This window comes from Rhinatrema bivittatum, chromosome 4 (genome assembly GCF_901001135.1).
Source record: "Rhinatrema bivittatum chromosome 4, aRhiBiv1.1, whole genome shotgun sequence".
NCBI lineage: Eukaryota > Metazoa > Chordata > Amphibia > Gymnophiona > Rhinatrematidae > Rhinatrema > Rhinatrema bivittatum.
This window is the reverse complement of record NC_042618.1, coordinates 228,518,926-229,543,203: the sequence shown is the minus strand read 5'-3', so window position 1 is coordinate 229,543,203 and position 1,024,278 is coordinate 228,518,926. Positions and strand designations below refer to the sequence as shown.

Genomic DNA, 1,024,278 nt, shown 5'->3' with positions numbered 1-1,024,278 from the left:
GGCTAGGGAAAAATGGTGGAAGGATGATTGACTGGTTAAGGTAGAAGTTTGACACTACCTTAGGTAGGAACTTAAGATATATGTGCAAAATCACCTTGTTTCACAGAGGTTTGTTTTTTCTTCTTTAGAGGGCTAGCACTAGGAGCTAGAGGTCACTGTCCCTGTGTGCCACACTGACCATCCTCAAAAAAATCTTCTTCCAGGTCAGGTTCTTCAGCTCGCAAGGTCAAGTGGCTCCCAGGGAACTTGCAATAGCTGGATCACTTTTACAGTGTGGGCACATGGCATAGAGGGAGGCTTCAACGGAAGCAAACCCACCCTAAATTGAAACAACATTATAGAGACATGCTTTCGATATACCTCAATTGCACTGAGATAGACCCTAAAAGACTCTAAATATGCATCAGATACTCTTGCCTGGAGCCACACCTTACCTAATCAGGTTTTCAGACTTGCTACAGTGAATATGCATCAGATAGATTTGCATATATGGAGACTCATTATATGCAAATCTAATCTAGTTAATGCATAGTCATTACAACTATCCTGACAACCTGCCTGGTTCGGTGTGCCTATAGTAGCAGGATGGGGAAACACTGAAGTAGAAGGCATTCCAGCAGTTTGGGGTGGAAGAGGAGAAAGCCTCTAAGCCAAATCACTTCCATTTCAAACTAGAAGATTTCCACAGTGAATCCTCCTTCGTGGAAGCCAGAATATGAGATGTATTATCAAGCAGGTTCAGGGAACACAATGCTACCCTTGCAACATCTATCTGTTGGCCAAAGTGTCTTGCTTCCTCCTTGAAAACAAACACTGCTGACATCACATAGGAAGTAGGAGCAGAAAGCACATACTCCTACTGTACTTAAGGAAGATTGGTGGCTACTTGCTTGAAGCTGTAGCTGCCTGCAAATGGTAAGAGGAGGAGTTGTCCTTGCCATGGGGATGTTTCCATGGCTTCAACGCAGCAGGCAGAATGGCTCTACTTTGGCCATCATCTATCAACATGACCAATACTTCTTGGGCTTTACTAGATGTCATCTGTGCTGCTTAATGCCAGAACCAAAGATGCTAAAACCTTTGCTTTCTTTGCATGGGCAGAACTAGGTTATGGCATATTTCACCACTAATGGGTACTCAAGTTCAAGAAGCTAGTCGAACGTAGTATCTTGCGATTGCTGCACCACCACCAATCAGTACAGCTCCTGTGTCCTCTACTGTTGATGGGGCAAATGTAACTCTCCTGAAGATTTTCTCTAGCAGGAAACTTCTGTGTGTGCTCATCCATGGAGCACACACAGACCAAAACAGGTACAAAATTATTTATTTATTTAAAATACTTTTTGATATACCGATAGATTGTAAGCCTGCTGGGGATAAGGAAATATTTCCAGTACCACAATGGAATCTGCTTTGAAGTACCAAAAAGTGGAATATAAAAATCTAAAATAAACCTAAATGAGGTTTATTTGCACCAGCAAATTTATTGAAGGCCCTAACTTTCCCCTTGTGGGGGAGCAGCCACAAAACAAAGAGCCCTTGACTGAAGCCCACACCAGCACAGCACCCTCGCTGGTGCTCTCCTAGAATAGAGAGTGTGTTGGTAGTTTCTGCTGCCAGCCCCACCAAGGGAGCAAAAAGGCATTTGTGTCCACCCAGAATTTGACCCACTGTTATTGGAAATCAGACCCTCAATTAAGTTGGTTACCAAGGAGGAAGGGAGAATCTGTCCCACCAGGACCATCATCCTACACACCACCACAAACCTACTCCTAAAGCCTACCCCCCCCATGATCTACTCGTAGCTCTAGCACCAATGTTCATGCCTACATCATCTACTGGAGATCGATATACTTTAGAGCTGAAGACAACTCGACAGGGGGAGTGACATCAACTTTGCGCTTTAGTTCTCTGGCTTCAGTTAGTGGTAGGGGAAACATAATACACTTATTTGGCATGAATGATAAGGAAATAAGTTTGTACACTGAAAACCCATCACTAGGAGATAAAAAAAAAAAAAAAAAAAGCACACGTGGTGAGGTTATAAGAAATACAGTACATGCTTCTTTTCTTTGAAATTAATAAAATCAAAGAAACAAAGACTAAATAAGCAGAGTTGCTTACTTGTAACAAGTGTTCTCAGAGGACAGCAGGATGTTAGTCCTCACAGAAGGATGATAGTTCTCACACAGCATCAGATGTTACTAGAAACACTGAGCATACTCTATACCACACATCCATGCAGAGTCCCTCTTCAGTTTTTAACATAGAATTATGCTAAAATAAAAAAAAATAGGAGAAACCCAACTCTACAGCTTGGCAGATGGGTTTTGTGAGGACCACCATCCTGCTGTCCTCTGAGAAAGTAGAGTTGTTTACCTGTAACAGGTATTCTCCAAGGACACACCGGATGGTAGTCCTCACACATGCATGAATCCCTAGCTACAAGCTGCTCTCCAACACAAAGGGGGACCAACAGACTCCTAACCAGATACCAACAGGCACAACCCTGCTCCTGTTGGTAACAAGAGACTGCCTGAACCCAAACAAGGAGCCCTAGCTTGGGAGAGTTGGGTTCTACACCTGAAACAGGTTCCCAAGGACAGACTGGCCGAATCTGTCACATCTGCCATCCCTATCCAGACACAATGTGATATTAATGGGTGGAGAGAACTCCACTTTACAGCCTTGCAGATGGGCTCCTCCCTGGGTACTACTTGCAAGTGGACCACAGACTCTGCCATGATAGAACTTAGTATAAGGTAGATAAGTCACTAAGGCCTGGAGCTCGCTGAGCCTGCACGCTGAAGTGACCATCAACAAAAATATGACCTTCCAGGTCAGGTACTTCATGTCTCATGCTCGCAGTGGCTCAAAAGGGGCTTTCATCAGCAGAGCCAACATCAAGTTGAGATCCCAAAACGCAGCAGGAGGCCTTAGGAGCGACCACACCTGAAAACATACAACTATAAGCTGTACAGAGATGGGCATACCATCTACACTGTGGTGGTATGCACCAATCACACTAAGATGAACTCTGACAGAGTTGGTTTTTAAGTCAGCCTCCAATAGGTGTAGGCGGTAGACGAGCAGTTTTTGTGTGGAGCAAGATCTAGGGCCACCTTCTCAAACCACACCGAAAACCTCCTCCACTTCAGTCCGTAGGACTTTCTAATGGAAGGGTTTCTGAAGCGACATGGACCTGAGACTCCTCCTCAGAAAGATCAAGTGGCTGCAAGATTAACCTCTCAACATCCAGGCTGTAAGCGACAGGACCTGAAAGTTGGGATGCTGCAGTCTGCCCTGATGAGATACAGGAAAATCCCCAGACTGATCTTTTTCCGGATGGACAGCTCCTGCAGGAGTGGAAACCACGTCTGTCTCAGCCAATGAGGAGCGATGAGGATCATATTACCTCTGACTTCGCAAACAGTCTTTGCCACTAATGGAATCGGAGGATACACATAAGGAAGACCCCTGCCCCAATTACAGGCAAGGGTGTCCGAGGCTGGTTTGCCGTCTGACCTGGACAGGGGGGCAGAAGCAGACACCTTCCAGTTGCAGGGAGATGTGATCCGATCTATGTCTAGGTTCCTCAACAGATAAAAAATCCGAGTTACTTCTTTAAGAGAAACTGACTCCAGCTCCACCTCCCCCTCAAACTTATCAGACATCTGATATTATAGAAGGAATAGGCAAAAAAGAATTACTCTCTTTAACCTCCATATGCCCACTATTAGTTAATAAGATATTCCTTTCCTCACCAGCATTCCCCCCTTCAGCTATTGGCTGTGGGTTAGTGCTGGTGGGAGAAATCATTCCCATTATCAACCCAGAAACTGTCCCATTGTCCGACTGCAAAATTGCAGGTTGAAGGGGTGGCTGCTGTGGCCCAGGGATTAACGAAACCCCCGAGGGTGAATTAACCCCGGAGCAATTCCTCGCAGATGACTCACCCAGGTGGAATACGTGGTCATCCATCGGCCCAACTCTCGATGATAAAGGTAATGGGGAAGAAGTCCAGTTCTTCGATTTCCTCTTCTTCCCCATTTTTTCCCCAGGGGCGCGCCCCTTTGGCGCACGGCTTCGGCTGTGCACCGCAGGTCCCTGATTAAGAAGCTTTCCCGGGCTCCTCTCGATGACGTCAGCTCCAGAGGGTCACGCCCCCTCTCTCCTCCGGCGGCAGCGCGGCCAAATCAGGGAAACAAGCAGCGAGTTTCTCTGGGGTCCTTACTGCGGTCAGAGCTCTCCTCCTCTCCTGCCCTGTGCGCCGCAGGTCCCTGATTAAGAAGCTTTCCCGGGCTCCTCTCGATGACGTCGGCTCCAGAGGGTCACGCCCCCTCTCTCCTCCGGCAGCAGCGCGGCCAAATCAGGGAAACAAGCAGCGAGTTTCTCTGGGGTCCTTACTGTGGTCAGAGCTCTCCTCCTCTCCTCAGTTTCTCTTAAAGATGTATGGAAATTGGTTGCTACAGTTGATAAGAAAGTGACTAGTTCTATCTCCCAAATGCATAGTTTTTCTGTTCAGACTTGTGCTAAATTAGGAGAACAGGATTTACGATTGAGGAATACAGAGGCCTCTGTTTCCAAAATTAACGCTCAATTACTCCCATTGCAGGGAGCGACAACATCATTTATAAAAGACAAATTATTTATGTATAACCAAATTGAGGCATTGGAGAATGAAATGAGGTCTAACAATTTACGTATGTTAAATTTTCCTCATACTAGATTATTGTCCCCAAGAGAAATCTTGAGAAAATATTTGAAAGAGATATTGTCCTTTGAGGAGGACAAGATTCCAACCATCTCAAAAATCTACTATATTTCTACTAGGAAAAAAATAGTAAATCAAGAAGAAGGGGGGATGGATATTTTGGAAAGTCCTGGCATCACAACTTTTTTAGAGGATTCCCTTGATAATATCCCTACCAGAGCCACTTTGCTTGTATCGTTTTCGCTAAAATGTGATAAAGAAGAAGTATTTCATAAATATTTTCAGAATAAGCAGTTAAGTTTTTGTGGACAGAAAGTCCAAATATTTCCTGACGTTTCCAGAGCTACACAAGCTCGTAGGAAACTTTTCCTAGCATAGAAACAAAAGGTTCTGGATTTAGGTGCCAGTTATTTTTTGAAATACCCTTGTAAATGTTTATTAACGTACAATAATAACAAGTTTGTGTTTCTAGATCCTTTACATCTAGATCAATTTATTAGGGATAAGACCAGCACTTAATAATGCAAAGTTGCCTTGAAGGTAATTAAGGCTGCAAATAAAATAAGATGTTACTGCTACAGATGCTTTCCCTCTCTCCTCAAAAATGTGGGCTGTATTATTAGAAATGTGGATAACATGTGTTCTTTTTGTTAGTATTATGATTATTCCTTTAAATACCTTGATTATTTCATTGTATAAAATGTTATAATTTCAATAAATATTAAATTAAAAAAAAAAAATCCGAGTTACTATCTTCTGTTCCAGGGACCATTTGTGGGATCTGAAGGCTCAATTCACTGTTCACTCATGTTCTGTTCCACCCAGGTACATGGCCCTGAGCACCAGCCCATGGGCCAAGGCCAGGGCCAGATCTGGACCACTTCCTGACATAGGAGGTACAATCCCATGCCTCCCTGCTTGTTGACATACCACATGGCTGTCAGTCTATATCAGGACAATCTTGTTGGACAGCCGATCTCTGAAAGCCCATAGCACATACCTGATTACCCGAAGTGCCAGGAAGTTGATTTGACAAGAACATTCCTGAGCAGACCACAGTCCCTGGGTGTCTAGCCCAACTGCATGAGCTCCCCACCGCATGGAAGATGCATCCATGGTTAGCACAATTGGAGTAGGGAGACTCCTAAAAGAAATCTGCCATTCCAGATTGGAAAGAACCCACCCCCAGGACAAAGAGCCCCGGAGAGCCAGCGTGACTCTGATGCAATCCTGGAGAATCTGAGTGGCTTGGCGTCACTGTGACCTCAGCATCCATTAGGTTCTGCGCATGTGTAAGCGTGCCAAGGGAGTAACATGGACAGTGACTCTGATTTTTCATCTGTGGAGGAGCCCAGACATCGATCGGTTCACATCGCCCTGCAACCGGAAGGTGTCTGCTTCTGCCCCCCTGTCCAGGTCAGATGGCAAACCAGCCTCGGACGCCCTTGTCTGTAATTGGGGCAGGGGTCTTCCTTATGTGTATCCTCCGATTCCATTAGTGGCAAAGACTCTTTGCGAAGTCAGAGGAACTATGATCCTAAGTCTCCAAGTCGCAACATATGCTAAGCTGATACCTGCTGGTGCTGTTGCACCTCTGTCACAAAGGTCACCACAGTGACAGCCCTCTGGCGAAGCAGAAAGGCTCTGACTTGAGCCGTGTCTAGCAGAGCTTTGATGAAGTCCAATTGAGGTGATGGACTGAGATGGGACTTTGGGTAGTTGAACGAACCCTAGTGACTCAAATACCCAAAATGGTCAAGTGCATGGACCAGATGGCCCTGTCTGAGACCAGCCAATTGTCCAGATATAGGAAATCTTGCACTCGCAGGCTGTGGCGATACACCGCCACCACCGCCAGGCATTTTGTGAAGACCTGTGGGGCAGATGCAAGCCCAAGTGGCAATACCCGGTACTGTAAATGCTGTTTTCCCATCACAAATTAGAGATACTTCTTCTGACCTGGGAAGACCTTGATATGGATATGGTGTGTCCTTTAGGTCGAGGAAGCATTGTCAGTCTCCTTTTTGCAAAAGCGAGATCAAAGGTGTCGAGGAAAACCATTTTCTTTTTTTAGAAACTTGTTCAAGACCTCAGATCTAGGATGGATGGAGTCCTCCTGTTTTCTTTGAAATCAGAAAGTACCTGGAGTTGAACCCCATCCTCTTTGCCCTTATGGTTTGGGCTTGACTGTTCTGGCAATTAAAAGGGAGGAGAGCTCCGATTGCAGCACCTCTTGATGTGCTACCGATCCCAAAAATGGGCATGGAGGGCAATTTGGTGGGACACCCAATAGAATTAATTGGTACCCCTGGTGGACGATGGACAAAACCCACTGGTCCGAGGTTACACTGAACCATCTGTTTGCAAGGAACCGCAGCCTACTCCCGACTAGAAGATCCATCATCCCGGGTTCGGGCAACTGGCTTACGCTCCCTATGACCCAATCAAAACCCCGTCCCTGGAGTTGACAGAGGAGCTGGCTGGGGCTTGGGAGCTCTCTGTTGCCTGGAACGGCCGCAGGAGCTCTGATGGTGTGTATGGGATTGAGGAGGTGGAGGATAACTTCCTTTGGTGAAAGAAAGACTTCCTGGATGGGTCCAAAGTGCTAGTGGAGAGTCGTTGAAGCGTTTCATGATGCTCCTGGAGTTGGGCCACAGCATCCTTCACCCTATCTCCAAAGAGATTCTCTCCAGTGCACAGCACGTCAGCAAGTCATACCCATACCTCTGGTATAAGATCAGAGGCCCTCAGCCATGCCAGACTAGAGAGATTCTCGTTGTTTCGAAAACATCGTAGGTTGCATGGTCCTCGTGTTTTCATACTCCAAACCCTTGTGCACCAGTGAAATGAGGTTGTCTTGCTGCTTTTGAGGCAGCTGCTTAGCCACTTCCGGCACATGCTTCCAGATGTCCCGGAAGCATTGGCTCATAGAGCATGGCGCCTTGAACATCTTCCTCCTAAGACCTCCCAACACTCTGTGGTCCTTCTGCAGGGGCGCCGAGGAGTGGGTCTGAGAGTGCTTGACCTAGGCACTGGGGAAAAACCAGGTGGTTGAATCTGCCCTCTTGAGGGCAGATTCAACCACCACTGAATTGGTGGGGCAACTGACGCTTATCGAATGTGGCAGCCTTTTGGACGAGGTAAACCCCATCTGCCTTCTTATTCACGGGAAGCACTGTGAGGGAGTGTTCCCAAATCCTCAGCAGCAACTCCGTGAGGATCTCGTGTACTGGAACTGCCACAATCTCCTTAGGAGGCTCCAAGAACTGAAGAACCTCAAGCATTTTATGCCTGGCATCTTCTTCACTCAAAAGCTGGAATGGGATGGCCTCCGCCATCACTCTGACAAATCCTGTGAAGGTTAAATCCTCAGGTGGGGATTTCCTTTGCTCCTCTGGAGGAGAAGGGTCTGATGGGGGACCATCTGAATCCTCAAAGGAGGATTCAGTCTGATTATCCCCAGCAGTCATAGGGACCCTCAGCCTCACTGTATACCACAGGGGATGGGGCCCCAGGTGCTTGGCCAATGTCAAAGGGCAGACACTGATGGAACTGGATGGGGACTACCAGCCTTGGTGTCTCCACCGACTTCAGCAGAGCTTCCTCAGAGGAGGAACCGGCGACGACCACCGAATTGGTAGGAGGAGGTCTCTGTGCTCTGCTGGGCACTGTTGCCACCCCGGAAACTGATGCCAGCTGGGTTGGTAAGGCAGTGATGAGCACACTGAGCTTCTCCAGAAGCAGTACGAGCACAGGCAGCATCGGCACAGAGGAGCTGGACTCAACGCTCTAGCTCCTCCTCAAATGTTGCTGATGCTAACACAGACAGGGAGGAATAAGGGATGGCCAGATCTTCCTCAGACTCATGAGGGGGGAATCTGTGACCTGCACCAGGACTGGTGGAGACCATTGCGGACCTGGGCATTGGAGGTTTGGTGCTCTTCGCCAACGGTGTCATTTTAGGGCATCGTAGCAAAAGCCAGTGCTTCCCCATGCCTCGATGGAAACCGGTGCTGATGCTTCTTGGTCTTCTCACAATGCTCGGCCTGGTTTTTCCCCAGTGCCTAGGTCAAGAATGATGAATCCAATGTCCTTGGCCCAGCAATTGACAACAGTCTGTCTCCAGCACCCCTATCCACTGGCGACCTTGACGAACAGACAGTCCTGGCGATGTTGATGGCATAGTATCCATTGTTGCGGCTCAGAGGTCCTCTGATGCCGCAGATGCCAATAGCTTGGACTTCTTCAACTCAAAGAGGCTGTCCTTCTTGTCCCTTTTGGGTGATCTAGGCATATAAGCAGCAACCCCGGACGTCATGCGATGGCCCCAGGCAGATGATGCAAACCTCATGAGGATCAGCGATCAACATGATCCTCGGGTACTAGGAGCATCGGCAGAACCCAGACGTGGTCATGACTGGGGTGAAACAAAACGGAAAAACACACGATGGCAGAAGGCTTCGATGGAAGACTGGCACCAAGGCACCACCACCATGGGGGTAACAGACTGCGAAAGAAAACTTACTCAAATGCCAAAAACCTTGACTGTGAGCACTACGGGGAGGCAGCGAGAGGGGCCTAGCGACGGACCAAAGACAGACAGTGAAAAACTGCAAAAAAAAAAGTTTTCCATGAGGCAAAAAGCCAAATGTTTCAGAGCTCAATCAAACCACAAGGCTCACAGCTCAGCGGAAAAAAAAGAATGAAGAGGGACCCCCACGTGGATGTGTGGTATACATCATGCTGGGCATGCTCAGTATACCTAGTCAAAGTTTCTAGAAAGTTTTCCACATCTGATGTGTGAGGACTATCATCCATGTGTGAGGACTAGCATCCTGCTTGTCCTTGGAGAATCAACTTGCTAATAATGGTACTTTAAACAAGGTGAAAGAATTAAAGTACTAATACATACAACTACACTGCATCATGCTGCAAATTGGAAGATATCATGCCTAATCAAATTTATTACTAACAGGACTCACTAAAGAGGGACAGTAAACTTGGAGCAAAATGTTTTTTTTATTATAGTTTTTCCTTTAAAAAATTGTAAATCAATAAAAAATTATATATATCATTTGATTTCATGACTTGTAAATTCAACTAAGTTACAGATTGTGAACATTTTTATACAAATTGGCAAAACCAATACTACTACATTTGCTACAGAAAATCTACACCCTCACCAAGATGTTTACCTTTATTACCTTACAGTCTGGTAGAAGGTAATTTTCAATAGTATGCATGTATGTGCTAAGTTATGCATATTTTATAAACTGTGCAGCCGCAGTTTATAAAATATCACATATTACTACCTTGAAAGCACATGCATAGGTTTCAGTACATTTTTTAATGCATGCAGCCACAATACATCTGTTTTATAAGAGTACATGCATATATTTCATGCACTAAAGAATTGTAACATGAATGCATAAGCCTCAGTTTATGTGCAAAGACAGGTATTTTTTAAAATGTTGGCTGCTGTATGCAAATATCTTGCTTATGAAAATACTTGTGCGAATATTTCCAAGCAGTTCCATCACCCAGACCTTAATCAGTTCACCCACACTCTCCATCACTTGCTCCAGGTCTCCCACCCAAAAACTACAGAGAGTAAACAGATTTAATATCAGAGATTTGACTAGCAGGAGAAAATAACATGCGTGCATGTTAGATATAAATATATACTCCATTTATAAAATAAATAAATGAGCATGTACTTCCAAACTCTGCCCCAGAATGCCTTCTTTGCATGTATAAGCTTTTTAAGCTTGCCCATACTTCTACCCTTCTGAAAAAACAAGCTTGCTTACTGTAAATGGTGTTTTCTGTAGATAGGAGGATGAATTAGACATTACATGTAGGCAAAGTCATTCAGTAGCACCAAATGGACTCCTGAACATTCCTGCATGAGTGTTGCCTCACTAATCTCCTCAGTCAGTAACAGAGCCAAGTCTAGCTATGAGTCAACTCTCCAAGGAAGTTGTCGCTCTTGCAGGGAAGGTCCGAGAGCTTTTCGTGGACATCTTCGCGTATGGCACAGGCCCTTAACCAAGTTGCTGTCACACTGCAATTCCTCCTGCTGATGTTCGGGTGGACATGTCAAAGGCTTCGTAGATGGATCGAAGCAGATGCCTCAAACCTTTCTCTAGATCAGTAAATGGCTGTGGTGGAGTCTTGTTTGAGGCAGTGAGGATGAGGTGGGGTTTTAAGGCTTGTCAGCACTCATACAGATATTGAGTGATATAAAATTGGTGCTGCTGTATTTTGGCATTCAGCATGCTCACCTGATGCATCCACTTCCCAAAGTCATCCAGATATTTACAGGCCTTGCCCGGTGGGGTGTTGGAGTGGAGGCAAGTCTTTTTGGAGTGCTTCATCACAGATTCCACTACTACTGAAGCATGGGGGAGCTGTACCATGTTGTACAAAGGGAACTGCCTCATTCAGAACTTCATGTCAGTTTTTCTCGAGGTAGGCTGAATCGAGAATGGGCAATACCAAGCTTTGGCCATTACTGCATCCAAAACCACATGGGACGGTAAGGCAGTTGGCTCAGCTCGAACCTCAAGAATTCTTTGGAAGGCCCTTAACTTCTGCTTGAGGGTCTGAGATGATCTTCGTTTCGACACCAAGCTTAGAGTCCACTTTCTCCACAAAATTTAAATACAAAAGGTCTTCCGGGTGAGAGGAGGGCTCCGGCTCTCCACCCCTTTGCTGAGGCGTCCATTGTTAACATTATTTGATAAGGTAACTGACAAAGAGGCACGCTCTCTTGAAGGACATGAGGTTGTAGCTACCACCTGAGCCATCTTCTAGGAAATTTGGATCACTTTGGACAAGGGCTGTGTGAGTTGCTCCCATTAGGAACAAAGGTCTCATTGAAGGCATCAAATATGCATGTGAATTAGTGGAACCACACGAACGGCCAGTGCTTGTGTTCCAGCATGACTAAAAGAGGAAAGCAATTTGTAGATCAAACAATGGTATGATGGTTGCTTGATCTGAGAGTAGAAATGCTCTCTTGTAATAAGTTTATCCATCCCCCTATAAATCTAATCTTTGGGCTGGCACCAAATTAGACTTCATGAATTTTATCAGAATACATAAGCTCTGTAGCAAGGACATTGTCTCTTGCAGAGAGCAGATCACAACTTTGAGATCGTGCTGTGATTATCCAATTGTCCACATAAGGGAAGTCTTGGATCCCCTGGCATTGCAGATGTACTGCTATTATCCCCAGGTATTTGGTGAAGACTCTCAGAACAGCTGAGAGGCCAAACGAAAGCACCCTGTACTAGTAATGTGTAGATTCCACCTTGAAATGAAGATATCACCAATACAAACGATGGCTGGGTTTGTGCATGTTAAGCATTCTTTAGGTCCAATGCACACATCCATTCTCCCCTTCTGAATGTAGGGAAGAATTGTGAAGAGTAGGAGTTCATTTTGAATTTCTCTCAAAGTATGTGCTTGCTCAGATGCTCACATTCAAAATCTGCCACAAATCTTCTGATTTATTGGGAATGAGGAAGTACTAGGAATAAAAACCCTGAGCACATTTTTGTCTTCCTGGAACAGTCTAGTTCCAAGGTGGATGAGAAAACTACTCTGTTAGTATCAAGAAAAAATGTGGATGAGAGATTCTTTTCATTTAAAAAAAAACAACAAAAACTTCTCTTTTATGGGAAAAAATATTTCAGCATTTCCTGGTGTACTGGAAGTGACACATTAGAAGGAAACACTTTGGCCTTGGGAATGTTTGGTTTTTTTTTTGGCATTTTCCTTGTAAATGCATTGTGAAAATACAGGGAACAAAATGTGTTTTCCGATTGAATTGGAAGGATTTCTACATAAGTCAGTCAACTCCATGTGCAATTAGCTCTAAAACATAGAAGGGTCCGTAGATAATGTGATTTTCTTGTTCTCTTTTTTTTCCTCTCCCCTTGATATGATCTTATATTGATGTATCACACACTTTCTAATTTTAGTATGATTTCTGAGACTCATCTTTTTTTCCCTGTATCAAGTATCATACTTAAGTCTGTTTCAAAATTTAAAAAAAAACAAACCCTGCGCAATGTTGGGACACAGAGATGGGTTCTATCACATGCTGTTGTATGAGTGTTTGAACTTCCAGGCATGGTTGTGGAAGATAGGATGGATCGAGCTGAAGCATAGAACAATGCGGGAGAAACAAATGATACCCAGAGCACACTATTTGAAGAACCCAAGGATCTTTGGTGGTAAAGGTGCCAGTTGTCCATAGAAGGGTGTGAACTGAGCAGAGGGATCAAAAACTGGGCCCTGTTTTAGTGTGGTTTTTGCGGTCTCTTTATCTAGGCATGGTGGAAAGAGGCTGCAGACGTTGAGGACTGTATTGTTGATAAGTACAGAAAGGACGCTAGCGAAAATAATGCCGCTTGTAATAGAAAAGTCATAGCACGGATGGCTGCTCGAGGCCCATCAAGAGGAATTGCACAAATATGGCCCTAAGCCATGCCATATGATGTGCTCTAATGGATTATGAATACTTTCTTGTGCATTCAAAAAAGGTTGGGGATAACTCACAGATCCTTCTTCTGGCTGAAGGAAAGATTTCAGTTTTTACAGACAGTCATGATATACCACGTAGAACTGAGGAATAGTAATTTCTGCAGTCAGCATGGAAGCTTGGAATACCTTCTTGCCAAAGTGGTCTAGAAACCTGTGGTCTTTTCCCAGCACTAAGTTGGAATGGATCCATGTCTTCAATTACCACTAAATGGTGTGGCAATCGCATGTCATTGGATCCCAGAAATTGTTGAACCCTGTACTTCAGGTCCAATTTTCTTGCAGTTGGCATGGCAGAAAAGGTTTTTTTTCTACATGCTAATTTGCAGAGCACAAAGAACAGCATGGAAAGATAAAGCTTGATGAAGTAGCGAGGATTTGTAAAGGCCTAGAAGCTTAGAATAGGGGTCTTTTCTTTACAAACATGACACATCCATCTTTTCGATGAACTTAAGAGTAAGAGAGATCTTCCAGAGGCAAAGGATGGTCTGAAGGCTCCAGCAGAGGATCAGAAGGTATACCTGTAGAGTCCTCATCTGAGCCCAGTGGCATGGGATCAGTCACATAGACGTGCAATGAAGATGAGGGCGACCCTGGAGGCTCCTCCAGTGGGAGTGCAGGTGGTGATGAGCAGTCCATTCCTGATCTGGAAGATACCACTGCAATGGAGTGGGATGAAGAAGCAGCTTGAAGAATCGGCTCAGATGACATTTCAGTGCATTTTCACTTTACTAGGTGAATTGCTGAGGCCAGGTTCTGAAAGATAGGCTGAAGAGATTCGCCAGACTGCTTTGAAAGTGCTGAAAAGAAACTTTTTCACCAAAATCATAATCTGAGCCACTGATTGAAAAGGTTTCTGACCCACTATAGGTAGTGATGTCTTCTTCTGATATAAGAATCTCTTCTTGAGATTAGGTCTGTGAATGATCTGAAGAGGGTAGGATTACAGAATATATTTCATCTGGTGTCTCTAGATGGAACCCCCTCCACCAATAACTTAGGCGGGGGAAAGTGCTCTGATAATTGGAGGAGAAATGGGTAATCTTACACCCTTCCCCTACAGATCTAGGATGTGCTGTGTATAACTGTGTTGGTAGAGTGGCTGCTAGAATTGGCAATTTAGATGGAGTAGAATGCTTCAAGGACTTAAAAGAACTAGAGGCTTGTCATGTTTAAATTAACTGTATTCTGATTTTGTCGAGGAATTTGCATCGACAGAAGGGCCACCTGCATCAGCGCTGCACCACATACTCTCTTTTCAGGGCCAGAGTATGTTGATCTAGTTGAGTAGAGCAGTCACAAGTGCCAAGGTTTCAGAATGCTTTGAGGGAGCCTGATGCTAAGACAAGTGTGCTAAGACAGAATGTGTCAATGCTATCTGCCTTGAGAGATCAGGCGGCCTCAAATGCCTTGATGCTTCATGCTTTGGATGCTTCGATGCACAAGGCCTCAAAGCTTCATGCGTAAAGTGCATTGGTGGATCTTGCAGCGAGAGTGTTGATGTAACTTGTACAGATGGCATGGATGCTTAAAATGCTTGTGTTTCTTTGATGCAGGCTCCAATGACTGGTGGCACTTCTTCAATGTAGGGAAATTGCTGGAACTTGGCCCTGCAGCCTTGGCCTGTGTCGCTTTAGTCTTTTCCTGGCAAGGAAGACATTGCTGCACTGCGTGAGAAGGATATGCTGCAACTTTCTAGAGATTTAGGCAGCTCCTCAATACAGTACTCCCTAGAATGTTGTGAGTACTGAGACACTGGTCCACAGGCATAACAATTCTGCTGGTCATGCTCTGAGCCTAAGCAGATTTCATGACCATCGGTAACAGACATTACCTTACCACTAATGCACTGCCTGAAACTGCTCAATGTTGGCTCTTTCTGCTGCGACATCTTTAGGCAAGGCCTTTTAGAGATAGAGAAACACACCTCTCTCTGTGTTGTTTTTTTCCCCGTTACCACTGAAAAGTGCTTTTGTGGAGCTGCCGAAGCAGCAAGGCAACAAAAACTGAAGAAACAGAAGGAAAAAAATGAAGAATTTAGAGAAAAAGTTTAGGCAAGAATACACTTGGCTATTCGAATGTGCCTAATGTCTGACTGGTACATCCAACTCGCCCTGACTTTGAGGACCAAAATATGTCCTGAACTTTACCCCCTTACTCTCATCCCTCCCTAAAATCTGGTTCACCCATTCCCCTAGTAGCCGATGACCAAATATGTTCCGAACCTTACCCCCCTACTCTCAACTCTTCCCATATTCTGGTTACGCTTGCACATTATGTATCTATCTCTATGGTAATCCCCTAGTTCTAGATTGGTCTCCTAGGTTTATCACCAGTCTATATGTGAATCGGAACCAGAATCGGTTCGGATTTCAGTTCCGATTCACATCTCTAATGCTTACCTCTGTAGTTCTAGATTGTTTTCCCTGTTTATCACCAGAATGTTTGCCTACCTCTAACTCACCTTCTGTAAGTGTCAAACTTGTACACTGTTGTGAACTAGTGAGTCTCACATGGAAAGATGGTATATAAAACACTCAAATAAATCAATCAATAAATAAATACACATCCGTGCTTATATTTGGAGAAAAATGATTGAGGCAGCTCAAAGGACGACGACTGTGCAGGAATTCCTGCACATGCTCATTACAGCTCAAAATTCTATCATCTTGGAGAGAGGAGTTTGTTTGGTGCTGCCAGATGATGTTACACATATTGTAACGGCCAATTCAGCCTGCTTATTAACATAAAAATTAGCTTACCATGCAGAGAGGGTATTTGTGTGTATATGCTGATTTTACATGCACAAGCCCTGTGCGAAACTTTTGAAAATTAACCTGAAAATGTAGTAAAGTAAAAGCAGGACAGCAGGATGTTAGTCCTCACATATGGGTGACATCACAGGATGGAGCCCAATCACGGAACACTTTTGTCAAAGTTTCTAGAACTTTGACTGGCACCTACTGGGCATGCCCAGCATGGCACTAAAACTGCAGCCAGCAAGGGTCCCTCTTCAATCTTGTTTAAAGCTACAGGAAGTGCCGAAAAATAAAATAAGAAAACGTAACAAACCTAATACCGCGGGGCGGCGAGCGGGTTTCGTGAGGACTAACATCCTGCTGTCCTGTGAGAACACGTGTTACAGGTAAGCAACATTTGCTTTCTCACAGGCCAAGCAGGATGGTAGTCCTCACATATGGGTGAGTACCGAGCTGAGGATGTCCGAGAAATGCACCATATGTATCCAAGATGTGCAATAGGCACAAGGACTGGGGTGGAATTTGGTAGAGGGCATCCTGAACCCTAACGTTAAAAGAGAAAATCAGCGATGTGAAGACTCCCCCCCCCCCCCCCCCCGACGTCATGACGACCAGCCAGCGGCGACCCGATTAACGGCGCAATTACACCAGGCGTCGCGTGCCGGGCGTGACAAAGGGGTTTTCCCCTTTGTGCTCCCCTTCATGCTAACCTTTATGCTCCTTCTAATATAATTATGTTTATGTTAATAATTTAACTTTTATTAATGTTATTTAGCTTTTTGCTTTGTTTAAAATTATTTCATTATTGACGTTTAAATGTATTAGACTAAGGAATTTTACTTCCTGCTCATTCTGTTTCATTGTAAACCGGTTTGATATGCATTTTATGCAGGAAAATTGGTATAAAAAAACTTAAAATAAATAAATAAATAACGGGCAGGCGGAAGGGAGTTGGTACATCAAGTTGTAAAAAGGTTTCGCAAGACAGACTGGCCGAAGATGGGATCTTGTCTTCCGGCCTTGTCTAAGCAATAATGGGCTGTATAGGTATGGAAAGAACTCCAGGTAGCAGCCTTGCAAAAGTCAGGAAGCGACACCGAGCGTAGGTGCGCTACTGAAGTAGCCATGGCCCTTACAGAGTGTGCTTTCACACTGTCTTGAAGCGGAATGCTTGCTCTCTGATAGCAAAAGGATATGCAATCCACTAACCAGGAGGAGAGAGTATGCTTACCCACAGATTACCCCAATTTGATGGAATGGTAAGAGACAAACAATTGAGTGCTTTTCCTGTAGGCAGCTGGTCTAGATAGAAGGCTAGAGCCCGTTTGCAGTCAAGGGTATGCAGAGCCTGTTCGCCTGGATTGGAGTGAGGCCTGGGAAAGGTAGGTAGGTAGTATAATGGATTGATTAATGTGAAACTCCGATACTACCTTAGGTAAGAACTTAGGGTGAGTGCGGAGTACTGCCTGGTCCTGCAGACGTTTAGTGTAAGGCGGATAGGTAACTAGGACCTGTAACTCAATAACTCTGCGAGCGATTGCCAAAAGAAAAATCACTTTCCATGTGAGATAGCGAAGATCACAGGATTGGAGAGGCTTGAATGGTGGTTTCATGAGCTGACCCAAAACCAGATTGAGGTCCCAAGAAGGGGCCGGAGGACGTATTGGAGGCTTGAGGTGAAGCAATTCTTTCAGAAAACGTGTTACGAGGGGTTGTACTGAAATAGGAACATCTCCGACACCTTTATGGAAGGCGGCCACCGCACTGACATGCATTCTGATGGAGGACGTTTTTAGACCTGATTCTGACAAGTGCCAGAGATAGTCTAGAAACCTTGTGGTGGAACAGGTAAAGGGATCAAGGGATTGAGAAGAACACCATGACTTAAACCTGTTCCATTTGTATAGGTAGGACTTTCTTGTGGAAGTCTTCCATGAAGCAATCAGATCACGGGAAACTAGCTCCGAAAGTTTAAGTGGCTGAAGAATTAACCTTTCAAAATCCAGGCCGTCAGGGACAAAGCTTGAAGATTGGGGTGGCGTAGGCACCCGTCATTCTGAGTGATCAGAAGCGGGTCCATTCCCAAGGGAATGTGCCTGCAAATGGAGAGATCCTGAAGTACTGGAAACCACACTTGGCGAGGCCAGTGAGGTGCTATCAGGATCATGCATCCTTTGTCCTGACGTAACTTCACGAGAGTCTTCGAGAGAAGTGGAAGTGGAGGGAATGCATATAGGAGACCGGCTGCCCATGAGAGGGAGAATGCAGCTCTTGGCTGAGAGTGTTGGCTGCAAATGAGTGAGCAAAAGTTCTCTACCTTGCGGTTTTGTGGTGACACAAAGAGGTCTATGCGAGGATGACCCCAACGTGAGGAGTTGAGGGACTACTTGTGCAGATGGAAGTGCGACTTAGGTTGTCCGCTGACACATTGTCCACTCCCGGAAAATAGGTGGCCCTGAGGTACATCGAGTGGGAAAGGGCCTCCACCCATACCTGCGCAGCTTCCTGACACAGTAGGAAGGGGCCCATCCCTCCCTGTTTGTTGATGTACCACATGGCCACCTGGTTGTCCGTCTGAATCAGGATGACCTAATTGGAAAGGCTGGTGGCCGATACTGGCGCAAAGTGCCAGTGCCGGTTCAGACGATGTTGATGCAATAGCCGGTGTCTGAGTTTGAGAACGGAAGAGAAGTTCCATTTTCTCCATTCTGGCTTTGCGACCTTTTGGTGTCATTAAGGCACATTTGGTGCAAGTCAGGACATCATGTTCGCACCCGAGTCACATTACAGACTTTATACGGGTCTGTAACAGACATGGTGCGAGTACAGTCTGGGTACCGACGGAACCCCGACGCCATAGCCTTTGAAAAATTTAGCCGCGGTACGGTCGAAGGCCAGTAGGCCGCAAGGGCCAAACTCGACGGGAATAGACTGAAACCGGGTAAAAAACTTACCGGAGTACCGCGGAGTCAAAAATTAGAAGGTGGGACCCCTGTGGGGTATGAAAGTTTTTAGTAATTCCGTGAGGAAAATTCCTGTCAGCAATCTCTGTGGAGCTCCTTAACCCACGTGGCTACTGCTGCGCGGAAAAAAGAAGACTGAAGGGGGACCCCTGCTGGCTGCAGGTTTGGTGCCATGCTGCGCATGCCCAGTAGGTGCCAGTGAAAGTTCTAGAAACTTTGACAAACGTGTTCCGTGATTGGGCTCCATCCTGTGATGTCACCCATATGTGAGGACTACCAGCTTGCTTGTCCTGTGAGAAACCAGTGTTTGTTCCATATATCCAGACATTCTACCCCACAACTGCCAAGTGAAAAATATTTCAAAATTCTTTAGAAAATAAAACACAGAGCAGCTTGGATGGCCCTCCCTCCTCTCCTCATACTTCTGTAGCAATCCTAAATACTTGAACACACTGGTGTAACCAATTGCTTTGAAAGTACAACCAAATTAAGTTGCCCCCACCTGGGTTAAATTGCACTGATTCATATGACGGAATAAATTCAGCAGTTTCTATTGGTTTTCTGCTGGAAATTTCAAAGCAAAGATTCAACCACCACCAAGGAGGTGTCAAAAGAATTCCAGGACATAGTGGGGGAAAAGCACAGATCTGAGGATGGGCATGAAAGAACTGCAAAGTCAAGATGATTATTAAGGTGTATGGCATCACCAACACCCTGACTAGAATTACTGTCCCTCCAAACTGATCTAGCAAAGAGACTGATCAGAGATGTAATAAGCTATAAACTTCCTGTAGCCACTGAATATCTACCTTCTAGAAGAGCATACACTATAACAAAATGAACATATGAAGCCTGCTATGTGAAACTTAGCAAAGCTGTTAGTACAAATCCTCTTCCCTTACTATTCCATAAGAACAGACTTCTTTAGGAAAAGCTTGAGAAGACTTGAAATAAAAGGTATCCAAAACATTATGGTCTTCTTTTTGCTGACCTGGCAGTTTCCTCTCCCTTCTCTAAGCTTCCATCTCAAACTGGAACCAGGGCTGTGATCTGGCACCATGAGTCTACCTTTGCAACTACCCAAGAATATTTTTCTTCATGTTTCTAGATCCCTGCCAAAAACTTTAGTTCACTCACTCCAACAACAGTCATCTGCCAGTGCTCCTTCTAGAACCCTGTAATAAAGGGCTCTAAATCCAGCCACTAGATATCATCATTCTACAATGACAACTCCCCTCCACTATCCCCCAAGAGGCTGTGAACATTGGTCTCTCCAGCCTCAGCCGATCTGGGGAGTAGAAGACCTGAGCTGTAAGACATCAGGCCAGCCCTATTGGTCATTTTTATATAAGACATTTATATGAAGGACAAAAAAAATGTTCTTTTCGTCTTTCTAGTAAGTTTATAAAAAGAAAAGTATTTTTTTTTAAATTGTCCTTTAGGAATGCATGTTATATCTTTTATTAGATCAGCATAAGAATAATCAAATTTACGAGTACATAAGCTTTCAAGACCACACGGAATGCTTCTTCAGATATATATTGCTCATATACTACATTGTTTGATCAATCTAATGTTGATCCAATAAAAAGGAATCACAACCAAGAGAGATTCCATTTTTCTCCAACACCAAGTTACTAGAACTCTTACACTACAAATCTGTCCCTTTATGACTGAAGCAGGACAAACTGAAGGAATGTTTTTTCTTCCATACATAAGCATTGCTTGTAGTTCTTCTCATACATTCCCCTATAAGAAAAAAAACAAGAAGCATAAGTTAGAAAAGGCTATAAAAATACTGAGGATCAAACATTGCATAGCATTTTAAGTGAGGCTCAGAGCTACCCTGTTTACTAGTGCTTCAGTACCACATCCTATTTCCAAGAAACATACATAAGTAGGACACAAAAAGAAGCAATGCTGGACACCTATCCAAGAAAAACTGCAAATAAATGCAAACTAATAAGCAATTTTAAAATGTACACATTTACAGTGTGAACTTGGATTAAAAAATCTTAACCTAGATTTTGAAGTTTTTCATTTGTGTTGAGATTTTTGGTATTAGTGTAACTCCAAAGTGGGTCCACAAGAGTATTTGGAACTGTAACTAACTGTGTGGGGCCTAAGATATGGACAAGGAGTAGCCTTGACAGTGTTTACATTTGCTGGGCCAGAAAGATCTGAAAGGAGATTATGAGCTCCTTTTCAACTAAACAGTCATAAGATATACTGGGTCAGATCAAGGGTCCATCAAGCCCAACACCATGTTTCCAACAGTAGCCAATCCAAGTCACAAGTACCTGGCAAGTACCCGAACATTAAATAGATCTCAAGCTACTATTGCTTATTAATTAATAGCAGTTTATGGATTTTCCCTCTAGGAACTTATCCAAACCTTTTTTAAACCCAGTTACACTAAATGCCGTAACCACATTCTAAGAACATGCCATACTGGGTCAGACCAAGGGTCTATCAAGCCCAGCATCCTGTTTCCAACAGTGACCAATCCAGGCCACAAGAACTTGGCAAGTACCCAAAAACTAAGTCTATCCCATATTACTGTTGCTAGTAATAGCAGTGGCTATTTTCCAAGTCAACTTAATAAATAGCAGATAATGGATTTCTCCTCCAAGAACTTATCCAATCCTCTTTTAAACCCAGCTAAACTAACTGCACTAAGGGATGAACTAAAAGCAAATAGGCAGACCAGGGCGGGTTGCAGATTGGCCTGCCTTCTTAGAGGAAAGAAAATTATCAGGTAAGTAATAATTTCTCCTTCCTCTGCACTCAAGCAGGCCAATTCACACAAGTGGGATGTACCAAAGCTACTCCCGAAAAGGGGGGGGGGGGGGGAAGAGGCTGCCCTTGGTCCAATCAACACTGTACATGCAAAGGGCCATGTTCTCCTGGGCCCGAACATCCAAGCAGTAGTGATTGGAGTAAGTGTGTAAGGAGGACCACGTCGCTGCTCAGCAAATCTCGACAGGAGACAAGAGAAGCTCTGCCAACAATACTGCCTAAGCCCTAGTGGAATGTGCCCTAATCTGTCTAAGTAAGGGGACGTCTGCATTCACAAAGGCAGCTGTGATGACTTTTTTTTTTACCCAATGGGCAGTAATTGCCAGCGTCATTGGTTTCCCCTGTTTACCTCTGCCTTGGAGCACAAACAGACTATCAGACTTCTTGAAAGAGTTGGTAATCTTAAAGTACAGCACTAGGTGCTGCCGGACATCTAAGGCATGCAACAGACAATCACACTCATCTCTATCCCTGTCCAGCGTAGGCAGGGAAATAGTCTGATTCAAATGAAAGTCCGAAACCATTTTCGGCAAAAAGGAAGATAAGGCTCATGGCAAAAAAGAGCTTGCAGCTCGGAGAAATGCCATGCTGAACAGATTGCCATCAGAAAAACTTTTCAAGGTGAGCAGACTTCACAGTGGCCAACAAGTTGTACCTGCCAAAAGCTCAAGATCAGATTCAGGTCCAAAGAGGCACTGGTAGCCACAAGGGAGGATATAGATGCTTAACTCCCTTCAAAAATCTGGACACATCAGGATGGGAAGACAATGCTCCCCCATTGACTTGACCTCTAACAAGTGAGAGCTGCTACCTGCACTTTCAAAGTGTTAAGGGCCAAGCCTTTAAGCAAGCCCTCCTGTAAAAATTTCAATATCGGAGAAATTTCAGCTTTGAGAGGAGAACCTTGCTCCTCACAACAGCTCTCAAACACTCTCCAAACTCTTAACACGAGCTAGAGAGGTAGAAAATTCCCTGGCCCACAGCAAAGTGGAAATCGCTGCAAAGAATAACCACGCTTGAGCAATCAAGTCCTCTCAAGGGCCAAACTGTAAGACAAAACCGAACCGGATCGTTGTGCAGTATGGGTCCCTAATGCAACAAGACCCATCCCGAGTGGCAGTCAGAGGACTGCACACCAGAAGTCTCAAGATCAACATACCACGGCCTCCGGGGCCAATCCAGAGCTATCAGGAGTACAGCTGCAGTCTGACTCACAATCTTTCGAATGATCCTGCCTATCATCGGCCATGGCTAGCCGGCATAAAGCACCCCACTCTGCAGCCAGACCTGAACGAGAGCACTTTGATCCTAACTGCAACTGAAGAACCGTGGCACAGTCACGTTGCTGGAAGTCGCCAGCAAATCCAGATATGGGCAACCCCCAGTGTGCCACTAAAAGTTGAAAAGCTTTGTATGCCCATTCCCACTCTCCTTGGTCCAACTCTTGCCTGCTAGAATGTCAGCCCTTATATTGTCCTTCCTGGCAATGTGGGAAGTGGATAGGTCCTAAAGATGACGTTCTGTCCTTGCCATAAGCACATCTATTTCCACCAACACCTGTCGGCTTCTGGTTCCACCATGATTGATGTAGGCCACTGTTGAAGTACTGTCCGATATTATCCTCAATGCTCCAGCTGCTCAGCAAACTGCAAGTAAGCCAGATGAACTACCCATGCTTCTAACTGATTGATGATCCACTGCCGCTCTTCAGCAGTCCAGCGACCTTGCACCATCAACTCCTGACAGACAGTCCCCCAACCCAGAAGTCTGGCATCTGTCGTGTGCACCAACCAGTCCAGTGTCTCCAAAGAAACCCCCTTCCTGAGATGATCTGTTCATAACTACCTCTTCAACTGGCCGCTCACCTCCAATGGCTCCAAGTGGAGTCTCAAAGTATATTCCTGTAACTGTGGATCCCACCAGAAGAGTAATGCACGCTGAAGGGAGCCGCATGTGCGCCCTTGCCCAGGGAACAACATCCAAAGTGGCTACCATCAACCCCAGGATCTATAGATACAATTGTACTGTCAGGCAAACAGTCCTTCTCAGGCTTGAACCTGAGACGTTAACTTCTGAATGCTCTGACAGAAACATTCTGCCTTGCTCCATATTGAAGCACACGCTGAAATACTCTAGCATTTGAGCCAGCTGTAAACTGCTCTTGGCCTTGTTCATCACCAGATAGTTCTGAAGCAAGGAAATCACCTTGCGAGAAGCCAAGAGACTCTTTTGCACTTCTGGCCCGAATCAACCAGTTGTCCAGATATAGATGGACTAGAATGCCCTCCTTGTGCAGAGCTGCCACTAACACCACTATCATCTTGGAGAAGGCCTGGGCGCAGTAGCTAGCCCAAACAGTTGAGCCTGAAATCGATAATGATGGCCTAGAACGGCGAAGCACAGAAAACTCTGTTTCTAATGAATGGGAATATGTAGATATGCCCATGTCATACTGAGATATGAGAAATTCCCATCTGCACTGCTATTATGGAACATAGAGTTTCCATTCGGAAATGAGTCACATGCAAAATGTCAATTGACCCCCTTGAGATCCAGGATGGGCTAAAAAGACCCCCTCCTTTTTCTTGGAAACGACAAAATAAGTGGAATGGCGTCCCATATTTTCCTGCGAACTGGGAACAGGAACTACGGCCTTCAAATCCAACAGCTTCCTTAACGTAGTCTCCACTGCCACTCTCTTCTGTAAAGAGTCGCATGGAGAGACCTTAAAGGCATCCAGAGGAATTTGGTGAAATTATAGAGCATAGCCATCCCTCACCACGTCCAGTACCCACTGGTCCGTCGTAAGCTGGACCTACCTCTGATAAAAGAGATAGATGCCCTCCTATCTCCTGAACCAGCAGGTGGCCTTGCACACCTTCACTGGGAAGACAGAGGTGCTCTAATTCTGGAGCTTGCATCTTTATGAGGTTTTTTAGTCCAAAAGGACAGATCTTCCATAAGGATGAGATATTTGAGCATATGCTTCTTTGAAAGGACGAAACAGCCAGGAATTCCTGGAGTGGCCCTTCACACCAAAGGACCTAAGAACATAAGAAGAACATAACATAAGAAAATGCCATACTGGGTCAGACCAAGGGTCCATCAAGCCCATCATCCTGTTTCCAACAGTGGCCAATCCAGGCCATAAGAACCTGGCAAGTACCCAAAAACTAAGTCTATTCCATGTTACCATTGCTAATGGCAGTGGCTATTCTCTAAGTGAACTTAATAGCAGGTAATGGACTTCTCCAATCCTTTTTTAAAACACCGCTATACTAACTGCACTAACCACATCCTCTGGCAACAAATTCCAGAGTTAATTGTGTGTTGAGTAAAAAAGAACTTTCTCCTATTAGTTTTAAATGTGCCCCATGCTAACTTCATGGAGTGCCCCCTAGTCTTTTTACTATCCGAAAGAGTAAATAACCGATTCACATCTACCCGTTCTAGACCTCTCATGATTTTAAACACCTCTATCATATCCCACCTCAGTCGTCTCTTCTCCAAGTTGAAAAGTCCTAACCTCTTTAGTCTTTCCTCATAGGGGAGCTGTTCCATTCCCCTTATCATTTTGGTAGCCCTTCTCTGTACCTTCTCCATCGCAATTATATCATTTTTGAGATGCGGCGACCAGAATTGTGCACAGTATTCAAGGTGTGGTCTCACCGTGGAGCAATACAGAGGCATTATGACATTTTCCGTTTTATTCACCATTGCCTTTCTAATAATTCCCAACATTGTTTGCTTTTTTGACTGCCGCAGCACACTGAACCGACGATTTCAATGTGTTATCCACTATGACGTTTAGATCTCTTTCTTGGGTTGTAGCACCTAATATAGAACCCAACATTGTGTAATTATAGCATGGGTTATTTTTCCCTATATGCATCACCTTGCACTTATCCACATTAAATTTCATCTGCCATTTGGATGCCCAATTTTTCAGTCTCACAAGGTCTTCCTGCAATTTATCACAATCTGCTTGTGATTTAACTACTCTGAACAATTTTGTGTCATCTGCAAATTTGATTATCTCACTCGTCGTATTTCTTTCCGGATCATTTATAAATATATTGAAAAGTAAGGGTCCCAATACAGATCCCTGAAGCACTCCACTGTCCACTCCCTTCCACTGAGAAAATTGTCCATTTAATACTGCTCTGTTTCCTGTCTTTTAGCCAGTTTGCAATCCACGAAAGGACATCGCCACCTATCCCATGACTTTTTACTTTTCCTAGAAGCCTCTCATGAGGAACTTTGTCAAACGCCTTCTGAAAATCCAAGTATACTACATCTACCGGTTCACTTTATCCACGTGTTTATTAACTCCTTCAAAAAAGTGAAGCAGATTTGTTAGGCAAGACTTGCCCTGGGTAAAGCCATGCTGACTTTGTTCCATTAAACCATGTCTTTCTATATGTTCTGTGATTTTGATGTTCAGAACACTTTCCACTATTTTTCCTGGCACTGAAGTCAGGCTAACCGGTCTGTAGTTTCCCGGATCGCCCCTGGAGCCCTTTTTAAATGTTGGGGTTACATTTGCTATCCTCCAGTCTTCAGGTACAATGGATTTGATTTTAATGATAGGTTACAAATTTTTACTAATAGGTTTGAAATTTCATTTTTTAGTTCCTTCAGAACTCTGGGGTGTATACCATCCGGTTCAGGTGATTTACTACTCTTCAGTTTGTCAATCAGGCCTACCACATCTTCTAGGTTCACCGTGATATGATTCAGTCCATCTGAATCATTACCCATGAAAACCTTCTCCATTACAGGTACCTCCCCAACATCCTCTTCATTAAACACCGAAGCAAAGAAATCATTTAATCTTTCTGCGATGGCCTTATCTTCTCTAAGTGCCCCTTTAACCCCTCGATCATCTAACGGTCCAACTGACTCCCTCACAGGCTTTCTGCTTCGGATATATTTAAAAAAGTCTTTACTGTGAGTTTTTGCCTTTACGGCCTACTTCTTTTCAAATTCTCTTAGCCTGTCTTATCAATGTCTTATATTTAACTTGCCAACGTTTATGCTTTATCCTATTTTCTTCTGTTGGATCCCTCTTCCAATTTTTGAATGAAGATCTTTTGGCTAAAATAGCTTCTTTCACCTCCCCTTTTAACCATGCCGGTAATCATTTTGTGCTTCTAGAATGGTATTTTTTAACAATGACCACGCCTCTTGGACATTTTTTACTTTTGTAGCTGCTCCTTTCAGTTTTTTCTAACAATTTTTCTCATTTTATCAGTTTCATTTTTGAAAGTTTAGCACGAGAGCCTTGGTATTGCACACTGATCCTCTTCCATTCATTAAATCAAATTTGATCATATTATGATCACTATTGCCAAGCGGCCCCACCACCATTACCTCTCTCACCAAGTCCTGTGCTCCACTGAGAATTAGATCTAAAATTGCTCCCTCTCTTGTCTGTTCCTGAACCAATTGCTCCATAAAGCTATCATTTATTCCATCCAGGAATGTTATCTCTCTAGCGTGTCCCGATGATACATTTACCCAGTCAATATCGGGGTAATTGAAGTCTCCCATTATTACTGCACTACCAATTTGGTTAGCTTCCCTAATTTCTCTTAGCATTTCACTGACCGTCTTCACCATCTTGACCAGGTGGACGGTAGTATACCCCTATCACTACAGTCTTCCCCGACACACAAGGGATTTCTATCCATAAAGATTCAATTTTGTATTTAGTCTCATGCAGGATGTTTATCCTGTTGGACTCTATGCCATCCCGGACATAAAGCGCCACACCTCCTCCCGGGTGCTCCTCTCTGTCATTGCGATATAATTTGTACCCCGGTATAGCACTGTCCCATTGGTTATCCTCTTTCCACCATGTCTCTGAGATGCCAATTAAGTCTATGTCATCATTCACTGCTATACATTCTAATTCTTCCATCTTACTTCTTAGACTTCTGGTATTAGCATACAAACATTTCAAATTTTGTTTTTTGTTTGTATTTTCATTCTGCTTTTTAATTGATAGGGATAAGTTAGAATTTTTTTAGCTCAGGTGAGTTTTTAGTTACTGGCACTTGGACTATTTTTCTAATTATTGGAACCTCACTGTTGGGATGCCCTAATTCTAATGCATCATTAGTATCCTTTGAAGATACCTCTCTCCGAACCATGTGCTGCTGAGCGACTGTCGTCTTTCCCCTTTGTTCTAGTTTAAAAGCTGCTCTATCTCCTTTTTTTAAAGGTTAGTGCCAGCAGTCTGGTTCCACCCTGGTTAAGGTGGAGCCCATCCCTTTGGAAGAGACTCCCCCCTTCCCCAAAAGGTTCCCCAGTTCCTAACAAAACTGAATCCCTCTTCCTTGCACCATCGTCTCATCCACGCATTGAGACTCCGTAGCTCTGCCTGCCTCTGGTGACCTGCGCGTGGAACAAGGAGCATTTCAGAGAATGCTACCCTGGAAGTTCTGGATTTAAGCTTTCTACCTAAGAGCCTAAATTTGGCTTCCAGAACCTCCCTCCCACATTTTCCTATGTTGTTGGTGCCCACATGTACCACGACAGCCGGCTCCTCCCCAGCATTGTCTAAAATCCTATCTAGGTGACGTGTGAGGTCAGCCACCTTCGCACCAGGTAGGCATGTTACCAGGCAATCCTCACGCCCACCAGCCACCCAGCTATCTACATTCCTAACAATCGAATCACCAACTATGATGGCTGACCAAACCCTTCCCTCGGGGGCAGTAGGCCTTGGGGAGATATCCTCAGTGCGAAAGGACAATGCATCACCTGGAGAGCAGGTCCTTGCTACAGGATCCTTTCCTGCTGCACCTGGTTGGTGCTCTCCCATCATGAGACCTTCTTCCTCCAAGGCAGCACCAGGGCTGCCAGTCTGAAGTTGGGACTTGACTACTATGTCCCTGAAGGTCTCATCTATAAACCTCTCTGTCTTCCTCAGCTCCTCCAGGTCTGCCCCTCTAGCCTCCAGAGATCGGACTTGTTCTCTGAGAGCCAGGAGCTCTTTGCATCGCATGCACATGTACAACTTCTCACCGGTGGGTAAAAAATCATACATGTGACACTCTATGCAAAAGACTGGGAAGCCCCCCTCTTGCTGCTGGACTGCTGCCTTCATCTCAATTTTGATCAGTTCCTAGTTAAGTTTTAGGTTGCTATGGGAGTAGGAATGTGTCTAACGTCCTTTAAATGTATTAGTGAATTCACTATGTGTCTGGTAGTGGCCTACCGGGGTCTGATCGAATTCTCAATAAAGTTTTTGTTGATTTTTTTTTTTTTTTTTTTTTGTGAAAGTGGCACCTGCCTATAAATTAAGGGATGAGCTAGGGTTGGGAAATACAAACAGTCTAACTTGAGTTAGTCAGCCAGAGTGACTCACTGCTCTCTTGATTAACAAATGTTGGTCCCTATTCAAACCCAATCACACTACCTCAACACCTTTCCAAGGTGAGTAACTGAGCTGAACTATTCAACTTTTTTACTTAGGTATACACTGCTCCTAGCTTATTTCTAGCTTCTGGCTACTTTTTTTTTTTTTTTTGGGGGGGGGGGGGGGTTGTGGTTTTTTTTTCAATACAAACACTCAATTTGTAATAAATACAAACACTCAGTTCTGCAGACTTTTAAAAATAAACACACTACCTACTGCTTACTAGCTACCTTATTGACTGACTATTTAAAAATACAGTCTAACTTGTTTATTCACTGCTTTTCTGACTATTAAAGGCACAAACACACAAACACACTAAATAATATTCCCAGATTGCCCCAATACTTTTAAAAAAGACAATGTCCCAAGCAAAAACTTACTGATTCCTTTCAGCCACCAGCAAGGTGATCCTTTCCTCTCAGTGTTCCCACTGTCACCAGCTTGTCTTCCGGTAAACGAGGAACCTTGGAATTCCCCCAACTATTTGCCATTTTCTCCAATTCACTTGTAAGATTACATTTGGAAAGTGTCTGCCGACCAATTTTGCAGCCACAATTGGTGTCTAGTTGCTATCATGGAAGCCACCACTCTAGAGTCATCTGCACCAAGTAACAGCCCAAATCAGTTAATAATGCGGCCTCCGATTCAGTTACCGATCTGCCATCGGACCCCATTCCTCATGTCTTCTAAGAGAGACGCAAACCAGCCCAAGCCACTAGGCAGCAGCAAGAACATCTGCAAATTCATTACCAAGGTATCAAAGGCCTGCTTAAGGATAGCCTCAATCCTCCTATCCCGAGCAACTTTTAGAGCTACCCCTCCTTCCACTGGAATGATAGTTTGGTTGGTAACAGCGCAAACCAAGGCATCCACCTTAGGAATCACAAGCTAAAGTACACCCCCCTTTTAAAACATGCCTCTGGGGAGCTCCATTCAAGGTCAAATCAACTCTTGAATTGGATCCAGAAGGGGAAAGAAATATGATGCCTTGCATAAGGTAACTAAAACTGGATCCTTTTTTGCAAAGCCCGCAGTGTCACCCGCATCCACACCTAACGTCTTCAGGGTCTGAGTCAACAAACTCAGCAACTCATCCCTGTAAACAAAACCCGGAGCAGAGTCTGAAGCAGCTCCAAATCAGGTGGCATTTCTCCCTCCTCCAAAAGGAAGAAAGCCAAATCCCCACCAGGGCCATACGACATATCAGGATCCACATTTCCCTGATCACCAACAATAGCCTTCATAAGAACATAAGAAATTAACATGCTGGGTCAGACCAAGGGTCCATCAAGCCCAGCACCTGTTTCCAACAGAGGCCAAAACCAGGCCACAAGAACCTGGCAATTACCCAAACACTAAGAAGATCCCATGCTTCTGATGCAATTAATAGCAGTGGCTATTCCCTAAGTAAAATTGATTAATAGCCATTAATGGACTTCTCCTCCAAGAACTTATCCAAACCTTTTTTGAACCCAGCTACACTAACTGCACTAACCACATCCTCTGGCAACAAATTCCAGAGCTTTATTGTGCGTTGAGTGAAAAAGAATTTTCTCCAATTAGTCTTAAATGTGCTACTTGCTAACTTCATGGAATGCCCCCTGGTCCTTCTATTATTCGAAAGTGAAAATAACCGAGTCACATCTACTCGTTCAAGACTTCTCATGATCTTAAAGACCTCCTTCATATCCCCCCTCAGCCATCTCTTCTCCAAGCTGAATAGCCCTAACCTCTTCAGCCTTTCCTCATAGGGAAGTTGTTCCATCCCCTTTATCATTTTGGTTGCCCTTCTCTGTACCTTCTCCTCGCAACTATATCTTTTTTGAGATGCGGCGACCAGAATTGTACACAGTATTCAAGGTGTGGGGTCTCACCATGGAGCGATATAGCAAATGTTGCTTACCTGATGTAACAGGTGTTCTCACAGGACAGCAGGATGTTAGTCCTCACAAATGGGTGACATCGAGGATGGAGCTCACCACGGAAAACTTCTGTCAAAGTTTAAACAGAACTTTGACTGGCCCCTACTGGGCATGCCCAGCAAGGCACTGACCCTGCAGCCAGCAGGGGTCTCCCTTCAGTCTGATTTTCAAAGCTACAGGCAGTGCCTAGAAAGTAAAAATAAAACGAACCCAACACCGCGGGGAGGCGGGCGGGTTTCGTGAGGACTAACATCCTGCTGGCCTGTGAGAACACCTGTTACATCAGGTAAGCAACATTTGCTTTCTCACAGGACAAGCAGGATGGTTGTCCTCACAAATGGGTGAGTACCGAGCTGAGGATGTCCCGACCTGCACCAAATGTACCCAACGGTGTGCAGCAGGCACAACAACTGAGGAGAAATTTGGGAAAGGGCATCCGCACCCTACCGGGTAGGTGGAAGGGTGTTGGTACATCAGGTTGGAAAAAGGTTACGCAAGACAGACTGGCCGAAGATGGAGTCCTGTCTTCCAGCCTTGTCCAAACAATAATGGGCTGCAAAAGTATGGAGAGAACTCCAGGTTGCAGCTTTGCAGATGTCAGGAAGCGACACCGATCGAAGGTGTGCCACTGACGTCGCCATGGCCCTCACAGAGTGTGCTTTAACACGGTCTTGAAAAGGAATGCCAGCTTGCTCATAGCAAAAAGAAATGCAGTCCGCCAACCAGGAAGAAAGAGCCTGCTTACCCACAGGTTGTCCCAACTTATTAGGATGGAAAGAGACGAATAATTGAGTGCTCTTCCTGTGGGAAACTGTACGGTCTAGGTAAAAAGCTAGAGCCCGTTTACAGTCTAGGGTATGCAGGGTCTGCTCTCCAGAGTTTGAGTGGGGCCTGGGAAAAAAGATAGGTAGTACGATAGATTGATTGATATGAAACTCCGAAACTACCTTAGGTAAAAATTTAGGGTGAGTGCGGAGTACCGCCCGGTCCTGCAGGAGCTTAGTGTAAGGCGGATAGGTAACTAGGGCCTGTAATTCACTAACCCTGCGAGCTGAAGTAACAGCCAAAAGGAATAACACTTTCCAAGTGAGATATTTCAAGTCACAGGAGTGCAGAGGTTCGAAAGGAGGTTTCATTAGACGACCAAGAACCAGGTTAAGGTCCCAGGATGGGGCCGGAGGACGCAAGGGTGGCTTTAGATGGAGTAAGCCCTTAAGAAAGCGTGTTACTAGGGGTTGCACTGAAATAGGATTACCCCCAATACCCTTATGGAAGGCGGCTACCGCACTGACATGCATTCTGATAGAAGAGGTTTTAAGACCTGATTCAGAGAGATGCCATAAATAGTCCAAGAATTTGGAGATTGGACAGGAAAGGGGATCAAGGGACTGAGAAGTGCACCATGATGTGTACCTTTTCCATTTGTATGAGTAAGACTTTCTTGTGGAAGGCTTTCGTGAAGCTATCAGGACCCGAGAAACGGAATCTGAAAGGTTAAATGGTTGAAGGACTAACCTTTCAACATCCATGCCGTCAGGGACAAGGCTTGGAGGTTGGGATGGAGGAGGCATCCGTCGTTTTGAGTGAGCAGATGCGGGTCCTTTCCCAGAGGAATGTGCCTGCGGATGGAGAGATCCTGGAGTATTGGAAACCATACTTGGCGTGGCCAGTAAGGTGCTATCAGGATCATGGTTCCTCCGTCCTGGCGTAGCTTCACGAGAGTCCTTGACACAAGAGGGAGTGGAGGGAATGCATAGAGCAGACCGGTTGTCCACTTGAGGGAGAATGCATCCCTCGGCCGAGAGTGCTGGCTCCGAATGAGAGAGCAGTAATCGTCCACTTTGTGGTTCTGAGGGGACGCAAAGAGGTCTATGCGGGGAGAACCCCACTTGTGAAACAGAGAGGTCGCTACCAGAGGATCGAGTGACCACTCGTGTGGGTGGAAGACACGGCTCAGCTGGTCTGCCAATACATTGTCTACTCCCGGCAGGTAAGTGGCCCTGAGGTACATGGAGTGGGAGAGGGCTTCCGCCCAGATCTGCGCAGCTTCCTGACACAGAAGGAAGGAGCCTGTGCCTCCCTGCTTGTTTATGTACCACATGGCCACTTGGTTGTCCGTCTGGATTAAGATTATCTGATGAAAGAGATGATCTTTGAAAGTGCGGAGCGCATAGCGGATTGCTCGAAGTTCCAGGAAATTGATCTGGTGTTCGGCTTCCTCTTTGGACCACAACCCTTGGGTTTGAAAGTCGTCCACATGGGCTCCCCAACCGATGTGAGAAGCGTCGGTGGTTAGGATTACTTGCGGATCCGGTGGAAGAAAAGGTAAGCCCTGAAGGAGGTTGACCTGAGTCGTCCACCAGGTTAAGGATAGGCGCAGCGCTTGTGTGACTGTGACTATGGAGGACAGAGGCTGAAAAGCTTGAATCCATTGGTGTCGTAGAGTCCATTGTGTTACTCTCATGGCTAGTCGGGTCATGGGAGTGACTTGAACCGAGGATGCCATGTGTCCTAGGAGAATGAGGAACTGGCGAGCCGTGGCAGTGTTCTGAGACTGGAGCTGGCGAGCCAGGGACATTAGGGTGTGGACCCTCTGAAGAGGAAGGTAAGCCTTTGCCTGTAAGGTGTCCAAGTCTGCTCCAATGAAGAATAAGGTTTGAGACGGGACTAAGCAAGATTTCTCGTAATTGACAAGAAACCCTAAGGAAAGGAGTGTTTGAATTGTCAATTTTAGGGAGGATTGAGCTATCTGTTGGGTGGAGGCCTTGATTAGCCAATCGTCCAGGTAGGGGTAGACGTGGACACCTTCCTTCCTTAAGAATGCTGCTACCACTACGAGACATTTGGTAAAGACTCGTGGGGCAGAAGCCAGACCGAAAGGTAGGACACGGTATTGATAATGGTCGTGGCCTACGAGAAACCGCAGATATTTGCGATGGGATTGTGTGATCGCAATGTGGGTATAAGCGTCCTTGAGGTCGAGAGAGCACAGCCAATCCCCTCTTTGTAGCAGAGGGAGCAGCGCGCCTAGGGTTACCATTTTGAACTTCTCTTTTTGAAGGTATTTGTTGAGGGCTCGAAGGTCCAAAATGGGACGTAGTCCCCCTGATTTCTTTGGTATTAGGAAGTATCTGGAATAGAATCCCTTGCCTCGTTGAGAGGGAGGAACGGGTTCTATAGCATTTGATTGCAGAAGAAGAGACACTTCCTGTTGTAATTGAGCCAAATGGGTGGATAGACTCCACGCTTGAAGAGGCGGGGAGTCTGCCGGAAGAGTTATGAAGTTGAGGTGGTAACCCTGTGCGATAATTGTTAGCACCCACTGATCTGAGGTGATCTGCAACCAAGGTTGTAGAAAATGGTACAGTCGACCTCCTACAGGAATGTCTGGAAGAGGGGTTTGGCATGTGTTCCCTACAGGGGAGTCAAAGGCCAGCCGCAGGCCCAGGAGGAGGGGCTACAGTAGGCCTTTGTTTCCTAGGCTGACGCGGCTGAGGCCTAGTAGAGGATCGAGCTGGACGAGGCCTGGCCGATGGAGGGTAGTAACGGCGTGGCCGAAAGAACGACTTCTTTGAGTCCTTCTTAAGTGGTTGTTTGGAGGAAACCTCGGACGGAACAGAAGAAAGTTGTTTCAACGTCTCGTGGTGATCTTTCAATTCAGCTACTATTTGCTGAATTTGTTCTCCAAACAAATTGTCCCCTAAGCAGGGTAAATCCGCTAAACGATCCTGGACCTCTGGGCGAAGGTTGGATGACTTTAACCAAGCCCAACGTCTGGCCGAGATGGCAGTAGTTGAAACCTTTGTGGAGGCATCGAAGATGTCATAAGCTGTTCTGATCTCGTGCTTCTCCGCTTCAAACCCTTTGTTAAGAAGGGCCTGAAGCTGTGGCTGGTATTGGTCAGGTAATGTGTCAGCAAAATCTTGCATCTGTTTAAGGATGGCTCTGTTATATTGCGTCATGTAGAGTTGATATGAGGCTATGCGAGAAATCAGCATAGCTCCATGGTACACTTTCCGTCCCACACTGTCTAGGAATTTATTGTCCTTGACCGGCGGAGTGGAGGAGTGTGGCTTGAGACGCTTGGCTTTTCTTTGTGCGGACTCCACCACAACAGAGCGATGATCCAGTTGAGGCTTTTGAAAGCCTGGTGCTGACTGGACGAGGTATGTGGAGTCAGCCTTCTTGTTAACTGCTGATACAGATGAAGGAGATTCCCAGTTTTTCTTTAAGAGATCGAGAAACACCTGGTGAATGGGGATGGAAGCGATGATTTTTGGAGCGTCCAAAAATTGAAGCAGTTCCATCATCTGGTGTCTGTCATCGGTCTCAGAGTGCAGCTGAAAAGGTACAATTTCGGACATCTCCTTTACAAAATTAATAAAGGAGAGATCCTCTGGAGGAGATCTTTTTCTACTCTCTGTAGGAGAAGGCGGTGATGGTAAATCTGTGTCAGAAGATGTATCATCACCCCAGGTATCATAGGGATCACTTGGGGGTTGAAGCCCCGATGGACCTGGTTGAGGATCCGAAGGCATCGAAGGAAACCTTGGAGGAACCGGTGGTACAATCGGTACTGGGAACGGCATCGAGGGTTTCGGTGCTGCCGATGGAGTCGGTGCCGGTCTTGGAACCGATGGAGCCAAAGGATAAATTGGTGGAGATATACGAGAAGGCACCGATGGGACCACCCCGGAAGGGGGAATCAGGAACGGTGTTTCTCCCGCCGATGAAAATCCAGTCGGAGACGATGGCGCTGTCGGTGCTACTGGAATCATCGATGGGAGGGCATGTACAAGTGCCTCCATACGTTGTAGTAGCGGTGCCAGCGCTTCCACCGCTTCCTTGGTGGCGGAGTCGGTGCCGGGGTCGATGCCGGTGGCGGTGCCGGAATCGGTGCCGGAGACGGTGCCAATGGAGGTTGGAATCTTTGCATCGCTTTCTCGATGGCCTCCTGGACCAGCCGGTCCAGTTCTGCCCGGAGACCAGGGGTAACAATACCCGGCTCGACGGGAGAGGGAGGCTGAGGCAGAGCCGGAGGGACCACCGTAACCGGTGGGATCACGGCTCCCACACCCCGAGAGGGTGAGGGTTTCCTCGATGCCTGCGAACGAGTACGTGGACGGTGCCAAGTCTGAACGAGGCCTCTTAGTCGGTGGCTCGGCTTGTTCAGAGGTCGATGACTGTGGATCCTCGACAGGCCGAGACTTGTGCCGTCGATGGCGATGCTTGTCCTTCCGGTCTCCTCGCCCATCCGGGGAGGGGACAGGAGTCGACGGCCGAGAAGTCATCGATGGTGGACGGTCACCGGAGGGTTGACGATGGTGGTGCAACTTCGACGGTGCCGGTTCCGATGACGTCGATGCTATCGATGGCGTTGGGGTGGGTGCATGGAAGAGGAGCCCCATCTTCTCCATCCTGGCTTTGCGACCCTTAGGTGTCATTAGGGCACATTTGGTGCAAGTCAGGACATCATGCTCACTACCCAAACACAAAACACAAACCCTATGGGGGTCTGTGATTGACATAGTCCGGGTACAATCCGGGCATCGACGGAACCCCGTCGCCATGGCTTAAGGCCAAATTTAGTCGCGGGCTCGGTAATTGCCAACAGGCCTCGAGGGCCAAATTCGACGGTAGTCGAAGAAAAAAGGCAAAAAACTTACCGGTTTCCGCGGAGGTGACAAAAATTTGTCGAAGGGAGACCCCTGAGGGGCAAATTTTCTTCGGAAAGAAAAATACCGAATTCCTGTCAGGAACGTGGTAAGAGAGCTCCTTTCACCGCGTGGCAACTGCTGCGCGGAAAAAAGAAGACTGAAGGGAGACCCCTGCTGGCTGCAGGGTCAGTGCCTTGCTGGGCATGCCCAGTAGGGGCCAGTCAAAGTTCTGTTTAAACTTTGACAGAAGTTTTCCGTGGTGGGCTCCATCCTCGATGTCACCCATTTGTGAGGACAACCATCCTGCTTGTCCTGTGAGAAAGAGGCATTATGACATTTTCCATTCTATTAACCATTCCCTTTCCTAATAATTCCTAACATTCTATTTGCTTTTTTGACTGCTGCAGCACACTGAGCTGATGATTTAAAGTATTATCCACTATGATGCCTAGATCTTTTTCCTGGGTGGTAGTTCCTAATATGGAGCCTAACATCGTGTAACTACAGCAACGGTTATTTTTCCCTATATGCAACACCTTGCACTTGTCCACATTAAATTTCATCTGCCATTTGGATGCCCAATGTTCAAGTCTTGCAAGGTCCTCCCTGCAATGTATCACAGTCTGCTTGTGATTTAACTACTCTGAATAATTTTGTATCATCTGCAAATTTGATAACATTACTCGTCGTATGCCTTTCCAGATCATTTATATATATATATATATATTGAAAAGCACCGGTCCAAGTACAGATCCCTGAGGCACTCCACTGTTTACCCTTTTCCACTGAGAAAATTGACCATTTAATCCTACTCTCTGTTTCCTGTCTTTTAACCAGCTTGTAATCCACGAAAGGACATCGCCTCCTATCCCATGACTTTTTAGTTTTCGTAGAAGCCTCTCATGAGGAACTTTGTCAACCGCCTTCTGAAAATCCAAATACACTACATTTACCAGTTCACCTTTATCCACATGTTTATTAACCCCTTCAAAAAAAAGGAAGCAGATTTGTTAGGCAAGACTTCCCTTGGGTAAATCCATGTTGACTATGTTCCATTAAATCATGTCTTTCTATATGCTTTACAATTTTGTTCTTGAGAATAGTTTCCACTATTTTTCCTGGCACTGAAGTCAGGCTCACTGGTCTATAGTTACCCGGATCACCCCTGGAGCCTTTTTTAAATATTGGGGTTACGTTGGCCACCCTCCAGTCTTCAGGTACAATGGATGATTTTAATGATAGGTTACAAATTTTAACTAACAGATCAGAAATTTCATTTTTTAGTTCCTTCAGAACCCTAGGATGCATACCATCCGGTCCAGGTGATTTGCTACTCTTTAGTTTGTCAATCTGGCCTACTACATCTTCCAGGTTCACAATGATTTCGTTCAGTTCATCTGACTCATCACCCCTGAAAACCATCTCCGGAACTGGTATCTCCCAAACATCCTCATTAGTAAACATGGAGGCAAAGAATTCATTTAGTCTTTCTGCAATGGCCTTATCTTCCCTAAGAGCCCCTTTAACCCCTCTGTCATCTAATGGTCCAACCGACTCCCTCACAGGTTTCTTGCTTTGGATATATTTAAAAAAGTTTTTATTATGAGTTTTTGCCTCTATGGCCAATTTCATTTCAAATTCTCGATTCGCCTGTCTTATCAATGTTTTACACTTAGCTTGACAATGCTTATGTTTTATCCTATTTTCTTCAGATGGATCCTTCTTCCAATTTTTGAAGGATGTTTTTTTTGGCTAAAATTGCCTCTTTCACCTCACCTTTTAACCATGACGGTAATCGTTTTGCCTTCCTTCCACCTTTCTTAATGCGCGGAATACATATGGACTGCGCCTCTAGGATTGTATTTTAAACAATGTCCATGCCTGTTGATCACTTAACCTTTGCAGCTGCACCTTTCAGTTTTTTTCTATTTTTCTCATTTTATCAAAGTTTCCCTTTTTAAAATTTAGTGTTAGAGCTGCAGATTTACTTATTGTCCCCCTTCCAGTTATTAGTTTAAATTTGATCATGTTATGATCACTGTTGCCAAGTGTCAGCCACTGCGGCGCTTGCCTGCAGTGGCTGACAAATGGGGGCCCCGAGCATGCAAAATCTGCAGGCCCTGGAAAAATTCCACTTAGGAAAGGATGATGGATCCAAACAGAGGCCTACAGGCCCAAACCTGACAGTCTCCAACCCTTTTGTCTGAGATGTCTCTGTCATCGGGAAAAAAGGGGAAGGGGGCACATCTACTGTGTTGCCTTCCATCCCACTCCCCTCTGAGGGGATGGCGCAACATCAGTAAAATCTGTAGTCGGTAAATCGCCTTGAGCATCAAGCAGCGCTGACACAGGCGTAAAGAAAGCGAAGGCTGGATTGTCCATATATGGCAAGCCTCACAGATAACCAGGTGCTTAGTCCGCTTCCTTCCTTGTGCCACAGTCATCCTGCACTGGACTCTAGGCAGCCTCTTGCGTGCCCAGCAATAGTGACTGAGAGTACACAAACAAATATGCACCCAAAGGTAGGCTACGGTCATAGGTGCACAATATTCCGCTATTACCGACATGCCCAAGAGTAGGCCATGGACATATGCACGCACACAAAATATCCCTATGCGCAAATATGCCTATACGTACACAAATATAGGCCACGGTTGATGCACACAAGTATGCACTTACATCAGTACAAACTGCATGGCATTTTTCCTGCGCATATACCTGTGTGTGTGTGAAAACCACCGCCACAGCCTACCATAACAGAGCCTGAGGAGCGGGCCTAGCCAATCCATCGGGCCCATGTCGCCTCTACTCTACAATACCCTCCCCAGAGAAGTGAGAGGGAAAGAGGATAAGAGACACGGAGCAACAAACACCAAGGGAAGAAGATCCGGAAAAGAGAGGGGGGATTAAAAACTTCCCTACTCATATATTTTTTTTTTTTTTTAACATGAGCTTAGTCCTCCCTGGCTGAGAGCACGAATGGGACACTAGCTATGGGGGGGAGAGGGCACAAGCTTTCACCACCGAGCTCTCCCTTGCTGCTAAAGGAAAATTGGTTCTTACCTGCTAATTTTCATTCCTGTAATACCACAAATTGGTCCAGACAAATGGGTTTATGCATCCCTACCAGCAGATGGAGGCAGAGAACAAAACTTTGAGGTACTGCTGCATAACCTAGCGTGCCACCTGCAGTCCCTCAGTATTTGACCTGTACCCAAGCCAAGATTATATAGAATTCTACCCCCACTCCCTGGGCAAACCAGAAAAAACCCCTGGGTTGGATTCCTCTGAACTGGACTACCCTACACAAACCACAAGGCCCCAAAACGCCCTGCCAACTAGGAAAAAGGAAAATTAGTTCTTACCTGTTCATTTTCGTTCCTGTAGTACCACGGATCAGTCCAGACCGAGGGTTCAGCCTCCTGTCCAGCAGATGGAGACAGACCAAAACTGAAAGGGTATCCTATATCAAGACAGAGCCTACCCTGCAGCCCTTCAGCATAACCATTGTCAAAGCAGAAAACAACAAACGTAAGTAGGATCAAGCAAGTAACCAAAAAGCTCAACTGAGCAACTCAATAACATGGTAGACCTAAGCGCTCTTGCATATACTTGGTTCTCAACGACCAAGGCTTCCGGTGTAATCGTCCTATGTTCAGTAGAAAATGAAGTATCAACTTCTGAGAATCTGCAACAACAAGCTTCGAGTGGACAGTAAGAAAAAGAAAAACAGGGAAGGGCGTCTGGACTGATCCGTGGTACCACATGAACGAAAATTAACAGGTAAGAACTAATTTTCCTTTCCCTGTACGTACCCGGATCAGTCCAGATCGTGGGATGTACCAAAGCTTCCCTAACCCGGGTGGGTCCGAGACAGTCCCGCCCAAAAGAACCAAAAACCGGTGCTTGCACATCCAGCCGGTAGTGTCGAGCAAAAGTATGCAGGGACCTCCATGTGGCGGCCCTGCAAATCTCTTGCGGAGAAACTGATTGGCTCTCTGCCCAGGAAATAGCTTGAGAACGCAACGAATGAACCTTTAGACCCTCAGGAACCGCCTGACCTTGGCAAAGATAGGCAGAGGAAATCGCCTCTTTCAACCACCGCGCAATAGTAGTCTTAGAAGCCGGTTTGCCCCGATTGAGACCATTCCAGAGGACAAAAAGATGATCAGAGACTCTAAAGTCATTGGTGACCTGGAGACACTGGAGTAGAACTCGTTTGACATCAAGTCTGCGAAGATCGCCCCCAGTGGTACCCGCAATCTCCTCTGGGGAGAATGCTGGAAGCTCCACCGACTGGTTGACATGGAAAGTGGAGACAACCTTCAGCAAGAAAGAAGGCACAGTCTTGAGAGAAACTCCTGAATCAGAAAAACGCAAAAAAGGTTCCCGACAGAACAATGCTTGAATCTCGGAAACACACCGAGCGGAGGAAATAGAGACTAGAAAGACTGTCTTGAGCGTGAGGTCCTTTACCGTAGCCCGGAGAGGCTCGAATGGGGCAACACAGAGGGCCCGGAGGACAAGATTAAGACTCCACGATGGGCAAATAGAGCGAGCAGGAGGACGCAGGTGCTGACTCCCTTCAAGAACCGAACCACGTCCGGGTAGCCCGCTAAGGGATGACCCTCGACCCGTCCAAGGAGAGAGCCGAGAGAGGAAACTTGCACGCGCAGGGAACTGAATGAAAGGCCCTTGGAGAGACCCTTCTGTAGAAAAGAAAGAACCAACGAGTCCGGAGTGGAGCGGGCTAAGACGCCAGACTCCGCACAAACAGTCTCAAAGATTTTCCAAACGCGCACGTAAGCTAGAGAAGTCGACTGCTTCTGAGCTCGCAGCAAAGTGGAGATAACCTCCTCCTTATAGCCTTTACGCCTCAGGTGTTTCCGTTCAAAAGCCAGGCCGCTAGGCAAAAGCGATTGACCTGGTTAAATAATATGGGCCCCTGCCGAAGCAGACGAGGAAGATGGCCTAGGCGGAGAGGGCCGTCCGTCACCAGGTTGACGAGATCCGCGAACCATGGTCTGCGAGGCCATTCGGTGCTACCAGAACCACTGACCCTCGGTGTAGTTCTATTCTTCGGAGAACTTTTCCCACCAGAGGCCACAGAGGGAACATGTACAGAAGGACGTCCGCGGGGCCAAGAAAGAGCCAGAGCATCCCCTCCCTCCGAGCTATGCTCTCTCCAGCAGCTGAAGTACCGACTGGCCTTGGCATTGTGCAAGGTCGCCATGAGGTCCAGGTGAGGGGGACCCCACCTGTCGACGATCAGATCCATGGCTGCTTCCGAGAATTCCCACTCTCCCGGATCGAGAGACTGGCGACTGAGGAAATCGGCCTGAACATTCTCCTTGCCCGCTACGTGGAAGGCCGCCAGGCAATCCAAATGCCGTTCCGCCCAGTCGAAGAGACGGCTGGCTTCTAGGGCCACCAGGCGACTGCGAGTGCCTCCCTGACGATTGATGTAAGCCACGGTGGTGGAGTTGTTGGACAGAACCCTCACCGCTTTGCCACGTATCGGGGCAGAAACGCCTGCAGAGCCAGATTCACCGCCCTGGCCACAAACCGATTGATATGCCAATGAGCCTGAACCGGCAACCAGATCCCCTGAGTGGACTGGGACTGGCAGACTGTGCCCCAGCCCGAGAGACTAGCGTCCGGGTTACTATCGTCCACTGTGGAGATTGGAGAGGCATTCCCTGGAGAAGATGAGGAAGCGAAAGCCACCACTGCAAGGCGGCGACGGTAGAGGCCGAAAGCAGGAGAACTACTTGGAACTGTTCCGACACCGGCTGCCAACGGGATAGCAAAGCTCTTTGTAATGGTCGCATATGAGCAAATGCCCAGGGGACGAGGTCGATGGTGGAAGCCATCGAACCCAAGACCTGAAGGTAGTCCCAGGCCATCGGAAGAGGCAACGAGAGCAGATTCCGAACCTGGTAGATCAACTTGATAGCCCGCGCACAAGGGTCCTCCCTTGTGCGCGGGCTATCAAGTTGATCTACCAGGTTCGGAATCTGCTCTCGTTGCCTCTTCCGATGGCCTGGGACTACCTTCAGGTCTTGGGTTCGATGGCTTCCACCATCGACCTCGTCCCCTGGGCATTTGCTCATATGCGACCATTACAAAGAGCTTTGCTATCCCGTTGGCAGCCGGTGTCGGAACAGTTCCAAGTAGTTCTCCTGCTTTCGGCCTCTACCGTCGCCGCCTTGCAGTGGTGGGGTCCCCCTTGCCTATCCGAGTATCGAAGTGGGCTCCCAGGAACTCTAACACCTGGGAAGGCTGAAGCTTGCTTTTGGGAAAATTCACTATCCAGCCGAGAGTTGCGAGGAGAGCTAGAACCCGATCCACCGCCTGTCTGCAGAGAGTCTCCAACTTGGCCCTTACGAGTCAGTCGTCCAGATAGGGGTGGACTAAGACTCCTTCGCAGCGGAGGGCCGCTGCCACCACCACCATGATCTTGGTGAAGGTGTGTGGTGCGGTAGCGAGGCCAAAAGGCAGCGCCCGAAACTGAAAATCCCAGTTGAGGATGTGGAAGCGAAGATACTTCTGGTAATCGCGATGAATCGGAATATTGAAGTATGCCTCTGTCAAATCGAGAGAGGCGAGGAACTCTCCAGGGTGAACCTCCGCAATGACCGCTCTCAAGGTTTCCATGCGAAAATGTGGGATCTTGAGGGCCCGGTTGACCCTCTTGAGGTCTAAGATCGGCTGAAAAGCCCCGTCTTTCTTGGGAACCACAAAATAAATAGAATACTGGCCTGCGCCGAGCTCCTCCTTCGGAACCGGGACAACTGCGCCCAGACTCAGTAGTCTGGCGAGGGTTTGCTCCACCACCTCCCACTTGAGACGACTGCATGGTGAGAATACGAAAAGGTCCGGTAGATCACGAACAAATTCTAAGGCGTAACAGTCTCTGACAATGTCGAGCACCCACTGGTCCGATGTAATTTTGACCCATTCCTCAAAGAACAGGGAGAGACGACTGCCCAGAAAAGGGACAGAGGAATGGGTCAACTGAACTTCATTGTGTGGCGGGCTTTGGGGTGGCGCGCTGAGACTGTCCGTCGCAGAAGGAGCAACGCCCATGAAAGGGCTGAGACCAAGATTGAGACCGGGAAGAATAACCCCTAGAGGAGCCACCTCGTCCTCGGGGCGTATATCTCCTCTGCCCCTGGAAGCGAGGACGGGAGGGCGTAAAGGATCGAGATTGTTTCGGATGGTCCTCTGGTAGCTTATGAACCTTGTTTTCCCCCCAAGGAATTAATAAGCTGTTCAAGGTCCTCTCCAAAAAGCAACTTACCTTTGAAAGGCAGCGTGCCCAGTCATGCCTTGGAGGACGGGTCGGCCGACCAATTGCGCAGCCAGAGGAGCCGTCTAGCGGAGACCGCAGAGACCATCGCCTTCACCTGGACGCGGAGAAGGTCATAGAGCGCATCAGCCCCATATGCTATGACGCCTTCCAAACGTTCAGCCTGCTCCGCCTCTGCAGACGGGAGGTCCTGGGTGCCGAGTAATTGTTGAACCCACCTAAGACCTGCCCGCTGCATGAGACTGCTGCAGATAGTCGCTCGGACCCCCAGGGCCAAGACTTCCAAGATACGCTTCAGATGGGCCTTGAGCTTACGATCCTGTCCATCCTTCAAAGCCGTCGATCCCACCACAGGGATAGTGGTGTGCTTGGTGACTGCCGAAACAGAAGAGTCCACGGTAGGGATCTTCAGCATGTCCAAGCATTCCTCCGGGAGGGGATAGAGCTTATCCATAGCCTGCCCCACCCGGAGTCCTGCTTTGGGAGCCTCCCATTCCCGCAGGAGCAGCAACTTATGCATAAGATGAAAGGGAAAAGCGCTTGCCGGAGCCCTGAGTCCCGCCAGGACCAGGTCCATATCCTTGGGCAAGGAGGCCGTAAGGGTATCCGCAGGGGTTCCCTCCAAACCCAGTTCCTGAAGGACAAAGGGGATGAGGGACTCCAACTCCTCCCTCTGAAACATTTATTTATTTTATTTTTAACTTTTATATACCGACAATTCTTGCATTAAATGCAAATCATGCCGGTTTACAGTGAAACAGAAAAAGCAGGAAAAAATTCCTTAGTCGAATACAATGAAACAGCTTAGTTAAAGGAAACATAAAAATAAATTTTTACATATACACAAAGGTTTGCACGAAGGGGTGCACAAAGGGGAGAGCCCCTTTGTTGCGCCCCTTCAGCGCGCGAATCCTGGTGTTGAGGCTGTCTTAACTGTCCGATGTTAGTGACGTCATGGGGGGACGGGTCTAATGATCGCAGCACTTACATCGCTGCTTCTTTCCAGTTCCAGGTGAAGATCAAGCTGTTTCCTTCACTTCCCCTCATGCGGATCATCCCCCTCCAGGGGTGGGAGTGTGCTCGCTAAATCTGACGTAGGATCCGTGGTAACTGGGGCCACCGGGGGGGGGGGGGGGGGTCAGGGATAGGGGCCACCCCCACTCCAACAGACCCCTGGGGTTCCGAGACAGGAAAAATGGGTAGCGGCACGGAATTTGTCGGGGGGGGGGGCCGGGCCTGGGGAAGGGTCCTCCTCCTCTTCCTCCTGCAAGCTAGCCAAATATGATTTATGCAGGAGGAGAACAAAATTGGAGGAAAATAGAGCCTGGTTTTCCCAGGGGGACACGACGACCTCGGGGCTTAAAATTGCGGGGAAAATCCTGAAATTCTTGCTCCCCAGCCCCAGCCAGCTCTGAAACAGGAGCTGCCGAAATCCCCAAGATGGCCACCGTTCCCGCGGTTTGCCGACCCAGGAACAGCCTGGCCATGCGTGAGGGATTCCGTCCCCGGGCTAAATTTGCTTGTCCTGCCGAGGAGGGGCCTTCCTCACCCGGCAGGCAGAGCCGAGCCCCTCGCACAATAGGCGCGACGAAGGCTCCCCACAGGCTAGGCAGGCGGCTGGCCACAGCATCCTCAGCGAAGAGGAGCCGTGAGCTGAAAAAAAAAACCCAAAAAAAAACAAACCTAAAAATAGATGATTGGCATCTCTGCCGGCTGGGGAGCGAAGCCTGCACGCTCCTCTGTGTCTGGCTGCCGGTTCGATACAAAGAGAAAAAAAGTTTAAAGTTTAGAATTTTTTTTTTTGAAGCCAAACTGAGCAAAAAAGCAATGGAGCCCTAAGCTCCCTAGGCAGCCAGAAGGGGGAAGATGAATGACTGGACCACCAGCCTGGACCTCGGACTTAGGCTATGCCCAGCACAAGGGGCGAAGCCCTCCTAAGTCCGGCAAGAGCCAGGAGACAGGATAGTCTCCTGCAAAGCACTGAAATCAATTAACTTTAAAAGGTAAAACAAATTTTTTTTATTTTATTTGAAAAATCCTACTAGAATCCCGAAGGAATAAGTACTTGCTTGATCCATCAAGAAGAGAAGAAAAAAAGGCTGACTAGCCCAAATCAGGAGAGCGCAGGGTGAGCTGATCCATCTGCTGGAGACAGACAAATACTAAAGGGCTGCAGGGTAGTCTCTGTCCTGATATAGGATACCCTTTCAGTTTTGGTCTGTCACCATCTGCTGGACAGGAGGCTCAACCCATGGTCTGGACTGATCCGGGTACGTACAGGGAACTAAAAATAACAACTGTTGCAGTGGCAATATCCAAACAATACTGTGTATCTGAGTATCAGGAAGGTCAGTCTTTCGGTAACAATACCGGGTGGGCCTCTGAACTGATCCATGGTATTACAGGAACGAAAATTAGCAGGTAAGATGCCTGTAGTTGATGGAAGCTGGGGATTCCCCAATGTACAGCTATATAACTTAGCGGGTGCACTTTGCTCATTAGGGGACTGGTTATTCAACAGTAATTGTTAATCAGATGTTCAACTGGATCGATGGTTGGCGAGACCCTTTGACCTACGTTTTTTGCTACAGGCGGACACAAAGGATCTCCCTCTACGTTTGAGTAAAAATATATTGATGAGATATGCATAGTTTGGCTGGAGTGCCACACGTAAGAGGATGTCGCTCTCTTGGAAGATGTCGCCATGGATAACTATGTGGCAACCCCAGATTTGCCACGGGCCAAGACATGGTCTTTTATTCGTGACTAGCCAAACAGGGTCACATTATTTTTTTATGACTTTATCGATCCACAGACCCAGAAAATATATCCATTTACTAAATGTCAAGATTTATTTGGTTTCCAACCTAATAATATTTTTTGTTATCATCAAATTGCTAGTTTTATTACCAAACAGCTTGGTTTGTGTAACTCTTCATGTATATCGGGCCCTACTGTCTCTGACTCGAGAAAGGAAACAATCATTGGCCAATATCTATAAACTACTACAATTTTCAGTGTCCTATAAAACGTTGGGAGTTTTGGCTGAGCTCTGGAATCGTGATCTGGGTTCAGATTTGGATGAAGACGACTTGATGGATGGATTAGGAGATTTTTATAAAGCCATTCCATCAGTCGGAATGAGGGAGCAATTTTTGCAGGTCATACATAGACTAATTCTCTCTCCTCTCAGGGCTTTTAAAATGAAACTCATTCTGTCCTCACATTGTCTTAAATGCTCAGAGACCCAGGATTCGCTGAGTCATGGGCTTTGGGATTGTCCCCAAATACAGGTGTTCTGGGAGACAGTACTGAATTATCTAGTGGAAATATTGGGGTGTCCACTCCCGAAGAAGGCGTATTTTGCTTTGTTTGGTATTCTAGATGATGAAATAAGTTGTACGAGCCAGAACCACTTTCTTATAATAAAGTGCTTCAGTACTGCTAGAAAATGCATCCTGCTTAAATGGATCCAACAGGATCCTCTGACATTAGATTTTTGGTTCACTGAAATGTTGGACTTTGAAGAAAAACAAATGGGCAGTCTTCTTTAAAGTTTGCGACCCTTTCATCAAACACCTCCCTGCTGAAACGCAGAGAAGATATGTAGCAGAGGCTTAAGGGATCTCTCGCCACATCTGTAATTGTTAGCAGGATAGCTTTACCCCTGGGGTATTCGCTCATAATAGTCCACACTTAGTTGTACTATATATGTTATCAATAAATCTCTTGGATGAGTAGACAATGGAGATTAGTGATATGAGGAGAGGGAGGAGGGGTTTGGGGAAGGGGGTATAGGGCCATATTTGTTTTACTGGCTGTTTATGCTGTTTCAATGTTGTTTATTGATAAAGTTATAATAAAGACAACTAAAAAAAAAATTAGCAGGTAAGAATCAATTTTCCTTTCCTGAACATACCCAGATCAGTCCAGACAAGTGGAATGTACCCAAAGCAACCCTAAACCAAGTGGGAACCCGAAAGACCCGCTCTCAAAAGACTTTCACCAAAACCCGCATCCTCAGGCGCCTGAACATCCAAATGGTAATGCCTGGTGAAAAGTATGCAGGGAGGACCACACCAAGGTCCTACATATTTCCTGCAGAGTCACCAACTGACGCTTGGCCCAAGAGGCTGTCTGTGCTTTAGTAGAAGGCATTTAAGGCCACTGGGGGGACCACACAATCCTTAGCAATATAGGCCACAGAAATAGCCTCTTTCAACCATCGGGCCAAAGTAGCTTTCAGCGCCTTGTCTCCTTTCTTCACTCCACCGAAAAAGATAGTCCATCCTTCAGAAAGAATTGGTGACTTTCAAGTACTGCAAGAGTGCACGTCGAACATCCAAAAAGGTGAAGATCTCTACTCAAGGCAGAGTCTCTGGACCAATCTGGAAAACCCGGCAACTCCACTGTTTAATTCACATGGAAGGCAGAGACCACATTTAGCAAAAGAGAAGGCACCATACTCAGACACTTTGTCGGTGGAAATACGTAAGAAAGGATTGCGACAGGAAAGAGCCTAAAGCTCCGAAATACATCTGACCAAGCAGATTGTGACCAGAAACGCTGTCTTTAGTGCAAGATCCTTCAAGGAGGTACAACCCAAAGGCTCAAAAAGAGGTTCACAGAGGACTTGCAGGACCAGGTTAAGATTCCAGTCAGGACAGACCTTGTGAAGCATAGGCTTCAAATGCTTCACTCCCTTGAGGAAACGAATGACATCCAGATGAGACGCCAAAGGCCTGCCCAGCACCTTGCCCCCGAGACAACCTAGAGACGAAAACTGGACTTGGCCCTTGGACAGCCCGTGCTGCAGAAAGGACAAAATCTGTGGAATAGAAGACAGCAGAGGGATCCACCCCAAGTTGGTAGCCCCAGGACTTAAAAACCTTCCACACTCTAACATAAGCCATGGAAGTGGAAGGCCTTCTAGCCTGAAGAAGGGTAGAAATCATCGGCTCCAAATATTTTCATACGCAGTCATCGCCTCTCAAAAGTCAAGCCATGCGACAAAAGTGATCCTCCCGATCTGAAAATATGGGACCCTGGCAAAGTAACCCCTGAAGGTGAGCCAGCCAAAGAGGCCCATCCACCGCCAGATGCACCAAGTCCGCGAACCACGGATGACGCAGCCAGAACCACTGCCCCTGGATGAGTTTCTATGTGACGAAGCACTCAACCTATGAGTGGCCATGGAGGAAACACATACAGAAGACGACCCATCGGCCAGGGACACAGAGCATCTAGGCCCACCGAGCAGACTTCTCTTCTGCAGCAGAAGAACCTAGATCTCTTTCTTGGGTTGTAGCACCTAATATGGAACCCAACATCGTGTTATGTTCTTATGTTCTTATGTTCTTAACATCTTCGAGTTGGCCCTGGTTGCCATAAGATCCAGCTGAGGAACTCCCCATCTGGCACAAATGTGATTCTGGGCTTCCAGGGACAGTTCCCACTCCCTGGGATCCAGTTGCTATCGTCTTAGAAAATCTGCCTGCACCTTGTCGACTCCTGCGACATGAGAGGCTGCGATCCCTTCGAGGTGGTGCTCTGCCCATGCAAACAGCATATGAGCCTCCCCGAGCCACAGCGAGGCTTCTTGTACCTCCTTGATGATTGATATACGCCACCGTCGTCACATTGTTCGACAATACCCGAACCACCTGATTCCGGACCAGACGCAGAAACAATTCCAATGACCTGCACACCACTCTCATCTCCAAATGATTGATTATTCAGGTCTTCTCTGCAGCCGACCAGAGCCCCTGGGCAGAGTGCCCCATGTACACTGCTCCCCAGCTTTTGAGGCTGGCATCTGTGGTCAATACCACCCAATCCGGGAGTTCCAGAGCCATGCCCTTGTCCAGATTGATCAGACACCACTCCAGGCTGGTCTTGGCCTCCCCGTTTCAGAGGTAAGGGGACATAATACTCTTCAGACATCGGGTTCCACTAAGATAGCAATGCTCTCTGCAATGGGCGCATGTGAGCAAAAGCCCCTGGAACCAGCTCCAACATCGACGCCATAGATCCCAGCACCTGCAGATAATCCCAGACCTTCGGAACTGGAAATTCAGCAAGCGGGAAACCCATGCCTGCAATTTCGACATTCTGTCCTCCATCAGAAATACCTTGCCCTGCCGGATATTGAAGCATGCACCCAAGTACTCCAGAGATTGAGAGAGTACCAGGTGGCTCTTCTCTACATTGATCACCCAATCCTGGGAGCTATGGGGTTGCCTTACCCGCTGCACTGAACGAGCGCACTCCTCTTTCAACTTCGCCCGGATGAGCCAGTCGTCCAGGTAGGGTTGAACCAATACCCCTCCCGTCTCAAGGCTGTAGCCATCACCACCACTTTCGTGAAAGTGCGAGGAGCGGTGGCCAGACCGAAGGAAAGAGCTTGAAACTGGAAATGCTGTCCCAGCACCTTGAATCGCAGGAATTATTTATGCTCCTTTTGAATAGGAATATGGAGATAAGCCTCGGTGAGGTTCAAGGACGCCAGAAACTCTTTGTGGACAGTTGTGATCACCGTATGCAGGGTCTCCATCCAGAATCATGGCACTCGAAAGTTCAAGTTCACCTTCTGCAAATCCAAGAGGACGGAAAGTGCCCTCCTTCTTTCTTCTTTGGTACCACAAAGTAGATGGAATACCTTCCCTGCCCCTGCTCATCCAGGGGAACCAGGAGGATGGCCTCCAGACATATCAACCTGAGCAGAGTTTCTACTACTGCATTGTGCTCGCTTTGAGAAGGACAGTGCGACTCCAGAAAGGCATTATTGAGCGGGCGAGAAAATTCTAAGGCATAACCATCCCTTATTACCTCCAGTACCCACCGGTCAGAGACAATCTTGACCTACTCCTCGTAAAACTGGTACAGCCTGCCCCTGACTGGAACCAATGAGGAGTTGGTGCCCCTGGCTTCATTAGACCAGCTTACTAGCTCAGGAACCCTGACTGGAGCCAACTCTAGCAGAATGTCAGAGTCCCTGAAAGGTCCGCTGATGATTTGATGACTACTTCTGTCCCGCAGCGGAAGAATGTCTATCGGTCCGAAAACTCCACGACTCCTGAACACGAGAGCGAACAGGAAAATTCTTCCTGATGACTTTCTTATCCTTCGGGAGTTTATTGCCCTTGGATTCACCCAGAGACTTCATGAGCTGGTCTAGGTCCTCCCCAAAGAGCACCTTGTCCTTGAAGGGAAGGTTACATAACTGAATCTTAGACCACATGTCCGCCGACCAATTATGCAACCACAAGAGGTGTTGAGCCGTCATCACCAAGACCATACTCCTAGTTGTAGTGTGCACCAGATCATATAAAGCACCTGCCATATAGGCCAACCCCGCCTCCAGATGGGCTGCCTGTATGGGGGACAATACCCCCGGAGACGTCTGCTCCTGAGGCCTTGGAATCCAGCATAAGCAAGCACGATGCATCAAGCTAGCACATACTGCTGCCCGGAGGCTCGGCGTTGAGACCTCAAACATGCATTTCAATTGGCCTCTAGCTTGCGAACCTGGACATCTTTGAGGGCCGCCACCCCGGCCACCGGAATCATAGTCTTCTTAGTCACGCCCGATACTGCAGCATCGACCTTAGGCGTTTTGAGGCACTCCAAGTGGCCCTTCCAACCTTCAAGCCCATCTTCGGGGAGTCCCATTCCCAAAGGAAAATTAGTTCTTACCTGTTAATTTTCGTTCCTGTAGTACCATGGATCAATCCAGACTGTGGGTTGAGCCTCCTTTCTAGCAGGTGGACAGACTAAAACTGAAAGGATATGCTATATGAGGACAGAGCCTATCCTGTAACCCTTCAGTATAACCATTGTCAAAGCAGAAAATAACAAAACCAGAATAGGATCAAGCAAGTAACCATAAAGTTCAATGGAGCAACTGTAGAACAATGTAAGAAACATGGTATAACTATACGCTTTTGCATATACTTGGTATTCAAAACGACCAAAGCTTCCGGTGTAATCGCTCAGTATTCTTGCACAAAAATGAAGTATTAGAATCTGCAAGAAACAAGCTTCGAGAGGACAGAAATAAAGACAGACAGGGAAGGGCGTCTGGATTGATCCGTGGTACTACAGGAATGAAAATTAACAGGTAAGAACTAATTTTCCTTTCCCTGTACATACCAGGATCAGTCCAGACTGTGGAATGTACCAAAGCTTCCCTAAACCGGGTGGGACAGAGACAGTCCCGCTTGAAGCATTTGCCGCCCAAAAGAACCAATAACCGGAGCTTGCACATCCAGACGGTAGTGTCGAGCAAAAGTATGCAAGGACGTCCAAGTGGCGGCCCTGCAAATCTCCTGCGGAGAGACCGATTGACTCTCTGCCCAGGAAGTAGCTTGAGAGCGCAATGAATGAGCCTTAAGGCCCTCGGGAACCACCCAACCTTGGCAAAGATAGGCCGAGGAGATCGCTTCCTTCAACCACCGCGCAATAGTGGTCTTAGAAGCCAGCTTACCCCGATTGGGCCCACTCCAAAGGACAAAAAGAGGATCTGAGACCCGAAAGTCATTGGTGACCTGGAGATAGCGAAGTAGAACTTGTTTGACATCTAGCTTACGGAGATCGCCCCCAGCCGTACCCGCAATCTCGTCTGGGGAAAACGCAGGAAGTTCCACCGACTGGTTGACATGGAAGTTAGAAACAACCTTTGGTAAGAAGGAAGGGACCGTCTTGAGAGATACCCCAGAGTCGGAAAAACGCAAAAAGGGTTCCCGACAGGACAACGCTTGGATCTCGGAGATCCAGCAAGTGGAGGAGATAGAGACGAGGAAGACAGTCTTCAGCGTAAGATCCTACCCTGCATCCCTTCAGTACTTCTCTGTCTCCAGCAGATACAGACAGTTAAACCTGCGGTTCCCTCTTTCTTTATTTTCTTCTCTCAGGGAGATTTTTCTCTTCATATCTTTTCAGGATCAAGCAAGTATTTCCTATCTCTTTGATAGCATAAAAAAAAAAGGTTTATCCTTCTTGGTATAATTCAAAACCTGATCCCTCAGGGAGACAGTTCTGTCTCTTCCAGGGTCCTAGGGGGGACATTGCCCCTTGATTATTCAGCCTAGGATTCCTTCCCCGGTGACCTCTTGCCTGACTTGGGGTGAAACCGGTGGTCCAGTCACTGCCCCTCTCTGGCTGCTATGACCCTTGAGATGTCTAATGCCTCAGGTCCTGATATAGGATACCCTTTTCAGTTTTTCTCTGTCTCCATCTGCTGGTCAGGAGGCTCAACCCACCGTCTGGACTGATCCGGGTACATACAGGGAAATAAGGTTTTGGATTAAAATTATCAAGGTCATGATTGAAAAGAGTTAGAACCAGGTGGAAGATATGCTAATGGAACCAGTTTTATTAATACACATCCCAGGATAAATATTGAGATAAGAGACAAACTAAAAATTACAGAAATATAATGCACCTAAATGACAATTAACCAGAAAAGCCAAACATGTAATCTTACTGTAAAACACTGAACATAAATGCTTGTTAAGTAGCAGGTGATGATGTTGGTACTTGCCTGTCTTGCCAAATCAGTGATGTACGTAAGAAGATTTTGGTTAAGAAAGCGAACTGTGGTCCAGAAAACATGTTGTAGAAGGCCTGGTACATTGGTTGCTACCTTCTTAGCTAAGAGCATTGTTAACAGCAGCATGGCTTTCTCTCGCTCCATTCCTGGGAGGACACTTGCCAACAAACCATCAATTACTACAGACAAATGCTGTAATTGAAAGAGATAAGGGGAAAAAAAGAAAAACAGATTTCCTGAAAAGGTTTCCTTTTTCTTATGCCAGTTTATCAGACCAAAATACACCCATGATTGAATGCACTAAGGACCCAAGATAAATTGGGTTAGCAAGCCGTGCATCATACACCCTATTCAGAGAGCTACATCTTCTTTTGCTAAGAGTGCTGAAGTATCAAAAACAATACACTACAATTTTATACCACCTATTCTAGTTCTGTTAATTGAATATTTGCCTTGATGGTCAATAAATAAGAAATATCCAAGAAAGATGAGCAGTGTGAGCTGCAACTCCACAAATTTATCTACTGCAATCAAAAATGTGCTGATGCTGAAAGAATATACTACATCTTTGCTACTCTTTGTGACATTGGGCAAGTTACTTCACCTTCCATTACCTCAGGTACAAACTGTAAGCCCTCTGTAGGAAATTACTTACAGTACCCGAATATAATCTGTTTGAAGTTCTAAAATGGCAGAATATAAATAAGTGAAATATGTTTAAGATACCTTTTAAAGATTTAGAAAAAAAGTGTACTTTTGAAACCCAGCAAAATGATGTGTACTAGTATTTTATTCCTAGTAAAAACTGCTACTATTCAGCACTCTAGGAGCTCACTACTTTTATACTGCATCACCTACTACTACTTTCACTTCTTTTTAAAAAAGTCTTTCCCTACTTCTACAAGTAGTTGTTAACAACCTGGTCTGATACACAGCTGCCAGAGACAGAGGGAAATTAGCCATATTTCATTTACTGTATAGCAAGCCTTGGGTAAGAATAACTGCTGTCAGTCCTCCTGCTGTAAAAGAGTCTATGCACTGAGCAGGGGATGTAACAGATCCTACACACAAATGGGATGAAATGGCTCCTGTAAGCTGAATGCCAGGGCACAAAATTAAAGATGGAAATGAAAGAGATACACGGATGACAAGTGTCTTGGAAAAATTGAGTGCAAGTCAAAAAGCAAACAAAAAACACATAGCATAAAGGAGGTAGGTTTCTAATAAATTTAACTGGATTTTTTTCCCTCCTTTCAGATGTATGGCTCTCCCTTTTCCCCCAGCCACTTTTTATCCCTATTTGTTTTGTGTGTGTGTGTGTGTCAAGTATTTGCCTATCTTCCCACCCAATAAAAAGGAATATGCCATACATCTTTACATAGAAACATAAGCTTTGAAAAAAAAAAAAAGTTTCATCTTTTAAATATACATTCCTGGCTTTGCTGTGTCTATAGCAAAGCCAGGAATGTATATGAAAAAAGTGGAAATAGGGTTATTTGTAATACAGAAGAGACAGAAAAATATCCATACAGTGGCTTGCAAAAGTATTCAAAAGTCTGCAGATTGGTGATTACAAATGACACTTACACAGATTGTTCCAGACAGTATGTTTATTGCAAACCAGTATGCCCAAAGCAAATTTTCAAAATCACAACTTATTTCTCTGCATTTTTTGTAAAATAAAATTAAAAAACTGAAAAACGCTGCTTGCATAAGTATTCAACCCCTTCAGATTAGTACTTGGTAGAACCACCTTTTGATGCACTAATAGCTTTTCGTCTACTAGGGTAAGTTTCTACCAGCTTTGCAAATTGTTTGGGAGTGATTTTTTTCCCATTCTTCCTGGCACTTTGCTCCAGGTTGTTCAGGTTGGTTGGATGACACTAATGGACTGCAATTTGCAAACAATGCCATAGATTCTCGATTGGATTGAGATCTGGGACTTTAACTTGGCCACTGTAGAACTTTCACCTTTATGTTTTCAACCACTCCTGTGTTGCTTTGGCCTTGTGCTTGGGATCATTGTCCTCCTGAAAGGTGAACTTTCTCCCAAGTTTTAGTTTTTTTAGAAGACTGAAGCAGGTTGTCTTGCAGTGTCTCCCTGTTTGTTGCACCATCCATCCATCCTTCAATTGTGACAAGATGCTCAGTCCCCCCCTGAGAAAAAGCATCCCCACAACATGATGCTGCCACCCCCATACTTTACTGCTGGAATAGTGTTTGTTGAGGAATGGATAGAATTAGGTTTGCACCACACACAGCATTTTGAATTTTGGCCAAAAAGCTCCATTTTGGGCTTGTCTGACCACAAAACCTTATCCCACATTTTAGCTGGGTCACTATAATGCTTTCTGGCAAACTTCAGTAATAACTTCTCTCTAGCCACCTTCCCATGCAGGCCAGATGTATGCAGAGCTCTTGATATGGTTGTCTGGTGCACCTCCGCTCCTGTCTCAGCCACTGAACTCTGTAGCTCCTTCAAAGTGATTGTTCTGTGCCTTCCCACAAGTCTCCTCCTTGCTCAGACTCCGAGTTATGAGGGTTGGCCTTGTCTAGGCAGTGACTGGGTGGTATAATGCAGCTTCTTTTTCCTCACAATTGATCCAATAGTTTTCACTGGGATATCCAAGCACTTGGATATTATTTTGTAGCCTTGTCCTATCTTGTGCATGTCTATAACTTTATCTTTAATTTCCTTAGAATGCTCTTTGGTCTTCATTTTCGCCACTTACTTCAGATTCACAATCTGAACAGTGGTACTGGAATTAAGAGGGGGGGAAGAGATTCTTTTATCTAGAAAAGCTGACTTTTTTTTTTTTTTAATGATTCGCAGGTAAAGGACAAATGTAAGCCAATTGTTAAGGCAATACATTTTTATCTATGTAAATTTGGAGCTTCCACAGCTCAGAGGTTGAATAGTTATGGCAAGCAGTATTTTTCAGTTTTTAATTTTACAAAAAATGTAGAGAAATAATGAATAGCAGACTTTGTTCCAAATAGTATATTTATTGCAAATCAGAACACTCTTAAAGTAAATTTTCAATCTGTAAGCATCATTTGTAATCCACACAAATCTGCTTTTTAGGGGGTCAAATAGTTTTGCAAGCCACTGTATATACTGGTATAAAATTTCTGGTCACTAGCTCAATGAGTCCAGCGCCACTGCTGCAGGACACTGATGTCAGGAGGCAATGGGCACTTCTCTCAAACACTTCTGCTCCCTCCACTTATTAAGAAGTCAAGGGGGCAGACACACGAACTTATAGGTCAATCCAGTAAAGTGTGGCCGCGTTTACCCCGCTCCTAACCCGCTTTCTACTCACTTTCCGGCCGCGTTAGCCCTTCCTGCGATCCACAATCCCCTTTAACCTACTCTTACCGCGTCCTTAAATCCCCGGGTAACCCCTTCCACACATGGCATGTATATTACATGTAAACGAATTAGCTATTCCCTACCATCCAGTAACGCGTGTCTGTGAAGCGTTAGGCCCGCCACCCAGGTTACTGTATAGGCGCTGTATACAGTAAAATGGGTTGCGCGGGCCTAACTCTTCACGGACACTTCTTATTCGCAGCTTGCATTTGCAAGCTATTTACATACAGGATCGAGCGGTAGGTGAGCTGGACTGTGCGTGCGGCAACCGCAGGTGCGCCGCGCACTAACGCAGCTCTTCCTACCACTTGTTACTGGATTGACCTGTTAATGAGCGAAGATGCCCAAGCAAAGAATGGGTAAGAGGGGAAAAAAGATCTAGGAAAGTAAGCAGGGCATTGAATGTTTCCTGAGATAAATCACAGTGGCAGACATTACCATACATACAGATGTGCAACAACAAGGAAAGCTTTCTCTCTAATTCTTAACCTTACCCAGTTAAGTGGCATATAGCTGTACAAAAGAAGAACTAATGCTTATGTGGCCACTCCACCTCTTAAGGGCCGATGCAATACCGTGCTAATCCCCTTACGCAATAAGGGAATTAGCACCTCTACAACGCACGTCCAACGTGGAGTGAGTCTAATAGTGCTAATCACATGCTATTAGCAATCACTCCCGATGCTAAAAAAAAAAAAAAAAAAAGTGTGTCTAGGACGCACATTTAGCGATCAGAAACTAACGCCTGCCTGGAGCAGGCATTAAATTGCTGAGCGCTCCTTAAACCAGTACAGAAAAGCAGAAAAAACAGCTTTTCTGTACTGTCTCCTACTTAATATCATTGCGATTTGTTTAAACAAATTTTAAACAAAAAAAAGTTTAAAAAAAAAAAACGGCAGTCAGGTGCATCCGTTTCCTGAACCCCCGGCTGTGCGGTGTTTAGAAAAACCGACAGATAAACTCTGCGTTGGTTTTCCTAACCGGCGGTGGGCAGACACACTCGGGCTCTCCTTGCTAAAGCGACCCCCCCTAATTTAAATACTGCATTGCACCCCCATGGGAGCACCTGGGGGCGCGTTAAGAAAGCGGGATCTGACTGTTCAGCACCCGCTTTCTGCGCCAAAGTATTGCATCAGCCCCTTAGAGTGATCAATCTGGAGAAATTCAGTCTTACCTGATAATTTCCTTTGCTTGAATCCTGCTATATCAATCCAAACGAGTAGTTTTCTCCCCCTCCTAGCAGATGGAGACAGAGAACACAACTTTTTTCCATGATATCATCACTAATAGTTATGATGGCACAGCTCCAGCAAAAGCCAGTATTCATCTGTCAAAGTCATGGAAGAAGAAGAAAAAAATCTTACAGATTCAAACTCAAACAGCATGTACATAATTTTAAATGATACTTTCAAACTTTTCTTGGATATATGAAGAGAAGGAGAGTAAGCAAAAAGTAAAAAACTCTGGTTGCCTCCATTTCTATAAACCAAGGTACACTGCTTTGAAGACTGCACAGGCCAAACTTCCTGAGAGGATCCTGGACTGGTGTAGCAGGATTCAAGGAATGGAAATTATAAAATTAAACTAAATTTCTCCTTCCTTACCTTGATACACCAGTCCAGACGTGTGGAAAGTACCCAAGCCCAATTAATCTGGAAGGGAAAAAATTCGGGTTGCCCTAAAAGCACCAGTTCTAAAGGCTGTGTCCTCTTTTGCATGAACATCCTGTGTGAAATATTTATGTAAGGAAGACCAAGTGACCTCCTTACAAATATCTTTCAGGAGAAGAGTGGAAGCTATGCCCAAGAAGAAATTGGAGCTTTCACAGAGTTTGCCCAAAGGACCTTTGGGGGCTATCAATCTTTCAATAAATAAGCTGAATCAAAGGCAGGAGGAGGAGGAGCAGGCGCCACCGGATCACCCTTGAAATGAGGGGGGATCGGTGCCCAGCACAGAGGGGAGCGCCTCGGACTCCCGGATTCGACTGAGGCCTGAGTCTCTGCGTAGCCACTTCAGGGGCAACACAGCCAATGCTGGTGCCGTCCTGGAACTGGAGCCATGCCCAGATGGCGACCAATGACTGCTTTCTCAATCTCTGGTGCTCGGTCTGGTCTCTGCCCAGCGCTGAGGAGGGTGAATATGTTCTGGAGTGGGAGGACACCATCCAAGCTCGATCTCCGGCGTACCCCTCCAAAGGGGGAGCCTGAGCAGGGGTGGACACTGAGGATTCAGTGTCCATAAGTTCCCCTCGACCGCGTGGTGTTGACGTGCCGGACGCCAGCGTGAAGGGCCATGACTTCTTGGGCCCAAAAAGTTTCTCCATTTTATCTAAACATGTCCGACCACCCTTAGGAGTCATCTGGTCACAAAAACGACAACCGTGGACATCATGTGATGCCCCCAGGCAAAGAATGCAGACTTCATGCGGATCAGTCAAAAGACATGGTCCGTGGGCACTGGGGGCATCACTTTGCCTGGCACACTGAGCATGCCCAGCATTCCACTATCTGCATGGCCATACGGGGACCCCTTCAGTCTCTTTCTTTCCGCAGTGCAGTTGCCTCGCGGTGGTGGGGCTCTGCTCTGTCTTCAGAGCTCTTCATTGTTCTTTTTGCAATATTTTCGCTGCCGTCGCATGGGGTCCCCCCTAGTCAGTGGGGCAGCACGATAAGTTTTTACCTTCTTTGCTGTTGGTTCCGGGGATTTTTTGGCATCTGTGTTCGCGAACACAGATGCTCAGTGTGCCAGGTAAAGTTCAAGAAACTTTGACAGACGTTTGCTATGCCCGGCTCCATCTGATGATATCACACATGTGTGAGGACTACCATCCTGCTTGTCCTAGGAGAATCCGTGATTCGGGAACACATCAGCTTTCAGAGTCAACAGCTGTTTTAATGTCACTTCCACTTATACCCTCTTCTGAGGGGAGTTGCAGGAATAGACTATGAAGGCATCCAGAGGAATGCAAAGAAATTCTAGAGCATACCCATCCCAAATCACTTCGAGAACCCATTGATCCGAAGTAATCTGGACCCACCTGTGATAAAAACGGGATAGGCAACCACCTATCTCCTGCACCACCAAGTGAGCCTGCAAACCTTCATTGGAAAGGCCAAAGGACTCCACCTATGGAGCCCGCTTCCTTCTGAGATCCTTGGGGGCGAAAGGACTGAGACCTGTGGAAGGGATGGGATCTCTGAGAAGAACCTTCCCTATAAAGCCAAAAACACCGGTAGTCTCAAGAGCAGCCAGTCACCTTAAAAGACAGGGCAATGGGTGTCTTGTCCTCTGACAAAATAGAGGAACCTAGGTCTCTCCCCATTTACATGCCATTTTTTCCAATGCCAAATAAAAGCAAGCTTTGAAGGGCAGCTTAGTAAGATTGGACTTTGAAACACTATCTGCGGACCAGCTGCACAGCCACAAAAACTGAAGCAGCTCCCCTAGCACCTGTGCATACTAAATCACAGCCCGCATCAGCCAAGGCGGCCTGTGGTTCTATTAAAAGTCCAAGCTAGAACCCTGCGCCACCAGATTCTTGACAAAGGCGCAAGTAGCCCAAGCTTCCAAGGTGCAACAAAAAGCAATTTGCAAGTTCAACGTAAGAACATAAATTGCCACGCTGGGTCAGACCAAGGGTCCATCAAGCCCAGCATCCTGTTTCCAACAGAGGCCAAATCAGGCCACAAGAACCTAGCAAGTACCCAAACACCAAGAAGATCCCATGCTACTGATGCAATTAATAGTAGTGACTATTACCTAAGTAAACTTGATTAATAGCAGTTAATGGATTTCTCCTCCAAGAACTTATCCAAACCTTTTTTGAACCCAGCTACACTAACTGCACTAACCACATCCTCTGGCAACAAATTCCAGAGCTTAATTGTGCGTTGAGTGAAAAAGAATTTTCTCCGATTAGTCTTAAATGTGTTACTTGCTAACTTCTTGGAATGCCCCCTAGTCCTTCTATTATCCATAAGTGTAAATAACCAATTCACATCTACTCGTTCAAGACCTCTCATGATCTTAAAGACCTCTATCATATCTCCCCTCAGCCATCTCTTCTCCAAGCTGAACAGCCCTAACCTCCTTCAGCCTTTCCTCATAGGGGAGCTCTTCCATTCCCCTTATTTTGGTAGCCATTCTCTGTACCTTCTCCATCGCAACTATATCTTTTTTTAGATGCGGTGACCAGAACTATACACAGTATTCAAGGTGCGATTTCACCATGGAGCGATACAGAGGCATTATGACATTTCCTGTTTTATTAACCATTCCCTTCCTAATAATTCCTAACATTGTTTGCTTTTTTGACTGCTGCAGCACACTGAGCCGACGATTTCAAAGTATTATCCACTATGATGCTTAGATCTTTTTCCTGGGTGGTAGCTCCTAATATGGAACCTAACATCATGTAACTACAGCAAGGGTTATTTTTCCCTATATGCAACATCTTGCACTTGTCCACATTAAATTTCATCTGCCATTTGGATGCCCAGTTTTGCAAGGTCCTCCTGTAATGTATCATAATCTGCTTGGGATTTAACTACTCTGAATAATTTTGTATTATCTGCAAATTTGATAACCTTGCTCGTCGTATTCCTTTCCAGATCATTTATAAATATATTGAAAAGCACCAGTCCAAGTACAGATCCCTGAGACACTCCACTGTTTACCCTTTTCAACTGAGAAAATTGACCATTTAATCCTACTCTGTTTCCTGTCTTTTAACCAGTTTGTAAGCCACGAAAGGACATCGCCTCCTATCTCATGATTTTTTAGTTTTCTTAGAAGCCTCTCATGAGGGACTTTGTCAAATGCCTTCTGAAAATCCAAATACACTACATCCACTGGTTCACCTTTATCCACATGTTTTATTAACCCCCTTCAAAAAAATGAAGCCTCAAAGGCTTGCTTTAGAATAGCCTCAATCCTCCTATTCTGAGCATCCTTTAGTGCTGCACCTCCCCTCTACCGGCATGGTGGTATGTTTTGTGACAGAACGGACTAAAGCATCCACCCTAAGGAAATGCAACAGTTCTCTAGCATGTGACTCCAAGGGTATAAACCCACAAAGACATGTCCCCCTTTAAGAGATGCCTCTGGTGCTCTCCATTCCAGATCAATTGACTTCTGGATTGCTTCCAGGAGCAAAATGAAACAAGAAGCCTTGCTCAGGGTAACCAAATTAGGATCCTTCTTCTGCATCCCCAAGAAGTCAGGCCCAGTGAATCAGAGGGTCTTCAAGGTCTGAGAGATCAAACCCAATAACTCATTTCTTTGGAAATAAACGGAGTTCTATATGGCTCCAACTCTGGGGAAATGTCCCCTTCCTCACCAGGAGAGCCACCCTCAATATAACTGGCATCATCATAATCCACATGAATTAAGCTCTTTCAGACTGCACTGCGCCATGGTGCTTGACCATGGAGACAGGCAGAGGAGCACTCAGAGCGCATGGAACTAACTTAGTAGAAAGAGCTGATTCAGAAGACTGGCCCTGTAAAAATGTCTGCAATCCCTAGCAGAATTCTACCCAGGACCTGTCCTCCATTCCAGGCCCCATAGGCCCGAACCGACGTCTTGAGAGCTAGTGTCCCCTGAGGAATTGACCTGTGGATCAATCAAGGGAGGGCACACCCCTGCCATGTTTCCCTTAGTCCCAATCCACTCAGACTGAGGAAATAGACCTTTGCCAGCAAAGACAAAAGGAAGAAAGTCTCCTTGAGTATCCAGGCTGCATCCAGAAGCAGCTGTGGGCATGTAGAATTGTTATCCACATAAGCAAGGAGCAGCTTCAGTTTTTGAATGTAATATGAAAGTACTGCACCACATAAAACTCGCACACAGAAAAGCAAGCATCAAGCATGGAACTTTAGAACACTTTTTTTCCAAAACTGTCCAATAGTTTAGGGTCTTCTTTCAATAGAGTGTTGGAAACTATCCTTGCTTTCTTTGCTTGTTTTAATGTAGATTCTACCACAACCAATCAGTGAGGCAGCTATACCACCCAAACCACAGTTTTCTGAACGCTATATTTTAGCTTTAATTTCCTGGCTACTGTTGCATTGGATTAAGATGTCAGCCAACTCTGAGCCCCGATTTTTATGATCTAGGATACTGATATGCAGCCATTAGGGAAAAAGCATAGGACTGCTTCTACAGGCAAGTCCAAAAAGCAAAGCACATTCAAGCACCATGGTCTGAATTATCAAGGCGGTTGCTCAACCCATAAAAATGTTGCTAGCAGTAATTTGTTTATGGGTTTTACAGTTGCTTGATTTTGACTGTAAATATTACTATCTTTAACATGATGCTTGGGGTAACCTGCACAGAGTGGCAGTTACTACCATTAAGAAACTTGTTGGGTAGACAGGATGGATTATTTGGTCTTTTTCTGCCATCATTACTACGTTAAATTGAATTTTCAAATATTCTCATCTGCAACTCTTGCAGGATCAAATGGATCAGAATGGCTGCAGGGTCCACAGAGGTGCCTAATATCTGAAGAAGGACAAAGACTTCCGCACGAGGATCATTGATCTTGTGGACTTCTAGCACAATACCCAACTTGGAATAAGAGAGATTCTCAGGTGGAGACAAATGTTCCAGAAGCTCACAGGAGGCTGGAAGGTATTTTCATATATCCTTCCTCTGATCAGAGGGGAAAAGGGACACTGATCCAGGATCCCAATGATGATGTGGATGACTGATGAGGTCCTTGGCGGGGAGCATGCCTGGTGGATATCCTCTGACTGACTCTGCTGCAAGAGAGAGCAGAGAATTTGGCGTACCTCTCAGAATAGCAATACAAGGGACTCCTCCATGAGGAAGCAAGTCTGATATTCTGGAAAGGAGAGGTTGAAGAGTGACCTCTTTGTCCTTAGTCGCCAGGGAGTAAAGAAAGACTTCACCAAGTCTGTCACTTGGTTCAAAGTCTGCCGTGCTCTCTGGTTAGGCAATTAAGTGTGTGAAGGGGGTGGGGGGAAGAGTTTGAAATGAATGGGTTAGAGCAGATGGGTTCTGGCATGTCAAGATATAGGCCTTGCTCCAGGAACTTTGAGGATAATATCAACCTGGAAATAAGTGGAACATATTTCACTCAGCTCCAGGCAGGCATTCTCAGAGATCTCATGAAAAAAATTTCATTGGTAGCACTGATGCTCTGTGTTTTGACAGTGTAGATCCTTGACCAGGGGCTTGAGGGAGGAAGCAGAGTTTAGGCTCGATGCATCAAGTGCTCTGGAAAACAATGCGTTGATGGCTCCAGGGTTTGATGCTTCTTTGGCACTGGTCGCGCCAATAGCTCAGAGGAGTAGCATTTATCTTTTTTGTAGGCCCAGAGCCCTGAAAAGTATGTGAAGGGCTTGTTAATGCCCGAGAATGGTGCTTTTTATACTTGCTCAACCCCAGGATGGAGGGGCCCAAAGCCTGCTCCAACAATAGGGGAGGGCTTGCTCAAGGAGTTCCTGCTCAGCTCAGCAGCCAGGGAGCCCCAAAGCTCTGGACATCAGAGAGCGGGAACATCCGGCCACAGTGGTAGTAGCTAGACAGGTAATGATTCAATCATAGGCTCCGATAACATAATTGTGTCCATCAGTAATGGACATTTTCCTGCACATATGCAGTCCTTGAAGCTGCTGATGGGGGCCTCTTCATTCTAGATATGTCTGTGGAATTTTTTTTTAAGCACTGAAAATGTAATGTTTGGGGGCATGCCGAAAATGAGAGATAGGATACATGTCTGTGCTAATGCTCGGATGAAAAAAAGACAATAGGGGAGGGCTTGCTCAAAAGGCAATACTAGAATGGGAAGACCTGCACATGCTCAGTAGAGCAAAAACGATAGGAGATAAGGACAGAAGGATCTGTTTGGTACTGTCATGATGTCACTCACTCATAGTAACATAGTAATGACGGCAGATAAAGACCAGATGGTCCGTCCAGTCTGCCAAGCAATTTGCTTATAATAGTAACTACCACTCCAAGCATTTGTCAAGGCTAAAATCAGCCTTACTAGTCAATAGAGAACCTTTGATTCCAGGTGTCTGTCTGCTCATAATAGCTGCCGCCATTGCATTGTTGGAGAGAACCTGGACTGACATTTTGTTTACAAAAACAACAAGAGAAGCAGAAGAGGAAATGCAGTAAAATCAATCTGAAGGCACTGGTTTCTAGCCTGTTGATGACCAAAGCCCTCATGCAACCTGATAGTGGGCTCCTTACCCTAATAATATTTAATCTGTTTTGAGGAGCACCCACTGAGAAGGTTCTAGACTCATCCTCATCAACTTGTTCAATGGCATCGACACCCAAGAGAGGTTATGCATGGATTATGGATTACAAACTGGTTAAAAGACAGGAAACAGAGAGTAGGATTAAATGGTCAATTTTCTCAGTGGAAAGCCTCAAGGATTTGTACTTGGACCGGTGCTTTTCAATATATATATATATATATATATATATATATATATATATATATATATATATATATATATATGATCTGGAAAGGAATAAGACTAGTGAGGTTATCAAATTTGCGGATGATACAAAATTATTCAGAGTAGTTAAATCACAAGCAGACTGTGATACATTATAGGAGGACCTTGCAAGACTGGAAGATTGGGCAAGATTGGACAAGTGCAAGGTGTTGCATATAGGGAAAAATAACCCTTGCTGTAGTTACACGATGTTAGGTTCCATATTAGGAGCTACCACCCAGGAAAAAGATCTAGGCATCATAGTGGATAATACTTTAAACTCGTCGGCTCAGTGTGCTGCAGCAGTCAAAAAAGCAAATAGAATGTTAAGAATTATTAGGAAGGGAATGGTTAATAAAACGGAAAATGTCAAAATGCCTCTGTAATCACTCCATGGTGAGACCGCACCTTGAATACTGTGTACAATTCTGGTCGCCGCATCTCAAAAAAGATATAGTTGCGATGAAGAAGGTACAGAGAAGGGCAACCAAAATAATAAAGGGGATGGAACAGCTCCCCTATGAAGAAAGGCTGAAGAGGTTAGGGCTGTTCAGCTTGGAGAAGAGACGGCTGAGGGGGGATATGATAGAGGTCTTTAAGATCATTAGAGGTCTTGAACGAATAGATGTGACTCGGTTATTTACACTTTCGAATAATAGAAGGACTAGGGGGCATTCCATGAAGTTAGCAAGTAACACATTTAAGATTAATCGTAGAAATTTCTTTTTCACTCAACGCACAATAAAGCTCTGGAATTTGTTGCCAGAGGATGTGGTTAGTGCAGTTAGTGTAGCTGGGTTCAAAAAAGGTTTGGATAAGTTCTTGGAGGAGAAGTCCATTAATGCTATTAATCAATTTTACTTAGGGAATAGCCACTGCTATTAATTGCATCAGTAGCATGGGTTCTTCTTAGTGTTTGGGTAATTGCCAGGTTCTTGTGGCCTGGCTTTGGCCTCTGTTGGAAACAGGATGCTGGGCTTGATGGACCCTTGGTCTGACCCAGCATGGCAATTTCTTATGTTCTTATGACCCTGGGAGAGGAAGACAAACATCATAGTTCTGAGTGAGGGGGAGGGTCAGCGAGATAGATGGAAAAAAACTGCAGAGAACACATATGGATCCTGGCCCATTGAACCAAATCTAAGGTGGCTGCCATGAAGCCCAAGAGTCGTGGCTAACTCTAAGCTTTGGAAGACCTCAGTGCAAAAAAATATATCTACATAACACACAATCGGAACTACTTTTTCCTGAGTCAGATAGGTTTAGCTTGCTCTGGCATCAGAGACCCTGGTATTGCGGAGACTGGGAAGAAACAGCTTTGCAAAGTTGATTATCCAGCCCAACCTTTCTAAACTTGTACAATTCTGTTGGTCATCATAAAGGCCTTCCTGTAGTACTTGGTCCTATTAAGCAATTGCATGAACCATAATCCATTCCTTTCATAAAAAGAGAGAGCTACCACCTCTACTATTTACCTTGGAAAGGTTTTTGGAGCTGTGGCAAGCTCACAATGGGAGTGCCCTGAACTAAAAATACTTTACAAAATGGGAAAAGAAAACAAAACATGAAGGAACCCATGATGATCTTCCCAGATGGGAATATGGAAATAAGCCTCAAAGATTCTGAGAAGAGAGAAACTCACCCTGCCAGTCACTAATATGGATTGGAGAGTTTCTATAATGAAATGGGAAACGCAGACTGTTTACCACTTTCAATCTGAGGATGGATCTGTAGGAAACATCCTTCTTTAGAACCACAAAATACACTGAGGATTGACCATGCCTCTGAGCTTCATATAGGACTGGAAGCTCTGCTTTCAAGTGAGGAAGCAACTTCACAGCAGTAAGAACAGCCACCCTCCTGGCAGGTGAAATGTATGGAGAAAGAAAAACACACACACACACACACACACCATAAACAGAACTGACTTTCATTGGGTGGAACAGCTGGACACAGCAGATTCAGATGATTCAGTTCTTGGCCTTATGGCTACTTGAAAGGACTGATTTATTTTTCAGAAACCAAATCATATAGAAGTCGACTGCTTCCATGAGGTTTTGCTTTCCCTAGGTCCTTTACAAGCTTGTTTAATTCCTCCCAAAGACAATGGTTTCTCACTTGAAAATAAGCTTGCTCAGACAGGCTTTGAAGGAAGCATCTGCTGCTCAGTCCCATAGCCACAATAGCCTTCAAACGGTAACTGATGGGGCTTCAGAACTAGAAAAGATCCCAATAAAGTCATACAAGGTGTCCTCCAGGAAAGCAACTGCAGACCATCTGAGCTGCCCCCTGCCTTTCAGGGAGTTGCTGTATCCAGTGTAGGTGCCCAAGCTACATAGACATCACAGATAGTGGGAAAGACGTAGATGAAAAGGCATGTTTCAATAGCCATGTATAAGTCCTGGTGATCCCTGAGAGCTGTGCCTTCTATTACCAGAATAGTTGTTTTGCAGACACTCATCCCACAGCATCTGAAAAAAGGCATTGTGTGGCATCTGATGCAAAGAGAACAGTCTGGTGAAGCCTTAATACCTCTCTGAACTATGCTCAGGGCATTCCCACTTCATTAGCAGCATACCCTGCACTTCTGAATGAAGAGGAAACACTTTAGATGTACTATGGATTCCTTGCAGGATAGGATCCATACTGGAACCTTCACAACCTTAAAAAATGACATCCTAAGGAACATGATTACCTCAAATAGGAAAGAACTTTTTTTTTTTATGACAAATAGGCAAAAGATTGAGTCGCTCTCTCTTTCTTTGATGCCATCTGTCCCTCTTCTAAGGACTAACTATATCCACGTTATCCTTCAAGACAGAAAAAATGGGTGTACGCTCCCACAGCGTTCTCTGCTCCAAATACAGTTGTTGCTAATTAGGCTATTATTGCCACCCCAACTCCAGCAGCTGAAATGACTATGGCAGAGCCCTAACTCATAAAAGCTGTGGTCCCCCTTTCACCAGGCCTCTGTAAAACACACAACGCTTATTGTAAAATTCTGAAGAAAAATAAAAATTCTGAGGAGAAATCCCTAAAGAGAAAGGGTTGGAACCTGCATGGCTTCAGCACAAGCTCCCCCACATAAGAGAATACCATGGGCCTTTTCCCCCCAAGAACAAGAGGCCTCAATCTGGGAAAAGAAACAGGCAAGAATGACCCATGGGATACATATAAAATGGTGATTGTTCCTGCCAAAATGGCCACCTCTGAGGATAAAAGAAAACTAACAAAAAAAAAAGACTTCAACCCTGGACTCAACTACTGCTGAACTTGTGCTGTTGGATTCTGGGACAGTCGCAGGCTCCTCTGAAAAATCTTTGCTGCAAAAACAGGAAAGTAGAGGCCAGGATCGCAGCAAAAGTGCCAGCTCACAAAATCTCCAGTGCTCACTGGGCTCCATTACAACATGGTCAGAAGTTGTGCAGAAATACTGTAGGCTCGAAGAAAAGTAGAAGACAGATAGCTGTTGGGCCCACTCCTACACCAGCTCAAATATAGCTCCCAGTCCACTTGTTTCAGCAGAAGTGGCTGATCTCAACTTTCTCAATTTAAAAAAAAAAAAAAAAAAAAGCGCTCTAATAAGCCAAAGGGAGAAAGGGGGAAGACAACTTCAAACAGAAGCTCCTTCTGAGCCAAAACAAGTTTCCACCCACCCCTCTCTCTGGGGTTGGGAGTCTTAAACGGGGCTCGCTTAACTGGGAAGTGCCAGAAGCCTTGGTATGCAGTTTGCTGTCAATAAAGCAGAAAGTGTTAAATGCAGAACTGCCAAGGATTATCCACCAGGCCGGGTAAAAAGCCAAAGCCTGGGAGTCAAATTCCTACTGCACTAGACAAGTATGTCCTGCTATCTCCTGAAGACAAAATACTGATGTTTTGCTGGAGCTGCACTATGATAACCAATGATGATGTCATGGGAAAAAGGTTTGTCCTCTGTCTCCATCTGCTAGTAGGGAGAGAAAATCCACAAGGCAGGACTGGTGTAGCAAGAAAAGGAAATATACTTTTTTTGGCTAGTTTGGTTGGACTTGGAAATATCAGGATCCATACATACACCCCCCCCCCCTCCCCTAGATTTGCTTGGAGGCTGCCAAAAAGGAAGTAAAGTCACAGCATACTCTATACAGTCTCTTCTCTATAAACACTGCCAGTTCTATACATAAAAATTAAAAAAATTTTAAATATACTAATAAACATATCAGCCCTCACCTTTTCAGTCAGCTTGTCATCCAAAATCTGCTTGACTAAGCTGTCTATCACTTCCTGCTCGATCATGAAGTTTAGCCTGTCCCCAATTTCAGCCAGCTGATTTCCTATAACCCTGTATATATCCTCAGCAGAATCATCAGCTAATTGAACAAAAAAGTACAAAGGGAACAGGGAAAAAAAAAAAAAAAAAAAGATACGGACAAGACTTAGAACAGAACTATGTAAACTATATGCAGGGTAAATGAAGAAAAACATCCCTCTTTACAGAAAAGATTAGATCAGAATAGTACAGGCAACTATCACCACCTGTGAATATGATTCCACAGGAATTTTTGATTACTATAATATAGTTATTTTCTGCTGCCTTATCTATAGCTAGTGATTTCCTAGAAGGAATAATTAGAATTGCACCATAGGAAAAGAAAACTTATGTATGATGAAGACAACGACGTCATCATAGAAAAAAAAATATTTGTACATGTAACTTTTTCATACATATATTTTTCTTATAAAGTCTGTATCCATGCACATTATTACTGCCCATTAAACAAAAGTTTTATTCTCACAGTTCTTAAAAGAAAAATGTTTTCCCGTTACTATTAATAGGAAGGTCGTGCTTCATCATGCCCGGCATGACCATGTGTGCAAACCATACATTTGCATGGGGCAGTACGAGAGGCTGCGGGACCGCCGGCAGAGCCTAACACACTGGCGGCCGAAGGAGGAGACAGCCACAGGAAATCAACCTGCCGGCGGCTGAAAATAAGATGCCTGTATTCCCTTTATTTGCATGCGTACGAGCGGCCTTTTCCTGCGAGCGCACACAGCTTCCACGCCCCCCTACATCAGCAGGAAGGTTGGTGGGCCGTGGTGGAGCTCATCCCACCATGGCCCAATGACAACAGGAGGCCATGTGTGTGAGCTTGTATGTCTGAGTGAGTGAGTGAGAGCTTGTGTGTATGCCTATGTGTTTGTGTGTGACTGTCTGCGTGCCTGTGAGAGCTTGTGTGTCACATATAGGCTCTCACAGACATGCACGCGCAATGTATCTGTGAGGGAGAGGGAGCCTGTAGATGTGAGAGAGGGAGTGTCTGAGAATGTGTTATTGTGTATTAGTGTGAGAGAGAAGCCTATCTCCCCCAATCCACAACAATCTCAGGGTGACTGGAATTCAGAAGATCCCAGATATGGAGAGCAGCAGATTTTCTAATCATTAGTTTTAATTATTGCTGTAACTGGATGATTCTGTTCTTTTGAAATATTAAAAAAAAAAAATTTTTTTGGGGGGGGGCAGAACTTTTTATTATTGGATCTTTTTATTCTTCAGATGTTTTAAAATATTATGTTGGTGTTTGAGACATTTTGGATATTCAATTCATTAATTGGTTTGAAATATTTATTCTTTTTATGAATATGATTTTACTATTATGATTGTTTTATATTTCTTGATATTATTATTTAATGTTTTATGAAGAATGGTAATGTTTTGGTTTTTCCATTGCTGCTCTGCATTTAGAGGCTGGCTTATTGTGGGTTGTAGTTCAGTTCTTCTCAGCACATTTCTGTTTATACTTTCTGATCTTGTTATTCTGTATTTGGTGAGGGTCTCTGATCTGCATATATAACAGAGGTGAGGTATTGAGATGAGGTATATTGCTGGCATGTAATTTCTGTGTAGGGATCCATAGCAGCCTAGTTTCCTAATAAGAGTTTTATTGATGTTCTAGGGCCTGGTGTAATATGTGAATTGTTGCCTTTTTATAGATAAGATTGTTCGGGTTGTTTTGGTATGGGATGTTTGCTATATTGTAATGGTAATTCTGTTTATTCATGGCTTTCTGAGGGCCAAGATCACACCCAACACACATTACAAAACATCTAATTCCACAGGAGTTCCAAGTGGCTTTTGTGCAGTTTTCTGGTTGGCACCACAGGAGTGCATGAAATATAATATGCATGTTGTGTTATTTTTGCCTCAAAGTCTATACTTTTGAATGTTCTTTTTAATGAAAATTTGTTATAAAAAATGTGTGTGTTTGTGAAGGGTGTAGGGCTGTAAGATTTGCCTAGGATACCTAATACACTTCCCTATCCATGGGTTCTGGTTGGGGAGGGTGTCAGTTTTCAAAAAAATAGATTGCAGGAAGAAGCTTGGCTTTGATGGGCCTGGGTAGACACTAAATGAATTGGTGGTGGTGGTGGGAGCAGCACAGTAAAGTTTCACACAGGGCAACAAAAAAGCTAGCACCAACCCTGAGTTTCATAGATCTTTCAAAACTCATTAATGAAGTATAGTATGCAGAGCGACCTTCATTTTGAGGGTTTTTCTTCTCAAGCAAAAAACGGGAGAAAAATCAATCTAAAAATGGCTATACGAATATATAAATTGTATTTATAAAATGGTTCAGAAAAAAAACCAAACCCTCTGAAGTTTGTGATTTCTCAAACACAATGTGTCAAAAAAAGCATGGTTAACATATCATAAGCCACAGGCAAGGCAGCTCTAGCAAAAATCAATCACACTGGAAACCCAACTATGCCAGGGGATCAAACTTAACACACACAAAACCCCCAAAACATCCACACACACACACACAAAAATGCTTGGTGCCTATATTTAGGAAGATTTTCAGTTGAACTGAGGAGCTTAAATTTTTGGCTGAAAATTTACCTAAAGATTTTCTAGCTTTAGGAGGCTAAATTAGGTACCTAATACTGAAAATCAGTACTAAGTGCCTAACATTTTCCCTTCCCTAACTCCGCTCCTGTAACCACTTATATTTTAGGCTCTTACTGAAACTACACATCTAAATTTAGGAATTCAACCCTAATCAGTTTTCAAAGAGGTCAATTTAGGACTTAAAGTTAGGCATCTAAATATACCCTTTGAAAATTGGCTTTTAATTTTTAATTTTCTTTTGTAGCTCCTCCTCTCTCATTTTGATTCCTGCTCTGTCAGAACCAGGGCTGGGATCCCGACACAAAGAGCCTTCATTTGCAACTCTCTGGGGATTTCCCTCCTATTTTAAGAGGCACTCCTTCCCACTGCTCTTAAGCCTGATCATTGCAGCAAAGGTCCTGAAGCTGGGAGCCAGGCACCAGGATTTCACCCTTACCAAGGCCAATGACTCTCCCTCTCCCCTCCAAGATCTGTGGACATCGCCTTTAGAGCATCCCCAAGCTGTGTGGAAAACTTGATTTGGGAACTGAACCAGGAAGCTGCCGCATCACCTAGTAGGCCAGCCCAATTTTTTTTGTTTTGCTTTAGAAGGTTAAATCTGCAACAGTTCTTTTGATCTCAGAAAATGTTGTAAAACGCGAAGGCATACCTTTAGATTATGCATGAAAGGATATCAGCCCACTTTAGTCAAATAAAGCACTAAAGGCGTAATTTAATTTGCCGGCTCAAGTAAAAAACCGGGAGATATGGGCGTGGCTGGGCCGCAAGCTTTTCCAAAGGGCCGCAGCCACACGCGCATCTCCCAATATGCACAGAAGAACCGGCTTTGATTCAAGGGGCGGGCTGGGACAGCACCATTAGGCGCTGTTCCGGTGAAGCGTGCGCCGGCAGCCGGTCAGCACGTGCAAGTTACTGCTGCTCCGTAGAGGGTAGGTAACGAAACAAACAAAAAAAAAAAAAAGGTTAGCTAGAGGGGTTTAGAAAGTTCCCTCTTTTAGCAGCGGACTGGGAGGGAACTGGGGAAAGGCCTAGTCCATCGCCGCATGTTTCTTAAAAAAATCCCCCCCCCCCCCGCCCCGCACACACAAGTCAGCACACATGCACATATTATAAAATCGGCACGTCCATCTTTTAAAATTAACCTTTAAAGGATACATATTGAAATCTTCTAATATACACCCTGGCATATGTTATTAATATACTACAGAAAAAAAAAGAGAAAACACCCTTTTTTATTTGTATTTTTTTGTTTTGAAATACTTTTAAAAGATTAAAAAAAAAAAAAGGATAAAAAACAAACTTCACATAATCTTTTACACACTCCAGTTTATATGGTTGTGTGGTATAGGTTACCAAATTTCAATCCTTACTGGCAAAAACATCTTTATTATTTTAAAGTGATTTTGTATATGAGATTCCTCGTGCTTTCCCATGATTAATGTCCTCTTGTGTTCTAAAATCTTCTCACATAGAATAAAACACAATATAGATTTCCCAAATAAAATAGTCTTACATGACAAAGAAATGAAATGCTTTGCAGTTTCCCAGTTGGCAAAGATATGACACACCTGCTTGGTATCACAAGTATACTGACCTCGAAAAACATTGTATTAAAAAAATGGATGTACAAATGTTTTTATTGATAGACAACTATTGCAAACCACATATTTCCCCACATGGGGTCTAGCCCCAATCTGAAAGTTCTATTATTGCTGTTTCATAATCCACAGTGGAAATTCCCTTAGATTTTGTCCCCTGTTGTGTGTAAAGATGGGTTTTTCTTTGAATCCATCATGTATAATCAAAATGTTCCAATGCTATAAAATGATTTCCTGTTCTTCCTGGCTTTGTGATGTATAAGGACATAGACGGATTATTCTCCTTCCATTTCAGTTGCAGCAACAAATCCCTATTAGCATAAAGTGCTCTTTTAAGAGCATGTTTAATTATTTTATGTGGGTTCTCTTTTTTGATAAAAACGTTCCCGCATTTGCTCCACTTGTATTTTGTACATATCTAATGTTTGGGTACTTGCCAAGTACCCAAACATTAGATAAGTCACAAGCTACTATAGCTTATTAATTGCCGTGATAGCAGCTTATGGATTTTTTCCTCTAGGAACTTATCCAAAACCCATTTACACTAACTGCTGTAAACACATCCTCTCGCAATGAATTAACTATGAGTGAAAAAGAATTTTCTTTGATTTGTTTTAAATGTGCTACTTGCTAACTTCATGGAGTGCCTCCTGGTCCTTCTATTATCTGAGAGAGTAAATAACCGATTTACATTAACTTGTTCAAGTCCTTTCATGATTTTGTAGACTTCTACCATATCCCCCCCCCCCCCCCCCCCAGTAGTCTCTTCTCCAAACTGAACAGCCGTAACTTCTTTAGCCTTTACTCATAGGGTAAAGTGCCCCTTATTTTGGTCCCCCTTCTCTGCACTTTCTCCAGTGCAACTATATCTTTTTTGAGATGCGGAGACCAGAACTGCACACAGTATTCAACGTGAGGTCTCACTATGGAGTGACACAGAGGCATTATGACATCCTTTGTTTTATTTTCCACTCCCTTCCTAATAATTCCTGTTTGCTTTTTTGATCGCCAAAGCACACTGGGCAGACGATTTCAATGAATTATCCACTATGATGCATAGATCTCTTTCTTGGGTGGTAACTCCTAAGATAGAGCCTAACATGCTCTAACTACAGCAAGGGTTATTTTTCTCTATATGCATCACTTTGCATTTGTCCACATCAAATCTCATCTGCCATTTGGAAGCCCAATCTTCCAATCTCGCAAGGTCCTCCTGCAATTTAATCACAATCTGCTTGAGATTTAAGTACTCTGCATAATTTTGTGTCATCCGCAAATTTGATCACCTCACTCGTCGTACCCCTTTCCAGATCATTTATAAATATAATTAAAAGCACTGGTCGAAGTACAGATCCCTGAAGCATGCCACTATTTACCCTTTTCCACTGTGAAAACTGGTTATTTAATCCTACTCTCTGTTTCCCGTCTTTTAACCAACTTGCAAGCCACAAAAGGACATTGTCTCCTATTCCATGATTTTTTTAGTTTTCTTAGAAGCCTCTCATGCGGGACTTTGTCAAACGCCTTCTAAAAATCCAAATACACCATATCTACCGTTTCACCTCTGTCCACGTTTATTCACCTCTTCAAAAAAAAATGTAGATTTGTGAGGCAAGACTTCCCTTGGGTAAATCCATTTTGGCTGTGTCCCATCAAAGCATGTATCTAAATATTTTGTGATTTTATTTTTTATAACAGTTTCCATGATTTTTTCCCAGCACCGAAGTCACGCTCACCAGTCTATAGTTTCCTGGATCACTCCTGGATCCCTTTTTGAATATAGGGATTACATTGGCCATCTTCCAATCTTCAGGTACATCAGATGATTTTAATGATATGTTCCCCTTTGGAAGAATTTGAACCAAGCGCTGAAGTATAGAAATTGCCCCACCAGGATGATTTCCTGTTAGTGTTGAGAATGACTGCTAAAATGTAGAAGCAATTCTTTTTATCTGTAGGAAGAAAAAACTCAGAAGAAAAACAGGAATTCCCTGAAAAGCCATGGGGAATTATTAAATGAAGCAACTCGATTGAGACAGGGACCTTTTAAAATGGTTTTTAGCAAATTCTGTGATTAAAGTGAATATGGAGTTTATTGTTTGAGAAGTTATTTTCTGATACAATATGCTGTTTATAAGTTTTTCCTAGTATAATATGTGGAATGAAGAATATTAATTTGTAATTTTTATATTTTATATTTGTAGCGATGAACTCACCTCTGGATGAATTAAATCTTTCCTTTGGATCTTGATGAGGCAAAGAATGCCATAAGGTAAGTATCAATTTGTTACATTTCCCCTGGAGAAGTGTGGTCAAGATATAGAAGAGGTGCAAACAAAAGTGCAATGAGTGGATCAACATGGAGATAAAAGGCATTCATATAAAGTTTCCCCCGAGGAAGCCCAACCTGGGCGAAACAGAGGCCTTTGTAGGGAAATTGCAGAGTTTTTCTGTTTTCTCACCTACTGGGAAATAGTAAAGCATTTTATATTTTTGCCAACTTTTAAAGTGTTCATATTTTTGAGAGGGAAACTACAAAGCATTATGTGTCCTCAGCCAACTGGTAAACTGCAAAGCGTTTCACTTTTTTGCCATATGAGAGGATTTCATTTGGGAAATTATATATAGTGTTTTATTCTATATGAGATTTTAGAACACAAAAAGACATTAATTCATGGGAAAGCACAAGGATTCGCACATAAAATCACTTTAAAATAATAAAGTTGATTTTGTCAGTAAGGACTGAAATTTGGTGACCTATATAAACAGCCTCAAACTGGAGTGTGTGAAACATTATATAAACTGTTTTTTCATTCTTTTTAAAATAATCTTTAAAAAAATATTTCAAAATGAAAAAAAATAGAAGAAAAAAAAAAAAAAAGGAAAATTGGTTCTTACCTGCTAATTTTCATTCCTGTAGTACCACAGATCATTCCAGACTCCTGGGTTTATGTATCCGTGCCAGCAAATGGAGATAGAGAAAGTTTAACTGACACAGCTTGATAAGCACTACTGGTGCCACCTGCAGTTCCTCAGTATTGATATGTACCCAAGCACAAAAAAGGAAAATTAGTTCTTACCTGTTAATTTTCGTTCCTGTAGTACCACGGATCAGTCCAGACAGTGGGTTGAGCCTCCTTTCCAGCAGGTGGAGACAGACTAAAACTTGAAGGATGCCCTATATCAGGACAGAGCCTATCCTCTACCCCTTCAGTATAACGTTTGTCAAAGCATAAAACAAGAAACCCAAGAATAGGATCAAGCAAGTAACTATAAAGCTCAACGGAGCAAATATAGAATAATGTAGAAAAACATAATATACCTATACGCTCTTGCATCGACTTGGTATAAGAAAACGACCAAGGCTTCCAGTGTAATTGCTCAGTAATCTTGCACAAAGAAAAACTAGGATAATCTGCAAACCTGCAAGAAAACAAGCTTCGAGAGGACAGAAGACAGACAGGGAAGGGCGTCTGGACTGATCCGTGGTACTACAGGAACGAAAATTAACAGGTAAGAACTAATTTCCCTTTCCTGTACGTACCCGGATCAGTCCAGACAGTGGGATGTACCAAAGCTTCCCTAAACTGGGGGGGGGGGGGGGGGGGGGGGGGGGGGGGGGGGGGAGAGGACCGAGACAGTCCCGCTCGAAGCACTTGCCACCCAAAGCACATCCAGACTGTAGTGCCGAGCAAAAGTGTGCAGAGATGTCCAAGTGGCAGCCCTGCAAATCTCCTTCGGAGAGACAGATTGACTCTCCGCCCAAGAAGTAGCCTGAGAATGCAGAGAATGGGCCTTCAGACCCTCAGGAAGCGGACGACCTTGACAAAGATACGCCGAGGAAATGACTTCCTTCAACCACCGCGCAATCGTGGTCTTAGAAGCCTGTTTACCGCGGTTGGGACCACTCCAAAGGATGAAGAGATGGTCCGATACGCGGAAGTCATTGGTGACCTGGAGATAGCGAAGCAAGACTCGTTTTACATCTAGCCGACGGAGGTCGCCACCCGCCGTACCCGCAATCTCCTCCAGAGAGAACGCTGGGAGTTCAACCGACTGGTTGACATGAAAAGCGGAGACAACCTTAGGCAAGAAGGAAGGAACCATCCTGAGAGAAACCCCGGAATCCGAGAAACGCAAAAAGGGCTCCCGACAGGACAGCGCCTGAAGCTCGGAAATGCGGCGAGCAGAGGAAATAAAGACCAGAAAGACAGCTTTGAGAGTAAGATCCTTGAGCGTAGTGTGGCGAAGAGGCTCAAAGGGAGCCGCACAGAGAGCATGAAGGACTAGGTTGAGACTCCACGACGGACACGTGGCCCGAGAGGGAGGGCGGAGGTGTCTGACGCCCCTCAGGAAACGAATCGCGTCCAGGTGAGCCGCTAAGGCATGACCGTCCACCCGACCCAGGAGAGAGCCGAGCGCAGAGACTTGAATGCGTAGAGAACTGAAGGAGAGGTCCTTAGAGAGACCCTTCTGAAGAAAAGAAAGAACCAAAGGGATCGAGGCGGAGCGCCCCGGGACACCTGCCTCCGTACACACGGACTCAAAAACCTTCCAGATGCGCACATAGGCCAGAGAAGTCGACTGCTTCCGGGCTCGCAGTAGGGTAGAGATGACCTCCTCCCTATAAACTTTGCGCCTCAGGCGACGCCTTTCAAAAGCCAAGCCGCTAGACAGAAGCGATCGGCCTGGTCGAAAAATAGAGGACCCTGCCGGAGGAGACTAGGAAGATGCCCGAGGCGCAGGGGCCCGTCCACCACTAGATTGATGAGATCGCGAACCACGGCCTTCGCGGCCACTCGGGAGCAACGAGAATCACCGGACCCTGGTGGAGCTCGATTCTCCTGAGGATTTTCCCCACCAGAGGCCACGGGGGAAACACGTACAGAAGGACGTCCGCCAAGGCAAAGCCAGAGCATCCACGCCCTCTGCGCCGTGCTCCCTCCAGTGGCTGAAGAACTGATTGGCCTTGGCATTGCACAGAGTTGCCATGAGATAGAGGTGAGGGGGACCACACCTGTCCACTATCAGAGCCATGGCCGCGTCCGAGAGTTCCCACTCTCCCGGATCGAGCGACTGCCGGCTGAGGAAGTCGGCTTGAACATTGTCTTTGCCTGCGATGTGAGAGGCCGCAAGGCACTGTAGGTGACGCTCCGCCCAAGTGAGGAGACGGCTGGCTTCTAAGGCTACCAGGGGACTGCGAGTGCCCCCATGGCGATTGATGTAGGCGACTGTGGTGGAGTTGTCGGACAGGACTCGTACCGCCTTGCCGCGGACCAGGGGAAGGAACTCCTGAAGAGCCAGGCGGACCGCCAAAGTTTCCAGACGATTGATGTGCCAGCGTGACTGAGTCTGCGACCAAGTTCCCTGGGTGGACTGAGAAAGGCAGACCGCACCCCAGCCCAACAGGCTGGCGTCCGTGGTCACTATCTTCCACTGTGGAGCTTGAAGAGGCATCCCTTGCAGAAGATGAGGAAGAGACAGCCACCACTGTAATTCGTCAGCAGTAGAATCCAAAAACGGAAGGACTACGTGGAACTGCTCCGACACTGGCTGCCAATGGGACAGCAAAGCTTTCTGCAACGGACGCATATGAGCAAAGGCCCAGGGGACAAGGTCGATAGTAGAAGCCATGGATCCCAGGACTTTGAGATAATCCCAGGCTGTAGGAGAAGGTAGCGCAATCAGATTCCGGAGCTGATCGATCAGCTTGAGGGCGCGCGCCCATGGCAAGAAAAACCTTGCCTACTCGGGTGTCGAAGTGAGCTCCCAGAAATTCCAACTCCTGGGACGGCTGAAGCTTGCTCTTGGAAAAGTTCACTATCCACCCGAGGGAGGCAAGGAGCTCCAAGACGCGATCCACCGCCCGCTGGCAAGAGGTCTCTGACTTGGCCCGAATGAGCCAATCGTCCATTTAGGGATGGACGAGAATCCCCTCCCGGCGCAAGGCCGCCGCTACTACTACCATGACCTTCGTGAAGGTGCGAGGAGCGGTCGCGAGGCCGAAGGGGAGAGCTCGAAACTGGAAGTCCTGGTTGAGAATGTGGAATCGGAGATACTTCTGATAGTCGCGGTGAATGGGAATATGAAAATATGCTTCTGCAAGATCGAGGGAAGCAAGGAACTCTCCAGGACGGACCACCGCAATGACCGCCCGCAGGGTTTCCATGCGGAAGTGGGGGATCTTGAGGGCCCGATTGACCCTCTTGAGGTCCAGGATGGGGCGGAAGGACCTGTCCTTTTTGGGCACGATGAAGTAAATAGAATACTGGCTGGTGCCAAGCTCCCTCTCCGGGACTGGGACCAGCGCCCCCAGATCCAGAAGCTTGGAGAGAGTCTGGACCACCGCGTCCCTCTTGGCCCGTCCGCAAGGCGAAAAAAGAAAGAGATCTGGCAGTTCCCTGACGAGCTCGAAAGCGTACCTGTCTTTGATAATGTCGAGGACCCACTGATCCGACGTGATCTTGACCCATTCCTCGAAGAACAGGGAGAGGCGGCCGCTGAGGTAAGGGACCGAGGAATGGGTCAGCTGAACTTCATTGCGTGGCAGGTTTGGATGTGGCACGCACGGGCTGGCCCTCGCGAAAGGGCTGCCTGCCACGAAAGGACTGCGACCAGGACTGAGCACGAGCAGACCCCCTTGCAGAACCGCCCCGCCCCCGAGAAGTGAAGCGACACTGGCCCCTGAAGCGAGAGGACGCGAAGGATCGGGAAGACTTAAGGCAGTCCTCTGGAAGCTTATGGACCAGGTTGTCAGCCAAGGAGTCCATAAGCTTCTCGAGATCCTCGCCAAACAGCATCTTACCTTTGAAGGGCAGCGTGGCCAGCCGAGTCTTCGAGGACTGATCAGCCGACCAGTGGCATAGCCAAAGGAGCCTCCGGGCAGCGACTGCCGAAACCATCGCCTTCGCCTGCACATGGACCAGATCGTAGAGGGAGTCAGATACGTAGGCGGTTACCGCCTCCAGACGTTTGGCTAGTTCTGCCTCACCTGGCGGAAGATCCCGGGCGCAGAGTAACTGTTGAACCCACTGAAGGCCCGCCCGCATCATGAGGCTGCTACAGCAAGACGCTCGGACCCCGAGGGCCAGAAAGTCGATGTGCTTCAGGTGAGCCTCCAACTTACGATCTTGTGGATCCTTCAAAGCCGTGGAACCTTCCACCGGGATCGAGCTGTGCTTGGCCACCGCACAGACATAGGAATCTACCGAGGGATATCGCAGCAGCTCCAAGCCCTCTTCCAGGAGGGGATAGAGCTTATCCATCGCACGCCCCACCCGGAGCGAACCCTCAGGAGCCTCCCATTCCCGAAGGATAAGGAGCTTGAGCATGGGGTGGAAGGGAAAGGCCGAGGCCGGAGCCCCCCCAGAATTGGGTTCATATCCTTAGGGAGCGAGGCCATGAGATTATCCACGGAGGGACTTTCCAGACCCAGCTCCCGCAACACAAAGGGAAGGAGGGGCTCTAATTCCTCCTTACGAAGACGAAGGGCTCTGGGGTCATCCCCCTCTAGGGGGGGGCATCCACTGAATCCAAGGAAGCAGCGGGGTCCGAGGACCCGGGAGACACCGGGGGGGGGGCACCCCTGGGACCACCCGCACCCGAACTGGTCCCTGAGGCTCCGCAGCTGGTCCAGCGGTCAACGGCGCTGAGCGAGGGATTTTTGGTGGGGGGGGGGCTTTCGTCCTGCTCATGCAAGCTAGCTAAGATTTGTGCATGAGGACGACGAAATCCGCTGAAAAAGGGACCCTGGATTTGCCGGGTGGGGGGGAGAGGGAAGGTCAGGACCCCCCTCCTGGGAACCCGCGGGGGCCAAATCGGGGGTTAAATCAAAAAAAATCTGGCTCCCCCAGCCCCAGGGAGCACTGAAATCGGCACCGATGAAAAATCCAAGATGGCAGCTGTTCCCGGGCTCTGCCGACTCGGGAAAGGCCTGGCCATGCCCGGAGGAGTGGAGCCCCGGGCTAAATTTGCTTGTCCTGCCGAGGAGAGACCTTCCCCACCCGGCAGGCAAGCATTGCAGAGGCCCTGACGCAAAAAACATGAAGAAGGCAGCCCACAAGAAAGGCAGGCTTGCCTGCCGGGACATAGCTAAGCCGCGGCTGAAGGAAAAAAGCTGAAAAAAAGCTTGATTGACAGCCTGCACAGCAGGAGAGAGCAGGAGGGAAACCTGCTGCCTTCTGCTTGTCTGGCTGCCGGTTCTAGGCCTACTCTGACCAGAAAAAAAGGAAAAAAGCTGGTCAACTGCTGCCAATAAGTTAGAGGTAGGTGAGTACCTGCAACTTATTTAAAGTTTGAAACTAATGGTTTGTTTTTTGGGGTTTTTTTACTGAGCGCAGCAGCAGGTTCAAAACCCTCTCGGCAGCCAGATTGGGGGGGGGGGGGGGGGAATGAGGCCCAGAGAGTATCTGTCCCCACATCTGGAAGCGTCCACGGACTCAGGCTATGCAGGGAACCCCCTCCTGCAAAAGGGGCAAAGCCCCCCTGAGCCGGGCAAGAGCTGGGAGACGGCACAGTCACCCACACAGAAACAGGAAAAAGCACTAAAAAGAAGGCAAAAATTCCCTTCTAGTTTTTTTTTTTTGACAAGAAATACTTGCTTGAGCCTAGCAAAAGAAAGAAGAAAAAGGCTGACTAGCCTACATCAGAGAACCGAAGGGGAGATGCTGCACCTGCTGGAGACAGACGAATACTGAAGGGTTAGAGGATAGGCTCTGTCCTGATATAGGGCATCCTTCAAGTTTTAGTCTGTCTCCACCTGCTGGAAAGGAGGCTCAACCCACTGTCTGGACTGATCCGGGTACGTACAGGAACTCACTTGCAAAAACTTGAAAACACTTGTTAAAGTTCTGAAGAAAAATCTGCATAGCAAAAAGAGCACAGCTGAGCAGAAGACTGTCCACCTCCATCAAGTGGGTGGGTTCTGGAATGATCCATGGTAATACAGGAACGAACAATAGCAGGTAAGAACCATTTATCCTTTCCCTGTACTTACCCGGATCATTCCAGACTCCTGGGATGCAACAAAGCCCCATCGCCAGGGTGGGACCTGGAGAGTCCCGCTTGCAAAACACTCTCGCCAAAAGAATGAGTTTCTGGATCACAGACATCTAGGCGATAACGTCTCAAAAAAGTATGCAGTGACTTCCATGTAGCCGCCCGTCAAATCTCTTGTGGTGACACCAACCAAGCCTCTGCCCACGAGGCTGCTTGCGATAGAGTAGAATGAGCCCGTAAACCATCCGGCAGCTGGCAGCCCTTAAGAATATAGGCTGACCCAATAGCCTCCTTGAGCCACCTTGCAATGATAGCTTTGGAAGCCTGGAGCTCTTTCCTCACGCCGCTCCACAAAACAAATAGGTGATCAGATCTCCGAAAGGCATTGGTCACCTCCTGATATCTCAGTAAGGCCCTCCAAACGTCTGAGTTCCCTTGCATGAGGAGAAGCAGCATCCAAATTTGGAAAAGCTGGAAGTTCAACCATCTGATTAACATGAAAAGCTGAGACCACCTAGGGAAGGAAAGATGGAACCGTCCGTAAGGACACCCCCGAATCCGAAATCTGTAGGAACGGGTCCCTACAAGAAAGCCTGCAGCTCTGATATTCTCCGCATCAAACAAATGGCTACCATGAAAACAACCTTCAAGGTCAATCCTTGAAGGTCGCTCTACGAAGAGGCTCAAAAGGTGGTTCACACAAAGCTTGAAGGACCAGATTAAGATTCCAAGATGGACAGACCTTCCGTACCGGAGGACAAATTCTTGACCCCTCGAAGAAACCGTACAACATCAGCATGAGAGGACAAAGATATTCCATCAATCGTCCCTCACAAAGAGGTCAGAGCCACTACCTGAACTCAGAGAGAGTTAAATGCCAAGCCTTTGCCCAAGCCATCTTGCAGGAAGGATAAAATCTGGGGCACCGAAGCCCGCAAAGCAGCAACACCTTTGGCCACACACCAAGCCTCAAAAACCTTTCAGACTCTATCATAAGGCAATGAGGTAAAAGTGCGCTTCGCATGCAGAAGGGTAGTAATAACCGGCTCTGGGTAACCCCTGCGCCTTAAACGTCGCCTCTCAAAAGCAAGCCGCTAGACAGAAGCGATCTGCCTGATAGAAAAATATGGGACCTTGATGGAGCAGATGAGTGAGGTGATTGAACTGTATCAGACCGTCCACGGCCAAGTTGACGAGATCCGCAACCACAGGCAATGTAGCCACTCCAGTGCCACCAATACGACATCCCCCGGGTGCTCTCTATTCTGCGCAAAATCTTGCCCATCAGAGGCCACGGAGGAAACACAAAGTAGAACTCCCTGAGGCCAAGGAATCACTAGAGCAGACTGGCTCCGTAGTCTCAAATGCAGCTGAAAAATCGTGGCACTTTTGTACTGTAGCGAAACGCCATCAGAACTACATGTGGACAACCCCACTTCTCGCGAATGAGCTGCATCACCGACTCTGATAGTTCCCATTCGCCTGGATCTAGAAGACTACGACTTAGAAAATCCACCTGGATGTTCATGTTGCCCGCAATATGAGATGCTGCAATCTGGGTAAAGTGTGCCTCCGCCCAGATAATTAACTCCTGAGCCTCTAGAGCTACCATCCGGCTCTTGGTACTGCCTTGTCGATTGACATAAGCCATGGTCACCACATTGTCAGACAGAATTCTGACTGAAAGACCTTGGACCATTGGCAGAAAGGCCAGCAATGCTAATCACACCGCCCTGGTCTCCAAGTGGTTGATAGACCAGGAGTGCTCTTCCGGCGACCACACACCCTGAGCCAACTGAAGCTGGCACACTGCCCCCCAACCAGACAGACTGGCATCGGTAGTAACAACAATCCAAATCCTGTACCTCTAGAGCAACCCCCCGAAGAAAGTGAGATGTTTGGAGCCACCAAGAGAGGCACTCCCTTGTAGGAACTTCCAGCGATACCGGCTGATGAAAAAGCTGCGACAGCGGATTCCATTGTGCCAACAGAGCTTTCTGTAATGGTCTCATTTGCGCAAAAGCCCAGGGAACCAACTCGAGGGTGGAAGCCATGGATCCCAGAACCTGCAAAAAATCCCAAGCTCTGGGCACCCGCAATGCCAATAGATAGTGGATTTGTGACTGCAATTTGTTCACTCTCTCGTCTGTCAAGAACACCTTGCCCATGCTCATTGTCAAACTGGGCTCCCAGATACTCGAGACACTGGGTCGGACTGAGATGGTTCTTGGCGAAATTCACCACCCAGCCCAGCGACTGAAGGAGTTGAATGACTTTCCTGCCTGCTGAGTGAAAACTGGCCTCAGACTTCGCCCTGATGAGCCAATCGTTGAGATAAGGATGTAACAGAACTCCCGCCCACTGCAAGACCACTGCCACTTCTACCATGATCTTGGTGAAGGTCCGTAGCTAGGCTAAAAGGAAGGGCCTGATACTGGAAATGCTGACAGAGAACCATGAACCTCAGATAATGCTGGTGATCCCGACGAATGGGGATATGAAGATACGCCTCCATTAGATCCAAGGAAGCTAGGAACTCCTGACTGCGAACTGCTGCAATCACTGACTTTAGGGTTTCCATGAGATATCTTGGGACTTTCAGCGCTACCATTTACTCTTTTTAGGTCCAGAACAGGCCAAAAAGTGCCCTCCTTTTTGGGAACCACAAAATAAACGGAGCACCGCCCAGTGCCCCATTCTTCTTGGGGAACCGGCACCATGGCTCCTAAACTCCGCAACCTATCCAAAGTCTCCCGAACTGTGCATCGTTTTGCCAACGAACCACAAAGGGAGACCAAAAAGAGGTCACAAACAGGACGAGCAAATTCTAAAGCATAACCATCTCTTATGATTGATCCTGAGTGAGACTGGCCCACTCCTTGTAGAAAAGCGCTAGATGCCCCCCTAAGAAGGGAACAAAGGAGAGGGCCAACCTTGCCTCATTGGGTGGATTTTGCCCCCAGGGCCCCACCTCCAGTGGGGGCTCTAAAGGGTCACCGAGCTCCCCAAAATGTCTGCGCCCAAGAATAACCAAGGCCCGCAAACTGCCTCTGCAGGGCTGATGCCCCCTCTCGCATATCGAGGCCTTCTGCCTTCACAGAAACGGGCCCGAGACTGAAAGGACTGTCTGGACTTAGGTTTATCCTCTGACAACTTGTGGACCATGTTGTCCCCTAACTGTTTTATCAACTACTCGAGGTCCTCTCCCAACAAAAAGATGGCCCTTAAAATGGCAGGGAACCCAACTGAGATTTGGACGAAACATCCGCCGACCAGTGCCACAACCACAATAATCTCCTGATACCGCAGAAGCCATAAGCCAAGAAGAGGCTCGCACTAAGTCATACAGTGTGTCAGCTACATACACCACTGAAGCCTCCAAGCGCTGCGCAAGACCAGCTTGGTCCCCTTGCAGCTGCTGCACCCAACGCAAGCATGCCCGCTGCATGAAGCTGGAGCAAATAGCCGTCCGAAGGCTCAAAGCAGAAACCTCAAAGATCCGCTAAAGGTGAATCTCCAGCTTACGGTCCTGGACATCCTTTAAAGCCGCGGCCCCTGCCACTGGAACAGTCATCTTCTTTGTGACAGCTGATACCGCAGTGTCCACCTTCAGCATAGCGAAGAGCTCCAACATCTGCTCGGGTAAAAGATAGAGCTTCAACAATGCTCGGCCAACCCATAAGCCCGCATCTGAAGAACTCCACTCCTGGTCCACCATCCTCTGCACGGACCTATGGTAGGGAAAAGATGAGGGAGGACCACGAGTCCCATCCAGAACTGGGTCCACCCCACCTAGGTCAGAATCCGACTGAGGGAGCTTCAAAACAGAGTTCCTCGAGGACCAGCGGAATTAAGGGGGCAGATTCCTCCCGACGAAACAAACGAAGAATCTTGAGATCATCCCCGGACACTGGCATATCAACCACATCTTCCCCCGGATCCAGATCGGCAGCATCCGGCTCCACCCTATGATTAGGGGCCGGAACCCCCTCCAAGAATCTCTGAGGGTCCTCTGAACCCCCCCCCCCCCCAATCTCTCTGTCCGACTGCTGTGGCCCCAGTAAATGCTGCACCCCGGGGGCCAAAGTACCTCGCAACCAAACAGAGCCAGACCCAGCCGCCTGAACTGCTGGAAAGGGAGGAGGAGGGGTCATTCCTAGCAGCTGAAGGTCTGACCTTTCCTGCTGCGCCAAAGAAGTGCGGTGGAGCAGTAAAATAAATTCTGGGGAGCAGCATCCCCCAACCGAGCTAAATCCACCAGCAGCGCCTCATCCCGGCTCCCCTGCCCCCCTCGAAAGTGCTGCCAAGTCTGCTGGGGAGCCTAAAATGGCCGCCATTCCCGCGCTGGCCAAGGCCAAAGGCCCAATGTGGGAAACACCGTCCCCAGCAGCAACAATATGGGCGGTAAAGGAGGCCAGATGTGCCGGCGTTTTGTGGGGGTAGGGGAAAGAGAAGGCCCCTCACCACCCATATGCCGAGCAAAGAGACTGCTGAGGCGGGCAGGAACCGCACCACACACGTGGCAGGTCCAACCGCGAACCATATCACGCGGCTAACCCCAGAGCACAACTAGACTGTCCCCCAAAAAACACTGTCCCGATAGTGAAAATGCCGCCCGCAGAGCCCGGGAGAGACTTACCGCCCCACTGCAGCTGCTTCAACTGTTTTGTTTTTTTGGTTTTTTTTTAAACTTTACAAAAATAACAGAGCCTCTGCTCTCCTAAGGCTGAGGGGATCTGTCCAGCTTCAGCTCAGCCTGAAAGCTAGGAGAGAGAGCCCTAAAAACAAAAAGCAGCTGCCCCGAGCTGAAACGCCACCATGCAGCCTCGGGAAGTGGGGATCTGGACCACCAAATTTGCACCTCATGGATGGGAGCCAGAGCGAGCGTACAAAAGGGTCACCAACTTCCAGCTCGTCTACCTCAACCAAATAGGGAAGGGTTCCCCCAGGGAACACAACTCCTGAGAAAAAGAAATGGAAAAAGAAAAAGGAAAAAGACTGGAAAAAAAAAAATTACCAGAAACTGCAGGTAAATGTACCAGCCACCATCTGCTGGAGACAGAGAAATACTGAGGAACTGCAGCTGGCACCAGTGCTTATCAAGCAGTGTCAGTTAAACTTTCTCTGTCTCCATCTGCTGGCATGAATGCATAAACCCAGGAGTCTGGAATGATCCGGGTACTTATAGGGAATAAAGGATTCTCTTTTTTTATAGTATAATTTGTGTATTCACTATCTGGAACCAATGTTTGGTTAGCTGCAAATTTTTGTACACTATGTTTGTGTGAATATACACCCACACACACACACAGTATCATCACTACAGAACCATAAATGAGTTTCTCCCCTTCTACCATTATGTAAACAATTTTTACAACAGTGTTTTCTTTTCCTCAAACAGAACTGAAAAGGCTGTGAACAACAACTGTTTAGATAACAAATAAAGGATGGCTCAGATTTACTCCTTTCACTAACAGATAACCAACAAACCTCCTCCTTACACTGAAGTAGTTCAGGCAATGTAGAGGATGGGGAGGAGAGAAGGAGAAGCTTTCATCGTACAACAGTGACACCTAATGGCCAGACAGCATATATGTATCAAATTCCAAAGGAAGCCATGGTTTATAGTCTCTAGACCAGTGTTTCCCCAACCCTCTCCTGGAGGCACACCTATCCAATCCAGTTTTTCATTGCCACAATCAATATGTATGAGATTGAGACCTAGTGTGAAATTACATTAAACCTCCCCGTTCAATGTAATTTCAACCTTTCATTATGATGTAAACCGATATGATGTGTATTTTAATGTCGGTATAAAAAAGCTGATAGATAAATAAATAAATAAATAAATAAATAGTCTCATGTGTATTCATTACAGACATCCTGAAAACCTGACTGGTTAGGTGTGCCTCCGGGAGGTTGGGAAACTCTGCTCTAGACCAAGGACTGTCACTTTAATGGCTAGGCTAAAATTACTGAATAAAAAGAACAACAAAAATAATTGGGGGGAGGGGGTAGGCAACTGCCTTTTGACAATTGCAGCTATTGCACAAATCTGATCAGCCTTTTTTGCAGTTTTTAAACCAACAGTAAATAACTAGACATACTACTTGAAAATGAAATCTAAAAATATGAAATATTTATAAACAAACATTTCCATTTCAAAATAAAAACAGCAATGTTCTGGTTCCATTACTCTTCCAAAGCACTATCAGCTGTGGCACAAGAGTAAGAGCATGAAGAAAGCTGAGGGGACACCTATAATAGTGCATTAGCAGCATTTAAGTCTGTTCAGCCTATTTCCTCACTGCAGAAATGGGGAGTAGAGAACACAGATGCCCTAAAAGCTAAGAGATTAATTTAAAAAATCCATTCATACCAAAGCCAGATTCAAATCTGACAAATTGATTTCCATCTGTCTGTAGATCCCCATCTGTGAGGTGGAAGTCAGAGAAATGAGAGACTCTGGTTTTCATTTCACTTTTCAGTGAATCCAACGCATTGCAGAACTCTGGATCAATGGACCTGTCATGCTGCAGAAAGGAGAGCAGCACCAGCTCTGTTTTAACAGATGAGTCCATCTCAAGATCTCACCCCAAACAGACCTAAAAAATAAATACAAATATTAATGGCCAGTCCAACTGGGTCACAGTAGTCTTGCTGGCAAGCTTAACACTTTTAGCCCAGCAGTTTCCTTCTGCTCCTCTGGGCTTCCACCTCAATTGTAACTAACCTCTACTGCACTATAAGCTTTTATTTGCAACTACCTGATGAATTTTTTTCTTAATTTTATAACCTCTCCCAACAAAGGCACAGGCTGTGGGGGCAGGGGATAGTTCAATCTCTAACCCCCCACCCCCAACACACACACACACAACACTTTGAATGCTGAATCACCCTCAGCCTACACCAATATTACCTTCCTATCCCTTGCCCTCCAAAAATAAAGTAGGAAAATTATTATGCCTATGTCTTTAAGTTAGTTTAGTCCAGTCATTATAGAGAGACAGTCCTTTGCTAGAAGCCATGCATCAGGACTCTTTTCAGAGCCCTGTAATCATGGGCCCAATTCCATCCCCTGCATCCAGGAGCTGTGACTCTCTCATAGCATCCCAGGCCTCAGCCGACTTGGGACCGAATACCTCAGGAATTGAACCAGGCCCTTCCACATGGAAAAATAATAAAAATGTGTCACTTGTAATATGCAATTCAGATGTTGCAAACCATTCTTTACCCTACCACTGAAATACCTACATCTTGGCTGCATTATTTCATAAAAGGCTAAAGATCAGGCAAAATGTAGATACAGCATGACGTGGGCTATTTTAATCGTACAAACCATTTTTATTAAAATATTTGATTTAAAAAATGTACGATATTGCCTCAGTGCCTTAAATGGAACATTATGAGTACAGCATCACAAAATAGCCTCAGAAATCAATGTTACGATAGTAATCACTCAGCATTTAAAGCAATAATATGCATTTCATATCACAAACATTACCTGTAGCTAAGGACAACTTGTGACTATGCCAAAGTTTATATTTTTACTTCGGCAATTCACTACAAATATTCAGAACAAATCTGTATTTGTATCAAAAATGTTGAAATGCCTACTACATTTGTGATGTACTCTGGCTTCTTGTGATAAAATTCTGAAAATAATTTAACACTGATAAGTTGGTGCACTTTTTCACCAATATTAATGCAGAATCAAGCATTTAAAATCAAGATAATTTCAGTCAAACATTTGTGTTACAAGGCAAAATTGATACAGAACACTGTTCCATTCCTTTTGGTTTTGTCAATATATTACAAGGAGGTCATAGGAGAAAATCTTCAAATATTTAGAAGGCACTGTAAAGCAGCGGTTCTCAAGTGGTGGGTCACAACTCACCAATGTGTCACCAAGCACAAACAGGTGTGTCGCCACATTTCCCGGTGCCCTGCTGGCCCAGCTGCTCCTGCGAAATGGAACTAGCCAGGGCGGAACATGGCAGGAGAGCTGGAGTCAGCGGCACTTGCAGCGCGGTCCCTTCTTCCCGCCCCTGCGGCCCAGAAGAGGAAGTGAAGTGCAGCCGCCTGTTAGATAAAGTCTCTGCAGAGTCGGCCCGAAGCAAAACAAGGAGCAACGTCAGCCCCCGCAGCCGATAGGGCTCCTTTCTTGAGAGGTGTTGCTTCCGCTAGTTCGGTGGGGAGTGAGTGAACGAGCATATATATATGTATGTGTGATTAAGAAACTGTTTCTGTGATTAAGAGCATGTATGTAATTGAGATTGAGAACCTGTATGTGTGAGACAGCATGTATGTAATTGTGTGATTTGAGAGTCTCCATAAGTGAGAGAGCAAGCATGTGTGTAACTGTGTGACAGAGCCGGGTGTGGGGAACAGAGCATTTTTTAAATCATTTAAGTACTGGGTCTTTGTCTGCTGTTTTGAAATATTTTATTGGTGTCTAGAAATGTTTTTATATGATTTTTTAATTATTGGATATTCCATTCATCAGCTGTTTTGAAATAATCTGTTCTTTTTATTAGTATGGTTTTATTGCTATTGATTTTATATTTCTTTATTTTATGAGGACTGGTGATTTCTCTTTTTCCTTTGTTGCACTGCATGCAGTGACTCTGGCTTGTTGCGGTTTCCAGTTCAGTTTTTGTCTGCATGTTTCTATATATACTTTGTCTCCTTATTCTTTGGGGCCGATGCAACATAAAGCACGGAAAGCAGGCGCTGAAAAGTCAGTGCCCAGTTTCCTAACATGCACATGGCGCCCACAAGGGGGTTGATCCCAACTTGGCAGGAGAATGAGGACAGTAATGGATTGTCCCCACCCACCCCCATTGCCCAAAGTGGCATAGAGTGAACTGTATGGGAAACCATATATGATTCAAAGTGCAACACACTCACCCCAGGAAGCAGAGGAGGAGGAACTGTCCTGAGGTGCCATGATGCTGCTATCATCTTCCTCCTATAACCAAGCTGGGATCAAAGGGTAATATCCCCCTTTCCCCTGCGTACCTCTATCCCTTCTTCCCCATCCCTCTGCTGCTTCTCCCTGAGATCCATTCTCCATCCTCCTGCTCCAAAATCCCTATTACCTCCCTATCCTCAGATCCCTTTCACTACCTATATTCCCCTTCTTTTACAGCACCAATCACTAATATCCTTTTCCCCTGACCCACACACAACAGATAAAATTAACCAGGGGCGGATTGGCCTATCGGGGGATCGGGCTTCCCCCGGTGGGCCGGTCGCTCCCATCACGTGATTTTTTTTTTTTAAACTTCCCGGCCAAAGACAAGAGGGTCTGCTGGGCTGCGGGCAAGGCCGGTGGAAGCACTAGGCCTGGGGCGCCGCGAGCAGTGGTATCCCGAGGGGAGCCAATGCCCCCAGGGCGCAGCGAAGCTCATGCGGCGCTGCGAAAGGCAGATCGGCAGGGCCGTGGTGAGGCTCACGTCACCACGGCCCGAAGAAAAAGATTGCGTTTAAACGCGCTGATGCTCCTCCTTCTTCCTGCCTGTGCGGTCCCGGAAGTAAACGTTGCCGGAGCCACGTAGGCAGAAAGAAGGAGGAGCATCAGTGCGTGCAGAAGAGAAGCAGCGCTTGCGCTTACGGGCCGCCACGAATTACAAGTAGCAGCGGCCGGAGAAGATCAGGGCCGCTGCAGAGCGAAGAGGAGGCCCAGAGGTGAGAGAGAGGCTGAGGGTCTGTAGAGTGTGTGTGTTTGTGTGTGTATATGAGATGAGTTGAGAGATTGTGTGTGAGAGTGAGGACCTGAATGTTTGCAGAGACAGCATGTGAGAGCCTCTGTGTGTGTGTGTGAGAGAGACAGCATGTGAGAGTGAGAGCCTGTGTGTATGAATGATTGTATGAGAGAGCATGTGACAGTGAGAGCCTGTGCTTGAGCAAGACAGCATGTGGGAGTGAGAGAGAGCCTGGGTGTGTGAGAGTCAGACAGCATGTGAGTGTGAGAGCCTGTGTGTGTGAATGATTGTATGAGAGAGAGAGAGAGTATGTGCTTGAGCAAGACAGCATGTGGGAGTGAGAGAGAGCCTGGGTGTGTGAGAGTCAGACAGCATGTGACAGTGAGAGCCTGTGTGTATGAATGATTGTATGAGAGAGAGAGCATGTGACAGTGAGAGCCTGTGTGTATGAATGATTGTATGAGAGAAAGAGCATGTGAGAGTGAGAGCTTGAGCAAGACAGCATGTGGGAGAGAGAGAGAGCGAGCCTGGGTGTGTGAGAGTCAGACAGCATGTGAGTGTGAGAGCCTGTGTGTGTGAATGATTGTATGAGAGAGCCTGTGTGTATGAATGATTGTATGAAAGAGAGCATGTGCTTGAGCAAGACAGCATGTGGGAATGAGAGAGCGCCTGGGTGTGTGAGAGTCAGACAGCATGTGACAGTGAGAGCCTGTGTGTATGAATGACTTTATAATGAGAGAGCATGTGACAGTGAGAGCCTGTGAGTGTGTGAGAGAGAGAAATGCATGTGAGAATGAGAACCTAACTGTGTGTTTGAGGGATGAAGATGGAGAGAAAAGAAACAGAAAAAAAAGACAATATAAAAGGAATTGACAAAAAAAGAAAAAAAAAAAAGAAAGGGAAGGTGGAAAAAAAAGCCTGTGACCAACCAATTAGAAAACTAAGATCAGACAGCAAATGTAAAAAACAAATAAATTACTTTTTAGTGATTGGCACATGTAATCTTTGGGAATGTGCAAGAATAGCACTTTCTCTATGCGGATCTCACAATGTATGAGATCAGCATGGAGAAAGTGGAAGCCCACGGGGCCTGCACAGAGTAGACAGTAGAATGGGCTTCAGTGTCAGTAGCAGCAATCGGCACCTCCCCAATAGCCATGCGGTATCAGTGACAGTGGCAGCAGAGGAATGAGAGAGGTTCCGAGGTTGCTGGCAAAAGAGAGGGGGGGTCTGCCTTTAGTGTGTGCATGTGTATGAATGGGACTCTGCCTGGGGGTGTATGTGTGTGAATGCATGGGTGCCTGCCTGGGGGTCTGTGTGTGTGAGAATGAATGTGTGCATGCCTGGGGGATGGGGAGGGAGTGGTGTGAAAATGAATGGGAGCCTGCCTGGGGGTCAGTGTGTGTGTGTGTGTGTGTGTGTGTGTGTGTGTGTGTGAGTGAGAATGACTGGGAGCTTGCCTGGGTGTGTGTGTTCGTGTGTATGTGAGGGAGCCAGTGAGTGTGAGAGCATGAGCATGTATGAGAAAATCCAAGGGAGTAAGAGTTTGTGTGTGGAGGGGGAGAGAGCGTCTTAGAGCCTGAGAGTGTGTCAGTGAGAGCGAGAGGTTATGGTGGATATAAGAGCATGAATGTGTATGTATGTGACAGTGTATGTGTGAGAGAGAATGGACATGTGAGTATATGTGAGAGAGGGGATAACCTCCTAATCCTCGACAATATCAGGGTGACTGGAAATCAAGAGCTCCCACAGAAGTGGGCAGCAGGGGCTTTTTAAAATCCTTATTAGTTTTAATTATTGAATATTATTTGATGTCTGCTCTTTTTTAAATATTTTATTGGTGTTACATACAAATTTTTGAAAATTTCCCTGAGTTAAATTACTGGAGGTTCTATTCATCAGCAGTTTTGAAATATATATTTTTAGTATGATTTTCCTATTATGATGTTTGATAGTTCTTGATTTTATTGTTTGATGTTTTATGAGGAATGATGGTATTTTCTGTTTGTCCATTGCTGCATTACATACAGTCTAACTTGTTGAGATTTCCAGTTCAGTTTGTCTGTGCATATTTTATGGTCCCTTTATTCTGTATTTGGTGACTCACCAAATTGTATGTGTAATTGGGTACCCATGGGCCAGTATGGAGAAAAATCCCCCGGGCCACTATTTTCCCACAGTCCACCCCTGAAATTAACACACTGCCATATAATTGCTGCACAATTTCAGAAACAAGTGCTGCTGAATTTTCTACATCTTGGCTCAGGAGTCTGTAGGCTGTAACTTATACTATGATGAAATTCAGTAGGGAAGGTAGAAAAATATTTAGTTTGCCTACTGACAAGGAAATCCATTGATACTTCACATAATCTACAACTCCAACATCTGACTTGAAATGTTGGAGGAATTCTGCCCTATTGCCAGTGATCTCTTGCATACTGCACATGCACATTGTCTGCTCTGGCTCTGAGATTTGTAACTCAGTTTGAGCATGAATCTGAATAAATATATAAAGCAAACAAACATGCCTATCTGCCAGAGATATTTATTTTTGACAGAGTCAGAAGTAACTTCTCTCATCTGCTGTTGGCAGGGACAGAGCTCCATTCTTTGCTATGGAAATTGGTTTTGCTGGGCCACTGTATTTTCTTTATCCTCTTCATACACTTCCATGTCCCTTTATATCTAGCCCCCTTTGAACTGCACTTCTTTGATTTTAAATCTGGATTACTTGCTTTTCCAAAACAGCACTGAAAGCTAGTTATAATTGGATACAATGGGTAGTTTCACTCCGTTTCATGATGCCCTTAACCTTCTAATGCCACTTATTGGGTCTTCTCCTTTTCAGAGTAACATACCCTCTTGGCTCTTGCCTGCTCCTGATCTCCAGGGTTTGGTTACCGAATATATACGGGGAAATCCTACCACTTAAGCCAGGGACCTTTCGAAACGGTGGTCTTCCGTGATGAAGTAGGTTGCCTTGGAAGGCAAACGCTAAACTTGAGAGCGATCCAATAATATTTCTGCACCAACAATCAGGAGCATCATGAACATAAATTAAGGTGCCAATAGCTGCAAATATCCAATCCCCGTGCTAGCTAGTATTTTTATTAATAATGTGAAATCATGTTTAAAAAAAATAAATAAAAGTGATCGTATACATGCAAAAAAAAAAAGCCATTTAAATTAGGAAGATATAAATTCCGGTATGTTAAAGTACATTTTTAAAGGCATGCCAAATCACTAAGACAAAATGTTATACAATTGAAAAAGTTTGAATGAAAAAGTTGACTCTCTCTCTCTTACCGAAAATTATTTATCCTTAAATGGCAGTTTCTGTCACGGGGCGGCAGGCGATGGGTACTTTCTTTTCTGGGAAACTAGGCGAGAGGAGCAAACACAAAAACAGAGGTGGCAAATTATACGAACGCAATGTATTTATCATCATCATCTTCTTTTTTTTTTTTTTAAGTGAAGCAGTTTTGCAAAAACTCCTTTGACACATGATACTAATGAATAATGCTGTTTGTCTCACTCGCTTTCCGCTTCCGCCGTAGCGTTTCCTTTCACAAGCAACCGGCAGGTTTCTTCTGGGTTCCCCCCCACCCCAAGGTTTTATATCCGGCACCGGGAGAAACGAGGGCTAGTGCCGTCGGGTTTGGTCGCAGTCCGGACAAAGTCCCCTCTCGTTACTACGTTTAATATCCTGCACGCCGCCGCCGCCGCCGCTGCTGAATTGGGCGGGAAACCGTGTATTGGCGGCTGCACCTCCCCTCCGCTAGGAGGGCAAGGGAAGAATGAGCGAAGCAAATAACGAGTCTCTCTCTCACATATCGAGTCGCGGCCCCTAACAGAGAGCGACTCCGGAGACTGCACTTGGCATGGAGATCCTCGGGCTCCCCCTTCCCAGAAATAGCTAAAAAGCAAATCACCCTCGTTCTGCATGGAAAAGCAAATTAAACAAACAAACAAAAAACCCTGCAGCTTAGTTTGTTTTGGTTTTTTTAAGACGGGGGGGGGGGGGGGGGGGGCATGGAGCCCACACCAACCCCCACCTGAGACAAGGACAGGACTCCATGTACCAGAATCACCCGCTTCACAAAGGGTCTGCTGCCTGCAATAAAGCTTATAGATAGGATACAGAGAAACTGCTAGCTGCACATATTAGTCAAACTGCTAGCAAGCTTTCACACACTGTTCTTATTGTTTCAATAACGCTGATAGATTTCGGTTATGGACAGCCAAGTCAGTAACCCTGCTGAGCACACAGAACTAACCAGAACAGAGGACGCATTATGTATAAGGCAGTATTAGTGTTGCAATTCCTTTCACAGAACTGCAATTCCCGACAGCCTCTCCTGCGAATGACTATCAGTATTCACATGACCTGAAGCCAGAACAAAGTAGAAAAATCGGGGAAGTTCCACGCTGAAGGAAGGAGGGGGCCACCTAGCCCCTCAGTCTGAATATGCTTGCTCAGCAATGTGTAGAACGCATGTGCAAGCGATAAGAAATGTGAAATGTATAAAAAGTTTCTCCCTGCAAAGGGGGGTGTGCAGTTTTACTGAAAACCATTTCAGCTGCATCTAATTGCTAGCAAATAAAACTTTTCCTTCTCGGACCAGAGCCTGAAGTCTTCTGTTTGTACCTGCTGTTTGTTACCCTGTTACAGTAGGAGTTAGAACAGGAGTAAAAAAAAAATTGTAGTTATAAAACAAAAACCTGTGCACTAGGGCAGGCTACTCCGGTTAGAGAGAGATACTAGACGTGACTGGAGAAGAGAGCACTGGTCGCTGCAGAGCATGAATTCCAATCCCGTTTCATTTATTTAATTTAAACATTTCTATATACCAATAGCCTTTTGCACATTGTGCCGGTTTACAAAGAACAGGAGGAAGGCCACAGGAAATAGGCACAACCTTTACATGGAACGCATAAAAGTAACAAATAACTTTTTTTTCCCCACAAACTTTTAAAGATGCAATGGTCTGAATGCAGTGTTATTCTCTTAGACCGGTTTTGAGAGCCATCAACTTTTCATAAAATTGACGTAATACCAATTTTAATTAAATAAATAAAACTATAGGGAATCACATGCAGCAACATACTCATTCACAAAAATTGCACTGCAGTTAACAGTTTTTAAGCAGGTGGGTAAAAGGCAAGGCAGTCAGCAAACACGTTGGACTCCTCCTCCTTTGCACTGCCCTGATTTCAGAAATGGCTTGTGTTTCACCTCACGGTTATAGGATACTGGCGCAGGCCAACAATGGAGTCTCTGCGACCTCCTGTTCTCTCCCCCTCTGTTCCCTGGGTGGCTGTCAGCAACATTGGAGCAGATACCAAAAAAAAAAAAAATGCAGGTCCAGGCACCAGTCCTGGGGAGGGTACTATGCAACATTTAAAATAGGGATCACACTGCCAAGGAGGTGTTAGGGTCGATTGCACGGGCCTAGCGCCTCCTTGGCAGCGGGCGCCCAGGAGAGGGCAGCTGGCTGCGGGTTAAGAAAATGGACGCTGAATTTATCAGCGTCCATTCTCCTAACCGGCTCACAGCCACGTGTTTGGTAAATGGATGCTGGTTAAGGGAGCATCCGTTTCCCTAACCTGACCACCTGCACTTTTTTTTTTTTTTTTAATCTTTTAAACTTTTTGTTCCTCTGACTTAATATTGCCATAATATTAAGTCAGAGGATGTACAGAAAAGCAGTATTTTACTTTTCTGTACATTTTTTTGGGGTGATTAGTCATACTTTTTACCTCCTGTCAATATTCTTGCCATAGCATTCTTAGTCTTAGGGTGCTTGATGGGAGACCCATCAAAAGAGCATTACAATAGTCAAAGTTAGAGAAGATGAGTGTCTGTAGTACGGAACGAAAATAGAGGTTTAGAAGGGGCCTTAGGCGTTTTAAAATAGTCAATTTGTGGTAGCCGTCCCAGAGTATAAAAGGTTAATATAATTTTTCATGTTGAGCTCACTATCAAATCATAACTCCAAGGTCTCGTCATGAGTGGATAGTTCTATTTGTGTGGGGCCATACTTAGAACTATAGGCATAATCAATGAGCCTTTTCTGTTTAAATACAGAATTTCCGTTTTGTGTGTGTTCAGACAATTTCATATGGTTTAGTAGTTGCTGAATGGCTGACATAATATATTCTCTACAATTTTCAGAATTTTTTTCAATGGAATTGTCTATCGGAATCAGGAGCTGAACATATGCTGCATATATATAATAGGTGATCCCTAGTCCGGATAATAATTTACAAAGTGATACACATTGAAAAGCGTGGTAGACACAGATGACCCCTGGGGGACCCCAGGTCAGTTTTAACAGATGAGGCGTTACCAAGTACAACCTGAAAAGATCAGTCTTTTAGAGAAGAGGAAACCATTGTAAGGTCAGGTTGCAAAGCCCAATTTCTACTAGTCTTTGAATCAAGATCTGATGATCCACTATGTCAAAGGCTGCCGACAAATCTAGTAAAATCAATAAATAGGTTTGACAGTTATCAAAACCGTGTAAAGTATTGTTAGTTAATGCCAGCAAGAGCGACTCTGTACTGAAATGTTTCCTGAAACCAAACTGAGCAGGATAAAGTAGATTATTTGATTCAAGATAGTCAGCCAACTGAGTCTGGACTGCTTTTTCAATTAATTTGGCAATAAAAGTAGTCCTGGGGGAATTCTGCAATACTGCAGAGCGCAGAATTTGCGCAGAATTCCCCCCCTCCACGCAGAATTGCCAAATTCCACGTAGAAAATGGCATAGAAGATGAAGGCCCCGGCGTACTGCGAACGGAGCGCGCCATTTGTGGTGAAGATGAAGGCCCCGGCACGCCGCAAATGGAGCGTGTGCATTCGCAACAAAGATGAAGGCCCCCGCGTGCCGCTCGCAGCAGAGATGAAGGCCCTGTTGAATGTGTGTAGAGAGAAGGGGGTGCGAGAGAGCAGGAAAGGTGAGAGCAGGGGGGTGTGAGAGAGAACATAGGGGGTGCTTGAATGTGGGTGCCAAAGGGAGGGAGCTTATATGAGGAGATTGTGAAGGAGTGTGTATGTGTGAGAGAGAGCCTATGTGAAGGGGTGCGTGACAGACAGGTAGCCTTTGTAAGGGTGTATGTGTAAAAGAGAAAGGGAGCTTGTGTGGGTGTATATGCAAGAGAGAGGGACCCTGTAAGAGGGGATGCGTGTGTGTATATGCAAGAGAGAGGGACCCTGTAAGAGGGGATGTGTGTGTGTATATGCAAGAGAGAGGGACCCTGTAAGAGGGGATGTGTGTGTGTATATGCAAGAGAGAGGGACCCTGTAAGAGGGGATGTGTGTGTGTATGTGCAAGAGAGAGGGACCCTGTAAGAGGGGATGTGTGTGTGTATGTGCATTAGAGAGAGGGACCCTGTATGAGGGGATGTGTGTGTGCATTAGAGAGAGGGAGCATGTGTGAGAGAGAGGGACAGAGGGAGCCTGTGAGAGGGGCAGTACTGAGAACAGGGTCAAAGTCTGGTACTGGCAATAGAGTGGAAGGGGTTGAGGCTAGAGGTGGAAGGGAGAGATACTGGCAGGTGGAGGAGCTGGGGCCTGAGAAGGCAAAATGGCCAGAGGAATAGGGAGAGCAAGTGGAAGGGACACTCTTACAATGAATTTCTAGGGGAATTCTGCTCAAAATATTTAAAATTCCGCATCTTTAAGTAAATACATTTTAAATTAATACAGAAAAAAGTTATTACTTAAAGACTGTCAAGTAAATTGTGTTATTTTGACCAATATAAAATATGCAGAATTCCCCCAGGAGTATAAAAGGCAAGTTTGAAATAGGTCTATAATTGCTGAGTGTGTTCGGGTTAGCACATTTATTTTTGATGATAGGTCTAACTGAGGTGGGCACCTTTCCTTCTACTAAGGATAGATTAACTATAGTGGTGAGAGGAATAGATAGATGAGGTACTGTTTTTAGAACTTTTATAGGTAATGCATCATTGGGATGAATTGCAGAATTCATATTCTTTAGAATCAGTTCAATTTCTAGGGATGATTCAGGTTCAAAATTTGGCCACGAGATTGTCATTTGATAATATGGAGATTTTCTGATCTTGCTGGGCAGGAGATTTGAAGTCATGTTTCGAATTTTCTCTTTAAAATATATTGCAAAATTTGTTGCTTCTACTAACGAAATTAATACCATCACGATGTTGGTTCCTTGTATGTTTGGTATCTATGCGAGAGTTTGAATGGATGTGTACGTATTGTATCTGTGAGAACCTGTGTGACAGTCTGTGTGTGTGCCTGTGAGAGCCTGTGTGTCAGATATAGGCTCTCACAGGCATGCTCACACACACACACAATGTGTCTGTGAGGGAGAAAGAGAGCGCAAAGTGTGTGAGAGAGCATAGGCATGTATATAAAAGAGATGGAGTGGGTGAAAGAATGGATGCGTGTGTGCATGAGAGTTTTTGCGGCCCTACCTCCACGACAATCCACGACAATCTCAAGGTGACTGGAAATCAAAAGATATGGAGGAGAGCAGGAGATTTTTTAAATCCTTATTAGTTTTAATTATTGGGTGTAATTTGATGTTTCTACTGTTTTGAAATACATTTTTGGGAAATATTAGAACATTTTAAATTATTGGATTTTTTTTATTCATCAGATGTTTTGAAATATTTTATTGGTGTTTTGGAAATTTTGGATATTCTATTTGTTAACTGGTTAGAAATATTTATTCTTTTTATGACTATGATTTTACTATTATGATTGATGTTTTGTAATTCTTGACTTTATTTTTCGTTTTATGAAGAATGGTAATGTTTCTAATTTTCCATTGTTGCTCTACTTATAGAGGCTGGCTTGTGGGTTCCAGTTCCGTTCTTCTCAGATGTTTCAATGTATACTTTCTAGTCTCTTTATTCTAAAATTTGGTCAGGGCCTGTCTGTTCTCCATGCGTGACAGAGGTGAGATATTGTACTACCATATAATTTATCTGGAGTGATCTATAGCAGTCTGATTTGTTCTGTTTTCCTAATAGGAAGTGTATTTGTGTTCTAGGGCCTGGTATGATATGTGCAGTGTTACCTTTTCATAGATAAGTTTGTTACTGTTTGAGTGCTGGCAGTTAGAGTTGTTTTGGTATGGGAGGTTTACCTTTTTGTAATGGTAATTCCATTTATTCATAGCTTTGAGGGCCAAGCCCTCATCCAGCATACATTACAAAAAATGTAATTCCATAGGAGTTCCAAGTGTCTTTTTTGCAGGATTTTCTGGTTGGCACCATAGCAGTGCATGTAAATATAATATGCATGTTGTATGTGATATTTTTGTCTCGGTAGATTGTACTTGTGAATGTTTTTTCTTCATGTAAAATCCGTTATAAATACATAATTGAATTGTGTGTGCACGCAAAGCTGTAAGGTACCCTAAGCAAACCTAATACCTTTCCCTTGACCATGGGTTCCGTGGGGGGGGGGGGGGGGGGGGCATCATTTTTTAAAAATATAGTTTGATGGAGGGAGTTGGGCTTTTTTTTGATGGGCACGGGACAGAGACTGAATAATGTTACTCTATGACTTATGTCAACTTAAGACATTAATGTTTAGGCCTTATGTTAATTCATAAAATTATGTCACCTCATTTCCCTATTGTTTATGCCTTATGTTACTCTATGACTTAGATCACTCTGATAGCTGGATCACTTGTGTTTCCAGATTTCACCACCCAAAAGACTTCGTTACACAATCTGCCTTCGCTTCTTTATTTATCTGTTACATGTTATTGTATTTTTACCTCATTTAAGTAGTTAATTTCAATTCCAATTTTTACTTTATTTTTATATTGTATTTATTGTGTACACTTCAGGGAAATCTAACCAAGTTAAAAATTTAACCAGACTTAGTTCATCTTTATCTAAAACCATCCAGTTTGTCCCTAACCCAGAGAAGTTACCTTATGAAGTTTCCTTGAATCGTTACTATTCATTATGTTATGTAAAGCCTTGTTTAATATGTTTCTTGTAAAGCCTGGGGCACTGTTTCCCGTCCCGCGGCATTATTGTTGTTACCTGTAAACCGGACTGATTTGTTTCCCAACAAGAATTTCGGTATATAAAAATTCTAAATAAATAAATAAAATAAATAATGTGTGGGGGAAGGGAGGCAGCATAGTAATTGTTTGCACAGGGCAGAAAAAAAAAACACACACAAAAAAAAACCTAGCACACACACCCCAGGCAGGAAGCCCCCCCCCACACAGGTTCCCCCCCCCACACACACACCCCCCAGGCAGGAAGCCCCCCCCCCACACAGGTTCCCCCCCCCCCACACACACACGCCCCAGACAGGTTCCCCCCCCCACACACACACGCCCCAGACAGGTTCCCCCCCCCACACACACCCCAGGCAGGAAGCCCCCCCCCACACAGACGCCCCAGACAGGTTCCCCCCCCCCCACACACACCCCCAGGCAGGAAGCCCCCCCCCACACAGGTTCCCCCCCCACACACACACCCCAGGCAGGAAGCCCCCCCCCACACAGGTTCCCCCCCCCACACACACACGCCCCAGACAGGTTCCCCCCCCCACACACACCCCAGGCAGGAAGCCCCCCCCCACACAGGTTCCCCCCCCACACACGCCCACATCCCAGACAGGTTCCTATTCACACACACACCCACCCACCCTTTTTCTTGGGGTCACCTTTGGAGGCTGCAGAAGGGATTTATTTGCACTGCTGCAGCTCCAGGAGCAATCAGGTTTCTCCAGGGATTATCGGTGGGGACCAGATCAGCCTCTGGGAGGCCCAAGGGAAGACTTACCAAATATAACAGAGTCCAATGTCCACAACAATTGTTGGGCTCAAAGCAAATTTATTAAAAAGTTCAAAAAGGTAAAACAATTCTTCAGCTGAATCATATAATACAATCCAAAATGCAAAACAAGAAGAGAAACAAACATTCTTCTTTAAATACCTTTCTTTAAGGAAGAAATCACACAAAAATCCCACTTAGTGCCAAGGTCTCCCTGGGAGGCAGGAGGTCAACTTCTTTCCTGGAGCTTCCCCAGCAAGGACAGTACCCCTTTGACTTCAGGGTCCTCCTTCTGAATGGCTGTAGGAATCTTTACAACTTCTTCCCAAAACAGTAACAATCCCCTTCTGTCTCAGGAGCCCTTACACTCCCAAGTCCAAAATGCCAACACTCTCTCTTAAGATGCCTGGACTAGCATCTTAAATAACCTTCCAACATCGGGACCTATGCAATGGAACTCCCTCCCTCCGGAGCTTCGACTAGAGCAATGCCCAAACACCTTTAAGAAAAGACTAAAGACATGGCTGTTTAACGAAGCCTATGCACAACTCGGATGACCTTTCGGAACATTTCAGGCAGCGTCGTGAGCGGAACCACTTCACTAGCAAGCCGCTCTGAGGACAGCCAAGCCATCAAATGTTTTTTCCTGCAATACTCTAGCCCATTTCGTTTGATCCAAGTTTTGCTATCCCTTGTTCAATGTAATGCATCCTTTTGCAACGGTTATTGTTAGAATGTAAACAGAGGTGATTTGTAACTTGTTTCATGTATATAAAAGTGCCAAATAAATAAATAAAATACTTATCCCTCCTTAGAGGGCATGCATCTCTTCTCAAAACCAATACCTCATCCCCCTTTCCCCCCTCCTTACAAGGTCATATGCAAAGTGCACCAACCCTGGAAACTGGAGGAGCTCTGCAATACCAGAACTCTCTGTCCTCTGAGCACACTCCTTAATGAACCTGGAAAGCTGGAGCGCTCCAGAATCTTTCCACGTTACCTGGTGTTACCTGGTAACCCCAGTCAGTTATACAGGCTCCCATACACACCCACCCCTCAGTCAGGCTCTATTTCACACACAGACACGCCCTTGTACTCAGTCAGGCTGTCATTTATTCACGCACTCACACATACCCATCAGGAGCCATTCTGCTGCGTCTCCTTGTGTGCTGACCCCTGTGCAAATCGAAATCGCATGGGGCTAACAGTTTCTCTATGCAGATCTATGCAGATAATTAGAGTTAATTAATTAATTAACTCTACAGCATCAGCGCATTTCATTAATTTCTCAACTATATTGAAAGGCATATATATACTCTCTATGAAAATCCCCAACTTCTTTTCTCTGTTCCAAGCTAAATGTATCCCTTGTTTTATTGTAACTGCAACTCTTAGCTTTCATTTGTTTAATGTTTACTATTACTATTATGAGGATCAATGTTATTTATTACCTGTTTTGTTCCTTCTATACTTGTTAATTGTAAACAGACATGATGCGATATTTATCGCGAATGCCGGTATAGAAAAACATTAAATAAATAAATAAATAAATAAATAATCTCATGCATCGTGAGATCAGCATAGAGCACATGCTAGCTGCATGTGTTTTGGATAGCGCACACCAGCACCAACAAGGAGCAGAACAGGCTCCCTCTTATTTCTTCGGCCACCAGAGGGATGGGGGTCGACTGGCAGCTGCACAGGCCTCCTTTTCTTCTGCAACTGCACGATGTGCACACCCAGTAACGTCGGGCCCGGGAGTGGTTAGATTATATAATAATGAACGATGCCCCGTATAAAATTCAATTTTCTCCTAACACTGTAATACAAATAAAAGGCTAGGCAGAGAAAGACAGCATGTTGTAATTATTTATGCCTTTCAAAAAATAATCCAGAAGTTTGTAAAAAGTAAAATTAACCCCAGGCTGAAAAAGCTAGCTCACAATCCCTTTGGGTCTAAAGTTTATTGCGCAGTCAAGGGAATATTTTCACCTCACTGGAAAATAAGGCATCTGGAATTTTGAAGATAGATTTGGAAATGTTTTTCTAAAGATGGAACACCCTTCGCAAAGATAGTTCTTTTCAGAACTTGAAAATAAAAATTGTTCTCTCCATCTATGCACTTAGCAAACAGGAGCAGAATATGTTGGCAGATAAAAATCTGACGGGCCATCTGGTCTACTACTACTATTAAACATTTATATGGCACTTCAAGAAGTCTGTAGTGCTGTACAGACGCTGAGCAGGGACAGACGTTTCTGTGGAGTTTATAACAGAAACATAACAGCAGAGAAAGGCCATATGGCCCAGTAGTTTGCCCTGGTCAAGACAAACAGATGTTTCAGGAACTTCATTATAACAAATAGTTTAAACAAGGCCAGTACCAATTCCCTTTCTCTCTCCTCATGTCTAGTCATTTAAAACAATACTGATGTGATATTCAGCAGGTAGAAGTCTAAAAAAAATAAGATGGGAGAGTTAAAGAGTGTATAGCACTGGATGAAGAAGTAGATATAAACTGGCATCACAGAGACCTGGAAGGAGGATAACCAATGGGACACTGTGATACCAGGGTTCAAATTATATCAAAATGATAGGATGTGTCACATTGGTGAAGGGGTAGCACTACAAATATCAGAGAGCATGCTGAATCAAAAAAAGGATAAAGTTCTGCAGGAAACAAAATGCAATGTTGAAGTTTTATGAATAGAAATTCCAAGTGAAAATGGGAACAAAATAATAGTGGGGGTGTATTTCTGCTCACCTGGCCAAAATGAACACACAGACAATGAAATGCTAAAAGAAGTTAGGAAAGCCAACAAAAGCAGCACTGTAATAATAATGGGTGACTTCAATTACTCCAGAATTGACCGGGTAATTGCTACATCAGGACATTCTAGAGAAGTAAAGTTCCTAGATTAAATAAATGACTGCTTCATGGAGCAGCTGGTACAAGAACCAACAAGAGGGGAAACTATTTTAGACCTAGTCCTTAGTGGAACACAGGATGTGGTGCGAGAGGTAACAGTGATGGAGCCACTTGGCAATCACAACATTATCAAATTTCACTTAATAAATGGAGGAAGTACACTAAAGAAATCTACTACAACACCACTTAACTTTCAAAAAGGCAACTGATAAAATGGGAAAAATGGTTAGGAAAAACCTGAAAGAAGCAACTGCAAAGGTTAAGAGTTTAGCTCAGGCATGGATGTTTAAAAATACCATCTTGGAAGCCCAGACCAGATGTATTCCATGCATTAGAAAAGGTGGATGGAAGGGTAAATGACTACCGGCCTTGTTAAAAGGTGAGGTGAGAGAGGCTATAAAATCTAAAAGAATATCTTTCAAGAAATGGAAAAGGAATCCCAATGAAGAAACAGGAAACAGCATAAGCACTGTGAAGCATTGATACAGAAGGCAAAGAGAATTTTGAAAGAAAAAAAAAAAAAGCTTGCCTTGGAAGCTATAACTCATAAAACCTTTTTCAGGTACATTCAAGGTAAAAAGCCTGTGAGAGAGTCAGTTGGACCATTAGATGATTAAGGGGCAGCTAAAGATGACAAAGCCATAGCAGAGAGACTAAATGAATTCTTTGCCTTGGTATTCATTGAGGAAGATGTAAGAGAAATACCCATGCCAGAAATGATATTCAAAGGTGATGATTCAAAGGAACTCTCAAACAAACCTCAGTGAAATTAGAAGATGTACTAGATCAAATTGACAAACTAAAGAGCAGCAAATCACCTGGACCAGATGATATACATCCAAGGAGTGCTGAAAGAACTGAGAAATGAAATTGCGGACATTCTATTGAAAATCTGTAAACTATCAGATTGCATTGGCAACTGTCCAGTCTAGTTTTCAGGTACCATAGACAATGTCAATTTAAAAAAAAAAAAAAAAAAATCAAGGGATAATCCAAGAAACTACAGACCAGTGAGTCTGCAGTCAGTTTCTACCATTTTGCTTGCACAATCATAAAGAACAAAATTGCTGAACATATAGCTGGCATAGTTTAATGGGTCAAAGCCAACATGGACTTAGCCAAGCAAAGTCTTGTTTCACAATTTGCTACTTTTTTTGAGGGTGTAAATAAACCTATGGATAAAGGTGAGCTATTTAATATAGTGTATCTGGATCTCCAGAAAGCCTGTGACATATTCCTTCATGAGAGACTTCTTAAGAAATTAAAATGAGATAGGTGGCAGTGTCTTATTGTGGATTACCAACTGGTTAAAAGATAGAAAACAAACAGAGTAGGCGCTAAATGGTAAATTTTCTCAATGGATAAAGGTGAATAGTGGAGTGCCCCAGGGATCTGTTCTGGGACTGATGCTTTTTAAAATATTTATAAATGACCTGGAGATGGGAACAAGTGAGGTGAACAAATTTGCCAATCAAATATTCAAAGTTTTAAATCACAAGAGGATTCTAAGAAATTGATAAAGGACCTTGCAAAAAACTGGGAGACTGGGCATGCAAATGAAATTTAATGTGGATAAGTGCAAAGTGATGCACTTAGGGAAGAGTAACCCAAAATTATGGCTACACAATCAAGGTAAGCACATGCCATACTGGGTCAGACCAAGGGTCCATCAAGCCCAGCATCCTGTTTCCAAAAGTGGCCAATCCAGGCCATGAGAACCTGGCAAGTACACAAATACTAAGTCTATCCCATGTTACTGTTGCTAGTAATAGCAGAGGCTATTTTCTAAGTCAGCTTAATTAATAGCAGGTAATTGATTTCTCCTCCAAGAACTTATTCAAACCTTTTTTTAAACACAGCTATACTAATTGCACTCAGCACATCCTCTGGCAACAAATTCCAGAGTTTAATTGTGTGTTGAGTGAAAAAGAACTTTCTCCGATTAGTTTTAAATGTGCCACATGCTAACTTCATGGAGTGCCCTCTAGTCTATTATCCGAAAGAGTAAATAACAGATTCACATCTACCCGTTCTAGACATCTCATGATTTTAAACACCTCTATCATATTCCCCCCCCTCAGCCATTTCTTCTCCAGGCTGAAAAGTTCTAACCTCTTTAGTCTTTCCTCATAGCGGAGCTGTTCCACTCCCCTTATCATTTTGGTAGCCCATCTCTGTACCTTCTCCATCGCAATTATATTTTTTTGAGATGCAGCGACCAGAATTGTACACAGTATTCAACGTGCGTCTCACCAAGGAGCGATACAGAGGCATTATGACATTTTCCGTTTTATTCACCATTCCCAACATTGTTTGCTTTTTTGACTGTCGCAGCACACTGAACCAACGATTTCAATGTTATCCACTATGACGCCTAGATCTCTTTCTTGGGTAGTAGCACCTAATATGACGCCTAGATCTCTTTCTTGGGTAGTAGCACCTAATATGACGCCTAGATCTCTTTCTTGGGTAGTAGCACCTAATATGACGCCTAGATCTCTTTCTTGGGTAGTAGCACCTAATAAGGGTTCCACATTAGGAGTCACCATTCAGGAAAAAGTCTAGGTTTCATTGTTGAAAATACATTGAAATCTTCTGCTCAGTGTGCAGCAGCATCCAAGAAAGCAAATAGAATGCTAGGGATTACTAGGAAAGGAATGGACTATAAAACAGAGAATATCATAATGCCTCTATATTGCTCCATAGTCTGACCTCATCTTGAGTGTTGTGTTCAGTTCTGATCACCACATCTCAAGAAAAAATCTAGCAGAATTAGAAAAGGGCAACCAAAATGATAAAGGGGATAGAACGAGTCCTCTATGAAGACAGACTAAAGAGATTGGAACTCCAGCTTGGAGTCGAGACAGCTGAGGGGAGATATAACAGAGTTCTATGCAATGAGTAAACATTTATTCTTTCTAAAAGTACAAAAAAAAAAACAAAAAACTGACTAGGGGACACACGAAGTTACTGGGCAATACATTCAAAACTAATAGAAAATATTTTTTTTTACTCAACGCATAATTAAGCTCCGGAATTCATTGCTAGAGGATGTAGTGAAAGCTATTAGTATAGCTTCATTTAAAAAAAAAAAGTTTGAACAAGTTCTTGGAGGAAAAGTCCATTATTAAGGTCGAGTTACAGAAATCCACTGCTTATTCTTGGGATAAGCAGCTTGCAATCTGTCTACCCCTTGGGATCCTGCAGAGACTTGTGACCTGGATTGGCCACTGTTGGAAATAGGATACTGGGTTTGATGGACCTTTGGTCTTCTTAGGTAGGCATGGTAGGGTGACTACATCTGCTCTAACATTACACATCTGAAGTGTATCATGAGGCTAGATTTCAGCCACTGGGAGAGTGTGTGACTGAAAAAACAAAACCCTTATATAGTTTTATTATCAGTGCTATTATGAAACCAGTTTTTGTAAACATGTTTTTCTTTCCTCTGTAGTTGCATTCTGACAGCATTATGCTGTCACAATTACATGTCTGTGACTAACCAGATGAGGTCACCTGGCTTAAACTCCATTTCATAATAACCAGTCAAAAGCTTCTTTTGCATTGCCTGCTAGTTTTTAATCTAGCCAGCATCTGATTTGCAGCATAATTTCAAACTAGGAGCTTCTATTTAGGTCTGGCAGTGAAAGAGAGAGAGAGAGAGAGTTAAAAGTATTTCCCATGTTTATAGATGCAAATAAAAATACATCTCAATACGTTATATATAAAAACGAAAACTTTCTATCTAATCTTCCCAATACGCAGCAGGGTTAAATGGAGGGAGGTGCTGTCAGCTGTGATGGTGCTCCTGGCCAGTAGTAAAAAACAACAAATCTTTTTGGGGTTATTCCCCCATGAGACTCCGTGCTGTCACCTTATGACCTTCCTGCACTATTTAATAGTGGGGGGATTTCATTTATTGGTGACTGGACTATGAAGCTTTTCCTCTGCTAGGCAGGCACAGAGGTGCCTATGCCACACAGTTTTAGTCTCTCCCGCTCAAAAATCAGCTACCTACTCAGCACAGACTGCTAAAAAGCAGATTTCAATGGAAACTTGCATGCAGCTGAATGTAGAGCAAATGTTTTCTGGTTGAATGTAGACTGCCTAGAGGACTGCAGCTCTATAGTGGGGTGCATGGCACCCAACGTAATATTAAACTCTACATTTTTTTTTTATTAACTTTATTAGAACTTTCTGCTCTTAACAATACAGCAAAGTAGGCAAGTAACAAATCAATATTCATATATTTCCTTGCAATACAACAGCACAAACCTCCCTCCCCCCTCCATCCCTGCTCAGTTAGGTATCTGTCTTACGTTTTAAATGCATCTGCCGGGTATGTGTAGTCTGGATTGGCCACTGTTGGAAACAGGATGCTGGGCTTGATGGACCCTTGGTCTGACCCAGTATGGCAATTTCCTATGTTCTTATGAGATGTTTGAGAAAGCAGCTACTGGTGATGTAAAATATTTAAAATAAATTATTTCTCTTCTATACAGCTTTCATACTTTAAATTTTTTTCTCTTATTTCAGTTTTCCTCTGTGCAGAGTCCACTTGGTTATAAACCACAATGATGAGATATCACCTAGATTCACTCAGTTACATATCTATCTATAGCCAGTGTGAGAAACACATTGATCACTCCAGCCAAAAATGTTCCAATCCAGGGAATATTTCTCTCAATCCAACACTTTCCTCCTGCTCCCTTGCATTTCCAGCTAAATTGGAAGCAGGGCTGGGATCTGGCCCCATGAGCCTTCAGCAGCAATTACCCAGGAATTTCTCCCTTACATTATATCCTCCCCACCTTAACCCACCCGGCCTGGTCATTGTAGTGACAGTCCTGGGCCAGCAAAGAATTCTGTTGACTGGCGTCAGGGCTCATGATTGCAAACGTCACCCCTTAAGCAACGATCCTTGCCAAATGGGAGTGATGCCAGCCAACCTGGGCACCCTCTGCATGGCAATGCACTGTTCTTGCCACCTGAGCCATTAGGCTGGCCCATTTTTCCTTTTTTTTTTTTTTTTAAATTTAAAAGCATTAGACTGATCCTAATTACACTTAATGGATTCGTCATTAACATGAAAAACAGTTTGAGTTTTATTTTTTTAATTTTTTAGTTGTTCTTTTTACTTCTTTTCCTTTTCTTTATTCTCTTATTTCCAGGGGCCCTCCCCCATCCACCTTCTCCTTCATGGCCAGACTCGGTTTTACCCTACTGCAGTGGTGCTCAACCTTTTCTCTATTGGGACAGCCCTGGCAGATAATGCTTACAGGCGTGACACACAACACTTGACCATCGTGGGGCTAAACATAAACATATAGGGCCGGATTTTAAAAGTCCTGGGGGTGAGCAGCTCCTGGCACAGTGGACATTTGCCACACAGTGTCAGAGAGCGCGTGCCGGCAATTGGCCGGCGCGCGTAACTTGCGCCTGTCCAGAGGCAGGCACAAAAGGTACAACAAAAATTTGGGGGGGGGGGGGGTTAGAGTAAGGGGTGGGAAGGCAATGGGGAAAGGCTGCGCGGCTTGGTGCGCGCAATGTGCACCCCTTGTACACGCCGACCCCGGATCTTATAACTTGCACGTGCAAGTTATAAAAATCAGGTGTACATGTGCGCGTGCCGGGTAGCACGCACACATGTATGCCCAAGTGCAACCTTTTAAAATCTCCCCATACTCTGCATCTACAGGAGCCCACCCCTGCCACTCCCCCTCCCCAAACAATGGATGCAAAGCAGAACTAGGATATTTCAAATACACCTCGCTATATAAAAAAAAATATTCTGATTCTAGTGTTCTCAGTAACAGAAACGGAAATTTCCTTACTCTACCAGGTGCATTGTAGAATACAAAACCTGAAAAAAACCAAACCCAAAACTCAGCACATGTAGTAAACCTTTCACATCACTGCGACATTAATTCCAAAAACTCAAACAAACAGCAATAGCCCTTCCTATGAAAAGGCAGCAGCGCAGCACCAATGCATGTCCTATTGAGAATGAGAAAACGCAACAAATAAGATAGAGATTTGTATCAATCTACTAGTAAAATACCTCACCCCAGTCACACATACAGATCCGACCTTCATCAAATACAGAATAAGAGACCACAAATTACAAATGTGGAGACAAAAACTGGAATGGAAACTTCAAAAAACCACTCTGCATGCAATGCAAAACCAGAGAGCTAGAAATACATATCCTCCTACACTAAGCAAAGTACAACGATAGAAGAAATGCACATTCCCAAAACTGACATATTATGGCTCTTGCACTCCATCACTCCCCCTCCATCATCCTTCACTTTTCCCCCAATGACTCCCTTTCAATCATCCGCTCACACATATCCTTGGCCCAGCATTCCTGACCCTCCACATCCTCTTCCCTGTGCTCCCTCTCTCCCCCTCCCATCTCCCTGCCTGCCCAGCTACCCCAACCCCCTGTTTCCCACCCCTTCCTGCTCAGCAGCCCCCACACTCCCTCTCCTTTACACCTTCAACTTCCCAGCATCACCAACCTCCATTCCCCCACCCTCCATAGGGTGAAGAGATGATCATCATCAGCATCAATCCCAGACACAGAACAGCCAGAGCTGGCAATGTCTCGCTTTGATCTGGGTGAAGGAGGAAACAGCCTCCCACTGGGCCAGAAAGAAGAAAAGGAAGCGAGAGAAGCCTCCCATCAGGCCCATTGTAAGAGAAGTCAACCAACTCCCACCAGGGCTGATAAGGAGGCAGCCATCTGCTGGCCCTGCGACACACCTCCCATGCTCTCGCTACACACCAGTGTGTTCAGACAAACCTGTTGAGAACCACTGCCCTACTGCATGCATAGAGGATTTTTTTTTAAGAAAAAAAAAAAAAAAAAGACTACAACTGAGAAAGTCATCAAGGTATCTAAGATGGAGAACTGAAGCAGAGTGGAGGTTGAAACTGGTCTATAAGATGACAGCTGGACCCAGATTACTTCAGCTACTAGAACCTACAGCACAGCTCTGCTTTCCCTAACAGAAGAACTGGTATGCAGCCCTGGAAGTGGAGGAGATATCCCCTAATGAGGAGGAACCAGGACATGCAAATCCCAAAGCTGCAGGCACAGCAGCCACTGCATCTAGGAGGCAGAGAGTAGTAGTTGGGTGACTCACTTTTGAGGGGCAGGGAGGCATCCATCTACCGCCAAGACATGTCCCAGGAAATGTGCTGTCTGCTGGGTGGCAAAATTCAAGACATTTCGGAGAGATTACCGAAAATCTTCAAGCCTACTGATCACTATCCGATGATGTTCATCCATGTTGGCATGAAGGATAGTGCTAGGTACCACACAGATCATATCAAAAGTAGGGTTACCATCTTTTTCATACACCATGACTGGACACCTGAGGACTGGAGGAGGGGGATACCCCATTCCTTTCCAATATTAGCAAAAATTTGCATATATGTGGCCCCTGCTCCTGTCTCCACTCTTTTCCCTCATTCGGTGTACCTCAACCGATTCTTTTCCCTCCCACTGCCCCTTATCTCTCTCCCTGCTGTCTCCTGTGCTCTCCCGTGGCTCTTTTCCTGTCTTCTCCAGGCCTTGTGTCCCCTCTCTTCCCTTCATCTTCTGTGCCCTCCTGTCTTTTCATCCTTAGCCCGTGCTCCACTCTCTCGTCCTCCAACCTTTCCTGTGCTCGATTGACTCTCTCCCTTCTCCATCCCCTGTGCCAAATGAAAGTTTTATGGAGCAATTGGTTCAGGAACCAACGAAAGAAGGAGCAATTTTAGATCTAATGCTCAGTGGAGCACAGGATTTGGTGAGAGAGGTAACATGGTGGGGCCACTTGGCAATAGTGATCACAATATGATCAAATTTGAATTAATGACTGGAAGGGAAACAGTAAGCAAATCCATGGCTCTAGTGCTGAATTTTCAAAAGGGAAACTTTGATAAAAATGAGATAAATAGTTAGAAAAAAAACTGAAAGGAGCAGCTACAAAGGTAAAAAGTGTGCAAGAGGCGTGGACAGTGTTAAAAAAAATACCATCCTAGAAGCACAGTCCAGATGTATTCCACACATTAAGAAAGGTGGAAGGAAGACAAAACGATTTCTGGCATGGTAAGGTGAGCTGAAAGAGGCTATTTTAACCAAAAGATCTGCATTCAAAAAGTGGAAGAAGGATCCAACAGAAGAAAATAGGATAAAGCATAAGCGTTGGCAAGTTAAATGTAAGACAGGCTAAGAGAGAACTTGAAAAAGAAGTTGGCCGTAGAGGCAAAAACTCACAGTAAAATATATTTGAAGCAGAAAGCCTGTGAGAGAGTCAGTTGGACCGTTAAATGATCGAGGGGTTACTTAGAGAAGATAAAACCATCGTGGAAAGTTTAAATGATTTCTTTGCTTCGGTGATTACTGAAGAGGATGTTGGGGAGATACCCGTTCAAGGTTTTCATGGGTAATGATTCAGATGGACTGAACCAAATCATGGTAAACCTAGAAGATGTGGTAGGTCTGATTGACAAATTAAAGAGTAGTAAACCACCTGGATCGGATGGTATACACCTTAGGGTTCTGAAGGAACTCAAAAATGAAATTTCAGATCTATTAGTAAAAATTTGTAACCTATCATTAAAATCATCCATTGTACCTGAAGACTGGAGGGTGGCTAATGTAACCCCAATATTTGAAAAGGGCTCCAGGGGTAATCCGGGAAACTACAGACCACTGAGCCTGACTTCAGTGCCTGGAAAAATAGTGGAAAGTGTTCTAAACATCAAAATCACAGAACATATAGAAAGACATGGTTTAATGGAACAAAGTCAGCATGGCTTTACCCAGGGCAAGTCTTGCCTCACAAATCTGCTTCACTTTTTTGAAGGAGTTAATAAACATGTGGATAAAGGTGAACCAGTAGATGTAGTGTATTTAAATTTTCAGAAGGCATTTGACAAAGTTCTTCATGAGAGGCTTCTAGGAAAAGTAAAAAATCATGGGCTAGGTGGCAATGTCCTTTTGTGGATTACAAACTGGTTAAAAGACAGGAAATAGAGAGTAGGATTAAATGGACAATTTTCTCAGTGGAGGGGGTGGGCAGTGGAGTGCCTCAGGGATCTGTACTGGGACCCGTGCTTTTCAATATATTTATAAATGATCTGGAAAGGAATAAGACGAGTGAGGTAATCAGATTCGCAGATGATACAAAATTATTCAGAGTAGTTAAATCAAAAGCGGATTGTGATAAATTGCAGGAGGACCTTGCAAGACTGGAAGATTGGGCATCCAAATGGCAGATGAAATTTAATGTGGATAAGTGCAAGGTGATGCATACAGGGAAAAATAACCCTTGTTGTACTTACATGATGTTAGGTTCCATATTAGGAGCTACCACCCAGGAAAGAGATCTAGGTGTCATAGTGGATAATGCATTGAAATTGTCGGCTCAGTGAGCTGCGGCAGTCAAAAAAGCAAACAGAATTTTAAGAATTATTAAGAAGGGAATGGTGAATAAAACGGAAAATGTCATAATGCTTCTGTATTGCTCCATGGTGACACCGCACCTTGAATACCTTGTACAATTCTGGCACCGCATCTCAAAAAAGATATAGTTGCGATGGAGAAGCTACAGAGGAGGGCTACCAAAATGATAAGGGAAATGGAACAGCTCCCCTATGAGGAAAGACTAAAGAGGTTAGGACTTTTCAGCTTGGAGAAGAGACGGCTGAGAGGGGATATGATAGAGGTGTTTAAAATCATGAGAGGTCTAGAACGGGTAAATGTGTATCGGTTATTTACTCTTTTGGATAGTAGGACTAGGAGGCACTCCATGAAGTTAGCATGTGGCACATTTAAAACTAATCGGAGAAAGTTCTTTTTCACTCAAGCACAATTAAACTCTGGAATTTGTTGCCAGGGGATGTTGTTAGTGCAGTTAGTGTAGCTGGGTTTAAAAAAGGATTGGATAAATTCTTGGAGGAGAAGTCCATTACCTGCTATTAATTAAGTTGACTTAGAAAATAGTCACTGCTATTACTAGCAACGGTAACATGGAATAGACTTAGTTTTTGGGTACTTGCCAGGTTCTTATGGCCTGGATTGGCCACTGTTGGAAACAGGATGCTGGGCTTGATGGACCCTTGGTCTGACCCAGTATGACATGTTCTTATGTCTATACCTCCAGCCCCTGTTTCTCTCCCTCCTTCATTCACTGTGCCCTTCCCCCCCATTCGGCACCTCTGTCTCTCTTATCCAGCCTGTGCATTACTGAGCTACCCAGGAAGTGCTGCTAGAGCAGCCAAGAGGAGGGAGAGATTGAGCTGTATTCCCATCCCCTTCCCCCACAGCTTCCAATCACAGTCCAGAGAGGAGGTAGGCGAAGGGGAGAGTATGCCTATTTTATCAGAAAGGCACCCTGCTCTGGTCAAAAAAAAAAAAAAAAAAAGTATCCAAAACCATACTGCCCACATCCCGTGGGGACTCATGAGAAAACCAGGCACCTACACACAGAGGTGAAGGGCGTAGGCGGGGGGGGAAGTGGAGGCAGGCAGAGGACGCAGTCGACCGCCCAGTCAGCTGTAGAAAGTGGGATGTTGTTCCTCTGCATAGCGACTGCGTGCTCTGCTCGGGGAGCGTGCGCTTAGGTAAGGTCCCACCCCCACTCCCTGCAGCTACCAATAACAGGACAGGGAGAGGAGACTGAACAGCATGAGTGGAGCTGCAGCCCTGCCCTTCCTGCCTTAGTCCCCTCCTCTACCTGTAAACAGGAAATGATGCAGAGCTGTAGGGAAAAAAAGCTGCCTGCCACAGGGGACAGATTTTTAGTCTCCGGTCTGAATTTCCGACCCTGCACTGTACAAGTGAACAGAAAAAACTGGACTGTCTGGTTCAAAACCGGGCAGTTGGCAACCCTAATCAAAAGTGAGAACATGGCTCTGGAAGAGTGGATAACAGGGCCCGTATGAGGGGATTAGGCGCTCTAGGCACCTTCTGCCTTGCGCCCCTTCCCCCAGTCGTGCAGACACCAACCCCTGCCCCCAGTCACGGAACAGACTCCATCCCATTTTTTCGGGCCACACAAGCGCACTGACCCATCCCAAGCAGCTTCCCATACACACACCCCCATCCATCTCAGGCATCCTCCCTCCCCCCACACACACCCCCCACCACCCGTCCCAGGCAGCCTCCCACACACACCCACACCGACCAGGCAGTCAGGGTCCAGGGGCATGCCTCCATTGCTGCTGCTGCCAGCCTGTTCCTTTCTGGAGAAAAGCTGTTCTGCAGCTCTTCTTCCTGTGCTAGCACTGTGGTAATTCTACACTTGCAAGTGCTAGCACTTCTTGTATTTTCATCTCACGAGAATACAGGAAGTTCTAGCACCACAAGTGTTCAATACCACAGGGCCAGCATCGGAGGAGAAGCTGAAGGATGGGCTTCCTCTGCTGTGGCCTCCTGCTTCTGCCGCAGGTGGAATCGGCTCCACCAGCAGCAACACAGGCCTCCTTCCGCCGCCGGTGGGATTGGGTCCACCGGCTGCAGCACTGGCCTCTCCTTGCTCCTGATGTCCCAACTGGGTGTGCCGCCCTGTGCAATTGCACGGTTTGCATACCCGGTGGTGCCGGGGCCTGATCTTCTAGAAGCAGGGAGATCCTGGATTCTCTGCAAAGAGAAATGTTCTGTCAACTGGTAATGGAATGCACAAAGGGGGGGGGGGGGGGGGGGTACGGCGTAATACTAGATCTGTTGCTTACCAAAGGGGACAGTATTCTGATGCTGTAGTGGATGATCACCTGGGAGCCAATGACCACTAACTGATGTGGTTCAATATTAGGACCCAAGAGATGAAGGTTCATTCAAAGGCAAGGGTCCCAATTTTCTCAAAATGGGGGGAGTAACTCAAGGAATTATTAGCTGGATGGGAAAATCTATGGGAAGTAGGTGAGCAAAACTAGAATGAGATATCGGGGCAACTAGTCTTTTTATTAGGAAAGTAAAGGGAAGAGGAAAAAGAGGCTGTTATAGTTTTCTAAAGTAGCAGCTGAAAAAGGTAAGGGAGAAAAGGTTAGCATTCATAAATTAGAAAAAAAAAAGATTGCAGAAACAGGAAAAAATTAAGAGATGCCAAGAAAATAATCAGGAAAGCAAAAATTCAAATATAAGAAAAAATAGAAAATGATGGTAAAACGGGGTGACGAAATTAAAAAAAAAAAAAAAAAGTGTGACTCAAAGTTGAAGGGAAGTAATATGTAGAGGCTGATGAGGAAAAAGCAAAATTGCTTAACAAATATTTCTGTTTGGTGTTCACTGTGGAAGGGCCTGGAGCAGGACCCCACAAAACAAAAACACAAATAAGATTGGAATTGAGGTAAACATCAATGGATTTTCAGAACAGTGTGTTGTGAGGAGCTAACTAAACAAAGTAGATAAGGCGATGGGGCACAACAGAGGATACTAAGGGAACTTAAGAGATATCCTGGCATCTCCACTGGCGGACTTTGTCAATGTTTCTTTAGAGTCTGGAGTAGTCCCCTAGGACTGGAAAAGGGTGGTTGTGATTCCTATTCATACAAAGTAAGGAGGCGGCTAGGAACTACTGGCCAGTTAGTTTGGCCTCTGTGGTAAGCAAACTACTGGAATCGCTGCTAAAACAGAGGATAGGGCAATTTTTGGAATCCAATGGATTGCAGGATGGTAAATCTTGTGAAACAAATCTGATCAATTTGATTGGGTGACCACAGAGTTGATCAAGGGAGAGTGCTAGATGTAGTGTACTTGGATTTCAGCAAAGCCTTTGACACGGTTCTGCACAGAAGACTTATAAATAAAATGTGCGCCCTTTAGCCAAAAGATCTTCATTCAAAAATTGGAAGAAGGATCCAACAGAAGAAAATAGGATAAAGCATAAACATTGGCAAGTTAAATGTAAGACATTGATAAGACAGGCTAAGAGAGAATTTGAAAAGAAGTTGGCTGTAGAGGCAAAAACTCACAGTAAAAACTTTTTTAAATATATCCGAAGCAGAAAGCCTGTGAGGGAGTCAGTTGGACCTTTAGATGATCGAGGGGTTAAAGGGGCACTTAGAGAAGATAAGGCCATCGCGGAAAGATTAAATGATTTCTTTGCTTCGGTGTTTACTGAAGAGGATGTTGGGGAGGTACCCGTAATGGAGAAGGTTTTCATGGGTAATGATTCAGATGGACTGAATCAAATCACGGTGAACCTAGAAGATGTGGTAGGCCTGATTGACAAACTAAAGAGTAGTAAATCACCTGGACCGGATGGTATACACCCCAGAGTTCTGAAGGAACTAAAAAATGAAATTTCAGACCTATTAGTAAAAATTTGTAACTTATCATTAAAATCATCCATTGTACCTGAAGACTGGAGGATAGCAAATGTAACCCCAATATTTAAAAAGGGCTCCAGGGGCGATCCGGGAAACTACAGACCGGTTAGCCTGACTTCAGTGCCAGGAAAAATAGTGGAAAGTGTTCTAAACATCAAAATCACAGAACATATAGAAAGACATGGTTTAATGGAACAAAGTTAGCATGGCTTTACCCAGGGCAAGTCTTGCCTCACAAATCTGCTTCACTTTTTTGAAGGAGTTAATAAACATGTGGATAAAGGTGAACCGGTAGATATAGTATACTTGGATTTTCAGAAGGCGTTTGACAAAGTTCCTCATGAGAGGCTTCTAGGAAAAGTAAAAAGTCATGGGATAGGTGGCGATGTCCTTTCGTGGATTGCAAACTGGCTAAAAGACAGGAAACAGAGAGTAGGATTAAATGGGCAATTTTCTCAGTGGAAGGGAGTGGACAGTGGAGTGCCTCAGGGATCTGTATTGGGACCCTTACTGTTCAATATATTTATAAATGATCTGGAAAGAAATACGACGAGTGAGATAATCAAATTTGCAGATGACACAAAATTGTGCAGAGTAGTTAAATCACAAGCAGATTGTGATAAATTGCAGGAAGACCTTGTGAGACTGGAAAATTGGGCATCCAAATGGCAGATGAAATTTAATGTGGAAAAGTGCAAGGTGATGCATATAGGGAAAAATAACCCATGCTATAATTACACGATGTTGGGTTCCATATTAGGTGCTACAACCCAAGAAAGAGATCTAGGTGTCATAGTGGATAACACATTGAAATCGTCGATTTCAATGTGCTGCGGCAGTCAAAAAAGCAAACAGAATGTTGGGAATTATTAGAAAAGGAATGATGAATAAAACGGAAAATGTCATAATGCCTCTGTATCGCTCCATGGTGAGACCGCACCTTGAATACTGTGTACAATTCTGGTCGCCGCATCTCAAAAAAGATATAATTGCGATGGAGAAGGTACAGAGAAGGGCTACCAAAATGATAAGGGGAATGGAACAACTCCCCTATGAGGAAAGACTAAAGAGATTAGGACTTTTCAGCTTGGAGAAGAGACGACTGAGGGGGGATATGATAGAGGTGTTTAAAATCATGAGAGGTCTAGAACGGGTAGATGTGAATCGGTTATTTACTCTTTCAGATAGTAGAAGGACTAGGGGACACTCCATGAAGTTAGCATGGGGCACATTTAAAACTAATCGGAGAAAGTTCTTTTTTACTCAACGCACAATTAAACTCTGGAATTTGTTGCCAGAGAATGTGGTTCGTGCAGGTAGTATAGCTGTGTTTAAAAAAGGATTGGATAAGTTCTTGGAGGAGAAGTCCATTACCTGCTATTAGGTTCACTTAGAGAATAGCCACTGCCATTAGCAATGGTTACATGGAATAGACTTAGTTTTTGGGTACTTGCCAGGTTCTTATGGCCTGGATTGGCCACTGTTGGAAACAGGATGCTGGGCTTGATGGACCCTTGGTCTGACCCAGTATGGCATTTTCTTATGTTCTTATGTTCTTATGTTCTTATGGTATGGCTCCTAGAGCAATTGACTCAAACTGGCTGAGTAGAAGACAAAAAGAAAGTAGTGGTAAATGGAGTTTTCTCTGAGGGCCTCGGGGATCGATCCTTGGACCAGTTCTTTTCAACATTTTTGTGAGCAACATAATGGAAGTATTGTCAGGAAAGGTTTGTCTTTTTGCCAATGAACCCAAAATCTAACACAGCGTAGAGAGGCAGGAAGGTGTGGAAAACATGAGGAGGGATCTAGCAAAGCTCAAGGAATGGTCTAAGATCTGGCAGCTAAGATTTAATGCAAAAACAATGCAGAAAATGCAGAGTAATGCATTCAGGATGCAGAAACCCAGGGGAAGCTACAGTATTGGAGGTGAAATTCTTCTAAGCAGAAAGGAAGAGCAGGATCTGAGAGCAATTGTATCTGATGATCTTAAGGTGGCCAAACAGGTGAATAAAGCCAGAAAGATGCTTGACTGTATATGGAGAAGAATGGTCAGCAGAAAGAGGGAGGTGATATTGCCCCTGTATAGGTCCCTGGTGAGTCCTCACTTGGAATATTGTGTACAATTCTGGAGATCGCACCGTCAAAAGGATATAAACAGGATGGAATCAGTCCAGAGGGTGGTCTTCGTTTTAAAGCATATGGGGATAGACAAAGATCTAAACATGTATACTCTAGAGCAGCGCTTCTCAACCGGTGTGTCGCGACACACCAGTGTGTCGCCAAGCACCGGCAGGTGTGTCGCATGCTCCCGGTCTCTCCCGCTGCTCTTCCTTCCCTGCTGCCGTTGCCACCGGGCTATCAGTACGTTCAAGCCCAGAGGGAACGGCAGCAGTGGGAGAAGAAGCAGTGGCACCTGCGGCTGGCCTTTTCTTCTTCCTGCGCCCCCCCCCGTGACCCGGAACAGGAAGTGATACGCGGTGCGGAGAAAGAACCGTGCCGCGTGGAAAAATAGCAGCGGCGGCAGCAGCAGCGGCCCCCAAACAATCGAAGCAGCCGGTAATTGGGAAAGGAGACAGCAGCATGAGCCTCCCACGGCCAATGGGATTCTTCTTTCTTGGCCTGCGGGGGCTGAAGGAGGAGGCTGCTGCAGCTACCATTTGTGCTCGGGGGGGGGGGGGGGGGGGGGGAAGGGAGAAAGTGAGTGAGAGAAAGAGAGAGAAGCAGCCAGCCTGCCTGTGTGAGATTGAGAGAAACTGGTCAGAGAGCTGATGTGTGTGTATATATGTGAGAGACAATGAAAGTGACTGCTCAGGGAGATGACTGATGTGTATGTGAGAGTGTGAGACATTAGTCAGGGAGGTGACTGATGTGTGTGTGAGAGAGAGAAAAAAAGCATGGAAGTGAGAAATCTGGGTATGTGAGAAAGCATGGGCATAAGAAGAACATAAGAAAATGCCATACTGGGTCAGACCTGGTGTTGTGTGTGTGTGTTGGGGGGGGGGTGTGAAAGAAAGCATGGGATTGACAAGCCTGATTATGTGAGAGAGAGCATGGGCGTGGGAAGCCTGTGTGTGTGTGTGTGTGTGTGTGCGCGCGCATGTATGAGAGAGAGAGAGAGAGAGAGACTGGTTGGTAAGGTGACTGTGTGAGAAAGAATGTGATTCGGGGAATGAGAAGCCTGTGCACGTGGAGAGCGATGTGTGTGTGTAACAGAGAGAAAAAGTGATTATGGGAATGAAAAGCCTGAGCATGAGAGTGAGAAACCTGGGTGTGTGAGACACACAGCATGGGAGTGGGAAGCCTGTGTGTGTGTATGCATGAGAGAGGTCAGGTGACTGGTGTGTGAGAGAGAGAGAGAGAGAGAGAGAGAGAGAGAGTGATTATGGGAATGAGAAGCCTGTGCATGTGGAGAGAACAAGCATGGGAGTGAGAGACTGGTGAGTGTGAGACAGAGAAAGTGATTATGAGAGTGAGAAGCCCATATATGTAAGTAGAACACAGGAGTGGGAAGCCTGTGTGTGTGTATGGCATGAGAGAAACTGTTCAGGAAGGTGAATGGTGTGTGTGTCAAAGACTGGGAGATGATTGGTGTGTGAGACACAGGAACTGGTCATGGGGGCATGACTGGTATGGTGTGTGTGTGAGAGACATGGGCACTAAGGAAGAGGACCATAAGTATAGAGCTTAGCTTCTACTGCTGCTTCTGGTGTGTGCCACGGCCTGCATGGAAGGGGAGTAGGAGAGCTGCTGGAGGGGGTAAGTAAAGGTGGCTTTTTAAGTTTATTTTTCTTGATTGACTGCCATTTTAAATTATTTAATATTATGTGGTGTCTGCTTTTTTTAAATATTTTATTGGTGTTTGGAGAATGTTTAATAGTTTTTATGAGTTTAATTGTTGGATGTTATTCTGTTCATAACTGTTTTGAAACATTTATTCTGCTTATTAGTATAGTTTTACAATTATTTCTGTGTGGGGATCTATAGCTGCTTGCTAGTTCTGTTTTCCTAATAAGAGGTGTATTGGTTTTTAGGGCCTGATTTAATATTTGTAGTGTTGCCTTTTCATAGATAGGGTTGCTCCTGTTTGAGTGTATTCCATAATACAGGTGCACATAAACTAATCCAGTGCGGATTAGTTTATGTGCATTACTACAGATCCTGGGAGTATGTTAGGGCGATTCTATGTCTGTTACCGAGATGAGATATTTTACCAGCATGTAAGCGTTTGTATCCGTCTTATTTGTTGTGTTTTCTCAAGAGGACATGCATTGGTGGTAAACTGCTGTCTTTTCATAAGTAGGGCTATTGAGCCTGGAAGTAGAAGGAGTTTGAGTTGCTGTTACTGAGATGACACCAGAACATCTTTTTTGTAGGGTGAGTTGTATGGGGAATGTCGTAATTCTGCTTTACATCCATTATTGTGGGTCAGGGGGGTTCCTGTGGATACAAACTGTACTTTTACATCTAGCCCCGTGACGATCATGGGTCAGTGTGTCACGCATGTGAGAACCATCTGTCAGGTGTGTCCCGACAGAAAAAAGGTTGAGAACCACTGCTCTAGAGGAAAGATGAGATGGGGAGATATGGTAGAAACATTTAAATATCTCCAAGGTTTCCAAGCACAGGAGATGAGGCTGAACAGGAGTAGACTCTCGAGTAATCTTGAGAAATATTTCTTTACAGAGAGGGTGGTGGATGCATGGAACAGCCTCCCAGTGGATGTAATGGAGACTAAAACAGTATGTGAATTCAAGAAAGCATGGGATAAATACAGGGGATCTTTAAGAAGGAATGTAAATTATAATACTAAATTTAATGGATGGCTGGGCCATATGGTCTTTTTTTGCCATCATGTTTCTGTAAGAGAGGAGAGGAGAGGGAAGAACAGGAACAGCAAGAAAGGGAGGAAAGAAGACAAGGCATAGGGAGCTAAGTGGGTGAGAGATAACAGAAGAATGGAGACTGATAAAGGTTAAAATAAATGAGAGGGGAACAAGAGACACACAATGACAGAAGAAAGAGAAGGTGCACAGAAATGATTTGGAGAGAAAGGGAGCAAACCCTGGAGCAAAAAATAAAGCAAGATTAAAAAACAGATTTATGAAGAAAAACAGAGCAATAAACAGAAGACAAAAAAAAAAATAAAGGGGCTGAATTTTGTGTTTAACATGCGTTGAAACCACATCGTCTGCAATATTCATGTGAGCGTTGCTGACATTGCAAAATAAATCTGGCCCAATGCAAGTCAAATATTAATGAGCTGCATCACATGCAAACCAGGTCATTAATATTAAACACGGAGTAACGCAGATCGCAATAAACCTCGCAATCTGCATCAATCTTTGGAAAGTCAACTGCAACTTCCCCTGAGCATCAGTTGCTCTCGGGGTCCACCCCTTCTTCCCTCGCATTTCTAAAGATGCGCTGGCCCTGAACGATGCCCCCCACACAGAAAATGCCAAAAAGAACCCCCCCCCCCAGACCTTTGAGTCAGCCTGCGTCATTTAGGACTATGGCTCTGGTGGGGAAGTAACGTGGGGTTTCAAAGCGGCTTAATAAACAGGCTTCTAAATGAAGAAAGATGAATAAAAAAAGTTTACCAAATAACGAAAAGTGAATGAAAAGTGTAAACACATAGCTACTTTCCTTATAATCGTTAGTGTTTTATTTATAGTAATCAGGATGCAGAGCGCAGGGACTGATCAGGGTGTGGAGTGGTTTTAGATCTTGGGTTCCAGGATGGCTGAGGCGTGAAAGAGAGGGAGGATGGAAGGTACAGACTGTTAAGACATGGGGATGGGTAGCCCAAGGATCACAAAATGTTGCAGCAGATCCAGGTCCCATCGCCCCACTGGTGTTACGGTGATACATCCCACTGAGGGAAGCAGAATGTCACAGCTCCAGTAGATTGAACAGGGCTGGCGAGATTCTTGGCGACATCAGCCCCATCCACTGCCTCTGCGGCTTTCCCCCGAGTGACAAAATTGGTGACATATGAGGGTTGGGTCGCTGAGATACTACCATGGGTTTCCTACGTAGGGGAAGTGGGGGCATTGGCAGTATCTAGAGCTGGAAATTCTTGAATTGGTAACTACGGGGGGTGGGGGGAGCAATAAGAGGGTTGAAAATCAAAGTTTCTGGTCTGTCTCTGAGAAAAGCCTTACATTTCTTTATTGTATCTCTCGGACCGCTCTGGATTCAGTATTTTGACATTTTTTGTATCTGAGAGAAAAAAGGAAGGTTACCTTCACAGTGGGGAACATACAGCAGACATGTAGCAACCGTTACAGAGGCCAGGTGTCACTTCTGTCCCTAAGCACTAAAGGGCAAATGTAGTAAGGTTTTCTCCCTTTTTTTTTTTTTAATGGGAAAATCAGCACACAGGAATTTGGGCACAGAGTTCAATTCTCTCTTGAACGTAATAATCCCATGAACTAACATGGATCAGGTAGGAGATCCTTTAGCACTGAAAATGAATCACCACTTTATGGCACTTTGAAATTCTCTCTCGTTCAGATGAGTGGTTTGCGCTATTGTGTACATAACTACTGCATTGTACAAGTATTTTGTGAAACAGTTTAAGCACTCATCAAAAATGAAGAGACAAAAAGGCATGCATAAATTTACTTCTCGCCATGACACAGGGAAAACCCCTTTTCTCAGCCATGGCTAGAAAGGAGGGTGCACTGTTACACTGAATGCACACTTTTACCCAGAGGCTAGACAACATTCTGAAGTGCATCCACACATGCAAACCTACAGGAAATATGTAGAAAACGACTATGCTTGCGGTCCTGTGAGAAGACAATTATATTTCATGTTTAATTAAGACTGTTAAAAGGACAGGTTTGGGGGGGGGGGGGGTGGAAGATATGCAAAATAGACCCTAAGGAAGCACAGTCAACCATTACATCTTCAAAATAATGAGCACAAATATGGTCTTTGGAACGCAGCACACAGAAGTGCCAATGTAATAAACTGTGTTCAGTTCCATTTACACACAGTGCAGTTTTAACTCCTGACATATTGGCATACCATTAGCATAATGTATCTGGAGTTAAAGCACACTAACCTGAAAATGTGTGCATAAAAACATGCTTAGCACACAAAATATTTAAGGGCATATTTTGTGTGCACCAAGCGTGCATAAAGCACGCATGGAAAACACAATCCAAATTGGTGTATAAAGCACTCTCTCTGCACATACAAAGAGAAGTCTTACCTTGGGGTCCCTTTCCCTCTCCTTCTAATGCTTTCTACTTTACTTTGTTCACTCTCAGCCAAGGTCTCTCTACCCCCCCCCAGTCTTTCATGGCCATGGTAAGGACTACAAAATGTGTCCCTTGCTCTCAACCTAATGACCCAAAATACGATTATATCTCCGGTCAATCATGCCCGCAATCTTGGAGTAATAATTGATAGGGAACCTTCTTTCAAAAACCACATCTCAACAAAAATCAAAGACGGATATCATAAACAACACACACTCCGTCAATTAAAACCTTTCCTTTCTACCAACTACTCATTTTCTCTAACCTGGGACTACTGTAACTCACTCCTTTTCAACTTACCTCTAAACACTATCTGTCCACGCCAAATCCTACAAAACGCAGCCGCAAGAATCCTCACTGGATCTAAAAAACAGGACATCACATCACTCCAACACTTACCTCACTACACTGGCTACCAATAAAATTCAGGATTGAATACAAAATACTATCCATACTTCATAAAATCATAGATAAAAAACAAGAAAACTGGCTAAGTTCCTCCATAAAACTACATACACCAAACAGAAGCCTCAGATCAGCAAATAAGGGACTTCTAAAAAGACACCACCTACTCGTTCCAAACAACCCACCTCAACCCAAAAGACAGCAATCTCTCTAGGAAGCCCGAAACTCTGGAACCGAACTCCCAACCGAACTCAGAACACCTATAAAACCTTCAAAAAAAGATCTAAAAACATGGATGTTCACCAAAGCATACCATCTCACCCAATGAACAAAACAAAGCCAACCCCCTCCGCTCTAACCTTAAGAAAACTGAAACTCAAAACACAAGTATAGATTATAACAAAGAATTGAAACGTAAAAAACTGAACAGCAAATAACTTGTATATGATGCCTCTATGTTAACAATCATTTGAACCTTTTGAAAAACCTTATCGTATTTTTTGTAAACCGTTATGATGGCAAAACCGAATGACGGTATATAAAACTCGATAAATAAATAAAATAATTGCAACAGGGGACCAGGAATGCACTCCTACCTGGAAGACAAGTATTGGTGGCAATAGGTCTGTGCAATGTTTTCCCTTCTGCCCCTGTTTCTCCCTCCTCCCCTGAACCCTCTACTCACCTTCCTGTCAGAAAACAGGAGGATTAGGGTGGCAGCCTTGCAGCACCTTGGGTGCATCCCTGCTGGGTGTTAAACGTCATATATGTGGTTCAAAGCTCCATGCTCAGGCCCCAGCACGGAAATGGTGGGAGGGATACCCCCCCCCCCCCAAGGCACTGCAACGCCATCATCCTTCTCCTGTTTCCAGATTGGAGGGTGAGAGGAAGGGAGTGAACCAGGATTATTGAGGGGATTGTGGGGTGGGGGTGAACCAAGGTTTGTGAGGGGACGGTGGAGAGAAGACATGTACCAGGGCGAGAGAGGAATGTGGCAGGGGAGGGAACCAGGGAGCATGAGGAAATCACAGGGGAAGGGGAAAGAATGAGGGGAGAAAGTAAATATGTTCTTAGGAATCAAAAATGAGAGACAAGCAAGTGAGAAGAACATGACCAAGGAATTGTGGGATAGGAAAAAATGCCATTGTGAATGAGGAAGGAAATGGGGGGGAAAGAGAATGTGACTGGAGTGGGAATGGAGCAAGAATAAGGGGATCCCTGTGTAAGCAAATAGTGAGGAGACTAGAAGGGATGTAGGATGTGAGGATTGGAGGACGTATTGGGGTGTGATGGGATCAAAGGGCTTTGGAAGGATAATAAGGGAAAGAGGGAGGAGGCTCTCTTCCTTCTCTACTCCCCTATTCAGTCCTCCCTCTTCATCCCCTCCATCCTCAATACTCCCCTTTCTTCCCTAACCTCCACATCCCTGATCCTCCCTCCCCCCTCAATTCCTGATCCCTCTTCCCTCCCCTTTATCTTCCCTGAAGCCCCATTTTTCTCTCTCTACCCCTCCTGCCTAAGATTCCTTCTTCATTTTCCTCTTCTGAGCTCTCTCTTTCTATTCCCAGATCCCTTCCCCAACCCCAATCACCATGACCCCTTTTCCTCTAAAAGAGCCAAACTACTTAACTGGACACAGAAATGTCAGAAAACTAGTTTTAGAAAGTAAAAATGTTACATTATTTAAATAGAAAAAAATATGCAATATTATGTAAATTTGCTACAGAATTTTGAAACATCTGATACAGGAAACTGAGGCCTCTGCTTTCAGTACATGGGCACGTAACCCATCTGCCCCTACTCACCCTGCAAATATTTTTGGCTTCCTCTACCTACAGATTCCTGCTTCTTATGACAGAAACTCTGCTCTCCATCCCATTCTTTCATTTTTTTTTTTTTTTGCTGTGGACAGACAACTCCACTACTAGACTCCAGCTTCCTCTTTGTGGAGAGGAAAGCAGAAACAGATAAAAGTGTGGCGCAATGTGGGAAGTTGGCTGTTATCTAGGCTGCTACAGCTCCTTCACTGTTACTACTCCCATCTTTCAGAGTGAGTCACACCTGGTGTTCAGTGTATGATCTCTCAATCTCAGTCAGTCTGGAAATAAGACAGAAACTTGAAGGTCTCATAGGACGATACTTCCATAGAGGGAAGTGAAGGAGATGCTGTATGTAATATGTATGCTGCATAAAACAGGGCCTGGATATCTGTGCTTTGCAATGCTACCCATTAATTCTAACACTCTGGGGCTCATGTGGTAGCTAGGAAGGAGAGGCATGTGTGCTCAGAAAAGAACTATTGCACCTTTAAAAGTAATCACGGGACTCTCCGTTGCTGTGAGGTGTAGAGAGCAGAGCCCAGGTGCTGATTTTCATTACTAATGCTGTTGCCACTTGCAGATCTTCATCAGGTTTGGGACCAGCAATGAGGGAAGGAATGGGCTGAGCATGCACAGGCCACTGGATATAGCCACTGCTCCTCTTTCCTCATCCATAAGTGAGCTTACCCAGGAGAAAAACGTTGCTCTAGCAACCTGCCTTCACCCATCTTTGGTCCAGGGCCCAAAGAAAGATGTTTCTATTGATCCTGGAGTCAGTGGTATGTTTGGAAGAGTTGTTTAAAAAGAGCGATCAAGGCCTGGTTGTGGAGCATAAGAGACCAGGAATGACAGAAGGTCCCGGGGGGGGGGGGGGGGGGATATAAAGGGTGAGAGAGGGAATGCCATAGGATCAATTACAAATTATTTAAAAAAAGGGAAGAAAGGTGGGAGAAGATGGGGGGATGCAAAAGGACTGGAGAAGGTAGAAGCTGAGAGAGGGGTTTGTTTGTGTGCTTTTGTCTTCTGGGATCATTTGAATTTTCAAGTGCTAAAATGGGATTGCATAGACTACAAGTCTGGGAAGGCTTGAACTAAAGCCTTCATCAACATGAGAATGAGATTTAAATGGAGCAGCACAAGAGTGCACAAAATTCGTTACTACACCGGGTGTAGTCTGTAGTTGCTCCTAGGTAAAACTGCATACAGCTCGGCGCTCCTGATTACCAGCGTCAATATGCAAACAAGGCAAACTGGAAAGAGAGAATGATAGCGAGACGACTGATCTGTGAAGTTTAATCGGTAATAACCACCATATGCGTTTACCCACCGACGAAACAAAAAGCTTCTATTTCCAGAATATAAAACTTTATTGCATCATAAAATACAATGGTGAGATTTTTCGGGATTCGAAACCGGGGACGGTCTGTGATGTCACAGGTAACAAATCAAGCTTTATTAACATACGTTAGAGAACGGTAAACAGGGCCGGGACACGCTCTGTATTCAGGCGGAGAGAGAGATCGGGTCTCAAAGAATAGGAAAAGTTACTTACAATTAGGCTCGAGAAGCGGCTTCTACCAACCAAAAAGTCTCAAACCAGAGCAGAACAATCCAGTTTCACTTCCTCTTCCCCTTTCAGCTTCCGAGCCCGCCCAAGGCCCTGCCTCTATTTTTTTTTTTTTTAAAGAAGCGGCGCATGTGGCGTTCCCAAGTTAAAAAAAAGAAAGTCAGCTTTAGGCTGGAACGAAGCCTGGTGAAAAGAAGGGATGTGGTCTGTCTTAGATGTGGGCGGCTGGGATACAGTTTGCACAGTAGACACAAGCAACATCGTCAGGGAAAGAACCGGGAAAGAATAATTTGAGGGGGAAAAAAAGCGCCCTAAGTGCTACAAGCCACAACAGCACACACCAGAGGGGTGAAATGCGCTTACGTTTTGTTCACTCGGCGATGGAGGGTTACTTCGCGTTAGAGGGGCGCTGCCTGCTCCCTCTGCATTATTTGGTTTTGTCTCTTGGAGTCATGCCTTCTGGGGAAAGTACTGTACATTTAGGGTACTTTTTAGGATCTTTTAGCTAGGTAGTTTCCTTGTTATATAGCTGGCATACTTTTAGACTTCATCAGCAAGTGTTCACCTGCCGAGGCTAGCCAGGGACTCTTCCGTCTGTGTCAGCTATGCTGCTGCAGGCAACCATCACTACCCACATTACTTGGCGCAAAAAAAAACAAAATGTGAGATTTAGGGCTACCTAGCGGCTCCTTATTTCCCTTCACTTTGTTATAAAATGAATCCTTTCAAAGGATTGGTTTTCAGCTGCACTAGAATATACATAATCCCCCTTCTTCCCTGTCCATGTAACACAGGAAAGTGTTGTCATGCATTTTTATTATGAAGGAAATACAAATATTGAAACAAAAGTGTTGGGGGTTAACATGAGCAAAGCTCATGGCAGGATTGCCTGACCCAACCTAGTCTCAAATCAACACAATTTCCTTTTAAGGCGGAAAGTGGTCTCGAGGATTTTTTCATTTGGAAAGTTTGACTTATTTTGCCAAGAAGGCATCTTATTATGGCTTTCCCCTCCCCACCTTAGTAATTAGGTAAGAACGACAGGAGCAAAGTTCAAACTCAGCTGTTTACTGTGAAGAGATTTTTTAATATCTGAAAGACAAATAACAGCAGTGATCTCAATTGCTGGAAAACGGAATATCTGGGGGGGTATACAAATTGCCCCACCTGTCATTCTTACTTACATTCTTCATGTAAACCATATTTTGCTAATTTTAAAATCATGTTAACATGTTCAGGATTTTAGTGATTTGGGCTGGGAGGAAAGAGTAAGGGATCTAGGAAAAGGAAGCGAGGAGAGGGCACAGGAGGGAAACGGAATCTTAGGCAATGGGTAGAGAGATAAGGAGAATAGAGATTCAGGAAGGAAGGGTCAGCAGTGGGATGGAGGAGGAAGGATCAGGGATGGGAAGCAAGGGAGTATTGGGGGATGGGGTGGAAGACGAATGGATGGTGGAAAAGGAAAGTTGCCAGAGCTGTGCCCCTCCCTCCCAAAGCCCCTTTGATTCCTTACTCTCCATGTCACTTCCTTCCCCCACCCGATCCCCATCACAAAACTTGGTTCTCCCCCACCAAAACACCTCACTGACCCTGGTTCACGCCTGCCCCTCCCTTGCTCCATCATCCCAGTTCATTCTCTCTTTTGCCCTCCTTCCTAGTTCACTCTGGCTCCCGCTCCACACACTCGTTTCACTCCGTTACCCCATCCCTGGTTTACTCTGTACCTCCCTCCCCCTACAATCCCCAGTTCACCCCTCCTTTCCCTGCCCCCATTGACAGTTCACTCTATCCCTCCTAGGGGAGGATTGCAGGAAAATATTGGCCCCAGGGATTTTTTTCAAAACTGGTCCATGGGGTATCTGACGCCCTAATGCACTTTCCCTGCAGCACATGTGTCAACAGCTCCCAAAAGTACACCAAGTCAACCCTGGAACCTAGTAGCATTAAGCCAAATACCTCCAAAATAAACTTCATCTTTCCTAAAAAACTAAGACGTTGAGGACAATCTAGATTGGGGTGAGCAGAGCTGCAGCCCCTGTTCCATCCATGCAAATTGGTTGGGCCCCTAAACATTTGCTTATATCTCTTATAGAGATATATCCTGGATTCTCGGTCTGATTCTTGAACCAGTTGCAAGTAATGACACTGCCAGCCAGTGTCAGAGACACACACACACACGCTCAATCACAAACAGATTTTTAGATTGCAGAAACTTTATTGGCACATACACACACTGACACCCACAAAGACACAGACACAAAAACACACCCACACACAGAGAGTGTGTGTCTGAGTCAGAGAGAAAGATATCCACACATCCACACATCCACACTCTTACAGAGAAAGTGTGTATGGGTGTGTGGCTCTCACACTTTCTCTGACACAGACACACATGCACTCTCTCTGACATGCTACTTTTGTACTGCTTACACAGTGAGCACTCCCAGTCCAACACTGCTGCATCATGGTGTAATGTTCTTGCTTGCTGCCAGCCCTTTCCCCATTCTGCAGCAGCCCCCTCCCTTTCCCAATATCCATTCTCTAGGAGACTCTCTGGTTCCACAGCCAGCTGCTTCTCTCAGAGCTCAGTACAGTCACCTCAGACAGAAGCCTCCCCAACACTGCATAGGCATTTCCTCCTGGCTTATCCCCTTCCTTCCTGTGCCTGTAGTTTGTCTCCATTTCTCCACAACCCTCCCACCACTCTAGTGCATTCCCACTGACTGCTGGCTACATAGTCTGTTGTTTTTATGGTTCCCAGGCTGTGCTCTGCCTACAGACTCCAGGGGAGGGAGCACCAGAAGTGATCCATACTGTTTCCCTGGGCTTATAAAAAGAGAAAATTATGCCCTGGCCGAGACTGGGGAGGGCCACTAACTCAAAATAGCACAGCTCCATATGGAATCCTGTTTTCTCTTGTGGAGTTAGTGATGCCAGGGCTGGTGCGAGGGTATTAGGTATCATAGGTGAACCTCACAACCTTGCACACACTCCTAGCCCCGCCCTTCCCACAAATAATTTTAAAACATGTACTTATAATTAACAGATTTCATATGAAAAAGAATGTTCAGTGTTATAAGGTATAAATATCACTTATAATATGTGTATGTTACATGCACCACTGTGGTACCAACCAGAAACTGCAAAAAAAAAACAAACCCCAAAAAACAAAAGACACCTGTAGCCATATGTAATTGGGACTATTGTAAAGCACGTCTGCCATCAGAAAGCTTTAAGTAAATTGAATTACAGTATAGTAAACTTCCCATACAAAACAGCACTAACTGTCAGCACTCAAACAGTAACAACCCTATCTATGGAAAAACAACACTGCAAATATTACACCAGGCCCTAAAACACCAATACACCTAATATTAGGAAAACAGAACAAGCCAAGCTTAAGAGCCTGACACAGAAACTACATGTTAGCCGAATACCTCACCTCAGTCACACATGCAGAACACAGACAGACCCTCACCAAATACAGAATAAAGAGAAAGTATAACTAGAAACATGCAGACAAAAACTAACTTGGAAACCGTAACAAGACAGACTGTGTATGCAGTGCACAATGGAAAAAAAGAAACATCATTAAACAAACAATAAAATCAAGATATATAAAACATCAATCAAAATAGTGAAAATGTACTCATAAAAAGAATAAATATTTTAAAGCAGCTGATGAAGAGAACATCCAATTATTAAAAACATATATCATTGGCTTTTTTTAATTTTCCAAACATAAATAAAATATTTCAAAACAGCAGACATCAAATAACACCCAATAATTAAAACTAAAACTAAAAAAAAGTCCCTTGCTCTCCACACTTGGGAACTTTAGACTCCAGTCACTCTGAGATTGTCATGGATTAATCAGGGATAGGAGATGTGCACAAACTTTCTCCTCTCTCTCATACATATATATATATATATACACACACACACACACACTATCTAGCATACATGTTCATTCTTACACAAACTCCCATACATGTTGACTGGCTCACAAACTCTGCTCACACACATGTTCACTGACTTGCTCTTGCTCATACCCATGCTCACTGGTTCAAATAGTCTTCTTGCTCACACATATGCTCATTGACTCTTTGTCTTTCACTCACACACATGCTCACTCACTCTCTCACGCAGCCTTGCAGGAGTCTCTCCCAGCCCCGCACTGCTGTCTTCCAGCCCCGGCTGGATAGGCTTTGCCACTGCCTTGCAGGCCTCTCTCCTGGTCCGTACAGCTTTCTTCCGGCTGCATCAGGATGGGCTCTTCTGCACCTTGCAGGCTTCTCTTCCTCACACAGCTGTCTGCTGTGGTGCCGCAAGTTTCTCTTTGGGCAGCAGCAGCCCCTCTTCTTCTCTTTGGCCTGGAAGTTTAAAAAAAAAAAATCACGTTATGGGAGTGACAGGCCCACCGGCGGAAGCCCAATCCCAGATAGGGCAATCCACCCCTGATCCCTTCTGCCCTTCTCCCATCCTCACTTCACTCTGTCCCTTCTTCCTTCTCAATCCCCAGTAGGTTCACTCCCTCCCCTCCCTCCACATCTTCATGTCACTCTCTCTACACCGTCCCCTGCCCCCTCATTCGCCCACTGATTTAAGTTAAACAGAAGGAAACAACTACAACTTTGCACTGTCTCTGGCGCCTCCTTCTCCCCTCCTGCCAGACCCGAGCGTCACACTTTGAACCATATGGTTCAAAGCACGACAACTGGGCCCAGAAGGGGAGGAGGCGAGGTTGCAAAGCTACCGTCTCCTCCTCCTCCAGTTTAATTTAACCAGCGGGTGAGTGAGGGGACCCAGGGGGCTCAGAAGGGAAAGTTGTACCTTTCACACTGTTTCTCTTCCGAGGCAAGAGGGTGGGAGAAAGGCAATGCTGCATGCACCAACCAACTGCCACCAATGCATATTTTTTTTTTTTTAGATCCCTGGTTTACTGCGGCAATTTAGCCAGGCTTGACTAAATCCATGGCAAGGGCCGAAGTGTGCGTTCCTTACCACGGCTGTAAAATCACAGGAGAATGGGGGCTCTGACAAGTATTTGTCTCAAAAGAGCAACTGCAGAGCCCGACACAGACTCTTGGAACAGAGGCAGAGTCAATCCAGCTACTCCTGGAGTTTGGGGGTGGGGGTTGGCAACAGAGGCCTGTGCAGGAAGGAAGGGAGCTCAGAACCCTTGGAGGGCAGCAGCATACAAAGCAAAGTTGCTTACCTGAAACAGGTGTTCTTCATAGACAGCAACGCAAACAACCACACAAGTGCGTGACTTCATCCTACAGCGCCAGGATCGGGCAGGCTCTCTGTATGCTCAGAAGTCTTTATATTGAGCTTGTGTGAGTGTTCCTGCTCAACCGTCTCTCACACAGAGTCTCTCAGTTTTGTCCAATAGATGCTACAGCTGCTTTCCAGGGAAGTGGGAGGGGTTTGTGTGGCTGTTTGCGTTGCTGACCATGGAGAACACCTGTTTCAAATAAGCAATTTTGCTTTCTCCATGGACAAGCATGCAAAATCAGTCACACAAGTGGGACTCCTTAGCCAGGGTTGCCAGTCTATATTCTCTCTTTTTTTTTTTTTTTTTTGTGCAACCTTAATATGCTTCTGGAAAGCTAATGGCTGTGTACATATTCTTTTTTTTTTTTTAATCTTTATCCACTGCTTTTCCAAAGACTGTGCCCGTAACAAGACATTTTTCCAGAAAGTAATGTTTCATGAATGTATGTTTGGTGGACCATGTTGCTGCTTGTAGAATATTCGAAATAGGTATATTATTTTGGAATGCCATGGAAGTAGCCACTGCTCTTATTTGATGAAGTCTTTCTGGATCTGGAAGTGTTAGATTTTCTGAAGTATAACAAAACTGAAAACATCGGGATAACCATCTAGTGATTGACTGTTTACATTTTAGCCTATTTTCCCTGTAAGACAGGAAAAGTTGATTTGTCTTGCGAAATGATTCCCTCTCGCAATGGAATTTTATGAGTGTATCTTGGAGCAATAGCTCGGTAATTTGTGGCTAAATGGGGCTGTGAAAAGTTCTATCCCAGGCTTTCTCCAGTTTCTGAAAATCCTGTCCAATATCTGATTGTCTACAGACCATTCGAGGGGATGTAACTGATGCTTTGTCGATCTACAAGGCAATTCTCTTTCCCTGGTAGATATATTCCTGTTAAATGTATTCCACAGTGCAAAGCTCAGTCCAAGATCCGAGTTGTTTGCTTGCAGAGACTGTAGGAACCTGTTCCTCTCTGCTAGTTGATATAAAACATGGTAACTTGATTGTATCTGTAAGATTTTCCCTCATATGTATGCTTCAAAGACTGAGAGCTTTGTAAACTAAGAGCTTTGGAAACTACTAGCATCTCCAGAGAATTTATATGAGAGCTCGTTTCTTGGATTGACCATTGGCCTTGGGTGGTTTTGCTGCCAAGATGTGCTCCCTAACATTGAAACATCTGTAAGGGTGCTCCCTAACATTGAAACATCTGTAAGGGTGCATCTTTTTCCCAGAGAGTAAATTGGATGTGTGAGACCACCATTTCAAGGAGTATAGGAGCAGAAGAGGATTGGAAGGCTCATCTGCATACTGCTCCCAGCATCCCCGGGAGAGGACTCCAGAGGTCACAGCAAATGACCCAAGGCTTTGATCTCCACAGCCCCAGCTTCCAGAGGCCCCACGCCCTTTGCAGTAGAAGAGGACTGGAAGCACGCGCCATTAGGCGGGCAAATCTCAAACCTTTCAATCCTTTTGAGTGAAGATCAGCTTAATGGTGGTTGAAGAGGATTGCTAAGTATAGCTTTGGGAAGTCTTAGGACTTAAAGTTTGGAGAGAGGTGAAATAGTTGGATATATTCTTTAGAGTTTGTGTGTGTGAGATAATAAGCAAGCTAGAGGGAGTTAATTCTAGTGTCTGTCTTTCCCACCCCCAGCTCAACCCTTGATTTTTAGGCAAGAGACACTTTCTCATTAAAAATCAATCAGGCTCATTTCTAAATCATACTATTGTACCAGCCCTTATTGAGAGTTTAATCATCCCCTTGTAGGACACTAGCAGATTAATTAATGCATCTGTAAATTTAAAGTACTCTAATTCCAACTCCCTTACGGGCTGATACAGTAAAAACGTGTCCCTAGCGTCTCCTTTTGGACCGGAGCGGTGGCTGTCAGCGGGTTTGACAGCCGACGCTCAATTTTGCCGGCGTCTGTTCTCGAGCCCGCTGACAGCCATGGGCTCGGAAACCGGATGCCGGCAAAGTTGAGCGTCCGGTTTTTGACCCGAAAGCCGCGGGCCGACTTCAAATTTATTTTTTTTTACCCTTCGGGACCTCTGATTTAATATCACCATGATATTAAGTCGGAGGGTGCACAGAAAAGCAGTTTTTACTGCTTTTCTGTGCTTTTCTGTGCACTGTATCGGCCCGTTAGTAACTTAAACTTAACTAGGAACTCAACAAAATTAAGATGAAGGCAGCAGTCCAGCAGCAAGAGGGGGGGCTTTCCAGTCTTTTGCATTGAGTGTCACATGTATGATTTTTTACCCGCTGGCGAGAGATTGTATGTGTGCACTCAGTGCAAAGAGCTCCTGGCTCTCAGAGAACAAGTCCAATCTCTGGAGGCTAGAGTGGCAGACCTGGAGGAGCTGAGGCAGACAGAGAGGTACATTAATGAGACTTTCAGGGACATAGTAGCCAAGTCCCAAATCCAGTTTGTCAGCCCCAGTGCTGCCTTGGATCAGAAAGGTCTCCTGGTTGAAGAACATTACCCTGGTGTAGCAGGAAGTAATCCTGTGGCAAGGACCTGGTCTCCAGGTGATGTGTTGTCTACTTGCACAGAGGACAAGTCTCCCAGGGCTACTGCTCATGAGGAAAGGGTTAGGTTGGCCATCATAATTGGTGATTCGATTATTAGAAATGTAGATAGCTGGGTGGCTGGTGGACGTGACCTCATGCGTCACCAAGATAGGATTATAGACAGTGCTGTGGAGGAGCCAACTGTCATACATGTGGGCACCAATGATGTAGGAAAATGTGGGAGAGAGGTTCTGGAAGCCAAATTTAGGATTTTAGGTAGAAAACTGAAATACAGAACATCCAGGGTGGCATTCTCTGAAATGCTCCCTGTTCTACGGGCAGGTCCCCAGAGGCAGGCAGAGCTCCGGAGAGTCTCAGTGCATGGATGAGATGATGGTGCACGGAAGAGGGATTCAGTTTTTGTAAGGAACTGGGGAAGGGGGGAGACTTTTCCAAAAGGACAGGCTCCATCTTAACCAGAGTGGAACCAGGCTACTGGCACTAACTTTTAAAAAGGAGATAGAGTAGCTTTTAAACTAGAACAAGGGGGAAAGCAGACAGTTACTCAGCAGTGCTTGGTTCAGAGGAATGTATCTTTGAAGGATACTAATGAAACAGGAGAGTTAGGGCATACCAACAGAGAGGTTTCATAAAAGCAAACATAGTCTATATGCCTATAAGTAAAGAATCACCTGAGCTAAAGAATTCCAAAATTATCCATATCAACTAAAAAGCAGGTTGTTAATACAAACAAAAAACAAACTTTGAAATGTCTGTATGCCAATGCCACAAGTCTAAGATGTAAGATTGGGAGAGTTAGAGTGTATAGTAGTAAATGATGAGATAGACATAATTGGCACCTCAGACACCTGGGGGAAGGAAGATAACCAATGGAACAGTGCTATATCAGGGTACAAATTATATTGCAATCACAGGGAGGATCAACTTGGTTGGGGTGTGGCACTTTATGCCCAGGAGGGTATAGAGTCCAACAGGATATAGATCATACAAGAGACTAATTGCTCAGTAGAATCTATATGGGTAGAAATCCCATGTGTGTTGGGTAAGAGTATAGTGATAGGAGTATACTATCGTCCACCTGGCTAAAAATGGTCAGATGATAAAATGGTAAGAGAAATCAGAGAAGCTAACTAATTTGGCAGTGCAGTAATAATGGGAGATTTCAATTACCTATTATCAAAAGGGAGTCATTAGTTAACCACTGCAACCAAAATCAAAAAATAAAGTGGAACTCAAGCAACCTTTTTAATAGTAGCTTAAGGTGTCAGCAAGCCTAACGTTGTGTGACTTCTTTTCAAAGACGCCAACCGGTCTTTTCAATCATTCACCTTCTTTAAATTTTAATGCTTTCAAAATATTTTTATAAACTTTTTTTTGCTTTATATTGAAAATAGTCCTCCATTCATGAAAAAACAGACTCTTAAAGAATTTTCTTCAAGAGTCTGTTTTTTCATGAATGAGAATGTTGGGGAGATACCAGTTCCAGAGATGGTTTTCAAGGGTGATGAGTCAGATGAACTGAACCAAATCACTGTGTACTTGGTAGATGTAGTAGGCCAGATTGGCAAACTAAAGAGTAGCAAATCACTTGGACCGGATAGTATACAGCCCAGGGATCTGAAGGAACTAAAAAATTAAATTTCAGATCTCTTAGTTAAAATTCATAACCTATCATTAAATCATCCATTGTACATGAAGACTGGAGGATGGTGAATGTAACCCCAATATTTAAAAAGGGCTCCAGGGGTGATCTGGGAAATTATATACCAGTGAGCCTGACTTCAGTGACAGGAAAAATAGTGGAAACTATTCTAAAGATCAAAATCACAGAGCATATAGAAAGATATGGTTTAATGGAACACAGTCAACATGGATTTACCCAAGGGAAGTCTTGCCTCACAAATCTCCTATATTTTTTTGAAGGGGTGAATAAACATGTGGACAAAAGGTGAACTGGTAGATGTGGTATATTTGGATTTTCAGAAGGCATTCGAAAAAGTCCCTCATGAGAGGCTTCTAAGAAAACTAAAAAGTCATGGGATAGGAGGCAAAGTCCTTTTGTGGATTACAAACTGGTTAAAAGACAGAAAACCTAGGGGTAGATTTTATAAATGTACGCTCGGGCGTACTTTTGTTTGTGCACCAGGCGTGAACAAAAGTATGCTGGATTTTATAAGATATGCACGTGCAAAATAGGCTCGGCGCGCGCAGGGGGGGTTTGGGGTAGGTTTTTGGGGGGTACGCGTGTACCCCTTTGAAAATCTACCCCCTAATGTAGGATTAAATGGTCAATTTTCTCACTGGAAAAAGGTAAACAGTAGAGTGCCTCAGGGATCTGTACTTGGACCGGCGCTTTTCAATATATTTATAAATGATCTGAAAAGGAATACAGAGAGTGAGAATCAAATTTGCAACTGTACAAAATTATTCAGGGTAGTTAAATCACAAGCAGATTGTGAGACATTGCAGGGGGACCTTGCGAGACTGGAAGATTGGGCATTCAAATGGCAGATGAAATTTAATGTGGACAAGTGCAAGGTGTTGCATATAGGGAAAAATAACCCATGCTGTAGGTATATGATGTTAGGTTCCATATTAGGAGTTACAACCCAGGAAAAAGATCTAGTTATCATAGTGGATAATACACTGAAATTGTCAGCTCAGTGTGCTGTGGCATTCAAAAAAGCAAACAGAATGTTAGGAACTATTAGGAAGGGAATGGTGAATAAAACAGAAAGTCATAATGCCTGTGTATCACTCCATGGTGAGATGCACCTTGAGTACTGTGTACAATTCTGGTCACTGCATCTCAAAAAAGATATAGTTGTACTGGAGAAGGTACAGAGAAGGGTGACCAAAATGATAAAGGGGATGGAACAGCTCCACTAGGAGGAAAGGCTAAAGAGATTAGGGCTGTTCAGCTTTGAGACGAGATGGCTGAGGGGAGATATGATAGAGGTCTTTAAAATCATGAGAGGTCTAGAACGAGTAGATGTGAATCGGTTATTTGCTCTTTCGGATAACAGAAGGACTAGGGGCCACTTCATGAAGTTAGCAAGTAGCACATTAAAAACTAATAGGAGAAAATTCTATTTCACTCAATGCACAATTAAATTCTGGAATTTGTTGCCAGAGGATGTGGTTAGTGCAGTTAGGGGCGGATTTTAAAACCCCTGCGCGCCGGCGCGCCTATTTTGCATAGGCCGCCGGCGCACGTAAAGCCCCGGGACGCGCGTAAGTCCCGGGGCTTTCGAAATGGGGAGGGAGGGGGCGTGTCCGGGGGCGTTCCCAAAACGAAGCAGCGTTTCGGGGGCGTGCTGCGGCGTTTTGGGGGTGGGCCCAGGGGCATGGCGCCGGCCCGGGGGCGTGGTCGAGGCCTCCGGACCATGCCCCCAGGACCAGAGGACGGAGAGGGGCTGCCGGCGACGCGCGCAAAGTTAAGGGGGGGGTTTAGATAGGGCCGGGGGGGGTGGGTTAGGTAGGGGAAGGGAGAAGGTGGGGGGAGGGCGAAGAAAAGTTCCCTCCAAGGCCGCTCCGAAATCGGAGCGGCCTCAGAGGGAACAGGCAGGCCGCGCTGGGCTCGACGCGCGCTGGTTGCACAAATGTGCACTCCCTTGCGCGCGCCGACCCCGGATTTTATAGGCTACGCGCGTATCTTATAAAATCTGGTGTACTTTTGTTCGCGCCAGTGGCGCGAACAAAAGTACCGGCGCGCATATTGTTTTAAAATCCGCCCCTTAGTGTAGCTGGGTTTAAAAAATGTTTGGATAAGTTCTTGGAGGAGAAGTCCATTAACTGCTATTAATCAAGTTGACTTAGGGAATAGCCACTGCTATTACTGGTATCAGTAGCATGAGATCTACTTAGTGTTTGGGTACTTGCCAGGTATTTGTAAGCCTAGATTGGCCACTGTTGGGAAACAGGATGCTGGGCTTGATGAATCCTTGGTCTGACCCATTATAGCAATTTCTTCTGTTCTTTTGAGTTATCGGTATCGTGAATAGTGGTTGTTCGGCGCCAATAGATCTTTGCTCTGTTGTCTCCAGATTGTTTTCAGGTGCCACTGTGTTCATCCCATCTTCAGTCTCGTGTTGGATAATACATGTACCATAGAAGCTATGTGGCCAATGAGTGTCAGAAAGGTACGTACTTGCATTTGCTTTTCTTTCTGAAAGTCTTTATCAACTGATTTAGATTTTGTTCTCTCTGAAGAAGCAGATAGACGTACTTGTTTGTTGTATCTAGGATGGCTCCAATGAATTTCATTTTCTGCTTCAGAGTGAGGCAAGATTTTGTGAAGCTCATTACAAATCCCAGCATTTATACTCTGTTGATGACCCTGGTGGTTTGTTGTTTTGATTCTTTTTTTGATGTTGCAGCTATTAAAAAATCGTCCAAGCATGGAAAAAGCATTCATCCTTTCTTTCTTATATGAGCTGCCGGCACTGCTGAAACTTTCATGAATACTTTGGAGGCTGATGCTAGTCCTAACGGTAGGACTTTGTGTTGGTAATGGTTGTTTTGGAAGGAGAATCTGCAGTATCTTCTGTGTTTCTTTCTGATTGGAATATGATTGGAAGCATCCTTCAAATTGATTGTCAGCCAGTCGTTTTGTAGAAGGGGCATAATGGTTTGCAATGAATGTGTCCAAAACTTTTCCTTTTGTAGATTTTTGTTTTGCTTTCTTAAATCTAGAATTGGCCTTAATTCTTATCTCTTCTTTGGAATTAGAAAATATTTGGAATAAAATCCTTGACTCTTTTTGGATTTTGTGAATTTTTGAATTGAGTTGGATTTGAGAAGAGAGGATATTTCCTGGTTCAGTCTTTTTTGACTTTCAGGTTTTGGTTGGATTGTTTCTTGGAAATAATTCCCCTTCAAATTCAAAAGAACATAAGATATGCCATACTGGGTCAGGCCAAGGGTCCATCAAGCCCAGTATCCTGTTTCCGACAGTGGCCAATCCAAGTCACAAGTACCTGGCAAGTACCCAAACATTAGATAGATCACAAGCTACTATTGCTTATTAATTACCATCATAGCAGGTTATGGATTTATTCTCTAAGAACTTATCCAAACCTTTTTTAAACCCAGTTACACTAACTGCTGTAACCATATTCTCTGGCAATGAATTCCAGAGCTTATCCATGCTTTATTATTTCCAGAACCTATTTTTCCATTGTAATATTCTCCCATTGTTGGTAAAAATGCTGGATTATTCTTGTTGGAATGGGGAGCACAGTACTTCAGTTTGGTTGGTGGTCAAAAACTAGGTTGTGAACACTGCTTCCCTGTTTGGGCTTGTCTAGATTGATTCCGGTTAGTTCTATTTCTTCGAGATCTTTATTGCAATTGTCCTTGCTGTTGTTGTAATTGATGTGGTTATTGTTTTTGCCAAGCGGCCGCTGTGCCAGGAGCCCCTGACCCCACCCCCCCGACCATCCCGCCCTCTTGCCTCACAAATCTGCTTCACTTTTTTGAAGGAGATAATAAACATGTGGATAAAGGTGAACTGGTAGATATAGTGTATTTGGATTTTCAGAAGGCATTTGACAAAGTTCTTCATGAGAGGCTTCTAGAAAAAGTAAAAATTCATGGGATAGGTGGCGATGTCCTTTCGTGGATTGCAAACTGGCTAAAAGACAGGAAACAGAGAGTAGGATTAAATGGACAATTTTCTCAGTGGAAGGGAGTGGACAGTGGAGTGCCTCAGGGATCTGTATTGGGACCCTTACTTTTCAATATATTTATAAATGATCTGGAAAGAAATACGACGAGTGAGATAATCAAATTTGCAGATGACACAAAATTGTTCAGAGTAGTTAAATCACAAGGAGATTGTGATAAATTGCAGGAAGACTTTGTGAGACTGGAAAATTGGGCATCCAAATGGCAGATGAAATTTAATGTGGATAAGTGCAAGGTGATGCATATAGGGAAAAATAACCCATGCTATAATTACACAATGTTGGGTTCCATATTAGGTGCTACAACCCAAGAAAGAGATCTAGGCGTCATAGTGGATAACACATTGAAATCGTCGGTTCAGTGTGCTGCGGCAGTCAAAAAAGCAAACAGAATGCTGGGAATTATTAGAAAGGGAATGGTGAATAAAACGGAAAATGTCATAATGCCTCTGTATCGCTCCATGGTGAGACCGCACCTTGAATACTGTGTACAATTCTGGTGGCCGCATCTCAGAAAATATATAATTGCGATGGAGAAGGTACAGAGAAGGGCTACCAAAATGATAAGGGGAATGGAACAGCTCCCCTATGAGGAAAGACTAAAGAGGTTAGGACTTTTCAGCTTGGAGAAGAGACGGCTGAGGGGGGATATGACAGAGATATTTAAAATTATAAGATGTCTAGAATGGGTAGATGTGAATCGGTTATTTACTCTTTCGGATAATAGAAAGACTATGGGGCACTCCATGAAGTTAGCATGGGGCACATTTAAAACTAATAGGAGAAAGTACTTTTTTACTCAACGCACAATTAAACTCTGGAATTTGTTGCCAGAGGATGTGGTTAGTGCAGTTAGTATAGCTGTGTTTAAAAAAGGATTGGATAAGTTCTTGGAGGAGAAGTCCATTACCTGCTATTAAGTTCACTCAGAGAATAGCCACTGCCATTAGCAATGGTAACATGGAATAGACTTAGTTTTTGGGTACTTGCCAGGTTCTTATGGCCTGGATTGGCCACTGTTGGAAACAGGATGCTGGGCTTGATGGACCCTTGGTCTGACCCAGTATGGCATTTTCTTATGTTCTAATGGTTTTAGATAGATGTTAAATAAGGCAGCAGAGAGAGCAGACCCTTGGGGTACACTGGAGTTAAGGGAAGTCAAAGAAGAGGTAGAGGAATCAATGTGCATTTGTTGGGTCCTGTTGTTGAGATATGAAGAGAACCATGACAGAACAGACCCAGTTATACCAAGGAAGTGCAATCTAGAAAGTAACATGGGATGATTCACTGTGTCGAATGCTGAGGAGATATCAAGGAGACAAAGGAGTAAAGCTGAACCCTGGTCGAAGCTTCGTCTCACCATGTCAAAGCTGGAAAGTAACAGCAATTCAGTGCTATGATGTTTCCTAAATGCAAATTGATAATGATCAAGGATATTGTTAGAGTCAATAAAGTTGCATAGTTGGTGAAGAACTGCTGTTTCCATGCTTTTAGCCACGAATGAAAGAAGAGATGGGGAGTCAGAAGGTGAGATTCAAGATGGCAGATGGTGAGACGTGCTTGAGGTGTTCCTCCTGGGTTCCATACCAAATCGACTATGCCTCACTCTGACAGGAAGTGTCGTGCCAGGGAGTGAGCTGTATTACCTTCTACACCTTTGGCCAAGGTCTTGGGCCCGATGGACGCCATGTGCGCTGGGGATCTCTCAATCCAGGAGACAGTCTGCTGGAGGCGAGCCGGGAGAAAGCGGAACCCGACTCCCTCCCTAAACTTCTGACATAATTCTCCTCGGCGGAGCAGTCAGCCCCGGTGAACCCCGCGGTGACCAGAAGAGCACAAACACCTCAATTGCTGAAGAGGAAGCAACTCACGTCTAGCAGCAGTGACTACACCCGGAATTGTTCCGGTGTCTTTTGAGGCCCCCCGGGACACAGAGGACTGTGCTAGCTCCTCTGTTCTTCGGCAGCCACATGGAGAAATCAGTGTGCTTGGAATGTTGCCTGAATTGGTAAGGCCTGTCTCTATTATCCTAGAATCTATCTGGGAGGCAATACAGACTTTGAATTATAATATCTCTAAGCAATTCAACCCGGTGGTTTCCTCCCTGGATAAGTTATTTATTTATTTAGTGCTTTTTTATACCGACATTCATGATACAGATCATATCATATCGGTTTACATAGAATAGTGGGTTATAACAATACCATTAACATAGCAGAAAAGGCAAAAGTTACATTAAAACAAGGGTACTAGAACTGGGGAGAAGAGAAGCCAGTAGCAGAAGGTAACTTGATAACTATAACAATAACTCAACTTATACAGTGTCGGTAATGGAGTGCTTTGACTGGAGGCATTGGTATAAGATTATAGCTGAGATGGGCCTGTGTTAAGGGAAGGCTTGTTGAAACAGCCAGGTCTTGATTTTTTTTTCTGAAAGTCAACAGGCAGGATACTTGTCTGAGATCAGGGGGACTAGCATTCCAGATGGCTGGCCCTGCTGTGGAGAAGGCCTGTTCTCTAGTGGTTGAATGAAGGGTGGATTTGGGGCGTGCAGAGATCCTTTGTAAGCTTCTCTGATGGGTCTTGATGAGGTGTGGAGTCTGAGTGGGAATTGAAGGTTGATGGGGATCTGGTTATGAATGGTTTTGTGAATGATAGTGAGGGACTTGTATAGGATTCTAAAGCTTAGTGGTAGCCAGTGTAAATTTAGTGTAAAGTTAGAAAATCGCCTGAAAATTGTGGAAACTGATGCTGCCCTGAATAAAAGTTCTTGGGAGAATATTAAGATGGAAATTAGAAGTGTATCAGCAGTTCAACAATCCATGATCAGAGAAAATCAGATTCTAACCAACAGATTGGAGCAGCTAGAAAATCAGGTGCGTGTGAAAAATCTGCTTATTATTAATTTCCCCAAGGACCCTACGGTGCTGCCTAAGGACATGTGGAGAAGATATCTATTAGAGGTTCTAAAAATTTCAGAACAGACTCTTCCCTTGTTTAAGAGTTTATTATATACCACCCTTTAAAAACGCTTTCCCGGATCAAAAGGGGTTCCAAGTTTTGTCGCCAATTGAAACTCCCCAGATGGATCTGTCAAATATGCTGGAAACTACCCAAAAGGACAAGATTTTACCAGCAACTCTAATTGTTACCTTCTTTCTCAAATCTGACAGAGAATAGATATTACAATTTTTCCGCCATCGATTGGATACATTCATGGACTATAAAATTTGCATTTATCCAGACCTAGCAAGGCAAACCTGTTGTTTGTAAGGTTTTGGGTGGACCCTTGGACACTGTGGCAGCTGACCACGCCCACGGGGGAAGTCCCGTGAGGGGCCACAGGTCAGGCTCAGCTTTGGGACACACAACACAGAGTTATATCTTTTATTAGACAGAGTTGAGAAGCCACCAGAGGTGGCAGTAGGGAGGAGAGATGAAGCCTGGCTGGGCAAGGGTTCCTCAGGATACTGTAACAGCAATTCCTCTATGGCTGTGCTGTAGTGGAGAAAACTGAGATAGTGAGTACAGTGAAACATACACAGAGTTCTGGTATAGAGCCTTGTTGGTAAAGTTACTCACACAGCGGTTTTTGCCGGAAGGTGACACAGAAGCTGGAATAGAGGCAGGCCTTCGAGGAGCGAGTACCTGGTTCCAGGGAACAACTCTGAGGAAATAAAGTTGGTAACTCACTGATGATGTAGGCAGCAGTTTCTTCCAAGCAGAAGAGATAAGTTCAGGCAGCAAGTCAGGGAACATGGGCCCTCGAGGAGCAAGTACCGGTTCCTGATAGTGACCTGAAAGAAATGAGAGAGGCCCCCAAGGACCGGGTACCCCGTTAGGATAAAGTCCAAAAGTTGGAGAGGCAGAGTAGCTAGGTACGGAGAGCGAATCCCATCCATAAGGAGATCCCTTGCTAACTCAATTAGCTAGCAAAAAGTGTAGGCTTTTGTATCCGGGATGCATGACGTCATCACAGGGGGACGCCCCTGAGGTTCGAGCCAAAGAGAGAATAAGAAGCAGGGCTGCGCGGCGCGCGCGCCCTATGATACCTGGACAACATGGCAGAATGTAGCGCCCAAGCCAGCCGGGGACACTGGAAAGGACGGCAGGCAGACGCCACAGCAGCCAGATGTCCATCAACCGTGGGAGGAGTCGCAAAAAAGGTAAGGTGGGCGGAGAGGAGACGTCGGGCAGCGACAGTCGTACAAAACCCAAAAGAAAAGAAAGCAATTCCTATTATTAAGGCCCTGGGTACTAGAGATAGGAGCTTTTTTCCTTCTGAAATTCCTGTGTAAATGTATCATTAAATATTAGAACGTATCTTATATTTTTTTTCCCTACCAGCACAACTTTCAGCCTTCTTGTCTGATAAAGTCTTACCTGTTACTAATCTTGCTTCTTCTACTATTGTCTTAGATGGAGTATAAAAGCTTAGGGGTAGGTTTTCAAAGGGTTACGAGCGTAACCCCCGAAAACCTACCCCTGCGTAAGCTGAGCCCATTTCGCGCATATGTCCCGGGGCTTTCAAAAATGGGTGGGCCAGGGGCTTGGTGGTGGCTGTCCGGGGGCAGGGCCGAATCCTCCGGCACAGCGGCCTGTGCCGGGGGATGGCGAGCCGGCAGGCGTAACAACGAGATAAGGTGTGGGGGGGGGGGGGGGGGTTTAGGTAGGGCTGGGGGTGGGTTAGAAGCAAAAAAAAGTTCCCTCCAAGGCCGCTCCGATTTTTTATAAAATCGGGCGTAGATTTGTGCGCGCCGGTTTGCGAACACAAATCTACGCCCGCGCGTAACTCTTGATATCCGGCCCTAAGTTTATTCTTCTTTTATTTGTTTCCGTTTTGATGTAATAGCTCCTTTTATTTCTGGCTCTAGTCCCTCACACATTATATTTGGGGTCAAATTATGAAAATGTTACTTTCTTTAGATACAGTGGATACTGTGAAGATGTAATGAAAAATTATTTTCTTGGTTTCTATGCAAAGTGAATAACCTTTGTAAATTTTGATTAAACTAATAAAGAGAAAATTAAAAAAAAAAATTAAAAAAAAAGTTTATCAAGGGTAGATGTTAGGGAGGAGTTCCAGAAGTCTAAAAATTCCTCCGGTGAATTACAGGTATTTCTGTTTAGAACAGGTGTAAGGTTGGATCCCAGGGTCTCAGGATCTAACTGGCCTCCTTAAAAGTTAGTGGTCTTATTGTTAAGGGAAATTTGCTTCAGAGATTTGTGTATGAGTGAGAAAGAGATGAGGAAGTGGTCACTCCAAGGAATTTCAGTAATGGAGATATTAGCTTCGTTTATATGAAAGCCTGCGGGATTAATAAACACCATATCTAAGCAATTGCCTTTCTTTTGTATGGGAAAGGAGATGATTTGCTTCCAGCCATAGGAGAGTAGGGTAGCAAATAGTGTTTGGGTAGGGGATGAGAATGAGGAGGCTGGAAGGTGGAGGTTAAAGTCTCCTAAAAATTATATCCTGGCTGGCCTAAAAAATTGTAAACAACTCAGAGCTGGGTAAGGGCTTTGTAATACCAAAATCTGCAGACTACTTTTGGTAGATTTCTGCATAGTAGGTTTTGTTTATTTTGCAGCACTATAACTACAGCTTTGATGCAAAAATCAGAACATTGCTGCTGAACTTTATTAGGATGAGTATTATTTGTTTAACCGGCAGCATAAGAGTTTCACCTAACATTCTCAAACCAAACACATTTGCAGGGGTGATAGCTAAAACCCCCCCAAAAAACCCCACCCTCTTCCATCTGCTATAAAAAAAAAAAAAAAAAAAGAAAAACAGAAAAAAATCCTCCTTAGCTACAAGGATCCCTCTGCTGCATCCAGTGAAGACAGGAACACTGAGGCTTCAGCTTTTGTAATGAAAGGTAATGTTTTATTGTCATGATGTACCCTTAATTTAGCTGGGCACAATGATGAGATCTGATACCCCTGCAAAACAACGTTGAGCATGTTTGGTGTCATCTCTTTCCTTTGGGCCACCATGTGGGCAGAAAAATAGTTAAAGAGAAGTATCTTATTTCTTATATATTCAACTTTCACTGTCGGTATGGTTGAAGCAGCTTAGTTTTATGTGACCAGTTAATTACTGGATAGGGCTTACTTTGTTTTTCCCGTACTGGCCTGAAACGGTGAACTTGTTCACATTGCAGATAATCTTCCAGTGCGGCTAGGCCCAGATTCTCCGGGAGCCATTTCTCAACAAAGTTATGCAATTTATCTTCGCACATTTGTTTCCAGCAATCCTACAATTTTTACGTTATTATGCCGATTCCTGTTTTCTTGACTGTCAATACGATCTAGGAATACAGCGTTTTTCCCCCTGCAGCTTACCAAGCTGATGTTCCGCTTCTATTAACCGATCATCCTGCATATATATATATATATGCTGTTCCTTGTGGTCTAGGCACTTTGTCCCTCTAATCCACCTTTTATTTTCTCCAAGGCAGCTTGTATCTTGATCAACCGCTAATCCAGAGCAGCCGAGACACTTTTCGAGATTTACTAAAGAATATCTTTGGAGATGTTAGAAGTTTGTCTCTTTCTCCAGGCACCACCATCTTAAGATCCATGACTTTTTTCTCTCACCCGACTTGTATCGTTTTCGTGCTCATAACCTCACAGGAAAACAGCACCATGCGCTGATCTGATCTCTCAGCTTTATAAAGGACGTTTCTCTGCCGTTAGTGGGTGTTTTGCAAGCAATATAAAGTTAAGTTTTCTAGTTTATTTTAAGAGATGTTCCAGAGCTCCCCCGCCCCCTCCCCTCAAAGTCTGATCGAACAAGCTCCATAACTGGAAGTCATTTTTAAATCTTAACCTTTGATTGTTTCACTTACAACTTAATTTGTTTTTAACCATTTTCTTGATAAATGAAATTCCCAAAGTCTTTTGCCCTGTACGTTTGTCTTGATTAGATTGTAAGCTCCACTGAGAAGGGACTGTCTCATACAAACATTTTGGACAGCTCTGTGTACATTCAGTAGCGCTATACAAGTGTCAGCAGGTAGTAGTAGTAGTAAGTAGTATAACAGTTAAGCATTACCATTCCATTGGTTATTGCTTAATTAAATACTGCATGCTTTAAAGGATGCCTTTTGGAAGTAGTGGTTTCCTCCTCTTCCTCCTTTTTGATTCCAGCTCCATCAGAACCAGAATCCTGGCATCACGAGCCTTCATTCACAACAATTTAGAGATTTTTCCCCCGTTTTCATTCCACTCCCTGGTGAACACTCTGGTCCATTGCAGCAACAGTCCTCAGCTAGAAGCAATACACCAGGGCCTCTTTTGAAACTCTACAATCATAGGCTCTGAAACTAGCCACAGGTGTTACCTTAATGCAATGCTCATGACTTCCCCAAGAGCTGTGAACCCTGCTTCTGCAGCATCTCAAGCTCAGGTTGACCTGGGGAGCAGAAGACCCATCTTGAGGACTGATTCAAGGACCTTCCACCAAGTCAGTCCTATTAAAGAATATTGTTCATATTATACTGTTTGATAAAGTTTAATTTCTATTTCAACCACTTTATAAATCATGCTCATTTATAAATTGTGATCAGACTGAATGTGGTTCTCTCTATTACCTGTAACAGCAGTATAATCTGATAGTGTTACTTGGAAAGGGTACACAAAGAGAACAGTAAGAAGGCATACTGAAAAATTGCAGACACAATGCAAACGACACTTCACCAACAAAAGAAAAAAATAATTAGATGACTTTATTTTAGTTCAGTTGGCCACTTGAAGTGCTAAAACCAACACCAAGACTGTAAGTGTGCAAAAATAAATCAGGAAAAACATTTTCTTTTTAAAAACAGACTTTCCTGTAACACTCATCACACACAATGTACTATAAAAGCCTTGTACAATCTTAATACAAGTTACGAGTTCTGTCCCATCATGAAATGATGGTGTTAAAGTAAACCCTTTACATGGATTTTATATCACATCATATTTATTTTTAAATTACTGCAATGCCATGACATGAATGGCATTTGAAATACAAGCTCTACAACTTTATACACCTCAATCACACATTCCTACAACTGCTACCTACACACTGCAACTCTGAGGGCTTTACAGTTCTAGACCATTATTAGTTTCCACTGCATGGAGGTCAGCCACGTCGACTCCCATGCATGGCAATCAGATTCATTGAGTGGCTAACATCTGTTTCATGAAATCTAGAACATGCTTTGCTCATTATACATATCATAAATTATGTTAATATTTGAAAAGACCTGTGCCCATTGTAAACATTTTTTAAGCAAATATAACAAAAACAAAAATAAACATCTGAACTGAGCCTAGGTGTGGACTGACATTTGTGCAAGAATAGCCACTGAAAGGTACCAGGTAGGTGTTCTAGATCATGCAGCCTAGCCCAAACTTAAATGATCCCAATTGGGATTTGGAACTTCAAAGGTAGAAATCTTCTAGAGATAGTCAACCAGCTTTACTCATTTGAAGCTTTAAATAGTGTGATTCAAACAGCAAGTGTGATGCAACAGGGTATGTTTGGTACAGCACAAAATGCAAATTTTTACAGTAAAAATAAGACTTGCAGGGAACCAAGAAAGACTAATTTCATAACATTACTCATTCAAATTGAAAATCTGACATTAGGCAGACAAAACAAAATTACTTGACAGTTGTCCTCTTTTTTTTTTTTCTCTATACTTTCCCCACTTAATGCATATGTCCCTCAAGAGCAATGATCTGACAGTAGATGGAATGATTTCTCTCAATGGGTAATTTAGATTTCAGGCTCTGCTTTTCCTTTTCAGCTGGTTATGCTGCTACCAAATGTTTTGCAAAAAATAAAATAAAAAAAAAGTCAGGCATAAGTAGAATAGCTTGCTAATTAATGGGATGAAACCACTCCCTAATTATCTCAAGGTTCTGTAATAATTAGTCTTTGAAAAATATTCTAAACTTTTTCCCTTACTATCTCTGCATATTTTAAGTATGTTAAATGTTCCAGGGACTGGAGCACATACCACACTATAGAACCCAATATGCCCTATGAACTGAACTAAAAAACTCCTAAGGAACATTCTGGAAAGCAAAGCTGCATTAACAGATGTTCTCTGAAGGCAGCAGAATGTCAGTCCTCACTAGATGATGATATCCAATGGAGCCAAGCCCAGAACTTTTATGCCAAAATTTTCTAGAATTTTGTACCTCACTGGGTATGCCCAGCATACCATACCCCATGCATCCACACAGGGGTACCTTTAGTCTTATATGGAAGGAGAAGCCAGCTCCCAGGGGAGGTGGGAGGGTTTTGTGAGGACTGACATCCTGCTGTCCCTTAGATAACACCTATTATAGGTAAGCAATTCCTCTTTCTCTAAGGACAGTCCTTATTAATGGGGAATCTCTAGCTACTACTGCCCCAAATAAAAAAAAAAAAGGGAATCAAAACAGTGCCAACAGGCACAACAACAATTATTTTTTGTTGGGAATAGGCCTTTTTTCTTTATCTTCCTATGAGGGGTATACTTGAACAAAAACAACAGACCTAAAGAGAAAGTGGGGTCGAGTTTTACACCTCAAACATATTCTGCAGGACAGACTGGCCAAACCTACTGTCATTTTGGCAATCCATGTCCAACCAATAGTGAGATGTGAATGTATGGAGAGAACGCCGTATCACAGGCCTTGCAGATCTCCATAGAAACCGATCGTAGGTGAGCCACCAATGTTTCCATGGCTCAGACAGAGTGAACCTTGACAGCCCACTAGATTCATTCCTGCCTGGGCATAACAGGATACGCAATCTGCTAGCCAATTACATAAAGTGTGTTTGGTAACAGCAATCCCCAATTTGTTGGCGTCAAAAGAAACAAAAAGTTGGGTGGATTTTTCATTGGGTTTCAGTCCACTCCAAGTAGAAGTCTAAAGCTCTCCTGCAGTTCAAATTGTGTAGTGCTTGTTCATCTTGGTGGATATGTCATCTGGGAAAAAATGTTGGAAGGACGATCGACTAGTTATTAAGGAATTCCAATACTACATTAGGCAGGATCTTAGAATGGGTGCGCAGAACCACCATATCATGTTAAAACTTAGTATAAAGTGGATAACTTACTAGAGCCTGGAGCTCATTGACTCCAAGTGCTGAAGCGACTGCCACCAAAAGCACGACATTCCAGGCCAGATACTTCAGGTCACAGGAGTTCAGTAACCAAAAAGGAGCTTTCATCAGCTGGGTCAGAACCATGTTGAAGTCCCAGGACACATTGGGAGGCCAGATGAGAGACTTCAAATGAAGTAGACCCCCAATAAATCAGCCAGTTGTATGGAGGTGGACCCTGAGTTGGTCTTAAGACCTGACTCAGACAAATCCAGAAGATAATCAGTTTTTGTGTGGAGCAGAAAAAAGGATTTAGAGTCTTTTGCTCACACCACAAGGCAAATCTCCTCCATTTTGGTTCATAGGACTTCTAATGGAAGCCTTTCTTGAAGCTAAAAGAATATTAGACACGTCCTCTGACAGATCTAAGATTGCAGAGCCACCCTTTCAACATCCTAGAGTTCCTGCCTAATTCTTTTCCTGAAGATTTGTATATTATTTAGAGTGCTTTCCAGCAGCTTTTTAAAAATCTGATTATGTTTTGACATTTGATGTATTTTATGATGCATATTTGGAACCCGCCCCAAAATTTGGATGGAGCAGGTAAGAAATATTTTAAATAATCATCCAGGCAGAGAGAGAGCTAGGACTAACATTGGGATAGCACAACAGAGAGTAATGAGATTTGGGAAATTTCCCAGCCTCATCAGAGTCCTAATGGACATTTCCCTCAGGTATGGGAACCAAAGCTTTCCTGGCCAAAAGGGTGCTATGAGAATCATAGCTTCAACAGAGTGGTATTAGAGGATACGTATATAGCAGGCCCTTGCTCCAGTCGAGGGCAAAGCCTTTTGAGGCTAGCTTGTCTTGTGCCCTTTTCCTGGAAGGGTCACAAACAAATCTACTGCAGGGGTACCCCACTCATAGAATATCTGGTTCGTTATCCCCCCCCCGAGATCATTCAGGGGGCTCTAGGACCCGTCCCAACCCGTCAGGACATTCTCCATGTCTGCCAATTATGTTACTTTGAGGACCATTCCCTGAGAGATTGCCTAATCCCACATCTGGACAGACTCCTCACACAAGAGATACAATCCTGAGTTTCCTGGCTGGTTGATGTAAAACAGCTTTTCCCAACTTTCTCCTAGAGTAGGGTTGGGCAAAACGTTTGTGCTGGGGCCACGTTACAAGTTATCAAATGTAACGAGGGACAGAGGGTGGGATGTGGTAGGGCGTGGTGTGGCAGGCCCTCGACACAGCAATCAAATCTCCACCACTTGCTGTAGGCATTTCAATTTCCAGCAGTGTTAAGCGCCATCATTTTTAGCACTCAAGGAGCCCCCTTCAATCATGGATCCTCAGCTTCTACCAAAATCAGAAAAACTTTCAATCCAACAGACAGAAGGCATTTTCCCAGCTAGCAGACTACCTCACCTCAGTCACAAATGCAGGCCATAAAGTATAAATAATAAAGTGCAAACAAAATATTGGATTGGAAACCACTAAAAGCCAGACTCATATGCAATGCAATAAATCAAAAACAGAAATATCACCATTCCTCATAAAACAAAGTCAAGAAATTTAAATCAATCATAACAATGAAGAAATCATACTAATAAAAAGCATATCTCAAAACAGATGACAAATGGAACTCCACCTAATAATTAAGAATAAGGATAACTTTTATTTTTAAACATTTTCCCAAAACCAAATATTTCAAAACAGCAGACATATCAAACACCCAATAATTAAAAGTAATAAGGATAACAAAAATCCCCCCCCCCCTATAACTGGAAACTTTTTATTTCCAGTCATCCTGAGATTGTAGACTCTCTCTTTCACCCACAAGCAGGCTCCCAATCTCTCTCTTTCACAAGCACACTCCCAATCTCTCTCTCTCTCTCTCTTTCACAGGCACACACAAGCAGGCTCCCAATCTCTTGCTCTTTTTCACAGGCACACATACAAGCAGGCTCCCAAACACACAACTGTACCTCTGCTCATTCTTCAGCCCCGCTGGCCTGGGTTGAAGCAGCAGCCCACCAAACAGTCTCTCTTCTTCTTTGATAGGTGCCACTGCCGCGTCTCCCTTCTCCTCCTTTGGCCCCGCCAGCCTGGGATCCGGTGGGCATGGCTACTGCTGCATCTCTAAGTCTCTTCTCACTAGGGGGAACCCTGCCAACACCAATGAATGGGGTTCTCTCCTCGTCAGCCAGGTCACTCGCCAATGCCCACAATATTCTGGCTGCGCGCCGTCCTGCCTGCCCATCCGTTGATTCATCCATCAAAGGCCCATTTCAGCGCATCATCAAAAAGATGACATTTTGGGCCTTTAATGACGACATTGAGAATTCGGGCAGGCTGCAAAGCCTTGGTGCGCTGCATCTAATGCATTTTTTAATTTCTTCCATGGGCCAGATTTGGCCTGCGGGCCTTAATTTTCCCCGCCACCTCCGTCCTAGAGGCACACCTATACAGTCGGGTTTTCAGGACTGCACAATAAACATGCGATAGATCTGCATACATTGGACACTCAGTATGTGCAACTCTATCTCATGCATATTCATTATGGATATTCTGAAACTCCCAGCAGTTAGGTGTGCTTCCAGGAGAGGGTTGGGAAACCGTGATGTAAAGCATCACATCTTTGTTGTCGATCTGGACCATCTTGAGACTGAAAAGACCCCAGATCATACTGAATTGCCCTTAGCTTCAGGAAATTAACCTGATGATGTTTTTCCTGAGCAGACCAGAGATGCTGAATGCAGAGCCCCTCTCTACATGGGCTCCCCACCTGAGGCTGGATGCCTCTGTGGTGAGGACAATTTGATCTGGAAGAATTTGGAAGGGAATGCCTTTGGTCAAATTGGATTTGTCCCGCCACCAGGACAGAGAGTCCTTGAGCAGCTTGGAGCCACCAAAATCTGAGGGCTCTTATGGATATGTGCCAAAGGAGTTACATGGATTTTTGACGCCATAAGACCCAACAACCTTAACATGTTCTATGCTGATGTCTGATTCACTTGTATCCTTTCTACTGTGGATATTAACATGGTAGCCTTCTATTGTGAAAGGAAGGCTCGTGCTTGAGTCATGTCTAGCTGAACTCTGGTAAACTCCAATCAAGATTGGGACTTGGGTAGTACGTGGGTAGTTGATGACAAATCCTATTAACTCCAGCACCCAGATGGTTTTGCACATTGATTCTGTGGCATCTGAGTGTGATGTGCTCTTGACTAGCAATTGTCCAGATAAGGAAACACAGGCACCCCCATTTTGTATATGTGTGCTGCCACCACAGTAAGGCATTTGGGTAAAGACACTTGGTGCTGACGCTAGGCCAAAAGGCAGTGAACAATACTGAAGATGATGATCCCCCATTACGAATATTTCCTGTGACATGGGAATATCTCTGTGTAGTGTATGTAAGTATCCTTTAGATCAAGAGCACAGCCAGTCCCCTTTTTATAAAAAGGGGATTAAGGTGCCCAGAGAAACCCCCTTGAATCTTTCTCTTTTCAGAAACTTGTTCAAGATCCAGGACTGGACAGAGCCTTCTGTTTTCTTTGGATTCAGGAACTACTTGGAGTAGAATCCCTACCATCTTTCGCCTGGTGTAACAGGTTCAACCCCATTGGTCTCTAAGAGGAAGGAGAGCTCCTTCTAAAGCAATTACTCATGTGGAAAGTGTCCCCAACTGGGGTCTGCAGGTTGATTTGGAGGAAGACCCAATAGATGTAAATCTGTAACCTTTTTGTATGATACTGAAGCCCCATATATATGAAGTTACACTAGGCCCATGGTTTATGTAAGACTTCAGCCTGCCTCACTTAGGAAGGTCTTTCTGCATGGGTACAGTGGGATGCAAGTCATGCTCCCTACAATTCAGTCAATACCCCATCCCAGGTTTTGATTGAGGTGCTAGCTGTGGCTTATGGGCCCTCTGCTGCCTTAAGTGGGCATGAGGAGTTCTGCTGTGTATGGGATCGAAGGAGTAGAAGATAATGTCTTCTCAGCCCCATGCTCGGGTTCCTCCTGGCAGAAGAGAGTGGGGGGTCTGGTGTAGCTGTGAAGAACTAGTGAAATATGGCACAGTGCTCACAGATATATTCCCCTGCTTCCTTGATCCTATGTCTGAAGAGTGTCTCTCCAGCGCACTGCACATAGAACTTTCCTGGGACTACTTGGGAGGTCTGAGGCCTGCAACCAGGTGAGTCTGAGGGTGCCTATCCTGGCAGAGATTCTTGTTGCCATCTCAAACATCAAGGGTCAAATAGACATATGTGTTTTCCACACTTCATTCCCTTTTCCACCAGTGATTGAAGGTCATTGTGCTGCTTCTGAGGAAGGTGCTTAGTCACCTCCTGCATCTGTTTCAGTATATTTCGCATGAAGAGCTTGTAGGAGGCTAGGTGGGTATTGATCATAGCTCCCCCAAAACACTTTCCTCCCAAAAGTACCTAGGTTCTAAAATTCTTCCCTAGGGACTCCTAAGATCGGGTTTCTAGTTCTCTTGACCCTCTTGAGAGTGGATTCAACCACCACAGATTGTTGTAGTGGCAGCCTCTTTTTGAATCTGAGAGCCTTTTGGATGTGATAAAGTGCATCTGCCTTCTTATTTATGGGAGTGCCAAAGAAGAAATTCTCCCACATCCTCATCTGCACATCCTGAAGGATTTTGTGAACTGGGATTGCCACGGTTTCCATAGAGACTCCACAAATTGAAGGATGCCCAGCATTTTATTCCTGGTCTCATCCTCCTTCAAAGGAAAAAGAATGGCCTCTGCCATTCTGTGAATAAAACCGTTAAGGAGAGGTCCTCTGGAGGAGGTTTTGATCTCTCTGGTGGAAGAAAAAGGTTGGAAGGGAGACCTGTTATTCCCTCTTCTTCAGAGACACCTCCAAATCTGTAGCCATACCTCCCAGGAATACTTAGGTCACACTTCGATTGGTATACCGGTGAAGACCCAGAAGAAGTTCATCCTGCAGACAAGGTCTCAGAGAGGGGAGCACTTGTCTGTTTCAGCCTGAAATCTGAGGAACTCCTACAACTTGGGGATCACCATCGGGGCAGCCACCATAGATGCCGCTCTCCTCTGGGACATCTGGCATTGTCATCGGCACCAATGCTGGGCTGTCAGATAAACTCAGTCAGTGGCTGGACTTTGGTCTGCATCTGACCCGATGCCTTTGATACTGAAGCACTGAGACTTTGCATCGCCTTATCTAAGGCTTGCTGGATTCTCCTGTCCAATTCTCTTCTTGAAAATTGCCAATGCCAAATGGCAGGCAGGAGTAGAGGCCACATCTTCTTGGGAAACCAGAGGAGTAATCAATGGATGATTATTGGACCCTCAGAGACTGGCACAGTTCCTAGTATTGCTTTGAGGATGAGCTTCTCTCCATGGAACCACTTTGAGGGATTCACAGTTGCAGCCAGATTGTCCAATTTCCATGCACTGTGCCAGAATCAATGAGGCAGAACCCATTGCCTTCATGGGCCTGTCTTCCTGGTTCTTATCAATACTTGATATTTAAGGAGTAGGATGCCCCCCTTGCTGTTGATGCAGCACCAGTGTTCGGTGCAACTCCTGGGTCCATTTATGTTGATGCCTCCAATGCTGATGGACTGGTCTTTCGGTTCCCGAAGTATTTCTCCATCAGCTCTAGACAGGACATCATCTTTCAGGGGTCATGCTTGCACACAGGTGATGTACCCCTGGATGTTATGCAATGTCCCCAGGCACAGGATACATTTATCATGGGGAGCTCTGATAGCTACAACCCTGGTATTTTGGAGGCATCATTGGAAACCGCTGGTTTGTTTATCCACGACACGACAAAAAAACAAGGTGAAGCGAAGTAGAACTCTGACCACAAATAGTTGGTGCACTGGTCGGTGCACCAGCCAGGCACATGGAACGGCAAGAAAAATGACTGAAAAACCTACTTAAGACACTAAGATAGGAAGAAACAATTCCTGGGGTCCTGCAACAAACAAACCTGCCAATTTTGCTAAATAATAAAAACAGCCAAAGCAGGACAGTGAGTAATGGTGACTGGTGGGATCTGAGGAAAAGAAAAGACTGAAAGGGCCCGTGTGGATATGTAGCATGGTATGCTGGGCATGTCCAGTGAGGCACAGTCCAAGTTCTAGAAACTTTGACATAAAAGTTCCGGGCCAGGCTCCAACGAAGGATTTCACCCATTAGTGAGAACTGCCATCCTACTTGTCCTTGGAGTAAACAAAATACAATGGATCCCTACATACATTTCAGGCACTTGTAGACAGATTTAACATTGGAGATATGTTAAGATTATTTAAAGAGGCAGTAGTACACTTTTTTAATAAGCTAAGAAAGTTAAAAATTTCCTTTACAAGTGTGATTATTTTATTTCTGAGGTAAAATAAAGTTTTTGAAAGATTCTCCTGCATAGTCACTCCCACCATTATAAATGTAAATAAAGTAGAGTGCTGCCATCCAGATACATTCAGCCTCACAGGCTTTACAATGATCTAAGCACTGCATGAACATACCATGAATTGCTGGAATTACTCAGGGAATTTTTTTTTAAATAAGATATGTGGACATAATAAAAAGAAATGTAAAAATTATCGAAATGAAAAACTGGGACAAAAAAAGAAAGGGGACCTAGAAATAACTGTAAAGCAATAGAAGAGAGAAACAGGCAAGTTAATACATCTTTTTAGGTGCTAAATTGAGAGCTTGCTATGGAAATAATTTACAATAGTCAATTACACTCATGTACATGGAGAAAACCAGTTTGAATACCTGATCTATAAATTATATTTGATTATGACCCATTACAGAATTAATATGTAATGCTACTGCCCCTTTCTAGGATGAAATGCTGCATATTCCATAAGCACTTTGCATTGTATTGGATACTAGAAATACAATTTTACACTGAAAAATTATGACCCAGCTGAAGGCCAGTTAATATGAAAGCACAGCAATGTGACTTACATAGAAATATAGAAATGACGGCAGAAAAGGACCAAATGGTCCATCCAGTCTGCCAGCAAGTTTATGGTAGCATCACAGCCCACATTACTATAAAATCAGTGGGCAGACAGAAAAAAAAATAATATTAATTAGAATTAAAAATATTCAAACAAATAATGCTGTACACCAATTGCCAAATGAGTTGATTTTCACTTCTAGTGCAGCATGCCTGTTTTGTGATGGCATCAACTAATGTGTCTGTTAATGTTTTATTATGCTGTTTGTTTTTATTGTTGACATTTTTATAACTGTGTGTGTAATTATGTTATCTGCACTGAACAACTGTATATTAGAAGATGCAGAATACAAATATTTTTAATAAATAAATAAACAATAACACAGTTTCAAATTAGGTCAATGTGCAAACAGATTTTCAAGGATTTTTTTAATATCCTTCTCCTCCAAAATCAAATGGAACAATATCTCTGCTGTTGAATAATAGTATTAAGATACATGACGGCATGCTCTACCTGACTATTTCTACAGCTTAATTTGCTTTAAATAGCCAAACAGAAGAACCCTTGGGTGTTTTAATGTGCCGCATACCCTTAACGTGAACCCTGCTACAGGTAAGCATTAGTATGCTTTTACCAGATTCCCTTCTCCTTCCTCCAAACCTAAAACAAGGCTATATTTAGACAAAGTGGGTTTCATTCTCAAAGTGACTTCTGTTTTATGCGCCTAAGTGGGGCTCTGAAAATCAATTGGGGATTGCGTGTGCAAGTGTGCAGCAAACCCTATTTCACATCTACCTTTACCCACATTAGCAAGAGGCATTCCTGACGTGGAGTCAGGATAGGGAAAGAATTTAAGCACATATCAATTTTTGAAAGTATGTGCATAATGTACATGCAGTTAGTTACACCTATAATTTTCTGTGCGTGTGGGTATGCATGTACTAGGAAAACCTGTGAATCTTGAAAGCAGACTTGTGCACATAAATATGCTTTGAAAATTTGGGCTAAAAACCGTGGGTACAAAGTACTTGCAGTAGGGCTGGATTTAATAAACTGGTGCCCATAGGTATGGGGAGCGAACCCTCAGAAATGTTCTTAGGGTGCAGGGGATATGTTCCCCTCCCCTTCCCCCTGCTCATCAGAGATGCGGAGATCTGGACATCCTCCAACATCTCCTGCCCAGATCCTTCCCTCACCTGAGTTCTGGGGTCAGCTGGCAGCAGCAGCAGCAGCTTCTTCAACAAATAAAAATAAATAAAATTCAGTGCAGGGCCTGGGAGCCCTCATGCAATGACAGGCTTAGCAATGCCCTGCTTCTTCCTCTGTATGGGTTTGCTTTTACCATAGAAACCCATCTGAGAGGTGGGACGCTACTAGGCCTGTTGGTACACAAGTGCTCCCAGGCCATACACTGAATTTTTTTTTAAGTAGCTGCTCCTGTAGGCCCGGACAGAGGCAAGGCAATGCTAATGCTCTGGCACCTATGATAATTTGGTGCAAGAGACAGTTGCCTACGCCTGACATGCAGACTTTAGCCCTACAAGGGTTATTGTAAAATTACCCTTTCTAGTGTCTGTTCCTAACTGCTACATTTTTTCATGGTAATTTCCCAAATAAAACAGGTTTTCCCTTCCCCCATGAACTATATTTAGTCTTATCAGGAAGTCTTCCTCGAGGAATGCCCCTTTCATTTCTATAAACAATGTAGTAGCTTTTACAATGTGGATATTCATTTCCAATCGAAGAACACACTCAAAGTGAGTTCCACTTCCTCCTTCCATACAAACGGCTCCACTTATTAGTGTTATTTTGATAAATCAAAATCTGGTTACCACCACTTTCTGTTCTATTCTATTCTTAGGCTCACATCTCAATGTCACCCAAACAGGCTGCTCTAGTCCTGGTTTTGCCCCATTGCATGCATGGGGTTGTAGTTCTGATAATCTAAGGGAAATCATTGGGACAATAGGAACCTACAAAGCCATGCCTGCAATGGGGCAATTCTCAAACTGGATCTGCCTTTCAGTCAACCTGGTGCAAGCTGGCAAATCTATGAATATTTTTGGATGGTTGCATTGCCATTTTACTTCACACTCTTCTATTCAGCTACATGGAAAATACTAAATGAATTTAGAATTAAAAATCATCTGGCACAAAATATGCAAGAATCAGAGGAAGAGTGCAGTTAGAGTTAAGGAGAGGAAAAGAGCATAATTTAAGAAACAATGACCAGCTGGTTTAACTAAAGCACAGAAGAATAGAACAGAACTGTGATGCCACTAAAAGAAAAAAACAGGACAGCATTATTAGAAATGTCCCATATTATCATAATGAAAACAGACTTTGTGCATAGCTGAAGACATCATGGTTGAAGCACTAACGACTGGCTCTATTGCTCACATGTTTTAATCTTGTGCTAAAATTCAACCCCCTTGTATGTCCTTAGCTATACAGAAATCTAAGTCATCAGTATGTAAAAATGTACTTTCTTTTGAGGAAGTGAGATTAGTTACTGGCATTTTCAAAGTTAAAATATGATTTTTTTTTTTAATCAAAGGGAGCAAGTATAAACATAAAAATATATTCATGGGGGAAAAACCTGATAATTCTTTAAAAACAGAAAATAGATGTCCTTTAATCTGGCTCCGCATTGACATTTACAAGGGACACTACTAATCAGCAATTAAAATAATTTTGTTTGCCTGGATCTGTGACTTGGCTGTAGTGCTGTGCCGAGGGCCAGAAGAGCCTGGGTAATCAGCACTGATAATGTGCTTCAGCTCCAGGAAGAAAAAAAGAGGTGGTAGCTGTTAAAGTGGGACTGAGGGTTAGGCTCAGAAACTTCCCTCAAGTCAGTAAAGGATTTTGTGTCACCTGGACATGCCATCTAGGAGAAAGAGAAGGGTTATAAAGTGGGAAAATAGAGACACACACAGTTTTGCTCATAATACATTTTAAGCTCACTGGTTGAAGTGTTTATGTATCCCTTATGCACACAGAAATGATTTTTGATCGGTGGCTTGTAAATCCAAGAAAGGAGATACAGGAAACTTATGCATGAAAGTTTATTGCATACACAATAAGGCTTCGAGAACAACTCCACCTCTGTACCTGAGTTCACTTAGCAAAGATTTTGGTGAGGGAAAGAGTATTCCAATGTTTCAGTGAAGAATACTTGCAGCTCTGCTCTGAAACTAACTACAGACGTGGTTTGAAATTAGTGTCTTGAATGCCAATAAAAACGCACTAGTCTGATAACATCAACAATAATACTATTAATACCACTAATAAATAGACACAGGTAACATCAGTCTAGTAACTGACACAATTTTTGTGAAGGGCAAATGTTCTGTCACTCAAGAAGCTACTTAATTTTCTTTATATGTAAAAATTACTCTTCAAGTATTAAAACAATAAGTTAATTGACAAGAAGTGTTCAGAATGGCTGTCGACTCATCTAGCATAATGTGTACACAAAGAAACACAAACATTAAATAGGTTCAGAACCCATTTGCAAACATATCATCAGTCCTTTTGTTGTCGTATGAAAAAGACTAAAAACCCACATTTCAAGGTAGCAGCAGCCTGATAACCTCCAAAAATTTACCTTTGTCAAAGACGAGGGATTTTCCAGTGTCAAAAAGTAACCATAAGAAAAAAAAAACAAAAAATTACAAAAGAAAGGGTTTATTTTAAGACATGATGTAACATATTGAGTGTGCTGTTTCGAGGACACACCTCCTCCTCCTTCTCTCCAAAATTAGTATCACATTCTGGAGATGATCATAGGGAGAGATTGATTTTGCCTCTTGTAGTCACTATTTAGGTCTTTGCAAGGCAGTATTGATTAAAAAAAAAAAAGTTAAAGGTAGAAGATTTAAAGCATATCCAACATATTCCCATGCTTCTTCATTATCCATGCTTTATAGTCCATTTGAACTCTTTTTGAGAACCGGTACTTCTATGGCCTGTAGGAAATCTTCCAAGGAAGGTTAACACCTGAAAAACTGGCTGACTGCTCCAATTTTACAACGATTCAGATTTTTTTTAATCTGTGAAAGTTTGTATAAAAAAATGAAAATAGGTTGCCATTCTGTTATTTTTCACAAATCATCCGTGATAAAATTGCCCCCCTCTTGTCCACATAAAAATCTCACTGTCCCTTGTGCAAGATTTTCAAGAAAGTTGAGCATTCTCAGATAGTAGCCAAACAAATTAAGTCACTCAGCTGGGATTCATAAAGAAGACGTTTTCTTACCTGTTATAATTTCCTTTCCTGGAATCCTGCTATACCAGTTCAGACAAGTGAGTTGTTCCCCTTGCCAGCAGATGGAGGCAGATGACACAGCTTCCTCTGTGACATCATCACAGCTACCTACTTATAGTACAGTCCAGAATCAAGCCAGTATTATAACAAAGCATTATATATAACTCAAGAATAAACATTAACAACATTTTTGGGGGGGGGGAAGAATAAAGAATTGGATCCTCTGAAACGTCAGCTCTCCCTTATCCAAAAGAAAGAAGACAAACCAAGAATAAGAAATAGAGCAAAATGCTTAAACATCAGCTGTGGGTGTATATATATTTCTGTATGTGATGTCCCTAGAACTGAAAGAACTCTGCTCCCGCTAACTGCAAGGCCCAAATTCCCGAGTGGGTCCCCAACTGGTGTAGCAGAATTCCACGAAAGGAAATTAACAGGTAAGAAAATTTCTCCTTCCTCATCATCCTACTACACCAGCCCAAACAAATGAGAAGTACCCAAAGCCCAATCTGGGAGGGAGGAGTGAGGGCTGCATGCAGAACACCAACACCCAAAGACAGCACACTCCTTTACTGAGAACATCCAATTTATAATGCTTAGCAAAGAATCCAAAAATGACCAGCTAGCCACCTTGCAAATATCCTCTGGTGTTACAGCCATAGCTTCCACCCATGAAGAAGACTGAGCCCTAGTTAAATTGGCTTGAAGAATCTCTGGTATTTGACGACCTGTGAGAAAATATGCTGAGATCATTTCCTTGATCCATCTAGCTAAAATTGGCTTAGAGACTTCCTTGCCGTTACCAGGTCCACCAAACACCACAGCCAACCTTGTCTGTTCTTTGAAAAGGATCGGTGATCTCCAAATGTCTAATGAGCACCTGACGGAAATCCAGAAACTTCAAAGATCTGTTGTTGCTGTGACACTCTTCCTTGGGAAAGGTCAGCAAAGAAATGGTTTATATGAGATGAAAATCAGAGACTATCTTAGGCAAAAAGGAAGGAATGGAAGGAACAGAAACAGAATCCACTGAACACAGAAAAGGATTCCTGCAGGGCAGAGCATAAAGCTTAAGAAATACAAATACAAATTGCTACCAAGAAAATTGTTTTTAGGGAAATATTCTTGAAAGAAATGTGTTGAAGAGGCTCAAAGAAAGAAGCTACCAGAAAATTGAGATCCCACTGCAGATCTACTGGTCTAAATGGGGAATGTAGTCTTTTTACTCCCTGAAGAAAATAAGCAATGTCTGGATGGGAGGCCAAGGAAACTCCCTGAACTTTATCCTTATAACAGGAGAGAGCGCAGCCATGGAATTTCAGGAAATTCAAGGCTATATCCTTTTCTTGATCTTGCTGAAGGAAGGCTAAAATGCTGGGAATATCAGCCGCCATGTGGACATTGACTATTATCTACAACATGCTTCAAAGAGATACCAGATCCGAACATAAGACAGAGAAGTGGAAGTCTTCTGGGCCTTCAATAAGGTATAAATTACAGAGGTGATATTGCCCCTGTATAGGTTTCCTGGTGAGACCTCATTTACAATACTACATACAATTCTGGATACTGCACCTTCAAAAGGATTTAAACCAGTTGGAGTCTTTCCAGAGGATGGCTACTAAAACAGTCAATGGTCTTCATTCTAAAGCATACAGGGACAGACAAAGATCTAAACATGTATACCTTAGAGGAAAGACAAGATGGGGAGATATGATAGAGACATTTAAATACCTCCAATGTTTCCATGCACAGGAGGCCAGCCTCTTTCAATGGAAAGGAGGTTCTAGAATGAGAAGTCATGGGATGAGGATGAAAGGGGGTAGACTCAGGAGTAATTTTAGGAAATATTTCTTTACAGAGAGGATAGTGGATGCTATTTCTACAGTGGCACTGTAGAAATAGCGCATGTCATAGTTCCAATAATAACTCAGATTGTAATTCTCTCTTTAACTGAAGACCACTTTCCAGATATCTTAAAATCTGCTATTATTAAACCCATTTTAAAGAAATCTAATCTTAACCCAGACATTTTGAGTAATTATAGGCCAATTTCTAAGCTGTCATTTTTATCAAAAATAATTGAAAAGGTTGTACACAAACAACTAGTAGAACATCTTGAATCAAACAATATACTCTACCCAAATCAATTTGGTTTTCGCCAACACCTGAATACTGAAACCTTGCTGATTTCATTGACTGACACCATACTAAAAGGTTTCGATACAGGTCAACAATATGTACTTGTATTACTTGACCTGTCAATCGCTTTTGATACGGTGAATCACGATATTCTATTGACAAGACTTAAGGAAATCGGCCTAACTAATAACATGATCAGTTGGTTCACCTCTTTTTTTCAACAGAGATCTTTTCAAGTTAAGATAGGTAATCGCTTCTCTGAAAAGATCGAGCTTAAGACTGGGGTGCCCCAAGGTTCTGCCTTGTCGGCAACCTTATTTAATATCTATCTTCTCCCAATCTGTCATCTCTTAGCCGGTCTCAGTCTGAATTTCTACATTTACGCCGACGACATTCAGATACTGGTTCCAGTTTCAGATACCAGTTTCAGATACTCTTGATCAAACTTTCAAATTAATTACCATTTACCTGACTGTTATTAAGCAATTGCTCTGTATATGAAGCTGGCGCTTAACATGGAAAAAACTGAACTCATATTATTGAATAGAAATCCAAACCATACTGTTAATAGCACGCTTATCTTGCCAGGTGAAATTAAGTTAGCTCTTGCAGAGTCAGTCAGAGATTTAGGGATAATCATCAATTGTCAGTTAAACTTCAAAAAACACATTTCTACGAAACTGCGACAAGGCTACTATAAATTGCTGGTGCTTAGAAGACTAAAACCACTACTTGAGATGAATGACTTTCGGTCTATAATACAGGCATTAATTTTCTCCTCTTTGGATTATTGCAATTTCTTACTCCTGGGTCTCCCACAAACCACTTTAAGCCTGTTACAGGTACTTCAGAACTCCGCGGCCAGAATTCTGACAAACTGCAGAAAATGCGACCATATTACGCCCATTTTGATAAATTTGCATTGGCTCCCAATCACACAAATAATTTTTTTTTTTACAAAACTTGCTGTTTACTCCATAAAGCAATTTACAGCCAAAAGAATGACTGGCTGAATTTTACCATTCGATTACATACCCCTCACAGAACTTTAAGATCTGCTAATAAAGGATTATTCCAGATTCCATCCGTAAATACTGCCCATCTTACTTTAGTACGTGAGAGAATTATCTCTATTGCAGGACCCACTCTCTGGAACACCTTGCCAGCCGAACTAAGACTTGAAATTGAATTTAAAAAATTTAAAAAAGCCTTGAAGACCTGGCTTTTTGAACAAGCCTATTCAGCCAATCTAAGAAAAGACTAATAATAATAAGATATTAAGATCTACAATCCTATTGTCTCCTTTTCCCCTTTTAATGTAAGAATTTTATTGTATTTATAATTTTCGATGTATACCTTGTGTTTTATGTTTTACCTTTTGTTAACCGTTATGATGTATTTATATGAATGATGGTATACAAAAGTTTTAAAATAAATAAATAAATAAATAAATAAATCCGCCTCCCAGTAAAGACAAAAGCAATATCTGAATTCAAGAAAGCATGGGATAAACACAGGTGATCTCCGAGAATGAAATTGGAATTGTACAGCTAATTGAGTTGGGTGAAGAGCAGACTAGATAGGCCATATGATCTTTTTCTGCCATCACATTTCTGTTTTCTAAGCATTCTAAACTTGCACAACTCTGTTGGACATCATAAAGGTATTCCTGATAGGAATTGTCCTGTTAAGCAGATTGCTGAGGTAGGGATAAACCAAAATCTATTCCTTTCATAAGAAAGCTACCACCACTATTACTACTTTGGAAAGGTTTTTGGAGCCATTGTGGGAACAAAATGGGAGTGCCCTGAACTGAAAGAACTTTTTCAGGATTGAAAAATCATGGAGGAACCTATGATGATCTTCCACAATGGGAATATGTTAGTGAGCCACAGAAAGATTCCAAGAAGAGAGAAACTTACCCTGCCGCATTAATACAAACCAGAGGATTTCCATACTGAAATGGGAAAGGCAAATACTCCTGTTTACGCCGTTCAAATCAAGGATGGGTCTGTAGCAACAGTTCTTTAGGATCACAAAATAAATGGACCATCCCCCCTGCACTTCATATGGAACTGTAACCACTGCTTGCAAGTGTGAAAGCTACTTGAGACTAGTAAGAACAGCCACTCTCCTGATGGTTGAAACGTATGGAGAGACTATCTAGGTGTCAGGAACTAAAGTGACAAGATCTAGGGTGCAACTGTGGAAATATTTGGGACCTCTCCTGGTAAAATTGCTGAAGAAGAATGCCTATAAGAAACCCCAAGGAAGGGAACCATTGACTTTCATTGGGTGGAACAGCTGGATACAGCAGTACCAGACGATTCACCTCTTGACCTTATGGCTGCTTGAAAGGACGGATGTTTTTCTTTTAAAACAATGTTTGGGAAGTTGACTACTTCCCTGAAGTTTTGCTTCCCCTAGGTCCTTTACAAGCTTGTTTAAGTCATTGCCAAAAAGCTTCCACTTGAAAATCAACTTGCTTAAATAGGTTTTGGAGGAACCATCTGCTGCCCAATGCCATAGCCACAATAGTCTTCATGTTGCAACCGACGCTACAGAACTAGAAGAGATCCCAATAAGATTATATAAGGAGTTCTCCAAGAAAGTAGCCTCAGATTTCAGCCAAGCCACCTCCTGCCTTTCAGGGAGTTCTGTACTCGGCGCAAGTGCCCGAGCTACATAGATATCACAAATAGTGATCTACCCCAGTAAAGACGTGGATAAAAGGGCGGATTTCAAAATAATCTAAATCTCTCTATCCTGGAGGTCTTTGAGGGCTGTGCCCCCTATTACCGGAATAGTTGTTTTGCAAGTTATCCACCAAAATCAGGGCATCCCCTGCAGCATCTGAAAAAGGGCACTGGGTGTCATCTGGTGGCAAAAGAATACAGCTTGGTGAAGCCTCAACAGCTCTGAACTATTCTTAGGGGATTCTTACTCAATTTAGGCACATACCCTGCAATTCTGAATGAAGAGGAAAGGCTTTAGAAGACCTATGGATTCCTTGCAGAATGGTGTCCCATACTGGAACCTGCTCAACCTGAAAAAATTGATGTCCTAAGAGACATGACAACCTGAGACAGGAGAGAAATTATATTTTTGACAAACAGGCACAAAGAGTCATTCTCGTTCTATGATGCCACCTCTCCTTCCTCTAAGGACTGACTGCATCCATGTTATCCTTCAGGACCGAAACAAATGGGAATACTCTCCCACAGAGTCCTGCTCCAAATACCATTGTGGATATTTAGGCTCTTACTGCCACACCACCTGACCTGTGGTGGCTGTAGCCCCTCCCCCCCAAGGCTTCTGTAAACACAGAATGTTTGTTGTAAAATGCCAAAGATTAGCAGAGGAGAATACTACAGGCCCTCTCTCCCAAGGATGCAAGACCTCAGCTCAGGAGGAGACAGAGGTAGGAAAGAGCCATGGGATACATATAAAATGATGGTTGTTCCCATCAAAATGGCCACCTCTAAGAAGAAAATAAAATTGGACTCCAACTGCTGCCATGCTTGGATCTGAGGGCATGACTGCAAGCACTGCCAAGCCTTTGCAGGCTCCTTGGAAGAATTGCTGCTGACAACGTAAATATAACAATACTACAGAAGTGCCGGCTCACAAACTCCAACTCTGATTGGACTCCATTATAACACTATCAGAAGCTGTGCAGAAATACCACAGTCCCTAAGACGAGGAGAAAACTGATGGTTGGCAGACCCACTACTACCTTAGCTCAAATATATCCTCCTGCGTCCACTGGAAACTTACTCTCCTCTAGTTGCTTCCTTCAGCAGAAGCAGATGATCGCCTGTTTTCTTTTCTTCCCTTTAAAGCTTTAATAAGCAGGGGGAGTAGGGAAGACAACTCAAATACAACTCCTCCTGGGTCAAAAACAAGCTTCTGTCCTCTCAGCTTTACCAAATCCTCTCTGAGGCTGGGAGGCTTACACAGGATTTGCTTAACTGAGAAGGACTAGAAGCCTGGCCCACAGTTCGCTGTCAATAAAGCAGAAAAGGCTGACAAATGCAGAACTGCCCAAAAATTCTCTACTGGGCCAGGCAAAGATCAAAGCCTGGGAGTCAAGTTCCTGCTGCATCAGACAAGTATGTCTTGCCACTTGCTGGAGAGAGAATACTGGCTTTTCGCTAGAGCTGCACCATGGTAACTGCCAGTGAGGATATCACAGAAAACGTTGTGTCCTCTGTCACCATCTGCTAGTCGAGAGAAAAATCCAAACATCTGGACTGGTGTAGAAGGATGGTAAAGAATACTGGCTGATTTCTTGACTGCACCACAAGTTAAGTAGCTGTGATGACATCACAGAGAAAGCTGCGTTTTCTGCCTCCATCTGCTGGCAGTGGAGAACAACCCACTTGTCTAAACTGGTGTAGCAGGATGAGTAGGAAAGGCCGATTATTTCTAACTATACTCCAAGTGGTTGTGACATATACAGCAGGGGTAAGTCAGTGTGGAAGAATAAGAGGGTGAAAGTTCAGGACCAATTCAAATTGAAGCCCTTGGACAACATAACAGCTTCCAGATCCTTGTCTTCCTCCTTTTCCCGTAACCGCTGCTCCTCAAGAAGAGCCACCAAAGCATCTCTCTGTTCAACCACCTCTAGCATTTCATTCAAGATTCTTTTCTCTTCAGCTAGTTCCTCTTCAGTTTTAAGGTGATCTGCAGACAGTTAGTGTCAATATTAGTTAGAAAACAAAGCAAAATAAAATAATATACCTTGCTCAATAGTTTTTGATAGACAGGAAACTCTAACTTTTGAGTGGCTAGCGAGGATGGATGGCTAAGTGGAATTTAACATTAACCCAGGCATATTTAAATATATATATAGTCACTTTAATATTAAAGTCCAGTTGATTTATGGAACCCAAGGTCCAGAATGGCCTACCTTTATTCACAGCATTAGGTCTATTCTCTTTGGTTTATAGGCAAAGTAGAATTTCTCTCTTACCCTCCACTGCCATACGCTCACGAAGCTCCTGCTGCAGTCGGCTCTGCCTGTCTTCCAGTTCCAGCTCTCGAGCACTGCAGAATGACAAGGAGCAATAACGGATTTAAAGATTTTCTGGGCAAGGTGGGAGATGTCAAACATGAGGTATGCAAACATACAATGAAAGTAAATCAAGTCCAGAGCACAATTCAGAGACAATTCAACTTAAAAATTTATAGCAAGACTGAAGCTATTATGGTGTGCCCTTTTTCTCCCTTTCCATGTACTTATTCACACTAAAGAATTTAAAGTAATTTTGATGACTTGTGGAGAAGCGATTTAGATTTTCTACTTGTGTCTCTATATTGTTTCTCATTACCTATTCATGACTCTTAAGAGACTAGCTTCTTGGATAAGGAAATAAAACATGAAGCTGTTATAATATATGGAGGAGGGACCTATGTTGCCTGGAAAGCTCATGTACATCATCATTCGATAATTCTTATGATGAGCCAATAAAAGCTAAGCAGTAACAAACTATCAACCACTATATCATATTGCAAAACAAATGAATATCTAAAAGGAGATTTCATATCAGATTTACTTTAAAGTAAAATGCAAAGCGTTAAGTTTTTTCATTATAATCATGTCTCCATATAAAGTATATTTTTAAAGAATTTTCCAAAATTTGCATTTAAAAACTATTTAACCTGCAAGAAAGAGTCCAACACCCTCAGGGGTGTAATAACATAGCGTATTAGCATTTTTTCCATCCAAACTATCTTACTACATTATTACAAAAGGTTAAAATTTTTGTTGCTTGTTTCAATATTTCTCTCTGAGCTGGTTAACAGAATCTATTTTGATTTCTATCAATCATCTCCACTTTAAATGTTTATCCTATTTAAAACCCTTTGGGCATTTATTACAAGCTTGCACATGATAAATAGAAAGGTAAACATTCAGCTGCTGCCACCTATACTGTTTCTGTATAGTGCCAGCCTTTAAAGTTCGATCACTCACAATATCATAAGCTCAGACTCATAGCGCACAAGGGCATTCTTTTCCTGCACCAGCTTGAACCACTCCTGCATCAGCTTTGGGTCGTCCTTCTTTCCCATTCCTGCCAAGAGAGAAAGTATTTAGCCCTTCAGAGGAAAGTCAAAAGATACAAACTCCTGGCTAGATCAAGAATGATAAGTAATGCAATGGAAGATGAGCAAGTGTTGCCTGGAACTCACAGCTCAGTTTGCTGATGGTAGGCACACAGAAAAGTGGCACAGTACTGCAGAAATCCCTGCTATAACAATTTATTTCCTGAGGAATGCTCTCCCTTCTTTGATTCCTACGTTCGCAATCCATGACATACTGCCACACACGCTTCATTCCCCCATAAACTCTTACCACATTCTTTTGGTGTTGGTACAGGCGTAAGAAATTTATCCTTGCCTAAGCTTATATCCTGCTTCTCTGAGCCTTCTTTTTCTTACTCTACTTAAACAATTCTTGCCAGGCCTGCTGAATTACTTTTATTCACAGTTGATCGAGATCTGTTACTGCCCTTTACCAATTCTGTTTTTATAAGCTCTTTTCGTATCAAAGTTAATTTTGCAAAATTCAGCAGCTATAGTTTATGCAATATGAGTAATGGTTTCATTGTTTTAAAATGTTATAATGCTTGTGTGGTCACTGGTTAATAGAGATTTGGAATGATTATATTAGCCTAGTAAAACTGAATGATACTTAGAACTGGTGGAAGCACTCACTAAGATTGTGTTCATTGGCATAGTATGTGAAAGAACACTTCCTGAATACAATCTGAAAGCAAGAATTTTCTAAAGTCCTTTGTGTAGATCCAATTTTTAAAATTGTGTGTGTTCCTTCAGTTTCTCATTACAACACTATTGAGAGTAAATCTATCCATTTATTTGAAGAAGTCTATGAAGCTAAATGGAGAAATTACTTACCTGATAATTTAATTTTCCTTAGTGTAGACAGATGGACTCAGGACCAGTGTGTTATGTTCCCCTGCCAGCAGATGGAGACAGAGCAAGCTGACGTCACAGTGACCCCTGCCTGTGATCCCAGCCTGCCAGTATTCTCTTCAAAAGCAACTGTGGACAGACTAACAAAAACTTGATTAAAAACAGGCAACCATAACTGTACACAACCAAGAAGAAACACTGAACTCAAGTAAGAACACAGATACCCCAATCTAGGGAACAGATGAACATTTACCAGTAATCCCTTGGGACCCAGAGCCCCACAGGAGGACTATTAACACAATCTTTTGGCAGCCCACGGTGGGAAGCTGAGTTCATCTGTCTACACTAAGGAAACGAAATTATCAGGTAAGTAATTTCTCCATTTCCTAGCTTGTAGACAGATGGACTCAGGACCAGTGGGATGTACCAAAGCTACTCCCAAATAGGGTGGGAGGCTGCCTGTGGTCCAGTCAAGATCGCATGTGCAAAGGCTACGTCCTCCTGGGCCTGCACATCCAGACGATAAAACCTGGAAAAAGTATGTAAGTATGACCACGTTGCAGCCCAGCAGATATCGACAGGAAACAGCATTCTAACTTCCGCCCATGACATTGCCTGAGCCCTAGTGGAATGAGCCCTAACCTGAGTAGGCAACGGCTTTTCAGCATCCACATACGCAGCCGTGACCACCTCCTTAATCCAGAAAGCTATCGTTGCCCTCGAAGCTGGTTCACCCTGCTTCTTTCCACCATGGAGGACAAACAGGTGATCCGTCTTCCGGAAAGGTTTAGAAAACTCCAGATACCTCACGACAAGCCTCTTGACATCCAAGGGATGCAGGAGGCGATACTCCTCCGTGTCCCTGACCATATCCAAGGATGGCAAGAAAAAGGACTGATTCAACTGAAATTCTGAGACCACCTAAGGCAAGATGGTGCGATGGAGAAGGTACAGAGAAGGTACAGAGAAGGGCTACCAAAATGATAAGGGGAATGGAACAACTCCCCTATGAGGAAAGACTAAAGAGGTTAGGACTTTTCAGCTTGGAGAAGAGACGACTGAGGGGGGATATGATAGAGGTGTTTAAAATCATGAGAGGTCTAGAACGGGTAGATGTGAATCGGTTATTTACTCTTTCGGATAGTAGAAAGACTAGGGGGCACTCCATGAAGTTAGCATGGGGCACATTTAAAACTAATCGGAGAAAGTTCTTTTTTACTCAACGCACAATTAAACTCTGGAATTTGTTGCCAAAGAATGTGGTTAGTGCAGTTAGTATAGCTGTGTTTAAAAAAGGATTGGATAAGTTCTTGGAGGAGAAGTCCATTACCTGCTATTAAGTTCACTTAGAGAATAGCCACTGCCATTAGCAATGGTTACATGGAATAGACTTAGTTTTTGGGTACTTGCCAGGTTCTTATGGCCTGGATTGGCCACTGTTGGAAACAGGATGCTGGGCTTGATGGACCCTTGGTCTGACCCAGTATGGCATTTTCTTATGTTCTTAACAGTACACAGCTGCAAGGCCCCTGGAGTCACCCAAAGGAATGGCTCCCGGCGAGACAAGACCTACACGTCGAAAATTTGATGTGCAGAACATATAGCCTCCAGGAACACTGTCTTCAAGCTCAATAACTGCAAGGAAAGGCTACGCAGCAGTCGGAAATGTAGGGCCCGCCAAGAAATCCAGCATCAAATTAAGACCCCTCCTCCTCAAGGGAGGCTGAAGATGCTTCACTTCCTTCAAAAAATGGGCCACATCAGGATGAGGTGATAAGGAATCACCATTCACTGGGCCTCTGAAACAGGCAAGAGCCGCAACCTATACCTTCAAGGAATTAAGGGCCAATCCTTTATTCAACCCATCCTGCAAAAAGTCCAGAATGAGTAGGATCTTAACTGAATAAGGAAGAATACCATACTTCTCAAACTAGGCCACAAATACTCTCCAAACCCACACATACGCTAAGGAAGTGGAGAACCTTTGAGCGTGGAGTAAGGTGGCAATCACCACAGAAGAATATCCATGCTTTAACAGACGAGTCCTCTCAAGGGCTAAACCGTAAGACAGAACAGAGTCAGATCCTCGTGAAGAACAGGTCCCTGCTGCTACAGATCCATGTGCAGCAGAAGATGAAGGGAGGGTCTCCACCAGGAGTCTTTGCAGATCTGCATACCCTAGATGCCTGGGCCAGTCCAGTGCCATCAGGAGTATCAGCCCCCTGTGGCCTTCAACATTGCAAATTATCCTGCCCAACAAGGGCCACAGAGGAAAGGCATAAAATAACCTGTATTTCGGCCAGACCTGTATGAGAGCATCTATGCCCAGGGAGCACAGATCTCTCCTGCGACTGAAGAATCGAGGAACCTTCGCATTGCGAGAAGTCGAAAGTAGGTCAAGGAATGAAAGGCCCCAGTGATTCACTATCAGCTGAAACACCTTGGCTGACAACACCCATTCTCCTGGGTCCAGATTCTCCCTGCTCAAAAAGTCTGCTCTTACTTTGTCTTTTCCTGCAATGTGAAAGGCTGAGATCATATGTAGGTGTTCTTCTGCCCATTCTATAAGTTAGTCTATTTCCTGCAACACTTGCTGGCTCTTGGTTCCCTCCCTGGCGATTGATGTAGGCCATCATCGTGTTGTCCGACATCACGCCGACCGCTTGACCCTGTGGCTGAACTGCAAGCATGCCAAACAGTCTGCCCAGGATTCCAGGCGATTGATGTTCCAGTGAGACTCTTTGGCATTCCAATGTCCTTGGGTCATCAGCTCCCGACAGTGAGCTCTCTAACCCTGGAGACTCACATCTGTCATGAGTACCAACCAGGTCGGAGAGGACAAGGAAACTCCCTTTCTCAGATGAGTCTCCTGCAACCACCACTGGAGACAAGAGGAGATTTCCATCAGCAAGTGGAGCCGAACTGAATAGTCCTGAAACTGCGGGTTCTAATGAGACAGCAGTGAGCGCTGAAGAGGAAGCATGTGGGCCCTTACCCACGACACCACTTCCAGGGTTGCCATCATCAAGCCAAGCACCTGTAGATAGGACCACATTGTTGGGCATTTAGTGTTCACCAACTGACACACCTGAGACATCAATTTCTGAATCTGGATTTCCGGCAGGAAAACTTTGCCCTGCCTCGTGTCGAACTGAACCCTCAGACACTCCAACAACTGAAGACTGTTCTTGGACAGGTTCACCACCCAACCAAGCTCTTGCAACTCACCTTGTGAGTCACCAGGCGACTCTCTTCCTGACACTTGGCTCAAACCAGCCAGTCGTCCAAGTATGGGTGCACCAGGATCCCTTCTCTTCTCAATGCCGCTGCTACTACCACCATAACCTTGGAAAACGTTCTGGGGGCAGTAGCTAGACCAAAAGGCAGCACCCGAAACTGATAATGGCTCCCCAACACTGCAAAATGCAGAAAATGTTGGTGTTCTAAATGGATGAGAATATGAAGGTAGGCATCAGACAGATCCATGAAAGCCAGAAATTCCCCCAACTGCCCGGCCATTATCACAGAACACAAGATTTCCATGTGAAAATGAGTCACTCTCAAATGACGGTTGACACTTTTGAGATCCAGGATGGGACTAAAGGAACCCTCCTTCTTGGACACAACAAAATAAATGGAATATTGCCCCATACTTTGAGACATGGGCACAGGAACCACAGCCCTCAGCCTAAGAAGCGTAGACATCACTGCCTGCTTCTTCTGCGGGGAGTGGAAAAGAGACACCATGAACACATTCCGAGGAATCCTGTGAAATTCCAGCACATATCCTTCTCATATCACCTCCAGGACCCACTGATCCAATGTGATCTTGACCCATCTCTGATAAAAGAGAGAGAGGCGTCCCCCTATCTCTTGTTCCTGAAGGTGGGTCAGTAAACCTTCTTTGGGAAGCTCAGGAAGATCCAACACCCGAGCCCACTCTTCTCTTGGGCTGTCTGGGATGAAAGGACTGAGACCTACCAAAAGGCTGAGTCCTCTAAAAAGTCGACCCTCTGTAGGGACAAAACTGCTTGGAACTCTGGAGACGACACCTCATACCATAGGGGCCCTGCAATTGCTTCTTAACCTCCAGCAACCGAGGAACTGGCAATTCGCCCCACTTACTGGCCAGTTTCTCCAACTCACTCACTCTTTAAAAGGCATTTTCATAGGATTAGCTTTGGAGGCTGCGTCAGATGACCAATTTCGCAACCATAGTTGACACCTAGCTACTATCATCAAAGCCACTCCTCTGGCCAAGGCACGGACCAAATTGCAGCCGTATCCGCTGAAAAGGCGGCAGCAGTTTCCATAACTGCTCTGGAATTCACTCCAGAATCAACTTCCTGAGAGAGAAGCAGACAAGATCATGCCACAAGGGCATAACAGTAAGCTATCTGTAAAGTCATCGCCGAAACCAGTCCATCATCAGGATGGAAGGATCCAGGCTTAGCGAAGTTTGAGGAAGACAACTCTCCCTGAGCACCTAAACAGTGCTGACTCATGTTACAGGTCATGTCAGGCTGAGAAGTCCGAATATGACAGGCAACACAAAAGTGCCATCAGTATAAGGCAATGGTGAATGTGTGTACAAACAACTCTCGCCTAAAATATTAATGCACACAAAAATTAGGCGCCTCAAAAGTAAGTGCTGCAAAACACTCACAACTTGTGCGCCAAAGCTTTAACACATCACTAAGCTTAAAACTTTGTGCACGCAAAAGGCACGCCCAAAACTGAGCACACAATGTACGCGTAGATCTAATGCACTGTGCACACCAACGTCCTCCAGACGGCAGTAAAGCACACACAAAAGCACACAAACAGACCACCGTGGCCTACCACGCGGCGTGCAGGCAAAAGTCCTAACTGCGGAGCTGCTCAGTTCCCTTAACACCCACAGGAGTGGGAACGAACGTCGGAACGGTGCGCTGAGCACGGAGACCGGAGGAAGACCTACAAACCCCTCTAACTGTCTCTGATTCTTAAGGCAAAGCCTTTCCATCTTTTTTTTTTTTTTTTTTAAATTTACCTGAGCTCAGCCCTTACCAGCTGAGTACAGAGATGGTCTCCGGCTGCGGGGGGAGAGGGCATCTGCCATCACCACCATGCTTGCCTCCTGCACACGCTGCCTTTAAGCTGTACAATCAGATAAGTCCACAGCGGGAAACCCAGCTACCAGACCAAGGCATACATCTGAGGGACCATGGAAATCACCTCAGGAATTCTCAACTGGGGGAGGGACCATCTGGTATCACCAAAGGACAGTGGGGCTTTTCAGTCTTAATTTAAAATTCTCCTTACAAAATATGACGCTATCCCCATAGGGAGATGCATGTCCACCATTTGCTGGAGATGGAGAATACTGGCTAGCCGGGGTCACTGCAGGAGTATATATACTGTGACATCAGCTTGCTCCATCTTCATCTGATGGCAGGGGAGCATAACCCACTGCTCCTGAGTCCATCTGTCTACATGCTAGGAAATTAGAGGCTTTTAGCCCTAATGTCAAGCTCTAGAGCAAACTTACCCCAATAACTACTGGGTTTTCAGGATAACCACAATGAATATGCTTGAGATAAATCTGCATGACTAAGCAACCAATATATACAAATATACCTCATGCATATACACCATGGATATCGTGAAAGCCCAATTGACTGTGGGATCACTAAAACAGATTTGGGAACCACTCCTTTGCAATAGTTGCAGTTCTTTCTCTTGTGCATGTGCCTTTTTTCAGGTAGTAGGGTACCAATGTACGCATGATGTTAATGACTTGCCCAAATGCACTTTAAAATCAAAGAAATATAACTATATTACGCATAGGTCTTTAGATATATTTTACAGAGGTGAGTGTTATAGAAATTTCAGTTCAATCAGAAAATAAAAAATAAAAACTGAAGTAATTTTGGATTGAAAACCATTAAAAATATTCTTACAAACACAGGGAAGATGTTTTTAATATTAGATATGTTTGGCATATATTTCACTGAGCGTGAAGAGGAGGTGGAAGACTAAACTATGAAGTAGAGGCCAAATGTCATCAAGGATGGTTGAGCAGTAAATTGTCCAGAAAGATTTTAAATAAAAGTCCTCAAATCTGTCACACAGTGAGTGGCACATGACATTCACTGTGTAACCAATAAGGATTTAAGTTTCCGATTGAGGCCCTCCCGACGCAGTTAAGCGAAACACGGTCACTCAGAGGACTATGAGAAGTGAAATACAAAATGCTTGTCTTAAGACACATCACTGAGATGTAGTACTTATCTATCCGAATATCTAAATAAAAGTCTTTCTGGACAATTTACTGCTTGACCATCCTTTATAATATTTTTTATTCAGCATTGATTTTCTACCTAGCAAAATAATAAAGTAGGTGCTTTTTTAAAAAGTGAATTTAGCTAAAATATTTAGCTTTAAGTTTCAAATGAGCAAAGAATTGTGGTTGCTGTGTTAATTTTCTTGAATATATAGAATTAAACTAGGTGATACCTTTTTATTGGGCTAATTTAATACATCTGTGACAAGCTTTCTAGAGTTATCCTCTCTTCATAGGCCAGTGAAGAAACAGTGCGGTTACACTGGCTTTAAATACAATATCATCTAGGTCTTAGGCTGCCTGCATATGCTACTATAGTTCAGTAGAAAGAAGGGTGAGGGCGAGAAGTTGACAAGAGGTGATGAGACAGCACAACTTTACAGTTGAAAGGGCCTATAACTGATAATGGATGAGAAAACAGAGTTGCTTACCTGTAACAGGTGTTCTTCTGGGAACAGCAAGGATGTTAGTCCTCACACATGGGTGACATTATTGGATGGAACCCAGCATGGAAACCTTATGTCAAAGTTTCTGTCAAAGTTTGACTAGGTACACTGAGCATACCCAGCATGTCCTAATCCAGGCGGCGTCCCTCTTTAGTCTCATATCATAGAATTACGATAAAAATAAAATAATAATAAACCATAGGAGAAACCCAACTCCGCGGGGTGGCAGGCAGGTTTTGTGAGGATTAACATCCGGTTGTCCTAGGAGAACACCTGTTACAATTAAGTAACTCTGCTTTCTCCTAGGACAAGCAGAATGGTAGTCTCACATATGGGTGAATCCCTAGCTACAGACTGCTCCTCAACACAAAAAGGGGAACAAGCAGCACTAAACAGGTGCCAACGGGCACAACAACCACAGTGCTATTGGTTAACAGAGAGGGAGACAGCCTGAACCCAAACAATGGGCCTTAGGTAGGGAGAGTTGGGTTCTACACCTCAAACAGGTTACGGAGGACAGACTGGCCAAACCTACTATCACGTCTGCCATCCCTATCCAGACAGTAGCATGATGTGAATGTGTGGCGAGAACTCCATGTCGCAGCCTTGCAGATCTCCTTCAGGGAAACTGCTCAAAAGTGGGCCTCTGACATTGCCATTGCTCTGACAGAATGAGCCTTGACATGACCTCCAAGATGCAGTCCCGCCTGGGAATAACAGAAGGAAATGCAATCTGCTAGCCAATTGGATAGTGTCTGTTTGGCAATGGTAACTCCCAACCTATTCCTATCAAAAGAAATTAAAAGTTGGGTGGACTGTCTGTGGGCTACTGTCCGCTTCAGGTAGAAGGTTAAGGCTCTCTTGCAATCCAAACTGTGCAGTGCTTGTTTGCCTTGGTGTGAATGGGACCTGGGAAAGAATGTTGGCAGGATGACTGTCTGGTTAAGATGGAAATCCGTCACCATCTTAGGCAGGAACTTAGGGTGCATATGCAAGACCATACTGTTATGATAAAACTTGGTATAAGGTGGATAAGTCACTAATGCCTGGAACTCGCTGACCCTGCGTACTGAAGTGACTGCCACCAAAAATATGACCTTCCAGGTAAGGTACTTCAGGTCACAGGTGCACAGTGGCTCAAAAGGAGCTTTGATCAGCTGAGTGAGCACCATGTTGAGGTCCCAAGATACAGCGGGAGGCCTTAGGGGAGGCTTCAACTGAAGCAGGGCCCAGCATGAAGCATACAATTATGGGCTGTACAAAGATGGGTATACCATCTCCACCTTTGTTTTATGCTCCAATAGCACTCAGGTGAACACTAATGGAGTTGTTTTTTAAGCCAGCCTCTGTTAGATGCAGAAGGTAATCAAGCAGATTTTGTGTGGAGCAGGAGAAAGGAACTAGGGCTTTTTTGCTCACATCATATGGAAAACCTCCTCCACTTTAGTTCGTAGGACTTCCTAGTGGAAGGCTTTCAAGAAGCTACCAGGACCCAAGACACATCTTCAGAGAGATCAAGCGGCTGCAGGATCAGTCTCTCAACATCCAGGCTGTGAGCGACAGGGCATGGAGGATGGGATGCCTTAGCCGGCCCTGATCTTGAGTGATGAGATCTGGGCAAGTCCCCAGACTGATCGGTTCCTGGAAGGACAACTCCCATAGGAGTGGGAACCAGACCTGTCTCGGTCAATGGTGGGCTATTAGGATCATGGTCCCCCGGTCCTGTCAGAGGTTCAGGAGAGTCCTCGCGACCAGAAGAAGCAGAGGATATGCATACAGAAGACCCTTGCCCCAATGGGGGACAAAGGTAAGAGAGGCTGGTTTGCCGTCTGACCTGTACAGCAAGCAGAACTGAGTCACCTTCCTGTTGCAGGGGGACGTGAACAAGTCCACATCTGGTTTTCTCTAAAGGCTGAAGATCGGGTTTGCTACCCCCTGGTCGTGTGACCACTCATGGGGTCTGAAGGTGCGACTCAGTTTGTCCGCTATGCCGCTCTCAGTTCCGGCCAGGTATATGACCTGGAGCACCATCCTATGGAACAAAACCCAGGACCAGATCTGTACTGCTTCTTGACACAGAAGGTATGACCCTGTGTCTCTCTGCTTGTTGACATACCTCATGGCAACTTGGTTGTCTGTTTGGATCAGGACAATTTGTTGGACATCCGATCCATGAAAGCCCATAGAGTGCACCTGATCATGGAGCTCAAGGAAGTTGATCTGACACTGTACTTCCTGAGTGGACTACAGACCCTGGGTGTGGAGCTCCTCCATATGGGCACCCCCACCCCAGGGTGGACGCATCCGTGGTAAGGACAATTTGGGTAGGGGGATTCTGGAAAGATATTCCCTGCTCCAAGCTGGAAAGCAAGCACCACCAGGACAAGGAGTCCCGGAGGGATGGTTTGATGCGGATATGGTCCTGAAGATCCTGGGTAGCCTGGCACTATTGGGAACTTAAGGACCATTGGGCTCTGCGCATGTGCAAATGTGCCAAGGGAGTGACATGGAAGGTTGTGGCCATATGGCCTAGCAGCTTCAACATGTGCCGGTCTGACACCTACTGACTGTTGAATCACCTCCGCTATGGATGCCCTGGCATGTGGCAAGAAGGCCTTCGCTTGAGCCGTGTCTAGCACGGCTCCTATAAACTCCAATTGAGGTGACGGGCTGAGGTGAGACTTTGGGTAATTGATGACGATCCCTAGTGACTCCAGCACCCGGATGGTCAAGCGCAAGGACCGATCTACCTGCATGAGAAGTGCTCTTGACCAGCCAATTGTCCAGATAAGGGAAAACATGCACTCCCAGTCTGCAGAGGTACGCCCCCACCATGGCTAGACATTTGGTAAAGACACATGGAGCTGATGCTAGCCTGAATGGCAACACTCTATACTGGAAGTGCTGTTTTCCCACCACAAATATGAGATACTTCCTGTAACCTGGGAAGATCTCTTTGTGAATGTACATGCCCTTTAAAAAGAGGAAGCATAGCCAGGAGGGGAATCAGGGTGCCCAGGGAAACCATCTTGAACTTTTCTTTTCTTAGAAACTTGTTCAAGAACCTCAGGTCTAGGATGGGACGGAGTCCTCTTTGAAATCATGAAGTACCGGGAGTAGAATCCCTGCCCTCTTTGCCCTGGTGGGGGGCTGTTTAAGAGGGCAGAGAGCTCCCGAAGAAGTACCTTCTGATCCACTACTGACCCCCAAAAAGGGCAAGGAGGAGAATTTGGGGGGGATGGGGGATACCCAATAGGTTCAATTGGTACCCTTGGCAGACAATGGACAGAACCCACTGGTCTGAGGTTATACTGGGCTACCGATTCAAAAAGAACTGTAGCCTGCCCCAATCGGGGTGTGTCTCAAGTACGGGCGGCTGGCTGATGCTCCCTACGATCCAGTCAAAATTTCATCCCGGGATTTGACAGGGGTGCTGGCTGGGGCTTGGGAGCCCGCTGTTGCCTGGGATGACCATGAGAGCCCACCTTCTGGGAACGGGAGCGAGGGCCTGGAGGATAGTACTTCCTCTGGCGATAGAAAGAATTTCTTGGGCTGAACCTCGCCGACCTCCTGGCTGAGGAGAGAGGGACTAAAGTGCTAGAAGAGTTGTTGGAGGGTTTCATGGTGATCCCGCAACTGGACCACCGCATCCCTCACCCTATCTCTGAAGAGAATCTCCTTTGTGCACGGCAGATCTGCGAGTCTTTCCTGCCCTCCGGTTGGAGATCTGAGGCTCGCAGCCATGCCATTCTGTGGGTGCCGATTCCCGCTACAGAGACTCTCACTGCCATCTTGAAAACATAGTAAGTGGAGCGTACCTCATGTTTTCCACATTCCAGGCCCTGTCGCACTCGCGAAAGGAAGGTGTCTTGCTGCTGTTGAGGTAGCTGCTCGGCCGCCTTGTGCATTTGCTTCCAGAGGTTTCGAGAGTATTGGCTCATGAGGAGCTGGTAGGAGGCAATGCTGGCAAATAAAAATAGATCCCTGAAAGACTTTCCTCTCAAGGGCATCCAGCGCTTTGTGCTCTCTCCCTGGGGGCACCGAGGTATGTGTCTGAGAGTGCTTGGCCTTCTTGAGAGCTGATTCGACCACGACCAATTGATGTGCCAGCTGGCGCTTGTCAAATCCAGTAGCTTGTTGGATGAGGTAAAACCCTGTCCACCTTCCTGTTAACAGGAGGAACCGTGAGGGAGTGCTCCCAAATCCTCAACAGCAACTCCTTAAAGGTCTTGTGCACTGGGACTGCCATGATCTTTTTAGGAAGCACCACAAACTAGAGGATTTCCAGCGTTTTGTGCCGGATGTTCTCCTCTGTCATTAACTGAAACGAGATGGCTTCTGTTATCGCCTGCACAAAACCTGTGAAGGTCAGGACCTTAGGGGGAGACTTCCTTCACTCCTCTAGAGGAGAAGGCTCTGAGGGGAGACCTACCAAGTCCTCTGAGGAGGATTCTGAAGCGTCATCGACTCATAAGGCGCCTCATCCTCCCTGTAACCCACAGGAGATAGGGCCCTAGGTGCTCAGGCCTTCGTCCTGCGGTCTAGGCACTGATGGCACCGGTTTCAGACCCGGCAAAGCTGGATGGGGGACTACAGGCCACAGTGAAAGCACTGACACAGGTAGGGCTTCCTCCTTGGAGGAACTGGCGATGATCACCGCATCCCCCGCTGGGCATCGATGGCACCCCGGAAACCGGCACCAGTTGGGTTGGTAACACACCGATGAGCATACTGAGACCACTCCAGCAGTGGTTCCAGCAGTGAGAGCCTGGGCACCGATGCCGTTGGTGCCACGGCTCGATACCCTGCAGTGCCCAGTCAATTGTCAATTGGACTCTGCGCTCCAATTCCTCTTCCAAAACGGACCGGGAGGTAGGAGGGGTGGCCAGATCTTCCTCAGAACCTCGAAGTGGATCAGCAACGGACAACCTGGACCGGTGGAAACCACCTTGGACCCTTGGCATCGATGGAGGATAGGCACTCCTCATCGCGGGGTCACTTCGGGGGCATTGCGGCAAGAGCTGGCGCCTACCAGAGCCTGGCACCATACATCGAGGGCGACTGGTACTGATGCTTCCTTGGCTTCACTCGGTGCTTGGCACGGTCTTTCCCTGGTGATTTTGATGGCTCGGTGTCCATCGGTGCGTCTCCGTGGTCCTTCAGTATCAATGCCACTGATGCCAAAGTAGATGTCTTAGACTTCCTCACCCCAAAGAGCTTCTTCATCTTGTCGAGGCAAGCACGACATCCTTTAGGGGTCAACTGGTCGCACATACGGCACTCCCGAACATCGTGCGATTCCCCCAGGCAGAGGATGCATACCTCATGTCTGTGATGGACATGGTCCTCGGGCACTGAGGGCACCGATGAAAACCTGACGAGTTCATGATGAGACAAACTGAAGGGGCAAAAAACGACAGCAAAGGCGGTGGGTGACCGATGCTGATGGGCTCCGAATCGAAAGAAAACTTACCGACTGAAAGCGAGAGGGAACAGAGAGGGACCTGCGATTGGAAAAACAAGCAATGGACACCAAAAAAAAAAAAAAAAAATCGGTGAAAATTTTCCAAAACATTACTGGCAATAGTAATCATGACATGATCAAAACTGAACTAATGACTGGAAAAGGGACAATATGTAAATCTACCACTCTAACACTATAAATTTTCAAAAGTGAAATTTTGATAAAATGAGGAAAATAGCTAGGAAAGAAACTGAAAGGTGCAGCTGCAAAAGGTTAAACATGTACAACAGGCATGGACATTGTTTAAAAATACACTCTTAGAAGCGCAATCCAGATGTATCCCACGCATTAAGAAAGGTGGAAAAGGCGGCGAAATGATTACCAGCATAGTTAAAAGGTAAGGTGAAAGAGGCTATCTTAGCCAATAAAACATCCTTCAAAATTGGAAGAAGGATCCATCAGAAGAAAATAGGAAAAGCATAAACATTGTCAAGTTAAGTGTAAAACATTGATAAGGCAGGCTAAGAAAGAATTTGAAATGAAGTTGGCCATAGAGGCAAAAACTCATAATAAAAACTTTTTAAAATATATCCGAAGCAAGAAACACGTGAGGGAGTCAGATGGACCATTAGATAACCGAGAGGTTAAAGGGACTCTTAGGGAAGATAAGGCCATTGCAGAAAGATCAAATGAATTCTTTGTTTCTGTGTTTACTAATGAGGATGTTGTGGAGATACCGGTTCCAGAGATGGTTTTCAAGGGTGATCAGTCAGATGAACTGAACCAAATCACTGTGAACCTGGAAGATGTGTAGGTCAGACTGACAAACTAAAGAGTAGCAAATCACCTGGACCGGATAGTATACACCCCAGGATTCTGAAGGAACTAAAAAATGAAATTTCAGATCTATTAGTTAAAATGTATAACCTATCTTTAAAATCATCCATTGTACCTGAAGACTGGAGTGTGGCCAATGTAATCCCAATATTTAAAAAGGGCACCAAGGGAATTCCAGGAAACTATAGACCAGTGAGCCTGACTTCCGTGCCGGGAAAAATAGTGGAAACTATTCTAAAGATCAAAATCACAGAGCATATAGAAAGACATGCTTTAATGGAACACAGTCCGCATGGATTTACCCAAGGGAATTCTTGCCTCACAAATCTACTTCATTTTTTTTGAAGGGGTTAATAAACATGCACATAAAGTTGTACCAGTAAATGTAGTGTATTTGGATTTTCAGAAGGCGTTTGACAAAGTCCCTCATGAGAGGCTTCTAAGAAAAGTAAAATGCCATGGGATAAGTGGAAGTGTTCTTTTCTGGATTACAAACTGGTTAAAAGACAGGAAACAGACAGTAGGATTAAATGGTCAATTTTCTCAGTGGAAAAGGGTAAACAGTGGAGTGCCTCAGGGATCTGTACTTGGACTGGTGCTTTTCAATATATTTATAAATGATCTGGAAAGGAATATGACGAGTAAGGTAATCAAATTTGCAGATACAAAATTATTCAGAGTAGTTAAATCACAAGTGGACTGTGCTAAATTGCAGGAGGACTTAGAGACTGGAAGATTGGGCATCCAAATGGCAGATGAAAATTTAATATGGACAAGTGCAAGGTGATGCATATAGGGAAAAATAACCCATGATGCAGTTACACAATGTTAGGTTCTATATTAGGAGCTATCACCCAGGAAAGAGATCCAGGCATCAAGGTGGATCATACATTGAAACCATCAGCTCAGTGTGCTGCAGCAGTCAAAAAAGCAAACAGAATGTTAAGAATTATTAGAAAGGGAATGGTGAATAAAACAGAAAATGTCATAATGCCCTCTGTATCACTCCATGGTGAGGCCGCACCTTGAATACTGTATACAATTCTGGTTGCCACATCTCAAAAAAGATATAGTTGCGATGGAGAAGGTACAGAGAAGGGAAACCAAAATGATAAAGGGGATGGAACAAATCCCCTATGAGGAAAGGCTAAAGAGGTTAGGGCTGTTCAGCTTGAAGAAGAGACGGCTGAGGGGCAATATGATGGAGGTCTTTAAAATCATGAGAGGTCTAGAATGGGTAAATGTGAATCGGTTATTTACTCTTTCGGATAATAGAAGGACTAGGAGGTACTCCATGAAGTCAGCAAGTAGCACATTTAAAACTAATCGGAGACCATTCTTTTTCACTCAACGCACAATTAAGCTCTGGAATTTGTTGCCAGAGGATGTGGTTAGTGCAGTTAGTGTAGCTGGGATTTAAAAATGTTTGGATAAGTTCTTGGCGGAGAAGTCCATTATCTGCTATAAATCATGCTGACTTAGGGAATAGCCACTGCTATTACTGGCATCAGTAGCATGGGATCTACTTAGTGTTTGGGTACTTACCAGGTACTTGTAAGCCTGGATTGGCCACTGCTAGAAACAGGATGCGGGGCTTGATAAACACATGGTCTGGTCCAGTAGGGAAATTTCTTATGCTCTTAAATTTTACATGAGCTCAGCAACCATGATGCGATAGCTCAGCGGAAAAAGCAAGACTGAAGAGGGACCCTGCATGGACTAGGGCATGCTCAGTGTGCCTAGTCAAAATTCCAGAAACTTTGACTTAAGTTTTCTGTGCCGGGCCTCATCCAATGATGTTACCCATGTGTGAGGCCTACCATTCTGCTTGTCCTAGGAGAAATCTAATATCCTTATTAAGTCTTTTTGTGTTTTTTTTTCAAAGTGTTTGATCATTCTAATTTCAAATGTTTTCCATTCTTGTGTATTCCTAAGGCTTCCTTTAAGTACCTTAACTGTAAGGTTTAAGGAACAACTTTTTTGAGAAATGTTCACTTACTGAGCTGCCATTCTCTGTAATGTTCTATGTTGTCTATGAATATTGATTCTTGTCCTTCACTTTTGGCTTGTTTTACTATGTAGCATCCTTTTTTACATTATTTTTGCATTGTATCTATGTACATAACATTCCTAGATTAGCATAAGTGTGAGCCTTTTATTTTGAATGTTTTTCCCATATGGGCAGCTGTAGGGACCTGTGCTATATACTGATTCAACTTGAACTGTGGTATCCTTACATGGTTGTCTTTTTCTCTTCCATCGAGCCCAGCATCCTGACTCTGACACTAATCCATCTGGGTCATCTGGAACTATCTGCCAAGTCCCAAAAGTCCATTTCCTACTGCTCAGTCCCAGAAGAGACTTGGGTGTCCCTACCTCTTATCTGGCTTATTAAAGGACTGTCCCACAGAAATGTGTCCACACCTTTCCTTCACTTCCTCTGAAAAAGGGTTTGTTGTTGGGTTGCAAACTTTTACAGATTTTATTACCAGTATGATGTGGACATGATTTATATGGCATTTTTATGTTTTCTATGGTTTCATTTTATTGTTTTAATTTTTGAGTTAATTTGTACTATTATGTATATTTTACTGTACATCGCCTAAGAACATTTGATAGGCAAATTATACATTTTATAAATAATCAGATATAGATTCTGTCAACTGTAAAGTTTTACTGTCTTATCACATCTATCAACTCTCCTCCTAAGATGTGCAACTGTACTCTTTCTTCACTAACCTGATTAAGAGAGGATAAACTCTTGAAAGATATTCATAGATGTATTAAGTTAGTCCAATAAAAAGGTATCACCTACAGCTTGTTTGCTGAACCTTAATTCCACAGTTTCGAGTGAAAATGTATCATCTGTAATCATTTTATTAAGCTACATTAATTGTATGCTTCTATCTGGAAAATGTCTGGTAGTCTTACAAAAACATTATGAATGGAAACTCATATGCATGTCTTCACATTCTGTTGACTTAAAAAAATATGTAGAAAATCCACATTAAGAGCCTTCTAGAAATATTAGCAAAATAAAAGATGTAGAGGGTGATAATCAAAATAAAGCTGAGTTTCTACATTTATGCCCCTAAGTTAGGCACCTATAATCATCTGAAATTACGGGCCCCTTCAGCTGAAAATTCACATAAATTTAGGGACCTGAATCTTAAGCCCCTAAATTTAGGACTGCTATTCGTTTTCCTAGATTCAGGACCCTAAGTTATGTGCCTAGTGCTGAAAATCAGTGCTAAGACCTTGACTTTGCTTCCCTGCCCAAACTCTGTCCTCAAAGCCAGGCACTTTTATTTAGGATCCTAAACGTGGGAGCCTTGTGAAAATGGTAACCTAATTTTAGAAACTCAGCCCTAGTAAAATTTCAAAATGGCCAATTTAGTATCCTAACTCCCAAAGTTAAGAGCCTAAGCCCTTTGAAAATCGGCCTGCTAATGTATTTACACTAGCAAAAAAATATTAGACTTTGGTACTATCATACCTGAATAAATCCAGGGGATCCAAACTGCTCAATAACTGCTATACCTCACCTCCTAGTTTGTGTATTGTGCCGGCTTACACAGGGAAACTATTTATAGCACTCCAATGTTCAAAGTGGGGCAGTGTTTCCCCAATAGCTCTGATACAGGTGTTAAAATTAATTTTATAAAGTATTTTCATATAATAATAGATAGGTGCCACGAGGGATAAACTTTAAGCTATAAGAGACGTCAAATTACTTTGGCTTAAGCAGATAAAGTCACTAAATTTAACAGTCCTTTTGCTTAAGCAACAGAAGATATCTATCATGCAATATTGCTCATTGCACCTATATAATTTATTTTAAACACACTCTCAGCTACTTGACAAAAGTATCATGTATATTCCTGGCTTCTAAATTTCTTTCAAGATAATCTTTAAAGAGGGTCTAATACATGAACAAATCGTGACTTCTGCATGCAGACCTGGGCAAGCAGTAGTACTAAGAGAGAGAGGAAGAGGAACCAACAGTGAATTACATTCAGTAATCCCTAAACTAAGATGTCTACATTTGGCCCTTGCAGGAGTCTCTTCTACTGTACTAGTTCCAAACTTTCCTTTCATGTATTGGGTTTCTGAGCATCTCTGCAAAATGTGCCAGATGAGAGATGAGATTTCTTAAAACATGCAAAATTTTTAGTGCAGTGTAGCCATGAAGTACTGGAAGGTTTCAGCTTTCCAGCCATTGGGGTGAGATTTTTTTTCATATAAAATGCAAAAAACAGAAATAACCAAAACAAAAAGAAAAAAAAAATTAAATCAAAGCTGTCAGTGATCTATGCAAAGAGCTACAGCCAACAAGCAGAAGAATCTGGGAGGGGAAAGGGTGGGAAAAAAAAAACCAGCCGAGAGAGCTATGAAACACAGAACAAGTGGTTAGCTTGGTTAAATGTGCTTACATTCCACCTTTGACCCCATGCCTCTGCAATGGCAATCCTCTCTGGTCAAATTCAATATGCACTCAACAAAACAAGCATCATGATTATTTTTATGCCTAACAATGTTTTACAATTGGGTCTTTACAAAGACACAGTATTCCTTTAATGTACAAATAAAATCAAGTGCTGTGCAAAAATATTTCCCCTTTAAATATTCAGACCAAAGGCACAAAAATGAGCTATGGACCCTGTTACTACAGAGTAATGCCCCTTGACCCTATATTTCACCCACCCAACTTTCAGCTGGAAAAAGGATACTGTACCTTTTAAAAATCACCACAAATTCTTACACATTTCATGTAATCTTGTTAACAAGGATGCTGAGTTTCAGGAAAGGAAAGATAGCAGCAGCATTTGGGACTTGGAGGACTTTCTTTTGTCAATAGCCCACAACATTGTTGCTATGACAGCCCAACGGCAGTGGGGAAGGCTTGCTTGAGGTTACATTACCTTCATGGGTACAGCAAGGGCAGAAGGAGATAGGTCTACGACGTGGTGTCCCAGCATTGGACTCAACTTCAAAGGGATCAAAATGAAGGGAAGGAGGGAGGGGGAAAATGGAGAGGAAGAGTTGGGGGTGAAAGAAAAAGACAAGCAGAGGACAAAAGCATATAAGAGTGAGAAGGAAACAACAAGAAGAAAGAAAGAAAAGGAAAAAAACAAAACAAGAAATGGAAAAGTAGAAACAAGGAAGAATATCCATCTTATTGAGGCCATCTTTGGTATAGAAACAAGACAAGAACAGACTGAGGCATTGTGGGAATTGTGGAATTTAAGTCTAAGTGAACATATATGTCAGATGAGGCAGAATCATGTGTGTCAAAATATCGGAACCCAGAGGCATGGACAAGACTGTATGCATTTGAGCCCCGGGAAAGATTTCAGAAAGTCTGAGTTGAAGGGCCTTAGGAAAGAATGTGTGGGGAAAACAGATACATTTGGACAGTAGTGCGACATAAACTGCCAGTTAATTCACAGCTCAAATTTAAATAAACTTAAGAAATAAATACAAAAACCTTGAACAGTATCTATGACAAACTTGTGCAGTAGGATCTGGGGCAATACATTAAAATATTCTTAAGGAAGACAATGTTCCGATTAAACATTCCTACCATTACCAAAAGAGCATACACACAAAATATATTCTTTAAAAAATTAGTCCTGAATGAAAAGGTGTATTTTTAATTATAAGTTAAATAAAATCTTTCAATAATTCAATGCAACTGAATTGCTTAGAACACAGGGTATTAACTTCCTACACATATTTCATAAACATAATTGATCAAAATGTTTATACTCCTTTTAACAATGTTTTAAATGAAACCCTATCATTAAAATACATTTTAATTTACAATAGCAATAATTTTTTCCAAAGATGGTATTAACCACAGTTAATCATCTGGTCATCAGAAATTGTTTAAATAATACTGGATGCTCTTAATTCACACTGTTAAGGAAAGAAAGTCTTTGGATCCAATTATCTTTAGAAGGAAACAACAAAAGTACACAAAGACATCAGGTGGGAAAACTCAGACTAAAGAAACTAATTAGAAGTTCTGAAATATGGACAATTTTAGGAACGGTTTGTACAAACAAAAATAAGCCTTATCCAACTTGTAGGACCTGTCAAGGTCAAACAGAGATATGAAAAAAATCCCATTTCCTTCATCTTACTAAATGTAACCAGGAGAACCTCAACTAGCAAGAAAAGACTTTGTCAGGCAGGATGTCTTTACTGTCAGCTATTATCCTCAAGTTCATTTTGTCTTGGATAAAGTAAAAGTCTGCATTTCAAAGTATCTTCCTTGCATCTGAGCTTACTTTTGGCATACAGTATATTTACTTTGTGAATCTTGCTATGCCCGATTTTTTTTCTCATGATTGCTTTTTTTTTTTAGGTTAGTAATTGAAAGAGCCTCAGCTTCACCAGGGAGCATCACAGAACAATAGTAGGAGAAAAAGAGACAAAAATCGAGTGCCTTGTGACTAACAAAAATAGCGAAAGGAAATCCCTTTAGCACTGCAAAAAGAAATAGGAAACATTGCCAAGAAGGTTTCAGGAATCAATATTAAAGAAGAATGGTTCTAGATGTAATGCAGAGTTGCTTACCTGTAACTGGTGTTCTCAAAGGACAGCAGGATGTCAGACCTCAAATATGGGTGACATCATCGGATGGAGCCCAGCCTGGAACTTTGATCTCAAAGATTCTAGAGCATTCAAACATGTCCTACTGAGCATGTGCAGCTGGTAGTTATCACCCTGCTCCCCCCTAGGCAGAATCCCTTAGTCCATGATATAGCTAATACATGGAGAAACCAACTCCCAGGGAAGCGAGTAGATTTCATGGGGACTGACATCCTGCTGTCCTCTGAGAACACGTTACAGGTAAGCTACTCTGCTTTCTCCGAGGACAAGCAGGATGGCAGTCCTCACAAACGGGAGATTACAAAGCTATAGGCTGCCCATGCAGGACAAAGCAGGGAACCTCACAGTACTGAAAGTACCACCTTTCTCCTATTTGCCTGAGAGGCAGCTAACCCAAAAAACATGTCTAGGTGGGAAAAGATTTGGGTTCTACAAAAGAAAACCATAGAACAGACTGAGAAAAATACCACGATGCACAGCAGAGGTGCCTTAAGAGCATAAGAACATAAGAAATTGCCATGCTGGGTCAGACCAAGGGTCTATCAAGCCCAGCCTCCTGTTTCCAACAGAGGCCAAACCAGGCCACAAGAACCTGGCAATTACCCAAACACTAGGCAGAGTCGTGATGCAAAGCCAAGCAAGGAGCATACTTTGCCTAATGGGACTAGTACAGTTAGGGTTTTGGATCCTCCTGCATATAGGAAAAGGCCTAGAAAATCAACCAAGAGAAGAACTCTTGGACAAAGACTGCACAGTTTGCTTTGGTGTCACAAGACAATGGAAAAACCAACTGGGGCCAGAAAGCCTTCCAGAAAGAAAAGCATCTGAAGGACAGAATGCATTTGTAGAAGCATGCCCAATGACTAGCTGATAGGCACAATGGGCAGAAAAGCCCAATCAACACTTGGAAGAAGTTGTAGCAACAATGGCCAGGTCTGTGGCAGAACTCATCTGCCAAAATACCAGACAGATCTGACCACCCAGGACAGACGTCAAGATTGTCAGGGGATGAAAAGCAATCTCTAAAACAGGATCGCTAACCCCAAAACCCCCAAGTTGGGAGTTAAGCTAGCCTGAAACTCACCCATGCTCCACCTTGTCAAGGGTAGCCCTTACTATCCTGTCCACAGGATAGCTCAGGTGAGCAAGAAGGCACTTTGGTTAACCCAGTGAAGTATGAAAAGCTAAAGGCAGTACCAGCCAAAACTTGGGAAAAAAAAAACCCAGGGGAAAAGGTGGTATACCGTTCCCTGTAGGTATACACTAAGATACCACGAATGCCCTAGCTTTTTTCTCCCCTCCCACACCCGACATCCTGACTGGAAGTCGTAAGTACACAAGGAGGCAGACCCTGGGATTGCAGGGATAAGAAAAAGTCGCTAGGCTATATTTATCAACCCCAACCAAACAACTCACTTCTGATTCCAGTAGGGAGTTACTCTCCGAGATAGACCCCTCAGCATGATAGAAACAGCCGAAACTGAGAGCGAACCAACTAGGGAAGAAATCCATAAATTCTCCATCAAGAGACAGAAAGCAGGGATGCTGCAAGTGCAATCCCCTATAGAAACAGGATTTCTTTACTGATCTGGCAACCCAAAGGGTACCTAGGCAAAGCTTAGGTGTCAATACCCAAGGCCATAATTCCCCAAAGAATCATGTTGTCCAGTAAGTGAAACAACAGCTGCATGAATCAGGACCTTCCTGCCCGCAGACAGGAATTATCCCTAAAAGGGGAAGTATAGTTCGCAAGCCACCAAAACAAAAAAGTGTAGCATCTCTGTTGCAAGGTCCTACATCCACTAACATATGCAGCCATGGATATTGTGAGAGGTTGAAAGGCATACCTGTCAACTGAGATGCAAATGGATCAGAACCCTCCTCACTGATAGGGTTTCACTTGTGAGAATGACTGGCAAGAGCGGTTATCCACAAAAAATGCATATTATGCTCAGCAGGTATCAAAAAGATGATTCCCGCATGGGAGAAACCCCTAATCTTCACTGGGGAGTTGTCCTGAAGGCGAGACCCCAGGGATGACGGGAAGACCAAATCCAGAATAATTCCCTTGCAAATTAGACCTGCTGCGCCTTATGATGACCTAGAAAAGGTGCTAATGCCTGACTTGCTCTCGGATCCCGGAAGGTACAGAAAGTGACCACCAGGCAGAGGTAGTGAAATCCTTTTTGCAGGAAATGGAGAACAAAGGCCACCCCTTGTAGGGGTGGACAATCCGACATCCAAAGGGGAACTCATAAAGGTCACCTCTGGAAACTCAGTCCTATCTCCCTTTTCTGAAAGGACAGGAAAGCAAGTGGAAACGGGGCCTCCCAATCCTGAAAAACCTTCCTACTCTCCAAAGGTTACTGATGCTGATTGCTGAGGTTTATAAGTGACCAAATTGGTCACAGATGATCACCCAGTCAAGTGGGATAGGCCACCACAGTAATCCATGGACCAGCAAGAACAGTTCAACGACTGCTGTTCCGTCCTGGCCTGCAAGAAATTAAAAGAATTGAGGCTCCAGTTCGGCAATGGACTGGAAGGGATGGCACCGCAGAGGCTTCCCACGCTCGAGGGAATTCAAAGTAAGCTAACATGGGAGGGTTCAAAAGACATACCCCTCTGCTCTGGGAGGGAAAAACTCCAGACGATACCCTCCTGGTATCCAAGCACTTAGTGGTTCAACCAGGAATGCAGTCTTAGGTCAGTTTTGTGGCAGCAGTGCACAACCTGTTGTATCTACACTAGAGGGCAACTGGAAGAATAGTGCACTCTGCTTTTAAAAGCGTGATAGCCAATATCGATGCGACAGTACCCCATCCTGCAGATGGTGCACATCTGCACCCCATTGTTACCCTTGTGGGTAGAATCCCATGGCACAGCAGGACTGAGCCACCAGCTGTTAAGAGTCGGTGGCTGTGCACTGCTAAAAAGCAATCCAAAAGTGTGCAATGGCACCCTCCTTGCTAGTGTCCCATTGCACTCTAAGGTGCGAAACAGATGAGGGACATGATACTGGGATAATACAATGATGGTTCTGCTATCTGTGGCATGGCTGTACAGGGCAGCAACAGAAAGAATGCCACCTGTCAGCACCTGAGGCACTTGGAGGATGCACTCATAATGGAAGCAGCATGTACAGTGTGATGATGGCATCCCCAGTACCACTGGGGTTCTGACTATGGTTGACCCTGGTGGTGGGCAACGTTGCCCCCATGGTATCCACTGTAGGTGATAATGCTCCAAGAGGCTGATAGTCCTTGAAATGGGATCATGAATGGCTCACTACCCATTCCGTTGCATAATGGTGGAAGGGAATCCCATGGTAACTGTGGTGGTGCCCCGCGACATACGACCATGTGGCAATTGCACCCCTGGTTCTCACAAGGTTCAGATCGCATCTATGACACAGACACCATGCCCAGGGCTCTGACGGCCCTTGACTGTGCTACAGGCACCTAGCATGCTTGATGGCATGCAGCGCCATTGATGGTACCTCAGGTGTCTGCAGCCATCAATAGCCAGGTGGCGGGTACCCATTGTGTACCCGGCTCCCAAATGTGCAGATGACTCGCAAACATCTCAGGCTGAAAATGTCCGAGGGTCGGCGGCACCAATGGAGACTGGTGCCTGAAGGTGTCTATGGTCCAGTGGTACCGATGACGCCCACAGTGCCTGAAGGTGGAAGTGCTGTGGCACCAACATGCCATGGGTGCCCCGCAGCACTGACACATCGCATCGTTGACCAAAGGAACTGATGACATCTGGCATCCTCAATGATTCCCCTCAGCTCAGCTATGCACCCGAGGGTGTGATGCTGTGGGCTTGATGAGATCCATGCCAGTGCCTATGGCTGACGACAGCCTTAATAGCAACTTCGGTACTCGGTAGCACTGTTGGTGCTTGAAGCCCCAATGGGCGTCCGATACCCCATGATCTCATCACCCTTGGCACTGTAGGGCGGCTCTAGGCATTCGAGATCAATGCCCACAGCACCCGATGGCCTTATGATACGCCATGGCTGCCCCAGGCCCAAAACCCCTGTAAGCTTAGGGCTTCCATGGTGCTCAAGAGTTCTCAGGACTTCCACAGCCCAGTGGTCAATGGCCTCGAGGGTGAGCATTAGCTTCCTGCAGATTTGCTTTTAAAGCTGCCTCAGCTTGGCTAACTTCTGCTTGCCTTTATGCTGAAATGATATCAAGACAATCTCTGGTACTTGAGGAAAAGTCTGTCTGTTTTGGTTCCTTTTTTTTTTTTTTTTTTTAAAAACACTTGTTTCAAACCTATTTTTACACATCTGCCTTAGGGCCTTTTCCAGGGATGTAGTGGCCATTGCTCCACTGCCCCCTGCTGCTCTTCTTTTAGTAAGAGGAATTCAGCCGAGCACTGCCCTTTTGCAGAGGAAGCAGAAAATCGCTACTTGGCTAACCCGCCCTAGACTCGCAGTCTGACTTAATGCTAGCTCCAGGGCTGGCATTAAATTTACCGTGTTAAAAAGGGTGCGTTAGCTGAACAGCAATTTTCTGCATGGGAGAGGTAATAGCTAATAGCCTCATCTGCATGCTTTTTTGGAAACACTAATCCCTTTATTGCATTGGGCATTAGTTTAGTGCATCCAAAACGTGCGTCCAATCGCGTGTTTACTTGTAAGCTAGCCCGAGCGCACAAGTATTGCATCAGCCTGCTTGTGAATCCTGCAGCATATTTACAATGTAAAACAATTTTCATCCTAAAAATACATGATTTCAAAGTACTATTTCTCTGCAGTTTTATATGGTGTGGATTTTTTTTTTTTACTGTACAAAAAGACTGAAATAAAAATGCAAATTTAGTACAGCTGAAAAGAAAAAGAAAAAGCTGTTGAAGCAGTGAAAAAGCACTAAACTTAAAATGCTTGAACTGTATCATGATGCACAACAGGTTCTCCAAGGAGATACTTCAAGCTTCTGATCATGGGCTGTAAAATATTGTGCTATGAAAAGGGGATAGATCTCGTGCTGCGGACCCCAACTGAAGTCCTTAAAACAGTAAGCAACATATCAATTCCTGACTAATATAAGTTTTGTCAGAAAAACAAGCTGTCTACTAAAGGGACAATACTTATCTATAAACTTGCAGTAACATTTTGATCACATACATATCTTCTTTCTAAAAGCAGAACTATGTATTTCAGTTTTTCTGAGGCCAATTCTGTACAACTTGCGACTTTCATTTGGAAAGGATTTTTTTTTTCTTATGGTCTTTGACTGGGGGTGGGGTGGGGGGGTGGGGGTTCAGCAGTATGGTTATCTGGCCACTTTTTCATAGCAGTGTTTGTTTTGTGCCTGAGTGTTTATTATGTATCCTCTCCCTCCCAAATGTTTCTTCCTTTTGTGGAATTTTTACCAATGCAGCTAACTGGCTGCTTTTAAATTCTCCATTACTTGACAATACATTTTGAACAGTAAACATCACCAATGAGCAAGTGAATGTTAGACCATAAGTTATAAATAAGGCAATGATAACAGAAATAATTTGTGTCTTATGATCTGAGGCTAGTATAAACATATCCAAAACACCTCTAATCCCAGCAGTATGAATACGTATACATACGTATACATACGTAATTCACTCTTCTTCTCCGGAGAACCAATCAGCCACAGGAGGCGGGAGAATCAACATTGCACTTAGAGCAGTGTTACCAGATGCACTCCGTACTTGTTTTCTTTTACTAAAAATTCATGTATTTTTCCGCATTTGTTTTACTTAAAATCAAATACAAAACTGGTATTTTATTCACATTTCTATCTCTGGCATAGATATACAAAAATCAGTGCACATGCTTTCTAAAAATAACCTTTTCCTTAATCTCCCCAGTAAAAAGTAAGTGTAACTGGGTTTTTCAATTTCACTTAAACACAAAGGAGTACATTTTATAAAAAAGCGCGAGCGCGTACTTTTGTTCGCTCAACAGGTGCAAACAAAAGTATGCCGGATTTTATAAGATACGCGCGTAGCTTATAAAATCCGGGGTCGGTGCGCGCAAGGGGGTGCACATTTGTGCACCTTGCGCGCGCCGAGCCCTTTGCACACTGCCCGTTCCCTCCGCCTCCCCCCACTTTCCAATCCCTTCCCCTACCTAACCCACCCCCCCAGCCCTATCTACACCCGCCCTACTTTTATTCCCAAAGTTACGCCTGCTCGAGGAAGGTGTAACTCGCGCGCGCAGGCCGGCTGCCCGTGCGCCAAGTTCCGGTCTGGGGGCTGGTCCGGAGGCCGCGGCCACGTCCCCGGAATGCCCCCGATGACGCCCTGCCGCAACACACCTCCCTGACACGACCCCCAGGACTTACACGCGTCCCGGGGCTTGTGTGCGCCGCTGATCCTATGCAAAATAGGCTCGGCGCGTGCAGGGGTGGTTTGGGGTAGGTTTTCGGGGGTTACGCACGTAACCCTTTGAAAATCTACCCCAAAGTGACTCACAGAAACTTATGGTAAAGATTACCAGGCTTATATAGTCCTCCTATTTTCTATGTCTGCTGCAGTACCGCCGACCCTCTCACCCTTGCTTTTCCACCACTTAGAATAAACACCACTCTGTACTTTATTACTTCTTAAATCCCAATATTTTTCTTCTCCAGTGGGAAGTAGTTCCATGCATCCGCCACTCTTCTAAAAAAGGAATTCTTCTTTAAAAGGCTAATATAGGGGCTGATGTAATAAGCAGCAGTAAACCTTTCCATGGGTTTTTCCGCACTAATCTTACACGTGTATGAAATAATGCATTTAGCGCAGGATAAGTATGTACAAAAAGCTGTGGCTGGTTTAGTGCAAGCCCATGCAAATAGTATGCAAAGGAGGCAATTAACTATTCACGGGCAATGCAGAGAGCCATGCTGGCAGGGAAAAAGGTTAACGTGGGTTTTTTTAATGACGATTTTTTAGCTTCTGGGTCAGGGCAGGAGTTAAGTTTAAGTGCGTGTCTGAGATACATAAGTCATGCCAACTCTATTGCATATCTGAGTGCATATACCTCAGAGTAGTAAGTCATGCTAACTGTATAGTTCTGATTGCATATTTGCCTTTACCTCCACCAACAACATATAAGGAACCATGTGGAAGATGTACAATGTGTGCCCTGATCTTGAAAGAACCCAAAATAAAGAAGTTACCTTTGGGGTGGAGTTTTATTTCTAAACAATGTACCACATTTACTTCATCTTTTGTTTTCTTTCATCACTTGCCCATGTTCTAGGTTTAAAATGAACTCTGAAACATTTCTATTAGCGCCTATAATTTAGTGCATGTTTTTCCTGCAGCTGTCTGATTCGGGGCTTATGCAAAAACCGCAGGGTTTTTTGTGCATATCTCATTTGCATGCCATCCCCTTATTACATAATATGGAGGCCCTTGCTTTTGCTGCACGCTAAAAAAAATAAACACGCGGATGGATAGTTGACATTACCGGCTTGGAATGGAAGCCTTGCTGAATCCATCATCTAGCCTGGCCATCAGTGTTTTTGGTCATCCGAGTACATAAATAGCTTTCTATATATATCTCGATGGTTACAAAATGGAAAACTGCAGACTTGTGACAGTTTTCCTATACTAAACATGCCTCTGATCCTGGTGGGGAAGATGGTGGACTGGCCGAGACTGGTCCCGACAATCAAGACAAGGAAAGTGAGCCGTTTACTATGGCTAGTGGATCGGGCTCTTTAGACTTATCCTTGAGAGATGAGCTGCTCAGTTGGTTCGTGGAATTGTGGGCCGACATGAAGCAGCAATGACTGGATCTCTTGGCCTCAATTTCCGAAGTGCGAAAGAGGATATGGCCGCGCTCGGGGTGCGGGTAGATGAACTGGATACTTGGTCTTGATAGCCAGACTGATTCTCTTAAATCCTTATCTGAGCAACAAAAAGTCTTGCAACTTGAACAAGCCTTTCTTGTGGACAAACTAGAAGATCTCGACAATCAGTCTAGGCATTACAATTTACGCATTCGGGGAGTTCCAGAACTACCAGAGTACTCTGACTCGAAGACCGTGGCAGTAAAAATTTGTGAGCTGCTACTTGCAGCTGAAGATGGCTGCGTCATCAATTGATCCTATTCCCATGGATATCATTATTGAGCGGGCACATCGTGCTCTGGGCGGCAAATTGGATAATCGTGCCAGAGACATAATGTTTTGTTTGCACAGTTATGCTTTGAAAGCGTGACTTTATGACGTGGCACAGAAGAAGGCTGATTGGCAGTGGGAGGGCCATGATTTGGCCTCATCTACACTCCGTAAGCAGTATGAGCTTAAGGAAGTGACCACTACACTGTGGGCAGAGAACATATGCAACCGGTGGACTTTTCCCTTCTGCCTCCAATTCTCACTAAATGGCACAAATGTGTGGGAAATATGCGCTTGCCAGCAAGCCATTTCAGGGTTTAAACACTTAACTTCCCTTCTCCCTGAACTTTGCCTGAATAAAAGCATCACTTGTGCTTAAGCCTCTCTGCCTAGGAAAGGATACCTGACATCATGTATTTCTCTGGCTTGTGCTTAGCCCTGAATTCCTGGGGGAGGGGCTGGGTGTTCCCTAGTCAGAGGCAGGACAAAGTCAGGAGGTATAGATTTCAGCAGCCAATGAAATGATCCGTGCACACCCCCTGAGCCAAAACCAATAGTGTAGGGACTCGTCTGTTGCTATGGGAAAGTAGCCAAATGTACAATAAAAGGAAGAGCCTCGTGAGGGCTCAGCCCTTTTCGCCTTCTCTTCCTGCCTGCGATGAAAGCTGCCTCAAGTGTGTTCCTTGCCTCCATACTCTACACAAATGGTTGACAAATTCTTGCAAAATAGGGTAGTTTGTGCTAACATTGGCAATATCACTTGGTCTGACCATGCCCCTGTCGATATCCTCCTTCAAGATGCTGACAATGGTCAGAGGTATTGGCGCCTAAATGACAGCCTATTGAAAGATGAGGCATTTTGTAGGGCATTACAAGAGCATATGGGCTACCTACTGCAAGAGGGAGCGGGAGAAGCAATGGAATTATTTATTAGGCAAAATTACGAGTTTGTCTCATTTGCACATGTTGATTCAATCTAAGGCGATCTTCCAGCAACTAAAAATAGCAAGGTCTGAGCTTCACTCTTTGGACGATGATCTCATAGCTCATCATCTCAAAATCACTAAACATGCATATTTTGAAGAGGGTAATAAGACCAATGTTTAGCCCAGAGATTAAAAGTGCTGTATGTACAAGGTTCTAGAGCTAAAATTAAGAATCTACAAGGGATGATGCTTACCTTGACCACTGAAGTTAGGCAGTGCTTTTCTCAGTTTTACGCCTCTCTATACACAAGAGATGTATTAATGACCATGCAATTGATCATTATTTAGTGCCTGTATCTCTACCCACACTTACCCTCACAACAATTATTTTTGGATAGCTCCATCAGCTCCAGGTCATTAAAATACTTAAATCTGGTAAGTCACCGGGTCTTGATGGCTTCTCTAGTGGCTAGTACAAGAAGTTCTCTCATATATTGGTGGCCCCATTAACGGACCTGTTTAATTATATTAGAAAAGGTAGTTCTTTTCCCAATAATTCTAATGTAGCAGGCATCTCTGTAACAGCAAAATCTGGCTGAGACCCATCTTGATGTGGATCCTCTAGACCAGTGGTTCTCAACCTTTTTTCTATCAGGACACACCTGAGAGATGATGCTCACATGTGTGACACATTGAATACATGACCATCATGGGACTAAATATAAACATATGCTCTGCATCCACAGGAATCTCCCACTTCCTAACAATGAGTGCAGAGCAGAACTAAGACATTTCCCTGTACAACTCACCATAAAAAAAAAAGATATTTTGATTCTGGTGTCATCTTCATAACAGCATCACAAACTCCCTCTACTACCAGGTGCATTGTAAAATAATACAAACAAACCCCACTCTGTTTACGTTTATCAAAACTGCCATACCAAAGCAGCACTAGCTCCAAGAAATGAAACAGCAATAGCCCTACCCATGAAAAGGCAGCAGTTCACCACCAGTGCAATATCATATTGAGAAAATACAACAAATAAGACTAATATAAATATCTACATGCTAGTAAATTACCTCATCTTAGTCACACACATACAGAATACAGATATAACCTACCTTCACCTAATATAGAATAAAATAACACAAATTACAAATGCGGAAACAAAAACTGGAATGGAAACATTAAGACCTTCTGCATGCAGTGCAAAACTGGAGAACTAGAAACAGAAATATATTTCCTCCTACACTAAGTAATGTTCAAAAATAGAAGAAATGCATATTCTCAAAACTGACATAGTATGGCTCTTGTACCCCATCACTCCCCTCCATGTCCCCATCACTTCTCACTTCTCCCAACTACTCAATCATCCCTTCACATGCTCATATCCTTATCCAAAATTTCTGACACCCCCACCCCTGCATCCTCTTCCTTGTGCCGCCTTTCTCCCCTGCTCAACTCTCCCTGCCCTTCCCTCTCCCCTTCCCTACCCAGCATATCTCTGACCACCTCTTTCCCACCCCTTCCTGCTCAGCATCCCCTGACCTCCATTCTCTCCCAACCTAGCAGGCCCCACATCTCCATCTCTCCCTCCACTTCCATCTCTCCTCCCTGCCCAGCAGCCCCCAGCTACTCCTTCCTTCACCTCTGCCTACCTAGCAACCCCAAGCAACTTTCCCCCATCCCTTCCTACCCAGCAGACTCCTGACTGCCTATCTCTCAAGGCCTTCCTGCCTAGCACATTTCCCTGTCCTCCTGGCTTCCAACCAGCATAAGCCTTCAATCCAATCCAGAGTCTTCCTCCTGCTTTACCAGCAACAGATGAGAGCAAGAAGCACTGAGGAAAGGAAGAAGATGAGGCAGTAGCCGCAGAAGTCAGCAATGGACCTATAGAGCATGCACCTCTCTCCCTCATGCTCCTGCTTCATGTCCATGACTCATGGGTGAAGAGAGCATCAGCAGCCTCACTGCCAGGCCAGGCAGAGGAAGATAAAGTTGGGTCCTGCCGTGCGCAATGAACAGGAGTTGGTGATATCTCGCTCTGCTCTACGTGAAAGAGAAGGGAATAAGCTCCCAGTGGACCAGGAAAAGGAGAAGGAAGCAAGAGCAGCTTCCTTTCGTACCCAATAAAAGATAAATCAGTCAACTCTTGTCCAGATTGATGAGGAAAGAGCAGCCTTCTGCAGGATCTGTGACACACCTTGTGTGACCTCACGACACACTCGTGAATCCCGACACACTTGTTGAAAACCACTGCTCTAAACCAATATCGTTAATTAATTTGGATCTCAAGATATTGGCCAGGGTGCTAGCCAAAAAGGCTAAATACCGTTATCTCCAACTTGGTTCATACGGATCAAGTGGGGTTCATACCAAATCATACGGCTGCCGACAATGTCTGCAAGATTCTTGATGTTATATGGTGGGTCAATAGAGAGCATGTTCCTTCCCTGTTGCTATCTATCAATGCTAAAAAAGTATTCAAGATGATGCAGTGGACATTTTTATTCAAGATGTTGGAAAAGATGTGTTTTGGGCCTTTCTTTTTGTGATGGCTTGGAAAACTTTATGATGCTCCAATGGCATGTGTGAAAGTCAATGTAGGTTATGGGGAATATGTTCAGGTGGGGAGAGGAACTAGGCAGGGTTGCCTGCTTTGCCCATTGATATTTGCCTTATTCTTGGAACCTTTTGCTACTAAAGTGAGTTTATCTTCACAGACTAGCGGGGTGCAGGTGGGGGATTTACAATACAAATTATCTTTATTCACTGATGACATTATGTTTACTCTGTCTAATCCTAGTGAATCGTTAATTGGTATAGTAGATGAATTGAGAAAATTTAGTGCAGTTTCAGTTTTTAAAGTAAACTTTAATAAATCCGAAATTTTGAATGTTAATTTGTCAGCTTTTGAGGTTTGATCCTTGCAACTGCACTTTCCATTTAAGTGGGCCAAAACAGCTATCAAATATATCTGGGGGTCCGTATTAGCTTCTGTGTTACAGACTTGTATTCCCTGAATTATGAGCCTCTATAGAAAGATATCACTAGGGATTCAGAGAAATGGCATAGGGATATATTTTCTTGGTTGGGTCAGATAGCCATCATTAAAATGAATATTCTATTGCAATTTTTGTATTTTTTTTATTACCTTACCAATTCATTTAACTGTCGCCCTTTCATCTTTTTGGCAGAAAAGGTGTTGATTTTATTTGGAGACTCTGGCCCCCCCCCCCCTCCCTCTGAGATTATCTAGGTTGGTGATGTTTCAACCAAGGGTGCGTGATGGGTTGGGAGTTCCCAATCTACACTAGTACTTTGGAGCTTCTCAACTTTGAGCTGTGATAGATTTGTGATAGATTTTTCTAGAACGAAATGTGTTACCATTGAGCAATCAATGGTGGAACTTATGCCCCTTGCTGCACTCCTGTGGCAACCCAAATCCATGTGATATCCACTGGCGCATTTTCCTTTTACATTATTTATTACTTTATGAATATGGGCCCAATGGAAACATAAGCTGGTTGGTACAGGGAGGTATTTTTATTTTACCCATCTTTTTCATAACGTGACTTTTCCAATCTGCTTGCCAGCTGGAGCTTTTGAATCATGTAAGTTACATGGCATTACACATATTGAACATCTTTTATCCCAGGGTAAATTAGTCATCAGCTGCATTGACTGACAAATATAACTTAAGCCCTATGGACTTTCTAACACATGCTCTGGTGTGACTTTGTCTCCTCTCAGGTTCCCACTTCTGTGCTAGGGGTAGGCAAGTCTATTTTTGAACACTATTGTGATCGAGCAAATAAGTTGTGGAGTTTAGTTTCTAAAGTTTGTAATCTGCTAAACAAAGAAATAACTGAGCCTTTTAAGCATATGCGTGCCTGGGAGGCAGATTTAGGGAGACTCTGAGTGCCAGTGATAAGGATTTGTTATTTTTGCATACCAGTAAGTGCTCTATTTCTGCAGCTCTACGGGAAAATTGCTAAGATACTATATTGTTGGAATCTGATACCAGCTAAATTACATTATATGTTTACTTCCCTGGAGGATACTTGTTGGAGGATGTGTGGAGACAGAGGCACGTTCTTTCCCATTTGGTGGATGTGTGAAGCAGTCTTGGAATTTTTGAAGTAACTTATAGAGTGGATCTCGCAAGAATTGGGAGTGAAAGTAGAGCTGGATGTTCGACATTTTTTACTTAACATACAGACTCGAGATCTTGATAAGTACCAGCAAACATTTTGCCTTCAAGTCTATATTGCTGCCCACTGCAAATTACTGGCACAATGGAAGCAGGCTGTTTTACCCTCTATTCTGGTTGTATTACACAGATTATATACACATTAAGATATGGCCTATATTACTGCCTCTTACCATCAACAATTGTCCTCCTTCCAGAAGACTTGGCAGCCATATATCACTTGGTGGGTGCATCTTGACTTTTCATGTTTAGCAATTGTTTCTTGACCTACACATTTTCTAACTGCTGCATTTCTTTACTGCTTATTGTCTGATGGGCTGCTTGGAGGGTGTTAATAACTTTGTAGTATTTTTGAGAGTTTGTTACTTTCTCTCATTTTATTCATAGGAAAATTGGTTCTTGATAATTTTCATTCCTGTAGGACCACAGATCAGTCCAGACTCCTGGGTTTTGCCTCCTTTCCAGCAGATGGAGACAGAGAAAGTTTTATTGACACTGCCATATAACCTAGTGTGCCACCTGCAGTCCCCTCAGTATTGACCTGTACCCAAGCCAAGATAGAAACAAAACTAATACCAACCACGAATTAATATCCCCTGAACGAGCAGTAGGAAGTGAAAACTTAGAACAGATAACCTTGTCCACATTAAAAACCGTGAAGGACTAAACCAAACCTGTACCATTCTTTAGATTAATTACAACAGATTGAATGGACTCTCCTAAACTACCTACTTTAACTGGGTGGGGATCTGTACTGATCTGTGGTACTACAGGAATGAAAATTAGCAGGTAAGAACCAATTTTCCTTTCTCTGTATATACCTAGATCAGTCCAGACTCCTGGGATGTACCAAAGCTTCCCTAAACAGGGTGGGACCGTGAGAGCCCCACTTGAAGCACACCCTTCCTCAAAGTCCATGGCTTCTGGGGGCCTGGACATCAAAACGGTAATGCCTTGCGAAAGAGTGCAAAGACTTCCAAGCTGCCACCCTGCAAATCTCTTGTGGTGACACTTGTTGACATTGGGCCCAGGAAGCCATCTGGGAACGAGTAGAATGAGCCCTTAAGCCCTCTGGGACCAGGCACCCCTTCAGATATATGTGGAGCCAATGGCTTCCTTCAACCACTGCGCAATGGTAGCTTTTGACACCTTATGTCCCTTTTTTGCACCATTTGATAGCACAAAAAGGTGATCAGACAACCGGAAGCTGTTGGTAACTTTAAGATAGCGCAACAAAACTAGTTTGACATCCAAAAGCTGCAACTCTTTAGCATGAGGTGCTGAAGCCTCCAAATTTGGGAAAGCCGGGAGCTCCACCAACTGACTTAAGTAAAAATATGATACCATCTTCAGCAGAAAAGCTGGAACCGTCTGCAAGGAGACCCCCAGAATCCAAAATTCTCAAGAAAGGATCTCTACAAGACAAGGCTTGAAGCTCTGAAATCTGTCTAGTGGAACAAATTGCTACCAAGAAAATCAACTTCAAAGTGAGACCTTTTATAGTAGACCTTTTAAAAGACTAAACGGCGCCACACACATGGCTTTCAGGACCAAGTTAAGGCTCCAGGAGAGAAAAAGCTTCTGTACCAGAGGACGTAAATACTTCACCCCTCGGAGGAAATGCACCACATCTGGATGTGCAGCCAGAGTTGCTCTGTGCACCTTCCCTCGAAGACAACCCAAGGCTGCCATTTGGATTCTGAGGGAGATAAAGGGCAAACCCTTCACCAAACCTCTTTGCAAGAAGGAATGAGTATGTACTATGGATGCTCGCATAGGGTCAACCTCCTGTTCTGTGCACAATCCTGAAAAACTCTCCAGACTCTCATATACACCAAGGAGGTGGAAGACTTTCTAGCCTACAAAAGAACAGAAACAACATCCTCAGAGTAACCTTTCTCTCTCAAATGATTCTTCTCAAAAGCCAAGCCACGAGACAGAAGCGAGCCGCCTGATCTGAAAATATGGGACTTTGATGTAAAAGCTTTGGCAGATGAGCGAGCTCAATGGGCCGTCTACCGCTAGATTGGCCAGATCTGCAAACCAAGGCCTCCAAGGCCACTCCAGAACTACCAGAATTACATCTCCCAGATGAATCTCCACACATTGCAATATCTTGCCCACCCGTGGCCACGATGGAAACATATAAAGCAGAATGTCCTTTGGCCAAGGAAGCCCCAAGGCATTGACCTCTTTTGTTCCGAGCTCCCTTCTGTGACTGAAGAAGCGCGGTGCCTTGGCATTCTGCTGGGTTGACATCAAGTCCATGCATGGACTACCTCACCTGACTGGATGAGATGCATTGCTTCCTCTGATAACTCCCCCCTCTTAGTAGCTCCTTGTTTAATGTTCTTCCCACTCCCACTTCCCACTCCTCAGTTTCATAATCAGTTCTACTGTAAAGCCTCTGTGGCTGCATTTCTGTTTAATGGTAACCAATGTGATGTTATTAACGAATGTCAGTATATAAAAACGTTGAATAAATAAAATAAATAAACAAACTCCCACTCTCCGGGATCTAGCTGCCGCCTGCTGAGATAATCTGCTTGCACATTGTCCGCGCCGGCTATGTGAGAAGCTGCAATCAACGCCAGATGTTGTTCCGCCCAACATATCAACTCTCCTGCTTCCTGAGCCACCGCTCGACTCCTGGTACCACCCTGGCAGATGACGTAAGCCACTGTTGTCGCATTGTCCAAGATTCTGACAGGATGACTGCACAAGAGGGGTAGAAACATCTGTAGCTCCAACTGCAACGCTTTCGTCTCTAAGCGATTGATGGACCACAAGACTTCTTCTGATGGCCATTTACCCTGCACCGACTCAGTTTGACAGACAGCACCCCAACAGACTCGTATCAGTGGTAAGCACCATCCACTCTGGCACCTCAAGTCCACCCCGTGGATGCAACTGGGCCTGGCTAATTCCATAAGAGGCAGAGGAAGTTGAAAATGCTCCTACGATGGATCCCACTGGGAAAGCAAAGCTGTCTGCAGAGGTCTCACATGAGCAAATGCCCAAGGGACCAGCTCCAAGGCAGACGCCATGGACTTGAGAACCTGTAAGTAATCCCAAATCCTGGGCACCTGGCTCTCCAACAACCTGTGAACTTGTGACTGCAATTTGACAATGCGCCCCTTGGTGAGAAAAACTTTCCCCACTCTGGTATCGAAACGTGCCCCCAGGAACCCCAACACCTGAGAAGGGGAGAGATAATTCTTGGACAAATAAACTATCCATCCCAGGGAATGTAAGCGTTGAGTACTAAGTCCACTGCTCGTCTGCAAAGGACCACTGATTTTGCCTGAATGAGCAAATCATCCAGATATGGGTGAACTAGCACACCCTCTTTCCTGAGAGCTGCAGCCACCATCACCTTGGTAAAAGTCCTCGGTGCTGTAGCCAGGCCGAATGGAAGAACGCAAAATTGAAAATGTTTCCCAAGGATCATGAGATGGAGAAACTTCTGATGGTCCAGGCGGATCCCTATATGCAGGTACGCCTTGATCAGATCTAGGGAAGCCAAGAACTTCCCTCCTTGTACACCACTGCAATGACAGAATGCAGAGTTTCCATCCAAAAACAAGGCACTTGGAGAGTCACATTTACTTTCTTCAAGTCCAGAAGTGGGCAAAACGTCCCCTCTTTCTTGGCACCACAAAGTAAATGGAATACCTTCCTGTCCCTCATTCCTCTCAAGGGACGGGAACAATGGCTCCCAGCATCTGCAGCTGGTCGATGGTCTGCTGTACCACTAGCCTCTTTTCCACCGAGGCAAAAGGGGAAATCATGAACAGATTCCTTAGTGTTGAGTCCGGTCTCAGAAGGCTTCGACCTTTGTGCCTCACCTTTCTTCCTTCTCTCTCCTCAAGCCTTGGGAAGTTGGCTGCCACCGTGTCTTCATGCCGCTCTCCCTGGCGTCCCCAGATCGGAAACGGTGACGGCGTTCGCCATGTTTTTCCTGAGGGCCTCCTAGGGTGTGCGCGTGCATGCCACACATGTTTTTATCCATGTCATGGTGGGAACCTCGGGGGCGTCCCCTCCGAGTGATGTCAGCTCATCCTGGTATTTAGCCTGCCCTTCATTTGCTAACAAACCAAGTTAGCAAGAATTGGAATTGCTCCAGTTTAAGCTGCTCTGCCGCTTCCTAGCTGCTGCAGGAAGCTCTCTTTGCCCTTCGGGGTAATTCTACTAACTTGGGTACCCGCTCCTCAGGGGCCCTTCTACTTTCTTTCAGGTGCCTATCCTGGGATCCCAGGTACTCGCTCCTCGAGGGCTTGCTCTCCCTAACCTGGTGCCTGCCACTCTACAACTTCTGCCTGCCAGGACTTCCAAAGATACAGCTTCTGCTTCAGTGAGTACTAACATACCAGTCTATCTCATCTACAGCTTCAGCGCTTTACATCCGGGACTTGTTCCTGTTCTCTGCGCTGTCTCCACATACTACAGAGTGAGACGGGTCCTCTCTGCAGAGGATCCCTGACTACTACTGCTGGAGCTATCTACCACTGCCGTCCGCTTCCTGGGCAGTGCCACCGTGCTGTACAATAAAAACTATTTTCTCTGTGTTGCGTGCAAAGAGTCTAACCTGGTACTGCAGTTCCTCACGGGGCTCCTCCCCGTGGGAGTTGCCATCACTGCAGTACCCAAGAATCCACTCCAACACCTCACAACCATAACACTTAGCGGATGAGCAAATTCTAATGTGTAACCTTGTCTTTTCATGGTTAAGACCCACTGGTCTGACATGATTGCGGCCCACTCTCGTAAAAAAGAGTCAATTGACCCCCTACAATTTAGACTGAAGAGTGGGCCCGCCTCCTTTCATTGAGAGGATTTGGTTCCACCAGACTCCTGGCCTGAGCCATGCCTGTTCGGCTTCTGGCCATGAAAAGACTGGTTCCAGGCCTGTGACATCCCCAAGGCCTGCCTCTGGGCTCCTCCTGAAGCCTTACCTTGTTGAAAATGTCTTTGGCCCCGAAAATGAGACCGCAAAGGAAAAGAACCTTTCGGTCCTTTCGGCTTATCCTCAGGAAAGTTATGAACTTTTTTATTTTTTAATTAAAACTTGCCTTCCCTTCTAATTACCAAAAGAACAAGAAAATAAATGAAATCGTCGGTTCAGTGTGCTGCGGCAGTCAAAAAAGCAAACAATGTTGGGAATTATTAGAAAGGGAATGGTGAATAAAACTGAAAATGTCATAATGCCTCTGTATTGCTCCATGGTGAGACCGCACCTTGAATACTGTGTACAATTCTGGTCGCCGCATCTCAAAAACATATAATTGCGATGGAGAAGGTACAGAGAAGGGCTACCAAAATGATAAGGGGAATGGAACAGCTCCCCTATGAGGAAAGACTAAAGAGGTTAGGACTTTTCAGCTTGGAGAAGAGACAGCTGAGGGGGGATATGATAGAGATGTTTAAAATTATGAGAGGTCTAGAACAGGTAGATGTGAATCGGTTATTTACTCTTTCGGATAGTAGAAAGACTAGGGGGCACTCCATGAAGTTAGCATGGGGCACATTTAAAACTAATCGGAGAAAGTTCTTTTTTACTCAACGCACAATTAAACTCTGGAATTTGTTGCCAGAGGATGTGGTTAGTGCAGTTAGTATAACGGTGTTTAAAAAAGGATTGGATAAGTTCACTTAGAGTATAGGCACTGCCATTAGCCAGGGTAACATGGAACAGACTTAGTTTTTGGGTATTTGCCAGGTTCTTATGGCCTGGATTGGCCACTGTTGGAATCAGGTTGCTGGGCTTGATGGACTCTTGGTCTGACCCAGTATGGCATTTTCTTATGTTCTTATGTTCCCTGAGGCGAAGATTAGCAGCAGGCTCCGCTAGTGCTCCTGGAGGTGAGGGAACTGGATCCATCAGCTTTCTGCCTCCCAACGTGAAAAGACTGAGCTCCAAGGGTCCCCAACCCCTTGCTTGTCCACCTCAAACCAGAAGGGATGGCCCCACCAGGACCTGCCAACCTACTGGGAGGAAATTATCCTATTATCTCTCTCTCTTTTTTAATAGGTACAGAACTGCAAGTTTTGCACGTCCTCCATCTGCTGGAGACAGAGAAATACTGAGTGACTGCAGGTGGCACATTAGGTTATATGGCAAGATCAATAAAACTTTCTCTGTCTCCACCTACTGGAAGGAAGGCAAAACCCAGGAGTCTGGACTGATCTGGGTACGTATAGGGAACAGTTATTTTTCCTTATGTATTTCTCTACCAGCTTTTGGATCATTTTCATGGAATTGAATACAGACGAGACGGTTACAATCGCTATGTTACCATGTATCAATATGCTTTCTGATACTGGAGGTGGAAGAGGGAAAAATAGGGACGGAATGTTCTGTTTGCTTTTATGCTGTATTAGTATTGTTGAAGAATTCGATAAAACATTTTCAAATATAAAAAAAATACGAGTGGAATAACAGTGCTGATTTTACTGTGGATCTTATTATATTGGCCCCGTTTTAAGGTGTGGAGGTGTTCACACATGCATTAATGTAGGATAAATCACCAAATAACGTGTGCTATTCCATTTGCAAATTTTTGTGCATGCCATTTAGCTACTGCAAACATCACTAAAAAAAATCTATGCAAAAATAAGTAATGAGTTGCATAATTATGTAAATCAACTTACTACCACTGTTTGAATACAAATTAACATGTATTAAATTACATGAATGATAAGTTTCTCACATGTATGGCTAAGTTTCTCACATGTATGGCTTTGCATTAACAGGTGTTATTTAGCTCCTGATTCGCAAGCAATTAACAAGGGCTATTATCAAACATTAGTTAACGCATGATAATCCTCTAAGTCTGCTATACAAAGAATTTATAAAAATTAGTGAAGTCTTGCTCACATTATGTAGGAAACAGTTGGACCAATCTCCTAACTAGGCTTAAATTATAAAAATTTCACCTCCCCACTCTCGCAACCTGTACTCCTAGTACTTACTGCCTGCAAAAAAATGAAGAAGATACAGGGAAACAGCTTACACATAACAGGCTCAAATAATAAAATCATGAAACAGTCTTAACACATTTCAGTATAAAATTATATTTGAAAGACAGTGAAGTGCCTGCTTTCCTTCTGACAGAAAACACTGCCTACATCTTTTGTGGAACTTAAAATCATTTAAGATGGTGGTTTATATTCTGGTGGTATCACATCTGGACTAGTGTAATGGCCTAGCCCTTGCCGCCCCCCCACACACACACTTTGAGACTGACGTGCACAGGTCAAGGATTTCAAAACGTGATTACCAGAGTAATGCTGGGCTGTTCTAAAACTACCTACACTTTTCCATGGTTGCGTTTCCTACAATGACTTCCTATTGAACTGTGAGTCCAGATTAAAATTTTGATGCTGGCTTTTCAAGTAATACAAGGAAATAGGTCTTCTTAAATTGTTGGTATACCCCAGTAAGGAAGTTATGCTCCAAAAAGGATGCTTTACTGGTTACTGCAACTTGCAAGATAGTGCAAAAAGCTGCAATATGAAACAGAGCTCTCTCAGAAGCAGCCCTGTGCTATGCAACAAATTACCAATGGATGATTGGAACTGAACTATTTGATCTTTCATATAAAATTAAAAACTTGGTTGTTTCCTCATGATACCTGTAAGACGAGGACAGTATTGAATTGGTTGCAGAGTATGGCATGATCTATGTTAGTCTTTACAATGTCTTATGTTTTTGTTTTGTCCTATGCTGATTTTAACTTATTGTTTTGTATTTTTAAATTTAGTATTGTACATCATCTTGGATGGAGAGAAAAGGCAGTTTAGAATATTTTAAAAATAAATAAAATCAAACAAAACATGTTACCCCTCCCCCCATCACTTGGCCTATGGGTTCAAAGTTGGTCAGCTTTACAGAGGATTAGACCAGGCGCAGAGGTGAGAAAAGTATGAAAGTCTTACCAGACAAGGAAACAGGAAAAACAAAAAACTTATTTCCCCTCTGTAACCCATGACTGCCCTCCCCAAGTGATAGTCTTGCATGCTCTTTGAGCATATCTTATTAGAGCTGCGATTTCCAACCCAAACTCTGGGATCAAATAACTCCAGTCCAACAAAAGATTTTGGTAGTTCCAGCTTTCAAACATGTGGTTAAGGCAGTCAGTGTAGCTGGGTTTAGAAAAGGTTTGGACAAGTTCCTTGAGAAGTCCATAAACTGCTATTAGTGAAGTTGACTTAGGGAAGAGCCACTACTCATTACTGACATCAGCAGCATGGGATCTATTTAATGTTTGAGTACTTGCCAAGTACTTGTATCCTGGATTGGCCACTGTGCTTGATGGACCCTCGGTCTGACCCAGTATGGGAACTTCTTAGGTTCTTAGGTATTTACTCTTCTGAATAACTTGCAAACAAATATGAGTGTCATACTCCAACTCAGAGATATTATCATATACAGCTGGAATAATAAATCCACTACCAATTAGCAGCAAGATAAGAAAATGTCTTCTAGCTCAGAAGAAAAAACCACACACAACTCAAAGCTTTACTCACACTTGAGTATAAACTTCATAAAGAGGAGGCTTATCAAACAACGAAAAAGAGAGGCTAGAGTTGGTGTCCATATGTTCTCCTAGGGCTCCATGAGGAGAAAATGGGCATTAGCATCTTGAAATTGGACTTTTCATTCAATCATTTATAGTAGAATCAGTAGGATTCCTTCTCGACTGGAAATATTAGAAAGCCCTTTGCTGAAAAAACAATCAACAGAACCCCTACAGGGATCTGGCTCTTCAGAACTTAAGAGATCAGACTCAGAAACTGGAAATAAAGGAATAAAAATCCTCCTACTGAAAACTTTGTTCAAACCCCCTTGAGATTTTTTCTTTTCAAAGATCTACTCACATAATTGCCATCTACTCACAAATTATAACGGTAGAGCTTATGTACACACCATAGACACAAAATAACTACAGAGATCTAGGTTTAGCTGGAACCTGGGTCACAAACACGTGCACACAAGATCCAAGGTTGCTTTGCCAGTAGTAACATTAACAACCAGCTAAAAAATATCCAGTAACAAAGACTAGGATTTTGATCAACCTGCGATTTCTACAGAATTTGAATTTCACTTTGAAGTAAACGGAAACCTTTCACGCAGTCACATTAGCTGATTCAACCTCTCTCAGTTACTATATGCTCCATAAGCAGTGACCTATCAGTATTTTTTATTTATTTAAAAGTATTTATATACTGTTTTTTAAAAATACATTTTATCAAAACGGTTTACAGGAGAAATAAAATCAACGAAATTAAAATAAACTGTAGAAAAAAAAGGTACATAAAAATGGTATATAGCTACCTAGGTAGCTAATTTAAACAAAATTTTTTTTTAAAGGTCTGAGAATTCATTTGAGGATAACCTTCAAACAGTCTGGACTGAAGTAAGATTGCTTTGAAAATCCTCAAGCAAATTGGCACCTTACATGCACAAATAACCTTGTGTGAAGTTACACCCATCCTGGAACTCCTCTTTTCTCTATGCGCATAGGGGTAGATTTTAAAAGAAGTGTGTGTGGTCTATATGTGCGTGCGCTACCTGGCGCGCGCGCATGTTATAAAATACAGGGTCGGCGCGCCCAAGGGGATGCACAATTGTGCACCTTGTACGCGCCGAGCCGCACTGGCTTCCTCTGTTCCCTCCCAGGCCGCTCCGAAATTGGAACAGCCTGAGAGGGAACTTCCCTTCCCCCTAGCCTGACCTTCCCACCCTTCTCCCCCCCCCCCCCAGCCTTACTCTACCCCCCGATCTTTATTTTACCTTTTGTGCACGCCGGCCGATTGCCGGCACACGATCTCTGACACAGCGGCAAATGGCCGCTGTGCCAGGAGCCACTGACCCCGCCCCTGCCTGGACTGCCCCCTCCCTGCCCCTTCTTTCAATCCCCGGGACTTACACGCGTCCCAGGGCTTTACGTGCGCCGCCAGACCTTTTGAAAATAGGCCCGGCTCGTGTAAATCCTCCTGGATTTAAGCGCATAGGTCTTTGAAAATCTGCCCCATAATACTTTTACATGCAGAGCCCCAGATTATTTTAATGCAGTCACTTCCATGCATGAAACCTGTGCATAAATGGCTTTGAAAATTACTGCTTTTAAGTTTTCATTTGGGCTTTTGCTAACATGTTGTTTAGAATATGCTAAGAAATAAAGCCATTAATATATTATTTTAAAATCTATCCAAGGGGAGATGCTTTACTGTATATCCTTACATAGGATGCCAAATGAGAACAAGATTTGTGCTGAAAATCCTTATTTACAGTTATAATTATAGAGTAGCCACTAATGAATATTTTTAGGCATTTTCCCTTTAGTAGGTTACATCACCAGTGTAGCGTTACACCTGACTTTAGCCAGCTAAGCTAGTGTTCACTTGCCTCTCAGGGCATTCTGGGAGGAAATTATAGGTACAGTCCAGAAACTTCCTAATAAAATATTTAAACTTTTTTTATATTCTGCCCTTTCCTGGATAAGTAGTTCAAGACAGATTACAAGTGATCAGCATAAAAAAAATCAGTAAGATGAACTTCACATAAAACAAACACAAAACACCAGTTAAGCTGCAAGCCCTCTTATAAAGACCTAATACAGCAGGATACAAATCAAATAGCTGACTAAAATAATAGGCCTTAAACTACTTCCTAAACAGCTGGTAGTCAGGAATCTCTTGAATATGCAATGAAAGTTCCATAATGAAGGGCCTATTAACAGAAAATGCGCACTGCCAAGAAGTGTGTAAAGTAAGTTTGCTTACTGTAAACTGTATTTTCCATAGATTTATTTATTTTATTTAGTGCTTTTTTTATATCAGCATTCATGATACAGATCATATCATGTTGGTTTACAAGGAACCAGGGTTATAACCTTAACATAGCGAAGAAAGGCAAAAAAGTTACAGTAAAACAGGGGTAATGGAACTGGGGAAAGAAGAGGTCAGAGCAGAAAGTAACTCATTGACTATGACAAATTAATTACAAATTATTTACAAGTTATAATACAAATTATTGACTATAACAAATTATTTACAGATAGATAGCAGGATGAATTAGCCATGCCATGTGGGGGATGTCATCCAGCAACCTCAAATAGACCTCTCTCTTTTAGCTTGTAGAGTGCTCTACTGAGCATGTGCAGAAATTCCCGCACTGCGTTGCCTCATGAGCCTCCTCAGTCAATTTTAGAGCTAATCTAGCTAGGTAGTTGTCTCTCCAGGGAGTATTTAATTCATTCTGCTATCTAAGAAAAACACCATTTATAGTAAACAAACATGCTTTTTCTGTTAATAAGCAGGGCTAAATTAGCCATTACATGTGGGGAGTCCCAAGCTGAGGGTTGTATCAGAGCATTTACTCTGTAAACAACCTGGACCCTATCATGGAGTGTAAACTACTGTGTAAATAGGCTACACAAAACTGCTTGTCCACATTTACTGTCAGTCTTCACGAGGTTGACCAGACAGTAATGGGAGACACAGATGTGTACTGATGACCATGCTGCTGCTTTGCAGATATCTGAGTGGTACTGCTCATAAATGAACCACTGAAGCAGACATGGCTCTAACTTGATAAGCCTTTATGGTATCTGTGATTTGTAAATATGCTAGAGAGATAATATACATTTGGCCACTGCCATGCCCAGTCTGTTAGGATCATAGGCAACAAACAGTTGAGAAACCTGATAATAAGGCGGAGGCTGAGTTCTTTTGCAGTAAGCCATGGTCCTTCCACAGTGCAAGATATGAAGGGCTTTTCACCTTCAGAAGATTAATAAAAAAAAATCTGAAACTACTTTTGGTAGAAACGTAAGATAAATGCAGAGCACTACCCTATCATGGAAAAATTGAATATAAGGAAGATAATGAACCAAGACCTGAAGTTTGCTGACGTGACTGCTACAAAGAATATAACTTTCCATGTTGGAAACTTAAGCAAAACAGACTACTGGTTCAAATGGCAACTTCATCAGTTGTACTAGAACTAAGTTTATGTCCCATAGTACAAGAGGTTTTACAACTGGAGGTTTAGTATGCCTTAAGCCCTTCATGAACTTGGATACTAAGGGATGAATAGAGAGTGTCTTACCCTCAAAATTTGGCTACAGTAAGCTACTATGGCATTAGGATGTACTTTCACAGATGAGATTTCAAATTCAGAAAGCAAAAAGATTGTGTAAATAATTCAATAACTCTTTAGGTTCTCATTTTCCATGTGGAGAATTTTTTCCATTTAAAACCATATGCTCTTCTAGTTGATGGCTTTCTGGCAGATATTATGTCCTCAACCTCTTTAGGTAAAGAGAACGTGATTACTGAGTATTCCACAAGCTGTCAAGCTGAGGGAGGAGAGGTTTGGATGAAACAAACGTCTCTCTCGAGTCAATAATGATAAGTCTGATCTGAGAGGGATTGGAGGACTGCTGGACAGCTGTACTAAATAAACGAACTAAATTTGCTTGGGCCATGCTGGAGCTATGAGGATCAGTTGGGCCTGGTTTTTGATAATTTTTTTTTGCTATCACTGGTATTGGTGCAAAACTGTACATGAGATCTGCATTCCAAGTGAGCAGAAAAGCATCCTGAGTGGATCTGAGTTTGCTGGAAAGAATGGAGCAAATCTTTTCCAGTTTTTTTAAATTTTGTTCTGATGCAAAAAAGTGAATAGGAGAAGTCCTCATCAACTTGAAATGTTTGTTGGCTGTTGATTGCTATAGAGATCACTCATGTGGTCAAAATACTATGTTGAGGTGATCTGCCAATGTGTTGGAGATTCTACAACTGATTGACGAGATAATTGCAAATCTCATCTACCCTGGGTACTTTTGTACGAGACAGTAAATTTTAAATGGCTGCGTGGGCGCACATGTACATGCATATGCTAGCTCACGCCAAAGGACGCAGCCATTTTATAACATAAATGCGAACATGCGCACGTGGTATAAAATAGGCTGAACGCATGTACATGTGCGTGCAATTTTAAGTGGGTGCAAATCCCGCTTCCATCACATAAGTTGAGGGATTTTAAAAGGGGTGCATATCCACGCCATTGCCAGTTTCATCAGTTCATTTCTAGTTCGCCCAAGCAAGGGATAGGATTTCCCAACCCCTCAAGTTTAATAGTCTCCCTTTCCCCCTGTTACTCCCAACCATTAAAACCCCACTGACTAGCCTAGATTCTTTTATTTTATTATTTACAAGCCATCCATAGCAGTAGTAAAGTTATGAAGAAGGAGACCCCAGTGTACGCTTGTGTACGTAAATACTTATGCACACATTTCATGTTAAAGTCCAGACCATGCCCTGCAACTTTTTTGAAATTTTTGAAATTTGTGTGTGTAGCAAGAGATACACGCATACTCGCGAGACGTTTGGCATGTGCAGGGCTTTTTAAATTCACCTGTATATCAGAGGTCTAGTTTCCTTGCAACTGGGGCACAAAAATATTTTTTATTTTCCCACATTCTTGTTTGCAATTTTTGTAGGATATCAGGAATGGGGAAGCTGGAGTGTCCAGAATTTGGAGGAGATTACACACCTGTGTGTGATCTTTATTCTTGCATACTGTGATGCAGTATGACCTGGCCAGGGGCAGAAACAGCCTGGACATAGAAAAGCAGAAGCTGGCAGTACCAAACCTACCCACCGGAGGGCGCTGAGGAAAGTAGCAATGACTACACTTCCCAGGTTCCCTGAACCGACACCTGACCCCTGGCTGGAGAGGGAGCAGGAACAGGTGGAGGAAATAGGGACTGATCCCTATGACTCAGCAGAGTCTATGGAAGCTGAGGAAGAGGGCGTGCCACCGTGGTGGAGCTGGCCACAAAAGCCCGGCTCCTCAGAGTCTGAGGAGGAGGAGATGGAGGTAAGCTGGGGAGAGGAAAGCTCCAGCTGTTCCTCTATGGAGGTGGAATAACCAGGAGGTTGGGGGATGGTAAATCCGGGGTTTATAAAAGGATGTTTGAGAAAGGTTGGAAAGGAATTGTGGTTTAAATGCTGTTTAAATCTGAGCTTGCTAAGGAGAACCTAAGCAGTTAGGCTTGGGGGCTTGTGAGGACAACCAGGCCTTATTACAAGGCTGTAGCCAGTGAGGCTACAGGACTACATTAAAACCCTTTTTGTAATAAAGACCTTTTTCTGTGTACTGTTTGGGAGTGCCAGGACTAGGCCTGGCACTCTGACTAGAGGCTGGGAGGAGTCCATAGCAGCGCTGTGCCTGAGCTGTGCAAGCGGACAGGACGTGGTATATGTGCGGAGCCGGAGGCCTGAAGCCCAGCAAAGCTGAGCGGATGGGCGTGATCGTGACAATACATTGACTCCAAGTACTTCTACAACTTGTCCAGAAATCTGGCATAGGAAATGTCTTCCAGTGGAGACAAGTGTTCTGGAGGCTCTGTGAGGGGGTTGAACGGGATTCCTGTCGACCCCTCTTCAGAGTCTGGAGGTGAGGGAACACTAATTCAGAATCCTAATGATAAAGGAGGTGATTGAGAAGAGGTCCCTCGGTTGTCACAGAGGGATAATACTCCTGGTGTACATCCTCTGATGTGCTGGACTCCGCTGCAATTGAATGGCTTGGGCTAGAATGCCTGGCGGGGTTCTGATGAAGTATCTACCTAACCCGGAGATACTAGAACAAATTCTCATGAAAGCAGACAGATATTCTGGAAAGGAGAGGTTGGAAAGTACTTGCCTTTTCCTTAGATGCCATAGAGATAAAGAAATCTTTTACCACCTGCGCTATTTGGTCAATAGTCTGAGATGCCCTTTGTCCTCACATAGGGATATCCTCTTCTGATACCAATATAGAATCCTGCACATCTTCTGGGTCCTGCAAAATTTGAACTGAAGACTGATTAGATGTGAGAGGTACCAAAGAGCAAATGGGATCTGATCTAGAGTCTCCAGGCATAGCCTTGTTCCATTAATTTTCTTGGTACAAGGGCTCTAGTAATTGGTGTGGTAGTTATCATCATATCCCAGTCTGCTCCTGTTAAAATCTTGTGTAAGCCAGCTGTGTTGGAAGCATTGATGTATGACCTAATGGTGGAGAAATATGCCTGAAGGTAATTCATGATCTGAAGCTTGAAGCATTTAATGTGACAAAAAATTTTGTGCAGACAGTGTCAATTGCTTTGACTGTGCCATAGATTTGTGTGTTGATGGCACCAATGTACTAGAGACTTGTTGCTTTTTGTGCTCTGGCTACTTTGACAGCTCCGCAGAGAGGTACCTCTTCTTCTTCAATGCATGATGCTTACTCAACCCTGATGATCTGGCCTTCTCTACCAATGAGAAGATACATTTGCAGAGCTCCTGATTAACTCAATTCCTGGAGAGGCAGACAAGACTGCACTTCAGAAGGAGGACAGACTGTGGCTTTTAAGAGCCTTACACGGTTATTCCATTTTTCAAGCCTTAGATTTCTGAGTTCATGGGGACATCCGTCCACAATTGTAACAACTGGCCTTGATTGTGGTCCAGTCTTAGGCAGTAGCAGCAGGGTTTATGGTCATCGGTAATGGAGATCCTCCTGTCACAAAGTCCTTGAATCCACTCACTGTGGATTTCCTCTTTACAGACATTGTGAGGAAAATTATGCTCTTAATCTTCCTTTTTTATTTTTTTTGTAGCACTGAAAAGTGTTGCTTGGGGCTACTGAGGCAACTTTAAAGAAAAAAGTTTTGAGAAAAAACAGAGTGAAATAGAGGTACACATTCATGCAGGTGCTCAGATGAAAAAAGACTGATGAGGCTCATGAGACAATGCCTGTAGGAATTTTTGCACATGCTCAGGAGAGCAAAACCTCTACTAGCTAAGATGACATCACCCACATTCCTGGCTAATTCAATGCTGCTTATCAATGGAAAAACACACCTCTCTAATAGAAGGAGTACTTTTCAGCTGATCACAAGGCACGAGTGGGACAATATGGCGGTAAGCCCTTTAAATAGCGAGAACCATTCACCGTGAGGGCTTTATAGTCTAATGGAAGAAAGTGAAAATCTGCAGTTAACAGCATCGTCCTGCAATTCTCCCAGTTTATGTTCAAGATTATGCCCAGAATCTAGTTAATTTATGCTCATTTTCATCACTTTTGTGCTTTGACAGCTAATGCAAGCTGCTCAGTTTATTCAGAGAAAGCCAGTATCATATATTACCAAAAATGCTGGTGTGTCATTCACAGTACTACATTTAAGAATACACTAAAACCAGCATGAAGTAACTACATAAATAATTCTTCCAGTGCTTTCTGGATATGGTAATAATGTTTTTGGTCCTTCCATGATGCTGTGCCTAGAAGTCAAGAAATTAAGTTTATACATTACAGTTACTACCTGAGTGCAAAGCAACAACAGCACAAATGAACTGAATCTCAAAGCCACATAGGAAGAGTGGATTAGTAATGCAAAAGGATTTATGTTATTAGTTTTATGTATGCAATTTTGTTATACTTTGATTAAGATACCAGTGTTTACATATAAATTTAGTAATTTAATTTTTATTTCATCATTTCAGACTAGTAAGACTATTTTCATTAGCTGGAATTGCATCATACAGGACTCCATCAAACTACACTGCTGTCATTTTTATTGTAAGGTCTTCAAAAGACTGGTAAAAGGGAAACAATCTATTGTATCATCCCCCAAATGTATCAGCACTCATGCTCATCAGGAAATAAAAAGTAAAACATTAAATGTACAGTTATCTAATGAAGTAGAAAACCAAAGACTATTGCATAATGGGTGAAAAAAATCTGTGCTCATTTTCTGTGGCAAAATTTAGGGTCTGATTTATAAAGGCTTTTCTCCCATTTTGTATCTATGGGGCAAAAATAAAGCTTATTTAAATTAGACCCTTCATCAGCTATGGAAAAGCAGAAATAAAATAAGTGAAAGAAATTTGTTACAACAGGAAAGAGAATGCAAAAATCACAAGAATCACATAAGCAGAATGAATGCTAAGCCAATTTCCTTTCTTCCAGCAGCAGAGTTCCACATATAAAAATATAATTCTGTTTTTGTTTTTTTTTTTTCCTTTTTCAAAACTTACAACACAGTTTCATCCATAGGAACTTAATTTTTATTTTTGGTTGGGGCAGAGATAAAAGGGAGACTTTTGCAAAAAACAAAAACCCAAAAAAACAAAACAAAACAAAACAGACAAAACAAAACTACAACAAAAAAAAAATGATGGAAGCATGATCATAGCCTTAATATCTGATAAAGAATTTTCTTTGTTTGCATGAATTTTTTTTCAGTATTAAAGCCATCACAGAATTCAGCTAATACACCTTAAACCCAATTTAAAACACCACTGCTAATGTAATTACAGTACTGAATTAAAGCTACCCCCCACCCCGCCACATCCAATCCCATCAATGCTCCTAAATGCTGACCTAACACATCTCTTATTTCAGTGTTAAAACCTTTATACAGCTCTGCTAATTCACATTGATCCTGACCTGCTTGGTATTCTGGTAGGCCCTACATAGATTTAGAAATCCATCTCTTGTAAGATATGATATTCTCAGTTATCTGTGTCACAGTGTAATCTTTCACAGATATGGATACTCTTGATATTCATAATTTTTTTGTACATTGTCTCAGGAACGCCCAAAAATAACCTAAAGCCAATACACCCAATTCAACAGGGTCTTTTCCACTGCACTAACAAGTCATCTTCACATGCAATGACTTAAAGAATATAAAATGAAAAGTCAATGAAATCTTTCCAAAAACGGTGTCCTGGCAAATTTACAGTTTTCAAACATTCATTTTAAAAATACACATTTATAGCACAGAGCCCAATTTCAAAGAAGGTAAAGCATATGGTAAGCAAACATAGGATAAGTAGAGGGAATGAGGTCTGTTATGCACGAGTGCCACATTAACCTAGTAAAAGCTCACATACATGTGAGAGCAGAGTCTCACAAGTGCATGGAACAACTGAAACAACACTTGCTGTGTTTTTGGGCAGACAAGAGACTCACTTTCAGATAGCACTAATGTGCAAAGCTTAACTTGCCAGCTAGATCAGAAATCTCCCTGACCCAGCAAATGCCCTTCCTTAGAGAGTATGGACACATACTAGGAAACAAATTAGGAAAATATTTAGGAGGAAGGGGGAACAAAGCTGTTGTAAAGTTAGCATGTAATTTAATTAGTCTGAGGTAGCCATGTGTTGAATTGGCAGCATGGAGCTGATGCTTTCTTTTCCTTCTAACTGGTCAAAAATGACATAATAATTTCATGTTGGTAGAAAATGTGAGCTCAACCTTTGTATATCTACAGATTGGCAAGTATAGATTTACACTACTGCTGTTCTATTAATCTAAGAAAGGTTTAGTTAGTTGAAGGGAGCTTCCCAACCAATGCTATCAAAGGCCCCGTTTCCATTAAAAAAAAAAAAAATGAAGGAATGTAGTGACCCTGGACATTAAAACAATCTTCCGTACTCGAGATTCTTTTCTATCAGGCTTGCTCTTCTATTTTAGGTACAAAAGCCATAGGCCACAGGTGTCTGATCTAAGTACCCCTGGTTGGGAAGTCCTAGATTAGTAGATAAAACAATTAAACACTGATGCAGAAACAGCGTAACAGGAAGAAATTTTCTTTTACTCTTGGAAAGGAGGGTGGACTGGGATACGGATTAACTGTATTACTACATGTTATAAGTATACCCTGTTTCTAATGAAAGACAAAATTCTACTAATTGATGGCAGAAAATATCAAACAGGACTGGAAACAGGAAATTTTATTTCCCTGTAAACCAAGTGTTACATAAGGCAATGTACATTTTAAACAAGTTTGAATATTCCTGTGATATGAGGGAATACAGTTAATACTCACTCCCCTCTATTAAAATTTTACATAAAAATCTGTTCTTAGCAAGGATTCAGCATAAGTTTTGCTAAAGGATTTGAGAATTCTACATAAAAAAATCATCTGAGTTCTGGTGTGATTGACTCTTTTTACTGATGCTGTTGTTGGTGTAAGAAACAGGGTTTATTCCCATCAGTTTGCATACTGATATTAAACTTCCATAAAGAAACATTGTTTTAGAAAGATTCCTATAAATGTCAACAGAATAAACCCATTGCAAAAAGAACAAAAAAAAAATTAAAAAAAACAACACCTGCAATTTTCCCAAAAATTTCAAATCATAAAAAAAAAAAAGCCAACGGGAGTACTGCAACACAAAGAAAAAATTTCAAATTCATTGAACTTTAGCAAAATACTAAAGAACCCTGCAAGTACTTCTGCCAGTCTACTCTGAGATTTTCTTCTTGTTTGTGAGTGAAGGTGAAAGGAGAGGTGGAGCAAGGAAAGGGTAAGAGCAGCAGGGTTAGTACCAGCATGGTCATCTGCTATACGTACCACCCAGGTGCAAGTCGATGAGGTCACTGTAATAAGATTCTCCCCAATAGTCTACAATAAGGAATCATTAGAGAGAGTTATTGCATCAAAAACCCACCCCCAAAAGGAGAAAGCAAAATATGAGAGAGAGAGAGAGAGAGAGAAAGAAAGAAATCAAGCAGATATATGTATGACTGCAATACACAGAGATACTACAGGGGAGGACTTAGAACTATACTCAAAAGCATGGAGTGGGTAATCCTTTGAATCAATATACCATTTTCATTCACCCATAAATACAATACGGAGAAGTATAATATATTTCCTGATGTGATGATACCCGAACATGTAAAATATTTTTGAATTAAGATTCAGTGAGAAAGGGAATTTTGGGAAGGTGTGCTAGAGAACAGACACTCAAAATCAATCCTACATTCTGCAGGGGACAAGGAGAGATGTTGCCCATACATGTGAATTCTTAAGTTTTTTTCTAGGATTTCTTTCTCCTCTGCTTTCCCCACATTAGTAAGAGGTATCCATGCCATATAACACTTAGAAGATTATTTGTGAGAAAAATACATTTTGTTCATAAATGTCTGAAGAGGAAACCACCAAAGTAGACTCAAGCTCATGCATATCATCTGCAAAATTCTTATGTTACTCCAACAAAAGACAAAGAATTAATTATAGAAGCAGAAATCAAACAGACCAAAGAAATGAGCAGAACAGAATTAGAAGACAAAAGTGGACATTAAGAAGTAAGAAGAAATACATATGAATAGGGAGGCAGACAGAAGGAAAAGAAAAAAGCATGAAAGACTGAAGGACACAAGAAAAATGTTTATTTCTTAAATTTATAATGTTAAACTTGACAAAAACAGCTTTTCTTTCAGAATTTCCCCAGTGAAGAAAGCTGGCATTCCAAATTCTCCACAAAAACCTTCAATGTAATAGAATTACTCACCTTTAAAAAACAAAAAAACAAAAAACAAACAAAAAAAACAAAACAAAACCCTAAACAAGTTAAAACACAAGTCCAAGGGCTCTAGCTTAAAGAACAAAAATCACCATTTCTTTCTCTCTTGAATCATTTTGTTAAAGTCATAACAAGTAAGAATCATAAGGGTAGAGTGAGCCAAATCTGAGATTTGAATGTTTTCCCCTAATGTCTGGCTAAATTTTGTCTGGGTAACTCAGTCCTAAACAAAATTTATCCATATAAAAAGAGGTGGTGATGGAGGTATTTGGGGGCAAAATTCAGTTTTAGCTGGTAAACTATCTGGCTATAGTTAACTGGGTAAGTCTGGTTGGAAAAATACCTGTTCTCAGTTACCCAGATAACTAACTGGGTATATTCAGTGGAACGCTTTTCCTAGTATCTTCTGCTGATTATTCTGCATAACATAGGTAATAATACTGGAAGCGACCGGGATAGCAGGTAATTTATCTGCCTGGGGTGGGGGACAAGAGATGACTGTGGGAGGAAGCAGGAGGAGGAAAATTTTAAGGGAGGGGGATGGATTGGCTGGTGGCGATCTTGTTATAACATTTTAAAGTTTGAAAGGTTTTGGGCAGCTTTTTGGTCTAATGGAAGGGGGAGGGGTAGATGCATTTGGTATAGTGGTGAGGTGGGCATCAAGCCGGGAGGTCTGCAACTGTTTTTTCCCCTAAGATGCACTACTTACCCGGATATCTCTGAAGAAATCCAGGTAAGCAGCAAGTTATCCAGCCACACAAGGCCGGATAGTTTTAGGCCTAACCGGCCATATTCAATCAGCGGCCGATTAGGGTTAAAGCTATCCAGCTATGGCCTGGATTCTCTAAGGTCTGCGACCTTAGAGAATCCGGCGGTAATGGGGGGGGGGGCAAAGCGGGGGGCGGTCCTGCGATAGCTGGCAGCGATTGCAGCTTTTGCGCCGAATAACTACACCATATCTACACCATAAAAGGTGTAGTTATTCGACACGAAACTGGCGGCGATAAGGAAACTTACCTTTCGCCGCCAGCGATATGTCCGCAGCATCGGCCCCGGTGTCGCCCTGACTCCTCTTCTTCCAGGGCCCACTCCACCCCGAGCTAGCTATCGCACGCAAAAAGTCCCTTTTCGCGTGCAATAGCATTAGAGAATGACCCCCTATATGTAGCCGGATAACTTTAAACAAGTATATTCATCAGAACATGTATCCTGCTCAATATAAAGGACAAATTATTCTGCTAATTGTAGCTGGATAACTTGTTCTCTAAACAGCTTAATGAATATTGGCCTTATAATTTCAAATTTTCTAGAAACTTTGAGCATGCTCAACTGAGCATATGCAGCATGCTATAATGCCATGTATCCATACAAGTGCCCTTTTAGTTTATAATTTAGCTTAAACTTGGAGAACTAACTCCAAGGGGAGGTGAATAAGTTTTGTAAGGACAGACATCCTGAAATCCTCGGGAAAACACGTTTCAGGTAAGCAACTCTGCTTTCTCCAAGGATAAACAAAATGGCTGCCTTCACACAAGAGGAATCCATATCTAAAGACTGCACCAAATGAAAAAAGGGGAAAACCCAAAATATTACCAACAGGCAAAAACAATTATCAATTGCTTTACTAATCAGAATCGTTCTAAGCAATTTTGGTGGCAACAAGCCATTTTTTGTATTTTGTCTCTTTTTTCTTTGGTAAGGGCAGCTTGGAATCAAATAACAGGCCCTAGAGTGATAGATTGGTCAAACTTACTGATGTATTGGGAGTCCCTGTCCCTGTGAATATGTAGAGAGAACTCCACATCACAGCCTTGCAGATTTCCTCCATGGAAAATGATCTTAGGTGGGCTACTGACACTGCCATAGCTCTGATACTATGAACCTTGACATAGCCCACCAGATTCAGGCCTGCCTGGTTATAACAGGAGGGGATGCAATCTGGTAGCCAATTTGACAAGCTGTGTTTGTTGGTGTCAAAAGAAACAAAAAGCTGGGTGGACTTTCTAAGAGCTTCAGTTTGCTCCAAGCAGAAGCCTAAGGCTCTCTTGCAGTCCAAACTATTTAGTGTTTGTTCACCTTTGTGGGAAGGAATGTTGAAAAGACGACTGACTGGTTAAGATGGAAGTCCGACACTAACTTAGGCACGAACTTAGGATGAATGTGCAGAATAAACCTAATGTGGATAAGTCACCAGGGTGTGGAGCTCCACACCCTGGTGTGACCTGTGTGACCACCACACAAAATATTTATTGTATTTATAGAACATTTATAAATCGCTTTCCAGCTTTCCCAATGAAATCTTTCAAAACAATGTACATAATTATAAACAAAAACAGCAATACAATCATAAAAACAAAAATGATACATCATCAAAATATATAACAAATCATAAAACACTGTAATTAATTCTTTCTTTGGCTAAACTGGCACAAATTCTATAATGAGACAATCGTTTCTGCCTTAAGTTAAGATGCCTGTCACTCCATCAACTAGGTTTTCACCTTATGCTAAAATGCATCAGGTCCAACTCCTCTTTGATAGATAACGGTAGATCATTCCAAACTTTGGGCACTGACATATGCAATTTAACATATTGGTAAACTTTGACTGGGGGAAGCTGGAGTTGATGACAATACTGAGAGAGCATGTATGACTAAAAGAAGATCTCCAGTTAATCTTACCAGACCATGTGCGGAGGACCAAATATAAATTTTCACATCAGATATTTCATTTCACAAGAGTGTTTAGGCTTAAATGATACTTTCATCAGCTGAGTCAATACCATTTTGAGTTCCCAAGACACAGGAAGAAGCTTGACTGGAGGCTTTAAGTGAAACAAGCCAAGTATGAAACTGACAAATAAAGGCTGTGCAGAGATGTGTTTGCCTTCTTCATGGGGGTGGTAAGTATAAACTGCAGTAAGGTGAACCTTGAGTTAGACCTACCTGACTCTGAAAGATGTAGAAAGTAATCAAGCAGTTTTCAAGTCGAACAGGAGAAAGGATCTAGGGCAGGGCATGCCAACTCCGGTCCTTGAGAGCCACAAACAGGTCAGGCTTTCAGGATATCCACAATGAATGGGCAAGAGATTGATTTGCATGCAATACTTCCATTGTATCTAATATCCTGAAAACCTGGCCTGTTTGTGGTTCTCGAGCACCGGAGTTGGCCACCCCTGGTATACATGATTAGATCTTTAAGTCTATCCCCATATGATTTAGAACAAAGAACAATGACCATTTTAGTAGCTACTTTCTTAACTGACTACAACCAGTTTATATCGTTTTGAAGGTGCGGGCTCCTTAACTGTACACAGTATTCCAAAAGAGGTCTCACGAGGGACCTATACAGGAAAAATATCATCTCCCTTTTTCTGCTGTCCATTCTTCTTCCTATCCAGCAAAGCATCTATCTGGCTTTTATAACTGATTTATCCACCTGTTTGGTACCTTAAGGTCATCAGATATGATATCCCCCAGATCCCACTCTTACATAAGAACATAAGGCTTGCCATTCTGAGTTAGACTAAGGATCCATCAAGCCCAGTATCGTGTTTCCAACAGTGGCCATGCCAGGTCACAAGTACCTGGCAGGATCCCAAGGGGTAGATAGATTCCAGGCTGCTTTATCCCAAGAATAAGCAGTGGATTTCTGCAACTCTCCCTTAATAATTGTTAATGGACTTTTCCTCCAAGAACTTGTCCAAACCCTTTTTAAACGCAGCTATACTAGCCCTTTCACCACATCCTCTGGCAAACAATTCCAAACCTTAATTATGCGTTGAGTAAAAAAATATTTTCTCTTATTAGTTTTAAATGTATTACCCAGTAATTTCATTGTGTGTTCCATGGTCTTTGTACTTTTCAAAAGAGTTAACAACTGATTAACGTTTACTTATTCCATTCCACTCATCATTTGATAGACCTCTATATCTCCCCTCAGTCGTCTCTTCTCCAAGCTGAAGAGTCCTAACCTCTTTAGCCTTTCTTCATAGGGGAATTGTTCAATCCCCTTAATCATCTTGATCTCCTTTCTCTGTACCTTTTCTAATTCTTCTATATCTTTCGTGAGATGTGGTGTCCAGGACTGAACACAATACTCAAGATGAGGTCACACCAAGGAGTGATCAGAGGCATTATATTTTCTGTTTTGTTCTCCATTCCTTTCCTAATAATACCTAGCATTCTATTTGCTTTCTTGGCTGCTACTGCACACTCAGCAGAAGATTTAAACGTATTTTCAACAATGACACCTAGGATCCTTTTCCTGAGTGGTGACTTCTAATGTGGTACCTTGCATTTTGTAGCTATCATTTGGGTTACTCTTCCCTAAGTGCTTAACTTTGCACTTGTATACATTAAATTTCATTTACCAGTTGCATGCCCAGTCTCCCAGATTTGCAATTTCCTCTTGCAATTTCTCACAATCCTCTTGGGATTTGACAACTTTAAAAAATTTTGTGTCATCGGCAAATTTGATCACCTCACTTGTTCCCATGTCCAGGGCATTTATAAATATATTAAAACGCATTGGTCCCAGAACAGATCCCCAGGGCACGCTGCTATTCACCTTTTTCCATTGAGAAAATGTACCATTTAGCCCTACTCTCTGTTTTCTATCTTTTAACCAGTTGGCAATCCACAATAGGACACTGCCACCCATCCTATGATTTTTTAATTTCCTAAGAAGTCTCTCATGAGGGACTTTGTCAAATGCCTTCTGGAAATCCAGATACACTATAATCAACTGGCTCACCTTTATCCACGTTTATTTATGCTTTCAAAAAAATGTACAAATTTGTGAGGTAAGACTTTTCTTGGCTCAATCCATATTGGCTTTGTCCCATTAAACTATGTTTACCTGAGACGGCAACTGACTCAGAATCCTCTGCTATCTTAGCCTTTCTGGCTATGTGAACTTCAAATGTCCTACTGAGCCTGACCTGCAGGAATTCCAAGGACACCTGGACAACAGTTGAAGCTGGCGACACTTTGTGATGCCTAATTATAGGGTCACAAAAGCAGAAGGAAACGGTTGGAACCTTAGGCTAGACTGTCACTACAGGGGCATCTATATACACAGCCTAAGATGTGATAATTACCCTGACCAGCAAGATTCTAACAGAACAAAGGACTATCTAAAGAGTGATGGTAAATGGGCCCCCACCTTGGAGAAATAATCGGTAGTTTAGGGATAATCTATCATGCTGTTGACATGACAATCTATGTAAATGATTCTCTGGGTAATCAAGCACATTTAGAATTTCTAACCTAGTACTATATTGTGTTTTACCTATAAAAGAAGGATCAGTTCATGTATACAATGAGATACTGATGGTCAGTTTGTCAGAGAAGTGACATCAGCATCTCCCAAGAATACTTATACTGATCAATAAAAATTATACTTTCTATAAAATCTAAGAGTTCTTGTATCCCTGGGTAAGCGTCATAAAGTGTAATTTGGCGCTTAACACTATATGTTCAGAAATTTTGTTCTTTATCATAGTTTCTACCATTTTGCTTGGCACAGACATCAGACTCACTGGTCTATAATTTCCTGGATCACCTCTTGATCCCTTTTTAAAAACTGGCATTACATTGGCAACCTTCCAGTCTTCAGGTACCATAGATGATGTTATTGATAGTTTACAAATTTCCAATAGCAGGTCAGCAATTTTATTTCTCAGTTCTTTCAGCACTCTGGGATGTATACCATCTGCTCCAGGTGATTTGCTACTCTTATTTCATGCTTAGTAGAATTTCACCTCCAATCCTGTATCTCTCGCTTGTGTTTTTGCATCCTAAATTGCATTATTCTGCATTATTTAGCATTTTATCTTAGCTTCCAGACCCTAGACCATTCCTTGAGCTTTGCTAGATCCATCATCATGTTTTCCACACCTTCCTGGCTCTCTGTCATGTTGCAGACTTTGGTATCATCTGCAAAAAGCAAAACCTTTCCCAATAATCCTTCTGTTGCTCACAAAAATGTTGAAAATAATTGGTCTAAGGACTAAACCCAGAGGCACACAGCTAGTAGTATCCCACCTCCTCAAAATAAATTCCATTTACCACTACCAATTGTCACCTCCCACTCAACCAGCTTCTAACCGAGTCACTCTTGGTCCCATACCAAGGGCGCTCAATTTATTTATAAGTTGGTTATGCAGAACTATGTCAAAAGCCTTACTGAAATCCAAGTACACTACATCTAGCACTCTCCCTTGATCCAACTCTGGTCATCCAAACAAAGAAATTGATCAGATTCTTCTGACAAGATTTACCGCACCTTGAATAATGTGTACAATTCTGGTCGCCGCATCTCAAAAAAGATATAGTTGCGATGGAGAAGGTACAGAGAAGGGCAACCAGATTGATAAAGGGGATGGAACTGCTCCCCTATGAGGAAAGACTAAAGAGGTTAGGGCTGTTCAGCTTGGAGAAGAGATGGCTGAAGGGGGATATGATAGAGGTCTTTAAAATCATGAGACGTCTAGAATAGGTAAATGTGAATCAGTTATTTACTCTTTCAGATAATAGAAGGACTAGGGGGCACTCCTTGAAGTTAGCATGTAGCACATTTAAAACGAATCGGAGAAAATTATTTCAATCAACACACAATTAAATTCTGGAATTTTTTTACCAGGGTATGTGGTTAGTGTAGATAGTGTAGCTGGGTTTAAAAAAGGTTTGGATAAGTTCTTGGAAAAGTCCACTACTTGCTATTAATCAAGTTGACTTAGAAAATAGCTACTGCTATTAGCATCAGTAGCATGGGATATACTTAGTTTTTGGGTACTTGCCAGATACTTGTAGCCTGGATTGGCCATTGTTGGAAACAGGATGCTGGGCTTGATGGATCCTTGGTCTGTCCCAGTATGGCAATTTCTTAAGTTCTTAAAGCCATGCTGCCTCAGATCCTGCAATCCAGTGGATCCCAGAAATTACACTTTCCTCTGTTTAGCAATTCCATTAATTTGCTCCCACAGAGGTCAGACTAACCAGTCTGTAGTTCCCAGTCTCCTCCTCATTTCCATTTTTATGAACAGGAACCACATCTGCCCAGTTCTCCAGAACTATTCCTAACTATAAAGGAGCATTGAAAAAAATCAGGCAGTGGAGCTGCAAGGACCTCTCTAAGTTCCCTATTACCCTCAGATGTATCTCATCAAGCCTCATCACTTTATCTTCTTTAACTTTTGTCAGCTCCTCGAGAACACACTTTTCTGAAAATCGATTGAGGTTTACCCTTGTTTCCAATTTTATTTGTATTTATTTTATGTGATCCTGCCTCTGGCCCTTCTACAGTGAACACCAAACAGAAATATTTGTTAAACAAGTTTTTTTTTTATCTCAACAGCCTTTACATATTCCTGTCCTTCACCTCTGAGTCTCACAATGTCATTTTTGTAATTCCTTCTATCGCTAACATATCTAAAGTCTTGTCCCTCCGCCCCCCGCAGTTTTACAGTATTGGCTATTTTATTTTCCATTTTAATTTTTTATATTCTTGACTACGTTCCCAACTTCTCTTAGCTTTTCCAGGTATTGTTGCTATCTTGCTCTTTCTGTGATCTCTTGTAGTTTATGAACACTAACCTTTTCTTCCTTACCTTTTCAGCTATTTCTTTAGAAAACCATAGCTGCCACTTTTTCCTCTTTCCTTTGTTTACTCTAACAAAACTGTTTTAGTTGCCCTTATATCATCTCCTTTTAGTTTCGCCCACTGCTCTTCTTCTTCCCCTAGATGTTCCCATTCAGCTAATGATTCTTTGAGGTTCTTTCCCATTTTAACAAAGTTAAGTTTTTCTGAAATTTAGGACCCTTGCCTTTGAATGAACCTTTATTTCCTACACTCTAATACTGAACCACATCATCTGGTGATCATTGTATTTCAGATAATCGTCCACTACAATAAAAGAGATTCAGTCCCCATTGGTAAACACCAGGTCCAGTATTGCCCCCCTCTTATGTGCGTTCGATCACCAGTTGACAGAACAGTTCTCTTTGCAGAGAATCCAGGATCTCCCTGCTTCCATAAGACACTGCAGCTGGGATGTCCCAATCAACATTCAACAGAGTGAAATCCCCTAGTAAAAGGGGGAATTCCCCTTTCATAGCAATTTTGTGAATATCATCCATTCAAGCTCTATCAATTTTTCTGTCTGTGATAGAGGTCTGTATATTACACCAATATAAATAGATGTTCCATTCCCTTTTTCCCAGATCAACCCACAATGCCTCCTCATCTTGTAAGCCCTGCAATTCTTTTGCTTTAATGTTTTTTTATGTCCTTTTCTTTCTACCCAGTTCTTCCTGAATAAGATTGTAGGCCAGTATAACTATGTCCCAGTCATGGTTTTCTGTGTACCACGTCTCCGTGACAGCCACTACATCTAAATCAGCTTCTAACATGACTACCTCTAGATCTAGAACTTTATTTCCCACACTATGAGCATTTGTATATAGCTTCCCAGATATTGCCCTTTTTCACTATTTCCATTAAGTATTTGTTTTACTTACCTTAGGGTTTTGTTCACCCATTTCCGATGATTCTAGTTTAAAGCTCTCTTCAGTGGTTTCCCAGTCTTTCACAGGAGGACCCAATCTCTGCTCAGCAGTCATTGAAACATCATCCCATGGTCCAGGAAGCCAAAATGCTCTTGTTGACACCATCTACACAGCCATTCATTAATCTCCAGAATGTGAGTCTTTATCCTTGACTGGGAAGATGGAGAAGAATACCATTTGCATACCTCTCTGCTTTACCCGCTCTCCCAGAGCCAGGGAGTCACTTTTGTGTATACATAGCATCATCATTCATGCCATCATGAATGATACTGGCTTGAGGATTTTGGAATGTGGCAGACAGCACACTTTCCAGGACAACATATCTGGTCAGCAGATGGATGCTTCCGTGCCCCTCAGAAGCGAGTCACCAACTATCACTACCCTCCACTTCCTAGGTGCAGTGGTTGTTGAACACACGGCTTTAGGGTTTGAATGTTTTGGCTCCTTCTCATCCTGGGATGATTTCTCATCTTCTAATTCCAGGGCTGCATACCAGTTCTTCAGCTCAAGAGACATTGGAGTCATAGTGTAGGGTCTAGTAGCTGTGGTAATTTGGATCCAGCTGTCCAACAGCCTTCGATCTTCAGTGATGACAGTTGGGGAATTCCCCAGCCTGACTGGATTTCGGATGGACATCTCCCGTAGGAGTAGAAAAAAAATCTGTCTTGGCCAAAAGAGCACTATGATAATCAACAAGGTCTTTGTGACAAAATAAATTGTAGGATATGCATATAGTAGATCATGGCGCAAATTTAGGGCAAAGGCATCTGAGGCTAGTCTTCCTTAAGTATGATTTCTGGAGCAGCAAAGCAGGACCTTTCTGATCAGAGAGGATATAAATAGATCTGCCATGGGTGAGCCTCACTTGTAGACTATCTGGTTTGCTACCTGCCTGTCCAGGGACCATTCAATGGTTTCCAGGATTTGACAGCCTATCCACCAGGATATTATATTTGCTTGCCAGATATGTGGATCTGAGGACCAATCCCTGAAAGATAGCCAATCCCACATCTGGACAGTCTCCTGACACAGAGGAAATGATCCTGTTCCTCCCTGCTTGTTGTTGTAGAACATTGCCACTTGATTGTCTGTCTGGTCAAAGATAATTTTGTTGGCTAAACAATCTCTGAAATCCTTCAGAACGTACCAAACCACCCTTAGGCTCTATGAAGTTTATCTGATGAAGATTTTCTTGAATCAACCAAAGGTCCTGGATTCAAAGCCCCTCTACATGAGATCCCCATCCCAGACTATATGCATCCATGGTTAGGACAATTTGAACTGGATGAATTTGGAAGGGTATACTCCTAGCAAGACTGCAATGGATCAGCAGCCAGAACAGAGTCCTTCAGAGGCTGGGTGATTTGGATGCTGTTCCAAGGATCCTGTGTGGCTTGATTCCACTGCGATATGAGGGTGGGCTCTTCTCATCCAAAGTCATATCAAGGGAGTAACATGGACTGTTGATGCCATGAGGCCCAATATCTACAACATGTCCCTACTGACTCGTTCTTATCCTCTCCACTAAGGATATCAATATGATAATCCTCTCATGTGGGAGGAAGGCTCTAGCCTGAGTCGTGTCTAGTAGTGCTCCTATAAATTGATGGCATCAAGTGAGACTTGGGGTAGTTGGTGACAACCCTAGTAACTCCAACATCCAGATGGTTTTGCCCAATGATTCTGTGGCACCACCTTGAGAGATGCTTTTGACTTGCCTATCATCCAGGTAGGGGAACACATGCACCCACAATTTGTGCACATATGCAGCTATCACTGCCAGACATTTCGTGAATATTTGTGGTGCCGATTCCAGGCTGAAGGCTAGTAAGCAATATTGAAGGTGGCGTTTCTGTACTACAAATCAGCGATATTTTCTGTGACTTGGAAATATCTCTATGTGGGTATAAGGATTCTTTAGATTGAGAGAGCACAGCCAATCCCAATTTTCAAGAAAGGGAATTAAAATGTCTAGGGAAACCATCTTGAAGTTTTTTCTTTTTTGGAACTTGTTCAACACTTTTAAGTCTAGAATGGGACGGAGGTTTCCTTGGAATCATAAAATACTTGGAATAAAATCCGTGCCCTCTTTTCCCCAGGTAGAAAGGACCTTCTTGGCCTTTTAAGAGAAAGGAGCGCTCCATTTGTAGCAGTTACAGATGCTGAAACAACAACCAAGTTGGTTTTGTTGGACAATTGGAGGAAAGTCTAATAAGTGTAGTCTGTACCCTTTTTAAATGATGCTGAGGACCCAAGTGTCCAAAGTTATTCTGGGCCAGGAGTTTATGTAGAACCTTAGCCTGTCTTCAACAGGCAGGTACTCTGGCACAGATACAGAGTTCTTGTCAATGCTCTCTCTGAGCTAGCCAAAACCCCATCCTAGATTTTGGCAGGGAATGAATTGTAGCTTTGGGGCTCTTTGCTACTGCGGGAGGGAAGACAAGGATCTTGCTGCTGATGAGATCAAGGAGGAGGAGGAAAATGTCTCCTCAGTTGATAGAAATACTTCCTTGGTGCTCCACTTGGGTGCCCCCTAGCTGAGGAAGGTAGGTCTGGAGTAGCAGTGGAAAGGGTCTGAAGTATTGCATAGTGGTCATTTGTTTGAGCTACTGTTTCCTTAAGCTTATCTCCAAAGAGATTCTCTCCATTGCAAGACACGTCAACTATCTCAACAACATCAAATATTGATTGGATCATATGTTTTCCACACACCATGCCCTTGACATCATGAAGTTGCTTCTAAGGAAGTTGTTCTGCTGCCTCCTTTACACTTCAGAATGCCCTGTATACAGCATACTAGCCCTTGAAGAGCTGATAGGACACTATGTGGGCACTGAGTAAAGCTTCCTGAAAAACCTTCCTCCTAAGTGAGTCCAGAGTATGAAATTCCTTTACCAAAAGCACCGTGGAATGGGTTCTCAACTTCACAGCTTTTTAACAATCAGATTTGACTACCCCCGACTGGTATGCCAGTTGTTATTTCTTGAATCTTGGAGCCTTCTAGACATGATAAGGAAACAAGGAGATCTAAGAGACAGAACACCAAAGGAAGGATGAACAAAGCCAAGAAACGCATCCTGGCATTTTAATGAATATAGATAAAGCGCAGTTGCTTATCTGTAACAGGTGTTCTCCTAGGATAGCAGGATGTTAGTCCTCACACATGAGTGACATTATCTGATGGAGCCCGACACAGAAAACTTCGGTCAAAGTTTCTAGAAACTTTGCTGGCACACTGAGTATACCCAGCATGCCACTATCCAAGAACAAACCAACCAGGAGAACCCAACTCTGCGGGGCGGTGGGCGGGTTTCGTGAGGACTAAGATCCTGCTGTTCTAGGAGAACACCTGTTACAGGTAAGCAACTGCACTTTTCTCCTAGGACAAGCAGGATGGTAGTCCTCACACATGGGTGAATCCCGAGCTCTAGGCTGGACTCGAACCGGCTGGACCAACAGACACTAAAACCAGGTGCCAACAGGCCCAACAGAGGTGCTGTTGGAAACAGCAAGGACAGCCTGAATTAAAAACCAGGGGCCCATGGTAGAAGAGTTGGGTTCACAGCTGAAAAAGGTTTCTTAGGAAAGATTTGCCGAATCTGCTTTCCTGCCAGCCACCCCTGTCCAGACAATAGTATGCAGCGAAAGGGTGGAGAGAACTCCACGTCGGTGGGCCACAGATGCCGCCATGGCCCTTACAGAGTGCACAGTGACGTGGCCCTCCAGGTGCAGTCTCAACTGGTCATAGCATAAAGAGATACAGTCCACTAGCCAGGTGGAAAGAGTCTGCTTAGTAACAGCTCTGCCCAGCCGGTTGGGGTTGAACGAGTTAAACAGCTGGGTAGACAGCCTGTGGCCTGCCATACGGTCCAGGTAAAAGGCTAGGGCCCTCTTACAATCCAGCGTGTGCAGTGCCCTCTCTCCCGGGCTCGTATGAGGCCAAGGAAGGAAGGTAGGTAGGATAACAGACTGGTTAAGATAGATGTCTGTACTCACCTTTGGCAGGAATGTAGGGAGTGTGCGCAGAACCACCCTGTCATAGTAGAACCTTGTGTAGGGTGGATAAGTCACTAAGGCATGCATATTCACTGATCCTATGTGCCGACTTGACTGCTATCAAGACGACGACCATCCATGTAAAATGCTTGAGAGCACACAAGCGCAGCAGCTCAAATGGCAGCTTTATCAGCTGGGCCAGCATCATGTTCAGGTCCCATGAAACTGCAGGAAGCTGGAGTGGAGGCCACAGCTGAAGTAACCACCGCATGAACCACCCTACGATAGGCTGCACTGAGATGGGCGAACTGTTCACATCCTGGTGGTATACACCAATGGCACTGAGGTGCACCCGAACAGAGATGGTCATAAGTCCTCCCTCCAAGAGGTGCAGTAGATAGTCCAGGAGTTATCGGACAGGGCAAGAGAAGGGATCAAGCCCCTTCTGCTCACAACATATGGGGAACATCTTTCACTTCAAGGCATAAGACTTCCTGGTGGATGGCTTCCTGGAAGCTACCAGGACCCGGGCCACGTCCTCCGAAAGGTCCACAGGCTGCAGGATCAACCTTTCAACATCCATGCCATGAGAGTCAGAGTGCGGAGGTTGGGATGGCGCAGCTGGCCCTGATCTTGGGACAGGAGGTCTGGAGCCGTCTTCAAAGGGATCAGGTTCCGTTTGGACAGTTGCCGCAGAAGCGGGAACCATACCTGCCGTGGCCAATGTAGGGCAACAAGGACCATGGATCCCTGGTCCTGGCGAAGCTTCAGAACATTCTTCAACACTAATGGAAGAGGCGGATAGGCATACAGCAGGCGGATAGGCATACAGCAGGCCCATCCCCAGTGGAAGGCAAAGGCATCTGTGGGCGGCATGCCATCTGACCTGGACAGACAGCAGTACTGGGGCACTTTCGCATTGCTGGGGGAGGCAAACAGGTCCACGTCTGGAGTCTCCCAGAGATGGAACAGTTGATCTAACTCCTGTTTCAGGAACCACTCGTGGGGCTGGAAGGTGCAACTCAGCCAGTCCGCTAGGGTGCTTTCTGTGCCCAAGTAAACGGCCCAGAGAAACACCCCCTGTGCCAGCACCCAGTTCCAGATTTGCACTGCTTCCTGACAAAGGAGGAAGGACCTGGTACCCCCTTGCTTGTTGAAATACCACATAGCCACCTGGTTGTCCATTCAAATAAAGATGACCTTTTGTTGGCAAGTGATCCCGGAAGGCCCATAGAGCATACCGGATCGTCCTCAGTTCCAAGAGGTTTATCTGAAACTGCAACTCCTGTGCAGTCCAGAAACCCTGGGCATGGAGGCCATCGACGTAGGCTCCCCACCCCAAGTGGGACGCATCCGTGGTCAGCACAACCTGAGGCAAGGGTGCTTGAAAGGGAATACCCTGCTCCAGGCTGAGTGGAAATGTCCACCAATTCAGGGAAGTCCTGAGTGAGGGGGATACCTGGATGCAGACCCAAAGGCTCTGGGTTGCCTGTCACCACTGGGAACGCAGGATCCACTAAGCTTGGCGTATATGGAGTTGGGCAAAGGAGTGACATGCACATTCGCGGTCATGTGTCCTAGAACTGCAGGATATGCCGCACCGAAACTAGCCAGCTCAGTTGAATCTCCCTCGCTAGGGATACCAGGGCAGGAAGGCCTTGGCCTGTGACGCATCCAGGACAGCTCCGATGAAAGCCAAGCACAATGAAGGGCGGAGATTTGACTTTGGGTAGCTGATTAAAAACCCTAGGTGCTCCAGAACCTGAATGGCACTGTGTAGAGCCCTCAGTGCCCCGGCCTGTATGCCACTCTGAACCAGCCAATCATCCAGGTATGAAAACACCTGGACTCCTAGCTGGCACAGTTAAACCCCCACCACAGCTAGACATTTTGTGAAGACCCGTGGCGCTGAGGTAAGGCCAAACGGGAGCACACGGTACTGAAAATGCTGGAGCCCCACCACAAAGCAAAGGAACCTCCTGTGACTTGGGAGGATCACGATGTGGGTGTATGCATCCTTTAGGTTGGGGAGCAAAGCTAGTCCCTTTGGTTCAACGGGGGGATTATAGTGCTCAAGGATTTCATCTTGAACATTTCCTTTATTAGGAATCTGTTCACGGCCCGCAAATCCAGAATGGGATTCTGTTTTCTTTGGAATCAGAAGGTAATGGGAGCAAAACCCTCGACCCTGCTGCCCATGAGGAACAAGTTCCACTGCTCTGGCTTGCAGAAGGGCTAAGAGTTCCTCTTGAAGCAGTTCTGGATGCGAGATGGGATCCCACTGCAGGCTTGGGGGAAAATCTGGAGGAATTTTCACAAGATTTAGCCTATAGTCACGCCGGATGATGGACAGGACCCATCGATCCAACATCACAGCTGGCCACCAGTCCGCAAAGAAGCCTAGCCAGCCCTGGGCACCAGATGAGGCAAATGGCAAACATCCCCTCGCTGCCAGTCAAAACCCCGTAGTGGGGCTGGCTGTGGGCGGGGGCCCCTGCTGCTGACGGGATCTATCCCTGGTGCTCTCCTGCTGCAGCCTGGTACGGGGGCCGGTGGGAAGTACTTCCTTGGTCTATAGAAAGGTCTCCTCGGCCCTGTCCGGGAAGACCTTTTGGAAGAGGTTGATGAGGCCGATGTGCCAGTGGACAAGTGCTGGAGGGTCTCATGATGGTCCTTCGGTTGTGTGATCGCTTCTTTGACCTTGTTGCAGAAAAAATTATCGCTGGTGCAAGGAAAGTCAGCCAGCCGGTCCTGAACCTCAGGGCGAAATCCGAGGTCCTAAGCCAAGCTAGACAGCAGGCAGAAATACCCACTGCTGCTACACACCCCGCCGTCTCAAAGACGTTATAGGTAGCACACACCTCGTGCTTACCACATTCAAGGAATTGCTGGTCGAGCAGCATAAGGGCCTCCTCAGGCTGCTGCGCCAGGCTGTCCACCACCTCCTGGACTTGTTTCCAGAGGTTATGGGTATACTGGGTCATGTATAAGAGGTAGGAGGCAATACGGGCCACCAACGTAGAACCCTGATAATACCCTCTTCCCATGGCATAAGAAATTGCCATGCTGGGTCAGACCAAGGGTCCATCAAGCAAAGCATCCTGTTTCCAACAGAGGCCAAACCAGGCCACAAGAACCTGGCAATTACCCAAACACTAAGAAGATCCCATGCTACTGATGCAATTAATAGCAGTGGCTATTCCCTAAGTAAACTTGATTAATAGCTGTTAATGGATTTCTCCTCCAAACATGGCATCCCATGTTTGATTGTCCTTACCTGGAGGGGCTGACACAAGGGGTTTAGATTGCTTCACCTTCTTGAGCGCAGACTCAACCACTACCGACTGGTGGGGAAGCTGGCGCTTTTTGAAGCCCACAGCCTGTTGTACGAGGATACACCCCACCGGCCTTCAGGTTAACAGGGGCGACGGAGAGGTGATGTCCCCATAGCTGGAGGAGCAGTTTCTGCAAAATCTCACTCCTTCGGAGTGTTGACAAACCGGAGGATCTTGAGCATTTTATAGCGGGCATCCTCTTCCATCATGAGCTGAAAGGGGACAGCCTCAGCTATAGCACAGACAAACCCAGCGACGGTCAAGTCCTCCAGTGGAGAACACCAGTGTTCCTCCAAAGGGGAAGGATCCAATGGAAGGTCATTGGAGTCCACCGACAAAGCATCGGAGATATCTTGACCTCAGGGGTCGTAAAGGCCCTTGGGCTCTTCGAGACCACCCGGAGAGGAGGGTTGTGGAACCCCGGGCATATCCTTCGGTGCACGCACCAGGAAGCCTGGGAGGGACCATGGGCCCCAAAGGGCCGGGCCCTGGCAGCGCTGGGCGTGGCACCGAGGGACCTTGAGGTGCAGAGGGCACAGACAGGCCCCCATCTCCTGAGGAATCCCCCATGAAGACCAGCTCTGATGCCTTGCGTTTTGGTGCCCAACAGGTCACCGAGGGATTGCAAGGCGCCGGCATCAACTGCGTTGGGAGGACACCGAGGAGGACGTCAAGGTGATTCAGCAATAGTTCCAGCCCAGTCACCGCAGTCGGCATCGGTGCAGGTGTCGGCATCGAAGGCGTTGGGGACGGCACCAGAATTGGGGAAGGCACCCGTATTGGTGGTGGGGGTGCCGGCTCCTGTTCGCGCAAAGCATGATCCACTGCCAGCCGCACCCGACGCTCCAACTCCATCTCGAACGCCTCAGATGAGAGGGCAGACTGAAAGGGGAGGGTTGATATCCGGCACTGGAATCCATGCAAACAGCCCCAGACCACTGACATTGAGGGAGGATGGGGGCCTCTTCGTGTCAAGGCCACTTAGGCGGCAGGGCGACAAGCACCATGATCCTCACATGCCCAGTCCCATACACAGATGGGGACTGATGCCGATGCTTGTGGGATCTCCCATGGTGCTCGGCCCGGTCTTTCCCCGGCACTGAGGATGAAGACGACGAACTTAAAGTTCAGGACTTTGAGGAAACCGAGAGCGGCCGATCCCCAGAGCCCTGAGAACTTCAGGGGAGGGGTGATGATCAAGGGATTGAGGGCAATCGGTTCCCCTCAGTCCCTTGGCGTCGACGGCACCGACGCTGAAGTAGAGGGCTTGGACTTGCCTGAGCCAAACACTTTCTCCATTTTGTCCAGCCTGGCCCGACGGCCCTTTGGGGTGTTCTGAGCACACAAATTGCAGTCGCGGACATCGTGCAACGCCCCCAGGCAGAGGATACATACTTCATGTGGATCCATTGGGAACATAGTCCAGGGGCACTGGGTGAATTGGCGAAAGCCCGAGGCAACCATGAGGTGCCAGAGACCGCAAGAGCATGATGACTGGTGGGTACGGGAGAAGTGAAAAAACACTCACTGACTGAGAAGAACCCGAGAGGAACCGAAGAGAGACTCAGGACAGGAAAAAATTATGCGAAAAATCGCTAAGAAATACTCACGTTTTCTGACAAAAAATAGCATGAGCTCCACCTCCGCAAGATGACAGCTTCGCGGAAAAGAAAGGACTGAAGACAGACCCCGTGTGGATGCAGGGATAGTGGCATGCTGGGCATGCTCAGTGTGCAGGCCAAAGTTTCTAGAAACTTTGACAGAAGTTTTCCCATGCCGGGCTTCATCTGATGATGTCACCCATGTGTGAGGACTACCATCCTGCTTGTCCCAGGAGAACACTACTACTTTAAGTGGCAAATGAGGTATTTAAACTTAACAAAATTACTAGCACTGCTACTCAGTGCATTTGAGCTTTTATTGTGATTCTTAAAAAAAAATTGTTGTACTTCAAAGGCTTTTATTTCCTTTAGTACATTTGGAAAAAAAAAGACCGTTCTTCAAGAACAGAAGATTCAAAATGTCTAGGTTATAGTATCAGCCTGATTACAACCATTGCATCTCTTAGATATGACTGGCAGAATTTAGTTCCTTGAAAATTTAATAGCAACCTCTATTGTGCAGTAATCAGACAGATGGAAAAACAGTAGGGGTTATCTGTGAATTTGGCTCTCTTTCTAATATGATAAAATATACTTTTTTATAAGTAGATTTTCATACTTAAAACAATGTAATCTCACATTTCTGCCCCATGATATCATATCAAAATACTCATCGAGAGATCTTAAGATATCTTTTCTGGAATTCTAATGCCTTCTGCTCAGAAATGTTTAGGCTTGAAAGTAGATGTCTAAATGAGGTAACAATAAACAAAAATAGGACAATGTAGCACTTCAACACAGTAGCTCATAGGTGCACTAAACTACCTATGAAATGCATATTAATTTAGCTGACTATAATACATATGTACTGTATATACTACCTTATTTAACCTGATATGTTATAGGCATTCAGATTATGAAGTTAATGAGTGTTGCTGAGGTCGAGAGTTCTGTGATGATCTCTTGTGAGGAATTACTCTTTGGCAATTAAAAGTGAAACTTGCAGGGGTTTCAAACATTTCTTTTTTTTCTTTTCCTTAATATGATTTATTTTTAAAGTCCTTATGTTCTTCATCCAGTCAGGCTGCAACATTGGCTGGATATTTCAAGACATCTTTTATAATAAAGCATTGGATCATGCAGCAGAGCATTATTAAACTATTTCATTATTACTGTGTGCACAGAGAGAAAACTTAAGAAAGGTGGAGCTCTGGATTTCATTCTGATCTCACCAATTAACAATGCCTTCTGCTTTCATCTACATAAAATGAAAAGCTAGATAAAAAGTACCAAGTTAATCTGCACAATGTTAATTGCTAAGAAAATGTAAAGTTGAAATACCTGCTTCTCCACGGAGGGCCTTTTCAACAGCGACACCTCTCTCTTCCAGCTTGCGTTGTTTCTCCTCCACTTGTTCTAGCTGTCGTTGGATGATCTGTCCAGGAGCAAAAATGGGAAGGAGACAATATCAGCAGCTTTTCTCCAAAAGGAAACAGGGGAAATAACCTAGTTAACCTTTTACCCTTTACCTAGCCAATGTTTATCTGTGCCTGAAGTTTTCTGCTACCTGATGTAAGTAAGGAAAGGCAGATAGCTTTTTATCAATGGACCAGGAAACTTGTGTCTGCTCTAGTGATATAATCCAGAAGTGCACTGGAAACACCTACCTGTTCCCCAGCAAGCTCTACACTTTTGTAAGGGCCGTGCTTCATATGGAAAGAAAGCACAGTCTTTTTGGATTTCTCCCCCTTCCCCAAATGGATTTACCACTCTGGAAACCATAGCGACAATCTAAAATGCTCACAGTGGAGACAAAAATCAATAAAGTAATACTAGGAAAGTGGACAATGCATACATATATAGGAAACTTTAATATATGCATATCAATAGTGAGGTGTTTAAAATGTATAAACTCCTTGGAGGCATCAAACTTCCTTGGGAGAACACTTAGGAGGTAATTTTCAAAAGGAGTTATGCACGTAAATGTAACTACTATTGTAGCAATTTTCAAAAGCCATTTACTCACGTAAAGTGCACTTATGCGAGTAAATCCTATGGCCAATTCAATAGCATGCATTGTAGCAATTTTCAAAAGCCCACTTACTCAAGTAAAGTGCGTTTACTGGAGTAAAACCCAGTAAATGCTTTTTCAAATCAGGCCCTTGTATGTGAAACTTGAGATTTCATCTTTAAACATTCTTCTATGATTGCTAATATGTGTGGACATATATAGACATCAAAAACATGTTGCACAATTTGCTGCACTTTACTGAACATAAAACCTATTTACCCACCTTGAAAAGTTAAAAATACTACCAACCTGGGCTCTGTGTAATCTCTTGAGCTCATCCTGCTTGGCCTGCCTTCGCGCAGCCTTCTGTACTCGCCTGGTGAGCTTGGCGTTAAGCTCTTCCTCAGTATAGGCTTTCTAGGCAAGAGAAATTAAAATATGCTTCACTGTACAGTGTCCACAAGATGGTGACCTATACCCTAAAATCTGAATTGAAGGCCTCTCAACACCCAGAAGAGCTGAAAATGCAGATAAGGAGTATGGTATAGCAAATGTAGATGTCCACAGAGGAGTTAAGTCAAACTAAGAGACTACTAAGAACAAAACAATGGTGAATGAGATTTTAGGAAAGACAACATATAGATGTTCATAAAATCCAATTCAAAGCCCTTCTCCATGTGTAGCTATATTAGAGGAAAAAGAGATGATGTGCCATGAGCAAATGCAAAGAACAAGGTGAGGTTGAGGGATGGGGGTTTGGCACTACTCCACATTGTCCCTTGTGGCATTAGGACATTAGACATGTGATTTAAAAAAAAAAAAAAAAGCCCCAAACCATGCTGAAAGCTCTATCCTCTGCCAGGTTTGCCCATTTCACTAGCAATTTCTTACAGTTTGAAGATTCAAGAAAGGTTCTGCTAAGGTCTCTTCTTAGTAAGTCCAGTTATCCAATAATCAAGGAATGTTTACAAGCTTACTCTACACGCCAATGCTTATGGCAAGTCATAAGTATGGATCCATTGGTGGAGAGAAAAAAATTACTAATCAGAATTAGTGGACAAATGAAAAATATGAGACACTATGTGGTGACTTCATAAATAATGCTGGTTTTATTTCTCAATATCTGAATAACTGTTAGAATATGGATCCTAATAATGCCCTATTTCAGATGGCTTTTCATTACTGTTTAATAATCATACATTATGCTTAAAGCAAGGTTAATTTTAATCAACCTGCTGGATTTCAATTATTTTAATCCAAACATCCCCACAAAAGCCTCTAACTGAAAAATGTAAATGTTTTTAACACTTTTGGTCATGCTCTCTGCTAACTTAAATTTCTAGGTAGGGGTCTCTGACACAGGTTGAACATGTTCACATTCTGTTTTGTGAATAATACCTCACCATGTTTTAGTTAGGGCAAATATTTTGTCATCTACATATCTCCTTGTTTTATATTTTATTTTACTATTTATATAGCACCCTAAACCGGGATCTTTATAACGAATTACATACATGTATTCTAGATCAGAATTTTCCAACCAATGTGCCATGGAAAAGTCACCACTGCTTGATGCTCAGATCCAGGTCAGCAACTGGGTTCTGAATTCAGCACCTTGCAGCAATAATATATCAGTGGTGGCTATTAAACTTGCAGGAGCTCCTTTCTGAGAACACAAATAATTGTGCATGCCTCTGTTTGTCAGCTACAGCATGATTCCCAGAGTGTGGTAATTAATGGGTAGTATGCAAGGCAAGGATAGCCAGGGCCCCGTTTTGTTCAGCACCTACATTATATACAGCACCTCCACATCCTTCCCATCATGAGCATCCTCCTTTGTCCCATCTCCAGGCTGAGTGAAATGGGGAGAGCATGCACTGAATGTTGGGTGTAACTCACTTTGAGTGTTGGGAATGGCAACAATGAAAGAGCTTTGGCAACTGAAATGTGACAGCCAAGATAACTGAGTTGGCTGCCCGCACCACACCAACTCTTTCTTCCGAATCTGTATATCACAGGAGCTGATCCATCATGATGGGTTCTTGCCTTTTGTTTTAAAATTGGCAGGGTTCTTGCCTTTTGTTTTAAAATTGGAAGGAAGACTGGTGGGGTTATCTGTGCTTTCTTAGCTCTTCTTTTCGCCCTATGAGTCCTCTCCATGTCCACATTGCATGCTCCATGGAGACTGGTGTGTCACACATTTTTGTTAAAGCAGGTGTGAAAAGGACATGAAAAGATTGGGAAACACTGTTCTAGTTGATACCTTTTTCTTCTTTATATTATTTCTATCCATTGCTTCCTTTGGCCATTTAGCTTCGCAAGCCTTCCTGCTTATGCTGAGTCAGAAAGCTATTACTCAGGTCCTTAGGGAGCTATATAACTTGCTACATTGTGAATAGTGTGAGGAGTTTAATTAATAATACAATATGTGATATTTTCATCTTCAGGAATCTCCCTACTAATGTATTTTACAGGGTAATGGGATATCTCCATCTTCTTGTCCTACAGCCTCTGGACCTGTACATAGTAATGAACAAATTGACTGGGGAAAGAGGGACATATGATATTCCTTTAAGGTAATCAGTAACTACTATATATGTCATCCAATTAGCCTAAATAATAGAGTTAGTTTATATTTACTCTGCATTCTTAAAGCAATAAGGATCCCATAACTTCTAAATATAATGTAAACTGGGATTTAGTTTTTAAGTACATTTTATACACAGAACTACAGCTCACCAGACTAACAATACTTAAGCGACACCAACAGTTCTTAGCTTTCAGGAGTACTTACTGCACAGTCACCATTCTAGCCAGAGAAAAATATATTGTTGCATGCAATCAGAAGTGGAGAGATCTCAGAGAGGATTTGTTCTGCAAGTGTTTGCTAGTTCCCATACATGCAGCCAGGGTCTGTTAGAGTAAATGTGGCAGAAAGATCTGAAGCTAGGGTGGGATTTGATTGGTTAATGCTTTTGCATGCAACAGTGGCCTGCTGAATGGAAATGACGACACTACCTTTGAGGAGTATGATCTCTTGAATGCCAAGGCATGTGGGACATAAATCAACTTTAAAGAAAATGATTTAGAAAAAGACAAAAAACAATGAAGCAAGATTAAACAATTAAACAATGAAACAAACACACAATTAATAAAATGAAATTAAATATAGATGGATTTATTTTTTATGCATACACAGAACTGCATGATAATGGATATAATTATGCATTGAAAAGCACAATAGAACCAACCCATTTTTTTTTTACTCATCTGTTTCCCGACCTTAAGAGCCAATATTTTGCTCTTGTATGATTACTTTCGCTTAGCTAGTACTCCTTATAAAACAAGTCAGGAGACTATATATGGCAAAGCTATTTTACTGATAGGTATCTGGTGATACTTGTATCTGTAAAGTCATCAATTGTGAGATGGAAATGAAGGCAGAGGGAAATAGAAAAAAAAGATAAGTGAGGAAAGATTGAAGAAAACATACAGAAGGGAAAAATATTTTTCTAAAAAAGGTTTTCAAACCTTCTCCTAATATGACTTCTGTTTCTATGGCTTTCTAAGGTATCATAAGTTAGAATTTGAAAGATATTTTCCTAAACTATACCTACAAAGGGCTACGTTTTCTATAGATTTTGACCCCTACAAATCAAAAGATGGAAGAAATTCATTTGAAAATAGGAATGTGAAAAAAAAACAGCTTCCTGGGCCAAGCCTAGGAATTTGACAACATTCTGTCTTCCAATTCTTGTAACAAACTTTGTAAAATTAAAATGATAATTTGTAAACTAGAAGATTGAAATAGAAGACATACCACTAACTATTCTAGAGAAATTGAATAAGAATGTGTCATCTCATCACAGGATATACATGCTAGAAGAGTAATCAAGAATTCTGGGCTCTAAACAAGCTTTTAATGTCAGGACAAAAGCAGATGAGGGAAAATGAATTGTGGACTACAGATTATAAAACTAACTCTAGTGATGAATCTTCCAGTATTGAAATGAATCTCTCTGGATAACTCTCACCAACTGGGAATGGTTCAATTTTACTCTGATGTGAGGATACAACATCCTTTACTTAGATATGCTTACACCTGTTTTCTAGTCTAGATACATCTCAGCAATTTTCTAAGCGTAGTAGTTCTCAAACAAGGAGACAGTACTTTTGATGAAGGCTTCATCTTTTCAATGGAAGGTCAGTTTCTTCAAAGATACTTCTCAAAACCCCATACTTTTTCATAAGGTCATGTTTTTTCCCCAATTTCTCTCTACCTTCTTCCCTTTATAAGTCAGCTACTGCAATCACCATCTACAGGAGACCAGGCTATGGCCTCCTTTAGATTCTGGCATGCATGAGGCCTAAATCCCATCTGTAAGTGTTTCTCCTCCTCTTTAAAGCTGTGAACACAACTTTACCAGCATTCCCAGCTCTTGCTGGCCTAACAAATGGAAGCCAGCTCTGAGAACTGAAACCACTAGGACAAGGGTGGCTTCAAAGTATCAAACATATATATTTGTTTCTTCAATACTCCTCTTCACCACCAAATGGAGATGTTTTGGCGGAAATTATTGGAAGAATATGATTTGTGGTGCTTATGCACTGAATGGATTTAGTGATTTCGCTCTTTTATCGTTTGGTGAGAATTAATATTGGTGGTGAAGTGGAGTTTTGAAGAAACAAATAAATATGTTTGATACTTTTAAGTGCAGAAGGAGTCCATTGGAACTGTTCCCCTGAGGAAGCCTGCAAGGGTGAAACAAGGTTCCTTGTTGGGATGTTGGTGTTTTGAAAGGAGGTATTATCAAGACTAATTGTACTTACATGGTGGTGTATGGAAGGTGAACATCAAGTAAACCTCATAGGGACTGTCTACATGCACTGAGGCGTTTTGAAGACGGGGTATCAAGGACGGGGTATCAAGATAATCTGCACCTACATGGTTCATCACCATATAATAATGCTCATTTGGCCATGCTTTTTTAAATTTTTAAGCAGATCACATTTTAATTGTTTTTTTCATGTGAATATGAGTGTGAATGATTGTGTATGTATGAGTGATTTGCATTCGGGTATTTTAATATAAGGGGTTTGTTAGACAATGTTCTAGGCACCAGTATTTACATATATAAAAAAATATAAATATAAATGGTATGATGTAATATTAACATTTTGGTATTGTTAATTATATTTTATACTGAAAAGTATTTCTCAAAGTTTTGTATTGCTATAAATAATAAAGTGGATCTATATATTGTATATTTATCTTTATGAATGTGTGACAGAACATTTACCTCTTGTATTGGTGGGATGTAACACTCCTATACTAGGTCAGAACACGGTTGAATTCTTAAACAAATAGACTCAAGAGGGGCAATATGGGAGATGAAATCTCCAAAGTGGCATCAAGAATAGCTCTAATGGATTTATCATTCTACAGTTAACACAGTGCATAACAACAATGGAAGGAACACAGTGCATAACAACAATGGAAGGAAGTCAGAAACGAAACCTGGAAGGATCTAGAAGCTCACCAAAACAAAGACTGATAACCACAGTTTTAGAAGAAATTTGCCTGATTGAAAGAGCTATGTCAATGATAGAATAATCTAAGCTTAGGTGCCATAAAGTGTCCAAGATCTTGCATTACAAGATTAATTGACACCAATATCAGTGGACCTTTAATTGGGAATTGTGCCTTTCAAGTGCCAGTGGAATTGATCATGAATTCTACTTAAGTATTCATATCACAGATTGCTATTCTCTGGAATAAAGAATACTTCCTTCAGTTAGAAGTACCTTGATATTAGATGGTAGTATATAAATAAAGGGATGAAACTAGCAGCAGTTCAGCAATTATACTAGCTCTAGAATCTCAGATGATGTATTAGTGGCTACTATCTGGGCATCTTGATGTCTACAACAATTAAAGCAACATCAGTAAAAGCTATTAATCATTAAGGTAGAATATTAAAACAAAATATGAATAATCATTAATGCAAAAACTGTGAAAAGAAATTAAAAATTTAACATATATATTTAACAAATAAACATTATAGCAACACATGTGTCAACAATGCAATTTACCACAGCAATGACAGATAGAAACTTACATTCCAGCAAGCACATATTGTACTTGCTCAAGAACTCCCTGTCATATCAAAGAAACACAAACAGTTGCTCTCTACAGATAGTTTTCAAATAGAGTCATACTATTGGATCACATGTCCTGTTAGGTACCAAATCAGAAGAGCTTCTTCCCACGTTTTGGAACTTTTTGAAAATTAAAATGCAGAGTTAATGGAACCAATTGCATATTTACGTTTTGATACTAATGGAAAGAGAAAATAAATGATACTAATGGAAAGAGAAAATAAATAATTCTATCTTCAGAGAACAATTACAGATAGGCATTATTGATAAAGTTTAGGAAAGGGAAGTCTGGTCTTTAAAATCTGGGACCATGTAACAACATTGTTAAAAGCTTAACATTGGCTCCCAATAGAACAAACAGTAAAATTTAAAATGTTTTGCTTGGTCCATAAAGCAGTCTATAGGACTACTTCTTTTAGTTTGGCAAATTTGAATGAATTTTATGTTCCTGTATGAACATTGTGGTCCTTTAGTCAGGGTCTCCTAACTGTTACAACAGCAAAGCACATTCGCTTGGCTACAAGAAGTCGAGCATTTTTAGTTATTGGGCCAACATTATGAAACGCTCTGCCACTTGGTCTTAGAACTATTTCAGATTTAAAGATTTTTCAAAAGCATTTGAAAACCTATTTTGTTAATGAAGCTTTTAATTGCTGAATATGTGAATTTGTTATATTGTAAAAATGTAGGTATTACTGCATGTTTGTTTGTATTTGTATATATGGAAACCACCCAGCACAATGTTTTTTTGTTATGAGTGCAAAGTGATGCATATAGGGAAAAATAACCCTTGTTGTAGTTATACGTTAGGTTCTATGTTAGAATTTACCTCCCAGGAAAGAGATCTAGGCGTCATAGTGGATAATACATTGAAATTGTTGGCCCAGTGTGCTGTGGCAATGAAAAGAGCAAACAGAATGTTAGGAATTATTAGGAAGGGAATGGAAAATAAAACAGAGGATGTCATAATGCCTCTATCGCTCCATGGTGAGACCGCACCTTGAATACTGTGTGCGGTTCTGGTCACCGCATCTCAAAAAGGAAATAGCTACATTGGAGAAAGTGCAGAGAAGGGCGACCAAAGTGATAAGGGGCTCATGGCTGCTCTATGAGGAAAGGTTAAAGAAGTTAGGGCTGTTCAGTTTCGAGAAGAAACGAGTGAGGAGGGATATGATAGAAGGCTACAAAATCATGAAAGGACTTGAACAAGTTAATGTAAATTGGTTATTTACTCTCTCAAATAATAGAAGGACCAGGGAGCACTCCACATAGTTAGCAAGTAGTTCATTTAAAACAAATTGAAAAAAAATATTTTTCACTCAGCGCATAGTTAAGCTCTGGAATTCATTGCCAGAGGATGTGGTTACAGCAGTTAGTGTAAATGGATTTAAAAAAGATTTGGATAAGTTCCTAGAGAATAAATCCATAAACTGCTATGATGGTAATTAATAAGCAATAGTAGCTTGTGATCTGTCTACTGTTTGGGTATTTGTGACTTGGATTGGCCACTGTTGAAAACAGGATACTGGGCTTGATGGACTCCTGGTCTGACCCAGTATGGCATATCTTATGTTATGAGGGACTAAAAATATTTTAAATAAATAGATTTATTTCAAGGAGTTAAACAGTTGATATGATGTATTTGGATTTTCAGAAGGCGTATGACTAAGTCTCTCATGAAAGACTCATCAGGAAATTACAGTCCTGGGATAGGAGGCAATATCCTGTTGAGGACAATAACTGGCTAAAGGATAGGAAACAGACTGAATGGTCATATCTCTCAATGGAGAAAGGTAAATAGTAACGTGCCCCAAGGATATGTACTGGGAATAATGCTTTTAATATTTTTATAAATGATCTGGAAAAGGGAGTGAGTGATGAGTGAGGTGATCAAATTCACAGATGTCAAAATTGTTCAAAGTTGTTTGATCACTAGCCAATTGTGAGGAATTACAAGAGGAGATTGATTAGGCTCTAAATGGCAGATGAAATTTAACATAAACAAGTGTAAAGTGGTGCATATATGGAAGAATAATCCAATCTATTCTGGATTCCATATTACCATACAGGAAAATGCTCTTGGAATATTGTGGACAATTGAAATCCTTGGCCACCTTGAGTATTGTGTGCAATTCTGGGCACCCCATATTAAATAAGATATAGTGGAACTAGGAAAGGTACAGAGAAGGTTGACCAAAATGATAAAGGAGATGGAACAGCTCCACTACGAGGAAAGGTTAAATCGGTTAGGGGTCTTCAGTCTGGAGAAAATTGGTGCCCCCTACATTTCGTTCCTCTTTTGAGGTAGTAAAAATCCTTTCAGACAATGCGACAGCAGTAGCATGTGTTAAACACCAGGGTGGAACCAAGAGTCCAAAGTAGCACTGTAGGCAAGTCGTTTAATGGAATGGGAAAAGAAAAGTGTGAGGATGATCTCAGCATCCCACATAATGGGAGCAGAAAATGTACAAGCGGATTTTCTCAACAACAAGGCAAACTTTATCTACTAACCCTGCTGCAATATTACTCATGAAGGTAACAAAACCAGCCCCTGAGACACTCCATTCATTCTTCTTTATTCAGAATGAACTTCATTTATCATCACCCTCTATCACTAAACCAGTTTCTAATCTAGTCTATTACCTTAGCTCCCACCCCCAGATTGTTCAGTTTATTTATGAGCTTCCTATGTAGGACAGTATCAAAAGCTTTGCGGAAATCCAAGTATACCACATCTGGCACATCTCGATTTAATTCTTTGGCTAACCAATTTGTGAAGGTGTTTAGGGTGACTGGATGAGACCAGGGGGGAGGCTGGTTAAGTGTGAAAGTTATCAGATGACGGTCAAAGAGGGGAAGAACAGAGATGGAAAAGAGATTGAATGAGGAAGTTAAGATGAGGAACTTTGAGGCAAGAGTGTCAGAGATCATCAACATGAAGGTTAAAGTCTCCAAGAATAAGGGAAGGGGAAGATAGCTCCAGAAAGAAGGAAAGCCAGCAATCAAAGTCAGCACTATCTACTGTATCTGCCATGTACTTCGCCTTGAGGTTGAGTTTGGAAAGAAAATTAAATCTAAAACCCAAATCCAAAATAAGTCACACTCCTGGGTACGCCTTTGGACAGGGGGAGCCATGCAAATACAGAATGAGTCCTGATTAGATCTATCAGCTGCAGTGGAATTCTCCAGTGCAGGAAAGGCCCCAATGTACTAGACTGGTCTTCTCCACACCAATTAAGAATTAATTTAGAACACATTTTGGTGTTCCAAAATTGTTTATTGTCAATACTTCCTAAATTACCACAACACGTCAATACAAGTAATCTGGCACATAATACATTTTCTCTTTGTATGCATAATATACTGATTCTCATCTGCCACCTTCCTGAGTTCTCTTTAGGCTTATATACTACCTGCCCCTCTGTAAGGGAGTCCACACTTTCAAGATGGCCAAGTCCAATGCTCCCTCTTCTCTGGCCTGGACATTTAGGTGGATAGTGCTTCACAAAAAAATGTACAGAAGACTACGTAGCTGCTCTGCAAATTTCAGATGGAGACATCAAACAAAGCTCAGTCTATGACGCTGCCTGCACTCTAGCTGAGTGAGCTCTTGTCTCTTTTGGAAGGGTGAGCCCCTTGTCTACATAAACCACTCCTATGGTTTCCTTAATCCATTAAGCTATCAAAGCCTTCAAAACTGCTTCACTCTTCTTAGACCCATTGAACATCACAAATCGGTAATCTGATTTTCTGAATCTATTAGTCACTTTCACGTAACAAAGCAAACTCCTTCTGACATTAAGACGATGCAACTGGCTAAACTTGCCTTTAAATACCTCTTTCTTGAATGAAGGCAAACAGAACACCTGCTTGAGATGAAAGGCCGAGACCATCTTTGGGACGAAGGATGGAACCGTAGGAATAGAGTCTGCTTCCTCAGAAAAGGTTAGGAAAGGATGTCTGCAGGATAAACACATCTAACAGAACAAACTGCCAGCAAGATAATCAACAAGAGTGAGATGCCTAATAGAAGCCTCCTTAATAGGTTCAAATAGTTCACCATTGAGAAACCAGAGGACCAAATTCAAATCCCAAGCAGGAACTACCTCCCTGGTGGAAGGCTGAATATGCTTTACACCCCATAGAAAGTGAGACACATCGTGATGAGCAGCTAAAGATTTGCCTCTGAAGTGCTTCCTAAAACTAGCAATTGCCATCACCTGAACCTTCAGAGAATTGAGGGCTACATCTTTACACAAACCATCCTGAAAGAATTCCAACATTGATAGAATCGAAGCACTCCTAGACAAAAGCTTCCTGCTGGAACACCAATCTTTAAAAATTCTCCAGATCCTGACATACACTAAGGATGTTGACATCTTCCTAGCCCAAGGAGTACACTCACCACTGCCTGGACATATCTCTTTTTAACTAAATATATCCTCTCAAGGGCCAGGCTGTAAGACAGAACCAGAGGGCCCTGGACCAACGACTCCTGATCTGCAAGAGCTGCCCTCTTACATTCTCACCAGATCTGCATATCAGGGATGTCTTGGCCAATCTGGAGCAACAAGAATCACAAAGCCCCAGTATCCTGAAATCCTCTGCAATGTCCTACCCATCAAGGGCCATAGTTGAAATACACAAAGTAGTCTCTTTTTTGTCACTCATGAATTAGGTTATCCACTCCCAAAGATTGAAACTCCTTTCCTTCAACTGAAGAAGTTAAGTACCTTGGCATTGTTGTGGGAGGCCATCAGATCCATCACCAGCTCTCCCCACTTGTCCACTATTTCTGAGAATGCTTTCTTCAATAGAAACCACTCCCAAATCCTGATAGTTATGTCTGAGAAAATCTACTTGCACATTCTCTATTCCCACTGTGTGAGCCACTGAAAGAACATGTACATGTCTTTCCACTCACTGCATCAACAAGGCTGCTTCCTGCGCCACCTGCAAACTTCTGGTCCCTCCTTGATGATTCACATATACTACTGTTGTTGGGTTGTCCAATAAAATCCTGACCGCCTGTCCCTCCAACGGGGGGAAAATCCCAAGACATTCCTTATTGCTCGTCTTCAGACAACTGATTGACCACCAGGTTTCCTCCTTCATCCAGATCCCATGAGCCATGTGACCTTGGCAATGCCCGCTCCCCCAGACATGGAAGCTAGTGTTGGTTGTCACCATGATCCATGAGGGAGACTCCAACTCCACTCTGATATCCAGATTCTCAGGAACTAGCCACCAAGTCAAGCTCCGCCTGACTAATTCTGGCAATACTCCTGTAATAGATCTGAGACTGTGGAGACCATCTTGACCAGGCCCTTTTCAAGGGTTTCATATGAGCCCTCACCCAAGAAACTAAATCCAATGCTGCTGCAATTGAATATACAACCTGCAGATAACTCCATACCATTGGATTGTGAGCTCCTGATAAATTTCTCACCAACTCCTACAACTTTAGAATTCTCTCCTCCCTCAGGCACACAATACCTTCCCTTGTATCGGAATTCATAGAAACATAGAAACATAGAAATGACGGCAGAAGAAGTATTCTAGGGTTTGGAATGGGAGCAATCTGCTGTTTTGAAAAATGACAACCCATCCAATCTCCTGGAACAATTGAATTACTCTGAAAGTAGTGGAGTCACCTTTTAAAAGGGACTTTGCCTGAATCAATCAATTGTCTAGATATGAACTAAAATTCCTTCCTGATGCAGGGCCACTGCCGCCGCTGCCACCACCATCACCACTTTGGTAAAGATCCTTGGGGTAGTGGCCTATCCGAAGGGAAATATTTCTGATGTTCTCTCCTTTTTGGGATATGAAGGCAGGCCTCTGTCAAATCCAGAGCTGTTAGGTATTCACCTTGCCTCATCACTACCATGACAGATTTCAAAGTTTCAATCTTGAAGTGAAAGAGCCCTGTTCATATGCTTGAGGTCCAATATGGGACGAAAGGTATTCTCCTCCACTGGAACCACAAGGTTCTCTCCTCCCAGTTCTATTACCTTGTTATTTGTAACTGCTTCCTTCTACACAAATAGGTTATTGAATTGTTTACTGTACACCCCTGTTATATGTAAACCGGCATGATGTGTTTGCAACATGAATGCCGGTATATAAAAATTTTAAATAAATAAATAAATAAATAAATAAATACCATCCCTGATCTCTCTGAGTGAAAGGAATTGGGACCAGCATCCCTAAAAGGAGGCAATTGCGTGTGATCTGCATCACCTCCCTCTTCTGAGCAGAAAGACGACAACATAAACGTGGCAGGACAGGAAAATTCTAGGGCAAAAAAATCTCTTACCACTGCCAAAACCTATTCATACAAAGTAATCTAGATCCATCTTAGATAAAAGACTAATAAATAGCTGCCTATTCTCTGCATCGAAGCTTGGGTCCCCAAACCTTCATTGATATCTCTGACTAATGGAGGCAGCGCTGGTGCTTGGGTCTTTAGTTCCACTTTTATTGAAATGAAAAGGTTGAAACCTACTATAAAATCTAGTACGCTAGCTGCCAACTGAATTTCCTTCTTTCCTTCTCCTGAGAGCCTGATAACTCCTAGCTGGAATGGATCTGGGCAACCTGGGTGTTTTAGACACTTCCAAGGACTTCACAAATCTTTCCTAATCTTCTCAAAGAGACAAACCTCTTTAAAAGAAAAATTTCACCAACTGTGTCTTTGAAATAATATTTGCCGACCAATTATGCAGCCACAACAAACGTCTTTCTGTTACCAGAGAAGCCATGCTTTTAGCCATAGCTCGAACAAAATCATAAGGGACATCTGTAAGGTTGCCCCAGATTCCATCTGAATAGCTTCATCCATGACAGAACCAAGTCCTTCCAAAATCTTTCCTGAATGTGTTGTGCCAAATGCAGCCCTACTCTAGCTACGATTCTGCTAAATACTGCAGCCTGTATTGCTGGCCAGGTTGCCTCAAAGGCCTGCTTTACAGACACCTTGATCCTCCTGTCCTGCACATCTTTAAAGAAGCACCCCCTTCCACAGGGACAGTGGTTCTCCTGGTAACAGCACAAATCAGAGCATTCACCTTAAGAACTTTTAACTTCTCTATCCTGCTCACTCCCGGGATAGAGCTTGGCCATAGCCCTTCCCCCTTTGAAACTAGCCCCTGGAGAGTCCCATTAGCTCTCCAATAGACTAAGGGAGAGGAAAGCCTTTTGGAGGTTATCTGAGACCTTTGCCGAATCCGCTTCTTCCTTCCCCTTTTCTTCTGCAATACTCAAAATTCCAAGGGACTGAGATATCAAGAAGAACAGTTCGTCTTTATGAAAAAGACAAACCATAGGAGAATCGTTTTTCTCACTAGGGGAATAATCCCCTTCTCTCAATTCTCCCTCACTAACACTAACCTTTGCCCCTCTAGAAGCCACCATTGAGGGCTCAAAAGCAGAGAATCTAACCTCCTCTAGGTCCTCATTTAACGTCTTCTTGGGCCTTTTCCATCCTGAGCCCAGAGGCACAGTCTCCTGAGGAATTTGAGAGGGAAAGGAAGAAGCAGCACTTGGAGCTGCTGCCTGCCCCCTAAAAAAGGCCCGATTAAGTCACTTTACGAATTCAGCAGACAACAGATCAAGGCAGAAGTCAACAAAGACTTCTGGCTGAACAAGAAAACTACTGCTGATCTCCCTGTTGAAGCCCTCAAAAGCTTTTTGATTACCTCCATCACAGTGGGAATCAAGGGAGGAAGCCTCTGCTCTAAAGCCCTGTCTTCCTACAGCTCTGAAATGGCTGCTGCTCCTGCTGTGGCAGAGAATATGCCAGCACGAACAGGCTGGCCCTATAGCTCCCCACAGATAATGCCCCCCCTCCCAAAAAAAAATGCCATTCCCAGGCATCTTTCTCTCTCCCCTTCCTCCTGGCAAAAAGCAACATGTGGCACACTTAAGAACATAAGAAAATGCCATACTGGGTCAGACCAAGGGTCCATCAAGCCCAGCATCCTGTTTCCAACAGTGGCCAATCCAGGCCATAAGAACCGGGCAAGTACCCAAAAACTAAGTCTATTCCATGTTACCATTGCTAATGGCAGTGGCTATTCTCTAAGTGAACTTAATAGCAGGTAATGGACTTCTCCTCCAAGAACTTATCCAATCCTTTTTTAAACACAGCTATACTAACTGCACTAACCACATCCTCTGGCAACAAATTCCAGAGTTTAATTGTGCGTTGAGTAAAAAAGAACTTTCTCCAATTAGTTTTAAATGTGCCCCATGCTAACTTCATGGAGTGCCCCCTAGTCTTTCTATTATCCGAAAGAGTAAATAACCGATTCACATCTACCCGCTCTAGACCTCTCATGATTTTAAACACCTGTATCATATCCCCCCTCAGTCGTCTCTTCTCCAAGCTGAAAAGTCCTAACCTCTTTAGTCTTTCCTCATAGGGGAGCTGTTCCATTCCCCTTATCATTTTGGTAGCCCTTCTCTGTACCTTCTCCATCGCAATTATATCTTTCTTGAGATGCGGCGACCAGAACTGTACACAGTATTCAAGGTGTGGTCTCACCATGGAGCGATACAGAGGCATTATGACATTTTCCATTTTATTCACCATTCCCTTTCTAATAATTCCCAACATTCTGTTTGCTTTTTTGACTGCCGCAGCACACTGCACCGACGATTTCAATGTGTTGTCCACTATGACACCTAGATCTCTTTCCTGGGTGGTAGCTCCTAATATAGAACCCAACATTGTGTAATTATAGCATGGGTTATTTTTCCCTATATGCATCACCTTGCACTTATCCACATTAAATTTCATCTGCCATTGGGATGCCCAATTTTCCAGTCTCACAAGGTCTTCCTGCAATTTATCACAATCTGCTTGTGATTTAACTACTCTGAACAATTTTGTGTCATCTGCAAATTTGTTTATCTCACTCGTCGTATTTCTTTCCAGATCATTTATAAATATATTGAACAGTAAGGGTCCCAATACAGATCCCTGAGGACACTCCACTGTCAGAGAGCAAGGACTTCTTCCTGCACTCCTGAGCCACCATTCTCCTATCAAGTGCACTCACCTCCCTGTTCCCAAGAAAAAGGTGTGTACCCTGGACTCCTGCTAAGGTATGGCCCAGTCCCTGCAGAGAAACCCCAAGATGATGCCCTAACCTTTTTTTTTTTTTTTTAAACTTTATCTCCTCTGCAAAGATAGACACTGTCTCAGCAATAGGGGACGAGAAAACCAGGAGGAGAAACTGCCAGGGAGAAATAAAGGCCCTCAATACAACTGAAAGAAGGGGGGGAGGGAGGGTCCTCACACATCATGACCCAGATTCCCAAAGGAAGCCCCCTACTGGTCACCAGGTTTAGCTCAACTGGGGGAGAGAGTTACAAAACTATTGCCCCAGGATGACTTAACTGGGGGAGGAAGCCCTGGGCTAATCACCCAGTTAAGTGATTAGCCCAGGGCTTCTTTACTTGGTCTCACACCAGGACTCTGCCACAGTATGGGATGCTTAATGTTATGCCCGGTCACACATGGCTGCAACCACTAATGCTCACCTCTTTTTATGCAGCCCTGACATCTTTGGGGAAAGTGGCGGCCTCCGCCAGCTACTGCCAACCTCCGTGGCGTTCCTGGGACAGCGTGGGTGCTGCTGACCGCTATCTTGCTCATGGGATCACTTGGGCGCGCACAGGCCAGTATTAAGCACGTAATGGCAGGAACCTCGGGGGCGTCCCCTCCGGTTGACGTCTAAACTCTGCTGTACTTAAGCTGCCTGACCCTGCCTATCAACGAGTTAGCAAGGAGTTCCCTTATTTGCTGAATCCGCTTCTCGCATACAGACTTCCTGTTCCAGTTCCTGCACTTCGGCGTGAGACGCTCTGGGTACCCGCTCCTTGGGGGCCCTTCCGCGTCTCTGGCTATCCGCTCCTCGGAGGGCCTTCTACCTTGGACTGCAGTCTGTTCCCGTACCCCGGGATTTCTCCTGGAACCATCTCCTTGTAAGTACCTTGACTTCATGGACTACTACTGAATCAGCCTTATCGTGAGATCCTTTCCGGTGTACCCCGTACCTCGGGCCATTACTGTGCCAGCACTAGTGAGGTGCCACCTCAGTGTACCCTGCGCTGCAGGCCATTGCCACGTCATTGCTACAGAAACTTCTCCGGTGTACCCTGGGTCTCGGGCCAATACCGTGCCAGATCCAGTGAGGAACCGCCTCAGTGTACCCTGCGCTGCAGGTCATTGCCATGTCATCGCTACAGGTTCCTCGCCAGTGTACCCGTACCCAGGCTACTACCACATCATCTCTGAGTGAGGAATCCCTTGGTGTACCTGCTCTGCAGGCTACTACTGCATCACCACTTCGGAGAGACTACTTCGGTGTACCCCACTCTGCGGACAATTACCAGATATTCATGTCTGAGGCATTCCCTCTGGGTATACCCCTTCTCAGACCTTATCTCTTCCCTCCTGCACCCGCCACTCTGTGGGCTGTGCCCTTTCTACTTTTATAATAAAGACTCTATTCCACAGCTGTGTCTGACGTTCACTGAAATAGTGCCTCCCGACGGTGAGGCTCACAGGGCTCCTCCCTGTGGGTGGTACCATCTCTCACCTCGGCCCAGGGCCCACACATCTACAAGTCATAACACTTAACTACCATCTGCTGGGGACTGAGAATACTAGCAGGCTGAGTGCAGCATTGGACCCTATATAAGGGGTGATGTCACAGCGAGCCTTTTGTTCTCTGTCTCCATCTTCTGGCTGGAGAGCATAACTCATGCATTTTGTCTTGTCTGGCTGGCTGGCTGAAGAGGAATAACAAATACTAGAAATAAGAAACTCTGGTATAGTAAAAATCCTCTGAAGATAGCAAAAAGGAACAGAGGTTGTAGCTGAACAAATTTTAAGAAATATCCAGAGCATGGGAGAAGCTCCTTTCATTCAGTCACATGATTTCCGAGTATGACTACTAGAAATGCTTATCTTTAGAGAAGTATTATTACATCAATAGATAGGAAGACATTCAACAGGGCATACTAATCTCCTGTGATCATACTCTCTAGTAAATGTGTACCAGGTGCATCAAGTTCAAGCTAACTCTATTCTGGGATAGCCACAAAGTAACAGAGATGGAGTGTCAAGCTTCACACAACTATTGCTATTTTCTTCTAAGTTACATTTTAAGTTGGTATGATGCTGAACAAATCAGGCATATCCCATTATATATTGATATCAGGGCCAGATTTAAGATTTTATTGCCCATTGGCAGGACCAGAGAGCCAGGGTCAGAGGGGGGTAGATGAAGTGCTACGATAGTAGCCCTATGAAACTGGTTCCTTTAGCCAGGGTGTCTGGTACCCATCAAAATTTGGCACCCTAGGCAAAATTTGGGCCTAATATGAAATTGTACAACCATCTTATTCTTGTTCCAGTTCTAATGTCTGCAAGTTTGGCTTTTCATACTGCACAAATAGATCTGGCACCTTAAGGCAGCATTTAATAGACTTAATTCATTCTGTTCTCTGTAAACCGACGAGATGTTCCCAACGTTCGTCGGTATATAAAAGCTATTAAATAAATAAAATTCACTTTGATGCCAGCCCACTATACTCAAATGATTTGTTCATTCCCCACATGCCAACCTATTTCCATAAGTACTGACTCAGCGAGACTTCATTGACACACAGTTTATGAGAGCATTTAAAACTCAGTGTTTGCTTTAGTAAACAAATCACAAGAGATACTGACTCATTTAATCTGTGTAATATGCTGTGGTTAAAAATAAATCACTGTGACATCCTTATTCCACTTTTCTAACCTATGATATTTTTATTTATCAGATTTTTTTAAAAAATGTATCAGATTTTTATATTCCACTTTTTGGCACTTCAAAGCAGATTACATTCAGGTACTGAAGTTATTTCTCTGTCCCCAGAAGGCTCACAATCTAACAAGCTGATACGGTATGGTGCGCTCAACCGAACGCACCATTTAGCACGAGATTGGCCTCGTGTTTTTGATGCGTGTCTATTACCCCTTATACTGTAAGGGGTAATAATGCATTGAAAACATGTGGCCAACCCCCTAAAAACTAATAGTGCTCATCACACGCAAATGCATGTTGATGAGCCTATTAGTCACCTGGGATACTGAAAGTAAAATGTTTGGCCCTCTCAGAAATTACATCTGCCCAAGCAACACTCACTACAAAAGTGTCTTCACTCACTCCCACCAGATATAAGTTTGGACTTGATGCCCATTTAAAGAACATTATTTTCTACATCATAACTATATTAGTGCTGCTGAAAGTATTATGTTTAGTATTTTATGACTGAACTTTCTGGAATATATTTTAAGAATTGATATTTATATATCTATTTCATTCATTGATATTTATTGGTTTATGATGTAAATTGCTTTGCCGTGAAAAGCAGTATATCAAAATTACATTAATTTAAACCTTAACATTTTACAGTTAGTGAATTTACATGATCTTGAAATTGAGATCTTAATTGCATATACAGTATTGGTGCTTCGCACAGTGTAAACAGGTATTGGTGAAAGTGTTCCACAGCTGACTTACTAATGATATTCTAGTTTTAGACATCTCCTTAACAGAGATTGCTAACTATGCTGAACTGTTTAGTTGATATGGACAAATGCTTACTAGGGACTAGCCTGAGAAGATTTAACTTACTTCACTGGAATCTAAGCTGAGGTATGATCTTCAGCAATGAAAGGCCAGTGTATAATTCCATCATGTTAACTAGATGCTTCACTCGGTAAAAGTCAGAGCTTTTCTTGACCATCTCTCCTCCAACCAACATCTCTCTTTAATACTACAATACAACCCTTATGTTAACCTCTGCATTCTGAATTTTTTCTCTTTCCCTAGTAGATATATAGATATATACAGGCCGATACAGTACGGTGGAGCGCACTGTACTGTATCGGCCCGTAAGGGGTAATAGCCCGTCTAAAACATGCGTCCAACCCACCCGAAACTAATAGCGCCCGCAACATGCAAATGCATTTTGATGGCGCTATTAGTTATTCCCGCACGATACAGAAAGTAAAATGTGCATCCAAGTCGCACATTTTACTTTCAGAAATTACCGCCTGCCCAAAGGCTGGCGTTAATTTCTCCCGGCACCGGGAAATTACACTCTCCGACTTAATATCATAGCGATATTAAGTCAGAGGCCCCAAAATTTAAAAAAAAATAAAAAATTTTAAAACAAAAATTTTTAAAACGGCTGGTGGCCCGCGGGTCGGAAGATGGACGCTCATTTTAGCCGGTGTCCTTTTCCGAATCCGTGGCTGTCAGCGGGCTCGAGAACCGACGCCGGAAAAATTGAGCGTCGGCTGTCAAACCTGCTGACAGTCGCTGCTCCTGCTAAAAAGGAGGCGCTAGGGACGCGCTAGTGTCCCTAGCGCCTCTTTTTACCGCGGGCCCTAATTTGCATCTTCTTCCCCCCTGAATCGCCCGCTCTCCCGCGACTTTTGCTGAATCGGCCCGATAGTGTTTCCTCTCCCAAAAAAGACATCTGTAATGCCATAAATTTCAACTAGATTAGAAATTTCAAATTGATGCCCCTTAATAGAACCTACAAATGGGAAGCAGAATTGTCTCCATAATTCTGAGGAAACTTTTACATGCTCAAGTCACAGCTAGTTTTGTAGGGGACTGGTGTGCTGCCCTGGACAGTAACCAACTAAATTCATTCTTGTGTCAGTAGAGATCTTGCATTGTACACAAACTCCACAAAAAAGGTGGCAACTTTGATATCTAACATTTCCTCTTGTTAGATCATCATTCTTATTTGGGCAAGTGTATCATTTGAAACTATTATAAACTATTGTAAAATATCTATTATACTGGAAGAAGAAACTAAGAAAGCTTCTAATGGCATAACATTTTCTGGTAGTTTGTGGTGGAAGAATCAATGGCAATTCAGGCCATGCTATGGGCTTTGGAATCAAAATGGTTAAAAGATAATGGAAGTTACTCCAGGCAGATAAAATGCAGAAGTCTGTATGTTGCAATTTTCAAAAATCAATAAAACTATATTTTCTCCCCCTCAAATATCCTCTACTTTTTTTAATATAAGAAAGTTACCAAATAACAAATACACAAAGGGAAAACAACAAAATGTACATTTATATCGCTGAAGTTTTGTCACTGCCATCAAATTTCGAAGAGTGCAATAACTTTACAAAACATGTCTCGATTCCACACAAACTATATTTCCTGTGGAAGAGATTCTGTCATGTACAAAAGCTGATGGTATTTCATAGTGCTTGCATCCTCTCTATGATGATTTTTTTTCACATTTGTAGAGTGGTATCCTACTGTGGATACTGCATGCAGCACATGGAAATCAAGACCAGATTGCCTTACGAGTGGTCACTTTGGCAAGCAACTAGTACTAATAATTTCTGCATGGAGACAGAGCAGATGTTGAAGATTATATGAATATTAGGTTATCCTGGGAGAAAAAGTATAAATGCTCACCTGGAATAGAAGCATCAGATTCTTTTTTTTTTTTAAACCAAAGACAACTTTGGTGATGTTTCAAAAGTAAAAATTTTTTTTTGGTTAGTTCTATTTCTAGTATCTTCATCTTATTCTCTGATACTTTCTGCCAACAATCGACAGTGTAGAAGAAAATTATCATTTATTCTTAACACAGGTAACATAATATTCCCTATTACAGACCTCTGCATGTCAATATACTGCCCCTGTAGCTGCACTACAATTAAAATTGTCCTCAGAAAACCTTTTCATTTGCTGTTTAAGATTTCGTTGTCACAGGGAGAGTAATTTTCAAAGCCATTCCTGCAGGTAAAATGCTTTACCAAGAAAATGGGATCTTTGAAAATTACCTGCCTTATGTGTAGGTAAAATTAAGCATGTAGTGGCACTATGCATGTAATTTTACCCGCAATGAAAGGTGTGACTAAGTGGCGTAGTTATGGAAAGGTTTGCAAATAGATGCTTACTTCTGAATTTGTAAAAGTACCTGCATATTTTTGGGTGGAAAAAGTACTTGTAGGAAGGGGAGGTTCAAATTTATGCAGGTACTTTTTTTCTTAGGCAATTTTCAAAGGAAATGTTTTCCCTTTGAAAACTGATGCAAAATTTGCAGATTAAAAAGTACTCCTAGTGTTTTTACTGGCAGCTCATGGGACAGTCCTGTGAGCCTCCTCACTCACCCCCAAATCACAAATTAAGGGATCAAGAGTAATCCCTGAGGTATTCCCGAGACAGGGATACAACTTCAAACTACTATAGCAGATTCGCGCGGCTCCCACCCTTCCTGGCTTCTTTTAGGCATGCACACGCCCGACGTCCACAACTTAAAGGATTCATAGCGGGAAGGCAGCACCAGCTTCATCTTATTTAAGGCTTTTTCAGAGGCGCAGCAGATGCTTCAGCAACGAGTCTCCTGCCTACAGCAGTGCGTGTTCTTATGTTTCTATGCTCCAGCCCTGCCTTGCCCAGCCTGTCTCATCCAGCCTTGCCGTGTCCAGCCTGTCTCATCCAGTATATCTTGTGCGTCTTCATCCATCCTTGGCCTGATCTCCTGGACCTGGTCACACGTGTATGCCACCTCGACCTGATCTCTTGCATTGTACCCTGTCTCGTTTGTCTGCCGCCTGCCCCGACCCTTGGCCTGTTTCCGGTATCTCCAGCCTGCTGTCTGTCCTGACCCTGGTGTGCCCTTGGACTCTTTCTCTCTCTACTGCCTTTGGGACCCACCTAAGTCCTGCTGCCCGCCAGAACACAAGGGCTCAACCTGCGGAGGAAGCAGCTGGTACAGGTGAAGCTCCAGTCTGTCCCACTTCAAGGCGCATTCGCCAGCTATCAGCATAGGCTTCATCAGTTCGCCTATGACTGCTGTGTCAACTACACCACAGCAATAAGGGCTCACTCTCACGCTGCTCAGCACATCTAGTCTCTGCCCTTTGGCATGCAGTTTGAAACTTGCCCTCTCTATATATAATATATTAAGTTTATTCATATACATGTTTCTCAAGCACTATGAAGTTACATTGGTTTGACCTTGCATGAACTGGTGTACTGTTGCAACAGAGTCTGCCTCTTGAAGTGGTAATTTTTTAATGATATAAAAACACCAAACAGATTTGATCAGCTAACTATACTAAACACACAGTCCAACACCCCTGCCAACAGCTGTTCCAGAACAAAAGCATTCTTAATGCTTAACTACTCTTTCTTTTGTAATAAATCTTGCTTCTTGCCCAATGTTTTTATTTTGTGTGCATCTCAATGGATTTTCTTTTATTTGTAATCCACCAAGAACAATTTGTTTTGAACGTGGCAGGATGAAAAGAATTTTAAATGAACAAACATCATCTAACTTACCTCTTGCTTGGACTTCTGGGAAGAGTGTTCCAAGACATCATCGCTGGAAAGGTCAGAGTCTTCTGAGAAACTAAGGTGCCTACAAATCTTCAGATCTTGAAAACAGGAAATAAAGAGAAGCAATGGATCCCCCTCTGAGATGCCCTTGAGTTCTCAACAAAATTTTGAAAAAAAATTTAAAGGCAAGCTTGTGGGTGGGATGGAGACCTATATTTAGAAGTCACCACATTTCTTTTAATTTATTCCCTCAGCCCTGAAATTCATGAGAAACTGACAGACCGTTCCTTTTTTTTCCATGGACTTCCCTGGTTTGTGACTTCTACCTTACTATATTGAGGCTCCTTAAATAAAAGAAATTGCTAGCAGGAGGGTATTAAGAATCACAAATCAAGGGATCGAGAGCCATCCTTAGTACAGGAATGAAAGCGGAGCATAATCAGAAGGCATGGGTATTGCCAATTACAGCAAAACTAACTGCATGCAACAGTCTAGAGTGCCAAAGGCTGTTTGTTCCCCATTTTGAAGAAAGACACTAATTAAAACCAAACTGCTATTAACCTTGGTTCTATCCAAAGAGAGGCTTATGAAATCATACCAATGTTTCTTGTATGTTGTGGTTTGCAGACTCTCTCTCCCCCCCCCCCTTATAACTTGGAAACTGGAGGTAGAGGTAGAGGTCTCAAACTTTGAGGACAGTGAGGGAGTTAAGCAGGGATGTGACCTGTGTAGTTTATACATAATTACTTGAAGTGGTGTGTAGCAAAGTAATGCATGCATGAGAGATTGAATGGGAAGCTATGGAAAGACATAGAACCAAGGCTCTTAAGAATCTGTTGGTTTATACTTTTTGTTTAAACAGACAGAATACAACAAGGACTGAACGAATTCCTGCATATCAAGCATATTGACAAATAAACAAGATTGGTCTTAGATATTTTATGGTCATGGGCAAAATACATTTTGTTGCACCCTCCCATACCCACTAAATACATAAGAACTCACTTAATGTACCATATGCATTAAATCTTTTAGTTAGAAGTCTAACAGTTTGATACTTGGAAACTAGAAAGGGAACATTTCCTTACGCAATAATTGGTTTTCTCAGTGCTACTACAATAGCCATGACTACCATAATTCAAACTGAAGAGGGGAGACCCTGACATGTGACCCTAGCTCTCTCAGTCATGAATACTTTATAAAGCAGACACCTTCCAAAATCTGTTTTATTGTCATATCAAAATCATTAAAAAAATACATAATGGAGAAATTACCACTTACCTGATAATTTTGTTTTCCTTAGTGTAGACAGATGGATTCAGGACCAGTGGGTTATTCTCCCCTGCCAGGAGATGGAACAAGCTGATGTCACAATATATATACTCCTGCAGTGACACCAGCCTGCCAGTATTCTCTTCAAAGGCAACTATGGACAGACTAGCAAAAAACTCAATTAAAAACAGTCAATCATTACTGTACTCAACCAATAAGAAACACTACACTCAAGCAAGGAACATATGTGCCCCAATCTAGGGACTGGATGAACACTTACAAGTAATCTACAGGAACACTTAGCCCCACAGAAGGAAAATTGACTCAATCATTCAGCAGCTGAGGCGGGAAGCTGAGTCCATCTGTCTTAACTAAGGAAAACAAAATTATCAGGTAAGTAGTAATTTCTCCATTTCCTAGCATGTAGACAGATGGACTCAGGACCAGTGGGATGTACCAAACTACTGAGTAGGGTGGGGAGGCTGTCCAACACCGCACGTGCAAAGGCTGCATCCTCCGGGTCTGCACATTCAGATGATAAAATCTGGAAAAAGTATTAAGGAGGACCACATCACAGCTCAGTAAATGTCGATGGGAGACAACAATCTAACTTCCGCATATGACACTGCCTAAGCCCTAGTGGAATGAGCCTTAACCTTAGTAGGCAACAGCTTTTCAGCATCCACGTATGCGGCCGTGACTACCTCCTTAATCCAGTGAGCTATAGTAGCCCGCGAAGGACAAATAAGTGATCCCTCTTTCGGAAAGGTTCAAAAACCTCCAGATACTGCACAAGTCTCTTGACATCCAAGAGACGCAAGAGGCGATTCTCCTCCGCGTCCCTGACCTTATCCAGGGACGGCAAGGAAATTGACTGATTCAAATGAAATTCCGACACCACTTTGGGCAGGAGGGATGGAACAGCTGTAACACCCCTGGCGACACCCGAAGGAATGGCTCCCGGCAAGACAAGGCCTGTAGCTCTGAAACTTGATGTGCAGAACAGGAACACAGTAATCAAGGTCAATAACTACAAGGAAAGGCTACACAGCGGTCAGAATATACGGCCCACCAAGAATTCCAATACCAAATTAAGATTCCAGAAGGAACCGGTAACCTCAAGGGAGGCCGAAGATGCTTCACTCCCTTCATAAAACAGGCCACATCAGGATGAGACGATAAGGAGTCATCATTCATTGGGCCAGGGAAACAGGCAACAGCTGCAATCCGTATCTTCAAGGAATTAAGGGCCAATCCTTTGTTTAATCCATCCTGCAAAAATTCCAGAATGAGTGGGATCTTGACCAAACGAGGAAGAACACCCCGGATCCTCATACCGAGCACAAAGCAAGGTAGCAATCTCTGCAGAAGAATATCCCCGCTTCAACAAACGAGCTCTCTCAAGGTCCAAATTATAAGAAAAAACAGAGTCGGATCTTCGTGAAGGACAGTTCCCTACTGCAACAGATTCTTGCTCGGCGGAAGACGAAGTGGGCTCTCTACCAGTAGTCTTCACAGATCTGCATACCACAGTTATCAGGGCTAATCCGGTGACACCAGGATTACTATCCCCCTGTGGCTTTTGATCCTGCGAACTATCCTGCTCAACAAGGGCCACAGAGGAAAGGAATAAAGCAACTTGTCTTTCGGCCAGACCTGTACGAGAGCATCTATGCCCAGGGACCATGGATCTCTCCAGTGATTGAGGAATCAAGGAACCTTCATATTCCGAGAAGTTGCCAACCAGTCTAAGAATGGAAGATCCCAGCGATCCACTATCAACTGAAATGCCTTGTCCAACACCACCCATTTTCCTGGGTCCAGACTTTAATTGCTGAGAAAGTCTGCTCTTCTGTTGTCTTTTCCTGCAATGTGAGAGACCGAGATCATCTGTAGATGTCCTTCTGCCCATTCCATAAGTTGGTCTATTTCCTGCGACACTTGCTGATTCTTGGTTCCTCCCTGTCAACTGATGTAGGCTACCATTGTTGTGTTTTCTGACATCACTCAGACCGCTTGACCCTGCAGTCTGTGGCTGAACTGCAAAAGCATGCCAACCAGACTGCCTGGGCTTCCAGGTGATTGATGTTCCAGAGGGACTCTTCGGCATTCCAACTCCCTTAGGTCATCAGCTCCTAACTTTGAGCACCCCAACCCTGAAGACTTGCATCTGTCATGAGTATCAACCATGTCGGGGAGGTCAAGGAAATACCATCGCTCAGATCAGCCTCCTGCAACCACCACTGAAGGCGAGAGCAGATTTCCATTGGCAAGTGGAGCTGAACCAAATAGTCCTGAGACTGTAGATCCCAACAAGACAGCAGTGAGTGCTGAAGAGGATGCATATGCGCCCTCGCCCTCGGCACCACTTCCAGGGTTGCCACCATCAAACAAAGCACCTGTAGATAGGATCACACTGTCAGGCATATAGTGCTCACCAACTGATGCACTTGTGACATCAATTTCTGAATCCAAACTTCTGGCAGGAAAACCTTGTCTTGCCTCGTGCCAAACTGAACACCCATATATTCCAACGACTGAGATGGTTGAAGACTGCTCTTGGCCAGGTAGGTCACCTTGTGGGTCATCAGCAGCTCTCTTCCTGAGACTTGGCTCAAAACAGCCAGTCATCCAAATACGGGTGTAGCAGGATCTCATCTCTTCTCAGCACTACAGCTACTACCACCATGACCTTGGAAAACATTCTGGGAGTAGTGGCTAGATCAAAAGGCAGCGCCCGAAACTATTAATGGCGCCCCAGCACCGCAAAATGCAGATAATGTTGGTGTTCTAAATGGATGGGAATATGATGGTAAGCCTTAGACAGATCCAGGGAGGCCAGAAGTTTCTCCAACTGCACGGACATTATCATTGAGCATAAGGTTTCCATGCAAAAAGGAGTCACCCTCAAATGACGGCTGACACTTTTGAGATCCAGGATGGTACGAAAGGAGCCCTCCTTCTTGGGCACAACAAAATAAATGGAATATCGCCCATACTTTCTTGAGACTTAGGCACTAGAACCACAGCACTCAACTGGAGGTACCTTAGAAGCTTAGATTCCACTGTCTGTTTCTTCTATGGGGAGTGGCAAGGAGACACCATGAACACGTCCCGAGGAACACTGTGAAATTCCAGCACATATCCTTCTTGCATTCACCTCCAAGACCCGCTGATCTGATGTGATCTCGACCCATCTCTGATAAAAGAGAGGGAGGCGTCCCCCTATCTCTTGTTCCTGAAGGTGGGTTGGCAAACCTTCATTGGGAACTTGGGAGGATCCACCCCACCTCAAGCCTGCTTCTCTCTTGTGCTGTCTGGGATGAAAGGACTGAGACCTACCAAAAGGCCAAGCCCTTTGAAAGGTTGATCCTCAATAGGGACAAAAATGCTTGGAATCCAGGAGATGACCTCTCATACCAGAGAGGTGCTGCAACTGCTTCTTATCCTTCGGTAACCGAGGGACAGGAGATTTGTCCCACTTACTGGCCAATTTCTCCAACTCGCTTCCAAACAAGAGCAAGCCTTTAAAGTGCATTTTTGTAAGATTAGCCTTGGAGGCTGCGTCAGTGTCGCAACCATAGTTGATGCCTGGCCGCTACCACCGAAGCCTCGCCTCTGGCCAAGGTACGAACCAAATCGCAGCGCACATCAGCTAAAAAGGCGGCAGCGAGTTCCATAACTGCTCTGAAATTCACTCCAGAATCATCAACTTTGTGAGAGAGAAGCAGACAAGGTCATGCCACTAAGGCGCAAGAAGAAGCTATCTGTAAAGTCATCGCCACTGCTTCAAAGACTTGCTTAAGGATAGCCTCAATCCGCCTATCATGCACATCCTTCAGGGCTGCTTCTCCATCCACGGGGAAAGTCGTCCACTTAGAGATGGCACAGACCAGCGCATCCACTTTGGGAAAACGTAAAAGTTCCCTCACTGTTAGATCCAGGGGGTACAGGCCTTCCAATGTTTGATCCCCTTTGAAACTTGCCTCTAGGGCTCTCCATTCAAGATCAGTCAATTTCTGATTGATGTCCATAACAGGGAAACAAGAGACTTTATGCAAGGAAACCAAAATGGGATTCTTCTTCGGTTCAGAAATGGAATCTGCACTAGAACACCCAGCATCTTTAAGGACTGGAAACCAGGGCCGGCAGTTCATCTCTATGAAAGAACCACAACATGGTCCAATATGGTTCCAATCCCGAAGGTATTTCCCCATCTTCCAGGTAATCAGGATCTGCCTCATCATCAGTGCCATCTGGGTTCCTGTCGGAAGTACCTGCAGTGAACCGAGGCATACTCCGGTGCCTAAACATAGGACGGAAGATGGAGGGGCCACTGGCTAAGGGTCTGACCTGACAGGAGTGGGCAAAGCTGAGGACTATGCCTGAAGAAAGGATTGCAAACCTTGAAAAAACTCCACCCAAGAAAGAGCAGCCGGATCGAGGCCAAACCCAGAAGGAACTGGAATGGGGCCCACTGACATGCTCTCCCCTGTGGAGGAACCAGTCAAGTAAGTTCCAAGATCTGGCATACCTCCAGAAAGATCCTTAAACCAGACCATCATCAGGCTGGGAGGTTCCAGGCTTAGCGAAATCAGAGGAAGACAAACTCTCCTTGAGCCTCTAAACAGCACTGACAAATGTTAGGACATGTCAGGCTAAGATGCCCGAATATGACAGGCAACACAGAGAGAAAGGCACTTAGGTTTCTTGCTCACCGGCACCAGCAGTGCACAGGCGATGGAGAATGTGCATCCAGTTGGCTTGCGCTGAAAAAATTTCAAGCACACGAACACTAGGCACCCCAAAAATAAGCGCCACAAAAAACACACACACAAACTGTGTGTTGAGGCCTGGGCGCACTACCAGTGCTTAGAAATTCATGCGTGCAAAAGGCACGCCTAAAACTGAACATACAATGTGTGTGCTGAACCGACGCATTGCACACACCGATGTACTATAGAGGGCAGGAAGGTGTGCGCGAAAATGCTGACGTGGCCTACCATGTGGCATGCAAACAAAAGCTTATTTGTGAGGCCTAGCCACTGGGGCCACTCAACCCGCCAGACTGCCCAGTTCCTGTAACCCCCACAGGAACAGGAACAAACGTCAGAACAGCTCGCTGAGCACGGAGACTGGAGGAAGTCCTGCAAACCCCTCTATGCTGTCTCTATCTTTACAAATTTTTTTTTTAAACTTACCTGAGCTCAGCCCTTATTGGCTGAGTACAGAGATGGTCTTCGGCTGCAGGGGGAGAGGGCATGTGCCATCACCACCGCGCTTGGCCTCCTGCACCCGCTGCCTTTAGGCTGTACAATCAGCTAAGTCCATGCTGGGAAACCCAGCTACCGGACCAAGGAACATATCTGAGGGACCACAGAAATCACCTCAGGAATTCTCAACTGGGGGAGGGACTATTTGGTATCACCACAGGGGAGCGGGGCTTTTCTTTTTCTACGTTAAATTCTCTTTCCAAAATATGAAACAATCCCCATAGGGAGATGCATATCCACCATCTGCTGGAGAATACTAGCAGGCTGGTGTCACTGCAGGAGTGTATATATATATATATGTATACTGTGAAGTCAGCTTGCTCCATCTCCATCTGCTGGCAGGGGAGCATAACTCACTGGGTCCCGAATCCATCTGACTACACACTAGGAAACACTGAATTATTTTATTCCAGCTTCATATCATTTGTACAATATGAAAAACATACACAAGACGAGTTTTCTTATTGAATTTCAAAGATAAAACTATAAACATACTATGTTGGTCAGAAACATCCCATCACTAATAAAAGACAGTGGATTCCTATTTCGATGAGCTTTTTTTTAAAATATTGATTGATGGAATGTGCAGCAGCATGGTCTTTTTCATTTCTGATTTGTTGCTTTATAAATGATGAGTAATATTGTGTATGTTTTTATTGTAAGCAGCCACAGGCCTCGGCATTGGGGACATATAAATACATACAAACTTGGTAAGTCAGTATTTCTTCCCTGCTGTGGGCATGCGCAGTCATCCCAAGCCTAAGACAACAGTGGTACGCAAGACAGAGAGAACAGCACAATAGGTAGAGAGCTCATGCTCTGCTTCCTGAAGCAGAGGCAATGTCGGGGAACCTATGCCGTGCAGATGATAAAGATCAGGCTCTGCTGGCTGCAGCAGAGAAGGAGATACTACTAGAGGAGGTAGAGATATGCAGGACAGAGGGAAAGGGCTGATGTGGAAATGGATAGGGAATGGTTGGAGAAGGGAATGGAGGAGTAAGAAGGGAAAGGTGTCATGGAAGATACTGTGGGGAAGTAGAATCAAAGCCTATTGGAAAGTAAGACAGGGCAAGGGGAAAAGAGTGGACTACATACACCCCCCATCTACTCACCTCATTCTGACACTTCACCCAGTCGCATACATCGCATCCATTGATACACCCTACCCATTGAGACACCTCACTATCACACACTCACCACCCACTCACAGTTCCCCTCCACACAACACACCTTACTCACACTTCCACACTATCCCCACCCACTAACACAGCCCCACCAGCCACCAGATCATTGATGGGAACTTATTAGGCATTAGGGGTGACTTCCGTGGGGAGAGGGGGGAATAGTTGATAACAGTTTACATCCCACCATCTATTTTTCCCATCATTTCGCAACAGACTTTTCTACTAGTTAATGCATTGTTTGCAAACTCCACCAATCTTTCTCCAGGGAGGGTGTCTGGGCTATTATAATTGAACTGAGAAACCTAATTATTAAGTAACAATCATTTTTTCTTTCCTACTGATAACAGCCCAGATCATGGAAACTTTGAGAGTATCAGTATTTATTTGTATTTATATGTCACCAATACCATGGCCCAAGTGGCTTACAACAAAACATACACATAATATATAACTTAAAAATGAAAATAATTTAGCATTGGAGAATGACAACAGCATATAGAGTCTAATATAAAATCTTAATACAAAAGGCAAACCAATTATGAATGGAACTGTACTCCTACTCATTGCATCAACCATTATTTAGGAAAAAGCCTGGCTAAATAAAAATGTTTTTCATTAGCTCTTAAATATCTTTGTTTCATTCAAGTAGCCTAAGCTCTTGAGGCAAAGAGTTCCAGAATGCAGTTCCTGCTATTAAAAATACAATTTCCACATGATATGAATTATGGACCATGTTTGACAGAACTCACTTTCTGGTGGTGGCCTGAAGAGAAAACTGAAGATCTAGTTTTATAATGTTTAACAGGTGTACTCTATAGACAGCAAGATGATTTAGCTATACAAGTGGGTGAGGTCATTAGATGGTACCAATGCACAACATACTCTCTAAGAGCTCAGAAAGACCGAGAAGTCATTTTGAGCATGTGTGGGTGTTCTCTTGCTGCCACCGCTGTGCAAGTCTGCTCAATCATTTCACAAGGTAAGCTTCAACGCTAAGAGGCGAGAGGAATTATGTGGTTGAATTTTCCTGCTATCTACAAATAACATCTGTTACAAGTAAGCAACGTTGTTTTCTCCACTGACAAGCAGTGTACAGTAGTCATTGATTCAGCTTCATAAATAGGGATTCCCAAGCAAATGTTGCAGTTTAACAATTTTTCTTCTTTGATTAGTAATGGAAGCATTGCAACCCAGTGCTGAAAGGACAGAGAGCTGAAGCATCTAGTCAAACAAGCTCTTAAGTACTGCCTGGCTAAAGGTCCCATTAATACACATGTATAAATCAAAAAATTTAAGTCCAAAAATTGATCCTTAAAATAGCAGTCCCCAAGCCAGGGTCTGACTGGTGCACTTAGAACCATGTGGTTTAAAGTGCACTACTGGGACTCCGCAGGGGAGGAGGAAGGACAGGTCTGAGGGACCGCAAATTTGTCGTCGTGCTCATAGGGATCCGGAGGAGTTGCAGGGGAGAAGCAGGCCTATTGCCACACTGGGACACCGCGGGGGAGGAGGGAGGGCGTGCCTTAACAACGACAAGTACCGTCACCTTCCTGATAGCAGCGGGTGAGTTAAGGGATTGCGAAGGGGAGAAAGAGAAAACTATTCAAACTGCAGGGACAGAAATGGGGAAGGGAGGGAAGGATTCAAACAGCAGGGATAGCCATGGGAGAGGGAGGGAAGGATTCAAACTGCAGGGACAGAATTGGGGGACGGAGGGAAGGTTTCAAACAGCAGGGATAGCCATGGGAGAGGGAGGGAAGGATTCAAACTGCAGGGACTGCCATGGGGGGGGGGGGCATATATGAAGAAAAAGACTAATCAGCATCAGATGATACAACAGATGGAGATAGAGAAGATAACGTATACACTGATGACATCACCAAAGAACAATTCCACGATTTATTCAGACATTCCGACGATGAACACTTCATCGTTGGAATGTCTGAATAAAACATCGTCAAGGAGATTTTCTTAAGTTGTTAAATGATAATGTTTCTTATGAGTCACTTTATACTTCTTTTAATAAATAAATGTGATTTTCTTAAGTTATAATTCTTAGTATGATTTCACCTTCATTTCAAAAGCCCCCTAGGTTTTACCCTCAACTTATCCATGGGTCACAGAAATTTCTTACATTTTTGGGCCCAAAAATATCCTCGACTTATACATGAGATCGACTTTAACACAGGTATATACAGTACTATTCCTGCAAGAATCCTTTCAGCCAGTAATGTTAACAAATGTGTGGATACAAAACCACATAACTGCTTTGTAGATCTCTTGAACTTAAGCCGAGCAAAGATGCATTAGGAAAGTTTAAGTTGCTTATACTTGATGAGCTTTCACCTTGCCATGAAGAAGTTGTTCAGATTTAGCATAGAAATATGAAATATCATCTACGTACAGCATGTTTGTTTTGTAACTGTAATCCCGGATTGTTTGGGTTTTAAGAGACAGAGTTGAAGAGATTTTCTGTAAGGGTTAGATCTTTCCAAATAGAATAAAGTTATTCTACAATTCTAGGTATGGGGCACTTGTTCACCTGTTAGAATGAGGTTTTAGAAAGACTACTGGTAAAACTATAGACCGATTCAGGTGAAAGACTATTGGTAAAACTATAGAGCGATTCAGGTGAAATTGAGAAATCACCATAGGTAAAAATTTGGTTGGGTTCTAATAGTGAAAATATTTATGTCTAGGGAGTTTGAATCACTAAGGCTTGGAGCTCACTTACTCTGTGTACTGAAGTCACTGCTATTAAAAACAAACTTTCCAGGAAAGAAATTTGAGATCCACTGATGCTAAAGGTTCAAAGGAAAGGTTCATTAGTTGAGAAAGTACTACATTTCGATCCCACTGAATAGGTGGGTCTCTTAATAACTGATTTGAATAATTTGTACTGTATTTCGCTTAGCACTATTTCTGCTATAGGCGAATAACAAACAAATAAATATAAATATAAGCAGATAAAGATGGCAAAGGTTTTTACTGAATCTTACTACCATCGGATGCTGAGAAACCGTAAGACCTTTGACTGGTGATCTGCTGCAGTAGTGTTCACATGCACTTTGATGTAATTAGTTTTTAATCTCGATCTGAACGCACTTAGGGCTAAAATTGAGTACTTGAATGGCCCCTCCTTCTATGATATACACCAAATAAACAATCTTTTCCAATTAAAGGAATGTTGAGTGGAAACCCTTCTTGCAGCAAAAATAACTTATTTTACTTCTAAGTGTAGAGCCATGGCTTGCACTACCCTACTATCAATATTCACACCATGAATGCCAGAAGGTTGGGGTGAATAATGTCCTGTGGTATAGTGTTAAGAGATTTGGGAATGTCTGAAGATGTACTGGTTAGGCATTGTAGCTATGGAAAACAAATTTGGCATGGCCATAAGGGTGCTATTAGCACCATCTTCCTCGTCTGTTCTTAATTTGAAGATCTTGGATATCAGTGGTTTTGGTGAAAACGTGTACATTAGTCCTTGATTCCATAGAACGCAAAACATGTCCAATGTTAGAGAGTTAGATGCTGGTCTTTTGGAACATTAGAGAGGGAGTTTGTGGATAAATGAAGCTGCAAAAAGGTCCACTTGTGAAGTTCCCCAGAATCAAAAGAGAAATTTTGCAGTGCTGGGGTGGAGTGACCATTCTCCAGCACCAATATCTGCAGACTGAGACGTCTTCAGGAAAACATGTAACTGCAAGTTATGTTTTAACAATCAATAAGGACCTTTGTTTTCAGTTTTTATTTTATTTTGTTCCTAGGAATTTATCAATGTTTAATACAGCAAAAACAAACAGAAGAAATCAGTGGAAAAATTATACTTTTTTTTCCAGGTATCATTTTTGCTCTTGTAATAAACACTGAAATTATTGGGAAAAATAAAAACTGAAAACGAAGGTTCCTAAGTATTCATTGTCTTCTGAGTCCCCAGGGTGGTGGAGGGAAATATTAGTGATCAAGGCACACTCAAAATGAAAATCCCAGATGAAGAAAGGCTGTTTAAATCATGAATTTTTATATACATACAAGTTTGATATGGGCTGTAACACCTAGAACCAATGTTCCACTGAGGCATATTTCCAGGGGAGCACAGCCCTGCTCTCTATATCCCTTCCTGAAACCTCAGATGTGCACCCACCTGAAGATACAAGGATTCAGTTTTATTTTAGCATTTCTATGAGTAAGAACTTTAGCATCACACCCTCCATTGTTTCAATTTTCTTCCCAGGATAAATTTATAAATTCAACCCAGCCTAGGGCACTAGTGGCTAAATATTTCAAGGAGATGCATCATTCTGTATCTTCCTTAAGATAAATGGCTATTGATCATCTCCCTCTACTATCTACATTGGGTGATATGCCAATGTGGAGGAAAAAAAGAAGCAATGTGGATTCATTTTTCTTTATAACCAGATGGTTCAAATGAGAAATAGGATTTGAATATATTTCTGCTCAAAATCATGAGGTGACTGACAATTCCCCTCTTTTTGTTTTATTTTTCATTTTTTATTATTTCTACTTAAAACTGTGTTTTCATTTTCATTAATCTAAGGATTTTCACTAAGGGGAACCCTGCTGGATACCTACAGTACCAAGATATCTGATGAAGGCCTTTTGTTGAAACACGTTATGATAATGTAAAGGTGAGGTTTAGTCTGGCTGTGAGCAACTAAAAGATATTCCACAGCAATGCTCGACTGAGAGAGTTTCCTTTGTCAAATACTATGCCTCTACTATGTGTGGTGGTTTGGGAATAAGTTTGGCAGGAAACAAAGCACCTCATTTGCCTCAACACTAGATTTTTTTATGGTGGTACTGATCAGCGTTAGAGCCGGTAAACGACTTTGTGCACCCCTTCGTGCAAACCTTTGTGCTTCTTTTAAAAATTTTTATTTATGTTTCCTTTGTTAATTAACCTTTATTAAAGTTGTTTAGCTTTTCGCTTTGTTAACAATTGTTTCGTTATAGATGTTCAATGTATTAGACTAAGGAATCATATTTCCTGCTTATTCTGTTTCATTGTAAACCGGTTTGATTTGCATTTGATGCAAGAATGTCGGTATATAAAAAAAAATCATAAATAAATAAATAAAATAAAATAAATAAATAAATGTAAAAGTATGTGCATTTCTGATGTATAGGGCTCAACACCAGTGCCGCATAGGGCTATAAAGATGATCTGGGTTCAATTCCTGACCTTGGCTTCTGCTCCTTGGGCCAGCTGGTAACAGTGATACTATGGAGAAAGGGAGACCTAGTCCTTGCTCAGTAGTGACACCTACTGGGCAGACACAAGGCATATGCATACCAGGTTCCAGAAACAAGCTGTGGTCTGCATTGCCTAGCCAAGGACTGTGACTGCAATGGCTTAGCTAGAAGGTAAGGAGATCAAAAATGGAGGCAAGGAGAGCAAGGAACCCAAAAAGCAACTGCCAATGAAGGTTCTTGGGCTTTATTATACCCAGCAGGACTGATTCCGGTTGTGCTGAGTCCAAAGGAGCAGGAAAAAATGGCTGGGTCAGTGAGAAAAAAAACCCAAACAACTCTTCCCCATAAGGGACTTCCCTTTTTCTTTTAAAATGAACAGGAGCAGCATGGGAAAGCCTTAATAGGCCACATCATCTCTCCTTACCCCTCCCCCCTCCAAAAACTCTTAAAAGGGAATCAATTTAAGGGACAAGCAGTTTAGGCACCACTTGAACAAAGCTGGGCTACCATGAACAATGAATGTCTGACCTTATTCCATTTAGATTCTCAAGGTTCTTTTTTGTTTTCTATATTTTGTAGCTGAGATGAGATAGGCCCTGCATTTTATTACTTTATTATTGGACAGCATTGGACTAGGATAACTAGATAAGAAAACTTAAAATCCTTCAAAAAAGACCTAAAATCCTGGTTCCTCAGCCAATCTTTTAAAGACAGCACTCAATGACTTTAAAGTACTTTAACATATCCTGCTACCTTTCAACATCCCCCTTGATCACTCTCCCTGCTTCATGATACAGATGCCCTTTCTTCAATGTTTCCTGATATCTATGTTTTCTATTCAGGGTTCTACCCTGTGTTATCTTGCTATATTCATTCTCCTTGTTATGTCACTATTTATCGTTAATTCTAAATTTTAAACTTCATACATCGTTCAATGTAACATGTTGGTTTTTGTATGTAAACCGGAGTGAAGGCAACTCTGCTATACCTCAGTATATAAAAAATGCTAAATAAATAAATAAATAGGATACCCTGTAACATTCCTTTGTAGAAGAGATACTTTACCTGTTGTTTTAACCACTGGTGAAATCTTGTTTTTCCCTGAATCCACTGTTGTGCTGCTTGAGGGAGTACTAGGGCAAGATTTGTCATCTTGCTTCTTTTTATCTTTCTTATATCCAGAGAAGACAGACTTCCAGAGAGATTTCCGTTTAGTTACTTCCTCGGATATAGGGCCAGCCTTATCTGAAAGCCAGTTGCTATCATTCTTAGATTTCTTCTCTTTTTTGTTCTTTCGAGGTGAGAAGAGTGAAGTCCTTTTCTTATTTTTACCAGCGGATCCTTCAGAGGACGTGACAGAACCCTCTGCAGGAGGAGAGGAGAATCTCTCATTAGCAGTTTCATGTTTCAGAGTGGGTACATCTGATAATCTAAGAACTGCAAGCTTAGGAGACTCTGAGTCTTTGGCCTTCAGGTGCCTAGAGGTTTTTGCAGAGGGTTTCCATAAATCCTTAGAGGACTCTGAGGCTGCAGCAGTAGCTTCTAGCTCTCTCATTTTACATAGCTGCTGAGCCATGGCATCACGCAAGGCCTGGCTCTTCACAGATTTTTCCCTGGCTCTCATCCTTTCCTCTGCCAGTTCCTTGGCTTCCAGAGAGATTCGGGGCAGTATTTTCCTTTGGTGAACCTTTTCCAATGATGGTAGCTCGCCATTTTCCTTGGCCAGGGCTAGATGAGAAGGCTTGTCTGGTTTTGGCCTACTGGTAGGGGGTGTATAAAACCTCTCATGAAGGCTTGTGTCTTCTGTCCTGTCATCATATGTATCTTCAACATCATCAGCAAAAGGAATCTCATCCACGCTCTCTATGAATGACTTTCGCACCTCCTGCTTTGGCTCCTTGATTGGCTCTTTGGTAGTGCCACTCACATCACAAGTACTGGGTGGCTGTACCAGTGCTGGTACCTGTTTGGACTCCAACTCTTTCTGCCAGGAGGATTGATTCATCTTTCTCCTCAGAGTTGCTGGTTCCTCATTCTGAGGAGGTGGGGGTGGAGGACTTGATGGAGGAGTGAACATAGTAGAGTCTGAGGTATTGAAGCTCTCACTGGCAATTGTTCTGATATTGGAAGAGCTACCTTTGAGTCCCAAGCCTGAGCTGCTGGACAAATCTTTCTTCTCTCCATCAGAGCTTCTCAGTTCTTTTTCTGATGGTGATTTTGGAGTCAAGAGAGAAAGATGCTCACTCTCAAGTTTGGGTGTGTTTAGCTTTCTTGGGGCAGGCTGGGGTCCTACACGACTGACCTTGTATTCCTTTAAGACATCCTTGGTTGTATATGAACTTAAAGATGCTGGTTCTGGGGAGGCTACTGAAAAGTTCATTTCTAATGCTTTAGTCCTGTCCAGTGGGGTAAGCCCAAGACTCCTGCGAATTTCAGCACTCTTCATCCAGAATTCCTCAATGAGGTCATTCCGTTTCAGAGCTTCTTCTGCCAAGGGGCTTGTGAGCTTCTCCATTTCACTATCTTGACCCCTCATAGTAAGTTTGAGTAGAGGAGTGGAGGTCATTGTTGGAATAGGCTGCAAACAAACTGGGGAGGTAGTTGCTGTGGGAACAGATGCCTCAGTGGAAGGCAAAGGCTGGGAACAAATAGGCAGCTGGACAGTCAATGGGCAAGAGTCTGCAGAGGGGGTTGCTTGCTGAGAATGCACTGGTGATTTAGGCATGGTGGCCTCTGGTAATGCTAATGGCTGGAAATGAACTGGAGAAACTGGCACAGGAGGGCTTTTGATTTTCTCATCTGCTGAGACTCTATCATCTGGTTCCTCCTGTAAGAGGACAAGGTCAGGAAAAAATCTTTCTTGTGGAGATTTCTGCTTAAGAGCCAATAAGATATCATTTGTAATCTGTAGAGAAAGGAAAGTAACAAAATTAAAACAGAATATTTACTGACTACTGAAAGAATTTGAAAACAGAATACAGAGTAACATTTTCATTTTTTTTTCAGGAAAACGAAGATGGTATTGCTAATATATTGCACTATGGTGTGTATCTTACCTTTGAAATTTCACTGCCTGTTACAAGCTTTAATTTCATTCAGAACCACTTGGATATCACACACATTGATACTGATTTAAACAGGTTCACTTTACTGTCACACATTTGGAAAACTGCCATGTGGAAAATGAATTAACAGGTTTACCAATTTATTCTTTCTACAATTTGCTGACTTTTAAAGTTTATAAGAATAAAAGACTGAAAATGCAGTACCATTTTCACCTTTAACTTCAACATAAGAACATAAGGCTTGCCATACTGGATCAGACCAAAGGTTCATCAAGCCCAGCATCCTGTTTCCAACAGTGGCCAATCCAGGTCACAAGTACCTGGCAGGATCCCAAGGGGTAGAGAGATTCCATTCTGCTTATCTCAAGAATAAGCAGTGCATTTCTGCAACTTTCCCTTAATAATTGATAATGGACTTTTCTCCAGGAAATTGTCCAAATCTTTTTTAAATGCAGCTACACTAATAGCTTTCACTACATCCTTTGGCAACGAATTCCAGTGATTTAAAATGTATTTAAAACTAAGAAAATATTGCATCAATCATAAGCAAAACTTTGCTGGAATTATTGTGATCTTACATTTCCATGACATTCTGTTTCCAATTTGTATGAAATTTATGTTCTTTTCCATTGTAAATGAAATGCAAATCACAATAAAATCTATAAGTGAGCATTTACTGCTAAGATAGTATACCTTGCTATTAGTTCTTTTAACTCAAGCTGGTACCTTCCTGACTACAACTATGTTTTTTGCCTGCAAAAAAGAGATTATGAACATACATATAGAAAACTGAACTTCTGGTCGGTCATCTTGCTGCTTGCAACAGGAAAATGATTCCTCACTAATATATGTAAACAGTATTATGTGGTAGCCTGTTGGATGCTCTCTTACCTCTGTCTGCTGTGCACTGGGGCTGTGGACTGGACACACAGGAACAGTGATCTCTGCAGGTAAGTGGACTGGACTTGAGATTTTGGATGGACCTGGAAGAGTGTAAGAAATTTAAACTGGCTTTTCATATGCTAAAAGCACCTTTTATATAAAAATACTTTTTGAGATGGAAAGGCTCTTTGAATTAAAATATAGGAATAAGGAAGGGACCATATTGAACCAAGGCTTTGGGGTTTGTGATATATCCACTTAATTAAGCATTGTTTGTACTTCAAAGCAGCACTGTAAAATAGCTAGATACGAGTATTGCAGCTAGCAAAGTACCTGACTTTTACGGAGCAAGTCACATAATTAACAAATGCCATTTGGACAGCTTACCTAGGCAACTAATTACTTTTTTAAAAAATGTAATTTTTTTTTTATTGCTATGACTTACTACACCATATGCATACAAAATTATCCTGTTCTTTTCCTTCAGAAAACGGTAACAATTCCACAGACAATAATCAAAGACAAGCTTGAATAATAATAATTATTTTTTTAAATCAATTTTAAGGTATTTTGAAATTTTATTTATAAATTTCATAACAAATGTGAACACATAAATCCTGGTCTTCCAATGGATGCTTTTCATTAGTTAAATTCAACCTTATATGGTTTTTCTTGTATTATTGAAACTACTATAGATCTGTGAAAATATCGATACCAAATATATAGCCATAACATATAAACAAAAGCAGTCTGGGTAACAGTGATTAATATTGGTATGATAATTTTTATACCATACTATTGTAGTTAATGGAAGTCATTTTGATTCACTAGAGTGTTATGAAGATGCTTTTAACACCTAACTCTTTTTTCCCCTCCCACGTGTTTATGCAGTCTTGGACAGACTTCCTCATAAATGCTTAATTGTGCTGAACAATCTGGAAAAATCAAGTAACATTTGGAAAATTGAGTAACCAAAAACCTAAATTCAAAATCCACTCTCTCAAAAAGCAGTTTTTGAATTGTGTGTTAGAACTGGATTTTCTCCCGATCCAACACAAACCCAAGAACCTTTCCTCTCAATCTGGCTAAAAGTATGCTTGCTGTGGAAGCCTGTGTCTTCTTTTAGCTGGATAAAAGACGATAATTTTTTAGGAAAGCACTTTATCTAGGTAGATTGCTTTTCACCTGAGGAAACTGCTTTGAAAACGGCTTTCTGGGTGTGCATGCATAGTATCCCTGGCCGTTTTATTAGTGATTTTAATTTTATGTCATCCATAGTTAAAAAGGAACCTCAATGAAACAGCATAATAAATCCCCTCTGCTTACCATGTAGCATAAGAACATAAGACTTGCCATACTGAGTCGGTGGTGGGAAAAGTAATGGAATCACTGTTGAAAGAGAGAATAGTGAACTATCTACAGTCAGAAGAATTGATGGACCAGAGGCAGCATGGATTCACCAGGGGAAGATCCTGTCAGACAAATCTGATTGACTTTTTTGACTGGGTAACCAAGGAATTGGATCAAGGAAGAGCGCTCGATGTCATCTACTTGGATTTCAGCAAAGCTTTTGATACGGTTCCGCACAGGAGACTGGTGAATAAAACGAGAATCTTAGGAGTGAGTGTCGAGGTGTGATGGTAAATGGAACTTTCTCTGAAGAGAGAGCAGTTTTAAGTGGTGTACCGCAAGGATCTGTGTTGGGACCGGTCCTGTTCAATATCTTTGTGAGCGACATTGCGGACGGGATAGAAGATAAGGTTTGTCTTTTTGCAGATGACACTAAGATCTGCAACAGAGTGGACACGCCGGAAGGAGTGGAGAGAATGAGACAGGATTTAAGGAAACTGGAGGAGTGGTTGAAGATATGGCAGCTGGGATTCAATGCCAAGAAGTGCAAAGTCATGCATATGGGGAGTGGAAATCCGAATGAACTGTATTCGATGGGGGGGGAAAGGCTGATGTGCACGGAGCAGGAGAGAGACCTTGGGGTGATAGTGTCTAATGATATGAAGTCTGCGAAACAATGCGACAAGGCGATAGCAAAAGCCAGAAGAATGCTGGGCTGCATAGAGAGAGGAATATCGAGTAAGAAAAGGGAAGTGATTATCCCCTTGTACAGGTCCTTGGTGAGGCCTCACCTGGAGTACTGTGTTCAGTTCTGGAGACCGTATCTACAAAGAGACAAAGACAAGATGGAAGCGGTACAGAGAAGGGCGACCAGGAAGGTGGAGGGTCTTCATCGGATGACATACGAGGAGAGATTGAAGAATCTAAATATGTACTCCCTGGAGGAAAGGAGGAGCAGGGGTGATATGATTCAGACTTTCAGATACTTGAAAAACTTTAATGATCCAAAGACTACGACAAACCTTTTCCATCAGAAAAAAATCAGCAGAACCAGAGGTCACGAGCTGAGGCTCCAGGGAGGAAGACTAAGAACCAATGTCAGGAAGTATTTCTTCACGGAAAGGGTGGTGGAGGCCTTGAATGCCCTTCCGGAGGAAGTGGTGAAGTCTAAAACTGTGAAGGACTTCAAAGGGGCGTGGGATAAACACTGTGGGTCCATCAAGTCTAGAGGACGTGAATAAAGAGGAGGCAGCAAAACACTGCACGGAGCGGCAGTAGCCACAGAGGCATTCACAGAGCGGGATGCCAGTGGTTGGTGTTCCACCTTCACGGAGCGGAAGGATGGAGGGCTGCCATCTCCAAAAAAAAACCAAACAAACCAGGGGTGGGTAAGAGTATGGGGCAGGGGTGTGGCCTGCTTGTTGCAGCGGTTGGTACCCCTAATTGAGCTGGATGTTCACTTGGATGCAGATCCGGCGCTGCTCTCTACATTAGTGGTGGGGTGGAGGGGAATTAGGGCTGGAGGGTACTGGAAGCCAATAGTAACAGGTGGGTGAGAGAAAAAGATAAAAAAAAAAAAAAAAAGGATAAAGTGCGTAGCTTGCTGGGCAGACTGGATGGGCCGTTCGGTCTTCTTCTGCCGTCATTTCTATGTTTCAGACCAAAGATCTATCAAGCCCAGTATCCTGTTTTCAAGTGGCCAATCCAGATCACAAGTACCTGGAAGGATCCCAAAGATTAGATTGATTCCACGCTGCTTATCCCAAGGAAAAGCAGTGGATTTCCCCAAGTCCATCTTAATAATATTTATGGACTTTTCCTCCAGAAACTTGTCCAAACTGTTTTTATTTATTGAGCTTAACAGAAGAAACGGAAGGTCACATAGACAACAGATGAATACAACAATGATCAACTGTTCGCTTCGCAACCAAATATATCCAGCAGGTCACTCATTTTTACATAGATGAAGTCCCTTGCCCAGTTTCTCCCACTTCCCCCTCTCCCACTCCCCCCCCCCCCCCATGGCTTATTGAACAATAGAACTTAAGCGTACTATCAAGTTGGTGAGGTATAGACCTCATCATATACACATCGAGTCGGAAATGAAGCTATTTAGAATTAGGCTTCGTGGACGATGCAGAAGTTCTTAAATGTAGGGGTCCCAGATGTGCAGAAATCATCGTCGATGGAGAGGTGAAGTTCGAACTAACAGTGCTCCAACTGCATCAGGTCATGTAGTTGGTTGCCCATGTCCAATAGGAGGGCGGGTCTACTGAGCGCCATTGTGAAAGAATTATCTTTTTCCCTACACACAAGGCCTTATGTATGAACATCCAAGGCCCCCATTTACGTATTTGCATGGCTGGAATGAGACCAAAGAGCACAAGCTGGGGCTCCAGAGTCAAATTAACTTCCAATAAGCCAGACAAATATTGCAATATGCGCCCCCAAAATCACCGAAGTAACAACCCCAAAATATATGAAACAAAGTGCAAGTCTGTTGTTTACATTTCCCATAACATATAGAGGCAACAATTTTATAGTGCACCACCATGTTAGGAGGAGTATAGGCACGCCACAAGAACTTAAATTGTAACTCCCAGAAATAAACATTAATGGCCACTTGCGAGATGGAACAGAACCCCTGTTTTATCTGGTCCCCCGTTACTAAATTTGCAGCCAAAAGCACGAACACTCCCTCATCTGGCCCGTTAGTGAGCCGCCTATAATAGTGCGCTAAAGAGGGACTCTGTGTCTTGTCTATAGCAAAAAGCGCTGCCCTAGTCTCGAAATGCTGAGGCAATTTAGAATCTGCAGGCAAGGCCCTAAAATAATGCTGTAATTGCAGGTATGGAAAGATGTGTTGCTTTGTTAAGGCATATTGCTCGGATAGGGTGGCAAATGATAATAAGTGACCTTCGGCATCTAGCACATGCCCTAAATATATTATGCCTCAGGATGTCCACTCTTGAAACCCCGCTGTATGAGAACCTGGCTGGAAATCAGCATTCCCTCTAAGGGGGAAAAAGTAGGCATACTGGCTTGGGAGGGAAAACATCCTAGTAACCTGTCTCCACACCCAGTGGATCGGATGGAACAAACGTGTGAGTAATGGGGAGAGACGCCGCGCAAGGCCAGCAGAACATACCGGGGCTCCAATCCCCCCATTAAAGTTTTTTCAGCCGCAAGGTTAATATAAGCCGACTCTCCCAGTAGCCAATCCCTGGCCAAACGGAGGTTCCCAGCCACATTATATAATTTCAAATTTGGAATATTTAAACCTCCCCTATCCCATCACAACTGAAGATGTTGGAACTGAATGCATGCTTTCTTCCCCCCCCCCCCTCCCCATACAAAGGAACGCAGCGCCTTTTCCAGAGACCATGCCGTTTAAGCACCAAGGGCAAATTCATAATTAGAGCCACTTGGGCAGGAGAATCAATTTATAAATGTTCGCTCATCCCATCAGAGATAAAGGGAGAGATCTCCATGTGGCCAGGCATGTCACTGATGTCCGGAGAAGAGGAGACACATTCAGATCATAGAGATGGTGAAGTTGGGTAAAGATAAATCCCCAGATATTTAAGTTGACTGTCCGCCCATTTCAAAGGGAAGGAATTTCCCCCAAGTAGTCCGCAGAGAATCTGGATAGGCCAGAGCCTCCGATTTCCCAATGTTTAATTTAAATCCCGAGAAATGCCCAAGGTCACAGCGGTAAGGATGAGCCTGGGTGTGTTAAGACGACTAAGATGTCATCCGCAAAAGCGGCATATTTAAAAGTTTCCAAACAAAACTGCACTCCCCACACTTCCCTATCTGCCTGGATGGCCAACAGGAGTGGCTCCAGTTGCAACAGAAACAACAGGGGTGAGAGAGGGCAATCCTGTTGAGTGCCTTGGGAAATGTGAAAGGGCTCCGATTGGGATGCATTAGCCACCAGAATGGCCATAGGGGAATGATATATGAGCTGTATCACTTTATAGAAAAACCCTATAGGACTATACAGTAGATTAGTCTATGAACTCTACACCACAATAAACCATAACTATAATACTATGTGTAATAAAACTACCGGTGTAAGTACCTTGGTACAATTGGTCATGAACTACTTCGCTAAATGACTATGTCTAATGATATATTGTAACTGAACCTTTGACGGCACCTGTTAGAATGTACTATAGTACACTTTTACCTACATTAAATATGTGCCTACATGTAAACCGTTGCGACGGTATTTAACTTAGCAACGGTATAGAAAAGTTTTAAAATTAAATTAAAACTAAATTCCTATGGATCGCAAAATAAAAAATAAATAATCCCATTCTACGCGATCAAAAGCCTTTTCGGCATCAAAACTGACTATAAGGTTCCCCTACTTGCTGACAAAGTGCCATGGCCGCCATCACCCTCCTAATATGCGTTAGCGCAAAGTGCTTCCGTACAAATCTGACTTAATCTGCCCTAACTAGGAAAAGTATCAAACCAGCTAAGTGGTCAGCCAATACCTTGGCCAAAAATTTATGATCAACGTTGAAGAGCGATATTGGTCGGTAGGACGCTGGGTACATAGGATCCTTGCCAGGTTTGGGAATTAACGTGACATGCGCAATATTGCCACGCACTGGAAAAGTGTCAGTGTCGATTAAAGCATTAAAAGTACATGTTAGTGGTACCACAATTGAATCAATTAGGCCCTTGTAGAAGTCGGCCGTAAAGTCGTCAGACCCCGGAGCTTTACAATGTTTGGCTTGTTTAATAGCGAAACGGACCTCGTCCTCGGAAATCGGAGCATTTAAAAAAGTCGCTTGCTCCTTGGTTAAAGTCGGCAGTGGATAACGGTTACAAAAAAGATCACGTTCCGACATAACCATACTAGTCGCCGAATAAAGTTACGCATAATAGTAATGAAATATGGAAAGGATAGTGGGGGTGTCCCGAGCAATCCCACCTCCAGGGTAGCACAAGGCTGTGATTTGGCGGGAAGCATGGTTGGTGCGAATGAGATTTGCCATCATTTTACTCGATTTGTTGCCATATAGAAATAGGTGAAATTTGTAATAAAAGATACTTTTTTTTTGCGCGTTGGTGTAATACTGTGTTAAGAGCACTCTGGAGAGCAAAATAGTGTGCCCGGTTCGCGAGAGTGTTGGCTGAAAGAGCACCCCTTGCTCGCGTCAACTGGGAACCCAGGGTGATTATTTGCTTATTAATGGTGGTCCGTCTGCGTGTGACATAGGAGATGATCTCTCCTCTAAGTACTGCTTTGGCATTGTCCCAAAACAAGATGGGATCATCTATGTGTGCTTGTTTAGTCTATGTGTAAGCATCCCATTTGTCCTTTAGGTAGTCCTGTAGATGGGGTCATCAATGATAAAATAAGGATAACGCCAAGTCCAATCAAGATCCAAGCAAATCGATGCATGGTCTGATATTACCACGTCTTCAATACCTGCCATAGTAACCCCAGGAAAAATGATGGCACTAATTAATAGATAGTCTATCCAGGACTGAGTGACATGGGCATGGGAAATGTGGGTAAAATCTCGGGAAGTAGGATTAAGCATGCGCCAGGGGTCCATCAAGTGGAGGGAGTGCTCCAGGAAGCGAATGTCCCCCCATGACGACCCTGCCTTCGCAGCAGTACCTGTCCTGTCTAACTTTGAATCTTGGAGACTATTAAAGTCGCCCCCCCCAGAAGTAAAGCGTGGTCCATATAAGGAACCAGTTTGCTATAGACAGATTGATAAATCTCAAGCCGGGGATTGTTAGGGGCATACAAGTTATATAACACAATCGGGGTCTGAAACAGTTCTGCAATCAATATGATAAAGCGTCCTGAAGGATCTTTAATTTCCTTCTTAATCTGGAGTGGAAGACTCTTATGGACCAATATAGCAACGCCTGCGGATTGAGTAGTAGCAGAGGCGTAATAAATCTCTCCCACCCAATTCAGACGTAATTTCTGATGCTCAGGATCAGTAAGGTGCGTTTCTTGTAAATAAGCTACAGTGGTGGAGTGTTTTTTGAGTACGGATAGAATTTTTGTTCTCTTTTTGGGCGAATTAATACCACATACGTTCCAAGAGAACAAACGGAATCCACAGCTAGCCATCTACAAGAATCCCTCATCTAACCAGAACACTGTGAACTGATAACCACATGATAAGCAGGGACCCTCCCAGCTAGGGATCCCACTCCAGATTCACACTAGCACATGATGCGGCATACAGTGTAAATGACCAATTTAAATCAGAGTAACCCAATGGTAAGCCATAGGAGATATTTCTGCCCCCCCCCCCCAAATCCCTCTATTTGTCCCCATTCCCCTTTTTACCCTACTTTAACCATTACAACAAACCAAGCCTAACAGAGTCCACAAGGACTCCCCACCCCACCCCCAATACTCCTAATTCACTTTGAAATGAGCAATTAATGGAGTCCAGAGGAAACTGCAAATTTAAGTTATATCGTAGAGAAAAAAGAAACTTATACGGGGAAAGGCTTCACTGCAGATGGGTGCCACCGTAACATGAGAACATCAATGAATGTACAGGTTACCATCAGTCTCCAGAAGCCCAGTGTAGCCCCAGGCAGGGACAGGATACAAGGCCGGCTCCAATCCATCAGAGCAACTTCCCAGAAGCTCAACGGACGTAGAAACCAGCGGTAGGGCAGCAAACCCAATATGTAATCATGAGTGCACTGGGATACTTGGTCTAATACATACAACGACGTTGCCACGGACCGGACAGTAAGAGAGGAAAAAAACCCTCTCTCACTTGCACCCAGTCGCAGAGGTCAATAAGGCGGCCATGAATGAGATCGGAGAACGAGGCAAGAAAGAAGCAATCAGCACAGTAAAAACAGTAAGTTCTGAACTCTCCATATTCAGGACGGAAAATCGCCCCAAACCGTTTTTAAATGCAGCTACATTAATAGCTTTCATCACATCCTCTGGTAATGAATTCTAGAGTTTAACTGTGTGCTGAGTAAAAAAATATTTTCTCTTATTAGTTTTAAATGCATCACATAGTAACTTCATCGTGTGTCCCCTAGTCTTTGTACTCTTTGAAAGAGTGAACAACCAATTAACATTTACTCGTTCCATTCTACTCATTTTATAGATCTCTATTATATCTCCCCTCTTCTTCAAGCTGAAGAGTCCTAATCTCTTTAGCCTTTCCTCATAAGCAAATCATTCCATCCCCTTTATAATTTCAGTTGTCCTTTCTGTACCTTTTCTAATTCTGCTATATCTTTTTGAGATGTTTTGACCAGAACTGCATACGATATTCAAGATGAGGTCGTACCATGGAGCAATACAGAGGCACTATGATATTTTCTGTTTTATTCACCATTCCTTTCCTAATAATACCTAGCATTCTATTTTCTTTCTTGGCTGCTGCTGCACACTGAGCAGAAGATTTCAATGTATTAATGATGATGCCTAGATCCTTTTCCTGAATGGTGACTCCTAATGTGGACCCTTGTATTATGTAGCTATAATTTGTGTTACTCTTCCCTAAGTGCATCACTTTTGTACTTGTTCACATTAAATTTCATTTGCCATTTGTATGCCCAGTCCTCCCAGTTTTGAAAAATCCTCTTGTATTTTCTCAGAATCCTCTTGAGATTTAACAACTTTGAATAATTTGGTGTCATCAGCCAATCTGATCAACTCACTCACTGACCCCATTTCCAGGTCAATTATAAATATATTAAAAAGCAGTGGTCCCAGAACAGATCCCTGGGGCACTCCGCTATTCACCTTTCTTCACTGGGAAAACTTACCATTTAGCCCTACTCTCTGTTTTCTATCTTTTAACTTGATAGAAATCTCTTCAGCTTGGAGAAGAGAAGGCTCAGGGAAGATTTGATAAAGGTCTATAAAATAATGAGTGGAGTGGAAGGAGTAAACGTTAATTGGTTGTTTACTCTTCCAAAAAGTACAAAGCCTAGGGGATACACAATGAAGATACTAGGTGATACATTTACATTTTAAACAAAAGTCATAATCATTGTGCATTCTCTCCAAGCAAAGGGGAAGAATGCACAATTATTATGACTTTTATATAGAATGCTATTCTATTTGTGTTTAACAAGAGAACAGAAGTAGCAGACTTAGAAAGTTCACATTAGCTGTATTATACCTGAAGTTCTAGGAATAAAAGCTGGGAGAATAGACATTAGTTTTGTGTCATTTTGCCATCACATATTTCAGGGAGTTCTACTGTATTTGTATATCCCATTGGCAATTCAGATTTTATTCAACTAATATATTTACCATTTTCTTCTACATGGTCAGCTGCAGCCAATTCATCATCATTCAGTTTCAGATCCTGCTCCTGTATTTCTAAGTGATGTAATTGTTCTTCTGCTTCTGCATCAGATGGAATATCATCTGCCCATGAGTAATGTGGAAGAGGACAAAGAAAAGCAAAACAGAGATATGAGATACCAACACTCCACAGTGCTATTCTGTAATAGATACATTTAAAAGAACATAAGATATGCCATACTGGATCAGACCAAGGGTCTAACAAGTCCAGTATCCTTTTTCCAGCAGTGGCCAATCCAAGTCACAAGTACCTGGCAAATACCCAAAAATTAAACAGATCCTATGCTACTAATGCTGGCAACAAGCAGTGGTTATTCTCTATTGATTAAAAACAGTTTATAGACTTCTCCTCCAGGAACTTATCCAAAACTTTTTTAAAATCCAACTATACTAACTGCTTTAACCACATCCTTTGGCAATGAATTCCAGAGCTTAATTGTGCATTGAGTGAAAAAGAATCTTTTCCAATTTGTTTTAAATGTGCTACTTGCTAACTTCATTGTGTGCCCCCTAATCCTTGTATTAATTGAAAAGGTAAATAACTGATTTACATTTACCCATTCAAATCCTTTCATGATTTGACCTCTATCATATCCCCCCCCCCTTTAACCATCTCTTGGTTTCAAAATGATTTTGCCATAGCTAGAGATTTATTTATTTAAAATAATTTGTTAATTGCCTACCTGATAAAAATCTTCCTAAGTGATGTACAACATATATCATACAATATACAACTTAAATAAAACATATCATAATCAAATAAACATAAACAGTACTATAACAACAGTAAACTAAAATCAGCAAAAACCCAATTCTTCAAATAAAATAAATCAACACTCAGAAACATTGCTCATCAACCAAGTTTTCAACAATTTCTGAAATCTTAAAAGCTATTTCTCTTCCCTCAAAGTTAGCAGGAGTCCATTCCAAAAATTTGGAATGATTGAAGAGAAAGACCTACTCTTTTTTATTTACAATTTTCAAATTTACAATTTTCACTAACCAGTAACTAAGCAGGCTGTCACATTTTGAATCAATTATATTTTCAGCATCAATTTTTCTGGAAGTCCCAGAAACAGCATATTGCAATAGTCAGTGTGTGAATGTACCAGCACATAAGCCACTTATCTTAAAGCAGACAGATCTAAATAAAGTCTGATATAGCTCAACATTTTCACTTTATGACAGGTATTTCTAGCCACCTGCAAAAATGTGTTTTTCCATACTTAAAGCTGAATCAAGCATGACTCTCAGGGATCTTATCTCCTTCTTTGTAATCAAATTGCCATTCAATTTTAGTGGTTTATCAAACTCACCATTCCCTAGATATAACACTTTGGTTTTAGTTGAATTTAATACCAATTTATTTGCTTTCAACCAAGCTGCAACAGATTCTAAATATTGAGCCAAGATAAAACAACATAGCTCAAGATCCTTTCCCAAGGGGGCTAGAATTTGTACGTTATCTGCACCCACTAAGATCTGTGGATTGGCAGGATATAAATTGAACAAATATATATAACAAAAAATTAAGTCACTGAATATACTTATTAGTGTTCCTGATGTGAATACATACAGTAAAGTATAGAAGAATAGGAACACCTTAGGGATTGGCAAAAAAAAAACCCCCAAAAAATCTATTTCTTGATTTTTTACAATTATATAAAATAATACAACATAGAAAAGGGTTGGCCAGCACCAGATGTTGGAAAGGGTACAAGTCCAAAAATGTCTTTATGCAGAGATGTTGGTGATACAAAGTCTTTATAAATCCTTTGGGGTCAGCGATCTGTTCCAAAGTGTAGGAGAAACTGATGATTGAAAATACATGCAGCACAAATGTTGCTTAAGGAAGCTGTTCCATTATAAATCCTTGTGAAGTGAAATCAATGGTTCACTGAGTAGGTTATCCTATTTAAAAAAGTGTAGAGTATTACAAATGCACTAGAAGCTGCCCACTGAATATACCCTGATAAACATGCCTTAGATGTGGCTTTCTGGGGGGGGATGCTGTCAAACACTGTACAGGCATGCTGTGTTGCTACACTGTAATAGCCTGAGCGGTGCTAGCTCGGGGTCATTCAATTTATCAAAGTAAAAGTATCAGTAGCTTTTAATCAGCTAATTTAAGGTCTGCAAACATAATTAGTCAAAGATTACTAAATATTCTGCATTTTAAATCCTCAAAAGGGGGAGATACAAACATAATCCGAGGAAATATTTATCTTAAAAAGGAAAAAAGGATCTGAACAGGAAGCCATTATAATATGATCGGATCTAACTGCAGACATACATGCACTCACTCAACAAATGAAAGAGGGGAAGTAGAAATTGTTGGCACTTTCTCTTTCAAAAAACCAGTTAACTGTTCTGGAGAGAAGAAAATATATGTATTGTTAGGAAATTTAATTACATATTTACAGGGATATTTCAACAAAAAAAAAGCACCCAAAAGTAACACTTGGGGCCTTAGTTGAAGAAATTGCCTCCTTTCTGTTGAGTAGACCTCGCCAGGTCAGGAAAAGCACCAACTTGTAGACCTAAAAACATCTCAGAACGATAACAAAAAAACTTGCGGAGTATCTACTCTCTTTCTGAATCCAATAGAAATGAAGCAATTAGAGTAGCCGGTTTAACTTGATCTTTTTGCATTGACTGTAGAATATTTGTAATATTTAGTGGTCAATATTATTTATTCCTGTCTTGAATGTAGGATGTTTCCTTATTTCTGCTTTCTATTTCAAGTGTATTTCTTGAATTTGCATTGAAAATACATAAATAAAAAAATTATAAAAAAAAAAAATTAGACAAAGATTGTACACAATCTTAGCAAAACAACTTTAAAATGAAGTATAGAAGAAACAAAACTAACCTGCTCCTCCGATTATCTTAACTAACTGGCCCATAAAGATGTTAAAAAGAATGAGCGAGAGTGAAGATCCCTGGGGAACACCACATTTGCCATCATATATTTCTGAAAGTTTCCCTTAGAAAGAAATTTGTTTCCTCCCGTAGAAGAAACTCTCTAACCATTTTAGTACTAAACCCTTCAATCCTAGTACTTCACATTTTTCCAGCAGTAACTTATGATATACCAAATCAAAAGCACTGGATAAATCCAGCAACACCAGCAAAGCATCCTCCCTTCTGTCCAACATCGGGAAAACATCATCCAACAGGGACACTAATAAAGATTCTATACTGCACCATCTAAATCCAGCCTGTGCTGGATGCAAGAATTCAGAAGATTCCCAAAAATAAGAGACCTTACTGCTTTCTTCATCACTTTAAAAATACATGGTAAGTTTGACACTGGCCTATAACTATGGGATTCTCATGATCATTCTTTAGTAATGGAGAAACAGCTGATTCGCACACATCAGCACTATTCCCATACACAATGAGCAATTAACCAAAAACTGCAATCAAATAAACACTTTACCTGAGCAACCTCTAATCAGCCATGAGGGACAAGGATCTAACAGAAAGTAAGATGGTTTAATCTGTGCCACCAATTGTTTCACTTCCAGCAAACACAGTGGTTCAAATATCACTAAAACAAAGGGCTTGGAACATCCTTTCCTATAATCTGATCCCTTCTGAGAAAAGTTCTCTCTAGTGAATATTTATTTCAACCAACCTTAAACTGGGAAGATTACAAATATCAAAGAAAAGCAGAGTTGCTTACCTGTAACAGATGTTCTCTGAGGACAGCAGGATGTCAGTCCTCACACCATGGGTAACATCATCTGATGGAGACCAGCCTGGAAACATCAAAGTTTCTAGAACTTTGTGCCTCTCTGAGCATGCCCTTGCATGCTATTATTCCACACATCTACACAAGGGCCCCTCAGTTTTTTATTTTAGCAAAAAACAAACAAACCAGAATCCAACCTCATGGGAAGGTGGGTGTGCTCCATGAGGACTGACATCCTGCTGTTCTTGAAGAACACCTGTTACAGGTAAGCAAGTCTGCTTTCTCTGAAGGCAAACTAGATGGCAGTCCTCACAAGTGGGGAACCCCTAGCTAGAAAAGAAAAGGGGGAGACAACAAGTGCAAACAGGCACAACAATATTTTTGTAGGCAACAACCTTTTTTCCCCCCTTTTTATACTTTTATTTTTATTTATTTATTTGAAAATTTTTCTATACCATTGTTTAGTAATATACCATCACAACGGTTTACATTTCGGCACGAAATAGGTTGGTTAGGTTTCTAAGTTATCCATGGTGTGCCAATATTTTACGGTTACATAGGGCCTCATTTTCAAATATCGCATTGGTAACGCATTAGGGGGCGTTACCAATGCAAATGAGGCTTCTTTTGTGCAGTGGGGAAACATCGCGTGCGGTGATCTTTTCGCCATTCGAGAAAACATTAGCGCCGCACACGATGTTTTCCCAGTGTGCGAGCCCGGTTTTTGGACTTCAATCATCGCGGGCCACGATAGTCCCAGACAGCCTGTTTCAGAGAGAGAGAGAGAGAGAGAGAGAGAGAGAGAGAGAGAGAGAGAGAGAGACTTACTATAGTGCCTATGCCCTACATAGGTATTTGAATCCCTATGGGAGGGCTACCTACTAACTCGGGGTGGGGATTAGGTATGAGCGTCGGGGGTTGGGGGCCACTTTCGCATTCCACATGAGACCTACGGACAGAACAGTGGTCTCTAGTGCAGATTTGCTGGCCGTCGGAGTGAGGACGCTCACTCCAAGAAGTGGTTTGGGCAACTTTCTCTCTACCTAGTTTGATGGACACTCTACCTGGGCAACAACATGCTAGGTGGAGAGAATGTTGCCCAAATCTCCTCTTGGAGTGAGCGTCCTCACTCCGACGGCCAGCAAATCTGCACTAGAGACCACTGTTCTGTCCGTAGGTCTCATGTGGAATGCCAAAGTGGCCCCCAACCCCCGACGCTCATACCTAATCCCCACCCCAAGTTAGTAGGTAGCCCTCCCATAGGGATTCAAATACCTATGTAGGGCATAGGCACTATAGTAAGGCTGGCTCTCGCTCTCTCTCTCTCTCTCTCTCGGCTGTCCGGAACTATCGTGGATGGCAATAATCCTTTTCTGGCCCGTAGCGCAGTCCATAACGCGAAGTTGAGGTTGTAGTTATTAGCCGCGATAGCAGCCGCGCTAACACTGCGGCTGTTTCGCCGCACACGATACACAGGTTCCCGCTTTACATATGCTCCGCCCCAACTCCGCCCCCTGAATACCAAATGACTAATTTGCATTCGCAAATCGCGTTAACAGCTGTTAACGCGATTTGCGAATTTATCGCACGCGGTAAAGTGCTTGGAAAATGAGGCCCATAGTTCAGTAATATACTCTAAATGAGAGATGGGTTGGGGTTACTATTTATATGATTTTGGGATAATCATATATGTGTATACTGTTTCAATTTAATATTTAATAATGGGTAACAAATAATAAAATTATCAATTTTCTGTTTGTTGGTGACTTTCAGCTGTATGTATTGTTAGTCATCGCTCTCATTGTGAAATGCTTTTTTGAAAAGCCAAGTTTTTAGGCCTTTTTTGAAAAGTTTTATTTCTTTCATTAATCTCAGTTCAAGTGGTAATGTGTTCCACAATAATGGTCCTGCCAAAGATAGAGCTCTCTCTCTCACTTGGGTCAACTTTGCTGTTCTGACTGAGGGTATGGTTAGCAGTGCTTTATTGGCCGACCTGAGATTTCTTTGTGGGACATGTAATCGTAAAGCAGTGTTTAGCCAGTCGGCGTTTTCGTCATTAATTTATGAATTGTGCAAAGTGTTTTGAATTGTACTCTCTGTTCTATTGGGAGCCAGTGTAAATCCGCAAGTGTTTGTGTAATATGATCTCTTCTGCCTTTTCCAGTAAGTATTCTGGCAGCTGAGTTTTGTAGTATTTGCAGTGGCCTGATTGTGGTGTATGGTAAACCTAGGAAGAGTGTGTTGCAGTAGTCCGTGCTGGCAAATATTAGTGCTTGTAGTACTGTTCGAAAGCGTTCCCGGGTTAATAAGGGTTTTAGTCTTCTAAGGACCATTAGTTTGGCATAGCCTTCTCTTACTTTTATTGATATGTGTTGTTTAAGGCTGATTTCGGTGTCCATAATAACTCCTAGGTTTCTAACCTTATCGTTTAACTCCACTAATTTATGATTTTTAAGTTTGATGGGATTTTGAATTCTTACAATGTTTTTTCGTTCAAGGTGTATAAATTCCATATTTTCTATGTTAATTACTAGTTCCATTTGAGTTAATAGTTGTTTTATTATGTCTAGATACATCATTGCAAAGTTCAGTGTTTTCTCAATTGACTCTTCCACTGGTAGAATTAGTTGGATGTCGTCAGCATATATGTAGTGTATGATACCTAGCCCTGCTAGTAGGTGGCAGAAGGGGAGCATGTAAATGTTAAATAGAGTCGCTGAGAATGCTGAGCCCTGGGGGACTCCTGTTTTTAGGCCAATCTTGCCTGATATTGTGTTTTTTATCTTTACCTGATAAGATCTGTTTGTAAGATAGGATGTGAACCAGTCAATTGTTTTTTTTTTGTAATCCAATTTCTTCCAGTCTTTTTAATAGTAAGTTATACTTAATCTATGAGTGACAGCCTGGAACAAACACAGGTGCTAGAAGGGAAAGGAGTTGGGTTCTATACTCAAACAAATTTTGCAGGACAGGCTGGCCAAACCTACTGTCACATTGGCCATCCTTGTGCAAACAGTAGCGACATTTGAATGTGTGGCAAGAACTCCAATTTGCAGCCTTGCAGATCTCCTCTATTGTGATTGATCGCAGGTGAGCCACAGACACTTTCATGACTTGGACAGAGTGAAAACTTGACATGGACCACCAGATTCAAGTCTGTCTGGGCATAACAGAAGGCTGTGCAATCCTTTAGCCAATTAGACAGAGTCTGTTTTGCAATGTCTATTCCCAGTTTTCTGGTATCAAAACAGTCTGTTGCGAACGTGCCCAGCGAACCCTGAGGAGGGACGCGGAGGCGTGATCGCCTGCATCTGAGAGAGAGTGAGCCCTTGGCCAATGGGGTGAATCAGGGGAGGAGCCCCAAGACACGCCCTGAGGGAGGTTAGTGAGTACAGACACGGGCAGTGCAAGTACACAGGAGCTGGGACGAAGCAGGGTCAGCCCCCCGCTGAGCCAACACGGACCAGTGAGGTCAGATGGAGGCAGAGGGCTGAAAATGAAGAGATAAGGAACTGGAACAGAAGACTCCGGATCCTAGGAAGCATAAAAGAGTCAGAGTACATAGAGGAGATGAAAACTCCTGGAACTTGGGCGAGACGAAAACTCCTGGAACTTGGGCGAAACGAGACTCTGGAGACTTGGACGAGACGAGACTCTTGGAACGTGGACGAGACGAGACTCTTGGAACGTGGAAGAGACGAGACTCTTGGAACATGGAAGAGACGAGACATAAGAACATAAGAAATTGCCATGCTGGGTCAGACCAAGGGTCCATCAAGCCCAGCATCCTGTTTCCAACAGAGGCCAAACCAGGCCACAAGAACCTGGCAAGTACCCAAACACTAAGAAGATCCCATGCTACTGATGCAATTAATAGCAGTGGCTATTCCCTAAGTAAACTTCATTAATAGCAGTCAAAGGACTTCTCCAAGAACATGTAACAGACTCTTTGGAACTTGGAAGAGTTGAGACTCTTTGGAACTTGGAAGGCACTGTCCCTCAGGGCGCCCTGCACAGCCCAGCGTTGGCTGGTCATGGACCACCCTGTCCTGCTGTGCGCCCTACACAACCTGAGAGGCTGATTGCGGACCACGTGGAGAGTGGAACATGCACAGGAAGGAGAAAGTTGCTGGACAGCGCTTGAGAGAGGCCCAGCCGGAAGGGGACTCCAGTCACCCGAAGACGGACACCGAATGAGGCTGATTTACTCCCACGAAGGATGGCTGGAGACGAAGTCCGGTGGACGGCAAGGCTCCTTGCGGATTCTTCAGGATTGGGATAGGAACAAAGGTCAACAATACACAAGAGAATGGTACCTCTGGACGCAAGGACCTCGGGACATCTGGACAAGTGGACATCTACTCACAGATGAGGAACTCCAGGGCTTCAGGAAGGGAAAGCCGAGGACTGGAACATACCAGGAAGAAGGTCCGACGAAGGACGAGACCCAGAACATCAGACGGAGACATTGGGAACAAGAAAAAAACATGGAACATGAAGTCATCTGGTCAGGAGCAGCTAGTTGGAACACGATGGAACTCTGGAATCTGGTAGAACCCCAGGAGTGTGTTGGAACTCCATTCGAAGGCCCTGAGGAACTGAAGCAGGGCCTATATATAGGGCAGGTCCAGGAAATGCTCTGAGGACGTCATCCGGCGGGGCCGAGGAGTGCTTCCTGCTGCTGGCCCTTTAAAAGGGATGAAGAGGACTGCGCCCATGCCTAGAGGGACCCTGGAGGATGGAAGGCGGAGCTGAGGCCTACGGCGGTGTCCTGCCACATGGAGGAGAGAAGACAGGCCAGAGGCAGCTCCAAGCCGCAGGAGAGCCAGGCAGCTTACGGCATTCACACCGTGAAGATGGAGGCCTGAAGGTAGCGGCTCATGCCGCAGTAGGGAATCCCAGCAGGGGTTTCCCCGCTAGAGGTGGAGTCAGCGGCGTGGCTCCAGCAGCGAAGGAGGAGAGCGGCAGTGGCAGCAGCAAGACTGCGAAGATAGGAGGTGCGGCTCGGAGGCGGCCCGGGCCACAAGGAAAGCCCAGCAAGCTCTCACACTTATTTTCTTTATACTTATCTGTTACTCTTGTCCCTTATAAGTAACTTTTTGGTTCTATTTCCCTTCCACCCCTGCCATCGATTTATTTCCCTTCCACCTCCGACATCGATGTAGTTAGCAGTGCTGGAGCTGCGTCTAAGTGAAGTATCTAGCTAATTGGTTAGGGGTAGCAGTGCTGTAGCTGCATCTAAGTGAAGTATCTAGCTAATTGGTTAGGGGTAGTAACCGCCGTCATAGCAAGCTACTCCCACGCATGTTTATCCAGCTTGTGCAATTCAGTCCTTTTTGGTTGTTGTCCGAATATAAATCTTTTCATCATTCCCCCTGCCGTTGAAGCAGACAACTATGTTGGATTTGCATTGACAGGGAAGCATCAGGCTTATTTGGTTTGGGGTAGTAACCGCCCTAACAAGCAAGCTACTCCCTGCTTTTCTGTGGATGCAAATCCTTTTTTTTCACATTTCCTCTTGCCGTTGAAGCATAGAGCAATGTTGGAGTCGCCTTAACCGTATGTATGTTTTTTGAATAAGGATATTAATTTCCAGGTAGTAGCCGTCATTCCCGCAAGCCACCCCATGTCTCTTCACTTCATTCACATCCTCTAGACTTTATGGATCCACAGTATTTATCCCACGCCTCTTTGAAATCCTTCACAGTTTTGATCTTCACCACTTCCTCTGGAAGGGCATTCCAGGCATCCACCATCCTCTCCATGAAGAAATACTTCCTGACATTGGTTCTGAGTCTTCCTCCCTGGAGTTTTAAATCGTGACCCCTGGTTCTGCTGATTTTTTTTGCAACGGAAAAGGTTTGTCGTTGTCTTTGGATCATTAAAACCTTTCAAGTATCTGAAAGTCTGTATCATATCACCTCTGCTCCTCCTTTCCTCCAGGGTGTACATATTTAGATTCTTCAATCTCTCCTCATAAGTCATTCGATGAAGATCCTCCACCTTTTTGGTCGCCCTTCTCTGGACTGCCTCCATCCTATCTCTGTCCCTTCGGAGATATGGTCTCCAGAACTGAACACAGTACTCCAGGTGAGGCCACACCAAGGACCTGTACAAGGGGATAATCACATGCCTTTTCTTACTCGATATTCCTCTCTCTATGCAGCCCAGCATTCTTCTGGCTTCTCACATTGTTCCTCTCTCTATGCAGCCCAGCATTCTTCTGGCCTTCTCACATAGCATCTAATGATCTGAAGTTGGCGAAACAATCACCCCCAAGGTGTCTCTCCTGCTCCATGCACATCAGCCATTCTCTCCTCATCGAATACAGTTCTTTCAGATTTCCACACCCCATATGCATGACTGCACTTTTTGGCATTGAATCTCAGCTGCCATATCTTCAACCACTCCTCCAGTTTCCTTAAATCCTGTCTCATTCTCTCCACTCCTTCTGGCGTGTCCACTCTGTTGCAGATCTTAGTGTCATCCGCAAAAAGACAAACCTTACCTTCTATCCCGTCCGCAATGTTGCTCACAAAGATATTGAACAGGACCGGTCCCAACACCGATCCTTGCGGCATTCCGCTCAACACTGCCCTCTCTTCAGAGTAAGTTCCATTCACCATCACACATTGTCTTCTGTCCGTCAACCAGTTTGCAATCCAGGCCAGCACCTCGGCACTCACTCCTAAGCTTCTCATTTTATTCACCAGTCTCCTGTGCGGGACCGTATCAAAAGCTTTGTTGAAGTCCAAGTAGATGACATCGAGCGCTCTTCCTCGATCCAATTCCTTGGTTACCCAGTCACATCTGCCTTCTTGTTGATGTGAGGCACAAAGAAGGGGGTTCTCCCACATTCTCATCAGTACTTCTTTAAGGATTTTTCATAGACTGAGCTGTCATGACCTCCTTAGGGGACTCCACGAACTGAAGGATGTCCAGCATTTTGTTTTTGGTCCTATCCTTAGTCTGTAAAGTAAATGGAATGGTCTCGGCCATTCTCCTGACAAACCTGTGAAGGAGAGCTCCACAGAAGCGGATTTCCTTCTCTCTGGTGGAGGAGAGGGGCCAGAGGACACCTCATCAATTCTTCTTCAGAGGGATCACCAGGGTCATAGCCGTACCCCCATGAGTACTCAGAGACTGATTCACCCTGGTCTGCTGGAAGCAAGGACTCTTGTGGTGCCAGTGTCCCTGAGGGAGATGCTCTTGGTTGATTGGGCCTGGATCTGAGGGGTCTTGTTGGCCTGTAGAAGCTTCCTCTCCTGAGGAGCTGAAGATCAACAACTGGGCAGCGAGTACAGAACCTAATCCCCCTTTGGGAATCAGCTTGGTCTCAGCACTGGCACTAATGCTGGTGCCACTGATCAAAGGGAATCTAGGAGCGGCTGGGAAAGGGTCTGTGCCTGCCCCAGTGTCCTTGATGCCCCAGCATCAAGGCACTGCAGCACCTTCTCCAAGGTTTACTGGATCTACTTATCCATCTCCTCCTAAGACAGCTGATGCCAACACCGAATGGGAGGGGTGGCCATGTCTTCCTCAGAAGTAAAAGAGTTATCAGTGGCTGACACCAGGATTGCTGGAGGCTGTTGCGAGTCCCAGGATTTCTGGAAGGATGGGTTCTCCTTGCCATAGGGTTCTCAACAGAAGAATGACCAGTCCCGCTTCCAGCAGCAGGCATCAAAGACTGGTGCCAATGCTTTTTGGCTTCCCTGATGCCAGGCATCAGAACTCCCTGATGGCAATCTCGAAGAGGTGGAACCCCCTCGTCTTCTTCGAATAGGATGATAGCCTATCTCCTCCAGGTTCCCTGATGGCCACTGGCACTGAAGGAACAGACTGTCCCCCTGATGCTGATAATGCAACCTCTGCTAATGCAGCTCCAAGGTGTTGATGTCAATACATCGGATTTCCAGTGCCCAAAATATTTCTCCAGCAGTTCCAATCCGGACAGTGACCTTCTTGTCCTGGCTGCATGTTTGTAACTCTCACGGACATCATGCAATGCCCTCAGGCACAGGATACATGTATCATGGGGATCCATGATAGATATAGCTCTGCCATACTGGAGGCATTGCCGAAACCCACTAGACATATTTGACCAAAAACGAAGTGAAGGAAAATCAAACGATGCAGCAGTGGTAGAACAATGTCTGCCCCTCCCATCCCTGGGCATCAATGGCACGAAACTGAGACAAGAACAAAAACTCACAGAACGCTTGAAAAATACACCAAGGGAACTATCGGGTAAAACCACCACTGGGGCCTTGCAACAAACGATCCTTCTGCCAGAAAAAAGCCCAAAGTCCTAGAGCAGGAGGAGTGAAGCAAAAAACAGCAACTTGAAGGTTCCACAGAAAAAAGAAAGACTGAGGACACCCCCCCATGTGGACATAATGGCATGCATAGGCATGCTCAGCGAGGTACAGTCAATGTCTAGAGACTTAAGCATAAGTTTTCTGGGCTAGGCTTCATCAGAAGATGTCATCCATGTGTGAGGACTGACATCCTGGCTTGTCCTCTGAGCAATGCATTTAATACTTCTGGTAAATTTCTGGATTTCTGCTATGAATGTTTCATTGCCTAACTCCTTAATGGATTTTCCTGCCTACAGAGGATGTCAGTTTATGCTTGCCTCAGAAGCAATTATCACTGAGAATGTATGCGGGAAATTTCTAGGAAACTGAAATAACTACTGCAATTGGTCTAACTGTGAACAGTGTATATAATATATGTGAGATGAAGCCTGTGGTATCTATGTATGAGACTGTTTAGTAAGATTGGGTATGAATGATACAGATTATTTGAGTGTGCATGTTTAAGAACATGTGTGTACATTTTTAGGAGAAAAAGCAAAGAGCAAATTGTGTGGCAACAAGCATAATTAGAAGAGAAACAAGGAGGTGTGTGAACATTTCATAAGGTTTCCTTCTTTGGTACATAAATTTGCATATGATTATGACATTTGTTATGTGACTTTCTGTGTCATAAATATATTATTAAGAAGACAATTTATTCCTGTAGAAAACTAGGCCACAGGCTCTAACCAATGGCAAAGCTTAATGGCATTATAATGTGTTCCGACTTCCCTGAGATTTCAAGTGAACAGGCCTATTTCTCTATAGGAAAGAAAAAGAAACAGGAACTCTAAGTGTCTGGGGCATATGAAAGTGTGATCTGGGGCAACCTTGACTGTGTGTGTGGCAGAAATTTGAATGAAACTGAAAGAGTGGTTCACAAGTTATTGGGGCTCCAAGGGACCCGGGAGAAGGGCTGGCACAGAATAGACAGAGACATGAAATAGTGATGGCTACAAACTAAGGTCAATCTTCAAAGGGTTTAGATGCCTAAATTTGTGAGTGGGTGAGTTACGGAGGCAGAATTAAGGTGGGGAAAATGTTAGGTGCTTAGTACTGATTTTCAGCATTGAGCACCTAACTTAGGAGCCTAAATCTAGACAAATGAATAGTAGGTCTAGATTTAGGGCCCTAAATTATATTAATTTTCAGCTGAAAACTTAAGACCCTAAGTTCATGTGACAATAAGTGCCCAAAAATCCCATTTCTGAAATGCTGTTTTGTCAACTTATAGGGCACAACATTCAAAGGGATTTCTGCTGGTCAACAGATGAAAAAAACTCCATTGAAAATTGCCCCTCCTCAGTGTGGGTGCACACTACACATAGCACATATACTTTTACCTGCATGAATAAAGGGGTGGGGACAGGCTGGAGGAGTCAAAATATGCACAGAGATTTCATTTTGTACTTTAACTTGCTGAGTGGGATTTTCAAAGGCACATTCCTTAAAGCGTTTCCCTTTGAAAATGAGCTTGCAGTCCAGCAGACAGACTGCAAGCCCCGTTACCAGCCTCAATATTGTTCTTCCCATGTGTCACAGAGGAATTGCTTGCTATATGTTGGCCCTTCAAAGGAAATAACTTTTTTGTCTCCATCTCTATAGGCAAAATCAATTGTGTCTGATCATTGAAGGAGAAAGGCACAATTTAATTTAATATCATTTTGTGAGTTCTCTCCATACAATTTTCACATGAACCAAAGAAGAAGTATGAGGATCTGCTGTGATGTTACCTGGAACGTGGTTTGAAAAAGAAGTTGAATGTTCTTCTGTTAAAAATGTTCAAAGCGGGCAGCCCATTGTGAGAATCACTGGGAGTGTTTTGTTAAGTGTAATTGTTCCTTGTCATACTTTTTCAGACAGTGTTTGGATTTATAACTTTTGTCATCTGCATGGTGGAAAAAGTGGAATTTTACCCTGAGGCGGCATTTGTTGCTCTGAAACAAAGGCCACTGTCAGGCCTTTCAATGGTAATTTTTCTTCTAAAAAAAAATTCTGTTTTTTAAAAATGGACTTTTAATTAGTTTCTTCAATAAAAAAAATAAGGGGACAGAGGATTACAGAGAAGCTTTTGAATTGCATGGTTTGGCTCCTTTATCTTTTTCTACAAGGCTAAAACCCCAGGATTCTGCGAGAGAATTATTTCAGAACCGAAGGCAGTGCTGCCCACCCGTACAACCATTTTTCTCTCTTATGCACAAGTGCTTCTATACTGTGCTTTCCCCCATGGGCGAAGATTCTCTTTTCCTGCGTATTCCTAGAATGCTTGTCTCAGCCCAAGCCCTACCGTCAGTTAAATCTGCACAGGTGTCGCCATCATCGCCTGTTTCATCCTCAGCCTCTGCAGGTCCAGTGCCTACTTCATCATCTGCTTCGTTGTCCTCACAAGCAGCTGAATGCAACAAGAGACAGGGGGGAAAAGAAGAAAATAATATGTACACATACACTTTTCAATTAAACATTAAATACCACATTCCTTTTCCTTGCTGCTGGTATTGACCCTTTCTTGAAAGACTTTCTTCAAGGCATGTTGAGCAAACTTTGCAAGCATTAAGTTTCGCTCACTCAGGGTGCAAGTGACTATTGAGCTTTCCATCTGAAGAAAAACTTGGGATATAAACTGCTGCCCCCCCCCCCCCCCCACACACACACTAAAAACTGTCCGAAGAAAGCTATACTCCTTCTTAAGCTATTCACGTACCTGTTTCCTATGGATGGTCCTAGATCATAAAGGACAAGCTCTCTTAGCAATTACAATTATTTTAACAAAACTGGGAAGCAAAAAACGACAATAGATGTTGACAAAACCATTTATAGTAACTGATATTAAAATAATTCACAATTGCTTGTCTCAAAATAGTACAGGATTTAATAAAATCAAGAAAGTTTTCAGACTAGGCAGTACTCTACAGGAGAATCAAACTGGGACAGGAGAGCATCTACCAAGAGGGACTAAAGGGAGGATATCAAGAACATTTTTATATTACAGTAACAATTATAATTGGAAGCACATTTTCCATCTTTAAAATTGTATTTAAGACTGTACTAACATAGAAAAATGATGGTTCTTCATCTAATAGGAAAATCACTGACCTAAAGTTTTAAGAAAAATCCCAAGGAGTCATGCAGATACGAATTCTTTGCAAAAGGCTGGTAAAGCAGGCTACACGCACATGCATAGGATAAAATAAATCATAAAAAGGTTGATAACATTATCATAAGCCAAGTGCAACTGTTGACTTTTTTTTATTTTTGAATGACCATAGTATATTTTAATTAAAAATTTTCATCTTATTTACCTACCTGAATGCATATGAACTGTAAAATATATATCCAACCATATTTATGTTTTCATTTTATTTCAACTTGATAACTCACCTTTTTCAATATGTTTCAAAGAGAAATATAATAAATGTACACAATGCAATTTTGATTAAAACAAAAATGAACACATCATCACTAATATAGAGCCCAATTTTTAATAGTCTGCATAAATCACCAAATGCACGCATAGGTCGATGTAAGTTATTTTACGTTTTATGTTATGTTTTAAAATGTAATATTTACTGATGTAAACCGATGTGATTGATCCAGAACACCGGTATATAAAACCAAATCAATAAACCAAATAAATAAATGGGACTGTGGAGATCTATGCTAGTAAGATTAAGTGAGAAGCAGACTTCCTTTGGAAGTGAATTCCAAAGATGAGGTGCTGCACCAAAGAAAGGCTTCTTACCAATCTTCACCAATTTCATCTCTCTCAAAGATGGAACGTTTAGCAAATAATCAGTAGCAGATTAGTCACTAGTGCAGGGGTGGCCACCTCCAGTCCTCCAAAAGGACCAGGCTTTAGGATATCCACAATGAATATTCATAAGGTAGATCTGCATACAACTGAGTAAGTTCATGTAAATCTATCTCATGCATATTCATTGTGGATATCCAGAAAACCTGGTCTGTTTGTAGCTTTTGAGGCCCAGAGTTGGCCACCCCTACAATATGACCTTCTAGGTGAGATATTTCAGCTCATAGGAATCCAATGGCTCAAAGGAAGCTTTCACCTGCTGGATCAATATAAGGATCAGGTACCAAGACATAGCAAGGCCTTGATGGTAGGTTTCAATAGAAGCAAGCCCCACATGAACCTGACAAATAAAGACTGTACACAGAAATGGGTTTACCTTCTACATGGTGTTGGTGGTGGTAATCAATTGCACTAAGGTAAACCCAGAGATGTAGAAGGCATTCAAACAGTTTTTATGTGGAGCAAGAAAAGGATTTAGAGCCCTTCTATCACACCAGAAGACAAACTTTCTCCACTTGAAGCCACATGACTTCTTAGTGGAATCTTCCTTAGAAGTCAGGAAAATATAAGACACATCAGGCAAATTCAGGGAATCAAATACTATCCTCTCAACATCCAGACTATGAGGAACAGGGACCTGATCGTGGGATGGAGTGGTGTCCCCTGAATTTTGCATGATGAGTGTAGATAATTGGAGCCAAGTTTAGATAAAGGAAGTGTAGTAGCCTGTTAGAGGTAGGAATGATGGTGGGTGGGGGAGTTGTATTGCATTGGTAAATGTAGGCGTGGTCCAGGGAAAAGGAAAGCAGAGGGGCATATACAATTATTGCACAGTGGGTGCGAGCCAAGATGTGCTCCTTGCTATATTTCTCTGCAGTATTGTGCACTTCTCCATAGAAATTCTCACTTAATAAAAACTTCCTCTTTCCAACTGCTAGTGCTCAGTTAATTTTGCTGGTGGGAATAATGTCTGCCACAACAAGATACACTCTACCCAATGTAGGCAGAAATAATCCAAGGCTAGGTTTACTTTCAACTCTCTCCTTGAACAATCTGAAGGACTTTCTTGTTCAGAGGATATGCGAACAGATCTATCAAAAGGGCGTTTCATGTGTGGAATATCTGGTTTGTAACCACCGTGTCCAAAGACCACTAGTGTGGTTATAGGAAACTGCTCAGTTTGTCCACTAGGACAGGGATGCTCAAATCGGTCCTACAGGCCCCCCCCCCCCCCAGCCAGTCAGGTTTTCAGGATATCCGAAATGAATATGCATAAGATTTATTTGCTTGCACTACCTCCTGTAGGGACCTGTAGGACCAGTTTGAATATCTCTGTGCTAGGTCATGGTTTTTGTATGGCAGATATGTGGCTCTGAGGGTTATCTTCTGTCAGATGGTTCATTTCGACATTCTGACAACTTCCCATTACATAAATAAGCAGGGAGGTAGAAACCTATTCCTCCCTGCTTATTTAGGTAGAACATGGCTACCTGATTGTCCATCAGGGCTAGGTCAAATTTGTTGGCCAACTGATCTCTGAAAGCCTTTAGAGCATTTAGGGATGCTCTTAACTCCAGGAAATTTTTCTGGTGAAGATTTTTCTAAGAAGACTACTGGCCCTCGGTGGGAAGTTCCCCATCCCAAGTTGGACATGCCCATGGTTAGTACAATTTGTGTAGAAGGAATTTGGAAGGGTATTCATTTTGCCAGATTTGTCTGGACCAGTCACAAAGACAGAGAATTCTTGAGCTGGTGGGTGACTTAGATGATGTCTCTTAGCTCTTAGGTGGCTAATAGCCACTGGGACTGTATGATCCATTGGGCTTCTCTTATGTGGAGCCATAAACAGTGCAGAGCTAGGTCTTCTGCCTGAACTAGTCACCTCCCACAGGTTGAGCCCTTGGGTTCTGGGGGTCAGCAGGACTTAGCTGGAACAAGGCACCGGCTGGGAGCTGGAACAAGGCACCGGCTGGGAGCTGAACAGAGGCAGGGCTGGAAACAGAGACTGGACTGGACAAGACAAGACTGGGCAGGACTGGACTGGGCAGGGCAGGACCAGACAGGACAAGTCTAGACAAGGAATGGTCAAGGCCAGGACTAGAACAAGAAGGCCCAAACAGGGCACAAGGCTGGGCAAGGCGAACCTAGAAGACTCAAACGCCGCAAGGCAGGACAGGTAGGCTCAGGAGGCCACTGAGCAAGGCAGGGAGGCCTGGAAGGCAGTAGGGCAAGGCAGGAGGCCACGATACGCCACAAGGCAAGGCAGGAGGCCAAGGAAGGCCACAAGATAGGAAAGCAAGGCATGGATGGCCGGGTCAAAGAGCAGAGGTGATTCAATGAAGAGGTATGGAGAGAATGGATAGGCTGCGATAAGTAGGGCTACAGTTGCCGCCTCATGGGATCAGCAAGGTGGCTAGAGCAGCTGTGAATGTGGCTTGCTGATGACCTCTACTGTGTGTGTGTGTGGAGGGGGGGGGGCTGTGTTGCAGCCATAATTGTGACATCATCATTCCTACTCTCCAGCTCATCTCCTCTCAACCTCCTTTCCTCCAGCAGACCCCCTCTACTTCTCAGCCCATCCCCTCTCTCATCCCCTCCAGTCCTTTTTGCATCCTCCAGATGATCCTCTCATCTTCAATCCTTCTTATAACCAAAACCTATCCTGTCATCCCCTCCCTTTCTCCCTTTCTCCCCTTCCCCTCATCTCCCAGCCTCAAAGTTTTCTCCCCAACCTCTCTCACATTCTCCTTCTGCTGATTCCATCTTACCACCCAGCTCCTTTTACATACCCCCCATTGATCTTCTGTCATGCCCTCTCTCTTACCCTCCACAGCCAATCCTTCTCCACCGTATCCAACTCAAAACTCTCCTGCCTCTCATTCTTTCCTTCAAATGGTCCCTCCTCCAAATATCCCCCTGGCCAGGGTCAAGTGGCAACAGTTTCCTTTGGACCTTAAACTATAGGTGGATGACAACTGGTGGGAAAAGAGGGCATGCTGATGACAGGGACAACATTTTTCTTATTGTTAGGTTCAGTGGCTGGTCCTAAGCCTGAAGGTTATCTGCAAGTGACAGCAGCATTACTAATGAAAGTCAACATGGGGCCTATGGGCTAATGCAAATTCACAGGCCCTGCAGTGGCCTTGATCCCTCCCCTCCTGCAGCATTTCCTGTTACCATAGAAACTCATCAAGGGCAGGGCCATTGTAGGGCCCCTGACCGCATGCTGGCTCACTTGCCCCTTGCTGACTTCACTACTAATGCTGCTGCTGGTGCTTAAATGATGCTAATTTTTGAGACACTTGTGACCTCAGCTGAGGGTTTTGCAATCCCATTTGGTGTCCTGGTCCACAATTTGGAAAGCTCTTTTATAAGGTCCAATATTCTCAACATGTCCCATGCTGATGTCTACTGGCTCTTATTTCTTCCACAGTGGAGAAGCAAGGGTAATGATCCTTTCTTTTGGAAGAAAGACTTCTGCCTGAATTGTGGCTAGCAGAATTCCTAAGAATACCAATTGAAATGATGGGCTCAGGCTGGTTTTGGGGCAATTTATGAAAAACCCTAGCAACTCCAACAACCGGATGGTTTTCTCCTATATTATTTTGCACCTTCCTGAGAAGTACTTTTGATCAGCCAACCATCCAGATAGGGAAACACACGTATCCCCTAGTGGATACACGTGCCACTATCATCACTAGACACTGGGTGAATTCTTGGGTTGCTGATGCTAGGTATGTGGTATGTGAAATAATGTTTTCCTATTATGAATCTGAGATACATCTAAGTCAAACAGGAAGTATCTCTAAGTCGGTGTAAATATCCTAAATCAAGGATCCAGTTGTCTTTTTGAAGAAAGAGAATTAAGGTGACCACAGAAACCATTTTGAACTTTTCTCTTATGAGGAATTTGTACAAGGCCCTTATGTCTGGGATGGGACAGTGTACGCCTCATTTCTTTGGGATCAGGAAATGATTTGAATAAAATCCCCATCCTCCTCCTGGTGGAATGAGTTTGACTGCTTTGGTTTCCAAGAGGGAGGAGAGTTTCTCAAGTAGTAGGATCCTCATGCTGAGTTGTGTAATGACATGGCATTTTGATGGGATTTTTAATAGGTGACGTTTGTATCAGTTTCAAGCTATGCTTACAACCCAGCTGTGTGAGGTCATACTGCATTAATGGTTTATGTAAAAAAAAAGTTCAGTCTTCCCCTTACAGCCTGGTCTTCTGGAATGGATACTGGAACATTGGCTATATTTTCCTAGATCTAGTGAAAATTCTATCCAAGGTTTTGATTGAGCAGCTGACTGTGGCTCAGGAGTCTTCTGTTATACTGGATGAGATCAAGGCCCCGGCTGGAATAACGCCTTTTCGTAAGATAGAAATGTCTTCTCAATTTCTCGCTTAAATACCTCACAACAGGTATGGCATGTAGGTAAGAAGTGACTGCAGAGAGCATCTAAAGCATTGAACAGTGGTCTTTAATTTGAGCCACCACTTCATTGACTTTGTGCAGGGCACATCAGTAAGCCTGACTTGCAAATCTGATCTTAGGCCTGAAGCATGCACCTATGAGACCCTATAGGCACCTGTTCCTATGGCAGTCTCACTCGATGCTGTCTCAAAAACATCACAGGACAAACTGATCAAGTGTTTTCTATACTCTTTAACCTTATCCACTACTGATATCAGATTGTTTGACTTCTCTTGAGGGAGAAATTCAGACAAATCCTTGACCTTTTGCAGAGTGTTATGCAAATACTGGCCCATGAAGAGCTGATAGGCTTCTATGTGGAAGTGAGCATAGCATTCTGATAAACATTTCTCCCAAGAATGTCAAGTGTGTGGGAGTTCTTCCAAGGGGGCGGAATAGGTTTTTGGCCTTCTTGAGAGCTGATTCAACAACAGACCAATGAGCAAACACTTTTTCAAATTCTGGAGCCCACTGGACAGGGTACATAGAGTCTGCCTTCCTACTGACAAGAGGGTACACTCATTCTTATCTGTACATTTCTGAGGAAATCATGGATGGGCACTGCCATGACATCTTTCAAGGAACTGACGATATCCAACATATTTGACCTGGACTCTTCCTCTAACTGAAAAGGAATATCCTCAGATATTCTCTTAATAAAGCCGGTAAAGAAGAGGACCTCCAGTGGGGACTTTCTCCTTTCCTATGGAGGAGAGGAGTCCAAAGGAAGACCTGAGAACTGTTAACTCCTCCTAATCAGAGTAGTCATTAGATCCATACTTGCACTCCTCTGAATGCGCAGACTCCCAACTTTGATTGGAGAGGTAGCTAAGACCCCAGAGAGGCCTTCAGTTGGCTGGGAGGTTCTAGACTTCGATGCATTCTGATGCCTCAAGTAAGTTTCCTCTCCTAATGCACTGGAAATTGACATCAAGCATTCTACTTAGATGTTGATACTCATCTAGGCACTGGCATGATGGAATTGCCACTGGTAATCCAATGGTTTCTAGAATATGTTGGACTTCCATTTGCATTGATGTCGATGCCTTCAATACTAATGTACTGATATGAAGAAGATTCAGGAAGCAGTTCTCCATTTTTTGGTTCAGCATCTCCTTTAAGAATGCCAATGCTAAAACAGCCTTGGAAGCAGGAGGTGAGTTCACATCCTCCTGAGTCAACTGAGGTGTATCTGTGGCTGTGATCTGGGCCCTTGGAGACTTCCCCAGATTCTGTTGAAGCTGAGCACCCTTTCTGTGGGGATGCATGGGAGGACATATGGCTATTTCCAGTATCTCCCTGCTCTTGATATCAATCACTGACTGGGATCAATGTCAATGCCTCATCTTCACTTGATGATCCACATCGGTTTTCATCACTGTTAATGCAGTGGAAGCCTCTGCTTCTCTCAGATGGCTGAAACTAGACTACCTTCATGACCTCTATTGATGCATGACCTCAAAGTACGATGCTTCCTCAGAGTTGATGTATTACCAGTGTCTGGTACAGATCCTGGGGCCCTTTGCTGTTGATATTTCCAATGCCAATGGATTTATCTGGCTCAAAAAGCTTTTTCATGAGCTCTAAACAGGACTAATGACCTCTGGAAGTTATCTCCTTATATTTCGAGCATTCTGAGATGCCATGGTCAACTCCTAGGCAAAGCACATATTGTTGTGGAGATCTGTGACTGACATGGTATACTTGCACCAGGGGTACCTTGCAAAGCCACTGGGCTTTCTTCTTCCTCAGGGATATTGGGTGAAAAATGGCTATGAAATCAAGCAACTTCATTTTGAATAAAAATCCAATTGATGCAGTTCAATGCACCAATGTCAATGCATAATGCAGCTGTGCAAAAATGAAAAACTTGAAAGTCAACCAAAACAACCCCAAAACTTATCTAAGGGTCTTAATAGGTTGGAGAGTGGCTGTACTGAAGAAAGCAATACAAAAAACTACTATTTTGATGCAAGTTAAGAAAAATCAAAGCTATTATGTGTCATGGAAAAAGTAAAACTGAAGAGAGCTCCATGTGATGGGCCTTGACTCAGGACAGCCCGCATATATTCAGCTTCAGAAGATGTGTGATCATCGAATTGACCCAAGCTCAATCGGATGATGTCACTCACCTGTGAGACAGATTATCCTGCTTGTCCTCAGAGAATGCAGAATATGATATTCCTTCCAAAATGGAAAAATATGGGGTACTCAGGAGGGAATGGTGACCTCCAGAAGCAATATAATCCTTTGAAACTATTCTCTCTCCTGCAATTAATATTTTACAATATTGACCTCACGGGTAGTCCATATATGTTCCATTCATCTCCGGGTTGTCAGGGATAGAGATGTCCTCTACATATTCTTATTAACCCCAAAAAATATTTTAACAGACACAAACTGATGTTAAAAAAAGGAAGAGTAAAAAATAAGAAATAGAACAAAATCCTCAAAATATGTGGAGAAAAAATATATCTTATTTTCACCATTTTCTAGGGTTTCAAAGACCCAGCATAGTAGAATCACCTGCAAAAGGCTTCCTTCTTGTAGTAAATCTCCTACATAAAGGGAACATCATATAGGATAGAAAATTACACAGAATGAGGTCACAATGCAGAGCAAGATGCCGCAGGCCGTCATATAGCAGCATCTCGATTCATTATAAAAAAAGTTGGAAGAGCTGGAGATTTATCTAAAAGCTGAGCTGTAACAATAACCAGCCAGTGGCATGCCTTGCCATATAGACTACAAGTTGACTATTCTACTACTGCTGTTTTCCCAAGCTTTCTGCACATGCCTGAGGGAAGCAGTGTACACCGATTATTTCTAATTGCTTTAGCCATTCTTGCAATCATAGCAGGCCAGACCAGATTTTGCCTTCCTTTCGTTCTTTTGAAATTTATCACTCTATCATTTCATTCAAATAACCCCTTGTGTATTAGTACATTAGACTGGGTAATTTTAATCTAATAAAAATCCCTCAGGAATTAAGGCTGGCATTGCTTTTCTTTAGTGCCCTGAGGCTGTTGTATATGCTAGTACTTAGCTGAGCTTAAAAAATTCAGCGGTACAGTCCTTCACCTATATTTCTTGACTTTCACATCATCTATATGTATAACATATTTTGATTTTCTCTAGGGGCTTCTGTAATTCAATAGGGGCCATGGTGGTTCTTCATCTTGATATTTTCTATTGTTAGTTTAATTTTTTTAAAATTTCAATATTTATATACTAACCTATGCCAGAACACTGTACAACAAATTACATATAGGAACAAGAAGTCCCTTCCCCTTAGAGCTTACTATCCCAATGGGTACCTGAGACAATGGAATATAAAGTGACTTGCCCAAGGTCACAAGACATGTTAGTAGAAGAAGTAGAATCTGAATCTTAGGCTTCTGGTTCCTAGCCCATTACTCTGACTACAAGTCACCCTTGACAACAGAATATATCATTAACCTAGCATATTTCTTGTATTCTCAAATAATGCTGTACCAGCCAGCATTCACACCACAGTGATCTGGAGTACTCATTTTTCTGTTAGCTAGCATTAGTTTAGCTACGTATCTGTCATTGACATTTGAAGTGGTACATTAGAAACAAACATAAAGCACTGTTTAATCAGTTACCTCAGGGTTAATTTATTTATTTATAAAGCTAGCATTTTTCTAAAATTTAGACTTTAGTCATAGACTTCTAAAGTGAGATCCAGTGACTAAAGTCATGGTCCAGTGACATAGCTGGAGCCCTAGTTAAATCTAGGCTTGCAAATTTATTTGTTCAGTTTTGTAACATTGATTTGTTTCCTCAAGATGGAGGCAGTTTTGTTTCCGTATTGTTAAATTCTTCACAATTTGATCACTGACAACATGAGTTTTGACAATTATTTTTATCTAGGGAGTATCTCTTATCTTCTTGAGCCTGTATCAGTAATAAGTAACCATGGTTACTTCCTGCCTAGCTCTTGAAATCTTTTCAGAGTTTGCTCAACAGTTTCCTCTTGTTTCTTGGGCTTCCAAGCTCAATAGAAAACCAGCCTCTGTTGGGCTATGATGCCATGAGCCTTTATTCACAATTACCTGTGATTTTCCTCTATTTTATATCCCTCCCCCTTAGCCCAGCCATCGCAGTGCCAACTTGCAGCCAGGCTCCTCCCACAGTCCTGAAACTATGAGCCCTGACTGGGATTCTCTCATATGAGCCCCAAATGCTGCCTTTTTACCATTCCCAATAGACCCAAGGAGAAGTGTCCCAGCTCAGGAATCAAATCCAGGTCCTCCACATGGCATTGTTTGCTACTGATGGGCCCTAAAAAGACGCAACATTTTGGTTTATTACTGGGAATGAATTATATTACCACAGTTGCTGTATATTTAACTCCTATGTCAAAATGCTTCATAGTGATTTCTAATTGAACACAAAGAAATGTTCAATATATACATATGGTTTTTTTTCTGTGTAATTACAATCATGCATATTTTACATCTATACCAAGGAAAATGGGTCCTCTGTTTCAGGCTGCAGTGTATGCCTAGAAACATACTGTTAAATAAATTGAACAATCTAAAAGCCTAAAGAGAATTATTAAAGCTCTGAAATTTATAAAGGAAGAGGATGGGGATCATGGCAGACCCAGAGGCAATTTATGATTCGTGTTAAAGTTAAAAAAATATATGATTACTCCCTAAATCTGTTTCCTAGTTACCTTAAGGGATGGATTTTTAAAACCATTAATATGTATAAAACCAGGTTTCATGCACATAAATGGCTATACTAAAATAGCCTAGGGCAGAGTGCATGTAAAAGTATGCATGTAACCCAATTATGTCTGTTTTTTTATACAAACGGAGCAGAGGTTTCCAGGAGCTGGAATTGTCATTTACATATATATTTTTTTGATTTTAAAAAGAACGCACATAAGCATATGCATATAAGTCACAAGGAACTTTACTCGAGCGAATGTGTGCATGTACTCTGCCAATTGAGTATTTCCAAAGCAAACTTAAATGCCGCAATGGGGACTGCTTGAAATTACTCTCACTTAAAAAAAAAAGTCCTTTGCCCCTATTCCTACAAAACACCTTTCTCTACTGATAGTCACTGAGTTCCTCTGAACCAAGTATGAGGTGAGTGAATACAGAAGGTTGTTTTTTTTTGAATGAATTTGTTTGTATTTTTTTAGTTCACAGAATTATTAATGCTTATGAAAGGTGTGTAAATGGACAGTAACTAGGTTTGAAGACTTGATAATTAGTGCTACTAAGTTTTAGACTTGTGATAATTTAACTCTTATGGTATGTAATTGGATATAAAAAGCTATGAACTGACAAGACAAAAAATGACCAGCCTAGGAAAGTCATGTTGTGGTCTGATATTCTCTCTGCGCTCCATTTTTTTCTGGCTTATGTTCAACTCTCCTTCATTTTTCCATCTTGACATGCATTTTTGGAGCCTTAAGACTGCATTTCTCCAGAAGGAGCCTACTCTCTTTCCTGAGTGAACACCGTTAATGGTAAAGTTAGTATATAACATGTAACACTGCTCTCCATCCCTCCACTTTAATCATTTCTAAAATATTGCTTTTCATTTGGTCTGCCCTTTAAAAGGTTAGAATGCAATTCCTAATCATGCAAAACTGAACTCCCTGGTAAGCATGGCATGCACAAACATTTCCCAGGCTGGGTGGGTGGGCGGGCGGGCATGCAGCAGAGTGAGAGGCAACACTCTAGTATTAATATCGTAGAAAAAGGGCCAGCACAGCTGAAATCATGGGAAGCAGGAGAGTTATTGTGAAATATTTTATATTGATATAACAACACAATCTACCTCCTGAGACCGTCTCCAACCAAGCCCGCACTGCCTCATGGCGTAAGGAGGGAAGTTCATGTGCTGAATTTAAAAATAAATAAAAACACATACAAATAAATATAAATTAATGAGGCATAACTTATGGTTGGAATTCATAAAAATATATTAATAAAATAAAAAGATGATGCTTAAAGAAACTGTAGGCAGATCTAGTTATGAGGAGAGACACACACCTATAACATGGATAGGTTAGAAAAGACAGCATAAGAGAATGAATGTAAATGTAGCATTGGGTGCCAAGGCAGAAACAAGAATCGCACTGTAGAGTAATATGAGTCATTTCAGCTTTTATTATGAGAAGCTTACTTATATGTTTCTAGGAAAGATGCTCTTGGCTACAGTTCACCCATATAGGAAAGTATTCTAGGTGTGTTTGCTTAAGCTCATGGTAAAGGCTGGAATGGCTCAAATGGTTATGAACTGGTATCTTTATTCTCTCTCTGAGAATCTCAGAAGTACAAAATGTTCTCAATATGCTTTAGAAACCATTAACTCGTTTATCACATGCTCATTCAACCAATAATGTATGCGCCTCTCAGCTCTTCAGATGACATACTTTTGTCACTGTCCAGCTAGTATTGATATTATTCCTTGTGGTGCATTTTTTAAAATGCTACATTGACTTCAGTATTACTAAAAACACAGACAAGATTGAAAGCTCCTGGATTCTTAAAGTGGCAATACTAAAAGCTGCAAACATTATGCATTAGCCCTGTTCAGGAAGGACCATCCTCCAGTCAGGAAATGTTAGTTCAGTTTTCATACTCTTCCACTGCCAAGGCTGTAAAATGGAGTTTAAATAAGGATATTGATTTCTCTGTAATGTTGACACCTGTCAATCGAGATCCAGACTAAAACGTACAACTCGCGTTACAAGCACCAATGAACAGCTACCAGATGGTAGTGGCTTTTGTCACTAAGATGAAAAGAGCAATTACATACTTCTAATTGTTGTTCTCATAGATTTATTTTCATGGATTCATATATCTGCCAACCTAAAGAGCTTCCCAAGCTTAGAGCTCAGAAAGCTGCCAGTTACCAACTGCTCACTGCTACAACAATCAGCTCTTTTGACTTAGGTGACTGCAAGTCTAGAGAGAACAGCTCCCAAAAGGGAGGTGGAATGGATATGAGAATCCATAAAAATACCATCTTTGAAGAAAAATAGTTACACATTAAGTAAGTTCTTTCTCCAAGAGCACTGGTGATACATTTACAGGTAAGGATTAACGAGCATATAATAAACTTTTCTAGGTGAGACAAAAAGTTTCAAGAAGATATCCTGAATTAAGTGTCCAGATTGCCCGGTGGAAATATGGGAGTTATTGAAAAAGCAACAAAATAAGCGCTGTGAAGGAAGTGTTTAAAAGCAGATTTAAGCAAAGCTTAAGAAGAATCTAAAACTGAAAATAAAGAGAGAAAAAGACCAAATGAGATTTATCCTACCGAGCTCATAATCCAATATTCCCAATCTTTCAAGACTAAGGTACATTTTTTTTTTTTTTTTTTAACAAAAATGTTGTGCAACATACCAACCTCCACAGGGCAGTTTATGCAGACATGGAGAGGACTCATGTGGTCAAAAGAAGGGCTAGGGAAGCACTGGAAGCCCTACCAGTCTCTCTTCCAAATGTTAAAACAAAATATTACAGGAGGGTAGAGACACACAAACTTATCACAAGGGGCCAGTTCCCTCTGTATAAGTGCAGGATGAGGGAGAAGTCAGTATGACGTGGGCAGCCAGCTTGGCTAGTTGCCTGGACTGCTGCGTGTGGCTGGCAGAGCTCTTCCACTGCTGCTGCTCCCAACATTCAGAATGAGTCACATCCAGTGTTCGGTGCATGCTCTCCCTATCTCATTCAGCCTGGGAATAAGACAGAGGCTGGAAGGATTCAAAGGGGTAAGTTGATGAGAGTGCTGTGTGCACCAAATATAGTGGGTCCTGGCTATCCATGTTCTGCACTCTTCTCATTAATTAACACGCTCCAGGGCTCATGCTTTAGCTAGGAAGAAGTAGCATGCATAATTAAAAGTGCTCCTACACATTTAAGAGCCATCGCTGATGATTCTTGTTGCCGGGAGGTGTTGAGAGCAGAGCCAAGGTGCTGGTCTAGATCTGAGCATCAGGCATTGGTGACTTTTCCGTGGCAACCAAGTCTGAAGGCATACTGGTTGGAAAACCCTCAATCTACTCGCATATAAAAAAAAAGAAAATCCCAAGAGGCCAAACTCTCGTGAAAACAAAGTTGATGGGGATGTAAGAAGTCAATAGAAACTATCCATAAGATATCTGTGCCCTCTAGAACTGGGAAGCTAAAAGTCTAAAACATAGAAATGCAGTGGTACTAGAAATAACATGGAAACATCCTTAAACTATGAGTTATGAAGGGAAATAACAGGAGAAAATCTGCAGCATGAGGAACAAGACACAAAGATCTATTTACATGTCAAGCTGTGGGCTACAGACACTTTGCAGAAGGGTGTTAGAGAAAGGATAAAAGACCAGCAATATCAACAAACATAGTTGTGAAGAGAAAACTGTGTAAACTTAAGGTGTGAAATATCAAAGCCAGAATACAAAAATTTGATATCTATTAAGATACAAAGTGGTGTCAAATACCTAGGATTGCAGAAAGCTCTTTTGATCTCATTGGCAAGATCTTGAGGCCTGACATCTTGAGTGCAAGGTCCCCTGATAGCATTTTTTTTTTAGTAGAGAGTACTTCTTCAGGAAACCACTCTGGTGTCTGCAGTGTGCTGAGATTGGTTCAGAAGTGGTAGTAGAAGGTAGTGGTTTTTTAAAATTAATATATTTACTTTTTACATTGTCTCTGAAGAGACTGCTCCCATTCCATGGTACAATAAGCCTTTCCTGCATGTCTTCATAAAGTCTTGAAGTTCACAGCCCCAAGATTCTGCAAGCAGGAATGGCTACTCTAGAATTTCTTGTTGGAGTTTCGAAAATATCATAGGTCATCTGAACCAGATGTTATTTTAAAATTTTTTGCCTTTGTCCATAAGGAAGTAAAATTCATTTTACCTCTTTTGAGGGACATCATCAAGACATTTTGTAGATTCCTCCAAAATGGTATGCAAATACTCAATCATGTAACAATAGTAAGAAGCTATGCAGGACTGTAGCATAGCATTTTGATAGTTTCCCTTCCCAAACGATTTACAATTTTAGGCACTAATGCATACCTGTTGGTACTCAACTCTTTTCAGGGCAGGTTGGATGACCAGTCTATGGGGCAGCAATCGGAGTCTGTTTAATGTTGTAGCTGCCTGGATGCAATATTTTGCATTTACCTGCTTTCTCTCTGGGAGTATGTGAGATATTCCACATCCTCTTATGTACATCCTGGAAGACAGGATGGAAAGGTACTGAGCCACCAACCTTTTTTGGGATTTTGAGGTACCTGAAGAGACCAACAAATGTGCTCTGGGTTCTCCTTAAATCTGGAAATCAAAGATGATGGCTTTACCCATCCTCTGAATGAAACCTAGGAAGGGAAGGTCCTCAGGTGGAGAAGGTTCCAAAGAAAAATCTGAATAGCCCTTTTCAGGACTACTGTCAACACAGAAACACTTGTAGTATCAAATTTCCTCAGACTCATGATCCTCTATACAGAGAAGTTAAGTAGTCAAGATGGCACTTACCCAGAAGCTGACAGGCTCAACCTTAAATTGGTTCTCCTAAGGACTGAAGTAAAAAGAGTGACATGACTTTCTGGGCCCACAATACTGCCTCAAACCATGGTGTGGCCAACTTAGACAAGTATCTGAAGAGCCAAGTCATTGTTGGCGCAGGGAACATTTGGGGCAAATGGAAAGCTGGTAGGTCCTTCAACGTACTTATTGATGTTGAGGGACTTGATGCATCAACCTTGGTGCCAACATCACAGTGAGCAAGTATCAACAAAATTCTCCTTTTCAATGTTATTTTGCACAGTATGGTTAACAGAGTTAACTATATTTATTTAATCATTTTTATATACTGAAGTTTAGCTAGATGCCTTCCACTATACATACTATATATATATATATATATATATATATATATATATATATATATATCCACTGTACATACTATATATACTATACACAGAACACATCGTGGATGGTTCTGTGAAGGGACAACTCAAAGGCATCAGGAATAGCCTAGTGAAATTGATGTGAGAAGGCAAGCTAACCTCCAGATGTGCTTGCTTTGGAACATGTAGAAATTCTGACACAGCTGTGCCGATGCATTGGAGCCTCTGCTTTCTGCCTTCAGCCTTCTGAGTGAGTCTTTGGAACCCTTACTCATACTTGGGCATTGAAATTGAAATTTGGGCCTATCCTCACAGCCAAGCATCAAAGAAGTGAGGATTTCTTCAGCAAGGCCTATACAACCAGCATGGCTGCAGTCAGTTTCCTAAGCTATGTGTCAAGCCTTGAAGTCAGAGTCTTTGAGTTGGAGTTAAGTTCACCTACCATTTTAAGTGACATCCTGGAGCAGGTTTCACAGTTATCAGTGCTGTGGTCCTTTCCAAGACAAAAACAGCACACTTTGTGATGATCAGTGATAAGGTATATGTAAGAGAAAAACTAATTGGAGGCCTGCCTGACACCTAGTTTCTTGCTGAAAAATAAGGCAGGGAACAGGGAGGATTCAGCAGAATATTAAAGAAAAAACTAAAATTTGAAATGAGTGATACTAAGGAATTAACAATAAAATACAATTTTTTTTAACCATGTCTAGCTGGAAAAGCATGAACACTACAGGAAAATACAACCATGAAGACTGCTAGGATACATCCGACTGGGTCTGTAGAAAAAAAGAAAACGAACATGAAACTGCCAAAACACAATAAGTCCTGCACATTCGCATAAAAGACTGATCTATTCCTGGTTTCCTCCCTTTACCTGTCACGAAGGTCCCTTTTTTTTGTCTCTCCCAAGCATTTTGGATTCTACCACTATTTTGACTCCTACCATCTTCTCTGGAAGTCTATTCCAGGATCCGCCACCCCTATTTGTGAAAAAGGTTATTTTCTCAAATTACTTTTGAGCTCCCCTTCTCTCCAGTTTCCCTTCCTTAACCTTGTGTTTCTCATGTTATAGAAAACTGCAACTTAAGGCTCGTCAGCATCCACTGAAAACACTGAGGGGTAAGTAATGCCAACTTGATGAAAGGGAATTTTTTTCCCCCACAAGATACACAAGAAATTGACCAAGATCATATCTTGCACAGGATATTTATACGAGTGAAGAAGAATAGCAAAGTGACCATTCTAACTGAACTGGCATTTAGGTGAATACTTCAATAAAAGCCTTCTCAGAAGCTGAGTAGATTTTCAGGCAGCAAACCTTAACAGGGAAATGAACTGAAGATCCTTATGACCATTTTCCTAATTTAGAATACAGAAAAAAAAAAAGTGTCAAAGTATAAGGAAAACTAAAGGAAAAATGAAGGTTTTTTTTCGCTCCAATGCTAAAGAAAAGGAGCACATGATTATCAACGTAATTGACAGCTAGCTCTGAGTTCCATAAACTTGAGCGGTTCCGCTGAGTCAGCGTTTCTTAACCTGATCTTCAGGGACCGACTGGCCAATTTGGTTTTTTAGAATATTCCTAATGGAGTAGATTTTAAAAGGTGCATTCGCTTGTCCATGTGCGCACGCTTCCCAGTGCATGCACATGGACGTGCCAGTTTTATAACATGCATGCGCTGGCACGCACAGGGGGGCCTAATTTTTAAAAAGTATGCACTGTGACAAGATTGGGCCTCTCCCAGTTCCTTTCCAGTCCGCTCCAATTAAGGAGCGGACAGGCCACCTCCAGCCCCAACCCTCCCCACCCCTTTCCTTGGGTCCGGCACTTCAGCGCATAACGGGGGTTATATGCTTGGCTGGGCCTCTTTGAAAATGTGTGCGGTGCGGCCACGTGCATAACCCCCGTTTTTTTTAACGAGTGCAGGGGATTTAAAATTCAGCTGAATGAATATGGATAAGATATATTTTCATATCTCATTAGGGATATCCTGAAAACCAGACTGGTCAGGCAGTCCTTGAGGACCAGGTTGAGAACCACTGCTCTAGGTGGTACACAATAGGTCATAAGAGTCAGTGTGAATCCATCCAAGACACACACTTTTAAAGAACAAAGATCAGCACAAATGTAAAAGCTCCATCTCCCAGTGCCAAAGCACTGACCCACGCAGTACTTTTTTGCACCCTTCTATATCAAACTGGGATAGTGATCAAAAAGGCAGAAGAACCATAAGGTATTGTACATAGGGAAATACAGTCTTCAAGCAGCAGTAGTGAAAACCTTAGAAGCAAACTATTTCATTGACAACGTGCATTTACACAGTATTTGTTTTCTGGAATTAAGATTTGTAATTAGATTTAGTCTTTTGCAACCTCAATACCAAGAAGATACCCAGATGGAATAGTAATCAAGCTGAAAAATCACTTACAGTCTTGAACCACCAACCTCTGGTATTCCAAATCAGCAGCAACCAGTTTATATGGAAACCTAGGTCTCAGATTGTGTTAGATTAGCATCAGGCAGAGATTACCTGTGGAAGAAGAGGACCTTGTAGTTGAAACCCTTTCCTCCTCTTCCACCTCCTCCTTCTCTCGGATGTGTGCCCAGTGCGCATCTGTCTGAATCTCTAGGGGATCCACTGGATGGATAATCTGCTGCAGTCTCAGGTTCCCCGCTGGCATACCCCAGATATGGCAGGACAGGAGAAGTATGGAGTACAAATGAGGGGAAAATATAAAGTGAGGAAAAACACAATAGGAAAGGAAATACAAGGAGAAAAGACATAAAAGAATGAATAAGAGTTAACTTGCTAAGAATGGCCAGTGATGGACAGAGAGGGCTGCATGGACAGTAGGTGGACAGCTGATAAAGACACTTCAGTTTAAATACTGAGATACTACCTGGGAGTAAAGCATTTTCAAGAAGGGCCAAGACTGATAATATCTGAAAATGGTGAGAATGGTATTGCTAAAACCTAAAAACACGAAGTCAGTCTCATCTGTCTTCCAGAAGGATATTTACATGACAGGAGCAAATCTCCTAACAAAATCCCTTGGGCTATCATTTCTTATTTTTGAGAAAAAAAGTAGTCTTCTTAAATTAACTATAAATACAAGTCCATCAAGGCTCCTTTTTCTTTCTTTCCTAAATAGTCAGGTACTTGAAAATGATAAAAACAAGTCTAAATCCAGGCAGTCTTCTGTCCAATAGAATTATTCTATTCCATTTCAGAATGAACAGCATAACATTTTATTTAGCTACTTTGGTTAAATGTAGTAGTATCCTGATGGAAAAAAACATTACTCTGAGGACTTGGACAGCTGTGGATTAACCTAATCCTGCACTAAAAAAAAAATCACCATTTTCATCCTGTTAGACAAGTCTGACTCTCTAGGACTTCATTTTCATATCTGTACATGGTGTAATTTATCCACCATTTTATAAGCATGTGGATACTGTTCCTTCCTTGTTTAAATTTAATAGCCAATTTCATTAAAAAAATCTCCAGAGCATCAATAGCTTCAATATACATCCATGTATTGGACAAACTTTTCAGTCTGGTTCCAGAACTTTGATAACTACAAATTGCTCAAAACAACAAACAAAAACCCCCCCCACCAAAATAGGTAATGACTTATTTAGACTAATTTTGGTTTATATTTTATAGATGTTTGTTTTTCTAATTGCCTTGACTATTTGTGTGAAAAAAAAATCCTCGTGTCTTTTGGCCATTCTTTACTCTCATTTGACATCTTGCTTGTTCTATTCTAATCTCTGGAAATGACTGTGAGGTCATACCTGCAGGATCCAGACCTTAGATAGGGGTATTCAACAAGATCTTCAGATGAATTCCTAAGTTGTGATGTGGACAAAATTTTGCTTTCCTATAAATATCCTTTGTAATAAAGAATAAGAGGCATGTAAATAGTGAAAATGTTGGCAATTAAAACTGAATTTTCCAATATAGTAGAATTACTGAAGAACAATATTCCAGAAGTATCACTAGAATATAATAGCAGCATGCAAGCCAACATATTCTGGATATTTACAACAAATAAGAATAATCTAGCCAGCAAACAAGTTCTTTAGAAGCTAGTTTTAAAATACATTTTACTTAAAAAATGTAGGTTCATTACTGCAGGAAAAAATCAATGTTGATTCAAGAGTGGTACTAAGGAGTTCAACCTTAGTAGAGAATTTGTCCCTAGTCCTTGGCTAATGTTGTTGGGCAGTGATCCTAGGAAGGGGAAAAATATGGAAAGCTAAAAACTTTACATACAAAAAACATTTTGGCTCACAAATTAATATTATGGCTGGGCCAACTTTAAGTTCTGGAGGCCAACTGAAAGGTATGCATACACCTAACAGAGGTACATTAAAGACATTTATGTCCTGGTTAGAATACTAACTTTTTTGTAGTCACCATGCCTTTTTGAGCACTCATGGTAATTGTCTTGCAGTTATGTCCATGACACGGAAGGGATGGAAGTGACATCCCCCATATTAAGTCTGATTATGAACAATATATCTATCAAAATTTGTATTCACTGCTTTTCACATTAGGAAATGGAAGATAAAGCAAAACTGCTTACCCTTAATGTGTGTTCTTTGATAACAGCAGTGCAATGAACCACACAGAGAAATGTATTCTTACTTGTTAATTTCCTTTCCAGCCAGACCAGAACACATGAAAGGGTTATGCTCACCAACCAGCAGATGAAGACAGATAACACATTCGCTGACATCACCCTTTACAGGCTCCTATGAATTCCATTCCTTCTCTAAGCCAGGGGGCTTCCAAGGAAACACACAGTAAAGATAAATTATTTACAACCTCAAAGAACCACTTACTTCTTTAGTGCAATGTGTTCATACACTTCTCTTATATACAGGATGCTGAAATGAAATGTTTGTCAGAACAGAGAAAGCAGAGTTGCTTAACTGTAACAGGTATTCTCTTAGGACAGCAGGATGTTAGTCCTCACACATGGGTGAAATCACTGAATGGAGCCCGGCACATAACTTTGATCTCAAAGAATCTAGAGCTTTCAGCATGCCCTACTGAGCATATGCAGCTGTAGTCATCACCCTGTCCCCCTAAGCAGAGTCCATCAGTCCATGATATAGCTAATGCTTGGAAGAATAAGCAGCAAACCATGTCAGGGACTGGGACAGCCACCGCATACTGAAGCATCAGCCCTAGATGACCGTGCAGGACAGCGTCAAGGTTTTCACGGAATGAGAGACAATCCCTGAAACAGACCTTAGCCAGAGCAGGGAGAGGAAATAGGTCTGAAGCTCACTCAAGAGCATCTGTCAGAAGAGGTTCATCTATCCTGTCACAGGATTGCAAGGGGTGCAGGAAGACCCTTTGGGCAACCTAAAGAAGGAGAAAAACTAAGGCAGTATTGGCCAGAGAATGGTGAAAATAAGTGGAAAAAATGAGGTGTATAATTCCCTGCAGGTATACAGAGATATACCACGGGCACCTTAGCTTTACCTCCCCTCCCCCTGACAATCCAATCGGAAGGAGCGAAAAATACAAAGAGACAGACCAGTGGAATGCCGGGGCAAGCACAAGTCACTCGGTTGTCTATCAACCACAAGCAAACAACTCATTGCCAAAACCAGCAGGGAGTAACCCACTGAGATGCCACTGAGATGGAGCCCTCAAGTCTTCTTGAAACAGCGGAAACTGAGAGCGATTGCCTCAGGGGAGAAATCCCGAAGGCTCCACTAGGAGGTGGGAAGCTGGGAGTTGCATGCGCAAACCTGGGTAGAACATGGATTTCATTACCAGTCTGGAAACCCGAAGGGCATCAGGGCAGGCCCAGGGTGATCTCGAAACAGAGTACCAAGCACCCGGCTGAGGCCATGAGTGTATATATCTCCCCTCCTAAGGGAGAACGTGGTCCAGCAATGGACAACGCTGCATGACACAGGACTCCTCTGTCTGCAGACAGGATGATCCTGAAAAATGGGGAAGAATAGCTTGCACGCTACTGCGAGCAGTCGGCAGTGACTCTTTTGTGGGGTACTCGGCCACCAACTCCCTCAGCCATGGACATGGCAAAAGGGTGAAAGGCACGATCACCCAGCTGATGGACTGAAACGCTCCTCACAGAGGAGGGTCCTGCAGGCAAGAATGACTGACAATAGCGATCAAGGAAGATGCCCACAGAGTCCAGCAGATACCAAAGTGACTCCCGAACAGAGGGAAACCTGGAGGGTCACTGGGGAGCAACTATGGACAGGCTCCCTTGTGGACAGACCTGCTGTGTCTTAAAGTGCCCAACGGAGAGTGCTATCCACAACTATTCTTGTGGCTGGTGCCAGTCAGAGCAGTGCCATCCCTTGTCCATGAACGGAAAATGAGGGCCACCCCTCAAAGAGGCGCACAATCAGGTGTCCAGAGGGGAACCCAAAAGGGTTGCTCTGGAACCCTGACAAATCTCCCTTTCCAGAGGGGAGAGGGAAGCAGCGGGATCAGGACCTCCTGATCCTGAAAAACCTAGCAACTCCATGAAGAAGAGTTGAGGTACAATCACTGATTGCTGAGGTGCCAAAGTGACCAACCTACCAGAGAGGCAGCCAGGCTCAGATAGGAGAGGTTGCCACTGCAATCCCCGGACAGGCGCCAGCTTACGTCAGTCCAGCGACCGCTGCTGCCGTTCCACGGCCCCGGTCTCCAAGGAGTTGCGCCAATGCAGAGGATCGGGGCCCAGGATCAGAGAAAAAAAACTTTTCAGGTACAGAGCCCCAGGGACTATGCCACAAAAAAAGGGAGTCAGACATGGTAGAGGTCAAAAGATACTTTCCTCTGCTGAGAAAGGAGAGGACTCCCGAGTCACTCTCTTGATGTTCACTCTCCTCAGGATCTGACCAGGAATGCAGTCCTAGGTTGGTTCCGCGGCTACGGAACATAACCTGTTATGAATGCCCGGAGGGAAACCCCCCCCCCCCCACACACACACACAATCGCTCAGGCGCAGAGGGCAACTGGAAGCCCTCTGCTGCAAAAACACGCTGGGCGGAACTCATGTAGTGGTTACCTATCCACGGATGATGGCACACCTAAGTTCCTAAGCGCCATGCTTGTGGGAGAAATCCCACGCCCCAGCAAGGACCAAGAACCACGTGCCAGAGTCGGTGGCTACATGCCGCCCTATGACCAAGCACAGAGTGTGTAATGACACCTCCCATGCCAGTGCTCCTCAGCACTATGTGGTGCAGACTGACGTGGAGGCGGAGACCATGACAAAAGATGGCGAACCCTAGTATGGCTGACTGCACAGACAGGGAGAATGCTGCCTGCCAGCATCCGAGGCACTTGGAATAGATGCCTTATCTTTTCCAACCATGCAAGTTGCGCATCAATATCACAGTAACTCCAGTGGAGTGGAGAGAAAGGTGTAATGATGGCATCCCCAGTACCACTGGTGCTCTGTGTAAGGCATGGTGGAGGGTGGCGGGCTATGCCATGGCCCCCTCTAGTACCTAATAATTCTCCGAGACGTCCCTCGAAACTGCGTTGGAACTGGCTAACCTGCGAGTCCCACCGGGAATGACAGTAGCGAAGTCCCTGGCAATAGCAGGTGCTTATGGAGTACTGCGGACATATCATGCAATCTCTGACTGCAGCCACTGGTGCTCAGAGCAGTGACGGTGCCCGTAGGGCCCACAGTGCTTTCATGCTCACCAACGCAAAGCTACCACGAGGGCACCCAACGACTCTGCACCCAAGACCTTCACTGCGCTAAACCAAACCATAACCAGTTCAATGGTAAATAGCGAGATCCCCGGCGCCACAGGTGCCTATGTACATCGACCGCCCGAGGGCCCTGACGGGGACTTGGCCCGAAGGTATCAAACAAGGAAGCCATGGGCGTCTGCAGGGAGAAGCCTTGCAGCCCACCCATGGGTCATCGATGTCAAAAAGGACCAATGACCACCAGTGCCAACAGCAATTCCCCTTGGCTCACTTATTCACCCAGGGGTGTCGATGCTGCGAGCACAATGGCCTCACAAGCATTATGGCTGACAAGAGTCTCGCTAGTGCCAATTAACACTGATGGTGTGCACATCCTGGTGGGGCCTCCAATGCTGTTATCAGCTGAAGGGACAGCTCTGAGCTTCTCAATGCTCCATAGTGGGCGTGAGAGCACCGGACCACTGCGAAAGGATGCACCAGCTCACCTCAGGTAGATGGCTAGCCCTGTGCTCGATCTGTAAGAGGCCAAAAACCCTTGCCACCTGAGGGCTGCAGGGTCACGCAAGGGCTTCAGAGAGCCCCAGCGGTCGATGTCCTCAGGGGTGACAAGGGTGCTCCATAGCAAACCCGGTGCCTTGTTGGAGGAGCTCAACATAATCGAGGCGGTAATGAGAGGCATCGGTAGTCCGAAAGCCTCTACGGTGGCCCCACACCTCGATGGCCTTGAGGGTATCAATGGTATTGGGGCAGCACCGCATCGCAATGGCATTGAGGTCATGCTGGCACAGAGGCCGCTCATCTCAACAACCTAGTGGGGGGCCATGGCATCAAGGATATGCCCCTCGACGGCATTGAGGGTTACCACAGCATCAGTGCTACATACCTTGACAGCATTGAGGGCCTGCCAACACTTCAACCTCGACAGCCTCGAGGGTGGTCATGCTCGCACCTTGAAGAATCAAGGGTGTCGATGGCATTGAGGACTCTGCAGGCATCAAGGGCACAGTGGCATTGATAGAACCATGATCACCACAGCACTGAGTGCAGCGAGGGCATGAGGCATCGCATGCACAGAAGCGAGTGCATCGAAGGCACCGTGGCACCAAGGGCAGAGGGCACCATGGCACTAAGGGCATTGAGGGTACTGTGGCACCAATGGCATCATGGTATAGATGGCAGTGCGGCCTCGAGGCATCGACTTGTGCTTTACTCTGCCCCCTTGATGCCAAGCTGGTGCAGCAAGCCTCCAGTTCCACTGATGCCGACACTATAGAAGGAAAGTTCGGCATCGTTGGCAGTCACGCAGCTCAACAACGAGGGTGACCCTGGACTTTGACAGCATCAAAGATAACTATGGTACCTGAAGATGGGCCCCTTCCCCAACATGATTCCGATATTGATGCGTTAGACCAGTGGTCCCCAACCCTATCCTGGGGGCCCACCAGCCAGTCGGGTTTTCAGGATGTCCACAATGAATATGCATGAGAGAAAATTTGCATGCACTGCCTCCATAACATGCAAATTTTCTCTCATGCATATTCATTGTGGACATCCTGAAAACCCGACTGGCTGATGGGCCCCCAGGACATGGTTGGGGACCTCTGCGTTAGACGAACAGCGCGCTGGTGTGACGGGGTCTATGTCCCAAACCTGAGAGGTCAGTTAAGAACCCCAGAACCAAGGATTCAAGAGAAGGGGGGAAGGAAAATATGGCAACACCAGGCTAGAGATGTCCCTTGGTTCCTTTCCCCGGAGGTTATAAGACCAGAGGAACCACAGGTGTGGGAGGTTGAGGGTGGAGTCTGGGAACCAATCCTTGGCTTCAAGGGGAGGGCCAAATTGAGGAGGAGCCTTTCCAAAGACAATCGCCTACGATGGGAGGAGGAGTCTCCACAGGATAAAAAGGACTCCCTAGTAGAGCAGTCTCAGTCTCCTGCTGGAGACTGAGGAGGAAGGATCGGGCTACCTGGCTGTTTAGGGAGACTTTGACATTGGATATTCCCCGACTGTGTGAAGGACTGCAACCACTATCACAGAGAAGGTGAGCGTGGGGACTTCTGTTTGTTTGGACGTACAACAAGGATATTTTGCCTGGAGAACTGCCAGTGGGTGGTTGTATCTTAGGAAAGAGGAAAACATCCCGAGAGATACGGTGGGTAGTGGCAGTTAGGCCCAGTGGGGCCATACTTTGGAACAGTGGATTTAAGTTGGTTGGAGATGGACTTTTGAAGCCAGCCTTCAGGAACTGAGTTGCTGGCTCAGTGGGGAAGGCATCCGCCTTCTATCCAGGTGGAGGGGGTTCAAACCCCACTTGAGGACTTTGTAAAGAAAAATAACTTTAACCTACTATTTGAGTTCCTGAATAACCAGGGCAGCTCATTCAGGGATTGGACCCTGGAACGGACACAATTAATGAGGTACGGACCGGTGAAAGCGTCACAGCTGGTCACAGCTGTGCACGTCCGACCGAGGTGTGGCAGCAAGCTGCTAGCCCAGGCTCCGCTCACCCTCTCTCCCAGGGAGACTGCATTGCCAAGGCTGGCAAGCAGGAACAGAGTCAACGTCATCCAGAGCTCCCGCCCGTGGAGACTAGTTCTTGAGTTGTGGGAGGATGAGCTCCCACCCCCCCACAGGAATAGCATGGTCCTCAATCCTTCCACTGTCTGAATCCATCGATGTTGATCGATCGGTGAACCGCCATGGAACTCCAGCCTGGGTAAAACTCAGGCGAGTCCCCAAGCTCAGCGGCCTATATGGATCACCAACGGACTAAGTCAGTCCTGTTAGCACCATGGAAAAAGAGAAAAATCAGACAGAGCAAGGAGAGGAGACACATACAAAAAAAAACCCTGCTCCTGCAGTTTAAGTAACAGACTCTGCTAGGCTGCACAGGGGAAACCCCACCATGCGGCCGGCAGACAGTTGGAATGAATAGGAAAATTAGAAGAGTAAAACTTCTTTAAGAGAAAAGGGAAGAAAACAGCTGCAGCTCTAGAAAAAAATCCCTTACAAAAACTGTGAGAAGAGAGCAAAGCTGAATACCATGAGCACACGGCTTCTGCAACCATACAGCTCAGTGGAAAAAAAAAAGTGACAGAGGGACTCTGCCTAGGTGGCAGGGTGATGACTACAGTTGCCCATGCTCAGTAGAGCATGCTGAAAGCTCTAGATTCTTTGAGATCAAAGTTCCGTGCCATGCTCCATCCAATGATGTCACCCGTGTGAGGACTACCATCCTGCTTGTCCTAGGAGAAAGTTCTGGACTGGTCTGGCTGGACTCAAGGAAAGAAAATTAATAGATAAGAATAAATGTCTCCTCCTTCTTCATCCAGCCAGACCAGTCCAGACAAATGGGATGTACCCAAATAACTCCTGATACCAGTAAATACAGCAGAATGTATTCCTAATTTGAGAAATAATCTTCCATTATTCTATGCAACAGAGTGCCATTTTCTTGATCATTGACTCCCCTGAAGAAGCCAGAGCGGGTAGTGAAAAAAGGATCTCTTGTTGTGATTATATATAGATAGGTTACATTGTTGCTGGTGTAGATATTGGGCTGATATATTGTATAATGAATAGATAGGTATCTAAGTTAGTAAGTATTTAAATTTATGTGTATGAATGAGTGGTTTGTGTGTATGTGAGTAGTTTGACTTTCATCACAGCAATCTTATTTTTTATTTTTATTGGATTATTTAAATAGTTGATATTTAATAATTCATGTTTCTAAATTTTCCTATTTGTTTGAAAATTGGAATAATACAATATTCTGAATATTATATATGTAACGTATGGATGACTATTTTAAGTGAAATGGCATTAAGGGGTCTTTAATATATTTATGGGTGGAATATGGGCAACCCTATTCTCAAGACTTCTGAGGCAAAAAGCAGCATACTCTCTGGCTCATAAATCCAAACAATAATGCTTAAAAAAAAGGAACGTAAGGAGGAACATGTTGCCACTTTACAAATCTCATACGGTGAAACTAAACGGAGTTCTGCCCACAAAGCAGTTTGGGATCTTGTGGAATGTGCTCTGACTTTCCTATTAATGGAAACCTAGGTAATTACCTCCTTTATCTAACACACCAAAGAACCTTTGGATGCTGCCTCTTCTTATTCCTTCTTCTGACTGAAAAACCAGCTCACCTTTGTATTTTTGCTGGTTGACATCAAATTCATCAGGGTCTCACTGCATCTGCGTACAATCTGATTGAACGCTTCCTGAAACGGCGCCCATTCTTCAGAGTTCATAAAATTGCGACTGAGAAAATCTGCCTGAATATTTTCCACTCTGGCTATGTGCTTTGCCGAAATGACTTATTTTCTACTCTGCCCAACTTATCAGTAGTTCAGTTTCCTCTGACACTTGGGAACTCATGATGCCTCCTTAATATTTTACATACACCACTGAGGTTGCATTGATTGATAAGATCTGACTGCCTGCCCTCTGAGAAAAGAAGCAAACTGCAGAAGGGCCAGTCGAATCACCCTGACTGGCAAAAGACTGATGGATCACTTGGCCTCTTCTTCCTACCATAGTCTTTGTATAGTTTGACCTAGACAATGTGCTCCCCATCCTAACAGCTTGACATCTGTTGTCACAGTCAGCCAGCAAAGTATTTAGAGATCTATTTCCTTCTCCAAATTTCAGGTATTGAGCCACCACTGTAAACTCATCCTCACTTCTTCTGGAACAGGAAGTCTGACAGAGTAGTCTTGTGAATGAGGATCCCACCTGGACAACAATGCCTTCTGAAGAAGTCTCATGTGCACTCTTTCCCACAGAACCAAATCCATGCCCCCGCTCTGGAACCCAAGAGTTGAAGATAATGCCATACCGTTGGACTCCTGAATGTCAGTAAGAAACAAACTTGGTGCTGCAGTTTCTGAATTTTGTCCTGTCAAATGAATATGACAAGTTTGTGTCAAACAGCACTCCCAGATACTCCAGAGTCTGAGAGGGTAGCAAACTGTATTTGGAGAAGTTCACCACCCACCCCAATTCCTGCAATAAGTGGATCACTCTCCTTGTGGCTGTTACATTCTCCTGGTGTGACTGTGCTCGAATCAACCAGTCATCTAGATACCAGTGAACCAAAATTCCTTTGAGGCAGCACTGCTACCATTATCATAATTACCATTGTAAAAGTTCTTGAGGTTGTGGCCAACCCAAAGAGCAGAGCTTCAAACAGAAAATGACCTCTTAGCATCACGAAATGAAGGAATTTCTGTGGACATTTCCTTATTGAGATGTACAGATATGCCACCATAATATCCAAGGTGGTCAGGAATTCCCCTTGTCTCATTTTCACTATGAATGATTTCAAGGTTTCCATGCAGAAATGCAATACACTCAAGAACTTGACGACTTGTTTCAGAGCTAGAATAGGGCAAAAGGATTCTTCTTTCTTTGGAACCACAAAGTAAATCAGGTACTGGCCCTGAACCCATTGGTTCCTCAGGACCAGCACTACCGCTTCCATGAGATGTTGTTGGAGTGTTGACCTTACCTGCCACCTGGTGGAGTGTCAAGGGGAAACTATAAACGCATTTAAAATAGGACAGGAACACTCCAAAGCATAACCGTTCTGCAGCATAGTCTGAGGTGATTTGTGCCCGCCTACGTTAAAACTTTGACAGATGTCAGTCTATCTTGTGACCTGGAGATTGGGTCCCTCAAACTTCATTGGGAACTGCAAAAGGCTCTTGCCATTCTAAAGGCTCCATTCTTATTGCATCTTTTGGATGATCGAAAGGACTGACGCCTACTAAACAACCTAGACCTCTGACTACTTGAGGGTTTCCCCTTTTTGAATCGCTTGAAATCTATTCTGAGCCTACACTGGACACAAAGTGCCCTTAGGTTTGTCTTCTGGGAGTAGATGCTTTGTAGTCTCCCTAGACTTTGGCCATCTTTAAGGTCTTCTCCAAATAAAGGGAGCTTTGTCAAATTTGACCAATTCCTCAGCCAAGTAACTTCCTAACTGCCATGATGAAAGCCATATTTCTAGCCACACTCTACATCAATGTAGGCATCAGCCAAAAAATCTGCTTCACTTTCTAATTGAGAAGCTTCATCTATATTCAAACCACAGCTTTTGAAGGTACTTTCATGCACCTATTGCAATAAACCTAGTTAACAATACAGGTACAAGCAGCTATCTGAAGCGCCATACTGGAAGTCTCAAAGGCTTGCTTTAAAACTTATTTTCCTGTCTAGCACATCCTTAAGAACAGCACTTCCAGAATGGTAGTTCAATTGGTGACTGAGTAAACCAGCACATCTACCTTAAGAAATTTCAGCTTTTTCTCTTTAGAAACCAATGGGTACAATTTGGCTAAGAATCACTCTCCTTTAAAACAGGCTTCTGGAGATAACCAATCTAGATCAATAAGATCTAAGAAAGGATTGAGAGGGCTTTTAGATACTGGTCAAAATGGAATCCTCATCTTCAGCAATGCTCAATGTTTATTTTATTTATTAAAACATCTATGTGCCGTATTATTCACCATTCTAAGGGGCTTACAAATGACAAACAAAAGAAAAACAAACCACACATAAAATAATACAATAGAAATTAAAAAACAACCATAGGTAGAATAATCTACACATAGAATAATAAAAACAGGCATGACAGACAGCCTCGAAACCGGATAAAATGAGCAACCCCTTTTAGAAAGCTTGATTAAAAAGATAGATTTTCAGTTTCTTCTTACAAAACAGGCCTCCCCTTTTGTAAAAGCTCAGATAAACTATTCCATGATATTGTACCTGCCACCATAAATAACCTGTCTCTCAATTCAGTCAGCCGCACTGCCGTCTTGATAGAACATCCAAAAGAAAGTGCCCTGCTGATCACAGGTTCCTCTTCAGCCTATAGATTTTTTTTATATGGAACTGATGCAGAAGGTGTTTCTTTACTCAATATTATATGACTATCAATATTTCAAATACAACTCTCACCTTAATGGATAACCAGTGTAAATTGTATAAAAATGGGAGTTATGCAATCAAAATGAGAAGAACCAGTTAACATCCAAGCTGCCAAATTCTGAATTACCTGTAAAGCTCTCAAGGATGAAGCAGGCAAATCTAAATAGTTAGAATTATAATAATCAAGCCCTGATAAAACCAAGGCCTGAAGAACTTTCTGTGGATAGTAAAAAAAAAAAAAGGTTTCAAATTACAAAACCAGAAAGGACTGAGAAATTAAGAAAGTCACCAGAAAGGACTGAGAAATTAAGAAAGTCAACCTCTTTCAGGAGGATATTCTCTTTCTTTCAAATCCTCCTCATTGACACTGTCCCTTGGAACCTTAAAGGCATTCAGGGAATCCTTTGGAGGATTTGTCATCATCCACCTCTACATCTTCCTCTTTCCTGAGCCTCTTCCTCCCTACCCCTCCATAAATCCCTAGAGAAGAAGGAATCACTGGCGTGGATCCTGGGATCAAACTCTGCCTCATACAGAATGCCTGGAGCAAGGACATTAAAAATTACTTTGATACTGATGACCAAGTAGCAGAAGTAACTTCTAAAATTGAGGAGGAAAGAGTTGAGTCTTTACAGAAACAGCCACCATTTACTTTATCAAGGCAAAAATCAGCATTTTGCACCGTAGAGGTTCCAACTCCTCATCTCTCTGCTGTGCTCCAAACATGGCCAGCCCTCTGGCCTCAGAAATTACCCGCCATTGAGAACTGCTTGAATGGTTGGTTCCACTAATGCAGCCCCTAGACCAGTGATGTCACTGCTCTGCTCGATGTCTCTCTCCCCTGCACAAGACCAGCAAACTTTAGAGGCTCCCCCCCTCCCTCGGCCTGAAGATGCTGCACCCGGCAGCTGCTGCAAAGCGCAGTTTTCTTCCTATGTTCCACTGCAGTGGCCATGACTCCCCTCTGCACTGAGACTGAAGTGTTTCTCTTACCCTGGTATGCTCTCTTCCGGAGCACCGCCAATAAAAGAAAAGATCAGTGACGGATTTAACTTTATCAACACAAGAGAGCAAAAACCACAGAAAGACCAGAGGAATTCCCCCACCTCTATTTTTTTTTTTGCTGCTTATAAGGAGAAGATTCCCTAACAGGGTACACAGTAGGAGGGTAAAATGGGAAGGGAGAGGGGGAAAGGAAATGCCTAGTTACGGACCTAGTCTGAAGTCAACTCCAGAAAATTACTGAAAACCCCCTGGCGCAAGGCGATGCCAACTGGGGGAGGGAGCACAAGCCTTTCACGTCAGGAGCTGCCCTCAGTTTGGACTCCTCTAATCCAGCCTAATCAGGCCTCAGTTGAGAATGGGATACTCACCTGCCATCTCTGTTGAATACAGAGAATCCTGGCAGGCTGAAGTCAGCACAGGAACCTATATAGGGTGATGTCAGAAAACCTGTTGGTCTCTGTCTCTATCTGCGGGTTGGTAGGCATAGCCCATTTGTCTGGACTGCTCTGGATGGATGAAGAGGAAATATAGGTTATATGTCTATGCTGTCATAAGATACAGATGTGTGGCCCATGTGTTGCTCCATTGCACCTGCTTATTATCAGAGAATTAATTACTGTGCAACACTATCCTCCAATCTAGTGATTGTGGTAGGACCCAACAGTTGGAAAACTAATTATGTAAATTATTTAATATGGCATCATCCTCTTGGAGTTATCTACAACGAATCAGGGTGCATCTGCCAGACAAAGAGAAGCATATAAACAAAGACAGATTTTCCATCTCAAACAGCATGGATTGCTGCAAACTGCACCCGCCTCCTGTCATTCATTCAATTCAATGAACCTGCATGCTGGATTTAGTACAGTTAGTAATCAAACCACTGTATGCCCCAAAGGATCTTCCTGTTAATGTGTTTGTTGGCATTTATTCATTTTTTCTATTGAAAGGAAAAGAGGTGGAGTACAGGTGGGAAAAATTATAAACATGCTTAGAAAACCCCCCAAAAAAAAATTATGTTAAAAGTTGCAATACATATTGACAACTTTTAAACTTAAAAAAACAAACCTTAACTGAAGGCAAATGGCATATAAAACTACAGACTGAAGCAAGGTGGCACATGTTCATAAAATGCACAGCTGGAGTGGAACTGCCTGTATCAGTTTGAGGATTCTTGGATTTCTTTTAAATCACTATTACTTTGGGATGAAGCAGGCTGCTTATTTATTTTAAGTTTACCTTAACAGGTATAGCACAGCAGAACAAGCATTAAATTCTAGAGAAAACAAAAGCACAGGCTCGATCCAAGCATAAAGAGTGCATGCTCTGTGCAATCTTCACTTCACCAAGCTCTTCCAGTTTATCTACTCCATTGCTAAGCAGAGCCTGCCTGGAGTGGTTTTATGCCTTTGGCAAATGTGTGAACTATATTTAAATAGTGCTACCCATTTGATCTGTTACCCAAGTTATACTTGAAACATAGTCTTCAGATGTTAAAAGCAGGTGCATTGGCCATCCTTCTCAAACCCGCAAAGTGAATATTTAACAAAATTAGTAAGATAAGCATAAGCAGGAGAAACAAGCAGTTATCATTACATTCATAGCACTTAGATCACTGAAACCATTAGATCAACTCTGGTTGAAGTGATAAGTTAGGAATGACTACATATACAAGTAATATCTGTTTATGGTAACCTGCCTGCAACACCAAGGTTTGGCATGTGTTGCAAGATAACGAGAAACCCTCAAAGTTCAATATTCTACAAAGGCCCCTATTTACTAAAGAGCAGCAATTTGGTAACCTGCTTTAACCTCAAGGTGATATTCATTTCTGCATTACCAATAACGTGAATTATGGGCCACTGTGCAGCAAATATTAATGCGCTGTGCCACATGTAGATGTTGGCAAGGCAGCTCATTAATATTAAAATGGCTTTACACAAACCTCGTGAACCATATTAAGCCTCAAGAGGTGTAGTAAACTTTCCCTGAGAGCACTGATAGGCTAATGTGCCTGCTGATGCCTTCAAACCCCCCCCCCCCCAGCAATCTAATGCGGAACAGTTAGCCCCAAGTAAAGTCTTCCTTTCCACCCTACCTCACCCCATTTTTTTAGCCCTACTGAAGCTTCAGCATCTCCTCTGGACAGGAGGGATGCTCAATTGTTCATATCCTGTTAGCACTGAAATTCAAAATGGTGTCAGTTAATCAGAGGTTCCCCTTTAGATATTCAGGTGGGGGTGGGACTAATAGTGTCACCTGTTGTGGTGGAGAAGCCAGGTGGAGGTAGGGGGATGTCACTGTACTTGGGGCTAGCTGCCTTACTTTAGAATGTAGGCCAGTTGCCTGCAGTATTCACTTACCATATTTTTCAATCCCTCGGGAATTAAAGGATATCAGAACTGCAGGTTAATGTGCACTTTTAACTCACTTTAGTAAATAGAGCTCGAAGTTAGTTTATATGTATATCAAGCCTTTATTCTAGTTTGAGAATCATAACAACTTCTCTAATGGTTAAAGTGGTCAAACAAGTGGTATTAATATTATATGTGTGTGTGTGTGTGTGTATACACACACGTGCACACACACACACACGTGCACACATCTTTGTGCACAACCTGCTATTCAGGAGAGAGATAAAGAGCGAGGGTGGAATCTAGGATACCTTTAAATGTACCAGTATCTTCTTCATTAGAGAGACGCTGAAGCCAAAGGCCTTGCTGGAGCTCTCTCTCCCAGGGACAATACTCTCCCTCTACAGTAGAGGGAGGCACACCCCCACAAATGTACACACGCAGAGAGAGAGAGAGAGGGAACAAAGAAGCAGAAACCAAAGATAGAAGTTATTCTTCTCACACTCAGACAGGGTTACAGAGAAGTGCAAGAGTAACCATCAAACCCCCACTCTCCCTTTATTTTAAAAGTTTTCTAAATCTCCCACCATAATGCTTTAACAAAGAGGAACATCAAGGTTCCAAGACAAAGAATACAAATGTGTTCCTTTTTATAAATATAGTATATGATCAATTCCTCCTATTCTGTTACAAAAATATTAGCCTGATTCTTCAAAACATCAACTTGTTTCTTGTCTTAATTACTTCCTCTTGATTCCATTCTAAAAGCTCTTTACTTTTCCAAATATTCTATTTCTTAAAGGTTAACAAACAAAAAAAAATAATAATATGATACCTTTTGATTTGGACTAACTGAACACACTTCTTTACTAGCTTTTGGAAGCACCACTCCCTTTATCAAGTCTGAAAAATTGAATGTGGAAAAGATGATATTGCCAGAAAATACAAGTCAACCAAAATCTTATTTTAAATTCCTATATGAATTTCCAAGGAAGTCATAGGAAAAATGATTAGATATTGATTTTATTGATCACTAATCATTTGTTTTTATATTATGTGTGTTGAAAGTGTAAATCGCCTATTCCTTTGGGTATAGGCAACATATAAATCTTAACAGATTTTGAGAGAAAAATCTGTCCTTTTTCCTCTTTGAAATAGAAGTATGTTTCTGCTTTCAGTGTAATAGGTTAGGCTGGTGTCAGCCATGTACAGGGTTTTTTTTTCTTTTAGAAAGAGCTATTCAAACATTCTCTAAGTATAGTTATTTAAAATCAATGTCTCAACTTGCTTTATAGCTGTAAACAGCAATATGAATATTTTGGATGGAGGCATCAATGAGATGGGGCACTTGAACTATCCCTTTAAACAGGAAAGAATTCTGTTCGACCGTAGGTTACATCTGGTCATCTTTTCTAACTATCGGCTCCAGCCAACCTAGGGTGCAGAAGACCCAATCTGGGAATTAAACAAGGGACCCTCCACATGGGAAGGCATAGCACTGCCAATGAGTCACGAGACTAGCCCTGCAAAATCATTTCAAGCCATGGTTCTTCATTTTCTCATAGAGCAACAAAGCCCCTTGATGGTGACATAACCTTAAATGCTACTGAAGTTCAATATCTTGGCATTTTTGAGGAAGGCATATTACAAAGAACTAAGTAGAAGGTCAATGATGAAATAAACAGAGGTAAAGCAGGTATTTACCTATTTGGTGAAATTAAAGCAAATTTTAAAAAACAGCACAAGTGGTTGTTTTTTTGGGATGGTGATTTTGGACTTCTGGTTACGCAGATTGGATGCAGGGGGATGGAGCTCCTGCAGAGTGCCCCATGGTTTATCCTTTTTATGGCATTGCTGGTAAAGCTCAGTTGCTTACCTGTAACAAGTTTTTTCCTGGGATAGCAGGATCACATATGGATAACATCATCTGATGGAGTCCGGCATGGTAAACTTTTGTCAAAGTTTCTAGAAACTTTGACTAGCACACTAAGCATGCCCAGCATGCCACTATCCGTGCAACCACGCGAGGTCCCCCTTCAGTCTCGTAACAGAGAAAAAATATGAGCAAAAAAGTAAAACAAAATGGAAGGAGAACCAAACTCTGTGGGGTGGTGGGCGGGATTCCTGAGGACTAAAATCCTGCTGTCCTGGGAGAAAGCAAATGTTGCTTACCTGTAACAGGTGTTCTCACAGGACAGCAGGATGTTAGTCCTCACATATGGGTGACATCACAGGACGGAGTCCTGCTACGGAAAACTTTTCTGTCAAAGTTTCTATAAAGCTTTGACTGACACTGGCACATTGAGTGCACTGAGCATGCTCAGCCTGCAATTATCCCTGTGACCACAGGTGTCTCCCTCAGTCTCGTCTTATAGCAAAAAGCGCAAGCGAAACTAAAATAAAAGTAAAAACGTATACAGACAACTCCGCAGGGTGGGTTTCGTGAGGACTAACATCCTGCTGTCCTGTGAGAACACCTGTTACAGGTAAGCAATATTTGCTTTCTCACAGGTCAAGCAGGATGGTAGTCCTCACATATGGGTGAGTACAGAGCTGAGGATGCCCGAGAGTGCACCAAATGCACCCAAGACGCGCAAAAGGCGCAATGATGGGGGTGGAATTTGGAACGGAGGCATCCTGAAACCCTTAACGGGTTGGTGGAAGGATGTTGGCTAGTTAAACCGAAAAGAATAGGAGTAGACGGACTGGCCAAACATGGAGCATGCCGGCTAGTCGTATCTAAGCAATAATGGGCTGCGAAGGTATGGAGAGAACTCCAGGTCGCAGCCTGATAAATATGTACAAGCAGCACCGGCCGAAGATAAGCTATAGAGGCTTGGACGGATGCAACAAAGTGTGGTTACACAGAGTGTTGTAGTGAAATGCCTGCTCGTTGGTAGGAAAAAGAGATACAGACCCTCAATTAGGAGGAATAGGTCTGTTTGCCCACTGGAACTTGCAGCTTGGCTCTTGCCACAGAAGGAAAGAGTTAGGTGTAATTCCTATGGAGTGTAGCGCGGCCTAGACAGAATGCAAGTGCACTATTACAGTCCAAGGAGTGGAAAAACCCTCTCGTTTTGTGAGAGAGAGGTGTTGGGAAAGTGGGCAGAGTATATTCTGAGTAAGGTGAGATGCAATGTCTACCTTAAGAAGGATATGAAATTGAAAACGTAAAACCACTCTGTCATGGAGGAACACAAGGTCGGGTGAGTATGTAACATAGAAACATAGAAATGACGGCAGAAGACGACCAAACGGCCCATCCAGTCTGCCCAGCAAGCTTCACACATTACAAGGTGTGTAACTCACTGACCCTGTTGGTAGAAGTGTTATCTATGAGGGAAAGAGTTTCCCATGGCAGACTGTTAAGTGAGAGGAATGGAAAGGCTCGAACGGAGAACTTATGAGTCTTGGAAGCACGAATTACATTTCCCATTCCGTGACTAGTGAAAACAGAGGCGGCTTGATCAGTGGATAATCAGTTGGATCCAAGTTTTGTTTTCCTATTTAATGTAATGCATCCTTTGCAATGGTTATTGTTATAATGTAAACCGAGGTGATTTGTAACTTGTTACATGAATATCGGTATATAAAATTGCCAAATAATAATAATCCATGGTATGCTGACTCAGAAGGGGTTGACCGTTAATCGGGTATCCCCACTCCCAAGTGGTACACCAATTGGAATAGAGGTGTACCCATGTGAAGGATGTCTGGGGAGCAGAATCCGAGGGAGTAAGAAAAAAAGAGTGGTGTAGAAAAAAGAAAAAGGGTAAAACCCTTTTGTAAGCATCTTGTGGTAAATCATGCCATTTTGAATGGTAGGATTTGGGTGTGGAAGGGTTTTTGTGATGCTACCAGTACCTGAGAACATCAGTGAGTTTATGATATGAGTGACTTGTGAGAAGGCGAATTGGTTACTGGTGTGATAGACTGAGAAGTATGGGAAGCATACTGGTCTCGGCTAGGACGTGGGTCTGAGGAACAGTGAACCCCGTCCCGTTTCAGCATTAGAAGAGTGCTGGCTATGAGAGGCAGCGGAAGAGACACATATAAGAGGGCCTTGATGGAACAAAGGCGCCTATGGGAACGCACTGGAAACGTGTAGGGGGGAGAATCCATGCACTGTATGGTTCGATGCGGATGCAGAGGGCAAGTTAGGTTGACCTCGGCGCTAGAAGATTTCTCGCTACACATGCAGTCCGAGACCATTCGAGAGGATGGAAACCTATATGGAGAAGGTCTGTTAGTGAGTTCAGTAAGTCTGTTAGATAAGTGGCCCGAGGATGCATGGAGCGAGCAAGAGCCAAGGGTAGAGCTGCGGAGCTTCCTAGTAGAGCAGCTAAGAGGTTATGCGTGCTTGTGTGTTGGAAAAGCACATTGTCCCTATGCACAAAGATTTGTTGCAGAGGCAGTATTGGAAGGCATAAGGGCATAACTCATGGCTACAAGCTCCAGGAAGTTCATGTGAAACTGTGCCTGGAGCGGAATAGACGCATACTGGGTTGAGAAGATGTTAGGTCAAACTTTACAACCCTGAGTAAATGTGAGCATTAGCAGGAGCAGACTAGGTTTTGGCTCTAGATCTGCAATATGGATGAGGGACGAAAGCGGTTGAACAGCTTAGACCCACAGATAATGAAATTTCACTGAACCTAACCCATAGCAATTTTGGATCTATGAGGAAAGTGCATAGTGAAAAAAACCCATGGCCCGACACTGAAAGAATTGAGGGGCCGAAGTTATGGAATATGCGCGCAGGGACATATAGGAATTAGTTAGAATGTCTGCGCGGTTGCTGGACAGGAAGGTCGTTGTGACTGTGGTGTCCAGAAGTGTTCTATAAGGGATTTTTGGTAATGACAGCAATCCCAGGTAGTAGACTTATAGTGAGTCATGAAGAAGTTAGAGCTCCTTGCTTGGATTGATTGTGGTTATGCAGCTGTCCATGCAAGGAAAAGTGTGAATGATGTTGTACTCCATAGAGAAACAGCAGTCACCGATAGAGATTTAATGAAATACCCCAGTTGCCGAAGCTGGTGCAACCAGCAGAGCTTGGGATTGCAATATTGTTGACTCACCATGAAGCACATAGAAAGATTAGAGGCAATCTACTTACTGCGATATGGAAGCATGGTGACGAGAGATACCATTTTACCTGTGCCTTCTAAAGAAAGTTGGTATTTCTGAGGTCCAGGATAGGTGGAGAGTAACTACTTTCTGTTGAAAGAAAGAATAGTGAAATTAAAACTCCCCAACCCCCCCCTCCTGCGCCTTGTAGCGTCCGGGGGAGTGTACCGTGAATCTTGGTACAGAGTGGGGTGGCTGCTCTGACATCTGGCAAGTTGAGAGACCCGGAGGGATCCAACTGGCAGAGCTGATGTAACCTGGATATCATGTAACCTCCCAAGGGAGCGTGAGCGGTAAAGTCTTACCCGCATTTCTGTGTGCTGTACAAGAAAACATCGAGACCTGTCACCAGGTTTTGAGGTGGACTTGCACTCGAGGCAGTATTTGCTGGATCTTGTGTTTAGCAGATCAGCGAATCCATCTGGAACTTCGGTCCTGAATTAGGAACCAGAAGCCAGAGTATTAATCAGTACAGGGTCCCGTTGCTGACAACGGGAGGATGTCCTGATGCAATCCCAAATAAATGGTAGAGAGGTTCTCTTGGTATGGTGTTTGACATAGCTGGCAATAGCGATATGTGACACTAATACGGTTCTTGGAAGACAGGCGACCTAGAACCTTTTGAACCATGTGGCTCGAATTAGAGAACAGATCTCAATGGGAATGCCGCTGAAGCGGGATTAGACTATTTACCATCCGACGTGGATCGCCGAAGGTCGAGCCGGTGAAGATTGATGGCTCCGTGGATTTCAGGAGTCATCGAGGGGTAGCCTGTCGGACGTAAATATCCGTCTCAACTCTGAAACCTGGTATGGTAGCACAGGTATAGAGAAGACAGGCTGAGCATGGCTGGTGCTACCACAGTAATTTATGGAGGGCCACAATCCCGCACCGATGTCGGTGGGGCATGCCTTGGGAACAGGGGAGCCATTATCACTCGTGAACCCGGCCCTCGTTGCAGCGGCTCGATGTGTCGTGACGCCAGTGCAGAATTCTTCGGAACTCGCTCTGGTGTTTCTGGAGCACCAAGGACTGCCAGCACTGTGCGAAACAGTGGCGATGGCAGTGGTGATGATGCTCAACCCGGGCATTCTCCAGCATCGAGAAGGATACCACCGATGTGCTGGATGGCGTCGGTGGCGGACGGTCACAGTGCCGGTGAAAATGAGTGCCACGGTACTCGGCCCAGTCTTTCCCCAGCGCCGAGGTGGATGCCCTCGCTGTCTTGGATGGCGAATGTTGACGGACTGTCAGCATGCCTGCACTGCTCCTGGCATTACATAGTGTCGTAGGCTAATACGGGGCTTTAATAAGAACCCAAAGCATGGAGTACCGTGTTTAGGCGAGGGCATTACATGGAGGTGCAATGTCGGTATTGACGGTGTTGATGGCGGCTGAAGTGGCCTCGAGGGCATCGTTAAAAATATATATATGAAAAATGTCGATGACCCGGGCCGAGCAAGGATAACAGTGATGAAAGCACTGATGGCATCGGCATAGGTATCTATGGAAACAATGTGGCATCAAGAATCGAAAAAATTCGTTTGCATCGGAAAAAATGATGCCGGCATCGACGGAGTCAATGACCGCATCGATAAGAACGTCGAAGACATTGATGGAAATGACGTAGGCGTCGACGGCATCAATGTATGTACGCGGGTGCCGACGGCATCAGTGGCATGGCCACGGGCGTTGACAGCATCGATGGGATTGACTTGGGCACCAATGGTGTCGATGGCATCAATGATACCAGCATGGGCATTGATGGCACCGACATGGGCACCGATGGAATTGACCCAGACATCGACGGCACCGATGGAATCGACGATGGCATCGATGGAAGTGTCCTGGGCATCGATGATATCGATAAATAAACGATGGCATCGATGGAAATTACCCTGGCATCGATGGCACAGATAAAACGAGGGTGTGCATTGATGGCATCCATCCGGGCAATGATGGCATCGATGAAACCCAGTGCCATGGATGAAAAACATGGATAGCACTGATAGAATCGATGCAGGGATCGATGGCATCAATGTACCACGGGGGAAGGGTACCGATGGCATCGAAGAATGCAGGACGGTATGGAAGGGGGTACTGATGGTAGCGATGGGGGCATCAACTGTGCGAGGGTACCGAGGAAATCGAAGGACCTGGATTCGACAGAGGCCCTGGCGGCAACGGAAACCGTGGAAGTCCCTGTCCCACTAGCGCTAATAACCAGGCAGAGTGTCACAGAGGGACACTCGCAGGCTATGTGTGGCTAACTATGAAAACATAGGGAGAGGGAAGGCCGCAGTCGGTTGGCAGGCCAGGGAGGTGACAGGAACCGACCGAAAAACAGGGCATAGTACTCACCGAGCATCAAATAAATATACGCGAAGGAAGACCCGTGCAGGGAAAAAGTGTTTGTGAAGTAAAAGTTTAAGTGTTTCCATGAAAAAGTGTTAGAATTTCTCACAGAGCTCCTAACTGCTATGCTTACTGCAGAGCGGAAAAAAGAAGACTGAGGGAGACACCTGTGGTCACAGGGATAATTGCAGGCTGAGCATGCTCAGTGCACTCAGTGTGCCAGTGTCAGCCAAAGCTTTATAGAAACTTTGACAGAAAAGTTTTCCATACAGGGCTCCATCCTGTGATGTCACCCATATGTGAGGACTACCATCCTGCTTGTCCTGTGAGAACACCTGTTACAGGTAAGCAACCGCGCTTTCTCCTAAGACAAGCAAGATGGTAGTCCTCACTACCATCCTGCTTGTCCTGTGAGAACACCTGTTACAGGTAAGCAACCGCGCTTTCTCCTAAGACAAGCAAGATGGTAGTCCTCACATATGGGTGAATACCAAGCTCCAGGCTGTCCTCATTAGCCAGGTGTGGCCAACAAATACCGGAGCAAATTGCCAACGGGCACAACAACTGCGGTACTGTTGGTCAGCAGACAACATCCTGGTTCCGACCAGGGGCTCTAGGCCGGGACAGCTGGGTTTAAGTCTGGAAGAGACTGTGTAGGATGAACTAAATGAAAGCACTGTCCTGTCTACCATCTTTGTTCAAGCAGTAGTGGGCCACAAACGTGAAGGGAACTTGTTAATGTAGGTGTGCCTTGGGTTTGAAAAGGTTGGGAAACACCGATACAGGGCATATGCTTGACCACTGCCTTCAAAAAAAGCACCCACTTATAATCATCAGTTCAAAGTTTATCTCATGCAGCATGTAATCTTTGGATTTGCTTTATTTTATTTATTTATTACTATTTTTTTTTTAGTTATGCAATTAAAATATTGCACTCCTCATGTTAGTACTTATCCCTTTTCATTCATGCCCCCAATGTAGGTCCATGTTTCAAAAACAATCTGCTTTCAACGTCAGGGACCCTGAAAACTTAGGAATCTAAAGACCTCATTCCCTAAGCCATATAAGGCTATTTAATGCACGAAAACTTTTAAAAACCAAACTCAGTTTTAAAATGAACTCTGTAAGGGATCAGAAGCCAATGCAGGCTCTTCAGAATATTACTTTGGAAAGAAGTGATATAGGAGCAAGAAGGATGAGGAAAGAACATTCAGAGTCCTTTGGATGAGCGGAGACATACAATGTTAAAGATTTTTATTTCTTTAATCCTAAATCTGAAAGATTACAACAATAGCATGCACTACACTGAAGTTTGAGGTCAGCACACCATATGTCATTCTACTTTCTAATTAGTATTTTGGCACAAAGTAACCCATTACTATTATAAGTATTTTATCTCAGGTATGGAAGAGGAGATAAATTTTGAGAGGGCAATATACAAATTCTAGGTAACAAAAGGTCACCAACGAGGCTTTAGTTTAGCCCTGGGTTTTCAGTTTGCAAATACGTTCTAGTAAAATAAACAAACAACCCCCCCCAACAAAAATTAATAATTCATTGAAATACATGTTATGGACTGGAGATCAAAATATTAAGCCTTTTTTTAATAAATATACAGAGGCTGATGTACTAAAGTGCACTATATTTGCAAAGTCCACTTCATGCACAAAAATGCAACTTGTGCCCCTAAACTGCACTTAGGCCCTTAGGGGCATTAATTTCTCTTTTTAAATGTAAACTGGACTTTGTTAATTTTTCAAATTCGCATGTAGTAGTAAACTTACATATAAAGTAATGTTCTGAAAATTCAAAGTTAATGGATTGATACGATGCCAAACCATGCAAAACATCTCCTTAATAATGTTCGCAGTGCTAAAATACTTGTGAAGTTGTTTGTTTGAAACTTCTATGTGCAAGTTTTCTACTGGGCTTATTTGCATACGAGTCCCAGTAGAAAACTTGCGTGTATAAAATTATGACTTCTATGCGAATTCCTGCCCCATAAATTTGTTTTAAATAACAGCATTAAATTGCTCTGAATCTGTAATGAGATTTTTTTTCAATTTCTAGTACTTTAATGTCTCATGTCATAGGTACAAGAGTTTAAAAATACAGCCGATTCCCCTAGTTGAATGTATTTATTTATTTAATTAATTAAAAGGATTTATTACCCACAACCTCCAGCATCAGGGCGAGTTACAACAATACAGTCCTAATTTAAAAAGACACAATTAAAACAATAAATAACATAGAGCAGTAAAAGGAGAGTTAACCTTAAAATAATAACACAAGCAGATCCAGAAATAAAACCTTAAGAGAGAATAAAATTAATCATAAATAAAAGAATAAAAGAAAGCAAGCCCGGAGGTTTGGCTCACATAGGTCTGGAAAAGCTTGCTTACAAAGGTAGTATTTTAGCACTTTTTAAAATTCCCTTTTTATTGGTTAAGGATCTGAGAGTTTAAAGTATTGCATTCCATGAAATAGGGCCTGCAATGGAAAAAGCAAATGTTGCTTACCTGATGTAACAGGTGTTCTCACAGGACAGCAGGATGTTAGTCCTCACAAATGGGTGACATCGAGGATGGAGCCCACCACGGAAAACTTCTGTCAAAGTTTAAACAGAACTTTGACTGGCCCCTACTGGGCATGCCCAGCAAGGCACTGACCCTGCAGCCAGCAGGGGTCTCCCTTCAGTCTGATTTTCAAAGCCACAGGCAGTGCCTAAAAAGTAAAAACAAAAGAAACCCAACACCGCGGGGTGGCGGGCGGGTTTCGTGAGGACTAACATCCTGCTGTCCTGTGAGAACACCTGTTACATCAGGTAAGCAACATTTGCTTTCTCACAGGACAAGCAGGATGGTTGTCCTCACAAATGGGTGAGTACCGAGCTGAGGATGTCCCGACTTGCACCAAATGCACCCAATGACGTGCAACAGGCACAACAACTGGGGTGGTATTTGGTAAAGGGCATCCGCACCCTACCGGGAAGGTGGAAGGGTGTTGGTACATCACGTTGGAAAAAGGTTACGCAAGACAGATTGGCCGAAGATGGAGTCCTGTCTTCCAGCTTTGTCCAAACAATAGTGGGCTGCAAAGGTATGGAGAGAACTCCAGGTTGCAGCTTTGCAGATGTCAGGAAGCGGCACCGATCGAAGGTGTGCCACTGACGTCGCCATGGCCCTCACAGAGTGTGCTTTCACACGGTCTTGAAAAGGAATGCCAGCTTGCTGATAGCAAAAAGAAATGCAGTCCGCCAACCAGGAGGAAAGAGCCTGCTTACCCACAGGATGTCCTAACTTGTTAGGATGGAAAGAGACAAATAATTGAGTGCTCTTCCTGTGAGCAACTGTACGGTCTAGATAAAAAGCTAGAGCTCGTTTGCAGTCTAGGGTATGCAGAGTCTGTTCCCCGGAGTTGGAGTGGGGCCTGGGAAAAAAGATAGGTAGTATGATGGATTGATTAATATGAAACTCAGAAACTACCTTAGGTAAAAATTTAGGGTGAGTGCGGAGTACCGCCCGGTCCTGCAGGAGCTTAGTGTAAGGCGGATAGGTAACTAGGGCCTGCAATTCACTAACCCTGCGAGCTGAAGTGATAGCCAAAAGGAATAACACTTTCCATGTGAGATACTTTAATTCACAGGAGTGTAGAGGTTCGAAAGGAGGTTTCATTAGACGACCAAGAACCAGGTTAAGGTCCCAAGATGGGGCCGGAGGACGTAAGGGTGGCTTCAGATGGAGCAAGCCTTTAAGAAAACGCGTTACCAGGGGTTGTACTGAAATAGGGACACCCTGTACACCTTTATGGAAGGCGGCTACCGCACTGACATGCATCCTAATGGAAGAGGTCTTTAGACTGGATTCTGATAGGTGCCATAAATAGTCCAAGAACTTAGAGATTGGACAGGAAAGGGGATCAAGGGACTGAGAAGTGCACCATGATGTGTACCTTTTCCATTTATATGAATAGGATCTTCTGGTAGAGGGCTTTCGTGAAGCTATCAGGACACGAGAAACCGAATCCGAAAGGTTAAAAGGCTGAAGGACTAACCTTTCAACATCCATGCCGTCAGGGACAAGGCCTGGAGGTTGGGATGGAGGAGGCATCCGTCGTTTTGAGTGAGCAGATGCGGGTCTGTTCCCAGAGGGATGTGCCTGCGGATGGAGAGATCCTGGAGTATAGGAAACCACACTTGGCGTGGCCAGTGGGGTGCTATCAGGATCATGGTTCCTCCGTCTTGGCGTAGCTTCACGAGAGTCCTTGACAGAAGAGGAAGTGGAGGGAATGCATAAAGCAGACCTGTCGTCCACTTGAGGGAGAAGGCATCTCTCGGCTGAAAGTGTTGGCTCCGAATGAGAGAGCAGTAATCGTCCACTTTGTGGTTCTGAGGGGACGCAAAGAGGTCTATGCGGGGAAAACCCCACTTGTGAAACAGAGAGGTCACTACCAGAGGATCGAGTGACCACTCGTGTGGCTTGAAGACACGGCTCAGCTGGTCTGCCAATACATTGTCTACTCCCGGCAGGTAAGTGGCCCTGAGGTACATAGAGTGGGAGAGGGCTTCCGCCCAGATCTGCGCAGCTTCCTGACACAGAAGGAAGGAGCCTGTGCCTCCCTGCTTGTTTATGTACCACATGGCCACTTGGTTGTCCGTCTGGATTAAGATTATCTGATGGAATAGATGATCTTTGAAAGTTCGGAGTGCATAGCGGATTGCGCGAAGTTCCAGGAAATTTATCTGGTGTTCGGCTTCCTCTTTGGACCATAACCCTTGGGTTTGTAATTCGTCCACATGGGCTCCCCAACCGATGTGAGAAGCGTCGGTGGTTAGGATTACTTGCGGATCCGGTGGAAGAAAAGGTAAGCCCTGAAGGAGGTTGACCTGAGTTGTCCACCAGGTTAAGGATAGGCGCAGGGCCTGTGTGACTGTGACTATGGAGGACAGAGGCTGAAAAGCTTGAATCCATTGGTGTCGTAGAGTCCATTGTGTTACTCTCATGGCTAGTCGGGTCATGGGAGTGACTTAACCGAGGATGCCATGTGTCCTAGGAGAATGAGGAACTGGCGAGCCGTGGCAGTGTTTTGAGACTGGAGATGGCGAGCCAGGGATATTAGGGTGTGGACCCTCTGAAGAGGAAGGTAAGCCTTTGCCTGCAAGGTGTCCAAGTCTGCTCCAATGAAGGATAAGGTTTGAGACGGGACTAAGCAAGATTTCTCGTAATTGACAAGAAACCCTAAGGAAAGGAGTGTTTGAATTGTCAATTTTAGGGAGGATTGAGCTATGTGTTGGGAGGAGGCCCTGATTAGCCAATCGTCCAGGTAGGGGTAGACGTGGACACCTTCCTTCCTTAAGAATGCTGCTACCACTACGAGACATTTGGTAAAGACTCGTGGGGCAGAAGCCAGACCGAAAGGTAGGACACGATATTGATAATGGTCGTGGCCTACAAAAAACCGCAGATATTTGCGATGGGATTGTGTGATCGCAATGTGGGTATAAGCGTCCTTGAGGTCGAGAGAGCACAGCCAATCCCCCTTTTGCAAGAGAGGGAGCAAGGCGCCCAGGGTTACCATCTTGAACTTTTCTTTTGCAGATACTTGTTGAGGGCCCGAAGGTCCAGAATTGGACGTAGCCCCCCTGATTTCTTTGGTATTAGGAAGTATCTGGAATAGAAGCCTTTCCCTTGTTGACAAGGAGGGACGGGTTCTATAGCATTTGATTGTAGAAGAAGGGATACTTCTTGATGTAATTGAGTGAAATGGCTGGTTAGACTCCATGCCTGAAGGGGCGGGGAGTCTGGTGGAAGTGTTATGAAGTTGAGGTGGTAACCCTGTGCGATAATTGCTAGCACCCACTGATCTGAGGTGATCTGTTTCCAACGGTGTAAGAAGTGGAACAGTCGACCCCCCACAGGGATGTGTGGAAGAGGGAGATGGCATGTGCTCAATACAGGGAAGTCAAAGGCCCGCCGTAGGCCCAGGAGGTGGGGCTACAGTAGGTCTTTGCTTTCTCGGTTGACGAGGCTGAGGCCTGTTAGAGGACCGTGCAGGACGAGCCCTAGTTGACGGAGGGTAGTAGCGACGTGGTCGAAAGAATGACTTCTTAGAGTCCTTCTTTTGCGGTTGCTTGGAGGTCACCTCAGGTGGGACAGATGAGAGTTGTTTCAACGTCTCATGGTGGTCTTTTAACTCCGCCACAATCTGTTGAATTTGCTCTCCAAACAAATTGTCGCCTAAGCAGGGCAAATCAGCAAGACGATCTTGGACTTCTGGGCGAAGGTTGGATGACTTTAACCAAGCCCAACGTCTGGCTGAGATGGCTGTGGCTGAAACCTTCGTGGAAGCATCGAATATGTCATAGGCAGTCATAATCTCGTGCTTCCCAGCCTCAAATCCCTTGTGAAGAAGGGCTTGAAGCTGTGGTTGGTATTGGTCCGGCAACGTGTCAGCATAGTCTTGCATCTGCTTAAAGATGGCTCTGTTGTATTGAGTCATGTAAAGTTGATATGAAGCTATGCGTGAAATCAACGTAGCTCCATGATACACTTTCCGTCCTACACTATCCAGGAACTTGTTGTCCCTGGTAGGTGGGGTAGAAGAGTGCGGCTTAAGACGCTTGGCCTTCTTCTGCGCGGACTCAACCACAACAGAGCGATGATCCAGTTGAGGCTTTTGGAAACCTGGTGCTGACTGGACAAGGTATGTGGAGTCAGCTTTCTTGTTAACTGGTGACACCGATGAAGGAGATTCCCAGTTTTTCTTGAGCAGATCCAAAAACACCTGGTGTATAGGGATGGAAGCGATGATTTTTGGAGCATCCAGAAATTGAAGTAGTTCCATCATCTGGTGTCTATCATCAGCTTCAGATTGTAGTTGAAAAGGTACAACTTCTGACATTTCTTTCACAAAATTAATGAAAGATAGATCCTCAGGAGGAGATCTTTTTCTACTCTCTGTAGGAGATGGTGGCGAAGGCAGATCTGTGTCAGAAGAGGTATCATCATCATCACCCCAGGTATCGTAGGGATCATGTGTGGCTTGTAGCCCTGATGGACCTGGCTGAGGCTCTGAAGGCATCGATGGAAACCGAGGTGGAATCGGTGCAGTAGGTGGAACCAGAAATGGCATCGATGGCTTCGGTGCTGCCGATGGAATCGGTGCCTGGTGCGGAATCGATGGAGCCGAAGGATAAATCGGTGGAGATATACCAGAAGGTACCGATGGAACTACCCCGGAAGGGGGAATTCGAAACGGTGTTTCTCCTGCCGATGAGAAACCAGTCGGAGACGGTGGTGTTGTCGATGGCACTGGAATCACCGATGGAAGGGCCGTCACGAGTGCCTCCATGCGGCTCAGTAGCGGTGCTAGCGCTTGTATCAACGGCTCGGTGGTTGGTTCCCTCCTCGGTGGCGAAGCCGGTGCCGGTGTCGGTGCCGGGGGCGGCACGGAACCGGTGCCGGAGACGGTGCCGATGGAGGTTGTAATTTCTTCATCGCTTTCTCGATGGCCTCCTGGACCAGCCGGTCCAGTTCTGCCCGGAGACCAGGGGTAACCAGACCCGGCTCGACGGGAGAGGGAGGCTGAGGCAGGGCCGGAGGGACCACCGTAACCGGTGGGATCACGGCCCCTACACCCCGAGAGGGTGAGGGTTTCCTCGATGCCGGCGAACGAGACGTGGAGGGCATCCGGTCTGTTCGCGGCTTCTTTGTCGGTGGCTCGGCTTGAACAGAGGTCGATGGCTGTGGATCCTCGACAGGCCGAGACTTATGCCGTCGATGGCGGTGCTTTTCTTTCCGATCCCCTCGCCCATCCGGGGAAGGGACGGGAGTCGACGGCCGAGAAGCGATCGATGGCGGACGGTCACCGGAGGGTTGACGATGATGGTACAACTTCGACGGTGCCGGTTCCGATGACGTCGATGCTATCGATGGCGTTGGGGTTGGTGCATGGAAGAGGAGCCCAATCTTCTCCATCCTGGCTTTGCGACCCTTGGGTGTCATTTAAGGCACATTTGGTGCAAGTCAGGACATCATGCCCACTACCCAAACACATTACACAAACCCTGTGGGGGTCTGTGATGGACATAGTCCGGGTACAATCCGGACAACGGCGGAACCCCGTTGCCATGGCCTGAAGCCAAAATTTAGGCTGGGGATCGGTAAGTGCCAACAGGCCTCAAGGGCCAAAATCGACGGTAGTCGATGGAAAAAGGCAAAAAACTTACCGGGTTCCGTAAGATAACTAAAAATTTGTTGAAGGGAGACCCCTGAGGGGCAAATTTTCTTAGGAAATTAACTTCCAAATTCCTGTCAGGAACGTGGTTAGAGAGCTCCTTTCACCGCGTGGCAACTGCTGCGCGGAAAAAAGAAGACTGAAGGGAGACCCCTGCTGGCTGCAGGGTCAGTGCCTTGCTGGGCATGCCCAGTAGGGGCCAGTCAAAGTTCTGTTTAAACTTTGACAGAAGTTTTCCGTGGTGGGCTCCATCCTCGATGTCACCCATTTGTGAGGACAACCATCCTGCTTGTCCTGTGAGAACACATGCTCACAAGTCACAACTAGTCTGATAGTTTTAGGTGAGGCAATTTTTAAGAGGAGTTGATTTTTCGATCTAAAATTCCGCGATGGAGTGTAAAGGCAAAAAATTGCGGAGAATCATGAGTTTTTATTATTATTATGGATGAGATTATGTAAAATTGACAAAAGTTTATATTGAATACACCATTTAATAGTAGCCAGTGCACGTGCACACCTTGCCAGGTTTGTCTGGCAAGCCACACAGGGACCCAGGAGGCTCACTAGTAATTGCCATTATTTAGAACTAGGGATGTGAATCGTTTTTTGACGATTTAAAACAATCGTCAGATATATTTTAAATCGTCAAAAATCGTTAAGAGTCGCAATACAATACAAATTCCCCCGATTTATCGTGAAAAATCGTAAATCGGGGGAGGGCGGGGAAAACCGGCACACCAAAAAAAACCCTAAACCTACCCCGACCCTATAAAACGAATCCCTTACCTTCCCCCACCCTCCCGAACCCCCCCCAAACTTTTTACAAGTACCTGGTGGTCCAGTGGGGGCGTGGGGACCGATCTCCCGCTTTCGGTCCATCGGCGCCATTTTGGCTGCCACTCAAAAAAGGCGCCGATGGTCCGATAAAAAAAACCCCCACCCAACCCTTTAAAAACGACCCCATAGCTTCCCCCATCCTCCCGAGCTCCCCAAAACATACCTGGTGGTCTAGTGGTGGTCCCGGGAGCGATCTCCCGTTCTCAGGCCGTCGGCTGCCACTCATAAAGATGGCGCCGATGGCCCTTTGCCCTTATCATATGACAGGGTATCCGTGCCATTGGCCGGCCCCTGTCACATGGTAGGAGCACTGGCTGGCCGGCGCCATCTTTAAAGATGGCCGCCGCCGTATTTAAAGATGGCCAGCGCCATCTTTAAAGATGGCCGCCGCCGTATTTAAAGATGGCCACCGCCATCTTAAAGATGGCCGCCACCATCTTTAAAGATGGCGCCGGCCATCCAGTGCTCCTACCATGTGACAGGAGCCGGCCAATGGCACGGATACCCCTGTCATATAGTAAGGGCAAAGGGCCATTGGTGCCATCTTTATGAGTGGCAGCCGATGGCCTGAGAACGGGAGATAGCTCCCGGGACCACCACTAGACCACCAGGTATGTTTTGGGGGGCTCGGGAGGGTGGGGGAAGCTAAGGGGTCGTTTTTAAAGGGTCGGGTGGGGTTTTTTTTTTTTTATCGGGCCATCGGCGCCATTTTTGAGTGGCAGCCAAAATAGCGCCGATGGCCCAAGAGCGGGAGATCGGTCCCCGCGCCCCCACTGGACCACCAGGTAATCGTAAAAAGTTTTGGGGGGTTCGGGAGGGTGGGGGAAGGTAAGGGGTTAATTTTAAAGGGTCGGGCCTCACTACAAAAAAAATGATGATGTGAATCGGAACCAATTCCGATTCACATCACCCACGATCAGATTTTTTTCCCCCTCTAGCCGAACCCGATCGTTAAGACGATCGGGCACACGATTCACATCTCTATTTAGAACAGGCAATGATGATAAAATCAATTTAGTTGATGGGTCTGTCTGGCAGGCTGTAAGCACTGCAAAAACACGAAGTAATAGCTAGAAAACAGTGGAAACGCAGACACTCACAAACCTGGGCCTATCTGGAAGTTTATGCAGGACTTAAGTAGGTGGATATTTGGTCAATGGTCATGTTTGTATTGCTGGCTATTTAGATTATTATGGAACTTTTGACTGGACATGGGGGTGGGGGGAGGGGGAGGGGGAGGGGGAGGGGAGGTGCTGGGAAGAACTAAGTGGTGTTCTGATATGCTCTTCTACCCAACATAGAGGACTGCAAAGGAGGAAGACAAAAATACTGTCCTGGATAAGGAGAAACCTTGAAGATGGTCACACTCAGCGGCTGGCAGCTGGGATCTATCCTTAGCAGGGTGGACAAGATAACTGGGAAGAGTAGGTGTGCCAGTTGGCCTCTCTCTGACATCATCTCTGTTACTATGTATATTACTATCTTACTATTAAAAAGACAAAAGAAAAACCCAGTGAATCCTCCAAATAATAAATTAAAAAACTACTGTGAATAAACAAAAGACACATGACAAAATAATCTCCTCTTCAGTCAAAAAAGGGCAATCAGAATGTGGCAAAAATATCTTTTTCACAAATAAACTGCTGACATCTCTAGTCATTGCCCAATTCACATAGATATCAGAGGAAAATAAAAATGTTATTTTTCAAGAATATGGGCAAAAGATCAAACTGCAAATTTAAATTGTTATATTAGGAAGCACGTGAAGACTGAAAATGTTACAAATATTTTTATGTTTTATTATTCTACATATAAAGTTTGAAGAAAACATTTTAATATTGTCCTCCGATATCTATGCAAATGAAGCAATGATTAGAGGTGTCAGCGGTTTGTCTATGAAAAGATAATTTTATCTTAAAAGATATTTTTTATGTGATTTATGATTGCTCTTTTTCACTGAAGAGGAGATTATTATTTTGTCTTTTGGTTATGCTGCCATATTGTTTATCACGGTATTTTTTATTATCTTACTATAATCTCATCAGTTAACAGGTGTATTATGTAATGGCCACCTGGCATTACTAACCTTTACTGGATTCCTCATCATCATCCTCCTCGTCCTCTTCCTCCTCATTGTCCTCCTCTTCCTCTCCCTCTCCAGCCTGATGGTGTTCTGCATCCTCCTCGGTCTTTCCCCTCAGGAGAGCATGGATCCGCACAGCTTCCTTCCAAGGCACACCACCCAAGTCTGAGGAAGGAGGTTGGATTTGTCCCTCCTCTTCTTCCTCCATCTCAGATTCTGAACTGCTGCAGGAGAAGACACAAAAATAAATAAATAAATCAGCAACAGAGTATGTCTTGGCAGCATTTCTAATTCTCTTTCAACAGTGATCCATTGCTCATGCCGTCCACCATCCAATGCTAAATCAATGAAACAAATATATTTCTATTTCCTTCTCTTCAAAACTTAAATTTCCAGCAGGCAGGTGTCCAGAAATTATTAATAATTTTGTTAGCATCACTAAAGTTAGCATTAATTAGAAACCTATTTATCAGAAACCAAAGGCATAAAACTTGATCAGCCCTTACCTAATACATAGCCTTTCAAAAGTACTGTAAGATTTCTGATTACAGCGCTTTCATACTGGCGACTTGACAAATCTTACATTAAATATAATTATACAAAAACATTAAAATGTATGAAAAAACAAAAAGCCTGGGAAACTCAGACTATCTTTGGGGTTAGAAATCTAAACAGTTAAATGTTATTGAATATTTTGGATTGACAAGCTTTTAAGAACATAAGCAAACTCATTATACCTAGTAGAATTCTGTTTTTATTCTTCCTTAGCACTCTGACCCCTATAAACCCTACTCTCTTCAACTCGTTCCCCTCTCGCATTTAGATAAGTGAACCTGTACTTAGGCAAGAAGCTTTTCAGCTAGCCTTTCAAAGGGTGAAAAACAGCTAGTTGTAGAGAAAACAACTCACATCTTTGTATTTAAATATTTTTCCACTGGTAATAAGGGAACTGTTTTCATGTATCATTTTGTTTCTAAAATTAGTTTGTAGAAACAAGTTGATTATGTTTTAAATAAATAGGCAGTATACATTAAGACTGAAATATTCACACTGATTACTCCTGGTCTAAGACACTTGACACAGAACTACCAGCATCACAGAGCCTGGAAAACTGTTTCCTATACATTATATATCATATTACATCCCAACACCAATAAAACTGCTAATTTATCTGAAAATTCAAGTACTTTTTAGTCTAAGTACAAATACTGTTTTCGTGAACAAAGCTTTCTTCCCATATTCTACCCAACTCTACTCTTGGACTGTTCTAGAATTCAAATCTGCAGCCTCTAATGAGGGGAGATAGGTGTATATTAAAACACTCAAATAAGTTCTTCAAGTTTTCACTTTCTAGTTCTTCCTGTGATTTACAATCAGTTAATATGGCCTGTACAAACAGTTTGGGCAACCTGAATGTTACAGTTTCCTGGAAGAATAGCCTAGTGGTTAGAGCAGTGGGCTACGAACCAGGAGACCAGGGTTCGGGTCCTGCTGTCGCTCCTTGTGACCTTGGGCAAGTCACTTTACTCTCCATTGCCTCAGGTACAAATCTAGATTGTAAGCCCTCTGGGGATAGGGAAATACCTACAGTACCTGAATGTAAACTGATGTGATATCTCAGATCGAATGTCGGTATATAAAAATAAATAAATAAAATAAATAAATCCAAATGTTAAGGCCTGCACCTCCTAAAGCAATATAAGCATTTCATCTTATTTTTTCAGACAGACTATGGAATCTCCCATGTATAGAGTAAACAGATCTGACTCATTCACTGCTTCCCCTCAAATTAAGTTTTGTGTTAAAACACCACAGAAAATAGAGATCATGCATCACAGGTGAGGGTCCAGCTTTCCTGTTCTAATGGATATTAATGGAAAAAAATTATTATTGCCATCATTATTAGGCCTAAACAGTTCTGATCATGAGGAAAGCTTAAAGAAAATGCATGAAATGACTTAAGTATTTCATAACGATACGTAAGCAAGATGCTTAGGTTTCTCATTAGAACTGGCTTTGACTATTGTATTAAAGGAGAAAGCCAAACATAATTGCCAAACATGGTGTCTCTCTCTCTCATGAGTGGTCCCAAACCCTTGCTCGTGTAGATGTGTCAATCACAAAAACGTGCCTCTCTCTAATATATACACATATAGTCCTTGGTTCTTCACTGTCTCCTATAAACATACAGACAAATTCTACACAGTTTATATCTCACATAATCAAACTATATTGCTACCCTTCCACACGTCCTCTACCTTTACTAACACCTTCCTTTCCTACAATTTTTTCCTCTCCCCCAGCTTCTATTCCTTTCCATCTTAATACCCCTGCTTTTATCTACCTTCCGTCCCTTTCCTCTGATTTTATCTCCCCCTCCTCTTCCTACTCCTAAAACTTCCTTCTTTCTTCTAATATACATTTTTATCTCACTAGGACTGGCCCATTGACAGTAGCACCTTTGATTTTGTAGGGTTAAGATAGACAGCTATATTCAGTAGAGCAGTTTCACTATTGATCTAGCAAAGTTAGCGAGATAAACTTATCTGGCTAAATTTGCTAGCCAGACAGAGTCTGAATATAGACCTCATTATGTTCACCATATTCCTCAACACTTCAGTTGCCCTAAAGTCCAGCCCAGTCTTTCCTTTCAATGACAAATCCATAAGATTGACCACAACACTTTTATTGGCACTTATTGAGCTACTACACTTTTGATTATCACCAACTTTCTGTAAAGTTGGGAAAGGGCCTTAGGTTTATTTCTGTCCTGTCTGATAAGTACAGTTCTGTTAATCTGGCAGGGGCAACTAACTAGTATTTTCTGATGTCAATAAAGCTTTTTGTTATTCAGTCATTTCCATAGTTACCTCTCCTAAAGGCAGCTTAAATCATACATTATTTGTTTAGATAGATATTACACAGGAATATATTCTACTTCCACCACTACAATTTAAGGCCTGACATTAAATGAAGAGAAGTGGCATGGGGGTGGCTTGCGGGAATGACGGCTACTACCCTTATTCAATAAACATACACATGGTTAATGCGACTCCATCATTGCTCAATGCTTCAACGGCAAGAGGAAATGTGGGAAAAAGGATCTGCATTCACAAATAAGCGTGGGAGTAGCTTGCTTGTTGTGGCGTTTACTACCCCAAATCATATTAGCCTGATACTTCACTTTCAATGCATATCCAAGCAGCTCTCTGCATCAATGGCAGGGGGAATGAAGAAAAGAGGATTTATATTCAAACAACCAACAAGGACTAAATTGCACAGGCTGGGCAAACAAATAAGCGTGGGAGTAGCTTGCTTATTACGGCAGTTACTACCCCTAACCAATTAGGCTTGATACTTCACTTTGATGCAGCTTCAGCACTGCTCTCTACATCAATGGCGGGGGTGGAAGGAAATTAAAACCAAAAAGTTACCAATAAGGGCCCTGACCTCAGCAGTCAGAGTAACAGATAAGTATGAGAAAAATAGGTATGAAAGCTGGCTGGGCAGACTGGATGGGCCATTTGGTCTTCTTCTACCGTCATTTCTATGTTTCTATGTATTAGAATGCTGAAACAAGGGGAAAACAGTTTGGCACAAGCGGATGATGAAATAAAAACCCCAATATAAAAAACAGTAGGTGCAGGGAAGCATGATCTGTTTAAACAGGGAAAAAGCAGGTCCACAAAAACTACTTAGGTCTATGCCATTGGGCTGATCCTAGAAAGATAATCTTAATCAGGAAACTAAACTAGAAGTTGCAGATCAAAGAGGCAACGCAAAAGCCTCTTTTTCAAAAATTGATATCACTAGAGGCATACTTTAAAATTCGCTCCATTATGTAGATGGCATCAGAGTCTTGGTGAAATAAGCAAGTTTGCTTACCGTAAACGGTGTTTCCGTAGATAGCAGGATGAATTAGCCATGTATGGGAAGCGCCGCGATCCCGGGTAGGCGGAGTTTCTCTTAGTTGACCACAGAGTTTTGAACTCTGTGCGTCTGCGCGGTTGTCTTCCCGCACGGTCCTCTCACCTCTTCAGTTTCTTTGTAGCCAAGCGAGAGGTAAGTTCAGAAGGTGAGTCTGACTCTTTGAGACTGTCTAGGGAGGTGGGTCAGCATGGCTAATTCATCCTGCTATCTACGGAAACACCGTTTACGGTAAGCAAACTTGCTTTTTCCCGTCAATAGCAGGGCTGACTTAGCCATGCTGTATGGGAGTCCCCAGCTATCTGGTTGTGTCCTTGTATATTTATTGTTGTTAGGTTAGGACATCAACCTTTAAAGTGGTAGACAGTCTCATGTTCTTTTTAGTGATAAGACAAGACTGCTGTGCCTAGTGCCGCATTAGAGGTCGTCTGCTGTTGGAGGCAATAATGTGATGTGAAAGTATGAATTGACGACCATGTTGCCGCTTTGCAGATATCAATCAATGGAACCTTACTTAAGTGTGCAACTGATGCTGCGGTGGCGCGAATTTGGTGCGCCTGAGGCTTAGTGGGTAGTTTGATGGAGCGTTTGTTGTAGCAAAAAGGTATGCATTGTGATAACCAACTGGCTATAGTCCTTTTTGAGACTGGTTGACCAGGATCATTCGGGTTAAAGGAAAGGAACAGTTGAGAAGGTCTCTAAGTTGATTGAGTCCTGTTTTTATAGTAGGCCAGTGCTCTTTTACAGTCCAACGTGTGTAAATGTTTTTCACATTCGTTATTATGTGGTTTTGGCATAAAAATAGGTAGAGTTATGGTTTGGTTAAGATGAAAAAATGTTACCATCTTAGGTAGAAAAGAAGGGTGAGGACGAAGGGTCACCTTGTCATGGTAGAATTCAAGATAAGGCGAGTAGTGAACTAAGGCTTGTAATTCACTCACCCTCCTTGCAGAAGTTATGGCAATGAGAAAAACTGTTTTCCATGTCATATATTTGATGTGGCTAGAGTCTAATGGTTCGAAAGGCAGAAGCATTAGTTGTTCCAGCACTACATTTAAGTCCCATGGAATTGGAGGCTTAGTCACTGGTGGTCGAAGCCGGACCATTCCCTTCATGAATCTAGATATCAACGGGTGGTTAGACATTGGAAGGTTATTAAAAGGATCATGAAAAGCTGCTATAGCACTGATATGAACTCGCACCAAAGTGGTGGCTAATCCTGCTTCGTAGAGCGTGTGCAGATATTGCAACAATTGAGTGGCAGTGGATGAGAAAGGGTTTATGTTCTTTGGAGTACACCAGTCCAAGTAACGTTGCCACTTTCCTTTGTAGTTACGTCTGGTTGAAGGTTTCCGTGACGGAATTAGAATATCTTCTAGTTGAGAGGATAAGCCTAAGGGAGTTAGTATTTGCCTTTCAATCTCCATGCTGTGAGATGAAGTGATTGATTCATGGGGTGAAGTAATGAGCTCCCTTCCTGTGTAAGAAGATGTGGAAGGTTTTGTAGTGGTATCGGTGGATGAATGGAGAGTTTCAAGAGATATGTGTACCAGGGCTGTCGCGGCCATGCCAGGGCTATTAACATCATGTCCGATACGTCCTGGATGCATTTCTGAATTGTTCAAGAAATGAGTGGAATGGGTGGATAGGCATACATCAAGCCTGGTGTCCATGGAATGAGAAAGGCATCTGGAGCCATCCTTTGATTGCTGGGGTAAACTGAGCAAAAGGTTTGGACTTGTCTGTTTGCTTCCGTGGCAAAGAGGTCTATTATGGGAAACCCCCACTGTTTGAAGATCTTTTGTGCCACCTCTGGATTCAAGGACCATTCGTGTGGATGAAAAATCCGACAGACAGTCTGCTGTCACATTGTCCAGACCTGGAAGATACGTTGCTTGAATTGATATTTGGGCCTTGACTGCCCAATGTAGAATTCGTGTTGCTTCCTGGCAGAGAGTCCAGGAACAGGAACCTCCTTCCTTGTTTATGTAAAACATGGCTACCTGGTTGTCTGTATATACCATGAGGCTTGATCCCCGTATCTGATCTGAGAATGTTTGAAGTGCCATCCAGATGGCTCTCAGCTCCAGGAGATTGATCTGGTATGTAGATTCCTGAGGGGTCCACAGACCTTGAGTTTTCAGTTCGCCCAGATGTGCTCCCCAACCCTTGTTGGAGGCCTCTGTGGTCAGAGTTATTTGGTGAGGTGGTAAACGGAATGGAGCTCCCGAGGAAAGATTCTTGGAAGGGAGCCACCATCGAATGTCCTCTTTCATTGCGTTTGTAATTTGAATCTTGGTACTGAGTGGTTGTATGTATTGAGACCACTGAGTTTTTAAACCCCATTGCAATAGGTGCATGTGGAGTCTGGTGTGAGGAACCACATAGTTTGCTGCTGCCATATGACCTAGAAGTTGAAGCACCTGGCGTGCTGATGCTCTGTTTCTGTGAAGTAGGTTGTGTGCCAATGATTGTATGTTCTGCATCCTGTCCTGGGGAAGGTATGCTCTCTGTCTGACTGTGTGTATGAGAGCACCTATGAACTGAAGTATTTGAGTCAGTTGTAGATGAGACTTCTCGAAATTGATTAGAAATCCCAACTTCTGAAGGCATTCGATGGTGTGTATCGTGTGTTCTTTCAGTGTAGATTGGTCCGATGCTACTATTAGCCAGTCGCCAGATAAGGAAATATTTGGATCGAAAGTTTTCTGAGGTGAGCCACCACCACTGCTAGACATTTGGTGAATACTCTTGGGGCTGAAGATAGGCCAAATGGGAGAACTTTGTGTTGGTAATGTGTATTCTGAACTTGGAAACATAGGTAACGCCAAGAAGATGGGTGAATTGGTATATGGGAATATGCATCCTTCAGGTCGATGGAACATAGCCAATCGTTGGGCTGAATCAGCGGTAGAATATTTTTGAGAGAAGTCATTTTGAATTTCTCTCTCTGTATGTGTTTGTTGAGAAGTCGGAGATCTAGAATGGGTCGTAGGCCGCCCGACTTCTTTGGAATGAGGAAATATTGGGAATAAAACCCTTGGTGTTGCTGATGAAGGGGAATAATTTGTATAGATTGTTGAATCTGCAGGTTGTTCAATTCTGCTGTGAGGGATGTGGAGTGGGATCATATCATCCTCTTCGGAGGAATATGAGGAAGAGATGGAGTGGATTGAAAATTCAGAGAATAACCGTTTCTGATAATGTTGAGTACCCACTGATCTGAAGTGATGGAGTCCCAATTTTGGAGAAAAAATTGAAGGCGTCCTCCTATGAAAGCAGGTATTGGTGGTGGCTGCATCAATTTCAAAAAGAGGAAGCAGGCTTCTGCTGAGGTGTTGGCACTTGTTTTGTTGTTCTTTGCTGCCTGCCACGACCCCTAGCACCCTGCTGAGCTACATTTCTCGGAGGGACATACTGTTGAGGCCTGTACTGTGAATAAGGTCTGTTGTAAGGTCCCGAATAATACCGACGACGGTAAGGATAGAACCAATGTTGAGACTTCTGAGAATCTGCAGGAGTGATGAGAGATTGCACCGCTGCACTTTGTTCTTTCAAATGTGATACAATATCTCCAAATTTATCTCCAAAGAGATTGTCGCCCATACATGGAATGTCTGCCAACTTCTCATGGACATCTGTCCGAATAGCGCTGGCTCTAAGCCAAGCCATATGCCTGGCCGCAATAGTTGAAGCAGACGCTCTTGCTGAAGATTCGAAAGATTCATAAATAGAGTGTAATAAATGCCTAAGTCCTTCTTCCATCTCCAAGAAAGACTGGTGTGGTGTGGTGTGTTGTCTTCCGATATACACAGTGGACGCAGTTTTTGGAATGTTTCAAATAGGTACTGCGTAGTGTAAAATTGGTGATGTTGTATCCTATTCGTGAGCATAGAGGAATGATAGATCTTTTTTCCAAAATCATCTAGGCATTTATTTTCTCTGCCCGGTGGAGTATTTGAATGCAACTTATTTCGTTTTGCCTTGGACAAGGCTGATTCTACCACTATTGATTGGTGTGGTAGTTGGACAGATTCGTAAATTGTTGAATTACGCATCTTATATTTGATATCAATTTTTCTAGAAGTTGCCGGTGATGAGAAAGGAATCTTCCAAATTTTGAAGAGTAGGTTTTCTAATACCGAATGAGGTGGGAGAGCGGTGGGCTCGGGAGGAGATTCGAAGATCTTTAAGATACCGAGCATTTCAGCTCTTGGGTCAGGTATTCTTCCCGTTTCCACTTGAAGAAGACTGCCTACCTTTCTCAACAAATTTCGAATAAGTCAAGTCCTCCGGAGGAGAATATGGTTCAGGTAAACCTTCCTGAGGGTCAGGTGGCATACCTGTTGAGGAAGTTACAGAATAAACTGATTCCGGAGAACCTGGGCTGATGGGTTGAGTTGGAGTATCGTCTTTTGCTGGTTTTAGAGGTTCTATCCCTATAGGCGGTTCAGGAGAATCTTCTGGAGAATGCTGTGGTGGTAATTCCTTTGTTTTTTCCAATTCTTGGAAAAAAGAGGAGAGAATATCTGAGATTTTCGTCATAGTTGATGCAGCCAAAGTACTTTGTGGAGGAATGTGAATCTTTTGCTTTGAGATTCTTGTTGGAATTGCCGCAAGCAAAATATCTTTTGGTACTTGTCCCTTAGGTTGACCTTGAGGAGGTATAACCGGTGAAGGTCGAATACGTTTTGTTAATGGTATTTGTAATGAAGGAGAACGTCTCTTCTCTCTGGAAAGTGATGAGAGACTCACCAAGGAGCTACCACTAGGAGAAGATCCTGATGTTGAGAGGCTTTGAATATCAATTTCAGAAGTTGAGGACATTTTTGAAGAACTTCTTGATTTTGAAGAAGCTATGTGATGTAACTTCTGTTGATGCTTGACTGATACACTTGGTGATTGTAAATGCATTGTTTTGGCACCATGTGTTGTTGGAGCATCCCTAATCAATATATGCTCCATAGGAGCGTCGTGGGATAGGCTTTGCGCTGTATCTGCTCCATGCGCCGTAGCTCCGTGCGTCTAAGCCAGTGGTCCCCAAACCTGTCCTGGAGGGCCACCAGCCAGTCGGGTTTTTGGGATATCCACAATGAATATGCATGAGAGAAAATTTGCATGTTATGGAGGCAGTGCATGCAAATTTTCTCTCATGCATATTCATTGAGGATATCCCAAAAACCCGACTGGCTGGTGGCCCTCCAGGACAGGTTTGGGGACCACTGGTTTAAGCTGTTCCCTGCGTCGAAGGTGCTCCATGTTTCGCAGATGCTCTGTGCCTCGTATGACGCGTCGAGGATGCTTCATGACTGCGATGTGCCATAGACGCGCCATATCCGTGCCTCGTTCTTGAAGCGTCGTGATGCGATTTCGACGCAGGCGGCGCAGTCTTCGAAGAAGTACTCTCCGGTACTTTGCGCCGTGGCTCACCCGCCGGATCTCCAGCTTTTGGACGAGGCTCTGAGGGTGTGTGAGACCCTGGCCTTAATTGTTTCTCTGGTTGTTCAAGTCCTGCTGGTCCCAGCGAGGACGCCCTCTTTGGGTGTACCTTACCTGATTTCGCCAATCCCAGCGAGGAATGGATGGAGGATGGTGGGGCCGAAGATCCGATGCGGAGCCTTTCCATCTTTGCGGCCCGGTGTCGCTGGGCCCTCGGCGACATCCTGCCATAGTCCCGGCACGATTTTTGATCGTGATCGGGGCCTAGGCAAATGTAGCAATAATTATGTCCATCCGTGATGGACATAATTTTGCCACATTAACATATTTAAATCCAGATGGCTTCGGAGCCATCTGAGATGTGAATTCTTGAGAAAAACGTGAAAAAATTGTCGAAAAATATCCAGTCAGAGAAAAAATTTACTAAGAGAAAAACCCCACATGCGAACGGCTCGCGGAAAAAAAGAAACTGAAGAGGTGAGAGAACCGCGTGGGAAGATGACCGCGCAGATGCACAGAGTTCAAAACTCTGTGATCAACTAAGAGAAACTCCGCCTACCGGGATCGCGGCGCTTCCCATACAGCATGGCTAATTCAGCCCTGCTATCGACGGGAAAAGATATGACTTAGCCCATTTTCATGTGCATACATAGCAGCATACTGTATGCAAGTGTCTGCCAGCAGGATATACAAGGACTAATGTCTTTCTGAGTGAGCATATTAGTGTACATATAGGAGAGGTTGCTAACCTGCTTCCTGCATCTTCTTCTGTTCCTTTGTCCAACACATTGCTCAGGTTGTGCTCTGCCAATGTCTCCTCAGGGACTTCCTCCAACTCCTCTTCTTGCTGCAGTGAAACTCGGTAATTTTCCAGCTCGATGCGTTCTGGTGTGCCTCGCAGTCTTTTGGCCAAACTGGGTTCTTCCACGCCATTGATACTAGAACCTAAAAATATAAAAGTATATACACACTGTGAACTTTGCACAACGCAGTCCTTTAAATACATAAAAACGAGTACCATGATTGGTGTTTTATGTGTTTTGACCGTGGCACAGCAAATGAAAATATAATTTACATAGAAACATAAAAAAAAAACCCAAGACCATACAGCAATGCAACCATTCAACTCTACAATCCCCTGTTCTTGTCCCGTGTTTTCTGGAATTCAAAAACTGTCCTTGTCTCACCTCCACTGGAAGGCTTTTCCATGCATCCACCACCCATGCAGTCACTTTAGCTAGTATGGATAACCACAGTATATACTGTTACAACAAAGTTTGGTAGATACCTTTTGTTCTAATCAATCTAATATCATTGCCTTGTATGATATCCTCTTATTTTTGTATAAGATTTTGATAGCAAGCCAATAAACCATTAAGAGTTGGCAAGAGCAGCAATTTGGGAAAGAGTTAAGGAGTGGTTTTACAAATAAAAATTGGATAGATACATGGGAAGCAATTAGGTTATAGTTGGCACTGGCCATCTCAAAGGCCAATACAACATATTAAAAACAAATCCTATATTAGCCCTGCCAGGCTACACAGGATTAATCTGTAGGTTCTTAATATTCTGGAAAGGCTGTCTGGATAAAAGCACATGGTGGTATCAACCCTTCACACAGGATTCCTTGGGCCAAGATCTTTGTTGAAATCAGAAACATCACTGAAGCCGTATCCCCATGAACTTTCAGGTTTACATTATTAGGATTACTAAAAATGTGTTTAGTATATTTCTCTTGCAGGCAGCTTGATTGGTAAAGGCTGCCTGTTGAAAAGATCAGTATCCTCTAGTGATATCTGACTTGTTTAAGAAAATCTGGCTTACTCTTGATAGAAAATCTGACTAAGGAAAAGTTTGTCTTTTTGTGGTCAACACTATGACATGCAACAAAGTGGACATGACTGAGGAAGTAGATAGAATGCAAAGAGTGACCTAAAAAAAAGTCTGAGGAATGGTCAAAGGCTTGGCTGTAAAGATTCACTATAAAAAAGTGCAAAATCATGCATTTCAAGGAGAATTTTAAAATCCTAGATCACGCATCAGTTAGAGGATATGCACACATAATGGATTTGCGTGTTTCCACTGTATTTTAGAAGTCATGCAGATACATGCATATTCCTGTTGTGTGCACTTCTCACTCAGATTCAAAGAGGCATAGTCTAGGCGGAGTCTGGGCAGGGTATGTGTGTTCCAGGGTTGGGGCTGCCAGATATGTGTCTGGGCACATGCCCAAGTCCGGTGCCGCATAAATTTACTTGCGCTATGCAGGAGATGTAAATTAAAAAAAAAAAAGAAAACTAGCCTGTGAGGGAGTCTTTAGGAAACTCCCTCAGACCACTTTAAGGGACCGAGCACAGCTGTCGCGCCCGGTCCTCCTTAGATCCAGACCCACAAGAAATCCTGGATGAAAGGATGAGCCTCTCACCAGTGTACAAGAACTCAGGGCCTAGAAGGGTTAAAGAAACAGAGCAGACAGGAATCCTTTCCATGCAAAGACCTGCTATGTGTGATGTCTGGGTGCTACCTGAACTTAAGGTGAGCTGCATTTGTTTGCATGACTTTTTTTTCACTGTAAATAAATTGCATTTAAAGAAAACAACCAGAGTCTGCTTCCTTATTCCTTCTGGCAGTTTCTCAAGCTGCTATTGCCAAGTTACCACATAGCCACATCTGAGGGATTTTATGGGTCTGGTATAAAAGGTAGGAGTGCAGGCTATTAAACTAGGGGGGTTGGAGGACCTAACTCTTATCTGGATGAACTGGTGGAATAACTGGTGAAACTGGCAATGGCATGGGCACGCCCATTTAAAATTTCCTGACTTACACGGTAGACGTGGGATTTGCATGCCCATTTAAAATTTGGCACACATGTGCACACGGCCAGGCTATTTTATAACATACACGCATATATTTGCACATGTTATAAAATGGCTGTGTTTCTGGGTGCGTGCTGATGCACACTCACCAAAATGCACCAACGCGCCAGTTTGAAGGTTACCATCCCTGAGTTCAAATATCCAAAGGAGTAATATACAATGAGGGGGGCAAAGAAGGAAAATGCTGATGAGCACTGTTCAGGGAAGAGACCTCGGGATGATAGTGTGTAATGATGTCAAAGTAGGAAAACAGTGCAAGGCAGTGGATAAAGCCAGTGTGATACTAGGCTGCAAAGAGAGGTATAACTAGTTGAAGAATGGAGGTGATAATGTGCCTGTGCAGGTCATTGGCAAGGTCTCATTTAGAATACTGTGTTTAGTTCTGGAGGCCGTACGTCAAAAAGAAAAGAGATAGAGTAGAGGTGATCCAGAAAAAGGCAACCAAAATTGTTTGGGATCTGCACTAAAAGACACATGAGATGAGACATCACGACAAGAACAGATACATTTCTAGAGGAGAGAAGAGGCAGGGGGTTATGTTACAGACATTTAAAAATCTGAAAGCTATTAACACACAAATAAACCTTTTCCAATGGAAAGGAAGCTACAGATCTAGGGGTCATAGCTTAAATCTACAAGCTAGATTCAGGATCATAAAAAAAAAATGTTTATACAAAGAGTGATGGATGCATGGAATGCCTCTCTAGAAGAGGTGATGGAAACAAAAATGGTAGCAGAATTTTAAAAAGTATAGGATATACTTTTTAAATTAAATATATATATATATATACACACACACAAAGGGGCTGATATTAAAAAAATAGTTGAGCTCTTAAATTTAAACCTCTAAATTATGTACTTAAGTTAGGCACCTATTTTCAGCTGAACTTAGGTGCCTAAGTTTTCAGCTGAAAATTCACAAATTTAGGGCCCTAAATTAGGTGCCTAGTTCTGAAAATCCATGCTAATCTCCTTTGTTTCCATGCTTTAACTCTGTCCCTGTAGACACCCACTTTTTAGGCACCTAAATTTAGGGGCCTAATAAAACTAGGAGCCTAAATTTAGGCACAGCCCTGGTAAATTTTTAAAAGGGACAATTTAGGCATCTAACTTCAAAAGTTAGGAGTCTAAACTCTTTGAAAATTGGCTTGAGGATCCCTTATTAGCAAGAAAACTGAAACAAAACAAAAGGGTAATCTGAATGGAAACTGAAAATAGCACTGAAAATTATGCTGCCCAAAATGTCATGAGGATAACTTACACACAGCAGCAGTTACAACCCTAAACAAGGGTAACCTCAACAGATTGACAGATACACCCCTAAAAACTTTGCTAAGTAGACTGAATGGCTCATTTTGAGGGGGTTTTTTTCCTGCCATCATTTATCATGTTACTACATAAGCTAGTCAGGTACACACCTTACAAATATATATACCAAATAAATATACCATTTATGGAATATCGACAAATGTAATCTTTTCCTGCCAAGCAGTTCTCTAGTCCTCTATTTTTTATTGTATTTTTGGTCCAGCGGTTTTCTTCTGACCCTTTTGGGATTCTAGCTTATCTGGAACTGGCATCTACAGGGCAATGGTACAATGAGTCTTCATTTGCAACTACTATTATTCATTTTTTTTATATTCCCTAGTCCAACCATTGCAGTAACAATCCTTGTAGCAGTAAAGAAAGCGAAGATCGGTGTATGGAAAATGCCCTTTATTGAAATTAGCCTGACTCTGGCCGAGTTTCGCTCTTTGGTTGAGAGCTGCCTCAGGGGCAATAGATGTTAGCAGAGCTTATTGCATCCCTGCAGGGCTGAAGCCACAAAGTTTATGTATCCACTTTGCGTAGTCTTTTGTTCCTGGTTATGCATAAAACTGTTATTTAAAGCATGTAGTTATGTCGTGCAGCATCAGGTGTAAAGATCGCTTCATTCAATTTGTTTCTTCAAAAATGGGATGCGATATATAAAGGGCTTTTTCCATACATCGATCTTCGCTTTCTTTACTGCTACACAGCTAACTGGATCGGCTTCCGATTTGTTTTCTGGGTCCAGTAACAATCCTTGGCCAAGAACCACAGACTGGCTCCCTTCAGAGTCAAGTACACATGTATCCTCACTCCAGCTAATAGGTGTCACAATTGAGCAATGGCTGGGACTCCCTCCCACCAAAGAAGCATTACCTCTTGCAATACCATCAGCCAGCCTGGCATGGGACTTGAATGTGGGTGTTCTGCAGAGCACTACACATTACTGCCACTGTGTCATCAGGCCTACTTTGGATCTGTGACAGGCATCTATCCACTCTTGCTCTCGAATCTTGCCTTTTTCTATTCTTTGTCTCTGTATAGGTTTTGGCTTATATCCAGCAACCAATCTATTTGTTAATTTAAACTTTCTGTGTATAATCTATAGTCACATGTATGTTTTGTATCTGCATTCATATCATACTGTCAATGCCCATGAACTTGGTATTCCATAATCTTAATAAAATATGCTAGCAAGAAAAAGCAAAAATTCTAAATAAGATGGCTTCTGCTTTCACCAATTAATATATTAATGTGAACTTCTTATTATAAGTGTTTTCTCTGGTATTCTTTTGAAACATTCAGTTTTACTTCTCAAGATTAATATGAGAAGAACGCTTGTGAGAGAATACTTAATCATCAAATCTCATACATCTAAGACCAAAACAGTGGACAGGCCATATTAGGCAAATGTAGTTAGTTACATAAAACACTATTTCCCAACTGGTGTGCCATGGAAACGTCACCAATACCTGCTGCTCAGATCAAGGCCAGCACTGGGGCTTCTGCTTTTAGCACCTCACAATAACAAAAGACCAAGCAGCGGCTCTAAAATGTGTAGTAGTTCCGTTCTGAGAACGTGTGTAGTCATGCATGCCGCCTTTCCTAGCTACAGCATGAGTCCGGGAGTATGGTAATTAATGGGCAGCATGCAGGGCATGGATAGCTGAGTCCCACTTTGTGTAGTATACATTGCATCCAGAACTTCCTCATCTTCCCGGTCCTGCACTGCTGCCTTTGAGTCCTTCCAGCCTCTGTCCTGTCCTCAAGCCAAGTGAGATGGGGAGAGCATGCACTGAGCAACAGATGTAATTTACCCAGACAGTCAGGGGCGGCAGCAGTAAAGGAACTCCGGTAACCATATGTGGCAGTCAAGGTAACTAACTCAGCTGTCTGCCCACAACACACTGATTTCTCCTTTATCCTGCACTTGCATATAGAGGGAGCTGGTCCATTGTGATGGGTTCATGTATGTCTTTGTACCCTCCCTCCCTTTGTTTTAGAATTTAGACTTGAGGGGTGGGGGAGAGAGGGCTTTCAGTGCTTCCATAGCCCTGCTTTTGTCCATATGAGTCTTCTCCATGTCCACACTGCCTGCTCCATGGAGGTCAGTGTGCCACACATTATTTTTAATGTATGTGTGCCTTGGTCTTGAAAAGCTTGGCACTGACATAAAATGTGCACCATTTGCAAGTTTTCAAATATAGCAGAGTTGCTTACCTGTAACAGGTGTTCTCCTAGGACAGCAGGATGTTAGTCCTCACAGATGAGTGACATCATCAGATGGAGCCTGGCACAGAAAACGTTTGTCAAAGTTTCTAGAACTTTGACTGGCACACTGAGCATGCTCAGCATGCCACTATCCGCAAGTCCACGCAGGGTCCCCCTTCAGTCTCGTAACATAGAATTCATGAGCGAAAAAATAAAATAAACCGTAGGAGAACTCAACTCCGCAGGGTGGCAGGCAGATTTCCTGAGGACTAACATCCTGCTATCCTAGGAGAACACCTGTTACAAGTAAGCAACTCTGCTTTCTTCTAGGACAAGCAGGATGGTAGTCCTCATACTTGGGTAAATACCAAGCTACAGGCTGTTCTCTGTCACAACTATGACCAACAGGCACCGAACCGGGTGCTAACGAGCACAAAAATAACTGCGGTGCTGTTGGTAACATAGGGAGACAGCCTGAACCCAAACAATGGGCCCTAGGCAGGGAGAGTTGGGTTTAAGTCTGGAAGAAATTGCAAAGGACAGATTGGCTGAAGCTACTGTCATGTAGAACATCCCTGTCCAAGCAGTAGTAGGCAGCAAACGTGTGTAGGGAAGTCCACGATGCGGCCTTACAGATTTCAGCAATGGGAACTGCTCGTAAGTGGGCAACCGATGCCGCCATGGCTCTCACAAAGTGACCTTTTATGTGGCCTCCAAGCTAAAAGCCTGCCTTCACACAGCAGGAGGAGATACAATCCACCAGCCAGTTGGACAGTTTGCTTGCCCACTGCAACACCTAGCCTGTTCCTGTCATAGGATATAAATAGCTGCGTGGCCTGCCTGTGGCCTGCTGTGTGTTCGAGATAGAAAGCTAAGGCCCTCTTGCAATCCAAACTATGCAGAGCCCATTCGCCCTGGTGAGAATGGGGCCTCAGAAAAAAGGTGTGCAGAACGATGGACTGATTAAGATGAAAATCAGTCACCACCTTAGGCAGGAACGTAGGGTGCATACGCAGGACATGAAAGAATTTTGTGTAGGGCGGATACATAACCAACGCCTGAAGTGCGTGCCGAAGTGACCGCCACCAGGAAGAGAAACTTCTAGGTCAGGAACTTCAGATCGCAGGAGCACAAAGGCTCAAAAGGGTCAAGCATAAGTCGCACCAATACTACACTGAGGTCACATGACAACAGGAGGCTGGAGGGGAGGCTTCAGCTGAAGCAAGCCCCACAGAAATCGGCCCACAATGGGTTGCACAGAGATGGGCATATCACAGACTCCCCAATGGTAAGCACTTATGGCACTCAGGTGCACTCTGAGTTGGTCTTTAACCCAGCCTCCGAGAGGTGCCAGAGATAGTCAAGCAGCTTCGGAGTGGGGCAGGTGAAAGGATTCAAGCTATGACCCTCGTACCAGACGGAGAACCTCCTCCACTTCAGACGATAAGACCTCCTGGTGGAAGGCTTCCTGGAAGCTACCAACACCTGAGACACGTCGTCAGAGAGGTCCAGGGGCTGCAGGAGTAAGCGCTCAACATCCAGGCCGTCAATGCTAAATATTGGAGGTTTGGATGGCGCAGTCTGCCCCGATCCTGTGTGATCAGATTGGGGGAGGTCCCCAGATGGATGGGTTCTCTGACTGACAGGTCCTGAAGGAGTGGGAACCAGACCTGTCTGGCCAACAAGGGGTCATGAGGATCATGGTCCCCTTGTCCTGCTGGAGCTTCAGGCGAGTCTTCATGACCAGCGGAAGAGGAGGATACATAGACAGGAGTCCTGTGCCCCAATGTCAGGCAAAGGTATCAGAGGCTGGAAGACAGTCTGTCCTGAAAAGGGAGCAGAATTCGCTCACTTTGCAGTTGTAGGGGGAGGCAAAGATCCACCTCTAGAGTTCCCCACAGGCAGAAGATCTGGGCTGCCACTGCTGGATCCAGCGACCACTCATGTGGGCAGAACGCTAGACTCATATGGTCTGCTATTAGAATCTCCATCCCGGCCATGTACATCGCTCTGAGGAGCATGAATTGCGACAGAGCCCAGGACCAAATCTGCTTCTTGACAGAGGAGGAACAACCCAGTGCCTCCCTGTTTATTGATGTACCACATTGCGACCAGATTGTCTATCCGATTCAGGACTGCCTTGTAGGACAAATGGTCTCCAAATGCCCAAAGGGCGCAGTGAATTGGTCGAAGCTCCAGGAAATTGATCTGACATAGAGCATCCTGAGCCATCCATTGCCCTTGTGTATGGAGGTCATCCACATGCATCCCCAACCCAGGGGGGGAGGCATCCGTGGTAAGCACCACCTGAGCTGGGGCCCCTGAAAAGGAACCCCCTGCTCCAGGTTGGACAGATCCTCCCACCAGGACAGAGAGAGTCGGAGAGGCGGTGTGACTTGGACACACCCCGAAGTCTTGGGATGCCTGCTGCCACTGTGACCAGTCCATTGTGCCCTACGCATGCACAGATGGGCTAAGGGGGTGACATGGACAGATGCAGCCATGTGACCCAAAAGACAAAGCATCAGACAAGCAGAAAAACGATGACAGCTGCGGACCAAGCTCACCAGTGACGAGAGAGTAAGGGCTCAATTGTTGGGCAGAAAAGCCTTAGCCTGAACCGTGTCCAGTCTGGCCCCGATGAAGCCCAGGTGTGGCGACGGGCTGATGTGGGACTTGTGGTAGTTTATGACAAACCCCAGAGACTGCAACACCTGGATGGTCAGATGTAAGGCGCGCAGGGCCTCCTGCTGAGTGGCGCTTTTGACCAGCCAGGTGTCCAAGTAGGGAATAACGTGCACTCCCTGATGTTGGAGGTGAGCCCCTATCACCACCAGGCACTGGATGAAGACCCAGGGGGCTGACGCAAGGCCGAATGGCAACACTTGATACTGGAAGTGATCCTTTCCCACCACAAAGTGGATACTTCCTGTGACCCGGGAAGATCGCAATGTGGGCGTAGGCATCTTTCAGGTCGAGGGAGCAAAGCCAGTCTCCTTTTCTTAGAAGTGGGACCAGGGTGCCCAGAGAGACCATCTTGAACCTTTCTCTTTGAAGGAATTTGTTCAAGGCTCTCAGGTTGAGAATAGAGCATAGGCCCCCAGTTCTCTTTGGTATGAGGAAATACCGAGAGTAGAACCCCCTGCCCCACTGGTGGAGGGGGACAGTTCCACTATTCCAGCCGTTTGAAGGGCGGAGAGATCTGCTAGCAGTATTTCCTGCGGAGCAGATGAAGCCTACGATGGATGTGGGGAGAGTCTACCGGGATGTCCCTGAAATTTATCCTCGGTGAGCGATGGTGAGAACCCACTGGTCCAACGTAACATGGGGCCAGAGGTGCACAAAGTGATGCAGCCTGCCTCTGACCGGGGGGGGAGGGGGGGGGGGGGAGGGGGCGGCAGGATTCCGAGGATACGGCAATTTGGCTCATGCTCTCTTGCTCCCAGTCAAAACCCTGTGGCGGGGCTCTGCTGGGGGACTGGCTGAGACCTGGGGGCCTGCTGCTGATGGGAGCGACCTCTGGACCCAGTGCGAGGCGTGCGGGCCCGCGAGGCAGGAGGATAGTATTTCCTCTGGTGATAGAATGATTTCCTCGAGCTTTGTCTCAAGGATTTCCTGACCGAGGATGGTGGGTCAGAAGCAGCAACAGACACACGTTACAGGGTCTCATGGTGGTCCTTCAATTGAGCCACCGTGCCCCTCACCTTATCCCCGAAGAGATTCTCACCTGTACAGGGTAGATCTGCCGGCTTTTCTTGGACCTCTGGCCGAAGGTCCGAGGCATGGAGCCAGGCCATCCTGTGGGTGCCGATACCCGCTGCAGCCACCCTCGCTGCTGTCTCAAAAACTTCGTAGGCGGATCACGCCTCATGTTTTTCTGCCTCCAGACCCAGCTGTACTACCTCTGAGAACGCATCGTGTTGCTGTTGAGGCAGGCGGTCTGTCAGCATCAGGACCTGTTTCCACAGGTTCCAGTTATACTGGATCAAATACAGCTGGTAGAAAGTGATATGGGCAATGAGCATAGTGCCCTGAAACACCTTGCTACCCAGGGCATCCAATGCCCTGTGCGCTCTACCTGGAGAAGCAGAGGAATGGGTACGAGAGCACTTGGCCTTTTTAAGGGTGGACTCCATCACAACTGATTGATGTGGGAGATGGCGCCTCTCAAAACCAACACCTGTTGGACCAGGTAGATGACATCCACCTTCCGATTAACTAGAGAGATGGACACAGCGTGTTCCCAGATCCTGAGGAGAAGTTCCTTAAAAATATCATGGACTGGGACAGCTACTATTTCCTTTGAAGCATCTACAAACTGGAGAACCTCCAGGATTTTGTGACGGGCGTTCTCTTCCATGAAGAGCTGGAATGGAATGGTTTCTGCCATGGCCCGGACAAAGTCCACAAAGGAAAGATCCTCTGGGGGACACCTACGCCTCTCATCCAGAAGAGAAGACTCTGAAAGAATATCTTCGGAGTCCTCTGAAGAAGACTCCGAGATATCATACCACAGGGGTCGTACAGGGCCTCTTCCTTGCTAAGGTCCCCTGGGGCCTGGCGAGGATGGTCCCTGCCCAAGTCTCTCGGTTTGGGCACTGAAGGCATCAATGGCCCCGAGGGCACTGACGGCGCAGAGGGTATTAAAGGCACCAAAGTCCCCGACGGCCCAGGAATGGGACCGGGAAACTCTGGCCACAGACCCAGTGGTCCTGTAGGCGCCAACAGTCACGATAAGTCTTCCTCCTGCTCGGATTCAATAATGGGTATTGCTCCAGAGGGGGGCATTGGAGGCTGCTGAGGAACTGATGGTCCTCCTGGCACTAGCTGCGTCAGAAGGACGCCTAGAAGGACGTCTAGATGCTCTAGCAAGGGTGCCAAAAGAGACTGCACAGGCTCCGGTACCAGCATGGGGATTGATGCTGGTGGCAGTTTGATACCCTGCAGAGCTTGGTGCACCGCCATCTGAACCCTGCGGTCAAACTCCTCCTGAAAGTCCGGCGAAGTGAGGACAGAATGAGGAGGCGGCGTCACCAAAGCTTCCTCGGAGCCCCAAGGAGGCTCGGTGCTCGGCACCGCTATTGGTGGGGAATGCCTGGGACTCCCGGGTCTAATAGAGGAAGATGCCTCTTCCCCAAGAGGTCACTTTGGTGATGGCACAGTGGCCGCTGATGCAACATCAACTCCGGGGCCATGCGTAGACAGCAACCGGTGATTATTTGTGCGGCGGTGCTTGGCCCGATCTTTCCCTGGTGTTGAGGAAGCTGAAAATCCCAATGTCTTGGAATGTGATGACATCGGAGACGGCCTATATCCGGCTCCTCTCTCTTGGGACGGGCTCGCTGGGGGAATGGAAAGGGATGGCATATCAAATGGTTCCCCTCTGCCTCTAGGAGTTGACGCCCCCGATGCTAGAGCAGATGGATCAGACAGTTTGGCGCCAAAAAGCTTTTCCATCTTATCCAGCTGGGCACGACGGTCCTTGGGGGGGGGGGATCATCTGATCACACAGATGGCACCCGCAGACATCCTGCGACGCCCCCAGGCAGAGGATAAAGACCTCGTGTGGATCAGTGATAGACATGGTCCACAGGCACTGGGGGTATCGTCGAAAATCGGAAGCCATAAAAAACAGCCAGCGGGTGGTCAATGGCCGACAGCCACAGAGGAGCAACATGCCGGGAATCGATCGCAACAAAGGGGAAAAATGGTACCTACCATGCTACTGGATGGCACCGACCAGAGAAGAGGGACCTAGCGCAGGAAAAATGAAGTCGAAAAAACGACAGAGAACACTTTTAGAGGAAAAAAAGATTAGAGCTTCAGAACTGCGAGGAAACTACGCGGGGGGGAAAAAAAAAAGAGATTGACGCACAGATAGTGGCATGCTGGGCATGCTCAGTGTGCCCGTCAAAGTTCTAGAAACTTTAACAAAAGTTTTCCGTGCCGGGCTCCATCTGATGTCACCCATCTGTGAGGACTACCATCCTGCTTGTCCTAGGAGGAAACTCTTTTTCTGACAAAAGTATGATCTACAATTTATTTTCTTTAGTTAACTATGTAAATGATAAAGTAAAAACATTCTAAACTCCAGAGCAGAAGCTGAGAATAAGAGAAAGAATAACAAAAAACAGCAAGAGAAGAAAGGTAAACAAATTTTATTTAATTACACATGGCAGAAGAATGTAAAGGACAGCACCAGAAAGACATACAGAATCTACAATAAATGATAGCATTCTATTTATGGAGTCTGGAACCTGAAAATGAGGCCACAAATATATAGTGTTATTTGAATCCCAAAGAGCACAATTGTGAGACCATTATCAGCCTCATAAAGCAGCTGCTTGTTTAGATAAAAGTGAGCACAGAATTAAACATGGATGTGTTTCAGCAGATAAACATTAAGGACAAAACAGCTCTCAGACACAGTCTTCAGATTATTATGACATTGCATGAAAACTCTGTATATTGTAAAAAGCTCAAAATGTTTTTATCAAAATGAATATTTAGTCCTGCTTCTGCAGTTACTAACAACAGAATGCATCTTGACCAGATGAGTTACTGCTGGAAAACATTAAGTTCTATTTTTAAAATCTCAGCTGAGACTAACTTTACAAAGTAGCAGATGGTAATGGATATTTTGGTATCTAGATAAAATAAAAATGACAGGAGTCGGGTGCCAACTTATAGACTAACCAATTTATTGAAGCATGAGCTTCGAGGACAGTGTCCACTTCGTCAGATGTATCTGACACTGCCTCGACGCTCATACTTCAATAAATTGGTTATTCTATAAGGTGGCACCCAACTCCTGTCATTTTTTGCTATACTAGACTAACACAGCTATCCCTCTGAATATTTTTTCACCACCTGGTATCTAGATGAGTCAGGTATTAGAATTGGAGAAAATTATCAATTTGAGACAAATTTCATATTTGCAAAAATAGTTTTAACCCTAGGGCCAGAGTAAAATTCCCTGCGAAAAAAACTACATACAGAAAGAGAATGCTTGAAGCAAAGTCAAGAAAGTAACAGACATGTGCTAGCTTAATGGCACGGTGGTACCACTGTGCACTGCTATGCAGAGATCTGGCTTCAGGTCCCAGACTGTTTGCTGCACCAGGAGCTGGAGCTACTGAAGATGCAGAGTTCTCAGTCCTTGTAGAAAAGAAAGCCTGTTATCACACAGCAATGCAGAATTCATGATGCTCATATAGAGGATTCTAAAGACAGGAATGTGTGGATCCCTACAGAGGGTGGCTGCAGTGATGGCTGGATTTATGAAGGAAGGAGTGTAAAGTTTCGCTGGTGAAAGACCCTGATAGCCACAAACAAAGAGGCATTAAGTGCTTCAGATTTGGTGGTTGTAAGCAGGCTTGGGGTAAGTTCCAAGCAGGCTGGAAAGTCAGGAAGGGAGGAAGGTGAGCCAAAAAATAAAAATAAAAAAGTAACAGACGGCAGTATTGTGTAGATGATAAAAGACCAATTTATAAAAAAAGAAAAGTTAAACTTGAAATAAAATTGGGCATCAAGGATAACACCAAGAAAAAAAGGACAGAAGGGCTAGCATTAGATCAGGGTCAAGAAGTGAGTCAAGATGTAGAGATGAGGGAGGCAAAAAGACTACTTTGACAAGAAAGAATGCTTCACTTTTATTTATTATTTTAAATTTATTTTAAACTTGGTTTATTCTTTTTCACTGGTAGAGCTAGGTGAGTTACATTCAGCTGCAGTAGGTATTTTCCTGTCACCAGTGTGTTTACAATCTAAATTGAAAGTGGAGGGGGTGGGGCGGTGTCATTTACTAAAGGGTGTTAGGCATTTAAGAACATAAGAAATTGCCATGCTGGGTCAGACCAAGGGTCCATCAAGCCCAGCATCCTGTTTCAAACAGTGGCCAATCCAGGCCATAAGAACCTGGCAAGTACCCAAACACCAAGAAGATCCCATGCTACTGATACAATTAATAGTGGTGGCTATTACCTAAGTAAACTTGATTAATAGCCGTTAATGGACTTCTCCTCCAAGAACGTATCCAAACCTTTTTTGAACACAACTACCCTAACTGCACTAACCACATCCTCTGGCAACAAATTCTAGAGCGTTATTGTGCGCTGAGTGAAAAAAGTTTCTCCGATTAGTCTTAAATGTCTAACATTTAAATTAACAGACCATTGCTGCATAATGTAATTACTGCTCATTGTAAATATTTTACTTCAGTATAATTTATTTAACTACTGTCTCCTTTCTCCCCCAGTTCTAGCAACCCTGTTATATTGTAACTTTATTGTTTCTTATGCACTTGTTATATGTACTAAGTTACTGCACCCCTTGTTATCTGTAAACCGGCATGATATGATTGTATCATGAATGCCGGTATAAAAAAGCTCTAAATAAAATAAATAAATAAAAATAAATAAATAAATAAATGTGCTACTTGCTAACTTCATGGAATGCCCCCTAGTCCTCCTGTTATTCGAAAGTGTAAATAACCGAGACATCTACCCGTTCTAGACCTCTCATGAGCTTAAAGACCTCTATCATATCCCCCCTCAGCCGTCTCTTCTCCAAGCTGAACAGCCCTAACCTCTTCAGCCTTTCCTCATAGGGGAGCTGTTCCATCCCCTTTATCATTTTGGTTGCCCTTCTCTGTACCTTCTCCATCGCAGCTATATCTTTTTTGAGATGTGGCGAACAGAATTGTACACAGTATTCAAGGTGTGGTCTCACCATGGAGCAATATAGAGGCATTATGACATTTTCCGTTCTATTAACCATCCCCTTCCTAATAATTCCTAACATTCTGTTTGCTTTTTTGACTGCTGTAGCACACTGAGCCAACGATTTTAAAGTATTATCCACTATGATGCCCAGATCTTTTTCCTGGGTGGTAGCTCCTAATATGGAACCTAACATTGTGTAACTACAGCAAGGGTTATTTTTCCCTATAAGCAACACCTTGCACTTGTCCACATTAAATTTCATCTGCCATTTGGATGCCCAGTCTTCCAGTCTTGCAAGGTCCTCCTGTAATGTATCACAGTCTGCATGTGATTTAACTACTCTGAATAATTTTGTGTCATCCGCAAATTTGATAACCTCACTCGTCGTATTCCTTTCCAGATCATTTATATATATATTGAAAAGCACTGGTCCAAGTACAGATCCCTGAGGCACTCCACTGTTTAAACTTTTCCACTGAGAAAATTGACCATTTAATCCTACTCTCTGTTTCCTGCCTTTTAACCAGTTTGCAATCCATGAAAGGACATCGCCTCCTATCCCATGACGTTTTAATTTTTGTAGAAGCCTCTCATGAGGGACTTTGTCAAATGCCTTCTGAAAATCCAAATACACTACATCTACCGGTTCACCTTTATCCACATGTTTTTTAACCCCTTCAAAAAAATGAAGCAGATTTGTTAGGCAAGACTTCCCTTGGGTAAATCCATGTTGACTGCACAGCCCTTTTCTAAAATTTTAACGAGCCCGCCTTTGCCCCATCAAACGGCCACCCCAGGTCTGGAGCCTAGTGGGTGCTCCGAGCCCCAACTAGACTACCAGGCCACCTTTGGTAAGGCCCAGGGGAAGGGGGGTGGGTGTCCTGGAAAATGGAGGGCATTTTTTGAAAAATAGGAGGGGTTTGGAGGATTGGAATGGGGCCTGTGCTGCAACTTCTGTGCGCTTAAATTTTAATTTTTGACTTTGGTTGCATCAGGGTTGGCAGGGAATGGGACTTTGGGTCTCAAAAGAATCACAGGGTTTTGTCACAAGAAGCATCTGCGAGATTTGTAGACTGGCTTCCCTGGATCTCGGCCTGCTGTTCTAATCACTAGACTACACCTCCATTCCAGAAACATTCAGTTTGGGGAAGTTGAAATGAAACCATGCATTGATTTACTCAAAACAAAAGATCAGATTATGATATGCAAGATTACTCAATGAACCAAAAGAAGCATCAGTTAAAAAATCATCAGTTAAAAAATAGATGAAAGGCCAAAATACATTTTATGAGGTAGAGTTTGGAGGACTGCAGAGCAGACAGCTTGAGAGAAGGTAATCATGAATGGAAAGGAAGTCACCATAGCACCAAGCAAGCAAAAGAAAAAAAAAGTAAAGGAAGAGAGTCATAATGTTAACTGTATTGCAGACTGCACCAATATAAGAATTAGAAGGCACTGAAATCCACAGCCAGAGGAGATTACTCTTCACTGCAACAACAATTGTTTCTGTGCTGCATCTTCAGCAGGAGTCAGATTAACAGAGGTATAGTCTATATTAGTAGAGATTTGTTGACTAGAAACCTTTTTGCATATATAGCAGAGTTGCTTACTGTTAACAGGTGTTCTCCAAGGACAGCAGGATGTTAGGCCTCACACATGGGTGTCATCATCAGATGGAGCCAGGCACGGAAAACGTTTGTCAGGCACACTGAGCATGCCCAGCATGCTGCTAACCACGCATCCACGTGGGGTCCCGCTTCAGTCTTATAACAGAGTTCACGAAAAAATAAAACGTGAGAAAAAAACAACTCTGCAGGGTGGTGGGCAGGTTTCGTGAGAACTAACATCCTGCTGTCCTTTGAGAACACCTGTTACAGGTAAGCAACTCTGCTTTCTCCAAGGACAAGCAGGATGGTAGTCCTCACACATGGGTGATTAAATAGCTCCAGGCATCTCCAAACATGTGCAGCAGAAAACAGGTGCCAACGTGCACAACAACTGGAGCTGCCAGAACCACAGGAGCAGGCCTGCATCCAAGGATAGGGTCCCCGGAGGGAGAGTTGTATTTTCATGGCTGGAAGAGATTACTGAGGATGGACCGTTCAAAATGACTGTCTTGATGGCCACCCTTGTCCAGGCAATAATGCGAGGGGAAAGCATGGAGGGAACTCCAGGTCGCCATTTTGCAGATCTCGTGACTGGTGGCAGTGGTGTGCCCAGTGGCCGTGAAGGGGCTTGGGGCACTGGAGCCGGCTGCGTCGGGAGCATACCAAGCATGTCGAGCTCCTTTAGCATAGGTGCAAGTACCAGTGGATCAGGTTTTTGCGGTGGAGGTGGTACCCGGGAGATCGGAGGCTCAAGGCCCTGTCGGGCCCAGCGACTGCCAAATGCACGTGCCTAACTCCTCCTCCAAGGCTGGCGAGGTTAAAATGGCCTGAGGAGAAGCTGGTGGAATCGGTACATCCCCTAGATCGAGGGGGACTGAGCCCTCCACCGATGCCAGTGGAGGCCACCTGGAGGCATCGGTGAGGTCAGAGGGGATGGCATCCTCCACCCTCAACCGCTTTGTGTGAGGCAGAAAGGTCAATGCCTTCTCACGGTCTGGCTTCGATGAAGAGGATGATCTATCACGATGCTTCTTAGACCTTTCTCGATGAGCACAGCGGTCCTTGCCTGATACTGATGGTGACATCGAAGAACCCAACCGGGAACGGGATGACAGGGATAGCAGATGATCCACTGTGCCTAGCTCAGGACCAGGCAAGACAGGAGGAGGAGAACCCGACGGGGTTGGGGCCTGGGGCTCCTTTTCAAGCAGGATGGAAGACCCCAATGCTAAGGACAGCTCTGACTGCTTGGACCTGAAAGGTTTTTCCAATTTGTCAGGATGGGCCAGACGACCCTTGGGGGTCATCTGGGCACAGAGATCACAGACACGGACATTATGAAAAGCCCCCAGGCAGAGGACACAGACCTTGTGGGGGTCTGTACTGGACATGGTCTGGGGACACCAGCAGAAGCCAGTTGATGCCATGGAAAAAAAAGAGCACAGTGCACGGTCAATAGTCAGCAGACACCGAGAGGGGAAGCTGTTGAGAATCGACCGCGAAAGCATGAAGCACTTACTGATCGCTGCCCGAGGAGGGCCAGGGACCCCTTCAATGCGCGTGGAAGGAAAAAGCACTTCAACTAGCTAAAAAGAAGCGCAAGCTCCGAAACAGTGAGGCGATAGCTCCGCCGAAAAGAAGAGACTGAAGAGGGACCCCGTGTGGATGCTCAGTGTGCCTGTCAAAGTTTCTAGAAACTTTGACAAACGTTTTTCGGGCTAGAATCCATCCAATGATGTCACCCATGTGTGAGGACTACCATCCTTCTTGTCCTTGGAGAATCCTATTTTCACCATATCTACATAATGTATTTACATTTTGTTAATGCTTTACTCTTCACTTTGGAATCCTAATTCCTTCCAAGGCATAAAAAAAATGCAGGAAATGTTTTCCTAATTCATCATTATTGTTTAACAATGCCCATTCCAAAATCATTGAGCTCTTGGTATACCATTGTTTTCCCATTCACATTTCACAAAACAAGTTATATAAAAATCCGGTATATAAGTTATATAAAAATCCGGTATATAAAAAAAAAAAAAATAAGTACAATATACAAGATAATATACTGGATGAATTTTCAGAGGTTGGTATCAGAGTTAAAATAGGTCCTAGCTTGCATCAGTTACAGCTTTTAAATATCTGGTGGTCTGAATTGACCAGGCCTTGAACTTTGATCTAGCTTGAGGAGGAAAAAAAAAAAAAAAAGGGCGTAAAATTGAAGGACAATACAGACCTAATGCTTGCTTAGACACACCTTCAAAACAAACAGGCAAGCAATTATTACTCTCAGAACAGCAAATGACTATGAAGTAAATGCCTATCACCTGGCTCCTACCTCAAATCTTGAAACAGTATGATTACTGTACAGTAGAAACTGCAAATTCGAACTTGGACGCACATACCACTGTTTGCAGTACAAGTTAAATGGATGGTGCTCATACTGAAGGAAAGTGGCTTAAAGTGGCACATAAAAATTAGTGTGGACTTGCTAATCCCACCTACTTCTTTCCAAAAAGAGCATTTACTCTGAGGTTAACTGACAAAGAAAAACTTGAATTGGGTAAAAACTGGCTCAGCATCCTGAAATGAATTTATTCCACACCTACAGAGATGTTTTATTCTTAGTAGCTTAAAATCTGATCTGGATGAATATCTAGTAATTATACAGCATATATTCATTACTGTTTTGATTAGCAATTGATAGCACTGATATGACATAAAATGTTCTAATGGTTTACTCTTAGTAAATTCTATATGTTCTCCTCTCCCTAGGACAAAACTGTCTTAATCTGGATTTTCCTGCTCAATACATTTAAATAAAATGTAATTCCGATCTGTGTAATCCTCAGTGATTCACAGGACACACTCAATAGTGGCAGAGTCTCTGTTGACACACACTTTTCCCAGGCTGGAGAGTCCTTTGAAAGTGGGATGGGATAGGGGTTGAAGGCTCAACTTCCAAGGCTCTAAGCCAGGAGTAGGCAACTCAGGACTGGTTTTCAGGTTAACCACACTGAATATGCATGACACATATTTGCATACAATGGAGGCAGTGCATACAAATATATCTCATATATATTCGTTATGGATATCTTGAATACCAGACCTGTTTATGGTATTTCAGGACCAGCGTTGCCTATTCCCGCCCTAGGCATTGGTTATACTGTCCTTTCATATATGCCAATAAGGAAACCGGATACTGTAATAGTGTTCCCACATAACCTTCACCAAGGCACATGTTCAATATTAATAACCTGACATAATACGTTTTCTACAATGTAAATCCAATAATCCATAGTCCCCAAAACAAAGACTTCAAACATCAATTGTGTTAGCTGAAATTCCAGTATCAGAAATAGGAACTCTCTCACTTTTGAAAAACATGGACTCCCTGAATCATATAGCTAGAGACTCCCTCCAATTGAGAGTTCCCGTGCATGCCATTGAATATTATTGATGCTATGCTCTTATCCTTTTTTCTGCTTCTACTCCTCTCTTTTCTGCCTCTGATCGTATTGAACAAGTTCTTCCTTTACTCTCCTTTTTTGTACTGGATAGGTAGGTGCTGTGGATAAACCCCTTGAGGAGGGGACTACTACTTCTCTTCTTATTTAGCATTTGTTTATATACCGAGGTACAGCTGACAATGCCTTCACTCCGGTTTACATTACAACGAACCAGTTACATTTGAATTCATAACATTAAAACAGATTGAAACAGAGTATTAACTTAGTAAAAAGTTAACAAGTACATTGAACATTAGATAAGAATGTATGCAGTGCTTGAAGTTGACAGTTGAAGCCGTTAATGAGAGAGAAGGTTTCTGCAAGTCGGGCGAGAGTCAGAAGGATTGTTGGAATAAAAAGGGGCGAGAGGTGGATATGAAAAAGGTTTTATGCTCTGTTATCATTGGGTGAACAGTCATTGTAAGACTGTGAGAGTAGCCATTCTTTAAGTTCCTTTTTGAAGGATTTAAGATTTTCTTGTGAATTGAGGTGTAGAGGTAAAGAGTTCCATAATTTTGGGCCGACTATAGAGATGGCTCTATTTCTGGTGGAGGAAAGTTTGGCTTGTGGTAATGAAGGGACATCCAGCTGAATTTTATATGTAGATCTTGTTGTACGTGATGATTTATGCAGATGTATAATATTGTCCAGGGCAGTGAAGTCTGCTTTGTGAATTGTCTTATGTAGAATTGTGATGACTTTGTACTCTATTCTTTTTTTTAACAGGAAGCCACTGTAAGTTGTGGAGTACTGGGGATATATGGTCGGATTTTCTTTTACCAGTTAGGACTCTGGCAGCTGCATTTTGGAGTAACTGCAGTGGTCTTAAGGTTGCATTGGGAAGGCCAATTAGAAGGGAGTTGCCAGTAGTCAATACTGGAGAAGATGAGGGTTTGAAGAACGGTTCTGAAATCCCGGGGGTGAAGCAGCGGTTTAAGGTGTTTGAGTGTTTGAATTTTGAAGAAGCCTTCTTTTGTTTTTGCTGCGATGTGTTTTTTAAGATTTAGCTCATTATCTAGCCAGAAACCCAAATCTTTAACGTTGTCTTTGAGTTGAATTTGAATGTTGTCAAATTGGAAGGGAGGAGTGTATGTTATACCAGAGTTTTTCCTTGTAATTAGTATACATTCTGTTTTGCTCATATTTAAGCATAATTTTAGGTTGTTTAGTAGTTTTCGTATTGCTTCAAGGTGTGAGGCTGCTTTTGACATTGAATCTTCTAAAGACGAAGTAATGGGAATGAGAAGTTGTATGTCATCAGCATACATGTAGAAAATGATGTTAAGGCTAGTTAAAAGATGGCATAAAGGAAGAAGGTAGATATTAAAGAGAATGGGTGATAAAGCTGACCCTTGAGGAACTCCAGTATCCAGAGGGATGGCCTCAGATGAAAAGCTGTTGTAGGAAACTTTGAAAAATCTGTTTTTAAGGAAAGAGGAAAACCAGTTAAGGGTTTTTCCAGCGAGACCGATGGATTCCAGACTAAAAATAAGCCTTTTGTGGTCCACTGTGTCAAAGGCTGCTGACAAATCGAGGAGGATTAGAAGGTGATCTAGTTTGTTATCGAGGCCTCTTAATAAGGTGTCAGAAAGATTGAGTAGGAGGGTTTCTGTACTGAGGTTTTTTCTAAAGCCGTGTTGTGTGGGAAATAGAATATTATGGTCATCAAGGTGTTCGTTTAGTTGTTTCAGAACCGCCTTTTCTGTCAATTTGGCAAAGAGGGGAAGGTTTGATATTGGGCGGTAGTTGTTTAAATCTTCTGGGTTGAGGTTTTTTTTCTTAAGTAGTGGCGTGATAGTAGCGATTTTTAGTTTGGTAGGAAGCTCACCCTCAATAAGAGATTTGTTGATGATTGCTGCTATTGTTGGGGCTATGGGATGAGCGATTTCCTTTAGAGCTCGGGTTGGGATGGTGTCCAAGTCATGATGTGCAGGGTTTATTTTTTTCAGCATTTTCTCAGTTTCCAAGTTGGAGATGGGATTGAATTCAAGCCAAGGACTTATGTTTAATAAAGGATGCTTTTCTATGATTGATGGGGTGTTGAAGGCGTCAGTAATTTTTGAAATTTTGTTCTTAAAGAAGATAGCTAAGTCTTGGCTTAAATTTTTTGTTGTGGTGGTATTGTGATTGTTGTTTTCGGCGATGAGGTTGTTTACTATGTTGAACAATGATTTAGATTTGTTGGCTGAGTTATTTATTTTTTTACTGTAGTAATCACGTTTCGTGTTCAGGATGGGTTTTTTGTAGGCGGCTAGATGCGTGCGGTATTTCTGCTGTAATAATGGCTGTTTGTTTTTTTGCCACTCTTTTTCGATTTTCCTGAGAGCCGTTTTCATATTTTTAAGAGTGGTGTTAAACCAGGGGTTTTGTTGTTCTCTTTTGTTCCTTAGACATTTGATTTTCTCTGGGTTAATGTTGTTAGCGGTTTCTTCAGTAATTTGAAACCAGGATTGGATGGCGTTATTTATGTTAGAGAGGTCGAGATTAGAAAGCTGATAACCCAGTTCTTGCAGGAGAAGATCAGATTGAAAAGGAGGTCGGTATTTGAAGAAATTTTGTGTATCCTTTGAGTAGGTTGGATTGTTGGAATTTATTTGGGTCTTGCATAGTAGAAGATGGTGGTCAGACCATGGAACTGGGCTATGGGAAATGGTGGTATTAGAGAAGTAGTTATTAGTAAAAATTAGGTCTAAAGTATGACCTGCTTTGTGAGTGGGGTTATGCACTTGAAGGGAGCAGTTTAAGCTTAAAAGCATGTCAATAAGGGTTTGGCAATTTAGGGATCTTGGGTTGACATCAATATGAAGGTTGAAGTCACCAAGAATGATTGTAGGTTTTTTCAAATTAATATATCTAGAAAGGAACTCGAGCAGTGGAGAGATGTTGCTATCAAGAAGCTTAGGTGGGCAGTAGACAAGGCAGATTTGTAAATTTGGTGAGTCGAAGAGTGCAACTTCGAATTGTTTTGGGAGATTATGTGGGATCATTTTCAATGAAAAATGTTTTTTGATAAGTAGGAGAAGACCGCCTCCTCTTCGGTAATTACGAGGGATTGAGAAAGTGTCATAGGCATTGTTGTCAAGTTGGTTCAGAATGACTTGATCGGTGTTTTTGAACCAGGATTCTGTAATGGCGATGAAGTCAGGGTTTTTTTCTTGTAATATGTCTGATATTAACATGCATTTTTTGGTTAATGATTGAGCATTAATGAGAAGAAAGGTGAGGCAAAGTAAGTTTTTGTTATTTTTCATAAGTGGGATGTTTATAAGGTGTTTGTGATTGTTGTGACTATTGTGGAGATGAGGGTTAAATGGTTTCTCCATCTTATGAGTGCTTGTGCTAGATGTTTAGCGAACTCTGTGTTGAATGCTGGAAGTTGAATGAGGATGACTGAAGTCCGGCTGAGGAGTGTTGGATGCTGATTGAGGTTGATTGACGGTCTGGATGAGGAGTGCTGGGTGCTGGTTGATGATGACTGAGGTCTGGATGAGTAGTGCTGAGTGCTGGTTGATGACTGAGGTCTGGATGAGTAGTGCTGGATGCTGGTTGATGATGACTGAGGTCTGGATGAGTAGTGCTGGATGCTGGTTGATGATGACTGAGGTCTGGATGAGTAGTGCTGGATGCTGGTTGATGATGACTGAGGTCTGGATGAGTAGTGTTGGATGCTGATTGAGGTTGATTGAAGGTCAGGCTGAGGAGTGCTGGATGAAGTTTTAGTTGCTGTGTTGAACCAGATGATGCGTGTTGGATGCAGCTTGGAGTGTATGATGTGAGTTGGATGCAGCTTGTATGTATGCATGAGGTGAGGGAGGGATTCTTGAAGAGATGTTTTGAGGTTCTGAGATGAATGTTGTGTGTTGGGTGTTGGTTGAGAGTGGGTTGGACATTGAAAGGCTGGAATGCTGGTAACTGCAGAGTGCTTGGACAATGATGTCTGTTGCTGTTTGAGAGATAGGTGGTGGTTGCCTGCTAATTTACATGCTGAATGAATGGTAAAGGCATAGGTGAAAGACCAGGAATAAGAATGTGTTGGGATGAATTTCTGAACTGCGCTGCGAAATGAGATACAGGTGCATTTAGGCTTGTTTCAATAAATTCCGGGTCAGTTTGAACTGTAAGGGGCTGCTCTGCAGGGCTGCACGAAGGGGCGCACAAAGGGGCAGGCCCCTTTGTCGCGCGGCGCCAAGAGGATCAGGAATTTAAAGTTCTGTAGGGCCTATTGTGATAGGCTGCAGCTGGCTAGGTGGGCGGGACTCGGCGTGTCTCGGCGCGGTTTTTTTCTTTTTCAGCGTTTTGTTTGTTTTTAAACTTTCCCTGAGGCTCTGCTATCGGCGCTGAGGCCGCTCGGGAGGGAGCTGGATTACAGATCTTACAAACCTTCCCCCGACAGGGCTCGGCGCCGATCGTGCAGGTCTTCCCTTCAGAGAGCAGCGGCAGAGGCTAAAAGCCTCTCCCTTTTCTCCTCATAAGCTGGGTACCCTCTCCTCAAACAGTTTAGCTGGGAAGGCTCCATTTCTCTCTCTCTAAATGGAATCAATGGAAAGCCTTCTGTTCACTTAAAAAAAAAAAAAAAAAAAAAAAGGAATGGAAGGGTGGAAAAAAACCTCCTTTCAAATAAAGTTCCAGAAATCAATTATCTTCTCTTTCTCAAAAACATTACAATTAGAAAGTCTCTCAAATCTCTTAAAAAACAAAACAACAAGAAAAAAAATAAACCAAACTTATCCCACTGAATTGCACCTAAGCTTTCTCCAGAAAGGAAAAGAAAAGAATACATCTCTCCCTTAGACTTCCAATACAAAAGTCCACAATTCCAAGGAGTGATGTGTTTTATATAGTCATAACAACTATTTCAGCAGCTTCACGTGAGGGAGATGTCGCATAGATGGTATGTATCCTTTTTCCTTATCTAATTGCCTAGCCCTTTTACAAGGCTACACTTTCACAGGGATTCCACTTGGGCCCTATAAAAACCACACTGAATCCCAATGCAAGTATAAGTATTGATACTGAGAGAACCAAAATCACCAGTACTTCCAAGTAAGTGCTGTCAGATAAGATAAACACAGCAGCTCCACAGAGGAAGTCAGCAGAGTCTTGTCTATTATATTAGTCACAGATGGGTCTAGTTCAGCAAGGACTCAATCACAGGCAAAGGTGATTTTTTTTTTTAAACAGGCTTCTGAAGCATTGGAGCATTACAAGCAGGAAGATACATGCCAGGAGCAAAACTTTTAATAAAAATATGATTACTTTCCTGACATGGCTCTACAAAAAGTCCAAGATTTATATTCATTTCTGTTCTCTCTTGCATACCGGGCTGTAAAGATCACCTCACTCAAAACTATTTATGCAATCAATGTTACATTCCCCATCATGGGCATCATTGCACCAAGGCCCTTTCCTGAGAGAATGATGAAGGAAAATAGGACCACGAGTAACAAAAGCATGTATGTGGATAAGGGAGAGGGGAATAAGGAGATTTATAGGAACATTACAAATCACTATTCATCATAGAGAACAGTGAATCTTTGAATGAATGTGTCAAAAGACACGACCAAAATGTTCATTCAATTTGAACCAATCAAAAAATGCAGAGGGGAAAAAAACCCTCCCACAAAAACACGGAAAAGGCCAATGTATCCATATCCAGCATGTCTAGGTAGACCAAGACTGTTTGGGTTCTTAAATTCTCTGATGTATTTTTTTCCTTCTAAGCACTACAATCAATCTTACTGACACTGCATAGCTCATGATTTAGCACAATATGGTGCATGATCCTTACGGGAGACTTTTCTACCACGCAGGATATGTTGAGGTCCATATTCAGACACAGCTGGCTAACTTGGCCAGGATATTCAGTGGTGTAGCCATGCTGCTAAATATACCCAGATAAGTTTAAAGTTAGCCGGATAAGATAATTGGCTAACTTCAGACCTGCTCAATAGGATGTCTAAAGTTAGCCGGATAAGTTTGATTATCTCTACTTATCCTGCTAAGGAAGCAAGGTAAGAAAGCTCCTTCCAGTTAAGCCCCTAAAATGTCTCTTTATCCAGCTAGATTTTTGCCAGATAATGACTTATCTGACAAAAATGTAGTAGGATAAAGAGCTAAATATGATAAAACTTGACCTTTAGATGAATAATGTTAAATTATCTGTCTAAATGGCTTTTTAATATCTACCTCATTATTCACTAAGAAACAGTATTTCTACAAATATTTTTTACTTGACCTACAACTCCAATACTATTTTCAATTCTTTTATTAAAAAAACCCCCCCCAAAACCCTTAAAAATCGATAAGCAAATTCATAGTAATTTACATACTGGTAACATGCAATTTAACATGCTGTCCTGTTATGTACTTTTTAAAATGCATTTTCAGTTATCACATGGAGATAGGACAAATAGCCTATAATGCCATCTTATTTATGTAGAGAACCTTTTTTGTGTGGCAGAAACATTAAAACTTTAGATGTTGGCCAAGCAAGTGATATGCAGAACTTTAGATGAAAAAGTGCATTTTTGGAAGCAGAAGTCAAAAAATCTAAATAAGTAGGGTCAGATAGAAAAATCATTTTTCCCATGGACAAAATGAGAAAACCCTTGAGCAATACTCTAATTTTTGAAAGGCTGTGGTGTGCAAAGTTTTTCTTTTGTTCAATTTTTTTTAGAATCTCAGTTCAAATTTATGCACTACGAGCCAGTATAATTCACAATATCTGTATTCCTTATATATGCTGTTTTGCTGTGTGCGCACGCACAGCTTAGAGGGAACAGTGCCCTTGAGTACATTAGGCCCCTAAAAGAGATTAAGTGAGAAGCTATGAAGAAATTCAGTCCAAAATTCATTTATTTTCAGCTGTTGTGAAACTGCATTTTGGCCATTTTGGAAACGTTAAGGGTTGTTTTCTTCAACACCAAACATGGATTTGCCAAAGCGATGAGACTTCAGATTTGGCAAAGGCTTATTTACTTAACAGATAGAGTGTACATTTTTTTTGAATAGCAAACAGTGCGAGCAATGTATGACTTTACCGTATGCACACTGGGGAAGATTTTCAAAACCTGTGCGCGCACTACTCGGCACACACACACACATGGACGCACGATTTTGTGACATGCATGTGCGCCAGCGCGCGCATGTTATAAAATGCCAGGTCGGTGCGCTCAAGGGGGGGGGGGGGTCTACTTTTGCAATTACGCGTGGTGACGCATCGGGGCCTTCCCCAGTTCCCTCCCAGTCCATTCCAATTAAGGAGTGGATTGGGAGGGAACTTCCCAACCCCCTAGCCTAACCTCCCTTCCCCTATCCTGCCCTCCCCCTATCCTAACTACCCGACATTTTGTTATTTTACCTTTTGCTCCTGCCTCGGAGCAAGTTGCGTGCACCGGCCCAGCAGCAAATGGCTGTTGTGCCGGGCACCTCTAGCCCCGCCCCACCCCCGACCACCCCTTTTTCAAGCCCCGGGACTTACACGTGTCCCGGGGTTTATGCTCGTAAGGCCCGGCCACGCACATAAACCCCAGGATTTATGCATGCTGGGGTTTGAAAATCTACCCCATTGCATCTAATTTTCAAAGGGAAACTACCTACGTAAACACGCTAAAAGTGCCCATGTACTTTGAACTTATTTGCACAGATGGCTGATCAGGGTAAAATCATATACAGGCTGTTTTATTCCTCCCAACCTTAAAACACCCACTGAAATTCTTCTTTTTAACCTGGATAAAACAGGGTGAGTTGTGAAAGCTGGCACCTATATTTAGCCACAGTGACGTGGCAATTATCAGACAGGGCAATCTGCATGGGTCAAATAGCTTTGAAAATTGTCCTTTCCATGGCAAAGACATTCCTATGGCTTATAAAAATAAACTTAAATGTATATAAAATAATTTTTCTAAACAAAAATACATAAAAAATCTAGCCATTTCAAACTAAGGACCAAAAAGCACAGCTCTGAAATGAAGATAAAACGAGATGTTCCAGCTAGAATTTCTGTGATGCACAGATATGCACATCCTTGAGCTGCAAACATACAAGGATCCCAACAAAAAACAACCTACCCCATCAGAATCCTAATCTCCCTTATGAAATGTCCTGTGGATAGGACACAAAACACAAAGTTATGGGGAGATGGGAACACAGACATACAGCAATCTCAAAAGCCTTCTTTTTCCTTTGCAAAATAGGCAAAACAAAAAAAAGAGAGGTGGGGAGAAATACACACAAATACTTCTGTCATGATCTGTGTAGACCTCATGACACCTATTAAAAATACGGGGTGGACAGGCCACCAAACATAGTATCAGGATAGGTGACAGAAGAAAAAGACCCAACTTGTCAATCCACTTTGCCCAGCAAGTTTTTTAGGGGGAGTACCTGCCACTCTGTGCAGGCAACCCCCCACGCCTTCTGTTAAGGCTTGTAACTGCAGCTCCTTGTATGTTAACATAGGTTACCCCTTTTCTTCATTTGCATCCTTTAGCCAATAGGGATCCTCTGTGCTTATCCCACAGAGGATATGAATTCTATTGCCAATCTAGTCTTCGCTGCCTCTTCTGGGAGGGCATTCCATGCATCCACCACCTTCTCTGTGAAGAAATATTTCCTGATGTTCCTGAATCTACCCTCTTGGAGTTTCATATTAAGCCCTCTAGTTCTACAGCTTTCTTTCCATGGAAAAAGGTGCAATTCTTGTACATCAAGACCTTTCAGATATTTCAAAAGTATGTATCAAAGCTTCCTTGTCACTCCTCTCCTCTAGGGTATACATATTTAGGCCCTTCAATCTCATTTCATAAGTCTTCCGGTGCAGACCGCAAACCATTTTGATCACTTTTCTCTGGACTACTTTCATCCTGCCTCTATCCTTTTTCAGATACGGTCTCCGGAGCTGAACACAGTACTCTAGGTGAGGTCTCACCAAGGACCTGTATAGGAACATCACCACCTTTTTCCTACTGGTCATGCCTTTACTCAGCTCAGCATCCCTCTCGTCTTAGCCACCAACTTGTCACTTTCCTTCACCACCTTCAGACCATCAGACAATATCATCCCAAGGTTTCTTTCCCAGTCCATGCACATCAACACCCCACATCACATAGAACTCCTTAGGATTTGTGCACTCCAGATGCATGGCTCTGCATTCTTGGCTTTGAATCCCAAGCTTTCAACTATTCCTTGAGCTTTCTTAGATCACTTTTCAATCTCTCTACTATCTCAGGTGTGTTCACACTCTGTTGTAGATCTTGTTGTCTACAAAAAAACCAACTTTTCCTTCTAGACTTTCCACTATGCTGCTCATAAAGATATTGAATAGAACTGGACCCAGAACTGATCCTTGAAGCACACCACTTACCACCTTTCTCTAGAGTAGGTTCCATTTATCAACAATTGCTATCCTTCTGTCAATCAATTTGTGATCCATTCCACTAACCTGGGACTCAACCCCAGGTTCTTCATTTTATTCATGAGTCTCCTATGTGGCACAGTGTCAAAAACTTTGCTGAAATCCAGAGAAATCACATCAAGTGGTCATCCTTTACCAAATTCTCTAGCCACCCAAAAAAAATCAGATTCATTTCACATGACCTTCCTCTGGTAAAACCATGTTGCCTCGGATCCTGCAACCCAATAGATTATAGATAGTTGACTATCGTTTTCTTCAGCGACTCCCATTAATTTTGCCACCACCGAAGTAATACTAACTGGTCTGTAGTTTCCAGCCTGTTCTCTGCTCCCATTTATGTGAAATGGAAGCACCACTGCCCTTCTCCAATCTTGCAGCACCACTCCTGCTTCCAGGGATATAATGAATAAATCTTTCAGAGTCTTGAGATATATCTCATCAAAACCCATGGCCTTATCTAATTTCAGTTTTGCTAGTACCCAAACACTGTTCTATAAATGGGGTGGTATCTATCTCACTCCCATCCGTACTCTTGCCAACCAATGGTCCTTGTCCAGGGTCTTTAGTGAACACTGAACTAAAGTAATATTTCTGCTTTTTCCTCATCTTTCTCCTCTCAATGACCCTTGTTGTCTTTCAGTACCATCTCTGGCTTTACCCCTTTCTCTGATATAGCTGAAAAAATGTTTTGTCACTTCACTTTACCTTTTTTACAATCCTTTTTTCCACTCAAGCTTTGGCTATCCCAATTTCTCTCATTGTTTCTTTCAGTTTCACCAGATAATTTTCTCTGTGTTCTTCTTTTTGAGTTCCTTTGTACTTTTTGAATACTGATTTTTGCAGTTATTTTTTCAGCCACCTCTCTGAAGAACCATATTGGTTTCCTTTTCTTCTTGTTTTTACTTTTCGTATGTAAAATTTGTTGCCTTTACAATAACTCCTTTTAATATGGCCCAGTAGTCCACTTCACCCAGTCTTCTAGCTTCTCAAGTTACCTCCCCATTTTAATAGTCTATTTTTGAAATCCAGGACTTTAATTTTTGTATGTCTTCTCTCCATCTTGTCTGCTCTATCAAACCATACCATCTGTTGTTCACTAGTGTTCAGGTGGGTACCTTTTTGAACATTACAGATACTATTTCCATTTGTGAGCACCAGGTCCAGTATCACTCCTCACCTTGTGGGTCCATCATCATTTGTCTAAGCAGAATAGCTTGAAGGGCATCCACAATCTCTCTACTTCTCACAGATTCTGCAGCAGGGATACCTTCAATCCATATCTGACAGATTAAAATCTCAGAGCAACATCTCTCTCTTTCTTCCTACCTTTTAGGATGCCTTAGGCTAGATCCCTGTCCAGTAGACCATATGAGTGTAAATGGAAGTGCCATGATTTTTTTTTTTTTAAGACAGCCCACAGTGCTTCCTCCTTTTACCACAACCCTTGCATTTCAGTTACTAGGATATTATGTTTGACATAAAGAACTACTCCTCCACCTTTCTGGTCCTCCCTATCCTTCCTCAACAGATTATAGCTAGGATGGCCATATCTTATCCATGAGCCTCACTGAACCATGTCTCTAACAGCAAAAATATCCAAGTTTGCCTCCACCATTAGGGCCTGCAGATCTTGAATTGTGTTGCTGAGACTAAGAACATTTATGCATACAGATTTTTAGTTTTTTTTTCTCTCTCTCAGTTTGCTGCTATTCCTGGGCTATTATGCTTAAGAATGGTTCAATTTTGTTCTGTTTTCCACTCCCTTTTCTTTATTTGTATATGTTGTGGGGTAACATTACAAGTCTATTGATTGCCTTCTGCCACCCCTGTCCTCTAGTTTATATGTCTGATATATATTCAAAGTTTCTTGCTTAAGATCTTTTTTTCTTGTTACAGACAGGAGTAGATCATTTTTTCCGTATAGTCTTATTCTATACACAGCGCCAGGCCCAATATATCCAAATCCTTCTTTGCACCAGGTTTTGAGCCGTATATTGAAGTTGTCTATATGGCTTAGCCTTTCCTTTCTGTGAACAGGTAATACTTCTGAAAAGACAATCATCTTTGCAATTTGCCCAAATCTCTCTGCACTGCTTGGATGCTGTTTCTAGCAAGGTTGTTGGTCCCCAGATGGCTGACAACATCGATTTTATAGCCCTTACTTTCTTCCTTAATGGCACTGACAATCTGGTTCACATTTCTGCCAGCTGAGGTTCCTGGAAGGCATTTAACTATTGTGTGCCCCTCAAAATGAGGCATCAAGTTAGTGCCTCTAATGATAAGTTTTCCAGCAGGGGGAGCTTTGTGTTGGGATGTTTGGTTGTATTTTGCAGTAAATCATGACATACTTTTAAAGAGACTAGAAGAAATAGGCCTACAGGAAAAAACTATAGCGTGGTTCAGATCATATCTAAGTAACAGATTTTACCAAATCTGCATAAATAACGTATTATCAGAGAGAGTAAATCTACAAACAGGAGTACCACAGGAATCAGCACTATCTGCAACTCTCTTGAATATTTATCTGTGGCTGCTATGCCACCTAGCGGGCCTGGGAATCAAACACCACATTTATGCAGATGACATTCAACTACTATTAAACTCAACCTCCTCTCAACACAACTATTTGTGAGGGACCTTGGCGTTCTCCTTGACCACCAACTAAGCATGAAGAACTACATAAATTCCATTCTCAAAACCTGCTTTTTCAAACTTAATGTGCTTAAAAAACTCAGACCCCCTTCTACACACCCAAGACTTCCGTACAGTTATCCAGGCCACCATCTCATCCAAATTAGACTACTGCAATGCTCTACTCCTAGGGCTCCCTTACTCTTCCATTAAACCACTACAAATGTTACAACATGCTACAGCGAGACTCATTGCAAACTCCCGTAAATATGACCACATCAATCCCATCCTTAGAGACCTACACTGGCTCCCCATAGCCTCTCTATTGTCTACAAAACCCTCACCATAATGCATAAAGCAATTCACACCCACAACTCCAACTGGCTAGATTTCCCTTTCACAACTCCCCAGTCCAGTCGACCCACTAGAACGACCAAAAAAGGCACCCTAGTTGTGCCCTCCCTGAAAACAGCCCACCTCTCCTCTACACGTGACCGTGCACTCTCCATAGCAGGTCCAACTCATTGGAACACACTGCCGCCTGACCTACGCCTCGAACCATGTATGAACAACTTCAAAAAGAAATTGAAAACATGGTTGTTCAAGCAAGCCTACCCAGAATAAAAGGCTACCACACCGTTTCCAAAAATAGACCATTATGCTTCTACTCTTCTCTCCTCATATTGAGGAACCATATTTTGTTATCCTCTCTCTTCTCACATTGAGGAACCATGTTATTGTTATCATTTCTATTCTCTTCTACTTCTTGTTACCCCCTCCCAGTTTTTGATTTCCCTGTTACAATGTAATTTCCAAGCTTAACCCGTTTGCTGTAAACCGGCATGATGTCCACAACTAATGCCGGTATATAAAAATGTTTAAATAAATAAATAAATAAATAAAATAAACTACTACTTCCCATTGAAGACACAATAGAAAAAACACTAAAATTAGCAAACATGTACCTAGACATCATCAAACAGTTACTAAACCAAATGGAGCTAGTCATCAACATAGAGAAAACTGAATTTCTACATTTAGAACGTAAAAACTTAATGATCATCCATACCCCAATACTACTAAAAAATAATCAGAAGATAGAATTAGCTGAAAAAGCATGAAACCTCGGTGTAATAATTGACACGGAACTCAGACTCAAACAACACATATCTTTAAAAGTCAAAGAAGGATAAGCCAAACTTATGGTACTCAGGAAATTAAAACCTTTACTAACATTAACAAACTTCTGAACAATTTTACAAGCACTAATATTTGCTAGCACAGACTACTGTAATACCCTTTTCCTAGGACTTCCACATACAACAATAAGGCCACTCCAAATACTGCAAAACTCTGCCGCAAGGGTACTAACTGGTAAAAGAAAAAGTGATCACATTACTGATACTCTAGCAGAATTACACTGGCTACCAATCAAATACAAAGTTCAATACAAAACACTTTGCACAATTCATAAATTGATTCATGACGAAAAAGCAGAATGGCTAAACACAGCACTAATTGTTCATGTCCCACATAGAAATCTGAGATCTGCTAACAAAGCACTCCTAACCATTCCGTCTGTTAAAACAGCAAGACTGACCCAAGTTAGAGAACGGGCTTTATCCTTAGCCGGACCAATACTGTGGAATACCATGCCCTTAGAAATTAGACTACAGAGAGATTTCAAATTTTTCAAAAAGAGTTTAAAAACCTGGCTTTTCAAACAAGCTTTTTACAAAGAAAATGGAGAATAGTGAATATGAAATCCAGCAGCAGAACATCAGCACGCAGCACCTCATTGTTCAATATGTGTCTTATTAAAACAAAATATACATTACGATAGAATTATACATGTAATTAAGTCTGATAAGCATGGAAAAGGACAAGATTTATAACACTTTACAAATAGTATTTATTATGAAACTTTGTTACTGGACTTTAATGGCACTTCCTAGAGATAGTACTAACCTATACAATTTACCAAAGATGTATTTATGTGCCTCACTGTAAACCGTTGTGAAGGTATTCAACTGAACGACGGTATAGAAAATATTTTAAATAAATAAATTGCAACTTCATTTCTCAATACAGAAAAGTTGTTTCCAAAGTTATTAATAGAGGAGGCACATATACCAAAATCATACGCATTCAAAGACACAGTGATTTTGTAAGTCTTGTTCCCTTGAAAAACTAGGCTCAAAATATCCTTTACAGGATCATCTTGCAAACTCCAACATTTGCTTTAGATCTGATGCAGAAAAAGTTGTTAGGAAACAACTGTGAATGGATTATGCAGAATCATCCCCCACCCTTACCCATCAGGATCACCTTGAACCACATCAAATATCTCAGATATGTCACTGATTAGATGGCATTATATTAACAGAAGGTATACATCAAATGTGTGAATGGAATGATATAGAGTATTGAATAAATAATTATTAGTGTGTTTATGTGTTATTATGGTAATTGTTGGAATAGTACTTGTTTCAATAAATTGATCATTGTAAAATAAATAATATATCTTTGTATATCATTGTTATAGTGTTTTAAATGGTTCCTTATGTATTGGTGTCACTGATTAGATGGTGACAACTACATGTATTCTTGAATTGTCAAAAAATACATCTGTGAGAATTAGCTTGGACAGCCTGATATCTCCTGAAAATTTGGTGTGGATTGATGTAAAGCAAAAGTTATTAGGTGGTGACAATTACACATATGTATATGTAGAATGCGTAGATCCAAAAATAAATGCCCCATCAGGATCAGTGGACGGTGTGTCCCTGATTGCCCTTGGGAAATGTCCATGCTGTTGTTGGGGGATACAGATTGGCTGATGCTGGCAGCAGACTGAAATATTTATTTATTTATTTTGTTTAACATTTTTTATATACCGAAGTTCTAGCAACAATGTTGCTAATCATTTCGGTTTACATATAACATTGGGGTGACTTAACATGTGTGTCTTACATGGAACAGGAACATGAACTTGGAGAAAATTGAATAAATACTAATAACAAATAACATTAAAAACAACAGTAGTAATAGAAATGTTATATACAGGCGATTAAAATCAATTATGAATAAGGTATCTGCAAAATAGATAGGAGGGATTGGAAAATTAATTGTTTAGATGTCGAGCAAGAGGTATTATACGGCATAGACCTGGAGGAGCGATTTGGGAATAGAACTCAATCGTAGGCTTGAGAGAACAGCCAAGTTTTAAGTCTTTTTTTAAAAGTGAGGGGGCATTGTTCAAGCCTGAGATCCGATGGTAGAGAGTTCCAGTGGATCGGACCTGCAGTGGAGAAGGCTCTTTTGTTTGACGAAATTTTGAGTGGAGGGGTTTTCAGAGAACCTTTTTGCGCAGTTCTCAGTGGACGGGAGGAAGTATGTAACTGGAATGGGATCCTGAGGTCTAGGTATGAGGCTTTGTAAATGGATTTATGGATGGATGAAAGGGTTTTGTAGGTGATTCTGTATTTTATAGGGAGCCAATGTAGATTTTTTAATATTGGTGTTATGTGGTCCCTTTTTTTTGCTTTAGTTAAGATCCTGGCAGTGGCATTTTGGAGCATTTGTAGCGGTTTTAGCGAGATATCTGGGAGACCAAGTAAAAGGGAGTTGCAGTAATCAATTTTAGAAAATATGATTGCTTGCAGAACTGATCTGAAATCCTGGGGGTACAATAAAGGTCTGAGTCTTTTTAGAACCTGGAGTTTGAAGAAGCATTCTTTCACTGTGTTACTGATAAAACTTTTGTAATTCAGTAGGTTATCCATAGTGACTCCTAGGTTTCTGACCTGGGTAGATAGAGGAGGTGGTGCCGAAGGATAAGTGTTGGAGAGTTGATAGTTGCCTTCTTGGGTGATTAGGAGGTATTCTGTTTTGTTGGTATTCAGAACTAGACAGAGATCAGCAAGGAGATTGGATATGGAGAGGAAGCATGAATTCCAAAAGTGAAGAGTTTCTTGCAAGGATTTGGTGATAGGAATAAGTATTTGGACATCGTCCGCATAAAGGTAGTGGGTTAGATTTAGCTTAGAAAGTAGGTTACAGAGTGGGAGCAGGTAAATGTTGAATAAGGTCGGGGATAAAGAGGATCCTTGAGGGACGCCAAGGTTAGAACTGATCGGTTGAGATACATAGTTGTTTATCTTAACTTTATAGAACCTGTCTTGTAGGAAGGATTTAAACCAGTTGAGTGCTGTGTTTTTGATACCTATCTCTGTTAGTCTGTCTAACAGGATCTTGTGGTTTACAGTATCAAAAGCCGCTGAGAGATCAAGGAGGATCAATAAGCAAGGGTGTTTTTTTCTCTAGGTTTAATAGAATATTGTCGGTTAGAGAAATGAAAAGGGATTCAGTGCTTCGGGATTTGCGGAATCCAAATTGAGTTGTGGCGAGAATGTTGTTATCGTCCAGGAATTCGCAGAGTTGATGGTTGACTAATCTTTCTAGGATTTTAGCTATAAATGGGAGATTGGCTACTGGTCGAAAGTTGGCTGGAATTTCCGGAGAGAGGTTAGGCTTTTTTAGAAGGGGTTTTAGTATAGCGAGTTTGAGTGGGGTTGGCACTAAGCCCTGCGTAAGGGAGGCATTGATGATTTGAGCAATGGGCTTCGCAATAGCTTTGGCACCAGCAATGAGCATATTAGCAGGAATCGAGTCAAGCGGGTGGGATGCAGGTTTAATTTTTTTTAGAATGTTTTCAATCTCTATAGTGGATGCTGGCTCGAAGGCTTCGAGGCTTGAAGTCTGAAGAGGATTGGAAGTTGAGAGAGGAGGTTGGGGGAAGTTTTTTTCAGATCCAGGAGAGGTTTAAGTAGGTTGGATATTTTCTCCTTGAAGAAATAGCAGCCCATCAACAGCTGCCAGAGCCCAGAAGGTGTGGGGAGAGGAGAGGCAGTAGTCAGGGCTGCCCCAGTTAAAAAAAAAAAAAAAAAAAAAAGAAAATAAAGTTTTGATTTTTTCGTTTTTATTTGAGCCAGCCTGAGAGAGGCAATGGGAGCATTAACGCTGGTTCCCACTGCTACAGCCACTGACACTAGAGTGAGTTTTGGGTAAGAAAACAGTGGGAGTCAGCTCCTGTAGTACAGACACTACAGGCACTCACCAGATAAAGATGGAGATGGCTGTTCTGCTCTCTTATCTCTCTTGGGCCTTGATAGAAACAGAAACATGACGACAAAAAAAACCAAAAAAAAACCACATGGCCCATGCAGTCTGCACATCTGGCCAATCTATCTAGCCTTACAATTCCCATTACTCCCTCCATCCATGCTTTCTTGAATTCAGATACCGTTTTTGTCTCCACCGCCTCCACTGGGAGGCAGATTCATACTTCCACTAATCTCTCTGTAAAGAAATATTTTCTAAGATTACTCCTGAGTCTACCTCCCTTTCACCCTCATCCCACGGCCCTTCGTACTAGAGCAGTGGTTCTCAACCCTGTCCTGGGGGACCCCCCAGCCAGTCGGGTTTTCAGGCTATCCACAATGAATATGCATGAGAGAAAATTTGCATACACTGCCTCCATAACATGCAAATTTTCTCTCATGCATATTCATTGTGGATAGCCTGAAAACCCGACTGACTGGGGGGGGTCCCCAGGACAGGGTTGAGAACCACTGTACTAGAGCCTCCTTTCCTTTGAAAAAGGCTCGCTCCTGTGCATGGAAACCTTTGAGATATTTGAATGTCTCTATCATATGTCCCCTATCTCGCCTTTCCTCTAAGGTATGCATGTTTAGATCTTTAAGTCTATTCCCATATGCAACTCTGCTGAGGTTTCCTGCTGCCATTGGAGGAACTGCTGCCTGTGCCCAAAAAAGGAGGAGGATGAAGAGAAAATGCAGGAGCAGCCTGCCCAAAATCATCAGTGTTGGCCAGAAATGATAAGCTGATGTTGGGTCAGAGCATCTGCAGGCTGAATATACAACAGATTGCTGTGAAGTAGATCGGCTGCAAAAAGTGGGGAGATGGGCTGGGTTTGGCACATTGGCCATAATTAAAAAAATTTATTAAGAGGACACAGACATAATGATCTCTTATGCCTCCTTTTCATTCAGAAAGTAGGTTAAAAATAAAGCAGCAATGGTATTAATGAAATTCCTTCCTCACAGCTTTTTTTTGACATTATTTGTGAGAAAGGAAAGATTTCCACCTTGGTTTTTTGTACATTAATGAAATGCCCACAAATATTAGCTCACAATTACTTTGATCATTGCTATGAGAATTTTAAAAATATATTAAAATACTTTTTTTGTGTGCGTGGGGTGAGGAAGTGTCTTTTATTTTCAATGTGCCTTTGTTTTCATTCTTACTGCCTCTTATGTCCATAGCGTCTCATGTCTATTTGTTGGCTCTTTCTTGTAGGCCAACATTACCCATTTATTTGCTTTACCCCTATCCTTAGAGCAATCTATAAAAATACAATGTGTTCTAAAATCAATAATACAACAAAAGCTATTGGAGTGGGAAATGAAATTTATATAGAATTAAACTGAACCTTGACACTTCAGTTCAGATTACTAAAAAGTATCTCTCACTCACAACTTACAAAAGAATGAAGATGAGATACTGAGTCTAACATACAAGCAGCTTCAATTGTTGATCACATCCCTCAGTCAAGAGCGGCCAAATTAAAAAAAAAATCATGTATAAACTAGCCATTGGGAAGTAATTTTAGAAAATTAATTCTCTCCCCCTCCAATTGTTCACCACCACAAACGTCAGCTCTCCCAGCCTGTTTCTAGCCCAGGAAAGGAAATGTTTTATTTGGACAGTGATGGGGACAGAGGAAGAATAATACTGTACTGCTCACACATCCAGGGTCTTTTAAGAGCATGCAGAGAGGGAGGCAGCGGTCAGAATAGATGAATAGCTTATGAACTACATCCTAAATAGGAAAAATGTTTTTGGGATCTAACCAGTCTGCTTTGTTTTGCTACAGCAGCATGTGAGCACATAGATCATGTCAAGTAACTATTCCTGCATCCAAGCTGTCTCTCTCCGGGACAGACATAAAAAGCAGTGCCTAGCCCATTGCGGGTTTTTGCTCATGTTTTAGTGAGGGTTTTTCGGTACTTATGTTACCTTGGTTTTTAAAAAGGGCTTTAGCACCACAAAAACCCACACTAAAAAACCTGCAGCAAGCTTAGAGTGGGTGCATGCAAATTGCAGGGTAATATCCTAATTAGCAATTACCCTGCAATGTAAGGTGGCGCAATAGTGTAGTGGGGAAGCCACCAAGCAAATTTCCTACAACCAAGGGAAATTTTAACGCCTGAACTTCCCGCAGCTGGCCTCACCAATCCTCCCTCCCTCCCCAGGTTGCCGAACCGTCTCCTAAGGTCTGGCCTGGTGGGCCAAGTAGCCCAGGTCTGGGCCGGGGGTCCTCCCTCTCTTGTACAAACCTGAAACTGTGCATTTACCAGCAGGTCCCCTTTACTGCTGGTCCATAGCTTAAGAAAACAAAACGCCCTTGCTGCCTTCCTCGCAGGCCCGAAATCCCCCCTTCCCAGCGCAGGAACTCCTGCCCGAGATCATCCTCCAGATTCGCTGACATGTGGCAGTGAAGAGATCAATTCAATTGGCAGTAAGTGGAGGCGTGAAATTAATATTAAGTGCCTGACATATGCTGGTGATCGTACACTTTAATGCACATACCTACAACTCAAGGAATGGTCATGAGCAAGGATTTTTAGATGCTATGAGGAATCTAGGGTTTATTTTGTTGGTGGACTCTGCTATGCATAAAGCTGGCCATTTTCCAGATCTAATTTTAACCTCATTGTGTGTGTGTAAAGAATCAATGATGATCTTTCCATTATCCTGGATTGATCGTTCTCTAATTTGATTCAGTTTTGGGGCTGGCAGTTGAGGTGGCCCCATTTCATAAGCAAAAGAGAAGTCAGGAATTGGAAAGACCTTAATACTTATATTCTAGCTGAATATTTGGAGGCTTTCGCTGAGCTGGAGGGATCACTTGAATCACAGACAAACACAGAAACATGACAGCAGAAAAAGACTGTACGGCTTAGCTAGTTTGCCCATCCACACCAACTGTTCAGCTTTACAATTCCTACCACTCCCTCAGTGATCCTCTGTGCTTATCCCATGATTTCTTGAATTCAGATACTGTTCTTGTCTCCACCACCTCCACAAGGAGGCTGTTCCATGCATCCACCACCCTTCACAGTTTTGCTCATGTTTGTATACATATTTATGTATATAAATTGTGTTTTATGCATGCTAAGCATGTATTTGTATACATTTTTGTGTTAGCAAGTATTTGTTTTTAGTCCTGATGCATTAGCAAACCAATAGCTTACTGAATCAAGAGTTAATTCTTTTTTAGTGTCTGAGTAGAGAAAATGTGTGCTGAAGTTCTGATTATATTTTTCATTCAGATCTTATTATGCTGGGGCCAGAATTTGTTAAATACTGTTTCTGAACATACTGGGAAGTTAAGAGTTATGGAAACCAAAGTGGAATAGTTGCAGAAAGCTAATCTGGTGCTGATGCAAGAAATCTGAAATAATGGAGAATTATACCAACTTCATAAACTTCTGAATGTTTAATTTTCCCAGATCTCTTAGATCTCTTCAGGCATTACTTGACTGAGGTCTTTCAAGTGGTGGAAGAAGCTAGTCTTCTTCTTAATCAGATATACTGTCTTTCCTCTGATAAGAAAAGCGCTACAGATAATGTGGAGGCTCCAGGACTATACCTTTCGCTGGATAGTTTAGATCTGAGAGATCCTGAAGAGTTTTGTATGTGAGGCGTTCTCTAAAATCACCCTGTTAATATCCTTAGTTTTTCAGCAAGACCACACTTAAGAACATAAGAAACTGCCATGCTGGGTCAGACCAAGGGTCCATCAAGCCCAGCATCCTGTTTCCAACAGAGGCCAAACCAGGTCAGAAGAACCTGGCAAGTAGCCAAACACCAAGAAGATCCCATGCAATTAATAGCAGTAGCTATTCCCTAAGTCAACTTGATTAATAGCAGTTAATGGACTTCTCCTCCAAGAACTTATCCAAACCTTTTTTGAACCCCGCTACACTAACTGCACTAACCACATCCTCTGGCAACAAATTCCAGAGCTTTATTGTGCGTTGAGTGAAAAAGAATTTTCTCCAATTAGTCTTAAATGTGCTACTTGCTTACTTCATGGAATGCCCCCTAGTCCTTCTATTATTCAAAAGTGTAAATAACCGATTCACATCTACTCGTTCAAGACCTCTCATGATCTTAAAGACCTCTATCATATCCCCCCCTCAGCCGTCTCTTCTCCAAGCTGAACAACCCTAACCTCTTCAGCCTTTCCTCATAGGGAGCCATGCCATCCCCTTTATCATTTTGATTGGCCTTCTCTGTGCCTTCTCCATCGCAACTATATCTTTTTTGAGATGCGGCGACCAGAACTGTACACAGTATTCAAGGTGCGGTCTTACTATGGAGCGATATAGAGGCATTTTGACATTTTCCGTTTTATTAACCATTCCCTTCCTAATAATTCCTAACATTCTGTTTGCTTTTTTGACTGCTGCAGCACACTGAGCCGACAATTTAAAAGTATTATCCACTATGATGCCTAGATCTTTTTCCTGGGTGGTAGCTCCTAATATGGAACCTAACATCATGTAACTATAAGAAGGGTTATTTTTCCCCTATATGCAACACCTTGCACTTGTCCACATTAAATTTTATCTGCCATTTGGATGCCCAATCTTCCAGTCTCGCAAGGTCCTCCTGTAATGTATCACAATCCGTTTGTGATTTAACTACTCTGAATAATTTTTTATCATCTGCAAATTTGATACTCTCACTCGTAGTATTCCTTTCCAGATCATTTATAAATATATCGAAAAGCACCGGTCCAAGTACAGATCCCTGAGGCACTCCACAGTTTACCCTTTTCCACTGAGAAAATTGATCATTTAATCCTACTCTCTGTTTCCTGTCTTTTAACCAGTTTGTAATCCTTGAAAGGACATCGCCTATCTCATGACTTTTTAGTTTTCTTAGAAGTCTCTCATGAGGGACTTTGTCAAACGCCTTCTGAAAATCCGAATACACTAATCTACCATTTCACCTTTATCCACATGTTTATTAACCCCTTCAAAAAAATGAAGCAGATTTGTTAGGCAAGACTTCCCTTGGGTGAATCCATGTTGACTGTGTTCCATTAAACCATGTCTTTCTATATGCTCTACGATTTTGACCTTTACAATAGTTTCCACTATTTTTCCTGGCACTGAAGTCAGGCTCACTGGTCTATAGCTTCCTGGATCGCCCCTGGAGCCCTTTTTAAATATTGGGGTTACATTGGCCACCCTCCAGTCTTCAGGTACAATGGATGATTCTATATTTGATTTAACGTTATAGGCATCTGTTAAGTTCAAAATATGTGTCAGTGCAATCAATATATATTTTATGAACCCGTGGAATAAAGAACTTTTCTGGATTTTAGGATTACATTAAAAGCAACCAGTTCCATTTTAAACTTCTGCAGATTACCCACTATTGCAGTACAGGATCCTGGGCTCAAAGAACCTATGGTCTGACCCGCATGGCCCTTCTTACATAATTATGAGTTTTCCTATAGCAACCTGGATATTTTTTCTCCTTAATCTTCTTGCTGAGAAGCATGGACTGGAAAACTCAGCATATTTGCACTTTTAGGCAGCCAGCAAATATTGCTGATGCATAATGTCTGGGATTCCCTTCTAGAACTATGAATGCTGCTCCCACAGCAGTCTTAGTCAATCCAAGAAACTGAAGTTGAGCTTGGGAATCTAACATAGGGCTCCTATACAGCACTACTGCTGAACTATCAGGCTGGCCCTTACTCCTTAGCAAGAGAAATCAATAATGCAACTAAATCCTGAAAGAACATCTGTTTTATACCTTGTGAAGCAGCTTGGTCTGAGGAGGCAATCAACAGAGGCTACACAAATGCAATTGAGCTCATTTAGATCAGTAAGTGAAGAAAGGTCTATTTTTTTACCTGAGTAGCTGCATTACATTTTGAACACATGTGTTAAATCCTTGTGTAACATTTGGCTGGCTGCGGGATGGCCCCATGACCGGCCGCACTCACCCTGGGTGCCACAAAATCTCCCTGATGCTGCCTGGACCTCTTCATGGCAGGAAGGCTGCCATCTCATCCTCTCCCAGCCGTGCCATGCCACACCTTAGGGCGTATGTACTCATGATAGACTGGCCTTTGGCCTTCATAGGCCTCGCGGCAGGAAACCTACAGCGGCGCCATGTGATATCAGCACAGGCTGGGAATTTAAACCTCAGCCGTGCTCCCAAACTCTGCCTTAGCAACAGGTCCTCCTGTTCCCATAGTGCATGTTGCTTCTTGTCCCCTTGCCTTGTCATTGCTTTGCCTGTCGTCTCTGGGCCTCATTTCTGCCCTGCCCATGTCTTGGTCCCCCGTGTCTTGTTTGTCTTTCTCTGTTTGACTCCTGGTTCTGACCTCTGCTACAGACTTTTCCTCGCCTGGACTACCACCTGCCCTGACCTTCACCTGGACCCAGATACCATTTGCCTGCTGCCTGCCCTAACTCATGCCTGAACTGGATGCCATAGCCTGCTGCCTGTATTGACCTTGGCCTGGAGCTGAATACCATTTGCTCGCATATCTACCCTGATCTCTGCCCAGTACTTGACTATGTCCGAGCACTCCTTCCTCGATTCTTGACTAAGCCCTGCACGGCCCCTGGAACCCAAAGGCTCAACCCGTGGGGACCGGGGCTGGTACAAGTGAAGCCCTAGTTCCAGTCTCAATAGGAGCAAGTTCACCTGCTGTTAGTGTAGGCCTAGCAGGTTAATTTCCTAGGCTGCAACAACCATGCCACAGCCCAAGGGCTAACATCCATGACACCTTCTAAACTAAAACAGTTCTCAGGTTGATATCGTGAAGAACTGTATAAGATCACAAAATAAAAGGTTGAATTCTGTGTCGAAGAAACCTCTCTTACTATTAAGCAGAAGTCCCTAGATATCATTGCTATACATGGTATGAAAGGATTTGGTTGCATGGAAATTAAGACTAAGGAGCGTTCTGTTTGCACTAAGAATATTATTGCTGTGTGTCCCAGATAGGGCAAAGATCTTGATTAAGTCCCTTAATTGTTCAGTCAATTACATAAATTTTCTGGTTTGGAGAAAGTACCATCCTTAGACAGAGAGGGGTGGGTTCTGTTAGGTAGGATGAGGTGGGCCTCCTCAGGCAGAAAGATTTGGGGGCAGCAACTAGTGCCCCCTGCAAAACACTCCTGTGGTGGCTGCCTCTATTTATTTAAAAGTACTTATATTCTGCTACTTCCCAAGAATTCCCATATAACTGGGAGCCAATGCAAATTCTTCAATACTGGGGTTTCATGCTGTCTCCTAGATAACCCTGTCAATACTCACGCTGCTGCATTTTGTGTGAAAAGCAGAACACACATCAACTTTTCTGGAAGCCCAACATACACCACAATAAACAAGATGACTTAAAACCAAGGCTTGCATAACTGTACGAAAATAAAGCCAAAGGTAGAAAATCTTTCAATGGATGCACCATTTTAAGTCTTGCATGTAGACATGAAATGTGCGTTTAATAATGCGCCCTCAGGGTTCCCAACCTCTGCTGGCAAGAACTGGTGGAAAGGAAGGGAAGGGTGAGAGAGAAAAGATACAAGGGAAGGGAAAGGAAGGTGGGCATGAGGGAATGAGAGAGGAGGGAAGAAAAGGACTGTGTGAGATGGGAGTGAGAGGAGAAAGGGTTGGGAAGTTTAGCGGGAACAAGAACATATGGAGGGTGTGAATGGGATAGGGTGCAGAGCCAATGGAAACACTAGGCAACCGCCTGGAGTATCACAATTTTTAGGGTGGCATAACAGTGACAGGACTGTGATAAATATCACTTCTGGCATGGGTATCTGCCTTACATCTTCCTCAGTAAAGACTGAAGCAAGAAATTCATTCAATCTCTTCTCTATGGCCTTATGCTTCCTTAGCACCCCTTTTTACCCCTAGAACATCTAATGGCCCAAATGACTCCCTTGCACGCTTTTTGCTTCGAATGTACCTGAAAACATTTTTACTACAAGTTTTTGCTTCTCTAGCAAGCTTCTTTTCAAATTCTCTTTGCCTTCCTTATTAATGCTTTCATCTAACTTGCCAGTGCTTATGCTGGTTCCTTCATCTGGATCCCTTTTCTATTTTTGAAAGGATGCTCTTGTGGCTAGAATAGCCTCTCTCACATCACCTTTTAACCATGCTGGCAGTTATGTGGCCTTCCTTCCACCTTTTTTAATACATTGAATACATCTGGTCTGGGCTTCCAAGATGGTATTTTTAAACAATGTCCATGCCTAATATAAACTCTTCACCTTTGCAGCTGCTCCTTTCAGTTTTTTCCTAACCATTTTTTTCTCATATTTTCCCTTTTGAAAGTTAAATGCTATTGTAGTAAATTTCCTTAGCGTCCTCTGTCCAGTTATCAAGTCAAATTTGATCATGTTATGATCACTATTGCAAAGTAGACCTAACACCATTATCTCTTTCACCAAAACATGTGCTCCAATAAGGATTAGGTCTAAAATAGCTCCCCCTTGTACCAGTTGCTCCATGAAGTAGTCTATTATTTCATCTAGAAACTTTACCTTAAGAATGTTCTAATGTGACATTTACCCAGTCAATACTGGGGTAACTGAAATCATCCATTACTATGTTGCTGTTTTTGTTAGCTTCCCTAATTTCTCTTAGCACTTCATCATGTGTCAGTTCATTCTGGCTAGGTGGATGGTAGAACGCCCCGCAGTATTATTCTATGTCCGTTCTCACATGAAATTTCTAGCCATAAAGATTCTAATAGTGCATTTTGTTTCCTGTAAAACTTTAATCCTGTTTGAATCTATGCCTTCTTTAACATCTATCACCCTTCCACCAATTTGATACATCCTATCATTGTGATATCATTTGTACCCTGGCATCACAGTGTCCCATTGGTTAACCTCCTTTCCCCAGGTCTCAGATTCTAATTACATCTACCTCTTCATTCAGTGCTATGCATTCTAACTCTAAAGTCTTATTTTTTAGACTTCTAGTATTGTATACAGACATTTCAAAGTATGTATTTTGTTGCATCAGTTGACAAGGGTAATTTGGAATCATTCTGTGTTGTCTGCTCTTTACTTAAAGGCACATGGGCATTTATTGCAACCTCTCTATCAGGATACTCCAACATCCCTGTTTTGTTGCAACCTCTCTATCATGGGCATTTATTGCAACCTCTCTATCAGGATACTCCAACATCCCTGTTTTGTTAGTATCCTTCAAAGAAATATCATTCCAAACCATTCGCTTCTGAGCGACTGTCAGCTTTCCCCCCACATCTAATTTAAAAGCTGCTCTCTCTCTTTTTTAAGTTAGTGCCAGCAGCCTGATTCCATTCTGGTTAAGGTGAAGCCCAGCCTACCGGAATAGGTTCCCCCTTCCCCAAAATGTTCCCCAGTTCCTGACAAATCTAAAACCCTCTTCCCTGCACCATCTTCTCATCCATGCATTGAGACTCTGGAGCTCAGCCTGCCTTTTGGGGAAAGCTTTTGGCAGAGATAAGGTAAGCGGTGACCAGCTCTCAAAGCAGAGCTTGGAGCTTAGCTGATCAGGATGGAAGAGGACAAGGAAGAGCCAGAGGCAGAAGTTATCAAAGAACACAAACATTGAGCTATGTGGATTTTTGCTATGCATGTTAAGGAACCCTGAAAGATTTCACTGCTAGCTTGAGAGAGGAATTGTCTTTAATCAGCCATACTGTGAACTGACTGCTCAAAGAGACAAGGAGGAGGACATGGCACTGCAGCAGTGTAAAGATGTGTGTAGTTAACAAGCAATGCTGAACTATTTAAAGGTAAAGCTCTTTCTAGATTAAGAAGCTGTATTTGTAAATTATTCTGGAATAAAACTTTCCTTAAATTAGCCAGAAAGGGGAATCTTAAAGTGTATAAGAATAAAAGTTCTGCCTAGTTCTCTAGCACTGCATTTAAACTACAGATGAATCAAGTTTAGTCAAGTTGTAATCAAGATGCAGAGAAAGAGAATTTCCTCAAGTGAAGGCAAGCTGTGGATGTGAAACCTGTTTTGAGTTAGCTATATGACAAAAATAGACCTGTTAGCTAAGAAAAAAACCTCAAGTGGTTGATGCCTCAAATTAAGGAGTCACCTAGTAGGAACAGCTGGGCAAGCAGATATACTGTTTTGTTAAACTGAATCCAAGCAGGTGAACTGTGACTAGACTTTAAAATGGATTGCTCCCTTAACAATGAGACTGTGTTGTGTTTATATATTTTTTACAGAATAGAAAACTCTGCATTGCATTCTATTAATAATGTATTGGGGATGATGTCCCCCCCTGTTGGTTTTGACAAGTTGTACATATCTTCTGTAATCAATAAACAGTACAAACCTCATTATTAGAACCTCTTTCTGTTTGGACTTGTGGAAGTTGAGAATTGATATAAATAAATAAAGACCGTCCTTCACGTAGGGAGGAGGAATAGCCTAGTGGTTAGAGCAGTGGACTATGAACCACGAGACCAGGGTTCGAGTCCTGCTGTCACTCCTTGTGACCTTGGGCAAGTCACTTTACCCTCCATTGCCTCAGGTACAAAAACTTAGATTGTAAGCCCTCTGGGGATAGAGAAATACCTACAGTACCTGAATGTAAACCGATGTAGGGAGGAGGAATAGCCTAGTGGTTAGAGCAGTGGACTATGAACCACGAGACCAGGGTTCGAGTCCTGCTGTCACTCCTTGTGACCTTGGGCAAGTCACTTTACCCTCCATTGCCTCAGGTACAAAAACTTAGATTGTAAGCCCTCTGGGGATAGAGAAATACCTACAGTACCTGAATGTAAACCGATGTGATATCTCGATTGAGAGTGAATGTCGGTATATAAAAATAATAAATAAATAAATAAATAAAATATAGAGGCGGAGACTGGTAGCTTCAATATGAATAGGCTGGTGACTGACAGTAGGAGCACCTTATATCCTGGACTGCAAACTAAAAGGGTTAAAATTCCCTAGATCTAGAGCTGCTTCTATGCTAGAGTATTTATGGAGGGGAGAGGTGTATTAAAACGATTGGTTCTAAAGTAGGCATTGGCCTATGGGGTTAAGCGTATTCCATATCCCCATCAAGACCAGCACCATGTAAAAAAACAGACACATTGCAAAGGTGGTTTGATAGCTGCAGTCGGCATGGCATGGGAAGAGGAGACCCTAATGTGGTGGAGTTGGAGAAGAGAAAGTTTTGAAAGCAAGTGAACACTGCCAGAGTTCTTTTGATGTGAAACTAGAGTAAAACCTCAATAAAAGGCCCAGGCATAATTTGTCAGAAACTTTTGGGATAACGACAGAGAACGCCCTGTCTCAAGACCCTGCATCAACTCGAAAGACAAAGAAAAGTAGGATAGAAGTGGCCCGATCCTTGTAAGAGAAGGGCTATGAGTGTTAATCTGGGGGCTTAACCTGGTGAAGCCCATTTGAGTCTACTCCTCCAATCCAGAAGGGGGCACTGTAGCCACTGGAGGGAATGCATTTGGCCAAGTGACCAATCCTAGAGAGGAACAAATGGAGGTTTAGGCCAAGAACCTGAACAGAGGTAAGGTGAGGCCCACTTAAACTGCTTGTGAGTCTCTTGATCTCTTATTTGTACTGGTACAGGACAGCCTTCACTTAAAATATAAATAGCACAACCATGTAGCCAGTGAGTCAAGACATAGCCTAGTTATCAGTGATTGCTACAGTCATTTATTAGTGGAATATCTTTTATTCAGTGTAACAATTGTAGTGCTTACATCTCAATGCCTACAATTTGAAGACTTAATAGTTGTCCAATTTGCCTTCAGCTGTCTATAATGAAAAATGAGCTGACTCTTTTGAAAGAGGAATTGTCTAGGTTTCAAAAAAACCTCTCCTACCTTGCTGCATCCAGAATATCTTCTACAATTCCCTCAGAGGATTCAGAAACCCAGGCATAAATGGTCTACAGTGGGATCTGGTACAACAAGAGCTCTGACCCAGAGACATCCTATTTCTCAAAGAGCGTAGTATCTCAGATATTTGCCCCCATTCCCACAGAGGAGTCAGACATCCAGAAATAAATGGATTACAGTGAGCTGTAGTAGAATATGGCCTGTGATGAAGAGATACCCACTTTCCCCAATTAAACCTTTACAAAATGCCTTTTCTACATTGGAAAATGAAGATGCACTATCAACAAAAAATGAAGTGATACCTGAAATGGAAGAAGTCACTCAATGCACCCAGAAACCCTATAACATTATCAAATATCATAAAAGAAAGCTTTTTTCCTGGGAGACTGTCAGTAGAAGAACTAATTTGGGAACTATTTTGATAGTGATACAACAGTTAAATGCTTTCCAAGATCATCAGCTAGTAGAAATGCAACCCAGGTGATAGTCAACGAAATTATAGAAGAAAATAGGAACTTGGTATCAATGTTATCCATCTGGGGATCAACAACCTCGCTAGAAATGGTACCCAAAGCAGTACAGAAAGATTTCCAAAATATAGGGAAGAAGATTAGACTCAAGGCAAACTATTGTTTTTTCTGAATTATCTGTACATGGAAAGGGACAGGAAAGGCTAAACCATACAGATAATTTCAATATATGGCGTAAAGAATGTGGTTTTGGATGCACTGGAGGCTGGGGCCATGTATGGAGTAGTAAAAGGCTATATAGTAAGTATGGCCTACATTTGTCCATGGCTAGGAAAATGATCCTAAGCGAGAAATTCAGGTCATACACTCTTAGGCATTTAAACTAGAGGAAAGTGGGGCAGGAGTTGGCCAATAAAATTGGCATATTGCCCCCAAGTTATACAGGAAGAGGTAGGAGTAAATAAAATCAATCAGCTCAATATTTCACATCCAAGCAAAAGAGAAGAAAAGGTGACTAGGAAAAGCAACAAGCTGAAGGAAACAACTGGAAAGATATGACCACAAATGCTCACAGTCTGGGTATAAAAAATCTCAGATCTGCAGGCCCTAATGGTGGAGGCAGAAAGACATTGATTCACTTACAGAGATATGGTTCAGTGAGTCTCATGATTGGGATATGGCCATACAGGGCTATACCCTGTTAAGGAAGGGCAGAGTGGACAGAAAAGGAGAAAGAGTAGCTATTTATATAAAAAACAATATCCAAGCAACTGAAATGCAAGAGTGGTGGGAAATGGAAGAAGCGCTATAGGCTGTCTTAAAAAAAAAAGATGGTGCGTCCATTTACACCAGAGCTGTCTACAGGCCTCCATCTCAAACAGAAGAATTGGATAGAGATCTGGTCAAAGACATTCAAAAGGTGTGGAAGAAAGGAGAATTGTTGCTCATTTCAGATTTTAATCTGCCGGATGTGGATTGAATTCCTTATTGCAAAACCCGCAAGAAGTAGAGAGATAGTGGATGGGCGGGTGTGATACTCAACCTAGTGCTCACAAAGGGGATAATACCTCTATTGACACAGTAGGTGCCACAAGATTGGAGGAAGAGCGGTAGCGAGCCCACTTCACAAAAGTGGCAGCAGAGAGGAGGCTGGAAACTACACATTGGTGGTGGGAAAATTAATGGAAACACTGTTGAAGGAAAGGATAGTGATCTACAATCCAGTGGATTGCTGGACACGAGGTGACAGTTTCACCAAAGGAAACTGATCAGACTGATATTTTTGGGACTAATTCTGTTCAATGTCTTCATGAGTGACATTGCAAAGGGGATAGAAGATAAAGTTGGCCCTTTTTGCGGATGACACTAAGATTTGCAATAGTGTGGATACACCTGAAGGGAGAATGAAAATTGATTTAAGGAAGCTTGAAAAGTGGTTGAAGGTTTGGCAGCTGTGATTCAATGCCAAGAAGTGCAGAGTCATGTATTTGGAATGCAGACATCCAAAAGAACTGTATGAGATGAGGATGAAATACTAATGTGCAAGGACTGGGAGAGGATCTTAGGATGATAGCGTCTGTCAATCTGAAGGCAACGAAACAATGTTACAAGGCAGTGGCAAAAGCCAGGGGGATGCTGGAGTGCATAGAAAAAGTAACACCAGAAGGAAAAAGGAGATAATGCCCTTGTACATTCTATTCTGGAGACCTTCTCAAAAAGGATAAGGATAGGATGGAAGCAGTCCAGAGAAAGGTGACCAAAATGATGTGGTTCTGCATCAAAAGCCGTATGAAATGAGACTGAAGGACCTGAATATGTAAACTCTGGAAGAGAGGAGGTGCAGAGAAGATATGATACAGACCTTCAAAATTCCTGAAGGATATTAATGATGCACAAACATCAAACCTTTTCCGCTGGAATGGAAACTGCAGAACTAGGGGGTAAAAATATGAAATGCCAGGGGGATGATTCAGAATAAATATCAAGAAATATTTCAACACAGAGAGGGTGGTGGATGCAATGGAATGCCCTCCTGGAAGAGATGGTGAAGACAAAAACAATAATGGAATTCAAAAGGGGATGGGATAAACATGGTGGATCCTTACAGGATAGAATATGGAAACAAAAAATGAAGCAACTTATGTTAACTTTAGTTGTACTGCCTTTGCACAGGGGTTACTACCCTTAACAAAAGGCATGGGGATAACTTGCACAGAATGGCAATTACTACCAAAAGCAATTTGTTGGGCAGGCTATGGACAGTTTGTCTTTATCTGCTGTAATTTACTATATTTTTCTTATACTGTAACAATCATTTATTCTGTCTTCATTGGACTACTGCAATGCTCTATTCTTGGGGCTCCCCGATACCTATTTACGGACACTCCAACTTATACAGAATTCTGCAACATGTCTCATTTCAGGTACTAGAATGCGTGACTATATTTCTCAGACTCTAACTAGCCGTCACTGGCTTATGATAGCTTTGTGGGTGGAGCTTAAAGTCCTCCTTTTGATGTTTAAAGCTCTCCACGGGCTGGCCCCTCCCGCCATTGTGTCTATAACAAAACCTAGCCTGCTGTCTTCATTCTTTTGGTTGATATTCTATCACTCTCCCTTGCCCAATTAGCAACCTCTCGCAAGCGGATCTTTGGTACCACAGGCTCTGTTCTCTTCAACAGCCTTCCTGCAGCTATTAAAGCAAAATGTGATCTGTCTCAGATTAGGAAGAATTTAAAGTCATTTCTCTTCTTTGTAACCTTCCCAGACTGAGTATTGCTTGATCTTGTTAAGCTATGGTGGTTCCCCCCCACCCCCCCCAAGAGATTAAAGCAACGTTACTTTTTAGTTGTTTTGGCATGTTTATTTTGTGTTGCATAAAGTTTTGTTATGCTTTACTGTGTAAAACTGACGGTGATCCGCTGAGATTGGTGGATCAGTGGAATAGAAATTGTGGAAATAAAAATAATAAATAAATATCACTACTCAATGTGTCTGCTCCCTCAGATCTTCGTGTCATTTGCGAAAGGCAATACTTTTTCTTCTAATTTCTATGCAGTATTGCATATATTGAAAACAATTGTCCTGAGGACAGATCCCTGAGATACTCCACTAATCGTCTTTCTTTCCTCACGAATGTTTGCTTCCACCCTCTGTTACCTAACATGCAACCAGTTTCTAATAGTTCCTCACAAAGGGCCTGCTCCAAGGCTGCTCAATTTATTTATGAGCCTCCTTTGCAGGACAGTAACAAAAGCTTTGCTGAAATCAGGTAAACCACATCCAGCTCACACCTTTAATTTAATTCTCTAGTCAACTAGTCAAAGCAATTGATCAGATTTGTTAGACATGATCGCCTATGTTAAAACCATGCTGCCTTGGATCCTATAACCCACTGCATTCTAGATACTTTGCTACCCTTATTGTTCTACTATTGTTCTCTTCCTAATCAATAACAATTGCCCCAAATGGCTTACAACAATTTTAAACATTTTATAAAAATATATTTCATAAGATAGCATACATAAGCCAGAGAGTCTCCTTTAATTTTCCCACCACTAAGGTTAGACAAACATACAGAGGTAGATCTTCAAAACATACGCCGGCGCGAACAAACATACACCAGATTTTATAAGATATGCGCGTAACCGCGAGTATCTTATAAAATCCAGGGTCGGCGCGCGCAAGGCTGCGCAAAATCGGCAGCCTGTGTGCGCCGAGCCGCGCAGCTTGCCTCCGTTCCCTCCGAGGCCGCTCCGAAATCGGAGAGGCCTCGGAGGGAACTTTCCTTCCGCGTCCCCCCACCATCCCCTCCCTTCCCCTATCTACCCCACCCCCCAGCCCTACCTAAATCCCCCCCCTACCTTTGTTGGGCAAGTTACGCCTGCTTGAAGCAGGCGTAACTTGCGCGCGCCGCCCCGGCACAGGCCGCAGTGCCGGGGGACTCGGGACCGCCCTCCTGGCCTGCCCCCGAACCGTCGCCATGCCCCCGGACCGCCCCCTGCCCTGGACACACCCCTCAGGCACGCCCCCTCCCGTCCTTTTTACGAAGCCCCGGGACTTACGCGCGTCCCGGGGCTTTGCGCGCACCGGCGGCCTATGCAAAATAGGCGCGCCGGCGCGCGAGTGCCCTGTGCGCGTAAATCCAGGAGGATTTACGCGCGCAGGGGTTTTAAAATCTACCCCATAGTATCCATCATTCCCTCTGGTACCATCTTTAGGAAGAGGGACAGCTGACCTTCAGTCCTGCAGAACCACTCCCATTTCCGAAAATCTATTGAACAGATCCTTTAGTGGACCCACCAAAACCTCTCTGAGCTCTTTTAATATCCTAGGATATATTCCATCTGGCCCCATAGTTTTGTCCACTTGCAATTTTACTAGTTTCACACACTCCCTTTTTTCCATAAACAATGTGGCATCTACCCCATTACCATATGAACCCCTGCCAACAAATCGGCAAACCAACTTCAACCCCTTCTTCAATAAATACTGAAGTATTTGTTTAGCATTTCTTCTTTTCCTGGTTACCTTCCACACAAGTCTTCATCTCCTCAGTCTTTCAATCCCACCTCTGCATGTCCTACTTTCAGTGACATATTTGACCTTGCTTTACCATCTTTCCTCTAATTTTGCCTTCTTTGTCCTATTTTCCCTTCTTCCTTTAGCTTTACCAGATATTCTTCTTCATACACTTTACTGAGATCCTTTGTACATTCTTAAAGCTTTTTGTCCTTACGTTTGCAGCCACCTCTTTGGAAAATCACACTGGTTTCTTTATCCAAGGTTTCCTGACATGTTTTTCCACTTAAACTACCACTTCTCACTCTTACAGTGCCACCTTAAGGTAATATCTCATTTTACCAAACTTTTTGTATTTTTTTAAATCCAGGACTTTGATCTTAGTGCGACTCCTTTCCACCTTTTCGACATCAAACCACACCATCTATGATTGCTTATGCTCAGGTGGGGTGCCTACTCGGACAATAGAAACGCCTTTTCCATTTGTAAGTACCAGGTCCAGTATTGCCCTTCCCCTCATGGATCCCATTACCATATGTGGAAGTGATACATACCTGCAATCATTCTTTAAAAATGATTTCTTCTTAGCAGGCACATACATCCCTTCTAGAAAAAAATCTTTTGTGCATGTACCAGCATTTCTATGCTATTCTCCGACATGATGAATTGCAGTTTGTTCTTAAGAGTTTGTGATTTTATCCCCAAAACCTTCCAATCACACTATTTTCACTTTAAAACTTTTTTTTTTTTTTTTGCCAAATAATTTCCTCCTGCCTCTTTGGGTTTCTAGCTTAATCAAAACTGGCCTCTGTTGGGCTATATTGCCATGAACCTTTATTTGGAACTACCTAGTTATTATTCCTGCCCCCCTCAACTCAAGTCATCGCAGGAACAGAGCTTCACCAAGGGACACAAACTGTAGCACCCTCAGCAATCTGGCTAATGTGGACACTAAGTCTGGCAACTAGGTGTTGGCACAAGTGTTTCTTAAATCCCATGAGCAGTGGTTCATAAGCAATAGGTGCACTACGTTTTGTAGTTTGCATTGCTTATATCACTTCTTGGGAACTTCATTGCCTATTAGCTTGGGAGGAATTATGGAGTACAGCTTTGTACTTTTACTTCCACTTCTGAAATTTTCTCCATTTCACTGATGAAATACAGGACTGTCAGAATTGCAGGCTATCAACCAAGCTGATTGATCATAATCTTAATTGTGAATGACTGTTGAGCTTTAACTTTTGTGGCTCCTATTCAGGAATGTTCCTCAGATCCAGTTACTTGAATCCTTGGTAAACCATATTTTGGTTTCTAGAACTGCATGTATTCAATGCTCTCAATTTATGTAAATAAGAATAACGTAGGTTTCCTTTCTTTTTTTTTTTTTTAAACTTGCAATTTCTAAAATCACGGCCCAAGGAATATGATTGTGTTCATTTATAGAAATCTTTAAAAAGGTTTTACAGTAGTCAAAGTAACAGTTGCAACCATTTCATCTTACTTCATTCATAATCTCTCTGAAAGAGAAAGTAGCATCAGAGTAAAACTGACAAACTCAGATATGAAGTGTTTACAGTTGGTAGGAGACAAAATTAGCAACACCAAAAGAACTAAGGGGCCAGATGTACTAAGCATTTTTCCCATAAACACAAAATGGGAAAACCCTTCAAGCTCCTAGCCTTAAATCTTCACCACTATAAAGACGACAGCAAAAGTTAAAACAAAAACCCCATCATTTGAAAGCAGTAAATCAACATTGTATGAACATTTGGAAGCCTGTGTTGAACCATACTAACTTTTGGAAATGAGAAAAATTGTGTAATTAAGAGCATTTTCTTTACACACTTAAATAAGTACAAAACTCAAATACTGACTTAGAGCTTAAAATGCATTATGAATAGGGACTTTTTTCAGTTTTTACTTTATTTTTCCTGGAAATTTATAATGTTTATTGCAAGAACAATGGGAGAAATCAATGTAAAAAAATGACTTCCCATTTATCTGGGTAAAGCAGAATTGCTTACCTATAACAGGTGTTCTAGGACAGCAGGATGTTAATCCTTACACATGGGTGCACATCAGATGGAGCCCGGCATGGAAAACCTTTGCCAAAGTTTCTAGAACTTTGACTGGCACACTGAGCATGCCCAGCATGCCACTATCCACACGGGGTCCCCTTTCAGTCTCGTAACATAGCATTATGAAAAAATAAAATAGCAAACGATGGAGAAACCCAACTCATGGGGTGGTGGGAGGGTTTCCTGAGGACTAACATCCTGCAGTCTTAGGAGAACACCTGTTACAGGTAAGCAACTCTGTTTTCTCTTAGGACAAGCAGGATGGTAGTCCTCACACATGGGTGAATACCAAGCCACAGGCTGCTCCCGATCTCTAGTAAATTCACAGACACCAAATCTGGTGCCATGTGGAAAACAGAGGGAGACAGCCTGACCTGAAAAATGGGCCCTAGGCAGGAAAAGTCCCCCCTCCCCCCCACTTACAGAGGTTCCGCAGGACAGCCTGACCAAAGCTGTTGTCATTACAGCCATCTCTATTCAAATAGTAATGGGCAGCGAACGTGTAGAGAGAACGCAATATTGCAGCCCTGCGGGTCTTGGCCAAGAGGACCATTGCCGCCATGGCCCTGACGGAATGAGCCTTGACACGGCCTCCAAGCTGAAGGCCCGCCTGCGCATAGCAGAAGAAAATGCAATCCGCCAGTCAGCTGGCAACATGTACTTGGTGACTGCAACTCCCAATCTATTTTTATTGAATGAAATGAAGAGTTGTGTGGACTGTCTGTGGCATGCTGTCTGCTCAAGGTAGAAAGCCAAGACCCTTTTTCAGTCCAAGCTGTGCAGAGCCCGTTCGCCCTGGTGAGAATGCAGGCTGGTTGAGATGAAAATCAGTCACCACCTTAGGCAGAAACTTAGTGTGAGTGCATAGAACTACCCTGTCGTGAAAGAATTTAATGTAAAACGAATACATCACCAATGCGGACTCTGCATGCCGAAGTAACTGCAACCATGAAGATAACCTTCCATGTCAGGTACTTAAGGTCGCAGGACCACAGTGGCTCTAAAGGATCTCGCATGAGATGAGCCAGTACTACGTTGAGATCTCAGGTCACAACAGGAGGCTGCAGGGTAGGCTTCAGCTGAAGCAGACTCCGCATGAAGCAGCTTACCACAAGTTGCATGGAGATAGGCAAACCACCAAGTAAGTGGTGGTAGATCCTGATAGCACTGAGGTGTACTTTGACCAAGCTGGTTTTCAGACCAGCGTTAGAAAGATATAACAAGTAGTCCAGCACTTTCACAGTGGGACAAGAGAATGGATCCAAGCCATGACTTTCACACCAGACAGAAAACCTCCTTCACTTCAGAGTGTATGACTTCCTGGTGGAAGGTTTTTGAGAAGCTACCAGGACCTGAGACACGTCGCCAGAAAGGTCAAGGGGCTGCAGAACTAGCCTTCCAACATACAGGCAGTCAGAGACGGCGCCTGGAGGTTGGGATGGTGCAAGCCTGCCCCGATCCTGCATGATCAGGTTGGGGGAGGTCCCCAGACCGAGAGATCCTGAAGGATCTGGAAACAAATCTGTCTCGGCCACCGGGGGGGCGATAAGAATCATGGTCCCCCCCCGTCCTGGCAGAGCTTCAGGAGAGTCTTCAACACCAGCGGAAGCAGAGGATACACATACAGAAGGCCCCTGCCCCAATGACAGGCAAAGTCATCTGAATCTGGCCTTCCAGACTGCCTGTACAGGGAGCAAAAGGTGCTCACCTTGTTGCAAGGGGAGGCAAAGAGGTCCACCTCCAGAATCCCCCATAGGCGGAAAATGCAATCCACCACATCCTGAGAAGTAATTCCTTAAATATATCACGGATGGGGATAGCCAAGACCTCATTTGGGGCATCAATGAACTGGAAAACCTCCAGAATCTTATGGTGGGCATCCTCCATAAGGAGCTGGAAAGGGATGAACTCAGCCATCGCCCGCACAAAGGCCGCAAAGGTCAGATCCTCAGGTGGGAACTGGCGCCTCTTGTCCAGAGGAGATGGTCCTGAGGGAAGGTCTCCAGAGTCCTGTGAAGAAGATTCAGCAGTATCATCCCCCCCAGGGATCATACGGAGTGTCCTCCTCACACTGAAGTCCCCTGGCGACCCTCGAGGATGACCCCTGTGTCCAAGCCCCTTGGCCCTGGCACATAAGGCACCGATGGAACCAGGGGCACTGACTGCCTAGAGGGCACCGAGGGCACCAATGTCCCCAAAGGACTGGGTGTTGGACCGGGGAAAACTGGGCATGGTATCAGAGCCCCCAACAGTGCCCTCAGTCAGGAAACATCACCCTCCTCCGAGGAACTCACAATGGGGAGGACTCCAGAGGGAGGACGACTCTGCAGCTGTTGGGACATTGAGGGACCCCGGGTGCTGGAAGTGGCTGCAAGGGCAGGACACCCAAGAGGACATCGAGGCACTCCAGCAGCGGCTCTTGCATCTCAGCGGCAGGCTCAGAACCCGGGGAAGGCACCGGTGGAGCCAGCAATTGGATACCCTGAAGGGCTCGAAGCACTGCCTGTTGCACCCTATGGTCCAGTTCCTCCTGGAAGTCCTCCAAAGTGAGGACCAATGGAGGAGGAAGAGGAAAAGGTGTAACTGAAGCCTCCCCGGAGCCCCAGGGAAGCTCAGCCCCCAGCACCAATATTTTTTTTGGGGGGGGGGGGGGGGGGGGAACGCCTAGGACTCCTGGGTACGATGGAGGTCAATGTCTCCTCTCCGCGGGGTCTCTTTGGAGGCTTCACGGTGGACACTGGTGCCGTCCAGAGTCTGGCTCTGTGTGATGATGGTGACCGATTTTGATGCTTCTGAGGTGCTTGTCCCAGTCTTTCCCTAGCGCAGAGGATGGAGATCAGCCTGAGGTCCTGGAGCACGACAAAGCCGAAGAGGGCCTATCCCCGGCCTCTCATTCCTGTGAGGGCCCCGGACATGGGTCCATCGATTCCCCCAAGGCCACTGGGAGTCAAGATGCCCAACGTTGGGGTTGAAGGATCAGATTTTTTGGATCCATTTTGTCTAATCAAGCCAGACGACCCTTGGGGGTCATTAGATCGCATAGACAGCCCCAGACATCATGCGGTGCCACCAGGCAGAGGAATCAAACCTCATGTGGATCCATAATGGACATGGTCCGTGGGCACCAGCGAAAACCCGCCATGAAAAAAGAGGAACAGCACTGCCAGGAATTGACTGCAAAGAAGGAAAAATCACTCCGCCCTATCGAAGCACCGATGGGGAAAAGGGGGACCCGGTACAGAAATGTACAGAGAAAAAAAAACCACTCAAAGAGCAGAACTCCACAACCGTAAGGCAAACACTTTGCAGAAAAAAAAGACTGAAAGGGGGGGGGGGAGGGGAGGGTGGCCCGCATGGCCATGCAGATAGTGGCATGCTGGGCATGCTCAGTGTGTCAGTCAAAGTTCGGAAAACTTTGACAAAAGTTTTCCATGCCGGGCTCCATCTGATGTTACCCTTGTGTGAGGTCTACCATCCTGCTTGTCCTAGGAGAAATACAATTTTTTACCTTGTTGCCATAAGCACTTATTAATCTCCCAGGTAAATGAGATAAACTGAAAATGAAGGTCCCTAATTATAAGTGAATCCTTCCAGCCTGCTCTAAAAATCACTGGCCTTTTGTTAGAAATATTTACTAGGACAAGTCTTTTTTCACTATACTGTGTGCATCTACTGGTTTCAGACAAATATCTACCTTACATGAACAAAAACAAAGACACTGTTCATCCTGTTGAATCCATCAGTCAAATCTAAAGCAAAGTTGCTTACCTATAACAGATGTTCTCTGAAGATAATAGTTCACCAGTCAGACGAGTCATGTGACCATGCTGAATGCCAAACAGTCAACTGTGCCAGTACATTCTGGCAAGGCCTTTACCACACATGCATGGGAGTTTCTGCACTGCTGTGGCCCCACTGCTCCCCTCAGTTCTAACAGAGCTTTGACTAGCAGAGATCCACTCTAAAAGAGGTGATGGGAGGGCTTGTGCGACTGGTAAACTGCTGCCGTTAGCACCATCATTGCAGGTATGCAACTTTGCTTTCTCTGAAGACAAACAGCTCAGTGTAAACACACAAATGTCATTTCCTAAGGACTTTCTCCAACAGACAGAAAAAACAAAAAATTCTCCAATATGCAGAAAAACATGATTTTCTTCTTTTTTTATACTTATTTTAAAAAGGGGAGAAAGCTAAAATCATACAATTGATTTTAAGGGGGTTGAAGCTGGACTCTAACACTCAAAGAAGCCCAGACAACTGACAAGCCAAACCTATTATCCCACAGTCTAAATAATAATGGGATGTAAATGTGTAGACTGCGTATGTCAAACCCATACAGTCTCCTCAATGGAGGTAGACAGCCAAAACCCTAACATCATGGGCCTTGAGATGCTCCTCTAAGGTCAGGCCTACATGGGAAGAAACACAAAGTTAAGAGGATTTTCTATGAACTTTAGTCCCTTCAAACTAGAAGGCAGCAACTCTCTTGCAGTTCAAAGAGTAAAGGGCCTCTTATGGAGATATGGCCTGGAAGGATGATTGGCAGGTTAAGCTGGAACTTCATCACTACCTTAGTCAAGAACTTGGGATACATATGCAGCACCACCCTACTGTGACAAAATCTCATATAAGGCTTGACACCGTGGACTAAGTGACCACCACCAAAAAAGCAACCTTTCAGATTAAGGTACTTTGACTTCATAAGACTTCAGAGGCTTTCATCAGCAGAATAAGAGCCATGTTGATGTCCCAAGGCACTGAGGATGGCTTGATGGCAGACTTCAAATGACACAAACATGCATAAATCTGATAACTAAAGGAGCAATTTTCAAACTGTCCATATTATTGTAAAGTCTGTTGGTAATTTATACCTGTGGAATTTGTCCCTGGGGCAGTTTTCAAAGTGAAAGTATGTGTATACTTTCACAATGCAAATGGATGCAAAGTACCTGCAGATTTGTGCCTTCTTTTTCTGTGGATACTTTCCCCATTGGAAATAGCATGTGCCTTGTTTTCCTCTCCTGACCTAAACATTCCTGGGAATGCCTCCCTCCTAAAGTGGCTAATAGTACTTGCACTGTGGAACATCACTTGTATTTTTAGTAAGGTAAATGGTGGGCAATTTTCAGACATTTCTTTTACCCATGTAAACCAGTATTTACCCAGATAAATGGATTATGAAAACTGACTTCTAACAGCTGTAAAGAGATGTGGTTTCTTTCTAAATGCTGGTGTAGACTGCAAACCCTAACAGAGCTAATCTTAAAATCCAGAATCTGAAAGATGTAGAAGGTATTCAAGCAATTATTGTGTGTGATAACAAAAAGGACCTAGGGCCTTGCTCCCATACCATTTGAAAACATAAGGCATTCTGATGGACTCCTTAAAAGCCAAAAGGACCTCAGACAGAACAAGGGTTTTTATTATATGCTATCAACATCCAGGCTGTGAGGGCCAGAGACAAGATGTTCTCAGTGATTAGGGTTTTGCAATATCCCAAATTAATCAGTTTCTACAGTAACAAGTAACAGAAAAGTGGAAACCAGATCCTTAGTCAAAAAGGAGTTATGAGTATCAAATTTGCCTTGTCAAGGTCTTTGCCACTAAAGGTAAGGGAGGTTACATGTACAGAAGACTTGTACCCCAATGAAGGGAGGTGTTTGCCACTGATCTGCTTTCTATCTTCCTGGGCCAGAAAATGCATACTCTTTCTGTTCAGGAAGAGTATGCAAAGATCCAGCTTGGGTGTGTCCCACTTGAGAAAGATATTGTTTGCTTTCTTCGGATCCAGAGATCACTCATTGGGGTCTACATAATGACAGAGTCAATCTGCCAGGATATTCTCTTTAGGGCTGTTCTGCAAGAGATGGCCCAGTTCAACAGTTTAAAAGTCTTGAAACGTGAGTATGGAGCCTGTTCCTTCCTGTTTATTCAAGTAAAGCATATCCATCTGTACAGGGATAATTTTGTTGGCTTCCTGATTTCTTGGAGACATAAGTGCAATTCAGACCTAATAGGCAAATTTTCTCTCGAAGAGACCAGCTGCTCCAGGTGTGTTCCCCAGCCTAGGTTGGAGGCATCGGTAGTTAGAACAATTTGTTGCACAGGAATTGTGATGGGTAAACAGAGTTAAATTACAAGTCACAAAGAAAAGGAGTCTGAGCTCTTCTATGTCATAGATTCTGTAGTCAATGAGAGGCTTGATTATACAGGGTTCTAAGGAGCCACTGGGCTCGTCTCATATGGAGACATTCCATAGGAGTGACATGGCCTCTGGAGCTCCACCATTCTCAGCCTGGACCAATCTGATGTCTGGTGACTATGAATTAGTTCTCCTACCACAGCCATTATATTGTAAGCCTTTTCAGCAGAGCGACAGGCCATTGTTTGAGTCAGGTTTAGCAGAGTGCCTACAAATTCCAAATTACTGTATTGGAGGTCTAAGAGGATTTAGGGCAATTGATGATGAACACTACTGCCTGTAGCACTGGGACAGTGCGCCATGTGGATTCATCTGCCCATGCCTGAGATATGCTTTTGTCCAACCAAGCATCCAAGCAGAGAAATCCACTGATCTCCAATCTTTGTAGGAATGCCATGGCAGCTACATATTTCATAAATACTTGTGCAACCTATGCTGAACTAAAAGGCAGATGGCAGTACTAGAGGTAGTGTTTTGCTACTACAAATCTGAGAATTCCTGTGAGTTGATGTAGTTCTCTGTTTGTATAAATGCTTCCTGCAAATCCAGAAAAGGAAGAGGAATTAGAGTGCTCAGGGGAATCATCTTAAACATTTTCTTTTTTAGGAATGTGATGAAGGCTCTTAGGTCTAGGATGGGACAGAATTATCCGGAATAAAATCCCTCTTTCCTGCAGTGGGACAGGCTCTACTGCTCTAGTCTACAGGAGTGACAAGACTTCTGACCTCAACAGGTCTTGTTGCTGACTGAGCACTAAAACTTTGACAGAGTGATTTGGAAGAATCTCCAATAGCTGAAATGTGTTTCTGAAGGACTCAGCTGTCAGAGGATAAAATAGGCCAACTGCTTATGATAAATCTCAGACCTCCATCTAAAGGGACGTCCCCTGGAATTGAGATAAACTCTGGCTATCACTTCTGGATTCAGTCAACACCCTTCCCTGGGTATTGACTGAATACTCAGGGAAGGGTATTGACTGGGTGGCTGTGTGAGGCTTAGAAATTCTCTGCTTGCACTGGCAAGGATCTGCAGCCCGTGCAAGAAGAGAACGGGGAATGAGGCATGGGGCACCTGGGAAAATGGCTTTGACAGGACCCAGAGATATGAAGCGCTCCAGGCCCCCACAGCACCGCTGGTGCTTCATTTTAAAGTATTGGGGAGGGGGGGGGTCTGGGGGAAGGGCCCTGGACCGCCAGGGAATTATTTTAAGGCAAGAGAGGAGAGGGGGTTTACCCTTGACCATCAGGGACTTTATTTATTTATTTTTAAAGGGGGGGTTCAGCGTGCACCTGGAGGGGGTTTACTACCAGTAGTGGTCTTTGGTTGAGGCAGGGGGAGTTACTGTAAAAGGAAGGGGTTTGGGTATGGAGCTGGGCATCACAGCACAATTTTACATTCTTTTATTTCTTTACTTTTTTATTGAAGCAGCCCCAGAGAGGTCAGGATGTCTACTAAGACTCCCCGAGGACATGTCTTCATTTTGGGCCTTGGACATTTAACACAATGGCGGCCCCAGCCAAGGTGAGCTACCATTGAGCACATAGACCCCATTTCGTCATGTGATTTTTTTTTTTTTTTTTTTAAATGGTGCATTTCTCCCACAATAAAAAATTGTGTGGCGAGACTGCAACAATATTTTGTTGGGAAGGGGAAAAATAACAAGGTAACACCCCCTCGTAATAAAATATCAAGGCTTAGTAAATGACCCCTTTAGTTTGTAAACCCTCTGGGAATAAGTAAATACCTTCAGTACATGAAAGTAATCTGCTTTTAAGTGTCTGAAAGGCGGAGTATAAATCAAATAAAATAATCTGGGCTCAGTGACCAGATGCTCATAACATTTCACGGGGAGTGGGGGGGGGGGGGGGGCGGACAATATAGAAATTACCACATTGTGGTAGGGAAACAGCCACTGCCTTTGCTCTGCTATACATCAGTTCTACTTTAGTGCCACGTCAGGTGAAACCTTTCAAAAACTTAATTTTTTTATTCTAAAAATACTGCCTATTAAAAAAAAATATTTTCACACAACTTCCACTATAAGGCTTTCAAATCTCATTTAAATTCATTAGCCAAGGCATATTCTTCTGCTTTCGTCACAATTTTGCTGCGTGCAAAAGGTCCTCTGCCTGGAATGTTAATGGAGGAGAAACTGTCTTGGTAGTAAGCAGTATCCATTATTAGGCAATAAAAGCAGAGAACAAGAGAGGAAAAGGCAGACATCTTAAACCAGTTTAGTACATATCGGTTTTCAAGCAACAAAACTGAATTTACTGTGATGCCAACTTAATGGGCACAGGGAGAACATGACGTGCAGCCTCTAACGTAACACATTGTCTCCAGCTCAAGAGTATATTTTGCTGAAGGGACATTGCCTCATGCATGTATAAAAGGAACTGATACATGTATACATACACACGTACACACATGAATGCTATAATCCAACAGATGCTAACTAGTCCAGACTGAAGCAGATGGAAATCATTCACAAACCAAAATGAGGTAAAGTGAACAAAATAGGGAGAAAAAAAGATTGAAAAAGAAAAACTCAGAAACCAGGACAGTTTGGGTTTGAATTTATTCTCTTAAACTAAGTCAGTAACATTTTAAACAAACACACTGAGTCAACAGATAAAGCAATCTTTACAGGGCAGTACAAAAAATGCACACATACACACCCGTACCAAAACAGAGAAGAGAGTTTAAAAACAAATGCTCCAGAAAGGATAACAAATAGACATGTGAACAATTTCTGAACAAGTCTAATCTTGCCGAATTTCCTGGCATGACTACGTACTAAAAACCAAAAAGGTCCAGTACAACTTTCTGTTCTCAGTTCTAATCTTTCCAGAGAATGATGTTAGATTAAATCTTCTAATATAAAAGGGAACACTTCCCCCGAATCACAGGTTAAATGTCACACTGTGAATCTCGTATTATTCTTTAATAGCAGTTCAGAAATATATATTTATTTTTTTTAAAAGAGGTCTCATCATCTACATTTACGTGAGTTTCAAACTACCACCAGCTCACCAAACTGATTATAGTCGGGAAGGTGGAAAGTATACGTGATCTCTATCGACACATACTGGCTGCCCATGGGTTGCTCTAGTCACAGTTCATAGCTACAAGTTGGGGGTGGGAGTAAAACACAAGATTTTGAAAAGGAGAAAAGTTTGGATAGATACCCAATAGTCTTTTGGTGTCGTCTTGAACCTACTTCCTCGCCCATCTTAGAGCAGAGGAGGAAAGGAAATGAACAGGTCCTGACTAGGTGTGGTACAGTGTCAGAGGGAAAGAGAGAGGGAAGAATTAAGTGAAAATATCTTTAGTTCAGATCATTTAAAACAGATTCCAGAAAGACAGTGCTGGGAAGGGAGAGAAAAGCATGGACATATCCTTCTGAAAATATGTTCTTAGAATATATTTACATAAGAATAAAAGAAAAATCGGCATAAGTCCAATAGAGAGACAAGCTTATTTTTTCTAATTATTTTGATTCATCATGACAATGGTCTGGTGTGTATGACAATGCTGTGCAACACAAAGCAATTAGCTTAACATCTCATACCTGAAAATGTCTTTTTGTTTTATACAATAGTAATTCAAGTTAACAGAAGGATATGATCCTCACTGCAAGGTAGTTTTCATCAGGATGCTGGTGCACAATTGTGGTTCCCTAACAATAACCTCTCTTCCCAACTCTCAACCCCCCCCCCCCCCCTCAAAAAAATTAAAAAAACGGAGCTTAATGTTCTCCACAGCTCACCTATGTTTCTTATTAACAGTTTAACGTTGATATCTTCACAAGAAACAGTTTTCCCAAAGCAGCTTGCAAACCAAAAATCCTGATGAGAACAATGATATTAACATAGTGGGCTACTACCAATCTAAGGCCCATTACCATCAAAATACTTTGACAAGGATGAAAGAGACATTTTGTGGGGAAGAGAATGCTTGAGGAGATTCAAGGGCCTATTATGGTGCTATACTGGAGAGCCCAGCAGGCTTCTTGCCATAATAGTTTCTCTCCTGTCCCTAAAATGAATTCAATTGGGAGTAGAACTATTTTAACACAACACCACCAAGCTCCTCTGATAAAAGAGAAGACTGCTTTTTTGAAATGGGTGTGCTTAGATGTAGTGCCAACCATGAAGAACAGTGAGGAACATTTTAAAATAGGACATTTATAGATCTGAAAAAGAGAAAGCACAGCAGCATTTGAGGCTCTGTTCTTAAAGATCTTATCTCAGTTTGTCGCTATGGCAAAAATCATTAAGTAACAGAGCCCAAGCACATAAAATGCCTCCTAAAACAGAATACACTAAAAAGCCCAAGCTCATAACAAAAGGTTACCAATACAAGGGGAACAAGGTAAATTAGTTAAAGTATATGCTTTTGTCAGACGCAAGCAGCTTTTGCAAGGGACATGAAGATCAAAAAGCTAGTGCAGGAATAAAAAAACAAAACCCAGAAAGAAATCAGGAGATAGTAGAGCAACTTCACAGCAACAGAGTAAGTGCCAAGATCACAGACCAAACAATAAGCACATCTTCCTCTGACCCTCCCTGCTCACTGTAGCTCCTGTTTCATACAGATAAGCAGCTACAATCAGCTGTTCATCTGTTCTTTCCCTCCAAACAAGGATACAGTAAAATACTAATTAGGTGGCCAAGCACCTCCCAAGTTCCCAATATCATGTATTGTTTGGCAAACTGGTCAAAGCCCTCTCCAAGTCTGAGCAAAAAAATAAAAAAACTCCACGATTTTACAGGACTACCCCATAACAATCAAAGGAAGGAAACGAAAACCATCTTTAATACACACTGAAAAGTGGCTCATGCACACTAAATGGGATACAATTAAAATACAATTAATTGAAACAATAACTTATTTGTAAGTAGTTTTTTTTTCAATTTCTTTTTGAATCAAAGCAAGCAGAAATGAGAGATGCACAATATCCACTATGAAAGTGCTTAATGTGCTGTAAACCACACCATAATAGCCTGATTAAAGCAGCTGAAAACCTCAATGTGCGCAGTGGTATAATGAAAAACTAAGGGCCAGATTTTAGAATCTACGCCCAATTTTATAATATGCGTGTGCCGCCGCGCGCATGTTATAAAATCCGGGGTCGGCGTGCGCAAGGGGGTGCACACTTATGCACCTTACGACCGCCGAGCCCTAGGGGAGCCCCGATGGCTTTCCCCATTCCCTCTGCCCCCCCACCTTCCCCTCCCTTCCCCTACCTGATCCGCCCCCCACCTTTATTTTATAAGTTGCGCCTGCCTCTGGGCAGGCGTAGGTTGCGTGCACCGGCCAAGTGCCGACGCGCAATCCCCAGCACAGCAGCTGTGCTGGAGGCCTCGGTCCCGCCCCTGCCCCGCCCACTCCCCTTTTTTTCAAGCCCCGGGACATTCGCGAGTCCCGGGGCTTGCGTGCGTCGCCGGGCCTATGCAAAATAGGCTCGGCGCGCGTAACCCTTTTAAAATCCGCCCCTAAGAGTTCAATCCTAATTATTACAAAACTGCAAAAGAAAACTGATAGCTCACTTCAACAGCATGAATGAGGAAAAAATACATAAATAAAAACTATCTTAGACCCAAGCACCAAGTCACAAATTCATGCTATGGTTTTGGTGTGTAATCCAGCATGTTCTTGACTGCAACTATTCCCTATACAAACAAGTGCACACAGTGCAAGAAAAAAAAAATATAGCTTCCTGCTCAAAATGTATTGTTTTCTGTGAGCAGGCCTTTACATTTCAAATATTTCCTCAAAGATACTCTGCCAAGCCACCCTGTGTATACTCAAGAGTGGCAACACCTCTCTCTCCATGCGGTTGACTGAAAATGTGAATCTTTTTAGCTTCTATTTCCTGACATGACCAGCTAGTGCCAAGAATGAGGTCCTTAAGAGAAGAGCCTAAAATGATATACAACCATCTGTTATGCCAAGTCTTGTTTCCATCCCTTGAAGGAATGCAGCACCTGTAGCTCTCCAGAAATACTGGGAGTATTTTCAAACCCTGGACAATCCCCAAATATATCACCTCTTCCCTCACCTCTAATCATCATCTCAAGTTTGCACGTCTCACTATTTATTAAAATTAAATAATTCACAATTTCTTCCAAACATTGCATCTATGGAGAAGCTAAGAAGGTTGATGAGCTAATGTCATCCACTGCCCCTACTCTTTAGAAAATGCTATATCATGAATGTTCAAACCTCTTTTCAAGTACTCCATGTCAGTCAGGTTTCCAGGATATCCACACCATAATGAATGTGCATGAGATATATTTTCATGTTCATTGTGAATATGAAAATCCGACAGGCTGGGGTAACCTGGGAACACTTTTAGGAATCACTGTGCTAAATGTTCTTTAAAATATAAAGTTGTTTTAGCTAATACACAAGTCAGCTTCAAGATCAACTCTTCATATAGATCAACCTGAGATAGTGAGGATTCCACATGTGCAATACTTAAAATCCTGAGAATCAATACTAGTTTTGTGCTTTGGGTTCCTTTTCTATGAACACACACAGATCATTCATTTATGTGGCAGCTTTAAAACATAACAATAGATAGCAAACACCTTTAGTTAAAAAAAAAAAAAAAGTTAACCACAATAATTAATACGTCGCACCTATACTATTCTAACTAGGAGGCCTCCATTACCACAAATACTTAGATCTTCCTAAAATTACTAATACACTTTGGGTCTACTCAATCAATTTCAGTCACAATCATTCATAATCATTTAAAACATATAACATTCTTCCATTGGAGGTGTAAGGGAGCCCCTGAAGATACAGACAGGATTATAAGGAATTAAAGGAATGAAAGCACTAGCCAATGATTTAATAAAAACACAACTGAACATGATTTTTGCAATAGTCGGCTGTTACGTGTATTCTCCTACTTGGAAAAAGTGAACAAATCAATCTCATTGACTCTAAACAGCCTATTAAGCAGACTCTCCCTGCAGGGAGGAATACACCTTCTGATCATTTCAACTCTTATTCACAACTGTTGTATAAAACAGCTGTAGTTTGACATTCTAATATATATATAACTTCAGTTACTATGTTAACCAGGTTTACTTCTCATACTGTTCCTATAAAGATTACACCAAGGAAAGTCAATCTATCCTATCCATACATATGCTGCCCGGGATGCCATAGAATTATACATAAATCACATTTGGAGGGAACCATACTCAGGCTGGACAACCCAATTGGCCATGTCAGGACAAACTATGGACCCCCACCAGATTTTCTCTAGTTTCGCCCTGCCCGGGCATAGTTCTGTATCTGTTGGGTCCTATCACACACACTCATACTCAACCTCCCCAATGGGTATGTGAGGGCAAACTGGTGGTGCACTTGCCGTTGGACACAGCAGAATCTAACCTTAGCCAGCACTTGCCAGCCCTCACCTTCATTATGCCACAGATTTTTGAGAGGCCCTTTGACTAGTGCACATGTTAGGCTCCTTGTTCCATGTTTCAAGACAGGTCACGTGAATCACAGACATTCCATGGATCCTTAGCGCTTGGTATGAGCCTTGCGGCCTGGTGGCACAATGCAGTCTGAGGCACTGAGGACAGTCACTCTGGTTTACAATGGCAACAGGAGTGAGAGGGCCCCATCCTCCCTTTTACCCCATCTTGTCCCCTTTGCAAGGGGAGAGGGGTTCTGGAGAAGAGTGTAGCTGTTGCTGACAACTCCCTCGGCCCTGGGGAAATGGTGACACTGCTGCCAGGGGGGCTATAATATACACCTCCAAAGCAGCAAACAATCAGCCCCCGTTGGCGTTCCCAGACAACCTGGAACCAGTCACAGTGCACCATTCTAGAGGAGATGCGCCTTGCGAGGATCAGGTCCATCTATGAAATATTCCCTTTGGGGGATCGGCTACCCCAGTCCGACCAACTGTCATGCCAGGTTGAATCCTCCAGGCGGACAGCAAGAATCTCACTGGTTTCCTTCATAACAGTTTCATGTCTTCAAACTCTCTCTTCAAAGTTCTTTTCAACTTTCCCTTATGGTAATTACTGGCTATCAGTTTTGTGCCAGTATTTAGCCTTAGACAGGAGTTTACCACCTGCTTTGGGCTGCATTCCCAAGCAACCCAACCCTGAGAAGACCTGATCCCAGGTACTACTACTGTCCTAACACCGTCCATCGGCTGAGACTTGATTATAAGAACTTGGACCACTGAGCAGGTGGTCCTTCTGTACACATTTCAGGCAGGGATTTGGGCTGGGCTCTTCCTTCTTCACTTGCCGTTACCGAGGGAATCCTAGTTTTTCCTCCACTTAGTAATATTTTAAAATTCAGTGGGTCACCACATCTGATACGAGGACATAGTCAGAGAGGAGGCACCTCTTATCTATGCTTTGTTTTTGCCACCTCTTCAACCCAATCACCAACTCTGCTCACAAGAGGTGAGACAAGTGAGCGATTGGGAAGGGAGGGAGGGAGGAGGTGGTAAGTAGACCCCAAGAAGAAGGGAGGAGGACATCCCAGTGGAAGTATACCATGGCCACTGCAGATAGAGTACAGAACCACCCTGCTGCAATCACGTCTGGAATGTAGGAGGAGAGTCATATAGTGCAGACAGCTGTGCATCATTTCAGAAAGCCCTGCATAGACAGTAAGGTGGAACGGTCAGCCTCCATCCAGGAAGAAGCAACCCATCCCCATCATACCCCTGTTCCGGCAAGGGAATACTGACATATATGGGAAATGAGAAGCTGCATCAATCTTTCACTTGGGTCAATCTCCCCAAGGAAGATGCTCCGGTGTGCATTTGTGGGAAATAAGGTCCTGGGTGATACCATGTGACCAGCCCCAGCTACGCACTCAGAAAACCCCAAAACAGTTGACATATAGGCGACGTTTAGACAGGTGTAGCCCAAAAGAGAACCCAAGGGCTGCAATATACGTTCAAAGAATTGATGATCAATGTGTCTTGCAATTCATACTAATTCTCGCAGCTAGCTGTGTTCTACCAAATGCCACCACTCCCTTTACTTTCTGAGAAGCCGGCATTTCCTTAGCTCCTATGAGCAGAAAAAGAAGAATGCTGTCCCCACTGCATCAGAAGCCCCCACCCAGGTAGAGAGGCAACACGACAGTTGGAGCCAGCATGGGTCCCAATGTCCATGAAAAGTGAACTCCTCTTTATCATCTCCATTACTGCTGAGGAGCAGATGGTGGACCACTCTGCCAGGCCCACCCATGCAGATGAGGAGGAATGCAGCCTGCGCTACATTTCTCTACCATTGATAAGGATCCTTCCGCAGGTTCACAAACAGAAACCTGCTTTTAATTCCTCCAGATAGTCAAATTTGATCATCTTCTCAATTCTCCACCAGGGACATTGCTGACCCAGCAGGGCTGATTCAAGGATCTCACTAACCCAACCAATCGGCAGTAGCAAAGGACAGTGTGTACAAAGGGTAGGGACTTAATGCAAGTTTATGACCCACACTTATTGGGAATTCCTTGTTCATGGGAAATAATTGCAATCCCCAATCCCTATCATGAATAGATTACCTGCACCTGTCGACGAAGGGTAGACCTATGCCGAGTCATTCAGTATAGTGTACATGCAGCCCCAGACATCTAAGAGCCTTCCAGATGTGTTATTGCTCAATCTTGAGTGGCTGAACAAAATTTGACTCTAATAAGTTATGTGTCTACCACCGGGGCTTGCGTAACTAGTTAGTATAGAGGAGTCTTACTCATCACAATTAACCAGACAAACTGCTCCACAAACTAAGAATGGCCATGCATCACCACCTACATAATCGAGAAAGAGCTATCAATCTGTTAAACCTCTCCATGTCTGGCCAAGTTGAGGTTTCCTGTGTTGAGTCAAATTAAGCAGAATGTACCACTCCTAGTGGTGCCGTTCCATCAATTCCTTTAGGTTTCAACTTTGCAACCATACTCCCCTGGAACCCAAAGACTTTGGTTTTCTAGAAGCTGCTTGGCGGATCATGGGAAGTATGCCACTGGATCACTAACCAACATTGTTTATGGTTGGAACTACAACAGTATCTGACAATCTTCGAAACTTCGATTTTTATTTTTGACTAATGAAAACATTCTTGGCAAATGCTTTTGCTTATCTTGTGCCAGTCTAAGAATTTCACCACTATCAGCACAATAGAAATGCCCCTGGCTGCCCCTCTTAATCATGAACCCAGATCCGAAACCACAAAATAGAAGCAGAGGGCTTGCGGGAATGACCGCTACTACCTGGTGATTAATACCCTTATTCAATAAACATACACAAGGTTAATGCGACTCCAACATTGCTCTATGCTTCAACGGCAAGAGGAAATGTGGAAAAAAGGATTTGCATTCACAAAAAAGTGGGGGAGTAGCTTGCTTGTTGTGGCGATTACTACCCCAAACCAAATAAGCCTGATACTTCACTTTCAATGCATATCCAGCGTAGCTCTCTGCTTCAACGGCAGGGGAAATGAAGATAAGAGGATTTACATTCAGACAACAACCAACAAGGACTGAATTGCATTGTCTGGGTAAACAAATAAACGTGGGTGTAGCTTGCTTGTTATGGCGGTTACTACCCCGAATCAATTAAGCCTGATACTTCACTTGGAATACATATCCAGCACAGCTCACGGCTTCAACGGCAGGGGGGCAATGGAGAAAAGAGGATTTATATTCAGACAACAACCAACAAGGACTGAATTGCACAGGCTGGGTAAACAAATAAGCGTGGGAGTAAGCTTGCTTATTGCGGCTGTTACTACCCCTAACTAATTAAGTTGATTCTTCACTTTGATGCAACTCCAGCACTGCTCTCTACATCAATGGCAGGGGTGGAAGGTAACTAGAACCAAAAAGTTATCAATAAGGGCCAAGAGTAACAGATAAGTATGAGAAAAAAAATAAGTGTGAAAGCTTGCTGCGCACACTGGATGGGCCCTTTGGTCTTCTTCTGCCGTCATTTCTATGTCTCTATTCCTTGCTGAAGTTACAGGTGGTCGGCCTACTTTGAGAAAACTAATTTTTTCAAGGTAAAGGCTTCAAACCCCCAGAAAACTCAGTCAAGAGCATCAAGGAAGGGCCAGGAGGAAGGGACTGGGCCAGGTGGTAGCTTGCCTTGCAGTGGACCGCTTACTTAATCCTAAAATCTAACTATGAGCTTTACACAGTAACATAGTAATGATGGCAGAAAAAAGCTTCTTATGGTATCTGTCACATCATACAGGTTACCCCCATGTTTCTTTTAAGGGTAGCAACTGCCGCTTTGTGCAGTTATCCCCAAGTCTTATGATAACCCATAAAAAATGTACTGCTAGCAACATTTTTACTGGGTGGTGAGCCTTTTTGAAAATTCAGACAGTGCCGCTTGATGTTCTTTGCTTATGGACTTGGCCAATAAAGCAGTCCTGTGCTTTTCCCCTTATGTTTGCATATCAGTACCCCAGACCGTAAAAGGTCAGGGCCCCTGTTGGTTGTCATCTGAATCCAGTTCCTCCTCCCTCCCACTTCCCCCAAAGCGGAGAGGGTGTTGCAGTCATGTCAAATACATCAAGGCTTATTGGTTAAGGGTGGTAATCCCATGCCTTCTGTTAAGGTTAGTAACTGCTTCTCCATGCAGGTTATCCCCGGGCTTATTAGTTTCCCGCCCACAAAAGTCAGGGCCCTTTTTGGTTGTTGTCTAAATCCAATTCCCCTTTTCTCCATGCCATTGAAGTGGAGAAGAATGTTGCAGTTACTTCACTGAGGCAGCTATTTTTGTGTCAGGGTTTTCCAAACAGAGTAAAGCTTATAAGAGAGCCCTATATGTGCAAAGATTATTGTTGCTTTCATATCAATGCACTGATAACATGGATACTGTGTGTATTTTAAGATTGTCAGACAAAGCCACTCAGCTCAAATAATTTGACTACACTGGACATTCTCACTCTTCATCGTGGCTTATGTCACCCACCAAAAATTGTATTTTCAAGTAGACAGAATTTGAGAGATATGGTGGAGAGATTGACCTTACTGGCTTTACAGAATAGTGATGCAAATGGACCTGGGGTCTTTTTGTGCAACACTTGTGCAATGTACACTAAGACTATTTCTGGTTCAGTGTGGATACATCCTCATACTAAGAAAATGTTCATCTGAAAAGTCACAGAGATTGCAACTCCTTTGGGGTAGCATATACGGTACTGTGCACCTATGCCTTCGTTTATGTAGGACAGACACCATGGATAACCCAGGTTCGATTGACAGACACAAAAGCAGGTTAAACACAAGGGCGTTAAGTGGTCCCCTGGCTGTGCACTACATTGCACAGCAACATAAGTTTCAGGATCTACAATATGCGGTTTTGGAATTGGTTCCAAGGCCCTTCAAGAAGAGGAAATTTTTCTGTCATCCTGGACAAGCAGAAACATTATTGGATTTTTAAATAAATAGTCTAAATGAACAAATTGAGTGGTATTCACTGACTTGAATAAACTGCTCTGTAATAAAAAGACTCTTGTTGAAGAGCATATGCTTTTGGATCCTATAGATTTTTAGAGTCCCAAACATTTTAACTGTATATTTTAATTGTGTAGTTTTTTGTTGATGTCATTTCCAGTTCCTCCCCTTTTGCATCAGTATAAGTTTGTATTTATGTGCTTTAGTTCCAGATCTGGGAAATGGACTTGTATTTAGAAGTGCTATGGGAGAGGCTGATGAATTGGATACCCCTGAAGCAGAAGGAATTCAAAACACGGTACTGTGTAGGGGTTTCTGTGGAATTATTACATATAGTAAGTAGACGTTAATGAAATTTTAGTAGCACCTGATTATGTTTGTGTGAATTTAAATTACAAAGGAACAAAGGTACAAAATATTTTAAGGCTACAAATGGAGGTCAAGGGGATGCTGAAACTTAGTGGAAGATTCGGGTCCTCTGTTGCCCAGATTTGGTGCACTGTGATTAGCTCTATGCTAACATCTCTCCTCTCGTAAAGACGGTTAGTGAGACCAATAATTTCAAAATATTGGGTGTGAGGTTGGCATTCATTATTCTGTCCATGTGTATGTAGATTCATTGAAATCCAGGAGCAGGAGGTAAATGTTAATAAAAACAAGCAGTTCTACTAAGTCTGGCAAGAGGGGTGTATGATGCAGAATCACAATGTTCCCCTGCCCTTGTGAACACATACTCACTGGGCATGCTGATGGGTAGGCAGGAAAGGAAATGTGTGACCATTGCAACATCTGGCTAGAATGAGGACTTTTAAATCCAGTATGCCAAGGGATGTGTCCCCATCATCTCTAGGGCTCTCCAAGCTATTCCCTGATGGAAATTTATACAGTGGTCTCCTCTGGGAAGCACTGGCAGAGGATTCTGCAAGCAACTACCAAAGCTACACCTTGTATCAAGTTTTGTCTCATGGTGGCAATAGATCGGAGACTGCTGATGAAAGTGGTTGCTGACAGGGAGCCTGCTCTTTCCTCCTTATCCACACTATCCCTAGGTCTCTTATGCTCCCTTGCCATTACCCTAGCCATCAGCTTCTCTTTCCAGTAAGTGATGCCTTCATAATGGCAGGCAATATTCCCTTTCACTCTTGGGTCACAAAGCACAGCCAATTGTGTGAGGGGCTTGAGACTACTTTGGAGTTGAAGCTCCAAAGCTTCAAGTGACATCAAGACTGCCTGTGGCATTCCCTGCTTCTGCCAGAATCTCTGGAAGGTCTTCTCCAAGAGTTGGATTACGGCGATAACTTCACCAATGCTGACAGAGACTGAACTCATAGCATCTGTAGCATCCTTAAAGAACATCAGAAGATATATCAACTGCCTGATACGTAACCAAACCTGAGTCCTAGACTGTGGTGGATAGGACTTTTTTGGAAGGAAGACTGATTTTTTTAGTATCCTTCCTAAAAGACTGTTTGGAGGAGTACTCAGAGGGCATTAGAGGGAGCTGGCGAAGGGTCTCATGATGGTCCTTGAGTTCCACCACCGTCTGCTGAATCTGTTCTCCAAACAGATTGTCTCCTATGCAGGGCAGATCAGATAGTCTGTCTTGTACTTCAGGGCTTAAGTCCGAAGACTTAAGCCAGGCCCATCTTCTTGCCAAAATAGCAGTTGCAGATACCCTGGAAGCAGTGTCAAAGACATAAGACGATCTTATTTCATGCTTCCCTGCCTCAAAACCCTTGTGTACTAGGGTTAGAAGTTGTTCTTGGAATTGCTGAGGCAGGGTCTCTGCAAAGTCTTGTATCTGCTTGAATAAGACCCTGTTGTACTGGGTCATATATAGCTGGTAGGAGGCGATCCGAGAGATAAGCATCGATCCCTGGAAGACACACCGGCTGATGACATCCAGGAATTTCTGTTCCTTACCTGGGGGAAAGGAAGAGTGGGGTTTTGATCTTTTTGCCCTTTTTTGGGCAGATTCTACCACAACAGATTGGTGATCCAGCTGAGGTTTCTGGAATCCTGGGGCTGACTGGACCAAATAAGTGGTATCAGCTTTTCTGCTGACTGGAGCAACAGAACCAGGGTATTCCCAGTTCTTTTTGAGGAGATCCAAAAGAACCTGGTGAATAGGGATGGAGGTTATTTCCTTGGGAGCATCCAGGAATTGTAAAATCTCCATCATTTGATGCCTGTCATCTTGTTCAGTCTGTAATTGGAAGGGAACCAATTCAGACATTTCCTTCACAAAATTTATGAAGGATAGGTCCTCTGGAGGAGAACGCTTCCTGCTTTCAGTAGAAGGTGGCGATGGCAAGTCATCGGTGTCTTGAGAAGAATCATCGGTCCAGGTGTCATAGGGATCAGGACCTGCCCCTCTAGGGGCTTGAGAAGGACGGGATGATGGTATTCCTGAAGGTCCTGGTCTAGGTTCCGAAGGCATCGAGGGAAGTGCTGGGGGCAACGATGAGGGCATCGATGGATGGATCGGCGGCGCTGATGGGCGCATCGGCATCAATGGTTGAGGCATCGGAAGCACTCCTGATGGAGGAATGCGTAACGGTGTTTCCCCTCCCGATGACAGGGTAAGCAGGGAAGGCACTGGAGCCATCAGTGACCCAGGATCCATCGGTGGAAAAGCGGCTATAAGCGCTTCCATCTTCAAGAGCAGTGGTGCCAGTGCTGTCTGAATCGGATTGGTGGTCAGTTCCACAATCGGCACCGGTTTTGGTGGCGGAGGAACTTGAAGTCTGTGCATTGCCTTATCGATGGCCTCCTGAGCCATCCAGTCCAGTTCTTCACGGAGACCTGGAGCAAGCAGCCCCGGCTCCAGAAGGGAAGAGGGAGGCAGAGGCATAGCCGGAGGGACCACCGTTAAAGGTGGAATCGCAGCTCCCGATATCCGTCCAGGTGAGGGGGTCTGTGTCTTTTCTGGACAGGGTTTTTTTGATGGCGGCTCGGACAATGGCGAGGTCGAAGATTTTCCTTCCTCGATGGTCCGAGATTTGCGGTGTCGATGCCGATGTTTCTCTCTACGATTCCCTCGGTCCTGAGGTGGGGTAGAGGTAGCTGAAGGCTGAGAAGTCGTCGATGCTGGACAGTCACCGGCCGGTGGCAGATACTGGCACGAAGTGGACGGTGCCGGTTCAGACAACGTTGATGCAATAGACTGTGTCGGAGTTTGAGAACGGAAGAGAAGTTCCATTTTCTTCATTCTGGCCTTGCGACCTTTTGGTGTCATTAAGGCATATTTGGTGCAAGTCAGGACATCATGCTCGCACCCGAGACACATTACACAGACTTTGAGGGTCTGTAATGGACATGGTACAAGTACAGTCCGGGCACAGACGGAATCCCGATGCCATGGCCTTTGAAAAATGTAGCCGCAGTACAGTCGATGGCCAGTAGGCCACGAGGGCCAAACTCGATGGGCATCGACTGAAAACGGGCAAAAACTTACTGGTGTACCGTGGAGTCAAAAATTCGAAGAAGGGGCCCCAGTGGGGTATGAGAGTTTTTAGTAATTCCGTGAGGAAAATTCTTGTCAGGAATCTCTGTGGAGCTCCTTAACCAGCGTGGCTACTGCTGCACAGAAAAAAGAAGACTGAAGAGGGACCCCTGCTGGCTGCAGGTTTAGTGTCATGCTGGGCATGCCCAGTAGGTGCCAGTCAAAGTTCTAGAAACTTTGACAAAAGTGTTCCGTGATTGGGCTCCATCCTGTGATGTCACCCATATGTGAGGACTACCATCTTGCTTGTCCTGTGAGAAATGTTTCATCCAAACTACTGGATTCAAAGAGATTTGCAAGACATGGCAAGAGATCATACTACTGTGGCTTTGTAGCACTGGAAGGTGCAGGAGCTGGAGGAAACCAGCATGACTGTAAGATTGCTGGTTCTTTTGCTTTTCACACCATTTTCCTCTTGAAGACATGCTGCAATAACAACCAGTAAAGCACAGATCAGCAAGATGACATTTGGAATTCTCCATCAATTGCTACATACAGGCCTATGCAGAGGAAAGAACAATCCAATAGCCATGCACAGACCACCTTGTGAGCTGAAAGATAGAGTCTTGCTGTGCCAACAAGAGACTTCCTGATGATACCATCAGGAAGACATCGTAAGTGAAATCAAGGGAAAAGGGAGGAATCTTTTTGCTTGAACACCAGACAAAACTGCCCACAACAGCACTCTCTGCATGGGTCTGAATAGTCAAACTGATCTGTGGGGCAAGGGGGTATATGCCTCAAAGACCTCGCAGCCTTCTGTCTACCTGAAAAAAGCAGGGGAGGCAAGGGAAACACATGTACACTGCTTCTCAGACAAGGAAGCACCAGTTAAAGGAAAGAGCACCAACCCTTCCAACTGTGTCCTGACAGAAGGTTCTTGGTCCAGGCTATTGTACACAGCTTCTATCCAGAAGCTCCACGCATCGAGGAGCACGCCTCTATGGCCAGCAGGAGTGTCCCAACAGCAATGTCTCAAACAGGGTGAAGGCACACTGCTTCTATTTTGAAGAAGCTCTGCGCACCTGGAAAAAGGCTCCTCTATGGCTGGCAGGGGTGTCCTGACAAAACAGTCTCAGACTAGACTAAAGCGCACCACTTCTGTCTGGAAAAAACTCCTTATAGTAGGAAGAGAACCCCTCCATGGCTGGCAGGGATATCAAAACATCAGGGTCTCAGACTCTTCTGTCTAGAAGCTCTGTGCACAGGAAAAGTGCCCTTCTATCACTGGCAAGGGTGTCCCAACATCAGGGTCTCAGCTCAATACATTGCTTCTATCTGGAAAAAGCTCTGTGCACCCCACTTCTGTCTCTACGAAGCTCCATGCACCAGGAAATGTGTCCCTTAATGGCCAGCATGGATGATCTGACATAGAGGTCTCAAACTAGATGAAGATACACCACTTTTGTCTGGAAGAAGCTCTGTGCAGTAGGAAGCACACTCCTCAAATAATGGAAGGCGTGTCCTATTAGCAGCCACCTAATTCATGGTATTTAGCACAGTTTCTGTCCAAAAGAAGTGCTATGCACCAGGAAGCATGCCTCTCCATGGCAAGCAGGGATGTCCCAAAGGCGGGAGCTCAGACCATGCCAAAGTGCACTACTTTTGTCCTGAAGAAGCTCCATGCATCGAGAAGAGTACCCCTCCATGGCTGGCAGGGGTGTCCCATCTTCAGTATCCCAGTCTGGGATATCGTGCACCACTTCTGTCTGGAAGAAGCTCCATGCACTGGGATAAGTGCCCCTCCATAACCAGCAGAATGTCCCAAAAGCATGGCCCTAATCCAGAGTAAGGTGCTCTACTTCTGCTCACAAAAAGCTCTGGATACCAGGAAGAGTGCCCCCTCACTGCTGACAGCAGTGTCCCCACGGAATGAGCTTAGACTCTGGAGGGACCACCCATGCGTTCCTATGGATCCGGAATGGTTCCAGGAAAATCCACTCCATACCCAGACATAGCTCATTCTGCCTGGATTGCATTTTCAGATCAGTCCCAATAAACTTTTTTTCTTAAACCCGTAATGTCAATAATTAGTGCAAACCCCACTACTGGGTAGTAGTAAGAAGTTGGGACTGGAATCTCAGGGAAACACCAAGAAATGTATAAAAGGCTCCTGGAACTGTGGGTCAGGTAAGGAAAGCAAACAAGACCTCATTCAGACTTCTAGCCAAATCTGTAGCCATCTGGTTATATATGTTTTTCAATGAGGTTTATAAAAAGAATATATAAGATCTGGAAGAGTCAGGTCTTGTCGCCCACCAAATCTGATAGCCCTAGATCCAAAGAGCCACACGTGGGGCTTCCCTGAGTGGACCAGAAATACCACATTTTCTGCCCAGGCAGGAGGGAGGGTCAGCAGACAATTTTAGCCAGTTAAATCCTTGGCTGCTCTGGAAGTTGGGTGGATCTTGATGAAGGTCCACAAGTCCAGATTCCAGTGGGCTAGCAACATGGAGGCTGGTGGCCCTTGGTGCGGGAAAGTCTCGGCTCTCTGCCCATCAAATATGATGGTCCTGGGCCAAACCAGTACCTCATGGGACTTCCCTGAGTGAACTGGGAGAATCCACCTTTTCAGTACTGACAGGAGTGAGAGTAAAGATATGCATCTGAAACCGGTTATCTCCTTGGCTTCTCTAGAAGTGGGGTGGACCTGTCTGGTCCCAGTGGGCCAGCAACATGGGGTTGATGGACCCTCATGTGGGAGGGAATCTGGGCTCTCTGCCTATTAAATCTGGTGGCCATGGGCCAGGCCATTCCCCTGTGGGCTTTCATGAGTGGACCAGAAAAATTCACTTTTTCTGCCATCCTGACACAGTACTTTTTCGTTTTGAGAGGTGGTACCTTTACATACGTCATCGCATTGTCGGATGATAGCAACCGGCCTGAGTTATCTGGAGAGCGAAATTGAGGGTCCAATGATTGAGCAGGCCTAGCCATCCAATTGATCCAAGTTGGAGCTTTTAATTTTTATATCTGAAGCTATGGATCTTAAAACAGCACCACATCCCTAATCTCTTTCCTCATCTGTGCTTCAGTTGTTCATGAGTAGTACACAGTTCTAATAACCACATTGATCTTGGAGAAAAATAGATTTTTCGTAGATTAAGAGAGATGGTTTAAGAAGAGGCCTGTACAGTCTCAAAGATCACGAACTATTACAACATTCTGAATTATTCTTACATTGCTCAATATTTATCAGCGTGATTCTTGCATGGGGCTTTAATTACAAATCAGCACAGCAGCTCCCTCTTATTTAGATTAATACTGGTAGAAGTGGATAAATAGGAGAACTATCAAGAACTGTAAACAGGAATGTCTCCTCTGGAATGAAATATAAAGAAGGATCTTAATACTGTTTTGCCAACTGGATACGTATTTTTTTCCCCCCTAGTATTGCTTCTTTATGGATGTAATAGCATCTCAGTGAAGTCAAATATTTAGAACACTTTTTTTTTTTAAGTAGGAAAATTGTAAACACAAAACATTTGTTGGTGTTATAATAGAGACAGATATAGATATATTGATGCCTACACATCTACATACAGTCAACTATATAAACATACACAGAGTTCTTACTTAAATTTTTAGGAAATTACATGTATATACACACACATATATATATATACACAGAGAGAGAGAGAGAGTATCTACACACATACAATATATATTTTGCGGATAAAGTAGAGATGGATAAAGTGAACATTAACTGAAAACTCCACTGGATGTTTACATTTATCAATTTTTTTTCACTATCTATAAACACATACAAACACATATCCCTTTCTGAAATAAAGCAGGGCAATTACATGTATGTAAAAAGAAACCTGGCCAACACGGACTGTTGCTTTAACACAGAAAAAATAATCCATCTTCAGCTATATAAAACACTGCAATCATTCAACACCTAGTAAAATGCTGAAAGAGAATGAAATCTCTCAGCAGTCAAGTCATGCTGTTTCATAGCTCTCCTGAGCTACTCTGTTAATTATGCTTTAAAGCTGGTCAGACTCATTTCAAAATTAATGCCATTAAAGGAATCGTGAATGAGTTTTTTGTGAAATTTCACTCCTGCTTTCATGAATAAGTTTATATAAATGACTATTGAATAAATGTTTCTTTTAAATATAGTGGGGGGAATTTCCAAAGGGATTTCTGCGAATAAAAGGTGTTTACCCACGGAAAAGAAAATCTTTGAAAGTTGCCTACCACTCCATCCAGGGAAAAGGGGCAAAACCAGTAAAGAATCCCTATAGGAGTTTCTCTTTGAAAACTGACTGCAAGCACCACAAGGAATACAAAAATTACCCTCAGTCTGCCTGCATTTTCCCTAGCTATTTATTCATTCATTTTACATATCAAACTTTTGTAGTACAGATTAAAATTGTTTGTGAAAATTGAAATGTTATATGTGATATACTTTAAGTCATTTAATAAAAAAAAAAGGAATCTTTTATGAAAAAATGCTGAGCATGCTTTGAAGAGAGTGCAAATCTCTCCATGATTCAGATCCATCTGGGTGAAACACTGGATGCATGTGATATGTTCAGCTTTTCCCTTGGTGTTCTTTCCCCTTACTAGGATATTGGTTGTTTTAAGATGCAGCAGTTTTATCCATCTTTACCATGGAAAAAACTGGGATTAGTCTTCTTGAGAACGTACATGGGTGATGTTTTTCAACTTTTACTATGTTTAAAAAACTTTAAAATGAAATGCTATTTGGACAATGGTGTGACATTATGCACATTTGAGCTCTTTACAGCAATAAAGCATGTAATGTAGTGCTAAATGTGAAACTTCAGGTTAAATATCACATTTAAAAGTGAATATATTATTTAAAAATGTCTGTTTTGATTTGAATAATATATATTTTTTTGACTCCCTTTTTGTTGATTTGCTAAAAGTACTACCACCAGTCCTTGGAGAAAACTTGAGTCCCTCTCTTACATTAACATCCATTAAAGGGTTAAACAAGACATCCATCACGCATGGCTTTAAGCGAAATGGACCGTAGGTAAAAACAGGAAATACAGGCACCTTGCACTAAGCCCAGACCTCCGACTGGATTGAAATACTGTCAGAAAACATAAGGTAAAGCATATCAGAAAATATTACACTAGATTGTTTCCAGATGATTCCACTGCTGTATGGAAATCTTTCATTTTATGTTCCAATTTTATGCTGCTGATTCTCTGATATAAATATATTGTCTGTGTTGGGGCAAATGTAAGGAAGCATCCTGCTTCAGTTCGATCTGTAGTGGAATACCAAAGAGGGAATTTGGTATTCCACCTGCTCCTAATCTCAGTGTGAAGTTTTGAAATTCAATAGAACAAATAGCTAGATTTGCTCTGTAATACATTTTATGGCCAGCTGCAGAATATTTTTGGCTACTGCAAAAATGTTTAGTATATCTGGCTCACAGTTGTGGCATAAACAACTAGTCCATCTCCCCAAAGAGTAATGAAGCCACTAACCAAAACTGAGTGAAATTCACAAAGTGATACCCAGAAAACATCACAAATTTGGGACAGGTTTCTTGTATTAATGGTAACAAATATATACAGAAAGACACATTGAACAGATATGCCATGATCTTCACAATTATCCCATAGCTGCAGAGAGGGATTTGCTAGAAATGGGAATAATAGATACCATCACCAACAAGAAATTAAAGGTTGAAAACCCATCACGAGTGCTAAAAACAGCAGAAAACAAAGTGGTATAAAGTAGCAATAGCTTAGGCAGAAGAAATGCAGTGTAAGATGACATTCTCCTTATTTAGCATGAAAATTTGGATAATCTTGGCTTCTGCTAATCGTAATTAACACTATTTACCAGGACTGAATTCCTTCAATGAACTAACATGGATTCTGAACAGTCAGAGATACTGAAACCAAAACAGTCTGCACAAGCAATCTATTTGATAAATTATTTTTGTTGAAACTGTGTCTAGCACTCAGCCTATAGAGACTTTACTGCATTTTATTTAGCTCTCTAATATAGCCATGAGCACGTGTTTATGTTACATCATACAAAGATACATTAATTATTAATATACGATATAAATTAAATGATGCTCATGGCTATTTTAATGAGCCCAAACACCCCACCCTCAGTAAAGTCACACACACCAGTTAAATTTTGTTTCCTGGATCAATTACTACAAAATCCATAACAGATTCTAGTCATGTAATTGGTGAGAGCACGGGCAGGGTTTACTCCACCAGCATGTACAATACAATCAATGTTTCATTTTCACAATGTGTGACCCAAGTTCACTGGCTTGACAAAATTACAAATTTCAAGATGTTTCAGTCTCAATGATCAGCAGACAGTAAATAAAACTCCCCCAAAATCTGAAAAAGCATCTCAGATTGCACATAAAGAAAAGGGAGCCCAACAGCCATCAGCTGACACATGAAATAGGAGTCCAAAGGATTTTGTGCTACCTGGTGCCTGAATGAGGACATGGTGCTGTGCAGATGCTGGCTTGCCCCTTTAACCTTGGCAAAGAGGCAGAGAGAATACTGCACGGCCCTGCTCAACAAGGAACTGGAGCTACCTGGGGTCCGCTCAGCAGAGGTGGCTATGGAGTTTGTTTGTCCAGTCTCTTCAGCAGCCATAGTATCCTTCAGGGGGCTTTTGTTCTCCTATAAAATCAAATCAAAGCACACATCTATTTTTTAGAGGGCATGAAGAATTTTGGGTGTTTTAAAACATATATCTCAGAAAAGAAAAAGGAAACCAGTATGATGCACACCCCTCTCTCTCCCCACCTGCCTATACCACATTTCAGGATGACCACAGCTCAAACATTTCCAGGTGTGAATGTTTTTTGGACACTGTGATCTTAAGGTGGATATTACTTATTACTATCCAGTATCTATATAAAACAAGGTAATCGTCAAATGTTTTCAAGTTACTCTTCCACAATCACCACAATGATTTTCAAAAAGAATGTAAAGCCCATGGCACCTACATTCTTGCTGCTACTACTACCAAGGCCATCGGTTTCCTACAAGTCAGAGGTAGATTCTGCAACAAGACTTTCTTGCCATCACTTGGTATAGGTCAGGAGTAGGCAACTATGGTCCTGGAGTGCCACAAACTGGTCTGGTTTTTAAGGATATCTCTAATGAATATGCATGACATGTTTGTATGCACTGCCTCCATTGTATGCAAACATCTCATGCATATTCATTGTCCTGAAAACAAGACCTGTTTGTGGCACCCCAGGACTGGAGTTATAAGTTATTTTTATGCAAACGACCGGTATATCCAGCTTTTTGTTTTTTCTTTTTTTGCTATGTGATGCCAAAGGGGACCATCCTCTGACTTTGTTTACCAAATGTTTGCAGACTGTAAACTCTCGGATGTCATCTAATACCTTCTATTAAACGCCAACAAAACGGCAGTTTTGTAGGTAGGTAGGTAGGACCCATGCTCCTAAGAACAGAGTCTAAGTTAACAGCTGGCAATTCTACTTTGCCCCTGTTAACTGAAAAGGCTAGATCTTGGAATTTGTTTTGATCCTAAATTAACCTTAAAGGTCAAATTAAGGAGGTTTTTTTTAAACTGCCTTTTATAAAAACTGCTTGGCGAGGTAGCTGAAGTACTCTTCTCTTATGGGTTTTACAATTCATACAGAATGCAGCAGCTAGATTATACCCTGATTGAAGGATCTGTACTAGTTACTTGTATCGCAATGAATCCAATTTAAGATTTTTACATTTATTCATAAAACTATTCATGGTGAAGGCCTGCAATATTTAGCTGAAGGTTTGACATCTTATATTACTTCACGATCCTTGCATTCAGCTGGCAAGTCCTTGTTAAGAAGCAGTTCCGGAGGAATGGCGACAGAAAAATATAGTTCCTATTCACAAAACTGGAAATAAGGAAAAAGCTGGGAACTACAGGCTGGTTAGTCTGATCTCTGTGATAAGCACATTAATGGAATCGCTGCTAAAACAAAATGATTAGGGGTATTAAACAGGAATTTCCCTTCCTGAGACACAGAGGAGTTCACTCAATATTGGGGGTGCTCAGGCACACACTATACCCACCGCACTGGTGCCTGTGTCTCAGACCATATTTTTTTCTTTCTGGTAGTTACTTTTGTAAGTGCAAGGTTTAAGGGTAATCTAGAAGAGAGGCAGCTACATTTTCCTGGTTTCCCAACCAGGAAATTTTTTTCTAGTTGGCACTAGTTTTAATGAGTACCAGGAGCCAGCAGCAGTAGTAGATTGTATCGAAGGCATACATCTTAGGGGGTGGCTCAACAGCTACTGGAAAAAAAAAGCCAGTTCACAACTCTATCCCTCTACCAGATAGCTTCTCATAATGATCAATTAACCGCTAGGCCAAGAGATCCCAAACCGTTTGAAGCAAACATCAGTTTAAAGGAGTTTAGTTTTGCACAATGTGCAATACTTTAAACCATTTGGGGGGATCCCAAAGGGTCTAGAAATCCAAGATGACAAACTAGCAGGCCGATACAGTAAAGCGCGGCCGCGGTTACCCTGTTTCTAACCCGCTTTCTACCCACAGTTTGGCCGCGTAAGTCTAACCCAAGATTCACTATCCGTTTTAACCAATTTTTACCGCTTCTTTAAATCGACGCGTATCCCTTTCCGCCCGCGGCATGTATATATGTAAACGATCGGATTAGCTATTCCCTCCCATACAGTAACGTGCGGCCCGATTATCGCCTTTTTAACCAACTGTTTTGCCGCGTCTTTAACCCGCTAATTTACCGCCTACCCTGACCCTGGCGTTAGAGGGATGTGACAGCAATAGGCAGGCTCCGGTCAAATAAGTGGGTGGGTTGGAGCAAGTGAGTAACATGGTGTGGCCTGGTTCTCCTACGCTTGGGCATCGGGGATTGCCTCTCCCCCCCCCCCCTCTCGAAGCAAGGCGCAGGGCGAAAATCGATTCGACATGTTATTAAAGCAAATAGAAATTGTAACAAAAGTAAACTTACTGCATGCTTCCAGCAGCCCCAGTCCTCTCTCCCCTCCTCCCGAGGCACCCACCGCGGCTCCCCTGCCTCCCGGGGGCAGCCGGCGGCAAAAGCGGCTTCCAGCAGCCCCGCCGGCGAAGGTGCATGAACGCACGTCCAATTTGGGCGCTCAAGCAGTGAAGGCGAATGAGCGCACACCGTGACCTCGGACATCCATCCGGGCTCTCAGGTCACGGCGTGCGCTCATGCGCCTTCGTTGCTTGAGCGCCCAAATTGGACGTGCGTTCATGCACCTTCGCCGGCGGGGCTGCTGGAAGCCGTTTTCGCCGCCGGCTGCCCCTGGGAGGCAGGGGAGCCGCGATGGGCGCCTCGTGAGGAGGGGAGAGAGGACTGGGGCTGCTGGAAGCATGCAGTAAGTTTACTTTTGTTACAATTTCTATTTGCTTTAATAACATGTCGAGTCGCTTTTCGCCCTGCGCCTTGCTTCGGGAGGGGGGGAGAGAGGACTGGCAATCCCCGATGCCCGAGCGTAGGAGAACCATCCACTTCCTGGTGCCTGTCATTTCAAATGTCATTTGAAATGACAGGTACCAGCGCACCCAGGATACTATATAGGTGCTGTATAGCACTCTATACAGTAAAATGGATTGCGCTTCATAGACGCTTCATGGACGCGGCTTGCATTTGCATGCCATTTAAATACTGTATCGAGCGGTATGCCTGTGCGCGCGGCAAACAAGCGGGCGCCCGACACTGCCGCACTTTTTCTTACGCGCCCTTACTGTATCGGCCTGTAGATGAATAACAAGGATGAGAAGCTTCTGGGAGCAAGTAAGAATATGGTTTGGGTAAATGCTACTCCTTATCCTTTATTAGTCAGATAGAAGTCATGGATTTTTGTGAGGGAATGCAGCCTTGCAAATTCATTTTTCTGACTTATCAAACAGGTGTTCTCCTAGGACAGCAGGATGGTAGTCCTCACACATGGGTGACATTATCAAATGGAGCCCAGCATGGAAAACTTCTGTCAAAGTTTCTAGAACTTTGACTGGCACACTGAGCATGCCCAGCATGCCACGTGGGGTCCCCCTTCAGTCTTGTTACAGAGAATTACAAAAACAAAATAACTTAAAATGAAACCCAACTCAGGTATGAATAAAGAGTTTATTGGAAGGTGGAGAAAGAAGGGACTCACTAGAATAGGCCAATTTTGTGTGGGACACACTTTGTTAAAATTTCAGGACTTAAGGGAAAAGTATGAGTTGTCTCAAACTGATATGTATACTTATATGCTATTGGAACACTATTTCAGATCGATAAAGGTTGCTGAAGAGCTATTCAAAGGGAGAACCCTGTTTGAAAAATTTTGCAAAAATGTTGCTCTATTTAAGCGCCCGATTTCCAGCCTTTATAAGCTGCTTAATGGGGAAGCCAGGGTAAATATGTCTTATCAGTTAAGCTGGGAGGCGGATATAGGAGCGATTCTTTCCGAGGCTGAATGGGATAAATGCCATATGGTTGCAGGTAGGAGCTCGGTGTCTGCAAACATTAAAGAAAATGGATATAAGCTTTTGTATAGATGGTATTTGACACCAGAGAGGTTCCATAAGATGAACAGCCTAATCAGTGACCAGTGTTAGCGGCAATGCGGAGAGAAGGGTACGTTTTATCACATGTGGTGGGTCTGCCCTAAGGTTGTGAGAACATGGGAAGTTGAGGTAGAGTTCCTGAGAGAGGTATTGGGAGAAATGGTATCATAGGATCCTAAATTTGTCTTTTAAGCTTAGTGGAGGGGTTTGGTACAGAGGAACAAAGACCTTTTACTCTCCAGGTGGTGATAGCAACGAGATGCAAAATAGCGAGATGGTGGAAGAGGACCGAGACACCTACGCTGCAGGATATTAGACTACGGATAGACAAAGTGTACCAGCTGGGTTATCTTACAGCTATAAGAAATGACAGGGTGCTCAAGTTCCAAGCTATATAGGCTCCCTACTGTTACTGGATTAAGCAATCCTCATAAATTAACCCCAATTAAAGCTATCATTAGAAGCCAGGGGAGGGCGGGGGTTAGGAGAGGGGAATACACAGGGTATTTTGGCATGGGTAAAATAAAAACCACCTGCAGACGGTTAATGGCAAATGTTCAGTTTATTGTATGGAGTACAGTTATGATAAATTATGCATTGGTATTATCTTTATTGTTATAGACACGTTACGTGGAATGTTGATCACAATATGTTACAATACAGTTTTTATATACTAATGTATCATGCTGTGATATTCGAATAAATAAAAAATTACAAAAAAAAAAAGAAACCCAACTCCATGGGGTGGCGGGCAGATTTCTTGAGGACTAACAACCTGCTGTCCTAGGAGAACACTTGTTACAGTAAGCAACTCTGTTTTTTCCTAGGACAAGCAGGATGGTGGTCATTACACATGGGTGAATACCTAGCTGTAGGCTAGAGAGGACCAACAGACACCAAACAGGAGCCAACAAGCACAACAGCCTAGGGGCTGTTGATAATGGAGGAACTCAGCCTGAACCCGAAAAACAGGGCCCTGGGAAGAAGAGTTGGGTTTAGACCTGAAAAAAAGTTATGAAGGACAGATTGGCTGAAGCTACTATCTTGTCGGCCATCTCTGTCCAGGCAGTAGTGAGCAGCAAACATGTGAAGAGAACACCACATCGCAGCTCTGCAGATCTCCGTCACAAGGGCCTGCTCTCACATGGGACACTGAAGCTGCCACGGCTCTTACGGAGTGAGCCTTAATGGGGCCCCCAAGCTGCAGTCCTGCTTGCGTGTAGCAGAAAGAGATGCAGTCTGCCAGCCAGGCAGATAGGGTATGCTTGATTACAGCAACTCCCATTCTGTTCTTATTAAATGAGATGAAGAGTTGTGTGGACTGCCTATGCCCTGCCGTTCTCTAAGGTAGAATGCTAAGGCCCTCTTACAATCCAGAGTGTGCAAATGAGGTCTGGGAAAGAAGGTGGGTAGGACGATAGACTGCTTCAGATGGAAGTCCGACACCACCTTAGGCAAGAATTTAGGGTAAGTACGGAGAACCATCCTATTGTGGAAAAACTTCGCATAAAGTGGGTAAGTCACCAATGTTTGAAGTTCGCTGACCAATACGCTGAGGAGACCGCAACTAATATGACATTCCAAGTCAAATATTTCAGGTCATACGTGCACAAAGGCTCAAAAGGGTCCTTCATGAAGTGAGCCAAGACCACATTAAGGTCCCAGGAGAAAGGCGGAGGACACAGAGGGGGCTTTAGCTGACGCTGACCACGCATGAAACGTCCCACCAAGGGTTGTACGGAGATGGGCGTACCATTCACCCTGTGATAAGCCCCAATGGCACAGAGATGCACTCTGACTGAGTTAGACTTTAACCCGACAGGTGCAACAGGTAGTCCAAGAGCTTCAGGGTGGAGCAAGTGAACAGGTCCATCCCGTGCTGCTCACACCAGACAGTAAACCTCTTCCATTTCAGGCTATATGACTTTCTAGTCGATGGTTTCCTGGAGGCAACCAGTATCAGAGATACATTGTTAGACAATGCCAAGGGCTGCAATACTAGCCTTTCAACATCCAGGCCATTAGAGACAACAACCTGAGGTTGGGATGGCGCAGCCTGCCCTGATCTTCTCTCATTTGAGGAAATGGTTTAAAGCTCTCAGATCAAGGATGGGATGGAGTTCCCCAGTCCTCTTGGGGATCAGGAAATAGCGGGAGTAAAACCCTGTATCCTGCTGCCAAAGAGGAATGGGCTTGACTGCCCTGGTCTGTATGAGGGCAGAGAGCTCAGACAGCAGTATTTCCTGATGGAGACCCGAAGAGGGACACAGGGGAAGTTTAGACGATACCCTCAGCGAATGATGGAGAGGACTCACCGGTACGAGGTGATCGCTAGCCAGTGATCCAAAAAGAACCGCAGACGGCCTCCTACTGGAGGGTCCAGTGAAGAGGCCACGATGACTGGGCTCCTGCTCCCTCACTCCCAGTCAAAACTCTGTAGCGGGGCTCAGCTGAGGTGCTGGCTGAGGTCTAGGGACCTGCTGCTGCTTAGAACAGCCTCTACAGGACACTCGCTAAGGACGTCCGCAGGAAACCGGAGGGTAGTACTTCCTCTGGTGGTAGAACGACCTACGGGCCCCTTGCCTCGCCAACCTTCTGGCCGAGGAGGGAGTGTCCGAGGCACTAGCCGAAAGATGATGGAGGGTCTCATGATGGTCTTTCAGCTGAGCCATGGCATCCCAGACTTTGTCCCCAAAAAGGTTATCCCCCGTACACAGGAGGTCTGCCAGTTTCTCCTGGACCTCAGGGCAGAGATCCAAAGATCTGAGCCAGGCCATCCTGCAGGCTCCAATGCCTGCTGTGGCCATGTGAGCAGACATCTCAAAAATGTTGTAGGTAGAATGCACCTCGTGCTTACCACACTCAAAGCCCTGCTGGACCAGTGCCAGGAATGTTTCCTGCTGCTCTTGAAGTAGGTGTTCTGCCAGCTCCTGAACCTGTTTCCATAGGTTTCAGGAGTGCTAGGCTATATTTAGCTGGTAGGAGGTGATATGGGCTAATAATATTGAGCCTTGATACACCTTCCTACCCAGCTTGTCCCATTTCCTATGCTCCCGACCCAGGTGCGTGGAAGCATGAGTCCGGGAGCTTTTGGCCTTTTTAAGGGCAGACACCACTACCATTGACTGGTGGGGGAGCTGATGCCTCTCAAACCCCAGGGACTTCTGTACAAGGTAGACAGCGTCAGCCTTCCTGTTTACCGGTGACACAGAGAAAGGATGCTCCCATATGCGCAGGAGCGACTCCTTGAAGATCTCGTGCACGGGAATAGCTACCACTTCTTTTGGCGCATCCACAAACTGAAGCACCTCCAGCATGTGGTGTCTGGCGTCCTCTTCCATTAAAAGTTGGAAGGGAATTGACTTTTGCCATGGAGCAGATAAATCCGGCAAAGGTTAAGTCATCTGATGGAGCCCGGCGCCACTCTTCCAGAGGGGATGGTTCTGAGAGGATATCTTCGTTGACATCAGAAAAAGGACTCCGAAATATTGTCCCCCAATGGATCATACAGAGCCTCCTCCTCACTAAAATCCCTGGGCGAGGTTAGTGGGGGACTCGTGCTCACTGCCCTTGGCCTGGTTCCCGGAGGCATCGGGGAATAGATGGTATCGATGGCACTGATGCCCCCGAAAGCCCTGGCACCAGAGCCGGGAGTGGCAGCCAAGGTGCCAGAGGCCCTGATGGCTCTGGAATCACCAAGCCTTCTTCCTCGGAACAATCAGCAATGGGAACATCGATGGCTGCTGGGGCATTGAGGGGTCTCCAGGCACCAGCTGCATAGGGAGGACGCCCAGCAAGACATTGAAGAACTCCAGCAATGTTGCTAGGATCAAAGGAGTAGGCATCAGTGGTGGTGGTGTTGGTAGAATCAATGTGGCCAGCAGTTCGATGCCCCTGAGGGCTTGGAACACTGTTAACTGAACCTTGCAATCCCGCTCCTCCTCGACGGTCGCTGTAGGTAAAGCGGGTGGAGGAGGAGGAGGAGCAGGCGCCACCAGATCGCCCTCGAAACGAGGGGGATTGGTGCCTGCCACAGACATGGGCATCGGTAGGGAGTGCCTTGGACTCCTGGGCTTGATTGCGGGTGTAGTCTCAACACCGTGGGGCCACTTTGGGGCAACACAGCCAATGCCGATGCCTTCCTGGATCCGGTGCCATGCACCGATGGTGACTGGTGTCAGTGCTTGGCCTGGTCTTTACCCGGCACTGAGGAGGGCGAGGAATCAGACATCCATAAGATTTGTCCCTCTAGTTATAATTAATCGTGTCTCATTTTCTTTCTCGGTTAACTTAAATTTTATGTTTTTTTAATTATCTAACTTGTTCTCTTAATTAATTTCTACTATGCTAAATTCTTCTTTATATGTCATTGTCATTATTCTCTTAAATTAAAATATTATTTGTAAAGCACTGCTGCTAATCGCTATGTTTATTTAGCGCTGTTGCGAAATATTGTTGAATGTGAACCGATGTGATATTACTAAACAAATGTTGGTATATAAAAGCTACAAATAAATAAATAAATAAATAAATAAATAAATAAATAAATAAATAATCCTGAAACGTGACGATACAGACCAAGGTTGATCCCCGGCGTCCCTCTCCTGAGGGGGACTCAGTGGGGGGGTGGACATCGATGCCTCCGTGGTGTTGATGCACTGGACGCTGGTATGGACGGTCCTGATTTCTTGGAGCCAAAATGTTTCTCCATTTTATCCAAACACGTCCTACAACCTTTAGGGGTCATCTGATTGCAGAGCCGACAACCCTGGACATTGTGCGATGCCTCCAGGCAAAGAATACAAACCATGTGGATCAGTCAGAGACATGGTCCACGGACACTGGGGGCACAGACGAAAACTGGAGGAAGCCATTCTTCGTGCTGACTGGCAGTCGGTTTAGGGCAGACACTGACTCCAAAAACCCCCATAACCGACCACAAAGAACACGAAAAAACTTACTGTGTTGCCCTACTAACTATGGGGACTAGTGAAGAGGGACCGTGGCACGGATGCGAGGGAAAAAAAAAAAAATCGCAGAAAGCAGAAGAGAACTCAAAAAAAAAACAAACAGAGCACAGCTCCACAAACCGTGAAGCAACAGCTCTGTGGAAAGAAAGGCTGAAGGGGGATCCACGTATTCTAGGAGAAAGGAAAGCACGCAGTTTACTGAACTATCTGAAAGTGATTTCATTATTATTTTTGTTCTGTTTATTTATTAGTAAACATTTATAAAAGGGATGCCTGCTCTATATTCTATCAGAAAATAAAAGTACAGAGAGAAAATCTGAAGTACATAAGAGAAAAATAAGGCCAAGAAAGCAGATATTGTCATTCAAATTTTGTAACAAAGATTTTTTTCCAGTTTTATCAGTCTCCACAGTTTTGAAAAATCATCCTTAAAAAAGGCAAATAAGTGTAGATGGAAAACTGTACCCAAGCCAATTTACACTTGAAGAAAATTTTGTCTTGTACAGTATAATTTTGCATAGCATCGTCTATGTACACAGAACTCTATTAAGAGAAATAGAATAAACTACAGGTGCTGCCTGTAGTCTAAGGCAGAGCTCAGAGAGGTTAAATAAGTTACTCAAAATAAACTGTTATTAAAAGTTTGAGGTTTTCTAAATTCTTTGGTTTGTGGGCTAACTGCTAGATTACACTACCAGCCTTGATTTTATTCTGACCCTCCCTCTCCCTTGTTTTATACTGGTTTTGTAAAAATATGTATATTGAATGAAGCCACAGAAATGTCTGACATTTCAGTTAAGTTGCCACTCCCTTTTGGTACTTTAACTCTTCCCATATTAATAAAAAGTGTCTTCTCTATTTAAAATGACCAATTAGAAATAAAACATACCTTTCCTGACAGAGGAGCTGCTGCTGGTCTCTTCCGGTGAGCATAGCCAGACAGTCGGTAACAGTAGTGAGGTTTGCAGTAAAATTTACCTGCATGCAGAAAAAAAGAAGCTTTAATGTAAGGCTTCTGATTTTAAGTTTTAATCAATGAATCCCGATAAAACACTCCTTCCACCCCCCACTGGAAAAGCTTCACTTCCCTAGGACTCTCATCTCTCCTTTGTCTACCGTGTATCCTCTGCATTGTTTTTGTGCCTTTTCAGCTGCACAAATGTATATATTTGATTCACCAGAAAAAGCTACCCAACAAAAGTACTCTTGTGCCGCAAAAACACTGATAAACACTGATTTTTAGTAACCACAAAAAGCACTGTCTATCATAAAAGATTTCCAGATTTCTTCAGTTCTGCTCCATTTTACAACGCCAGCATAAATCTCTTCCCTACATATCCATAAATCCTATACTCACTCCTTGTTAGTTTCTAATTTATATTTGAAAAATATTCCAAAATCGGCAGTCAAAACTTTTGGTTGGGTCAATCTCCCTCTTCCACTTTTCTTCATCCCCTCCCTAAAATAGAGATGTTTTCCTTGAACATCAGATTTCTTAAAGAAAAAAATCCACAACATTCAAACTATTGGAGCAAAGCTGTAAGGCTTGCGCAGTAGCATCATCCAGTAACAATGCCGCAGTGTGTGTGGAACAAAGAAATCACATGCAAAAGCTGGGAGAAACTGTTCTGTAGAAAAGCAAAATGAATATTCTGGTTAGAGGAAGAAGGAAAAGTTAAAACATTAACTCCCCAATCACCATTATGCATGAAAGGATAGAAAAAAAAAATAAAATGCACAAATTAAAACTATCCCCCAAAAATTCTGCTTGTGCCTAGACTCAATTTTAATCAATAGATAAATCTTCTCCACCATTCTAATAATTTTAGATCCACTTAAAACAAAAACAATTACAGAAAAATCTGAAATGAGCTCTGTTACCAGATTTGAATCATAATGTACTATATGTGTGTTCTCTCTTTACAACCAATCTTAGTCACCACAAACTGTGCAAATATTTCTACAATTCAATCTGCAACACACCATGCTATTCTAAGCATAGGGATGATTATGGCTCTGTAAATACATCCTTCTCCACTATCCCTCCCCCACCCCTTTTTTTTTTTAGCCTAGTAGCTTCCTCTTGCTGCTTTGGACTTCCAGATTCTAGTGAGCTTTCATTTTCACCAGGGCTTTCTCACATTTTCACCCACTTACCAGGCACTACAGTGAGAAACTTTAGCCAGAGGCCAGCAGATACCTCCTGAACCCAACACACATGCACCTTGAGCCTGGCCAGTAGGTGGCTGGCATTCCCTCCTCTATGTCCTTTCTCCCCCCTCAAACCCAGCACCACATCACCATCTTTGTTTGAATTGTTGTAATATGTTCTGATATCCCACCCCCCTCATCAAATAAGCATAGTCTGCTTTATATATAAAGTTTCCATTTTGAGAATACAGTCTCATTACAGAATTGTTCATCAATAAGTCCTTCAGAGACTCTGCCATTTTCTTTGCTCACGCTGTTTTGTTACCTATGGCCAGTGCTTTCATTCTTAGTTGATCTGAATGTGGTTTACTTAGTTTTGCTATATTTCATAAAAATTCCCTTCATGGCCTATAGTTTGACACAAACTTTTCAGTTCTACTTTTGCTTGATCTTTAAACTGTATAAAATAACTTTCAAAGCACTGCTTACTCTAATCTCAGGTCTCCTGTTCCAGGTACCAAACCTTGCACCAAACCTTGGTTGATCGATGAGTAAGTAGCTATAAGGGTGTACAGGTCAAAAAAAGTTTGCTTCATATTGGGGGGGGGGGGGGGGTATTCACATCCAAATTTTGTTTCTTTTGGGGGGCTTTTTCCAGGGTGGGTTCCAGCAAAAAGGTGGACGCTATTCAAAAATTGCATGCACTATTTGCAAATAATGTGCACAAAATATGAACGAAAACAAATAAAAATTGTGATTTTTACTGGTCATTTCATTTAAAAACGATATGAAATGATAAAGAAGACTATATTGTTGACACTGACTGTCATTTCAAATGAAAGAACATCCCTAAGTAGCTATAGGAGTGCCCAGTTTATCAAAAAGACTCAAAGGTTTAAAAATGCTCTAGAAAGTGAACAGAGCTACTGGCATATGCCAAGAATCAGTTAACAAATAAAAGTATCTCGTCATTAAAAAAAATAGTCTTCTCAGGGTGTACAGCTCTATACACTTCCTATGAAGCTTTTTAGCTTATTCTGCCTTTTGGGTTAGCTAACTTGATGTGCTTCTGCAAACGTAAGGGAAATGTTTCAAACTGCATCGGCTCCATATTTCTATTTTACTTTCTGAGAAAAAAAAATTGTCCAAAACTGGAGGATTATGTGTTTCACCAGAAACATAAATGTTAAGATTTGTGAATCTAAATATGTATATCTTAGGGGAGAGAAGAGAGAGGATAGAAAGAGGATAGTGAAGTTATGAACAGAAGACCAGATGGCAGCATTGCAAATATCCTGCATGGAAGCAGAGCAAAGACAGGCTAACATAACCATGGTAGCTCTGATTTGATGAATTCTCACCTTATTTTAAAGTTTTAGTCCAGAGTGAGAAAAGTAACAGATGTCATCAGAAATTCAAAGGGAAAGTCTTGTTACTGAAAACCTTTGTTTCACTGGGTTAAAGGAGATGAAGAGCAGTGAAGACTTCCTATATAGGTCCTTGTTCTTTCCAAACAGATCAGTAAGGCTCTTCTGCAATCTAGCATATCAACAGCCTGTACGTCCTTATTTGTGTGTGGTCTTGGGAAAAACACTGCCAAGCCAACAGACTGATTTAAGTGTCACTGTTGAAAAATTAGATGTACAGAAAATATATGATGAGTGTGATAGCTAACTCTGAGCAGAAGTTAGCTACCAAAAACAAAACCTTCCAAGAAAATTTTAGATCTACTTTTACTAAGGAGGAAGCCAGCTGTCTGAGGTTACAGCAGACCAACAATCTGTGAAAAACTCTGACCTCACCACAAGATGGTCTTCTGGATTCTCTGTATCCTGTCCCCAATTATGACTGGGTGGCTGCATAAGGCTTACCATAGATGTGTTCAACTTCAGTCCTCAATGTCACAGTCAGATTTTCAGGACGACTAACAAACATGCATGAGAACTTTGCATACAAACTGCCTCAATTGTATGGAACTCTCTCTCATGTGTATTCATTAGAGATATTCTGAAAAACAAATGGTTTGCAATCCTTGAGGATCGAACACCCCTGGCTTACAGCTTTTTTGGTCGCAATGGAGAGGACCTTCAATCCTGTTGTCTGGGATGAGTGGGACCTGGCAGCATTTCTTTTGAGAGGGAGCACTGCTTTCTAGGTGGGCCACTGTGGAACCTCCGAGAAGTGGTTTGGAGGTGGCAATGGACAGGGCCCTGAAGTGTAGAATAGTGGCTCCTAATGAACGCCACTGCAAGGTAATGTCTCCAATATTATGGTGTTTTGTGCATACGATAGGAAAGTTGCTCATTCATAATTCACGATTTGTTGCATACGATCTCAGTCTTTCAAATGTACTGCTAGTGCTGGACTTGATACTTATGTTGTGCCAAAGACAGCTTCCTTCTCAAGATCATAGGATATAGTAGATTCAGACAATATATCAAGATGCACGTGGTAGTTTCTTTTTAATCAGGCCCATGTTATCCATATTTTCTTGGTCTCCAATTGCATTATTTGGTACTTGAGGATCTTCTCTCTCTCCATACATTATATGGAATAGTTGTTTGGAACTGACAACGCCATGTGTGTGTTTTTCAAAATAATGTCTAGTTTTCTTGCCTTGAGCTTTTTATGCAGTTGGACTGGGAATGTCCCAGGGGATCACAATTTCTTAATTCTCTATAATTCTGACAGGGTGATGGCCCAAGTGCTTTTCTGGTACAGGATGTTATAATATTTACACGCTTCGCGGTGGGTGAGCCATGCTACGTTATTATGCCTTTCCTATATAGGCCTTCTGACATCAGTACATCACACCTAACCACAAAGTGTAACTGTTTCCAGTTCTGTTTTATAATATCTACATTATTCTGTTTTACTATTTTTTTCCAATGCAGGCTATGAACGCTCTCATCCATAGTCCACTGCAGCACATAACCCCACTATACAGCATATCTATGAACCTCTCCCCCATATCCTCACAAAGGCCCAAGGCTTACAGCCATAAAGTCAGCAACCACAACAGAGGCTTGAAATGCCGTCTCAAAAAATACAGGCGGTTGTAGCATCCATTTTTCTTGAGGGTGAAACTCAGTAAATTCCTGGGTCCCTCCAGAATTGTGTGTAACAATTGTATCATGTAGATCTGGTACAAAACTATGCAGGACTGGAGCATAGGGTTCTGGTAATGCTTCTTCCCAAAGAGGTCTGAGAACCACATCCAGGAGGCACAGAGGTGCGGTTCTAAACCTTGGCCTTTCTTTAATCCAGACTTCACTACATTTTGGTTTAGAATCTAGGGCTTGTTGAAATCCTCAGCTGCTTGAACATAACATACTGTGCTCACCTTTTTGCCAACCAGTAGTACAGTGAGTAAGTTTTTCAAACACTTTTCCATACATCTTGAAAGAGAGGATATACAGGCATTGCCACCAACTCCTTAAGAGGCATCCAGGGATCTGAGGAGACCAAGAAGAGATGCCCTAGGCTCCTCTTCTATTTATAGCTCATAGGGAATGGCCCGGGCCATGCTTCACAAAAAATCTGGAAAGACGGGAGACCTGTTCTTAGCATGTGGTTGAGAGGGCACTGATTGGATATTAACCAAGTATTCCTCTGACAGGTATGCAAGGTCCCAGAATACTTCAGCCTTTGACTCAGAACACTAGAAGTTTGACACACTGTTACCTGTCAAGATCCATCCAATTGCTAGCAAATAGTACATATTACAACCAGGCTGCAGGTGTAACACTTGAGCAGGCTCAGGATCAGAAACACAGCTGAACACAACGCAGGAACAAGACCAGATGAGCAGAGATTTTGAATAATTCATCCCAAGAGTCTGATATACTAGTAAAGGTATGTTTGTTGCTATTATATAAGGAGAGCAACAAACATTAATATATATATCACCAATCACGGAAAATCCTGTGCTGAATCACCGAGACCTTCCCAAGAGTGTGTCTAACCTAGCAACAAGAGGGTAAATATTCCCTGGCCTTTTTCTACCTTTGTTTCCCACGACTCCAATTCAGCTTCCCAGCCTCTGCCTTCTAGAGTTGCCAGTTCAAGCCCTGTGGATACTGACAGCATAACCCCTACCACAGCGCCTCCTATAGGCTCTGGCTTATTTGGATGTCCTTGATGCAGAGGTCTTTGGATGAACCTTTAATCCAAAATCTGCTTGACAAAGAATTAATGTAGTCCCTTGAGCTCGATCCTGCCTACTGCCCCTCCCACACAGAAGTAAAGTATCTGGAGTCAGCCCACCCACCACCACCACCGGAAAGCCTTTGAAAGGTATGGGATTGGAGCCAGGCTAAATCAGAATGGAGCCTCTAGCATCAGCAAGGCTAGAATCTGGCATGGGAATTCCTATGGCCTTAAGAGCTCTTGTGGGCCCTCTCATGGACTGCTGGTTATCATATAATACCTGAATATTTTCTTCTATAGCTCACTGTTCTTCTCTTCTAAATAGGAAACAATTCTGTTTGCAGAAGGTGGAGGTGAAGGTTATCTGCTGCATCTTCCACTGAACATGCAAATGACAAGATAACTGCAAACGTATGGGGCATTTATGAGATTAACACATATTGGGGGCAATATTCAGCTGCTGAATATACCCAGGAGGAGACGTCCATTAACTGCTATTAATCAAGTTGACTAAGGGAATAGCCACTGCTATTAATTGCATCAGTAGCATGGGATCTTCTTGGTGTTTGGGTACTTGCCAGGTTCTTGTGGCCTGGATTGGCCACTGTTGGAAACAGGTTGCTGGGCTTGATGGACCCTTGGTCTGACCCAGCATAGAATTTCTTATGTTCATTTATCTTAAAGTTAGCCAGCTATCTTATGTGACCAACTCTGGTCAGGCCCTTTAATGTTAACTAGTTAGCCGGTTAACTTATGCAGCTAACTTTGCTCCTCCCCAGAATGGCCCAAACTTATCCAGCTAAATTCTAGCTGGGTAACTGCCTATCTAGCTAGAATTTGGCCAAATAAGCGTTTAAAATACCCCCAAGTTTGCCATTTAGACGGATAACTATTACAATATCCGTCTAAATGGCATTTGAATATGGACCTCATGAGCTTATGGTGCTCATGCTTTGCTATTATCAATTGCTCAGTCTCTTGAGTTACTAGCCCTGGTAAGGGAAAGTCATCAATAGTCTCCACTGCCATGCTCATCCCTCTCTCTTGTAATGGAACCTCGTGTTGCTGAGCAAACATGAGACACATGAATCATAATGCAGCTCCTGAATTTATCATGGCAGAGCTTGAAGCTCCTTCCCCTTTCAAGAAATCAGACTGGAATTATCACATGGGAGGTTCAAGTTCCCAGTAACATACTTCAGCCAAGAGTGTTTATCAGGAGTTAGGGCTGTCCATTTTCAAGCTCTGACAAGTTTCTTGATTATTGAAGCATTTGAACTGAAGGTGTCCCTTGAGCCCACAATACAGGCAGAGGCTTTCTCGATGCCATCTATCCTTTTTCTATGACAGCTAATGCCTCATGCCAGTCTTTCAGGTTAAGGCCCACTGGTCATAACAGTTCTATTTACCTGAATACAAGGGGCTTTATTTACATGACAAGTTTATTTACAACTAGTGCCAAACTCAATCCAATATTTCCATTACTTACTGTGAATGTTTGGTGCAGGTCTGATCATTCTATGTTGCTTCATTAGCATTTCAGTTCAGAGTCCAGCTCCATTATGCAGTCCCCAGCTATTAAGTTGCCCAACCATTAGGCCTTTCCCTTCTTAGGCCCACTGAGGACCAGTCTGGATCCTAGGGGTCAGACTGTATCCTGGCTAATATTGGTCTGAGGCTGCCTCTAATTAAGTTTCTATGGGGCCTTGACAGGGCTGCAGTCCAAGATCCCCCAAATATCTTTTATGTCCTGAAACAATCATGAGCTCATCCAGAGGATATTGCCTACTAAAGGGCGATGAAATTCTCTCAGGATCAGGGTTTTTTTTTGCTTCTTCTCTTGGTTCTATTCTGTCAGACATCTGTCAATGTGTACACAAAGAGAGAACAGAGCCCTCCACGTTCCCTGGAGCATGCAGTTGTACCAGCTCATACTTCATACAGTTTGCAAGGCTGACAAACTTCAGATGCTGCTTATCTGGCCCATAGAAACACTTGTTTGTTACAGTCCAGACAAAACTCTACAGCATACTCTACTACTGTCCATTGACCTTGGCAAAGATGCATAAGACTGTTTTGCTAACTGGACCCACTATGTTTCCCAAAAGGCCTGAGAAATATGGGCTATGAATTGATCCACACAGTCAAGGATCAAACTCTCTTGCTTAAGCAGAAGAGTGGCCCAGACCAGGAACTATTTTGAAAGTAAGCTGATGGCTACAAGATTACATATTATAAGTATGCAATGTATTCTGAACCAGAGTCTACAACTAACTGCTGAACCTATGGAACTCCCTTCTTGTTCCATCAAATTCTTTTTGGAGAGACATTTGAGGGTCCATGAATGAGTGGACAGCCAGAGACGACTGTCGAGTTTGAACCAGGTTAGGCCCCTTCAGGTTAATAACCTTCTGCTGGAGGCTGTGGAGTTGGATCTGCATTGTTTGAATAGCATTCATTGAGCCCTTCAAAATGTCACACATCCCCAAAGACTGATTCATCCCTGCCTAGCCTTTGGTTTTGGGCTGGTATAAGCTGTCTGAGCATGTCCAGTCGCCAGCAAATCATGAGTTTTGGAAGAGGCATACCTGAGGCAGCTGGATGAAGGCAGAGCCAAAGCCAGTAAAATCAAACCTAGCTTGGGAGGCATCCTGGCATGCAGCTATAACACTGGAGCAGGACACAGAGCAGCAACACTGGAGCAAGACTGCAGAGCTGAATGCAGAGCAGAAACAAGGACAGATAAGCAGAAGTTCTGGAAGATGTGTACCAGGAATCTGTTGTACCAGCAAAGATGTTGCTCTTCTTTGTATACCATCACCAATCAAGGCACATCCTGTGCTGAACCAATGGGATTTTCCAAGGATGTGTAACTACTTGGCAGCAGGAGGGCAAATAACCCTCTGGCCTTTCCTTTCCTCTGTATCTCCCATGGTTCCTCTGCAGGATCCCAGTCTCTGCCTTCTAGAGTTCATTGTTCAAGCCCCTTTCATTCCGACATGACTCTAGAACTGAATATCTCTGTGGTCTAAAACTTGGCTCCTTGGGCATTGGGACAAAGTAGTACCAAGGGGCAGAAGAGGTTTCCATTAGTCCCATTAGACTCCAACAGTACTGAGACAAGCTCTAGACCCCAGACCTGTAGTGGCACTGACATGCTTATGTCAAAAGAAGTGTCACTTGACACATTAAAGTAGTCACGGTGCTTCATGTCAGGACCTTTATTGTGCTTGGCATATCAAGCAAACACTGCTTATTCTCCTATCCAACTCCACCTTAAAGGGTGTAGGGGGGACTAGTTTTCCTCCATAGCTTTGTCAATGCTGAAGGCAGTTGACTGGACCTCAGGAGCCTGGGAGGTACAGCTCATTAGAAGAAGCTGCTTTTAATCTTATAGAGCCTCTCGCACCTCCTGCCTCCCAGAGTCATACATCAAAATGATGCATTGAGACTTTGAAGGCACCTCTTGATGCTTGGCACCATAATCAAGAGCTCAGAGCCAGATGGGTCCAGTGGATCAGATGGCAAGTGATATGCATTGGCATGCAGAATGTCCCTGGGTCAGTCCTCAAGTGGGATCATCTGCTCCATTGGTGGGCTGGAGATGCCTCATAGGCAGTGTTTACAGCTTCCAGGATGGAAGGAGTCATGGTTTTTGCTTAAGGGTGACACCTGTTGGCTGAATTCAGGGCCCATGATTGCAGCATTCCCAAAGGAACCCCGGTGCATGGCCCCAGCCCAGAACAATCACTATAACAACCAGACTGGGGGAGGGGGGGGGGGTGATGGTGGATATAAAAAGTAGGGAAAAGTTCCTGGGTGGGTGTGAATGAAGGCTCATGGTGCTAGATCCCAGGCCAGGTTCTGATTGATCTAGAAGTATATACAGTGTAAGCTTCTCTTACTTACCTACAAATAGATTCACTCTGCAGCTCATCATTACCTAGGCTCCCTTCTCTCTTCCTACACCCTTCCTCGTGAACTCTGTTCATCGGGCAAGTTGCTCTATGCCCTTCTGTTCTACCATCAGCTCCCGACTCTATGCTTTCCATTTTGCTGTGCCATAAGTCTAGAACAGACTTCCTGAGTTGGTGCTTCATGCGCCCTCTCTAGCTCTATTCAAATTCAGTTTGAAAACTCATATTTTTGAAACTGCTTTATAATCTTAAGACAATGGCATGATTAGACCAAGACAACCACTGTCCACCAGGGAACTTTAAGAAAGAGCTTTTGGCAGGCGGGGGGCAGGGAAGCAATTTCTACTATATAAGGAGGTGGGGTTTGAGACACCCGACACTTAACCTCCCTGCTCCCACTATTAACGACTTTTGCTGCCTCAGGCTATAATGGGGTGGGGGAAGGGGGGAATTAGTCACAAGAGACCCCCAGGGGTTTTCCCACTGTGGTGGTGGGGGGGGAGGAGTAAGTATGGGGGATAACATTGTCCCTTTAAAAGATGGTTTCTGAGCTGCTTGGACACAGTATTTTATCGCCTGGAAAAATATTGTGGGATTCACAAACTTGTGGTACTCTGTACCACAAGTTTGTGAATCCCACAGTATTTTCCCCAGAGCTTAGTGAATGACTTCCCCCCTCCTCACCCAAGAAAGGTTATGAAAGACAACTATTCATCTTATGGATGAGTAGCTGCTAAAGCACTGGATGAAACACTACGTGAATTTGCTTACTGTATCATGCTCACTTCAAGAGAGTAATTTTGTAAGAGCCTGTGTAGGGTTCAAGTCTGCAGGCACTTTTTGCCCAGCCTAGTTCAAATTTTCAAAAAGGTCTTATGTACATAAGTCCGCTTTGAAAATTCACAGGTTGTCCCTGCAGACGCATACACAATGCACAGAAAGGTACACCTGATCAGGTGTATCTTTTAATGTGTACATTACACGCATACTTCAAAAATCAAACTGTGTGTAAATGGCTTTCCCCATTCCCAGGAATACATCTTTCTAGCACAGGTAAAAGTGTGCTGGAAATACGGTTTCATATGTACTTTTACATGCACAATCCCCAACTGATGTTTTAATTGCTACTTACACACAACACAGGGATTTATGCACCCACGTTGCCTTGAAAATCGATCCCCTAAAAAAACACTTTTTTTTGTAAATAAAGCTACCCTATCCATCATTTGAAGGGATATTCTTATTTCTAGGTGATGTACGAGACTTGAATATAATGAACAAACCTAGGGGGTCATTTTTATAAGCCTAACGCACGCGAAAAGTCACTTTTCGCGTGCAATAACTTGCCAGGGGCGGCGAGGAGGCAGATGCGTTATCTTCACTGGCGGCGATAAGGTAAGGACCGTTATCGCCACCAGTAGCGCACCCAATAGCGCCACCTTGCATGGTGGCGCTATTGGGTGCGAAAGCCTCCAGCGATAACACCGCAGTGGTGCGATCGCTGCTGGCTTTCGCAGGCCCGCCCCCACACCCCCCCCCCCCTTTCCGCTGGATTCACCATTCTCTGCAAGTCCAAAGTCATTGCATAGTTTTAAGATCTCTCTCCCCAAACCTTAACAAATGCCAAGAAATCTCTGCAGTCAATAGTTTTAAGATGTTAGGGGGGGGGGTTCTTCACTTACCATCTTCTAGGTCATAGGCATAGGAAGACAGGCGAAGGGTGGTCCCACAGTAATCACACTTGAAGCAGCTGCGATGGAAGAACTTGCCTTCGGCACTGAGCCTCTCCATCACATAAACCCTCTTCTGGCAGAAGTAGCAGACGTCACTTCCACCAACATTCTGAGGAAACTCTTTCCTGAACGAGCTCTGTAGGGGGAATGAATACAGATACGAATGACTATCAGGCTCACCACTATCCAAGGCATATCTTTTCAAGAAGTTGCAATATAAACGCTGAAGTTGAGGTTCCCTGTGCTAGAACATGTATGAACAGCTTCAGAACGCCAGAGTTTGCATCTTGTCAGCTTGCAGCCCTGGAAATAGCTAAAATTCAAAACATTCATAGACATGAGTAAAAACTGATTTGACATTTCAGGTTTTCCTTTTTTTTTCTTTTTTATTAATTGTTCCCTTTTCTCACTATAAGCAAAGTGAGATGTAAAAAACAGTGAGAAAATAAATGAATTACAAATAAACCTGTCTGGCTACAAAGACCTGGTAAGAAAAACAAATTTGTTTTAATCTGCTTCCTCAGTTTCTCATCTTAAATTGCAATCTGTTGGTCTGGGAAGAAATTGGAATGTCACTTGGACAGGATTATGAGTTCATATCCTCCTCGAAAATCAAATTAAGTTTAATAGAATTTCATGTTTATGCAAACGAGCTTTTTAAAAAAAGACAGTTGTGGAAACATAGCAAATCTATGAAATAGAAGCTGAAAGTGTCTAATTACAACCAATATGTAAAAGTCTCCAATAACCTATGATAAACAGTTTTCCAGCTTAGCAGGTATATTAGATGCATCATTTGGTTATCAGTGTTTCACTGTTTTGTTTTTTTTACTTTATGCTTTGCAGTTAAGGACTCCCAAGCAAATTTCTGGCATCACAGAATACCTAAATAGAAACACCAATGCATTTTAAAAAATGGTTTAATGTCAGCACTCTGATAAAGAGCCTACAACAAACAAGCATAAATGTTTAAAATATTAAAAATAAAATAAAAAATGAATGTTGTATTTCAGATGCCTACTTCACAATCAGCCAAATAGAGAAAAACAGATCACTTTACTCACAGGATGATACTTCTCCTTTTAAAATGTCTGGAAAATGTTTAGATTTTCTAACTTTTATAAGCTCAGCAGCTCTCTACATGGATGTTTTGAGGATAAAGATATATAATTTCATTCCACCTCCCTCTCCTTGGCTTATGCACCCAGTAATTCTCTCTATCCCTCCCAACCAGTCAGAAAATTAAAGATCTATATATTCCATATGTACCCTAATTTGTGGTCAGCACATATCAAAACTAGAAATCTAGGCAGAATTTGCAAGACAATCAAACCAACATATCAAAATCAAAAGAAAAACATCTTGAAAGGACCACATATCTAATGCCTTCATACTAAGAGAACAATAAGCTTTCAATTTGTACAAACACAGTCTTGCCTTCCATTTCTCTCTTACCAATTCTTTCTTGCCTAGAAGGGGTTTTGGCTGGTCTTTCCTTTGAAGCTGATTGGTTATCTGCTCAGCCAAAGAACTCACTCCGACTGTGTACATCCTTATATACTTCTATCACATGGAGGAAATAAGAATAGCAAGGAATTGAGAAAGGAAAAGAAAACATCCTATTTAGGAGAGGAGATAGAAAAAATAATAAATGTATTGAGGACAAAGTGCAGAGGTGAAACTGATCCCATCATGCCACAACTGGGGGCAATTCAAATAAGTGGTCAGTGTACAGTTTAACATGCTATCAGCTGGCATTACCATGCTGTCAGTGATGGCAAAGTCATTTGCACAGCCCAGGTGAATTCACACTACGTCTAAAGTAAAGCTCAGTTTCCATTATAAACACATACTTATTTTATTTGAAAACAAGATACTTGGCATATAATCTTAGCTCATCCGAGTGTCAATAAGAGACTTGCCGAGAAAGGCACAAAGACCTGACTGATTTTATTGCAATACTGTTGCTTGACAACCTGCAATACAAGCTCTCTCAGCAGACATGTACAACAGACAGCTATAGTTTAAAAAAAAAAAATTACACAAACAATGGGCCCTAGGCGGGATTAGAGTTAAGTTCAACAAGTTCTGATGAACAGATTGGCAAACCTGCTGTCACGTTGGCCATCCCTATCCAAACAACAATGTAATATGAATGTGTGGAGAGAACTGCACATCACAGCTCTGCAGATCTCCTCCATGGGAAGTGTTTGCAAGCGGGCCACTGATGCTACCATGGCTCTAACATGACCCCCAAGATGCATTCCTGCTTGGGCCTAACAGGAGATACAGTCCGCTGGCCAATTAGAGAGCATCTTTTTGGCAATGGCAATATCCAGCTTATTCCTATCAAAAGAAACAAAAAGTTGGATGGACTCTTTATGGGCTTCTATCCAATCCAGATAGAAGGCTAAGGCTCTTTTGCAATTCAAATAGTGCAGGGCTTGGTTGCCTTGGTGCAAATGAGGCCTCTGAAAAAATGTTTGCAGGTCTGGTTAAAATGGAAGCCAGACACCACTTAGTCAGGAACTTAGGGTGCATACATAAGACCAGCCTTTAATGGAAAAACAGTGTAAGGTGGATAAGTCACTAAGAACTGGAACTCCCAGACTCTGCGTGCTGAAGTGACCGCCACCAAAAATATGACCTTCCAGGTCAGGTACTTCAGGTCACAGGAACTTAGTGGCTCAAAGGAAGCTTTCATCAGCTGAGCTAACACCACGATGAGGTCCCAAGACACAGTGAAAGGCTTTAGGGGAGGCTTAAACCGAGGCAGGCCCTGCATGAAATGTACAACTATAGGCTGTACTGAGATGGGCGAATCATCTACACCATGGTGGTATGTATCAGTTGCACTTAGATGAACTCTAATAGAGTTGGTCTTCAAGCCAGCTTCCAATAGGTGTAGAAGATAGTTTTGTGGGGAGCAGGAAAACTGATCTAGAGCCTTCTGCTCACACCACACGGAACACCTCCTCCACTTCAGTCCGTAGGACTTTCTAGTGGAAGGCTTTCTGGAAACCACCAGGACCTGAGACACATCGTCCAAGAGATTGAGTGATTGCAATATTAACATCTCAACATCCAGGCTTTGAGCGACAGGGTCTGGAGGTTAGGATGTCGTAATCTGTCTTGATCCTGTGTGATGAGATCTGGGGAAGTCCCCAACCTGATCAGTTTCCAGATGGAGATCTCCCTGAGGAGTGGAAATCAGACCTGTCTTAAACAATGAGCTTTGTCCTCACAAAGCTTCAAAAGAGTCTTTGCAACCAGTGGAGCTGGAGGATATGCATACAGGAGACCCTTACCCCATTGTCGGGCAAAGGCAACTAAGTTGGTTTGCTGCATGTCCTGTACAGGCAGCAGAACTGAGGAGCCTTCCTGTTCAAAGGTGCTGTGAAGAGATCAAGATCCAGGCTTCCCCAGAGGCGGAAGATCCGATTCTCAGCCCCTTGGGTCCAGAGACCACTCGTGGGGTCTGTCTGCTATTACATTCTCTGTTCCAGCCAGGTACATGGCCCTGAGCACCATCCCCACGGGAGAGGGCCCATAACCAGATCTGAACCACTCCTAGCACAAGAGGTACGATGCTGTACTTCCCTGCTTGTTGACATACCACATTGCCACTTGGTTATTGGTTTGGATCAGGACAATTTTGTTAGACAGCAGATCTCAAAGCCCATAGCACATACCTGATTGCCCGGAGCTCCAGGAAGTTGATTTGATAAAGATGTTCCTGGGCGGACCATAGACAGAGTGCTTAGCCCATCTACAAAAGTTCCCGAACCAAGGGTGGGCACATCCGTGATTAGGACAATTCGGGTAGGAGGACTCCGAAAGGAGATCCCCCATTCCAGATTTGAAATTACTTTCCACCAGGACAAGGAGTCCTGGAGAGACAAAGCGACTTGGATGTGGATCCTGGAGGTTGTGTGTGGCCTGATACACTGTGAACCCGGGGTCCATTTGGGCCTTTCGCATGTGTAAATGTGCCAAGGGAGAGACATGAACTGTCGCGGCCATATTATCCAACAGCCTCAACATGTACCAAGCTGACGCCTGCTGGCTCTGTTGAATTCCTGCAATGGACATCAGTGATGGCCTTTTGTCGAGGCAGGAAGGCCTTGGCCTGAGCTGTGTCTAACAGAGCTCCAATAAAATCCAATTGAGGTGACTGGCTGAGATGAGACTTGAGGTAGTTGATAACAAATCCTAGTGTCTCCATCACCCAGATGGTTGAGCACACATGGACTCGTCAGCCCCCGCCCAGGAGGTGCTCTTCACCAGCCAATCGTCCAGATATGGGAAACCATGAACTCCCAGCCGGCAAAGGTGTGCCGCCACCATGACCACACAATTCGTAAAGACACATGAGACTGACGTGAGCTCAAACGGCAGCATCTTGGAGGTACTGTTTTCTCACCAAAAAACTGAAATACTTCCAGTGACTTGGGAAGATCTTTATTTTGTTTAATTTATTTACTTAGATTTTTATATTCTGCTTTTCAGCACTTCAAAGTATAGCCAGTCCCCTTTTTGCAAGAAAGGGATCAGGATGCCCAGGGAAACCATCTTGAACTTTTCTTTTTTGATGAATTTGTTCAAGGTCCTTAGGTCTTTGGTCTCAGGAAGTACCGGGAGTAAAATCACTGCCCTTTTTGTCCTAATGGAAAGGGTTTGACCGTGCTGGCCATTAAGAGGGAAGATGAGGGAAGAGAGCTCAGCTACTAGTACCTCATGATGTGCAGCCGGGCCCCAGAACAAGCTCAGGGGGCAATTTGGCGGGCATCCAGTAAGTTCAATCAGTACCCTTGGTGAATAATGGAAAGAACCCACTGGTCTGAGGTTAAACTGGGTCACTGGGTCGCAAAGAACCACAGCCTTCCCCCGATCAGCAGATCCGTCACCTCGGGCATGGGCAATTGGACTGTGTTCCTTATGAACCAGTCAAAACCTCATCTCTATAGTTGACTGAGGTGCCAGCTTTGGCTTCAGGGATCATTATTGCTTGGGACGGCCATAAGAGCCCTGATGAGACTGACAAGATCAAGGAGGCGGAGGATAGTACTTCCTCAGGCAGAAGAACTTCCTAGGCCCGAACCTCGATGACCTTCAAGATGAGGAGGGCAGGTCTGGAGTGCTAGCAGAGAGCTGCTGAAGGATTGCTTGGTGTCCCAGATTTGGGCCACTACATGCTTGACCTTATCTCAGAAGAGATTCTCTCCTGTACACAGCATGTCAGCGAGTACCTCCTACACCTCTAGTCAGATTATAGGCCTGCAGCCATGCAAGCACAAATTCCCGCTGTAGAGATCCTCGATGCTGTCTAGGAAACATTGTAGGTCGACCAGACCTTGTGTTTTCTGCACTCCAGGACCTCATACACCAGCAACAGGACAGTATCTTACTGCTGCTAAGGCAGTTGCTTGGTAAATTACACCTGCTTCCAGATGTCTCATAATAACTGGCTCTTGTAGAGCTGGTAGGCAGCTATGCAGGCAATAAGCATAATGCCCTGGAACACTTTCCTCCTAAGAGCATCCACCACTCTGTGATCCTTCCCCGGGGGCACAGAGGAACGGGTTCTAGAGTACTTGGACATCTTAAGAATAGATTAGACGACCACAGACTGGTGGGTTAGCTGACGCTTATCGAATCCAAGAGCTTTTTGGAAGAAATAAATCGTGTCTGCCTTCCTGTTAATGGAAGGCACCATGAGAGGGTATTCCCATATCCTCAATAACAACTCAACAAGGATCTCATGCACTGGGACTGCCACGATCTCCTTGGGAAGCTCCATGAACTAAAGGATATCTAACATTTTGTGCCTGGTATCCTCTTTTGTCATCAACTGAAAGGGAAGGCCTCTGCCATCACCGAACAAAACCTGCAAAGGAGAGGTCCTCCAGTGGAAACTTCCTTCGCTCCTCTGGAGGAGATAGATCTGAGGGGAGACCCACCAAAACTGCATCAGAGACCACAGATGAGTCATCCCTCAAGGGGTCATAGGTGCTCTTGTCCCCATTGTCATCGACTGGGAACAGAGCCCTAGGTGCTCAACCTCTACCCAGCGGTACAGGTACTGGTGGAACTGGGTATGTAACCTAGGCTTCGGTGTCTTCTCCGGTATCAGGGGAGCTTTCTCTTCTGAGGAACTGGCAATAATGACTGGATTAGCAGGAGATGGTGGTGATGCACCACATGCATCGATGCCACCCCGGAAATAAGTTGCTGGATGGGTTGGTAACATGCTAATAAATGTATGCAGGGATTCCAGTACAGGCTCAAGAAGTGATGGTGCTGATGCCGCAACACTGAGACCACGCATCGCCTTCTTAACGGACAACTGCACATGCCTCTCCAATTCCTCCTCAAAGATTGCAGATACCAAGACAGGCTGGGGTGAAGGAGGTTTAACCAGATTCTCTTTGGAACCGAGCCAGATCTTATGTCCTTTTGGGGGTCATCCTGGTGCACTTGCTGCAACCCCAGACATTGTGCGATACCCAAGGCAGAGGACACATCTATCATGATCCTTGTATACTTGAGGCACTGCTTAAAACCCGAAGTGGACATGTCGTCACTAAATAAGAGGGATGCGAGATCGAAATGGATGGCAGCGGCCGTCGATGGCTGACTGTGACCGCGCGCACAGTCACTCCAGGGGTATAGACAATGAAAGCAAACTTACTGATAAACAATGAAAAATCTATCTAGGACACCAACGGGAGAATCAGGGAGACCCTGCGTCAACCACGCAAGGTAGCAAAAAAGAAACTTTTGTTCTCTTGAATTCTATATTATAAGACTGGATGGGACCCTGAATGGACGCATGATATAATGCATACCTCACCATGCTCAATGAGGCTCAGTCAAAGTTCTAGAAACTTTGACATACATTTTCTGTGCCGGGCTCCAGTCACCCATGTGTTAGGACTGCCATCCTGCTTGTCCTCCGAGAAATATGAAAGGTGCATTATTTGATCTCTTCTGATTCTCCTTGATTGGATTCGACTGATAGCACAGAGGAAACAGATATGAGTGAAAAGTACACTTTGGGATCAATTTTAACCACATGCCCAGTACCTAAATTAAGTTGTATTTTCAATAAAATCAAGGAACCAAACTTTTCAGTTCAAAGTTCACCTAAATTTAGGTATCTCAATGCAGGTCTGAAATTCTCTGGGCTAGTTTTATGCACCAAAAGTTAGGTGCCTACTGCTGAAAGTCATTGATAAAGTGCCTAACTGAACACCTGTAGCCACCCAATTTTCAGAGACCTAAATTTAGATGATAAGCAGAGACTATGACAACTTCAAGTTGTATTCAGTAAATAAGTCTTGGCATAGATATATTTTTATATGGGCGCAATTTGTGTCTTGCAGGAAAAGTTTTGTGCTAACTACTATCAGGCCTAGTGTTGAATCAGCAGGCTTTTTTTCTAATTCATAGCTAATGAAGTCAGATGAAGGGTATTTTCCTCTCTTTTATACTATCAGTAGTTTTGAGAGGTGATGACATTGTTTAAGTCCGGCACTGTATTTAATATCATTATGGTATGGGGATAGCATTTTTGTTATATGGAAGAGTAGTCCAGTGGTTAGAGCAGCAGGCTGCAAACCAGGGAATCCAGGGTTCAAATCCCATTGCTGTTCCTTGTGAACTTGGGTAAGCCACTGTATTCTCCATTGCCTCAGGTACAAATTTATAGGGATATTTACTATTTACCACATGTGGAGGCAAGAGGGCATTTTTCTGTGATATTTGGCCCCTCCTTGATAAAATATCACTGCCATTTACCTGAGCTAATTTTTATCACAGGAAAAAAATGCAATAAAAAATTGCAGGGAAGCGAGGAACACTCAAAGGTGGCTCACTTCGCCTGGGGCCACCATCATATTAAAGGGGCCACCTTCATATTAAAGGGCCACGCGGACAAAAAAAGAACTCCTCTCACAATGTGACTAAATCCACCCCTGTTGAGGGAGCACAAAAGGTAAATTAAAAAAGAAAAAAAAAATCACTTTCTATTGCACAGCAGCTCTCTCTACTCTGCTAAAACCCTTCCCTTTGTTCCAAATTGGCCCCCCCAACCAAATTCACTCCCCCCCCCCCTTGATCCAAACAGCATCCCCACACCTCCTGGACCCCCAGCCTCACAATACATCATATTCTCTGATTATCTAATGGCTCCTGCCCCCCCCCCCCCCCACCACCACTCTACAATAGCTTCCCTGGTAGTCTAGTGGGCCCCCCCCCCCCACCCTCACCTCCGACAGAATACGTTCCCTAGTAGTCAAATTTCATGACAATCAATAACATCCATAGACGTACTACTACTAGGGGAGATGAGGGAGAAAAAGTCTTTTACTATGGAGAAAAGGATGTGACATTGATGAATAGTGATCTTAAGAGAAAAATAACTAACAGCATTATTGATAAACAATCTATAAACCTTTAAAATTTCAAAATAAGTGCTTTTAGTTTGAAGATAATGTGTTTTCCATTACTTGCATTCTTTACACCATAATCTCCTCCTCAAAGCAAGATAATCAGAATTAAACCACAGAATCATTTTTTGTGGAAAACTGATTCTCACATGGCCCATCACATCATAACCCTTCACAATTGCCAAATTCTATGAATTGACCATGGAGGGAAAAAGAGGTCTAGTGGTTAAAGTAATGGGCCAAGAACCATGGAAAGCAAGATTGTTTAGCGTAAACTATGTTCTCCATAGACAGCAAGGTTAATTAGCCATGTCACATGAGGTGAGGTCATCTGACCGTGCCAAATGGACAATTCTCTTAGCTCATAGAGCTTTTGCTTTACTCAGCATGGGCAAGAGTTGCTGCGCAGATGCTTTCTTGTGAGCCCTCAACTGATTGCAGAGCTGAGCTTTAGTTGAGCAGTCGACTCTCTAGGGCAGGGGTGGGCAATTCCGGTCCTCGAGGGCTGCAAACCAGTCGGGTTTTCAGGATATCCTTAATGAATATGCATGAGAGAGACCTGCATACACACTGCCTCAGTTGTATGCAAATCTATTTCATGCATATTCATTAGGGGTATCCTGAAAACCCGACTGGTTTGCAGCCCTCGAGGACCGGACTTGCCCACCCCTGCTCTAGGGAGTAAGGCGGATATTAAGCATGGCTAATTCATCTTGGTGTCAATGGAGTCCCAAGATGAGGGATGCAGCGGAGCACTGACTGAAAAAGCAACCCGGACCCCCACCTTGGAGAGTGGACTATAAGATTAACTGGCCATGCAAAACTGCTTGCCCAAATAGTAATATAGTATGAAGGTGTAAACTGATTTATTTTATTTATTTATGAACTTTTATATACTGGCATTCGTAAAACACATCATGTCGGTTTACAATAAAACTGAAGAAAAGGAAAATTACAATGAATGGGAGAGGGGAGAGCGGAGCAGGCAAGAAGAGGGTGGAGAAAGGGGGGGAGATAGAAATGCTAAAGGGAGAAAAATAGGAATGAAGTAAAAGGAAAAGATGGATAGAAAACCATATTAAGCGATTAAGTAAAACATCAAAAACATAGTACATTAGGAACTAGATACATATTGAATCTATAGTGACTATATACATATACATGTTGCATCTATAGTGACAGGGCAAGTATACAAAATGTACAGATTGCAAGGACAAAATCTGGGGGGAGGGGGTCTAAGGTGGGGGTGGCTGGGGCAGACAGGAAAGCTGCAGGTAAGGACAAGTGGCTAGGTTTGGTTGGCATCGGGGTAGACAAGCTTGAAGGGATATGTCTTGATTCCTTTTTTTAAATTGTGTAGGGATGACTCTAGACGGAGATTAGCGGGGAGGGAGTTCCAGAGGGAAGTGCCAGGATAGTAAAGGCTCTTTCTCTGGTGAGGGTAAGGTGGGCGGTTTTGAGGGACGGGGTGTGAAGGGTGCCTGCAAGGGCAGTTCTGGTGGGGCGATTTGTGAAACGGAAACGTGGCATTTCCTCAAGCCAAGGGGAATTGTGCTTGTACAGAAAATTGTGAAGGATGGTAAGGGTTTTATATTGAATGCGAAAGGTAGCGGGTAGCCAGTGCAGATCCCTTAGTATGGGGGTAATGTGGTCCCTTTTACGGGTGTTTGTTATGATCCTGGCCATGGCGTTTTGCAGAATTTGGAGAGGTTTAGTGGTGGAAACAGGCAGGCCCAGGAGGAGGGAGTTGCAGTAGTCCAGTTTAGTGAGAATGGTCAACTGTAGCACTGTACAGAAGTCATGAGTGTGGAGTAGGGGTTTGAGTTTAAGGATATGTAATTGGTAGAAAACCCCCTTTAAGAGAGAGATGATGTGTGGTTTGACGTTTAGGTGTTGATCTAGGAAAACACCTAAGTCTCTTACGGATTGTAGCGGGGTGTGGGCTGAGGCTGTATTATGAGAAGTTGAATGGGATATGTGGTCCGGATGATTGGAGATAATGAGGACTTCAGTTTTGGATGCATTTAGCGCTAGGTAGAGGTTAGATAGTAAGGAGTTGATGGAGGCAAGGCATGATTCCCAGAACTGCATGGATTCATTGAGGGATTTTTGAATGGGGAATGATTTTTGAATGGGGAATGAAAACTGATGACCAAGTTGCAGCTTTGCAGATATCTTCTATGGGCTCTCACCTGATGAACCTTATAGAGTCTGATTTGGAGGCCTGCCAGTGTATAACCATGCACAATAAAGACTGCTAGCCAGTTGGACAAAGTGCACTTGGCAACTACTATGCCCAAGAGATTAGGATAATAAGAAATTAATTTTTGTGAGGTCTGACAATGTAAATTTATTCTCTTTCAATAGTAACCTGAGGCCCTCTTGCAGTCCAGTGAATTAAGAGCATTTTCTCCTTCATGTGCATACGATGTCTTCATTTATATGAAAATCCGACACCACGTTTGGCAGAAACTGAGTGGGTGCACAGCAGTACTCTAATGTGGAAGAATTGCATATATAGTGAGTAAAGTACCAATATCTGAAGCTCACTGACTCTTCTAGCCAAAGTAATCACAACTAGGAATAACTTTCCATGTGAGGAATCTCACGGAAGCAGACTCCAGTGGTTCACAGGATGGCTTCATAAGCTGTGTCAATACCACACTTAGATCCCATGGCACTGATGTTTTGGCTACCGGAGGCCTCATATACCATAAGCTTTTTATGAACTTTGACACTAAAGGATGAGTGGCTATTTGTTTTTCTTCTCCTTAGACATGGTAAGTTGCTATGACACTTATATGCATCTCAACTGATGAGGTACTGAGACCAGAGGAAGAAAGGGAGAACAAGTATTAAAGCAACTCCTAGGGTTCAAAACTGAACAGATTCCATGAACCCTGTTGGATGAAAACAGTTTCCATTTTTAAAATTGTAAGCCCTTCTGTTTGAAGACTTCCTGGTGGAAACCAACACATTTTCAACGTCGTTAGGCAAAGACAGGTGAACAACTAACAGTCATTCAATATCCATGTCATTAATTGAGAAGAGAATATTTGGATGATACAGAAGGTCCTTTTCTTGAGTTAATGTCAGAATAGTCACTAAAGGGATCAGGGGGCTGACAGACAACTGTATGAGAACCACACCTATATGACCCATGCTGAAGCAATAAGTCAAGTGGGATAAACACTGTGGATCCATAAAGTCTAGAGGATGTGAATGAAGAGTGGGTGGCTCGTGGGAATGACGGCTACTACCTGGAGATAATAACCTTATTCAATACACATACACACGGTTAATGCGACTCCAACATTGCTCTAAGCTTCAACGGCAAGAGGTAATGTGGAAAAAAGGATTTCCATTCACAAATAAAGCAGGGAGTAGCTTGCTTGTTACGGCGGTTACTACTCCAAACCTAATAAGCCTGATACTTCACTTTCAATGCATATCCAGCATAGCTCTCTGCTTCAATGGCAGGGGGGATGAAGAAAAGTGGATCTATATACAGACAACAATCAACAAGGACTGAATTACATAGTCTGGGTAAACAAATAAGCATGAATGTAGCTTGCTTATTGTGGTGGTTACTACCCCTAATTAAGCTAGATATTTCACTTAGATGCAGTTCCAACACTGCTCTCTACATTAATGGCAGAGGTGGAAGGGAAATAGAACCAAAAGGTTACTAAGGGCCAAGAGTAACAGATAAGTATGAGGGGGGGAAAAAAAAAAAAAAAGTGCGAAGCTTGCTGGGCAGACTGGATGGGCCGTTTGGTCTTCTTCTGACATCATTTCTCTGTTTCTATATGAGCCCAATCTTTGAGCACTTTCTGCCCCATCCTGGCTATTAGTGGGTGGAAAAGCACACATGAGATCGGCATTCCAGCTGAGCAGAAAAGCATTCAGACAGGATCTGTGTTTTCTTTGAAGAATGGAACAAAATCTTTCCACTTTTCTGTTTTCCTCCAACGTGAACAGTTCAATCTATGGATGTCCCCAAAAACGGAATGATCTGTCTGTCACTATGATGTAGGGCACACTCATGAGGACAAAATACTCTAAGACAATTTGTTAGTGTTGAAAATCTTCAGAAAGTTGGTCACTTGTAAGAAGGCCTGGAGATTGCAAGCCCTCTCACAAAACCTTAAGGACTCTTGACAGAGGTCAAAATTCTTGTATTCCCTTGCTTTCTGATGTAAATCATGGTGATTTGGTTGTCTGCTTGGATGAGAAGTCTTTCCCTGGAGGAGATGTGAGAAAGTTCTCAAAGCATGTGATTGTTCAAAGCTACAACAGATTGTCAGTGGAATATCTGTTTCATACAATCAGATTTCCTGGGTTTGGAAGGGACCTGTATGTGCCCACCACTCACTGGATGCATCTACTGCCAGCATCACTTGATGCTGGCAGTCCTTCTACCTGCAGGGGTCCTCGCGGGCTGCAGCCTGGGATGCACAGGCTTGCCTCTGAGGCACATGAGTCAATACTGCTATGCCTTACAAGCTTGCCTCACTCACAGCTTCCCACCTCTTGCTGTAGTCTCCCTAGCACCTTTCCTTATCCCTGTTTCTGTGTGGCCTACCAGTGGCCCCTTCTGCTTGTTTTCTCAGTTTCTTGTGTGACCTCCCTGTAGACCGCTTGCCTGATTTCTGTCCTTGTTGTCTGGTCCCTGCTTCACCTTGTACCCTGGTTCTGTTTGGTCCTATTCTTGTCTTGCCCTGTGCTTCATGTTGCCCACTGGTCTCTTGCTCGGTTTTGCCTGCTTGTTTCTCTGTTCTGCTGGTACACTCCTTGCCTCCTTGTTTTGTGGACACATTTTATTGTCTGGCAGCCTGCCCAGCCTCCTGTGCCCTGTACTCCTGTGTTCCAGTACACCTCCAGCTAAGTTCTGCTGGCCATCAGAACTTGCGGGCTCAACCTAAGGGGAAAATGGTCGGTCAGGCAGAAGACACTGCTTTGCACTGCTCCAGATTCCTGTGCTGCTCCTGCTCTGAGTTTAATCTATAATCTGCCCTGTGCTGCCCTTGCCCTGGGAGCTACCTAAATCAGCCTGCATGGCCATGACAATAGGACAGCGGACAAAGGGGTGACCTCGATATCTAGGGTTTTTGGGTCTAGCCAACAGTGAAGTACCCTCTTCACTTCCTTGGAGACATTTACTGGGATTGACATAGGCTGAGTTAACTAGTCCCACTGAACCACATGAACCACCGTTGGCATGTGGTCAATGACAGCTAACACTTTCCTGGCTTGATCCCTTTGTATCAGTCCCTTTGTTAAACCAGGGATTGGAGGTAGCACACTCATTCCCATAAGAAGACATGTTCTCTCTTCTACAGTCTATCCATACCTCTATGAAGTTGATCTTCTGGGACAGAATTAGGTTCAATTTCTCTAAATTCACAATGAAACATAGTGATTGAAGAAGCTGAATTGCCTTCTTCATGAAGCTCAACACCCCCAACTGGGAAATTCCTGTCACTAACCAGTCAGTGAGGTAAGAGAACACACAGATGCCCTAACGACAAAGATGTGCTGCTACTACCACCAGGCATTTGGTAAAGACACGCCGTGATGCTGACAGTCTGAAAGGGAGCACTATGTACTAGTAGTGAGATGAATCCATAACAAGGCCAGTAGGAGGGATGAATGGGTATGTGGACAAATGCATCATTCAGATCTAGAGCATACATCCAATTTCTCGCGTGAATGAAAGGCAGGATGGTGTGGAGCGAGTTCATCTTGAATTTCTCCTGTAACTGGGTCTTGTTCAGGCTTTGTAAATCCAGGATGGTCCTCAATCCTCCTGATTTCTTGAGGATAAGGGAATAATGGGAGTAAAACCCCTGGCCATGCTGGTCAGGAGGGACAGGTGCTATCACCTGCTGGATGAGAAATGAACTAACTTCAAGATAAAATTAACTAATGTGAAACGAATCTGGGATTGGAGCAGCGCTGAAATCCCAGAGAAGCATAATCATTATCTAGATTCCAGTCTTGAGCACCCAACAATCTTGGGTGATCTTTCACTACTCTTCCAAGTACAGGTGCCTGTACTTGGAAGAGGGGCTGACTTCTGGACATAAAGGTTGGTCATAAACTGGGCTCAGGATTGGACCAGGCTTGTTGTGGGGTTTTCAACTGACATCTTTCATGCTGATGCCCCCCAAACTGGAGTTTGTTGCTATGGAAGTGCAGGTAAAGCATAATACCACTGGAATTGGCAGAAAGGGTATGTCTAGAAATAGGAGCATTTAAAAGTAGAATAAGAATGCCTCAATGACCTCTGTTCAGAGCCTGTTGAGAGAGACTGGACCGCTACGTGTTGTTCCTTGATTTGATAGACTGTCTCCCTGAATCTGTCTCCAATGAGGTGATCCTCAGTGAAGGGCACTGCCAATTTGCTGTGTATGTCTTCATGTAGACCAGTGGTTCTCAACAGGTGTGTTGGGACGCACTGGCGTGTCGCAAGTTTCTGGGCATCAATCCTCAACAACTTTGGATCTCTCCTGCGACTGAAGAATCGCAGAACTTTTGCACTGAGAGAAGTTGCCAGCAGGTCTAGAAATGAGGGACCCCAACAATCCAGAATCAGCTGAAACACCCCGTCTAACAATGCCCAGTCTCCTGGGTCCAGACTCTCCCTGCTGAGAAAGAATGCTCTTACATTGTCTTTTCCTGCTAAGTGTGAGGCTGAGATCAACTGGAGATGCACTTCCATAAGCTGATCTAATTTCAGCAACACTTACTGGTTCTTGGTTCCTCCCTACTGATTGATGTAAGCTGTAGTCGTTGCATTGTCAGACATTATCCAGACCGACCGACCCTGCAGCCTGTCGAACTGCAAGCATGCCAATTGGACCATCCTGGCTTCCAGCTGACTGATATTCCAGAGAGATTCTTCTGCATTCCAGCACCTTTGTGCCATCAGCTCCCGACAGTAAGCACCCCAACCAAGGAGGCTTGCATCTGCGGTCACTACTAGCCAGTCCAGTGGTGCTAGGGAAACTCCTTTCCTTAGTTGATCTGAATGCAGCCCTCACTGCAGTTGAAAGGAGACTTCCATCAGCATAAGGAGCTGAATTGAATAGTTAGATACTGCAGGTTCCCCCGAGACAGCAGGGAGCACTGAAGAGGATGCATACGCGCCCTCGCCCATGGGACCACTTCTAGGGCCGCTGCCATTAAGCTAAGTACTTGCAGATAAGACCATAAAGTTGAGCACAGAGAGTTCAACAATAGACATAGCTGTGTCATAAACTTCTGAATTCGATCTTCTGGCTGGAAAACCTTGCCCTGCTTCATGGAGAACCAAACCCCAAGGTATTCCAATGACTGATCAGGCTTAAGGCTGCTCTTGGCCAGGTTCACCACCCAGTCGAGCTCCTGCAAAAGGGAGATCACCTTGCAAGTCACTCTGCAGCTCTATTCCAAGGGTTTGGCTCGAATCAGCCAGTTGTCCAAATACAACTGTATGAGGATCCCATCCTTTCTCAATTCTGCCCCCACTAGCACCATTACCTTGGAAAACATCCTTGGGGCGGTGGCCAGCCCAAAGGGCAGGGCCCGAAACTGATAATGGTGGCCCAGATCTGCGAACTGCAGAAAGCATTGATGCTCTAGTCAGATGGGAATATGAAGATACTCTTCGGACAGAGCCAAAGAGGTCAGAAATTCCCCCAACTGAATGTTCATTATTACCGAGCGCAATGATTCCACGCAAAAATGCATCACCCGCAGATGACGGCTGACGCCTTTGAGATCCAGGGTGGGATGAAAGGAGCCCTCCCTTCTTGGGCACAATGAAATAAATGGAATATTGACCCATATTTCCTTGACATGAGGGCACTGGAATCACAACCCTCAGACTGAGGAACCTTGCCAATGCAGTTTCCACTGCCTGCTTCATCTGTGTGGGAGGAGATATCATGATCACGTCCTGAGGAACACTGCAAAACTCCAGTGCGTAGCCTTCCCATATCACCTTCAGGACCCATGATCCGATGTGAGCTCATCCACCTCTGATAGAAGAGCGAGAGATATGCATCCTTCATCTCCTGTTCCTGGGGATGGGGCAGTAAACCTTTCATTGGGAGGTTCGGGAGGTTCCACTACCTGATCCTACGCCCTTTCTTAGCTGTCAGGGATGAAAGGACTGAGACCTACCAAAAGGTCACTTCCTCTGAGGGGTTGTTCCTCTATAAGGATGAAAATACCTGGATCCTCTAGTACGGCCTCTCATGATAAAAGAGCGTGGCGTCTGCTCCTTCTCCTCTGGCAAAAGAGGAACTGGAGATTCACCCCACTTACAGGCCAGTTTCTCTAACTTGCTCCCAAGTAAGAACAAGCCTTTAAAGGGTAATTTGGTGAGATTAGCCTTGCAAGTTGCATTGGCAGACCAATTTCTCAGCCACAACTGATGCCTATCCGCTACTATGGAACCTACTCCTCTGACTGAAGAGTGGACCAAATCACAGGCCGCATATGCCAAAAAGGCAGTAGCTGGCTCCATAACTGCCCTGGAATTCACCCCAGAGCCATTGACCTCCTAGGAGAGAAGCAAACAAAAGCTAGCCACCAGGGAACAAGAAGCGATCTGCAAGAACATTGCCACTGCATCAATGCTAGTTTAAGGATAGTCTCAGTCCTATCATGCACATCCTTCAAGGCCACTCCTCCTTCCACAGGAATATGGGTCCACTTGGAGGCTGCACACACAAGTGCAGCTACCTTCGGAAAATGTAAACTCTGTTGCCACTAGATCCAGAAGGTACAGGCCTTCCAAAACCCAACCCACTTTGAATTTAGCCTTTGGGGCACCCCACTCAAGATCAATCAATTTTTGAATGGCCTCCATCTCTTCAGCTCAGACACAGCATCTGCCCCAGGAACTCTGAGCATTTTCAAGGTCTTTGAAATCAGAGCTGGTTCATCTCGATGAAAGAACCATAGCATAGTTCCATACGGCTCTAATCCTGGAGGAATTTCACCATCTGCAAGAGAGTCAGTATTGGCATCATCCGTGACATCTGGATCTCTATCAGGAAGTCCTGCCGTTCTAGGAGTACTCTGGTGCTTAACAGTAAGTCCCAGTAAGGATCCTACCTACAAATATGCTCTAGGAGTGTTAGAAAGGGCTGAAGATTGCACCTTGTTAAAGGACTGCAATCTCGAAAAAGCTCTACCCATGAAAAAGAAGGAGCATTCAATCCTAGAGGCACTTGAGGCATACTCAATGAGCAACCATCCCCTGCTAAGGAACTAGTTAGGGGAGTTCCAAATTCAGGCGCACCACCTGAACCATTTTGACCCAGGCCTATATCCAGCTGGGAAGAATCAGGCTTAGTGAAATTAGAGGAGGATAATTCTCCCTGAGCCTCCAAACAGTGCTGAGATGCCCGAAGATGACAGGCAGTGCAAACAGAAAGGTGCTTAGGCTACTTAGGCATAGGCACCATTATGGCCAACAGAGCGCTTGAGCAGCAGCCGGAGGCATGTGTTTAGCTTTAGTTTTTTTTTTATATCTCAATAAAAACCCTAGGCATCCAACCTAGGTGTCCAAAAATCAGGCGTCCCAACACCTAGGCATCGTAACAATTTAAACGCACAAGAAAACTTGTGCGCACAGGTAAGCTTGCAGTCACCTAAGGCACTGCTTAACTTAGATGCACTGAATACAAGGCCCAACTAAGCGTCCAAATACTGGACACACAACCCGAATACACAGCTAGATGCACATGTCGAACCAACAGGCCCACAGAGGACAGCCTTAGAAAGCGTGCAAAACGCTGTTGCAGCCTACCATGCAGCCCGCAGTGAAAATCCTCACAGCAGGGCCTAGCCTTGAGAGGCTGCTCAACCCACCACGCTACCCACATCCCTCGACCTCCCACGAAGCGGGACAAACGTCAGAATGGCAAGCTGAGCACAGAGACTGGAAGGAGGAAGCCCTATGCTACAAAAGCCTCCTTTTACATCTCTATAACACTTACCTGAGCTCAGCCTTACCTGGCTAAGCACAGAGACGGTCTCCAGCTGTGGGGGGAGAGGGCATATGCCGTCACCGCCCCACTCAGCTTCCTGCACCCGCTGCTTTTCAGCTGTTTAAGTAGTTACCGAACCAGTTACCAAACCAAGACACTCATCTGAGGGACCACGAAAATCACCTCAGGAATTCTCAACTGGGGGAGCTATCTTTTGGTATCACAGCAGGAGAACAGGGCGAATGTAATATCCTTAATTCTCCTTTTTCAAAATGAAGCAATCCCCAGAAGGGAGATGCATGTCCAGTATCTGCTGGAGATGGAGAATACTGGCAGGTTGATGTCACAATATATATACCCCTGCAGTGACATCAGTTTGCGCTGTCTCCATCTGCTGGTAAAGGTGCATAACCCACTTGTTCTGGATTCATCTGACTGGAGGCTAAGAAACATGGATTTTCTACAGACAGAAGCAAAATTAGTTTCTACAACCTATTTCCATGGCTCTATACAAATAATAAAAGAATATGTATGACATTTTTCCCCGATTTAAAGCTTTTTTTTTTTTCTAAAAAATATCTATGCAATAGATTTAAGCTAGTATAATATGGTCAATAAGGAAGATGAAGTGAATTATAACAGAGCAGAAGGAGAGTGCATTATGAACAGAAATATGGATTACTCCAAAAGAATAAAATACTTAAATTTTCATAAATGTGCATATGAGATTCTCTCATTCATGCTTAAGCTAAAATGCATTTATCTTCAATAAACACACAACCCCAGCCACCTCCTGCAGAACATCCCGTGTGCATTTAAACCAGTGGAGTGGTTCGCTGACTGCAGCATGCAAGGTCATGCTACCTGTCGGAGAGAGTCAGATGAGGGCAAAATGGGGCGATTAGAGGAACCAAGGCCGAGGGACTGCTCCCACTGGTCAAGATAGTAGTGACGAGAAGGCTCTGTCTCAAGCTAAAAAAAAAAAAATGAAAAGAGATGGAGGAATTTAAATAGAAAAAAAATGAATAAAAATGCCATATATAATCACACTACTTACCTGACATTTCATTACTAAGGAATCATAGAAATTAAGAATTGCAAGGCCAGTCACTATGCACTTCTTACTACACACATTTACTCCTATTTCCTCAAAAGAGATGAGATTTTTAGAACTAATAAATTGCAGTTTTAGGGGCTTAATTTGCAACATGCCATTTTCCAGTCCAGAAAAGTAACATGACAAAAAACTAAGTCCTCAAGGAGTGGGTTTAACTTCATACTGTGAGTTTCCTTTATCAGAAAACTCTGATGCAGGATTGTTTAAAATGTGTATTATGACTGTGCCCAAGGCCACTAAGTCTTATCCCCTCAATCGAGACCAATATAATTCAAAAATCTTTCATGCTCAACCACAAAATCCTTACTGGCTCTTTCTTCAGCCATCACATTCATAGAATGGATTGAAACAGAGGGAAACTGCAACCTGCCCAGAGTCATGGAAGACTGGATGGAGGGTTTTGATAATAGGTTAGCATTAAATATTGTGGAAAAAAATAGGAATCTACTAGTGACTGCAATTGGTCCATGATGAGCACTGAATGAGAAAACAGAAAGAAACCATAGGAGGTAAAATAAGGTAAAATTAGTGCTTATCTGATCATTTCCTTTCCTTGAATACAGCCAGACAAATCCAGATACATGGGTTATAGTCCCCAGCCAGCAGATGGAGACAAAGAATACCTAGCTTGCTGACATCATTCCTTATGGGGTCCCATGCTGCACTCAGCTTACTAGTATTCTATGTAACACACTAACAGAAAACTTTTTAAAACAAAACCCTTTAGCCTACAACCAGAGGGGCTTCCAGAGAACAAGAATTCTGACGAACAAAGATAGGATTGCTGGGCACTAAAGACAAAACCTCCAAAGCTCCTTATCTGTGAGGATCCCAAACGAGACCTAACTAAGTATACAAACATGTTCTTCTGATTTCCAAAAAGGTCATAACACTAATAAGTCAGAAAGCAATAAGTTGGCAGATAGGGAGGTCTTGGACTGGTCTGGCTGTATTAAAGGAAAGGAAATTCAGGTAAGCTCCAATTTCATTCATCATTCAGTCATACCAGTCCAGAAACATGGGAATTACCCAAACTACCTCTCCACTGGGCAGGACTCTACCAACCCCATTCTAAAAACATCTGAAACAAAGGCAGCTTCTTCCCTGGCTTGGATATCCAGATGATAATGCTTAGAAAAAAATGCAATGAAAACCACATTGCTGCCTTGCAAATGTCTAGAGGTGAAGCCAAGTAAAGCTCCAACCAAGATACAGCCTGCACAATGATGGAATGGGCCCTCAGCCTTTTGGGATGCAGAAGACCTTTGTCAATGTAAGCCACAGTTATGACCTCTTTGATCCATTGAGTTATTGATGTGAAACAGTCTCACCTCTTCAAGGACCATTAAAAAGAACAAAGAGATAGATTTTCTGAAATAATTAGTCACCTTCAATTACCTCAATAAAATCCTCTTTACATCCAAATAATGTAAGTGACAATAGTCTCCCCTACATGACTCCCTTCAAAAGGAAGACAGACACACCATCTAATTAAGAGGAAAGGAAGACACCACTTTGGAAAGAAAAGAAGCTACTGTGTAAATATAAACTGCCTCATTTGTAAAGCTCAGAAAAGGTTCTCTACAAGAAAAAGTCTGAAGCTCGGATACATGTCTAGCTGAAGAAACTGTTATGAAAAACACCACCTTTAGAGTAGCTTGATTGATGCTTCTCTCAATAGTTCAAACGGCTGACCAGTAAAGTTTCAAAATCAAATTTAAATCCCAAGAGGGACCAAAGGTTTCATAGGGATGGAGGGGAGGGCAGGGGGAGATGAAAAAAAAATGCTTCACCCCTATTAGAAAATGCAATATCTCTGGATGAGAAGACAAGGATCTGCCACCCAGGCACCCCCTATAATAAACAAAAGCTATCTGTACTTTCAGGGAATTTAGGGCTAACCCCTTATTCAAACCTTCTGAAAAAATTACAGGATGGAAGCTAGAAATACCTTCCTGACAGACTCTCCTCTATCTGTGCACCAAATCTCAAAGGTGCACCAAGCCCAGACATATGCCAAGGAAGAAGACATTTTCCTTGCTTTCAGGAGAGTATTCACAAGCCCTAAAAGTAACCTCTCTTTACTAAACTATCCCTTCTCAAGAGGCAAGCCATAAGACAAAACTGATCTGGATCCTCATGAAAAACATGTCCCTGGTACAGTAGATTTCTGGCTAGAGGAAACACCAAGGATTCCCTTTCTAACATCCTTATTATATCCGCAAACCAGTCTGGAGCAATTAGTATTACAAGAACTCTATGCTTGACAATTCTCTGCACCACTCTACCCACGGCAGAAACACATTGAGAAGACCATGTTCTTGCCATTTCTGAAACAGGGGATCCAACACTGATGAATCACCACCTTTTCTTTGACTGAAAAGAATCCTCCCTTTGGTGTTGCTGTTGGAAAGCATCAAATCCATTACTGGCTTTCCCCTTCTGCTCACTATCAGCAAGCATGCCTCCTCTGACAGAGACCATTCTTCTAGATCCAGAAAGTTCTGGCTGAGAAAATTCACTTGTACATTTTCTACTCCTACTATGTGGATTGCCAAGATAATCCACACATTTTTCTCTGCACCCATTTCATTAAACAATTTGCCTCCAGAGACACTTAGGGACTCTTGGTCCCGTCCCCCCCCCGATGACTGACATATGTCACTGATCTTGCAATGGCTGAAAGGATTCTTACCGCCTGCACCTTCAAAAGAGGATCGAAATGTAGGAGTGCCAATTTTATGGCTCTCATTTCCAAGCAACTGATCGACCATTTGCTCCCTTCCAGAATCCATGCCATCCTTGACCCTGGCAATATCCAATCTACCAGACTGGCATTGGTCATCATCGTAATCCATACAGGGGAGTAGAGATCCTCTCCCACTTCTAGGTTCTTGGGACTCAATCACCAATCCAGATTGCTCCTTGTCTAGGTCAGCAATACCAGCCTCTAGGAATAATTCTGAGACTGAGGGGACCACCTGGATAACAAGGCCATCTGTAAGGAATGCATATGATCCCTCTCCCAAGGAACGAGATCCAACGTGGCTGCCATGGATCCCAGTACCTGCTGATACTCCCAAGATGTGGGACTTTTGAGTACCTAACAGGGCTCTCACTTGACTCTTTTACTTTAATATCCTCTCTTTTGTCAAAAAACACTTCTCCTAGACTCATGTAGAACCATGCTGCTACATATTCTAAGGACTGGAATGGATATAATTTGCTTTTGGTGAAATTCACCACCCAGTCTAGCTCCTGCAGGAAATACAGCACTCTGGTGGCAGCTGCCTGGCTCTTCTGAGATGTCACTGCCCGAATCAACCAATCGTCCAGATACTGATGCATCAGAATACCTTCACATCAGACTGCAGCTGCCACTACTACCATAAACTTGGAAAAAGCTCTTAGTGCAATGGCCAGGCCAAAAGGTAGGGCATGAAACTGGAAGTGGTCTCCCAGAATTGCAAAACAGATACTTTTGATGATACTCCCATATCGGAATATGCAAATACACGTCCATCAGCTCCAAAGAAGAAAGGAACTCACTTTGTCTTACCTCTATCATAATCAACCACAAGGTCTCCATTTTGAAATGTGAAACCTTCAAAACTTTGTTAACCCCTTTCAGATCCAAAATTGGATAACAGGTACCATCCCCTCTTTGGTACTCTTAAGTAAATAGAATACCCGCCCAGGTCCTTCTGCAGAGCCAGAGCAGGAACTACCACTACTAACTGTTAAAGCTGATCAATAGTCTCTCGTACTGCTTCCACTTTCTGAGTGGTATGGCAAGAGGATGTCATAACAGTGTCTGAAACAGAGCTGGAACCCACTGATATGACAATTTGGACTTATGTCGGATAAAAGGCTGACAATCAGCCTCCTATTTCTTGCACAAAGGATGGGTCCTCAAATTTTCATTTCGAACTCCGGGTGCCCGAAGCACCATTTGAAACTGCGTCTTTACCCCCTTTTGTATTGGGATGAAAAGTCTGAAACCTACTATAAAGTCCAGATCTCTATTGACTATACGACCTGCTTGATCTTTTCAGTTTCGAGTCCTGAAACAGACTCCTAGAAACAGAGAACCTAGCAGTCCCCTTGGGCTTATCTTCTGGTAACCTAGGAGCCTTAGATTCCCCCCCCCCCCCCCCCAAAACCTTTACAAACCTCTCTAGATCCTCTCCAAAAAGAAGCTTGCCTGAAAGGGAAACAATCAACTGAAAATTATAAAGAAAATCCACCAACCAATTATGTAGTGGAGGAGTAGCCTAGTGGTTAGAGCAATAGGCTATGAACCAGGGAAGCCAAGGTTCAAATCCCATTGCTGCTCAGGGGCGGATTGGCCTATCGGGGGGATCGGGCATCCCCCGGTGGGCCGGTTGCTCCCATCACGTGATTTTTTTTTTTTTAAACTTCCCGGCCAAAGACAAGAAGAGGGTCTGCTGGTGCTGTGGCCCAAAGAGAAACCTGCGGGCAGGGCCGCTGGAAGCACTAGGCCTGGGCCGCCGCGAGCAGTGGTATCCCGAGGGGAGCCAATGCCCCCGGGCGCAGGGAGGCTCATGCGGTGCTGCGACAGGCAAATGGGCAGGGCTGTGGTGAGGATCACGCCACCATGGCCCAAAGAAAAAGATCGTGTTTAAACGCGCTGATGCTCCTCCTCCTTCCTGCCTGTGCGGCCCCGGAAGTAAACGTTGCCGGAGCCGCATGGGCAGGAAGGAGGAGGAGCATCAGCGTGTGCAGAAGAGGAGCAGCGAAGCCCGAGAAGAGGAAGAGGCCCGGTAATAGGGCCGCTGCGGCCCGAGAAGAGGAGGCCCAGAGGTGAGAGAGAGGCTGAGGGTCTGTAGAGTGTGTATGTCTTTGTGTGTATGAGATGAGTTGAGAGATTGTGTGTGTGAGAGTGAGGACCTGAATGTTTGCAAAGACAGCATGTGAGAGCCTGTGTGTGTGTGCGTGAGAGAGAGACAGCATGTGACAGTGAGAGCCTGTGCCCGAGCAAGACAGCACATGGGAGCGAGAGAGAGCCTGGGTGTCTGAGAGTCAGACAGCATGTGCCAGTGAGAGACTGTGTGTATGAATGATTGTATGAGAGACAGCATGTGACAGTGAGAACCTGATTGTGTGTTTGAGGGAAGAAGATGGAGAGAAAAGAAATAGAAAAAAAGACAATATAAAAGGAATTGACAAAAAAAATAAGAAAGGGAAGGTGGAAAAAAAAGCCTGTGACCAAACAATTAGAAAACTAAGATCAGACAGCAAAGCTAAAAAAAAAATAAAAAAAATTACTTTTTAGTGATTGGCACATGTAATCTTTGGGAATGTGCAAGAATAGCACTTTCTCTATGCGGATCTCACAATGTATGAGATCAGCATGGAGAAAGTGGAAGCCCACGGGGCCTGCACAGAGGAGGCAGCAGAATGGGCTTCAGTGCCAGTAGCAGCAATCGACACCTCCCCAATAGCCATGTGGCAGCAGTGACAGTGGCAGCAGAGGAATGAGAGAGGTTCCGAGGTTGCTGGCAAAAGAAAGAGGGGGTCTGCCTTTAGGGTGTGCACGTGTATGAATGGGAGTCTGCCTGGGGGCGTAGGTGTGTGAATGCACGGGCGCCTGCCCGGGGATCTGTGCGCACGCCCGGGGGACGGGGAGGGAGCGGTGTGAAAATGAATGGGAGCCTGCCTGGGGGTCAGTGTGTGTGTGTGTGTATGTGAGGGAGCCAGTGAGTGTGAGAGCACGAGTGTGCACGAGAAAATCCAAGGGAGTAAGAGTTTGTGTGCGGAGGGGGAGAGAGTGTCTCAGAGCCTGAGAGTGTGTCAGCGAGAGCGAGAGGTTATGGTGGATATAAGAGCATGAATGTGTATGTATGTGACAGTGTATGTGTGAGAGAGAGAGAGGATAACCTCCTAATCCTCGACAATATCAGGGTGCTTGGAAATCAAGAGCTCCCACAGAAGGGGACAGCAGGGGCTTTTTAAAATCTTTATTAGTTTTAATTATTGGGTGTTATTTGATGTCTGCTCTTTTTGAAATATTTTATTGGTGTTATATACAAATTTTTGAAAATTTCCCTGAGTTAAATTACTGGAGGTTCTATTCATCAGCAGTTTTGAAATATATATATTTTAGTATGATTTTCCTATTGTGATGTTTTATAGCTCTTGATTTTGTTGTTTGATGTTTTATGAGGAATGATGGTATTTTCTGTTTTTCCATTGCTGTATTATATACAGTCTAACTTGTTGTGATTTCCAGTTCAGTTTATCTGTGCATTTCTGTGTATATTTTATGGTCCCTTTATTCTATATTTGGTGACTCACCAAATTGTATGTGTAATTGGGTACCCATGGGCCAGTATGGAGAAAAATCCCCCGGGCCACTATTTTCCCAGAATCCGCTCCTGAGCTCCTTGTGACCTTGGGCAAGTCACTTTAGCCTCCCCATTGCCGCAGGTACAAACATACTGTAAACCCTCTGGGGATAGGGAAATACAGTACCTGAATGTAATCCGCTCTGAAGAACCAAAAAGCGGAATATAAAAAAAAAAAAAGCTTTACTGCTACAATAGAAGCCATACTCTGAGCTGCTGCTCTTACCAAATCATAAAGAGACTTCAGCCAGAAAAGCTGCTCTTGTTTCTATTCTCAATCTATCTCAGTGAGAATAGGAGGCCTCTTCCAAGGCTGCCTCCTGTTCTCACTGAAATAGATGCAATCCTGATCTAGCCACAACGCCACAACACACTGCTACCTGTAGCTTCAAATGCACGCTTAACAGATTCTATCCTGAGCATCCTGGGGCACACACCACCCTAGATTGGAATAGTGCCTCATTTAGTCATAGCACAAAAAAGCAAGTCCTCTTTAGGAACACCAACTTTCTCAAACTCTTGCACAGCTAGGGTATATAGCTTGGACATAGCCATACTACCCTTAAAACTAGCTTCAGGCAAGCCCTTTCTCCAGAAACCAACTCTTTAATGGACCTATCAATGGGAAAGAGTTAAGGGTTTCTGTAAACCCTCCATAATTGAATCCTCATACAAATTAACATTAACTTCTCCTTTCTTCTCTACAATATGTATAGTACTCAAGGACAGATATCAACGAAGACAACTCATCCTTATGCAAAAGATGCAACACCGGTGAGTTACTGTCTTACTTGGGAGAACATTCCCCTTCATAAGTTCCTCATCTGAATCGTAAGGCTTTGAATCCTTAAAGTCCTCTAACAAAGTCTCAGATTCCAAAGATTTATCCTCAAACTCCTCCTCCAACATCTGCTTCCTTGGTTTCTTTTTAACAGAACTGCAGACTGTCCTGAATGAGATACTTGTGTGGTGGAAGAACTGGAAGGGGGCCACACTCTACCCCAAACAAAAAGCCTGGCCAAACACTTTAAGAACTCTGATGACAGGGTAGACCAAAAAGGATTCGGCTCTGAAAATGCAGGCAAAAGCAAGAGGAGCCCTGACCACCCCCAAGGGAATCAAGCCTGCATCCAGCTTCACAGGACACACGGAACAATGCTCGTATTCCCTGAAAATTCCCTCCCGTGAATCCAAAATGGCCACCATTTTGCCACAGCTGCTGAAGCACCAGCAGGAACTGACTGACCAGGCGGCCCCACCGATGTAGAACCCCCCCCCCCCCGAAGTCACAATCACCCTCAGCTGTGACCACTCCCACTCTAATCCTTTTCCTCCTTCACAAGGACAGCACAGATTTCCTTCTCCCAAGGATCGATGTCCTCCAAATGCAATACAGAGCAAAACTTTTCCCACATTCAAAAAAGACAGATATTACCAACTCATTTTCTCTGCCTTAACCATACCACCAAAAATAAATCAAAACCTCTTGGTTTCCTGCCTCCGAGTCAGCACCAGATAAGAAAGTCTGGTTCAAGGAACTGCACTGAAAAATCCCTTTTTTTTTTTTTTTTTTTTTTTAAAGGAGGGAGGAAGTCTCGACTCCCAGAAGTAAAGAGATGAGGAATAAAAATGGTGGGGAGGGAGGAGGGATTTCACAGTTATCTTGAAAGAGGATGCTTTCAAGAAAGCCCCCTCTGGCTGCAAGGATAGCTCAACAGGGGGAAAGGAGTCAAAGACTGTCACCTACTAGAGCAGTTCCATCAGGGAAGGAAGTCACAGGACTAGTTACCTCAGGAACAGGTCAACCACCAGAGAATTATTTGCCCAGCCTATACCAGGACTCAGCCACAGCACAAGATGTTTCCTACCTTCTCTGCTGAAGACAGAATACTGGCAGTATGGGAACTTAACAAGGAGTGATAATAAGAATAGTGCAGTATGGGACTCTATAAGGAGTGATTTCAGCAAGATAGTTCTTCTGTTTGCATCTGTTGGCTGGGGAGCATAACCCATGTGTCTGGACAGGTCTGGCTGGATGATGAGGAAACGAAAAGTAAACAGCAAAAATAAAACCTACACCTCCAAAGTTCGACATATAGCTAAAATTTGATATAATATATATATATTTTCACAGTTCCCTTCATAAATTCATATCATTGTGCTACTATGGTAATTCTTGCTATTACCCAGAGCTGAATTTCAGTATGTCTAAGGGTAAAAATACACAAGGGAAAAAAAAAAGTGAGAAACTAAAAAAGCATGGCCAGTGATTCTAAAAAACTTATGACATGTAGATAATTCTTTTAAGTCCAGTGTCAGCAGCACAAAGTTAACAGATATGCTTACTTTGTAAAATGACATCTGGGGCAGCCAAAATTATTCTAATTTACTCACAGAGGTCTAACTTACTGCAATACTAAACAAGGACAGAGAAAGACAGCCATTCCCTCCATTTCTGATGCTAGGTTGTAAAATGGAAGTCAGACTGATGCCAGATTCTGATGGCTGGACAAACTTGCATAGATAGACTGAGATGGACAAGACAGTAGTCACCTTACACCTCACTGGCCTTTGCTCCAGAGAGCAGAAAAATGTGATACCCTTTCCTCAATGTCCTCAGCATTCACAGGCACAGAGTCATCAAAAGCAATGAAGAGTGCCCATTGTGGATGAGACATTGATAAAAAATTTGAAGATCAACAAAAAAAAAAAAAAAAAAAGACCACTTACCTGATAATTTCCTTTTCTTTAGGACAGTCAGATGAATCCAGAACAAGTAGGTTTATGCTCCCCTAACAGCAGATGGAGATGGAGCAACCTGACGTCACAGTACATACACCCCTGCAGTGACTTCAGCCCGCCAGTATTCTCTTCAAAAGCAACTGTGGACAGACTAACAAAAAACTTGATTAAAACAGATAACCATGTCAATACTTAGCCAATAGGCAACACTGAGCTCAGATAAGAACTTAACACTAGTCTAGGAACTGGAGGAACAGTTACCAGTAATCCCTGTAACATGTAGGCACACAGGGGGAGCAATATGAAACCACACGGCAGCCAAGGGAGGGAAGCTGCATTCATCTGACTGTCCTAAAAAAAAGGAAATTATCAGGTAAGTAGTAATTTCTCATTTCTTATGGTCCAGTCAGATGAATCCAGAACAAGTGGGATGTATCCAAGCTACTCCCAAGTAGGGTGGGAGGCTGCCTACAGTCCAGACAAAATCGCACACGCAAAGGCCACGACCTCCTGGGCCTGAACATCCAGGCGATAATTCCTGGAAAAGGTGTGTAAGGAGAACCACACTGCAGCTTGGCAAATGTAGACAGGAAAACAATCTAACTTCTGCCCATGATACTGCCTGAGCCTGAGTGCAATGAGCCCGAACCTGACTAGGTAACTGCTACCCAACATCCATGTATGCAGCCGTGACTACCTCCTTAATCCAGTGAGCTACAGTAGCCCACAAGGCTGGCTGGCTCTAGGCCTGCCATGAAGAACAAACAGGGGATCCGATTTCTGCAAAGGCTCAGTAACTTCCAGATACCTGACAATATGTCTCTCGACATCCACGGGTCGCAACAGATGATACTCCTCTGCATTTCCCTCTCTCTATCCAGACAGCATGGAGATGGTCTGATTCAAGTGAAACTCAGTGACCACCTTTGGTAAAAAGGAAGGAACAAACACAGTCGTACCGCCCTTGGAGAAATGGCTCCCGGCAAGACAAGGCCTGCAGTTCGGAAACCCTACGTGCTGAACAAATTGCCACAAGGAACACAGTTTTCAAAGTCAGCAACCGCAAGGACAGAGTATGTAGTGGTCTAAACATAGGGCCTGCCAAAAAGTCCAAGACCAAATTAAGACTCTATAAGGGCACCAGAAACTGCAAAGGACAACAAAGATGTTTCACTCCTTTCAGAAAACAGGCCACATCAGGATGAGCCAACAAGGATCCACCATTTACCTGACCCCTGAAATGGGCGAGAGCCGCAACTTGTACCTTTAAGGAATTAAGAGCCAAGCCTTTATTCAAGTCAGCCTGCAAAAATTCCAAAATAAGCAGATTCTTGTCCAAGGAAGGAAGAGCACCTCGATCCCCACACCAGGTCTCAAACAAACTCACATATAGGCCAAGGAAGTGGAGAACTTTCTAGCTCATAGCAAAGTGGAAATCATTGCTGCAGAGTATCCACTTTTCAGCAAGCGAACCCTTTCAAGGGCCATTTTGTAAGACAAAATTGAGTCGGATCTTCATGAAGAACAAGACCCTGCTGCAACAGGTTCCTTTGCACTGAAAGTCGAAGAGCCAAATCCACCAGCAGCCTTCACAGATCTGCATACCACGGTCACCTGGGCTTTCGAATCAATCTGCCCAACAGAGGCCATGGTGGAAAGGCATATAGCAACTTGTCTTCCAGCCACTCTTATATTAGGGCATTGATCCCCAATGACTTTGGATCTCTTTTGCAGCTGAAAAAGTGAGTAACCTTCACATTGCATAGAATCGCCAAAAGATCCAGGAACAGAATTATCCCAGCGATCTTGAATCAGGTTGCCTCATCTGACAACACCCATTCTCCTGGGGTCCAGACTCTCCCTGCTGCGAAAGTCTGCTCTTACATTATCTATGCCGGTAATGGGAGATGCAGATATCATCTGGAGATGCACCTCCACCCATTCCATGAGTTGATCTATTTCCAGCAACACCTGCTGGCTCTTGGTACCTCCCTGCTACTGATGTAAGCCACGGTCGTTGCATTGTCCGACATTATGCAAACTGATCGGCCTTGCAGGCTGTCGCCGAACCGTAAATATACTAACCGGATGGCCCTGGCTTTCAGCCAATTGATGTTCCAGAGAGACTCTTCTGCACTCCAGCGCCCTTGTGCCGTCAGCTCCTGACAGTGAGCTCCCCAACCAACGAGTCTTGCATCTGTTGTCAGCACCAGCCAGTCCAGTGGGGACAGGGGTACTCCCTTTCGAAGATGATCCACCTGCAGTCACCACTGCAGTTGGGATGAGACCTCCATTGGCAGGTGAAGATGATTTGAACAGTCCCGAGACAGAAGATTCCAGCAAGACAGCAGGGAACACTGAAGAGGACACATATGTGCTCTTGCCCATGGTAGCACCTCCAGGATCACTGCCATTAAGCCAAGAACCTGCAGGTAAGATGATACATTCGGACGCACAGTGTTCAACAACAGACTGAGTTGACATATCAACTTCTGAATTCAAGCTTCCAGCAGGAGCACCTTACCCTGATTCGTATCGAACCGAACACCCAGGTATTCCAGCAATTGGGTAGGCTAAAGACTGCTCTTGGCTAAGTTCGCCACCCAGCCAAGCTCCTGCAACAGGGAAATCACCTTGCAAACTACCAGGAGGCTCTCCTCCAGCGACTAGTTGCAAATCAGCCAGTCATCCAAATACAGGTGCACTAAGATTCCATCCTTTCTCAAGGTCGCCGCAACTACCACCATGACCTTGGAAAAGGTTTGTGGAGTGGTGGTCAGACCAAACGGCATCACCCAAAACTGGTTCCCAGAACTGAGAACCGTAGTAAGCATTGATGCACTAATCGGATTGGAATGTGGAGATACGCCTCGTACAGATCCAGTGAGGTCAGAAATTCCACCAACTGCACAGTCATAATCACCAAACGCAAGGTTTCCATAGGAAAATGCTTCTCTTGCAGATGACAGTTGATACCTTTGAGGTCCAGTATGGGATGAAAGGAGCCCTCCTTCAGCACAATGAAATAAATGGAATAATGCCTCATTTTCTTGAGACATGGGCACCGGAACCACAGCCCTCAGACTGAGAAGCCTTGCCGATGTACCCTCCCCACTGCCTGTTTCTTCTGCAGGGAGAGGGAGATTCCATGAATACGTCCCGAGGAATACTGCAAAACTCCATCGCATATCACCTCCAGGACCCATCAGATGTGATCTTGACCCACCTCTGATAAGAGAGAGAGAGGCAACTCCCTATCTCCTGTTCCCAGGGGTAGGTCGGCAAAACTTCATTGGGAGGGACGGGAGAGTCCACCACCCGAGCCTGTGCCTCATCTGGGTTGCTGATGATGAAAGGACTGAGACCTTCCGAAGGGCCGGGTCCGCTGGAGAGACTCTCCTCTATAGGGTTGAAAACACCTGGATCCTCTAGCACGACCTCTCCTGAGAAGGGAGCACTGTGCCTGTCTTATCTTCCAGCAAACAAGGAACAGGAGATTGGCCCCACTTACTCGCCAGTTTCTCCTAATCGCTGCCAAACAAGAACGAATCGCTAAAGGGCAATTTGGTCTGGTTAGCCTTTGAGGTCACATCAGCTGACCAATTTCTCAACCATAACTGGTGCCTGGCCGCCACAATTGAAGCCACCCCTCTGGCCAAAGTGCGGACCAAATCACAGCCTGCATCAGCCAAAAACCAGTAGCTGGTTCCATAAATGAACTGAGATTCACCCCAGAGTCATAAACCCCCCCCTGGGAAAGAAGCAAACAAGAGCGAGCCACCAAGGAACAACAAGAAGCAATCTGCAAGGACATTGCCACAGCTTCGAACACTTGCTTAAGGATAGTCTCAATCTTTCTATCATGAGCATCCTTCAAGGTCATGCCTCCTTCCATGGGAATAGTGGTCTGTTTGGAGACTGCACACACCACAGCATCCACCTTCGGAAAACATATTTGGTCTCTCACCACAGGATCCAGAGGGTACAGGCCTTCTAATAATGATTCCCTTTCAAATTAGCCTCTGGGGCATCCCATTCAAGATCAATCAATTCCTGAAAAGCCTCCAGCATGGGGTAAAAACAAGAGGCTTTATGCAAGGAGACTAAAATGGGATTTTTCTTCAGAAATGGAATCTGCTCCAATGGTCAATGTCTGGGAAATAACAGCTGGCAGTTCATCCCTGCGAAAGAACTGCAACAAAGTTCTATACGATTCCAATCCAGGAGGAAAGTTCCCATCCTCAAGAGAGGCAGGATCAGTGTCGTCATCCATGCTGTCCGGATCCCCAGCTGGAGGAACCACTGTCGCTCAGGAGGGTATACAGACGTGTAACAGAAAGTCCAAGCAAAGGTTTTACCTGCGCCTCTGCTCTAGGAGCATCGCACAGGGCCGAGGACTGAGCCCGAAGAAAGGATTGTAACCCCCTTAAATACTTCTACCCAGGAAAAGGTAGAAGCATCCAGACCATGAGGTACCTGAGGAGTACTGACTGAACTACCACCCCCCCCCTGCTGAGGAACCAGTTAGGGGAGAACCAAAATCAGGTGCCCCACCTGCAAGATCTTTACCGAGACCCACATCCAGCTGGGAAGAACCAGGCTTAGTGAAATCAGAGGAAGACAAGTCCCCTTGAGCCTCCAAACAGCGCTGGCACAATTCAGCAAGCACTCTTGACTGAGACGCTTGAATATGACAAACAGAGCAAAGAGAAAGGCACTTAGGCTTCTTAGGCACAGGCGCCATTATTGCCGACAATGAGCTGAGCGAATGCCTGAGGAGTGTCGATATGTTCTTTTTATATATTTCTTTCTTTTTTTTTTTTTTAAGACCTGACTGAGCACAGAGATGGTCTGAGCATAGAGATGGTCTCTGGCTGCGGGGGGAGAGGGTATGTGCAGTCACCACTCAACTCGGCTTCCAGCACCCACCGCCTTCAACTGCAAAAGCAACTAAGTCTATGCTGGCAAAAACCAGCTACTGGACCAAGGCACACCTCTGAGGGACCACGGAAATCACCTCAGGAATTCTCAACTGAGGAAAGAACCAACTGGTATCACTGCAGGAGAGTGGGGTGGTAATTTTCTTCCCTTAATTCTCTTACTTAAAAGAGAATCAATCCCCAGTGGGGAGATGCACATCCACCATCTGCTGGAGACGGAGAATACTGGCAGGCTGAGGTCACTGCAGGGGTATATGTACTGTGACATTAGCTTGCTCAGTCTTCATCTGCTGATAAGAGTGCATAAACCCACTTGTCCTGGATTCATCTGACTGGATGCTAAGAAATTATAGTTTTCAGGAAGGGCTAATCATATGAAGAGTGAGGATATGAACAGGAACATGAAAAAAAAAAACCCTCAAAACAACAAAGGTTAACTCTCACAGATTTCCTTCCCCTTCCCAGGATTAGATCTTACTGCAGTATTACAGCAAAGAACATGACGACTATCACAACTTCCACCAAGCTGCCAGAAGTAAATAACTGAAAAACAGTTTTATGAACATATGATCCCCAAATCCTGAAATATACTATTTGCATCCCGCGGTTCACAGCTCAGAACTTAACATGTAAATTAGCATGTTATACCTCAGGGTTTGGGACTGCTAACAGAGCTATCCAGCTGAACTTTGTAAAATGTACTTCTGTTAAATAGATTTATCAAGTCTGCTTATTGAAAAATGTGTTCTCTGTAGATAGCAGGAAGAATTAGCTACTACACATAGAAGATGTTATCTGATGGCACCAAATGGACCCTTCTCTTAGCGCACAAAGCTTTTGCTCTACTGAGCATGTTTGGGAGTTCTCGAGCGGGCACCACCTTGTGAGCCTCTCAGTTGATTGTAATCTGAGCTTCACCCGAGTAGTCCAGGGAGCAGGCAGATATTAAGAATCCTGCTGACTGCGGAGAACACTGTTCACTATAAGCAAACTTGCTTTTCCGTAGACAAGCAAGGCTGAATTAGTCATGACATGTAGGGAGTCAAAAGCTAAGGGTTGCAGAGAAGCACTTATTGAAAAAGCAAGCCAAACCACACTATGAAGAGTGGACTATTGGATGAACAGGCTATGCAAAACTACTTGTCCAAATTTACTGTCACTTCTTGATAAATTGTTCAGACAGTAATATGATGTCAAGGTGAGAACTAAACAAAGGTTGCAGCTTTGCAGTTATCCTTGATAAGCATGGCTCGCAAATGATGTAGCCATTTTTCATACTTGATGAGCCTTATCAGTGTCTGTGAACTGGAGACCAAAGCATAATAATGCATAATACAGTCTGTTAATCAGCTGCAAAAAGGGCACTTGGCAGCTGCCATACCTAAGCAGTTGGGATGGTAAGAGAAGAATAGTTGTGAGGACTGAAGATGGACTGAGTTTTCATTCAATAGTAACCTAAGGCCTTATTACAATTGAATGAATGAATGAAGGGCCTTTTCTCCTTCGTACGTATGCAGCCTTGGAAAGAACATGGGTAACGATGGCTTGATTTATATGAAAAACCGAATTACTTTTGGCAGAAACTTGGGGTGGGTGCAGAGCACCATACTATTGTGGAATAACTGGTACATTACTCACCACATATGCAATGTCTAAAGCTCATTGACTCTTCTAGCTGATGTAATCAAACTAGGAACACTTTCCATGTAAGGAATTTCAAGGAAGCAGATTTCAGTGGTTCTAAAGGTAGCGTCAAAAGCTTTATCAGTATTACATTGAGATCCCATGGAATCGGTGATTTGGCTACCCAAGGCCTCATATGTCATAAGTTTGCCATGAAATTTAACACTAAAGGATGAGCAGATATTTGTTTTCCCTCTACATGAACCTTGTAAGTTGCTATGGTACAGAGATGCATCTCCATTGATGAGGTACTGACACCAGAGGAAGAAAGCAAGAAGTACTAAAGCAATACCCATGGTTTGCAAGCAGAATGGTCCAGTGAGCCCTGTCAATACCAGAATGAAAACAGTTTCCATTAAAAGTTGTAAGCCCTTCTCGTTGAAGGCTTCCTGATGGAAACCAACACATCTGCAACTTCCTTGAGCAGGGATAGGGAAGCGATTAGAGAATGCTCAACAGCCATACTGTCAAGTTGAGAGGGACGATTTGGATGATACAGACAGTTAAAAACATCAGATTGGCCCCAAACAACTGAATGAAGTACAAAAATCACACTTATCTGGGCCACCCTGGAGCAATAAGTACCAAACGAGCCCAATCGTTGAGAACTTTCTTCACCATCCTGGCTATTAGTGGAAGTGGTGGAAAATCTTACATGAGAGCTGCATTCCACTTGAGCAGAAAAGCATCTGGAACAGATCTATGTTTGCTTTAAAGAATGGAACAAAATCTTTATACTTTTCTGTTTTTCTCTGATGTGAACAGGTTGATTAATGGATGGCCCCAGTGATCAAATAATCTGTCTGCTACTGCCTGAAGAAGGGCCTATTTATGAGGAAAAACACTCTGCTATGGCAATTTGCTAGCATGTTGGAAATCTCCATAAACTAAGTCGCTTGTAGGAAGGCCTGGTGGTCACAAGCCCACCTCCAAATCCTTATGAACTCTGGACAGAGTCTATGATCCTCTCTCTCCTTTCTTGTTGACATAAAATATAGTGATTTGGTTGTCTATTGGATGAGAAATCTTTCTCCAGGAGACGTGAGAAAGCTCTCAAGATGTATCTGATTGCTAAAAGCTCCAACAGATTGATCTGAAACAGCCATTCCACTACTGATGAAGTTCCCTGTGTGGAAAGGACCTGTGTGTGCTCCTCACCTCTTGGTGGTGGAGCATCTCTTACCAGTATCACTCAATGGGATAGCAGATGAAGGGGGGGGGGGGGGCCTTATTTCTGAGGTATTCGGGTCTAGCCACCAGTGAAGTGCCCTTCATTTCCTTAGAGACATTTACTGGTGTCGATAAGAGCTGAGATAACTGGTCCCACTGGGTGCAAAAGTCCTACTGTAGGATTTGCATGTGGAGGTTGATTAGGGGAACCACATGAACTGATGCTGCCATGAGACCAAGAACAACTAACACTTCCCTGACTAGAGCTCACTCCCTTTGTATCATTCATTGAACCAGGGATAGGAGGTAGCATGCTCTTTCCATCACGAAAAACACACTGTTCTAGAGAGTCTATCCATGTCCCTATGAATTTGATTTTCTGGGATAAAATCAGGTTCGATATCTCTAAATTCACAATAAAACCAAGTGACTGAAGAAGTTGGTTTGCCTCCTGCATGGAATTCAACACTCCTGCGTGGGAAGTTCCCATTATTAGCCATTCATCCAGGTAAGGGAAAACACAGATGCTCCGACAACAAAGATGTACTGCTACCACTACCAGGCATTTGGTGAAGCCCCTCTGTGTCACAGAGTCTGAAAGGGGTCACTATGTATTGGTAGCAAGATGAATCCACCACAAAAAATGAAGATAGGGCCAGTGAAAGGGATAGATGGATATGTGAACATACATGTCCTTCAGATCCAGGGAACACATTCAACCTCCCGCATGAACGAAAGGCAGGATGAGGTGGAGAAAGTTCATCTTGAATTTCTCCTATAAACAGACTCTTGTTCAGGCTCAATCCCCTAGATTTCTTAAAGATAAGGAAATAGCCATCCTGGTTGAGAGGGACAAGTTCTATCACCCGCTGGACGAGAAATTAACTCAATTTGAGAGAAAGCTGAGTTATGTAAGACCGATCCAAGATTGAAGGGCTGAACAATGGGGTAGTGCCAGAAGCTAGGATGCCGCCGTATGTAACCAGATTCCAGAATCTTGAGCACTTTACGGTCTCTGGTGATCTTTCACCATTCCTCCAGATAGAGGTGAATATTCCCCTCTACTGGAAGGGCTGACTTCTAACATCAAGACTGGTCAAAACACTGGGCCCAGACTTGGGCTAGGCCTATTTCAGTATTTCTGACTGATGTCTTTCACGCTGTCGCCCCCACACCAGATGATGTTGCTGTGGAAGCATAGATGGCACACGATACCATTGAACTATCGGAAAATGTTTCTCTGGAAACAGGAGCACTTAAAAGTGAGTTAAGGATACTTCCATGATGAATACTGCTCAGAGTCCATCAAGAGAGACTGGACTGCTACATGTTGCTCCTTGATTTGAGTGTCTGTCTCTCTGAGTTTGTCTCCAAAGAGGTGATCCCAGGTGCAGGACACATCCACCAATTTGCTGTGTACATCTTCATGTAAAAGACAAGCCCTTAACCAAACCATTCGGCAAGCTCCATTAGCTGCTGCCAAAATTTGGCTGCAGTATCAAATGACTTCTATACTAAATGAATGAAATGACTTCACATTCTTCAGCATCTAGAGGAGCCTGTGTATATCTGAGTGACCTGTGTCCCCTGGGTATAAACAGTGGCTTCAGCTTCTGAATGCAAATAAATACGTACTGTATTACATAAAACTGGGAAACTATAATATGGACAATTAAGAAAAATGTTTTCCAGAGTTTGATGCTTAAAGTTATCTAGTAGCTTAGGATCTATACCTGGTGAGTGCTGGAGAATATCCTTGGCTTCTTTTCTCATTTCAGTACTGATTCCACTACAACTTATTGGTGGGGCAGTTGTACTACCCGGAAGCCCACAGACTTCTGAACTATTTTTGAGGTCCAGCTTTTTGGCCACTGGGGCATAGGAGACAGAACTTTCCTACATTTTTGTTTCTCTCTCTTGCAGGATCACTGCAGGTTATGCCAGTATTTAAAAGGATCTGGAGAAGGCAAAATATTTCTGTGTAGGGCTTCTTGTCCTTATGAACATTGACTCCCAGGGAATTTCCTAACTTATCCAGAAACCTGGAGTATGAGAAAGTTCAGATTGGGGCTCTGAAGAAATCTCTGTTGATCCTTCCCCCTGTTCAACAGCTGAGGGGACACTAACTCAGAACCTCAATGATGACACAGGCAACTGAGGTAGGATCCTCTGTTTGATGTGGAGGGTAAATGCAACTCCCCCTTAAGGGATCAAATTCAGTACTTTAGGCAGGAAAGATTGGAGCGTGCCCTTCTTGTTCTTAGCTTTCAGGGATCAAAGAAAGTCTTCACCAACTTTGTCACTTGGTCTAAGGGTGGCTGTGTCCACTAGCCAGAAGATGGAGGAAGAACATCTTTTGAAATTAGCAAACCTTCTTAAAGGGCTTACTCTGGACTCTGAAGCAGTTGCCTTGGGGGCGGCAACACTGAGCAAATAGGATATGGTGTCTACAAATGAAAGACCTTGTTGCAAAAGCCTCGATGGTGATTGTGCCTTGGAGTTAGGGGGAGATAGATGGAGCATATCGCCTCTGGACCTCCAACTTTTCTATAGTGTGTCAGAATCAGCGACTGTTTAACTGTGAGGAACTATGGGGGTTTTGAACCCCTGGCTTTGTCTGATGCGGGTCTGGAGCCATGCTGGAGGAGCTATGCTGGCTCATGAGGAATCGGGGAGCAAGGATTTAGTAGATTCTTAGGCATTGTAGGCAGGGCTAGACCCAGCCAGAATCCCAGTGGCTGTGAGTAAACCCTCCCCAGTTACACAGCTGTGCTTCATTAGTAGCCAGCAAGGAAGTGCTGTTGCTGGCACAACATCTCTTGAGAATTTGCAGTGGACTTTGAGTTAATGTAGCACCAGAAGGACTGCTAGCTGTTCCAGGTTTCTCCCTCTCTTCCTCTGGTAAGAGAATCTATATCTTGTCTACTCTGGTTACTCTCAACTGCAGCCATAAGTCAGAAAATATCTTGTTTTTGCTTTGGTTTCCTGTATTAAAAGAATCAGTGCAAGTGCGGCTATTGCGTGGTTCTTTTTTCCCTGACATTGAATGATTTAATAGTTTGGTCAGTAGCACCAAGCTGCGGTCTGCCAACATGCTGATCTGTGCCCAAGGCGTCATGGGCTCCCAGCCTCTATAAATTGATGACACTTAGGTGGACCCTGAACTTTGCACTGTTGTTTCTGATGTATGATGCTTTATCTTTTTAGCTGCCACTGAGCCCCTTAGGTCCCGGGTGGGGCTCATAGACTCCTAAGTCAGGCACTTTCACACTTTACTCAATCCTGACAAGGTGGAAGGTTCCAAGGTCTGCACCGAAGTAGGAGCTGCTCTGCTTGAAGAGCTCCTGCTTCATTAAGCACCAGGGGAGCTAGAAGAGGCTCTACTCCATGAGGAGGATCAAACAGGACTTTGCAGAGCTACGTAAGTCCTCCATCTTCTAGACTCTGGATCTCATGGTCTATGGTGACATCCAGTCAGTTGTAACAATTAGATGCACCATTGTCAGGTCCTAGATACAGATTTATTTATTTACATTCTTTTAATATGCTGATGCTCAAGACGAAGGTCTTATCGTACCAGTTTACAGCGTAACCAGGGGTAACAGATTAAATAGAAGAAAGTTACAATGAACAGGGATTTACAATGAACAAGGATTTACAGAACAGAAGAATTAAAAGCGAAAGAACTTAGTTTAACATAACTCTAAAGTGTAAAGTAAGTAACAATCAACATATGATACTGGCTTAGACGATTGCCTAATAAGAAAAATCGAACTGTGTAAAGAACGATCCAGGGGAGGGAGGGGGGGGGGGGAACTGTGAACAATTAAGGGATGAGTGTTTGATAGATGAGGAGTGATCCATCAAGGGAAGGCTTGCGAGAACAGCCAAGTTTTCAGTTTCTTTCTGAAGGAGAAAGGGCATTGTTCCTGGCGAAGTTCTGGGGGAAGTAGATTCCATTGATATGGTCCAGCAGTGGACAGGGCTCGTTTCTGAATAGAGGTATGACTGGCAGATTTGTTGGGGGGAGCCTGGCGCGATCCTTTGTATGCCGACCTGATCGGTCTTGTGGAAGCGTGAAGTTCGAGAGGTATTTTGAGTTGGAGTGTGGATTGATGGTAGATGGTCTTGTAGATGATGGACAGGGTTCTTGAACAGTATTCTATAATTGATGGGTAAACCAGTGTAAGTTTTTAAGGATTGGTGTGATGTGGTCCTTACGGCAAGAGTTTGTAAGTATCCTGGCTGCGGCATTTTGAAGCATCTGTAGTGGTTTGGTTGAGGAGGATGGGAGGCCGAGGAGAAGCGCGTTGCAATAATCAATCTTTGAAAACAGTATGGCTTGTAGGACTGAGCGGTAATCCTGAAAGTGTAGGAGGGGTCTTAGCTGTTTTAGAACATGTAGCTTGTGGAAGCATTCCTTAGTGGTGTTGTTAATGAACTTTTTGAGGTTCATTCTGGAGTCAAGAGTAGTTCCGAGGTCTCTCACCTGGTTTACTAATGGTGAGAGTGGGTTGCTGATAAGGGGGTTATTGTCATTCGGAGAGATGACTAGTAGTTCTGTTTTGGAAGTGTTAAGAACCAGATTGAGACTTGAGAGTAGACGATTGATGGAAAGAAGGCAGTTGTTCCAGAAGTTCAGGGTGCTGGAGTTGGGATCAGTGATAGGGATTAGGATCTGCACATCGTCAGCATATATAAAGTGAATTAGGTTAAGACTTTCTAGTAGCTGGCATAGGGGAAGCAGATAAATATTAAACAGTGTGGGGGATAGCGAGAAACCCTGGGGTACGCCATGATTGGAAGGGATGGGCTGGGATTCATTATCGTTTATTCTCATCTTGTAGTTCCTATTGTTGAGGAAAGATTTGAACCAATTGAGTGCTGAGCCTTTGATGCCGATTTCCGCCAGACGGTTGAGGAGGATTGCATGGTTTACTGTGTCGAAAGCTGCGGAGATGTCAAGAAGGGCCAGTAGGTAGGATTGGCCTTTGTCTAGGCCCATCAGGATGTTGTCTGTTAACGAGAGTAAAAGTGATTCCGTGTTTAAGCGTTTCCAGAAACCGAATTGGGAAGGGTAGAGAATGTTGTGAGAGTCTAAGTAGTCTGTGAGTTGGTTGTTGACCAATTTTTCCATTAGTTTGGCGATGAATGGTAAGTTTGCGATGGGGCAAAAGTTTGCGGGGTTGGCTGGATCCAGGTTGGGTTTCTTTAGTAGGGGTTTTAAGGAAGCAGTTTTCAAAGAGTCCGGGACAGATCCTTGAGAGAGGGAACAATTTATGATGTCTGCCAGTGGTTTGGCTATAGTATTTGGAATGGTAAGTAAGAGTTTAGTAGGTATTTGGTCAATAAGATGTGAAGATGGCTTCATTTTCTTGATTAAGGATTCAATTTCCAGGGAAGATGTGAGTTCAGATGATTCTAGTAGCGGTTTGTGAGTAGATGGGGATGGCTTGTAGTTGGGAGGAGGCTGGGTGTTTGAGGAAGTCAGAGGAGTGAGTAAGTTGTTGATTTTCTTATCGAAGAATAATGCCAATTTGGTGGATTTGTGTTGGACTTCTTCTTCCGGGATGACTGGTGGATCAGGTGTAGTGAGGACTGAGACATATGAAAACAGTGTTTTTGGGTCATACAGAAAGTTATGTATTTTTTTGGCATAGAAATCTCTCTTCGTGCGTAATATGGCGGTCCTGTAGTGGTTCACAGCGGTTTTATGGATGGTCTGAAGGGCGGGGGAGGGATCCTTACGCCAGCGTTGCTCTTTGTGTCGTAGGTCTTGTTTGAGGTTTTCAGTGCTATCGAGAACCAAGGTTTTTTGTTAGGATGTGCTGGATTGATTTCTTTGGAAGTCATAGAGCAAATTTTATTTGCTATTGAGAGCGTGATGTTATGCCATGAAGTCATAGAAATGTCGGCGTTGGAGAGGTCCAAGTTGGGTAGGTCCTTGGCCAGGTTGGCGCTGAGGTCGTCCATGGAACATGGTTTTCTGAAATGGATTGTTGATTTGGGGATGAAGGGAGTCAGTTTCTTCCTTATTGATAGTTCTGTGGATATCAACAAATGATCTGACCAGGGGATGGGGGTACAGGTGGGGGGGGGCATTGGGCGAGATGGATTCATTTATGAAAATGAGGCCCAGAGTGTGGCCTGCTTTATGGGTGGGTTTATTTATAATTTGCTTGAAGCCCATGGCCTGGAAAGAAGATAGGAGGGCTTCACAGTTGGGAGTAGGAGATGGGGAGTCAGCATGGATGTTAAAGTCTCCTAAAATGATGGCTGGGGAGTCTGTATTGATGTGTTTGGCTATAATTTCGATGAGCGGAGAAGGGTCTGACTCTAGAAGCCCGGGGGGGGGGGGGGGGGGGGGGGCGTATATTAGACAAATTTGCAGCTGATTGGATTTGAATAATCCAATTTCTAGTTTAGTGCCGATTTCAAGGTTCGATGTGAAAGTCTCACTTCTTTCTTTGCGGCTAACAGTATTCCGCCCCCTCTTAAGTCTGGGTATAGAGAAGATAGCATACATTTGTATTGGAAGTTGATTAATTAAAGCAGTATCTGTGTTTTGCAACCAAGTTTCGGTGATTGCGCAGATATCGGGTTGGGTGTCCAGGAGGTAGTCATTGAGGATGTGTGATTTTTTTGTAAGGGATTGAGAGTTGAGAAGCGTTAGGGTGATTAGAGAGAGGCCCAGGAATTGAGTTAGAGGAGAGGTCATGATGGGGATCAATGAACTCTTTGAGCATTGATGATTGAGAGTGGGTAGTTTAACCTCTGTTAATGAATGGGTGTGAGCTAATAGGGATGGGAAACGCTTGTAACATGGTGATTTTTTGTTTAGGAGTAGCCCCGGTGGGTGTGGGGACGATATGGACGAGTGCAGGAGGATGCTTGCTGAGGTCTGGATGAGTGCAGGAGGATGCTTGCTGAGGTCTGGATGAGTGCAGGAAGGTGCCTTGCTGAGGTCAGGATAAGATGTTGTACATTGAGATGACCTCTGGGATATGCTGGATGAGAGTTTTTTAATATATGCTATTGAGGGTGATTGTTTGAGCAGGTTTATTGTAGCAGTTGAGAATGAAGTGGAACAGGTTTGTTGTAGCTGTCGAGGATGAAGTGGGTTTGATTGAAAGCTGTTATTGGATTGGCTGTTATGGATGAGTGTTGGATCCGGATAGTTAAGGTATTTGTAGATTGAGTAGTGCTACCGGTGTCTCGGAGTTGGAGGGCAGGAATGGTGTGATCTGGAGTAGAAAGAGTGGGGGATTGACTGTGGAAGCAGGAGAAGTTGAGGTGCTGCACGAAGGGGTGCACAAAGGGGCAGGCCCCTTTGTCGCGCTCCTTTGGCACGCGGCGCCTAGCAGGTCTGTGATTTAAATGCCGGCGAGGGCTGCCCCTGATTGGTTGGTCCCCGTGACTGCAGAATCGGGGGCGGGTCGAGCTCTCTGACTCGGTCGGGCAGCGCGGGCTGCTTCGCAGTCGGTTGGGTGGGCGGTGTGGGCTGCCTCGCGGTTGGCACAGGAGGAACATCGGGGTGAATGAATTTATTTGAAGGCCTTACCCCGGCGGGTCTTAGGCGCCGACTGCGCAGGCCTTCCCTCCGATCGCTTTGTCCCCAGGCAGAAAGAGATGGCGCCTAGCAGGTCTGTGATTTAAATGCCGGCGAGGGCTGCCCCTGATTGGTTGCTCCCCGTGACTGCAGAATCGGGGGCGGGTCGAGCGCTCCGACTCAGTCGGGCGGCACGGGCTGCTTCACGGTCGGTCGGGTGGGCGGATAGAATGATAACAGATGTCATGGCCATTTGTGATAGAAATCGTTTTGCCACACATGTAAATCGCTGAAGCCACTGAGGGTGCCTTTTTGAAGCCAGACATCCTTTGTTTTTGGTTTTTAACTTGTTTTTCCTGAATACTGAAAAGTGCTACTGAGGAGCTGCTAAGGCAGATAGATAATACAAAAGTGCTGAAAATTTCAAGAATTCTGAAACAAATATCAATATGTAGTTATCAAAAAACAAAAAAGGTACAAGTCTGTGCTATAGTTTGGTTGAAAAAAGTGAGGTGCTTACAAGGCTATACCCATTTTGGAACTCCTACACATGCTCAATAGAGAAAAAGCTCTATGAGCTAAGAGATGGGTCCATTCAGCTATTTGTCATGGCTAATTAAGCCCTGCTTGTCGAGGGAGAATAAAATGTTAATTTATTTATTTCAAGTCTTCTGCATGTAAACAGCGCCTACATTTCAGTGCCCCACAGAATGAGTAAAATACAAAACAAGAAACGGGACTAGGTGCTCTTTGCCTGAAAATTCAAGAAGCTGCCATGCAAGTGAGGATTGCATTACTTTTCCTAGTCATCTTTCTGTGTGATCGGAAATTCTTTCAAGTCAATGTTAGATTGAATACTCATCTTCCAAACCAAACAAGAAAGGGCCTTCAGCAGGATAAAGAAGCAGTGCTGTTCTGTAGTAGCAAAACAGTGCAATCACATGTGAACATCACAATTGTTTCACCAAGCTTACACACATTCTCCTTTGACTTAGCTCTGTACAATCACCAAGCAGATGAAGTTACTAAACGTTCAAGGGATAAAACCAGCTCATTCCCTTTCCTCCCAATGTGTGTTTAGTAAGAAACCATGCCACACAGTCATGCTGGTTTTACCCTTTCATGTTCTCTGCAGATGCCAGCAGACTCGTTGTCTGTCTGTAGGCAGCAATAAAAGAGAGACGGATTACCAACACTGAGAAACAAACTCTGCTACATACATTTTATTTTACAAATTTTTTCTTCATAGCCTGGCTTACATAAAAATGACTAAGTAAAAATATTCATGCTTGTTCATGAGAAATGTTATCTACTAAAACAGAGCACAAAATGTCTTTATCCAGAGTGTAGGCTAACTTTATAAGCGAATGCTACCATATAGAAAAGGGGATAGCTGAAAGACTTGTATATACAGTACCTTTAATACAGCAAAGATTAAAAGTAAAAAAAAAAACAAAAACCCTAATCATAGCAGAACAGAATGAGGTTTAGGATTATATTCACAGCCTTTCATACTTATACAAAACAAGAGAAGTGGCCACTCAGATGCACAAAATGTGACAAATGTTTAAAAAAAAAAAAAACACAAATAAAAAACCCCACAGATTTTGAGGCATGGCAAAATGTAATAAAACAAAAGTCTTGGTAACAATATATGGCTTCCAGATGCACATGGCTCTCAGACTGTTTCAGCCCTGTTCACATAAGATTAGTGAACTACTATATACAGGAAGAGGGCCAGAAGAAAAAGTAAAATAAGCAGCAAGAACAACTATTCTCATGTACTCAACTGGGTCAAGAAAGTAGATAAAGAATTCCATTTAATATATAAAATGCTGCACAATTGTGCTGAAATGTAAATTTAGGTATATAATTACATAAAGGACATTTTTCAAGCAACTCAGCCAGGTAAACTGACTTGACTAAAAATTGCCCTCTTCTGCATAGACAAAAGTTCATGCTGGCTTCCAAGGCATGCGTGTACCTTTAAGCAGGTTGAAAAGAAGCATTCCTGTGAATGTGTTTAGGTCCACCTGCTATTTTGCCCTCACTCTGCCAGCCCCACAAACTGCAGGTGTGGAATTTGTAGGTACTTTTAACATACATGCTCCATGGCTGCTGATTTTTTTTTCAAAGGAAAATAGGGCCTACAATATACACAGACCAAAAGAGCCCTCACACATTACAAACAATGTGAGTTATCCAAAATTGTCCGTCCCCCCCAAATAAGAAATTGATACAGTGAGGCATTCATTTTTAGTTTTCTCTCACTCTTAAAGCATTCCTCTCCTTGAAATAGATACCCCTTTGCTTTTATTTAAAAAAAAAAAAATTAGAAAGGAAGACCAATGGAGAACCAAGACAAGATTGTTTTTAAAATACATTTCTTTATTTTTTCCAAAGGCATGCACTGCTCTACCCCATCTGTGGTCTGTTAAAGTGTAAGCTGGGAAAGGATGTAGCATGCGGACTAGCAATGGCCTTCAATGTTATGGAGTATAACCCCTAAGGCTAGAATATAACTGCAGGAATAAAAACCCATTTTTGGTACATCGATGATACACTGATGGTTATTCTTTTTCTCAAATTAGTAAATACTTTAGATAATGATATATGACTTCTCCCAATTTCATTCCAGTTGTCCCATTTATTTTGCCAGCATTTTTTTTTTTTAAGAGATGTAATCTGACATAAGGCAATACACTGTTTCCTCTGCTGATTTTAACTCATCTACGGTTTGGTGAGGGGGTGCAATTATAAAACTTTAATATTAACTGTACTTAGATTAAGGAGAATCCTTAATGCTAAAAATCTAGAAATAAAGGTTTTAACAGTTTTGTTTCTTCTTTTGTAAAAATTTAATGTATACCTAAATTTTCATAGCAAATATGAACATTACTAGTTAGTGTAAAAAAATTAAAGAATGTTTAAGCAGTATTTTTCTGCTTTCCTCTTTCTTCACTACCATTCATAAATCGCCTTTTAAAAAGCCATGCAGCCTTTGCTACTTAGAATTACTTTACAGATTCAATGGTGGTTTAAGATTACAATTGATCGGAGACTGGCAAGTGTTCAATAAATCTGAAACCCCGTACATCAAAAGGTAGCTCATGATTTCTAATATGATCATCGCCGGAAATGCAATTACAAGTTTCAAATGCACTGTTTCAGCTTTTCACCAAAAATCTTGTGAAAATTAGCATTTCCATTACTCCTGGAAGTTCAGCTTCTTAAATTCATCCGCTCCCACCGCCACCATTTTTGTTTTTTTTTTGTTAACAGGTTTCTGTGGGGAACATGTATGCTAGATGGCCAGGAAAAACAAGGCAAAAGTAGAGCACAACCGAGTGGGAAATGCAGTCATGAAGAACATTTTAAGAAAATCAGTAGTAGGAAAGAGAAAGGGGCTGAAGCCAATCTTGCACGTACAGTGTGTGCCTGGCAGCCAGCAGTAAGTGTTTTTATTCTTTTGTGAATCTGTGCACACGAGCAGGGTGTTGCTGCCTTGCATTGTAAGCATAAGGACAGCTAGCTACAACAATCAGCCAATGACTCAGGTGTGACTGTGTTCTCCACTCAAAAACGCCCGGACGAATCAAACATACACTCAGCCATATACAGATTTGAGATTAGTTATGTGAACCCAAGCTTTCAGTGGAAACTAACAGGGATGAAGACAGATTGCTTGTTCATCAATCCAATATATTACCACACATCATCATTACACTTAGAGTACAATTGCTGGCGAATCCAAAGCAGGTAGCCTTTACCCAACCTCTTCCCTATGTGCAAGTTTAACTTAAAAAAAAATACCCTAGGACTGAAAAAAAAAGCTAATTTGCATACCAAAAACTGTGTTCTGCATAGATAACCGGATGAAATAGCCATGACACATGGGTAATGTCATCTGACTACGCCAAACAGACTAACTCTTACAGCTTTTGTTCTACTGAGCATATGTGGGAGTTCCCACACAGGCATTGCCTTGTGAGCTCCACAGTTGATTTACAGCTAAGCTTTAACTAAGTGGTTGACTCTCCAGGGAGGCTGGCAGGTACTTAGCATGGATAATTCATCCTGCTGTCTATGGAGAACACTGTTTAACTATAAGCAAACTTGCTTTCTCCAGTGATGAGCAGGGCTGAATTAGCACGACACTTGAAGGTTGTAGTGAAGCATTTACTGAAAAAGCAATCCGGATCCCATTGTGGATAGAAGACTACTTACGGCTCGATCCAGTAAGGCCGCGGTAAAAACAGTGCGGTAGTGTCAGGCGCACCCTTCCTCCCCGCACGCACAGTTCTCTTCACTAACTCCCCGATACTCTCCTCTAATCGCATGCAAATGCATGCCGCGGCTTTAAAGAGGTAGGGAAGGGTTATGGCCGCGTAACCCATTTTACTGTATAGGCGCTTAATACAGCGCCTATACAGTAACCAGGGTGCGCTGGTACCTGTCATTTCAAATGACATTTGAAATGACAGGTACCAGGAAGTGTAAAAATCAAAATTTTTAAATACCTGTCGGAGGGCCGCGTGGGTCCAGGCGGCCGGCGGGATCCGGGGGGCCGGTGGTCGCGTGTTAAATCTAGGCCGCGGGTGGGCGCCTGTTCCGGGCGGCGGGGGGTGGACGCGCGTTAGTTTCAGACGGCCGCGTGGGTCCAGGCGGCCGGCGGCGGCGGGAGCCGGGTGGTCGCGTGTTAAATCTAGGCCGCGGGCGGGTGGGCGCCTGTTCCGGGCGGCAGCAGCGGCGGCGGGGGGACACGCGTTAGTTCGAGACGGCCGGCGGGTGGTCGCGTGTTAAATCTAGGCCGGGTCCGCACAGGCGCGCATTCACTGCCGGTGGGGGCTGCCTCTCGGCAGCCCCCACCGGCAGTGAATGAATGCGCGCCTGTGCGACCCCTGCGATTCGGCGCTCAAGGCAGTCACATGCCGTGACGTCACGCCTTGAGCGCCCAATCGCAGGGGTCGCACAGGCGCGCATTCATTCATCCAGGCGGAGGAGCCGGTGGCGAAAGCAGCCGGCTCCTCCGCCTGGATGAATGAATTCATTCACTGCCGGTGGGGGCTGCCTCTCCCGGCAGCCCCCACCGGCAGTGAATGAATGCGCGCCTGTGCGACCCCTGCGATTCGGCGCTCAAGGCAGTCACATGCCGTGACGTCACGCCTTGAGCGCCCAATCGCAGGGGTCGCACAGGCGCGCATTCACTGCCGGTGGGGGCTGCCGGGAGAGGCAGCCCCACCGGCAGTGAATGCGCGCCTGTGCGGACCCGGCCTAGATTTAACACGCGACCGCCCGCCGGCCGTCTCGAACTAACTCGTGCCCCCCCGCCGCCGCTGCCGCCGCCGCCCGGAACAGGCGCCCACCCGCCCGCGGCCTAGATTTAACACGCGACCACCCGGCTCCCGCCGCCTGGACCCACGCGGCCCTCCGACAGGTATTTAAAAATTTTTATTTTTTCTTCTGACAGGTTTTATGTGTCCCACATCATTACATTTTCTCGATCATCTCTGTATCGCTTTTTTTTAAATTGTGTTTTATTGTTTTTGAGTATCTTAAGCGGTGTCGATGGATTTATTACTAGACTCACAGTCCTAACTCCTACTAGGGGGAGGCGGTAAACTAACACGTTACGGCCGCGGCAAAACAGTGCGTTACTAATGAGAGAACCTGAGCGCGCGTTACGGTATCGGAGGGGAATAGCTAATTCCTTCATTATACAGCTAATTCGTTCATTTACATGCCGGGTGCGGGAAGGGTTACGCGTCTGTTTTAAGAAGCACTACGGATGCGCAAAATTGGAGACTGTATCGCTGGTTTGCCTTACGCGTCCGAATTGTGCGCAGCGAGCTCGTTACAGACGAGAAATCTTCAACTGAACTTTACTGGATCGACCTGTTAGTGAACAGGCTATGCAAAACAGTTTGCCCAAATTTACTGTCATTTCTTGCCTGTTCAGATAGTAATGGGATATGAAGATGTGAACTGATGACGAAGTTGCAGCACTGCAGATGTCCTCGATAGGCATGGCTCACAGATGAACTACTGATGCAGCCATGTCTCATTTGTTGAGCCATAACAAAGTCTGTAATCTGGAGGCTAGCGAGAGCATAGCAACATGCGATACAGTCAGCTAGATAACTGGACAAGATATGCTTAGCAACTACAATGCCTAGTTGGTTAGGATTGTAAGAGATTAACAGATGTGAGCTTGACAATGTAGCAGAGTTCTCTTTTGGTAGTAAGCCAAGGCTCTCTTACAGTTCAAGGAATAAAGGGCTTTCTCACTTTCATATGCACATGGCTTTGGAAAGAATGTGGGTAACATAATGGTTTAATTTATATGAAAAGCTAACACCACTTTTGGTAGGACATTAAAGTGGGTGCAGAGCACTAATCTATTTGGAAAGAACGGCATATAAACAGAACAACAAATCAATGCCTGAAGCGCACTAACTCATCTGGATGACATGATAAGAACATGCCATACTGGGTCAGACCAAGGGTCCATCAAGCCCAGCATCCTGTTTCCAATAGTGGCCAATCCAGGCCATAAGAACCTGGCAAGTACCCAAAAACTAAGTATATTTCATGTTACCATTGCTAGTAATAGCAGTGGCTATTTTCTAAGTCAACTTAATTAATAGCAGGTAATGGACTTCTCCAAGAACTTATCCAAACCTTTTTTAAACACAGCTATACTAACTGAACTAACCACGTCCTCTGGCAACAAATTCCAGAGTTTAATTGTGCGTTGAGTGAAGAAGAACTTTCTCCGATTAGTTTTAAATGTGCCACATGCTAACTTCATGGAGTACCCCCTAGTCTTTCTATTATCTGAAAGACTAAATAACCGATTCACATCTACCCATTCTAGACCTCTCATGATTTTAAACACCTCTATCATATCCCCCCTTAGCTGTCTCTTCTCCAAGCTGAAAAGTCCTAACCTCTTTAGTCTTTCCTCATAGGGGAGCTGTTCCATTCCCCTTATTTTGGTTGCCCTTCTCTGTACCTTCTCCATCGCAATTATATCTTTTTTGAGATGCGGCGACCAGAATTGTACACAGTATTCAAGGTGGGGACTCACCATGGAGCGATACAGAGGCATTATGACATTTTCTGTTTTACTCACCATTCCCTTCCTAATAATTCCCAACATTGTTTGCTTTTTTGACTGCCGCAGCACACTGAACCGATGATTTCAATGTGTTATCCACTATGACGCCTAGATCTCTTTCTTGGGTGGTAGCACCTAATATGGAACCTAACATTGTATAACTATAGCATGGGTTATTTTTCCCTATATGCATCACCTTGCACTTGTCCACATTAAATTTCATCTGCCATGTCGATGCCCAATTTTCCAGTCTCACAAGGTCTTCCTGCAATTTATCACAATCTGCTTGTGATTTAATTACTCTGAACAATTTTGTATCATCTGCAAATTTGATTACCTCATTCGTCGTATTTCCTTCCAGATCATTTATAAATATATTGAAAAGTAAGGGTCCCAATACAGATCCCTGAGGCACTCCATTGCCCACTCCCTTCCACTGAGAAAATTGTCCATTTAATCCTACTCTCCGTTTCCTGTCTTTTAGCCAGTTTGTAATCTACGAAAGGACATCGCCACATATACCATGACTTTTTACTTTTCCTAGAAGCCTCTCGTGAGGAACTTTGTCAAACGCCTTCTGAAAATCCAAGTACACTACATCTACCGGTTCATCTTTATCCACATGTTTATTAACTTCTTCAAAAAAGTGAAGCAGATTTGTGAGGCAAGACTTGCCTTGGGTAAAGCCATGCTGACTTTGTTCCATTAAACCATGTCTTTGTATATGTTCTTTGATTTTGATGCTTAGAACACTTTCCACTATTTTTCCTGGCACTGAAGTCAGGCTAACCAGTATGTAGTTTCCCAGATCACCCCTGGAGCTCTTTTTAAATATTGGGGTTACATTAGCTATCCCTCCAGTCTTCAGGTACAATGGATGATTTTAATGATAGGTTACAAATGTTTACTAATAGGTCTGAAATTTCATTTTTTAGTTCCTTCAGAACCCTTGGGTGTACACCATCCGGTCCAGGTGATTTACTACTCTTCAGTTTATCAATCAGGCCTACCACATCTTCTAGGTGCACCGTGATTTGGTTCAGTCCATCTGAATCATTACCCATGAAACTCATGGTGGAAACAAGGAGTAATATTTTCCATGTGGGAAACTTCAACAAAGCAGATTCTAATCGACTGAAGGGTGACATCACAAGCAGCACCAGAACGACACTGAGGTCCCTTGGAATATGTGATTTTAGCACACCATAGGTCTTTTATAAAGTGTCACTAAAGAAAGAGTGGATATTGGTTTACCCTCTAACTCAACATGGTAGGTCACTAAGGCACTGAGATACACCTTGACTGATAAGGTACTAAGCTCTGGCAAGGAAAGAGAACAAGTACTGAAGCAGTTCTTGCTGCTCACATGCAAATGTGTCTAGGGAGCTTCGTTGACACCAGGGCAAAAGCAGTTTCCATTTAAAACTGTAACCCCTTCAAATTGAGGGCTTCTTATTGAATATTGTCTTCATCTTCCTTGGATAAGGAAAGGGATGAGATCAGTGAGCATTCAACATTCAGGCCGTCAAGTTGATAGAGAGGAGGTCTGGATGACATAGATGACCCTCTTTTTGTATCAATAGGGACAAATCAGCCTCTAGAGGAACTGGAAGCTGATGGATAGTGGTTCTAGGTATGAAAACCATATTTGTCTGGGTCAAGCTGGTGCAGTAAGTATCAGGCGAGTCCAGTCCTTGAGCACGTTCTGCACTGTCCTGGCTTTCAGTGGAATCAGTGGAAAAGCATACAAGTAATTTGCATTCCAGGTGAACAGAAAAGCATATGGAGCAGACCTCAGTTTGCTTGGAAGAATGAAAAAATCTTTCCATTTTTCTTTGACACAGAGGTCAATTAAGGGATTTTCCCAATGGTTGAACACCCTATCAAGTATTGACTGATGTAGGGACCATTCATGAGGACAAAACATCCTGCTGACGTAATCTGCCAACGTGTCTGAAATTTCAAAAGATAGGTTGCTTGTAGAAGGATTCCCATATCCTCATCACCTGTTGGCAGAGTTCATGAGCCTATGCCTCCTTGCTTGTTGACATAAAACACAGTAACTTCGTTGTTAATTTGGACGAGAATCCTCTTTCCCCCGAGATGTGAGAAAGCACTCACATCATGTCTGATTACTCAAAGCTCCAACAGGTTGATGTGGAACTACCATTCTACCTACCACAGGTTTCTTGGGGTCAGAAGGAACCTGTATGTGCTCTCCATCCCTTGGGGAATATGTCAGTCATTAACATGATCTGATGGGGAAGTAGACAGAGGGGCCTACTCTCATAACATGTCCAGATTTAACGACCAATGGACATCTGTTCTCAATCCCTGCAAGACATTCACCAGAAATCAAGGGTTGAGTTAACTGTCCCATTGAAAGTGGAGGCCCCATTGTAGGGCTTGCATGTGGAGGCAGGTTAGACACACAATATGAACAGCCACTGTCAAGGGGCTTCGAACAACTAGCACTTCCCTGGCTGTTGTATGATCCAACCACACCAAGCGATGAGCTAGGGATCCAAGGACATCCATTTTATCTGCCAGAAGAAATGCTATTTCTTGAAAAGTTTATCCATAACTTGATGATTTTTATTTTCTGAGAGGGGATCAGAGACCGAAGAAGTTGAATTGTCTTCTGCAGGGAGGTCAACACCCCTTTCTGGAAAGTTGCCATAAATAGCCAATTATCTAGGTAATGAAATATAATCCTGACAATGAAGAAAGGATGCTACTACAGCTAGGTGTTTGGAAAAGACCTTCGGTGCCATTCAAAGACTGAAGTAGAACACCCAGTACTGGTAGTGAGAGGATTTCACCACAAAGTACCAATGGGAGAGTTGGATAGGTATATGGGCGTACATGTCTTTCAGATCCAGGGCACACATCCAGAATAGATGGAAAGAGCTTATCTTGAATCTCTTCCATAAAATTCTTGTTCAGACTTTGTAAACCCAGGATGGATTTCAATCCCCTGCATTTCTTGGGGATAAGGAAGTAGTTGAAATGTTTATCAGTTGGGACAAGTTCTATTGCCCACTGTTTGAGAAGCAGAGCTATGCTGAGTGACACAGATCCAGATTGAAGGCTGAACAATGAGGAAGCATTGGAAGCAAAACAAAATGCAAGCAATAACCAGGTTCTACCATCCTGAGTACCCAGCAAGTCTTGATTTTGTGCCACTCCTTCAGGCAGAGATGAATTCTACCTCCTATCGGACGGGTCAAGTGCTGGACATGGAGACAGATCAAAAACTTAGTCCAGCCTTTGGCTGAACCTGCTCTGGGTGGCGCCTCTTGTGCTGCCTGCCTTAAGCTGAAAGTTGCTGCTGCTAAGGAAGCAGAGGTGGAGCACAGTACCAATAGAACGGACAAAGAACTTCTCTGAAATTATGAACACTTAAAAGCGAAGTAGGGCCACTTTGAAGCAAACTGTTGCTCCAAGCTGGTTGGCAGTGACTGGACTATCACATGTTGCTCTTTGATCCTAGCAACTGTTTCTCTAAGTTTGTCTCCAGGGACATCTGTTAACTTATCAGACATTGTCATGCAAACTGCTGGTCAAGCCATGAGGCATGCTCAAATGGAGACATCATCATGTTAAACGATTTATATACTGACCAAATTCTTCTTTGTCAAGGAGTGGCTGAAGATATGAAGTGCTGTCCCCATCAACTAGGGCAAAGAATGATTGCATTCAGAAACTGTGAAACCAATTAACTACTGCACCAGGTATAATTGGTAAATGGAAATGCAAGCACTAAGCCTTGAACTCTGGAACACTTTTCCCCCCTCAAAGTTGTCCAGCAGTCTGGGATATTGTTTTCTTCACTTGCTTTAGTGTGGACTCCATCACGACTGATTGGTGAGGCAGCTGCATTAATCCAATTCCCAGGGTTTTCTAGACTTTATATTTTAGGTAAAATTCCATGACTACTGGAGCATAGGAAATTGGATTCTCTCACAACTTTGTCTGTAATTCTTGTAGGATCGAATTACTTGTAATGGTTGCTGGTTCTGCTGGGATGTCTAAAATCTGAAAAAGGCTAAAAACTTCCATTCGAGAGTCCTTGTCTTTATGAATGTTAACTCCCAGAGCCTTACCAAACTTGTCCAGAAATCTGGAATAGGAGAGGTCCTCAGGTAGAGACTAGTGTTCCTGAGGCTCAGATAGGAGGATCCGAAGTGATTCCTGTCAAAGGCGACAAGGACCCCCAATGATGATGTAAACGCCTGAGGGGTCCCTTGGTAATCTCTGAGAAAAGTACTCTTGAGGAATATCCTCCAACTGGCTGGACTCCGCTGTGAAAGTGGAGAGGACTTGAACCCTCATCATAGGGGTTCTGATGGGGTATCCTTTGGGTTGGGGCAAAAGGGAACAAATTGACACCCTGGAAAAGAGAGTTTGAAGAGTGCCCTCTTTGTCCCTAGCTGATAGGTAGGCAAAGAAAGCCTTCACCAACTGCCACTAGGTCTACATCCTGCCGTAACCTCTAGAAAGGCATTGGTGTGGAAAATTCTCTTCAGAAACCAAGATGTGATCCTCTTGAAGGCCCTCTGGACTTTGCAATATTTGCCCCAGGAGGCAGTTAGAAATTAAGGATACACCTGAGCAGATAGGATCTGGTGTTTGCAGATGAAGTCCTTACTCAAGTAGACTGAATTGGGAAATAGCCCATGAGATAGGAGGTAAATGAGTATCTCTCCCTCTACACTTCCTACTCACCCTGAATGACAGTGAATGAGTCGAAGGGACAGGTGATTTGAGGAATAGTTGGGCCGACAGTACCAGAGCCAGTGCATGGACATGTCATGTGTCGAGTGCACAGCGGTTCGAGGAGTGGTGCTTTCTTCTTATTCATCCCTGAGCCCTATGGTGCCCTCAAGGGGCTTGCAGACACCTTAATACAGCGCTTTTGCTGCTTGCTCGACCCCCCAGTGAGGTGGAGGAACTCTAGGCCTATTCCAATGAGGAGGTGGGGGTAGTCTGCTTGCGATGTCCTGCTCAACTTAACATCCAGGAAGCTAGAAGATGCTCCACTCCAGGTGGAGGAATGGCTCTGGCTCCTTAGAGACTAATGCAGCTCTTCCATTTTCCATGTTCTGGATTTCTGAGATCGCAAAGACAGCCAGCTGCAATGATAGTTAGATTTGTTACTGGTACCTAGGATTGGACCATGACCAATGTTGTGGCCATCAGTGATGAACATCATACCACACGTGTAATCTTTGAAAGCAGCTGATGGTAGACTTCTCAGAGTCAGAGATTTTCTGTGAATAAAAAAAAAAAAAATAGCACTGGAAAGTTCTGTATGGGGCTGCCAAGGCAGCAAGGCAACACACTAGTAGAAAAAAAAGTTATAAAACTGAAGGACACCGTGAGAAATTATTAAACAAAAAGAGTACACATTTGTGCTGAAGCGCGAGGAAAAAAAGATTGAGGGCCTTATGAGGCAACCCACGCACATGCTCAGTAGAGCAAATACTCTAAGAGCTAAGAGAGAAGGGTCTGTTTGGCTACATCGGATGATGTCACCCAAGAATCATATCTAATTCAGCCCTGTTTGTTGACAGAGAACATGCTGCCTTTCTAAGGCAGATGTAATTGCTTTAAATGCTGTCTCAAGGAAAATTCTCCAGACTCACTTTATGTTACAGCTTCAACAGGGGTGCTTTGGAGTTTAGAATCCACACTGCAAACAAGTTATTTATTAATTATTCTTAAGGAAATAAGACAGAGCCCTGATGAATGTCCTCCCAGCGAGGAATCCAGAAAGGCCTTCTTCTGTTAAACGCCACTCACACTTCCAAAGGGAAGACACAAAGTCACTGCAATCTAGCCCCATCCAAGCAAGGCAAGAAAGATCTGAATGCATGCAGAGTAAGTCACCTGCTCACTATGATACAGCAAACTGGATGGCTCAGAGGATAACATGATCACTTTTTTAGGACAGGTCCGACAACGTTTCTGATCTCTGGGCTTCATTTAATAAAAAAAAAGGAAAAATAAATTCACACAATAATAAAGCCATATCAAATATACTGAACTACTTCTACAGTACCTGCCACAATATCAGAAATACATTATAGGAGGTTAATTTAAGAGCACTACCCAAAAATCCTATTTCTCATGGGGTATGACATACAGGCAAATTCGAGAACCATCTCACCCTCCTCCTCCCCTGACCCCACCAGCCTAGAAAAAGCAAAGTTGCTTACCTGCAATAGATGTTCTCCAAGGACAGCAGGTCGTCAGTCTTCACACATAGGTGGCATCATCTGATGAAGCCCAGCATGGAAAACATCTTACATTTTCTAGAATTTTGACTGTGCCTCACTGGGCATGCCTACACATGCCATTATACTATGTGCCCACATGGGGGCCCCTTTTGTCTTATATATTAGCAGTGAAGAAAATTTGAGAAGCCAAGTCCAAGCAGTAGTGGACAGATTTCATGAGGACTAACATCCTGTTGTCCTCAGAGAACATCTGTTACATGTAAGCAACTCTGCTTTCTCCAAGGACAAACAGAAAAGGCACTCCTCACATATTGGGAAATCCCTAGCTATTGGCTGCCCCCAACAGAAAAGGTGACAAACAAGAGTGCCAACGGGCACAATAATTTTGTTGGCAACCAGCCTTTTTTCCATTACTTACACTTAACTTATGAGGGCAGCCTGAAACAAAATGAATGGGCCCCTTGGAGGGAAGAGAGTTGGATTCTACACCTCTAATTCTGAAGGACAGACTGGTCAAACCAGCTGTTGCATCAGCCATCTCTCTCCAAATAATAGTGAGATGAGAACGTATGGCGATAACTCTACGTCACAGCTTTGCAGATCTTCTTCATTGGGACCAATCATAGGTGAGCTACTGAAACTGCCATGGCTCGGACAGAGTGAACCTGGACATGGCCTACCAAATTCAGCCCCACCCGGGCATAACAGCAGATGTGATCTGTTAGCCAATTAGATATAGTCTGTTTGGCAATAGCAATCCCCAGCTTGTTTGTGTCAAAGGAAACTTTCGATGGGCTTCAATCCACTCCAGGCAGAAGACAAGGCTCTCCTGCAATCTCTACCTTGGCGGATATGTGGCCTGGGAAAAAAAATGTTAGGACGACAATCAACTGGTTAAGATGGAATTCCAACGCCACTTTCGGCAAAAACTTAGGATGGATGCATAAAACCATTCTACCGTGATAAAATTTGGTATAAGGTGGTTAAAATTCCCATATTATAAAGGTTTAAAACAGCAATCCTATGCTAGACCATGTCTAATTAAAATAATGCACATTTGGAGCTCACTAACCCTGAACACTGACATGACAGTCAATAAAAACACAACCTTCCAGGTCAGGAACTTCAGGTTAGGGTGCAGTGGCTCAAAGGGAGCTTTTATTAGTTGGGAATGAACCAGGCTGAGATCCTAAGATACAGAGGGATACCTGATGGGAGGCTTCAAATGAAGTAAAACCCCTATAAACTGGAAACTAAAAGCTGCACAGAGATGGGTTTACTTTCTACATGGTGATGGTAGGCTCCAGTCGCACTAAAGTCAATTCTGAAGGAGTTGATCCTTAAGACAAGACTCAGACAGATATAGAAGGTACTCAAGCAGATTTTCAATGGAATAGGAGAAAGGATCTAGGGTCTTTTGCTCACAACACACTGCAAACCTCCTCCACTTAAATCCATAGAATCCTTTCTTAAAGCTAAAATCTCAAGAAACATTCTCAGTCAGATCAAGTGGCTGCAAAATCAAGCAGTGAGTGATAGGGACTGGGATGGTGCAATCTGCCTTGATCCTGAATGATGAGATCTGGGAAAGTCCTCAGCTTGATTGGTTCTCTCATGGACATCTCCCATAGGAGTGGGAACCAGATCTGTCTTGGCCAGAAGGGAGCTAAGAGAATCATGGTCCATTTGTCCTCTTTGAGCATCAGAGTCTTCACTACTAGAGAGACTGGAAAATACTGAATAGCAGCCCACTGCCCCAATGCAGGGAAAAGGCATCCAAAACTAACTTGTCAGGCACCCACCGCCTGGAACAGAAGAGTGAAATCTAATTGCTCAGAGGGGACGCAAATTAATTTACCATCAATGTGCCATAGTAACGTAAGATCTGATGCACTACACCCCCCCCCCCCCCTTCCCTCTAGTGAAGTCCCAATCGTGGGGTTGCAAGAACCAACTAAGCTGGCCACAAGATTCTCCACTGCCCCCAGATACATGGGCCTTGAGACCATCCTCTAAGAGATGGCCCAGTTCCACAGTTGGAGATATGAACTCACAACTCCCTGCATGTTTGGCCTCCATTGTTAAATGTAACTGTACCTTCTGTCACCTCAGTTCTGGTTCTATGTTTTTAAGTTCTATGTATTTATTGCACCCCCGTTCTATGTAAACCAGCAAGATATGTTTTCATGATTGCCGGTATATAAAAACTCTAAATAAAATAAATAAATAAATAAAATGTTCATGTAGAACACTGCAACCAGTTGTCCATTTGGACAAGGATAACTTTGATGGATAACTGATCTCTGAATGCCTTTGTAGCATATCGGATCAGCCAGAGCTCCAGGAAATTTATTTGATACATATTCTCGAGGGGACCACAAGTCCTAAATGCGGAACCCATCTACATGAGCTCCCAACCTAAGTTGAATACATCCATCTTCAGGACAATTTAGAAATAAAAAATTTGGAAGGGGATTCCTCTTACTATATTTAAATTGTCCTGTCACCAGGACAGGAGTCCATGAGCAGTTGAGTGACCTGGATGCTGTCCCTTAGGTCTTAAGTGTTTTGTAGCCACTGAGATCTTAAGGTCCACGGGGATATGTACCATGGGAATTACATTTATCATTGATGTCATGAAGCCCAACAGCCTCAACATGTCCCACACTGACATCTGCCAACTCATCTGAATCTCTTCTGCTGCGGACATCACAATGGCAACCTTTTGTTGCTGAAAGAAGGTTTTTGCCTGAGTTGTGTCTAGCACAGCTCTGATAAACTCCAACCGAGGTGATGGTTACAAATGTATTTATTAAATTTATTATACCACTTGCAAAAGAGGTTTCACCAAGCAGTTTACAATTTAAAAAAAAAAAGCCATAAAATGCAATCCATACAAGTAACACAAATAATCATGACAATACTAGTCAGAATACAAAATCAGAGCAGTGATAAAATAAAAATCCAATCAATATGAGTAACACAAACTTAATACAAAACAGAATACAAAATCATAACGCCTTGCTTATCAAAAAGTCTGGCACAAAAATTCTATCTGAACTTCTTTATGACCTTTGCATAGTGATAAGACAGCTTGTTTGTCAATGAAAGGTATTTATAAATCAAAGGCCTGGCTATAAAGCCAAGATTTAACTGATTTCTGAAACTTCAAAAAATTAGATTCTGAAAAAATGTTGAGGGGAGGAGCGATCCAGAGAAGCAGTGTTTGGTAACAAAGAAGATTCTCTTGTATGGTCTAATCTAATAAATGAGGGAGGGGGAAGTCATTCTTTCTGGGAAGAAAAAAAGAGTGTGAGATGGGGAATCGGTAGGGACCTTCATTTTAGGTTTTTATTGTTCTTTTTTCACAGGAATTAGGATTTATTATGATAAGAAAAAAATAGGAGAGAATCAATTGAAAAAAAGACTCATTTTTCAGGGTAAATATCAGAGTTTATTTTGATGGACAGAAGCCAGGATAATAAAACAACATTATCAGATTCTCCCTCTCACCCACTCAGCAGCATCCCCATCCCCTGTCTAGCATGCCTCTCTCTCTCTCTCTCTCCTCCCACCGAGAATCTCCCTCCCTCCCCCCAACTTTCCCTCCCCCACACATACTGCAACAACATTCATCCTTACCTGTAGTAGATCCAGGCTTCTTCTCTCTCCCTCAGCAGCATACTTATTGAGGCTCCCTGGCTCTGCAACACTACACTTCTGCTTTTATGCAGGGCCAGGGAGCCTGCCTGAAATTGCTTCTGGTGGACAAGGCCTGCTTGAAAATGCATTCACAGCACCAGACATCAGGTACTTTGGCTGCTTGGGGGTGAGAAAGCAGGACTTGAAATATGGCATGGGTGGCACTAGAAGGTGAGTGCTTTCACTGGTGGAGAGTGGGATTGAAACACTGCATACGCTTTGGCCCACACTGGCTTCAGACCTTGAAATGCTGCATCTGCAGCTCTGGAAGAGCTTTTTAAATCAGCCTATAATTAGGGTAAATATTGTCTTAAACCGAATGCCACCTTTGGAAAAAATCCATGAATTTATGGGTGAAAATCAGTTTAAACTGAAAACGAAGAACCCTAGAATAGGAAGCCAAATGTTTGGAGAAGTAAAGAGGAAAACCAGAATGAAGTGCATGGAATGTTTAACAGAATTTTAAACCTAATTCACTAGGTGATGGATAGCCAATGCAACTCTTGTAGGACTGGGGCGATATAGTCAGATTTCTTTAAATCATAGCTAATCTTGGGCTGCTGTGTTCTGTAACAGTTGTAACTGTTTGAGTTGGTATTGTAGAAGAGAGAGCTATAGTAATCTATTTGGAAATGTCAAAAGCGTGGGGTAGTTGACTTGGTAGATAAGACTCGGGATAGTTGGCAATGAACCGTAGTAACTCCCAACAGATGATCATAAACATTGATTCCTCGGCTCCTGCCAGAAATATGCTCTTGACCAGCCAATCATCCAGATAGAGATGCACATGTATCCTCAGCTTGCATAAAAGGCTTGCCACCATAGCCAGGCATTTTGTGAAAACCCATAGGATAGATGCTAGCCCAGAAGATAGAACACGATACTGGAAGTGACGGTCTCCCACAACGAATGAGATATTTCCAGTGACCAAAGAAAATCTCTATACGAGTGTAAACATCCTTTAGATCGAGAGAGCATAGCCAGTCCCCTTTTAGAAGACAGTGAGGGGATTAAGGTGCCTAGGGAAATCATCTTGAACCTTTTTTTTTTTATATACATCTGTTCAAGGCCCTTAGGTCTATGATAAGATGGAATCCCCCTGTTTTCTGTAAAATGAGAACATACTTGTTTATTTATTTAATGTGTTTCTAAGCCATGTATAGCCAAAGCTCTAGGTAGTGTACAACAACAAAAATAAAACCAAAAATAAAGACAATCACTAGCCACAAACATCTGATCTGCTCAACTGCTTTAAAAACATCAAGCCAAAGTCATAAAAATGTATGTGTAAACCAGAAAGTTTTTAACATTGATTATAAAAGTCTTTGTACATGTGGTAAGACAAACTCTCAGGAAGTGAATTCTATAGCATCAGTGCCCCTACAGAAAAGGCTCTCTCCCGAGTCTCCACCAGTCTTGCTTCTTGGACAGAGGGGACATTAAGCAACCCTCACACTGTGCTGACCGTAAATTGTGGGTTGGATTATGTATATGAATCATAGCACTAATCCATGGAAGAAAGTCAATACCCAATATCCTGTGCACCATTACTGAAGCCTTATATTATATATTCACCATTGAACCATCAACCAGTGTAGATCACGCAAAACTGGGGAAATAGGATTTCTCATCCTCCACCCTGAGATCAGCCTAGTGGCTGAATTCTGCAAAATCTGAAGCAATCTCAGGTCGGAGACTTGCAAGCCTATACAGAAAGAATTACAATAGTCTAATGTTGGTAAGACTAAAGCTTGCACCATCACTCAAAAATCAGAATAACTCAACAATGGCTTAAGGCCATAAAGCAAGCAGAGCTTTAAGCAGCCTGATTTCACCACTGCTTTAATTTGCTCCTGAAGTGTTAAATTAACATCAATCATAGTAACATAGTTATGATGGCAGAAAAAGACCAAAATGGTCCATCTAGTCTGCCCTGCAAGCTTCCCAAAATAGTAAATGCTGCTCCGTGCAGACTTATTGTGTGGGTCACAACTGGCAAAAGAAATGGCCGAGGGCTCAAAATCTCCATTAGATCTCTGGAGCACAACAATCTCTGTTTTGACAAATGCAACGCCAACTTATTATGCATAAGCCACTGCTTCATGGCACAGAAACAGATTGTGACTAAAGTAGTCATCTTGGCCTAGGATGATTGTATGGGAATAAAAAAATTTATGTCATGAGCATACAGTCTTTATTCTGCACAAAGTCCAGCCAGCAGCTTACAAATAAGTGACAAATATTGAATAAAGAGGTTGACAAGGCTGAGACTTGAGGAATCACAGTTCTAATCAAATGCCATTTAGAACTGCTACCAACAACTCTCGCCTGTTGAGATCTATCATTCAGATAAGGCAAACCAATTTAGAAACATGGCAATAGAAAAAGACCATATGGCCCATCTGTCTAATTTATCTAGCCCTTATAATTCCCATTACTCCTTCAGAGATCCCCTGCATTTATCCCATGCTTTCTTGAATTCAGATACCGTTTTGCCTCCACCACCTCCACTGAGAGGTCGTTTAATGCATCCACTATTCTCTCTGTAAAGAAATATTTCCTATGATTACTCCTGAATTTACCCCCCTATCACCCTCATCCCATGACCCTTTGTCCTAGAGCCTCCTTTCCACTGAGAGAGACTAGCCTCCTGTGCATGAAAACCTTTGAGATATTTAAATCTCTATCACATCTCCAGTATCTCACCTTTCGTTCAGGGTATACATGTTCAGATCGTCAAGTCTATCCCCATATGCTTTAAAACTAAGACCACTGATCATTTTAGTAGCCACCTTCTGGACCAAGTCCAACCAGTTTATATTCCAAATGAGGTCTTACCAGAGACCTATACAGAGGAAATATCACCTCCCATTTTCTGCTGACCATTCCTCTACCAGTGGCGTAGCCACGGGTGGGCCTGGGTGGGCAGCTGCCCACCCAATTTAGACCCAGGCCCACCCAACTGACACCAGAACTGCAAGGCTGTCGCGGGATCCCATCCCCGCGACAGTGAAGAGGAGAACCCATGCTTGGCACGCCATCACGGCACACGTGGGGAAGCGGTCCTACAACCATATGGCCGACCGATCTTCCTGTTTGCGGGGGGAGGGGGGAGCGGAAGCGCCGCGCACAGTTTCCGCTTCCTCCCCCCAGAGCAGGAAGATCAGCTGCCTCTCCTGCTGCCACTGGCCTCCTGCGTACAGCCGACCGATCTTCCTGTTGGGGGGGGGGGGAGAAGAGCGGAAGCGCTGCGCACAGCTTCCGCTCCCCCCCCCCCAGCAGGAAGATCGGTCGGCCGTATGGCTCGAAGATAGCAGGAGGCCAGTGGCAGCAGGAGAGGCAGCTGATCTTCCTGCTCTGGGGGGAGGAAGCGGAAACTGTGCACAGGCTTGAATGTGTATGTGAGGATGAGAATGGGAGCCTTGTTGTGTGTGTGTGGGTGAAAATCGGACCCTGGGTGTGTATGGGAGTGAGAATGGAGTCTTGAATGTGTGTGGGTGATAATGGAAGCTTGAATATGTGGGTGAGGTTGGAAGCTTGAATGTGTGTATATATGGGTGAGGATGGAAGCTTGAATGTGTATATATATGGGTGAGAATGGGAGCCTGGGTTTGTGTGTGTGGGTGAGAATGGAAGCTTGAATATGTGGGTAAGAATGGGTGCTTGAAAGTGTGTATGTGTGGGTGAGAATGGGACCTTAAATGTGTGTATGTGTGGGTGAGAATGGGAGAATGGGTTTGTGTGTGTGGATGAGAATGGGTGCCTGGATGTGTGTCTGTGTGTGCATAAGAATATAAGCCTGGGGAGGGGTGAGAAAGTGAGAGCTTGTATGTGTGTCTGCAGAGAATGTGAGCTTGGGGGGGGGGGGGGGGAGAGCATATGAGAGTGAGAGCCTGAGTGTGTGAGGGAGTCTGTGAGAGAAAGCATTTATGTATGTATGTGTGTGTGTGTGGAAGGGAAGAAGACAGTAGTAGAAAAGACACTGAAGAGGAATTAGGAAATGAGCGACAAGGGAAAAAATGGGAAAGAGAGACCAGGACCAACTGATTAGAAAAATACAAAGATCAGACAACAAAGGTAAAAAAAAAAAATATATATATATATATATATATATATATATATATATATATATATATATATAGAGAGAGAGAGAGAGAGAGAGAGAGAGAGAGAGAGAGATGTTAGCAATTTAAATATCTCTCAAAAAACTGCTGTAGCATCACAATTTTAACAACAAGAATTCTGAGTCACCTCAAGTGAGAGAAATTTTTTTTGAAATACCAGACCTCATAAACCGGCATAATTAGTAATGCTAAGTTAGCATAAATTGTATTTGCCCACGTTTATAATCATAGGTCACAGCTCTATATATTTTTTTATGCTTCCGTGTTTTTTATGCTTCCGTGAGAATAAAAATTGTCACTTATTGGTGGTAAAGATATAGTAAGTCACATTGACATGAACTTAACTTAAGTGAAGAAACGCCATGTTTTTCAGATGAGGCTAGCATAGAAAAAGCCCGACACTGGATCCGTGTTTCGGCTCGTGCCTTCGTCGGGGGCCGAAATAGATGGTGCTAGGGACGGCATGGGATGGCGGCGTCTGCCGATGTTGCGTTTCTTCCACCCAGCGTTTCTTCCACCCAGCTGGGTGAAAATTGTGATGCTACAGCAGTTTTTTGAGAGATTTATATTTCGCTGTTATCACTGCATGTAATTTTTGTAGAGAGTCTTTTTGGCATATAGCAATTTAAATATGTCATCTTTGGGAATGTGCATTCTTATATTTTTGTATTTTGCTCTTTCTTAAGTATTCCACTGTTCAGACATTTTAGTTTCTCAGGCTTTCTATTTTGGCTTTATCTACATGTTTCTGTTTCTAATTTATAGTCTCTTATTTCTATATTAGGTAAGGGTCGGTCTCAGTTTTGCCTGTTTGTGACAGAAATGAGTATTTCTAGCATATAGTTTCTCTGTAGTAGTAGTCCAGCCTGTTCTGTTATTCCCGTAGGTGATGTATTAATGTTCTAGGGCCTGGTGTAGTATTTGCATTGCTGCTTTTTCATAAGGTTGCTGTTTGAATCCTGAGAGTCAGTGCTGTGATTGTTTGGCAAGGTTCCAGATGCCTCTTTCTTTGCAAGAGTTTGTTACTTCACAAAATAGCAGTGGAGGGTTATTTTTTGCTGAGATTACACCAGAATTTGAATTTTTTTTTTCATGTTACTTGTAATGTGAATTTCCCTAGCTCTGCGCTGCACCTGTTCTGATGATTAATTATATTTTATTGTATTTATGAAGATTTCTGGGTTTCTGCAAAGATGGTTCATGAAAGAATACATTAATTTTTGTTTTATTATATGATTGGATTTGATTGTTTTCTATACTTGAAATAATTGAAGTAAATTATTTTAAAGTTTCATACATGACACATAATGGCTGTTGCAAACTACTTAGAAAGCCATTCTAGGGTGCAGTATATGGCATTATTTATCAGTAAGAAAACAACTAGTAGACCTGCATGCCTTGTGCCCACCCATGTTAACCTTGTGCCCACCCAAAAAATCAATTCTGGCTACGCCACTGTCCTCTACCTATGCAGCCAAGAATTTTTCTAGCTTTTGCTATAGCTTTATCCATCTATTTGGTCACCTTAAGATCATCAGATACAATCACCCCAGATCCCACTCTTTAGGCTGAGAACAATTTTGCCTCCAATAATGTACCTCTCCCTTGGGTTTTTGCATCCTAAATGCATTACTCTAGATTTTCTTGCATTAAATTTTAGCTGCCAATTTCTAGAACACTGCTTGAGCTTCGTTAGATCCCTCCTCATGTTTTCCACATGTTCCTGGCTTTCTACCCTGATGCAGATTTTAGTATCATCGGAAAAAAGATAATCCTTTCCTGATGATCCTTCCGCTATGTCACTCACAAAAATGTTGAAAAGACTATACTGGATATCCTACATTCTCTTAGGCGATAAAGAAGGATTTGGTGATCAAGTATCAAAAGGCAAGCAAATACCCAGCAGTACAAGCACATACATTTTCCTGCTGTCAAAGCCTTGTAGGGTGCACTAGTAACCAGTGAATAGCAATAGCTAGTTAAGAGAAAAATCTTTAATTTTTATAATAAGATATCTTAAGAGTAGTGCAGCTTACCAAATAATGTAAATGCTGAGGTCAGAGTTCCTGAATCATTACAGTCAGTTAAATGTCACCCCCCACCCCCAACCTACACACCAATACGTTCGTTTGTTTGTTTGCATAACATTTTCCAACTGGTTGGTATTTTATCTTGTATATAACTCCCAAAACACCCTTACAGGCTCTTCTGATTTTATCCAAACTAGACAGCAGTAGGGTCTTAGTGCTAAGCAATTTTTTAAACGTCAAATTCAAACTGGTCAAGGACCTGATAGTCATTCATAAACTTATCAAGTTGATGCAGGACAACAGATTCCATAACTTTGGTGATGAAAGTCAGAGAAGAAACTGGACTGCAAGGTTTTTTGTTTTGTTTTTTTTAAAACAGCGGCCTAACAGAGGCTTCAAGTAATATAATACATAGCAGTAGACATGATGGGGCTGTATTGTTTTGTAAATAAATTAATATGTAAAGAATTGTGTCTGTTTTGTTCCGGGGGGGGGGGGGGGGGGGGGGGGGGGGATGACACACCAGCAGAGTCAAGTTAGGCATTTTCCAAATTTTTGACACACCAAGCCTAAAAGGTTCACCATTACTGGGATAGATCATGTCCGCCTTCCTATTGATGGAAGTCACAAAGAGGATATTCCCACCACCTCATCTGTCCTCTTGAACAACCTCGGGAACTGTGACTACCACATACTCCTTAGAAAACTCCATGAACTGGAGAATGTCTTGCATTTTGTTAATGGTCTCATCCTCAGTCTGTAACATAAACAGAATGGCTTCTGCCATTTCCCTCACAAATCCTGCAAAGGCGAGATCCTCAGGCAGGGGCTTCCTTCTCTCTGGTGGAGAAGAGGGGTCAGAAGGGAGCCATGTCTTCTTCTAAGGTATCTTCAGAATCATATCTATATCCCCAAGAATACTCCAAGTCAGACAGCCTGGGCTGCCGATGGTGAAGGCTCCCTTACATAAGTATATAAGAAATTCCATACTGGTTCAGTCCAAGGGTCCATCAAGCCCAGTATCCTGTTTCCAACAGTAGCCAATCCAAGTCACATGTACCTGGCAAGTACCTAAATATCAGACAGATCACACACTACTATTGCTTATTAATTACCATAACAGCAGTTTATGGATTTATCCTCTAGGAACTTATCCAAACGTTTTTTTAAACCCAGTAACACTAACTGCTGAAACCACATCCCCTGGGTATGAATTCCACAGTTTAACTATGCGCTGAGAGAAAAAGAATTTTCTTTGATTTGTTTCGCATGAGCTACTTGCTAACTTCATAGAGTGCCCCCTGGTTCTTCTATTATCTAAGAGAGTAAATAACCGATTTACATTAACTTGTTCAAGTCCTTTCATGATTTTGTAGACTTCTATCATATCCCCCCTCAGTCATATCTTCTCCAAACTGAACATCCCTAATTTCTTTAGCCTTTCCTCATAGGGCAAGCCGTTCCATGCCCAATATCATTTTGGTCACCCTTCTCTGCACTTTCTCCAGTGCAGCTATATCCTTTTTTAGATGCGGTGACCAGAATTGCACACAGTATTCAAGGTGCAGTCTCACCATGGATCGACAAAGAGGCATTATGACATCCTCTGTTTTATTTTCCATTCTCTTCCTAATAATTCCTAACATTCTGTTTGCTTTTTTGATTGCCACAGCATACTGGGCTGACGATTTCAATGTATTATCCTCTATGACGCCTAGATCTGTGGTAACTCCTAAGATAGAACCTAACTGTGTAACTACAGCAAGGGTTATTTTTCCCTATATGCATCACTTTGCACTTGTCCATGTTAAATTTCATCTGCCATTTGGAAGCCCAATCTTCTAGTCTCACAAGGTTCTCCTGCAATTCATCACAATTCGTTTGAGATTTAACTACTCTGCATAATTTTATACTGTCCGCAAATCTGATCACCTCACTCGTTGTACCCCTTTACAGATTATTTATAAATGTATTAAAAAGCACCAGTCCAAGTACAGATCCTGAGGCACTCCACTGTTTACCTTTTTCCATTGTGAAAACTGACCATTTAATCCTACTCTCTGTTTCCTGTCTTTTAACCAATTTGCAATTCACAAAAGGACATCGCCTCCTATCCCATGACTTTTTAGTTTTCTTAAAAGCCTGTCATGCGGGACTTTGTTGAATGCCTTCTAGAAATCCAAATATACCACATCTACTGGTTCACCTTTGTCCACATGTTTAGTCACCCCTTCAAACAAAATGTAGATTTTTGAGGCAAGACTTGCCTTGGGTAAATCCATGTTGGCTGTGTTCCATCAAATCATGTCTATCTAAATGTTCTGTGATTTTATTCTTTAACAGTTTCCATGATTTTTCCCGGCACTGAAGTCAGGCTCACTGGTCTATAGTTTCCTGGATCCCTTTTTAAATATAGAGGTTACATTGGCCATCTTACAATTTTCAGGTACAATGGATGATTTAACTGATAGGTTACAAAGTTTTACCAATAGTTCTGAAATTTCATTTTTTAGTTCTTTCAGAACCCTGGGGTGTATACCATCCGGTCCAGGTGATTTACTACTCTTCAGTTTGTTAATCAGGCCTACCACTTCCAGGTTCACCGTGATTTGGTTCAGTTGATCAGAATCAGAATTAATCCCCAGCCAAAGTCATCATGACTGGTGCACTTGGCTGTTTGGGCCTGGATCCAAAGGAGCTTTGGAGGCCTGGGAAAGTTTCCATCCCTGACGAGCTGGAGATCAATAGTGAGGCAGCAGTCATCAACCCCAATGTCCCTTTGGGCATCAGTATCAGAGCCAGCACCGGTATCGGCACATCGCAACCAACCACCCAAAGGGAATTGAGCAGAGGCTTAAGGATAGGTCTGTGCCTGCCTCAGTGACCTGGCACCAAGGTCTTTCAGCAATTTTTCCAAGGCCTGCTGGAACTTTTTATCCAATTCCTCAAAGACTGGTGATACTAACACCAACTGGGAGGCAGGAGAAGTGACCACATCCTCTTTGGAACTGAGAGGTATATTAATGGCAGACATCAGGACCATCAAGAGACTGTTGTGAATCGCTGGCATGTGCAGAGGATGAGCTCTCATTAGGACTGCTTAAGGAGTTTCTCGGCATGTGCCACATTGTCCACACTCGCAACAGTGGGCATGAATGGAGACCAAAGCAAATGCTTCTTTGACTTCCCTTGATGCTTGGCTTGAGATCTCTTTGATGCCGGGTTCGAAGAAGTGGAACCAAATGCCTTCTTCAACCAGAAAAAGACAGGGTAGCCTGTCTCCTGGTTTTCAATTGGCCAACAGCATAGAAGGAACACATAGTCCTTCCCAGTGCCGATGACACTCCTTCCACTGGTGCAGCTTCATGGTCCTTTGATGTCAATACCTCTGATGCTGATGATCAGTCTTCTGCTGCCCAAAGATTCTCTCCATAAATTCCAGTTGGGACAGACATTCTTTTACTATCATAGTCGCATATTTGCAGTACTCCTGAATATCATCCAATGCCCCCAAGCACAGGACAGCAGAGTTGCTTACCTGTAACAGGTGTTCTCCAAGGACAGCAGGATGTTAGTCCTCACACCTGGGTGACATCATCAGATGGAGCCCGGCATGGAAAACTTTGACTGGCACACTGAGCATGCCCAGTATGCCGCTAACCAGGCATGGTCCCTCTTCAGTCTTATAACAAAGAGCAAGGAAGACAACAAACAACCAAAAAAGTCCCGTTAAAAAAAGTCCCCAACTCTACGGGGAGGCGGGTGGGTTCTGTTAGGACTAACATCCAACTGTCCTTAGAGAACACCTGTTACAGATAAGCAACTCTGCTTTCTCCAAGGACAAGCAGGATGGTAGTCCTCACAACTGGGTGAATAAGTAGCTTCAAGCCGCTCTGACCATAAACAGCAAAAAAGGGTGCAAACTTGCACACCGACTGCAGTTGCGGAGTCCAGAGCAGCAGGCAGTCACCCAAGAGGGGTACAAGGTGGGAAAGTTGGGTTATGGCTGAAAAAGGTTTTGAGGGTGGATTGCCCAAAACGGGAATCCTGCCGCCAGTCCTTGTCTAAACAGTAATGAGAGGGCAAAGGTATGGAGTGAACTCCAGCTTGCAGCTCTGCAGAATTCATGAATAGGAACCGCCTGCAGGTGCGCTACCAAAACTGCTATGGCCCGGATGGAATGAGCCCAAACAGGGCCAGCAAGCTGCAGCCCTGCCTGCGTGTAGCAGAAGGCGATGAAGTCGGCCAATCAGTGGGACAGTGTCTGTTTGGAAACAGCGACACCAAACCTATTTTTGTCAAATGAAATGAAAAGTTGAATGGAGGTTCGATGAGGCGCCATCCGTTCTAGGTAGAAGGCGAGCGTCCTCTTATAGTCTAAGGTATGTTCACTTTGATGAGCATGAGGCCTTGGGAAAAAAAGACTGTAAGATGATTGCCTGGTTGAGGTGGAACTCTGAAACCACCTTGGGTAGGAACTTGGGATGCGTACGTAGTACCACCCTGTCAAGACAGAACTTTGTGTAAGGCAGATATGCACCAACGCCTGCAGTTCACTCACCCTGCGAGCTGATGTGACCGCCACTAAGAAAAGTACTTTCCAGGAAAGGTATTTTAGGTCACAGGAGCGTAACGACTCAAACGGGAGTTTCATGAGCTGTGAGAGAACCACGTTTAGATCCCAGGAAACCACTGGAGGATGTATAGAAGATTTTAGTTGAAGGAGACCCCTTCATGAAATGTCCCACCAGTGGATGGCAAGAGATAGCAGAATCATCCACATCCCGAAAGTATGCTCCTATAGCACTGAGGTGTACCTTCACCAAGGTGGCCTATAGACCAGATTCAGAGAGGAACAACAAGTAGTCCAGAAGAGCCGAGGGGGATCAGGTGAAGGGGTCCAAACTGCGACCTTCACACCAGGAGGAGAACAGCTTCCACTTCAGATTGTAGGATTTTCTGGTGGACAGTTCCCTAGACTCCAGAAAAACATGGGACACTGCTGCCAGTAGGCCAAGGGTCTCAACCGTCAGCCGGTCAACATTCATGCTGTGAGGGCCAGGGACCGGAGGTTGAGATGGCGGAGTCTGCCGTGGAACTGTGTGATGAGGTCTGGTGCCATTCTGAGTCGGATTGGGGGAAGCACCGCAAGCTCCCGAAGGGTTGGGTACCAGACCTGATGGGGTCACGAGGGAGCGATCAGGATCATTGTGCTGTGATCCTGCTGCAACTTCTGAAGTATCTTGGAGATAAAGGGGAAGGGGCGGGTAGGCGTACAGCAAGCACATCCCCCAGTGAATCGCAAATGTGTTGGCCAATGACCCTATGCCCCTCCTGCCAAGGGAGCAAAAGTGGCATACTTTCCTGTTCTCCTGAGAGGAAAACAGGTCCACATCTGGGGTCCCCCAGCAGTTGAAGAGGCGATTCGCCACCTCCTGCTTGAGGGACCACTCGTGTGGTCTGAATGTCAGACTCAGAGCATCAGCCAGGGTGTTGGCCACCCCTGGAAAGCACACTGCCCGGAGAGTTATACCATTGGCGATGGCCCATGTCCAGACCAGGACTGCCTCTTGGCAGAAAGGGAACGACCTAGTTCCACCCTGTTTGTTCAGGTACCACATGGCCACTTGATTGTCTGTGTATACCAGAAATACTTTGTTCACCAGCAGTTCCTGGAACACCCACAGGGCATATCAAACCGCCCTCAGCTCCAGAAGGTTGATTTGGAGCCTCCTTTCCTGAGGCGACCAGAAAACCCTGCGTGCGATACCCCATGACATGTGCTCCCCACCCTGTCTGAGAGGTGTCAGAAGTGAGCAAAACCTGGGGTGGAGCCTCCACAAACAGGGACCCCCACAGCAGATTCTCGGGGGCAGTCCCACCAGTGAAGAGAATGTCGCAGCTTGTCTGGGACCACAATGGGGGCATGTAGGTCCTGCGTTGACTGACACCACTGGGAATGCAGTGTCCACTGCAAACAGCGCATGTGTAGCAGAGCAAATGGGGTCACATGTACAGTCGCTGCCATATAGCCAAGCAGCTGGAGCAAGTAGCGAAGAAACCTGGGTGCGGCTGGAAAAAGGACGTGCAAGAGCCGCCAAGATCTCCGCCCCATACTGAGGTAGGTAGGCCTTGTTCTGAACAGGGTCCAGGTGTGCCCCAATGAAGTCCAGTTTTCTGGCTGGCTGAAGGAGGGACTTGGGGTAGTTGATCAAGAATCCCAAGGTTTCCAGTGTGTCTATCGTGAGGCGCATGGCCGTTTAAGCCCCCTGAATCGAACTGCCCTTGATAAGCCAGTCGTCGAGGTAGGGGAATACATGAACACCCTGCCTGTGAAGATGGGCACAGACCACTGCCAGTCATTTGGTAAAGACCCGGGGGGCAGATGCCAGACCGAAGGTTAGGACACAGTACTAATAATGCTGGTGGCCCACTTGAAAACTGTGGTACTGCCAGACCCAATGGAAAATGGGGATATGGGTGTACGCATCTTGCAGATTGAGGGAGCAGAGCCAGTCTCCCCCCTTGAGAAAGGGAGTAGACTGCCCAGTGAAACCATCTTAAACTTCTCTTTCACCAAGAACCAGTTTAGGGCTCTCAGGTCCAGTATGGGCCGGAGGCCACCCATTTTCTTGGGGATAAGAAAATACCAGGAATAGAACCCTGTGCCTTTTTGGCTGGTGGGAACCAGTTCGACCGCCTGTGCGGAAAGGAGTGCAGAGAGTTCTGCTTTAAGTATTTGTCCTCTACCGTTCCCCATCCTGGAAATGGTGGGGAGCAGGGTGGAAGTCGCTGGAAATGAAACCGGCAACCCTGGCAGATGATAGATGGACCCAGTGATCCGACGTGATCAAACTCCAATGATCTGCAAAGAATCGAAGACTACCTCCAACTGGGGGGCCAGAGTTCCACTGTTAGCTCTGACTCCCTCGCCGCCAGTCAAAAACCAGTGGCAGGGTTTTGCAGTGGGGCCGTGGTTGCCCAAGGGGGTCGAGACTGCCTCCCTGTGTGGGTTTCACCACTGGCCGCTGAGGTCTAAATCTCGCAGCGGGAGGGTAAATACCTGCAGGGCCAGTAAAAAGGCTGCTTTGGATATGACTGAGCGGACTTCCTAGCAGGCTGGGTGTCGGACGTTCTAGCTGACAATTGTTGAAGGGTCTCTCGATAATCCTTCAACTGAGACACAGCCTCTTTGATCAGGTCACCAAACAGATTCTCCCGAGACAGGGCAGGCCTGCTAGATGGTCCTGGACCTCTGGGTGCAAGTCGGATGCCCATAACCCTGCTGTGTGCCAGGTCCCAGAGGTCACTGCAGCTGACCTCATGGCCATTTCAAACATGTCATATGTTGCACGGACTTCGTGTTTGTCACAGTCTAGGCCCTGCTGAACAACATTCTGAAACTCCTCCTAATACTGCTGAGGTAGGCGCTCACCGAATTCTTGAGCTTGTTTCAAGAATACTGCCCTATGTAGAGCTGATAACATGTTATACAGGCAATGAGCATGGCATTCTGAAATACATGTCGACCCAAAGCATCCAGGGCGTTGTGCTCACACCCTGGTGGCACCGACACATGGGTGCTCACCCTCTTGGCCTTCTTAATGGCTGATTCTACCACCATCAACTGGTATGGGAGTTGGCGGCGGTCAAACCAGGTACACGGCGTCCGCCTTTCTGTTGACTGGGGGCACTGAGATTGGATGCTCCCATAAGCGGGTTACTAGGTCCTTGAAAACAACGTGGACGTGCATCGCCACTACTTCCTTCGGTGAGTCCATGAACTGCAGGATCTCGAACGTTTAGTGTCTAGAATCCTGCTGCGCCAACAGCTGAAAAGGGACAGAATCGGCCATGGCCTTGATGAACGCTGCGAAGGAGAGATCCTCCGGAGGGGATTTCCACCGTTCCTCTGGCAGGGAGGGCTCAGAAGGTAAATCTTCTGACTCATCCAATGAAGAGACAGATGCTTCCCCTTCCCAAGGGTCATATGGGGGCTCACTCTTACTCCCGCCCTCTGGGGAGGTAGGAGGGGAGAAGCACACCCGAATGTGGGGGCCAGGCCTCAATGGCATCGAGGGAGGCACCAGGAGCAGAGGGCCTCAAATTCTCGAGGGGTCCAATGGGGCCATCGGCATTGGGGGCACTGAAGGAATCTGTGGAATTGACCCCGAGGGCCCGGGGAGAGCTGGACGGTGAAGGGTTACTGCAAGCCTCTGGCCCGCCATCGAGCCCAATGGCCTGTCTTCTTCCAAGGAGTCTCTCACTGGTGTGGGGGCCAGTGGTAATGGCAATGGGGTGCTCAGGGGCCTTGGAGGGGCTTCAGGCACCGGTGCCGGCTACGTAGGAAGCATAATGAGCAGCATATCGAGCCTATCCAGTAACGGTGTGAGCACCGGTGGAGCAGGCTCTTGTGGTGGCAGTGATACCCGGGGAACCGGAGGCTCGAGGCCCTGTAGGGCCCGGCCCGGCGTGTGCCTTTCGAGATCCTCCTCAAACCCTTGAGAAGAAAGCACAGTTTGAGGAGGAACAGACTAAATCGAGACACCCTCTAGTTGAAGGGGGATGATCCCTCTACCGAAACCAGTGGAGGCTGCCTGAAGGCATCTCTGGAGTCGGAGAGGATGACTTCCTCTACCCTTCACCGCTTCGTGGGAGGCACAGAGGTGGATGCCCTCTCACGGTCCTTTTTAGCAGAGGAAGATCAATGTCTATGTTTCCTGGACTGCTCCTGGTGGTCCCCGTGATCCTTCCCCGAAGCAGAGGGGGACCGTCGAGGAACGGGAGTGGGAAGAGACAGACAAAGGACAGTCTTCCTGCGCCCATCTCGGGAGCAGGCCCGAAAGGTGAAGGAGAACTTGGGGCCTAGGCCTCTTTACCGAGCGGTGCAGAGGCCACTGACGTCGGGGATTGTTCTGAACGTATGGCCCCGAACAATTTCTCCATTTTGTTGAAGCTGGCCCTACAACCCTTTGGAGTCATTTGGGCACAAAGATCACAAATGCGGACATTGTGGGAGGCCCGCAGGCAAAGGCCACAGATTTCATGGGGGTTTATGAGGGACATTGTCCGTGGTCAATGGGGCATTGATGGAAACCAGACAATGCCATCAGAAAAAGAACACGACGCACAGTTGATTGCCGGTGGGTATCCGGAAGCAGTGCCATCGGCGATAGACCATGAAGACCCAAGGAACTTACCGATCTCAGAAAAAAAGGGAGAGGGACCCTACGAGACGCGTAGAAGTGAAGAAAAACAATGTTTTAGAAAAAACAGCACGAGTTCCTGAACCGCGTGGCAACAGCTTCACAGAAAAGAAGAGACTGAAGAGGGACCCTGAATGGACGTGTGGTTAGCAGCATGCCATGCCGGGCTCCATCCGATGACACCCAGTTGTGAGGACTACGTTCCTGCTTGTCTTTGGAGAAACATCTATCTTGGGGGTCTGTGTTAGGTGTGGTCTTCTGCACTGGGGGTATTGCTGGAACCCACTAGACATGTTTGGGTGCAACAAAAGGAATGCAAACTCAAACTTGATGGCAGAGGTGGATCAATGGCAGGCAGGCACCAACAGCACACCACTGTAACAAGGAATGGACTGTGAAAAACTTAGAAAACTGACCGAAAAACCTTACTACCTTGTAAGAAGTGCAAGGAAACTACAAGGTACAATCCTGTGGACTGGGAAAATTTCCAAAAAGGCCCAGAACAGGAGAGTGAGGCATCAAAAGTGACTGAAAGGTTCTGTGGAAAAAGACCACTGAAGGGACCCTGTATGGACACATGGTATAATGGTATACGTGGGCATACCCAGTGAAGCAGAATTAAAGTTTTAGAAACTTTGACATATGTTTTCCATGCCAGGCTCCATAGTAAGAGGTCACATGTGTGAGGGCTGCTATCCCGCTTGTCCTCAGAGAATACAAAAGTTAACTAAACAAGAAAACAAATAGAACATATACACTGCAGAAACATATGGTTCCAATTAGTCAGATTGTCAAAGCTGGCAAGCCACAAACCTTCCATTCCATCTTCCAGTCAGCCACATAAAGCTGAGGAAAAGATACTTCCTAATCACAACAAATATTAACTCACAGCACCCAATCTCTCTTTCAATATACATCGTCATTCATCTCTCTATACTGGAAGAAAAGGATTTTGGCAGGGGTTGTAGGCAAGGGAGAAAGGAGCAATTGACACCTGTCTGCAAGTTAAAAATTTCCACAGATTCAGTGTAACAAACATGCCAACAAGATCCTCACTAAAGCAAAAAGGAAAGTCTCCATTACCCTCAGGTCATAGTAACTCCTATCTAACAGTAATGTAAGATATTTTCATTCATAGCCATGATGCTACAAACTTAGAAAGGACAGAAACAAAGTCATTCAGATCTCACTACAATTAGCACGAAGCAGAGAGGATGGTGGATGAATGGAACAGCCTCCCTGTGAAGATGATGAAGACAAAAACAGTATCTGAATTCAAGAAAGCATGCATAAATACAAGGATCTCTGAGGGAGTAGTAGGGATGGTAAAGCTAAATTAGTTGGGCAGACTAGATAGGCCACATGGTCTTTTTCTGCCATCATGTTTCTATATTTCTAAGAAAACATGGGATAAACACAGAGGATCTCTGAGGGAATAATGGGAATGGTAAAGCTGAATTAGTTGGGTGGATGGGCAGACGTAATAGCCTATCCAATTTTATGTTTCTATGAACAAAATCTGTTTATCCTCAGGAATGTATTCCAGAGAAACACAATTTCATTCCTTCCCTTCCCCTACTTGGACTCTCCACCATAGTTTTTAATGAGCACTTAAAATAAACTGCACTGCTGTTCGAATATGTAGTCTTTTTGATGTGTATCCCTTCTTTCTATAGAGGGACCAGGGCAGAACAGAACAATCTCTGTTGAAGTAAATCATTTAAGCAACAATCTCAGAGATGAAGCTTTAACCCAATTGATAACAGCTAAGCTATGCACACCAAACAGCAATTGTGAGCACAGAGTTTTGCCAGGTCAATTTTCAAAGTGGACTTATGCACATAAGTACAATTTGAAAACGGGTGCAACTTATGCGCATATTGTATACATACGGAAAATATTAAAGAAAGACTGATCAGTTGCCCTAGATTAAGATAATTTATTTGCACATATATCTCTCTTGATAAAAAAAGAGTCCAACTCTAGCCGAGTTTTGCACAAGGCTGCTTCAGGGGCTAAAAAATAACCAGACATAAAAATATTTTATTTAAACCACTAAATAATTCATAAAAATCATATAAAAATGATTTAAAAATCATATGAAATGAATTGAAAACATAATCCACAGGACATATACATACATAATATAAAAAATAAAAACAAGTAAATACATATAAATACATAAATATCCTTAAAAATAGATAAAGAAATAAATAAAGTACACACATAAAATTGAATAAATGTAAATAAAAATACAACAAAATTAATAAATTAGAGAGGAGGTAAGTTTGTACCTTTATCAGTGGAAAAATTAAGATTCAGTTTTTCAAATTGTAAACAGTGGTCTAAAGTTGAAAGTGCTGAACAATCATAAGATAAAAGAACAATTAATTGCAATTATAGACACAAATAAACTAAGATATATTTTAATAAAGTGCTCAGGTAAAAAAATAGCAAACAATATTTTAAATAAAATCAATACAGATTACCAATTGTGGTAATATACTAAAAATTGTGAAAGCTGAATCACAAAGACTGTGGATTATGTTTTCAATTCATTTCATATGATTTTTAAAATAATTTTTATATGATTTTTTAATGAATTATTTTGCAAAACTTGTGCAAACCTCAGCCAGAGTTGGGCTCTTTTTATCAAGAGATATATGTGCAAATAAATTATCTTAATCTAAGGCAACTAGTCTGTCTTGCTTTAATATTTGCCTTCTGGCTTTGACGGACTACCGTCTGTTTTGTGGGACCCTCCCTTCTTCGTATTATATACATAGGCAAACTTTTGTACAATGTTACAAAATTACCACCTCTGTGGGGATTAACCATGGATCAGCAAAGCAGATTGCTTGGAATCAAGTTAACATTCTATTCAGTCAACATGGCTGCAAATTACAACAAAAATTGGTGGGCACATTAGCTGGAAGTAAAAATAGTTACTAGGAAGAAAAAAGTTAGCAAGTGTGTACATACTGAGTTATTTGAGAGCTTTCTACAATTCCTCTGGTTATTTAAATTTTTACCTGTTTCCACTGAGGCACATGGCCAAGGCGACTTTGCTCTCGCTGTCTGAAGGAAGGCTGGTTCAAGATGCACTCCTTACAAGGTAGGATAGGCCAGTTGGGGATTATACAAAGTGGGAGAAAAAAAAGCAGAACAAAACAGATGGAAAAGAGGTGTGGACGCCACAAACATTTACAACAAAAAAAAAAAGGGGGGGTAGGGCAGTTAGTTTCAATAATATAATAAGGAAATTTGAACAAAATCAAACTAAAGAAAAGGAGAAAAACAAACTTTTGAAAGTTGTAGGACATCTAGCACTGCTATTTAAGCTTTGGTCAGTTTCCTTGTAAAATTCTAAGCTCGTACTGTTGCAATCTAAAGATTTCCCAAAGGGCCAGCTTCATCAAGGAAAGCCACTGCAGTCTCATCACAAATTTGAAAACTTGGTTTAACAGTTTTTTGGCAAATGAGGAATCCAATGTAGTTTACAATTTGTTTTGTACTCACATGTAGCTATATTTTCAAACAAAGTTTCAGTCAATTAATGTACCATATGGCATAGATGCTCTGTCAACTGTACTTAAAAAATAATAATAAAAAAAAGGCATATGCCAAAGCCTGCATCCAAATAGTCTTGTGTTTCAAAATAGACTGCTATACATAGGCACTTAGGGCTTGATTTTCAAAGTGACTTATTTGCATAAAACCCTGTTTCATGCGAGTTAAGTGATGCTTTGAAAATCAATTAGGGGGCTGTGCATGTAAAAGTACATGCAAAACTCCATAACATGCCTTTTACCTGCACTAGCAAGAGGCTTACCTGGGGCAGAGATGGGGGTGGGGAAAACATTTATGTGCATATTTTGCTTTTCTAAAGTACTCACATGAATATAGAAAGTCATACCTGCTCAGGAGCAGGTGTACCATTCTCTGCATATGTATATACCTGTACAAGGACAACCCACAAATTTTCAAAAGTGGACTTATGGGCATAGATCAGTTTTGAAATTTTGGGCTGTTAAAATTACCATCTTAAAATTCAGTTCTCTCCATGTACTGAATGATGCAGATGTTTTATGACGACGCCAGTTAAAAGTTTGAAATGAATACTCTAAGAAACGTAACAGAGTGCAGGGCTCTCCTATTCCATGAGTTCTGAAAAAAAATATGAAACAGGGCTCTGCACTGCACATCCACTGATTAGATCTTTATGATATTCACTGCTCCTGGAAGACAGGAGTCCCAGTCATTTAATACCATCTACTGGCCAGGCTCAAGGTACACACAAACTGGTTTCCAAAACCAGAGGAGCTGTGGTCTCTAGTCAAAGACTGTCACTGTAATGTCTGGATTACATAGAAGGAGAGTTAACATTGACAGGAAAACATTGGATAGTTGTGAATGAATGCTCATGGCATAGTAGCCCTATGGAGGATATTCCAGAAAGAACTGGAAGCCCAATGGAGCAGAAGAAAATTATTAGGGTACCCCAAAAAATAATCTTACATCACTATCTGGTGTTTTACTGGGAAAAAAATAGATGCAAAGTAAAAACAAAAAAATCTGATATGTAGTCAGGTATCACGCACTAAAAGATCTAAAATTCTAAGTGCTGTTTCATTGTGCCTATCTGTATTTGTCTTTTACCTCCATATTTCACATCTTTGTATGCAAAGAAATGTGTTTCTAAATAACATATTTATGTTGCATATATTTTGTAAATATGATGAGGAGTGTTCTACCCATGTCTTAAATATACATAGTAGGGGTAGTACCTAAAAAAAATTGTGCTTGTCCCATTTGACATGTTGAATTCTTTCCCTGCATATATTTTGTAAACATGTTATATTACCACTTTGTAAAACATACATTTTGTTTCATAGCTCTTAACAAAGGAAACTGCAGCAATTATGAGAAGACCACAAATACTGGTTGAAAGAATCAAGCAAATGAGAAACAGATTAGAGCTAATACTGTTTGTCTAGACTCAAGTTAACTGTGAGGAGTAAAGAGTTGACGGTTATGAGGAAAGATCTTAAGCTAGTTAGCAGCAGTCTTTCAGCTGAAGGCACAATAGGAAATCATGCAAGAGCAGGGTCTGAAAGACTCTTGGCTGCTTCATTCTCAGCCTGTCAAGGTAGACATGATGAAGGATGCGGTTTCTGCAGGAGCTTTCACCAGGCCTTCAAAGTCCCAGCTTCTCATCTCACGAGCCAGTGTAAAGCACAATACAGTACATCCTAGGAAGCTCACCGCTCCTTTAGAGCAAAACACTACCCACAGAAGACAGGTTACAAAGGATCTCAATAGCCATGTAAAATTCTACATTGCATAAAAAAACCCCAAGCCCTGCCGGCAGCATGTCTTATGTCTCACCTGTCTACGGAAACCAACATTCTGAGGTGGTGCATTCTCTTCAAATTTAGCAAGCAGCTGTGTTGCCATTGATTTCACTCGATTCTGGTTCCCAACAGCAGCATCAATCTTCCTCTCAGTCAAGGCACTCACCAACATTGGTCGCTCCTCCCGGTAGCCTCGAGGAACTTCCTCCTAGCACCCATTGGATTAAAAAAAAATGTATTGGATACATTTTATTGGACAATCAAATACTATACAAAGATGGTATTATACATAAACTTTCAAGACTATATAGATCATATTCAGATATCTTTATAATGGTCCAATTAAAGGCATCACAATCCAGTTTTCATAACTACAATTCTGCACATGAAAAATCACAGAACAAATTCAGCTGTCGTCCTCATTTTGTATACATTTTATCTTTACTAAAAATAAAATTTATGATTTTCCCTCAGAAAAGAAAAGTTAAAAAAAGAACATTGTTTTCCTTATTCTCGTCCTCCCTCTGCCTCCGGTCCTGAGAGAGTTTCAACATAAATGCGCCACAAGAATGATCTAGCATGAGAAAAAGATGCTTATTGATTTAGGTCATTTTCTGGGAAAACTAATGACGGCAACATCAAAGCAAAGCACTTAGTCTCCGTAAAAGCAGAGTTGGCATATTATCACTGTGAAATACACAGCTTGGGGAGGAATTAACCACGAGAGACTCTCCACCTGTCATATACAGGGATTAATTTGGGGGGGGGGGGGGGGGGGGGGAGGAGAGGAACGGCCTGGAACTGAATTCTAGCACTTCTTTTCAGACAAGAGACAGAGCAGTTCTTCCCCTCCAGGGAAGAATAGAGGAAGGGGTGAGCACTGGTGGGAGAAGGATAGCTGGTGATTGAGTACTGATGAGAGCTGGAAATGGAAGATCACTGGGATAAGGAGGAGGAAGATGTGAAGATTGTGTGTGTGTTTGTGTGTGTGAGAGTATACGTTTACAGGAGGGAGAGTGTTCACATAGATCATATCTGGCCCTGGGCCTGCTCCCTCTCTCACAGACTGACTCCACAGTTCCATGTTTTTGTCCACAAATTAAGCCCTGCTCATATATCAACTGTGTACATTTTTTCATTGCTACTTACATCCTCCGACTGGCTTGTTTTCCTTCGCTTTCCTGAACCTTCCAGATCCTTTTCCTTTTTGTCCTGTAAGAGATTCAGTCAGTGAACCTGTCAATATTTGTAATAAAAGGAGGCCAGTTATGAGTATCAGCTTTGCTTGGGTTTGTACTAAACATCACTTACCTTATTCTATTACTCTATTCAAGCATTGTGGCATGACAGTAAGTGAAAGTATGGTGATATATTTAAAATTTTTGAACAAATGAAATTCATAACTGTGAATGTAAATAACTCGTACATAACGATAAGATGACACCATATGATATGTTGAAATACTTCAGGGAATTTCTGAAGGGTCAGGGAAATGTGATGAAAGGAGCAGCAAAACACAGCTTTGCTGCGGTGTCTGACAAGGCATACAAAGACAGTAAAAGCAAAATTTAAAGCATGTAATAAGAGGGTGCTTAGATGAGTTCCAGAATATATATATATTCACAGGTGGTAAAGAAGTAAAGAAAGCACTGGCAGTAAAAGAAAGAACTTTCTGGAACTGACCAGAACTGTAGATGATGTGAAATGTAGGATGTGGAATGCAGTAATTATATGTATTCAGGGATGCAAAACTGCATCAAAGATCAATGCATGCAAGCCATCCTAGTTCTAGACTCAACTGACAAGAAGATAATACTTGGCATATTAGAGATAAGAAATAAGTACTAACTAGCTGAATGATAATATGCTAACAAACTAACCCATTATTTTGTAAATTAGAGGTGGTGACCTATTTAACTTACTATATCACTGGAAAATCTCTGAGCCTGCACTTGCCATGAAACACTAAGGTAACCTGCATTCTCCTAAGATATCTTACTGAATTCATACTCAATAAAAGATCGTTGTCCTTGCTAGCCTATCAGTATCAAGCATTTATTTCAGCCCACAACAGTAAAGAATGCTCAAATACATTACAGAGATAAAATTGATTGAGCTTCATATTTTGCCTTGGATTCTATTCTTGAAACAAGAGCACATCGAAGACCATCCTCATTTCCATTAAGTCTGTGTGAGTATTCTTCCCACCATAATGACAACCCAAAAACAGAGTGCCCCCCCACCCAAATACAGCACCCCAGCCCTACACACTTGCATCAATTATCTCATCTATCAATTCAAATCTAAGAATTTTCCAAGTTTAAATTCTCTTTCCAAGTCCAAACTACAAATGTGTTGGGTTTTTTTTTTACCTTCTGAAGAAACAGCAGCAAAGCCAGTCTGGGAAAACTGGCTAATCATGAATTAGAAAAATTTCAATCTTGCTTGGTTCCATTTTAATTACTGAAGTTATCAGTTCCAACACTTGGGTCTGTGAATGTCTATAGCTACTTCACAAGCATTACTGATTTCTCCCAGACAGAAAACATTCTCTCTGGAAGTCTTACTATTTTTTATGGGCAATGCAGAATCTGGCTTCCAAATAGTCTTATGATAGTGTTTATGAACTTTTGTTCAACTGAATATTCATAATTCTGCAGCAGAGGTTGCCTTATCCCTTGCACTTATTGTTTCTTGAAATGAAATGGCTCAGGTGACCAAAGCCAAGAAGGTAGGAAAAACAAACAATCCTAGGTCCTAAGAGGTACAACAAATAATCAGCACATTGTAAAAGTTCTAGAAATTGTGGTTAGACCAAAAGACATTTCTATAAGAATGATTTTCCTGCATGACAAATCTAATATCTCTGGTAGGACCCTGCAATGGGAATACACAAGTTTGTATTTTACAGGGCTTCAGGGCTTCTGATTTTAAGTGTTTATAAATTTAGGTATTTTCCAGCTAATTAGAGGTTCTTTGGGGGGGGGGGGGGGGGGGGGAGGACCAAAAATCTGTGTTTACTGATGTTTTTGCCGTGAAGGTACTACTGTTAGATACCTTTTCCAGTTGATTCAAATACATTTGTTTATTGAAGAGACATTAATGGAAAAGGTGCAAACAGTCCTAGGGAAATGTTATTTTTCCAGTGTTTATTCCTTTTTTTTTTTTTTTTTTTTTTGGCACATCGGGGGTGTTTTATTGGGATTTATCAGTTTAAAAGTTAAAATTTAAAACCTAAAATCAGAAGCTCTATTTGTAAGTCTAAAGAGCAAAGGAAATCTGTCTGCCCATCTGAACAGCTGTCATCTTGAAATATTTATTATAAATCTATTGAGAATTCCAAATCTAGAATAGCTCTGAATTCTGAGGGAGAAAAAGGGATCAAATTTCCTTGAAATTGTCCTTTTAAGGAACCTGAATAATACTGCTTATTTGCAGTAAATTAAGAATTTGTATTAATATAATTACTTTTCCATAAGACTTTGCACCCTGATCATCACAACATTATATTAGGTATCCAGAATCTATTTGTCTTGAATAGTTAGTCCAGAAAATATAGTTTTTCTCCTGTGCAAATTGAAGTTGAAATAAAGCAAGTTAGATGATCATAAACAGGGCTCTCTGTAAACAGCAAGATGAATTGGGTGATGTAATTTGATGGTGCCAATATGATCTATTCTTTCTAGCTCAGTAAAGTTTGGGATCCTGCCAGGTACTTATGACCTGGATTGGCCACTATTGGAAACAGATTACTGGGCTTAATGGATCCTTGGTCTGACTCAGTATGGCAGGTCTAATGTTTTTATGTACTGAACATGCAAGAGAGTTCTCATGTCGATTTAAGCTTTAGCTAGGTAGTTGACACTCCAGGGAAGTGGGTGGTATTAAGCATGGCTAATTTATCCTGCTGTCTACAGAGAACCCCATTTATGGTAAGCAAACTTGCTTTTTCCACTGACAAGCAGAGCTGAATTAGCCATGACACTTGGGGAGTCCCAAGCCGAGGGTTGTGTAGTGGAACACTACTGAATAAGAAATCTGCCCTCCACCCTAACTCATGAAGAATGGTCTACTGAGTGAACAGGCTGCATAAAACTACTTGCGCAAAGTTAATGTTTTCAAAAACATTGTTGAAACAGTAATGCAGTGTTTCCCAACCAAAGTGCCATAGCTGCTGATTTGCCATCAGGTGTGCATCGAGAAGTCATCACTGCTTGATGCTCAAATCCAGGCCAGCAACTGGGCTCTGCTCTCAGTATATTGCAGCAACAAGAAACACTAGCAGTGGCTTTTAAACTTTGGAAACTCCTTTCTGAGAACGTGTAATCATGCGTGCCTCCTCTTCGTAGCTGCAGCGTGAACCCCAGTGTGACAATTAATAGGCAGCATGCAGAGAATAGATAATTGGGACCTGCTTTGTGCAGCATACACAGTGCACACAACACTTTCTCATTTTCCTCTTCTGAGTTCTTCAGGCTTTTGTCTTATCCCCAGGCTGAAGGGGACAGGGAAAACTTGCTATGAGAACTGGGTTTGACTCACTCTGAGTGTTGTGAGCAGCAGTAGCAGCAAAGAAGCTCTAGCAATCACATGCAGTAGCCAAGGTAAATAATTGAGCCAGTTGCTCATAGCACACCAACTTCTCCAGTCTCCTGTGGGAGCTGATGCTTTGTGATGTGTTCATGTGTGTTTTAGCCCCTTCTCTTCCTTTATTTTAAAATTTGGAAGTGACATTGTGGTGCTTTCAGTGTTTTCCCAGCTCTCTTTTTGGCCATGAGTCTTTTCTGTGTCCATACTGCCTGCTCCATGGAGGATGGTATGCTACACAATAATTTTATTAAAAGTAATTGTGACTTGTGCTTGAAAAGGTTAGGAAACACTGCAGTAATGGGACATGAAGGTATAAACTGATGAGCAAGTTGAACCTTTGTATTTGTCTTTACTGGGCACAGCTCTGAAGGGAGATACTGAAGTAGCCATGGCTCTTACTTGATGAGCCTTCACAAAGTCTGGTATCTGGAGACCAGCTAGAGTGTAGCAATATGCGATACAGTTTGCTAGCCAGTTGGATAACATACGCTTTGCAACAGCTATTACCAATCTATTAGGAGCTTATACAAAAAGCTAAGAAGCCTGACAGTGTGACACAGTTCTCTTTAGATAATATGCCAAGGCCCTTCTACAGTCTAGTGAATGGAGATCTTCTCCCCCTTTATGTGCATGCAGAATTGGAAAGAATGTGAGCAAAACAATGGCTTGATTCAAATGAAAGGCCAAAAACTATTTTTGACAGAAACTTGGGTGAGTGCGGATTATCACTCTGTTGTGGAAAAACTGCAGGTACAGAGCGTACTGAGCCAACACTTGTAGTTTGCTGACACTTCTAGCTGAAGTGATGGTGACTAGAAATACCACTTTCAGGGTAAGGAAGTTAACTGTTTATAGGGCAGCTTCATCAATTGTGCCGATGACATTTCAGATCCCATGGCATTAGTGGTCCAATAGCAAGAAGTTTCATATGCCACAAGCCTCTCATGAACTTTGAAACCAGAAGATATATGGAGATCTGCTTACCACTGACGAGTGTGGAAAGCAGCACTAAGATGCTTCTCAACCAATGACATCCTAAAGCCCAACAAGAAAAGGGAAAATAAGTACTAAAATAGATCCTTTGGAGTACAGGTGAACAAGTTCAGGGGACCTTTCTGATACCAAGATGAAAACAGTTCCACTTAAAACAGCATACTCTTCTGGTAGAAGGCATCCAGGCAGAAATCATAATATCCTAGGCTTCCTTGGAAAATGACTGATGAGACTACTAAGTGCTCAAAATGCTGTCAGGTTGAAGGAGGGGAGGTTCAAATGAAATAGACAACACTTCTCTTGAGTCAGCAGAGCCAGACCAGATCCCAGAGAGATAAACAACTTGATGAGGTAAGAGAATCACACTTGCCTGGGCCATGCTGGCACAAGGATAACGCGCACCCAATCCTGTATCATTTTTGTTACTAACGGAAATGGAGGAAAGATATACAGCAGATCTGCATCCCACTTCAGCAGAAAAACATCCAGAGAAGATCTGAATTTGCTTTGAAGAATGGAGCAACATTTTTCGACATATCTGTTGTCTTCTGATATAAACAAGTCGATTGATGGGTGACCCCAGATGTCAAACAACCTATCTACTACCCTGTGATTTAGAGACCACTCATGGGGATGAAAACCTTTGCTGAGGCAATACACCAGTGTATTAAAAATGCTGGGTAGGCTTGGAGATAAGCTCTGTGGCTGTGAGGCTCTTCCCAAATTATTAGAGATATCTAGCAGAGAGTCCATAATCCCATCTCTCTTTTTTCACGCAGAACATCAATACGTGATTGTCAGTTTGGATCAGAATTATTTTTCCCTGAAGGAGATGTGAGAAAACTCAATGCATGTCGGATGGCTCATAGCTCCAGGAGATGGATTGTCTGTTTCAGATCAATCACTGACCAGACCTCTTCAGTTTGGAAAAAGCCTATGTGAGTATCCTACTACCTGGTGGGCATGTCCATTGTTAACATTATCTGAGGATGTAGAAGTCTAAGACGAGCACCTGTCTCCAGGACCTTTTGATCTAGCCATCAAAAAAGCAGATGTTTTCATCACTGTGGTAACCATCGCGGAGTGCAACAAGAGCTGAAACAGCTGATCCCACTAAGTGCAGATCATTGGAGAATTGTCATGCTGAGGGGTATCATGGGAACCACATACAATGCTGCCACCATATGCCCAAGGAAAGCCAGGATTTCTTGAGCCAAGACCCGCTCCCACTATAGTAAAGTTCTAGATTCTAGAGTTTATTAGGGAAATAGCTTTAAGATTTACTAGACTGTTCATAGTAGGAGATTGTACTATTATTTACTACTTAATGAGGCCAATATTCAGTTAGCCATTTAGTGTACAAGTTATCTAGCTAATGTTAGCCGGATAGCTTGTACATAACCGGTGATATTCAAAAGAATATCTGGTTATGTTTAATGTTATCTGGCTATGTTAGCCAGATAATTTGTCCTGGATATTCAGTGGGAGAAACATCTCACTGAATATTTCCAATTAAAGTTATCTGACTAACCATAGCAGAATAACTTTAAACATAACCAGATATTCTTTTGAATATCACCGGTTATGTATAAAGTTATTCAGGTATGGTTAGCCATATAACTTTAGACTTAACTGGATATATTCCAAAAAATATCTCCGGTTAAGTTAAATTTCATAAAAAAAAAAAAAAAAAAAAAAAAAAAAAACCCCCACAATACACATCATGGTCTGTCCCCTGCTTACCTCCCATCCGACTTGCAACGGTCCAATGGGGTTGAACTAGTCCCCCACCACCGGCCTTTTAATGTAAAAAGAAAGATTTGGTGCCAGGAGTCGTGTCCCCCCCCCCCCCCCCCCCTTCTTAAATTTCCCTTTATACTTGAAAAATTTCAATTTTGTGGTGCCGGATTCATTCCCTCCCCCCCCCCCCCCCCGTGCCTTTAGTTCAAGTTGGTCTGCCATTGTTAGGCTACTACAATGGAGGAGTATTTCCATCGTAGTAGCCTAGCAAAGGCAGAGGCGTCCCCAGAAGCACCAGTCCCAGATCGTGGTAGGAGGCTACCGCAATCCCAGAGACCAACTTGAATTAAAGATACGGGGTGGGGTAGGAGAGAAGGGAATGGGTTGGGGGGGAGGTGTGTGTGGGGGGGGGGTGAACCTGGATGCTGCGAAATTGAAAATTTGCAAGTATAAAGGGAAGTCTGAGCAGGGGATGGGGAGACTTCCTGGCACCAAAAATTTTCTTTTTACATTAAAAGGCCCATTTTAGTAGAGGGGGCTAGGTCAGCTCTGTAGGGCCTTTGCAACTCAGGTGGGAGGGAGGCAGGGGACAGGCCAATATATATTCCATTAAAAATTTTTTATATATATATATATATATATATATATATATTTTTTTTTTTTTTTTTTTTTTTTTTTTTAATGGAACATAAAGGAAAATTAGGGCTTACCTCCGATAATTTTCGTTCCTGTAGTTCCAAGGATCAGTCCAGACTCCTGGGTTGTGCCTCCGCACCAGCAGATGGAGACAGAGCCAAACTTGTCAGGCTCCCCTATATATACCAGGGTGCCACCCACAGCCTGTCAGTATAACACAATGTCAAAGCAGAACTCTGACAACTAAACACTAACTAAAAAACCCCCGGCCTAGTAACCGGAGGAACTCCGGGCCCACTGTCCGCAACGAGAGACTAGCCCAGGAAGAGAAATTAGCATATAGCTAATCAAATAAGAAATCACGCAACATTCGCATAACAGAAAGAACACACACACCGAGGACTCTCCGAAAACTGAGAAAACACAGAGGGCGGGACTCTGGACTGATCCTTGGTACTACAGGAACGAAAATTATCGGAGGTAAGCCCTAATTTTCCTTTCCCTGTACGTACCGGATCAGTCCAGACTCCTGGGATGTACCAGAGCTGATATTACTTGGGATGGGATCCGGAGAGGCCCGCTCTAGAAAACACCTGCTCCGAAGTTGCCATCCCTTGAACCCCGAACATCCAAAATATAATGACACGCAAAAGTATACCAGGATGCGAAGAGAGACCGCTCTGCAAATCCCCAGTGTAGAGGTCCACATACACTATCCCAGGACGCCGCCTGGGACCTCGTCGAACAGCCCTTGAGCCCTCGCTGGACCCATGTACCGCAAAGGAATTATGCGGACCCGAAAAATCTCCTTCAAGCAGTGGAAAAGATTCGCGCACGTCCACCTTCCTCAGATCGCTTGCCAATGGCTCCGACCCCTGGAGATCCTGAGGGAAGGAAGTTCCACGTCCTGGTGCCAGGAGAATACCACCTGTGGGAGAAATAAGGGAACCATGCGTATCGTCCCCCCGCAGCGTCTCCCTGGCTTCCAGTATTCGCAAGAAAATTCCCTGCAAAATAGGGCCTAAAACCCCTGACACTCCTCTGGCAGAAGCAACCGCCACCCAAACCACTGTCTTCAACTTAAGGTCCTTAAAGGTTGCCTGTTTGAAATAGTGTGAAGGGAGGAGCACCTAGGGCTTCGAGGACCACACTCCAATACCAGGAAGGACACTGAACCTTCAAGGTGTCCGCAAGTGATCTGTCCCACCGGGACCCGGGTCCAAACCGGACGTGCCGCTAAAATCTGTCGTAAATAAACTCCCGAACGCCACCGAGAACCGCTACCTGAACCCTTAGGTAACCACAGGATAGCCACAGGATAGACCGAGAGTCAAACTATCCTGTAGAAGGCCAATAGCTGAAAACGGAAGCCCGAGTAACGAGGATTGACCGTTCAACGTACCATGAATCGAAGATATTGCAAAAACTCACACCACCGCCAAGCAAGTTGACTCCTTCCGTGATCTCAGCAAGGCGGTACCATCGCGTCAAAGTAGCCTTTGCCCCCTTATGCGATGCCTTTCAAAAACCATGCCGCCCGTCCAAGCGATCTACCTGATCAATCACCCCGGTCCCTCCACCGCCAGGTAGAGGAAATAGGCAACTAGGGCCTTCCTGGCCATCCAGGAGTCACTCTAACCACCTTGGATGGATGGGTCTCCCTGCGCCGAAGGATTCCGCCGATCAGAGGCCAAGGAGGGAGACGCACCGAAGAATCCTCGTGGACCATGGTGGGCCAAGAACCAGGGGGCCTTGGCCTTCCGGAACATTGCCCTCAGGTCCCTGGCCGGCGTGTCCCAGCTGACGCAGATGAGATGGAAGGCCCTGCTGTCAGATCTCATTCTTCTGGGCCGACACACTGGCGAATGAAAATCCGCATGAACGTCGCCGACCCTTGTTACGCGAGACGCCGCTATGCTTAGCAGGTGACGCTCCATCCACTGCTGCAGGCTACTAGCCTTGAAGACCACCACCTGACTTCTGGATCCCCAGTGCCTAATGCTGTAGGTCACCGTTGTCGCGTTGTCTGAGAGGACCCGGACCGACTCTCCTGGGATCATAGATCGGCCGATGCAACTTGGACGTAGCCCAACGGTCCTGAACCGACTTCCAACCCCAGAGCAACGAGACTTGCAGCCATGGTGATCCCCGTCCATTCTGGCAACAGTGGGCTCCATCTGGAGAGCAAAAGCGGATTGTAATGGATCAAGTGTGGCCCCGCTCTGATGAATGGAATACCGTTCCCTGGGTAGTATCGAGCAACCGTGATTGAGAGGGAACGAGAGGACTCCTCGTGATGTTTACCACCGCAGTCGCTAGTGATGGCGGGCTCCGACAGCGGCCGAAAAGCCAACCGTCCAGGTACAAGGGTAACAGTAGTCCTCCCTCTGCGGCTGTGCCGCTACGACCACCATGCCCTTGGTAATGGTCCGCAAGGCTGGACAACTGCACGCTTGTCCTCCCCGACGAATAACCGGAGATGTTTCTAGAGATCCGCACTGAGCCCGCCAAGAAGATAAGCCTCCGTGAGATTCAGGGATTCAGGGATGCCGGGAATTCCCGCCCGGCCGTATCGATGCAATGGCGGGCCGTGGCGCCCTCGTACGAAGAACGGGATACGCCGCCATCTGTTGACACACTTGCGATCTGGTATGGGCCAGAAGGTTCCTAACGGGATACGCCGCCATCTGTTGACACACTTGCGATCTGGTATGGGCCAGAAGGGTCCTTCCTGCTATGGAACTACGAAGGAATTGGAGAAATGTCCTTTTCCTCGCTCCTGATGTGGGACTGGCCCCACCGCTCCCAGATCGAACCACCTTTCCAAGGTTCGCTGGACCGCTCGGTGCCTGTCTGCGTCACTGCACGGTGTTTGACTACCGGCAGTACTCCACGATCTGACGTGATCCTGGCCCATTCCTCGTAGAGGAGAGCCAAACAACTGAGTCACCTGATGTCCGGTACCCCCCCTAGCTAAGGGGGGAAGGAGCCCCTGGGCGCGAGCCCACCGGTTTCCCCTGAAAAGAGAGAGAGCTGGATGAGAAGGATGACCTGGGGCGTGACTATCTTCCATAGGAGTTAAACCATCTTCTCCAACTCCTTCCTGAACCGCAGCTTCCCCTTGAAGGACCCCGGCATGGACTCGGACGCACCATCCGCCGACCAGTCCTGCCACCACCGCAATCGGCTCGTAGAGCCCGAAGCAGCCACAGAGCGTACCGAGGTCCGCAGACGATCATACCGGGCATCTGCACTGCAGACCACTACCGGCTCTCGGTGTCCGGCCTGGCGAGCCTCCTCTTCCGACTGGCCCTCATTGACCAGAAGCCGTTGGGCCTAGCCTAGACCGGCTCTGAGCGTGAAATTACTGCCAATTGCTGTCCAGAATCCCTAGGGCCGAGACCTCAGGGATCTTCCTCAATTTGGTCTCCGACCTTCGATCCTGAAGACCCTACAGAGCCGTGGACCCCAGGACCGATATGGTCGGGCGCTTCATGACCGCTGACCCGTCTGCGTCCACCTTGGGAGCTCGCAAGACTTCCAAGACGTCCTCCAGATCCATGGGAGCGAGCCTAGACTTCTCCGGAGGTATAGCGATCCCTAATTGCTCCAGGCCGGCTGGTATGAAGGGTCCCAGTTCGTCCCTATGGAAGAGACGGATGACCCTGGGATCTTCGTCTCGGAGTGGGGCCCCGCTTCTTAGACCCTGGCGGAGTGGCTCCGTCTACCTCTACCCCCCTCGGGGGTGGGGACAGGCTCTCCAAATCCTCCTGATCCGACGTGTCCTCTGAAATCCTCCTGATCCGACGTGTCCTCTGAGGAAGCCGAGGCGTCATGTGGCGGGAGGGCCCTCCAAGCCTACTTTGCCCGCAAAAATCCCGCAGTGGCCCCCAGGACTCTCCTGCTGTACGCCTGCGAGACCTATGGCCCCCGCCAGCCCTACGCAGTATGGGCAAAATAAAAGCGGGAGGCATCCGACTTTGGTAACATCCCCACGGATTGAACTGGGTACCTTCTGCATGCAAGGCTGCATTCCTAGCACTGAGCCACCAGGCTGCTCTTTGTGAATCCTGAGGTACCCTCTGCTCCCTCCCCCGAAGGGCCCGCGGATGAAAAACACAGTCTCCATCCCATGTGCTATGGAGAGAGAGAGAGAGAGAGAGAGGGAGAGAGGGGGGGCGTTCCTACCCCCTATGGAGGATGGCGAGGCAACCAGGGCGACCGGCTAAGATGGCGTCTTATGCTGTCTCTGCCTGCAGCCACTTTGGTAACGCCGCGGGAGAGCCCCCCAGCGCGACCGGCATCCCAATCGGCCTACTGAGCCCCCGTTCGCGCATCCCCCGATGGACCCAGCTCACCTCCGGAGAACCACGTGCGCCCGCCGACCCGCAGGCCACCCAGGCCACACCACGTGGCAGGTCGGGTCGGTCCTAGCCCCCCCGAGTGAGCAAGACTCACCCCTGTGAGCCGCGTGCGCGCCGACCCGCTGGCCACCCAGGCCGCACCACGCGGCAGGCCGGGTCGGTCCGCGCCGTAGAACAAAGACTCACCCTAGAGAGCCGCGCAAGCGTCCAGGCCGCACCACACGGCAGGCCGGGTCGGTCCGCGCCGTCGAGTGAAGAAGACTGAGCCTTGAGAGCCGCGCACGCGCCTACCCGCAGGCCGCACCACGCGGCAGGCCGGGTCGGTCCGCGCCGTCGAGTGAAGAAGACTGAGCCTTGAGAGCCGCGCACGCGCCGACCCGCAGGCCACCCAGGCTGCACCACGCGGCAGGCCGGGTCAGTCCGTGCCGCCGAGCGAGCAAGCACTCTCCCCTGAGAGCCGCGCGCCGACCCGCAGGCCGCCCCGGCCGCGCCACGCAGCAGGCCGGGTCGGTCCGCACCCCCGAGAGGAGAAACAAACTCAAAACTTTGAAAATCAAAATTTTTTTTTTTTTTTTTAATCAACTCACCGGGAAAACGGACACTCAGGGAGGAAAGAGCCGAAAGAAACTAAAACTGCGCCGCTGAGCCGCCGCCGCAAGAAACTTACCTCATTTTCATTTTTTTTATTTTTTTTTTTTTAAAAACGACGCTGTCCCCCGGCGGGTGCTGAAGCGGCCTGGTTGGGGTGAGTGAGCCGGGCTCCCCGGTATCACCTCGGCTGGGCCGGTTCTCACCTGCAGGGTCCTCGACCCTTGGCCACAGCAGCCTACTACCAGGGGGGGATGGCCCCCTCGGGACCTAGCAACCCCCTGGGAGGCTCAGGCCCGATCCTCTGGAGAGCCTGCAACAAAAACCAACAAATATCTCCCCTTTGTTTTTTTTTTTTTTTGTTTTTTTTTAAACTTTACTGCAAGGAGAGGGAAGAAACAAAAAACCTAAAACTAGCCCTCTCACCCCTATACACTAACACCTAATTGAATCAGTCAAGACTGTGGGTTAGGCATCTGACCATCTGCTGGAGACAGAGTTATACTGACAGGCTGTGGGTGGCACCCTGGTATATATAGGGGAGCCTGACAAGTTTGGCTCTGTCTCCATCTGCTGGTGCGGAGGCACAACCCAGGAGTCTGGACTGATCCGGTACGTACAGGGAACCGGATATATGCTATAAGAGGTTGGATAACTTTAGACCTGTTTCAGAGCAGGCCTAAAGTTATGCGGCTAACTTAGCTGGATATACCCCAATATTCAGTTAAGTTAGCCAGATAATGGGACCTCTCCCCAGAACACCCCAAAACATCCCTTTTATAACCAGCTAAAATATAGCCGGATAACAACATATCTAGCTATAATTTAGCTGGGTAAGAGGCTCATTATACCATTTAATCCATGTAAATGGATAACTTGTGAGTTATCTAAATGGCTTTTGAATATCTATAGCACTGAACAAAAACTATACAAGAGGTAGTCCTTGCTCTGCAGAGCTTACAATCTAATCAAGACAAACATACAAGGCAAAAGAGAATTGGGGAATTTCATTTTAACCTCCATGTGGTGGATTAACTTTGTTTGATGGCACCATGTTTCTTTTATCAGCTTTTACTTCCTTGATTTAAAAAACAGATGAGAACTTTCCCCACACACAAGAATGGCCATGCACTGGATTTAATTTTTGGCCCTGTAGAGTTCTATCAAGGAGATGGACTGATTATTACTGGGAATAGGGAAGTGGTATGGTCAGACCATAGGATGACTGATTTTTCATTTAAGATCCAGAATCCAAGTTGGTCTAAAATGGGTGGTGTGACCAGGAAAAGTACAGGTAAAATTGATTTGGATACCTTTTTGCATTGGAAAGAGAGCGAGCCTAATTTTCTTGGGGATGATGTGAGTGAATTGGTGAGTAACCGGAATGCATCCTTGGCTCAGTCATTGGAGATGGTAGCTCCTGAGAAGGTGATGTCTAGCAAATCTAACCATGCATTGCCATGGTTTTCTCAGGATCTTAGATCTCAGAGACAAGTAATGAGGAGATTAGAGAAGCTACCTGTGAAGATCAATGTATGGCAAATTAGATGGCTTAAATGCTTACTCAGCTAATCTTGTTAAAGCTAAGAAAAATGTTTTTGGGTCTCAAATTGCTAAGGCTGGGAATGCACCTAAGCAGTTTTGGTTTTTTTTTTAAGTTGGTACAGTACTTGTTGGGAAGGCATTCCTGACAGTTTAGATGGAAAATGTTTTGCAAGCTGCTGGTAGGATAAGATACAGGGCTATAGAAAGGAAGTGGAAATGATTAAGGGATGTTGTACAACTTTTGCAGAGGATGTGGAGAAAGGTTTGGGATTACAACTTGAGGAAGGACTATCTGAGTTTGATATGGCGAGTCATGACGTTTGTTTGATCTTTGATCTTTTTTTAATAAAGGCTTTTCTAGATGATTTATTGGTCTGGTTGCATTGATTTATGAATTCCTCATTGCAGGAAGGCTTACTTCTGGTACAACTTAAAAGAACAGCATTGGTGCCACTGTGGAAGAAACCTGCTTTAGAGGTTTCAGTTTGCGCCAATTATTGACCAGTGGTTAATATTCCTTTTCTATCAAAGGTGATAAAGCAAGCATTGGTGCAGCAGTTAAGTTTAAGCCTGATACATCATTTTGAATGCATATACAGCGTTGCTCTCTGCTTCAAAGGCAGGTAGAAATGTGGAAAACAGGACTTATATTCAGACAGCATCCAACAAGGCATTGATCTGTGCAGTCTGGGTAAACAAGCATCAGGGTAACTTGCTTGATGCGGCGGCTACTACCCTTAACCATTAAGCCTTATGCTCACCTTTGATGCAACTCCAACATTACTCTGTGCATCAATGAAAGGGGATGGCAGGAACAGTTACCAACAAGGGCCCTGAACTTGGTGGTTGATGAAGCTGATAAGTATGGGAAAATAAGTTTGGAAGCTTGCTGGGCAGACTAGATAGGCCGATTGGTCTTTTTCTGCCATCGTTTCTATGTTTCTATGTAATTCTCTATTGTGAGGAAGTGATGGGTCTGGATGAGTGTCATTCTGGATACAGGAGGAGATATAGCACAGAAACAGCGTTAACAGCTGTACATGAGGAAGCGATGTGTTGCAAAGATAGAGGCAAGTTTTGTTTTTTTTACAAAGTTATTTTTACAAAGTTATTGGATTTATCAACTGCAGTTGATCTGGTAGATCATATTTAGTTGAAATGTTGTAGGCTGGCTGGATTAGTTGGAAAAGTGTTAGAATGGATTCTCTCATTTTTGAAAGATTGAACTTTGGTTGTAGTGAGGGAGGAACTGTCAGACTATTTTTGAGGCAGATCATGGAATCCCACAAGGATCCACTTTATCACAATTATTGTTCAATTTGTTTATGCAAACAATAGGTGCTTTGATCGATTCATTAGGATTTAAAGGGTTATTTTTTGCAAATTATATCCAGCTGGTGGTTCCAGCAGATCTGGATCTAGCTGCTTCACTAAAAGATCTGAATTAGGATTTATGGCAGGTTTCTGGATGGTTATTAGATAATCGTCTGCTTCTAAATGACGTAAGAGAGAAATTAGCGGAAAATGGGGTGGTCCATATTCTACCTTGGCTCTGAAAATAAGGTTAGAGCTGGACAGAAGGTGAGAGATTTAAGGGGTCCATTTGGACTAAGTTTGATCTGCCAGAATAGTACAGAGGTTTTTTCTGAAGTTGCAACAGTTGCAAAGAAGCATCCTTTATTGAATATATCTTTTTCCAGTGATGATTCGAGCTTATTTCACTCCTGTTAAAGATCACTGCAATTGCTCTGCTTAAGGGGCTACCAGACAGATAGATCCATCATTTACAGGTAGTTCAAAATATGGCAATGAGGTTGTTCTGTGGCAGTCTTCCAAAGGTGTGACCCCCTTGTTACGCCAACTACATTGGCTCCCCATCAAATATCAGCTACAATTTAAATTGATGGTTTTAGTATTCAAGGGTAAAGGGTAAAGAAGCTTATTACTTACAACAGCTGTTGAAGAGCTATGTTCCTGAAAGGAATGTAAGGTCAGTAATCGGGCACTTTAACAAGCTCCATCTAGGAGGGAAATACATAAAGTATTTAATCATGAGGGGGGGGGGGGGGGGAGGGCACTTTTAGTAATAGGTCCTCAGCTATGGAACTCAGCTCCGGTTGAAATCCATTTGGGGATGAATTACTTGATCTTTAGAAAAAAGGTAAAGATCTGGATCTTTCCAAATGAGTTAGCAGGGAGTTAAATAGGTAGAGAAGTATGCGGATTAGAAAGGCTGATGAAGAAATGTCAGTTCTTTTTTCCTTTCCTTTCTTTCAATGATAAAAGAATATACGACTATGGAAAAGTATGAGAAAAAAGTTGTTTGCTTTTTAATGAAGATTGAGAGGGGAGGATTGCAGAAAGGATGCTTTTAAAATTTATTTTTTTTTATGTTCTTGTAATTGTTTTTAAAATTGTTGTACACCGCTTTGGGCAGTTTTTGTAAAGAAAATGTCCGATCGAATAGGAGGAATGTTTTCTTCTCCAATCTATCTATGCCCTGATAAACTTGATTCTTTGGGTACGAATAAGGTCCGACTTGGCAAAATTTGTTATGAATCCTAGCAAATGAAGGAGCTGGATCATCTTCTGTAGGAAATCCAACACCCCCTGCTTGAGAAGGACCTGCCACTAACCAACTGTCCAGATAAGGAAAGACACAAACCCTTGGTGACGAAGGTGTGCAGCCACTACTGCTAAGCACTGTGTAAAGACCTTAGGGGCCGCCGAGAATCCAAAGGGAAGAAACTTGTATTGGTAGTGGGAGGAATCCACCACGAATCTGTGGCATTGCCAATGTGATTAATAAATGGGTTTGCGAGCATATGTACCTTTCAGATCCAGGACACACATCCAGCCTGCCACTTGAATGAAGGGCAGGATGGTGTGGAAGGCATTCATTTTGAACTTCTTTCATATAGACATATATGAACTTCATTCATAAATCCAGAATGGGTCTCAATCTCCCTGAATACTTGGGGATATGGAAATGCCAAAAGTAGAAGCCCTTAAAATGGTATTTAGGAGGGACAGGTTCTATTGCCCACTGATTGATGAGCCACTCCACATCAAGACTGATCTAGGTCGAACAATATGGATCTGGATTGAAGGCTAAACTTTGGTGTAATGTTGGAATATAAGAGAAGTACAAATGATAACCAGATTCCACAATTTTGAAGCCCTAACTATCATTGATCTTCCCCCTTTCTTCTAAAAACAGGTGAGGAGGGGGAGGTTCCACAGTCTAAAGGTCAAGTCTCGTCAATAACTAGATCCGGGTTTAGGCTGGGTCTCTTGTAGTGTTTTTAACTGACTTCTCACATGGATGCCCACATGCCAGTAGCAGCTGTTTCAGTAGCATAGGAGATGTGTGATACTGTTGGAATTTGCAGAAGAGGTACCTATGGAAGAAGGATCATTTAAAAGCAAAGTAAGGATGCCTAGAGGAAGATGGCTCCTTGGCTCCATCAATAAGGACTTCATGGTTGCATGTTGCTCCTTAATCTGGTTGACTGTTTCCCTGACCTTGTCCCCAAAAAGATTGACCCTGGAACACAGGATGTCAGCTATCTTATTAAGAATATCTTTACGCAAGCTGCTGATTCCCAACCAAGCCATTTGGCATGCTCCAATGGATGATGTAGAAGATCTTACTGCATATTTGAATGATTCATACACTGACCAGAAAAAAACATGTGCACTCTTCTGCATCCAGAAGAGTCCACTGATAGCCTTCCTGCTCTCCTACAGAGAGACTCTACTGGAGGCTTCAGCTTATCAATTCAGTCATGTAAGTACTATACCATGTATAACTGGTGGGCTTCAAGCTGGTTATTGAGCACCGAGCTCTAGAAGACCTTCGTGTAACTGTCAAAACAATCTAGAGTCTTTACCCAGAGGAGTCTAGAAGACTAGTCTTTTTAGCCCACTGCAATGTTAACTGTACCATCACTGACTGATGTAGTAGTTGGATTACTCCAACTACTACAATGCTTTATATTTAAAATCCAATTTTCTGGCTACTGGGGTACAGGAAGCTCTCCCATATTCTCATTTGTAAATCCCACAGAATTGAATGGATTGGGATCACTGCAGGATTGGCAGGCATTTCCAAAATCTGATGCATCCCAAAGATCTCAGCATGAGGATCTTTATCCTTATAGATGTGGACTCCAAATGTCTTGCTGGCTTGTCAAGAAATTTAGAGTTTTAGAGGTCTTCTGGTGGAAATAAATGCACTAGCAGATCAAGTAAGGGGTCCGAGGGAATCCCTGTAGACCCTTCCTTGGAACCAAGAGGCAAAGGGACACTAACTCAAGACTCCAATGATAAAGGTGATCAGAACAGTGACCTTTGTCATTTTGGAGGGGAATGATACCAGGGCCTGTTCCAGATGGTAGTGTCCTGTGCTCCTTCCTTGAACTGGCTAGACTCCTCCACAGAGAGGAATAGTTGAGGGTTAAATCCCACTACTGGAACTCTCTGGTGAGGGTTCTGAAGTGTGAAGGTGAGGATTTCCTGCCCTTGAGAGAACAAATCCAACATTCTGGACAGGAGAGATTTAAGAGTAGCTTCCTTGCCACTTGCTGCCAACAAGGCAAAGAAAAAGTCTTAATTCAGTTACCTGGTCTATTGACTGTAAAGTCCTCTGAAATGGAGTTCGGGAAGAGGCATCCTCTGACCCCAGTATATGGTCATCCTCCTCTGAAGCTTCTATTGGATTACAGAAGGGGTCCCCTCCAGTTAACTTCATTGACAGTTGCACAGAGATCAGAGGCACAACAAAACATATTAGATCTTAAGTCTATAAACCAAGTCCACAATCAAGGAGATGGGACAGAGAAAAGGACTTCAATACAGAGGGAGTAAGTACAATGATTCACCTCCAGAACTCCCAAAATTCTATTCCTGCATCAAGTATACTGATGGGGCTGGGTATCGGTGTGCCAACTGCACCAGGGCGCAGAACACTGACAACTCTGAAGCAGTCGCTAGATGTGTTGACAGAGTAAATGGGTGTTTCGACTAGGTTGAGGCCTGATGCATTGATCGAGAAGAATGAGCCAAGGCTCATAAGTAGATGGTGTCAAGACTTGGTGCACCTATAGCCGGTACACATCAACCGTGACAAGGCTCAACGCGAAGCCTTCTTCAGCACAGATTTAAGCTTTGGCGATGTTGATAACTCTGGCTCTGGTGCACAAGAAAGAAGCACCAGGCATCGACGAGTTCCACATGATATGCATTGAAGGGAGCCACTGATCCCGGCTTTCGATGCTTTCGCATCTTGAGCAATTCCTGAACTACTGTGGATCCTGGAACTGGCAGTTGGAGGATTTTTCTTTAAGCAGCTCCTGCTTGATGGCATGGAGGGAGCATGAAAAGATCTTGCTCTGAGAGGAGGAATGGCTCAGTCTTGTCACCGACCTATGAAGTTCCTCCATCTTCCAGGCTCTGTACCACTGGGACCTCAGTGACATCCGGCTGCAGTCATAGCAATTGGCTGAATCATGGTCTGGTACCAGGCATCTGTAACAAATATCATGACTGTAATGGACATCTTGTGGCCACATATACAGTACTTGAAGCCATTGAAAGTGGCCTTTTTGGGGCCAGATAGGATTTTGTTTTGTTAGCACTGATAAGTGCTGTTGAGAGGCTGCAAAGGTAGAGAAGCAACTCAAAGTTGGAAGGAAAAACGTTGAAGAGATACCAAAAACAGAGAGAGAGTTCAAGTTCATGTGGAAGCTCAGACAAAAAAAACAAAACTGAGGAGTTTACAAGGCAGCATATGCGCATGGGAATTCAGTAGTAAAACTTTACAGAGCTAGAGAGATAGGCCCATTCAGTGCCACATGATGTCACTCACATGTCATTTATTTAAAACATTTCTAGACCACCTAGGCAGTTTACAAAATTCAACCCTGCTTGTCAACTGATAATATTGGCAGGAATGCTGCTTTCCTACTACTTTTCCAAAAGAAGTGCCTTTCGTTCTGCTATTTGGAAGGGATATAATTTTGTTTCAAAACATTTTCTTTGGAAATCCCTTGGAAGGTATCTGCTATTAAAAAATTTAGCCTTTGACAATCCTTTGCCCATATTGCAAAGTAATTTGTCGTCATATCTTCAATGATGCTAATTTGGAACAAAATAAAATGAAACTTTCAAAGGGATGTACTAGGGATGAGACATGAGCTACACACTTAGCTACAGACCTTTCTCTACTATTCCAGCCACAGATTGGTCTCATAGGGATACTGCATTATAAGAAAAGTCTGCCAAAGAGAACAAAGAGACCAGAGTTATATTAGTTGATCTCCCACTATCACCTTCTAGTTGTTGAAGATATTGGAATCATGGCTCTGGATGTACATGTATATAAAATAAAAGGTAATTATTACACTTTATCCTTCAAATTGCATCCATGTGCATCTCCATATTATCTTTAACTGTAGACATAGGGGTAAGTAGAGAGGCTAGTTATGACTGAGCCTATGATTAAGGCTCATGGCCATGGTCTTCTTGTTAATTATATGCCTTTGGAGAGTGATGCAGAACACAGTCTCAACTGTCCATAAGATGGGGCAAGTTTGGAGTGGCTTACGTGCTCTTAAGTGGGCAAGAAAAATACAACCCTTCTTAAAAGTGAGTGGACACTCAAGATGGGAAATTAGGTAGCTTATAACATGTTTTTTCAGATTTTGCCCATTTTAGTCTGCATTCCATGTTATCTTTTCTGGCCTGGCTGCCTTATTCTTCCTTTGGCTTCCACCTCACTTCCAACTGGCCTTTACTGGGTCAAGCCCCATAAGCCTTAATTCATATGGCATTTCACCCCTATTTTTCTAACTACCTTCGCAACCCAGCCTAGCCACTGCAGTGATAGTCCTCGGCCAGAAGTTACAAATCCTTCTGAAACCCAGTGATTGTGGGGCACTAGTCTTCTCGCTACATGTCACTGTCAAGTGATACTGAGATTTTCCCCTTGTAGGCTTAGGCATAGGTTTTTAAATATACGTGCGCGCATGTTATAAAATTCAGGGCGGAGTGGAATACTGCAAGGCAGAGTGGAATACTGCAATTTTCACGTAGCGACGCATCACGGCTTTCTCCAGCTCCCTCCCAGTCCGCTCCAATTAAGGAGTGGGCTGGGAGGGAACTTCCCTGCCCTAACCTCCCTTCCCCTTCCCCTCTCCTAGCTACCCCTGTTTTTTGTTTTTTATTTTACCTTTTGCTCCTCCAAAGGAGCAGTAGCAAGTTTATTCACTCCTTCACTTATTGCCCATTGGTCCTTATCAATGACATTTGTCAGTGAAAGGACCAATCCCCTTTTAGGAAAGCCTTGTGAAAGGTGATTGGTCCTTTCACTGACATGTTACAGTAAAGGGACCAATCTGCAATAAGTGAAGGAGTGAATAAATTAATATTAAGTGCCCGACACTTTAATATTGATTTTATACACTCTTTCTGGTGCCGGTAGTCAGGTTGGGAGAATGAATGCTGAATTTATCAGCTTCCATTTTCCTAACCCTTGCATGTGCGCTGGTTAATAAAATGGGATGCTGATAAATCGCCCCTAGCACCTCCTCGACAGCACGAGCCCTAATTTAAATATTGCATCGCGCCCCTAGGAGAGGTGCCTGGGGGCGCATTATGAAAGCGGACACTGAATACACAGCTCCCGTTTTCAGCACAAGTTTTTTTTGCATCGGCCCCAGGGATAGCAATAGCTTTCTTTAGTCTGCCTGGCTTATAATCAGGCTGATGCAATATACGCCTCAACACATGATTGGTCGCACATTTTGGACATGTCCATAACCCCCCGATGCAAAATGGGGATTAGCGCATCCACAACACACGTCCAATAGAGCACGTAGTTAATAGCACTCATCACATGTAAATTTGTATTGATGAAGTTATTAGCTATTTTTCCCCGATGCAAAAAAAAAAAATGGGGTGCCTGATGCACACATTTTTACCCTCAAAAAGTGTAAAGAAATAAAGAAAATACTACTTTTCTATAATTTAATATCATGGCAATATTAAGTCAGAGGAACACAAAGGAGAATTATCTGCATAACTCAAGAACGCTATTTGCGACTATAAAGACACTTACTAACAATCCTGACCACAACAGCAGCACTCTGCCAGAATCTAAATGCAATGAAATAGCTCAATTTTTTAAGCAAAAGATAGCAAATTTAAATACTGGAATAGACACCTCTAGTAACTGCTCAATCAATATGAGCACCAGAGATTGCATTAAATGGATGAATTTTGATATGGTTTCTCCAGCTGTAATAAACATTATAATTATGAACCCGGCATCACACCCCATTGATAATATTCCCATCCCCACTTTGAAAAAAGTGGCTGATGTAATTTCGACCCCTATCAAAAATTATTAACCTATTGCTTCAGGAGGGTAACTATCCTCAATTACTCAAAAGTGCAATAGTTAAACCAATTCTAAAAAAAACCTACCCTTAGTACTTAACTATAGACCGATATCCAATCTCTCTTTTTTAGCAAAACTCACAGAAAATAGTAGTGCAAAAACAACTCTAGGAACATCTTGAAAACAATAACATTTTATATCCTATGCAGTTCAGGAAAGCATTACAATACCGAGACACTCCTGCTAGCGTTAAATGACACAATTTTGATAGGATTCGACAGTGGACAAAACTACTTGTTAGTACTGCTAGACTTGTCAGCAGCGTTCGATACAGTGAACCATTCCATCCTTCTAGACAGACTCAGAGAAATTGGGCTAATAGAAAATACATTTAAATGGTTTGAATCATACATCACAAATCGGTTCCTTCAGATAAAAAACAACACAATTTCAGAAAAAATAAAATTGGATACTGAAGTCCCACAGGGATCTTCACTATCAGCAACTCTGTTTAACGTATATATGATCCCCATCTGTGGTTTTCTTAGTGGACTCTGTCTCACTCACTCCGTTTATGCTGATGACGTGCAAATTTTAATTCCCATTAAGAATTCAATAGACGAAACACTTAAGCTGACAGCAATGTATCTAGCATTGATTAAACAGCTATTACCTAATATGAAATTGAGTCTAAATGTTGAAAAAACTGAAATCTATTTTTAGATCAGAGAACTAACACTATTAAACCGTCAGTTTTAACCCTAGAAGATAACAAAACGAGTCTTGAAATAGGAAATAATGCGCGAAACCTTAGGCGTGATAATTGATTTGGAACTCAAACACTAGCCGAACTACACTGGCTACCAATAGAACAGAGAGTGCAATTTAAAACACTGTGCATAATTCACAAACTAATCAATGAAGATAAAGCTGACTGGTTAAACACAGCACTACGATTACACGTACCCTAAAGAAATCTGAGGTCAGCCAATAAAGCACTACTAACAATCCCATCGGTAAAAACGGCGAAACTAACACAAGTTAGAGAGAGAGCGCTATCCTTGGCTGGTCTAACGTTATGGAATACATTGCACTAGAGACAAGATTACAGAGTGATCCAAAAATCTTCAAAAAAAGTTTAAAAACCTGGCTATTCAGAAAAGCATTTCACGATGAGAACAGAGAATGAAAAAAAAACTTAGAACAAGGTTACCTAGATAATTGGTCCCACAACTTTTACTTTATACTCAATAATTGTTAGAAAAACTCCAGCTTAAGCATAACCCTTATATGATTACCATACCAATCCTATACATGGACTAGATCCATGCCACTTTTCATATACATTATTTTATATGAGCATGTACCGACATTGTAATGGCACTTTTGTAAATTCATCCATAACAAAACCAAATATATGTGCCTATATGTAAACCATTGTGATGGTGTATTACTAAATGACGGTATATAAAAGATTTTAAATAAATAAATTTAAATAAACATATTAATATGAAACTTAAAGAAGGTTACAATAAACTACAAATGCTCAAACGTCTAAAACCTTTACTTGATCACAATTTCAGAACAGTTCTCCAGCATAGATTATTGTAATGCACTGTTCTTAGGACTTCCACAATCAACAATTTGACCATTACAAGTACTTCAAATCACCGCAGCACATATACTAACACGAAATAATATGCTCACATCACACCGGTTTTGATCTCACTACATTGGCTCCCGATACAATATCGCATTGAATATAAAGTTCTCTGCATCTTACATAGAACAATCTTTGGGAAAGGAACAGAATGGCTAAACGCTTCTATAAGATTACATACCCCACAAAGAAATCTCAGATCATGTAATAAGGGTCTCCTATCTATTCAGACAGTAAAATCAGCACATCTAATGCAGGTCAGAAAAGAGCAATTTCTCTCGCAGGACCAAAGTTATGGAATGCATTACATGAAAACCGTAGAATGCAGCAAAATGAAAGACCTGAAAACTTGGCTTTTTAGTAAAGCATACAATGAGCAGAACCAGTTGTCATAGCTAGTCAATTTTATTTTATTTTTTTTTCATTTTATTTGAAATTTATTTTTATTCCTGATGCACTTTGCTGATATAGTATTAGCCTGTTTTAATGGTTTTTTTTACCACTGATTTTATGTATAATATAGTAGCTCATATTTGTCTTTTATAAATTTTATTTTGTATTACTGATCTTATGTTTATTACCATTGATATTTGTAAACTGTTGTGATGGAACCTTCTAAATGACTGTATATAAAATTTTATAAATAAATAAAATAAACTGTCAAAAAAAATTTTTTATTTTAAAGCATGCCAGCAGTCAGGTTAGGAAAAGGGACACTCAATTTTACGAGCGTCTATTTTCCTAACCTGTTCACAACCACAGGTTAGGAAAATGGACGCTCGTTAATTGAACGTCCCTTTTCTTAACCCGCTGACGGCCACCTCTCCTGGGCATCCGCTGCAGAGGTGCTAGGGGTGCACAATTTCCCCAGCAGCCTATTTGCATATTGCATCGGGCTCCCCGGAGAGATCGACTGGCTCGCGTTAGGAGAACGGGCGCTCAATCATGAGGTCCCGTTTTCCGCACTCCGATATTGCATCGGCCTATACTTTTCACTCCATAAGAAGCACCTGACCATAAGACACACCTAAGATTCAGAGCAGAAAAATTAAAAAAAAAAAAAAAAAAAAAAATAGTGTGCTAAATCGGCTCTGTTCCCGGGCATCTGTGCGTCTTATGAAGCAAATTAGGGGAGGGCATAAAAAAAATTTTTTGTCCCCATTTATTTTCAAGTCTAGGGAGGGCCATTTCTGTCCACTCCCCGGATCAGAAAGCAGAGTTGCTTACCTGTAACAGGTGTTCTCACAGGACAGCAGGATGTTAGTTCTCACATATGGGTGACATCATCAGGATGGAGCCCAATCACGGAACACTTTTGTCAAAGTCTCTAGAGCTTTGACTGGCACGAACTGAGCATGCCCAGCAATGCACTGACTGACCCTGCATCCAGCAGGGAACCCCCTTCAGTTTTGTCTTATAGTAAAAAGTGCGAAAAATAAAATAAGAAAACGTAAATGAACCCAACTCCGCGGGTGGCGGGCGGGTTTCAAGAGGACTAACATCCTGCTGTCCTGTGAGAACACCTGTTACAGGTAAGCAACTCTGCTTTCTTACAGGATAAGCAGGATAGTAGAACTCGCATATGGGCGAGTACCGAGCTGAGGATGCATGAGCAATGCACCAAATGCACCCAAAGACGTGCAACAGGAACAACAACAGGGGTGGAAATTTGGTTAGGAGGGCATCCTGAATGGGTCGGTGGAAGGATGTTGGGAGGTTAAACTGAAAACAAGTTGCGTGGAACAGAAAGGCCAAAGATAGAATCTTGTCTGCCAGCCTTATCTAAGCAATAATGTGCTGCGAATGTATGGAGAGAACTCCAGGTAGCAGCCTTACAAATATCAGCAAGGGCACCGAACGTAGGTGCGCTACTGATGTTGCCATGACCCTGACAGAGTGCGCTTTTACACGGTCTTGCAGCAGAATGCCTGCTTGCTGGTAGTAAAAAGAAATGCAGTCCGCTAACCAAGAGGAGAGGGTCTGCTTTCCCACAGGATTTCCTAATTTGATGGAATCGAACGACACAAACAATTGAGTGGATTTCCTGAGGGCCAACGTGCGGTCTAGATAGAAGGCTAGAGCACGTTTGCAGTCCAAAGAATGCAGAGCCTGTTCTCCTGGGTTGTATGGGGCCTGGGAAAAAAGGTAGGTAGGATAATAGATTGGTTAATATGAAATTCCGACACTACCTTCGGTAAAAATTTAGGGTGAGTGCGGAGCACTACCCTGTCATGCAGAATTTTAGTGTAAGGCGGGTAGGTAACTAATGCCTGCAATTCACTAACTCTGTGAGCGGACGTGATAGCGAGAAGGAAAACTACTTTCCACATGAGATAACGGAGATCACAGGAGTGGAGAGGCTCAAAGAGAGGTTTCATGAGCCGTCCTAAAACTACGTTAAGGTCCCAAGCAGGGGCCAGAGGGTGCATTGGAGGTTTTAAGTGGAGCAAGCCTCTCATAAAGCGCATTACTATGGGTTGTGTGGAAGTAGGAACATCCCCTACACCTTTATGAAACGCGGCTACCGCGCTGATATGCACCCTAATGGAGGAAGTTTTTAGGCCTGCCTCCGACAGATGCCAGAGATAGTCCAGAAACTTCACTGTGGAACAAATGAAGGGGGTCTAAGGACATAGAGATGCACCATACTGTAAACCTCTTCCGTTTGGAGCAGTAAGACCTTCTCGTGGAAGGCTTTTGTGAAGCTACCAGGACTCGTGACACTGACTCTGAAAGGTTAAGAGGTTGGAGTATTAACATTTCAACATCCAGGCAGTCAGAGATAGGGCCTGGAGGTTGGGGTGGCGCAGGCATCCGTTGTTCTGAGTTATCAGAAGTGGATCCTTCCCAAGAGGAATGTGGCGGCATACTGATAAATCTTGGAGGATTGGAAACCACACCTGGCGTGGCCAGTGAGGGGCTATCAGAACCATTATGCCCTTGTCCTTCATTAACTTCACAAGAGTCCTCGATATGAGTGGAAGTGGAGGGTATGCATAGAGGAGACCGGTGGTCCACAAGAGGGCAAAAGCGTCTCTCAGTTGTGAGTGGTGGCTGCGAGTGAGGGAGCAGAAGTTTTCTACTTTGCGGTTGTGAACTGACACAAAGAGGTCTATGTGAGGATAACCCCAACGTTGGAAGATTGTGTCCGCTACTATGGGGTTGAGAGACCACTCATGCGGAAGAAACGTGCGGCTCAACTTGTCCGCCAACACATTGTCCACGCCCGGCAAGTAGGTGACTGTGAGGTACATTGAGTGGGAAAGGGCCCATGCCCATATCTGTGCAGCTTCCTGACACAGGAGGTAGGAGCCCATTCCCCCTTGCTTGTTGATGTACCACATAGCCACCTGGTTGTCTGTTTGAATCAGGATGGTCTTGTTTGAGAGGCAATCCTGAAGGACCCTGAGGCATATCTGATTGCCCAAAGCTCCAGGAAATTTATCTGGTGTTTGGCTTCCTCTGGAGACCAGGTTCCCTGAGTCTGCAGGTCGCCTACATGAGTACCCCACCCTAGGTTGGAGGCGTCTTGTCAAGGTAAATTGAGGTTCTAAAGCCTGAAATGGAAGGCCTTGAGTTAGACTGGCATGTTGCATCCACCAGGCCAGGGATAGTCGAAGCTGTGTGGTAACGTGAACAATGCTGGACATTGGCTGGCAAGCTTGAACCCACTGGGATTTTAGAGTCCACTGCATGACTTTCATATCTAGGTGGGCCATCAGAGTGACATGCACCGAGGATGCAATGTGACCTAGCAGTATGAAGAAGTGACGAGCAGTTGAGGATACTCGAGTCAGTAAAAGATGTGCCAGAGAGGCCAGGGTGAAAGCCTGATCCTGAGGAAGGCTTTCGCCTGTATAGTGTTGAGGTCGGCCCCTATAAAAGATAGGGTTTGGGATAGTTGATTAGAAACCCTAGGGAGATCAGGGTATGGAGAGTGAGACACAAGGACACCAATGCAGCTTGCCGAGTCGGGGTCCTTATCAACCAATCATTCAGATAAGGGTAGACATGGACACCCTGACTCCTGAGAAAGGAAAACAGAACAAGCCAGGCTGCTATAGACTCCTACACAAACTACACAATAGCAGAATATCTCATCTCCGTCACACATGCAGAACACAGACAGAATCTCACCAAATACAGTATAAAAATGCCATAAAGCACAAATAGAAATATGCAGACAAAAACTGAACTGGAAATCGCGACAAGCCAGACTCTGCATGCAGTGCAACAATGGAAAAACAGAAGCATCACCATTCCTCATAAAACAAATACAATCAAGAAATATAAAACATTATAATAATAAAAACACTAAAAAAATATTTCAAAACAGCTGCCAAATAGAACAGTCAATAATTAAACAAAAAATTAAATGAATTTCCCCAAACTCAAAATATTTAAAAAAGAGCAGACAAATAACACACAATAATTAAAACTAGTAAGGATAAAAGAAATTCATCGCTCTCCGTACCTTGGTACTTTTGCTTTCCAGTAATACTGAGATTGTTGGGGATTAGTGGGAGGAGGGGCACTGCACATAAAACTTTGCCCTCACTCTGTCATATACACATTAGTCCTGGGGGAATTCTACGCTACTGTGGAGCGCAGAATTTGTGCAGAATTTCCCCTCTGCACAGAAATTCCAGTTTTCTGCACAGAATTGGAGCATGCGCCACAAGCAGACCCCATCCTGCTTGTGGCGAAGAGCAAAGAGGTCCAGACGTGCCACATGGTGGCGAAGAGTAAGGAGGCCCCGCCGTGCTGCGTCACAATGAAGTGAAAGGAGGCCCTGGCGTGCCACATCACGGCCAAGAGAAATGAGGCCCTGGCATGTCGCGGCATGGTGAAGACGGAGGTGCAAGTTCCAGCATGCCACGAGCGAAGCAGCCCCCAATGAGTCTGTGTGTAGTGATTGTGTGACAGGCAGAGGTATGTGTGAGTGAGAGAGAGAGAGAGATTGGGGAGCTGGTGTGCGTGAAAAAGGGAATGTGTGTTATGTGAGGGTGCTTGTTTGTGAGAGAAGGAGCCTGTGTGAAGGTGTGTGTGTGTGTGAGAGAGAGAACCAATGTGCAGGGTTGTGTGTATGAGAGAGAGACAGGTAGCCTGTGTGAGGGCATATGTATAACAGAGAAAGGGAGCCTGTGTGAGGGTGTGTGCGCGAGAGACAGAGGGAGCACGTATGTGCACGAGAGAGAAGGAGCCCCTGTGTCTGTGTGTAAGAGAGAGAGAGAGGGAGCCAATGTGCAGGGTGTGTGTGTGTGTGTATGAGAGAGATAGGTAGCTTGTGTGAGGGTGTTTGCATGAGAGAGAGAGGAAGCCTGTATTGGGAGGGGGGGGGGGTACAAGAGAGAGAGAGAGAAAGAGGAAGCCTGTATGAGGGGGTGTGTATATGCACAGAGAGGGAACCTGTAAGTGTGAGAGAGAGGGACAGAGGGAGCCTGTGTGAGAGGCAGTACTGAGAGAGGGGTCAAATTCTGGGAGTGGATATAGAGTGGAAGGGGTTAAGTCTAGGTGGGAAGGGGAGAGATAGTGGAGGGTGAAGGAGTTTGGGGGCCTGAGAAGGCAAAGTGAAAGAAGACTGGCCAGGGGAGCAGGGAGAGAGGAAGGAAGGGACATTCTAACAATGTACTTCTAGGGAAATTCTGCTCAAAATATTTAAAACTCTGTATCTTTTACTAATACATTTTTTCTGTATTATATTTTAAATTAATTACTTAAAGATTGTCATGTATATTGTGCTATTTTAACCAATATAAAGTATGCAAAATTTTCAATTTTTATTAGCAGAATTTTCAATTTATTTGTGCAGAATTCCCCCAGGAGTAACACATACACACTAACACACATTCTCTCTCTCTCTCTCACAAACATACACATATACTCGCACTCTCTCGCATGCTCACAAATACAATTTTCTCCCCCCCCCCCCACAAGCTGCAGCCTTATTTAATCCCCTTCTTCATCCTTCCCTCCCACCTCCTCTCCCTTACTTTCTTTCCTTACACCTCCTTTCCCCTCCCTTGCTCCCTTTCCTCTATCTCCCCCAAACCACCTCCCTTCCCCTCTTCTCTCCCCCTCCTCCTCCCTTGTCCTCCTCACATCTCCTGCCCACCCACCCCTTTCCTCGCTCATACCTCCTCCCTTTCCCCCCTCTCCTTCCTTCACTTATATCTTCTCCCTTCCCCCCTCTCCTTCCCAACTCCACTCCTTTCTCCTTCTGCTCATTCACTCACACTCTGCTCCCCATCTTAGTGAGACAAGAAACGAAGGGGAGCAGAGTTGTGTGAAGGGGGGGGGGGGGGACAGGAGGGTGAGTGATAATTTCCTTTTCAGTCAGCTCAACCCCCACTTCCCTTTGCTCACTCTCAGCAAAAGTGTGCTACTGCTGCCTTTCTTTCCTTTTACCCACAGAAGGATGGGAACCCCGTTGGCAGTCCACAAAAATGCGACTGCCTTTGTATGCAGTGCAAAATTACATGCCTCACAAAACAAACAATAAAATCAAGAAATATAAATCATGAATCATAATAACAAAACCATGATAATAAAAAGAACAAATATTTCAAAATATCTGATGAACAGAACATCCAATATAATTTAAAAATGTTAAAAATTTCCCAAACACCAATGCAATATTCCAAAACACGCAGAATTTCAACACCACCCAATAATTAAATTGAATAAGGATTTTAAAAAATCTCTCCATACCTGGGATGTTTTCATTTCCAGTCACTCAGAGTGCTGCTGGATTAGGAGAGAGGCAGGATCGTGGCACCGCACAAACTTTATGCTTTCTCTCAGATACATTTATACATGTTGGATCTCTCAACACTCCTCATACACACCCCACTACACACTCACACATGGTCCCTCTCTCTCATATACACAAGCTCTCTCTCTCTCCTTCACACACACATACTCATTTCTGTGACATACTCATGTGTGTGCGCATGTATGACAGTTTCCCATACAAACACAGGCACTTACATATGCTCATTCTTTTTTTTTTTTTTTCAAAATGTTTACAATAAACAAAACATTTAAGAAATCTCATAATGACTGAGTCCTTAATAAGAAACAGGAACATTGTTTTCAACCTAACATTAAGCATACAATTCAGTCATTATTATACTTAAGGAAATTCAAGTGAGTCTCAAGATATTTGAACGGATTATAGAGAAAACATTAGTCAAGGAAAAATGCATTGTCTATACTCTACTAATCATATAAGCCGATCATTTTCCTGCTAGGAGATCCCTAAGACCTACTGGCTCTGTGAATATGTAGGTATTCCCCTCTAACTTAACAGTGCACTTGCATGGATATTTTCAAATAAAATATCCACCTTTATCTATTACTTCTTTCCTATAAGATAGGAATTTCTTTCTGCGTAATTGAGTCGTCTTAACTAGATCTGGAAAGATCCATACTCTTTCCCCATAGAAAGTACTTAATCGATTTCGAAAAAAGGATTTCAAAACGTTTTCCTTATCAGTTGCAAAAGCAAACTGAATTAATATTGTTCCTCATTCTTTAACAACCAAGTCTTGTTGAGACTTTTGCAGTAAATCAGATAAGTTTATAGAACTATTTTGAACTACCTCTATTTCTAATTTTTCCTTTTCTTTAGCGCTCTCTACAAGTCTTTTTCTCTCACACACACTCTCTCTCTCTCCCCTCTAAGGGCTTAAACATATCGTCAGGCCGCATTGGGTTGGGGGTCCTGCTGTAGCCCCACCAGGCTTCTTTTTGGGCTGTAGCAGGATAGATGATACTGGTGCTTCCCAGAGCGACTGCTCAGCACATCCTACCCAAAGGCCAACACTACTCACTCACCAGTCACTGTCACCCACTCCTCCTAGATCAATCTCTCTTGCTCTCACCAGTCACTGTCACTCTTTCCCCCCCCAGATCCGTCTCTTTTGCTCTCACCAGTCACTGTCACCCCTTCCCCCTCAGATCCGTCTCTTTTGCTCTCACCAGTCACTGTCACTCTTTCCCCCCCCCCCCAGATCAGTCTCTTTTGCTCTCACCAGTCACTGTCACCCCTTCCCCCTCAGATCTGTCTCTTGCTCTCACCAGTCACTGTCACTCTTTCCCCCCCCCAGATCCGTCTCTTTTGCTCTCACTAGTCACTGTCACCCCTTCCCCCTCAGATCAGTCTCTTTTGCTTTCACCAGTCACCCCTTCCCTCCCCAGATCAGTCTCTCTCACCAGTCACTATCACCTCTTCCCTCCCCAGATCAGTCTCTCTCACCAGTCACTGTCACCTCTTCCCCCTCAGATCCGTCTCTTTTGCTCTCACCAGTCACTGCCACTCCTTCCCCCCCCCCCCCCCCCAGATCAGTCTCTTTTGCTTTCAGTCACCCCTTCCCTCCTCAGATCAGTCTCTCTCACCAATCACTGTCACCCCTTCCCCCTCAGATCTGTCTCTTTTGCTCTCACCAGTCACCGTCACTCCTTCCCCCCCAGATCAGTCTCTTTTGCTTTCACCAGTCACCCCTTCCCTCCCCAGATCAGTCTCTCTCACCAGTCACTGTCACCCCTTCCCCCTCAGATCCATCTCTTTTGCTCTCAGTCACACCTTCCCCTCCCCAGATCAGTCTCTTTTGCTTTCACCAGTCACCCCTTCCCCTCCCCAGATCAGTCTCTCTCACCAGTCACTATCACCCCTTCCCTCCCCAGATCAGTCTCTCTCAGTCACTATCACCCCTTCCCTCCCCAGATCAGTCTCTCTCACCAGTCACTGTCACCCCTTCCCTCCCCAGATCAGTCTCTCTCAGTCACTGTCACCCCCTTCCCTCTCCAGATCAGTCTCTCTCACCAGTCACTATCACCCCTTCCCTCCCCAGATCAGTGTCTCTCACCAGTCACCATCACCCCTTCCCTCCCCAGATCAGTGTCTCTCACCAGTCACTATCACCCCTTCCCTCCCCAGATCAGTCTCTCTCTCCAATCACTGTCACCCCTTCCCTGTAAATCAGTCTCTCACCATTCATTGTTACCCCTTCCCTGCAAATCAGTCTCTCACCATTCATTGTTACCCCTTCTCCCACCAGATCAGTCTGTCTCGCTCTCAGTCACTGGCACCTCTCACCCCCAGATCAGTTTCTCTTGCTCTCACCAGTCACAGAAAGCCCTTCCTCACATATCAGCCTCTCTCTTGTTCACCAGTCAGTGTCACCCCTTCCCTGCAGATCAGTCTCTCTCTCACCATGTCACCCTCTTCCCTTCAGATCAGTCTCTCTCTCACCAGTCACTGTCACTCCAGATCAGTCTCTATGTCACTGTCACCCACTCCCTCAAATTAGTCTCTATCACCCCTCACTGTCACCACTTCCCTGCATATCAGTGTATATCTCTCACCATTGTCACCCCTCCCCTACCAGATCAGTCTCTTACTCTCAGTCACTGTCACCCCTCCCCCCAGATAAGTCTCTTGCTCTCAGTCACTGTCACCCCTTCCCCAGATCAGTTTCTCTCCCTCACCAGTCACTGTCACCACTTCTCTGCAGATCAATCTCTCTCACCATTCAGTCACCCCTCCTCCACTACATCAGTCTCTCTCTCTCTCTCTCATCAGTTACTGTCACTCCTTCCCACAGATCAGTTTCTCTCTCACTCTCCAGTCACTGACACCCTTTTCCCCCTACCAGTCTCTCTTTTTCAGTCATTGTCCTCCCCAGACCTATATACTCTACTCTCTCCTCTAGAGCTCTCCAGAAGCAGGGAGGAACTGGAGTACCATTTGGTTAAATTCAGATGTTGTCAGGCTCCAGTGGAAGTTTATTACCAGCTCTCCCCAGTGCTGCTACTGAACAGCAGGGCATGCAGATCAAAGCTGTGCTTATACCAGGTCTCTTGTGGCTGTTTGTTTCCCTCTGGCCATTGTCCCGCCCCAATCTCTGGTCCCTGTTTGCTGCCTCAGCTCTTCCAACCCTCCGGTTGTATGGCCATGGCCCCGTCTCCTTCCCTGTGCTCTTCCTTTTCCTTAGGCTCCCACAGAGCCATACACTGAACAAGAGAGGAAACCTCAATGGGGAAACTGCAGTTCGGCTGACAAATGAATACCTATGCTGCTCACCAACTTCTTAAAAATAATAATGCAGCTGTCGCCTTAACCAGATTTTTTTTTACTTACATCCTGCAGGGACAGGCACTAGGGCAGCGCAGCGTCAGCACACAGTACAGGCTGCAAATGGCATCGGCACAATTTGAGCTGGGCAAGACGAACTAACAAGGCAAGGGAACGTCAATCGCATCTTCACTTCAACCCTGCCGCCTGCTCAATGAAAAGGTACAGCACGAGGCAGAATAAAGTGGTGAGCTTGTGCACCACAGTGACATTGGACGCTAATGCTGCACCTCTGTTTTGAAATCTGTGCTGTACTGCTAACGTGAGGCAGTCGCTGCAGGAATTTTTTTTAATGTTTTTATTGGAGGGGGAGCATTTTTTGCTGCCTCAAAATTCTGCCGCTTGAAGCAGTTGCCTCACCCTGCCTCATTATAGAACTGCCCCTGGTTATGGCTTAACAACCCCAACAAAATAACCCCTCATACCAGGTCATGCATTCCACGGAGGACTAGATCTAAAGTAGCTGCCCCTCTCATCAGTTCTAGGACCAGCTGCTCTAAAAAGCAGACATTTATGACATCTAGAACCTTAACCTCTCTAGCATGTCCCCATGTCCCTGAAATGCCTAGAATGTCTGTATCCTTGTATGTTGCCATATTTTATTTTTTATTTATTATTTTTATATACCGACATTCGGTCTGAGATATCACATCGGTTTACATTCAGGTACTTCTGATTCCAATCTTACTGCTCAGACTTCTGGCATATGCATGCAAACACTATGAAGTAATTTTTGTACGTGTACTTTCATTTCTCTTTGTAGTCACAACCTGCTTGTTAGCAAATGATACAGGTAGTTTACAATCATTAATATCTGGTCACTCCCTGTCTGCATCCATCTCGGCTACTTCAGCCTTAAATACAATCTCTCTACTAAGATATTCTAACATTCCTGTTTTGCAAGTATCTTTGGAAGACACTAAGTAGCTCTCAGCTTTCCCCATGTTCTCATTTAAAAGCTGCTCTATCTCCTTTTTAAATGTTAGCCAGAGTGCAACCAAGCTGTAGGCGCTAAGGTGGAGACCATTCCATCAAAATGTGTTTCCCCTTCCCTAGAATGTTCCCCCATTTCCTAACAAACCTAAAATCCTCTTCTCTGCACCATCATCTCATCCACTCACTGAGACTCTGGAGCTCAGCCTGCCTCTGGGGGTCCTGTTCGTGGAAAGGGTAGCATTTCTGAGAATGCAACTCTGGAGATTCTGGATTTCAGTTTCCTCAGTACCTAAATTTAGCCTCCAGTACCTCCCCTACTGCACCTTCCTATGTCATTGTTATCCACATGTAGCATGACAGTAGGCTCCTCCCAAGCATTCTCTAAATTCACATCAAGGTAGCACATAAGGTCTGCTATCTTCACATCTGTTAGGCAAGTTACCAAGTGATCCTCACACCCCCCCCAGCCACCCAGTTATCTACATTCCTAATGATCAAGACACCTACTATAACAGCTGTCCTAACTCTTTCCTCCTGGGTGCATAGCCCTGGAGACACATCATCGATGCAACAGGATAAAGCATCACCTGGAGGACAGGTCCTAGGCTATAGGATCACTTCGTGCCATACCAAGATAATGACTTTCTACCAGAGACCTTGCTCCTCCAAAGCAGCGCTAGAACATTCCACTATGACCCTGAAGGTCTCTTCTAGCTAACTCTGTCTGCCTCAGCTCTTCCAGGTTTGCCACTCTAATCAGATATTGGACTAATTTCTCCTAGAGCCAGGAGTTCTTTGCATTGGGTGCACACATACAACCTTTCACCAACAGGCAGATAATAAATCATACATGTGGCATCCCGCTGCAAAAGACTGGATAGGCCCAACTCTTCGGTCTGCATCTTAATTTTATTGAGCTACTAAAGTTTTAAAAGCTGATTAAGGAGTAGACACGCCTCTCAATTTAAGGGTTTTTAAATTATTTGATGCCTTTTAAATCTAAGATTTTTAAGTTAATAACTAGGTGATTTGGTAGTTTGTGAATGACCAGCAACAACACTAAAATTAGTCAATTACTCAAATCAGGGTTAACTTTATGTTATTCTAAATCATTAATTGACTTAATTTGAACGCTGTAGGAACGCGGTTGTGATGAACCTTGTCTCTCGGTAATACGTTGTATAGCTTCGTGTACTTGTTTTGCTCGTAGCATGATACCCTGTATAATAATTCCTCGCTTTAAGATATAATTAATGTTATTATAGCTAAGATACCCCTATATATACTCCCTGTTCTTTTTACATATATGTTCTCTTGTATATATTTTTACACATCTTGCGATTGTTCATTGTAAGGGCCATGCCCATAAGTTCTCAGTTGTATATAAACCGATACGATGTGCAAACGGCTATCGGTATATAAGAAACTCTAAATAAATAAATAAATAAATAAAATAAATAAGATTTTCCTCTTTCCTTGGGGGGGGGGGGGGGGGGGGAGAGGGAGTTATCTATAACACAAAATAGTGACCAGGTGGGTGGGAATTAAACTAGTGACTAGTTGTTCAGCAACCAGTACTCTCACCTTTTCAGATCATCAAGTGATCTTTGCACACTCACAATTCTAATACCAGTCTTTACTAGCTCACAAAATTATTCTAAAGTCTATTCTCCCTAAATACGCACAATTCTTAACATTTGAAAACAAATACTAGCCTTAAAATATAATCACACAATATACATTGCAATGTCCAACATTACCATGCAATGAGAACATGCATTAACCGTACAGAGAGGGGAGATAGTTGTATTATAATACCCCATTACTCTACCTTTGGAGTACGTTTCCGTGAAATAGTCTGTCCCAGTTTACTAAGGAAGGAGATAGGAGACTTGGTGCTTGCAATCAGTGCAGCCTTCTCATCTACATTAAGGCTTGTATTCTCTGCAAGAATATAATAAAATAATCAAACACCATAGAAACTTCTCAATGTCAATTCCCATGTAATAAAAAGAAACATGGAAAGATTTTGGCCACAAAACGAAATTAAATTCTATTGTAACAAATATTATCATCCCTTTTTCACTTTTACATAAGTAGTCACTGTTATATTTCTGAATTTTATGAACTGATAATATTTTGTAAGTTATTTAGAGTTTGCTTTTCAGATGCCAGATAAGGAGGACTTAACCAGCTAACTAGTGGTCGAATATCCAGTTATATTCAACAGCCACTAGATAGCCGATAAGCCACTTATCTGGCTATCTGGTTAGCCAGATAAATTGTGGGTGGGCAAGGGGCAGAGCTACTTAGCTGGATAAGTAGCGAAATTCAGCCTCAGGCGGATAACTTATCCAGCTAAGTTAGACGTGCTCAAAGAATTATCCGTCTAAGTACTGATTTCTATGTGGATATTCAGCAGAATAGCCGTGCTCTGAATATCCCATCTAAGTTAACCAGTTATGTCTACCCAGCTTAGACAGCTGGCTAGCTTTTGAATATCTACCCCTAAGAGGTGTTTATGGTTGTTCTTGTTTAATCACTGAGATCAATGGGGGACCCCCCTACCATTTTCCAGTAACTGCCTATCGTTTATTTTTTTAGATCCAGCAATTTCCTCCTGCTTCTTTGGGCTTCCAGCTCAACTTGAACCATAGCTGGGATCTGGCACCAGGAGCCTTCATTCACAACTAACTGAGGATTATTTCTCCTATTTTATATCCCGCCTTCCAACTCCCTCAGCCTAGTCATTGTAGCAACAGTCTTCAGACAGGGGAGACACACTAGGGCTCCCTCTAGAAGTCTGAAATCCTGAACCCTAAATCCAGCAATTAGATGTTGTCATCGCACAATAACTAGGGTTCCCTCCCATCCAGGGGCTGCGAATGCTGTCTGCAGCATTCCTCAGCAGCACCGTAAAGCAGAACACCCAACCCGGGAATCAAACACAGGTCCTCCACGTGGCAGTGTACACTTCCTACCACTGATTCACTCAGCCAGCCCTGCCCATGATCTTTTTCTTTTTTTTTAATCTGTTTTATTAAGTTTATAGATAAGATAACAGTGCATTCATATAGCATACAATTTGTTGCTGTTGCATACCATACAGTAAGAAAACAAATACAAGAAACTATGGAACCCTCCAATGTTCCCTTCCCCACCCTTCCCTTATCCATCAGCAATATTATGAAGAGACTCAAAAGTGTGAATCAAAAACAAAGTCTCTCAAAAGTCATTCAGAATTTGGCTGTGAGCTGTATGAGGAAGTCTAGTGATATACGGAAGCCATATGTCCAGAATCTTTTTTTTAATCTTTCTTGGGTGAGACATTCGACTAGACATCTGTTCTATAACTAATAAGTTATGAATTTTGTTTCTTGAAAAGGTAATAGGAGTTTCCGATGTTCTCCAAAGTGTAAAATATTAAGTCTAGCCAGTAGGAAAACCTTCCTGACCCATAATTTCTGCGATGCAGAGCACAGAACATCTGACCGAATGTCACTAAAGAAAGCTGAAGAGGCATCAAGTATTAAATACTTCAAAAGTACCCATTCTGCATAGGCAAAGACTCCCTTTCAAAAAAGCCGCATTTTTGCACAGACAAAAAGAATATCCAAGAGTCCCTTCTGATAAAGAATAGTTAATACAAGAATCTTGAGTCCGAAATATCCGCCAAATAGGCTTGTCTTTCTAAGATGTATGCTCTATTCAAAAATTTAAATTGTGTTTCCCGCAATTGTACATTAATTATGAATTTGTGCAATTGTACAAAATAATTAATAAAAGTCATAATGGGTGACAAATTCCTGTTTCCATTTGTCCTATATATCTTCTCTTGTCCATGTACCATCTAAAGTGCATAAAGGTTTATATAAAGAAGATATTGTTCACCTATTTGGGTTATCAATGTCAAACCATTCTTGTATTAACAACCATTTATCCCCAGTTAAATCCATTCTATTCAAAGATAATACATGATAATGAGCTTGAATATAACTAAAATAGTCTCTCTGCCATATTGAAGAGCCCCCATATTTCTGGAAATGTAGAAGCTTTTCCCTCAGGTTTCATCATTTGTCTTATTAATTTCAAACCCTTCTATTTCCAATCAGAAAAATTCCTAGAAGCAATATCCAAGGGAAACATGCTATTACCTATAAAGGACAAGAATGGTGAAATTTTATGATTTAAGTGACATATGCAGGTTAACCAATGCCATGTTTGTCACATTGGAATAAGCAAACGATCTGCCAAATAAATAAGCAATTGGGTTTTAGTGATATACAAACACCATCCACAAAAATAAGGGATCTTTTCCTCTTCATCAGACTCATCTCCTACCTCATTCTCAGAAAATTTACTAGGCCAAGCCCTTACCTCCAGAGAATGTGGTATCCTTGAACATCTCATAGAACTGTGTTAAGTACATCACCATAGAGAGCTTGTCTGGCTCTCCTACCGATGCCATCTCCTTGCCAGTCATGATAGGAGAGATGCCAAATTCTTTTTCCGCAATGTCAAAAGCTAGTTGATTATTCTTCTCTACATTGTGTTCATCCAGAGAATCAAAATCTCTGCAAGGGAAGCAAATTCACAAGAAAAACAAGATATGATGAGAGGCAGGAGTTTCTATGCTTAATTTTATTTTCTAAAATAATTTCACTTTTTGTAACAAAAGATACCAATTTCCTAAATTTCATATTTTAAGGAACTTTCAACCCTGACACAAAGTCACTACATTTTTTGACATTTAAGAGACAGCCTCTCTAAATAAAATACACTATATTCCAAAGTATAACAAGCATTGGATAGCATGGATCGTAAATATAGTAGTTATGAATTTTTTTTAAGGATGGCATATCTCAGTTTATTTTCACCTAAAATTAAGAACTAAAGTCTTATAAACTGCGGTACTCTGCCACATAACGCCTTTTCACTACACTTAACACCTACTCGGGGTTTACCCTATGGTCACTCGGATGTTACTACCAAGCACTGCTCAGGTCTGTCTGCACCTGAGCACGTGCCCCTACAATGGCAGCCTCCCACCTGCCAACTGGGTTACTGCTTACCTCTATTCAGATACCTTGCCCATAAGCTATTCCCTGGTGGTTTCTAAGGATACTGAGAGTGCACATAACACAGGGGTGTCAAAATTCTTGGAAATGCACCTATAGAACAAATATAGATACTTCTGGGATCATAAATCAGTTCATGACAAAGAGCAAATAAATTAAGGAGTTTATTTAAAAAAAAAGAAAGAAAAAAGCAGAAACAATGAATGGAAAAAAGATCAGTTGTAAACGGTAACAGGTAAAAACTAGGATTCGCTTAATAAAAACTGAATCGAAACATGCTGCTAGTGCTAACATTTAAAAAGGAGATAAGAGTAGATTTTAAAATAGATGACGAGGGACCGCAGACAGTGCATTGTTCAGTGTGAGGTACCTTCAAAGGATACTGGCATAATGGGCAAGTTAGACATTTATTTTAATATCCCAATAGATGTTATGATAAAGGCAAAAGTAGCCCAGGTGCCTTTAAATAAAGAACTGACAGCAATAAATTATTCCAAACTACTCATTTCGCCTGCTAGGCAGGCTGTGAATACAATTTAAAACAAACACTCCAGATTGTCTGTATTCAAATGCCAGAAGTCTAAAAAGTAAGACTGAAGAATTATACATTATGGCACTGAATGAAGATCTAGACATAACAAGCATTTCACAGAGCTAGTGGAAGGAGGATAGTCAATGGGACACTGATAAGGGGGTACATATATCAAAATAAGGCAGGTCAGAATGGTGGAGAGGTGATGCTATATATTAAGGATGACAGAATCAAACAGGATGAAAGTCCTGCAGGAAACAAAACACACTTGTGAAATGTCTATGGATAGAAATTCCCTGTGTGATGAGGAAAAGCACAGATTTGGAGGTATACTTCCATCCTTCTGGCCGGGATGAAGAGACAGAATGAAATGTCAATATAAATTAGGAAAGTTAACAAATTAGACAACAATAATGGGGGAGATTTCAATTGCCCCAATAAAGGACAGTGTAACCCCCCTTTCTGATGGAGGGTCCCTGATGCAGGGACTACAGCAAAGTCCCAAGCCCGTTTTTACTTTCCCAGACCCTCTCACATTCTCAAGCACCAAGCTTCAGCCTGACAGGGAGGAGGTCTGAGCCTCTGGGGCCCTAGGTGCTGTGGTGGGATTACCAGGCTGCACAGATGCTCTCATTCTTTGTTCGATGCTCGCAATGAGGAGGTCTGCTGATGCAAAGGGGTGCACTGGAATAAATGCTCAGAGTTCAAGGTTGGCGGTAAAAATAAATAAATAAATAAACGGTTTTACTTCAACTTAAAAAGGAGTATCCAGGCTAGAATTCCAAAAATCATAAATAGTATGAGAAAAATACACTTGTCTCTGTCCAGAGTGCCTCTTTTGATGACTCTGTGTCCTGGTCCAAAATGCCTTTCTCCAGTAAGGGAAGGTAAATTCTCCTCTAGCTCAAACATATTCCAGGGGTGATAGAAAAATTCTCCCCAGGTTCAAAAATACATAAAATCGCCAAAACAGGGATTCAGTCCTTCCTTCCAGGGAGCCCTCCCTCTCAGACAGGAACCAATTCAAACTATCTAAAAATCACTCTCAATCTTCTCCAAAAATTTCAAAGGAGTAATGCGCAAAAACGCAACATACTATCATAGCAATTTCACCGGGCAACAATGAAAGTTACTGACCTAAAAAGGTCCTACTCTGTAGTATCTTGATGTGCTGAACACAAATATGACCATGAAGTTTTTATTGGCTCTCGTTTTGAAGATATTTAATATAGTTCACTTTCTATGTTTAGTCATGTAAATTTATCCAGTAGGACTGTAAATAAGCCTAGAATGATGTAATATTGCATCATATTGCATAATACCATCATGCACACATCATCCAGAGCTTATTACATCATTTTCTGATGCAATGCAGTTCTGCTGCCATGCTGCTGCTGGGTAAGCTGACGTCAGCAGTGTACTATATGAAGCCCAGTCAGAAAGGGTGAGCATTTGAAATATTCATGCTGGCTGACTACTGCTGGACACTCCGCAGAGATGCTCCCGAACAGGTGTACAAGAGACAAGCAAAGAAATTTAAGACGTAGTCTATGACTTCATTTTTCAAATGGTATTAACCGTAGGTCTCCTACTATTGGCATACAATTCAAGATGTAATTATATTATTGCATATTACAAAACAACTAGAGCCAATTTTGCATTTTCACAGTCACATTCATGTTTAGCACGTGGAAATGTATAAGAATTGACTAATTTCATTTCCGTAACATGACTTTTGTGAAAATTTGTTGCCCAGTTTTCAAAAGCTATTTACTTAAAATGCATTTACACAAGCAAAACCCAATTTTAAGCATGTAAATACTTTTTAATATCAGGCCCCTAAGTCTCCAAAAACCTGTTCCCTCGTCTAGGCCTTGAGGGCCTATTCAAAAATCTCTTACTATGAGATCCTTCCCTCTGCAATATCTCCTAACCCTCTGACTATTGCACATGCTCAGTGGCTATTTATACCACTGAAGCCCATCCCAAAAAGAGGATGTCACAAAAGCTGGGGTGGTGCAGGATATGCAAAAAAACAATCTACAAAATCCCAAAATGATTACTGGATAAAATATTTGTGCACTTTCCAATCCCCTCTACACTGGGTAAATATCTCATCAGGACATGCCAGGGAAGTAAAGTGTCTAGAATGCTATAAATGACCACTTCATAGAGCAGCTAGTCCTGGAACTGATGAGAGTGGGGGAATCCTCACTAGGATGTAGAATCTGATGTTAGAGATTGGGTAGCTTGGCAACAGTGATCATAACAATTACATTTATGAATCACAGAAGGGAGGATATTAAAGAAAACTTTGGCAGGTAGCATTTCACTTTAAAAACTGAGACTCATAAAATGAGGAAAATAGTAAAAAAAAAAAAAAAAAAAGCTGTTGCAAAGGTTAAATATTTGCTGCTTAAAAACACCATTTTGGAAGTCTGGTTAAATAGTGAGATAAAGAGCTACTAAACTAAAAGGACATTTTTCAACAACTGAAAAGTGGAGCCAAATGAAGAAAACAGGAAAGAGCATAGACACCAGAAAGTTAGATATAAAGAATTAATAAAGCAGGCCAAAAGAAATTGAAAAGAAGCTTGCCAGAGGCAAAAACCCAAAATAAAAATGTTCATGTATGGTCAAAAAAAAGGAGCCTGTGAGGGAGCTGGAAGAACTGCGAGAAGACAAAGGGGTAAAAAAGGGGCACTCGGGAAAGACAAGACCATAAAAAAAAATTCTTTGCTTCAGTCTTCATTGAGAAGGGAATACATGCCAGAAACTCTTAGGGGCCGATGTAATAAGGTGCTGTGAAGCTGCCACGGATTTGTACACGCATTTTCCCGTGCAAAGCCCTATACAGGGATGTGATAAGACTTTTGTGCGCGGGGAAAAAAGCGTGTATGAACGCACTTACGGACCCGCGGTTTTTCTTGCCCGAATACAGGCTAATGGCATGCAAAGGAGGCGATTACCTAATCACAGGCATTGCAGGGAGCCGCACGAATGCATGTGCAGGTTTTTTACAGACATGGTCAGGGCACGAGTTAAGTGTCAGCGCCGATTCAGGGGTCCTATGTCGGCATCAGAGTGTCCTGAAAACCACCTAGCTGAGCACCAATCTCAGCATCCGAGTGGCCAGCTTAGCTAGGCGCCTTTCTGGGAACCTGATCATATGGATTTGCAACCAAGTAAGCACCTAGCTCAGCATCTGAGCAGCAAGATTAGCTAGGCGTCTTTCTGGGTGCCAGAGAATCCATATTCGCTCCCAGCTGAGGGCCTATGTCAGCACCTGATCATCTAGATTGGTGCCTGAGCACCTAACTCGCTGCTATGCCCGTGTGAATTAGCATCCATGAAAATATTTGCCATGTTTTCTGCAGCACAGGTATTGACCCGTTCGCTCACTCGATTTTATGCGCGGATTTTGAGGGCGGATGTGGACGCTTATTACATAGGCCTTTACTGCACTTAGGTACACGGATTTCTGCGCACAAATCATTTGCATAATTTATTTTTACATCCATCAAAAGCAGCAGCTTCAGCCATGCGTGGTGATCAAAACCCCCGCTCATAATTAGCACCAGTTTTGCCTTTGTGAGAGCGCATGGCAGGTTCTTTGCACAGAGCAAGATCTTTACACATTTAAGCTGTCAGTATGAATGTGCTTGTTTTAATCTCATCAATTTAGTCCACTTTTCTCTGAACAATCTCCTTTTAGCTTCAACGTCTTCTTAAGTATGCTTCATGTGACCCAGTATCTTCATATGGATCCCATGCTCCTTGACTTCTGTTATTTTTTTGTCATTTTCATGGTGAGGCCATGGCATGCATCTAGGACTCAATACACAAATGTCTCCATGGCGCCCCTGCACCAAATATATATTTCGATAATGTATGTTGCTGGGTATAGGGGATAACCCCCTATTTCTGATGCATTCTAGAGCTGATCAGCTATATTGCTTATGACATCATCCAAGGAAACTGTGGCATTTTCTTGACCCACAATGTTGTGGGGCTTGTCACATCTCTGTTTCCAGTGGACATTTCAATCTCCTGATATTTGTCGATTCAATCCCATGTTGCTGGACTTTTACTGTGTTAGTTTTGCCTCACTGAGTAGCTCCTTGTTTCCTGTGGCAATCTCAATTATCTTTATAGGACTGCATAATGCCACTCCACTGCAACTATATTTCCAGGTTAAACCATCTGCATTTCCTTGAATAATTATTGCATATCATCTTGGTTTTCTGATGTGTGTGCCTGAGCCTGGAAGCCAGTGTGGAGAGGGCGGCTGGCCCAGAATCCTTTGCTATCTTAGCTTATGTGGCCTCCAAGTGACTTATTGAGCCTGACCTGCAGGAATTCCCAGGACACCTGGGCAAGCAATTGAAGCTGGCGCCACATCGTGATGCCTAATTATAGCGTCACACAAAGCAGAAGGCAACAACTGGAAACTTCAGGCTATACTGTCACAATAAGAGGCACCATTTCCAGGGGCATCTGTAAATACAGCCTAAGATATAATTGCCCTGAATAGCAAGATTCTAACAGAACAAAGGACTATCTAAAGAGTGATGGTAAATGGGCCCTACCTTGGAGAAATACTCAGGGTAGCTTAGGGATGATCTTATAATGCTGGTGACATGACAACCAATGTAAATCATTCTCTGGGTAGTCACGCACTTCTAGAATTTTCTAACCTAGTCCTATATTGTATTTTACCTATAAAAGAAGGATCAGTTCATATACACGATGAGATACTGGTAGCCAGTTTGTCAGGGAAATCGCATCAGCATCTCCCAAGAACACTTATATTGATCAATAAAAAAATTATGCTTTCTACAAAATCTAAGTGTTCTTGTATCATAAGAACATAAGAACATAAGAAAATGCCATACTGGGTCAGACCAAGGGTCCATCAAGCCCAGCATCCTGTTTCCAACAGTGGCCAATCCAGGCCATAAGAACCTGGCAAGTACCCAAAAACTAAGTCTATTCCATGTAACCATTGCTAATGGCAGTGGCTATTCTCTAAGTGAACCTAATAGCAGGTAATGGACTTCTCCTCCAAGAACTTATCCAATCCTTTTTTAAACACAGCTATACTACCTGCACGAACCACATTCTCTGGCAACAAATTCCAGAGTTTAATTGTGCGTTGAGTAAAAAAGAACTTTCTCCGATTAGTTTTAAATGTGCCCCATGCTAACTTCATGGAGTGTCCCCTAGTCCTTCTACTATCTGAAAGAGTAAATAACCGATTCACATCTACCCATTCTAGACCTCTCATGATTTTAAACACCTCTATCATATCCCCCCTCAGTCGTCTCTTCTCCAAGCTGAAAAGTCCTAATCTCTTTAGTCTTTCCTCATAGGGGAGTTGTTCCATTCCCCTTATCATTTTGGTAGCCCTTCTCTGTACCTTCTCCATCGCAATTATATCTTTTTTGAGATGCGGCGACCAGAATTGTACACAGTATTCAAGGTGCGGTCTCACCATGGAGCGATACAGAGGCATTATGACATTTTCCGTTTTATTCATCATTCCTTTTCTAATAATTCCCAACATTCTGTTTGCTTTTTTGACTGCCGCAGCACACTGAACCGACGATTTCAATGTGTTATCCACTATGACACCTAGATCTCTTTCTTGAGTTGTAGCACCTAATATGGAACCCAACATCGTGTAATTATAGCATGGGTTATTTTTCCCTATATGCATCACCTTGCACTTTTCCACATTAAATTTCATCTGCCATTTGGATGCCCAATTTTCCAGTCTCACAAGGTCTTCCTGCAATTTATCACAATCTGCTTGTGATTTAACTACTCTGCACAATTTTGTGTCATCTGCAAATTTGATTATCTCACTCGTCGTATTTCTTTCCAGATCATTTATAAATATATTGAACAGTAAGGGTCCCAATACAGATCCCTGAGGCACTCCACTGTCCACTCCCTTCCACTGAGAAAATTGCCCATTTAATCCTACTCTCTGTTTCCTGTCTTTTAGCCAGTTTGCACTCCACGAAAGGACATCGCCACCTATCCCATGACTTTTTACTTTTCCTAGAAGCCTCTCATGAGGAACTTTGTCAAACGCCTTCTGAAAATCCAAGTATACTATATCTACCGGTTCACCTTTATCCACATGTTTATTAACTCCTTCAAAAAGTGAAGCAGATTTGTGAGGCAAGACTTGCCCTGGGTAAAGCCATGCTGACTTTGTTCCATTAAACCATGTCTTTCTATATGTTCTGTGATTTTGATGTTTAGAACACTTTCCACTATTTTTCCTGGCACTGAAGTCAGGCTAACCGGTCTGTAGTTTCCCGGATCGCCCCTGGAGCCCTTTTTAAATATTGGGGTTACATTTGCTATCCTCCAGTCTTCAGGTACAATGGATGATTTTAATGATAAGTTACAAATTTTTACTAATAGGTCTGAAATTTCATTTTTTAGTTCCTTCAGAACTCTGGGGTGTATACCATCCGGTCCAGGTGATTTACTACTCTTCAGTTTGTCAATCAGGCCTACCACATCTTCTAGGTTCACCGTGATTTGATTCAGTCCATCTGAATCATTACCCATGAAAACCTTCTCCATTACGGGTACCTCCCCAACATCCTCTTCAGTAAACACCGAAGCAAAGAAATCATTTAATCTTTCCGCGATGGCCTTATCTTCTCTAAGTGCCCCTTTAACCCCTCGATCATCTAAAGGTCCAACTGACTCCCTCACAGGCTTTCTGCTTCGGATATATTTAAAAAGTTTTTACTGTGAGTTTTTGCCTCTACAGCCAACTTCTTTTCAAATTCTCTCTTAGCCTGTCTTATCAATGTCTTACATTTAACTTGCCAATGTTTATGCTTTATCCTATTTTCTTCTGTTGGATCCTTCTTCCAATTTTTGAATGAAGATCTTTTGGCTAAAATAGCTTCTTTCACCTCCCCTTTTAACCATGCCGGTAATCGTTTTGCCTTCTTTCCACCTTTCTTAATGTGTGGAATACATCTGGACTGTGCTTCTAGAATGGTATTTTTTAACAATGACCACGCCTCTTGGACATTTTTTACTTTTGTAGCTGCTCCTTTCAGTTTTTTTCTAACAATTTTTCTCATTTTATCAAAGTTTCCCTTTTGAAAGTTTAGCACGAGAGCTTTGGATTTGCACACTGTTCCTTTTCCAGTCATTAAATCAAATCTGATCATATTATGATCACTATTGCCAAGCGGCCCCACCACCGTTACCTCTCTCACCAAGTCCTGTGCTCCACTGAGAATTAGATCTAAAATTGCTCCCTCTCTCGTCGGTTCCTGAACCATTTGCTCCATAAAGCTATCATTTATTCCATCCAGGAACGTTATCTCTCTAGCGTGACCCGATGATACATTTACCCAGTCTATATTGGGGTAATTGAAGTCTCCCATTATTACTGCACTACCAATTTGGTTGGCTTCCCTAATTTCTCTTAGCATTTCACTGTCCATCTCACCATCTTGACCAGGTGGACGGTAGTATACCCCTATCACTGTAGTCTTCCCTGATACACAAGGGATTTCTACCCATAAAGATTCAATTTTGTATTTAGTCTCATGCAGGATGTTTATCCTGTTGGACTCTATGCCATCCCGGACATAAAGCGCCACACCTCCTCCCGACTGCTCCTCTCTGTCATTGCGATATAATTTGTACCCCGGTATAGCACTGTCCCATTGGTTATCCTCTTTCCACCATGTCTCTGAAATGCCAATTAAGTCTATGTCATCATTTACTGCTATACATTCTAATTCTCCCATCTTACTTCTTAGACTTCTGGCATTAGCATACAAACATTTCAAAGTTTGTTTTTTGATTGTATTTTTATTCTGCTTTTTAATTGATAGGGATAAGTTAGAATTTTTTAGCTCAGGTGAGTTTTTAGTTACAGGCATTTGGACTACTTTTCTAATTATTGGAACCTCACTGTCGGGATGCCCTAATTCTAGTACATCATTAGTATCCTTTAAAGATACATCTCTCCGAACCATGCGCTGCTGAGCGACTGTCGGCTTTCCCCTTTGTTCTAGTTTAAAAGCTGCTCTATCTCCTTTTTAAGGGTTAGCGCCAGCAGTCTGGTTCCATCCTGGTTAAGGTGGAGCCCATCCCTTCGGAAGAGACTCCCCCTTCCCCAAAAGGTTCCCCAGTTCCTAACAAAACTGAATCCCTCTTCCTTGCACCATCGTCTCATCCACGCATTGAGACTCCGGAGCTCTGCCTGCCTCTGGTGACCTGCGCGTGGAACAGGGAGCATTTCAGAGAATGCTACCCTGGAGGTTCTGGATTTAACCTTTCTACCTAAGAGCCTAAATTTGGCTTCCAGAACCTCCCTCCCACATTTTCCTATGTCGTTGGTGCCCACGTGTACCACGACAGCCGGCTCCTCCCCAGCACTGTCTAAAATCCTATCTAGGTGACGCGTGAGGTCCGCCACCTTCGCACCAGGTAGGCATGTTACCAGGCGATCCTCACGCCCACCAGCCACCCAGCTATCTACATTCCTAATAATCGAATCACCAACTATGACGGCTGACCTAACCCTTCCCTCCTGGGCAGTAGGCCTTGGGGAGATATCCTCAGTGCGAAAGGACAATGCATCACCTAGAGAGCAGGTCCTTGCTACAGGATCCTTTCCTGCTACATCTGGTTGGTGCTCTCCCATTATGAGACCTTCTTCCTCCAAGGCAGCACCAGGGCTGCCAGTCTGAAGTTGGGACTGGACTACTATGTCCCTGAAGGTCTCATCTATATACCTCTCTGTCTCCCTCAGCTCCTCCAGGTCTGCCACTCTAGCCTCCAGAGATCGGACTCGTTCTCTGAGAGCCAGGAGCTCTTTGCATCGCGTGCACATGTACAACTTCTCACCGGTGGGTAAAAAATCATACATGTGACACTCGATGCAAAAGACTGGGAAGCCCCCCTCTTGCTGCTGGACTGCTGCCTTCATCTCAATTTTGATCAGTTCCTAGTTAAGTTTTAGGTTGCTATGGGAGTAGGAATGTGTCTAAGTTCCTTTAAATGTATTAGTGAATTCACTATATGTCTGGTAGTGGCCTACTGGGGTCTGATCGAATTCTCAATAAAGTTTTTGTTGATGGGGTTTTTTTTTTTTTTTTTGGGTTTTTTTTTGTGCAAGTGGCACCTGCCTATAAATTAAGGGATGAGCTTGGGGTGGGTGGGCGAGGGGTGGGAGGGTTGGGAATTACAAACAGTCTAACTTTAGTTAGTCAGCCTGAGTGACTCACAGCTCCCTTGATTAACAAATGTTGTTCCCTATTCAAACCTAATCACACTACCTCAACACCTTTCCAAGGTGAGTAACTGAGCTGAAATATTCAACTTTTTTACTTTGGTATATACTGCTCCTAGCTTATTTCTAGCTTCTGGCTACTTTTTTGTTGGGTTTTTTTTTTTTTTTGTGGTTTTTTTTGTTTTTCAATACAATGCACTCAGTTATTTATTAAATAAAACACTTAGCTCTTTAAAAGTCTGGAGGACACTTTAATAGTCAGGCAGACTTTTTAAAAAATAAACACACTACCTACTGCTACCTTATTGACTGACTATTTAAAAATGCAAACAGTCTAACTTGTTTTATTTACTGACTGACTATTAAAGGCACAAACACACAAACACACTAAATAATATTCCCAAATAGTTAACTTTGCCCCAATACTTTTAAAAAAGTCAATGTCAATGTCCCAAGCAAAAACTTACTGATTCCTTTCAGCCACCAGCAAGGTGATCCTCTCCTCTCAGTGTTTCCACTGGAATGTGGGTTACTGAGCTCTTTCCTTCTAATTTATAATGTGCTTCTAAAGTAAATTAGTGCAAAATAATCCCTTAGGAGATGTACACTTCAGTTAGATTTCCTGAGTGACCTTTCAGTTAGATTTCCTGCGTGACCTTTCAGTTAGATTTCCTGAGTGACTCACTGCTGTGCTGATTAACAAAGAATAGCACCTATTCACAAATACACAATAGTACCTATTAACAAAACACACAATCTTCACACTTAGTTAGTCAGCCTGAGTGACTCACAGCTCCCTTGATTAACAAATGTTGTTCCCTATTCAAACCTAATCACACTACCTCAACACCTTTCCAAGGTGAGTAACTGAGCTGAAATATTCAACTTTTTTACTTTGGTATATACTGCTCCTAGCTTATTTCTAGCTTCTGGCTACTTTTTTGTTGGGTTTTTTTTTTTTTTTGTGGTTTTTTTTTGTTTTTCAATACAATGCACTCAGTTATTTATTAAATAAAACACTTAGCTCTTTAAAAGTCTGGAGGACACTTTAATAGTCAGGCAGACTTTTTAAAAAATAAACACACTACCTACTGCTACCTTATTGACTGACTATTTAAAAATGCAAACAGTCTAACTTGTTTTATTTACTGACTGACTATTAAAGGCACAAACACACAAACACACTAAATAATATTCCCAAATAGTTAACTTTGCCCCAATACTTTTAAAAAAGTCAATGTCAATGTCCCAAGCAAAAACTTACTGATTCCTTTCAGCCACCCTGGATATATAAGCGTCATACAGAATGGCTTGGCGCTTAACATTTCCAAAGTTAATGTTCAATCAATAACAGATTTCTGGATCGGATAGTTCAGGGGCTGCACCATTCCTTATATTCCGCGAGTGGTGCTATAGCTAATGACCTTGGATGTCAGACATGTCAGTTCTTAATGTTCATATAGGAGCAATCCTGGGTGGTGGAGCATTGGTACTATTTTGTGGTTAATCACCTTGTTTGGGCAGGCAAGTGGAAGTGTGAATTGTGCACACCCCGCTTTTAGTCCGTAATAAGTATGCTGTAATATGATGAGTGCATAATCTCCCTGAGCTTACTGATATGACGGCAATTCCTCATTGCATTTCCAACGTTGCCTTTTATGATTATTACTATTTCCTTACTGCGAGGTCTGCAGACCTTCCAATATGAGCAGGTATGTTCTTGCCAGTGTGGGCTTTTCATACTTTCTTAAACTCCTTATTTATGTTAGTTTACATTTCTTACAGCAAGTTCTCCAGACCGACCACTAGGCAATCTAGTGCCATTCGTCTATCCTCTAAAAATGAGATTAGTGGACCCGGAAGTTGGGGTCATTCAGGATTACCATATTCCCAATTGATTATTACTGCATACAGCACATCCTTGGACTCAACAGGCACATGGTGACATTCAACACATTTCAGAATGGAGGCATTCACGTAGGTTGGTGACAATATGCAGTATCCTCCTGTGGATGGTCAGAGGGACAGTGCTATCTTTGGAACAGTAAGCCATTTCTGGTCGGATAGCAAATAAGACCACCAAGAGTGGTAAAGCCCTAGGCGGCATCAGTGGGTTATATGATATGCTGTGGGCGACTATGCAGTATCCCTCCTGTGGATGTTGCAGGGATGGTGCTATCTCTGGAGAAGCATGCATTTCAGGTAAGATATAGAACAAGAGCATTACGAATCATTAAAATGCTTGGCAGCATCAGTGGTTGCAAGATATGGCCGCAGCTGGGTTGGTGGAGGTGGCCACAGCAAGTGAGGTATCACTACCGAGGGCACCAATCTGTCAAACAGTGCCTCCAACACATCCTGTTGGTGGGGGTACCCACGGCAAGTGAGGAGTCATTACCGTGAGCTTGTGTCAGGGGGTTGACCATGACCCAGAGGGCACAGCATGTGCAATTCCTGAAAGCTATAGCTGGGTAGAGATTACTAAGAAGCATGGTATTTCTGCTCCTATGTTGCATCGGTGGATGACAGCGAGATGAGCTGTCAAGTCTTAGGCTTTGATGGCCGGGATTGGCCTGCTCATCACCCAAATTGGGTTGGCATGCTTAATGAGCGACACCTGCTCTTTTTCAGAACAGGACTTCATCACACTGCAGAGATAACCTGAGGGACAAGGCTTCGACGGCCCTGTGTCCCCCAGTGGTGCTACATTACTGTAACATGATACTATGGAACACTTGTGAAATTGGAGCATGGCTTTGATGGCTCTGCGTCCACAACAGTGCTACACTGCAGTAGCAGGATCCTATGGAGCATTTAATTAATTGAAATTCAGGTGTCAGTGTGGTCACCCTTGGCGATTGAGAATATATTAGTAATTGATGTTTGTAATTGAATGTTAGCAATTATTTTGTAATTTAATTGTTGTATGCAATGACCAATGCTGTGGCCATATCCATCCAATAAAGATCTTTCAGATCTTACAAATACAACAGCATACAACTAAGGTGGGGTTAATTATAAGATAAGCGAGAGGAGGCAGTTGCACATGAGGTGATTGTGGTGTTTCCTGGTCATGTATTTTCATGGTTCATTCTCCTCATTATTTATCTCCTCCCTTTTAAGATTGTAAGGTCTGTATTAGAAGGGAAACATTTTCTTGCATAATTATATTTTTTGAACAGTGTTTTTTTTCTTAGCCCTCAAGTTTCTGTGCAAAATCTTTATAATATTCTTCTGTCATGCAGTCTTTGTAATATTTTAAAATTTGTAAATAAGAAGTTTAAAAAACTTATCTGGAAAAGGAAGTGATGAGTGAAGTAATCAAATTTGCAGATGACACAAACAATCAAAGTATTTAAATCACAAGCCAATTATGAGGAAATGCAAGATGATCTTCTGAGACTGGGAGATTAGATGTCTAAATGGTAGATGAAATTTAATGTGGACAAGTGCAAAATGATACATATAGGGACGAATAATCCAAACTATAGGTACACAATGCTGGGGTCCATATTAGACACCACTGCCCAAGAAAAAGATCTTGGGACCACTGTGGATAATGGTGAGCAGTGAATATGGTGTATTTGGATTTTTAGAAGACATTTGACAAAATGCTTCATGAGAAGTCATGGGATGGGGCAATGTCCTGTTTTGGATTGCAAACTGGTTAAAAGATAAGAAACAGACTAAACAGTCAGTTTTCTCAGTGGAGAAAGATAAACAGTGGAATGCCTGGAAGAGGTCAGAAAAAAGTTGTCAATATAAATTGGAACAAAGCTTTAGTATACATATCTGGTCTCTTTATACTACCAACCAAGACTGGAGAGATCTACCAACTTCAGGGCTCGTTATCTGTGGGCTGTGTCTGAAGGACCAATCACAAAAAGTATTAGCAATAGCTTTCTGACCAATGGCACTGCAGGATGTTACAGTCTTACAGCTCCCTAAGGATATAGAGATATATGCTGTCCAAGCCTCACTGAGTCAAGCAAGCATCCCAAGCCTCAGTTTGAACCATAATGCTCTAAGGGAAATGAGCTCTCTCTCTGGAAAAAACAAAGACTCACAGTGCCCCTGTTTTGCTACAGGCACATTCAGAAATGCTGGATTGTACCTATCTATATCTATTTTATTTATTTTATTTAATAGCATTTCTAAATTGGTTTACAGATAAAATAAGCGATGTACAAAAATCACAATTTAAACAAGATACCAAATTCATATATCTAAAACAAAATCATTACAAATATAAGAAAACACAGATAATTCCAGTGCCCCCTACAAATTTCTCAACCTCCCAGTATAAACTGTGCAAATTATCAATACATAGATAGGGCACTGCAATTAGCATGAAATTTCAAAAACTGCAAAACAGCAAAGTCTAGCTGTCAGACATAAACCATGTCTTTAGCTTTTCTGAAATTTCATTAAATTTACTTCTTTCAATTCCAAAGGAAGATTATTCCATAAACCTGGAATAACTTGAGAAAGATCTGTTACCCAAACAAGAATGGCTACATTTTTTCGCAGCAGGAAGCGGTAAATACTGCTTCTCCACAGATCGTGAATTTCTTTTTTGCTTCATGCCATTCCAGAGAACCCTTCAATGAAGGGAAACCAAAACCAATCAAAACTCTGAAAGCCAAAACCAGGTTCTTAAACTTACATCAATCTACTATAGGTAGCCAATGAAGTTGTAACAACGGTTTAACAGATGTTCTCCTAGATTTCTCCAAGACCATACGAACAGTTGTATTTTCAACCAATTGTAATTTATGAATAAATTTACCATGTAAACCCAAATAAATTGCATTACATAATCCATACTTGAATTAAAAATTCCATATGTTATATGCTAAATATTATACTGAAGAAAAGGGTGCACTTGTAACTACCAACACAGATACAATATGTGTAGCCCCTTTTACATTAAGGAAAGCTTTTCCAATTAAAGCAATGGATTTTGTTTTACAAGAAAGGGCAAGACAAACCAATATATGTAATAATCATTAATTTTCTTAAGGAAATACAACTATACATAACTCCAACATTAAGGGCCTGATTTACTAACATTTTTCCATATTCTGTGATCTATGGGAACAATAATAATTAGGGCCTAAGAATAAGCAAGTTAATTTGTAAAGTGTTTTCCGTAGAAAGCATGATAAATCCATTACATGTCAGTGACATTGTTCAATGGCGCAGACACAAGATAGACCTAGTTCTCAGAGCACAGTAAAAATTTTACTGAGCATGTGCTGGAATGCCCATGCATGCAAACTACCTCGTGAGCCCCTCAAGTCTCTTCCAGAACTTTCACTTTAGTGAAGTAGTCAACTTTCCAGGAAGGCTGGATTAAGTATGACTGATTTATCTGCTATTTACAGAGAACTCTGTTTATAGGTAAGCAAACTTGCTTTTTCCATTTTCAAGCAGGCATCAATCAGCCATAAAATATGAAGAGTCCCAAGGAATGCATTGTGGAGCAAATACTTAATAGACTATCCAACCCCCAACAGATGGAAAGTGAACTAAAGAGTGAACAGACTGCACAAAAAACAAACAGTTTGTCCGAAGTTACTATCTACTCAGGACTTACTGTCTAGATAATAGTTTGATGTGAAGATGCACACAAATGACCTAGTAGCAGCTTTGCATATGTCTTCAATGGAAGTGGCTCAGAGAAAGGACACTGAAATCACAATGTCTCACTTGATGAGCCTTGACAGTCTACTCTGTAAACCAGCCAGCACATAACAGTGCAAGATACAGTCCGCTAACCAATTAAAGTTTGTCTGTCAACTGTCATTCCCAATTTATTGGGATCAAGGGATATGAACAGTTGAGAAGCTTAATGAAGTTGAGTCCTGTTTAGGTAATATGCTAGGGCTCTCATGCAGTCCAGGAGTGGACTGAAGAGTCTGTTCTCCTTTGTGCTCATGCAGTCTTGGAAAGAAAGTAGGCAGCACAATAGCTCGGTTGATATGGAAAGCAGACCTTCTATTTGGAAAGAATTTAGGCAAGTATGCAGAATCACCCTATTATGAAAAACCTGCAGATCCTGTGATTTACATATTCTGAGCCAATGTGACGGCTACAAGAAACTTTCCAGGTGATATACACTTCAGGACCACAGACTCGAGAGGTTCAAAGATAGGTTTCATGAGTTAACCCAGGACTACACTGAGGTCCCAAGGTACTGGAGATTCACGAACCAGAGGCTTGGAATGCCACAGTTCTTTCATGAACTTTGATACTAAAGGGTGGAGAAAGATCAGAGCCCCTTCCAACTGTTGGTGATACATCACTATGATACAGAGATGAACTTTACCTGAGGAAGTGTTAAGGCCAGAGGACAACAGAAAGAACTAATATTAAAACAAGTCCCTCAGACATCAGGAGAAGGGATCCAGCTGAATAATCCTTTATCAATCTGAAATTGTAGGATTTTCTGGTTGAAGGCTTTCTAGCTGAAGTCAGCACATCTTTTACCTCCTTAGGAAGGGGAAAAAAAAAAAAAGACTACTGTGCATTCAGATTCCATGCCATGAAGGCCAGCAATGGCAAATTCAGATAGCAAAGCCTGCCATCTTCCTATGTAATAAGAATCAGAGACAGCCCCAATGGAATTAGAGATTGAGCTGATAGACGGATGAGATATGGATACCATGCCTACCATGGCTAGGTTGGTGATGTGAAAATTACCCTAGCCTTGTCCTGAAAGAAGTTCTGGATAATTCTGGTATTGAGAGAAATTGGTGGGTATGCATAGAGTAGACTGGATCGCCAATCTAGTACAAAAAGCATCAACAGCTGACATGTAGGTGCTCAGATGCATGAAACAGAACTTGTCAACCTTGCTGTTGTCCTCTGAAGCAAACAGGTTGATCACTGACTTTCCTAGCAATTCATCCATGACCCCTTAATTCAAGGACTACTCATGCACTAGCAGCATGCCAACATTCTGAATTCCTGAAAGGTAGGTTGCCTGGAAATGGGTGCTGTGATGGCTGGCCCATGAACAATTTGGAGGGCTACCTGGTTGTTCTTTTGGATCAGCAGCATAACAGATCATTCACAGCTTCAGAAGGTTGATTTGTAGAGAGGTCTCCACTAAGGACCAAGACTCTTGGGTCCCATAAATGGCACTAGAATGTGTTTCCCAACTCCTAGTGGAGACATGCATCAAGATGGGTCCACCCTTAGAACATCTAAGGTTCATCCACCATTGAAGGGATGTTCACATCTCTGGAGTAAAAGAGATTAGGCTGATAGTGCTGAACCCACTGGCCCCAAAGGGATCCAATGAAGATCTCATGTCAGAGAAACCATATGAACCGCTAAGCCATGTGACCTAGAACAACAAGTACTGACCTCCCTGATGTCCGGTCTCACTGAAGAAGGGACCTCACCTGGTCCGTCAAAACTCCAGCTCTTTCAGCATAAGAAACACCTTGTCCTGAAGTAAGTCTATCCAGACTCCTGTGACTTATACCCTTTGGGACAGAACCAAGTTGGATTTGATCAAGAATCCCAAGGACTGGAGAAGCCAGATGGTTGTGCTGAAGAACTCTAGCATTACCACTGGGGATAGTCCAGTCACCAACCAATTGTCCAGATAGGGGAACACACAAACTACCAAAGTAGCCAAGCAGCTACGACTGCGAGGCATTTTGTGAACACTCTTGCTGAAATGCCAAATGGGAACACTTCATACTGGTAGTACACATCCATCATGAACATGATGAATTTGACAGGCGAGGTGAACAGTGATGGGTGCATAAACATCTTTCAGGTCCAGAGTGCACATTCAATCCCTTAACTGAATAAAGTGCAGAATCATCTAGGGGAATTCATCTTGAACTTCTCTCAGACCAAAAATCTGTTCAGCTTTTGTAAATTTAGAATAGGCCTCAACATCTCTCACTCCTTGTTGACTACAAGGTACTGGAACTAAAACAGTTGGCTATAATTCGGGCTTCTGATTTTAGGTGTTTATAAATTGTAAATTTAGGTGTTTTATTTTTAAGCTAAGAAGGGATTCTTTGGGGGTACCAAAAATGGTGTTTCAGTGTTTTTGTGAGACACATACTATTATTGGATAGCTTTTTCAGTTGACTCAAATGCATATATTTGTGTAGCTGAGGAGTCATTAGCATGGAAAAGGCACAAAAAAAAAAAAAAAAAGGTAAGAAGATCCAGGTAGCAAAAGAGAAGAGTGCTATTTTCTGCTTTCTCTCTAATAAACATCTATTTTATTATTTTTGCATTGGGGATGTTTTATCAGTTAAAACCTTAAATCCTGAGGCGGAACAAGCTTGATCATTTTCTGCTGAAGGAGCGAGGCTACTTCCAAATGCAGCTGAGCAGACTGAAAGGGGTCAGAATTGAAGACTGATCTCTGTTGGGTCGGAAGAGGGTGAGAGAAGCCCAAATTTCCAAACGCCACAATTTTCAGGACCCATCCATCCTTGGTGATGTGGGGCCATTCCAGAAGAAAGGATTAGACTCTTCCCTACTAGAGGAAGCAGGATGACTGGTTTCAAAATCATCAAAAACTGATCTCAGGCCTAAGCTGCGACTGGTCCTGGGACTTCAGCTGACATCTCTTCCTCTGGCAACTTCTAGAAGGCAGCTGTTGCAGCAGCATAGGAGGAGCATGATATTGAAAAGGATACAAGGGATATCTGTGGAAAAATGGCTGCTTGTAGGCAATATACCAGCATCTGGAAGGCACGAGTAGATCTCTCACTGCTATTGTCAGCAACTGCAGAGTAGATTGATTCTCCTTAACCAGAGCCATTGTCTCCTACAGTTTGTCCACAAATAAGTTCTCTCCTCTATAGGGCACATCTACCAGGCGGTTGTGTAAGTCTTCACAGAGGCCACTCACCTTCAACCACCTGAGCATTTGGGTTCAGACAGCCAAGATTCTGGCTGCAATGTAGAAGGCCTTATAGAAAGAGTGCATCAGATTCTTCTTAATACTTTTCTATGGCACAAATCTGCATACTTTGGGTCTGACAACTCAAAGGCTTCAGCTTTTGGACACAATTATTGAGATTCTTCACATGAACAACTGCAGTGTCATAATCTAGGTGCTAAGCATGGAACCTTGGAATTGTTTTCTTTCCAAACATATCCAATGCCTTATCTTTTCCAGGAGATGCACTGAATGATCCCATGTGTGCTTGACACTCTTCAATGACTACAAGAGAGTGGTGAAGCAGCTGGGCTACCCCAAACCCAGAGGAGGCATGAACTCTATACTTCAAATCAATCTTTCTACCAGAAAACATGGTTTTGAGGCCTGCCACACACATCCTTTGAGGTGGCCATGGATTGGAATCCTCTGGAGGTTGAAGAAACTGCAACAAGCTGAAAACATTCATTCTCTGCTCCTGCTCCCTCCTCACATTGATGAACAATGTCTTTGTTAACTTACCAAGAAAACAAGAGGAGCCAAAGTCTTCCAGAGGAGATGTATGCTGAGGAAAGTCAAATGGGAGATCTAAAGGAATCTCCATGTAATTCTTCTCACCTGACCGTGGAAGAACATTTAAACAGAAACCCAACAATGAGAAAGGAGACTTTGAAGGAGACCTCAGCTGGTTCAAGCGAGAAACGACTAGTAGAAATTCAGAATGAGCTGAACCCCTTTCTTCCCTTTGTGGAGATGAATCCACAACCTAAGGACAAGAAACTTATCCTATTTGCTGGTAGCATCTGAGGTAGGAATGAGTCTCTCACAGACTCTGTGGGACCCCACTGTGAGGTTAAAGCTCCATCATCTTAGACAGAAGAGATTCAACTTGCCTCTCTGGTCTGCAACTTAAGGACACAAATTCTTCATTAATAGCTGGGCTCTCACAGCTTGTATAACGTTTTGCGCTGGAATTGGAAGAGACATTTTTAGGCAACCATATAGCTCATCCTCACTGAGGACTGTTAACACTGACTGTGCCAAAAGAGAACTTAGAACCACAGTAGTTGCAAGTGTTGTAGTAGTGGGAAACTGGTGTACTCTGAGCCAAGGTGTCCTGCTGACTGGCACTAGAACTGACCATCTGTGCCAGCAGCAACCCTTTGTGCCAAAGCTCTACCCTCCATAGAAGGTTGCCTCTCTGCGCCAAAGCACTCCAACAAGCGCAAATGGTGCCCTAGTTCCCTGAGCTAAGGGGCCTGGAATCAGAGCTCCATGCTGATGAACCAGACTGCGCCCTGGTTGGCATCTGCTTCAGACAGAATAGATGGTTCTGTGTCATGGGGATTTTCTGCACTCTGAAGGACAATGGTACCTGCACCAAGGAAGCTCTCTCTCATCTCTGTGTCAAGGACAGGTCCACTCTGGTGGAGCCCCATGCTGACAATGCTGGCTTTTTCAGCACAGAGAGAGAAGATACCAGAGGAGATCCCTCATATAGTGGCCATTCTCAAGCTCTGACCTGTGGCAGATCCGGAAGCCTGTGCCACAGATGTAGGGGGTGGGAGCTTTTCCTGACTTATAGGAAGACAAGGAGAAGAATCCCACTGATTTCTTGCAGCACCAAGACTCCGATGAGATCTTACTTTGGAAAAAAGGAGCAGCTCCACTGCCCTAACTTGTGCCAAGGTTTCAGTTTCCTACTCACTGGCAAAAACCATGAAAATAAGTGGAGAATAATGCAAACACAAACAAGCTACATCTATAAAAAAAAATGTGTGCTGCCAAAATATGTAGATGGACCGTTGTTCGTAAATAATCTCATCAGAAATGAGCAGGAGACCAGGCGGCCTTATTTCAAAAATTGTTTTTATTCACTACCTTCAGTGAGTGGTTCAAATTAACAGTTCAACACTGTATATTTCAACGAAACTGTAAACGAGCACTGGTTAACAAGGCAATTTCAGCCCCCCGACATGGGACCGTGTTTCACCAAGGCTGCATCAGGAGGGATGTCTTTAAACCTGACCAAAATATTTTAATCTACCAAGAAAACAAAAGAAAAAGGAAAACAAACAATAAATCCTTCAAAGAGGGTCAGAACTATTAGAATTAAAATAATGGCTCCAAAGATTAGGCAAAGCAAGAGATTCTGAAGCAAAAATTAAATATCATTTAGTGTTAGAAACCTTCAAATTTTGAAAATGGCTTTGAAAGGCAAAGAACCATAGAATAGCTAAGGGTTTTTAAAGAAGAAAAGCATGCCAAAAAAAAAAAAAGGGGGGGGGGAAGGAGTCAAAGTGAGAACAGCCAATGAGTGGTTGGTCTTTTTGTAACGTTACTATCTTCTCATTGGATGTTCTCACTGACTCCTCCCTCTTTTCTGGCACACTTTTTTCCCCCTTTATAAACACTTAGCTACTCCATGGCTCTTTGCCTTTCAAAGCCGTTTTCAACATACAAAGGTTTCTTAAACTGAATGGTATGTAATTTTTGCTTTAGTATCCTCTACCTTGCCTAGTCTTTGGAGCCGTTATTTTAATTTTAATAGTTCTGACCCTCTTTGAAGGATTTATTTTTAAGGTTTCCTTTTTCTTTTGTTTAATCTGTAAATTAAAATATTTTGGTCTGGTTTGAAGTCATCCCTCCCGATGCAGCCTTAGCCGAACACGGTCCTGTGTTGGGGGACTGAAATTGCCTTGTAACCAGTGCTCGTTTACAGTTTCGTTGAAATATATAATGTTGAATTGTTAAATTCAACCACTCACTGAAAACAGCAAATAAAAACATTTTTTGAAGGCCATTTTGTCTCCTGCTCACTTCGGATGGGATTATTTATTAACAACGGCCCATCTACATATTTTGGCAACACACGTCTTACTCAATGACACCTTATGCAGGGCCTCCATCTTCCAGGTGCAGTACTGCTATTTCCTTATGGACATTCACCACAATTCTAACAGTTTGAAGAATCATCATGAATCATCATCCATGTCCAAGCAGCAACAGGAGTATCTGTAATGGATATCTAGCAACCACAAATGCAGCCTTTAACCCACTGACTATAGTCATCTTGGCTTCGGAGTTTTTCTTTCTCCACCCCAAAACTGAAAGGTTCTGTTGGCAGGCTGCTAAGGCAGCAGCAAAAGAAAAAGAGAAAAAAGACTCAATGAGGCTGAAAACTAGGTCAACCAACAAGACCAAAACAAAACCAGAGAGAAAAAGACCGTGAATATGTCCGTGCAGTAGCTCGGATGAAGAACAATTAAGGGGCTCATGAGGCAGTGTGCATATGCAGGAACTCTTACACATTTATTTATTTTATTTATTTATTAAAGGCTTTTATATACCGACTTTCTTGATACAAATCAAATCAACTCGGTTTACATTGAACTAATCAGTAACTATAACCAATCAATGAGACATTTTAAAAGGAGCATAAAAGGAGCATAAAGTTACATTATAACAAGGAAGCCTTAACTGGAAGTAGGAAAAAAAGAGTGGGAGAACGAAGATAAAGTACTATATACTGTACACCGTATGTTCACTGTATGAACACCGTATGTTCACTGTACACCGACGTGATATCTTTGATGAGCGGCGGTATATAAAAATTTATAAATAAATAATTAAATAAATAAAATAAATATACAATGGAGTATGGGAGGGAGGCAAGGAGCCGACCTCATAATAACTTATAAGCACTTTTTAGCATTTGTTTATTTACATAGGTGATGGAACAATTCTTAGTCAGGCTGGCTAGTGGCAGGGAAGGCTCGGCAAAACAGCTATGTCTTAAGTTTCTTTTTAAAAGTTAGTAGGCAAGTTTCCTGCCTGAGGTCAGGAGGCATGGAGTTCCAGATGGAGGGACCTGTGATAGAGAATGTCCTATCTCTGATGTATGAGTTGTGTACAATTTTGATAGGAGGAACATATAAGGATCACTTGTATGCATCCCTTAATGGTCTGGCCGTCGAGTGCAGTTTGAGAGGGTGTAGCAGGTCAAGAGGGGTCTGATGGTGAATATTTTTATGGATAATTGTGAGTGATTTGTGCACATGAGCACTGAGAGCTGAGTCTGTCTCAGCACCATTGGATGACATCAACAATGCATGACTGATTCATGCCTGCCCATTGATGAACGTTATTTTAAGAACAAAACAAGGGCTCTGATTCTGTGAATTTAAAGAAAAGCGATTTGTTGTCTTGGCAGCTTACATGAGGTCAGGACGATATTGGTGAATAATAGCACACAGTGCTAGGCCACTCTTCCATGACATGGTGAGGTCCACCACATTTACACCCCTATAGCCATCTGTCTGCCTCTGGCACCAGCTAAGCAGTTTACTGGATCGAGCAACGGATTCTGGAAGAGATGTAGAAAAAAATGTTACTGGAGGAAAAAGACGTAGCACCCAAAGTACAGTAAAGATATGGCAGTATAACCTCAGAACCATACCCTAACTTACATTATAGCAACTATTCAGGGGTCCCATTATGAGAAATAACAGAGTTCTCACCTGTACCTAGTGTTTTCCAGCAGGATTAAGGGTCTCATATGCAGGTAACATCATCACAAGGAGAGTAATTTCTTATTAGCAGGAATAGTCTAGGTGGTTTTGCATATGTGCAGTAGCCTTATACCAAGCAGTGCTCAGCAAAGCGCCTTCGGTCTATGAAATTTTACAATAGTAAGGAAAAAGATGACTGAACCCTATGGGCCTGATTTTAAAAAGCATTTACTCGAGTAAAAACCAGGTTTACTGGAGTAAATTCACTTTACTTGAGTAAGTGGGTTTTTGAAAATTGCTACAATATATGCCATTGACTTGTCTATAGGATTTACTCACATAAGTGCACTTTACTTGAGTAAATGGCTTTTGAAAATTGCTACAATAGTAGCTACATTTATGCATGTAACTCCTTTTGAAAATTACCCCCTATGCGGAGACAGATGGGAATGTAGGACTGTTCATCTTGCTATTCATAGAGAACACCAGTTATGGGCCAGCAACTCTATTTTCTCCATGGACAAGCAGGATGAACAGCTCTATATGCAGGGACTCCCTAGCATAAGGTTATTTTGATGTCCTTGTCCTTCCCCATTGTGCAAGAAACCATACTTTTAAGTGTTTACAGGAGGAGCTCCAACATCTATATTTTAAAGAGATTCCTGAGAACTGACTGCCCAAACTTACTTTCCTGATGCACATCAGCCTCTAGGCAATAATGGGTTACAAATGTGACAGCTGAATTCCATATTTCAGCCTTACAGATTTCTTGACTGAAACTGGAAGCAGCCAATGCTCTGACCTGATGTGCACACATGCAGCCTTCCAAGGAAAGGCTTACTTTCTCGTAATACATGGATATGAACTCAGAGATTCCATTTGCTATTCTCTTATCTCTCTAGTCTATTTGGGTCATGGAAGACAGAGCTGAGTGGATATTCTCTCTAGAAGGGACAAAACTCTTTTATAATCTAACAGTTTATGAAGTGCTACCTCTGCTGTACTCATGCAGAATGAGGAAAAAGGTTGAGCAGACCAATTTCCTGATTTAAGTGCAAAATGGAAACTACCTTTGGTAGAAACTTAGGATGGTTACACAAGAACATTTCATTTGGGAAAATCCTTGTGTATGGAGGCTACCAAAGCTTGAAGCTCATTTACCCTCCTAGCAGAAATCACTGCAACGAGGAAGACAACCTTTAGGATTAGGTGCTTCATGAAGCATGCATCCATCAGTTTCAATGACCCTTCCATTAATGTAACAAAGATTACATTAATGTCCCATACTCTTACCAGCAGCCTCTAGGGTGGTCTCATGTGCAATAATCCTATTATGAAATGAGTGATTAACAGATGGTTAGAAATAGATTTCTAGACCTCCTGATCATGGTAGGCCAACAGTACACTGAGATGTACTTGAACTGAGTCAGTCTTGACCCCTGCTTCCGATAGATGAGTATACAATTGAGTATACAGGGGACTGCATAAGAGAAGGGAGATACACCCTTCTTTGTACACCGATTGTGAATCGTGAACACTTTGAAAGAAATGTCAACCTCTAGTGATTTGTTTCCTTGTCAGTGGTCGAATTCTTGAGACTTGATGAATGATTAGACTAAAGTGCTCAATATCCAGGTTGCAGGGCTAACACGGATATGTTTCGATGAAGTAGCATCACCTCGTATTACAAGACCAGGTTCGGTAATGATCTGAGCCACACTGTTTTTTTTGTTTGGTTGGGTTTTTTTACTGACAGTTTATTTACAAACTTATTTCCAGCTAGTCTGAAATACTTGCTCTAGCAGGAGGTTGTGTACGCAGAACTACCCTATCGTGAAAGAACTTCATCTAAGGAGGGTACAACACCAATGCCTGAAGTTCATTGACCACAAGATGACCTTCCAGGTCAGGTACTTCAGGTCACAGGCACACAAAGGCTCAAAAGGAGCCTTCATAAGCTGAGCCAGGACTATGCTGAAGTCCAAGACACCACAGGAGGCCTTAGGGGAGATTTCAGCTGAAACAGACCCTGCATAAAGTGCCCCACAATAGGTTGTACCAAGACAGGCAATCCATCTGCTCCTTGATGGTAGGCTCCAACAGCATTAAGATGTACCCTGATGGAGTTTGTTTTCAGGCCAGACTCCAAGAGGTGCAAGTAGGTAGTCCAGAAGCTTCGGGGTGGAGCAAGAGAACAGCTGCAAGCCGGACACTCACACCAAATTGAGAATCTCTTCCACTTTAGGCTGTAAGACTTCCTAGTGGACGGCCTCCTGGACTCCACCAGGACCCTGGACACATCATCTGAGAGGTCTAAGGGCTGAAAAATCACCCTCTCAACATCTACGCCATGAGGGATAAGGCTCAGTGGTTGGGATGACACAGTCTGCCCTAATCCTGCATAATGAGGTCTGGGAAGGTCCCCAGGCTGATCGGCTCCCTCATGGAGAGATCTTGCAGGAGTGGAAACCAGATCTGTCATGCTATTAAGGAACGATAAGGATCATGGTCCCCTGGTCCTGCTGGAGCTTCAGGGGAGTCCTCAACAACAGTGGAAGCGGAGCATACACATACAGGAGGGCCTGTGCCCCAATGGCAGGCAAAGGCATTCGATGCCGGCTTGCCGTTCTCCCCGACTAGGGAGCAGAACTGACCTAGCTTCCTGTTGCAGGGGGAAGCGAAAAGATCCACATCCAGGGATCCCCAGAGATAGAAGACCCAAGCCGCAACCTCCTGCTTCAGGGACCATTCGTGGGGACGGAATGAATGAATCAGACTATCCACCACCACATTCTCCATCCCCGGAAGGTACATGCCATTGAGAAGGATGCCCTGGGACAGAGCCCATGACCAGATCTGGACCGCCTCTTGGCAGAGAAGGAACAATCTCGTGCCTCCCTGTTTGCTGAGGAGGCAAATCGCTACCTGGTTGTCAGTCGATGAGGACCACATTGTTGGCCACGCAATCTTGAAACGTGAAAAGAGCGTATCGGATCACCCAGAGCTCCAGGAAGTTTATCTGATGTGGCGCCTCCTGAACGGACCATCGACCCTGGGTTCAGAGATCCTCTACAAGGGCACACCAACCCAGGTGGAAGGCATCCATGGTGAGCACAACTTCAGAGGAGGAAGCCTGGAAGAGTACCACTGTCTCTAAGTTGGATAGGGCCTTCCACCATGACAAGGAGATCCAGAGCAGTTGAGTAACCTGGATGCACACCCAAAGGTTCTGAGTGGCCTGACGCCATTGGGACCATAGGGTCCACTGCTCCCTGCACATGTTTAGATGAGTGAAGGGAGTGACATGGACGGTTGCTGCCAATTGTCCCAGTAGCTGTAGCAATGGTGCAGTGAGACTTGGTGACTCCAAAAGATTGCTTTCGCCAGGGCTACCAAGGTGAGTGCCCAATCTCGAGTAAAAATGCCTGAGTTTGAGTCGTGTCAAACCTGGCCCCAATGAAGTCCAGTTGCGGAGACAGAACCAGCTGAGACTTTGGGTAGTTGACCAGAAAGCCTAAGGCCTCCAATACCCAAATGGTCTAGTGCAAGGATCATAGTGCTCTCTCCTGGGTGGAGCTCTTGATGAGCCAGTCATCCAGCTAGGGAAAAACCTGCACTCGCAGCCTCCTTAAGTAGGCACCCACCACCGCCAGGCACTTGGTGAAGATGTGGGGCACAGATGCCAGACTACACAGCAGCACTCTGTATCAATAGTGGTTCTCGCCCCCCTCAAACCACAGGTATTTCCTGTGAACGCAGGAAATTTGGATGTGGGCGAAGGCATCTTTTAGATCGAGGGAGCAAAGCTAGTCGTCCCGTCCCCCCCCCCCCCCCCCCCCGCCAAAGGAGAAGTAGCAGGGTGCTGAGAGAGACCATCTTGAACTTTTCCCATTTCAGGAATTTGTTCAAGGCCCACAAGTCCAGAACAGGACAAAGGTCCCCTGTTCTCTTTGGAATCAGGAAATATCTGGAGTAGAAGCTGCTCCCTTGTTGCCCTGGAGCAGTGGTTCTCAACCTTTCTAATGCCGTGACCCCGCAATACAGTTCCTCATCTTGCGGTGACCCCTCGCCCCGCGAGGGCGGGGTGAGGGTGGGGCTTTGGTCATATGGGGGCGGGGTTATGGATGGGGTTGGATTTTAGTGCATACTTATTTATTATGACATTTATAAACAGAACCACCATTCCTCATAAAACAATAAAATTAAGAAACATAAAGCATCAGTTATAATAGTAAAACCATACTAATAAAAGAATATTTTAAAATTACTGATAAATAGAATTTCTATTAATTAAAATCATATACATTTTTATAATTTCCCAAACACCAATAAAATATTTCAAAACAGCACATATATCAAATAACACACAATAATTAAAACTAATAAGGATTTTAAAAAGCCCCTGCTGTCCATACATGGGAGCTCTTGATTTCCAGTCACCCTGATATTGTCGAGGATTAGGAGGTTATCCTCTCTCTCTCACACATACTCACATGTCCATTCTCTCTCACACATACACTGTCACATACATACACATTGATGCTCTTATACCCACCATAACCTCTCACTCTCACAGACACTGATACACTCTCAAGGTGTAAGACACTCTCTCTCCCCCCCCCCCCCCCCCCCCCACTCACACACACTCTTACTCCCCTGGATTTTCTCATTCACACTCATGCTCTCACTCTTACTGGCTCCCTCACAACCTCAGAGCCTCTCAGATAAAACTCTATGCAGCAGAAATAATGCTGAATGTTGAGAATTGTGTTATGCAGACTAATCTGGAAAATGCACTGATTTCTACATGAGTCATAATGAATCAGTCCTCAGCTGCAGGCTTCAATTGATTATCCTGGCTCCCTTTAATGTTTGCCAAATACAGTTCATGTGTAACAGCAATCCTAATTCTCCACCAGATCAAGCTGATTTCACATCCCACTTCATACTTTGTCACATCCAGCTGAGTCAAACAAGTAATCTAATTACTGCCACTGCTGCCACGTGGCTATTGGGGAGGCGCTGATTGCTGCTATTGGCACTGAAGCCCATTCTGCTGCCTCCTCTGTGCAGGCCCCGTGGGTTTCCACTTCCTCCATGTTGATCTCGTACATTGTGAGATCCGCCATAGAGAAAGTGCTACTCTTGCACATTCCCAAAGATTACATGTACCAATCAGTAAAAAGTCATTTTTTTTTTACATCTGCTTCCCTTTCTTATTTTTTTTGCCATTTCCTTTTATATTGCCTTTTTTTCTATTTCTTTTCTCTCCACCTGTCTTCTTCCCTCAAACACACAGTCAGGTTCTCATTCTCACATGCATTTCTCTCTCACACACACATACACACACAGGCTCTCACTGTCACATGCTCTCTCTCTCATGCAATCATTCATACACACAGTCTCTCACTGGCACAGGCTGTCTGAGTCTCACACACAGGCTCTCTCACACCCCCACATGCTGCCTTGCTCAAGCACAGGCTCTCACTCTTACATGCTGTCTCTTTCACACACACAGAGGCTCTCACATGCTGTCTCTGCAAACACACACAGTCTCTCAACTCACTCTCACACACAATCTCTCAACTCATCTCATACTCGCACACACCTCTCTCTCACCTCTGGGCCTCTTCTTTACGGGTTGCCACAGGATGGGCTCTGCAGCGGCCCTAGTCTTCCCGGCCCCGCTGCTCCTCTTCTGCACGCGGCTGACGCGCCTCCTCCTTCCTGCCCGTGCGGCTCCGGCAACATTTGTCTTCCGGGGCAGGGCGGGCAGGAAGGAAGTAGGAGGAGCACCTGCAGTGGCTGATACACCTCCTTCCTGCCTGCGCGGCTCCAGCCACATACTTTACTGCGACGCGCTAGCTTTTTGGGCTATGTCTCTTCCCTTTTGGGGTTGGAGGAGGCAGGTCGCCAGCTTCGCCCCGCCTCCCCGCAGCAGCCGCGGCGCCACGGACCGGCAAAAAACCCCAACGGCCCGGTACTGGTCTGCGGACCGGTGGTTGGGGACCCCTGCTTTAGGCGACCCCTGTGTTTTGGTCGTTCGACCCCCGCCGGGGTCGCGACCCACAGGTTGAGAACCACTGCCCTGGAGGAACAGGTTCGACCATCCTGGCCATTACAAGGGTGAAGAGCTCCGTCAAAAGTATTTCCTGATCCACTGAGAAGCCCCAAGAAGGGCATGGGGGAAGACTCTGGACAGACACCCTGGAAATTCAACCTATACCCTCGATGAATGATGGACAGGACCCACTAGTCCGAGGTGACTGGTCCGCAAAGAACTGCAGCTGGTCTCTGATTGGAGGGTGTGCATTCGTAGGCAAAGGTGGCTAGCTTACACTCACTTGCGGCCAGTCAAAACCCCGTGGCAGTGTTCTGCTGGAGGCGATGTCTGAGTCCTAAGGATACAGGTTTGCCTAGGGTGAGTCCTTGGGCCAGCCCGCTGAGCCCTCACCCTGACCGCCGGAGGGTAATACTTCCTCGGATGGTAAAAAGAGCATCTGGACCCCTGTCGTGAGGGCTTTTTGCCCAATAATTGTTGGTCCGAGGTGCTGGCAGGTCTCATGATGATCCTTGAGCTGTGCCAATGTCTCCTTAATCTTATCCCTGAAGAGATTCTCTCCAGGACAGGGCAAGTCTGCAAGGTGCTCCTGCACTTCTGGACGGAGGTCCGGAGCCAAGCGATGAGGTGGGCACTGATGCAAGCTGCAGCCACCCTCACCACCATCTCAAAGATGTCTTTGGCGGACCTGACCTCATGCTTGTCGCACTCCAAACCCTACGTGACCACCTTCAGGAAGTCCTCTTGCAGTTGCTGAGGTAGGCCCTCAACCTGATCCTGGACCTGCTTCCAAAGGTTCCTGGAATACTGGCTCATATACAGCTGGTAGCAGGCAATGCAGGCTGCCAGAATGGAACCCTGGAAGATTTTCCTTCTCAAGGTATCTGGGACCCTGGTCTCTCGGCCCAGGGAAGCCAAGGCATGGGTACGAGAACACTTGGAGTTTGCCCTCAAAAAAGCAATCACCACGGATTGGTGTGGAAGCTGTCACCTCTCAAACCCCGTGGTAGGCTGAGCCAGATACACATCGGTCTTCCTGTTCACAGGGGGTACCAAAAATGGGGTGTTCCCAGAGCCAGACAAACAAGTCCTTAAATATGTCATGGAATGAGACAGCCACCACCTCCTTAGGCATATCCACAAACTAGAGGATCTCCAGCATCTTGTGCCTGGAGTCGTCCTCCATCCGAAGCTAGAAGGGGATGGATTTCGCCATGACCGGCACAAAACCCGCAAACGTGAAATCCTCAGGAGGGGATTGACGCCTCTCTTCCGGAGGATATGACTCAGAGGGCGGGTCCCCCGAATCCTCTGAAGAGGACTCAGACGCATCATCATCCCATGGGTCGTAAGGGGTGGCGTCCTCACTCAGATCGCCTGGGGACACCAGTGGGGGAGCCCGAACTACAACCTTGGGCACCAGGGGCACTGAGGGTCCCAAGGGCATCAGAGTCCCAGTATGGGCTTGGGCAATGCCGGCCGCAGAAGAGGCGGCACCAGCCCCAGCCTACCCTAGTCCGAGGAATCGGCGATGGGAATGGACTCTGTCTGAGGCAGCATCAGTGCCCCCAGGGCATCGATGGTGCCCGGAGCACTGGCAGGGGCTGCGTCACTAGCGCACTGAGGAGCAAATCAAAGTACTCCAGCAATGGTGCAGGCTCCAGCATCGGTGGTGGTAACAATATTTAAAAAGGGCTCCAGGGACAAACCGGGAAACTATAGACCAGTGAACCTGACTTCAGTGCCGGGAAAAATAGTGGAAACTATTCTAAAGATCAAGATCACAGCGCATATAGAAAGACAAACCGGGTGGGAGGCTGCCCATGACCCACTTAGTATTGCCTTTGCAAATGCCGTGTCCTCCCGAGCCTGAACGTCCAGACGGTAGAATCTGGAGAAGGTATGGATGGAGGACCATGTAGCCGCCCTGCAGATCTCGGCAGGTGACAGCATTCTAGTTTCTGCCCAGGATACTGCCTGGGCTCTGGTAGAATGGACCTTGACCTGTAGAGGTGGCTTGCCAGCTTCTACGTAGACTGCCTTGATGACTTCCTTGATCCAGCGGGCGATGGTTGCCCTCGAGGCCGCTTCCCCTTGTCTTTTTCCGCTGTGAAGGACGAAAAGGTGGTCCGTTTTTCGTACAGGTTCGGACATTTCCAGGTATCTGGATAGGAGTCTGCCGATGTTGAGGTGGCGCAGCCTATGGGCTTCTTTCGAATTCTTCGAGCTATCCATCGTTGGTAGCGAGATGGTCTGATTAAGGTGGAAGTGTGAGACCACTTTGGGGAGGAAGGAGGGAACCGTGCGTAGTTGGATGGACCCCGGGGTGAGCCTGAAGAACGGCTCACGGCAGGACAGTGCTTGTAGTTCCAATATGCGGCGGGCTGAACACACCGCCAGCAAAAACACAGTCTTTAAGGTTAAGAGGCGGAGGGATCTGAAGGCGGTTCCCGCTAGGAAGTCCAAAATGAGATTGAGATTCCACAGAGGTACCGGCCACTTTAGTGGTGGGCGAATGTGCTTGACTCCTTTCAGGAAGCGTGACACATCCGGGCGAGAAGCTATGCTGTCGCTCTTGGAGCCGTAGCATGACAATGCGGCCACCTGTACCTTGATGGAGTTGAGGGACAGACCCTTCTGTAGTCCGTTCTGTAAGAATTCCAGGATCACGGGAACTTTAAATGAGCGTGGCTTGATGTTGTGGTCTTCGCACCAGGCTTCAAATATTCTCCAGATCCGTATGTACGTTAGCGATGTGGAGAACTTGAGTGCTTGGAGGAGAGTGTTGATTACTGCCCCTGAGTATCCGCTCTTTCTTAGGCGAGCCCTCTCAATGACCAGACCGTAAGAGAGAATTGAGCTGGGTCCTCGTGGAGGATCGGACCTTGTTGTAGCAGGTCCCTGTGTGGGGGGTTCCCTGCCAGCAGTCTTCTCACGTCTGCGTACCAGGGTCTTGGCCAATCTGGAGCCACCAGAAAAACTAGTCCCTTGTGTAGTTGTATCTTGTGAATGATTGTGCCCAGTAGGGGCCACGGCGGGAAGGCATATAGTAGAGTCCCCGGGGGCCAGGGCTGTACCAGGGCATTGATCCCTTGGGACTGCGGTTCCCGCCTGCGGCTGAAGTATCTGGATACTTGGGCGTTGGATCTGTTTGCCAGAAGGTCCATGTCCGGTGTCCCCCACTGATTGACTATCGTCTTGAAGGCTGCGGAAGATAGCCTCCATTCTCCCTGCTGAGGAAGTCTGCAGTGATGTTGTCTTTCCCGGCGATGTGGACGGTGGATATCTCCTGGAGGTTTGCTTCCGCCCACGCCATCAGGGAGTCTATTCCTAGGGACACCTATTGGCTCCTGGTTCCCCCCTGCCGGTTGATGTAGGCTACTGTCGTGGCGTTGTCCGACATTACTCTGACCGCTTTGTTTCGAAGTCTGTGAGTGAACCGCAGGCAGGCTAGTCTGACTGCCCACGCCTCTAGGCAGTTGATGTTCCATCCCGTCTCTTCTGTGTTCCACTGCCCTTGGGCGGTTAATTCCTCGCATTGTGCTCCCCAATCTTGTAGACTGGCATCTGTGGTGAGTAGGGTCCAGATTGGGGAGGATAGTCTTGATCCCCGGCTCATGTGGCTGGCCTACAGCCACCACCTTAGCTGGGTCCATAGAAACATATAGAAACATAGAAATGACGGCAGAAGAAGACCAAATGGCCCATCCAGTCTGCCCAGCAAGCTTCCCTCATTTCTTCTCCCATACTTATCTGTTTCTCTTAGCTCTTGGTTCTAATTCCCTTCCACCCCCGCCATTAATGTAGAGAGCGGTGGAGGAGCTGCATCCAAGTGAAATATCTAGCTTGATTAGTTAGAGGTAGTAGGAGTAGTAACCGCCGCAATAAGCAAGCTACACCCATGCTTATTTGTTTTTACCCAGATTATGTTATACAGCCCTTATTGGTTGTTTATCTTCTCCCCTGCCGTTGAAGCAGGGAGCTATGCTGGATATGCGTGAGGTATCAGTTTTTTTCTTCTCCCCTGCCGTTGAAGCAGAGAGCTATGCTGGATATGCATCGAAAGTGAAGTATCAGGCACATTTGGTTTGGGGTAGTAACCACCGTGACAAGCCAGCTACTCCCCGCTTTGTGAGTGTGAATCCTTTTTTCTTCTCCCCTGCCGTTGAAGTTATGCTGGATATGCGTGAAGTATCAGTTTTTCTTTTCCCCTGCTGTTGAAGCAGAGAGCTATGCTGGAAATTCGTGATGTATCAGTCTTTCTCCGATGCCGTTGAAGTAGAGAGCCATGCTGGATATGCGTCGAGAGTGAAGTATCAGGTACATTTGGTTTGGGGTAGTAACCGCCGTAACAAGCCAGCTACTCCCCGCTTTGTGAGTGCGAACCCTTTTTTCTTCTCCCCTGCCGTTTAAGCAGAGAGCTCTGCTGGATGTGTGAAGTAACAGTTTTTCTTTTCCCCTGCTGTTGAAGCAGAGAACTATGCTGGATATGCATTGAAAGTGAAGTATAAGAATGGAGTGATCAAGCTAGTTGAAAGGCATCAGGAATAGAGGAAGGTGGAGGTAGTAATTTGGATATTTGGTTTGGGGTAGTAACCGCCGTAACAAGCCAGCTACTCCCGTCATTGTGAGTGCAAATCCTTTTTTCCACATTTCCTCTTGCTGTTGAATCTAGTAACCATGTGTATGTTTATTGACTAAGGGTATTGTCTCCAGGCAGTAGCCATCATTCTGGCGAGTCACCCACTCTTCTGCCCGGGAGTGATAGACGTACGGTGTACTTCTGGGACCGTGGGCTCCACTGTGATAGGAGGGGGCACTGTAGGGGCCTCATGTGGGCTCTTGCCCATGGCACTACTTCCAGTGTGGATGCCATCAGCCTGAGGACTTGCAGGTAATCCCATGCTGTGGGACAAGGATCGTTCAGCAAGGTTTGCAGCCGGTTCCACAATTTTGATCTCCTTGTGGGGGTCAGGCTGACCTTGTCCTCTTTGGTGTCAAATCGGACTCCTAGGTATTCCAGCGACTGTGAGGGCTGTATGGAGATTTTGTGTGTGTTGACCACGCATCCTAGGCTCTCCAGTAGAGTTATGACTCTGCTGGTTGCTTGGTGGCTTTCCTCCGGTGACTTTGCCCTGATCAGCCAATTATCTAGGTAAGGGTGAACGAGGATTCCTTCCTTCCTCAGGGTTGCCGCTACCACTACTATTACCTTGGTGAACGTCCGGGGTGCTGTGGCTAGCCCGAAGCGTAGTGCCCAGAACTGGTAGTGACTTTGAAGGACTTTGAAGCGTAGGTAGCGCTGGTGTTCCTGATGAATTGGGATGTGCAGGTAGGCCTCCGAAAGATCCAGGGATATGAGAAACTCTCCTGGTTGTATCGCCCTTATAACGGATCGTAAGGTTTCCATGCGGAAGCGGGAAATCCTGAGGTGGCGGTTGACCGACTTGAGGTCCAGGATGGGTCTGAATGTTCCCTCTTTCTTGGGGACGATAAAATAAATGGAATAATGTCCAGTATTTATTTCCTGTGGAGGCACTGGGGTTATGGCCTCGAGGGCCAGTAGTCTGGACAGTGTAGCTTCCACTGCCGCCCTCTTGAAGGGGTCGTGGCAGGGGGACTCCACGAACTTGTCTGGAGGGGTTCATAGGAAATCCAGGTAGTACCCCTCCTGAATGATGGCTAGGACCCACTTGTCCGATGTTATCTCGACCCATCTGCGGTAGAATAGGGCTAGTCTGCCCTCTATGGGTTCTTCCCTTGGATGGGTTGGCTGAATCTCATTGTGGGGTGCGTCTGGGGCCTGCACCCGAGCTGGTTCCCCTCTTGTTGTGCCTGGTCCGAAAGGACTGGTTCCTGCCCGAAGGGCGGGGGGTTTGATAGTTGCTCCTGTAAGGATTGAAGCGCTGTGAACCTCTGCCCCTAGAGGACCTGGGGAAGGGTCACTGGTTTCTCGTCTTATCCTCCGGCAGGCGCAGCAATGGGGGATTCGCCCCATTTGTCGGCCAGTTTCTCTAGTCCGCTGCCGAACAGGAGGGATCCTTTGAAGGGCATCCTTGTGAGGTGCGTTTTGGAAGATGCGTCGGCCAATCAGCTTCTGAGCCAGAGTTGCCTTCTGGCCGCCACCACCGATGACACTCCTCTGGCCGCTGTGCGCACTAGGTCGGAAGCAGCGTCCGCAAGGAATGATACTGCTGGTTCCATGTATTCTCCAGGGGTGTTATTCCTGGTTTGTGATAAACAGGCACATGTCACCACGGTGCAGGAGGCTGCAATTTGTAGAGACATAGTGGCTACGTCAAATGACTGTTTGAGGATGGACTCCAGACGCCAGTCATGTGTATCCTTGAGCGCAGCTCCTCCCTCTACTGGGATAGTGGTGCGTTTAGAGACCACGCAGATCATGGCATCCACTCTTGGGCATGCGAGAAGATCTTTGGTTGCTGGGTCCAGGGGGTACAGGGCTGCCAAGGCTAGTCCCCCTTTGACCTGGAATGGAGTGCTCCAGAGTCCACATTCAATCAGCTGAGCTGCTTGTAACAGAGGGAAATGTCGGGAAGTCTTGTCGGAGACCCTCCAGCAGGGGTTCAGTTTATGTTCCCCTGAAGTCCCTGGGCCCGGGATAGCGAGCTCCGTCAGGCATTGGTTGACCAGGTCCGGGAGCTCGTCCTTTGTGAAGAAGCGTCTCATGGTTCGGTGAGGCTCTATCCCCGGGGGGAGCTCCCCCTCTTCAGAGATGTCAGAGTTCCCATAGGTGGGGCTTCTGGGTAGTGGAAGCCCTTGCCTAGGTCTTGAAGGGCCTGGGCATGAGGGTCCTCCGGTGGAGCATGTGGCTGGACAGCAAAGGTGTGAAACCCCTTGAAGAACTCCACCCATGAGATCGAAGCTGGGTCGAAGCTGAGGGGCCCTGGATCCTTGGGGTTCCCAGTCTGTGGGGAGGTCCCCCTGGCTAGGTCCGGGGTACCCCCTGAGGAGCTAGAACTCGGACCTGGGTGGGACTGGCCCTGAACTGGATCTCCCAGGGCCTCCTCGCAATGGGTGCACAGGGCATCAGCCTCCTCGCTTTGTGCAGCTCTGATGTGGCATGCTGGGCAGAGGCCTTGAGCTTTTATCTCTGTTTCTGGAGGTGCCATGGCTGTCGGCGCATAAACTACTTATGCGTACTGGTGCGCTTAAGGTAGGCGTGTAGTTGTGTGCGTAGCTATGCGTGCGGCTCTGCGAGCGAAACTTATGCGTGCAAGACCTGATGTGCGTGTAAGGCTATGCGCACACGTGCTTTGTGCGCTTAGATCGGAGTTGTGCGCTCGGGCCAAACGGCGAATGGTGTGGCGAATGGGGCCAAAATGGTGACGGCGAGCACGCGGGCAATATGGCGACCCCCCTCAGAGGGTCGCCACGTGGGTAGACCCTTGGAAATAACCGAGGCCTGGCCCTGTTAGGGTGGATCAACCCGGTGGCACTGGTCCCGGTCGGTGACCTGTGCTCCTCCTCGATCCTCGGAGACCGGTTCAAGCAGAAGATTTCTACCTTACCTTGTCTTCGGCGCTTCCCGGTTGCGTCCCGGGCGTTCTCCGGCTGCGGGGGGAGAGGGCAAATACCTTCACCGCCGCGCTCGAGGATGGACCCACTGCCTCTCAGCCGCGCCCGAGGGTCGGGGGCTAGGTCCTCGCCGTGATTCGGCCGCCGGACCGAGGCTTACCTCCGAGGGACCACGGAAATCACCTCGGGAATCTCAACTAGGGGAGGGAACCTAGGGTATCACCGCAGGAGAGCGGGACTCGTCTTCAGGTAGGTTTGTTCTTTAAAATTTGGATTTTCTTCTTTGAATTTGTTCGAACGCTATGAGAGTGTGCAGATAGTCCCTAACTGCTATGGAGACGGAAATAGTGAAGAGCTGCACTTCCTGCAGGTGTATATGTACTAGGGGCTGACGTCAGATTGAAATCTGATCCATCTCCAACTGCTAGCAGGAGTACACTATAACCATTAGTCCTTAGTCCATCTATTACACTGAAGGTGGTACAGAGATGGGCGAATAATATGATAAAGAGATGGAACATTCAAACACTGGCATTCAAACACTGCACGGAGCGGCAGTAGCCACAGAGGCATTCACGGAGCGGGATGCCAGTGGCCAGTAGTTAGTGTTCCACCTTCACGGAGCGGAAGGATGGAGTGCTGCTATCTCCAAAAAAAATAAAAATAAAAAAACAAACAAAATAAAAACAGGGGTGGGTAAGAGTATGGGGCAAGGGTGTGGCCTGCTTGTTACAGCGGTTGCTACCCCTAATTGAGCTGGATGTCACTTGGATGCAGATACGGCACTGCTCTCTAATTGGTGGTGGGGTGGAGGGGAATTAGGGCTGGAGGGTACTGGAAGCCAATAGTAACAGGTGGGAGAGAGAAAAAGGGAAAAAAATGGATAAAGTGCATAGCTTGCTGGGCAGACTAGATGGGCCGTTTGGTCTTCTTCTGCCGTCATTTCTATGTTTCTATGGAACAGGTTCCAAATGAGGAAAGGCTAAAGAGGTAGGGCTGTTCAGCTTGGAGAAGAGACAGCTGAGGGGGGATATGATAGAGGTCTTTAAAATCATGAGAGGTCTAGAACAGGTAGATGTGAATTGATTATTTACTCTTTCGGATAATAGAAGGACTAGGGGGCACTCCATGAAGTTAGCAAGTAGAACATTTAAAACTAACTGGAGAAAATTATTTCACTCCGCACAATTAAGCTCTGGAATTTGTTGCCAGAGGATGTGGTTAGTGCAGTTAGTGTAGCTGGGTTAAAAAAAAGGTTTGGATAAGTTCTTGGAGGAGATGTCCATTAACTGTTATTAATCAAGATGACATAGGGAATTAACCTCTGCTATTACTGGCATCAGTGGCATGGGATCTACTTAGTGTTTGAGTACTTGCCAGGTACTTGTAGTCTGGTTTGGCAACTGTTGCAAACAGGATGCTGGGCTTGACAGATCTTTGGTCTGACCCAGTATGGCAATTTCTTATGTTCTTATGGTATACGGTGGTAGTAAAATCCAATTTGAGACATGCAGATCTGGTTTTCAAGCCCTTCATAAGAACACATACAATACCAAACACATACTACATACCAAACAGGAAAATAATCTTTGAAATAGAGGCTACCTCGAGCAAGGAAAAATGGGTCAAAACAGTTTAGTTTTGTGCTATAGTATTGGTTGATGTGTCGCATAAGCAAGTTTTGGTTTTTGCATAATTTGTTTAATACCATATAAACCAAATCTGGGATCTTGTCGATCAGATTTAAAAATTAATCAAAGAGAATATACTAACAAAAAGGAGAGAGCTAAATATAGCAACAGATGTATTATAGGCATTTGAAATTCTGTTTTTTCCTAATGGTATGCCCAAGGCAGATTACATAAAAGTAACAAGGCATTGAATGCATAAGTAATCTATGTAGATCTTGCTCTCCAGCACCCTGCTCAAGGCAAGGTGCTTTCCAAAAAGCAAGACAAAAATGGCAATAAAAAGGATGAAGGCAAGATAATAAAAATGGACTAAAACTGGGAAATTGTGTGTTAAAAAAGGTGGATTTTTAGATAAGACCAGAAAACAACTAGTGAAAGAGCATCTTGAAACTTATTAGGTAAATTTCTAGTAAAAATAAATACAATGCAACAAATTACTATAGTGAACTTCTAAAGATTTGAAACTTGTATGATCCTCCCTACTTTATCACTCCCATACCTATAAATCTGTGTAAACAGATGTTGTGCCATTTATCGCCCTGAGGCATCAAAAGTGTGAATTTAGCAGAGACGGCTGAAAAAGGAACTCTCAGGAAAAGTTGTATTTATAAGACAAAATTAACCACCTCTCTTCTTCCTTGGAAGAACCTGTCTGCATTCAAATTACATGTATGCCAGAGGTCTCCACTACTAGTAATGGGGCTTTATGCTATGAAATCAGAAGCAATTGAGAATTTCTTTCTATAGCCCTATAAGCCAACAGATTTAAAGTAGAATTAAAAAAAAAAGTGTTGATAATTTGTTTCACGATTAAAACCACATCGCTCTTTCATTCTTTAATTTAATTCCTGACAAGAAAGTAGTGTATAAAGTTTTTGAAAATTTTTCCATCAAGTAGTTTTTCATCTTAAGTAATATAGAACCGTCTGGTCCTTATCAGAACTCCATATAGGCATCATATCGATATCTGAAAAATGTAAGTACAGCACAAATAGCTAAAGAGAGGGAAGGAGAGTTTTAAAAATAGAGGATATAAACCTGTTCTGGGAAAAAAAAATCCCTAGAAATGAGTAAAGGAAAACAAAAGTAGAAGTAATAGGAAAGTTGATATTTTGAAATATCAATGCAATATGGTGCCTTAACATTCCCCCAGGAAATGGCTTAGAGGCTTCTGAAATTCCCACAGCTATCAAATGCTCTAACACTGACATTCTGCACAATCATGATGACTGTTTTTACTTCAACTTGTTGCAACCTGGTGCTTACCGTTTCGTGCCAATTTTGGTGTCCTGGAATTCACTAAATTCTGCATTTCTACCTGAAGATCCTTTGATTCACGTGTATTGTACAGATGGAGCACCTAAACAAGAAAGGAGAAATTTAATGACAACTAATCCAGCACAAAGACAAAACACATTCAGGAGACTCAACAAAATGGCTTTTCAGAATCGAACCTGGCGCCAATCACTTTTGTCACACTGGAATGGTATGTATAGCTGAGCTATAAGCTTGTGTAATATATTTTAAATTTTATTTTTCTCTTTAGTCTACATACTGAAAAGAATATCCATACCCCTGACGCAGAACTGACTTTCGAAATACCTGCGTCGGGACCTTTTGGAACTTGGGATTTATGCAAAGATAAGTAAAGAAGACCGTTTTGAAGACTTTTTTTATTTGCAAAAGATAAAAATAGAAAAAAAAAAAAAAAAGAATAGTGATGGTACTGGACCAATGATTAAATGTAAAGCTAAGAAGTGCAAAACTGGAAGTGCTTATTATGATGGTCCATGTATGACTGATAACTTGTGCATTTGTTGAAGTTGCCATTTTTGTGTGGTTTCACCAAAATCTCTTTAGACACTCTTATTGGTTTAACAGTATATTCATTCTCAGACCAAGAGTGAGAAGTTGAGGATGGGGGAGGGGGGGGGGGGGGGAGTTGAAAGGGGAAAGCAGAAGTTTTGAAAAAGCTTCTCTAACATTTTTTACATTTTCACCTTCTGTTCTCAAATCTGTCCACTAATAATTTTCAGAATGAACACTAAACATATTGCAAAATCAATGTAAGATCTGTGGACTCTTGTTGCTGTGGTGAGCTTGGATCAGCCTATGGGGTAGGCCCTCAACAGACAGTTGGCAGAGCTAAACAGAATAGGAGCTTCAAATATACCAATCCCTTTCCCCTTGAGTTGAGCCCTTGGGTTCCAGGAGCCAGCAGGTCTTAGGCGAGAGTCTCTGTGGCAATGGCGTAGGCATTGATCCAGGACCAGGCTACGGTCAGGTACAAGAGGCAAGCAAGAATGGTTAGTGTCCAGGCAAGGGTCAGAGGCAGGCAGCAAACAAGATTGGTAAATCTCTAGGCAGGGGCCAGATCCAGAAGTCAATCTGAGGGAAGGCAGAGTAACGAGGCACGATGCAGGAACAGGGACGCAGGAACCAGGAGCAGCAATACATACTACACACAATGATGTAGAAGAACCTTTGCTGAGGCACTGGTAGGGTGACCTAGGTTGGTTTAAATATCAGTGGCGGCAGAAGTCATCAGAGGGTGCCCGCACCCAAACACCCGCCAAAGCTCCTTTCAGAAGTGTTGTGCATGCCTAGAGGGAGCATCCACTGGAGGAGGAGAACAGTGGGGCCTGGGCGCCATGCAGCATGGCTTTAACGGCGGGGAGCAGCGTTCCTGCCAAGGACAGAGTCGGTCAGCTTCAGGGATAGGCATAGCGGCTTGTGGGGGCTTCCCACAAACCGCCAAACGTCACAATCAAAGAAAAGGGAGAGAAAGAAACTTAGCTGCACAGCAACCTGCTGGTTTCAGTTCACTTAATGCATTCCCAGCAGTGAAAGACTTATTATCACTTTATAAGCCATATCATTGCAAGACTGGGCAATTAGTGAGTTTCTGATTACAGAGGGAAACGGGCAGAAGAACGAAGCAGCATCAGGTAAGTGCTGCTGGAAGAAGCAGCTGAATTTTCTAGGAAGCTAGGGCTGTTGGGGGAGAGGGAAGGAAAGGAAAGAGAAAGTACTGATGCCAAGGAAGGGAAAGGGTAGGAAAGGGAAGGTAATTGGCAAGGGGAGGGATGGGATGGATGGTGTGACAGAGGCTGATGGATTATATCGGGGGAGGGGTGGAAAGTGAGAGTAGGAAGGGGAAGGTGATGGTGATGGTGATGATGCCAGGAGAATGGAGGGAGAGAACAGGGAGGGGAAGGTGATGATGCCAGGAGAGTGGAGGGAGAGAGCAGGGAGGGGAAGGTGATGATGCCAGGAGAGTGAAGGGAGAGAGAGCAGGGAGGGAGAAGGTGATGATGCAGGCGACGGGTTCAGAGGGGAGAGAAAAGGAAAGAGAAGGTGATGATGTAGGGGGTAAAGGGGAGAGAAAAGGAAAGAGAACGCACAATTAAGCTCTGGAATTTGTTGCCAGAGGATGTGGTTAGTGCAGTTAGGGTAGCTGGGTTTAAAAAAGGTTTGGATAAGTTCTTGGAGGAGAAGTCCATTACCTGCTATCAATCAAGATGACTTAGGGAATAGCCTCTGCTATTACTGGCATCAGTAGCATGGGATAGACTTAGTGTTTTGGTACTTGTCAGATTCTTGTGGCCTGGTTTGGCCTCTGTTGAAAACAGGATGCTGGGCTTGATGGACCCTTGGTCTGACCCAGCATGGCAATTTCCTATGTTCTTATGAGAAGGTGATGATGCGGGGGGATAGAGGGAGATGAAAGGGAAGAGAAGGTGATGCTAGGGGGAGAGGGACAGGAGAAGAAGGTGATGATACTTGAGGTGGTGTGGGGGGGGGGGTGTGGGGGGGGGGGGGGAGAGGGAAGGGAAGAAAAAGGTGATGTTGCCAAGAGTGCTGGAGAGAAGATGAAGACTGCAGTGGGAGTGAAGGGAAGAGGGGAAAAGATGGTGATGAGGGGGAGAGGTAAGAGAAAAGGTGATGATGCAGGGGTGGGGAGAGTGACGAGAAGGTGATGATACCAGAGATTGTGGAGGGGGGTAGAGATGAAAAGAGAATGATGATGCCGGGGGGGGGGGGGGGGTATAGGGAAGGTGAAGAGTACCATGATGAAGTGAGCCCAATACCAGGTGTGCCATGACACAAAAAAAGGTTGGGAACCACTGAATTAATGGATGAACCTAAGGTGCAACTCATTTCATCATTGGTAACGTAAATTCCTAAACATTTTTCCTACACTGATAATGTTAGAAATTAACAAAATCGACACAGATTTCAATCACTAAGGCAATACTATTTACCTCTAGTTCAAGAGGGCTGCAAATGGGTCAGGTTTACAGAATTTTCTTAAGGAATATGCACGAGATATTTCCATACATTCAAGGCAGTGTGCATGCAAACTTCTCACATTAGAGAAATCCTAAAATCTGGCTCATTTGCAGTCCTCAAAGACTGGAAGTAAATATCACTACACTAAAGCTTTTTTGCTTTTTTTTTTTTTTTTTATTGTTCACCATCTTGAACATTTTTTTGGAAGGGAAGTCCTATAAATAGATAAAATAAAGCAGGTTCTCTGTAGAAAGTAGGATGAGTTAGCAATTACACATAGGCTATTTCAGTCTTTGGCACTGACATGGACCCAGTTCTCAGAGCTCAGTAAAGACTTTACTGAACATACGCAGGAGTTTCCGTGCATGCATACTACCTCGTTAGCCCATCAGTCTCTTCCAAAACTTAAGCTTTAGCAAGCTAGTTGGGGTCTACAGGAAGGCGGGTAGGTATTAAGAATGGCCAATCCATCTCGATGTCTACAAGGAACCCCATTTACAGATAAGCAAACTTGCTTTCTCGGTTGGCAAGCAGGTATGAATTATCTATTATGCGTGAGAAGTCCCAAGCTGACTGCAATGTGGAAGCCCTTAAAGACAACCTGGCCCCAGCAAGTGAAGAGTTGACAAGCTGTACAGAACTGTTTGTCCAAAGTTACTGTCCCTTTGGGACAAGCTGTCCAGACAGTAGTGGGAGGTGAAGGTCAGGGGCATTGCTAGATACTTCAAAGATCAGGGGCACAGGTCCCTAGGCAGAGTAGCCAACTTTTCCATGGACAGTAACAGGACACCCCACCAAAAGCTAAGTTCTTAAGACTTCCCCACTCTGAGATTTTGATAATTAAGCCCCCTTCCCAAAAGGATCATGTAAAAAAAAAGAAAAGAAAACCAAGAACAGAGTGCAACAGTTTCTGCTGGACTAATGTTTGTGCACCAACAACACTGCAAGAACCAAGGGATACACTATTCTGGTTGACTGTCAGTAATGTGCTGCTAATGTCAAGCCAAGGGACTCTCACCAGCTCTGTTCCATTTGGTGAAGTGTGCTTTTATTCATTTTCACAAAATAATTTAAACTCTCCACCATCTCTCTCCAGACTAAAAATGATATTCCAATCATGGGATTCTGAAGAATTATGTAAAAATAGAGAATAAACGTTTTTGACACTCCATGGTCTATTAGTTAAAATTTGTAACCTATCATTAAAATCATCCATTGTACCTGAAGACTAGAGGGTAGCCAAATGTAACCCCAATACTTAAAAAGGGCTCAAGGGGCGATCCGGTTAACTATAGACCAGTGAGCCTGACTTCAGTGCCAGGAAAAATAGTGGAAACTATTCTCAAGATCAAAATCTTAGAGCATATAGAAAGACACGGTTTAATGGAACACAGTCAGTATGGATTTACCCAAGGGAAGTCTTGCCTAACAAATCTGCTTCATTTTTTTGAAGGGGTTAATAAACATGTGGATAAAGGTGAACTAGTAGATGTAGTGTATTTGGATTTTCAGAAGGCATCTAACAAAGTCCCTCATGAGAGGTTTCTAAGAAAACTAAAAAGTCAAGGGATAGGAGGCGATGTCCTTTCGTGGATTACAAACTGGTTAAAAGACAGGAAACAGAGAGCAGGATTAAATGGTCAATTTTCTCAGTGGAAAAGGGTAAACAATGGAGTGCCTCAGGGATCTGTACTTGGATCAGTGCTTTTCAATATATATATAAATGATCTGGAAAGGAATACGATGAGTGAAGTTATCAAATTTGCAGATGATACAAAATTATTCAGAGTAGTTAAATCACAAGCGGATTTTGATAAATTGCAGGAGGACCTTGCAAGTCTGGAAGACTGGGCATCCAAATGGCAGATGAAATTTAATGTGGACAAGTGCAAGGTGTTGCATATAGGGAAAAATAACCAATGCTGTAGTTACACGATGTTAGGTTCCATATTAGGAGCTACCACCCAGGAAAAAGATCTAGGCATCATAGTGGATAATACTTTAAAATCGTCGGCTCAGTGTGCTGCAGCAGTCAAAAAAGCAAACAGAATGTTAGGAATTATTAGGAAGGGAATGATTAATAAAATGGAAAATGTCATAATGCCTCTATATCGCTCCATGGTGAGACTGCACCTTGAATACTGTGTACAGTTCTGGTTGCCGCTTCTCAAAAAAGATATAGTTGCTATGGAGAAGGTACAAAGAAGGGCAACCAAAATGATAAAGGGGATGGAACAGCTCCCTATGAGGAAAGACTCATCAGGTAATCAGCAGAGACCATGGGTTTTGCACCTCCGCCACCTGCTGGAGACAGAGTAAGACTGAGGGACCAGAAATTTCATTACGAGATATATTGAATGCTGTCACTCATTTGGAATCTTTTTCATCAAGTTGTTCCCCAGTTGTGTCAATATTCTTCAGGGCTTCGCAAAATTTAGGGATTTAGAACAGAGAACTGAAACTTTACAGTCTCAAATACTATCCCATTCAGCCGCTATTACATCAGTGCAATCTAGCACCACTGAAGCAATTAAGGAGTCTGGTTTTTGCACTCAAGAACTTTTTGAAAACCGGGTAAGATCTAAGAATCTTCACCTGTTGAATTTTCCAAAGACGAGGTTTCTCTCTAGCCAGGAATCGTTCAAGAGATACGTGGTTGAGACTCTGCAATTTTCTCCAAACAAAAGTTTTATGTTTTCCAATTATTACATGCCAAATTCTGAGAAGGTTCCCAACTTGGTTGAGGGCTCCTCTGAATTATTGGCTCCCTTTGATAGATCTGATATGTCTAATTTCCTTCAATCTTCTCAAGATAATATTTTCACTTGTAGTACTCTCATTGTTTCTTTTGTACTTGATACTAAAAGATATTTTGTTTTCACAGTATTTTAAATATAAAAATGCCTTATTCTGTGGTCAAAAAGTCGATTTTTCCAAAAAAAATTGCAGGGAATCTCAGATGAGATAGAAGCAATTTTTGCTTTTGAACAGCAAGTTTTGGATTTGGGCGACTCATTTTTTCTGAAGTTCCCTTGCAACTGTGAAGTGATTTTTCAGAAAAATAATTTTCTCCCTTCTGATCCTCTCACTTAGAAACTTTTTTGATGGATAAATCTCAGAGTAATTGAGTTATTTTGGGTCAGGTGCGTTTCAATTTTTTTTTTCTTTTATATTTGGTCTAACGCTCTGAGAGCGTGCAGATAGCTCCTAACTGCTTTGGAGACAGAAAATACTGAGGAGATGCACTTCCTGCAGGGGTATATGTACTAGGGGCTGACATCAGATTGAAATCTGATCCGTCTCCAACTGCTAACAGGAGTACACTATACCCATTGGTCCTGAGTCCATCTGCTACACGCTAGGAAATAGCAGCATTGTTTACTACTTTTTTTGACCCGCTTTAATAATGATGACTTGAGATTCATTGCATTGTTATTTTTTATTTTCTTAATATGTATCTCTATGTATCTCTGCTTGACATTTTACTCGTGTTATGATTTAAAACTTAATGAAGATAAAGTTAAAAAAAAAAGGGGGGGGGGGGGGGCTCTCAGGCTAACTTACCTGGTTTGGCCGTAAATGGAGGCTGACGTTAGGATATCTTGTGGTAGGATCAATGCTGTACTGGCTGAAGTTTTTATTCACATTCTCAGGGGTAGTCTGAGGCAGTAACCTATAAACACTCTCTCTAAAACAGAAAGAGAATCCATATTAATTACATAAATACATAGCATTCATCATATATTTTACAGACAATGCAAGCTGTTCAGTGAAGATAAGAATGAACCAGGCAGCCACAGCTGAAACAAATAGTATCACTGTCATACATAAATGCATGGAAAATTAAATAAAGAGGCAGCCAACTTCTCCAGAACAAATTCTATTTCCATATTAGGTCCGGGCAACTGCTGGCATGGGCGCCCGGTCCCCGAGGCCTCATCCTCCTCGGAGGACCCAGGAATCGGGATCACTCCGGTGGAGGGTGTCTGTGGCCGAGGAGGCATCGGAGGCCCCTCGGGCACTGGTTGCATTGGCAGGGCGCCAAGAAGGACATACAGATGCTCCAGCAAGGGTGCAAGCATCAAAGGCGGAGGCTCGGGCACTGGCAGCGCGACCCTTTAGCGCTTTGAGTACCACCGATTGCACCCTGCAGTCCAACACTTCCTGGAAGTCCTGGGTAGTATGGACTGATGGAGGGGACGAGGCATCACCGGCATATCCTCGAAGGGATTACGAGGCGGCACAGCGCCCAGCACTGTTGCCGGTGGGGAACACCTCGGGCTACCAGGGGCACAGGAGGATGGGGCCTCCGGTGGTCGGTGCCACTTCAATGGCAGCTCAGCAGCTGCTGATGCTGCTCCGGAACCGGACCCGTGGTGGGACGGTGACCAGTGTCTATGCTTCCTAGATTTTCAGCGCAAGGAAGATGATGACCCCCAAGGTTATGGTAAGGGGAGAGTCCACCGAGGATTGATCTCCCTCTCCCCGGTCCTTAGGGGTACTGGAGAGCGGAACCGCCAGGAGAAGAGATGGGGACGGTTTCCTTAGGCATGAAGGATTCCAAAGCCGAAGTAGAGTGTTTTGGAGAGCCAAAGAGCTTCTCCATTTTATCCAGTCACACAGAACGGTCACCCTCAAATGTCATGCGAAGCCCCCAGGCAGAGAATACACACCTAATGCAGATCCGTGATGGACATGGTCTGCGGGCACTAGGGACACCGTCGAAAAACCTAACGCCATCGAAAAAAAAAAAGAGGCTGGCGCGCGGTCAATGACCAATGGGCACCCAGGTGTGGGAGTCGGGAATCAACTGCGAATAACGAAGGCAAAAGCCAAGGGTACCTACCGAACGGAGGAACCGAACACAAAAGGGGACCAGACACAGAAAAAACCCCTGAAAAGACAGCAAAATACTTGAGGATTTGGAGCGCCACAGCCGCGAGGCTACTGCAACACAGAAAAGAAGAAACTGAAGGGGAACCTCGCATGGATACACGAATAGCAGCAGGCTGGGCAAATATTTTCCGTGCCAAATGTTTTCCCGTGCCAGGCTCTATCAGATGATGTCACCCACATGTGAGGACCACCATCCTGCTCGTCCTAGGAGAAAAGGTTAAGGTGAAAAATCAGTCACAACCTTAGGCTGGAACTTGGGACGTGTATGCAGGACCACATAATCATGAAAATTTTGTGTAAGGTGGGTATGTCACCAAGGCCTGAAGCTCGCTGACCCTACGAGCTGAAGTAACCGCCATCAGGAATAGGACCTTCAGCTCATAGGTGCACATAGGCTCAAAAGGAGGATGCATGAGCCGTGCAAGCCCAACATTGAGATCCCTGGAAGCCATTGGGGGGGGGGGGGGGCCCGCAGAGGTGGCATTAACTGCAGCAGGCCCCGCATGAAGCAACCTACAATAAGCTGAACTGAGATAGGTGTGCCTGTAACACCCTGATGTTAAGCACTAATTGTGCTCAGATGGACTCTGACCGAGCTGGTTTTAAGCCCGGCCTCGGAAAGGTGCCACAAGTAGTCCAAGAATCTGGAAAGTGGGCATGTAAATATATCTAATTCATTCCCCGCACACCACACCAAGAACCACTTCCACTTCAACATGTAAGACTTCCTAGTGGAAGGCTTCCTGGAAGCTACCAGCACATGGGCGAAATTTTCAGAGAGATCCAGGAGTTGAAAGACTAGGCACTCAACATCCAAGCTGTCAAGGCTAACACCTGGAGGTCAGATGGCACAGAGTGCCCTGATTCTATGTTATCAGATCGGGTGTAGTCCCCAGGAGGATGGGATCCCTGATCAACAGGTCCTGAAGAAGGGGAAACCAGACCTGCCTGGGCCAGTGCGGCGCTACTAGGATCATGATCCCCTGGTCCTGCTGGAGCTTCAGGAGAGTTTTCATGAGAAGTGGAAGAGGGGGATACATGTACAGGAGACCTGTGCGTCAATGAAAGGTGAAGGCGTCGGAGGAAGACGGCCGTCCGTTCTGAATAAGGAGCAAAAATTGCTCACCTTGCAGTTGAACGGGGAGGCAAACAGGTCCACATCCAGAGATCCCTACAGGCGGAAGATCCGGGCTGCCATATTCGGGTCCAGTGACCACTTGTGCAGTTGAAAAGAGCAGCTGAGACGGTCTGCCAGCATGTTCAGTGTCCCGGGTAGGTACATTGCTCGTAGAGATATCTCTTGCAATAGAGCCCAGGACTAGACTTGCACAGCCTCCTGGCAGAGAAGGAACACTCCCATGCCTTCCTACTTGTTGATGTACTACATCACAACCTGATAGTCCGTGTGGATCAGACTACTCCTCCACTCAAAGCTGAAGAATAGATTTTCTGGGGGAGTCATCCTTGACTCCTCATGTTCAGAGTAGTCATCAGATCCATAACATCACCCCCAGGAGTGCTCAGACTCCAACTCAGTATCATATACTATTAAAATTGTACAAGTCTGTACCTGACTAGCAGCCAAAACCTCAATGAGTGTTCCCCTTGACTGCTGGGGTCTAGACTCCAATGTCATATGATGGTCTTGATGAAGCTTCCTCCCCTGATGCACTAACAATGGTGCAGCTAGTACAGAAGCCATCAGAATTTCTGGAATAGGATGCACCTCCATCTGCTTCGATACTGATGAACCAACACTTGCAAAATGGTAATCCAAAGCCCCCTTGATCCTTCTCTCCAACTCCTCAAGTACTGCTGATGTTAAGACTGCACGGGAAGCAGGGGTGATGGTAACATCTTCCTGAGATGCTCTAGGTATATCGGTGGTGGTAATCTGGGCCCTCAAATCTAACATAATCCCCCAGAAATCATCAAGGGTGAGTAGTCCTCTCTACAGGGCTGCTTGGGAGAATGTATGGCTGCTGCCAGTATCACAATGCATTGATGGGGACCAATATTGATGCTTCTTGGCTTTCATCTGATGCACAGCATCAATACCGCCCCCCCCCATGCCAATACCAGTGAAGATGAATCCTTCACTTTCAACATGGGAGGAACTAGAGGATACTCTGTTTCCATGGCCTCTATCAGTACATGACTTTGAAGAGGATTTGACCACCAGTGTCCAGTGTAGCTGCAGGGCCCACTGGGGGTCTATGTTGCCAATGTATTTGGTTCAGACTTATCTGAACCAAAGTGCTTCTCCATACACTTCTGATGGTTACAAAGACCGTAGAAGAAATCTTCCAACAGGTGTTACAACCAGAGATATCATGCCTCATAGTCAGACACAACGGTAACAAAAACAGAGGATTAAATTATCAATTTCTCTACCACACTATATTGCTATACACACGAAGAGAAACTTTGCTAATCCATTTTTTTTTTATTATTTTTCACATATTATAACAAAACCCATATATCAAAATCCTATCTAGACAATTAAAATCTAACTATCTCAACCATACCTCATTCATCCAGTTAAAAACATGTATATTGCACCATATAACAATTGTATTGCACTTGTATAATTTATTATATTAATATACAATTTAAATCATCTATATATTCTTATTTAAATGTTATTTCTTCATCCTTTCCTTTTCTTCCACGTATATAATATTCATGAATGAGGTATGGTTGAGATAGTTAGATTTTAATTGTCTAGATAGGATTTTGATATATGATTTTCATAGTCAGACACAGCACATCTCTATAGTGAGGGTCAGTTAACATTATGTAGCTGCACCAGCTGCATTTCTCAAAGCCACTTGCTGCTTTCTGGTACTTCGGATGAAAAATTAGCTGCACCAAAATCAAATGACTCAATTTAAAAAAAAAACAAAAGGGGCATTTAGTGCTGGTTGATGCACCTGCACAGATGCTGCTATGCAGCCACGAAAGAAAAAAGGAAGTTGTAAAAGTCAAAGAGAATCCTAACCAAGATGATCTAATGAGAGAAGTAAGCCAAAATGAGGGAGGCTCACCTCAAACCACGAGGGTTTTTTTTTTCCTATACATACGTGCAAGAAGCCCAAGTAAGCAGTGTAAATATTCTCCAACCATTGGCTCTGCATCTACGCAAACTGAAGGGCCCATACGCAAAATGCTGACACGCAGACTAATCCACCCATGCTCAGTAGAGCACTCTAGAAAGCTTTACTAGCTTGGCAGTCACTATTTTGGCCTGGGCTCCTTCAGATGTCGTCACTCATTTGTGAGACCTGAGCATCCTGTTTGTCCTCAGAGAAATTATCTACATATAAACTAATAGTGAATTTTGTGGTTGTGTAAACACTTAGGGACTAAAATAAGAACATTATGACAAAAATTAGGAAAGAAATTACAACAGCACAAAAAAAAATGTAAAAACTGTTCTGGCAAAATACCTCCTCAGGTAATGCACAAAATCAAAACTGAGTGACAGTCAGTTTAGTGTCACGAGGGCCCTTTCCCAGACACATTTAGAACATTTTGTTCAGAACTCTCCAGACATTCCAATGAGGCATGTAACAGATCTCCTGACCAATGGGTGGGCCTCCACTGAGACTGTTTTGTTGTTAAAAAAAAAATAAAATATATATATATATATATATTTCTAGCTGGAATTTTGTAGTTGAAAGTAATTTGCTTTTTATTCTATACATTATGAAAGATGGTATTGTTATCTACTAATTAACAGGATCCCTCAACCCAGATTGTCATGTAGAGCGCAATAATCAAATTTTATGTGAACGTGTGTTTACTTGTGTAAAACCAGGGTTTGATTATTGCCCACCACTCTCCCCCCAATGAACACAACTAAAGGTATGTGTGCTGAATGACCACATACTTTTGTTTATAAAATGTTTATACTGGTTTCCAGGTCAAAAAGATTGCTCAAAGTAGTGTACAATAAAATCATACAAATAAAATAAGCTACAGGCATGTTAAGATTTCATTCTGAAATCCTCATGTGCATTTTCAGGCACTTATGCTGCCATTATTGCTGCTCCATATATTAAATCAGGTATTTTCTGTATAATAAAGCACAGTACTCTCAACTGTAGAACAATGATCAAATTACATTACTTACAAAGTTCAGCAGCATATCTGCAAATCACTATACATAATCTGCACACTACAAATCACTATACATAATCATAGTTATAAGGCATTCAAACTTCAAACTCTCACCTACCATGACCAAATCCAGTGTTAACAGTAATGCACATTTTAACTTTTCAGAAGTGCTTTCTATCAATGCTGCATTCTTTGAGAGACTCGTGACATTTCCCAAATAGTTCTGGATACAATTTATTTTGTGACCTGGCCAAGTCAGTCCCAGTGATCCATGGTTACATTAAAAGAGTGAATTGCCTGTCACATTACACAATTTGTGTTCATTTTATATGAAGGACGTGGTATGCATTTTTACTAATGCCAGACAGTTCAAACTCCAACCATGCTTTTCCGAATGATCATTTTAGCATTGAATTAACAAATCTTCTATAGCTGTACTAAAACAATTCTTCAAAGTTTTCTGAAAAGGCTTTTTCTTAGACTTCCGATGAGGTTGCTAAGAGCAATTAGTAATCACTCTCATATACATTTCTGAACTGTAATCACTCGTTGAGCTTGTCTTTCTTAATTTTCTGAAAACCACTTTATTTGTAACAGCTGTGGCATTCCAATATTTTGCGCTAGTCACGATATTATTAAAATCCCACAGGGTCAGTGCACTGAGCCAATTCCACCATACCTCTCTGCAAGGACCTCTAAGGGGCTGGTTCCCTGGGCCCAACTTCGTACCATCCAGGCAGAATCCATGGCAGCCAGAAAACCCCGGGCAATTCCAGTTCCCATTGGCCAAAAGGGCTAGATACAGCAGACAATGAAAAAGAAAGTAAAGAATTATTATAAACAAATTTGGGTAATCTTCTCTCCCATGATGCTAAGAAACAAAACCAGTTCCTGGGACTTCTATATTCGGGTAGCAGAGATAAAAATTACACTATAATGGAAGCAAAACATTTGGTTTTCAAGTAGTAAAGAGAATGGCAATATGGTACATCAATTCATCATAAAAAAAAACAAAACAGTATTTAGAGAATCATGAAAGCAGGCAGCAATCTTGCCTGGAAAGCATTTATTTAAAGGAGGAGAGAATAAACTACAAGATAACAGAAAAATACCCAGACACTGAGACCACCTTAGCAGTTTAATTTGCATACACCAACTCCTGCTGTCAGCTGCAAGGAGTTTGCAACACCAGTAAGCCGGTGTAAATTCTGGTGACATCTACTGGATGACTGTACGGCAGCAAAACTGCTTTTGCATCCTTCTTTCTTAGTCACCAGAAGTCACTGTATTGGAGTTTTGATGACTAGTCTCAGAATAGTAAACACTGTGGACAGACCAGTGAATTTCACAGGCAAAAGTGTAAAAGTGAAACACACAGAACATCAGGGATCCATGCAATAGGAACAGAACTAGTATTCTCAAACAGTAACAGACAGTGTTCATTTATGGGCTTTTATGGAAAAGAGAGAGAGATGAGTGAATTTTTAGAAGTCTTGAACACCATCCAAATGTTAATCAAAAGTGAGATCATTATTTTATAGTATCCTGGTATTGATCACTTTCTGCTCCTCTCAACTGTGTGTACAGAATACGGATATTCCTGTTGTTTCGCAGGTTGAGTCTTGGTCTTATAATTGACTCATATTTGAAGCTACTCCTTGATGCCTATGACATTAGAATGGTGTCTCAAGCAATGATACTACCTTTACCTGATTATTGTAATTCACTGTTTACTGGTCAACTAGCTTATGTCTTGAGCGCTCTGCAAATACTACAAAATACTGCAGCCCGGTTGATTTCCGGAAGAATGAGGGATCATAACACATCAGTTTTATATGAGTTGCATTGGTTGCCAATACAGGGGCACGTGAAATTTAACATTATTCATTGCAACAGTCTCTTTTCCTTGAGAAAATTCCATGTTTTATATTTATAACACAATGGGTACCCTTCGCTCTTCACAACAGGGATTGCTAGATGTCACTTCAGTGCAGCAGGTATGGCATGGCTTATAGATACGGGAGAGGCGGCTTTCTTTGTTGCTGCTCCAATGCTCTGGAAGTCTTTGCTTACTACCATGTACAAAGACTTTAAAAAGTCATGCTCAAAACATTTCAGCAAGTTTTTAATTGACTTGGCAGGATGGGTTTTAAGATGTGGCTCATCTTGTGAATTTTAGGGTTTTTGATAATTGTTTTATCTGTATATATGTTTGTGCTTAATTTGTTTTATTCATATATGTTGTAGTGCTTATTATAAGATTGTGAATATTCTTATTTTGTAAGTCTCCTAGGGCTTCAGCATGGGCGACTCAAATGTATAACAAACATAATTAAGCGCAGTTGCTTACCTGTAACAGGTGTTCTCCTAGGACAGCAGGATGTTACTCCTCATACATGGGTAACATCAGATGGGGCCCAGCACGGAAAACTTCTGTCAAAGTTTAAAGAGACTTTGGCTGGCACACTGAGCATGCCCAGCATGCCACAATCCCTGCGTCCACGTGGGGGTCTCTCTTTAGTCATGCAAGTAGATACAATAAAACCAAAAATCAGGAGAACCCAACTCCAAGGGGCGGCGGGTGGGTTTCGTGAGAACTAACATCCTGCAGTGCTAAGAGTACCCCTGTTACAAGTAAGCAACTGCGCTTTCTCCTAGGACAAGCAGGATGGTAGTCCTCACACATGGGTGAATCTCTAGCTACAGGCCAGATCCGACTCAAGGGAACCACAAGACACCAAACCAGGTGCCAACAGGCACAACATTAGAGGTGCTGGTGGTGACCTCGGGGACAGCCTGAACAAAAAACCAGGGGCAACTGCTGGAAGAGTTGGGTTCATAGCTGAAAAAGATTGTGCAGCACAGACTGGCCAAATCTGCTATCTAGTCGGCCAACCCTGTCCAGACAATAATATGCAGCAAAAGTGTGAAGGGAACTCCACGTTGCAGCTCTGCAAATTTCTCCCATCAGGACTACACAGAGGTAGGCCACAGAGGCTGCCATGGCCCTTTCGGAGTGCGCTGTGGCAGGATACTCTAGCTGCAGGCCCGCCTGGTCATAGCAGAAAGAAATACAGTCTGCTATCCAGGTGGAAAGAGTCTGCCTGGTAACAGCCCTGCCTAGCCAACTGGAGTCAAATGATATAAAAAGCTGGGTGGACAGCCTGTGGCCCGCCAAACAGTCCAGGTAGAAGACCAGGGCTCTCTTGCAATTCAGTGTGTGCAGCACCTTTTCCCCCGGGCCGGCATGAGGCTGGGGGAAGAATGTAGGCAACACAACGGACTCGTTAAAATAGAAATCTGTAACCACCTTGGGCAGAAATGAGGGGTGCGTGCGCAGAACTACCCAGTCATGATAGAACCTAGTATAGGGTGGATAAGTCACTAAGGCGAGGGTTGGTAGCAGGTGGATTGAGGGTAATCTGTTCGCTTCAGTCCCGAGGCGTTGAGGGTGCAGACGCCGGTGAAGGATCGGACTTACCCGAGCTGAAGACCTTCTCCATTTTATCCAGCCTGGCCCGCCAGCCCTTCAGGGTCATCTGAGTGCATAATTCGCAGCTGCAGACATCATGAGACGCCCCCAGGCAGAGGATGCACACATCATATGGATCCGTTAGGGACATCCACAGAAACCCGAGGCCGTCATGAGGCATACAGAGACTGCGAGGGCACAATGACCAGCGGATATGGAAGGAGGAAAAAAATTACTTGACTGCAAAGAACCCGAGGGGACTGAGCGAGACCCAGTGCAGGAAAAAAAGGTAAAAAGTATAAAGTGTATTCACGAAAAAAGGACTAGTTTTCCTCAAAAAAGCACGAGCTCCACCTCTGCGGAATAGAAAGGACTGAAGAGAAACCCCGCATGGACGCAGGGATAGTGGCATTCTGGGCATGCTCAGTATGCCAGCCAAAGTTTCTAGAAAGTTTGACAGAAGTTTTCCGTACTGGGCTCCATCGGATAAGGTCACCCATGTGTGAGGACTACCATCCTGCTTACCACCCTAGGAGAAAATTAAATTACAATTAACTTCTGTGATCTGGCAGCAGCAGGTTAACAAGACTTGGCAGCTGCATTTTTTTGGCCCAGAGGGCAGAAGCAACCCCAAACTCAGTGAGACACCAGGGGTCAATCCTTAGAAGCCCATAATTTTTTCCATCCCTGAAAGCAGGCTCACAATTCATAGTAAAACTAAGCTAATCCAAAATCTTTTTGATTCATAGCTGGAAAGACTCATTCTTTACTTGCCATTATAAATCAGAAGGTGGCAATAAGTTTGTTTTATTCAGCTGATATCTCATCACTGTTTTTCAAACTAAATACCACTACCACTACTTCTACTTATGATATTTATATCGCTGGATGACTGCACGACAGTATGCACCATAGAACGACAAATAAACCATTCTTTTGCAGAAGGAAGATTTACCTGCTATCAAAATTCCAAACACCATCCCACCATAAGTAACAAGTAAGGAAAGAATTACAGAATAATTCTTATGAGGTGGTTTTCTCACAATACTGTGATGTCTTGGGAACTCATCTTATCCATCTGCATGTGAGGACTGCAGTAGTCACAATGGCCACAAGGTGTCAGTATCATATATAATAGAATGCTGCTACCTTCTGGCCAATACTGGTACAGCAGATGAAAAAGTGATTTTTCTTGATTTTCAGCTAAATCCCTTAAGTTTTGGGAAAAGCACAGTTTACCTGTAATGGGTATTTTCCCAAGGACAACAGGTTGTCAGTTCTCATACATGATGACATCATTCTATAGAGCCCAACACAAAACTTATGTGAAAGCTTCTAGAACTGACTGTGTCCTCACTGAGAATACCTACGCATGTTAACATCCATGCAGGAACCCCTTCAGTCTTGTACCTTCTGTGATTTAAATCACAAGCAGACTGTGATACATTACAGGAGGACCTTGCAAGACTGGAAGATTGGGCATCCAAATGGCAGATGAAATTTAATGTGGACAAGTGCAAGGTGTTGCATAGAGGGAAAAATAATCCTTGCTGTAGTTACACGATGTTAGGTTCCATATTAGGAGCTACCACCCAGGAAAAAGATCTAGGCATCATAATAGATAATACTTTAAAACAGTCGGCTCAGTGTGCTGCAGCAGTCAAAAAAGCAAACAGAATGTTAGGAATTATTAGGAAGGGAATGGTTAATAAAATGGAAAATGTCATAATGCCTCTATATCGCTCCATGGTGAGACCGCACTTTGAATACTGTGTACAATTCTGGTCGCCACATCTCAAAAAAGATATAGTTGCAATGGAGAAGGTACAGAGAAGGGCAACCAAAATGATAAAGGGGATGGAACAGCTCCCCTATTAGGAAAGGCTGAAGAGGTTAGGGCTGTTCAGCTTGGAGAAGAGACAGCTGAGGGGGGATATGATAGAGGTCTTTAAGATCATGAGAGGTCTTGAACGAGTAGATGTGACTCGGTTATTTACACTTTTGAATAATAGAAGGACTAGGGGGCATTCCATGAAGTTAGCAAGTAACACATTTAAGACTAATTGGAGAAAATTCTCTTTCACTCAACGCACAATAAAGCTCTGGAATTTGTTGCCAGAGGATGTTGTTAGTGCAGTTAGTGTAGCTGGGTTCAAAAAAAGGTTTGGATAAGTTCTTGGAGAAGAAGTCCATTAACAGCTATTAATCAAGTTTACTTAGGGAATAGCCACTGCTATTAATTGCTTCAGTAGCATGGGATCTACTTAGTGTTTGGGTAATTGCCAGGTTCTTGTGGCCTGGTTTGGCCTCTGTTGGAAACAGAATGCTGGGCTTGATGAACCCTTGGTCTGACCCAGCCTGGCAATTTCTTATGTTCTTAATGAAATTGAAGCCACCTCCAAGGAAAGGTGGACAGGTTTCATGAGGACTGACATCCTGCTGTCCTAGGAAAACAGCTGTTACAAGTAAGTAACTTGTTTTCTCAGAGGACAAGCAGCATGGTTAAGCGCTCACACATAGTGTATCCCTAGCTACCCTATGTGTGAGCACATAGGGTAGCCCCAAACAAATAAAGGGAAAAACAAGTGCCAATGGGCACAATGGTATTTTTGTTGGCAACAAGCCTTTTTTTCTATTATATAAAAACTTATCCTATGAGGGGCAGCCTAGAACAAAAATAATAGGCCCTATGAGGGAAAGGAGTTAGGTTCTACACCTCAAACAAAATGTCAAAATACAGACTGGCCAAACCTACTGTCGCATCAGCCGTCCTTACCCAAGTAGTAGTGAGATATTTTTATGTATGGAGAGAACTCCATGTTGCAGCTTTTCATATCTCCTCCATTGGGACTGATCGCAGGTGTTCCACTTACTCAGGAGCAGCCTTGACATGGCCCATCAGATTCAATCCTGCCCAAACATAACAGAAGGAAATGCAATCTGCTAGACTGTTTGCTGGTATCAAAAGAAACAAATATCTGGGTAGAGTTTCTATGGGATTCAGTCTGAGCCAGGTACAAGGCCAAGGCTCTTTCTGGAGTCCAAACTGTGCAGTGCCTTCTTCAACATGAAGGATATGTGGCCTAGTAAAGAATGTTGAAAGGACAACTGGTTAAGAGGGAATCAGACACCACCTTAGGCAAGAACTTAGACTGGGTGCATAGAACTACCCTATCATGATGAAATCTGGTATAAAGTGAATTAAGTTACTAGAGCTTAAAGCTCACGGACCCTGCACGCTGAAGTGACAACCACCAAAAACACAACCTTCCAGGACAGATACTTCAGGTCACAGGAGCACAATGGCTCAAAAGGAGCTTTCATCAGTTGGGTCAGTATGATATTGAGGTCCCAAGACAGTGGGAGTCCTGACAAACCTTTTCCGTCAGACCAGAGGCAGCATGGATTCACCAGGGGAAGATCCTGTCAGACAAATCTGATTGACTTTTTTGACTGGGTAACCAAGGAATTGGATCAAGGAAGAGCACTCTGTGTCATCTACTTGGATTTCAGCAAAGCTTTTGATACCGTCCCGCACAGGAGACTGGTGAATAAAATGAGAAGCTTAGGAGTGAGTGCCGAGGTGGTGGCCTGGATTGCAAACTGGTTGACGGACAGAAGACAATGTGTGAAGGTAAATAGAACTCGCTCTGAAGAGAGAGCGGTGTACCGCAAAGATCGGTGTTGGGACCGGTCCTGTTCAATATCTTTGTGAGCGACATTGCGGACGGGATAGAAGGTAAGGTTTGTCTTTTTGCGGATGACACTAAGATCTGCAACAGAGTGGACATGCCGGAAGGAGTGGAGAGAATGAGACGGGATTTAAGGAAGCTGGAAGAGTGGTCGAAGATATGGCAGCTGAGATTCAATGCCAAGAAGTGCAGAGTCATGCATTTGGGGAGTGGAAATCCGAATGAACTGTATTCGATGGGGGGAGAAGGGCTGATGTGCATGGAGCAGGAGAGAGACCTTGGGATGATAGTGTCTAATGATCTGAAGTCGGCGAAACAATGTGACAAGGTGATAGCTAAAGCCAGAAGAATGCTGGGCTGCATAGAGAGAGGAATATCAAGTAAGAAAAGGGAAGTGATTATCCCCTTGTATAGGTCCTTGGTGAGGCCTCACCTGGAGTACTGTGTTCAGTTCTGGAGACTGTATCTCCGAAGGCAGTCCAGAGAAGGGCGACCAAAAAGGTGGAGGGTCTTCATCGAATGACTTATGAGGAGAGATTGAAGAATCTAAATATGTACACCCTGGAGGAAAGGAGGAGCAGAGGTGATATGATACAGACTTTCAGATACTTGAAAGGTTTTAATGATCCAAAGACAACGACAAACCTTTTCCATCGGAAAAAAATCAGCAGAGCCAGTCACAATTTGAAGCTCCAGGGAGGAAGACTCAGAACCAATGTCAGGAAGTATTTCTTCATGGAGAGGGTGGTGGATGCCTGGAACGCCCTTCCGGAGGAAGTGAAGACCAAAAAACTGTGAAGGATTTCAAAGGGGCGTGGGATAAACACTGTGGATCCATAAAGTCTAGAGGATGTGAATGAAGAGAAGAGGCATGGGGGTGGCTTGCGGGAATGACGGCTACTACCTGGAGATTAATATCCTTATTCAATAAACACACACGGTTATTGCGACACCAACATTGCTCTATGCTTCAACGGCAAGAGGAAATGTGGAAAAAGTTTTGCATCCACAAAAAAGCAGGGGAGTAGCTTGGCTTGTTACAGCGGTTACTACCCCAAACCAAATAAGCCTGATACTTCACTTTCAATGCATATTCAGTATAGCTCTCTGCTTCAAAGGCAGGGGGAATGAAGAAAAGATGATTTATATTCAGACAACCAACAAGGACTGAATTACATAAAGACCAATACAGTTTTCCCTACCCCTTATTCAGTAAGGGGCGGAAAACGCGCGTCCAACCTGCGGCACCTAATAGCGCCCTCAACATGCAAATGCATGTTGATAGCCCTATTAGGTATGCCCGCACGATACCTAATAAATGTGCAGCCAAGCCGCACATTTTACTTTCAGAAATTAGCGCCTACCAAAAGGTAGGCGCTAGTTTCTGCCAGCACCGGGAAAGTGCACAGAAAAGCAGTAAAAACTGCTTTTCTGTGCACCCTCCGACTTAATATCATGGCGATATTAAGTCGGAGGTCCCAAAGGGTAAAAAAAAAAAAGAAAAAAGAAAGAAAAAAAAATTTTAAATGGGCCGGTGGCTGTCGGGCCGAAAATCGGACGCTCAATTTTGCCGGCGTCCGGTTTCCGAGCCCATGGCTGTCAGCGGGCTCAAGAACAGACGCCAGCAAAATTGAACGTCTGCTGTCAAACCCGCTGACAGCCACCGCTCTGGGTCAAAAGGAGGCGCTAGGGACGCGCTAGTGTCACTAGCGCCTCCTTTTGCCCGTTTCTACCGCACCACCTAATTTAAATACAGAATCGCGCGCACAGGCAAGTGGCCTGTGAGCGCGCCGGGAGAGCGGGTGTTCATCCGCTCTCCCGTGGACTTTACTGAATCAGCCCAATAGTTTGGGTAAACAAATAAGCATGGGTGTAGATTGCTTGTTACAGAGGTTACTACCCAGAATCAATTAAGCCTGATACTTCACTTAGAATACATATCCAGCGCAGCTCACTGCTTCAACGGCAGGGGTAATGAAGAAAAGAGGATTTATATTCAGACAACCACCAAGGAGGACTGAATTGCACAGGCTGGGTAAACAAGCGTGAGAGTAGCTTGCTTATTATGGTGGTTACTACCCCTAAACAATTAGCTAGATACTTCACTTAGATGCAGCACCAACACTGCTATCTATATCGATGGCAGGGGTGGAAGGGAAATAGAACCAAATAGTTACTTATAAGGGCCAAGAGTAACAGCTAAGTATGAAAAAAAATAAGTGTGAAAGCTTGCTGGGCAGACTGGATGGGCTGTTTGGTCTTCTTCTGCCGTCATTTCTATATGATCTATATATATGTTTCTATATATATTAGAGATTTCAAATGAAGCAGACGTTGCATAAATCAGACAACCAAAGGTTGTACAGAGTTGGGTTTATCTTCTACTTACTGGTGATGAACTCCAATTGCACTAAGGTGAATCCTTATTGAGCAGATTTTAAGACCAGACTGACAGATATAGAAAATATTCCACCAGTTTTTGTGTGGATTAGAAGGATCTTGGGACTTCTGCTCATACCTCAGAGAAAAATTCTTCATTTAAACTCATAGGACTTTCTACTGGAATCCTTTCTTAAAGCTAGAACTTGACACATCATCAGACAAACTGAAGGGTTGCAAGATTAACCTCTCAACATCTAGGCAGTGAGAGCCACAGACCTGTTAAGATGGTACATCCTTCCTTGATCCTGAGTAATAAGGTCCAGGGAAGGCCCCAGCCTAATTGGTTCCCTGATGGAAATCTTCTTGAAGAACAGAAACAAAATCTGTCTTGGCAAAAGGGCCTATGAGGATCATAGTCCTGCCATCTTCTCTCAGTTTCAACAAAGTTTTTGACACTAGCGACATCTGAGGATACACATACAGAAGCTCTCTGCTCCAATTCAGGGTGAAGGCATCTGAGGCTAGTTTGCCCTGTGTCCATTTTCTGGAAGAGAGCCAAGTCCTCCTGTTCAAAGGGGACAGAAACAGATATACCACCAGATATACTACTGGTAGAAAACCTGTCTTGCTAACTATCGGTCCAATGACTACTCATGTGGTTCCAGGATTCATGTCAATATGTCCACAATGACAGATTCACACCTGCCAGATAGGTGGCCCTGAGAACCATCCTTGGAGAGATGATCCAGCCCCACAACTGGACAGCTTCTTAACACAGGAAATATGATCCTGCTTGCTGATGTAGTACACCATGATCTGACTGTTTCAGCTAGGACCACTTGTTGGCCAACCAATCTCTCAAAGCCTTTAGTATATATCAGATCTCTCTCAGCTCCAAGAAGTTTATCTGGTGAAGTTTTTCCTGAGTGGACCAAAGACCTTGAGTATAGAGCCCATCTACATGAATTACTCATTCCAGGTTGGACACACCCATGGTAAAGACAATCTGAACATGAGAGATTTGGAAGGGCTTACCTCTGATCAGGATGGAATTGTCCAGGACAGGGAATCCATGGATTCTGTCTTGGAGATCCTGGGTTGCCTTTAGCCACAGATGTCAGAGGGTCCCACTGGGCTCTTCTCATGCGGAGACGTACCAAGGGAGTGGCATGTACTGTGGATGCCATATGCCCCAGCATCCTTTACTCATCCCGTGGTGATGTCTACTTTCTCTTTTGAATTTTTTTCTCAATGGATATCAAGACAATAGGCAAAAGCATTCCTTACATCGGAGAGGGTTAAGTTGTGTCTAGCAGGGTCCCAATAAGCTCCAATTGAGATGACAAGTTCAAATAGGAACTGGTTAGTTGAGAACGAACCCGATAATTACAACACCCAGATGATTTTGCACATCAGTTCTGTGGCACTTGCTCTTGATCAGCCAATTGTCTAAGTAGGGATACACATACACCCCCAGCTTGTGTAAGTGCACCACTACGGCAAGGCATTTGATGAAAACACGCTGGACTGACACTAGACTAAAGGGCATTTCGCAATACTGGAGATGACAATTTCCCACAAAAAATCTGAAGTATTTCCTGTGCCAGGGGGAATCTCTCTATATGAGTGTAAGCATCCTTGAAATTGAGAGCATAGCTTTTCCCCTTTTTGAAGAAGAGAAATTAAGATGCCCAGGGAAAACATCTTGAACTTTTTTCTTTTGATAAACTTACAATCCCTTAATTCTAGGATAGAACAGAGTCTTCCTGTTTTCTTGTGAATCAGGAAATACTTGGAGTAAAATCCCACCCTCTTTCCCTGATGGAATGGGTTCAATCGTTCTGGTTTCTAAGAGGGAGGAGAGCTCCTTTCAAAGCAGTTCCTGATACAGTGAGACACCCCCCCACCCCCCCATTTTGGGTCCTGGAGTTGATCTGGTGGAATGCCCAATAGATAAATGTTGTACCCTCTTCTTAAGATGCCAAAATTATATGGTTTACGTAAAGCCTCAGCCTGCATCCGGCACAAGTACTAGGATGCATGCTAAGCTCTTGGCAATCCAGTCAAAACCCCGTCCTAGCCTAAGGACCTGCTGCTGCCTCAGGCACACGTGAGTCTTCTTGTAGGGCAGAAGATAGCGCTTCCTCAGTTGGATAAAGTGTCTCCTCTATTCCATCCTCAAGTACCTCCTGAACTTGGATGGCAGGTCTGGTATGGTAGTAGAGAAATGCTGCAGCATCGCGAAGTGCTCATGGATCTGTGCCACTGCAACTGTCACTTTATATCCAAAGAGATTCTCTCCAGTAAAGGGCACGTCCACCTTTCCTGGATATCAGGTTACAGATCTGAGGCCCGCAGTCAGGTGAGTCTGCAGGCATCTATTCCCATGGCAGAAACTCTCACTGCCATCTCGAAAACAAAGGTCAAGCCGACCATATGTTTTCCACACTCCATTCCCTTGTTCAGTAACTAGTGCCTTGCTGCTTCTGAGGAAGTTGCTTGGCTATACTTTGCATCTGTTTCAGCAGGTCCTGAATATACTAGCCCATGAAGAGCTGTTAAGAGGTTTTGCAGGTGTTCAGCATAAGTCCCTGAAAGACTTTTTTCCCCCCAAGAGTATCCAGGGTTCAAGATTCCTTCCCCGCAGGCATCTAGGAATAAGTCTTCTGCCTCTTGGTTCTCTTGACAGCAGATTCAACCACCACAGATTGGTATGGTAGCTTCTTGGCTTTGAATCCAAGAGAACAGCCCAAAGGGTTCTTTGCACTCTCTTCCCATCCAAAATATGTTTCATGACGAAACAGATTTCATTCTAGGCAATAAAAGGGACTTGAACAACAACTTGAAGATGGTCAATGCCAAGGCAAGGAGGCCCTGCAGAAACTTCTCAAAGGCCTGCTGGATCTCCTTGCCCAATTCCTCCTCGAAAATAGCCCAACTCCTCCTTGAAAATAGATAATGCCAGCACCAACACAGGCAGGAGGGTGTGGCCACATCCTCCTGTGAAAAGAGAAGCAAATCTGCCGCTAACATCAGGATATGCGAAGGCTGTCATGAATCTGGGAGGATGGCTTCTCCCTTACCACGGGATCACTTGGGGGTAGGGGGTCTCGACAGCTGCCAGATCATTCCTACTTCTGGCTTTGCACATGGATGAAGACCTCTGCTGATACTTCTTTGATGTCACTCAAATGTCCAGCATCGGAATTCCACAATGCCGGTGTCAAAGAGAGAACACCTCACCATCTTCGATCAGGAAGACTCTGATGATTTGTCCCTGGTTTCCCTATCTGCCCTCAGCACAGAGGGAACAGACAGCTTCCCTGATGCAGATGTTGCTTCTTCCACTGGTGCATCTCCAAGGTCCCTCAATGTTCATGTCTCTGATGCTGATGGATCGGATTTCCAATACTCACAATGCTTCGCCATCAGTTTCATTTGGGGCCATTGTCCTTTTGGGATCATGGTCGCACATTCATGACACCCCTGGACATCATGCGATGCCCCAGGCACAGGACACTGCTATCATGAACAATAGATGATAAATATGTCCCTGGCACACCAGAGTTGTCCCTGGAAGCCACTAGACATGCTCAACCAAAACATAAGGGAAGCAAAAACAAACTCAATGGCAATTGTGACTGATGTCCACCAGGCACAGGGAACACACCAACCCAGTATAGAGACAACAAAAACATAAAGGTTTGAAAAACCAACCTAAGGAATCTAACGGGTTAGAAGACAACTACAATACCATGGTGCCCCTCGACAAACGATCCTGCTTGCAAAAATCTCAACAGAAGCCTAAAGCAGAACTGAGGCAAACCACAACCTCAATAGAAAAACAAGATTGAAGGAGTCCCTGTGTGGACACATGATATGTTAGAATGCATGTGCATGCTCAGTAAGGCACAGTCATAAGTTCTAGAAATATTAACATGAAAGTTCTGTGCCGGTCTCCATAGGATATCACCCATGTGTGAGGACTACCATCCTGCTTGTCCTTGGACAAACATTCTGATTTCTAGATGTGAACATAGATCTACCTAACCTGAAAATTCAGTTGGTGTAGCTTAAATAGTTTGAGAGATAATGTGCACAAAGACAAAACAAAAACATAAGCTATTTTTATTAGGAAAAATGCCATGAATCATGTCAAACAGGTATGTGAAAAGAGACAAGATATTTGACTGTATCAATGCACTGAGTCTCTTGCAAAAAAATATACACACTCACACACACACGAGGATGGGGTAGCAGCAAGCCTTTATTGACTTAGGGGTAGATTTTCAAAGGGTTGCGCACGTAAGACGCGCGCAACCCCCAAAAACCTACCCCTGCCTCCCCCTGCGCACGCTGAGCCCCAGGAGACGCATATGTCCCAGGGCTTCGAAAAATGGGTGGTCTGGGGGCGGGGCCGAGTTCCCCGACACAGCAGGCTGTGTCAGGGCCTGGCCAGCCAGTGCGCGCAAACTTTCTCAAAGGTGGGGGGGGATTTAGTTAGGGCTGGGGGTGGGTTAAGTAGGGGGAAAGGGGGGGGGGGTCGGAAAAAAAGTTCCCTCCGAGGCCGCTCCGATTTCGGAGCGGCCTCGGAGGGAATGGAGGCAGGCAGCTCGGCGCACACAGGTTGCACAATTGTGCACCCCCCTACGCGCGCCGACCCTGGATTTTATAACATGCGCGCGGCAGCGCACATGTTATAAAATCGGGTGTAGATTTGTTTGCGCCAGGTTGCGTGAACAAATCTATGCCCGCACATATTAGTATTCTGTCTTCATGTATCCAATACACACTTTTTTTTTTTTTTTTTTTAATTTTCATAGTGCAAATAAAATCTGAACTACAGTTCATTATAAACACTGGGTCACAATAACCAAAATCAGCCTATGTTTTGTTTGCCAGACTTCATCAGGGGAAGATTAGCAGTGAAACTTATCTGAAAGCAGTTCTTCACTCTGGACAGTAGCATCTCATGATGTGCAAGATGAAGTCTTTATCATTAGACATTGCTGTCCAGAGTGAAGCACTGCTTTCAGATAAGTTTCACAGCTAATCTTCCCCTGAAGAAGTCTGGCAAATGAAACATAGGCTGATGTTGGGATTTTGGTTATTGTACCCAGTGTTTATAATGAACTGTAATTCAGATTTTATTTGCACTTTGAAAATTTAAAAAAAAAAAAAAACAACACACAAAAGAACGTGCGTGTGTATGTGAGTTTAGCAAAGAGGAGATTCCCTCTGTTCCTACTCTGAGCCCACAAGCAGCTTGGAATGCTCCTACAGCAAGGCCAAGGCACAGAATGCCCAGGTTAAAGGAAAAACACATGAAAATTACAGTTCCTGGGGTCCCTCAGCCAAGGGCAAGCTGGTAGCAAGCAGGGGGAGGGGAGACCCCAGGAGGCTGGGCCCTGAAAAAGCCACTCAATAGGCAAAGACGGGATCTAGATTGGGAGGAGATTCTGCTCAGAAGGGGTGGGATTACTTCCCGAACGGCAGGAAAGCCTTTTTCAGGAGGGGACGTGGCAGATCTCTAGGCTCCAGAATCCATGGAGATTGGAGAAAAAGAGAAGCCTCAATTTAATTCTGAGCTCGCGGATACATCAGAATACCAGCAAAGGAGGTAGGACCCAACTGGGGGTTAGCACAAAGAGCTTGCTGAGAACTGCATACAAAACTGTATTTCAGTGGATGGAGGAGGAGGTTGAAATTCCCAGCAGCAGCAGCATTGAAGAGGGGACATATGTGCAAAAGCACCTTGTTAATGAATTTCTTTGCTAGAAGTTTGCTACAATACTATCAATGGAAACTTGAGAAAAAACAAACTGCTAGCAGTCCAACAATGCCGTGAGTCAGCCTGTCAGGAATTTATCTTTTTTTTTTTGTTACACAGAGGGGCCGATGCAATAAAATGCGCCCAGCCAAGCGCTCAGGTTTACAGCATGTTTTAGACGCATTAGACTAGCATCCGATGCAATTGAGGAGATTAGCACATCCAAAACATGTGCTCAAACAAATGCGTAGCTAATAGCGCTCTTCACATGTAAATTTCATGTAGATGAGGCTATTAGCTATTACCCCAGATGCAGAAAATCGCTGGGTACCCAATGCACACTTTTTAACATGACAAATTTAACTCCACCCCGGAGGTGGCATAAAGTCAATCCGCAAGTCAAGGGCTCATGAGAAATTTAAAAAAAAATATGGTCCTGTGTGATTCCTCCTACTTAGTTTCATTGTGACACTTAAATTTACTGCTTGTGGTGTTGAAAAATAGATGTATATTGGCTTAATTAAAAAAAAAAAAATCTTCTGGATGCACAATTTAGACGTCTAATGTAGACACCCATAGCAAGGGGCGCTTAACTATGGGCATCTTCAGCAATCTCAGCAAAATCGGCCAGAAGCAGGATAAATACGGACGCTCATAGTGAGCATTCGTTGCAATCGTGGACGCCCGATGCATTTGAGCGCTAGGGGCGTACAGTTCTCCCCTAGCACATTCTTTTTTACGCAGCCCCTCATTTAAATACTTCATCGGGCACCTGGGGATGTGTCTGCATGCGTGTTAGGAAAACGGGGCGCTCAATACGAGTTTTCAACGCGCGCCTTATTGCATCAGTCCCAGAGACTGAAAGAGACAGCAATCACCTGAGTTTGCTAATTACTGCTGTGAAAAGTGATCAGGGAACAGTTTATCTGCGGGAGGGGGGGGGGGGTGGTGTTTAAAAGATGGAAAGGAACAGCAGTTACCCCACTCTGGTAATGAGGGCTGCAACGTTTACCGATAAACAGAGAACAGTCTTCCTTTTTATTGTTTTGTTGTTTGGACTCTGATGAGAAAAAGCATAGGTAGTCTCCCAGCTAAAGGGGAGACAGTCTTTACCAATTTTTTTTTTTTTCCAACAGAGCCGCTTGCAGGTGTAGAAACCTGACTGCCCTTAAATTTATATACTTATTTTAAAGAGATACTGGGGAGGGAGGGAGCAGCACTTGCCCAAGCTTTCCTGGTTACTACTGGGCCACTTGCCTGAAAGCAAAAAACTATTTACCTCTGTTGCTTTAGGTGCAAGCAGCAAAATACAGGACCTGAAGTCATTGAGTTGGACCAGAGGTTCTTTTTGAGGCATCTAAAAATAGTTCAAGCAGCAGCTTGACCTCCGTATTTTTCTGGGACCTTGTTGTAACATAGGTGTGAAAGGCATAGGCTATAGCCCCAGGCTTATAGCAAGAATCAGTACTTTTGAGAGTTTCTTTTTGGGAAGCAGAGCTGGACTTACTAAGTGGGAGCTAAGGCGACCTTTGAGAAAGGAGGACAGGATACTAAAGGGTATTTGTCCCAGGGTATCCGCTACAGGTGCCCGGAGGCCAGGCCACGACAGAGTTGCACCACTCCAGCCCCAGAGAGCCAATACGCTACAGTAGGGTGTACATGAAGAGAAGACTGGTGTCTTTTGAAGACTAAGTCAATACTGGCTTGCTGATAGGCCATCTTCATATATATATGTATTGCTGTTATTATTATAGTTTAATATCTTGATTCTTTTTAGTGGATGTTATTTTGAGCGAGATTTGCACATTCATATAAGTGTAACCAGGTATGCTGTGCACAGTTTTACTGTTTAAAAAAAATTCTCCATACAGAATTGTGTCATGTACTTAATCTTACATGCAGTAACACTAATAAATGTAAATGACATTTATTAACTGCACAATTAACATTTTGTGGGGCCTAAATAAATTATTTTTCCCTTTAATTCAATTATAATACTACAGTATTCTAATTTAGCAAAAGAGAATATTTTAATTAAGCCTGTTTATTGAACAAAAAATCTCCTGCATCCTTATTAGTTCAAAACTGACCTCTAAAAGGCTGTCCCCAACCAATGCCACAAGCAGCCTGTGGCCATTCCTTTCTCGCACCAATGCTGCGTTCTCTGAAGCATACATGCAGGTAAAGTCAAACATTGCCACATCTGGCTGCCCATAGTGATTGATGGCAAAGTCCAGTGATGGCAACTGTTGATTGGTGGAGAAGTCTGCAGCCTCTCTTGCATAACTGAGTAGTGCCTCCTGATCCACATTCTTCCGGGATAACAGCAGTTCTATGTCGGCATAATCCTACCATTGAAAACACAAAACGCAAAAACATTACTATAAGAAACTAAGGGCTAGATTCATTAAGGCTTTTCTCCTATTTTGTGTTTATGGAAAAAACCCTTAATGAATCAGGTACTAAAGTAGAATCATCAGGGGAAACAGAGTTCAAATTTCATATTCTGAATTGTGCTCTATTATTTCCTAACCTATATGTTTATATTGCAGTGTGCACTGTCACTGTAAAAATGTGTTTTGTTTTTTTAAAAGGATTACATTTTTTTTCTTAAGATTAGCTTTCTTCATATTCTCAGTTCTGTTTCCTTTAATACCTAAAACAGGTATATGCGGTATTGAAAAATTGTAACATTTCTCATTGCTTTGTGGCTTCATTACTCCTCTGACAAAGGTGAGCCATTCCTTAATGCAATTTCTCTTTTACATTTCAGATATGAAGGGCACCAGGGGTCCCATGACCGCAAAATGTTAGCATGTTTAACAGTTAATATAAAATTATTTTTAAACTTATTTTTTGTTTTATTTTAACATTTTCAAAAAAAGAAATGTATATGGATCATATAAACTACACTCCATGATTACAAAATTCAATCTGAGTAATGTTGACAGAGTATTTGACACATATTGGTGCTTTTTGGCAAGTATCATAGCATTGTCCATCCTCACAATCAAAGAGGGGAAGTCAGATTTAGCGCCTATTTCATATATAAAAAGGAAGATGAAGAAAAACATTTTCATAAACCATATTAAAGGATAAATTAGCTCTTACGTTATAGTTTCCTTTCCTTGAGTCCAGTCAGACTGGTTATACTCACCAATCAGCATATGGAGGTAGATCCATGCTGACCTCAGCCTGCTAGTATTATCTATAACAACCTAACTTGAATAGCCTTAAATACTTTTATATTACAAACATAAATCTTCCATTTTTTTTTAACCCAGAAGGCTTCCAAACAGAACTAGAATCAACTTGGAAGCAAAATCAGCATTGACACTTGGTAAAGCATGCACCTGCTTTGTTAAAAATATCATAGACATCTTCTTTAATTCAGCAATGCAGCAGTGAAATTATACAAGTTTGGGAGGGTCCTGGAGTGGTATTGACTGGACTCAAGGAAAGGAAATCATCAAGTAATGGAAAAATTATTTACCTGATAATTTTGTTTTCTTTCCATAGTGTAGACACGTGGACTCAGGATCAGTGGGTAATGCTTCCCTGCCAGCAGATGGAGACGGAGCAAGATGACATCACAGTATATATACCCCTGCAGTGACCCCAGCCTGCCAGTATTCTCTTCAAAAGCAACTGTGGAGAGACTAGCAAAAAAAAACAAAAAAAAACAAAAAACTTGATTAGAAACAGACAACCATGGGGGGGGGGGGGGGGGGGGGGAGAGAAGTGACGTCACCCTATCGAATGGCTGCCTAGGGTGCTCACTCCCTCACCCGACTTCAATATCCACGACACTGTGAGCGCATTGAATTGCCTTAATACCCACTTTTAGAAGCAACAGCACGCAGAACAGCCCCGATGTCGGTGAGAAAGAAAGTTTTAGACTTAAAAGCAATTTTCGTTTGAAAATGCGACATCACGGCCTGCTGAGGCCTTGCCAGCAACGGAAGCACGGATGGAAGATGGCGGTCGGGAAGCTGCGGTCCCTGACAGAGGCGAACCAACGCCAGCAACACTGTTTGCCGCAGACTCCTTACCATCTAGGGGCAACTTCTAGGCCTGGTTCGGAGACTTGAAAGCGGACAGGGGGGCACTGAAAGCAGAGATGAAATAGATGGTTGCATACTTACGTAAGGACCACGAGGAACTAAGAGGCTGCGTGGTAGCAGCAAAACAGAGTTAGCGATATAGAAGACCAGCAAGACATGATGCACAGAGATGTGAAACAGCTACTCGAGGAAAATTCTTTTTTAAGGGACTGGCTAGACGACTTGGAGAATCGATCACGGCGAGGCAATTTGAGATTCCGAGGAGTCCCGGAGGAATCCACGTATACTATACACACTGTGGGGTAGTTATAAAGGATATCTGCAATCTTATTTTATACAACGACCCCCCAGGAGGCAATAAAGAACCTATTTTGGAAAAAGCGCATCGGGCTCTGGCGATACCACGAGATAACCAGTCCCGGGACATTGTAGTTTGTTTTCACTCTTATCTAGTAAAGGAGAGAGTGCTGGCTTGTGCGCAGAAAAGAAAAGAAATAGTCTGGCAGGGATACAATATTGAAATATTCCAAGACCTTTCATTTCAAACTATTAAAAAAAGAAGAGAGTTCAAAGAAATTGTGAGCACCCTCCTTGACGGCGGGATAAGATATCTGTGGCTATTCCCCTTCGGACTGGCTTTTACGATCAAGGGGGTGGCCTCTAGAGTTAAAACCGTGGAGGAAGCCAGGATTAATTTAGCAGCAGCGGTCGTAGAGTCCGCTCACGGACCACCAGGATTATCACCTAGCCCTTCGGATGCGAAGGAGACCCATCAACGCTGGCAAAAGGTACAGTCGGGAGGAAAACGACTGCATCAGTCTGGAGGGTCCGGATCGTCAAAGGACAATAATGGATGATAACAAAAAATGTAGGATGGTTGCCATTCCAGTTTACTATACAAATGGAGAATCGTGGACAGTTGAAGCGCAACTAGTAATGACTAAGTCCGCACTAGTAGTGGGTTACTATTGAAGTAGATTCCGTCAGGGATCTATTTCCTATATTTCATATGCTTTTACACCATTTTTTAAGTCGGGTGGGGGTTGGGTGGGTCCTTGGGGGCATTTGGGAGTGACAATTCCTCTTGATGGTTGGTTTAGGTTGGGAGGGAGGGGTGGGGGAGGCTGGGAAAGGAGAGCACAACATGGGAAGGAGAGTTTGCTGGGGTACTAACATATAGGAGTCAGGTACTAGAGAAGTGGGGAACATTCATGTATAAATGGCTAGTGAAGTCCACAGTACAGGTTATCGCAATTATGCCTACTTATTCAGATAGCTAGCTTAAAAGTTATATCATGGAATGTGAAAGGTTTAAACACCTATATTAAAAGGAAAAAACTCCTGGCAGATGCCCTGCATTTGCATGCTGATATCATTCTCTGCCAAGAAACCCATTTGAGAAAAAGGCACGAACATTTATTGCAGTCTTCTCAGTTTCCATGCCTCCGCTAACAAGGGGAATCGATATTGTGGGGTAGGTGTTTTATTTGGGAGGTCATTAGTGGTAGATGTCATCTCTATCATTCGTGACGTTAATGGGAGATATATTTTGGTGAAGTTTATGTTAGAGAAACAGCTGTTTACCATTGGCTCTGTGTATTGCCCGAATACGGGGCAAGGGAAATTTCTGGATACCTTTTCTGGGGTGTTAGAACATTGGGCAGAAGGCTTCATAATTATAGGCGGGAATTTTAATATGACCCGCTATCCGTATTTAGATCACAGTGGATGAGGGAGTGTGGTAAACACACAGGAATAGTCTTAAAACGATGACTGCTTGGGAACTTGTAGATATATGGCGGTTATTACTCCCCACAGAGCGGAACTATACTTTTTTCTCAAAGCCCCATAATGTCTACTCACGCATCGACTTTTTCTTAATTGATAAACGGCTGGTTAATAATATACAACACACTGACATCGAGCCCATCACGTGATCTGATCACGCAGCAGTCTGGATTAAATGTAGAACAGCCCTTATCCAACGGACGAAAGGGAACTGGAGGCTAAATGAAAGTCTATTAGATGATGCCCAGTTTTGTGAACAGTTGCGGGAAAAGATGGGGTAGTATATTTATTTTTTATTTATTTAGCAGTTTTTTATACCGACCCTCATAGTAGATAACCATATCGGATCGGTTTACATTTTAACAAAGGGTAAAAACTGAGGTAACAGTTCTGGTAAATAATAGATAAAGGAAAAGGAATAAGTCAAAGTTACAATCAACAAGGTATGGAAAACTTGGAGGCTTAAGGACAAGCTGGAAGGAAGATAGAGGCAGGAAGAATAAATATAACATGATACAAATAATTTAACGGGTTAGAGCATATGCTTTAACCAGGAAATGCCAGTGTCCATTGTTCAGGAGGAAGTGTGTCAAAGTCCTTGTAAGAAGTGAGGCTCAAACTAGTGATTATCCGGTGGATCTGGGAAGGCTTGGTGAAAGAGCCACGTCTTTAGTTTTTTTCTGAAGGTTAAGAGGCAGGGTTCCAATCTGAGATTTGCTGGGATATTGTTCCAGATAGCTGGGCCTGCAATTGAAAAAGCTCTGATTTTGGTCGTAGAGAGGCGAGTGGCTTTAGTAGGGGGAAATTTCAGAGTGCCTTTGTGGATATCTCTCGTTGGTCTGTTAGAGGAGTGGAGTTTGAAAGGGATATCCAGGTCGAGTTGGAGTTGCTGATGGATGGTTTTGTGTATTAGGGTAATAGATTTGTACAGGATTCTGAAATTTACTGGTAACCAATGTAGGTTTCTGAGGACGGGGGAGATGTGTTCACCGCGGCTGGAGTTGGTCAGCAGTCTCGCTGCCGCATTTTGTATCATCTGCAGTGGTTTGGTGGTAGATTTAGGGAGGCCTAGAAAGAGGGCACTGCAGTAATCTATTTTGGCGAACAGAAGAGCCTGGAGGACTGTCCTGAAGTCTTGGAAAAATAAGAGTGGTCTCAGTCGTTTCAAAACCTGTAGTCTGAAGAAACTGTCTTTGGTAGTTGTGTTGACCATTTTTTTAAGGTTTAGACGATTGTCTATTATTACCCCAAGGTCTCTGACGTGCGTACAGGTGATGTGAGCATTGTGCGGTGAAGGTGGAGGAAGATTGTTTTCATTTGAAGAGATGAAGAGAAGTTCCGTCTTTGCGGCATTGAGGACCAAGTTTAAGCTGTTGAGTAGATTAGTAATGGATAGAAGACAGTTATTCCAGTAGGTGAGAGCTTTTGAGATGGATTCTGTTATTGGGATTAGAATCTGTACATCATCTATATGGCAGATAATGATACAGGGGAAGTGTCTAAAGGCACCATCTGGGACTGCTATAAAACAGTTGCGAAGGGGCATCTGATAGCTCATGCATCATATGTTAAAAAAGTGAAGGACAAAAGAAGGGTGGAGCTGCTCCAAAAAATAGAGAAGGTAGAAATCTGCCATAAGAGAACTTTGGATAAAGATTTAGGAAAAGAATTAGACAAATTGCGTAGGGAGCTCATGATATAGATGCTAAAACAATTGCCTATCATTTAGATAAGGTGCGTCAAGAACATTTTGAAGGGGATAATAAAGCCAGTCGATTGCTGGCAAGATCGCTAAAGGCTAGGGTATTACAGAATCAGATTTTAAAGATTAAAGACCGACAGGGAAGATGGTGAATGACAATGAGTTAATTCAAGAAAGGTTCTCCCAGTTCTATCAAGAGCTATATCACGCTAGGGAGGATATTCTCCAATCAAGTATTGATCAATATCTTGAGGGAGTGCCTATCCCTAAGCTCACAGATAAGAGCGCAGGCAGCTTAAATAAACCCATAGCGGTTGTGGAGGTTGTGACAGCCATTAAGGACTTGAAAATGGGTAAATCCCCAGGCCTAGATGGCTTTACGGCTGGGTTTTATAAAAAAACTGGTCTCTGAGGTGGCCCCGCCGTTGGCTGCGGCGTTTAATGCTCTCCTGGAAGGGGAGTCTATTGATCAGGATGCAAATAGGGCGGGAATAACTGTACTTCTCAAACCGGGGAGGGACACTACCCTTTGCGGTTCATACCGACCAATCTCCCTCATAAATTTGGATTTGAAATTATTGGCAAAAATCTTGGCCAAACGTCTGAGTCACCTTGCAGGCCAAATGATTCACCCTGACCAAACAGGATTTATTCCGGGTAGGCTAACAGCCGACAACGTACGACTGGTGGTCGATCTTGTATGGTGGGCTAGAGAATCACATCTACCCTTGGGGTTGCTCACGATCGATGCTGAAAAAGCCTTTGACCTGGTACATTGGGATTTTCTATTTACAGTTCTGCACAAATTTGGAGTGGGAGAAAATTTCATATTGTGGATTAAGCAATTATATTCCAAGCCCAGTGCGTGTATCAAGATCAACGGGACCTACTCACCGAATTTCCCCATAGGGCGGGGCACCAGACAAGGGTGCCCGCTTTCCCCGTTGTTTGCACTATATTTAGAACCCTTAGCAATTAAACTCAGGCAAAAGACGGAAGTCCAGGGTTTGAAGGTGGGAGATGGGGAATATAAGTTATCTATGTTCGCGGATGATGTTCTTTTCACAGTTGCAAACCCTCTCATTTCTCTTCACCCTCTTATGGCAGAGTTAGAGCTCTTCAGCAAGGTGTCTGGATATAAATTAAATGTTGACAAGTCCAAATTTCTGAACGTCAATTTATCTGAAGATCAGATGTCAATTATTAGTAGTACATTTCCTTTTAAATTTGTACGATCAGGGGTGAAATATTTAGGAGTGATGGCAGGGAATGTTAGAGAGGATCTATTTAAACTTAATTACGAGACAGTTTGGGGGAAAATCCAGCTAGATTTACAACTTTGGGATAGGCTACCTTTGTCGTGGCTAGGTCGGATTAATGTGGTAAAAATGAATATACTCCCTAGGTTGAGCTATCTATTTCAGACATTACCTATTATGATACCTGATGATCGGCTCACTCAATGGCAACGTAAACTGTTTCATTATATATGGAGAAGGAGGCCGCCAAGGGTAAATAGGGCACTTATGATGAACCCAAGAACCCAGGGAGGAATGGGTGTACCGTGTCTTCAGAGATATTATCTAGGAGCACAGCTTAGGGCAGTGATTAACTGGCATCTTATTGGACATGATAAATGTTGGATGGGATTGGAGGCAGCCCTGATGGGGGTTTCCTCTCTGCATCCTTCTGTATGGCTGTCCAAAACCACCCGAGTTCAACCGAGGGTAGTACCACCCACGGTTGCTCTTACATTTCGACTTTGGGATAAATGGAAACATCTTCTGGTGGGTCAGAAGACCTATTTTCACAGCACCCCTATTTTCTTTAATACAGGTTTTATTCCTGATTGCACCAAAACAGGGGAAAGACGATGGGCTAGTAAAGGATGTTTGAGCCTGGGGCAAGTTTGACGGGAAACACATGACAAAGCATTTGAGGCTGTAATGGAGGAATTTCATATCCCCATCTCAGATACATATTTTTATCTTCAATTAGGCCACTATCTATCCAGGCCTGATGTAAAAGCAGATCTACTTCAGGGCAAGACTGGATTTGAAGGACTTTGCGAGAAGGCCCGCTTTGTTACGAAAGCGATTTCTACGATTTACCATATGCTTTCTCTACGGCCTCCTCTATCACATCTACGGGCCTGGGGAAAAGACTTGGGGAGATGGTTTACTGACCAGGATTGGAAAGAATGTTATGTTAGTATTAAGAAGAGCTCCATATCAGCAGGGATTGTTGAACAGGGATATAAACTATTATATAGATGGCACATGCCACCTACCAAACTTGTGAAGTTTCATAAGTTAGTTACAAGCTAATGTTGGCGAGGATGTGGGGGGTGTTGGCTCTTATTTCCATATGTGGTGGGAGTGCATAGTGATAGTGAACTTTTGGGGGGGAAGTGCAGAAGCTCATTGAGGACATGACAGGGATTTGTTCTGTTCTAGATGCTGCCTCGGTGCTGTTGGTACTTCCACCTTCGAGTACCGGAGCCCAGCTACCTTTCGTAGGGCAGCAAGTGGTGTTAGCAGCTAGAGGAGAGTTGGCCTACTTATGGAAAGCAACTCAGGCCCCAATCATGAATAAAGTTATCCAGCGGTTGCACAAAATACACGACCTGAGTCGTTTAACTGCCCTACGAAGGGGTTGGATAGCTAAGTTTGAAAAGCTCTGGTGCCCATATGTACAATGGCTGTCTCGCAGAGCATCGCCCGAGTAACAAGTCAGTTATTTAGTAACGCAACCATTCAATTATTTTGTGTGGGCTTTATCGCTATGCTGTTTATTTAAGATATCCATATTTAGCATGGTGGTTACCTGCCTGGTACTCTTCTTCCTTTCTTTGCGGCTAAAGTGTAATCTTTACAAGGGTGGGGGGGTAGGGGGGGAAGAGAGGGCTGGATTTCCAGTATACTCAAAAAAGTTGACAGGTTGGGACAAGTTCATTGGCTTTATACCTAATGTTCTTCTTGCTGGAAACCTTGAACAGGTTGTTTGTTTTTTCTATAGAATCATTTGTTTCCATTGTTAGTATTATTGGTGTTATATGGAAGTGATAATTTACAGTTTTTGCTGTGAAACCATGTGTGTTGTACTTATTTGTCTAACATTGTCAATTAAAAAAAAAAAAAAGAAAGACAACCATAACTGTACTCAACCAACAAGAAAACGCTGAAACATAAGAATCTAAGTATCCCAAATCTAGGCACTGGATAAACACTTACCAGCAATCCCTTGGGATCCACAGCCCCACAGGACGACTTGACACACTCATGTGACAGCCAAGGACAGGAAGCTGAGTCCATTTGTCTACACTAAGGAAAACGAAATTATCTGGTAAGCAATTTCTCCATTTCCTAGTGTGTAAACAGATGGACTCAGGACTAGTGGGATGCACCAAAGCTACTCCCCAACAGGGTGGGAGACTGCCCATGGTTCAGTCAACACCACATCTGCAAAGGCTGTATCCACCTGGGCCTGCACAGACAATAAAACTTAGAAAAAGTGTGTAAGGAGGACCACGTCGCAGCTAGGCATTATTGATGGGAGACAACAATTGAACACTGCCTGAGCCCTAGTGGAATGAGTCAGAACCTGTAGGCAATGGCTTCTCAGCATCCACATACACAGCCGTGACCACCTCCTTAATCCAGGAAGCTATCGTAGCCCGCGAAGCTGGAGCACCCTACTTACTTCCACCATAAAGGATAAACATACAATCCGTCTTCCGGAAAGGTTCAGAAACTTCCAGATACCGCACGACAAGTTTCTTGAAATCCAATGAGCACAATATGCGATACTCCTCTACTTCCCTGTCCTTATCTAGAAACGGCAAAGAGATGGACTGATTAAGTGAAAGTCCAAGACCACGCTGAGCAAAAAAGATGGAACAGTAAGCAACTGTAATGCTCCTGGAGTCACCAGAAGGAACAACTCCCGGCAAGACAAGGTCTGCAGCTCAGAGATTCTACACGCAGAACATATAGCAACCAGAAACAGTGTCTTCAAGGTAAACAGCAGCAAGGAAAAGCTATGCAGTAGTCGGAATGTAGGACCCGCCAAAAAATCCAGCACCAAGTTCAGACTCCACAAGGGAACCAGTAACCACTAGGAAGGCTGAAGATGCTTCACTCCCCTCAAAAAATGGACCACATCAGGATGGGACAATAATGAATCACCATTCACCAGGATCCTGAAACAGGCAAGAGCCACAACATGCACCTTCAAGGAATTAAGGGCCTTTATTCAACCCATCCTACAAAAAATCCAGAATGAGCGGAATCTTAACTGAACAAGGAAGAATACAACATTCCTCACACCAAGCCCCAAAAACTCTCCAAACCCATATATAGGCTAAGGAAGTGGAGAACCTATGAGCATGGAGTAAGGTGGCAAGGGCCAAACCGTAAGACAGAATCGAGTCGCATCCTCGTGAAGAATTGGACCCTGTTGTAACAGATCCATGTCCTGTAGAAAATGTGGGGGGAGGTGTCTCTACCAGGAGTCTCCGCAGATCCGCATACTATGGACGCATGGGCCAGTCAGGCAGCCCCAGAAGTACTAGCCCCCTGTAGCCTTCGATTTTGCAAACTACCTTGCCCAGCAACGGCCACGGAGGAAAGGCATAAAAAATGTCTTCCTATTACCATGTTGCTCAGTTTAGACTGTTTGTGTTACTTTTCACTCTGTTATTGGGATAGGTGTGGGAGATTCATAGGTGTGTTTATGCTCTTCTTACTGATACGGTGTATACATTCTCCTGTGAAATGTCCAAAGTACTGAAAATGTTAATAAAGAAATTATACAAAAAAAAAAAAAGTCTTCCAGCCAGATCTGTATGAGAGCATCTATATACATGGACCACAGAGCTCTCCTGCAACTGTAGAATCGAGGAACTTTCGCATTGCAAGAAGTTGCCAGCAGGTCTAGGAACGGAAGGCCCCAGCAATCCACAATCAGCTGAAATGCCTCAGCTGACAACACCCATTCTGTTAGGTCCAGACTCTCCCTGCAGATAAAGTCCCCTTTTACGTTGTCTTTTCCTACAATCTGAGAGTCAGAGATCATCTGTAGATGTCCTTCCACCAATTCTATAAGTTGGTCTATTTCCTGCAACACTTGCTGGCTCTTGGTTCCTCCCCTGTGATTGATGTAGGCTGCTGTCGTGTTGTCCAACATCACACGAACCGCCTGACCCTGTAGCCTGTGCATGAACTGCAAGAATGCCAACCGGACCGCCCGAGCTTTCAGCCGATTGATGTTCCAGTGGGACTCTTCGACATTCCAACACTCTTGGGCCATCAGCTCCTGACAGTGAGCCCTCCAATCCTGGAGACTCGCATCTGTTGTGAGAACCAACCAAGTCGGAGAAGACAAGGAGACTCCCTTATTAAATGAGCCTGCTATAACCACCATCGGAGGCGAGAGCTGATTTCCAGCGGCACATGGAGTTGAACCAAATAGTCCTGAGATTGCAGGTTCCAACGAGACAGTAGCGAGCGCTGAAGAGGATGCATATGCGCCCTCACCCATGGCACCACTTCCAGGGTTGCCGCCATCAAGCTGAGCACCTATAGATAGGACCACACCGTTGGACGTATAGTGTTCACCAACTGACCCACCTGAGACATCTATTTCTGAATCCGAACTTCCGGCAGGAAAACTTTGTTCTGCCCCGTGTCAAACCGAATCCCCAGATACTCCAACGACTGGGATGGCTCTTGGCCAGGTTCACCACCCAACTGAGCTCCTGCAACAAGGAGATCACCTTGTGCGTCACAAGGCAGCTCTCTTCTTGAGACTTGACTAGAAACAGCCAGTCATCCAAGTATGGGTGCACCAGAATCCCTTCTCTTCTCAAGGCCATTGCTACCACCACCATAACCTTGGAAAAATATTCTGGGGGCGGTGGCTAGAGCAAAGGGCAGCACCCGAAACTGATAATGGCACCCCAACACCGCAAAACGTAGAAAACGTTGGTGTTCCAAATGGATGGGAATATGAAGATAGGCCTTGGACAGATCCAGGGAGGTCAGAAATTCCCCCAACTGCACTGCGATCATCATAGAGCACCAGAACCACAGTCCTCAGCCTGAGGAACCTTTGAAGCATAAACTCCACTACCTGCTTCTTCTGTGGGGAGAGGCAAGACGACACCATGAACACGCCCCGAGGAATACTGAGAAATTCCAGTGCATTTTATTCTCATATCACCTCCAGTACCCCACTGGTCCAATGTGATCTCGACCCACCTTTGATAAAAGAGAGAAGTGTCCCCCTATCTCTCGTTCCCGAAGATGGGTCGGAAAACATTCACTGGGAAGCTCAGGAAGATCCGCCACCTGAGCCTGCTCCTCTCTTGGGCTGTCTGGGACAAAAGAACTGAGACCTACCAAAAGGCCAAGTCCTCTAAAGGTCGACCCCCTGTAGGGACGAAACTGCTTGGAATCCCGGAAATGACCCCTCATACCAAAGGGGCACTGCAACTACTTCTTATCCTCCAGCACAAAGGAAACGGAGATTCGCCCCACTTATTGGTCAGTTTCTCCAACTCGCTCCCAAACAAGAGCAAGCCTTTAAAGTGCATCTTTGTAAGATTAGCTTTGGAGGCTGCGACAGCTGACCAATTTCACAACCAGAGTTGACGCCTGGCCACTATCACCAAAGCCACTCATCTGGCCGACGCACTGACCAAATTGCAGGCTGCATCTGCTAAAAAGGCGGCAGTGGGTTCCATAACCACTCTGGAATTCCCTCCAAAGTCATCAACCTCCTGAGAGAGAAGCATACAAAATTGTGCCAGTAGGGCACAAAAGTTATCGCCACTGCCTCAAAGGCTTGCTTAAGGATAGCCTCAATCCTCCTATCATGTACATCCTTCAAGACCACTCCTCCCTCCACTGGGATAGTTGTCTGCTTAGAGACAGCACAGACCAGGGCATCTACTTTGGGAAAATGCAAATGCTCTCTCACAGCCAGATCCAGGGGGTCAAGGCCTTCCAATGTCCAACCCCTCCTTTAAAATTTGCCTCTGGAGTGGCCCTTCAAGATCAATCAATTCCTGAATGGTATCCATCACAGGGAATAAACAAGAGGCTGTACACGCAAGGAAGGCAAAATGGGATTCTTCTTCGGCTCAGACATGGCATCCGAACCAAAAACACCCAGCTGTTTCAAAGTCTGGGAAATTAGTGCTAGCAGTTCATCTCTATTAAAGAACCTCAACATGGTTCGATACAGTTCCAGTCCTGGAGGAATTTCCCATCTTTCAGGGAATCAGGATCTACCTCATCATCAATGCCATCTGGATTCCAGTCGGGAACACTCATAGGGAGCCAAGGTGAGGTCCAGTGCTGAAGCCTAGGACTGGAAGAGGGAGGAGCCACTGGATGAGCGACCTGACAGGATTGGGTGAAGCAGAGGACTGAGTCTAAAGAAAAGCTTATAAGCCTTGAAAAAATTCCACCCAGGAAAAGGCAGCCGACCCAAACCAAGTCCAGAAGGAACTGGAGTTGGTCTCATAGAACTGCCCTCGCCTGCAGAGCCGCCAGTCAAGGGAGATTCAAGGTCTGACATGCCTCCAGTCAAGGCCTTAATCAACCCCATCATCAGAATGGCAGGAGCCAGGCTTAGCAAAATCTGAGGAAGACGACTCTCCCTGAGTGTCTTAGCAGTGTCAACACAGGTTAGAAGCCAGGTCAGGCTGAGAAGCCCTAACATGACAGGCAACACAAGTAGGAAGACGCTGAGGCTTCTAACGGTGCCATCACGGTGGTAAATGTGCATCTGAACGGCTTATGCTAAAAAAATTATGTACATAAAAACTGAAGCGCTGCAGAAACAAGATCAACAAGGCATACACACAACTTATGCGCCAAGTCCCAAAGCATGGAAAGTCCAAAAGCTGTGCGCGTAAAAAGTGTGCCCAAAAACTAGTGCACGATGTGTGTGTAGAGCTGATGTACTGCATACATAGACAGCCTGGAGAGGGCAGCAGAGCACGCACAGGAGCATGCCAAAAATGCCACCGCAGCCTACCATACGGCGTGCAAGGAAAAAGCCTAACCACGGGACCTAGCCCACCAGGGCCGCTCAACCCGCCAGGCTGCCCAGTTCCCCAGCCCCAATGGAACAGTGAATGAATGTCCGTACAGCGCGCCAAGTGCGGAAACCAGAGGAAGTCCTAAAATCCCTCTCTCTCTCTGCTTAAAAGGTGAAACTTTCTCTTTTTTTTTTTTAAAACCTTACCTGAGTTCAGTGCTTACCAGCTGAATACAGAGACTATCTCCGCCTGCAGGGAGAGAGGACATCTGCTGTCACTGCCATGCTCAGCCTCCTGCACCAGCTGCCTTTCAGCTGAACGAGCAGCTAAACCCATTCCAGGAAATCCGGCTACTGGACCAAGGCACGCCTCTGAGGAACCATGGAAATCACCTCAGGAATTCTCAACTGGGAGGGACCTTTTGGCATTACAACGGGAGAATGGGAATTTCTATTCCTGAATTCAAATTTCTCCTTCCAAAAAACCCAAAGCAATCCCTCATAGGAAGATGCACGTCCACCATCTGCTGGAGACGGAGAAAACTGGCAGGCTGCAGTCACTGCAGGAGTATATATACTGTGACGTCGGCTTGCTCCTTCTCCATCTGCTGGCAGGTGAGCATAACCCATTGGTCCTGAGCCCATCTGTCTACACACTAGGAAAGAACCAATTTCTCCTTTCTCTCCATCATGTCAGACCAGTCCAGATAAATGTGATGTAACCCATCAGGTACCTTTTTCAAAAGGAAGAGCAAATTTAGCTTAAGCGCACAAGAGTCATCTCTTTGACTAAAAGTCTATCTCTGTGGACTGACCACCTCATTGCTTTGATCTTTGTGCTTCCTCTTCTCAGTTATCTTTCTCCTCTTCAGCAAGTTTGTTTAATTTGTTTTGCTTATGAATGTTTTTATATTTTAAACCGCATCTGGCAAATTTTGTAGTGTGGCATATAAAACATTTAAATAAATAAATAAATCCAAGCTACTTTTGAATGGGGTGGGACCCTGCAAAACCCGCTCACAAGACTTCAGAAATAAAGAAAACTCCCTCCCTGTTGCTCGCATCCAGACAGTAATGCTTCAAGGAGTGTAAAGTAGTCTAAATTGCTGCCTTTCAATTTCCAGAGGAGAAAACAACCACAGTTCTGCCCATGAAGCTAGCTGAGCCCTAGTGGAATGCACTCTAACCTATTTATGTAAGAATCTAATAGTAACTACATTTGCTCCTGTAATGACCTCCTTAATCCAACATTCTAACATAGTCCTAGTAGCTGCTGCAGCATTCCTAACTCCAGAGTGCAAGAAAAATAGATGACCTGACTTTCTGAAGGTATTTGTAACTTGAGATATCACAACAAAATTCTTCTCACATCCAAGGTAAGCATAAACCTATATTCCGCTAAATCCACATTTCTGCCATCCAAAGACAAACGGCCAGCCTAATTCAAATGAAAAAGCTACAATTACTTTCAGCAGAAAGGAAAAAAAAGTACTGTACGAATCTTGAACGTACCCTTTGTTATGGATAAAGAAAAAGCGCTCTACAAGAAGGAGCTTGCAATTCCAGTATCCTCTTTGCTGAGCAAACAGCCAAGAGGAAGACCGCCTTCAAAGTAAGCAGTTTTAGCGAATACTGAAAAAGGTTAAAAATGTGAGCCTGACAAAAAAAAAAGAATGCAAAACTCAGGTCCCAAGAAACTACTGGACTCCGTAATGGAGGTCGAATGTACTGAACTCCTCCCAACCCCCCCACATAATCAGACTTCAGACCAACAGCAACAAAAGATCTGTCGATGTAATTTCTAAATTCTTCATTCTATCATACATACAAAGCCTAAGTTTCAGTCGAATTGTGTTCCTAGGTACTCCAGGTTCTAAGAAGGCTGTAAATTGCTCTTGGAGAAATTGACTATCCAACCCAACTCCTGCAAACACTGAACCAATTGAACAGACTTTGTCCTTAACCAATTATCCAAATAAGGATGCACCAAAATCCCTTCCTTGTGCAGTGCCACTACTGCCACCACCATACCACCTTTGGAAAGGACCTTGGAGCCTTGGCTAAATCAAAAGGACAGGGCTTGTAACTGAAAAAGCTTTCCCAGCACCACAATGTGCTGATGGTTCCTCCTTGTTAGAATGTAAAGATAAGCCTCAGAGATTCGAGGTGGTCAAAATACTCCCGTTCTCACTCCCATTTCCATCCTGAAATGAGTAGCATGCATTAATCCATTGGCATGCTTTAGATCTAGAATGGGACAAAGGATCCCTCTTTCTTGGAAACCACAAAGTAATCTGAATACAGACTTATTCCCCATTGGTCTCTTAGGACTGTAACCATCATTGCCTTCAAATCCAAGGAGCTGCCCAAGCATAACATTTCCCCTGGCAGAGTGACAAGGGGGAAAACTATAAAAGCATCCAAAACCAGATGGGAAAATTCCAGGGTGTATCTGTTCTGTATTATCTCTCTAGAACCCACTGATCAGACACAATTTGGACTCACCCCTAATAAAATTGTGATAGATGGCTGCCTATCTCCAATACCAGAGATTCAGTCCCAAAATTCATTGGGCGCCTCAGGAAGAACCCGTGTCTATCCTATACCACCTCTGTTAGGATGGAAGAATGGATATCTCCTCCCCTGTTTGAATCTCCTGGAGTACCAAAACCTATTTTGCACCGGAAGAGAGCACAAAGAATCCATCAGCCTGTCCCTCCAGAAGCCTCAGTACTTTGAAATCTTCCCATACCTTGGCTATCTTGTCAAGGTCCTCTCCAAACAACTGTTCCTTAAAAGGAAGTTTGTACAAATTAATCAGATATCAAATGTGATGGTCAATTATGCAGCCAAAGAAGCCTCCTAGCCGCCACTATGAATGCTACTCCTTTAATAGATGTCCACATCAAAACAGGCATCTGCCAAATATGCTGCTCCTGGTTCCAACTGAGAGAACTCTTATGCTGCCTCCTCTGGAACATGCTGCAAACGTAAGCCAGACCTTGCCACAATACAACAGTATGCTGCCATCTGCCTTGCCATGGTGACCATCTCGAAGGCCAGCTTCAACACAGAGTCTCTAACTGCCCTGTGTATCCTTAAACTCAGTGCCGCCTTCTACGGGGATAGTAGCTCTTATAGTTAGAAAACAACCAGCACATCCACAGTTGGAAAACGAAGCCTGAGGGAGCAAAGGATATAATTTAGCCAGAGAGGGACCTCCTTTAAAATTTGCTACTGGAGATACCCATTCCAGATCACTACCTTAAGGAGAGGAAAGGATTTAGAAGGTCTCCTAATACTGACCATAACAGGATCCTCTGCGGTGTTAGAAAACCTCCTCCTTGTTATCTTTAACAATATTCATTGTACGCAGAGATTGGGTAATCAAGGATGCCAGTTCCTCTTTAGGGAAGAGTCATACCATCCACTCCCTCAGGGGAGATTCTCCATTTTCAGACTCTTCTTCAATACCAGCATCTGACATTCTTTAAAACCTACCCAGATAATCTTCCAAAACAGAATAATTCTCCTTATCTAATTTTTTTCATCCTCCCCTCTGGGCCTCGTCTTATTCAGAACTCCTGATAACCCTAAAGGGGCTGGAAGAGATGAAACAGATCTTTGGATTGCACTATATATAATAATAAAGGCCTGCTGTAAACACTCGAAAACTCCTTTGAAACTGAGGCCCAGACCAGGGAGAAGGCCTCTACCAAAGAGGGAGAAGAGTTTATCCATTTAAGTGCTGCTGCCAAAACAGGAATCCCCATCCTCCAAGACTGAGGAAAAAAGGCCCAAGCTCTCCTACACACACACACACGGGAGGAGGCCGTATCTGCTACCAGTCCCCATCGCGGGGGAATAAAATTTGCTGGCAAAATGTTCTCCCCTGGATATAAAAAGTCATGGCACATTCTTGACACTCCTCCCATTTGTATCTTTTTCTTCCCACTAGCAGAGCGCAATATTTTTCCCTCACTATGCCACAGCAGCTATGACTGCCTCTCACAGACCTGATCCCAAAAAGGATTCTGCCATGTGGGCCAAAGAAAGAAGAGGACGCCTGAAGAGGCGCTCCCAGGACTGGGCCTGACCCTAGGTCAAAGCCCAAGCGTCAAGAACTAGTCTCTGGGTCGGGGAAATCGGGACCCAGCCTCCAAGTCGGGTCATGGCATCGGGCCTGGGTCCGGGCCGAGGCCCTGGCATCAGGAGCTGGCCTCCGGGCCGGGCCGTGGTGTTCAGCCTGGGTCCAGGCACCGGCCAAGGTGTCGAGCTTAGGGTTAGGCTGAAGCCTCGGTATATGCAAGCCAGAGGCTTCAGGTCTAGGACTAGGCCAAAACTTCGGCCTAGTCCGAGACAGCAGATCCCCACCCGACCAGGCAAGTGGGGGCCAGAGGAGATCTTGGCCCTGATGTTTTCCTGAGAGGTGCAAGGGAAGGGAGGGCTTATTTTCTGGTTTTGGCCAATTTGGGGGTTTTTTTTGGGGGGGGGGGGGGGGGGGGGGAAGTGTTCCACATGAATGAACCAAATGAAGCAATCCACGAACTGAAATTCATGGGGAAAAAAAACCTCCCAAAACGAACTGAAAGACAAAACATTTTTTTTCCCTGTGCATCCCTAGCTTCCATACTACTAAGGTCTAGTATAGGACAAGGAGATTTTGTTCTCTGGAAGCGTGACCTGTTCTGAGCTGGTAAAGAACCTGGTTTATAAATGAAATCATGGGACAGCGCTATAACACTCTTGTCCTAAATGATATGGGGAGACAAGACAAAGAGGCCCAGCAACCTAAGATAGACTATCAGAGTTACCAGCATCTTGGTTAAACCTTTGAGAGACTGAGGCAATGTGTAGTACTGGGAACCACTGCTTGTCAACAGCATACTGAAGAAACCTATGCTGGCCATGGGGCAACTGGAATGCGTAGCTGGGCATCATAGAGATGCAAGCATTATAAAATATCCTCAAGTCTGTAGCATCATGGTCACTGCTCAAGGGTGACACCTAGTGATATGATTTAGTGCGAATGTTTTCAAGGTTCTAGAGAGAGTTCTGGTGCATACTGAATCAACTCTAAACACAAACTTTACTCTGTTTCAGTGAAATGCATCTGTTTTTTCCACATATCACCAATGGCAACCCGAGCAAGTGTTGACGAAAAAGAAAAATGTGTCTTAGCCTCATGAAGACGACCAAAGCTCCAAAACCACAGAGTAAATCTTAACAGATGAGATGTATAATTTATATAACTGCTTGAGCTGTAAAGATGATGGTTCATAATTGAAGCCGACCCCATAAACTCAACAATAGACTATCTAAACAAACGTTTATATTTTTAGACTGTTTTCTGCCTTATGTGCCCACAATTAGAATCAAGATCATTCTTTATGTTTAACTCACACAGTAAGGGATGCTGTGTTAAATACAACTCAATGCTTACATGAAGAATCACCCCTTTCTCCAACAGGCTCTGTTTTTTGGCAGTCATAACGAAGTAATGAGTGTCATCTTTGTAGTATACAATATTCTCCAAATCAATACCTAGAAACAAAAATAAAATCACTGGTACTGAAGTTACAGAAAATTGTTTGCCATCAGAGGCAAGAAACAAGTTCAAGTTCTCACTAAGGAACATCTTTAAGTAAGCAGCTCACAAATTCCCTCTCCATCTCTCAATCCATTTTTAAATTGAACCTTCACTTATGTTAAAAAAAAAAAAAAAAAAAGGTTAATTTTTTCCTTTTAGAACATGACTATACCAAAGGCATTAATGCAGGTTTCCAGTTTCCTCAATTCTATCCCACAACACTTCCTGTCATTTCAATTACTGGCTTCTTGTGCACTTAGAATCAATAATAAAGAACTTAGTGCTGATTCTGATGTGAACAAATGCCAATTAGCATCTAAATTGATGCCCCCCAAATAATAAAACTAATTATAATTCCAGATTTCAAAAAGATGAAAATCAACTGCAGGCATACCAGACCTGCACTTTGTATCTACTTTTAAATTGGGTGCATGTGTAAAGAGCATGATGAGGTAAGCCTAGGTCTGGATTCTTTGCTGGTCTTTTTTATGGAGGAGGGAGTAGAGTTATTCTTAGTGGCATAGGAACTGGATTTATTAGATAGATAATAGCTTATGGTGACATTTAATCTTATCTGTTAATTTCCTTTCCTTCTGTCCTACTAGACTAATATTTACACATGGGAGATCTCCCTCCACAGCTGCAGGAAACCTTTTTCTTGTGATATCATGTCCAACTATTCGGGAGATGTAGCCTTAAGCAGTTGCCAGTAACCTTCTGTCAGAGCAAAAGAGACAACTACCCTATTTAAACTTGAAGTAACACAAAAGAGGGGGAAAGAAAGAAAGATCCCCTGATTCACACACTTAGTTTCCTTGTTCAACTGGTCTATTTTCTCTTCTCCCACCCTCTCTCTATATAGATAGATAAATAGATATATAAAGATATCTATCTAGAAGCAGATTATATAGATAGTAGTTTGGGTTGGGGTTTTTTTTTTATTGTTCCCTCTAATAGAAAGAAAAATAGATGGAACTGGAACTTCTAACTATGAAGGGATGGGGTCAAAAGGAAAGAAAGGTAAAAGTGCATAGCTTCTGGGCTGCACTAGATTCTGGTAGCACACTACTCCCGGGTGGGTTTTGGACTGGTCTACCTAGACTCAAGTAAAGGAAAACAACAAGTAGAATTACACTTTGCTTCCTTATCTTCCTGCTAGACCACATGGGAAATGCCCAAGCTGCTTCTCACCTGGGTGGGAGGAAGATCATGCTACACTAAGGACAATCACTCCAAAGGCTGCATATGCCTTGCCCTGTATGTCCAGTCTAATGTTTAGTAAAGGAATGCAGGGAGGACCAGGTGGTCACCCTACAAATGTCTTCTCAGGCCATCGACGAGACCTCTGCCAAAGATGCCGCTTAAGCTCTAGTGGAATGCTCACAGAGGTTGGCCGGTGCCTACTTACCCCTGAGTAGACAGGCTAAGGAGTTTGCGTCCTTAATCCATCTGGCAATTGTAGCCTTGGAAACTGCTTCTCCTTTCCACAGACTTCCATGTAGTATGAACAGTTTGTCAGTTTCGAAAGGGGTTTGTAACTTTTAGGTACCTTAAGAGTATGCACCAGATATGCAATAGGTGAAGTTTGGAGAAAATAGGTAAGAGACCCTGCATGACAGGGCTTATATCTCAGAGATATGCCTAGCAGAGCAAGTGGCCACCAAAATGTAGTTTTAAGAAGAGATTCTTTAACAATGATTGTCTTTATTGGCTCAAAGAGAGGAGCCATTAGAGCCCCACGAACCAGATTATGATTCCATTGCAGAACCAATGGCCAATCTGATATGCTTAGCTCCTCTGAGAAAATGGGCTATTTCTGGATGTGCGGCTACTTACAAGCACTTAATTGGCCCTCTATAGCAGATATCGTTGCCACCTGCACTTTCAAGGAGCTAAGAATTTTGACAGACATTCTTAAACAGGCACCAGATGCAGATATAAGCTAGGGATGTAGATGACTTTCAAGCCTTTAACATGGTCAAGATGACTATAGAGGAATAATCCTTCCTATACTAGCATCTTCCTTCAAAGGACAGAACATAATACAAAATATAGACTGGTTTTCCATCGGTATTGGGTCTTGGCATAACTCATGCATCCTGGGAAGATGTAATGGGGTTCCCATCAGTAGCCTTTTAAGATCCACATACCACGGGGTTTCCTCAGCCAATCTGGAGCTATCAGAATTACTTTGATAGGAAAACCTATTTTCTTCTGCATCTTGCCTAAAAGAGAACATGTTAGGAATATGTACAGGAGGATATCCTTCAGCCAAGGCTCTATCAGGGTGTCTACTCTGTTGGAACCTGGTTCCTTCTGTGAGATAAAGAACCTGTCCACTTTGGCATTTGCTCAAGTTATCATTAAATACATGAACGGTGGACCTTATTGCTCTAGATCATCTGTAATGCCTCCTGGCTGAGTTAACATTCTCCAGAGTCTAGCCTGTTTCTGCTGGCTTGGACATTCTTGATTACCACAATGTAATACACAGAAAGCAGATATAGGTTTAGTTCTGCCCACTGGAAAAGTATGCTTGCTAGTGCCTGCAGCAGATGCCCCTTACTTTTTCATGGATTCTGACTACCCTCATTCTTAATGTCAGAAACAAATGTAGGGCTCGTCTGATGGCTCATTTCTAATCTGTTTATTGACCAAGTAGATTTCTCTTTCACTATTGCCCTGCACCACCTGACCCTGGCAATGGGCTCCCCAGCAGACTATACGACATCTGTAGTTATGGTGACGCAGAAAGGAAGTTTTACAGCCATACCCTTTCAACAGATTGGAGGGCTCAGACCACCATCTTATTCTCACTGCTGGGGGTAAGGGGAGATGAAACTCAGTCTCGTAACTCAGGAAACTACCGGGACAGGAGAGATTGTTGCAATAGGTGGCCCAAGGGACCTGATCTAAGGTGGCAACCCCAAGAGACGAAGAAAGTCCCAAATCCTGAGTGCCTCTTGAGCTTGAAAGTCTTGTAATTGAGCTATTAGCTTGGTCATCTATTTTGGGGGAAGGGTAACCCATTCTGTATATAAGAGGGCTCCTAGAAATTTTAGGTCAGAGCAGGGTGCAGGCTGTTTTTTTCATAATTTACCACCCATCATGCTTATTTCATCAAACAGAGCACTGTGTTTGAGGCATATTGCCTTTTCTGGAAGGACTTGGCTCTGATAAGCCAGTCAACCGAGTGATGGGAATTGTAATGCTGGATTCACTGCGTGGATAGGCAGACTGGTTAGGCCATACGGTCTTTTTCTTCCATCATGTTTCTATGTTTGCACAGCACCATGGCCACGACTACCATTACCTTGGTGAATGCTATTGGGGCAATCGCACGACCAAAGGGAAAGGCTTGAAATTAAAAACGTTTGTCTAAGACACAGATCAAAGCATTCCATTAAAGATAGTAGCAGCCACTACTATTACCCTTAACGGAAGGCTTGGGGTAGCCTGCATGGAGCGGCAGCTGCTACTATCCTGGGCACACTGGATGGATCTTTTTGGTCTTATCTACCCCGACTCATTCACTTTATGGGGATATGAAAATAGACCTCAGCTAGATCCTAGGATGCTAGGAATTCTTCTTTCCTTACAGACATGACAACGGAACAGAGTGTTTCCGTTCAAAAGCAGGGTACCCAGAGACAACTGTTGACCCCTTTCAGTTCTTAGCACAGGGCAAAAAGAACCATCATTCTTTGGGAACACAAAATAGATTAAAAATGCCCCTCGTCCCCTTGGTGGGACCAGGATTATAGCTTGAAGATCCTGTGGTCTTGATAATGTGGTCCATATTGCTTCCTCCTTAATCAGAGAAGGTCATCATAAAGGCTTCAGGGACCAGGCCCATCAGTTCTAGGAAGTATTTTCTTTGAATGACCTCTAAGACCTACTGAATGGTCCTGACTACAGAATGGACCTGACATGATGCAGGTCCATTCTGAATAGAATTGCCAGATATATATCTCTACAGGACAGATCTGCTGTATGTCTTCTCAGAAAAGCAGGCCCCCTCTAGGGCAGCTTTGGATATGTCACCCACTGCCCATTTACAAAGCCAAAGAAGCCTCCCAACCACTGCCCCTGATGCTATCCTAATGAGATCACACAGTGTCAGCTAGGAAAGTTATCCTAGCTGTATCTTCACTCTCTGGGAGTAGCTGGATCCAACACACTACCTGCCGTGCTATGTAGCCTCCACAGATAGCAGTTTACAGTGACATGGCTTTAGTGGAAGAGACTTGCTTCAAAATAGCCTCAATTTTAATATCTTAGGGATCCTTTAAAGCTATCCCATCTTCAACTATGAAGGTAATTTTCTGGGTAACCACTGACACCAGGGAATCCACCCTGGGAATTCTCAGAAGAGTATTCCTATCTTCTAGTGTTAATGGATAAATCTTACTCATAAATCTTCCGCCCTTTAAACCAGTCAGAGGGAGTCGCATTCCATTAATACCATGTGTGGGAATGAGTGAATTCCCACAGGCCTGGAGACAAACTAGCCTGACTTCAACCTCTCTTAAAACATTATCTATATTTATTCACAGCTTCAATCGTATACACAACAGTAGATTGCCTTTACCTTCAGTCAGTGTACTATCTCTACTCACACAGGCTGATACAGTAGAGTGCACTCAGCCAAGCACACTGTTTAGCATGCGCTTGGCTGTGCATTTTCGACATGCGTCTATTACCCCTTATACAGTAAAGGGTTTAGGGCTATTAGTTAGTTCCTGGGATACCGAAAGTAAAATGTATGGCCAAGCCACACATTTTATGCTCAGAAATTAAATCCTGCGTTAAATTCTGAGCAACACAGAAAAGTGTACAGAAAAGCAGAAAATACTGCTTTTCTGTGCACCCTCCCACTTAAACCAAAAATTAAAAATAAAAATAAAAAAATAAAAATAAAAATCCTGCCGCCGGTCAGCAGTTAGAAAAACATTCAATTTTACCGGCATCCGGTTTCCTAACCCATTGCTGTCAGCGGGTTCGGAAACAGATGCCGGTAAAATAGAGCGTTGGTTGTCAGGACCCGCTGACAGCCACCTCTACGCTAATAAGGCGGTGCTAGGGATGCGCTATTGTCCTTAACACCTCCTTATTAGCATGACCCCTCATTTAAATAAAGAGTCGCGTACTCAGGAGAGGTGGCTGGGCAATCATCGGTAGAGTAATTCTTACTATATCGGCCTGACAGTTTGTACTGCTTCCCTCAGTACTCACACAGCTTTGTCTGAGCTCAGTGTTCGGACAGTGCTATTCAACAGGAGCTGCCTTCCTCCTGGAGACCTGGGCCTATTCTGCTGATCCTAGCTAGGCTCTTACCTTTATTCCCCAGTCTCTGGTCACACCCTCTGAGCTCCACCTGCCCAGCAGAATCCCGCTCACAGAGCATACTCTCTCCTCAGAGGATTTAAAGTGGACCAGGCTTCTAAATGGGGAACACTAGGGGCACTATTTCACACCATACTTCTTCGAGCTGGGTGCAAAGGAAAAGCCTTCTGGATTCCTTGTAGGACTGGGTCCCCTTCCATCTTGACCTCCCCCCTTGTCCCCAGAAATCTTAAGGGCAGCCATTACTTATTTATTTCAAACACTTATGTTCCACAACTTCCAAATTAAAATATTTGTATAGGGTGGATTACAGAAAACTCATATTAAACATTAAAATTACAAAGTAAAACAATTAAAACTATACCAAATCACATATACATTAAAATATCATATCCCATTTCTCTTAACCATATGCCTCCAAAAACAGTGATGTTTTCACCTCCCCATCTGAACTCCTTTAAATCAAGTACTCCTCATACCTGAATGGGTAAGCCTTTCAGATTACAGGTGCCACAAAAAAAAAAAAAGTCCTTACACATGTTTGAATGAGCCTACCCTTACTTCATAGGAGTATACTTAAACTATCACCTTGGTACAATGGTAACCAAAGCCAACAGTTCCACTCTATGAAATAACCTCACTACCAAGGACTCTTCCTCTTCAGAGGAACATACCCCCCTTCCTTCAGGAGATCCAAGGGAAAAGAACTAACAGAATCTTCCGCAATGGAGCTTTCAAGTAATTCTTGTGTCAAAGTCTGAGCACCAAAGCCTGAAGTCTTTATGACAGTTCTAACCCATATTTTTTTTTATTTGGGTGGGGGTTGGTGGTGGGGTTGGGGGTGAGGGTTGTCTGCAGTATCCAAAATAAGAAGGGCTGGGAAACAGGCCCCATTATCAGGCTTTTGCATAGCATAGAATGCTTGATGCATAAGGAGCACAAATTCAGGCTCCTAATGATGCAGCATGGGATTTCCCCTTGAGAATCACGTGGGGGCTATATCCAACACAGGTCGGGTTTTATTTACCCAGTTTCCCTGGAGAGGGGGAGACTGAAGGAGGGGTCAAGGGAATGGGGCCATGTGGGATCTGGAGGCTATCTGCCTCAGCAAGGACTGTCTTTTTTGTGGGTTTGTACAGCACTGCATGTGTTGTGTACCAATAAAGGGGGGGGGGGTGGAGGAGGAGCAACCTACTGTATTGCTTACCATGTGTCCCAATCACAAATGGGGCAGAGGGACCCTGCTATTGTAGGGCACCGTCTCATGCCACAGGCCACACACCTGCACCCCTCTGTGCATGGCAGATTTTTTCTGGCACCTCTGCTCAAGCAAGATGCTTGCCGGCAATAGGAAGGAGGAGGGCTCTACCTGAAGAGAGCCACTACATACTTCCTCCTGTGCATCAAGCTGAAATATTTCCCCTGAATTGAGACCATGATTTGCCTGTTCCCATGGGGTAAAAAAAGGCATTATTCACTTCCTCCGGGAGGGCCTAATTGCTATGCTTGGGGCCAGAATGATACAACACTTCCTCTCTCACCTTTTTTTTTGTACAAACTTTATGCCCAGAAGAGAAAGGCAGAAGGGGCAAGGAGACTGTTGGAGCTCCAGCTCCTTCACTCCCCTTTTTCCTAAAGGCATGGGAATCCCCTGTCATAGCTGACCTACCAGATCCCTCAGGGGTACTAAGATCAAGATCCTAGGGAAGTTTTTTGGTTTGTTTTTTTTTTACTGGGAGCAGGCTTCTACTTGGGGAAGCAATCCCTAAGGACTATTGCCCCAGGAGGGGCTTGACCAGGGCAGAGATCTAACCAGGACCCTGGGAGATGACCAGTAGCTCTCCTTGTTAATCTTCAATTGCTGGAGACAGACTTCTGGCAACTTCCTAAGGCCACACCTCCCTTATTAGCTAGACTTGATGTCACAAGGGAAAAGAGGTCTCTCTCCCTCCACAGCTGCTCGAGACAAAGGAATTCCCATGCATAAGGGCTGGTCTAGCAGGAAGAGAAGAAACCCTTCTTACAGGCCAATACAGTAAGGACGCGGTAGAAAGAGTGCGGCAGTGCCGGGCGCACCCTCGTTTGCCGCACACACAGTTCGGATCACATACCGCTCGATACAGTATTTAAATGGCACGCAAATGCAAGCCGCGTCCAAGAAGCGTCCATGAAGCGCAATCCATTTTACTGTATAGAGCGATATATAGCGCCTATACAGTATCTTGGGTGCGCTGGTACCTGTCATTTCAAATGTCATTTGAAATGACAGGTACCAGGAAGTGGATCCCAACTTTAAGCAAAAGGATCAGAGAATTATCAGCCGGCCATTAACAGCAAGGGTCATGATTTAGTAAGACAATTCCCCTAGGGGAAAAAAAATACAATCAAATCAGACCAAAAGAAAAACGTATTAGGAAGGACCTGTTGTTTCCAAGCATAACCTAAACTCTTGCCTGCCCAACCTAAAATCCAACGCACCGGGAAAGCCACTCTTCAGATCGCGACCAATCCCATCACTGGAAGGACGAAAGATTTTTTTTAAGCGTCCCAGTTCCTCTCTCCGCTATGTCAATGCATTCTCCTTTCCACTGCAATGTGAACAGTATTCTGAAAAATAACTTTCAAACCCAGGGTGGTGGAGCATTCTCCTCTCTCCCCTCCTCCCGGGGGCAGCCGGCAGCGAGAGCGGCTTCAGCAGCCCGGGGCGGATCGGGCGCTCCCCATGCGAGGCGGCTTCCAGCAGTCCTCGCCGGCGATGGTGATTGAGCGCACGCCGTGACCTCGGATGTCCAGCCAGGTGCTCAGGTCACTGCGTGCGTTCATGCACCTTCGCTGCCATGAGCGCACGCCGTGACCTCTGACGTCCAGCCGGGCGCTCAGGTCACGGCGTGCGTTCATGCTGCCGGTGGGGGCTGCTGGAAGCCGCCTCGCATGGGGAGCGCCCGATCCGCCCCGGGCTGCTGAAGCCGCTCTCGCCGCCAGCTGCCCCTGGAAGGAGGGGAAAGAGGACTGGGGCTGCTCCGGAGACCAGCACCCATGGCAGCGGCCAGGGCAGGTGAGCAGGGGCAAGTTTGCCCAATCCTGTTGAGCGCAGGTTTTATCAAGCACAACAATGCTCCACCACCCTGGGTTTGAAAGTTATTTTTCAGAATACTCTTCGCATTGCAGTGGAAAGGAGAATGCATTGACATAACGGAGAGAGGAACTGGGACGCTTAAAAAAATCTTTCGTCCTTCCAGTGATTAGTCGCTATCTGAAGAGTGGCTTTCCCGGTGCGTTGGATTTTAGGTTGGGCAGGCAAGAGTTTAGGTTATGCTTGGAAACAACAGGTCCTTCCTTCCTGCTCTGGAGCTGTCAGCGCGCCCGCACAGGAGACCGGCACCCATGGACGTGACCAGAGCAGGTGAGCGGGGGCTGGGGGAAAGTTTGCCCGATCCTGGCTCCTCTAAAGGTCTTGTCCCGGGGGGGAGGGGGGTGAGGGGGTCGTTTGCCCGTGAAATTTCGTCTCTCTGACCTGACGCTCCACACTAACGCAGGGGTAAGGGTAGGCGGTAAATTAGCAGGTTAAACACGCGGCAAAACTACAGGATAAAAAGGCGATAATCGGGGCACACGTTACTGTATGGGAGGGAATAGCTAATCCAATCGTTTACATCTCATATACATGCCGCGGGCGGAAAGGTTTACCCGTTGATTTAAAGAAGCGGTAAGGATAGGTTAAAAGGGATAGTGAATCGCGGGTTGGACTTACGCGGCCAAATTGTGGGTACAAAGCGGGTTAGAAGCAGGGTAACCGCGGCCGCGCTTTACTGTATCGGCCTGTTAGTGAGAATGGAAGGATTGGAGTGACAGTCCCAAACTTATGTATTAATCTATTTATTAATGTATTTGTACTAGGGATTTATTTTGATTTTGACCTATTGCTATATTTTAATCACTGTTTTGCATGGTTTCCCACACTTTTAGCAAGTGACCCCATTTTAGCAGTTAAAAATTTACATGTCAGCAAATTAGCAGAGGTGTGGTTCCCCTCCAATACCATATTACGCTCATTCCTACCTACACTCCCAACTGATCCCCCCCCCTCTAAACCCCTACCCTCTCCAGTGGACCTGCTCTCTTAACCTCCTCCCCTCCAGCAGACCCCACTCTCTCAACCTCTGCTCCTCTGATTTCATTTTACATTCTTCCAGCTTTTCTCACCTCCCCAGCCCATTCCCTCTTATCCTCAAGCCATTTTATAAGCCCCTAATCCTTTGTCATTCACTCTCACCCCATTCTGATTCATGCCTCACACATCCTTCATTTTTTCATCTTCCTGCCTCTCCTTCTCACCTTCCCAAGCATCTTTTTTACATCCCCCAATCTTTTAATATTCCCACTTTGTCAACGTCCACAGCTAGTTCCTCTCCAGCTGATTCAACCCAAAAACCCCTCCTGCATATAAGTCCTTCCTTCAAACATCTCCTTCTCCAAATATATCCTGGACAGGGACAGTAGTAATATTTTCTTTTGGGCCCTAGGCCAAAGGTGGATGACAACTGGTAAGAAAAGAGGACAAGAGAATGACAGAGGCAACATTTTTCTTTAGGGTAGGTTCAGTAATGAATGAGGAGAAAGGAGCAGTGACAATCTCCACCAGCCTATGCATACTCAAACACTCCCCTCCCTTCCCCTCGTAGCTGGTCCCAAACCTAACTGATTGGCAAGCAGCAGCAACATTAACAAGCTCACAGACCTTACAGTTGCCCCTGTTCCTCCTCACACAGGGCACCCTGTTACCACAGAAACTCATGCAAGGGCAAGGCCACAACAGCGCCTGTCATCACATTCTGGCTCACAGGGCCCACCCTGACTTCCACTAATAAAGCTGCTGCTAGCACTTGAAAAGCACTGCTGTTTGAGGCACTTGTGACCCAATTTGTGTCCTGACCCACAGTTTGGGAAGTCCTGATGTATTTTGTTGTTAAGTTATCTTTGTTGTAAACAGCTTTGTTTTGAACTTTTTGTTTGAAAGTAGAAGTATACAATTGTAAACATAACTAAGACAAAAATAAATTATGAGTCTATATTACACAATTTTCATAAAACTATTCTTCTTCTATCACCTCCCTGAAAACCTACAGGCACAATCCCAAAATCCACATTATGCTTCCCTGAAGAGCATACCTGTGGCCTCCCGAAGATCCTGGAAAAACTTCTGATTAAATATAAATGCAACTCCACTGATCTCTTCCACTTTGGCTTCAGCAGCAGTGTTGCGATTGATGAAGTTTACGGTAATGGCAATTGCCAGCCTGCCACGAAATTCTTTCCGTCTAAATCCTTAAAAAAATAAAAAGCTACATACATAAATATGTTCAGATAAAGGGAAATTTATCATACCACAGAAACTATTGCTAGGGAGGAAGAAAGATTTATGATGTCAATTTAATAGTCAGAACAGGCAAAAAAAGAAATTGAGCAGTGAGAATATACATTCAAAAGGTAAAAAAAAAAAAAGATAACTTGAAGAAAGAATATTTAAAACCTTCAATAATAAATTACCTAATTAAATACAGACCTTTGAAATGCCTTTATATGATTTCCAGATTTTTTGTTTATTTATTTATATTCTGCTTTTCAAGCACTTCAAAGCTGATTACATTCAGATTTAAAATTATTTTGGAGCTCTTATTGCCTTAAGACTTAAAAGGAATCATTTATATGAGGCTGAAGCTATCAGTTTCCCTTATACCAGTATGTACTGCCCACCTTGAAGGCAAACCCTCTTTTCCGTTAAGCCTGAATATGGTATCCAAAACCTAAGGCTCCATCCTGATGATGAAATTTAGAGTAAGGTGAATAAGTTACTAAGGCTTGCAGCTCTCCAACTTTGCAGGCCAAAGTGACTGCCACAAAAAATAAGAACTTCCAGGTACTTTAGTCCATAAGTGAACAGTCTCAAAAGGGGCTTCATCATCTCTTAATACCATACTGATGTCCCATGACATTGGGAGGCTTTAAATGAAGAATGCCCTACATGAATCTGACAACTAAAAGCTATAAAAAAAATAAATAAATACAAAAATAAACAAACCGGTGTTTTAAATAGTGGCATCATGAGCCAATTGCACTAACATGCATCCTAGGGATGTGAATCGTGTCCTCGATCGTCTTAACGATCGATTTCGGCTGGGAGGGGGAGGGAATCGTATTGTTGCCGTTTGGGGGGGTAAAATATCGTGAAAAATCGTGAAAAATCGAAAAATCGCAAAACCGGCACATTAAAACCCCCTAAAACCCACCCCCGACCCTTTAAATTAAATCCCCCACCCTCCCGAACCCCCCCCAAATGACTTAAATAACCTGCGGGTCCAGCGGCGGTCCGGAACGGCAGCGGTCCGGAACGGGCTCCTGCTCCTCAATCTTGTTGTCTTCAGCCGGCGCCATTTTCCAAAATGGCGGCGAAAAATGGCGGCGGCCATAGACGAACACGATTGGACGGCAGGAGGTCCTTCCGGACCCCCGCTGGACTTTTGGCAAGTCTCGTGGGGGTCAGGAGGCCCCCCACAAGCTGGCCAAAAGTTCCTGGAGGTCCAGCGGGGGTCAGGGAGCGATTTCCCGCCGCGAATCGTTTTCGTACGGAAAATGGCGCCGGCAGGAGATCGACTGCAGGTCGTTCAGCGAGGGTTCCGGCGCCTCGCTGAACGACCTCCTGCAGTCGATCTCCTGCCGGCGCCATTTTCCGTACGAAAACGATTCGCGGCGGGAAATCGCTCCCTGACCCCCGCTGGACCTCCAGGAACTTTTGGCCAGCTTGTGGGGGGCCTCCTGACCCCCACGAGACTTGCCAAAAGTCCAGCGGGGGTCCGGAAGGACCTCCTGCCGTCCAATCGTGTTCGTCTATGGCCGCTGCCATTTTTCACCGCCATTTTGGAAAATGGCGCCGGCTGAAGACAACAAGATTGAGGAGCAGGAGCCCGTTCCGGACCGCTGCCGTTCCGGACCGCCGCTGGACCCGCAGGTTATTTAACTCATTTGGGGGGGGTTCGGGAGGGTGGGGGATTTAATTTAAAGTGTCGGGGGTGGGTTTTAGGGGGTTTTAGTGTGCCGGCTCACGATTCTAACGATTTATAACGATAAATCGTTAGAATCTCTATTGTATTGTGTTCCATAACGGTTTAAGACGATATTAAAATTATCGGACGATAATTTTAATCGTCCTAAAACGATTCACATCCCTAATGCATCCTAAATGAATTGGTTTCAAATCCAAGGTATGCAAGTAGTTTTTGTCTAGCGTAGAAAAGGACCTAAGACCTTGCCTTCACATCGAGCAGTGAATCTCTCATTTGCAAATAAGACCTACCAGTGGATTTCTTCCTAGAAGGCTTAAAAATCTGAGATCAAATCAGAGAAAGCACAGAAATGGAGAAATTACTTACCTGATAATTTTGTTTTCCTTAGTGTAGACAGATGGACTCAGTTCCAATGGGTCATGTGCTCCCCTGCTAGCAGATGGAAACGGAGTCAGGTTTCAAAGCTGATGTCACCCTAGATATGCCCCTGCAGTGACCTCAGCTATTCAGTATTTTCTTCAAAAGCCACTGGGGACATACTATTGAAAAACTTGATTAGAATTTGGATTCAACTTAATAACTTGATTAAAAAACTGGAGACCGCAACTGCACTCAACAAAACACAAGCGCTGAATCCCAGCAATACTATAGATGCCCTGAACTAGGGATAGGGAGATAGCTTACCCGTAACCCCATGGAATTGAGATTCACCTCATGGGCGATTCCTTGGTATTGTTCATGGGCAGCATGGGCGGGATGCTGAGTCCATCTGTCTACACTAAGGAAAACGAAATTATCAGGTAAGTAATTTCTCCATTTCCTAGCGTGTAGCCAGATGGATTCAGGACCAATGGGATGTACAAAAGCTACTCCCAAACAGGGAGGGAGGCTGCCCGCGGTCCGGTTAGCACCGCCCTTGCAAAGACTGCGTCTTCCTGGGCCTGGACATCTAGGCGATAGAACCTGGATAAGTTGTGTAAGGAGGACCACATCCCTGCTCAACAGATGTCGACAGGAGACAGTAGCTTAGCTTCCGCCCAGGATATTGCTTGGGCCCCAGTGGAATGAGCTTTAACCTGAAAGGGTAAAGGCTTCCCTACTTCTACATAAGCTCCCGTGATCACTTCCTTTATCAAGCGAGCTATGGTAGCTCGCAAAGCTGCTTCACCTTGTTTTCTTCCCCTGTGAAGAACAAACAAGCGGTCTTGTCTTGCACACTGGTTCTGAATGTTCCAGATACCGTACTAAAAGCCTATGGATGTTTAAGTGGCATAGAAGGCGGTAGCCTTCCGTGTCCTTGTGTCTATCAGGGGGCGGTAAGGAAATGGACTGGTTCAGGTGAAACTCCGAGACTACCTTTGGCAAGAAGGAAGGGACGGTGTGAAGCTGTACTGTTCCTGGAGTAAAACAAAGGAACTGCTCCCGACATGACAGCGCCTGTAGTTCAGAGATGTGATGAGCCAAGCATATCGCCACCAAGAATACAGTCTTCAGTGTTGACAGGCGTAAAGACAAACTGTGCAGTGGCCGAAAGGAAGGTCCTGCTAAAAAGTCCAATACTAGATTGAGGTTCCATAGGGGGACCGGCCACTTTAAGGGTGGTCAGAGGTGTCTAACCTCTTTTAGGAAACAGGCCAAATCCGGATGCGTCTACAGACTGGTTCCGTTCACCTCTTTCCTGAAACAGGAGAGAGCCGCCGCCTGGACCTTCAAGGAGTTGAGGGACAATCCTTTGTTCAGGCCGTCCTGTAAAAATTCCAGAATCATGGGGATATTGGTCATTCGCGGGGACACCCTGCGGTCCTCGCACCAGGCCTCAAATATTCACCAGATCCATATGTATGCCAGGGATATTGAGAACTTCCGTGTGCAGAGCAAAGTGGCGATTACGGCTGCCAAATGTCCACGCTTCATCAGGCAAGCCCTCTCAAGGGCCAGACCCTAAGACAAAATGGAGTTGGGTCCTCGTGAAGAATCAAACCTTGTTGGAGAGAGTCCCTGTGTGAGGGGAGGCATGGGGGCTCTCCACGAGAAGCTTCCACATGTCTGCGAACCACGGGCATCTGGGCCCACAGAAAGGACTAATCCTCTGTGGTGTTAGATCTTGCGGATGATCTTGTCCAGCAGAGACCACAGAGGGAAGGCGTAAGATAAATCCTTCTCTGGCCAAGTCTGGACAAGGGCGTCGATCCCTTGGGAGTACTGATCTAGTCTGTGACTGAAGAATCAGGGGACCTTTGCATTGTGAGATGTAGCCAGTAGATCGATGGTTGGGAGGACCCAGCAATCTACTAGTAGCTGGAGGGCTCTGGTCGATAATGCCCATTCCCCTGGATCCAGACTCTCCCATTGCCTTTTCCCGCGATTTGGGAGGCAAGATCCCTTTAAAGTTTAACTCCGCCCATTCCATAAGGGGGGGGGGGGGTCTATCTCCAGAGACACTTTGTGGCTTTTGGTTCCTCCCTGGAGGTTGATGTAGGTTGCTGTTGTTGCATTGTCCAACATTATACAGACTGCCTGTCCCTGGAGCCTGTAGCTAACATGCTAATCTGACCACTCATGCTTCCAGGCAGTTTATATTCCAGCACGCCTGTTCCTCGTCCATCACCCCCTGCGCTTTGTCAATTCCTAACAGTGGGCTCACCACTCTCTGAGACTCACGTCCTTCATGAGGACAGGCTTACACCCTTGCTTAGGTGAATTTCCTGTAGCCACCACTGGAGCAGAGAACATACTTCCATCGGTAGGTGGAGGTGAATCAAGTAGTTTTGAGACATTGGGTTCCAACATGACAGCAGGGAGCGTTGGAGTGGCCACATATGTGCCCTCGCCCACGGTACTACTTCCAGGGTTGATGCCATCAGGCCGAGGACCTGGAGATAGTTCTACACCCTGGGGCGCATTGTGTTTATCAACCGATGCACTTGGTACATCAGTTTCCTTATCCTCGAGGGGGGGGGGGAGACTTTATGCTTGGTGTCTAACCATACTCCCCGGTACTCTAAGGACTGGGAGGGGCTTGAGACTGCTCTTGTCTGTGTTCACGACCCAGTCGAGTTCCTGTAAGAGGGACCTGACCCTTCTGGTCACCTGGAGGCTCTCTTCCAATGACTTCACCCAGATCAGCAAGTCTTCAAAGTAAGGGTGCACCAGGATCCCTTCTTTCCTCAGTGCCGCCGCCACAACCACCATAATTTTGGAGAATGTTCTGGGGCGGTTGCCAGGCCGAAGGGCAATGCCTGGAACTGATGACGACGGACCAATATAACAAAGTATAGGAAACACTGGTGGTCTTGACGGATTGGAATATGAAGGTAGGCCTCAGAGAGGTCCAGGGTGGTTAAAAACCGTCCCGGTTGTACGGCCATTGACGGAGCGAAGAGTTTCCATGTGGAAGTGAATTATCAGCAGATGACTACTGATGCTGAGATCCAGGATGGGTCTGAATGAACCCTCCTTCTTGGGTATGATGAAATAGATGGAATAACGCCACGTATTTACTTGGGATTTAGGTACCAGGGTTATAGCCCTCAAGCTGAGGAGCCTTATCAACGTGGATTCCACTACTAGTTTTGTGTGCTGGGAGTGGCAAGGTGACATCATGAACATGTTTTGAGGGATGCTGCGAAATTCCAGAGTGTATCCTTCTCATATGAAGTCCAGTACTCATTTGTCTGATGTGAACTCGACCCACCGCTGATGGAAGAGGGATAGTCGGGCCCCCTATCTCCTCATCCCGTGGATGGGTTAGCCAAAAACTTAATTCGGAAGCTCAGGTCTTTTTGGTTGCCTGCTCCGAAAGGACTGAGACCTTCCCGAGGGCCGAGATGTCTGAAATGATGAGATGTCTGAAATGATGTGTTTCTGAGGTCGCAGCACCCCTGGCCCAAACCCTTATGGGCCAGGGGTGCTGCGACCTCTTTTTCTTATCTTCTGGTAGCTGTGGCACTGGAGATTCACCCCACTTACTGGCTAGCTTTTACAATTCGCTACCGAATAGGAGGGATCCCTTAAAAGGCATCTTTATGAGGTTTGCCTTAGAGGTCGCATCCGCTAACCAATTTCACAACCATAGCTGTCTTCTGGCCGCCACCACTGAGGCTACTCCTCTGGCCGAGGTACGCACTAGTTCCGAGCTTGCATCCGCCAGGAAGGCCACGGCGGACCTGATCACCTATCTGGGATGTGCCCCTGAGCTATCTGCCGCTCTCAAGAGAAGCAGACATGAATGGGCTACCAAGGTACAGCAGGAAGCGATCTGCAGTGTCATTGCTGTCGTGTCAAAGGCTTGCTTAAGGATGGATTCCAACCGCCTATCGTGAACATCCTTCAAGGCTGCTCCTCCCTCTACTGGGATAGTAGTTCACTTCAAGAGGGCACAGACCAGGGCATCCACTTTCGGGAAACAGACATTCCTTGGCCGTTGGGTCCAGAGGGTACAAGGCCTCCAAGGCCCGACCTCCTTTAAAACTGGCTTCTGGGGTGTCCCATTCCAGGTCAATCAACTCCTGAATGGCTTCCAGAATCATGAAATAGCAAGACGCTTTCTGTAGGACACCAGGATGGGATTCTTCTTCGGTTCCAACATAGGGTCTGTGCCAGGAACTCCCAGCATCTTCAGGGTCTGGGAGACCAGAGCCAGAAAGTCATCTCTGTGGAAGACCCGTAGCATAGTCCGGAATGACTCCAGGCCTGGAGGGATTTCCCCATCCTCCAATGAGTCCGCATCCCATTCGTAGTCCGAGGTGTCTGGGTCCCTGTCAGGGATACCCTTGGTGAGGCAAGGCATGACCCGAGGCATGCTGATAGGGCTGGGAGGGCAAGGCCTTCCCAGCTGGGGCTCAGACCGGGCAGAGGCAGTTGCTGATTGCGCCTGAACAAAGGCTTGAAGGCCCTGAAAAAAGTCCAACCAAGAAAAGGTCGCTGGGTCCATACTTAGGTCCAGGAGGAACTGGGGTAGAGGCCGCTGAACTTCCCTCTCACGGGGAGGACGCCGACACAGAATTGCTCAAGTCTGGGGTGCTACCAGATAAGGTTGTGGCTGACCCATTCTCCGACTGGGAGGGGCCGGACTTGGAAAAGTTCTGAGAGTCCAGCCCTCCCTGGGCTTCCTCACAGTGCTGATACAGAAGGATTCTAGGCCAGACTGTGTAGCCCTAATATGGCAGACAGCACAAAGGGAGTGTCACTTATGCTGCTTTGTTGCCAGAGCCATAATACTCTGTAGCTTGTGCGTTCAGCCAGTTAGCACCTCTAAAGCGTGCACAAACCCGCCTTGACGGGCGCAAGTCTAGGTGTCTGGTTGTGTGCTAATGTATGCGTGCGTTAGGTGCACAAAGGACCGGCCTGCAATGCATGTGCCGACGGACAATGGGGGAAAATGGTGTCGCCCAGTGATATGGAATGCCCACCCAGCCTGAAACAGGGCCTAGCCCATTGGGGAGGCTGCTCAACCCGCTCAGAAACCCCTTTCCCTTGCCCTAACGGGATCGGGAACTAAGTCGGTACGGTGTGCCGAGCAAGAAGACTGGAGGAAAGACTTACCAAAGCCCTTCCATGTCTCTGAATAGGAGGAGTTCTTCTCTACTTACCTGGGCTCAGTACTTACCGACTCAGTATAGAGACGGTCTCTGGCTGCGGGGGGGGAGAGCTTAAGCATTCAGTCATCACCGCACTCGGTTTCCTGTACCCACCGCCTTTCAGCTGCTTCAGCAGCAAAGTCCATGCCGGGAACAGATTATCTGACCAAGGCACAGCTCTGAGGGATCTCGGAAACATCCTCAGGAATTCTCAACTGGAGGAGGGACCCTTAAGTATCACCACAGGAGAGAGGGGCTCGATCTTTCTCCCAATTTAGAGGTAAATTTAAGTTTCTTCTTCAAACTAGTGCTGCAATCCCGCTAAACACCGCTGCTGATGTGGGGATAGTGTGTCTACATCTGCTAGGAGACAGGCTAAGAGAGAATTTGAAAAGAAGTTGGCTGTAGAGGCAAAAACTCACAGTAAAAACTTTTTAAAATATATCCGAAGCAGAAAGCCTGTGAGGGAGTCAGTTGGACCGTTAGATGATCGAGGGGTTAAAGGGGCACTTAGAGAAGATAAGGCCATCGCGGAAAGATTAAATGATTTCTTTGCTTCGGTGTTTACTGAAGAGGATGTTGGGGAGGTACCCGTAATGGAGAAGGTTTTCATGGGTAATGATTCAGATGGACTGAATCAAATCACGGTGAACCTAGAAGATGTGGTAGGCCTGATTGACAAACTGAAGAGTAGTAAATCACCTGGACCGGATGGTATACACCCCAGAGTTCTGAAGGAACTAAAAAATGAAATTTCAGACCTATTAGTAAAAATTTGTAACTTATCATTAAAATCATCCATTGTACCTGAAGACTGGAGGATAGCAAATGTAACCCCAATATTTAAAAAGGACTCCAGGGGCGATCCGGGAAACTACAGACCGGTTAGCCTGACTTCAGTGCCAGGAAAAATAGTGGAAAGTGTTCTAAACATCAAAATCACAGAACATATAGAAAGACATGGTTTAATGGAACAAAGTCAGCATGGCTTTACCCAGGGCAAGTCTTGCCTCACAAATCTGCTTCACTTTTTTGAAGGAGTTAATAAACATGTGGATAAAGGTGAACCGGTAGATATAGTATACTTGGATTTTCAGAAGGCATTTGACAAAGTTCCTCATGAGAGGCTTCTAGGAAAAGTAAAAAGTCATGGGATAGGTGGCGATATCCTTTCGTGGATTGCAAACTGGCTAAAAGACAGGAAACAGAGAGTAGGATTGAATGGGCAATTTTCTCAGTGGAAGGGAGTGGACAGTGGAGTGCCTCAGGGATCTGTATTGGGACCCTTACTGTTCAATATATTTATAAATGATCTGGAAAGAAATATGACGAGTGAGATAATCAAATTTGCAGATGACACAAAATTGTTCAGAGTAGTTAAAGCACAAGCAGATTGTGATAAATTGCAGGAAGACCTTGTGAGACTGGAAAATTGGGCATCCAAATGGCAGATGAAATTTAATGTGGATAAGTGCAAGGTGATGCATATAGGGAAAAATAACCCATGCTATAATTACACAATGTTGGGTTCCATATTAGGTGCTACAACCCAAGAAAGAGATCTAGGTGTCATAGTGGATAACACATTGAAATCGTCGGTGCAGTGTGCTGCGGCAGTCAAAAAAGCAAACAGAATGTTGGGAATTATTAGAAAAGGAATGATGAATAAAACAGAAAATGTCATAATGCCTCTGTATCGCTCCATGGTGAGACCGCACCTTGAATACTGTGTACAATTCTGGTCGCCGCATCTCAAAAAAGATATAATTGCGATGGAGAAGGTACAGAGAAGGGCTACCAAAATGATAAGGGGAATGGAACAACTCCCCTATGAGGAAAGACTAAAGAGGTTAGGACTTTTCAGCTTGGAGAAGAGACGACTGAGGGGGGATATGATAGAGGTGTTTAAAATCATGAGAGGTCTAGAACGGGTAGATGTGAATTGGTTATTTACTCTTTCGGATAGTAGAAAGACTAGGGGGCACTCCATGAAGTTAGCATGGGGCACATTTAAAACTAATCGGAGAAAGTTCTTTTTTACTCAACGCACAATTAAACTCTGGAATTTGTTGCCAGAGAATGTGGTTCATGCAGTTATATAGCTGTGTTTGGAATAGACTTAGTTTTTGGGTACTTGCCAGGTTCGTATGGCCTGGATTGGCCACTGTTGGAAACAGGATGCTGGGCTTGATGGACCCTTGGTCTGACCCAGTATGGCATTTTCTTATGTTCTTATGAGATACTGAATGGCTGAGGTCACTGCAGGGGCATATCTAGAGTAACATCAGCTTTGAAACCTGACTGAAGTCTACATCTGCTAGCAAGGGAACACATAACCCATTGGTCCTGAGCCCATCTGGCAACATGCTAGGAAATGAATCACTTTTCTCAGCATTCAAGCTGATAAAGTAACTTCACTGGTTCTGCAATATTACAGTTGGATAAATATACAACTTGATTGGTTTCCTAATGGATAAGTCCTGAAGAATTAAAATCCTAACCCAGCCGTGAGACCATAGTTTTTAGTTTCTTCCAAAATGTGTGTATCCTCTGATACCAAGAGATGTATCAGAGGATACACACATAGAAGACTTGTAAACCAATAAAGGGAGAAGGCATCAAAAGCTGGACTACTTTCTGAATTCCTTCTGAAGCAGGATGCCAACATGTTTCTGTTCTCAGCTGCTGCAAACAGGAGTTCTCCACCAAAGAAAGAAGCTGTTCACTATACTCTGATCCAGAGACCACATGTGGGGGTCCATTTGACAACTCAGTCTGTCTGCCAGAACACTTGCTTGCCTGTCAAATTTGTGGCTCTTAGGGACATCCCTAATGAAATGACCCAAATCCTGTAACTTGGAATCTTCCCACAACAGAAGGAGGGTACCCATTTCTCACTACTTGTTCAAGTACAATATTGCCACCTGGCTGTCTGTCTGAACTTGAACACTGATTAACCATTTGATTTCTGAAAACCTTTAAACATAACAGATTGCCCTTAGCTCCACAAAGTTGATGTGTAGCCTTTTTTTCCTGAAAAGATCAGAGGTCCTGTGCATGAAACACATTCAGATAGGCTGCCCAGACCAGGATAGATGCATCAGTAGTATAAACAATCAGATGAGGATGAATTTGGAACAGTATACCCTTGCCAAATTGGAATGGGAAAGTACCTTGAGGAGTCCCTGAGCTTTTCTGGTTAAAAAAAAAAATGGGGGGGGGGGGGGGGGGGGGTGATACCTGATATTTCTTAGCATCATGTTTCAGGGCGGATTCAACCACCGAATCCTTTAACAGACCATACAAGACAAATGATCCCCTAAGAATACTCAAAGTCACATTCTATATAAACAGGAGACTACGTCTAACACTGCACTGATCCTTGAGTTGACAAGCCATTAGGCCAATACTTCTCTTGCCTCATTCTCATGCTATCACTAGCCACGTTTTATATCTTTGCTCCATTTATAAAGAGTAGAAAGAAGGACAGAGGGGAAACATGAACATCTAAAGAGAGTTTGCTATCTGTATGTGCAATACCTTTCACTTTTATCTTAGATTAATCAAGTCTCTCCACTCCAAAAGACTTAAACTTTGTGTCTGTGGATGAGTGTACATGAGTTTTCTCCACAGCTATGGTTGTCTGGCTGGCACAATTGGAGTAGTATTTTACATACCATTCCATACAACTCAAATTGCAATTTGTGATTATTGGTTATTGGATAGAGCCAAGCACAGAATTGATGTGTCTTGTACTTGACCTATAAGAATCAGATTGCTTGCCAATTAACAGAATTATTTTATAGGATCTATTTGGTATCAAAAATACACATCTTACAAATTCTACACACACCACACAGTTGTGATCATAAGTTTACATACCCCTATGTTTTCTTAAAATACTACACAAATCAGACAAAACATTTGTGAAGCATTAAACTATAATGCTTCACAAAATAGCACAATCATTAAACAATAGCAATAAAGGAAATAATATACAAGTCCTTTTCAAAATGTATGGGCAGGTTGAGATGGCAATTAAGGGTAGGTATCTACACACGGTACTTGACAGGAAGATGAGGCTGTCCACAGTAGGGCTGTCCACAGTAGGGTGGGTTGTGCATACAACAGACTATTATTTGTATGAAGGGTGGACATCCCCCTACTTCAGCATGCATCAGTGTGCATGGCACAACCCTAAGCTGGGGTCTCCCAGACAGCATGGCTAATTCAGCCTGCTTATTGACTGGAAAAATTAAGTTTGCTTACAGTCAATGGTGTTTTCCGTAGATAGCAGGATGAATTAGCCATGGTGACCCAGCCATTTCCCTGGACAGCCTCTCTACATTCGCTGCAATAGATAAGCTATCTTATGGACTGAGGAGAACCGGTAATCACGCGGAAAGAACCGTGCAGGTGCACAGAGTCAAAGCTCCGCATAGCTAATTCAGCCTGCTTATCAACGGGAAAAATATATACCAGGTAATGTTTTGCCTCTATTATTAAAAGCCATCTTGTAGAATACAAATCCTACACTTTAGATTAAAAAAATGAAAGGAAAATGCTTAAATGCTCCAAAGCATCAAAGCAGCACTTACCTTCCAAAGTGTTCCTTCTGCCATCTGCACCAATGACAACATCAAATTCGTACTCTGATACTGGATGTGGTGTTGGGTGGAATTGTGCTTTCCATCCTGTTCCTGCAAAAAAAATTCAAATCATTAATACTGCATTAATAACATTTCTATTTGTATATTCAGCTGAGCGATGAATCTTCTCTGCCCTACCACCCCACCACCCCTAAATCTTGTACTAATAAATGTTCTTTTAGTATCTCTCTCTTTATTATGGAAAGGTTTGTCATATGAAAAAAAAATCTTGAACTTCAACTTCATCAACTCACTAAAATAGTGTCAAAAGAAGAAAGACAATTGTTTGTTTTTATATTATTCCTATGAGATCAATAGGCTTTTTTCTCTTTTCTTACAAAGTAGGAAGAGAGTCTTCTCAATAAAATGTTCAGTTCCATCTCTCATGTCAGTGCTTCTCTCCTAAGTCAAGGATTTTCCTAGCTACAACAAACATATACCCACAAGAGATATTAGGACATATAAAAAGGAAAGATACCTGTACTGAAGAAAAGTAAAGACAGGAAAAATCTTACAAGCAGAAAAAAAAAAGTTACCTTTTCTGAGTTAACAGAGCAGAGTAATGTGCTTTAAAACAGGGCACAATTAGTTAAATTAGGCATGAATGCTCTAAGAACCTGTGGCATCTGCTGAGGTGAACTCTTTTAGTTTATATTTGAAAAAGTATAAACTGATTTTCCGTTGGCTAATTTCCTTAAACTTCTGAAAAATGTTTTCTTCTTTTTTTTGGCCTTAGTGAAGAGATCTTAATCTTCAATAGGATACTGTGTTCCTAATAGTTATGCGCATGCGTTTGCATAGTGTTCCTAATTTCCTCATGCTAAAATTTAATGAAGAAAATGCCACTGTGCTCATGTGCGTCATACAAATGTGTTTCTAATTGCTGGGCATGTTTAGTATCATCTCTCTAATATTTATGGATTTAAAATCATTTACAGAATCTTGAATATACAAATAGCAGCAGGCTAACTTGCTTACGCTCATTTTCCTGGTCTTCAGGTGGTTCAATGAGACCCTGAAATTCTACATTGACATGAATTTCAATTCCTAGGATTAAGGCGACCTTTAGAAGAATCAACTGAAGCTGACGAATACCTATAAGAAACAAAGATAAGCAATGATGTGATCACCCACATTTAAGTTTCTAATTTTGTCCTTGAATGCACATCTTTCAGTTATTCAAATTACGAGATAAAACATGATAGCAACAAAGCAGTTACCCACACATTACACGGCCAACATGCTTTATCTCAGAGTAGCTCTGTTCAGATGCCTATTTAATCTGTGACCATTCTATATTTATCCCACACGTCTCTGAACTTCACTACTGTTTTTGTCTTCAACACCTCTTCCTGAAGGGCATTCCAGGAATCTACCACTTTTTCTATGAAAGAAAGTCATTAGGAAATATTTTTTCAAGGGCGATGAATGCCTAGAATGCCCTCCTGGAGGAGATAGTGGAGACAATAATTATGGAATTCAAAAAAAAAAGCAAGCAGTAAACAGAGGATCCCTAGTGGCAAGAGGATGTAAATTAAATATTACTGTTCTAAAAACAAAAAATATCACAACTTGTGAATGGAAATAGATGATTAAAAAGTTGACAAAAAACAGTCCAAACGAAATTGACTGTTTAAAGCTTTCATAAGCAAGCTATCCAAAGCAATACAATTTATGAGATTTCCATTTACATAAATTCAGAATCTAGTTTCCACATATTATGATGTGTTGGTAAATTAAATATTGGCATCACCGGCACATAGCAGCGGTATGATTACTCAGACCTCTAAGAAAGCATTGGAGGTGCCACTCCATACCCCTGTGCGGAGTGGCAGTTAAAACCATGAAACTGAAACTTCGTAAATTAGAAAAAACCTGGCGAAAGAACCGCCTCCCAACCACCTTATTTCAGTTTCGCACCCATCTACACACCTACAGGAAGGCCACAGAAAAAGCAAAGAAAGATTTCTATGCCACAAGAATCCATCAATTCCAGTTCAACCCACAAGCCCTCTTCCAATACGTAAACAGCCTCATTACATCTCCAGACAGATGCAACCCCCGACAATGATGATGAAACCAAATGCGAGAATCTAGCATCTTACTTCCTTTCTAAAGTGGAAACCATTATGGCACGCTTCACAGCTCATTCTGGCTCCCCGAACACATCAGCAACCAAAAACACCCCAATAGACTACACCAATCAAAGCATACAATCACACCCACACACAAAGAACCCAAACCCTTCACTACTGAAATTCGAAAACACATCTGCACTAGAAATTGAAAATACCCTCAAAAAAATCAAACCAGCCTATCACCCCTCAGACAACCTGCCCACCAACATACTACTCACGAGCCCAGCTACCACAGCCAAACACATCGCAAACATCCTGAACAAATCCATTACCCTAGGCCAAGTCCCGAAGCAACTCAAGCATGCCATTATCAAACCTACCCTTAAAAAAACTAATTTGGATCCTAATGAACTAGCTAACTATCGCCCAGTATCAAACCTCCCATTCCTCTCCAAAATACTGGAAAAGATTATCAACAAACAACTCACCGAATACATTGATGAACACAACATACTCTCCACATCCCAATATGGTTTTCGCAAACACCATAGCACTGAAACGCTACTCATCACACTCTCAGAATCCATACTTAAAGCCATGGACAACGGACAATCCTACATCCTTGCACTGTTAGACATATCTGCAGCATTCGACACAGTCAATCACCTCACACTCATCAAACGACTCATGGAAATTGGCATTGCTGGCACAGCCTTACTATGGTTCCAATCATACCTTAGCGACAGAAGCTACAGTGTAAAAATTGGTTGTAACAAATCCAACCCTGTCAAACTATCTCAAGGAGTACCACAGGGATCATCCCTCTCTTCAACACTTTTTAATATATACCTCCTCCCCCTCTGCCATCTCCTCTCTAAACTGGGTATCCAGCACTTTATATATGCTGACGACGTGCAGATACTCATTCCCATTAGTGATTCCATTACAAATGCAATGAAGATCTGGAACGCTGCACTATCTGAGATAAATAAACTACTTTCCGAAAATTTCCTTGCTCTCAACACCAACAAAACAGAACTACTCATTCTTTCTCCTCCTAACAACCCCTCACGCAATCTCTCCCCCACCCCCCCACCCCCCAGCTGCCCTCCTACCTTACAAGTCCGTAACCTTGGAATTATGATAGATAACCAATTTAACCTCAAAAAATTCATTTCGGCCACCATAAAAAGCGGATTCTTCAAACTCCACACCTTGAAGAGAATCAAACCTCTTCTTCATTCCTCTGACTTCCGCACAGTACTGCAAGCTATGATCCTATCCAAAATTGATTATTGCAACGCTATTCTCCTAGGCTTACCAAAAAGTACTCTACAACCACTACAGTTATTACAAAATGCTGCTGCACGCATCCTTACCAATACTCACCGTCATGAACACATCACTCCCGTCCTCCAATCACTACACTGGCTTCCTGTAACCTCCAGGATAGTATATAAAGTACTCACGCTCATACACAAAGCCATTCATAACCATGACATGCAATGGTTCCCAGAACATCTCCTGCTTCACACTCCGACCAGACCCACAAGAACGCATCACCAGGCCAAACTTCAGACTCCCTCTCCTAAGCTCATGAAACACACCACCTTCAGAGAGCGATCATTCATCATTACAGGCACTACCCACTGGAATAAAATGCCTTCTCAACTACGCCAGGAACCTTGCCACAAAAAATTCAAGCACAATCTTAAAACATGGCTGTTCAAACTAGCGTACCCGGACTAAAGAATTGACTCCTTCCAAAGATGCGACATGACCTCCCGACTGACGCTTGCCCTTCCTACTTACTCTCCCCTCCTCCCACCCTCTGTGAATATTCTCCCCCTCCCCTCCCTTATCTCTTCCCCCTGCTAATTACCCTGATTACATTGATGAACGCCCTTGTAAAAACTAACATGTATATATGTATATAATTCTCATATCATCTACTCCTGTCCATGTTTACCCCCTCCCTGTTAAAAAACGTTATTATTGTAAAGCCTGTTGCTCAGTTATGTTACATTGTGAACCGAGGTGATGTTTTGCAAACGTGCCTCGGTATATAAAAAACCCGTAAATAAATAAATAAATAAATAACCATATACAATTGGTGGTATAACAGCACTGGGCTTCCAGATAAGGCTGGGAAGCATGGAGGAGTATGAATGAAGTACTCTCTTGAGAGCAGATACTCCAACTACTGCACCAATGCTTTTCTGCCATTGGTATATGGATAAAATGAAATGGGTTAAAACTTAAAACAGATACTAAGGGTTAGTGTGGTGAAACAGAGGTTTGTGAGCACTATGATTTGTTTTACCTTAGGCCTTGTGTTTTTCCCCAGGAGCAACTCATTTCCTCTAAGCTAGCCTGCAGGCACTGTTTGATCTTCCCACTGTAGTTCAAACAGAGGCTTAGGATGAAGGCTTGACTCAAAATAAGGCTTGGACAGTATATCTATATCTATCGCAACTATCTGAAGGACCAATCATTGTGCAATGATTGGTCCTTCAGAGAAAGAGCTAGTTCTGAAGTTGCTAGAAGTCCAACTCTGGTATTCAGCACATTTCCTCAAGCTTCCTAGGTAATAACTAGTGAAAAAGTGTTTAACTAACATCTTATTTAATCATTATTTTACCTGTTATTGGTTACAAATGTAATCTCTCTATTCGCTGCTCCTACTTTTAGTTAATACATTTGGTTTGTACTGATTAATGTTCCTAGTGTTTTCTGTACTTGAGTCTAATAGATGCATCTCTATGAATGCATGACCCCTGGATTATGTGGGGTCCCAGTGTTCCTAGAAACCACTAGGGGATAGCTTGCGCGCAGAGTGCTTGCCCAGAGGCAAGTGAGACCTAGCTGGTGGGTAGAAAGCAACCAATACAGAAGCATGTGCATAGGTGCAGGCCAGACTGGGCAGTGCTCGGCAGAACCCTCCGAGTAGCCATGGTGTTAATCCTGAGTAGGTCTCATGTCAAACATTTTGGAGTCATACTCAACTACTTGCTTTCTGTGGAGGACCAGGTCATAGAACAACATTCCTAAGGGGAGGAGGTGGACACCACTGATGCAAGATAAATATCAAAATGGTCCACTTCATCTGCCCATCAAGCTTTTTGTTTTTTTTTTAGGGTAGTAGCAACTACCACACCGTGCAGTCTACCCTCAAGCTTTCTGTTAGGTCTGACAATATCTCCTGAGCAGAGTTTAAAGTTTGGTTCCAAGATTTAAAACAAAGGACATTGTGGCAATCAAAGAAGAAATTCTCAAAATGGTAACTAAGCTGCAGCGAGACATTACAGAGATGGGCCACAGGGTGGTAGGGGCCGAGCAAAAAATGGAGGAACAGGCTGAAACCATGCCGCTTCTAAAAATCTGTTATAAGCTTGCAGAAGGCAAACAGTGAATTTATTGATAAATTAGAGGACCTGGAAATAGATCCTGTAGAGGAAATTTAAGTTTTTGGGGACTGCCTAAAACGAATTAATCTGTGGTTAGTGTTCCATCCCTTAAACAAATAAGCAAAGCAACTTTGGTGGCAGGCCATCACCCAGATGAGGACACTGAAGTGATGACTGATGGGGCTAATCAGGCAGTGAGTGCTCCCAAAAATTGTCTCCAGATATATCACCACCTGTTATGACTCCCGGTTAAGGAAGAAGTTACAGTACAAGCTCAGAGAACTGGGACAGCCACCACATTGAAGTTTACAGTGATCTTTTACCATCTATGCTGGGGAAAAAAAAAAAAAGAAGACGACGAGAACCAAATAAGATTACCAACTTACTGAAAACAGAATATTTTGTATCTGTGGCTATTCCCATTTAGTCTGGCTTTCACCATTATCAGCGTCACCTCACAAGTCAAGTCAAAGATGGAGGTAGCAAAACTTTGAGAAGCAGTCATTGCAATTAATCCAACACCAGTTACAACTCAACCACAGCCTCAAAGTGACCCTTCTGGGGAAAAGAGCGACTAAAGGACAGAGACTGTTGGAATTCCGAGAGAACTGCAATACCCAAGGAGACTGGGACCTGCAGAAATTCATTCACTAATCAAATTTCTTCCCTAGTTCAGCGGGTTTTACTTTCCTCATATTTGGCATTTAAAGCCTTTTTTTTAAGAACAGCATGATCTAAAAAGTCCTAATTCATACTTTAGTACTAAGTTTGCCATTGTATTGTATTTGATTAATAGATTGCAGTTGCTGCAACATATGGTAGCAAGGCTAACCTCTGATGCCAGGAAATATGATCATGGAACACCACTTTTAGAAGATTTGCACTAGCTTCCTATTAATTGTAAAATCCAAATTAAAAGTATTTGTTTAGCATTCAAAGCTATTCATAGGGGTCAACCAGCCTATTTAGCTAATTTTTTCTGTCTATATATTTCAACCAGAACCTTTCATTCATCCCAAAAGAATCAGATGAAAAATTTCCTTCTCCTGTCAAAATTAGACTTGATAGTATAAGACAGACATGAATCCTCTACCAGGCCCTTTTTCTTTGAAATTAGATACCACTGTTGATTTATCAGGAGTTAGAATATATGAAAACCTGGCTTTTCCAAGAGGTGTTCCAATAGGATTTGAGATTAACTTATTTATTTATACCATTGTTCCAGAGGTAGATCACAATGGTTTACATATTTAGCACTGAGTTACATTGTAAATTATAGAAAAATAGCATTAGAATAATAGCATTATAGATTTGCTGGCTTTATATTAATTAGGATTTTGCTTATTTTATGCCATGTTGTCTTTATATGTGATATTAGTTAATCATTTTGTCTTAGTTTGTGTATTTATGTTGATTATTATGAATGTTGATTTTAAATTGTACACTGCTTTGGCTCTTTCAAGAGAAAGGTGCTTAATGAAAGGAAACTAAACTAGTGATTGTTTCTAGATGTTTGCCTTCCATAGGAACTATAGGCTTGCTGTTTGATTTGCAGCTTGGGACTTATATTCTTGTGGAATGGGAAATGAGAGGGCAGAGGTTGGGCAGCAATGTCTGTGCAAAAGTGGGGGGGGGGGGAAGGGAAATATTTCCTGCTTTCGCTAGAACAGTGGTTCTCAACAGGTGTGTCGGGGCAAAATGGTGTGTGTCTCTCTCATCAGCTTGGGTGGGAGCTAACCGACTTCTTTATTGGACCTAACAAGGAGGCTACTCTTGCTTCCTTCTCCTCTTTCTGGTCCAGTGGGAGGCTGTTTTCTCCTTCACCCAGATCAGAACGAGACATTACCAACTTCTGCTCTTCTGGGCCCAACAGGACATCAACTATCTTCCCCAGCTAGGCCTGGAAATGATGCTGCCGATGCTCTTTTCACCCTGTGATTCTGGGCAGGGAGAAGTAGACGAGAGAGGGAGTACAGAGAAGAAGATGCGAAGAGATGTTGGGAATGCTGGGCAGGGATGTGAGTGTGAGAAGATAAATGGGAGAACTGAGGGAGAGATTCATGGAGGGGGAATGACAGAGTGCAAGAGCCATAAGATGTCAGTTTTGGGAATGAACATTTCTTTTCTTTGTATTTTGTTTATCATAGGAGGAAATATATTTCTGTTTCTAGTTCTCCAGCTTTGCATTGTATGTAAAGTGGATTATTAGAGTTTCCATTCCAGTTTTTAGCACATGTGTAATGTGGTCTTTTATTCTGTATCTGAAGGTCAGTTCTGAGTGTTACCGAAATGAGGTATTTTACTAGCATGTAGGCATTTCTATGGGTCTTATTTATTGTGTTTTTTCAATAGGATATGAATTGGTGGTGCACTGCTGCCTTTTCATAGATAAGGTTATTGCGGTTTGAGTCCTTGGACTTAATGCCATGATATGGCAGGTTTGCTACACATGTGCTGAGTGGGGGTGGTGGGGTTTTTTTTTTCAGGTTTTGTATTATTTTACAATGTACCTGGTAGTACAGGGAGTTTGTGTTGCTGTTACTGAGATGACAACAGAATCGGCTTATCTTTTTTGTATGGTGAGTTGTACATGGAAATGCCCTAGTTCTGTTGTACACCCATTGTTGGGTGACAGGAGGTTCCTGTGGATGCAGAGCATGTGTTTACATTTAGCCCTCTGGTGGTCAAGAGTTCAGTGTGTCACATATGTGAGCATCATCTGTCAGGTGTGCCCAGACAGAATAAAGGTTGAGAACCATTGCTCTAGAGAAATATCTTTGCTGATATTCAGAATAAGGTTATTATGATTGTGAGGAGGCTGTCAAGTCAGAGTTGTCTTTCCTCAATAGAAGGGTAGCCTGTAACAGCTAGCATGGTACAATTCCGCTTTGTTTGGGATAGGAGGGAAGTGGGTGGGTTATAAGTTGGGTTGGTCTGTTGAAAAGAATGATTTTTCACCAGAGATGATGGTGAGGTAATGTCTGGAGAAGGATTTCGCAGCCCAGTCCTCAGGACACCCCTAGCCAGTCAGGCTTTCAGGATATCCACAATGAATATGCATGAGAGAAATTTGCATGCACTGTCAATTTAATGGAAATCCCTCTCATGCATATTCACTGTGAATATCTTGAAAACCTGACTGGCTAGATGTGTCCAGAGGACTGGGTTGAGAATCATTATTCTGGAGGATAGTCTTGCAAGGCCTTATTAATGCTGAAACATTAGCACTCTAAGTCCATTAAAAAGATTAATGATGCCATTTTGCATGGTTTCAAAGAATGCAAAAGGTTTAAATTCTCCAATGAAAAGACAACCCCTTTTCAAAAAAAACCAGGAACCTTAAGGTTTCTGTATTTTTGATCAAAGAAACCACTTCAAGAATGAAAAACTAATGTGTCAGTTTTCTTCTATGTTATTTGCCTCTAGTACTGATAAGAATAAATATGGGATATGGGTATCTTGATTTTTAATGTAGATGTTAAAGAGGTCCAGAGAGATGCGGAGTAGATATATACTGATTAAAATAAAGTCAACACAGACTTCTATAATTGCCAATGTGCCAAATTTTAATCAGAGTGATTTTTGTTTTGATTTTTTTATTTACTGTTGAAAGCTTTGTGCGTAAATGGTAACGGGCATGTTACCTTGGGAGGGGATTTTAATATCACCATCTCTTCACATTTTGAAAACTCTTTAGGTACAGGTTTGATCCCACAAGTCAGAGGGAAATTTAAAAAGTTGATGTCTAGAGGATGTCTAATCCAACCATTTACAACTACACTTTTCTCCAAAACTCATCATGCTTATTTAAGGGCTGATTTTCTCTTGGTTAACAAATCCATTGTTTCAGGGGTTTTGCATTTAGAAATTGACAATATTACTTGGTTTGATATTGTCCCCATTTGAACTGAATGTTGTAACTTATAAAATGATAGAGGGAGACAACTTTGTAGTGACAGCTTATTGAAAGATAGTGAGATTTGTCAGAGCTTGGAAAATGACATTCAGAGTATTTGCAATTCAATGACAATGATACTACTCAGATGGTTTGGATTGCCTTAAAGCTGTGCTTAGAGAGAAGTTGATTGCTCGGTCTGTTAGACAAGAGAAAACATTTACATAATTATATTTGCTTGTTAGAAGAATTACATAAGAAAAACAGACCCCAAAGTTCTCAAGAAACTGGAGGCAGATAGGAGTATATTACGTGCTTTATCTACCTATATTACCAGCTAAATTTGACCAGACAGTCCTACTCTGAGAATGGTACAAAGCAAGTAAGCTTTTATCTTTAACAGTGAAAGCTAGGCAAACCCAGAATCAAATCCTTCAAATTAAAGATGAGTGAAATACTTTTTAATAATAGGATTACAAACCATTTTCTACAGTTCTGTCAGGACCTGATACCTATATAGCAAGTAGATGAGCATATCGATGCTTATTTGGAAGGGATCAGCTTACTGGTGATTTCACAGGATGTACAGTTTAGACTGAAGAGGAAAATCATCAAGACTGAAATTTTACAGGCAATACACAATTTGAAATTGAACAAATCTCCTGGTTTAGATGGATTTTCAGCTAAGTTTTATAAGAAATTTTGAAATAAAATTGGGGAGCCTTTAGCTAAAACATTCAGTGCATTATTGAAGAAGTGTGATCTGCCCCCCTCTATGAATATCCCAATGAGGACAGGGACAATATCTTGTGTAGATCACACAGCCCAACTTCTTTAATATAGGAATTAAACTCTGTGCTAAAAATTTTAGCTACTCAGCTGTGGACAATGTTAGACACTTGTTAAATTTGATTTGGCTGCCCATGAAATGAAAAGGCCAGAAATCCTACTTACTATTGATATGGAAAAAAGCATTTAATAGGGTCCATTGGAGTTTTACGCTTAAATCCTCCAAAAAGTAGGTGTGGGGTTCAATTTTATTATCTGGATTCAGAAGTTACATGCATCAGAAGAAGCGTGTGTCAATGGTTAATGGGAATTACTCGGAGACCTTTATTTTGGAGAAGGCTACTAAACAGGGGTATCCTTTATCGCCTCTTATCTGCACTGGTTATGAAACACTTTGCAGAGAAAATTAGATGTAACTTAAATATTATAGGAATTATGAATGGTTTTGTGGAACATGTCACCTGCAAAAAGATATTTATGGGTTTCAAGGCATTGTGAGGTATCTATCCAGAAAGCCCAAAACAAAAAAAATCATCCACAAGTACAATCCTCCACTTTGGAATACAATCCCAACAGAATTGAGGTGGGATGTAAACTACTAGGCCTTCCACAAAGGCCTAAAAACCTCTCTTTACTATGATTTATGGAGGCAGCTTACCAGGCAAAAAATCTTCCTAGAGTAGCACTAGAAATATAAACGAGTTTATGGAGCCAAATTTCCAGTAGTGTAATGCTTTAATCTGTTGCTAAGATCCTATCTAGGCTCCACTGATGTACCACTATTTGCAAAGGCTTATAAGCTCCACCCTTGCACAAATTTATAATGAACTGGCCTCACAAATCTCCCTTCATTGTTATATGCTCAAGGATCTGACTCTATAGAACAGATTTCCTCACAGATAACATTGCAGCCTCAAAATAATTCACCGCCAAACTGATTCTGGATACACTGTTGACTTTAATATTTGAAGGGAAGCTATCCATGTAGACTGAAGCATCCCTTCTGCAGAATCTACAAAAAAGTAGAGATATTAGGGATGATCTTCAAGGCACTGTGTTCAAACAAATGGTAATGGAAACCACAAGGGAGGGTGTGATCCTCGATCTGGTGCCTAATGGGGATATCTGATGTTTGAGTAGGGGCTCACTTGAGCACTAGCGATCATCAAATGGTATGGGTAGAGTTTTGAATTTCACAAATATGAACTTTGTCAAAATGGGGATGTATCTGGAGGAAGAACTGGCTTTACCCAGGGCAAGTCTTGCCTCACAAATCTGCTTCACTTTTTTATTTATTTATTTATTTTTAGATTTTTATATACCGGTGTTCCTATATGAAATAAAGATCACATCGGTTTACATTGAAACAGAACATGAAAATTGCCAAAAGGCATTACATAGAACAAGGTTATGAAACTTGGAACAGTGTACATAAGTTCAAAATTTAACAATAACGTTGTAACATTGATGACCAAAAGATAAAGGAGAAAAAAAAAAAAAAAAGACTTAAACAATTAAGTTGACAGGTCTTATTGAGCATAAAAATTATAACGTATAAGTGAGAAAGTCTCAAGTGTCCTGCAGCAAGAGATTAGATACCGAAGTAGGTAGTGGTATGGAAAATGGGGGTTTGTGAAGAAGATATGTTCTTGCTGGTTGGAGGGGAAAAAATGATGATCATGGTCCTGGAAAAGCTTGGCTAAAGAGCCAGGTTTTAAGTTTTTTTTTGAATGAAGAGTGGCAGAACTCAAGCCGAATGTCTGGTGGGAGCGCATTCCATTGAATGGGGCCTGCTGTAGATATGGCACGTTTATGATGCGAGGATTTTGTTGAAGGTACATAGAGTGTGCCTTTATATGCTCCTCTGATGGGTCTAGAGGAGGAGTGAGGGCGTAGTTGGTTACATAATTGAAGAGGAGAGATATTGTGAATGGATTTATGAATTACGGTGAGTACTTTATATAGGATCCTTTGCTTTATAGGCAGCCAGTGGAGGAGCTTGAGAATGGGGGTGATGTGATCTCTTTTATTCGTATTGGTAAGGATTCTGGCTGCAGAGTTCTGTAGCATTTGGAGGGGTTTGATGGATGAATATGGAAGGCCAAAGAGAAGCGAATTGCAATAGTCGACTTTTGATAGAATAATGGCTTGTAGGACCATCCGAAAATCGTTGAAATAAAGAAGAGGCTTCAATTTTTTTTAAGACTTGTAACTTATAAAAACAGTCTTTGGTGGTTGTGCTTATGAATTTTTTAAAATTGAGCTGATTGTCTAGCATGATACCTAGATCTCGAACATGTGGTGAGTGATTTAATATGGGAGTGGATGAGTTGAGTAGGTCAGCTGGGTTTAGAAGTTTGATGTTGATGTCTTGATTGATGATTAGGATCTCAGTTTTGTTGTTGTTAAGAATGAGGCAAAGGCTGGAGAGAAGATGATTGATCTGTTGCAAACAATTGTTCCAGTGAGCCAAGGTTTTTTGTAAGGATTCTGAGATTGGGATGAGTATCTGGATGTCATCTGCGTAGAGATAGTGAGTTAGGTTTAGTTTAGTAAGTAGATGACATAGAGGTAAGAGGTAAATGTTGAAGAGGGTAGGGGAAAGGGAGGAACCCTGAGGGACCCCCCGGTTGGAAGGGATCGGTTGTGATTCTTTGTTGTTAATCTTTACTTTGAATTGTCTATTTGCTAGGAAGGATTTGAACCAGCTGAAGACTGTTCCTTTAATGCCTATATCTGCCAGACATTTTAATAGAGATGAATGGTTGACAGTGTCAAAGGCTGCAGAGAGATCTAGTAGTATCAAAAGATGTGGTTGTTTTTTGTCCATATTAGATAGAATAGAATCGGTAAGAGAGATAAGGAGAGATTCAGTGCTTAACGATTTCCGAAAGCCATACTGGGAAGATACAAGAATGTTGTTTTCTTCCAAATATTCAGATAGTTGTTTATTGACTATCTTTTCCATAATTTTGGCGATCAATGGCAGATTAGCTATTGGGCGGAAGTTAGCTGGATCTGTGGTTGGAAGGTTAGGTTTTTTAAGTAGAGGTTTGAGAATGGCTAATTTAAGTTGGTCAGGAACTAGACCCTGGGAGAGAGAGCAGTTAATGATGTCTGCAATTGGTTTTGATATGGAGTTTCTTATTGCGATGAGAAGGTTAGTAGGAATTGTGTCTAAGGGATGAGATGACGGTTTCATTTTTTTAAGTATGTTTTCTATCTCAAGTGCTGAAGTGGTCTCGAAAGTTTCCAGCGTTGTATTTAGTTGAGGTGAGGTAATGTGAGGGAAAGGGGGATATGAAAAAGATGATGAGAAAGAGATTTTTTGAAGAAGTTAATAAACATGTGGATAAAGGTGAACCGGTAGATACAGTATACTTGGATTTTCAGAAGGCATTTGACAAAGTTCCTCATGAGAGGCTTCTAGGAAAAGTAAAAAGTCATGGGATAGGTGGCGATGTCCTTTCGTGGATTGCAAACTGGCTAAAAGACAGGAAACAGAGAGTAGGATTAAATGGGCAATTTTCTCAGTGGAGGGGAGTGGACAGTGGAGTGCCTCAGGGATCTGTATTGGGACCCTTACTGTTCAATATATTTATAAATGATCTGGAAAGAAATACGACGAGTGAGATAATCAAATTTGCAGATGACACAAAATTGTTCAGAGTAGTTAAATCACAAGCAGATTGTGATAAATTGCAGGAAGACCTTGTGAGACTGGAAAATTGGGCATCCAAATGGCAGATGAAATTTAATGTGGATAAGTGCAAGGTGATGCATATAGGGAAAAATAACCCATGCTATAATTACACAATGTTGGGTTCCATATTAGGTGCTACAACCCAAGAAAGAGATCTAGGTGTCATAGTGGATAACACATTGAAATCGTCGGTTCAGTGTGCTGCGGCAGTCAAAAAAGCAAACAGAATGTTGGGAATTATTAGAAAAGGAATGATGAATAAAACGGAAAATGTCATAATGCCTCTGTATCGCTCCATGGTGAGACCGCACCTTGAATACTGTGTACAATTCTGGTCGCCGCATCTCAAAAAAGATATAATTGCGATGGAGAAGGTACAGAGAAGGGCTACCAAAATGATAAGGGGAATGGAACAACTCCCCTATGAGGAAAGACTAAAGAGGTTAGGACTTTTCAGCTTGGAGAAGAGACGACTGAGGGGGGATATGATAGAGGTGTTTAAAATCATGAGAGGTCTAGAACGGGTAGATGTGAATCGGTTATTTACTCTTTCGGATAGTAGAAAGACTAGGGGACACTCCATGAAGTTAGCATGGGGCACATTTAAAACTAATCTGAGAAAGTTCTTTTTTACTCAACGCACAATTAAACTCTGGAATTTGTTGCCAGAGAATGTGGTTCGTGCAGTTAGTATAGCTGTGTTTAAAAAAGGATTGGATAAGTTCTTGGAGGAGAAGTCCATTACCTGCTATTAAGTTCACTTAGAGAATAGCCACTGTCATTAGCAATGGTTACATGGAATAGACTTAGTTTTTGGGTACTTGCCAGGTTCTTATGGCCTGGATTGGCCACTGTTGGAAACAGGATGCTGGGCTTGATGGACCCTTGGTCTGACCCAGTATGGCATGTTCTTATGTTCTTATGTTGTTTTTTTTAAGAAAATGGGTGAGGTGGAACAACAGTGGGCTAAATTAAAAGGAGCTATTACAAAGGCAACAAATCTATATGTTAGAAAAGTAAAGAAGAGTAAGAGGAAAATGAAACTGATCTGGTTCTCAAAGGAGGTGGCTGAAAAAAGTAAGGCAAAAAGAACAGCATTCAAGAAGTGTAAAGGATCCCAAAAAAAGGAACACAAGGATGAATAACTGTTAAAACTGAGGGAAACGATTCTAAAGGTGGAAGACCATTTATTTTGCTGTGTTTGACTCTTATGACTTCTTGAGGTACAAGTTGCAAACATCATGGGAATTACTTTGTCTTCCTCCCTTCCTTATTTGACTATGCACCTTATTACATTTGAAAAATGTAAAGCTTTCTTGTATTGCTTGGTACCTCAGAGTTTCAAGGTAGGCCAAGTGTTGTATGGTGGTTTTCTTGTTTAATAAAAGAGTTATACACACAAAAACTGAGGGAGACGAAAAAAGAAATCAGGAAAGCAAAAGGTCAAGCAGAAGAAAGAATTGCCAAAGAGGTAAAGAAAGGAAACAAAACATTTTTCAGATATATTAGAGAAAGAAGGGAGGACCGGTGGTATAGTGAAATTGAAAGATGACGAGAAGCACTGTGTGGAGAGAGATGAAGAAATGGCGGAAATATTAAATACTACAGTTCAGTGTTCACTAAGGAAGAACTTGGAGAAGGACTGTTGCTAGTTGACAAGACCATGGATGGTGATGGGGAAAGATGAAACTGTGTACAGAAAAGAATATATGGGAAGAGCTAATAAAACTGAAAGCAGACAAGGCCATGGGCCGGATAAGGTTCATCCCAGGACACAGAGGGAATTCAGAGATGTGCTGGCAGGACCGCTGATGACCTCTTTAATAGATCCCTGGAAACGGAAATGGTGCCATATGATTGGAGAAAAGCAGTAGTGGTCCTGCGTCACAAGAGTGGTAGCAGAGAGAAGGCTGGAAACCACAGGCTGGTTAGCCTCACCTTGGTGAAAGGAAAGTTAATGGAGACTGCTGAAGGAAAGGACAGTGAACTATCTACAGTCAGGAGGGATTGCTAGACATGAAGAAGCATGGATTCACCAGGGGAAGGTCAGACAAATGTGATTGATTTTTTTTTTTATTGTGACTGAAGAATTGGATCGAGGAAGAGTACTTGATGTGATCTACTTGGATTTCAGCAAAGCTTTTGAAATAGACCCGCATAGGAAGCTTGTGAATAAAATGAGAAGCTTGGGAATGAGCACCATGGAGTGGATTACAAACTGGTTGACAGATAGAAGACAGCATACAATGGTAAATGGAACCTTCTCTAAAGAGAAAACAGTGTTAAGCGGAGTACCACAAGAATAGGTGTTGGGTCCGGTTCTGTTCAATATCTTTGTGAGTGACATTGCAGAAGGGATAGAAGGTAAAGCTTGTCGATTTGCGGATGATACAAAGATCTGCAAAAGAGTGGACATACCAGAAAAAAATAGAGAGAATGAAATGTGATTTAAGGAAGCTTGAACAGTGGTCAAAGATATGGCAGCTGGGATTCAATGCCAAGAAGTGCAGAGTCATCCATCTGGGGTGCGGTAATCCAAAAAAGCTGTATGTGATGGGGGTGAAAAGCTATTGTGCACGGACCAAGCTGCCAATGGATAGAACAAAAACATTTTGTTGGTAACAGGAGGTGGGGTAGCCTGAACAGAAATAACAGGCCCTAAAAGCTGGAACAGAGTTGGGTTCTACAGCTCAAACAAGCTCCAAAGGACAGATAAGCCAAACCTGCTGTCGCACTGGCCACCCCTATCCAAACAGTAAAGGAGATGTGAAAGAGTGGATGAAACGTCATGTCGCAAAGTTAACCTCTCAACATACTAGCTGTGAGCGACAGGGCTTGAAGGTTGGGATGTGGCAACCTGCTCTGATCCTGGGTGATGAGATCTGGGAAGTCCCCAGTCTGATCAGTTTCCAAATGAACATCTCCCAAAGGAGTAGAAACCAGAACTGCCTCGGCCACCGTCATATGATGCCCCCGAGAAAAGGATACATCTATCATGGGGGTCCTCTTCCATCAAGGGCATCATTTGAATCCTGTTGATGACATGATGGGGACTCGATGATGAAAGAAAGGGACTCAATCAAAATCAATAGTGGCAGCCATCGATTGTCAGCGGGCACCAAGCACACTGCTGCCCCAGGTGATTGACTACAAAAGAAAACTTTCCATAAACACAAAAAAGCCGGTCTAAAACTCTAGAGAGGAGAACCTTGTCCATCTTGCGATGCAGACACCAAATAAATCAACCAAAAACAGCTGAAAAAACTCCAAAAGAAGAATTCAGCGACAGAAACTTCACCACAAGACTACAGGCCCCATGGAAAAGAAGAGACTGAGGGGACCCTGCATGGAAAATGGAGCCAACCGGACGGGGTGTGAGGGAGCACCCGGTCCTGATGCAGGATTCATTTTTAGGTACGGGGGGAGCAGGGGAGATGGGAAACTACATTTTTTTGTTTTCCTTTCAGGGGTGGGGGGGAGGCAGGGCCCTGGACCTTTTATATTATTTTAATTTATTTTACATTGCTGTCACTCTAGGGAGGAGTGGAAGGATTGACTTGCAGAGCAGTTCTCATTCACTTGGGAGGGTGGGAAATATGGCAGTGGGGGGCTAGGGCCACATTTTATGTTTTAGGTTTGGGGAGGGGGAAGGACAGTCATGCTTTTTTTTTTTATTATTATTTATATTTTGGGAGAGTCGGGGCCTCCTTGACTAGTGTCCCCAGGTTGAGACAGGACTCAGGAATGACTCCTACTGAACCTCCCCGCTTGCCGCAATTTTTTTTCCTCTCATTTTAAATGTGTGGCAGGAGCCTCAGGACCTGTGTTAGGGTCCCGGACCTCCTGCCTCACATTTAACACATTTCAAAAAGGTGCTATTTTATCACGGTTAACCACCTTCTGACCAGGTTGACCCTGCCCCAGGTGTAACAAGAGTATTCAACATCAGGGGAAATGTCCTCCTATTGCACGAAAGGAATCTGATCTGAAAATGGGCTCTGAGGGAATAGGTCAGCCCCAATCTAGGGAGCAGGACATGCTGGATGTACAACTGACATTTCACTGTACAGTGTATTCTCATTATAGAGGAAGTCTGATTGAAAGAAAGAAACAGGCTAAGGGAAAAATTAGCTGCAGTCAACTGGGCAGGTCCATAGACTAGGATCATGCCCCCAAAATGCCATTTCCATAAAATACTGAAAAGTTTCACCACAGAAATATTTATTAAGAACATATCAAGATTAGGTAATTTTACAGAGGAATGGTGAGCAACGCCTGTCAGCAACACAAAGAAAATTTACTAAGGGTTGGTGAATGTTGCTGACAGTTGATAACTGCTTGGTTGTTTGAAGCTTTTTGAACGGATTGCCAAAGCTTCAACTGTCAACTTGGGAAACTAATGCAGCATGTGACTGGATGACATAACCTATATGAGAATCCACTGAGTCTATTAGAGAAAATAAAACACCAACTCCTTGAGATAGTATTTGTCAATTTACTGAATGTGTTTTGCAACAGCTTGAATTTCACCTTCAAGACTGATACAATTCTAAAGCACTGGGTGGTTATATTCACTTCCAGCCCTTGAGGGCTGTAAACAGTTCAGGTTTTCAGGATACCCTATTGAACATGCAGGACAGATGTGCATGCATACTACCTCCATTGTAAGCAAATCTCTCTCATGCACATTCATTAGGAATATCCTGAAAACCTGACCTGTTTGTGAGCCTCAAAAGCTTGAAGTGAATATCATTAGCATGAGGCACACACACTATAAAACTGTGAGCATTTTCGTCAGAGAACATAGCAATACAGAAGCAATGAAGATTTAATTCATGCCTACCTTTCACACAGAATTTGATTCAATCACAAATGAAAGAGGAAGAAGTAAGCTCTAATTACAATAGCCTTCATTCCCAAAATATTACTCCCTCGCCTCCTTCAAATCTTTCTTCTGCCCCACAAACGTAGAGGTCAGTAACTCATTTCACTTACTTATGTGATCAATGGTCCCTGCACAGAACTTTCCATAGAATTTTTTGGCTCCAAGTCCCCGCAAGTCAGTGATGGTGAATGGCCATAAATGCAGCACATTGTTTCTGGAGAAAGCATCGCGCTTCTCAACGATGACCACTTTAGCGCCAAGTAAACACAGGTCAATGGCAGTGCGAAGGCCACAGGGTCCTGCACCTATGATGAGACACTACCAACACCAGCAAGAGATAAATGTATACACAATACCACAAAGCATCACCTGCAACATTTCACTAATCTAGTATTGAGGCCTGCACCCCTTTCCCACCCCCTGGCCCCACCAAAGCCAGAAAAACTTCAGTGTTAACCAGTAATACACCTTTAATTACCCTATCTTCTTTCCTCCATTACTTTAAAATCAAACAAAAATGGTAGGTATCATTGGCATATTACAGTTAAAAACATCTTTGCTAAGCTCACAGAAAACATCTTTGGTTCTTTATTGGACACCAAGATATAAAATTCAGTTGCTTAGTAAAGCTTAAAATGGTCATACCAATAACAACTTGCAAAGCAGGTATCTGCTCACTGTCAGGCCGATGCAGTACCGTGCGCTGGCTGAGCGCACGGCTCGTCATGCGTCCATAACCCCCGATGCAAAATGGGTTAGCGCGTCCAAAGCTCACATCCAATCGTGTGAATAGGTAATAACGCTCATTACGTGTATATGCATGTTGATGAGGCTATTACCTATTCCCCCGACGTGCACATTTTTACTCACCAAAATTAATGCCTGCCCTGAGCAGGTGTTAAATTTTGGAGAAGCCCAAAAAGTGTACAGAAAAGCAGAAAATACAGCTTTTCTGTACTTCATTCGACTTAACATCATAGCGATATAAAGTCGGAGGAACTAAAAAATTCGAAATGTTCCCCCCCAAAACAAATAAAAACAAAAATGGTGCCAGCTGTCAGGTTAGGGGAAATTGTGCGCCCCTTTTCCTATCGACTCCTTTTTAGCATGGAGGTCCATTTGCATTTTGTATCGGGCGCTCCTGATAACCCTCACGTTAAGGGAGTGAGGGTTCGATCATGAGCACCCGTTTAAGGCGCGCTGATATTGCATTGGCCTCTGTATGTCTATTCTTGTGGACGTACATGCTCTTTTCACTCTACTTTAGCCATGACTCAAACTACTAAAAACAATCACTGGAACAAAGCAACTCACCTTAGTACTGGAACAGGCCTTGCCTTTCTTGTAGTCTTTGTGACAACCCCTCTTGTCAAGCTTGGACCAGAGAGCTTTAGCCTTCCAGTAGTTCAGCTTGGACTTGAGCTTATGATAGAATGATCGATGGTCTTTGGGCTTCAGATCCAGGTAGTCACAGAGATCTTGGAAACTTTTCAGGGTCCCCTTACAGGTGGTGGCTTGGACAAACTTGTCAAAGAGAAAGTGTGCTTGGTTTATCTTCTCATTCATTCTTTCTTCCATGCTTCAAATGAAGTGAAAGCCCACAATAAGAGGATCTTGGGAGAGGCTGACAGGCAGCTGAGATCTTACGATCTGCTATGGACCACCGAGGCTAGCCCACAAACATGGTTACTCTATAAAACAAGGGAAAGAAAGATGGTAACTCAAAATGTAGGAAAAGGTTGGAATTCATTATAGTCTTAGCAGCACTAATAGTTAATAAAGACCTTATGTGCTTCCTAACTAAATATATTCATCTTGGAATCGCACAAGCAAGAGACTTAGAGATTAGTTTGTTGCAATAATGCATACTAAAGCACCCACAGTGCTCTCCTTCCTTTCCCCCCCCAAATAAATAAATAAATAAATAAATGAGAGCTAAAAGCAAGATCTCTAAAAAGAAAACTGTCAATCCTAAAAAGACGAGTTTGGAAAAGGATATCCATTCAATTCCAAAGCACATGCAGTCCCTGGATAGCTATGCGAGCTGCTCAGAGTATTCAGTGCCCGTTTTCCCAGCGTGCCCCCAGGCACCTCTCCTGGGGGCACAATGCAATATTTAAAATTAGGGGTCGCATTGTCAAGGAGGCTGCGAGCGGTCAGCTGTCAGCGGCCGTCCACCAGTTAGGAAAACAGACACTGAATCTATTGGCATCCGTTTTCCTAATGAGCGCACAGCCACGGGTTTGGGAAACGGACGCTTGTTAACAGAGTGCCTGTTTCCCTGAACCTGTCTGCCAACACTTTTTTAAATTTTTTTTTTTTTTTTTAAGTTTTCCTTCCTCCTACTTAATATCGCAACTATATTATGTAGGAGGATGTACAGAAAAAGCAGGTGTTAATTTCTGAGCGCCAAACTGTGCGTTTTAGACGCAGTTTGAGGGTTTTATTTTGCATTTCGGGTGATTAACTAACAGCCTCATCAACATGCATTTGCCTGTGATGAGCGCTATTAGTTTCGCCATACGCTGGACGCGCGTTGTGGAGGCGCTGATCCCCCCCATTGCAAAAGAGGCTGTGCACGCGCCTACACAACCCGCGTCCAACTACGGGTTAAACCGTGCGCTCGGCTGAGCGCACTGTATTGCATCGGCCCCTTAGTGTAGCCAATGTCTTGCAAAGACATTGCAAGAGTTCCACTTTTACAACTAAAACCCACCAGGGGCATTAGTGAATCCAAAGCTCATACTACCCACTGAATAACCCGAAGCTCTAATTGACAGGGTCGTTCAGGTTCAAGAAAGACTGCAAGACTAATACAACACAGATTTACCCCAAAAGTCAGAGATGCATTTTCACCTACATCTTGTATAGGCAATTTTTTCAGCTAGTAGCTTCCTGCCTAATCACAGAGCCTGCTCTACCCCAGCCTAAAGATACTATGAACATTTAGTCAACAGGAGAGAAACCGGTTTTATTTCTCCTTCCACTGAGTCCAATCTCCAGCTGAGCAGCACAGACTACAGTTCCCTTTGAAACCCAGCACAGGTGTAATTCTAGTCAGTCACCACAGTTGTGGGAAGGCTGCGATTCCCACCTTTCCAGAAGTTGAAAAAGCTACATTTTTCTAGTCCTATTTAGTGTGCACTACCACACAGCACCGAAGGTACTATGCAAATCAAAATGTTACTAGGCTATACAGTTTAGTTTTTTTGTTTTGTTTTTTAATACGTTGCCTTGACACAATGGTACAGTATCGAAGATGTTAAGAATTATACACTAGCTCAAGTGTTTCCACCCTTTTCAAAAACCGCCTAACTAACAAAAATGTTGTGGCACACCAGCTTCCATGGATAGGGACCTTCATTTTCAGTTTGTATTTTATTTTTCCTGGGAATTTCAATGTTATAACAAAAAAAAAAACCCAACACATCAGTGAAATATAACTTATATCACACAGGAGAAAAATCAGTGGGAAAAGTCATTTTTCCACTGAAAAACAAACAAAAAAAAATAGAAATAAAAACCAAAAATGAAGGTATCCATGGAGCATGCAATGCAGACAGAGGTCCTATATGGCCAAAAGAAGAGCCACTGAAAGCCTACCAGTATCTTCCAAATTTTAAAATAAAGGAAGAGAGGAGGAACCATATGAACCCATCACAAAGGACCAGCTCCCTCTATATATACTATAATAAGTGGAGAAGAGAGAAGTCAATGTATGGTATTGACAAGACAGCTGGGTTAATTATCTTGGCTGCCGCAAATGGCTGCCAGAGCTTCTTCACTGCTGCTGCTCCAAGCACTCAAAAGTGAATCACATCCAGTACTCGGTGCATACTGTCTCACTCAACCTGGGGATGACAGAGGCTAGGAGGACTCAGACACAGGGAAGGTGAGGAGGTGCTGTATGCATTGAGTGTACTGCACAAAGCAGGTCCCAGACATGCATGCCCTGCTTGTTGCCCATTAATTACCACCCACCGGAGCTCATGCTGTAGCTAGAAAAAGAAGAATGCATGATTATATACATTCCCAGAAAGGCATTCCTATCTGTTTAAGAGCCACCACTGGTGTCTCTTGTTGCTTTGAGATGGTGAGAGCAGAGTCCAAATGTAGGCCTGGATATGAGCAATGGTGATTTTTCTCATGACCCGGCTGATCAGATCTTAAGACATAAGTGTGACATGATACACTGGTTGAGAAACACTGTACTACCTTATTTGCTTTCACAATTCTGGAAAGTTAATGTCCGTATCACAAGATCGACAGTTATTACACTGAAAAGGGCAAAGAGGCGAGGCAAAAAAAACCAAAAACTGACAGATTCAATATTCTTCCAAACTTCTTTAATGTGACAAATTAAATTCTAAGCACAGATTTGGCAAAGATGTGACAACACTCAAAATGTTTGAGAGACTTAACATGGCTAGCACCATGCTTACTTGCTTTTTGGCTCCTATAAAAAACTTGAAGTAAAACATTGCATCATCTCTCTTCCCCTCCAATGCACAACTGTAGCCACAAAAGAAACTTAAATCTTAATGCATCATTGCTAGCAAGCCAAGTTCTCATCAAGGCATTATGTATCCCGCAAAACAGGACGTGTTCACGGCATCCTGCCTTTCTGACATGAGGATTACTGGGAAGCGCAATGGAGGGAAATGGGCGCGGTGAATCAGAGGAAAGGAGGACTCGTTTTTGGTAAAGCCAGGAAACAAGGATTCAGCAGTCAAACAGACAGGAAAGAGGAAAACCTGCATCCTATTCATGCAATCCTTCCCTTGCTCCATCTCTATTAAATTATTCTGGATTAAGCTTAAATAAAATTGCTAACCTCAAATGCTGCAGCAGAGTGCCAGAACAGTAGAGAGCCAAGCCAGCACTGCACCACATTGTTAAAGACACAAGTACATGAGTTCATTTGGACACTCACCCTTCTTGCCAGGACAGACTGGAAATGTTTTATAGGTAAATATCCCCCAAAAAGGTAGAATCAATACAGCAGATTCCCTACATTTCCTGTCAAAACAATTTTAAGAAATGTATGCCAGCCTTGCAGGGCAACGAAGGAAGGAAGGAGAGGGCCAATGCAGGCTATAAAAGCAAATTTTGGACAGCAGTTATCATTCGATGTTCTTGTCACTCAAGCACAGGTTTAATTCCATAAATGTGGTCATCTACGAAAAATACAGGGGTAACCCAGTGACTCGCAGAAGACTCAGATTCAATTGGTCTGAGTTCTGTTTCCCAGGCTGGCTGGGAACATAGTAACAAGGGAACACAGTAAACAGCAGATAAATATCAAAGTGTCCATCCAGTCTGCCAGATTTATCCCCTTGCTGTCTTTAAGGATGCTACTGCTGCTCTGGGCAAGTAAACCTCACCCCGCCACACACCTTTCTTCATGGTTTTTAACTGCCACTCCATGCAGATTGCCCCGTACAGTAAAGTTACCAAATTCACCCCAATGGTTTATTTCCATCTTTTATTTATATTCCGCTTTTTAGCATTTCAACGTGGATTACATTCAGGTACTGTAGGTAATTCCTATTCCCAGAGGACTCGCAATCTAAGAACCAGTTTCATTAAGGCTTTTCTCCCATTTTGTGTCTATGGGGAAAAACCCCTAGTGAATCAGGTATTAAGTTTGTACCTGAGACAACAGAGGGTAAAATGACTTGCCCAAGGTCACAAGGAGATGGACTGGGATTTGAATCCCGGTTTCCCTGGTTCCTAGCCCTTAGCCACTAGGCTGCTCCTCTTACATCACGGGATCCATTGTCTTAATCCCACACCCTTTTTGGCTGTTGTCTGCATCACCTCCTCTGGGAGGATATTCCAGGCATCCAACATTCTTTATGTGAAACAATATTTCCTGCTGCTGTTCCTGAGTTTACCCCCCTGGAGTTTTATATCATGACCCCCTAACTTCTACAGCTTCCTTTCCATTAGAAGAGGTTAGATTCTTGTGCACTTTTAATACTTTTCAGGTATTTAAAAGTCCATATCATATCCTCCCCCCCATCTCTCCTCTCGAGCATACATATTCAGGTCCTCTCCCTTCCCTGGCTGGCTGTACAAGCTACAGAGGGCAGAGCATTCACAGCCAACAAGGGGGAGAGAGGCTCAACCAAATCACACACCTGCAAGCCGTAATTAGGATGCCCAGGAACTGGGTTCTGGAGGAAACTGCTGCCTGTGGCCCCTGGCCAGGAACTGTCACAGCAATGGCTGCACTGGGTGGGGAGCAGAGGTGGACGGGGGGGGGGGGGGGGGGGTGGGGGGGGGGGGGGGGAAGGAGCATAGGTTGTTGTGAATTAAGGCACATGGTGCCATAGCCCAAAAGAGGCTAGGTCTGATTAAGCTAGAAGTCCAAAGAAACAAAAATTAAACTGTTGGGCTAAAATAATTTTTTAAAAAACACCACCAAAAAAAATCCAAACAAGCTCTAGAGATTTCTAGAACACTGAAGTTGATGTGACTCCCTTCCCCCCATCATTAGTGCTTTCATGTCTGAGAAAAACACTTTAGTAGCATCTCAAAATTAAGAAAAAGCATCATTCTATTTTTTTTTTAACTGTGTCGATAGCTGGAGATACTATAAAATTCAGACAACTGAATACCCATACTCAAACATCCTTGCTATTTAAAAAAATGACACTATGCCACATCCTTAGTATGCGTGTGCTTCATTTTAGACTGGGCAATTTACTGCATTTACTTTGCCATCAGAGCCTTCAGTAATTAAACCTTGCTAAATATTGATAGCTATTGCTTTGATCCTACCTTACTGAACAATCTGTACATGAGACAGAGAGAATACCAAGTAAAGCTGCAGCTTTATATCACAGTGACTGACACTAAGGAACTGGCAAGTGTGCTAAGAATAATTCCCACGTTTCCTGATTGTACGCACATGAACATTCCTAAATCATCAATAGCCTACCATGGTGGGTTTTTTTTTTCCCTCTAGCTACTGACTCAGAATCTCAGACTTGCCTTGCTATTTACAGCAACAATAACAAGACTGCAGCGTCAGTGACTCAGTTGGCACGCCTACGCAGGATCTCCCAACACCAGACTTAAGTGAGAACAAAGCAAAATTTGTGTGGGCAACAGTGGTAGTAGTGAAAATATTAGAGACAATGAATAAATACAAATGGTTATTTTCACTAAACCACCACCTATATTGCTCTCTTCCAGAATTTCATAGACAGGACACCACCTCCTTTACGGATCACTACTCACAAACACATACAGGCTGATACAGTACAGTGCGGCTCCAACGGAGCGCAACGTTAGCCTGCTCTTGGACGCGCGTTTTCCCTTACCCCTTATTCAGTAAGGGGCGGAAAATGCGCGTCCAACCAGCGGCACCTAATAGCACCTTCAACATGCAAATGCATGTAGATGGCCCTATTAGGTATGCGCGCAGGATACAGTAAATAAAATGTGCAGCCAAGCCGCACATTTTACCTTAAGAAATTAGCGCCTACCTTTGGGTAGGCGCTAGTTTCCGCCAGCACCGGGAAAGTGCACAGAAAAGCAGTAAAAACTGCTTTTCTGTGCACCCTCCGACTTAATATCATAGCGATATTAAGTCGGAGGTCCCGAAGGGTGTAAAAAGTAAAAGAGAAAAAATGTTTTAATTGGGCCGGCGGCTGTCAGGCCAAAAATCGGACGCTCAATTTTGCCAGTGTCCAGTTTCTGAGCCCGTGGCTGTCAGCGGGTGCGAGAACCGACGCCGGCAAAATTGAGCGTCGGCTGTCAAACCCGCTGACAGCCGCCGCTCCGGGTCAAAAGGAGGCACTAGGGACGTGCTAGTGTCCCTAGCGCCTCCTTTTGCCTGTTTCTACCGCACCACCTAATTTACATACTGAATCGCGCGCACCGGCGAGTGGCTGGTGCGTGTGCCGGAAGAGCGGGCGTTCGTCCGCTCTCCCGGGTTTTTACTGAATCGGCCCGATAATGAGGTCCCTGTAAGAAGGCCACATCAATTATTTCAAAATAAACAGACACAGATTGGCATGAAAATAAGGACCACTTAACCTAGGTCGAATTGCAGAAAGTGGGTAAAAGGACCCGGAGAAAACAACACAAAAAAAAAAAAGTGGCATCTGATACCTAAACTGCTAAAAGCTTCCCAGATACAGTAATAGTGAGGGACTCTTCTCTAGTCTGTCTCTGCCTTTCTATATTCCCCTCAATCTCTAAGGCATTACAATTTTCTGGGAATGGGAATTTATGGAGAAAAAAACAAAAAACACACAATAAAATTGCTTACGTGTAACAGATGTTCTTCAAAGGAAGCAGGATAAATAACCACACGTGTTAACTTCATTGATGGCACCAAAATAGGAAGCAGCTTCTGGAAAAATGGAGTAAAACTTAAAAGCTTTAGTGTGCATGCATGGTAACCCACACTCTGCCAGTTGCATATGGGGCTCCCTCGGTCCAATATAATAGATTTTAGGAAACTAATTTCAAAGGGAGATGGGTGGGTTTGTATGGCTATTTATGTTGTTGCCCTTGGAGAAAACATCTGTTTACAGGTAAACAACTTTGCTTTCTGTAATGACAAGCAGGATAATATAGCCATGCATCCGGAAATCTATAACTAAAGGCTTCCTTGCAAAAGGAAAAATAAAAGGAGGCAATAAGCAAGTCACCAACAGGCCGTAAACATTTTTGTAGTTCAGAACTTCAGAAGGATAGCCCTGTTAACTGGTGTAGCAGAAATGACACTAGGTGGATGGTACTGTATAGACTAACCAATTTATTAAGGCATGAGCTTTCAAAGACGGATGCATGAAAAGTGGTACATAGATACATGGGGAGGAGGAGGAAGGAGATACAGAACAAAGAGAAGCCACTGAATAGGCAGGCAGGCAGGGTGTGGAAACAAGAGTAGTTGTTAATAGCATTATAGTCCAGACTACTGACAAGTGTTTTTCAGAGTTTCATTCTGAAGAGGTTGTACCCAAAGCAGGAAAGATCAGCCAGATTTTCATGAATGTCTTCCCAAACGGTGCTAGCACGAGCTAGGCCATGTAACAAGAGCCTAAGTCGAAGGCCTCATACAGAGAACACAGCAAGTGATGTACAGCATTCTCCAGGTCATGCAAAAGCATAGGGGTGACTGGCTCTCCCCACTTTCCCCAAATGGTTTCAGATTCTGGACGTGCTCATAAATATACTGGATAGGGATGTGAATCGTGTGATCGATCGTCTTAACGATCGATTTTGGCTGGGGGGGGGGGGGGGAGGGAAATCTGATCGTCATGGTTTTTTGTTTTTTGTAATCGTTAAAAATCGTAAATCGGGGGAGGGCGGGAAAACCGGCACACCAAAACAACCCTAAAACCCACCTCGACCCTTTCAAACAAATCCCCCACCCTCCCGAACACCCCCAAAAAATTATCTGGGGTCCAGTTGGGGGGGGGAGTGTCCTGGCGCGATCTCCCGCTCTCGGGTCACGGCTGCGTTAATAGAAATGGTGCCGGTGGCCCTTTGCCCTTACCATATGACAGGGCAAAGGTAGCGCCGGCACCATTTTGGTTCCTGACACCCGACATCACGAGTGCAGGAGATTGCTCCCAGACCCCCGCTGGACCCCCAGGGACTTTGGCCAGCTTGGGGGGGCCTCCTGACCCCCCCACAAGACTTGCCAAAAGTCCAGCGGGGGTCCGGGAGCGACCTCCTGCACACGGGCCGTATTGCCAATATTCAAAATGGTGCTGGAGCTACTTTTGCCCTCACTATGTCGACATAGTGAGGGCAAAAGTCAAAATGGTACGGGCGCTACTTTTGCCCTCACTGACAGTTTAAAACATTTTGGGGGGGTTCGGGAGGGTGGGGGATTTGTTTGAAAGGGTCGGGGTGGGTTTTAGGGTTGTTTTGGTGTGCCGGTTTTCCCGCCCTCCCCCCTCCCCCGATTTACGATTTTTTGACAATAAATCGGGGGAATTGCTATTGTATCGCGGCTCTAACGATTTTTTTTTTTCATCATTTTCAATATACACCTTCATAATAATATAAGTGAAATCACATAATGAATCATGAACACAAGGATTTTTTGCTGAGATATCAAACTAAACAAAAATATCTTATTCTTCACAGCGACAACAATTCCGTTTTGGTGAGCGTTCTCGTTTTTAAAAGACGGTATTTGTAAACCGTTTTGGTGAGCGTTCTCGCTTTTAAAAGACGGTATAGAAATGTTTTTAAATAAAAATAAATAAATAAATTCTATCAGCTCAAAGAAATTTTTATACTTATATATTTCAAGTAATATAGTGATAACTCCATCAAAGTAAGGAAGGCATTTAAGTTAACATTGGGAGTCTAATCCAAGAAAATAAATTCAGAAGAAAGCAAATACATAGACTTTTCCTGCACTATTCTCTAATTATTTAGTTTAATAATGGAGATGAAGTGACTAATTTCCTCTGCTCAATAAAACTTTTCAAATGATCAGAGATGAGAAAAACAAATGTCTCCTGATTCTTTTTCAACAAACATTTGCATGGAAACCTCAGTGTAAATGAATACCCTAGGATACGACCTCTTGGCGAAGGACTAAAAACTCTTTCCTCCGCATTTGGGTCGTTAAAGCAAGGTCTGGGAAAATCTTTACATTTTTTTCATAAAGTGAGACTGGGTACTTGGAGAAATATTTTTTCATAATCTTATTCAGGTCAAGGTAATTTATAAACGTAACTATTAAGGTTCCCCTATCTATCACTTGATTTGAATTTTCCAGAAATTCTGTAAGATTTCCCTGAAATGGTTGGTCAGGAGTATTTAAATTAGAAATTCTTTTTGGCAGGAAATAGCATACATTTATATTGGGTAAATCATTTTCCAAAAATCCCAACACTTCTTTAAGAAATTTGAAGAAAGTTTCCAATGGTACTTCCCCCACTATTCTTGGGAAGTTTAGGAGACGTAGATTTAAGCGTTTTGAATTGTTCTCAAAATTTTCTATTCGCCTTGCAAATAGAGCTCTCTCTTTCACCACCGCAGCATGGAACTCCATGTTCTTTTTCTCTGTCTCTTCCAAGGCTTTAATCCTCTCCTCCGATTTCTTAATAGATTTATTAAGTAGTTGGATTTCTTGGTAGCTTTTCCCACTATTTGTATCCATTTTTCTCTCAAGTCTCTTAATGTTTGTCGACATTTCAGCCATTAAATCCCACATTAATTCTAAAGTGACCACGGCGGGTCGAGTAGCAACGTCCAGGGACTCACCACCATCAGACGGGTCTATTCCCCCGGTTGCTCCCTCGATCAGGTCCAGATCTAACTCCCCCTCCTCTGGCTCCTGTCTCAGTGCCTCCGCGGCTTGATCCTCCTCGTCTGCTCGGGTCAAAGACACTGACCCGGTAGGAGTTACCTCCTCTGTAGCGCTTACCGGGCATTGCTCTCCCGCCCTCTGCGCCGGATGTGGTCTTCGATCTGGGCTCAGTGACGCCTCCTCAACTTGGTCGGGCTGTCCTCCCAGAACGCCCGACAGGCTTGGATCCTTGGCTCCCGGGTGTAGTGCAGGGGTAAGCATAAACCGCGTGATCTCTTGCTGTATCTGGGATTGAAGGGGTAGTGAGGGAAAGATCCTCACCTTCCCCTTACGTTTCGGTGGCATAATCTCACAAGAAATCCAAAAATTATCGGCTTAAAAGAGACCAGCGTCCACGCCGCCGTCTATGCCGCCATCTTGCCTCTCGGCTCTAACGATTTAAAATATATCTGACGATTGTTTTAAATCGTCAAAAAACGATTCACATCCCTAATACTGGATCATGTAGAATTGGTGTTGGATAATCCGGGCCGTGAGCATGAACCCCTGGAAAAAACTTTACCAAATTCGTCCAGTAGTTGGTGTGTTCGAGTGGAGAAAGGCCTTTTTCACCCTCTTCATAGCCTATTCTATGACCACAGAGTTATGGGGTAGTTGGACCCCATACCCGAAGGCTTTCCTCATGCCGAACTTCAAAATCCACAGCTGGCCTCAGTCTATTCCAAAAATGGTGTCTTCCTCATCTTCAGCAGCAGTGTCCAGCACCTTGTACATGGGCAGTGCAGTAGGTTTTGATGGAAAATCCAAGAATTTTTTTTTAATTTTATATTTATTGAAATGACAGAATTATCAACAAGTATACAAACTTTGTAGTAATATACTTGAAAGACAATAAGCATTAAATATATATAAATATAAAGAATAAAAAAAGAAAAGAGAGAAAAATCCCTATTATTTAGGCACAATTCACCTCTCATGTAATATTAAAGAATATAGGGGAGATACCTAGATGAAAAAAAGAAAGGAACGAGACATACACAAGGAAAAATACCAAAAGGTATTAAGAGGCAGCACATAATACAAAATACAAATGCCGATAATCAGAAGTCAAGCAGAGTTAACAGAGGAACGAGCATCTAAATAGTAACATAAATGGGCAGGATCAAAATATACATTAGACTCCAAGGTGAACAACATACTGACAGGGAAATCACAGAATTAGTTTAGTACCCAAAGCCAAAACCTCAGAACGCATTAAAAGAAATTTTTTCCAACATTTCTGATTATCAAAGAAAAAGGACTGACTATAATCGAAAGATCGATCTTAGGATCAAATCTCTGTCTTGAGAAAAAACAAAAGAAAGAGAAAAAAAAACAAAAGAAAGAGAAAGAGTTCCATGTCTGGAAATCTCAATATCCATGGAGAATTCCAAGAATTGGGACGTCCAAATCCAGCTCACGAGTTGGATCGATCACATTCAGGTCCGAAGATTTTGTCATATAGACTTTGACAAAAGTAGGCATTGCTTCAGTGGGAATTCTTAGAATCTCAATTATATATTTCTTAACCATATCAATTGGGGAAATTAAGCTGGACTGAGGAAAATTCAAAATGTGCAGATTTAAATAACAGATAGAATTTTCAATATTTTCCAGTTTCCTAGAGTGGGAAAAATCCAATTTAACCAATATATTGAGCTTGCTGAAAAGAAGAAGCTTGCTGTTCCAAAGCAGAAATTTTTTGAGAATGGGAAGCAGTCTCATTTTCAAGAGCTTGAAAACGACCAGCAAAAGTTGAAGTGACTTCAACCAAAGATGATATAGATTTCTCTAGGACCATAAGAGCTGACCAAAGCGAATCCATAGTAATAACAGGAGGCCTTGGAAGTGCAAGATGAAATAGAAGAGGCTCCATACCTCAGCTAGCATGCAGAACATTCAACTTTCCTTGATCTTCAGTTTTGCCCCGCAGAGTTGAAGTGGTCACCTGGGGCCTGGCCTGTAAATCTACTCCGTTCACAGGCCTCTCTAAAAACACCGGAGTCGCTAAGCCTTGCTCCAAAGCAGCAGCTAACCCAGTCGCAATCACAACGGGAGAATCTTCCCCGAAAGCCACCAATCTAGGATCGTGTCCACATGGCGGCGAGAAATCACCAGAGTTCCTCCTCACACAGGGGAGAGGAGGAATCAGCGCTCCAGGACTAAGGGTGATTTCCAGGTCTGGCGACGGGACCGCCCGCTTCATGGCACCAGATGCCAAGGACGCCACCGGAGGAATATTGGATGCGGGGGAGAAGAAGCCCCTCGATCATAGATTGAAAGGGGTCAGATCCAGGAGTGGCTGGGACCAATTCCCAGATCCTAGCCTTGCACATAGTATGAAGCATAGTGGTAAAACAAACTGAAGGGGGGGGGAGGGTAGCTCCAAAAACCTGTGCCTCTCAATGAGCAGCCATCTTGGATCTCCAAAAATCAAATATCTTAAGGATACCCATGACCTCTAACTCTGGTCCAGATCCTTTCAAACCTCCACTTTCAGCACAGCTCCCATTTTCTCCACAAAACGGGAGCATGTCAGTCCCTCTAGGGGAGCAGTGTGGTCAGGCAGCTCCGAGGCTGGGTCTAAAGGGATGCCCACCGAGCTGCTTGAGGACTTCCTAGGTGAAACTGGTACAGACCAAGTGGGTGAAGGTGACCTATGTGGGCTTTGAGGAGATGAAAGCAGAGGTGGAGTAGGTTTCCATCGCCTGGATGCTGAGGAGCGAGTATCTGAATAGGAGGAGAGAGGCCAAGGTTGCACTCCTAGCCTGACCTTTTCCAGAGAAGCTGGTATGATTGGGTAGGCTGGAGGGAGGCTGGGGACTAGTAATGGAAATAGTTTGTACCTTTTTTTTTCTCACTATGTCCATAATTTGGTCCATTGCCTGCTGATAACATTGTCCTGGGGTCAATAAAGGGGTATCCTCCTCCAACACAAGTATGGGTTCTCCTTCAAATGGAGGGAATGTAGGCAATGGAAGGACAGAACAGAAGGGATCTAAAGCCTGAAGACGAAGGCCTTGAGATAAAAGTTGTGGCACCGGGTGGGCTCTGGTAATAGGTGACGAGAGATGTAGTGATGGGTTGCCCCAGGGAAGTGATTGAGTCAAAGGTGTCAACAGGAATACTGGGCAGTGGAGGTCCCCTCGTTGTGATCCACTTGACACCATGGAGCATGGCAACAGAGGGGAAAGGTCCGGCTCATTATCCGAGCTGGCTGATATAACCAGTAGAGGTTCAAAGGAATGTGGCCGAGGGGCCAGCTCACTGTCGGTGGCTGGAGAGTGGTATGCCACCTCCGTTGTGGGATGAGCTAATGATTTTGCAGCTGGTTTCGGATGCACCATATGCTTACTGGATGGATGCTTCAAGTGTTTCTGCATTGACTGAGACAGGAACAGGAGAGTAGCACTGAAAAGTGCTTTTGGGGGGCTCACTAAGCAAGTGGGAAAAAAAAGCGGTTACGATGCCGCCCCCCCCCAAAAAAGACAGAAAAATACCATCTGTGCGGCGTGCAAACAAAAAGACTGAGGAGCTTCCACACATGCCCAGTAGAGCTGAAAGCTCTATCACCTTAGAAAGATAGCTCCGTCCAGTGCAGCCAGGGGGCGCACTACCACAGATTATGGCTAATTCATCCTGCTATCTACAGAAAACACTGTTCACAGTAAGAAAACTTGCTTTTGTCTGAAAAGTTCATCAGGATGAACAAAGCATCTCAATGCTGACAAAGTCTCCTTTTTGACAGCGTTGAGACACTTAATTTGTCCGGATGAACTTGACAACTGCTGTACCCACCTTTATTGATTTTTGAGAATTTTCGCCCCTAAAGAAACACTGGGTTGCGAAATACCAGCCATGATGGGCTTACATGGTTAAATTGGATATAAAAATTTAGGGGTAGATTTTAAGACCTGCATGCAGGCATACATGTGTGCGCGCTACCCGGCGCGCACACCTATACGCCCGATTTTATAACATGCATGCAAGGGGGTGCACAATTATGCACCTTGCGCGCACCGAGCCACACTGCCTTCTCCCGTTCCCTCCCGGGCTGCTCCAAAATTGGAGCGGCCTCAGAGGGAACTTCCCTCCCCCTCCACCCCACCTTAGCTTACCTCCCCCACCTTTTCTTGTTTTTTTTTCTTTTATTTCAAAACTTACTTCAGCCCTGGGGCTGAAGTAAGTTGTGCGAGCCTCTGGCTCCGTCCCCACCCCCCAGACCGCCCCACCCCTCCCCTCAAGCCCCGGCATGCATATAACCATTTACGTGCATAACCTTTTGAAAATCCGGCCCTTATTCACTATATTTTGGTTTGGACATTATTATGAAATACAGTTGTTTTGGATGTTTAAGTACAATAAAAAAAAAAAAATTTAAAAAGATATTTTGTTGTGCCACTACAAGGTAAATCAGTGAGATGACCGGTTGGCCTTAATGTTTCACATTTAAAGGCACACTGACTGGCTTGCTGACTTTTTTTTTTTTTTTTTTTTTTTTAGAAACTTCCGGTTTAGTGTTGGGTAGCTTGTTTTCCATTTAATTGTGGCAGATTACGATTGCCTTCTTGTTTGAATTGTATTCTATTGTGGGATTTTTTGGCTTTTTGTTGGCAACATTCAGAAACCAGTAGGTGAATATTTTAACCTTCCAGGACATTCTCTCTCTGACCTTAAAGTTGCCATAAACAGCTCAATACAGTAAAGTGCTGCCACGGTTACCCTGCTCCTAACCGGCTTTCTACTCACTTTTCGGCCGCGTTAGTCCAACCCGCGATACACTATCCCCTTTAATCCATCCTTACCGCCTCTTTAAATCCCCGGGTGATCCCTTCCGCACGCGGCATGTATATCAGATGTAAACGATCGAATTAGCTATTCCCTCCCATACGGTAACGCGCGCCCCGACTATCGCTATTTTACCCTGCCATTTTGCCCCGCGTTTAACCTGCTAACTTACCGCCTACCCCTACCCCTGCATTAGAGGCAAGGGTTAAGGGTAGACGGCAAACTTTCCCTCAAAAGAAAACCTAAAAACCTTTAAACCATTAAATATATGAAAGGGCAGCTTTTAATCTCTTATTTACTGTCCATGTCTATTTTATTATTGTCGGCTAGCCCCCCCTTTTTTTTTACATGATATTATGAATCATTGCACTACACATGCGATTCCTTAAATGAACTTAAAACAAGTTGTTGGTAAAGTTGTTATAAATACCTTGGATGTCACTTTCCGAATCCCCCATCTCCACACGGGCGGGCGGGCGGCGGCGGGAGCACGTTCGTCCAGGCGGCGGCGGGAGCCGGCGAGCGTGCGTTCATCCAGGCGGAGGGAGCCGGCGGCGAAAGCGGCCTCCAGCAGCCCCCGCCAGCAGTGAATGAATGCACGCCTGTGTACGCCCGTGCAATTTCGGCGCTCAAGGCAGTGCATTAGCGAACGCCGACCATCACATGCCGTGACGTCAAGCGTCGTGACGTCACGCCTTGAGCGCCGAAATTGCACGGGCGTACACAGGCGTGCATTCATTCACTGCTGGCGGGGGCTGCTGGAGGCCGCTTTCGCCGCCGGCTCCCTCCACCTGGATGAACGCACGCCCGCTGGCTCTCGCCACCGCCACCTGGATGAACGCGCGCCCACCCGCCCGCTCCCGCCACCTGGATGAACGCGTGCCCACCCGCCCGCTGCCGCCTGGATGAACGCGCTCCCGCCGCCGCCTGGATGAATGCGCGCCCACCCGCCCGCCGGCTCCCACCTCAATGAACTCGCTCCCGCCTCGAACGCGCACCCGCCGGCTCCCGCCAGTAAGTTTACTTTTTTTTACACTTTATTCCCTTTTGTTTTAATTTTCGCCCTGCGCCTTGCTTCGGGAGGGGGGGGGAACCATCCACTTCCTGGTACCTGTCATTTCAAATGTCAGTTGAAATGACATTTGAAATGACAGGTACCAGCGCACCCAGGATACTGTATAGGCGCTGTATTAAGCGCCTATACAGTAAAATGGGTTGCGCAGGCCTAACGCTTCGCCTAACGCTTCGCAGACGCGGCTTGCATTTGCAAGCAATTTAAATAGAGTATCGAGCGGTATGCGAACAGAACTGTGCGTGCGGCAAACGAGGGTGCGCCCAGCACTGCCGCACTCTTTCTAACGCGGCCTTACTGTATCGACCTGAAAGTAACTTCAAAGAAACATCCCAACTTGAAATTACTGAATTGGAGCTCATCAAAAAACTTAACTCCATCACCCTAGGTCTAAACAGAGAAGGGCTTCATGGCACACTTCAAATATCTATGACCATAACTGTTCTCAGATCATTCTTGTCTTTTCACACGTACCTCAGTTGTCAGTAGTCTGGACTATAATGTTATTAACACTCTTGTTTCCACACCCTGCCTATTCAAAGCCTTTCTTTGTTCTGTATCTTCTCTCCCCCCATCCCTCCCCACCTCTGGACTACAGTCATGCATCTGAGGAAGTAGACGCTATCCTCAAAAGCTCATGCCTTAATAAATTGGTTAGTCTATAAGGTCCACAAACAACAAGAGGAGAGTTACTGCACGTAGTGAATCAACAATCCAAGGGAACTGTATGACAAATCCACAAAAGAGTCAAAAATAGATGTGATAAAGCTTTTTAGTTGGTACAGCAACTCCACAATTCAAAGGTTACATGTCATCAGATTTTAAACAATCCCCCAACACCGTCCCGTGTTTCGCCGTGAGACTGCATCTATTTTTGACTCGTGTGGATTTGTCATACAGATTTTCTGCACTATTCCCTTGGATTGTTTAGTCTATAAGGTGCCACATGCTTCGTGTTATATTTTTGTAGGCAACCCATTTTTACATTTCTAGGGATTTTTTTTTTTTTTAAATTAAATATAGACAACACAAAATAGTAAATTAGAACTTAGAGAATATCACAAATCTGACTGGAAGCTAAGGGGAACCACCAAAGAGAGAAAGCATGACTAAAATAGCTCAAATCCTGCTATGAAGAAACTAAAATCTTCCCATATATGCAAAACAAGAGAATAGGGGGGAGGGAGGGAGCGGGCGCAACAGCAGCAGAGCACGAGTTCCTGTACATGCCCAGTAAAGATTTTAAACTTTACTTGTATTTCCATAAGCTTCTTCAGATGATTGTGTTATCAATATCACCCACTTGTTTGTGTATATTATTCTGCTTGTCCTCAGAGAGCTGTTTAATCCTCAGATTTTAAAACAAAAGTTATTAATTCTTGAATCTTAAGAGGCAAGATATTTTTATTTTTTTTATTTTTATTTTTAACAAGCATACTGCATGCTTGACAAGAGACATATTATAGTTTGATAATCCTGCTTGTTTCAAAATGAGTCTCCCCTCGTCTACAAGTCAGAGTATATAAGCAGTGCTTTTCATTCCTCCCCAAGAACAGAACCCAGAATCTTTCACAGTCCTTTTCCCTATTTAAAAAAAAAAAAAAAAAGTCACCATATGAAAAAAATTGCCTGTTTCCTACATGGAACCAAGGTTATGTTACACATTGCTTCAACATTCAAGAAAGCACTGTAAAATACTAATGGCGATATGGCTATTATCATTCCAGGCATATCTAAGATACAGTTCATTTACTAGTAAAGGGCAGGAGACTCAAAGATCTGTTTACGCATTAAGGGGCGGATTTTAAAATGAGCGCTAATAGCCTACTTTTGTTTGCGCTCCAGGCGCAAACAAAAGTACGCTGGATTTTAGTAGATACGCGCGGAGCCGCGCGTATCCGCTAAAATCCTGGATCGGCGCGCGCAAGGCTATCGATTTCGTATAGCCGGCGCGCGCCGAGCCGCGCAGCCTACCCCGTTCCCTCCAAGGCCGCTCCGAAATCGGAGCGGCCTCGGAGGGAACTTTCCTTTGCCCTCCCCTCACCTTCCCCTCCCTTCCCCTACCTAACCCACCCGCCCGGCCCTGTCTAAACCCCCCCCTTACCTTTGTCGGGGGATTTACGCCTCCCAGAGGGAGGCGTAAATCCCCGCGCATCAGCGGGCCTCCTGCGCGCCAGGACGCGACCTGGGGGCGGGTCCGAGGGCGCGGCCACGCCCCTGGGCCGCCCCGGGCCGTAGCCACGCCCCCAGAACGCTCCCGACACGCCCCGAAAACGCCGCGCGGGTTCGGGCCCGCCCCCGACACGCCCCCCGACACGCCCCCCTCCGAAAACCCCGGGACTTATGCGAGTCCCGGGCTCTGCGCGCGCCGGTAGGCCTATGTAAAATAGGCTTCCCGGCGCGCAGGGCCCTGCTCGCGTAAATCCGCCCGGTTTTGGGCGGATATACGCGAGCAGGGCTCTGAAAATCCGCCCCTAAGTAAGGCTGGTAATATTTCTGCAGATTATATTCGCCCTTTACCTGCTTACTTCCTCAAAATATTTATAAGCCTCCAAATTTCTGCTACTTTGAGGGGTGCATGAAAGGGAATCTGAATTTCAAATCATTTTGCCTCCTCAGGATAGTGCCTCCAAATGGGTAGGTTTTGTGCATATCATATCAGAAATGAACCTCATTCTTACAGGAATGAACCTCACTCAAGCATTGAATATGATCTCAGTCTATCAAATTTAATGAGCACGTTCTTTATTCTTGCATTGTGCCAGACAGCTTCCTTCTGGATCCCAGATTACAGCATGTACAGGCAACATATCATGGTGCACTGGAAATTATTAATTAAGCCAGTGGGACCCAATACAGTTGGAACTGTTTTTGTATCTTTTGTCACATTTTCTTGGTCTCTAAGAACATAAGAAATTGCCATGCTGGGTCAGACCAAGGGTCCATCAAGCCCAGCATCCTGTTTCCAACAGAGGCCAAACCAGGCCACAAGAACCTGGCAATTACCCAAACACTAAGAAGATCCCATACTACTGATGCAATTAATAGCAGTGGCTATTCCCTAAGTAAACTTGATTAATAGCCGTTAATGACTTCTCCTCCATGAACTTATTCAAACCTTTTTTGAACCCAGCTACATTAACTGCACTATCCACATCCTCTGGCAACAAATTCCAGAGCTTTATTGTGTGCTGAGTGAAAAAGAATTTTCTCTGATTAGTCTTAAATGTGCTACTTGCTAACTTCATGGAATGCCCCCTAGTCCTATTATTCGAAAGTGTAAATAACCGAGTCACATCTACTCGTTCAAGACCTCTCATGATCTTAAAGACCTCTATCATATCCCCCCTCAGCCGTCTCTTCTCCAAGCTGAACAGCCCTAACCTCTTCAGCCTTTCCTCATAGGGGGAGCATCTTTTAGTCTTGATGATCTGCTGTCTCTCCATACATCGTATAGAAATCACTTGGTACTGATACCGATCAGCAATGTGGTTTTCTCCTTTACCACTATCTGATTTTATAGCAAAAAGCGTTTTCATCGGCTGGAATAGGAATGTCCCAGGGGAACAACTTCATTCCCTGAAATTCTTTCAGAGTTGTGATCCCAGTGTTTTTCTCTTATGATAATGTTAGTGTGTTTACCGCGTTCATAGCAATATTTATTTATATATACAAATCTGTATTCCTCTGATCTACAAATCTTGGTAGATATTAACATACTTAATATAAGACAACATAATGCATAGAAATAGCACAATAAAATCAATTAAAATATAGCTATACATAGAAAACAAAACATTTTAAAAATTAGGCAGCAAAGCCTCCTAACCTACATCTGTTCACAAATCATTGCTATACACTGATCATATTCTCTAACAGTAGAGAAAACCCAGGAAAGCTAATAGTAAATAACAGCTGAAAAAAACCCAAGTGGTCCAACAAGTTAAGTTGTTTAGGATAATGACTGCCACTCCATGCAGGTTACCCATGTAGATATTTTACACCTAAAGTTAACACAGGTTACCCCCATTCCTTCATTTCTGTCCTTAGCTAGTAGGGTTCTTCTGGGGTTATTCCATTCACTTTTGAATTCCATTACCGTTCTTGTCTTCACCACCTCTTCTAGGAGGGCATTCCATTCATCCACCACCTTTTCTGTGAAAAAAATATTTCATAACATTGTTTCTGAGTCTATCCCACTAGAGTCTCATATCATGATCCTAAGCTCTACAGTTCTTTCCTGTTGGAACAGATTTGATCCTTGTGCATCAACACCTTTCAGATATTTAAAGGTCTGCATGATCTCTCCCTTCTCTCCTCCAGGGCATTTTTAGGTCCATCGGTTATCTCACAAGTTTCCAATAGTTCAGATATGTTACCTTGTGCTTTTCTGTATACAGGCCTTTTGATATTAGCATGTCACACCTAACAATAAGATGTGTAACCATCATTTCTAGTTCTGTGTAAAAGAATCTGCATGTGACTTTTACTGGGGAGGGCTTTCTATGCCTGCTGTGAACCAACTGTTCTGTAATCCGCTATTCTGTGCTGCAATTATCACTCATACTTAAATTCAACTTCACCTCTCTAGCCATTCCTGTCTCCAGTTTTGATCTACATGTGTATGCTGAAACAACTCTCTGTATTTCCTCCACTGTATTTGTGCATTTGGCTCTTGTTTTTCCTTGCCAGTTCTTTAAAGAATTTCTCTTGGTTTTTTTTGGTTTTCAATTTCTGTTGCTTCTTTCTTCATGCATGTTGGTGGATTCTTACTCATTCCACCTGTTCTTTGAAACACTTATCCAGGACTCATATGGAGACAGTGACTGAGACGGGTACCTCGAGATCCTGGGAAGCCTGCTTCCACTGAGCCCATAGGGTCCATTGAGCTCTCCTCATGCAGAGGCGAACCAGAGGGGTCACATGGATGGAGGCCGCCAAGAGGCCTAGCAGGTGGAGCAGAAAGTGAGCCGGCACCCTCCGGCTGACCCAGACAAGGGTAGCCAGCAAGGCAAGGTCTTGGGGCAAAAAAGCTTTCGCCTGCACTGTGTCCAGCCTGGCGCCTATGAGGTCCAGCTGAGGAGACTGGCAGAGAGGAGACTTGAGGAAATTTATAACAAACCGCACTGCCTGCAGCATCTGCACCATCAAGCCCAGAGCATGTAGGACTCCAGAGTGGGAGTCGTTCTTGAACAGCCAGTCGTCCAGGTAAAGCAACACATGCACCGAGCAACGCCTGAGATAGGCGGCCACCACCGCTAGGCATTTGCTGAAAACGTGGGTGGCAGATGCCAGCCCAAAGGGCAGCATGTTGTACTAGTAATGTGCTTTCCCCACCACAAAGCGGAGATACTTCCGGTGGCTGGGGATAATTGCAATGTGTGTGTAAGTCTCCTTAAGGTCAAGGAAGCAAAACCAGTATCCTAGGAGGAGCGGGATCAGCATGCCCAGAGAGAACATCTTGAACTTTTCTCTTACGAGAAACTTGTTCAATGCCCGGAGATCGAGAATGGGGCACAAGCCACCATTCCTCTTCGGAATAGAGCCCTCGGCCCTGCTGATGGTGAGTGACCAGTTCCACCGCACCCGTCAAGAGGAGGGCAGCGAGTTCCGTCTGAAGTATGACCTGGTGGGCAGACGAACCCCACAATGGACATGGGGGAGAGGTCTCTGGGAGCCGGCTGAAGTTCAGATGGTACCCCTGACGGACGTTAGTGAGGACCCATCGGTGATCTTCTCCCAGGAGTTGGCAAAGCCTAACAGCCTGCCCCCAACCGTGGGATCCGGACCTTATGCTTATCACATTCGAAGCCTTGCTGGACCACTTTCAAGAAGTCCTCCTGCAGTTGCTGAGGCAGGCACTCAACCAGATCTTGAACCTGCTTCCAGAGGTTCCTGGAATACTGGCTCATATACAACTGAAGCAGGCAATGCGGGCCACCAACATGGCATCCTGGAAGACTTTTCTTCCCAGGGCATCCAGAGCCCTATGTTCTCGGCCCAGGGGAGCAGAGGCATGGGTACGAGAACACTGTCTTCCATAGGGTGAACTCCACCACCACGGACTGATGTGGTAGTTGGCGGCATTCAAACCTCATGGTAGGCTGAACGAGATACACTGCATCGGTCTTCCTATTCACAGGAGGTACAGAGATGGGGTGCTCCCAGAGCCGGACAAACAATTCCTTGAAAATGTCATGGACTGGGACAGCCACCTCTCCCTAGATGCATCCACAAATTGGAGGACTTCCAGCATCTTATGCTGGGAGTCCACCTCAGTCATGAGCTGGAAGGTGACAGATTCCGCCATGGTCCACAAATAGCCCGCAAACATCAAGTCCTCAGGAGGGGATTTACGCCTCTCCTCCGGAGACGGCTCCGAGGGTAGGTCCTCTGAGTCAACAGTAGTTGATCTGAGGCATCTCCCCCACAGGTCGTAAGGGGCATCCTCGTCACTGAGATCAACCGGGGAACACCGGCGGGGGAACCCTCATCACGCTCTTGGCGCAGGTAACAGGAGGGTACCACGAGCATGGGAGGCCCCAAGGGCTTCAATGGCTCCAGTAGAGGTTCTGGCAATGCTAGCCACAGAGTCAGCCTTAGAAGAGGCGCTACCGGGCTGAAAAGTTCGTGATGAGAATGGTCTCCAGAGGCAGCGTTGGTGCCCCCAAGGCATCAAGAGTGCCCAGGGCACTGGCAGCAGTTGCATCAGCAGGGCACTGAAGAGCATATCCAAGCACTCCAGCAGTGGTGCTAGCATCGCCAGAACCAGCATCTGTGGCAGCTCCAATGGGATCGGCAGGTTGATGCCTTGCAGGGCTCGGCCGATCACCAACTGTACTCTGCATTCTAACTCCTCTTCAAATGCCACCAAAGAGAGGACAGCTGGCGCTATATGGTCTCCCTTGGAGCCCCGAGGGAGACTGATATCTGGCACCGGTCTTGGCAGGGACTGCCTCAGGCCCTCGGCCTTGATGGTGGGGCGATGCCTCCTCGGTCCAGGGCCACTTCGGGGGCATCTTGGCCGTCACTGGTGCCTTTCCAAGCTTGGTTTTGTGCGAAGACTGAGACCGATGACTGTGCTTCTTCGCCTTCCCATGGTGCTTGGCCCGGTCTTTCCCCTGTGCCGAGGGAGATGACAACAATCTGGACCTGGAAAAAAGATGCAGGCCGGTCCTCAGCGACCAATTTGACCTGGAGATCCAGCAGTGGAGAAGACAGCATGGCCCTAGCAGCCACCAGATCTTCCTTCCCTAAGGGCTTCAACGACCCCAACACGGAGGTCAAAGGACTGGACTTCCTGGGACCTAACAGCTTCTCTATCTTGTCTAAGCGCACATGGCGACCCTTAGGGGTCATCTGGTCACAGAGGGGGCACCCCCTGATATCATGCGATTCCCCCAGGCACAAGACAGACCTCGTCGGGGTCGATGGACATAATCTGATGGCACTGGGGACAGCAGTGAAAGCCTGACACTACCATGTCAAAAAACAAAACAAGTGATCAATGGTCGGCAGTTACCAGGAAACAGCACAGTCAGGGATCGACCGTGAAGAATGCAAAATTCATCACGACGCCCACTAACTAGGGCCAGGATGACATTGAGGAACCCAGCGCAGGAAAAATGGAGAAAAAGAACTCTAACGTGGAAGTTTTCCAAGAAAACAGTGTGAGCTCCACATCTGCGAGACGATAGCTCCGCAGAAAAGAAGAGAATGAAGGATTCTGCATGGGTGCGTAGATCGTGGCTTGCTGGACATGCTCAGTATGCCAAAGTTTCTAGAAACTGACAAACGTTTTCAGTGCTGGGCTCAATCTGATGATGTCACCCACTTGGGAGGACTACCATCCTGCTTGTTCTAGGAGAAATGTTCAGTGGCACAGGTTCGTTTTTGAGGTCGTGTCAGCTGACCAATTTCGTAGCCATAGTTGTCTTCTGGCTGCCACTATGGAGGAGACGCCCCTGGCTGAGGTGCGCACTAGGTCTGAGGTCGCATCCATGAGGAAGGATATCGCCAGTTCCAACATTTCAGCGGACGTGGTTGCGTCTCTGGAGAGAAGCAAGCAGGCATGTATCACTACGGTGCAGCAAGAAGCGATCTGCAGGGTCATAGCTGCTACGTCAAAGGACTGTTTAAGGATGGATTACTGACGCCTATCCTGGGCATCCTTGAGTGCTGCTCCTCCTTTGACTGAGATGGTCGTGCGCTTTGAGATTGCACAGACCATGGTGTCCACTTTTGGGAACCGTAGGAGTTCCTTGGCCATGGGTTCCAGGGGGTATAAGGCTTCTAAGGTCCATCCTCCTTTGAACCTGGCCTCCGGGGCATTCCATTCCAGGTCAATCAGTTGTTGTACGGCCTGCAACATTGGGAAATAGCATAAGGCCTGACGGAGGGACACCAAAACGGGCTTAGTCTTTGGCTCCGCTGTGGTACTCATGCCTGGAATGGTCAGCGTCTTAAGGGTCAGGGACACGAGAACTGGTAACTCGTCTTGGAGAAGAATCGCAGCATGGTTCGGTATGGTTCCATCCCTGGGGGTGGGGGGGGGGATTTCCCCTTCCTCCAGGGAGTCAGTCAGTCTCGTCCCCCGAGGTGTCTGTATCCCCTGAGGGGAGGCTCTTGCTTAGATGGGGCATATCGAGAGGTCCGAGAGGTCCTTGGAAGGTCTTGTGCTTCTGGTGGAGACTGGGATTGTGTCGCAGGCGGTACAGATTGCGCTTGGACAAAGGTTTGCAGCCCTTTGAAGAATTCCACCCAGGAAAAGGTCCCTGGGTCCATACTGAATCCAGGTGGGGTTATGGTGGAGGCCCCCCAAGGTGCCCTCCTGTGTAGGTGCCAAGTCGGAGATACAGAGGTCCGGGGTACTATCATTAATGGATCCGGATCCCTCTAATGGCTGTGGGGGGCCTTGCTTAAGTTCCCCCTGAGCCTCTTCACACTGCTGGCATAGGGCGGAGGCCACTTCAGGCTGCGCAGCTCTCAGGTGGAAGGCTAGGCAGAGGGCTTGTCCCTTGGCTTTCTTGGCTGGCGGTGCCATGATTTGTGCACGTGGAGGGACTCAAAACTCGAGTGTGCGCGTTGGTACGCGCGCCGGGAGACTTAGTTGTGCGCTCTGGTTGCATCGACGAACTGCATGCGGGATGCGCAAGATGTGCGTGCAGGAATTTGTATGCCTGGTTAAGATGCACGCACCACTGTGCGCACAGGCCTATCTGTGCGCTCGGGCCGTTTGTGCACGCCACTGTGCGCATGGCTCAGTTGAGCGGGCAATACGGCGGTCAAGGGGGGGGGGAATGGTGCAGACGACCACACAGACAAGATGGCGATTCCCCCCCCCCCCCCCCCCCCCGGAGGGTCTCCACATATGTGGACCCTTGCACCGGATCGGGGTCTAGCCTAGACGGGGCTGCTCAACCCGATTTAACAGATGCTGGAAGGGACGATCTGTGCGGCTATTCGAGCCTCGGAGGCCAGAGACTTAAGAGAGGTTTCTACCTTACCTGGTCTCGGCGTTTCCCAGTCTCATGCCAGGCGGTCTCCGGCTGCGGGGGGAAGAGGGAATTACCTTCACCGCCGCACTCTATTCTATGCCTGCTGCCTCTCAGCGGCCCTGGGTGCTATGTCCACGCTGGGAACCAGCTACTGGACAGAGGCTTGCCTCTGAGGGATCTCGGAAATCACCTCAGGAATTCTCGACTGGGGGAGGGACCGTTAGGTATCACTGCAGGAGAACGGGGCTCCTCTTCTAGAGGTAAGTTTTATTTCTTCTTTGGTTTAAAATTTCTAACATTATTCTAGTATGTGTGGTGTCCCTATCTGCTTAGGAGACTGAGAAATACTGAAGAGCTAAGCTTCTGTACAGATATATGTAGGCTGACGTCAGCTTTGAAATCTGACTCAGTCTTCCATCTGCTATCAGGAGTACACTATACCCATTGGTCCTGAGTCCATCTGGCTACATGCTAGGAAAATTGAGGTTTCATGGGTAAGTAGATCTTCCCTAGATAATCCGACCCAATCAAAAATTGGTTACTTCACCTTACCTCTTATCAATAGCTTGTGATCTTGGAATTTATTTTAACGCCAGATGGATTCCCAAAACTATATAAGCTGACGTATATCCTGCCTCTTACAAATTTTGTTTTATAAAGCAGCTGAAAATTTTTTTGTTCACCACAAATTTTCAAATTTGTTGCACAATCATGGGCATTACTATTGATTATTGTAACTCTGCATTTGGGTCTTCCTAAATCTTTGATACTTGTGTTGCAGATTGTGCAAAATGCAGCAGCTCAGCTTATTACCAGTGAAAAATTCTGTGAAAGGATACTCCGTCAGAAACATCTTCATTGGTTATCTGTCTTTCAGCAGACTTAGTTCAAAAGTTCTTGTATTAATACATAATACAATTTATGGTGAGGGTCCTTAGGCTACAGAAGGCACAGAGCAGGGCCTTTTAATTGGCAGATCCTGTACTGTGGAACTCCCATGTGAATTGTGGCATTTAGATAAACAGTTAAGGATCTTTCAGATATTTTATTTTTAATATGTTTTAAAAGTAATTCCTTAAAAGAACTAGAGTTCAAATGTGTGTCAAAAGAACTATATATTTTGTTTCCTTTATTTCCCGTAATTACATCCCCCTTTTCTAATTGTTTCTTATTTAATGGGGTGTTGACAGTACTGAAATAAACACACAGCAAACAAAACAAATTTTCTCTAAGTTTATTGTACTATCGTTAATTAAGATAGCTATCTTATGCTACTTATTACCCCTTTTGCTTTGTACAAGGATTTGATGCTTTGTATGTTTAAAATTGCACAAATAAAAAAAAAGTTTAAAAAAGAACTACGTATTTTTCGCTCCATAAGACGCACTTTTTTCCCCCAAAAGTGGGGGGAAAATGTATGTGCGTCTTATGGAGCGAATATAAAAAAAAAAACAAACAAAAATCTAACAAACCCCCCCCCCCCCCCCAAGACCTGCCGACTTAATTTACTGCAACCCCCCACCCTCCTGACCCCCCCAAGACCTGCCAAACGTCCCTGGTGGTCCAGCGGGGGTCCAGGAGCGGTCCGGGAACGATCTCCTCGGCTTCGGCCGTCGGCTGCCAGTAAACAAAATGGCGCCGACGGCCCTTTGCCCTCACTATGTCACTGAGACCAACCAATAGCAGCGGTCGGTCCCAGTGACATAGTGAGGGCAAAGGGCCGTCGGCGCCATTTTGTTTACTGGCAGCCGACGGCCGAAGCCGAGGAGATTGTTCCCGGACCGCTCCTGGACCCCCGCTGGACCACCAGGGACGTTTGGCAGGTCTTGGGGGGGTCAGGAGGGTGGGGGGTTTGCAGTAAATTAAGTCGGCAGGTCTTGGGGGGTCAGGAGGGTGGGGGTTGTTAATTTAAAGGGTTGGGATGGGGGGGGGGGGTTGGGGGGGGAGGGGTTCCCAGAGAAAGAAACATTTTCTGATCTGGGGAGTGGACCGAAATGGCCCTCCCCAGACCCGAAAACAAAATGGGGAGAAAAAAAAAAAAGCTATGCACTCCCCTAATTTGCTCCATAAGACGCCCAGACGCAGAGCCGGTTTAGCACAATTTTTTTTTTTTTTTTTTTTTTTTTAATTTTCCCCCTCTGAATCCTAGGTGCGTCTTATGGTCAGGTGCGTCTTATGGAGCGAAAAATACGGTATTTTTTTTTTTTTTGCTGTTTATGTGTTGATAATTATGCACATATTTTGTGATCTGCAGAGGATAATATTTGTTTGTGTGGAACATTAAGTATTTTAAATAAATTAAAACAAGGCAAATGGAGGATTGGTCTAATATGCAGCTACACAAGTACACTTGGTTCAATTTCTGACCTGTGTTCCTATACACTGGTTCTTCAGTGCTGTTTGCTAAGTCAAGGGTACAGTTGAGTCTGGGTTCCATAATTCATGCCAGTTTGTGACCCTGAGATCAGTTTAAGAAAAATGAGCCTTGTTTATTAGGCCTCTAGTGACATCAGCCTGAGTTTAATTTTTGTAATAAGGATACTCTGACCTCTTGTATCAATGTCATCAAACTGAGCCAATTCAAATTTTCTTAAGATTAAGATCATTAAGATTGAAGTACTGACAGTTGGAAGGCCCGGAATGCTGACTTTTCTTTTTCCAGATAGTCCATCATTGCCAATGTAAACGTTTCTATGTACTCTTTCTTGGTATATTACTGGATAATAACCTATGTTGCCTTATAATGCAAACCTTATTTTGCTTACCTGCAGTTGCTTAGGCAACTATATCCTTTAAGTATGAATGACCCAATTAGTACATGCTTGTATTACATTTAGATAGGACCATTACAATGCCTTACTTATATGCCTTCCTAAGAAATGCCTACAGCTTGCGCAGAATATTATAGCCAGGGTTGTTACTGATAGTTCTGGCACAACTAGCATGTCTCCGATTCTGCAAAAAAAAAAAAAAAAAGTGCATTGTCTACCTGCTGAGTATCACTTGCAAGATACTTTGTCCAGTGTTTAAATCCCTCTGTAATACTTATGCTGGATATATGAAGGATAATTGACTCCTACTCCGTCATTCCATTCCTCACAGATGTCATTATTGCCCAAGCATTTATTAGAAAGTGCACATCTCAGCAGCACTAGAAAGCATCCTGTCTTTCTACTGGGTCTTTGCTTTGGAATCTGCTGCCTCAGTAAATTTATTCAATCACAGACTATCTGCTCTTCCATAAACAGGTTAAGATGTATCTTTTTGAGCAAGCTTAATTGATTATGATTTCTGATTAATACTATATTGTAAGTTACCTTAATTTTATGGTGGGTCTTATACTCATCACAACTTTTGGCCGGGCTCAGGAGAGAGCAGTGCTCTGTGGTTCCCAGTTAAGGACTGTCACTGCAATGAAAGGCCTAGGTGGAGGGTAACAAAATTGTGATATCCATGAAACAAATATAGCCGGCAGATACCATAGTCTAGCTTTTCAACAATCTTAACAATTTATTAAATTATATTTTCTTTGCATTGTATTGTCTGACTAGCTTTGCTTTAGGTTTATTTTTATTTATATAAACTGCTTAGCCTTTTTTTTTATTATTCTAAAATGATATATAAAAACCTTCAATAAATACATTTTTAGATTGAGTTAACTGTATTTTGTTTTCTGAAATGTTTTAATGCTTTTTTTTCCTTCAAATAGTTTATCACACTGTGATGTCATTAGTGTTCCCATTCTGGGAACACATTATGCTAATGGGCAAATGAAAGACAGATATAAATTTATTTTATTTAACAGTTTTATATACCAAGGTTCTGGTAACAGAGCTACTAATCACTTCGGTTTACATTACAACAGTTACAATGACAGTATAAAGTATAATGTCTTACAATGAACAGGGTGAATTGAAACTTGGATAATATCTTACAATGAACAAGGAGAATACAATTTATATACAAAATACTTTGAGGAACTTTGTGTATAATCACTGGGACTGACTTGGTGGGGCCTAAAGTCGACTGTCATGATGTTCACTGGGAGAGTGGGATACTACGAATGGTTTATTAGTGCTGGAAGAAACTTGTGGAAATGTCAAGGGCAGGGTCTATCCTTGGGCTCTATACTAGGGTAATTGGGTTAGGAGAATGCTTGGTTGAACAACCAGGTCTTAAGTCTTTTTTTTTAAAGGTGGGTGTCGATTGTTCAAGCCTGAGGTCTGGTGGGAGTGAGTTCCAATGTTTAGGGCCAGCGGTGGAAAGAGCTCTTCTACTTAGTATTGTTTTGAGAGGATGGGCCTGTAGAGTGCCTCTCTGAGCTAGTCTCGTCGGTCGGGAGGTAGTGTGAGGCTGTAATGGGATCGTGAGATCAATTGGGGTGGTGTTGTGGATGACTTTGTGGATGATTGATAGGGTTTTGTAAAGGATTCTATATTTGATTGGGAGCCAGTGAAGGTTCTTTAAAATGGGTGTTATGTGGTCCCTTTTGTTGGACTTTGTTAGAATCCTCGCTGTGGCATTTTGTAACATTTGTAACGGTTTCAAAGTGTTAGCAGGTAGACCAAGCAGCAAAGACTTGCAGTAATCTATTTTCGAGAAAATGATTACTTGTAATACATATCTGAAATCTTGGAAGTGTAGGAGGGGTCTTAGCCTCTTTAAAACTTGGAGTTTAAAGAAACATTCTTTAACTGTGTTATTGATGAAACTTCTGTAGTCCAGCTGATTAAATAAAATAAGATAGGAAAATGTATCTAAAAGGAGAAAGGGGGGGGGGGGAAATTTTACCCCCAATCAGTATAAAAACTGATTTCATTTAAAATTATAAACTTTCATTTGTGACTGCTCAGACCTGAAACCAGTTCTATAAATACTTTTTGGTTTAAACGTGGGAATTTTAGACTTGCAAAACAAATGATGAGCAAATGCTGCACTTCAAGCAATATCGCAATGTACATATAGTGCAGGAGGATGTAGAATCCTGACAAAACTGATTCAAACAGTCTTATAAAACAGGATGTTTTTTATTTTTTCAATATGGCAACTCCACAAGGTTATACGAGCACCGGCTAGAACATAAACAAATTAACAGAAAGTCAGAATAATAAAGGGACTTACAATCGACCATAATAAGTTCCACAAAAGCATAACATACCTGACAGCAGCGTTTTGACAGTGACAGGGAGCGCAATGCCCTTCAAATTTGACAGGTATTTAAAGGAGACTTTCTGTTAATTTGTTTATGTTCTAGCTTTTGTGTGAATTCCAGCGGTGGCGATCCCCCCCGATGCAGCCCGCGGCGAAACACGGGACCGTGTCGAGGGACGCCATTAAGCCGGTGCTCGTATAACCTTGTGGAGTTGCCATATTGAAAAAATAAAAAACATCCTGTTTTATAAGACTGTTTGAATCAGTTTTGTCAGGATTCTACATCCTCCTGCACTATATGTACATTGCAATTTTAGACTTGCCCCATGCAACACTACCAAAACTCCTTAAAAAACATTTCTATTATCTACTTTGAGACCTGTTTTATTAGTGACCACTGACTGATACAATAGCAAAAGACTCACAACCAACCAGTGAATTATTTTACTGCAGAGCCACAGCTTGGCCATTTGGCGCCAATGGCCAAATGAAAATGTGCACCCTCACCCTGAGCATCATGAGCTGGGAGACTGTTACATGTAAGGGCTTTAATTTCTATTTGTCCCTAGCAGTTTCCTCCTGCTCCTTTGGGCTTCCAGTTTAATTGGAACCAATGTTTGTTTATAAAAATATATAACTCGCTCTATCTACAATTCGAATCAGGGTACAAATTCATATTAAAAGAACCAAAAGGTTCAAACACAAAAATGTTTATATATCCATGCATCAAATATTGCTCACCATATTTAAAGTAGTCATGTTTCCAATATTGAAATAATGAGCATGCAAAATAGTTGTATCTGTAGCTTACAGATAGATGAGAGGATTCAGTATCAGACATATCCAATATACATAATGTAAGAGTCTAGGAAACTGCCCACAAAGTTTCTCTGAAAATCTGGGAGCCATCTAGAACCAGAAGTACTTGCATAGCCACAGACTTTGCACCTGCTTTATAGCAAATACAAAGTCAACACCATAAAGCACATGTAGGAATTTCAAAATAAAATCCCAGCATCTTCCTTGTCAGCTCCACTCTCCCCCTTACAGCCTTGCATCTGCCCCCCCAAGTCAAGTCCTTCCTACACACAATTAAAAATAAGATTTTATATTAAAACATTCAAATTACAGTCTTCTGAGACTATAAAAAACAAATTAAAATAAACATATTTTACATGTATGTTATGTTTACATGCACTATTGTGTGCCAACCAGAAGAGCCTGCTAAAAAGGGGGGGGAAAAAACAAAACGACATTTAGAACCCATTATTAGGCCTATGATGTGTTGAGTGTGGATCTGCCCAGAAAAAAAAACCAAATCACGAGTAATCTGAATTATAATTACATTATAGTAAACTCCCATACCAAAACAGCATTAACTGCCAGCACTCTAACAGCAAAAACCCTATCAAAAGGCAACACTATAAATATTACACCAGGCCCTAAAACACCAATGCACTTCCTATTAGGAAAAGAGAACAAGCCAGGCTGCTATAGATCCCTATACAGAAACTACACCCTAGCAGAATACCTCACCTCAATCACACATACAGAACACAGACACACCCTCACTAAATACAGAGGCCACAAAGTATAAATAGAAACATGCAGACAAAAAGAACTTAATAAGCCAGTTTCTGTAAGCAGTAAGAACATAAGAAATTGCCATGCTGGGTCAGACCAAGGGTCCATCAAGCCCAGCATCCTGTTTCCAACAGAGGCCAAGACCAGGCCACAAGAACCTGGCAATTACCCAAACACTAAGAAGATCCCATGCTACTGATGCAATTAATAGCAGTGGCTATTCCCTAAGTATAATTGATTAATAGCCATTAATGGACTTCTCCTCCAAGAACTTATCCAAACCTTTTTTGAACCCAGCTACACTAACTGCACTAACCACATCCTCTGGCAACAAATTCCAGAGCTTTATTGTGCGTTGTGTGAAAAAGAATTTTCTCCGATTAGTCTTAAATGTGTTACTTGCTAACTTCATGGAATGCCCCCTAGTCCTTCTATTATTCGAAAGTGTAAATAACCAAGTCACATCTACTCGTTCAAGACCTCTCATGATCTTAAAGACCTCTATCATAATCCCCCCTCAGCCGTCTCTTCTCCAAGCTGAACAGCCCTAACCTCTTCAGCCTTTCCTCATAGGGGAGCTGTTCCATCCCCTTTATCATTTTGGTTGCCCTTCTCTGTACCTTCTCCATCGCAACTATATCTTTTTTGAGATGCGGCGACCAAAATTGTACATAGTATTCAAGGTGCGGTCTCACCATGGAGCGATACAGAGGCATTATGACATTTTCTGTTCTATTAACCATCCCCTTCCTAATAATTCCTAACATTCTATTTGCTTTTTTGACTGCTGCAGCACACTGAGCCAACGATTTTAAAGTATTATCCACTATGATGCCTAGATCTTTTTCCTGGGTGGTAGCTCCTAATATGGAACCTAACATCGTGTAACTACAGCAAGGGTTATTTTTCCCTATATGCAACACCTTGCACTTGTCCACATTAAATTTCATCTGCCATTTGGATGCCCAATCTTCCAGTCTTGCAATGTCCTCCTGTAATGTATCACAGTCTGCATGTGATTTAACTACTCTGAATAATTTTGTATCATCTGCAAATGTGATAACCTCACTCGTCGTATTCCTTTCCAGATCATTTATATATATATTGAAAAGCACCGGTCCAAGTACAGATCCCTGAGGCACTCCACTGAGTGCCTCAGGGATCTGTACTTGGACCCTTACCCTTTTCCACTGAGAAAATTGACCATTTAATCCTACTCTCTGTTTCCTGTCTTTTAACCAGTTTGTAATCCACGAAAGGACATCGCCTCCTATCCCATGACTTTTTAGTTTTCGTAGAAGCCTCTCATGAGGGACTTTATCAAACGCCTTCTGAAAATCCAAATACACTACATCTACCGGTTCACCTTTATCCACATGTTTATTAACCCCTTCAAAAAAATGAAGCAGATTTGTCAGGCAAGACTTCCCTTGGGTAAATCCATGTTGACTGTGTCCCATTAAATCATGTCTTTCTATATGCTCTACGATTTTGATCTTGAGAATAGTTTCCACTATTTTTCCCGGCCAGTGAGCCTGAAGTCAGGCTCACTGGTCTATAGTTACCCGGATCACCCCTGGAGCCTTTTTTAAATATTGGGGTTACATTGGCACTCTCCATTCTTCAGGTACAATGGATGATTTTAATGATAGGTTACAAATTTTAACTAATAGATCAGAAATTTCATTTTTTAGTTCCTTCCGAACCCTAGGATGCATACCATCTGGTCCAGGTGATTTGCTACTCTTTAGTTTGTCTATCTGGCCTACTACATCTTCCAGGTTCACAGTGATTTCGTTCAGTTTGTCTGCGTCATCACCCCTGAAAACCAGCAGTAGAACAATGGAAATAGAAACACTGCCATTCCTCATAAAACAATAAAATCAAGAACTATAAATCATCAATCAGAATAGTCAAACCATATTGATACAAAGAATAAATATTTCAAAAGAGCTGACAAATAGACCATCCAATAATTAAAAATTCATTAAATTCCTGAAGCAAATATCTAAATACAGCCCTGACCAAACAGCAATGATAATGGCGCTAACCCACCTCATTGAAACCATCACAGGATAAGGAATATGGAATATATAACAAAATATATGGAAATCTTCATAAAACCTCAAAACTCAAGCAAAGAAAGAGAACAAAGCTGAACTACCAAACAATAAGTAACAACTCTCCTGCAATCTCTTCCTGCCTAATGATAACACTCTTATTACTCGATGTTCAATCACTGGCAAAGAAAATCCCATTGATAAATGATCTGCTAGAAGAACTAAAGCCTTCTATCTTATGCAGTACCGAAACATGGCTGAAAGACAATGACAATGTTCTCTTAAATCAAATTGATCACCCAAACTATGATACCTTTCACTTTCCCAGACACAAATGTAAAGATGGAGGTCTATCAATCAGTAAAAAAAAAAAAAAAAAAGGAACTTAAACCCTACAAAGTTGAAATTAACCCTCCCTATGAAGTGGCAATACTAAAATCAACACAACTAAATATAGGTAAAGTCTACTGCCCACATGAAATACTCCAAAAAGACCACACACCCCTAATCGAAATTTTCACTAAAGCGTTTCCATCACCTGAATCCACTCTAATCGTAGGGGAGTTTAATCTACATATATAGACAGCATACCTAAAACTAGAGCATGTGAAATCTTTCTAGACACTATGAAAGCAATGGGTTGGTCACAATTTATAATCAACCCCACTCAAAGCAGGACACATCCTGGACCTAATATTTGCCAACAACAATAACTGCAGAATATATTCATCTCACCACATACTACCCTGGTCTGATCAACAACTAATAAAAGCAGAAATAACCCTCCTCAACACACAGCAAACAATACCACAAATTAATCGATCCACATACAGAAAAAAAAGATAGTTTCTTCAAGTATTTTTGATCTATTAAAAACAAGATAACTGATTTTAAACATGATAATGCCTCCTCAGCTTTTGACTCTTGGGATAAAAATCAATGAAATAGCCAATAATCTATGCCCAGTTCGGAAAAAAAAATGTTCCAAAAAGAATGCAATACCTCTAAACAAAAGAAACCTTAGTATAGCAAAGAGCTAAGACACATTAAACAAATCCTGAGAAAGTCTGAAAAGCAATGAGGAAAATGCCAATCTACGCGATCCCTAGGAAAATAGAAATCCCTATTTACAAAACAGAGAACAAATCACTAAAGCAAAAAAAGAGTAACATTAAACAGATTCATGGTATAATATTTAATTCCAAATAACTCTTTGAAACAATTAAAAACTTAATCAAGGACCCGTCTTCCTCCACCTCAAATAACTACAACTTCATAAAAACTCCTGCAATGAATATGACACTTCTTTGTTAGACAAAACCCAACAGGTTATTCTCCACTTGCTTACCAACAAAAGAACCTGAAGAAAAACATGGGCAAGCAAACTGGAACATATTCGACACAATATCTAAACTTGAAATTAATCAAATCATCACAAAAATTAAGCCTGCTATCTACCCACCAGTCCCAATCCCTGCAAGTACCCTGAAAACAGTACATAGCGTAATCACTCCAATAATCACAACCATGATCAATCACTCGCTGTCAGAAGGATTGGTCCTGGATAGGACAAAACAAGCTGTGATTAAACCAATACTAAAAAATAAAACTGGCAGAATTAACGACTGGGACAATTATCAACCAATATCCAACTTACCTTTATCACTAAGAAAAAGCAGTGTTATCACAATTAGAAAGCTACCTAGAAGAATTCTATACCCAAACCAATTTGGATTCAGAGAAGAAGACCGCTCAACAGAAATCCTTCTCATTTCCTTAACCGATCCCTGTACTAACAGTAGCCTTTGACACAGTAGACCATTCCCTGCTATGCCATCAGCTGAGAAAAATTGGTATAGATGGAAATGTGATCAAATGGTTCTCTTCCTTCCTAGCAGATATGCGATTGCCCAGTTTTACTTGGAATGACCTATCTGACACCTTTCCAAATCGACACAGGTGTCCCCCAGGGTTCAGCACTCTCGGCTACATTATTCATCATTTATATGCTGCCTCTATATACATTACTAGCGGAACTAGGAATCAACTTCTTCCTATATGCTGATGACATACAGTTCGTACATCCCATTCGACAAATCATTTGAAAAAAAATGTATCAACTGTCAACATACATGAAGGCAATTCAACAAAAACTATCCCAGCTGAAACTAACAAACAAAAAAAAAAAAATAGTGTGGTTAAGGAGAAATTTCACGATAATCAAACCGTCAACCCTAGACCTAGGAAATTTTAACAATACTCCCTCAGATCAATTACAGGACCTTGGAATTCAGATTGATGAGAACTTTACAATAACAAAAGCATATAAACAAACTAATTAAAACAGGATACTCCAAACTAAGAAAACTACATCGGCTGAAACCACTACTAACAATACAAGACTTCCGCACAGTTCTACAAACACTAATATTTTCAAACATAGATTACTGCAACTCCCTATTACTAGGCTTACTCTCAGGTCTATTAAAACCACTACACTACTACAAAATGCCTCAGCTAGACTCTTACTAGGGACAATGAAATTTGACCACATTACCCCCTCACTGATAGCGCTGCACTGTCTTCCTACACAGTCCAGAATTCATTATGGCCGCCGTGTAGCGAACACACGTCTGAGGTATCTCCGGGCTATCGTAACAAGAACTCTGGAAAGCTTCTTCTATTTTCTTGAATATTTACTCTGAAAATGCCTCACACAAAGAGGAAAGCCAGAGTTAGAGAAATTACCTCTACTCCAATTGCAGAATTTAGACAGCCATGGATTGAAGCCATGTCCGCGAGGATACTGCCAGTACCGCCGGGAAGAGGGGGTCACAGGGGAAGCCGGTAAGGAGCAGTCACTGAGCCCCCAGACCCACGAAACATCATTGAGCCCTGGCACACCAGTGACACCTGAGCCACCGTCCGGTATGAGAGAGAGAGAGAACTAATATTTGAAGTATTGAGAGAAAGATGTACCTCGACAACTTTTGGCGTCCAGAGAGGAGCGGAGGGAACAGCTAGCTCGTCGGCGAACCCGGAAGTGTAGGGTTCCAGGAGCCAAAATGGAGAGGCACTACAACGCCGAGATGACTTCAGAAAGGCCCCAGTGGAGGTAGGAATGGAGGATCATGAAATAAGAGTTCTGTGCAACTTGCCATTAATAACGCCACAAAAAATAACATTAGAGGAAATTGGGACTATGCAGAAATCAATAAACAACTTAACAACTACAGTTCAAGAGGCCTTGAATAAAACTTTGATATTGGAAAATAAAGTGGAATTACCGGATAAAGCAGTAAATGCGACAGAGGGGAAAATAGAAAACATGGAAAAAATACAAACCAACCTTATAAAATCTGAAAATATTCAAATGAATAAAATGGAAATGTTAGAAGATCAATTGAGAAGGACAAATCTCAGGATACTAAATTTCCCTAGGATGAAGTTGATTTCAGCAAATGATTTATTTAAGAGCTATCTTATAAATATATTGAAATATCCAGAAACAGCATTGCCTGCAATATCAAAAATATATTACTTGCCTCAGCCTTCTGAGGAAATTTCCTCAGGGCAAGAAAATCAGCCAGATTTAAACATGGACCTTTCTGAGTTGCTGGAGAATTCTTACGAAATGGCCATTGAAACAAGAGCTACTCTTCTAGTACAATTTACTTTTGCGACAGAGACTGTTCTCAGACTGTTCTTTCGATATAAAAAATTAAATTTCTATGGTCACCAGATTAGAATATTTCCGGATATGGCTAGGAATACCCAACTTAGAAGGAGAAAGTTTATGTCAATGAGGGGAGAGGTAATAGATCGAGGGGCAAAGTTTGTATTGCGATTTCCATGTCGTTGTATGATTATGTATCAAGATTCTAAATATGTATTTAATCAACCTGAACAATTACGCTCTTATTTAGATTCTCACTCCTAAAACATCCACTGAGTTGGTATATTATGTTTTGGCGGAGTTAACTACACTGCAAGTGAATATTAGTTTTTGTTTTGTTTTTTTTTATTAGTGCCTTTATATAACTGCTTCTGTTATATCCTGATCTCCCTCATTTTCCTTTAATGTAATGATCAATATTTACAGAAATATTATCTTTTCAGTTTTGGAAAATTGCAAGATTGTAAAACATTTTGTTCTGAATATATTGTATACTTCATAATATGTTAAAAGTCAATAAAAATAAAATTTAAAAAAAAAGAATTTTAAAAGTATTACCTCTAATTTTTAATATCATCAACATTAACTCATGCTTATTAGGAGTGACATTTCAACCAAAAACACCGCAGCGAACCCTAAGATCGCAAAACAAAGGACTTCTAAAAGTACCGACAACAAGGAATACACATCTAAAACAAATGAGAGACCGAACATTCTCCATAACAAGCCCCAAGTTGTGGAACTCTCTTCCAGAATCATCATGTCTGATAACAGAAAGAAAGAGTTTCAAATATGAACTGAAAACATAGCTCTTTAGAAATGCATATGACCTAATGTAAAATACCAATATGCCAATAAAGTCACTGCCAGAACCCTCAATTATGTGAACAGACTGATCAATAAGTATTGAGCGATGTAAAGTGTAACAAGACAATATACTGAGTATTACGTGAAGAATAATGAAATGGAATCATGGATTACAAACCTCCATCAGAGCACCCTAGTTAACATGTACTATATATAGAGGTGTTGACCTAGAATATATATGAATTTGACCTAGAATATGTATTTGTTGCTGCATTGACCCAGAATGGGAATGTTGAACCAAGAAATTTGAATGCAGATTTTGTAAACCGTTGTGATCTTACATTGGAACGACAGTATATAAAACACCTAAATAAAGTATTTCAGAAGAGAAGATACATCAAATGGTACCCAATAATTAAAACAAATAAGGATTTTAAAAAGTCACCTGCTTTCCATACCTGGGAATTTTCGATTTTCAGATGCCCTGAGGCTGTTATGGATTAGCAGGGGGAGAGTAGGGAGGAGTTGTGCGCGCGCGCACACACAAGCATGATCTCTCACACACACAAGTTCTAGATATTCATACACTTTCTTGCATGCTCAGTCACACATGTTCTCTCTCTTATATGCTCAATCACACATTCACATGCTCACTCACATGCTTAGTTACACACTCACTCAACATGCTCAGTCACACACAAAGGAGGGGCTAGGGACGCCTTAGTGTCCCTAGCCCCTCCTTTTGCCCCGGAATGGCGGCTGTCAGTGGGTTTGACAGCCGATGCTCAATTTTGCCAGTGTCGGTTCTCGAGCCCGCTGACAGCCATGGGCTCAGAAACCAGACACCGGCAAAATTGAGCGTCCGGTTTTCGACCCGACAGCTACCAGCCGACTTCAAAATTTTTTTTTTATTTTTATTTTTTTACTTTTTTTACCCTTTGGGACCTCCGACTTAATATCGCCATGATATTAAGTCGGAGGGTGCACAGAAAAGCAGTTTTTATTGCTTTTCTGTGCACTTTCCCAGTGCCCGAAGAAATTAGCGCCTACCTTTGGGTATGCTCGCTTTGATATGCTCAGTCACACACTCACTGCTCACATGCTCAGTCTCTCTCACTCACACACTATATCTCACTGGTTTCCCCCCCTCTGGAAGTAAAAGGAGCAGCAACAGAAGTCTCTTCTTTCAGCCAATCAGATTTTTCTTCTCTCTTTTAGCCTACTGCTCTTGACTATTGGGGGGGGGGGGGGGGGGGAGGATGGATACTCTGCTTCTTCCTGCCAGCCAGCCATGTTGCTTCTCCTGCTCCTGACACTTAAGGAACCGCAGGCCACGCATTGTTCTTCCAGTTCCTGGCTGCCGGCGGGAAGGGGGGGGGAGCAGATGCTTTTGTTCTGTTGCACTTTGCTTTTCCAGCTCCCAACTGAAGGGGGAAAGGCCAATGATGATTCTTGCGGCCCCATGGGCTGCACTGCTTCTAACTGCAGGACAGAGCAAGGCGAGGAAAAGTGTCTGTGCAGGTTGACTTTGACGGCCTCCAAGGACAGGACACCAAGAGCTGGCACAGCAGCTCTTCATACCCCAGGAAGCAGAGATCTAGAGCAGTGGTTCTCAACCCTGTCCTGGGGACCCCCCCCAGCCAGTCAGGTTTTCAGGATATCCACAATGAATATGCATGAGAGAACATTTGCAGTGTATGCTTGTTGAGCACCCTGAGGTCCAGGATGGGGCGAAGATCTCCAGATTTCTTAGGAATAAGGAAGTATTTGGAGTAATAACCCTTCCGTTTCAGTAAGGTTTCCACTTCTTGGGTCAGGATGTGACTGATCGAGTGGCAAAAGTCAAATGAGGCAGCTGGAGATGGTTGATGAAATTTAGATGGTAACCGTGTTGTACTCATCAAAACTCACTAGTCTGTAGTGATCCTGGACCAGTCCTCGAAGAAGTGTTGGATTCTGCCTCCTACTGGTACATGCTGCTGTGGTGGTATTTGGACTAAAAATCCTGCTGTATATTAGTTACCGGCTGAGGTCGTGACTATTGATGATGCCAGTCTTTTTGTCATTCCTGACCTTAAGAAGATTGAGGCTACTAAGGTTGTTAAAAGTGTCTGGCAGGATAGTTGATACAGTCTGTAGGATCTTCTTGGGAAGAATGCATGTTTGTACTGGGGGTAGAAGCATTCTGATGTGCTCTGCTGGACCCCCTGTGGACAAAGACTGGACCATGATTATTTTGCTCTTTTATCTGAGACACCATCTCTCAGCTTCTCACCGAAGAGGCTGTCCCCTAAACACGGAAAGTCTGCCAGTTTTTCATGGACATTTTCTCTGATGCTGTTTACTCTCAGCCATGCCATGCCTCTTGCCACAATGGAGGCCACTGATGATTTTGCTGTGGTGTCAAAACCTTCACAGTGTGACTTTAGGAGATGGTGAAACCCTTCCTCGAAATCATGGAGTGGCTGTGGTGTGATTTGCTGTCTTTCCTATAATCTAATGCAGGACTTCAGGCCTTGCATGCATTCATACAGGTATGGTACAATATAAAACTGGTGCTGACTGATGGTGTGAACACTGTGCTCTGAAACAACCTCTCCCCAAAGTGTATTGGAGTCTGGTCTTTTTTGCCTCTCTCATCGCAAACTCCGCCACTATGAAGAAAACACAAGGATACGGCATAATCCATCTACCCCATAAACCAGACAGAATTTGGGATCTATTTTGCTTACAATGGCTGCCCCAAAAAAGGGACTCCCACATCTTCATGAGCACTTTATCAAGTACTGCATAAGAAGTGAAGATGGTTCTGCCAGAATGTCTAGGATCTTCAAGCTCCCCATAACCTCTGCATGGGGATCAGTGTCCTTCTCTGCCTCCACCTTGAGGAAAGCAGAGTTGCTTACCTGTAATAGGTGTTCTCCAAGGACAGCAGGATGTTAAGTCCTCACACATGGATGACGACATCCGATGGAGCCCAGCATGGAAAACTTTTGTCAAAGTTTCTAGAAACTCTGACTGGCACACTGAGCATGCCCAACATGCCGTTAACCATGCATCCATGCAGGGTCCCTCTTCAGTCTTATAATTTAGAGTTCGCAAAAAATAAAACAAACCGAGAGAACCCAACTCTGCAGGGTGATGGGCAGGTTATTTGAGGACTAACATCCTGCTGTCCTTGGAGAACACCTATTACAGGTAAGCAACTCTGCTTGTTCCCCAAGGACAAGCAGGATGGTAGCCCTCACACATGGGTGACTACATAGCTCTAGGCCATTCCAAACATGTGCAGCAGAGAACCAGTGCTGACGTGCACAACTAGAACTGCAAAAACCATAGGAGCAGGCCTGCACCCAAGAAAAATTGGCCCAAGGAGGGAGAGCTGGGTTTTCATGGCTGGAAGAGATTACGGAGGACAGATTATCAGAATTGACTGTCTTTGCATCCATCCTTGTCCAGGCAATAATGTGAAGTGAACATGTGGAGGGAACTCCAGGACGCTGCTCTACAAATTTTGTGAATGGGGAATGCACGCAAATGAGCCACAGAGACAGACATGGCTCACACTGAGCAAACCCTGATGCGACCATCAAGCTGCAGGCCCGCCTGTGCGTAGCAGAAGGCAATGCAGTCCGCAATCCAATGGGATAAAGTCTGCTTGAAGACGGCCACCCCTAGTCTATTCTTGTCAAAGGAGACAGAGTTGAGGGGAGAGGTGGTTAGGCACAGTCTGCTCTAAGTAAAAAGCTAGCGCTCTCTTGCAATCTAGAGTGTGGAGAGCCCATTCACCCCGTTGAGTGAGAGGCCTTGGGAAAAAAGGCAGCAGCACGATGGACTGATTGAGATGGATCTGAGACCACCTTGGGAAGGAACTTCGGGTGTGTCCAGAGGACCACTCTGTCATGACAGAATTTCATATAAGGTGGGTACGAAACTAGGGCTTGCAGTTCACTGACCCTGCAAGCAAATGTCACCATGAGCAAGAAGATAACCTTCCAGGAGAGGTATTTCAGGTCGCATGAACGTAATGGTTCAAATGAAGGTTTCAAGAGTTGCGATAGGATGACGTTAAGATCCCAGGAAACCGCTGGAGGGAGAGTGGGGGGCTTCAGTTGCAACAAGCCCCTCATGAACTGTCGCACAAGTAGGTGGGAGGAAATGGCAGAACCATCCGCCACCTGATGGTAAGCCCCTATGGCACTGACATGAACTCTCACCAACGTGGTTTGAAGACCAGATTCGGAGAGGGAAAACAGATAGTCCAAGAGCGCGGGAGGGGAGAGGAGAAGGGGTCCAGTCCGCTTCCTTTGCACCAAGTGGAAAACCTCTTCCATTTCATGTTGTAAGATTTTCTGGTGGAAGGTTTTCTGGACTCCAGAATAACTCTCAATACCCTTCCAAGAAGCCAAGGGCCTGCATTGGCTCCCGGTCAACATCCAAGAGTGTAGGATTAAATGGTCAATTTTCTCAGTGAAAAAGGGTAAACAGTGGAGTGCCTCAGGGATCTGTACTTGGACCGGTGCTTTTCAATATATTTATACTTGATCTGGAAAGAAATATGATGAGTGAGGTAATCAAATTTGCAGATGATACAAAATTATTCAGAGTAGTTAAATCACAAGCGGATTGTGTTACATTGCAGGAGGACCTTGTGAGACTGGAAGATTAGGCATCCAAATGGCAGATGAAATTTAATGTGGACAAGTGCAAAGTGTTGCATATAGGGAAAAATAACCTCTCTGTAGTTACACAATGTTAGGTTCCTTATTAGGAGCTACCACTTAGGAAAAAGATCTAAGCATCATAGTGGATAATACATTGAAATTGTTGGCTCATGTGCTGTAGCAGTCAAAAAAGCAAACAGAATGTTTGGAATTATTAGGAAGGGAATGGATAATAAAACTGAAAATGTCATAATGTCTCTGTATCGCTCCATGGTAAGACCGCATCTTGAGTACTGTATACAATTCTGGTCACTGCATCTCAAAAAAGATATAATTGTGATGGAGAGGGTACAGAGATGGGCGACAAAAATGATAAAGGGGATGGAACAGTTCTCCTATGAGGAAAGGCTAAAGAGGTTAGGACTGGTCAGCTTGGAGAAGAGACAGATGAGGGGGGATATAAGAGGTCTTTAAAATCATGTGAGATCTAGAATGGGTAAATGTGAATCGATTATTTACTCTTCTGGATAACAGAAGGACTAGGGGGCACTGCTTAAGTTAGGAAGTAGCACATTTAAAACTAATCAGAGACAATTCTTTTTTTCTCAAAGCACAATTAAACTCTGGAATTTGTTGCCAGATAATGTGGTTAGTGCAGTTAGTACAGCTGGGTTTAAAAAAGGTTTGAATAAGTTCATGGAGAAGAAGTCTATTAACTGCTATTTGTTATGGTTTTGGGTGGTAGCCTGGTGTGGTGAACACCACCTTCAGGAGTGGCATAGGACAGGAGTTCAGGAGCAATTGCAGGTGATCTGGTGAGGTTAGGTCGAGTCTCTGGAGCTGGTTGCTTGGTGGTAAGGGTGAACTTCAGGAAACATTGGAACAGAATGTGGGTATGCATGGATGTGAATGCAGGTAAGCGTGAACTGTTACACTGGAACAGAGTGCAGGCATGGGTAAAATCAGAATACAGGAACAGCATGCAGGGTAAGCATGAACTAGAGGAGGTGAACCAGAGCAAGAAGACACACACTGACGGGACTGGACAAACCAAGACAAGGACTACATTGTACATGAAACACAGAATGCCAGAAGGCAGCAAGGCAAAGAAGTCCAAAGGGAAGCAGGGGCAAGTAGCTACAAAGGGGTTCAGGGAGAGAAGGGACGAGAAGGCAAGCAAGAACTAGAATGCCTGTAGACCACAGAGCAAGATCAGCAAAGAACCAGGAGGCCCATAGGCCACAGAGCAAGGCAAGGAACAGATGGCTAAAGCAGGGAGCCCAAAGGAACTCGATGCCAAAGCACTGAGTCATGGGCTAGGTGGGGTTAAATTGTGAGTTCTGCATATGGGACAGGTAGGGAAGGAAGGCCGGGCCAGCCAGGGGAGAGTTCTCATGGGGAGCCTCTGGTGGTGAGGAGGCTGCACAGAAGCCAGAATCATAACATAATTAAGTTGTCTTAGAGCAGTGGTTCTCAACCGGGACACACCTGACAGATGGACTCACATGCGTGACACACTGAACATGTGACCATCACGGGGGAAAATGTAAATATACATTCTGCATCCTCAGGAACCCCCTCGACCCCCAACAATGGATGCAGAGCAGAACTAGGGCATTACCCATACAACTCACCATACAAAAAAAGATATTCTGATTCTGAAGACTTCTCAGTAAAAGCAAAACAAACTCTTTAATGGCAGGCACAATACCCCTCCTAATGAAAAAGACAGTAATTTACCACTAATGCATGTCCTATTGAGAAAACACAACAAATAAGATTGATACAAATGCCTACACGCTAGTAAAATACCTCACCTCGGTCACACACCCAGAACTGACCTTCACCAAGTACAGAAAGACCACAAATTATAAATATGGAGACAAACTGGAATGGAAAACCAAAACAGCCACTCTGCATGCAGTGCAAACCTGGAAAAATGGAAAGAGAAATATAGCACTTAACATAATAATGCACACACATTAACCCACACAAAGTTAAACCTGTATTATGGAACACACTCAAACAGTAACAACTCTATCTATTTATTTTTATTTATTTATTTAACATTTCTTTTATACCGATATCCGTTCGCACATCGTATCGGTTCACAGTGAACAAAAAACCATTGGGCAGAGCCCGTACATATAACAGATAAAGTGAACTATGCAACAGATAAATAAATTTTTGGGAGGAGCCCTTACATATAACAAGCATCAATGGGTAGATGCTATGGATTTGATATGAAAATATGAAAAATATGAAAAAAAAAAAAAAAAAAGATATGAAAAGGCGACACTACAAATATTTAACCAGGCCCTAAACACTATTACACCTCCTATTAGGAAAACAGAGCAAGCCAAGCTGCTATAGATCCCCACTCAGAAATAATTGTAAAACTATACTAATAAATGTTACAAAACAGCTGATGAACAGAATAACATCCAAATTATTAAAAATTGTCCAAATATCAATAAAATTTCAAAACAGCAGACATCACATAATACCCAATAATTAAAATGGCAGTCAGTCAATCAAGAAAAATAAACTTAAAAATCCACCTTTACTTACCCTCTCCAGCAACTCTCCTACTCCTTTCCCTTGCAGGCCAATAGCACACACCAGAAGCAGCAGTGGCTGCTGAAGCTCTGTCCTAACAGTCCTCTTTCCTTAGCGCCCACAACCAGTCACTCACACACAGTCTGTCTTCCTCACACCCACACCAGTCTCTGCCCTGACCAGTCTCTCTCAATCACATACAAATGCTCTTGCTCACATTCTACCACATACACACACAAAGCTGCCACTCATGCACCCATTCTATCACACACACACACACACAAAGCTGCTACTCATGCATCCATTCTACCACAGGCACACAAAGCTGCCACTCATACACACACAAGCTCACATGGAGCTTCTTCTCATTGTTTGGCCCAATAAGCCTGGCCTCTGCTTATCAGCCGCCTCTGGCGCCGCACAACGTCTCTCCAGCTGCCAACAGCCTGGCCTCCGGCGGTGACGCATTGGGTCTCTCCGCTCTTCGGCCCCACTGGCCTGACCTCTGGCGTGGGCGCACAGGTTCTTTCCGCTCTTCAGCCGCCGCCAGTCTGGCCTCCGGCAGCAGCGCACAACATCTCTTTGCTCTACGGCCCTGCCTCTGGGGAGAAGGGAAGCACAAGTGGGGCAGTGGGACACCAGGAGCAGCAACACACCTGCCAGTGCTTGGCGACACACTGCTGTGTCACAACACACCGGTTGAGAATCGCTGTCTTAGAGAATAGCCACTGCTATTACTGGCATCAGTAGCATGGGATCTACTTAATGTTTGGGTACTTGCCAGGTTCTTGTAGCCTGGTTTGGCCACTGTTGGAAACAGGATGCTAGGTTCGATGGACCCTTGGTCTGGCCCAGTATGGCAATTTCTTACGTTGTTAAGCTGTGAGGGCCAGGGCTTGCAGGTTGGGGTGACGGAGCCTGCCCCAGTCCTAGGTGATGAGGTCCTGGGCCATCCTCAGCCGGATCGAGGGGCGCAAGGCCAGATCCCACAGGGTTGGAAACCAGACCTGACGGGGCTAAAAGTGGGTGATCAGGATCATGAAAGCCTGATCCTGCTGAAGCTTCTGGAGTATTTCTGATGGGTACAGCAGCCCAATGCCCCAGTGAATCGTAAATGCGTCTGCCAGCAATCCACTGCTCCTCCAGCCTAGGGAAGAGAAGCATTCCACCTTCCTGTTTTCCAGAGAAACAAACAGCTCTATGTCCGGGGTCCCCCATAAGGAAAAAGTTCTTGTTCGCCATCTCTTGACTGAGGGACTACTCTTGGGGTCGAAAGGCACAGCTCAGGGAGTCCGCCAGGTTATTGTCCACCCCTGGGATATACACCACCCTGAAGAAAATGCCGTTGTCGATGGCCCACGACCAAATGTGGACTGCCTCCTGACAGACGTAAGGGGGGGGGGGGAAGATCCCGTTTCCCCCCCCTGTTTGTTCAAATACCACATAGCTACCTGATTTCTGTCTGCACAAGAAGTACCTTATTCAGGTGCAACTCTCTGAATGATTGGAGTGCATAACGAATCATGCGCAGCTCCAGGAAGTTGATTTGAGACTGCAATTTTTGAGCAAACAAAGACCCTGAGTGTGGAGACCTGCCAGGTGTGAACCTCACCCAGTCCAAGGCCCGTCTGTGGTGAGGGTGACCCGAGGCTGTGGGATCCAGAAGGGGATTCCCTTTCCAGGTTGGTGGGAGTCGCCCACCACTGAAGGGATTGACGTAGCAGTGTGATTATACCAAGCACACCCAGGTCTTGCAAAGCCTGGCACCATTGGAAGCGAAGTGTCCACTGTGCCCTGTGCATGTGCAGGCGAGCAAAGGGGGTGACATGCACAGTCGCTGCCATATGGCCCAGCAACTGGTGTGCAGAGACATGAGAGCATGCAATGACCGTTTGAGCAAGGGCCACGAGGGTCTCCGCCCTGTCCCAAGGCAGGAAAGCCTTTGCCTGGGCCAGCCAAGCCCTAATGAAGTCCAGCTGTAAGGACAGTTGGAGATGGGATTTGGAATAGTTGATCAGAAATCCCAGGGTCTCCAAAATTTGGAGCAAAGTGCACAGGGCACTCTGCGCCCCTTTTCCTGAAGTGCTTTTGATGAGCTAGTCGTCGAGGTATGGGAAGACATTGTTGCGACCAGTCTTCGACGGCTTCTCCCCGCCTACCTCTCACTACTTGCGGCTCCTCCCGCTCACCTTGGACTATTGGCTGCCGCAGTATCTGTTTGCCGTCCTCTCCGGCATCCGCGGACCGGCTTTGGTGCTGCTTCCCGCCATGCTCCTCCAAGGTACCTTAGGGCGCGCACGCCGCCCTCATCTTTATTTCCACGTTGGCGTGTACCTTAGGGGTGTCCCCCTGATATGACGTCACGCTGCCCGGATATTTAAGCCTACAGTATTTGCTAGCTCATTGAGTTAGCACCAGTAACTCTACGGATGGGATTCGCTCTCCGTACCAAAGCTGCTCTGCCACTCCAGCGCTATCTGGAACTCTTACACCCTTCAGGGTTGCTAATAGGGTACCCGCTCCTCGGGGTCCTCTTCTGCTTCTTTCAGGTGCTATCAGGAAACCGGTACTTGCTCCTCAAAGGCCTATGTTCCCTGAGTCGCTGCCTGCATCTTCAAACCTTTCTACTTGGAAGACTTCACTAATAGTTTCCATCTGTGAGTACAACTACCATCTATTCCACAGTACTGCTTCACTGGAACCAAGTACTCGCTCGAGGGCCTGTCCTCTGTTCCGATGCCAGACCTCTCGTCTAGCAGAATCTCTGTTACTGCTACGTGAGTACAATACAACTGAGTCTCTCTGCTCTAAAGGATCAGGTACTCGCTCCTCGAGGGCCTGCTCTCCCTGTCTCGGAGCTTCTCCTAATTCTACCTGGGACTCTGAATGTTTTTCATTGTGTACTCATAACTCTCATTCTCTTTCCACTACAGCACAACCTAGCAGAGGATTCGCTGTTCCAGTGTTCTATGGAGACCTGCCCAGCTGGGCTCAACATCCACTACTCACTACTGCCACCTCTGGTGGTTTCCAAAACTGTTTAATAAAAGATTCAAATCTGTGTGTGTGTGTGTCCAGAGTCTAGCCTGACACTGTGGTCTCTCACAGGACTGCCACCCCCGTGGGCGTGGTCAGCTGCCACAGTGTCCAAGGATCCACCCAAACATCAATAACCATAACAGACAGGGATCCTCCATCTCTGAAGATACACATCTACAACTGCCAGACACTTGGTCAAGGCATGGGGAGCAAATGCCAGGCCAAAGGGTAGAACACGATACTGGTAATGACTCTCGTCGAACAGGAATCAAAGGTATTGCCGATCCGCCGGAAAGTTGGGGATATGGGCGTATGCGTCTTTTATCTCTAAGGAGCAAAGCCAATCCCTCGCCTTTAGGAGGGGAATTAAGGTTCCCAGCAAGACCATTTTGAATTTCTCCTTTACCAAGAAACAGTTTAGGGCCCTCAAGTCCAAAATGGTCCGGAGTCTCCCTGTCTTCTCGAGGATTAGAAAATACCTGGAGAAGAACCCTTCACCGTGCTGACTGGGTGGAACGGGTTCGACAGCCCAGGCCAGTACAAGGGTGGAGAGTTCTACCCAAAGGATCTGTGGGTCCCCTGATGATCCCCACTGAGGACATGGAGGTGAACGGGGTGGTACTCGCTGGAATTGCAACCTGTAGCCCCGACAGACATGACCCAGAGGTCTGATGTTATAGAGGGCCATTGATCTGCAAAGAGCTGGAGCCGACCCCCAACTGGGGAGTCTGAGTCCTGCTGTGAGGGCGGAATACCATCTGATCCACTGGACAAGCCACTGGATCTGATCCACCGGACAAACCACTGGAATACCATCTGATCCATCAAACCACTTAACTTATTCCCAAGTTCCGGTGGAACTGTTGGGGGGACTCCCCTGGGGAAGAAAGGACAGGACTTTTTGATCTCTGTGATGGTACTGGAGTAGGTTCCTTTGAGGGGACAAACAATGGCAGCTCCTCTCTGGTAGTCCTCCAAGGAAGAAGGCAATAATGGCGGCAGTCTCAGCATTACTGGCTCCATGGGGGACCAGCTGAATAGGGTACACTGGAGGGAAAGAAGGTTGCTCCACTTGCAGAAACAGCGATAAGAAGAAATTCCTAACGATATTGCTAATCTGATCTACTTCTCACTATGACCTGTGACCTAGGGATTATAGTGGAGCATCCTCCTCCGGTACTAACATCTGCTCTTGTGCTGCAGCAGATGTGTGACCCAGTAGTAGTAATAATAAACAAATGAGTTGTGGCGTCTGGAGCCAGAGACTCTGTTGCCATAGGCCCAAAGCCAGGGAGGAACTGGAACCCCCTGTAGGAAGCTAGACTGCTGTCTCATATGAAAATAGATCCCTCAGAGGAATCTAGGAAGTGGAATTGCCGTGCCCAAGATGTTATAGGCTGGGCGGTCTGAAGAAAATGGCATTGGCTATCTTTCTACATTCGGGCATGAAGCCCCATCCTCCCTCCTAGGGGTCATGAGCCCAGAAATCACCTGATGTCCACTAGTCAGAGAACTCTGATGGAGTTCTTGACCTGTGTGGCTTTAGTTGAGGAAGCAGTGCATAGTGGCTTGTCACTGCTTGGCGACAAGGATCCTGCACCTGTTGAGTTGCCTTGCTTCAGCTGGATGAAGTGACTTCGCCAGCAGGTCTAAGGGTACCATGCTCCTTGGTTTTTAGCCTCTAATGCTCATCTTTTTTCCTGCAGCACAGTGTCATCTAGCACCAGTCTCCATGATCCTTTGAGACATGAGCCTTTTGACGATGCAGCTCCTGCGTCATATGCGCCATGGGTGTCACGCCATGTGTTCATCGAGGTGCACAATGGAGCATTATGTGGCGCTGGCACCCACTGTGCCATGCAAAAGTTCTGTGTGTGTCAACCACTTCTTAGCCACTATGGCGCCATACGTCAGACTGCATTGGAGGGAATTTCAAATGGTGCTTTTGGCACATGCGCCATCTCCGCAGAGCCGTTGGCACACTGGGCCCTGGAACTCCTGATTTCTTCTAGGAGAGGAGCGTGAGGTCCTCCTACCTTCACGGCCAATCTCCGATAAACTATCTGACACTGAGTCAAAGAAGACTCCAGCAGAGTGCCTTCCATCTGGAGGTGTGCTATATTTTTTCCACCTGTTGCCTCTGGGTACTAGGTGACATTCTGCTGCAGTCGTAGCAATTTGTTTGATCATGCGGAGGGCCCAAGCACAAGTAGCAATAGTTGTAGGCATTTGTGATGGACATTATATGGCCACATGAGCAATACTTAAATCCGGATGTCTTTTAGAGAAGACGAAAAAATCCTGCAAGAGACAGGTTCTATCTGTGCTATGCGCAGGCAAAACAATACTGAGGAGACTTCTGGAACCCCAATTTCTGCAGGAAGAACCACGCATGCCCAGTAGAGCTAAAAGCTCTACAAGCTTTGAGGTCAATGTAATATAGTGTGCCCAGCCTAGCGCACAGCTTAACTAGCGATTGGACACACATTTTGGATGCACATTCTTAACCCCCAATGCAATAAGGGGATCAGTGCATCCAAAACGCATGCCCAAACAAAGGCATAGCTAATAACACTTATCACATGCAGATGAGGATATTAGCTATTATCCGGCAATGCAAAAAAAATCCCTGTGTGCCTAAGGCACACTTTTTAAACCCATAAAATTTTACGCCTGCCCTGGAGCAGGCGTAAAGTCTTCCCACACATCAAGGGCTCAACTTAAAAACAAAATAAACCACAGAAAGCAACACCATGCAAAAAAAAATTTGGAGGCGCACAATGTACACTCACAATATACATGCTCCAGGTCGTGTATATCGTATGTGCGTATTGCACCGATAAAATAGCTGCCGCGGGGAAAAACGGGTGCTTGTAAATTGAGTGTCCGTTTTCCAAACCCATGCACAGCAACGTCTCCTGGGCACCCGATGCCATGAACGCACAATTTACCCCTAGCATGTCCGTTTTAGCGCAGCAGCTCATTTACATATTGCATCAGGCACCCAGGAGAGATGGATGTGTGCACTTTTTCGCATCAGCCTGTTTGAGAGACTACACCACCTCATGCTGCCTGACATCACCCACGCAGAATGGCTAATTCAGCCTGCTTCTCAACGGAGAAAAGGGGGTAGAGAGAAGGAAAATATATAAATAATTTCTGACCTAGAGTGTGTTTTGTTCAGAAAAACAAACCAGCTGTACTGTGCTGCCTCTCAGGGTAAAGTTACACCACAAGAGCTCCTAAAGATAGCACACTGATTACAAGTTTACAGAGAAGCAGAATTAAGCTCTGTGCTGAATCAAGTGACTGTGGATTCCAACACCTCTAACAAGTCCTCTAATTTTTTTTTTTTTTTAAGCCAAGAGAATTATAAAGGCCTGCCCAAACTAAAATGTAAAGGTCAAAGAATCAGTATGATCGCAGTCAGCAACACATACTTTTGCTGATTATTCCTGGCAAAGTCTCTCAGTTGAAAGAACCTGAGGTAAAACAAACTAATTTGAGAAAGCTTTTCTAACTTTTAACCCTCTCTCCATTACCCTAAATTCCACATACGAAAATAAGATTTTTTTTTTCCCCTCCAAATTAGTCTACTTGTATTCCTCAAAGTCAGTGCACCTCCTAGATGTCTTAAGAGCTAGAATTTCAGAAACAGCTAGGGCTCTCTTTTGTAACATGCTGTGTAGATATGGACCTTCGTTTTCAGTTTTTATTTTATTTTGACTGGGAATTTCAAGGTTAGAACAAAAATTAAATCAGTGGAAAAATGAGTTTGATACAACACCGAAATTGTTCTAACACCGAAATTGTTCTAACACTCCCAGTCAAAATAAAATAAAAACTGAAAACAAAGGTCCCTATGTGTAGATCAACCAGAGATCTAATGTGAATACAAAGTTAAAAACATGCAAATGTCTAGAACAACATCCAAAATGATTTTCTAACTTAAATCAAACTTGTGATTACAGGAAATATAACTTCACTTTCTGTTCCTAACAGTTTTTCCTCAGATCTATATAATCAAATACTCTTGATGGGTCTCCTACTTTTTTCCTAGATAACTGTGAACAGAAATAAATGCCCACGTTTCACCAAGAAAAGTACTGTAAAGCCCAGTACTCCATAACACAGGGAAAACATGGCTTTAAACTCAGACTTGATTAACCTTGGCTACTGTACACTGCAGTCAGGGACCTGGAGTGAATATATAAAGCTGGGGCTCTGAGCTACATCAAATACCAATTGCAAGACTATGAGGTCTATATTTTAAAATCTGTGCTAAATGTTAGCATGCATGTAGCTACAAATTTAATATCAGCCCATTAAGTGGCACTGTACTCTATCTCCTAAATTTGAGCAGGAACAAGTTAATATTTGCCACAATAGTGTGAGCATGCTAACTCATAAAACTGATTTCTATGAGCTCATAGTATGCACATGCTAAGCTGAGCATGTGCAGTCCTCTTTTCCTCATGTCTTAGCCTGCTTGATGTAAACCTGTATAACAGTTTGTCTGGCTCATGACATTGCTTGCAGGTGCCGAGGACAGAGCTGGATAGCACTAGACCTAGGAGAGGAGCTGAAAGACTTCCAGGAAAGGAAAAACAAGACTGAAGGCACATGCGTCTGATACATCTGCCAAGGAGAAAAAGGATTTGAATCATAAGGACAGCCCTGTAAGTATGCAAAGCAATATATACTCCCGAAAAGGAACCCATCATCTATTACTTTAAAGTTGTATTTTATTTATTTTTTAAATTTAAAATCTTATATTCCGCCTCTTCCTCTTCCAAAAATGTCTACTCCGTGCAGATTACTAGTTTATGTACATAAGTTGTTACCAACAACAGAATCATACATCAAAAACAAACATTAAAACATTTAAATCTATATCCGGTAACAGAGCAACCAAATGCTTCTCTAAATAATATGGCCTTAACCTGCCATCTAAATTCTTTTCTGTCTTTTTCTTTTCTCAGCTGCTCAGGAAGCATATATTCCACAATGATGGAGACATAAAAAAAGGAAAGCCCTTGCCCTAGTCTGCTCACACACATAGGGGTCGATTTTAAGACTCACAAGTGTGCGTCCATAAGCATGCGGTTCCCGGCGTACGCACATGGACGTGCAGATTTTATAACACGCGTGCGCCGCCACAGGCATGTTATAAAATCAGATGTCCGTGCGTACATGCTCGCCGGATTTTAATATCCACGTGTGCATGTGCAGGGAGCATGTTCAAATTATGCACGGCGACACAATCGTCTTTTTTCCCAGTTCCCTAACCCTCTACCTAACCTTCCTTCCTTTTCTCCTCTCCTCTCCACCCCGAACCCTAACCCCTACCTACCCTATTTTTTTTTTGTTCTGTAACTTATCTGCTCTGATAAGCAGAAATAAGTTACGCATGCTGGCCTGCTGCCGGCACGCGCTTCCCTGCAACAGCGAATGGCACTGGCCCACCTCTTTGGAGAGGCCCGGCACTTCAGCGCATAACGTGCCCTTCCAAAAATGCATGCGGCACGCACAAGGCCCAGCCACATGTATAACCCCCATTATTTACGCACATGCCTCTCAAAATTGGGACAACAATGTTTTAATATGGGCACTTGCAATAAATGGGAGCCTAGGGATCACAATGATATGTATCATTGAAGGCCTTTTTTTTTTTAAACAGATATATTGTCCATATTTTTTTTCCCTGCCTGAAGACTTCCTCTCTCTCCAGTCTAGCTGCCAACCATCCAGCATCTGTCTTACGGCTGATAGAATATTGCACAAGGTATGATGGCTATCCATCACCTAGGTGCACGGCACTGCCAACCTGCACCCTGATGTTTGGTCCCTGCTACAGCTGCTGCTTGCCCCTGCCTCAGCCCAGTCTCACAAGTGTGCTGTCAGAGAGAGATAAGCATGCGGTAGCATTTGCACTGGTCCGAATATTGGTGGTGAAATGCATACTAGCCTCTGCCTTAGCTAGATGAGCCTACAATACTGGATGTACAGCGTAGGGATTAACCTGCCTACTAAATGTAGTCCTAGAGGGGATTTTGCAACTGGGGATAACATATGCAGCAGATGATCAAAGCCCATGTCCTCCACTACTCACAGGGTCTGGTCAACCTGAGCAATCATTTCCCCAATGCTCATTATTTAGATGCTGCTTGCCTTTTACCCTGAGGCGGTGATATGGAACACTGCACCATTTCCTCTATGGTGGGTTGCCACTGTGGATGCATGGCATGGCACTGCTGCCCTGCTACCTAACTAGGACATGGGATCAGCTTGAGGAAACATTTTCCCTTTTTTCAACCCCTTTCCTCTGCCTTTTATTATGAGTGGCAGAAATGGTCCCCAGGCTAATATTGCCATCCTCCCCTAATGCCAAATGCCAGAGGGTGCTGCTTCTGCAGCTAATGCTGCAAGCCACTGTTTGACAGATGCCCCCAGTTGCATCATTCAACTGATACCCTTATTGCAGTGAATACACCAAGCAAAATGCAGGTCCTTCCTCACTTTAAAGTGCCTTCAGATCGGGAATGTCTTCCGCAATTTCTTCTCTATATCCTTGGGGGATGATGCTGGCACTGGAACTGAGATCAAGGGTGGAACCTCAGGAAAAATGCCAAAGATCTCACTCTCTACCTGCTCTTCCTAGGGTCTCTCTCAGTCAGTATCATCTCTCTCTCATCACACTGGAGGTTAAGATGCTACTGACTAATCCTCCCATATTTTCTTCAGCTACTAACTCTTCAATTTCTGAATCAGAGAATCTTGGACAAGATTCTTCCTCAGAATCAATTGGTAAAAATGCCTTCCCTGCCTCAGAAGCAGTAACCATAGAGCAGTGCATTGCTGGTTTTGAGCATTACATTTCAGTTGCCCCTATCCTATTAATGCCAGCCTTGGACAATTCTCCCACATTTTCCCTCTGCTCCAAAACAAGAGGGAGAGGGAGCATATGGTGGTAGCACATACTCTTCAAATTTCAATTTCTTCTGCTTTGGGCTGGCTTCCACTCCTGCCATTCTACGGCTAAAAAAATTTTCAGTTTAGGAAAGGACCTGTTAGTTCTAGGCTGGACTGCCTCTGCAGCAATCTTCTCCTCTTGCCATTCCCTCCTCTGCCCATTCCTCTTAGTAGCATGATAGAATTTGAAGCCTATTGGAGGTGTTGATATCACAAAGGAATTTGATACTGTACCATTTACAGTGTGAAAAACTGCCTCACACAGTGTATGAGTATGCTTTGCACTGCTGAGTGACTTGACTCCTTTCCACACCCAAAAAAAACTGTTATAAAGTACGAAAGTAAAACAGAACTAATAACGAAGGCTGGCAGCTTAGTAAGACTTCACTTCAGTCTGTCAGTGTGCTAACTTCACTGTGCTTCAGACACTCAGCCAAAAAGAAAAAAAAATCACTACATTGTGCTTCAATCTCCAATGACACTCTTCTACACTACCCCAATGAACACTGAAAGAAAGCAGTGCCATTGTCTATCATAGTGAGTCCACTCCAAAGGGAAGATTAGAAAAATCCCCTTTACTAGTGTCAAAGGTAACTTTTTGTTAAAGCTTTTTTTGAACTGTGAGAGAGCTTCTCACAAGAGATCTTTCTCTACCAACTGTTGAGAGAACACGCTGAGACCTTTCAGTGTAAGGACATCAGCATCACCTGACCCAGATAGCAGCTATAAGTTAGTTTAAAATGATTCTTCACTGTGATTTGTTCTCCTTGCCAACGTGTCCAGAAAAGGACGTAATATCTCACATATAACAGTTGGCTGCTAAAGTTACCTGCACTTATTTAATGCTCATAGCACAGCCATAGATTTGAATGGGCCACAAATGAGACGAAAAGTTTTGTTTAAATTTATGGGACTATTTATTTCAGTGGTCCACAAATGAAAGGAAATTGACTAATTTGTTTCATTTTACCCATTCATTTCAAACAAATGCATATCCCTATTAAGTACAATATCAAGAAGAAAAATATTTGTAAGGCAGAAACTAGCTTCAATATTTCTAGTCAGGGAAAAATGCTATCACAGAGCCACCCACAGTCATCAGCTCTGACGCTGTGCCTTTTCTATGAAACTAGTGTGAAAGGAGCTGTTCAGTTAAACATATATGTGAAAACCAAAAAGGGAGAAAGAAATAACAGTACAAACATTGTTTACAAATACAGAGCAAGCTTATGTTAAAGATGAATAAATAGTGAAGGCGTTATTTAAATTAATACAGCTTAAATAATACTGTGACAGCACAATGCAGAGAGAAATGCAATGTCATACAAATGAATTCCAGAAAAATAAACCAGGACTCCATGCTTATAGCCCTAAATTAGCAAATTACTATTAAAACCTCAATTTCAAATACTGTTAGTCCACCAGGCCATTTTCTATGCCAGTGCAGATTTTTCTACATGTATTCCTATGCTATGACTACTGAAATAAAACTGATAAGAAGGTTGTATGTTGAAACGCATGAGATTGCTTGTACTCTGCATACTAGACAGAGGATTCTCTCTCTTCTTATTCACCACATCTGTATGGCAGGAAGGAGGCATGCAAGGCAGCAGTATTAACAATTAGTCTTATGTTTTGAGCAATATTTATATTGTTTCAAGATGGAAAAAGTCAGTTAAATGGGGGGTGGGGAAGCAGAACTGAGAAAGCTTTTAAATAAGAACTATCCTGCATAATTGCATTTTTGCTAATCAGTCATCAAGTTAGTAAAGTGATCTATCGGTGGGGGAGGGGGGTGTCTATAGAAGTGATACAGGAAAGGGGCAGCTCTACTATCCAGCCCATCCAAAGGCAGCAGATAATGGAATGACATTCAGTGAAGGTTAGCTGTGAAACAAGCAAAGATTGCCAACAGTCATGAACCAAAGGCAGCACCACCTCCAGTATGAGATGGGGACATGTGAAGGTGATGCATCCCCCCCCCCCCCCCCCACCAAAAAAGAAAAGGTCACACATACTTATTGGCTGTATTGTGACATGGCAAGTACAGGATGCCTCTATAATAAACCTGCCCAGCCCCATTCATTGATCAATAAATCCTCCACAATGGAGATGGAAGATGTCAGCATCTCAACAGCTGCGAAGGCTAAAAGGACACAGCAGATCGAGAACTCAAAACAGCTTATTCTCCTTATCACTGAATTAAAGGATTGAACTGTCAAGAACTGGGTAGAAGCTAGTATACAACTTTGCCACAATAAAAAACACAATCCACTTTCCTGAAAGAATTGTCCAGCATATTTTTTAGGCATTTTGGGCAACCAATTAGTGAGAAAAGGAATAGAATTCTGAGGACTGGAAGCTCCTAGCTGTGAACTGGCATGAACGTGGCAGTTAGATGAGGGTCTAATACTTGGACGAGACTGGATCATAATTCAACAGCTGCAAGCGTGACAGAAAAGTCCTTTTCAGGATCTACTGTGGTATATTGGGTCAGGGCTATGAACAGTGCTCTAAACAGTTTAATCTTTTCCAAAATGTATAACTATAATCAATGGGATCAGCTGTACTACAGTCAAAACCAACGTTACACAATTTCAGGCCCCCTTGTAGACAATCTTAATTAACATTGAAAGCATCATGCTACAATAGCTGCCTATGAACCCTGGCAATACAACTTAAGACACTGTTGCCCCAAGCAACAGCAGGTGAGAGGAGCAGCTCAAAGAGCAAAACACATCCTCTTTTGAATGGATGAGAGGAAGAATAACCTTAGCTTTACACAAAGTTGTTTTTGCCATCAAGGAGTTCCCCCTATCAGAATCAACAATTTCCTCATGATTCCTCCTCTCAAACTGTCAGACAGCTAATACACCTCGGACAACAACACATATCCCTCAAGTCTTGATGACAAAACCATGGAGAAATTCTATGCTAACCTTGATCAAGTATTTTCTGGCATTCTAGATGGAGACAGACATTTTTCTTGGTGACTTCACAGGCAAGATCGTTGTGAGAACCCTCCTGAACAGTGGAAAAAAAAGGTGTCTTCTGGAATCTCAGAATGAGTTTTTGCCATCAAGAGGCACAACTGACCATCTTCACTACTCATCTGCAGGAAAAATGCCAGGAATGAAATTAATCAATAAATAGCCAAGTTCTTTGACTGCATGAAAATCTTAAGGCTACTAACCAAGAAGTTATGTTGAGAATCTTTTTGAAGTCCAGATCCCAGAAGAAAAAAACATGCCACCATTTCTTTTTGACTGTTCTATGACAAAACTCAAAAATTTTCAGGGACAGATTTCAATTACCCCAATATTGGTTGCATCAATGTCTCATCAGGACATGCTAGAAGTTAAGTTTCTAGATGCCATAAATGATAGCTTCATGGAGCAGCTGGTCCTAAAACTGAGAGGGGCTATTGCTTTAGATCTAGTCTTCAGTGGAACGTATGACCCGGAGAGAGGAGTCCCAGTGGTGGAGCCACTAAGCAACATGATCATAATGCAATCAAATTTGACATAATCACTGGAGGCAGGACATTAAGTAAAACTGCTACAATAGCATAACACTTTCAAAAGCAAGATTATGACAGAATGAAGGAATTAGTTTTAAAAAAAAAAAGGAAGAAAGAAAGAAAGTAGTGACAAGGATTAAAAGGTTTCCCTGAAGTGTGGACATTGTTTAAAAATACCATTTTGGAATTCCAGATATAAATGTATTCCATGCATTAAGAAAGGTTGAAGGTAGACCAAACTGCAAGTGTGATTTAATGATAAAAGCAAGTTTGCTTGCCGTAAACGGTGTTTCCAAAGATAGCAGGATGAATCAGCCATGCTGTCTAGGACGACCCTCCTGGCGGCCTCAAGGCATAGCTTCTGTAGCAGTTACAGAGCTTTGCTCTGTGCGGCTGCGTGCAACTTTCTGCACGGTTCAGTGCCCTCTACATCCTCAGTCTGTAACATAGCATAACAGATTTGAATGCAACACTCTCCCTCCCCCCACCTCATTTGCTAAATGCCCTCTCATCTCAGGCTGTTTAGGGAGGGGGTTGGGTACACATGGCTAATTCATCCTATCTACGGAAACACTGTTTACAGTAAGCAAACTTGCTTCTTCCCTGTCAATAGCAGGACTGAATTAGCCATCCTGTCTGGGAGTCCCCAACTCCTGGATTGTGCTTCGCCCAGCACACGGGCCACTGTCCATGAAGAGAGATACCACCGTGAGCCCAACCCGGCTTCCTGTGGACAGCCCCTAAGGGGTTCTCTCGCGTGTAAGAAGTCAACACTACCGTTCCCAGCGCTGCATCCGCTGATATCTGCTGGTCCAAAAAATAATGGGCAGTGAAGGTGTGCAATGAAGACCAAATGGTGGCCTTGCAGATGTCTACTAGAGGCACGTTGCATAGGTGGGCAACTGATGTGGCTACTGCCCTCATCTGATGTGCTTTAACTCTGGTCGGGAGCAAGTGGGGAAAGCTTGGAGTAAAATAATTGGATGCATTGAGAAATCCAGCTGGTGATGGTGCGGTTCGCTACCAAAAGGCCGGGTGCATTCGGGTTTAAGGAGACAAACAATTGTGAAGCCCTGTTTTCAACTTGGGTCCTGCGCTTATAGAACACCAATGCTCTTTTGCAGTCCAAACGCTCCCTGGCGTTGGCGTACAGCTTTGGGAAGAAGGTGGGAAGAGTGATGGTTTGAGTGAGATTGAACACAGAGACTACCTTGGGTGAGAACGACAGGTGAGTGCGAAGGGTCACCTTGTTTTGGTAGAACTATAAGTAGGGTGGGTAGTGGACCAGCACCTGTAACTCACTGACTCTCCTGGCTGTCAGAGCCACCAAAAAAAAAAACAAAACACACTTTCCAGGTCAAGAACTTGATATGGGAACTGTCCATGGGCTCGAATGGGGTAGCATCAACTGCTCGAGGACCAAGTTCAAGTTCCAGGGCACTGGGGCTTTTGCCACAGAGGGCCAGAGGTGCAGGAGGCCCTTCATGAAGCGGGAGATCATTGGGTGCAGGGAGATCGGCTGGCCATAGGCCGCTATGGCGCTGACATGTACATTCAACGAAGCTATTGCCAGACCTGACTGGTAGAGAGTGAGAAGGTAATCCAGTAGAGCTTCGAGAGAGCAGGCTAACGGATCGATCTGGTGTCTCCGGCACCAGGCATAGTACCTCTTCCATTTGAGGTGGTAGTTCCTTCTTGTGGATTGCTTGCATGAGAAGAGGAGGATGTTTTAGACTTCGTAGTAAGAGATCCCCTACTCTGTTAGTGTCCTTTCAACCTCCAGGCCGTAAGAGGCAGAGAAGATTGCATAGGGTGATGAAGGGCTCCCCCTTCTTGTGAAAGGAGGCCCAGATCGTGACCTAGGGGAAATCGGTGGAGCTATCGATAGCCGGATGAGGTAAGCATACCATGGTTGCCGCGGCCAGGCTGGGGCAATCAGGATCAAGTCGGCGATGTCCTCCTTGCAATTCTGCACCGTGTGGGACAGCAGTGGGATGGGAGGGAAGGTATAGAAGAGTCACCCCCCCCCCCCCCTCCCAACAAGATGAGGAAGGCATCTGGTGCCAATCTGAGGGGGCTTGAAAACGGAGCAGAACTTTTGTACTTTCCTGTTGTGCTCCGTCAAAGAGATCCATGATTGGAGCCCCCCACTGTGTGAAAACTCGGTCTGCTACTCTCTGGTTCAATGACCACTCGTGGGGGTGGAAAATTCTGCTTAGGCAGTCCACGCAGGTATTCGCTATTCCCGGGAGATAGGTGGCCTGCAGGCTGATAGTGTTCAGCAGCTCACTCCAGAATGGCTATCGTCTCCTTACAGAGTTTCCAAGAACCGGACCCTCCTCCTTTGTTGATGTAGAACAAGGCTACCTGATTGTCCGTGTGGATCATGACTACCTTCCCTTGAGCGTGATCCACGAAGGTGCACAGGGTGTTCAGGATCGCCCAAAGCTCCAAGAGGTTTATTTGCTGGGTCCTCTCCAATGGGGACCACAGGTCCTGCGCTTCGCAGTTGCGGCAGGATGACTGGTCGTGATCCGGGCCGATGTAGCAATAATTGTGGCAGTTGGTGATTGACATCACCTTGCCGCACTGACAGTATTTAAAGCCAGGAGATCTTGGCCTCATGGTAGCACTGAAAAGTGCTTTTGGAGTTTGTTTGTTTTTTTGTAGAAGGCTGAGAGAGAAGGAGCTCCGCATGCGATTGTGTAGAGGGCACTTCCTGTCTGATGGCAGGGCTGAAAGGAAGCAGTTAAAACAAAAAGGGTATGGTCAAAAAAACAGAAAGTAGTCTCAAATGACAAAAATAGGCAAGGTCATAAGCACTGGCAAGTTAGATGCAAAACAGCAGTTAGATAGGCCAAGAGAGACCTTAAGAAGCAAAATCTAACACAACTACGTTTTTTTTTATTTGTAAAGTACATTTGAAGCAAAAAGCCTGTGGAGGAGTCAGTGGGGCTGCTAGATGACAGAGGGGCAAGAGAGGCACTCAAGAAGGACAAGGAAATAGCTGAAAAAAACTGAATGAATTCTTTGCCTCAGTCTTTATGGATGATAATGCTGGGAACATACCCATACCTGAAACATTCTTTAATGATGGAGATTCTGAGCAACTAAAACAAATAGATGACAGAGGATGAAATAGATCAGAACAAACTAAAGAGGAACAAATCACTGGGACCAGTTGGTATTCACCCTAGAGTTCTAAAAATATGAAATTACTAACCTGTTAATTGTAACCTGTAACCTATCATTTAAAATAGCCACGATTCCTGAAGACTAGAAAGTGGCCAATGTGACACTGATTTTTAAAAAGGGTTCCAGGGGTGATCCTGGAAAATATAAACCAGTGAGCATGAAATCAGTGCCAGACAAAATGGTAGAAGCAGAATGACTGGCCACACAGAGACATGGCTTAATGGAAAGGAGTTAACATGGTTTTAGCAAGGGAAGCCTTGTCTTACCAATCTTAAAGAATGTTTTGAAGGTGTAAACAGACATGTATATAAAAGGTAAGCCAGTTTATATAGTATACTGGGATTTTCAGAAGGCATTTGACATAGTCCCTCATGACAAACTCCTCAGGAAATTACAGTCATAGGATAGGAGCAGTATTCTATTCTGGATTGATAACTGGTTAAAGGGCACAACTAAATGAGTTTTCTAAATAGAGAAAGGTTGCTAGTGGAATACTACAGGGAAAGGTACAGGAACCTTATAAATAATAAATTCATAAATAATCTGGAAAAGGCAACAATAATATCTGCAGATTGCACAAAATTATTCAAATTTGTTAAAACAGCAGTGAAACTACAGAAGGCCATGCAAGACTAGAAGACTGGGCAACTGATTGGCAGATGAAATTAAATGTGGGAAAGTGCAAAGTGATACACATAGGGAAGATTAATCACAACTACAGGTACACAATGATGGGTTCTATATTGGAAGTCACTACCCACAAAAAATGTAGGAATCTTTGTGGACAAGGCATTGAAATCCTTGGCAACGTGTGCAGCAGCAGTCAAAAAAGCAAACAATGTTAAGAATGATCTAAAAATGAATGGAGAATAAAACTGAAAATATACTGCCGCCATATCAAGCCATGGTGCAACCGCAACTTGAGTGTTATGTGTAGTTCTGGTTGCCCCAACTCAAGAAAGACATAGTAGAACTAGAAAAGGTGCAAAGGAAGGTGACAAAAATGATAAAGGGTATGAAACATCTCTCCTACGACAACAGATTACACAGGCTAGGCCCTTCAGCTCGTAAAACAGATGACTGAGAGGGGACATGATAGAAGTTTATAAAATCATGAGTGGAGTGGAACTGAAAAAGGATGGTTATTTATTCTTTCAAATACAAAAACAAGGGCACACGCCATGAAACTAACAACTGACAGATTCAAAACAAAATTGAGGCAAGTACTTTTTCACTCAGCGCATTATCAAGCTATGGAATCTGTTTCCAGAGGATGTGATCAAGGTGACTAGCATAGCAAGGTTTATGAGATGCTTGGACAAGTTCCTGGAGGAAAAGCCCATTACATATTATTAGCCAGATAGACTACTATTGCTATCCCTGATCGTAACAGGAATTAGATCTACTTTATGGATCTGCCAGGTACTTGCAACCTGGACTAGCCACGGTCAGAGACAGGATGCTGAAGTCAATGGACCTTGGCCTGACCCAACATGGCAGTTCTTATATTCTTAACATACCTGTAAGTGCCACCAAAACTGCCTGCGAAAGATCCTTTGAATACAAACTGGAAGAAATATGCACCAATATTAGCACCCTGTCATAAGTAAACAGCACAATTATTATAGTGATGATGGTTTGACATGAAGTTCACTTGGCCAGCCACAGTGCCTGGAAATCAGATTACAGATTTCTGAAGTTAGTTTTATTCTTTCATCTTACATCAAGGCATAAGCTCAAGAGATGGGCAAATAATGTGTTTCAAAGACCACATCAACAACTTGTGGGAATCTATTGCCCAGGTCCACTCAGCTGGAGAAAGTCTGCTAAAAGAATATGGGGATATGACAGAAATCTTCAAATATTTGCCAGGCTTCAATAAAGTACACAAAAGGTGAAATGTTCCATACAAAAGGAAACTGAACAAGAGGTCACGGAATGAAATTGCAGGAAGCAAGATGCAAAGGAAACCTAAGAAAACATTTCTGTACTGAAAGGATGATAAATACCTGGAAGAGCCTATCAGCAAAGGGAGTGGCAACCAAAACCATGACCGAATTAAAAAATGCTTGGGACAGACAGACAGACACAGTAAATAGGTAAAGGCAGGAAGGGAGAAACAGGTTTAAAATAAATAAATAAATAAATAAATAAATACATACATACATACATACATACATACATACATACATACATTAATGAATGAATGAATGAAAAAGAAGGGGCTTACATGTTTGCTCAGTCATATGAAACATTATAGGGCCAAAAATAAGAATGGAGAAGTCAACAGGCATAGTGGTGGTACAACTGCATCAGGCTTCCCTTGAGATAATCTGAAGGGCAGACATGGTTACAACCCTAACAGCACTGAAGTAACTTGCATGGTGCAATGGTTACAACACTATAGAACACAAGGCAAGTTTGCTTACCGTAAATAGGGTTAACCATAGACAGCAGGATGAATTGGCCATGACACATGGGTCGCATCATCCAATGGCACCAAACAGACCTCTTTAGCTCAGTAGAGATTTTACTACCGAGCATGAGCAGGAGCTTCCATGTGCACACTGCCTCATGAACCCTTCAGTCGATTGCAGAACTTAGCTTTAAGCTAGGTAGTAGACTCTCTAGACAGATAGGCAGATATTAAGCATGGCTAAAATCTGCCTATGGAGAACCCCATTTACAACAAATAAATTTGCTTTCTCTATCGACAAGCAGGGCTGAATTAGCCATAACACATGGGGAATCCCAAGCTGAGGGCTGCAGCAGAACACTTACTGGAAAAAGCAACCCACCCTCTCATGAAGAATGGACTACTGGTGTACAGGCTGCACAAAAACTGCATGCCCAAAGTTACCATCACTTTTGATAGACTGTCCAGACAGTAATGGGACTTGAAGGTATGAACAGATGATGAAATGTCAGGTTTGCATATTTTCAATGGACATGGCTCTTAGGTGAGCCCTGAAGTAGCCAGGGCTCTTACCTGACGAGCCTTGACAGAGACTTCTGATCTGAAGGCCAGGCAGAGAATAGCAATGTGCAATTCAGTCTGCTAGCCAGTTGGACAACATGTGCTTGGCAACAGTTATTCCCAGTCTGTTAGGAGCGTAAGAGACAAAAAATTGAAAAGCCTGACTCTAGTTCTCTTCAGATAATAGGCCAAGGCCCTTTTACAGTCTACTGAATGGAAGGCCTTCCCCCTTTATGTGCATGAGTTTTTGGAACAAACGTGGGCAAAACAATTGCTTGATTCAAATGAACCAATGATTTTAGTTCATTGATTCTTCTAGCCAAAGTGATAGCAACTAGCAATACCACCTTCCTGATAAGAAGCTTTAGGGAAGCTGACTCCAACAATTTGTAGGAAGGTATTATCACTTGTGCCAAGAAGACATTGAGATCCCATGGCACCAGTGGTTTTGCATGCCACAAACCTTTCATGAACTTTGTTAGCAGAGAATGGATTAAGATCAGCTTTCTATCCACTTGAGTGTGGTATGCATGCAATGGAATGAAGATGAACTTTGATAGACAACATACTGAAACCCAAAGAGGAGAAGGAGAGCAAGTACTGAAGCAGATCTTTTGGAACACAGGCAAATGGTAAGCTTGTCAGACCACTTCCTTATTGAAATTACAATGTCACTAACCTCCTTAGAGAACAATAAGACTAGCAAGCACTCAACATCCATGCCATTAAGTTTAGAGAGAGGTCAGCAACCTTGCTGAGTTAGTAGAACTGGATTGGATCCCAGAGGTATCTGTGGAAAAATTAACAGAACCACACTTGCCTGAGCCAAGTTAGAGTAATGAGGATACGATGCACCCAATCTTTGAGAATCTTCTGCAATATCCTTGCCACCAACAGAAGTGGCAAAAAGGCATACAGCAGATCTGCAGCCCACTTAAGCAGAAAAGCATCCAGAGCAGACTTGAACTTGTTTGAAGAATGGAACAAAATTTTTCAACTTTCTTATTGTCTTCTGACAAAAAAATCGTTTGACCTTAATAGTCAAATAGTTTGCCGAGATGATCTATCAGCATGTTAGAGAATCCATGAAAATAAGTTGCTTGGAGAAAAAATTCTGACTGCGAGCTGACTCCCGAATATTCAGAGACTCCTAGCAGAGGCTCCAGGAACCTGTGCCTCCAGGGGTCTACCTCGACACCAAGGATAAATCCAGCAAAGTCCCTTATGGTGTATGACAGATAAAACCCAAAAAATCTCAGACACCAGGTATAACAGCAGAAAAAGGATACGGTATACTAATTGGCCAAAGGACTTTCAAGGGGTGTTGGCCAGAACAGCTTGCAAATTTTCGCAAACATCCTCTCAGCCAGGTCATCCTGTGTGCTCCAAATTCTGCAGCAGAAGATATGTCATGGTGATGAACGATTCATACACTGACCAGAGGAGACAACACTCACACTCCTCTACATCTAGACGTGCATGCTTACAGTCCTACTGTCCCTGGTTCAGGGACTCCAAAGAAGCTTCAGGTTATTAATGCAGCCAAATATCATAACATGGAAAAGTTGATGGGCAGCAAAGTAGGCATTGCGCATCAAGCTCTGGAAGACTTTTCCCAAGTTGTCAAGCAACTTAGGGTCCTTGCTGGGTATGTGTGTGTAAGGGGGGGGGGGGGGGAGGGGGGAGAAAATCCTGGCTTTTTATCCCATTTCAATGCAGTCTCCACCAGCCATTGGTTGATGCTGCAGTTGGACCACACCAAAGCATAGAGATAGTTGGACTCTATTTGAGGTCCAGTTTTCTGGTCACTGTGGGGCAGGAAACTGAAATATCCCATTCTCATTGCTGATCCTGCAGGATTGAGTGAATCTGTATCACTGCCAGGTCAGCAGGAGTTTCCAAAATCTCAAAGACCCATGTGCAGGGATCCTTGTCCCTACGGATGCCAGTTCCAGCCTTACCCAATTTATCCAGGAATTTCAGAATAAAAGGTTTTCTGGCAGAGATGAATGAACCAGCATGTCAGGTAAGGAGTCTGAAGGGATTCCTGTAGACCCTTGGAGGCTTCTTACTGGAAGGAGGCATTGCTAGTTGCCATCACTTTGGCTAGAAGAGTCAATGAGTTACAAGCATTGGTTCATTACTTTCCGTTTCTTCAGTTTTTCCACAATAATGAGCAGTGCACCGCCCATGACCAAGATGAAGATAAGGGTGATCGAGGCGAGGTCCTCTTATCTCTGAGGGCTCCAGCCTCCATTCTTGACATGGCTGAATTCCTCTCCAGAGAGGAAGAAAGGGCTAGATACCACCACAAGGGCCTCTGAGGGTTCCTGAGGAGTAAAGTTAAGTAGGACTCCCCTTGCGGGAACAAATTCAATATCTTGGACAGAAGAGGTTAAAGAGTGCCCTCCTTGCCACTGGCTGCTAACAAGGTAAATCCACCACAATTCAGTTACCTAGCCCATAGGCTGTTGTGCCCTTTGGCCCAGAGTTGGGGAGAAGTGACATCCTCTTCTAAAACCAGTATAGGGTCATCTTTTTTAGAAGAGATGAGTCTCCCAGATGAGGTCCCTTCCAGGATCAATTTCACTGAAAGCTACATAAAGTACAGAGGCACAATGGAGCATATGGGGTTTGGAGTCTCCAGATAAAGTCCACAGGCCAACAGATGGGAAGCAGGGGTCAGGACCAAGCAGGCGAGACTGAGAAATGGGCACCATCATGGGAAGAAGATATCTAAAGAGTCTCCTCCAAGTCCTCCCAATACTTTACTGTGTAGATTGCATCAAATGTGTCAACAGTGCCAAGGACCGACTGTATTAACTGCTCCAAAAACTGATGATTTGACAGCACCAAGGCCAAATGCATCAACGGTGCCACAGACCAGTGATTTGTCAAGGCCTATGTTGGCACCAACTTAAGCCTTGGCAGCACTGCACTATCAGCTCCAAAACTGGTGTTTTTCCTGTGCCAATGGGCCTCACAAGGAAGGGGAAACACTCAACGCTTCTGCCCCTTATTCAACCCCTGAACTACAGTGGATCCAGAGCCCAATGCTGCAGTTAGGGGAGTTTTACCTGAAGAGTTCCTGCTTTGACTCTGCATGGAAAGAGCCCAAGGAGGCCCTATTTCAGGAGGAAGAGCTCTGACTTTTGACTGACCTGCAAATCTCCTCCATATTCCAGGACCTGTTGCCCTGGGATCTCTATGACATTTAACCAATCACAGCAATAGACTGAATCATGGTCGGAACTGCTGCATTAATATTGTGGCTGTCAATGAGGGAAATCTTTCAGCACAGTCCTGGAAGCCACTGGAATTGGCCTTATTGAAGCTGGACATTTTTTGTTTGTTTGTTTTTGCAGTAGCACTGAAAAGCTGTTGAGGGGCTGCAGGAAAAGTGAAGCAACTAAAATAAGTTAGCTGAAGTAAGGAACTTTAGAAAAATGGGGGGGGGGAAGGTACAAAAAACGAGAAGGGACACGTGCAGAAGCACTGAAAAAATTAAAGAAAAAAAAAAGACAGAGGCTCACAAGACAACATGCAGAGAATAAAAACTAAGCTAGAGAGATGGGTCCATTAAGCACCATTGGATGTTGTCACCCGCATGTTTCAGCCTTGCTTGATGACTGAATACAACTGCATCAGGCTTCCAAGACAATTGAAATAACCGGCACAGAGAAGCAGTTACAGCTTTAAAAGCAATGGTATAGCTGAATCAGGCTTCCAAGAAGACTGAGGAAGCATGTGCGGAGTAAGCACGATTAAAACTTAATAAGGGGAGACTGGATGTTTAGAACAAAAGCCTTGCAGATCTTGGTGACTGGTTTGTTGCAGAGCTTGGTTGTCAGGTACGGAGGGAAGCTTTGGTATCAGACGCAAATGTGAAAACAAGGCCTTGGGTATCTTATCAGCAAAAGTGGTGTAGGTTCGCAAAGTGACCAGCTCTGGAGATGCTTGAGACTGGTGTGGTGGGTGCATCAGGTGGGAGAGGGGGAACTGGTGTTGGTTAGGTATGAGAATTTCTGTGCTTATCTACCCAGGGTGGTAAAGAACAAGAAATGAAGAAGCTGTATTGGGCAAATTGGAAAGGCCAACCAGTCTTTTGACATCATTTACTATGTTACCTGCATGACTACTCTGCATCCTCACCATAAGATCCTTATACTAAATACTATTATAAATCCCTTAAATATGCAAAATATTTAATCCATAAATTGTATAAAGTATAGAGGGGTAGATTTTAAAAGAAGCGCGCGCACACAGACACACCGATTTTAGAACATGCACGCACTGACAATCGGGCCTCCCCCAGTTCCCTCCCAGTCCGCTCCAATTAAGGAGATGACTGGGAGGAGACTTCCTTACCCCCCTCCCCCTAACCCCTACCTAGCTACCCAAAATGTTTTTATTTTTCTACTTACTGATCCTCCTCAGAAGAAGTTTCCGCGGGCCGGCCACTGCCAGCACGCGCTTTCCCGGGACAGCGGTTAAAGGCCACTGTCCTGGCCGGACTCCATCCCGCCCCTTTTTTTAGACCTGACACTTGTGCACGTAGCAGGGTTTATGTGCGTGGCCGACTCGTTTTAAACTGCGCGCAGCCCGCACAAGGCCCGGCTACGCACAAGGCCCGGCTATGCACGTGAGCCTTTGAAAATCCACCCTATAATTTCTACTTTGTTTTTGAAGCATAAAACTATTTAGTTATATAAGTAATGGAAAAATAACCCATACTATAGTTACACAAGGTTTGGTTCCATTTTTAGAAGTTAACACCCAGGAAAAAGATCTAGGCATCATAGTTGATATTATATTGAAACTGTCGGCTCAGTGTGCTTTGGTGGTCAAAAATGCAAACAATGTTAGGAATTATTAGGAAGGGAATGGCAAATAAAAACAGAGGAGGTCAATGTCTCTGTTTCGCTCAATGATTACATCACACCTTAAATATTGTGTGCAATTCTGGTCGCACTGGAGAAAGTACAGAGAATGGCAACCAAAATGATAAAGGGCATGGAACAACACCCCTGTGAGGAAAGGCTAAAGAGGTTAGGGCTATTCAGCATGGAGAAGAGATGGCTAAAGGGAGAAGTGATAGAGGTCTACAAAATCATGAAAGGACTTATTTACTCTTTCAGATAAGACAAGGACTAGGGGGCACGCCATGAAGTTAGCAAGTAGCACATTTAAAACAAATTGGAAAAAATTATCTCGCTCAACACACAACTAAGCCCTGAATTCGTTGTCAGAGGTTGTGATTAAGGCAAGTAGTGTAACTGGGTTTAAAAAAAGATTTGGATAAGTTCCTGGAGGTAAAGTCCATAAACTGCTATTAATCAAAAGGGAATAGCCATTGCTTGTTGCTGGCATTAGTAGCATGTGATCCATTTAATGCTTGGGTACTTGCAAAGTATTTGTGACTTGGATTGGCCACTATTGGAGACTGGATACTGGGCTTGATGAACCCCTGGTCTGACCCAGTATGGTTTTCTTATGTTATGTTTCATCCTGAAACAGGCTTCTTCCTTGGGAACAACTTTTGTATAGACCTCATAAAGATCATATGCCAAATGGTTCAAACACTAAAAAGCAATATATGTGCCTAGGAATCTGATCAGGTGTCTTCAAAACCAAAATCATCAACATATCACAAGCAAACATCATCCATACATAAAATGATCTCATGTCAATGTATAGCACAGTGTCCTACAAAGACTAATATTTATTTAGACATTTTATATACCATTGTTCCAAAAGAAGATCACAATGGTTTACAATATCCATATTCATGGTCAAAGACCACAGGCTGAACTGCATAAGCTACGAGGAGAGGACATGGATAGCACAGAACGGAGCTCCAAGGAGACCTCCTCTGGCTGAGAGGCATCATAGTCTGGGTACGATGAAGCTGCATAGCAGGTGAAACAGTACCCTGCCCCTTTAAGACCCCCCTTCCTCCTGGGTCCCATTTTCTCTGATGGTGATACTGGGTAGGCAAAGCAAAGCTTGGCTGGGAAGCTGCTTGTCAGGACAGGCACCCACTGCTGGGCAGATCGAATCAGAGCTGGAGTCATCTCCTGGGCTGACTGGATCAGGGATGGAGCCCTCTGCTGGACTGAGCTGTTCTGATAAGCAAGCTACACCCATGCTTATTTGTTTTACCTAGACTATGTTGTACAGCCCTTGTTGGTTGTTTTTTCTTCTCCCCTGCTGTTGACGCAGGGAGCTATGCTGGATATGCATTGAAAGTGAAGTATCAGGCACATTTGGTTTGGGGTAGTAACCGCTGTAACAAGCCAGCTACTCCTCGCTTTGTGATTGTGAATCCTTTTTTTCTTCATCCCTGTCATTGAAGCTATGCAGGATATGCGTGAAGCATCAGTTTGTTTTTTTTTTTTTTTCCCCCTGCTGTTGAAGCAGAGAGCCATGCTGGATATGCATGGAAAGTGAAGTATCAGGCACATTTGGTTTGGGGTAGTAACCGCCGTAACAAGCCAGCTACTCCCCGCTTTGTGAGTGCGAACCCTTTTTCTTCTCCCTTGCCGTTGAAGCAGAGAGCTCTGCTGTATATGCATTGAAAGTGAAGTATCAGGCACATTTGGTTTGGGGTAGTAACCGCTGTAACAAGCCAGCTACTCCTCGCTTTGTGATTGTGAATCCTTTTTTTCTTCATCCCTGTCATTGAAGCTATGCAGGATATGCGTGAAGCATCAGTTTGTTTTTTTTTTTTTTTTCCCCTGCTGTTGAAGCAGAGAGCCATGCTGGATATGCATGGAAAGTGAAGTATCAGGCACATTTGGTTTGGGGTAGTAACCGCCGTAACAAGCCAGCTACTCCCCTCTTTGTGAGTGTAAATCCTTTTTTCCATTTCCTCTTGCTGTTGAAGCTTAGAGCGATGTTGGAGTCACAGTAAGCATGTGTATGTTTATTGAATAAGGGTATTGTGTCCAGGCAGTAGCCATCATTCTGGCGAGTCACCCACTCTTCATTGGCGGCCTCTTGACTTTATGGATCCACAGTGTTTATCCCACGCCCCTTTGAAGTCTTTCACAGTTCTGGTCTTCACCACTTCCTCCGGAAGGGCATTCCAGGCATCCACCACCCTCTCCGTGAAGAAATACTTCCTGACATTGGTTCTGAATCTTCCTCCCTGGAGCCTCAAATCGTGACCCCTGGTTCTGCTGATTTTTTTCCTACGGAAAAGGTTTGTCGTTGTTTTTGGATCATTAAAACCTTTCAAGTATCTAAAGTCTGTATCATATCACCTCTGCTCCTCCTTTCCTCCAGGGTGTACATATTTAGATTCTTCAATCTCTCCTCGTAGGTCATCCAATGAAGATCCTCCACCTTCCTGGTCGCCCTTCTCTGTACCGCTTCCATCTTGTCTTTGTCTTTTTGTAGATACGGTCTCCAGAACTGAACACAGTACTCCAGGTGAGGCCTCACCAAGGACCTGTACAAGGGAATAATCACTTCCCTTTTCTTACTCGATATTCCTCTCTCTATGCAGCCCAGCATTCTTCTGGCTTTTGCTATCGCCTTGTCGCATTGTTTCGCTGTCTTCACATCATTAGACACTATCACCCCAAGGTCCCTCTCCTGCTCCATGCACATCAGCCTTTCCCCCCCCCCCATCGAATACAGTTCATTCGGATTTCCACTCCCCATATGCATGACTTTGCACTTCTTGGCATTGAATCTCAGCTGCCATATCTTCGACCACTCTTCCAGTTTCCTTAGATCCCGTCTCATTCTCTCCACTCCTTCCGGCGTGTCCACTCTGTTGCAGATCTTAGTGTCATCCGCAAAAAGACAAATCTTACCTTCTATCCCGTCCGCAATGTCGCTCACAAAGATATTGAACAGGACCGGTCCCAACACCGATCCTTGCGGTACACCACTTAAAACCGCTCTCTCTTCAGAGAAGGTTCCATTTACCATCACAAGAAGGTTCCATTTACCATCACATGATCCCTTGGTGAGCCCATAGCCTCTGTAGATAAGCTGCAATTTCCCAGCCTTCAATCCCCAGGGCGACAGGTTCAAACCCAATTGGAACTAACACCATATACTTCATTATTCCCCTCTTCCCCAAGTCTGCAAGAGGTGAGGTATATTATTCTGCTCTTTTCCTGCTGAGGGGGAGGAGGTTCAAAAGGTGGTTGAGTGAGTATATTGTACTGCTGGGGGAATTCTGCGCAAAAAAAAATTGTTAAATTCTGCAAAATTCTGCATACTCTATAATGGTCAAAATAACAGAATATACATGACAATCTAAGTAATTAATTTAAAATGTAATACAGAAGAGGCTACCGGAGGGTCATTGCCGGCTAGCTCTGTAACCAGAGAGAGCTACTTTAATTTCCTCTTTTGTGAAAGAGAAATAACGATTGCCTGCGGAGATCGGGACGCCAAGGCCTGACGTCAGAGGGAGGTGCCGGAAGACCCTTTTAAAAGCTGGTGCTCCTGTGGTGCATCGCTTCCACCGGCGCGTCACCAAAGCCGCACGCGCCCCTTACTTTGCCCTACTTGGCCCAAATTTGTCCGTGTTTGCTTGGATTTCCTTCCTCTTTTGATTTCCTTATAATATAAACTCCCTCCGGATTAAGGAACAAGCAACATAGAAGCCAAGGAATATTATAATAATTGTTTCCTTTTCTGTTTCATGCCTGCAAAGAGGAAGGGGAAAATTTGGGTTCTTCCCTCAGAACCCATATCCTCTTCCTTAACCCAGCTTGAAATAAATCTGTTCCTGATGCAACTGGAGAATCGGGGAGCTGAGGAATCTGTTGGAACCCCCTCGGGAAGGAGAACAGGGGGGTTTCCCAAGATGAAGCATCCCTAAGCCCTGATAGCAGACCACCTCCAGCCCAACGCAGTACAGAGGACAAAGTAGCCCAGCCGCCAACCACTGGTCTGGAAGAGGCGACAGGGCAGGAGGGTTCGTCACCCCGGATTACAGAAGACCTACTGCGTATATCAGCTCGGCCTGAAAAGGTAACACTTGAGGCAATTTGGGTCGCAGTAAATGGTTTGAGCACGGCCATGACTAGATTGGAGCAAAAGATCGATTCTGTGTCTTCAGAATTTCAAGGGAAGTTACAGTCTGCTCAGACTCAAAGTATAGAGACTTTACAGAAAGTAAATGAAAATGAAAAGTGTATCCAGTCTTTACAGAAATTAGATGTAATTGTGATTAAAGATCAATTAGCTTGTTCACGCTGCTTAGAAGCTTTAGAAAATCGTGTAAGACATCTAAATATCAGAATTATTAATTTTCCACAGGTTCTTGGAGAAATTCCTTATATTTCTTTAAAAAGATTTTTTAGAGAAGTATTACTATATTCAGAGGAAGAAATTCCTTCAATTAATACATGTTTTTTATCATCTAAAAAAATCTCCTGTTCCAGCAAACCTGAAATTTTCTGGAGGATTCAGATTTGGACGTCTTACAAAGGAATACCTTGATTGTGTCTTTTATAACATCTCAAGACATAAATAATGTAATGAAAAGCTATTTTCAGAAATTTCCAACAATGTTTTACGGCCAATCTGTAAAAATCTATCCAGATTTAGCTCCGGTCATCAGAACAAGACGAAGAGAATTTCTTGCCTTAAGGCAAAAGATAATCTCTTTAGGATTTACTTTATTTTACATTACCCTTGTAGATGTGAGATCAAGAAAGGGGAACATATTTATGTTTTCTTCCAGATAGATCAGCTACAACAGTTTCTGGAGGCTCAACAACCTGCCTATCAGTGAACCACCTATTAGTGAATTACCTATCAGTGAGCAGCTATAATTAAGGCAAAATATAGTGAAATTCCAGTTGGAACTATGTAAAGTTTTCTTTGATTATTTCTAAATATATCTCCTTAAATATCATTGAAGTATCCTTAAAAGCCTCCTCTTCCTTTTAGTATAAAATGATTGAATATTTTTGTTTTCAGATATACAATATTAAGATTGTATTTTGAAAAATTGTTTTTCTTGTATTTTCTATGAATCATGTAATGAAATAAAAGTTTATCCTTCGTATATTTGGAAATTTAAAATGATAAAGAATTTTAAAAAATGTAATACAGAAAAAAATTACTTAAAGATGCAGAGTTTTAAATATTTTGATCAGAATTTCCCTAGAAGTTCACTGTAAGAGTTTCTTCCACCCTCTCTCCCTACTCCCCTGGCCAATCTCCTTTCACTTTGCCCTCTCAGGCCCCAACTCCTCCACCTGCCATTAACTCTCTCCTCCCCTTCTACTCTATCTCCACTCCCAGAGTTTGACCACTCTCTCAGTACTGCCCTTCATTCAGACTCCCTATGTCCCCTATCTCTCTCTTTCACACACACAGGCTCCCTCTCCCTCTGTCTCATGCACACACATTCTCTCATAAAGACTCCTTCTCGCTCTCGCACGCACACCCACCCTTATACAGGCTCCCTTTGCTCTCTCTCGTTTCACACACAAGAGCTCTCAATCTCTTACATACACACACTCCTTCACAATCTCCTCATATAGGCTCCCTCTCTGGCATCAACACCCATACACCCCTCACACATGCTCTCTCACCCCCCAGGCTTGCAATCTTACACACACACACACACACTCTCACTGGGGCCTTGCTCCATCTTCACCGTAAGGGGGGGGGGGGGAATGGGCTCCGCTTGCAGCACACCGGGACCTTTCTTTTGCCGCGAGCAGAACGGCCTACACTCATGGCATGGAATTTCTGCACAGCTCTGCAGGAGGGGAATTCCACGCAAGTTCTGTGCTCCACTGTAGTGCAGAATTCCTCCAGGACTAATACTGGAAGAAAAACAGTCAAACCAAGCACCAGCAAGAATTTGAGGCCTCACTCTGAAGTTTCTAGAATATTTTTTGTAAGAGCCCAAGTACTAGTTAGATTCGGGGACATGCATACCAGGTTCTTGCGGGAGCTGCAGTCTGCGGCTCCTGCATGAGAATTGTTGACGTGATGATTATGCTAGATGGGAGGGAGCCTTGAGCTGAAAATGAAGACTCATGGGCTATATGTTCAGTAGAAACTGTTTCTGACAGAGTTGTGAGCACAATGGAGCAAAAGTAAATTGCCAAATACTTTTTTAAAGCAAAAATCACACTTTCTACTTGCTGGCTAAAGCCAAAACAAGCAAGTTGGAGATGTATGCTATTGCATAACACAACAGTAGGCACATTTCTTAGTCAGTTTGTAAATATTTGTATGGCATGGCAAACAATGTGAAATTAGTTTGTGGTGTGGTTGGTCATGCCAAATTGCCCTTTTCTTTGATATGCAGCCACTGGGCACATCTATAGCTTGGGTGGAGCTGTGGTTGACTGGCCTCCAAAATGAGCTAATGCAGAGATTAAGCATCAGTTTCTGCTCACTTCCCAAATAGCATCACTCTCCTACCATAGCAGGGACACATTCCATGCACAGATTTAGTTGAAATTTCTCAGGAGTGCTCCCAACACAGAAGAGACCCACCTATTAAGTTTCAGGGAACATGTTCACGCACAATGTAAATGTTTTGAAGGCCCACTGTGGGCCTTCAAAACATGCATATGAACAATGAACAAGAACTTCACATTGATGAAATGTACTTAAAGGAAAAAAAAAAAAAAGCCAATGCAGTTTTCTATGATTTTATATTAGTTAGGACACGTATAAATAAAAGTGAAAATAATGCATTATCCTCTTGCCTCAGAGTAGTTTGGGTCTCTTCTATAACAAAGAATGCATTTGCAGAGGCAAAAAGTAACTAACTTTGGCATGCATTAAGGCATAGCTAGCATTTTTCAAGACTACCAAAACACACCAATGAAGTTTACCCCAAATCAACAGGCATTATTTTTGGCAAGGCTTCTGCTACTCTGCAGCTGATTGAAGTAGATTCTGCAGTGGGCGGAGAGTTTCTATAGTGACTGTAGCACTAGCCTACTAACAAGGAGAGTTACCCTGTTTCCCCGAAAATAAGACAGTGTCTTATATTAATTTTTGCTACCAAAGATGCACTAGGCCTTATTTTCAGGGGATGTCTAATACCGTTGAGCTCCTGGCTGCCCCTGCGTCAGCCATGTCCCACCAGTGTGCTGTCAGAGAGAGGTAAGAGTGTGCAGCATTCATGGTAGTCAGCTTGGGCTGACTCTGCTGCTTTTGAACCTCTGCACACTGCTTGGAAGGGGTCCCCCGACTGGTACTGCCACCATCCCCAGATGTCAGTAATCTTGCTGCCACTGTCACTGCTGCCACATGGCTATTGGGGAGGCGCCAATTGCTGCTACTGACACTGAAGCCCATTCTGCTGCCTCCTCTGTGCAGGCCCCGTGGGCTTCCACTTCCTCCATGTTGATCTCGTACATTGTGAGATCTGCATAGAGAAAGTGCTACTCTTGCACATTCCCAAAGATTACATGTGCCAATCACTAAAAAGTAATTTATTTATTTTTTTACCTTTGCTGGCTGATGTTAGTTTTCTAATCGGTTGGTCACAGGCTTTTTTTTTTTCCACCTTCCCTTTCTTATTTTTTTTGCCAATTCCTTTTATATTGTCCTTTTTTCTTCCGTATTTCTTTTCTCTCCATCTTCTTCCCTCAAACACAGTCAGGTTCTCATTCTCACATGCATTTCTCTCTCTCACACACACACAGACTCTCACTGTCACATGCTGTCTCTCATACAATCATTCATACACACAGCCTCTCACTGGCACATGCTGTCTGACGCTCACACACACAGGCTCTCTCTCATTCCCATATGCTGTCTTGCTCAAGCAAAGGCTCTCACCGTCACACGCTGTCTCTCTCACACACACAGAGGCTCTCACATGCTGCCTCTGCAAACATTCAGATCCTCACTCCCACACACAATCTCTCAACTCATCTCATACACGCACGCACACACACTCTACAGACCCTCAGCCTCTCTCTCACCTCTGGGTCTCCTCTTCGCGGGTTGCCGCAGGATGGGCTCTGCAGCGGCCCTGAACTTCTCGGGCCTCTTCCTCGGCCCTGCTACCGGGCCTCTTCCTCGGCCCTGCTACCGGGCCTCTTCCTCTTCTTGGGCCGCTGCGACTTGGGATTCGCAGCGGCCCGCGGCGGCTCCTCTTCTGCACGCGCTGATGCTCTTTCTCCTTCCTGCCCATGCGGCTCCGGCAACGTTTACTTCCGGGGCTGCACAGGCAGGAAGGAGAAAGAGCATCAGCGCATTCGATTGCGCGATCTTTTTCTTCGGGCAAGGAGGCTCAGCGGCCGCATGAGCCTCCTTGCGCCCGGGCACATCGGCTCCCCTCCGGATACCACTGCAGGCCTCCTCTTCGCGGGTCGCCACAGGATGGGCTCTGCAGCGGCCCTGAACTTCTTGGGCCTCTTCCTCTTCTTGGGCCGCTGCGACTTGGGATTTGCAGCAGCCCGCAGCGGCTCCTCTTCTGCACGCGCTGATGCTCTTTCTCCTTCCTGCCCATGCGGCTCCGGCAACGTTTACTTCCGGGGCCGCACAGGCAGGAAGGAGGAAGAGCATCAGCGCATTTGAACGCGATCTTTTTCTTCGGGCAAGGAGGCTCAGCGGCCGCATGAGCCTCCTTGCGCCCGGGCGCATCGGCTCCCCTCCAGATACCACTGCTCGCGTCTGCCCCTAATACTTTGGAAACTTTATTTTAAAAAAATTTAAAAATTTTTAAAAAAAATGACGTCACAGGATTGACCGGCCCACCGGGGGAAGCCCGATCCCCCGATAGGTCAATCTGCCCCTGTTTACAAGGGATGTCTTACTTTCGGGGGAGGTCTTATATTTAAGAATTCGGCAAAATCCCTACTAGGTCTTATTTTTGGGGGATGTCTTATTTTCGGGGAAACACGGTAACATCGCATTCTTGGGCAAACATGTGTGCGAGAAAGTTCTCTCAATGGTAAATAAATTCTGCATAAAAGCCAAGGAGTCTTCTAAGTGGCTGCACATTCATAACTCAACATTCTATTTACTTGACTAGAAAAATGATAATGTACAAAACTGATTTAATAAAAACTATCAGGATGATTCAGTACTAGCCGAGGAAGAACAAATAAGTTAAAAAGACAGTTTGTATCCCCAATACAGTTCACAGGTGAAGTGTCCTTATCCTGAACATAGGTCAGACATCAGACACATCCAACTTTGAAGAGCGAAATTGCATTAGTGCCATAAACTTAAATAATTCTGAATTCAACTAAGATGCATCTTTTGTCACTATCATTTGTATAGCAGTAGTGTCAAAGTAAGGTATAAAATCAATACTAGCAAAAACATCAGAGGTCCATGTCCAATTATGACCAGTAGGTTACAATGAGCTTCAAACGGCAACAATAAAAAGAGAAATGCTTGTAATACAGCTAATGTAAAGCAGAGTTGCTTACCTGTAACAAGTGTTCAGAGGACAGCAGGATGTCAATCCTCACAAGCGGGTGACACCATCCGATGGAGCCTGGCTCAAAACTTGTGTGTCAAAGTTTCTAGCATTTTGACTGTGCTTCATTGAGCCTGCCCAACATATCATGCATCCATGCAGGGGCCCCTTTCGTCTTGTACCTTAGCAAATACAACTGAAGCCAACTCCATGGGGAAGCAGGTAGTTTTCTTGATGATTACATCCTGCTGTCCTCTGAGAACATTTGTTACATGTAAATCAGAGTTGCTTACCTGTAACAGGTGTTCTCCAAGGACAGCAGGATGTCTGTCCTCACACATGGGTTGCCTAATCAGATGGAGCCCGGCTCGGAACTTTGATCTCAAAGATTCTAGAACTTTCAAACATGCCCTACTGAGCATGTGCAGCTGTAGTTATCACCCTTCCCCCTAGGCAGAGTCCCCATGATATAACTACATGGAGAAACCATCTCATAGGAGAGGTGGGAGGGTTTCACGAGGACTGACATGCTGCTGTCCTCAGAGAACACTTGTTACTGGTAAGCAACTCTGATTTCTCCGAGGACAAGTAGGTTGCCCAAGCAGGACAAGAGAAATCACACAGTTCTGAAAGCACCAAGTCTCTCTTTTGCCTATAAGGCAGCCAACCTAAACATGGGTCAAGGCAGGAAAAAAGTTGGGTTCTACAAAAAGAAAACCATAGAAAAGACTGAAACACAAACCCCAATGCATAGCAGAGGCACCTAAGGCAGGGGAGTGATGCGAATACTAGCAAGAAACATACTTCACATCATGGATTTCAGATCAGCAATCCCTGCCAATGACAGTAGGCCTAGAATCTCCTAGAGACAGGAAAAGGCCTAAAGAAACAACCAAAAGAACTCTTGGACAAAGACCACACAGTTTCTTTTGGTGTCACGTGACAAGCGAAAAACCAATTGGGGTGACAGAACCCTCCAGAAAGAAACTGTGGTCCACTGAATGACAGAATGCATTTGCAGAAGTCTGCCCCATGATTGGCTAATAGGCAGAAAGGGCAGAATAACCCAAGCAATGCTTGGAAGAAGAATCAGCAATAATGGTAGGGTCAGTAGCAGACCCTACCTATCAAAGTACCAGATATAGCTGACCACACAGGTCAGCATCAAGAGTGTTATGGGATAAAAGGTACCGTAATCCCTGAAATGGGATTGCTAGCCCAAACCCCCAAGCAGGGAGTTAAGCTAGACTTGAAGCTCACCCACACTGCATGCATCCTGTCAAGGGTAGGTCTATCCATCCTGTATACAAGATATCTCAGGTGAGCAGGAAGGCACATTGGACAACCCAGTGAAGTATGAATATAGCTAAAGGCAGTACTGGCCAGAACCTAGCGAAGAAAGAGTATTCCCTGCAGGTATACACTAAGATAGTGGTTCTCAACCTTTTTTTGGCCGGGACACACCTGATAGATGGTTCTCACATGCATGACACACTGAACATGTGACCGTCACGGGGCTATATGTAAACATACACTCTGCATCCACAGGAAGCCCCAAGACCCCCAACAATGGGTGCAGAGCAGAACGAGGGCATTACCCACACAACTCATATACAAAAAAAAGATATTCTGATTCTGAAGACTTCTCAGTAAAAGCAAAACAAACTCCCTTTACTACCAGGCACAAAAGCACTCCTTATGAAAAGACAGTAATTTACCACTAATGCATGTCCTACTGAGAAAACACAACAAATAAGATTGATACAAATGCCTACACGCTAGTAAAACACCTCACCTCGGTCACACACACAGCACTGACCTTCACCAAGTACAGAACGACCACAAATTATAAATTGGGAGACAGAAACTAGAATGGAAAACCAAAGAAACCACTCTGCATGCAATGCAAACCTGAAGAAATGGAAAGAGAAATATAGCACCTAACATAGTCCCACAATCTGCAATAATGCACACAAACTAATCCTCACACAGTTACATCTGTATTATGGAACACACTCAAACATTAACAAGCCTATCTATGAAAAAGCAACACTACAAATATTACACCAGGCCCTAAACACCACCTATTAGGAAAACAGAATAAGCCAAGCGCTATAGATCCCCTCAGAGAAATAATTGTAAAGCTATACTAATAAATGTTACAACACAGCGGATAAACAGATCATCCAACAAATACAAAAACTCATAAAAATTAAAAATTGTCCAAATATCAATAAAATATTTCAAAACAGCAGATATTACATAATACCCAATAATTAAAATGGTAGTCAATCAAGAAAAATAAACTTAAAAAGCCACCTTTACTTACCCTCTCCAGCAACTCTCCTACTCCTTTCCCTTGCAGGCCAAAGCCCACACTAGCAGCAGCAATGGCTGCTAAAGCTCTGTCCTCACAGTCCACAACCAGTCACACTCACACCCCAATTAGACCCCAAGACCAGTCTCTCTCCCTCTCTCACAGAAGCACATCACCTCCCTGAGCAGTCTCTCTCAATCACACACATGCTCTCTCCCTTACATACGAGCTCTCACTCACGCACCCAGGTTCCCATTCACACATGCATGCACCAGGCCTCACCGCCACACTTCTTCCTTTGCTGCAGGGATGGGCTTCAGTTCCCCCACGGCTATACTCCAGCAGGTCATCTTTTTCGCCACCACAGGGATGGGCTCCCGTGGTGACCTTGCTTCATTGGGGTCAGACTTCTTCACTGCCTGGACACTACCACTCCTCCCAACCCCCCCCCCCTCCCTCAAACCACCCACCCCGGGCTAATAGATTCCCCTTCTTCCTGCCCCACCAGCCAAAGGCTTCCTCCCTTCTTCTACTCTCACTGGCAGGAAGAAGGGAGGAGGCTTCCGATTGGCCTGCGCGGGCAGAAAGAAAGGAGGCTTTCCATTGGCCCACAGGGGCAGGAAAAAGGGAGAAGAGAAGCACAACCGGGGCAGTGGGACTCCGGGAGCCGTGACACTTGCTGGTGCTTGGCAACACACTGGTGTGGCACAACACACCGGCTGAGAATCACTGCACTAAAATATACTACGAATACCCTAGCTTTTGTTCCCCTCCCCCAACATTCCGACTAGACCTCGAAAGGAGCAAACACAAGGAGGCAACCAAATAACTCCCTGCCGATTTCAGCAAGTTGCCCCTGGGATAGACTTCTCAGCCTCATAGGAACAGCTAAAAATTGAGAGTGAGATTTCTGGCTATGCCCTGCAGCTGAGAGGTTGCAAGTCAGAGCTCTGGAAGGACCTACTTTATTTTTGCTATTTACATGCTCCCTTAATCATAATCGCTCGACCTTGTTTGAGCCCTAATGCCTTTGGAGCACCAGAGAGGTATTTACAACTTAGTACATAAGTGAGATCTGTGAGAATGGCGAAAGACAAATCAAAAGGCGGATGACCTTTGAAAAGGTATAACAGGTCTTAAGGAATCCTTAAGGATATTTCGAAGCTAGTCTCCATGAATTTAGAAGATCATCTTTCCAAATTACATTCGTCCCTCGATGAAATAAAGGACACCATGGAAAAAATATTCTGAATCTTTGGCTGACCTAGAAAATAGTGGCGGCTCAAGAAATATTGATGGAGAGGCTAATGACGCAGGTTACGAAACTGAAGGACAATGCAATTCTATATGAAAGGCTGGAAGATCAAGAAAATAGAGCTAGAAGGAATAATCTATGGATTATTGGCTTATCGGAGCAAATTAAAGACTAACACCTTCTCAATTTTGTGCAAGTTCGGCTCCCAAAAATCTTGGGCCATTCTTTGGAAACCGAGCCCAAAGTAGTGGAAAGAGTTCATAGAATGGGCCTGGTAAGAGAAAATGCACAACGTCCTTGTCTGGTTACTGCTTGCATTCTTAATTATGTGAAGTTCATATCATGCAAGCCTTCAGAAAACAGAAGGGGGATCTTGGAACACGAAGGACAGAAACATAACATTTAGCAATTTCTCACTAAAGGTATCAGAAGCTCGTCAAATGTTGTCACTGTTTTGCTCTGAACTACATCAGAGCCATTCGACTTTCGTTTCTCTTTCCGGATACTATTAAAGTGTTTCGAGGCTCCGAAGTAAACCTATTGAAGGCAAAAGAACAAGCCTAGACATTTATAGCCAATGCTGGGTGAGTAAAGACTCTTCCTAGATTCAGAAGTGGAGTAACATTTGCCTGCTTTTTTGATTTCCTATTGCTGGATGTTAGTTAAGTTGCCATTTCTAATTTTATTTTGAAATAGAAATCTAAGCTCCAGGGATGTCTCTGAACTTCCTTTAATTGATCAAACAGTTTGGATAGCAAATCGTAAAATTTAACTGAGATCTTTGATATTTTTATTTTCTTGTTTTATGCAGCGTTAACTTTTGTTGTGTGAGGATAAGTGAAGCCCTATGTTGCTCTGCAACTTAACTCATTTGGCTGCTGATTACTATTTTATAGTCCTGTTTTTTTGCTCTGGAATTGCAACTAGGAGAAACTGCTTATGTGTCTTGGATATTCCACTGGTGATTTTTTTTTCCTACTTTCCAGATTTATCAATATAGAGTTTGCGTTTTGTTATGTTTTTTTTTTTATAAAAACCATTATGAATAACCTTAGCAAACTCTTATCTTTTCTTAGCTATTGTTTGATTGTAACATGTATATTTAACTTTTCTTAAAAGGTTGCATAATTGTAAAGGCAACAGAAGGGGGAGACCTATATATTGCCTTCGGAGGGTATATCTTCACTACAGGACAAGGTCGAGAGGATGAAGATGCAGTCCCTTGGAGTTTTTCAGTGTTAGTATGCTTGCTGGGCAATGTGTGTGTTTGAGATTTGAATGAAAAGGAATCAAGGAATGTGTGTTGTAGATCTTTGGTAATCCTGGCATCCTTTCTTGGGTGTCCTGAGTTTCCACTGTGGGAAAGAGTTTTAATAGTTTCAATACGAAAACTAGCATCTGGAATATTTTTTGAGGGGTGTTTATTAAGCTAGTAGACACTCCCCTTTCATTTTATGAAAGTGCTATTGGGTTGTATTTTCGCATAGCTTACTTTCATTAATACATATAGATTCCCTAAAAAATAAGTTTTGAATGCTGATGGAGTCCACTCCCCAATAAAAAGGAAAAATTTTAAATTTCTTTAAAAAAATTTCTTTAAAAAAAAAAATATCTATCTGCATCTCAAATTGTCTTTCTACAAGAGCCATCTTATATTAAAAGAACATCTTGCAGTTATGACTGCTGGATAACTGGATGCAGGAGGAAGGAGCTCTATACCGAATCCCCACATCTGTTGTCATTAACATTTAATCTGATCTGAAAACCATAATTTGGCAAAGCTATCTATTCCAGATATGGATAAGAGCTGACTTTTTGTGATGAGTGCAAAATCTCAATAAGGCACACGAGAGAAGGCAAAGATTGGTGATTCACAGCAGGCCACTGAAGGTAGCGGGGGAACAGCTACTGATGGCGATATCTGACAAAATGTTGCAACAAATTATGAAGGCCATTTCTGCAACTGTCGACGAGTGTCTTATCAAATTATATTTGGCAATGGATGAAATTAAGAGCACTTTGGAATCCAATGTGAAGCATATGGAGGCAGTAGAAAACAGTCTCCGTCAAGAGCATCGTAGGGTTGCCGCTGAACAACAAATTGCAGTTTTACAAGCTCAAAACAAACAGTTGATCGAGCAGCTGGACGATCAAGAAAATCATAATCGATGGAACAACATATGCATTATCGGTTTACCTGAATCAGTGAAAGATTCTGCCCTTACTGAAATCTTGGAAGTCTGGCTGCTGCGTGAGCTAGGCCTGGCTGGACGGGCAGCCACACGTGTTTGTGAGCGCGTGCATCACATCGGCTGAAGCAGGATCAGAAGAGAGGGTCCAGGCCAGCGATAGCTCAAATGCTGAATTGGGGGCACAAAGTAAAGTTGATGCAAGCTTTTTGGAAGTTGCAGAAAGTTGAAAACGATGGCCACAAATTGTTGTTATTCAATGATTTCTCACAATATGTGATCTCTTTATGGAAGGAAATGGCACTGCTCTGTTCAAACTTGTACCGCTGGGGAATTCAGTTTGCACCCTTTACCCAGCTAAACAGTTTTTTTTTAATGAAGGTTCTATGAGATTTTTCACCGATAAAGCCACAACTACATCGTTTGTGGAGCAACTTAATGGAGACAGCAGGCTGAACCTAAAAATCAGTTCAATTTCTAGATGTTACAATGCAGCACTGCCATAAAGGTTTTTTGATTCATGCTGCTTTTCCTGTAAATGAGGTGAGATATTGTACAGCTGATATAGGATTAAGGAGCTATGGATATGCTACCTTACTGGTTGCTGAAGCCTACTAGCATGCAAGTTTGATGTTTGGTCATGTTGATAGTTTCTAAATTTTAATTAACGGCTAAAGTTCTACTTTGAGATGTATTGAATGGTGAGGCCCTCTGTCCAAGCACACCTCAAAAGGCAGAGGTACAATGGTGGGTGTGGTCCCTTACAGCTTAGGGTTTCATGAGTTCGTATAGATGATGGGAATGTGTGTGTGTGTGTGTGAGTTTGGCAGTATGTATAGCAGTGTGAATAAGGGGGTAGCGTTTGGCTCAGGAACGTGATGAAGATGGGATTGCTACAAAGCTGGCTTGGAAGCCTTAAGTGTCTAGGCTGGAAGGCACTTTGGGAGTTTTTTTGTGGGTTTGATACAGCCTACCTTGTTGGGCTGCATATGCTTGTATATTTTTATATTAGACAATGGTTATGGTAAATGTTTGCACACTAAATGTCAATAGCATACACTCCCCAATTAAAATGAAAAAAAGTTGACGACAGTGTTTGCAATGCAAAAATCTCATTGTTATGATTCAGGAAACGCATCTGACCAAGGAAGAGCATCTTAAATTGAAAAAAAAAAAGACTGGGTGGGAAAATGCTATTTCTCCTCCTACACTCGCAGGCAAAGACGGGTAGCAATATTAGTACATAAACAGTTGACTTTTCAGTTGGAGCACCAACTAGTAAATGAGGAGCGTAGATACGTTATCATCCTTTGAAACCTATATGGTTTACATGTAGGTTTTTGTGCATTATATGCATCAAATGTATATTCGCATGATTTATTTATTTATTTATTTTTTTGCAAGCTGGTGTCCCTCCTGCTCCATTTTCCTTTTTTTATTCATTCATTATTAACAACTTTAGACAGGAATCATCCAGTCTAGAATGGGTCATTAACAAATTGTTTAAAAGAAAAATAAAGGCTAGGATAAACACTTATCCATCTATTACTAAGTAATCATTTAACCCTGTATAAAGCAATTTGGGGAGATCCAAGGGTTACATAGAACACAATTTAAGCATAGGTAAAAGGAAAAAAATAAATGGAGACAATGAATATTATACATTTACAGGGGTATCTAATGGTAATCTGTGCACCTAGCTGTCTAGCCTCCTGACACATTCCTAACAACTTCTTCCTGCGGATTTGAGTAGCTCTAGTGATATACCCAAATCTTCTGGCCATAGTACAGTTTGTCTGTTATGAAGAAAAAGTCTTAATATAGAGTCCCGATCAGCTGGAAAAACAAAAGTAACAAGCAAACTTCTGCGAAAATCCACTTGATCCTCCCCCGATATTTCCAATAAAGCTGAGAGATCAGTGCCCCGCATATTCTGAGACTGATTATCAGAGGTATGATTTCCTTTTTTCTCTGTAGAGGAGAAATATATATTGGATAAAGGTGGAATTGTATCCAATGGAAAATGTAATATTTCCATCAAGTATTTTTTAAATTGATCTCATGGAGATATTAATTTTTCATGGGGGAAATTTAACACTAAGGTTTAAATATCTAAGAGCATTTTCCATGTTCTCCATTTTCTTTGAGGCTACTGCTTCTCCTTGTACCAAATTTCTCTGAACATCTTGTAGCTGCAAGACTTGTAAGTCCAAATTTTTAATTCTGGCATCATGAGAACTAAGTAATGGTTCCATACATTGAATGCTTTTTTGTGACTCAGTCATAACTAAGGTTAATGTAGAAATCGATGTTTCCAAGGAAATCAAAGCATTCCAGACTGAGGTTTAAGCAATTTCGAATTGACAGCAGTGCTTACTGCACCTTCCCGGCAGACTTCTAAGGTCCTAACAGGATCATCTGTCAGTTCTTCTCTCCCATCACAGGTGGAAACTGGTGCACTCAGGCTTAGTTGATTTTGTTCTTACAGATTAGCCTGCCACGACGCAGGCTGAATCAACAGGCCTGCAGTGCCTTCAGTTACAAGGCCCACGCCCAATGCTCTGGATCCTGCCTCTGTTGTCTGCTTCACTTCCAGCGGTAGCTGTCGTGGAGCCAGACCCAGGACACTTGCTGGGTCGTGGGATGGTGGAGAAGGTGTCATGGGAGCCCCGGGGCTCAGAGATGTTTGTATATCCTGCAGAGCCAGGGTGTGTTCCTCCCCTGGATCTGCTGCAGACCTCCCTCCCGGAGTCGATATATTCGACGGAGCAAAGAAGCCCTCAACAGTAAGTTGAGTCGGGATGGATAAAGTAGGCACTGAGGATTCCACCCGAATCCATCCCTTTCTCTTATTATGCGGCATCTGCGTCGAAGAGAACCAGTGAGGAAAGAAAGCCTTTAACTCCGTCCTCCCTTCAAGGCGCCATCTTGGATCTCGCTGCTCCATTTTCCTGACTGTAAGATGACTATAGGGGGGTGACTTCAACATATTAGCAGATTGGACTACAGACCAGGAAGAACTTATAAACCTGTACAAGAAAAGATGAGGATTAATTTTGTTTCTTCTGTATTGGGACTGATTGATATTTAGCAGATCTTACACCATGGGGAACAGGATTTCAAATTTTATTCTAACCCACATAAAAGTTAGTCAAGATTGGATTATGTTCTGATCTCAGAAAGCCTATTCTCCATGGCACGAGAAGCAAAGATTGGGATCACATCCATTTCCGATCATGCACCGGACACATTAACCATAGAATTAGAGGATCCAGCCAGTGAGCCCTTAATTAGCAAATGAACCCAAGTACTTATAAGGATCAGGGTTTTAAGAAATACCTTCAAGCTAAATGGAAGGAGTGCATAAGTTGTAATGATACTGGTTCCATCTCCCCCTCTTTTCTATGGGAAACCAGCAAAGAGGTTATGCGAGGACATATAATAGCTTATGTGACCGAACACGACAGAACTAGAAATGCTGAAATTTTACAGTTCTCCAGATATGTTAAACAGGCCCAAGCTAAACACATTATTACTTTAAATGAGCAAGATAAAAAGGCATGGGAACAAGCCTGGAACATGCTAAACAGTTTGTTTCAAAGAGCCATAAAGTTGCTAAATTTCTTTAAATATAGACTGTATAAAATTAGGCAATAAGGCCAGTAAGATATTGGCTAATCTGGTTAAAGGACAGCGATCTGTTATTACAAGTATATGGGATGCGGGTGGGACTCAGTCCTACGACACCAGAAATCAAAGATAGTTTCTTTAAATACTACAAGTCTCTTTATAGTCCCTTAAAAGGGGAAGAGCAACAAAGACGAGAATTTTTTCAAGATCTTGTCTGGCCAACTTTACCTGAAAACAAACTGAATAAATTGAATGAGCCAATTAAAGAGAAGTGCACGCAGCCATTACAAAGCTAAAATTGAGTAAAGCCTTGACAGTTTTGGCTCAGAATATTACAAACTCCTGCAGCTTTCCTTTTCATAAGCCACTGGTGACTTTTTACAACAGAATTTTGGAAGTAGGGATGCTTTCCCCAGAAGTTATAGTCCTGCCAAAAAAGGGTAAAGACCCAGACGCGCACTCTTATAGACCGAAGCGGTGCTGGCAATGCGTATAAATATGGTGCTACCAGGCCTGGTTGTAGATGTCCAAACAGGGTTTGTTCAGGGACGGTATGGGGTTAAAAATATCCACAGACTCATTGCAGTGCTGGCTCATAGCACTAACACGCAGGGCTTAGTACTGACTCTGGATGCTGAAAAAGCATATGATTCCTTGTCTTGGGACTATTTGTTTTGGGCGCTGGGAAACTTTGGATTTGAAGATTCTATTATTAGATGGTTGCACACCTTATATAGCAACCCATCAGCATGGTTACTCATAAATGGTTCCGTGTCCAAGAAATTCGAGCTAGGTAGGGGAGTCCAGCAAGAATGCCTTCTCTCCCTACTCTTATTTGTTTTAGCAGTTGAACCTATGGCAGGTAAACTTCGGAAGGCAAAAACATTTCAAGGAATAAAAATTGGTGTTAAGGAGATGAAAATCTCATTGTTCGGAGACAATTTCTTGGACACGGAACCATTTATGAGTAACCATGCTGATGGGTTGCTATATAAGGTGTGCAACCATCTAATAATAGAATCTTCAAATCCAAAGTTTCCCAGCGCCCAAAACAAATAGTCCCAAGACAAGGAATCATATGCTTTTTCAGCATCCAGAGTCAGTACTAAGCCTGATCCTTATAAGTACTTGGGTTCATTTGCTAATTAAGGGCTCACTGGCTGGATCCTCTAATTCTATGGTTAATGTGTCCGGTGCATGATCGGAAATGGATGTGATCCCAATCTTTGAAATTTGCATTTCAAAAGCATTTATTTTAAAAATAAACTGTGATAAATCAGAGGCTTTGGCTTTCAATCCTGATTTTGAAAAGACATGACCAGGGTCATTCCCGTTTAGATTGGTACCTGGAAAAATAAAATATAGTTAGGTGTTTGAATTCCTAGAAATTTATCATCATTATACACTTAATTTTGAGAAAGGCATAATGGCAATGGAAGGACTTGCCGGTATTCTTCATGGGAAGATGCCCATTAGTGAAAATGGTGACTCTGTCAAAGTTGTTATATAAATTGCATATGCTACCTTGTTGATTAACATCTCCTATGTTTGCAGTCATTATTTATTAATTTTATGTGGAAAGACAGACATGCTCGGGTAGGATACTATAAGCTCCTCAACATGGAGAGTGATTGTCTGGATTTTCCATCAAGTTTAAAAACATAGCTTCTCAGGTGCATTTTCTAGGGGAATGGTTGATGGGTAAACACAAATACTGTGAACAGGGTATGTTGACTAAGATAATGGAGACCACGGGGCAAACATATCTTCTGCACACCACGGAGCTGGACAAAGGTGAACCGGTAGATGTGGTGTATTTGAATTTTCAGAAGGTGTTTGACAAGATCCCACATGAGAGGCTTCTAAGAAAACTAAAAAGTCATGGAATAGGAGGTATTGTCCTTTTGTGGATTGCAAGCTGGTTAAAAGACAGGAAACAAAGAGTAGGATTAAATGGTCAGTTTTCACAGTGGAAAAAGGTAAACAGTGGAGTGCCTCAGGGATCTGTACTTGAACCAGTGCTTTTTAATATATTTGTAAATGATCTGGAAAGGGGTACAATGAGTGAGGTGATCAAATTTGCAGATGACAAAATTATGCAGAGTAGTTAAATCTCAAGCAGATTCTGATGAACTGCAGGTGGACCTTACGAGGCTGCAAGACTGGGCTTCCAAATGGCAGATGAAATTTAACGTGGACAAATGCAAAGTGATGCATATAGGGACATAAGAACATAAGATATGCCATACTGGCTCAGACCAAGGGTCCATCAAGTCCAGTATCCTGTTTCCAACAGTGGCTAATCCAAGTCACAAGTAACTGGCAAATATCAAAACATTAGATAGATCACCAGCTACTACTGCTTATTAATTATAGTCATAGCAATTTTTGGATTTATCCTCTAGGAACTTATCCAAACCTTTTTTAAACCCAGTTACTCTAACTGCTGTAACCACATCCTCTGGCAATGAATTCCAGAGCTTAATTATGCTTTGAGCGAAAGAATTTTCTCTGATTTGTTTTAAATGAGCTACTTGCTAACTTCATGGAGTGCCCCCTAGTCCTTGTATTATCCAAAAGAGTAAATAACAGATTTAAATTACCCGTTCAAGTCCTTTCATGATTTTGTAGACTTCTATCATATCATCCCCCCCCCCCCCCCTCAGTCGTCTCTTCTTCAAACTGAACAGCCCTAACTTTTTTTTAGCCTTTCCTCATAGGGCACCCGTTCCATGCCTCTTATTTTGGTCGCCCTTCTCTGCACTTTCTCCAGTGCAGCTATATCCTTTTTGAGATGCGGTGACCAGAACTGCACATAATATTCAAGGTGTGGTCTCACCATGGAGCAATATAGAGGCATTATGACATCCTCTATTTTATTTTCCATTCCCTTAATTCCTAACATTCTGTTGGTTTTTTGATCGCCATAGCCCACTAGCCAACAATTTCAATGTATTATCCACTATAACACCTAGATCTCTTTCCTGGGTGGTAACTCCTAAGATGAAACCTAACATTGTATAACCCAATTTTGTTGGACAGCCGATCTCTGAAAGCCCACAGCGAGTACCTGATCGCCCGAAGCTCCAGGAAAATTATTTCACAATGTGCTTCCTGGGCAGACCAGAGGCCCTGGGTGCGAAGCCCCTCTACATGAGCTCCCCACCTCAAGGTGGATGCATCCGTGGTAAGGACAATTTGGGTAGGGGGATTTTGGAAGAATACTCCCCATTCCAAATTTGAGAGTACCCGCCACCAGGACAAAACAGTTCCGGAGAGGCTGGATGATTCGGATGCAATCCTGGAGGCCCTCCTTGGCCTGGTGCCACTGCGATCTCATGGTCCATTGGGCTCTGCACATGTGCAAACATGCCAAGGGAGTAACATGGACAGTTGCATCCATGAGGCCCAACAGCCTCAACATGTGCCAAGCTGACACCCACAGGCTCTGTTGAATCACTGCTGCTATGGACATCAAGGTGACCGCCCTGGAATGCGGCAGGATCGCTTTTAGCTGAGCTGTATCTAGCAGTGCTCCTATGACGGAATGAGATGGGACTTTTGGTAGTCGATGACAAACCCTAGTGACTAACACAAGAATGGTCAAATGCATGGACCAGCTGGCTCCTGCTGAGATGTGCTCTTGACCAGCCAATTGTCCAGGTAAGGGAAAACATGCACTCCCAGCCTACAGAGGTGCAGGGGAGGCTTTAACTGAAGCAGATCTTGCATAAAAAACGCCCCCCTACGGGTTGCGCAGAGATGGGCAAACCATCCACACCCTGGTGGTAGGCACCAATAGCACTCAGGTGCATTCAGATGAAGTTGGTTTTCAAGCCAGCATCCAACAGATGTAGTAGGAGCCGTGACGTTCACACCACACAGAAAATCTCCTCCACTTCAGGCCTTAAGACTTCCTGGTGGAAGGCTTTCTGGAGGCCACCAGGACCAGAGACACATTGTTCGACAGGTCAAGGGGCTGCAGAATTAGCCTCTCAACATCCAGGCTGTCAGAGACAATGCCCTGAGGTTGGAATGGTGCAGCCTGTCCTCGCTCCAATGGCAAGCAAAGGTGTCCGAGGCTGGTTTACCATCTCCCCTGTACAGGGAGCAGAATTGTTTCACCTTGCTGTTGTAGGGGGAGGTTAGGAGATCCATGACTGGGGTTCCCAAGAGGCGGAAGATCTAATCTGCTACTTCCTGATTCAGGGTCCACTCGTGGAGCCAGAAGGCGCAACTCAGCTGGTCAGTCACCACATTCACCGTTCCGGCAAGATACATGGCTCGTAGCAGTATGCCCTGGGACCAAGCCCATTGCCAAATCTGAACTGCCTCCTGGCATAGGAGGAATGATCTTGTACTTCCCTGCTTGTTGATGTACCACATTGCCACTTGGTTGTCTGACTGGATCAGGACCACTTTGTTGAACAGGCGATCCCCGAATGCCCAAAGCACACAACGGATTGCTCAAAGTTCCAAGAGGTTGTTCTGGCACCGGGCTTCCTGAGCAGACCGCAGACCCTGCATGCGGTACCCCTCCATATGGGTGTCCCAACCCAGGGTAGACGCATCCATGGTAAGCACAACTTGGGTAGGGGACAGTGAAACGGAACCGCCTGTTCCAAATTGGGCAGGCTTTCCCAAAGGCAAGAAGGTCTGGAAAGCCAGAGTAACGGATGCGCATGTGAAAGTTCTGGATGGCCTGCTGCCATTGGGACCACAATGTCCATTGAGCTCTGCGCATATGTAAGCGAGCCAGGGGAGAAACATGTACGCAGCCATGTGACCCAGGAGTCGGAGCAAGTGGCAGGTCCGCTGAACCATTCCTGCAAGGGACGCCACAGCAAGCACCCGTTCTTGAGGAAGATAGACCCTGGACTGCGCCATATCCAGCCAGGTGCCAATAAAGCTCAAGTGAGGCGGAGTAAGATGGGACTTCGGATAGTTGATGAAAAATCCTAGGGGCGCCAATACGTGAATGGTCAAGGGCAGGGACTGAAGCGCTCCCTCCTGAGTGGCACTCTTGAGCAGCCAATCATCCAAGCAGGGGAAGATCCACAGCTCCAGACGGCGGAGGTGTGCACCCACTACTGCCAGACACTTGGTGAAGATGCATGAATGTAAATATGAGGTTAGTTTGGGGGTTTTGTTTTATTTTGTTATGTTATTGAGGGTGATTATTCAAAACCCAAGAGATTAAGATATTGTCTTATCTCATGTTGGAATTTTCATCCTTACTGCTACATACTTACTGTTGTCGATTGTTTATATTTGCTGTCTCTGGAATAAAGCTTTATTAAAAAAAAAAAAAAAAAAAAAAAAAACACCCATCCTGGGATTTGGGAGCTCTCTGCTGCCTTGGACGGCCGCGAGTGCTAACCTGCTGCGAACAGGAATGAAGGGCTGGAGGATAGTACTTCCTTTGGCGGTAGAAAAACTTCCTCTGAACTTTTGTCGCAAACCTCTGAGCTGAGGAGGGCGGGTCAGACGTGCTGGCGGAGAGCTATTGGAGGGTCTCATGTTGGTCCCCCAACTGGGCTACTGCATCCTCACCTCAACTCCAAAGAGATTCTCTCTCATACACGGCAAGTCAGAGTCTTTCCTGTACCTCCAGTTGGAGATCAGAGGCCCGTAGCCATGCCATTCTGTAGGCAGCGATTTTCACTGCAGTGACTCTCGATGCCATTAAAAAACTAAAAATAAGAGTTAAAAAAAAATTAAAAAAATATAAGTCAGGTGGCTTTCCAATAATCCAAGAAGAAATTCAACCACTAAGAAGATACTGTATTTTTCGCTCCATAAGACACACTTTTTTTCCCCCCAAAAGTGGGGGGAAATGTCTGTGCGTCTTATGGAGCGAATATTAAAAAAAAAAAAAAACAAAAACAAAACTACCACCCCCCCCCCCCACCTTACTATGTCACAGGGCCCTTACTATGTCACAGGGCCCTGTGACATAGTAAGGGCAAAGGGCCGTCGGTGCTATTTTGATTACTGGCAGCCAGAGGCCCAAGTGCAGGAGATCGGGGGGGGGGGGTTTGTAGTTAATTAAATTTAAAGGGTTGGGATGGGGGGCTCCCACAGAGAATGATAAAAAGTTTTCTGATCTGGGGAGGGGACCGAAATGGCCCTCCCCAGACCCGAAAACAAAATGGGGACCAAAAAAAAAAAAATTTTATGCACTCCGCTAATTGGCTCCATAAGACGCACAGACGCCCGGGAACAGAGCCGGTTTAACACACCATTTTTTTTTTTTAATTTTTATTTTCCCCCTCTGAATCCTAGGTGCATCTTATGGAGCAAAAAATATGGTAAATACTTATCAACTAGCCAAATGAGCTACTAATTGTCCAAAACTTGTTAATATCTATAAAACTTCAGAGAACATAATGGCTGAAAAACTGAAAGCATGCTGCAACAATTCAATCTAAGAAGGCTTAAACTCACATGACAACTAAGATCATTAAAATACCTGTGAGATCAGGTTCAACACTAACAAAGAATTGTGGTGTCAGAAGCGGAAAGAATGACTCACTTATCACCCAGTGCTTTTATTCTACTGTATCATAATACACAGCTATGCACAGATTGCTTCTTTATAGAGAAAAATCAGCTATGCAAGAGAATAACCTGGACAATGTCTGCTGTTATAATCAAACAAATATCCATGGCAGCCTGGTTTCTAGGCAATATTCGAGGCAGGAAAAAGCAGAATGTGTTATTGGCTGTTCTGCTCCCTGCAATGCAAACAGCTGGGTTCAATTCTGCGATCGTCTTCTACTTAAGTTCAACCAGGAATGCTACAGAAACAGTCACTGTCCCTGGTGGAGAGGGGAGTGTAGCCCTAGTTATCAACCCAATTGGCTGCATTTAGGGCCACAATTACAGGGTCCCCTATTAGCTCCTACAGCCAGTGGGTTTTCAGGATATTCACAATGGATATGAAAGATACTTGCATACACTGGAGTACATACAAACATTTCATACATATTCACCATGGGCATCCTGAAAATACAACTAGCTGTGGAGTTAAAACAAGTTTGGGAACCACTGCTATAGACAAATGGATAGATTAGATTCATTGTACGATGCTAAATCAGCACAAGACATTTAATTTGTCACCATGGCCCACTTGGCAATAGTGATCATAACATGATCAAATTTGAATTGACAAAAAGAGGGACAATAAGTAAATCCAAGGCTCTAGCTCTAAACTTTCAAACGGGAAACTTTAACAAAATGAGAAAAATAGTTTTAAAAATAAATAAATAAAAACTGAAAGGTGCAGTTACAAAAGGTAAGGAGTTACCACCTAAGAAAGATCTACGCGTCATAGTGGATGGTACATTTAAATTGTCAGCTCAGTGTGCTGCAGCAGTCAAAAAAGCAAACAATTTTAGGAATTATTAGGAAAGGAATGTCAAATAAAATGGTGGATGTCATAAAGCCTCTGTATCGCTCCATGGTAAAACCGCACCTTGAATACTGTGTGCAGTTCTGGTCACCGCATCTCAAAAAAGATATAGTTGCGAAGTCCAGAGAAGGGCAACCAAAATGATAAAGGGGATGGAACAGCTTCCCTATGAAGAAAGGCTGAAGAGGTTAGGGCTGTTCAGTTTGGAGAAGAGACGGCTGAGGGGGGATATGATAGAGACGCCACGAAAGAATGTTAACAGGAGAGTAGTGGACCGCATTACGGTTTTCGTGATCCCGATTGTAGTCGGGTGGAAAGCTTGTTAAACAAAAGTTTATACGAGCGTTATTATGAAGGTTTGTCATCCATTGTGAAGATTCGTTTGAATACGGCCAAGTGGTTATCGGTGGTCCACATAAGGAATACTCATGGGAATAATCAGTATACAATAGTGCATGGCTGAATGAGAAACATATACATGGAAGGAGCTTTACAAATCATTGGGTTAAACACATGATTGGGAGAAGAACTGAGAGATCAGGAAATATCAAAAGCAGAAAATTTATAAAGAAAGTGACCCTGATTTACAAAATATAAAGGTTCCCTGAGGAAGCCTGTATTTACAGGCGAAACGAGTAAACTCGTCGGAGTAGAGGATTTAAACATATGTTAATTGTATATGGAGCGAGTAGACTGATGTTAATAGGGGTATTTTTGGACATGTGTTAATTAATGTCATGAGAGGATTTAAATATATGTTAAGTGTATATGGAGCGGGTAGACTGACGTTAATAGGGGTATTTTTGGACATGTGTTAATTAATGTTATGGTGTTTACAATGTATATGTTTTGCAATTTTATTGAATGAATGGATGTATGCAGTATGAATGAGACATTATTTATGTTAAGGTATTAGATTTTAGGACGCATATATGTTCCACATAAGCCAGCATGTTATACAAAGTTAATATATATAATAAATTTATTTAATTATTGGGCTTTGGATTTTTGTCTTTCTGGACCCAGCCAGTACAGACCACTGCAACTCTTCCTGATTTATCAGCAGGTAATGAATTTTAGGCACTTAAGCAATCTGTTTCAAGGGGAAGTGGGGCCAGAGGTTTTACAGGCTTGAGGAAAGTGACACCAAATTCACTTCTGTCTAGACAGAAACAGAAGCCATACCAGAGGATTAATACAAGCTTGTTCCTATATGGAATCCTAAACATATGGGGGGACATGCCTATCCTGTTTGAAAATCAAAATTCTGTAAAGATTTAGAGGAGAATAAAATTGTTATGGAAGCAAAGAACACAAGAATAAAGAAAATATGAATTGTCAACTAGGATTTAAAAATGAAGGGCATGAATCATACAGGGAGGGAAAGACTTTCAGATTTTATGGCAAAAGATGAGAAAGCTCTTTCAAACAGTACAGCTAGAGAATGGATTAGGACAAAAGCTTGAGAAACACAGTAGCAAGTGAAGAAATCAGATGCATGCCACAGCTGCTGCTTGAAAGATTTTAATTTTGCTGGGACTGTAGTTTACATCCATGAAGTCTGTTTTGTATTTTGACACCAAGTGTCCATGTTGGGGTTTTTTTTTATGTGTTGCTCTTATTTTGGGTGCAACAGAAAAAAAGTTAAGCTAATTTAGGCAAGAGAAAAGGTACTGAAGAATATTTCAACAAAATATCACCAAGAACATGGTGTAAGTAAATGTTGAGGATGTGGCAACAAGTAGTTTTGTATAAATATATATATACACACACACATTATAATAAAGAAACTGGCACAAGTGACTTAACTGGGAGGAAACTAATATATGTATACACACACCCAAAAACCAAAATATAACCTCCCTCAATAAATATACAAATCAGCATTGAACAATTTTTCCAAAGTTACAAAATAGGTTTAATGAAGTCAATAAATACATATATATAAAATCTGAGTGGAAATCAATCAAGGCAGCCACAATTATGAAAAAGGCAACTATGAAATCAAATTAAATTACAACAGCAAGAAAGAAGAATTTTTATTGTTTCGCCAAGAATCTTCTCTTTCCCCATTAGAAAAATTATGGGAAGAGGAGATAGCAGTCTAGGCAGAAAATGGTGTGGAAAGGGAAAAGGCCAATGAAAATGTCAGGAGATACAACTGAGTATCTACTCAGAAGTGGTTATGGAGTCTGTAGTACAAGACTTACTACTGATGCCCTCTTTCCCAGGAAGAAGGAGCTACTTAGTGCAGGTCCTCAAACATAACATACACACACTGGTACAGAGTGCAGCAATCGTCTATACACAGCAAAAATCTCTTCTCTACCCCTAAAAGAATTGCTCATCTTTACAACAGAATAGGGTCTACAAGCAGTATCATGATTGTCTTCAGGAGTACAGCAGGAAAGGTAGAATGAGCCTGCATCTATCCTCTGGAGATGGTCTCTGTACTATGCACATGTTGACTATTAGCTTCTTGATTCTTCTCTGAAACTAAGCCATCTGAGCAGACAAACTCTACTACTGCCTTTCAGCAAAACACAAGAGACAGAAAGAAATGAGAGAAACAGGAAGAGGGGCTAAGACCTCCAAGAAACATCCACCACAGACACAAGCAAGGGAATGCACAGTTTATCTGCAGAGCTTCTCAAACTTTTTTTTTTTTTTTTTTTAAATAATCAGGGCACACTTTCAAGTTAGTTTGTAAAATTTGGTTCAGTGTGCCATGAGGATCAATGTCACATATCTTCATACCCACTGATCACAGGTCAGGTGACTGAAAATACAGTAAATGTACTTTTAACTAAATTAAAATCTAAAAATCCTAATATATAATTTGCATTCTCCTCTCCCACCCAGGTTGGAACAGTATTTTCCTCCTCCCTTCCCCATGCTGGACCCCATCACTACCTTCCCTCCCCAACAGCCAACTCCAACTGCACTCTGTCTAAATCCAATCTCAATCTCCTTCTGCTCAAAATTCAGTATTCCCTCTATCAAATGGTTAGCTCTATGCAAAACTTTTGTGAGCCCTACTTTCTTTGATGCAAAAAGCATATCAATTTATATGCTTACAGCAATCCAATCCTTAGAGCAGGAATGGGCAATTCCAGTCCTCGAGGGCCGCAAACCGGTCGGGTTTTCAGGATATCCCTAATGAATATGCACGAGAGAGATTTGCATGCACTCGGCCTCAGTCATATGTAAATCTTTTTCATGCATATTCATTAGAGATATCCTGAAAACCCAACCGGTTTGCAGCCCTTGAGGACCAGAATTGCCCACCCCTGGCCTTAGAGGGAACATTGGATAAGTCTATCCTTTGCTTAAGATAATCGCCTAATATCTACTAACAGCAGTGAAAATAAGATGTGTATGAAAAAAATAATTTTCAGCAATCAAAACCACTTTCTGTATGCAAGTGAAAATAAAGAGCAAATTCTTGTTAAAATAGAAATAAAGAAGGGATGACCATAATGCCGTAAAGCCAGTGATAAGTACCATCATTTTCACAGCAAAAATTAAAGTTACACAAGACAGACCCTCGTCAAAACAAAATAGAAAAGCCCTAAAGTATAAATAGAAACGTGCCAACAAAAAATGTACTGGGAAACTGCAAACCTAACTGTATTATGTAGTGTAACAATGGAAAAACAGAATCAATCCTCACAAAATATCAAGCAATAAAATCAAGAGATATAAAACATCATTCATAATATTCTAATCATACTAATACAAAGAAAGTCAAAACAGCCGAAGGCTCGAGCTGCGTGGGCATGTCAGTCTCCCCACTACCATCTCCCCAACAGGGTCAGAGAGCTCTCGCAAGCGCAGTCCTATACAACCACTACCGCCACCACCAGCAGCTTACATGGACCAGCAATGTGGCTACCAGAAGGAGGATCTCTCCAAACTCTACGTTGTGTGACTCCATTCCCAAGACACTGCCTGTACCTCCCTGGGCCACTAGCACAACCAGCGTGCAAGAACGCATCCCAGACCCTACATTTACTGTTCTATTGGTCACCACGGTACAGGATGGGGAAAAGGAAGTTATCGTGCACCGACTGCAGGGACACCTAAAGAGGAATGCATCCCAGAAGGAAACCATGTGACCAGTCCAGAGTCACCAGCCAACTGGAGTATGCCCGATCCCCCGATAGGCCAATCTGCCTCTGGAGAAGAAAGGAAGGCTAAGGACGCAGGAGTTGAGACCAACGTTGGTGCAGTGCTGTTCTCTGGAGGTGCTGCTGATTAGGTTTTAATCCCACGGGGGGACCAAACACGCCTCAGCTGCTGCCACTGCCTTTTACACCTCCCTCCCTCCCTGCTCAGTCCAGGTCAGCCTGCAGTCTCTCTGACCGAGCATTAGGTCGGTACTCGGTAGAACAGACAGTGCGCTTACTTTGTTTTACAAGCCCATGGGGGAGGGGGGCCCGCACCCGAGTCCTGCTTTAATGAACTGTTCTCCACTCTCCTTCCACCACATGTAGAGGAACCGCCAGAGGGAAACAGCCAAAATGGGAAAGAGGCTTCCGTGCCCTATTGGTTGGTGCTCCATGCAACTGCCTGATCAGCCAGCCCCCGAGTGCAACACTACCTTGGGTGAAAGAAGGGGTGGGGGGGGAATGACCATCACGGCACAAGAGGGATCTCGCTGCAGAATACGATGTGCCACAGAACAATGGTTGAGAAGCTCTGGTCTACTCAATTGGAAGCTCAGAATGTCTTAGGTGAATTACAAAAAAGTAACATTCTGGTCAACTCCTGATAGAACTAGTGACTGCAGAAGACACTCCGCTTCCCCCACAACCACTCATGTCATACACTATCACTCCATGTCATGAAACTAAAATTTACTTCTTTATCTGCACAACACATACACCCCTCTACGTCCCACCTCTCTCTCCCTCTTTATTTAAGCATCTTATATTCTGCAAATCCAATACTTTCTGTGCAGATTACAAAATTGCATTCCCAAAGTTAAAACAAACTAAATAGAATAAAAACAAACAAGATAAACTAAAATAGAAGACAGCATATTAAATACAACCTATACTGCTGTACGCATCATAAAAAAAAACCTTACTCCCTATATACAAAGGCTTGAATAAATATAAATAGCCTCAACTAATTTGCAGAATTTTAAATAACCCTGTTCCTGAAGCAGCAGTAAGGCATGCCATACTCCTAGAGCAGCAATAGTGAATGCCCTCAACCTTGTTCTTTGAAGACAGTAATTGTTACAAGACCTGCTTTTTCATAATTGAGAAGAGGAGCGAAAGAAATGAAAAAAGTGTACAATACGATCAGCTAAACAATATGAATCCATATACAAAGCTTTATGGATAAGGGTAAGAAAATGCCATACTGGGTCAGACCAAGGGTCCATCAATCCCCTCATCCTGTTTCCAACAGAGGCCTATCCAGGCCATAAGAACCTGGCAAGTACCCAAAAACTAAGTCTATTCCATGTTACTGTTGCTGGTAATAGCAGTGGCTATTCTCTAAGTCAACTTAATTAATAGCAGGTAATGGACTTCTAGTCCAAGAACTTATCCAATCCTTTTTTGAACTCAGCTACACTAACTGCACTAACCACATCCTCTGGCAACAAATTCCAGAGTTTAATTGTGCGTTGAGTGAAATAAAGAAATAAATCTTCTTCACCCAATGTGGGGCTTGAATCCACAACCTTGAGATTGAGTCTCATGCTCTACAGACTGAGCTAGTCAGGTACACCATTTTAATTCAATGCATCGCACAAGCAGCAACCACTGAAGTTCCTTCATGAGCTCCCACAAACTTGCTCCCCATGGTAACCCAAAAATAATCTTGACAGCTGCATTCTGCACTAATTGCAATACCTTGACTAAACTAGCTGGTAAACCTAAATAAATGGCACTGCAATAGTCTAAATGACTGAAAACCAGAGTGGTAACAAATCTAAAGTCACCCGGAGAAAGCACTCACCTAAGCAATCTGAGAGCTGAATTTTGAAAGGGATGTGCCCACCAAAACAGAGAGAGCTGCATGTCCACCCGATTTTAAAAGGTGCTTACATGCAAGTTCCATCTCCCAAAACGCGAATCTCTCACTTCTAATAAGAAAGGGGCAGAGCATGGCTGTTCCAGGGCAGAGCCAAGAGATGTCTGCACAAGTGTTTACATGCCTGGACATGCGCCCAGGTACAATGCCATGTAACTTTCTTGTGCTATGGACAAAGGGCCGGATTTTAAAAAGGTTACGCGCGCCGGGCCTATTTTAAAAAAGCTCGGTGACGCGCATAAGTCCTGGGGCTTGCAAAAAGGGGCGGGGTCAGGCTCCCGGCACATGTATGCCCGCGTGCAACCTTTTAAAATCTACCCCAAAGTGCAAGTTACCAAAAAAAAACCAAACACAAAAACGAAGCTTCCCTGAGGGTTTTATGGGGTCTGGAGTAACTGGGGGCAGTGCAAGCTAAAGAACCGGTGGGTGCGGAGGACTTAGCCCTACATGGGACAGACTGGTGGACGCGCGTTTTATAAAAATGTCCCCATTTGCAAAGCCAGCACCTGAGTTTGAATGGCTATGCACACACACATACATGAACCCATGCTGTTTTAACATATGCGCATGTTATAAAATCACCGCTGGGCTCACACAAGTGTACACACGTACATGTGTGCCCGCACACCCATTTGAAAGTTACCGCCTGAGTGTATAAAGAGCTAACCTGGCAACTTTAGTTATTTGAGTTTTTAGGGTTTGCTAGGTTTGTGTGCTGGTCACTGTCAGTCACACTCAAAACAAGCATTTCTGTTTCTTTTCAGGCCCTTTAACAATCAATTTCATTTTCTTAAGGTGAATTTTTGTTCTCCTGCCCAAAAACAATTGTCCCTTAAGTGTCCTAATTAAATAAGAAATACAATTAAAATGCATTTTGACTTCTAAATATTTACCTCAGAGATGTACACAGTGTCTGAACAATGTCCAGCATCCCTGCAGAAAGAGGGAGAATAGCTGCTGGGCAGATTTCACTGGTAGGAAGGGGAGGGGGAGAATTTACAATAACAGTAAAAATCCTGGGTCATAGCAAATGAAGGTTGGGTCATAGCAAATGTAGGATCTTAAGGCCCAAAGGAGGAGGAAAAAAAATGTCAAGGCAGAAGAAAAAAAAAAAACCCTATAATTAAAATTTTAGTATCTAATGTGTACATTTCATGTTATTTATTTATTTATTTATTAATTTATAGGTTTTTATATACCGATAGCCGTTTGCACATCGTATCGGTTTACAGATAACTAAAACTTTTTGACAGTGTCATTATACAGAACTTTTGGCACTGCCATTACATAGAACAGTAAACTTTGCATACAAGAAATAAACATCAACAAACAGTAACTGGGTAACTATTTACAGGGAACGAAGGTTCCTCAATTGGAAGCAGATGAGGGAAAATTAACAAGAACACATAGTGACGGTAGTACGTGGAAAGCATAAATATATTAGCATTTTTACACTACAGTCCTTAAAACAGAGCTCATGATATTTTCCCACTCACACAGTAAGTAGCATGTAAATCTCAAAGAAAACCACAACCTAAGAAATACAGCCATACAGCAGTGATAGAAGATAAGCCAGTGAAAATCATTTTAAATTCACACACAAAACCAACAGGTTTTACTTATTTTTCCTAACAAAAATTAAGATAGATAATAACAGCAAAATATTTTTGCATTATATTCCCAAGAATATTTGGCCATATATAAAGTTATAGAATAAGGCTTGGAAGGAGCAATTCATTTTTTTTTGTGGAATTGAATAAAACATGAACTGCATCCATAATAGAAAGCATACCATGCGTTTTGAAAACTCTGAACTGTTCAACTTGTCTGGCAGATACTCAAAAGCAATTAATTCTGTTTAGCTTGAAGTACGAATACTTGTTAGATATTTTGCTTCCGGCAATGCAAATTCAGTTTTCTTTGGTCAAAATTCTGGGCATTCTTCTGAAGTTTCTGTATATAGTCAAAGTATTTATGGGAGAGGAAAAAAAACAAGTTTGTGCTTTTCCTTGCCAATGTTTCCTAAATGACTAGGCGACTTCCTAGCTCTGTCGCCTTGAAAGGAATCCAAACTCATTCTGAACACCAGTGTCATTTGGAGTGGGTTGTCTCTGTGTAGTCCTCTTTGCCAAAGCTTCCAGGAAACGTGGCACCACCCAGGTTGGAAGCAGTAGAAGATACACACACCTACACAGTCTTGTAAGTTGGTCTGTTAGAACTAAAACGGAGTACAAAAGAACTGAAATTTTTGAGTGCAACAGAACTATTCTAAAGTCTTTTGCAGGCATCAACCAAAAAAATGTCAACATAAGCCACCTAAAGAAGCAACAGTCCACACACAATATACAGTTAAATAGAGGGAATTTCTCATAGAACAGCAGAATAAAAAAGGTCTCCATTAATGCATTATTTCAACATGGAGACCTATTTTCCAATCTAATGTCCACAATGAAATGAATCTCAAATTTTTTGTAGTCCTTATTGCTTAGTGAATACTCACCCATGCCAAATAACATCAGCATAGCAGTCTGCTCAAAAGATACTAGCAGCTAGATTTAGCAAAATGTCTAAAGATCAAGATTTAAAGCTGAACTACTATAATGGCACAAACGCCGATGACTTCAGTTGTCTCTGCACTGGTTTTCACATATTCACAGAATGCATCATCAAATTGTATGAACAGCCTGCTCCATTTCACTGTAGTGGGAATTAATGACGCAGGTTTAATTACTAGTCATTTTAAACATGATTTTACAACTCTTTTAGTGAGTCAGCAAATCTGTCGTTTAGGTAAAGCAGAATCTCCTTTACACTGCACTGGCAGAACAGTGCAGTGGGAAGCCTTTTGCCTGCACTACAGCCAGTACTAACAGCCTCTCGCTTTCAAGAACACAAGTGCCCACAGTAAAAAAAAAAAAAGAAGCTTCTTGAAATGATGATTTATGCATGTTTCTCTTACATTCCATACAAAAACATTATCAAAACAGACTGCCAAACCATGAGTTTGTGTCTTTCGGTATACTACATTTTGCCATTGGCTTCTCCAGATATTTAATATAAAGTGGGTCAGTACATCAAAATCATTTCTATTCTTGTAGAGCATACATTTTAAACTCTTTATTTATATTTACAAACACCCAAGAGTACACTTGTTAAGGAAAGGGATGAATATACAAGAAACAAAATTAAAAAGCCAAAAAAAAAAAAGAACACACACCAATAGTTCATAGCATCCATCCAACATTAGGAACAGATAAACCACCCACTGAATTTATATAGATCATTTATTTATAAATCTTATATTCCACCTATAGCAGAAAAACTGTACTGGGTTGATTACCACAATAAGACATAAAACAATAAAAGTAATTAAAAAAAAAAAACCCCAAAAACTAACAATACTATCCTGCTCAAAATAAAACATTGTTCAAATGCTTCCTGAAACAAATAGGTCTTAAGCTGCAATATCTGAACAAGAGCGCCATACTGAGGGCAGAGCATTCCATAGCACCAGCCAAATCACTGAAATGGCCCCACGACAAATGTTTTGTAAACGGGCCTGACTTAGTGAAAGAATCTTGGGGGGGGGGGGAGGGGGGGGGGCGGCAGGAAAAACAACCTCCCTAACTAGCAGACCACAAAGAAGCTAGAGAGAATCATAAGGAAAGAATAATTTAGGCAAAAATGAAGGAGCTTGATTATGCACAAATTTAATTACTGAAATAGGCAGCTTAAAATTAAATTAATTCTCAACTGAACAGGTAGACAGTGTAACTTTTTCAATAGAGAAATATGTTTTCATCAGTGACCCCCCAAAATCAATATAGCTGCAGAATTTTGCAATATTTGGAGTGGTCTTTTTCTAATTTTTGGCAGACTTACATAAAGTTATTAAAAGACTGTACTAGGTATGAAAATCACCACACAATATATTTCACAGGCCTGTTTAAGATATTATTTAGGTCAGAAAACAAGAAAAAGAAAGAACAAAGATTTGACAACTAGGTGCCATAACCTAATCGAGGAGTCTGAAGGCCCAGGTGGTTATTCAGGGGACTAATTATTCTACCCCCAAGAGAGTTACAGTAGAAGAAAGAAGAACCTTATCACCAGAAAAGTCAATTACGTCGTATCAAAGACAATATGCTTTACATTGTGATATTTGACTATATACTTGCAAGGGAATTTTAAGAATAAACTCCAATCTGCAAAATCCTAGATCTTAGAATAAGAAATAAGTGTCTTTTCTTTGGCATGGCCTTGCCCACATCTGGAAAAATCTGCATTTTCAAATTTTCAAAGTGCATGTCCTCATTCCTGAAGGATGAGCAACTTGCTGTGCAGACTGGATAGACTATTTGGTCTTTATCTGCAGTAATTACTATGTTATGAAAGTTGTAGCACCCAATCCCTATCAGGTTACAGGACAAAATTAACCATGAAGGTTGCAGAAACAAAATGAGTCATTGAGGGTTCCAAAAAAAAAAAAAAGCGGTCATATCAAGATCCTCTATAGATTATAGAAGAAAGCTCCAGCTTATCATGTTTAACTTCCATGATTAGCGGGTGGTATAAAATAGCTTAGAAACAAAACGTAAATCATTAAGTATTTTTAAAACCTCCAATAAGTATTTCTTAAACATTTCCAACAGAGAAATTTTCCCCGCTTTACGAAAGTTAGTCAAGCACAGATTCCATTGCTTTGTAATATTCTCTAAATTTTCTAACTTATTACAAAACAGAGTATTATATTTATTTAATTAACATTGATTTTTTTTTTAGATTGCAATTTTTGAAGGAGGAAAGATAAGGGTAGTGGTCCTAAATTCACAAATCTTAGGTAGAGGGGGTCCTGCCGAAGGCTTCCCCTACAAGACCCTGAAGGGAGAGAGAACCTTGGGAGCCCCATCATCCAGTCCCTACTCCACTACAGGAACACTCATAAAATGTGTTGCCCTAAGAGCAGAGAACCTACTCCACTAGGGGAAAACAGCATGCAAGCTGTTGCCCTGGCAGCAAGCTCCACCAGGGATTGGGCCCAAAGGCTGAGGATCCGGAAGCCAGAGAAATCCTACTGCACCAGTCCAGTATGGTTTCCACCACCAGCTGGAGACAACCAATATTTCTCTATTGCCAGTACAGCACCAGCCTATATACCAAGTAATGTCCCTGAAAAGGGGTGTGTATCTCCATTTACTAGTAGGTGGAGATATCCTGCTATACCAGTTCAGACTAGTGGAGTTAAGGAAATTGATTTTTTCGTCTTTTTTTTTTTTTTTTTTTTTTTAAAGCAAAAGCCAAAATAAAGCACATTCTGGAAATCCCTAAGCAGTTGTTCACATACAGGTAAGGGAAAAATAATGGCCCTAAAACACAAGTCATAAGAACAAAAAAAAGACCTATACTGAGCTTCAGAGGCAAAATGCAGCATGAGACATGCCGAGAACAAGGCTAAGATTTTCTAAGTTATTCACGGTTTATTTCAGTTGCACACTTTGTTTGTTTTGTTTAGTTCTAGTTTATCACTTCTTTGATATACTGGCTCTGCACTAATCAACGTGGTTAATTATAAAAACAAACACATGCATAATACATAAACATTTACAATTCTGAAAACATACAATCCATCAACTCGAAGTTGACTGGGAGCCACAGTATGAACAAATGGTTTTGCAAATCATTTTAAAGCAGCAGCATTACCAAACACTGTATATAATTTGGCTGACAAAAACATTACGATCCTTATTTTTTTATTTATATTTTTTTTTTAAGTGCATCCTATTTATCCACCCCTACCATTAGAAAATCCACCCCAGTCTGATTACTGTTTGTTACAGCGCTCGACTATATTAGCCTAACGCCTGCTTCGCCCTATAACTGTTACCACTTCATATATCTGCTAGCAGCTGATCCTTGCAGAATATTAATATAGCAAAGGGCTGTATAGTACAGAAAAATATATACATTTATAATACTAGAATAAAAAAATACAAGGAGAAAAAAAAAGGCAGACCTAATCCAATAGTTTTGGAGAAACAGAAAACAGATAATTGAAGCAGCAATACTATCTTATTTCACAAAACACAAACTTTTGAGGGAATTAAGCATGAGCAGATGACTCATCTCCTCTTTTGTGTAGTATAATAGCCATTTCATGGGGGAAAAAGATGCTATTTGAACTGACACTTTCAAGAAGAGCTCACTCTACTGAAAGTTCCACATAGGAAGCAGGTCTTCGGCACAATGCAAGGATTGAGAAGAGGGCCGAGTGTAAGTTACGGAGACTACTACTATTATTTATCCTGAACAGATTAACATAAAAGAGACTTTCCTCACTCCATGGAATTTATAATCTAGTTTAATAAAAAAAAAAGATTACTTTATAAAGTGGATTTGATACAGCCAGAGTGCGAGGATGACGCTCCATTTCAGGAACATGGTGCAGGAAGTTGGCAAGCACAGAGTCAGGAATTGGCAGAGAAGGTGAAAGACATATGAGAGCGAGTTGCTTGATCAGTGGAGTTCATAAGGAATGGTGTAGGGAGAGAGAAGAGAAATAGGGAATGAGGAACTGCAAAGTGAATGGTGAGCATGAGAGTCAATGCAGTGACTTGAAAAGAGAGGTTACATGGCCATAGCAACAGTGAAGATAGGTAAGTTGTACAGCCTAATTCTGAATAGACTGCAGCAGAGAAAAACTGTTCAATAGGAGACCCACAAACAGCAAACTGTAGTATAGTCCCTCTCTCCCTCCCTCTCCAGTATTAGTCTCAGATGTAAAGAGCTCTATAGACAGTTCACACAGTCCTAGCCAGAAAACGGTGCACAGGGGCAGCTAGCATCAATAGCTCATTTCTATGAGCAATAATTACCATGCATATGAAAGTTTCATGTTGAGAAAATCTTATTTGTTTTAATTTTGAGCAATTTGCCCTTCATAGCCTTATCTGCCTTCCTTATCTTTCTATTCTGCTGCCCTCACCACCCCAGTCTGATTACTGTTTGTTACAGCGCTCGACTATATTAGCCTAATGCCTGCTTTGCCCTATAACTGTTACACCTGCACAGATCTGCTAGCAGCTAGAGTAGGGCTTCCCAAACTGCGGGTCGGACCTCAAATGGAGTCCCAAAACCTTCAGCAGTGGTCACAAGTGAGTCAAGTGGCAGCACTCTTCAGGTGCCAGCAGCATTAGTAGTGGAAGGCAGCATAGGGGCCTGTGAGCCAGCACCACAACTGCAGGCCTTGCAGTAGCCCCTTCCTCCAATTAGTTTCTGTGATTAAACAGGGAGCCAGCCCTGTGTGATTAAGGATTGGAGCTGCTGCAGGGCCCATCAGCTTGCACTGGCTCACAGGCCCCATGCTGACTTTCATTACTACTGCTGCTGCTACTGCAACTTGCAGATCACTGTTGGGTTTGGGACCAGCCATGGGAGGGAGGGGAGAACTGAAGGGGCCAGGACCAGTAGTGACTGCCACTGTTCCTCTCTCCTCACCCACCATTAGAACCTAGCTAAGAGAAAAGCGTTGCCCCTGTCATCAGCCTGCCCTCTCTTCCTAGTTGTCATCCACCTTTAGCCCGGAGCACAAAGGAAAATGCTACTGACCCTGACTGGAGAAGTTTGAAGAAAGGTATCAGATGCAGGAGGAATTTGAGGGTGGAAACAGCTGGAGAGGATGTAGCTGTAAGGGTGTGTGAGGGGGAATGACATAAGATAGACTGGGCGATGAAAAAGGAGCCATGGGGTTAGACAGAATCAGCTGGGAGGTTGAGAAAAGGATTGGATGGGAGGAGGTAACTGGGAGGTGAGAGAGGGTTGAGAGTGAGGGAAATGGGAGCTGGGTTGACAGAGGGTCCCCACTGGGGTTATAAGAAGGGCTTGGGAATGAGAAGGGATGGGCTGGGCAGGAGAGAGTAGCTGGGGCATGTAAGAGGGGATTAGCTGGAGGGGTGTAGGTTGTGAGAAAGGATCAATTGGAGAGAGAGTGGAGGTTGAGAGCAGGGATAACCTGGACTGAGGGGAGAGGGACCACACACCTGCTAATTTGTTTTGGTTGTCCACTGGGGTCATGTGAATTTTTCAAAGACTAAAGTGGGGTCACATTGACTAAAAGTTTAGGAAGCCATGAGCTAAATGATCTCTTATCCATCTAAAAAAAAAAAAAAAAAAAAACCAACACACATACATTTGAAAGTGTTACAGCATGTGAAAGTTGAAACTGAATTCCACACTTCAAGCACCTGTTCCTCTCATTCACTGCTGAGTGAGCAGGGGTACAATACAGCAAGCACCAGCAACAAACTTGGAATTGGGAGTGAAAACAGGACTATGGTGAGAATAACGCACAGTAAGAGAGAAAATGTAAAGAACATCAAAAAGAACTCCCCTCATTAAGCACAGGGCATCAGCAGAAAGCAAACAAACTGGCTAATGCACAAGAAGCGATCCAAACTGAGGACTGCTCAAAAGGAGCCCAAGTACTCTATCAGAACCGTCCAAGATACATATCAGAAGACTTCAAACCAACGTTGAAATACTACTGCTACGAAAGCACTCAATATGCCCTACAACCAGGGGCTGGGAAGATAAAACTACAGCATTCCCAACCCAAGGAGGCCAATATTCAGCAGGTTATCTGGCTAATGTTAGTCAGGTAACTTGTCCGGTATATTCAGTGGGATCAACCTCCCACTGAATATACTTGTGTAAAGTTATCCAGCTAACTTTCAAACCTAACCGGCTATGTTTAAAAATAGTTGGTTAGATACATGTAGCCGGATAACTTGCTACTTATCTGAATATTTTTAAAAGATATCTGGGTAAGCAAAAAAAACAAAAAAACCCAAAAAAATGAAAGGGCCCGTAGAACTCATCCTCATGTAAATTTCCTCAAATACATTCTGGGGCCATCTGTGTTCAACCCCCCCCCCCATTTAGCAGTTTATACATTTCTATAATTATTCGGCTAACCTAGCCAGATATACCCATTTGGCAAGGTTAGCCGGATCTCTCACCCCCTCCCCAGAACACCCCTGAAACACCTTTTTTATCTGGCTAAATTATAGCTGGATAAGAAGTTACCCTGCTGTAATATAGCCAGATAAACAATTGAATATGCTGCATAAGCCATTTAGACGGATAACTTGTGAGTTGTTCATCTAAAATGGCTTTTGAAAATCTAGCCCAAAATGTCCAGGGTGTAAAACAGAGTTTCCAAACTATGTCCTGCTGACACCAAAGCCGGTTGGAGTCTCAGGATATTCACAATGAATAATATGGCATGAGATGAAGTTGCATATATTGGGTCTTCAATGTATGCAAATTCATCTCATGCCTATTCACTTTGGATATCCTGAAACCTGGATCAGCTGTGGAGTCACTAAAATTGGGGTTTCCACACCCTAATCAAGAGTCAGACTCTCATAAATGTAAAGTGTTACCAACAGCTCCATAAAGGCACTGCTGCCTCAAATAAGATCAAATTAAAAAAAAAGATATGCATAGAACTAAATACAAGTAATTGTGCAAGCAAAGTCGGTGAATAAAAGATGAAGTCAAAAGTTGACATTTCTTTTTGGCTAAGGAATCATTGCTACAACTAAAGGCTTCTCTAGAATGAATAAAATTCAGACATTTTCAAGCAGCTAAACAAATTATTACATATTAAGATAAAAATTCTTGCTTCATTCTAGTTTGTGCCATTTAAAAAAAATATATATACAGCAATATAAGAAGCTCAACACTGCATTGAAAAGTAATATATGGGCCAAAACACTTACGTTTACAGGAGGACTGGAGACAAAGAAAGAGCAACAGAGCTAATAAGGAGTACCTAGGAAAACCGAATAGCTCTGAAGTAATGTGCTACCTATCATTAAAAAATATGTTTCAGCCATTACTTAAAATTTCTTTAAAAAAAAAAGTATAGCCCGTGTTCTACAATAAAAAGGCTCAACATGAATAGCTAAAAATCCAATTATAGACCAAAAAAAAAACTACATAAGTTAAAAGCAAATGCTCTATTTCTTCTCCCCTTGCCCTATCACTTCTTTTATTCATCCCTAGCCAGTAAGAAGGCAATTTTGAAACTCCTTGCTGGACTGCCAGCTCAATTTCAAAGGGAAACTCCTAGGAGAGTTTCCCTTTGAAAATGAGGGCCAGTTCACACAACATGGATACAAAGTAACCATGCACTTTGCACCTACACGGAAGTAGATGAACAGTACCTGCTGTTACGCATGCATGGAGATTTTAAAATGCAAATCACCGTGTATACTTTTAATTCCCTCAACCAGTATTTATGTTGGTAAAAGCATACACTGTCTACCTAACCAGTTCAGAATACAATATAAAGTGTTATCATTAATTCAAAAGATCTTAAATGATGCTGAAATGCTATGGCTGGGATCCACTTTACATATGCAAACTCCACAACATAAACGCAAGTTTGCTTACCATAAACAGTGCTTTCCATAGATAGCAGGATGAATTATAGCCTTGCTGTTTGGGTGACATCATCCGACGGTGCACCATACAGAGCTCTCTCTCAGAATTAGAGTTTTGCTCTGCTGCGGGCATGGGCAGCAGTTCCCAAGTGAACTTTAATTTAGTGAAACTCAGACTGTAAACATGAAAGACCTGTCCAGGGAGGAGGGAAGGTTCGCCTGGCTAATTCATCTTGCTATCTATGGAAATCAAGGTTTGCTTTTTGCCTGTTAATAAGCAGGGATGAATTAGTCATGCTGTCTGAGGTATCCCAAGCTTAGGGTTGTAAAAGCTCTTTTTTTTTTTTTTGTTTAAACACAATCCATCTCCCTCCCCCAGCACAGCTCTTTTAACTATATTTGTTAAAACTGCTTGTCCCACTGCACTGTCTGAAGTGGCAAGCTGGTCCAGACAATAGAGGGACGTAAAGATATGAACCGATAACCATGGGGCCACCTTACGGATGTCTTCAATGGGAATATTACACAAGTGTCCCACCGAAGAGGCCGTAGTTCTCACCTGCTGAGCCCCAACCGTTCCAGATAAGGCAGAAGATGTAGATTGGTAGCAGTGTTGAATGCAAGCAGAAATCCAGTTAGACATTCTCTTGGTTACTGCTTTAACTAAAGCATTTGGTTCCTAGAAGATACAAAGTTGTGATGATTTCCTATGCCCTTGAGTTCATTTCTTGTAATATGCTAATGCCCTTTTACAGTCCACAGTATGCACGAGTTTCTCTTTCATTCTTGTGTGGTTTTGGAAAAATGGTGGGAAGTCTAATAGGCCATTAGTCAGGCCGACTCAAGTGAAGCACCAATACCACCTTAGGTAAAAAAACTTAGGATGAGTCCAAAGAACCACTTTGTCATGGAAGAATAGACGATAATTCCTAAGGCCTGGAATTCACCGATTCTTCTTGTTGAAGTGACAACTACAAGGAACAGTACCTTGCAGGTTAGAAATTTCAGAGGAACTGACTGAAGCGGTTCAAATAGGTCATTCATTAGGGATGTCAAAACCTTATTGAAATCCTACAGAACTAGTGGTTTTCGTAGAGGTGATCTGAGATGAAGACAACCTTTCACAAAGTGCAATATGAACAGGTGGACTGTAATTGATTAGGTTCGCATTTCTGTCGCAATAGGCTGCAATCGCGCTAAGATGCACTCCAATAAAGGAAGTTGCTAGACCACCCTTAGATAAATCATGCAAATAGGTCAGCAGTTGTGTTAGTGAAGCACTAAAGGGGTGAATCGAATGCCGGGCATACCAATTTGTGTACTGTCTCCATTTGAAGACGTAGTTGCTTCGAGTTGAAGGCTTTCTTGATGCTATTAAAATGCCTTGAATCTAAGTTGGGAGAGCTAAATTCTTAGACTTTCGCGCTCAACATCCATGCTGTCAAATTCAGGGAAGATGCAATAAATGAATGAGTAACCCCTTCTGCTGAGACAGAAAATGTGGCTCGTGAACCAGAGGCCTCTGTTTTCGCATGGAATTCTGCATGAGATATGCATACCATGGCTGCCATGGCCACGCTGGAACAACAAGGATCACGGAAGCTGTTGTGAATCATCCTTTGAACTGTTTGAGAAATTAGAGGTATTCGAGGAAAGGCGTACAAGAACCCAGTTGCCCATGAAATTAAAAAGGCATCCTGTATTTACTGGGTAGTATGGAGCAAAACTTCCATACTTTCCTGTTGTGTTCCATCGCAAACAGGTCTATCCACGGTTGGCACCAGTCTTGGAAGAGATAATCAATTATCGTCTGATCTATAGATCACTTGTGCAGATGGAATACTCTGCTTAGGCGGTCCACTATCCCATTTGCAAGCCCCAGAATCTAGCTTGCTTGAATGAAAACAGAATGGTCGATGGCCCATTCCGAAATCCAAACTGCTTCCCTGCACAGCATCCATGAACCTGATCCTCCTTGCTTGTTTATGTAAATCACCACCACCTGGTTGTCCATATGGATCATTAGTGATGTATCCTGAAGGAGATATTGGAATGCCACCAGAGCGTTTATCATCACTGAGTTCCAGTAAGTTGGTCTGGAAAGTTGACTCCTCCTGTGACCATAGACCTTGCGTCTTATATATTGTGACAGGCAGAATTTGTATGTTATTGTTTTTATGGTATTATAGGTTGTGTGTAAAACATTTTTGTAAACAGTTCACAGCACAAGGGCGGGGGGAGGGCACATAAGGGGTCAATAATCAAAACAATTTATCCATGTAAAAAGATTGGACTATTGCCTACTTCATGAAAAACATTCCTTCCTTGTAAAAATTATATTTCTGTAGGAGTAACTGAAAGTTCTTCAGTACTATCGATTCATGATTAGGTCCTGAATTTTACAAACCCCCCCCCCCCATGTCACATACATCTAAAAATAGCTCTCAGAGTTTTCCCTCAGGCTGCAGTAAAGGCGTTCAGGTTGTCTCTAAAGTTTCATAAAATTAAGATTCAAGTTGTAAACAATTTTAAACCACTGTCTCAGAATCCCACTGAAGAAGTAACCCTTGGCCCTAGTGATTAGAATAAATGGACTAGGAATCAGAAGATGGGTTCAAACCTGCTTTTTCACTGGGCAGAGTCACTTTCTCTCCATTGCCTCAGGTATGAGGCAATGGATATGACTTACATCATGAACGTCAGCATAGAAAAGAATTAAATAAATACATACTGTAAGCTCTCTGGAGAAGGAACGTGCTGTGCCAGTACCTGACTTGAAAAGTATCCTGGTTTAGGACACTATATAAATGCCAAGAGTCATAATAAAAGATAACAAAGATCACTTATGGTCTCCTTCCTGTCATCTGATTATAAAATGTGCTGCATGACAGTGCATTCTGCTGGAAAGTGTCATTTGCCTTATTGCCTGGATTTAAATCAGTTGATGACAAACATTTTAATATATAATTTATACAAGCTTGTGTGTAGTATATATATATATATAAAGACCTAGAGTGCAGCAACATTGATAATATTGCTATCTAAAATTTCATCTGTCAAAAGATGTGTAACTGAATGTACTATTTCACTTTTGACATGCAATCACAAACCAGAGTATATCCAAGGCAACAAAAATTAGGAATATGACAGAGTGAATGCTAACACTAGCAGACAAGTTAAGGCGGCGTGGGCTCATCCCGCACCGCCACCATTAACATGGGAAAAGCGCGGGGAGCGGGTAGGGATCGGCGGGGGGAGGTAACTGACAGCGATGGCAACAATTTTGAATTGGTGCCTCGCCATTGGCTACCTGGCTGTAGTGTCTGTTTCAGCGGGGTCCGGGGGCTCAGTCGGCAGAAGCTGCTTTATGCTCAGGGGCGTTTTCGGCAGTTCTGGGGTTTTTCTTTAGCCGTGCCTCCTCCATCGCAGTATGAAATGCGCCCGTGATCGCGGTGCCCCTCTCCTTCCTGCCACGGCGGTCGGCTGACCCCCGGTGGCAAGCCGGCAGTCCTCCTCTGGGCGAGCCCTGGCTCCTGTTACCCAGCCTCCTCCAGCGAGTGTTTCCAATATTACCTTCCCCCCCCTACGCTGGCAGGTACATCATTGCAGACGGGTGGGAGACGCAAGGCTAGGGGCAGAAAAGGTCCAGATAGGGGGAGTAGTGGGGCTGGGGGGGTTTCTTCTCTTCCAGGGGCAGAGGATGCAGTGTTCCCGGGAACTTCACAGCAGGAGGCATGGTGAGAGAAGGGGTCCCACAGGACCAGGAGGTGGACTTTCCAAGAGGGGCACCAGTGGTGGTTCACCCTGTAGAGTCATCAGGCAGTGGTGTGGGGCCAGGTAAGAAAGGGGAGGTTTTGAATAGGGAACTAGAGTTATATTCGGATGCGGCTGGGGCTTTCGGTTTTGGGGTTTATTTTCAAGGGCACTGGTGTGCGGAGCCGTGGCCAGAAGCATGGGGGGAGCGGAGGGCAACACCAAGAATATAACGTTCTTGGAGTTGTTTCCCATAATTGTAGCGTTAGTCATATGGGGGAATGAGCTTAGGAATAAAAGAGTGGTCGTTTGGAGTGATAATTTGGGAGTGGTGCAGGTGATTAACAGGCAGTCTGCTAAATGTGTTTGGGTGTCGGCGTTGCTGCGGGAATTAGTATTCCTGTGTTTGCATTGGAATGTGACCATCACAGCGAGGCATGTACCAGGTAACCAGAATTTGATTGCCGATGCTCTCTCATTTCAAGTGGGATGTCTTCAGGGCGTTGGCGCCGCAGGAGAGTTTGAAGGGTGAGCCGTTCCCGGAGCAACTGTGGCATCTCGGTAGTCGGAAGCGTGGAGATTGATTCGGCAATCCATGGCACCTGCCACATGGAAGTCGTATTTGGTGGGCAGAGGAGTAGTGGCCCACTTTTTGCAGACCGTTGGATGGAAAGGGGGGCCGGTCAGTGAATATGATGTTGTCCAGTTCATCTTGTGGGCAAGGTGGACTGGCTATTCATTGGCATCTGTGCGATCTCATTTAGCGAGTTTTTTCCTTTTTCCAGAAATTGGGAGGTTGGGGAAATCATGCAATCAGTTTCTTGGTTAAAAGGGTTTTGGATGGCTGGGGAAGAGAGCACATTAGAGTGATGGATAAAAGATGACCCATTCGGTATGCGGAGTTATTGGTGATAGCGGGATAGGTGGAATGCGTTTGTTGGTCCAGTTATGAGGTGGTGTTGTTTCTAGCGACCTTTGCACTTGCCTTTTTTGAAGCAATAAGGGTTAGCGAACTTGTGGCCAGCTCCAAGATGATCGCATCTAGGACTGGTCTGTTGGCCCAACATATGTGGGTATACGAGAGTACGGTTACTTTGTGCATTGCTAAATCCAAAGTGGATCAAAGGGGTAGAGGTCAGTGGATTTCATTAGTTCCGGCACGTGATGCATTGGTCTTCCCGGTGCGCGTTACGCAAGTCTTTAAGGTGCAGCCCACAGTTCCTGGATTTTTTGGTGCATGCTGACGGCACGCCCTTGTCCATGTTTCAATTTTCAAAAGTTTTGAAATTAGTGGTAGAAGGCTTAGGATGAGAAGCGGAATACTATACATCGCATTCTTTCTGTACTGGAGCGGCTACTGCTGCAGCGGAAATGGGGTTGCCAGTCCGGTTGATTCAATCCATTGGGCGTTGGAGATCAGATGCAAACAATACAAAAAAAATAAAAATACAAAAAAAATAATACAAAAAAGTAGCCCATCTATCCTCCACACGCGACCGTGCCTTTTCAATTCCTGGCCCCGCCCTCTGGAACTCCCTGCCTCCTAACCTGCGTCTTGAACCATGTATGATTAAATTTTAAAAGTATCTAAAAACTTGGCTATTTAAACGAACCTATCCAGAACAGATTCTCCCCCTCTGCCAACCCATAAGCCTCACAATGTGATTATACATGCCTTATGTTAAGGTTTTCTTGTTGTTTTGTTTTTTTTTTTAATCTATATTTTCCATACTGCATTCTTGTTATCCCCCTCCCAGTTTTCATCTCCCTGTTAATATGTATTTTCCAAGCTTTACTGTTTCAAATGTAAACCGTTATGACGTCCCCCACTAATACCGGTATATAAAAGTCTTTAAATAAATAAATACAATAAATATGTAAAGAAATGAGGATCCTGGGGGCGTTTGGGGGAGGGGAGCATTGCACGCTGGTAATGTTATACTTTTCTTTTGCAAAAATGTTGAGGGTTCCTTGCGAGTGGGAATGTGCTTGGGTCGTGGGCCATTCCTTCTTTCACTGGGCTCAACCTCGAGCAGAGAAGTGTCCATACGGAGAGCATTTGCACCTGGATACGTGGAAATGGACAGTTCATTGGTTCAGCAGGAGGGGCATGAAATGGGCAGAGTTATCTTTCCTGCAGGGGCTTGTTAAAAGTTGGGGTGCCCAACAGATGCTACAGATTCATTTGGGTGGTAATGATATTGGTAGTTTTTCTTGTCGGGAATTGGTGGCACAAACGCGGAAAGATTTTGCCTGGGTTATGAATGGGATGCCGCATACTAGGGTGGGATGGTCGGACATAATTGTGCATATTCGACTTAACAGTGAGCCATTGTGGAAAAGGGGTGTGAAAAAACAATCATCAGATTGGTAAGTGGTTGTTAAGGCAAGGTGGTTTTTGGGTGCGACATGTTTGGTCGTGGTAGGTTTTGGGAGGATTGTTCCACGAGGATGGAGTCCACCTTTCGGAAGTGGGCTTAGACTTATTTAACAACGCCGTGCAGGAAGGAACGGAACAACAGGTTAATGATTTTGGGCCGCAGTGGGGGAACAAAAGCAACCAAGGTTGCCTTTGTTTGTGGCAGAAACCCGAGCCCTAAGTGGTGAAATGTTTGTATTGTATTGGTAAAGGGCATGGGGGGGGGGGGAGGGAGAATCTTATGTAGTTTGGGGCTGCTACATGAGATGGCCTATGAGCAAGGAGGGGGCTGATGCTCAGGCCCTACGCTTACTCTCACTCGGCAGGGTAAGACATAGGAGAGAGACAGATTAGCCTTACCACTGGGACATGGTGGTAAGTGCCCGTGAACAAGAGGGGGAGGGGTGGTGCTTTGTTTTGATTGTATGTTAATTTGAGGGGCTCGGGTTCTGTTATGCAATAAACTGCGGCCTTGTTTTAAAAGCCATAAAAGCGTTCTGTGTTTAGTATGGAAGGAGGGGGGGGGAGGATGAAGCAAGCTGCATGTCTTGCTTTAGTCCAACTGCTAATGCAATAAATGTTGGAATACTAATTACAAACAGCTTGCAATTACAGTACTATAAAAAGAATATTTTATGGCAATGTGACCTAAAAAAAATCATTGTATAGTTAGCTCCATCCAGCATAAAAGGATCAGGTATGCAAGTTATCGTCTGTCTATAGAAAAAAAGACAAGACACCAGAAAGGTACTGTTAAATATTGCAATGACGTTCACCTCTAATCTACTGTACAGCAAGATAAGCATTATGGTCTCTATTCTGCAAAATTATGCACAGGAGTAAGATTACAGAACAGAGCTGAATATTGCCCCAACTGGCAACATTATATGCTTAAATTTCCAGTTACTATGACATACTCACAGAAATAGCTATTAATTATAAATATTTGGCCATCAAGTCAATATAACAAGTTACAATAAGCCAGATGTTTAAGGGGGGGGGGTGCACAGGATTTGCCATCTCTCTCGTTGCTCCCCCCTCCCAATCATTTCCTTTTAACAGCAGACATGATCGAAACCTCTGCTTCAGATAGATTACCATAACAATTTCGCAGCATATTACCCACAAATCGAATGATCGACGTTAATATATTTCTATTTCTTACGGGTTAAAACACCGATCCACTGACAGTCCTACGGTATGCGTCTAGCAGAGAACAACAGGAATAACCAACTAGCTCGTCCCAGTTTTTAAAAACTGCAATGAGCAAGACTGGTAACTAGAAGCCACAGCTGCGCAATACACCATCCACCCTTTCCACTGAGGTTGTTATTTCAGCAGGAGAAGGAACACCACTACATCTTTCAGGCGGAGGAAAGGCCTGCTAATGACACTTGCTCTACAACCCCCCCCCCGGACTCCATGTAATCTCACCGGGAAGGCGCGCGCTATAACAAACACGAAACAAAAAAAGTTCCGGTATTATTCCGGCGCTTTCAAGGACAGCAGAGGAGATGGGGGGGGGGAGGAGGAGAAGAAAGCAGGGCAGCTGACAGCAGGCCCTGCAGGTAGGAGGGAGAGAGGGAGGAGAGAGAACTTGCTGGCGCTTCGGCTCCATCCCCTGCACAGAAAGGTTAGAACAAACTTAACATCCCAGGGCAGGGACTCGCGCAGCCCCTTCCAGCCGCAGCGTTTACACGAGCGCTAAGCAGCAGAGCCCCCCCCCTTTCTCGTCCCAGACTACCGCGGCCACCCAGCCGGCATTTTGGCGGGCAGATGCTAGCCGCGGCCGGCGGCATTTTCTCATGCAGGGGGGGGGGGGGGAGGAAGCCCGCGGCGGCAGCCTCTCACCGCCCCAAACAGAAAACAAAAAAGGCGGAGCAGGGCAACCGCCGCGCTTACCTGGCGCCGGCTCCCCTCGGCAGGGAGGCAGCTCCTTGCAGGCGGGCTGTGCCCCCGGCTCCCTCGCGCGCCGGGCTTAAGTCATGCTGCTGGCGCACCTTCCTGGCCCTTTAGAGTCAATATCCTATTAATAATAAACCGAGAGCATGCTCGCCGCCGCCGCGGCTGCAGGGTGCAGCGTGTTACTGCAATACTGTGCGCTCCCAGAGACGCGAGCCTGCACACCTCCGCTTCCAGACCGGATCGGTCCACTCGGGCCCGTCAACGGGGGGGGGGGGCGTGTGTTTTTTGCGTTCAAGCGAGAAGTGCGTAAAGCCGTTTGTTGTTTTTTTTTTTTTTTGTTTTTAACCTAACCTAGACAAACGTTTTCTTTGAATATAGTTTTACTTATGATGGACTGAAAGCGAAGAAAGCCCTCTGCGTTTCACCTCGTGAAAGCGTTGTTGACCGGGTAGTACCCTTCTGAAAACGCAGATGGTGCGTCCTTCAGTTTGATAACAAACTGGAATCCGAGCACGGGGAAGCGGTTGGCTGTGGGCGAGGGGGTGGGCTGCTGAACTAAAGACGACCCGACCAATGCAATGCAAAGGAAAGATCAAAGAGTTTGCAGGAGGAGGGTGATTTCAAGGGACATCCAGCCAGTGTATAGAGCTTCATTTAGTATTTATTTTGCGTTCAGTATGAATATTTTTCTCTGTAGGAATCTATGCAAAATGCTTCCCTCAACACAATATGGATTTTTAAAGGAAACCAGATATATATGGCTACAGGGGGCCGAGTACTAAACGTTTACGCCAGACCCTAAACGGAGGGGAAAAAAAAATACATCTGACCACTGTCATTCCTTGAAAGCAGCCTCATAAGGTCAAGTGCAGCTGCTACAGCCAAAACTACAAAAGCTGGCTTCTTACTGACACAGGATAGGGCTTCCCAGACCGGTGCCGAGGACCTTACAACCAGTCCAGTTTTCAGGATATCCACTATGAATATGCAAGAGAAGTTTACATGTAATGAGACTCCAGTGTATACAAACGTATCTGTGCTAGGTCCAAGAAAGGTTTGGGAAAATTCAGCCTAGGGGAAGGCAGTATTTTGATTTTTAGTGAACTTTGCTTTTTAAAGAACATAGTCCAGGCCTTGACAAACATCTAAGAGCCAGCAGTTTCTCTCTCTCTCAAATCTTCCTCATACCCAGCAAACTCTACCCTTAGCCCCAGCAGCCTCCTTAGCTCTGTGGGCCCCAGGCGCTCTCACTCACATATTCCTCTATCCCATCCCCCACAGCCTCCCTCTCTCAAACCCCCTTCTTCAACCGCCTCCCTTCCTCTCAGACTACCTGTCTCCAAGTAGCTTTCTTACTTTAAACTAGCAGGCATCCATCCCTCTGTCAATGGCTATTAGCAATAAACTGCAAGCCAAAGCTAATCTTAAAAAAAAAAAAAAAAAAAAAAAAGGTATCTCAGCTATTTGTAATGCATCAGCAAATCCAGCAGTAGGGTAGCCAACTCAGAGTACCCAAAAAGGACCCTCACCCCCAAAAACGTCTGACAAAATTTATTTGACTTTGCACATGATTTGCAGAAATTAATTTGAATATGTAAATATTTATATAGGATTCAAAAATAAGGGTCACCTAATACTCACTCATTCAGGGAAAAATTGAAAAAAAAACTTCAGACATTACAATAAAAAAATAGAATAATAAAATCAAAATGAAAATTGGAGTGAAAAACTACCAGTTCATACAAGCACTCCTCCTCTAAGGTACTCATAAGGAATAATGGTTAAAAAATTAATCATGACTGGACCATTAAAAAATCTTTTATTTAGAAGAAATTCTGCCATAAATTTTGCTGGCTGCGCGCTATGTAACAGGCCGATACAGTACAGTGCACTCCGGAGCGCACTGTTAACCTTCCCTTGGACACGCGTTTTCCCTTACCCCTTATTCAGTAAGAGGAGGAAAACGTGTGTCCAACACGTGGCACCTAATAGCGCCCTCAACATGCAAATGCATGTTGATGGCCCTATTAGGTATGCCCGCGCGATACAGTAAGTAAAATGTGCAGCCAAGCCGCACATTTTACTTTTAAGAAATTAGCACCTACCCAAAGGTAGGCGCTAGTTTCTACAGGCACTGGGAATTTATATAGGATTCACCCTCCGACTTAATATCATGGCGATATTAAGTCGGAGGTCCCGAAGAGTAAAAAAAAGTTTAAAAAAATTTTTAAATGGGCCGGCAGCTGTTGGGCCGAAAACCGGACCCTCAATTTTGCCGGCGTCCGGTTTCCAAGCCCATGGCTGTCAGCGGGCTCGAGAACAGATGCCAGCAAAATTGAGCATCTGCTGTCAAACCCGCTGACAGCCACCGCTCTGGGTCAAAAGGAGGCGCTAGGGACGCGCTAGTGTCCCTAGCGCCTCCTTTTGCCAGTTTCTACCGCATCACCTAATTTAAATACTGTATCGCACGCACAGGCGAGCGGGCGTTCGTCTGCTCTCCCGCGGACTTTACTGAATCGGCCCGTAAGTAAAATATCTTCATTTTGAAATGTGCTGATTTAAGTGACAGATTTGCCATTACCCCAACAAAGCTCTTGTTTCACCAGGCAGTCTGGCTTCTTCAGGGGGGGGACACTTAGCGCAAAAGTCCAGCTTTTCATTGGCAAACACCAGACATGCTGAGAACATACGCGGGAGAGTATCAAACAAAAATATCTTCGCCTGACGCATTTCTCAGTTGCAAAGATTCCAAGAACTAGTCCAGTTCACCATCCTTAATAAACACTCAAACAAAAACATTGCACCAGGTGCAGATCCCCTGTCCCCAGTCCCCCCACCTGTCCAGCAGCAGACCCCCCCCTCCCCTTTGCATCATCCCCATCCAGCACCAGGTCTCTCTCTCTCTGACATACATTCCCTTTCTCGCTGACACACAAGCACACACTGTTCTGCTGTTGCTCATGTACTGAATCAGTAAGTGATTCCACCCCCACCCAAGCAGACATGCAGCAGCCTTAACACAAAGTTCTTGCACTGCCTGCCAGCCCTTCCCCAGCCTGCAGCAGCCACTCCCCCCCCCCCCCCCCCAATACTCCCACTGGCTTTGTCCACAATTGGGCTGCTATTCTTCTCAGGTTCAGCTTGTAAATTGTCTTGCAGATAGTGACTGCCTCCTACACCCCCCTCTCCCATGTTAGTGTCCCTGACACAGGTTTCCCTGACTCGACCCTCCCTTCCACTTTTCAGGTCCACAGCACTTTCCCATTGGCTGCCAATGTCCCACACAACCCTCCTGACTCCTGCGCTTCCCACTTATTGCTGCTGTGCCTAGGTGATTTTTTTTTTTGACAGGCAAGAGGGCAAAGGGGGCCAAACTTCTAGACAGTGGCAGAGAAAGCAGGGCATATGACTGCAATAGCCAGAATTGGGCTCACTTTCACAGCATCCCATCACCTTCCCTCCCATCCTACCTTCACCACCATCCCTTCCCTCCTCTTGCCATCAACATCACTTCCCTCTGCAACCCCCCCCCCCCCCCCCCCCCCCCCCCCAATCATCTGGCATCTCCATCTTCCTTTCCTTCCTACCCCTCTGGCATTACCACCTTGCCTTCCCCCCCCCCCCCCCCCCCCCCCTCCATCCTCTGGAAGTACCACCCCCTTTACCTCCCCTACTCTTGGCAGCACCACCTCTTTCCTCCCCATCCCCTGGCATTATCATCATCACTGTCCCATTGGGACCTCCATTTCATTTATTAAAATTGATCATGTGATCGGTGCTCCTTACCTGCTGCTGCCGCCACCACCACCACCTCCTCCACTAGTTACCTGCTAAAGTCTGAACTGCACAGGACCACACATTGTTCTGATTACAACAGGAAGCCAGTGGATGAAGCAGCAGCAGCAAGTAAGATGCATTGCTCACTGACTCCTCCTGCTAGTAGGAGGCCATGTGCAAGGGACATGGGGGGGTGGGGTGCGGGAAGACTTGTGAGCTGTAGCAGTGGCTCTGACCCGCTTCCTTCTCTCTTGGAGGGATGGGGGTGCAAACATTTCATGGCATGCTTGAAGTTTCCCCATGGTACACCAGTTGGGAACCCTGGCTTACGGAGCTCAATAACAATTTACTAATGCCAAGACAGGAATGGCATCACCACCACATCCTCATAGGAGTTCACACACTGCACTCTAGCAGGGAGTGTTTAATACAAGTGCGGTGCTATTTAGCCTTTATAATTCTAATTGCCTATGTTAATAAAGGTTTAGGTCAAGGAAAGACCACAGGCATTATTCCCCAAATACTAGTAAGTCAGGCTAGGAAGTTAAGAAAAAAAAAAAAAAAAAAAAAAAAAAGTGTCCACAAAACACTAAATCAGCTGTAGCCCTCCTGATTTACCTGATCCCATGTCAAGGAAAATCAGGTTTCTCTTGTAATTGTTCAAACTTGGCCTTCCTAGAATAAATAGGTTAAAACTTCAAGAGAGGGTAACCTCTCCAAGAGCAGTGTTTTCTAGAATTGTTTAGGTTTCCATCATGCTGATGGATTAGAACTCAACGCAGTGAAAACACGTCAGATGCATAAGCCAGCTTCTGCAGCTTTAAGCAGAATAGAGTTCTACTTGCTGATCACAAGCTGTGTCCTCAGACTCCAATGCAGTCAAAGCAAGCACAGAATCATAGTATATTTGAAAATTGCTCACTTAGCAGATTATAAAGTAGCAAAGGGAAATTACTGGTGTACGATGAATTATAAGAATCACACTCATTCCATGTATCTACCAATAAAAGCTTCACATGTTAGGGACCCAAAAAATCCCATTCAAAAAAAGATGCAAGAACCTCATTTTTAAAATGCTATTAAAGTTGCACTCAGGAGTTTTGGCCAACAGAACCAGGCACCATTTCCCCCCATCATGATTTGCAATTACATTAATGGCCACTGACACCCTAAATTCTGAAACAGCTTTAATAAAAGTATTAATTGAATTTCTTTATGAACAGATCAATTGGTTTGAAAATATATTCTGGGGTTTGTTTGCTTTATTTACAGGGAGGAGGGACAGGAAGGGAAATGTGTCCAAGTATAGTAACATTCCCAAAGCATACTTTTCTCTTAGAAAAGCCACACTGGATTGTTTATGACATTTTACTTTTCTTCAGATATCAAGATGCACCCAGGATTTACAGCAAGAACAAGCACAACTAACCACCACTACATCTGCTTTAAGGATAAGCATCAAACCATGCATCCCATATAATTACTTTCCTTTACTTAAATTTAACTCAACATCTGTACTGTTTGCCATAGAAGTGCCAACTATTTCCTAACTGAAAATCATGTGGTTTTAACGTGGGATTTAATTCCAGGCTCTTTTGTCCTTGGATGCTGCCCTCTATTCCTTCGCCTTTAATCTGGCTCCATACACACCCATGAATATCAGTACAAATCTCTACAAGAATGTGTGCACATCACAATTGCTCCACCCAAACTATGGTGTCCTCAGGTTCAATAGAGGCAAAAACCTAAATAGCAACTGTTGAAAAAAATTGATATTTGGAAGAGGAATTGCCATACATGCTCCATTAGCACCCTTCACTCTGCTCACCGTCCTGCCTACATCGAGTCACCTCCAGGAACCCTTAGACTCAAATATATTTTACTTCTGTCAGAGGCTAGTGCAAGTCCAGATCAGAGTAATGCCACAACCATGCAACTTTCACTGCTTCCTGGAGGAAACAATTTTGACACTTGAGACACGTTTTATGCTTTGGGAAAACTAGGAAGGCTAGCTTCAACAAACCATCTTATAACACCTCAAAAATAAAATTTTAACAATTAGTTCCAGTTTTTAAACACTGGCCACAGGTTTACATACAAATACCAATCTGTGGTTCAGACCACAACAAAGAGTGCTGTATTGGATCCACTACCCAACAGCACCAGTGGGCCTGGGGGCATCACAGACACCAAATAGTGTTAAGGGTTTGCTTAGAAGAGACTCATCCAGTACTAGAGCTAGCAAGAGTTACTCCCACAGCCTAGGAAACGTCAGAAGAAAGTGTCAAAGCATTAAAAAAAAAAAAAAAAACCCACCACATTTTTAAAAGGGCTAGTGTTGGCACTTCCCACTAGGAATCACAGCACTCATATTTGAAAAATAATCTGTAGAATTACCCTATTAGTCTATATAACCTTCATAATAGAATAGAAGCAGCAGCAGGAGACAGGCAGGAAGGCAGAGGTTTTTATACTTTTCTAGAGCTACAGCTGGGAATCCTGTTTGTTTCATATAATATGAGGACACCCAGGCATTGCTTATAAGGAATGAGGAGTGTGGCACCCTCAGTACCTTACCAACATTGGGATCACAAGGACAGGATGCCAACCTGGTTCAGAACAGAGGAAATGTAAGAGGAGATTGGGCTTTGTGCAGCAGATGAACAGCAGTTGGATATCAGGTATAGGGGATGTCCAATAAACTAATCCTCCTCATTAAGAAACAAACTAAAAGGACCTGAAAGGTGATTTTATATGTAGCACATTAATTTATGAAACTAGAAAAAATAATATAGACTGGGAAGAGTGTGTTTTGTCGTAGCCACCTGACGTTAGTGTTTCACTTCATGGCATTAAAGACTGTGGAGTGGTAAAGTCTGTGAATGGAATAGATAAGAGTTTCAGGGACAACAAGGAGAGAGAGAGAGATCAAATGGAGTGGCACAGGACCAGATATAGATGCAGACAGAAGAGCAACAATGAGGGACCTGAAATAGATCCAGACAGACACAGAGCAGTGAGGGGCCAGACAGATGAGGAGCGGCAAGGGACCTGAGAAAGATACAGAAAGATGAGGAGTGGCATTGATATAAAGGTGGCATAGAGGGCCCCCGATGGCCCAGTGATCAAGTGGGCTACAGGAACTGAGAACATGAGGATGTTGTGTGTGTGTGCGCGCACACACACACACACACAAAACAGATTCACGACACAGCAGAACAGAGGAGAACCAGAGAGAGAGATGCAGGATATAGAAGGGACACAGCATAGTGATCAAAACTGGCTACGTGGTGTTACGGTTGGGCGATAGCCAGGTGTTGTGAACACCACCTGCAGGGGTGACTCAGGACAGGAGAGTAGGAGCCACAGCAGAATCTCTGTTAAGGCTGGTTAGCCTCTCTGCTGCTGGGTGCTGGCTGGGAAGAGTCTCTGGAACAAGGTGCATGGGGGTAAGGGTAAACTTCGAGAAACACTGGAACAGCATGGGGGTACATGTGGATACGAGTGCAGGTAAGTGTGGTCTGAACACAGGAATTGAGTGCAGGTATGGGTGGAATCAGGATAGTGTTCAAGTAAAATGTGAGCTGGATGAGAGAACCAGGGCAAGCAGGACAGATACTGACTGGACTAGACAAACCAAGACAAGACTTACACTGATCATGAACCTCAAAGGCCCGAAGGCAGCAAGGCAAGGAAGCAGGGGGATTAGGACAGAAACAGGGAGGGGAACAACAAAGCAGGCAAGGCAGAAGGCTACAGAACAAGAGCAGAGGCCCAAGGCCACGGAGCAAGACAGGTAGCGAGAAGCCCAGAGACACCCAGGAAGTAACAGGAAGCTACAGCAGGGAGTCCAAGGGAACTCGATGCCGAAGCAGCGAGGTATGGGCTAGGCGGGGTTAAGTAGGGAGTTTGGGACATGGAGCAGATAGGTAGGACAGACTAGGCCAGCCAGGGGAGCTTGCTCATCAGGGGCCTCTGGTGGTGAGGAGGCTGAACAGCAGCCATAGTCGTAACAGTACCCTCCTCTTTAAGGCCTCCTGGATCCCATCTCTGCAGGGGGTACTGAAAAATGGAGGATGCTAAGGGCTGATGAGGACAGATTTTTTTCATAAAATTGGCTCGTTGGAAATGGGTGCCTCTTGCAGGGTAAAGTCATCCAGACTTGTTCTGGAATGGTGGGATAGGTTTAAGTCCGTGCAGGAACTGCTGAGGCCCCTGAGAAGCCCGGTCAGACCCATCCTGTGGCAGCACACCAAGTTCAGACCCTTCCTGGAGTAGCGAGGCAGGCTCAACCCCTTTCCTGCGATAATGCATCAAATTAAACCCCTTCCTGGGGCGGCACGGCAGGCTCAAACTGCTGGAAATAGGAGCCTGCTGCTGACTGGCCACAAGGTGCAGGAGTGTTTATGATAGAGTGAAAAAAGGGTAAAGACCGGACTACAGAGCACTTGGTGGATAGAGACAGGCTGCCGATCCTCTGATCACGGTTCCCTGGTTCTGATGTGTGGGTTTGCAGATTAGTGAAAGCACAGGCAGCTCTGGAACGTCTTAGGAAGCAGCTCGTCAGCTGTGACTGACCTGCAGCGGTGGGAGGCAGAGCTCTGCTTGGCTTAATTAGTTTTCTCTGCTCTAGAGAATTTTGTTTCTGAAGTCCTAGCATGGAGGTCACAGGAACATTACTGACCAGGTGAGTGCTAGGGCTTTCTGGTAGATTTTTTAAGAGAGAGGTTTTCTCCAAGGTTTCATGAGAAGATGTGCTAGGATTTTTTATCCACATACTGCCAGTAGTAACTACATTGTTTTCCTGGCCAGGAGCAGAATAGGTTGATGTTTTTTTGTGAAGCAGCTGGTCCGGTAGCTGCGCAGCAGGGGCAAGCTTTGTCTGGGGGTAATAGGCTAGGGATACAGAAGCATTTCCACCATCCTGGCTTAGGAGTGTTGCAATTCAAACATTCTTTCTTTGACAGTTACTGCATGCCCAGGATTTCTGATCCGAGAGCTGACAGGCTAGACAGTTTTGGTAATGTGGAAAGTTCAGGGTTCGGCAACAAGCACAGGTAAAAAAACCGTTGAGACTCAGAACTGTTGTGGGCAGTGGAAAAAAAAAGTTGACTTACCAAAGTGGTACAGAGTCCTGTCCCTCTCTCTGGAGGTGGATGGCTTCGGCATGCTGTTACAGTTGGGCGTTAGTCAGGTGTGGCGAACACCACCTGCAGGGGTGACTCATGACAGGAGAGTAGGAGCCACAGCAGAGTCTCTGGGTCCAGGGGCTGGCTGAGAGGAGTCTCTGGTGCAAGGTGCGTAGGGGTAAGGGTGAACTTCGAGAAACACTAGAACAGCATGGGGTTATGTGTGGATGTGAGTGCAGGTAAGCGTGGTCTGTACACAGGAATTGAGTGCAGGTATGGGTGGAATCAGGTGTGAGCTGGATGAGAGAACCAGGGCAAGCAGGACAGATACTGACTAGACTATACAAACCACTACAACAGGGGTGGGCAGTTCCGGTCCTCGAGGGCCACAAACCAGTCTGGTTTTCAGGATATCCCTAATGAATATGCATGAGAGAGATTTGCATGCACTATGCAAATCTATGTCATGCATATTCATTAGGGATATCCTGAAAACCAGACTGGTTTGTGGCCCTCGAGGACCGGAACTGCCCACCCCTGCACGACAAGACTACACTGAACATGAACCCCAAAAGCAGGGGAGTAGGATAGCAACAGGGAGGTAATCGGGAACAGAGGGGGAATAACGAAGCAGGCAAGACATTTAGTGAGAAGCCCAAGGGACCTCATTGCTAAAGCACCAAGGTTTGGGCTAGGCGGGGTTAAGTAGGGAGTTCGGGACATGGGGCAGATAGGTAGGACAGTCTGAGCCAGCCAGGGGAGCTTACTCATCAGGGGCCTCTGATGGTGAGGAGGCTGCACAGCAGCCATAGTCGTAACACGTGGCAGCACAGAGGGATCCTCGCTGGCACAGAGGTCAAATGGACTGCAGGAACAGAAAACGCATGCTGCTACAGCTACTATGAGAAATGGAATTGAAATGTTAGAAATGAAGAAAAGGGTGCATGGAGTAACCTGCATGGAGCAGCAGTTACTACCCTTAACAAAAGGCATGAGGATTACTACCCTTAACCAATTAACCTTGAGGCTTTTGATGCAACATTGCTCTCCATGTTGACGGCAGGGGAAAAAAGGGGAACTGGATTCAGAGAACAGCCAGTGCTGGGCCTCGACTTTTACAGTCTGGCGTATTAATAAACAGACATTAGAGAACAAGCACAGAACTGCTTCTAGGGCCAAGTCCAAAACCAAAGTAAGTCAAGCAGCATTATCCGAATTTTCAAGAAGGCTCCTCAACCAGTAAAATGTTGCTAGCAGTAATTTTGTTATGAGTTTGACAGTTGCTTGGTTTTGATTGTAAATATTACTACCCTTAACATGTTTGGGGGTAACCTGCACAGAGCAGCAGTTACTACCATAAAAAACTTGCTGGGCAGACTGGATGGACCATTTGGTCTTTTTCTACTCATTACTATGCTATGCATGATCTCTTATATTAATCTAACTCTATATTTCCTTACATTCATATCTTGTCACCTTTTTTTCTTGTCCTCATTTAACTATAACTCATACACTAAACACTTGATCCATGCATGCAAACTTTTACATCATACTCCATCTTCTCAAAACACACAGCATACATCCATTGAACTATCTAGCTGCATGATTGTAGGAATGTCAAAGTCTTACAGGATTGTGATACAGCTCAGCAGCAATATCAAGCATCCACATTGACTACTCATATGAGTAGGTCAGGGCTTCACAAACCTATCATTCAGGCCAATACAGTAAAGTTCACAGGAGAGCGGGCGAGCACCCGCTCTCCCGGCGCATGCACAGGCCAGTGTCCTGTGCGCGCGATTCAGTAAACCAAAATATTTAAATTAGGGCCCGCGGTAAAAAGAGGCACTAGGGAAACTAGCGTGTCCCTAGTACCTCTTTTTGGACAAGAGTGGCGGCTGTCAGTGAGTTTGACAGTCGACGCTCAATTTTGCCAGCGTTGGTACTCGAGCCCGCTGACAGCCACGGGTTCGGAAACCGGACGCCAGCAAAATTGAGCGTCCGGTTTTCAACCCGCGAGCTGATTTAAAAATTTTTTTTTTTATTTTTTACTTTTTTTATTTTTTACTTTTTTTTTTAACTTTTGGGACCTCTGACTTAATATCGCCATGGTATTAAGTCAAAGGGTGCACAGAAAAGCAGTTTTTACTGCTTTTCTGTGCACTTCCCCGGTGCCGGCAGAAATTAATGCCTACCTTTGGGTAGGTGCTAATTTCTTAAAAGTAAAATGTGCGGTTTGGCTGCACATTTTACTTACTGTATCGCGCGGGAATGACTAATAGGGCCATCAACATGCATTTGCATGTTGCGGGAGCTATTAGTCTCTGGGGGGGTTGGACACGCGTTTGACGCGCTATTACCCCTTACTGAATAAGGGGTAAAGCTAGCGCGTCAAACGCGCATCCAAATGCCGGTTAACAGTGCGCTCCATTGGAGCGCACTGTACTGTATCAGCCTGTTAGTGAATCCACAGCTAGCTAGGATTTTAAGATACCAATAGAGAGTATGTATGAAATAAACATGTACATACTGTGTCTCCTTGCATATCACTCATGTATATTCATTTTGGATATCCTGAAAACTTGGCTGGATGTGGTGTCACAAGGACAACTTTGGGAAGTCGCGGAAGATGCTATTAGAAGTATTGCTACATGCACTCTTCCATACAATAAAGTACTGCACACATTTCACTTGCAGATTACTCATTTCCTTTGCAAAATACAGCATGATATAAAACAATATAAAAAGGCATTACACACCAGATGAAGAGACAATATAGTAAAACTTCAACAAATACAGGATTTTTACACGCCAAATGGCAATAAAAAAAAATATCACTTGTGTAACTAAATCTTTTGGATAAAACATTCAACAAGCCCAATAGATTCTCACTGACAAGCACTACGAACATCACATGGATGGAGGATGACTCAGAACCAACGTCAGGAAATATTTTGTCACGGACAGCTTGGTGGATGCCTGGAATGCCCTCTGGTTTCCTTACCAGAAGGAATGTACTAACAAGTTGGGGAGGTTCAGAGGAATTCAGTAAAAAGAGAAGTATGGGTTTTACTCCCCCATGTGGGACCTGCAGATGGTGTACTCTAGCTTTTTATCACCACTACGCATCATCTTAGGAGCATGGATTTTATTTGGATTTCCTGAAGGCAGGATCTCTCAGTTTCCTGTTATTCGTTTTTTTTCTCCAATATATTTTAAAAGAACTGTATGTTTTCCCTTTGGTGGGTCAGCTGTTCAATCTGACCTACTTGTGATTGCTTTTTATGCTTTTAATCCAGTTTTGGAGGACTTCTATTGGTAAGACTCATGTGTGACTGGTGCAGAGGATTGGGGCATCCCTGTGTATGGTTTCATCAAGGGAAGATTCAAACTGTGTGCTATAACGCCTCCAGGGTTTCAACCTGTCTGTGACCCGATGCAACAAAGTTGAAGCTTCAGTTTGTTTTTCTGATAGTAACTATCCTCATTGGAGGCAAGGAAGGTTTTCCACCCTAAGAACATGCCATACTGGATCCTGTTTCCAACAGTGGCTAATCCAGGCCATAAGAACCTGGCAAGTACCCAAAAACTAAGTCTATTCCATGTTACTGTTGCTAGTAATAGCAGTGGCTACTTTCTAAGTCAACTTAATTAATAGCAGGTAATGGACTTCTCCTCCAAGAACGTATCCAATCCTTTTTTAAACCCAGCTACATTAAACTGCACTAACCACATCCCCTGGCAATAAATTCCAGAGTTTAATTGTGCGTTGAGTGAAAAAGAACTTTCTACGATTAGTTTTAAAGTGTGCCACATGCTAACTTCATGGAGTGCCCCCTAGTGTTTCTATTATCTTAAAGAGTAAATAACCGATTCACATTTACTCATTCTAGACCTCTCATGATTTTAAACACCTCTATCATATCCCTCCTCAGCCGTGTCTTCTCCAAGCTGAAAAGTCCTAACCTCTTTAGTCTTTCCTCGTAGGGGAGTTGATCCATCCCTTTATCGTTTTGGTCGCCCTTCTCTGTACCTTCTCCATTGCAACTATATCTTTTTTGAGATGTGGCGACCAGAATTGTACATAGTAATTCAAGATGCAGTCTCACCATGGAGCGATACTGTGGCTGGATCCTTGGGCTGGTGGCAGATGACCACACCCCCGGGGGAAGATCCCGAGAGGGACCACCGGTCAGGCTCAGAGTTGGGAGACAGACACACATTAGTTCTTTTATTAAACTGTTTTAACGAACCACCAGAGGTGGCAATAGTGAGCTGAAAGAGCCCATCTGGGCTGTAGTCCCTCAGGCACTGGAACAGCAATCCCAGGATGGCAGAGCTGTAGAGAAACTGAGATAGTGAGTAGGCAGAGTATGCAGAGTTCAGAAACAGAACCTTGATGTTGACACTCACACTGTAGTCTCTTGGAACAGCCCCAGAGCTGGAATGAAGTAGGTCCTCGAGGAGTGAGTACCTGGTTCTAGGGAAAGCTCTGAGAGAGAGATGGTAACTCACTGGTGTTGTAGGCAGCAGTGACTTCCTGGCAGAAGTTATTCGGTAGCAGGTCCGGGAACGTGGGCCTTCGAGGAGCGAGTACCGGTTCCAGTGTGCGACCTGAAAAGCAAGAGAGAAAGCGAGGCCCCCGAGGAGCAGGTACCCCTGGTAAAGTCCGAGGAGGCAGAGTAGCAAGGTAAGCGGAGAGCGAATCCCATCCGTAGCGATACCTGGAGGCAGCTAGGTAGGAAACCCTTTGCTAACTCGATTAGCTAGCAAAACAAGAGACCTTAAATATCTAGTGAAGATGACGTCATCTCAGGGGGACGCCCCTGAGGTTCGCACCACAGCTGGTACTTGAGTAGGCCTCAGGAGAAACATGGCGGAAGGCAGCGTCTAGCCGGTCCGGGAATGCCGGAGGAGGTCAGCAAGATGACACCGCGGCAGCCAAACTTCCATCGACCAAAGAGGGAGTCGCCAAAGAGGTAAGGTGGGTGGAGTGGAGACATCGGGCAGCGACGGTCGCAACAGATACAGAGACATTATGACACTTTCCGTTTTATTCACCATTCCCTTTCTACCCATAAAGATTCGATTGTACACTTAGTCTGATGCAGGATATTTATCCTGTTGGACTCTATGCCATCCGGACATAAAGTGCTACACCGCCTCCCGGGTGCTTCTCTCTGTCATTGCGATATAATTTGTACTCCGGTATAGCACTGTCCCATTAGGTATCCTCCTTCCACCATGTCTCTGAGATGCCAATTAAGTCTTTGTCATCATTCACTGCTATACATTCTAATTCTCCCATCTTACTTCTTAGACTTCTGGCATTAGCCTATAAACATTTCAAAGTTTGAGTTTGTTTGTATTTTCATTCTGCTTTTTAATTGCCGGCCTTTAAAGGGGCTGAGCGGGAAACTAACCCATGGCCCTGGATGATGACATCATTGAGCCCTGCTACTTAAGGCAGGGCCCCCCCACTCATTCCTTGCCTTGGCAACAAGGCTGCATGCTAGTTGTGTGCTTCGTTGCTCATCCTCGTTCCTGTTCTTGACTCCATTCCTGGTTCCTACCTAGCACACATGAATTCACACTTGCAGACATAGGTATAACTGCTTGTGATCTGGTAGGACCCATCTCTCCATTGAGGAATGAGGAACAAAAGAAAGAGTGGCAATTGGTCAACCCCTACCGGGATATGATCTGGGCAAAAACAAGAGGTTAGTGCTCTTTAAGGAGGAGGAGCTGGATCAGTGGGTACGACCCCCTAGGAGTTCAGCTCCAGAGGCGAACATCCAATGGGGCCCTAGGGAGAGGGGGAGAGCAGGTCCTGAGGAGTCTGCTCAGATAAGCGGGGCAGAGGAGGAGGAAGAAGAAATGGAGTTTCTCCCTACAGATGCAGGACTGGAGGAGCCGAAAGCCCTGGAACCAGAAACCTTGGTCTCAACAGAAGAAAAGGAACCCCTGAAGACAGAGGATCCAGTCCGAGTAAGGGAGGCACAGACAGCTGAGGAAATATACAACAATCAAGGTCAGCTAGTTCTTTCAAACTTTAACATTCAATACAGCATTGGCTTGCTGAGGTTGTTGTGGCAGAGTTTCTTTCCTTCTGTGTTTTAATTGTTGATACATGGAGCCAGGGAAAAATGAAAAAAAGAACCCAGGAAAAAAAGGAAAGAAATGAGGCAGCCACAGAAGGGTGGTGAACTAGGGCAGACCCTGCTGGGGACTGCCCTAAATTAAGCAAGCTAATCAGAGAAACTGTGAGTTAAGCCATGTTCAGAATGATGTTTAGCTGTTGCAAAACCAGCAGAGAAACCGTTATTTGCTTGGGAGTTAAAAATTCAGATGTTCTACTTCTGAGTATCCTGTAGCAGAGAACTACCAGTGGAAGTACAGACTGTGTTCTGGACTACTGTAACTCTCCTATCAGCTTGAAAAGACCTGGAAATGTCACACACTCCAACATTCAACGCAGGAGAACAGACATAGTAAATGATGGCAGAAAAACTCCATCCAGCCCATCCTGTTATTCTATCTGTATTGCTAAGGATGCATCCTAGCTGCCAGCTACACAATGTGACCATCTGTAAGATTTCTTCTGATCCAGAAGTTGTCTTCCTCCTTTATATTTCACCATTTTGGTTAAGACAGCATGCAAGAACTCCACTTAATTCCCTCCAGCAACCAACTTTCCTTTTTCTAGCCACAAGGCTCTGTAATCTAAATACTGGCTTATTACAGAGCGTAATACTAGCATAGCTGCTTGTTAAGGGGGTAATTCTCAAAAGAATTTACACACTTAAATCGGATGCTTACATGTGTAAATGGGTGTAAGTGGGCTTTGAAAATTGCTGCAATATGTGCTATTGATAGGATTTAATCGCGTTAAGCGCACTTTACGTTGGTAAATGACTTTTGAGAATTGTTACACTGGTATGTTACATTTACATGCGGAACTCTTTTGAAAATTCACCTGGGTCCCATGCACAGCCTGCTAGATAGGCCCAGCTACATAAGCACCTGTCTTTCTGCTAAGAGTTTCGAGTTAATTACAGAATTTGCAGCCTGCCTGATAGACCAATTGCTAGTCCAGGGCTGAGCAGACGTTTGGGCTGCGGCCGTCCTTTCCATTCATGAAATTGGTTGGGCCCCCTTTCCAAAGCTGGATTATGACATATTCATTACACAACACACCCAAAGGGTATACTAGATGGGTGTCAGTATCTCGCCATTTGCTGGAACTGTTTGCCAAGCAACAGGCAACTGCACTGCCAGTCAGCAGCTCAAAGGCGTAGCTTTGATTCTCTTAAAGTTGCTGAAAAGTGCAAACAGCAGCAGACACAGAAGTAGATGCCACACCACATCCAGATAGGCACAGAAATACCAGGCACACTGAAATAAACACCCCGCTCTCAGACACAGACTTCACGCAGACATACTCCTTACTTACTCGCACCACAATCATACAAAGAGCAACACAGATACTCTACAACCTAATAGACCATGCACATCATACCCAAACAGCCCTACCAGACAGGCCCAGATTGACACATCACACCACCTTACACAGAAAAATACACATCACAACAAACCGACCGACCACAGCTTACACCTCAAACCTAGACAGAGGCAGAGATACACAACACCAATCCAGATGGAGTGGAGGTACACCACACTCAGAGAAACACAGACATCTCAACCAGAGAGACACCCCCCCCCCCCATACTCAGACATGCACATTCAGACAGAGACAAAGGCAAACAGATAAGACCAAACCAGACAAACACAGATACAGACATTCCACACCCAGACACACCCAAAGAGAGAGACACCACAACACCTAGCCAGTCAGGATTTCAGGATTGCCACAATGAATATGCATGAGATAGCTTTGCATACTCTGGGTCTTCAATGTATGCAAATCTATGTCATGCATATTCATTGTGGATCTCTTGAAAGCCCGACTTGGCTAGATGTGCCTCCAGGAGAGGATTTGGAAACTCTACCCTACAAGATGTGGAGTGGAATGGCATTAAAAACAAAACAACAACAAAAAGTATGTACCCCAACACCTTAGGAATCAAAGAGGGAAAATGGAAAAGTGTGTTTTTCTCAACCAAATTTCAATTTGGTTGAGAAAAAACACACTATGGGGCAGATTTTAAAACTTGCGCGCGGGCGCAGACTTGTTCGCACAACCCGGTGCGAACAAATCTATGCCCGATTTTATAACATGCGCGCGCAGCCACGCAGCCTGCCTCCGTTCCCTCCGAGGCCGCCCAATTTTATAACTTGCGCGCACTGAGCCACGCAGCCTGCCTCCGTTCCCTCCGAGGCCACTCCGAAATCGGAGCGGCCTCGGAGGGAACTTTCCTTCTGCCCCCCAGCCCTACCTAGAACCCTCCCTTACCTTTGTTGAAGAAGTTACACCTGCCTCCTGGCAGGCGTAACTTACGCGCGCCGGCCAACAGCCAGCCCGCGATCCCGGGCACTGCAGCAAATGGCCACTGTGCCTGGAGGCTCAGGCCCCGCCCCGCCCCTTTTCGCAAGCCCCAGGACATACGCGCGTCCCGGGGCTTGCGCATCCGCCGAGCCTATGCAAGATAAGCGTGGTCTGTACACAGGAATTGAGTGCAGGTATGGGTGGAATCAGGCTCATAAAGTACGGTCTCTGAAAGGAATCAAAGGTTGCAGAACAGCCAGGGAGGGAAAAAATGCTCATAACATTACAGAAAAATGTGGCATCAGAATTTGTTTCTCTCTCCTCAAAAAGGCAGGTGGCTAAATATTTTACCAAAGCAAACTCTTCTGGTAAGCTGTCTAGATAAACTGCCTGGTAATAATTCTAGTTTTGCACAGTATCTCTTCTGCTCTTAGGGTTCTGCACCACTTTAAGGGTCCCTTTGGTTCAGAATTTTAGACATAAGGACATAAGTTGCCATACTGGGTCAGACAGACGGTCCATCAAGCCCAGCATCCTGTTTCCAACAGTGGCCAACGCAAACATTAAATAGATCCCATGCTACTAAAGCCGGTAATAAGCAGTGGCTATTCCCCAAGTCAGCTTATTTAAAATTATTTGTATACTGCCTATACAATGGGTATTAGGTCTAAGCAGTTTATACAATAAAACATGCATAATTTATTATAAAAATTAAAATGAGAAAATAGAGTGACAGAGATAAAATATAAACAGTTAAAAATTTAAAGGATAAAAAACATACATAAGAGACATAGAAAAGTAAAATCAATAAAGAATCAGGGCTTTGTATTACTAAAAGCTAGGGTACATAAGTGGGTTTTGGGCGCTTTTTTAAATGTATTAATGGAGGAAATAAGGCAGATGTTGTGTGGAAGTGAGTTCCAGAATATGGGGTCTGAGACTGAAAAAGCTTGATTACGAGTAATGTCTAGTCTTGCTGCTCTGACTGTAGGAATTTCAAGTAGACATCTGTTGGCTGAGCGAAGCTGGCGTGGTGGTTGATAAATTCTGAGGAATGAACATAACCAGATGGATAAAGAGTTGTAAATAAGATTGTGTATTATGGTCAGAACCTTATATTGAATACGGCATTGATTCTAATAGCAGTTTATGGACTTCTCTTCCAGGAACTTATCCAAACCTTTTCTAAACCCATCTACACTAACTGCCTTAACCACATCTTTGCCATATATTTATTTATTTATTTTTAGATTTTTTTATACCGGTGTTCCCGTATGAAATACTGATCACATCGGTTTACATTGAAACTGAACATAAATTTTTTGCCTAGAGGCATTACATAGAACAAGGTTGTAGAACTTGGAAAAGGGTAAACCAGATCAAAATTAACATTGTAATGAAAACAAATTAGCTTACAAGTCTCATTGAACAGTATAAACAAAAACATAAAAGCAAAACAGTAAATGTCACATGAGACCTGCAGCAAGAGAATGGATACAGAGTCGAGTAGAAGTATAGAACATGGGGAATGCGACGATGAGGAAATCTTGCTGACTGTAGGGGAAAAAAGTGCTTATTGTCCTGTAAAAGCTTGTTTAAAGAGCCAGGTTTTAAGTTTCTTTTTGAATGTAGAGTGGCAGATCTCTAGACGGATATCTGGCGGGAGCGCATTCCATATATAACATGGATCAATAGGTAACGTGCTATAGACATTGGATAGCATAAGGAAACCTACATCTTTTGGCCTTGTTGGTACTGTTTCATAAGGATATGCTGGGCCCTATTAAAAAAAAATTAGAGTAAACATTCATACTTGTTTTAAAATAATTTCTACCTCCTAATGATGTGATCTTATCATCTTAACTACTGATTGGGACAATCAAATTAGCGTGAGATTCGCAGTATGTTCCAGCTCACTGCGACATTTCCTTCACCGAGAATCCTGTTGGCGTAAATCCTTCAGTTAAGTAAATCAATGCCCATCATGCATAATGAGATTACAGATATAAAAATGTCCAGTGTGAGCAGCTGCCATCTGAGCCAGATGAACAGAATCTGTGCCAAATTCAACTGACAGATTCCCTTAGGTTAGTCCTCTTTTGAAGAGCTTAGACTGATTATACTATGGATTTGGCATCTTCACTTACTTTTTTCTTTAAAAAAAACAAAAACAGCATCCTCTTAAGCTATGGGCGGGGAAAAATTCCACGTTGAACAATGTAACCTCACTATAACAAAACATTAATAAGCTAAAAGTTCAGTTTAAAAAACTTGCCCTCTAATGAAGTCAATTGACTTTCTAGTGGCTATGTGGTAATGCAGTCAGTATTAACAGATAATAAAGAGAAGGTGCAGCACTAGACTATAATTTAGGACAGGTGTAGACACTCCAGTTCTCAAGAGCCACAAGCAAGTCTGTTTTTCAGGAATCCAGAATGAATATTCATCACATATTTAGTCTAAGAACCAGTTTAACTTGACTAGGTTGATGGCTCAGAGGCAGTTCAATTGGATGACTCAATTCCTGGGTCAGTTCTTCCATTCATCAGGTCAGCCAGGGCTGATGCTGTAGAGATGGCACTCATGGTAGCTGGGAGAGGGAGTATCAACCCTCACTCACTGAGACCTATTGGCCAGAGTTAGGGTGCATATGTGCACCCTCTGTTCAAGGATGGCCACTGCATTGGTTGGGCTAGGTAAGAAGAATGGGTTATAAAAATGGAGCGAAAACCCTGGGTAAGTTGCAAATGGAGGCTTATGGCACTGAAGCCCAGCAGAGACCAGTTCTGATCCATCTGGAAGTCCTAAAGGAGTAGGAAGAAACACGCAAGCCAAAGATTCTTTTACATTTTTTTAAATTGTAATCTAGTTAATTTGCATATTTTGGTTATCCTGGAAAAAAAATACACCTGTTGGTTCCTGAGGATTGATTTGCACACCCTCGACTTAGGACCTGTCACATACTTTCAAGACACCACTGTGTCCCTAACTCTGTGTGTGACCTTTAGAACAAGTCATTGTATCAATCCTATGCCTCAAAGACAGAGCTCAAAACAAGATGTTTATCTAGTTTTTCTGGTGAGCCAATGAAGAGTACTCTCAGTAGGAGGTGAATATTAAATTTACAAATTCTTCTGCTAAAGCTCAACAGCCTCTCACATTAGAAGAAATATTTCTCAGTTTAGTGACTAGGCAATAGATGGAGGTATGAATAAATGTTAACTAATTTTTTTTAAAGTACAAAAACATGTTAAGACAAGAGTCAGATGCAGTTTGAATTTAACCACCTCAGATCGCCTTTCGGTGATCTAGAGCAAGAGCAGCTAACCCACCTGGCACACCTTTGCCCTGCTCTGCACTGGACTTTGCAGAGGTTTAACTGCTCTGAAGTGACACTAAAATCTAGATGCAGGTCTTGAATTTTTAAGCAGGTTAATTAGAATTTAAAATTGTCAATGGGGGGAAAAAAAAGTAGCACTTAATTCAAGTATTATTTCCTGTTAATTACTTGTGCCTAACCCCTAAGCTCCTGTTAGTCAAGGAGAAAAAACAAACCTTCAGCAAATATAAAACTGGACATGCGTGTGTCTGTGTGTGCACAGCACTTTAGAATAACTTCGATCCCAGTTCAAACATGCTTGTGCCATATGAATGAAGCAATATCACCACGAATGACTAAAACCACTGGCAAAAGAGAAACATATAGACTCCCAACAATAGTGAAGTGTAGCAAGGCCAATTTTTTTTTTTTTTTTTTACAAGCTCTAGTTTTATTAGAACTCTGGCATAAAAGGCCGAAAGCAAAGCTGAGAGACAAATTGCAAGTGGAGAATTAATTTTAAATACATTGCATGCAGGACTGAAGGTGATGAAGGACTGCACTTTATTCTGTGCAGTTGGAAGATTGATAGGATAATCTGAAATGTTATCAGGTATTGTACTCAAACTATGTGAAAGAGCAGCCCCACCTACTTGATGCAAAATTTGAAGAAACATTTAAGTGCACTTACTTAATGTCCCCGAATGATGGGTTCCTTCTCTTCTAAAACTGATTTCATATGCTCTCTCTGACAATAAGTCATAATGCTAAACGAGACATATGGTGCATCTGTGTTCATCTTGCTGCAATGTCTAGTTTCTCTAATTTACTGATTCAAATCAGAGATAATGGCTATAAAGAGCAGGATGTGCATTTTCTGCAGCTGATGCCATTAAAATACAGGATGATCAGGCCAGGCTAAACGATATAAGTTAACTGCCTGAGTTCCAGAAAACATATATCCTGAGTTTTCTATTTTGTTTTCAGTCAGGCCGATTCAGTAAAAGTCGCAGAAGAGCCTCTAAATAATAGTTTTCATCTTTTTCCTAAATTTTAAATAGTCAACTTCACTGCGCACCTCCCCAGGGCAAAGTATTCCAAAGAGTAAGCCCCAAGATCGAAAATGCTCTGGCTCTAGTCATTGATAGCTTTGCCTTGGAGAACGATGGTACCATTAACAAGTTTTATGATGCAGAATAGAGGGAACAAGGAGGAGTGTTATTACATTCTTTAAAACAAATGTCAAAAAATGGCTCTCTGAAGTAGAGATAGCAATGATGATCTCTGAGTAACGTAATTTTTTTTTTTTTTTTTTTTAAAGGGATAAGGCTCTCTCTTAACTGGAGAACAAATAACACATGGACAGCCGCATTTTGAATTAGTTGCAAGACATGTAAAATATTTTGGCAACCCTTTATACAGTGAATTACAGTGGTCCAGGAATGAAAGTAGCAAAGTCTGAACTACTAAACATAGGTCCTGTGGTGAAAGAATTACTCACAGGGACAGCAACTTTAAAACGAGTGTGTGGGCGTCCATATGCACGCAAGCACACATATGCAGAAATTTTAAATCATGTGTGCAACTGCGCACACAGGGCCAGATTTTAAAACTTATGTGCGGGCGTAGATTTGTTCGCGCAACCCGGCGCAAACAAATCTATGCCCTATTTTATAACACGCGCGCGCTGGTTATAAAATCTGGGGTTGGCACGCGCCAAGCCCAAGGGGAGCCCCGATGGCTTTCCTCGTTCCCTCCAAGGCTGCTCTGAAATCGGAGCAGCCTTGGAGGGAACTTTTTTTTTCGGTCCACCCACCTTCTCCTCCCTTCCCCTATCTAACCCATCCCCCAGCCCTACCTAAATCCCCCTTCTACCTTATTTTATTTCTTACGCCTGCCTGAAGCAGGCGTAACTTGCACGCGCTGGCCAGCTGCCGGCGCGCGAACCTCTGGCACAGCTGCACAAAGGAGGCCTCGGGACCGCCCCCAGGGTGCCACCACGCCCCCGGACCCGCCCCTTTTTTGAAGCCCCGGGACATACGCATATCTTGGGGCTTGCGCGTGCCGCAGAGCCTATGCAAAATAGGCTCGACGCGTGCAGGGGCAGATTTTCTCAGGTTAGGCGCATATGTTACACGCGTAGGCTTTGAAAATCTGCCCCATAAGATTTAAAATATAATCAAGCATATATATGTGTGCTCCTTATTTTAAGTGGTTACATGAGCAAACATAGTTCACGTGGCTTCCCTAGGACCTTGTTGGCTTTAACAGGTGCAGGTAAGCAGGTTTTAAAACATGCTCGCGTGAAGGGCATTCCCAGTTTGACTGTTTATTCCACCAGTTTATCTTGAGATCATCCAGATCCCTCTGGATCTGCACTCTCCCCAGCTTACCCAGACTCCTCACTCAGTCGTTTAAGGCCTAAAATGAGTTTTCTGTAGACTTACACCTCATCAAGAGCAGAAGTAAATAAGCACGGGTAACAGCCCAACACATGCCAGAATTCAAATCAGGATTTATATGCATTAATGCTAGGCCCACCCCAGAATGCCCCCGACACATCCTAACGCCATCCCTTTTTTCCCCACACATTTGGATACTCGCACACATGCATATACGCACATAACTGGTGCATTTTAAAATACAAGTTGCTCGCACTTGACCCAGATTCTTGCATATATGGGCCTTTTAACGTGAATAACTTTTAAAATTTACCCCAAAAAGTCTTACTAATCAAAGTTTTAAAAATGCCATCTTTGCCACTTTTTAAATTTGGAATGTTAAGGACAATTTTAGAATCTAATTTAAATCCTAAATTCTGAGATTTAGAAACAATTAATAAACCATTGCAGCCTTCCATAGTAGAACTTGGTACAGTTAGAATAGGTGCAGTTCCTAACCATGAAAAAGAGTGGTCTTAGCACAGTATAAAACAATCATTCAAATCACACCATTTTTGATAGCACTAAAACAATAGTTAAAAGGTGCAACAGGAAATTCACCCACTGTATTACTAAGGAGAAAGAACTGTACATCATCAGCATACATTCGATAGGTAACTTGCAGGGAGGATATTAGAGAATTATTAAGTTTATGGTGATAAATTCATTTTCATAGCCTTAAGAAAACCCATTATAAAAATATTATTTAAAACAAAGAGTAATCATGTTATTCTCTGGTAAACTCAGATCAAGCATAAAGGATATATTTTATAACATTATATATGCAAATTGCCTTACAAAAGTAGGTTGCCTTGAGATGGGCATCGTGAGGCCCATGACCAGAATCAGATGACTGCCTCGCAGAAGGCACAGGAGCCTATGCCTCCTTGTTTATTTATTTAAAATGTTTGTATTCCGCGACTTCCAAATATAAACATTTGTCCAGGGCAGATCACAAAAATACATATATAAAATACGTTATCATCCATAAAATATTATATAAGACAAACACACACCACGTCTCATACATCATACGCCTCCCAAAAAAGATGTTTTAATTCTCCGCCTAAATTCCTTTATATCCTACAGTCCTCGCAACTGAAATGGTAGATTGTTCCAATATGTGGGCGCAACAAAGGAGAATGCTCATGCAAACGTTTGAGAAAACTTACCCCTACTTAATGGTGGCACATTCAACATCCCCAGAGATTGTGAACACAATGTTCTATTTGAGGTATAATGAGAGAGTTTTTCCTTCAATTCACAATCATAAACATCATTTTATGTACCACTACTAATAGATGAAACTTAGCCCGACATTTTACTGGCAGCCAGTGCAGGTGCTGGAGCACGGATGAAACATGCTCCATTTTGGACAAACCTAAGAAAATCCATGCTGCAGCATTCTGCACTGGCTGTAATGTTCTCAACAGATTATCAGGTAAACCTACCAATAACATTGCACAATGGTCAAGATGACCCAAAACTAGCGATTGCAATACAATCTGAAATAACCCCATAAGCAAAAAAGGCTTTATTGGTTTCAGTAATTTCAACTTGTAAAAAGCAATAAGTGATATATGGCTAACTTGAGACTTCATCAACAATGAAGAGTTTAGGATCACTCCCAAACTATGAGCCTCATGCAAAATTTGAAGTCGATTGCCATCAGTCTAAAGACTAGAACTAACCATCTGGCAATCCATCTGGATTAAGATTCTTTCCCAAAAGGAGGTGAGAGAAAGCTCTGAGCATATCGAATGGGTTGCAGCTCCAGGAGGTTGATTTGCAGAATACTCTCCACCGGGGACCACAACTTTTGGGTCCACATCTCATCAGTTACGTCTCTCTCTCTCCCACCCCCACCCCCACTCCAATCCCTTGATAGAGGTGTCAGTAGTCAGTCGCTTGATGCAGAGGGACTATAGTGAGAGGCCTTTCTTTAAAACTTCCAGATTCATCCACCACTGAAGGAATGCTCTCATCCTAGAGATCATGGAGATTTGGTGCGATAATGGTTAAGAGAGCTGCTCTCATTGGCTTTGTAGACCCCACTGAAGATTCTGCTTGCATAAATGAGTCAGAGGTACCACATGCAGCACAGCCACCATGTGACTGAGATGAACCAGAACTGCCCTTGCTGATGCTCCCTTCATGTTGAAGGAAGGGCCTTTATTTGACCAATCAATAATGTGGCTTTTTCAATGAGTAGACATGCTTTTTCCTGAAATTTATTTATTTATTTATTTAAAACATTTATATACCGACTTTCACAGACAAAGTCTGACCAAGATGGTTCACAACTTCAAATATAAGAAAAACTAAAGAGATAATTAAACAAAAAAACTACATAATAAAACAAATCAAGAAATAAAATAAAGTAAAAGATGGAAAAAAAAATACAATGTATAATTATAATCCCTAATTCTTTAACATAACTTATGCTAAAATTTATAACTAAGAAAACGAGAAAAGTCAGAAAAGGTTAAGAAACCAGAGACCAGTGTTATCACATGCTTAGCAAAAACAAGCTATTAAGCTTGTTTTTAATATCAGTTATTCGTATCATAATATCATAATATCATAATAATCATAATATCATATCATAATATCAGTGGATGTATAATATACATCCACTGATATTATGAAGATCTTTGAGGAAAGATATTCGTTTCCTCAATTCCTGCAAAAGCCATTTTAAATAGATAGGTTTTCAAAACCTTTTTGAATTCATTGTGATCAGTAATTGATCTTAGTGTATTTGGGATCGAGTTCCAAAGAATGGGTCCCGCCACTGAGAACGCTTTCTCTCTGGTTATATTCAATCTGGCCAGCCTAACCGTAAGAACGTCAAGTAGATACTTGGTGGAAGATCTGAGATTTCTAGTAGGTTTATATAACCGTAATGAGGTACAGAGCCAAGTTGAATCCGGATCATGAATTAATGAGTGGATTAGTGACAGTATTTTATATTTCACCCTAAACTTAATAGGCAACCAGTGTAAGCTAAATAAGATAGGGGAAATATGATGTCTCATGGGTGCTCCTGTTAGTAAACGGGCAGCGGAATTCTGAATTTGTTGCAGAGGTCTTAAGGTAGAATCCGACAGACCCAAAAAAAAGACTGTTACAGTAGTCTAATCCTGAGAAAATGAGAGATTGAAGAACCATTTGAAAATCTGATTTAAATAGAAGTGGTTTTAATCTTTTTATTGTCCTTAGTTTGAAAAATGAAGTCTTAACTAAATGAGAAATATGATGTGTTAAAGTCAGATTGGTATCTAATTGTATTCCCAGGTTGCGAGCTACTCTTTTTATCTCAATGACCTCTGTACCTAGTGTGACTGAGGAAGGTGGACAGTTAATAGGGTTCTCAATCACACTTAACAGAAGGAGCTCTGTTTTTTTAGAGTTGAGCTTAAGCCTACTATGGCTTAGCCATTGTTCAATTGTCTTTACATACAGATTACATAATGAGATGGTCTCAGTCCAGGATGTTTTATAAGGGACAAAGTTGTATGTCATCTGCATAAATTTTAAATTGAACATCCAAAGCTGATAATATCTGACACAGTGGGAGGAGGTATATGTTAAACAGCACTGGTGACAGAGAGGACCCCTGTGGAACCCCTGTAGTTTGAGTGTAAATTTGTGAAGATTTACCTTTAAAATTTACTTGCCAGCAACGATTTGAAAAATAACTATCGAACCAGTTTAATACTGTACTTTGTAAACCTATCCTTTGAAGTCTAGATAGGAGGATTCTATGATCAAGCGTATCAAACGCTGCGGAAATGTCCAACAAAACTAATAGGTAGTCTATATTAGAATCGAATCCTCTTACATATGTGTCAAATGAAGAGAGGAGAAGGGTCTCTGTTGAATAACCCTTTCTAAACCCGTGTTGGTTTGGGTGTAAGATGTCAGGATCTGATAAGTATTCTCTTAACGGATACAGGACCGAGGATTCGAAATGAGTCTATCCAGACTACTATGAACTGAATTCTTTGAGACTGAACCAGGTTTGACTTGCCCAGGGACTGGAGGAGCTATATATGGACTTTGTGGGATTCCAGAACTTCTGCCAGACAAAGATCCATCACCAAATGTCTAGGCATGGGAATATGCAGTCTGCCTGCCGACGAAACTGTGCTGTCATTACCACAATGACAGCATAAACAACCTCAGGGTTCCCGCAATGCCAAAGGGGAGCATCTTGTATTGGTAGCGAGCATCCTTTAACATGAACTTGAGGAATTTCTGATGGGCAGATGAAAGGGAGTGTGTGCATAAACATCTTCCAATGCACACAGTCAATCCCTCCGTTGAATGAAGAATAGTCTGAAGGGATTTTATCTAGAACCTCTCCCAAACCAGTAGCTTGTACGATCTTCAGTATAGGCTTCAATCCCCCTGAATTCTTGGATTAGGAAATACTGAAATAGAAGTTTTAGCCATACTTCAACAGTCTTCTGAAAGAGGGCAAGAAGTATAAGCAGTAGGCATACTCCACAATTTATGACCTACTTGTTCTTAGTGATCCAGACCAATTTGGAAGGACAGATTGAAACACCTTCTCCCCCACTCCTCATCAGAGGAGGTGAGGAGGCAGCTCTCAATCTGCAAAAACTGGTGCCTGGGTTAGGCTACACCTGCTGCTGAGCCTTGGGCAGATGCCCTTTCCTCTGTTGACTTAAAGCATGCAGTTGCCTTTGCTAAAAAGAGTGGAGGTTGATCGCTTGAGGACTGGGCACTTATAAGAGAAGAACTGGCATCTAGCAGAGGCCAGTTGGTCCCCCAATGCAGATAATTGTAGGGTTGATGGAATCTCCTTAATCAGCCACTGTCTCTTGCACTTTTTTCACTGAACAGGTTGTCCTCCTGTAGAGGGCACATCCGTATGATGATCATTCACATCCTCTCAAAGGCCACTCACCTACAACTGTGTGAGCCTTTAGGTGCCTATAGAAGACACCAAGTTCTGGTGTCAAAAGCTTCCTATACCAAACAAATAAGGTGCTTCTCGCATTCTTCCACATATTTCACTGCTCAGCAGTTTGTCTGCCTGTTTTGGGTCTGTCAATTCCATCATGTGTTTTAGCTTCTGATACATTTGTGCAAATACCACACCAGGTAGGACTAGTGAGCTGAAATCTGGGCACTCAGCATGGACTCCTGGAAGACCTCAAATGTAACCAAAACAGTTTTGGGTCCTATCCCAGAGGTATTAGCATGATCAGGAGTGTGCCGAGCACACAACATTGACTCCAGCACCATGGAGTGGTGCTGTAATTGCACCACCCCAAATCCTACGGACTATCTGCAATCTATATTTCAAGAACAACTTCCGGGCCACCCAAAAGCACAATGTAGGTGTCTGCCATATCCTCATCTGAAAGTCCTGAAGGCGTTTGAGAACTGGGATAGTTTCACAGTCTGCTGGGGGTTGAAGTAAATGAAAGAGCCAGAAGACATCTGTTTTCAGGCATTTTCTTTTCTGACACGGATATAGATTTCACAGTTAGAGGGGCTCACAAGGTAGGTTATGTGGGCAGAACTCCTGCACATGTCCAGTAAAGCCTTACTGAGCTCGGAGCACTGGATCTGTATCGGCGCCATCTGATGTCACCCCCATATAATGGCTAATTTATGCCTGCTTAATGGAGAAATGTGTATATATACACACACACAACTGGGAGAAAAAAAAGTATCCAACAGCAGCACATTAACAGTTACAAGATAAGCTTACAGAAAAAACAGATACTCGGACCATCTTTTCTGCATTTGTCCAAAACACTTCCAATAGGGATTGTATCCATTTCAAATTGATTTAGACAAATACAGCTTTCATGTCTAGTAGTTTGAGGTTCCTATAAATCATATTGCTATTGTTAGATTACAATAGAAATAACAGAATAACTAGATTTTTAAAAAATGTATAACTGTAAACGCAGACTGGAACATTAGATAATTATAGTAATTTGCAGTTTCCATTGCCCTAATCTCATTCACAGTTAGTTAGGTCAAAAAGCACTGGAGCAATTTCAGGTTTTATTTATTGTAACCATAGTTATGTGATAAGGCTATTATCAGAGCCCCTAGTTTTCTGCAACAAGGACTACCAAATCTACAGCATGTCTGAAGTACAAAATATTTACATACTATGCCTAATAAACAGTGAAAAAATAGCATACATGAAAACATTTGTCTTACTAATTAGATGTTATGTTATCAAAGCTACTTATCTATCTATACGAAACCTAATGCTAAACCTGTAGCATAAGTGTTTCCAAACCTTTTCAAGTGCAAGTCACACAAACGTTTTGCAGCACACCCAACTCCATGCAGCAAGGAGGTGCAGACACAGAGAAGACTCATATGGACAAAAACAAGAACTAGGGAAGCAGTGAAAGCCCCACCAGTGTCTCTTCCAAATTTTAGAAGAAAGAGAAAAGGGTGCAGAGATACACATGCATCTGTCAAAATGGAGCAGTACTGTACTGGCTTTTAATATGCACTAAACACACCTGTGTCAGGGTAGGGGATTCTGGCAGCAACTCCACTACCAGCTTTAGGTGGATCTAATTTTACTTCTCATATATTTTTATATACACATGCATGCATACATACACAGCAGCCAGATAACCACTGCAGGAACAAAGCCATCAGCAGTTAACTGAATTTTCACCTGCTATCTTCATGGTATCTCAGCACTGGAGGATGATATCCATGTTGCATTTATGGGTTACCCTCAGCTTCAGCACGTTTTTCACTAACACTTCCTTGATCTTCAGCAATTAACATGACCCTACTGTCATACAGAAAGGGGTTTCTCATCAGGGCCCCCTCCCCTTGCTGTTCCCAGTTACTCTCTCCACACTCAGCTGTCTTTTGACTTGGTTCCATCGCCCACCTGCCCCATCTCCTCACCCAGCAGATGCTACTTCTTCCTCTGCTCCTCACTGCCTGTGATAACCTCTCCCCCCCCCCCTTCCCTACTCTCAGCTCCTTACCATACTCGAATGACTCATAGTAACATAATAATGACGGCAGATAAAAACCAAATGGTCCATCCAGTCTGCCCAGCAAGTTGCTCATGGTAGTAGCTGCCGCTCTATGCACGTTACCCAAATGCCTTTTGTTAAGGCTATTCACTCCCTCTATTCCATTCTCTCAGTTCCTTGCTGTGAGCAGACCTCCCAGGCACCTGGACTACAACTCTCTACAGACAACTGCAGGAGAAGGTGTAAGTCAGTGCAATGCGGGCAACTAGCTTGCTTAGCTACCCTGGCTGCCAATGGAGGTGGCAGTCAAGGCTCAGCAACTGCTGCTGCTCAGAACAACTCAGTCACATGTGGCACTCATTGCACACACACGCATCATCTCATTCAACTTGGGCATAAAAGAGAGGACGGAAAACTCTCAGGCAGCTCAGGAGGGGGAAAGAGATGCTGTGCATGCTGCCCGAAGCAGGGCCCAACTGCGGGCGCCCCTGTATGCCACCCATTAATTCCTATACTCCCAGGCTCCTGCTAGAAGAGGAGACATGAGTGACTATGCATTTGCTCAGAACATAAGTGAGCTCCCTACATATTTGAGAGCCGCTACTGCTGTTTTTGGTTCCTGCAAGGTGTTGAGAGCAGAGTCCCAGCACCGGTCTGGACCTGAGCATCAGGCAGTGGCGACTGTTCTGTGGCACATCGGTTGGCTATAGTCCAAGAATGCTAAATTGGTTTCTGCAGACAAAAATCTTTATTCTGGGCAATATCTATAAACTGTCTTCTGCTTAATTCAATTATTAAATGTAAACACGCTGATTGGTTATTAACATGATTAAAGAAGATTTTTGCTCCATATTCTGCATCCACAGAATTACAAGCAAGAGGCCTTGGTTATAATGCAAGAACAAGAAATGTGTTTACAGATATTCCAAAATTAAATTTTTCACAAACAAATTTAAAAAATATTGTTGTACACAGAGCTTCATAACAGTGATAATCAACACATTGCTGTTTAGTTTATACAGGACCTAAAAGCTAAATACAACTAATAGTTTATCCAGGTTTTACTTTTGTCTTTGCGTCAGTTTTAGCAGCTAATAACAAATGTTATATGCAAGTAAATAGCAAAGCAAAACAAAAATACACTGGAGGCTCAGCATTTCTTCTTCTGCCACAAAGAAGGCTGAGGTCATCAGAACCTTCTTTGTGAACAGAATTCATTCTGTTCCAGCAAATCTGTAACCAATATAGTACATTGTTTTTTAGCTTTTTTTTTTTTTTTTTTTTTTAAACAGACTCCATTTGTCCTTAACCACCTGCAGAGTTCTGACTTTCTCTGGAAGACTGTACAGTACCAGTCTAGCAGGCAATAGTCACAGGGCTGGGTGAATTACATGAAAAAGAAATGGAGAATCTCTCTATAAAAATATGCTTAGCACTCACACACACACACACACACACACACACTTTGAAAAGCTGCAGGGCTGCAGCATCGGAATGAGGCCGAGGGACGGGCAGCTTGGAAGAGAGCTGTGGGTCTCCAGGACCAGAGGGAGGCAGATGCATAGGCGGGCTGGACAGCGGTGGATGCTAGTAGGAGAGGAAAAGAAGAAATGAGCTCAGCTAAAAGGGGACGGGGAGCAGTGAATATCCTCTGATCAGTCTAAGGAATAGGAGAGGAAAATACTGTCTTTGAATGTTCAACAGGTTATAGCTAGTGGGAACAGGAATAGCTTCAATAGTTCAGGTATGTGAGAATTTATAACAGTGGTTATCCAATTCTGATAGGGCTGGTTTTTCAGGAATATAATATTTATTTATTTAGATTTTTTTAATATACTGTCATTCATGAACAGGTCACATCATGCCGGTTTACATAGAAACAAGGGGTGCATCGAACAGTAGAACTAGAACTAGTGCAAGGGGAAGCAGTTACAAAAAACCAAGATATATATATATATTTTTAATAGGATGGTTAATCCTTCCAGTTTGATCAGGGTCTAAAATGTACCTAGTGGAGTCTACTAACAGAATAACCATCCCTCTTCCTTCTCATTGTACAGGTTCTCAGTCTTAACCAAAAGTCCAAGGGATTGTCCCCAGCTAATGACTTACCCTTATATTTGCTCTTAGCCAAAAAAAAAAAAAGGCCGAAATGTGCATGCATGAGAAAGTTAATGTGCATTTTTTTTTTTGGAAAAGCAGACCTGTTTGAGTGTCATGAAGACTGGAATTTAGAACCACTTATTTAAAAGATGTGCACTGAGTTTCCATAATCCTTCCTGTTTAGAATTTACTGTATTCAAAAGCAGAGGGTAAACCCGCAGTGAGACGAGAAATCAGTTCAGGGGGTTGAGTATGTGTATTCTAGTTCTGTTGAATGGTTTATGCTGAATACGTATAGCCTGGCAGTAGTGTTGTGAAGACTGAGCTGAGTTGCACAACCTAAAAAGCTCAAAGTTCAACTGGTGACGCCAATATGCTACTTCAGCATGAAACATGAATACGAAAAACACAAAGAATGTAATTTTGCACTAAAATTCGTAAATTGCTTGAATAAAATGACAGCATAATATACTCACTAAGAAGGAAGTCCCATTTGTGAGATCCCTCTCCAAAAGGTGCAGTCCTTAAGGTTTCAAAGGCTTCCAGTGTTTTACATGTCCATACGAAGACCCTGCCCACCTTCAACCCCAACGTTCAAAGGCCACACACAGGATCAGTGTGATGGTGCCTCAAGGAGAAAAGGCAAACACGGTGGCAAAGCAGCTTTCTCTGGGCGTCCTTCCGAAAGCACTTCTGTTGTGTCTTATGTTCTGGGTGTGATGGAGCTGCCTGGCTCCTCACTGTTACCATGGCAACTAGGATGTAGTCTCCTGCTCTCCTCTGCTTTGTAGCATCCTCTGGGACTTTTTAACTGCAAATATTGTAAGAAATACTTTCTGTAAACCATGACAATTACCATGTTAAAAACAACCCTAGCATTTAAGTAGCCCACCTTATTGTAATAAGAGAAATTATATGCTAGTTTTATATATTATCCAGCAATCCTAAAGCTTACACTTTTTTTTTTTTAATGTAAGATTTGACATTTCAGCCCTAAAGACTTAGGTCCTCAGAAATTAGTAAAACATAAAACGGCATAGGGGAAAAAAAAAAAAAAAAAAAAAAGGTTGATGCAATGCATCTTTTAATAAAGGGCAATTTCAATTCATGATTCTACCAATGACAACAGTCATCTTGTGGCTAACACCACCCCAAACAGCAGTGATGGCTCTTTCATATTGCAGGATATAACATACTCTAAAGCAGTGGTTCTCATCCTTTTCTCAGCCGGGTCACACCTGTCAGATGCTTTTCACATGCATGACACTGAACATGTGACATTCACAGGGCTAAATGTAAACATGCACTCTGCATGCACAGGAATCCCCTCAACCCCCAACAATGGGTGCAGAGCAGAACTAGGGCATTATCTATACAACTCATCATACAAAAAAGATGTTCTGGTGACATCTCAGTAAAAGCAAAACAAACACTATCTACTACCAGGCGCAATAGCCTTTCTTATGAAAAGACAGTAGTTTACCGCCAATGCATGTCCTTTTGAGAAAACAACAAAAAATAAGATTGATACAAATACCTACATGCTAGTAAAATACCTCACCTCGGTCACACACACACAGCACTGACCTTCACCAAGTACAGAAAGACCACAGATTATAAATATGGAAACAGAAACTGGAATGGAAAACCAAAGAAGCCACCCTGCATGCAGTGCAAACCTAGAGAAATGGAAAGAGAAATAACTACAAAGTTACACCTGTACTATGGCACACACTCAAACAGTAACAACCCTATCCAGGAAAAGGCAACACTACAAATATTAAACCAGGCCATAAACACTAATACATCTCCTATTAGGAAAACAGAATAAGCCAAGCTGCTTTAGATCCTGGCACAAAAATAATTGTAAAACTATACAATGTTTCAAAAAAGCTGATGAACAGATCATCATCCAACAATTAAAAACTCTTAAAAATTATTAAAAATACCCCAAACACTAATAAAATATTTTAAAACAGCAGGCATAATACCCAATTAATTACAATGGCAGTCAATCAAGAAAAATAAACTTAAAATGCCACCTTTACTTATCCTCTCCAGCATAAGAACATAAGAAAATGCCATACTGGGTCAGACCAAGGGTCCATCAAGTCCAGCATCCTGTTTCCAACAGTGGCCAATACAGGCCATAAGAACCTGGCAAGTACCCAAAAACTAAGTCTATTCCATGTTACCATTGCTAATGGCAGTGGTTATTCTCTAAGTGAACTTAATAGCAGGTAATGGACTTCTCCTCTAAGAACTTATCCAATCCTTTTTTAAACACCGCTATACTAACTGCACTTACCACATCCTCAGGCAACAAATTCCAGAGTTTAATTGTGCGCCGAGTAAAAAAGAACTTTCTCCGATTAGTTCTAAATGTGCCCCATGCTAACTTCATGGAGTGCCCCCTAGTCTTTCTACTATCCGAAAGAGTAAATAACCAATTCACATCTACCCATTCTAGACCTCTCATAATTTTAAACATCTCTATCATATCCCCCCTCAGCCGTCTCTTCTCCAAGCTGAAAAGTCCTAACCTCTTTAGTCTTTCCTCATAGGGGAGCTGTTCCATTCCCCTTATCATTTTGGTAGCCCTTCTCTGTACCTTCTCCATCGCAATTATATCTTACTCTTTTCCCTTGCAGGCTACTGCTGAAGCTCTGTCTTCACGGTCCTCTGCCTTAGGTCCCATAAACAGTCACACACACCAATTGGACCCCAAGATCAGTCTCTGTTTCTTAAACACCAGTGACTTCCCCAACCAAGCTCTCTCTCACCCACACCAGCTACCTCCCTGACCAATCTTTCTCTCTCCCTCACATACACATCATCTCCCTGACCAATCTGTCTCCCTCTCAGAAATGTCAACCTCCTTGACCAGTCTCTCTCACACATATGCTCTTAATTACACACATGCACATTTTCAATCACACACATGCTCTCTCATTTACACATATACTGCCAATCACGCTTGCACAAATACATTCTCTTACTTAAATACAAACTCTCAATCACACACATATACTCTCTCTCCCCCTTTGGCTCGCTCTCACTCATGACCCCCACCTCCTCCCCAGCACAAATGGCAACTGCAGTCTTGTGGCTTGAGAACGAAGATTTCCATCAGCTGTGGGGGCTAATTCTGTTCTTTTTTCCATCGCTGATCACTGGATGCACTTCATTTTGGTTCAGGCCCACGCTGCTGCTGGTATTTTATGCAGCATGGTCTTCTCTTCTTCCTGTGTGCCCCACTGTACATCACTTCCTGTTTCAGGCTGCGGGGGCGGGAAGAGGAAAGGGTCATGCCGCTGATGTTGCCAGCTTTCACTAACGCTGCTGCCATTCCTGCCTGGATGGAACAACAGCAGTGTCAGTGGAAGAATATCTGAATCTCGCTGTCATGGAGGAGAGAGAGGGAAGCACAACCGGGGCAGTGGGACACTGGAAAGCTGCGGCACACCTGCTGGTGCTTGGCAACACACCGGTTGAGAATCGCTGTTCTAAAGAAAAGTTAATCGCTAGCCTTCAGGTTGAGGGATGGGTAGCAGATGTTCAATGCAATGCATTATCATTAGGTGTTTATACATTGTATATTTAGGTGTTTGTTCTCCAGTTAATTAGGAGTTCTTTGTGGAAACCAAAAATCAGTATTTATCAGTATTTTCATGGCACGGGTACTATTGTTGGGTACATTTTCTGGATGCATCAAATACATACATTTGTGCAGCTAAGGAGCTGTTAACATGGAACAGGCACAAAATTAAAGCAGAGGATCCAGGATAGGCAATGGAGGGGGAGGTGGTTTTCCAGGGTTTATCTAACACGCACTTGCTTGCATTGGGATTTATTGGTTAAAACCTAAAAATCAGATGCCATAATCAAGTTCCATAAGCACTATTGACCTAAATTAGAGACATGGGCATTTGCTATTGTAATCTAGCCTTCTAATGGATTAAGTAAACATACATTCAGCTGTTCACATATTGTCTAATTTTTTCTGGACTTAAAGCTTAGGGCACAAGAACACTGCGATTCAGCAAGAGGTTTTAAAATTTAGTTTATTTGGCTTTTTAAAGAAGAGGCAAAGACAAGTGTTCTTGTGAGATGCAATATGCCCTCTATCTGTAATAAGTAGCATCTCAGTGAATCTCTGACATGCCCTGACTTATATAATCAAAAATACAACATTCCCGAAGTTTCCAGAATGAATGACGTGACTGCTCAAAGACTTCTTCTACAAAGATACCTTAGGCTGTTGTCATGACAATCTATCATATATAGGAAATGCTTGTGATGACACCCCCCATTCAATTGTAAAAATCATTCTATACTAGTCCTTCCTGAACCCTCCTCCCATCATACAAGTTCCTGTATCACTTTGGCTTTGATGCAATGTATTCTCTTCTGTTCTTCTTTTGTTATTCTTTGTTTGTGTAAACAAATCGCAGTCTGGGTCTTGAATAGAAGCTAGACTTGAATTCCACTTCTTAGCACCAGGATTCATTCAAAACTGTCACCTCACAGGATCTTCTTTTTCAACTAGTTTCTGTTAGTTGAAATATGCATCTGCAAGACAACAGCTTGCATCTTGGACTCAGTTTCTCTGTATTGTGAAGCAAATGTGCCATTAAATAGGCCTCTCTCCTGTTGTTGCCAGCAAATCTGTCTCAGAGATTTTCTGCAAGTCATGCTCAGAAAAGCACTCAAAGTTCATTCACCTCTTGACAAGCCAAAGTACAGCAGAGGTGTCTGGGAATTATTGGTTGTCTGCTCAGCCTATTCTTCAATATCAGCAGAAAATTGCTGGCCAATCAAATAGCTCTTTTCTAAAAATTCTACAGGCTCCTTGTGATAGATAGTAGCTAGTGACCTCTGCATTGTGATGTAATGTAATGCTAATACAAAGTTCTGATTGCAGCATATGGGGAACGTGTGATGATAATACCATTTTTAATATTAAATAAGATTTTCTGAATATTACTTTTTTAAAATGTAGTCACATTTTTTTCTATGGCCTAAGAATTCAGTAGAACTAGGGGTCACGTCATGAAACTCCAGGGAGGACGACTCAGAACCAACGTCAGGAAATATTTCTTCACGGAGAGGGTACCTAGAACGCCCTTACAGAGAAGGTGGTGAAGACAAAAACGTAGAAAGATTTCAAATCGGCATGGGATAAACACTGTGGATCCCTAAAGGCTTGAGGATGGAAATGAAGAAAAAAAAAGAGTGCATGGGGTAACTTGTTGGTGTGTCAGTTACTACCCTTAACCAATAAGCCTGATACTTTGGATGCAACTCCAACATTGCTCTCTGCTTCAATGGCAAGAGGTAGCAGGGAATTGGACTCAGACAGCAACCAACAAGGGCCCTGACTTTGACGGTTTGGGAAACTAAGTAAGGGGGTGACTTGTATGGCGCAGCAAATGGTACCACAAGCTTGCTGGGCAGACTGAATGGACCATTTGGTCCTTTTCTGCCATCATTTTCTATGCTTCTATGTAAATTTATATAAACAAGTGTCAGCTCTTTTCTATCTCCAGAATGGCTGGATTTAGGGCCCGTGATTGCAGGTCAACAGAAGGAGTCCTGATGCCTGACCCCTGGCTGAGGACTGCCACTGCTGCAATGATCAAACTACAATAAGTTGGGAGGAGGATATTAAAAATAAGGGGGGAAAAATATTCAGCTCATTTAGAACGAAGACTTGTGGCGTCAGATCCCAGTCCTGGTTTCGACCAAGTTGGAAGCCCAAAGGAGGAGGAAATTTTCGAGTCCAAAAACAACCAGAGCTATGTCACCAGGTGATCTGTGATGAATGGGTTAAAATTTCTGCCTTAGAAACTAAAACTATTTTCCAATCTTAGCAGGTCCTTGGAGAGAGAATAATTGTGTCTGTGGTCAAGTAGCCTGTTCGTTATGATCATCTTCCTGACTGATACCTTACTCTTCCAAATTTCACATTATTCCCTCATTGGTCCTGTCCTATCACTAACCTCTGTCTCCTGAGCTGTGCAAGCCAATGGCAGAGGCCGGCTGAATGAATATTAGTTTTTGATCAGTGAGGCTCAAGATAGCACTGCATGGATTCTAAAATGACAGAAGCACAGGACACTTCTGTTATCTTCCAAAACCAATCTACTTATCACCCTTAAGATGGAACTATCTGCATCAATATCTTAAAACCAACCTTACCAGTTTCTGAGCTATTAACCAGAGATGTGGGTTTTCTGGAAAAATGTTCCCATGCAAATTTTTCATTTGCATTCTGAGAGGGAATGTATAAAAAAACTCCCTCAAACCACATTAAAGGATCGGTCACAGGTATCTGGCCTGGTCCTCCTTAAGGACCAACACTGCAAGGGATTCTGGTCTAGAGGAGCTCCCTCTAGCCTGGGTTAAGTTGTCAGGGCCGAAAGAGGTTAGAGAGGGCACGGTAAACAGAGAGAGAATTACTACATGAAAGGACCTCCCATATTTAAAGGACTGTGCAATACCTGAAGTAAAGTGAGCAGTATCATTTATTCTGACTCTTGAAGCGAAGGTGGGCTGCCATATTAGTTTTGTGTTTGTTTCACTATAAAGTGCACTTAAGGAATAACCAGAGTCAGTCTCCTGTTTCCTCTGGCTGTTATCAAGCCGCCACATATGGTGTCATCAGGGATTTTTCTAAGCTTGGCATAGAGAAATAAACCCAAGTCTCCCAGGAAAGGACAAGAAAGTGGAAAAGCTTATCATGTGTGCCCAACCTAAGGAAGTAGGTTTGGGAAAAAAGAAAATTGCTGCTGGAGGGGCAAACCACAGAAGTTTGAAGTACTGGCAAAGGCCCACAGATACCGCAGGAAAAAAAAAAGTGAGAAAACCCATAGATTTTTTTTTTTAATTCCCTCTCTTTGGAGTCCTCTCAGTCCCACCCACCCACTGAATCTGGAACAGGTCAAGGGGGTAGCCCCACCTGAGTAGACAAGGGTCAAGCAGTGAGTCAGGGCCAGACAGGCCAGCAGAGTTTTCTTGTTTTCCCTCTCCTCTATAGAGATATTCAGTTTGGGCATTGCCCCAGGGAACAAAGAGGATGGGGCAAGTGATCCAGATCCTGGCTGCAGGGCAGCAGCAATTGCAAAAACCTTATGCAATTGCAAACTGAAAGGCAGCAAGAGCTGCAAAAACAGTTAACACAGCGCTGACTCAGCTAGCAAGAGGCTGTGCAGACGACTGACCAAGATACCACAGGCGTCTTTGTTCCCTCACATTCTGTTTAAAATGAAGGCTGCGGAGGACCCAGAGATCTTCTTGAAAAACTTTGAGAGGACCACTCGCCTGTCGGATTGGCCCCAAGCCAGCTGGATGACTTACTTGGCTAACTTGCTCACTGGAAGTCAAGCGGCTTTTCCAAGCAGCCAACCTATCTGGAGGTCAAGGCCACTATCCTGGAAAGAGCTAGGTACACCCCAGAAACTTACCAGCAGCAGTTCCGGCAGGGTTCCCTGCAGCCTGGGTAGATTCCCCAAAATCTGTTTCATTGCAGTAGAAGAGGACCAGAAGGCTCATCTGCATATTCTAGCCAGCAGCCCCCCAAGACGGGACTCCAGAGGTTACAGCAAGTGATTCAGGCTTTGAACTCCACAGCCCCAGCTTCCAGAGGCCCCATACCATTTGCAGCAAAAAAAAAAAGTACCAAAAGCATGCACCTAATAACGCGCACACCTCTTCCTTATTAAGGTCTATTTACCTTTCTGTGCCTTATCTGTTTTTATATGTTTTGATTTTACATGGTAATTGTGTTTGGTAGGAGTAATTTGGGTAACTAGGAAGATATAGGTAGATTAATTGTAGTGTTTTGAGGGTCACTGCCAGAAATATAAAATAAATCCATAGACTAAAAGTAGTTTAGGTTAACTTTACATCCCTGCTCCCTTAGAAATTTTAAATCAATAACAAACCAAGAAAATTAAGATGCAGGAAGCAGTCAAGCAGCAAGAGGGAGGCTTTCTAGTCTTTTGCACTGAGTGCCGCATGTATGATTATCTCCCAGCTGGCGAGAGGTCATATGTATGCGCTAAGTACAAAGAGCTCCAAGCCCACAGAGAGCGAGTCCAATCTTTGGAGGCTAGAGTGGCAGACCTGGAGGAGCTAAAGGAGACAGAGAGGTATACAGAGAAGACCTTCAGGGACATAGTATAGAAGTTCCACCTACAATCTGGTAGCCTCTTGTGCTGCTTTGGAGGAGAAAAGTCACCTGGAAGGAGATCATCAATTTGATGAGGCAGGAAGCAATCCTGAAGCTAGGACCTGCCCTCAAGATGATGTAATATCTTCTCACACCAAGGATAGGTCTCCAGGGGTATGTGCTCAGGAGGGAAGGATTAGGACGGTCATTATAGTTGGTGATTCATTTATTAGGAAGGTTGATAGCTGGGTGGCTGGTGGATGTGAGGATCACTTAGTAACTTGCCTACCTGGTGCGAAGGTGGCAGACCTCACGCATCACATAGATAGGATTTTAGATAGTGCTGGGGAGAAGCCGGCTGTCTTGGTACATGTGGGTACCAATGACATAGGAAAGTGCAGGAGGGAGGTTCTGGAAGCCAAATTTAGGGTTCTAGGTAGAAAGGTGAAATCCAGAATCTCCATGGTAGCATTCTCAGAAATGCTCTCCGTTCCACGTGCAAGACCCTAGAGGCAGGCAGAGCTCCAAAGTCTCAATGCATGGATGAGGCGATGGTGCAAGGAAGAGGGTTTTAGATTTGTTAGGAACTGGACTTCACTTTGGGGAAGGGGGGGGGCTTTTCCAAAAGGATGGGCTCCACCTTTAACCAGAGTGGAACCAGGCTTCTGGCACTAACCTTTAAAAAGGAGAAAGTGCAGCTTTTAAGCTAGATGACGGAGGAAAGCCGATAGTCGCGCAGAAGCATATGGTTCGGAATGATGTATCTTTGAAGTATACTAAAAGAACAGGGGAAATAGGGCATCCCAGTAGAGAGGTCGCAATAAATGCCAAAGGGGATCAGGTACCTTTAAGTAAAGTGCAAAAAAAGATTACAAATTACCCCTGTCAACTAATGAGCAGGTTATTAATCCAAATAAGAAACATATTTGAAATGTCAATATACAAATACTAGAAGTCTTAAAAATAAGATGGGAGAATTAGAGTGTCTAACACTAGATGAAGAGGTATAACTGGCATCTCAGAGACCTGGTGGAAGGAGGATAACCAATGGGACACTGATACCAGAGTACAAATTATATTGAAATGATAGGATGGATCAAATTGGTGGAGGGGTGGCACTATATGTTAAAGAGAGCATTGTGTTTATCAGGATAAAAGTTCTGCAGGAAACAAAATGCAATGTTGAATCTTTATGGATAGAAATTCCAGGTGAAAAAGGGAATGAAATTGTAATGGGGGTGTATTACCATCCACCTGGCCAGAATGAACTAACAGACAATGAAATGCTAAAAGAAATTAGGGAAGCTAACAAAATCAGTAGCACAGTAATAATGGGTGATTTCAATTCCCCCAGTATTGACTGGGTGAATGTCACATCAGGACATTCTAGAGGTAAAGTTCCTAGATGAAATAAATGACTGCTTCATGGAGCAGCTGGTACAAGAACCAACAAGAGGGGAAACTATTTTAGACCTAATCCTTAGTGGAACACAGGATGTGGTGCGAGAGGTAACAGTGTTAGAGCCACTTGGCAATAGTGATCATAACATTATCAAATTTGACTTAACTGGAGGGAGCAACAAAAAGAAATCTATTACAACAGCATTTAACTTTCAAAAACAGAGAATATCAAAATGCCTCTGTATCGTTCAGTTCTGGTCACCACATCTCAAGGAAGATATAGCAGAATTAGAAAAGGTACAGAAAAGAGCGACCAAGATGATAAAGGGGATGGAACAATTCCCCTATAAAGAAAGGCTAAAGAGGTTAAGATTCTTCAGCTTGGAGATGAGAAGGCTGATGGGAGATATGATAGAGTTCTATAAAATAATGAATGGAATGAATAAACTTTAATCAGTTGTTTACTTTTTTGAAAAGTACAAAGATCAGGGGACTCACAATGAAGTTACTAGGTAATACATTTAAAACTAACGAGAAAATATTTTTTTTACTCAATGCAATATTAAGCTCTGAAATTCATTGCCAGATGATGTGGTGAAAACTATTAATATAGCTGCGTTTAAAAAAGGTTTGACAAGCTCCTGGAGGAAAAGTCCATTAATAATTATTAAGGGAGAGTTGCAGAAACCACTGTCTATTTTTGGGATAAGCAGCTTAGATCTCTCTACCCCTTGGAATTCTGCCAGGTTCTTGTGACCTGGCAGGACACTTTTGGAAACAGGATACTGGGCTTGATGGACCTTTGGTCTGAGCCAGTATGGCAAGACTTATGTTCTTATTGCCTGAAGTGGTTGCAGCTGGAGGCAAAGACTGGACTCGAAATAGCCCAACAAGTCTGCTGGAACAGTTCCTAGACAGGCTTGATTCACTTATGTGGAACTGGGTCTGCCGACACACAGGCCTCACTTTGGAAAGAGGCCTTGAGGTGGCGGAAGCCTTCCACCAGGTACAATTAATGCCCGACTGCATAAGGAGGCTAGAAAGGCAGCCCACACAAACCCCCTGGCAAAGCACAGAGAATGGAGGTCCTCAGTAGCATCTCTCAGAGACAGTTAGCTGCTCTTCTGTTCCCAGAACCCAGGCCACAGTCTCTTTGACATGCTTTAACTGTGGTCAGAAAGGTCACTTGGCAAGGGACTGCCAATATGAGGGAAGTGAAGTTATGGATGTTGGCCTAGTGACCCAGCTAACACTAGAGGGTAAAATATACATGGAAAAAAAGCAAAATATCCAAAACAGGGGCAACCCTCAAGTCTAAGGAAAAAAAAGGAACTTCGGAGAGGCTGGAACAACCCAGGAATGTGGGTGTAAATACCTTGCCCCACCGACCGGCTCTTTCTGAATGTCAGAAGACTACACAGAGGAAGAATGCCTCCAGCTTAAAGACCTGGAGTCGGAACAACATGAAAAGGAACCAGAGGCAGGGATAGAGCCCCAGAATAGAAATGGGACTACACTTTGTTGAAAGTCCAAAGCTGCAACTTTGTGACCATTCCTCATTCAAAATTCAAGGACTTTGTAATCCAGGTCAAACTGGATAGAGTTTCCACCCAAGCATTGGTGGATTCAGGGTGCGGCAAGACCCTTGTTGTCAAGGACTTGCTTCAGGAAGAGCACTTCAACCATAAGAACATAGGTAAGATACTTATCAGCAGTCTATGGTAGGCTTAAGTTTGCATGGATAAAAGTCCATGCAGATTTTAACCAAAATTTTCAAAGCAAACTTATATACAAGGCCATGTTGAAAATTAGCAGGCATGCACTGAACCCTCACAGCATACTTTTTTTTAAATTTTATTTTAGATTTTTATAGTCCACTTTTCACACTTTTTTTTTAAGCACTTCAAATGCGCACACTTAACATTTGCTCGTTAGCAGGGTAAATGTATGCATATAGATGTGTGCAATTTTTTTTTTGAAAATTGCAAGTATGTGCATAAATGCTATACTGCCCCCCCCCCCCTTAAATTTGGGCCCACAGAATGCCTCTTTCCTGTGCACATAGAAGCCATGGAATCCCTTGTGCATAACACTTTTACATGTACAGCTTTCCTCGGGCAATTTTCAAAAGCCCATTTACATTCATAAAACCACATTGTGTGTGTGTGTGTGTGTGTTTCCTTTTGAAAATCAGGCCTTTACTGTGATTGAAATGTTATACTGAGAAAGAATTGAAAAGTTGAAATTGCTAAGCTTGCCTAATATCGCACTGGCAATCTATTCTTTATTTAATGAATTTTATATAAATTTGTAGAAATGGAAACATTTTCCACATAAAATAAAACATGGGAAAAATATCCACCACACATCTATGCAATTAATATATTTAAAAAATGCTATTCCACGCTAGTCTTGGAGATCTCTTCACGATAAGTCAGATTCCTGCCCCCAGAATCCTCTTTTTGCGATCAGTTTGCAGTGTCTGGTTATAATCCTTACCATTCATGTAACAACCACATATTTTACAAGGGAGGAACATCGCACAGTCAGCACACTTGCGTAACTTATGGCATTTTTACCCTACTGCTGATATTACCTCTCTTCCAGTCCAGTATCAGTAAGGTATCCATGGCAAGGCAAGTATTGTATCCCTTCAAAACAGGTCAGTACCATAAGACGGGTGCTTGTTCTTGGTATGAACCTGTTCCCTTAACCAAGCCAGAGGTGAAGGAATGCGGGTTGCAAATGCATGACATAAAATCAGTCTGATGATAGTTGTATTTTAGAGGTTTATTTTCTTGTTTAGTATTCAAGGAGCTGAAGTTCAGGGTTTTGTGAAACGCTGCTTTTATGAAATAGGCTTCAACTAAGTTCCAGAGCTGCAATTTCACAAATGAACACCAATTCAAGATTCAGAACCTTATAAGCAGCAGTAAGACCCCAAATGCAAAGCTACTTGAGCCATTCCAGCTTTTACAAAGCTTAACTTATCAAGTGTGCAGGTAAGAAACTCGGCTCTATCTAGTTTCAGAGTAAAAGATGGATTGGCTCAAACTGCTATCCATCAAGAATAATATGAGTTGCCCCCTCTAGGAATTCTGCTTAATGTGTAATTTCTCTAAACAATACAAAAGACATTCATTTAAAAATGCAGAAAGTATAAAGACTTCACCAGTTTCATAGATAGAAATGAAGAAAGATTCTTCTATTCTATATAAACTGGAAGCAGGGGAAGTCCCTATCTTTCTTCAGCTTCTCTCTCCATGCCCACCCACCTCTCCTCCCCACCCTTCAGCTTCAGAAGCGTCATCTAGCTTCTGCCTGATTGTAAGAAGGTCTCTCGCTCACCAAGCAGCATAAACTTGGCCATGGATAATGAGAAGTGCCTCTCATTAGCTGCCTCATCAGGCAATTTCATGGGCCGGGAACTGTGATGTCTCAGTGACAATTTTATTGCTCTTTTGCCAACTGACCCTTGCTGCTGCAGAGAAAGCAGTCAGTCATTGAAGGAACACAGTACTGAGCACATGCACACTTCTAGTTTTTTGGCCAATAAATACATGGATACTACAGTGCCACGTTCAAAAAGATTTTGCATCAGATGCATGAAAAACCCTTTTGAATCAGCAGCCATAAAAAGTAAAATGCAACAGCCATATCTGTCCAAAATTAACTGGAAAGCATGCAATAGGACCCCTGGTATCCTGTGTAGAATAGCATTAACTGAAGGTATTGTCCAGTTTCCAAGCACTGATTCTGTTTTCATTTTGCCATAAAGATCCAGCAGAAATCTCAGAATATTTTAAGCAGGTAATCATGGGATACTAGGATTTATTACACACTGGAGACCCCTGAAACAGAGCCCTCCCATCAACAAGCTGGAGTTTCGAGGTGGAGCTAGCCACTGTAGGATTTCACTTAAAGGAGCCACACGTATCTTAATATAAATCCCTGCACGGTAAGGCAGTCTCTGAATAAAGGCTTCCACTGTTATGTGTGAGCATTTCTCTGGCTCAGCCAACGCAAATTATTTCGTTCAGTACCAAAAATATCAATCTCACTCCAACATATACACATTCCAGTGAAGGCACAGGAGCAGGTTACTGATAAAGCAAGCTTGCTTACCTGTAAACAGGGCTCTCTGCAGACAGCTGGATGAATTAGCCTTAAAGCACTGGTGATATCTCCCAGCACCGCCGTGGACTCAGCTCAGTAATATTAACTGAGCTTGCATGGGAGTTCTTGAATGTGCACAAGCCCTTCAATCTCTTCTAGAGCCTACATTTTAGCAAGAATTCCTGCCGGCCTTCTCAGTCTAAGTATGGCTAATTCACCCTGTTGTCTATAGAGAACCACAATTGTAAGTAAGCAAATTTGCTTTTTGTTGACAAAATAAGAATTAGCCCATAATGCATAGGAAGTCAAACTGAGGACTGCATATCAGAGCAAATACTTAAAGACAATCCAGCCATATCAAGTGGAGAGTGGTCTGAGTAAACAGGTTACACAGAACTGCTTGCGCAAAGCTACTGTCTCCTCAGGATATGCTGTCCAGACCAGCGATTTTCAACGGGTGTGTGTCGCGACACCCTAGTGTGTCACCAAGCACCAGCAGGTGTGTCACGGCTCTTGGTGTCCCACTGCCCCGGTTGTGCTTCCCTTCTCCCTTTTTTCTGCCCCCCGTGGGTCAAAGGGAAGCCTCCTTTCTTTCTGCCCCCGCTACCCAATAGGAAACCTCCTCCCTTCTTTCTGCCCCTGCGCAGGCCAATCAGAAGGCTTCTCCCTTCTTCCTGCCAGTGAGAGTAGGAAGAAGGGAGGAAGCCTCTGATTGGCCGGTGGGGCAGGAAAAAGGGGCATCCCATAGCCCGGGTATGGGGTGGTTTGAGGAGAGCTGGGAGGAGTGGCAGTGTCCAGGCTAGTGGCAGCAAAGAAGTACGACCCCCGCTGAAGCGGGCCCGCCACAGGAGCTCTTCCCCGTGGCAGTGAAGAGGAAACCTGACCCCCAATGAAGCAAGGCCGCCACGGGAGCTCATCCCCGTGGCAGCAAAGAGGAAACCCCGCCAAAGCAATGCCACCATGGGAGCCCATCCCCGTGGCAGCGAAAAAGAAGGCCGGCTGGAGCCCATCCATGCAACGAAGGAAGAAGAGGTTTGGTGGTGAGGCCCACTGTATGCATGTGAGAATGGGAGCCTGGGTGTGTGAGGGAAAGCTTGTGTGTGTGGTAGAACGGAGCGAGAGCATTTGTGTGTGATTGAGTCCGAGATTGGTCGGGGAGGTGACTGGTGTGTGTGTGTGAGAGACAGAGACTGGTCGAGGGATCTAATTGGGGTATCTGTCTGGTTGTGGGCCCTAAGGAAGAGGACCATGAGGTAGGGATGTGCATTCGTTTTCAACGAATGTGCAATCCGCAGCGAATAAGTCCCTGTTAGTTTGATTTGTGGGTTCGCGAAATGCATGGCGATCCCCCACAAATGAAACATATCATATTTGTTTCATTCTTTTGGTTTGCAGTGCTTTCTTAGCGGCTGTTTGAAATAGGAGAAGGCCATGTGGGAGTATCCATTGCAACAACCGGCCCTTTCCTGTGAGTCATAAGTGACCTCACAGCCCTGCCATAGAGTGGGTCAGACAGGTTGGCAAGGAGACCAGAATGCCAATGTATCAGAGCGAAGCATTTTTCTAATTCAGCTAATCGCTGTTCTCAGTGCTCTTTGATGCTGTTCCTCCTGTACTATTTCTACCTTAAACACGCAGCACGCCAGGCACTTTCTTCTTGGCTTTTGTCTGGGGAGGTGGTTTTACTCAGAGCTAGTCTCTGAGTTTCTCAAATCTGTATTCAATTGCTATTGCTTGCCACTTTGATAGAATTGTCCATTGAGAAAGATATTTGTTTGTTTTTGCTGCTGTGCCAGCCAGGCCTTTTTTTTTTAAATTAAACTCAGACTGTCTCTCTGTCTCTCCCATTGAGACAAGCTACTAGCAGTGGCATTTTGCTATTGATCTTACCCCCCTGGGGTAGGTTGCAGGCAGGGTATGGGTGGTGTGGGTGGGAGGTAGTGTGAGTTGCAGTGGCTGTCTGGGAGTTGGTATTTTCAAACAAGCAGCATCACTAGGAATTGTGCTTGCTCAGGCTTCCAGTCTTTTCTCTGGAATTTCATTTTTTTTGTACACACAGAGTAGTCTCAGTTGTAGTGTACAGCAAGGCGTGTGTGTGGTTTTCCAAACTCACATATATTGGTACAGCGGTGTTCTTTTAATCTAAATCCCCAGTAGGCATCTGGAGTTTACAATTATTTTTGTGCACATACAGCAGTCTCAGTTGTAGTGTACAGCAAGGCACTGCACTGTGTGTAGTTTTCCACACTCACATATATTGGTACAGCGGTGTTCTTTTACTCCAAATCCCCAATTCTCGTTTGTATATCTGCTACGTCCACCAGATTTTAAAAGACTGGTGAGAGCTCACTAGACGCCAATGGAACCACCAACTCTAGGGGCAAACCCATTCTAGGGAGCCCTTTCCTGCACAAAGGAAAGGGAACTCTCCCCGGGGCTCTTGTTTGAATATTTGCTACTACCACCCGCAGCAGCTCCACCCCACCCAGGCATAGTTCATCATGTTTCAGGTCCTAGCACGCGTGTTAGACTCCTTGGTCCGTGTTTCAAGACGGGTCGGGTTGACAGTCGCACCGCATGCAGGGGGCCCCATCCCCCTTCACCCCGCTCCCCTCTTCTTGGGTTCTATCTGAGAAGCTTGTTTGCTGTTTGAGCTCTCTCAGGAGTGTCTCAAATCTTTATTCAATTGCTAGTTTGCTACAATTAATTTTCTATTGCTGAAAAAGAAAGATATTTGTTCTTTTTTGCTGCTGTGCCTGCCAGGCAGCCAGGCCTTTTTTTACTGCACTTTTTTTTTATTGAACTACTTGTTGACTATCGGTCTTGTGCCGGTGTTTAGCCTTAGATGGAGTTTACCACCCACTTTTGGCTGCATTCACAAACAACCTGACTCCGAGAAGACCTGGTCCCAGCCACCAGGGGCCACTACTACTGGCCTAACACCATCCGCAGGCTGAGCCTCATCTTGTCTTGCCTCCTTGTCTTCCCCTATCAAAACCACAGCGACCTGACTACCTCCGCTCTGCCAGCCTGTCTTGCCCCTATCAACTTTCTGCCACTCTGCCTTGCTGCCATACACCAGACAACTCACTCTACTCCTTGTGGTGTTCTTGCCACTGTCATGGTTCCTCAGTGTGTTGGTGCTAGTCTCTCTGCTGCTTTGTCCCTTTATTGGCGCCTTGTGCTTTTTTCTGACATTCTTTCTGCTTGCTATGTTCCCCCTTCATTGTGCTGTAGGATGTTGATGCCACTTGTCTTGCCACTTTGCCTGTCGTGCTGCCTTCGAGGGTTCATGCAACTGTTAATCAGTGCTCTCTTTTGAAGCTGTGGTGTGTTTTTGACACTTTCTCGCTGCTGCTTTGCACCTCTGTTAAAGCACTCTTGCCACTCCTGGTACCCCTTTGCCCCTTTACAATGCCTTAGGCTATTCATGCCACTTTGGTGCCACTTTGCCACAGTCTAAGTACCTTGGAGCTCTTTTCTCGTTCTGATGATTGCTCCCCAGACGTTTCATCCGAATTGATAAGAAAACCCCAATTCTGCAGCCAAAAATAGGCTGCAAATACTTCCCCCATTGACTTTAATGGCAAACGAAAATGAATGAATTTTTTTTCCCTAATGAAACGAATTGTGGCCCCATAAAACAAAATACGAAACAAAACAATTTTTTCCTTCTGCACATCCCTACCATGATGACAGAGCTTCAGCAGCTACTGCTGCTTCTGGTGTATGCTTTTGGCCTGCAAGGGAAAGGAGTAGGAGAGTTGCTAGAGAAGTTAAGTACAGGTGGTTTTTAAAGTTTATTTTTCTTGATTGACTGCCATTTTAATTATTGGGTATTATGTGATATGTCTGCTGTTTTGAAATATTTTATTGATATTTGGACAATTTTTATGAGTTTTTAATGTTGAATGTTATTCTTTTCTTCAGCTGTTTTGTAACAGTATAGCTTTACAATTATTTCTATGTGGAGATTTATAGCAGTTTGGCTTATTCTGTTTTCCTAATAGGAAGTATATCAGTGTTTAGGGCCTGGTTTAGTATTTGTAGTGTTGCCTTTTCATAGATAGGGTTGTTACTGTTTGAGTGTGTTCCATAATACAGATGTAACTTTGTGCAGATTAGTTTGTAGGAATTATTGCAGATCCTGGGTCTATGTTAGGTGCTATATTTCTCCAGGTTTGCACTGCATGCAGAGTGGTTTTTTAGGTTTTCCATTCCAGTGTCTGTCTCCATATTTATAATTTGTGGTCTTTCTGTACTTGGTGAAGGTCAGTTCTGGGTGTGTGACCGAGGCGAGTTATTTTATTAGCATGTAGGCATTTGTATCAATCTTATTTGTTGTGTTTTCTCAATAGGACATGGATTAGTGGTAAATTACTGTCTTTTCATAAAGAGGGCTATTATGCCTGATTGTGTAGGGAGTTTTTTTTTTACTTTTACTGAGATGTAATCAGAACCAGAATATTTTTTTTTGTATGGTGAGTTGTATGGGTAATGCCCTAGTTCTGCTCTGCTCACATTGTTGGGGGTCAAGGGGGCTCCTGTAGATGCAGAGTGTATAGTTACATTTAGTCCCATGATGGTCACATGTTCAGTGTGTCACGCATGTGAGGACCATCTGTCAATTGTGTCCCGGCCGAAAAAAGGTTGAGAACCACTGGTCCAGACATTAGTGGAATGTGAAGATGTGCATAGGTGATAAAGTAGCAGCTTTGCAAATGTCTTCAATAGAAGTAGCCCTGAGATTAGACAGTGAAACTGCCATTTGTTCTCACTTGATGAGCCTTGACAGTCAAATCTGCAAGCCAGCCAGCCAATACATACCCAAGATTATTTAGCAACTGCCCTTTCCAATCTACTAGGATCAAAGGACATGAACAGTTGAAACACTTACTCATGAGGATCGATTCTCTTTAAATATGCAAGGGCTCTCTTATAGTCCAGGGTATGTAGAGAACATTTTCCTCAGTGTGCATGCAATCTTGGAAAGAATGAAGGTAGCACAATAGCTTTAGTAATATGGAACTCAGATACCATTTCTGGAAGAAACTTAGGGTGGTTCTACAACCTTGCCAATTATGAAAAAATGGAAGGCATGGCAAATATGAAACCAGAGCCTGTAGTTCACTTACTCTATGCCAAAATGACAGGCACAGGAAACATTTTCCAGGTGAAAAGAGAGAGAGAGAGGAGCCCTTTCCACCTGCTGGGGATACCACAATGGTGCCAAGATAAAACACTTGATGGAATATGTGCTAAGGTGTTAATATCGGGGCAAAACAGATAGGGGTAGATTTTCAAACCCCAGTGCGCGTAAACCCCAGGATGCGTGTAAGTGCCGGGGCTTAAAAATGGTGCGGTCCAGGGGTGGGGTGAGGCAGTTCGGTGGGTGGGGCAGGGCAGGGCTAAAGCCGCCCGGCACAGTGGCCATTTGCCGCTGTGCTGGCAGGAGCAAAAGGTAAGACAAAAAAACCTGGGATAGGGGGAGAGCAGGATAGGGGGTTGGGAAGTTCCCTCCCAGTCCGCTCCTTAATTGGAGTCTTCCTGGGAGAAATCAGCACATCCTCCACCTCCTTGGAAAGGAGCAAGGAGGAGAATAGTGCACGATCAATGTCCATACTGCGATAGCAGAACTTGCCACTCTCATATGATAAATTTGAGACATTCCCAATGGAATTGGAGACTGAATTGTAAGATGGATGAGATATGGATACCACATTTGCCATGACCATGTCGGGGCTATGAGGATTACCTTCACTATGTCCTAGACAGTCCTGACAATGAGAGGAAGCAGCAGGTATGTGGAAATTACACGGACACTCCAGTCTAACACAAAAAGCATTGGGAGCTAATTTGTAGTTGCTCAGATGCATGGAGCAAACTTTGACCTCTGTTGACAGAGGTAAACAGGTCAATCACCAGTTTTCTCTAGTCACCGAACAAGTTCTCCATGACCTTTTCATCCAAGGACCACTCATGCAGTTGCAACACTCTGCTGAGGTGCTCCACCAATGTATTCTGGATTCCCAGAAGGTAGGTAACCTGGACATGGGTGTTATGGCTTGCCCGTGACCAGATTTGGAGGGAGCCTGTGCCTCACTGCTTGTTTAAGCAGAACATGGCCACTTAGTTGTTCATCTGGATTAAGATTCTTTTTCCTGAGAGAAGGTGCGAGAGAACCTTTAGAGCATAACAAATAGTGGTTATCTCCAGTTTCCGCCAGTAAAAAAAACAAAAACTGGTCATTCTCGTTTGTGTAATAGATCTTTTTTTAGCTGTAATTCCAGGTTTATGGACTAGCCTTCCGTTGGAATTGAGAGAAGAAGTAAATTTAGCAAAATTCCATAAAAAGTTAAGACATGGTTCTGTTGACAATTAGCTCCTTTTGTTATATAGATTTTGGGTCTGAAATTCATGCCAATTACAGAGTATCCTATCAATGATTGATAACTAATTTTCATTTGCTGTGGGGGGGGGGGGGAGGATGAATTAGATAGGGGTTGGGATCAAATATGTACTGTCAGGGGTTTTTTTTTTATTATTTTCATTTTATGATTATGTTTTAAATATGTGAATCTTGTATTTGGTTTGTTTGTTAACTTTGTTCTTCACTTTGGGCGATTGTTTCAATCTGTAAAGTGATTTACAAATACTGTTAAATAAAAAATAAATAAAAATAAAATACCTCACAGCTCCAGAAGGTAGATTTGCAGAGAACTCCCCTAAAGGATCATGATCCTTGGGTCCACACCACATTAGTGTGCACCCCCTCCCCTTGATGGAGGAGTCAGTAAATGAGGCCATTTGATGCAGTAGGATGTGCAGCAAAAAATGTACGTTAGACTGTCGGGATTTTTCCATCTCTGGGGGATAATGGTTGACTGAACTGGTCCCACTTCAGTCCCCATATGTACAGATAAATCAGAGGAACCACATGCACCAAAGCAGCCCTTTGTTAGAGAAGCACCAGGACTAGCTTTACTAATGCTCGGTCCTGCTGTAGAGTAGATTTTAGCAGGCCTATCAGGAATGTGGCTCTTTCGACAGGGAGAAACACTTTTTTCCTGAAGCAAGTCTATCCAGACCCCTGTGAACTGAATTTTGAAACAAAACCAGGTTGGACTTAGAGAAGTTGACCAAGAGGCTCAACAATTGGAAAAGTGACCAAGAAGCCCAGCAACGGGAAAAGTTATAAGGTCATTGAGGGACTCCAGAGCTCCTGTTGGAAATGGACCTATCACCAACCAATCGTCCAGCTATTGGATTATGCAGACTCCCCTGCTGATGAAGCTGAGCACCCACAACTGCAAAGCATTTTATGAACACCCTTGGGGCCACCCAGATGGCAAAAGGGACTCTAGTTTTTCATCATTTTTGATTGATAATCTCTAATTTTAGAAAAACAGAATGAATCCTTGCTCCGATTAAAACAGACTCTGATCAACAATAATTTGATTAATTAATAAACTTAATACTGTAATTTGTATAGTTGGCAGTTTCAATAAATAATTACTCCATATTTGTGGTACTTCATTTCCCCACCAGAGTTGGGGAGGTATGTCTTAAGGGCATCAAACTGGTCTTGGGCCTAGGCAGTGTCTGTTGCTGGGCCTTTTGCTGACATTTTTGATTTGCCAGCTCCTGCTGAAGAATGGATGGGGCTTGAAGGCAATGGGAAAAAAAAAAAAAAGAGTGGAAGAGATATCTTCAGAAAATTACTGGCATTGAACTGGGAGAGGCTGATCACCCATCACTGCTGCTGCTAAGGCCTGCAGGGAAGATTGATGCTCTTTTATCAGAGCCACGTCTACTGTACAAATTGTCCTTTCTACAGGGCACATCTTTATGTACATCTTCCCAAAGGCTACTCGTTCTCAACCACACGAGTATTCCAGCTCCTATAGAAGCAGCTGAAAGCTTCATTCACTGAGTATATCAGCTATTTCTCCACATCCACCACTACTCAGTGGAAATCTGCCTATTCTCTGACAGATGATCCAGTCAAACTTTTCAGCTTTGCATGAATTTGTTCAAATATTGAACCATGTACAGCTGATGAAATGCAATCCAGGAACTTATTATAGATCCTTTGACGACCTTTTATTCAAAACACATCCAATGCTTTTGAATCTTTCCCAGGAGTTGCATTAGTGTGATCACAAGTGCAGTTAGCACATTTCAAAGCAGATTCCACTACCACAGAAAGGTGCAGCACCTGGTATATCCTAAAATCTGGGGAGGCCTGACTATTGTGGGACTTTTTGGTTTCAGGTTATTTTATTTTTCCTGAGAATTCCAATGTTAGAACAAAAAAAGTAAGAAAATGACTTAACAAAACTGAAAAAAATAAAGTTGAACAGCAAGTTTGCGTACCACAAATGTTATTAATTTATTTAATAATACTTATATCCCACCAATGGTGAAGAAATCGTGCTAAGCAGGATATATCATCATAAAATTTCAAACTATCATAAAATACAGCTAATTAAAATCATACAAAATTTTTTAAAAATAAGATAAAAAATAAAATACCTGCATATCATGCCAATCACCAAGTTACAATGCGCTTTCTACAGGTTAAAAGCCTGCTTGAATAGATGAGCTTTTAAATGTTGTTTGCTGAAAGAGCAAATATCATCAATTGCTCGTAGACTCTCGGGAGACAGCAGGATGACTAGTCATGACATGTGGGTTAACAATCTGCCAACATTGAATACACCCTTCTCTCCAAGTTTGTAGAGCTTTTGCTGTATTCACAGTGTGCGAGAATTCCTGCACAGGCGCTGTCTCATGAGCCTCCTCACTTGATTTTAGAGCTAATTCTAACTAGGTAATCAACTCTCCAGTGAAGCGAGGGAGTATTCAACATGATTCCATTGACAAGCAGAGATGAATTAGCCATGACATGAGGGGAGTCCCAAGCTGAGGGTTGCAATGGAGCATTTACTAAAAAGGTACCAGGGCTTCCTGTAGAGAGAGAGTAGACCAGTGGATGAACAGGCTATGTAAAACTGCTTATCTGAATTTACTGTCATTCCTAAGAGATTGTCCAGACAGTAATGGGATGTAAAAAGTGTGCACTGCCAACCAAGTTGCAGCTTTGCAGATGTCTTAGAAAGGTACAGCTTGTAGATGAGCCACTGATACAGCCATGGTTCTAACTTGAGCTTCAATAGAGTAATCTGTAGGCCTGCTTGCATATAGCAGTGCACTATACAGTCTGCTAGCTACTTGGGACAATGTGCATTTGGCTACTGCTATGCCTAGACTGTTAGGAAACAAATAGTTGTGAGGCCTGAATATGAGGCAGAGTAATTGTTTTGTAATAAGCCAAGGCTCTTTTACAGTCTAAGATATGAAGGTCTTGTGGTCTCAGAATGTAGGTAACACAATAGCTTGATTAATATGGAAATGTGATCGTACTTTTAGTAGAAACTTTGGGTGTGTGCAGAGCACCACCCTATTGCAGAAGAATGGTATATAAGGGAGGATAATGAACCAGAGCTTGAAGCTCACAGACTTTTCTGGATGATATGACTGCTACAAAAGGAATATTACTTTCCATGTTAAAAACTTGAGAATCAGATATCAGTGGTTCAAATGGCAGCTTCATCAGTGGTACCAGAATCACATTTAGGTCCCATGGAACAGGTAGTTTTACAACTGGAGGTTTAGTATTCCATAAACCATTCATGAACTTGGATATTAATGGATGAGTGGATATTGGCTTACCTTCGATTTTGACATGGTAAGCTGTTATTGTATGACGATAAATTCCCTGAGCAGATAATTCAGTAACTGTTTGGGTTTGCGAGTGAATGGATCCAAGGAACTTTGACACTATATGGGGAACCATTTCCATTTAAATCCATAGCTTTCCTTGTTGATGGCTTCCTGAACCTGAATGACTGCTTATCTTGGTTTGTCAGACGAAATATTAACAGAACAAAGACTTTCACCACAAAGGACAATAAACGTTACTTCCCATCTTCTCTTCCTGGAGCAAAAATCGGACAGGGCAAACTTACAAATGACATTCATATTGTACCATTCAGAGACAGATAAAATCTTTAGCAGCATAAAAAAAAAAAAAGGCAGTCAACTTTTGATAGTTTCATGAGTTCAGCTGGAAAAAAAAGGAAAAAAAAAAAAAAGCGCATTTCAGAAATAAGAGACACCGAGGAAAGGAGAGATGTTTAGAAGAAAATCTGGAATAGCTCCTGTCAGTAGAAGACTGTTCACAGCATCAAATTTGTTGCAGGTATACTTTGTGGATGTAGTAAAAACACAAGACCAGAGTCACCCAAGCAGCTTCCCTGGCAAGATCTGCTAATAAAAACCCCAAATCGGTATCCTGCAGGCTCCCTTCCTGACAGGATCTGCTATACAAAGCACTTCATGTTACATTCATCCACTGAGTCAGCACAACTATAGATTCCAAGATAAACAGTGCTATTACTAATGCTAAATTATGCTCCAGAAAGCAATACAGCAAAAATAATATACAGAAATAATGAAGACAATAGTTGCAATAACATAGTACAAATACTTTTTTACGATTAGGAGGGCAGCAGCTGAAGGTTCGGGATTCTCTTTCTGTCCTTCTCCCTCCCATGCTTCTATATACCCTTTTCGTCTGCCCTTCTGAAAGTATATTTTCAGAAATGTATGCAGTTTCTCAAAACATGGTCCAGGGAGAGAAAATTAAGTTTTCCTCTTGTGACTAACTTTCTCTCACCACATCTGTTTTATTTCTTCCTTTCCCACACTTGTAGTGCAGTCACATGATACAGGGGTCAGTGGTGAGAACGCAGAGTCCAATGAGGCCTACCTTCTGAATACATCCTAAGCCAAGCTTGTTAGACTTAGGCCTTGTTAGACTTAAGCAATCCAATCACAGACCCTATGATGAAGATAATGACTGAGAAGGGGTCCTTGCTGCCTCTGAGAGGTATACTCCTGATATACATAATCCGATTGGCTGGACTCCACTATAATGGAAAGCTGTGGGCTAGACCACTTTGCAGGGAGAAGTTGGAAGGTATCTTCCTTATCCTTAGCTGCTAGAGGTATAAAGAAATCTTTCATCAACTTGGTCTAAGGGCAGACATGCCCTCTGGCTTGTCACGGGTAAAGGAACATTCTCTTCTGATATCAGAATGGAATCATACATATTATCTACTAGGTTCTATAGAATTTGTTTTGGAGGCTGGCTGTGAGAGGCACCAGAGAATACATGGGGATCTAGTGTTCCAGACAATCCTTGTGCCAGCAACTTTATTGGTGAAGCACCCTGGTAATTAGTGTGGTCCGGGGAAGCATATCCCCTTCTACCCCTGTCAAAATTCTTGTCATGCTGCATACAGCTGTGTTGGAAGCATTGGTGCATGATGTGCGAATGACTGAACAGCCTGTTCTGTTGGTCTAATTGTCACTGGCATCTAGATTTGATGCATTCCTTGCTCCGATGGCACCAATGTTCTACAGAATGCTGCAAGGAGTCCATTGATTGTGCAGATATTCTGTTTTTTTGGCACCAATTAGTTGCACTGATGGCTCTGCCAAGTGGCATTTTTCTTTGATGCACTTTTTATGCTTACTCAAAGATTTCAGCTTGTTCTGCCAAAGGGGGAGATATTTTGGAGGAGCTCCCTGCTCATCTCCATACCTGGGGAGGCAGACGAGGCTGTGCTCTGGAAATAGAACAGCAGCTTCTGAGTGATTTAGTTCCTCCATTTTATAGACCACCGAGGGAGCACAGGGACATCTGGCCACAATGATAACAGCTGGCCTGGCCATGGTTCAGTCGGACAAAGCAGAAACAAACTTCATGTCTATCACTGATGGACATATTTCTATCATATGGACAGTATTCAAAGCCAATTACTGTGGCCTTTTTCTTGTGAGACATCCTGAAGATATTTATTTTTTTTAAGTAGCACTGAAAAGTGATGTTTGGGCGCTGCTAACTTTGAAGAAATAAAGATATTAAGAAGAATACAGAAAATTAAAGAAAATAACAGAGAGAGAGGGTATGAATCCATGCTGCAGCTCATACAAAAAAATGACTGAATGACTCATGAGGCAACACCCACATAGGAATTCTTGCACATGCTCACTAGAGCAAGAGCCCTACGAATTGGGAGAGAAAGGTCCATTTAATGCTGCTGGATGACATCACCCCACGTCATGGCTAATTCAGCCCTGCTTATTGACAGAGAAAGTAATTTTTTCTCGTTATAACATTGAAATTCCCTGGAAAAAGAAAATTAACTGAAAATGAAGGTCCCTATCTATACTTTAGTTTGAGCTTTTGAGGCCACTGGAAAGCATGAAGTCTGTCTGCCACATCCTCAGTTGCACATCCTTGAGAAGCTTGTGCACTGGAATGGCTGCAGAGTCAACTGAGTGCTGAAGAAAGAAAGGGCACAAAGTTTTATTTATAAACTTTTTATACCGTCGTTTGGAACGAGCCATCACAATGGTTCACAAACATAATAAAATAATCAACTGTAAAACAAATAAAAGTACAATAATAACGATATTATGATTTTATTGTTGAAATTTAATACTAAGAACAAAGAGCACATGAAATATTAACAACCAGCCCTGCAATTCCTAAATAGAAGGTAAGATAATAAATAAAGTATAAAAACCAATAAATCACAAGTGATTATTAATAAATAAATCATAAAACTATAAATAGAATGGAATAAAGATGTCCAGTCTTGGGTTTTTTTCCCTTCCTAACACTGGACAGAGTTGGTTTTTTTTTTTTTTGCCAGCTTATCCAAAACTTGTGAATAGCAGAGGGGTATACTGAAGCAATTTAGGCAGGGGATCCAAAAGAATCCCCATAGAAACCTCCTCCCTCAACCACGGGCAAATTCAGAGCCAAGATCCTGACAATAAAGGTGACTGAGGAGACCCCTGCTGGTTTGAGGGTGGAAAAGTCTGGCAGGAATTCAGAATTAACTAAGCCTCCTTTTCTTTCTGATTCAATAAGGGACTCCCCTGAAGAAGGAAAATACACCACTTAAGCACAAGGACTCCCTCCCAATTTGGAAGTGCCTGAGAAGAGACATATTCCTATGAGGGTCCTCTAGGCAGCCCCACAGTCAGGCTGATACAGTAAAGTCCGCGGGAGAACGCCCGCTCTCCTGTGCACGCGATTCACTATTCAAATTAGGCCCGGCGGTAAAAACAGGCAAAAGGAGGTGCTAGGGCACAAGCACGTCCCTAGCGCCTCCATTTGGACCGGAGCGGCGGCTGTCAGCGGGTTTGGCAGCCGACGCTCAATTTTGCTGGCGTCTGATCTCGAGCCCGCTGACAGCCACGGGCTCGGAAACCGGAAAAATTGAGCGTCCGGTTTTCGACCTGACAGCCGCGGGCCAACTTCAAATTTTTTAATTTTTCTTTTTACTTTTGGAAACTTTTGGGACTTCCGACTTACTATCGCCATGATATTAAGTGGGAGGGTGCACAGAAAAGCAGTTTTTACTGCTTTTCTGTGCACTTTCCCGGTGCCCGAAGAAATTAGCGCCTACCTTTGGGTAGATGCTAATTTCTGAAAGCAAAATGTGCGGCTTGGCTGCACATTTTGTTTTCTGAATCGCGCGGGAATACCTAATAGGGCCATCAACATGCATTTGCATGTTGCGGGCGCTATTAGGTTCGGGGGGTTGGACGCGCATTTTCGGCCCCTTACTGAATAAGGGGTAACGCTAGCGCGTCGAAAACGCGAGTCCAATAGAGGGTTAACAGTGCGCTCCATCGGAGCGCATTGTACTGTATCGGCCCGAGTGTAGGAAAACTTCCTCCATCTTGGATAGGAGATGTTCCTAGCTTCCCCCCTTTGGTTTTCAGGGTTTAAGGAAACAGTTTTCACTAGCTGTAAAAGCTGGGCTCCCACTGGTTGAGGGACCCTCTGTGGCAGTTGAAGGAAAGACCTCTTCAGAGACCCAGATGGGCTCATCCTCACTAAGGGCTGCTGGGAGAGCCAAGGAGGAACTTAGCACTATGACAGCTCCAGCTGAGAGACCCTTCCTTGCCCGTTGTATTGAAGACTTCTGTCAAACGCCGCTGTTCCCTAGTTGGCGGCTGGCTAAACCTCCTTCTGTGCCATACCTTTAGCAGTAGATCTCTTGGGCTTATAGGTCACAGCACTCCACTCCAGTGCAAATGAAGGCGCCTTGGCACGATGTGCCTAGAAAGACTGAACGAACCACAGAATGTGTTCTCCATGCTGGGGCCTGGGTAAAACAGACTGCTCAGCACCATGGGAGTCTCAGGGCCATTGCCCCTCGTGGCCTATCTCCTAGCTCAGTGTTGAGGGCCCTGTTCTGGCAGAGCCCTGTGCTGATCTATTCTTCAGCTCCGAGAGAGAGCGACGGCCCTGAAGGGGTTTCCTAGTGCCATTTTGGTGCTCTTTTCGGCAAGGCAGGCTTCTGTGCTGCATGCATTCCCTAACCAGGAACTAGCGCCACAGGAGCAGGGGAGGCTGGGGAAGATTTCCTGTGCTTGCAGGAAGGAGGGGGGGGGGGGGGGAAAGAATTTCACCACCATCTCTTGTGACGAAAGTCAGATGTTTCACTCCTAGAAGAGGAATGGTTTCACTGCTCAGCCTTGAGCTAGGGCATTGGGCTCTTACCCATCCCGGCCTTCACCTTCCAGTTGCAATATTGCTGCGCCCTCAGACATCTAGCCACAACTGAAAAGTTGAGGGGCTGCCAAGGCCGCAGCAAAAAACAGAAAAGCAATGAGGTAAATAAGGTCAAAACTAAAAATTTTTTTTAGAGAGACTGGGCACATCCATGCAGTAGCTCAGGTGACGATGGACTGAGAACATCGTGAGGCAGTGTTCATATGCAGGATCTCTCACACATGCTCAGTGAAGTCTTTTCTGAACTCAGAGCTGGCTCAGTGTCCGTGCCATCAGATGTCACCCATGCACCATGGGTGATTCCTGCCTACTTCTTGACTGAAAAAAGAAATGACTTTCAAAACATACCTCTTACTCTTTACTTGTTTTAGGAACAGCTAATGTGTCTGGGCTATGCAGACATATTCCTGTACTTACATAACTGAACAAAGAGCCTGGACTGGCAGGAAACTGAAATGAGAGAGTCACAGAAATGTTTGCTAGAATGTGACCCTAAGTGCATCTGGAATTGGTAAGGGATGAGCTAGTGTGAATGAGGGAGGCCGTTGGAGGGGGTGATTGGAGGCCAGGGTTGACCTTAACTCAGCAGTCAGTGATGAAATATGCTAATCCTGATCTTCCCCACCCAAATATGTAACAAGAGGTGGTAATTCTCTCGCTTATAATCAGAAAGCTGAGCAACTGGCCTTCCTCATGTGATTCTGAAAGCATAATATATCAAAACATGGAGAAAAGAGCCAAGAAGAAACAGCAGAAAGACATAGGAAATACCAGAGCTGAAAACAGCTGCAAGGATCTTTTCTGTACAGCACATTCAGAGGAAAAAGAGGGCGCCCTGCGTTGCAAGTATGATTACTCTGGCTGCGTCTATCACTCCAATTAGAGAGAGGGAGAGAGTGGGGGACAGCAAGGGACAATACAATGTTTGCTGGGGTCCAGTTTCTCTCTCTCTGGCACCTTTTAAAAAGCAAAATATTTCTTCTGAAATGACTAGGTGGAAGCCGGCTATGCGATCCTGACATCTGTTGGGATTTCTTCACCACTTCATGCTGCCTGGAAATACAGTGACCTTGCAGCTCTACGTGAAAAAAAAAGGGAGAAGTTGAAACTGTCCTGGATTTACTTTCATTGTATGCATGTAATGAGCTTTTCAGGAAAAAATAAAAACAGAATTATCTTCATGCTTTCTAATGGGGTAAAACCAGGACTAGCTCAGCTTCTCTGCGGACACTAGATCATCCTATACTCAAGATCATAGTTTAAAACTTATAGAAACATAGAAATGACGGCAGAAGAAGACCAAACGGCCCATCCAGTCTGCCCAGCAAGCTTTCGCATTTTTTTTCTCTCTCTCACATACTTATCTGTTTCACTTGGCTCTTAGTAACCTTTTTTTTTTATTCTATTTCCTTTCCACCCCCGCCATTAATGTAGAGAAACTAAATGTTTTATTGAACCCAACTAAAAAGGTAAGCCGGGGATAAGTCAAGGTGGTATCTGGGGGGTCCTAGCATGTGGCACCGAGAACCCTGCTACGATGTTTCACATCCCCTTATTCCTTCTCTAATATTTTTACCTATTTCCCCTGCCAAAAAAAAAAAAAGTGGTACATTTTAAAAAGCTGCAATACAACTTCAATTACAGTAGATTGTGTCAACCCGAAACATTTTGCTCACCTCCCACATCCATCCTGTGCCCTTTTAGGGGGCCCCTAGTTTGATACCTAACCCAGACCACTTCTCGGGTTACTATTAGGCGCTGTAACAGCCTAATGTGGTTAGAGAGATGATTAGGGGATGGGCCTCCCACTGGCGGAGCCGTAATGGATACCCTTGGTCCTGAGGCTTTATAGCAGAGCTCGGACACAGGCTCTGGGGGCAGTACTATTTGGACATCAGAGAGAGGGTGGTCTTATTCCTAAATTGAATTTGGGACTACCTGGAGCCTCACAAACCCTCCGAGACCCCTCCTGGACAGGCCAAAGGGCTCCGCTGCTGCACTCTCCTCACGAGGTGCAGAGTGGCTGCTCTGGGACTATTTTGGGATTTTGAACATTTATTTAGAGGAGCCCTGCTGGAAGCCTGGGTCTGGGGAACCCTGAGCTGAAGACGCCCAGTGTTTAGGGAAGATCTGCCCCCTCCGTTTGAGCCTCAGTGAGGAAGCAGGTGTAGTGACCTGCTGCAGAGGATTTCCTGATCATCTAAGTTAGGGAAAGAAGATTTTGTTTTTACAACATCTGGGAGGAAGTGTGTTTCTGCCCCTCTTCCTGCCCATCCAGGGGACTGGCAAATCCTGCAGTCCGCCAAGGATTCCTACCACCTGGGATCCCACCAGAAGATTAATCTACTGTGAATAAAGATCCACATTAAAGGGAGGATCCCCCCATCCGGCATCTACCAGAGCCCTGAGGGATAGAGACATTAAATTCTGTGCCAAGATAGATTTCTGTGCCATCGGGAGGGGTTTCCCGTCCAGCCAGGGGGGGGGGGGGGGGGGACGACGACATGCCCAGAGGGACCACTGCACAATCTAATCCAGAAGGGTGGATGGATCCTTGGCTTAATAAACACTAATGCACAGATAGAGGAGAAAGGAGCTGTAATTGGAAAAAGTACAGAAGAAACTGAGCCAGTCAATGAAACTGATTCAGTAAAGATTTATTTAGGAAACTGCCTACGTGGTCCAAGTGTGGTTTGTTTGGCACATAATGCACAGCTCACAGTACAATGAGGGAAAGTCAGCCACCCAGTGGTACCAGAGAGGACTCCTTTCTACCCCTAGTCTGAAGGACCTACACCTTGGGATGGGAAGATGAGAAAAAGCTAGCCAGGGTCCCTGCCCCAAAGAGCTTATAGATAACTTTAAATGTTCCCCTCTGTATCCGATTCATACTCTAAGGAAGGGTTACAGATAAAAATACTACTATCTGAGACTACCAATGAAGGCTGGTCATCTCAACTATCTCTGCCGAGAAATTTATGGGCCGTAAGAGAACATAAAAACATTACTGTTTAGATCCTGAGATTTACACGAGTACTGGCCACTGATTCATTTTGGTCAGACTATACAAGTAACTGTTGGATCCTTAGCCTGTCATGCTGGCTGAAAGAATACTAGGCCCAAGCATTTTCCAGACTATATCATGTTTTGTCCCCCCCCCCCCCCCAAGCTACCTACAACCAAAAACTAAAGTTAAAAGCCTCTCAAAGCACCAAGTTATTCCTGGAGAAACTCTACAAAACTTTGCATACAGTCATCAAAATAATTAACCTCAATCATTATCCAAGTAGCAATTAATTTAAACTTCAAAATAACATTTTTTTTTAATCTGAGGTAGAACTTTAACAATTTGATGCAAACTTCCCCCTAGAGCAGAGGTGCTCAAACCAGTCCTATGAGGCCCCCCCCCCCCCCCCCCCAGATGGTCAGGTTTTAAGCATATCCCTACTGAATATGCATGAGATTTGCACGCTCTACCTCCTGTGTATGCAAATCTCTCTCATGCATATTCATTAGGTATATCCTGACAACCCGACTGGCTGAGGGAGCCCGTAGGACCGGTTTGAGCACCCCTTGCTCTAGAGCAGCCATTCTCAGCCGGTGTGTCCCGGCACACCAGTGTGTCCCCAAGCACCAGCAGGTGTCCCCCGCACTCCCACTGGCCTGGTTGCTCTTCTTTTGCTCTCCTTTCACCCCAGCGAGACAGGCAGACATCTTTCCATTGCTGCCATTGCCACCTGGGCTGTCAGTACGTTCAAACCTGGATGGGAACGGCTATTGCCCCTGATAGTAGAGGGAGTTTGTGTTGCTGTAACTGAGGTGACACTAGAATATCTTTTTTGGATAGTGAGTTGGTCAGGGAATGTCCTAGCTCTGTTCTGCACCCATTGTTGGGGGTCGGGGTGGTTCTGTGGATGCAGAGTGCATGTTTACATTTAGCCCCGTGATAGACATGTGTTCATTGTGTGTCATGCATGTGAGAACCATCTGACAGGTGTGTTCCAACAGAAAAAAGGCTGAGAACCACTGCTCTAGAGGACAGTAATAGTGCAACTTAACTATGACTCCTGCTTTTAGGGGATTTTATTTTAGCAGTCCCTAGAGTGCAAGGGCAGCACAGACTTCTTGTAGCTGCCAATATTTGCAGCGACATAGTTGTTGTGCCAGCAGTTCTTCTTGGGCTGTGCAAACTGCCAAACTAAAAATTCCCCACAACCATATGCCCTATCCAGAAGGCAGATCGCTCTTTCCTCAGCTCACTACCTTCCACCCACAACAGTCTTACCCCTTCATCCCCCAAGCTCATCCTTCAAATTTTTTTTGTCCCCCCCCCCCCCCTTTCCCATATATTCTCTTTCCTACCAACTGGGTCCTTTCCAGCTCATCTGTCCTGCAAATGTCCCTCCTCGCCCATCCTCAAAACTTCATCCCCAGTCTCGCCGCCCCCCCCCCCTCACCTGCCTCCATCAGCCCTTCCTCCTGTCCCTTTCTCTCCTGCTCACTGCTGTGAGCACTGTCTAAGAACAGCAGCAGATCATCTTCCTGCCCCTGTGGCTCTTAATTGCAGGAAGGGGCATTTGCACGAGTTCACTCCTGCAATGTGACAACAGACAGCTGGCAGAAAGAAGAGGTGCAGGTGTAGTTGTCCGACATCTGTGGTGCTGCAAGCTTACAGATTTACAGATGGGGGGGGGGGGAGCGGGGGGAACTAGTGCTTCATCATCCTGCACTGTGCAGCTCTCAGACAGCTTGAGCTGCATGGTGTTCGCGTTCCCGCACTGTTCGAGACACTACTAGTATAGGATTTTGAGAAGTGTGGTGCTCTCGCTGTTGGAAAGCCTCACAGAGCAGATGTCACCATTTTCTCCTCTTACCTGCAGGGCCACTTCCTCTTTCTGCTCTCTAGGTTGTCACACTTGGGGAGTTCATTCCTGCAAATAATGCGTGGGAAAAGAAATTCTGCATTGTGCAGATTTTCCCCAGGAGAACTGCGTACACATACTGCATTAATCAGAATTTTTATTAGCACCCAGAATTGTGGCTGTAGAGTTTGGGGGGGGGGGGCGGGGGGGGAAGAACAAATGCCAAATATAATGGATTATATAGCTAAGATTCAGGAAATGCTTGCTTTTCAAAACAGCCATGTCCACTAGAGAAAATATGAAAACTATGCAACCATATGGTCACCATTTGTGCATATGGTAAAATGCTTTTGAATTGGTAGCTAAACCAGTCAATCTAAAATTGCTTAATTCAGTGTAAAATACCCTTTCACAACGGCTAAAGCATTTATTTTTTATGGACGTGAAAGAAAATCACTTCTTAGGATGTTATAAAAAAGATACACATTTTATTTCCACTTCGTTTTTATCAAATTATAAGGTGAATACATGGAGATAAATCTTGGTAATTGATCTTGATGCCTTCAATTCATAGATGAGCTGGAGTGTAAATATCTAGAAGCTATTTTAGATCACCTAACTTGTAATAAAACAAATAAAAGTAAAAAAAAAAAATAAAAAAAAATTATACACAAATACATACATGGCTGAATTACAGCTCTAAAATCCAAGGCTTCATCGAAATACTGGCACCCAATTACAGACCTGAGACAGAAGGCTTACGAAAACATTACCAGGCCGATGCAATATTGGTGCGTGTTAAACGGGCGCTCACGATTGAGTGCCCGCTCCCTTAATGTGCGTCGATCCAACTCTCTGGGGCACCCAATGCAAAATGCAAATGGGCTGCCGTGGGGAAAAAGGAGGCGCTAGGGGAAATTGTGCGCCCCAGCGCCTCCTCTGCAGCGGGCGTCCAGGACAGGTGGCTGTCAGTGGGTCCATTTTCCTAACCTGTGCACAGCCACAGGTTAGGAAAATGGACGCTCAATAATATCGCCACGATATTAAGTTAGAAGAAGTACAGAAAAGCAGTAGTTTGCTTTTTGTACAGTTTTTGGGTCCTCCAAAAATAACGGCTGCTTAGGGCAGGCGTTAATTTTGCCGAATAAAAATGTGCACGTCAGACGCACATTTTTTTGGCATTGAGAGGAATAGATAATAGCCTCATCAACATGCATTTACACGTGATGAGCGCTATTATCTATGTGCGTGATTGGATGCATGTTTTGGACAAGCTAACCCCTGTTTTGCATTGGGGGTTACAGACGCACATCCGAAACGCGTGTCCAATCACGCATTGAGCTGTGCGCTGCAACCAGCACACGGTACTGCATCGGCTTGTAGGATTCGTTTGCTGTCCTGGGCTGCAAGAAGAGATACCATCCCTACCCTAGGTGCCAGGCTAGAAATGAACGAGTTAGTCAAAGGGAGCAGGGAGAAACAAGTTTAGCAGTCCACAAGCACTGATCCACAACAGAGTGCCAACAAACCAGAAGGTGCTGAGCCTTACGGCCAACAGAGGTCCAAAACACCCACCAGCAAGGAACAACTTCATAGGCCAAGGCTTCTGCCGCAGCTATGATGGTTCTATGTTTTGGTTAATGCAATGGTTTATTTTATTTTTTTGTTAACTGTAATCCACTTTTCCCAGCAATAGATCAGAATGGCCTATAAGAACTGTAAATAAATACCCTCTTCCTATATTCAAGTGATACAAGATACAGCCTTGCTTTTAGGGAGACACACAGGAAAGAAGAAGAAGAATGGAAGGCAAAGTAAATTTAAATTTCCTCCAAATACTGCCAGTCTCCTAGAAACCTGACAAAACCAATTAGAATGAGGGAACAAACACTCAAAAGAACAAATAGAAGAATGTGTGAGTTTAACAGGGGAGTGGTATCAGAAATCAATTTGCTGGAAGTCAAATCCACTGTCTTGAGCCTCGGTTACCAGCTTATCTCAAGTCATATTTTGCTCCACAAAACCTCCAAAAACAAGAACTGGTACTTATTTGAAAAGACTGCTGGGCTCCATAAGACAACAGCTCTCATATCAAAATGCTTGCACCAACAATTGCCAGATTATATATGGAACCCAGCAGATTTTTTAGATAAGTACCAGGGTGAACGAGTCTGTCTAAAGCCCATTGAGGACACACGTCAGGAGATTTGACTCCTAGTAAATTGATTTCTGATACCACTACCCTTGTTAAATTGATATACTCTTGAGTCTTTTTATATTTGTTCTTTTGTTTGTTTCCTCCCTCGAACTGGTTGTATTAACCTTCAATGGCAAGGGGTCCTGCTAGTTTATATTTTGTGGTTATCCCAGAAATCTGAGACAAATTGTCTCCATGAGGTGAGGGAATTTCCACATACAGTTGTGCCTTTTGGCCAGGGAGCTGCGAAGAGTTTATTCTAACACACACACAAAAAAAAAAATGCATGGCAAAATAAAAGTAAGGTAAGTGAACTACTGCTTTTGGAGATACAGGTTCCCAGCTTGATTCTTGGCATAAACAAATTCATTAGTCATTTCCTGACAGTCAGATGCAATCTCTCTTCCACTGGCTAGGCAGTTGTACAAACTAGATTCTTCCAATATAAGACTGCTTTTTTTTTTTTTTTTTTTTTTTAATCTATTGCTTTCTTTTTGGGTCTTATTTCTCTGTCTCTGTATTCTAATATATTTAATTTCTTATCATTTGCACAGGAAAAAAAGAATCCTTTATTGGAGTTGATGCAAGACATGTTAAAAATAAAATGCATAAAGCTTCTTTTGTATTGAAAACGCCATTATCTGAACAAGTATTTTGCTTTCCCCCCCCATTGACACCAACAAAACCACTGCCGCTCCTTGTGATCTTGGGCAAGACACTTCACCCTCCATTGCCTCAGATACAAACTCAGATTGCGAGTCCTGTGGGGACAGGGAAATAACCATAGTACCTGAATGTAATCCGCTTTGACGTGGTTAAAAGGTGGAATATAAATAAAATAAAATGTAATATATATATGCCCCCGGGACAGTTTTCCCATCAGCGTAACAGTCATTTCAAATGTTTGGTTCTCCCTTCTGCTGCTTCATGTTGGACTTGCCTCCCGGGCTCTGCAATTCAATTACCATTTCCATCATAATTGGGGTAAAGATTTTTTTAATTTTTTTTTAAAAAGGGGAAAAAAAAAAGGTTAAGAAATGACACAGACAGAAGCAAAAATTAAAAAAAAAAAAGACGAGGATGAAAAGATAGGAGAAACAACTAGAAAGTTCCATTTCTCATATAACACCAAAATTGACAAAACACGACATGTTCAAAGGAAACACAGCAGCTCACTTTACAAAAGAAATAAAGATTTTTTCAAAAACTATTTTGGATAAAATAAATGGGATACAGACACCCAAATAAAACTAACATTAGTCACACATGGCCAGCGCAGGGATGCATTCAGTAGCAACAAGTTTCCCCGGCTTTAAATTGTAGGATAGCCAAAACCAATTTCCGGCACTTAGGGCGAGGGCTTCCCAAACCTGTCCTGGGGACCCCACAGCCAATTGCGTTGTTAGTACAGCCACAATGAATATGCACAAGACAAATCTGCATGTCGTGGAGACTCCATATAAGCACATTCATTGTGGATAACCTGAAAAGCCAACTGGCTGTGGAGTCCCCAGGACAGGTTTGGGAAGCCTCGATAGACCCCCAATGTCCTTGTGACCCCAAAAGCTACTGCGGATACAAATGAATGTACTGGTGGCTTATACATACTGACTAGATAAGAACAGTACATTCTATCGGTGATCTCTACTCTATATTTTGCCCAAATTTTAAGGTTTTCAACTTCTATTTAATTAACCATAAAAAACACTTCTAAATCTTAAGCTAATGCCATAATCCTCTGCCTCTTCAAAATTTAACCTTACTGAAGTATAAGATCAGCCTTGAGACTAACGCCCCAAACTCAAAGCTCATCACTGAGACCAATAACTCAAATTCACCATAGAAAGCTTCCCTATGCATTCCTTGAAGTCCCGATTTCAAAGACCCCAAATTCATCTCAAATGCCTCGTACCTCCTTCTTGATACAAAAACTAAAGGTAGATCGGAATTATGACCATTGTTGCTCCATTTCATTTCCTATGCAACAAGCTCAGAGGGGAAACATCTTAAATCGTATTCACATGAAAAGGTGGCAGTTCCAAGCAGTTGGGTCCCTGTGAAACAGCACAACCTGTTCCTAAACTCAGCAAAGATCCAGCTGGCAAATGAGCTCTGCCTTTACCGCTGCTTTCCTACTTCAGAAATGCCCCACCTATACCGGACTACTGAGACACTCATTACAGAGCAGAACACTAGAATCTGCTATATAATATACACACATTATAACATAGGGATTTGCTCTGGATCCTCAGATCAGAAATTAGAATGTCTTCCGTAATAGAGATGTGTGATGTAAGGAAAGCTAGTTCACAAGAAACAGCAGGCAGATTTCTTTGTTGTGCTGGTACGCCATTTTCAGGACCCCTAAATCAAGACAAGCCACAACCAAGACTTGTCCGCAACTGACAAAACATTCATTGAAAACTGCATGCTCTTGGGTACTCACAAGGATTAAGAGGGATCCAGCATGCAGAAGCAGAGCCCTCCCTATGTAGTAGATCACGTTTCTCTCCCCCCTAGTTGTTTTCAGAATTGATTGATGGGAGCAGCAGCCCTGGTCTCAGAGGTCATGGTTTAACGCTTTCCTTGCTGGAAAAAGAAGACTGCAGGTTCATGAGCGGTCTTGCATATATTTCAATGTCTGTCGTAGCTGTATCGCCCAAGGTCAAGCAAAGGATCTGGCTGCTGATTTCAGACTGCAGCTCCTCCTACCACAGCTGCCGACAGCAGATAAACGCCCGCCTCCCCCACTCCCTTCTCCTTTGCTAATCTGTGTATCAGCAGCAGAAAGCTTACTTCCATAGGATCTGTCCTCTTAGCAGTGCAATTATCATGGATCCTTGCATGTCATTTTCTGCTGTTTCCAAGACTCATTAGCCTTTTGATTGCAGTATAGAAATGCAAACAATGCCCTGGGAAAAGCTATGAACTACCCAACTGTGAGTAGCATTATTACACTACAGAACCTGATTTCTACCAGTTGTTTGCATATTTTGGCAGATCCATCAAATAGTAGCACTGCCAGCCAAAGCTAATCATCTCTTTTGGGTCTCACTGGCTCACTCTCTCCATATGCATTTTGTTCCAAACATATGTTTAACCTTTTAATCCTAACATGAAAGCTATTGTTCAATAATGTATATTAGGGATGTGCAGAGCAAAATTTTATGTTCATATTTTTTATGTCCGAAAGGGGGTCCCACTTGCGGCCAATATGGACATAAAAAAAATCCAATGAGTTGGGTATATGTACATATGTGCAAAAAAAAAATTTAAACCCCCTCACCCTCCTTAATCCCCCCCCCCAGACTTACCACAACTCCCTGGTGATCGAGCGAGGAGTGAGGACGTCATTTCTGCAATCCTTGGCGAGAAGCATGTGACGTCGGTGGCACGTCGAGTGACGCGGCGTCACGTGATTCCCAGCTCGTTCGCGCCGGACGGCTCGTTCGGCCCAAAAAGAACTTTTGGCCAGCTTGGGGGGGCCTCCTGACCCCCCCAAGCTGGCCAAAAGTTCTTTTTGGGCCGAACGAGCCGTCCGGCGCGAACTCGCCGGGAATCACGTGGCGCCGCGTCACTGACGCGACGTCACGTGATTCCCGGCAAGTTCGCGCCGGACGGCTTGTTCGGCCCAAAAAGAACTTTTGGCCAGCTTGGGGGGGCCTCCTGACCCCCCCAAGCTGGCCAAAAGTTCTTTTTGGGCCGAACGAGCCGTCCGGCGCAAACTCGCCGGGAATCACGTGGCGCCGCGTCACTCAGACGCGACGTCACGTGATTCCCGGCAAGTTTGCGCCGGACGGCTCGTTCGGCGCGAACGAGCCGGGAATCACGTGACGCCGGCGTCACTCGACGTGCCGCCGACGTCACATGCTTCTCGCCAAGGATTGCAGAAATGGCGTCCTCACTCCTCGCTCCATCACCAGGGAGTTGTGGTAAGGCGGGGGGGGGGGATTAAGGAGGGTGAGGGGGTTTATATTTTTATTTTGGCTCAACAATCGCGATTTCCCACATATCGAACATATCTATGTTCGATATGTGGGAAATCCAATCGTTTATGTCGAATCAATTTTTTAAGTAAAAAAAAAATATGAGTTGCGTTTTACTAATGCGGTCAATCCGAATGCACACCCCTAATGTATATGTTCCTCATGCTATCATGCACTTGCCTACATAACTTACATAGTTCCGCCACAATGTATGTTGATTCTCCGTTATTGCTGATGGACAGATCAGGGGTTAAGCAACACATGGAAGTCCATTACTTTAGATGGGAATGCCAACTGATAATTTAGAGCAGGGCTTCCCAAATCTGTCCTGGGGAACTCTTAGCCAGTCAGGTTTTCTGGATATCCATAATGAATATGCATGAGGTAAATTAGCATATACTGTCTCTGTTGTATTTGATGGTCCACGAGTTTCCCCCGCGAACCACCGCACTTACCCCTCAGGCTAAGCCTCAATCGACATTCCCTGATGATGCTGGCCTTTCCCCCTCTCTTGCGCAGCGTGACATGCCTTGTCGAGCAGGAAACTGCCAATTCTTGGGCCTCCTCTAGGTGCACATGCACCCGGTATCATGCCATTTAAAAGGCCCACGGTGGGAAAAGCCCTGCGTGCCCCTTGATGACCTCATACCAGTAGGCCTATATAAGGCCCTCCTGTTCATCTCATCCTTGCCTCGACAACAGGTCTTCCTATTGTTTAGTAGTGCGAGTTGCTTCTGCATTCTTCATCTTCAGTTCCTGTGATCTTTGTCTTCAGTTCCAGCATCCTTGTCTACAGTTCTTCAGTTATCTTCATCTCCTTGCTACCTGCCTATTCTTATTTTCATCCTCCTGCCCTGCCTATCTGTCCATCCTTCCCTTCAGACAGATACTCTTGTGCTGACCTTGGCCTGACTTCTGGATTCTCTTGACTGCTGCCTGCCACTGACCAGTGCCTGTCCCTGGATTCTTCTGACTGCTGACCGCCACCGACAACTGCCTGCTACTGGACTCTCCTGACATGTCCACTCCGACCCAGCAACATCGACAGATCTCTCCTCCATCAGCAGAGACCCCCGCCTAAGACCTGCTAGCCCTGGCACCCAAAGGCTCAACCCAAGGGAATGTGGGCTGGTAAAGGAGAAGCTCCAGTTGGGCCTCTGCCTCATCTGGCTCTGCCTGCCAATGGTGGGGACCTACAGGGCTCCTCCCTGCAGGTTGCATCAAGTCTACCTTGGCCTAAGGGTCCACAAATCCAACAGTCTCCAGTGTATGCAAATGTAGTAGGATCTGTGTTTGGTTGTTTAACTTCAGCGAGGAGCTATGGTTTGCCTGAGTTTGTCTGGTGGTGGGGAAGATTCACTTCCTGGACCAGTCAGTAAGTTCAGTCCTCATGACCCCATGATTCACTTGGGTGATGCTGTGAAAGGGCAGGAAAAACCACAAAAGACCAAGGAAGAGAAAAGAAAAAATAATATCCAGTACCAGTCATTCAACTCACTGTCTATTCACCACTGAATAGCAGGAGAAAAATAAAATAGTCTTGAATCCAAGTAGTGTTCAAAATTTAAAAAAAACTTTATTTGAACTTAAAAATAAAGATCCAAGCAAGAATAGTGAACATGAGAAACAACATCACAAATAGACAGTCAGGGTCAAAAAAATTATAGTCTCCTTGTCCATTTTGTTCCTCCTAGTTGGTCTTCTTTCTTCTGCAACACCACTCATTCTCTACAATCCCCACCCCTTGAAGGGTAGGGTAACTGGAATGCAACTCTAGCATCAACTGAGGAAAGGTGATAAAAATCCCAAGTTCAAACATAGAGGGTTATTTTCCAAGGTGCGTTATGGGTTTTTTGCTTGATTCAAGCTAGGTTGAGAGAACATTGCACAAATGTCATCTTTGGGCCAATTTCCTCACTCCAAAGGACATCAAATCTTCATAAGAGTGCACTGTTCTGTTCATACGTCTCACTCTGAATGTCAAAGTGGCCCTTAACCCCTACACTAATATATGTAAGGGCGCCGCCCAAAGGTTTTTGTTCATTGTGAACCGATGCGATGTGCGAACGGCCATCGATATATAAGAGAGTTTAAATAAATAAATAAATAAATAAATAAATAAATAAATAATACCTAAACCTCACCTCGAGTAATTAGGTGGGCCTCATATAGAGATATAAATACAGTACCTAACTACTATGAGGTCCCTACAGTTAGTCTCTCGTTCTCTCTCTCTCTCTCTCTCTCTCATATGTGGAAAACATGCCCCTCTTTCTAACTTTGCAAAGCTCTAGTAATGGCCTCAACAAAGATATTCTATAAGCACAAGACCAGGAACCTAATGCTTTCATTTATCTATATCAACATCTACTTATTTATCAGTTCTGTGGCACAAAGTAGCCTTGGCCAGGGTGAGCAAGTTTTTGGAGCCGCAGCCCCCCCTTCCATTCATGCAATTGGTTGGAGCCCTCCAAGATGGGTTTTATTTGTATACACACACACAGATGAAGGGTATTCACCAGGCAGCCACACTGCCAACTACTGATCCAAAGCCCCCATTTTGTTTCTCTCCAAGTTGCTGAAAGGTTATAAACTCACACATACATAGAGAAACAGACACCCCACACCCAGACCAGCAGAGAGTAAAACAGACATCCAGACATAGACAGACACACATACAGACCAACATTGTTACCCCATATCCAGGGTTGCCAACCAGCTCCAGATTTTCAGGACAGGTTGATCCAGTCCTGGTTTTACTCCCCCTGCACGCAGGTACTTATAGTCCAGATTTGGGGAGGGGAGGAGGAGGTTCCCCTACCCCCTCCCTTTTTGTTTGTATGTTCTTGGGGCCAAAATACTCCTGTGCAACCAATAGGCCAGGCAGCAACAATGGTGATAACAAGAAAAGCGCTGAGGGTTAAATCCGTGGACATTAGTTGGTGTAGCTGTGCTCTCAGTTCTCCTGGCACTCGCATTGATATTCAAGGGAACCTAACTGAGTAAGGATTCATCTTAATGAAGACTAACCTTTCTATCTACTCTTCTCGCAATTGGCACCAATGTGGATACATAATATCCCCTGCCATTGAATACCCATTCACTAGGCTTTCTGGTTGGTGGTCAGGAAAAAAAAAAATGACCAAACTGCAATCATGTATGCCCAATATGTCAAGTGATCTGTTTCTGTGATCTTAGAGGGTTTTGCAAGGTACTGTTTAACTGAGGTTTGTGCATGGGGTCTCCTTTGGGATGGGATGCTGCTGTCTGCTGCCAACTGCTGAAACTATGGCCCATCCTATGGTGTCCTTGGTGGGCAGGAGGTAAAGAGGGAAGGAAGTAATAGCTGACAGGGTGCTGTTGATGCTGATAGCACTACAGAGGATGCACACTCTTTTCCTCTGCTGCATACCCACTGCCTCTTGCGTTCACACTCCTGTCCCCTAGCTACCAGCTTCTCCTTCCAGTAGGTCAGGGTATTGGAGTGGAAGATGCTACTCCCTTGTTGTCTATGCCAGACCAGACCTCCTGCCAGCAGATGGAGACAGAGAAAAACAAAGTTCAAAGCTGACCACTCCCCTTATAAAGATCTGGTGCTTCCATCAGCTCTTCAGTATTTCTTTGTCTTTGGTCATTCACAGGTTTTGGGCTCTGTCTATCTTCCTTAAAAGAGGTCAGGGATGTAGTACTATTTATTCCAGGTTTCCTAGAGAGGCAGTGACTACTCCTATTCTGGTGGTCCCCATGGAGAATGGCAGACCTTTTGCAAGCTCTTTCTCTTTGGATGCGGACATTAGTGATGTCATAATGGAGAGTCCTAGTCCATGATGTAAATTTCAAGGTGGGAACGGCCTAATGCAGTGAAACAGGAGAGCAAGAACTATGGGGAAGATGTCTCTATGCCATCTATACTGGTAAGGTTTGGGGGTTATTCATGTTTACCACTTAGCAAGTCTGCATAAAAAGTGTGAATACAAAAATGGTTCCAGAATTTGATTCAGGACCTTTTGCATCTATATTTAACCACATATTTCTATTCATTTCTAGACGATAACTTTGTGTCCATTTTATTCTTAAGTGTGCCAATCAAGAGCAAAGCCAACTTTGGTTTTGAATATGATTATTTATTCTATAATCTGTCACTAGGAGAAACTGGAGTAGAGCAAGGCTTTTTTTCTTTGAGAACCTTTTGTGATCCTTTCATAAACTGAATGTACTTAATGAATGCTTGACAGAGAAATCCTTAGCACTTTAGAAAATGTATTTTTTTTCAGTCCTAACATTGTTATGTCCTGCAGACAGAGCATTACTTGAGAGATTACAGCTTTTTGCATTAGATGCAAGGATTTTATGGCTTCTATCTGCTAATGGCCCCTTAAAGTGAGCTTTTTAATGAATAAAAATGACTTTATTTAGTCTGGACAGTAAACACTGGCTGAAGGAGCAGTTTGGTGAAGGATAAAGCTATCCTTACTGTCAGGGCATGCACTGCACTGGGGGAGGTGAGTTTTCCTGCAGTTAACATTCAGTGTTGGATAATATCACAGCAAGATTCCTGTTCTTCTGTGCAAATAGTCTGACAGGGGATAAAGCTTCAGATACAATAGTGAGACAATATATAATGGGCTAGAGAGTTAGAAGAGTTGAATTAACCTTACAGACAGGAAGACATAGTTACTTAGACAGGTGTATACATGTGTCATTTTCACACCCTCAGCAAACTTCACTCATCTGCTGCTGTCTAGGACAAACTGCAAAGGTATAAATGTTTTAGGGCTTATACAATAATATTTACAGGCTGATGCAGAAAGTTGTGTTCAGTCGAACACACCTTTCTGCCTGCATTTGTATACGCAATTTCTGTGCACAAAACATACTGTTAATGCAGCGAGGAGTTCTGCATGCAGAAAATGTACATTCCTAAACAGGAGTTCTGCCTAGCGTCCCTGGCATGGAAATCCCATGCAAATGAGGGCAATAAGCAATACTCCCCAATGCAGAGAGACTGCATCTGGCCAACGCAGCTTGCTTAGCGCTGGAAACTTAACTCCAGGTCAGAGCTGGAGTTAAGTTTCCAGCATTACTGTGCTCGAACTTAAAACCCCTAAAAAAGAGGAAGCAAAGTTTAAAAAAAAAAGTTTTCAAATGTCCACGAATAAGTATATGATTTATCCAGGTGTCAGGGACCCCCATCCTCTTCTTGAGTTACAATTATCGGGTGGATTTTAAAAGCCCTGCTCGCGTAAATCCGCCTGGAGTGTGCCAGTTATGACTATGTTTGACATTTATCTCGCTATTTTAAGTCCTTTCCCTCCAGCTAATGTTATGCTTGTTGTTGACTGCCTCTCTGCACTGGGGGGTGGTGTGGAAGAAATGCATGGAAGGAGTTTGCAAGTCATTTGCCATAGGGATAAGGAACATCATGTCTCAAGCAGTGAATGCACCGATGCCCAGTTAGCCAGCTGGAGGACTTTTTCCTGCATTGCTCCCTCTCTTGTCGGTTCCTGAACCAATTGCTCCATAAAGCTATCATTTATTCCATCCAGGAACGTTATCTCTCTAGCGTGACCCGATGATACATTTACCCAGTCAATATTGGGGTAATTGAAGTCTCCCATTATTACTGCACTACCAATTTGGTTAGCTTCCCTAATTTCTCTCCAATCCTAAATCTAGAGTGTGGATGAACAATTCATTTTCTCAATCCTTTCCTTTAACTAGAGGTACTAGACAGGAGTGCCTGTTAAGAACATAAGAAATTGTCATGCTGGGCTAGACCAAGGGTCCATCAAGCCCAGCATCCTCTTTCCAATAGAGGCCAAACCAGGCCACAAGAACCTGGCAAGTACCCAAACACCAAGAAGATCCCATACTACTGATGCCAGTAATAGCAGAGTCCATTCCCTAAGTCAACTTGATTAATATAAGTGAATGGACTTCTCCTCCAAGAACTTATCCAAACCTTTTTTAAACCCAGCTACACTAACTTCATTAACCACATCCTCTGGCAACAAATTCCAGAGCTTAATTGTGCGTTGAATGAAAAATAATTTTCTCCGATTAGTCTTAAATGTGCTACTTGCTAACTTCATGGAGTTCCCCCTAGTCCTTCTATTATCCGAAAGTGTAAATAACTGATTCACATCTACTCGTTCAAGACCTCTCATGATTTTAAAGACCTCTATCATATCCAACTCAGCCGTCTCTTCTCTAAGCTGAACAACCCTAACCTCTTTAGCCTTTCCTCATAGTCCAGTTATGGGAAGACTTGGAATCCCTGACATCATAAGTGCACTGCTAATACAGCCAGGCACTTGATGAAGATCCTTGAAGCTGCCAAGAGACAAAGGAGACTACTTTGTATTGATAATGGGACGCGTCCACTGTAAACCAAAGATAATGTCAATGTGAGGGGAAGATGGCTATATGGGCTTATGCATTCTTGAGGTTGAGAGTACACGGCCATTCCCCTTTTTTAATAAAGGGAAGAATCTTGTGAAGGGAATTCATTTTGAATTTTTCCTGGAGCAGATGATTGTTCAGTCTTCAGATCCAGAATAGGTCTCAGTTCACCTTAAATTTTGGGGATGAAGTAGTTCTAGAAGTAGAATCCCTGTCCCTGTTGGAATGAAGGAACTGACTATCACTTATTGTTGAAAAAGAGATTCCACTTCAATTGTTTCTCTGAGTTTCTCTCCAAAATAGTGTTCCCCTAAACAAGGAATCTCCCAGGGACAGTTCTATAATGAGGCAAGTGAGGCGACTGCCTCAGGTGGCAACTTTTTGGGATCGGCAAAAAGTGCCCCCAAAAACGCTCATGTGGTAGCCACTTCACCTTGCCATGAGACAAATAGCCACCAGATTCACACTCTGTGGGCTGGAAGAAGAGCTCTGTGGGCGGCACACATCAATAATGTACCCATAGGGTTCCCACCCCACAAGGGCCTGCAGAATTGCCTTGCGATGGCACTCATCTATGATGCACCTGTGGGGTTCCCATCCTCTGAGGGCCTTCAGAAGACCCTCATGGTGAAACATCTCAATGATGAGCCCATGGAGTTCTCACCTCCCATGGACCTGCAGAGGAGACTCGCAGTGGCGCACCATGATGTCATGCTCGCAGGGTTCCCACCCCTTGGGGACCAGCAGAGGAACGTCAGGGTGCTAACGCTGATGTGCTGGTGAAGTTTCCACAGCCTACTAGCAGAAAGAAAGGAAGACCTAGAGAAAGCAAGGAACGGAAGGGGGCTAAGAGAGAAGGGGGAGGGGACTGAGTGTTACGACAGTCGCTGCCCGACGTCTCCACTCCGTCCACCTTACCGCATTGGCGACTCCCTCCGGGGTTGATGGAAGGCTGGCTGCCGCGGCGTCTCTCGGCCGTCCTCGTCCGGCGTCCCCGGCCCGGCCCGACGCTGCAATCCACCATGTTGACCTGATGCCTAGGGGTGCGCACGCGCGGCGCGGCCCCACCTCAAGTACCAGAAGTGGCGCGAACCCCAGGGGCGTTCCCCTGAGATGACGTCATCCACTTCAGATATTTAAAGGTCTCTGAATTGCTAACAACTGGAGTTAGCAAGGATAAGGTTTCGTTCTATCTACGCTACTCTGCCTCCTCGGACTAACCAGGGTACCCGCTCCTCGGGGGCCTCGTTCTCTCTTATTTTGTAGGTTGCAGTCTGGAACCGGTACTCGCTCCTCGAGGGCCCTCGTTCCCGGACTTCTTCGGAATTCACTTCTGCCTGGAAGTCATCGCTGCCTACTACATCTGTGAGTTACCATCGCTCTCTCAGAGCTTTCCTTGGAACCAGGTACTCGCTCCTCGAGGGCCTACTTCATTCCAGCTCCTGGGCTTCTATGAGACATTGTGTGAGTGTTACCATCTGGTTCTGTCCATTAACTCTGCATACCCTGCCTACTCACTATATTTCAGTTTCTCTACAGCTCAGCTTCCAGGGATCGCTGTTCCAGTATCTAAGGGACTACAGCCCAGCCGGGCATTCCAGCTCACTACTGCCACCTCTGGTGGTTCAGTATACTGTTTAATAAAAGAACTAGTGTGTGTCTGTCTCCTAACTCTGAGCCTGACTGGTGGTCCCTCTCGGGATCTTCCCCCGGGGGCGTGGTCATCTGCCACCGGCCCAAGGATCCACCCACAACTCTCCTAAAAAATAACACTGAGGGAGAAAGAGCAGACGGAAAGGGGTGAGTGAGAGGGGGAGAAGGGAAGATGTGAGAATAAGGGAGAGGGTAGGGATGAACAGGGGGAGAAGAGAGGGTCAATGAGTGTGGAGGGGAGGGAAGGAAGAGTAAGTGAGAAGGGAAGCGTGAGTGAGATGGGAGGGAAGAGAGGGTGAAAGGAAGGAAGAAAGGGGTAAGGAGTGAGAGGAGAGGGGTAAATGAGTGAGGAAAGTAGGGAAGGGGTGAGGATTGGATGGGAGGGAGAAGGTGGATGAGCAGGGAAAGGAGGGAAGGAGAATGGCAGGGGAGGGAATAGAAGATGAGAAGAGAGAGGTGAATAAGCAGGGAGAAGAGGGAAAGGGTGAAAGGTGAATGAGCGGGAAAAGGAGGGAAAGGGTGAGAGATGGAGGGGAAAGAAAAGGGGTGAATGAATGGGGAGAGGAGGGAAAAAAGGTGAGTGAAAGCAGAGGGAAGGTGGATGAATGAGAAGCAGGGAGGAAAGGGGAGGTGAGTGAGAGGAGAGTGAAAGGGAAGGGGCTGAGTGAGAAAGGAGAGAAAGTAAGGGGATGAGTGAGGGGAAGGGAAGGGAAAGAGAATGTGAGCAAGGAGAAGAGGTGAGTGAGAGGGAAAGATGGGAAAGGATGAAAATTAGAATGTATGGGGTGTGTGAGTGGAAGAGAGTGTGGGGCTGCCTAGGGTTCTACAGTTTTGGGGGCAGCACAGCTGTGTCAGTACTGTGTAGATTGTGCCTCCTTGTTCTATCTGCGTAGGCACGTTATTTATTTATTTTTTATTTAAACACTTTTATATACCGAAGTTCGTATGGACATCACATCGGTTTACATAAAACGAAAGGGAAGAAGAGGAAGAGAAATCGGAAGAAAAAAGTTACATTATAACAACTGATTAAATAAAAGAGGCTAAGAGAAGGCTAAGAGAGAAGGCTAAGAGAAGGCTAAGAGAAGAGAAGAATTTCTGTCCGACATGCCCAACAACACAACCTCAAATCCCTCTCTTCAATTTTAGTCTCTCCTTCCACACAACTTCTAGGCCTCACCTTTTTCTCTTTAAGCCTCTTCAATGCTCAATCCCTTACAAAAAAGTCTGTAATATTGAATGACTACCTCATCGATGTAAAACCGGAGATATGTGCAATTACGGAAACATGGTTAAAACCAGCAGACACAGCAATAATTAATCAACTACCTACAGAGGCGTACGACTTCTTCTCGCTACCTCGTCATAAAAAAAAGGGAGGAGGCATTCTTTTAGCAACTAAAAAGGACCTCAGATTCTCACTACAGCAATCCAATCCCAACTCAAAACTTGAATTCGGCTTCTTCACCTCAGACAAGCTACAAATCCTTCTCGTATATGCCCCCCCAGGACTCTTGGAATCAGATGCCTCACCACTGGTTGAATTAACCTCTTCCCTCATCAACTTTGACTCGCCAGCCATCATTCTAGGGGATTTCAACATGCACGTTGATAACCCTACTCCATCACCTAACTGTGAAACTCTCCTCACTGCTCTCACAGCGCTAGGCTTCACTCAAATAGTTAATAAACCCACCCACAAAGCCGGCCACACGTTAGACCTGATCTTCGTTAACGCTGCAATCAAGTCAGTTTCTACACCTAATTGCACAAAGGTCCCGTGGTCAGATCACTATCTCATAACTACTTCATTCTCTATAAAAGATACCAACCCGGCTTGCATTCCTTTGCCCTCCTTCAAATACAGGAAAACTTGCTCCCCTGAAGACCTTAATAATCACCTATCTCCACTACTCCACCAACTGGACCTTACTGATCCGAACGCAGCACTTCAATCATGGAACACAATCACCGAAACTATAGCCAACAAGCTATGCCCGCTTATTACAAAAAAACCACACCAGAATTCCTCCAAAAGACAGCCATGGTTCTCAGCAGAATTAAGAAAGCTCAAACTCCAACTAAGACAAAATGAGGCTAAATGGCGCAAAAACCCAGGAACCATCACCCTTTCAATCTACAAATCATCTCTGCATCAATACAAATCAAGCACCCTAAGATCCAAGAGGGACTACTACGCCTCGAAGATACACGACCTTATTTTCGATGCCAAAGCCCTCTTCAGCTATGTAGCCAACCTCACACAAGTAAACCAACCTGAGATTACACATGACCAAGCTCAATCAAAAGCAGAAGAACTAGCTCTTTTCTTCAACAACAAAATCAATACTCTCCTATCGCAGCTCCCCACGAACCCCACTGTTCCATTAACTACTCCTCAACCCTCAAGCAACTACACTCGGTTAGAAGAACTTGACACAATTTCATCCGCTGAGATCCAAGGAATTCTTAGGAAAATGAAACCATCCTCTCATCCCTCGGATCACATCCCAACCAAACTACTACTAGCAATTCCAGAATCTATCTCCAAATCCCTGGCAGACATCATAAATTGCTCCCTCACACAAGGACTCTACCCGGACAACCTCAAACTTGCCTCACTCAAACCCCTTCTCAAAAAACCAAATCTCGACCCAAACGATCCTAACAATTTCAGACCGATAGCTAACCTCCCATTCATAGCCAAGATAATGGAAAAACTGGTAAACTCACAACTCTCAAACCACATTGAAGACAACAACCTTCTATTTCCATCACAATACGGATTCCGTAAAACCTTAAGCACGGAAGCCCTCCTCATCTCTATGACTGACCACATCATCCTAGGATTAGACAAAGGACAAGCCTTCCTTCTGATACTACTCGACCTCTCGTCTGCATTTGATACGGTCAATCACTCCCTTCTCATCAACCAATTATCAGCCATAGGTATTTCAGGCACTGCCCTATCATGGTTCAGAACCTTCCTCAGCAACAGAGGTTATAAGGTCAAGATTCATAATAAAGAATCCTCTCTACACCCCGCAGCCGTAGGAGTCCCTCAGGGCTCATCCCTGTCTCCTACCTTGTTTAACATTTATCTGTTACCCTTATGTAAACTTCTCACTGACCTCAATCTCAAACATTTTCTCTACGCTGACGATATTCAGATTCTGATCCCCATCGAAGAATCGCTCGCAAAAACAATGTTGCACTGGGAATCCTGCCTCCAAAACATCAAACAACTTCTTACTAGTCTCAACCTGATACTAAATTCATCAAAAACGGAACTTCTACTCATCACTCCAGAAAACAGCTCCATCACATACACTCATCCTACCGTACCAAGCACTACACAAGTGAGAGATCTAGGAGTTCAAATTGACAATCACCTAAATCTGAAAGCTAACATCAACAAAACCACCAGAGACTGCTTTTACAAGCTCCAAGTGCTGAAAAGAATACGACCTCTCTTCCACACACATGACTTCAGAACGATCCTACAATCAATCATTTTCGCAAAGCTGGACTATTGCAACACCATCTTGCTTGGTCTCCCTTCATCACACACCAAACCATTACAAATGGTACAAAATGCCTCCGCCCATATACTCACCAACACCAGGAGAAGAGAACACATAACACCTATCTTGATGGACCTCCATTGGCTGCCCATCCACTTCAGAATAATCTACAAGGCCATTCTCACCATTTTCAAAAACATCCATCAATTAGCCCCAATCGATCTCCATATTCCCCTCCGATTACACCATTCCACAAGACCGACAAGAGATGCTTACAAAGGATCACTTCAAGTACCTCCAGCCAAGACTACCAGACACATCACGCTTAGAGATCGGGCATTCTCCACAGCCGGTCCAACATTATGGAACTCCATTCCCCCGGATCTTAGAATGGAACCCAACATCTCAACATTCAAGATAAGACTCAAAACGTGGCTGTTCACGCAGGCCTTTCCTAACTCCAACCCCATCTAATCTCCCTTCACACAACAAGCTCCGCTAGTATTAGCGTTAACAGCCACTTTTCAAAATGTTATTTATACTTATATTTTACTATCTAATCTTCATTTCCCTTCTCATTCCAAGTTATTGTTTTCCCTTGTTTTATGTAACTGCTTTTCTGCACTTTTGTTAAATGGTAAAGTTTCACCCCTGTTTCTTGTGAACCAGCATGATGGGACCACCGTCTTGAATGTTGGTATATAAAAAACTTAAATAAATAAAAATAAAATAAATAAATAAAAGGATAGAGAAGAGCAGATAGGTAAAGGGGGAGATGTTAGAGGAACAGGTGACTGGTTTAAGAAAACATAGAATTAACACAAAAGGGGGAATATGTACAGTGGAGGGGTAGGAGGTTGTCAAATAAGAGTGGCGGGGTGTTGTGAGAAGGCCTGTTTAAAGAGCCAGGTTTTTAATTTCTTTTTGAAGGTCTGGGTGCAAGGCTCAAGTCGAATATCAGGGGGCATTCGAGTTCCAGTGACGGTGGCCGGCAATGGATAAAGCATGGTTTTTGGTGGAGTTGAGGTGTGTGTGTTTGGCGGGGGGAATGAATAGTGTGCCGGTGTAAGAGGATCTGGTGAGTCTGGTGGGAGTGTGGAAGTATAAGGATTTGTTTAGCCATTGATGTTTGGGTTGTAGAGGGTTTTGTGGATTAAGGTGAGGGTCTTGTGTAGAATTCTAGAAGAGATGGAGAGCCAATGTAGGTCTTTTAGGATGGGAGTGATGTGATCGCATTTTCGAGAGTTAGCAAGAATACGGGCAGTAGAGTTGTTTGGGCTTGTCCAGGTGGGATGGAGGAGGCACAATCGCTGTAGCCATAAGGAGTAGTGCCAGCATGCATAGCCAGAAGAAAGGAGCGGGAGCTGCATCAGCCCACACCTCAGGAAGAAAGGAGTCCCATCCGCTGGGTAGGCTGAAGGTGGAAGCTGCTGCTGCTTGTGAGTTCCAGAGGGGAAGAAGATTGACTGAGTGTGTGTGCATGTAAGGAAACATCTGAGAGAGTGTGAGAATGTGTTTGTGTGTGTGAGAATATACTGTATTTATAAGTTACAGAAGTTAGTGTGTGGCTCCCCTCCCTCACTAATTCACAACAACCTCAGGGTAACTGGAAGTCAAAAGTTCCCAGGTACGGAGAGAAGGGAATTTATTTTTATTCTTATTGGTTTTAATTGTTGGACGGTGTTTGAAGTGTCTGATGTTTTTAAATATTTTATTGGTTTTTGATAACTTTAAAAAATTTTTTGTTTATTAAGGGGCGGATTTTCATACTCCGCGAATAGGCCTACTTTTGTTTGCGCTCCAGGCGCAAACAAAAGTACGCTGGATTTTAGTAGATACGCGCGGAGCCGCGCGTATCTGCTAAAAACCTGGATCGGCGTGCGCAAGGCTATCGATTTTGTATAGCCGGCGCGCGCCGAGCCGCGCAGCCTACCCCCGTTCCCTCCGAGGCCGCTCCGAAATCGGAGCGGCCTCGGAGGGAACTTCCTTTTGCCCTCCCCTCACCTTCCCCTCCCTTCGCCTACCTAACCCACCCACCCGGCCCTGTCTAAGCCCCCACCTTACCTTTGTCGGGGGATTTACGCCTCCCAGAGGGAGGCGTAAATCCCCGCGCGCCAGCGGGCCTCTTGCGTGCCGGGCCGCGACCTGGGGGCGGGTACGGAGGGCGCGGCCATGCCCCCGGACCGCCCCGGGCCGTAGCCACGCCCCCGTACCCGCCCCCAAAACGCTGCCGACACGCCCCGAAAACGCCGCGACGACCGGGACCGCCCCCGACACACCCCCCTCGGAGAACCCCGGGACTTTCGCGAGTCCCGGGGCTCTGCGCGCGCCGGTAGGCCTATGTAAAATAGGCTCACCGGCGCGCAGGGCCCTGCTCGCCTAAATCCGCCCAGTTTTGGGCGGATTTAGGTGAGCAGGGCTCTGAAAATCCGCCCCTTAGTGAATGATGTTCTATTTTTCAGCTGTTTTGAAATATGTATTATTTTTATTAGTATGGTTTTACTATTATCATTGATGTGTTATATTTCTTGATTTTATTGTTGTTTTATGAGGAATGGTGAAGTTTCTCTTTTTCCATTGTTGCATTCAATAGACTCTGGCTTCTTGTGATTTCCAGTTCAGTTTTTGTCTGCATATTTTTATTTATAATTTATGGTCACTTTATTCTGTATTTGATGAGTGTCTGTGTTCTGCATATGTGACTGAGTTGAGGTTTCTCTGCAGTTTCTGTAGGTATGTATATAGTTTCTGTGTAAGGACCTATAGCTTGTTCTGTTTTCCTAATGGGAGGTGTATTGGAGTTTAGGGCCTGGTGTAATATTTGCAGTATTGCCTTTTCATAGGTAGGGTTGTTACTGTGTGCATGCTGGCAGTTAGTGCTGTTTTGATACAAGAGGTTAACTGTATAATAATTGAGTTTACTTATGTGTTTTGGGGGGCCAAGCCCACACCCAATGAGCTTTATGATAGGCCTAATACCATATGGGTTCCAAGTGTCTTTTTTTTATGCATGTGAATATAACATAAATGTTGTTGTGATATTTTTATCTCAAAAGACTATGAATGACCTTTTTCATGTAAAATCTGTAATAAATGCATAATTTTGTAATTGTGCGTATGGTGAGGGCCAGGAGGGAGGGGGGTGTAAGACTGAAAAGATCGCCCAGGGTATCTATTACCGGAAAGAGTGCGCTAAACACAGACTCCCACCATTCACTCTTCTCCCACTTATCCAGGAGGCACATGCTTGGAAAAGATGGAACACACCATACAAACCAACCCAAACCAATGAAAGCAGGTGGTGTGGAAAAGATGGAAGGCAGGTCTTAGGGCTGCTCGCAGGGTTGCCAGCTTCCTAGAAATATTATCGCTAACACTCTATTTGTCACTTCTCTGTGAACTCTGACCCCTGCTTTTCCCCTACTGAAGCATTTCAAATCATCGAAAGGACCAAACTACAAAAAGACCTCCCACCCTTGGCCCTCTCAATGATTTGAGCCTCACCGTGCCTTTTAGGGGAGGAAGGGGCGGGGGAGCACCATTTCATCCTTCGCCTCAGGCAGCAGGTTGTCCACCAACTTGTCATGAACATCATTGCATATGCTGCTGGCTGTCAACCAGGCCATGCATTGAGCTCCAAAAGAAGCAGTTGAGATATTGAGATAGTATCAAACAGTTCATAGACCGACCTAAGGTTGTGTTTGCACTCTGCCCCTCCAGAAGCACCTGGATAATCATTTCTGCCTTCAATCTGCTGAAGGAAAGCTTTTAACTTTTGTATGCGGTCATATAGATTCTGAACTGTGTAAAATTGGTGAGAAAAGATGCATGCAGTTAGGGGTAGATTTTAAGACCTGCACACAGGGTGTACATGTGCGTACACTACCCGGCATGCATACATGTACGCCCGATTTTATAACTCGCGCGCGCAGATGTGCGCAAGTTGTAAAATCAGGGGTTGGCGCGCGCAAGGTGGTGCACACTAGTGCACCTTGTGTGCGCTGACGCCCGTGGGCTTCCACCGTTCCCTCCCCCCTAACCTAACCTTCCCATCCCTTCCCCTAACCTTTCCCCCCAGCCCTACTCTAACCCCCCCAAAAAGTGTTATCTAACCTTTTGTGCCTGCCTGGAAGCAGGCGCAGGTTGCGCGCGCCAGTAGCCTGCCGGCACACGATCCTCCAACACAGCGTCAAATGGCCACTATGTCGGAGGCCTCTGGCCCCACCCCCGGACCGCCCCACCCCGCCCCCGGACCAACCCTATTTGCAAGCCCCAGGATTTACACGCGTCCCGGGGCTTTACGCACGTCGCCGGGCCTTTTTAAAATAGGCCCGGCGACGTGCGTAAATCCTCTGGATTTACGTGCCTAGGGCTTTTAAAATCCAGCCCTTAGTGTGGAGTTCTGAAAATTTTCTTCCTGAAATTGTCAAGCAGCCTGGAATCCTGCCCTGGAGGTGTATTGGAATAAGTTCTTGTTTTCTTTGCTTTTTTCAGGGCAGATTCCACGACAACAGATTGATGAGGTAATTAGACTAGTCCAAATCCTGGTGATATCTGTACTCTTTATCAAGGTCTATTTGATGATAGTTAATGTGACTTTTAAGGCATACTTCACTTTCAATGCATATCCAGCATAGCTCCCTGCTTCAACGGCAGGGGAGAAGAAAAACTAATACTTCACGCATATCTCTGCTTCATGGCAGAGAGCTATGCTGCCGCTTACCCAACTAATCAAACTTAACTTTTCACTTGGAAGCAGCTCCATCACTGCTCTCTACATTTATAGTGGGGGTGAAAGGGAAATAGAACCTAAGGTTACTAAGAGCCAAGAGAAACAGATAAGTATGAGAAAAAAGAAGTGTGAAGCTTGCTGGACAGACTGGATGGACCGATTGGTCTTCTTCTGCCGTCATTTCTATGTTTCTTGCTGTAGAGGCACAAGGGATGGGGAGGAGATTTTCCCCCACGTTCTCATCTGCAGCTGTTACAGGATATTATGAACTGGAAGCTGCATGTTTTAATGGCATATCTAAAATCTGAAGGAGACATAAGACCTCTGTTCAAGGATCTTTATCTTTTTACATATTTGTTTTGAGTGCTTTTCCCAATTTATTCAAAATTTTTGAATAAAGCCAGATCTTACAGAGGAGAGGAATGATCTGGAGGATCTGGTAGTGGTGTTACGATTCCTCCTGTAGCTGTGCCACAGGAGGCCTCTCACCTTTTCTCTGGAGGCCGCACCGAAGCAGGGGCCTTGCCTGGACAGTCTATCCCAGTTTTGCTCCATGGCCTGGGAGGCTGCCGTTGCCATCTGGGCCTGCCTGAGGCCTGCTCTGCTTCCTCCTGGACTCTCTGGTTTGGGCCTCGCCCCTTCTTCCTAAGGGGCCGACCCGCAGCTCTTCTCTCTAGTTATAGGGCCAGCCTGGTGTGGCCCATCTAAACTCCTCCCAGGGAGTTGCCTGCTTCCTGCTCTATAAAAGGACTTCTCTTTCAGTTCTGCTTTGCCTTGCATTGGAGTTACTTGCTCCTGGATGTCTCGCCTTCCAGCGCTCCGTCAGGCCTTCGTTCTTTGTTGAAGCTCCTTGTCTCGTCTTGATATGTTTCCATGTTCCTGATGTCCGTTGTCCTTGGTTCCTGATGTTGCTTCCTGATGCCTTGTCTTTGCCTCTGCTTCCAGAACCCCTAGTTCCTCGATGCCACCCTTTCCTGGCATGCTCATGGTACATTGCCTGTCTTCTCGTCCGCAGTCAAGTCTCCAGAGGGTCATCCTTGCCTGAAGCCAAGTCCCTTCTTGGTCCTGTTTCCTGTTTGAAGCCAAGTTCCGTCTTGGTCCTCCATCCTGACTCTTGTTCCGGCCCTTGGATGTTCTTGGGGCTGCTATGTCCATGCCTAAGACTCTGACTGAACCTGTGCCATTCCAGCATGGTCTGCGACCAGCCTAGGATGGGCTGTGTAGGGCGCGCCTTGGTACAGGCTTCTACCGAATCTTCACCATGTTCCAGCTTCAGCTATTCCACACCTCATCTAGAGCCTGCTTCACATTCTAGCGTAGTTCGTGACCAGCCTATTGGGTCCGCCCGTTTACGGTGGGCTGTGTAGGGCGTGCTGCGTGGCAGCCTCAGCCCAGTACTTGACTTTGTTCCTGAACCTTGATCCTGAGTCTTCAAAGTTGCTTGCCTACATCCAGAGCTTTCCAAGTTCCTTGTCTACGTCTAGAGTCTCTATGTTCCAGAGCCTTCGTCTGCCCTCATCCGTAGTCCAGCCTACTACCTCTTGTCATTCCCTATGGCAGGTCTGAAAGGGCTGGGAATGGTTGGAGGACTGTTCAATTACCAACACTATGTGTTGATTCTAGAAGCATGCAGGTCCGGCAGAGGGTCAGACCGTCCATCAACACCCATACTGGGACACGCCTCGCCAACCCTCGGTGCTGCCTTGGAGTTCTCTGGGGTCGTGCCGAGGCCCAAGGGCACACAATCTCCTCAAGATGGGTTCGCTTTCCTAGCACTCCCCTTCTGTAACAAGTGGATCAGAGGTTATTCCTGTTGATCCCTCTTTCTAGCCCAAGGATATGGGAATTCTAACCCAGGACCCCAATGATCATGAAGTTGATTTGGGAGGGTCCCTCAGTAACCTCAGAGGGGGAATAACCCTGGTCTGGAAACTCTGAACAGCTGGACTCCACTGCAAGTAAATGAGAAGAATCTCCCAGCAGGGGCTCTGATGACGTATTCACCAGAATAGGGGATACTGGGATGCCTTCCTATGGGAGGATGATCGCAATACTAGAGAGGAGAGGATAGAAAGTATTTTCTTTCTCCTTAGCCAAAAGGGGCAAAAAAAATTTCACCAGCTCCACTGCTTGGTTGAGTGGCTGATATGTCCTCTGACCTGGTGTGGGCGTTGGAACATCTTTGGCAACTAAGACAGGCTCTTACCCTTGAATGGAAGGCCTGCTTGAAGTAAGAAGCACTAGAGAACATATTGGATCAAGTGTCTCTAATCATAAGTCTTCTGCTAGCAATTAGCCATATGGAGTAAGAGCTCTGGTGATTGGAATAGAAGTGATACTACATATCCTTCTGCTCAGGTGATCTTAGGCAAGCTGCATAAAGCTACCTTGGTAATTTGATATGATGACCACGGTCTGGAGCTCAATGCATCACATGGTGTCAAGGCTTTCAGCTTTGGCAGTGCCAAAGATTTCTGCTTCGATGGTGTTGAATGCTTCAAATTCTTTGAAGTCTTTGAGGTTGCATGCTTTGATGGCACCAACTTGCCCTGCTTCAAGTGCATTGATATTGACAGTGCTGAGCAGGAATGCATTGATGACATATATGCCGATGGCACCGAAGTTGCATGCAACAATGAGGTACCAGCTCCTTGCATTGCTGCATGGTGCAATGAAACGCCATGCATTGCCATTGAGTACATGCACTGTGGTGTCAACAGCACCAGTACACCCATGCATTGTCAGCACTGATGCCTCTTGCATTAGCTGCACTGATGTATCAAGCCACGGTGGTTGTACCAATGCATTGTGGTTGGGAGACCTACGCATCAGAGATTAAGAAGGCGGCTGATAGTTTTTCAACTCTGTTTGCTCCAATGGCTTCACAGAGTGACATTGCTGCTTCTTCTATGCAGAACTGTTAGCACTACTCAATTCTGAGGCTTCAGCTTATCGTACCGAAGGGGGAGATTTTGAGGAACTCTGGGAGGCAGATGATTCAGCACTGCTGGAGGACCTACTGCGACTTCTAAGGGACCTACACAGTTCCTTCATTTCATATACCTTGGCATGTTGAATGCATTGGGACGTTCGTCTGGTTGAGGTCCAGGCCCAGGCAAGGGTAGCATACTTCATGCCTATCTGTAATGGACATTGCGTTGCTGCAAATGAAGTTCTTAAAATGACTCACTGTTGGCTTCTTTTTGCCTCACATCTTGAGAAGGCAAGGAACTCTTTTCCTTTTTTTTTTTGTAGCACTGAAGTACTGTTGTGGATGCTGAGGCAGCAAGGCAACTGAGAGTGAAAGTAAGTAGAAATCTGAAGAAAAAAAACTTTACAAGGATTGAGAGAAAAATATAGAGAGAGACAGAGTACACATCTGTGCTGTGCTCAGACAAAAAATAGCCGAGGAGGCTCACGAGGCAATGCCTTCATGGGAATTCTCACACTTAATCAGTAAAGCTAAAAGCTCTACTAGTTAGGAGAGACAAAGTCCATTTGCTGCTTCCTCATGATGTCACCCACATGTCATGGCTAATTCAGTCCTTTTTATTGATGGAAAAACTTAAGATCCATAGTAAGGAGAGTGGCTGCTAAAAATCTTAAAAAAAAAAAAAAAAAAAACGTTGAACTAAAAATACCTCTTCAAGAGTGAAATATAAAACAGGAAGATAAAGGGACAACATGCAAGTCTGTCTGATCTTATCTTACCCTTGCTGTCTCAAAACAGCTCCTTTTCTTTCCTGTAAATATAGGACCCACCCTGGTCTAGACTTTATTACCATCAATTCCACTCTCTCCTTTTCAGAATAAACTAAAAATCTTAGCACGATCTTAGACTCCTCAGTATCTGTGCCCGCAATAAGTGGTGTTTGTGCTTCTTCTGGCTTTCTCCTCTACAATATGCACAAAATCTTTCCCATCTCCCTTGATATTTAGTGTGCTGTTAATTCAGGCCATATTGTCTCACTCTTACACTCTTAGTCCAACCATGCCAATGTCTTTAAACCTCAGCAATACATCTTCTCTTCCAGTTAACTTGCTCTTCTCTGTCCCCTGTCTTATCCTCACTTCAGTGTTATCAATTAAATACCTTTTTCTGTTCAAGATTCTGGTCTTCACATAAAAAAATGAAATACCATGCTAGGTCAGAACAGGATCCATCAAGCTTAACATCCTACCTCAGACAGTGACCAGCCTGGGTCTCAAGTAGACCACAGCTGCCCTCACACCCAGGGTACCCAGGGCCTGGCATTCACTTTTCCATTTTTTATTATGGTTTTTATTATCTCTTATAATATGTAGCAATACGTTGTTTTAGGTTAAAGTTGCAAGGTAATGTATGTGTATTATGCATTACTAAATTATGACTGTAATGTTGTACCTCACAGAGAGCAAACCTTTGGACCTGCAGGTTAAAATGTGCCTAAATTGTTATGTTTGGGGAACGCTAAGAGAGCAATCCCAACTTGAGGTGATTGTGTGCCCTTGGGCCTCGGCACGATCCCAGACGAATCCAAGACAGCACCGAGGGTTGGCAAGACGTGTCCCAGCATGGGCGAAGACAAAGTCTGACCCTCTGCCAGACCTGCATGCTTCTGGAAGGCCAACATCATTGTGTTGGTTATTGAACAATCCTCCGACTGTTCCCAGCCCTTTCGGACTTGCCGCTAGATATCGGCAAGAAGCAGCAGGCCGGGCTGAGGATGAGGGCAGATGGAGGCCTTGTGACACAGGAGACTCGAGACGAGATGAGAAGACTCTGGATGTGGACCAGGAACTTGGAAAAGTCTGGACGAGACGAGAAGGTTCGGACATTGGCACTGTCTCTCAGGGCTCACTACACAGTCCACCCACGGGACTGGTCGCGGACCACCCTGTCCCACTGCACGCCCTACACAACCTGAAGAGGCTGGTCACTGACCACGCGGAGAACGGGACAAGCGCAGGAAGGGAATCCAGCTGAGACAAAACTCCAATGACGAGGCCAGGTGTCAACTGGAGAACCACAGGAGCTGGAGGGTCAAGAGGACTCGGAAACACAGGAAGAGAATCCAGCTGAGACGAGACTCCAATGACAAAGCAAGATGTCATCTGGAGAACCACAGGAGCTGGAGGGTCAGGGGGACTCGAAAGCACAAGAAGGGATTCCAGCTGGGACGAGACTCCAATGACGAGGCAAGGTGTCATCTGGAGAACCACAGGAGCTGGAGGATCCGGAGGACTCGAAACAGGCGAAGGAGGAGTGGAACCTCGGAACATCAGGAAGTGAAACATCAGGAAGCCTGGAACATCAGGGAGTGAAACATCAGGAAGCCTGGACTAGGAACCTCAGGACATGAAGACATGGAACATCAGGAAACCACAGGAAGAAACGAAGACTCAGGAAGCAAGACGAGACATGGAGCTCGAACAAAGACCTGATGGAGCACTGGAAGACGAGACTTCCAGGAGCAAGTGACTCCAATGCAAGGCAGAAGTGCAGGAGAAGCCCTTTTATAGGGCTGAGACAGGAAACAGTCATCAGGTGGGGCCCAGGGCATATCCGGCCTTGGGCCCTTTAAATCTTGTGAAGAGACTGGCCCGCGCCTTAGGAACAGGAAGCAGGAAGGTGTGTAGGACCATGGCCAGCAGCCATGCTGCTGCTAATGCCGAAGAGCAGGGCGGGGCCGAGGAACAGGCCCAGTGTTGGCAGCTCTCAAGCCGCAGAGGGCAGGTTGAGGAGCGGCTGCAGCCGCAAGGAAGACCGGGGACTGCGGCCTCCAGGCCGCGGAGCAGGCAGAGAGAAGGTAAGAGGCTGCCCATGAGGGCAGAATCACAACATAAATAAAATCTTGCTTTCCCAATCCCATATCCTCCCTAATGTGCCTTGTTCCAAACAAACTTCCTCCCTTATGGTTTCCCATCTTTTGGACAAACTCCCTCCAAAATTCAGGATTCCCCCAGGCTATCGACCTTCCACTCTCACTTAAATACCCATTTGTTCATATTAGCCTTATACCCTCAGTTCTGTCTTTCATATGCTCCTGATCCTTATATGAGTGACACAGTTTTTGTTCACATTCTTATTGCAAGCACCCTTGTGGGATCGTCAAAGAATGGAAATGCTGAGTTAGTTTTCATTGCTACTGAATTACTCTTTTCCTAGTGGTGCTTCTTTTAAATAAGTTAGCTGTATATACTTGGTGCAGTGCATGGGAATGAATCCATGACGGTCTGCAACAGCATCAGTATTTGTAATACCAGGTTGCCCCCTGCAGGTCAGAGGAAAGGAAGACAAGATCTGTCTCACATAGCACAGCTATCCTCACACCTGTTTTATTTGTTTACTTTTTTAGTGAAAGGGCTTTTGTTTTTTTAAGGGGTGTAGGGCATTTTCACAAAATGCTCTCTCGAGCATGTTTCTTATCTAAACACATGTACGCTATCAAGCCAATTTACTTATAAAGAAAAGGTGGCTTACACAGTCTCTGGTAAATGCAAACATGGCAGGTATTTATTTATTTATAGGCTTTTCTTTACCGACATTCGTAAGGCACATCATGCCGGCTTACATTGAACTGAAAGGAGGAAAATACAATAAAACAAAATACAAGATAGTATAGAATGCAAGGAGGAACTATATGCATCATATGAAACACTATATACCAGATTATGGTGAAAGCAAACAAGCAAAGAAGAAGAACTATGTACATCCTATAAATATAGATGCTGTAGGTAGCCAAGTCATCTTTATAGGGCTGCCAACTGATTCCAGATTTGAAAGAGACTGATCCAGTCCTGGTTTCACGCCAGTGGCATACCTAAAGTATTTGGTACCTGGGGTGGATACTTCCTTCGGCACCCCCCACCCATATATAATTTAAAAATTTCCTAAACATCGATAAAATATTTCAAAACAGCAGACACATCAAATAACACCCAATAATTAAAACTAATAAGGATTTTAAAAATATCCTGCTCTCCATATCTGTCACCCTAAGATTATAGTAGACTGGGGGCTTGCACACACACAATACACTTCCTCTCTCTCTCTCACACACACACACATACATGCTTGATAAGAGACAGAGGGAGCATGTAGATGTGTATGTGTGTGAGTGAGAGTGAGAGACACACATGCTTCCTTTGTCTCTCTCGCTCTCTCTCTCACACATACAAACACTTCTTCTGTGTCTCTCTCTGACACTTACACACACATACACACACACACACACACACACACACACACACATATATATATATATATATATATATATATACACACACTTCCTCTGTCACACACACAGACAAAAACTGAACCAGAAACCACAACAAGCTAGATTCTGTATGCATTGTAGCAATGGAAAAGCAGAACATCACTATTCCACAAAACAATACAATCAAGAAATATAAATCATTCAGAGTAGTAAAGCTATACTAAAAAATATACATATCAAAATAGCTGATGAATAGAATAACATCCAGTGTTGGAAACAGGATGCTGGGCTTGATGGACCCTTTGTCTGACCCAGTATGCCAATTTCTTATGCTCTTATGTTCTTATAAGATCCTGTACACATTTGTTTTAATTTTCTAAACATTGATAAAATATTTCAAAACAAGACATTAAATAACACCCAATAATTAAAACTAATTAGGATTTAAAAAATCACCCACTCTCCATACCTGTCACCCTGATGGGCCGATGCAATAAGACGCTCATATTGAGTGATTGTTTTCCTCTTGCGCAGCCATATCCCTTGTATGCCCGATGCAGTATTTAAATGAGAGGGAAATTGGGGCAGCGTAAAAAAGGGTGCACTAAGGGAGAATTGTGCGTTTCTGATACTCGAGAAGTTTATTGCATCGGGCGCCCACAACTGCAATGGGCATTCAATATAAGTGCCCATTTTGATTGTGCTTCTTTTGGTTATTTTGCTGAGGTGCTAAGTTCAATAGTGGTTTATTATATCAGGCACCCATTGTTATGGGTGTCTAAATTATGCAGACATAAGAAAAGTGCACTTCTTTATGATCAAATCAATATACATATATTTTTCTCCACTGCAAGCAGTCAATTTGTTGTGTCCGTGGCTGCTCTACGCCCTCACTCCGCCCTCTCTACCTCTGTGGTGACTCCCTCCGGGTCTGATGGATGGTTTGCTGCCATGGCGTCTCCATGCCGCTTCTCTCCGGCGTCCCCGGACCAGCTCGATGCTGCAGATCCGCCATGTTCCTGATGACGTAGGGTGTGTGCGCGCTCCGAAGTATGTACCAGCAAGGACGCGAACCTCAGGGGCATCCCCCTGTATTGACGTCATCCGCTTCCAACATAAAAGGTCTTCACTTTCACTTACGATTTGAGTTAGCAAGGACGGACGTACGGACTAAGACAAGGATTCTGTTTCGCATTCGGATTCATCCAAGCTACTCTGCCTCCTCGGACTTACCAGGGGTACCCGCTCCTCGGGGGCCTCGCTCTCTTTTCTCTATTTCAGATTGCAGATAGGAACCGGTACTCGCTCCTCGAGGGCCCATGTTCCTGAATACTTTGAAGATTCTCTACTGCCTGGAAGCTATCGCAGATACAGACATTCGTGAGTTACCACTGCTCTCTCAGAGCTTTCCCTGGAACCAGGTACTCGCTCCTCGAGGGCCTAACTCTTTCCAGCTACTGAGCCTGTTTAAGAACATATGTGAGATTGTCATCTACTACTGGCTATGAATACAGCATACCCTGTCTACTCACTATCTATAGTCTTTCTACAGCTCAGCAACCCTGGGATCGCAGTTCCAGTATCTGAGGGACTTCAGCCCTGCCGGGCATATCAGCTCACTACTGCCATCTCTGGTGGTTCTACTAATCTGTCTAATAAAAGAACTATCTGTGTCTGTTTCCATACCCAAGCCTAGCCGGTGGTTCCTCTCAGGATATCCTCCTGGAGGCGCTGGCATCTGTCATCGGCCCAAGGATTCACCTATTGATATTCCTTTTCAGCTGAGTGCCCTCTCTAAGCACTCCACTGGTACAGATTGCCTACTCAGCAGTCTATATCATACAAGAGTGCTAGTTTCACCTACGGAGCATATCAGATTGCTAAACTCCTCCTTCCACGGGAGCCAGTTCCTAACAGGTTGCTAACTCCACACGGTGACTCATATCAGATTGCTAACTCCTCCCACTACAGGAGTATCCAGCAGCAGATTTACAACAGATTGCTAACTCCTCCCCTCTGGAGGAGCAAAACCTAACACAATTCAAGAATCAGTATGATATGAAGGAGAATGACACATTTATCGCAACACAGAGGACCATATTTTTTTAATGTTCTCATTAGTCCTTAACTGCGAGTTAACTTTACTCCACCTCCAGAGCTGGAGTTAAATTCCCTGCATTAAAAAATGTGTGTCGGATGACCAGACTTTGGATGTACTTTCCTGCATCAGGTAGTAGTAGGTAATATCTTCATCCACATGCAATTTACATGCATTGGGCGCTATCAGGTATGTGTTTGTTAGGACGTGTGTTTTGGATGTGCCAATCTTCTTATTGCATCAGACACTATTCTTGCCCGCCCAAAACGCATGCCCAACAACAAGTAAACCCATGCACTAGGCTGGGTGCACCTTATTGCAACAGCCTGTGAGATTGTTGTGTACTAATATGTGGAACTTTCAGTGATGCCACAAGCCTGAGAAGTCGCAAGTAAGAAGGGTCCCAATCAGGCATCTATATCTGCTTATATAATCACCTTTATTTGGCCTTCCGATTTATTAAAATAATATTGGCAAGGAGAGAATTGGACACTTTCTGCTGCAATTGCAGGAATTACTGGTTTACAAAGTTGGTATAACCACAAAAACACCAAGAGCTACCAGAAAGAAAAACTAAGACTCCAGAATTGCAAATGGCATCCAACATCGAGAGAGCAATGCTAGAAATGAAAGCTGAATTAATCAATGAAATTTCAAAGAATGGATCGGTGGCCGTTGAAACTGCTGCAGTCGTCAATAGACGAATTGAAGGACAGCATGGAAACTCAAATCAATGGAGTTGATGGCTTAGAAAATCGAGTAGTATCCCAGGAAATGGTAAAAAATCATTTAGAGGCTGAGATATCTGTTATGAAAAGGAAAATATCACCCTTGTGAAGTGATTGGAGAATCAGAAGAATAGAGGAAGAAGAAACAACCTCCATGTTATTGTGATTCCCAAGAGTGTGCAAGATGCAGACTTGCTCCAGTTGATTCAGGTTTGTCTGCCTGAGAATCTCCAATTTTTTCTAACAACTAAGCCAATTAATCTGGAAAGGGCACATAGAGTTGGTCCACTTTCGTAAAACATTACTAGACCGAAACCGGTTATTGTGAGAATTCTCAACTTTGCGGATAAAGTAAAGATTCTCACAGCTTAAATATAACACAAGTCCGCTAAAATATAATGATTTGCAGATTTTATTGTTCAATGACTATTCTGCAAGGGTATCTGAAAACAGACGGGCCTTTCCCCCCATATGTTCTGAACTTTAGCGCAGAGGTATTAAGTTTAATCTTCAATATCCTGCAAAACTCAAAGTATTTCATGATGGGAGAACTACTATTTTGCTCTCTAAAGATCAAGTGCTCAAGTTCTTGGAAGGTTTGAAGACATTGACGGAGACTTAAATTTCTCTTAGCTGAGGTTCTCGGGTTTTTTTCTGACTCATATCTTGGCTCACCACAATATGCAAGAAAATATAAATGTCTTGGAAACACTTGTTATATTTTTATTTCCTTTTGATTATCTAGAGGAGATTTGTTTTTCTGTTCTATTGCTTCTTTGTGCACAGACTCCTGTTCTTTTTTTTCCTTTCTCTCTTTTTTTCTTAAAATCGCAAGGTGGCCATTTTGTTTTTCCTTTTCCCACAGTATATTCTGTGATGCATTAAAAATGGTGCTCTTCTAAGAAGCCCTCACTGAGGATTACAACAGCAACAGGGTAAGAAAAGGAATACAAAATGAGGAAGAGAGGCAATGGTGGGCATATCAAAGAAGAAGGAAAAATAAAGCCAATGGGTAGATTTTTAAAGAAGCGCATGTCCATGTGTGCACACATACATCAAATTCATCCACCCCAACCAATCTGATCATGGTGCTCTCTGAAATTTTGGGAAAGGGAGCCATTTACTAACCAGAGTCACCACTGAGGGGAGTATTCACTAGATACCAAAGTTTTCAGTAATGGTTTAGGTAATAATGTATATGAGAGTTCCCAAAGTTTAATATATTCTTCTGGTACTTTCCTTTGTGTGAATTTAGCATCTAGTCTTTGAAGTTGCATCCAATCAGCTAATTTTTGATGCTACATCTAGAGAGAAGGACATTTTGGTTTTATCCAAAAATATAGGATGCAAGCCTTTTGCTAATAAAATTACAATACAAATATATTTTTCCTGACTCTTTGAAGCATGTGGAATCCACTGCAAAGAGCCAAGTTACAGGAACTCCCTACAAAAAGGTGGCTTATGTTGAATAATGGATTCAATAAAGCTTAACACTGCAATCCAGAATGAGAAAAGAGCAGAGCAAAGAACAAAATTATGTACCAGTGTTCCGTTTTCGATATGACACCTTATACAATTTTTAGTATCACTAAGTCTCATTTTGTACACTCTTACCCTATCTATATATATTTTATGTATTCATTTGAACTGCATTTCCTGAAGTCACGCCTCTATAGTAGTGGTAAATGCAATATCAAATGAATCTAAATTTTTTTCTCTGTCCCTAAGAATTAAGTCCAATAGTGGGTGAGAGGTTCAAGCATCTGTAAACTCTCTTTACTAAATCATAATTTGTACCAAAAGAGTGGAGAGAGATGAAGAAATAGCAGAAATATTAAACAAATACTTCAGTTCAGTGTTCACTAAGGATGACTCTGGAGAAGGACCGTCACTTGTTACCAAGACTGTAGAAGGGGGTGGAGTAGATGAAACTCCATTTATGGAAGATAATGTATGGGAAGAGCTAAGAAAACTGAAAGTGGACAAAGCCTTGGGGCCAGATAAGGTTCACCCCAGGGAACTCGGAGATATGCTGTGTGAACTGTTCAATAAATCCCTGGAAAAGGGTGTAGTGCCTAGTGACTGGAGAAGAGCGGTGGTGGTTCCACTTCACAAGAGTGGGAGCAGAGAAGAGGCTGGAAACTAAAGGCCGGTTAGCATCACCTCAGTGGTGGGAAAATTAATGGAGACTCTGCTGAAGGAAAGGATACTGAACTATCTACAATCCGATGAGTTGCTCGATCAGAAGCAGCATGGATTCACCAGGGGAAGGTCCTGTCAGATGAATCTAATTGATTTCTTTGATTGGGTGACTAGAGAACTGGATCAGGGAACAACGCTCATTATAATTTATTTGGATTTTAGTAAAGCTTTTGATACAGTTCCACATAGAAGACTCATCAAAAAATTAGAAGCTTGGGAGTCAGCTCCAAGGTGATGGCTTGGATTATGAACTGGTTGACAGATAGAAGACAATGGGTAATGGTAAATGGAACCTACTCTGAAGAGAAAAAGGTGTTAAGAGGAGTGCCACAGGGATCTGTGTTGGAACCGGTTCTGTTCAACATTGTGGAAGGGCTCTTGTGCTAAAATGTTAGGGGCCTGCAATAGTATCTTATGAATATAATGTCTACTTTGTAAATACATGAAGAAGTATCAATGACTGATATTGTAAGATGTTTTCAATTGTTCAAAAGAAAATACATTTTCTTGTTCTTTACAATAAAAATTCTCTACTGAAGCCAAGCCTTGTTGCTTCCAATTTTTATATATTGGGTTCTCTAATCTAGGGAGAAAGTCATGGTTCCCAATCAGCTCAAGCAATTCTGTGGCATATGAATTAATCTTCCACTCTTTGCAAAAGAAATGCCATGCCAGTAAAACAAGTCTAATTACAATATGGGCCTTTAACTCTTTTGAAAAAGTTTATCTTTGGTTTGAAGCACATTTATAGATAAAAAAGGGGCAGAAATGTCAGAAATAAGACCTGGAACCTCAAATTTATACTGCCGTGAATACCATTCCCAGCAATAGCATAATTGACATGCCATATTATAAAAATGAAAATGTAGGAGTTGTAAACCACCATACTTTTTGACCTCATAAATGTGGAGTATTTTAATCTGGACACTTTCCTTGCCCAATAAAGCATATGACCAGTTTATGTAATTGATCAACATCTGACTGTTTCAGCTATATTGGAAGCATCTGCAATTTATATAGAATTTTTTGTTAATACTGTAATTTTAATTTCCTAGCGTGTAGCAGATGGACTCAAAACAAGTGGGTATAGTGTGCTCGTGCTAGCAGTTGGAGACGGATCTGACGTCAGCACGGGTACATATACCCCCGCAGGAAGTGCAGCAATTCAGTAATTTCCGTCTCCAAAGCAGTTTGGAGCTACCTCACGCTTGCTGAGCGTGTTTCCAAATTCTAACGACTAAATTCATAGAAGAAACCTACCTGAAGACGAGCCCCGCACTCCTGCGGTGATACCATTCGGTCCCTCCCCCAGTTGAGTTTCCCGAGCTGATTTCCGTGGTCCCTCGGAGGTAAGAGCCTCGATCCGGTGGCCGACTCGCGGCAGGGACCTAGCCCCCGAGTGAGAAGGGCTCGGGCGTGGCATAGAGGCAGCCTCGGTCCCGGCGAGGACTTGGCCCCCGAGCGAGACGAGTTCGGGCGCGGCCTAGAGGCAGCGGGTGCACTTCCTCGAGCGCGGCGGTGACGGTACTCACCCTCTCTCCCTGCAGCCGGAGACCACCCAGGTTGCAGCCGAGAAGTGCCGAAGACAAGGTAAGGCGTACATCTTTATTGTGGTCTCCGAGGAAGTGAGGATTAGCGGGGCCTGCCTACGTGGCAGCCCGCCAAGGAGGTCGCCATTTTGCCTGCCTACTCACCTTCACCACCTAGACATACCCAGATGTCTCACATTTCCTGAAAGGAGTCAAACACATTCGCCCGCCACTGAAGTGGCCAGTGCCCCTGTGGAACCTCAATCTAGTGTTGGAATTTCTAGCGGGACCCACCTTCAGGCCCCTTCGAGGCCTGTCTCTCCGTTTGTTAACCTTGAAGATGGTGTTCTTGCTGGCTGTGTGTTCAGCTCGCCGCATCTCAGAGCTACAAGCACTGTTCTGCCGTGATCCGTTTCTCAGAATCACTCCAGAGGCTATCCATCTTCGCACGGTTCCTTCCTTCTTACCCAAAGTGGTCTCACACACTTTCACCTCAACCAAACCATATCCTTGCCAACCACGGAAGGTTTGAAGAAGTCGGAAGAAGGTCGAATACTGCGTCATCTCGACGTCGGCAGGATGCTGTCCAGATACTTGGAAATGTCAGAAGCAGTATGAAAGACGGACCACCTGTTCGTCCTTCACAGCGGGAAGAAGCAAGGGGAAGCAGCCGCACGGCCAACCATCGCCCGCTGGATCAAAGAAGTTATCAAGGCAGCCTACGTAGAGGCAGGAAAACCACCACCTCTACAGGTCAAGGCTCATTCTACCAGAGCGCAAGCGGCCTCCTCGGCAGAAACTAGGATGCTGTCGCCGGCAGAGATATGTAAAGCGGCGACGTGGTCCTCCCTCCATACCTTCTCCAGATTCTACCGTCTGGACGTCCAGGCCAGGGAGGACACAGCATTTGTGAGGGCAATCCTAAACGGACCTTGGGCAACCTCCCGCCCAGTCTGGGAGTAGCTTTTGTACATCACACTTGTTTTGAGTCCATCTGCTACACGCTAGGAAATGTAGAGATTACTTACCTGATAATCTCGTTTTCCTTAGTGTATGCAGATGGACTCAGCATCCCGCCCGGCTGCCGGTATACATGGGGATTCGCCGACTCATGGTAAGCCATGTTTTCTTATATAGGGCATCCACCCTGCCGGGTGTCGACGCCTTCCGGTTGAGGACACTGGTGGTCTCCAGCTACTATCAATTGGTCAGGGTAATCCTATTCATTTAATCGATCGGTCAGTCACACATATATCCATAAAGCTTTTGCAAGGAAGATTACTGAATTGCTGCACTTCCTGCGGGGGTATATGTACCTGTGCTGACATCAGATCCGTCTCCAACTGCTAGCACGAGCACACTATACCCACTTGTTTTGAGTCCATCTGCATACACTAAGGAAAACGAGATTATCAGGTAAGTAATCTCTACAATAGAGCACAATGTCCCATTAATTAAAAGGGAAGATCTTGCCATGCCAACAGTTGATCTTTGATGGACTCAATTGTTTTGGTTATGTTCAGCTGATATAGCTGCGTGAGATCACGAGATACCCAAATATTTGAAAACTCCCAAGGACCGTGTAAGCGGAAAGGTGCTCTTCCACCCACGTTTCAATTTATCCATTATTTGCATTGCTTATAACTTATTGAAATTTATTTTTAGACCAGCACAAAAACCTCCAAAACTGATCTATCAAATTTAATACGTGACCCAGCGATAATAAAGGATTCCAAAACAAGAGCATGACATCTACAAACAAACATTTTGTACTCTTTGGAACCCAAAAGAAACCCTTCAATTTGCGCTGAATCTCTTATTTTAATTGCCAGAGTTTCTACTGTATAAGAGTGGGGATAAGGGTCAGCCTGGCCTTGTGCCCCATTCTAATTGAAAGAGTGGAAATCTCACCATTCACAATGATACTGGCTTTGGGGATAGCAAATAATATATGTATCTAGTTACAAAAGAGTCAGGAAGACCACACTGATGCAAAAGCTAAAATATATATGGTCACTTGGCATTATCAAAAGCCTTTTCAGCATCCAAGCTAATAACCAGGCCTTGTGGATTCTGCGCCATATGCTTTAAGCAACTTGCATATATTAGTAACCCCATTTCTATTTCTAACAAAGCCAGTTTGGTCCTTAGCTACTAACAGTGTCAGTACCTGATTAAGTCGATTGGCCAGAACTGAGGCCAGAATCTTTAAATCCACATTTATTAAAAAGCTTGGGGCCGGATTTTAAAAGGGTTAAGCGCATAAGGTACGCGCGTAACCCTTCTAAAATGGCCCTGCGTGCGCGCCGAGCCTATATTGCATAGGCTTCCGGCGCGCGCAAAGCCCCGGGACGCATGTAAGTCCTGGGGCTTTCTTGGGGTGGGCGTGTCAGGGGGCGTGACGCGATCGGTGCGTCATCTGGGGGCGTGTCGGGGGGGGGGGGGGCATGACGTGGTCGGCACGTCATCCGGGGGCGGTGCCTGGAAGTTACGCCTGCTTTGAGCAGGCGTAACTTCTGCGACAAAGGTAGGGGGGGTTACGCCTGCTTTGAGCAGGCGTAACTTCTGCGACAAAGGTAGGGGGGGTTTAGATAGGGCCGGGGGGGTGGGTTAGGTAGGGGAAGGGAGGGGAAGGTGGGGGGAGGCAGAGGGAACGAGCAGCGCGCGCAGGGCTCGGCGTGCGCAAGTTGCACAAATGTGCACTCCCTTGCGCGCGCCGACCCCGGATTTTATAAGATAAGCGCGGCTACGCGCTTATCTTATAAAATCTGGCATACTTTTGTTTGTGCATGCGCGCTATGTTTTAAAATGTACCCCTTGGTCTATAAGATCCAGGTTGTGTTAAATCTTTATCTGGCTTTGGAAAGACTGTAATGAGAGTACAATTCATGTCATATTTAAAACTGCCCCCCACCCCTTATGCTACTATCAAACTGTATTGCTAAATAAAGAACAGGTCTGAGTTATGCTTTAAAGAAAGTGATTTTTGTTTACAACTCCTCAACTAGATGCAAAGCTTTTCTTTTGCAGTGATTATCAACTTCCATCACTGGAGAGTGGGCATCATCTGTCCATTTAACATCAGCTGGGAAGCTCCTTCAGCGTGGGCAGAGAAACTCATCTGGGAAACACCAGCTATGGAGAGGGGTCCCTCTCACTGTAGGTAATGAGCTTCTGCCCACCCTGGAAAGTCCCCTGTGTGTTATTTTCTCCGTTCACTCTAAGCTGAAAGTGGCCAGCTTCCAGCCCGAATGAGTCAGGGTCATAAGACCTCGGTTTGAAAACCTGAAAAACGCAAAATACATTGCAAAACAGCTTCTGCAATAACAAATTTACTTTTTTGCATCAGTGCCTATGCGCTATTCTGTATGGAATGAAATGGAGTCATTCCTGCTGATACAAAATGGAGTCTACATGATCATCAATTTTTTATTGCCCTTACAATCCACCCTTGATCGTGTAGAGCTCATATTAATAAATTATTTCTAGCTTACTACATGTTTGCATGGCATGTTAGAGCAGTTAAATGAAGCATTCTCATTGCAGACAAGCAGATCTAATGTTTGCCTGCAATGTACAAAGTACCTTAATTAAAGAGGAAAATCACAGTCTATTGGTCTATTTCTCTCTCTCCCTCCCTCAGTTCTTACCAGTGTTCAGAAACAGCTCTGCGGCCTTCAAGTGTCTGGGTGAAAACTCTGAATCCATTCAGCCTCTCCAATGTATTCCACCCCTGGATTCAGAATTTTCACACCGACACTTGCTGAATGAAAAGTTTCCTAATCTATATTTATATTGGTGTCAGCATTAATCAGAACAATGTGTATTACTTGTTGGATATATACATGCATTAAACACTGGTCCCCTTAGGACTAGCAAATATAAAAGACCAGGGCTACTACCATATTTGCAAGAAAAGCTAAATCCATTAACTCATTGCTCCCTCTGTGTAGTTGGTCAGAATACCCTTATCAAGAATACCTAAGCCCCATCTAAGCTGCATGGCCCTGGAGTTTAACTGACACAGAGATCTGCCCAATTTAAAATATTAGCAAGGTATGCCTCTGTCCTGCCAGAGTGATTGGTCTCAGAGTGAGTCCTGTCCACAGTGATTGGTCTCAGTATCTTCTGTCATCCGTTGCGATCTCCATGCTGTTTGTTGTATGTGGTTGGCCTCTCTGACTTCTGGGGGACACTCAGTTCATCAGAATATATAGGCCAACGTTCATTGATTATCCAGTATCAGACCTACTGTGCTCAGTATAGCCTGCGTCCACATGTGCAGTTATTTGGGTGCCTCTCCACCCCTCGATGAAGTATTGTCTCAGGTCTTTGCTCAATGGCCTTTCCCACTGGCAGCATACAGCCTGCTAATCTCTTTCAGGCCGATACAGTAAGGCGCGGTAGAAAGAGGTGCGTTAGTGCCGGGTGCACCAGTGTTTGCCGTACGCACAGTCTGGATCACATACCTCTCGATACTGTATTTAAATGGCATGCAAATGCAAGCAGCGTCTAACGCGCGTCCATGAAGTGCAATCCATTTTACTGTATAGGCGCTATACAGCACCTATACAGTATCCTGGGTGCACTGGTACCTGTCATTTCAAATGACATTTGAAATGACAGGTACCAGGAAGTGGATCCCAACTTTAAGCAAAAGAAAACCTAGAAACCTAAAATCCACGCACCTGGAAAGCCACTCTTCAGATCGCGACTAATCCCATCCCCCAGCCCCCACTCACCTGCCCTGGTTGCGTCCATGGGTGCCGGATTCCGGGGCAGCCCCAGTCCTCTCTCCCATCCTCCCGGGGGCAACCGGCAGCGAGAGCGAGAGCAGCCCGGGGCGGATCGCGAGGCAGCTTCCAGCAGCCCTCGCCGGCGATGGTGAATGGGCGCAGGCCGTGACCTCTGACGTCCAGCCGGGTGCTCAGGTCACGGCGTGTGTGCGTTCATGCACCTTCGCTGCTATGAGCGCACGCCGTGACCTATGACGTCCAGCCAGGCGCTCAGGTCACAGCGTGCGTTCATGCACCCTCGCCAGCAGGGGCTGCTGGAAGCTGCCTCGCGATCCGCCCCGGGCTGCTCTCGCTCTCGCCGCCGGTTGCCCCCGGGAGGATGGGAGAGAGAACTGGGGCTGCCCTGGAGACTGGCACCCATGGACGCAGCCAGGGCAGGTGAGCGGGGGCTGGGATTAGTTGCGATCTGAAGAGTGGCTTTCCCGGCGCGTTGGATTTTAGGTTGGGCAGGCAAGAGTTTAGGTTATGCTTGGAAACAACAGGTCCTTCCTTCCTGCTCCGGAGCTGTCAGCGCACCCACATGGGAGACCGGCACCCATGGACGCGACCAGGGCAGGTGAGTGGGGGCTGGGGGAAAGTTTGCCCGATCCTGGCTCTTATCCCGGGGGGGTGAGGGGGGTCGTTTGCCCATGAAATTTCATCTCTCTGACCTGACGCTCCACACTAACGCAGGGGTAAGGGTAGGCGGTAAGTTAGCAGGTTAAACACGCGGCAAAACTGCAGGTTAAAAAAGCGATAATCGGGGCACACGTTACTGTATGGGAGGGAATAGCTAATCCAATCGTTTACATATCATATACATGCCGCGGGCGGAAAGGGTTTCCCGTTGATTTAAAGAAGCGGTAAGGATGGGTTAAAAGGGATAGTGAATCGCGGGTTGGACTAATGCGGCCAAATTATGAGTAGAAAGCGGGTTAGAAGCAGGGTAACTGTGGCCTCACTTTACTGTATCGGCCTGTTTTATCTTTTAGGTATCTGGAACAGTTAAACTCAGGTGTAGTACATACTCTCCCACCCCCTAGTGGTGCAAAAAATAACAACAAAAATTTCCTGTTTCAAAAATCTATTCTCGTTCTTTCTACAAAAAAATTACTATCTGAACCATTAACACAGAGAACAGCAATTATGGAGCAATAAAACTGTATCAATTCAGACCATATCATTAATGTGTAAATCAAAATAGTAGCATCTGCAAGTAACCGTGTGACTAGTTATTAGCTAAGTGTATAATAATCATATTTCATCATGATAATCAGTTATTACATTTTAAAGAGATATACAAATTACTTAAAAACAGTGTCTAAGTAACACCACCCCAATGGAATAAGGAAATTCTGAGCACTTCAGGCCATAAAATGACAAATTCAAGATGTCTTCTGTGGCAAATGAGGTCAATGACAAATGATGTGTACAATTTGTTGCTTCCATCGGTCTTCGACGGCTTTGCCCCGCTTATTGCACCCCTATCTTGGCTCCTCCCACTTACCTGGGCAAGATGGCTACTGCAGCATTGTCAAGCAGACTTCTCTGGAGTCCCCGGAACGGCTATAGTGCAGCTGTACGCCATTGCTCCTCCCAGGTACCTGCTAGGGTGCGCGCGCAACCCATGTCTAAGAACGCCCAGTGGCGCGAACCTCGAGGGCGTTCCCTCATCTGACGTCACACCAATCCGGGTATATCTACTTCTCGAGTTGGCAAAGGCTCGAATAGACTCGAACTGTTTCTGTCTTCGCTACTCTGCTGCTTCTCTGCAGGAAGCTTTCCTTCTGCCCTTCGGGGTTTACTACTAACTTGGGTACCCGCTCCTCAGGGGCCCTCTGTTCTATCTCGCTCCTCGAGGGCCTGCTCTCCCTGCCTCAGTGCCTGTACCTAGGACAACTATCTGGTGGAATCACATTCATAACAGCTAACACCAAGTGAGTACGCTAATCTCTCATCTGTCTCATCCACAGTAACTCTTTGTGCGGAACCTCCTGACGTCATCTAGGAGAGAAGGGCTCCCTCTGCCGAGGTCCCTGAGACTACAACTCACCACTGCCACCTGGTGGCTACTTCAAGCTGTATAATAAAAGAGTTCAATTCCGGTGTTTTGTGTATAAGAGTCTAGCCCAGTGCTGTGGCTCCTCACGGGGCTCTTCCCCGTGGGTGTGGTCATCTCCACAGCACCCAGGGATCCACTAAAACACACGTAATAACAACACAATTGTCACGGCACAGCACTCTGGAAGCTGTCTCAAAGTACAGCCTCTGCACTCTCACCACTAATTCAGATGTTTGTGTTTATGGATTATTACCTGATATGAGATGAATAAAAACCGAAATTAAGTAAATAAGAAACTCTAGAATAAACATCAATAACTTCTTGTATGTAATAATCCCTATATACACTATTCATATGGATATCCAATATTGACTTTGTCATAGTTCACAGAAACAACTACATAATGTCTAATCCCTTCTTTGTTTCCCCATTTTCCTATAAAGTAACACACAATATTCAGACAAAAGCAACCCAGATGCTCATTCATTCATTCATTCAAACTGTACATAAACCCCAAAAAGTGGAAGGAGGAAAAGGGGAAGAAAAAGAAAACAAAAAAACACCCCACAGTACCTCCTTACTTGCAAGTTCATGGATTGTGACTGAATTTAAACAAAAGTTAACAGGGAAAAAGGAGGAAGAAAAAAATTCAATTATCATCCCTTAGCATATTATACTCTAGAACATTCTTTAAAACATTTTGCCCATAAAACGTCAGCAGTGACTGCTTCACTTAAATGTCAGAAGCTATTGTTTATTCACTGCACTTTTCTATACTCAGTAAACTCTGTCTTCATCTGTACACAATATAACACGTACAACATATAATGACACACAAACAGAACACAATGTCAGAGAATCATGAACAGTAAACAATTATCGAACATTAGAGCTAAAAAAATAGGCCTTTTAAAAGCAAAAAACAAAAATCTTTGGATCCAGAATTAAGCAAAAAAATCAGAATTTTTAAAACACATCTGTTTAAAAAAACACAAAACAAAATCTAGGAGAGAGAAAAAAAAACTCAGGTTGCGAGAGAGTCCTGGCAAGAGTGGCTCCATGCCGCGCTGGGACGTAGAGGATGTTGGCGACCTCCGGGGTGCATGGGGACAGCATCTGCGGCCTCCTGGCTGCGGGATGGAGGAAAGACATCGGCGGCTCCTGCTGCAACGAAGAAAGAACATCTGGCTTCTTGCAGTTTCCGCTCCAGGTTATGTCTGAACGTTTCTGTTTATACTTTAAAGTCTGTTTATTCTGTATTTTGTGAGGGTCTGTCTGTGTTCTGCATGTGTGACTGAGGTGAGGTATTCTGCTGGCGTGTAGTTTCTGTGTAGAAATCTATAGCAGCTTGGCTTGTTCTGTTTTCCTAATATACGGTGTTTTAGGGCCTGATGTAATATTTTCAGTGTTGCTTTTTCATAGTTAGGGTTGTTACTGTTTGAGTGATGACATTTAGGGGTAGATTTTATAAAAAACCGCGAGCGCGTACTTTTGTTGGCGCACCAGGCGCAAACAAAAGTACGCTGGATTTTAGCAGATACGCGCGTAGCCGCGCGTATCTGCTAAAATCCTGGATCGGCACACGCAAGGCTGCCGATTTTGGCAGCCGGCGCGCGCCAAGCCGCGCAGCCTGTCTCCATTCCCTCCGAGGCCGCTCCGAAATCGTAGCGGCCTCGGAGGGAACTCCCTTTCGCCCTCCCCTCACCTTCCCCTCCCTTCCTCTACCTAACCCACCCGACCGGCCCTATCTAAACCCCCCCTCTACCTTTATCCCTGGATTTACGCCTCCCGGAGGGAGACGTAAATCCACGCGCGCCAGCGGCTGCTGGCTCGCGGAGACGCGATCCGGGGGCGGTTCCGGAGGGCGCGGCCACGCCCCCGGACCGCCCCGGCCCGAAACCACGCCCCCGGGCCCGCCCCCGAAACACTGCATCCCGCCCCCGAAACGCCGCGCCGATTGGCCCTGCCCTCGACATGCCCCCCCTCGAAAAACCCCGGGACTTACGTGAGTCCCGGGGCTCTGCGCGCGCCAGCGGGCCTATGGAAAATAGGCGCGCAAGGCCCTGCTCGCGTAAATCCGGGCGGATTTACGCGAGCAGGGCTTTTAAAATCCGCCCCTCAGTGCTGTTTTGGTATTGGAAGTTTACTATATTGTAATTGTAATTCAGTTTACTCATGGCTTTCTGAGGGCCAAGCCCATATTGAACCCACTTTACAATACGCCTAATACCATATGGGTTCCAAGTGGCTTTTTTGCAGCGACTTCTGGTTGGCATTATAACAGTGCATGTAAGAACAATATACATATTGCTGTGTTATTTTTACTTAAGATAATGAGGTAATTTTCAAAAAGATTTATACGTGTAAATGCAACTGTTGTAGCAATTTTCAAAAGCCGTTTATCCAACGTAAATTGCACTCATGTTGGTAAATCCTATGGACAATACAAAGGCATATATTATAGTAATGTTCAAAAGTTCACTTATACAGGTAAAGAACATTTACACAAGTAAAACCCATTTTTAAGCGTCTAAATGCTTTTGAAAATCAGGCCCTATAAATGTAATTTTTATGTAAAATCTGCTATTCTAATTGTACAATTTTTAATTGTGTGTGGTGAGGGTTGGGAAGGAAGGGGTACAAGACTGTAAAGTATACCTAAGGCACATAATACCGACCTGAAGCGAGTCCACCATTTTCAGAACCCCCCCCCCCCCCCACAACCATTCACTCATCTCCCACTTCAGGTGGCAAATGCTGGGGAAATGTCGGAGGCAGGTTGTGGGGTTCCTGGAAGTGTGCTTCCTAGAAATATTATTACTGACACTCTGTCTGCCACTCTTCTGGGAACTTGGGACTCCTGCTTTCCCCCTTCTGCAGCATTTCATATCATTGAAGGGGCCAGAACCTAAGGGGATCCCACCGCTTGGCCCTCAATGATTGGGGGTGGGGGGGGAGCGAGGGGGAAGAAGTGCCATCTGATACCTCCCCGCAGGCAGCAGACTGCCTTGAACCTGCCCGCATGCTGGGATTATTTGAGAGAAGGGGGGGGGGGGGATTTTGGAACAAATTATACACACCACGTTCTTCGACTGCTACCAACGAGAAGGCAACCGTAAATGTTTAGCTATGTCATAGTGTGCCTCAGCTCGTTATAGATCCTTATGGTTTAAATTAGATGAAACAATAAAAACAAATCCTTGCATACATTCTTTTATTTCTATTTTCCATTTGAAAAATATATCCTGGTAGATTACATACCTATTCAATATATAAATAGTAGTAATATAACATCACATAGATAGAATATTTGACATGGTTGCTGGTGCATCATGGTTAAATTGGCTCCTTCCTATTTCGCATACCTGTTTTAATGCACAACCAAATTTTAAAAACGAAGCAGCAAATCTATTTCATCACTTCTGTATATTCAGTACATTCATTTGCAGTATATTCCTTCTTTACAAAACTATTCAAAAACTTAAAAAAAAAAAATCCAGAAGTTAAGGTATTTAACTTTTCAGATGTGTTTTTTATGTATTGATTCACATCCATGGTCTTTTTATTTTGACTTCCAATTCAATGAATAAAATTTTTTTTCAAACACACCACACTTTTCAACTTTTAAAAGCTAACAATTAGAACAATCTGATTCTTTTTATTGCCTAATAAATATAATTTGCTTTCTAGGATTAGACCTTATATTGTAGATACTGAATTTTGTGGTTATCTAGTTGTTCTTAACTAGAAGATTTATTTGTTTTTCTTTTCTACAGATTTTTGCCTGCTTAATAAATATGGCATAACTACATTTTGTGCTTGAAGAAAAAGTATCACATGCTAAAATATGTAATTTGAATTCCTCCAGTTACCATAATTCAATAGAAAGAAAAACAGGACCACCCCAGCACATAATAAAAAAGGAAATAAGCACAAAAAGTTTTAAATTAATCTCACTAATGTTTGTTTCTTACTGAAATTTTCATCAGTTTCAACAATAAATATCCATTATTTAAAAATCTTATATCCTGCTACTTCTAGCTGTCACATATATATATATTTTTTTTTCATTTCAATTTTTGTCTCTTTAATTATTAACATAAATAAGTGTTGATCAGATTTTCACATCTCTTTCTAGTGCATGATCTCAGCTTGCATCAGAATGTTTATTAAAACCCCATGTATCTTTCTTATCCTCTTGCATCAATCTTTTTGGCACAATTAAAAAAAAAGGTTCATGTGCAATAAAAACTATTACAAAGAAAAAAGAGCTAGTTCAAGGCATTCAGATTCCAAAACAGGCAATAATTTTGATGAAAATAATAAAAAAATATTGACACTAACATAAGAAGGGCTTGGACTATTTTTTTGGTTCCTGTATCTATGCCGTTTCACGCACATACTTCCTCAGATGACTATATTTAATTCTGTGCTAAGTTGTTAATTATGAATTTATTAGAAACGTGCATCCATACGTATATGTTTTTCCTTTAACACTGAGACTGGCTCAGAATTTAGATTGCTTCAAATAGATCCACCCAAGTTAATGGTTCTATATTTTCACATGGAAATGAATGTGGATGTCTGTATTCAGAATCCCGGCGCTAATGGAGGGGGGCGAAGCAGGGGGCGGGCCTGCGAAAGCCGGCAGCGATCGCACCTCCACGGTGCGATTGCTGCCAGCTTTTGCGTCCGCTATTGGGCGCACTACTGGAGTGAAAAGGGTTCTTACCTTTTCGCAGCCAGCGATCTTTCTGCCCCAACTCCTCCTCTTCTGGGGCCGACTCCGCCCCGAGCTAGTTATCGCACGCGAAAAGGGACTTTTCGCGTGTGATACGCTACGAAAATGACCCTCCTTAGGCCTAGATTCATCATTCTGCTATATTTATATTTATAAACAAACAATGATTTGGCTCAGAAAAGAACTCTATATGTGTTCTCTAGCAGAGAATTCTCTGCAACCTATGATTATTCAAGCCCAGTAGCTTTACGAGCTTGCACATATAAGCCACCCAGCTCACTGTGGCCATGTATGACGGTTGCTAGAGAACACATTTAGGGGTAGATTTTCAAACTATGCGAATAGGCCTACTTTTGCTGGCGCATCAGGCGCAAGCAAAAGTACGCTGGATTTTAGTAGATACGCGCGGAGCCGCGCGTATCCACTAAAATCCTGGATCGGCGCGCGCAAGGCTATCAATTCTGTATAGCCGGCGCGTGCCGAGCCGCGCAGTCTACCCCCGTTCCCTCCGAGGCCGCTCCGAAATCGGAGCGGCCTCGGAGGGAACTTCCTTTTGCCCTCCCCTCACCTTCCCCTCCCTTCCCCTACCTAACCCACCCACCCGGCCCTGTCTAAGCCCCCCCCCTTACCTTTGTCGGGGGATTTACGCCTCCCTCTGGGAGGCGTAAATCCCCGCGCGTCAGCGGGCCTCCTGCGCGCCGGGACGCGACCTGGGGGCGGGTCCGGAGGGCGCGGCCACACCTCCGGGCCACCCCAGGCCGTAACCACGCCTCCGGGTCTGCCCCCGAAACGCTCCCGGCACGCCCCCTAAACGCCACGCGGTTCGGGCCCGCCCCTCGACACGCCCCCGACACGCCCCCTTGGAGAACCCCGGGACTTACGCGAGTCCCGGGGCTCTTCGCGCGCCGGTGAGCCTATGTAAAATAGGCTCACCGGCGCGCAGGGCCCTGCTCGCCTAAATCCGCCCGGTTTTGGGCGGATTTAGGCGAGCAGGGCTCTGAAAATCCGCCCCATAGAGTTCTTTTCTGAGCCAAATCATTGTTTGTTTGTTTGTTGTGGATTTTTGGCTACTATAAGAGTACCATTTATTTCTAATATTTATAGCAGAATGAGGAGCTGTGCGAAAAAAAGGGTTGGGGGAGAAATTGTGCAGCCGGCCGCATCGCCCGCAGCACTGCAGGGACATAACTCCGCCCACACTCCTCCCCTTCCCCTAATTTGCAATGTACCACCACGATGCAGTTGGTATTACGTGCAGTTATCACATGATATTTAAATATCTCTTTCTCGCCTTTCCTCTAGGGTATTCATGTTTAGATCTTTAAGTCTGTCCCCATATGCTTTAGAATGAAGACCACTAACCAATTTAGTAGCCACCCTCTGGGCTGACTCCATCCTGTTTATATCCTTTTGAAGGTGCAGTCTCCAGAATTTAAACGATTATTCCAAATGAGGTTTCACCAGAGACCTATACAGGGCCAATATCACATTCCTTTTTATGCACATACAGCACCATAATGTACTTCGAGCCTTTTTGATGGGATCAAGAGTACTATATCTTGTATCAGAAACAACCAGCTACATTCGACAGTGTTCAGAGTTAAGGAAGCCTGAAACACTCACCTTTCACAAGGTGGTCCCGGATAGCATGATTTCAGAGGTTAAAGTACAGTAGTGCAGGTGCACCAACAATTTGAAAAAGAAGGGTGCCAGTCACCACCAAAAAGGAATATGGTAGATCCTGACATAGTAACATAGTGGCAGAAAAAGACCAAATGGTTCATTCAGTCTGCCCCGCAAATTTATTATGGTAGTAACTGCCACTCAATGCAGGTTACCCCCAAGCCTTATGTTAAGGGTAGCAATACTACTAGCAACATTTTTATGAGGTGAGCAGCTTTGATAATTCAGATGCGGCTATTTTATAACTTGCGCACATATAAAATAGCCTTGTGCAAGCACATATGCGCCAAATTTTAAGTGGGTGTGTGGATGGGTGTGCAAATCCCTCTTCTACTGTGCAAGTCAGGGGATTTGAAAAGGAGCGCGCTCCAACACCATTACCAGTTCATCCACCAGTTCACCCAGTTAACAGCTAGGTCCTTCAGACTCCCCTGGTATGATAATCTGTAATCCCTCCAGTTACCCCAGACCTTTTAAAACCGCTCCAAAATGGCTCAGCCATTTTCTTTTATAACTTACATGCCATTCATAGTAGAAGTAAAAATACATGGCAGGGGACATTGGAGTGTGCTGGAGCGTATAAGTATTTATGTGAGCATCTCTTGGCCAAGCCTTGACATGTTTTGCCTCTTTTTGAAAAATTTGGATGTGTGCGTGTCACTGCATTTACGTACGCATCTGGGTACTTTTTAAAATACGGTCGGTGTGCGTGAGCCTGACTTATTCTCGATTCCCCTAATTAATGCACACTGGGCTTTTAAAATTCACCTTTAATTGGTTAATGGTAGTATCTGCTGCTCCATGCAGGTTACCCCCATGACCCCTTTTCTTCATTTCCATGCTCTAGCCTTTAGGGATCCACAGTATTTATCCTATGCCTTTTTAAATTTGTTTACTATTTTCATCCTCACCATCTCTTCTGGTAGGGCCTTCCAGTAACCCAAATGCAGAGAATCGCCAGCATTTCAAAATAGCTTCACATCTCTCCTAGTAGTTTAATTTTTCTGTTTTAAACTTTATGGGGGGAGGGAAGGTCTGGCCAGACCTTAGTGGTTAAATTTCCTTGGAAGCTTCAGAATGAAATTAAGTTCCTTTTGAGAAAAGTTATGGCCCTCGGCAAGAGTCAGGGAAATATTTTTGGTTCGGTTCATCTGTTTTCATTTTTGGATAATTTTTTATTTGTTCTTTTCATTTCATTGGCTTTTTTTGGTTATTCATTTCAGCAAATACCATGCACTAGCAAACAACGCATGGAATTTTCCCAAACAAATTATAACCTGAAATTTTTCAAGGTTTCAATGTATTCATTTTGGGGAAATGAACCCAAATGAAAATGTCCTCTTTAATTGATTTGAAATGAATGCACATCCCTAGCATCTAACAAATTTTTTAGTGTCTCCTTTCTGCTTTAACCTCTTCTTTGCAGCCACGTTCTCCTCTTTCTGACAGGAGTTGTGCTTTTTTTGAAAAGCACTGCAGCTTTTTCCTCCTGCTGAAGGCTTGGGAAGAGGAAGTCTCTGGGACACAGACTGCTTCGGAGGGTAAGAGAAGTACAGTGGGCTGGGAGAGAAGAGACAAACAGCTAAACACTAGGGCTGGCTGGCTGAGAAGTGGTGAGAGAGAGAGATATAAAATTTTAAAAACTGTTGACACCTTGGATCATTTTAGGATACTTTGGGCCAGATTTTCGAACCTAGTGCGGGCGTAGATTTGTGCGCGCAACCCGGTGTCCAGCCTCTAATGATGAGGTTGGACACCACATACCAACACACTTGGGAAGTCTGATTTTTACCCTCTTTAAAAATTGACTTTTAGCCTTATAGCTTACACAGCATTTATTCTGTATATAAATTTACTGATCATCAAGCCACGGAAGAGTCTGAGGTTAGCGGGACTTGTGTATATAAACAAACAAAAGCTTTTAAAAAAATATATCATGGAGGAGGAGGCTGGTTGATGATTATAACCACTAAGTAGTGGTGCGGGGACACCTACACAGTATATGAAACCTCCCTCCAACTCCACTAATATATATTGTTTGAACCTAGCGTTGAGTTTGATAAAAAATTAACTCCACTCAGTGTAGGTGTTAAAATATTTTTTCTAAAAACTAGATAAAAACAGCATTATACATCCTAAATTATCATTTTTTTTATCAGCGATAGAGTTTTCTCTTGATTTTTGTTGATTCACTTATTAGATAGCTGAATTTTGTGGCGATTTCTTTGATATAGTTGGTCTGTCATAGTTTTAGACTGAGGCAGAAGAGATATGATGAGACATTCAAATACCTCCAAGGGGCATGGAACGGCTGTCTTATGAGGAAAGGCTAAAGAAGTTAGGGCTGTTCAGTTTGGAGAAGAGACAACTGAGGGGGGATATGACTGAAGTCTACAAAATCATGAAAGAACTTGAACAAGTTCATGTAAATTGGTTATTTACTCTCTCAGATAATAGAAGGACCAGGGGACACTTCATGAAGTTAGGAAGTAGCTCGTTTAAAACAAGTCAAAGAATATTCTTTTTCACTCACCGCATAGTTAAGCTCTGGAATTCATTGCTAGAGGATGTGGTTACAGCAGTTAGTGTAAATGGGTTTAAAAAAGGCTTGGATAAGTTTCTAGAGGATAAATACAAAAACAGCTATGACGGTAATTAATAAGCAATAGTAGCTTATGATCCATCTAATGTTTGGGTACTTGCCAGGTACTTGTGACTTGGATTGGTCACTGTTGGAAACAGGATACTGGGCTTGATGGACCCTCGGTCTGACCCAGTATGGCATATCTTTTGTTCTTATTTATTTATTTTATATACCATTGTACCAAATAAAGATCACAACGGTTTACAACATAACATACATATAATGGCATGACTTAAATAATGACTAATGTAATCACATAACATACATAATATATATAGGCATGGGCATTGACAATGTAATCAAGTGAGATACAGGTTTACGGGGTGTTCTAGAGTTTTAACTAAAGGTACTGGGATAAGAGTTTAGTGGTTTAAAAGATAAGGTTTCTATTTTTTATTCTGATGTCACTGGGGGGGGTTGTTTTGCATAAGAAGCAGACCTGTTTCGAGGGAACAGAAATTCTAGAAGAAGGGGTCATAACATGAGGTTTAAAGAGGATAAACTGAACAGAAACGTACAATATATTTTCACTTAAAGGGTGGTAGGATCGTGGAATGTATTCCTGGGCAATGGTGAATTTCTGATAGGTCACCGAACCAGAACCTTTTTGAACTCACTTGCTTTCCTCACTGCAGATGTCATGGAAGGTAGAAGCTGCTGCTGACCCTGATCTGTTACTTTTTTTTTTTTTTTTTTTTACCAGTGCTACCAGTGGAGATGATGATAGCTAAAACAGTAATGGAGTTTAAGAGGGCATGGACAAGCACAGGGGATCTTTAAAGTTGCTAAAGTCAGGAGAGCAGAAAGTATAACCTAGTGTTCATAGTGCTGCACTTGCCTGATTCAACAATAAACCGGTGCGGATTTTCAAAGCCCTGCTCGCGTAAATCCGCCCGGATTTACGCGAGCAGGGCCCTTGCGCGCCTATTTTGCATAGGCTGCCGGCGCGCGCAGAGCCCCAGGACGCGCGTAAGTCCCCGGGTTTTTAGAAGGGGGCGTGTCAGGGGCGGGGCAGAACGACGCGGCGTTTTGGGGGCGGGACGTGGCGTTTCGGGGGGGGGGCCCGGGGGCGGGGTTTCGGCCCGGGGCGTTCCGGGGGCATGGCCGCGCCCCCGGAACCACCCTCGGGTCGGGTCTCGGCGCGCCAGCAGCCCGCTGGCGCACGTGCATTTACGTCTCCCTCCGGGAGGCGTAAATCCATGGATAAAGGTTGGGGGGGGGGTTTAGATAGGGCTGGGGGGGGTGGGTTAGGTAGGGGAAGGTGAGGGGAGGGCGAAAGAAAGTTCCCTCCGAGGCCGCTCCGATTTCGGAGCGGCCTCGGAGGGAATGGAGGCAGGCTGCGTGACTCGGCGCGCGCAAGGCTGCCCAAAATCGGCAGCCTTGCGCGCGCCGATCCAGGATTTTATAAGATACGCGTGGCTACGCGCGTATCTTATAAAATCCAGCGTACTTTTGTTTGTGCCTGCTACGCAAACAAAAGTACGCGATCGTGCTTTTTTTTTAAATCTACCCCTAAGTGTTGGGCCCTGCCAGAAGTTATGGTAAAGTGGTGAACATGAAATGTTAGGAAGCCGAGCGGTAAGAAGGCATTCATGTAGTTGAGTTTGTCTAATAGGATGCAATGGCAGAATAGACTACCAGCTTGGTCTGTTTGGTAGGCTACAAGTTCTGTTATCATCCTGAACTCCTGCCTAGTGGAAATGCAGGCTCACATTGCTGGGCCTGTTTGGCAGGGGACCTAGGAGGCCAAATGTTTGAGCAATGGCCTCACTAATATTGCTGATTACTTAGAATAATACAGAGCTTTGTAATTAGGCATGGGAGAAGTGGGTGCTGGAGGGAACTATGAGGGGATCTTGTATGTTCATCTAACCATGGTGGTGCAATAGTAAAGAAGATGACAAATAAAAAACAAAACTGCCCTTGTAGAAGGTCACACTATGGCTGGCAGCTGGGGTGTATCCTTGTCAGGATACACAACATAACTGGGCAGACTGGATGGTCTTTTTCTGCCATCATTTACTAAATAACTACAGTATGTATGTTACTCTCTCTGTGTAAACTTTAACTGGTTTAAAATGGAGTAATGTTTCTTCTCAGGAACTCATGAGGCTTCTTGTTTCAGAGAGATATGGATTCCTCTACAGAGACTCCGCTTTCCTGTAGACTAGTAAGTAGGCAGTTTCACCCCTAAGACAAAAGGAATTTGTAAAAATAAAGTGTAAAAAAAAAAAATCCACTTTTTGAGCAATAAAGAAATATTTTATAATCACATTCCTAGCATAGTTCTAACCTCATGAACATTTAAAAAGTGAAGAACATTCTGCAAACTGTTTCTAATTCTAATCACAGTATTGATGCTCCAGTGATTTATCCTGAAAATTCCACCTGCATCAATCACTTCTGATGGTTTTTGTTTGGGGGGGGGGGGGGTTGGAGACTATGGAGGGGATGCAGATACTAGCCCCACTTAATAGAATACTTGGTAGGAGTACCAATGTGGTTGCATAGCTACTTAACCAAGGACAGGTCAGTAATAACTGAAAAGAGGAGAGGAAAACAGGGGGAACAAAAAAGAGAGACACCCCCCCCCCCCCATTCTCCCTTGAACTAATCAGATTCCTAGTAAATTGGGCTCCTTCTGAACTGCCCCTCTCCAAAGAGCAACATTCACAAGGAACAACAAACGTCTGCTTACCAGTGGAAGGAAAAGTTTCCAAAAGTGCATTTTATGTCATCCCATGAAACCTGAAATATCAGAGACAGGGTACGGATGGTTAAGCTTTCAGACAGCAGCATGGCAAGAAACACCTTCCACCCCACATCCAGCCCCACAGGACATATATTTTTTTTTCATTGTTTTACCAGACCCTGATACACATGCGAATACTGTAACATTAACGAGAACAATGGCTCTCTCAACACACATCAGATCTACTAAAGTCATACCATATAAGCACAGGGAACTATATCATAAATTTCTTAAACACGATGACTATTTATACTTCTACTCTACCATATTAAAAGTCCTTTAAAGGTACCATTAATATATGCAGCATCCCCTGCCAGAGGAGGGGGATTACAGAAAGAAACATTGGGGGGGACGACATGATATAGGATCAAGCAGAGGAGTTGAGGGGAGAGGATAATTGCTCCCCCTTTGCTTATATCAATGCCATCAGTGTGGCCCATTTCCCAGGGGCCTCACAGCCCAACATCATTCTGCCTCCCCCTGCCCAGTATCAACACAGTGGCTCACTCCAGCTGCAGCCAACTGTGCCAAGAAGACCACTGTCATTCACCATCACCCCATCAGATCTTAAAGGGTCAGCACTCAACAAAAGTAAATTTTAAAAAACACAATACTCTACATTATACATATTTTGAGCCCTGGCACAAAAGAGGATTGTGAAGTGGATGGGTCAGGAAAAAGAGAGAGTGACAGAGGATCATTGTGTGGCTGGGTGTGAGGAGGGAGTGAAGAAACAAGGTCGTGTGGGCGAGGATTGGGATGGGCAAGGATTTGTGAAATTTAGATCAGTATTGCCACAAGGATCAAGCAAACTTAAAAATCTGTCACAAAATAAAGATTGAGAAGCATTGCTATAGCAAATCATTGCATTTTAAAGGCGGCAGCAGCAGCAGCCCATTTTAGCCAAGAGTACTGCTTTTTTTTTTTATGAACCTCTTTTCAGAAAAGTGATCTAGCTTTACCTGTCCCCCTTCTAAATAGAAGAGTTGGTCTCATTACAATGAGTAAGGCCTACTGAATTTTTTGCAGAGTGCAAAATCCTTAAATATAGTGGGGCAGATTTTAAAATGTACACCCGATTTTATAACATGCGCGTGCAGCCGCGCACATGTTATAAAATCAGGGGTTGGTGCGCGCAAGGGGGTGCACACTAGTGCACCTTGCTCGCTCCGAGCCCTCGGGGAGACCAGTTGGCTTTCCCGTTCCCTCCCCCCCCCCACCTTCACCCCCCACCTTCCCCTACCTGTCCTGCCCGGCGCGCAATCCTCTGGCCCAGCGGCCTTGCAGAGGCCTCTGGCCACGCCCCGCCCATTTTTTCAAGCCCCGGAACTTACAAGCGTCCTGGGGCTTTACACGCGCCACCGGGCCTTTTGAAAATAGGCCCGGCACGCGTAACCCTTTGAAAATCTGCCCAAGTGGTTGTATAGATATTTCTCCGTGCAATATTATGCCTCCTCCAAATAGCTGGACACAATTTTGCCTGCACCACGTTCACACCTGGCATAACAGGCATAGATCTGTAGGTCACATTTGCAAGTTCTGGCTTGAGAAGATAGAAGAGGATATCTTTTGACCAGCAGCATTTAAACGTCTAGATGCAGAGGCATGGAAGGCTCATGCTGCCTGGCCTGTAAAGTGCCTATTCTCTTCCCTGGGCTATCAGTTGTTGAAAATAACTAACCTGTACTTTACATACAAGGATACCTGGCACTTAATTATTCAATTAGTTTATACGACAATTTTATATTCCATACAATGATTTGCAGTGTGAATGTGCTGTGAGAAATCACACATTTCAACCTTCACTCTCACCCAGTGAAAGCAGAGGGAGGACAGAGTGCAGGTCTTCCCTGGTCATCCCTAATGGCACAGTGCCACAGCTGATAATCCTGTTTTGTTTCATACATGTGGAGCTGAAGGGAGGTCTGTAAAATATTTAGAGCATGACCTCTTCCTTCAGGTATGTAAAAAACAGAATCTACCCTAAAGCCGAGCTTGGGGCTATGTTAACCTTTGTGGCTGTTGACTGAAGGAAGAATGGCAGGAGAAATCCAAGAGTAGAAATGGTGAAGGGTTTCCAGGGAATATGAGGGTCTCACCTTGCAGACACTGGAGTCATTGAAACAATACCATTTCTTGTCCTTAAAATTCCTGATATAGGCACAGTAGTGACCAAAACTGGCAGTTCCTGAATGGGCGATGACCGCAAAGAGCTTGTACAGGCAGTCTGTCTGAAAGACACAGTTCACATAACACTAAGACAAACCTTTTCATAATTAGCCTGGGAGATATTAGTCAGGGGTTACCTACAGACATTTACCATGGGTGGGAAAAATCCCAGGCTCCCAGTCACCTTGGCCACTGAAATGTCAATCCTTGTGCTTGCAAAGGCTGGCCAGGGAAGGAAATGCTGCAGCAGCTGAAATCATGCTGCTGGAGGGGAAGGGATGTCTGCACAGCTCTAAAAAGGAGAGGAAAGATCAGTGTCAGGGGCCAAGGGAGGCAGCGATGCTTCTGGGCCACCAGAGGTAGAGATATTAGATAGGGAGGGGGAGACTGGGAATGCTCATTAAAGCAAAAAAAAAAAAAATCATCACATAAATACTCCCCTCCTCCACCCATGCAAAAAAATAGAGCAAAAATGATCAAAATAAGCCAACCCCCCCCCCCCAAAAACCCTAACCCCATACAAAAAACCCCGCAACATAAAGCACAACACAAAAATGGGGGGTTTTCTTTAGTTTCCCTGGTCTCTAAAACTTTTGGCTGGCACCAAACCTTTTCAAATATTTTTCCACCGCTAGACATGACAATATTCAGTAGAAGTACTGTAATGTACTAAGGGTTGTCAGCATCACACATATCGACCAAGTGATGCACGGTAGCTTAACTGAAAATATGGTTCTGAGGGATCCAGGAGGTGAATAAAAAGGGGCCGTTATCTGGGTGAATAACCCCTTGCAGGCAGAACAGAAGACATTATTGGAACGTCTATGATGACTCCTCTTCCTTTATTTATCTTTTTTATAGTCTTTTATGATAATTGCTATTTGGCAACATACAAGTTGCCAGATATTTTTTTCTAGAGTCCAAAAGCTAAGGGGAGAGGATAAAACAAGCCTCAAATGAGTGCAATATATTTCCATACATATGAAAATAAATTTAACAGGTTCTTTCTTTTTATTCAGAAAATGCCAAAAGGCAGCTCAGAAATGTGCCACTTATATTTCTGTGAACTGGTGCTCATAGGCTCAAATCTAAGCAGGGTTGATTTAGTTCAGCCTGTTTTAAATGTGATATTAATGATTGTTCCACTGTTTGCAAATGAAATAATTGATTGTTATTGTTTGGATGGATGTTTTGTTATTTGGTTGTTGTTATGGTACTGTGTGTGTCATATATGTTTAGAGTATGGTTAATGCTTTTATTTTGCTTAAATTCTATATTTTTGAATGTTTTAGCTGTAACTTGCCTGAATATTGACCTCATTGTATCGAAATCTGCAAATTTTGACAGCCCCTTAAGGCATTCTTCAGTGTTTATTTCTTGTGTAACCAATAACTCTAATTACAATTACAAAGGAAGGAATAACAGTAAACTACTATGATTCTTCATCTTCCTTTACACCACTCCCTAGTGGCATTATTACTTCTGGAGATCACATTATCATGAGGCTAAGTCAACTGACTAAGGTGTTACAGTGGGATCAGACTATTGAGTTGTCATTTGACCATAGTCCCAACCAATTTCACATTCCTGTTCTGTTTGTTAGAGTACCCAGAGAAACAACTGTTACACAGAGGAGACAATGAATCAGGGAAAAAAGACTGCATTTGCATGCATGCAAAGGTCCTACCTGTTCCTCAGGTTTCAAGTGAATGCATTCTGACTCTAGGACTTCACTCAGATCTAGGTTCTTAGGGAAGGGAAGGGTGCAGCTGATCTTTTGGGCCCATGGAGAGTTCCGTGAGGTGATACGCTTTATGTGCAAGGTAAGTATTTGTGGCAGGGATTTTAGCCTTATGCCCTGCAAAGCAAAACAAAAATAACTCTCTTGTGTGAATGTTAAATTAAAGGTGAGCATCTGCACCAGGGACTTCAAGCCTATGGCTTGCAAAGCATGCTCTGGTATTAGTCCCAAGACACCATCCTTCTTACTTACTGACAGGCCGATATAGTACAGTGCGCTCCGGTGGAGCGCACTGTTAACCCGCGTTTGGACGCGCGTTTTCGACGTGCTAGCTTTACCACTTATTCAGTAAGGGGTAATAGCATATCGAAAACGCGCGTCTAAGCCCCCCCCGAAACTAACAGCGCACGCAACATGCAAATGCATGTTGATGGCCCTATTAGTTATTCCCACGCTATTCACTAACAGGCCGATACAGTACAGCCTGCTACTGGACGCGCGTTTTCCCTTACCCCTTATTCAGTAAGGGGAGGAAAACGCGCGTCCAACCTGCGGCACCTAATAGTGCCCTCAACATGCAAATGCATGTTGATGGCCCTATTAGGTATGCGAGCGGGATACAGAAAGTAAAATGTGCAGCCAAGCCGCACATTTTACTTTCAGAAATTAGCACCGACCTTAATTTCTTCCGGCACCGGGAAAGTGCACAGAAAAGCAGTTGAGTAAAAAAGAACTTTCTCCGATTAGTTTTAAATGTGCCCCATGCTAACTTCATGGAGTGCCCCCTAGTCTTTCTACTATCCGAAAGAGTAAATAACCGATTCACATCTACCCGTTCTAGACCTCTCATGATTTTAAACATCTCTATCATATCCCCCCTCAGTCGTCTCTTCTCCAAGCTGAAAAGTCCTAACCTCTTTAGTCTTTCCTCATAGGGGAGCTGTTCCATTCCCCTTATCATTTTGGTAGCCCTTCTCTGTACCTTCTCCATCGCAATTATATCTTTTTTGAGATGCGGCGACCAAAATTGTACACAGTATTCAAGGTGCGGTCTCACCATGGAGCGATACAGAGGCATTATGACATTTTCCATTTTATTCACCATTCCCTCTCTAATAATTCCCAACATTCTGTTTGCTTTTTTGACTGTCGCAGCAAACTGAACCGATGATTTCAATGTGTTATCCACTATGACACCTAGATCTCTTTCTTGGGTTGTAGCACCTAATATGGAACCCAACATTGTGTAATTATAGCATGGGTTATTTTTCCCTATATGCATCACCTTGCATTTATCCACATTAAATTTCATCTGCCATTTGGATGCCCAATTTTCCAATCTCACAAGGTCTTCCTGCAATTTATCACAATCTGCTTGTGATTTAACTACTCTGAACAATTTTGTGTCATCTGCAGATTTGATTATCTCACTTTTCGTATTTCTTTCCAGATCATTTATAAATATATTGAAAAGTAAGGTTCCTAATACAGATCCCTGAGGCACTCCACTGCCTGCTCCCTTCCACTGAGAAAATTGTCCATTTAATCCTACTCTGTTTCCTGTCTTTTAGCCAGTTTGCAATCCACGAAAGGACATCGCCACCTATCCCATGACTTTTTACTTTTCCTAGAAGCCTCTCATGAGGAACTTTGTCAAACGCCTTCTGAAAATCCAAGTATACTATATCTACCGGTTCACCTTTATCCACATGTTTATTAACTCCTTCAAAAAAGTGAAGCAGATTTGTGAGGCGAGACTTGCCCTGGGTAAAGCCATGCTGACTTTGTTCCATTAAACCATGTCTTTCTATATGTTCTGTGATTTTGATGTTTAGAACACTTTCCACTATTTTTCCTGGCACTGAAGTCAGGCTAACCGGTCTGTAGTTTCCCGGATCGCTCCAGGAGCCCTTTTTAAATATTGGGGTTACATTTGCTATCCTCCAGTCTTCAGGTACAAAGGATGATTTTAATGATAGGTTACAAATTTTTACTAATAGGTCTGAAATTTCATTTTTTAGTTCCTTCAGAACTCTGGGGTATATACCATCCGGTCCAGGTGATTTACTACTCTTCAGTTTGTCAATCAGGCCTACCACATCTTCTAGGCTCCGTTCCAGCACTCCCCAGGGTGGTGAGGATGTCGTCAACCGCCATGTCTCTCCCGGGCCTTCCTAGGCATGTGTGCACGCTCCATGGCCCTCCCTTAAAGACGTCAGGGTGGGAACCGCAGGGGCGTCTCCCTTCGATGACATCACTAGCCATGGACTCTTAAGCACTATTGGGGCCTGACTCTAATCGACTTGGCAACGAGTTCCCTCCTTGCTGAATCCTGCTGTTCTCACTACGGACGCTGGTTCCTGGTTCCTACTTTATTTATTTATTTATTTAAAGAATTTATATACCGGGGTTCCTGTATAGTATACATATCACCCCGGTTTACAAGGAACCAAAACTATCGCTAATGAACCGTAACTATCGCTTCATTTAGCGGTTTACATTGAACATTTAGCGGTTTACATTGAACATAGTTAATTTGAGAAAACATAAATAAACATAAATAAACATAAAATAGTTAATTTGAGAAAAGGTATATAATATGGTTAACCAGTTAATAACTAAAAGGCAGGTTAATAAGTACATAAGTAAGTAAATAACATTGAACTTGATAGAATCTGGTAACAGGATAAAATATAGTGTTGCATATGCTTAAGTACAGTTTCGTGTTAATTTCTTCAGAGAGATATAAGCTGGGGAAGATACGGAGGATATGAAATGCCTTTTTTCTTGCTCATTAGTTCTATGGGAAAGCTTGTTCGAACAACCAAGTCTTAAGTTTCTTTTTAAATGTAGCGTGGCACGGTTCAAGGCGAAGGTCCGGAGGGAGCGAGTTCCAGAGAGAAGGGCCCGCTGTGGATAGAGCACGTTTCCTCAGGGAGGATTTCGCCTGTTGTGTGGTTAGTCTGTACTGATATGCGCTTCTAGTTGGTTTCACTGATGTGTGTAGCTGAATTTGAAATGTTAAATTGAGTGGAGCGATATTATGTAAGGCCTTATGTATCATCATTAAGGACTTGAATTGGATCCTGTATTTTATCGGGAGCCAGTGTAGATGATGCAGGATTGGGGTGATATGGTCTCTTTTTTTGGCATTTGAGAGAATTCTTGCCGAGGCATTCAGGACCATCTGAAGTGGTTTTGTGGTGCAAGCTGGTAGGCCAAGGAGGAGAGAGTTACAGTAGTCCAGTTTTGGGAGTATGATGGCTTGTAGAACCATGCGGAAATCTCTGTACAGAAGGAGTGGTTTTAGTTTCTTTAAGGTTTGTAGTTTAAAGAAACATTCTTTTGTTGTGTTATTGACGAATTTGTTGAAGCTGAATCCACCGTCTAAGATGACTCCCAGGTCCTTTACTTGTTGAGAAAAGGTATCCGGACTTTGGTTGGCGTTCGGAGGAGTGGATGGGACATAGTTTTCCGGTGCTATAATGAGGATTTCAGTTTTGTTTGTGTTTAAGACTAGGTTGAGGCTGGTGAGAAGGTTGTTGATAGCTGCGAGACATTTACTCCAGTGTGACATGGCTTTGTGTAGTGTGTCCTCTATAGGGATGAGGATTTGTATGTCATCCGCATATAGGAAGTGTATAAGCTTGAGGTTGGTGAGTAATTGGCAGAGAGGGAGAAGATATATATTGAAGAGAGTCGGGGAGAGGGATGAACCTTGCGGAACTCCCCTTTTAGATTTGATGGCACGAGACTCTTTGTTATTTATCCTGACCTTGTATGATCTGTCCTCCAAAAAAGATTTGAACCAGTTACTTTTGAACCAAGATACTTCTCCTGGCATGAGACACTCTGGGGTACCCGCTCCTCAGGGGCCCTGCTCCTGTCTCTGGCTATCTGCTCCGCGAAGGGCCCTTCGCCTCGGACGCTGTCTGCCTTCTTCCCTTCTCCTGCTCTCTCGGGAACTACTCTTCCCGAGAGACTCTACTTCGGTGTATCCCGCTCTGCGGACCATTGTCGTACAACTCTACTTTGTAGAGACCAACGTAGGTGTACCCCTCCCTGCGGGCCACTGCCTCACTACTCTGCTTCGTGGAGACCAGCGCTGGTGTACCCCGCTCCGCGGGCCACTGCCACCGCTTGTGACTAAGCTGCGCCCCTGCTCCTCGGGACAGCGCATTGTTGAACTTGGGACTGTGCCACGATTCCTCGCTTTTCGGGGCAACTCCTCATATACTACAGTTACTACATTACGCTCCCTGCTCCTCGGGGTAGTGTCCTGCCTATCTCTGAGACTGTACCGCACTCCCCCGCTCCTCGGGGTAGTGTCCTCTTGCACTGCCAGAGACCCTTGGGCTTCCCATGTCTTGGGCAAGCCTACGTCATATCTCCCGTTCTGACTCTCTCTGTGGCTCCACCCCTAGGGGTCGCCCTCGTAAGCTTTCCTCCATACTCTGCCTGCATACCCCGCTCCCCGGGGTCTGTCAGCACTCCACCACTAGGGGGACCTATTCTGGCAACAGCATCCACACCCCAGTCTCCTGCTCTTCCTACACTCACTGGGCTGTATCATCTATTGTTCAGACCCCACCTCCCGACAGTGAGGCTCAGTGGGGCTCCTCCCCGTGGGTGGTACAATCTCTTACCTCGGGCCAAGGGTCCACTAACCTATGAATCCTAACACAAGGTGGCTTACATAGAAATATTCATAATAAAAACATTTAATTGGTAACCAATGTAACTGAAAGAGAACTGGAGATATGTGATCATGTAGTCTGCGGCTGGAAAGTAGCCGTGCTGCAGGAGTTTGTACAAGCTGAAGTGGGCATATAGCAGATTGAGTATCACCTATACCGAACCCTTTCACCTTGGGTTGAGTCCTTGGGTTCCGGTGGTCAGCAGGACTTAGGCGAGAGTCTCTTAGGAAACACTGGGAGCATAGGTCCAGAGTCAGGCTAGGGTCAGAGGCAGGTGGCAGGCAAGAAGGATCAATGTCCAAGCTAGGGTCAGTGACAGGCAGCAAGCAAGTAGGGTCAATATCCAGGCTAGTGGCAGGTGGAAGGCAAGAATTGTCAATGTCCAGGCTAGGGTCGAATCCAGAAGTTAGTCCAAGGGCAGGTGTAGGGAGCATGAAGGAAGGCAGGTGCTGGATAAGACTAGGCTGGAGAGATGAGGCAGGCTAGGCTCAGGAACACAGGAGAAGCAGCAACTCATACTACTCTGGAATGTAGGTGACCCATTGCTGACGTGAGGTAGAAATGTTGGAAAGGCCTTTTTATAAACTTGCAGCAGGCTCTTCAAAGGCAAGGAGGGCAGGTGCACCCACACCTATGGAGATGTACTGGCAGTGGCGGTTCTGGCGGTGTCCAGCTGTGCACAGGGAAGTTGGTGGCATTTGCCATGGAGGATGGTCCAGGGTGTTCGGCGGCATTGGCATACCTGAGAACTCTCTGGATTTGGCTCAGAGACTCCGGAATTCTAAAAGAATTTCCGGGCCAATACCGGAAATCTTCGGGTACTGCAGCAAAACCAATCTGCTTGGACCCGGAAAGAAGAAAGGAATGTTATTGGTCTTGTGCGGCTGAAAACTGAGGAACTTGACAGTGATTTCTACCATCTCCGGACCTTTTTAACTCTTAACTTCGCTTCCTCGTGACACCACCTGCTCCTGCACAGCCTGTTTCCTGTATCCAGCCACTTGCTCTCCCCATCCTGTTTCCCTTGGCCAATCAACATTGCGATTTCCTGCCTGTGCATCAAATGAGGAGTAAAAAACAGGAGGCATCCACTTCCGCAGCACATGAGTAGAAGGAAGAGGCTGCTGCTGCTCCAGGAGCCCAAGTTAGAGTCTGCTGTTGCTAGTGTGTTTTGAAAGGGTGGGAGAGAGAATGAATGAGCATGTCTGTGAGAGTGAGTGAGTGTGTATTTGTGTAGGAAGGAAAGATCTGAGAGTGTATGTAGGTGAGTAGGAGAGAGCTGAGTGCAAGTGAGCATGGGTGTGAAAGTGAGTGGGCATGTGTGTATGGAAGAGGGAGAGACATGAGTGAGTGTGTGTGTGTTGGTGGGAGAATGGCATAAGTAAAGGTATAAATGGGCATATGAGAATGTGAGAGAATGAGCAGTGAAAGTAAGTGCGAACATCTAAGAGTGTTTATGAAAGCAAATTTGTGAGCATCCGGTCCCACTGTGCAATTGCCCCACCCCCCCAGCTAATCTATGTTAATCTCAGGGTGACTGGGAGTCAAAAGTTCCCAGGTATGGGTATTGGGGTGAGTGCCACAGCTTGTGGGGGCCTGCTTGCAAGCTGTGAAACATAACAGAGACATCCTCGAAATTACAAAAGTGCGGGGCCACAGCATTAATGTCCATTGTTTCATTTTCCCTGCAGGAACAGTCTCTGGCAAAATGGCTCCTTTCTCCACACCTGAAACATGGCAGTCCAGCTGAGGGTTGCGGTTGAGGTAAAAAGTACGACTGGATCTGCACTACTGGTTATCGGGGCCTCTGGCTCTTAGAGCTCCGTCATTCTCTACCCAGGTCAAGTGGCTTCTCTGGGAACCGTGGTGACTCAGGCATGATCTGGACCTGGTACTAGGCATCTGCTACTTCCAGCACCTTTTTAAGTGTAAGGTTTGAGTACTGGCAGACCCACTGCCGCATAAGCCATTCTAGGCTATCTAGGAACTGTTCCAGCAGTACCGCTTTGGCTACCTCCACTCTAGACTTCCCTTCCGGGTGGACACTTTGAAGCAATATCTTTGAGTATTTGGTATAGCTTCCTTAGGTTTTCCCCAGCTGTTGGGAGGCTTCTGTGGTGAGTCCTGCTCTCTCTAGAAAGGTGGCCTGCCTTTCGGATTGATGGTTTTGAAGGCATCTTGACTACTCCCAGTGAGTAGATTCGCCAGATAGGTAGTCCACCTTTCCTCTGCCCAACCTGCCAGTTGAGCTGCGTGTTCAAAGTTTTTCAGGAAACCATCAGGATCGTCTACTGGGGTCATCTTAACTAGTGTCAGTGACAAGGGAAGTGGATTGGTTACGGTGGTTTGCACTACCTGTGCTATCTGGGTTAGCACCGTATGCTGCTGCTGCATCATCTGTTCTCTCAGTGACTGCTGCTGTTCAATTTGGGTTTGTAGGGAGCTCTGTAGTTGTTGCTGCCTTGTAGTGAGGATCTGGTTTACTTACTCCATCTTCCCTGCTTTCCAAGCTGCCTCTAAACTGGATATCTCTCTGGGGAAAGGTCAGGGAAAACAAAAAAAAAAAAAGAAACTGCTGGCCTGTCCGACCCTCACTCACTGCTTGAACCCTGACTGTACAGGCAGGCTATCTTCTTGGCTTGTTGTAGCTTCAGATGGGTGAATGGAACTGGGAGGCCCCAGAGAAAAAAAAAAAGCTGCATTTTTTTTTCCTTTCTGCTACTGCAGTTATGGGCTCCTGCCTGTACTTCCTGCTTAGGCAAGAAATCCCACTGCTATTACCATATGTGGTAACTTGATGTTAGTGGCTTAGGAAACAGCTAAAAGGTATAAGGAGGCAGAGTCCGGCTGTTTTCTTTTCTGCAATTTAGTTACAGTGGAAAACGAAATGCAAAGCAAAACAAACAAATGATACAGATCATCTTAAGGTTCAGATAGCAGAGAAACATCACACATAGCAGGCTTCTTGACTGCTTCCTGCGGCCTGTTTAACCCTTCTAGGCCCTGAGTTCTTATATTCTGGTGAGGGGCTCCTTCCTTCTCCCAGGATTCCTTGAGGGTCCCTTTCCCGGCCGGTCAGCCCTGCGCGATCAGCGCGGACCCACCGGGGTTAGGGGCTGTGGATCTTACAGAGGCCTCCCCTGAGGCCTGCGGCCCGCGCTCCGACCCGACCCAACGCACCCTCCAAGGACCGGTGGTAAGCCCCACCCACCACCCAACATCGTCAAAGGTGCAACCCGAGCCCATTAAAGGGCAGACGATGGCGCAAGGCCAGCCCTTTCCCGGCCAGCCAGCCCTGCACGATCGGCGCTGACCCACCGGGGTCAGGGGCTGTGGATCTTACAGAGGCCTGTGGCCCGCGCTCCGACCCGGCCCAATGCGCCCTCCAAGGACTGGCGGTAAGTCCCGCCCACCACCCGACATCGTCAAAGGCGCAACCCGAGCCCTTTAAAGGGCAGACAATGGTGCAAGGCGTCGCGCGCCTAAGGAGCGCGACAAAGGGTCCTGCCCCTTTGTGCGAACCAGAGCGGGTGGTTAACCCCTGGTGAAACCTCTCAGCAAACACCCACCTTGAAGTCTTCCAGCCAGACCTAATCTCAGCTATACTGCAGCCTCCTCCTCAACCTACCTCCCGCATCCCAGACTCCTTTGGTAAGGTAATACTACAGCCCAGCAAGATAAGCACAGTTACAAGCCAGCAACTGAGTTTAAGCTTCTTGCCAGCACCTGTGATTGTGCCTCCCACATCTGGTCTTCTATTCCCCGTATCCCTGCACCACCCCTTCCAGATCAGCCCCCCCGTTTCTCTCTCCCCCACAGCTACCTAAGCTGCCCACATCCGCAGCCCCCACGCCGGAGCTACAAATTCATCCCACCCTCCCCCCACAGGTTCCACAACACGAGAAGGATGACACAAGCCTACCCAATCCCCATCCTATATCACAGTCACCTCTTTCCTAGAAAATCACCCTCGCAGTCCCCAAACCACTCAACTAGAACCCTCATTCCCATCATGGCTTCCCCCTTCACTCAACTCTTGGGACTCACGCTATTCTCACTAACACTCTTCAACGCACAATCACTCACAAAGAAAACTCACATCCTCAATGATTATCTTCTAGACTCAAAGCCAGACATTTGTGCTATCATGGAAACCTGGATCAAACTCTTGGACATAGCCCTGATAAATCAACTACCAAAACATCTATACGATATTTTCTCACTTCCTAGACAAAAAAAATGAGGAGGCGGCCTTCTTCTAGCCGCCAAAAAAGAGCTTAGGCTAACTCTACAGCCTGTCAAGACGGCTTCTAAACTTGAATTAGGCCTCTTCAAATCCAATCAGCTTCAAATCATGCTCATATATGCCCCCCCAGGGCTACTAGACACAGATGCCTCCCCCCTCATAGAATCCATAGCAAAATACATAAACATGGAACTCCCCTGCTATGATCCTGGGGGATTTCAACCTCCACGTAGACTCAACGCCACCCTCCTCCAACTGTGAAGCCTTTCTCATTTCCCTCATGGCCATGGGCTTTAAACAAATCATTAACAAGCCCACCCATAAAGCTGGCCATACCCTAGACCTTATTTTCATAAACTCCGGCCTATCGCACACTATCTCTCCTGACTGCATCCCAGTCCCCTGGTCAGACCACTCGTTGATATCCACCACCCTCACGATGAAAGAAAGTCCGACCTCCCCCCCCCCCCAATCTACCATCTACTTCAGGAAACCGTGTGCCCCAGATATCCTCAGTGAACACCTATCCAAAGAACTTCTTAACCTTGATGTTTCAAACCCTAACTCAGCCTTATTCTCCTGGCACAACATCACAGAATCGATAGCCAACAAATTATGCCCTCCATCAGTCAAAAAAATCAACCCGGCCCTGAAAAGAAAACAACCTTGGTTCTCCCCTGAACTTCAGCAGCTGAAGCAACACCTCAGACACAAGGAATGCAAATGGTGCAAGGCCCCATGCCCTATCACATTGTCCGCCTACAAATCCTCCCTCCACTGCTCCATCTTACGAACAAAAAGAGACTTTTACGCCCGCAGAATTCACGACCTCTGATTCGATGCCAAGGCCCTGTTTTCTTACGTCTCCGAACTCACGAAACGCACCGCCTCGGCCATCCCTGACGACCAAGCACAAACTAAGGCCAACGAACTCGTAACCTTCTTTCAGAAAAAAATCTCCAACCTCCTAACACTCCTCCCCACCAGTACGACTGCTTCATCGCCGATCCCTTTCGCCACCTCATCCTATACTGGAGCTAACCTCGACTCCTTCGAACCTACGTCCTCCTTGGAGATCGAGTCCCTACCAAAGAGACTGAAACCATCTACCCACCCTTCCGACCACATCCCTACAAAACTACTCTTATCGGTTCCAGACACTATCTCCAAGCCTTTGGCAGATATTATAAACTGCTCCTTATCACAAGGAATCTGCCCAGTCTCTCTAAAACTCACCACCCTCAAACCCCTTCTTAAGAAACCAAACCTAGACCCCAGAGAGCTCACCAACTTCCGTCCTATTTCCAATCTTCCTTTTGTCGCCAAACTCATGGAGAAACTGGTCAATACTCAACTATCAGACTACCTAAAAGACCATAAAATTCTCTATCCTACTCAATACGGTTTCCAAAAATCGCTAAGCACAGAAACCCTCCTTATTTCCCTCACGGACCATATTATTATGGGCCTAGACAAAGGACATTCATTCCTGCTAGTACTTCTCGACATCTCGGCGGCGTTTGATATTGTGAATCACTCTATCCTACTAAATCGCCTATCCGACATAGGTATAACAGGAACAGTCTTCAGATGGTTTGAGTCCTTCCTCAGTAATAGAGGCTATAAAGTTAAAATTAACAACAAAGAATCCCCTAGCATCAAATCATCACTGTCTCCCACCCTCTTCAATATCTACCTCCTACCCCTCTGCCAGCTGCTAACAAACCTAAAATGAAAACATTATCTTTACGCCGATGACGTACAGATTCTGATACCTATAACAGAATCCCTACCGAAAACACTCAAGTTCTGGGAAAGCTGCCTCCAATCTATCAACCTCCTCCTCACCAGTCTAAATCTTGTCCTCAACTCAGCCAAGACCGAACTCCTCCTCATCTCCTCTGACCACACCGATGTTCCTCTGCAGACCCCTCCCAACACCATGGTCACTCAAGTAAGAGACCTCGGAGTGATACTTGACAATCGTCTGATCTTAAAGAAATACGTCAATCACACAATCAAGGACTGCTTCTACAAATTACAAGTTCTAAAAAGACTTAAACCTCTCCTCCATTTCCATGACTTTAGACAGTCCTCCAAGCCACTCTTTTTGCCAAGATAGATACTGTAACACCCTCCTATTGGGTCTCCCTGCCTCCACCACCAAACCACTTCAGATGCTCCAGAACGCGGCTGCCAGAATCTTGACAAACACCAACCATGGAGATCACATCACACCCATCTTCAGGAACCTGCACTGGCTCCCAATAAGTTTTAGAATCCTACAGAAGTCCCTCACCATCATCCACAAATCCATTCACAATCAGCTCCCTCTCGACCTTCAGATCCCGTTTAGACTCCACACCTCTACAAGACCTATCAGAGAAGCCTACAAAGGAACCCTGCATGCCCCCACAACCAAATCCAACCATCGTACAGCCACTAGAGATCAGGCCTTCTCGACAGCAGGACCAGCCATCTGGAATGCCATTCCTCCAGATCTCAGACAGGAACCCTGCCTGTTCACATTTAGGAAAAGACTTAAGACCTGGCTGTTTCAACAAGCCTTCCCATAACCCAGCCTACCCCCCTCCTCTCCTTAATCCCAGCAAGCCTCCCCCTTCCCCCTGCCACTTATAAGTGCCACTTATACAGAGCACTCTATATCTGACTCAAGGCACATCCAGTAGACCCTTGTTAAGTTTACTCCGTTAAACCTCTGCCTATAGCTACTTCAGCTCCCAAGTTCCCTCAGCCTTGTTTTATTGTAACTTTGCTTCTTCTTCAATGTTAATGTTATAACCCCCTTGTTCCTTGTAAACTGATATGATATGATCTGTATCATGAATGTCGGTATAGAAAAGAGTTAAATAAATAAAAATAAATAAATAAAATCTTAAAGAGGACTGCGCGAGACAGCTGTGCCCAGTCCCTTAAGTTAGTTTGAAGGAGTTTCCTATAGACTCCCTTACAGTGTGTATGTGAGTTTGTGTGTGGAAGACAGTTCACACCTGGCTCCTCCTCCTCCCCCTCACACAGATCACACTCAGTCTTGGCCTTGGCCCAGCTCTCAACCACTCTGCTTTCTCTTCCCTGATCCCATTTCTTTTTTGTCTACAAATTAAGCCCTGGAATTATCTGTTATAGACATGACTAGGATGCTTTCCCTTCCATTCCTTTCAGCAGAATCTGTTACTCAGTTAAATATTAATGATATGAGTAAGAAACCCTGCCCCTTCTGAAAGGCCTTTTATACATTAAATGTCACCTGAAGACTCAAGGTTTCCTTTTCACATTGGGGACAAAAACATTTATTGTCTTCCATCCGTTTTTCAGGCTGGAAAAAATAACGTAATGCATCCTCCTGTAAACATGAAGAAAAAAGAATGCCTTAGCAAAGCACATCAATGGTCCTCTTTCCCCATCTCAGAATTCTAAGATGGATAATAAACTTGATCACCACGCCAGACTGTTACCTCTGCTGGGATTCCTGTTGGCTAATGTCTGTGTTTATAATCCTCCCATATAGATCAAATATTGGGGCAACTCTCTGATATGCTGTCTAAGGGGGTCATTTACCAAGCGGATCGCATGCGATAAGGGACGTTTCGCGTGCGATACCAAGATGGGGGCGGAGTCAGCCCCGGAAGAGGAGGAGTCGGGGCGGCACCGCGAAGACTTCGCCAACAGCGAAAGGTATGCTTGTTTATCGCTGTCAGTTTCGCGCCGAATAACTATACCTTTTATGGTATTCGTTCCGCCCCCCCCCCCGTTACCGCGGGATTCACCATGCCTTGCGGCATTAGTAAATCCAACCCTAAGAGTGAATTTATGAAAAAAGATTGGTGGGATGTTTTGCAGTTACCATAATTCAGACCAGTAACAGCTAGGAGGAATAATCTGGAATGTCAACATAAATTAAGGGCCCATGACAATGGATGGCCAAGGGCAAAGGATGTTTGTGGAGTCCCACATATATGGAAGATGGAGGAGTAAGGCAAGGGATGGGACTCCAAGATCAAGATAAACCAAAGAGTAGATGCAAGGGGGAGCTCAACATAGATCACTTCCCATAGTTTGCAATTTAGGAATACTCGACCTACCAGCTTTTCAGGTCTGTGAAATCTGGAACCAGAAACTGAAAGAGGTAAGGTTAACATGATGCTGTCTCTTGTCCTTTCCAAGGAGCACTGCAAACAGGTCACATACTCCAGCACTTGGATGGTATAAAGTGTACTCAATCTTTCAGCCTAGACAGGGAAAAATATGAAATGAAGCAATTAAGTACAGTTCTTTTAAGAATCAAAACTGAAGATGCTATTTACTATTTTTATTTGTTAATGCATGCTCATATTGTTGATATTGCTGTGATCCGCTCTGTTCCGGCCATACTAGTAAAGCATGGAAAATAAATATCAAAATGAAATGAAGTAATTGTCTACAGCAGAGGAGGTGGAGCACCACAGTTTTTGCAAATTTTGGACATGCTTGGGACAAATATGGAGGGCAGTGATAGGAAAAGGGTGGCGGGATCAGTTAAAAGACATAATGGAGGGGGGAAAGTTTATCGGTGTTGGGTTGTATATAGAAATTAGACAGGTATATACCCAAAGTGGAAAAATTTCAACTAGGCAGATTGAATGGGCCAATTTGATCTTTATCTGCTATCATTTATTATGTTTTGTGCAGTGAAATCATGATCTGTGTGAATAACATTTTCTGAGCGGAAAACATGTATTATGCACATAAATAATATTTTATTCACACTACACGTCTTTCTGCACACATTTTCTGGTTAGCATTTTGTTTCAACTCCTGATATATTAGGTGCCGTAATTGTTACTTTGGTACACAGCATAACTACCAGACCTCTTGGTATAGCCCTTCCACAGCCAACTTCTCCTCAATGTCCCAACAGTTCTCCTGTTAGAGGGTACTCACCAGCCTTAGCTGGGGAATCTGACTGTGAATCAGATTCCAGAGGGTAAAAAAGAGCTCAGCTGCATCATGCTGAATATTCACTGCCAAAAAAACAAAGAGACCATTTAAGATCAAAGCGACTGTTGCAAATATAAAAATGTCTCAGAACCTTCAGGAAGTATCAGAAAAGATACTCACATACCTCAAACAGTAATATCTATAGTACTCTGTTTCTTTTTAGAGTGCACAATGCTCTAGTAATTGGATTGGTTTTAAGGATAAACTGCATACTTTGCAGATGAGAACTTTTGCTGAACGGATGCAATCTGAAGCACGGACCCCTGTGGTCTCCTTAGCCCGTGTACCAATATTTCTGGATAACTCTGTCGGTTCAATAAAAATAATAATTTGGGTTTTCTTATAAGAAGGTCCGTAGTCACTTGTGCAAAACTTCTAGTTTAAGTGGGCAGGAACATAGAACTCAAGGCTCCTGCTGTACCGTGCACAAGGTGCAATTTAGAAACCACAGAGCCAGCCGCATATAATCCATCTGATGATAATCACTTTAATGGTTCGAATACTGTAAAGATGATGGCAATGCCAAAGTAGGAAGGACGCAGTGCCAGAGTCTAAAAGCCTTTTCACACTACAGGTATTTGTAATAATGTTTATTTGTCTCTGTGAAAGCAAATGGAATATTAACTTTGTGACTCCTCTACTTATTCATTAGCACTGATTAGTTTTATTTATGTATATTCCACCTTTCATAAAGCAGATTACATTCAGGTGCTGTGAGTACTGATGTTTTCACCTATGCAGTCTATGTAGGGTAGAACTATAGGAGGTGGTGCGGCAAGCAGCAAATTTATCTGGGGATATTTGGCAGGATCTGTGTACACATGTCTTCCTGCTGAATATACTTGGATATAGATATGCATGTTAACTTCCTCTGGGTAACCGTAGGGCCATGATTTTTCCAACCAGACCTATGTGCGGAACTTTACCCAGACAGCACGGAGTACGCTCACTCACTGAGCAGAGTTAAGCCTTGCCCTCGGAACGTCGCTGTTGACATCCATTTTTGTGTGGGTAAATTATGTGTGTGCAAAATTTACAAATTCAGCAGGGGAAAATAATTCAAAGCTCAATTTTGTGCACATCTTTCAAAGTTACAAGCACAAATACTTTGAATATCGACCTCACAGGTTTTTTTCATGTCTTCAGTACTTCTTAACACTGTTTAGCAGCTCATCATACCCAACCATAAAGCCAGTGCAGGAGATGACCCCCAAAGCTTTGTCCAACATCATATGATAGACAAGGTAGGCTAATTCTCTGAGCACTAGGCCCTCTTCCAGACTCGACGAATATATGTTAAGAATTTCAAGATCGGATGAAAAAGGAGAAAAATGTCTTAATCTTTTACGGAAGTGCTTTAGGGCAGGGGTTCTCAACCCAGTGTTCAGGGCACACCCAGTCAGTCAGTTTTCAGGATATCCACAGTGAATATGCAAGAGACAGATTTGCAAGCACTGCCTCCATTGTATGCAGATCCACCTCATCTATATTCCTGAAAACCTTACTGGCTAGGATTGTCCCAAGGACTGGGCTGAAAACCAGTGCTTTAAGGGGAATTCAAAATGGGAATGTAACAGAGAAATTTAACTCCTGGTCAGAGGCAGGATTAAACCCCAAAGTGAAGAGCACCCCAGTGAACAGATTGTAGCGTGATCGGCAGATGGCCAGCAAGTCCTCCCTCCCTCTCCAAGAATGCAGAAACCACCCTCTCACCTTAAACAAAGAGGTCTGGAGTTGGTCCCTCCCTCTCACTCTTATCTCTAGAAACCTCACCACCACCCAGGGAACACCAGTTAAAGAAGATCTTATCGCCTTCGAATGGGCTGTTCCTTTTCTTGCAGCTGATTGGTCCCTCCACTGTCTGCTGTCAGTGAAAGGACCAATCCCCTTTCAGAAGGCTGGCCTTTCAGAATGGGCTGTTCCCTTTCTGGCAGCGGATTGGTCCCCCTTTCACTGACAGCAGACAGTGGAGGGACCAATCAGCTGCCAGAAAGGGAACAGCCCAGCCAGAGGAGATAAGGTTTTCTCCTGATTGTAACGCCCGTAAGTCGCAGGTGGCTGCGACCACTACTGCTCACCTCCTTCTTTGCTTCCCTGACTCCGTGGGGTAGATTGGCAGCGTCCGCTAGCTACCGATGACTTGCCTACCGCTCCCAGGTCTCCCGGGTTGGTATGGATGCCACCGACCACCATCTTGCCATCAGGTCCCTCTAGGCGTGCGCACGCACACACGGGTCAGTCTTATTCACGTCATGGTGGGAACCTCGGGGGCATCCCCTCCAGATGACGTCATTCCCTTTGGATATTTAAATCTGCTGGTTCTGCTCTAAGACGATTTGGCAAAGAGTCTCATCCCTGCTAATTCCGCCTCGCTTCCTGAAGACCCTATGTTCCAGTTCCTGTTCCGGTGTGAACGTCTCAGGTACCCACTCCTCGGGGGCCTCTCTCTCGTCCTGGCTATCCGCTCCTTGGAGGGCCTGACGCCTAGAACTTTGCCTGCCCCATTCCCCAGGGCTTCTCTGGAACCAACACTGCTCTTTCGTGGGTACGCCGCTCTGCGGATCACTTTCTGCTTTGCCGAGTGCCTCTCCGGTGTACACCATGCTGCGGGCCATTGCCATCACTACAGAGGATTCCTTCAGAAGTACCCGCTCTACGGACCATTACCACACTATCGAGGTCCTCACAGGCGCACTCCGCCTTGCGGGCCGCTACCAGCTCTACTGAGGACCCTCACCAGTGTACCCCGCTCTGCGGGCCATTGCCACCTCCACCGAGGGCCTCGACTGTGCACTTTGCTCTGCGGACCGCTGTCATCTTCACAGAGGACCTCATCAGCGTACCCTGCTCTGCAGATTATTATCATCTCTACCGAGGACACTATTGGTGTACCCTGCCCTGCGGGCCACTACCAAGACCTCTTCGGTATACCCCGCCTCGCAGGCCACTACCATCTCTACAGGAGACCTCTTCGGTGTACCCGCTCCACAGACTTCTTACCAACGCTACGGAGGTATTCCCTCTGGGCACTCCCTATTCCATTGACCCTGTGTCTCTGGGTCTGAGTGACCTCCTCTCTGACACCCCCGCTCCATGGGTAGTGCTTCTATCTCTTTAATAAAGACTCTATATTGCTTCTGTGTCTATCCTCAGCTGAGACCTAGCCTCCTGACAGTGAGGCTCACGGGGCTCCTCCCCACTGGCAGTACCACCTCTCACTTCGGCACAGGGTTCACATACCAACTGATATTTACAGAATCCTAACACTGATGAGGCCCCAGACCTCTTTGTTTAACGTGAGGGCAGGGTGGGGGGAAGGGAGGACTTGTCAGCCCAGCCACATTACCATCCACTGAGTGTGCGGTCATGAGCCAATCAGAAGGCAGCAACATTTTTTTTTTTTTGCATGGATTTGGCATGTAAATAGACCAGGAGCAAAAAAAGTGCTTATTTTTCAGTTTAGCATGCTTATTTTTTACTCCTGATCTATTTGCATGTCAACAGCTTCCCACATCCTATGGGGAGCCAAAGTTTTAACATGCATGTTAAATAAACCCATGCTAAAATCTAACTCTGATTTTAGCATGGGTATAGCAGCCCCCATACGTAGCTCTCACAATATCAGTTTTCTTAAGTTGATGATTGGTTGCAAGATGATCCAGCTAAAGCTGCTGCATCCCTTACGTTTTATTTGGTTTATCTGCAGACACCGAATGAACCTGTATGGATGGATGGCCTTCTCTCTGCTTTCCTGCATCTGCTCAAACAGCCTTCGTAGCTGGTAAGGTACATTTTCCTCCAGAACAGTACCTTCTGGTACAGTGATCCTAAGTCATGAGAAACAACCAAAACAGTGAGTGAAAAAGACAAATAATATACTTTGAGGGATTGGTGAAGTAAACTGCTGTTTGACTACCAGAAGAGTAAGGGAGGCGATGTTGGTCTATGAACATAGGCCACAATTCTGCAAAATTTCTGAGCTGCATACACAGTTGAATATCTATGGGGATGTTTGGCCAGCAGTATTTTTATCACATGCAACAAAAAGATATTCAGATTGATCTGAGGATATCTGGTTCTATTCCGCTGAGATTTAATCCTGTGCATTCTTTTTGCACATCTTCAAATTGTGCAGACTATCATATGTATGCTTTAATTTTACTTTGTTTTTAAAAACAACAATTTTTATCCTTTATCTGCCAGTATTCTTGATATCTCTTATCCTTTGCCTTCATAGCACAGTCATCACAGCAATAGTCCTTGTGCTGAGATGCAAAATCTATAGCTCCTTTTGAACTATTACCAGTATGCCCTTAAGTCAGCTATTATTGGTCACTGCTGTGAGTGCCATCTCCAGAGCATGACCTGCCCCTGCTGACCAAATCAGCAAAAGATGGAACAGGGATCAATCCTGAGTATCCCATTTGGCACTGCACAGCACTGCCACTGGGCCATCAGGAGGGGTGTATCACATTGCAAATTGAGCTGCACCCCACCCCTGTGTTGGAGACCTAGAAGTGAGAAAGTAGAGGTAAAGCAAAGCAAGTGTTGCTTACCTGTAACAGGTGTTCTCACAGGACAGCGGGATGTTAGTCCTCACATATGGGTGACGTCAGTGGACGGAGTCCTGCTACGGAAAACTTTTCTGTCTAAGTTTCTATAAAACTTTGACTGACGCTGGCACACTGAGTGCACTGAGCATGCTCAGCCTGCAATTATCCCTGTGACCACAGGTGTCTCCCCTCAGTCTTGTCTTATTGCAAAAAGTGCAAGTGAAACTAAAATAATAAAATGTATGTAGACCCAACTCCGTGGGGTGGTGGGTGGGTTTCGTGAGGACTGACATCCTGCTGTCCTGTGAGAACACCTGTTACAGGTAAGCAACACTTGCTTTCTCACAGGACAAGCAGGATGGTAGTCCTCACATGTGGGTGAGTACCGAGCTGAAGATGCCTGAGAGTGTACCCAATGCACCCAAGACGTGCAAAAGGCATAACGTCGGGGGTGGAATTTGGGAAGGAGGGCATCCTGAAACCCTTAACGGGTTGGTGGAAGGATGTTGGGTAGTTAAACCGAACAGAAGAGTAGTAGACAGACTGGCCAAACATGGAAGCATGCCGGCTAGTCTTATCTAAGGGTAATGGGCTGCGAAAGGATGGAGAGAGCTCCAGGTCGCAGCTTTACAAATATGTACAAGCGGCACTGGCCAAAGGTGAGTTATTGAGGCTGGTACGGCCCTAACAGAGTGTGGTTACACATGGTGTTGTAGTGAAATGCCTGCTTGTTAGTAGGAAAAAGAGATACAGACCGTCTATTAGGAGGAATAGGTCTGTTCGCCCACTAGAACTCGCAGCTTGGCTTTTGCCACAGGAGGAAAGAGTTAGGTGTAATTCCTATGGAGTGTAGTGCGCTCTGGATAGAATGCAAGTGCACGTTTACAGTCCAAGGAGTGGAAAACCCTCTCGTTCTGGGGAGAGAGAGGTGTTGGCAAAGTGGGCAGAGTATATTCTGAGTAAGATGAGGTGCTGCCTCTACCTTAAGAACGATATGTAGTTGAGTATGTAAAACCACTCGGTCACGGAGGAACGGAGGGTCGGGTGAGTGTGTAACAAGGTGTGGAACTCACTGACCCTGTTGGCAGAAGTGATGACTACGAGGGAAGAATTTCCCATTGCAGACTGTTACGTGAGAGGAATGGCAAGGCTCGAACGGGGAACGCATGAGTCTTGTAAGCACTAATATATATATATATATACACCCCATTCCGTAACCAGTAAAGCTGACTCGGAAGGGGTTGAACCGTTAATCAGGTATCCCCACTCCCAAGTGGTACGCCAACTGGAAACTAGGCGTACCCATGTGTCTGGGGAGCAGAATCCAAGGCAGTAAGAGAAAAGAGTGGTGTAGAAATAAAGGGGTGAAACCCTCTTTTTTTTTTTTATGCGACATGTGGTAAATCATGCCATTTTGAATGGTAAGATTTAAGTGTAGAAGGTGTTTGAAACGCTACCAGTACCTGAGAACATCAGTGAGTCCATGATATGAGACTGACCTGTGAGAAGGCGAATTGGATACTGGTATGAAAGATTGAGAAGTATGGGAAAGCATACTGGTCTCGGCCAGGACGTGGGTCTGAGAACAGTGAACCCTGTCCCGGTGCAGCATAAAAAGGGTGCTGGCTATGAGAGGCATCGAAAGAGACACATATAAGAGGCCTTTGTTGCAGCAAAGGCGTCTATGGGAACGCACTGGAGACATGTGTAGGGAGTAGAATCTGTCCACCGTGTGGTTTGATTCAGACGCAGAGGCAAGTTTGGTTGGCCTCAGCGGTAGAAAACCTTTCTCGCTACACATATAATCCAAGACCATCCGGGAGGATGGAACTTATGTGGAGAATGTCTGCTAGTGCGTTCAGTAAGTCTGTTAGATAAATGGCCTGGGGATGCATGGAATGAGCAAGGGCCAAGAGTAGAGCTGCACAGCTTCCTAGCAGAGCAGCTAAGAGGTTGTGCGTGCTTGTGTGCTGGCAATACCACAATGTTACTATGTTGTCTGTCTGTATGCACAAAGGTTTGCTGCATAGGCAGTATTGTAAGGCATAAAGGCATAACTCATGGCTCAAAGCTCCAGGAAGTTAATGTGAAAGTCTGCATGGAGTGGAGAAGACACATATTGGGTTGAGAAGATGTTAGTTCGAACTCTGCAACCCTGAGTAAATGTGAGTATGAGCAGGACCAGTCTAGGTTTTGGCTCTAGATCTGCAATATGGATCAGGGACGATAGCGGTTGAACAGCTTAGGTCCACTGATAACTGGATTTCAGTGAATCTTACTCATAGCAAAAAAAATTTTTTTTTGGACCCATGAGTAAATGCCTGGTGAAAAAATACCATAGCCCAACAATGAAAGAATTGAGGGGCTGAGGTTATGGTGTATGTGCGCAGAGACATATAAGAATTTGTCAGAATGTCTGCGCAGTTGTTGGACAGGAAGGTCATTGTGACTGTGTTGTCCAGAGGTGTGCTAAATGGGATTTATTGAATAGCAATCCCAGGTAGTAGATTTATAGTGAGTCATGAAGAAGGTAGAGGTCCTTGCTTGGGTTGACTGTTATGCAGCTGTCCATGCAAGGAAAAGCGTGAATGATGTTTTACTCCATAGAGAAACAGCAGATACTGCTAGTAATATAATGAAATACCCCAGCTGCCGAAGCTGGTGCAAGCGGCAGAGCTTGGGTTTGTAATATTGTTGACTCACCATGAAGCACACAGAAAGAATAGAGAAGAGAGGCAATCTACTTATTGCGGTATGGATGCATGGTGACGAGAGATACCATTTTACCTGCACCTTCTGAAGAAAGTTGATATTTCTGAGGTCCAGGATGGGAGGAGAGTAACTACTTTCTGTTAAAAGAAAGAATAGTGATATTAAAACTCCCCCACCCCCCTCTGCACTTTGAAGCGTCCGGGGGACTGTACCCTGAACATTGGTACAATGTGGGGTGGCCACTCTGATATCCGGCAAGTTGAGAGACCAGGAGGTGTCCAACTGGCGGGGCTGACGTAATCAGGATATCATGTAATCTCCCACGGGAGCGTGAGCGGTAAAAGTCATACCTGCATTTGTGTGTGCTATACAAGAAAACGTTGAGACCTGTCGCCAGGTATCGAGGTGGACTTGCAATTGAGATAGTGTTTGCTGAATCTCGTGGAATTTTGGTCCTTAATTAGGAACCAGAAACCAGAGTATTAATCAGTACAGAGTCCCGTTGCTAACAACGGGAGGATGTCCTGATGTAATCCCAAATGATTGGTAGAGAGGTTCTCTTGGTATTGTGTCCAACATAGCTGGCAATAGCGATATGTGACACTAATACGGCTCTTAGAAGGCCAGACGACCTAGAACCTTTCGAACCATATGGCCCGATTTAGAGAACAGGTCTCAATGGGATTGTCGCTGAAGCGGGATTAAAGTAGAGTACTTACCATCCGTCGTGGATCGCAGAAGAACGAGCCGGCGACAATGGATGGCTCCGTGGATTTCAGGAGTCATCGAGGGATAGCCTGGTGGACGTAGATGTCTGACTCAACTCTGTAACCTGGTATGGTGGTGCAGGTACAGAGGAGTCCAGGCCGAGCATGTCTGTCACTACCACATTAATTTGTGGAGGTACAGAACCCCGCACCGGTGTCGGTGGGGAACGCCTCGGGTATAGGGGAGCCATTATGACTCATGAACCCAGCCCTCTTTACAGCGGCTCAATGCATCGTGACGCCAGTGCAGAATTCCTCGGAACTCGGTCCGGTCATTCTGGAGCACGGAGGACTGCCAGCGTTGTGTGGAACAGCAGTGGTGGCATGGGCGATGTTGCTCGGCCCGGGCATTCTCCAGCACCGAGTAGGATAGCACCAATGTGCTGGATGGCGTTGGTGGCAGACGATCACCATGCCGGTGACAATGAGTGCCACGGTGCTCGGCCTGGTCTTTCCCCAGTGCCGAATTGGACGCCCTCGCTGTCCTGGATGGCGAATGATGATGGACGTCAGCATGCCTGCACTGCTCCTGGCACTATGTAGTATCATAGGCTGATACAGGGCTGTAGTAAAAACCGCAAAGCATGGAGCACTGTGTTTAGGCGAGGGCATTGCGTATAGGTGCTATGTCAGTATTGATGGTATCGATGGCGGTATTGGGTGGTCTCGAGGATATCATCAAAAATATATATATGAAAAAATGCCGATGGCCGGGCAGAGCAACGATAATAGTGTCGGAGGCACCGATAGCATCGGTATCGATGGCAACGATGTGGCATCGATGGTTCGAAAAGACATCGTTGGCATCAGGAAATTGATGTTGGCATCAACAAAATCGATGGCCACATCGATAGGAATGATGAGAATACCTATGGAAACAACGTGGGCGTCGATGGCATCTATGGATGGAGATGGGCGCCGACGACATCGGTGGCATGGCCACGGGCATCGACGGCATGGCCATGGGTGTCGACGTCCTCAATGGCATTGACCTAGGAATCGATGGCATCAACCTGGACATCGATGGCATCGACGGCATCGATCCGGGCATTGATGTCATGGATGGAATCGACCTGGCATCGATGGAACCGGCCTGGGCATCGATAGAATGTACGACGTCATCTATGGAATCGACCCAGGCATCGATGGAACTGACCTGGGCATCGATGGAATCGACATGGGCGTCGATGGCATCGACATGGGCATTGATGGAATCAATGGCATCGACATGGGCGTCGATGGCATCGATGTCATGGATGGAATTGACCCAGGCACAGTTGGAATCGAAGATGGCATCGATGGAACCGGCCTGGGCATCGATAGAATGGACGATGGCATCGATGGAATCGACCTGGGCATCGATGGAACTGACCTGGGCATCAATGGCATCGACCCAGACACCGATGACACCGACGACACAGAGGTGTGCATCGATGGCATGCGGCCGGGCATTGATGACACAGATGGAAAAATCAGCGCCATGGATGAAAACATTGATGGCACCGAAAGAATCGATGTGGGGATCGATGGCATCGACGGACCACCGGCGGAGGGGTGTCGAATAAGGCAGGATGGCCTGGAAGGGGGTACCGACGGTAGCGATGAGGCATCGACTGCACAAAGGTACTGAGGTATGAATTCGACAGGGGGCCCTGGCAGCAACGGTGACCGTGGAGGTCCCTATCCCACTAGCGCTAATAACCAGGCAGAGGGTCACAGGAGGACACTCGCAGGCTATGTGGGGCTAACTGTGAAAACATGGGGAGCGGGAAGGCCTCAATTTGGTTGGTAGGCCGAGGAAACCGTAGTGAGGTGACAGGAACTGACCGAAAAACAGGGCACAGTACTCACCAAGCATCGATTAAACGTATGCGAGGGGAGACCCGCACAGGGAAAAAGCGTTTGTGAAGTAAAAGTTTAAGTGTTTCCGTGAGGAAAAGTTGTGAGAATTTCTCACAGAGCTCCTAACTGCTATGTGTTACGACCATGGCTGCTATGCAGCCGCCTCACCACCAGAGGTCCCCCACGAGCATGCTCTTCTGGCTGGCCCACTCCTTCCTTCCTGTCTACTCTATATCCCAGACTCTCCTTTATAACCCTGTCTAGTAGTTCCATCGGTGCTTCGGCATCGAGCTCGCCTGGGCTCCCTGCTCTAGCCTCTTTCGCCTTCTGTCTGTGGCCTACGGGCCTCTGCCTGCTGTCTGTGGCCTACGGGCTTCTGCCTTCTGTCTGTGGCCTACGGGCTTCTGCCTACTGTGTGTGTGTGTGGCCTACGGGCTTCTGCCTCCTGTGTGTGTGTGTGGCCTACGGGCCTTCTGTCTGCTGTGTGTGGCCTATGGGCTTCTGCCTCCTGTGTGTGTGTGTGGCCTACGGACCTTCTGTCCGCTGTGTGTGGCCTACGGGCTTCTGCCTACTGTGTGTGTGTGTGTGGCCTACGAGCTTCTGCCTTCTGTCCGCTGTGTGTGGCCTACGGGCCTTCTGTCCACTGTGTCTGGCCTACGGGCCTCTGCCTGCTATCGGTAACCCACGAGCTTTCTGCCTGCTGTGTGTGTGTGGCCTACGGGCCCTCTGTCTGCTGTCTGTAGCCTTCGGGTCTAGTGCCTCGCTCTGCTGCCTTCAGGGCTTATGTGTTTCATGTTCAATGTTAGTGCTGTCCTGGTTTGTCTGTCCAGTCCTCTGTCAGTCTGGTTTCCTCAATTCAGTCACTTATACCTCCAGTCATTATCACTCATACCGGCACGCTTCCTGAGTTCATCCTTACCAGCACCCAGTTCCAGTTTCCTGTACACCTTTACCTACATTCACGTTCACACATACTTCCATTCTGTTCCAGTCTTCAAGTTCACTCTTACCTTCATGCATCTGGTATCAGGTTTCTCCAGCCAGTATTAGACTCCGTCTGCCTATTCCACCTTCCCATTTGCCCATAGGGTTCACTCATTCCTGCCTGCACCAGCCAGCATCTAGACTCTTCTGCAGTCCTGCCTTTCTCCTCCCTGACACACCCTCGGTAGTGGTGTTCACCACTCCTGGCCTGAGCCCATTCGTAACACTATGCTTACTGCAGAGTGGAAAAAAGAAGACTGAGGGGAGACACCTGTGGTCACAGGGATAATTGCAGGCTGAGCATGCTCAGTGCACTCAGTGTGCCAGCGTCAGTCAAAGCTTTACAGAAACTTTGACAGAAAAGTTTTCCGTAGCAGGGCTCCGTCCACTGACATCACCCATATGTGAGGTCTACAATCCTGCTTGTCCTGCGAGAAATATTGAACACTATTCTCCTCTTCTCCGTTCTATTTATTTCAGCAAAAGAGCTTATATAGAGCAAAAAAGCTTATATAGAGCTTTACATGTTAAAATATAATACTGAATAGGTGAAGCCCATGATATTATGGATTAGAGATGTGCTTCGGGTAAAAATTTCGTGTTGGGCTTCGTTTTGGGGCCCCCTCCACGGGAATTTCGTTTTTCCCGTGGTTCAAGGGTTTTTTTTTTCGGGGGCCCTGATTTTTGGGTTAGTACGCACTATCGGGAGTTAGCGCGCAATAACTCAAAAATGAATTTTTTCCGAAATTTCGGAAAAAATTCAATCATTTTTCGGTTCTCACGAACCATTCCGAATTAGGCAATTTCGTTGACATTGCCTAATTCGGGAAAAACGATTGCACATTCCTATTATGGATAGGGATTGATACTGCTCCCAACCGTGGAGAAGAAAAGCTCCTTCTGGGTGCATGCTAGGGATTGCTCACTGACAGATCAGAATGTACATATGCAGAACTATACAATCAAGCAGCACATGGCAACAATGAAAAGAGATTTAGAAGCAGAAAAGCAAAGCCAAGTAGATTGTTTGATGTCTGACATAATGAAAGATATAAGGCATAAAAATGAGATCTTAACAAGGGGAAAAACAGTTTATCAAACTGTTCTCTGTACATGCTGTTTCCAAAAGGTCAGCAGTTCAAGAAATTCCTGCGTTTCACATAAAAGGCAAGACTTGACAACTGGTGAGCTCTGCTGCATGTCATGATTATAATTTCTAAAACATTTTTTATTTAGATAATATCTTTTCATTGGTAGCTCAAGGTGAAAGACTGTAGGTATTTCCCTGTCATTCTCTAAGTTGTGGCAACGGCGCGCAGCGTCTCACTATTCTGAGTTGTATTCACTCTGGGTGAAGAAGAACGTCGAGTTCGAGATGAGCCTGAGGTAGACTTCCGGGATGCTCGGGACTCTTGAGAGCATTCTTGCAGATGGCAGTCAATATGTCTAGTAAGATCTATCAGGGAGTCCAACGAGGGCTCAAACTTTTGAGGAAGATAAAACGTAAACAGAGTCCCAGTGAAGTTCCGAAGAAAGTGTTCTGAACTCAATATAATAGTCCATTAGTGAGCGCGAGCCTTGTTGGAGATGGAGGAATGATGACCCGGAAACAGCTCTTCGGCCTGGATCTTCAAATACAGAACAGAATAGAGCCAGGAATCCCGAGAGATCTTGAAGGACTGGGTCAGCATGTTCCCAGAGGGGTGATGCCCAGGCCAAAGCCTTACTATCCAAAAGGGAAAGATTGTAGGTAGTCTTGGTGATCATGTCCAGGAAATACGCTGGTTGCAGACAGAAGTGCATATTGCATTGGTTCAAGAAACCCCTGCATATAAGAGGGTTCCCTGGCCAGTCTCTGTCTCTCTCTCACACAGACACACCAGTCACCTCCCTGACCAGTCTCTCTCAATCACACACATACTCTGTCACTTACATACAAGCTCACACATACTCTGTCACTTACAACCACACACACACACAGAGCCACTCATGCACCCATTGTACCACACACACACACAAGCTCTCACTCATGCACCCAGGCACCCATTGTACCACACACACACACACTGCCACTTATGCACCCATTGTACCACACACACACACAAGCTCTCACTCATGCACACAGGCACCAATTCTACCACACACACACACTGCCACTCATGCACCCAGGCACCCATTTTACACCACACACACACACACAAACACACACACACACACACTGCCACTCATGCACCCATTGTATCACACACACACAAGCTCTCACTCATGTACCCAGGCACCCATTCTACCACACACTCACAAAGCTGCCACTCACCACCCAGGCACCCATTCTACCACACACACACACACACAAAGCTGCCACTCATGCACCCAGGCACCCATTCTACCACACATACACAAGCTCTCACTCATGCACCCAGGCACCCATTCTACCACACACACACACACACTCAAAGCTCCCACTCATGCACCCAGGCACCCATTCTACCACACATACACAAGCTCTCACTCATGCACCCAGGCACCCATTCTACCACACACACACACACACACACACACAAGCTCTTACTCATGCACCCAGGCACCCATTCTACCACACAAACACAAGCTCTCACTCACGCACCCATTCTACCACACACACAAGCTCTCACTCATGCAGCCAGGCACCCATTCTACCACACACATACAAGCTCACATAGAGCCTGTTCTCGTTCTTTGGCCCAATAAGCCTGGCCTCTGCTTCTCAGCCGCCTCTCGCCTGATCTCCGGTGGCGTGCAACGTCTCTCCAGCCACCTCCCATGGTGCGCATAGTCTCTCCGCTCTTCGGCCGCCGGCAGCGGTGCGCAGCGTCTCACCATTCTTTGGCCGCCGGCAACGGCGCGCAGCTTATCACCATTCTTTGGCCCTGCCGGCGGCGGTGCACAGGTCTCTTCAATCTTCGGCCGCCGGCAACGGCATGCAGCGTCTCACCATTCTTCGGCCCCACCGACGGCGAAGCACAGGTCTCTCCACTCTTCAGCCGCAGGCAGCGGCGCGCAGCGTCTCTGTTGTGTCCGTCGGTCTTCGACGGCGTCACCCCGCCTACCTCTCTCTACTCTTGGCTCCTCCTGCTCACCTTGGACTGATGGCCGCTGAGGCATCTGCTTGCCGTTCTCTCCGGCGTCCCCGGACCGGCTTTGGTGCTGCCTCCCGCCATTCTCCTTCAAGGTACCTCTAGGGCGCGCGTGCGCACGCCGCCCTCATCTTTAACTCTACGTTGGCGCGAACCTCAGGGGCATCCCCCTGTTCTGACAGTATTTGCTAGCTCGTTGAGTTAGCAACAGGATTCATACGGATGGGATTCGCTCTCCGCTCCTAAGCTACTCTGCCATTCCAGCGCTATCTGGAACTCTTACTAGCTTTCGAGGTCTTTAACGGTGTACCCGCTCCTCGGGGGCCTCTCTGCTTCTTTCAGGTGCTATCAGGAAACCGGTACTCGCTCCTCGAGGGCCCATGTTCCCTGTGTCGCTGCATGCAACCTCTACCCTTCTACTTGGAAGAACTAACTTACAGTTACCATCAGTGAGTATAGATACCATCTCTCTCCACAGTACTGCTTCACTGGAATCAGGTACTTGCCCCTCAAGGGCCTGCTCTCTGCTCCGGTGCCAGACCTCTCATCTAGTGAAATCTCTGTTACTGCTAAGTGAGTACAAAGCTATCGAGTCTCTCTGCTCAAGGGATCAGGTACTTGCTCCTCGAGGGCCTGGTCTCCCTGTCTCAGAGCTTCTCCTATTTCTACATTGGGACTCTGAATGTTAATCTTATTGTGTGCTCATAACTCTCAGTCTCTTTCCACTACAGCACGGCCTTGCAGAGGATCCGCTGTTCCAGCGTCTGTGTGAGACGCGCCCAGCCGGGCTCTACAACCACTACTCATTACTGCCACCTCTGATGGTCACTTAAACTGTCTAATAAAAGATTCAAATCTGTGTTTGTCTGTCCGGAGTCTAGCCTGACACCGTGGTCCCTCACGGGACTGCCCCCCCCGTGGGCGTGGTCAGCTGCCACAGTGTCCAAGGATCCACCCAAACACCATTAACCATAACAGTCTCTCCATTCTTCGGCCCCGCCAATGGCGGTGCACAGGTCTCTCCGCTCTTCGGCCGCCGGCAGTGGCACGCAGTGCCTCACCATTCTTTGGTTGCCGGCAACGACGCGCAGCGTCTCACTATTCTTCGGCCACGCCGACGGCGGTGCACAGGTCTCTTCACTCTTCAGCTGCCAGCCACGGCACACAGTGTCTCACCATTCTTCGTCCCCGCCGACGGCGGAGCACAGGTCTCTCCGCTCTTCGGCTTCCGGCAGCTGCGCGCAGCGTCTCACCATTCTTTGGCCGCCGGCAACAGCACGCAGCATCTCACTATTCTTCAGCCCCGCCAATGGCGGGGCACATGTCTCTTCACTCTTCGGCTGCCGGCAATGGCACGCAGCATCTCTCCATTCTTCATCCCTGCTGACGGCGGAGCACAGGTCTCTACACTCTTCAGCCGCAGGCGGCGGCGCGCGTCTCTCCATTCTTCAGCCCCGCCGATGGCGGTGCACAGGTCTCTCCACTCTTCAGCCGCCGACAGCAGTGCGCAGCATCTCACCATTGTTTGGCCGCCGGCAAAGGCATGCAGCATCTCACCATTCTTCGGCCCCGCCAATGGCGGAGCACAGGTCTCTCCACTATTCAGCCACAGGCAGCGGTGCGCAGCGTCTCTCCCTTCTTCGGCCCCGCTGACGGTGGAGCACAGGTCTCTCCACTCTTCAGCCACAGGCAGCGGCGCACAGCGGCGCACAGCGTCTTTCCATTCTTCATCCCCACCGACGGCGGAGCACAGGTCTCTCCACTCTTCAGCCGCAGGCAGCGGCGCGCAGCATCTTTCCATTCTTTATCCCCGCTGACAGCGGAGCACAGGTCTCTCCACTCTTCAGCCGCAGTCAGCGACGCGCAGCGTCTCTCCATTCTTCGGCCCCGCCGACAGCGAGCACAGGTCTCTCCTCTCTTCAGCCGCAGGCAGCTGTGCGCAGTGTCTCTCCATCCTTCGGCCCCGCCGAAGGCGAGCAGAGGTCTCTCCTCTCTTCAGCCGTAGGCAGCGGTGCGCAGCGTCTTTCCCTTCATCCCCGCCGATGGCGGAGCACAGGTCTCTACACTCTTCAGCCGCTGGCAGCAGCGCGCAGCATCTCTCCATTCTTTGGCCCCGCCAGTGGCGGCGCGCAGGTCTCTCTACTCTTTGGCCCTGCCGGCCTGGCCTACAGCAGCAGCGCGCAGCATCTCTCCATTCTTCAGCCCCACCCCTAGGGAGAAGAGAAGCACAAGCGGGGCAGTGGAACACCGGGAGCTGCGACACACCAGCCGGTGCTTGGCGACACACTGGTGTGTCGCAACACACAGGTTGAGAACCGCTGGTTTAGGGTATTAATGAGCTTCTTGGCATGTATTTTCATGCTAATAAGCTCATTTAAATACACATTATCCTTGCAGGCAGCGGTGCGCAGTGTCTTTCCATTCTTCGGCCCTGCTGACGGTGGAGCACAGATCTCTCCGCTCTTCAGCCACAGGCAGCGGCGCGCAGTGTCTTTTCATTCTTCATCCCCACCAACAGCGGAGCACAGGTCTTTCCACTCTTCAGCCGCAGGCAGCAGTGCGCTGCATCTCTCCACTCTTCAGTCACAGGCAGCGGCGTGCAGCGTCTTTCCATTCTTCATCCCCGCCGATGGCTGATCACAGGTCTCTCCACTCTTCAGCCGCAGGCAGCGGCGCTCAGCGTCTCTCCATTCCTCGGCCCCGCCGACAGCGGAGCACAGATCTCTCCACTCTTCAGCCGCAGGCAGCGGTGCGCAGTGTCTCTCCATTCTTCGGCCCCGCCGACGGCGAGCACAGGTCTCTCCTCTCTTCAGCCGCAGGCGATGGCGCACAGCGTCTCTCCATTCTTCGGCCCCGCTGACAGCGAGCACAATTCTCTCCTCTCTTCAGCCGCAGGCAGCGGTGCGCAGTGTCTCTCCATTCCTCGGCCCCGCTGACAGCGGAGCACAGATCTCTCCACTCTTCAGCTGCAGGTAGTGGCGCGCAGCGTCTTTCCATTCTTCATCCCCGCCGACGGTGGAGCACAGGTCTCTCCACTCTTCAGCCGCCGGCGGCAGCGCACAGCATCTCTCCATTCTTCGGCCCCGCCAGTGGCGGTGCGCAGGTCTCTCTACTCTTCAGCCTTGCCGGCCTGGCCTCCAGCAGCAGTGTGCAGCGTCTCTCCATTCTTCAGCCCCACCCCTAGGGAGAAGATAAGCGTAAGCGGGGCAGTGGAGCACCAGGAGATGCGACACACCTGTCGGTGCTTGGCGACACACTGTTGTGTCGTGACACACAGGTTGAGAACCGCTGGTTTAGGGTATTAATGAGCTTCTTGGCATGTATTTTCATGCTAATAAGCTCATTTAAATACACATTATCCTTGCATTAGGCCACTTACTGCACGAAAAACAGCATTTTTTGCATGGTAAATGGCTTATTGTAGTTTAATGAATGAGCCCCTATGTTTGCACCTGATGCAATGGAGGATGAAGTGACTTGTCCAAACTCAAGCAAAGTCAGCGGGATTTTAACCTTGGCTTCCCTGCTGTTCTACCTCTAAGCTACTCCTCTGCTCATCAATCTATTTAACACATATTAGCAGATGAAGACTACAGTCTCCCTGTTCCAAAGATTTTATAACCTCACAGAAGTCAAATTAAGAAAAACAAAGAGCACAAGAGGCTGCACCAGAGGAGGCCAAGTGATCCACTTGAAGTTATATGGCAAGGGTACCAAAGACAGACTATGACTTTGTGAGATCTCAGGTTTCATAAAATCTGTGTTCCATCTGATGGAAGCAGGAACCAAGTTACTGCAGGGTTCTCTGTTGGGATCTGCTATTTTTCACTCTCGATCAGCAGGGCTGCTGTAATTTCTTATTTTCCCTCTCAGAGGACAACTAAGAAAAATAAGTTACTGCCTTCCATTAAAAAGGGGTTCTTTGACCCCCAACTGTAAAATCGAGTTATCAGAGGCTGAACATGCCCATTATGTTTCCTCTGCCCAGGGACGGTTCTATAATGAGGCAAAGTGAGGCAACCACCTCAGGCGGCAACATTTTGGGAGCAGCAGCAAGTGCCTCCCCCATAAAAACATCCCTGTTGCAGCAGTCGCCTCACCCTGCCTTACATTCTAAAGTCAACAGGGTTTGGCGGATGATGTGCTTCTGGCAGATTACCCACTGTCTGCCAGCATTAGGAAAAAAGGCCTTGCAGGAGCACGGACCAAAGATGTGCTGGCGGGGTGCCCACTTCCCATCAGCATTAGGGAGGAACTAGGAAGATTCCATGGCAGTGCAAATAAATGATGTGCTGACATAGTGCCCACTTCTCGCTAGCATTAGGAAGGCCCCGCACCAGAAGACGATGCCCTGCCGAGTCATCGGCGGCTTTCCCCCCTACAGCCCAAGAAGAGGATCTGTTGGGTTGCCAGTATTTCCCTGAAGCCGAAGAAGAATGAGTCGGGAGAGATTCAGAGTGTGTGTGCAAGTGAGAGAGTCTCTGTGTGTTTGTGTGAGAGTGAAAGAGTATCTGTGTATGAGATTGAGAGTGTGCATGTGTGTGTGAGTGCTCTTGTGTGCATATGAGAGACAGTGCTTGTGTGTGGGTGAGAGTGTGTCTTGTGTGTGTGAATGCCTGTATAAGAGTGAGTGTGTTAGTTGATCAGACAACTAAACGCAAATCATTTCTTGTAATCTGGCAGGCATATCTACAAACATTGCCTCATAGAACTCGCAACTGTTATTTGAACTCTCTTTCATGAAGGATACCTTACTCTATCTCTATGTACAGCCTATACTTTAATTCCCTCTTATGGTAACCAGCTGCAGTTGTACCTGTGCTTGGGCTGAGGGTGTGTGTGTAAGGATTAGATTGGTGCTTTTGGGGTTGACCTGTATTATTATGTTCTGTTGAATGTCTGTGGAGGTGAGTGCGCAGAGTAATCACCCCTCCCACATCTCTTCCTGAATGTAAACGGTATGTTTTTGTGAAAATGTAATAAAAAGTTTGAAACATAGGAGTGAGTCTGTATGTGTGAGTGATTAAGTACTTGTGCACGTTTGTGTGAGCATGCCTGTGTATGTGTGAGTGCCTGTGAGTGAAAGAGTGTCTGAGTGGGCCTACATATCTGCAACTTAATACATTCTGGCAATAACTGATATAATCCGGGGGAAACAGGGATCGAGTTGGACAATGATCGACGAGATGTGTTTATAAGAACTACTTTTTAGCAAGACTGTGAGTAAATATATAGTAACATTCTTGCCGGTGATGTGTGGATTAATAGTCTTGGTATTGTTCTGTCATAACCGAAGGTGGCTGTGTTACTTTTTGAGTGCTGGCAGTTACAGTATTAGAAGGCTTACTCTACTGTAATTGTAATTCAGTTTATTAATGGCTTTCTGAGGGCCAAGTCCACATCCAGTGCACTTTATGATAGGTCTAATACCATATAGGATCCAAGTGTCTTTTTTGCAGTGCATGTAAACATAATATACATGTTGTTGTAAGTGATGTTTTTACTTCAAAAGACTGTAGTTTGAATGTCCCTTTTCCATATAAAACCTTGTATTTAAAATCAGGGAAGCGGCTAATAAGAAATTTTAAAATGCAAAAAAATACATAATTTTTAATTGTCTGGGGAAGAAGAGACGAAAGGCTGTGTCTAATACCCTTGCACTGGCCCTAAGAGAGTGTGCTGCACACAGATTCCCACAATTCACCAGTCTCCTGCATCCCCGGCGATGCTGGGGAAGGGTGGGAGGCAGGTGATAGGGTTCCCAGGAGTGTGACAGGGTTGGCAGCTTCCTATAAATATTATCACTGATACTGCATCTGCTATTCCTCTAGGAACCCTGAACCCTTCAACAGCATTACCAATCATCAAAAGGGCCCCATATTTTAAGGCTGAAAAAGGAACTGCTACAGCTTTTGAAGTTAACCCAAGGAATTTTCTAACCCATTTTCTCATCCCGTGGTCGTCTCTTACCCTTGTAATATGTTGGTGAAATCCCTGTTCATGTAGAAGGTTTGTAGCAGGGAGTTCAAGCAACAGGTGAGTCCAATATTGTACAGACCAATGGCTCCTGCAGTAAAAAAAATAGAGTCAAGAGAAAAATGATGGTGATATGGAACAAGACAAACTGCATGTGGAATTTACATGAACATTTTCTTATGGAGATTTACTATCACCACAATATCCAGACGCAGTAATGAGAGATCAGCGAGAACTTATATTTTCATGACCTTCATAATAGGCATCATGGTAATTGCTTTCGCGTATATCAACTCTGCCTTATATTTAATCATTTGGTCATTTCAGTCCCGATTTAAACTGAATTTTAACTTGCGTATTTTTTTGAAAATTTTTCTTGCACTTAAAAATTAAGGGGCGGATCTTCAAAACTCCGCGAATAGCTTACTTTTGTTTGCGCTCCAGGCGCAAACAAAAGTAAGCTGGATTTTAGTAGATACGCGCGGAGCCGCGCGTATCTACTAAAAAACCTGGGTCGGCGCGCGCAAGGCTATCAATTTTGTATAGCCGGCGCGCGCCGAGCCGCGCGGCCTACCCCCGTTCCCTCCGAGGCCGCTCCGAAATCGGAGCGGCCTCGGAGGGAATCCTCTAACACCCTCCTCTAACCTTCCCCTCCCTTCCTCTACCTAACCCACCCGCCCGGCCCTGTCTAACCCCCCCCCCTTACCTTTGTTGGGGGATTTACGCCTCCCGGAGGGAGGCGTAAATCCCCGCGCGCCAGCGGGCCTCCTCCGCGCCGGGCCGTGACCTGGGGGCGGGTACGGAGGGCGCGGCCACGCCCCCGGACCGCCCAGGGCCGTAGCCACGCCCCCCGTACCCGCCCCCAAAACGCTGCCGACACGCCCCCAAAACGGCGCGCCGACAGGGACCGCCCCCGACACGCCCCCCCTCGGAGAACCCCGGGACTTACGCGAGTCCCGGGGCTCTGCGCGCGCCGGTGGGCCTATGTAAAATAGGCCCACCGGCGCGCAGGGCCCTGCTCGCGTAAATCCGGGCGGATTTACGCGAGCAGGGCTCTGAAAATCCGCCCCTAAATGTCTTTTCTTAAAATATATTGTGCTGAAAATCTGCACTTATCTTTGAACTTCTTTATTCTTCATCCACATTCATTGTTGTCTTGCAAGACAACAAGATATAAGTTCTCGCTGATCTCTCATTACTGCGTCTGGATATTGTGGTGATAGTAAATCTGTATTGGCTATCGAATTAGCTTTAGTTTTTTCCGATACAGTTTGAAATACAATCATTGTATCCTCACTTTGATTAATTTGCATTTTCTTATGGAGCCATTTCTGGATAGGGGAGGAGCTTCCCTCCTTGCTGTAGTTCATAAGATGTCTTGGATAATTCTTTTCTTAACTCATGGCAATCATGGTACTCTAGCAAAAAAAAGTAGGCAAAGGCTGTACCCCAATATTCTTCACCACGCCCATTGTCAATATAAATATTTATTTATTAAACATCTTATACACCGTCGTTCCATGTATAGATCACAACGGTTTACAAACTGACATTCATAATTATAACTCAACATACAATGATTGGTTACAAAAAGCAAAGGGTACAGAAAAATAAGGCGAAGTGGTAGTTTTTACATCTTATTCTGTGTTTTTTTTAGAATCTTACATTCTTTCATTTGGTTTATTCTTCATGATTCTATTCCTATCTTTTATCTTTATTGTCTTTGTGGCTCAATGTCTTCAAATGTTTTTAAAATTATATTATATGCTTTTTTGAATAGCCATGTTTTTAGTTCACATTTAATGTTGTGTTCCGCGCCCGCGGCCGTCCACAGGTGCGCCCCCCTACCTGACCGCGACGGCGACCCGCCGCGGCAAGCATGAGGAGGAGAGCCGTGGTCTGGTGCTGTTGTTCCCGCGCGTCGGCGCAGGCCCCCGGGGTGACCGCCGGGCTGGGAGCCGTCCCTGCTCCTCCCGCGCGGCATCTAACAGCTTCTCCCCCGCGGCCAGAATCCAAGATGGCCACCGCCATCTTAGGCGCGAGGCTGCGCCTCCTCACTAGATTTAAAGGGACCTGATCCCTTTAACTACTTCCAGCTGTCTTCAATGAGCCAGAACAGAGGAAGTATAAAAGGAGGCTTCTTCTGCTCATTCCTTGACTTGGCAACATCCTTCGTCTTCAGGTCTGCTTGCTTTGGTGAGTTCTTGTACTTTGGATCCTTGTTCCTGGTTCCTGTCTCATCTTGGTGTTCCTGACTTCAGATTGGCAAGCGATGATTCCTGGTGTGTGACTTCGGAATGGCAAGCGGCGATCCCTTGGCGTGTGACCTCGGACTGGTCAGCGACGACCCTCTGGCACTTGACCTTGGACTTCTTCTGGACCACCGTCTCCAAGGGCCCACCTAAGTCCCAGTGGTCCGGGTCCCTACGGGCTCCTCCCGGGGGGACCGCGGGCTTCCAGGGGTGAAGCTCCAGTTAGCTCTTGCTCCGAACTCTCATCTCCTTGACCTCTCAAAGGTCCACCTAAGTACCAGCGGTCCGGGTCCCTATGGGCTCCTCCTGGGGGGACCACGGGCTTCCAGTGGTGAAGACACAGCTCTTCTCCTCGACGTCACGACTCTTCGTCTGCCTCCATTGTCGCCTCAGTCTCCAGTGCCGAGGGTCAGCTGGTCACCTCTTCTGTCCTGCCTCGCCACCCCACGGGAGAACTTTCGGATCCACTTCCTAAGGTATACCATCCACCCGTCAGCCCAAGGGTCCACAAGCCTGAGCATACATTTAAATCTCTTTCTATTTGGTAAAATACATAGTGTTTCAAGCAGAGAGTTCCAAAGTGTTGGACCTGTTATGGAAAACACATGATCTCTTATTTGCGTTAGATGTGTGCTCCATATTGTGGGAATAGTCAATAATACTTTATTTTGAAATCTTAGTGTTCATTTAGGATTGAAGGTTGTGTCACTCCTAGCAAGCCGGTGTTATTGGAATGAATGATGTTGAATATTATCACTAATACTTTATAGTAGATTCCGGATTGCACCGGTAACATTTTGTTAAGTTACAGCCTTATTCTAAAATGGTTAATATGCATTTTTTCCCTCCTCAATCTACACACAATACCCCTGATGACAAAGCAAAATCAGGTTTGTAGAAATTTGTGCAAATTAATTTAAAAAACAAATATCACATTTACAGTTGTGATCGTAAGTTTACATATCTCTGGCAGAATATGTAAGATGTGTAGCATTTTAAGAAAACAGGGGTGATCAGACAAAACACGTCTGTTCATCCTTTTTTCATCCTTATTATAGAAATTTACTGTTTTTGGGTAGTGCTAATATTATCTGTATATTTTTCTAGTTATATTTTTCTAGTTATATGTTATTGCTGTTTTAAAGTGCTGTTTGTCTAATCAAAAAAGAAAACTACAAAGAAAGAGGAGTGGTTAACAGCTATTGGCAACAGACTTACGGGCGGATTTTAAAAGCCCTGCTCGCGTAAATCCGCCCGGATTTACGCGAGCAGGGCCTTGCGCGCCTATTTTCCATAGGCAGCCGGCGCGCACAGAACCCCGGGACGTGCATAGGTCCCGGGGTTTTTGGAAGGGGGCATGTCGGGGGGCGGGACCCGATGACGCGGCGTTTCGGGGGCGGGGTGCGGCATTTCGGGGGCGGGACCAGGGGCGTGGCGCTGGCCCGGGGGCGTGGTCCAGGCCTTCGGACCAGCCCCCGGGTCGGAGCACAGCGCGCCAGCAGTCCGCTGGTGCGTGTGGATTTACGTCTCCCTCCGGGAGGCGTAAATCCGTGGATAAAGGTAAGGGGGGGTTTAGATAGGGCCGGAGGGGTGGGTTAGGTAGGGGAAGGTGAGGGGAGGGCGAAAGAAAGTTCCATCCGAGGCCGCTCCGATTTCGGAGCGGCCTCGGAGGGAACGGAGACAGGCTGCGCGGCTCGGCGCACGCCGGCTGCCCAAAATCGGCAGCCTTGCGCGCGCCGATCCAGGATTTTAGAAGCTACGCGCGTATCTTATAAAATCCAGCGTACTTTTGTTTGCGCCTGCTGCGCAAACAAAAGTACGCGAACGCGTATTTTTTAAAAATCTACCCCTTAGTGCATAGCAGGAGGAAATTAACTCCTCTTCAGTCTGCTTGGACATTGAAGGAGACAGACAGAAGTCCATCTTCTTAGGGATAACCAGAGGAAAAGCTTACATTAGCTAGCCTTACCTGGGGGAAGGTCTGTTCAAAAGCAGCAGATACAGTGTCCAGGGAACAGCCCTGGCCAAGGGTTAACTGTTTAAACAAATGGTAATGGAACCCACGAGAGAAGGAGCTATACTCGACTTAGTGCGCACTAATGGAGATAATATCTCTGATGTCCAGGTGGGCGCCCACCTCAGCACCAGTGATCATCAAACGGTATGGTTTAATATCACAAAAAGGATACGGAAAAGAAACACAAAGACCCGAGTTTTGCAGTTCAAAAACATGGACTTTGATGAAATGGGGAAGTACCTGGAGGAAGCATTAAAAGGCTGGGAGAACGAGAGAGATGTGGATCAACAGTGGACCAAACTAAAGAGCAATTAACAAGGCAACTAATCTATATGTTAGAAAGAAAAGCAAAAGAAAAATGAAACCTATCTGATTCTCAAAGGAGGTGGCTGACAAAATAAAGGCTAAAAGAACAGCATTTAAGAAATATAAAAGATCCCAAAGGGAGGAGCACAAAGAAGAATATCTGGTAGAACTGAGAGAGACGAAGAAATTAATCAAGACTGCAAAAAGTCAAGCGGAAGAGAGGATTGCCAAGGAGGTAAAGAGAGGTGACAAAACATTTTTCAGATACATCAGTGAAAAGAGAAAAGTTCAAAGTGGTATAGCGAAATTGAAAGATGGAAAGGATCAATGTGTGGAGAGAGACGAAGAAATGGCAGAAATATTAAACAAATCCTTCAGTTCTGTGTTCACTAAAGAGGACCCTGGAGAAGGATCGTTAATAAACATGTGGATCGTTAATAAACATGTGGATAAAGGTGAACCGGTAGATATAGTATACTTGGATTTTCAGAAGGCGTTTGACAAAGTTCCTCATGAGAGGCTTCTAGGAAAAGTAAAAAGTCATGGGATAGGTGGCGATGTCCTTTCGTGGATTGCAAACTGGCTAAAAGACAGGAAACAGAGAGTAGGATTAAATGGGCAATTTTCTCAGTGGAAGGGAGTGGACAGTGGAGTGCCTCAGGGATCTGTATTGGGACCCTTACTGTTCAATATATTTATAAATGATCTGGAAAGAAATACGACGAGTGAGATAATCAAATTTGCAGATGACACAAAATTGTGCAGAGTAGTTAAATCACAAGCAGATTGTGATAAATTGCAGGAAGACCTTGTGAGACTGGAAAATTGGGCATCCAAATGGCAGATGAAATTTAATGTGGAAAAGTGCAAGGTGATGCATATAGGGAAAAATAACCCATGCTATAATTACACGATGTTGGGTTCCATATTAGGTGCTACAACCCAAGAAAGAGATCTAGGTGTCATAGTGGATAACACATTGAAATCGTCGGTTCAGTGTGCTGCGGCAGTCAAAAAAGCAAACAGAATGTTGGGAATTATTAGAAAAGGAATGATGAATAAAACGGAAAATGTCATAATGCCTCTGTATCGCTCCATGGTGAGACCGCACCTTGAATACTGTGTACAATTCTGGTCGCCGCATCTCAAAAAAGATATAATTGCGATGGAGAAGGTACAGAGAAGGGCTACCAAAATGATAAGGGGAATGGAACAACTCCCCTATGAGGAAAGACTAAAGAGATTAGGACTTTTCAGCTTGGAGAAGAGACGACTGAGGGGGGGATATGATAGAGGTGTTTAAAATCATGAGAGGTCTAGAACGGGTAGATGTGAATCGGTTATTTACTCTTTCAGATAGTAGAAGGACTAGGGGACACTCCATGAAGTTAGCATGGGGCACATTTAAAACTAATCGGAGAAAGTTCTTTTTTACTCAACGCACAATTAAACTCTGGAATTTGTTGCCAGAGAATGTGGTTCGTGCAGGTAGTATAGCTGTGTTTAAAAAAGGATTGGATAAGTTCTTGGAGGAGAAGTCCATTACCTGCTATTAGGTTCACTTAGAGAATAGCCACTGCCATTAGCAATGGTTACATGGAATAGACTTAGTTTTTGGGTACTTGCCAGGTTCTTATGGCCTGGATTGGCCACTGTTGGAAACAGGATGCTGGGCTTGATGGACCCTTGGTCTGACCCAGTATGGCATTTTCTTATGTTCTTATGTTCTTATGTTGTTAACAAGAAACTGGAGGGGAGTGGCGTGGATGTAACTCCATTTACAGTAGAAAATGCATGGGAAGAGCTGGAGAAACTGAAAGTGGACAAAGCCATGGGGCCTGATGAAGTTCATCCCAGGATACTGAGGGAGCTCAGAGATGTGCTGGCGGGTCCGCTGTGTGACCTGTTCAATAGATTCCTAGAAACGGGAGTGGTGCCGAGTGATTGGAGAAGAGCGTTGGTGGTCCCGCTTCACAAGAATGGGAACAGAGAAGAGGCTGGAAACTACAGACCAGTTAGCCTCACTTCAGTGGTGGGAAAAGTAATGGAGTCAATGTTGAAAGAGAGAATAGTGAACTATCTACAGTCGGGAGAATTGATGGACCAGAGGCAGCATGGATTCACCAAGGGAAGATCCTGTCAGACAAATCTGATAGACTTTTTTGACTGGGTAACCAAGGAATTGGATCAAGGAAGAGCACTTGATGTCATCTACTTGGATTTCAGCAAAGCTTTTGATACGGTCCCGCACAGGAGACTGGTGAATAAAATGAGAAGCTTAGGAATGAGTGCCTAGGTAGTGGCCTGGATTGCAAACTGGTTGACGGACAGAAGACAATGTGTGATGGTAAATGGAACTCTCTCTGAAGAGAGAGCGGTTTTAAGCGGTGTACCACAAGGATCTGTGTTGGGACCGGTCCTGTTCAATATCTTTGTGAGCGACATTACGGACAGGATAGAAGGTAAGGTTTGTCTTTTTGCGGATGACACTAAGATCTGCAACAGAGTGGACACGCCGGAAGGAATGGAGAGAATGAGACGGGATTTAAGGAAGCTGGAAGAGTGGTCGAAGATATGGCAGCTGAGATTCAACGCCAAGAAGTGCAGTCATGCATATGGGGAGTGGAAATCCGAATGAACTGTATTCGATGGGGGGAGAAAGGCTGATGTGCACAGAGCAGGAGAGAGACCTTGGGGTGATAGTGTCTAATGATCTGAAGTCGGCGAAACAATGTGACAAGGCAATAGCTAAAGCCAGAAGAATGCTGGGCTGCATAGAGAGAGGGATATCGAGTAAGAAAAGGGAAGTGATTATCCCCTTGTACAGGTCTTTGGTGAGGCCTCACCTGGAGTACTGTGTTGAGTTCTGGAGACCGTATCTCCGAAGAGACAGAGTCAAGATGGAGGTGGTCCAGAGAAGGGCGACCAAAAGGGTGAATGGTCTTCATCGGATGACTTATGAGGAGAGATTGAAGAATCTAAATATGTACACCCTGGAGGAAAGGAGGAGCAGAGGTGACATGATACAGACTTTCAGATACTTGAAAGGTTTTAATGATCCAAAGACAACGACAAACCTTTTCCGTCGGAAAAAAATCAGCAGAACCAGAGGTCATGATTTGAAGCTCCAGGGAGGAAGACTCAGAACCAATGTCATGAAGTATTTCTTCATGGAGAGGGTGGTGGATGCCTGGAATGCCCTTCCGGAAGAAGTGGTGAAGACCAGATCTGTGAAGGACTTACGTGGGATAAACACTGTGGATTTATAAAGTCTAGAGGACATGAATGAAGAGTGGGTGGCTCACGGGAATGACGGCTACTGGCTGGAGATAATACCCTTATTCAATAAACATGCACACGGTTAATGCGACTCCAGTATTGCTCTAAGTTTCAACGGCAAGAGGAAATGTGGAAAAAGATTTGCATTCACAAAAAAAGCGGGGAGTAGCTTGCTTGTTACGGCAGTTACTACCCCAAACCAAATAAGCCTGGTACTTCACTTTCAATGCATATCCAGCATAACTCTCTGCTTCTACGGCAGAGGAGAAAGACTGATACTTCACACATATCTAGCATAGCTCTCTGCTTCAACGGCAGGAGAGAAAGTCAGATACTTCACTTTCAATGCATATCCAGCATAACTTTCTGCTTCAACGGCAGGGGGAATGAAGAAAAGTAGATCTATATACAGACAACAACCAACAAGGTCTGAATTATTTAGTCTGGGTAAACAAATAAGCATGGGTATAGTTTGCTTATTGCGGCGGTTACTACCCCTAACTAATTAAGCTAGATATTTCACTTAGAGGCAGTTCCAACACTGCTCTCTACATTAATGGTGGGGGTGGAAGGGAAATAGAATCAAAAGGTTACTAAAAGCAGACAGCAGAAAGCTTTCAAAGTGATGATATCGCAGGACCACACGCCACTGAGCTGTCTGCTTTTAAAAGCGTTACGATTTGAACACTTATCCAAGTGCCATTTACTGCTGAGAAACACGTCTCTGACTATGCTACATGAGAGCTCTGAGTTTATCTAAGCCAATTCAAGTGGCTTTTAAGCCCCTGAGGCAGCTCTTTTGAGCGAAACTTGGCCAGAGTCGGGCAAGATTCAATAAAGTCCTTCTTTTACATCGATCCAAAGATTTAACATAAGACAAGCAAGCAGTTACCATAAATTTAAATAATTCTAATTTCTTATTTGCTTGGTAAATTTCTATTGTATTATTTTTGTAAAAAAGAGACTGGGAAAACAAAACAAAAAAGCATTTCAGCCCTAGAACACAGCACAAGTAAAGAAGAGCACTACCATTTTTAAAGTCACCGGAGGTATACATCCATTGTGAAGACTTGTCGTTCTCCTGAGCATCATGCCTGTACTTGTTCGTGGCCAATTCTGTCTCTTCAGAGCTGTGGTCATTTTTGCACCCTTCCCCTGAGATTCTTTCACCCTCTGTCATCATCCTGCACTTGCTGGGCACCAAGAGCACACTCTTACTGTCGGATTGAACTTCTGTTCCTGCCATAATAGACAATCTGTAAGGTGAGATTGATATAAACTTTCTTGTCCTCATGCTACATATATGGGTATTGTTTGACATTATTCACAAGCAGCTAAACTCCACATTTGACTCCAATTATTCAAGTGAACCACGTTCTTCATTTTCAAAACATTTACATAGAAGTGAAGAAAACAGAGAAAACTTACAGTAAATGTCGAGATGATATCAAAAATAGTGCACAGATAATTGCTGAAGTCTGCTGGCATATTTCAGGTTCAAATATCAGTATAAAAAGATTACTGCTTCCAACAGGGTACAAAAAGGCAGAAGGAGGCACAGTTTTAAGATAGTGCTTCCTTCTGGACACGAGAAAGGGCGAATTCCCAAGGTGTTCTGAACTCAAAGGGGACCAATAGGAAAAAACATACTGTACATTTAAACTAGAAAGTGTCCAGAAGGATGAGAGGAAAGTGTCCAGAGGGATGCGAGGAAAGTGACCACATGTAATTTCTATGCCCTATAGCAGGGTTGGGCAACTCCTGTTCATGAGTGCCACAAATAGATCTGGTTTTCAGGATATCCATAATGAATATGCATGATATGTATTTGCATACAATGGAGGCAGTGCATGCAAATTATCTCATGAATATTCATTGTGACTATCCTGAAAACCAGATATATTTGTAGCACTGGAAGACCATAGCTGTCTACCCCTGACCTATAGGGTCAAAGATTACACGTGTCCTGGCTAGGAGACAAGAGTGACCAATACTGCCGCTGGTCAGGAGTTGGCAGTAACAAAATGACATACTCAAATAATATAAATAGGCTCTCACTGCACAACAAAAATAATATCAAGGATGCTAATTAAATGATCGTCATATAGGCATGGGATTACACGAATAACTTGTGTCTTGATCCCTTCAGCCTGCACACAAGTATAATCATCGATCAAGAGGAGCTTGTCACAGTGTGAGAAAAGCAATATTATTTTTAAAGCATATTTTTCTTTTGCCCAGAGCCCAGTTTAGCCTCCCAAAAAGAGTCAGAGCAGTAGTAGAATTCCCAGGATAGTGAAGTGTAGTAGGATCATTACTGACCAGCGCAGTCTACGTTAGCATGAACTTTATACTTGCACTGAGGTCAGTAAGGCTGTAACCGTTGGCAATGCATAACTCACCTGATGTAAAATTCATTTCAACAGTATGCAACAAGTACGCAGGTTCATTGGAGGAATGAGCTGTTAGTATCTCCAGCAGAGGGAATAAGGGGCGGGCAGGTACTAGATCCCTTTTACAGAGTTGAAATGGCAAATACATGTTTTAAAGTGACATTTTTGTTTAGAATAATTTAAATGTAATTAATTCATACTGAACTCTTTTCACGCTTGGGAGTCAAATTAGTTGATTGGATCGAAATAAACAAACCCTCTCTGCTCCTCAATTACAACAACAAACACAAAAAATGAAATATACTCGCCTGGTTAGAAGTGGAAATATTTTTTTGCCGTGTCGAGTCTATGCAGCCACAAAAAAATCTATAGCAAAAACCTCTAAATTGCTTGCAATGTTAAGCAGCAAAACAATATCACTCTCAAGTGATTCCGGCAGAATTCTGTAATCTCAGCTGGAAAACCCTGCGATGCGGCAGGAGAAGTTGCAGGGCAGCTGTGCCAGGGCTGCCAGCTACGTGTCCTCGTGCCGCGAATCTCTCCACGCGCCCGCTCTGAGCTGATGCCCGGACCCTAAACCTCCCGCGCACGCGCTGCCTCCGCAGCCGCCCTCAGCGCGCGCCCAAGGTTTCATTTCTCAGCGAAGCACCATCGGTGACTCAAAAGTGAAACTTACCAAAACTCTGGCGCTGTCTGTCAGCCTGCTTTTCTGTACACAGCTCGAGAGGGGCGCGACTGTTTCCACGGGCTAGTTAGTCAGTGCAAAGCTGCTAAGAGGAATTCAAATATATTTTAAGAGAGAGCGCAGGCACCCCTCCCACCTCAGTTATTCCAGAAAAAAATACAACCCTGCCCCCCACCCCCAGCAACTAACAAACACAAACTAGAACATGCACCACCTATCCTGGCTCTTTCACCCCTTCTATTCCTCCCCACCCTAGCTCCAGTCCTTTCACACCTGTTGGTAAAACACATAGCACCACAGACCTTGAGGAGGAACCTCATGTTTGCATTGCCCACTTCAGGGAGATGGAAGAAGTAATAGAATTCATCATGCTCCCCCAATTTACCCTCCTTCATACCCTTCCAAATATTTAGAATTCTCTTCATGCTTCCCTAATTCACCCTATCCATAGGCTGCCTAATATTTACCCTTCCTTGTTTTCCCCTAGCATGCAACCTTTTCCTCACTTCCCCAATGTTCATCCCTTTTCATGCCATGCCTCCAAGTATTCACCCCCCTCACCTCTTCCAAGTCATCCCCTCTTGCATGACCCCTTTCCCCCTCACAACCTTTCAACATTTACTTCCCCTCCCTCCTCATAAATCATTCACAGTTCTCTGAACCCCAGATGTCTCTTTGTCCTCAACTGAGTCCCACTCCTAGGACTTGTTTCTCCCCCCCCCCCCCAGTTACTCCTGGGGGAATTCTGCGCACAAAAACGGAAAATTCTGCAAACTTTATATTGGTCAAAATAACACAATTTACATGACAATCTTTAAGTAACTACATTTTAAATTATTACAGAAAAAAGTTGTTACTTAAAGATGCAGAATTTTAAATATTTTGAGCAGAATTTCCCTAGAAATTCACCGTAAGAGTGTCCCTTCCACTCACTCTCCCTACTCTCCTGGCCAGTTTGCCCTCTCAGGCCCCGACTCCTCCACCTGCCAATATCTCTCCCCTTCACCTCTAGGCTCAACCCTTTCCACTCTATTGTCAGTCCCAGACTTTGACCCTGTTCTCAGTACTGCCCCTCACACAGGCTCCCTCTGTCCCTCCCTCTCTCACACACACATGCTCCCTCTTTCTAATACACATACACACATCCTCATACAGGCTCCCTCACATACACAATCCCTTCACACAGGCTAGCACCCTCATATACACACAATCCCTTTTTCATACACACGAGCTCCCAATCTCTCACACTCCTTCACAATCTCCTCATATAGGCACCCTCTCTTTGAAACCCACACTCAAGTATCCCCCCAGCCCCTCTTTTACCTCCCATGCTCTCTCTCACCCTCCTGCGCTGTCACCCTCCCCTCCCCTCACATAGGCTCCCTCTCTGAAGCCTACAAGCATCCCCCCCAATCC

General features: G+C 43.9%; 3 protein-coding genes and 1 long non-coding RNA gene across 30 annotated transcripts; all 4 read right to left on the bottom strand.

Annotated features, from left to right (window-relative positions):
- Nucleotides 1-20,347: 20,347 nt before the first annotated feature.
- On the bottom strand, nt 20,348-130,904 carry BID (BH3 interacting domain death agonist). Of its 3 annotated transcripts, none has more exons than XM_029599842.1 (6): nt 130,794-130,904; nt 96,003-96,076; nt 89,369-89,594; nt 69,715-69,854; nt 53,644-53,844; nt 20,348-20,735 (listed from the first exon to the last, which is right to left on the bottom strand). In XM_029599842.1, the coding sequence occupies exons 3-6, from the start codon at nt 89,568-89,570 to the stop codon at nt 20,724-20,726; spliced, it is 555 nt and encodes a 184-aa protein (XP_029455702.1). In that variant the 5' UTR covers nt 89,571-89,594; nt 96,003-96,076; nt 130,794-130,904; the 3' UTR covers nt 20,348-20,723. The 3 variants fall into 3 exon arrangements, with proteins under 3 accessions (XP_029455702.1, XP_029455704.1, XP_029455703.1); XM_029599844.1 differs by lacking the exon at nt 130,794-130,904 and adding an exon at nt 110,739-110,858; XM_029599843.1 differs by lacking the exon at nt 130,794-130,904 and adding an exon at nt 96,232-96,453.
- Nucleotides 130,905-167,406: 36,502 nt separating this feature from the next.
- Nucleotides 167,407-924,121, bottom strand: MICAL3 (microtubule associated monooxygenase, calponin and LIM domain containing 3). Of its 20 annotated transcripts, XM_029599822.1 has the most exons (44): nt 923,869-924,121; nt 886,485-886,819; nt 739,417-739,500; nt 732,447-732,823; nt 731,243-731,450; nt 713,354-713,470; nt 712,325-712,426; nt 700,256-700,411; nt 689,594-689,694; nt 670,638-670,895; nt 653,911-654,026; nt 647,778-647,901; nt 641,187-641,280; nt 624,337-624,484; nt 600,677-600,873; nt 598,131-598,243; nt 561,858-561,920; nt 560,743-560,916; nt 558,387-558,461; nt 535,943-536,032; nt 524,047-524,088; nt 498,226-498,333; nt 480,381-480,488; nt 478,875-479,061; nt 467,865-467,953; nt 458,017-458,104; nt 373,674-373,869; nt 363,562-363,782; nt 345,230-345,319; nt 329,437-329,580; nt 322,830-322,892; nt 311,008-311,112; nt 296,613-296,729; nt 286,988-287,079; nt 284,097-285,936; nt 270,086-270,180; nt 250,557-250,607; nt 247,848-247,955; nt 246,869-246,962; nt 227,071-227,121; nt 192,727-192,792; nt 173,771-173,870; nt 172,769-172,842; nt 167,407-172,479 (listed from the first exon to the last, which is right to left on the bottom strand). In XM_029599822.1, exons 4-44 carry the CDS (start codon nt 732,708-732,710, stop codon nt 172,295-172,297), a joined length of 6,714 nt encoding a protein of 2,237 aa, XP_029455682.1. In that variant the 5' UTR covers nt 732,711-732,823; nt 739,417-739,500; nt 886,485-886,819; nt 923,869-924,121; the 3' UTR covers nt 167,407-172,294. The 20 variants fall into 20 exon arrangements, with proteins under 20 accessions (XP_029455682.1, XP_029455681.1, XP_029455684.1 ...); XM_029599821.1 differs by lacking the exon at nt 739,417-739,500; XM_029599824.1 differs by lacking the exons at nt 886,485-886,819; nt 923,869-924,121 and adding an exon at nt 853,787-854,088.
- Nucleotides 924,122-963,091: 38,970 nt separating this feature from the next.
- LOC115090570 lies at nt 963,092-967,046 on the bottom strand. Its single transcript, XR_003856425.1, has 3 exons — nt 965,574-967,046; nt 964,674-964,746; nt 963,092-963,473 (listed from the first exon to the last, which is right to left on the bottom strand). It is a non-coding gene; the product is annotated as an uncharacterized LOC115090570 (long non-coding RNA).
- A 5,765-nt stretch (nt 967,047-972,811) lies between these two features.
- On the bottom strand, nt 972,812-1,022,921 carry USP18 (ubiquitin specific peptidase 18). Of its 6 annotated transcripts, none has more exons than XM_029599817.1 (11): nt 1,022,854-1,022,921; nt 1,020,814-1,021,040; nt 1,011,925-1,012,021; nt 995,668-995,810; nt 991,927-992,006; nt 991,089-991,235; nt 990,254-990,349; nt 977,989-978,159; nt 976,232-976,363; nt 974,079-974,128; nt 972,812-973,570 (listed from the first exon to the last, which is right to left on the bottom strand). In XM_029599817.1, exons 2-11 carry the CDS (start codon nt 1,021,028-1,021,030, stop codon nt 973,522-973,524), a joined length of 1,182 nt encoding a protein of 393 aa, XP_029455677.1. In that variant the 5' UTR covers nt 1,021,031-1,021,040; nt 1,022,854-1,022,921; the 3' UTR covers nt 972,812-973,521. The 6 variants fall into 6 exon arrangements, 5 of the variants coding, with proteins under 5 accessions (XP_029455677.1, XP_029455676.1, XP_029455679.1 ...); XM_029599816.1 differs by lacking the exon at nt 1,022,854-1,022,921 and adding an exon at nt 1,022,486-1,022,750; XM_029599819.1 differs by lacking the exon at nt 1,022,854-1,022,921 and adding an exon at nt 1,022,486-1,022,750 and having other exon boundaries at nt 976,232-976,359.
- Between the last annotated feature and the right edge of the window lie 1,357 nt (nt 1,022,922-1,024,278).

Excerpts from the sequence above, each read along its gene's own strand:
- BID (XM_029599842.1), bottom strand. The coding sequence starts at position 89,570 with ATGGACTCATCTGTTAAAACAGAGCTGGTGCTGCTCTCCTTTCTGCAG. Across the intron at positions 69,855-89,368 it reads CAGATTTGAATCTGGCTTTG|CTGATGATTCTGCTGAGGAT; the intron begins GTATGAATGGAT and ends TTGTTCAATTAG. Across the intron at positions 53,845-69,714 it reads ATGACAAGCTGACTGAAAAG|CATTTGTCTGTAGTAATTGA; the intron begins GTGAGGGCTGAT and ends TTTCAATTACAG.
- MICAL3 (XM_029599822.1), bottom strand. The coding sequence starts at position 732,710 with ATGGAAGAAAGAATGAATGAGAAGATAAACCAAGCACACTTTCTCTTT. Across the intron at positions 713,471-731,242 it reads AGGGACCATTGATCACATAA|GTATTCGTCAGCTTCAGTTG; the intron begins GTAAGTGAAATG and ends TGTTTCTTATAG. Across the intron at positions 647,902-653,910 it reads TTAGAGGTCCTTGCAGAGAG|AGAGAGTGTTTATAGGTTAC; the intron begins GTATGGTGGAAT and ends TTTCTGTTTTAG.
- USP18 (XM_029599817.1), bottom strand. The coding sequence starts at position 1,021,030 with ATGGCAGGAACAGAAGTTCAATCCGACAGTAAGAGTGTGCTCTTGGTG. Across the intron at positions 990,350-991,088 it reads TTCACAGACCTGAAAAGCTG|GAGGATGCATTACGTTATTT; the intron begins GTAGGTCGAGTA and ends TCATGTTTACAG. Across the intron at positions 978,160-990,253 it reads AGGAAACCTTGAGTCTTCAG|GGCATAAGGCTAAAATCCCT; the intron begins GTGACATTTAAT and ends TTTGCTTTGCAG.